The sequence below is a fragment of the Heteronotia binoei genome, chromosome 20 (assembly GCF_032191835.1).
Source record: "Heteronotia binoei isolate CCM8104 ecotype False Entrance Well chromosome 20, APGP_CSIRO_Hbin_v1, whole genome shotgun sequence".
NCBI classification, from domain to species: Eukaryota; Metazoa; Chordata; class Lepidosauria; order Squamata; family Gekkonidae; genus Heteronotia; species Heteronotia binoei.
Genome location: NC_083242.1, coordinates 8,756,852 through 9,910,284, shown reverse-complemented (window position 1 = coordinate 9,910,284; position 1,153,433 = coordinate 8,756,852). Strand labels below are relative to the sequence as shown.

At 46.5% G+C, this 1,153,433-nt stretch overlaps 1 protein-coding gene and 1 non-coding gene across 2 annotated transcripts; both read left to right on the top strand.

The window, feature by feature from the left end:
- The first annotated feature begins 200,160 nt into the window (after positions 1–200,160).
- SDK1 (sidekick cell adhesion molecule 1) lies at positions 200,161–1,137,084 on the top strand. Its single transcript, XM_060260466.1, has 47 exons — positions 200,161–200,316; positions 405,398–405,557; positions 417,654–417,760; positions 424,959–425,106; positions 582,929–583,062; positions 589,209–589,218; positions 624,423–624,439; positions 753,543–753,627; positions 754,743–754,933; positions 773,631–773,714; positions 782,392–782,586; positions 786,478–786,594; positions 786,729–786,896; positions 790,170–790,272; positions 794,360–794,536; positions 807,528–807,664; positions 823,861–824,008; positions 826,261–826,401; positions 837,833–838,014; positions 853,169–853,284; positions 865,691–865,883; positions 875,779–875,877; positions 885,334–885,525; positions 888,408–888,529; positions 924,478–924,587; positions 935,538–935,688; positions 939,513–939,750; positions 956,420–956,535; positions 957,749–957,938; positions 968,581–968,679; positions 992,660–992,854; positions 1,002,617–1,002,818; positions 1,007,100–1,007,203; positions 1,010,212–1,010,282; positions 1,017,349–1,017,481; positions 1,020,015–1,020,074; positions 1,026,094–1,026,195; positions 1,064,850–1,064,965; positions 1,068,860–1,069,046; positions 1,071,278–1,071,415; positions 1,080,572–1,080,733; positions 1,093,440–1,093,565; positions 1,108,930–1,109,094; positions 1,113,572–1,113,709; positions 1,120,722–1,120,842; positions 1,121,635–1,121,764; positions 1,135,533–1,137,084. Exons 1-47 carry the CDS (start codon positions 200,211–200,213, stop codon positions 1,135,803–1,135,805), a joined length of 6,459 nt encoding a protein of 2,152 aa, XP_060116449.1. The 5' UTR covers positions 200,161–200,210; the 3' UTR covers positions 1,135,806–1,137,084.
- On the top strand, positions 688,427–688,498 carry TRNAA-GGC (transfer RNA alanine (anticodon GGC)). Its single transcript has one exon. It is a non-coding gene; the product is annotated as a tRNA-Ala (tRNA).
- Positions 1,137,085–1,153,433: the final 16,349 nt, after the last annotated feature.

Sequence of the window (1,153,433 nt, the reverse complement as noted above, 5' to 3'; positions counted from 1 at the left end):
GCTTTGCAGGTCATAGGGCTTTGCCAAGCCCAATTCAAGAAATATCTGGGGACTTTGGGGGTGGAGCCGGGAGACTTTGGGGGTGGAGCCGGGAGACTTTGGGGGTGGAGCCGGGAGACTTTGGGGGTGAAGCCAGGAGCAAGGTTGCGACAAGCGTAAGTGAACTCCAGAGGGAGTTTTGGCCCTCCCATTTAAAGAGACCGCACACCTTTTAAATGCCTTGCCTCCCCTGAAATAATGTGGTTGCCAATTTCCAAGCGGGGATGGAGATAGAAGCCACCAGCCTTCCACGATTACCAGCCTCAAACAATAATTGCAAACATACAAAACTAAACATACAATAAATCAGACTTTAAAAAAAAAAATGATTTGTGAAATTATCAAGACATATCAAAGATCAGAAACGTCCGTTCCACCAAAACCAAAGTCCTTAAATTTTCTTCAAACCAAACTTAATGCAGTGTTTCTTCCAATGCAAAGCTCCAGGTTTGTGAGAGGGAAGGAGAGGAGTACTCCTTGGGTGAAGTCATAGAACAGAATCATAGAGTCAAAAGGGACCTCCAGGATCATCTAGTCCAACCCCCTGCACAATGCACAAAGGTCCTCTCTCTCCTCTCAATTTGGTGTAGAGCCAGTTTGGTGTAGTGGTTAAGTGTGCGGACTCTTATCTGGGAGAACCCGGTTTGATTCCCCACTCCTCCACTTGCACCTGCTAGCATGGCCTGGGGTCAGCCATAGCTCTGGCAGAGGTTGTCCTTGAAAGGGCAGCTGCTGTGAGAGCCCTCTCCAGCCCCACCCACCTCACAGGGAGTCTGTTGTGGGGGAGGAAGGTAAAGGAGATTGTGAGCCGCTCTGAGACTCTTCGGAGTGGAGGGCGGGATATAAATCCAATATCTTCATCTACCTCACAGGGTGTCTGTTGTGGGGGAGGAAGGTAAAGGAGATTGTGAGCCGCTCTGAGACTCTTCGGAGTGGAGGGTGGGATATAAATCCAATATCTTCATCTACCTCACAGGGTGTCTGTTGTGGGGGGGGGGGAGGAAAAGGAGATTGTGAGCCGCTCTGAGACTCTTCGGAGTGGAGGGCGGGATATAAATCCAATATCTTCATCTACCTCACAGGGTGTCTGTTGTGGGGGAGGAAGGTAAAGGAGATTGTGAGCCGCTCTGAGACTCTTCGGAGTGGAGGGTGGGATATAAATCCAATATCATCTTCTTCTTCTTCTTCAACTGCAAGGTGAATGTAAACTGGATCTACCTGAATAAATGTAAATTTACCTTTTTTGCAATGTACTTCTTGGGAGATTTATTTACCACACTCAGTATTACCCTTCTACGAGTGGGCAAGCTCTGTTATATTAACCAAACTTCCCGATATTATATCAGAGAGAGAAAGAACATTATCTATTTATGGAAGGTCCTTTTTGGGAACCCGAGGTTATGTATGCGAAGGCATGCCTGGACATGTTGGGTGTTGGGTCCTGCGCTTGAAGCGCAACACAATAGACTGAGAGGATCCAAAGATCTGCTTCCCGATTGGCTGCATAATTCAAACTGGCCAATCGTGAGGCAGTATCAGAGGAGCTTAGGATCTACCAATGAGGATGCATATTCTAATGAAGGATCCAAAAAAGGGCACAATCACAGGATGTTTTCTGCTTCTGGGGGGGGGGGGGGGTTGGGTTTCCCACGCCCCAACTGTATATATTGTTGCGTGTTCTGGTGCTTAGCAGTAATTTGTAGTCACAAGAAAACCAGTTTGGTGTAGTGGTTAAGTGTGCAGACTCTTATCTGGGGAAACCAGGTTTGATTCCCCACTCCTCCACTTACAGCTGCTGGAATGGCCTAGGGGCAGCCATAGCTCTCCCAGAACTGTCCTTGAAAGGGCAGCTGCCAAGAGAGCCCAGTCAGCCCCACCCACCTTACAGGGTGTCTGTTGTGGGGGAAGGAGATATAGGAGATTGTAAGCAGCTCTGAGTCTCTGATTCAGAGAGAAGGAAAAAGAAAGGTCCCCTGTGCAAGCACCAGTCGTTTCCGACACTGACCTCGGAAGGATGGAAGGCTGAGTCAGCCTCGAGCCGGCTACCTGAACCAGCTTTTGCTGGGATCAAACTCAGGTCGTGAGCAGAGTTTAGGACTGCAGTACTGCGGCTTTAACAGTCTGCACCGCTGGGCTCTTTTTCAGAGAGAAGGGCCGGGTATAAATCTGCAGTCGTCATCGTCTTCTTCTTGCTGTATCACTAATGAAGAGCTTTAATCACCGCGCAAGAGCCTCCTCATGCATTGAACCCAGTATTTAACCGTTATCTGTATGGAGGGTCCTTTTTTAGAACCCGAGACTGCACAGACCTCCTCCCACCAAGCTCTGCTCTATGAAACTGCCTGGGATTTCCTTCCAGAAGTTGCCTAACCCATCGAGGAAGAGTTTTCCAAATGCCCTTGAGTTCCTGCTCTGTATCTTTTTTTGCACAGAGCAACTTGCTCATGTTTAAAGGAGCCAGCGTGGGGGAAAGGGGAAGTGCCATTTAATCTGCCTCTCCCCTCTCCCCCACCGCCGCCAATGAGCAGCCATCAAAGTGTTATTCACGACGATTTGTAATCCAAACACGAACACGCCAGAGCAGCGAGGACTAAGTTCAGCTGATAAGGGGAAGGTGGGCAGGGAACACTGGGCTCTGGTGTTTTTTTTTTTTGTAGCAGGACCTCCTTTGCATATCAGGCCACACACCCCTGATGTAGCCAATCCTCCAAGAGCTTCCAGGGCTCTTCTTCCAGGGCTTGAAGGGCTGTCATACAGAGGAGGGTGTGGAATTGTTTTCTGTGGCCCCAGAAGGTAGGACCAGAACCAATGGGTTGAAATTAAATCAAAAGAGTTTCCGGCTCAACATTAGGAAGAACTTCCTGACAGAGTAGTTCCTCAGTGGAGCAGGTTTCCTCCAGAGGTGGTGGGCTCTCCTTCCTTGATGGCCATCTGACAACAATGAGGATCCTGTGAATTTAGAGGGAGGTGTTTGTGAGTTTCCTGCATTGTGCAGGGGGTTGGACTAGATGACCCTGGAGGTCCCTTCCAACTCTATGATTCTATGATTGGCTACATCAGGGGGTGCGGCCTAATATGCAAAGGAGCTCCTGCTACAAAAAAAGCCCTGGACACACACTGGAATAAGAAGATTTGCTCCTTGTTTCTCAAGGAGTTTAATGAGTTTAATGAGTCAGCATGATATGGTGTTTAGAGTGTTGGATTACGGTCTGAGAGACACAGGTTCAAATCCCCCACTTTGCCATGAAAAGCTCATTGGATGACCTTGGACCCAGTCCCTCTCTCTCTGCCTAACCTACCTCAAAGGGTTGTTAGCAGAGGTGGAATTCTGGCAGGAGCTCCTTTGCGTATTAGGCCACACACCCCTAATGTAGCCAATCCTCCAAGAGTTTACAAGAGCCTTTGCCATATACATGGTTTGCCATTGCCATATACGTGTGTGTGTGTGTGTGTGTGTGTATACACACACACATACAGGGGTTGTTTTGTAGAAAAATAGGTGGGGAATTCATTAGCATAACTCATTAGCATATGCTGTGGCCTCTCTGCCAAAAGCAACCCAATGCAAGAAAGGAGAGCCCTGGGCAAGCGAGGCCTGCTTGGGCTGGCTAGAGATCCAGTCAGCCCAAGCAGGCCTCGCTCTCCTGGGGCTCTCCTGGGCCAACCCCCCCCCATCTCAATCAAAAGGCCAGCAAGCCACCCACTGCCCAGAATCACATAAGAAGTGGGAAAAGGGTGGTGTGGGCTTTTCCAGGGGTTAATGAGGGCTTTTGGGGGCATGGCAAAGCCCCTGGTGGCTGGCTGGCTGTTCGCTCTCCTAATCCAGGGATTGTTATGCAGCTGCACCTCCTAGTCAATGGACAAGGTAGGTGGGGAGGAACAGGGGGAACCCTCAGAAAGGTTCAGAAGCTGCGCTCCTGTGAGCTCCTGCTGAATCTGAGGCAGATGGTAGATAGATAGATAGATAGATAGATAGATAGATAGATAGATAGATAGATAGATAGATAGATAGATAGATAGATAGATAGATAGACAGACAGACAGACAGACAGACAGACAGACAGATAGATGATGGATGGATGGATGGATGGATGGATGGATGGATAGATAGATAGATAGATAGATAGATAGATAGATAGATAGATAGATAGATAGATAGATAGACAGACAGATAATAATTATGATGATTGATAGATAGATTATAGATAGATAAGAGAGAGAGATACAGTATTGCGGTTGTCACGTCTATTTAATATGCATTCAAATATACTTCTGAATAATTCCGCTCCCTGATTCTCCCCCCTCCATGGAAGAGGTACAAGCATTTCTATGGATGTTCACCCCCCCCCTCAGATTCAGGTGGATTTGGAGACCCCCAGATGTTCCCTCCCACCCCCCAGGCATGGACCTGATGAATATCAGCAAGGCTGGACCACCAGGCTGTTGGAATACATTCTATTTTGGAGAGCCCAGTGGCTGTTTATCCTCGGAATGGGGCACATTTGGTCCCTGATTTATCCTGTCTGTCCCTTTTATTCCTTCTCTACGGAGCACGATCTCCAACACCCTTTGCGGAATGAGCTGCCCTCTTTCCCCCAAGCGCCACTCTTTATCAGCGCAACGGTTCCCAAAGTCCCTCCAGAGCAGAAACGCATTTCAAGAACTATTGATCTGAGAATGAGTCGTTTACATGCCTCCCGGATGCCTCGTTCTCTCCTCTCTAGGCCCGAGATAAACCATTCCCACCGCCTGACACATTTTGGAACAAATGAACGCTGCCGCTAAGCGCCGTCCTCATGTTTTATATATTCCTCGCTTTCTCCGGGATCATTAGTGTTAATTATTGGAGCTGCCCGCACTTCATTATTTCCCATTCTGAGAACTGCTTTTCCCCGGCTGGTTGTAGGCCCATTATTTTCCTGTTCAACGCACCACCTGTGGATAAATTCCTGCCAGCACATTTGCCATCCACATGTGCAGGGGTCATTTCGTAGAAAAAGAGGTGCCAGAGCTGGCTAGCACAATTCATTTGCATAACTCATTTACATATGCCACACACCCCTGACATCACTGGAAGGTGTAGGGTTAAGTGCGCAGACTCTTATCTGGGAGAACTGGGTTTGATTCCCCACTTCTCCACTTGAACCTGCTGGCATGGTCTTGGGTCAGCCATAGCTTTCTCAGGAGTTGTCCTTGAGAGAGCGGCTGCTGTAAAAAGCTCTCTCAGCCTCACCTACCTCACAGGGTGTCTGTTGTGGAGAGGGAAGGTAGAGGAGATTGTGACTGCTCTGAGATTCAGAGTATAGGGCAGGATATAAATCCAATATCTTCTTCTTCTTCTAAATCATATCAGCTCAGCATCCACCTTAAAATGCTTCTTGAATTATAATGGTCATAATAAAACCATCATACTTTTTAAGAAGAAGAAGAAGAAGACTGCAGATTTATACCCCGCCCTTCTCTCTGAATCAGAGACTCAGAGCAGCTTACAATCTCCTATATCTTCTCCCCCCACAACAGACACCCTGTGAGGTGGGTGGGGCTGAGAGGGCTCTCACAGCAGCTGCCCTTTCAAGGACAACTCCTGCGAGAGCTATGGCTGACCCAAGGCCACTCCAGCAGCTGCAAGTGGAGGAGTGGGGAATCAAGCCCGGTTCTCCCAGATAAGAGTCTGCGCACTTAACCACTACACCAAACCGGCTGTCTTAAATTACTTTCTCCTATGTGACCACGTGGCATGAGGAAGATTTCCATCTGGCTGCTTTATATGTTTTGGTTATTTTTCCCTTTTTTGCGGGGGGGGGGGGGAGGGGTGGCTATATTAGAAAATTTGTCAAACCTTAGAGTTCGGCAAAATTCTCGCAGCGGGTTTGAACAATGGAGCTCAGAAGCAAGTATTGAAGTATTGGGGGGATGGGGGGAATAGTAAGAACGAAAGAACACGAGAGGTTCTGGAGCTCCGTTCCTGTGATTGATGTGAGAGATGTCTCTTGGAGTCAAAAAGGGGCGCACAACTAGGAGGGAAACGCTCAGACGGTAATGGTGGCGGGGAGCTGTATTCCTATCAGTGGATTTATTGAAGAGATTCCTGCAGTTCTCTAGCTGCCTAGAGTGCTAGGCAAATTTGAGCACTGTACATATATTTCTCCAGAGAATAAAGTAAATGCAAAATCTTCCTGTCTTTTTTCTGGCGACTCGGATGGGTTTCATTCCTTCCATAAAACATATGAGGTTTCCAGGATACACATAGTTAGGCATTCTCTCTGCCATTTGCAGAGCCTCCCATCGTAATTTGTAAAGTGCTGGGATTTATAGCCTGTAGGACAATCACTTTGCATGTTTTTAAAATTCTGGCTAGTGGGTACCTAAGCAGAACCTTGAATGGTTTGGTCAAGGGCACTCAATTGGTTACCCAGGGGCACCTGCCAACGTCTTTCCTGGTGCTTGCCAGCTTGATGGAGTGGTTAAGAGTGGCGGACTCTAATCTGGAGAATCTGGTTTGATTTCCCACTCCTCCTCCACACTCAGCCAGCTGGGTGACCTTGGGTCCATCACAAGTTCTCTCAGAGCTCTCTCAGCCCCTCCTACCTCATAAAGTGTTTCTTGTAGAGAGAGAAAGGGAAGGAGATTGTGATCCACTCTGAGACTCCTTTGGGTAGTGAAGGGCAGGGTATGAAACCTCCTCCTTCTGTGAGAGGAGCCAGGTGGAACTTCGGCCCAGCAGGGCTTATGATTGGCCATTGGAGATTTGATAGGTTGTTCAGATTGTTAAGAACGTTGCTTTGGCTATGGCTGCCACCACAACACAAGGATCTTCACTGTGTGGCTGAAGGTAAGCTAGGGCAGCCATTTTGTGCCTGGCTTCACCCCCCCCCCATGGCAGCCATTTTGTGGCTACACCCACAATGCTGTGTCAGAATTCCAGAGGCAGCTACAGGTTCAAAAAGCCTTGCGGACCTCTGGTGTTGTGTTTAGAATGTCAGACTAGGATCTGGGGAACGCAAGGTCGAATCCCTACTCTGTAGTAGAAGCTCACTAGGTGACCTTGGCCCAGTCACACACTCCCAGCCTGGCCTACCTCAGAGAGTCACTGAGAGGACAGACTGGAGGAAGGATGATGCCGTACATCACTTTGAGTTCTCAACGGGGGGTGGGGGGTGGAATCAAGCTATAGATATATAAATAAATGTTGAAGAGCCCCAAAAGGGTCTCTCCAAACCAGGTGAATGGGCAACGATGTGGCAAAAGAGGTTTTATGTAAAGTGTGAAATGATTGACACTGAGCTGAAAACAGTCCTTCATTGGCTATCTACACAGATGAGGTTTGATCCAGGATTGTGAGGGGCAGCTTAATGAAAATATTGAGCGTTTTTCCACATAGCTTCCCTCGGAGCAACGTCCCTCTTCACCGCGCAGCATCTGCACGGATTTCGCACCAACTGCTCTGCATAACCAGGAAGAGCCGCGGCTGTTGTGTCGCAGATGTAAACCGCTAAAAACCAGTTTACATCTGCGACGCAAAAGCCGTGGCTCTTCCTGGTTATGCGGAGCAGTTGGTGTGAAATCCGCGCAGATGCTGCGCGGTGAAGAGGGACGTCGCTCTGAGGTAAGCTATGTGGGAAAACGCCCATTGACTCTAGTATTGACTCAGAATGCCGCAGCAGGGGTGGGGGGAAGGCAAATTCTATGCTTGGGATTATTGAGAAGGAGATCTGAGATAAAATAGCCGCTATCATAACGTCCTTGTAGAGAACTGACTGCTCTAGCTCTTAAGGTCTCCGGAGCCAGATATCGGAAAGAAACCGAGTGATCATTTATGTATGAAGTATGCCATGTTCTTTCACAGAAGAAACTAGGGTGTGGTGGACTTGCCAATCCCCAGGTCCCAGCGGGGGTTCTTCCACTTTCCCAGGCTCCTTCCCGCCCCCAGTCAGCTGGCCGGCGGGGGGAAGCCCCACCCCCAGAGAACCATGTGCCTTCCCACCTCCGGAGGCTCCAGTCTCTGATTGAAAGGCTTCCTCTTGGGATGGTGTGTCTGTGTTACTTTGAAGAAGTTGGCAGCAACTCGTGAGTAGAGAGGCCAATCCCTCGTTTCAGAGTCACCAGAAACGGGGTGGCGGGGGGAGGGAAATGTCTGCTGGGCACTTCATTATTCCCTATGTGGAGATCGATTCTCATAAGGTATAATGGGGAATTGATCTGGAGGTTTTGGGGGCTCCGGGGGAGCTGTTTTTTGAGGTAGAGGCATCATATTTTCAGTATAGTATCTAGTGCCTCTCCCCAAAGTACCCCCCAAGTTTCAAAACGATTGGACCAGGGGGTCCAATTCTATGAGCCCCAAAAGAAGGTGCCCCTATCCTTCATTATTTCCTGTGAAAGGAAGACATTTAAAAAGGTGCGCTGTCCCTTTAAATGTGATGGCCAGAACTCCCTTGGAGTTCAATTATGCTTGTCACACCCTTGTTCCTGGCTCCGCCCCAATGCCTCCTGGCTCCACCCCAATGTCTCCTGGCTCCACCCCCAAAGTCCCCAGATATTTCTTGAATTGGACTTGGCAACCCTAGGGTGTGGGAAGGAAATATCCCCCCAGTTTTGAATAACCACAGCAAGTGGAAGTTGAAGGCACAGAACGTCAGAGGTGCCCTGCTGGGTCAGATGAGTGGTCTCAGGCAGCCAACAAGCAGGGCATAGAAGCTAGGGCCTTCCTTAATGTTGCCTCCTGTCACAGTTATCAAGAGGTTGATTGCTCCAGGACATGGAGGATCCCTTCAGTCTTCTCCTTTGACCCATCTTCCATGAATCTGTCTAGCCCCCCTTTTAAAGCTGTCTGTGCCTATGACCATCACTACATCCACTGGAAGTGGGTTCCATGAGTTAATGACTCATGGCGTAAAGAAGGGCTTCCTTTATACTAAAAAAAAAAAAGGTAAAGGTAGTCTCCTGTGCAAGCACCAGTCGTTTTCAACTCTGGGGTGACGTTGCTTTCACAACGTTTTCACGACAGACTTTTTACGGGGTGGTTTGCCATTGCCTTCCCCAGTCATTTACACTCCCCCCCCCAGCAAACTGGGAACTCATTTTACCGACCTCAGAAGGCTGGAAGGCTGAGTCAACCTGGAGCCGGCTACCTGAACCAGCTTCCGCTGGGATTGAACTCAGGTCATGAGCAGAGGGCTCCGACTGCAGTACTGCAGCTTTACCACTCTGTGCCACGGGGCTCTCTTTCCTTTATACTAGGGGTGGCCAAATCGCTTAACATAAAAGCCACATAGAATAAGTGTCAGATGTTTGAGAGCTGCAAGACATGAACATCAGATGTTTGAGAATCGGAAGGAAGGAAAGCAAATAGATGGGGAGGAAGGGAGAGGTGAAAAGTAAGCAACTTTAAATGCATTCTCCAAGCCACTGGCTGGCTTGGCTTGGAGAAGTGATTTAAAGAGAGAAATGCTTTCTGCAAGCCAGCTGACAGGGCAGTGAGGGCTTTGAGAGCGCAACAATTTGTGTGAAAGAGCGACATGTGGCTCCCGAGCCACAGTTTGGCCACACCTGCTCCAGGGTCTCACTAAACATCTGTTGTACAAAATGGAAAAAAGCTCTCAATTCCTTGCTCCACACAGAAGTCAGCAAACCACCCTCCTTCCCCGCCTTTCAGAATGTGATTGATTGAAGCCCAGAACCGGTTCGAGTACCTTTTAGAATCAAGGGTCTCTTTGTCAAAAGAATCCAAACCGATCCACCACAAGCAGGTTTGTGTATGTGAGATTTCCTGCTCACTTTTAAAAAATTAATGTCGAAAGCAAATGGCTTGCTGTCTTTCACATAGGTCAATGTTTCTTCTTTATTAGCCATTCACTTACATTTTAATGGGAACAAATTAAAAATACCTGCGCAAACGACAGCATCTCAGAGTTCTTTCCTCTCCTCTGATTTATAAAAAGGCTGCGCCAAAGAAAGGTCAGCCGGAAAGGAATCTTGTCTGAATTGCTGCAAAATGGGATCCTCGACGTGACAGTAAAGAGCAATTATCGTTTGCGCAATTAACATATGCCAATGTGTTTACAGAGAGATCAAAACAACAATTCCTTTTGAGGAGAGACAAGGGCAGGGAAGAAGAAGATGCTCTTCTGGATTTACACCTTCTAGGCTTGCGGAGAATCTCTTCCCGCATCTGCTGTAGAACACCTGCTCTCTGCAAAAGGGGTGGAACAGGTCATAGCGATGCTACAAAACCAGTATCTATGTTGAAGGGGTTGCGGCGCAGTGGCAGAGGATTGTGCTTGGCATGCAGAAGGACACGGGTTCAATCCCAGCGGATCTCCGTTCCCCTGGAGGAAATGGTATACCACAGAACAGTGGTGGCCAAACTGTGGCTCGGGAGCCACATATGGCTCTTTCACATATATTGTGCGGCTCTCAAAGCACTTTCCCTGAAATCACTTCGCCAAGCCGGCTGGCGGGTCAGTCACCAGAGGTTGCACATGACTTACAGGTGCACACACATGCACACTCACACACACACACACATAAATACAAAGATACCCCCCCCCCAAAAAAAAGCATGAGAGCAAATCAGTGTCAAAGATAAGATAAAAAAATGTTACTGAGCGGTTAACACAAATGGCCATAATTTTAAGAAGGAGAATTCACAACCAAACTCCTAGGGTGGGACCAGGAGACCCCTGGAATTGCAGCTCATATCCAGGCTACAGAGATCCCTTCCCTCGGAGATAATGGAGGGTAGATTCTGTGGCGAGGAGCCCCATAGTGCAGAGCGGAAAGCTCTGCTCACGACCTAAGTTGGATCCCCGGTGGAAGCTGGGTTTTCAGGTAGCCGGCTCGAGGTTGACTCAGCCTCCCATCCTTCCGAGGTGGGTTCAATGAATACTCAGTTTGCTGGAGGGAAAGTGTAGATGACTGGGGAAGGCAATGGCAAACCACCCCACAAAAAGTCTGCCGTGAAAACGTCATGATGTGACATCACCCCATGGGTCAGTGATTCGGTGCTAGAACGGGGGACTACCTTTACCTAGATTCTGTGGCATTTTACCCCACGGAGGTCCTTTCCCTCCCCGGGCTCCATCCCCAAATCTCCAAGCGTTTCCCTGCCTGGATCTGGCAACTCTTACTCCTCCATTCCCTGCTGGTGACCGGGGGGCGGGGCAGGACATGGTAAGCCCACAAACTATTATTGTTTGCTGCACCTCAAAAAGGATATTATAGCATTGGAGAAAGTCCAGAGAAGGGCAACTAGAATGATTAAAGGGCTGGAGCACTTTCCCTATGAAGAAAGGTTGAAACGCTTGGGACCCTTTAGCTTGGAGAAACGTCGACTGCGGGGTGACGTGATAGAGGTTTACAAGATAATGCATAGGATGGAGAAAGTAGAGAAAGAGGTACTTTTCTCCCTTTCTCACAATACAAGAACTCGTGGGCATTCGATGAAATTGCTGAGCAGACAGGTTAAAACGGATAAAAAGAAGTACTTCTTCACCCAAAGGGTGATTAACATGTGGAATTCACTGCCACAGGAGGTGGTGGCGGCCACAAGCATGGCCACCTTCAAGAGGGGTTTAGATAAAAATATGGAGCAGAGGTCCATCAGTGGCTATTAGCCACAGTGTGTGTGTATATATAAAAATTTTTGCCACTGTGTGACACAGAGTGTTGGACTGGATGGGCCGTTGGCCTGATCCAACATGGCTTCTCTTATGTTCTTATGTTCTTATTGTTGTTTGCGAAGAAGCACAACGATCATGAATTCAGGATGGCTTTTCTTCCCCTGACTGCAGCTGTCAGCTGCTATCTCCAAAAACTCCCTTCTGGGAAACAGAGGTGAAAAGTTTTACCTTCAAACTCTTTTAAAAGGTGGTGTTCCTGTCTGTGCCACCGAGGCTGACAGTCCCCCCCCCCCCAACCTGCTGTCCAAAGTGCGGGAAATAAGCAAGCCCTCTCCCCAAATCACCTTGGCTCATTTTGTGCCCACAACAGAGTTGCCAATCTCCAGGTGGGGGCAGGGGATCCCCTGGTTTGGAGACCCTCCCCCCACTTCAGGGGCATCAGAAAGTAGGGTGGGGGAGGGAAGTGTCTGCTGGACATTCCATTATTCCCTATGGAGACCGATTCCCATAGAGTGTAATGGAGAATCGATCCCTGGGTGTCTGGGGCTCTGGAGGAGCTGTTTTTTTGAAGTAGATGCACTAAATTTTCAGCATAGCATCCAGTACCTCTCCTCGAAACACCCACCGAGTTTCAAAAGGATTGGACCAATTCTATGAGCCCTAAGTGCCCCTATCCTTCATTATTTCCAGTGGAGGGAAGGCATTTAAAAGGTGTGCAGTCTCTTTGATTGTGATAGCCAGAACACAATTACGCTTGTTGCAACCCTGCTCCTGGCCTCACAGCCAATGTCTCCTGGCCCCACCCCCAAAGTCTCCTGGCTCCACCCCCTATCTTGAATTGGACTTGGCAACTCTAGCCCATAATGAAGATTTCGCCATTGACAACGAGGAGAGGCTTGCAACGCTGCCCCCCACCGAAGAGTTCTCACATCGAGGATCACTCTCTGAAGACTTTAGCACTCCTTCTGTGACATATTGCTAAAGGCTGTTCTCCATCTGGTGTGTGTTACATCACTTTGCTTGGCGACAGCTTCGCTTCCATTAATTAAAAAGCCAAGAAAGCTTGGGGTTCTTTTAGGGTAGGGAAAAAAGTACAACCGAAATGTTCTTTTGGCAAAAGGCATATTTCAGTAAACCCCTCCCCCCCTCCCGCCAAACTCTCATCGTCTTAAGAACATAAGAGAAGCCCTGTTGGATCAGGCCAATGGCCCATCCAGTCCAACACTCTGAGTCACACAGTGGCCAAAAAACCCAGGTGCCACCAGGAGGTCCATCAGTGGGGCCAGGGCACTAGAAGTCCTCACACCGTTGCCCCTCCCAAGCACCAAGAATAAAGAGCATCACTTGCCCCATACAGAGAGTTCCAACGATACGCTGTGGCTTATAGCCACTGATGGACCTCTGTTCCATATGTTGATCCAGTCCCCTCTTGAAGCTGGCAATGCTTGTAGCCCCCACCACCTCCTGTGGCACAGGGGGAGGGCTTCTAGTGGGGCCAGAACACTAGAAGCCCTCCCACTGTGCCCTCCCCACAAAACCCCGAATACAGAGCTTCAGTGCCTCAGACAGAGAGTTCCAACAATACCCTGTGGCTAATGGCCACTGATGGACCTCTGCTCCAGATGTTGATCTAATCCCCTCTTGAAGCTGGCTATGCTTGCAGCAGCCGCCACCTCCTGCGGCAGTGAATTCCATGTGTGAATCACCCTTTGGGTGAAGAAGGACTTCCTTTTATCTGTCTTACAATACGTTCTCTGGCAGTGTCCCAACTTGTGTGCAATGTTAACGCTGCTCATTGTTCAAGGTGAGCACCTTGGGGAGACGAGAGGGAACTGTTCTCTACTGAAAGGTCTTGGTGTCCTTGCGCATAGTTTTGTGTGCATACTTACCAGGGCGTGTTTTTTTTGTAGAAAAAGCCCATCAGGTACTCATTTGCATTATTAGGCCAAACCCCTTGGCATCACCGTTGTTTCACACAGGGCTTTTCCGTAGAAAAGGCCCAGCAGGAACTCATTTGGATATTAGGTCACACCCCCTGACATTGTCATTGTTTCGCACAGGGATTTTTATTGTAGAAAAAGCCCAGCAGGGACTCATTTGCATATTAGGTTACACGCCCTGACACCAAGACAGCCAGAACTGCATTTCTGTGCATTCCTGCTACAAAAAAAAGCCCGATGCTACATCCAGGGTCTGTGACCCTTTCCAGACTGTGAGCAGGTAATTTCAGATGAGTAGAAGAAGAAGAAGATATTGGATTTATATCCCGCCCTCCACTTCGAAGAGTCTCAGAGCGGCTCACAATCTCCTTTCCCTTCTCCCCCTCCCACAACAGACACCCTGTGAGGTAGATGAAGAGATTGGATTTATAGCCCGCCCTCCACTCCAAAGGGTCTCAGAGCGGCTCACAATCTCCTTTCCCTTCCTCCTCCACAACAGACACCCTGTGAGGTAGATGAAGAGATTGGATTTATAGCCCGCCCTCCACTCCAAAGGGTCTCAGAGCGGCTCACAATCTCCTTTCCCTTCCTCCCCCACAACAGACAGCCTGTGAGGTAGATGAAGATATTGGATTTATAGCCCGCCCTCCACTCCAAAGGGTCTCAGAGCGGCTCACAATCTCCTTTCCCTTCCTCCCCCACAACAGACACCCTGTGAGGTAGATGAAGATATTGGATTTATAGCCCGCCCTCCACTCCAAAGGGTCTCAGAGCGGCTCACAATCTCCTTTCCCTTCCTCCCCCACAACAGACAGCCTGTGAGGTAGATGTAGATATTGGATTTATACCCCGCCCTCGACTCCGAAGAGTCTCAGAGCGGCTCCTTTACCTCCCTCCCCCACAACAGACACCCTGTGAGGTGGGTGGGGCTGGAGAGGGCTCTCACAGCAGCTGCCCTTTCAAGGACAACCTCTGCCAGAGCTCTGGCTGACCCAAGGCCATGCTAGCAGGTGCAAGTGGAGGAGTGGGGAATCAAACCCGGGTCTCCCAGATAAGAGTCCGCACACTTAACCGCTACACCAAACCAGCTCTCCAGTAGACATGCTAGTCTGTAGAAGCCCAGTAAAATGGGGGTCCAGTGGCAAGACTAATATAAATTATTCAGGAAGAAGGTTTCCCGAGTTAGAGATAGGGATGCCAGCCTCCAGCTGGGACCTGGGGATCTCCTGGAATTACAGCTCATCTCCAGTCAAGAGAGATCAGTTCCCCTGGAGGAAATGGAGGTTTTGGAGGGTGGAGGCTTAGGGTTGCCAATCCCCAGGTGGGGGCAGGGGATACCCCGGTTTGGAGGCCTTCCTCCCGCTTCAGGGTCATCAGAAAGCGTGGGGGGGAGGGAAATGTCTGCTGGGAACTCTATTATCCTCTAGGAGACTTATTCCCATAGGAAATAATGGAGAATTGATCCACGGGTATCTGGGGCTCTAGGGGGGGCTATTTTTTGTGGTAGAGTCCCAACATTTTCAGTATCGCATCCATTGCCTTTCCCTAAAACACCCCCCAAGTTTCAAAAAGATTGGACCAGGGGGTCCTATTCTATGAGCCCCCAAAGAAGGTGCCCCTATCCTTCATAATTTCCTATGAAAGGAAAGCATTTCTTTTTGTGCAAAAACAATTTATTATATTGTAATATACTGTATCCGCATATCATCATTTATCATTAAATGTTAGTACACATATATAACTTTTTCTCCCCACCCCTCCCATTTTATGACCCCCAGCCGTGCATACCTCTTAATAAACGTCCCCCTATTGTTATTTAATCTTACTTGTTATAAGATAATAAACTCGATCTATCAAAGAATCTTTTTTCGGGGGAAAAACCCCAAACCCCCAAAAGTTATAATAATAATCCATCACCATATTAGTTCTTCTTCATTATTAGAAATTGAAAAAGGATAGAAAAACAAAAACAGTTATTATCCATGAATCCAGTAGTCCATTAACTATAATTCATATATTGTTTCTTTAAAAGTTAACCATTGTCAAAAATCACCAGATGTCCTTTACCATTCCATTGTTTTTCCAATATGAAAGGAAAGCATTTCAAAGTGTGTGGTCCCTTTAAATGTGATGGCCAGAACTCCCTTTGGAGTTCAATTATGCCTGTTACACCCTGGCTCCACCCCCAGTGTCTCCTGGCTCCACCCCCAAAGCCCCCATATATTTCTTGAACTGGACTTGGCAACCCTACTTTGTAGGGGTGCCAGCCTCCAGATGGTGCCTGGGGATCCCCTAGAATTACAACTCATTTCCAGACTACAGAGATCAGTTCCTCTGTGGGGGGAGGGGATGGATGCCTAGAAGGGTAGACTCTGTGGCCTTGTACCCCAATGAGATCACTGTCATCCCCTGGCTTTGCCTCCAAATCTCCAGGAATTTATTTTTGCAGAATGAAGGCAGATTGATTGCCTGGGGAAATGGACAAGGTAGGTGGGGAGGAAGAGGTGGAACCCTCAGAGAGGCGCAGGAGCTGTGCTTCTGTGAGCTCCTGCTGAATCGGAGGCCTGCTTGCCATCTAGGGTTCAGTTGTAATGCCAGGGAATTTTCAGGCCCCACCCTGAAGTTGGCAATCCTCTACTCAAGGGAACCAGAAGTCTCTGAAATAGAAGTAACTGATCTGTAAGAAAGATAAAAATCTAGCTGTGGATATTGTGTTATAGGATATCAGGGTTTCCCAAACTTTTCTTTCCTGTGGCCCGGTTATTTTTACACTTCTCCTTCGTGGCCCATTAAAATTCAGGGGTGGAGCCGGGAGACTTTGGGGGTGGAGCCGGGAGACAGGAATTATGTCATTTCCTGTGTTGTCAAGGGCCAAGTGATGTCACTTCCGGGGCATACTGAACCAAAACTCCACCCTTTCCTAGAAGCTCTCCCAACTGTTGCTTCCTCCCCTCCCAGCACCAAGAATACAGACAGAGCATCACTTGCAGGGAAGGAAAGAAAGAAAGAAGGGGGGGGGGGGCAAAGAAAAAAAAAAGCTTCCCTCACCATCAGATGACCTCAGCCAGCAACAATTCTGCCCAGGGGTTGTTTGGTAAAAAAAAAAAAAAATAGCTACTGGAATGTCAACTCCCTGCCCCTCCCAGCTTTAAAAAACACACACACACCCTTCTTTGCCGCACAGACCTCCCGGGGAAATCTCCCCAAAAGAACATATTGCAAGGCACAGGAAAGCTCATACCTTGAAGAACACTTCATGGGTCTAAAGTGCCAGTGGACACCAGCTTTTCTCTCAAACACTGGGAGGGGGGGAGAAGGAAGGAGAGGCAGTCCAGCTCCTCTCTGCACAATACAGAGATGGGGGAAGGAAGGAAGCCAAACAGAGCTCAGACTTTGCAGCCTGTGTCAGTCTTCAAGGCTAGCTTTTCTCTGCACAACAGAGAGACGGGGGAAGGAAGGAAGCCAAATGGAGTGCAGGCTTTGCCTCCTGTGTCAGTCTTCAAGGCTAGCTTTTCTCTGCACAACAGAGAGACGGGGGAAGGAAGGAAGCCAAATGGAGTGCAGGCTTTGCAGCCTGTGTCAGTCTTCAAGGCTAGCTTTTCTCTGCACAACAGAGAGACGGGGGAAGGAAGGAAGCCAAATGGAGTGCAGGCTTTGCAGCCTGTGTCAGTCTTCAAGGCTAGCTTTTCTCTGCACAACAGAGAGACGGGGGAAGGAAGGAAACAGAACAGAGGTCATGCTTTTCTGGGGGTGGGGCTAGCTTTGGCTTTTCTTGTGACCCGGTAGTGAGGCTTCCGTGGCCCGGTACCGGGTCACGACCCTGCAAATGGGTAACACTGGGATAGATTATAGTGTTAAATTTGTTTTTTTATTGTTGTTATTTGTAAATTGTAATGTTTTTAACAATGGAAAAACAAAGAAGGGAAAGAAACTTAACCCCAAAACGAGTAAGAAACCTGAAAGGTTAATATGCAATTAAAGGGCCAAACATCAAAAACAAACTGAAAAATAAATCATAAACCAACACATATGTATTTATTGTAGAAAGTTAGAACCATTTAAGGGCCCATCATAAGCCTCTATCCTATGTACAATCATAAAACCACAATGGGAACCCACTCAACTTGACCTGACATGTTTCGACCTAGACTGGTCGTCTTCAGAGGTCAGAAAGGTAAGTACACATATTGGCTCATAGTACAGAATAGAATAAAACAATAAAACAATGTTGGACCACAAGGAAATTTGATGAAGTGACAGAGGCTTAAAGATCTTCATGAGGCCTCTTATTCTACAGCCTTCTCTTAATCAAGGGCATACATATTGCATCCAGTGTCTTATTGTATGCCGCATGGTCCAGAATTGATCACGATAGGTGTAAGGTCAGAGCCTATGTGCCAAGAGTTAAGTGTAGTTTTTAACAATGGCATAAATAATATTAAAATAAATAGAAGCATAGCTTTCTCTGAGCAGGAACGCAGTTCTGGCAGCCTTGGTGCCAGGGGGCGTGGCCTAATATCCAAATGAGCACCTGCTGGGCTTTTTCTACCAAAAACACTCCTGTGTGAAATAACAGTGATGTCAGGGGGTGTGGCCTAATATGCAAATGAGCACCTGCTGGGCATTTTCTACCACCCCGTGTGAAACAATGGTGCTGTCAGGGGGTGTGGCCTAATATGCAAATGAATCCCTGCCGGGCTTTTTCTACAAAAAATATTTCTAGAAATATTTGAGCTTTCCTCTTCATATGTACAGACATTTAACAAGTCCCAAATTATATATGAACGGGGTGAACGTCATATTTGGAGATCAGAGTTATGCTGTCTGTATGTTTGATTGCTTCGCACTTTCTATAAATGAGTCTTCTATTATTAGTTTTTTATTCACCTGCCTTTCTTTCTTTCTTTCTTTCTTTCTTTCTTTCTTTCTTTCTTTCTTTCTTTCTTTCTTTCTTTCTTTCTTTCTTTCTTTCTTTCTTTCTTTCTTTCTTTCTTTCTTTCTTTCTTTCTTTCTTTCTCCGAGAACAAAAAGTAAACATGCGTCTGGAGTGATTCTCAGGCTGCTTATAAATAGCGCTCGTATTTCACTGATAATTACAGCAATGTGGGAATAAACCTGGCTGCAAAATTCTATGGCTGCTATTTATTAACCCATAAACGTCACCTCGAGTGTTGCATTGTTTTAAATCGCTCTTGTCGGAGCAAAAGGTAAAGGAGGTGGGAAAAATCTGTCCGTGCCAATTTGGTGCCATGAAACTAAATTATGTTTTTATACGAACAGTGGGTCTATTCAGACACATCCGATTAATCTTTCACTGCTTGATGACATTACGGGCTGGTTCTTGGTTACAAAATGGAAATTCTTGGACTTGAAGGTGGCTAAATAGAAGGCCTTCGGACAAAGGAAGAATGTATGAAATGGGTGACTTTGTATCAAGGGGGCCAGGTAGGAAATGGGTAAGATCACTTGTGATTTCAATGCTGGTGTCAAGTTACAGCCGAATTATGGTGGCCCTGTAGGGAAGAAGAAGATATTGGATTTATATCCCACCCTATACTCTCAATCTCAGAGTCTCAGAGTGATCACAATCTCTTTTGCCTCCCCCCACCAACAGACACCCTGTGAGGTAGGTGGGGCTGAGAGAGCTCTCCCAGAAGCTGCCCTTTCAAGGACAACTCCTAGGAGAGCTATGGCTGACCCAAGGCCATTCCAACAGCTGCAAGTGTCGGTGTGTTCAGAGGTGGTTTGCCATTGCCTGCCTCTGTGTCATGACCCTGGTATTCCTTGGTGGTCTCCCATCCAAGTACTTGCCAGAGATGGCCCTGCTTAGCTTCTGAGATCTGAAGAGATTGGTCGGGGCATTTAACTTAACGGATATATACAATCTTTGTCATCGGAGTCGGATGTGCTAAGAATTCTGGGAGCAATCCTAAACAGGTCTACTCAGAAGTAAGTCCCATGTTGTTCAGTGGGGTTATCCCAGGAAAATAGATGGAGGAGGAGGAGGAGGAGGAAGAGATAAGATTTATACCCTGCCCTTCACTCGGAGTCTCAGAGCAGCTTACAATTGCCTTTCCCTTCCTCTCCCCACAACAGACACCCCTTGAGGTAGGTGGAGCGGAGAGAGCTCTGACAGAAACTGCTCTTGAGAGGAACAGCTCTGTGAAAACTTGTGACTGGCTCAAGGTCACTTCAGCAGTTATATGTGGAGGACTGGGGAATCAAACCTGGTTATCCCAGGTAAGAGTCCATGCACTTGACCACTACACCAAACTGGCTCTCAGGATTGCAACCCAAAACACTTATGTTTTCTACCTATGCTGGTCAAGATTGCCTTAATTTTTCCCCCCAACACAGATGAACTGCGGACTACTGGCTTCAGCTGGTGGGTGGATAGTAGAAAAGACATAGGTATGAGCCAAATAGGGGGTGATCCTTCCTATCATAACTGTCTCTTCTTTCAAACAACAGCCTATTTCACCTAATTTGGGAGTCTGCCGGGTCTGGTTTCAGAGCAAACTGTGAATGGGCATACGTTCAAGCATGGCTCTTTTAAAAAGCAAATGAAATCCCTAAGTTAAGGTATATTGGAAGCAGAGGTGGGTTTTCTGGAATAACCAGCATGTGAAGGAAATCACAGGCAACATTTTTTTTAAATGGGATTGCTTAGAGATGCCTTGCAGTAAGGGAAAGGAGAGCAGCGAAGAGCTGCCAGGAATGCATGCGTGAACTAGGCCGAGATTTATGACAGCACAGTAAAACAATCGCACAGGGTGTTTCTACTTACATTTGAGACCTTGGAAATGTTATTTCCGACTAAAGGAATCACAGTTCAGGAGACAGGCTGTGGCTCAGTGCAAGAGCGTCTGCTTGGCATGCAGAAAGTGCCCAGTTCAATCTCCGGCATCTCCAGGCAGGAGGTGATGTGAAGCAGGCTGGAGTCTGGCTACCAGTCTGAATAGACAACACTGGGAAAGGCCGAGGCCTCTGTGCCGTGTTGTCAGCCCTCCAGAGGAACTGGTTGGCCACTGCGTGAGACAAGATGCTGGACTAGATGGACCACTGGTCTGATCCAGCAGGGCTCTTCTGATGTTCTTATGAAGGCCTCGGCCTCTCTGCCCTGTTGTCAGCCCTCCAGAGGAACTGGTTGGCCACTGTGTGAGACAGGATGCTGGACTAGATGGACCACTGGTCTGATCCAGCCGGGCTCTTCTGATTTTCTTAAATAAGAAATAAAGAAGCAATCTATGTAGTTGGGAGATCAATTTTAATTTTGGGAAATCTCCAGTCCCCACCTGGAGGCTGGCAACCCTAGATCGAAGGCAGATTGATTGCCTGAGGAAATACTTGGCCTTACCCTCATTTACTTATGAAGACCTTTTTTGTGTGTGTTTGAAAGATTAAAATGGGATTATTCGAGGGACTCCAGGAATGTCAGTTAGCTGCCTCCCCAAAGCGAAACAGAGCCTTCTTCTTTTGTTCCACAGAAGCTGAGCCACCATGAAAGACTGGAAGGATTTATTTACCGAAAACTTTTTAAAAAATCTGTCCCCGTACCGGCTGGGAACAATTACCCCGATGCCTTTATCAGCCCTGGCAGCCGGAATCGCAAAGACTACAGATGGCCGCAATGTCGCCAGTTTCTGAAGCTCCCCCAAATCCAGTAAAGTTGTGAACAGATGTCCCCTCTGGAGACCCCTAAACCCACTCTGTGGGTTTTTTCAGAGTCCGGCCAAACGCTTCCGAACAGCGCTGTCGTATGTGCGATTGGGTTTATGGGACGTTGCGCGTTCGGTCCAGATTTCTGCCCAGAGGGCTCGTCTCTCCAGCCAAGTGACGGCAGACTGTAATGAAAACCCAAACAGGAAGGGTACGATTTCCAGTTCACCCTCCCCGGTGGCGCTGGAGAACAAGGAGTAGAACTAGAACCACAAAAGGCCCTGTTCTGTTTTCTAGGCAAGGGGTGACCACCCATTTCCTAATGTTTTAAGCGAACCCGGATCCTTTAGTGGATTCCTACTGCCCACCAATCAGACATTTCCCCCAGAAATTGGCTAGGGCTACCAGTCCCGAGGTGGAGGACCTCCGCCTGCTTCAAGGTTATCAGAAAGCGTGTGTGTGTGGGGGGGGGGGGGAGAAATGTCTGCTGGGCACTCCATTATTCCCTATGGAGACCAATTCCCACAGGGTATAATGGAGAATTGATCTGCGGCTATCTGCCCCCCCCTGTTTTTTTTTTAGGTAGAGGCAACAAATTTTCAGAATAGCATCCAGTGCCTCTCTTCAAAATACCCTCCAAGTTTCAAAAAGATTGGACTGGGGGGTCCAATTCTATGAGCCCCCCCAAAAAGTGCCCCCTATTTTTCATTATTTCCAAAGGCATGTGGTCCCTTTCAATGTGATGGCCAGAACTCCCTTTGGAGTTCAATTATGCTTGTCGCAATCCTGGCTCCTGGCTCCATCCTCAAAGTCTCCTGGCGCCACCCCCAAGGCCCTCAGATATTTCTCGAATTGGACCTGCAACTCTAAACTTGGCCAAGTCTGATAGAAATCTTCCTGAGATCCACACCTGTCGTCCTTTGGAATTCTGTCACCAGCTCACCATGCTTTAGGGATACCAACTCTGCTTTAAGAAATACCTAGAGATTTTGGAAGTGGAGCCTGAGGGGGCGGAGTTTGGGAAGGGGAGGGACTTCAATGGGCTATAACGCCATAGAGTCTACCTTCCAAGGCTCATAAGCTTTGACTCACAAAAAACTTATATTCTGGAAATCTTGTTGGTCTCTAAGGTGCTACCGGAGTCAGGCCTAATTCTTCTGCTACAAAGATCAGGAACAGATCAATAGGGCTACCCTTTGAAATTATGGCCCCATGTGAAGCTCTCAAAAGTCTCAGGTGGGGGCCTTCTCAGCACCTACTGGAGGTAGAAAACGTTGTCAAGGAGCAACTGACTACTGGCCACCCCATAGGACAGGGGTGACCAAACTTACTTAACGTAAGAGCCACACAGAAGAAACATCAGATGTTTGAGAGTCACAAGGAAGGAAGGAAGGAAGGAAGGAAGGAAGGAAGGAAGGAAGGAAGGAAGGAAGGAAGGCCAGTAGATGGGGAGAGAGGGAAAGGTGGAAAGAAATCAACTTTAACTTTAAATGCATTCTCCAAGCTGCTAGCTGTCTTGGAGAAGTGATTTACAGAGAGAAATGCCTTCTCCAAATGACCTGATGGGCAGTGGGGGCTTCAAGAGCCACACAATATGTGCGAAAGTGCCACATGTGACAGCCAAGCCACAATTTGGCCTCCCATGCCATAGGGTATTCAAGTCAAAAGAGGTTCAGAGGTGGTTTACCATTGCTTGTCTCTGCATAGCAATCCTGGACTTCCTTGGTGCTCTCCCATTCAAGTACTAACCAGAAGAAAGTAAGAAGAAAGACAAAAGGAGCAGGGGAGTTTGGGGGGCATTCCAGGACGTCCCTGATGTGATGACATCACCCGGAAGTGATGTCACCACGTCTGGACATCGCACAATGGCGCTTTGGTTTTGAGGTAAAACTCTATGGTTAAACGGGCTATAAGCCATAGATTTTTGCCCTCAAATATCACTGTGTGACATCCTTGCTTTGGGGGTGGGGCAGGAGAAGCCCCCCAAACCAGGGGAAGTCCCACCTGTACCTGGGGACCAGCAACCCTAGTCAAGAGACCTCAGCAGGAACTAATACACCCTCCAAAGCAGCCATTTTCTCCAGGGGAACGGACCTCTGTCATCAGGAGATTGGTTGGAATTCCTGGAGGTTGGCCGTCCTGTCCTTCAGTGAGGTCTAAAAAAAACTATAGTTGTGCCCATAAGCAAAAGGGAAAGGCATTCAGAGGGGTGGCAATGTGGGATCTCTCTCCTGTTCTCATTTTTTTTTGCTGAGTTGAAAAGTGTCATTTCTCATTTTGTTTTTATCATGGCCCGAGAGGGTTACAGCTTGCCTGATGCTGGCTTGGCATCACCAGTGCCCCGCAGGAAGCCGTTGACATCTGAAAAGGCAAGAACAGCGCTGTTTATCGGCCCATTACGATGTTCTGTGCTCGGTGGAAAAACCCAACAACAACGAGATATTCTACGGCCATCGTTGTTTACACGTTGGCTCGCTGTAAGCTGGACAAATCGGCGCATAGTCCATTTGTCTGCATGGATCTTTCCATTCTGGGTCTGTGAAAATTGAGGAAAAATGGCTGCTCAGATGACCTTCCTAAGATTCAAACAGCGGTGTCGTCCAAAGAAGGGGGGCAAGACCATCTCGGCCTAGTCTGGGCAGGCCTTTCAGGGTGACTCTCAAGAAAGGTTGCCGAGCGACCCCGAAAGCTTTGCAACTGCAGGTGATGACAAGACACATTTTAAGAAACCCTAGATTCTGAAAATGATCGAAAAAGGTTATTTTTAGTTAATATTTTTTTTTTATTTTTAAGAAATCCACCTGTTAAATTATTAGTTTAATTTGTGGGTTTTGGTTCAAAGACAATATTGGAAACAAATGGGCACCTTTATTTTGGACTGGCTTTCTGCGAAGAAGAAAGATAATGATGATGATGATGTTAGGGGTGTGTGGCATATGCAAATGAGGTGCTAATGAGTTGTGTTAACGAGCTCCAGCACCTTTTTTCCCTAGGAAATTACCCCTGCCTCTAACACAGACAAGTTTTCCATCTAACACAAAGGAAGGGTTGTCAAGCAATATATTTTTTTAAATAAAGGTGCCCATTTTTTATTAGTGTAATTAGACAACCATTAACACTCTGACTCACTGGAGGAAGCAATCAGAGTCTCAACTGAAACTTTGTTTTGCCTCAGGAAATCCTCCCCAACCAACTCCTCATTCTTTGTCCATTCCCCCGGAGCGCTATTCAGCCATTCACTGACACCTCTAGTTAATCTTATCAGAAGCACATTAACGCCTTAGTTGACACCGATCTCAACTGTCACGCAAACTGTCACAAGTTTTTCAGGTCTTTGTTTCTCTTGGGAAAGCCCTTTTTTGGTATTATTTTGAGACACAAAAGTCAGACCGCCTCAGGGCACATTTTTACTATTAAAAATAGCACCCATCCCTCACTCTCTCTGTGTGTTTTTCTGGATTCCAACAGCATACCCATGATGCTGGATGTCTTGCTCTTTTCTAGGGTCTGACCTCTTCTGGGCAGGTAGCTATCACTCCTTGAACTCCCTGCTAATATCCCCTCTCACCCCTATATTTCTGCTTGTGTGTTTGTTTTCAATATACATTCAACCTCCGCAGGGCTTTTTTTTCCCCTAGAAAAAGCCCAGCAGGAACTCATTTGCATATTAAGCCTGATGCCAAGCCAGCCAGAACTGTGTTCCTGTGTGATTCTGCTGAAAAAACCCCCCCTGCTCCTCCATATACTTGCAATATTTTACTATTTCCTCTTTCAATGAAACAACCTTTCTTGGTCAAGCAATCAACCGGTTCTTTCTGAGAGTTCCTCTAAGGGGAAAATCCCAGTATACAATTGGTGAGGATTTCGCTGCTGCCCCCTCTTCCTTGATCAATGGGGTCTCCTTTAAGAGCTAATATCCCCTCAAATAGGGTTGCCAGCCTCCAGGTGAGGCCTGGAGATCTCCCGCTTTGACAACTGATCTCCAGCTAGCAGAGATCAGCTCCCCTGGAGAAAATGGTTCCTTTGAAGGGTGGGCTGTATGGCATTGGACCTTCTGAGGCCCCTCCCCTCCCTAAACCCCACCCTCTCCTGGACCACCCCCAAAGTCTCCAGGTATTTTCTGGTCACCGCACCTCAAAAAGGATATTATAGCAGTGGAAAAAGTGCAGAAAAGGGCAACTAGAATGATTAAAGGTTTGGAACACTTTCCCTAAGAAGAAAGGTTTAAAACGCTTGGGGCTCTTTAGCTTGGAGAAACGTCGACTGCGGGGTGACATGATAGAGGTTTACAAGATAATGCATGGGATGGAGAAAGTCCTTTTCTCCCTTTCTCGCAAAATAAGAAATCGTGGGCATTCAATGAAATTGCTGAGCAGTCAGGTTAAAACGGATAAAAGGAAGTCCTTCTTCACCCAAAGGGTGATTAGCATGTGGAATTCACTGCCACAGGAGGTGGTGGCGGCCACAAGCATAGCCAGCTTTAAGAGGGGATTGGATAAAAATATGGAGCAGAGGTCCATCAGTGGCTATTAGTCACAGTATATATATATATATATATATATATGTGTGTGTGTGTGTGTGTGTGTGTATACACACAGACATACATTGGCCACTGTGTGACACAGAGTGTTGGACTGGATGGGCCACTGGCCTGATCCAACATGGCTTCTCTTCTGTTCTTATGTGACACAGAGTGTTGGACTGGATGGGCCATTGGCCTGATCCAACATGGCTTCTCTTCTGTTCTTATGTGACACAGAGTGTTGGACTGGATGGGCCATTGGCCTGATCCAACATGGCTTCTCTTCTGTTCTTATGTGACACAGAGTGTTGGACTGGATGGGCCATTGGCCTGATCCAACATGGCTTCTCTTATGTTCTTATGTGACACAGAGTGTTGGACTGGATGGGCCACTGGCCTGATCCAACAGGGCTTCTGTTATGTTCTTATGTGACACAGAGTGTTGGGCTGGAGGGGCCATTGGCCTGATCTAACATGGCTTCTCTTCTGTTCTTATGTGACACAGAGTGTTGGACTGGAGGGGCCATTGGCCTGATCTAACATGGCTTCTCTTCTGTTCTTATGTGACACAGAGTGTTGGACTGGAGGGGCCATTGGCCTGATCCAACATGTGACACAGAGTGTTGGGCTGGAGGGGCCATTGGCCTGATCTAACATGGCTTCTCTTCTGTTCTTATGTGACACAGAGTGTTGGACTGGAGGGGCCATTGGCCTGATGCAACATGGCTTCTCTTCTGTTCTTATGTGACACAGAGTGTTGGACTGGAGGGGCCATTGGCCTGATCTAACATGGCTTCTCTTATGTTCTTATGTGACACAGAGTGTTGGACTGGATGGGCCATTGGCCTGATCCAACATGGCTTCTCTTATGTTCTTATTTTCTTAACACAGACCTGGCAGCCCTGCCCTGAAGGGTAACAATGCCACTGCAGTGGTCCATTCTGAGTGATGGCTAATAAATTCTGACATCGGGTTACTAGCAGTGTTCCCTCTAAGCTGAGTTAGTGTGAGGTAGCTCAGAGATTTTTAGCCTCCAGCTCACACATCTTTGTCTTCGCTCAGGAAAAATGGCCCCAGAGCACAATAATGCATGCAGTAGCTCACAACTTTAATGCCAGTAGCCAGGGGTTTTTTGGTAGAAAAAGCCCAGCAGGGACTCATTTGCCTATTAGGCCACACCCCCTGACACCAAGCCAGCCGGAACTGCATTCCTGTGCTTTCCTGCTAACCCCCCCCCCCCCCAAAAAAAACCCTCACTGTCAGTAGCTCACAAAGTCGAATTTTTGCTCACAAGACTCTGCAACTTAGAGGGAACATTGGTTACCAGATGTCCTTTTTTTAGAGGACATGTCCTCTTTTTTCTGTCTGTCCTCTTTTGAGCTCTTTTTTTTTTTTAAACTGATAAAAATGTTCTCTTTTGGGGTCAGAAGGTTAGGAATATTCCTAGTTAGCAGCCATCTTCACAGCTTAAATTGTAGGGGTATCTAAAGTGAGATTTGTAATAGCGATTGCTTGCTCGAAGTAGTCAGTCCGGAAAGATGCCCTCTTTTTCGCTTTTCAAAATACGGAAACCTTATCTGACTGTCACCAAGCACGAGAGAGAGAGAGAGAGAGAGAGAGAATGGGGAAGAATGAAAGAGGAACTGGAAAGCATTCAGCATTTGCTTTGTGCCGTCAAAGAGCTTCGGGTCTCCTGGTGTTACAGGAACACAAGCTGGGCTTCATCTCTACCGAACTGGAAGCGAAAACAACTATTGCAGAAAGCCAGACCGAAATCAACCAGTCCAGGTGTATCCATTCAGAATAGCTTCAATGAAAGGGAACACTTATCTGTATGCATATGGATTAGATTTTTTTTTAGAAAATTGACAGTTACAGATCTCACTGTCCAAATCCACTCTACGCCAACTGCATACCCGGAGTCTCGAGATGCATCTCAGGGCAATCTCTAAGTAGGTCTGCTCAGACTCCTACGTGTGGCTGTTCAGTGGGGCTTTTATCCCAGGCAGGGCTTTTTTTTGGAGCAGGAACTCCTTTGCATATTAGGCCACACACTCCTGATGCAGCCAATCCTCCTGGAGCTTACAGGAGGCCCTGTACTAAGAAGGGTTGCCAATCCCCAGGTGGGGGCAGGGCATCCCCCGGTTTGGAGGCCTCCCCCTGCTTCAGGGTCATCAGAAAGTGGAGGGGCGGGAGGGAAATCTCTGCTGGGCACTCCATTTTCCCTATTGAGACCGATTCCCATAGGGTATAATGGAGAATTGATCCGTGGGTATCTGGGGCTCTGGGGGGCTTGTTTTTTGAGATAGAGGCACCACATTTTCAGTATAGCATTCAGTGCCTCTCCCCAGAAAACCCTCCAACTGTCAAAAAGATTGGACCAGGGGGTCCAATTCTATGAGCCCCCAAAGTAGGCACCCCTATCCATCATTATTTCCAATGGAAGGATGGCATTTAAAAGGTGTGCGGTCCCTTTAAATGTGATGGCCAGAACTCCCTTTGGAGTTCAATTGTGCTTGTCACAACCTTGCTGCTGGCTCCACCTCCAATTTCTCCTGGCTCCACCCCCAAAGTCTCCTGGCTCCACCCCAAAGTCTCCTGGCTCCACCCCCAAAGTCCCCAGATATTTCTTGAATTGGACTTGGCAACCCTAGTACTAAGAGCCCTGTAAGCTCTTAGAAGATTGGCTACATCAGGGAGGTGTGGCCTAATATGTAAAGGAATTCTTGCTACAAGGAAAAAGCCCCAGCTATTCAGTCATACGGATGGCAAGATCCATTTGGGAAATAAACCTTCTTCGGAAACGCCTGTAGGCATTTTAGTGACATGCCCCAGTTCAGAAGGTGGAACACGTTGAAGCAGGGTCAATGAATGTAGCATCTAGTGGGGACGGCTGCTTGGCAGTGACCAATAGGGAGAGTTTTAGGTCGTGACCATGCCGGTATTATGAATCCGTAACTGTCCCTGTTTCCAGCTCTGAGACATCGGAGAATCCGTAGAGACACAGACATGCTCTCCAGAGCATCCACAGGGAATAATGGAACATCGTGTCGGTTCTCTTTATTCTGATTGTTAACAATTTCCCCCAAACAGTCAAAAACGTGCAACGGCATGCACACAAATATCACACCTCTGAATGAAGAACAGTGGTAAAAAAGGTCATGATTTAAACCCATCATCAAAATTCAGGGTGCCAAGGACTATAAGGAGCCTTCTCAGAGTAGCGAGATGGAGCAATCTCAATATAAACGCAAATAACTCATTCTGCAAAATTGTACATGAATTCGTGCTGTGCTCCATCCATTCCAGTTATAACCCATATTTCTGCTCCAACAAAGGAGTCCTTCCCGATAGGTCTTCATAAGCATCTTCTGGAAGCTTCAATCCGAACGTTTTTTGTTCTCAGCTGGAACAAGGAGGCACCCATCCAGATTTCAAAGTTAACCTAGGAATGCTCAGAGAAACCAGGGCTTTTTTGTAGCAGGAACTCATTTGCATATAACCCCCTTGATGTAGCCAATCCTCGTGGAGCTTACAGTAGGCCCTGCATTAAGAGCCCTGTGAGCTCTTGGAGGTTTGGCTACATCTGGGGGGTTTGGCCTAATATTCAAAGGAGTTCTTGCTATTAAAAAAAAAACACCCTGAGAGAAACAAAGATTTTGTGGAAAGGATGGAAGTCAAGCGTCCCTATCCACCTTGCCTGGGAATGAGCAGATTAGGAAGGAAAGTCCCTCAGTTATTTTTTTGGAATCTGACCATGTTTTCCTTTCGGCTGTCACTGAAGAAGCCGCCATGACCATTACTAGAGGGTGTCTATCAACAGCTCTTTGCAAAATAGAACCTCCATGTTCAGAGACAGCATACCTTCAATATCCATGGCCAGGGGTGGAATTCTAGCAGGAGCTCCTTTGCATATGAGGCCACACACCCCTGACGTAGCCAATCCTCCTGGAGCTTCCAAGGCTCTTTTTTGTAAGCTCTTGGAGGATTGGCTACACCAGGGGTGTGTGGCCTAATATGCAAAGGAGCTCCTGCTAGAATTCCACCCCTGGCTGGGACAAACAAAGCCTCTTGCCTCTGTACCCAGCATGCAAACTTCCCTGACTATTGTGGAGAAAGGAATGCTGGCAGAGAAGGGCTTTTCTTTATAAGCATCTCACTTCACCCAGAGCTTCTCTTTCAAGAACTCCCCTGCAGGTGCTCCGAGTCCCACTAGGGGGCAGTGACCTACAGCTTGTGAACTGCTAAGCTTTAGTTAAGTGCCCTCAAGTCCTTCCGACCTATGGTGACCCTATGCATTCAGGACCTCCCAAAATGGTGAATTGTTAACATCCTTGTTCAGATCTTGCAAACGGAGGTTTGTGGCTTCCATGATTGACTCCACCCATCTTATGCTGGCCTCTCCTCTTTTCTTGCTGCCTTCAACTTTTCCTAGCATTACTGTATTTTCCAGTGACTCTTGTCTTCTCATAATCTGGACAGAGTCCAATAGCCTAGGCTTAGTTTAGTGCTTTTAGGGAGAGCTCAGACTTGATTTGATCTGGAAGAAGAAGTAGACTGCAGATTTATACCCCGCCCTTCTCTCTGAATCAGAGACTCCGAGTGCCTTACCATCTCCTATATCTTCTCCCCCCACAGCAGACGCCCTGTGAGGTGGGTGGGGCTGAGAGGGCTCTCACAGCAGCTGCCCTTTCAAGGATAGCTCCTCCGATGCCTATGGCTGACGCAAGGCCATTCCAGCAGCTGCAAGTGGAGGAATGGGAAAACAAACCCGGTTCTCTCAGATAAGAGTCTGCACCAAACTGGAAGCCACTTATTAGTTATGTTAGTTATACCAATACCCAATACCAGTAAATTATAAGGATTAGCAACCCCGTGGTGCAGAGTGGTAAAGCTGCAGTACTGCAGTCCTAAACTCTGCTCATAACCTGAGTTCGATCTCGGCGGAAGCTGGGTTCAGGTAGCCGGCTTGAGGTTGACTCAGCCTTCCATCCTTCCAAGGTCGATAAAATGAGTACCCAGCTTGCTTGGGGGGGGGGGGGGAAGTGTAGATGACTGGGGAAAGCAGTGGCAAACCACCCCGTAAAAAGTCTGCTGTGAAAACGTTGTGTTGCGACGTCACTCCAGAGTCGGGGTGCTTGCACAGGGGACTGCCTTTACCTTTTTTATAAGGGTTAGTTATTCTAGTATCCTAATATGACCCTGTAATATCGCCAGCTCCAGGTTGGGAAATACCTGGAGATTTTGGGGGTGGAGCCTGGGGAGGGCGGGGTTTTGGGGGGAGGGGCGAGTTCTTCAGCATGGGGCAATCCCATAGATTCCTCCCTCCAAAGCAGTCATTTTCTCCAGGGGAACCGACCATCTGGAGATCAATTGTAATAGTGGGAGATCTCCAGGTGCTACTTGGGAGTTGGCAACCGACCCTGTAAGCAAACCATGCATAGTGGGGAATGTCAGAGCTCATGCTCGACTATTTGAAAATTTCAGCCAAAGTCATTCAGCTCACCTTTGCCTAGAGTTGCCAGGTCTGTGTTGAAAAATATCTAGAATCCTAAAACCGTAGAGTTGGAAGGTACCTCCAGGGTCATCTAGTCCAACCCCCTGCACAATGCAGGAAACTCAGAAATACCTCCCCCTAAATTCACAGGATCCTCCTTGCTGTCAGATGGCCATCTAGCCTCTGTTGAAAAACCTCCAAGGAAGGAGAACCCACCATCTCCCAAGGAAGCCAACTGGGCATCGATGTGGCAGATGAGGTTCAATGTGGCCAAGTGCAAAGTAATGCACATTGGGGCCAAGAATCCCAGCTGCAAATACAAGTTGATGGGGTGTGAACTGGCAGAGACTGACCAAGAGAGAGATCTTGGGGTCGTCGTAGATAACTCACTGAAAATGTCAAGACAGTGTGCGATTGCAATAAAAAAGGCCAACACCATGCTGGGTATTATTAGGAAGGGAATTGAAAACAAATCAGCCAGTATCATAATGCCCCTGTATAAATCGATGGTGCGGTCTCATTTGGAATACTGTGTGCAATTCTGGTCACCGCACCTCAAAAAAGATATTATAGCATTGGAAAAAGTGCAGAAAAGGGCAACTAGACTGATTACAGGTTTGGAACACTCTCCCTATGAAGAAAGGTTAAAACGCTTGGGGCTCTTTAGCTTGGAGAAACGTTGACTGCGGGGTGACATGATAGAGGTTTACAAGATTATGCATGGGATGGAGAAGGTAGAGAGAGAAGTACTTTTCTCCCTTTCTCACAATACAAGAACTTGTGGGCATTCCATGAAATTGCTGAGCAGTCGGGTTAGAACGGATAAAAGGAGGTACTTCTTCACCCAAAGGGTGATTAACATGTGGAATTCACTGCTACAGGAGGTGGTGGCGGCTACAAGCATAGCCAGCTTCAAGAGGGAGTTAGATAAAAATATGGAGCAGAGGTCCATTAATGGCTATTAATGTGTGTGTGTGTGTGTGTGTGTGTGTGTATATATATATATAAAAATTTTTGGCCACTGTGTGATACAGAATGTTGGACTGGATGGGCCATTGGCTTGATTCAACATGGCTTCTCTTATGTTCTTATGTAAGCCTGTTCCACTGAGGAACCACTCTAACGGTCAGGAAGTTCTTCCTAATGTTGAGCTGGAAACTTTTTTGATTTAATTTCAACCCATTGGCTCTGGTCCTACCTTCTGGGGCCACAGAAAACAATTCCACACCCTCCTCTATATGACAGCCCTTCAAATACTTGAAGATGGTGATCGTATCACCTCTCAGCCGCCTCCTCTCCAGGCTAAACATGCCCAGCTCCTTCAGCCTTTCTTCATAGGACTTGGTCTCCAGAGTCAGACCCCTCACCATCTTCGTCACCCTCCTCTGGACCCGTTCCAGCTTGTCTATATCCTTCTTAAAATGTGGTGCCCAAAACTGAACCCTGGAGACTTTGGGGGTGGATCCGGGATAGGGCAGGGTTTGGGGAGGGGAGGGGCCTCAGCGTAGTCCAATGCCCTAGAGCCCACCCTTCAGAGCAGCCATTTTCTCCAGGAGAACTGATCCCTGCTAGCTGGAGAGCAGTTGTAAAAGTGGGAGATCTCCAGGCCCCACCTGGAGGCTGGCAACCCTATCTTTGCCCCCTGTCTGTTTGGCAAAAAACAAACAAACCCACAGCACACGAGAACTACCACACGACGCCTTCGGTTACCCGGACGTCATTACTTTTTCCAAAGTACGCTGCGGCACAGTTTGCTAGTTCACTGCGAAGCTGGATGAATAATTAAAGCGAAACTCCGGCTTGTCAGAAATAAATGAACAAATCCCATTTTGGCAATGCGGCATCCTTGATTTATTTTTTATTGTCCTCACTTAGAACGCTCACTAATTCACAGCGACGCGCCCGGCATCCCGCATTGGCTGTTGAGTCATTTTAACGCAAATGGGGGAAGGCCCAACATCCGCTCTGACGTTCTTTTTGCAAAGAATCGGGAGAGCTCGGTCGCCAAAGGGAAAGAGAAGAAGCCTGTATTTGGAAATAGGCCTTGAAAAGTAGAACTCCCATATGTGAAAATATCAAACACGTCAATCTGGGAGGTAATTCCTCCTTTTATGTAATAAGAGCTTACATGCCCGGTATTTTAATAATCATTCCCTATGAAGAAGAAGAAAAAGGTGAAGGAGGAAGAGCAGGGCTTTTTTTTTGTAGCAGAGACTCCTTTGCATATTAGGCCACACCCTCCTGATGTAGCCAATCCTCTTGGAGCTTACAGTAGGCCTTGTACTAAAAGCCCTGTTAGCTCTTGGAGGATTGGCTACATCAGGGGGCGTGGCCTAATAAACAAAGGAGTCCCTGCTACAAAAAAAAGCCCAGAGGAGGGGAAGAAGAACTGGATTTATACCCTACCCTTCATGCGGAGTCTCAGAGCAGCTTACAATCGCCTTCCTCTCCCCCCAACAGATACCCTGGGAAATAGGAGGGGCTGAGAGAGCTCTGAGAGAACAGATCTTTAGAGAGCAGCTCTGAGAGAACTTGTGACTGACCCAAGGTCACAGCAGCAGCTGCACGGGGAGGACTGAGGAATCAAACCTGGTTCTCCCAGATTAGAGTCCACCCTCTTAACCATTATACCAAACTGGCTCTCTGTACAGCAGTTTGCTGGTTGATATTACATCTTCAGGTGTCACAGACACTAGAATCGCATACATACGTTTAGATGCTTCCACTGCTATTGCTGTATTCATAGGACTTTGAAACACACACAGACTTAAGCTATAGAAGACAGTTTCAGTGGGTAGCCATGACGGACTGCAGTCATAGGATTTATTCATGTATTTACTTTGTTTATGCCCTGCCTTAGTCCCCAATGAGGACTTAACATGGTTCTCCTCTCCTTCATTTTATCTTCAACAACAACCCCGAGAGACATGAAGATACAAAGCTGCCTTATCCTGAACCAGGACCTCGGTCCATCAAGAGGATTGTCTCTTGACAGCCAGACTCACAGTGACTCTCCAAGGGTCACAGGCAGAGATCTTTCACGTCCCCTACTGTCAGATCAGGGGTGGCCAAATTAATTCAATATAAGAACCACATAAATGTCAGATGTTTGAGAACTGTAAGACATGAAGAAATATTACACAAACGTCTTTATTAAAAATCTTTCTTTGTGCAGAAAGATAAAATACATATGTTTGTACTTCACACCGCAACCATGCTAGAAGGAGACTTTAAAAAACGAAAGCTGGGCATAACAGTGCCCATAAAACCAGCATAGGGAAAGGTTAGGGAATTATTTTTTGGCAGCAGTGGGAGAAGAAACCACCATTTGTGTCATTATGCATCCCTCTTTGCCTTGACAAAGGCAAGGTTGGTAAATACAGCTCCTACAAGAGCTATGAAACTCCCTGAACCACCTTCTTTAATTCCATCCCTCCTTCCAGTGACTCCCTCGGCGCTTTCCCCACTCTAGGCCTCTGGGCGACCTCTGTGGTGGAGGAGAGGAGCTTGTAAGCTTGCCTATTTCCCCATCCGTCCCCACTTCACACATGGTGGAAATAGTCACCTACCAATGAGGTCAGCGCTCAGAAGTCCCAATGCTAAGAACGCTTACTTGAGAGTAAGCCTGTATTAAGTTCCTCCTCAACCTCCAGGAGCCATAGATATGTGTGGAAGAGCCACATGTGGCTCCCGAGCCGCAGTTTGGCCACCCCTGTGCCAGATCCTTTTAGCTGGAGGTGCCTGGGATTGAACCTGGGACCTTCTGACTGCAGAACAGAGGTTCTTCCACTGAGCCATGGCCCCTTGGTGGGTTAGCCTGTATGACTGGCCCAAGGTCATCCATCAAGTTTCCAAGGCAGAGCAGGGGTTTGAACTTGGGTCTGGCACTCCAAGCACAGTTGTTGTGTATGCGGACCTGAATGAAGACTTGTGTGTGTCCCTACCTGGCTCATTGGAGCCTTGAGGACTGAGCTTGGGGACTCAGGAACAACAGGCAGCAGGATCTGAATACCTGTTGCCCTGCTCCAATCACAAGCCCCTGACTGGTTTGAGTGACCCAATGGCGTGCGAGCGTGGGAACCTTGATATGTATATAGCTGGCCCTGTTGGGCCAGTTCCTCTTAGAGTGCAGCCCTATACTATGCTGTACCTAATAAAGAGCTATGATCACTAGAAGAAGAAGACTGCAGATTTATACCCCGCCCTTCTCTCTGAATCAGAGACTCAGAGCGGTTTACAATCTCCTTTATCTCCTTCCCCCACAACAGACACCCTGTAAGATGGGGGGGGGGGGGCTGAGAGAGCTCTCCCAGAAGCTGCCCTTTCAAGGACCTCCTACAAGAGCTATCTAGGGTGGCCAGACCGTCCCGGTCTCCCGGGACATTCCCGGATCTGGCCACCCAATCCCGGATCCCGGGCTGCCTATACCGGGACCATTAAAGGTCCCGGTTTAGGCAGCCCCGGAGCCGGTGGGCCGCGGGCGCCAGCGGGGAAGGCGGCGAGGGAGGGAGGGAGCGTCCCTGCGCCTGCGCAGGGCCCCTGCGCAGGCGCAGGGACGCTCCCTCCCTCCCTCGCCGCCTTCCCCGCCCGCGCGCGGGGCCCGGCGGCAGTGGTGGAGGCGTCTCCGTGGCCTCCGCTGGTCGCTGGAAGCCCTCCAGAGACTCTGGAGGGCCTCCAGCGACCAGCGGAGGCCGCGGAGAGGCCGCGGGGCACCCGGCGCTGGTCCCGGAAGGCCTTCCAGAGCCTCTGGAAGGCCTTCGGGGACCAGCGCCGGCCAGCGAAGGCTTCCCCGCGGCCTCCGCTGGTCCCTGGAGGCCCTCCAGAGTCTCTGGAGGGCCTCCAGGGACCAGCGGAGGCCGCGGGGAGGCCGCGGGGCACCCGGCGCTGGTCCCGGAAGGCCTTCCAGAGGCTCTGGAAGGCCTTCCGGGACCAGCGCCGGCCAGCGAAGGCTTCCCCGCGGCCTCCGCTGGTCCCTGGAGGCCCTCCAGAGTCTCTGGAGGGCCTCCAGGGACCAGCGGAGGCCGCGGGGAAGCCGCGGGGCACCCGGCGCTGGTCCCGGAAGGCCTTCCAGAGCCTCTGGAAGGCCTTCGGGGACCAGCGCCGGCCAGCGAAGGCTTCCCCGCGGCCTCCGCTGGTCCCTGGAGGCCCTCCAGAGTCTCTGGAGGGCCTCCAGGGACCAGCGGAGGCCGCGGGGAGGCCGCGGGGCACCCGGCGCTGGTCCCGGAAGGCCTTCCAGAGGCTCTGGAAGGCCTTCGGGGACCAGCGCCGGCCAGCGAAGGCTTCCCCGCGGCCTCCGCTGGTCCCTGGAGGCCCTCCAGAGTCTCTGGAGGGCCTCCAGGGACCAGCGGAGGCCGCGGGGAAGCCGCGGGGCACCCGGCGCTGGTCCCTGGAGGCCTCCAGAGGCCAGCGCTGGTAGCGGAGAGGCCCGGCGCTGGTCCCTGGAGGCCTCCAGAGGCCAGCGCCGGCAGCTCCCTCCCTCCCTCGCCGCGAGGCCGCCGCCGGAGGACTCCCCGCCGCCGCTGGACTCCGCCGCCCTGGAATAAGGTAAGGGGGCCGAAAGCGGGGGGGGGCGGGGGGCGGCCTTCCTTTCTTCCCTCCCTCCTCCCTCCCTCCCTTCCTTCCTTCCTTTCTTCCTTCCTTCCTTCCTTCCTTCCTTCCTTCCTTCCTTCCTTCCTTCCTTCCTTCCTTCCTTCCCTTCCTTCCCTTCCTTCCCTCCCTCCCTCCTCCCTCCTCCCTTCCTTCCTTCCCTCCCTCCCTCCCCCCTTCCTTCCTTCCCTCCCTCCCTCCCCCCTTCCTTCCTTCCTTCCTTCCCTCCCTCCCTCCCCCTTCCTTCCTTCCTTCCTTCCCTCCTTCCCTCCTTCCTTCCTTCCCTCCCTTCCTTCCTCCCTCCCTTCCCTCCCTTCCCTCCCTTCCTTCCTTCCCTCCCTCCCTTCTTCCTTTCTTCCCTTCTTCCCTCCCTCCCTTTCTCCCTTCCTTCCTTCCTTCCTTCCCTCCCTCCCTCCTTATGTTCTTATGTGACAGGGCTTCTCTTATGTTGTTATGTGACGCAGAGTGTTGGACTGGATGGGCCACTGGCCTGATCCAACAGGGCTTCTCTTATGTTCTTATGTGACGCAGAGTGTTGGACTGGATGGGCCACTGGCCTGATCCAACAGGGCTTCTCTTATGTTGTTATGTGACGCAGAGTGTTGGACTGGATGGGCCACTGGCCTGATCCAACAGGGCTTCTCTCATGTTGTTATGTGACGCAGAGTGTTGGACTGGATGGGCCACTGGCCTGATCCAACAGGGCTTCTCTTATGTTGTTATGTGACGCAGAGTGTTGGACTGGATGGGCCACTGGCCTGATCCAACAGGGCTTCTCTTATGTTGTTATGTGACGCAGAGTGTTGGACTGGATGGGCCACTGGCCTGATCCAACAGGGCTTCTCTCATGTTCTTATGTGACACAGAGTGTTGGACTGGATGGGCCACTGGCCTGATCCAACAGGGCTTCTCTTATGTTCTTATGTGACGCAGAGTGTTGGACTGGATGGGCCACTGGCCTGATCCAACAGGGCTTCTCTTATGTTCTTATGTGACGCAGAGTGTTGGACTGGATGGGCCACTGGCCTGATCCAACAGGGCTTCTCTCATGTTGTTATGTGACGCAGAGTGTTGGACTGGATGGGCCACTGGCCTGATCCAACAGGGCTTCTCTTATGTTGTTATGTGACGCAGAGTGTTGGACTGGATGGGCCACTGGCCTGATCCAACAGGGCTTCTCTTATGTTGTTATGTGACGCAGAGTGTTGGACTGGATGGGCCACTGGCCTGATCCAAACAGGGCTTCTCTCATGTTCTTATGTGACACAGAGTGTTGGACTGGATGGGCCACTGGCCTGATCCAACAGGGCTTCTCTTATGTTCTTATGTGACACAGAGTGTTGGACTGGATGGGCCACTGGCCTGATCCAACAGGGCTTCTCTTATGTTCTTATGTGACGCAGAGTGTTGGACTGGATGGGCCACTGGCCTGATCCAACAGGGCTTCTCTTATGTGACAATACTGACTTTGGTGGACCCAAGCACTGATTCAGTGTAAGGGAGCTTTGTGTTTGTGTCTTCTAGTGCAATTTTGTTCTCAGATCCTGTATTTACTTCATCAGTATATGGGATAAGGCACTTTCTCAACTGTGCTGCATAATGCAGCCTATTTATTTTGTCCTGTTGGCTCTGTTGGCTCTATCTGCGCCACCTTCATCACTTTCGGGGTGTGGATCCCCCAGTGGAGTGGTCTCCCGACTCCCTCCGCCGGCTGTTTCTGATAGCCCTGCGCCCCCTCTTTCATTTGATATGTGTCCCGTGCGGGTGCCACCCTCCCGCCGGGAGATGCCGCAAAATGAGCCCCCTTGAGGCTTATGGCGGCAGGGCTCGGGGGAAGCGAGCTAGACTGCTGTTCTTTTGAGGGGTTATAGAGTGTTTCGAGCCCGTCCCTGTGGCATCGGTCCCATCATTGTGGGGCCCAGGGGGCCGGCGCAGCGGCACGCTGAAACAGCCTGTCGGTCACTTCCAGGTTCCTGTCCTGCATCTTGACCGGTGTTATTAGCACCCCCCCCCCCCACAGTGTCCCTGGCTGGCCTTCAGACATTATGGTCACCCTAGCTATGGCTGACCCAAGGCCATTCCAGCAGCTGCAAGCAAAGGAGTGGGGAATCAAACCCAGTTCTCCCAGATAAGAGTGCAGGCACTTCACCGCTACACCAAACTGGCTCCCACCTTGCCTCTTCATTGCATTGAACCCACTATATTATAACGATGCTACGCTGCATACATCGCCATGGTATCCGAAGGGCTTTCGACTCCTGAAATGCCACCCCCAAATGCTAAGTATTTTCTTATGACTTCGACTCCCGTGAGCAAAGTTTGGAATAATCGGAGGGATGTGGTTTCATTTTCAGCATCAGTCTCCTGAAGTTTTATTTGCATGTCTTTGTGCTCCGAGGCCTCGATCGTCATGTGTTCCGCAGCTACGTTTTGCAAAGGCAGCTGTGCCTTGCCCCGAGAGAATATAAATATGCATATTGCTCAGTTTGGTATTTCCAGAGACATTAAAACATGTTGTCAGGGAAGAGAAAAAAATATATACAGTTTCTCTTTGGTTATTTTTTTTTGCGTGGCGCAGGCATGGTACTTGGACACGGAGATGATCCTGGAGCCAAATTTTCCTTTGACTTACCTGCTTGTTTAACATGATTTGGAAGGGGAACTGGTGGGTTATGATTATGGAATGCCTGAATGATGTTGCCTAATACAGAATGTCCTGAAGTCTATTAAGGATGGCATTGTTTGTTCTGACGGGCAGCAACTCTCCAGGGACTCAGCTCCGGCATGGCGTAGTGGTTAAGAGCAGAGGACTCTAATCTGGAGAACTGGGTTTGATTCCTCACTCCTTCCCTCACATGCAGCCAGCTAGGTGACCTTGAGTCAGTCCCAGCTCTCTCAGAGCTGTTCTCTCAAGAGCAGTTCTCTCAGAGCTCTCTCAGCCCCACCTACCTCCCAGGGTGTCTGTTGCAGGGAAAGGAAGGGAAGGAGATTGAAGTTGCTCCGGGACTCTGAGTCAAGGGTGGTGTATAAATCCAATTCTCTTCCTCCTCTTCCTCCTCCCCCTGGATCCTTTAAGCTGGAGATGCTGGGGATGGAACCTGGGACCTTCTGAATCCCAGCAAATCATTCCCCACTACTTATCTGAAGAAATGTGCATGCATATGAAAGCTTAAACCCAGAATAAAACTTCATAGGTCTTAAAGGAACCACTAGCCTCAGACTTTGTTCTACTTAGCAAGAGTTACTTCAATGAATGAAGCTGCCTTCTAGTGAGATAGACCTTTGGTTTCTCAAGGTCTGTATTGCCTGCTCTGACTGGCTGCAGCTCTCCAGGGTCTCAGCTCTGACCTGATCCGTTCAGCTGGAGATGCTGGGGATTGAACCAGGGACCTTCTGCCTGCCAAGTAGATGCTCTACCATTGAGCCAAGGCCCTACGCCAAGTGTTTATACAGATATGAAAGTGCTCAGTTGGAGTGCTTTAGGCTGGCCTGGAATGCGATCTGATTTTACAGCTTGATTTTTTTGGGGGGGGAAAAAGAATAAAGAGCCCTCGATCTGAGACATCCAGGTGTTCTCTGCTTTTTACACTCCACTTTTACAGTTCAGCTTCTTGCAGTCAATAGGATAAAGGAAAGACACTTCGATCCCCAATAATCGATGAGCATTTACTGAATCCAAAGGTGTTAATTACAAAGTGGCATCAATCTAACTCAGCTTCGAACACAGACCCAGAGAAGCAGGTGGTTGACTCGAAGATGAAAGTGACGCGGAATAAAATCTGGCAGATGCCCATGTTTTTAAGACTTGCTTTCATTCCCAAATTCAAGACTGAGTCTCTGGAGTATCTCAAAGTCTCTGGAAAAGCACAGATTTTGATGCTTGAAAGATAGCCATTAGTCCACTTTGGCTAACCGGCTGAAACAATAAAACAGGAAGAGGTGCCAGTCTTCAGACTACTTTTGTGAGCCTTTTCTTCTGCTTAACACTGCCCCTCATTTGAAACAAGGAGAGTTTACAGATTTTGGGGATCGCCAAAAAAGACAAACAAGTGGGTTCCACATCAAATCACGCCTGAACTCTCAAATAAATAAAAAGAAGCGAAAATCAAATGACTAAACAAAGGTTATTGTACTTCGGCCACATTACGAGAAGACGAGACTCATCGGAAAAGACCATAGTGCTAGGAAAAGTTGAGGGCAGAAGGAAAAGAGGAAGACCCAATGGATCGACTCAGCTAGGGTTGCCAAGTCCAATTCAAGAAATATCTGGGGACTCTGGGGGTGGAGCCAGGAGACTTTAGGGGTGGAGCCAAGATCAAGGCTGTGACAAGCATAATTGAACTCCAAAGGGAGTTCTGGCCATCACATTTAAAGGGACGGCACACCTTTTCAATTCCTTCCTTCCATAGAAAATAATGAAGGATATGGGGCTCATAGAATTGGACCCCCAGGTCCAATCTTTTTGAAACTTGGGGGGTATTTTGGGGAGAGGCACTAGATGCTATACTGAAAATTTGGTGCCTCTACCCCAAAAAACAGCCCCCCTAAAGCCCCAGATACCCACGGATCAATTCTCCATGATTTTCTATAGGAATAAATCTCCATAAGGAATAATAGAGTTCTCAGCAGACATTTCCCTCCCCTCCCCCCTCTTTCTGACGACCCTGAAGTGGGGGGAGGGCCTCCAAACCGGGGGATCCCCTAGCCCCACCTGGGGATTGGCAACCCTAGACTCAGCCAATGAAGCCATGGCCCTCCGTTTGCAAGACTTGAGCGAGGCTGTTAGCGATAGGGCTAGGGTTGGTTTTTTTTAACAGGAACTCCTTTGCATGTTAGGCCACACCCCCTCCTGGAGCTTTTTTGTTGTTCAGTCGCACAGTCGAGTCGCAAGAGCTTACAGGGCCTACTGTAAGCTTCTGGAGGATTGGCTACATCAGGGTGTGGCCTAACATGCAAAGCAGTTCCTGCTACAAAAAAATCCCTGGATAGGATGTTTTCAAGGTCATTAATTCATAGGGTTTCCATAAGTCAGAAGTGATGTGACAGCACTTGACACACACACAGAATCGCTCCCGTAAGGAGTCAAGATTCCGGCTCCTCAGATATCTAACCTTCTCATAAGGACACTCGTCCTTTTTTAAGCAGGAAGAAAAGACCACATTTCTGATGGAACTCAACAGTGCCATCCTTTGCAGAAGTACTCCAGTCAAATCCCATTGATTTCAGTACGTTCAGACTGGAGTAACTCCATTCAGGATTGCATTGTTAGTTACCTTCCTATAGCTATAAGCCTTGTAAGCTCTTGGAGCACTGGCTACATCAGAGGGATGTGGCCTAATATGCAAAGGAGCTCCTGCTAGAATTCCACCCCTGGCTATAACTCTTGAAAGAAGGCGAAGGCCTGCTCTGATACAACACATGGTTCTGTCGCATATTTTTCTGGTTGCAACCATCCTTGCTGAGTGTATTCCTGAATGTGGTTGCTTGAGCAACTACTCTGGGGTTCCCCAAAATGGTGCCCATGGGCACCATGGTACCAACTGGTACCTATTTTTAGAACGTGGGTTGGGCCACATGAGGCTTTTGCCCTGCAAGCCTTCTGATTGGCCCTTGGAGAATTGGCTGTGCAGATATTTTAAAATGCTGCTTTGGCATCAGCTGCCGACACAGTACAAGAATTGTCACTGTGCGGCTAAAGGTAAGCTGTGCTTATGCCAGAAAATATTTTAAAACAATATGTTCACTTCCTTCCATCCATCCTTCCTTCCCTCCCTCTTTCCTTCCTTCCTTGTGGCTCTCAAACATCTGATGTTTCTTCTATGTCACTCTTAAGTTGTTAGTTTGGCCACCCCTGTCCTTCCTTCCTTCTCTCTCCCTCCCTTCCTTCCCTCCTTCCTATCAAACACTTCTGCCCGAGTTACTGAGTTATGCCTAACTCTATTAGAGTTATACGTAATCTTGCTCCCTGGCATTTGTAGTTGGCTCCGCCTCCAGTGGCAGCCATTTTGTGGCTGGTTCCACCTCCTGTGGCATCCATTTTGTGGCTGCACCCACCAACCTGTGCTACATTTCCAAAGGTGTATGCAGGCACCAAAAGGTTGGGGACACCTGTTCTATCCTACCCCCTTGGCTCTGCACCATACAAGACTGGGATTTGCAACCCCACTTTGAGATGGGGCAGGGCTTGCCCTCTCTTGTTCATTGGCTGTGGGGAGGGGGGGGGAGTTCTTCAGCTGCTGTTTCCTCTGATGCCCTTTAGATGGCGGCAGCATATCGCAGATACACCATTACTGTCGGCGGAAAGGATTGTCACTGAGATGATCTATGCCAGGGGTGGCCAACGGTAGCTCTCCAGATGTTTTTTGCCTACAACTCCCATCAGCCCCAGCCATTGGCCATGCTGGCTGGGGCTGATGGGAGATGTAGGCAAAAAACATCTGGAGAGCTACCGTTGGTCACCCCTGATCTATGCGAAAAGAAATTTAATCTGGTAGCTGTTCACTCTTTGTGAAGCAATTACTTACAGTGTGGATGCGCTGCAGGTTTTTGGTATAACTGCGCAGCTTCTTCCATTTGAAAATACTTCAAGAGAAGATTTCAGAAGTTAGCTGCGGGTACAAGGAAAGCAGTTCCTGGATTTGGCAGCTGATACTGGAAATAGATAAAAGGAAAAGTTCACTCTTAGTACGATTGTTCCGGCTGCTGCAGACAAATGTTTAACAGACAAAAGGAAAGTTCTTGGTATATTGTTAAGGGAATGGGTTTGAGAGAAAATAAGGGGGGTGGGGGGTGGGAAAAGAGACATTATGGGATTATTGTTGAGGAAATGACCGTCTACCTGAGAGAAAGTCTGGCCATGCGGAGAAGAACAGAACCTCTCCCCACAATCTTTTCTCCCACAAGGTCAGGATAGCACAGGGGTGGCCAAACTGTTGTTCGGGAGCCGCACGCAGCTCTTTCGCACATATTGTGTGGCTCTTGAAGCCCTCACTGCCCCATCAGCTAACTTGGAGAAGGCATTTCTCTCTTTAAATCACTTCTCCAAGCAAAGCCAGCCAGCAGCTTGGAGCATGCATTTAAAGTTAAAGTTGCTTTCTTTCTACCTCGCCATCCCTCCTCCGCCTTCCTTCCTTCCTTTCTGTCTTGCGGCTCTCAAAACATCTGACATTTATTCTATGTGGCTCTTACATTAAGCAAGCTTGGCCATCCCTGATCTATACACAACAATCCTGTAAGGTGGGTTAGGTGAAGAACGGTAGTCCTGCCAGCTCTGAAGATTTGGAGGGCGGAGCCTGAGGAGGGGCAGGATTTGGGGAGAGAAAGGACTGTAATGGAGTGTAGTGTCACAGAGTCCACATTCCAAAGCAGCCATTTTGTCCAGGGGTACTAATCTGTGTTACCTGGAGATCAGCTGTACTAGTGGAAGATTTACAGCCACCACCTGGAGGCTGGCAACCCTAGTTAACCAGCCAAAACCCATTCCGAGCCTGAATGGGGACGAACTCTAGTCTCCCAGGTCATAGTCCAATGCTTCTGCGACTATGCTGTCTCTGGGCTCAATGCCAAGTCTGCGCAGTCTAGGTTTCACCAAGCTTTGAAAGCCACGTATTGGTAGCTTGCCAGGAACTTTGTAACCCATTGTGATTTGCAAACCAAAGCTACTGAGCCAAAGCCGAGGGGTTTTATTGAGCCTCTGGCAGGCTCCATTTGGCTTGGAGAGGCGCAGACTGGAAAGGTCTGGCCTATATAAACTGAGAGACCTTCCCTAAACGCTTTCAGCAGGCACTTACTCCCATTCAGCTTTCCCATGTTCATTTTCTCCGAGTGTGTCTGCTGTAAGTTGTAATATGTATGCAAGTTCGTCTTCCACCTCTTTTGAGCCTGAAGGAACATTTGGAATCCTGACACTGCGTGGTGGGCACAGTGACAAAATGGCTGCCACAAAATGGCTGCTGAAGGAGGTGGAGCCAGCCACAAAAATAATTGTCGCAGATTAACTTCAGTCACACAGTGTAGATCATTGTGCTGTGGTGCCAGCTGCTGCCAAAGCAACAGCCAATCAAATCTCCAATAGCCAATCAGAAGCTTTGCTGGGCAAAAGCCATATCTAGCCCCACCCACTTTCTAAAAACACTTGAGGGATATCCTGTTGCAGACCGTTTCAATATTGGGTGATACCATCCCACTTTCTGGGCGGCAGGGCCTGTTTGGTATGCAACGGAGCACTGAAGCTGTATTATTATCCCGTCCCCCGAAAACATATTTCCAAAGATTCCGGTTTCATTACTCTGCAGCTTGTTTTCGAAATTTGCGTTATTGAGTTTTAAGCCTCTATAAATAATGCAAGCCAAACATTTAACTAAGACGCAGCTGTAAACACACATCCACAATGATTTTTAAAAACCGAGCAAGCTCATTAAGGCTGGAAGCGTTAATACGACCTCCAGCAATCGAAGTGTTTTTCTGGCTCTTCGCGACTGGGGTGCATTTTTCAACGTGACGTTTACAGCCGTGCAAAGGCTGACAATTCAGCCCCCGCTGTCCTTGGAACAATCATTGGGGTGTAATACCGAATCTCCTCCCACCAGACGTGTGCCTCACGGTTTCTTTGAGTCTTTTAAAGCCATGACGTTTAGTCAATCAGGGGTTATCGATCAGTTAATTTCATTTAGATTTAATCAACTAAATGAAACCCTCCCCCCAAACCTTGCTTTTGCCCTAGCTTTTGAGTTATACAAAGAGCCGTCAGAAGGGGTGTATTACCATGATCTGATATATTTTTAGACGAAAGAAGATGACCCGTCTACTAGTTAACTACATTGATCTGGTTAGGTTTCTTCACAAAGAAGAATATTGAATCTTCTGTCATGCTGTACCAGCATCAGTTGATGTCACTTAACTGGTGATAATAACTTGAATTTGACGCAGGATTTGATGTCAGAAGAACACTTCCCAATATTCATTGCATTATATTACATTCACTATTCCAATCTACTATTCCCCCCCCAAAAGAAATACACTCAAATATAGAGAATGTTTAACCCTTCTTGATGAGAATACATATATAAGGACAAAATGAGTTTACCATATGTAATGAGATAACAAGCCAATATCTCTCTTAAGTCCAGGGGGGTTGTTCTGAGTTTTGTAATAACTTTCAGTTTGGCAATTTCCCTTTCCAGTCTGTTCCTGAAGTTCTTTTTCGATAAAACAGCTACTTTGAGGTCACTCACTGAATGCTACACAATGTTGTAACCCTACACGATGCTGTAAAACTTCGGTTGTATAAAGAAAATGGTGTGCACTACACTCTTATGTATACACATAAGTTGGAATTCACTGCCACAGGAGGTGGTGGCGGCCACAAGTATAGCCACCTTCAAGAGGGGTTTAGATAAAAATATGGAGCAGAGGTCCATCAATGGCTATTAGCCACAGTGTATGTGTGTATATAAAATTTTTGGCCACTGTGTGACACAGAGTGTTGGACTGGATGGGCCGTTGGCCTGATCCAACATGGCTTCTCTTATGTTCTTAAGTGATGTCCAATTCTGACTGACTTAGGGTGACTTCAGGAAGGGGCTGTTGAGCCAAGTAAGAAGCAGAGGTGGTTTGCCATTTCCTCCCTCTGCAGAGTTTTCCTTGATGGTCTGTCTCCCATCCAAGTAACAGCCCTGCTTCATTTCCGAAATCTGGCAAGGTCAGGCTATATATCAGAGGTGGCCAAACTTGCTTAATGTGAGAGCCACATAGAATAAACCTGAGATGTTTGAGAGCCACAAGACATGAACGTCAGATGTTTGAGAGCCACAAGACAGGAATGAAGGGAGGCAAATAGATGGGAGGAGGGAGGGAGAGGTGGAAAGATAGCAACGTTAACCTTAAATGCATTCTCCAAGCTGCCAGCTGGCTTGGCTTGGATAAGTGACTTAAAGAGAGAAATGCCTTCTCCAAGCCAGCTGATGGGGTGGTGGGGGCTATGAGAGCCACGCAATATGTGTTAAAGAGCCACAAGTGGCTCCTGAGCCACAGTTTGGCCACCCCTGCTATATACCCTGCTGCCTTCCCTCCCTCACGACACCCCCCATTTCAGATGGGGAGCAGAGGACTACTTCACACATTACTTTTTTTTTAGGTGTACACCTTATGTACAGCTATCACATGTTCAGTGCAGGCGTGTTCACGAGGGAGCACTGTTATGGAGAGTGGAGAGCCAGTTTGGTGTAGTGGTTAAGTGTGCGGACTCTTATCTGGGAGAACCGGGTTTGATTCCCCACTCCTCCACTTGCACCTGCTGCAATGGCCTTGGGCCAGCCATAGCTCTGGCAGAGCTTGTCCTTGAAAGGGCAGCTGCTGTAAGAGCCCTCTCAGCCTCACCCACCTCACAAGGTGTCTGTTGCGGGGGAGGAAGGTAAAGGAGATTGTGAGCCGCTCTGAGACTCTTCGGAGTGGAGGGCGGGATATAAATCCAATATCTTCTATCTTCTTCTTCTTATCAGCCAGCACTCCCTGTTGAATGCATACTCTTCAACACGCTAAGGTTTTACTTGTGTGTTATGTGTGAAACGTAAGAGCCCCTTGGTGCAGAGTGTTAAAGCTGCAGTACTGCAGTCCCAAGCTCTGCTCACGATCTGAGTTCAATCCTGGTGGAAGCTGGGTTTTCAGTAGCCAGCTCCAGGTTGACTCAGCCTTCCATCCTTCCGAGGTCGGTCAAATGAGGACCCAGCTTGCTGGGGGGGGGGGGAAAGCATAGATGACTGGGGAAGGCAATGGCAAACCACCCCGTAAAAAAGTCTGCCGTGAAAACATTGTGAAAACAACGTCACCCCAAAGTCGGAAACGACTGGTGCTTGCGCAGGGGACCTTTCCTTTCCTATGTGTGAAACAGCCCAACCTGGATGGCGCAGGCTAGCTTGATCTCCTCCAATCTTGGAAGCTAAGCAGGGTCAGTGTTTGGATGGGAGATGACCACGGAAGTCCAGGGTTGCTATGCCGAGGCAAGCAATGGCCAACCAGCTTGGAACGTCTCTTGCCTTAAAAACCCTGCTAGGGTTTTGTAATGTGCTGAGTGACGAGACGGGTTGAAGGCAACATGCTTTATTCCGTGGTACATTACAAGAGAGGGAACACGCGGGCCGGGTCCCGCTTATATACATTCCCCGGAACTGCCCCCCAGTCTGACCAGTCCAATCCTGGCCAGTCAAACTTCCCGCCACAGATCTTCATGGGCGGAGCGTCTAGCGAGCTACATCCGGGGACCAGTGGGTTTCCCCTGGTCACCCCTGTAGCGATCGCCGTGCGGTACATTAGCTTACTTTTCCAGACATAAGAGGTTTTTTCCACTTTCCACCATCAAAAAGATCTCTTGCTGAAATTGATGGCTTGGTTAGCTCACGTCTGAACTGACCGGCGGTTGATTGCATGCGGTCCAATTCCGCCCCTTCTTTCTTATGGATTGCGTGTTCCCCCTTTAAAAGAGCCTTATAAATCAAGCCCGGTTCAGTCCTGAAGGTCACATAACAGGGTCTTGGCTGCTTGGAGAAAGTCTGTTTGGCTCAAAAAGCGCTTTTATAAATGTTAGGGGACATGGGGTTGGCTTCAAAAAGAAAACAACGCCTTTGGTGGGGGAGGCAGTGGGGAACCGGGTCTAAAAATATATGGCTGCCAGTAGACAGAGGGGGCCCACCCACAACTATAAGGCTATCGTTTGATTTTTATAAGAAATAAATAAAATTTTCAAAAAACACGCAAGTGGAAAAAGGTGCAATTAAAACTTTTGTGAAACAAGTGTGTGTGTGTATTAGTAATTACAGAGTACATATATTGTACATTTTACTGGCAGTCAATATTCCCTCTAAGCTGCAGAGTCTTGTGAGCAAAAATTCTACTTTGTGAGCTACTGGCATTGAAGTTGTGAGCGACTGCACAAATGACTGTGCTCTGGGGTCATCCTTCCGGAGCTAAGACAAAAATGTGTGAGCCTGAGTCTAAAAATCTGTGAGCTAGCTCACGCTAACTCAGCTTACAGGGAACACTGCTGGCAGTATGCAGTAGATATTAAATGTAAATACAGATTGCATTTTCTCCAGGGGAACTGATCTCTGCCAGCTGGAGATCGGTTGTAAAAGCGGGAGATCCCGAGGCCCCAGCTGGAGGCTGGCAACCCTAAATCCAATTGAATTTTAGTTGCATTACAGTAATAATATTGGAATGTCTATTAAATTTTCAAGCTACTAAAAGGACATTAGCATTTTTAATATATATTGTCTAATGTTTAAAGGGACCCACTTTATCAGGGGCCCGCTTGCTATCAGGCAAGCTGACACCCTGGCCAGTCTGCCACTGGTGGGGGGGGGGAGAGAAGAAGATATTGGATTTATACTCCGCCCTCCACTCTGTGTCTCGGAGTAGCTTACAATCTCCTTTACCTTAATCTCCCGCAACAGACACCCTGTGAGGTAGGTGGGGCTGAGAGAGCTCTCCCAGAATCTGCCCTTTCAAGGGCAGCGCTGCGAGAACTATGGCTGAACCAAGGTCATTCCAGCAGGTGCAAGCGGAGGAGCGGGGAATCAAATCCGGTTCTCCCAGATAAGAGTCTACGCACAACCACTACACCAAACTGGCTCTTTCCAAACTGGAAGGGAAATGAAGAAGGGGTCTGTGCGAGAACCAGCCCCATCTGCTTCCCTCCTTGGAATTGTAAGAAATGCCAATTAATCAAGTCCTCTGCAAAAAAACCCCACCAATTCCTTTCCTCAGGGACATCGGGTGGTGCTTCTGCAGATATAAAACCTTTCATAACTGGCAGCTGCCGGGTGTAATCTATCTTGTTTTAATTTATTAGGAACCGTCTCCAGTTATCACCCGTCCTCGTTTTAACAAAGAGGTTTTTAAACAAATAAAAACCAAATGTGGATTTAATTTATTTTGCCCGGTGAAGAATCCATGAAGAAGAAGAAAAAGAAGAAAATCAATTCTCATTTACTAGGGGGATCCTGGCGGGTTGGAAACCACATTACCGCATTATAGTACTTTTTTACATCCAGGTTTATGTGACATATGGCTTCATTTCTCCTCCACGATTCTATTACTCTCAGAAATCTGTGTTTAAAGAGTATTAAAGGTCTCAGTTAAACTGACGGAAGTCAGGAAATTCAGAGTTGGGATTGACAAGGCTCTTTAACGGGCTGGATTGAAGAAGGGGAGGGCTCCCCCCCCCCCTTTTTGCAAAAGTGCTAAAATAAAAGGCAGCGTGTCGGCAATAAAATAGAAGTCCTCGATTTGGGTTGCCCTACGGCGAGCATTTGCTGTTACAAAAACCAAAAGCAGTTCCTGCTTTCCCCAACACATAAGAATTCTGTGCCTGTAGGATCTTGTAGGCTTGCTATCATGCCTAATTCAAATTTTCGCTGCCTTCACTCCAACACGCACGTGAGATTTTCAAGCCGATGCATTGCAATTAGTTTCCCCCTCCCTCTACTGACCCTTTCTGATTTTCAAAATATCTTGACTTCCAGTTCTAGCAACCGTTCTCCCCTTAAGGATGGTGTCGCACCCATCGGATAATATTGAGGGGCTGTCATAGAGTTTTCCTGGATGCTCCTAGAGCAGCTGGCGCGTGACATCACCTGCGCGATGATGTCACTTCCGAGTGACGTCATTCTGCTGCATGCACAAAGTGTGCATGAAAACTATCCCCCACTGGAGGCCGTATGGGACTTGGCAACTCTATCTGAGCCTGTAAGGTCTTCTTCATCTTGGCCCATCTCTAGTCATGGAAACTCATTGGGAGCCAATCACTCTCCCTCTCAGTCTAATCTACTTTTCCAGTGTTGTGGTTGTGAGGGGGAAAATGGAGGAGATGAAAGCAATGGAGGCGATGAAAACAGTGGCTCAACTGCAGTAGAAGAAGCTGTTTGGATCTAGAACAGAGCTGCTGGTAAGCTGTTGCTGAGTGAGGAGAGCTTGCTTGCCTGGGGGTAATTGCTGGCTGCACCCTCTGCTGTTACTCTGGCTGTTGAGTCAGAGGTGGGTGGGGACTTGAGCCTTTCATTTGCAAGGCTCATCCTTGCCAGAGGCGCAAGCCTTTGGTGCGAGCCAAAGGGCTCTTGCCTGCAGCTCTTGGCCTGGGGGTCTAGCCTAGGGGTTCTGTAGAAAGGTGGGTAGTTACTCACAAGTAGTTCCAAGTGGCAGTTGGTAGTGGGATTTAAAGAGAAATGAAGATAAAGAAAATTTTGAGATGGATTGCAGCAGTATGGCTGGTGAGGAAGCAGAGGCAGTGATGTGTAAAGACTGTGGGATGTTTGCATTTCTACCTGAGAGTAGCACGAATTACACTTGCAGCAAGTGTAAGTTAGTGGTCCTGCTGGAGGAGAAGATACAGGGACTGGAGGCACAATTGTCCACACTGCAGTGTATAAAGGAAGGTGAGGATTTTCTTGACAAAACGCATGAGGTGCTCTTGAAAGGCCAAGAGGCGGGAGAGGAAATGGTATCTCAGCAATTAGAAGAGGACCCAACACAGGAGGAGGGTTCCTGAAAAAATGAAACCCGAAGGAGAAAGAAAATCACGAGATGTTCTGAGCCCCTGCTGCTCAGCAATAGGTTCCAGGATCTCCCCACAGTAACTGATTCTGAACCATTGGAACAAAGGCTACTTCCCCAGCCTCCATGAAGCTTGAAGAAAGTTTCTCAGGATTCTGTGGATAAGAAGCCTGAAGCTTCTGCTCCCCAATATAGGAAGAGGAAGGTGGTGGCGATTGGAGACTCCTTGCTCAGAGGGGTGGAACCCAAAGTGCGTCGACTGGACTTGTCATCCCAAGAGATCTGCTGTCCGCCGGGTGCACGCATCCAGCACGTGACAGAAAGGATTGGAAGACTTATCAAGCCCATGGATTATTATCCTTTCATGCTGATCCACGTGGGAACGAACGATACTGCCCGTCATAGCCCTGAACTTATTAGAAAAGACTATGTGGCTCTGGGTCAGAAGGTGAAGGAGCTGGGCGTACAGGTTGTGTTCTCATCAGTGCTTCCTGTTGAAGGCCGTGGCTTAGGATGAGAAAGAATACTTCAAATAAACGACTGGCTACGTCGATGGTGTCGTCAGGAAAGATTCGGATTTCTGGACCATGGCTTATGCTTTCAAGATGGTGGTCTTCTATCAGGAGATGGTTTGCACCTTACGGCAGTAGGGAAAAGGGTGTTTGGTAACAGCCTTGCTAACCTAATAAGGAGGACTTTAAACTAAATTGTATGGGGGAGCGAGACAATAATTCAAAGCCTCGTATGATGCCAGAATCTGGGAATAAGAACATTAAAGATTTGCAAAGAGTGGTGCATACGCTAGGTAATGTTAACTTGCAGGCTTGTACGGAAACTAAACCCTTGGGATGCATAAAACGTGGATTCCGATGTCTCTATACTAATGCACAGAGAATGGGAAACAAACAGAAAGGAGAGTATGACATAATAAACCAAAGTCCTCAGGGCCAGATGAATTGCATCCAAGGGTTCTAAAAAAGCTTGCGGATGTAATTTCTAAGCCTCTGGCTATTATTTTGGAGAATTCTTGGAGGACAGGAGAGGTGCCGGAAGATTAGAGGCGGGCAAATGTTGTCCCCATCTTCAAGAACGGGGGGAAAAAAGGATCCGGGTAACTACCGACCCATCAGCTTGACGTCTATACCTGGAAAAGTTTTAGAACAAATCATCAAACAGTCGGTCCTGGAACATTTAGAAAGAATGGATGTGATTACTAAGAGCCAGCATGGGTTTCTCAAGAACAAGTCATGTCAGACTAATCTGATCTCTTTTTTTGAGAAAGTGACTACCTTGCTGGATCAGGGGAATGCTCTAGACATCATTTATCTTGCGTTCAGTAAGGCTTTTGATAAGGTTCTACATACCATCCTTGTTGACAAGTTGGTAAAATGTGGTTTGGATCCTGTTACCGTTAGGTGGATCTGTAGCTGGTTGACAGATCTTACCCAAAGAGTGCTTGTGAATGGTTCCTCATCCTCTTGGAGAGGAGTGACAAGTGGAGTGCCTCAAGGATCTGTCCTGAGACCTGTTTTGTTCAACATCTTTATCAATGATTTGGATGAAGGAATAGAGGGAATGCTGATTAAATTTGCTGATCATACTAAATTGGGAGGGGTTGCAGACACAGAAGAAGACCGAAACAGGATACAGTAGGGGTGGCCAACGGTAGCTCTCCAGATTTTTTTTGCCTACAACTCCCAACAGCCCCAGCCAGCATGGCCAATGGCTGGGGCTGATGGGAGTTGTAGGCAAAAAACATCTGGAGAGTTACCATTGGCCACCCTTGGGATACAGGATGACCTTGACAAGCTGGAAAACTGGGCTAAAATCAATAAAATGAATTTTAACAGGGATAAATGTAAAGTTCTGCATTTAGATAGGAAAAATCCAATGCATGGTTATAGGATAGGGAAGACTTGTCTTAGCAGAAGTATTTGCGAAAAGGATCTAGGGGTCTTAGTGGATCATACGCTGAACAAGAGTCAACAGTGTGATGTGGTGGCTAAAAATGCAAATGCAATTTTGGGCTGTATCAACAGAAGTATAGTGTCCAGATTACATGATGTGATTGTATTGCTTTAGTCTGCTCTGGTAAGACCTCACCTAAAGTATTGTGTTCAGTTTTGGGCACCGCATTTTAAGAAGGATATAGACAAGCTGGAACGGGTCCAGAGGAGGGCGACGAAGATGGTGAGGGGTCCTATGAGGAAAAGTTGAAGGAGCTGGGGATGTTTAACCTGGAGAGGAGGAGGCTGAGAGGTGATCTGATCACCATCTTCAAGTAGAGGAGGGTGTGGAATTGTTTTCTGTGGCCCCGGAAGGTAGGACCAGAACCAATGGGTTGAAATTAAACCAAAAGAGTTTCCGGCTCAACATTAGGAAGAACTTCCTGACCGTTAGAGCGATTCCTCAGTGGAACAGGCTTCCTCGGGAGGTGGTGGGCTCTCCTTCCTTGGAGGTTTTTAAAGAGAGGCTAGATGGCCATCTGACAGCAATGAAGATCCTGTGAATTAGGGGGAGGTGTTTGTGAGTTTCCTGCATTGTGCAGGGGGTTGGACTAGATGACCCTAGAGGACTAGGGTTGGACTAGATGACCCTAGATGACCCAACTCTATGATTCTGTGATTCTATGAGGGGGGCGTGGCTCAGTGGTAAAGGATCTGCTTTTAAGGCAGAAGGTTCCAGGTTCAATCTTCGGCACCTCAAGTTAAAAGGCCTAATATGCAAATAAGTTCCTGCTGGGCTTTTTCTACAAAAAAAGCCCTGGGTTGCACTATTTGTTTATATACACATAGTTGGTCCCACAGCACTCCAAGAGTGCTCAGTACCGCAGGGCCTGTAAGACAACCCTCTTCCGGCTGGTCTATAATTAGCTGGCACAAGAAACTAAGTGTGGTTTTACTAGATTTCTGCTGTCCTTAATGTTTTAAATGTTTTAATTATTTTAATTGTTTATATGCTTAAACCTTATTTATGTGAGACTCTATGTTGTGAGCCGCCCTGAGCCACTTGTTGGGAAGGGCGGGATATAAATCATTAAATAAATAAACAAACAAACAAACAAACAAATAAATAAGAGGTGACAAAGAGATGCTGCAAGGTATGAATGTGTCTTGCCAGGTCATGCCAGGTGGAAGAAGAAGAAGATATTGGATTTATATCCCGCACTCCACTCCGAATCTCAGAGCAGCTCACAATCTCCTTTATCTTCTCCCCCCACAACAGACACCCTGTGAGGTGGGTGAGGCTGAGAGGACTCTCACAGTAGCTGCCCTTTCAAGGACAACCTCTGTCAGAGCTATCCAGCAGGTGCAAGTGGAGTAGTGGGGAATCAAACCTGGTTCTCCCAGATAGGAGTTCACACACCACTACACCAAACTGGCTCTAGGAGGCTGTAGGTGTTATGAAAGACCTCTCCCGAAGATAGGGTTGCCAAGTCCAATTAAAGAAAAATCTGGGGACTTTGGGGGTGGAGCCAGGAGACATTGGGGGTGGAGCCAGGAACAAGGATGTGACAAGCATAATTGAACTCCAAGGGAGTTCTGGCCATCACATTTAAAGGGACAGCACGCCTTTTTAAATGCCTTTCTTCCATAGGAAATAATTAAGGATAGGGGCACCATCTTTTGGGGCTCATAGAATTGGACCCTCTGGTCCAATATTTTTGAAACTTGGGGGGATTTTGGGGAGAGGCACTAGCTGCTATACTAAAAATCTGGTGCTTCTACCTCAAAAAATAGCACCCCCAGAGCCCCCAATTCCCATGGATCAATTCCCTATTATTCTCTATGGGAATCGTTCTCCATAGGGAATAATAGAGTGCCTAGTAGACATTTCCCTCCCCCCCACACTTTCTAAAGGGGGGGAGGGCCTTCATACCAGGAAATCCCCTCTCCCTGCCCCCTCCCTCTCTCTCTCTCTCACACACAAATACTTACCGTACTTGGTCTTCTTCCAGCAGAATTTGCTAGCTGTGAAAACGAAAGTAAGGCTGCACAGGAAAAGAAAGGGAGGGGCTGTTCCTGTTTCCTGTGCAGCCTTAAAGGGACACATTTTAAAAACGGATCCCAAGCTGTAAAACAACATGATGCCTACAGGTATGTTCTCTCTCCCCCCGCCCCCAGATTTTTTAAGAGCGGGGGAGGAGGCTGAAAATTCGGGGGGCCCCGCCAGGGTGGGAGGGTTGGGAAGCCTACCCGAAGACCCCGGAGAGCCGCTGCCAGTCTGAGTAGACAATAACCTAATTCATGGACTGCTAACCCAATTCAAAGGCTTCCCACTCGGTTCCTATGTTTTATTCTGCTGGTCTATGACCATAATAAATGATTGACTGAGTATATGTCAGCTTCATGTATGTCAATATAATGCTTCTTGTCAGGGAGAAAAACAGGGCATAAATATTTAAATAAGTAAGCAGGCCTCAGATTCAGTGGGAGCTCACAGAAGCACAGTTCCTGAACCTTTCTGAGAGTTCCAGCTCCTTAGGGTTGCCAAGTCCAATTTAAGAAATATCTGGAGACTTTGGGGGTGGAGCCAGGAGACTTTGGGGTGGAGCCAGAAGACATTGGGGTGGAGCCAAGATCAAAGCTGTGACAAGCATAATTGAACTCCAAAGGGAGTTCGGGTCATCACATTTAAAGGAACGGCACACCTTTTCAATACCTTCCTTCCATAGGAAATAATGAAGGATAGGGGCACCTTCTTTTGGGGCTCATAGAATTGGACCCCCTGGTCCAATCGTTTTAAAACTTGGGGAATATTTTGGAGAGAGGCTCTAGATGCTATACTGAAAATTTGGTGCATCTACCTAAAAAAAAAGCCCCCCCCCCAGAGCCCCAGATACCCGCAGATCAATTATCCATTATTTTCTATGGGAATAAATCTCTATAGGGAATAATAGAGTTCCCAGCAGACATTTCCCCCCCCCCCCCGCTTTCTGATGACCCTGAAGCGGGGGAACGGCCTCCAAACCGGGGGATCCCCTGCCCCCACTTAAGGATTGGCAACCCTACAGCTCCTCCTTCTGAGAGTTCCACCTCCTTGTCCATTGAATAGTGTGTGCAGCTGCATAACAATCCCTGGATGAGCTCCACCACCTATTTTTCTACAAAATGACCCCTGTATGTAAGTAACCCTTAACCAGTTTGGTGTAGTGGTTAAATGTCCAGACTCTAATCTGGAGAACTGGGTTTGATTCCCCACTTCTCCACATGCACCTGCTGATGTGACCTTGGGTCAGTCACAGTTCTTGAAAGAGCTGCTCTCTCAAGGGCAGTTCTCAAAAGAGCTCACTCAGCTCCACCTACCTCATAGGGTGTCTTTCATGGGCGGAAGAAGGGAAAAGAGATTGTAAGCTTCTCTGGGACTCCGAGTGAAGGAAAAAGGAAAGGCCCCCTGTGCAAGCACCAGTCGTTTCCGACTCTGGGGTGACGTTGCTTTCACAGCGTTTTCACGGCAGACATTTTACGGGGTGGTTTGCCCTTGCCTTCCCCAGTCATCTACACTTTCCCCCCCAGCAAGCTGGGTACTCATTTTACAGACCTCAGAAGGATGGAAGGCTGAGTCAACCTCGAGCAGACTACCTGAAAATCCAGCTTCCACCGGGGATCGAACTCAGGTCGTTAGCAGAGCTTAGGAATGCAGTACTACAGCTTTAACACTCTGCGCCACGGGACTCTTGAAGAGTGGGGTATAAATTCAATCTCTTCTTCTCTAACATGTTGAGGTTTCTTTCTCTCTCAGGAAATGAGAATTCTGAGGGTTAAACCACAGTTTAGAGTTTTGCACATGAATATACATGAAACTTCTTTATACCTTGGTCCATCAAATCAGTACTGTTGATTCAAACTGGCAGCGTCTCTCCGGGGTATCAGGTGAATGTCTTTCAGCACCTACTACATAATCCTTTCAACTGGAGATGTCAGGGATTGAACCTGGGGCTTTCGGCATGCCAAGGAGATGCTGTGCCACTGAGCCACAACCCCTCCCCAATGAACGAATGGGGGGAAGAAATGAAAAAGCTCCTATTTGTTTGTAACGTCTGAGCAGAGAAGATGAAGATATTGGATTTATATCCCACCCTTCACTCCAAATTTCAGGGTGGCTCACAATCTTCTGTGAGAGCCAGTTTGGTGTAGTGGTTAGGTGTGCGGACTCTTATCTGGGAGAACCGGGTTTGATTCCCCACTCCTCCACTTGCACCTGCTGGCATGGCCTTGGGTCAGCCATAGCTCTGGCAGAGGTTGTCCTTGAAAGGGCAGCTGCTGTGAGAGCTCTCTCAGCCCCACCCACCTCACAGGGTGTCTGTTGTGGGGGAGGAAGGTAAAGGAGATTGTGAGCCGCTCTGAGACTCTTCGGCGTGGAGGGCGGGATATAAATCCAATATCTTCTTCTTCTTCTTCCTCCCCCACGACAGACACCCTGTGAGGTGGGTGGGGCTGAGGGGGCTCTCACAGCAGCTGCCCTTTCAAGGACAACCTCTGCCAGAGCTCTGGCTGACCCAAGGCCATTCCAGCAGCTGCAAGTGGAGGAGTGGGGAATCGAACCCTGTTCTCCCAGATAAGAGTTCATGGGGAGAGCTGTACTCTGCAGAACAGAAACCTCTGGTTTTCAGCAGTCTGTTTCCACCATTAGGGGAGTCTGAGGGAAGCCTTCATTTCCATCCCAGGGTCAGAACTTCCCAATCCCACCTTTTTGTTTTCAAACTGAGGCCTGGCTTGAACTGTACTTACCTGGCTTTTAAAACTTGTTTAGAATCATTTGAAGCTCTGCATCTTCACTTTTCATTTGGCAATGTTTTTTTTTTGCAAATCAGACGTCGCAGCGTGAGAGAGCTCTGCGGAAAGCCTTTAATGCTTTGTGCGTAACAATCCACCGCTGATTGAAGAATAAAACCGAGCATGGCAAGGTATTGTCTCAGCATTTGCCGCTTATGCAATGATATTGTTGAGACACGGCCACCGTAGAACAATAAAAGAAGAGAAGAAGGGCGAGGGGGAGGTTTATTCTTAAAAATGAAAAGTGTATTTCTCTAATAAATGACGAACAGCACTGAATTAAGGGCCCGTGGTTCATTCTCGCAATCTCACAAACCATGAGGGCTACGGCTCAAAGTGGATTTCGATCACTGCTGGACCCAAGGTCAGAAATCATAGCCAGTATTCATTTCAGAACACGGTTCAGCCCAAGAAATATCTGGGGATTTTGGGGGTGGAGCCAGGAGCAAAGGTGCGGCAGACAGGACTGAACTCCAAAAGGAGTTCTGGCCATCACATATAAAAAGGCTGCACGCTTTTTAATTGCCTTCCGTCCTTTTGGAAATAATGGAAGATAGGGGCACCTTCCTTGGGGGACACATGGAATTGAACCCCCGGTCCAATCTTTTTAAAACTTGGGGGGGGTTGTTTTAAGGAGAGGCACCAGGTGTTATGCTGAAAATTTAGTGCCTCTACCTCAAAAAAACAGGCCCCTCAGAGCCCCACCTATCCATGGATCTATTCCCGCTTTCTGATAACCCTAACCCTGAAGCGGGAGACGGCCTCCAAAATGGGGGATCCCCTGCCCCCGCCTGGGAATTTGGCAAAAAACAAAGGCAATCTGAGTACCACAATGGAGTTGTATAGATCCACATTCTCTTTTTCTTTTCTTTTCAAATTTAAATTTTTATTGTAAAAATGCACTTCACACATACATCATACATTATAAATATAACCACAGACTTAAACTTACCTGCTAAGTATACAAATCTATGTTATTATCAATAAACGAAGTTTATATATTTCTCTGAAGAAGAAGAAGAAGATATTGGATTTATATCCCGCCCTCCACTCCAAAGAGTCTCAGAGCGGCTCACAATCTCCTTTACCTTCCTCCCCCACAACAGACACCCTGTGAGGTGGGTGGGGCTGGAGAGGGCTCTCACAGCAGCTGCCCTTTCAAGGACAACTCCTGCCAGAGCTCTGGGGGAATCAAACCCGGTTCTCCCAGATAAGAGTCCGCACACTTAACCACTACACCAAACTGGCTCTACACCAAACTGGCTCTGGAAGCTTACGCAAAGCAGTTTGATGGTTTTGTACAAAATCAAAGAAAGGAAACCATTTTTCCATAAAATCGTTACCTTCAGAATTAATTCTTAAAGGCACAGTGACATACAAAGTTACATACAAAGTTATCAATAACCCAGTCGCTATGTAAAAGGCTCTCTGTAATCGCAAATAGACTTATGTTCAAGACTCAGTCCTCAATAGTTGCTGTCACAAGACGTGAGTCAAAGGAGAAAAGCTACAAATTCAGTGGAAATTAAGACTGGTTTCGACATGCGCCTTCCTCAGTCGTACACCTTCATGCAAACCAATGCCTCATGGCTTATCCTACAATATAAAAAATTACTTATTAGTTGAGACTCCAGTCCAATACTGTTAACAGGACAAACCTTCCAATAACTCAGCAGCTGGTAATGTCTCTTCTGTAGAAAGTTTATACTGCTGTAGCTGCATGTGCACCCACACAGTTGCAGATAGAGAGCTGGGGGGGGGGGGCAGGGTTATTTTTGGTGAGGACTCTTAAACAGGGTAATGGATCTGGTAGTTTCTCCCTCTCTCAGCTCTCCAGAGGTTTTGTATTCCAGAACACTGTGCTAGCTTTCTAAAGTTTTCTAGAGGAAGTTGGAAAAGAAAGTACTTTGAAGGCAGATCACAGGCACACGGCAACCTAGACAGCTTCTGTTCTTTCACATCGTTTAGTAACCGAGTACAACACTCAGGCAGATTTTTTTTTTAAAAGCCTAATTTCCTAGGAATATAATTAGGGTCGCCAGCCTCCTGGTGGAATCAATCCACAAAACCATTGAAATGGCAGGGATCTACCAACTTCAGTATGCGTAGCCAATGCTGGAGAGTCAGTTTGGTGCAGAGGTTGAGTGCACAGACTCTTATCTGAGAGAACCGGGTTTGATTCCCCACTCCTCCAATTACAGCTGCTGGAATGGCCTTGGGTCAGCCATAGCTCTTGCGGAGTTGTCCTTGAAAGGGCAGCTTCTGGGAGAGCCCTCTCAGCCCCACCTACCTCCACTTCCTCAGATGGCATTCCGCTCTGTCAGAGGAAGCATGCGTGCACACAAAAGCTCACACCCTGAACAAAACTTTGTTGGTCTTAAAGGTGCCATTGGACATTTCACTTTGTTCTGTTGCTTCGGACCAACATGACTACCCTCCCTGGATTAATCCAAGGGGTCACCATAGACTGGAAGTGGTTTGATGGCACTTCACACACACATGGACTCAAAGCGCTAATTAGATCTCATCAGAGCCAGTTTGGTGTAGTGGTTAAGTGTGTGGATTCTTATCTGGGAGAACCAGGTTTGATTCCCCACTCCTCCACTCACTCCACTCTTGTAGGAGTTGTCCTTGAAAAGGGAGCTGCTGTAAGAGCTCTCAGCCCCACCTACCTCACAGGATGTCTGTTGTTGGGGGGGAGGTAAAGGAGATTGTGACCGCTCCTCCTCCTCCTCCTCTTCTTCTTCTTCTTCTTCTTCTTCTTCTTCTTCTTCTTCTTCTTCTTCTTCTTCTTCTTCTTCTTCTTCTTCTTCTTCTTCTTCTTCTTCTCAGTATATCAAGGTTCCATCCTGGATAAAGCCTAAGAGGAAACAGGGCCGGCAATTGCCTAGGATGTCAGCCTTCTGGAGCCATGTGACTTTTCATTTTTCCCACAATTCATCTGTTTTTGAAAATTGGTTACAGCGCTGGGGGGGGGGGGTGGCACTAGAATTTAGCCTTGCCTAGGGCGCTAGATAGTCTAGGGCGAGCCCTGAGAAGAAATGAACGATCAGGTCGATGGGTTCATTGGCCGGGACTGGAGATTTCTGTTGCCTCCTTTACATTGTTATATACGTGTGGAATACAATTATCATGTTTGGAAGGACTGTGAACATTTTTCTGGAAGGCGATGGAGTCTGACGCGTGGATTTATTCCTTCCTTGAAAGTGATGCTTACCTATAAGTCTACATATCAGCTTGTAAGTGAGGATTGCTTCTGAAGAAGGCTGGAGACTATTTCTTATTAGGACATATCTTGGTGTAGTGGTTAAGTGCGTGGACTCTTATCTGGGAGAACCAGGTTTGATTCCCCATTCCTCCACTTGCACCTGCTGGAATGATCTTGGGTCAGCCATAGCTCTTGCAAGAGTAGTCCTTGAAAGGGCAGCTGCTGTGAGAGCCCTCTCAGCCCCACCCACCTCACAGGGTATCTGTTGTGTGTGTGGGGAGAAGGTAATTGTGACTACTCTGAGATTCAGAGTGGAGGGCGGGATATAAATCCAGTATCATCTTCTTCTTCCTTCTGCAAATTTCCTGTAAACTTTATATGTGATGGGTAGCCTCCTTGTTTATATTAGAATGGTTATATTTTGAGAGTAGTAATAAGACATGAAATTTTTGGAAGACAAATTGGATTGTAAAAATGCTTACTAATGTTGTAACATCTTAGTAATTGGTGTTTGCGACAGCCAGGGGCTTTTCCCGCCTCATACTCAGCCTCCGGGTGGGGCCTGGAGATCTCCCACTTTTACAACTGATCTCCAGCTAGCAGAGACCAGCTCCCCTGGAGAAAACCAGTCTGTGCAACAGGGCTTATACCCTACCACAACTTTTGTTAGTCTATAAGGTGCTACTGGAGTGGACTCTTATTCAGGGGTGGAATTCTAGCAGGAGCTCCTTTGCATATTAGGCCACACCACCCTGGTGTAGCCAATCCTCCAAAAGCTTACAAAAAGGAGCTTGTAAGTATTGGAGGATTGGCTACATTAGGGGTGTGTGGCCTAATACGCAAAGGAGCTCCTGCTAGAATTCCACCCCTGCTCTTACTCATTTCTACTGATTCAATATTAAGAACATAAGAACGTAAGAGAAGCCATGTTGGATCAGGCCAATGGCCCATCCAGTCCAACACTCTGTGTCACACAGGGGCCAAAAAACCCCAAGTGTCACCAGGAGGTTCACAAGTGGGGATAGAAGCCCTTCCACTTTGCCCCCCTCCAAGCACCAAGAATACAGAGCATCACTGCCCCAGACAGTTCCAATAATATGCTGTGGCTAACAGCCACTGATGGACCTCTGCTCCATATTTTTATCCAATCCCCTCTTGAAGCTGGCTATGATTGTAGCTGCCACCACCTCCTGTGGCAGTGAATTCCATGTTAATCACCCTTTGGGTGAAGAAGTACTTCCTTTTATCCGTTCTAACCTGACTGCTCAGCAATTTCATCGAATGCCCACGAGTTCTTGTATTGTGAGAAAGGGAGAAAAGTACTTCTTTCTCTACTTTCTCCATCCCATGCATTATCTTGTAAACCTCTATCATGTCACTCTGCAGTCGACGTTTCTCCAAGCTAAAGAGCCCCAAGCGTTTTAACCTTTCTTCATAGGAAAAGTGTTCCAAACCTTTAATCATTTTAGTTGCCCTTTTCTGGATTTTTTCCAATGCTATAATAACCTTTTTGAGGTGCGGTGACCAGAATTGTACACAGTATTCCAAATTAGAACACACCATCGATTTATTCATCGATTTTTCCATCAATGAAAAAGTGTGATTTTTTTCAAGCCCCAGATGTAATGACTCATCCCCAATAGTGTGTACCCCCCCTCCCAACTGGTACTTTTGGAGAATGAGATCCCCACACCGAGACCCTTCTGCATTGCATATCCACGATTGCGCTGGTATAATTGCCATGCTGTAGTACATCATTAATTCCACCCAGTAGCTGCAGCCAGAAATCAGTCCCTGCTCACCAAGGGAAGCACTTAAAAGAAGCCCACAGGCAGAATTAATCCCTGTTGTAAATTGTTAGGGAGGTTGCATCAGACAGAGAGTGTGAGCAGAGTGCGTTTAGCCTGTCCAAAGCGCTAACACAGAGGTTGTTTGTCACAGCACTGGAACTGGAGAGGGAGTTTAGGATTGGCTCCCGGTTCTGTCTTGGGATTCACTTGGTTGGCTGTATTTCTCCCAGCCTAGCCAGTGATGGATGAATAGGACTGTTCTGCCGTGTATACGAAGAACAGAAGAAGAGTTGGTTTTTCTACCCTGCTTTTCTCTACACTAAAATACAACAAACTCAAACTGTGTTCAGTGACACTACTATATATATATATATAACATACAAAGAAATATATTCAACAAATATTGACACAATCCTTTTAATACAAATTCTGTATGCATTAAAGTTCTTCCAACCAATCAGTCTCTTAACTCAAGCAGTCTCTTAATGTTGCCCACTGTTGTCTTCAAATGAATATATATTTTTGGAAAGTAGCCTCAAAATATAATTCCAGGCAAGTAGCCTCAAATTATAATTCCCCACTACGTGTTTTCCGGATTTTGAAGCGTGTCTCAGTCAGTGACCCTTTGTTAGGTAAGGTATATTTCCTTCCAGAAAAAATCTATAGAGGCACAAACAAGAACATAACAAAGTACCATACATAGAAAAAGCTACAAGAAACATAGTAAAATAATTACATCACACACACACTCACTTATTTCATATGCTCATCCCAAACACTTGCAAAGAAAAAATTGTGTATAGCTTCCTTTTGGGGTCCTGATTAACAATGTTACACAGCTTAACAGCTTCACATGATTCAGAATTTGGGTCTTATCCCTCTTAATGCTAGCAGCCATTTGCTATATTATATATAGGATCTTCCTACATGATGATGATGATGATGATGATAGATAGATAGATAGATAGATAGATAGATAGATAGATAGATAGATAGATAGATAGATAGATAGATAGATAGATGGATGGATGGATGGATGGATGGATGGATGGATGGATGGATGGATGGATGGATGGATAGATAGATAGATAGATAGATAGATAGATAGATAGATAGATAGATAGATAGATAGATAGATAGATAGATAGATAGATAGATAGATAGATAGATAGATGATTGATAGATAGATGATGATAGATAGATAGATAGATAGATAGATAGATAGATAGATAGATAGATAGATAGATGATAGATAGATAGATAGATGATGGATGGATGGATGGATAGATAGATAAATAGATAGATAGATAGATAGATAGATAGATAGATAGATAGATAGATAGATAGATAGATAGGATTTTTCTACATGAAGGCATCTCAAAGTGGCTCATAATCGCCTTCTCTTCCTCTTCCCACAATGAACACCTTGGAAGGCAGGTGGAGCTGAGAGAGTTCTGAGAGAACTGCTCTTGAGAGAACAGCTCTGAGAGAACCAGGACTGACCCAAGACCACCCAGCAGGCATTGTCAAGATGGGTAGTCCTGTGAGTCGGTCCTCAGATACAGCCGCAATGTGAGTTCATCTGTCCTTATATCACAACGTTGATGGGTTTCCATTCTGTATGGCTAAATGAGGTGCCGTCCATGAAGACAAATCAAGATTGGTAGCCCTTCTGGTCTGTCTATAGCAGTAGAAAAGAGCAAGAGTGCAGGAGCACCTTCAAGACTAGCAAAGATTGTGGCAGGGTGTGAGTTTTTGTGAGTCACTGCCGATACTCCCTCTAAGCTGTGGAGTCTTGTGAGCAAAAATTCTACTTTGTGAGCTACTGGCATTAAAGTTGTGAGCTGCTGCATAGATTAGTTTGCTCGGGAGTCACCCTTCCCAAGCTAAGACAAAAATGTGTGAGCCGGAAGCTAAAAAAACTGTGAGCTAGCTCGCACTAACTCAGCTTAGAGGGAACAATTCATTGTTCACGTCTTCAGATATCAGGCTTCATGTGGAAGAAGGCGAAATCAAGCCCACTTATCCAGATTCAAGCCCACTGCTCTAAACCACTGTACCACGCTGAGCTCTTTGGGGGATAGGTATGTTACAAATGCAAGCCATCCAGAAATCAGAATAATCGGGGTGGAATTCTAGCAGGAGCTCCTTTGCATATTAGACCACACCCCCCTGATGTAGCCAATCCTCCAAGAACTTACAAAAAAGAGCCTTGTAAGCTCCGGAAGGCATGTAATATATATGAACAGGACTAATAAAGTTTTGTCGGGGTGAAGAACTGGATGTTTCTTTTTAATTTATCTCATTTCTGTTTTTCCTAGGACTCAAGGCAGATTTCACAGACTGACTCAATGCAATCAACAAGATGAGACATTTAATAAACGGTGAAATAGGATTTGGGTTGTAGAACCAACCAAAGATCTAAAAAAAACCCCCCAAGAAAACTCAGAACTGAAGCAAAGTGTAAAAGTTAACATGACACATTAATAGAGAATAATCATTTCTCAGGGAGGAAAAAACCCCAAAGAAACTGGAACTTAACAGCGAGTAAAATGAGAATGTGGAGCAACCCGTGATGAGCAAACAGTAGGAAATGGCAATAGAACAAAAGAATCATAGAGTTGAAAGGGGCCACGTGGAACATCTAATCCAACCCCTGCTCACTTCAGGATCAGCCTAATTTGCTTAATGTAAGAGCCACCTAGAATGAATATCAGATGTTTGAGAGCCACAAGATGAAGGAAGGAAGGAAGGAAGGAAGGAAGGAAGGAAGGAAGGAAGGAAGGAAGGAAGGAAGGAAGGAAGGAAGGAAGGAAGGAAGGAAGGAAGGAAGGGAAGAGGAAGGGAGAGGTGGAAAGAAAGCAACTTTAGCTTTAAAAACATTCTCCACGCTACCGGCTGGCCTGCCTTGGATAAGTGATTTAAAGAGAGAAATGCCTTCGCCAAGCCAGCCAATGTGTTGGGGACTTTGAGAGCCACACAGTAGGTGTGAAAGAACCACACGTGGCTCCCAAGCCACACTTTGGCCACTCCTGGCCTAGAGCATCCTTGACAAGCGTTTGTCCACAATATCACAATACTTAGTATTTACATCACACCTTTCCGAGACTTCATGGTACTTCCTAGCCGTCATTTCTGTCATCTTTATAACAGCCCTGGAAGGTAGGCATGTAGGATCGTTTCTCTATTATAACCAGGAGTTTTCATAGCTGAGATGAAATTTGAACTGGAGGCTTTCCAACTCCTGGCTAAGCCTGTTATACTTGCTCTTGAGTGGGTGAACAGTTTTGGTCTGGTTTTAAAAATGATAATGGTAGTCCCCTGTGCAAGCACCAGTCGTTTCCGACTCTGGGGTGACGTTGCTTTCACAACGTTTTCACGGCAGACTTTTTATGGGGTGGTTTGCCATTGCCTTCCCCAGTCATCTCCACTTTCCCCCCAGCATGCTGGGTACTCATTTTACCAACCTCGGAAGGATGGAAGGCTGAGTCAACCTGGAGCCGGCTACCTGAACCCAGCTTCTGCCAGGATCGAACTCAGGTTGTGCACAGAGAGCTTGGACTGCAGGACTGCAGCTTTACCACTCTGTGCCACGGGGCTCTTAATCTGGTCTGGTTTGTCCCCCCCCAAAATGTGAAATAAGTCTCATATGACATGACAATGAAAAAACCACACACAAACAAATCTCTCTTCCTTGGATATATGAACTGGAATCAGTAAATCTCAAGAGGGGAAGATTGGAAACCGAAAACAGTGAAGGTTACTGAAGTACTTAGAGAACGAGCAAGCGGCAGTTCTTTATAGGAGCGCCAATCTGACTGCCAGGCCAAGATGGATAAATATTAGCTGTGTGATCTGGAAGAAAAGGGTCTATTGTAAAAGGGGATGACAAGGAACAGCTGATAACAGACAGGTCGAGATCAATTCTTATTTGCATTCAAATTAGGCGATGTTTCTCCCCCTCTGTGCACCGTGGAAGAAAATAAGAAGACGGTCTCTGCGTTATACTCGGAGTCTTTTCATACCCCAGCTTTCTAGGCACAAGACTGCAGGCTCATAAACCCACAGGCGAGTCTATCTGGAAGAATTCAAAATCAATCCCTCCCCCAGAGTCATCCTGATAGAAAGCCTCTGAAGACAATAAATGCATACGGACAGGGCTATAAAGGTATGCGGCCTTCGACTGCTCAAAGGCAGGGGGGATGTCACTGTGGAATAATGGGAACTATTGAGAGCATCAGCTCTGCTGCACGTGGGGGAGCAGGGAATCAAACCCGCTTCTCCGGATTGGAGTCTGCCACTATTAACCTCTAAAAAAGGTAAAGGTAGTCCCCTGTGCAAGCACCAGTCGTTTTCGACTCTGGGGTGACATTGCTTTCACAACGTTTTCACGGCAGACTTTTTACGGGGTGGTTTGCCATTGCCTTCCCCAGCCATCTTCACTTTACCCCCAGCAAGCTGGGGACTCATTTGACCGACCTCGGAAGGATGGAAGGCTGAGTCAACCTGGAGCCAGCTACCTGAACCAGCTTCCGCTGGGATCGAACTCAGGTCGTGGGCAGAGGGCTCCAACTGCAGTACTGCAGCTTTTCCACTCTGCGCCACGGGGCTCTTCCTCAACCTCTACACCCAGGGAAACTAGGCAATTGTTTAGGGCACCAGCCTTCTGGGGGCACCGAATTGGACACCCCCCATTGTTTTTATTTATTTACTTTCAATTTATATCCCACCCATTCTAAATGGACTTAGGGCGGCTAACAATCATAATAAAACCAACATCTCAATTTCAGATATAAAACAATAGGACGGTCAGTTACAGTTTAAAACAATTTAAAACAAAGTATTGGTGCTATACAGAGTATACAATTTATGTGTTGGTGGTTCTTCTGGTGGAATTCTGGTAGCATAAAAGCGGCAGCCTTCTTCCCCAGTTGTTATAGGCCTGTTTAAAAAGTTCGGTTTTACAAGCCCTGCGGGATTGGGAGAGATCCCGCAGGGCTCTTACGGCCTTAGGGAGCGCATTCCACAGCATTGGTGCTGCCATTGAGAAGGCCCCGGCCCGTGTAAAAGCCAGTCTGGCCTCTCTTGGTCCGGGGATGGACAATAGATTTTGAGTTCCCGAACGCAGTGCTCTCTGGGGAACATATGGGGAAAGGTGGTCCCTAAGATAGGTCCTCAGCCATATAGGGCTTTAAAGGTCAATACCAGCACTTTGAAACGGACTCAGAAAACAATAGGCAGCCGGTGCAACTCTTTCAGCACTCGTTGAATGTGCTCCCATCTCAGGAGTCCCATTAACAACCATGCTGCGGCATTCTGCTCTAGCTGCAGTTTCCGAGTCAAGGGCAGCCCCATGTAGAGGGCATTACAGTAGTCTATTCTCGAGGTGACCATAGCATGGATCACCATTGCCAAGTCACCCCATGTGACTTGGATGTGATCAGTGCAGGGGTGGGCACCGGAAGTTAGCCTTGCCTAGGGTGCCAGACACTTTAGGGCCGGCCCCGTCTATATCACCACGCTGGCTCTCCCCCGGAGGTTTGTATTCTTAACCACTTCTGACCTTCTGATTGAGAAAGATGATGATTGTCGGCAAAGGGTTCATTGAAGTTTCAAAATGAATAGACTTGTCTTTGTTCAAAACTAAGTTTCCATTTATTGATTACAACAATGCTACTCTCTACACAGGTTCATTGAAACTGATAACGAATAAGGCAAAGGCATTGGCATTTATGGGCATACATCAAAGCATTAGGGGATTTAAATCACTTCTCATAATAAAACCACAGTCTGTCTGTTGAAAGTAACCATTTCACACGCTCCTTATCTCCCGCGTAGGCAGGCTGTATCTTCCCTCTGATGGTGTCCTTGCTCGGCTCCTGCAGGCGCCTGAGAAGCGGCCAAATGTTTTGCACTTCAAAGACCTCGCTGGCCTTTAGCACCTCAATCACCCTCCTTCCTTCCCCCCTACATTCTACAATGGCACTGGTGTTAGTAAAGCAAAGATTTACAGGGTTAGTTGGCAGTAAATAAACATTTCAAATAACAGAGTTTACTTCAATGAACACAAGCTGACAAAGAGGAGTCTCAGAGTGGATTACAATCACCTCCCCTTCCTCTCCCCACAAAGGACAATCGGTGACATAGATAAGAGAACCATGACTGACCCAAGGTCACCCAGTGGGCTGCATGTGAAGGAGGAGTGGGGAATCAAACTCAGTTCTCCAGTTTAGAGTCTGCTGCTCTGAGCCACTACACCAGATTGGAGAAGGGAAAGTGGTTGTTAAGTTTCCTGGATCATACAGGGGGGTGGAATAGATGACCCTCGAGGTCCCTTCCAGTCCTATGTTTCTATGAGAGCCAGTTTGGTGTAGTGGTTAAGTGTGCGGACTCTTATCCGGGAGAACCAGGTTTGATTCCCCACTCTTCCACTTGCAGCTGCTGGAATGGCCTTGGGTCTGCCATGGCTCCTGTAGGAGTTGTCCTTAAAAGGGCAGCTGCTGTGAGAGCCCTCTCAGCCCCACCCACCTCACAGGGTGTCTGTTGTGGGGGAGGAAGATAAAGGAGATTGTGAGCCGCTTTGAGTCTCTGAGATTCAGAGTGGAGGGAGGGATATAAATCCAATGTCTTCTTCTTCTGTGTTCTGCCCAAGAACGTCTGCTGTGCTGTGCTGGAAACCTGTATGGGGTCGGCTCTCTTACACGCTCAAATGAGCCGGCTCGCTCTCTGTTCAGGTTCCAAAGTGCTTTCTCGTTTCTCTGACACTTTCTCCTCTTTCAGCAGCTGAGGCTCCCCGCAGAAAAGGAAGTGGGGAGGGGGAAACGTTGAGATGGAAAACTTCTGAAATTCTCTGACAGCTCCTTGGTGGTATCGATCCCACCGCTGCTCCGCCTTTCCCCAGTTCAACTGGTAGTTTCTGCTTCATCTTCGCACAACGGATTGATAAACCTGGAGGGGAAAAGAATATTCAAGCTCCAGACAGGTCCGCTGAGGGCCGAGTCATCATAGTGGCTACCGGCGAACGGACTCTTTTTCCCAGATTGATTTTTCTAAAAGGCATTTTAATATTTCAAAGGGTTCCTCCTAAATGTTTTAAGAGCTTTAAATTAGAAGCTGTAACCAGACAATAAATAAAAACGGGCTCCTACCAATTGAGGGGAGGAAAACGGTGCCAAGTTATTTGTATGTTTATCATCCATTTCCATTTTCTCCACCGAGATTTCTCCGGGGACCTCGATTCTCATTTCCAAGTGAATCCCAAATACAGAAAAGTGGCTTTCCTGCTAAAGAATCTTCCGGTACAGCTGCAGGACACTGGCTTGTTTTGTCCCAGGGCAGAAACATCCATCTGGAGAACTTGAAAGTTTAAGTATCAATAAATATTCCAGTGTCCATGTGTGGCACTGCTAATTCCCACATCAGTACATGTTTTGGTGGGAATGAAGGAATACCTCGGTGGGTGGATACGGTGGGCCTGACACTCGATTTCCCAGAAGGAAAGAAAATTTCAGACAAGGAACTCTAGCAGAATATAAGAACAATTTTTTAAAAGGTAAGGGTAATCCCCTGTGCAAGCACCAGTCATTTCCAACTCTGGAGTGATGTTGCTTTCACAATGTTTTCAGAGCAGACTTTTTATGGGTTGGTTTGCCATTGCCTTCCCCAATGATCTACACTTTCCCCCCAGCAAGCTGGGTCCTCATTTTACCGACCTCGGAAGGAAGGCTGAGTCAACCTTGAGCCGACTACCTGAACCCAGCTTCTGCTGGGATCAAACTCAGGTCGTGAGCAGAGAGCTCGGACAGCAGTACTGCAGCTTTACCACTGTGTGTCACAGGGCTCTCTATAAGAACGATTACTCGTCCAGATTTCCTTCTGGCGCAGCTCAAAGAATTAGTTTAAACTGTCAAGGTAGGGTCACACCTTGTGTTGGTATAATTATGGCTGTTGTGGGGAGATGAAGGGAAAGCGATAGTCAGCTGCATTGAGACTCGAGGTTTAAAAACCAACTCTTCTTCTAATCTGGAGAGCTGAGTTTGATTCCCCTCTCCTGCCCCACGTGAAGCCTGCTGGGTGAATTTGGGCCGGTCCCAGTTTTCTCAGAGCTCTCTCAGCCTCACTTACCTCAGGAGGTGCCTGTTGTGGGGAGAGGAAGGGAAGGAGATTGTATGCCGCTCAGGGACTCCTTAGGGTAGTGAAGGGTGGAGTATAAAAACCAACCTTTTCTTCTTCTACTTGATTTTTGACTTGGAGGTGCTGAGGATTGAACCTGGGACTTCCTGCCTGGCAGGAAATACCTGGAGATTTCAGGGGTGGCGCCTAGGGAGGGCAGGGCTTTGCAAGGGGAGGGACCTCAGAAGGATGTGATGCCATAGAGTCCACCCTCCAAAGCAGGCATTTTCTCCAGGGAAACTGATCTTGGTTGCCTGAAGATCAACTGTAACAGCGAGAAACCTCCAGGGGCCAACTGGAGGATGGCAACTCTAGGCACAAGCAGTAACAGGAATCTGCTTGGTGCCACTTTGGTGTAGTGGTTAAGTGCACGGACTCCTATCTGGGAGAACCGGGTTTGATTCCCTATTCCTCCACTTGCAGCTTCTGGAATGGCCTTGGGTCAGCCATAGCTCTGGCAGAGGTTGTCCTTGAAAGGGCAGCTTCTGGGAGAGCTCTCTCAGCCCCACCCACCTCACAGGGTGTCTGTTGTGGAGGAGGAAGATAAAGGAGATTGTGAGCCGCTCTGAGACTCTGAAATTCGGAGTAGGGGGCGGGATATAAATCCAATTTCTTCTTCCTCTTCTTCTTCTTCTCCCCCTCCCTTTAAGGGTGGTGGTGGTCAGGGCCCTCCCAGTGTGGGCCCCAAGACAGCCACCCATGCTGACCACTTGGCAAAGACCAGCCCTGCCTAAGCATAGCAACTGCTCAGCTGAAGAGAAGAGAGAATCTAATTCAGTGAAATCCAAGGGGCAGGAAGGGGGATTGGCTGCTGGCACTAGCTTGCTCTGGAGTAAAGAACTCCTCAGGAGTAAGGACCTGCTCAGGAGTAGAGCAAGAGAGCCAGGAAGTTGGCAATGGTAGGCTGGATAAAAGGCAGAGGAGGGCAAGACCAAAGCAGGTGGAAATATTGCTTGTTATTTCGGGTTCCTACCGGAGAGCCGGTTTGGTGTAGTGGTTAAGTGTGCGGACTCTTATCTGGGAGAACTGGGTTTGATTCCCCACTCCTCCACTTGCAGCTGCTGGAATGGCCGTGGGTCAGCCATAGCCCTGGCAGAGGTTGTCCTTGAAAGGGCAGCTGCTGTGAGAGCTCTCTCAGCTCCACCTACCTCACAGGGTGTCTGTTGTGGGGGAGGAAGGGAAAGGAGATTGTGAGCCGCTCTGAGACTCTTCGGTAGGGTGACCATAATGTCTGAAGGCCAGCCAGGGACATGTTGGGGGGGGGGGTGCGGGGTGCGCGCGCGCGAAGCGCGCCCGCCGCCGGAAACAGGAAGTGACGTCACTTCCGGTGACGTCACTTCCGGTGACGTCATGCCACCACAGGAAACAGGAAGTGACATCACTTCCTGTGACATCATTTCCCCGCGTCACCTGCCGGAAATGGGAAGTGACATCACTTCCTGTGACATCATTTCCCCCAAATGCCACTGCCGGAAACAGGAAGTGACTTCACAGCACTTCCTGTGACATCCCCAAAAATCCCCCAAATATCACCGCCGGAAACAATTTTGTTCTGAAATCCTGTATATACTTCATCAGTATATGGGATAAGGCACTTTCTCAACTGTGCTGCATAATGCAGCCTATTTATTTTGTCCTGTTTGCTCTGTTGGCTCTATCTGCACCACCTTCATCACTTTCGGGGTGTGGATCCCCCAGTGGGGTGGTCTCCCGCCTCCCTCCGCCGGCTGTTTCTGATAGCCCTGCGCCCCCTCTTTCATTTGATATGTGTCCCGTGCGGGTGCCACCCTCCCGCCGGGAGATGCCGCAAAATGAGCCCCCTTGAGGCTTATGGCGGCAGGGCTCGGGGGAAGCGAGCTAGACTGCTGTTCTTTTGAGGGGTTATAGAGTGTTTCGAGCCCGTCCCTGTGGCATCGGTCCCATCGTTGTGGGACCCAGGGGGCCGGCGCAGCGGCACGCCGAAGCAGCCTGTCACTAATAACACAGGTCGAGATGCAGGACAGGAACCTGGAAGTGACCGACAGGCTGCTTCAGCGTGCCGCTGCGCCGGCCCCCTGGGCCCCACAATGATGGGACCGATGCCACAGGGACGGGCTCGAAACACTCTATAACCCCTCAAAAGAACAGCAGTCTAGCTCGCTTCCCCCGAGCCCTGCCGCCATAAGCCTCAAGGGGGCTCATTTTGCGGCATCTCCCGGCGGGAGGGTGGCACCCGCACGGGACACATATCAAATGAAAGAGGGGGCGCAGGGCTATCAGAAACAGCCGGCGGAGGGAGTCGGGAGACCACTCCACTGGGGGATCCACACCCCGGAAGTGATGAAGGTGGCGCAGATAGAGCCAACAGAGCCAACAGGACAAAATAAATAGGCTGATTTATGCAGCACAGTTGAGAAAGTGCCTTATCCCATATACTGATGAAGTAAATACAGGATCTGAGAACAAAATTGCACTAGAAGACACAAACACAAAGCTCCCTTACACTGAATCAGTGCTTGGGTCCACCAAAGTCAGTATTGTCACATAAGAGAAGCCCTGTTGGATCAGGCCAGTGGCCCATCCAGTCCAACACTCTGCGTCACATAAGAACATAGGAGAAGCCCTGTTGGATCAGGCCAGTGGCCCATCCAGTCCAACACTCTGTGTCACACTTAAGAACATAAGAGAAGCCCTGTTGGATCAGGCCAGTGGCCCATCCAGTCCAACACTCTGCGTCACATAAGAACATAAGAGAAGCCCTGTTGGATCAGGCCAGTGGCCCATCCAGTCCAACTCTCTGCGTCACATAAGAACATAAGAGAAGCCCTGTTGGATCAGGCCAGTGGCCCATCCAGTCCAACACTCTGCGTCACATAAGAACATAGGAGAAGCCCTGTTGGATCAGGCCAGTGGCCCATCCAGTCCAACACTCTGTGTCACACTTAAGAACATAAGAGAAGCCCTGTTGGATCAGGCCAGTGGCCCATCCAGTCCAACTCTCTGCGTCACATAAGAACATAAGAGAAGCCCTGTTGGATCAGGCCAGTGGCCCATCCAGTCCAACACTCTGCGTCACATAAGAACATAGGAGAAGCCCTGTTGGATCAGGCCAGTGGCCCATCCAGTCCAACACTCTGTGTCACACTTAAGAACATAAGAGAAGCCCTGTTGGATCAGGCCAGTGGCCCATCCAGTCCAACTCTCTGCGTCACATAAGAACATAAGAGAAGCCCTGTTGGATCAGGCCAGTGGCCCATCCAGTCCAACACTCTGCGTCACATAAGAACATAAGAGAAGCCCTGTTGGATCAGGCCAGTGGCCCATCCAGTCCAACACTCTGTGTCACATAAGAAGTTAAGAACATAAGGAAGGAAGGAAGGAAGGAAGGAAGGAAGGAAAGAAGGAAGGAAGGAAGGAAGGAAGGAAGGAAGGAAGGAAGGAAGGAAGGAAGGAAGGAAGGAAGGAAGGAAGGGAGGGAGGGAGGGAGGGAGAAAGGGAAGGAGAAAGGGAGGGAGGGAAGAAGGGAAGAAAGAAAGGAAGGAGGGAAGGAAGGAAGGAAGGAAGGAGGGAGGAAGGAAGGAAGGAGGGAAGGAAGGAAGAAAGGAAGGAAGGAGGGAGGGAAGAAAGGAAGGCCACCCCCAACCGCCAGCCCCCCCCCCCGCTTTCGGCCCCCTTACCTACGGCGGCGGCGAGTCCAGCGGCGGCGGCAGCGGCGGCGAGTCCGGCGGCGGCGGCGGAGAGGTCTTTCCAATGCCCTCCCGGGCCTCCGCCAGCACGGGGGGGGGGGGGGTGGTAGAGGCCGGGGAAGCGTCGGAAAGGCCCGCGGTGGTCGCTGGAGGCCCTCCAGCGACCCCCGCGGGCCTTTCCGACGCCCTCCCGGGGGGAGGAGGACGGGGGGTGGGGGAAGCGAGCCCCGGGAAGCGTCGGAAAGGCCCGCGGGGGTCGCTGGAGGCCCTCCAGCGACCCCCGCGGGCCTTTCCGATGGCCTGCCGGGGGGAGGAGGACGGGGGGTGGGGGAAAGGAGCCCCGGGAAGCGTCGGAAAGGCCCGCGGGGGTCGCTGGAGGCCCTCCAGCGACCCCCGCGGGCCTTTCCGACGGCCTGCCGGGGGGAGGAGGACGGGGGGTGGGGGAAAGGAGCCCCGGGAAGCGTCGGAAAGGCCCGCGGGGGTCGCTGGAGGCCCTCCAGCGACCCCCGCGGGCCTTTCCGACGGCCTGCCGGGGGGAGGAGGACGGGGGGTGGGGGAAAGGAGCCCCGGGAAGCGTCGGAAAGGCCCGCGGGGGTCGCTGGAGGCCCTCCAGCGACCCCCGCGGGCCTTTCCGACGGCCTGCCGGCGGGAGGAGGACGGGGGGGTGGGGGAAAGGAGCCCCGGGAAGCGTCGGAAAGGCCCGCGGGGGTCGCTGGAGGCCCTCCAGCGACCCCCGCGGGCCTTTCCGACGGCCTGCCGGGGGGAGGAGGACGGGGGGTGGGGGAAAGGAGCCCCGGGAAGCGTCGGAAAGGCCCGCGGGGGTCGCTGGAGGCCCTCCAGCGACCCCGCGGGCCTTTCCGATGCCCTCCCGGGGGGAGGAGGACGGGGGGTGGGGGAAGCGAGCCCCGGGAAGCGTCGGAAAGGCCCGCGGGGGTCGCTGGAGGCCCTCCAGCGACCCCCGCGGGCCTTTCCGACGGCCTGCCGGGGGGAGGAGGACGGGGGGTGGGGGAAAGGAGCCCCGGGAAGCGTCGGAAAGGCCCGCGGGGGTCGCTGGAGGCCCTCCAGCGACCCCCGCGGGCCTTTCCGACGGCCTGCCGGGGGGAGGAGGACGGGGGGTGGGGGAAAGGAGCCCCGGGAAGCGTCGGAAAGGCCCGAGGGGGTCGCTGGAGGCCCTCCAGCGACCCCCGCGGGCCTTTCCGACGGCCTGCCGGGGGGAGGAGGACGGGGGGTGGGGGAAAGGAGCCCCGGGAAGCGTCGGAAAGGCCCGCGGGGGTCGCTGGAGGCCCTCCAGCGACCCCCGCGGGCCTTTCCGATGGCCTGCCGGGGGGAGGAGGACGGGGGGTGGGGGAAAGGAGCCCCGGGAAGCGTCGGAAAGGCCCGCGGGGGTCGCTGGAGGCCCTCCAGCGACCCCCGCGGGCCTTTCCGATGGCCTGCCGGGGGGAGGAGGACGGGGGGTGGGGGAAAGGAGCCCCGGGAAGCGTCGGAAAGGCCCGCGGGGGTCGCTGGAGGCCCTCCAGCGACCCCCGCGGGCCTTTCCGACGGCCTGCCGGGGGGAGGAGGACAGGGGGTGGGGGAAAGGAGCCCCGGGAAGCGTCGGAAAGGCCCCGCGGGGGTCGCTGGAGGCCCTCCAGCGACCCCCGCGGGCCTTTCCGACGGCCTGCCGGGGGGAGGAGGACGGGGGGTGGGGGAAAGGAGCCCCGGGAAGCGTCGGAAAGGCCCGCGGGGGTCGCTGGAGGCCCTCCAGCGACCCCCGCGGGCCTTTCCGACGGCCTGCCGGGGGGAGGAGGACGGGGGGTGGGGGAAAGGAGCCCCGGGAAGCGTCGGAAAGGCCCGCGGGGGTCGCTGGAGGCCCTCCAGCGACCCCCGCGGGCCTTTCCGATGGCCTGCCGGGGGGAGGAGGACGGGGGGGTGGGGGAAAGGAGCCCCGGGAAGCGTCGGAAAGGCCCGCGGGGGTCGCTGGAGGCCCTCCAGCGACCCCCGCGGGCCTTTCCGACGGCCTGCCGGGGGGGAGGAGGACGGGGGGTGGGGGAAAGGAGCCCCGGGAAGCGTCGGAAAGGCCCGCGGGGGTCGCTGGAGGCCCTCCAGCGACCCCCGCGGGCCTTTCCGACGGCCTGCCGGGGGGAGGAGGACGGGGGGTGGGGGAAAGGAGCCCCGGGAAGCGTCGGAAAGGCCCGCGGGGGTCGCTGGAGGCCCTCCAGCGACCCCCGCGGGCCTTTCCGATGGCCTGCCGGGGGGAGGAGGACGGGGGGTGGGGGAAAGGAGCCCCGGGAAGCGTCGGAAAGGCCCGCGGGGGTCGCTGGAGGCCCTCCAGCGACCCCCGCGGGCCTTTCCGACGGCCTGCCGGGGGGAGGAGGACGGGGGGTGGGGGAAAGGAGCCCCGGGAAGCGTCGGAAAGGCCCGCGGGGGTCGCTGGAGGCCCTCCAGCGACCCCCGCGGGCCTTTCCGACGGCCTGCCGGGGGGAGGAGGACGGGGGGGTGGGGGAAAGGAGCCCCGGGAAGCGTCGGAAAGGCCCGCGGGGGTCGCTGGAGGCCCTCCAGCGACCCCCGCGGGCCTTTCCGACGGCCTGCCGGGGGGAGGAGGACGGGGGGTGGGGGAAAGGAGCCCCGGGAAGCGTCGGAAAGGCCCGCGGGGGTCGCTGGAGGCCCTCCAGCGACCCCCGCGGGCCTTTCCGATGGCCTGCCGGGGGGAGGAGGACGGGGGGTGGGGGAAAGGAGCCCCGGGAAGCGTCGGAAAGGCCCGCGGGGGTCGCTGGAGGCCCTCCAGCGACCCCCGCGGGCCTTTCCGACGCCCTCCCGGGCCTCCGCCGCCACCGCTGGGCCCCGTGCGCGGGCGGGGAAGGCGGCGAGTGAGGGAGGGAGCGTCCCTGCGCGTGCGCAGGGCGATCTGCGCACGCGCAGGGTCGCTCCCTCCCTCACTCGCCGCCTTCCCCGCCCGGGCGCGCGGCCCCCGGCTCTCTGGCTGGCTAAACCGGGACCTCAAAATGGTCCCGGTATACCCAGCCCGGGAGCCGGGAATTGGGGGCCAGATCCGGGAAAGTCCCGGGAGACCGGGACGGTCTGGCCACCCTACTCTTCGGAGTGGAGGGCGGGATATAAATCCAATATCTTCATCTACCTCACAGGGTGTCTGTTGTGGGGGAGGGAGATAAAGGAGATTGTGAGCTGCTCTGAGACTCTTTGGAGTGGAGGGCAGGATATAAATCCAATATCTTCATCTACCTCACAGGGTGTCTGTTGTGGGGGAGGAAGGTAAAGGAGATTGTGAGCCGCTCTGAGACTCTTCGGAGTGGAGGGCAGGATATAAATCCAATATCTTCTTCTTCTTCTTCTTCTTCTTCACTGGGAGGGGAAGTTCTTAGAGATGGGGGGGGGCTGGGGAGGGGGTTTTGAGGAAAGGGAAGGACTCAGCAGGGATCATGTGACATCATAGAGTCCACCCTCCAAAGCAACCATTTTCTCTGGGAGAACTGATCTCTGTTGTATGGAGAGCAGTTGTAACTGTAATGTCCTCCTTTGGCTGTGGGTTCCTAGGTTAAAACAGGCACTCACTCAGGCACCTGTTCTCAGGTCCATTCAGCAGAGACAAGCTGGCACAAAACATCAACCATTTAGTTTAGGGGTGGCCAACGGTAGCTCTCCAGATGTTTTTTTGCCTACAACTCCCATCAGCCCCAGTCACCATGGCCAATGGCTGGGGCTGATGGGAATTGTAGGCAAAAAAACATCTGGAGAGCTACCGTTGGCCACCCCTGATTTAGTTGCAAGGAGGCAGCTCCAACACCAACAACTTCAGCTAGCATACAAAAACTGGAAACTAAAACTAGAGCTCCACCCAATAGGACCCAACCAGGTCACATGGATATTAGAGGAGGAGCAGACTATTCCATTATGTCAGGGGTGGCCAAATTTGCTTAACATTAGAACCTCATAGAATAAACATCAGATGTTTGAGAGCCACAAGACATGAAGGTTAGATGTTTAAAAGCTGAGAGGGAGGAAGGGAAAGAAATAGATGGGGAGGGGGGAGGCAGGGGGAGGTGGAAAGAAAGCCATTTTTAACTTTACATGCCTTCTCCAAGCCACCAGCTGACTTGGCTTGGAGAAGTGATTTAAAGAGAGAAGGGCCTTCTCCAGGTTGGCTGATGGGACAGTGGGGGCTTTGAGAGCCACACAATCTGGGTCAAAGAGCCACATGTGGCTCCCGAGCCACAGTTTGGCCACGCCTGCATTATGTATATACAATAAATATACCACAGCAACTTGGGAAGGTCTCCAGGCCCCACCTGGAGACTGGCAAGCCTTGTCAAACTCATTTATTAGACATTTGGGGAGGGACTGTGGCTCAGTGGTACAGCATCTGCTTGGTAAGCAGAAGGTCCCACATTCAATCCCCGGCATCTCCAACTAAAAAGGGTCCAGGCAAATAGGTGTGAAAAACCTCAGCTTGAGACCCTGGAGAGCCACTGCCAGTCTGTGAAGACAATGCTGACTTTGATGGACCCAGGGTCTGATTCAGTAGAAGGCAGCTTCAGATGTTCATATGTTCATATCCCTTGAAGTAGATCAAATCTGATAGATGAAGGTCTAAGTCAATAGAAGGTCACTTCATGCGTCCAGTGATGGTGTTCATGGACTTTTTCATATCATCCATAACAAACAGAGCATTCATATCATCTCAGAACCAACGTATCTCAACCGAGTCCATATTTCCAAGTGCCAGTCACGAAGCCTGAAAAAGCCAAGTGGGAAATGGGGAGTCTCTTGATTGCAGTCCACACATTACGTAGGTTGGACTGTAGGTGAATAAAAGCATGAATCACCACTTGGGCGGCACTGTGGGGGAGTCCTTTATGATGCAACAATGCTCTTCGAATTACTGGAGATGCATAAATGTGAATGGTTCCATAAGGGCTGTTAGAAAGCTGTACTGGCTGGTTGGCAGGCTCCAAAATATTCCCACAGCTGATGTTGCGGCATCTTTCTTGTCATTGTTTATTTAACAGTCTCTACGCTCCCTTCCCGATAGCCGTAAATGTCCGTGGCACGTCTTTTGTTTCGGAAATCGCCTCCGTGACCCCCTCGCCCACTGCAAACCCAATATCCAAGAGTGTGATCTACTAGGATCAGGGTTAGTCTGGGAGACTTGTTGATCTGTCAGCATAACGGATCCTGGGAGAGAAGGCTTAGCCATATGGTTGGATTTTGGGGGGGATGGGGCGGAAATCTGTCTATGTTCACTTTGGCAGAAGATTTATCCAACTGTTTGCCACTTCATTAGTCAGTTCTGGAAGTCTGGGGTGGAACAATTCCGCTGCGGCTCCTTAAAACGTTTCACAAACAAGGCATGTTGCAACCGATAATGAGGTTAGAGCTGTAAAGATTTACATTATAATTAGAGATACTAAACAAACGGCCCCGAATCCTTTGATGCTTATGTTGCTTTGGTTGCATCCCAGTCGAAGGGCTGTGATCCTGGCCCCACTTCGCCCCGAGCGGCCCTTTCCACTGTGTTTAATCACGGTTATTTCTTTTTATATTTATTACTCAATTCTTGGCATGGGGCAACTCAATTTAGCTGATATCATCCAGTTAGCGATGCAAGCTTTCATTCTGGAGATTGGGATGGCTCTTTCAAAGGCATCGCGGAAACAGACGCATGCTGGAGTTATGGCATGATATTAGCGGTTGTGACATAATGGAGAGGAAGGAGCAAGAAGAAATAATTGGATTACTGAAGGGGGAAGGCAAAAATCCCAGGCCGTGTGGAAGATTCTAATGCACTTGGCCGTCAGACAAAGGGAGTCTTCAAAACGGCGGGATGGTTCCAGAACTTGATCAAGAAATAGGAGGCACAACGTGGAGGCATCTCTTTTGTTTCATGCAACATGTTTCATTTTGGGGTTTTTAATTGCTTGCAAAAGCTGGATTTGTGCATGCGGTGGGTCGGCTGGAGCCTCAGGCAATAGAACGAAGAAAGGGTTGGCTCAGTAGCTCCCTTGTGCGATTGAGAGAGCCTGGCAAAGCAAGTTCTCCCTCCTAAGGGGAGGAGCCTCAGCCAAAGGAGAAAATAGATGCTTTGGCTCTGTAGCTCCTGTGTGATTGAGCAAGCCTGACAAAGCAAACTGTGGCGCAAAAGGAAGCAAGAGATGGGACAGAAGGGACGGAAAGAGCCAGAGTTTTCTTTGCCCAGTTCTCTTGATCACACAGGAAAGATACACAATCTTTAACTGCGCTCATCCATGTCCTTTATAAAGTTTATATCTTTGCTTCCTGGCATTACATTTTACACATTTGGCCTGGCCCGACAAAGCAGGCTCAGGGCAGCTCACAACCAACAAAATCACAATAACATTTCAACACACGGATTCAACACATTAATTACATCATATTTAAATTAAAACGTTAAAACAGTCAGGTGCTAATATCGTTTGATGTCATTTCATTTCCGATGGCGTTCAGTATTTATAAGATATCATTCCTTACTACTATATCGGTACTTCAGAATCAATTAAAGGCTAGCCGGAAGAGTGTTGTTTTGCAGGCTTTGCGGAACTGGGCGAGGTCCTGCAAGGCCCTAACTTCCTCCGGCAATTGGTTCCACCAACAGGGGGCAGCAATCGAGAAGGCCCTGTCTCTGGTAGATTTCAATCTTGCCTCCCTCGGCCCCGGGATCACTAATAGATTTTGCGTTCCAGATCCAAGTACCCTCTGGGGAGTGACGGTCCCTAATATGCAAAGGAGCTCCTGCTAGAATTCCACCTGTGGTCTTAGCCAGTGGGCAAGAGGGGCAGTTACCCAGGGTCCCGTTCTGGGGTGGGAGGGTGGCCTTAGTCTGCCAAAAGAAGGGGGAAAAGAAGAGCAGGATCCTGCTACAGCTCATGCTTGCCCCATCTGGGACTTAAAAAGAAAAAGAAACAGCAGCAGTGACATATCTACGAAAAGCCAATTCAATTTTTTCAAGTGTTTGATAAATATTAGTGCATTTCAGTGAATCCACATAGACATAATGATCACTCAACAATGTTTAACAAGCATAGTCCAATAACGCGGACCTAATTATCGCTCAACAACATTTAACAAGCACAGCCCAATAACATGACGCTCTCCTCTGTTGCAGGAGACCACCTGGTCCTCTTCACTTCAAGCATCATTCAATGGAAATAAAGCGCAAAAAGCCAAGGAAGTGTTCTTTCTTTCTTTCTGTCTTTTTCTTGGATTCAAGTAGCACAAGGAGTCACGATTCTGCAGACCGGCTAGCTCAAACACCTGTTTCAATAGGCTTCCTCGGAGCAGAATATAGGTAGCTACAAACAATAGTTAGTAATTGTTATGCATCCGGACCAAAGTGAAGACTATATTAGTGTGTCCCTGCCTGGCTCCTTGGAGCCTTTAGGCCTGAGCTTGGGGGCTCAGGAACAATGGGCAGCAGGATCCAAATCCCTGCTGGCCTGCTCCAATCACGGCCCCCCTGCTGGTTTGAATGGTCCAATGGCGTCCTAGCATGGGAGCCTTGTAGTGTATATAGTTGGCCCCTTTGGCCCAGTTCTTTAGTCCTTTGGTGCAGCCTTATACTGTGCTGTATTTAAGAAAGAGCTATGATCCCCTACTGCCCCGTCTCTTCCATCCATTGAACCCACTATATTATAGTAATTAATCATGAGATCCACACAAAGGATTATACCTTATCAGCATCCAATCTGATACGATATTCCGACTCTGTAAAATCTTATCTTACTCAGTTTCTTGGCTACATGTTCTCATAGGCATGAATAGCTTTAAACTCACGGTTGCCACATGTAATCCTAATGTTGGAAGCCTACTCAACAACAAAATCCACAAAGAAGAGGAAGATATTGGACTTATATTCCTCCCTCCACTCCGAAGAGTCTCAGAGCGGCTCACAATCTCCTTTACCTTCCTCCCCCACAACAGACACCCTGTAAGGTAGATGAAGATATTGGATTTATATCCCGCCCTCCACTCCGAAGAGTCTCAGAGCAGCTCACAATCTCCTTTACCTTCCTCCCCCACAACAGACACCCTGTGAGGTAGATGAAGATATTGGATTTATATCCCGCTTTCCACTCCGGAGAGTCTCAGAGCGGCTCACAATCTCCTTTCCCTTCCTCCCCCACAACAGACACCCTGTGAGGTGGGTGAGGCTGGAGAGGGCTCTCACAGCAGCTGCCCTTTCAAGGACAACCTCTGCCAGAGCTATGGCTGACCCAAGGCCATGCTAGCAGGTGCAAGTGAAGGAGTGGGGAATCAAACCCGGTTTTCCCAGATAAGAGTCTGCGCACTTAACCACTACGCCAAACAAGCCTTTATTGGAAGCCTACTCTTTCTGGTCATTCACCAGTCCCACAATATATCTGGGACTTAGGCTAGGGGTTGCCAAACTCCAGGTGGAGCCTGGTGATGCTCCGAAATTACAGCTCATCTTTAGACTATGGAGATCAATTCCCCGGAGGAGGGGGAAGTTTTATACCCCGCCCTTCACTACCCGAAGGAGTCTCAGAGCAGCTTACAATATTCTTCCCTTCCTCTCCCCACAACAGACATCCTGTGAGATGTGTTCCCTCTAAGCTGAGTTAGTGTGAGCTACCTCACAATTTCTTAGCCTCCAGCTCACACGTTTTTGTATCAGCTCAGGAAAAATGGCCCTAGACCAAACTAATTTATACAACTTTAATGCCAGTAGCTCACAACTTTATTTTCAGTAGAGAGCCAGTTTGGTGTAGTGGTTAAGTGTGTGGACTCTTATCTGGGAGAACCAGGTTTGATTCCCCACTCCTCCACTTGCAGCTTCTGGAATGGCCTTGGGTTAGCCATAGCTCTCCCAAGAGTTGTCCTTGAAAGGACAGCTTCTGTGAGAGCTCTTTCAGCCCCATCCACCTCACAGGGTGTCTGTTGTGGGGGGTGAAGATATAAGAGATTGTAATCCGCTCTGAGTCTCTGATTCAGAGAGAAGGGTGGGTATAAATCTGCAGTCTTCTTCTTCAGTAGCTCACAAAGTAGAATTTTTGCTCACAAGACTCTTAGAGGGAAGATTGCCTGTGAGGTAGGTGGGGCTGAGAGAACAGCTCGGAGAGAACTGGGACTGGCACGAGGTCACCCAACTGGTTGCATGTGGAGCAGTGGAGAATCAAACCCGGTTCTCCAGATTAGAGTCCACCGCTCTTAACTACTACACCACATTGGCTCTCTGTGGTGGCTTTGGAGCAGGGGTGGCCAAACTTTCCATCTCCCTCCCCTCTGAAGGGAGCTGATCTCTGGCAGCTAGAGATCAGGTGTAAAAGCGGGAGGTCTCCAGGCCCCACCTGGAGGCTGGCAACCCTAGACCACCTAGCTCAGAATTGCCTTCTTGGGTTGGCAGTAGGGCCAAGAACATAAGAGAAGCCATCTTGGATCAGGCCAATGACCCATCCAGTCCAACACTCTGTGTCACACAGTGGCCAAAAAACCCCAGCTGCCATCAGGAGGTCCATCGGTGGGGCGAAGACACTGGATGCCCTCCCACTATGCCCCCCCCCCCGAGCACCAAGAATACAGAGCATCACTGCCCCAGATAGAGAGTTCCATCAATACACTGTGGCTAATAGCCACTGATGAACCTCTGCTCTAAGGGGACTCAAGACAGATTAGCAAATTTCCCTGCACTTTCTGTTTACTTAAGACCCTTGAAACGGAGCTGACGGGACTAGACGAGAACGGCCATCTGCATGCAAACGGTGTGCCCTCCCCTGAGCCACGGCCCCTCCTGTCCAGCCCGAGAGCCCGTTATTATAAAAGTCACGTCGAGCTGGCAAGCGGTTCCCCCAGCAGGGCCCAGAGTGTTCCGACCACAGCTGGGCAGGGAGAGAAAGCCGAGGTCTTGCAAATCGCCGCTTATATTTATGTTTGTAGCTGCCTTATTACCAAGCGGCAGCAGAGTCACCATCCGGTACATTAAGATTGAAAGCAATTGCGGCTCGGAGAGTTATTTTGACCTTTTGTCTGCTAGAAATGAGAGAGGAAACCGCCCAGTGTTGGCCCGGCCCTCTCCTCTGCAGTGCGAGAGGTGAAAAAGATGGGGAGGGTTTATTCCCCCTGACAGTCTGGAAATGCAGGTCTTACATCTTCCAACGACAGCAAAGTAAATAAATAAATTCTATATTGCTTGGTGTATGGGTGTACGTGTGTTTTCCTGGGATATGTGATTTCTGCTGCAGGTGTCGGTAATTAATTGGGAACGAGTCAGTTTGATGTCGGTGGAGGCACCCTTTCCAACTGTCTCTGGTTAGTCATTTCGCTCTGTATCAATATGCAAAAAACGGCCCCTTTTGCCTGTGTGGATCTTGGCACCGCTGTTCGACATAAATATTTAACATGAATCAATAAAAGGTTTCTTCGGGGGACAGAGGAACGTTACACCGAGCTGGCGAGGGGGGAGGAATGGCCCACACTTTCGGAGAAATTTGCTGAAAACTGTATAACGGGGATGTGGCTTTTTTTCATGTATTTCCACACCCGTCCCCCCAAATATTCCTCTTTCCTCTTCTCCGATAAATAATTCAGTCCCACTTTTTGCCCACACTGAGCATATCTGAATGAATGGAGAGGGACTGGAGGATGGATGGTATCTGCCCGCTTTGCAAATGGCATTTAATAATACTAATAAAAAAAAAAATTCTGCTTTGCCTCGGGTTTGCCAGCTAGATCCAGATGCTACGGCGGGAGCAGGAGAAACAGATGAGTTGCAGAAAGATAGTCCCGACTACGGGAGATTCGATTTCCTTATCAGGCTCAGTATGTTTGCCGACGCAAAGGAGAGCATTAGCGACGGAGCGTTCGTATTTTAAAGATTATACGGAAGCGCCGAGATCCACGACAATGAATCTCAATTCACACTGCAAATAAGTTGCTGGTAGGGGTGAGCACACTGAGGAATGGAGGCAGCCAGGGAGGAAAAGACCTTTGCTTTCAGCGATGAGCTACAAGCAAAGTTGAGAACTGGGTTTTGTATGGGGCTTGGTATTGTATGGGGCTTGGTATTGTATGGGGCTTGGGTACCTCTAGTTCTCTGGAGTCACCATTTTACTGGCTCTTTGTATGTGTGCACTGTACATTCTGGGACAGGAGAAATGAGCCATGCGGGAAGGAACAGCAAACGAAGGTGACATTATATGGTGGCAAGATTAGTGGGAGGTTCTTTTTACTTCTTAATAAGGCACACTTGGAAGGGACCAGAAGGGAACGGAATCCATTAGAACGTCATTAGAACATTAGGGGAGGGACGGTGGCTCAGTGGTAGAGCATCTGCTTGGGAAGCAGAAGGTCCCAGGTTCAATCCCCAGCATCTCCAAAAAAGGGTCCAGGCAAATAGGTGTGAAAAACCTCAGCTTGAGACCCTGGAGAGCCGCTGCCAGTCTGAGAAGGCAATACTGACTTTGATGGACCAAGTGTCTGATTCATATGTCACAACCAGAGCAGACTAATGAAGAGAATACTAGGCCTCTGAATCCCAGAGCCAGGAGGTGACATTCGGAGAAGGCCTTGGCCCCCATGCCATTGTTGGCCCTCCACAGGAACTGGTTGGTCACTGTGTGAGACAGGATGCTGGAATAGATGGACCCTCACTGGTCTGATCCTGCAAGGCTCCTCTGATGTTCTTATGAAGGCCTCGGCCTCTCTGCCCTGTTGTTGGCCCTCCAGAGGAACTGGTTGGCCACTGCGTGAGACAAGATGCTGGACTAGATGGACCACTGGTCAGATCCAGCAGGGCTCTTCTGAGGTTCTTATGAAGGCCTTGGCCTCTCTGCCCTGTTGTTGCCCCTCCAGAGGAACTGGTTGGCCACTGTGTGAGACAGGATGCTGGACTGGATGGACCTTCACTGGTCTGATCCAGCAGGGTTCTTCTGATGTTATGAAGACCTCGGCTGCTCTGCCCTGTTGTTGGCTCTCCAAAGGAACTGGTTGGCCAGTTATGTGAGTCAGGATGCTGGACTAGGTGGACCACTGGTCTGATCCAGCAGAGCTCTTTTGATGTTCTTTATGAAGGCCTCGGCCTCTCTGCCCTGTTGTAGGCCCTCCAGAGGAACTGGTTGGCCCCTGTGTGAGAGAGGATGCTGGAATAGATGGACCACTGCTCTGATCCAGCAGGGCTCTTCTGATGTTCTTAAATGTCATCTGGGTTCAAACCCCTGATCCATGGCTGCTGACAGCCAGCACAGGTCCTCAGATAACAATTCCTATAGGGGGCCCCAATGGTGGTAGAAAGTGCCATCAAGTGATCCTGCAGGTGGTTGGCCACTGCCTGCCTCTGTGCAACAACCCTGGGCTAACTTGGGGGCCTCCCATCCAAGTACTCACCAGGGTCAAACCTGCTTAGCTTCCAAGATCTGATGGGATTGGCTAGCTAGGGCCATCCAGGTTAGGCTCATCATTTCCTAGGACTTCATTTACATAATGGAGACCAGAGCGCCCATTGCAGCAGCAGCTCCTTTGCATATTAGGCCACACCCCCTGATGTAGCCAATCCTCCTGGAGCTTACAGTAGGTCCTGTAAGAAAAGCCCTGTAAGCTCCAGGAGGATTGGCTACAGCAGGGGTGTGTGGCCTAATATGCAAAGGAGCTCCTGCTACAACTAAGTGAGCCCTGATGGAGACAAAGAAAGAGACAAACAGAGGTGAACATAAGAGAAGCCATGTTGGATCAGGCCAGTGGCCCATCCAGTCCAACACACTGTGTCACATAAGAACATAAGAGAAGCCATGTTGGATCAAGCCAATGGCCCATCCAGTCCAACACTCTGTGTCACATAAGAACATAAGAGAAGCCTGTTGGATCAGGCCAGTGGCCCATCCAGTCCAACACTCTGTGTCACATAAGAACATAAGAGAAGCCATGTTGGATCAGGCCAGTGGCCCATCCAGTCCAACACTCTGTGTCACACAGGGACCAAAAAACCTCAGGTGCCATCAGGAGGTCCACCAGTGGGGCCAGGACACTAGAAGCCCTCCCACTGTGCACCTCCCCCAAGAATACAGAGCATCACTGCCCCAGACAGAGAGTTCCATCTATACCTTGTGGCTAAGTGACAGCCCTTCAAATACTTCAAGTCACCTCCATAAGAACATAAGAGAAGCCATGTTGGATCAGGCCAATGGCCCATCCTGTCCAACACTCTGTGTCACACAGGGGCCAAAACCCCCCCAAGTGCCATCAGGAGGTCCACCAGTGGGTCCAGGACACTAGGTGGTTTGCTTTTGCATACTTCGGTGTAGAGGCTCCGGTTCTAGACTTCCTTGGTGGTCTCCCCCCCCCCCCAAGCACTTAAACAGGGCTGACCCTGCTTAGATTCCAAGATGTGATGAGATCAGGCTAGCCTGGCCCGCCCAGATTAGCATTACATCGCCCAAATCTAACCCAAACATCATCTCAAAACAGATGACTTCATTGACTCAGCTGTACAGGGTCCCAAAAGCACATGTGAAAATCCAATATTCCGTATCATTTATTTCTCCGCAAAGCTCAAAATCCCAAAGCATTTTTGGGCAAAGATTCCTCCCCCCCCATAGGAGGGGGTAGTTTGCAGACGTTTAGCAGAGAAAATAAAAAATTTGCTTCTCTGAAATGCCCCTTCTTCTCTTATCTCGAGGTAAGATTTTTTTTTTCTCGAACGCTTTGGGATTCTGCAGTTTGTGCATGCCTCTGGAGGGAATGAATTCCACAAGTGAATTACATACCCCACATAGACCTTTCCTTTTCCTCCCTCCCAAACCTTCCAGCGGCCAAATTTTGTTGGTTGATTGCCAGATTTCTATGCAATAGATAGAAGGAGTTTTATTCCACCCCCCCACACCTAGTCTGGCTTATTATTCAGTCTGCTGTGCTTAATATCTTATGAATACGCGATCAATCTCTTTTACTCCAGTGGCGGAGACGCTCTACCTTGCAGGGGGATTTACCTTGAGAGAGGGGAAGATGAAAGCATTTGCTGAGAGCTACAAGCAGGGATTAAAATCTTGCTTTGAATAGCAAATGTTTTCATAAAAACAAAAGCCATGCAATGCCTTTTACGGGGACAGATTTTTAAAAAGTAGATGTTTTCAGGGTCTCCAAAGCCGTTAGTTAGGCTTGATGTTGAAGAGGTGGAGTTGCCAGCCTCCAGGTGGGACCTGGAGATCTCCTGCTTTTCCAACCATCTCCAGCTGGCAGAAATCAGCTCCCCTGGAGAAAACAGCTGCTTTGGAAGGTGGACTCTATGACGTGCCCCACTGAAGACCCTCCCCGCCCCAAATTCCACTCTTCTCAGGATCCACCCCCACCCAAAATCTCCAATCCAGACCTGGCAGCCCAAGCATAAGGAAATAGCTGGTCAACGGGCCATCATCTGGATCAGATCTGGCTGAAGGTCTACAGCTGCTTAGCCCAGTGGACAAAACTTGGCTCAACCTGTGCAAGAAACAACGAGATGGTATGCTGTAGAAGAACGCCAGACAACACATGGAAGCCACCCAAGTTGCAGATCAGCATAGAAGGCAGATGTTTAGCATGGAATGTAATGCACAGCTCCTAGGAGTGCTCCTAAACCTTAGTTACCCTCTTCCAGCTTACATTTCGTCTCACCTACTGGAAAAAAAAGTCCCCGAAGCCACCATATCTTGTTATCTGCTTAATAATCCCCTTTAGTTCGAGGAAATTACATCCTTACCCTTGCAAGATGCTTTGCTAAACTACCCGTGCCGCTGTGGCTCGTGCTGTCCGTCGCCCACCTTCGGCCGGTGCTCAGAAATCGCTTCCGAGAAAAAGAAACCCAATGGCCTAGACAAAGTGATGTTTCAGCAGGCTGGCCTACTGAAGCAGCAGTTCCTGCAGCAATTGGGACTTAACCTGAATATCATAGCTGGGTGGTCAAGAAGCCGCTTTTCGACAGGCATGCTGCTTTTTGAGAAGTCTTCTTAGCCTGGAAGTAGGGTTGCTAGACTGAGCCCAGCAATCCATGGGAGGGCTGGAGGTGGGAGAATGGGTGGGGGGGACAGTGGATACATAATGACATCATTTCTGGGGAAAACCCAAAACAGACGTAGGGTAGTTCTAGGAATCATCAAAAACCTCTATGATAAAAACCATAGAGTTCCCAGCTATTCCTAGAGTGATGCTATGTAATTTCTGGATTTTCCATGGAAGTGATGTAACAGAGCACAAGCAGGCAACCAGGGCCACCAATGGGTGACAGCGCTTCAAAAACTTAAAGAGAGAAATCATGCCCCCCCACCACCTCCTCTTCTCGAGTTCTGACCCTGTAAAGCTGGGCTGTCAAACTCATTTGTTATGTGGGCCAGATCTGACACAAAGGAAGCTTTATTGGGCTGGGCCATGTGTCAGAACATGCAATGCCAGGTAGCTGAGATATAAACTTTATAAAGGGCACAGACAAACACAAAGATTTTTTAAAAGCTTAAAATAAAACACGCTTAAAACATTAGCACTCAGTCTTAAAGGTGCTTTCTTTGTATCTCTCCCATGTAATTCAGGGAACTGGGCAAAGGAAGCTCTGGCTCTTTCCTTCCTTCCCCAGGGAACCAGGAGGGGGAGGAACCTCAGCCCATAGAAGGAAGAGAGGCTTGGCTCAGTAGCTCTGCTCTGCGACTGAGAGAGCCTGGCAAAGCAAGCTATTCCTCCCCCCTTCCTTCCCAAGGGAAGGAGCCTCAGCCAATGGAAAATATAGAGGTTTTGCTCTACAGCTTCTGTGCGATTGAGCAAGCCTGGCAAAGGAAGCTGTGATGCAGAAGGAAACAAGAGAGAGGGGGAAGGAAGATAGCAGCCAGTTGCTCGGGGGCCTGATAGGAGCCCTCCAGGGGCATCATTTGGCCCCTGGGCCACATGCTTGACACCCCTGTATAAAATAACTGGCTCACTGCTTATGACCAACAAGCAGGATGTGAGCTAACGTGGTTGAGAAACAAACATGACAGTTGTACAGTCACCAGTTCAAGACCTATTGCAGGCTCCCATCTCGACAGGGGTTCACTTCCAAGTCAAGAGTTTAGGAGTATGATTTATAGAGCATTATCATTGCCCGTGGCATTTTGCAGAGTCGTAGAAGAAGCATGCAATCTCAAAAGGCTTGGGGTGAAGTTCTCCCTGTCTCCACTCACCCTTTTATATGTTAAGCAGAGCTGGTGGGGGGGGGGGGGTTGGAAACATAATAAAGGTAACCTAATCTTCCCGTAACATTTTGCCTCCCCTGTTTAACACGGTTTCAGATTGCCGGTCTGGGAAAAGCAGGCTTTCCTCTAATGCAATGTGCTCTCCTTTTTCAGTCCAGGGTAAACTTTCCTGGCGTAACAAGCTGTAGCAAGCGTTGCCCAGAAATGTCAGGCTCCTCCAATCCTCAAGGTATTTGCCAGGTGCGCTGCTGACTCATTCCGGATGGAATCGCACCATCTGCTAAGGACTGGATCCCGTTCTGTTCAATTGTGTAACCGTCACATGACAACCACATCCGCGGGCCAAGGTTTCTGTCTCAAATTTACAGTACGTGTCGGTTTCAACAGCCCCGGCCAAAGCCTAATCTTATTACGATGCTCTCGGTGGCCATTGCATTATATTAAAACTCTCGACGTGGTTAGCTTTTGTACTACAAAGCTGGTCTTTTGTGGGAGACCAGGGAAATACGAGGTTACCGGTAGAGCAGTAGCTCACCCCTGTCAAGAGGTATAGGGGAAAAGAATTTGTCATTTTTAATGGTAAACTCGAGCAACATTTTAAAGGCGTTGCTGGCCTCTGTGGACAATCCCAAGGAGAGCAGACAAGACTGATCCTGGATTTCTCCCACGAGTTTTTCTTTTTAAAATCTGCATAGACAATGCGATGGTATTCCCAGTAGTGATGTATGGCTGTGAGAGCTGGACCATAAGGAAGGCCGAGCGCAGAAGAATAGATGCTTTCGAGCTGTGGTGCTGGAGAAGATCAAATCAGTCAGTCCTAGAAGATCAAATCAGTCAGTCCTAAGGGAAATCAACCCAGACTGTTCCCTGGAAGGTCAGATGCTGAAGCCGAAGCTCAACTACTTTGACCACCAAATGAGAAGGGAGAACTCCCCGGAGAAGATCCTGATGCTCGGAAAGACAGAAGGCAAAAGAAGAAGGGGACGGCAAAAGATGAGATGGCTGGACAGAGTTATTGATGTAACTAACACAAATTTGAGCAGGCTTCGGAGGATGGTGGAAGACAGGAAGGCCTGGTGTGACTTGGTCCTTGGGTCGCAAAGAGTTGGACTCGACTGTGCGACTGAACAACAACATTGCAAACAGGAATCCATTCTCACCTGAAAGACTTAACCATCAGAGGCAAAGGTCTCATTTAATGTCTGCTCAAGAGAGGTTTATCTGCATAGTCCACTCTTTCAGAAGTGTACTTCAAGTTGGACGTTAGAAATTATTGGAGTGAAACTAGTGGAAGTTGGGACTGTATCTTATTGTGCTTTCATACATTGGATTGTTATAATACATAAGAACATAAGAGAAGCCATGTTGGATCAGGCCAACAGCCCATCCAGTCCAATACTCTGTGTCACACAGTGGCCAAAAAACTCAAGTGCCATCAAGAGGTCCACCGGTGGGGCCAGGACTACTAGAAGCCCAAGCACCAAGAATACAGAGCATCACTGCCCCAGACAGAGAGTTCCAACAACACGCTGTGACTAATAACAAGTGATGGACCTCTGTTCCACATGCTTATCCAATTCCCTCTTGAAGACGTCTATGCTTGTAGCAGCCACCACTTCCTGTGGCCATTTTGGTTCCAAGCACAAACCAAACAAGACTGGATTTCTGTACAGAATAAATTGTTATCCAATGTTTTTAAGATACATGAGTGTACATCTAGCAGTCATAATCAGCGTTCTCTTTTTTCCCCACTTTTCATTTATTTATTACCTTAAATGTATATTCCACCCTTTCCCGTGAGGGCTCAGGGCGGATTCCAACATAACAAAATCATTAAAACCAACAATAAAACATCAGCACAATCAAACAATTAAAACCACAGATCAGAATTAATTTAGGTCGGCCTGGAGGGTGTAAGCGCATAAGGCATAATTATCATAGGCAACTTAGATTGCCCAAAGATATCAGCAGCACTGGCCCCAGTCAGATAGCAATCATTTCTGTGCCTACATGCCGCTTCCCCATTTCCTTGCTGATATATTTTTTAACAGTGGCACACAGCAAACAGGAATCCATTCTCACCTGAAAGACTTAACCATCAGGGGCAAAGGTCTCATTTCATGTCTGCCTGAGAGACATTTATCGCATGCAGGTATCATGGATACACCTGGGTGAAGAGGCCTCGCCTGGGCTGGTTTTCCAAAGTCCTGATTTAGCACTCTTCCCTTGGGGGCCCTTCAATGCTAATGTTGCATACTTGGTGGGTGGTAATGGATTAAACATTAAGAACATCGAGGTGGGTGAACACAGCTGGAGGATACCAGCTTGGAGGAGACATTCTCTGCTAAAAGTTTTCTCCTGTCGCCATTTCTTCACCACTTGCTTCTTCTTTTGCTCAGAATAGCTCATAGTGTTGTGATACATGGGATGATGAAGAGAGACAGTAAAAAAAAGGTAAAGGTAGTCCCCTGTGCAAGGACCAGTCGTTTCCGACTCTGGGGTGACGTTGCATCACGACGTTTTCACGGCAGACTTTTTTTTACGGGGTGGTTTGCCCTTGCCTCCCTCGGTCATCTACCCTTTCCCCCCAGCGAGCTGGGGACTCATTTTACCAACCTCGGAAGGATGGAAGGCTGAGTCAACCGTGAGCCAGCTACCTGAACCCAGCTTTCCCTGGGATCGAACTCAGGTCGTGAGCAGAGCTTAGGACTGCAGTGCTGCAGCTTTAACACTCTGCACCATGGGGCTCTTCCAAGGAGAGACAACAACCACTTGAAGGTCTGAGAACTCATACATATGGGCCCCCTCTCCAGTTACAACACCTCCCCGCACTCCCTTCGGTCATCCTCTAAGGGCCTCTAGCAATTATCTGGCGCTAGGATGGCTTGCATTCTTCAAGTCGCTGGCTGGCTTGGCTTGGAGAAGTGATTTAAAGAGAGAAATGCCTTCTCCAAGCTGGTAACGGGGGCTTCAAGGGTCACACAATGTGTGAAAGAGCCACATGTGGCTCCTGAGCCATGGTTTGGCCATCCCTGGTTTAGCTGAAAGCTCTTTTGATTTAATTTCAACCCACTGGTTCTGATCTGCCCTTCTGGGGCAACAGAAAACAATTCTGCACCATCCTCTATAGGACAGGCCTCAAGTACCTGAAGATGGTGATCCTATCACCTCTCAGTCATCTCCTCTCCTTGGGATAGCTTGCAGTGTTCCACTAAGCAGCACTGTTCTCACACTGTCTCAGATAGTACAGGGCATTTTTGTAGAAAAAGGCTCAGCAGAAACTCATTTCCATCTTAGGCCACACCCACTGACATCACCGTTGTTTCACACAGGGCTCTTTGTTGTAGAAAAAGCCCAGCAGGGACTCATTTGCATATCAGGCCACACCCACTGACACCACCATTGTTTCACAAAGGGCCCTTTGTTGTAGAAAAAGCCCAGCAGGGACTCATTTGCATATCAGGCCACACCCACTGACACCACCATTGTTTCACAAAGGGCCCTTTGTTGTAGAAAAAGCCCAGCAGGGACTCATTTGCATATCAGGCCACACCCACTGACACCACCATTGTTTCACAAAGGGCCCTTTGTTGTAAAAAAAAGCCTAGCAGGGACTCATTTGCATATCAGGCCACACCCACTGACACCACCATTGTTTCACACAGGGCTCTTTGTTGTAGAAAAAGCCCAGCAGGGACTCATTTGCATATCAGGCCACACCCACTGACACACCATTGTTTCACAAAGGGACCTTTGTTGTAGAAAAAGCCCAGCAGGGACTCATTTGCATATCAGGCCACACCCACTGACACCACCATTGTTTCACAAAGGGCCCTTTGTTGTAGAAAAAGCCCAGCAGGGACTCATTTGCATATCAGGCCACACCCACTGACACCACCATTGTTTCACAAAGGGCCCTTTGTTGTAGAAAAAGCCCAGCAGGGACTCATTTGCATATCAGGCCACACCCACTGACACCACCATTGTTTCACAAAGGGCCCTTTGTTGTAAAAAAAAGCCTAGCAGGGACTCATTTGCATATCAGGCCACACCCACTGACACCACCATTGTTTCACAAAGGGACCTTTGTTGTAGAAAAAAGCCTAGCAGGGACTCATTTGCATATCAGGCCACACCCACTGACACCACCATTGTTTCACAAAGGGACCTTTGTTGTAAAAAAAGCCCAGCAGGGACTCATTTGCATATCAGGCCACACCCACTGACACCACCATTGTTTCACAAAGGGACCTTTGTTGTAGAAAAAAGCCTAGCAGGGACTCATTTGCATATCAGGCCACACCCCCGATGCCAAGTCAGCCAGAGCTGTGTTCCTGCTTTAAAAAAAAGCCCTGGTGGTACAGAAGCAGTGGCAGTCACGCCCATCTGAATTTCTCCCTTGTCCCCCCCACACGCTTCTTTTCCTCCATGATGTTGGGACGCATGTGACGATAAGGAAATGCAGCAACTATTACAGTTCTCAGACTGCCTTGGATGGCAGCATAGACGTGATGGCAGACAAAGCCCAGCTGTCTGAAGCAAGCTTGGGGGGGGGGGGCAGATTAGAGTTGCCAGGTCCAATTCAAGAAATATCTGGGGACTTTGGGGGTGGAGCCAGGAGAAAGGGTGTGACAAGCATAACCTTTGTTAGCCGCCCTGAGAGGGCGGGATAGAAATTTAAAGTAATAATAAATAAACTCCAAAGGGAGTTCTGGCCATTACATGTAAAGGGACCGCACACCTTTTAAATGCCTTCCCTCCACTGGAAATAATGAAGGATAGGGGCACTTTCTTTGGGGCTCATAGAATTGGACCCCCTGGTCCAATCCTTTTGAAAATTGGAGGGTGTTTTGAGGAGAGGCACCAGATGCTATGCTGCAAGTTTCATGCCCCTACCTCAAGTAACAGCCCCCACCAGATCAATTCTCCATTATACCCCATGGGAATCGGTCTCCATAGGGAATCATGGAGTGCCCAGCAGACATTTCCCTCACCCACCTGCTTTCTGACGACCCTGGAGCTGGGGGAGGCCCTCCAAATCTGGGGATCCCCTGTCCCCACCTGGGGATTGGCAACCCTAGCACAGATGGAAAGTGCCAAAGGAGAGTGGATTGCTGTTCTCGGCGTGTGGAGACATGCATCTGGGAGCAGGCACAACGTCTGCCAGAGGCCCAGGCCGGGGTTCTGATTCAGGACCTCCAGGGGTAAAGGTTTACCATCCCTGGCACCAGCTGCCCTTCCCGCGATGCAAACGCCATGCCCGGAAGACACGAGCATGGCCAAGCCCAGAACAGTTGCATTGCATCCAACTTTTCTTCAGGACGGTTATTTTCTCTCTCTCCCCACCCCAAAGCTTGCTAATGAAATCATTAAATTTTTATCATTGCTTAACCATGGATAAACACATTTGGAACATTTCATTAGTATGCTCTGCCAAAGATCTGCGGGAGCCTCTAGTGGGCTTGAGAGAGCAAGGGAGAGGCTTGGTGAAAGAACTTAAAATAGGAGAAGGGCTGGGGCTCAATGGCAGAGCACCTGCTTGGCCTGAAGGAGGTCCCAGGTTCGATCCCTGGCATCTCGAGTTGAAAGGAGCAGGTAGGAGGTGATGTGAAAGACCTCCACCTGAGACCCTGGAGAGCTGCTGCTGATCTGAGTAGACCACAGCTAGTGCCTGTGGGTGCCATGGGGTCCACTGAGCCTTTATCTCATGCCTCCTGAGTGTTTTCAGATAGTGGGTGGGGCCAGATGAGCTCTTGCCCAGAATAGCTTACGCAGGGGTGGAATTCTAGCAGGAGCTCCTTTGCATATTAGGCCACACCCTCTGATGTAGCCAATCCTCCAAGAGCTTAAAGGTAAAGGTAGTCCCCTGTGCAAGCACCAGTCGTTTCCGACTCTGGGGTGATGTTGCTTTCACAACGTTTTCACGGCAGACTTTTTACGGGGTGGTTTTGCCATTGCCTTCCCCAGTCATCTACGCTTCCCCCCCCCCCCCCAGCAAGCTGGGTCCTCATTTGACCGACCTCGGAAGGATGGAAGGCTGAGTCAACCTCGAGCCGGCTACCTGAAAACCCAGCTTCCACCAAGGATCGAACTCAGGTCATGAGCAGAGCTTAGGACTGCAGTACTGCAACTTTACCACTCTGCGCCACAGGGCTCCAAGAGCTTACAAAACTCTTTTTTGTGAGCTCTTGGAAGATTGGCTACATCAGGGGTGTGTGGCCTAATATGCAAAGGAGCTCCTGCTAGAATTCCACCCCCAGGCTTATGATTGGCCAGTGAAGATCTGATTAGGGTGCAGATTAAAATAACATGGCTTTGGTGATCCTGGTCAATACAGCTCTGGTGTTTTTCTGTCTCTCGCTTCTCTTTCCCAATGTATTGTCTAAGTTGCCTCTCTTCTTAAGAACATAAGAGAAGCCATTTTGTATCAGACCCATGGCCCATCCAGTCCAACACTCTGTGTCACACAGTGGCCAAAACCCAGGTACCAACAGCAGGTCCACCAACAGGGCCAGAATACCACAAGCCCTCCTGCTGTTACCCCCCCCCCTTCAAGCACCAAGAATACAGAGCACCACTGCTCCAGACTTATAACGTTCCGTCCCTGTATACCTTGTGGCTAGTAGCCACTGATGGACCTCTGCTCCGAATGTTTATCCAGTCCCCTCTTGAAGCTGTCTTGTAACCACCACAACTTCCTGCAGCAGTGAATTCCATGTGTTAATTACTCTTTGGCTGGAGAAGCACTTCCTTTGATCTGTTCTAAGCCTACTCCTCATTCATTTAATTTAGTGCCCACAACTTGTTGTATCGTGAGAAAGGGAGAAAAGTTCTTCTTGCTCTGACTTCTCTATCTCATGCATGATATTATCAACCCCTACCATGTCAGCCCTCAGTCATCATTTCTCCACCTAGGGCTGCCAATCCCCAGGTCCGGGCAGGGGTTCTCCAACCGCCGGCCCACATTGGGCTGGCGGGGGTAACCACCCCCAATGTCGCTGGCACGATGAAGTCACCCAGAAGTGACATCATAAAAATGGCAGCGCCCATGCGGGGCTGCTCTAGACGTTTCCAGGAAAACTCTATGGTTTTCCCGGATGCTCTAGCTATTTTGGAGGTAAAAACTCTATGGTGCATAGGTACCATAGAGTTTTAACCTCCCAAATGGCTAGAGCATCTGGGAAAACCATAGAATTTCCCCGGAAATGCCTAGAGGAGCCCCCACATGGGTGCCGCCATTTTAAAGATGTCACTTCTGGGTGAGAGAATCCGCGTGTGAGAGAGAGTTTTCCGCTGCAGGAAGCTGGGGATTTGGCAACCCTATCTCCACCTAACCTCTTTAACCTTACTTTCATAAGGAAGGTGTTCCATCCCCTTAATTGTTTTAGTTGCCCTTTCACTTGGACTTTCTCTGGGTGGGTGCACGGTTCTCAGGGGTGGAATTCTAGCAGGAGCTCCTTTGCATATTAGGCCACACACTCCTGATGTAGCTGCTCCTCCAAGAGCTTACAAAAAAGAGCCTTGTAAGTTCTCAGAGATTCAAGAGTTTGCCCAGACAAGTTTATAGGAGAATAGATTTCCATTATTACGTTCTCAAAAGACCAGTTGCAGGACAGACTTTGTTCCCATGTTTTCTTTTGCAGTACTGACAGGGCTTTTTTTGTAGCAGGAAATCCTTTGCATATTAGGCCACACCTCTCTTATGTAGCCAATCCTCCAAGAGCTTACAGTAGGCCCTGTAAGAAGAGGCTTGTAAACTCTTGGAGGATTATTTACGTAAGAGGGGTGCGGCCTAATATGCAAAGGAGTTCCTGCTACAAAAAAAGGCCTGAGTATTGATTTTTTCAATTCCGTTTTTAAAAGTATTAGAAATAAGAACTAAATATATAAACCATAGGAGGGGATCACAGTCCCCTGTATGCTGGAGAGCAGCTTAGCGAATGCTTGGCAGGCAGATATTCTTCAGGCGCAGTTTTCCCCCATCCCTGTGCAAAGAGATGACATACAGTTCTATGCCCAAAACAGGGATGCAACTCTTCTTCACATCGCATTTGGATGGTGAGCTTAAATTTCCCCTAGTTGGTCTCTATGCGCTGCTGTTTATGCGTCTGTTTGCATGTGTGTGTTAAGCCCTATCAAGTCACAGCTGAATTATGTTGACTCCATTGAGAGGCTTTCAAGGGAAGTGAGAAGCAGAGGTGGTTGGCCATTGCCTTCCTCTGCAGAGTCTTCCTTGGAGGTCTCCCATCCAAGACTTACGGTGACCCCAACAAGGGGCTTCCAAGGCAAGGGAGAAGCAGAGGTGGTTGGCCATTGCCTTCCTCTGCAGAGTCTTCCTTGGAGGTCTCCCATCCAAGACTTACGGTGACCCCAACAAGGGGCTTCCAAGGCAAGGGAGAAGCAGAGGTGGTTGGCCATTGCCTTCCTCTGCAGAGTCTTCCTTGGTGGTCTCCCTTCCAAGACTTATGGTGACCCCAGCAAGGGGCTTCCAAGGCAAGGGAGAAGCAGAGGTGGTTGGCCATTGCCTTCCTCTGCAGAGTCTTCCTTGGAGGTCTCCCATCCAAGACTTACGGTGACCCCAACAAGGGGCTTCCAAGGCAAGGGAGAAGCAGAGGTGGTTGGCCATTGCCTTCCTCTGCAGAGCCTTCCTTGGTGGTCTCCCTTCCAAGACTTATGGTGACCCCAGCAAGGGGCTTCCAAGGCAAGGGAGAAGCAGAGGTGGTTGGCCATTGCCTTCTTCTGCAGAGTCTTCCTTGGTGGTCCCCCATCCAAGACTTATGATGACCCCAGCAAGGGGCTTTAAGGCAAGGGAGAAGCTGAGGTGGTTGGCCCTTGCCTTCTTCTGCAGAGTCTTCCTTGGTGGTCTCCCATACAAGAGTTATGGCAACCCCAGCAAGCAGCTTCCAAGGTAAGTGAGAAGCAGAGGTGGTTGGCCATTGCCTTCCTCTGCAGAGTCTTTCCTGGAGGTCTCTCTTCCAAGACTTATGGTGACCCCAGCAAGGGACTTTCAGGGTAGGTGAGAAGCAGAGGTGGCTGGCCACTACTTTCCTTTGCAGAATTACACTGCTGTTCCAGTCAAAAATCCCATTGGCTGCTTCTGTCCCCCCCCCCCTCCAGGGGGGAATGTCATCCAGTTTGGATGTAGTGGTTAAGTACAGGGACATCTGGGAGAACTGGATTTGATTCCTCACTCCTCCACTTGCAGCTGCTGGAATGGCCATGGGTCAGCCATAGCTCTCACAGAGTTGAAAGGGTGGCTGCAATGAGAGCTCTCTCAGCCCAACCCACCTCACAGGGTGTCTGTTGTGGGGGAAGGAGATATAGGAGATTTTAAGACGCTTTGAGACTCTGATTCAGAGAGAAGGGCAGGATATAAATTTGCAGTCTTCTTCTTCATCTGTTAGAAAAGCTGGGAGTACTGCAGAACGAACAAAACACGGAGGGGAAAAAAACATTCCACCTCCTCCTATTCCCCCGCCCCCCCCCCCCTCAGACTTTAAATGCTGTGATTACTTTAAATTTTTGCTAAAGAAAACAAAAGGGGGGAAACGGAGCTCCTCATAACGGAGAACAGCTGCTATTTTGTCAAGACAGTGATATGCCGCAGACGGGGTATGAGCCTGTCATTCCTTAACAACACTTAATGACAGAGCTGTGTGAGAAAAATGGCAGCCCCAGCTATTAACCTGATCGGTTTCTTATAGGATAATGAAAGAGGGCGATCCCTTGATTTGCGTTAAATATTCCCAGGGTTTAAGGGCTGCCTCTAGAAGGCAAAGTTGGCGGCAAAGTTAATTGCGGGTCACTTTTTCCATCCGTTCTTTTGGTTCGCCCGGCCTTGGAGAAGAGTTGGATGAAAATAAAGCAGCTGAGACGATGGCCACTGGTTCGGGGCACATTCGGCTTGCTGTTTTCGAGCCAGGAAGACAAATCTTTGGTCCGAATGTTCAGCCGTTCGCAAGCGGTTTGGGCCGGTTCACCAGGTTATTTATTTTAATACTTATTTACAAGTTCAATTTATATACTTTCCTCCTCCAATACCTAGGGCTCAGGGCCGTCTACAATATTTCAATGCAATTTAAAATAATTTAAAACATTTAATGCAATGCAATAGCCATTCCAAAAGGCACCTAAAAAAATTTATTCTTAACTCTATGGGTGGAGTGGATGGAACAGGAGGCCAGGTTGATTGAGACCACTGGTTAAAACTGTTGGTTAGAAACCGTTGCTGTCCTCAACCACATGTAGGGTTGCCAGCCTCCTGGTGGGGCCTGGAGATCTCCTGCTTTTACAACTGATCTCCAGCTGGCACAGATCAGCTTCCCCTGGAGAAAATGGTTGCTTTGAAGGGTCGACTCTATGTAGGGTTGCCAGGTCCAACTCAGGAAAAATCTGGGGACTTTGGGGGTGGAGCTGGGAGACTTTGAGGATGAAGCCGGGAAACTTTTCCACTCCCTAAAAACAAATAAATGAAAATACAGCAGCACAGTTTCCCTGAACACAGTCTTCATTCCTCCCCCCCCCCTCTTTTTTTGCATTCAAATGGCTCCACAGAAGCTGCACTTCCACTAAAATGAAAGTGAACACACACATACACACACAAAGCAGCCAAAATAAACAGTTTGCTTGCCCACACTTTTGTGATCTCCCTGGGGCAATAGTATAGATAGCTTTACTTACTGGAATTGCTGAATATAACCATCTGTTGTATTTCAACCAACATACAGAGAGAGAGAGGTCTAGGGGGTGGAGTTTTCCTCTATCCCATATTCAGGTAGTGTTTTCCTTGACCTTTTAAAAAAGCAATCTTGCCCCCAGCACAGGGGAAGCTACGAAAGGGTAGTTAACTCTTCCCTTCCGTGTACTGTCTCCCCATACAGAAAGAGAGCAAGTCTGGTGTCGGGATTCGTGGTTCTTGTCCTCGCCGCCCCTCTCCCCCAGTAATAAAAATTCCACCAGAGTTTCCATTATAAACTCTGTGAAATCTGAATGTTTAAAAGAATATTGCTCTGAGCTGAGATTTGTAATATAAATTCAATGCTTGCGAGCAATTTCCTTTTTTTAAAAAAAAAACTTTTGCATACGGTGAGCATGAATTTGGCAAGGTTTCAGTTAGCTCAGAGCTGCATAAACCTCCCCAAAATTTCTCTGGATGGCGCTCTTTTGATTGCGGGGGGGGGGGAGTCTATTTGCATGCCCTAATGATATAATAATCCCATCTAATAATCTGTGCTACACATACCATACAATTTTGTGCATTCTGTTTGTTAGGAAACCACTCCCCCCCTTTTTTTCCTTTGAACCTCCGAGTTGGCAGAGCGAGGAAGCACATTCCGCTGCATAAATATGTGAATGGGGTATTGTGCTGATACTGGTTTGCAAAAATCCCATTACTGCCAAACCAGAAGGAAGTGCTGATGTAGGTGGCAGATATAATGCCATACACAAAGAATGAATTCCCAAGTTACTAGGCACGCTATATCCTTTAGGTATATCAGGAAATATGGGGCAGGTTTAGAACATGTTTATTTTTCCCCCCTAAAAAAGAACAACTCAAAGCAACCTGTGCTATCTAACTCCACAGACGCACATACTGCCCCCCCCCCCCGAGATTTGCAAGACTGTCTGTCGTTCAGTCTGGGGTGCTTAAGTTACGGGCCCTGTAATATGGATACCAGCCTCCAGGTGAGGCCTGGAGATCTGCTTTTACAACTGATCTCCAGCTGGCAGAGATCAGTTCCCCTGGAGAGAATGCAAACCAAGAGGGACGAACACAGTGAGGTTAGGAACAGGAGAGAACCGTGTTCTGCTAAAGAAGAAATTAGTTATGTGAAGTTGTTTCTGAACAATGCTGAAACCCTTTGCAGAATATACTCAGAGAACCGCTAATGCCCTTTGGAGAAATTGACTAACTGCACTTACACTGCTGTGAGCATTGGTTCCAGATAATATGAAGTGAATAATCAGATGAAGGCTGACACCGAAACACGGCTTTGTAAACCTAGGAAATGTGTTATCAGCTGCACTTCATATCAGCTACACGTATAAAGACATTGCCTTAATTTTCTGCAAAGTAACTTTGACTTCGTTGGCAGCATCATTACTGATTTGGAGAGGCTTTTTTTTTGCATCTATCAGGACTTTGCACCTTTTGGTAGGCTTGCCGATCCCCAGGTCCCAGCAGGAGTTCTTCCGCTTTCCCAGGCTCCTTCCTACCCCCAGTCAGCTGGCCGGCGGGGGGAAGCCCCATCCCCAGAGGACCATGTGCCTTTGGAGGCTTCAGTCTCCGATTGAAAGGCTTCCTCTTGGGATGGTGTGTCTGTGTTACTTTGAAGAAGTTGGCAGCAACTCGTGAGTAGAGACACAAATCCGTCGCGTCAGAGTCGCCAGAAACGGGGTGGGGGGGAAGGAAACGTCTGCTGAGCACTGACTGCACCCCCAATGTCTCCTGGCTCCACCCGCAAAGTCTCCTGGCTCTACCCCCAAAGTCCCCAGATATTTCTTGAATTGGACTTGGCAACCCTACCTTTTGGAGTCTTCATTCTGAGTGGACTCTTTCATTAAAGAGTCATTCTTTCATTATGTCACTCTTTCATTATGTTGTAAGCCGCCTGTCGTGCTCTGGGTAGCTCCCCCGGTCTCCCGGCGCCGCCGTCGCCCCTCCCGGGCACTCTGGGGCATTCCCCGGAGGTCTCAGAAACAGGGGTGGGAGCCAGGTTACTTCACCTCAGGCCCCCCGTTCCCCTCTGGCTGTGCACGGACTCCTTTCTCTCTCTCAGGAGGCAGCCCCACTGTGCACTTGCCAGCTTCCTCCCCGACCTCCTCCTTCCCTCCCTTTATCCCCCCGTCTGAGTCCTCCCCCCTCCTGGGTTCTGCCCCTCTCTGGCTCCTCCCCCCCTTCAAAGCCCCAGACGCCCGGGAGAGGCACGCCGGGGCTGGGCTGCCTGGGCGTGCCTCGGGCATCTCGGACTTCTGCAGCGTGCTGGGGTGTGACGTCTCTCGCCACCACGGGTCAGGCGGCTCTCCTCCTCCTCACCCAGCGCTGGGCTCAGCCTCTCCCTCCTGCTTCTCGACGCCTCCCTCTGGCCGGGCTCCTCGGACCCGGAGACGGGCGCGGCGGCTGAGAGGCGCCGTTCGGGCGGCTGTTGGCACTCCATCAGCCCAGGTGAGGGGGGGGCCGCCGCGGGGGCTTGGGAAGGCGTGGGAGGCTCTCGGGGCGGCGGCGGGGGCCGGGAGCGGCTGGCAGGCACTGGGGGGTCCCCCTTGCGTAGTCCTCGCCCGGGCTGGGCGGGACACCGCCCTGAGACACTTGGGTGAGAAGGGCGGGATATAAGTCCATTAAATAAATAAATAAATAAATAAATTGTAAATTGGCAATTGCCTTTATATAAATGTATATTGTAAACCGCAAGAATGTTTGTTGTACATTATAAACTAAGCACTGAAGATAATGAGACATCCTGCACTTATCGCATCTAGTTTTCAGAAGTATATTCTGCAAAGAATTCAGCATTGTTCAGAAACAACTTCGCATAACTAATTTATCCCCTGGAGAAAATGGCTGCTTTGGAGGTTTGATTCTATGGCCTTGTACCACGCTGAGGCCCTCCCAATGCCAAATTCTTTCTTCTCCCAAGCCTTTAGGTATTTTCCAACACCGACCTGGGAACCCAACCAGGAGATGGTAACTCTACCACCCTGTCCTCTGCCAATGGCCACGGAGTGCACCTTCCAAAACATTCATTTACTCCAGGCAAGCCGATCAGTCATAATGTTGGGAGATCTTTCTTCAAAACCTGCCCTCTGTGTCCTGGTCTGAAGATGGGGCAGAAGAAGGTGGGCCAGAGCACGAACTCCTTTGCATATTAGGCCACACCTCCCTGATGTAGCCAATCCTCCAAGAGCTAACAGAGCTCTTAGTACAGGGCCTACTGTAAGCTCCAGGAGGATTGGCTACATCAAGGAGTGTGGCCTAATATGCAAAGGAGTTCCTGCTACAAAAAAAGCCATGGGCATGAAGGAGTGGGCATGAAGGAGCAGTGTGGAGAGAAGGTAGAATGGACTGTACTACTTTCGGCAGCAGGCAAAGGATCACATTTTTGAAGCTCCCCACCATTAATAATTCCATGGGAGTAGAAACCTAGCACAGCATTCGAAGAATTGAGCTAGAACCTTTCACCCTGATGTGATCATTTTTCACATGTGGGTTTTTGGGTTTTTTTTTTTTTTGAAAATGTGATTGGATTTCAGCTTGTTCACCCTCATCCAGCCCTGTAAAATGAGCATGCGCCTCTTAAACTCCCAACTCCTTAGTTATCTTATCTATTTATTAATTAAAATAATTACAGGAACCCCGTGGCACAGAGCGGTAAGCTGCAGTACTGCAGTCCAAGCTCTGCTCACAACTTGAGTTTGATCCTAGTGGAAACCGGGTTCAGCCTTCCATCCTTCCGAGGCTGGTAAAATGAGTACCCAGCTTGCTGGGGGAAAGTGTAGATGACTGGGGAAGGCAATGGCAAACCACCCCGTAAAAAGTCTGCCATGAAAATGTCATGATATGATGTCACCCCATGGGTCGGTAACAACTCGGTGTTTACACAGGGGACTACCTTTACCTTTACCTGCCTTTACCTTGAAATACTTATATTCTACCTTTCCTACGGGCTCAAGGCACCTTACACGTTTTCCAGAAAGATCTTTCTCTTTTTCAGGACATTTGGATGTGGTTGAAGGGCACAAATGTATTTTACCTGGTTGCTCTTAAAGCTGTTGCCATTTTGACATTATTATCTGTTTGTTTTCACTTGGGTGTTCCATTATTTTGAGAGTCAAAGCTCGACTGTAATGCTCTGTTTACCTTATAGCTGCAGCGTGAACTGACTAGGGAGATCTGATAGGGCAGGAAGGTGATATATACATGAATATATAAGCAGAAGTGTCAAAATTCTCCTTCCCGAGCAGCTCTCTCTATCTCTCAGAATTCTAAAGACTGTCACCTTGGTTCCCCAGGGCCTGTCTTGAAATATAACAGCTCCACAAATTGACTCAACATTGGAGCCAAAATATTTAACTCAATAATTGCACGTTGATCTCTGTTTATTTAGAAATGTGCATATCCACCTATAGGATCCGGGGTGTCACCAAGTGTCTACTCACAAAAGTAGACACCTTTGATGTTGGTTATCAGTTTCTTTACCTTTGCTGTTCTTCCATAAGTAACATTTATTTGATTCCAGAAAGACATATTGTGGCAGAAGCTTTCATGAGCCTCACAGGAGGTAGGTGAAGATTTCTTGGAAGTAAGTTCCTGTTTGGGGACAGGAAGTGACATCATGACACTAGAAGAAGAAGACCGTAGATTTATACCCTACCCTTCTCTCAGAATCAGAGTCTCAGAGCAGCTGACAATCTCCTTTGTCTTCTTCCCCCACAACAGACACCCTGTGAGGTTGGTGGGGCTAAGAGAGCTCTCACAGAAGCTGCCCTTTCAAGGACAACTCCTACGAGAGCTATGGCTGACCCAAGACCATTCCAGCAGCTACCAGTGGAGGAGTGGGGGATCAAACCTGGTTCTCCCAGATAAGAGTCCATGCACATTAACCACTACACCAAACTGGCTCTCTCAGGAAAAGAGCCCGAATCCAGTAGCGCCTTAAAGACATTTGTGGCAGGCTGTGAGCTTTCGTGAGCCACTGCTGACTTCTTCAGATATAGCTAGAATGAGAACCTATCCTTCTTTCTACTCCAGACAGACTAACATAGTTACCCACCTTGATCTATCATCATGACATTAGGAATTTCTACGGTAAAACAATAGCTCCATTGAACATAGATGGGGAACAGGGAGCCAGGAGCTCCCCCTCCCTAGCCCCCGCCCACTTTTTCAGCATCCTCTGATGCATTGAAAGTTTAGGGTACAAAAAATTTGTTCATCTTTAAAGGGCCACATAACTGCTGTGACAAACCAACACATTTTGAGGGTGCGATCAAGTGGCAAAGGCAGCTCACACTGAACACACAGTTGAATTTGGACAAGACGGAGGTAGTGCTGGTTAGGAAGGCTGATTTTCTAGAGGGACTGAACCCACGAGGGTTGCTAGGTCCCCTCATCACTCAGGGCAGGGGGTTTGGGGGATGTTCTGGGACATCCCCGATGTGATGACATCACCTGGAAGTGACGTCATCATGTTCAGGATGTTGTGCAGTGACGCTCTGGTTTTCAGTTGTGGCCCCACTGATGGACCTCATGATGGCACCTGGGTTTTTTGGCCACTGTGTGACACAGAGTGTTGGACTGCATGGGCCATTGGCCTGATCCAACATGGCTTCTCTTACGTTCTCTTAATGCTATGGTAAAACTGGCTTCAAGCTGTAGAGTTGCCCTCAAACCAGAGTATGATGATACAATGTCCCTGGTGTGATGATGTCATTTTGACATCATTGCATTGGGACATCATGCAGTGATGTTGCTTTGGGGACTGGTGAAGCCCCAAAAATTGGAGGGACCCCCTGTTTGGAGAAGCCCTGAAAACTGGGGGAAACTGCATCAGGACCTCAGAACTGACAATCCTAGAATCTGCTAATATTAGATGCAATGACATTGGCATTTTCAGAGCGAGATAAGAGCTGGAGGGGGCTCACAGACCCCGCCTTGCTGTTTGAAAAGCTGGATCACTTTCCATCAGCCACATCTGATTTGCCAACTTTCTCATTACATGAACTCCACTGATCTGGCCACACTGATCCAGACTTCTGTAACGTCACAGTTAGATTACTGCAACGCCTTCTACATGGGGCTGCCCTTGAAGACAACCGGGAAATGACAACTGGCCCAGGATGCAGCAGCCCAAATGCTGTCAGGAACGTAGGTTGTCCATTTTGAAACAGTTGCACTGGCTGCCAGCCTGTTCCCAAGTTTAATACAAGCTGCTATTATGACCTTGAAAGCCCTTCATGACCTCGGACCTGCATATTCAAAACAATTCCTGTTTCAGAACAGGAAGTGGTCTCCTTCCTGGGAATTCAACTAATCTTCAGGCGACAGAGATCAGTTCACCTGGAGAAAATTGCCACTTTGGAAAGTAGAATCTTTGGCATTGTATCCTACAGAAGACCCTCCCTTCCCCCAAACTCTTTCCTCCTCAGCAGTGTTCCTCTAAGCTGAGTTAGTGTGAGCTAGCTCACAGTTTTTTAGCCTTTGGCTCACACTAGGGTTGCCAAGTCCAATTTAAGAAATATCTGGGGACTTTGGGGGTGGAGCCAGGAGTCGTTAGGGGTGGAGCCAAGATCAAGGCTGTGACAAGCATCACTCCAAAGGGAGTTCTGGCCATCACATTTAAAGGGACGGCACACCTTTTCAATGCCTTCCTTCCATAGGAAATAATGGATAGGGGCACCTTCTTTTGGGGCTCACAGAATTGGACCCCCTGGTCCAATCTCTTTGAAACTTGGGGGGTATTTTGGGGAGAGGCACTAGATGCTGTACTGAAAATTTGGTGCCCCTACCTCAGAAAACAGCCCCCTCAGAGCCCCAGATACCCGCAGATCAATTCTCCATGATTTTCTATGGGAATAAATCTCCATAGGGAATAACAGCGTTCCCAGCAGATATTTCCCTCCCCTCCCCCCGCTTTCTGACGCCCCTGAAGCAGGGGGAGGGCCTCCAAACCAGGGGATCCCCTGCCCCCACCTGGGGATTGGCAACTCTAGCTCACACATTTTTGTCTTAGATCAGAAAAAATGGCCCCAGAGCAAACTGATTTATGCAGTTGCTCACAACTTTAATGCCAGTAGCTCACAAAGTAGGATTTTTACTCACAAGTCTCCGCAGCTTAGAAGGAGTGTTGCTTCTCAGACTCCATCCCCCAAATCTCCAGGAATTTCCAACCTGGACCTGACAACGTTAGATAAAGATTAAACGGATAACACTAGCATTTGTAAGGAGTGCTGATTCCATGTAGTATATTGAATTTTTGAAATCTGCCATACAAATAAACACTGAGGGCTTTTACTGGGATGTGAATAATCGGGCTGTGAACATAGGCATGGCTCCCCAGACCAAGCACTTGCCCTCTGTTCATCCTGGGATCTGCAGACACCCAAATAACCAAAGCGCGGCTATTCGGCCTCATTTTAAATTGGTTACGATGCCATCCATTCCACAGGGGGACCGCTGTCATTAACATCTGATTAAAAATCCATTTTCAATCTGGGATGAATGAAACATTTTAATTGATCGAATCGGCGCAATTACTCTATCACAGCCCTAAGAGAAAGAATGACGGCCAAGGGGGTTAGACGTCTATATCGGAAACGGTAATATTTCAGGCCATCCGTCCCGCAAAGCGAGGACCGTTATGCTCTCCATCAGAAGACGGCCATCCATTCTTGTGCTGAAAACTTCATTGAAATCTTATCTGCCTTCCGTCTCCTCCCTGAGCCAGGTTGATGGGAATCGTTTGTAAATTAGAAGTTGAAAGGATGAGAGCAGACCTTAGAAAGGTCATGTTGTCCTTTAGACGACCTACAGGATATTCTTGTTCAAAGGAACGATGCAGCCGTTGCCTTTTATGTTCTGATCACCAGAATGTCAGCCCCGGCTCCCGTCCTGTCCTGTCTTCCCTCCCTCTCTCATCTTTACCCTCTCACATCTCCCTTTCATCTGAGGGCCAAAACAGCTCCCATCTCCTCTTTAAAAACTTGTCCAGCAATACCTCCTGCAGCCTCTAACAGAGTACTTTCATATTTAGGGGGCATGCAAGGAACCCAGAGACACACTTTAAAAGCTTGGTGCTGAACATCGGGAATTGCACGAGGGAAACGGTTGCATTAGCAGCGTTGAGAAAGGCTGCACGGTCCTCAGGGCAAAGGCCTTAGGCCAGTCCCCGAATCCTCTTGAGATGTGCCCCCCCCCCGAGGGTTGCCAGCCTCTAGGTGGGACCTGGAGATCTCCCACTTCTACAACTGATATCCAACTGAGTATACAGAACTTCACAAAAGAGTTGCGGCTATGTTGCACTGGGATCTTGGCAAGAAGTATGGTTTGCCATCAGCCAGAAATTCGTGGCAGCGCAAACCAGACAAGGTCACGCAGAACGATTTATTTTATTTTTATTTTATTTTTGAAGAATTGAAGCATTGCAGATTTATATCCCATCCTTCTCCCTGAATCAGAGACTCGGAGCGGCTTCCTATATCTTCTCCCCCCACAACAGACACCCTGTGAGGTTGATGGGACTGAGAGGGCTCTCACAGCAGCTGCCCTTTCAAGGACAACTCCTGCAAAAGCTACGGCTGACCCAAGGCCATTCCAGCAGCTGCAAGTGGAGGAGTGGGGAATCAAATCCGGTTCTCCCAGATAAGAGTCTGAACACTTAACCGCTACACTAAACTGGCTCTCTAACTCTCTAATTCTGCCCTTGGTGTAGTGGTTAAGTGTGCGGACTCTTATCTGGGAGAACCGGGTTTGATTCCCCACTCCTCCACTTGCATCTGCTGGAATGGCCTTGGGTCAGCCAGAGCTCTGGCAGAGGTTGTCCTTGAAAGGGCAGCTGCTGTGAGAGCCCTCTCCAGCCCCACCCACCTCACAGGGTGTCTGTTGTGGGGGAGGAAGGGAAAGGAGATTGTGAGCCGCTCTGAGACTCTTTGGAGTGGAGGGCGGGATATAAATCCAATATCTTCTTCAGCTTCTTTCCCACAAGTGGGCTCAGGGCGGATCACAACAAGAGTTAAAACAATTAAAAACAACAAGCTAAAACCATAAATACAATAAAACAAATAGCACATATATCACAGGCGGTGGTTTCCATTGGGCGCATTCTATATATCAGTAGGCCCTGAGATGAAATAATAAATTAAGATAAAATAATATACCATCATGACAGGCAAGGGAGGCCAAGCGGGTGGAAACAAGGATGTCTGTTGCTTCAACCAAAGGCCTGGCGGAACAGCTCCATCTTACAGGCACTATGAAATGGCATCAAATCAGGTAGGGCCCGGATCTCCCAGGGAGCTGACTCCACCAGGCTGAGGCCAAGGCTGAAAAGGCCCTGGCCCTGGTCAAGGCAAGCCGAACATCCTTTGGGCCAGGGATGGTCAAAAGATGCTGTGAAGCAGAATGCAGCGATCTCTGGGGCACATATGGGGAGAGGTGGTCCTGCAGGTAGGATAGGGGGGGAAAGATTCCTTAGGACTTCTGATTGCAAACAACTGGAATGCAACACTCCCAATCAGGCCTTGGATTCAGCGGAAGCTCACAGGAGTGCAGCTCCTGAACCATTCTGAGAGTTTCACCTCCTCCTTCCCACCTTGTCCATTGAATAGTAGGTGCAGCTCCATAACAATCCCTGGATGAGCTCCACCACCTATTTTTCTACATCACGACCCCTGCCTCCAATACTACAATTGGAGAACAAATAAGGAGATAACGAATAACAATTGGAGAAATAAGGGTTGGATCAATGACATTGCAATCGCAGGAGGCAGCAGAATAAGGGGGGGAAAGGAGAGGAAAAGATCACAAAATGCCAAGTCCTACAAATAGAGAGCCCCCGGGAGAAGATGTTTACCATTGTGCCAGTTGTCACTAGAGTCTTTGGAACAGTGCCTAGAAATCTCAAGAAACACCTGAGCAATCTGGGCATTGAGCAAATAACACCAGTTCAGCTCAGGAAGACTGTGTTGCTTGGAACAGCAAGAATCCTGCTAAGATATATTCGCAGTTCCTAAGAACTTGGCTAGATCTTGAATCACAAAGCATAATCTACTCATCAAATATCTGACTGTGACACCACCACCACCACTATTTCTCCTCCTCCTCGTCTTAAGAACATAAGAGAAGCCATGTTGCATCAGGCCAATGGCCCATCCAGACCAACACTCTGTGTCACAGAAGAACGTAAGAGAAGCCATGTTGGATCAGGCCAATGGCCCATCCACTCCAACACTCTGTGTCACATAAGAACATAAGAGAAGCCATGTTGCATCAGGCCAACGGCCCATCCAGTCCAACACTCTGTGTCACATAAGAACATAAGAGAAGCCATGTTGGATCAGGCCAACGGCCCATCCAGTCCAACACTCTGTGTCACAGAAGAACATAAGAGAAGCCATGTTGGATCAGGCCAATGGCCCATCCAGTCCAACACTCTGTGTCACATAAGAGAAGCCATGTTGGATCAGGCCAATGGCCCATCCAGTCCAACACTCTGTGTCACCCAGTGGCCAAAACCCCCAAGTGCCATCAGGAGGTCCACCACTGTGCCCCCCCACAAGCACCTTCACCTTCTCCTTTGAAGTAGGGCATCAAAGGCTCAATTAGCAGGTCCCAGGTCCTGTTAGGCTTGCCAGTTCCAGGTTGGGAACTACCTGATGATTTTGGGAGTGGAACCTGCAGAGCATGGTGTTTTGGAGAAAGGAGGGAATTCAATGGGTCATAAAAGTCCACCTTCCAAAGTGGCCATTCTCTCCAGTTGAACTATCCATGTCACCTGAAGATCAGCTGTAATCCCAGGAGATTGGCAACCCAAGCCCTGACCTGACCTGGATAGCTCAGGCTAGGCCAGATCTTGGAAGCTTAGTATGATCAGCCCTGGATGGTATTTAGATGGGAATATCAGGGTCATGATGTGGAGGCAAGCAATGGAAAGCTAGTTCTGAACGTCTGCTGCTTTGAAAACCCTACAGGGGTTGCTATAGGTTAGCTGAGACTTCATGGCAACAACACAACAAAAAATTATGTGTCTTTTCTATGCCAAGTTGAAATGGAAGCTGAACATGGGAAAACAGCACTTAGCGTAATCTCTCTCTCTCTCTCACCAGCTGGAAAATTCACTCAGTGGGGAAGAGGGGGGGAAGAAGCAGGAAAGAAAAGAAAACAGAGAATAAGCCTCTTTCTCTGTAGATGTTTTCATCTACAGATTGGCCTCTTGAGAAGATTGAGTTTACTTTTCCAGAAGGGCTTTGGTAGAGAATTTTGCCTCCAAAGCTGTTAACACCCCTTTTGTTGACAATAATATGTAGCTAATTTCATGTGTGCCAAAATGGTCTTTTTGGATTTGGGTGTGTTTGGGTTTCACTCCGTTTTGAAACAGAATGGCATAGCTGTTCATAGAAATGCCATGCAGGTAGACCTAACAGGATGTGTGGGGCGAAGGAAGTTATGGGGCCATTGCTTTGGCTAAGCAGTGAGGAGAAAGGAAGTGTCTAGAAACGTGCAACTTTTTACGTATAGTAGAGGACCTAATTTGGACCTCATTTTATCATATGTGAACTATATCCTTTCCAGAGCTGAACTCTAAAAATTAATTTAACCACAAATTCTCAACAGAAGCTAGCTATGACAGGGGTCTACAACCTTTTTGAGCTTGCAGGCACATCTGGAATTCTAACACACATGGTAGGCACAGCCACAAACGGCTGCCACAAAATGGCTACCACAGGAGGTGGAGTAGAGTTGCCAGGCCCTCTCGTTGCTTTGGTGAGAGGATTTGGGGGGCATTCTGGGATGTCCCCAACACAATGACATATCCCAGAAGTGGTGTTATGTTGGGGACGTTGCATGGCAACACTCTGATTTTTGGGCAAAACTCTATGGTAAAACCGGCTTCAAACCATAGTGTTTTGCCCTCAAACCAGAGAGTCACCACACAACATCCCCGATGTTATGACATCACTTCCAGGTGATGAACATGAGTCATCAGTGTGATGTGGTGGCTAAAAAGGCAAATGGAATTTTGGACTGTATCAACCAGAGCTTTTTTTGAGCAGGAACGCACAGGAATGCAGTTCCGGCTGGCTTGGCATCAGGAGGTGTGGCCTAATATGCAAATAAATTCATGCTGGGCTTTTTCTACAAAACCGCTGTGCAAAACAATGGTGATGTCATGGGGAGTGGCCCAATATGTGAATGTGTTCCTGTTGGGCTTGTTCTTCCAAAAATGCCTTGGTATCAACAGAAGTATAGTGTCCAGATTACATGAAGTGATAGTATCACTTTACTCTGCTCTGGTAAGATCTCACCTGGAGTATTGTGTTCAGTTTTGGGCACCACATTTTAAGAAGGATATAGACAAGCTGGAATGGGTCCAGAGGAGGGCAACGAAGATGGTGAGGGGTCTGGAGACCATGTTCTATGAGGAAAGGTTGAAGGAGCTGGGGATGTTTAGCCTGGAGAGGAGGCGGCTGAGAGGTGATCTGATCACCATAAGTACTTGAAGGGCTGTCATCTAGAGGATGGTGTGGAATTGTTTTCTGTGGCCCCAGAAGGTAGGACCAGAACAAATGGGTTGAAATTAAAAGAGTTTCTGGCTCAACATTAGGAAGAACTTCCTGACCATTAGAGTGGTTCCTCAGTGGAACAGGCTTCCTCGGGAGGTGGTGGGCTCTCCTGCCTTGAAGGTTTTTAAACAGAGGCTAGATGGCCATCTGACGGCAATGAAGATCCTGTGAATTTAGGGGGAGGTGTTTGTGAGTTTCCTACATTGTGCAGGGGGTTGGACTAGATTACCCTGGAAGTCCCTTCCAACTCTATTATTCTATGTCATTGTGCCAGAAATATCATGCAGCAATGTCACTTGGGGGGGTGTGTGTGTTTCCCCTTGTTGGCCAGCTGGCCAGCGGCAGAGAGAAGCCCAAAAAACTGGGGTAACCCCCACCAGGACTTGTGGACTAGCAGCCCTAAGGTGTAGCTTGGAGAAATGTCAACTGAGGGGTGACATGATAGAATTTTACAAGATTCTGCATGGGATAGAGAAGTTAGAGAAAGAAGTCCTTTTCTCCCTTTCTCACAATACAAGAACTCGTGGACATTCAATGAAATTGCTGAGCAGTCGGGTTAGAACGGATAAAAGGAAGTACTTTTTCACCCAAAGGGTGATTAACACATAGAATTCACTGCCACAGGAGGTGGTGGGGTCTACAAGCATTGCCAGCTTCAAGAGGGGACTGGATCAACATATGGAACAGAGATCCATCAGTGGCTATAAACCACAGCGTATCGTTGGAACTCTCTGTCTGGGGCAAGTGATGCTCTTTATTCTTGGTGCTTGGGAGGGGCAACAGTGTGAGGACTTCTAGTGCCCTGGCCCCACTGATGGACCTCCTGATGGCACCTGGTTTTTTAGCCACTGTGTGACACAGAGTGTTGGACTGGAAGGGGCCATTGGCCTGATCTAACATGGCTTCTCTTATGTTCTTATGTGACACAGAGTGTTGGACTGGATGGGCCATTGGCCTGATCCAACATGGCTTCTCTTATGTTCTTATGTGACTCAGAGTGTTGGACTGGATGGGCCATTGGCCTGATCCAACATGGCTTCTCTTATGTTCTTATGTGACACAGAGTGTTGGAATAGAGGGGCCATTGGCCTGATCCAACATGGCTTCTCTTATGTTCTTATGTGACACAGAGTGTTGGACTGGATGGGCCACTGGCCTGATCCAACATGGCTTCTCTTATGTTCTTATGTGACACAGAGTGTTGGACTGGATGGGTACTGGCCTGATCCAACATGGCTTCTCTTATGTTCTTATGTGACACAGAGTGTTGGAGTGGATGGGCCATTGGCCTGATCCAACATGGCTTCTCTTATGTTCTTATGTGACACAGAGTGTTGGACTGGATGGGCCATTGGCCTGATCCAACAGGGCTTCTCTTATGTTCTTATGTGACACAGAGTGTTGGACTGGATGGGCCATTGGTCTGATCCAACATGGCTTCTCTTATGTTCTTATGTGACTCAGAGTGTTGGACTGGATGGGCCATTGGCCTGATCCAACATGGCTTCTCTTATGTTCTTATGTGACACAGAGTGTTGGACTGGATGGGCACTGGCCTGATCCAACATGGCTTCTCTTATGTTCTTATGTGACACAGAGTTTTGGACTGGATGGGCCATTGGCCTGATCCAACATGGCTTCTCTTCTCTTATGTTCTTATGTAGCTAGCCACAAGATGATTGCTGCAGCTTCACTTCAGTCACACAGTGGCAGCTCCTTGTGCTGTAGTGGCAGCTGCTACCTAAGCAATGTTGCTGTTGTTGTTTTACATTGACTTGACTTGAATCAATAATTGCACAACCAATGAAAGCTCCAATAGCCAATCAGAATCCACACTGAGCAAAAGCCCTACTTGGCCCCACCCACTTCCTGAAAACACTTGGTGAGCCCTGGAGAAGTGTTGGCAGGTGCCACAGTGCCCACTGGCACCACGTTGGGGAATCAGTGCCCCTGGAGAAAATGGCTGCTTCAGAGGATGGATCTATGGCAGGGGTGGCCAAGGGTAGCTCTCCAGAAGTTTTTTGCCTACAACTCCCATCAGCCCCAGTCAGCATGGCCAATGGCTGGGGCTGATGGGAGTTGTAGGCAAAAAAAATCTGGAGAGCTACCCTTGGCCACCTCTAATCTATGGCATTATCCTGTACTGAGGTCTTTCCCCAAACCCTGTCCTTCTCAAGCTCCACCCTCCCAAAGTCTCCAGATATTTCCAAACCAGGAGTTTCTAGGAGTCCACCTAGAAACCTTGACTTCTGCATTGCTTAGAAAGACAGACTCAGCATCCAATCATGGTGCAGATCCCTCCTCCTGAGGAGACTGTACTCTGCATAGGACTCAGCTGCCACAGCTAGGATACTATTCAAATACTAAAGAGGGCCGGTTTGGTGTAGTGGTTAAGTGTGCAGACTCTTATCTGGAAGAATCAGGTTTGATTCCCCACTCCTCCACTTGCACCTGCTGGAATGGCCTTGGGTCAACCATAGCTCTGGCAGGAATTGTCCATGAAAGGGCAGCTGCTGTAAGAGCTCTCTCAGTCCCACCCACCTCGCAGGGTGTCTATTGTGGGAGAAGAAGATAAAGGAGATCATAAGCAGCTCTGAGACTCTGAGATTCAGAGTGAAAGGTGGGGTATAAATCCAATATGATCACCACCACTTCTTCCTCCTCTTCCTCCTCCTCTTCTTCTTTTTATATAATCTATTGTATATTAAGGTAGAAATAAACATGTGAATTATATAAGCAATATTTGAATTGTGTCAGTTGTTGTCCAAGTGGGGAGGGACGGTGGCTCAGTGGTTGAGCATCTGCTTGGGAAGCAGAAGGTCCCAGGTTCAATCCCTGGCATCTGCAAAAAAAGGGTCCAGGCAAATAGGTGTGAAAAACCTCAGCTTGAGACCCTGGAGAGCCGCTGCCAGTCTGAGAAGACAATACTGACTTTGATGGACCAAGGGTCTGATTCAGTATAAGGCAGCTTCATATGTTCATATGTAAGTGCAATACGTTCACAAATTCAAATTGTACGAAACAAACTAAACACTAACACTTCGAAGAATTACAAGTAATGTTCAGTTTCACAATGTGACGCTTGCGAGACTACAGAGAACTGGTCAGAAGGATCCTGTTTCCGCGTGCCTTCGTCAGGTCTTACAGTCTCAACGTGTTTGCGAATCAGAACTTTTGGAAGCGTATCTAGGGGCAACATCGGCTCCACATGTTTCCGAACTGAGAACATTTAGTTGAAAGAGGAGGAATCGCCAGTAAGAGTTTCAGAAGGTAGTAATAGCCGACAAAGATTCTCAGGTGGCTAGATATTGCTTATTTAATTCTCATGTTTATTTCAATCTTAATATACAATTGATTGTACATGGTGCTTTAGTACTTGGATATTGCCTTTTACACTGTGGTCTTTTTGTTGTAGCAGTTTTACAGCTAGGACACTGGCGGAATCAGAAATTTATCAGCTGCTCAGACAGTAGTGCTGGCAGAACCCTGATTTCCTGTGGGAGGGGGGGAGTTGCACAATAAAGGCGGATTGACAACACTATTTAGTTCCAGGCGGGTACTGGGTAGCCATCCATTAGGAGAGAAAGATCTGAGTCTAGTAACACCTTATAAAACAATATGCTTTCTAGGGTATAAGCCAGGGTCCCCCGACTGTATTCATCCTGCAGGTACCTTTGGAGTTCTGAGACAGCACAGTAGGTGCAGTAGCAAAATGGCTACCACAAAATGGCTGCCACAGGAGGTGCAGCTAGTCACAAAATGGCTGCTGCCGCTGACCTCAGTCTTAGGATGGAAATTCTTGTGCTGCAGTGGCGACAGCAGACAAAGCAATATTAAAAAAAAAAAAAACCTGCACAGGCAGGCAGTCACATCTCCAGTGGCCAATCAGAAGCCTTGCTGGGCAAAAGCCCCACCCATTTTGTAAAAAAAAAAACACTTGGCAGGGAGCAGAAAAAGTTGGGGACTTCTAGCATAAGTATTCGAAAATCAAAGCTCCCTTTGACAGATAATCCTGCTCAATTAATGCCTGAAGTGCCCACTGGGGCTGCGATCACACCCACTAAATAATGCACTTTCAATCCACTTCCAATGCACTTTCCAGCTGGATTTTGCCAGTTCACATAGTGAAATCCAGTTTGAAAGTGCATTGAAAGTGAATTGAAAGTGCATTATTTAGTGGGTGTGATCACAGCCTGTGCTTGAGCTGACACCAAGAGATCCAAGAATTCTCTTGGGATGATTAACCTCCGATGGGTCATTCCAGGGCTTTTTATTTGGAGCAGGAACTCCTTTGCATATTAGCCCACACCCCCTGGTGTAGCCAATCCTCCTGGAGCTTCCAGTAGGCCCTGTACTAAGAGCCCTGTAAGCTCTTCGATGATTGGCTACATCAGGGAGGTGTGGCCCAGGGGTGGAATTCTAGCAGGAGCTCCTTTGCATATTAGGCCACACACCCCGATGTAGCCAATCCTCCAAGAGCTTACAGTAGGCCCTGTAAGAAGAGCCCTGTAAGCTCTTGAAGGATTGGCTACATAAGAGGGGTGTGGCCTCATATGCAAATACGCTACAAAAAAGGTCCTGCCTCATTCGTATGTGCACATAGTCCCTTAGATGTCATGGCCTATGGAGACACAAACATCTATATGAGAACCAGTCCTCAATTTCCTTGTTTTTAAGGTGTGTTCTCTCCCTTCTTTAATACTCTGCCAGCTGTTCCTGGGTGCCCTGTAGGTCATTATACGATAATTGCTCTTGGGAGAAAGTTATCACCTTGTTAGGTTGTCAGACAGGATGTTAATTTAATTTAAATGTATAGGTTTGTTTGTTTTTTAAATTCACTCCAGATAATTTCACATTAGGCCCCTTTTGTTCTTGACAACTTGTCAGCTCAGCTTTTTCTTTGGACAGAGAAGGCAAACGCAGTCCTCTGAATGGCGGCGTTGGGTTGGAGTTGGGCCATCGTGTCGGCTGCTTCTAGGCCACCGATGGACAGAGCACTTCTGCAAATACAGCGTCCTATTCCAACTGCAGGCGTGGCCATTGCAGAGGGCAATCCAATTCCACTTTGGGGAGGTAGCCATTTTGGCGATGTCTAATGGCCAGCGTTGGAGATATCGGAGACAAAATTGTGAATAACTTGTGTGGCTCAGCAGTAGGTCATGTGCCTTACAAGTCCCAAATTCAATAACTGCCATCTTAATTTTGTATTTTTGCATTTTTAAAATATGTGCATGTGCGTGTTGTGTGTGTGCACCTGGAAGTCAGGGGGACCTCTGGTGACTGACTCCTGCTGGGGGCTTGGAGGGTATTCAGAGCGGTGGCTGAATAAAGCCCACCTTGTCTCCTAACTCCTGGAAAATACCTGGAGACTTTGGGGGTGGAGCCAGGAGAGGGCGGGGTTTCAGGAGGGGAGGGGCCTCAGCATGGTCCAATGCCCTAGAGTACACCTGCAAAGCAGCCATTTTCTCCAGGGGAGAAGCCCACACTACCCTTTCTCCACTTATGCGATTTTGCTGGCCCTTTAACTGGCCTTAGTGTTTGCAACTGTGGCCTCAACAGAAAAAGAAAAGGCTGTGGTTGAAAAGGTATTTGGGTAGCTTGCTGGCCTTTTGACTGCGGGGGGGCAGCCCAGGAGAGCCCCAGGCGAGCGAGGCCTGCTTGGGTTGGCTGGATCTCTAGTCTGCCCAAGCAGGCCTCGTTTACCCGGGGCTCTCCTTTCTTGCATAGGGTTGCTTTTGGCTGGGGGGGGGGTGGCGGCATATACGTATGAGTTATGCTAATGAGCTCTGCCCCCTATTTCTCTACAAAACGATCCCTGCTGAGAATGCAGAGGTAGACAAAAGATGGCAAGGAAGAAAAATTAAACAGAGAGTTGCCAACTCCACATTGGAAATTCCTGGAGACTGGGGGGGGGGGGTGCTCCGTGGTTTGGGGAGGAGAGGGACCTTTGAAGGGCAATATGGCATCGAGTCCACCCTCCAAAACTGCCCTCTTCTCCAGGGGAGCTGATCTCTGTAGTCTGGAGGACAATTCTAATTCCAGAAGAGCTCCAGCCACGTTGGAGGTTGTCAACCCTAATCAGAAGACATAGCCCGGCGCTGAGTCACTCGTCAGATGGCGGAAAGCTGAGGGGAAGGGAGGGGAGAGAATTTAGCAAAAATCGAAGCGATGCAAGCTCGGGGTCGAAGGCGAAAGTCCTCTGAGAATGCCAGAAGCCCATCAGCAGCTCTCTTAAGAAGCTTTAAGCTTTTATTGTTGTACCAAACAAAAGGTCAGGTTGCAGAATAACCCTTTGAAAGGTTTCCAGAGAGGCAAGCGTCCCTGTCCCCCCCCCCCCCCCCCCCCATCTCGTTCTCTGCTGGTAAATGGACACCTGATAGATCGGCGTTTCTGAGTAAGAAATTGTCTGCCCCTTGCTGTAGAGCCGGAAAGGAACTTTTTGGATTTGGGCTGAAGAGAACTGCCTTCAGCTCCACACTCAGCAAGGACCGCATAAGAACGTAAGAGAAGCCATGTTGGATCAGTCCAATGGCCCATCCAATCCAGCACTCTGTGTCACACAGTGGCCAAAAAACCCAGGTGCCTTCAGGAGGTCCACCAGTGGGACCAGGACACTAGAAGCCCTCCCGCTCTTGCCCCCCCACAAGCACCAAGGATACAGAGCATCAGTTGCCCCAGACAGAGAGTTCCAACAGTACGCTGTGGCTAATAGCCACTGATGGACTTTGCTCCATATCAATCCCCTCGTGAAACAGTCTATGCTTGTAGCCACCACCACCTTTGGGTGAAGACGTAATATTCCCTCTGCGTGGCTTACCTCACAGTGGTGTCATGATGGGGGAAAGGGAATGGCAGGGTTATCATGGGAATCCTTGGGGATTTGGAGATGGTGTCTGGGGAAGGCAGAGCTTGGAGGAGGGCTGAGGGGAAAGAGGATATGTGATGTCATTCTAGGAGTTCTGTTTCTCTCAGAATTTATGGGATGCCATATAGAGTCCAGCCTCCAAACCTGCCATTTCCTCCACGGGAACTGATCACTGCAGTCTGGAAATCAGGTTTAATTTCAGGAAAACTCCAGGCACCACCTGGTATGCCAAAGTTATAGCCCTATTCTCCACCACCCCCCCGCCATCTTCTTTAAAAAGCTGGTACAAAACTCAGAGCAGTTTGGTGTAGTGGTTAAGCGTGCAGACTCTTATCTGGAAGAACTGGGTTTGATTCCCCACTCCTCCACCTGCGGCTGCTGGAATGGCCTTGAGTCAGCCATAGCTCTCGCAGTTGTTGTCCTTGAAAGGGCAGCTGCTGTGAGAACCCTCTCAGCCCCACCCACCTCACAGGGCGTCTGTTGTGGAGGAGAAGGATAAAGGAGATTGTGAGCCGCTCTGAGACTCTGATTCAGAGAGAAGGGCGGGGTATAAATCTGCGTTCTTCTTCTTCTTTCTTTTTTAAAGTAGACATCATCACACTACCGGAGAGTTTCCCATGAGCAGGGCTGCCCCTGCCACTAGGCAAACCTAGGCAACTGCCTAGGGCGCTGGCCTTCTGGGGGCACCCCCATGTGACTCAGTGATGTTATCGGTGTGGCGGGAGGCACCAGAAGTTAGCCTTGCCTAGGGTGCCAGACAATCTAGGGCTTGCCCTGTCCATGAGTGACCCTGATTACACATCGCTGGTAGGATCTGGAAGAGAAGCGGGGTTGCCAACTCTTCTCCTTTGTAGAGTTCCTTTGTCTTTAGAAGCAGATGGCAAGCAGAAATGGGGTGACTGAAACCTAACTGGAGCGGCCACCCTTCTAGATGGAACCTGGAGTTCTAGAATGACACCTTATTTCCAGACAAGACGAGCTCCCAGGGAGGCAAAGGCAACTTCAGAGGACAAACTCTATGGTAAACCATAGAATCTGTGAGAAACCGAAGTCCGAGAGTGACATCGTATTCCGCTTAGCTTCTGCCTTTTCCAACCTTCAGGTGGGGACTGGAGTTCTCTGGGGATTACAACCAATCTCCAGATGGCAGAGATCAGTTCCCCCCGGAGAAAATGCTGCTTTGGAGGGTGGACTGTATGACCTCGTACCCCGCTGAGGTCCCTCCCCTCCCCAAACTTCCTTTGCCTCCCAAATCTCAAGAAATTTGTCAGCCCAGGGTTGGCATCCCTAAATCAAGCCCTTATTAGAATTAATCACCTACAGTCACAATGACTCCTAGCTTAGATTTTTAAATCTATTGATAAATTCTAACAAGAGGTATGAACTATTTTAGCTAAATGGAACCATCAATGGACAGGTGCAATCTACCTGTCAGTACCTGACTCTGAGGATAAACAGCCTTCATGTTTTGTTCATGCATTTAGGGTTGCCAGTACTGCCTTTGAGGGCAGTTCCTGGGAAAAGTACAAATTTGAGCAATGCTTTAGGAATTTCCTCTGATTTTTGTGGTGAAGACCAATAGAGATGTGGGGAAATTCCTAGAGTGTCACTACAGAGGCCATTTTTTCTCCCATTCAACTTCAACGGCAAGGGATCGAAGTTGAGTACAATGCCATAGAGTCCACTTTCCAAAACAACTGTTTTCTCCGGGGAAACTGTAGCCTGGAGAGCAGTTCTAATTCCATAAGGTCTCCAGGTAAGCAAAAACCCCAGGGCATGAAAGCACATTTTTTATCTAATTTAGCAAAGCAGTTCTTATACACAGGCCAGAAGAAGGCCCACTGTAGCTTTCCTAAATACCAGAGGATATCTGATCTGAGCAAACCTGGCTTTTCCTTGCTTCCCCTCCGCTCTGCTAAAAATCCATCACGCTAAAACATGGCTGCCTTCCTTACCCTACATAATACAATGTCACTGTCCCCACCGCAAATGGAAATGTGTTTTGGATGGAGAATTGGCGATGAAGTCAAAGACGCAAAAGCAAATCTGGAAGTTATGAAGGGTGAATGCAGCGGCACTTCGGCATACTGAAATGGTGGAAGGGCCCCCCCCCCCCCCCCCCCCCCGCGTGCACCTTCGCTCTCTCTTTTACTAGGATTATTTCTTCTACCGGATTATTGTTCTGTGTTGGTAGCAGGCCCGTCTTTCTTTCTTTCGGCAGCTCCGGCAAAATAACTGACTTGATTTATCCTTGGCAGTAATCTAAACGCAGTGTGTGTGTAATATATTGGGAATGCAGAATATTATAAGGGAAAGAGAGAGGCAAAGACAGACATTGATCTGCAAATCTCGGAAGGCTGAATCACGCTATTTAATATTGGGAACGTTTAGCACTTCTAGAAAGGCCCTGCCTCTTGAAGAGCAGTACAAACATTAACTAATTAATCCGTATGAATTATGTATCGCAAGGAGGGAGGGGGGGAATAAAACCACAGAAATAGTAACTCTTGACATCTTGAGGCATGTCGGTGATTCGGATCTCATTATTCCGTGCTGGATGCCAAGGTGTATGTGAACAACTCCCCCCCCCCCAAGAAAGCTCCCTTGGGTAACACAGGGCAGTGTTTCCCAACCAGGGGGGGTCACAAAGTCTCTGGAAGTGGGTCGTGGACCAGTTGTCCTTAATGGCTGCCCCCCCCCCAACCTTTCCTTTGCTCACGTTTGTATTTGGGAAACCGAGATCCGACCCTGGGAACAGCATCTTCCAATGTTGTACATTAAGTTGGCATTCTCGTCCCGCCCCCTCACTGCAGATACATGTCAAGCAAGTGAAATGCGTCCTGATGGCAACAAGTGTGCAGGGCTTTCTTCATATAAAGAGCCTGGCAGGAACTCATTTGCATATTAGGCCACACCCACTGACACCACCATTGTTCCACACAGGGCTTTTTATAGAAGAAGATATTGGATTTATATCCTGCCCTCCACTTTGAAGAGCGGCTCACAATCTCTTTTTAGGGCTCATAGAATTGGACCACCTGGTTCAATCTTTTTGAAACTTGGGGTGCATTTTGGGGAGAGGCACCATGTGCTATGCTGCTAATTTGGTGCCTCTACCTCGAAAACAGCCCCCCCTCAGAGCCTCAGATACCTGCAGATCAATTCACCATTATACCCCATGGGAATGGGTCTTCATAAGGAATAATGGCGTGCCCAGTAGATATTTCCCTCCCCTGAAGCTGGGGGAGGGCCTCCAAACCAGGGGATCCCCTCCCCCCACCTGGGGATTGGCAACCCTAACCCCAGAGCTGACAGCTTTTCCACTCACTTTGCAAGGTTCTTTTTCTTTCCTTTTTTTGGAAGGGGGGAAGGGAGAGGGAATTTTGAATCTATGCTTTGTAGATAGGGTTGCCAGGTCCAATTCAAGAAATATCTGGAGACTTTGGGGTGGAGCCAGGAGACTTTGGGGGTGAAGCCAGGAGACATTGGGGGTGGAGCCAAGATCAAGGCTGTGACAAGCATAATTGAACTCCAAAGGGAGTTCTGGCCCTAGGGTTGCCAAGTCCAATTAAAGAAAAATCTGGGGACTTTGGGGGCGGAGCCAGGAGACTTTGGGGGTGGAGCCAGGAGACCTTGGGGGTGGAGCCAGGAACAAGGATGTGACAAGCATAATTGAACTCCAAGGGAGTTCTGGCCATCACATTTAAAGGGACAGCTCACCTTTTTAAATGCCTTTCTTCCATAGGAAATAATTAAGGATAGGGGCACCATCTTTTGGGGCTCATAGAATTGGACCCTCTGGTCCAATCGTTTTGAAACTTGGGGGGTATTTTGGGGAGAGGCACTAGATGCTATACTAAAAATTTGGTGCCTCTACCTCAAAAAACAGCCCCCCCAGAGCCCTCAATACCCACGGATCAATTCCCTATTATTCCCTATGGGAATTGTTCTCCATAGGGAATAATAGAGTGCCTAGTAGACATTTCCCTCCCCCCCCCACGCTTTCTAAAGGAAGGGGGAGGGCCTCCATACCAGGGAATTCCCCCCTCCCTGCCCCCTCCCTCTCTCACACACACAAACAAACACTTACCGCACTTGGTCTTCTTCCCTCTGCCTGCTCTGAAAACGAAAGCAAAGAAAGGGCGGGGCCGTTCTCCGAAGCCCTTCCTGTTTCCTCCTTCCTGCCCAGCCTTAAAGGGGCAGAAATTTTACAAACTGCTCAGGACTCAGGAGCTCTACACCAACATGAACGCTTCAGGTATGTTCTCCCCCCCCTCCACCCCCCCACCCCCCCGCTTCCTGATTTCTGGAGACCGGGGGATGAAGCTGGGAACCCAGGAGCTTCCCGGAAAAGCGGGGGGATTGGGAAGCCTATCTGGCCCTCACATTTAAAGGGACGGCACACCTTTTCAATTCCTTCCTTCCATAGGAAATAATGGATAGAGGCACCTTCTTTTGGGGCTCATAGAATTGGACTCCCTGGTCCAATCTTTTTGAAACTTGGGGAGTATTTTGGGGAGAGGCATTAGATGCTATACTGAAAATTTGGTGCCTCTACCCCAAAAAGCAGGGGGGCCCCCAGAGCCCCAGTTACCCACGGATCAATTCTCCATGATTTTCTATGGGAATAAATCTCCATAGGGAATAATAGAGTTCCCAGCAGACATTTACCTCCCCTCCTCCTGCTTTCTGACGACCCTGAAGTGGGGGGAAGGCCTCCAAACCAGGGGATCCCCTGCCCCCACCTGGGGATTGGCAACCCTATTTGTAGAGAAATGAAAATCTCTCTCTTTTTGGGAGGGGGAGGAGCAGCTCTCCAAGAAGGGCTGTTTCATGTTGCAGGCTGCATGCGGTGGAAACCAGACACCCTCCCCCCCCCCGCCCCCGCCCCCAGCACGGAGCGCAAAGATCTTTCCAAACCAATGAGTGAAAGGTGCCCTTTGATCTCCAGTCTGCTTTATCTAGTTCCTCTAATGCTTTTTCCGCCTTTAAGTAAAAGACAGAACCACCTTTTATGTTCCCCTAAAAAAACCACATCTCATCCCTGTTGAATAGCGCTGGTAATTCTCACCAGGGGGAAAGAAGAAGAAGAAAAACACATCCTCTTGGGGTTAATATTCACGGAGCGACGGACGGCCCTGCTGCCTTTTCTATGTTTAGAATAATACATGGGTTTTATGGCTGAATAGCAGCCCGGCTCTGAAAAGAAGGTACTGGGGTGATGTCATTCCAGCGCCAGCCTTTTACCAATGGCTGCAGAGCCCTGCGATTAAGTCCCAGCCCGGTTTATCCAAACACGAAGACATCCAGGGCTCTTTTCACAAACACACAATGGGCCTGGCTCTAGGTGGTGACTGTTTTTGTGAAATTATGTTGCTGAGGAGTGTGTGTGTTTGTGGAGGGGTGACAACCATTGAACTCACCAAATATTGCAAGCGTGTGTGTTATCTGTGCACGTGAACTTAGACCTCTCTCTACCAGGCCGCAAAGTAATCTGTCTTGTTTGGGGCTTGCAACGGCGAGGCCCAGGGCAGTAATTGGCTGAGCTGGTCTGGAGGCACAGTATGCTTCTGCTGCAGGACGGGACTTAAGCGGGTCGCAGTCCAATTCCGTGAGGGAAGGAAAAATTGTCAGTTTGGCCGGGATTGAAACTCGGCATAGCTAGATGGGCTAGGAAGAGGCCTGGGGTGGTATTATTATTATAAAAAATAAATTAGATTTTATTGGTGTTAAAGAAGGCTTGAATGCAATATACAGACACAAGCACAAACACACCCCATCCCCCTGAAATAAAAAGAACTACAATGAACATATAACACCACACACACACACACACACACAAATACTAGTTTTAGATACGCTAAAGAGAGCCTGGAAGGAAGGAAGAGAAAAGCATCAGTGGGATATAGGGTTGCCAAGTCCAATTCAAGAAATATCTGGGGACTTTGGGGGTGGAGCCAGGAGACATTAGGGGCGGAGCCAGGAGCAAGGGTGTGACAAGCATCAATGAACTCCAAGGGAGTTCCGGCCATCACATTTAAAGGGATGGCACACCTTTTCAATTCCTTCCTTCCATAGGAAATAATGAAAGTTAGGGGCACCTTCTTTTGGGGCTCATAGAATTGGACCCCCTGGTCCAATCTTTTTGAAAGTTGGGGGGTATTTTGGGGAGAGGCACTAGATGCTATACTGAAAATTTGGTGCATCTACCCCAAAAAACAGCTCCCGCAGAGCCAAAGATACCTGCGGATCAATTCTCCATGATTTTCTATGGAAATAAATCTCTCTAGGGAATAATAAGAGTTCCCAGCAGACATTTCCCTCCCCTCCCCCCGCTTTCTGATGAACCTGAAGCGGGGGGAGGGCCTCCAAACCGGGGGATCCCCTGCCCCCACCTGGGGATTGGCAACCCTAGTGGGATAGCGAAGGGACTATTCATAATTTCACTGGATCTGTCATAAATAGGGATGCCAGCCTCCAGATGGGACCTGGGGCCAGAATTATAACTCGGGTTACCAAGTCCCTCTGCTGCTGCAGTGGGGGACTTGTTCCTCACATGCACGAAGTGCGTGCAGCACGATGACATCACCTGGAAGTGATATCATCCCACCAGGGACGTCCCACTAGGGACGCTCTAGGACTCGCAATAAAAGTCTATGGTACCAGAATTTTACTGTGATTCCTAGAGTGTCATACCAGAAATGCTCTAGGATTTGTGGTAAAACTCTATGGTACCACAGTCCTATGTCATCTGGAGATCAGGTGCAGTTCCAGCAGATTGCCAGCCCCCACCTGGAGGTTGGTAACCGTAGGTATTGGCCAACTTTTTCTGTATGGTGACCCAAAAAGTCCAAATTTACTTGGTATGGTGACCCATCTGGGGGTTTTGATCCCAGGCAAACTGTGCCCCCCATCTCGTTCAGTATTCCAGAGAGCCAGTGTGGTGTAGTGGTTAAGAGCTGTGGATGCTAATCTGAAGAACCAGGTTGGATTCCCCACTCCTCCTCCACATGAAGCCTGCTGGGTGACCTTGGGTCCGTCACAGTTCTCTCAGAGCTCTCTCAGCCTCACCTACTGTAATGTACTCAGAGACGAGACGTGGTGAAGGCAAGAAGCTTTATTGGATGGTACATCACAGAACTGGGCAACGCGGGCCGGGACCCGCTTTATATACATTCAACCCAGAACAGCCCTCCAGCTGGCCAGTCCAATCCTGGCCAGTCAAACTTCCCACCACTGATCTTGATTGGCGGAGTCTTTTCCCGCACTGCGCAGGGCGACCAAGGGACTTCCCCTGGTCGCCTCTGCTGCATGGCTGCGCGGAGTTCTAGTTAATCCCAAGACACTACACTCCTCCCCCCCTAGTCAGATGTACATAATCCTGGGTGTCTGTTGGGGGAGGGAAGGTGATTGTAAGCTGTTCTGAGACTCCAAGTGAAGGGCAGGGTGTAAATCCAACTCTTCTTATTCATCCCTAGCCAGATGCTTTGGAGAAACCAATAAGTATTGCACAAAGGGTGTATGAGCCCCACACAAGAGGCATTCCTCTATGCCAAGTGTGGCCACACTGTGGCTCAGGAGATACATGTGAAGAAGACTGCAGATTTATACCCCGCTCTTCTCTCTGAATCAGACTCAGAGCGGCTTACCATCTCCTATATCTTCTCCCCCCACAACAGACGCGCAGTGAGGTGTGTGGGGCTGAGAGAGTTCTCCCAGAAGCTGCCCTTTCAAGGACAACTCCTGCAATAGCTATGGCTAACTCAAGGCCATTCCAGCAGCTGGAAGTGGAGGAGTAGGGAATCAAACCCACTGGCAAATGTGGCTCTTTCACACATATTGTGTGGTTCTTAAAGCCCCATCAGCCCATTGGCCAACTCGGAGAAGGCATTTGTCTCTAAGTCACTTCTCCAAGCCAAGCCAACTGGCAGCTTGGAGAATGCATTTAAAGTTGCTTTCTTTCCACCTCTCCCTCCCCATCTTCCTTCCTTCCTTCCTTCCTTCCTTCCTTCCTTCCTTCCTTCCTTCCTTCCTTCCTTCCTTCCTTCCTTCCTTCCTTCCTTCCTTCCTTCCTTCCTTCCTTCCTTCCTTCCTTCCTTCTTTCTCAAACATCTGACATTTATTCTATGTAGCTCTTACATTAAGGAAGCTTGGCCACCCCTGGTCTATACACAATCTTTTCAGCCTCTGACCTCCCTCTCCTTCTTCTAATCCCCCCCCCCCAGATTCTTACACACCCTCAGGGCTTTTCTTGAGCAGGAATATATAGGAACACAGTTCCAGCTGGCTTGGCATCAGTGGGTGTGGCCTAATATGCAAATGAGTTCCTGCTGGCCTTTTTGGTGTAGTGGTGTAGAGAGCCAGTTTGGTGTAGTGGTTAAGTGCACGGATTCTTTTCTGGGAGAACCGGGTTTGATTCCCCACTCCTCCACTTGCAGCTACTAGCATGGCCTTGGGTCAGCCATAGCTCTGGCAGAGGTTGTCCTTGAAAGGGCAGCTGCTGTGAGAGCCCTCTCCAGCCCCACCCACCTCACAGGGCGTCTGCGGTGGAAGCTTGGCCACCCCCAAAAGAAGAAGAAATTGGATTTATATTCTGCCCTCCACTCAGAGTCTCAGAGCGACTCACAATCTCCTTTATCTTCCTCCCCCACAACAGACACCCTGCGAGGTGGGTGGGGCTGAGAGGACTCTCACAGCAGCTGCCCTTTCAAGGACAACCTCTGCCAGAGCTCTGGCTGACTCAAGGCCATTCCAGCAGCTGCAAGTGGAGGAGTGGGGAATCAAACCTGGTTCTCCCAGATAAGAGTCCCAGAAAAGAGGTGCCCCTATCCTTCGTTATTTCCTATGGAAGGAAGGCATTTAAAAGATGTGGGGTCCATTTAAATGCGATGGCCAGAACTCCCTTTGGGCTTCAATTATGCTTGTTGCACCCTTGCTCCTGGCCCCAGCCCCATGTCTCCTGGCTCCACCCCCAAAGTCTCCTGGCTCTATCCCCAAGTCCCCAGATATTTCTTGAATTGGACTTGGCAACCCGTCTCGGGTTGGGAAATTTCTGGAGTAGAGCCTGCAGAGGGTGGGGTTTCTGGAGAGCAGAATGTAACACCATAGACCAGGGGTGTCAAACCCATTTGTTATGAGGGCTGGATCTGACACATGTCGAGTCAGACTATGTGTGTCATAAAATGTAATGCCTGGTCGTGGAGATATAAACTTTATAAAGGACACAGAAAGACCCAATTAAAGATTTTGTATCTCTCCCATGCGATCGAGGGAACCGGGCAAAGGAAGCTCTGGCTCTTTCCCTCCCTCTCCAGGGAACCAGGAGGGGGAGGAACCTCAGCCAATAGAAGGAAAAGAAGTAACTCAGTAGCTCTGCTGTGCTATTGAGAGAGCCTGGCAAAGCAAGTTCTCCCTGCCCTCCTTCCTCCTCAAGGGAGGAGCCTCAGTCAATGGAGAACATAGAGGTTTTGCTCTGTAGCTCCTGTGCAATTGAGCAAGCCTGGCAAAGCAAGCTGTGACACAGAAGGAAGCAAGAGAGAGGGAGAAGAAAGCAGACTTGCTCGTGGGCCTGATAGGAGCCCTCTGGAGGCCTGATCCGACCCCTGGGCCACATGCTTGACACCTCTGCCATAGACTCTGCCCTTGGAAGAAGTAATTTTTCTCCAGAGGCATTGATCTCTGTAGCTTGGAGACTAGTTATAAGTCAATGCTGCCAGCTCTGGGTTCAGAAATTCTAAAGTTCAAGCCTTTGCCGTATGTCTTGTGTGCAAGAAGGCACACAGGGAAGATCCATTCCCCAGGAGAAAATGGCTGCTCTAAAGGGTGAACTCTATGACATTATATCCTGCTGATATCCACTCGCCACCCACAAATATCCACGAATTTCCCAACTTGGCTTGGCAACCCGAACTTGCAATGACTTCCTTGTCCCCCAGCACCTGTACTTCCACTAAATAAAACTGAACACCACACACAGCAGACAAAATAAACACAGTTTTGCAAGCCCACACTTTTGTGATCTCACCGAGGCAATTTATGTGTTTCTGGTTTATTTATTTATTTAATTTATTTATTTTATTATATTTGTATCCCGCCCTCCCCTGACAAGCTCAGGGCTGCTAGCGCCAATTAAAACAACATAAAATTACATTATTACAATAAAATCACAATAAGTTATTAAAAACATCTCAAAATCCTTTTAGCAATTGCAAAAATTCTCTTGGCATACAACTGGAAATCCTGCAACCTTCCGTCTGTAAGCATGTGGAAAAACAAGAATTGGGACTATTTCATTCTCAGCAAGCTGGCTTACTTAAACAAAGACATGCCCCCAACTTTATATGGAAAGAAGATTATTGACTTATGGTATCCGGTGGTGACATATTTAACTGAACATGACATTTTACAAAAAAAAAATGTACTGTATCATAACTTGATCTACTTCTAGACTACTATGTAAAGTTACTTGAGTTAGTTTGAATGTTGTTACAGGAACTATCTATATATGCTATTCTTGAAATAAAAAGTTAAATTAAAAAAAAAAATCTCAAACATATGCAATTTTGATCCCTAGATGGCGTTATCCGTACTTCTTGATCAGCGCTGTTTACTGTGATGTTATTGGATGGTTGCACCAACATTCTTGCTGCAACAGAATCTGACTTTGGGATCTAACCCACGGTTATTCCAGTTGAACCCCATTCATTTGGACAGGCTTAGACCAGAGTGACTCTACACAGGCCTGCAGTGAGAACCTCCCTGATGCAGAAAATGCCTTTCAGGTGCTCGTCAAGGATTTTCACATTCTTGCTAACAACCACCCCAGTTTCATGGTGGAGAGGGCCTTTGAAAAGCCACTTGCCGTTCTAGTGGAAACGAACGTGGTAGGCCTGCCCGGGTCTCATTTGGATGCACGGCGACTCAGTTCGGGAGGCGACACCATGGAAACCACACATTTATTGTTAATAATAATATTATTTTGCATGTTAGAAACAGTGTGCTTGACAGAAGCTGCTGCAACTGAAGGGCCCTTGTTGTAAAGATGGGGTTTTTTTCTAGAGGGGAATTTGAAGAGGAGAGCGGGCTTTCGTGGTTCGGGGAGGAGGGTATTTTCGATCACACGTGCCTAGGAATGCGTCTTTCCATCATTAGACTCGCTTCGCTCTTCAGAAACAAGATGATCTTTTTAAACGGCTCTTGATAGATTTCGAGAGCTTCACATTTTCCGCCTTGGAGAGTCAACATCAGCCTTCCTCTTGGTTTCCAAGAGGCTTATTTGTCTAATGACCCTAACTGTGTGTGTTTGGAGGGAAAATCAATACCATGATAATCTCTCTAATCTGAGGACAGGTGTAAGCAAGGGAAAGAGGTTGTTTTGCTACACGCTAAGAAAGCGCTCTTGGCAAGAAACACCTGTCTTGAAGTGCCCTATGGATGTTGGCTAAGGTGAGACTTGGTGCCTTGAATGACTTGCATTGTCTTCGAGGGATGGGGAGCAATTGGGATTGGGAAATTCCTGAAGATTTGGGAGTGGAGTTTGGGAAGCAACCACAGCAAGATAACATGCCATGAAATCCACTCTCGAAAGTGGCCACTTTCTCCAGGGGAACCGATATCTGTTGTCTGGAGATAAGTTGGAATTCTGGGAGATCCCCAGGCCCCACTTGGAGGCTGGCAACATAAGAACATAAGAAGAACCCTGCTGGATCAGACCAGTGGTCCATCTAAAACCTGTCTCATACAACGGCCAACCAGTTCCTCTGGAGGGTCAACAACAGGGCATAGAGGCCAAGGCCTTCATAAGAACATCAGAAGAGCCCTGTTGGATCAGACCAGTGGTCCATCTAGTCCAGCATCCTGTCTCACACAGCAGCCAACCAGTTCCTCTGGAGGGCAAACAACAGGGCATGGAGGCCGAGTCCTTCCTAAGAACATCAGAAGAGCCCCATTGGATCAAACCAGTGGTCCATTTAGTCCAGCATCCTGTCTCACACAGATGCCAACCAGTTCCTCTGGAGGGCCAACAGCAGGGTACAGAGGCTGAGGCCTTCCCCTCTGGGATTCAGAGGTTGAATGCTCTGAAATGCTCCAAACTGAGATGCAAAACAGACCTGGGTACTGGGTACTGGTACTGGGTCCCATGCTCTTTAACTTGTTCATAAATGATTTAGAGTTGGGAGTGAGCAGTGAGGTGGCCAAGTTTGCGGATGACACTAAATTGTTCAGGGTGGTGAGAACCAGAGAGGATTGTGAGGAACTCCAAAGGGATCTGTTGAGGCTGGGTGAGTGGGCGTCAATGTGGCAGATGCGGTTCAATGTGGCCAAGTGCAAAGTAATGCACATTGGGGCCAAGAATCCCAGCTACAAATACAAGTTGACGGGGTGTGAACTGGCAGAGACTGACCAAGAGAGAGATCTTGGGGTTGTGGTAGATAACTCACTGAAAATGTCAAGACAGTGTGCGTTTGCAATAAAAAAGGCCAACGCCGTGCTGGGAATTATTAGGAAGGGAATTGAAAACAAATCAACCAGTATCATAATGCCCCTGTATAAATCGATGGTGCTGTCTCATTTGGAGTACTGTGTGCAGTTCTGGTCGCCGCACCTCAAAAAGGATATTATAGCATTGGAGAAAGTCCAGAGAAGGGCAACTAGAATGATTAAAGGGCTGGAGCACTTTCCCTATGAAGAAAGGTTGAAACGCTTGGGACTCTTTAGCTTGGAGAAACGTTGACTGCGGGGTGACATGATAGAGGTTTACAAGATAATGCATGGGATGGAGAAAGTAGAGAAAGAAGTACTTTTCTCCCTTTCTCACAATACAAGAACTCGTGGGCATTCGATGAAATTGCTGAGCAGACAGGTTAAAACGGATAAAAGGAAGTACTTCTTCACCCAAAGGGTGATTAACATGTGGAATTCACTGCCACAGGAGGTGGTGGCGGCCACAAGTATAGCCACCTTCAAGAAGGGTTTAGATAAAAATATGGAGCAGAGGTCCATCAGTGGCTATTAGCCACAGTGTATGTGTGTATATAAAATTTTTTGCCACTGTGTGACACAGAGTGTTGGACTTGATGGGCCGTTGGCCTGATCCAACATGGCTTCTCTTATGTTCTTATGACCAGTCAAAGAATATGACCCACTGCTTTTTAGAGGAAAAGCCAAGAGACAAAGTGGTTCATTTTCCCATCAGAGTCCTTTGATGCTCCCCTAAAGAAGGAATGCATTGCCTTGAATGTATTTGTTTCCCAAATATTTTTGTGGTTCACCTTTCGATAGAGCTGCCTTCCATTTGGCACAAAGTTCTGTCGAGCTGCTCTTCCGTGATTTGCTAAGCTGGTACATCACAGGTTTTAACAAGATAAGTATGACAGTTTAATTTAGTCTGGCTTCTTTACAGGGGGAATAAAAACCTTTCCCCTTCTAGCTGAGGTGCAGGTAAAGGAATTAAAGTGAACCTGAACAGAATTTTAAGGAAATTTCAAGGTGGGGCCATGGCTCAGTGTTAGAGAACATAAGAGAAGCCATGTTGGATCAGGCCAATGGCCCATCCAGTCCAACACTCTGTGTCACACAGTGCCCAAAATTTATACACACACACACACACATATATACACACTGTGGCTAATAGCTCCATATTTTTATCTAACCCCCTCTTGAAGCTGGCTATGCTTGTAGCTGCTACCACCTCCTGTGGCAGTGATGCCAACCAGTTCCTCTGCTTGGCATGCAGAATGTCCCAGGTTCAATCCTTGGCATCTCCAGTTAAAAGATCTGGCACTAGGTGATGTGAAAGACCTCCACCTGAGACCTCAGAGAGCTGCTGCCACCTCTCAATGTCTCTTGCCTTAAAAGCCTTATTGGGACGAGAGCTAGTTTGGTGTAGGGGTTAAGTGCACGGACTCTTATCTGGGAGAACCGGAATTGATTCTCCACTCCTCCGCATGCAGCTGCTGATGTGACCTTCAGTCAGTCACAAGTTCTCACAGAGCTGTTCTGCTCAAGAGTAGTTCTGGGAGGGCTCTCTCAGCCCAACCTACTTCACAGGGTGTCACAGTGGAAAGCCAGTTTGGTGTAGTGGTTAAGTGTGTGGACTCTTATCTGGGAGAACCAGGTTTGACTCACCACTCCTCCCCTTGCAGCTGCTGGGATGGCCTTGGGTCAGCCGCAGCTCTCTCAGGAGTTATCCTTGAAAGGGCAGCTTCTGTCAGAGCTCTCTCAGCCCCACCCACCTCACAGGGTGTCTGTTGTGGGGGGGAGAAGACATAGGAGATTCTAAGCCACTCTGAGTCTCTGATTCAGACTGAAGGGCGGGGTATAAATCTGCAGTTGTCTTCTACTGTTGTGGGAAGGGGAAGGGAAAGGCGATTGTAAAGTGCTCTGAGACTCCTTTGGGTAGTGAAGGGTGGGGTATAAATCCAATCACTTCCTCCTCCTTCTCCTCCTCCTTCTTGTTGACTGTAACTTGACAGTAAAATAAGGGAGAAGTTTAAAAGCTGGTAATTTGACATATGCAGCTCAGTGCTAGAGCAATCACGTGGTGTGCAGAAGATCCCAAGTTCAACCTCCGGGATACCAAGGAGCAAGGGCTGGGTCAGACCTTTCCATTCCTGAGATCCTCAGCCAGGTTACACAGCGCCAGGGGTGGAGTTCTAGCAGGAGCTCCTTTGCATATTAGGCCACACACCCCTGATGTAGCCGATCCTCCCAGAGCTTACAAAAAAGAACCTTGTAAGCTCTTGGAGGATTGGCTACATCAGGGGTGTGTGGCCTAATATGCAAAGGAGCTCCTGCTAGAATTCCAGCCCTGCACAGAACAGAGCCAGATGAGGCAAGGTTTTGATTGTATAGGGCAGCTTTGGACATGAATCTGACTATCTTTGCTTTTGCTGGTGAGTTTATCAAGGTAGAATCCAATATCAGACAATGAGTGAAATCTTCAGATGTTGACGCAGTTCCGGCATAATGTTATTTGTATGCCTGCACTATTAAGATAAGATTTTTTTTTAAATCAGCCGCTTTAGGAGGGGATGCTTCTTGGTTTGGCGATAAGATAACGTTTCCTGACTTGTTCAGAATATGTAAAGCTCTCAGAATTAACTTCCCTTTTCTGGAACAAAGCTTTCTCTTCTCCAATCTGTCCGGAAACTCTCCCTTCTGTTTCTATCTATTACTGTTCAGGGAGGGTTGAAGAGAGAACAATTTGAAATTTAGCCTGGTCCGCTGTGGGACCCGGTCACAATATGTTGCCTAAATTCTCACTTAACGCCGGCTGATTTCCCAGGAGCTGGCTGAGAGCCAGGATCCTAATGGATTCTTTTTCCAATGGTTTTCAGGGACAGAGGTCACAGAAGCTGAAAATCCCCACCCGCTTCGAAACATATTTCCATAAATGCTTCATAATCGAAGTCCAAGGTAATTGTGTGACCATTTCTCCTTCTTGGCTCCGCTTTAACCATTAATAACCAGCAGCCTGACCTTAGTCAGCCTGACCTTAGAGAGCCAGTTTGGTGTAGTGGTTAAGTGTGTCGACTCTTATCTGGGAGAACCGGGTTTGATTCCCCACTCCTCCACTTGCAGCTGCTGGAATGGCCTTGGGTCAGCCATAGCTCTTGCAGAGCTGTCCTTGCAAGGGCAGCTGCTGTGAGAGCCCTCTCCAGCCCCACCCACCTCACAGGGTGTCTGTTGTGGGGGAGGAAGGTAAAGGAGATTGTGAGCCGCTCTGAGACTCTTCGGAGTGGAGGGCGGGATATAAATCCAATATCTTCTTCTTCTTCTTCTAGTTCCTATAGAAGTCCCTGTAGAGCAGGGGTGGCCAAACTGTGGCTCCTTCATACATATTGTGTGGCTCTCAAAGCCCCCACCACCCCCTTGGCCAACTTGGAGAAAGCATTTCTTTCTTTTAAAAACACTTCCCTAAGCCAAGCCAGCTATGAGAATGCATTGAAAGTTAAAATTGCTTTCTTTCTACCTCCCCCCGTCTATTTTCCTTCTTTCCTTTCTCACGGCTCTCAAACATCTGGCGTTCATGTCTTGCGGCTCTCAAACATCTGGCGTTCATGTCTTGCGGCTCTCAAACATCTGATGTTTATTCTATGCGGCTCTTACGTTAAGCAAGTTTGGCCACCCCTTCTATAGAGAGCCAGTTTGGTGCAGTGGTTAAGCGTGCGGACTCTTATCTGGGAGAACCAGGTTTCATTCCCCACTCCTCCACTTGCAGCTGCTGGAGTGGCCTTGGGCAGCCATAGCTCATGTAGGAGTTGTCCTTGAAAGGGCAGCTTGTGGGAGAGCCCTCTCAGCCCCACCCACCTCACAGGGTGTCTGTTGTGGGGGGAGAAGATGTAGGAGACTGTAAGCTGCTCTGAGTCTCTGATTCAGAGAGAAGGGCGGGGTATAAATGGGGTGTCGGTCTTCTTCTTCAAGCACAAATAGGCCAGAGCTAGGGTTGCCAAGTCTAGGTTGGAAAATTGCTGGAAATTTGGAGGCGGAGATTGGGGAGGGGGACTCAGCAGGGTTCCCAGGACCCCTGGGGTTGCCAACTTCCAGGTGGAACCAGGCGATCCCCTGGAATTACAGCTCATCTCCAGACTGCAGTGCAGAGATCAGTTTCCTGGGAGAAAAAATGACTGCTTTGGAAGGTAGACTCTATGGCAGGAGTGGCCAAACGGTGCTTAATGTAAGAGCCACATAGAATAAACGTCAGTTGTTTGAGAGCCGCAAGACACGAACATCAGATGTTTGAGAGCTGCAAGACAAGAGGAAGGGTGGGTGGATGGAAGGAAGGAAGGAACATAAGGGAAGCCATGTTGGATCAGGCCAATGGCCCACCCTGTCCAACATTCTGTGTCATGCAGTGGCCAAAAAAGAAAAGAGGTTCACAAGTGGGGCTAGAAGCCCTTCCACTTTGCCCCTCCCAAGCACCAAGAATACAGAGCATCACTGCCCGAGACAGTTCCAATAATATGCTGTGGACCTTGATGGACCTCTGCTCCATATTTGATGGACCTCTGCTCCATATTTTGGACCTCTGGATGGACCTCTGCTCCATATTTTTATCTAACCCCTTCTTGAAGCTGTCTATGCTTGTAGCCGCCACCACCTCCTGTGGCAGTGAATTCCACATGCTAATCACCCTTTGGGTGAAGAAGGACTTCCTTTTATCCATTCTAACCCGATTGCTCAACAATTTCATTGAATGCCCACGAGTTCTTGTATTGTGAGAAAGGGAGAAAAGAAAAGGAAGGAAAATAGAGGGAGGAGAGGGGGAAAGAAAGCAACTTTAACTTTAAATGCCCTCCCCAAGCCAGCTGACAGGGTGGTGGGGGCTTTGAGAGCCACACAATATGTGTGAAAGAGCCACATGTGGCTCCCGAGCTGTAGTTTGGCCACCCCTGCTCTAGTAGATCAAGAATACATGCTAGGGTTGCTGGTTCCCCCCTGATCACCAGCAAGGGATGGGGGTGGGGGTGGGGGGTGGGGGTGGGGGTGGGGCTGGTTAAGATTGCCAGATCCAGGTTGGGGAAACACCTGGAGATTTGGGGAGGGAGTCTGTGGAGGCCAGGGACCTCAGAGGGGTACAGTGGCATAGAGTTCACCCACCAACACATTCCTTTTCTCCAGGGTAACTGATCTCTGCAGCCTGGAGATGAGCTGTAAATTCCATGGTATCCCAAGGCCCCACCTGGAAATTGACACCCCTAGAACATAGCAAGAAGATGAGATTGGATTTATATCCCGCCCTCCATGCCGAATCTCAGAATGGTTTGCAATCTCCTTTATCGCACCCCTCCCCCCCACAACAGACACCCTGTGAGGTTGGTGGGGCTGAGAGGGCTCTCCCAGCAGCTGCCCTTTCAAGGACAACTCCTGCGATAGCTAAGGCTAACCCAAGGCCATTCCAGCAGCTGCAAGCGGAGGAGTGGGGAATCAAACCCGGTTCTCCCAGATAAGAGTCTGTGCACTTCACCACTACACCAAACATATGAACATATGAAGCTGCCTTAAACTGAATCAGACCCTGGGTCCATCAAAGTTAGTATTTACTCAGACTGGCAGCGGCTCTTCAGGGTCTCAAGCAAAGGTTTTTCACACCTATTTGCCTGGATCCTTTTAGTTGGAGATGCCGGGGATTGAACCTGGGACCTTCTGCTTACCAATAAGATGCTCTACCACTGAGCCACCGTCCCTCCCCATGTAGCAAGGTAGAACATTTGGTACAACCAGAAGGCTCCTATGAGAAGAGATGATAGCTCCTTTCTTTTTTCTTCCGCTGGGTTATATAGAACAGTGATTTCCAAATTATGCACTGCGAGAGAAGCTACCGCTTGGAAAAACATAGACCCCATGTGGAATCCATCTGCCTTCCCAATGTAGACTTATTTATCTCTTATTGGACGCAAACACATCAGTAACCCTCCAAGTTGCACAGTGTCAGGGGTGACACAGCCGGAGGGGGGTGGGTGGCTGTTCTCAATTTGTTTTTGAAGAGAGGTTGAACGGCAGAGCTGCTTTGAATGATTTATTGTTTTGCTCTAGACGGTAGTTTCCTACTGCAAGGTGGCATTGCTACCTGCGGTGAATTGATCAGAGGGGATTTCCCCCCCCCCTCCTATAACTCGACTCAGGATATGCCTTTGAAAAATAATCACTCCTCGAGATCCAAATGCACACCCATTCTTTAACAGAATAACTGACAAGTCTTCTCCATAACCTCTACGCAAGGGAGAGGGGTTGGGGTTTTTTTTGGGGGGGGGTATTTTTTGTATTTGTGTGTGTGTGTGTGCACCTGGAAGTCATGGCAACCTCTGGTGACTGACCCCTCCTGGGGGTCTGGAGGATATTCAGAGAGGTGGCTGAATAAAGCCTGCCCCTGCCCTCCTGACTGCTGGTATTCCAAGGAGGTATCCTATCCAAGTACTTGCCAGTTGATCCTGCTTAGCTTCCTAGATCTGATGAGATTGGGCTTGCCCGGGCAATCCTGGTCAGGACATGCAAGGGAGAGTTTTAAACGCCTCGAAACAGAGAGTGCTATTGGGTTACCAACCACCAGATGGGGCCAGGAGATCTCCTGGAATTACAACTGATTTCCAAACGACATAGATCAGTTCCCCTGGAGAAAATGGCTGCTTTGCAGAATGGGTTCTGTGGCATTCTACCTCACAGTGGTCTCTCTGTTCCCCAAACCCCATCGCCCCCCCAGACTCCAAATCTCCTGGAATGAGTTGGCAACCCTTGGGTGCTTTCTTCCTTCAGCCTGAATTCTGTCAGGGAGGATCCCAGAGGTGGACAGAAAACAGAAGAAAGCAGTCAGAAACACATTTCTTGTCAAAACCAATGGAAATGAATGAAGGAAAGACTACAGAAGCGACATGCAATGGCTTACAAGAAGAAAATCCTGTTCAGCTACTAACAAATCAAATTGGAATGGAAATTCCGCACATAGCCCTAGGATCTTCTAGTCCTTGGATACTGGAACAGGGGGATGTTGGGCCACTGCAGCTTACCTCCAGTCACACAGTGAAGATCCTTGTGTTATGCCTAATCGGCTCTCCAGCAGCCAATCAGAAGCCATGCTGGGCAAAAACCCAACTTGCCCCCGCCCACTTTCTAAAAACACTTGGTGGTTGCCAGGAAAGATGTTGGCGGTGCTGTGGTGTCCACGTCTACCGTGCTGGGGATTCATGGAGTAGGGGAAAGGCAAACAGCATTCTTCTTCTACTACAAAGCAACAGGCCTCCGATTCAGCAGGAGCTCCCGTGAGCACAGCTCCTGAACCTTTCTGAGGGTTCCCCCTCTTCCTCCCCATCTACCTACCTTGTCCGTTGAATAGTAGGTGCAGCTGCATAACAAGCCCTGGATTAGGAGAGCAGGCAGACAGCAGGGAAGGTGGACATAGGGTTGCCAAGTCCAATTCAAGAAATATCTGGGGACTTTGGGGGTGGAGCCAGGAGACTTTGGGGGTGGAGCCAGGAGACTTTGGGGGTGGAGCCAGGAGACTTTGGGGTGGAGCCAGGAGCAAGGGTGTGACAAGCATAATTGAACTCCAAAGGGAGTTCTGGCCATCACATTTCAAGGGACGGCACACCTTTTCAATGCCTTCCTTCCATAGGAAATAATGAAGGATAGGGTCGCCTTCTTTGGGGGCTCATAGAATTACACCCCCTGGTCCAATCGTTTTGAAACTTGGAGAGTATTTTGAGGAGAGCCACTGGATGTTATGCTGAAAATTTGGTGCCTCTACCTCAAATAACAGGGCCCGCAGAGCCCCAGATACCCGCAGATCAATTCTCCATTATTTCCTATGGGAATAAGTCTCCATAGGGAATCATGAGTACCCTGCAGACATTTCCCTCCCCTCCCCCCCGCTTTCTGATGACCCTGAAGCGGGGAGAGGGCCTCCAAACCGGGGGATCCCCTGCCCCCACCTGGGTATTGGCAACCCTAGGCGGACACCCCCATCAGCCCTTCTTAACCCCTGGAGAAGCCCACGCCACCCTTTCTCCACTTCTTATGTGATTTTGGGCAGCGGGGGACTTGCTGACCTTTTGACTGTGCGGGCAGGGGCGGCCCAGGAGAGCCCCAGGCGAGTGAGGCCTGCTTGAGCTGGTTGGATCTCTAGCCAGCCCAAGGAGGCCTTGCTTGCCTGGGGGGAGGGGTGTCTCCTTTCTTGCATCGGGTTGCTTTTGGCTGGTGGGGGGCAGCATATGCTAATGAGCCATGCTAATGAGCTCCACCATCTATTTTTCTGCAAAACAACCCCTGCAAAACAGGATGGGACCAAAAAGATGCTGAGGGAATGATGTGCCGGACTGAGCAGTTCAGCATGCCTAAATATTGGGCAGTGTGACATCACTCTAAGAGCGTGTAGATGGTACATCCTTGAATGAGATGCCTCTCTTTGTCTTAACATCGGAGCTGCCCTCTGACTCCTCCTCTCTCCCTTTGTCCTCTTCCTTACTTCTCATGGCTTTCCATGGAGACACGTGTCCTTGCAGGACTCTTGTAGAGACAATGCCCTCATACGCTCCCCCCCCCACACACACACACACGATGACAGACAAGATGTCCATTTGTGATAGGGAAAGTACTCTTTCGATTAGGCTTCTTTCTCTCCTTTCGACCACAACCTGGATGTGAATTGGATCTACTTGAATAAATGTAGGTTTACCTATTGTGAAATAGAGGAGGGTGAGGGTGGTGAAGTTCTGGATAAGACAACTGGGTAGCAAGCTAACTGACACTAGTGAAGGATCGGGCACAGAGTGGATGTCTGGCCTAGGGATCCCAGTGCTCATGGGGAGGGGAAGGTATGATGGTGGGAGCAGACGGAATTATGTGGGAAGGAGGCAGAGACAAAACAGTGCTCGGCCCTCTTCCGGTCTGTGTCCCATCCCGAGGGTGGCAGGTAGTGGGGCTAAGAGGGAAAGTCAGTCTCCGTCATTGGTGTTATGTAACGCCAGGTCCATAAATAATAAGACCTCAATCCTTAGGGATTACCTGCTTAAGCAGGATATGGACCTGGCTTGCGTGACCGAGACCTGGGTGCGGGATGGAGAGACGGTGGCTCTCTCCCAGATGGCGCCCCCGGGCTACTCGGTCTTTCACCAATCACGGACAACTGGCCGGGGGGGAGGGGTGGCGCTATTCGTACGGGAGGGTTACTCCTTCAGGGCTCTCCCGGCCCCAAAGAGATGGCTTGGAATGTGCCGGTCTGGCATGGGAAGTGGGGGAGGGGTTGGCGATCTGGCTGGTGTACCGTCCGCCTAACGCACCAGCCAGCGCCTTACCGGCCCTGATGGAGGCGGTGGCGGGCTGGGCGTTGGAGTTCCCAAGGCTTATGGTCTTGGGTGACTTCAATGTCCATGCAGACGACACGGCCTCCAATCAGGCGCTGGACCTAGTGTCTTCCATGGCGACACTAGGACTCTCCCAATTTGTTACCACCCCCACGCATCAGGCTGGGCACATGTTAGACTTGATCTTTGCGTCCGGGATTCTGGTGGACGGTATCGCAGTAGAGGCGGTGCCATGGTCGGACCACCTAGCCCTCAAGGCTCGTGTGGGTGCGCCTCCTCAACTCTGTATAGGCGGCGAGCCTATTTTGGCTCGCCTGCGGAGTCAGATGGACCCTGAGCGGTTCCAGAGGGCTCTGCGGGACCCCTGGCCCCCTAGCAACTCCCTTGATGACCTGGTAGATACCTGGCATGACAGGTTATCCAGGGCCATCAACGAAATTGCACCCCGGCGTCCTCTGTGCCCCCGAAGTAGGCTGGCTCCTTGGTACACCTCGGAGCTACGCCGGCTGAAACAGGGACTCAGACGACTAGAGAGGCGGTGGCGGCATACTCGTGACGAAGCGACGAGAACATCCTATAGAACGTTTATGAAGTCTTATGAGATGGCAGTCAAAGCCGCAAAGAAGGATTACTTTGCGGTTAGGATTGCATCTGCAAATTCGCGCCCGGCACAATTATTTAAGATAATTGAGAATTTGACCACTCTGCCCCAAGGCAGACCAAACATGAGAGAATTGGAAATAGGCTGTGAGGCTTTTGCGAAATTCTTTGTAGATAAAATCTCGTCGCTCCGCCAGGACTTTCCTGCCACATTGGATGCAGTAGATGAGCCCGGGGCTCCGTGCCTGTCTTCCGATGTTATCTTGGATCACTTCGACACGCTTAGTCTTGGGGAAGTCGACGAAATCCTCTCAACTGTACGCCCTACAACTTGTGACCTTGACCCATGCCCCTCCTGGCTAATTAAATCTTGCCAGAGGGAGCTTAGATATCCTGTGCGGGATATCATAAATAGATCCCTCTTGGAAGGGCAATTTCCAACATCTTTGAAAGAGGCCATGGTCCGCCCTCTCCTAAAAAAGAGTACAGCAGATCCGGCCGAATTGGCAAATTATCGACCGGTCTTGAATCTACCATTTTTAGGTAAGGTTATAGAGAGGGCAGTGGCGTCACAGTTGCAGAGTTTTTTGGATGACACTTCCGCCTTAGACCCTCACCAGTCCAGCTTTCGTCCGGGTTATGGGACGGAGACAGTGCTGGTCGCCTTGGTGGATGACCTCCAGCGGCATCTGGACCGAGGCGGCGTGGCGGTGCTGATACTGTTGGATCTGTCGGCCGCATTTGATACGGTCGATCATCAGCTACTGGCCCGCTGGCTCGCCGACGCGGGGATTGGGGGATTGGCCTTACAGTGGCTTTCCTCCTTCCTCGATGGACGGGGACAAAGGGTGGCCATTGGGGGAGAGCGGTCCTGGAGGCACCCACTAGTATGTGGGGTGCCACAAGGGGCAGTTCTCTCCCCGATGTTGTTTAACATCTACATGCGCCCCCTTGCCCAGATTGCCCGGAGGTTTGGGCTTGGGTGCCATCAATACGCTGATGACACCCAGCTCTATCTACTAATGGATGGCCGGCCTGACTCCGTCCCAGAAAGCCTGGACCTAGCATTGCAAGCCGTGGCAGGTTGGCTCAGACTGAGCGGGCTGAGGTTGAATCCAACGAAGACAGAGGTCCTTTGCTTGGGTCGCAGTGCCCTGGGAAGGGAAATCCCCTTGCCGGTCCTTGACGGTGTGCAGCTGAAAGCGGCACATAAGGTCAGGAGCCTGGGGGTTCTTCTGGAGCCTTCATTATCAATGGAGGCACAGATAGTGGCCGCTGCCAAGTCCGCGTTCTTTCATCTTCGACGAGCAAAGCAGTTGGCCCCCTTCCTGGAGCGCCATGACCTAGCAATGGTGATCCATGCTACGGTCACCTCGAGACTGGACTACTGCAACGCCCTCTACATGGGGCTGCCCTTGTGCCGAACTCGGAGGCTGCAGCTGGTGCAGAATGCGGCGGCTAGGCTGTTGCTGGGGCTCCCAAGGTGGGAGCACATACAGCCGGGGCTGCGCGGACTGCACTGGCTGCCAGTGGCATACCGAGTTCGCTACAAAGTGCTGGTTATTACCTTTAAAGCCCTATATGGCCGAGGACCTACCTACCTGAGGGACCGTCTCTCCCCATATGAGCCCCAGAGAGCACTGAGGTCATCTGGGAAAAACCAGCTGAATGTCCCTGGGCCAAGGGAGGCCAGATTGAAGGCCACCCGGGATCGGGCCTTCTCTGTCGCAGCTCCACTACTGTGGAATCAACTCCCTGAGGAGGTGAGGGCCCTACGATGCTTAGATCAATTCCGTAGGGCCTGTAAGACTCACCTCTTCAAGATGGCCTTCAACTAGTGATAAAGCTAGGAATACTGCTGAAAATGCTTTTTATTTACTGAATCCCATTGAAGATTTAATGTTTATAACGCCATATTGTTAATGTTAATTTTAATAATTTATAATTTGTTTTAACCATGTTTTTATAAGTATAACTGATGTACTGTGCATTTTATGTTGTGAGCCGCCCTGAGCCTGCTCCGGCGGGGAGGGCGGGATAGAAATAAAAAATTATTATTATTATTATTATTATTATTATTATTATTATTACCTTCTTTTCCAATAAAAGGTGATTTATTTGCTGCACTCAGTCTGACTCTTCTATGCCTAGGCAAAACTCCGCAAGATTAACCAAATATCCCAGTGGTAAAGAGGCACTCGCAGGGGAGGGGGGCAGACCGTGGGGGCATCTCCAATGCACAGAGAGCATGGATGCATTCTTGAGTCACGCCTGTCTTGAGAGGGCAGATTTAACTGGCCTCTCCTGCCATGGCAAACAGCCTGCTTCATTCTTTCCTCCCCTTTCCCTCTTCTTCTGGGAGCTGACGGAGGAAAAATATATATGTACCTTGGCTGAGCACCTCTGGTTTTAATCCAAGAAAAACAACCCGGCGTCTCCGATAGCAACGCCGTGGGGAACCGGACATGGAAATAAGCCTTGCCGGTATCTCGAGAGTTGTGTTCCGATGCCGTGGCCCTCTGATAACTGTATACCCTTGTTCTGGTGACAGTCAAAATGAAAGTGAGGAAAGATATGCCATATGCATCACTTATGCGCCTGGGTAAGAAGAGGCATTGTTTTCTCTTTCTGTGAGAGAGCCAAACCCGATGAGATAACCTGGGGCTTCCAACTCTGGGAAGACTGCCAGGTTGCTGAGAGGTTCCTTCCATGCGGAAGGAAACGGGAGGCGATCAGGCCGTCATTTCTCTCTCTTTAGGGTGTCTGCTTTCTCCTCCCAGGCTGGGATCCACATAGGATTGCCAACCTCCAAGCGGTAACCAAAAAACCCCTGACACCTCTGTGTAGAAAAAAGCCCCAACAGCAATCTGACTATAAAAAGTTAAAGGAAAGATCCCCTGTGCAAGCACCATCCTTTCCAACTCTGGGGTGACGTTGCTTTCACAACGTTTTCACGGCAGACTTTTTATGGGGTGGTTTGCCATTGCCTTCCCCAGTCATCTACGCTCCCCCCCCCCCCCAGCAAGCTGGGGACTCATTTTACCGAGCCGGCTACCTGAACCCAGCTTCTGCAGCTAATGAGCAATTCTTCTTCTTCTTCTTCTTCTTCTTCTTCTTCTTCTTCTTCTTCTTCTTCTTCTTCTTATTATTATTATTATTATTATTATTATTATTATTATTATTATTATTACATTTGATTTATATCCCGCCCTCTCCGCAAGCGGACTCAGGGCGGCTGATTCTGAAATACGGTGGTCTCATTTTGCTGTATGCTTTATCTAAGCTTTACATTTAAATCTCACCAAGCAAAAACACAACTCTGTTCTCTTCCCTTTGGACTGTTCATGTCTTGAAAGGTTTACCTGTTGAATTGTGCGCGTTTGGATTGTCTATTCCATTTTTATTCCTCTCCACTTCAAACAGCGGAGTAGTTGAATGGGCAGACTAGGATCAGAGAGACCCAGGTGCGAATCCCTACTCTGCCGTGCAGGCTTGCTGGGTGACCTTGGTCCAGTGGCACACTCTCAGCCTAACCTGCAGGGCTGATGTGTGGATAAAATGGAGAAGAAGAAAACAACATAAGCCGCTTTGAGGCCCCATTGTGGAGAAAGACGGGGTATAAAACAAGAAAATTACAAACAAAGAAAATCAATTAAAAACCAAATAACCGTTGCCAAAGAATCCAGCCGAGTTAAAAACATCCCTGAACGTATGAAAACGTTCAGAGCAACTGCAGACAGCTTTAAAAATAACAACCAAAAAGAAGCCAAACAAACAACAGCAATCCACCAGGAGAAAATTAATTCCATGCTAATAACCTCAAGAAAGAAAGACGAGTAGTCAGTATTTAGAATATTGACGCAATGCGGGTAGGACCCACAGTCAAGACAAAAAGCGAAAATTCGTTCCTGTTTCGATGATGGCCAAATTGAAATCAGACAGCCACTCCCCACCCCCCCATTGAACAGAGCAGAGAGGGAGGGAAGCATTTGCTGATCAAAACATTGAGAAGTAGCAGAAGTATTAGCCAGGGAAGGTGGAAACTATCCTACTACTTCCCCCGGGACACCGGAAGGGAATGGGGGTGTAGGGTTGACAGATCCAGCCCAGGAAGAAGAAGAAGAAGAAGAAGAAGAAGAAGAAGAAGAAGAAGAAGAAGAAGAAGAAGAAGAAGAAGAAGAAGAAGAAGAAGAAGAAGAAGATATTGGATTTATATCCCGCCCTCCACTCCGAAGAGTCTCAGAGCGGCTCACAATCTCCTTTCCCTTCCTCCCCCACAACAGACACCCTGTGAGGTGGGTGGGGCTGAGAGGGCTCTCACAGCAGCTGCCCTTTCAAGGACAACCTCTGCCAGAGCTATGGCTGACCTAAGGCCATGCTACCAGGTGCAAGTGGAGGAGTGGGGAATCAAACCCGGTTCTCCCAGAAAAGAATCCGCACACTTAACCACTATGGCTGACCCCACTTTTCTGTATCTTAAGGAGTCTCAAAGTGGCTTACAATTGCCTTGCCTTCCTCTCCTTGCACCTTGGTAGGTGGGACTGAGAGAGAGAACTGTGACTGGCCAAAGGTCACTCAGCAAGCTTCATATAGAAGAGGAGTGGGGAATCAAGCCCAGTTCTCCAGATTAGAGTCCACCCCTCTTAACCTCTACACAACCATGCTGGTTCTCACCTGGAGGTTTGCATCGTTAACCCCTCCTAACCTTCTGGTTGAGGAGGAAGAAGAAGAGATTGGATTTATACCCTGCTCTTGACTCAGAGTCTCAGAGCAGCTAACAAATGTCTTCCCTTTCCTTCCCCTCCCCACAACAGGCACCCTGAGAGGTAGGTGAGGCTATGAGAGCTCTAACAGAACTGCTCTTGAGAGAACAGCTCTGAAAGAACTGTGGCTGACCTGAGGTCCCCCAGCTGGCTGCAGGTGGAGGAGTGGGGAATCAAACCCGGTTCTCCAGAAATGAGTCCTCCATTCTTAAGGAAAGGAAAGGTCCCCTGTGCAAGCACCAGCCTTTTCCGACTCTGGGGTGACGTTGCTTTCACAACGTTTTCACGGCAGACTTTTTACAGGGTGGTTTGCCATTGCCTTCCCCATTCTTTTACACTTCCCCCCCAGCAAGCTGGGTGCTCATTTTACCCACCTCGGAAGGATAGAAGGCTGAGTCATCCTCAAACTGGCTACCTAAAAACCCAGCTTCCACTGGGGATTGAACTCAGGTCGTGAGCAGAGCTTAGGACTGCAGGACTGCAGCTTTAACACTCTGCGCCACGGGGCTCTTTTCCATTCTTAAACACTGCACCAAGCTGTCTGGAGCCCCAGAAAAACTTCTGCAGAACCCCAGGATGTGCAGAAAGTGAGTTTGGAACCAATGAGCCAGCTGCTGTATTTATTGTAAATCTTCCGGAATTTCTGTGAGAAAAGCATGTGGTTGGTTTTTTTTTTTTTAAAAAAAGCCCAGCAACTAAACAACGAAATGCAGGGTGCCGGCATTCACCTCTGGCAAGTTTCCACTGCTCTCTTTGCAATGAAATCACCCAAAGATATAAATAAACTAATCCAAATAAATCGCGGCTCGACTTCGGCATTAGCATGCCTCCTAATGTATGTGACTGTCAGCCAAAATAAATTAACCTGCGACAGAAGTCATTTTGGCGAAATCAATTCTCCCCGTGTCATCTCAAAGATCCCAGGTGCAACGTTGCTTCTCCCTTGCCCGGGACCCTTTGATGAACTTCTCCATTTGGCAGAGCTTCTGAGGTGCAGCCCCATTCCTGCTCGCCACGCGGACTTTTCTCATTCTGTCTCTCCCTGCCCAGCAATGATGTCATCTGATGCTCTGTGGAACCCATCCACAGGAGGGCTGAGAACCAAAGAGAAGTTTCCAAAGCTGATGCAGTTATTCATGCAGCTGCAAAGTATTCCATGGAGCAGTTCGCTAGCAAAGCAAACAAGTTCTGTCTCTCTCTGCACTTCTGTGGATTCTTAAGAAGAAGAAGATGATGATGATATTGGTTTTATAGGTAGTCCCCTGTGCAAGCACCAGTCGTTTCCAACTCTGGGGTGACGTCGCATCACAACATATTAATGGCAGACTTTTTACGGGGTGGTTTGCCATTGCCTTCCCCAGTCATCTACCCTTTTCCCTCAGCAAGCTGGGTACTCATTTTACCGACCTCGGAAGGATGGAAGGCTGAGTCAACCTTGAGCTGGCTACTTGAACCCAGCTTCCGCTGGGATCGAACTCAGGTTGTGAGCAGAGAGCTCAGACTGCAGTACTGCAGCTTTACCACTCTGTGCCATGGGGCTCCAATTGGATTTATACCCTGCCCTATATTCTGAGTCTCAGAGTGGTTTACAATCTCCTTTACCTTCTCCCCCACCACCACAGACACCCTTTGAGGTAGTTGGGGCTGAGAGAGCTCTCCCAGAAGCTGCCCACAGCCCATCAATAACGCCATCATCCCCATTCCCACTGGTATGGCTTTTGCCAAACTACCACGAAATCTGGCGTTGCTTCACCTCATCGCTTGCTAGACTGGAAGGGCAGAAAGCCAACTTTGATGCTCTAAAAACTTCCCTCCACCCAACCCAGTGTTCCCTCTAAGCTGAGTTAGTCTGATCTTGCTCACAATTTTTAGCCTCCAGCTTACACATTTTTGTGTCAGCTCAGGAAAAATGTTCCTAGAGCACTAGGGTTGCCATGTCCAATTCAAGAAATTTCTGGGGACTTTGGGGGTGGAGCCAGGAGACATTGGGGTGGAGCTAGGAGTAAGGGTGTGACAAGAATCACTGAACCCCAACGGGAGTTTTGGCCATCGCATTTCAAAGGACGGCACACCTTTTTAAATGTCTTCCTTCCCTCCACCCTCCCCTTCTCTGATTTCACCTTAGAGGCGGAGCGGGCGACACCGCTGCGCATGCTGCCGCCTCTTCTCCGCTTCACCGTAACTGCTCCTCCGAGATGGGCTCAGGCTGAGCCCATCTCGGAGGAGCAGCTACGGTGAAGCGGAGAAGAGGCGACAGCGCAGCAGCGTCGCCCGCTCCGCCTCTGAGGTGAAATCAGAGAAGGGGAGGGTGAAGGCAGGCCAGGAGCGTGGTGAGCCGCGAGTCCGGATCCTAGAAGGACCCAGGTTCGTGGCTCGCCACGCTCCTGGCCTGCCTCCACCCTCCCCTTCTCTGATTTTACCTCAGAGGCGGAGCGGAGCGGGCGATGCCGCTGCGCTGCTGCCGCCTCTTCTCCGGTTCACCTTAGCTGCTCCTCCGAGATGGGGCGGCTCGCCACGCTCCTTGGCGCCATTTCCCCCCTTCCCCCGCTTCCATTTTTTTGGAAGCGGGGGAAGAGGCTGTAAATCCTGGGGTCCCCCGCCAGGGCGGGAAGGTTGGGAAGCCTATAGAGCACAATAATTTATGTGGTAGGGGTCATTTTGTAGAAAAATAGGTGGTGGAGCTCATCCAGGGATTGTTATGCAGATGCAATACTATTCAATGGACAAGGAGGTGGAACTCTCAGAAGGAGGAGATGGAACTCTCAGAAAGGTTCAGGAGCTGTGCTCCTGTGAGCTCCCACTGAATCTGAGGCCTGGCAGAAAAGGTAAAGTGCAAGCACCAGTTGTTTCCGACTCTGGGGAGACGTCACATCACAACGTTTTCACGGCAGACTTTTAATGGGGTGGTTTGCCATTGCCTTCTTCAGTCTAACTCAATATCTAGGGACTTTGGGGGTGGAGCCAGGAGACATTGGGGGTGGAGACAGAAGCAAGGTTGTGACGAGCATAACTGAACTCCAAAGGGAGTTCTGACCATCGTATTGAAAGGGGCAGCACACTTTTTAAACGCCTTCCCTCCATTTGGAAATAATGAAGGATAGGGGCACCACCTTTTGAGGCTCATAGAATTGGACCCCCTGGTCCAATCTTTTTGAAACTTGGGGGGACATTTTGGGGAGAGGCACTGGATGCTAGGCTGAAAATGTGGTGCCTCTATATTAAAACATAGCTCCCCAGAGCCCCAGATACCCATGGATCAATTCTCCATTATACCCTATATGTGAAGCAGTCTCTACAGGGTATAATGGAAGAAGAAGATAGAAGATATTGGATTTATATCCCGCCCTCCACTCTGAAGAGTCTCAGAGCGGCTCACAATCTCCTTTCCCTTCCTCCCCCACAACAGACATCCTGTGAGGTGGGTGGGGCTGGAGAGGGCTCTCACAGCAGCTGCCCTTTCAAGGACAACCTCTGCCAGAGCTATGGCTGATCCAAGACCATGCTAGCAGGTGCAAGTGGAGGAGTGGGGAATCAAACCCGGTTCTCCCAGATAAGAGTCTGCACACTTAACCACTACACCAAACTGGCTCTCCAGTTGGAGTGCCCAGCAGATATTTTCCTCCCCCACCTTTCTGATGACCCTGAAGCAGGGAGAGGGCTTCCAAGCCAGGGAATCCCCTGCCGCTATCTGGGGATTGGCAGCTCTAGCAATTTTCTGCTCTCTCCTCTCTCTCTCTTTCTCATGCACATCTTGCCCCATGGAGGCTAAACATGCAGCCAGCATCCAACACCATCTCGTTAGCAAGAATGGGCTATCCAGGTCAGGGCAACCAGAGTTTTGAGTGGATCCTAGAACATCCCCCCCCCCCCCCATGCAGTGTGCCACTTCCAGTTTTTGTGCTGGAAGTGACATTGCATGTCAGTGCTACACCAACACCACTGTCCCCACTTCCCCCGGCATATCCTGTTTGGCGTTATTCGCAACCCTGGCTTTGCCACTTGGGTCAGAGGCAGATTTAAAGTCAGAAGCAAGAAAACCGCATCGAATCTACCGACATCCCTGCTCCGCTCGAACGCTCGCAAATGCTGTCGAGTCTCTTGCGCGAGCGTTTGCCCGTAGCGTTCGCCCTTTTATATATAATTGATAGAATCGCTTTCTTTTATATATAATTAATATCACTTCTACCCAGTTCAAGTCTGAGGATTTCGAGCCGATGACAGTTTGGGAAAGAAAAACAGCTCTGAACGGCTGACAAAATCATGGATATATGTTCTTGAAGTCGTTCCTAACCTTTTTGAGAAAGATGGAGAGAAACTGCAGTGGGATTGCAAGAGGCCAGAGGCGTTAGCAGGAAGCGCGGGGGGGTGGGGTGGAGGGTGGAATAGCCTGGGTAACAAATTCTATGAGAAAAGGAACTGGGTATTTTAGCCTGCTTAAGACCAAGCAGATACATAGCAGGCCGCATTCTGGGCAGGAGCTCACAGGAGCCGAGTTCTGGAATCTCTTATTCAGGGGTGGCCAAACTGTGGCTCAGGAGGACTATAAGAAGACATTGAAGAAAAAGACATTGGATTTATATTCCGCCCTCCACTCAAGAGTCTCAGAGCAGCTCACAATCTCCTTTATCTCCCTCCCCCACGACAGACACCCTGTGAGGTGAGTGGGGCTGAGAGGACTCTCACAGCAGCTGCCCTTTCAAGGACAACCTCTGCCAGAGCTATGGCTGGCCCAAGGCCATTCTAGCAGCTGCAAGGGGAGGAGTGGGGAATCAAACCCGGTTCTCCCAGATAAGAGTCCGCACACTTAACCACTACACCAAACTGGCTCTCTATAGTTGGAACAGGGGGATCTACAGGGCTGGCCCTCCCCTGTATTGTTAACATCACCAAGTCACATGGGGGGGTGCCCATTTCAGCACCCCCATAAGTCTGGCCCCCTAGGCGATCACATAGTTCGCCTAATGGCAGAGCAAGCCCTGGAGACCTATGGAAGGAGACGGTCCTTCACGGAATGTACAAAGAAAGTCACACTGAAGGTAAGGTTGTTCCACTGGCACCAAGATGTATCTCCTCCTGTTCCATGGCCCCTCCCCCAATTCCAATCCCAACGTTCCAAGGTAGAATTGGTGCGTACAGTATCCGATTCTGGAGGGAAATGGTTGAATTCTGCACTCACGGTGGCAAACCCGGACAGCATGATAAACAGTCCGAATCTGTATTCCAGCAAGAATCAGTTTTTCCCTCCTTAAACGTGCATGTCTCTGTTCTGGCTTTGCAAACAGTAGCTGCGGGGCACGACCCCTGATGTAATCAAGTTGTTGAGTTGCACACGTATGCATCACAGGAGGAAGGGGAAAGCATCTGTAGCAAAGGAATGAAGAATGATGGCGACTTGAACAAGAGCATTCTCTGCCGTTTTTCAGATATGATCATCGCTGTTGCAATTTGCTTCAAGACACTTGGAAGGTGCCTTTAGTTACCAGCGGTGTAAAACATGATTGTGTTCTCTTATCCCAAGCTTGTAATTTCTCAGCTGTTTGGAAAACCAGTAGACACAAAATCTTAAAAAGGCTTCCTGGATTGTTAGCATTGCTATGGAGAACGGCTGTCAGTCTTCCACCTAGCTTTCACCTCACATGAAGCTAAACCTTAGGATACATAAGAATATGAGAGAAGCCATGTTGGATCAGGCCAGTGGCCCATCCAGTCCAACACTCTGTGTCACACAGTGGCCAAAACCCAGGTGCCATCAGGAGGTCCACCAGCAGGGCCAGAACTCCAGAAGCCCTCCCACTGTTGCCTCCCAAGCACCAAGAATACAGAGCATCACTGCCTCAAACATAAAAACATAAGAGAACCCATGTTGGATCAGGCTAGTGGCCCATCCAGTCCAAGACTCTGTGTCACACAGTGGTCGAAACCCAGATCCCATCAGGAGGTCCACCAGCAGGGCCAGAACTCCAGAAGCCCTCTCACTCTTGCCCCCCAAGCACCAAGAATACAGAGCATCACTGCCTCAGACATAAGAACGTCAGAGAACTCATGTTGGATCAGGCCAATGCTCCAGGCAGTCCAACACTCTGTGTTACACAGTGGCCAAACCCCGGGTGTCATCAGGAGGCCCACCAGCAGGGCCAGAACTCCAGAAGCCCTCTCACTGTTGCTCCCACAAGTCTTCAACTTCATAGTGTGGTGCTACGCCCCTTGGGTGGAGTGTTTATGTAACTTGGAGGAGATAAAACTGCTAAAACTCTGTCTGGTATCGGTATCATTCACATGCAGACTCTGAAGTTTCCTGTTTTGTACTCTTTGAAGGAGATTTGGCCTATGAAGTATAGATATGGGCAATCGAAAAAGGATACAGCCCTTAAAAAAATGATTTGTTATCAGTGACAATACACAGACAGGACAATCAAAATAGTGTGCATGTACAGTGCTGTTGACCAGCTGCAGCTGACTTGTAGTGACTCTACATGGTTTTCAAGGACACGGAGAAGCAGGGGTGGTTTGCAATTGCCTTCCTCTGCAGAGTCTTCCTTGGTAGTCTCCCATCCCCATTCAAGACTTCAGGCAACCCCAGCAAGGGGGTTCAAGGCAAGGGAGAAGCAGTGGTGATTTGATGTTGCCTGCCTCTGCAGAACCTTTTCGGGTGGTCTCCCTTCCAAGACTTAAGATGACTCCAACAAGGGTCTTTCAAGGCAAGGGAGAAGCAGAGGTGGTGGGCCATTGCCTTCCATTGAAAGCCAGTTTGGTGTAGTGGTTAAGTGCGCGGACTCTTATCTGGGAGAACCAGGTTTGATTCGCCACTCCTCCACTTGCAGCTGCTGGAATGGCCTTGGGTCAGCCATAGCTCTGGCAGAGGTTGTCCTTGAAAGAGCAGCTGCTGTGAGAGCTCTCTCAGCCCCACCTACCTCACAGGGTGCCTGTTGTGTGTGTGGGGGGGGGGGGGGAGAAGTAAAGGAGATTGTCACCGCTCTGAGACTCTGAGATTCAGAGTATAGGAAAGGAAAGGTCCCCTGTGCACGCACCAGTTGTTTCCGCCTCTCGGATGATGTTGCTTTCACAACATTTTCATGGCAGACTTTTTACGGGGTGGTTTGCCATTGCCTTCCCCAGTCATCTACGCTTCCCCCCCAGCAAGCTGGGTACTCATTTTACCGACCTTGGAAGGATGGAAGGCTGAGCCAACCTCGAACCAGCTACCTGAAAACCCAGTTTCCACTGGGGATCGAACTCAGGTCATGAGCAGAGCTTAGGACTGCATTACTGCAGCTTTAACACTCTGCGACACGGGGCTCTTCTCGAGAGTGTAGGGCGGGATATAAATCCAATATCCTCTTCTTCTTCTTTCTCTGCAGAGTCTTGCTTGGTGGTTTCTCATCCAAGACTTATGGTGACCTTTCAAGGCAAGGGAGACGCAGAGGTGGTTGGCCATTGCCTTCCTCTGCAGAGTCTTCCTTGGTGGTCTCCCATCCAAGCCTTATGGCGACTCCAGCAAGGGGCTTCCAAGGCAAAGGATAAGCAGTGATGGTCGGCCATTGCCTTTCTCTGCAGAGTCTTCTTTGGAGGTCTCCCATTCAAGTACTGACCTTCCTTAGCTTTCCAGATCTGACAACGTTGGTGTCTTCTTACCGTTCCACATCATAATTAAACGAGTATGGAACGGTAAATTAGAAAACGTCGATGAACAGATTAAGCCTATTTCAGAAACATAAACAGAACAACTGTTCTTTAATAGACGTAGAAGAGATTATAAGAAGTTGTTCGCATGAATATGTATGGACAATGATTTAAAAAAAATCAGCAATATAAACTAAATCAACAGCCCTTTGAAATGGTTTCAGGTGTGTTAGTCTTAGTTACTTTGTTCCTTTGGAATGGTGTTCAGCTGTTCAATAGGATAATGATATTCTGTTGATATTCTTTTATATTTTTTCCTTTGTATATTATACATACTGTGGTGGAAACTGCTGTCATGTTGCAGACAACTAAGTGCAACCTTGGAAAGTTTTCAAGGCAGGAGACATCAGGAGGGGTTTTGCCTTTGGTGTCGTGGTTAATCGCGCAGACTCTTATCTGGGAGAGCCGGGTTTGATTCCCCACTCCTCCACATGCACCTGCTGAGATGACCTTGAGTCAGTCACAAGCTCAAACAGAGCTGTTCATCTCAAGAGCAGTTTCGGACAGAGCTCTCTCAGCTCCACCTTCCCATTTGGAGAGCCAGTTTGGTGTAGCGGTTAACTGTGCAGACTCTTTTCTGGGAGAACCAGGTTTGATTCCCCATTCCTCCACTTCAGCTGCTGGAATGGCCTTGGGTTAGCCATAGCTCTCGTGGGAGTTGTCCTTGAAAGGGCAGCTGTTGTGAGAGCCCTCTCAGCCCCACCCACCTCACAGGGTGTCTGTTGTGGGGGGAGAAGATATAGGAGATTGTAAGCCGCTCTGAGTCTCTGATTCAGAGAGAAGGGCGGGGTATAAATCTACAGTCTTCTTCTTCTTCCTCCCAAGGTATCTGTTGTGGGGAGGGGAAGAGAAAGGAGATCGTAAGCTGCTCTGAGATTCCTTTGGGTAGTGAAGGGAGGGGTATATATCCAATATCTTATTTTCTTTTTCTCCTTCTTGCCTGCCTCTGCGGAGCAACCTTGGATATCCTTGGTGGTCTCCTGTCCAAATAGTAACTATGGCCCACCATGCTTAGCTTCTGAGTTCTGTCAAGAGAGGATTAGTCAGGGCTTTTCATAAATAGAATGTGGATTTCACGTGCATGTATGTATGTATGTAAAACATGGACCTCAACTGGAAAATGCTTATTCATATTTGTAATTTGCCTTGGGTCCCTGTAAGAAATATGAGCATGAAGCTTAGTTTTTGAGATCTGGTAAGATGAGGCTAGCTTGGGCCAACCATATCAGGGATATATGCAGGAGTCGTTTTGTAGAAAAATAGGTCATGGAGCTCATTCAGGGATTGTTATGCAGCTGCACCTACTATTAAATGGACAAGGCAGGGAGAAGGAGGGGGAACCGTCAGAAAGGTCCAGGAGCTGTGCTCCTGTGAGCTCCTGCTGAATTCAAGGAATGGATATATGTATCTGACTGGCTAGGCCGACTTAGGAAAACATTGCTTCGGCAGCAGTTGCCACCCCACCACGAGGATCTTCATGGTGTATCTGAAAGTCTGTGTGTGTATTTTAAAATAACATGCTCATTTCAAAAGTTACCCTGCCCTTCTCTCTGAAACAGAGACTCAGAGCAGCTTACAGTCTCCTATATCTTCTCCCCCCAAAACACACACTCTGTAAGGTGGATGGGGCTTCTGACAGAAGCTGCCCTTTCAAGGACAAGTCCTACGAGAGCTATGGCTGACCCAAGGCCATTCCAGCAGCCTCAAGTGGAGGAGTGGGGAATCAAACCCGGTTCTTCTAGATAAGGGTCCACGCACTTAACCGCTACACCAAACTGGCTCTCATAAGTATATGTGCTTAGCTTTCTCATGTGGAACCAAGGGGACTCAGAGTAGTGCATTGGGCAGGATTGCGTCCCCGAAGGATAAAACTGATAGCTCCAGGTTGGAAAAATTTATGGGTGAACCTGCAGAGGGAAGAGTTGGGGGAAGGGAGAAACTTTGGCATAGAGGCCACATTCCAAAGCACCCATTTTCTCCAAGGGATCTGATTTCTGTATCCTGGGAATCAGTTATGATTCCAGGAGAGATATTATCCAGGCCCCACCAGGTGGTCGGCGACCCTTCAGCAACAATGATCTGCAATATTGTCAAGTGTCTGACTGGGAGGGGAAAGACAGTGTGCTGTGTTGCTGGTGTGCCTGTAGCTGGAGGGGGAAAGCAGCGACAGTAATTAGCGGTAAGATTCACGGCGGGAGGAATCACCTTGCAGCATGTCTTTCCCCCAAAAAACGCAAGGAAGACCTGACACTCTTGTTGCAGCATCTGGGCCCCGTTCGGCTGAGCGAAGAGAACTGCGGTGCGGTCCTTTTGACAGAGCTCCCTGCCATCTAAATGTTGTTATGGGAACCGCCAATTTCAAGCCAGATTGGAGATGGCATTATTTAAACGTGTTATTTTCACAGAGCCCCTATTCCTCCTCCCTCCAAACTTGTTTAAGGTTGATTATCCATCCTATCCTCTACAATAAAAACCAACAAGGTTTTTTCTGGCCATTTTCAGGGGTCAACAGAAAGATTGACTATCTATCTATCCATCTATCTATCTATCTATCTATCTATCTATCTATCTATCTATCTATCTATCTATCTGTCTGTCTGTCTGTCTGTCTGTCTGTCTGTCTGTCATCTGTCTTTCTGTCTGTCTGTCTATCTATCTATCTATCTATCTATCTATCTATCTATCTATCTATCTATCTATCTATCTATCTATCTATCTATCTATCTACCTACCTACCTACCTACCTACCTACCTACCTACCTACCCACCCACCATCAATAATCTATCTGAGGTATCACCATTCCTAGATATATATAAAATTCCTTCTCTGTGTGTGTGTGTGTGTGTATTTTACACACACCAAGGATACACATACCCACATACACAGATAAGCTGCTTCAAAGGGAAAAGCGCGGTGACATGCATTTTTTATCTAAGTGGTCTTCGGGAAAATATTGTAATTCATTCGGCTCCATTCAAATATTCTGCTTTTACTTTGGCTCATTAATCAACTTGTGCGGCTGGTGTCCAAATTGTATAGTTTACTGATTTAGGGGGAGAGGGAGAGAGAAAGGAATGAAAAATTTTATTCATCTGTGATATTTTATGCTTGGGAAAACTTTTAACTATTCTCAGAGGATCTGCTCATTATTTAGAATGAGGAAATGGCTGGCCATTAGGATGAGCAGGATGGGGGAGAAACACTCCCCCCCCCCCGGATGAAGATGCCAACAATACCTGTGAAGTTGGGCTCATCGTCCACCGCAAAGTTGGGAACGGCAATACCTGATTTCAAGTCATTAGGAGAGCGGGCACTGCCCCCCTCCTATATTTCAGACCACACTGACCAAAAGAAAGGCTCTTGATTAGGCCTTTCACCTCCCCTCTTTCATCTTGAAAATGTACAAAATAGGCCCTTGGATCTTGTGAATCTTGGAGTTCCTTCTGGTCAAAATTACGACATGGTGCCCTTGCCTGAATATCAGCTTGGTCATCTGGAAATCAGTTGTAATAGCAGGAGATCTTCAGGCCCTACCTAGAGATTGGTAACTCTGGCTATCTCTCAAGACTCCTTTGGCTAGTGAAGGGTGGGATGCAAAACCAACTCTTCTTCTTTGTCATTATCTCCTTCAACGTCTTCATTGCCATTTTCATCATTGTCTTCTTCTTCTTCTCCTTCTCTTCATCTCCTCCTTCTTCTCTTCCTTCTCCTTTCTTCCTCTCCTCCTCCTTCACCTCCTCCTTCTCTTCTTTCTCCTCCTCCTCCTCCTTTTTCTTCTTCTCCCCTTTCTCCTCCTTTTTCTTCTTCTCCCCTTTCTCCTCCTCTTCTTTCTCCCCTTTCTCCTCCTTTTTCTTCTTCTCTTTTCTCCTCCTCTTCTTTCTCCTTCTCCCCTTCTCCTTTTTCTTCTCCTCTTTTTCCTCCTCCTTTTTCTTCTTCTCTTCTTTCTCCTCTTCCTCCTCTCCCTTGGAATTATCCATACTTTTTTTTTTTTTTGCAAATGAGCATCCCAAGAAGGAGCTCCAGATGTTTATGAAACTAATTCTTCCTAACACCTTGTACATAGCAATTATTCCAGAAACGGATGCTTATTTATCTAATGTATCCCCCTTCCACTCTCCCCCCCCTCCCACCCTTGCTCTTCTTCTGAAGTTATGCATTATAGAGGCTCATGATTTTAAATGGTTTGAATGTAATGGGGTTAACATTGCTGAGTGCCAATACATAATAACCTTTTAACGGAGACATGCATAATGAAAGAAAAGGCAATTGAATAATAAAAAAGAGGAAGGGGTGGGAGAAACTCTCCAGTTTAGGTGGCGATTAAGGAATTCTTATTGACTGGCAACCCTGGAATCACGCAAACAGGGAAATATACCAGGAGGTGGTGAGGTGGTGGTGATAGAGGATGGAATGTGGAGTTCATCATCCCGCTACTTCAGGGCTGGCAGAGTATTTACTAGTCACTGCATTATTTAACATCTATAAATACAGTCAGAGTCTTTCCATGTTGCTTTCTTCTATAAATGGTCCAGTGTATAAGCCATCTACGCCATTTTGTTCCAGCAAATAAGAACAGATGGATAGACTTATATCAGGGCTTTTTTTGAAGCAGGAACTCCTTTGCATATTAGGCCACACACTTCTGATGTAGCCAATCCTCCTGGAGTTTACCGTAGGCCCTGTACTAAGAGCCCTGTAAGTTCTTGGAGGATTGGCTACGTCAGGGGTATGTGGCCTAGTATGCAAAGGAGTTCCTGCTTCAAAAAAACCCCCCTGCATACAAGCATACAATATAATGACATTTTAACAGGTGCAAACAGGGGTAACAAGCTAAGTTGATAAGGCATCATTGTTTAGATTAAATTCCAGAGGGAAACAAATAAATATGTCAGAATTAGTGAAAGACGTGTAAATATATCATCTGACCCTGCTGCCACGCTCCATCCGTCTCCTCTCAAGTGTGGAGATAACTGATGATATCTTTTTCTTTGAGGGGGACGTGATTTGTAGCACCTGTAGTGCCTAAGGAAGTGTGCCTGCACATGAAAACTAACACTTTGAATAAAAGTTCGCTGGTCTTAAAGGTGCCACTGGACTCCCACTTTGTTCCGTTGCTTCAGACCAACACGGCTGCCTACCTGGATCTGTGTGACTGAAGGTCAGCTGTGGCAGCCATTTTGTGACTGGCTCTGCTTTCTGGGGCAGCCATTTTGTGGCCGAGCCCACCACACTGTGTCAGAATTCCAAAGGTGCATACAGGTTCAACAATGTTGTGGAATCCCTGAGATGTTACTTCAGTGAGCAGGGACGGCTCATGGCTTTTAGCTAGTGGCCACTGGTTGGAGACTGACTGTACAAACCAAATCAGAGTTGTGCCTTTCTAAATTATGTCATAAATGTTTTAAATAAAGAAATAAGCCCACTGACTTCTGCTTAGGATTGCCAAGTCCAGTTCAAGAAATATCTGGGGACTTTAGGCGTGGAGCCAGGAGACATGGGGATGGAGCCAGGGCCAAGGTTGTGACAAGCATAATCAAATTCCAAAGGGAGTTCTGGCCATCACTTGTAAAGGACTGCACACCTTTTAAATGCCTTCCCTCCTTTTGAAATAATGGATAGGGGCATCCTCTTTTGGGGCTCATAGAAATGAGCCCCGTGTTCCAATCTTTTTGAAACTTGGAGGGTATTTTGGGGAGAGGCACTGGATGCTATGCTGAAAGTTTGGTCCCTCTACCTCAAAAAACAGCCCCCCCAGAGCCCCAGATACCCGTAGATCAATTCTCCATTATACTTTATGGGACTTGGTCTCCAAAGGGAATAATAGAGTGCCCAACAGACATTTCCCTCCCCCCCCCTGCTTTCTGATGACCCTGAAGTGGGGGGAGGGCCTCCAAACCAGGGTATCCCCTGTCCCCACCTGGGGATTGGCAACCCTAACTTCTGCTTAGGTGTACCGCCTGAGTTCTTCTCAGGTCTATGTATGGCCAGTAGAGCATTCATAATTTTTGGAGATTTGGGGGTGGAGCCAGGGAAGGGCGAAGTTTGCAGATGAGAAAGGCCTTGGGGAGGGGAGTCAAAGACCACAGAATCCACCCTTCAAAGCATCCATTTTCTCCAGGTGAACTGATCTTTGTCATTTGGAGATCAGTTCTCCAGTTCTACAGACGTTTGCTGACGCTTTCCTTCCGGTTGGCTTTTATTACCGCTAACCGCTCGTAAACATGTGTTGTAACCAACATTGTTTTGTCATTAGACGCAAGGGGAATTGGAGACATTGCAAAGAGAGAGAGAGAGAGAGTCCAATTTTATCTCTAAAGAATGAAAGGATAAACAGCATATTAAGTAATCTGAAAACCATTTGACAAAAAAATGCTACCCGGAACATAATTACGGCATGTGAAATTATGTGAAACAGCTTGCGCTGGCGTTGAAGCCGAAAGAAGGGCGCCCAGCCCCACCCCCAAACGCCACACATTCTCCGATAGGAATTATTGATCCCTACTTGTAAAGTTAATCTAAGGCACACAATTTGTCTCCGGGCTTTGGAGAAGAGAACAATCATTTAAGACCGTGCTGCCCCCCCACCCAATAAGTAACACTCAGTGAGCAACTTGATCCATTGACGGCTTCCACCTAATATGTTCCCCCAGGTACAGTTTCCCTAAATCTATTAGACGTTTACAGTCTTCTTGGATGGGCTGCCCGAGATAGTCTATCACACTGTATTAACTTGACAAGGTAATATGCTTCTCTCCCTTATATTTTCATAGCAAGAACAAGAGTTTGACCTTGAAACAACTAAGAATGTTTTATTATCCCTGATCTTAACGAAGGGGAAAGTTGTGGAATCTTGTGCTGGCATGGTGGCAGACCTCAAAGGCCTTTTGGCCGCACAGTGTCCACGCTAGTTCCACCCATTTCCAGTGGTTAGCGTGTGGATGGACACTTTCACCTGATGCTAGTCTCTGACTAGGGTTGCCAGTTTCCAGGAAGGGACAGGGGATCCCCTGTTTGCAGACCCTCCCCCTGCTTCAAGGTCATCAGAAAGCAAGAGAGTGGAGGGAAACGTCTGCTGGGCACTCCATGATTCTCTATGGAGACCAATTCCCATAGGGTATAATAGAGAATTGATTCGTGGTTATCTGGGGTTTGGTGGGGACTGCTTTTTGAGGTAAAGACACCAAATTTTCAGCATAGCATCTGGTGCCTCTCCTCAAAAGACCCTCCAAGTTTCAAACAGATTGGACCAGATGATCCGATTCTATGAGCCCCAAAAGAAGGTGCCCCCATCCTTCATTATTTTCAAATGGAGGGAAGGCATTTAAAAGGTGTGTAGTCCCTTTAAATGTGATGGCCAGAACTCCCTTTGGAGTTCCATTGTGCTTGTCACACCCTTGCTCCTGGCTCCACCCCCAGTGTCCCCTGGCTCCACCCCCAAAGTCTCCTGGATCCACCCCCAAAGTCCCCAGATATTTCTTGAATTGGACTTAGTAACCCTACTGATATCCCATCCCCTCTACCGAGGCCAGCACTGAATTCAAGCAAAGCTTCCTGAAGACAATTAGGAATTAAGAATAGGGCACATACCCCATTCTCCATATGTATCTTAGTCCTACATTTCCTCCAAGGAGTACATTTTTTCCCTCCCAACAACCCTAGGATGTAGGTAGGGCGACTGAACTCTCTCTCCCAGCAACTGCCCCCCCTGCCAATCGTCGAGGCGATAAATAAATGCCATCAAGTTGCAGCCGATTTACAGTAATCAGGGCTTTTTGTTGTAGCAGGAACTCTTTTGCATATTAGGCCACACACCCCTGATGTAGCCAATCCTCCAAGAGCTTGCAGGGCTCTTAGTACAGGGCCTACTGTTAGCTCCAGGAGGATTGGCTACATCAAGGGTGTGTGGCCTAATATGCAAAGGAGCTCCTGCTACAACCAAAAGCCCTGATGGTAATCCCCGTAGGGTTTTCAAGGCAAGAGACGAACAGAGGTGGTTTGCCATTGCCTGTGTCTGCACAACGACCCTGGACTTGCCTTCCTTGGTGGTCTCTGTCCTGAGTACCATCCAGGGCTGGCTCTGCTTAGCTTCCAAGATCTCATGAGATCGGGCAGGGCCAGGGCAGAGACAACAGAGGTGGCTTGCCATCGTTTGCTTCTGAATAGTGACCTTGGACTTCCTCGGTGGTCTCCCATCCCAATACTAACCTGACCTAGCATGCTTCGCTTTTGAGATCTGATGAGATCAGGGTAGCCTAGCCCATCCCGCTCTGAGTTTTATGCCACTATTATATCGCATGCAATCTTTGCCCCCCCTCCAACAGTACGCTGAATCGTAAACCCATTGGCACTTGTAATGGCAAGCGCTTCCCCTCGTTAAATTCTTCTTCTAGATTCCACATTTTGTTTCTCTTGCAGTCTTTTTTTGGAAGCGTAGCTCCTCTTTATTCCAGTGGCACGTTTAAGATCTTGGAACATGTTGGGGAACAAGCCATAAACTTACCTTTGCGTTGCCTTGTGGGTTTATGTCTCTCAGTAATCTTCTCAGAATAAAAGTTATTTGTATATTAGTCTTTCCCTCTTATAAACCCTTCAGTACAAATACATTAACCACACATAACTGTGTAGAAAGGCTTGTAAAAGGGGTGAGAGAGCTTTCCATTTCTCTTTCTATCACATAAGAACATCAGAAGAGGCCTGCTGGACCAGACCAGATCTGGTGATGTCAGGAGGTGTGGCCTAGTACGCTTGGCTTTTTCTACAAAAAAAGCCCTAGTTCTCTTATGGGAACCGTGTTACCTTCAGCAGTAAGCAACATATGGATTGGCTAAATTAAAAAGACATCTCATCATTTCCTAAAACAAATTGAATACCATCAAGAAGCCCAAAAACCCTCAGAGCTATTTGCTTGGGATAAAGCAACAGGCTGTCTGAGAGCATGGGAGATTAATAATTTTTTTTTTTAATATATAAAACAGAAATGGAAAATTCAATTTGTAGAAAAATTAATTAAGAGTGAATGGAACAACTCCCTGAACATATGGTTGTGAAGTTTGCCAGTGTTCAGGATCAATTTATTTTTGTGTAGATATATACTTGTAAAATGTCCAAGGTGTTCTGTATCTCCCTTTCCTTTGGAGATACAAGTTATGGGGAGATGTTGAATTTTTTTTAAAAAAAATAAAAGAGGCAGGGTGGTGCCGTTTATCTGAAAAGATTGCTAAAGAGGAATGAAAGAAAGAAAGAATGGAAACCCTTCAGCCGAGTGATATACGGACAGATGGACTCGCATTCTAGCTATATCTGAAGAAGTGAGCATTGACTCATGAAAGTTTGTGCCCTGCCACAAATTTTGTTAGTCTTTATAGTGCTAGTTTGGTGTAGTGATTAAGTGCGCGGACTGTTATCTGAGAGAACCGTGTTTGATTCCCCGCTCCTCCACTTGCACCTGCTGGAATGGCCTTGGGTCAGCCACAGCTCTGGCAGAGGTTGTCCTTGAAAGGGCAGCTGCTGTGAAAGCCCTCTCCAGCCCCACCCACCTCACAGGGTGTCTGTTGTGGGGGAGGAAGGTAAAGGAGATTGCGAGCCGCTCTGAGACTCTTTGGAGTGGAGGGCAGAATATAAATCCAATATCTTCATCTACCTCACAGGGTGTCTGTTGTGGAGGGGGGAGGTAAAGGAGATTGTGACCGCTCTGAGACTCTGAAATTCAGAGTATAGGGCGGGATATAAATCCAGTATCTTCTACTGGACTCTTGCTCTTTTCTTCGAGTGAAGTGTGAAGTATAAATCCAAGCTCCTCTTCCTCCTCCTTGTCTTCTCTTCCCCCTCCTCTGCTTCTGAAAGAAGGAAATGATGATACCACTCCTATTTGGTACCAGTTTGGTGTAGTGGTTAAGTGTGCGGACTCTTATCTGGGAGAACCGGGTTTGATTCCCCACTCCTCCACTTGCACCTGCTGGAATGGCCTTGGGTCAGCCATAGCTCTCGCAAGAGTTGTCCTTGAAAGGGCAGCTGTTGTGAGAGCCCTCTCCAGCCCCACCCACCTCACAGGGTGTCTGTTGTGGGGGAGGAAGATAAAGGAGATTGTGAGCCGCCCTGAGACTCTTCAGAGTGGAGGGCGGGATATAAATCCAATATCTTCATCTACCTCACAGGGTGTCTGTTGTGGGGGAGGAAGGGAAAGGAGATTGTGAGCCGCTCTGAGACTCTTTGGAGTGGAGGGCGGGATATAAATCCAATATCTTCATCTACCTCACAGGGTGTCTGTTGTGGGGGAGGAAGATAAAGGAGATTGTGAGCCGCCCTGAGACTCTTCAGAGTGGAGGGCGGGATATAAATCCAATATCTTCATCTACCTCACAGGGTGTCTGTTGTGGGGGAGGAAGATAAAGGAGATTGTGAGCCGCCCTGAGACTCTTCAGAGTGGAGGGCGGGATATAAATCCAATATCTTCATCTACCTCACAGGGTGTCTGTTGTGGTGGGGGGGAGGAAGGGAAAGGAGATTGTGAGCCGCTCTGAGACTCTTTGGAGTGGAGGGCGGGATATAAATCCAATATCATCATCATCATATTTATTTTTATTTTTTATTTAATAGGCTTATATTCCGCCTTTCCCCATAAATGGGCTCAAGGCGGATCACAACATATAAAAATAACAATAAAAACCTACATATCAAAGTTAAAACACCAATTTAAAATTAACAGTAAAAACAATAAATAAAATGCACCACCGGCAGACAGGGCGCAGCATATCAATAATCAGTTGTTCTCTCTCGGCTTGGCTTCGCAAACGAAGATTTAAGAAGGGTGCAGTAGTCCACGCCTGCTGCAGGCTCGCTGGTGGCTGACAAGACCAATGCGGGACAGGCAGATCCGGCCACAGTGGCTGCAGGGAAAAGTCTGATTTGGGGTTGGTGCTGTAGCAGTGCGATTCTTTCTCAATCTCCTTTTGTCCTCAAGACCAGCTATGCGTGCGTTCTCAAAGGAAGAGACAGCCTGGTGGATGGTGTGCCTCCATGCTTTGCGATCTGAGGCTAGGTCAGACCACTGGTGATGGTTGATGCGACAGGTGCCAAGGGATTTCTTCAAGGAGTCCTTGTACCTCTTCTTTGGTGCCCCTCTATTTCGATGACCGGTGGAGAGTTCGCCATACAGGGCAATCTTGGGAAGGCGGTGGTTTTCCATCCTAGAAATATGCCCTGCCCAGCGCAGCTGCGTCTTCAACAGCAGTGCCTCGATGCTGGTAACCTCCGCCCGCTTGAGAACTTCAGTGTTGGTCACAAAGTCACTCCAGTGGATGTTGAGGATGGTGCGAAGGCAGCGCTGATGAAAGCGCTCGAGGAGTCGCAGGTGATGACGGTATAAAACCCACGATTCGGAGCCGTAGATGAGGGTTGTCATCACAACCGCTTTGTAAACATTGATCTTTGTGCTTTTTTTCAGATGCTTGTTGCTCCACACTCTTTTGTGCAGTCGGCCAAATGCACGGTTTGCCTTTGCCAGCCTGCTGTCAATCTCCTTGTCGATCTTGGCATCTGAGGAGATGATGCACCCCAGGTAGCTGAACTGCTGGACTGTCTTCAGAACTGCAGACAGGGCGCAGCATATCAATAATCAGTTGCAGGCCCACCTTATATAGGGTTGCCAATCCCCGGGTGGGGACAGGGGATCCTCGGTTTGGACACCCTCCCCCCACTTCACGGTCATCAGAAAGCAGGGGTGGGGAGGGGAGGGAAATGTCTGCTGGGAACTATTATTCCCTGTGGAGATTTATTCCCATAGAAAATCATGGAGAATTGATCTGCAGGTATCTGGGGCTCTGGGAGGGCCTATGTTTTGGGGTAGAGGCACCAAATTTTCAGTATAGCATCTAGTGCCTCTCCCCAAAATACCCCCCAAGTTTCAAAAAGATTGGACCAGGGGGTCCAATTCTATTAGCCCTAAAGGAAGGTGCCCCTATCCTTCATTATTTCCTATGGAAGGAAGGAATTGAAAAGGTGCACCGTCCCTTTAAATGTGATGGTCAGAACTCCATTTGGAGTTCAATTATGCTTGTCACAGAGTTGATCTTGGCTCCACCCCTAATGTCTCCTGGCTCCACCTCGAAAGTCTCCTGGCTCCACCCCCAAAGTCCCCAGATATTTCTTGAATTGGACTTGGCAACCCTAACCTTATACGATGGTAATAACAATAGGATAGCACAAGAGAGGCCAAATGATGGAATAATAGGACTCCCGCCGCCTCAACCATAGTGCCTAAGTAGTAGGGAAAGCTAGGCAATGCTTCTTTATTTCTGTAATACCTATTTGTTTTGCTACAAAGACCCAGTTTGTCTGGAGACTTTCTCATAAGGTTTAAATTTCAATTCCTTCTTTCGCAGACTGTGTCTCTTTAAACAGATATATATGTATGTACACACAATAGTATATACATACATAATAAAAAAAACCAGGCATAAATATGTATCGCTTCCTTCACGGTGTTGTGGTAGGTGTTTGGAATTAATATGTCTCCCTTTGTTTACTTCGTAATTCTTCAGATTTGAGGAAAAGCCGCTTGCCTGAGACCTGCTTTTTCTAGGTAACTCCAAGGACAAATTGCAGATATATGGCGCATTGCAAAATCACATTGATAAATAATTATTCCCATACGGGAGAAAGCATAAACTGTTTTGAATCTGAGCAAACTGGAGAAGGGGAAAACTCCTCTCGCAAATGGATCCATTTTGTTGTTAAGCTTTCCATTTGGGGGGATTTTTTTGGTCTGTTGCGATCCAAGGAGATATGATATTTTATTGTCCCCGGATAACAGACGTGCACCGAGTGTATTGCTACAAGATGAAGCTACTGAATGCCAGCAATGACAAGGGCAAGTGAGGGCAGCGCAGGGTCACATTACAAAGCTAACACAATGAGAAGAAGATTTAGTGTTGATTCTCAAACTCTGTTACTTTCCTGAGAGACATGGGTAATAAAGGACAGCCTTTACAGCAGGGTGTCAAACAAGGGCCTGGGGGCTGAATCAGCCTCTCCCCCCCAGCAACTGGCTGTTGTCTGCTTCCTTCTCCCTCTCTCTTGCTTTCTTTTGCAACACAGCTTGTTTTGCTAGGCTTGCTCAATCACATGGAAGCTACAGAGCAAAGTTCTGGAGCTACAGAACAAATTTTCTCCATTGGCTGAGGCTTCTCCCTTGGGGAGGAACGGCGGGGGGGGAGAAATAGCATGGTTTGCCAGGCTCTCTCAATCACACAGCAGAGCTACTGAGCTAAGCCTCTCTGCCTTCTATTGGCTGAGGCTCCTTCCCCTCCTGGTCCCCTGGGGAAGGAAGGAAAGAGCCAGAGCTTCCTTTGCCCAGCTCCCTGGACTCCATGGGAGATATACAAAGAAAGCACCTTTAAGACCAATGAGTGCTAATGTTTTAAACATGTTTTTATTTTGAGTTTTAAAAAAATCTTAGTGTTTGTCTGTGCCCTTTATAAAGTATATGGCCGTTTTCCCACTGAGCTTACCTCGGAGCGACGTCCCTCTTCACCGCGCAGCGTCTGCGCGGATTTCCCACCAACTGCTCCGAGGCTGCTCCAAGTAACCAAGTAGAGTCGCGGCTTTTGCGTCGCTAATGTAAACTGGTTTTTAGCGGTTTCCATTTGCGACGCAAAAGTTCGGGAACTTCCTGGTTCCTCGGAACAGCCTTGGAGCAGTTGGTGGGAAATCCACGCAGACGCTGCGCAGTGACATCATTGCGCTACGCAGCGACAGGCTCTTTTGGAGGTGAGAATCCCCCCCGGCAGCCTCTTTCCTGCTGGCGGGTTGGATTCCGCAAAACTGGGGGATCCCCCACCCCTGGTGGGAACTTGGGAGTCCTGGCAACCAAGCTTTGTAAAAAAAAACCCAAAAAACTCAAGAGATGCCTTTCTCTTAATTCAATGCAACATAATATTGTTCTCACTCCACCATCCTAGCATTAGCTTGTTCCCTGTAATGGAGCATTAAGTGTCAGCCACTGAGGATCTTGGCTTCTTACAAGGGGTATAAAGAGGTGCGGGACAATAGGCATCACACGTGTTAGATGTTCCTTGACTTTCCGAACCTTTGCTCATTGCAAACGCAGAGAGTAGTCGGTGAATTCTTTCTCTTTCTTCTCCCCCACCTTCCCTTTCTTTCTCAGCTTTTATTACAGGAAGAGGGAAAATATATATATAATTGGTAAACCCAAGTAGTTACATATTAACCACAGAAAACGGGAACGAAGCCGAATGTGCTATTAAGGGGCCAGACCTTGGATTTCTGCTTTCTTCTTTTGTCATTCTAATGGTGAGCGTTGAGCTCAGCCAACCTTCGCTAATGGTACAATAGTCCACAGTCGCTATTACCAGACTTTCAAACACAGGAGATATTTTTTAATGGTTTCGCTGATCATTTGGAGGGTGACCGGTGGCTGCTTCGGTTGGCTTTTCGCAGCGGTGCTGAAGGGAGAACTTGGCAAGGTTGGGCCTCGTCACACGCGCCGGCCGGAAGACTTTTCTCCGCTGCAACTTCAAAAGGGACACGGATGCCGTCCTCTTTTGCATCTGCTCCCCAATTTCTTCGTGTACGCTACACTTGATTGTAGCCAAAAGGCCGAGAAGCGATTTCTTTGTGTAATTTTTTTTGGTCGCTTGTGATGACCCTGCAGAGTTTTTGAGGCAAAAGACAGAGGTGGTTTGCCTCTGCCTAGCAACCCTGGACTTCCTTGGCGTCTCCCATCCAAGTCCGAAGAAGAAGAGGAGGAGGTTGGATTTATACCCTGCCCTTCGCTAACCAAAGAAGTCTCAGAGCGTCTTACAAATCTCCTTTCCCTTCCCCTCCCCACAACAGACACCTTGTGAGGTAGGTGGGGCTGAGAGAGCTCTCCTAGAAAAAGAAGAAGAAGATATTGGATTTATATCCTACCCTCCACTCCGAAGAGTCTCAGAGCGGCTCACAATCTCCTTTACCTTCCTCCCCCACAACAGGCACCCTGTGAGGTGGGTGGGGCTGGAGAGGGCTCTCACAGCAGCTGCCCTTTCAAGGGCAACCTCTGCCAGGGCTATGGCTGACCCAAGGCCGTGCTAGAACTGCTCTTGAGCAGAACAGCCTTGAGAGAACTTGTGGCTGCCGCAAGGTCATACCAGTGGGTGTATGTGGAGGAGTGGGGAATCAAACCCGGTTCTCCCAGATGAGAGTCCGCGCACTTAACCACTACACCAAACTGGCTCTCAGGGTCGACGCTACTTAATTTCCAAGCTCTGATGAGATTGGGTCAGCCTGAGCCATTCAGGTCAGAGTTGGTAACCGCATGCCAACGAGCAGAGGCTGTTTTCCATTGCCTGGCACTGCCTGGAGACCTTGGACTTCCTTAGTGGTCTCCCATCCAAGTACTAACGAGGGTTGACTGTGTGAAGAAGAAGAAGAAGAGGGGAAGGAGGAGGGAGAGGAGGAGATTGGATGTATACCCCACCCTTCACTCAGTCTCAGAGAAGAAGACCGCAGATGTATACCCCACCCTTTTGTCTGAATCAGAGTCACAGAGCGGCTTACAATCTCCTTTATCTTCTTCCCCCACAACAGGGGGGGGAGGTTTGAGAGAGTTATCCCAGAAGCTTCCCTTTCAAGGACAACTTCTACAAGAGCTATGGTTAACCCAAGGCCATTCCAGCAGCTGCAAATGGAGGAGCGGGGAATCAAACCGGGTACTCCCAGATAAGATTCCAGTAGGCAGCCATGTTGGTCTGAAGCAAAAGAACAAAGCAGTAATGTAATGTAATGTAAAATTTTATTTATATCCCGCCCTCCCCCGCCGAAGCAGGCTCAGGGCGGCTAACAGCATTTCAAGTAAATAATACAATAATAAAAACATTAAATTCACATTAAAATTCACATTAAAACCAGTCAATAGTCAATAATTAATTAAAACATTCCTAAATTAACACTGGCGGTAAACATTATTAATCTGGCGGTAAACATTAATTCAGTTATTGGTGAACGCCTGTTTGAAGCGGGCGGTCTTGCAGTAGACAAGTGCTCCTTTAAGACCAACTAAGTTTTATTCAGAATGTAAGCTTACGTGTGCTCTTAAGTCTGCTTTTTATCATGATTCTACACTGCCCACTTATATTAAGAATTGCTGCTTCCCATTTTGTCTGATGACGTCTGCTTAAGAGCATACGAAAGCTTACATTCTGAATAAAACTTAGTTGGTCCTAAAGGTGCACTTGTCTACTCCTTTGTCCCAGATAAGAGTCTGCACACTTAACCACTACACCAAACTGGCTCTCATAGAGGAGCTTACAATCTCCCTTCCCTTCCTCTCCCCACAACAGACACCCTGGGAGGTAGGTGAGGCTGAGAGAGCGCTGAGAAAACTGGGACTGGCCTAAGGCCGCCCAGCTGGCTGCATGTGGAGGAGGAGTGGGGAATCAAACCGGCTCTCCAGATTAGAGTCCGCTACTCTTAATCACTACACCAAACTAGCTCTCCACCAAAAATACAACTGGAGTAGAAAACTACCTTGGAGGTCCAAGGCATTTGCAGTCCGATCCTAAGCTGAATTTCACCCTTCAAAGTGTATCAAAATCAATGGGATTAGAACAGGGGTGTCAAACATGCAGCTCAGGGGCCGAATCAGGCCCCCAGAGGGTTCTTATCAGGCCCCCCAGCGACAGACTGTCATCTGCTTGCTTATTTATTTATTTATTCATTCATTCATTCATTCATTCATTCATTCATTCATTCATTTATGTCTGTCTGTCTGTCCATCTGTCTGTCAATTTGCAGTCCACTCTTTCCCATGGTGGGCTAAGGGCGGATTCCAACATAGTAAACCATTAAAACTAACAATAGGCAATCTAACAGATAAATAGTAAAACAATCAAACAGTTAGAACAGATTAAAAGATTAATCTCCCTCTCTCTTGCTTCCTTCTGCATCTCAGCTTGTTTTTCCAGGCTTGCTCAATTGCACAGGAGCTACAGAGCAAAACCTCGATTTTCTGCATTGGTTGAGGCTCCTCCCCCTCCTGGTTCCCTGGGGAGGGAGAGAAAGAGCCAGAGTTTCCTGGTTCCCTAGATCCCATGAGAGAAATACAAAGAAAGCACCTTTAAGACCAACAAGTGCTAATGTTTTAAGCATGTTATAAGGGTTTTTTTTTTAAAAAAAAATCTTTAGTTGTGTTTGTCTGTGTCCTTTAAAAAGTTTATATCTCTGCTACCTAAATAGGTATACCCAGGGCCCAACCCAGCAAGGTCTCATTTACGTCAGATCTGGCCCTCATAACAAATGAGTTCGACACCCCTGGATTAGAAGATAACAATTTGCCTTAAAACTGGTGATAGGGCTGTGGCTCAGTGGCAGAGCACCCTCTTGGCATGCAAGAAGTCTCAGGTTCAATCCTCGGCATCACCAGTTAAACAGTGAAGTAGGAGGGGATGTGAAAGACCTCTGCCTGAGACCCTGGAGATCCACTGCCAATCTGAGTGGACAACACTGTCCTTGAGGGACCAGCGGTCAGATTCAGCATATGGCAGCTGCGTGCATTCATGTGACTGTACGATGAGTCACCTTGGGAGTGGAGCTAAGTTTGGCTGAGCACAAGCTTTTAAAACAACCTAAAAGTTGCTTCAGGCCTCTTTGGAGTGAAGAAGCTGTGAGCAGCTGAGAGCTGAGAAAGGGGCCTGGCTCCCCCAGCTTTGAAGCTCCACTTTGCCAAGTGCCTTTTTATTTCTTTTCTTTTTTTATAAAAAGGCACTGGGGCCCTGTTGGATGTGCTTCCGCATTGCTGGCCAGATCCTAAAATTCTCTGCACGCACGGCCTCCTGTAAATCTTAACGAGGAAGAAACATTTATCTCCATGGACAAATTTAAATAAAGCACAGCCACCAGCAGCCCATTCATAAGGAAAAAAAATTGCTTTTTGAGCTTTAAGGAAGTCGGGGTGGGGGTGTCTCGAAGGAATCCCAGCAATGCCTCCGAAAGAATGGCCAGTTCTCTGCAACGCCCACACGCTTATGCATATTTCACCGTTGCGGTTTTGAATGCCTTCTCCGGAACGTCTCAGAATAATTCTTTTTGTTGTGCAGTCTTTGTTCATGCAGATAGGCCACAAATAATTATAGCAGGGTGTTGTTGTCTTATTCGACATGCAGTGACTCAGCTGGATCTGGAATAAAGTCTCCGATTTGGATTGCATGCAAAAAGGTGGGAAACAGAACTTGGCTGCAATAATCCTAGATCAGGGAGTGGCCAAACTTGCTCAGCACAAGAGCTGCACAGAATAAACGCCAGGTGTTTGAGGGCTGCAAGACATGGATAAGAACATAAGAGAAGCCATGTTGGATCAGGCCAATGGCCCATCCAGTCCAACACTTATTTATTTATTATTTATTACTTTAAATTTCTATCCTGCCCTCTCCGCAAGCAGACTCAGGGCGGCTAACGACATACATTTTTACAATTTAACCAATAAAAAAACTACAATGTAAAAATATTTAAAACACTTAAACATTTAAAACATCCCATTGCATTTTTGGTGCTGTATCACTATAATAGAATTTAACGTGGATATAAATGTAAATGGTGATCATGGTACTCTGTAACAGTGTAGAGTGGCAGCTCTCTCCCAAATTAGGTTAGTTCTCAAAGGCCTGTCGAAACACTCTTTGTCACACAGTGGCCAAATATACACACACACAGTGGCTAATAACCACTGATGAATCTCTGCTCCATATTTTTATCTAACCCCCTCTTGAAGCTGGCCATGCTTGTAGCCGCCATGTTTGAGAGCTGCAAGACATGGAGGGAGGGAGGGAGGAAGACGAATATATGGGGAGAGAGAGGTGGAAAGAAAGCAACTTTAAAATAGCTCTCCAAGCTGCTGCATGGCTTGGCTTGGAGAAGTGATTTCAAGAGACAAATGCCTTCTCCAAGCTGGCCAATGGAGTGGTGGGGGCTTGGAGAGCCACAGTTCAGCCACCCCTGTCTTAGATCATGACGTCCATGGGCAGAGGAGACATGTAGGTACAATGGCTGCTTTGGAAAGTGGACTCTATGGCATTATATTCAATTGAAGTCCCTTCCTCCCCCAACTCCACCTTCCTCAGGTTCCACCCCCGAACTCTCCAGGTATTTCACTAACTGGAACTGGCCATAAAGGCCCTGTGGGATCTCTCCCAATTCCTCAGATCCTGCAAAACGGAACTATTTCGACAGGCCTTTAACACCAACCAGAAGAGGTCTGCCACCTGACACTGCTGAGAAATTATGATCACTATGGGATCACTGTTAGGACGGAAGATCCCGCCTATATTGTATATTGCATTTGAACAGCACCGTAAAATGTTTTAATTGGATTTTATTGCTTTTCATCTGTAATTATGGATGTTTCCATTGAACTGATTGTTCGCCGCCCCGAGTCCGCTTGTGGAGAAGGCAAGATAAAAATTTAAAGCAATCGATAAATAATAAATAAGCTGAGGCTGTTTTCAGAATTGTTACTTTCTCCCTCCCTTGTCAGGCGATCCACTCCACTTTGGGTTGTCACGTTTCCTGTTTGTATTTTACTACCTGGAACTGGCAACCCTAGGAACTGCTCTCTATAGCCTGGAGATGAGCTGTAATTCTAGGGGGTCCCCAGGTCCCACCTGGAGGCTGGCATGCCTAGCTCCACCGTGAACATTCCCAACACAGTCGACTGTCCGATGACATTCTAAGAATGCAGCCATCGTCTTTACTCTGTGGGAGACGCCTGTTGTTTGAAGACGTGTCAAAGAAACCCCCCCTGGAAAATGTGCAGAAATGTTGTATGGTGTCATTCCAATAAAAATCAGGAACGTGGTAAATGAACATCAAGGAGCTTTCCCAACATCTGGCCTACATTTGCAGTTAAACGTCTACTTGGCCCTTGAGAAAGACAATCCTGCCCATTGGCTTGGATCCTACCAGAGTTTCCACTATTGAAAGAGGATTCCTGTTTTTGTTCACCGGTATTCTGGGGATTGTGGGACCCAACTGGATGAAAACCAAGCAGGATGGGAGTTGCAGCAGGGGGTGGGGATCAGATCAGATGGAGCAGGCAGAATCCCACTCGCTGTTTTATATGAGGCCACACACCCCTGATGTAGCCAATCCTCCTGGAGCTTACAGTAGGCCCTGTACTAAGAGCCCTGTAAGCTCTTGGAGGATTGGCTACATCTAGAGTTGCCAAGTCCAATTAAAGAAATATCTGGGGACTTTGGGGGTGGAGCCAGGAGCAAGGGTACCACAAGCACAACTGAACTCCAAAGGGAGTTCTGGCCATCACATTTAAAGGGAGCAGACACCTTTTCAATGCCTTCCCTCCATTGGAAATAATGGAGGATAGGGGCACCTTCTTTGGGGGCTCATAGAAATTGGACCCCCTGGTCCAATCTTTTTGAAACTTGGAGGGTATTTTGGGGAGAGGCACTGGATGCTACACATGAAACTTGGTGCCTCTATCTCAAAAAACAGCCCCCCCCAGCCCCATGGATCAATTCTCCATTATATCCTATAATATTATAATTGGTCTCCATAGGGAATAATGGAGAGCCCAGCAGACAGTTCCCTCCCCGACCCCCCCGCTTTCTGATGACCCTGAAGCGGGGGGAGGGCCTCCAAACTGGAAAATCCCCTGTCCCCACCTGGGGATTGGCAACACTAGCTACATCAGGGGGTGTGTGGCCTCATATGCAAATGAGGTCTTGCTACAAAAAGAGCCCTGGACTTTTAGGTTTTTAATACAGCTCTAGGCAGGGGAGGGAGGAGAAAGAAGCTTCATGATTGTTGCAAGTAGGGTTGCCAGCTTCAGGTTGGAAAACACCTGGAGATTTTTTTTGGGAGGTGGAGCCTGAAGAGGGTGGAGTTTGGGGAGGGGAGGGGCTTCAATGGAACATAATGCCATAGAGTCCACCTTCCAAAGTGGCCTTTTCCTCCAGGTGAACTGGTCTTGGTCACCTGACATCAGTTGGTGAACTGGTCTTGGTCACCTGACATCACCACCTGGGGGATGGCCACCCTACAGCCTTCTGTAAACAGGAAGAACTGGCCATTCCTCAGTGTGGTCCTGTGAAGGTTATGCAACTGAGCAAAAAGGTCACTGCTCAAGATACACATTTCCATACACAGCTCTGTAGCCGCTCAGTAGTGGAAAGTAGCTCAAGTCTAAAACGATGACTTTCATGTTGTTAGCCGCCCTGAGCCTGCCTAGGCGGGGAGGGCGGGATAATTATTATTATTATTATGTGGGAGCCTGGGAGCAAGGACGTGAGGGGGCGCCATTGGGACAATGCCATCAGATCACTTTGGGGAGGAAACCCGGAGAGGACACACGGGTCTCTAGGAACCACTGGAAACTCTATGGTAAAACCACAGAGTTTACCAGAAATTCCAAGAGAGATACGATGTCGCTTCAGGGGTTTCCCTGGAAGTAAAATCACATCATTGAGCTGAGGGTAGTTTTCTTCATGTTTCTCCCACTGGCTGACAGAGGAGTGGCAGGCAGCAAGGAAGAAGAAGAAGAAGAAGAAGAAGAAGAAGAAGAAGAAGAAGAAGAAGAAGAAGAAGAAGAAGAAGAAGAAGAAGAAGAAGAAGAAGAAGAAGAAGAAGAAGAATTGCAGATTTATACGCCACCCTTCTCTCTGAATCAGAGACTCAGAGTGGCTTACAATCTCCTGTATCTTCTCCTCCCACAACAGACACTCTGTGAGGTGGGTGAGGCTGAGAGGGCTCTCACAGCAGCTGCCCTTTCAAGGACAACCTCTGCCAGAGCTATGGCTAACCCAAGGCCTTTCCAGCAGCTGTAAGTGGAGGAGTGGGGAATCAAACCCGGTTCTCCGAGATAAGAGTCCACACACTTAACCACTACACCAAACTGGAATATGCGTGTGCCAGTGGAAGGTCTCCTGCTGTCTCTGGATTGGCACCCACAGCTCAAATTCTTGTACCTCCTGGTTAAACACTGCCTGGGAAGAAGACTACAACACACCCGCAAGAACAGAATGTCTCCTCTTACTGAGCGCATTCAAGTCTCCAATCTCCATCTCTCCCCCTTTTCAAGCTGCCTCCCAGCTCATCTGGCTGGCACCAAAGTTCTGAAGAGAAAAAAAATTAAACCCCCCACCATTTGCAGCCCAACAGATGCAATGCAAGATGGGGTTACCAGGTCTGTGTTGGAAAATCCCTGGAGATTTTGGGAGTGGAGTCGGGAGATGGCAGGGTTTGGTGAGGGGCCTCAGCATAGTACACCCTTCCAAGCAGCTATTCTCTCCAGGGGATAATAAGTGAAAAAACTCCGGAATAACAATAACACTTTTACACAATATAGTGTATATGCAACCTACATTTATCAAAATACACGCATAGCAGTAGTCATCATTAGTAAATTATAAACCACTCTTGATACTAATTCACAAATGCTCATAATACAAATGCAGCTGGAAAAAGAGTTCTTTTCACTCCCCCACACAGTCTGCTGTATGAAGATAATAAGGTACAGTTACTCAGAGGCAATTGCCTTCCTGCTGTTCTCCCTTATGTTCAGCAACTTGGGTGGAGTTCTCAAATCTCCAGCACAGTTTGTCTCCGAGAGAGTAAGGGACCGCAGCCCGGGGTTCCTCACGGTTTCAGACCTTCATCAGCCTTTTTCTCTCGGTGTTTTATCCTGGAGCCTCACTACAACATTCAACAACTTGGATCAACGCATGTTAATTGCTCTTTCTGTTTTTGGCTCTCAGTTGTAAAAGCGGGAGATCTCCAGGCCCCACCTGGAGGCTGGCAACCTAATGCAGGAACACTTTGCTGGTAGCTTGTGCTAATTGTAGGTTTGCCATCCAAAGGAAATTCTTGGAGATAGATGAGAGGAACCTGAGGAAGGAGAGAGTAAGGGACCGCAGCCCGGGGTTCCTCACGGTTTCAGACCTTCATCAGCCTTTTTCTCTCGGTGTTTTATCCTGGAGCCTCACTACAACATTCAACAACTTGGATCAACGCATGTTAATTGCTCTTTCTGTTTTTGGCTCTCAGTTGTAAAAGCGGGAGATCTCCAGGCCCCACCTGGAGGCTGGCAACCTAATGCAGGAACACTTTGCTGGTAGCTTGTGCTAATTGTAGGTTTGCCATCCAAAGGAAATTCTTGGAGATAGATGAGAGGAACCTGAGGAAGGAGAGAGTAAGGGACCGCAGCCCGGGGTTCCTCACGGTTTCAGACCTTCATCAGCCTTTTTCTCTCAGTGTTTTATCCTGGAGCCTCCCTACAACATTCAACAACTTGGATCAACGCATGTTAATTGCTCTTTCTGTTTTTGGCTCTCAGTTGTAAAAGCGGGAGATCTCCAGGCCCCACCTGGAGGCAGGCAACCTAATGCAGGAACACTTTGCTGGTAGCTTGTGCTAATTGTAGGTTTGACATCCAAAGGAAATTCTTGGAGATAGATGAGAGGAACCTGAGGAAGGAAGCTTTTGGGGAACAAAGGGACTTCAGTGGGATAGAATGCCATGGAGTTCCCTCTCCGCAGCAGTTTCTTTCTCCAAGAGAACTGATCTCTGTCATCTGAAGATCAGGTGTCATTCCAGGTGATTTTTAGGCCACACCTGGAAGTTGGCAACCCTTGCTATCTTCGTGGCCCCTGGGCAGCATGCTGTTTGCTTTAAACACCTGATGATTTGGAGAAGCCATTTTGGGAAGCAGCGAAAAGAACACGGAATTATGAAGAAGAAGTTCAGAGAAGGAGCAGGTTGGTCTATGTGAGGATGCAGCCAAAGAGAACAGTGGCAGTGAGTGGATTATTGGGGCTGTGAGAGAATAAGAACCTATTTGATCATCCTTGCTATGCTAATTTTGGCAGGAGAAGAAAAACACCTAGAGATGTCTTATCTTTTGGTACCCATAGAACTAGTCAAAGACAGTTGGCTGGCACTGCTGAAGTGAGCTACTCAGCTTGTCTAGACATTGGAGGGCACTCCATCACTCCAAGGATGTGCAGGTATTATCTCCTTGAATGGGATGCCAATTTAGGGGTTATTTAGAGGTTGGCAACTCTATTTCCTGTCCTCCTTTTGTCCTTGAGCTCCCTACCATGGCTGGTCTTTCACTGAGCCAAGGATGAAACACCTCCTTCCCTTCTGCTAAGAGCCAGTTTGGTGTAGTGGTTAGTGCATGGACTCTTATCTGGGAGAACCGGGTTTGATTCCCCACTCCTTTACTTGCAGCTGCTGGAATGGCCTTGGGTCATCCATAGCTCTCAAGACTTTGTCCTTGAAAGGGCAGCTTCTGGGAGAGCCCTCTCAGCCCCACCCACCTCACAGGGTGTCTGCGGTGAGGGAAGAAGATAAAGGAGATTGTAAACCGCTCTGGGCCGCTGATTCAGAGAGATAATCTGTCTTCTTCTTCTTTATCATCTTCTTCTTCATCTTCACTTGGGACCTGCCATCTGACCCCTCGTTCCCTTTGTCCTCTCACTCAGTTCATGTGTCTTTCCATGGAGACGCATGTCTATCTGCAGGTCTCCCCTGTAGATTCAGTGTCCTCATACTCCCACACACACGATGCCAAACAAGCTGGCCCTCTGTGACAGGGAAAGTACTCTTCAAATTAGGCTTCTTTTCTGTCCTTTTCGACTGCAACCTGAATGTGAACTGGATCTACTTGAATAAATGTAAGTTTACCTTTTTCTTCGCAATATTCTCCTTGGGAGATTTATTTCCCACGCTCGGTATTACGCTTCCATGAATGGACAAAGTCTGCTATATTAACCAAATGTCCCAATAGGCACATCTCTTTATCTGCTCTTGTTCTCCATCTTCATCTCCCTGCAGTCTTATGATTGCATTCAGTTTTGGCACCCCCCCTCCCCTCCCTTTTGAAGCCTCAACGTACAAGATTTAAACCCCAACGTCTAAGCTTGAGTGGGTACCAAATCTGGAGAATGATTTGGCAGCCAAGAAGATACACGCACGGAAGACTAGCAAACGGCCGTGCTATCGTTAAAATATAAGCGAGTGCTTATGCGAGATAAAAACCCGGCCGCCGGAACCAGTCCTACGGCAAATTCTGTTGGATTTGAATCTCCATCTAAATCATGACTAATTAATACCTTTCCTCGCCCTCTTGGATGAAAAAAAAAATGACAATTAAGTCGAGCAGGCGAGGCTATAATCGCTCTCGCCGCCTTCCATGTATGTTTTGAAACTTATCCTTGCATTTTCATGATCTGTTTGTTTTACTACAACGGGCAAACCATATAGACAATTACTGTAATAATACAGCCGAGATGCTTGGTTTTATCATCTCTCAGTAAAATGCGATTGTTTGAGCTCCTCGCCGTAATTGTTTTCATTTGTCTCTGTATTATCTCTTTATCACCTTTGTGGTAAACATGATTTCTTTCAAATAATAAAAAAAAGGTTATTCTATTATGAACACGTCAAGTGATTTGAAGAGAGGTCGCCCGATAGTAATGGAATCAATGCATTCTTGGGGGTTTTTTTTTTTCCTTTTCTGGGATATTTGTCAACTAAATTAATTACAGCAACTCAAATGGGGTTCTTTCCCCCTAAAAAAGCCACCTTTTTAAAATATGTTATCTCTGTACACATTTAATTATTTTCCTATACAAGAAAAGATTGGGAACATAACCTCCACATAATAAATTGAGATTTGAGCTCTTGGTTATGAAATAAGCAGAATAATTCTTTAAGGACTGGATTTTACTTCATCGGAAGGTTTGATGGCGTCCCTGATCTGTGTCTATCTTGGGTTGAAAAACAGATGGAGTTTTGAGGGTGGAGTCTGAGGAGGGTGGGGCTTAGGAAGGGGAGGGACGTCAGCAGGGTATAATGTCATAGTTCCCACCTTCCAAAGCAGCCATTTTCTCCAGGTGAACTGATCTCTGTTGCCTAGATATCAGTTGTAATTCTAGGAGATCTACCACCACCTGGAGGTTGCTCATCCTAAATTATACTTATCTGCGAAGAAGGAGAAGGAGAAGAAAATGACATTGGATTTATATTCTGCTCTGCACGCTGAATCGCAGAGTCTCAAAGTGGCTTATAATCTCCTTTACCTTCCTCCCTCACAACAGACACCCTGTGAGGTAGGTGGGGCTGAGAGAGCTCTCACGGAAGCTGCCCTTTCAATGACAAGAGCTATGACTGTCCCAAGGTCATTCCAGCAGCTGCAAGTGGAGGAGTGGGGAATCAAACCCGGTTCTTCCAGATAAGAGTCCATGCACTTAACCACTACACCAAACTGGCTCTAAGCAGAAGGGAAGGAGGCAATCAGGTGTTTCATCCTTGGCCCAGTGGAAGACCAGCCACGGTAGGGAGCTCAAGCACAAAAGAAGGACAGGAAACAGAGTTGCCGAATTTAGATAGTGGCTGGAGAAGTCCAGGCAACAGAGATCAGTTCCCGTGGAGAAATGACTGCTTTGGAAAGCAGACTCTGTAGTGGTTAAGAGCAGCAGACTCTAACCTGGAAAACTGGGTTTGATTCCCCTTTCCTCCACATGCAGCTGCTGGGTGACCTTGGATCAATTACTGTTATCTCAGAACTCTCTCAGCCCCACCTGCATCACAGAGTGTCTGTTGTGGGGAGAGGAAGGGAAGGAGACTGTAAGCAGCTCTGAGACTTAGAGTGAAGGGTGAGGTATAAACCCAATCCTCCTCCTCTTCCTCCTCCTCCTCTTCTTTTGAACACCTACTTGGGGACTATCAATTTGCCAGTCGTTTTGCTGCCAATTGCCAACTCCAAGCTGGGGTTGATTAGGAAGAAGAGTGCAAATAGAAATGACCGATATTGTAATGCCCCTGTAAGGTTTACCAACCTTCGATGGGGCACCTTTAGCGCCAGCTTCGAGGGTTAAGAATTTAGGCGTTCTCCTGGAGCCTTTATTAACTATGGAGGCCCAGGTGGCAGCCACTGCCAGATCTGCATTCTATCATCTTAGGCAGATAAGACAGTTGGCTCCATACCTGGAACGCAGCGACTTGGCTACAGTAATTCATGCAACGGTCACTTTGAGAATACACTATTGTAATGCCCTCTACATGGGGCTGCCCTTGACTCGGACCCGGAAGCTACAACTGGTGCAAAATGCTGTGGCCAGGTTGGTATTGGAGCTGCCTTTACGGGTGCACATCCAACCTGCACTGGAGACGCTGCACTGGTTGCCTGTAGTGTTCCGAGCCCGGTTCAAAGTGCTGGTTGTGACCTTTAAAGCCCTTTGTGGCCTGGGACCTGTCTACCTTCGGGACCGCCTTTCCCCACACGAGTCCCAGAGAGCACTACAATGAAGCTCGTTAAATCTGTTAAAGATCCCCGGGCTAAAGGAGGCCTGTTTGACCACTGCAAGAGCCTTCTCCGTGGCTGCGCCTGCCCTCTGGGATGCCCTCCCCAAGGAGACTAGGGCCCTGCGGGATTTATCACAATTCCGCAAGGCCTGTAAGACATATCTGTTCAGGCAGGCTTTTAATAACTAGATGGAGGTGCTTTTAACATCTATGGGGGTGCGTGCTATCTACCCCACAATATCACCACAAACTGATTCAAAACAGACAGGACGCCATCTGAACTGTATTTTAAACTCTTTTAATATTTTAAATGTTTTAATAATGCCTTATTGTTGCAATGTGAGTCTGTCATCAAATTGTGACTGTTGTTAGCTGCCCTGAGCCCGTTTGGGGAAGGCGGGATATAAGTGCAATAAATAAATAAATAAGTCGTCTGGCCTTACTTGAGATAATATGTACAATTCTGGTTGCCATATCCAAGTGGATTAGAAGAAGATATTGGAGAGCTGAGGAAAGGCCAGAATAGAGCAAGCAAGTTATGAAAAGGTTAGATCACCTTTCCTATAAAGAAAGGCTACAGAGTGTGGGGCATTTCTACTTCAAGAAAAGAGAATTCGAGGGTAGCACAAAAGAAATTTTAATGATAAGGAGTTTTGGAGGTCACTAATTTCTAGGTTCATCACATGTCAGAAGCAACTTGACGGCACTCAGTACACAGACGTGTACACAATTGTGCGTGCTGTGGAGAGAGTACAGAGTGAACTTTCCTCTGGAAACAACAGGAGGCCCGGAGAAGCTGATGGGCAATAGATTCGGGATGAACAAAAGGAAAGTCTGAAAATGTCCAGTTGATCTTGTCTCCGTTTGTCGTTCCCTCTCTCGCAAATGATGGAAGATATCAGTCTTTCTTCAATCTGCTCAGGTCACCCAAGTCTGGGACTACTGCCGAGCCAGGAAAACCCAATAATTTGTTCCCGTTGTTGGATGTCAGGAACTATTAGTGTTCAAGGGCTGCGGGCTTTGTTTCTTGTTCATTCGCTCCGTCCTTAAGTATGACCGGAATAGAATCGATCTCCTACCTGGGAGGTGAATGTTCCTCAAGAAACCTGGTGTTTTCACACGGAAAGAATCTTTTCTCTTGGTCCTTCAGGTCATGCCCTCCTACTTCTTTACGCAGGGAAACACAGCTTGGCCATTGTAAATTTCTTTGGGAGAATAAATGTGATGGGCTTGAGTTAACAACAAGACCACACACAAAAGATAACAGGGATAACAGTGAGACTTCATTTACCAGCTCCTAAGCAGTATACATAGAGCAGTCGACTCTGATCAACTCGTCTTACTTTGGGAATATATTAAACCAGGGGTGTCAAACTCATTTGTTATGAGGGCTGGATCTGACATAAATGAGACCTTGTCTGGCCAGGCCATGTGTGTCATCAAATGTAATGACAGGTAGCGGAGACATAACCTTTATACAAGACACAGACAGACACAATTAATGATTTTGTATCTCTCCTGTGTGATCAAGGGAACGGAGCAAAGGCCGCTCTGACTCTTTCCCTCACTCCCCAGGGGATGAGGAGGGGGCAGAGCCACAGCCAATAGAAGGAAAAAAGGCTTGGCCCAGTAGCTCTTCTGTGTGATTGAGAGCCATTGGAGAAAACAGAGGCTTTGCTCTGTAGCTCCTGTGCGAGTAAACACCTCTGTATTAAAACACAACTTTTCCAAAGCTGATAAGCCTGGTTCTTAAATCTGTAAGAGATATGGAGCAGAAAGTTCAACCTCAACTCTTAAGGCGTTTTCCCACAGAGCTTACCTCGGAGCGACGTCCCTCTTCACCACGCAGTGTCTGGGCGGATTTCCCACCAACTGCTCCACATAACCAGGAAGAGCCGTAAACTGGTTTTTAGCAGTTTACATCTGCGACGCAGAAGGTCCGGCACTTCCTGGTTATGTAGAGCAGTTGGTGGGAAATCCACGCAGACGCTGCGCGGTGAAGAGGGACGTCGCTCCGAGGTAAGCTCTGTGGGAAAACGCCCTTACTGTTTTAAACCTGGCCACTGACAGGGGATGTGGGGTGTGGAGTAGGGTTGCCAGATCCAGGCTGGGAAACTCCTGGACATTTAGGGATGGAGCCTAGTGAGGACAGGGGCCTCAGTGGGGTACAAGCCATAGACTCCACCCTCCAAAGCATCCATTTTCTCCAGGGGGACATCTCTATAGCTTGGAGATGAGCTGTAATTCTGGGGCATCTCCAGGTTCCACCTGGAGGCTGGCACCCCTGGGGCTTTTTTTGTAGCAGGAACTCCTTTGCATATTAGGCCACACACCCCTGATGTAGCCAATCCTCCTGGAGCTTACAGTAGGCCCTGTACGAAGAGCTCTGTAAGCTCTTGGAGGATTGGCTACAGCAGAAGGGTGTGGCCTAATATGCAAAGGAGTTCCTGCTACAAAAAAAGCCCTGGGTATCCCTAAGTTCTATACTATTTTATTACCATCTTGAGCAACAAGGATTTGGGGGGGGGGGCGGGGGGGAGATCATACCTCTGAATATTGTGTTGTAGGACTGCCAAGCCCCCGGGCCGGGTGGGGGTTCTCCCGCCCTGGAGGTTCCCAACATGCTGGCCCACACTGGGCTGGCAGGGGGAACCTCCCCCGACGTCACTGGCATGATGACATCACCCGCAAGTGACATCATCACATCAGTGACATCGTGCCCTGGCTGCTCTAGGCATTTCCGGGGAAACTCTATGGTTTTCCTGGACGCTGTAGCAAATTGAGAGGGAAAACTCTACGGTACAGAGAGGCAGCAGAGGTATGGAGGCTCTAAGGTACGGAGGCCGCAGCGGACTTGGCAACCCTATTATGCTGTCTCTAATAATACTTCCCTGTCTTAACTTGGAAGCTTATTTTCTCCGTTTTAAGTTTCGTCCATTATGAAACAGAGAACTCAAATTCTTTAATACTCCAGCTAATTGATACCACATTAGAATTGTTTAATCCCACTAGAATTTGCTTTGGCGTCTTGTATTTCTTCTGGGGGACACGTGCGCACATGGAATAGCCTTCCAGAGAACAGTGAGGTCATGGTTTGAATCCTTCTCAAGGGATTGCGAGCTGTGTAATGAGATCTCTCCCACCCCTACCCCCCATTCTCTTCCAGTCTTCATTTCTGATGTAGAAACAGATCTGACCCATAAAAATGAAACAGCTGGAATCTGACGCCTCCCCCCCCTCCCCAGAGTTCCTTGTTTAGGAAGAGTCCGGCACCTTCCAAGATCTTATTAGCCGATTTAGAGAGCTAAATAACAGCTTTCTTATAAAACCAACTAGCTTCCTATTCCTATTGCCTTTGTTGTTTTCTAAATCTTTTGCCTCCTGGGAGAGGAGGAGATGTGTGTTACAGGCAGTAATCAAGTCTTCTGGGACTGCCATGAGATTAAAGCAGTGTGTTTGTCGTCCTTGATAGGTATTTGAACAGTTGTTATACGTTACAGCAAAACCTAAGAATAAAGTTAGAGTCCTGTGGCACCTTTAAGTCTCGCAAAGTTTTAACCAAGGTATGAGCTTTGACTGCCTGCCCCTAGATGTGGAGGTTCTCTTCAATTACGACGGCTAGTGGCCGCTGATAAACCTGTCCTCCATGGATTTCTTTTAACATCAGACTTCAGTGCCGTATCTAGGGTTGACAAGTCCAATTCAAGAAATAACTGGGGACTTTGGGGGCGGAGCCAAGAGCAAAGTTGTAAAAAGCACAATTGAACTCCAAAGGGAGTTCGGGCAATCACATTTAAAGGGACCACGTGCCTTTTAATTGCCTTCCCTCCGTTGGAAATAATAAAGGATAGGGGCACCTTATTGGGGGCTCATAAAATTGGACCCCCTGGACCAATCTTTTTGAAAGTTGGAGGGTGTTTTGAGGAGAGGCACTGGATGCTATGCTGCAAATTTGGTGCCTCTACCTCAAAAACCAGCCCCCCCCTAGAGTCCCTGATACCTGCAGATCAATTATCCATTATACCCTATGGGAATCCATCTCAATAAGAAATAATGGAGTGCCCAGCAGACATTCCCCCCTGCTTTCTGACGACCCTGAAGTAGGGGGAGGGCCTCCAAATCAGGGGATCCCCTGCCCCCACCTGGAGATTGGCAACCCTAGCCGTATCACAAACTACTTTTGAGCCTCCCTCATTCATTTTCAAAAGCAGCCTATCGTCAACCATGGGAGATAAAAATCCAAAGCCTCCACTGGATGAGTCCGATTTGGTTACTCTGAATGCTCTTCTGGATTCCAGTCCAAACCTGAACAATAGCAATGTAAAATCAAACCAATTTTAACCTGTTGGTGGAAGCAAATCAAAGATGCCTTTTTTGCAGAATCCTAGGATAGGGCCTAACACCAACTAACCACCAGCTCTTTGGGATGTGGCATTAGAAAACTGCAATTTTCTGATAACTGGTCACTGACTCCCAAGAAATCTCCATCACTGGTATTATGACAGAAAATATTATGCCCACTTAGACAGGAGTTCCCAGCCTTTTTGTGCCTGTGGGCATCTTTGGAATTCCGACAAAGGACAGTGGGCATAATCACAAAATGGCAGCTACAGGAGGTGGAGCTGATCCCAAAATGGCTACCACAGAAGGTGGAGCTAACCACAAAATGCCAGAGATAATATACAACTCTACTTACTTACTAATAGTAACTTAGTGTGTGTGTATATATATTTTATGACACTTGGTGGGTGTCATAAAAAGTGTCGGTGGGAGCCACAGTGCCCCGGAGACCCCTGACTTAACGGAACACAGGTGCTAATGTTGCCTCAGTATGGAAGGATTTTCACTGTCTTATAGCTAGCAATTGTTCAGAACTCAGTTTTTTGAAGTGCTTTTAGCAAAGACTCATGTTTTTTGGGGGGGTGCGGGGGTTTGGTGTGTATGTGTGTGGGGGAGATAACACCTGCTGGTACAACATTAGCCAAAGAACGGACAGAGGAGAAAATGACTCAGTTTTAATTATACGGCTAAAATAAGCAACTGGATGAAAGTGAGTTCCTAGTTGGACAACTGGTTCCGAGTACAGGTTGACAATCTGGCAATTCATTCTAGCAAGTGGGAGAATTTGACGAGACTGCAAAGGGCTGCATGCGGAGGGAGGGAGGGGGAACTATGTTTTCCATCAGGATATTTCACAATAGCCTCTCCCCGGGAGTCTGGTCGGCGGAGGGGGGCAGGAGGGAAAGTTACGACTGTGGTGGCATTATTCAAAATAATTGCATGAGTCAAGACCAATTAGTCATTCATGACAAAAGCATAATTCGGTTTGTTTTTTAAAAAATGAAATTAATAAGGCTGCGAGTGAAGTCCAACCGAGGCTGTGAGTGATTCAGAATAACAAAGAAATGGCTGCTCTGTATTCGCCGCTGGCCAAATAATAATATTACGCAAGCTTTTTGCTTCTCTTCCCCCTCCCCTCCTTGAGACGGTTGGGGGAGGTCTTAAAAGTGTTCTCAATGGACTTACTTAAGAGTTGCCAGGTCAATGTGGAAAAATCCCTGGAGACTTTGGGGGTGGATCTGGGAGAGGGCGGGGTGAGGGGAGGGGCCTCAGCATGATCCAATGCCACAGAGCCCACCCTTCAAAGCAGCCATTTTCTCCAGGGGAGCAGATCTCAGCCAGCTGGAGATCAGTTGTCAAAGGCGGAGACCTCCAGGCCCCACCTGGAGGCTGACAACCCTAGTGTGCGGACTTATCTGGGAGAACTGGGTTTGATTCCCCACTCCTCCACTTGCAGCTGCCGGAATGGCCTTGGGTCAGCCATAGCTCTCGCAGTTGTCCTTGAAAGGGCAGCTGCTGTGAGAGTCCTCTCAGCCCCACCCACCTCACAGGGCTGCTGTTGTGGGAGAAGATGATGTAGGAGGTTGTGAGCCACTCTGGGATTCAGTGAAGGATGGGGTATAAATCCAATATCTTCTTTTTCTTGAACAGCTGTTATCTGCGCAAGGTGGCAAAGTGTTTTTTTGAAGCTTATGAGTTTCAGAAACACGGACATCTGATGTTCAAAATGCCAATAGACTGACAGCAAAATGCTCCTCAGAACTTTCCCTACAATTCGGAATAAGGGTTCCGATATTCTTGAGAGGTACAAATAGAGCCCACAGCTGCAATCTTAAGCACATTTTCTTGGAACTGTGTCCCTTGAAATCCATACTGACTCAGCCCATTAAGACTGGACTGCATCTTTGCGAATTCAAAAGACAGGTCTCGCAAATGATGGAGTTGCGCTAAATATAACTGCTCAAAGCATCCAGAATTGTACAGCTGTCACGCCTCTCCCAGTTCTGTTTCCTTCGTTTGGCTTTTTATAAACCAGTTGATGCAGTAAAAATGCTGTTTGCTATGGGCAACATTTAGAAATTAGACACACCGGCGTTGCTTTTGTATTACCAGTAGATGCTACGATGGATTTGCAAAGGTTACTTTTTTAGCCTTTTCATTCATAGCGCTGCTGGGTACGGAGGGCTTTTCTTATCTTCTGAAATGTATATTGCGCAAATGTGTAGAGTGACAAAGCACCAGGTTGGGGAGGGTAAATGGCACAGGAACTAGATGGATGGATTAAAAGTGTGTAGAGCAGGGCTTTTTTTGTAGCAAGAACTCCATTGCATATTAGGCCACACACCCCTGATGCAGCCAATCCTCCAAGAACTTACAAGGCTCTTGGTGCAGGGCCTACTGTAAACTCCAGGATTGGCTACATCAGGGGTGTGTGGCCTAATATGCAAATGAGTTCCTGCTACCAAAAAAAAAGCCTTGGTGTAGAGCAATTGCTGAGCCACATCCACTCAGCCACAATTGGGTGCCTAACATTTCCATGCGTGACCCATGACTATCTGCACCCTCAGTGTTCTATTTTCTTTTCGTTCTAGGCACAGTTGTGCTGTGCAAAAAAGTGTCCACAGATGGGGGCAAGGGTCTTCACAACTGGTGTCTCCACTCCTCCAGGAAGGCAAAGCTCGGAACGTATTGGGAAGTGTAAGAGTTGGAAGTTTGGGTCTGAAGAAATGCCTCGTCTTGAACTTGAGCAGAGGTCCAGGAGCAGAGGTCCATCAGTGGCTATTAGCCACAGTGTGTGTGTAGGGAGGGATGGTGGCTCAGTGGTAGAGCATCTGCTTGGGAAGCAGAAGGTCCCAGGTTCAATCCCCGGCATCTCCAAAAAAGGGTCCAGGCAAACAGGTGTGAAAAACCTCAGCTTGAGACCCTGGAGAGCCGCTGCCAGTCTGAGAAGACAATACTGACTTTGATGGACCAAGTGTCTGATTCAGTATAAGGCAGCTTCATATGTTCATATAAAAATTTTTTGCCACTGTGTGACACAGAGTGTTGGACTGGATGGGCCATTGGCCTGATCCAACATGGCTTCTCTTATGTTCTTATGAACTTGAAGCTTAGATGAAGCTTTCAGTGAAAACGGGGTCTGAATGTTCAGGAAGCGCTCTTTTAGCTGCGTGTTTGAAAATTTATTAACTGCACAGCTGAGAACTGTAATTGGACTGGAGTCCATCTGAGAAATTGTATTCTTCTGCTGCTGGAGCTGTGGATGTCTACCTGAGGAAAGAAAAGAACTGGATGACTGTTTTGAACTTTACCTGGGGGACTTCTGGGTTTGAAGTCCCACTCCTTGTTGTGTTTGTTCTGATTTGTATTGATCATGTAATTTCTATGATCCTTAAAAAAATGAATTTCTATGCCCTAAGTCAGGGGTGGCCAAACTTGCTTAATGTAAGAGCGACATAAAATAAACAGAAGAAGACGACTACAGATTTATCAGAGACTCAGAGCGGTTTACAATCTCCTATATCTTCTCCCCCCACAACAGACACCCTGTGAGGTGGGTAGAGCTGAGAGGGCTCTTACAACAGCTACCCTTTCAAGGACAACTCTTGTGAGAGCTATGGCGAACCCAAGGCCACTCCAGCAGGAACAAGTGGAGGAGTGGGGAATCAAACCTGGTTCTCCCAGATAAGAGTCCGCTCACTTAACCACTATACCAAACTGGCTCTCTTGGAGAATGTATTTGAGAGCCGTAAAACAGCAGATATTTGAAAGCCGTAAAACATGAACATCAGATGTTTGAGAGTCACAGGACAGAAAGGAAGGTAGATAGATGGGGGAGGGAGAAAGAGGTGGAAATAAAGCAACTTTAATTTTAAATTCATTCTCCAACCTGCTGCTGGCCTGGAGAAGTGATTTAAAGAGATAAATGCCTTCTCAAAGTTGGCCAACGGGATTGGTGGGGGCTTCGAGAGCCACACAATATACTCCCGAGCCACAGTTTGGCCACCCCATTCTAAGTAATTATTTTCACTTTCTTTTGTGCAACTGTTAATTATAGCTCAAAGCAACATCCCAGGGAAAATAAATTTTGGGCACCCACTTGAAGCCCAAGACCTGTAAGGAGGCCACTGGTTTGAAATGGATAACCCCGCCAGGCTGACCTTGAAAGCGTAAAACTAGTAGCCCAGATGAGTTTCTCTTTCTCTCTCTTTTTAGTCGTTAGTGGTAATTAAAAACCCAATTAAGGATGCTTTGCATTCCCAGCTAAGGTAAATTAAAGCACAGAGGACCTTCAAAAACCTTATTATAAAGGTAGCTGTTCCTTGCTGCTGTGAATTAACTATTGGTAATTGTGCGGTGGGAGTGGTAAATAATGGCTTCTCTCTGGGGATCCACATTCTCTGCTGCTTGGCTGTTTGTGTCTGAGCCAAAACATGTAACTAGGGAGGAGGGAAAAGTACAGAACTTGACACTTCATAACAATGACACATCCGGGACTGGAACAGGAAAGCAAACGGCTTTTTTCTCTTGTAACTGTTCTTGATTAGGAGGTATGAAATATTATTTTCGCCCTCCCCCTGGAGTTCCTTGCCAACATCTTGTCTACAGCCTATGGGAGCGGCTTGTTAAGTTTGGATTCTGGACTAGAGATGCTTCAGAAATTCTCCTCTTCTAGACTTCTCCTAGGGTTGCCAACTCCCACTTGGGAAATAACTGGAGATCCGGGGATGGAGATTAGGGGAGAGCAGAGTTTGGAGAAACATTAGCCAGGTGTAATGCCATAGAGCAGGGGTGGCCAAACTGTGGCTCGGGAGCCACATGTGGCTCTTTCAAATGTATTGTGTGAGTCTTAAAGCCCCCACTGCCCTGTCAGCTGTCTTGGACAAGGCATTTGTCTCTTTAAATCACTTCTCCAAGCCAAGCCAGCCGGCAGCTTGGAGAATGCATTTAAAGTTGCTTTCTTTTGACTCCTCCTCTTCTCGTGATTTATCAGAGCACATGAGTACATTTCTTAATATAAAATGGGAATCATGCCAGAACAAACAAAACTACTGTTTCCATTGAAATTAAGCTCTTAAAACTGGGGAGGGGGTACCTTTTTTGAGCCTATAGGCAGCTTTGAATTCTGACACAATGCAATGAGTAGAGCCCCAAAATGGCTGCTGTAGCAGGCCGAGCCTGTCATAAAATGGCTGCTGTGGCTTACATCCGGCCACACGGGGAGGACCTTACAGTGTAGTGGCAGTTAGCGCTAGGGATGCCAGCCTTCAGGTGGGGTTTGGCGATCTCCTGTTTTTACAACTGATGATCAGCTCCGCTTGAGAAAATGGCTGCTTTGAAGGGTGGACTCCATGGCATTGTTCCCTGTGGAGGCCCCTCCCCTTCCCTAACCCCGCCTTCTCCAGGATCCACCCCAAAAGTCTCCAGATATTTTCCACCAGACCTGGCAACTCTAGACTTAATGCTGAACCAGTGTTTTTAAAAATCTGCACAGCCAATCAAATCTCCAATGGCCAATCAGAAGGCATGCTGGGCAAAAAGTTCCTCCTGGCCCTGCCCTTTTTCTAAGGGCGCTTGGACACCCTGTTGTTGGAGAAGCTTGTCTTAGGAAGCTTCGGTGCACAGAGAAGGAAAAGTCTAGAACAGTGGTGGCTGAACTGCGGCTTGAGAGCTACACGTGGCTTTCACACAGATTGTGTGGCTCTTGAAGCCCCCACCACCTCACTTGGAGAAGGCACTTCTTCAAGCCAAGCCAGCTGGCGGCTTGGAAAATGCATTTAAAGTTGCTTTCTTTCCACCTCTCTCTCACCATGTTTGCCTTTCTTCCTTCGCGTCTCTCAAACCATCTGTTCATGTCTTGCCACTCTCAAACCTGACATTTTTTCTACGTGGTTCTTACGTTAAGCAAGTTTGACCATCCCTGGTGTAGAATAGCAGGCAAGGAAAATAAAAAAGGCAAGTGATTTGAAGGGGCACAGGTGGGTAGGTGCCTGGTTAACCAGGGAGCATGTGCAAAGAGCAACGCTCTGAATTCAAATGCCTCTTTAAGTACTCCGCCCCCTCCCTCCGAATGCCATCTATTAATAATAGAAAAAAAACCCCACATTTGTGCAGGATCTGCCAAACCTGCTGAATGAATCCACCACCACAAATCCCAAGGCACTGAAAACCTTAAAAAAAATTTAAAATCTTTTAAACTGTGACTTAAGCAATTGCCGGTCTATTCAGTGAAACAAATCCAGGCTAGAGCTTCCGTTGTATTGCCAAATTCCCCGCAGGCTACGCCAGAGCTGCAAAAAAAAAGGAGACAGGCTTTTGACTCGCCGCCTAGAACGCTTCCTGGCTTTTCGTCAAATGCACATTGCTTCCCTCGCCCTTCATTGCTGGTTGCAAACTCCAGCAGCTGCAGGGCATAGCCAGACGCAATGCCATGCAACCCGCAGCGGGGAGCACCACGCAAGTCGCCGCTTGCAGGGTTATCCCGCCTCCAGCGCCCCAAGTTTTCTTCGGCGAGGGCGGGTCTTCGTGGGCAATTGTCAGGGTTTTTTTTTTTAATCGTTTTCCCCTTGCATGCCGATAGGGGGCGCAGCCACACATCCAGGCCGAGCGAGCGGGCCGGACCAGGAGACGAAGCGACAGCGCGTGCGCGGCTGCCTGCCGCCGTCTCGCGAACGCACCCTCGCCGCGCACGCGCACTTCTTCCTCCGTCCGGCCGTTAAGCTCCTGCGCGCGGTGCCTCTTTTTTCCGCGCTCGCCTCTCGCGCGCTCTGGCCAATGGCTGAGCAGGGAGGCGGGGTTTGGAGGAGGCGGGAAGGTCTCGCAGTTGCTCGCCTCTCCAGTCAGTGTCTGAGGAGAATTGAGGGGAGGAGGGTGGTTCTTTTCTTTCTCTCCTCACGTTTTTCCTCTGTGGAGAGCAGGCAAGCGGGTGTGAAACTCTAGTTCCTTTATAATCCCTTACTGGTGTAAACGAACAAGTTTTTCATGCATTTCAGTCTGAGGTTGACATAAGGGTAGCCATGTTGGAGCAGACCAAAGCTCCCTTCTAGCCTGCATCTTGTTGCCAACAATCAGTGGCAGATGCCACAAGCGAAGTACTAGCAACAGCCCTCATTTGCCAACCTCTTCTTATCTCAGCCTCTTGGCACAATTTCTTGTCACACTTGGCCCTTCATTTTATTTTATAATTTGTTTTAGTCAATTTATATCCCACCCTTTCCCAGAAACGGGCTCAGAGTGGATAGCGACATAACTTCAGGACACATTTCCATAAAGGCGAACTTGACGTCAGAGCAACCATGTTGGATCAGACCAATGGCCCGTCTTGCCCAGCATCTGGTTGCTGACAAGTGGCCAGCCAGATGTTGCAGAGAAGCCATTGAAACAGAACCTGCTGGCAACAGCATGCCCCTGCTTGGCTGCTCTTCAGCATTTGGCCCTCAGAAGCATTTTTCTGCAAACCAGAGCTCCTGTAGTTTGGGATGCCAGACTCCAGGTGGAACCTGGGAATCCCCTGGAATTACTGCTTGTCTTCAGGTCACAGAGATCAGTTCCCCTGGAGGAAATGGATGCTTTGGAGGGTGGACTCTTATGTAGGGATGCTAGCCTACAGGTGGGACGTGGAGACCAACGTTCTCCAAATTTTTCTAATCCAACGTTCCCCACATTTGTGAGCAAAAATTCTACTTTGCGAGCTACTGGCATTAAAGTTGTGAGCTCCTAGCATTAAAGTTGTGAGCTACTGCATAAATGATTGTGCTCTGGGGTCATCCTTCCTGAGCTAATGCAAAAATCTGTGAGCTGGAGGCTAAAAAAAATCTCTGAGGTAGCTCACGCTAAATCTGAGGAAACGCTGCTGGAGACCCCCTGGAATTACAGCTGTTCTCCAGAGATCAATTTCCCTGGAGAAAATAGGTATTTTGGAGGGTGGTCTTCATGGCATTATGCTCCCCAGGCTCAATTCCCAGATCTCCAAGAGCTTTCCAACCTGGATCTGGCAACTGTCCTCCCCCATTCCTAGCTAGAGGCCTAATTCTGTTGGATTGTCCCCCACTGAGGTCCCTGTCCTCTCCAGGCTCCATTCCCAAATTTGCAGGAGTCTCCCAGCCTGGAGCTCCATCCCCCTGCTGGCAGTCCCGGCTAAAGATGACTCATCTTGCGTACACCTAACGACTTTTTATACTTAGCTAAGGCAGCAGCACATCTTGCGGCAGTGAGTTCCACGATCTCTCTTATATGATGTAGTACCTCCATTAGTCTGCCTTGAACCTGCTGCCAGTTAGTTTCATAGAGCTAGACTGAACCCTCGTTATTCGGGGGAGAGAGAAAGTTTCTCCTGTTCACTTTCGCTATGTGCTGCTTGCTGCATAATTTTGTAGGCATCTCTATGATGTTGCTTCCTTGGTTGCCTTTAAACAAACAAACAACTAAAATGCCCACAAGTTTTAGTCTGGTGTCCTAGGCAGGTGCTTTAAGTCTGTTATTGTTTTGGTTTTGTGTGAGTTTGTGTGTGTTTCCTGGAAGAAACACAAACTTTGTAGATTAGATAAAAGATCTGAGCGGTGTCAATGGTAGCTTGGGAGGAAAAGAGAAAGAGAAGCATATTTTGCTTGCGATACTCTGCTCACCCATTGAACTCAGATTTAATTATAAGATTGGGCAGCACTGATCTTTGGTGCCTATTGTAATGTTTACTGAATACAGTGAGATTTACTCCCTGGTAAGCAAGCAAGGTGCATTAAACTCTGGGACTCTAGTTTAGACTCTTGAGTATGAAAGGGGAAAGAACTGTGCACCTTGACTTAATCAGTATTTTTAATGACTTTTGTGTATTCATTGCATTCATATCCTGCCTTTCATTTCAGCCAGGGACTCCAAAAGGATCACAGACATGAATGACTGCATAATTACAAACTATCCACATTTGTGGCACAGCAATTAGCACCACCTACCTACAGCCTAAAATATTGTCCGTTTTCTGCATTAAACACTAAAACAGTCATGAGATGCCCAAAGGCTTTTTAAAAGGCATGCCTAAACATTTCTGCCTTACACTGCTTCCGGAAAATCAACGAAGCCAAGGCCTTCTTTACCACCCCTGGTAAGCTGTTCCGTAACTCACAGTCAACACCAAAATGTTGTGCCCCAAAGCATTGCTGGTTTTCATATACTTTTGAACCCTAGGCACCATTCTTTATATACCAGTTTGGTGTAGTGGTTAAGTATGCGGACTCTTATCTGGGAGAACCGTTTGATTCCCCACTCCTCCACTTGCACCTGCTGGAATGGCCTTGGGTCAGCCATAGCTCTCAGAGAGCTTGTCCTTGAAAGGGCAACTGCTGTGAGAGCCCCCTCAGCCCCACCCACCTCACAGGGTGTCTGTTGTAGGGGGAGAAGACATAGGAAATTGTAAGCAGCTCTGAGTCTCTGATTCAGGGAGAAGGGTGGGGTATAAATCTGCAATTCTTCTTCTACTACTTATACTTTTTTTGGATGATTTTTATATACCCATTCTTTGACTTTTCAGCTCTATTTCTGAGTACTAGGTTCCTGCTGGTATGGTGTAGTGGATGAGATTGGAGGACTATAATCTGGAGAACCAGGTCCTATTCCTCACTCCTCCTCCACATGCAGCCAGCTGGGTGACCTTGGGTCAGTCCCAGTTATCTCAGAGCTTTCTCAGCTCCACCTACCTAACAGGATGTCTGCTGTGAGGAGAAGAAGGCTGTAAGCCGTTTGGAGACTCCACAAGGTAGTGAAGAGCAGAGTATAAATCCAACTCTCTTCCTCCCCACCCCACCCCCATTGTTTCACCCCTGGGTGATCCCTGGGCCAGGCTCTGTCCCTTCCTTTCTCAGAGTTGTGCCTTCTCAGAACTGCCCAACCTAGATTTATTAACTTTATTTATAATCTGCCTTTCTTGCCAAAACTCAAGAAATAATGTATATGTTTGCATAGCACTGGGGATGTAAATTCCTGTCCCTGAGCCTGTCTTAGGAACCAGAAAGTGGATGTTGGGGGGAGGGGGTGTCTCAAGGCAGTCCACTTGTTATTGATAGATCTCTTGGTTCTCCCCATGCATTGGCTAAAAAAGAAAGGAGAGAGATGTGCAGCCTTAAGGAAGGTATACAAAGTGGGGGGGGGGATAAAGGAAAGAGAAGTGTGAAAGGGTAAAGGACAGGCCAAGAGGAATGGGGTGTAGCTTTGGGAAACTTAGAACCATAGGGTTGGAAGGGATCTCCAGGGTCATCTAGTCCAACCTCCTGCACAATGCAGGAAATTCACAACTACTTCCTCCTCCTCAAACCCCCTGACCTCTCCTGCTGCATGCCCAGAAGATAGCAAAAAAACCAAGCTTGTAGGAATAGGCATAATAGTAGAAATCTGGAAGGCCAAAGTAGGAAATAGTCTGGGGGTGTGAATAAGAAACCTGGGCACAAGAGTGCCATAACAGTATTTCCTCAGAACTAAATCCTGTTGAAACCATATGAATTACATGTAAGTAAAGTGAGGTCTAGGCTTCAGTGCAGATTTGGGAGGGGGCAGGACCAGGTGTGAAGAGAATGCACAACTCTTACAGGAGGGGTAAGTCCCCCCGAGTTTCGGAGGCTCGCTCCTAATGCAGCCTGGCAGCCTTCAATTCCCACCAGATCCGTGAAGCTTGGAAACGAAGCGTTTGATCCGAAGGAGAGCGCCCTTCTGTCTCGTTTCCACGTCCTTCTTTCCCCAGAATTACGCAGCAGTCCTTGGGGACTGGGGAGCAAGTCCCAGAAGTACGGGGCGGCAGCTTGCAAAGAGTTAAAAATAAATACTGGCAGAGGGGAGAGGAGGAGAAGGAGCCCCCTCCCCAATTCCAGCCAGGGATGGGAAGGCGCCGGTCGTTTTATCCCCAGAGGCCAGCTGCGAATGCATGTCTCCTGCCCAGCCTGCAATGAGGTTGGGGTTTTCTCCGGCTCCTGGTGCCGCCAAGGGCAGCTTCTCCAGCTCGCCGCCTGTCTTGTGTTTACAGCTCGAGGAAGGCACTAGGCCGACCCCTCCCGCGGGGCTCCTGCAACCACCAGCGACTCTCCAGCCACGCCGAGGCGGCTGCTGCTGCTTTTCACCTTGGGGGCTGCTGCTGCCTCCCTCCGGGCCACCTCCTGCGGCGGCCACATCCTCTGCGCTCGCCAGCGCCGCTTCGGTCCTCAAGAGGAGGAGGAGGAGGAGGAGGAAGAGGCAAGGCGAGCCTTGGTTTTTGCGCGCAGCTGGGAGGTGAGCGCGCTTCGGCGGCTTCCTTTCCCCGCGGGAGGGGGAATCGGATCAGGGTTCCCCCACCTTCTCTCGAGAGGGGCCAGAGTTCAAGAGAGACACCCTGCCCGCCTGCCCTTCCTCCCTCCCTCCTTCCCCTCCCATTGGCGGCGAGCCGGTTGCAAAAAGCCAGCTGCGAAAGAGCGGCTCAGTTTACCTGGCTCGGCTGGAGCTGCCTGGATCCTGGAAGCTCCCGGGCGCTGCAAGAGGATTCCTTCTCGGGAGGGAAATCGGCTTTTGCAAAGCAGCGCCAGGAGGTGGGCTGGTGATGATGACCGTGCGTGTTGGGTGTGTGTAAGAGGAGGGGGGGGGGACTGAAACCTGTCAGCGTGGTCTGTCTTGGCGGGGGGGGGGGATGCGATGACTCCTTGGGAGTAACGCGAACCTCTCTGCTTTTGTCTCTCGGCGAGACTGAATGACTTATTCAAGAACTGAGAACTTCCAGCGGAGGCGGCGGCGGCGGCTGCGATGGAGAGAGGCGCAGAAGCGCAGGGACCTAGCCGGGCTTAATCGCCAGAGGGACCAGTTTTCTTGTCTTTGCGGTATGGAAGGGAAGGTGCTCTCCGGATCGTCTGCCGGTGGTTGTCGGCTGCTGGGCTTGGATGGAGCCGTCTCTCCCTCCTCCTAGGGCCAGGGGTGGCGTGTGTGCTTCTTTAGGGGGCTAGAGACGCGATTGCAATTTTTTGCTTCTTCCAAAAGCCACATCTATTGAAAATACTGACTCCCGGAAAGTTACCACCAGGGCGCACGCACCAAAAACTCTCTCCGTGTGGGTCTGCAGAAGCTGGCAGGACATATGCGCGGCGTCCCTGCCTGCTTGTTTTGGTGCAGTCGGTGCTGCCGTGGATTATAGGAGAGGCATGCACCGGGGATGCTGCCTGCGTTTGGCGTGCAAAGCCGGCCCTGAACTCGCCTCCTTCCAGGCTGGGGGGGCCGTGCTTGGAAAACTTCAGGAGGCACCCCCTCTTCCTCTTCCCCTAGACCCCCAAGAGAGCCGGGCCTCCGGGGCTGGAGGGGTCAGGAGGCCGGAGGGCACCGGAGTCGGTGCGGGAAGAGTGGCCCAGGAGCAGAGAAGGCACCGAGCCGTCGCTCCGCCGAGGAATAGTTGGCGGGATCGAGCGATGCTCCAGTTAAACTTCTGTTGCTGCTGCTTCTTCGCCTTCTTCTGCCGGCGATGGTGGGCGTTGCTGCTCCTTCAGCTGCACATGTTGCAAGCGCTGGCTCAAGGTAAGGGGGCTGCTCCTGTCTTCCCACCTACACCGCCCCCCCCCCTCCCAAAGACTGCATTAAAAAAAGGTGTCAAACGTTCTGCCGCTCGGGGAGGCCTGGCTTTCTCCGGTCTCCACAGCGCTGCAGCCTCCTCCCGAACCCACAGGGTCGATGTGCAGGGGTCTCCGCCTTCCTAAGGCAGCCCTAGGAGGTGGCATCGCTGCCCCTCTGCCCTACCCCCTCACTGCTTGCTTTGGGGAGGAGGGAGAGAGTGGACGCAGCTCCATTTCCAGGCAACGCAAGAGTTAACTCCCTTGGCTGGGTGGTGTCATGTACACAAAATGCATGGAACTAAACTGTCAAGAGGAACGGGAGTCGTAAATCTGCCGGCTTAGGGCATGTTTTGGGAAGAGAGGGAGCGAGAGAGAGGCAGCCAGAGAGGGAAATGAATACCCTTGTATGTTTGGGAGCGTCGGTTCCAGCAGGGGCGCCTTCGGATTGCCAGCCACCAGGTCGAGGCCAGACAAACGGCGCGATTGATTCGTGTCTCAGCAATTTCCACATCAAGAATCTTTATAGGTCGTCGGCAGAGCCGAGGGGAACAATAGACTTCACAGAGCCCGCGCCAGGCCCTTTGAATCTCGCTTGTTTGCCTTTAAATGCCCCAATATATGTCAATTCAAGAATACTTCGACAGAGTGTGTATGTGTGAGAGTGGGGGGTGGGGATTTAAAAGCGTGGGCTCTAGCGTTACAGCTGGTTGCACAGAACAACCTGATGAACACAAACGCCGCTTTCACTTTTGGCGTCGTCTCCCCCTCCCCCCCCCCTCCCCCTGTGAGTTCATTTGTCCACCGATTGTCAAGCTGGCCTGATGCTGTTTGCTTGGCCCTCCGCTGAAGGTCTCCAGTGAGGGTGTCTTCCTGCGAGTAGCGTGTAGAAGTTTACTCATGCAAGGGCGTTGAGTTCCGGGCCCCCGGGCGTTTCCTTTCTAACCAACAAAAGCTATTCCCCGGTTATTCTTTCTGGGTCCAGTTTTGTTTTCCTCCATGTGGATTGTTTTAAAAGAATTGGAAACCAAACAAGGTCCCGGATTGGCTGCCAAGATGTTTGAGGCTGAACACCACCCAAGCTTCTCTCTGTCTCTCTTGCATTGCAGAGAGCCAAGGGGTCTGTGTTTGTGCTCTAGGAGTCCCCCCCCCTCATCTAACTCACACTGAACACCCCCCCCCCCCCCACACACAGAAGCTTGCAGGATTGCCCAGCACCCTCTCCACCCCCCTCTTTCTTGGTGTTGCATGGGGAAGAACATGGCCCAAGTGATTGGACAGTTTGAGTGGTAAGAGGAGGAGCTAGGCAGCTGATCCTGCCCAGACCTGCCTTGTCAGCGTTTACTGTTTCAATGAAATTCTGAAACACTCTTTGGCAATCCCCTGTAGCCTTTTAAATCTGCCTCCTTACACCCCTCCCCCTCAATATGCTCTCAGCTCTTCCCCCTGAACTGTTTTGAAGAACAGAGGCCTGTAAACCTCAGCTGGATAATATGTTTATACCCAAACCACCTTGTTAATCTCTGGAGCTACATTTTTCTGTTTTTGTAAATGTTTTTGCTAAGCATCATTGTGACCTTTTGTGAGACAAATATTTGAACAGCTATTGAAATTGGGTTTCCTGAAGTCTGTGGTGAGGCCAGACTTATATGCATATGCATGTGAAACAATTAAAGTGACCTTTAACAAAAAGAGAGAGAGAGAGAGAGAGAATTGTTTTCTATGGCTGAGTGGTGAAAGTAACCTTAATCTTGCACTGGAGGATTCATACGCTTATGTATCACTTGGTATTATAAGGTGAAATCCTGCACTATTTGTATATAGTACTGCAACCCTGATGAATACTTACTTGGGAGTAAGTTCCCATTGAACTTGATGGAAAGTATGCTTAGGAGGCAGCTGTGTTATTGGTCTTATGGAAGATTTATGTGTCTAGTTTCTATAGATTTTAGAGAAGACACCACAAGTCCATGAAAACGTTCAGTTGTTAGGGTTATGGAAGGAGAAAATGACAGTTTCTGAAGAAATCTAAAAATTCAACTGTGTTACTCAAGAATCCAATAGAAATGAACTGGTGTTCTAAGGACTGGAGACTCACTTGTGTTGCATTATAATTTGCATGTTAGCATGAAGTTGTTGTTCAGTCGCACAGTTGAGTCCGACTCCTTGCGACCCCAGGGACCAAGTTGCACCAGGCCCTCTGTCTTCTACCCTCCTCTGAAGTTCACTCAAATTAATGTTAGTTATATCAGTAATGCTGTCCAGCCATCTCATCTTTTGCCATCCCCTTCTTCTTTTGCCTTCTGTCTTTCCCAGCATCAGTAGGAACATTTAACTATAGAAAGGGAGAGAAAGATGTTATAATATAAAGTATTCCTTTTGAGTATATAATTATAGAAGAGGGTGAACTGTAGCGTGACAAATTTAACTTGGAATCCTAGAAGTATCAATTGTGACAGGCTTTGTTATATCCCCCTCTGAGTTGATCAGTGTCCACAACTTTTTAAGCGATCTTATTGCAAGTTTGTATCTCAAGAGTTTCATTTGTACAGAGTGTGATTGGGAAGATGAAGAATATCTACTGAGGTTCTGCATGAGGAAATACGTTGGTCATGAGCATAAGCAGGACTTTTTTTGTGGCAGGAATTCCTTTGCATATTAGACCACGTACTCCTGATGTAGCCAATCCTCCAAGAGCTTATAGAGGTCTTAGTACAGGGTCTACTGTAAGGATTGGCTGCATCAGAGGGGTGTGGCCTAATACGCAAAGGAGCTTCTGCTACAACAAAGCCCTGAGCATAAGAATATTATGCAGCAGTTCTATTGACATTTTACTTGGAAGAGGTCCCATTGAATAAAATCGGAATAACTTCTGAGCAGATCTTCTTAGAATTGCTCCTTCTATGACTCTCTAGTCTGCTGTATTTGCTCAAAATAAGATTGGAGCCAGTGGTGATTGGAATCCATTCACAAGTAGTACGGTTCGTCAAAAGAATTTTTAATAAATTACTTAGGTAGCATATTCTTGGAATTAATGAAGCGCGTACGAGAGATGCTATTAACTTAATTCACAATAAACCAGATGAAAATAGGTTTTCAGACCACATATTTTATTCACCAAAGACAGCGAAAACTATTCAGTAATACTAAGCCATACATTATAGATGGTCAACTAATTTTTTTTCTCAGGCAGTTTGCAATGTGAAACAGAACATAATGGAAAAGTGACAATAATTCAGAGTTTTCATGCCAGGTTCTTTGCTCCTGGTTTCCTAGCTGTTGAATGTAAAAAGTAATTGCTGATTACTAATAATATTGAGATTCATAGGTTTAGCGTTATGGTGATGCTTTTCAGTATTATGCTAATAGGCACAGCAGGCTCCAGTACTGGAGAGGGAAGCAACTGAAATTGGGAGTGATTTCAGTACCCTTTTCCTGCACTGTGGTCCACCAATCTTTTGTTTTTACTCGTTTCACGTTTGACTTTAGGGAGATGCTGACTATGTACCTTTAGGGTGGTTATAGTGTTTTCCCTCTTTTCCCAGCTTGCATACATGCATAGGCTGCTAGCATCCAGATAAAGACCTTTCCTACACCGGTTATTTGCCCCAAGTTTAATGTTGGAAGTGGCTTCCCCCCACCCCTGCATCTGTGCATCTCCTGAATTTTCCCCAGAGATTCCTCTGACATTTCCCAAACCTGATTTGCTACACAACATTGGGAAGGGTCTCATTAAAGCCTGAATTGCTGCTCTGTGGGTGGAAAAGTCTAGATTTTTCCCCAGCCCCATTCACAAAGCAGCCATTCCCAGGGCTTGTTTTTCTGGAAAAAGTGGTGCTGGAACTCTCAAGAGGGAAATGAAGCAAAAACACATGGGTGCCCCTCATTAACTTTTAAACATTTTTTTGAGAATTTTGTTTCCACTAAGAGGTTTCAGAATTCCACTCCAAGGTGTTCCCCAGAAGAAGAACAAAAAAGTCTTGGCCATTTCCATTTTCGCAGTCACCATGGTGGCTATCCCTCCAACTACTGGGGAGCACTTTTTTAAAAAATATATAAATTGACATACTGTATAATGATAGAATGGTGTATCACTATGTCAAATATGAAGCATGGGATAATAAAAAAGCCCCCTGATGAAAAGGGGAAAAGATGATCACTGGGAAAGATGTGGTGAAACTTGCCAGGTATCTGAATGTCTTGTTGCCCTTGTGCAGCCTTGGGAGCTTGGCTTATGAAGGAAAGTGTCAAAGGGAGGAACAGCCTGGAATTTAGGACCCACAGAGCTATTTTGGGATCTTCATTGTGGTCTCTGTGCAGTTCCACACATGGGTTTTCCCGCTGGAACGAACCCGACCTGGGAGAATTTAAAGCTAGCTTAGGTGTTTATGGCGTGCATTCCCTCCCGCTCTGGGGAGCAGGCATCCACTGCGCATGCCTGGAGCGAGGGGAAGGCACTCCACCCAGTTTCTTTCTAACCGCCACCCGGGATAGTGCTTCCTCGTTGCATCTCCTCAACTTTGCTAGCCTTCTTACCTTTTACCATCGTCCTTCCTCGTTCGTCTTCACCTTCGTCTTATTCTTCGTTCTTCTATTGGTATCGTTTATATATATATATATATATATATATATATATATATATATATATATATATATATAAATAACCCGCTTTACTGTCGCCTCACCTTTCCCTCTCCCCCCCCCCCGGGCGTATGGAAGGAAAGGATCCAAAAACCACTTTTAAAAAGTGTACTCGCTGCGGGACAAATATCCCCTCGACAGACAGTCACTCTCAGTGCATGTTTTGTTTGGGAGAGGCCCACAGAACCGATGCCTGTATCCATTGCAACCAGTTCAGGAAACAGGCAAGAAAAAACCGCACCGCGAGGCTGAAGAGTCACGTTTTAGAATCTTCATTGTGCCCTGTGATGTCCCATGCTTCTGGGTCCCAAAGTTCACCGCCTTCCCTGACCCTGCAAAGGGACGTGGCGAAACTGGCAGCTTCTGTTGCATTAGCTCCCAGTAAACTTAAGTCCAGCAAGCATAGTAAAAAGTTGGACGACTCCAAGAAAAAGCATCACTTGGAACAGTCGTTAAAGCGACAGCAGGAGTCGAAAACATCGAAGTTGACTTCGAGGACCCAGCTGGATCCTACAGCTTCTGACCCCATGACTACAACCTCGGTACCGAAAACCTCGGTATCGAAATCTACGGCACCAATTGTTCCACCAGAACTTTCGATGCCCACTGATGTGATTGCTGACGAGATCATACAGATTCGATCCCGGTCACCATCCATTCATGAGCCCCTGCCTGAAGACATCTTAGTCACGGAGTCTATGGAACCATCACCTCGAATCCAACAAAGAGCCAACCTTCTCGAGGTGCATTCATTCCGTGAGGTGTCGGCACCAAGAACATTTAAGGATTCTGCTGTCTCCCTGCTTCATTGGGAATCTCCGGCCTGTCGGTACCGAGAAAGGTCTCCGAGTCGACGTAGAGATTGATACTACTATTACAGCAGTCCAGATCTCGTTCGCCATCTCCATACCGGCATCACTATTACAGGCCTTCTAGATCTCCATCCATTGAATACCGACATAGGTACCGTGACCAACCTCGTGAGGATGACCGTGACCAACCTCGTGAGGATGACTGTGACCAACCTCGTTACCGTGAGGAAGACCAACCTCGATATCATGAGGAATCTTATCAACCTCGCCATTGAGAAGAAGCTCATTGTTACAAACATGTTGGAGACCCTCATCACCAGTACCAGGATGAAGCCTACTATCGACACCGACGGGAACCGAAGCAGACATCGCCGGCTCCCTCGACATCCAAACATACCATGCATTCAGACCAAGCTACCGTGGTGACAAAACCCCTAACTGTGACAACACTGGTACTTGACAGACCCTCGACTCCAGTAGAAGTCCAAGAGGACTCTGAAGCTGAAAACTCTGAGTCATCACATTCAGTCTCGTCTCCAACATCACCGGAATCTGACATTACAAAACCAGTTGACCTATCTCCATCTGAGGGATCCAAGGCTTATCTGGACTCACGAACATGGCAAACACACTCAACATAAAACTAACCACAGACTTGCCGAGGGTATCGGACGTGGTCCATGACCTGGTCCATGCTGACTTGCCTGCAGGATCCTTCTTACTGATGCTACCTGTTTATTTAGAAGCATTGAAGGAAGCTTGGGATAAGCCGGCATCAGTTCCACCAACATCCAAACGTATTGAGTCCTTATACAAAATACATACACCAGATTCGAAATTTTTGTTTAGTCACCCTGCTCCAAATTCAATGATTCAAAGTCAAAGCAGACACGTCACTCATAGACCTCCAAGTCGCCTATCTCCATCTTACCATCACCCATTGCCACAGAAGATTCCTCAGGTTTGCTGTCGGGAACAATCACTATCAGTTTCGGGCTCTTCCCTTTGGGCTATCAACAGCACCAAGGGTCTTCACCAAGTGCATGGTGGTGGTGGTGGCGTCACTACGTCAATGGAAAATTTCCATATACCCATACATAGACGACTGGCTCATTGTGGCTCAATCCCAAGAGCAGCTTCAACAGAACATTTCGACCACGCTTACACTCCTATCTTCTCTAGGCCTACAAGTCAACCTTCAAAAATCCAATCTTGTCCCGACACAGGACATCCAATTTATAGGCACACGCCTATCAATGATAGCGCACAAAGCCTATCTGCCAGCAGACAGAGTTCACAATATTCAGACCTTAGCCAATGCCATCATATCTCACCCAACCCAGACAGGTCTCACCTTCCAACGCATGCTGGGTCTTATGGCGGCTACGACTTCTGTCCTCTGTAATGCAAGGCTTCACATGAAACCCCTACAATCGTGGTTCGTTTGGTAGTTCCATCCACACAGTCAACGTCAGCGAAGCCTACTAACAGCTCCATATCACATTCTTCCAGCAATGGAATGGTGGACAATAAAAGATCACCTTCTGGCAGGAATGCCATTTCTGAGATCACCTCCATCAGCCATTGTCATGACAGACACTTCGAGATGGGGTTGGGGAGTCCATTTCGACACCCTAACAGTGCAGGGACAGTTGACAGCCTACGAGAAATCCCTCCATATCAACTGTCTGGAACTCCTGGCGGTCCACAGAGCACTCAAATCTTTCCTGCTATCTCTTCACGGTCTACACATTCAAGTCACATCAGACAATGTTGCGACTGTGTTCTATATCAACCGACAAGGAGGTACTGCATCTACCCGTCTGTGCAAGAGAGCGCTAGCTCTTTGGCATTGGCGCATTGCCCACAACATACATCTGACAGCTGTACATCTACCTGGGATCCAAAATATCCAAGCGGATACTCTAAGTCGCCAACGAATGGACACTCAAACGATCTTATCTCCAACCAATCTTCAAAATGTTCGGAGTCCAGTCATAGATGTATTTGCTTCACCAGACAATGCCCAATGCACAAATTTTTATATGCGAGGTCCCCCTTCCACTCAGTCTGCGGGAGATGCTTTTCTCCACCAGTGGAAAGGACCGCTCCATTACCTCTTTCCACCCATTCCACTAATAATGAGAACGCTCCAAAAAATTCAATTAGATCAGACCAATTGCATACTAATAACACCCTGGTGGCCCCGTCAACCATGGTTCACCACACTTCTCCTTCTCTCCAACAACGTATTTCATTGCTTCCCTCAAACTCGAGACCTTCTTTCCCAACAGAATGGCAAGGTCCTACATCACGATTCAGGACTCCTGCGACTAACTGCTTGGAGGATCAGTTTTTAGATTTTCCTGTGGAAGTCCGACACATTCTGTTGAATGCCAGAAAACCATCCACCAGAAGGTCTTATTCTCTGAAATGGAAATGGTTTACTCAATATGCTGCCCAGCACAATTTCTTACCTACATCATCTTCTATAGCCCAAATTCTGTCATACACCTTATCTCTCTCCAACTCTGGCCTCGCTTACTCCTCTTTGAAAGTTCATTTGGCCACCATTTCAGCCTTCCATCCACATATTGAAGGACGCACGGTGTTTTCTCATCCTGCTGCAAAATCATTCCTCAAGGGCATTCTGCACCTAAGACCCCGAATTCGACAACTTCAACCGACATGGAGTTTATTTCTTGTCTTAAGTCAACTAATGAAACCTCCCTTCGAGCCAATGGCATCTATACCACTGCATCTTTTGTCATGGAAAACAGCACTGTTGGTGGCACTTACATCTGGCAAAAGAGCAAGCGATGTTTGTGCTTTCCGGACAGACCCACCTTACACTGTCTTTCACCATGACAGAGTGGTTCTGCGTCCTGATCCAACCTTTCTCCCAAAGGTTGTTTCACCTTACCATCTAGGAAAACCGACCACTTTACCTTCCTTTTTCCAGAATCCTAGTGTCATGGGCCAACGAACTTTACACAATCTTGATGTACGTCGGGCCCTTGCTTACTATGTTGATAGAACAAGCCCTTTTCGTAAGGTCTCGAGACTTTTCGTAGCCTACGGGACTCATAAACAAGGGCAAAGAATCTTTACACAGAGACTCTCGAAATGGCTTGTGGCTGCTATTAAGTTATGCTATCAACTAGCTAAACAGCCTATACCTGAACATTTACGAGCCCATTCCACTAGAGCTCTCTTTACGTCCTCGGCTTTCTCCAGGGGCGTGCCGATTGAAGTCATCTGTGCGGCTGCAGTCTGGTCTTCTACATTGACATTCACCACGCACTATACCTTAAATGTCCATGCACGGCGAGACGTGTCCTTCGGACAAGCTGTACTTCGCTCTATCTTTGATTGAAACCTGCAGTCTCTTCTCCTGTAAGTACAATAATTTTTTTGGGTGTCTATATCCATATTTAATCTATGCCGCTCCTTTACAGAACCATCACCCACCTCCGTGCACTTCAGCTTACCAGTCACCCATGTGTGGGACTGCACAGAGACCACGATGAAGATAAACAGGTTGCTTACTTGTAACTGATGATCTTCGAGTGGTCATCTGTGCAGTCACACACGCCTGCCCAGCCTTCCCCGCTGCTGGTTTTTCTGCTATGTTTTACATTTAAGATTCCTCTATGCAGCGGCTAGAAGAAACTGGGTGGGTGTAGCGTCTTCCCCTCGCTGCAAGCATGTGCAGTGGATGCCTGCTCCCCAGAGCGGGAGGGAATGCGCACCAAAATAAACACCTAGGCTAGCTTTAAATTCTCCGAGGTCGGGTTCGTTCCAGCGGGAAAACCCATGTATGTGACTGCACAGATGACCACTCGATCATCAGTTACAGGTAAACAACCTGTTTTTTTTGTTTACTTTTTGGACCTCAGACACCTGTGTCATATCGGAAGCTGCTTTTGAAATGCCACTCATTTTCATCACCAAACAGAATAGTAGTATTTGCTATTTGGAAAGATAGAAGACTTTCCATGTGGGGATGCGTTCCAGCTGTTCTTTGAGTCCCAGTTGTAATCTGGTCAAGAAGGAAGTTAGTAACCTGTTGTTTTTGCTTACCTGACATCATGAAGGGATTTTGAAACAGGTGGGAGAAGGAGTGCTCTGTCACAAACAACAAATAGGTTTCTTCATGTGAAACGTATCGACTATTAGCACTCAGAAATCTCCCCCTGCGTACAGCATAAAACAGATAGGAGACTGAAGTTGTAGCTCTTTACTCAAGGATGGTATTTCAGCTATACCAGGAGTGTTTTCTCAAGCTTTCTTCCTTAAACATTTGCTCCCACTGACTCAACACCAATAATTTATTCTATTGGCAAACTGGCAGAGATGCTTTTTTGCATGCAGGCTTTTGCTGAATGTTGGCATCTGTGGACTGGGTACTTAGTCAACATAGGCTTTAGAACAGGGGTGTCAAACTCATTTGCTATGAGAGCCGGATCTGACATAAATGAGACCTTGTTGGGCCAGGTTGTGTGTGTCATAAAATGTAGTGCCAGGTAGCGGAGATATAAACTTTTTAAAGGACACATACAAACACAATTATGGATTTTATATCTCGCCCGTGTGATTGAGGGAACTGGGCAAAGGAAGCTCTGGCTCTTCCCCCCACCCCCCTGAGGATAAAGAGGGGTGGAGTCTCAGCCAAAAGAAGAAAAAGAGGCTTGGCTCAGTAACTCTTTTTTTTCTTCTATTGCTCCATTTTTTCTAATAAATACATAAAGAAACAAAAACCCCCAGAAAAATCCACCACATCAATACATAAAACAAAAGAAAACAAAACAAAAAGATGACCCAACACTTCAACACATAATACAATAACAATAAACAAAACAACAATTAACAATAAACTGGAGAGTGAGAGCTTAAGTCAGTTTTTAACAGTATACTTCATCATACACATTTACAATTTCTCTGTAACTTAACCCTATTTCTTATTTCTACTTTCCCCTCCTTTTCTTCACCTATCAATCTATTTTCAACCAGACATATAAAGGTTGCCATACTTCTTTACATTCCTGTACATTTCCCTCATTTAATTTTACTGAAAGAAGATCCATTTCTGCTGTTTCAAGCAGCTTTTGAATTGGCTTAGTAGCTCTGTGTGCAATTGAGAGAGCCTGGCAAAGCAAAATCCCCTTCTTCCCCAAGGAAAGAGTCTCAGCTAAAGGAGAAAATAGAGGCTTTGCTCTGTAGCTCCTGTGTGATTGAGCAAGCCTGGCAAAGCAAGCTGTCACACAGAAGGAAGCAAGAGAGAGGGAGATGAAAACAGACTTGTTGCAGGCCTGATAGGAACCCTCCGGGGGCCTGATTTGACCCCTGGGCTGCATGTTTGACACACCTGCTTTAGAAGATGAATAGGTATGACCTTTTCCTAAACCCATATATTTCAAAATATTATAACAAGACAGAGGCTCTGCCTGGGCTTCTTCTATCATAAGCTGTGATGAGGGATATCACCATGCCATTAATCCAGTGTGAATCAATGAGGGCCCTCTGTAAGGGAACATGCAATCCACCCAGGTCTCAGCTAGTTGGGAAAGGATTCTATCCATGGGTTAGGATTGCCATGTCCTACCTGGCAGCCGGTAGGGGATCCTTGGTCCTCTCTGGGACCTTCTGCTGTGCTCATGAAGTGTGATGACATCACCAAAAGTGACATCATCATGTTGCCAACAATGCTTTCATTTTTAGGCAAGACTCTATGGTTTGTAGCTGATTTTACCATAGAGTTCTGTCAAAAAACTATAGCATTGCCATGCGATGTTGGCAATGTAATGATGTCACTTCCAGATGACATCACATTGCCTTTGGGCCAGTTGGGGGTGGGATTTTCCCCTGCCAGCCAGCTGCCTGGTGTCAGAGAAGTGCCCCACAAAAGTCCCCCCCCCCCGGCAGAGTCTGGCAACTCTACCATGGGTAGAACTCTCTGTAGATTTTTTTTAGAATCTCTCCCTACCCTACCCCTTTGTGATGAGTATCTTACTCCATATTTCCTTTTCTTCATCAGTTTGTTACTTCAAGAGATTTGCAACCTGAAGATAATTTTGCATATCATAGGCAGAATCAGGAATGCAAAGATTTGTTGTGGACCAACTGTGGCTCTGTACATTGTTCCTGCTTGGTTCTGCATACAGTGAAGAGACGTGTGTTGTTGCTTCAAACATTACAGTGGGTTTACACTAAATGTGCAATCCTAAACAGAGTTACATACATGGAGCTCTTCGGAAGGAGAGAGGAATAGAAGAAATAAAATAACTCTGCTTAACGATAGCATCGTAAATCATCTGCATGTGAGCTTTTCGTGTAACATGTTCATTGGCTCTGTAAAGGGATCTTGTGTGTATCTTATAAAAAGTCAGAGCTAGGCTAGTCTAGTTTGGATGTTTTACTCTAAATGAGATTAGCTCTCCAGGGTTTCAGGTATGGCAAGGCCTATCTCAGCATTTAGTACCAGAGATCCTTTATGTGGAAATTCTGGAGCTTATACTAAACCTAAACCCTCCGCCTTGCTGTAAGTTTGGAACCAGTATGGAATAGTAACTGCCAGAATGTTGATTGTGAGCAAGAGATCGAGGAGGTGGGCCTGTGGCCCAGTAGCAGAGCATCTGCTCGGCATGCAGAAAATCCTGGGTTCAATGTGTGGCAATTCCAGTCACAAGGAGCAGGTAGTAGGTGATATGAAAGACCTAGGGTTGCCAGGTCTGGCTCAGGAAATATCTGGGGGCTTTGGGGGTGGAGCCAAGAGAGTTTGGCATGGAGCCAGGAGCAAGGTTGTGACAAGCATGACCGAACTCCAAAGGGAGTTCTGGCATCACATTTAAAGGGACCACATTCCTTTTAAATGCTTTCCCGTCATTGGAAATAATGGCAGATGGGGGCACCTGCTTTCGGGGCTCATAGAACTGGACCCCCTGCACCAATCTTTTTGAAACTTGGGGGGTTTTTTTGAGGAGAGGCACCAGATGCTATGCTGAAAAAACAGCCCCCAGAACCCCAGATACCCACATTCTGTATTACACTCTATGGGCACCAGTCTGCAGGGTATAATGGAGTGCTCAGTTGACATTAAATCCCCCCCCCCTCCTTCTGATAACCATGAAGCAGGGAGAGAGCTTCCAAACCTGGGGATCCCTTGCCCCCAGCTGGAGATTATGCAATTTACAAATGACATACATGTGTATTATTATGTAGAATAACAAGAAGATATAACAATATAGCATCAAATTGGACTAGAATTGTATCTCATCATTCATGGACTGTGACTATATTGTTATTGAACACTGGTGAAGCTTATGCTCTGCGTTATTGTTGGGGGCTACTACATTCCATCAGAAGAAAATTGGTTTGGGACATTAATGAAAAAGGATGAAGGTGTTGAAGAAGACTCAAAACTGCTCCTATTCAAATAGCAAGTTGGGCTAAGGGATCCCTTTCTCCTATACAGAAGCTTTTCTCTTGTTCTAGAGAAGTCCCATTGGCACTAGGGGCCAGCATATCTTTGGGACCCCCTCTCCCTGTATGAGCCCTGTAGGTCTTTACAATCAGCGACCCAACACCTTTTGATGATACCTGGGCTGGAGACAGCCATCTGGCCCTGGCCCCTGCTGGGTGGAATTAGCTCCCCCTGGAGATCTGGACCCTGCAGGATCTACTTCAATTCCACAGGGCCTGTAAAACAGAGCTCTTTTGCAGGCTTTCAGCTGAGGCAGTGGATGACACATTGGCCTCCCCCCTTTCATTCCATCCCTGTAGGACCTGCTGGACCTGGACAATAGGCCATGTTTGTGAGGCAGAATTTGCCATTTTAGTCTCTACTGTTTCTCTGTAATTTTAGATTTAATATATTTTAATTGTTTTTTAACTGTTGACTGTCTTTTATGACGTATTCTACCCTGAGCCTGTTCTATTGGGAAGGGTGGGCTAAAAATTTAATAAAATGAATGAATGAATGAATGAATCAAGGTGGAAAGAACTCTCTGTTTCAATTTGGTATGGTCCTGGGACTGGATTAAACTCCCCCACTTTTCTCACACATACCTTGAAGTATAATATTTTCACCAAACTATACACAATCCTTTCCATTTTTTATGACTCCCAGAAGAAATCATGATATTGCCCCTAAGGCTCCTTCTCGGTTAAATGTATATGGGTGGAATAGCAACCCTTTTTGTCCTTCTGGTGAAGGGGCATCACTCCTCATCCTTGTTCCACTCCCCAGCCCCAGCTTCCCAGTAGGGCCCTATAAAAAGAAATGCATGGAGGAATCACTGGCTGAGAGAAACAGCTCTATATAGAGGTCCCTGGCAGTGCTTCAAGCCTGTTAATGCTTTCTGCTGCTCCTTGCCTGGTTGTACATTGACCCTTCCTGAACCCATTTCTTTTTTTCTGATTTCCATCTTGTCTGTTTACTTCTCTCTTTATTCACTTACGGCCATCTATGTTCTACCCTGCCTGCCCTGTACACTGTAGTACTTGAAAGACAGAGTATTAAACTGAGACTTTGTTAAACGTACATAGACGCTGAGTTCAAGCTAATAGACAGTAACTGCTAAGCAAAATATAAATGGACAAACGTGTCAAATGCTGTGAGTTAACAGAAGGTCCTTTGCGCAGGTTTTGACTGCAGTGTTTCTAGGGAGCGTGGGTTTGGTTATCCTCACTTTAGTACTAAACCAGGGGTGGCCAAACTGTGACTCAGGAGCCACATGTGGCTCTTTTGCACATATTGTGTGGGTCATGAAGCCCCCACTGCCCTGTTGGCTGGTTTGGAGAAGGCATTTGTCTCTTTAAATCACTTCTCCAAACCACACCGGCTGGCAATTTGGATAAGGGAGCAGGCCTTCTCGATAATGGCTCCCCGATGGTGGAACCAGCTGCCAGAGGAAGTGCAAGCCCTGCGGGATCTTAACCAGTTCCGTAGGGCTTGTAAAACCGCCCTCTTCCAACTTGCCTTCTAAGGTGTAATCTTGGTAAAGATATCCAGCCATCTTTATATATGTACTGAACTGTAGCACCATTAATTTATATTGGTTTTTAACTTATTTACTTAACTTAAACTCATGAATTGGTAATTTAACTGTATTTTAACTGTATTTTATTGTTATATCATGGTATATGTACCATGTCTTGTAAGCTGCCTTGAGCCTGCCTTGGCGGGGAGGGCAGGATATAAATAAAAATTTATCATCATCATCATCATCATCATCATCATCATCATCATCATCATCATCATCATCATCATCCAAAGTTGCTTTCTTTCTGCCTCCCCCTCCCCTCCCCCTATTTTCCTTCCTTCCTTCCTTCCTTCCTTCCTTCCTTCCTTCCTTCCTTCCTTCCTTCCTTCCTTCCTTCCTTCCTTCCTTCCTTCCTTCCTTCCTTCCTTCCTTCCTTCCTTCCTTCCTTCCTTCCTTCCTCCCTCCCTCCCTGCCTCACATCTGATATTCATTTTATGTGTCTTTTACATTAAGCAAATTTGGCCATCCCTGTACTAAACCCACCAAGGATACGGTGTAAAAGCAGGAGCTTCCGCTATCTATTGATTCTTAAGTTTGAGCTTTGACTCTTGCAACTGAGGTTAATTAATGTGGTGTTTAGTGAGTTATTCTTCTCCTGTCCCCACTACTCATTTAAAAATCATATCATTTTCTTACAGTGCTATCCTAAGCAGCATTATACTCATTGACTTCAATGCTCGGAGTGGCACTTAGCTTAATCGGATTATCTGACAAAAATGTGAAGTAAATGAATGTGTGTGTGTTTTAATTAAAATTCATGTCTGAGCACATAGATCCAACATTGATTAGAATTTTTATTAATATTGCTAGCGCCACTTTTAACATTCTTCTTTTAAAATAATAAAACCACTGTATTTGTAACTAAAACATTCGCTATAGAGATGATACAGAAAACATAGTCTGCTCCAGTCTATTTAACTGGGATTTATTCTTAGGAGGGCACTGATACTATGGCATGTATTTGTTTTGTGTTTGCAAATTCAGATTCTCGTAGTAGCCTGATCTCATCAGATCTCAGAAGCTAAGCAGGGCCAGCCCTGGTTAGGGTTGCCAAGTCCAATTTAAGAAATATCTGGGGACTTTGGGGGCGGAGCCAGGAGACTTTGGGGGTGGAGCCAGGAGACATTGGGGGGCAGAGCCAAGAGCAAGGGTGTGACAAGCATAATTGAACTTCAAGGGAGTTCTGGCCATCACATTTAAGGGGACTGCACAAATTTTTAAATGCCTTCCTTCCATAGGAAATAATGAAGGATAGGGGCACCTTCTTTTGGGGCTCATAAAATTGGACCCCCTGGTCCAATCTTTTTGAAACTTGGGAGATATTTTGGGGAGAGGCACAAGATGCTATACTGAAAATTTGGTGCCTCTACCTCAAAAAACAGCTCCCCCAGAGCCCCCGATACCCACGGATCAATTCCCCATCATTCCCTATGGGAATCGTTCATGGAGGTGCATGATGCCTCTGGGGGCGGGGCTTCCCCCGCCGGCCAGCTGGCTGGGGGAGGGGGGAAGCCTGTAAAACCAGGGGATCCCCCTCTGGGACCTGGGGATTGGGAAGCCTAGCCCTGGTTAGTACTTGGATCAGAGACCACCTAGGAATAGGGTTGCTAGCTCTGCCTTGGAAAATATCTGGATATTCTGGGGGGTGGAGCCTGAGGGGACAGGGTTTGGTAAGGGGAGGGACTTTGAAAGGGTACAGTGTCATAGAGACCATATTTCAAACTGGCAAGTTTTTCTCCAGGTGAACTAATCTCTATCACCTGGAGATCAGTTGTAATTCCAGGAGATCTCCAGCTACCACCTGGAGGTTGGCAACCCTACCTACAAAGTCCAGAGTCACTATGCAGAGGTGGCCAATGGCAAACCACCTCTGAACATCCCTCGCCTTGCAAACCCTATGGGGTCACCATGAGTCAGCTGTGACTTGGAGGCACTTTCCACCATTGGTAGCCACAGAATTCAGAATCCCAGTCCAAACTCTTGGCAGGTTAGCAGTGTTAGATTGCAGCACCAAACTGCTGAAACAAAACCCCACTAGGCCATTCAGCCATCGTAGTTCCTCCACTAAAGAAGACTGAAGAGCTTACAGATAGGTCCGTGTCTACCTTCTTGGAAAATATTATCAGAGGCAGCAAGCTACTTGCATCTGAGGGATGCAAACAGGTTTCAGTCTGGCTCCCGTGGAGAGCTTTAATTAAAATACAAAAAATGGAAGGAAACTGAAAAGAAGAACATTGTTGCTGGCTCAGTAGGGCTTCTTGCAGAATATATAGATGAAAGGGGATCTTTCTATTTTAATGTGTTTCAGGGGGAAGTGGGATGTTTGCTTTGCTCACCTGTGAGTAGGTAGAAAAGATCCTGTATCAAATGACAGGGATTCACTATGATATCGGATCTGTTCTTTCTCTTTCCGAGGGAGAGGAGAGAGGTTATTTATGTACTTATTAGATTTATATTCTGCTGTGTTTCATGTGTGGGAAGGTTTCTTTATTTACTTAATCTGTACCCTACCTTTCTCCCCAGTGGGTACCCAAAACAGCCTACATTGGTCTCTTCTCCATTTATCATCACAACAACCCTATGGTGTAAGTTAGGTTGACTGGCCCAAGATAACCCAGAAAGCTTCCATGGCAGAGTAGAGTCAACACTGGTATCTCCTAGAGACCCCAGTCTGACATTTTACCTACTACACCCTACTGGTTGTCTGTTTTCCTAAGGGAAAGCCAAGAGCCAGATATTGAAAGTGTAATATGATCTCAAATTTGTCAAAATAAGCACAGCTATGCATTCATTTGTCTGAAATATTATATCCATGCCCTGCCTTTCCTCCTGGAAACAGAGAGGGGCCTTGCAAAATATCTGTGGAAGCATAACCTCCCCCCAATAGAATGGAGACCAACAAGACATGTACAACTTCCTGTCATGACTCCAGTCCATAATCAAAGATTTTTTGAAATAGTTCTTGCACTAACTTCTAAAACTCAGCCTGTACATGGTTAAGTGAACATAGAAACCAGATGTGGGATGAGAGCATGCCTACTGCTGACCAGGGGTCGTTTTGTAGACAAAAAGGTGGTGGAGCTCATCCAGGGATTGTTATGCAGCTGCACCTACTATTCAATGGACAAGGTGGGAAGGAGGAGGTAGAACTGTCAGAAAGGTTCAGGAGCTGCGCTCCTATGAGCTCCCATTGAATCTGAGGCCTGCTGCTGACCCTTTCTCCTTCCCTTCCTGCAGAGTCCCTGATCACATATGCATCTTATACACAAGGGGACTGTTGTAGAAGTCCTGCTGAAATGTAACTTCCCTTTGTATGATATGGGACCAGTAGACACAGTCCCATTCTTCTACTCCATCCCACACACACTTGAGATTGAAACTGGCAAGGGGACTGTTGGTATGATAATGAAATTATAATTATTTTATTCAGGATTTAAGAGGCCATTCATCACCATCTACTGTGCTGAACAGAATGGAATTACTTCTTGTAGTACTTGTGTTTTCAGTAAATGTATCCCAAAGCCTGGTATCCACAGCAAATATAACGCAATAGTGCAGACCTCTGCTCCTGTATGGAAAGGAAAATGCTGTGGAGATAGTTTTGGAGCCGGGGACAGCTTTCATAATGCCGTTGGAGCGTAGGAGGTTTCTTACTAGACTGACAGATATACTAATATGCTACAATCCCTTTTGACTTATATTTTAATAGAAATGGTCAAGTTGGCATTTACTCAAACACCGTGAAAACTGTTGGAGGTAAATAATTATTTTAGGAAAACATTCTCAATATTAGCAATTTTGTTTTTAGCTATTAAAAGGCAGACCAGAAATATTGTCCTCTTTGACAATTTTGGCTCTAGCTGAAGTTGATTTTTTTTTGGGGGGGGAAGGCAAATAAAACCAGCACATAGCTTTAAGTGTTGTTTAATGAGATGCAGTACCTTAATATTAAAAGAAAGAGAACTTGTCTGATTTTCTTAGTGTAAAAGAGATGTTGGTGTAATTTTTCTGCCACTGGATCAAATCTATAATTTAAAATTGAATAAGGAGCTGAATGCTTATTTAAAGTAGCATTAATATATATTATGATTTGCAAGAGTCAGAGAAATGAATGATGGAAGGATATATTTTTATGGACAAAGGGCTTTTAAGACTTCAAATTTATATGAGTACCAGTGTGGAAAGTGGGGGAGCGCTGTGGATGTTCACTGTTATTCACTGTTAGCAGTGATTTTTTTTTTTGCAGAAAAAAACCCAGCAGGAGCTCATTTGCATATTAGCCACATTGTCTGACTTGAGAGCATGTGACTGCTGCATGGTGGGTTGGGCCAGCCAGAGCCCTGGCCAGCCCAGGTGGCGCTTTGCTTATGTGGGCTCCGGCAGAAAAAAAGCCCTGACTGTTAGGGTTGCCAGCCTCCAGGTGGGCAAACCAAAAACCTCTGAAGGTATATGTGATCCAAATTACTAGGCTGTAATGTCCATATTGTATATCAAAGTCTTTAATAAATCAGATGTCTCATAGAAATGTCTCACACAGGAATGGTTCACAGTAGAACAAATTTATCTTCAAATCCCCAAAACTGTAGATTGTGACAGGATTGTCAATGTGTAATTCCTGTTTCATACATCCATTTCTTCAGGTTTGAGATTTACTGAGAAACCCAGAAATTAATCTGGTGCTCAATTCTATTTAGTTTCCAAGGTACCAGAAGGTCTCCACAATTCCATAGCCGGCAAAAAAAGCTCAGTCAGGCTCCTCAGTAAGGCTTTTGGTTTGCCTATTGTTTATGTGATATCTCTTCTTGTTTTACTGTCTGACACCCTAGGCAAGGCTAACTTCTGGTGTGCCCCTGCACTAATAATGTCACCAACTCACATGGGGGCACCCAATTCGATGCCCCCAGAAGGCCAGTGTCCTAGGCAATCACCAGCCCTGTGGACATCTACCTGTTTTGCTACTGATCTCCAGAGATAATTTCTGCTGGAGAAAATGGCTGCTTTGGAGAGTGAACTCTATGGCATTGTACCATGTGGAGATCTTTCCCCTCTCTAGGCAACACCCTCAAAATCTCCAGGTATTTCTCAACCCAGAGCTGGCAACTCTACTCTCAGCCAGACCTGCCTCACAAGGCTGTTCTTGTAAGGATAAAATGGAAGAGAGAAGAACAATGTTATAAGCTGCTTTGGGTCCCCATTGAGGAAGAAAGAGAGGTATAGCCTTCTAAATTCTTTTCAAACATTATTATAGCCAGTTTGGTATAGTGGTTAAGTGTGCGGACTCTTATCTGGGAGAACCGGGTTTGATTCCCCACTGCTCCACTTACAGCAGCTGGAATGGCCTTGGGTCAGCCATAGCTCTGGCAGAGGTTGTCCTTGAAAGGGCAGCTGATTTGAGAGCCCTTTCAGCCCCACCCACCTCACAGGGTGTCTATTGTGAGGGGAGAAGGTGTAGGAGATTGTAAGCCTCTCTGAGAGAACGGAGGGGTATTAATCTGCAGTCTTCTTCTTCTTCTTCTTCTAAACCTCGTGTTGATAGATGGTGGTTCCCCCATTTGTGCAGATCAAAAACTGTACTGAGGGGTCCCCCGTGAAAATATGTTTCCCGGGCTGGTATAATGATATAAAAAGCATGTGTCCTTGTCCCTGTAGATCTTTTTTTTATGTTTGATATAAAGTGGATGCTGCATTTGACATAGGTTGCTGCATTTGGTGTGGGTTGAGAAATTTGGAAACAATAATCAATCTGGAAGTGAAAAGTCAGACTTGTCCTGGATAAACAAGTGATGTCATTTACTGCAGTTGTACACTGCCAGATGTAATTTTTAACAGGCTTAAAGTCATAATATTTGAAGTATCAAGATGACCGGGCCGCCTGAGAAATCACAGGTTTTGTAAACTGTAAAAGTCTGCATGAAAGCCTTCGACAACACGTTGTAAAAATTCTTTCCTGCCAAAACATTGCAAACTCTCCTCTGACATTGCTGCCTTGCATTGTTGTTGCCCTATGCATTTTGGTCATCTGAGCAATTTGAACCAACTGCTTGACAAGTTACCCTTGGGCCTGGGCATGCCCTACTTTAGTAGGACTCAAGGTAAAGTTGCTTCAAGCCGCCCTGAGCCCATCAGGGGAGGGTGGGATACAAATGTAATAAAATAAACAAACAAACATCATAGGCATTTTTGACCTCTGATTTTGATCTGGAGAATGGATGTTGTAGAAGATGGATGTTGGTGAAGGGAATTTTAATTCCTTTACTTTTGCGGGGGGATAATACATGATTTATATCACTGTTACAGAAGCTTATAACTCTGCAATTTTTATTACAAGAAATTGTTTAATGTTTATTATTCTATAACCGCTGTTTGTGTGGCTAGTTATCTCTGTTCCTGTTGCCAGCCTGCCCTCCACCAGAGTTCTTAGAGTTTATCTTTCACACCTATAACTTCTAGACAGACATACTACTTCTGTCTGTTTCAGTTCCATCATGTTAGCACAATGGCAGCCTGATCTTAATCTCTATTTGTGTACAAGTAATAAAAAATGGGCCCTGAAATGCAGGTGATATGAGAGCTAGACGCTCAGATAAGGGTTGGCCCTTTGTGATAGCTGTATAAAAATATGAGATAGTGTGCTATGATTGCTGCTCCAAGAATGTAGGCATCTTTTGAAGTGTTTACATAACAGTAATAGTGCAGTGCTGCAGATTAAGTATGTAGCCTGTTTGCATGTTTTTAAAGAGAGGACACGAGGTGGTAGAAATAAGCAATCTTCAAACATTAACTTGCTTTTGAGGGCTGTATATCTTTTTTAAAAAAATACAGTGCTGGTGTGATATGATTTTTGCATAACCTGCTAGGCAAATAATGCCATTTTGAATGCTGAGATCAAACAGAGACTCCTTTTGGATATCAGAAACAGAAGGCTGAACAGTGCAGTTATGGACGCTTGAAATTTTGTGAACCACCCAATCCACCCCTGTTTAACAGCCGTCTTAAGCTGAATGCACAGGGCTTCTTCTGCTTAGGGTTGGAAAATATCTGGAGACTTTGGGGAGAGGGAGAGGGTGGGGTTTGGGGAGGAGAGGGGCCTCAGGATGGGATAGTGCCACGGAGTCCACCATTCGAAGTAGCTGTTTTCTCCAGGGAAGTTGATCTCTGCCAGCTGGAGATCAGTTATAAAAGTGGGAGATCTCCAGGGTCCACCTGGAGGCTGGCGACCCTGCTTCTGCTGTTGGTGTGTTTGTACATATAACACAGAAGCAACTTTAAATCTACTTGTGTATTGTCCTCTGAGGGGGTATACCCTAGGACAGAAGGAGCATCAAAACAACTTTAGTAAGACATCTGACTTGCAACTAGGGTTCCCAAGTCCTCTTCATCCCCCGGTGGGGGACATTCGCACACCCGATGCGCGTGCGTGCGAGATGAATGATGGCACCTGGAAGTGATGTCATCAAAATGGTGGCGCCAGTGCGGGGCCACTCTAGGTGTTTCCAGGAAAACTCTATGGTCTTTTCCAGATGCTCTAGCCATTTGGGAGGTTAAAACTCTATGGTGCAAAAGTACCATAGAGTTTTAACCTCCCAAATGGCTAGAGCATCTGGGAAAACATAGTGTTTTCCTGGAAACGCCTAGAGTGGTCCCACACGGGCACTGCCATTTTGATGACATCACTTCCGGGTGATGTCATCACAGGGGGAGGTTCCCCCCGCCGGCCTGATGTGGGCCGGCGGGTTGAGAACCTTCTGGGCAGGAGATTCCCTGCCCGGACCGGGGGGGGTTGGCAGCCCTACTTGCAACCCACACACAGTCTGTTTCTAGTCTTCTCTTGTTAGGCTATTTGTAGCTGAGTTGGCTCTCCAAAAGCCAGCTTTCTAGATCTTAGGAACTGCACACACCCCTCCCCCCTTCCGTAGCTGCATACCTTAAAACTAGTGCCAGGTTTCTGATGCTATTGTAAATCAGCCTTCCTGCAGCGTTTGTCAGTCACATTTCAACCTCCTACTTCCTTGTCTACTTTTCTCATCTTTATGTTCTCACACACCTCCTGCAGACAGCTTTTCTTCCTGTGTACACTGTGGTCCCTGGTGCAGCAATTGGGGATATAAGAAAGCCAGACTCTAGGTGGGACCTAGGGATCCCCTGGAATTACAGCTCATCTCCAGACTACAGATCAGTCCCCCTGGAGAAAATGGATGCTTTGGAGGGAGGACTCTGGCATTGTACCCCACTTAGATCCCTGTCCTCCCCCAATCTATAGAAGTTTCCAAACTTGGATCTGGCAGCCATACCTCCCATCCCCTGCCTTTGGCCAGCGGGGACAGTAGCACAGGGGACTGACTACTACCTTTACTTTAATAGGGCTGTATCATAACAATACAGTGCAGAGAGTTGCTTGGGTAAAGGGTTAGGGACTGTACAGACTATACGACTGTGTATACCACATATTCTCTGCTGCTGTAAGTAGAAGCCTATTGTGTAATTTTTGCATTGTTCAACATGTCGTGGTAATGCCTATGCTTGTTTCAGTTCTGTTTGGATTTCTGCATGGTTCCATTTTTTTGCAATCCAAATTTTGTTGCATTGTTTATTGAATGTCCCCATCCGGTGGATTTTATTGGCTTATGCTTTGTAAGCTGCTTTGAGTCTCATTGAAAAAGGTGGACTATAAATAATGTAAATAAATGGCTCCACAGCAAATCATAGAAGGTGCGCTGAGAGCAGTGCTCAGGCTGATGTTAGGCATGATTGTGGTTTAATGTTTTGTTTGGCTCCTGCGCTGCCATGGCTGTCCTCCTGGTCTGGGCTGGACTGGAAGGAAGAAGAGATAACGCAAGTAAAGTCTGTCTTGACATTTTGGAGAACAAAGTGGGGAGCCCCTGGTGCTCTTCTGTTCCTCTAGAGGCAACTGTGATTCGCCATAGGCAAGTAGAAAATGATCAGGTTGCTTTACAGCCTTAATTTTCTCAGAGCTGTTGTTCTCTTAAGGACAACTGCAGCCCCCTCACATGGTACAAAAGCTAATAATTCTGAGTGTCCTTGATGCCAAAGTGTGTCATTCAAAACTAGCATTGTTTATATGAACATGCAATTTAAAAGATGCTGGCCTGGTTTCCAGTCAGCCCTTTCTTCCATCTGCCAGAAATGTGACTTGCTGGTTATTGTTCCTGCTGTTATTATCTGGGAGGGATCTTATCTGGAAAAAAGTCTTTAATTTTGCAGAAGAAAATTTCAAATACATATAATCACTGAGATTGCTTCATGATGGATTATCATAGGCAGTATTTTCAGAACTATCAGATGACTTAGTGAGACAACAGATCAAGAACAATAACTTTTTGTACACCAAACCTTACATTGTGAACAAAACTTTGTACTCAGTCTTTTTTTTTTTTTGCCAGTAGACATATATGAAGTCGCACTGATTTCTACCAGTTTCCCCCTCAGGTCTGGGGAGTGCTGCCTCAACGGACTAGTACTCAGTCAGTACTAGTGAGTAACACTATAAAAACAAACAAAAAACTCTGGTGTACCGCACCTTTCCCCAAATCATGGAAAGTTTCTTGTAATGTTTGAGATTCTTAGAACTGGAAATCTGGGGATAATAAAACCACCTTGAAAGCATCCCAGAAATATGGGATAAACAATTTTATCAAATATTAATCAAATCCTCAAGATTTTAGTGAAAGCTTTGCATAAAATCTTGAGGATGCGACTAATAGTTTATTTTATTATAAAATTGTGTACCATGTTTTCCAATTTAAATGTTAACTTTTATTGAATTTTTTAAAAACTTAACTGGCATAACAAACATAAGGGGTTTCATTCCAAGCTTTACAAACGGTTAGTGTGTGAGATCAACATATGTATCCATAAACCAACATTCAAACAAAGTTACAAAGGAAGTTACATATTAATATGTAGTGATGACTCCATCTTTATCAAATTTACATTTTAGGTTCTCTGAATAGTTAATTAAAAGCTAATGATCCTTAGTCTAATATCAGTGTTTAAAATACTGATAAGGGATAGAACAAATACATTTATGTAATACTGATAAGGAATAGAATAAACACATTTATGTAAACAACCGTATATTTTAATCTGATCAATTTGGTAGAACATTATTGGATTTAAGATAACCAATAACTGGTTCCCAATAGTATTGCATATAGTTAGTTGTTAATAATAAAGAATTTCCTATAAAGAATACATTTTGAGTAATCTGAGACATAATGAAAGTTTCCCAAATTCTATTGTACCATGTTTCGAATATAAATTTAGCTGGATCTTTCCAGCAGGAGGCAATGGTATGTCTGGCAGCTGCTAGTAGCTGGGAAATAAAATCTCTTGGATTTTAGCATCGAGATATCTGGCCAGTGATCTAAAAGCAGAATTTCAGGACTGAAAGGGATGTTCACCCCTGTCCACTCTACAGTCCAAATCCTGACTTTTGACCAAAAAGATGCCACCTCCTGACACTCCCACCACAGATGAAAGTACGTTCCCAACTGACCACATTTTTTCCAACAATAAAGGGAATGGTTTGTATCAATCTGATGAAGTCGGCTGGGTGTCATATACCAATTTGCTATAAGTTTAAAAAATTGGGTTTTGATGTTAAAGATTGAAGATAAATTAGACAGAGACTGCCATATTGTATACCATGTTGAAAGCTTTTGCCCTGACCTGGATGGATCTCAGAAGCTAAGCAGGGTTGGACCACAGAGGGTTGCTATACAGAGGCTGGCAAACCACCTCTGACTGTCCCTTGCCTTGAAAACCCTATGGGGTTGCCATAAATCATCTGTGACTTGACAGCACTTTCCACTACCATGGAAAGCTTCACACTGGGTATTTGGGTAGAAAAATAATTCAGCCAGATTTTTCAAAATCCAAAATCTTCTCACTGATTTATTGGACCTGGGATTGACAACCCCTCCTAGTAAGGGTTTGGTAAAAACCTATTGATATATATTACTGTTCATTGTTATTCTCCCTCTATCCAAAGCCTATGTAACTGGATATTCCCTGCATCTAATTTAACTGATTACTTACTTCTTTGTTTTAGTACATTTTTTTAACCCCATCGTTTCTTCAAAGAGCACAGAATGGCATGTATTGGTCTCTCCTCCTCCATTTTACTCCGACAATAGCTCTGTGAAATAGGTAGGTTGAGAAGTAGAGACTATCACAAGGATTCCCCATAAGCTTCATAGCTGAGTTGGGATTTGAACCTGGGTCTCTGAAGTCCTAGTCCATCACTTTCATCTTCTTAGTTTTATTGGATGATGACTAGAACATTGATTTATTTTTATAAGAAAGATGATGAAAGAAGAAGACGACGACGACGCTGGGTTTATACCTTGCCCTTCATTCAGAGCAGTTTACAATCTCCTTTCCCTTCCTCTCCCCACAACAGACACCCTGTGAGGTAGATGTGGCTGAGAGAGCTCTGAGAGGACTGATCTTTGAGAAAACAGCTCTGTGGCTGACCCAAGGCTACCAAGCTTGGAGGAGGAGTGAGGAATCAAACCCAGTTCAACTCCAGATTAGAGTTTACTGCTCTTAACCACTATACCAAACTGGCTCTTTTAAAAGCTATTTTATGTATGATAAAGCTGTTAAAGGAGATAACGTTGTGAATGTGTGGCATTTGGCATACATGTGAATACAGTGACAAATCTGGCTAGGATCTGCTGTATTGTAAATGTAAGAAAATATCCTTCACTTCAAATTAGTCCTGCCGCCCAACACCTTGCAAGCTGTTCTTAGATAGTCCATTTTGCTCTTCATAACATTTTACTTATGAAATTTTTGCAACAATAAAGAAAACCCTCATGAAGCACTGAGAGGCAGTTTGGTGTAGTGGTTAAGTGCATGGACTCTTATCTGGGAGAACTGGGTTTGATTCCCCACTCCTTCACTTGCAGCTGCTGGAATGGCCTTGGGTCAGCCATAGCTCTCGTAGGAGTTGTCCTTGAAAGGGCAGCTTCTGTGAGAGCACTCTTAGCCCCACCTACCGCACAGGGTGTCTGAAGTGGGAGAGGAAGGTAAAAGAGATTGTGAAGGGCAGGATTGGATATAAATCCAATTTCTTCTTCTTCCAGATCTTTGGAGATATACCCACTTCCCTTGTGAATTGATGGCTGAATGTCTCTGCTTTCAGTGTAAAATATGAACTGATGGGGGAGGGTCTGATTTCAATACAAAATATAGGTGAATCTTTAGTTATCTGTGTTTAGAAGGCCAAGTTTACACAGTTTTCAAAACACTGGTTCAACTGTTCACCCTCTGATGGCATCAACTAAATCTTGCAGCTTATGTTGATAGAACATGGTTATTGTTTGCAAGCTTTTGTTACAAGGAAATATTTAAACAGCTGTTTCCTTTGATTGAACGCCTTATATTGCATAATAAGTGAGTAGAATAAAGAATTTATTCTCCATTTAGGCTCTCTGTCCCTTCCCAGATTATAGTTTGGATGCTACCCTGCTCTTCTGCATACAGAAGGCATAGCCCACTTATAGAAGGACTGTTACACACAAAGCCAGTTTGGTGTAGTGGTTAAGTGTGCAGACTCTTCTCTGGGAGAACCAGGTTTGATTTCCCACTCCTCCACTTGCAGCTGCTGGAATGGCCTTGGGTCAGCCACAGCTCTGGCAGAAGTTGTCCTTGAAAGGGCAGCTGCTGTGAGAGCCCTCTCAGCCCCACCCACCTCACAGGGTGCCTGTTGTGGGGGGAGGAAGATAAAGGAGATTGTGAACCACTCAGAGGTCGTTTTCGCACTCACCTTAATCAGCAGCGACGACCCTCTTCACCGCGCAGGAGCAAACGGAAACTGGTTTTTGGTGGTTTCCGTTGGCTCCGCAAAAGCGCCGGGACTTTCCGGCTCTTCTGGGTGCTCCGCGGCAATTAGTGCGAAATCTGCGCAGATCCTGCGCGGTGAAGAGGGTCGTCGCTGCTGATTAATGTGAGTGCGAAAACGACCAGAGAGAGATTCAGAGTGGAGGGCGGGATATAAATCCAATATCACCACCACTTCCGCCTCCTTCTTCCTCTTCCTCCTTTTAGAGAAAAGTGACATTCATAAGGCAGTCCTCTGCAGCATTGCCCTGGATTTGGATCATATGACATCAATTCCAGAAAGTCTAATCCATGCATTCTACCCTTTCCTACAGCGGCAAACAAGATGGTAGCAGTCTTTGATGCTAGTGCAAGATGACGCGTGGTACAACCCTACGTGGATGTATTCCAGTTAAATACAACTGAAACCCATGCATTTAGATGCAAGTAATTGTGTACAGGATAGGATTGTGTTGTCTCTTCAATCTTGCCTGCGCAATGCAAAAAAACTGTTATTTTCTCCAGTGGCTCAGAACATAATCTTATAACACCTTTGACTTTTGATTAAATACGTCACAGAAGATCTCAAGTGGCTGACATTTGCATGTGACACAGACTTGCATCTGAATTCAATTAATCACAAAGTGATGATAATATTTATATAGTGAATAAAAGACCTAGCTCTGAGTGGACATATATTAGGAGGTCAAGATGATTGTGGGTTTCCATTGATTTCTCCTGTGCGTATGGAACAGAAGAGCATTGATGCGTGTAACTAATCTAGATTTTTAAAGGAGAGGTAGAAAATAAGAAACGATTCTTTTTAGAGAATTATGGCAGTTTTATGGTGAGTGAACTTCACCAGTTCCTTACAGATGTATTTGTACTAAATGGTTCAAGGGTACTTCAATGACTTCAGTATACGATCAGGGTAAGTTCAAATTTCTCATCTCTGGTGCTTTAACCCCAAATACATATTTCAATTTCGATTTTCTCGTGTGCGACTCAAACTGCTGATTCTTTATTTTTCATTCCATTTTCTGCTTCCTCACATTGAATTTTCTCTGTGAATGTGCCTGTTTTTCAGTGTTTTACAAGAGTTAAGCATTATCCATAAATACTGTGTATATATACATGTTGTACACCAGGAGTGGTTATGAGGGCCAGATCTGACATAAATGGGACTTTGTTGGGCCAGGCCATGAATGTCATAAAATGTAATGCCAGGTTGAGGAGATATAAAGAACACAAACACAATTAAAGATATTATAGCAGTTATTCCATTGGAGCCCCACATTAGGAGAGGTGTGTGTTAAAACTAATATTTCTCTGCAAAATTGGAGTTTGTTGGGTTTGTTGAACTCTATATTTTAACTGTGGTTGGTTCCAAACCTCCCCCACGCCCTAAAAATGTAATCTAAAAATATAAATAGTCTGAGATTAAGATCTGGGGGGGGGGGATAATGAAATAGCCGAGCATTGCAAGCCCCTACAGGTCTACTCAGAGTGGCAATGGCTCTCCAGGATCTCAGGGTTTTTTTTTTCTAACAGGGCGGTTTGAGACAATAATTCTGGTTGTCCTCTTCAGCACTTGTTCTGCTATTATTTCATTGGAGCTCCACATCAGCAGGGCATTGTGTTAAAACTAATATTTCCCTGCAAACTTGGAGTTCCTTGAGTTTGCAGAACTCTATATTTTAACCATGGCTGGCCCCAAACCTCCCCTCCCCTTAAAAGGTGCTTGCATAAATTAGAAAGGTGAGGGATAGTGGAATTTTGCAAAGCAATTTTTTTAAAATAAAAAGAAGCACAAGGATCCTAGTAGAAGGACCGCCTCCCATCCCCACCTGTGAAGAGGACTATGGAGCAGTGGCTGGAAAGTCTGGCAGCCCCGCTCTCTATACTCTGAGGCAGCTCAAACTGAGAACAGCAAAGTGGGGAGAGAAGAGACTTCCACTTGATGGGCTGGATTAAAGACGTGGGAGAGCTGGTTCCATCCCAGGGCCAGAGGACACCCCTGTGGGGGACACAGTATATATATATTGCATTTGCATGCATATACAATGCAAATCTATGAAATCAACAGCAAAAAAAAAAAAAAGCAGAGTTGTAGTCACTGATAGAAATATTCACAGATATGGTCTCGTTCCAACTTACGTAGTGGCTTGGGGCAGCAGTATTTGAATGCCTTCCAGAGTAGCATGATACGATTCAAGAGCTGTAATTGAGTATCATCCGAGGGATCCTGATGTGTGTTTCTTGAGTTGCTTTTTCCAGCATTTAGGGTGGCCACATGTTTTGGACCAGATGTGCATATGATTCAGTCCATTAAGAATTTTGTTTGACTTTTCCATATGTTTTCGTATCCGTTATTGTACTTTGCACAAGAAAGTGCTTTTGAACACAGGCTCACTATGGTGGAATTACTTCTGATTTTGATACGCTTTAGATTAATGGTGTGCTTGTATTGTGTTTACTTCAGAATCATTGCAGCATGAAACAAACAGGCATTACAGCGTTGGTAAATTATGACGTACTCCAGCCTTTATTTTCCCATCTGTCAGTTTAAACTGGCACTGGGCACAGTTAGGCCATCCAGCTGTCAGTTAAACATGAAAATCAAGTTTATTGTTACCTCCAAAAGATTCATGCAATACAACTGTTTTCCATCACCTATTAATATACAACAAAGTGGATTAGCTCCCAGCATGCAAAGAAAATAAGAGGTTCTGTTAGGAAGGGAACAGAACCTCCTTATTTCAATTCCTTTCCATGTAAGGCTCAAACCAGTTACTTTTTCCCTGTTCTATTTAATAGGGTAGCCAATCCCCAGTTGGAGGCAGGGGATCCCCCAGTTTGAAAACCCTCCCCTGCTTTAGGGTTAACAAAAAGGGAGGGATGTCTGCTGGGCACTCCATTATACATACCTATGAAGACCGATTCCCATAGGGTGCAATGGAGGCTTGATCCATGGGTATCTGGGGCTCTGGGGGGACCCCCTGTTTTTTGAGGTAGATGCACTAAAATTTCAGCATAGCATCTGGTGCCTCTTCTCAAAATTCCTCCCAAGTTTCAAAAAGATTGGACCAGGGGATCCATTTCTATGAACCCCAAAAGAAGGTGCCCCTATTCTTCATTATTTCCAAATGGAGGGAAGGCATTTAGAAGTCGCACAGTCCCTTTAAACGTGATGGCCAGAACTCCCTTCAATCGTGCTTGTCACACCCTTGCTGCTGGCTCCACCCCCAAAGTCTCCAGGCTCTATCCCCCCGAGTTCTCAGATACTTCTTGAGTTGAACTTGGCAACCCAATGTTAGAGAGATGTACTACAGAATAAAAGAAATTACTCCTCTCCCTCCACCAATGTGAATCTGTGAAACCAGAAATCAGTAGCATTCTTGGTGTGTGGAGAAAGATGCTTTCCGTCATCTGAGGTCAGGTTAAGTAACTCTGTGTCTCCTTTGGCATATTTTATCATTTGGCTGTTCCAAAGAATGGCCTTCCGGGTGCTAGTGTCAATTGGGAAATCCTGATCCGAAGGCAACATCTTGCGCTTGTTCCCCCTCCCCCTCAAACACACACTTTTTGCTTGACACAACTAGCACTGAGAGGACTAACAGGGGAGTTCGATAAAATAGCTTGGAGCGAGGAACGCAAACAATACCCAGCAAGTTAAGATGCTGGAAATGGTACTTGCAACATCCTGAAGTGCACGCGGCGTGTTCTGTTAACACAGGCTTTCTAGCAAAGATGTCAGTTTTCATAGTATTAACTTTGACGGCCTACTCTTCCTCCTGCATTTTTCATGTATTGCTTTTCCCCGATTTTTTTCTTTCTTCCTTCAAGAGCCGCTACTGAACTGACAAGCGGCAAGCAGTGGTTTTGAAACTCATGGCCTCTGTCGTGGGTAATAATCCTTGCTATTTGAAAGGCAGTGTGTATGAGGCGATTTGAGGGTGAAGGTCAGACCCTGTGTACCATTCCACTTGAAGCAGTGGGTCATGTGCTCCAGTGCAAGCACCTTTTTTGCCAACATGACAAAACTATTTTGCTTATGGCAAAATGCCTGTACCCAGATTTCTTTTCCAAGAGCGCCCTGCATCATATCTGGTGTGCCATTATTTCTAAATGAAGTGTGGAAGTCAGCCCAAATGGAATGTCTCAAGGATTTTATGTGGTATTCACAGTAGGACCAACCACTTCTACTCACACTTTCAAGGGACTGGAATCATGCATCCAGTTCATTGCTTATGGCTGCCACCTCCAGGTTTGGAAATACCTTGAGTTTTGGGGGCGCAGCCTGAAGAAGGCAGGATTTGGAGAGGAGAGGGGCTTCAATGGTGTATAATGCTATAGAGTCATAGAATCATAGAGTTGGAAGCATTCCCTCTTTTCCTTCATCCAAATCATTGATAAAGATGTTGAACAAAACAGGTCCCAGGACAGATCCTTGAGGCACTCCACTTGTCACTCCTCTCCAAGAGGATGAGGAACCATTCACAAGCACTCTTTGGGTGCGATCCGTCAACCAGTTACAGATCCACCTAACGATAACAGAATCCAAACCACATTTTACGAACTTGTCAACAAGGATAGTATGTGAAACCTTATCAAAAGCCTTACTGAAATAAAGATAAATGACGTCTACAGCTTTCTCCTGATCCAGCAAGGTAGTCACTTTCTCAAAAAAAGAGATCAGGTTAGTCTGACATGACTTGTTCTTGAGAAAACCATGTTGGCTCTTAGTAATCACATCCATTCTTTCTAAATGTTCCAGGACCGACTGTTTGATGATTTGTTCTAAAACTTTTCCAGGTATAGACATCAAGCTGACGGATCAGTAGTTACCCGGATCGTCTTTTTTCCCATTCTTGAAGATGGGGACAACGTTAGCCCACCTCCAATCTTCCGGCACCTTTCCTGTTCTCCAAGAATTCTCAGAAATTACAGAAATTACATCCGCAAGGCTCAGAAATTACATCCGCAAGTTCTTTTAGAACCCTTGGATGTAATTCATCTGGGTCTGAGGACTTAGTTTCATTTAAAGAAACTAGGTGTTTATGTACTACCCCTATGGTGATCCTAGGTTGGAACTTCATACCCTCTTTATATGTTCTGTTTTTGCCATGTTGAGCACCGTTTCCCTCAGAAGAGAAGACCAAGGAAAAGTCGGAATTGAGCAGTTCCGCCCTCTCTTCATCACCCATTACAATTTCACTTCCTTGCCCTCGCAATCGGCCCACCATGTTCTTGCTCTTTTTCTAACTCTGAACATAAGAAAAGAACCCTTCCTGGAATTCAGCTGTATTCCCAGGAGATCTCTAGCCTCTACCTGGAGGTTAGGAACCTGGGGAGACCCATGTTCTATAAATATAATGTAACACAATTAATGCGTAATATTGAATTTGCAAAGCACTACAGAAATTTCAAAAGCTTGACGCAAGAAATTTTTTTTTTACTTGCTATTCCGTTTGCGTGCAATATGCGTTAAAGCACCGAGCAATTACATAGAAACACTCATACAGAACAAAAATACAATGTAACAATGAATGAAGCGTAAAATTCTAAGAGAGTCTACCTGGAGGCTGGCAACCCTAGCAGTGCCCCATCAGTAACTGCACCATCCTAAGGCTGAATTGCATTCTTTTGTGCCGTGTGTCTTCAGTGGATTATTTGAGATGTCACTGTTGATCCAAGGAGTTGGAAGACTTCAGTCAATAGATGTCAGGCAGCAGAGGAGCCACATTCTGGATTTCTCTGTGTTCCAGTCTTTAATTTAATGTCATACCTGCTGTGTAGAAAGTAAGAATGTTTCCAATGGCTTTGCTTTCTGACATCACTGTTACTTGTACGCACATTGAAATAGCTTCCCTTTTATTTCCTTAGGTGAGCAAATAAATAGCTCAAAATTATGACCAGCAGAAACAATAATATTCCCAAGCCAAAATGTTATGGTGCAGATCATATTGTTTTCCTTTCAGTTTCTAATAGGTGTATTAACATAACTAGGTGTGGAGTTCCTTATTGCAGGAGAAAAATGGGTGGCACTAAATTTTATGATCCATGTTTATGTAGCACTAACTGTCAAATTTTGGAGTTTACATTTTATATATATGCAAGCTCATACATCAGTGGTTTGAAGTCCATGCTAGGATGTAAGCCTCTTACAATTTAGACAAAAACCTCCCAGTTTTGCCAGACTGGTTAACAGTTCATTTCCCCACTTGACCTGTAGAAAACTACAAACAAGATTTCTGAGTTATTAACTCTCCCACCCCCCCACCCCATTTTTCTGTGTTTATGGTATGGATAAATTAATTGTAATTCCAACTGAATGCTTTATGTGATTTCAATAACAACTGCAAGGTTCTTTGAAGAGAACCTTTAAAAAAAATCTAATATCACTAACCATTTTAAATTGTGTTACTAGAGGTGTCAGAAAATCTAATTTGTATGCCATTTTTACCGAAGTATTATATGGCTTATTTGAAACTCCCTGATTCCTTATTACACTATTAATATTTTAATGCAACAGAAAATTTGAGAATATTTTAATAGGGAGTTCTGAAAGCTTGTTTTTGGCTACAGAATCCAAGCACTTCATTTTTGTATAGATAATTAATGTGAAGAGCAAGGCCTGCTGAAATTATAAGAACTAATCCAATTTCAATCCTATTCCTTAATATATCAGTGTGTAGATTGTTCTGCTTTTATTACCGCTACTCTGACACTTCTTGCATGGATATAAATTCTCTTCTTGTCTATGAAAAATACATAGTTAAATATGGCTCAAGATAAAAGCCATGGAATTTTAATTGGCAATAATTCCTTTTTTTTCCCAGTTTAAGGAATTACCTGTCTCTCTGTTGATCTAGTTCCATAAACTACAAGGTCAATGTGTCTCTCTCCTTTTGGGGAGACATCCCTAGGCCTCTTCAGCTGCCACCATTGGTATGGAGTGATTTGAAATGTCATTACTAGAGTTCCCAGGTCCCAGTGGGGTTTCTCCTGCTTTTTTGGGGCTTCAATCTGCTGGCAGGAAAAATACTACCCCCAAATAGGGACATTTGGTGACACTCTGGTTTTTCAGTTTCAGTTTATTTCAATTTATATCCCGCCCTTCCCGCCAAGGTGGCTCAGGGCGGCTTACAACATATAAAATCTAACATAAAGTTTGGCTTTAAAAATACGTCAATTTACAACAATTTAAAACAGTAAAATAATAAAACATATAGAACAGCGATCTGCCGAGATGCTACACTACAAGTTTCAATGTCAGTTAGTTATAAGCCAGCTGGAAGAGGGCTGTCTTACAGGCCCTGCGGAACTGCCCAAGGTCCCGCAGGGCCCGCACCTCTTCCGGCAGCTGGTTCCACCAGTAAAGCGCTGTTACCGAAAAGGCCCTGTCCCTGGTGGATTTCATATGGGCCTCCTTTGGCCTGGGGATTACAAGCAGGTTTTGAGAACCCGATCTCAGTACTCTCTGGGGAACATGTGGGGAGAGACGGTCCCTAAGGTAGGCAGGTCGTAGGCCATATAGGGCTTTAAGGGTAATAACCAGCACCTTGTACCGGACTCGGTATATTATTGGCAGCCAGTGCAGGTCCCGAAGCCCTGGCTGAATGTGCTCCCGTCTTGGGAGCCCTAATAACAGCCAGGCAGCGGCATTCTGCACTAACTGCAACTTCTGGGTTTGGCACAGGGGCAGCCCCATGTAGAGGGCATTACAGTAGTCCAACCCTCGAGGTGACTGTGGCATGAATCACCGTTGCTAGATCGTCGTGCTCCAGGAAAGGGGCCAACTGCCTCGCCCGCCTAAGGTGAAAAAATGCGGACTTGGCAGTGGCTGCTATTTGAGCCTCCATTGTTAGGGAAGGCTCCAATAGTACCCCCAAACTCCTGACCTTGTGCGCCGCTGTCAATGGCACCCCGTCAAAAACTGGCAGAGGGATTTCCCCTCCCGGGCCACGACGACCCAAGCAAAGGATTCAGCTTCAATCCACTCAGCCTGAGCCACCTAGCCACCGCCTGTAACGTCCGGTTCAAGTTTTCTGGGGCACAGGCAGGCCGACTGTCCATAAGTAGATAGAGCTGGGTGTCATCAAGGAAAGAGGAAAGCCATTGTAAGGCCAGCCCCTGAATCCCTGCGTCGGCGAGGCGGCAAGCCAGCAACCGATGGTCGACCGTATTGAATGCTGCCGATAGGTCTAACAACGTCAGTACTGCCGAGCCGCCTCAATCCAGATGCCGTTGAAGGTCATCCACCAGGGCAACCAGCACTGTCTTTGTCCCATGGCCCGGGCGAAAACCAGACTGATGGGGATCAAGACAAATGAAGGATTGAAGACAAAAAACCATAGAGTTTTTGCCCAGAAACCAGCGCACTGCACACAATGTCAGCCCACCCCCACAGTGCTCTTCAAATTTCCCCACTGCGATGGCAAGGGAACCTGGCAACCCTAGTTCATGCCCTAAATATGTACTTCTGCAAATATGGTAGTTTATTTATTTTAGTAAATTTCTATTCCGTCCATTCCCCATAGGGCTCAGGGTGGAGTACAACATAGACTAAAACAATAAAATACAATAAAAACATTTTATAAACAGACAACTCAACAGCATTCAGATTACCATGATATCACATATTGCCCAGCCTAGCCATCTCACATCATGATATCTCATAGGGATGGCAGTTTTTATTCCAATTCCTAGCGCAGACGATAGTGCTGGCCGGGGAGGAGAACCAGATCAAGAATAGACGCCTGCAGCCTCAGCAAAGCTTGGCGGAACAGCCCCGTTTTACAGGTTCTACGAAAGGCTAATAAGCCAGGTAGGGCCCGGATCTCGAGCTGATTCCACCAGGTTGGAGCCAGGACTGAAAAAGCCCTGGCCCTAGTTGAGGCGAGGTGGGTGTCTCTTGGGTTGGGGACAGCCCAACAGATGTTGGGAGGCCGAACAAAACAACCTCCTGGGCATATATGGAAAGAGACAGTTCTGCAGGTATATTGGTTGCAGGCTGCGTAAGGCTTTAAATGTTAGCTCTAGAACCTTGAATCAGATCCGGTACTCAATGGGCAGCCAGTGCAGACTGCGGAGCGCTGGCCGAATGCCCACCCGTAAAGGTGGTGCAGTCAGCAGGTGAGCCACCGCATTCTGCATCCGCTGCAGTTCAGTAAATATTTAGCAGTTCAGTAAATATTTGCTTCCAATTCTTAAAATTAAGATTTTGTTGTTTTCCTCCCTCCCCTGATCTGGAGGACAGCTGTCCAGCTTGCAAAACCGTCTGTAATGAAAGAGGTGCTAACACAATGGCAGCCACTGGGGGGCATGATATTTGTCTCGTGGCACCTGGAGATCATCTGCTATTACAGTTGATCTCCAGACAACCAAGATCAGTTCCCCTGGAAAAAATGGCTGCTTTGAAGGGTGGGCTCTTTAGCAGTATGACCTGCTGTGGTCCCTCCCCTCCCAAGCCTTGCCCTTCTCAGGCTCCACCCCCCAAATTTTCAGGTATTTCCCAACTCAACGCTAGCAGCACTGCTTAAGAACATGCTCACAACTCTGTTCATTTTGTTTTAATTCAGTCACATTATAATCACCATCCAGTTTCATCACGGTTCAGCTTCAAGACACATCAGGTATTGTGGAAAGGCATGGGTATAAATACTTTATATCCTCCTCCTCCTCCTCCTCCACCACCACCTCTTCTTCTTTCTCCTCCTCCTTCTTCATGGAAATATTTCATTATACCACCATGCTATAGCCTTCTTCGTTGTCCAAATAAAAGGAACAGTACCATGCTGCTGTTCAGCCATTTTGAGCATCTGAATAAAACCCTTTGTCAAAGCCTGCCTTTGAATGTGACACCTGAAATTATGGGGATGAACATGATTTACACCAAGCATTATAAATGCATTACAAGAAGCTGTGTAGACATATATATGTGACAAATTATAAATATGTGTGACCTGCCTAGGCCAATGATCAGGGGCATTTATCTTCCATCTCTAGGAGAAAACACTGTTTTGACCAGTAACTACCAGCTTTTCCTTATGGAAAATGATACAGTGGGGGGATTTGAGCAGGGCATTCCGGGGGTGGGTGGGGGCCTGGTCCAATGATGTCACCAGGAAATGATGTCATTGAGTAGATGAAACTCTGGGTTTTGCCAAACTCTATGGCTAAATTGGGCTTAAGCCGTATAGTTTTGCTCAGAAAACCAGAGGGTCCCCATGCGACATCCCTGTTTAGGGGCAGAGTTTCCCCTGCCAGCCAGCTGGTCTGTGGCAGAAGAAGCCCTCCAAACTAGGGGATCCCCTGCTGAGACCTGGGGGCTGGCAATCTAACTGTAAGGCTGTTATTCAAAGAATTACTTTGGCTTTTTCATGAGGTTAGTTATAGCCTAGTGAAATTTTAAACTTTGTTCACTGAATGATGACCCCCCCCCGCCCCCCCCCCCCCGGTATTCTGTCACAAGAATCTTTTGAAGTTCACCTCAATTTGCTGTCCTTGCTGCCAATTTAAATTTCTCTCTTGGAGGTCTCAGAGCAGAAGAGGGGAGGTACCACCGCAGCTTTTCTTACCTGTACTCTGAACTAGCCTGTTCCTCCCTTTCTTTCACCCCTGCTTTTGCGAAGTCCAGCTGAAGACCTCTTAACAATAGCTTTTGCTCCATTCTTACAGAAAAAGCATAAACTGTGAATTAGCACCGTTTGATTCAAGGAGTGAAAAACCAAGAAACAAAGCCACACGTTTGGGTGTGTGCTAGCAAGCAATAGACCACTGGGATGTTTGTCTGGAATTATGAGGAATAACAGGACAAAACAGCCCATTCTCCAGTTGAGCAGTTTGGAACAGATAATTGGTACATGCCACCATAATAATGCAAGCAGTTTGTCTGACGAGAGACAAAGTTAACAGGATTATTTAACTCGGACAATTTAACAGAGTAGATTTCTGGCTTTACGTGACAAAAGCGTATTGAGCTTCAGTAATGTAAGATTTGTCAGGCTCTACAATAGTCCCTGAAATTTATACGGTGTGCATTGTGCAGCATTGTGCCTTTGTCGACTGTATAAATACTCTGAACTCCTCAGGATAACTAATCACAGGGACATTTTAAGAACTACTGCCTGTGACTTGGTAGTGGCAGTTCAGTGAGAAAAAATAATTTTCAGTGTACATAAAAAGAATGCCTTGTGTTAATCTTAGGGGCTGCTGTCATTGTGCTAAAGCCATGATCCCCTTTCCACTATTGACTTAGTGTCATGAATGTTTAGGTGGCCTTTAGTAAAATGATGCACATTGCAGAAGCCTCCAGAAGCAAGGTAGATGGGCAAGAAATGGATATCATGGTGGTTTCTTATGCTATTCTTAATGCAAAAACTCACCAATCTCATGCCTTCTAGAAGTGCAGTTTAACAGCTCTTGAAGGCAAAGCTGTTTGGCATCCCGTTTAGCCGACATTAAACCAAATGTACACAAACATAGCTTGTTGTCAGGCTAGTGTGTGCCCTTTGTTCCTTGATCCTCTCCTCTTTCTTCTTGCATGGAACATGATGAAGGGAGACATGTAAGAGAAAGCTAATAAGGTATCTTTAGGATTGCCAACTTCCAGGTGGTGCAAAGAACCAAAACACTCAGCGTAAGAAACTGACAGACTGCAATAACCCCAAGCAGGGAATAACCCATCTTCACAATGAATGTTCCAAAGATTCAATATCATAAAATAAAACACAGATTTAATACTGCTGAAGCAGGAGTGGCTGAACTGTGGCTCAGGAGCTACATGTGGCTTTTCACCCAGATTGTGTGGCTCTTGAAGCCCCTACTGCCTCATCAGTTGGTTTGGAGAAGGCATGTAAAGTTGCTTTCTTTCTACTTCTCCTTCCTTCCTTCCTTCCTTCCTTCCTTCCTTCCTTCCTTCCTTCCTTCCTTCCTTCCTTCCTTCCTTCCTTCCTTCCTTCCTTCCTTCCTTCCTTCCTTCCTTCCTTCCTTCCTTCCTTCCTTCCTTCCTTCCTTCCTTCCTTCCTTCCTTCTTTCCTTCCTTCCTTCCTTCTTTCCTTCCTTCCTTCCTTCCTTCCTTCCTTCCTTCCTTCCTTCCTTCCTTCCTTCCTTCCTTCCTTCCTTCCTTCCTTCCTATATCTGATGGTCATGTCTTGGGACTCTCAAACATCTGACGTTTATTCTATGTGGCTCTTGTTAAGCAAGTTTGGCCACCCCTGTACTAAAGTCTGTATGTCATTTCTTGTATGTTTATCATACAATCATTACCAAGTGAACTCATTGAACCACACTAACAAAAATGACTAGTCACTTCGAGGTCATGAGGATGTGCTCACAGGCACTAGTTCAACAGATACAGTCTTTTGTCATTAGGTGCACACAGGCACCCTAAAAAAATTCAAACTCAAAATGTCCACCAGGAATAACAGTTTGTAGTGATATAAGTTCAATCAGACATGCAAACGAAAGCTGCCCCAGAATAACATTGGACCAAGCCTCTACATTTTCTTGAAAGCCAAAAATTCACTTGGATTGTTATAGTCCTTATTTCTTGAAACAGTTGGCATGATTGAGACGTGTGTCCTATAGACAGACTTGACTTGATTGAGATGTGTGACATAGAGACTTTAGTAGTATTAAATCAGTGTTTTATTTTATGGTATTATATCTTTGGAGCAGTAATTGTGAAGGTGGGCTACTCCCTTGTTATGTACTAAAGCTTAATGACTAAGCTCGAACAATTGTCCATTGCAGGCCTGGATCCTAATGCCTACATTCTGATTGGCTGTTCTCTTAGAATCAGCCAATCGGGATGTGAGGCATTTCAGAAGGGAATGGAAATGAAGTATCCTAGAAGGCAAAACAGGATTGGTGAGTGCCTGCCTGCAGGGCGTGGTTTCCATAGCTCCTACTGTATAGTCATCACTGTCTGATCTTCATCGTGGTCTCTGTGCAGTCCCACATATGGGGTAATCCGCAGGATCCATATGTGTGACTGCACAGATGACCACTCGAAGATCATCAGTTACAGGTAAGAAACCTGTCCATCTTCATCGTGGTCTCTGTGCAGTCCCACATATGGATCCTGCGGATTACCCCATATGTGTGACTGCACAGATGACCACTCGAAGATCATCAGTTACAGGTAAGAAACCTGTCCTTTGTTTGTGACTGTTCCTTCTGAATAAATGCATTCTTGTTGATAGAGCTGACTGAGCTCACTTTATAATATCCCTGCTCGGCATTATTGCAGTCTTTCAACCTCCATTTGGTGGCTGGAGATCTGCTGTTATAACTGATCTCTGGGGGACTGAGATCAGTTCACCTGGAGAAAATGGCCACTTTGGAAGGAATATATTCCATTGAAATCCCACCCCCTCCACTCTTCCCTTCTCAAGTTCTACCTCCCAAATCTCCAGTTATTTCTCAGTCCAAATCTGGCAGCCCTACCTGTGATGTACAAATTCAGAAAGGCAGATCCCTTAGCGTTAGTTCTATATCCCTCTGAAAACTGGGCTTCTAAACCAGAATTTAATCCTGGTTTAGAAGCATAAGTGGTCTCCATTCCTGTGGAGTCCTCATTTTATTTGCATTTCTGTGTTCCCAACTGTTGCTTCTCAAAGAAGCTAATATCAGTCAAGTGATTTTAATCAAGTGAATTTAATCCTGGTTTAGAAGCATAGGTGGTCTCCATTCCTGTGGAGTCCTCATTTTATTTGTATTTCTGGGTTCCCAACTGTTGCTTCCCAAAGAAGCTAATATCAGTCAAGTGATTGTTTTGCAAATTCAAAAGGCAAGTTACATAAGGGGAAATGTAGAAGAGGGAGAGCAGTTTGACAGCATCAGAATAAATTTAGACCCTTTATCCAGTTGCGGTCTGTCTGATTTTTCCTATGCTAGTGTTCTTGCTGAAGTGGAAGTCATGCACCTATCATGTGGCCTTGTGGATCTCTTTAAGCTTTATGAAAAGGCAAGAACAAAAACTTCCCACAGGGCCTTTTTTTGACTAGGAACGGATAAGGATAAGAACACAGCTCCGGCTGGCTTGGCATCAGGGGGTGTGGCCTGTTATGCAAATGAGTTCATTTTTGTATAAAAAGCCCTATGCGAAAGAATGATGACATTAGGTGGTGTGGCCTAATGTGAGTTTCTGCTGAGTTCCCTGAGTTCCCACATACCTACAATCCGCCACATATAGTGAGACCTCCAAACTTTTTCATCTTGATCTGTTGATCTAGTCTCAATACCACAGTACCTGACCCCTCGTCTGATGAAGTGTGCTTAGAGAGCACACAAAAGCTTACGTTCTGAATAAAACTTGGTTGGTCTTAAAGGTGCACTTGAGTCCTTCGTTCCTCTGCAGAGCCTTTGTTGGCAGTCTCCCTTCCAAGACTTATGGTGATCCCAGCAGGGGGCTTCCAAGGCAAGGGAGAAGCAGAGGTGGTTGGCCATTGCCTTCCTCTGCAGAGCCTTCCTTGGTGGTCTCCCTTCCAAGACTTATGGTGATCCCAGCAAGGGGCTTTCAAGGCAAGGGAGAAGCAGAGGTGGTTGGCCATTGCCTTCCTCTGCAGAGCCTTTCTTGACGGTCTCCCTTCCAAGACTTATGTTGACTCCAGCAAGGGGCTTTCAAGGCAAGTGAGATGGTTTGCCATTGCCTTCCTCTGCAGAGTCTTCCTTCATGGTTTTTCTTCCAAGTACTGATCCTGCTTAGCTTCTGAATTTTGATGAGATCAGGCACCATGCTGCCTTCCCTCCCAATGAAAAGGGTACAGAACTCTTAATACGTCCAGATCCTTTGTCATGTATTGGAACTGGTTCTCAAGGAGAAGCTCTGAAGCACAGCCTTTGGCTGTAAAAGAGCATAATTTCCTCTGTCACTTTAGGATTGCTGCCCTCCTAGGATGTGGGAAAAAGTATTCGCAGGCAATAGAGCTCTCTCATATACATCAAGAGACCAATATTGTACACCCAGCATTGGATTTTTATTGCTTTTATTAAAACACAAACCATTTACGCATGGTAACTTGAAGTCATATTATAATGTTTACCCCAGAATCTGGATTAAATCCATATTAAACTGCCCCCCCCCCCCCATTATGGGTACTGTCTCCCTTTCTAAGGCTTCTTGTTAGATGCTTGTTTGTTTCTAGGGAGGAAGGGTTCAGGGTTTTAACTGTTTCTTTTTTTATGAGTGGTCATGAAGAATTTCAGTTGAAAAATAATCATTAGTGACATCTTGTAGCCTCAGGGATCAATAGTATTTCCATCACAAAAATCTGATTCAGTTCAGCGTGATCAAATTTCATTGGGTGAAAACAGTAAAGAAAAAAAAAAAAAACGCACCTCAAAATAGACAGCAGCTGAAGTGATTCTAAGAAACAAATGCATTGACTTGCATCTGCCACTTTTGCCAAGTGTTGAATATTTAAATATGTGAAGAGCACAGGTCAAAATAAACAGGATTCTATTTGCATTTTAAAGACTAATAACAATTTATTCCAGCATAAGCTTTCACGGGGTAGAGCAGGGGTGGCCAAACTGGGTCTCAGGAGCCATATGAGGCTCTTTCACACATATTTTGCAGCTCATGGAGGAATTTAATACAGGCTTACTCTCAAGTAAACATGCTTAGCATTGGGACCTGAGTCAGCCTCTGTGCATTGGCCCCACTGGTAGGTGACTATTTCCACCATGTGTAAAGTGGGGATGGAGGAGGGGGAAATAGGCAGGTTTGTAAGCTCTTCTTCTCCACAACAGAAGTCACACAGAGACCTAGAACAGGGAAAGAGAGCTCAAGAGGGAGCCACTGGAAGGAGGGACAGAATTAAAGAGGGCTGCACAGGGTTCCCCCTTAGTAGATCCAGGTGGGTAGCCGTGTTGGTCTGAAGCAGTGGGATAAAGACAGTCCAGTAGCACCTTTAAGGCCAACAAAGTTTTATCCGAGCTTTTGTGTGTACAAATACACTTCTGAAGAAGTATTGCTTTGTTGGTCTTAAAGGTGCTACTGGACTCTCACTTTATTCTGTTTAGGATGGTACTTGTTGACTGTTTGTGCAGCTAAAGAGAAGTAAATTTTTTTCATGGTAAGAGATTTTTAGGTGTAGCGTTTTCTCTGGGATGCACGCTGCTTCAGACCTCCACCCAGAAGAAAAAGTGAGCGTCGTATAGAAGTAACAAATCAAAACTGTTCTTCCTCGCTGCACTGTTCAGCTACGAAAAGTTGTGAGAAAAAGATACATTGCTGCTCTGACAAATATTGCATCCCTTATTAGCAATTTACCTAGCAGCTGGCATTTAAGTGTCCATTGGAGCCACTTATCAAATACAGTCATATGAAAAGTGCTGATGTCTCAGTAGTGTCATAGCCACAGAGTGTGAACAGCTGAACATACTGTATATTTACACACCTGATGTCAATTACACATTTACATAATTCACCCCATCGGTAACAGGGAATCTGACTCTGGGACAGAGTTGCTCTGTCTCTAGCGCAAGGATGCAACTGATGCCTTTGCATTTGAGGAAGGACCTGACTCCACCAGCAACTGCTGTGCCTTTGTGCCAGCGCTGTTCTTTGGGTTGCCAAGTCCGATTCAAGAAATATCTGGGGGCTTTGGGAGTGGAGCGAGGAGGCTGGGGGGGGGGGGGTAGTGCCAGGAGCAAGGGTGTGACAAGCACAATTGCACTCCAAAAGGCAAAAGCCGGCAGTCACATTTAAAGGGACTGTGCTCCTTTTAAATGCCTTCCTTCCATAGGAAATCATGGAGGACAGGGGCATCTTCTTTGGGGGCTCATAGAATTGGACCCCCTCGTCCAATCTTTTTGAGACTTGGGAAGACTTTTGAGGAGAGGCAGCAGATGCTATGCTGAAATTTTGGTTGCTCTGTCTCTAAAAACAGCCCCTCTGGAGCCCCAGGTACCCTTGAATTAATTATCCATTATACGCAATGGGAATCAATCTCCTTTCTGATGACCTTGAAGCAGGGGGAGGGGCTCCAAACTGGGGGATTCCCTGGCCCCAACTGGCGATTGGCAACCCTAGCTTGTCCTGCATTGTTGATAGGGGAGAGCCTGGGAAAGTAGGATCCTTCCATGGATTCTTTAGGGCTCTATTGGGACCTCAGGAGCTGCTACTTCCTTTACAAATATGTGTAGTAGAAAGAATGAAATGGGGTGCAGATGACAAAACAGCATAAATCCTAAGCCATATTTATTGATAACATTTTGTCCCTGATTGCACTGCTTAGTTATTATCATTTTTAAATATTTTCTGTATTTTGATTTATGGACATAAATAACTACCATTGTTTGCAAAGCTATTCCAGTCTAAGTTCAGTCTCATCAGATCTGGGAAGCTAAGCAGCGTCGGCCCTGGTTAGCATTTGGATGTGAGGTCCCCAAGAAATACCAGGGTGGCTATGCAGAGGCAGGCAAGGGCAAACAATTTTCGAACATCTCTTGCCTTGAAAACCCTACGGGGTCACCATAAGTCAGCTGTGACTTGACGGCACTTTTCACCACCAGACTGGAGTAACTCTATAGAGCAGGGGTGGCCAAACTGTGACTCGGGAGCCACATGTGGCTCTTTCACACATATTGTGTGGCTCTTGAAGCCCTCACTGCCCCGTAGGCCGTCTTGGAGAAAGCATTTATCTCTTTAAATCATTTATCGAAGCCAGTGGCTTGGAGAATACATTTAAAGTTAAAGTTTCTTTCTTTCTACCTCTCTCTCCCTCTCCCAACTATTTGCCTTCCTGCCTGCCTCCCTTTTTCTAGGTCTCAAACATCTGATGTTCATATCTTGCGGCTCTAAATCCTGATATTTATTATATGTGGCTCTTGTGCTAAGCAAGTTTGGCTATCCCTGTTTATAAAGGTATGCATTTCTGAGTAATAGATTGATTTCAGTGGACTTAAACTAGATTCAGTGGAGGGAAAGTAACATGGTAAAGTCTCACCAGATCTTGGGAGCTAAGCTGGGTCTGTACTTGGATGGGAGGCCATCAAGGAAGACTCTGCAGAAGAAGGCATAGCAAACTACCTCTAATTTTTTCTTTACCTTGAAAACCCCTTGCTTTGGATTGCTATCAGTCACTTGCAACTTGATGGCACTTATGTACATATGGATTTAACTCTGAACAGAATTGTACTGCAGATTTCTGGGGTCATTCCCCAGCACAGGAACAGAGAATTTTCATGTTTTGTAGTCCAAGTTTACGTTTGTTACTCTAGATATAGCATACTATCTGTCTTGGGGGTTTCCATATCATGTGCAGTCTCTGTAGTAGTCCAACCCAGAGCTGTTCCAGAGACTCCTTACAAGACCAAGACCGATCCCGGCTATGCTTTTTTTAAAAAAAAAAAAAAATCTCTAGCTGTTTTTCCAACAGTTGCAGCATTCTCACCAGTGAGTATAAAGGCGCTGAGATGATTGACAAGAACTTGTATTTTAGATTTATTATTATAATCACTTTTCTAAAATCAGAGCACTTGTGTTTAGGCTTTTGCTGTTTCTTATTGATTTACTGTATACCCTTATGGCCCCTTCACCACAAAATTTCTGGCTAGGAGCCTGACTTTTAAAAACATTTACAAGGGAATTGTGGCTAATTTTATGCAAGGGGCTGCCTGCCAAGATTGAGCCTAATACAAGAAGTATATTTACATTAGCATAGAATTTCTTTGCAAGACACTCTAATACTGATGGAGGGCCAGGATACTGCCATGTGTTATTGCCTAAAGCAATGGTAATGAAGCATATGTGCAATTTTCAGTGAATTTTTTATTTTAAAGTAATTGAAAAATGTCCCTTGGATTTGTATAGACATTTTAATTGCAGCTTAGCGCGGAAGACTCGTACCTGTGAGTTTTCCCACTCTTCACGTAGCATTGTCTTAATTGTCTTGAGTAACGCTGACATTCCTTCTGATTAAACAAAAAAATTAAATAAGTTTTCAGTTCACAGACTTTCACTTTGACTTCACTTTCAACTACTACAGGTTCCCTATGGGTTTATTTTTCAGGGATCATAGGCACCTTTTGGATGCTCAGAATCTTGATTTAAGCCTATCCCTAGCAATTCTTTCGAACAAAGATTGATTGTAGGCATTTGTAATAAAGGTTTGCGTGTATTAAAGGCAATAAACCAGTATTTGGAAGACGCTGTGTCATTGCCGTCGTTGTTCCTATGTCATTCTGGAGTCCAGAGGGACTGGCCAGTCTGAACTGAGTGCTGTTCCAAAAGGATGCCCCATCTCTTGAAGGATTTTCTGCCCCATAACTACTGTGGGATTGTAGTAGTGTTGTCAGTCTCCAGTTGGGGCGGAGGATCTCCTGGTTTGGAGGCCCTCTCCCCACTTCAGGGTTTGCAGAAAGTGGGGGAGGATAATGTCTGCTGGGCACTCCGTTATTCCCTATGGAGACCGATTCCCATAGGGTATAATGGATAATTGTTTTGTGGGTATCAGGGGCTCTTGGGGGGCTGTCTTTTGAGGCAGAGGTTTCAAATTTCCAGCATAGCATTTAGTGCCTCTTCTCAAAACACACCCCACTCCAAGTTTCAAAAAGATTGGACCGGGGGTCCAATTCTATAAGCCCCAAAAGAAGGTGTCTTTCATTATTTTCAAATGGAGGGAAGGCATTTAAAAGAAGTGTGGTCTCCATCCACCACCTGGAGGTTGGCAACCCCATCTTCAGCCTAACCTACCTCTCAGGATTGTTAGGAGGATAAAAGGGGGGAGGGGAGAAATGATGTATCCCATCCTGAGTTCCTTGGAGGAAATGTGTGATTAAAAATACGATAAACCTGTTGCTTACATTGTTTAGCCAAACAAATTGGGGGTACATTTTAAACTATGTGAAAAAAGCAGTTTTATGTATATTTTTATGTAAAACAATATTTGTTTCTGTGGAATGACTGTGGTGGAATTGTTTTTCGTGTATGGGCCTGAGAACTGCATCTGCCGTGAATGAAGTGAAAATGCTACCAGCAGATTTTGTGTGTGCATCTGTAATGTGTAATACTTTCTGTAGTTGTCAATATGTGCCGTAATTACCGTGTGGGTTAATCACAGATGTGGATAGTCAGTGAATAAGGAAAGCAGGTGGTTTTGGCACAAGTAGATTTTTCTTGAAAAGAGGTGGAAATGAAGCTTCGGAGCTCAAATCTGATACTGCTGAGGGAATGATGTTTCATATTGCAGTAAGAGGGAAACGGCAAGCGAGTTTAAACAAATGCTGAGAGTAAAAGACTATTTGACTTTTGCAGTGGTATGATGAAGAGCTACTTCTAGAAAATCCATATGACAAATCTTTATTTTGGTTAACAACAAAGCACCATTCTTTAAAACTCAGATTTCATGCTTTTTTTCTTTTTAATTTGCACTGTCAAAACACAACATATTGTTGGTTCTTTTAGGATGCAGGAACCTGAGCCACCATCAACACTTGACTGTAGAGTAGGGTTGCCAATCCCCAGGTGGGGGCAGGGGATCCCCCGGTTTGGAGGCCTTCCCCCCGCTTCAGGGTCGTCAGAAAGTGGGGGGAGGGGAGGGAAATGTCTGCTGGGAACTCTATTATTTCCTATGGAGATTTATTCCCATAGAACATCATGGAGAATTGATCTGTGGGTATCTGGGGCTCTGGGGGGGCTGTTTTTTGGGATAGAGGCACCAAATTTTCAGTATAGCATCTAATGCCTCTCCCCAAAATACCCCCCCAGTTTCAAAAAGATTGGACCAGGGGGTCCAATTCTATGAGCCCCAAAAGAAGGTGCCCCTATCCTTCATTATTTCCTATGGAAGGAAGGAATTGAAAAGGTGTGCCGTCCCTTTATATGTGATGGCCAGAACTCCCTTTGGAGTTCAATTATGCTTGTCACAGCCTTGATCTTGGCTCCGCCCCTAATGTCTCCTGGCTCCACCCCCAAAGTCTCCTGGCTCCACCCCCAAAGTCCCCAGATATTTCTTGAATTGGACTTGGCAACCCTACTGTAGAGGCAGAAGAAGAGGGATCAGACTACTGTTTGAATAATGAGGGGAAAGCTATGTGGTGCTTAATGAAATCTGTACCTATCCTTGAACACAGCAAGAGAGGCCAAATCTTTCCCTCTTGGTAATCTTCTAAACAGCCTAAGGCAGGGGTGTTAAACACCCCTGCCTTAGGCTCCTATCAGCCCCCCGAGCAACTGGCTGTCATCTGCTTCCTTCTCCCTCTCTCTTGCTTCCTTCTGCATCACAGCTTGCTTTGCAAGGTTTGCTCAATTGCACAGGAGCGACAAAGGAAAACATCTATTTTCTCCATTGGCTGAGGCTCCTCCCTTGGGAGGAATGGGAGGGGGAGGCAGAGCTTGCTTTGCCAGGGTATCTCAATCGCACAGCAGAGCTACTGAGCCAAGCCTCTCTTCCTTCTATTGGCTGAGGCTCCCCCTCCTGGTCCCCTGGGGAAGGAAGTAAAGAGCCAGAGCTTCCTTTGCCCTGTTCTCTGGATCCCATGGGAGAAAGACAAAGAAAGCACTTTTAAGACCAATGAGTGTTAATGTTTTAAGCCAGTTTGGTGTAGTGGTTAAGTGTGTAGACTCTATCTGGGAGAACCAGGTTTGATTCCCCACTCCTCCACTTACAGCTGCTGGAAAGGCCTTGGATTAGCCATAGCTGTCACAGGAGTTGTTCTTGAAAGGGCAGCTGCTGTGAGAGCCCTCTCAGCCGCACCCACCTCACAGAGTGTCTGTTGTGGGGGAAGAAGATATAGGAGATAGTAAGCCGCTCTGAGTCTCTGATTCAGGGAGAAGGGCGGGGTATAAAAATGCAGTCTTCTTCTTTAAGTTTTTTTTTAAAATATTTTATTGTGTTTGTCTGTGTCCTTTATAAAGTTTATATCTCTGCTACCTAATCTTAAATAGGTACACACATGGCCTGGCCCAACATGGCTCGGCCCAACAAGGTCTCATTTATGTCAGATCTGGTCCTCAAAACAAATGAGTTTGACTCCCTTTGCCTAAGGGGTTGTCACAACATATAGAAGGGCAGGTGTGGTTTAGGAAGAAGAGGGACCTTGGTAGGGTATAACTCCCTGCAGTCCACCTTCTAAAGCAGCCGTTTTCTCTAGGAGAAGTGAAATAAATGTTTAAATAAATAAACAAACAATTTATGTAGACTGGAGGTCAGTTGTAATTCTGGGAGATCTTGATCTGTCATCTGGAGGTTAGCAGCTTTGTCAAGAAACTACTGGTAGAGCTAGCTGAGTTTGATTTACAAGTAGACATATATGTATATATAAATCAGTTCTTACAGCTCTTGGGGAATGGCTTTCAGGTGCTGCATGCTGCAGTCTTGCTCAGATTAGAACGACGTTTTTTAAACCGTTCCTGAAAAACTCCACCAGACTCTATGGGCAGTAACCTGGCCAAAAAAAAAATTAAGGGATGTGTTCTGCAGCTGTCCAGCAGAGGGCATCTGAATTCAGTGAGGAAGCAAAATAAAACCAGTTTCAACTGCTTCCGTTGGACAGAAGTAAATTTCACTGGTTAATAAAGTCTAATAAATTAACCTCTCCATTTTGTGTAAAACAACTTCATTCTTATCTTATTTTTCTTGTTTTAGGCATATTAACAACATTTCATGAAACTTTGGCCGACAGTTTATGTTCACAGTGTCCTGCAATTCATATTACATATCTTTCAAAACATTAGTGTTGTTAGCTATTGAGCCACTTGGCTTTAATTTGGTACTGCAAATAATTCTAAACAAATGAAAAGTTGTGGTCCTTAATATAGTCCTAGAAACCAGCCATTTCAGAAATCGGGTTGCTGAATGTTCTATTTGATTTCTTGATTGCCTCTTTGGTGTTTGCAGAATGTTCTTATAAATTAAGACCATGAAATAGTTTTGTCTTTCCCCTTTTTTCACATATTGAAGTACAAATTCCTCTTCTGAACAACTGGATTGGATGCAACTTCTATGTATATAGAAGGGCAGGTGTGGTTTAGGAAGGAGAGGGACCTTGGTAGGTTATAACGCCCTGCAGTCCACTTTCTAAAGCAGCCATTTTCTCTAGGAGAAGTGAAATAAATGTTCTAATGGGCTGTTTCTCTCTACCTGTGCATGTGCATTAAATGTTCTGGTGTGTGCATGCCCAAATACAACAAGCTGGACCATGAATCAGTCCTAAGAGACTAACAGTTCCCTCTCTTACGTCCCCTGTAGATAGTCTGTTGCCAGGTTCCTTTCAAATGCATTTCTGGGAGTCCTTTTATGTTCATGTATTTTCTTGAGGCTCATCAGGCTGGACATACCTGTTGACTTCTTTTCTCTCAGCTATGCGGAGGCAATGAGAGCTCTTGAGTTTCAATGATGGAAGGGAATGCCACCCTGTTCCTTTTCTCAGTTCCTGGCCACTGCCACATGGAACAGGACATAGCGTTGCCAACCTCCAGGTGGTGGCTGGAGGTCTCCTGCTGTTACAACTGACCTCCAGGTAACAAAGATCAGTTCCCCTGGTGAAAATGTCAACTTTGGAAGACTGCATGGCAGTATACCCTGTTGAAGCCCCTCCCCAACCCCACCTTCCTCAGGCTCCACCCCCAAAATCTCCAGGTATTTCCCAACTTGGAGCTGGCAACCTTAAACAGGATCTAGAGAGTCTTCTTCTTGGCTGCCTTCCACCCTGGTTTTGATAGGGCATGGCAAGCCATGCATGCTTTCTGGGCTTCTCTAATCCCCATCCTGTAAGAGCTCCACTTCTTGCAAGAGGTCAGGGCTCTGAAACACTGCTCCCATAGTCATGGCCACTAAGGCCACCAGACTTACTGCCTCACTCATCCTGGACTGCTGAAAGAGGCACCAAGCCCTTCAGTGGACTGTTTCCATCATGGATGTATGTTGCTGGGGCTCCCTTGACACATTCTTCATCTAAGGCAATATCTTGATAGAATTAAGTAAATACAGCATGATTAACAGATGTGGTCCATTTGTACAGAGAAGAATGGACATGGATGTATAGTCTGATGTCAGATTAGGGATCAGTATTCATGGGTCTAGAACAGTGGTCCCCAACCTTTTTGGTATCAGGGACCGGTTTTGTGGAAGACAGTTTTTCCACGGGCCGGTGGGGGGTGGGGGCGGGATGGTTTCAGGATGATACAATTGTGCACTTTATTTTTATTATTACATTGTAATATATAAGGAAATAATTATATAACTCACAGCCCGGTTGCTAACAGGCCATGGACCGGTACTGGTCCACGGTCCGGGTGCTGGGGACCCCTGGTCTAGAAGACTAGCAGCTAGGCCATGCCACCTGGTTATATGATAATTTCACCAGACTTAGTGTCTTTTGGTTCTATTTAGGTACAGCTGATCAACTGAGAATTGACAGTTGTGAAATTTTAGTTGACAGTTTGTGTAGCTGACGTCTCTTTAATTTGTTCTAGGAAGGCTTTAAAATGTTGTTGTTAAGTACAACGCAAGCCCAGTATTTCCTTCCAGCCCAATGCAAAACTTGCTTGATCCATTCTCATATTACATCAAACCTTGATTTGGTGTCCTGTGAAATGGCCTTTGGGTTCATATGCATGATTTGATTGTGGGTTTTAGTTCTGGTTCAGAGGAGAAATGTGAACCATAGTTAGTTGGTTCAGATATAACTACAATTTCTAACTTGATTCTCAACGGTAAGAAGGGGGCAAATTACTGCTTTTTGAAAACTGCCAAACCATGGTTTGGTTGCTGTTGTATGTGACCCGCTCTACAGTTGAAAATAAGTGGTGGTTTTGATTTTACAAAATGTATTTTCTGAACTGGGCCAGAGATTGGTCTAACGGACAAGCAGATTTCCTTCAGAAGCTCACAAGAATTCATCTTGCCACAGGCTATTTCTAGCTTCTTGTCTTCAGCCTCTGGTAATGAAAACTGCATCGCCTTCAAACATGGAGATTCCTATTTCAGATAATCACAGCCTATGGATAGAATAGATCTGAGCTCCCTTAATTTGCTTAGCTGTTATTTTAAAAAAAGCATGTGGTATTTCAGTTGTACTTCCAAATAAGCATGTTCAGATAAATTGTTTGCCAAGGTATTTGTATTCTCTACCTGGGGTTAAAATTGCATTCTATATATAGCTCGAAGTGTTTAAGAGACTAGGTCCAGATGGCAGCATCCCCCATGGCTCATTTAGCACTGTGCCTCTGAATGGGAATGAATGAGTACTTCAAGGAACAAATACCAACCAAGGAGAGTGGGGTGCATTCCCAGTAACTGCATTTATATGCATTGAGCTCAACAACTTCTAAATAATTGAGCATGAGAAAGGAAAGGAGGCTAAAGTGTGTGAACACTTGTAATATTTATAAGAATATAAAAGTCAAGAGGAAGAATAATCATCTAGCATGGCCATCCAAACCAAAGTGTAATCAAAGAATATTGGACGTTAAAATATGAAAAATCAATAGTGAAGTATTTCATACGATGAAGTAGTCTTCCAAGGACAGTAGCAAAAAACCTGGAGTGATTAATTTAAACCCAGACTGCAGTAAAGCGCAGTGGAGAGCCATCCGGCACTTTTTGGAGATTGACAAGGTGACCCAATGACTCCCTGGCTGTAATTGCTATCCCTTTAGTCTAAAATTAGGTCTCTAATAATAATGTTAAAAAAAAAAAAAGATTCCAACCTGCTGCTTCTCTGCCTGAATATATAGGGCTCTATTGACAGCTTGTCTTTGCTCTAGACTCAGTTTTTAGGTAAGGGTGTGCATGAAGCAAGTTTTGGAGTTCAAAGAATGTCACTGATTTTCTGAATTTACAGCCTTTTCATCCGTCTTGGATAGAGTTTAGACATAAATATCTAAAATGTTTAGATACAAATAATTAACCCAGAGCAAAATGTTTCAAGCAGGAATGTAATCCAATATTAACATTTAATGTCTCCCCCTGATGTGTGCATTTAATCTATTTTGTCTGGTTATTCAGCAGTGGCTAGTTTCTCAAAGGAATAATTTAATATCCATGCTAGATACTTATCACTCCATTTGCTAAATCATATACATTTGTCTTTAGTGTTTGTGAACTGCTGCTTCTATCAGAAGGTACTCAAAGTTCTTGTTTTGTAGGAGTTCTGCAGCAACTACAGTATTGTGATTTGGAAGAGACGTGGTTTTGGCTTTCAGCCAGTTAGCTACAATTACTTAAAGGGACTCTGGACCAGCCAGGCACCAAGTTAAGATATTTATGTATGGTCATATCAGGAGGCTCTAGGGCAGGGGTGTCAAACTCATTTGTTATGAGGGACAGATCTGGCATAAAGGAGATCTTGTCAGGCCAGGCCATGTGTGTCATAAAATGTAATGCCAGGTAGTGGACACAGACAATTAAATATATATATTTATTAAAAAAACACTAAAATAAAACATGCTTAAAGTATTAGCACTCTTGCAATATTGTGGTCAGTATCAAAGCAAGCTGTCCCTCCACCCCCTTCCTTCCCAAGAGAGGAGCCTGAGCCAAATGGAGAAAATAATGGCTTTGCTCTGTAGCTCCCATGTAATTGAGAAATCCTGGCAAAGCAAGCTGTGACAAAGAAAGAAGCAAGAGAGGGAGAAGGAAGCAGACTCGCTCACAGGCCTGATAGGAGCTTTCCGGGGGCCTCATCTGGCCCATGGGTCACAAGTTTGACGCCCCTGCTCTAGGATGTTGCCAACCACAGCCTTGTTTTGAGTTGTCACCATGGTACCTTGCAGGTTCCGGGCCAGTAAGCAAGTGAAGAGATGGTACAGACCACAAAAGATTCACAGAAGAGAATGAATGCAGAAGACTGGCCAGCAAGACTGCCTGCTGTCCCTGTCACTACTAGCCCTATGACAGGATCCAGCCCAGTTTCTTAAGGGCTGCTGTAGCATGACCATGTCTAGACCACGTTTACCCTGACTGGGCAAGAGATCTTTGGTTCAAGAAAGACTAATGGATTTTTTTCTGTCTGCTTCATAACATAGGAATACAGTATTCTGGACAGCTGGGCAAATGGTTGTTGCTCTTCAATGCAGGTTGTGCCAACAGAACGAGACAGCTAAACAAATGTTAAGCCCAGAGGGATAGAACTATCTCTGACCATCTTTTCTTCCAACAGACTTGTTTTTAAACATCTGAAAACTTTTCTTCTCTGTTTTTAAATGTATGAAAGCAGGCTATCCCCATGCTCTGCACAATCTCAACGTTTAGCTGCTCCTTTAGGAAGGCTGATGTTTTAGCACGTGTGCCAAAAAAGCAGGCTTTGATCTCTGGTCAAGTATGTAACAATTGCAACATCATGAAGATCCAAGCATATCCTTAGTGGAAATGGGTCATAGATCTGTGGCAACTGACAACATTTACTAATGCACTGGAAGAAATTCATTTTTGTGCTTACATAAGAAATCTTGCAGCATTACCTAATAACAGAATTATTCAGCTCATAAATGCTTTAACAAGATGAAAGCTTTGGCTGTTGGCTGCCAAGAAATATTTGTAGGAATTGGAAGTACATAAACTTATCAAAGAATTGTTTATAGATCAAATAGGTAAGAGAAAAACAGCAACCCTGAAAAGACAGAAACACCATTCAGTGTAGGCTTTTTTAAATGCAGTTTGTGAACTGAATTCTCCCCTTATGCTAGTCCAGAGAAATTGGTTGGCTCTTTCATTCCTACAGGTAGAATATTTATATACTCTTCCATCCTGAGATCTTGGCAGGAAGTTGGAAAGATATTGCAAGCTTGTTTGCAGCTGCTGTAAACCATCTGGTCTTTGTGAATTTTCACTTCTGCTTGTTGGTCCTTAGCCTATGTCACTGTTTCCCATTTGCAAGGTTGGGACACAGTACCAGGCCACAGAAGCCTTACTACCAGGTCACAAGAAAAGCCAAAGCTAGCCCCGCCCCCAGCAAAGTATGGCCTCTGTTCTGCTTCCTTCCTTCCCCCATCTCTCTGTTGTGCAGAGAAAAGCTAGCCTTGAAGACTAATGCAGGCTGCAAAGCTTGAGCTCCATTTGACTTCCTTCCTTTCCCCATCTCTGTGCTGTGCAGAGAAAAGCTAGCCTTGAAGACTGACATGGGCTGCAAAGCCTGAGCTCCATTTGGCTTCCTTCCTTCCCCCGTCTCTGTGTTGTACAGAGAAAAGCTAGCCTTGAAGACTGACACTGTTTCCTTCCCCCATCTCTGTGTTGTGCAGAGAGGAGCTGGGCTGCCTCTCCTTCGTTCTCCCCCTCTCCTAGTGTTTGAGAGAAAAGCTGGCATCCAATGGCACTTTAGACCCATGAAGGTATGAGCTTTCATGTGCCTTGCAATATATTCTTTTGGGGAGATTTCCCGGGAGGCATGGGCGGCAAAGAAGGGGTATGTGTTTTTTTCAGCCAGGAGGGGCAGGGAGTGGGCATTCCAACAGCTATTTTTTTTTACCAAACGACCCCTGGGCAGAATTGTTGCTGGCTGAGGTCATCTGATGGTGAGGGAGGCTTTTCCCCCTTTGTCCCCCCTTCTTTCTTTTTCCATCTGCAAAGGATGCTCTGTATTCTTGGTGCTGGGGGTGGGGGGAAGCAACAGTGGGAGGGCTTCTAGTGCCCTGGCCCCACTGGTGGACATTCTGGTGCTTTTTGGGCATTGTATGAGAGAATTTTGGACTGGATGGTCCACTGGTCTGATCCAACATGGCTTCTCTTATGTTCTTTCTTTCCTTTCCTTTCCTTTCCTTTCCTTTCCTTTCCTTTCCTTTCCTTTCCTTTCCTTTCCTTTCCTTTCCTTTCCTTTCCTTTCCTTTCCTTTCCTTTCCTTTCCTTTCCTTTCCTTTCCTTTCCTTTCCTTTCCTTTCCTTTCCTTCCATTTCATTCTTTCCCTTTCTTTCCTTCCATTTTTACTGGATAAAACTTTTCTGTTTATCATACTGTTGCAGACGTAGGAGCTCTGTCAATGAAAAATTGGCAGCCCCAGTTGTAGCCAGCTGGCCTTTCTATGAGATTTCTGTGTGAGTGAGTGAGTTTTAGAAGTGTGGGGCAGAAAGAGATTATTGGAGATTACTGCTGTATATCTCAACAGCACTGGAAGTGATGGTACTGTGAACTTGGCACCATTTTACTGATCCTGCTTTTAACAGCTGTCTGACACCAAAATGAAACTCCTCCTGTAGATATTAAAAAGGATGAAAGAAGTTCACTGGCTAAATATCTGCACAACAGGTTGCTTTTAAAGGCATGGGAAACACAGGCAGTAAAAATCTGCAAGTCCCTCATAAATATCCTTTTTGGGATAACTGCAGAAAAGCTTGTATGAACTTCATATAACTTGAAATTAATTCATTAATTGCAGTACAATTCTCTGCTACCTTTCACAGCAGTTTCCCAGTGTTTCGGTCAAGAAAAAGTATGAAAAATAGCTGTCAAAAGATTTTCTTGAAACCAAGCAAGCTTGGTTGTAGCTTGAGGCAGGGTTCCAGTAGTAGCAGCTGAAGGAAGGGCCTACTAAACGTGTCAGCATATTTTGAGGTAGAGCACTGGCATTCCTGATGGCAATGGCAACAGTACTTCCAATTGCATACACTGGCCAGTGCTGTTGAGGAAGGGGTGTGTAGGTGGTGCAGGCAATTGAACATGGGCATTAGGAGTGCTTGAAAGCTGGAGAAGAACACACAAACAGATAGGTGCAATCTCCCAGGTTCAATCCCCGGCATCTCCAACTAAAAAGGGCCTAGGCAAATAGGTGTGAAAAACCTCAGCTTGAGACCCTGGAGAGCCGCTGCCAGTCTGAGAAGACAATACTGATTTTGATGGACCAAAGGTCTGATTCAGTAGAAGGCAGCTTCATATGTTCATATGTGCATGCAGGTGTGAGGGTGGAGAGGACCCTGGGAATGTATGAAAAAGTTGCAGACCGCCCACTTTCCACCCTCATTTTGGCTCAGCATGAGTTTCAGAGAGATTTTTCTGAAAACAAGGTTACTTCAGAAGAAGCAGGTTTGGGGGAGTGCTCTGGAAGTGACATCACAGGAAAAGGTGGAGTTTTGATTTTGGTGGAGTTTTGGTTCAGTGTGCCCTGGAAGTGACATCACTTGGCCCTTGACCTGGAAGTGACACCTCAGGAAATGACATAATTCCTGTCTCCCAGCTCCACCCCCAAAGTCTTCTGGCTCCACCCCTGAATTTTAGTGGGCCACGAAGGAGAAGTTTAAAAAATAACTGGGCCACAGGAAAGAAAAGTTTGGAAAACCCTGGCCTATGTAAAGAAATACCTTTTTCATGGAGGTTTGAACTGAGCAAAATCTTCAGTTCAGTGGCTTTCCGGCCTCAAGAAATGCTAATAGCTCCAGCTAGAGAAAACAGGATGTTCCAATTCCCTCCCCCCACCCCAAGTAGGGAACAGAGATTTGGAGGTATTAAGTCCCAAAAGGACTTCAGGAAGAAACGTCTGGAGACTTTAGGAAAAGCTTCTTTTATCCAGCCTGACCTTGCCCCAGTGGGTGGGGAAAAGAAAGATGACAAAAGTCCTGGCAGCGAGGAGAAAGGTCTCTTTGGTGCAGATTCCATCAAAGCAGACAGAGCTCTTAACTGAGGCCTGGAGGAGGTGGTCATTGTAGGATTGCCAAGTCCCCCATGGCCTCTAGTGGGGGACTTTTTTTGCATGCACATTGCACATGTGATGCGATGATGTCACTCCGAAGTGACATCATCGCTCTGGTGACATCACACGCCAGCTGCTCTGGGATTTCCAGGAAAACTCTGTGGTTTTCCCAGATGCTCTAGTAATTTGGGAGGGAAACTCTGTGAGCCTTAAAAATGAACTATGTGGGAGGATGTTGGTTTTTCTGTGTAGGAGCTAGGCTGTTGGTATCCAGGATCTAATCTTCAAAAGCATTTCAATGTAATTTTTCTAATAGACAATACATAATTCTGCAAAGTTTAAAAGATTCTCTCTCACTACGATGGAAATATGATGTGGGGACAGACAATGTAATCCAAGGCTGAGTTAACACCCTTCTAAACTAATTGACTTCACAGGATTTAAAAGGGTGGGTGCAACTGTCTTTTGGATTACACTGTGCGTGTTAAGGTTCCTGGTTGGGCAATCTCTTGATTGTGGTATCCCTGGATCCTGGAAAGTGGGGTTTATGGAGGAGGTAAGGGACCTCAGTGAGGTACAGTGTATTAACTCTGTCCTCTAAAGCAGCCATCTGCTCCAGGGAACCTGATCTCTGCAGTCTGGAGATGAATTGTAAATCCAGATCTGCAAGCGCCCCCCAGAGGGGGATAGTATTACCCATCACTGCATGTCCTCTGCCCAGGTGGTGGGGGGGAAGCAATTTATTAAGTTACATTCATAGGAATATGTCAGCAGTCCTAATACATTAATTAAGTTTCTGATGGCGAAATCCGACTGTTGTATCTTGGAGAAAGATGCTTGTAGAAGATGTTTGGAATTTAAACATTTTCTTTGAATCTTTAATTTATCACGAACAAACAAAGACAAATAAAAAAGCCACTGAAGTTTTCTTCAATGCTATTAAACCATCATTAGTAACCAAGTTGGAAGCTGGTTTGCTATGGTTGTTCACACTGCCTGCATTACAAATCATATTATGTCTTAGGAAAATAGTCTACCGCAAAATATGGGTTTTATGAATGCCATTTGTAATTAAAACATGATAAAATACATTTCACAGTTTATTGATAGTGGAAATTAGCATTTTCTGATAACCTATTCCAGCAGGGAATTAGGCAGTATGTTGGGCTGGAGAGAGCTGTATGAAATGAAAAGGAACTGGCGACACTTCAAGCAGTTTGAAGGTTTTGTTCCTATTATTTTCTAAAGCCCCCATTGGTAGGTGATTTGAAAGCTGTACAAATTTAAAGCAATTAAATAAAATGAGGCCCAATGGCCCAGAAAAGCAGATACACTAATAAAAAACCCCACCAAAATAAATATTCCAACTGTTACAGCTTCAGAACAGCTCTAAGAGAAGACAATGTAGATGCAAATTGTCAAAAAACCAAAATGTATTGGTGCCAAAAGAACAACTAACTAGTACGAAGGACCACACTGACGATCTTTTTAATAATGGCTCTGTATAATTGATGTTCTTTCTGGCATCCTTATTGCCACCACTGCTCCTCACATCTTCCAATGAATAGCCTACTGCTGATCCTCCTTTACCCTTTTGCTGCCTTTCTGTTGCCCAAGCCAAGTCTCTTCAGAATCCAAGACGTACATGGGATCCAAAAGACCATCTAGTCCAAAGACATTTTACCCCTATTATGAAACCATTCTGGATTCCACTTGGAGGCATTTGAAATGATACTGAGCCAGCTAAATCTAAAGGTTGTGGTCTTTCTAATCACGGAGATGGGTCTGCAGTCTCACTGAAGTCGCTCTGTCGGATGGTAGACCACCCTGATGCAGACCACCCACCATACTTGTTTACAAGTCTTTTACATTGCATGCTTTGGAAGGCACAGTTTTTGCCATTTGTGTACCACCTTCATTCTTTAAGAGCCCCGTGGCGCAGGGTGTTAAAGCTGCAGTACTGCAGTTCAAAGCTCTGCTCACGACCTGAGTTCAATCTCCGGCAGTAGCTGGGTTTTCAGGTAGCTGGCTCAAGGTTGACTCAGCCTTCCATCCTTCCGAGGTCAGTAAAATGAGTACCCAGCTTGCTGGGGGGAAAGTGTAGATGACTGGGGAAGGCAATGGCAAACCACCCCATAAAAAGTCTGCCGCGAAAACGTGAAAGCAACGTCACCCCAGAGTCAGCAACGACTGGTGCTTGCACAGGGGACCTTTCCTTTTTCCTTCATTCTTTAACGATCCAGCTTCACACTTTAGTCAGCATAATAGGCACAGAAGTGAACAGACTTTTTGGGCGAAGGAAGAGACCTTTTATTCATCTGCAGGCCCTGGGTATCATTACATCATTGCGGCAAAGGTTGGTTCTATATAAAACAATTTCAGACTCTGTTTGCTAGTCCAAAGTAGTCAAGCACTCTACTCCAGCATAGATGCAATGCTAGCTTCCTGAGATGGTAGTCTACCGACAGCCATACAAACATGTAGATAGATCCAGGTAGGCAACCGTGTATGTCTGAAGCAGTAGAACAAAGTAGAAGTCAAGTATCGCCTTTAAGACTAACAAAGTTTTATTCAGAATGTAAGCTTTCGTGTGCATGCACGCTTCTTCAGACGAGTAATCAGGTACCTCGTCTGAAGAAGTGTGCATGCACATGAAAGCTTACATTCTGAATAAAACTCTGTTGGTCTCAAAGGTGATACTTGACTCCTACGTTGTTAATGTTATACAAATATGTATTTTGTCTTATTCCCCCTTTTCTGGCTTTTCTGCTTTATTTATCAATGCCATCGATGTTTATAAAATGCATTTGTAACAATTTACTTTTACCAAGTTTGCTGTGTGTATTCACACTACAGATGAATTTTTGTAAACATTTAAAACCCTGGCCATTCCAGAAAATTGTTAAATACAAATATATTTTAGGAAAGAATGAAGATTCCCATCTGTAATCACTATTCGTTGTTTTGTATGTCTACTTCTATCAGTCCTCACTGAGAAATATTCCTGGAAAATTCCAAAATACCATGGAAGCAAACAAAACCTTAGAACAGTTACAAATATGCATGTAACAGCTGCAGGAGCTATATAAAATAAGCACGCAGGCTGGCTGTATAAATTCTAATGAAATTTATCAGTCAAGTTACTGTATATGCACAGTAAATTTTAATATTTCCCAGTGTATTTCATGGCATTTTGAGTTTTGTAAATATTCAGTGTGGGTTTTAAAAGTACTCAGCACTAAGCAGCTTCATATTACCATCAGTGATGAAGAACCCATGCCAGGTTGCAGGGAACATAACTTGTATATACTAGTAAGAAAGAGCTAGACATGATTACAACAGCTTGGCAAGGTGATGCGTTGAAGATGTGGTTTGTGCACCAAGTAATTTTATAAGTTCAAGCACCGGGGAATGATTTCATCTATTCTTAAAGGGCTGCCATTAGAAGCAGCTGTGCAGAGGGAAAGTTCATGCTATTTTCTCAATTCTTTTTGTTAAAAAAAAGAAATTAAGCCTTATAATTAAAAGTTACACCACTTATCTGTGTTATATGAAAGGATTAAGACAAAGATGTTTCTTGACCTGCCATCTAGTGAAATACTTACAGTTCCAGGAAGCTTAAAAATACGCAATTTCCCCAACATAGTCACAAAACTATGTGCCTAAGGAAACTTATTCCCCTCAGGCTAATAGTACAAATGATTGTAGTCCTGAGAGGTTAATTACGGCAGACCACGGCTGATGCACAGAACGTATTAGATTCCAGCGCCATCTGAATAATTTGCATTGCCAGAGGCTTTTATTGAACAAATGGGTGTGACCTAAAGGGCAAACAGAGCTGTTTTCACATTTGTGATGAAGATTTTCACTTCACTCACTTTTAAGCTCAGCAGATGTGTTCCTATACCTCCATCTCATTGCCGGTTAGATGGTGCTCTTTGAACTTGTGACTCGGGAGGGCCTAATGAGATGTTGCAATGTTTTCAGGTCCATATTAGTTCCTGTGAAGGAGACATGTATAGTGGGTTCCCATGACGTAGCATACAGCAAGAAGGGCTTAATTCTTCCTTCCCCTGCATCATTTTCATGACCTCCAAGGGCCTCATGGAACAGCTATTTGCCAAAAGGGTTGCCAGGTCCAACTCGAGAAATACGTGGAGATTTTGGGGATGGTGCTTAGCGAGGATGTGATATCATGTTGTGTCTTGTGATATCACTTCAAGGTCAAATGTCTGGTGACAGTGCATCATCACTTCCCCCAACCTGCCCCTTCCTCTGAGGCCGAGTCAAGGCCACTCCTGCAAAACCTACCCTTTCTCGTGACACCAGTTCCAAAGCACTTCCCAATTCCTACCTGTGTAGTCGCTTCCTCTTTTCACATTTGATTTCCTCAGTTTAAATTGCTTTCTGTCCCTCAAACCTTCAGCATTCTTACCATCATCCATTTTACCCTTTTTTAAAACCACCCTGCAAGGTAGATTAGACTGAGAGTATGTGACTGGTCCAAGGTTTCTCAGCAAGCTTCTGTGGCAGACAGAGGGCTTTTTCGCACTGACCTTACGCCGGAGCGACGTCCCTCTTCACCGCGCAGCGTCTGCGCGGATTTCGCACTAATTGCTCCGCAGAACCCGGAAGAGCCGCAAAGTCCCGCAACTTTTGCGTCACAAATGTAAACTGGTTTTTGGCGGTTTACATTTGCGACGCAAAAGCCGTGGGACTTTGCGGCTCTTCCGGGTTCTGCGGAGCAATTAGTGCGAAATCCGCACAGACGCTGCACGGTGAAGAGGGACGTCGCTCCGGCGTAAGGTCATTGCGAAAACGCCCTGAGATTTTGAACCTGGATCTCATGGACACCAGGGCTTCGCTTGAACTTGCTGCCATAGGAAATGATGCCTGTCACCTCCCATGCTACTGATGCTGAGGAGAGAGATGAACCTCTGTAGTACATATGCGTCAACGTCTCCTCATTGTGCTTGGGTGGCTTGATTAGAGAACCAACTGAGAGAGGGAGTCTTGATTCATCTTTTTATGGAGGGGAACCTATACAACTCAAGAATATTTAAATTTTGGGACCTAGTGGTAGGACTAATACTTTATGACTCTTCTACAGAGGGTTCTGGAACCAAGATAGGCCGTATGTGTGCTCTGTAAACCTCCAGATGTAGAACTCTCTGAGCTGTTTGTTAAATGGGGGTAATATGAAATGCTGAACAAACTCTTTATACAAAATGATTTTTAAAGGCTATGCACAACACCACAGTCATTCTCCCCCCCCCTCCCCGTTTATGCCCTTTTTCCTGGAGAAAGGCAAAGAATCTACTCTTTCGGCCCCTCCTTGGTGAAGTTGGATTGTTGCAAATGCAGCCATCCAAAGGCGCAGAGCCTCCCTAGAATAAATGATACTGTAAATGGGGTGGCTGTCTGTTCTGTAGCCCAGCAGTTTGGCCTTTTAATTGTTTTTGTTTTGTTATGACAGCACCGAAGATTTTTTAAACAGGAAAACTTTGTAGGTTGGTTTGGGTTTTTCTGTTTTCCTACCTGTTCCCCCTAACCAGGATCTTTATTGCTGACTATTGCTGAACTTCTCAAGAGTTCAACTCACTTGCCTGTCTAGCACACTTTTACCCCACTTTTACCTCTCTGTGGAGCTGAGGAAGGTTAAGGTGAGGGAGCGTGACTAGCCAAGGTCAATGCGTGCAGTGTCTGCTACCTTTAGCTCCATGGAGAAAGCCCATTGAAGTCAATGGGCTTAGAAGGGCATTGTTCTGTTTAGGATGGTCCTACCAGTGAATTTCATGGGCTTTTAAAACCAGTACACAATCCACATAATCTCTTTTATTAGGACCAATGAAATGGTACTACAACGTGCAAGCTTTTGAGTTTTTCAGTACTTTTCTTCAGGCTGGATGTTCTGAAATAAAAATAGGAAAGAGAGATGCTGGGAAACAAGATAAACTCCTAGTGTGGTCTGTGCTGTCTTTGGGTGTTAATTAACATGTCCTAAAAGCCATTAATAACATCTACATTTTTACTTGCACAAAAACAAGTGAGCATCAGAACACTAAAGTGTAATAAAATGTACCAGCATAGGAGATTTCGAGCTCATAGCCATGTCTTCTTTCTTGATTGTAGCTTGATTTTCTAAAAGAATCCCAACTTCTTCCCCCCACCAGCTGAACGTTTATCTGAAACGTTTATCTGCACATCCTCTCATTTAGTTATTCAGCTTCTTGCAAATCTGGCCAAGATTCTGCAGCTGGGCAGCCCTCCCCACTCCCCTCCAGCTTCTAAAGATAGGGGAACATTCTAGCCTTCTGCTCTGTGCCCTCCATAGAGACCAGGAAGAAGGAATATCTAGAATGTCACCTGACAGCCACCATTTTCTCTCCTACTGCCTAATGCTTCCAAAGTGGGGGACAGGTGCTCAAAATGGGGGATCCTCCACTCCCATGTGGGGGGTGGCAACCCTAATTTGCCACGCTGGGGAAATTTTTCTGCAGCCCACCAATTCACAGGAAATCTCAAGGTTAGATACAGTTGCCCATGGACAGAACAGCTAAACACCTTTAATAACTTCTGGCCTCAGGATCAATGGTACATGATCTTGCCTGTTGGGTTCTATTACTTCCTTGTGTGAATCCAAAAACAAACTGGAAAAAGTTTCTGTACTCCCTATCGGCCGAGGAGATCATGGTCTTCCAGCTTGGATGCTCTATTGACCACATCTTCAGTAGATGAAGATGTACTGATTCAGAGGCCCACCTATCACTTGCTCACTGTTTGGTCTTTAATGCTAGGCATCAGAATAAGGGAGCAGCGTTAAGAAGAAGAAGACAGTAGATTTATACCCTGCCCTTCTCTCTGAATCAGAGTCTCAGAATGGCTTACAATCTTCTTTATCTTCTTCCCCTACAACAGACACCTTTTGAGGTGGGTGGTGCTGAGAGGGCTCTCACAGCAGCTACCCTTTCAAGGACAACTCTGCAAGAGCTATGGCTGACCCAAGGCCATTCCATCAGCTGCAAGCAGAGGAGTGGAAAATCAAACCCAGTTCTCCCACTTAACCACTACACCAAACTGGCTTTTAACAAGTCAGATTCTTTTTCAGTATGGAGCTGCAGTAACAACTTCATTTCTCCCAGTTTCTGTCCACACAAAGTCCTGGAGTGGACTATGGCAGTCTAAAACACTGGCTGAGGTTAAAAGAGAAGAGTTGTCAAAAACACCACACTAACCAGGACCAAAGAACTCCACAAAACTAGTTCAAGTGACTTTGAACTCTCAGACAACCCAAATATGATAACAGTAGATTGTTTTGAATGTGCACTTATTTATAGAAAAACTCCCCCCCCCCCCCAAGCACCTCCCCGCCCCGCCATACAAGGAACTAGTAGTTATATGGTTCTCTGTACCCTGGCTGAAGAAGACACTAAATCAGCCTGTTGGGCATTTTCAGATGTGAGCAGTTATGTGGGCTAAAACTCTAACAAACCAGTCTGTTCCTATGCAAAAAGAAGAAAAAAGGAGTCATTGAAACACATATATCAAATGAAACAGCTTCTGAAATACTGTAGTTTCTAAAGTAAGCATAGTTTTAATGCAGATAACTAAAACAAATGCGGCAATGAAATTTTGGGGAACAATGAAATCTACAGAAGAAGGGGGGGGAAATCCTTCCAGGAAAGGCAATGAATATAGTTTTGTGACGGGATTATGAATTTTGATAGCAACATTACATCTTGAGAAAGAGGGCTTCTAGGAAAGTACAGTGCTTTATCTCCAACCAATGGATTTCTTCACTCGTGTGAAATAGCATGTGCTTGGCAATCAATGCAATCCATATAACAGAATCTTTTAAATTTAAAGGCAGATTATTATGAGGCAGCCAATCTAGCCATGCAAATGGATTCTGTGGTGGCCCACCAAGAGTAATTGGAACAGAATATTCTCATACTGAGGAAGTTAAAAAATAATTCCTCCCTCTCCCTCTCCAGCCTCACTAGTGGGTGATAATGGGTATTGTGATTTAAGAAAGAAATTCTAACAATCTGAGCATCAGGTTTTTTTCCTTAAGAAAATGGCAGTTTTTTTCCAAACACTTATATGTTTTGGCACATGTATGATGATGCTGATGTAGTGTTGCCAACCTCCAGGTGGGGCCTGGAGATATCCCAGAATCACAACCAATACTCCCTCTAAGCTGTAAAGTCTTGTGAGCAAAAATTCTACCTTGTGAGCTACTCTCATTAACATTGTGAGCTACTGCATAAATTAGTTTGCTCTGGGACTATTTTTCCTGAACGAAGACTAAAATGTGTGAACTGGAGGCTAAAAACCTGTGAGATAGGCTAGCTCACACTAACTCAGCTTAGAGAGAACACTGATCACAACTGGCTAGCGAGATCAGTTCTCCTGGAGAAAATGGCTGCTTTGGAAGCGTGGACTCTGGGACACTAGCATCAGAATCATGCTGCACTCTTTCCGTCTCCCAAACTCTGCCTTCCCTAGGCTCTGCCCCAAATCTCCTGGGCATTCCAACCAGACATATAAGACGCCAGCTTTTAGATGGTGACAACTCGAGGAGAAATAATTACTACTGGGGTAAATTTGCACTTGAGAGGGGAAGGAGAATGCACAAGGCCATTGCCTGTGTTTGAACAGTGTTAATGCACTCCTTTGCAGAGTTATACCCTTCTAAGGAGCTTAGAAAAATGTAACTCTGTTTGGGATTGTGCTGTTAGTCATTGTTAAGAAGGAGGGGATATTAGGTTGTCATAGACCTTTAGATTAATTTAGGAATTATTAGTGGGACTTCCATTTCTCATAGCCTTGGCAACTTCAAGCATCATCAAGACTTACGTGTTTTAGTGATGGCAAAAAATAAAGGCATTGAGATCAGAACAGATACTTACTTTGATGTTGGCATAGTTTCTTTCTTTCTTTCTTTCTTTCTTTCTTTCTTTCTTTCTTTCTTTCTTTCTTTCTTTCTTTCTTTCTTTCTTTCTTTCTTTCTTTCTTTCTTTCTTTCTTTCTTTCTTTCTTTCTTTCTTTCTTTCTCCTCTGCTATATAAATACACAGGCCATTGAAACATGAGAACAGTTTTAGGTGTGGCTCAGTGTCCTTTGGGACCAGGTTTAAGATTTGCTGATTATCCATTTCCCTGAAAATTCACCAGCTTGGTATGCACCTGTGCTGTTCTTGAAACGTATGGTTAGGATGATTAGGTAGATTTAAGATTTTATTAAAGCACAGCATCATAAAACATAGTGATTGTACACTTCCAATAAATTAATAACTTTTACCTTTTCCTGTAAAAAAAAAAGAATGTTAATTATAGTGCTTAAGTAATTGCCAAATTTTGGGTGGTGTCACCGGATGCAGTAAGCAGGGCTCCCCTACAAACCTTCCTTCTACTTGGAGGACATTTTCTGTACCTGCCAAATATAAATTCACAATAGAGTTGTAAATGACATCAGTCCCATTTTACAGATGTTGTCATATTTAATTTTTATGGCACGCATACTGCCTGCTGCCAAATATTTTCTCAATGTCATTGATTCGGCTTGTAGCAGAAGACAAACCACAGTTCCAATGTCATTCTGTGATTGTGACTTTAGCATCCTATCCTTCCAAGTTTGTGTGGTATTTCTCAAAGGTGCTTCTACTTGTGTGTGTGTGTGTGTGTGTGATTGGGAATAAAATGATTTAGTGAAAGTATTTGGAAATCACTCTCCAGGTGGACAAAATGAGAAGTCAAAATATCTGAAGGTAGGAGAAAAGGAGGTGTTTTACGGACTATGACATATGAAAAATGTGAGCAAACAAAGAGAACAATAACAAACTCTATTTTTGTTAAATGGAAAAATATATAGGAACAATGGGAATCATAAAAGGGGGAAAAAGGCTTATCACTTGAAAACTTGAAGAACTGCATGGAGCTGAAGATTGCTCTATGTGTTGAAAGAACCTCTGTGTATACATAAATCTTTTATCCAGAAAGTTTAAAGGGTTTTTTTTTTAATTCACTGACCATTTCATGCTCAAGAACTGGAAGACTCAAAAGAACCCAATAACTTCCTTTAGAAACTTGTAGCATAGTGTAGGGACCCTGCTATTAAGGACTTTGGAGATGCCTCTGAAGATCCACAGGTTATAATCTTCAAGGATATTTTACAGTGACAAAAACTGTTTCCTTGACAACACAAATTTCTACTTAAACACCACAAGTATCTTCCTGGGCCCTTTCAGAAAGAAAATGTTTGCTGGTGTCCACCTCAGTTTTTCAAGTAGCAAAACATCCTCATTGGGTGTGTGTATTTGTGTGTATCACCATGCCTCAATGCATTCTGTGCCCTTCTAAGGTATCACAATAATTGCCAGAGTTTTGCCCTCCCATGACTTAATCTCATGGTACCCTATTATTGTACCTCTACTAATGTTCTTGTTCTCTCCCCCCCCTCCCCCTTTGGTAAACTGGTGTATTCTGTACAAGCTGAAACTTGTTTTAGAAGTACAGAGATCAAAGTGTAGTGTTTCGTCCTCAAAGTCACTAAGGTCATTTTCGCACTTACCTTATTCCGGAGCGACGTCCCTCTTCACCGCGCAGCGTCTGCGTGGATTTCGCACTACTTGCTCCGCAGAAGCCGGACGTCCTGTGGCTTTTGCGTCGCAAATGTAAACTGCCAAAAACCAGTTTACATTTGCGCGGTGAAGAGGGACGTCGATCCGGAATAAGGTAAGTGCGAAAACGACCTAACTCATTTCATTGTTCTCTCCTGAGCAAAGCAATATCCCACCAGAAACTTTCCTAGGAATTTATAAATCTGGCAACATAACACGGGCAATTTGATTGATTAGAAGTGTTATGCACACTAAACAACACACTTTTGATCCACTTTAAATGCACTTTGCAACTGGATTTTACTATGTGAAAGGGCAAAATCCACTTGCAAATGGTTGCTGGATTGAAACTGCATTATTAAGCATGCATGAAAATGCCCTGTCACTAGTGCTGAATTTGAGATTTTGGGGACCCCTAGTCTCATAAGAGATGCAGTATGCAAACTAAGAATTTTGCAGTAGCGTCCCTTGAGTACTTGAGATGGTGGGTACTTTGCTGGTCTTGAGGATAGGGTTGCCAACCTCCAGGCTGGGCTGGAGATGTCCTGGAATTACAATTGATTTTTAGATAACAGAAATCAGTTGCCCTGGAGAAAATGGCTGATTTGAAAGATGGACTGTGTGGCATTATAGCCCATTGAGGTCGCCTCCACAAGCCCCACCTTCCCCAGACTCTACCCCCCAAATCTCAAGCAGTTTCCCTACTTGAGGTCCTAGACTGGAACTGTGGTCGTAGTTTCCCTCCATTCTGCATGGTTTTTGATGGAGAATAGTGTTTCACAGGCTGCCCTCTGGATGGCAGCTGGGAGGCATCCCCTTTCACAATTTGAACGTGTCGACAGTATTCATATATGCAAAGGTCACTTTCTGTCTTTTGCCAAAGGTTTCCTACTTTGTTACTGAGGAAAAGTCTTTTTTGCTCAGAAAGGCAAGGCTTGGTTTTGTGTGATGTTTTTGAGCGCTCAGCTCTGTTGACAGCTCTGTGTGTCCTTATCAGTCACACCTGCCCCTGGTCACAGGGTCACCCAACCTTCTCATATCCTTGTGGATTTAATCTAAAATTGTTAGCTCTTGTCTCTCTTCACTACCAAATACAAATTGAGAATTGTAAATACCAAGCCTAGTTCACACATGACTTTACATTGTATACCAAATTTTTCATGCAGGGGTGTCAAACATGAGGCCCAGGGGTCAGATTAGGCCCTTGGAGGGCTCCTATCAGGCCCTCGAGCAAGTCTGCTTCTTTCTCCCTCTTCTCTTGCTCCTTTCTGTGTCACAGCTTGCTTTGCCAGGATTTCTCCATCACACAGAAGCTACAGAGCAAAACCTCTGTTTCCCCCATTGGTTGAGGCTCCTCTTTGGGAGAGGAAGTGGGGGGGGGAGGAAGAGCTTGCTTTGATACTGACCACAATATTGCAAGAGTGCTCATACTTTCAGCATGTTTTTATTTTAAGTTTTTAAAAAATATTTGTGTTTGTGTCTAAAGTTTATATCTTCGCTACCTGGCGTTACATTTTATGACGCACACGACCTGCCCCAACAAGGTCTCATTGATGTCCGATCCAGCCCTTGTAACAAATGAGTTTGACACCCCTGCTGTAATGATTCCAGTGCAGGACCGATTCCTCATTAGCCTTTGTTCTGGTCTCATTCTTGGCACAGGGCAGGGAGCAAGTGGGGAACACGCAGCCCTGCTCCAGAGACGCCAATCCAGAATCTGGGGAAAAGAGCTGCCATGAGGAGCCCTGCACAGAAGGGAGGAAAGAGCTAAATGCGGAATTGGTGTGTGTTGGCCCAACTTCCCCCAAAACCCCAAAGCCAAGAACAGTTATTAAGAAGAAAAGACTGTCATTTGTAAAATGGAGTTAATAGTCAAAACGTCTTATGCAGAACAGGGTTTTAATTATGCTTAGGAGTTAGATAATGAACAGTTTGTGATCAAAAGTAAATGTTCTGCTCTCTATGGTTTCGGTAATGTTATGGACTTTTCTCCTTTTACATTGTTAAATGTTTTATAATAGAACCTAACATATATGTGTTTCTCTCTAATAAGTTGTCAGATTGATAAATCCTTGGTGTTCATTAACTTCATGCCGTAATGAAGCATCTAATATAATATGTGTGATTTCCGTCATTCACAGCTTTATCCAGTATCTGGCTCTTTAGTCAGCTGTGCCTGAGTGGTGCAATTAAACATTTGGTATACCCCTCATTTAGGAAAATTGGTCTTTTAGGGACCTATGATTGAACAAATTTCTAATTTCCCCATTCAAAAGGCCTGATTGGCAACAGAGGTCCTTTATACGTCCTTTATGAAAAATAAAGGAGGTTGATGTTAATCCTTCTCTTTTCAGGGTGGCTGCAATTAGTTCTCAGATACATAAAACTAATAAGTATTGTATATCGGGAGGCAAAAGGGCACACATATTCAGAAGGCATAAATGTGGGGTTGGTGGAGGCGAGGTGCTGGGAGGGGTTAAGGTGGCCTAATTTGTGACACACTGTGTACAGCTGGAACTTTTCAAATTGCAACGTCACCTGAAGCATGCACTCCATTTATAAAACTAAATTATTCCCAGGACTTTTTTCTTAATAGCAGAAACTCCTTTGCAGATTAGGCCACACACCGCTGATGTAGCCAATCCTTCTGGAGCTTACTGTACTGCTACAAAAAAGCCCTGAAACTGACCTTGATGGACCAAGGGTCTGATTCAGCATAAGGCAGCTTCCTATGCTTATTAACCATTGTGTCTCATAACCAGAGCTTTTGTTGTTGTTGCTGTAGGAGCTCCTTTGCATATTAGGCCACCCCTGCCCTGATATAGCCAATCCTCCTGGAGCTTATAGTAGTCCCTGTACTAAGAGCCCTGTAAGCTCTTGGAGGATTGGCTACATCAGGGGTGTGTGGCCTAATATGCAAAGGAGTTCCTGCTACAAAAAAAGCCCTCCGTATTCCAAATTTAAGCAGATTATTTTGGGTGTGTGTGGAAGTCTTGTTTTGATATCCTGCACAGCTGTGGTGGGGGAGAGTTCTTTGGTATCAGCATAACGTGCTTGACATGGGGCACTAGGAATGGGCTTATCCCAACCGGCATTTTTGTGCTCAGCGTTTTTCTTTCAGCTCCAGACCATCCAACTAACTTTGAAAGGACTTTATCATTCTGTGTAAGCATGGATCCTGATTGCCAGAACTATTGTGTTTCTGGGGATGCATGCTAGGTAGGAATGGGGAAAATTATGGGGAGAGTGAGTATATGATTGGAAGGCAGTACCAGTCAGCATGCAAGGTGAGAAGGAAGCTTGTATCCACTAGCAGACAGGCAGAAATGAAATGAAACGGTAGTGGGGAGGAACAGAGACAGAGGTTTGGCAGTTTCCTCTTGGAGAGAGGCAGCCTGCCTACCCTGTAGAGAGACTTAAACTTCATGAGGCCCTAGCTAAGGTTTCACCTCTCAGCTGCAAAACAACACAAATGTATTTTGGACCAGGTGAAATGTGAAAGACCAAGGATGGAGAATGCTCATTCACATCTGCCTGTTGTTATGTGCAAGATTTTTTTTGTTTCCCTGTAAAACAGGGACACTTTCCTCAGTCTGCCGGAAATTTAAGAACTAGCATAATCAATAATGGGATCACAGTGAAGATACGTTACAAGAAACAAACAGCATGTCTGTGATGTAAATAGGCTACCATACTTTTAAAAACTTTTTAATATAATTACTTATGAATTTTACATACTTTTAAAAACTACCTTAGGATTTACAAATATGTTTGACACAAAAATCCAGAGTAGCAACCATAAGAAAACGTTAAACCATTTTCAACAGAGCCCATAATAATTTAGTAGTACAGCATTCAAGTAACTAGTTACAATTTAAGAACATCCAGCAGGGCTGTTCTGATCAAACCAGAGGTCCATCTAATCCAGCATTGTGTCTCACACAGTGGCCAATCAGTTCCATTGGAGGGCTGAACAACAGGGCAGAAAGGCTGAGGCCTTCATAAGAACATTAGAAGAGCTCTGCTGGATCAGAGCAGTGGTCTATCTAGTCCAGTATCCTGTTTTACACAATGGCCAACCAGTTCCTCTGGCTGGCCAACAACAGGGTGTAGAGGCTGGGGCCTTCATAAGAACACCAGGAGAGCCCTGCAGGATCAGACCAGTGGTCTATCTAGGTCAGCATCATGTCTCACACAGTGGCAAACCTCTGGAAGACTGACAACATGGCAGAGAAGAGGCTGTGGCCTTCATAAGAACATCAGAAGAGCCCTTCTGGATCAGACCAATAGTCCATCTAGTCCAGCATCATGTCTCACACAGTGGCCAAACAGTCCCTCTGGAGGGCCAGCAACAGGGCATAGAGGCTGAGGCCTTCATAGGAACATAAGAAGAGCCCTGCTGGATCAGACCACTTACCAGTCTAGTCCAGCATCATGTCTTACACAGTGGCCAACCAGTTCCGCTGGAGGGCCAGCAACAGGGCATAGAGGCTGAGGCCTTCAAAAGAACATCAGAGGAGCCCTGCTGGATCAGACCAGTCACCATGGCGAATAGCCATTGATAGACCTATCCTCTAGGAATTGCCTGATGTCCTTTTAAAGCTGTTCTATGCCTGTGGCAATACATCATTTGTGCATATAATGTCTGTGCAGCTGAAAGCATATACCAAATTATTGTTCTATCTTGCTTTTGAAATTTTTCCATTTGTAACCCCAACAAAAAGATATCTGGTGCCTTCTTGATATTATATCCCAAAACCTTCGAAATCTCTTGCTGAATCATTTGCCAAAATTGTTTTGCCTTTTCGCAAGTCCACCACATATGGTAGAAAGATCCTTCGTGGCATTTACATTTCCAACATCCATCTGACACCTGATTGTTCATTTTTGCCAATTTCTTAGGTGTCATGGTACCACCTATTTAACATTTTAAAGCAATTTTCTTTTATGTTATAACATGTAGATATTTATTAGGGGTGCAGCTAGGGTGGCTGGAGATCTCCTGGGATTACAGCTGATCTCCATATAACAATCTGGAGTAGGGTTGCCAAGTCCAATTTAAGAAATATCTGGGGACTTTGGGGGTGGAGCCAGGAGACTTTAGGGGTGGAGCCAGGAGACATTGGGGGCAGAGCCAAGAGCAAGGGTGTGACAAGCATAATTGAACTTCAAGGGAGTTCTGGCCATCACATTTAAGGGGACTGCACAAATTTTTAAATGCCTTCCTTCCATAGGAAATAATGAAGGATAGAGGCACCTTCTTTTGGGGCTCGTAGAATTGGACCCCCTGGTCCAATCTTTTTGAAACTTGGGAGGTATTTTGGGGAGAGGCACTAGATGCTATACTGAAAATTGGGTGCCTCTATCTCAAAAAACAGCCCCCCCAGAGCCCCCGATACCCACGGATCAATTCCCCATCATTCCCTATGGGAATCGTTCATGGAGGTGCATGATGGCTCTGGGGGCGGGGTTTCCCCCGCCGGCCATCTGGCTGGGGGAGGGGGGAAGCCTGTAAAACCGGGGGATCCCCCTCTGGGACCTGGGGATTGGGAAGCCTAATCTGGAGAAAACAGCTGCTTTGGAAGGTGGACTCTGTGGCATTATAACCAATTGAAGCTCCTCCCCTCCCCAAACCCCACCTTTTTTAGGCTCCATCCCCAAAATATCCAGGTATTTTCCAACCAGAGCTGGCAACCCAAAGTGCAACCCTGATCATCTTTGTTGTGTAGTGATGGGTGAAAGCTGCAATCCAGAAATGTGCTTCCCACTGAAACAATAAATTGTTGGATTGTTTTTCTAATATGCCATTCTAATACAATTACCTGCCCCCTCCCCTGTTGTTTCAAGGATTTCAAAATGGTTATTTTAAAATATTTTAAATCATTTACTCTCCAGCAAATTGGACCAAATCTGGATATAATATTTGGACAGGATTTGATCTTATAATTTTTTAAGCTATGGAGTAGGAATGGATAGATGAGGGTGAAGCCTTCCCATGTCTTTCAGTGAGGGCCTGCTTCCATCACTCACGAACAGGGCCGGCTCTAGACTGCCTGGAACCCTAGGCGAGGCTAACTTCTGGTTCCCACCCCTGCTCTGATAACGTCACCAAGTCACATGGGGGGTGCCCAATTCAGTGCCCCTAAGGGGCCCTAAGCAATTGCCTAGTTTGCCTAGTGGCAGGGACGTCCCTGATCACAAACAAGGACTGGGTGTGGGGGCTGAATAGGCAAGGAGCACTGTATCATTTTCCAAATTTGTTGCTCCCCTTCCTGCAGAACTCAACACTTTTAATTTTTGGTTAAAACAATTTATTATAATGTAATACATTGTAATGGTATGTTATCATTTGTCGTTAAATGAAGAAAGGTTGAAACGCTTGGGACTCTTTAGCTTGGAGAAACGTCGACTGCGGGGTGACATGATAGAGGTTTACAAGATAATGCATGGGATGGAGAAAGTAGAGAAAGAAGTACTTTTCTCCCTTTCTCACAACACAAGAACTCGTGGGCATTCGATGAAATTGCTGAGCAGACAGGTTAAAATGGATAAAAGGAAGTACTTCTTCACCCAAAGGGTGATTAACATGTGGAATTCACTGCCACAGGAGGTGGTGGCGGCCACAAGTATAGCCACCTTCAAGAAGGGTTTAGATAAAAATATGGAGCACAGGTCCATCAGTGGCTATTAGCCACAGTGTATGTGTGTATATAACATTTTTTGCCACTGTGTGACATAGAGTGTTGGACTTGATGGGCCGTTGGCCTGACCCAACATGGCTTCTCTTATGTTCTTATGTTAATGCACATATATCACATTTTCTCCACCCCCCCTTTTGGTGACCCCCAGCAGTGCCTTCCCCCTTAACAAACATCTCCATATTACTATTTAATTTAGTTTGTTATAAGGTAATAAAATCTATCTATTCAAGAGTCTTTCTCTAAAAAGCCCAAAGGTTATAATTATAGTCCATCTTCATGGTAGTTCTTCTTAGTCGTTAGCAAGTAAAAGAAAAAGTTATAATCCAGTAATTCTATTTTTTAAAAACTGTAATCCATATATAGTTTCTTTAAAGATTAACCATTGTCAAAGATCACCAAATGTCCTTTAACGTTCCATTGTTTTTCAATATATTTTTGAAACTTTCCCCCCTCGTTTTTAAACTTCTCTAGATCTTGTTCTTTTAAGATTCTTGTAAGTTTGTCCATTTCACTCCAATGCATGACTTTCAAAGTCCATTCCCACTTTTCTGGTATTTTATCTTGTTTCCACATTTGTGCATATAATGTCCGTGCAGCTGAAAGCATATACCAAATTATTGTTCTATCTTGCTTTTGAATTTTTTCCATTTGTAATCCCAACAAAAAGATATCTGGTGCCTTCTTGATATTATATCCCCAAACCTTCAAAATCTCTTGTTGAATCATTTGCCAAAATTGTTTTGCCTTTTCGCAAGTCCACCACATATGGTAGAAAGATCCTTCGTGGCATTTACATTTCCAACATCCATCTGACACCTGATTGTTCATTTTTGCCAATTTCTTAAATGTCATGTACCACCTACATAACATTTTAAAGCAATTTTCTTTTATGTTATAACACATAGATATTTATTTATGCCTACCTTGGTCTTCGAGTTGGATTCCCCCCCTTCCATCCTTGCTTTATAGACAGTGGCACAGATCGTAATTTAAAATGATAGGTCTTCAACTAGTGCATCGACTGGACACTGTGAAAACACTTCTTTGTTCCAGTTAAGGTTATCAGCTCTTTGTTCCAGTTAGGGTTGGGAAGTACATGGAGATTTTGGAGTGGAGCCTGGGGAGGGGGATTGGGGAAGGGAAGGACCTCAGTGAGGTATAATACCATAGAGTCCACCTTCTGAAGCAGCAGTTGTCTCTAGGGGAACTCATCTCTGAACCTGGAGACCAGCTATAGTACTGGTAGATCTCCAGCCACCACATTCCCATATCAGAATTAAGACAGTGCAGAAGCATGTTCAGAATTATGGTCTGAAATTGGGGTGGGAGTGGGGACAAAAAAGCATAATTTGGGTACAGGGTATGGAATGCTTTCTTTCTTCTCCCTTGAGAATGAATGCTGGCGGGGCTTTTTGTGTAGAAAATAACCCAGCAGGGATTCATTTGCACATTAGGCCACACCCCCTAACATCACCATTGTTTCATTTGTAGAAAAAGCCCAGCATGGACTCATTTGCATATTAGGCCACACGCCCTGACGCCAAGCCAGCCGGAACTGCATTCCTGTGCGTTCCTCATCAAAAAAAGCCCGTAGTGCTGGAAAGGTGGAGTATAAGCAGAAGTAGTAAATACAATGTTTGGAATTCATAAATCTAAATCACATCGGTACTTTATGTTTTATTGTTTTTACTGTTTTCTCCTGCCATTGATGAAGCAATAGAATCCCCCTCCCAAACTAAAATCCATTTTAAAATGGCCTATAAAGAAACCACAGACTTGAATGCTGCAACAGAAATGAAACCCACAATAATGTTAAAAGTTTGAACAGTGAAGGGATGACATTTGCAGCAGTGATTACTTTTTGTATCAATGCAGACAAAGAAACCTGCTCTTTTGTATAGATTATATGACACACCATAACTACCTATCTTTACTACTAATAGTAATTTCAGCCTTTACACTGCAGATTCTTCTGGTATAGAGTTTGCTAAATGTATTTCAAGCTTGGCAGCTCCTGCTAATTACTTATAACCTTGTGCTACTCTGATTTTCTTCTCTCCAGTTTTAATTTCCCACCATTAATTATGTTCTATGTATGAAAAAGAGAATTTTCACAGCTGTTTTTCTTTTCTTCCCTTCAGTGTCCTGAACTACAAGCCCTCCAATTCTAAATTCATAATCCTATGAATTGTTCTAAGGCACCCAGTGATGGAGCTTTTTAATCTCCTAAATGGTAAAGGTAGTCCCGTGTGCAAGCATCAGTCGTTTCCGACTCTGGGGTGACGTCGTATCACAACGTTTTCATGGCAGACTTGTCAGGGGGTGGTTTGAAGTTATAATGTGGGGAGTAGAATCTGGGGGAAAGTGAAGTACCCTCTGCAAGTCCTTGCAGAGTTATCTACACTTTCCCCAGTTATCTACACTCCCCCCCCCCCCAAGCAAGCTGGGTACTCGTGTTACTGACCTCGGAAGGATGAAGGCTGAGTCAACCTTGAGCTGGCTTCCTGAACCCAGCTTCCACCAGAGTCAAACTCAGGTTATCAGCAGAGCTTGGACTGCAGTACTGCAGCTTACCACTCTGCGCCACGGGGCTCCTTGGATAGAGCTTTTGACAGATTTGAGATGTCAGGACCTTAGTTTGCTTGGTCAGTATGGAGTGCTTGTCTTCACAGGTACTGTAGAAATCTAAATATTTTTCTAGTGTAACTCAAAGCAGCTTGCAAGAAACAAAGACCATAATAAAACAAAACATTAAAATGAGGATTTAATTCAGTCTTAATAAGTATATGCTGGTTGTACAATGAGCATATATTTAATATAAGGCACATAATGAAATATATATTTACAAGCAGGGAATCCACTTGTTTTTCCCTCCCTCACCATTTCCTCCCCATCACTACTACTTTCCCTTCCCTGAAAGCTGCCATAGCCCTTCCCCCTTTCCTGCTTCACTCTTTCCTTCCAACCTATCTTTATCTGTCCACATTTTCAGATTTTCCTACTTCCCTCTCCCTGAAAGCCTCTACCCCAGGAGAATTATGGCCCAGCAGCATTGGTAGGAAACCTGCAAGGACTTGCAGAGGGAAACCTGCAAGGACTTGCAGACTTCACTTTCCCCCAGATTCTACTCCCCACATTATTTCCTCTTTCCCTTATCCTGCAATACTCCTTCTAGGCTGTGGAGTCGTTTGATTTTGAAGGATGTAACTCTGAGGGGTGTGATTCTGCTGTAAAATGGGCTGTGAATTATCTTCAGGGGCAAGGCCACCTAATTTACTAGGGTATGAAAAACAGTTGCAATGTCCTTGTTGCCCAAAAAGGGACTCAGCAGAGCTTCTGAAACTCACTTCAGGAATGAAGCTGAATCCAGGAAAAATTCCAAGCTGGGTGTGTGTGGGGGGGAGGGGAAGAATTATCTGCAGCGATTGGATCAACAGCTTCATGGTTTGCATGTCCTCACAGTGTAAACATTAAACAACTTTGTTTTATCTAGGTATGGTTTGTTCAGACTCAATTAGTCCATTATGGATTCCGGGGAGGCACTGTGGCACCTAATTGCTACTCTTGGATTTGATGTGAAGGAGAAATAGAGATGGATGTCATTGACATGGCAACGGCAGTTTGACGAAGACCAGTGGATGGGCCTCACCAAACAATTCGATGTGCATGTTAATTTAAACAGGGGATAAAACCTTGTAGAACTCGGCTACGTTGCTGCCAGGTAGCTAAGTAGCAGCACCACCTTAAGGCACAGAATATCTGCAAGTTGGGTTGCCAATCACCAGGTGGGGCAGGGGAATCCCCCGGTTTGGAGGCCCCCTTCCCTATGGAGACTAATTCCCATAGGGTATAATGGAGAATTGATCTGTTGGTATCTGGAGTTCGGGGGGGGGAGGGGTTAAGGTTGATGCACCTAATTTGCAGCATAGCATCCAGTGCCTCTCCTCAAAACACTCTCCAAGTTTCAAAAAGATTGGACCAGGGGATCTAATTCTATGAGCCCCAAAAGAAGATGCCCCTGTCCTTCATAATTTCCAATAGAGGGAAGGCATTGGAAAAGGCACACAGTCCCTTTAAATGTGATGGCCAGAACTCCCTTTGGAGTTTAGTTATGCTTATCGCAACCTTGCTCCTGGCTCCATCCCCAAAGTCCCCAGATATTTCTTGAACTGGAACTGGCAACCCTATCCGCAAGGCAGGAATGGGACAACTGCAATGTCGTGCCTCCTGTATCCACAGATGATCTAGATGGTAGAAGGATTGCTCAGTTCATTTCAGGAGGAGTTGACTTAACAAGGTCAGACTCCCACTATCTGTTTGCAAAGGCCATAAACGGTAAAAGTTTTTAAAAGCACCAAGCTAATTAAAAGTTGCTTTAAAATAAGTAACGTAGCAACGGAATTCTATCACTGTGTTTATGGATAATGAGTATATATAACCAGAAATCATATACATGAAAAAGGAGCAATTATCCTTCTAAAAAAGTGTCTACTTGACCTTAATATGTGCTGTGCTGTATTCCACATCACTGGTGGCCTGTTAGCTTTTTTTGTTGTTGTTGGGGGGGGGTGGAGTGTAAAACTTCAAAACATCACTGCATAATATGCGTTCAATAAGATCTTATGGGGGAAGAAGGGACCTATGCACAAAATATCATCTACCCTGGGTAGGGTTCGATCTTTGGTTCTGGATATTCAGTACCACATACTGCCAATTTTGAAAGTTTTCAGCCTGTATTAAGACTAGAGATGGACTGGAGATTCCATTTGGGCTTCATTACTGCATGGCAGTGTCCTAGAAAAGCTGGTGGAAGGGACTTTGGGGCTGGGGCTGAAGCTGTTAAAGATGGATCTTGCTTAAAATCTCTTGACTGCCATAGCAGGTCTGTCGTGGGGTGATCCCATTGGATTAAGGGTGAACACGAGGCAATACCATTGTTGGATTTTCTGTTTTTGTAGGCCTGAGTTCGTTTGGTTGTGGTACTCTGAGGCCTTGGGTCATAAATCTGATAAAGGCTTGTTGCCTTTAAAAAACGTGATTTTGCCCAGAACTGCTGGAAGAGTGGTGAGCCCAAATGCTTGTAAGAATGTTCCGGTTTGAAAGATCCTGTGTCAATGCAGAAAACAGGATTTCTGTAACTTTTATGACTTTTCAGGTTTTATCCATCTTACAGCTTTCTTCTCTTTAGGGTTGCCGGGTCCGACTCAAGAAATATCTGGGGACTTTGGGGTGGAGCCAGGAGATGTTGAGGGTGGAGCCAGGAGCAAAGTTGTGACAAGCATGGTTGAACTTCAAAGGGAGTTCCGGCCATGACATTTAAAGGGACCACACACCTTTTAAATACCCTCCTTCCATTTGGAAACAATGAAGAATAGGGGCACCTTCTGGTCCAATCTTTTTGAAAGTTGGGGGTGGTGGTGGTTGAGGAGAGGCACCAGATGCTATGTTGAAAATTTGGTGTGTCTGCCTAAAAAAAAACAGCCCCCCCCCCGAGCCCCAGATGCCAGTGGATTAATTCTCCATTATACACTATGGAAACTGGCCTCCATTGGGTATAATGGAGTGCCCAGCAGACATGTCCCTCCCCACTCTTCTTTGTGATAACCTTGGAGTGGGGAGAGGGCCTCCAAACCGGGAGATCCCGTCCCCAATTGGGGATTGGCAACCCTACTTCTCTTTGTTCATTAAAACTACAATCCCTGATTCTCTATTACAATCGAACACAGATTAAAAATTCCCATTCCTTTTATAGCAGCATAGTGAAAGAGCAGAGGATGTTACTGTGGTCAGCTGTCCTTTCTGTGGAGTACTGAAGGGTAATTAAAGTATGTTGAGGGGCAATATTGTATTATGTGGTCTTCAAGGTGCTCCTTGGTGGATGGTAATCCCCTGAAGGAATGCTTTAGAACCCTTTCTTTTAAGGCTGCATTTTTCTATCGAGCAAGAAAAAGAACAAAACTTAAATAAAACTGAATTTGAAAGGAAGTTTATTTCTGTGGCTTACATCGTGTTTTGAGGGGAAAAACAAGATTTGTTCAGCTTTTGGGATGCACTAACATTCCCTATGAACAAGGGGTGGACCTTTGAACTGGACTGTTTTGCAGACTCGATAAGAGATGCACATAAATTAAAATCAGCGTAGAGCAATGGGGACTAATCCACACAAGGATGCTCTTGTTGACTTCTGTAATAATTTTTAATCAAGCAAATGTTTTTTTGGTCCTCAAGCAGCTTGGAAATTTTGCATTGCCAAAGTTTTAAACTAGCTATCGGATGCACTAGATCTTTTTATTCTTTGTTTGAAGTAATAATTGCACTTCTTGCGCCTCAGGCTCTTAGCAGGATATTGGCCTTGCTGAATCTGCCTTGGCTGTATAAAAATGTACTGATTAGGAAATATCTTTTTTAAGGTGTACTTTAGGAGGAATTATTTTTTTAAAAGGGATGTTTAACGTAGCTCCGTAGAAAGGACTTCCTACAGGTTATTTAGGATTTTATAATTTATTTAATGTATTTATTACTTTAGTCTTATATCCCGCCTCTCCACCAGTGGACGTAATGTTTTATTTAATAATACGACTACTGTTTGTTTTGCACAGGTCTTTGGGTTGGATCCAGACTAAATTGGCAACTACGGATTCCCTCTTCCCTCTGTAAAGTTCCCTCATGTCCCCTGTCCCTAGGGTTGCCAGCCTCCAGTTGGGGCCTGGAGATCTCCCGCTTTTACAACAGAGCTCCAGCTGGCAGAGATCAGCTCCCCTGGAGAAAATGGGCTGCTTTGAAGGGTGGAATCTTTGGCATTGCTCCATGCTGAAGCCCCTCTCCTCCCCAAACCCCACCCTCTCCCAGCTTCAACTCCAAAGTCTCCTGGTATTTTCCAACAAGACCTGGCAACCCTACCTGTCCCCTAGTAGCAATGTTTCATGGAAATCTGTGTTCTGCAGTGGGAGGGGTAGGGTTGCCAAGTCCAATTCAAGAAATATCTGGGGACTTTGGGGGTGGAGCCAGGAGCAAGGGTGTGACAAGCATAATAGAGCTCCAAGGGAGTTCTTAAAGGGACAGCACACCTTTTTAAATGTCTTCCTTCCCTAGGAAATAATGAAGGATAGGGGCACCTTCTTTGGGGGCTCATAGAATTGGACCCCCTGGTCCAATCGTTTTGAAACTTGGAGGGTACTTTGGGGAGAAGCACTAGATACTATACTGAAAATTGGTGCCTCTACCTCAAAAAACAGCTCCCCCAGAGCCCCCGAAACCTCCAGATCAATTCCCCATTATACCCTATGAGACGATCTCTACATAGGGAATAATGAAGTGCTCAGCAGACGATCCTCCCCTCTCCCCCCCTCCCCGTTTTCTGGCGACTCTGAAGCAAGGGATTGGCCTCTCTACTCACGAGTTGCAGCCAACTTCTTCCAAATAACACAGACACCCCATCCCAAGAGGAAGCCTTTCCCATTGAAGACTGGAGCCTCCGGAGGGGGATAGTCACATGGTGGCTTTGGGGGCGGGGCTTCCCCCCGCCGGCCAGCTGACTGGGGGCGGGAAGGAGCCTGGGAAAGCGGAAGAACCCCTGCTGGGACCTGGGGATTGGCAAGCCTAGGGAGGGGGAAGGCAGAAAAGTTCCATTTCTGCCCCTGGAACATTCTCTCTGATCCAGTTCTATATGCTGTATATTCACATAACTGAACCTGTTGTAATCAAAAGGATAGAAAGGAAAAGTACTCCTAAAGTTCTTAATCTGGATAGTCTTCAGTATGATTGAATAAATGTGCTTTAAAAAAAAAAAGCTTCTCAGAACCTCAGTGAATGAGGCCGTCTGTTGTCTGAAGTATTAATATTTTTATTGTGTTCTGGAAGGGAATAGGAGCACGAGAAACCTAAGAGGGACTGGTTTATATGGGTGGAAGTGGGCCTGTCTACTTTGAACCTCTCCGAAGAGCTTCAGATGTCAATACCAGCACTTCTAACTGAGTTCAGAAACAAACTGAAAGCTAATGCAATTGATAAAGTACTCACTTATGTCTATCAGGGGACCGCTAGTTAATACCTTGCCTTCCACATTTTGTGCCAGTTTGTATGTCTTGGCAGTTTTCCAAGGCAACTGTAGATTGAGAGTATGTTGTAATCCAGTCTGGATATTTTCAAGGCAGGTCTGCTTTCTCGTTAGGAGTCACTCCAGGTGGCACACCAGCTCAAGCTGACTGGGATGGATGGGTGGGGTTGGGAAGCTTTCCCAACTTGTTGATGGACCCAAGAACACCTGCAAACTTGACCTTTCATAGCAGGTTGCATATCTTTTTTCCCCATGTCAGCTTTGCTTCCGGTATGCAACAAGCTGCGCTGGTGGGGGTTGCGGGGAAGGGCTACAGTTCTGCCTTGAAGCCACTGTGGCCAATAGTGTACCTAGGCCAGAAAGCAGACTGAAATACATCCAAATAATCTGTCTTATCCAGAAATAGTCAGTGCTGAGAAGTCACCAATTTTTCAAGTACTTTGCCCAGAGATGGTAACTTTGGGTTTGGCAGTGACTTGCTCTGAAGTATGTTTTCCCCCCCCTCCCAATTTGTTGTTGTTCAGTCGCAAAGTTGAGTCTGAGTTTGTGACCCTACGGACCAAGTCACACCAGGCCCTCCTGTCTTCTACCATCCTCCAAAGTCCTCTCAAATTTGTGTTAGTTACATCAATAATGCTGTCCAGCCATCTCATCTTTTGCCGTCCCCTTCTCCTTTTGCCTTCTGTCTTTCCCAGTAGTGGCCCCTTAAAGTTGTAGGCACCAATATCTCTGTAAATGAGGGATTTCTAATTAACATCATTTTTAGGCCAGCCCTTCTCTGGAAGAACTCCCTAGCCAGGATGGGCATAGATCAAGTGAGAAGGTAGTGGGCCTCTTGTCTCCAGGTGTGTTCTGGCCACATTCATAGGCTGCTCTAACCAACTTACGGCTGCCCACAACTGACTTATGGCAACCCCGTAGAGTTTTCAAGGCAAGAGGTGTTCAGAGGTGGTTTGCATTGCCTGCCTTCGTGTCACAACCCTGGTATTCCTTGGAGGTCTCCCATCCACATACCAGCCAGAGCTGACCCTGCTTGGTTTCCAAGAGCTGATGAGATCAGGTTGGCCTGGGTTTCCCTGGTCAGCACAACTGAAAGGTAACCGTATGGAAATGGCAAGGGGAAGCCTCAAGAACATTCTCGCATATGTAATTAATGTGGAAATCCGAGTCAGGTCAAATATGATTGATTGTTTTTTTTTAATCCACAAAGTGCTTTGCAAGTTGGTCGTAGCGCGCTGCTGAAAGAGCTGCTGTTTCCTCCCAGGGGCTGAGATGTAAAAGGCATCTTATCACTTGGAACGACATTGCCGAATGGCGCTGAGCCAGACACAATGGTGGCAGCAAAATGTGACTTCTCTGCTGTCGTTACCAGCAAATAAATGAGCTCTATTGACTTTGTTATGAGTTTTCTTCCATAGTTGAGTGATGAGTGTTCTTCTGTTTCCTCTCCAGAAACTTCCTGCACAGGTAGGGGAGAAGCAATGACGTTTATAGCCAGGGCAGCATTCCCATTCTAGAGACCCATATAACAGCACTTCCTCAGTGGAACAGGCTTCCTCGGGAGGTGGTGGGTTCTCCTTCCTTGGAGGTTTTTAAACAGAGGCTAGATGGCCATCTGACAGCAATGAAGATCCTGTGAATTTAGGGGGAGGTATTTGTGAGTTTTCCTGCATTGTGTAGGGGGTTGGACTAGATGACCCTGGAGGCCCCTTCCAACTCTATGATTCTGGAGTTGCCAGAAAGCTATTAGATTCCATCAGTCTTTAGGGCAGACCATTTTGATTGCCTCCCCATCCTGAAAAGGAAGCTGAATCCCCTTTCGACTTTATTTACTATTCAAATGATGATTTTATGCATCCCATAATTGTTTATAACTGTTCATTCCCCACTGAAACATGAGCCCTACATATGCATAGCTAGGTGCTGGATTGTTGCCATTGTTTAACAATCTATAGTATTCAAAAGGTGGAAAGGTTTATAGCTGTCTCTTTAAAGTATATATCATGGCACAAGTATATGATGCTATGAATGACAGCATTCTTCTTAATATCTGTGTTGCAACCAGTCCATTGTATCTGAGAAGCACGTGGTGTGTGTAACTGGGATCAGATCCAAGCAGTGAATCTCTTTATGGTGATGTCTTTGTGTAGTGTAGACAAAGAACTCGTGGGTTACTTTCCAAGGCGACTTGAATATATAATGAACATCCAAATTGAAGCAGCCACTCGTTAAATTAGTGCCACCGCATGAATATGAACCTAAAATTACCGGTGTCTCTTTCCTTTTTGGGTCAATTTCCTTGTTGCTGACACAGAGGGCTACAAGGGAGCAATGATGGGGGAATGCTGCATGGAGAGACAGGGTGCTTTCACACTCACTAAATAATGGACTTTCAATCCACTTCGCAACTGGATTTTACTGGGTGAAATGACAAAATCCACTTGCAGATGGTGGATCGAAACTGCATTATTTAGCATGTGTGAAATCGCCCTGAATCTCAGTACCAGAGCATAGTCAGTTATTCTAGAGTTTTCTGTTCTGCCTCACTATTTTTGTAAGGCAGTTACAGTGGGAAGACAGGTGGGTCTAGTCCACCCAGCCCCCCCACACGCAGACAGCCTATCCTGCTGCCTCTTATCACACCAAAGAAAGAGACTGAGGAAATTATGTCCCAGTGAGCCAGTCTCAATGATAGATGCTCTACCCTTCCATTGTCAGCAGTATACTTGGGGAAGAGGATTCTCTCTGTGTTGTGCAACTGGAGATTGTTGAAATCGAGGGGTTGGATTGAGGGGTTGCCTTCTTCACATGCAAGGAAGATTCCACTGACTGAAGGAGAACCATGCTGGTGAGACTTGGCTCTTCTGTTGGTAGACCCTCCTTGCTGAACAGAAATGTTGGATCTGGCCTGTTATTTTTAAATACTGTTGGGGATGGGACAGTTTAATGGTGTTTCTCAGAGCACTGTAGAATTGACAAAACACTTTCCCCCTGCAGCATGTTGATTTTAGGCTGTGATCCTGTAGCATGCTTAGGAGTAAGTTCTGTTAAATATAATGCCAGTTCTGAATATACCTGTGCTGCTAGGTTTCCTAAACCTAAGTGATGTTCTCCTCATTATCTAATCTCTTCTAAAATTGTATAGATAGAGGTTAATGCATTATGATCAAACAGTTTCATGCTTATCAAAAGACAGAAAAACGGGCCACAGATCACTCCCTGTGAGCAGAAAGGGATGTATTATAACTAAAAATATAGCCGCTGTCACTCTTCTTCTTTCTTTTTTTTTAAAAGATAAGCTGTATGCTTAGAAAGATAAATGTTGTGCTAAAGTGCTGGGAAACAGAGCACAGGGTACTCTTCTGAATTCAAAACATGATGCACAAGTTAAATTCTTTACACCAGATGGAACTGGATCCATAAAACTCTTTAAAGTAATTGTGTAGGATGTGCAAACAGCTGACACACTGTAAGCTAAACACTTATGATTTATCACATGAATATTCATTAATGCTTATCTTTTAATGAGAACACTTTAACCAATGTTTAGTTTCGAAACCTACACTTCTGTTTTAATTTTTCTTGTGATCTTTCAAGTTCCCTTTCCTGACTGTCTGTTTGCCTCAAATAAACTGCCACAGATCTGTCACTTTTCTGACAGACTTCTTGTTGCTGTGTGTTGCTTTAAGTCCTGTTTGGTGGTTCCAAGCCTATCAGTCTGGTGATATTGACAAAGCAATCCTAAGTAGAGTTATGCCTTTCTAAATTTACTGAACTCAAGGAGTTTGGACTGGAGTAACCCTGGTCAGAGAGTGACCTTGTTGGTTTGTAGTAGAATACTTTGATTCGAGTCCAGCAGCACCTTGGAGACAAAAAAAGAGTTTCAGGATATAAGCCAGGAGTGGCCAAATTTGCTTAACGTAAGAGCCACGAAAAATAAACATCAGATGTTTGAGAGCTGCAAGACAGGAAGGAAGGAAGGAAGGAAGGAAGGAAGGAAGGAAGGAAGGAAGGAAGGAAGGAAGGAAGGAAGGAAGGAAGATGGGGGGACGGGGGAGGGAGAGGTAGAAAAAAGCAACTTTAACTTTAAATGTATTCTCCAAGCCACTAGCTGGCTTGGCTGGGACAAGTGATTTAGAGACAAATGCCTTTTCCCAAGCTGGCTGACAGGGTGGTGGGGCTTTGACAGCCACACAATGTGTGTGAAAGAGCCACATGCGGTTCCCAATCTTCAGTTCCGGCCACCCCTGGGATAAGCTTTCAAGAGCCAAAGCTGCATCCGTTCATCAGACGCTGGCATGGGATGCTTAGGACGACGCTGTAATTCTCTCACTCTTTATCTCCTCTCCACTTCTGCTCCACAGGAAGTTTTAGATTTCTTTGTCATGTTCCAGCATGATACCTAATGTGGACAAAACACCAGTCCTGTGCTGGTAATTTTAACACTATATAAATTCACGTAGAGATGATTTTAAAAATGATGGCATCAGCATTTTTTTATTTTGTATGTTGCCGTTGTCATCCATTTCTATCAACCTTGTTCCCACTGCTGTCACCAGTGATTATGTTCTCTCTTTTACCCCATTTTATACATGCCATTTTTAATGCATGTTTATGCTATACATAGTTTGTATGCACTTAGCCACAAGAATAACATTGAAAAATGTGTTAATTTTAATGGGGACCATTTGGTGTTCACAAGAGAGAAATGGAGATAGTCAAATTGAACTAGACAGCCTTTGGAATGTCGCGGTGCTGTCCTAAGCAGAGTTGCAATTTTCTAAGCCCACTGATGTCAATAGATTTAGAAGGGTGTACTCTACTTAGGATGGCACCATTGGCATTATTCATTGTTCCTCCTGTATTTTTATTTTGTTTCCCTGTAGTTGTTGTTGTTCAGTTGCACAGTCGAGTCCGACTCTTTGCGACCCCATGGGCAAATTCACGCCAGGCCCGCCTGTCTTCCACCATCCTCCAAAGTCTGCTCAAATTCATGTTTGTTACATCAGTAACGCTGTCCAGCCATCTCCTCTTTTGCTGTCCCCTTCTTCTTTTGCCTTCTGTCTTTCCCAGCATCAGGATCCTCTCCAGTGATGGCCAAAGTATTTGAGCTTCAGCATCTGACCTTCCAGGGAACAGTCTGGGTTGATTTCCCTTAGGACTGACTGATTTGATCTTCTTGCAGTCCAAGGGACTCTCTTCTCCAGCACCACAGCTCAAAAGCATCTATTCTTCTGCGCTCAGCCTTCCTTATGGTCCAGCTGTTACAGCCATACATCACTACTGGGAATACCACTGCTTTGACTATATGGACTTTTGTTGGCAGGGTGATGTCTCTGCTTTTTATTATACTGCCCAGGTTCACCATAGCTGTCCTCCCAAGGAGCAAACGTCTTTTCATTTCATGGCTACAGTCACCATCTGCAGAAGATGTGGCTAATATAAAGAATAGTTGTAAAGATTCCCTTGCACGAAAAGTAGTGCCCAGATTGTTGTATGGGTGTACCCAACGCATGAAATTCTACTAAACAACGGTATCAAATAAAGATGACAAACCAAAGGGCTCGTTGGGTGCGTTCACACTACACTAAAGAATGTGTTTTGCAACTGGGTTTTTGCTATTCTTGCACAGTAAAAAATCCAGCTGCAAAATGAATTATTTAGGGTAGTGTGAATGCACCCTTTGTGTGTGCAAGAACTGTACATGGAACTGGGATTAGGCTCAGTTTATGCAGACCAAAGCTGCATGTTGCTCCTGTTTGGACTACATTGTGATCATGCGTCTACCCACCTTTGGAAGGCTCCTGTATCACATGGATATAACTTCTGAAAGATCTGTAGTATAACTGGTCTATTCCCCCCCGCCCCCAGTAGTAAAATTAAAATAAAAACCTATTTCAAATGATATAGTTATTTCTCCAAATCCATGGCAACATTATGAACACCCACAGGCCATGAAGTGTGGATGAGAGCCCTACATTAACAATACCTGGCAGAAGCCAACCCCTATAAGGCAACAGTGGCCTGACTCTATAGTCTCAATACTAGAAAAGAGCAAGAGTCCAGCAGCACCTTAAAGACTAACAAAATTTGTGGCAGGTTGTGAGCTTTCGTGAGTCACTGCTCACTTCTTCAGAAGTATCTGCCTCTGAGCAGTGACTCATGAAAGCACCTACCCTGCTCCTAATTTTGTTAGTCTTTAAGGTGCTGCTGGACTCTTACATTTTTCTGCTTCTTCAGACAGTTTAACACAGCTACCCATCTTGGTATCAGTACTGGGACAGTGAGTATGGCAAGATGCTTAAATGTAGAATAACTTAAAGAAATTGTTTAAAGTAATTATAAATTGGTCAGAAACTTCAGATTAAAAACTGCTCACTCAACTCATTTCCCCCCAATTTCTGTCTATTCCTGGAGACTGGAAAAAAATGGGCAGAGAGTGAAATCATAACATGTGAAGATTGAGCATGATATGGTGGTTATAAAACTGGATTAGGATCTGCAGGTTCAAGTCTGTATTCTAACCTGGGAATTCCCTGGATGGTTGCTGTGAGGATAGGAGAACGAGATTGTAAGCTGCTTTGGGGCCTCCTCCCCAAGAGGTGTATAAATATCCAAATAAATAAATACTGGTCATAAGGAAGTCACAGACTTCCCATTCTTTGAAGTCCCACCTGGCTGTGTGATGAGACAGCCATTAACAGCACATCAGAACCGAGAGGGCTGAGTGGAAATATCCTCCTGCTCAAACCCTGGGAAGCAATGACATATTGGAGAAAGCGCTCCCCTCCAATATGCCTGAAGTAAGGTTGCCAATCCCCAGGTGGGGGCAGGAGATCCCTTGGTTTGGAGGCCCTCCCCCCAGTTCAGGGCCATCAGAAAGCAGGGGGAGGGGAGGAAATGTCTCCTGGGCACTCCATTAGTCCCTATGGAGACCAATTCCCATTGGGTATAATGGAGAATTGATCTGCTGGTATCTGGGGCTCTTGGGGGGGGCTTTTTTTTCTAGGTAGAGGCACCAAATTTGCAGCATAGCATCCAATACCTCTCCTCAAAACACCCTCCAAATTTCAAAAAGATTGGACGAGGGGGCATAATCCTATGAGCCTCAAAAGGAGGTGCCCCATCCTTCATTATTGGAGGGAAGGCATTTAAAAGGTGTCCGGTCCTTTTAAATGTGATGGCCAGAACTCCCTTTGGAATTTACTGATGCTTGTCACAACCTTGCTCCTGGCCCCACCCTCAACATCTCTTGACTCCATCCCCAAAGTCCCCAGATATTTTTTGAATTGGACTTGGCAAGCCTATCCTGAGGGCAGAGCCAAACCAGCCACACAATTTAGTTAGTTGCTTGCCCCACAAGCATCAAGCACCTGGTGGCAGAAGACAGCTGACTTATGGTGATCCACCTAGCCCCACCTTTTCCCTGTTAATGTGATTCTCAGCAGGCTTTGCAACCCATTTGCTCCTCAACACTCAACTGTATATAGTTTATCACCTCTGCAAGGGGGTAGTGAGGAATTTTACTTTTGCTGCTCTTCACAAAATTTGAATGTGAATCATATTCTTACCTGTGGTGGGGGACATGGATGGAAAAGCTTCAGCGCTCCTTCTCAGGAAGAGTCTTATCCTGAAGACAGCAGAGGTGAGTAATAAGCCAGGTACAGGGAGGACAGAGAGGCTCCCAGCTGACTAAGAAAACACACAAAGCAAGATATTTTTGAGTGGTGTTTCTTATGGAAGAAATTTTGAAAACAAGTCAAAAGAATGAGTTGTCAGCTGTCCTGTTCCAAGCAGGGCTCCTTGGCCTTTTCAAACCTATGTGATGGATGGCTGAGAGTAACAGGTAGAGACTTTCCTATCACTGTAACTCCCACATTAACAGATTCCACTCCCTGCTGTTCATTAAGCAGCAGAAGAAAAATGCTCACTGCTACAGTTGGTCTTCTTGCAGGCCCCACTGGCAATTAAAACCAGCATGGGAGAACGCTGGGTTCTGCACCAGTTGGAGGACTGTCTGCTAAGAGAGAAGGGGCAGTAATTGGTAATGGTCACCAGCTGCAGAGATGAGGAAGCTCTAACTGCAAACAACTATTCTTGAATAGCAACCATTCCGGCCTCACAACGTAGACAATTTTTAGCTGAATATCTCCAACACAATGTATTTACTAAAAGGAAAACTCTAACCTACTTTTTAGAAGATGTTAATCCTCACATTACTACATGTGTTGCCAATTTCTTAGTAGAAGCCTATACAATTAAATCTAGGCATACTTCTGTATTTTAATTGCTGAGTGTCTACTTTTGATTAGTATTATTGGCTGCCATTTTAATTGATTGCTTTATGTAGTGTTCTTACTATACTTCAGGCCTTTGTACCTACTTTTGATTGTGAATCATGATTGCTTTTATGACAATAAAGGACTGGACTGAACTGAACTGAATAGCACAAGTATTGGTGCTCTTCCAATTTCTGTGCTTCATCCATCTTTCTACTTAGTGTTTCCCGTGCTCTTTTACATGGAGAGTATCCATCAGGATGATACTTGCCTGTCCCTTCCCTGTAGGGTTGCCAAGTCCGACTCAAGAAATATCGGGGCTTTTGGGGTGCAGCCAGGAGACTTTGGGGGTGGAGCCAGGAGCAAGGGTATGACAAGCACAATTGAACTCCAAAGGGAGTTCTGGCCATCACATTTAAAGGGACCACACTCCTTTTAAATACCTTCCCTCCATTTGGAATAATGCAGGATAGGGGCACCTTTTTGGGGGATCATAGAATTGGACCCCCCAGTCCAATCTTTTTGAAACTTAGGGGGTATTTTGAGGAGAGTTACCAGATACTATGCTGCAGATTTGGTGCATCTACCTCAAAAAACAGCCCCCCCCCCGAGCCCCAGATACCCACAGATCAATTTTCCATTATACCCTATGAGTATAGGGAATAATGCACTGCCCAACAGACATTTCCTCCCCCACTCTGCTTTCTGATGACCCTGAAGTGGGGGGAGGGCCTCCAAACTGGGGGATCCCCTGCCCCCACCTGGGGATTGGCAACCCTACTTCCCTGTACTGGACTTACAGTGAAACTCTGCAGGATCAGACCAGCTCTGATCCTGCAAAGAAAATAGTGTCATGAGTGTTCAGCCAGCAGTAATGGTTGTTGGTAATAGATCAAGATGGATAGCCATGTGAGTCTGTCTGGAGCAGTACAAAAGAGGAAGAGTCCAGTAGCACCTTACAGACTTACAAATTTTGCCACAAATGTTTAGTCTTTAAAGTGCTAGGGACATTTGCTCTATTCTGCAGTCACTGGCAGAATGACATTTGTTCTTTCAGCTGTCTGGTAGGAGCTTAGCTGCAAATCAGGGTACATGATCAACATCCCCCACCCCTTTCTGCAGATGGCATCAAACTGGCTGTTATGGAGGAGGGGTCCTTCAGCAGCTGTACAGTCATCTCATTTTCCAGTAAGACTTATGTGGGAAGGTAGGTATTCCCTTGCATATTTGTGCAGAGTGCTTTGTCTTGCTGTCTCTAGTTGAACTGGACATGCCTGACTAATGTTTGTATCTGGAAACCTGAGAGGATATTTGCAAGAGTTCTGAGTTTTAACCACTGCCAAGTTAAAGGGCTCCTTTATGGGGCAAAGGACTCCTTTTTTGGGTGAAGTGTCCCTCTCTTATCTAGCATTTCCATTGCGAATGTTCGCCTGAGTGTGTTTTCTGCAAAGTTTACATGACGTGAGGCCAGAGTGTACATATCCTCTTATCTGAGAATCTGCTTGAGAGGTGACTTCTGCTGTGGGTAGGTTTTGACTGGCTTCAGAGTAAGCTGGAATCGTATGCTCTGTTGAGATATAATGGAAGGAGATGGGAACATTTGTACGAACATAAGAATCCTGCAGGATCAGAGCAGTGGTCCCTATAGCCCAGCATCCTGTCTCACACAGTGGCAAACCAGTTCCTCTGGAGGGCCAACAACAGGGCATAGAAGCCGAAGCCTTCATAAGAACATCAGAAGAGCCCTGCTGGTTCTGACCGGTGGTCCATCCTGTCTTACACAGTGGCTAACCAGTTTCTCTGGTAGAGGCCAAAGCCTTCTCCTGATCTTGCCTTATGGCATTGGTATGCAGAGGTTTACTGCCCCTGAACATGAAGGTTCCTTTTAGTGACCATGGCCAGTAACTACGAGTAGGCTTTTCCTCCATGAACCTGTCTTATCTTCACTTTTAAAGCCATCTATGCCTGCAGCCACCATCACTACATCCTCTGGCAATGATTCTCTTGAGTTCAAGTGAAGGTTTCTTCACTTGAAGGTTTATGCCACCTCTTTGCTAGCACAATGTCACATTATGATGGGTGGTTGAGCCTTGTTTTTGAGAGAGCTTAGGATACCAGCTAAGTTCTGGCCCTTACACCTGGCTGAGTTGAACTGGTAGAGGGTTTACGCTGCTGTATCTTTAGTTTCACACTACTGCCATATAAATTTTACCTTGTACAAGTGGATCTTAAATGTACACTCTGGTACAAGAGCTTTAGTTCAGCTATAGTCGAGGGCTTCTAATGTGAAAGCTCTTCGTTCTATAGCCACAATGATCCCAACAGAAAACAATATATATTAACAAGACTATACTTTAGCAAGGTGAAACACGGCAAGACTTTAGTATAATTTCCAGACAGTGGTACTTGTTGGCTGCTGCCTCATATCTGCTGTTTGCAATGCAAAAGAGCTGCTCATGGGGCAAAGTAAACTGCACCCCCGCAGATCATGTATAATACCTTCCTCACATTCAAATAGGCTTCCTAGATTTGGAATTCAGCCCCAGTTACAGGAGAAGAGCAAAAACTTTGCTGTTCTGTTGAGATTTGCCTTGTGGTGTCAGCGTTTGCTTTGAAGGAAGCAAACTTTTGCTGGTACTCAAGCCTATGATAAATAATGCATGATTAGGAGAAGCTGTAGGGAAATAAATCAACTTGGGTGTTGACTCCAATTGTTGTGAAAAGCAAATAGCTTATTCATAGCCATGGTAAGTGTAAAAAGTGGGTTACTCAAATGTTTATGTTTTTTTAATGGTTGGGTTTTTAATAGCTATGTGCACTTTAATAATTTTATATGTTGCTTTTGTAATTTTTATTGTTATGTATTGAGTGTTGTATAGAAGGTTTTCACTGAGCTTGAGGCAGGTGCCCATTACTCTCCAGGATCCTGATGCCTACATTCCAATTGCCGTTTCTTTCAGAACTGGCCAATTGGCTTGCGAGGCATTTCTCCAGGAAATGCAAATACATGATCCTGGAGAGCCAATTGGGATTGGCTGGTGCCTGCCAGCTGGGCATGCAACCACTTCTGAACTGTATACAGTTTGCCATGTTGCCTGTGTTTCTTTGTGACTCAATACATAAACATTTGTCATGTTTTACTTTATAAGCCGCCTTCAGCAGGCTTCTAGAGAGATGCCATGTACATTTTCCTAACAAACAAGTTAACTTTTGTGTGCTCACGCAGATAAGCTATGAACCAAATTAAAATTAACTATCCTATAGAGAATAAGGGAAAGTGTGAAGCTGAAGATGGTTGCCACAGTGCAAGCTCTGAAGAGGGGGTGGAACAATGTTGCTGACAATGTGTTTTGTGTGGTAGAAATATCGGAAAGTTTTTTCCTTGCATTATACAGACTGAAGAACTGCTAGGAGATACAGAACAATATCTTACAGTGGGAACAAATATGCGATTGTACAGAAAGGTGAAAGGCTGCAAGTGAAAAAAAAAAGCAAACCTTGTGGTAGAAGTTCTGGCTATGATCGCAGGAGGTCACTGGTTCAGCCTCTGACATCTCTAGTTAAAAGGATCAGGTAGGGGGTGATGTGAAAGGTCTCTACTAGAGACCCAGGAGAGAGTTACTAGCCGAAGAAGACAGCGCTGACCTTGAGAGACGAAGGGGTATATGGCAGCTCTGTGTGTTTAAACATAGCTGTTTTAAACTCAAAATAAAAAATTGGGAAATGACAACCCTGAGAGTTATAGGATTAGAAGGGGCCACTAAAAGAGATTGAATGGTCAGTGGGGGAGGGGAGGGGAGGGGAGTAGCAGAGATGTATGTAGTGATACAGAGATATCATAGGGCATAGAATACGGAATGAAAAATAGGTGTTTTTGCCGCGACTTGCCATCTTTCTGGAGTTTTCGTTGACAGCTTTAAAATCCGCTTTGTCTTGCAGTTGCATTTGTAGTACACTGAGAAGTCTAGAGAAGAAACGTAGGGCTGATCCAATGTGATGGCTCCCTGTGCGGAGGCCGAGGAAAAGTGCTTGCTAGTGTCGGACTCCATGTGGTGGGCATAATGTTTAAAAAGGTTGTCTATAGCTTCTGCTTGCCAGCACAGTCTGTGTCTGAATTATACGACTGTACAGAGACTGCATGTGCATGGAGTGGTGCTCAGGGTGAGATTCCTAGTCTAAATGATACAAAACACCCTTCATGCAAAACACTGAAAGAATGGGCCCTTTTGGATGGCCTTCATTAAGTCAGCCAGAGAATTGCCATCTATTAATTAGTAAATAGTTTAACAAGGTGAAGTGTTTAATAGACAGCAGGACTTCTGTATACCTTTTTCAAGCAATTAGACCCCCTACCACCTCTCTGTGATTGAAAATGCAAAGCCCAGGGAGCTGCTTACATTTGTGAGAGTTAGAGCGATCCCGTGCAGGTCATGAAACTGGCTTATCCTGCATCAGAACACAACACAACCGTAGCGAGATACATAGTGTGAATGGAAATTAAAAAACGACAACTGTGCAAACACTATTAAATACAAAGTAAAATAAAGTAGTGATAGTTTATAACCAGGGCTTTTTTTTGTAGAAAAAGCCCAGCAGGAACTTATTTGCATATTAGGCCACACCTCCTGATGCCAAGTCAGCCAGAACTGCGTTCCTGGGCGTTCCTGCCCCCCCCCCCCCCCAAAAAAAAAAACAAAAAAAACAAAACCTGTTTATAATAAGGATTATGCAGCAAAGGAATTACTTAACTTCACAGAATAATATCTCACAAAAAATCTATCACACAAACTCAATGGCAAATGTCTTCCGAAATAAGGAAAATGTGGTGATAATTCAGTCCTATATTAGACAAAACTGATATACCTAAGAATAATAGTTAATAAAGGTAATGGCTTGTTTCTAGGGTGCAGGTTAACTTGAAAGATGTCTTCAGGCTTACGATTTGTCAGTCCAAACAAACTTCTTCTGACAGGCTTGTTAGCTTAGAAACAAAGCCATGTTCCACCGCTGTGGGCTTTCTCAATGTATTATCATTCTTTAATCTTTCTCGGGACACTTACAAGAGACCATAAGTCTTCCTCATTGACCATGCTAGATTAACTGCATGGCAACTCTTGAATGTGTGTAACTGTCTTATGCTGAATCAGATAATTGTTCCATCAAGGTCAGTATTGCTTACTCAGACTGCAGTGGCTCTCCAGAATCTCTGGTGGAAATCTTTCACATCACCTTCTACCTGTTCCTTTTAAGTAGAGATGCCAAGGACTGAACCCGGGACTTCCTGCATGCAAAGCAGATACCCTTTGCCAGTGAGTCACAATTCTTCCCCTCTCTAAGGTCTACTTAGAAATCCCATTTTATTCAATGGGATTTAGTCCCAGTAAATAATTCTTAGATAATGGCCATCCATTTAGACTCCAAAAAGAGTATTCCCCCTCTCCTTGGAAAATTAGGAGCAACTTCTCACAGTGAAGGCATTTATATGATAGAAGTGGATCTGTCTTTGGTGCAGGTTATAACCTTGTGTTTTTGTGGAGTTTAACCACGTTGTCAGTCTCAATGCAAACTGTCCGGAGCTTCTTGGGCAAAACTTGCAGTCATGGGGACTGCATCACCATGAGCTGAGAACTGGAACAATAGCTTTGAGTTATTTGCCAAGGGAAACACATGGTCACGTTTCTGCAACGGGAATGAAAACATGTTTATGTTCTCATTCTTTAAGGCAAATAAAGAAACATTAATAGTAGAGGGTCAAGTAATTAATTCCAAGCATGTATTTTGTTAGAATGTTCAGAACGACAAATGTGTGATGCGGTGCATTGGTTTTTATAGCCAGTCTTCAGAAATTGCTATTCACATTTGAATTAGCGAGTGTGATTGGCAGGGAGCTGGCCAGTATGAACCTAATTAATTCAGTAGATGTTTTTTTGATTATTAAATAAATGCAAACTTTGCAAACTGTTTTATTTGGAGATATGAATTTTTTTTTTTTTTGCCACCGACGTTTTGTGTTCATTTTGACAAGTGCTCACTGATGTCATTACTCCCTGTGCCACGTCTAAAGATATCGCAAACCGTAGTCTAAGAAGAGCTGATCTTAGGCAGGACCTTTTGTATACCCCGTGTCACTGCAGATACAGCTTATTAATGGAAAGAGTCGGGTTTTGGCAACCCTCAGTTCCTGCTGATGCAAAAATAACATCTGAGCATTTCTTCCTGCCCTCCATTATTGACCTCGCCACTGGACTTCAGCAGTGAGGCATATGCATTTATGTCTTGCCTATTATGTGACTGACAGTAAAATACATGTTCCATTAGAAAAAAAAAATTGCATGTAATCATTCACGTTGCACACTACAGCCCCTCAGTACGGTAACACGGCCTACATCAGGGAGGGCGAGAGAGACTAATCAGCAACACGAACCTTTAAATTCTGCTTAGATAGATCCTTAAACTTGTTTCAGAAACATTGCAATCCTAGAATCCCAGAGTTGGAAGGGGGTATAGAGGCCATCTAGTCCAACTACCTGCTCAATGCAGGGATAGCCTAGAGCATCCTTTACAAGTGTTTGTCCAGCCACTGCTTGAAGACTGCCAGTGAGAGAAGAAGACTGCAGATGTATACTCTGCCCTTCTCTCTGAATCAATCTCCTTTATCTTCTCCTCCCACAATAGACAACCTGTGGGTGGGTGGGGCTGAGAGGGCTCTCCCAGCAGCTGCCCTTTCAAGGACAACCTCTGCCAGAGCTATGACTAACCCAAGGCCATTCCAGCAGGTGCAAGTGGAGGAGTGGGGAATCAAACCCGGTTCTCTCAAATAACAGTCCGCACACTTAACCACTACACCAAACTGGCTCCCACCTCCCCCAGTAGCTGATTCCACTGTTGAACAACTCTTACTGCAAAAACGTTTTGCCTAATATCCAGCTGGTACCTTCCCACCCTTAATTTAAACTAATTTTTGCAAGTCTTATCCTCTGCTGCCAATGGGAACAGCTCCCTGCCCTCCTCTAAGTGACAGCCCTTCAGATACTTCAAGAGAGCAATCATGTCTCCCCCTCTACCTCCTCTTCTCTAGACTGAACTTTCCCAAGTCCCTCAGCCTTTCCTCCTAGGGCTTGGTCTCCAGGCCCCTGATCAAGTTTGGACTAAAAGAGACTTCTAATGGCAAAATGTGTCACTAGGATGCCATCCTAATGGCCAGCATCCCTGAGAGCTTTAGGGGCAGGGCAAGGGACAGAAATGATGTCATGTGATTTGTGATGTCACTTTCAGCCAAAAGCCCCAAAGTAGTGTCAACATGTCAGGTGATGCTGTGACTCTTCCTGAAAACTTTTGGTGTATTACCCAAGGCGTTTACGTTCCATCCAGGTTTTTAGCTGGACATGGCAACACACCTCATGCAGTATAGTTTTGGTCCCCGGAACCTTTCTCCTTCTGGCGTAGACAGCAAATGTAGAGAAGGTGGGGCCCACCACTTGGAGCTCTCGACCATAAGCAGGCACATGACTAGGATTGCCAATCTCTAAGCGGGAGCAGGGGATCCCCTAGTTTGGAGGCCCTCCCCCTCTTCAGGGTCATCAGAAAGCGGGGCGGGGGATGGAAAGGTCTGCCTTGCGCTCCATTATTCCCTATGGAGACTGATTCCCATAGGGTATAACGGAGAATTGATCCGTTGATATCTAGGGTTCTCAGGGCTATATTTTGAGGCAGAGGCACCAAATTTTCAGCATAGCATCCAATGTCTCTCCTCCAAACACCCTCCAAGTTTCAAAAAGATTGGACCAGGAGATCCAATTGGACCAGGAGATCCCAAAAAGGTGCCCCTATCCTTCATTATTTCCAGTGGAGGGAAGGCATTTAAAAGGTGTGTGGTTTCTTAAATGTGATGGCCAGAACTGCCTTTGGAGTTCAGTCATGCTTGTCAAAACCTTGCTCCTGGCTCCACTCCCAAAGTCCCCAGATATTTCTTGAATTAGACCTGGCAATCCTACACATGGTGATCCTGTCATGAAGAGGCAGCCACTGCCAGGAATGGTGCTAGTGGTTTTAATTCATTAATTAAGCTTGATGCATTGCTAGAACTCTTAATAAGTTGTCCACCACAACCTGAAGGATGAAGAAGGCTCATTACCTTTTAATGATTTTCGGTGAGTTTTATACTTCTATTTTGGATTAGGTTATTTTTATGACAGTGTTCTACGGATCATTTAGCTGCCTTGAGCTCCTTGTGGAGAGGCACAGCATAAATATTTTAAAATCGCAGGGTCAGGTTACCTATCCAACATGACCATAATAAAACTTTCCAGCCTTGGAAATTTCAAATCTATCCAGTATGTTTTATCTCACCTCTATTCCCAAAAGGTCAGTGCAGCATGCATGGTTCTCCTTTCCTCATTTTAACCTCACAATGACTTTGTGTGACAGATTAAGCTGAGTGAGGATGACTGGCTCAAGGTTATTCAGCCAGCTTCATGGTGGAATTGGGATTTAAATGCACCTCTCCAAGATCCTAGTCCAACATAACTACACCGTGTAGTGATTTAATTCACAGATAACTGACAGCTTCCTTGCTCCTCGAGTTGCTTTGTTCGGCTATCATGCATAGCCGCAGATGGATCAGATGATCTAGGGAATCCAGAGTCAATGCTTGGGTCCATTGATCCAAAAAGTGTATGAGATGAATAAGGAATTTTCAAACTGACATTTGGTAAAGGAAAAGTGAAAGTGACCTCCTTAAACCCATAGAGTGACAAAGTGAACAAAATGTGGGTGTTTTGTTCTTTTGACATGGAGACAAATTAATTCTGGCCAAGAAGTTTAAATATAGATAAATTTCCAGGGGGGAAAAAGTACTTTGAAGCCTGTGAGCTCTCAGAAATGCGTTTTAGATACCAAGCTAAGATGGTTTACTACATCATTGCCTCCCACTATTGCAAGCCTGTTCTCATCCAGCCATTCCCTCAGGCTATGAATTCAAATCTTTCAATGTCAACCTCTTCTCATCCTTCAATATCATCAGCAGCAAAGATTGCAGTGGAGGCATTTCATCACTGCGGATTCTTCATCAAGACCAATGCGACTGCTAGTCACTGGGGATGTGTTTTGACTGGAAAAGTGGAAGTATGCAGAGATTTCTGTAGCTCAAGTATTCATTCATCATTGGAATGGGGTTGGAATTTTGAAGCAAGGAAAAAATACTTCTGTAGATGGCTGAACTGTAAAAATGACAACCCTCTTGAAAATTAAAAAAATATTCTTTGCTGTTATGGAAAGAGGTATGTTTAGTAGAATTGTGCTTTTGATTTGTGATGGGAATTACCCTGGAAACTAGACAAACGGACGATAGACAGACAGACAATAGAAACTGTGGTGAAGAAACAGAGAAGAAATTTATCAGTGATGCAATAGGTCCTGTTTCTGAGGACCTTTTCTGAGGACCTTGGCTTTATACACTCTGAATCCTACCAGCAGTGTTGGGATCGAGAAGGGAATTTATTTTATTTAAAACACTCCTGTGTCACCTTTTCATCCAATTCATAGTCCCCAAGACAGCAAACATTATAACACTTCAGTCATTAAAAATAATTCAAAATCCAAATATATATAAAACATTTTAAATAATTCAATAAAACATAATATAGACACAGGTATGCAGGGAGGAGAGAGACAGATGAACCACCCAAGGGAGGGAGTTCCAAAGTTTCAGCATCGTGATGAAAATGATCTTTTCTTGAGTTGCCACCTGCCTAGCCTTAGGTAGGGCACCTGAAACAGGACTGAAGACGGGAAGAGTGGTTGGGAGTAGGTATGCTGACCCCCAAACTGTAAAATTCAACACCAATACCTTGAATTGTATCCAGAAATGCATTCGGAGCCAGTGTAGAAGGAACCCGACTGGAGTAATATGATCACAACAACCCACTCTCATCAGCATTCTGGATGCAGCATTTTATGCCAACATTAACTTCTATCAAAATGGGGGAAGATAAAAGTACTACCTTGTCAATGTGTTTGCTGTGTTCCTAAGACTACTGTGCAAGACTTCTGAACTTTGTGGAACTTTATCACCGCATGGTCTCCTCAGGAACTGGACCAGGGACTCCTGCTCAAGTTGAAGGACTTTTGGGGGTATTTCCAGGATTGGACTTTATATATGATTATTTATGTCCTCCTTTTGCATATAACAATGGCGTTTGTTGTCAGGGTATGACTTGTGAAAAATATTTTGTATGAGAGTGATCAGAGTATATTAACAATTTATAATGATTTGGATCAGTTTTCTTTCTTTGTGAGGCTGGTTGTCAAGGAACTCTGCAGGGTTTTTTTTCTCTCCTCTCAGCTGTGATTCTCTGGGTTGCACAACACTGACTTCCAGGCAGTCTTCAAGGGCAGCCTCACGCAGAGTGCATTGCAGTAATCTGATCTATGTGTTCCCTGGGCCGCACCACAGTAGCAAGATTTCTGCTGTCTAGGCAGGTGGTAGAAGGCTTTCCTGACCACTCTGCCACCTGTTTATCCAATAGGATGAAATAGCAGCACCCCCAGGCTTTTTGAGATGCTACAACCTTTTTACCAGACTCTTGAACAGTAAAACAACATCCTAGCAACTGACATCTATAAGGAATTTCTAATGGCAATGACATCTATAAGGAATTTCAAGGGCCTCCCCTCCTTCAGACAGCTCTAGCTTTTGACCTATAGGATTATTGGAATGTTTCCTGGCCCATTTATGAGCCATATATATATATATATATATATATATATATATATTCTGTCACCATCTTGGTATTTTAATCAATTTTATCAGATGTTTTAACTTACAATTCACTGTCTTTTTCTGAGCCCATTCTAGGGGGAGGGCAGGTTATAAATTGAAAATAATAAATAATGATTAAAAATCTCAAGACATGGGGCCTTCCAAGTCAAGAGAAATTGTGTGAATTGGGGAACAGAATCTACCATTAAGTTCAGTCTTCCCCCCCCCTACAAATTTTATCTGGATAAAGGAAAACTGGCACATGTTCATCTCTAAGCAGTTCCTGAAGCCATCAAAGGAGTCAAGTTCTGGCAGAGGCATTCCTGTCTGTTCAGCAATCTACTTTCTAGCTGTCATCCGTGGGGGGTGGGGGGGTGGGGGTGGAAATGACCATGTTTTCAGAGGAGCAAACCAGTTTCTATCTTCCAGTGATGCTTCTGGTTTGAAAATAGGATATCTTTGAGATCTCTCCTGGTCTTAGCTATTGACTTGGAAGGCCTGAAAGCTGAAGGGCTCTCTTGTTTTATGTACTTGTTGTGAACATGCAGTCTTCACAGCTCTCTGCAGCAGTTACTATCATAATTTGTGGATTTGGATCTCACAGTGGCAATAAAGGCTAGAAGGAGAATTGTTTGCTTCTGAAAAGCTCTCTGTTTCTGAAATGCTCGCCAGAATGATACAAAAAAAATCAGCCTTAGTTTACTTGTCACTTTCCCCCTTCATATATCTCTGCTCTTTTAACTTCAGACAGAGCATATCTTTCTGTGTTCAGTATAAGTGATAGAATACACTGGAATGGCTAGGAGCAAACCTAGCCACAAGCTGTCTTTAATTCTAAAGAAAACGAAGAGGTCAGAGTTGAGAACACCCAAAATTCTGCTGTCTACAGCAGACTTCTGGCTTCTGGCACTTTTCTCCATTGGTGTGTCAGCTGTGCCCTGAAACTGCCTGTGTGGCATGACTGCTGGACAAAATGACAGTCAAAAGTCTTGTGTAGTTATATGGAGTTAGTGGCATAATTGTTTGGCCAAGTGGGCACGTGAAAGTAACCATGCTTTGTCTGCAGGGATCTTTTTAAATTTAATGTGTGTCAAGGAGTAGGAGTTGGTTTTATGTTCTGCTCTTCGCTACCCGAAGGAGTATCAGAGCAGTTTACAATCACTTTCCCTTCATGTGGAGGAGAGGGGAATCAAAACCGGTTCTTCAGATTAGAGTCTGCTCCTCTTAACTGATACACCACACTAGTGTAAACAGGTGCCTAGCCATGGTGGGACACTCAGGGGCAAATGCCCACACCCCACAATTCCTGCTGCCTTACTCCCTTACCTTGGTTGCTACAGGAGAAGAAGAGCCATGTGGCTGGTGCGATTAATACTTGGCGAATAGCCACTACTGTAGCACAGAGCCCATACTTGCTGAATGTCACTTGCACCAGCTGGCTGGCTCTCCTCTTCCTGTCGTGGCCAAGGTAAGAAGAGTGTGGCCAGCAGGTAAGACCCTTCTCCACCTTATGGGATCCCTCTCTTTTGTCCCCCTCCTCCCTTCCAACCTCCAGCCCCACTGGACCCTACCAACCAAATTTTCTAGGTATAAATAGCGTTATTGTTCTTTCCTTGCAGAGTTCTCTGCTGTTGTGTTCTGTGAAGCATCCACTGCTATCATGATTTCTGAACTGTGATATGCATAGCGTTTTAAAATGCATACTAAGATAGACGGGTTTTCTGGCATTCCATTCCAACTCATGTAGTCTCTTCTTGGAGGATATACTGAAGGCTGATGCCACAGCAGTAGTTTTCTCTGTCGCTGCTGCCTGCGAAAAGAGAACATCACAGGTGTTTCTTCGTCTTGGTGTCTCCCGATGGTCTGCAGGTGATTTTTGTGCCCACTAAACATGCTTCTGTGTTTCTTTAAGTGCTGGCCTTTGTAGGGGTTCTCCGTGTGGAGAAATCCTCATCAGCAGCTGCGGGTCCTCTTGCAAACATAAAAAAAGTAAAAATGCTGCACCCGCAGGCTGTAGCTTGAGGCAATAATAGCAGAGTCGGTAGGTTTTAATTGTGCTGATTCAGCCAGAACCGAATGGCTTCAGCTTTATTGTTTGGAGAGGCTAAGTTTAAGGGACAGAAGGGTTTTTTAAAAGAAGAGAGAATCTGTTTCCACTGGCACCTTAGAGGGGACATTTATTACCCAGGATACACAGAGCATGGAGCTTTTCTTTTTCTTTTTTTAGAAAAGCAAGTAATTCCTTAGAAAAGCTATCAATGCCGAATTTCTATACACAGGTTTGCGTCTTAGGTAATATTTCTCACCAGTTACACAGTATTTAAGGTTCTTGGAAATAAATTTAAATGTAGACTATAAATCAACCTCACAACTGACTCTGTGTTTCTGTGGAGTCTTAACATGAAAAGTGGTGTGATCCTTGGAATGTTTAATACTGAGGGAATTAAAAAACAGTGAATTTGTACGAGCAAAGAAAATGGTAGTTTTATATTTTCTTTGTAGATTCTCTGATACTTGACTAAATATCTGCCTCTCAGATGGGTCAGTTAAAAGTGGGAAAAATTGTCTTTGATGTCGGTAGCTTTCTTAACAGTGCAGCCTGTTAAGAACTTTTCATTCTACTGTAAAGATCAGAAGTTCATTGTCTTGTATTGAAAGGAACTGTGAATGGGAAAGGAAATAGCCGTTAGCCCTGTTTTACAGCGCTTGTGCAGGAGTTTCCACTGTGCTATAATAGGGTTTGTGGCTGTTTTCATGCTTTCACACGCACAAGAGGTAGCACAAACTCTTATGCGATTCGAGAGAGTTACACTGCTAAAACCATTTTCTTGGATCCAGGACCAGCCCTAGGGTACATGCTGCCCCAGGCAGACTCCTGCCCCCCGTGGCCCCGTGGTGCTGCACCTTGCTGCCTGCACGGTGAGGCAGGGTGGGGAGAACACCCAGGAAAAAACTGGGAGGCCAAGGCGTGCACCCACTGGCTTTGCTCTGCTTCCCTTCTGATTGGAAGGGAGGCAGAGCGAAGACAGCAATTGCGCACCAGCTTGGCTGGCTTTGCTTCGCCTCCCTTCAGGGCTGGCTGGTGCCCATTGACTTCATTGGGCTTTGGTTTTGTATTATTGGGTTATTCTCTAGCATTATGTTGTAAAACAACCCTTATGTGAGCAAAAGATGTTGTCCATTTGTGGAAGGGTGGACCTTGCCATCCACCTTGTGGTGTTTAAGACAGGAATGTCAAATATGGGTTGTCTGTCAGTTTATGTAAAGGTAAACAGTTTCTAGCACATGCTGGGAAAGTGAAACTGAACTGCCAGGTAGATCATCTAAGTGACAGAAGGTGGCTGGTTGCCAGATTGCATCAGCCTAAGCAGTGTCAGCATGACTTTGCAGGAAGCTGATTGGTTACCTGGCTGGACCTGATGTATAAATGTACAGAGACACTTTACTGTGTGTGGGATATGTATGGTGGAGAGCAGCGGAGCATTCTGTCGGACTGGAGAGTGGAGGTGTAAATAAAATGTATATAGTCGTTTTAACACTACTGTGTGCAAGCCTTCATTCTTTGCGTCACTAAAACCACCCTCACTAAGCACAGGCGCATCAACATTGTTTACCTACAAAACCCTGTAGTGGAATGAAACTGTTTAGGACAGGGGTGGCCAAACTTGCTTAATGTAAGAGCCACATAGATTAAACAGATGTTTAAGAGCCTCAAGACATGAATGTCAGATATTTGAGAGCCACAAGACAGGAAGGAAGAAAAATAGGGGAGGAAGTGGTGGAAAGAAAGCAACTTTAAATGCATTCTCCAATAGGGTTGCCAAGTCCAATTAAAGAAAAATCTGGGGACTTTGGGGGTGGAGCCAGGAGACTTTGGGGGTGGAGCCAGGAGACATTGGGGTGGAGCCAAGAACAAGGATGTGACAAGCATAATTGAACTCCAAGGGAGTTCTGGCCATCACATTTAAAGGGACAGCACACCTTTTAAAATTCCTTTCTTCCATAGGAAATAATGAAGTATAGGGGCACCATCTTTTGGGGCTCATAGAATTGGACCCTCTGGTCCAATCGTTTTGAAACTTGGGGGGTATTTTGGGGAGAGGCACTAGATGTTATACTAAAAATTTGGTGCCTCTACCTCAAAAAATAGTCCCCCCAGAGCCCCCAATACCAACGGATGAATTCCCTATTATTCCCTATGGGAATCGTTCTCCATGGGGAATAATAGAATGCCCAGTAGACATTTCCCTCCCCCCCCCACGCTTTCTAAAAGGGGGGAGGGCCTCCAAATCAGGGAATCCCCTGCCCCCTCCCTCTCACACACACACACTTACCAGATCTTCTTCCGGAGAACTCTTGCTGTGAAAGTGAAAGCAAAAGAAAGGGCGGGGCTGTTCTCCCATGCCCTTCCTGCTCCCTGCCCAGCCTTAAAGGGGCAGACATTTTACAAACGGCTCAGGAGCTCTATAATGAAGCCTACAGGTATGTTCTCCCCCCCCTTCCCCCCCCCCGCTTCCCACTTCTTGAAGACCGGGAGATGAGGCTGCAAACCCAGGGGACTCCCGCCAGAGCAGGAGGGTTGGGAAGCCTATTCTCCAAGTTGCCAGCTACCTTGCGTTGGATAAATGATTTAAAGAGACAAATGCCTTCTTCAAGCCTGCTGACAGGGCAGTGGGGACTTCAAGAGCCACACAATATGTGTGAAAGAGCCACATGTGGCTCCCAGTGTTCCCTCTAAGCTGTGTTAGCATGAGCTAGCTCACAGATTTTTAGCCTCCAGCTCACAGATTTTTGTCTTAACTTGGGAAGGATGGCTCCAGAGCACACTAATTTATGCAGTAGCTCACAACTTTAATGCCAGTAGCTCACGAAGTAGAATTTTTTGCTCACAAGACTCTTCAGTTTAGAGGGAACATTGGTGGCTCCTATGCTGCAGTTTGGCCACCCCTGGTTTAGGAGGTCACCTTCGTAATAGAATGGGATTGTAGTCTGAAGCATTGGGTATTGTAGGGATTACTTAACTGCATCGTCTTATACCTTGTAATGCCACTAGCTGCATTACTTGCAGTATATTTTGCCTTCAGCAATTTGTTGCTTACATTGTTTTTTTAATTTTGTAATCCTAGTCGTATTACATTGTTCATGGGTTATTTTGTACTCCCTTATTGCACAGTTACCTTAGTGATTTTTAAAAAAGTAAGCAATAGGGGTGTTTTATTCTAATTCCTTTTGGGGGGGGGTGGGGGATCACAATGCATATGTAGTTAAAGTTGGTTGCATGCTTATGTAGGGCACTGTGGATATTGATGTGCTGTCTTTTGAATTAAAATTCCTCTGCTTTACATTAGATGGCTTTAAATGGCAAGTGATCTGCCGAGACCAGATTCTTAGCTCTTTTTAATGATACTTTAGTGTGTTAACTTTTGTAACAGATGTGGAATGCAATATCATTCTGTTGCTAACATTTTACGTTAGCGATAGCACAAAGGAAGAAGCTTAATTCTGCCCTCCAAAAGGAATTTGCCATCCATTGCAAGTCATAATGGAGGTAGATTGTGTTCTATTACTTTTCGCTAAAGCATTTAATTGTTTATTTCTATGGTTTGCAAATTCTCAGCATCTCATTATGCTTGTAAATATTCAGTTCCACAGCACGCGAGATAAAACCATTGTTTAGGGATTTTTGTATATTATCAATTTGTCTATCAGAACTCTCAGTACCTAAACTGGGATAAGAATCAGTTAGGTTACGAAGAACTCTGGAAAATATTGTCTTGCCGCTCCACTTCAAACCCCCTATTTATTATCAAACCAAGTGTTCTAATATTACTTTATGTAACTGAATGGGAGGGGAAATGGATTTGTCATAGAAATATTACTGTTGCTTGAAAAAAGGTGCTGCCCCCCCCCCCTCCCCGAGGAAAGAGCTCTGGTCATCATAAGTGTTTGTTAAGAGCAAAGACGGTTCCTGCAGTGACAGCAAGCGACATACTTAATAATACCCCCTGCTTGAAAGATACCATTTTAACTTGGTATAGAGCTGAAGCTTTGAAAAGTGACAAAGCTCCGGTTCTCTCCTTGATGTAGTTTTTAAGAGGAACCTTGACTGCAAACTGTAGTTTCAAAGGAATGCTTTCTCCTTGCCCCCATGTTAGAAATGGACTGGGAAAGCCACAAATGCATGCAAATTTCCTACTTTATGCACAGGAACAAAATTACGTTGCCTTATCAGAGGAGTAAACAGATGGAGCAAGTGAAGAACCTACCGTTACTAATAAAGAATGTTTATATCCTCTCTGCAGGACTTGGAGAAGCATAGTTTGCTAAGGAAACCTCTTGAGCAGATTTCTAATGGTAATAAAGGTTTTGTAGCCTAACAAGTCAAGAATACTGAATACCAATATTCCCCTCTTCCGTTCTTTGCGAATTTGAGTTTCAAATGTTGTCCTATGCATTCATAATAATGGCTGCCCTCCAAGAAGCTATATCAAGCATGTCTGAAGGTTCGCTTGTGGCCAGTGGGCATTTTGACAATTAGTTCATAATTTTTTATCTGCTAACCATCCATATGTTGTGGCTGCCACTTCTCCCTCCCTCCCTCCCTCCCTCCTCCCGGTTTTGTGTGTGATTATGCAAGGACTCAGGAGCATTGAGGTGTTATCTCCTATTTCATTAGCTTGCGGTTCTGTTCTTGCCTGATTTGAAGCTCAGGACTTCATAAGAACCTCCCTCCCGTCCCTGATTTAGGAATGGTGAGGAGGTTTTTCCATCACGCTCAGCTTTGAGCCAGAATATGATACTAAGTATAATACAGTGGGTTCAACGCAATGAAGAGGCAAGGTGGTAGTGATCATCCGCTCTTTATTAGGTACAGCATGGAACAGGGCTGCATTAAAAGACTGAATAACTGAGCCAAAGAGGCCAACTATGTACAACTCAGGGTTCCCACGCAAGCACGTTATTGAGTCATTTAAACCAGCAGGGGGCCCGTGATTGGAGCAGGGCAGCAGGGATTTGGATCCTGCTGCCCATTGTTCCCAGGTCCCCAAGCTCCGTTCTAATGGGTCCAATGAGCCCGGCAGGACCACCCATGTAAGTCTTCATTTGAGTCCTCATACACAACACTAAAGGAATGGCAACATTTAATGAAGGTAAAGTGAGCCGTCAAGTTGCAATCAACTTATAGTGACTCTAGCATAGGGTTGCCAGATCCAAACAGAGGCTGGGGATGGTTGCCAGATCCAAACTGGGAAACTCCTGGAGATATGGGGGTGGAGCTTAGAGAGGAAAGGTACCTCAGGAGGTACAATAACACAGAACCTTTCCTCCAAAGCATCCAGTTTCTCCAGGAGAACTGATCTCTCTAGTCTGGAGATGAACTGTAATTCTGGAGGTTCCCCATGTCCCACCTGGGGGTTGGCATCCCTACCCCATCATGTTATTTTCAGGGCAAGAGATGAGCAGAGGTGTGGTTTGCCTTCCTCTGTATAGCAACCTTATTCTTAGTTAACCTCTTTCTAAGTGATTTATACATGAATTTGTTGCTACTTGTGCACAGGTTGTGATGCCTGAGTTGGCTATAGAAAGTGACTCAACGCTTGATGTTGATAAACTTAGAAGGAATGAAGAATAATATGGCTATTTGTGCATGATACATGTGTATTGTATCAAAGATTACCAAAAATTATAGGGTAATAACCTCATTCAGTAGGCTATTTACCATTACAAAAACTGAAAAACAACAACATGGAAATTAACTGGGTACTGCAGGCTTCTCTAGCCTTTTCTTTAATGAGAGCTACTTTAGAGTAATGAAAAACATGCCAAGCTTCTCTCTCGCGCCTCCCCAGAATGCTACCCAGTTTTTGTTCTGTCCTACAAATGGAATATGGACTGGGAAGAGCACCAGAAATGAAACTGTTGGCTGAATATAGCAGAGAAAAATACTATGCAATAAACCTTTTAAAAGTCCAGAACAGATACTTTTCTGGGTTTTCTTTTCTAGGGAATGCATGAGCTCCTCTGTAGTGGTTGGTGTGCCACCACTAGCTCCCAAGTTAGCTGTTTGAGACCCCTGTTATACTAGCGCTAAAATGTTGTTGAATTATTTGTTCCTGATTGTCTCCCGTTTTCAATTTATATGTGCAGGAGTTTCCACAAGCAGTCACCTGAGTTTTCTAAATCGAAAGCTTGTCTGGCTGCATGCCTTTCCACATGCTGTTCACCGTTCTACCAGATGGCTAGACCAAAGCATTTGGCTTGCCATATATATATTCCTGATGGTGAGCTGTTGTTCACTCTGACCTTATAAGTCAAACGTATGAATTCTAGCTGGTTGGGATAATAACATCTGAATAGATGATGACGAAGAAGATAATATTGGATTTATATCCCGCCCTCCACTCCAAAGAGTCTCAGAGCGGCTCACAATCTCCTTTACCTTCCTCCTCCACGACAGACACCCTGTGAGGTAGATTAAGATATTGGATTTATAACCCACCCTCCACTCCAAAGAGCCTCAGAGCTGCTCACAATCTCCTTTACCTTCCTCCCCCACAACAGACACCCTGTGAGGTGGGTGTGGCTGGAGAGGGCTCTCACAGCAGCTGCCCTTTCAAGGACAACCTCTGTCAGAGCTGTGGCTGACTCAAGGCCATGCTAGCAGGTGCAAGTGGAGGAGTGGGGAATCAAACCCGGTTCTCCCAGATAAGAGTCCGCACACTTAACCACTACACCAAACTGGCTCTCCAGAATGTTTCTGGAGATGTTTCTGGAGATAAGTAGAAGAAGAAGAAGATATTGGATTTATATCCCGCCCTCCACTCCAAAGAGTCTCAGAGCGGCTCACAATCTCCTTTACCTTCCTCCCCCACAACAGACACCCTGTGAGGTGGGTGGGGCTGGAGAGGGCTCTCACAGCAGCTGCCCTTTCAAGGACAACCTCTGCCAGAGCTCTGGCTGACCCAAGGCCATTCCAGCAGGTGCAAGTGGAGGAGTGGGGAATCAAACCCGGTTCTCCCAGGTAAGAGTCCATACACTTAACCACTACACCAAACTGGCTCTCCCCAGTATGCAAAGCCATGTGGTTGTATATTGAAAAGTACGAATGAAGGCCAAATATCAGGTTTGTCTAGATTGTGATTTATACAGTCGTCCCTGTGTTGTATTGAGCTATTCTTTTTAATTTCACCTGCAACCAATGTGCAGCATACTAATTTTATTAATTTATTAATGTTTGAATTTTAGAATTTTAATCAATTGTTAAATACTTTTGTTTTAAATATCACTGTATAACTTAATGTATTGATTCATGTTGTTAGCCGCCCTGAGCCTGCTTTGGCGGGGAGTGCGGGATATAAATAAAATGATGAATGAATGGATGAATGAATGAGCTATTCCACATCCATTGAGAAAATGTACAGCCGCATTTATGAATTAGCTTCTGGACGGCTGTGGGCAAGAAGTCAATGGAACTTTATGAGGCCAGACGTGAGCAGGCATATAAAATAGACATTTAAATATAAAGCTGACTTGAACACTGAGCAAATTATTCTTAGTTAAATCTATTAAATAGTCTTGGGACCAAAATATTTATTTTCAGGAGAAATCTGTTCTAGGTGAGTGAGTCAGATTCCCTGATAGGAACAGTGAAGTGTGAGTCTATGGAAGATAAGGAAAATTTGGTCATTGGCCTCATTCTGTGTCCAATTACTTGTTTCAGAAGTTCCCTTTCTAGAACTTCAGGAGCACAGTTTATTGAAAACAGAAAAGACAAAAAAGCTTACATGATCTGGATAGTTCCCTGATGGCCTAAGAGACCTGATGTTACAATATTGCAGCTGTTTCTTTAAAATTACCATTTAAATAGAAAATTCTGATGTTGGGCTCAGTATTTATCCAGGACTTCATTTAACAGGACAGCCTTATAGAATGTAGGTTTTTCATGAAAAAATAATTGTTCTGCTGTTTTGTTTGGTTATGTTTGGCTGGGGAAAGGCAGCTTTAACTTACGCAAGAGTCAGTCTAAATCCCAAGAAATGATCTATTAAAAATGGATTCAAGGAAAGATGAGGTTCTATAGATAGTAGGTTTTAAGGCTTGGTATCTGTGTTAAGAGCATGTTTTTGAGATGAGCGATTGAACAGCACCTGACAGTTATGTTCATTTGCAAAAAAATACAAATAGATTCCTGTGGCCAGAACTGGGAATATACCGTTTGCTATACATTTTGGCAAGGCGATGCTGTTAAGCCAATGGAAAAATCTTGGGTTCAGCTATAAGCTGTGCAGTGTAGTGACTTCTGGAGAATCCAAGGTTGGTATTAGTCTTGATTGCTGTGTGTACATTTTAAAAAGACCCATGCCCCCACAAATGGGAGGAGCAGGTCTCCCACTCTTGTGGGAGAAATCAGGCTGGAAAAATGGCATGGTGATGCTGTGACATCACTTCTAGTCACATAACCAGAGGTGATATCACATGTTGACGGAAAGACTGTAGCAGTGCACCCCAAACTCTACAATAAAACCATAGAGTTTGGGGGGGGGGATTGGTAGAGCATCCCCAGTGGTGTATGATGCTCAAACCCCACCCCCAAAAGCTCCTTGGAGTTGTGAACCTTTGGCTGGCAATCCTACCCAGATATTCTGAAATATTAAATATGAAAGCTGCTCTTGAAACTAATTGCTGAGTTCACCAGTCACTATGTCAGAAGGGGAAAAAAACCCCTCTCCCCTTCCATTTTTTTATTTTCTCCCCCACTTTTTGTGGTCTGTGACAAGCTGTAGTTTGTCACTGTATCAAAACTGGCAAGGTATGCTTTGATGAGGGCAAAGCATACCTTGATGAATCAGTAGAACACATTATTTTTGACTGCAGTTTATGTCATGACATCAGGAAAGTATTGGTCATGCCAATTGTCAATGCCTACTTGGGTCGCAATAGGAAGATACTTATGTCAATTATTCTTGTGGGCAATAATCAAAATTTGACTAGGAGGGTTGCTAAATTTGGCTGGATAACGTATTGAATTAGAGAAGAAACAAAGAGGTCTAGACAGGGTTTTTAGTTTATACTTGGTTTTAACATTAATTTTACATCTTCTGTGTCTTAAAGTTTGTATTCATATTTTAGATAGTATCATATTTTATTATTTTATAATTATATCTCCTTTATTGGTTACGAATTGGACTTTTATTAATTGTTTGCTGGTCTATGACCGTCATAAATAATTTCAGAATTCATTTGTCCTTCAAACCAGAGATGAAAACTATGGTATAAAATGGGTTTCCAATTCTGTATGGGAACGGCAACACAAAACATAGATTGCTGTTACATGCAGGTCAGCAAATTGGATTGCTGAGAACTAGGAAGTCTGGGGAAACATATTCCTGAAGCATAGCCAGAAGTCTTGTCTGTGAAGCAGTCCATTGTGTTCAGAAAGCTAGCGTGGTTAAAATGATGCGCTTTGAATCTCTGAGCTATATTTGACCCTGGAGATGGTCTTGCAGCTCAGAGAAATTGGACAAAAGTCCCTTTTTGTGAAAAAAAAATCTTATTCATCCTGAATTTTGGATCTTTAACTAGTTTTGCAGCAGGTGGGAACATTTTCTTTATAAAACTTCCTGAAAATTCCACAAAGTTGGCTGTATGGCTTGACAATAAACCACCTCAGGATCTTGAAACATTTTTTTTTTTGTAAGCAGAGAAGGGAAATGTGACACACCAACAACACTTGAAGCCTTTCTATTTACTTGATATTTTGTATGGTGAAAGGTGAGTGGCCCACTTCTGAGCTGGAGAGAGATGGCAGAACAGTAAGTGGAGTGTTTTTCTAGCATTTATTGAATGGAGGAGTTTATGTGAGCTCTCCTGTATTAATCTTGGAGATAGAATACTTGATTGTCCAATTACTGCATTTGTGCTGTTCTGTCATTAGGTATGTTCTTTTATGCGGTGAACAAGTCAGTCATTAAGCAGCAGGTAGCAAAGAGATCAATTACCTGAAATGAGGACAGCCATTTGTGACACTGACATTTTGCAGGTGATGTGACATGAAGTGGGTAGGTGGATTCTTAGTCAATATGGTTATGAACTCATTGATTTGGGTTCCTGCAGTCTGGGCCGGCATATGTGATTGTTTCAAGAAAGGGAAAGAAAGCAAGAAATAACAAGTGAATATTTCCAAAGTATAGTAAGACCTGATTTGCGTTTCCTCCAATTTGGTGTCGTGAAATAGCCCATCCTCAGCAAACTGTCAGTATGCTGAGATGTGAGACTCACAGCATTTTGTGCCTTGACTGCTTTATTTTATTATTAATGTATGTAAAAATATTTATTGGCTGCCTGATGGCATTTAAGGTGACTTACAATATAGATAAAATATATCACTGAAGCTGATGAGCGGTAAATTCAGGAGAGACAAATAGGCAATACAAAGAGTGATTAAAATGTGGAATTTACTGGCATAGTGATGCCACAGGTATAGACAGCTTTAAAAGGGGGAGGATAGGTCTTATCAATGGCTACTAAAGGAAACCTCCATATTCAGAGGCAGTCAGAGTTTTGTCAGTTATTTTGCATATGCTGCTCCACGGTAACACCCTTATTGGGCTCATGTACATATTTGAACTAATATGTCTAGCAGATATACATTGTTATGATCACCAATTGGTCTGAATTAGAAATCAGCATGAACCAGGAAAATGGTGGTATGTGGTTTGTTCGTTTACCTGAACTGATGGTTCATGTTGGTTAATGGGTTTTTTTTTATTTCCTGAACCATTTTATGGTTTGTTTGATTAAGAAGGTGGTAGAACAGTCCCCTCGTGAGTTAGAGATGCCAAATTCATGGTCTTCAGCAGGATCTCCTCCACCAGCCTTCCAAGTTTGGAGAAGATTGGATTTGGGATGTCCAAGTGGTAGCCCCCCAAAGCAGGTGGCCCCAGGAAAGCTCAGCTCTAGCTTCAGGTTCAGTCCCTGGAACCATTGCAAGGAACACCTTCCCAGTTGGGAGACCTGTTTAAAAAATTGTCCCACTATGTGGGGGGGGGGGGAGAGTCCCTCAAAGCCTCCCCTAAATCAGCCATGCGGTAAACAACAACTGAACTAACTCTTCTCTCTTCGTGCTGCAAAGTGAAAGCAGCTAGGTCAGGGTGTGGTATTATACTGGTATATAATCTGCTCCCGTAGAGCAGAATGGGAGCCCTGTGGTTGGTTCCCAGAGCTGCCAATCAAGCTATGGGCAACTGCTTTGGGTGTTTCTAAGGCTCTCCACAAGTCCACCCCCAGCATTGCCTAGGAATTGCTTGAGGTTGTCTGGAGAAGGAACCGCAAAAACGAACCAAACAAACCACCATAAGGAAATGCAGTTCGTTTTTTGTTACAGGAATTATGCGACCCAATAAACTGGTTTGAAATGAACCATTAACTGGCCTGGTTCATTTCCTGGTTCATTCCCGTCGCTAGTCTGGATTTCTACAATGTTGCACAATTTTTATTTTTGGCCATCTAGTCGCCGCTGATTTAGGACAACCCCATAGTGGTTTCAAGGGTAAGAGACATTTAGGGGTGGTTTGCCATTGCCTGCCTCTGGGTCATGACCTTGTTATTCCTTGATAGTCTCCCATCCAAGTACAAACCAGAGTTGACCTTGCTTAGCTTTCGAGATCAGATGAGATTAGGGTAGCTTGGTGGGCTAGTCAGTGCAAGGTTACACATTAGTTCTTGGTATATGAGATACAATGAACAATTTAGAGTTTTAAATAGCTTGATTAAACTGACCCTGCTGGTGATAACCCTGTTGCCCTTAATTGTATTGTGGACCAGACTGTATGCAAGGATTTTGCTAACCAATCTCCTGTGGACTGATCACAACAGGCTGACGTTGCATAGTTTTTGTGAAGTGCAAGAGTGCACTCGACATTTGTCTGACACAATCAATAAATATGTAACGACCCACAAATTACAAACCATGTGCTGAGTTCATTGACTTTTGACTGGCCTTTAATTTGTTAAAAGAGGAATCTTATTAGCAGTGTGTTTCCCGGAGCAGACACTGAAATGACTGTAATTCCTTTTAAAAGAATTTTGCACTCATCAGCTGTCTGGCAGGTCAGCACTGAGCACAGCGGTTTGACAGTTCAAGCTGTCCCGGTGTCTGTCTGTCTCTCTTTTGAAAAAGGATTGCTTCGGTGAGAGTGCATCTTTTGTTTCTGTTCAGTGCAACTGCAGCACAGCATAGTGCTGATTTAAGGCAGATGCCATGGCTTTTCACCTGCCCGGTCTGCATTGCAATACAAAATTAAGTAGGAGTGATTTGTTTGGTAGAGATTACCATTGTGTTTCAGTCTTGGATACACACACGCATACACATCACTAAGTTGTTAGGCTACAAAGAAAGGTAGCAGTTTCATGTTGGAAAAATGTAATGTCTACCTGCAAAGGTGTGGGTGTACCAGCAGCAGGGGTGTGTGGGAGAGAGATGAGGCACTTGGCTAGACATGCTGTATATGCTCTCTCTCTCGGTAATATATAGGCATAGGATTAGCAAGCTAAAATCAGAGAGAGGCTGAGACTGGGAAGGACAGCCATGAAGGACAGCCATGAAACACAAAGGTGTTTCAGTGATATCCTTTGCTTGCTTCCATTGTTATCCATCTCTTGTCTCAGACAACAACAGTACCACACAGCATAGGGTTTTGCAAGATTTGGCTTTTTCTCGGTAGGAGGAACTGGTGTCCACACACCAGTGCAAGGATGTGTCACTGGTGACCAAGATCAAGATAACTTACTCTCTATATTATTCAGGGTTAGAATTCTAGCAGGAGCTTCTTTGCATATTAGGCCACACACCTGTAATGTAACCAATTCTCCAAGAGTTTACAAGGCTCTTTTTTGTAATCTCTTGGAGGATTGGCCACATCAGGGGTATGTGACCTAATATGCAAAGGAGCTCCTGCTAGAATTCCACCCCTGATAGTGTTCTTCATTACTATGTATAGGTGTGAAAGTTGGGCAATGAATAAAAGCTCATGGGAAGAAAGTTGATTAATTTGCAATGTGGTATTAGAGGAGGAGAGTTTTACAGATAACATGGACTGCCAACGGACAAATTAAGTGGCCTCTAGATCAGCTAAAGCTTGAACTCTCCCTATGAGCTAAAATGACCAAACTGAGGCTATTATACTTTGGCCACATTATGAGAAAACAAGACTCACCGGAAAAGACAATAACGCTAGGAAAAGCTGAAGGCAGCAGGAAAAGAAGAAGACCCAAGATGAGATGGATTGACTCAGCCAAGGAAGCCAAAGTCCAATTCTATGAGCCCCAAAAGAAGGTGCCCCATCCTTCATTATTTTCAATGGAAGGAAGGCATTTAAAAGAAGTGTGGTCCCTTTAAATGTGATGGCCAGAACTCCCTTTGGAGTTAAATCATGTTTGTACAGCCTTGATCTTGGCTGCACCCCTGAAGTCTCCTGGCTGCACCCCTGAAGTCCCCAGATATTTCCTGAGTCGGACCTGGTAAGTGGTAACCTTACTTGCCTGCCTGCTGGATTTTCATCCTGTGTGAAAAACAAAGGTGGAAGCTGTTTCGCATTTATTTATTTAATTTTGTGAATTTTATAGTCCACCCTTTCTCAAGATGGGCTCAGGCTGGGTTACAACGCAATAAAACAGTTAAAATCGTACAATAAAACAGTTAAAAATTAAACAGTTAAATAGAATTAAATGAGGCGGCGTCGGTGGTATAAATATCATTCTTTGTAATACAGTTTGAACATCCTTGCTTATGAAAAACGTATGGTGCAATCCTAAGAAGAGCTGCATTTTTCTAGATCTATTGAAGTCGACAGGCTTCGAAAAGCATATAACTCTGCTTAGAACTGTATTGTTAAGGATACCAAATTAAATGCTCTTGGAGGAACTTCTCTCCTGACATGTTCCTTCCTGTGCATGTTAGGAAGGCATTCCCTGCTGTCAGTATCTGTTCACATTACCCATGTTGCAAGGTGGAATCATCCAGGGACTCTTCTCCCCCCACCCCCATTAATGGGTGAGTTTAATTGGTGACTTGCTGTTTCCACAGATTAGAATATAGGGATCCCACTAATTCATTAAACTATGATATAGGATGCAACTTACTTTGAACACTGAAAAAAAAAATGCTTTTGTCATACCCATAGGAGATTTGCAGGCTGAAATGCCAGCGAGCCCTTTTTAGAGGATCTTTGCTTCAAGAAAGCGTGCTTTGTTGTTTAAGAAGAATACACCCAGCAAGGTGGTAGTTCACAGCCGCTTCGATGCCTTGTGCAAAGGGTTGTGACAAAGGTGTTTCAGTGATATCCTCTGCTTGCTTCCATTGTTATCCATCTCTTGTCTCAGACAACAACGGTACTGCACAGCATAGGGTTTTGCAAGATTTGGCTTTTTCTCAGTAGGAGGAACTGGTGTCCACACACAGTTAACAGTCAAACAGAAGAAAAGAGATGCTCGGTTTTTTTCTGGTTACTCCGACTTATCTGTCAGGAGATTGATCAATTCAGCACAACCCGTGTGGATTAAGATATAGTCAGGAATTGAAGAAGACCATGCTTTAAAGAGGGTACCGTATGGTTTCCAGAACACAAATTGTTTGATGCCTTAAAATGTCTCAAGAGGCCTTGGATGCATCTTCAGCTTCCTTGCAATGGGCTGGGTACTGACAAGATGACAGCTGTGCTCTTGCAGTGCTATTTTGGGTGTATTGCTTCAAACTCCTTTTGCGAAAGGATAGAATTCATAATGGGTGCTTTAGGGTAGGTGACACTCTGGTCAGCGTGGTGATGAACTATAATGCCTCTGACTTGAAATGAGAATTTATTGGCGAGCCAGATACATTTTGGTCTTGTATCCTGGTACTTGTTTAAGAAAATGCTTCCACTATTAAGCCATTTATCATATATTCTTTTACATTAATTTTTTGTGACCATCCCAATAGCTTTTGTTTTGCTCTCTCATCCAGTGTATAATCAATACACAAATGCTCACTGGAGATTGAACAAAAGATGGATGTCTTCCAGAAAGAGATTTAATCAAGCAAGATATATATATATATAAGTGAGTGGGAAAGTCAGTTTTTATCATTCCTTAGCCTTTCTGACAGACAGGTTAGTCTGAGGAAATGGCATTACGGTTGATATTCTGGGGGAAAAAATTGAGAATTGTTTGACTGAAGATGTCATTGAATTTTAAATTAACTTTTACTATGAGTGGCTACATTAGTTCAGCCTCCTATCCCAGAGCCTCACATCTGTTTCAGCGCACACATTCCAATCCATATCTGTAGATCAATGCATTTGCAGGATTGGAGTAGCTGTTTCCAGACAAATAGGTAAAACAAATTATAATCTCTGTAGTTTGCAATCTCTGATATTATGATGATAAACTATCTAACTGGGGCTTGATTTAAAGACTAGGATGAAGTTGTTAAGTCACGCTCTGAATCTTTTTGGCCACCAAACGTTTTAATTAAGGGAAGAAGGGAAGCGGTTTTAAATCACGTTTTGGTCTCTTCAAAGAACATATGTGCATTTATGCAATGTATCATGTTTCTCAGTGAGTCTGTCATGGATTCACGCTTTCAGGAAACTATTTCCCACAGTTTTTCTGTTGCTGAGGTTCATTAGCAGCATAAAGCATATGCAAGCAACAGGGAAAAAAAAATCAGGAAATATTAACTCTTTTCTCTTCGTACTATAAAAAGTGAAAGTTTCTTTTCCAGGTCTGTTTGAGTTGTTGAAGGTGACTTATCTAAGATGTCTGAGCAAAACATACGGCAGACATAATAGCCTCTCTTTCCTTTTCAGAAACATAAGTTTCCTGTTGTTAAAAAGTTCAAACCTTGTTAGGTTATTAAGAAATAGGGTTGCCAGCTTGAGTTTGGGAAATACCTGGAGATTTAGGGGAATGGAGCCTGAGGAGGCAGGATTTGGTGAGGAAAGGGAATTCAGGGGGATACAATGCCATATAGCCCACCTTCCAAAGTGTCCATTTTCTCTAAGTAAATGCATCTCCATTGCTCAGAGATCAGTTGTAATCCCAGGAGATCTCCAGCCACCAGTTGGTGTTAATTAAAACTGCTAAATGCATCTTCGTCCCTATTCTTTTAACTCTTCTTTTCCATTGAACTAGTAGGATGATAGATACATAGATTGCTGTATGTTCTATGAATCTAGCACACTGTGTACTATGGATATTCTTCTAATAATGGGAATTATCAAGGGAGCTTCAGTAAAATTTTAGAACAGAAGTCTTATTATGTAGTGCAAATTGCAGTGGTGATATTTGATTCCTTTGTTTTGAGTCTCAGAACTGCGTATACCAGCAGTGTACATAAGAACAAAGAACCCAGCCAGGTTATGTGTATATATATGAGCTTCCATGTTCTTTCACCTCTTTCTTGAAGTTTTCCATTTAAGTGAAAGTTTCCTTTAGCAGAACAGTTACTGGTTCTATCAAATTGGTTTTTCAATGAGCGTTTTTAGTGAAAACCAAAATTCTCCTTCTTGTCCATTGACCTTTTTCTATTCTTTATTCTGCTTTCTGATTACTTATGGATTCACTGAGCAGTTTCCTTGAAGGCTGTTACTCCTCCTAGCCACTGGCATGAAAATGCATCTGTCTGAATGAGTCCTCTTTGATCTTCAGGAAACTTGAACTAAAGAAGATTAAAAAGAAAGCTAGCAGGCAATTATATTCTGATGAAATCAGAAGTTCTTCAAAGATTTCAAACCAGGTGGGATTTCTTTCCACTACAAGGCAATAATGTAAGTGAAAAGGTTGTTTTGAGAGATTTTTTTTAAATAGAGGTGGATATGATTAACTTCTGGCCCATTGTTCCAAGGCTGAAGGCCGTGTAAAGCTATAATAATGTCATAGTTAGTCCACAGTTACTGTTCACACAAGATAAAGGAGATTGTACAAAAACGCAGTTATAGAATAAGTGAATTGCACTTTTCAAACACTTGTCCACAAGCGTAGAGTAAAACATTTTTGGTCTGATAACCCCATATATAGTTACAATTTTCTCCTGTTTTAATCTTTTGTGACACTAATAATTCTATATCGAATTTGGCAGGTCATTTATCAGCTGTGTTGGACAGACGCATTGAACAGTAACATCTAGATATGAGGCTGATTTGCCATTTTGGAATAATACTGTGGTCCTGAATCCTCACAATCACTCCCCACCTCCATCTGTAGTCAGTCTGTTTCCACTCCCCATGGAAGTACCCGTGTAGGACTTCATAAGAGAGAGAACAATAAAAAGGGAATTCTTCTGGGCTTCATAAGTCATGCCTAGGACTCTCAGATCAAAACAGAAGAAGGTTAAATTGGTTATTCTTATGGCTGTCTAATCTGGGCTCAGTTTGTGAATTGCATTGGTGTTACTTACTTTGACAGGCTTCCATAGCTAACACTGTCAGAAGGCTATAGTATGATCTGTGTTTTACTATGAAGTAATTCAGATACTGACTCCATCTTGGATACTAGTTTGTAAGAAGGGAATGCTAGATTTCTTGTAGTACAGTCTAGGATTGCCAGGTCTAGGCCAGGAAATTCCTGAGATTGGTGGACAGTGCCGTGGGGAGCAGAGTTTAGGGATGAGAGGGAGCTCAGTAGAGATTTGACATCACAGAGACATGGTTTCTGTCCTCCAGGTGGGTCTTGGGGTTCTCCAGGAATTACAGCTGATATGGAGGCTACAGAAATCAGTTTGTCAGGAAGAAATGACCACTCCACAGGGTGGACTCTACTGCATCACATCTCCACTGAGCTCCCTCCGAATTTTGCCTTCCCCTGGCTCTGCCCCCCAAACTCTAGGAATTTCCAAGCTAGAATTGGCAACCCTACATACAGTCCACCCACCAAGGTTGCCATGTCTTTTACAGGACTCACCTTCAGACTGGTAACTCTAGTTACATCCTTAATACCATTGAAGTCAGTAAACTTAGAAGAGTATACATCTTCTTAGTATTGCATTGTTGATCTGCAAACATATGGGCATAACCTGATAATAGTGTATTGTATAGAGGTTAAGAACTGCAGAGAGAGAGAGATTCTCACTTTTGCTGTGAAATTCTTTGGGTGGCCCCCTGGGCCAGTCCCTCTCTTCCAGTCTAAACTACCTCACAAAGATTTCATTTTTAGGAGAAAAGATGAGAGAATTATGTGTGTTACTCTGCATTCCTTAGAGGAAGGATGAGATAAAAATACAAGGGGAAAAAAAGAATATAGAGTTAGCTAGATCTGCGTTGGTTTCCTGCCGAAGTCTTTATTTTATCTGGGTTGTTGTTGGTGGATAAGTTCACAGCCTGGAGTCAGTGACCAGGAATTACAAAAAACTTGGTGGACTCTCACTACAAGAAGAAGCCATCCTGCCTTTTAGAGAAATTATTGTAGTTTAAAGTTGGGCTGATGATGTATTCAAGTTCGATCAGGTTTCACAATCAAAATAGAGTCCCCTTTTCCTCAAAATTCTCAGTGGTTTGAATCTTATTCCATGGGACTTGCAATGGAAAGTATGACCAAATTTGGGTCTCTGGCACTTACTGGTTCTGCGAGTGAATGGTTTGTTTCTGAGAACCCAGGAGTATCTGCAACAATATAATATGATTGTATACTAGAAAAAAATGATTAATTTTTAATAGAATATTAGAGGTTTATATTCACTCTGGCTCATTATAGCTTTTATTGTCCTTGGTTCTATTGATTCTTTAGCACCACTATTTTGGTTTTATGTACAAGTAGTTATCAATTATTCAATCGTGAGAAAAATGAGTGAGGTCCAAGTGTCCTATTAATTCCTTTCAGCCTAGAAAATTTCTTATAATTGGCTTGGCAAGAAGAATGAATGAGATTAGTTGCTAATGAGAAGATAAGTATAGTAATTTCTGCATGATGTAAAACTGATTGTCAGTAGGTAGTAATAGAAATTCAGAGTATTTTTCGTGGGATCTTGCTTCTTTGTGTGAGATCATTAACATCTTCTGATACTGTAAATTGAGTTATTTCACACCTGTATTTTTATCACTAGGCATTAACCCTCCAGCCACAGATACTGATAAGTTTTGCTAATTAGAGAGTCATTAATGTAGTTAGGGATATGAGCAATCAATTATTACTTGGTCTAGTCATCCAAACAAAAATTTAATTGTGCAAATTTATCTTGTACTTGGAATCTTCATCACGACACTAGAACAATGCAGCAAAAACGTCTTGAGCAGCAAAGGTTTTGTGAGGCTAAATCTGCAAATGGTTTTACTCATTCTTTGCAGGAGCCTGTTGAAATGGAATTGTTTCAATAAACAATATGGCGACCATCACTGCAGCGATATTCAATATTCATAGCTCAACCCAAGCCCTTGTATCTGGGTTCCTCAAAGGCCTTCTCCTAAGTGGATATACCACATGCTCAATGTTATACTGACTGGGAACAGAAGTCTCAGCCTGTGGCTTATGAAAGCCCTTCCCTCTCAAGTGCTTGGGCAGAACCCAGCCCTCTGTTTCTCCCTTCCATGTTCTTAGAATAAGCCTCTGCTTGGCTTGGAAGTGTTGCCTCAGCTGACATTTTGCATCCACCACTTTGCAATGGTTCACTTTGCATCATGAGAGAGGAAGGAGAGTGGCAGTTCTTGCTACATTTTGGGAGGTGTTTGCCTGGATTTGCTATCAGTTCTAGCCCTTCCAATGTTACTCTAAAATGCATGGGGTGGAGGTGCATTTCGTAGAGTCTCTGTTCCCAGTCTCTTTTTTATTTGAATGTTTATAAAGTCTTCCTGCATTGAATTGCACACATGCAAAGCACACTCTAAACAACCAGTTTTTTCAAGGGCCCACCTACGGTTTCTTCAGCAGGCTCAGATACAGCAGCTGGCTGTTAAGAGATCAGGGCTGGGTGGCTTAACTTCCTGGTTCTTTTAGAGGACAACAGAACTAGGAGTCACCAACACAGGAGCTGAATGGGCCTTTAGCTTAATGGGAAAGTTCCCGATGGCTGGCTGATTGGAGGGACCTTGTCTAGGAACAAGCTGATAGTGTTGCCAGCCTCCGGGTGGGGCCAGGTGATCTCCTGCTTTTACAGCTGATCTCCAGCTGGCAGAGATCAGCTCCCCTGGAGAAAGCAGCTGCTTAGAAAAGTGGACTCTATGGCATTGCAGCATGCTGAGGCTCATCCCCAAACCCTGCCGTCTTCCAGATCCACCCCTAAAGTCTCCAGGTATTTTCCAACACAGACCTGGCAACCCTGCATGTTGCCTCTATGATGTTGGCATCAGTTTGGTTCATACAAAGGCCATGGCAACAAAGACAGCAAGTCTAAAGTCAGCCCCCAGCAAGCATCTGTTGCTGTTGTCACCACAGCCTAGATCCTAGCAGAAAGGACCCTGCATTGCAAGCAGAGCTGTAGGGGCGGTTTGGTTCAGCTGACTCCAGAGTATGAAAAGTAACACCTCTGCAGTGTGCATCAGATTTAAGACATTTTGGCTGGATCCTACCCTATCCTAACACTCTACTAAACAAAGTTTGTTTTCCTTTTAAATATTTATACCACACCTTTCCTTTTGGCTCAAGTTAGAAGCCTTCCTTGAATAACCTAAGTTGCTTTTTTCATTGGAAGAAGAACCCATTCAGGGTAGCCTCAAGTATGCAGCAGCACAATTGTTCAGTCAAGATGTGACTAAGGCATGGGTCACTGTGGCTAGATCTGATTGAACCAGGAATGGGTGCAACTGACTCACAAGCCAAAGCTGGGCAAAAATGCTCTGGACCACCACAGCCACCTGGTTTTCTAAGGTGTCAAGTAGCTCTCCCAAGCTGTGAACCTAGCTTTTCAAAGGGAGCAGTCAAATGTCACCTTTAAGACCTTACTTTGTTGGCGTTAAAGGTGCCACTGGACTCTTAATTTTATTCTATTGCTTCAGACCAACATGGCTGCCCACCTGGATCTTTCTCAAAGGGAGTATAACCCCATCCAAGACACAAGAGATCTGAAGTCCCTGGTTTGCCTTTCTACTAACCTACTTTCTTCATACATTCATTTATTTGGAGACAGTTTCATGTAGAAGAAGACAGCTGGAAATGGCCATGTGATTCCATCTCTTCTTATTGTAGTTGGAGTTTCTGTAGGTGAGTCTGAATAGATTGGGCATTTGGGTTTTTCAGCTTTGAACAGCAAACTCACAAGCTGTTTTTGAAAGCTTTTGCTCCCCAAAATGATTTTGCTGGATGGCTAGGAGCTGGGAGGGAGGGTCACTGTTTGGAAACCACAAGTCCATTTGCTTGCATCTTTCTTGCAACATGTAAGTGATAGTAACTGGCAGTAATGCTTGAATGTGGAAGTACACAATATTAAGCTACTGTAATTTTGTATGACGCAGACGCTCAGCTTGGCACCTATTTGTGCCTTTGTTGATTAATTAGACTGAGTTATTTAACCCTTAAAACATTTGATTTAAGGAGAACATTGGAATCCTCTGCTGAGCAAGCTTTTGGCGCTGCTGGAAAAGGTAGCCCACTCCTGCGGGGATAGAGGACCTCTTTTGTGCTTAGGGACTATAGCAATCTAGCAGTGTCTAAAAATCTGTTGTTTGAAGGGTTAAGCAACCCTGAAGTGTTATTTTGGAGACCTTTCAAATGGTTCTGTCACTGCGCTCACAGGAAGCCCATTGTTGCTTATGGGAATCGTTACAGTGAAAGGGCCCATAGGGTTAAAGTTAGGGTTACGGTTCGAGATTAAAGTCAGGTTTATGTTAAGGGTTGGGTAAGACATATTTTTTTATATCTTACTAAAAGATATACTGTTGATGGGGAAGAATTATGAATGTTCCTCTACGCTCCATTTTAGTGTATGGGAATCATTACAGCGAATGGACCAATAGGGTTAGAGTTAGGGTAGGGTTACGGTTCGCGTCACTGTTAGGTTCATGTTAAAGTTAGGGTTAGGTTTAGGGTTGGGTAAGGATTATCTTTCATATCACATTGATAGGTCTTCTCTTGATGGGGAGAAATTTTGGATATTTTTCTATTTTCCATTAGAGCTTATGGAAGTCATTACAGTGAATGAGAATCTATAGTGCATGGCAGCCCACCTCAGCAAGAATGGAGGTGCTCCTGTGCACCCACTGACCGAAACAATCCAACGGTCTCCAAAAATCTGACGTTTTAAGGGTTAAGTAGCCCTGAAGGGTTATTTAATCCTTAAAACGTTTGATTTCAGGAGAACATTGGAATCTCCTGCAGAGCAAGCTTTTGGCACTGCTGGAAAAGGTAGCCCACTCCTGTGGGGATAGAGGACCTCTTGTGTGCTGAGGGACTATAGCAATCCAGCGGTGTCTAAAAATCTGTTGTTTGGAGGGTTTAAGCAACCCTGAAGTGTTATTTTGGAGACTTTTCAAATGGTTCTGTCGCTGCGCTCAGAGGAAGCCCATTGTTGCTTATGGGAATCATTACACAGTAAGGGCCCATAGGGTTAAAGTTAGGGTTATGGTTCGAGTCACAGTTTCAGATTAAAGTTAGGTTTATGTTTAGGGTTGAGTAAGACATATTTTTTTATATCTTACTGAAAGATATACTGTTGTTTGGGAAGAATTATGCATGTTCTTCCACGCTCCATTTTAGTTTATGGGAATCATTACAGCGAATGAACCAATAGGGTTAGGGTTACGGTTCGCATCACTGTTAAGTTCGTGTTAAAGTTAGGGTTAGGTTTAGGGTTCGGTAAGGAGTATCTTTCATATCATATTGATAGGTATTCTCTCGATGGGGAGAAATTTTGTATATTTTTCTATTTTCCATTAGAGCCTATGGAATTTTATGCAAAGATATTACTCAGTGGAAAATTAGTTAGATAAATTAAGTCAAGGCATGAAAGTTTGCAGGCTTAGTTTAGAATCTCTGTGTTGCTCTGCTCTGTCAAGTGTCTGGATATTCGTTGCTCTCTAGTGGGCCAACAAAGCCTATGTGCTGATCCATAAACATCTGTAGAAAAAGTATTTGGAGGTGATGGCACCATCTAAGTGGAATGACCAGGGCTTTTTTTGAGCAGGAATGACCAGGAACACAGTGTCAAGGGGTGTGGCCTAATATTCAAATGAGTCCCTGCTGGGCTTTTTCTACAAAAATAGTCCTGAGAATGGTTATATGTGCAAGTGCTTTTGTATGGTCTCCACATGGCAACAGTGGTGTTGCAATTAGCCCCAAAGTTCCAAGTAACAGACATCTTTCCTTTTCTGAGCATTGGTGATCTAAATTTGTCAGTAGTGATTCCATCCTATAATTGCTTATTTTGTCTTGTTAATATTCTGGTAATCTAAAATGAATGTTTATGACGTTTGTGTCATGTATGGAATCTGTTTTTGAAATTTGTTGCCTTTTAAATCTGTTTTAACTGATGTAACCTGTTGTAACCTGCCCTGAGACTTATGGGAGGGTGGGATAGAAATCAAAATAAATGATCAATTATTTTTGTAGGGATGTTTTAGGTAAATAGACCTTATAATGAATGGAAATGTAGGGGGAGGGGAAAGGGGAGAGTCAGTTTTCATCATATAGCAATCCTAGAAGAGTTTTCTGTTTTGTCTAGAGGGTAGAAGGAATGTACCCTTCGCTAATAATCCGAGATAGAACATTCTCAGTGGTAGCAACATGGCTTATTACCTCTTAACAAGGTGGTTGTTGAACCTATAAACACTGCCCTTGATCCTCCTCTTATTTCTCTGCCATAAAAGATGAGCTTTTCGTGGAAGACAATTCAGTGTTAACTGTTTTGCTCCAGGACACTGACACCAATTTTACAGTAATTTACTTTAATCCCAGAGAGCTCAGTTATCTCTATGTGAAACTTTCTATCTGCTCTTTCCTTTTTTAAAAAAAAACTTTAAAGTACATAGTTACAAACTATCAAAAAGCTCCTCTAAGAAGATAACCCAGTTAGGTCTCTTAAGTATATCTAAAAAACCGCAGTGTTTAATGGGTAACAAACCATGTGGCGGAAATTGGGGAGGGGCAGTTCTGCCTGTCTTGAGAAGCAAATTTAGTTACTGACAAATGTAGTCTCCAGCAGAATTGGAAATTAAGCGAAGAATCCAGAAAGGCAGATTTACTGTTAATAGATATAAAGATTTTTTTTTAAAAAAATCTCTAAGTGCCAGAAGCACAATTGCTTGCTGCATTTGATGAGCAACGCTATTGAGTCCCAGGTCTAGAAGTAGGGTTGCCAAGTCCTCTGCAGGCTCCGGCAGGGGACTTGCCTTGTGCATGTGAAGCAATGACGTCACCCGGAAGTGATGTCATCACACCAGCAACATTGTGCGCCAGCGATTCTCAGAGTTTCTGGGGAAACTATAGTTTTCCCAGATGCTCTAGCAATCTGGAAGGGGAAAACTCTATGGTACCTATTGTACAATAGGTACCATAGAGTTTTCCCCTTCCAAATCGCTAGAGCATCTGGGAAAACTCTATGCATGGGGTGGAAGCACATTCCATAGAGTGACGTCGCGGGTGCAATGATGTTATCGTGATGGCAACATCGGAGGAGGTTCCCCCTGCCAGCCCAATGTGGGCCGGTGGGTTGGGAACCTCCAGGGCAGGAGAACCCCCACCTGGGCTGGGGGCTTGGCAGCTCTGTCTAGAAGGTGCAGGCCCCTGGAAAATTGGCAAGACTTCAGACCTTACTGAAGCAGTACAGGGGTGACCAAACTTGCTTAAGTTAAGAGCCACATAGAATAAATGTCAGATGTTTGAGATCGCAAGACATGAATGTAAGACGAAGGAAGGAAGGAAGGAAGGAAGGAAGGAAGGAAGGAAGGAAGGAAGGAAGGAAGGAAGGAAGGAAGGAAGGAAGGAAGGAAGGAAGATGGGGAGGTAGCAAGGTAGAAAGAAAGCAACTTTAAATGCCACTAGCTGGCTTGGTTTGGAAAAGTGATTTAAAGAGAGAGATGCCTTCTCCAAGCCAGCCAACCATGTGGTGGGGGCTTCAAGAGCCACACAATATGTATGAAAGAGCCACATGTGGCTCCCGAGCCACAGTTTGGCCACCCTTGATCTAGAACGTGTTCTGAAATACAGAGCGGACCAGTCTCTGACAAAACCTTTCTGAACAGTTTGGAATCAGCTTGGGTTGTTCTTCCTTGTACAGCCAGTGAATTCTAATAATACCACACTTTCTTTCCAGCATTTGGGGGGGGGTGGATTTGTGCAGAGCGGTATAGATTTTACCTATGCTTCTGTACAAAAGAATAGCATTTTTAACCTATATTTATATTTTGAAGGCATTATTTTTCTCACAAAGCAGGAGGGTGTTGGATAAAGCGGGGGGGTGAGGCAGTGGCAATGACCTGTTCTCACTGCATCCAATTAAACTTGAAATGTAGATAATTTTGGCCGCATTCTCAGTAAACTATAGGTTTATAATCATTTATCTAACAATACCAACTATAGCTTATGTGGAATAGGGAACTGAAGGCATTTTATTACAACAGGGGCATTGGAAAACTTAAGGGGGGAGGCGTGTGCTGTTTGCCAGCTACAGAGAAACTGTATTGCTTACTGAACTAGAATCTTGCCTTTGGGTACTTTTTTTGAATAAGTGGTTTCATGTAGGCTTTGCAATTTCATCCATATTCCTAGGTCATGTGCCAAGTTCAGTGGCAGTTTTCCATCTACTCTTGATTTTTAAAAGAATTGGTATTCTGCAAAACACTAAGTAGAATATATGATTTTCGCATTTAGAATGTCAGTAACGTAGCTTCGAAGAGCCTCTTAGGTTAGTTGAAGCCTTTTGCACTTGTGCAAAGGTGGTCTTCATTCCCATTATGCCAAGTTGCCATTCCAGAGGGTTTTCTGGCCCCTTGGAACAGCTTTTGACGAGGGATAAAGGTAGGGTTGCCAACCTCCAGGTGGTAGCTGCAGATAGGGTTGCCAAGTCCCCTGTGTTCCAGAGTGAAATCATCACACCAGTGATACCGTGCGTGGGCACTCTGAGCAGTTCTGGGAAAACTCTATGGTTTCCCGAGATGCTCTAGCCATTTGGGAGGGAAAAACTCTATGGTACCTATTGTTTTCCCGGAAACGCCAAGAGCGGCCACGCACAGCATCGCTGGCATGATGACGTCACTTCTGGGTGATGTCATTGTGCCGGCGACATGGGGGGGGGGTTCCCCCCACCAGCCCAATGTGGGTTGGTGGGTTGGGAACCTCCTGGGTGGGGGAATCCCTTGCCAGCCCTAGCTGGAGATCTACTGGGATTACACCTGATCTCTAATAATAATAATAAAATAATAATAATAATATTTAATTTATACCCCACCCTCCCCGCCGAAGCAGACTCAGGGCGGCTCACAACATAATATAAAATGCAAAGATTGCATAATAGGAGACAGATCAGTTCACCTGGAGAAAATGGCCACTTTGGACTCTATAGCATTATACTCTATTGAAGCCCCTCCCTAAATCCCACCTTTTTCAGGCTTTACCCTCAAAACCTCCAGGTATTTCCCAACCTGGAGGTGGCAATCCTAGATAAAGAGCTGGAATAGAAGAGGGGCAGCTGAGCCCCATTGAATAAATGGTTTTTCAGATCTAGTTTTAGATGAAGGGTTTTTTCAGATACAGTTTTTCTGATTTAAACTTTTTTTTTAACTTACAAAGTCATAGACTTTCTGCTTCTATGGTGCCAACAGTGGTACAGCTCAATTCTCTGTATATCTACTCAGAAGTCAATCCTTTGTGTCAGGCCTCATTTTGGGCAGGAGCTCACAGGAGTGGAGCTCCAGAACCTCTAAATTTTATTGTGCTCTTTCTTTCTTACCCCTCCCCCCAAAAGAAAAAACCCTTGCTTCTGGGCTGCATTGTTCAAACCCCCTGTGAGAATTTGCTGAACTCTAAGATTTGACAAACTTTCTAATATTTTTCCCCACAAAAAATGGGAAAATAACCAAAACATATCAAGCAGGCAGATGGAAATCTTCATCATGCCACTGTGACCACATAGAAGAAAATAATTTTAGAAGTATGATGGGAGTAAGGTTTTATTATGACCATTTTAATTCAAGAAGCATTTTAAGGTAGATGCTGAGCTGATATAATTTAGTACACCTTCTGGCGATGTTAGGGGTGTGTGGCATATGCAAATAAGTTATGCAAATGAGTTGTGCTAATGAGCTCCAGCACCTCTTTTTCTACAAAATGACCCCTGCTTTGTGTGCAGTGGGGCTTACTCCCAGGTGAGTGTGTGTAGGACTAAAGCATTAAAGAGTGTCCCGCCATCCTACAGCCTTCTGAATATTAGTACAGTAATGGTTTAATGCAACATCTTTTTAAGCAGCTCTGTGATGTTTCTATGGTGAAAGGCTGCTATGTTATAGAGCTGTGAGAGCCACTTTGTAAACTGAGCACATGGAGGGGGGCGGGGCGCACAATCCAGCTGGTGACCATTTAATGAATATTTCTGGTATTCCAGGTTCAAATAGGGAACAAACAGGAAATGATTCTGTGCTTTACACACGTTGGTCAAGTTAGTGACCTGATACAGTTGCCCTTTTTTGGTAACTGGAAGTGATTTTGTTCTTGGTATTGGCAAAAGCAGATGCATTCTGCAATGACCTGGCATTTTGGTGTAAGCAGCTACTGTGCAGGCCTAAAGAACATAAGAACATAAGAGAAGCCATGTTGGATCAGGCCAACGGCCCATCAAGTCCAACCCTCTGTGTCACACAGTGGCAAAAAATGTTATATACACACATACACTGTGGCTAATAGCCACTGATGGACCTGTGCTCCATAGAGCTGCTAGGCGTGATGGTACACCAGCAGGACAGGGCTTTTTTGTAGCAGGAACTCCTTTGCATATTAGGCCACGCACCCCTGATGTAGCCAATCCTCCAAAAGCTTACAGGGTTCTTACTACAAGGTCTACTGTAAGTTCCAGGAGGATTGGCTACATCAGGGGTGTGTGGCCTAATATGCAAAGGAGTTCTTGTTAACAAAAAAAAAGCCCAACATCAGAGATGGACTTTGTCAGAGGACAAGATGATCCCCAATCAGAAATAAGACACATTCACCTGGCACTTCTATTTGTGTGCAATATATGCAATTGGAAGAATCCTAAGGATGAGAAGCTGCTTACGAATCCAGTACCATGGATTTAAAGCCTATTTGAAGCAGGCATTAACTAGCCAAATAAGACTTTAAAGCCCCTTTCTAGTCTTTCGTATAACCCAGCGGGGTTCCAGGGTCTACCACATCTCTATTAACTGTGTATTCTTCCCAGAATTATATTTCCCTCCCATGCCTTTCTCCTAAATTTAGCAACCCTGAAGTCGGCATGACATTAATAAAGTCAGGGCAGATGACACCTGTAAAATCCCGCTGGTTTAATTAGGAAACACTAAGGTCCTTGATTGAAGTAATTCTGTTGATGGATAAGGAGGAATAGAAGTCAGCATACAATCTCTTCAGTTTTCATAATGAGGTTAAAAAAATCAGCTCTAATGAAATTACTGGCTTTTAAAAATTGGTACCTCCCAACCCCCCCATTTTGGGTCTTGTTTCATCTAAGGAAAAGAAAGGTCCCTTGTGCAAGCACCAGTCGTTTCTGACTCTGGGGTGATGTTGCTTTCACAACGTTTTCATGGCAGACTTTTTATGGGCTGGTTTGCCATTGCCTTCCCCAGTCATCTACACTACACTGGGTACTCGTTTTACCGACCTCGGAAATATGGAAGGCTGAGTCAACCTGGAGCTGGCTACCTGAACCAGCTTTCGCTGGGATCAAACTCAGGTTCATCTAAGAGCAAAAGAGAAAATGCCACTATTTATGTTCCACAAAACCTTTCATGGAAGTTCATAGATGCCTGCTGTCAGGGCTTTTTTTGTTGAAAAATTCCAGCGGGAATTGATTTGCATATTAGGCCACACACCCCTGATGTCACCATCGTTTCACATGGCTCTTTTTTTGTAGAAAAAGCCCAGCAAGAACTCATTTGCATATTAGGCAACACACCCTGATGCCAAGCCAGCCGGAACTGCATTCTTACTAAAAAAAAAGAGCTGCCTGCTGTAAACGCATGAAGCTGCCTTCTATTGAATCAGACCCTTGGTCTCTCAGGTTCAGTATTGGCTGCTCAGACTGGCAGTGGCTCTCTAAGCCAAGGGTGTCAAACATATGGCCTGCAGGTGGGAAAGGACAGGCCTCTTATCCAGCCAGCGAGCAACTGGTCATTATCTTTATTGCCAGATGACAAAGGCTATGCATTATGTCCCTGTGTACTGTTCCAGTGCTAACGAATAATGGAGGGTGGGGATTGGGGATATACGGTAAGAGCGTTACGTTTAAAACATTTATATTTTGAGTAAAAAACCCAATATCGTTAATTGAGTTTGCCTGTGTCCTTTATACAGTTTATATCTCTAGTACCTGGCATTACATTTTAGGGCACACATGGCCCGGCCCAATAAAATGACATTTATATCAGATCCAGCTCTTGTAACAAATTCTTTCTACACCTGTGCTAAGGTCTCAGGTAGAGGTAAGGTTGCCAGGTCCTACCTTGCTGCTGGCGGGAGGATCCTTTCGTGTGGTGTGATGATGTTACTTGGAAGTGACATCATTGTGTCGCTGACATTGTGCACAACACTCTAAGGTTTGGGCAAAAACTCTACAAAACCATAGAGTTTGCCCCCAAACCAGAGCATCATTGCATGACATCCCTAGTACAATGACATTACTTGGAAGTGATGTCATCACATCATAGAGATCCCTGTTTGGAGTGAGACTTTCCCCACTGGACAGCTTGCTGGCAGTGGATTAAAGCTCTGAAGACCAGGGATCTGGCAACCCTAGCCAGAGGCCTTTCTCACCTCACCTACTACCTGATTCTTTAAACTGGAGATGCCTGGGATTGAACCTGAGGCCATGTGTATGCTTAAACACAGAGTAGGAACTAAAGAAACCTGAAACTGCCTCTGTTGCTCAAGTTCTGGGTTTTTGTTTCTTGGCTGCAACTCCCTTCCCTGAAGGCAATGATTCTTTTCAAGTTGAGAAGATTTCTCAGATTGGCATGGGCAATTCTGGCAACGAGAGAGGCATCTCCTTGGGCCTGCCCAAACCATTGTGCCTGCTGAAAGCAGCTCATTGGACCTCTGTCAAAAAGGGTATCAGATTGCTACCTTTATAATGATTATGGTTTGCCTGGCTGTCTATGTTTATTACCCCAAAATGATTAAAGAGAAGGATCTCAAACCATCAAGAGCAGGCTGCTTCTGGGCATATGTGAGAAAAATGAGAAGAAATTGTCTCTTTATAGAATATTAAGAACTTGTTACTTAACTTAAATGTAGAGTGATTTAATCAGAGTGTGTTGCAGTTAATTCAATAGCTATTCTCTATAAGCTTAGCAAATTATAAAGTAGCTGTTTAAAGTTCTCTTTGAAACTGATAACCGGAACGCTAAATGGAACCTTAAACAAAGTCAGCTAACATCAAAAGCTGTTTCTGCACGTTCTGAGGGGCTTAATCTTGTTGTGAGAAATTTGATGGTATTTGCATTTTTTAATGTTTCTAAAAGGATATAATTCATTTTGTTTCTAGCTGAATTAAAACACACACACACACACCATACAGCTAAGCATGAGACAAGTTTATGAAAGTAATGCAGAACGTTTATGGCTCACTGAGAGATTATCAGTATGAACAAAATCAGATTCCAATCATACTTCATTAAGTTAGTTCTATGGTAACTATTGGCTAATATTCTTTATTTGATCCCTGTTTGATATAATTATATCTGGGTTTTGTTTTCAATTTTTCTGGTGTTCTTAAATTTCACTGGGATACTTGTAGGGAGTGGGAATCTTGTGCAGGTAGTGGTGGCAGTATATATAGTGAGGTGGGGATATATATAGAGAGGAATTTTATGGTTTCTTGATGCTGCAATTATACAATTATGGTGACATTCTTACTTTTAAGAATGAACTTGTATAAAGGTGGAAGTCTTCAGTCCTTCCCCTCCCCCACCAGAGTTGTCAATCCCCAATTGGGGGCGTGGGATCCCCGGTTTGGAGGCCCCTCACCCTGCTTCAGGGTCATCAGAAAGCAGGGTGGGTGGGAGGGAGGGAAATATCTGCTGAGCACCCCATTATTCCCTATGGGGACTGATTCGCCTAGGGTATAATGGAGAATTGATCTGCAGTTATCTGGGGCTCTGGGGGGGAAGATGTTTTTTGAGGCAGAGAGTCACCACATTTTCAGCATAGCATTTTCAGCATACCTCTCCTCAAAACACCATCTTAAGTTCCCAAAAAATTGGACTAGGGGGTCCAATTCTATGAGCCCCAAAATAAGGTCCCCCCATCCTCCATTATTTCCTATGGAGGGAGGCATGTAAAAGGTGTGTGGTCCCTTTAAATGTGATGACCAAAAGTCCCTTTGGAGTTCAATCATGCTTGTCACAACCTTTCTCCTTGCTCCACCCCCAAAGTCCCCAGATATTTATTGAATTGGACCTGGCAACCCTATCCACCCCCCCTTTCTGAAAATTATAGCTAGGTGCTCATGTGCTACTTCTAAATTAAAGCATCAACTTCTTGGTGATGATATAAAAACCCTGATAGATTTACCAAGTCTCCTTGTTTAGTTTAGCTCCATGTCTTGCTTATTTGATCGCTGCAGTGTTTTCCACACAGAACCTAGGATGTTCTCCTAACCGCAAGTTTCCATATTTTCTCCATAAGCAACCTGATATCAGACATCCTGACTGACGGTACTGACATTTAGTGTAATCTGTCTTCTACCAACCATTACATGCACAATGAGAGATGGAACAATTGGTCTTTTTTTCCACTGGACCAGTTTTATTGCTTGTCTGAATCAAGGAAATAGTGGTTGTGGATTTCAGTTCTTTGGCAAGAGAGACGGGAAGGGTGGCTTTCAGGCTGCACAGTTGAAAACAGCTACTTGAGCAAATATCCTTAGGGTTGCCAGTTTTGAAGTGGAACCTAGAAATCTCCTGGAATTAGTTGATCTCCAGACAACAATAACAGTTCCGCAGTTCCGAGAAATGGCAGCTTTAGAAGGGTGGACTCTACTCTGGAATTCCTGGATTCTTCCCTCTACAGGTACTACCCTGAGTCTCTCAGAATTTCTCTGACTGGCATTAGCAATACCTACTATAGATGAACCATTCAGAGAAACCCTGTCTTGTGTGTGTGTGTGTGTGCTGTCAAGACACAGCTGATTTATGGAAACCTCTAGGGTTTTCAAGGCAAGAGACATTCAGAGGTAGTTTGCCATCGCCAGGGGTGGAATTCTAGCAGGAGCTCCTTTGCATATTAGGCTACACACCCCTGATATAGTCAATCCTCCAAGAGCTTATAAAAAAAGAGCCTTGTAAGCTCTTGGAGAATTGGTTACACACACATTAGGTGTGTGGCCTAATATGCAAAGGTGCTCCTGCTAGAATTCCACCCCTGGCCGTCGCCATTCTCCGCACCACAACCCTGATATTTCTTGGAGGTCTCCCATCCAAATATTAGCCAGAACTGACTCTGCTTAGCTTCTGAAATCCAACCAGATCAGGCTAAGTTGATCTATCCAGGTTAGGCTATTTTTAGTGTTTAGAGTTTAGAAAAGGATATTATGGGCCATCTCCTAAGAAGTGGCTCTGATTCAGAGGCAATTGGTCATGGTGGACTATCTTTGCAAATTGTGGCATTTAAGTACAACTAACTTTTTTCTGGATGGGACCCAATGGGTGGTTTCACACAAGCAATTTGGCCTGACCTGACCTTGCCACCCATTCGGGTTAAAAGCACACAATCACACTAGCAGACCAATACCATGTTGTACAGAAGATATGGAAGCACAAAAATCTTTTTTTTATCTTTTTTATCATCCGCTTTATTTTGCCAAACTGGGGGGAAAGCGTAGATGACTGGGGAAGGCAATGGCAAACCACCCCATAAAAAGTCTGCCGCGAAAACATTGTGAAAGCAACGTCACTCCAGAGTCGGGCATTCACCTCTTGTTTCCATCATGGCGATCGTAGCGGTGGAGTATCGTAGCGACAGGAGGCTCGGGCTGGCTGCCGCCATTTCCCCTGGCTCCTGTCAAGCTCCCTACTGTCAGGGGACCCCTGCCTGGGCCCCCCTGGGGGTACCACAGCTGTGGCACCCCTCCAACCGCCCGATTCGGGGGGTCGCTGGAGACAAGCTCCGTGGACCCCACCAAAGTCGAAGCACTGAAACCTGGAAGCTCCCTGAAGAGCCCTTCTCAAGAGGAGCTCTCCATGAAAACGGGGCCCGATTTGAGCCGGTGCTGGGGACCCTTCCCCACTGGAGTGTGGTGGGCAGTGCCTTGTCTGGCGCGGCAAAAACCCCAGCATCGGCCCAGCATGGACCACTGCCGGGATCCTGCCACTTCAAGGACCCGGAAACAGACCAAACTCAAGTGGGTTTTTTTGGCAACGGGATAATACAATGTCCGTTTCACAGTGTGAAACCACCCAATATGTTTTAGTAGTTTTTCCTTAGCTGTGTTACTTTTGAATGAACGGCAGGGCCCCGCTCCTCTTGCTGTATTCCTCAAGATAGGTTTTATTTTCCCTGCACACATTATAAAGGCTTTGCTGCTACTGGCTTGCTAGAAATGCTCATAAAATTAAACTGAGAACTCATTTTTGTCAGATTAAAATGTGGCTCAATAAATTTGTTGTAATAGGAATGAAATCTTTTCCTTTTGAATTAGCTAATGGGAAACATGCTGCCCCCCCTCCTTATTATGTTTTGGCATACAGAATGCCTGAAGGCAATGAAAGCTCTACAATTTCCTTCCAACGCTTGTTGGAAGCTTCTCCAAAATACATCTATTTGTAACCCTGATGTAATTCCCCCCTCCCACCCCGTTCCATGTAAAACACTTAGCACTAATGGAAAAGTTAGTTTCATTGAGTAATCCATTTTATGTAAATTATATGAAGTGTTCCAGTCAAATGATGTTTGAATATTTGGTAAGTGTTTCTGGAAAAATGTATTTATTGCCACTTGTTAAACGTTACGGCACTACTAATTCTAAACTGTGGCATGTCATTCTATTTGTACAGACCGACCTGGTGGTGCAAGGAAGAGAAATAATAATGGTGCCTTCTAAGCACTGTGAGCAAAAATTCCACTTCATGAGTTACTGGCATAAAAGTTGTGAGTGAGTGATTTGGCTACTGCATTAGTCAGTTTGCTCTGGGGCCATTCTTCCTGAGCTAAGACAAAATTGTGTGAGCTGGAAGCTAAAATACGGTGAGCTAGCTCACAGTAACTCAGCTTAGAGGGAACACTGGGTGTAAGCCATATGAACTTATGAATATATGAATCAGACCCTCGATCCATCAAAGTCAGTATTGTCTAATTAGACTGGCAGCAGTTCTCCAGGGTCTCAAGCTGAGGTTTTTCACACCTATTTGCCTAGACCCTTTTTACTTGGAGATGTTGGCGCTTGAACCTGGGACCTTCTGTTTGCCAAGCAGATGCTCTACCACTGAACCACTGTCTCTCCCCGAAGGTAAAGGTAGTCCCCTGTGCAAGCACCAGTTGTCTTTGACTCTGGGGTGATGTCGCATCATGACATTTTCAAGGCAGACATTTTACAAGGTGAACAAAGCAGTAGACAATTGCACCTTTAAGACCAACTAAGTTTTATGCAGAAGGTAAGCTTTCGTATGCTCTTAAGCAGACTTCATCCGACAAAATGGGAATGGCAAGCAGCAATACTTAATATTAGTGGGCAGTGTGGAATCATGGGGATGTTTTTAGCAGATTAAAAGAATCACAGATAGGGATCTGTGTTTGTTAGTGTAGGACAAAACAGGGTTGAAAAAACATTGGAGAGTGATAAAAAGCAGACTGCTGTGGTAAGTGCGGGTGCCATAAATCTAGGTAACATTCTGGCTTTGTTAGTTTAAATAGAGGACATGGTTTTTCAGGAGATTATAACATCCATATAGTTTGCCATAAGATGGGTTTTACAGGGTGGTTTGCCATTGCCTTCCCCAGTCATTTACACTTCCCCCCAGCAAGCTGGGTACTTATTTTGCCGACCTCGGAAGGGTGGAAGGCTGAGACAACCTTGAGCCGGCTACCTGAACCCAGCGTCCACCAGGATCAAACTCAGGTCGTGAGCAGAGAGTTTGGACGGCAGTACTGCAGCTTTACCACTCTGCGCCACGGGGCAGCTATCCATCTTCAAGGGGGGAGAAAGTCTTAAATATTTCAGGTAAATATCCATAGCCGGTAGTGATGTTTAAAGGTACTGGTGGAAAACTAGACGTGTGCAAAATCTTTCAGGGAGGTGTGCGTCTTCCTTTTATTGTTGTAAGTGGCTTTAAAGGCACATTCAACCTGCTGGTTCTTTATTTTCCCCCACAGCAATGTGTACAATCCATCACCATCCCTAATAACTTTCATTTTACAGCCATAGAAATCACATCTGCCTTTATGATGAAAGAAATGCCTAATAGTTGCTCGCTGTTCTAAAGTGAGTTTCTGAAACAGCAGGACTGAGATGATTTTTGTAAATTGCAATACAATATCAGATACAACTGAGCCCAGATCTGTAATATTTGTCTCCGCCCAGAAATGACATTTAATTATAGCGCTAGTTTTCCATATAACTGGGACGTGGTAATAGTGTATTGTGCAGTCTGGTGGGAAAGTACATACAAATATTGTGTGTGTGTGTGTTTTAAGGGATAAAATTGTAAGCAATGCAATGGAAGATCTCAGAAGCATATATCAGGAAAGACAGCCTTATATCATTTTGAAAGTTAAAAGCACGCACACACACGAAAAGCAACATTTGACAAATACTGTCAAACATGGTAACCCCATCTAATCCCTTCGCTGCACATCTTAATCCCTGATGGAGTGTTATCAAATAGATGGGCTCTGAGGTTAGGGAGTTTTCAGATGTGATGCCTCCGCAGTCATCTCCCACTGAAAGATGCAGTGACCTTATCCGGCAGACAGCTCTATACAGCACGACAGCCCAGCCATCTGGCTTGTATTGATCATAATTGATTTAAGGATACTGATCCACCGAAGCTTAATGCTGTTAAAACCCCCACAGCGAAACTTGACATACTTTTTCATTTGGAGATTTGAACCTTCCGGAGGGGGGGGTGGGTGGGTGCGGTTTCTGTGCTTCCGACCCTTTTGTTTCTGAACAAATAGAATAAAATTGGTAAACCGGTGTGCATTTGTAAAGTGGGCAGTTCTTTTGTGGGTTTGAGCGTGCGTCTGTGTGGCCACAGTTCAGTCTCCAAAGTAACAGTGACAGGCCTGAAAATTCAGTATCGTTTAAGGTCAGAACAACAGCGCATTGTGTCAACAGTGACAGGCGCTTTTGTGTTCCTTTGCAAATGAAGCTGAATGTTTTGTCTTGTTCAGCAGTTTAGTACTACAATGCCCACCACAAACGACATGCCTAATACGAGACGGCATTTATTGGGATGGGCTGCAGGATATGATATGGAGACAATACGAAACGGCAAGAATGTTTTATCTAAGCTGAATCCTGTAATCGATATATTTTATCTTTCTTTATACTTGAATACTGAAATGATTTTGAGAGCTGATGACATTGCTTTGCTTTCCTGCTGTATGTATGTATGTACGTATATATATATATATATAAATACATGTTTTAGATTGCTCTTCCTTAGAGAGAATGGGGTCTCCTGAAAAACCTATAAAGGTGATAATTTACACTCTTTTACTGAACCACTCTTTTACTAATGAGAATGAAACTTTTATGGAGCTAGTCTGAGAAAAGCTGTTGATAGAGAGAAGCAGTTACACCTTAGAAATGGGCCATCCAGTCCAGCATCCTGTTTCACACACTGGCCAATGAAGGTCAACAAACAGGGCAAGGAGGTCTTCCCCTGGTTTTGCCTCCTAGGTTTGAAATTCAGAGGCTTCTGGCTTCTGGACATGTGGCCAACCAAGGTTAACAAACAGGGCAAGGAGGCCTTTCCCCAGTTTTGCCTCCAAGCTTCGAAATTCAGAGGCTTATGACCTCTGGACATGAAGGTTCCCTTAAGTCACATTTGCTAGTAGGTAATGATTAGGGTTGCCAGGTCCAACTCAGGAAATATCTGGGGACTTTAGGGGTGGAGCCAGGAGCCTTTGGGGGTGGAGCAAGGATGTAACAAGCACAATTGAACTCCAAAGGGAGTTCTGACCACCACTTTTAAAGGGACTGTGCTCCTTTTAAATGCCTTCCCTTCACTGGAAATAATGACAGAAGGAGGCACCTTCTTTGGGGGCTGATAGAATTGGACCCCTGGTCCAATCTTTTTGAAACTTGGGGTTTTTTTAAGGAGAGGCACCAGATGCTATGCTGAAAATTTGGTGCCTCTGCTTAAAAAATTAGCCCCCCCGCCCCGAGTCCCAGATACCCACAGATCTCCATTATATGGTATGGAGACCAGTCTCTGTAGAATATAATGGATTGCCCAGCAGACATTCGATCCCCCCTGCCCCACTTTCTGATAACCTGGAAGCAGGTGGAGGGCCTCCAAACTAAGGGATCTCCTGCCCCCCACTGGGGATTGACAACCCTAGTATTGATGGACCTTTTCTCCATGGCTCTGTCCAGTCACACTCGTTATCGATGCTAGCGGTTATCTCTGTGCCTACTTGCAGTGAATTGCACAATTTAATTTTTCATTGAGTGATGAAACATTTGTGTTAGGGTTGCCAAGTCCAATTCAAGAAATATCTGGAGACTTTGGGGGTGGAGCCAGGAGACTTTGGAGGTGGAGCCAGGAGACATTGGGGCGGAGCCAGGAACAAGAGTGTGACAAGCATAATTGAACTCCAAGAGAGTTCTGGCCATCACATTTAAAGGGGCAGCACACCTTTTTAAATGTCTTCCTTCCATAGGAAATAATGAAGGATAAGGGCACCTTCTTTTGGGGCTCATAGAATTGGACCCCCTGGTCCAATCGTTTTGAAATTTGGGGGGTACTTTGGGGAGAGGCAATAGATACTATATTGAAAATTTGGTGCCTCTACCTCAAAAAACAGCTCCCCCAGAGCCCCCGAAACCTCCAGATCAATTCCCCATTATACCCTATGAGAAGACGTTTCCCTCTCCACACCCCCCCCCCCCATTTCTGGCAAATCTGATGCAGGGGACTCTGTACTCACGAGTTGCTGCCAGCTTCTCACAGCAACACAGGCACACCAGCTGGGCACTTTATGGCATGGAATAGGAAGCCGGCAGAACTCACTCACCTCCGGAGGTGCAAAGGCACATGGTCCTTTGGGGGCGTGGCTGGGCTCCCCTCCCTTCACCGGGCAGCTGACTGGGGGCGGGAAGCAGCCTGAGAAAACGGAAGAGCTCTGGCTGCTGCGATCGGGGCTGGGTGGGAAGGGCTGCCGTTCTCCCCCTCCCCTCCCCCCGCTTTCCCTTTTATGGCCAGCGGGGGGAGGAGGCTCCAAATCGGGGGTCTCCAGGCCTAGCGGGGGATTTGGGAACCCTAATTTGCGTTTATCTGTTCTGAATCTACTGCCCATCGACTTAATTGGGTGCCCTCAAGTTCTAGTATTATGGGAGAAGGAAGAAAATCCTTCTCTCTCCACTTTCTTCACCCCATGAATAATTTTGTCTGAACCCAAAAGTTCCAAACTTTTGGTTTCTTGCTTGCTTAACTTTCCACGGCTAGCTGTGTACATCTGCAGTGGAACAGCTAGATTCCAGCTCGGTAGCACCTTAGAGACCACAACAGGATTTTCAGTGTATGAGCTTTCTGATGCAAGGAGTTTTAGCTCTCCCAAGTTTATACCCCCAAACCCTTGTTGGTCTCTAAGGCGCTCCTGGATTCGCCTCTTGCTGCTTGTTTCCTGTGACTTATTTTTGCAGCCTTCTCCGGAATCCAAGATTTTTCTTTTTCCCAGATTGGCACTACAACTCTGTTTTGTGTCTGTATTGCTTTATTTTGGTTGCAAATGCTTGTATGTCTGGAAAAAACCTGAAGCCTGGGTTTTCAAATAGAAGAGGGGTCTGCTGATTATCAGAGATCTTTTCTCATCTCGACTAGTCTGAGGAATGCAGACTGCACAGATGCAAAATGAGTATATATTTATATAAATGCAATATGATTGATTTGACTTACATGTGGAAAAGCTTTTTGAGGGACAGTTTGCCTCGAGACAGAATTGAACAGTGTGAGCTAGGTCAGTATTTAGCGTGTGTTCATCCTTCAGTGGTGTAAGTAATTAGAGAGCCAGCTTGGTGTACTGATTAAGTGTGCGGACTCTTATCTGGGAGAACCGGGTTTGATTCCCCACTCCTTCACATGCATCTGCTGATGTGACCTTGAGTCTGTCGCAAGTTCTTTCAGAACTGCTCCTCTCATGAGCTGTCTGTCAGAGCTCTCTCAGCTCCACCTGCCTCACAGGGTGTCTGTTGTGGGTAGGGGAAGGAAAAGAGATTGTAAGCTGCTCTGAGGTAGTGAAGGGTGGGGTGTAAATCCTATCCCCTCTCTTCTTCTCCTCTAATTCTGACCAGCGTAATACTAGAATGCAGCTTCTAGCCTGTGTTTACTTCATATTGTAGCACAATAGAACACATATGAAACTACCAGCTACTGAGTCACTTTGCTGGTCTCTCAGAGTCAGTATTGTCTGCTCTGACTGGCAGCAGCTCTGCAGGATCTTAGGTAGTGGTCTTTCTCAACCCCTGGTCCTTTATAACAATAGATGTCATAGACTGAAGCTGGGACCTTCTGCATGTGAAACAGATGCTCTACCACTGAGCTACCCAAGGGATACTACCCATGCTTAGATCCTCTTCTATGACTCCTACAAAGGGTACTGGAATTTACCAGCAGTCAGGCCCGCATTATACTAATTCATCTACGTGACATGAGGAAACAACAGCTATCTGTTGCTGGGCAGACTTCATTTGGGAGAATCCCAATGTCTTTTGTTAATGTTTTTAATTAACATGCTTAACTCAGTTTTCATTTCCTGATCTTTTTGATGTCTCTGTAAAATTAGTGCTTTTTGCGACGGCTCAGCTATTTATTTATTTTTGTTCAGTCGTCTTTGTTCGCTGCTAGTATTGTACTTCGCCACATACATTTGTGTATAGAATTTTCTCCTGGGCCAGAAATGTAACTAGCAGTTAAAGTGTCTACAGTGTGCCATTTCGGTGACTGAAATGACTCCAGCCCTGCCTTTAGCAGTGGGTATGTCATTGAATAAAAACAGGTGGAAAGGTGCTGTATTGGTTTCAAAGCTTAGCTGGATAAATGGGACCAGTAACTTACAAAGGTTTTAATGTAAAAGCTGATTCCTTACTGGTGGCCTCCTGGCATGAAGAAAAGTATTTCCTTCTTTGCCCTTTTTTGGTGATTCATATAATCAGGGCTAGCATGACACAGTAGGCCAGGTAGGTGGCCATCTAGGGTGCCACCTGGTCTCAGGGGCGAGCACCCTGCTGCCCCTTCCCCACCACCGCTGTGCTCACCCTTGCCTCCTTACCACCTTCCCGGACAGTGGTGGGGAAGGGACCGAGCGGGGGCAGTGGATTGGCATGGCAGTGGGTGCACCGTGGCAAGGGAGAGCCGACTCTGAGTGCCTCCGAGTGCATGCATCACCCCACCCCTGCTCAGCCTTCCTGGGTGTGTGCTTTATGCAATGGTCCTCACTCAGCCTTGTTGACCCTATGTGCATTTTTGGAATTTTGAGGAAGGGTAGTAGGAGTCAGCACTAAAAGGTTGTTGTACCTGATTGAACCAATCACAAAATGGCTGCCATGGCTGGGAAACAATTACAAAATGTTGGTCAGGTCCAAGTCAACCATCCTAATCATTCTTCTACGATTGGGGTTGGGGGTAAGCTTATTTCTCAGTGGACACTCCCAGTGAAGTGGATAAAAGCCAGTCCTGGTTCTTTGAGGAAGGAATGTTTGGGGGAAAGAATCGGTTTAACACCAGGAAACACGTCAGCGGGTGCCATGTTGAGGATCAGTGATGAAGCACATGAGAAAGGTCCACTAATGGGGCTAATACACTGGATGACAGCGGATTGGTCCAGTGCTCATTACAAGAGTTAAAAGACATTTTTCTATGTCATATCGGCTGCTGATTCTTGGTGATTTTTGCATTGCTTGAAGTAGTGTGCTGTGACATACGTATCTCTAGGTCTTCTATTGTACAATTTATCATTAATAGAACCTTTGGTATGTTCCAACTTGGATGATATCGCACACTCTCTTATGATATTGCACACTCATATCAAGCTGTATCTGTGTGTCCATAAGCTTGTATGTCTTGGTATGTCTTCCAACAGATTACTCTTAATCACAGAGGAGCCCCAAGTTACATGATACATTGATTAGATGGAAGTAATGAACGGCACACTTATGAAATATGCTAAGCAAACAGAATCATAAAACTGTGCAGATCGAAGTTGCATTTCATCTGCTGTTTCTTTTCATGAAGATTACGTTGCAGGTGTTGTAAGATTTGAAAATTCACTTAACTGTACAAAGAAGGCAAGAAAGAGGCTTATGCCATCTTTGGGATTCAGCCCAGTGTGCTACAAGGAAATGGAGTATCTGGAGAAATGGAGTATATGCTGGAGATAATTGCTGTGTCATCAAAACACAACGGACTTCTTACATGTACTTAAAGAAATGGTTTCCACATACCAATAAGGAGTTTAGTAAAAGGCACAAAATGTTTGCAATGTGCCATAAAATTTTTTAAATCTATATGCCCCAAACTGAGAAAATCTCCTCCTTCCTGTCCTTCCTTCTCCTTCTCTCATAAAATGCAATAGTCTTTAAAAATGATTGTTCTTTTTATTAGTGAGTGACCTATTACTTGTAGGATATTTGTAGTATTTATTTTTCATATCTTCAGATGCTTCCTATATAAAATAAGTAACTGAAATGGTTCAGGGAGAAGAGTGCCTTTTGCTCTGTTGGGGAAACCCATTTATATCCCAAGACGTGTGGCTTTCCCCCATGGGCTAAATAGCAAACCCTCAGACTGTTTAATTCAGGTCAGGAAAAGGGTGTGTTGGGAAACCTGAAAACCCATCCCCATGTATGACATGGCCTCAGTCCAAATTGGGCATCCCCTATCTTGGAAATGAAACACACGTCTTGCATCTAACTTTTATACAGGGTGGGGACTGCAGAACCGTCCTTTTCAAGAAGAAGAAGAATTGCAGATTTATACCCTGCCCTTCTCCCTGAATCAGAGACTCAGAGCGGCTTACAATCTCCTGTGTCTTCTCCCCCCACAACAGACACTCTGTGAGGTAGGTGGGGCTGAGAGAGTTCTCCCAGGAGCTGCCCTTTCAAGGACAACTCCTACGAGAGCTGTGGCTGACCCAAGGCCATTCCAGCAGCTGCAAGTGGAGGAGTGGGGAATCAAACCCAGTTCTCCCAGATAAGAGTCTGCGCACTTAACCACTACACCAAACTGGCTCTCCTTCTGGAGAGCTGGAGATACCTGAGTCACTGCATTGGCGTACTGCATAAAAAACCATCTGTAGTATCCTTGAGACAAATTAAATTATTACTCCTAAAACTTCCTTCACTGTTTTTGTTTACAAATCTAGAGCTGCTGTGAAGTTAGAATAATAACTCCACTATTATGCCAATAAAGGTACTCCCTGTCTGTCAGTAATTGTTCCCCAACAGCACCCAGTAAAACTGTTGTGGTATACTGGCTGAAGAGCTAGACCAGGGATGTCAGACATGCAGCCTGGAGGCCAAACCAGGCCATCAAAGGGCTCCTGTAAGTCCTCCAAGCAACTGCTGTCATCTGCTTCCTTCTCCTTCTCTCTTGCTTCTTTCTACATCACAGCTTGCTTTGCCAGGCTTGTTCAATTGCACAGGAGCTACAGAGCAAAGCCTCTATTTTCTCCATTGGCTGAGGCTCCTCCCTTGGGGAGGAAGGGGTTAGGGATAGCTTGCTTTGCCAGGTTCTCTCAATTGCACACCAGAGCTACTGAGCCAAACCTCTCTTCCTTCTATTGGCTGAGGCTCTTCCCCCCTCCTGGTCCCCTGGGGAAGGAAGGAAAGAGCCAGAGCTTCCTTTGCCCAGTTCCCTGGATTGCATGGGAGAGATTCAAAGAAAACACCTTTAAGACCAATGAGTGCTAATGTTTTAAACATTTTTTTTTTAAATCTTTAATTGTGTTTATGTCCTTTATAAAGCTTACATCTCTGCTACCTGGCATTACGTGCTATGACTCATAACAAATGAGCTTGACACCCCTGAGCTAGACTAACATCTGGGAGACTTGTGTTCATCTCTCCTTCTGGCAATGAACCTCATTGAGTGATTAAGGCCAGTAAGTTCCTCTCAGCCTAACCTACCACACACACAAGATGCTTGTAAGAATGAAATGACAAAGGGAGAAGTGTGGATACTGCCCTGAGCTCCAGAAGCAGGGTGGGACAAAAACGTAGTTGATGACTAGATATGCTGTTCAGGCTTGAACTGAATTTTGAGACAAAGCCTGAGACCAGGGATTCCCTGCACATCTTTAATTTTCTCCATAGTGTTGGCAGTTTTGGAAATTAAAAGGTCCATGCATGCGGCAATATCAAGCAATAAGGAAACAGAGGAGAAAGCTCAATGTTAAAAAGAAAGAGGTGGAGAATAAATGTAATCCCTCTTTAAAACTAGCCACACATACTTTTTTTGACCCAATACTTTATAATCACTTCAGACTTAATTCATTTCAGTCTATCCAATTTTAGGTATTAATTCCACATCCACGCAGTGGACCATAAAATTCCCGGGAAAGCCTCTTTATGATGGTCTGTTGTCTTGCATGTTAAATTTAGGGAATAGCTTTCTTGTTCTTGGGGGTTGATCGGTTTAAGTTTATTGGCAGGACATGAGATGTGCGCAATTCAGTGTTTTAATAGTATTTTGGAGGTCTAGGAGCCCACCTTTTTCTTCTTCTGGGGTTCTGCATCCTCTGAAATTAAAACTATACACTCTGTTCTCTGGCTGTAAGCCTCTTAAGTCTGTTCCTTTCTAATCACATTTGTACGGCTTACCAGAATTGTGTGGATATTAAATATGAATGTGAAATAACTGCATTCATTTTATGGAAAGAAACATGGGGGGAAAAATATTCACCAGACTGTAAACTTGCAAGTTGTGTACATTTAATTTTTAGCGTAGAAATTTAATCAACGGCTTTTGTGATGTATACATTTTGAAAGTTCATATAATTTGCTTACTGGCAATGCTTATAATGTTTTGTTAATGATTTTTGTGTGAATATAGATGACATTTTTGCACAGCTTTTTTTTTTTAAATCTTGGTTTGTTTTAGAAAGTTTTAGTTGCGTTCTTTGGGATTAGAAGTGCTTATTTACTACGTTGTCGGTTTCCATCGACTGTCTTTAAAAAAATAAAACGAAAGAAGAGTAGATCTTGCGCAGGGAAACTTGATTTTGCCTCATCCCTGATGTCATCTGCTTTGCTGCGTTTATGTGCATCTAGGATGGGGGTTGAATAGGATAGCTACCTTTGTATTGTGAAATACCTGGAGCCAAGGGGAGGCAGGATTTGGAGAGGGAAGGGGAGATCTCAGAGGTGTACAATGCCGTAGAGTCCACCCTCCAAAGCAGCTGTTTCCCCCCATGTGAACTGATTTTGGTCATCTGGAGATCTGTTGTAATACTGGGAGATCGCCAGGTGCTACCTGGAGGGTGGCAACTCTCAGGTTGAGGCAAGCCTTTACCATCTTCCTTGTCTCCAGAGCAGAACTGCGCACTCCTGGATATTTTGAGTACATCCCCAGCTGTGGTTGCCAACTTCCAGATGGGGCCTGGAGATCTCCTGGAATTACAACTGAGCTACAGACTACAGAGATCAGTTCCCCTGGAGAAAATGGCAACGTCAGAGGGCAAATTCTATTTGTATACCGATTTTTGGGGGAAATTCCGCCATACACAGGCTCCTGCAAAGATGATTGTTCTTCTCTGTCTGGCACGTACCAACTGAGTTATTCTCTAATCCACAGCTTTTCCAACAGCCCAGGAAACAAAAAATGATTAGTAATTATTCAAATCGTTTAGATTAAGTAATGGGCAGATTCATGACTGATTTTGCTGTCTGACTGCATATTCATCTTGGCAAAGTAGGCTTGCCAATCCCCAGGTCCCAGCAGGGGTTCTTCTGCTTTCCCAGACTCCTTCCCGCCCCCAGTCAGCTGTCCGGCAGGGGGAAGCCCCATCCCCAGAGGACCATGTGCCTTTGCACCTCTGGAGGCTTCAGTCTCTGATTGAAAGGCTTCCTCTTGGGATGGTGTGTCTGTGTTACTTTGAAGAAGTTGGCAGCAACTTGTGAGTAGAGAGGCCAATCCCTTGCTTCAGAGTCACCAGAAAAGGAGGGGGCGGGGGGGGGGAGAACGTCTGCTGAGCACTTCATTATTCCCTATGTGGAGATCGATTCTCATAGGGTATAATGGGGAATTGATCTGGAGGTTTCAGGGACTCTGGGGGAGCTGTTTTTTGAGGTAGAGGCACCAGATTTTCAGTATAGTATCTAGTTCCTCTCCCCAAAGTACCCCCCAAGTTTCAAAACGATTGAACCAAGGGATCCAATTCTATGAGCCCTAAAAGAAGGTGCCCCTATCCTTCATTATTTCCTATGGAAGGAAGACATTTAAAAAGGTGTGCTGTCCCTTTAAATGTGATGGCCAGAACTCTCTTGGAGTTCAATTATGCTTGTCACACCTTTGTTCCTGGCTCTGCCCCCAATGTCTCCTAGCTCTACCCCCATAGTCTTCTGGCTCCACCCCCAAAGTCCCCAGATATTTCTTTAATTGGACTTGGCAGCCCTATGGCAAAGTGCTTGGCTGCCATTCAGTGTACAAATAATTGCTCTAGTTTGGATTTTCACTGGTTAATGCACAAGTATGTCCCTCGCGTTTGTCAGTTGGTTTCTGACCCTGCTTTTGGAAGTTGTCGGGCATCTTCGACTGAGGACTCTGGCAGCCAGACTAGAATGCCTTTGTGCTGCCTGCCCTGTTTTCATCCCCTCTGGCCTGCCTGTTCAGCAATAGCCAGCTTTGTGCCTGCAGACTGCCAACTTTGACATCCAGTTTGGGATCATTAATTGAAGCTGTACATGTAGTTGCAGTGCTGCAGAAGAAGGTGGTGGCTAAAGTTCAAGAAACCGTCAATTTGGAAAAGCAAATATAGGATTTATCGTCTTCATGGTTTAGATTTATTGTATGTGACCTCGCTTGTTTTCCAGCAGTAGCGGAAATCCCTTTTTTTTGGCTTCTTTGAGCTGCTGAAAGATGTGCCACAGTTAAATATAGGCCTACTCAGTGAGTTGGAAGCTGTTATTTCAGTGTTGATGAGAATTCCCAGCCTCCCAGTGGATCCTGTAGATCTTGAACTACAACTGATCCTTGAACTACAGAAATAAGTTCCTATTGTTGCCAGTTTCCAGTTGGGGCACAGGGGATCCCCTAGTTTGGAGGTCCTAAACCCTGCTTCAGGGTTATCCAAAAGCTTTTTTTTTTTGGTGGGGGGAGGGTTGGATGTCTGCTGGGCACTCCAATATACCTTATGAAGAAGAAGATGATATTGGATTTATATCCCACCCCCTACTCTGAATCTCAGAGCGGCTCACAATCTCCTTTATCTTCCTCCCCTACAACAGACACCCTGTGAGGTGGGTGGGGCTGAGAGGGCTCTCACAGCTGCTGCACTTTCAAGGACAACTCCTGCAATAGCTATGGCTGACCCAAGGCCATTCCAGCAGGTTCAAGTGGAGGAGTGAGGAATCAAACCCGTTTCTCCCAGATAAGAGTCTGCGCACTTAACCACTACACCAAACTGGCTTCTTATAGGGTCTAACAGAGAATCAATCTATGGGAATCCGGGGCTCTGGGGGCTGTTTTTTGAGATAGAGGCATCAGATTTTCAGCATAGCATCTGATGTCTCTCCTTCCCTACCCCCACCCCCCATCAAGTATCAAAAAGATTGAACCGGGGGTCCAATTCTATGAGCCCCCAAAGAAGGTGCCCCCATCCTCTCTTATTTCCAGTGAAGGGAAGGCAAATCTCACCTTGCCCGGGCTCAACTCCCAACTCTTCAGGAATTTTCCAACTCAGACCTGGCAATTGTGGTGGTTTCCTTTTGTTGAGCCTAGGAGACCAGATCATGGAATGCATTTGGCACTTCAGAGCACACAATTGAGTTCAAATGCAATATGTCAAAAGAATAAGTTCCCAGTCATAAATAGTTGTTATGTTTGAAGGAAACTGCAGGAAATCTGCACAAGTAAGGTCACCAATTCAAATGATATGCATTGTTGATATTAGCTTCAAGAAGACAGGAAACCCTATCTGGCTTTGTAGCTGACCGTTACTGCTAAAGACTTAGTGTTTCAAAAACCCATAATACCTTTTTATAACATGGATTGTGTCCTAATAGGATTTGTGCAAATCACTGTGTTGTAAATATGTCCCGGGGGATATCTGGAAGAATCGTTCACATCAACAAGTAACTGCTATTCAACAGAGATCTGATTATCGTATTGAAATTACAAGCAGCATTTTAGACACGGTTACAATAACAGTTGCAAGCACTGTTTTGACTCTAAAATTTCATTTTGGAGCAAGGGGTCCCCAAGGGATGGTTACATTTATTTAATTATGCTGTACAAGACTTGGGTAATGGTTTTAGATCAAAGTATAAAAATGTACTTCAAGGCACATTTGTAACAGAATTCAAAGTGGTAGATTGGTGCGCTTTTCAACATGTTCATAGGGCAAAAAGATACACAAATGCAAGGAATCAAAATGGTCAAGATTGTTATATTAGGATGTAACAAAGAAATGGGAAAATGCCTCTGATATAGTTTTCACTACAGCAGATTTCATTTCAGAAGCTACTGAAATGTGGCTTCGTTTTTGCCACAATAGCAGACATTTTTCTTCTTGCAGAAATAACAGGAAACTATCTATCATCTATCATTATAGTAAAAAAAATCAATTGTGACAAAATAAACTCAAATGTTTGTAAATAACATAAACTTTGTTAAAGATGCCCTAAAGGAAGTATTGTTCTAGCTTTTAAAAAATAATCAGATATTAAAGTTCTTTTTCTTGTCATGGAGACGTTATAACCAGACCTTTAATGGTGCTTTTCCATTTGCATGAACGATTCTCTGGGTCATGTGGTTCTTTCTCCCCAATCGGGCTTCAATCCTCTCCCACAATTTTGGTTACACCACAAATCAAGGTAGCTCAATGGGCCACCAGTTCAGCTCGCAGTCTGAGATCAGTTTGACAACTGTACCCCACTGAGGTCCCTGTTCTCCCCAGGCTCCATCCTTCAATCTCTAGATACTTCCCAGCCTGGATCTGGCAACTCTATCCGCCCCCCCCCCCCCGCATTCCCCACCAGTGCCAAGGGTGACCTGGCGACCCTAATTCACAGTTTATTCACAATTACGTTTTCCTTTCTTTTAGCTGCTTAACTCAGCACTGTTAATGCCAAAGGCAGACGAATTGTCTGGATGTAGAGGACCTTGTGCATGTGTGGTCCTCTACGCCCTCAAGGAAATTGTAGTAGTATGTCCCATCATGGCTGCTAAATTCTTACTGTGGATAGTTTGATCTGCTAACAAATTGCATGTCTTGGATCTGTGTGGCTTGTGATCTTAGCCATGACGTGGTGTTTTTTATAACAAGAAAGGCAGGTTGATTGTCCCGGAACACTTCATACGTGCGTACTCTCAATATTGCTTCGTGGGAACATCGCTTTGTGGGAAGAAGACCCATTTTTCCCTGGGAAACTGCATGTGCCATATGAAGAACTGTATTCAGCTGCCTTTGCGCGCCCTTGACCGTGTAACTTCTACAGAGAAGCACTTACTGCATGTGCACAAAGCTGCTGCACGTGACAATCAAGGCAACAAAAACACTGTGACCAGATGAGACATTCTGTGTGCATGCGCATATGCGCACATACACACAGTTTGATCATGAAGATAGACAGGGCTTTTTAATACAAAGAAGCCCAGCAGGAACTCATTTGCATATTAGACCACACACCCCGATGCCAAGCCAGCCGGAACTGCGTTGCTGCTCAAAAAAAAAAAAAAAAAGCCCTGGAGATAGATCAAGATGGGTAGCCGAGTTAGTCTGTTGCAGTAGACAAGAGCAGGAGTCAGGGCCGGATGTTCCCAGTTTTGGAGGGGGAGCAAAGTTAAAAAATGGCGCCCTTTGCTAACCTCCCACCATGAAGAGCTACCTATTTTTGGAGGGAAAAGAGATGCTGGTGGCACCCTCCTTGCTGTGGCACCTGGGGTGTCTGCCCCCCCCCCCCCGATCCAGACCTGGGAGGAGTCCAGTAGCACCTTAAAGACTAACAAAATTTGTGGCAGGGGATGAGCTTTTGTGAGTCTCTGCTCATGTGGCTCATGTTTCCCCCCAGTTCTTAGTATCCCTGCATCAAACCATAGATTGCTGTTTTATAACAGCTGCTACTTTTCCATCTCAGCTGTCAGTGTGTAGTTATATTATGAGCAGAAAAAAAAGTTTGCTGGTGGTGGAAGATCTGAAGCCTTTGGTGTGAGCATGGTTTTTTTAATTATTGTTTTTTAGATTTAAATAAATTTGGTGTAGTGGTTAAGTGTGGTTAAAAGAGTCACTTTGGTGTAGTGGTTAAGTGTGGTTAAGAGAGCCACTCTGGTGTAGTGGTTAAGTGTGAGACTCTTATCTGGGATAACAGGGTTTGATTTGCCACTCCTCCAACTTGCACCTGCTGGAATGGCCTTGGGTCAGCCATAGGTTGTCCTTAAAAGGGCAGCTGCTGTGAGAGCCCTCTCAGCCTCACCCACCTCACAGGGTGTCTGTTATGGGGGAGGAAGATAAAGGAGATTGTGAGCTACTCTGAGTGGAGGGCGGGATATAAATCCAATATCATTGTCTTTATTTTCTTCATCTTCATCATAATCTTTTTCATCATCATCATCAATCATAAAACAGTACAGCAAAACACCAAATGAGGATAAAGCTACAATATAAGTAAATCAAACTGTTAATAATATAGAAAGTACTCTAAGAATATATGTACAAAAGAAAGTTGTTTTTATTTTATTAATATTTTATTATGATGAGATGGGCTTTCCTGCAAAGCTTGAGAGTCCTCTCAATATATAGGCAATACCTGTCCTTTCCCCACATATCCACACAGCAATTAACCACTTTGCTAATATTATGAACACTCAGTCATAGGTATAAGGTACTGCATAAAAGCACGTCACCCTTTCAAAACAAACTTCAGTTCCTAGCAAATAATCTTCTCCAGGGCTTTTTTTTGTAGTAGGAACTCCTTGCATATTAGGCCACACACCCCTCATGTAGCCAGTCCTCCAAGAGCTTACAGTAGGCCCTGTAAGAAGAGCCCTGTAAGCTCCAGGAGGATTGACTACATGAGGGGTATGTGGCCTAATATGCAAAGGAGTTCCTGCTACAAAAAAAGCCCTGATCTTCCTCTTGAGAAGACGTTTAAGAATTTCATACCCTTTTTCAAATTCATCATGGTTACATTTTAATATGCCCATCAAAAATAAATGAGAGTTAAAGCAAATAGCCAGATACTGCAAATCCTTACAGAGAGTATGAATAAATTCCCATCAAGGAAATGAATGCCGAATGAACCCCATGAATTTAACCTAATAATACTTATTCAGGCTTTTTAATGATTTTAAAGTAGCAGATTCATTATAATAAAAAGGGAATCAAATTTTAAATATTACAATAAATCCATTAAGAGAACTGAGAAAAATGATTGTTACTGCATCTAAGAAACATTTATATTAGACCAAAATTAGTGGGCTTAGATCTCAAATGAAATGCCCTGAATCTGACATTTATAATGCGGTGAATTATTTTGTGTATTCTGTGTGGATAAAGCACATGTTCTTCAGTACATTCAGATTTAACATCTTTGTCTCTACAATAATTATGGGAAAAAAGAAAGCTGAGGATCTCAAGTGCTGATTTAAAGAAGAATCATTTTATTTGGATCACTTATTGTAAATAAAAGCTAGATTTTGAAGCAGTAAGCACCTTAGAGACCAACAACAATTTTTGGGTATAAGCAGGGCTTTCTTTTTTTTTTTTTGTAGAAAAAGCCCAGCAGAACGCATTTTAGAAGAAGAGAAGACAAAGACTGCAGATTTATACCCTGCCCTTGCCCCCCCAGTCGAAATAAGAGACAGACACAAAGTATTGGGTTTAAACCGGGCCGCTTTATTAAATTCATTAACCTATGAACTCGGCAGGGATGAAAACCTAACCAGACAAGCCCCTGGGGTCACCCACGGACCCCGCCTTGTCAAAGGGCGAGCAACCCTGCCCCCAGCACAAACCCGCCGTATTCGGGTTGTAACTGAGCGGCCAGGCCTCAGCCTTTCTCCACCTGGGCTAGCATCGATCCCCCATGGAAAGATCCGCCCGAGGTGAGGCTCTCCGTGATCTGCATTCCCCGCACTGAGCCGTTTAGCCCATCTGCGGTTCATACAGACCACCCGCACCGCAGGTGCTAGGCCATAGGTGCTCCCCTGAAAACACTGTGGCCAACACATCCCCGGCCACCGCCAATGCCAAGCCTCCGCTTAGGCATTAGCGCCCCAACGGGCGGCCCAGAGCCGACCGCAAACCCTGCCGAATCTCCTCCAAAAAGGCCCGGTTGCCCAATTCTGACAGATGAACCCCATCCGACCGATACAGGTCAACATCGTCGACCCGTATGGCCGGATGAGGAAGGAAAATGCCCAAGCCATCTTCCATGGCTTTTTGTAGTGCCCTATTAGCCTTGCGCCTAGCGCGCTCAATCCCACCAGGAGAAAGGGCATACCTCCACACCCTGCGTGGCAGAATTGCTGACCACACCAGGATCACCCCAGGCCATCTTCGTTTTATTTCACAGAGATCGGCCAGTGCCTGCTGCGAGAGAGCTTTCCCCCGCAGCATCCCAAGGTCGTTACCACCTAAGTGCACAACCAATATGTGTGGAGGTGGAGCAGCCCTTTCCCTGAACAATAAGGGCATAATACCGGGCCATCGCAGGCCCCGTCGGCCAAGCCATTCCACGACCGCCCATGCACTGAGGCCCAGCTGGGTGCCAACTGACGACCGCCGAGCTTGATGGGCGGCCCAAAACACCATGCTGTGCCCGCAGATGAGAATACGCCGCCTCTCACCACGAGCCACAGCACCTGAAAGACAAAAAAGGGGTCAGACCGGTGAACTTAAACAGCAATACTAACCGCGCTCTGACCCACCGCCCTTTACGGCCCGAACGGGCGAACATACGTCTTAAAGGCCGCCGACCGCCAGCGCCCAATGCGCTGTATGGAAGCTGGCGTGTAACCCATTGCAGCCGCAGTGGAGGCAGCTCCAATGCGGAACGAATGGGTTCCAAATTTCACCCCCTTCAAGCCTATCGCAGCCAAGGCCCGACAGGTCACCGCCCAGAACTGGTACTTGGTGAGGGGTGAGGCATCCTCATGCCGGAAGAAGGGGCCCTCCCCCATGCCCCTAAACTGAATATACTGCCTAACAGCCAACACCGGGCACAGCTCCTGGACCGCACACTGCCCCAGAGTGATGACGGACCCCTTCCTCCATTGGTCGGTCTTGGACCGCCTTATCGTCAAGACAACCTGCCCCTGTCCAATTTTGACGTCTCCTGCCTGGAGCGCCCGCATGGAAACGTCCGTCTTGGATTGCAACACCAGCTCACTGATCCTTAGGGCACCGAAAAAAGCCACCAACGAAGCCGCATGAAACAAAGCGGCCTCGAAGGGGGAAGAACAAATGGCCGGCCAGCTGCCAAACAGCCCCTTCAGAATAGAAGGGGAGATGGGCTGCCGGTCATCAACGCGTGGGCCACGCTCCCTGGCCCAACCCTCCAGCATTTTCCTGATCCTAAAGTCAGACGTACTATCCACAAACCCCCGGGCTTTGCTAATAAAGGCCAACGCTGCTAGTTGGCCCCTAATAGTCTTTAGCCCCAAGCCCTTTTGCTTCTGATGTACACTGAATTGTATAATGTGGGCCGTGGGAATCGGCCAGCAATCCTTCAATGCAGCGGCCCTCCTAAATTCCCAAAATTGAGAGGCCGCCCTTTCATAAGCCCTTCTTGTGCTAGGGGCTAAAGCCAACTGAATGGCCCTACCGGCTTCAGCTTCCCAAGCCGCCATAGGTCCAAGGGCATCCGCTCCGGCCGCAAGTCCGCTTCTGGGGCGAGCTGCCGAAAACGCTCCATCTGTAACCGAGATAGAGCGTCCGCCACCCCATTGCAAACCCCGGGTACATGCCTCGCCGTGAACAAAATGTTCAGCCGGAGGCAACGCAGCGTAAAAGATCTAACCAGGTTCATGACGAGCAGAGACTTTGACGTTAAGGAGTTGATAACATGTACTACTGCCATGTTATCACACCAAAAGAGCACGGAATGGTTGGCCAGTTGCTCACCCCAGAGCCAAACGGCGACTAGGATAGGGAAAAATTCCAAAAAGGTCAGGTCCCTGCTGAGCCCACTGTCCAACCACTCCGCAGGCCATTGCTCTGCACACCAATGACCCCTAAAGTACACACCAAACCCAGTAGATCCGGAGGCATCAGAGGAGATCTGAAGCTCAGCTTCAATCTTCAGCTCCTCCCTCCAAAATGAAACGCCATTAAACGCTTCCAAAAACAACTCCCAAACTTCAAGGTCCGCCCGCATTCCTGCGGTCACGTGGACCCGATGGTAGGGGGAACGCAGCTGCCGCATAGCGTCGCAAAGACGCCGCAAAAAGGCCCTACCTGGTGCCACCACTTTGCATGCAAAGTTTAGGTGACCCACCAACTGTTGCAGCTCCAGCAACGAAACCTTGCGCCGACCCTTCAAAGTAGCCAACCGAGCCTTAAGGTCCATTACCTTCTCCTCTGGCAGCCGAGAAGACTGTTTGTGAGTGTCCAGCTCAATCCCCAGAAAAGTAAGTACCGTACTGGGACCCTCAGTCTTCTCCTGCGCCAGGGGAACCCCAAGCTCGCTGGCCAACTCTTGAAAGGCCCCCAACAACCTGGCGCACTGCCCAGTGCCCGGAGGACCAACCAGAAGGTAGTCATCCAGGTAATGCGCTGTGTCATTGCACCCCGTCCTGTCCCGAAGCACCCACTCAATGAAGGAACTAAAGCGCTCAAATGCGGCACAGGATACCGAGCAACCCATGGGGAGGGCACGATCCATGTAGAATTTGCCCTCGAAGCAAAAACCCAGGAGCTCAAAATCCTCGGGGTGAACTGGCAAGAGACGAAATGCTGACTTAATGTCACATTTCGCCATCTCGGCCCCAATTCCACAACCCCGCACCACTTTGACCGCTTGGTCAAATGAAGTGTACCGCACCGAACACAGTTCCTCAGGTATGGCGTCATTGACTGACGCCCCTTTGGGGTAGGATAGGTGATGAATGAGACGGTACTCCCCAGGTGCCTTCTTAGGCACCACCCCCAGGGGAGATACCCGCAACGCTGCGACTGGAGGCGAATCAAAGGGTCCAAGGACCCTACCCTCCTTACACTCCTTGGCAATCTTTGCCCGGACTATGTGTTCAAGTCCCACAACTGACTTAAGGTTAGGAGCCAAACAAGGGGCCCTAGGCCCCTGGTAAGGGATCCTAAATCCGAATGAAAACCCCTCCCACAAATATTGCCCATCGGCTTTCCGCGGGTACCCCCTCAAAAACTTATTGAGGACCCCCAGCCGAATGGGACTGGGCCCCTTTTCCAGGGGGCTGTTGATTGTCACCACCGCCCCCGGGACGTTTGCCCCAAGGTTTTGGCTTGGACCTGCTACAGGCGGACTGGGCATGAGGCCCGCTACACAGCGGGCACTCGTGCTTGAACTTGCAGAGCTTCCGGGTGCACACTCCCTTAGAAGTGAACTCCCAGCATAGCAGCCGGGGTTGAACCGGCTGGCCCGCCAACGGGCGGGCTCCCGCAGCAAGCTGCTGATGTTGTTTTTGGACTAAATGTCCACTGTCTGACCTGTCGCCAGGATTAGGCCTCGCCGGGGACATCAGCTGCAGCCACAGCTGCTGGTTGACTTGGTCCCAAGGCAACCCAGGGTTCACTGCAGCCCTCATCCTGAAGGCTTCGTCATATTGCAGCCACGCTGCACCGACGAAGTCTGTGTATGCCCTATATATAATATCAATATATTGAAAAAGGGCAGCGGCCCGGGCCGGCTGCGCCCTAGCAATAACGCCCGCAAAAATCAAGAAGCCAGGCAGCCAGTTTGCCCAACTCCTGTCAACTTTGCGACGTTTTAATTTTTCTTTATCCTTCTCGTCAAGTTCGTCTTTGTTTTTCTTCTCTAGTTCTCTATAGAGAAGGCCGAAGACATCGACATACTCTCCGCGAAGGATCCTTTCCCTGGTGGCCCCCGTTAAATGATCCCCCAGCGGCAGGGAAGTGTCCCCGAAAGGGAAAGCGTGCACCGGTATGCTGGCGTAAGGGGTCGGCGGGTAGAACCAACCGCCCCCAAACCCAGCAGGGGACATTCCCTGCATCTGGGCGTATTGCTGCCCCCCCCAAGGCAGAACCCCCTGGGGGGCGGCCCTGTGGGAACTGTTGGTGTCATTGCCCCCCCGTGTGAACACGTCACCTGCAAGCCAGTGCTGCCTAACCCCAGTCCCTGCATACCAGGACTCTGTAGGCCCCAAGACCAGGGTAGGGCAGCACCCCACTGGCCGGCGGGTGTGCCGGGCTGCCCTGCACCCCAAGCCCCTCCACCCAGCCCAGGGTGGGGGGCGGGCAACTGTATCGGTGCCCAGGGCCACCCGTGATTTTGGTGTGGTAACAACTTACCCCCAGCGCCAACCGGAGTTCCTCCACCTGCAGGGGTTGTTGTCCCAAAGCCACCGCCGGCACCCCCACTCAGCTGTTCACCAGATGGTCCCTCGCCAGGGTCTTCCTCATCGTCCGGCTCCGGCTGCGGCTCAGGGATCGCCACTCCACCCTGCAATGCAGACAGCCTGGCCAGCATCTCAGTTTCAAAAGCAAGGCGCGTCGACCGCCCTGAAGCGCAACGACGCCCCTGCCAAATGGGGGCCCCCACTGCAAGCTGTTGCTGCTCTAAAGCCTCAACCTGGTTAATGATGGCCAACCGGACTTGCTCACTCTGGGCCCGCTCATCCGCAGGGCGCACGCGGGGAGGGCGTGCGGGCTGCTTGCCCTTGCTTTTACCTTGACCCTTTTTAGGAGCCATATTAATAACCCCGACCTTATTGAGGCTAGTCAGTGAATACCCCTCCACACCAGCACCTCTCTGCAAAACAGCAGATAGAGATGTGCTCCACTTTAACAAGGACCACACAGGGCAAATTAGCAGATGGAGATGTGTTCCTCTTTTACAGGGAGCACACAGGGCAAAGCAACTCCGCCCCCACTAGGAATGCCTCCTCAAAATGGCCGCCCCCGCTGTGAATGCTTCCTCACGGGGTATTAATCAAATGTAAAATGGCCGCTACTGGCACCCAGCCAATGGCCGTTTCCAGCTCCCGCTCAAAAATGGCCGCCGCGTGCGCCGAGCTCGCTAGCGCCGTGCCTTCCTTGCCGCTCAAAAGGCCCCAAAATGTCTGCCGCGCCGTCCTTGGCACCCAACAGCCTCCCAATGGTTACCGCACGCGCCGGAGGATAGCACAGGGTTTAAAAATGCCCCCTCACGCAGCTGAGTAAAGCACGGGCTTCCCTCAGCCGCCCCAAGGATTACCGCCCTCTGCAACGTTCTCCAAGCGTGTGTTAAGCGCAAGGAGCTTCAGCCCGAAAATGACAGGGGCTCCAAGTTTGGCCGCCGCAAGCGCCTAGCACCCAGCACGCGCCTTCCCAAGGACGACTGCCCGGCGGACAGCCGCCACGCGCGCTGCGGACCGGGCCCGCCCGCAGCAACTGGTTCCCCCCAGGTGCCCCCCCTGTCAACAGCCGCCGCTCGCGCTATCCGCCCCCTGCTTCCACCAACAAACCACGCTCCCTCGGCGCACGATCACCGGCCGCTTGCGCTGCCCACGCCTGCGCTGCCAGCCGGTGCACCACAAACTGCACGACCCTCGACGCTCCCAGGCTCCGAAGGCCGCAACGACGCCGCTCCGCGCACGAGGCTCTCTGTCAGAGAGCCAAAAGACATCCACCCTCATTCTGGGCGGGGCCCGGGCTTATATAGCCCTGGCGCCACGCCCACCTCAAGCCCCGGATTGACTTAGCTGTCAATCTCTGTCCTCATTCTTCCGCGGGGGCAAAAGCGGCCCCCAGCCTGAACTCCGGCTGCGCCGGCTTGGCTGGGAAGGGCCGAGCCTTCTCTCTGAATCAGAGACTCAGAGTGGCTTACAAGCTCCTGTATCTTCTCCCCCCACAACAGACACCCTGTGAGATGGGTGGGGCTAAAAGGGCTCTCACAGCAGCTGCCCTTTCAAGTCAACTCCTGCGATAGCTATGGCTGACCCAAGGCCATTCCAGCAGCTGCAAGTGGAGGAGTGGGGAATCAAACCCGGTTCTCCCAGATAAGAGTTCGCACACTTAACCACTACACCAAATTGGCTCTTTTAATATTTGGCCACACCCTCTAACATCACCATTGTTTCACAAAGAGCTTTTTTGTAGAAAAAGCCCAGCAGGAACTCATTTGCATATTAGGCCACACCCCTAACACCAAGGCAGCTGGAACTGCGTTCCTGTGCGCTCTTGCTCAAAAAAAGCCCTGGGTATAAACTTTAGAGAGTCAGAACTCCCTTTGTGAGATACAAGTAGGAAGTACTTGTACAAGTAGTTATTGTAAATAACTCTCAGAGCAATCCTTAACTCTTAGCAGTAGGGTTGCCAACCTCCAGGTGGTACCTGGAGATGTTTTGCTGTTATGATTAATATCAAGGTGAGAGAAATCAATTTCCCTGGAAAAAATGGCTCTTTTTTGGGGGGGGGGGGAAGGTGGACTCTGTGGCATTATACCCATTATATCCGCAGGGCCTTGTGCAGTTCCGCAGGGCCTACAAGGCTGTCCTCTTCCGGCTGGCGTTTAACTGACACAGCGTCTGTATTTCAGGGAAGCGGAAGAAATGCTGTCGCCACTAAAACAGCACCAAACCAATATTCCAGGGGTGGCCAACGGTAGCTCTCCATATGTTTTTTGCCTACAACTTCCATCAGCCGCAGCCATTGGTCATGCTAGCTGGGGCTGATGGGAGTTGTAGGCAAAAAAAAATCCGGAGAGCTACCGCTGGCCACCCCTGCCATATTCTGTTTTTAACTGTTTTAACTACTGAATATTTTGTTTTGTTGTTGAATGTGCAATTTTAATATTTATTAACTGTCTGTTGGGATTTCATGCTTTGAGCCGCCCTGAGCCTGCTTCGGCGGGGAGGGCGGGATATAAAATAAATAAATCCAACCCCCACCCTTCCCTGGCTCCGCCCCCAAAATCTTCAGGTCTTTCCCAACTCAGAGTCTGACAAATATAACAAGTAAGAAAATGTCGGATAGATGTTGGAAATGTAAAAAACATGAAGGTTCTTTCTTCCATATGTGGTGGACATGTGAAAAAGCGAAAGAATTCTGGAAGATGATACAACAAGAAATCACCAAAATTTTGGGCTATGATTTTAAGAAAATTGCAGAGACGTTTTTACTTGGATTACAATTAGAAAAATACCCCAAAGAAGATAGGACTTTAATTTGGTACCTGTTATCAGCTGCTAGGACTTTGTACGCGCAGCTTTGGAAGCAAGAAAAAATACCAGAGAAATGGGAATGGACCATGAAAGTTTTATCGTGGTGTGAAATGGACAAATTAACCAGAACACTAAGAGACTATGATCTAGAGATATTCAAAAGGGAGTGGAGAAAATTTAAAGGATATATGGAGAAAACTTGGAAAGTAAAGAAATATTGGACAATTTTTTAGTTGTAAGAATATATATATGGAACTTTGAGCAGTCAGAAGTGCCTTTAGTATGGATTTGAACTTATAACCTCGGGGAAGTCAACATTGGAGGGCGGGGGGATGGAAATGTCATATGGGTTAATGTGAAAAAAGGAAAAAAAAATTAAGAAATAGATAAGTTTTGTAACCATATGCTACCAATAAATTGTTTAAAACGAAAAGAGTCTTACAAATATATTTAGGTGAAAAACGGCATGAAAGTATATTTATTTCCTGCTAGTTTTCCCAATTTGAGAAGATATTTTGCAGCGTGAGTAGGGGTTCCAAGGTTGCCTTCACGATGAAATTCGGCAAAACCCGAAATCAGAGCACTTATTTGCATAACTTTCCTCCGTGGAATAAGTGTGCCTTCTTTACTGTGTGCACAGCCTTACTATATTTGAAGTTAATTTGTTTTGATCAGTGTCACCACCTCTCTCTGCCTCTGTGAAGTCAGATCTCTGTGGGACAGGGAGTCCTGCCCTTTCCCTGAGAGTTGCTACATACATTTGAGCATGCTGGTTGCAGAAGTATGCATTTCCAGGACCCTGATGTAGTGAAGAATCTTAAGAAGTTTTGATGCCTCACAAGCTGAGGATAGTGAAGCACTCACGGTTATGAAAGGAGTGGAAGAGGAGCACGAGAAAGCTTGAAGCATCAGGCCAAAACAAGGAGAAAGATTACTGTGGGCCTCAAAGGAGGAAGAGATGGAGGAAGCTGGACCCAGCCCTCACTGCTGCAGGAAGACCCACCAGGCAAGGTGGAGACTCCATCCGGTGCAGACTGCAGCCAGCCTGCCATACCCTCAGTCTTGCAATTGGGCTCAGAAACTGATGCAGAGGCCCTCCAGCTAGCAGCCTTGTTCCTGGGGGTGCCAGAGCCTTTGGAATGCCGGAAAAGGCAGGCCCAGAGGGAGGCGCAGGAGCTGCGCCATAATGCACAGTTGGCAGTCCAGCATTGGCAACCTCTGCCTATGAGTTGGAGTCGTTCCAGGATCAGGACTGACAGTCCTGTAGGCTGCTCAGCCATTGAAGATGTGCACGTTTCCCTAAATGTCTCAGCAGGTTGAAGAGTTGCACCTGGCCTTGAATAACTTCTGATGAAATAACTAAATAACTTCTGACTCTTTAGCTTGGAGAAACGTCGACTGCGGGGTGACATGATAGAGGTTTACAAGATAATGCATAGGATGGAGAAAGTAGAGAAAGAAGTCCTTTTCTCCCTTTCTCACAATACAAGAACTCGTGGGCATTCGATGAAATTGCTGAGCAGACAGGTTAAAACGGATAAAAGGAAGTACTTCTTCACCCAAAGGGTGATCAACATGTGGAATTCACTGCCACAGGAGGTGGTGGCAGCCACAAGCATAGCCACCTTCAAGAGGGGTTTAGATAAAAATATGGAGCAGAGGTCCATCAGTGGCTATTAGCCACAAAAAAAAATTGCCACTGTGTGACACAGAGTGTTGGACTGGATGGGCCGTTGGCCTGATCTAACATGGCTTCTCTTATGTTCTTATGAAAGCCGCCAGAAAAGGGAGAGCCAGCTTGCAAGCAACTTGTCCACAACTCTTGAGGGCTTCTGTGCTGCGCTTTAGACTTCTGTGTGCAGGGCTGGATTAACAATTAGGCCAAGTAGGCACTGGCCTATGGGACACCATGCCTTTGGGGACCCCAGGCCAGCTTTCCCCCCAGTTTTCCCTCTGCTTGCAGCCCTCCCAGCCCACACGTGCAGCCAGCAATTGAGCCGCTATTTGCCCGATTTGCCTGGTGTAGCTGCTGCTGGTGTTGTCACCAAGCTTGCCTCTCTCTGCCTTTCCATCCACAACTCTGTCAAAGGGGCTTTTGAGAAGGTGCCTGCAGGGTGCAGTGGGGGCCACAGGTGGCAGGGGGGGGGCGCTTCAACTCTGAGATAATTTGCAAGGTGGCCCCTGAGATTTTGACTGCCTAGGGCTTAATCCGGCACTGTCTGTGTGCTTTGACCTTCTGGACTATGACCTGACTTGTGCTCTGTGGATTTGCTCTTCTGGTGTGATGCTTGGACTTTTGAATAGCTGTGCTTTGACGCTGGACTATGCCTATTGCTTCTTGCCCCATGTTCCTGCCTGAACCAGGAAAAACATGCAAATACAGACTCATATATGTCTGATGATCTGCTAGGGTTGCCAGTAGGGTTGCCAATCCCCAGGTGGGGGCAGGGGATCCCCCGGTTTGGAGGCCCTCCCCCCGCTTCAGGGTCATCAGAGAGCAGGGGGAGGGGAGGGAAATGTCTGCTGGGAACTCTATTATTCCCTGTGGATATTTATTCCCATAGAAAATAATGGAGAATTAATCCACGGGTATCTGGGACTCTGGGGGGGCTGTGGTTTGAGGTAGAGGGACCAAATTTTCAGTATAGCATCTAGTACCTCTCCCCAAAGTACCCCCCAAGTTTCAAAAAGATTGGACCAAGGGGTCCAATTCTATGAGACCCAAAAGAAGGTGCCCCTATCCTTCATTATTTCCTTCGGAAGGAAGGCATTAAAAAGGTGTGCTGTCCCTTTAAATGTGATGGCCAGAACTCCCTTTGGAGTTCAATTATGCTTGTCACAGCCTTGATCTTGGCTCCACCCCTAATGTCTCCTGGCTCCGCCCCCAAAGTCTCCTGGCTCCACCCCCAAAGTCCCCAGATATTTCTTGAATTGGACTTGGCAACCCTAGTTGCCAGCCTCCCAATCCGAGTGGGGATTTCCCAGCTTTTGTGGGCTCCTCCCTGCCTGCAAATGCCCCAAAATGTGGCATGTTGATGTCATCTAAAAGTGATGTCATCATGCTGCTGATGTCATGCGATGATCTCTACGTTTCAGGCAAACCTCTATGATAAATTTGGGTTCAAAAACCATGGAGTTTTGACTCAAACCTGGAGCATTGCTATACCACAGCATCATCATTATGTTATCACTTCTGAGTGATGCCATTGTGCTGCACACACTTTGCACACATGGCAGAAGATCCTAGGGAGGACCCAGTAGCCCCTCACCAGATCAATGGTAGGACCAAGCAACCCTATAATCCTCAGTTGCAGCAATGAACATCCTTTGTATTTTTACATTTGTTACTGCTATTTAATTACCAGTTCCTACTCAAACATTGCACAGGTTAATCCACCAAGTCTGTACTCAACTGGAAGCTCCCTCCCTCCAGACGCGCTACTAAGTGTGCCTCTACAGCGCATACGTTTGCAAATGCATGTTTGTTACATTCGTACTCTGCAATTTCAGGTGTGCATACACTTAAAACATCTTAAGTATACACATTAAAAAGTTATCAGTAAAGAGTACCTTTTCATTTGACAGTATCTTCTGTCATTTTGTGAACAATGATGGAATATTTATTATTGCTTTCCAGATTCATAACAAAATTATATATATATATATATATATATAAAGATCCTAGTAATTCAGCCTTGGTTTTCATCTGTTACATGGTTTCTCTTCTATAACTTCTTCCCACCCCTAGTTTAGCTGGAGAAATTTTGCCCAGTGGCAAAAAAAATTGTTCAAAATGAAATAATTTTTTGTGCAGTTGGGTTTATGGGATTTAATAAAGAACTTTATGTATAAAGTGCTGCCAAGTCACACCCAATTTATGGCAACCCCATACGGTTTTCAAGACTAGAGATGAATAAATGCCAGATGAAGTAGCTTTGACTTATACCCTGGAAAAAAATTTGTATAAGGGTGTTCCTTAATTTTGTTCCACTACTATATACTAACACAGCCAATAATATATTACAGGTGTTATCATTTGATTAGCTGTTTATTTACTGATATTGAACTCAATATGAACAGGAAATAAACCATGTGGGCTGATGTCATACCAAGAACATCACTGAGGTTATGGAAGCTGAAATGCCTCCTCTGTGCACCAGCTAAAATTCTGCCTTATCAAGATCTGTTCCTAGAATCCTGTGAAATTCCAGTTTTGCAAAGGGCCCAGACTGGTAAAAAGGCTCTGTAGCTGGCAGCTGATCATCAGTTATATAATATTTATTCAAGAACTTAACAAGCAAGTCAACAACTTCATTAGACAGCACCAATAGCTCTCCAGTTAGACTCATAGTGGTGAGGTTCGTTGTGTCTCCTTTCTTTCAGCATCACTTTTCTGTCTGGCTGTACAGCTGCCTTGACCCATCCATCCACCAAGCAAATGCTACTGTTTTAGCACTGAATACCTGGGGGTTTATTGATGGAATCACCTTCTTTATGCTGAGGATGGTGATACCATATCCTTAATGCTGATCGTGTGTGTGATTGTGCATGTAAAATGCCACTGTGTCACAGCAAACCAATGGTGTCTCCATAGGGTTTTCAAGGCAAGAGAACATTGCGATGGTTTGCTGTTGCCTTCCTCTGCATAGCTGGCAAAAATTTACAATGCATCCGAGTAGCACATGCAAGATTCTTAAAGAAATATTACTTAAAGACACAATGCAACAAAATTACATAAAGAATGAAAAAAGTCCCAGTGTACAAAATTCTCTAATAGGGTCTGGAGTCCAGTACTTAGAATACTGTTTTTCATGGAAATAAATCCTCGGAGAAGGAATAATAGACCAGTTTCGGCCACGCCTTCCTCAGTCACGAGTTGCACCGCACATCACTGCGCATTTCTCCTCCGTTCATTCGCTAGTGGGGACCCGGTCCTACTCATTCTATGGGCAATGCCTCATATTGAATCTATGCTGCCGGTTGCCCATAGAATGGCTTCTATTCAATAAAAGGTTGACTATTTTAATAGGTTTTGCAAGAAAGTACTCGATTTGTATCCCTTGCTGTAATATATTTTGTATTTTCATTCTAAAGACTGGCTCTTCATTTACTTAGCAGTTCTATAAACGTTCCAATTGCAAGCAAAAATTTCTGGTGTTGGCAGTAATTGCTATCCTTGTCTATAAAAATATGTGTGGAGGAGGACAAATATAACTTTTACCATTAAAATCAGAGTTAAAATTGGAGTGTCTGAAACTTCAAAATACTAATGCAGCTTTTCTGTCAACGTGTATGATTTTAGTGCATTATTGATGGATTTTTTTTTTTAAATATTCAAATACAAGTTGCTTTTTAACTAGCCAAAGGTTGCTTCCACTAATGAACTTTTCAGTTGATGTTGAAAGTGTTATAAGTGGTTACAGCTTTGGACGGGAAGGTATTGTTATACATATGGAGGCAGGGAGAACTCTACCGAGCTGTCAATCACTGATCAAACTTCCTCTGTTGACCTGCATCCTGGCAAAGAGAACAGAATGGGATTTTGGAAGTGGAATTTCATGCATTTCCCCTCTCTCTGGACTGGATATAGGAATGGGTATCTGTTACTGGTGTGGTGGTTGTTTTTCTCACTACTACCAAATTTTTTTTTGTAGAAAAAGCCCAGCATGAACTCATTTGCATATTAGTCCATGCCCATTGACATCACCATTGTTTCACATAGGACTTTTTTAAAAGAAAAAGCCCAGCAGGAATTCATTTGCATGTTAGGCCACACCCCCTGATGCCAAGCCAGCCGGAACTGTGTTCCTGTGCGTTCCTGCTCGAAAAAAGCGCCCTGACTACCACACACTGTGATCTGGACTTTGTGACTTTGTCTCAAGGAGTGAGGGATCATCAGAACATAATTGTCTACCAGCATTGATGTCGAAAGATATTTTCGAAATTCTGTTGAGTTCAATACTGACATTCTGTTACGAGTGTGACAGCTGAGCTCAATGTTGTTCCAAAATGTTTGTAGGTGTTTTGCAATAAATATCCATAAATTCCTATTGATCCTATTTCATCTTTTGTCCCTCTCTGTGTATGTTTCTTCTATGCATTTTCAGTGTTTATGGATGAATGGTTTGAGAAATAATTGATCAGACAGGACAGTTTTAAGTCTTTTCATGTTTCTCTCGGGTTTCATGATTGAAGTCATGCCAAAATGGCTCCAGATCAGTGGCTTGTTGAAGTTTTGAGTGAAGTTGGAATTTCCATCTCTTCAGCTGGCTGTGTTTTAGCTTTAAAAGTCAGTCTGAAATACAAGCTCTGTCTTCTGAGACTGAAGTTCAAGTTCAACCTCTCCTATCTTCTTGTAGCTGAAAAATCAGTTTTTCCATGCTACCTTAAATTCTTCAAATATTGTATATCTGGTTTGAACTTTTGTCTTTAAAATACGTTGCACCGTTCTGTAAATTGATGTATCTAAGTTCACATTTTTATTACATTCATTGTCCAGGTTATTTATGATCTTCTCTTTCTTTCTTTGCATGCTCTTCTAAAGTCAGCAATAGTTTGCAGCTTAGTTTATGTCAATGGTAATGCAAACTGGTGGAGCCTAGATTTGTGCTGGCAAAAGGATTATGGTCATACTGTTGGTACTAGACACAACTTCATGAAGGAGAGTTCTACAATCAGTCCTTAAAAATCCATGTATTTTTTAGGCAAGCTGAATTGGATGAGAAGTTGTGATTGGGGCCACACCTCCCATATTCTAAAGTAGAGATGGAGCACAGGTGTACTGCAATTTCTGACCCAAAACCACTACATGGATATATTGGTATACTGTTTTATATTGGTATATTGCTGTTCTATTATATTGTCTTGTTTTTAAGTTGAATTGTTGATTTTAAAATGTTGTTAGCCACCCTGAGCCCATAAGGGGGGGGGGGGGATAAAAATCTAATGAAACAAACAAAAGACAAACAAGATGTCTGTCTGGAGCAGTAGAGAAGAGCAAGAATCCAGTAGCACCTTAAGAACTAACAGAATTTGTGGCAAGGTATCAACTTTCACGAGTCATCTTCATTAGAGCTAGCATGTGAGTCCATCTGTTCTTATAATTGGAGACTAGAGTGATTTCAGATGGGGAATTTCAGATGCAGAATGACAATAGCAGGAATGACTGGATTCGGTGTGATATGCAGAGGGGTAGTAGACATGGAGAAATCAGCATTGGTAATGAGACAGGAAACCTAGGTCTGGATTCAGTCCAGGAGGTTGCATTGTCTTGAGTTTCATTACCAGTTCCAATTCTCTTTCAGTTCTCTTATTTCCCTTTGAAATGCCTTTATAAGAGAACTTCTATTCTTAGGTCAGCAAGTGAATGTCCTGGAAGGTTAAAGTGTTCTTGTTTTAATGTTGTGGTTTCTAAAGTCATCTAGGTGTATCTGTAGAAGTAAGCAGAGACTCAGAGGCCCTGCCACAAAACTTGTTAGTTCTTAAGGTGCCACTGGACTCTTTTCTCCTGCATGGATGTGTGTTACACACCTGGAGGAAATGAGAACTCTACTAAGCTGTCAATCATTGATCAAACTTCCTCCGTTGACCTGCATTCTGGTTAAGAGGTTGAAGGCAAAGATCTCTGTAAAATTGGCTTTTCAAAAAAACCCAAAATGGCTGTATTTTTATATATTTTGATGGAAACATGTGCAAGGAATAATCAAGATTCTATTAGAAAGCTTTTATCTGTTCAGTTTTTAATAGAATTTTGATTTATTCCCAGATGTCACCCATCATATTAAGCTCCTGCAATTTCAAAATGTCTGCTTTTCTTTCACTGAAATTGTTTGTCTGTCATTTTGGCTCTCCTTGATAAAAAAAGGTGTTCATATAAACATAACTGACAGCAACGGTATATGATCAATTTCATTTTTAAATCTCCCTTGAGAGATACTTAACATTTCTTTACATGCCTTCCGTTGAAGGCATTGCCTTTTGAAATGCAAAGACCGCATCTATCAATTTTTAAAAGCTTATAAATAGATTATAGCTGCCAAATACATGCATGTGAATTCTGTTGCAGTGGTACTCACACTGCAAGAAATATTTACAACAAATGTCAGATTGTATCTGAGAGGGATGCGCTGCCATCCTCTTAAATTCAATTGCATGAGTTTGGTGGAGTCTGGCATCAGGCAAATAAAACCATGAAGATTATTTTAGGGAAGTCACTGGGCCTCCTATTCATTTGGCTTGAGCCCAGTAGTTTAATCAGAGCCATTTTGGTGCAGTGGTTAAGTGTGGGGACTCTTATCTGGGAGTACCCAGTTTGATTCCCCACTCCTCCACTTGCAGCTGCTGGAATGGCCTTGGGTCAGCCATAGCTCTGGCAGAGGTTGTCCTTGAAAGGGCAGCTGCTGTGAGAGCTCTCTCACCCCCACCCACCTCACAGGGTGTCTGCTGTGGGAGAGGAAGGTAAAGGAGATTGTGAGCCGCTCTGAGACTCTTTGGAGTGGAGGGCGGGATATAAATCCAATATCGTCTTCATCTTCTTGTGCATTCCTGTTCGTGGAATCATGGCAAGGAGAGGTGTGTCGGATATGTGTGGATCTGTTGCTAGTTAGAATTTAGGAATACCAGTTTCCAGGTAGGACTTGGTGATTCTCCAGAATTGCAGCTAACTCCAGACTACAGAGATAAGTTCCCTTAGAGAAAATGGATTCTTTGGAAGGTGGACTCTGTGGCATTGTATGTCACTGAGGTCCCTATCCCCTCAAAATTCCATCCCCAAATCTCCAGGAGTCTCCCAGCCTGGATCTGGCAACCCTATCCTCCACCCCACTGACCAGCGAAGATCTGGCAGCCCTATTAGAATTACAGATGGTTAGCTGTTTTTTTCTGTAACTAGCAGGGGTGGACTTCTAGCAGGTGCTCTTTTGCATATTAGGTCACACACAAAGCATAATCGAACTCCAAAGGGAGTTCTGGCCATCACATTTAAAGGGGCAGCACACCTTTTCAATTCTTTCCTTCCATAGGAAATCATGAAGGGTAGGGGCACCTTCTTTTGGGGCTCATAGAATTGGACCCCCTAGTCCAATCTTTTTGAAACTTGGAGGGTATTTTGGGGAGAGGCACTAGATGCTATAATGAAAGTTTGGTGCCTCTACCCCCCAAAACAGCCCCCCCCGAGCCCCAGATACCCACGGATCAATTCTCCATGATTTTCTATGGGAATAAATCTCCATAGGGAATAACAGAGTTCCCAGCAGACATTTCCCTCCCCTCCCCCCATTTTCTGACGACCCTGAAGCGGGGGGAGGGCCTCCAAACCGGGGGATCCCCTGCCCCCACCTGGGGATTGGCAACCCTATATGTTCCTAAGTGGGATACCAGTGTAGTTTTGGAGGGGAGCTATGATCTGCAGAGAAGAGCTAGAAGAAGGGAGCTTTTACTCCCAAATGACCAAAATCTTGTTGGTCTCTAAGGTGCTACTGGATTCAAATTTGGCTCAGTTTAGCCAAGCATATATTGACTTAGGCTGTTTAATCATTTGTACATTTTCTCTGCTCTGTAAGAGAAGACTGAGAAATTCGTCATTAAACTTACAGATAGAAATCACTGCACAGGTGCTCTCTCATGATTTTATTTACTTTGGATTTATATCCCTCCCTCTCTCTCCGCAAACGGACTCAGGGCGGCTAACTATCAACCAAGAATTACAGATAAATAATATTGAAATCAATGTTAAAAACAACGTCTTGGGTGCTACTCAAAGAATTAATAGGCAGGATCGTGACCTTCTTCATCAGGCAACTTAGTTCATTTTGTTTGTTTGTTTTATAGCTACTTTTTAAACTGACAGTGGTCCTTGTGGAACAAAATAGGAGTCGATTACACCTTTAAGACCAACTTAGTTTTATTCAGAACGTAAGCTTTTGTGTGCATGCACCCTTCTTCAGAGGAGGAATGAGGTACAGTAAGCAGAGCCACATATAGCTGGTGGGGTTTGGAATGCCAGGTGGTACAAAGTTAAAATCCAATAGCAGAACAGTAAAATTAACAAGTTCAGAAAACCTTTGATCTCGGTTGAATTAGTGTGGGAAACCATAAAACAGTAACATGTCAGAATGTGAGAATGCCTGTTAATTATTCTGTTGCTAATAAACCTGGGTCAAAAAGAAGGCATTTCTTTCCCAGAAGTTTTTCCTGTCCAACTAATTCACCTTTTAACATGTAATATAAATATATACATCATTCTAGTTTGCCATTAGGAAAAAATACATTAAAATATAGTGGAAGATAGGTTAAGTATATGTAATAAGATGAACAGCCAATATCCCTTGTTTGAGTATGTCAGTACAAAAGCATTATTCTGATATACTATCCTAAAAGAGAAATACATTGGAATACTGTGGATATATCGCCATACTTGGTGAAAGTGGGTTTAGCATATGTAATGAGATAAAAAATATGTAATGAGATAAAAAATAAAATGTCCTTATGGTGTCTCCAGCTCCTCAATGTTTGTGTCGCTCAGCCTTTATTGAAGTGGCAATTCTCTCCCATTTATTGTTATTATTTATTATTATTATTATTGTTGTTTTCTATCCTGACCTCTCTGTAAGCGAAGTCATTACTCAATAATACTAATCAATTTACGGAATTTAGATATTGTAACCCTGTGTGAAGTAAAAAAAGCACCAATGGGGAATACAATCCAGTTATCTGAACCTACACAAACCTTTCCCATTTCCTTTGCTGCTCCCGCCTTTCAAAGCTGGCCAGGTATGGCGTTATCAAGTCATTTATTATTTGCCTGGGTTCCTGCTTTCCATCTTTATATAAATAATGATGCCTGTAATCATATAAAAATGAGAGCACCGAAGTCTCTGCCTTTAAATGATTCCCCCCTCCCCTTGCCTCGACAGCATTGTCTTTAAATGCATGTATCTATTTGAAATCAATTTTGCACGCCAGGAAAAAAAAAAAAAACTAAAGAGGCTGCTGCGCGCTGTCATAGATCAGGACAGGTAGCCTTATTACCACCTGTGTGGTGAGCCACCTGTCATTCATCCCCCTTAATTTCCAGCATCCCCGGTCCTGTGTGTTTAATGCTAAGCCATGTGTGATGGTTGCTTAGAGCCAAGCAGCTGGTAACAGTTCCAGGAGCTCTTCCTGAATATTTAGAACTACGGTTCCGTGCCTGCCTAGTTTTGAGTTGATTTGTGTCCCGTACATGTGAGCTTCTTGACCGATGACTGGTAACTTTTGGAAGAAATGTAGAGCGAGGCTGACTTTGGCCCTGTGGAATTGACAATACTGCCTTGATGAATGCATTCTGAATTTTGCCTGTGGCATTTTTGTTGTTGTTGGTATCTGTAATATTTTCCCCCCTTTGCTTGTGGAGGCCACAATTGCATTTATTTTCCTCAAAGGAAAACCAACTCCAGTTATAGATTGTTGACTTCATTACAGAATGTACTTCAGTGCATCATTGTGCTACTCTGCTAATGCTTTTACATAGTAAATCTGTAAAGGCCTTTTTGCTGTCTTCTCATCTCTGCTCTAAACATTACTCTTACGAAGAATGTATCCTAACCAACACCAATTATTAGCAAAATATTTTTGTTGAAAGGAGCACAGAGGCTATTACAGATTCACTAGAGACTCCCATAGATGATTGTATTATCTATGGATAATGCTGTTTCTTTCATGTTTCCTTTTCTTTATCATGTCAATAATTTAAGACTAAGTTGTCTTTTTTGTTGTTCTCTTGCAAGATGCATTACAGCTGTGTAAGTGAGCATATTGCAGCCAGATGCTGCAAGCTGTTAAGGAGTACATGGAGAAAACTGTAATGCATTTCCATTTAACGTCTTTTGCCTTAATTGAAAATGTATCTGTTTTTGTCATTGGCCTTCCGAATTGGCTTTTGTCCAGTAAGTGTTTTCTGTAATCATGAAACATGCTAATTTAATCTATTTGCACCTGAAACCAATTTCAGAATTAGCACCTGTTAAGCATTGCCTGAAGATGTTAAGCAAACAACACGGAATGCAACTAATTTGCTTTTTAATGAGTGAATAATACGCTATTGAGCCCATCTTATGCCATTCACAAAGGTCTGTGGTTAAATACATGCTTTCAGCATCCTGTGTAACTACGGACATTGCAAGGTCTTATAATGAAAAGAGATAATATTATGTGAACATAAGCCTAATAAGAATTCCTTGACTTGCTTTTTGTTTGAAGCTGAGTTGGCAGGTCTCGCCTGACAACCAGCGGGGGATGAGGGGAGCTAACCTGAAGGAAAAGAAAGGCCCAGGCCTTGTGTTGCTGGTATCACACAGGAAGTGAAGTAATCACAATGGCAGTGGCCAGGCAACGCTCTGGTTTTCGGACTAAAACTCCTTGGTAAAACTGGCTTCTACTATAGAGCTTTTGCCCAAATACTGGAAAGTTGCCCAGATATTGCTGGTGTGATGACATCACCTTCTGTGCAACACTGGCCATGAGGCCAGGAACGTTCTCTTTCTCCGGGTAAGTCCTCCAGCTGGCCAGCTGATCGTTGGCTGAGGGGCCAGGGTCTTGTGGCCTCCACTGGGGGTTTGGTCTAGTTTGATTTCCATATGGGGGATGGTAACTTGCCTCATATCATGGCATTGCAGGACTTTTTTTTCTAGCAGGAACTTCTTTGCAGATTAGGCCACACCTCCCTGATGTAACCAATCCTCCTGGAGTTTACAGTACGCCCTGTACAAAGAGGCCTATAAGCTGTTGGAGGATCAGGGGTGTGTGGCCTAATATGCAAAGAAGTTTCTGCTACAAAAAAAGCCCTGTGGCATTGTAATTCCCCCCCCCCCCGCCCATTCCATATTGCTGGCTGTTTAGATATCGAAGTAACAAGTAATAAGAATTATATTGGAGAGCAATCCTTGTTCCCTTTTCGCAGTGAAACATTGATTCATCGAAGCACAGTCCTTCACAGGCATGGTGTAGTGGACAGAGTGTCAGATAAGAATCCTGAGAGACACAGGTTCGAATCCACAGTTCTACCATGGAAGTAGACTGGGTGAGCTTGAGCCCATGACAAATTCTCAGCCAGGCCTGCCTCTCAGAGTTGTTGTGAGATAACAGAGAAAGAATGATGTTCTAAGCCTCTTTCGAGTACCAGCCTGGGAGAAAAGTGGAATATAAATAAATGCATGCCTTCACAGGTTGGTGGGGCTGCCAACTCAGGGTTGGGGGACGCCTGGAGATTTCGGGAGTGAAGCCTGAGGAAGGTGGAGTTTGGGGAGGGGAGGGACTTCATTGGGGTATGATGCTGTAGAGTCCACTTTCCAAAGCATCTCTTTCTTCCAGGGGAACTGATCTCTGTTACCTGGAAGACCAGTTGTAATTCTGGAAAACCTCCAGCACCACCTGGAGACTGGCCCCCCTATAGGGTGGGCAAACTCATTGGGACATAGATAAGATAGCTACAGCACTGGCTGACAAAACAGAGTTAGAGATATCATATTTAAATAACGTTATTACTTTGGAGGAGTCTCTGGAATTGGACGAATCTCCACACCACTGTTTTATTGCCGCTGATAATGGTTAGGGTTGCCAAGTCCAATTCAAGAAATATCTGGGGACTTTAGGGGTGGAGCCAGGAGACATTAGGGGTGGAGCCAAGATCAAGGCTGTGACAAGCATAATTGAACTCCAAAGGGAGTTCTGGCCATCACATTTAAAGGGACGGCGCACCTTTTCAATTCCTTCCTTCCGTAGGAAATAATGGATAGGGGCACCTTCTTTTGAGGCTCACAGAATTGGACCCCCTGGTCCAATCTTTTTGAAACTTGGAAGGTATTTTGGGGAGAGGCACTAGATGCTATACTGAAAATTTGGTGCTTCTACACCAAAAAACAGGCCCCCCCAGACCCCCAGATACCCGCAGATCAATTCTCCATGATTTTCTATGGGAATAAATCTCCATAGGGAATATAGAGTTCCCAGCAGACATTTCTCTCCCCTCCCCTTGCTTTCTGACGACCCTGAAGCGGGGGGGATGGCCTCCAAACCGGGGGATCCCCTGCCCCAACTGGGGATTGGGAACCTTAATAATGGTGTTTATTAACACTGTCAGTTTCTCCTCGCATGACATTCTTAAATTTTAATTGCATCCTTCTGGAAATAGCTTCCAGTAGGGCTCTATTGCGACTCAGGAGTAAAGGCCCAGAGAAAACGGTGCCTAACCAGAGGCTCACTCAGCATTTGTCTACTATGCCATCTGTATTTGAGGATGCATTTTGAGGATGAGGTAATATGCATTTTGAGGATGAAGTAATATGTATTTGGCAAAGCCAATATAAAAAAAAGACATAGAAGGTTTTGAAAGGGGTCTTTACAGATGAGGCTGAAAATGAAAGTTCCCCAGAAGGTAGGCATCAGGCTGTGACTCAGTGGCATAGCATCTGCTTGGCATCCAGAAGGTCCCAGGTTCAGTCCCTGGCATTTCCCGTTGTCAGTAGGTGATATAAAAATACCTCTGTCCAAGATTCTGGAGAGCTGCTGCCAGTCTGAGTAGACAATACTGACTTTGGTCTGATTCAATCTAAGGCAGCTTCATATGTTCAAAAAGAGTAAGCTATGTTGGGGGTAGGGGGGAAGCCACATTATAAAGATATTTCTTTGGATGATGGTTTAATGCAAATAAGTAGTACTTATAGGAACCCAGTGGATGTAAATATGATTCCTGTAATATAGTGAAGGATGCTGTAAAGTTGTTCAGTAGGCGTGTACCACTTTTGACATTTGCGACGACTGGTCAGCTGAACTTCTGCCGCTGTCTGACTCAAATAGCTACCAGGCAGGCTTGCGTCTACCTGGCAGTTGGGATGGCAGCCTTTCCCTTCCTTCTGTCTCGTGGGCAGTTTTGCTCATTAGGTGAAATGGGTCCTTTCTCAGGATCCTGGTGAATGTAATAAAATGATGGGGGGGGGGGGGGAGGAGGGGGAGAGACTACAACTCCCGCAAGCTTTGCAGAAATACACAGGTGAAGAAACTTAAATAATATGTTAAATGAACACCAAAAGGCCAGACTTCTTTTTTAAAAAAAGTTTATAGTTACTAGGGTTACTGGTAACTAAGTAAAAAAAGTTTAAAGTTACTCTTTGTTTAAATGGTTGGCTACCATGTGCATTGCATTGACAATGGGTCTGTCTGTGTCTCTCTGTGTGTATGGGGGGGAACAGTCGTGGTTGCCGACTTTGGCTTGTGAAATTCCTAGATATTTGGTGATGAAGATTTGCAGAGAGTGGAGATTTTGGGAGGGGAGGGAGCTCAGCGGGGATTTAATTCTGGAGAGGCCTCTCTCCGATGCTGCCATTTCCTGGAGAGGAAGCAGATGTCAGTAGTCTGGACAGCATCTATGATTCCAGGAGAGCCCCAGGCCCCACCTGAGAGCATCTGTTTTATTGTATTGTATGGTTTTAACATGTAGTTTTTAATTGTTTCAACTCTTGTTGTGACCCGCTTGCGGGAAAGGGCAGAATACAAATTAATAAAAATAAATAAATAAATAAATAAATTAGAAGGTGCAGCTCTGCATAGGATTGCATCCTAGGGCCCCTCTCCGGCTGTGGGAGAATCTGCATGTGTAAAATGCTGCCCATTGGCCCAGTTCAAGGAACTGCCTTTCGTATTAACATTTCATAATGCCCAATTGGACCAAGGGCCTGTAGCCTTAGGGTTGCCTGCTTGTGGCTGGGGATGGGGAAGGTGGAGACAACATAACCGGCATCATTCTCTGTGCAGTGACTATTTCTGAGTCATAAGAACATAAGAGAAGCCATGTTGGATCAGGCCAATGACCCATCCAGTGCAACAGTGTGTGTCACACAGTGGCCAAAGCAACAGGCACCATCAGGAGGTCCGTCAGTGGGGCCAGGACACTAGAAGCCCTCCCGCTGTTCCCCCCCAAGCACCAAGAATACAGAGCATCACTTGCCCCAGACAGAGAGTTCCAACAATACGCTATGGCTAATAGCCACTGATGGACCTCTGCTCCAGATGTTTATCCAAATATGTCATGCCGACATTAATCTTGGGCAAGGTGGATCACTGGAATGATTTAGTATAAGGCATCTTTGAGTATGTTTAGGGATGACAAATTGTTTAAATTTTATTTAACTTGCACTTTAGGGACTTTTGTATGTGCTGTCTTTTAAAAGCTTGAAGTACTTAGCATGTGTCATTAGGGGTTGTCCTGCCGAGAGCTGCCAAGTTCTAAGTGTGGCATCAAAAACTCAGAGAGGCTGAGTTTTTGAGAGCTGCAACCAAACCAAACCTAAAAAAGGTTACTGTGACCCAAAATTAGTATGCATGAAATTATAATTACAAATATCTAGCGCCCGCCCTGCCTACAGATATCGGTTGCCGTGGAGTTTTGGCACATAGACTAGGGTGGATCCAGGAGAGGGCGGGGTTTGGGGAGAGGAGGGGCCTCAGCGTGGTACAGTACCCTTGAGCCCACCCTTCAAAGCAGCCATTTTCTTCAGGAGAGCTGATCTCTGCCAGCTGGAGATTAGTTGTAAAAGCAGGATATCTCCAGGCCCCACCTGGAGGCTGGCAACCTTAATAGACTGTCTGGCATCATTCTGCCCCCCTGCCCCGCTGAGTTCCCTGTCCATCCTGAACTCCATCCTTTATAGCCTCTGTCCTCAGAATCTCTAGTAATTTCCCAGCCTGGAGTTGGTAAGCCTGCTGCCGCCACATTATGTAATTTAAAAAAAAAGGTAAAGGTAGTCCCCTGTGCAAGCACCAGTGATTTCTGACTCTGGGGTATCGCATCACGATGTTTACACAGCAGACTTTATTTGCGGGGTGGTTTGCCATTGCCTTCCCCAGTCCTCTACACTTTCCCCCCAGCAAGCTGGGTCCCCATTTTACCGACCTTGGAAGGATGGAAGGCTGAATCAACCTTGAGCCGGCTACCTGAACCCAGCTTCCGCTGGGATCAAACTCAAGTCGTGAGCAGAGAGCTCAGACTGCAGTACTGCAGCGTTACCAGTCTGCACCACAGGGCTGCTTATGTAATTTACAAGGGAGGAAAACACATTTGCATGACCTAATGGGGCTTGTTTGGGCCAGGCTTTTTTACTGCTTCTGCGTGGTATCTTTTCCTGTTGATGGGTTCTGGTTTGGGGAAATAAATGATCTGATTTCAAAGGGGAGGGATAGTCATTTAGATTTTCAGACTCTTTATTACCTGCTTGGGGCCTACCATGAAGAGACAAGGCCGTAGTGTTAAACACAAAAAAGACTTGTAAACATATAGTAATCCACTCAGATTTCCCTCAAGGAATGACTACATGTTTCCAGGGCATCTCTTATGCTTATATTACAGCCTTGTTATTTGTAAAAATTGTAATATCCTTCATATTTCCCTGAAACAAATAGTCCAACCAGTTCAGGAAATAGGATGGCGAACAAAAGTATGTGTTACACTCAAAAGGCTGTGTGAAAAGGAGGCTCTGCTCAGTGTATCGCAAGCTATGAATGGATAAGGTTGGTTGTTCAGGTAAGTTAGCAGCAAATTTCTGGTGAATTCAGAAGCTGCCATGCTTTATAAACAAGACGGCAAGTGCAAGGACTTTCTGTTATTTTCCCTCTTTTCTTGCAACCTACCTTTTAGCCAAAGACTGGATTTTATTCTATTTTGAACATTTAACTGCTCTTAACAAAAGCAATTATCACTTGGCAGCCGTGCTCCTTCCATGAACTGCTGGAAAGAAAAGATTGAGTGACACAATGTGGCTAGGGATATATGGTTCATGTAAGATGGATTCTCTCCCCTTCCCCCTCTTCCCCCCGCCTGCAGTTGTGTGAGAACTAGCTTGTTGAGGGAGAGAATATACTTGGATATATTTCAGTTATGACTATATTTTCTGATCTGGTGGACTGCGTGGTTAACCTTAGATTCACAATGGTTTGTAATAATAGTACAAGTGTAAATGGTAAACACGCCCACCCACTCTCCCACAGTTTTCAAAGTGCACTATTTAGGTTATTAATAGCTTTTGTTCTTAGGAAACATCTTTGTGGTTTTGGGTTATACATCCATCTGGCCCAGTTTCCGAATTGTCATTTAAATGATATATCATCCCACAGAAACTGATGACTGGAGGCAGTTGTAAGACACAGCCGAGTTTTTTTAAAAAAAATGAGCTGCAAGAAAAATGGCTTCTTGGAGAGCAATTCTGCTGAATTAGAGTTTGGGCCCAGAGCACAGCCACAGTGGGATTCCTCCAGAGTCAATACGGGGAGTTTATTAAATGTTGACTCGATTTGGACATGCGCTTCAGCCTTGATGAAGTGTGCGGATGAAATATGAATGATGGCGAATGGAGTCGTTTGAGATTGTCCTCTGGGTAGTTTGGACCGGGCGACGCAAAGGTCTGCCTTAAAAGATCTAGTACAAATTGTTAAACGCACCCTCTGTGCACAGGAAAAAACAGCCAGTACCGGGGAGGGGTGGAATTAACAATATACTCAGTGGAAGTTGTTTTTCGGTTCACCCGTGTTTTGTGTGGAGTCGATGTGAACTCATCAAAGAAACTTCATAGCAGAAAACATTTGTTGTGACAGATGATTAAGTATTTGCATCGCACTAGTGATTAAAGCAGCGACTTTCAAACACTGTAGACTTTGGGTTTCATTTACTCAGCTTCTGTGGAGACTTTATTAATAAACCCGTACAGGCGTTTTCATAAGAGAACATTAAAATTTTCATAATGATTTATGTGAACTTTAACCAACTGCAATAGATTGAATTAAATATGAGCAGTCCTGAGATTTGCATTGTATTATTGTGCGTTCCTTTTAAAATAATTAATAGACTACATGAGTTCAAGGACAAGGTGGGAAGAGGTCTGATCTTGAATTAGCATGCTTTCCTTCCCTCATCTCACTCTTCTCTTTGGTAACCTCTCCTCCATTTGTGACTCTGAACTATTTCATCCTTTGGACATCTCCTTAGTCTTCGTGATCCAACTCCACCCTCCCTTCGCATTCCTTTCTTAAATCTCTTGTCTTCATAAATGATGAGAACTACAAAGGCAACTCCCAAGCTGATGCCAATCCAAGTTGATGCCAAGAAGCAGGGCTTTTTGGGGTAGGAAAAAGCCCAGCAGGAACTCATTTGCATATTAGATCACACACCCCTGACACCGAGCCAACCAGGACTGCGTTCCTGTGTGTTCCTGCTCAAAAAAAGCCCTGCCAAGAAGTGACAGAATTAAAATCATAAGGACAACAATGGCTTGGATGCAGCACGGTGTTTGCTTATGCCAGGGCTTTTCTTTGTAGCGGGAACTCCTTTGCATATTAGGCCACACCCCTGATGTAGCCAATCCTCATGGAGCTTACAGTAGGCCTTGTACAAAGAGCCCTGTAAACTCTTGGAGGATTGGCTACATCACGGGGGTGTGGTCTAATATGCAAAGGAAGTTTCTGCTACAAAAAACGCCCTGCAGATCCAAGGACTTCTGCCCATGCGGCATAACTTTGGAAGCCTCGCCAATCCTGTGGCAGCTCAAACTGCCCCCCAAATCCTACTCTTGGAGGATGGGACCCCCAAGAACTGGATTTGGGGGAGGGGGCTTTTGGACTCCTGCAGAAGGGAGGGGGCCATGAAAGTTGCTCTCCTCAGGTGAAAGTTCTTGCACTCAAAGAAATACTTCGCCATGTCCAGCCTAGGGTTGCCAGCCTTCAGGAGGGAAATAGGGGCTGGAGATTGCCTGGAATTACAATTGGTCTCCAGGCTACATAAATCGCTTTTTTGCTTATCATTTGTGGCGTTTAAAACATTTATTCCACTTCTCCTGGAGAAAATATTTGCTTTGGAAGGTGGACCACATGGCATCATGTTCTACTAAGATCCCTCCCCTCTCTAAACTCTGTTCTCCCAAGCTCCAGGGTGTTTTACATCCAATTTTTCATGCTATCATAATAAACTCTGCATAATCTTTTCTCCTCTGTATATCATTTTACTTTCCTTATAAAATGTTTAGTACCTGAACTGGTCTTGTTGACTGGAATCTTTGTGTTTATAAGGATTCCAGAAGAAAGTCAGGTCTTACCACAGAACGTTAGTAAACTACATCAGGAAAAGTACTGAAATCAACAAGGAACAATCCGTCCTAATTACATCTGACCTTTCCTAATTGTGACAATACTTCATAATAAATGGAGATATTGACCGGAGGATAATAAACGTTTGAATATAACACACATTTCCATGCTGAAACAAAGCAAAGGTGCACGACCAGCCATGTGCAGTGTGTGTGGGGATACAGTATCTCCCCATGCACATGGTCCCTAGCATCTATGGTTTGTTGTCCTCATCAAGGCACACTTATCCCCTTCTGTGCCTGCAGTGGTGCAGGGGCTTGGCTTGGCCTGGCCAATGGCACAGTGGGACTAAAAGGCGCTATCAGTTTCTTCCTGTACTGCTTGTGCTCAGGAGCCCTGTGGAGCATTGACATCCTTCTTTTTGTGCACCCCAATCTCAGACAGTTTGCCCAGAAAATCAGTCTTGCCAGCTGGAGACTTACACTTGTCTTTTTGTGCATAATTCCATTTAGCTTCCATTGCTAGCAAGTGCCCACAGACCTCTCCTTCAGGTGTTTGAGTTTACCATAGAGTCTGTGGTGGTGAATCCTAGCGCATTTCACCCATGCCAAGATGTCACTTCTGGATTCACCCTGGAAATGACATCATGGCATTGCTGCCCTGTCGATTCCTCTCCCTCACCCCTTACTCCCCTACCAAGTGGTGATGGGGGCCAGGGGCTGCCACCAGGTAGAGGACAACCTCTTTGGTCCTAGTCCTGAAGAAAAAGGCCTCTCAGGTTAAGGTGGCTGGAGAAACTGACACCTGAACATAACAAAGAAGAAAAGAAAGCCCTGCTGAATCAGGTTTACCAGGTACCTGCTTCCAGTGGCTGATCCTCACACTGAACTTCACAGAAAGGCAGGTGGGATCTGACTTGGAAGTGATGTAGCCGTGGGAGGAGGAGGACATATTCCTTCCCTTCAGGAGAGGCATTGCTCTCTGACACACAGCTTTGCAGACTCTGCCACGCTCTAATCTAAGGGTTATTTAGATCAGACATACAAATCTCTGCATGCCTTTTTGGTAGCAGCTTCTTTCGAGGACATTATACGATACACAGTTTAAATTGCTATCCAAACAATGGCCTTGCACAAAGGCAATAACCATGTGAAGTTCTTTGAAATTGACTGTTAGAGGACAGGCACGATAAACTTATTTAATTTCACTCTTTCTGACACGGGCTCCATCCTAAAAAAGGCACTTTCCCCATTTTAACTGTCATCTGTGTGTCAAGTGAAGAGGAGGCGGGCTCATACGCTGCACAGATCAATGTGTTTCTGAGCAGTGCCTCTCTCTACATGCTGTGGACAGAAATGCATTGCAGTGTCCTGGGGGATGCCAGTCTGTGAGGATAGCCCACCCTCTGCAAGGTGGAGAGTGGGTTTTGCCTTCACTGGTGACGGTACCCAAAACAGCCATTTACTGTCTCCCATACAATCAGCAGGACTTCGCTGTTCCTCACAGAAGCAGGTGGTTAATGTTCAGTTCAGTGCAGAAAAGTGAAGGAGGGTTGTCTCCTGGGTACTTCTCTTCACCCTTGTGATACAAGTCTTTAAGAGTTAAGTCACCCCCTATCATTATAGACAAAGAGCCCTGTGGCACAGAGTGGTCAGCTGCAGTGCTGCAGTCCAAGCTCTGCTCATGACCTGTGTTCGATCCCGGCGGAAGCTGGGCTCAGGTAGCCGGCTCACGGTTGACTCAGCCTTCCATCTTTCCAAGGTCGGTCAAATGAGTCCCCAGCTTGCTGGGGGGAAAGTGCAGATGACTGGGGAAGGCAATGGCAAACCACCCCGTAAAAAGTCTGCCAAGAAAATGTCATGATATGATGTCATCCCATGGGGGTCGATAATGACCTTGGTGCTTGCACCTTTACCTTTTTATCATTATAGACATATTATGGGCTCCATTTATTGGTCATGTAATAATGTGATGGCAGCCTAAGTAGCCCAGACTAGGCCAAACTTATTAGTCTTAGAAGCTAAGCAGGATTTGTCATAACTAGTGTTTGGATGGGAGACCAGTAAGGAATACCAGGGCTGCTTTGCAGAGGCAAGTAATGGCAAACCACTTCTGCTCCTCTCTTGCCTTGAAAACCCCATGAGGGGTTGCTATAAGTTGGTTGCAGGTTGACAGCAACTTCTTGTTAATGTGACAATATCAGGATCACTTCTGTCTTCTTGTTAAGGTTTCAAGCAATGCCAAATGACTGCAGGTGGTGAGGAAATGGTTTTGACTTCACTTAACTCTACAACCCACTTCCAGCCTCATAATAATTCTACTTAGGAAGGCCAGTGCAGGAACAAGCAAGCAGCATTGCACAGTGCCGTCTGCTCATCCAGCTTGGTTCAGCCTGGAAGAAGGCTTGTGATGTTGCTGTGCAAAAGCCAAGCTTCTTACTTGGGAACAGTCTTATTGGGGGAGGGACTCAGTGGTAGAGCCTCTGCTTGGTAAGCAGAAGGTCCCAGGTTCAATCCCCGGCATCTCCAACTAAAAAGGGTCCAAGCAAAGAGGCGTGAAGAACCTCAGCTTGAGACTCTGGAGATCCATGAATGGGGCTATGGCTCAGTGGTAGAGCCTCTGCTTGGTAAGCAGAAGGTCCTAAGTTCTATCCCCGGCGTCTCCAACTAAAAAGGGTCCAGGCAAATAGGCGTGGAAAACCTCAGCTTGAGACCTTGGAGAGCCGCTGCCAGTCTGAGTAGACAAGACTGACTTTGATGGATCGAAGGTCTGATTCAGTAGAAGGCAGCTTCAGATGTTCATAGGTGAGCTTACTTTTTTTATTGAAGATGCTGTGAACACTGTCAAACAGTATATTGGGCAATGCAGCCCAAAAGAAAAGCGTGTGCCTTTTCTGTAGATCCTTTAGGCTAGCCTTTATGAAAAGTAAGCAGAAGGTACCAGGTTCATTCCCCGGCATCGCCACTTAAAAGATAATGCTAGAATTTGAATTATAGCTCACCTGTTTGGTTATGAAAAAATGTTCAATAATTGGGATGGGGAGGGGACTGAAAGACTCTGGTCCCGCTGTCCCCAGGAAAACAAAATGGGGCGAACATCAGTATGGAAGAACAGTGATCCCCAACCTTTTTGGCACCAGGCACCGGTTTTGTGGAAGACAGTTTTTCCACGGACCGGGGGGAGGCAGGGGATGGTTTCGGGACGATACAATTGTGCACTTTATTTCTATTATTACATTGTAATATATACTGAAATAATTATACAACTCAGGACCTGGTTGCTAACAGGCCAGGGACCAGTACTGGTCCGCAGCCCGGGGGTTGGGGACCCCTCTGGAAGAATATTATTCCTGTTGCTATCTTACTTGGATGCCACCCCAATTGAGGGGGGGGGGGGAGGGAAGTAGTACAAAGATTCAGAATGAGTCTGTCTCCGGCTCCCTCTTTCCTTGGTTTCAATTATCCTTGGGCTGGATAATTAGCTATGAACTTGATATAGCCGAGAGAAGGCTTAGCTTTTGACTAGTTGGGCTGGAGGAGATTTGGAGGGCAGGTTGCTGAAGTGGCAGAGTTAACTTTTTATTTTCATATAACCGCTTTCTAGTTAGAATCATTCTTACTGAAAAAAGGACCCCGAATAATTGTTTTAAGACATCAGTTTGTTTATGTTTCACTTCCTGTGAAGGTAAACACTCACTGCTGCCTTTGGAAAAGTCAGAAAAGAACCTGTACTCAGTAGTAACTCTTCAGACTTTCACGGGTGTATTGCTCCCCCGCCCCTCCTCCTGGCACCAATTCTTCGACTTCCCTTTTGATGTGGGAAAAAGGGCTTCAAAGTTCAGAGTTCAGGTTACCCCCTTTATTAGAAAATATTCAGTTATGATGAGGAGGATTAGTGCAGGTCTGCAGATATAATTTGTCTGTGCCCCTTAGTAATTGAAAGACCTCTCTAATCTGATGCTGGAGCCATGTACAGAGACATCTAATCCCTCTGGAGAACTCAGAATCATTTGCCAAACTCTGCTAGTCTATTTACAGAAGGGTCTTGGAAAGGCACGTTGGATCTTATCAAAGGAAGATGCGACTGTCTGTCCAATATACCACCTTGCCCCCAAATTGCTTCCCTTCGCTTCCCAGGTAACACGGGCAAGTTGAAATGCTTTTGAAAGTTTCTTGCTTTTAATTAACAGCATGGTTGAAAGTGGATTGAAGGATGGACAGCATATGATTTTGTAATTTTGTAATAATGTGCATATCACTGGGGTATAAAGGGAGTTATTAAGTAATGTATTGGCTTGCATCATAGTTTCTGTTTCTGGAAGAAAGCTCTTGGTTGAATTGAAATGTTTGCATGTTCTCTCCCCCCCCCCCCCACTCCCATATTTCACGTTGGCCTGTGAATACTGGAGTTTGCATTTGATTAGTTTGCTGTGGGACGATTTGTTTCTGGATGTCCCTGCTTCAAAGGTGTAAAGGGACTGAGCAAGATGAAAAGCTTTATTCTACCTGATTACTGGCAGTGAGGTTCATTAATGACACAATCAGCAATAGTAATTTTTTTTTGTGTTGCTGCATTTATTTTCCCCTTAAGATCCATATCCCTGAAGAATGGGGGACCAGAGAGTTCCAGAGGTACCTTTCAGCTCATGAAAGCAAGATAAAAAAAAGCAAAACATCTATTGGCAGAAATTAAAAGGGTGGAGTTTTGTTGTTGAAGTTTCATACTAGACGATTTTGTTAGAAGCTCTGTTTTTAGGCTTGCATCTATGGTCCAGCATTCTTATGTGCAAGAATATTGCTTCATTAAAACCAAGTACCAGATTTAATATAAATACTTAAGTACTTCTAATTGTTTGAAGTATTTTATCTGAATGCAATCGGGCATTGCTCTAATAGATATTTCTTCCATGTGGTTGTTGAATAGCAGAAGGGCTGTGATGTATTCATTTCCAAGTTCAGTTCCATTTAGGGTGGCACACATCCAGGTGAGGGGCTGGGGATCTCCTAGAATTACAATTCATTTCCAGACAATGGAGATCAATTTCCCTGGAGAAAATGGCTGCTTTGGAGGGTAGGCTCTGGAATTATATACTGGGCGGAGGTTTGTCCCCTCCCCAAATTCTGCCCTTCCCAGGTTCCACTCCTGAAATCTCCAGGAATGTACCAACCTGGAGTTGGCAACCCTAGTCCCTCCACAACATCCATCCTTATATCTTCAGTAATTTTCTGATCCAGAGGTGGCAACTTTAGTAACAGTTCAGAAAACATACAGCATTCTTATTATTGCTTAAGAATGGGCCTGTACCCACACTCAGGTTCAAGGGTACTCTGAGGCTGGGTCCAGACCGGCATCTTATGCCGGCCCAGAGACAGGATGCAGGCGGACCAAAACAGCGCAACCAAATGCATGCAGCTGCCTCCTGTCCCACTCCCTCATTCACTCCATCCCAGTCACACCTTGTTGTGCGTCACACTGTTTCAGGGCTTTTTTTTGTAGCAGGAACTCCTTTGCATATTAGGCTGCACCCCCCTGACGTAGCCAATCCTCCAAGAGCTTACAGGGCTCTTCGTACAGGGCCTTCTGTAAGCTCTTGGAGGATTGGCTGCATCAGGGGGGTGGAGCCTAATATGCAAAGGAGTTCTTGCTACAAAAAAAAAAGCCCTGCAATGTTTTGGTCCACCTGCATCCCATCCCTGTGCCAGTGTAAAATGCCAATCTGGACCCAACCTGATATCTAATTTCACTGTATATACATGGAGCATTCCTGGAAGAAAATGCAGTGGTCAGTATGCTTGTGGAGTTTCCAGAGCATTCAGGAAGTCTTGGAAAGCTATCTTCGTAAACAATAAATCTGATTTACAATAGAGAAGTGTAGTACCGTGCCCTGGAGGTTTAGCAATTGCTGTTTGGAATATAACATTATACCCAGCTGCCTCATATCACTGTTACCATTTCATGAACTGGTACTGTCTATCTAATTCCCAGCTTGGTTCCATATGAAAAATCAAGGCAACAGAACTACTCATGAGTTGGGTGCAATATGTCTACAAACTTGGGACACTTACCAAATGTGCTGAAAAATCAAAGTTGGGTGTTTACAGTGTTGAAAAAGGAAATAGTGATATCTTTGATGCGCAAACGTTGTAAAAGGGAACAAATGCATAAATTGCGTTTTGGGTTTCTCTTCTGGGATTTTGAGGAAGAGACCTCCTTCCCATGGTGACTATAACAGTTTTTCATGTAGAGCAATTTCTATTGTGTATGCAGGCAAGCTGAATAAAAGAATGATTCCAGAGTGACAGTTGTGTTCGCCAGTAAAAATAATCCAGGAATCTTGTAGTACATTAAAAATTGATAAGATTTATTCTAGTTTAAGTGTTTATGGACTAGAGACCATGTTGTCAAATACATTTGAACCTGGTTCTATTTCACAAAAGGTTATGCTGGAATAATAAAATTCTGTTACTCCTTAACATGCTGTTAGACTCCTGGCTGTTTTTAAAAATAATAAAACTGTATGATTTAGCAAGTTCTTTAATCCTGCTTTTTTTTTTTAAAGTTTTCCCTCAGAAGAGGGTGGAGGCTCATGGAGAATTTCATCTGATTAAGAAAAAGAAGACTGCAGATTTATACCCCGCCCTTCTCTCTGAATCAGAGACTCAGAGCGGCTTACAATCTTCTATATATTCTCCTCCCGCCCACAACAGACACCCTGTGAGGTGGGTGGGGCTGAGAGGGCTTTCACAGCAGCTGCCCTTTCAAGGACAACTGCTGCAATAGCTATGGCTAACCCAAGGCCATTCCAGCAGGTGCAAGTGGAGGAGTGGGGAATCAAACGCGGTTCTCCCAGATAAGAATCAGCACACTTAACCACTACACCAAACTGGCTTGTAGCAACTGGTTCTGGCTTGTAGCAAGAACTCTTTTGCATATTAGGCTCCACCCCCTGATGTATAATTAATAAATCATTGCCAGCAGGGGGAATAATTAGGATTGCCAATTCCCACTTGGGGACAAGGGTTCCCCTGGTTTGGAGACCCTCATCCCACTTCAGAGTTATCAGAGAGTGAGGGGATGGGTGGGGGTTGGTTGAATATCTACTGAGCACTCCATTATACCCTATGGTAGGGGTGGCCAATGGTAGCTCTCCAGATATTTTTTTGCCTACAACTCCCATCAGCCCCAGCCATGGGCCATGCTGGCTGGGGTTGATGGGAGTTGTAGGCAAAAAACATCTGGAGAGCTACCATTGGCCACCCCTGCCCTATGGAGACCAATCCCCATGGGATATAATGGAGAATTGATTTGTGGGTATCTGGGGCTCTGTGGGAAGGCTGTTTTTTGAGGTAGAGGCACTGAATTTTCAGCATAGCATCTGATGCCACTCCTAAAAACAAAATCAAGTGTCAAAAAGATTAGACCAGGGGGTCCAATTCACCGGTGAAGGCAACACCCACTCTCCACCTTGCAGAGGATGGGCTATCCTCACAGACTGGCATCCCACAGGACACTGCAATGCATTTCTGTCCACAGCATATAGAGAGAGGCACTGCTCCGAAACACATTGATCTGTGCAGCGTATGAGCCCGCCTCCTCTTCACTTGACACACAGATGACAGTTAAAATGAGGAAAGTGCCTTTTTAAGGATTGAGCCCATGTCAGAAAGAGTGAAATTAAATAAGTTTATCGTGTCTGTCCTCTAACAGTCAATTTCAAAGAACTTCACATGGTTATTGCCTTTGTGCAAGGCCATTGTTTGGATAGCAATTTAAACAGTGTATCATATAATGTCCTCGAAAGAAGCTGCTACCAAAAAGGCATGCAGAGATTTGTATGTCTGATCTAAATTACACTTAGATTAAAGCGTGGCAGAGTCTGCAAAGCTGTGTGTCAGAGAGCAATGCCTCTCCTGAAGGGAAGGAATATGTCCTCCTCCCCCCACGGCTACATCACTTCCAAGTCAGATCCCACCTGCCTTTCTCCTACTGTGAAGCTCAGTGTGAGAACAGAGACAGCAGAGGATCAGCCACTGGAAGCAGGTACCTGGTACAACTATTCAGCAGGGCTTTCTTTCCTTCTTTGTTATGTTCAGGTGTCAGTTTCTCCAGCCACCTTAACCTGAGAGGCCTTTTTCTTCAGGACTAGGACCAAAGAGGTTGTCCTCTACCTGGTGGCAGCCCCTGGCCCCCATCACCACTTGGTAGGGGAGTAAGGGGTGAGGGAGAGGAATCGACAGGGCAGCAATGCCATGATGTCATTTCCAGGGTGAATCCAGAAGTGACATCTTGGCATGGGTGGAATGCGCTAGGATTCACCACCGCAGACTCTATGGTAAACTCAAACACCTGAAGGAGAGGTCTGTGGGCACTTGCTAGCAATGGAAGCTAAATGGAATTATGCACAAAAAGACAAGTGTAAGTCTCCAAGCTGGCAAGACTGATTTTCTGGGCAAACTGTCTGAGATTGGGGTGCAGAAAAAGAAGGATGTCAATGCTCCACAGGGCTCCTGAGCACAAGCAGTATAGGAAGAAACTGATAGCGCCTTTTAGTCCCACCTTGCCATTGGCCAGGCCAAGCCCCTGCACCACTGCAGGCACAGAAGGGGATAAGTGTGCCTTGATGAGGACAACAAACCATAGATGCTAGGGACCATGTGCATGGGGAGATACTGTATCCCCACACACACAGCACATGGCTGGTCATGCACCTTTGCTTTGTTTCAGCATGGAGATGTGTGTTATATTCAAACGTTTATTATCCTCCGGTCAATATCTCCATTTATTATGAAGTATTGTCACAATTAGGAAAGGTCAGATGTAATTAGCACGGATTGTTCCTTGTTGATTTCAGTACTTTTCCTGATGTAGTTTACTAACGTTCTGTGGTAAGACCTGACTTTGTTGTGGAACCCTTATAAACACAAAGATTCCAGTCACCAACTCAAAGTTTCTCCTCCTCAGGAATATAATCATCTTAAGCTCATTCAACAAGACCAGTTCAGGTTCTAAACATTCGATGGAAAAAAATGATGGGAAAGGAACGGTCCCCTGTGCAAGCACCAGTCGTTTTCGACTCTGGGGTGATGTTGCTTTCACAACGTTTTCACGGCAGACTTTTTACGGGGTGGTTTGCCATTGCCTTCCCTAGTCATTTACACTTTCCCCCAGCAAGCTGGGTACTCATTTTACTGACTTCGGAAGGATGGAAGGCTGAGTCAACCTCGAGCCGGCTACCTGAATCCAGTTTCTGCCAGTATCGAATTCAGGTCGTGAGCAGAGAGTTCAGACCACAGTACTGCAGTACTGCTCCTTTACCGCTCTGTGCCACAGGGCCGCATATAAAAATTGATGAGGAGGGCAGAAAAATAGTATGCAGAGAAAAATGCCACAAAAACAGGACTGGAAAAGGTAAACTTGGCTCACTGTAATCCTAAATTGGCTTTTGGATCCCGAATTTAATGTTTGTGCAAAGCTTTCGTTAAACAATGACTGGTTGGATTTCTGATGTCTGTCCTTTACACAGGAAATGTGAACTCTTGCTCCACTGCAACTATCAGCTAGAGGATAAAGAGATTATTCCTGTGACGAGCAGTTCATTCTAGTTAGTGTTCAGGAATTAAATCAATGTTAGAAGGCCCCGCTGTTCCATGTGACAGCTCATGAAATCTTGCCATTCTCGTCTGGGAGAATGGCAGAAATATTCCATACTCCGTGCTTCTGCTGAGCGGTGTTGCCATTTTGCCTCCCAGAGGTCAAAACCCGTATAATTTATGTATGGAGGAAGGTTAAATACTTGATAAATTCTCTCAAGATATTGTTAGTGTTGGTAAATAGTCAAGGGGGTAAGGATTTACAATTGTCAAGGTTCATTACAGACTCCCCCCCCCCCCAGACTGAGATCATGCTTCGTATTTTCTTTTCATTCTATTTCAAATGGATTTTAGCGACTACAGGTTTCTTAATTTAATTTGTAGACTCATAATGTGTGCATACGATAAGTCTTAATTGAAAGGGGGGATCAGTTTTCGTGAGGGCTTAAATCTTGCAGAGCATCAAGGACGGCCTGTAAAGCATGCTGTGTTCTTTTAAAACCGTCTCATAGGTCTGTTAAATTTTAAGTCTGAAGAAGATTAGATTTTGAGGCTCGTTTTCTTGCCACTTGAGAGATAAATTCACCTCTCAGGGCAGGTGTTCTCCAGCATCTCGGAAGCTTGGATCACTGGAACGGTGAATATAGTTTAAGAGTTGCCACCGTTACTTCTTTCCAGGGCCGTGAGTGGCCATACTATAATCTAGCCTTGGGAGGCATTGGTTTCCCTCTTAGGGCCTATGAGGCAGCAGTTTTCACAGAAAGCTGATCTGTTCTGTTGGTCTCAGATGAAACTCAAGCTGAGGTCTTTCACGTCACCCACAACTTTATTTACTTCACTTACACCCTGCTTTTCTTCTCAGCAGGTACTCAGAGTGGCTTACAACCCTCTCTCTTCCTCCGTTTTATCATCACTGTAACACCGTGAGGTTGGTTAGGCTGAGAGTATGTGACTGTTCCATGGTCACTCTAGGGTTGCCACCCTCCAGATGGGGCCTGGACATCATCTCCCGCTTTACAACTGATCTCCAGCTGGAAGAGGTCCGCTCCCCTGCAGAAAATGGCTGCTTTGAAGGGTCGGTTGTATACCATGCGGAGGCCCCTCCCCTCCCCAAACCCTGCCCTCTCCCGTATTGACCCCCAACGTCGCCAGGTATTTTCCAACACAGACCTGGCAACTCTAGGTTGCTCAGCAAGCTTCTATGTAGGGTTGCCAGTTCCTCCCTGGCCACTGGTGGGGATGATGGGGGGGGGGGGTTTAGAGTTGTCAGATCCAGTTTAGGAAACTCCTAGAGATTTGGGGATGGAGCCTGGGGAGGACAGGGACCTCAGTGGGGTACAATGCCATAGAGTCTAAAAAGTGGAAAGGAATTTATTGTTTTGTCTACTTGCGGTTTTGGTGAAAAAGCCCCATCGTCACAGATTTGCAGCTCTCACAGTCAACACAGGAAATACGTCAAACATTGCGAGATCTTTTTACCAGTGAAAATGGGATTTGGTGGCAAGAAAAGCAGGAAGTGTCGGATGGAAAAGGGAAATCATTGAAGCAGCTAGCCTACTCTAGGACTATAATATCATAGATAAAAAAACATCGGCGGCCATTGCTAGGAGGTCAAAATGTAAACAAAGTTTTTAAAGTGTTCGGGACATTAAAAATTGGTGAAGCTGACAGAGGTGACAATTTTAAGGTAAATACTGTTGGACATTATCGCTGATAATTATTTTAGAAGCCTTTTGAAGGAAATTTTTTTTTAAAGGGAAGCAGAAAGTCACAACTGCCATTTTGGAAGAAATGAAAACTTTAAAAATTAATATCTGAGCCCAGGAGGTTCTGAGGACGGCGAAATTAGGCTTATTGAAAAGGGCAAGCCTTTCTCTATCAAACCTGATAGTTTAAATTTAATTTGGAGAGGTCAACATTTTCGGTGTTTTTTTAAATGTCAGAGCATAAGTTAACCCGTGCAAGGACTGCCTCAATGGAGAAAATGCAAGAAAAATTTCAGAGTTTGTGTGGGCGGGGAAGAAACCAAGAATTAAAATGAAAATTTTAACAGATGCAAAAGAGAGAGGCGGATTTCAATTACCAGACTTAAAATTATATCATGAAGCAGTTTGCTTAGTATGGATAAAAGAATGGATAATGTTGTTAAACAAAAAACTCTTAGCGTTGGAAGGTCATGGAAATAAATTTGGCTGGCACGCTTATATGTATTATGGGAAAAAAAGATAGACGGCTTTTTCTCTCACCATTATATAAGAAACAGCTTGCTAAATACATGGATGCATGAAGAAAAATTCAGCACCGGCCTCTTGGACGCGGTACATCTGGTCCAACCTTCTCGATGACACAGGTGTAGAAACAGGCTTTGCCCAGGGCTTCTTTACCTCCTGTAAGATAATCTTCGTAACAGGCAAGGCAACTGCTGTAGATGTATCCCGCTGCATGATGTCGAATACGGTGTCGTCTACAACGGGTTGCGGATGTGTCACTGGGAGAGAGGGGGAGAGTGCCATCCTCTTCACCAGGTCTCCATATGACTTTAGATCCTCCGATGGTGAAATGGGAAGATCCTCAGCGGTATGAGACACTGGCGAAGGTTCCAAAGCCCTGTCCGGATCATTGGTACCGACCTCGGAGTCCGACGATGAAGACTCCCTCCTCAAAGAATGTTCTGAGCGCACTGGCGTTGACTCTCTGACGGGTGACCGGATCGACACCGACGACCTAGGCTGGACTTCCTCCACCACCACACCGCGTCTTTCGGGCAGGATGGACATCGATGCCGAGGGACGCCACCTAGAATGCTGGGAAATCCTCGACATATGGGATGCCTTGGATTGCTGGTCCCAGTCTACAAACTCCCGAGGGGGGTACCACTGGTACGGTGGGTATGGATAAGCGTAGGGAGGCCACTGGCGCTGCTCCCATGGTGGAAGCGGTGGGAAGCGGCGAGCTACGGTGGTCGGTTCCAGCTCTCTCTGACCTCTTGCCTGATCCAGCGGTGCCAACGGCTTCATCGGTGCTGACACCTCCACCTCCAAGACCAAATCGCTCACTGCGATGCCTTGACCCCGAAGAATGGGAGCACTGAGTGAGGTCGATCTCTTGCTTCGATGGTGATAAATGCAACTGCTGCGAAGCACTGCCTCTCTACATAGAAGGGCTGCGATGTGGGGACGCCAAGATCTTCCTCGGTGGAGCGGTTGACATCGATGTCGAAGCATCATGAGAAGGGGAAGGAGTGCAGGAAAATCTTTTCTTCTGCTTGTCCTTAGATTTCACTTTCTTTGGTGCGGATGATCAGGTCCCCGAGTCATCCTGACGCTTCTTAGCTGGGGTGTCCACTGATCCTTCCAAAGGTCGCTTTGTGGAACGCCTGCGCTTGACTGGCATCTCGGTCCTGATTGGTGAAGTACCGGCCAATGTGACCGTCGGGGCCGCGGCCTCTCCCGTCAGTACCGACGGACCCGATGCCATCTTTTGAGGATGAAGTTTTGACTCAACCAACGCAGCCGAAAGCCTCGCCACTCGATTCTTGCGAGTTTGTTTGGAGAAGCTCAGGCAGTGCGAGCAAGAATCCACACAATGTCCCTTGCCCAAACAAAGGAGACAGAGGGAATGGCCATTGGGGGGGGGCAGTCTTCTTCCCCCAGGAGCGGCACCTCTTAAACCCCCCCCCCACGTCTTTCCATAGACGCCAAGGAAGAAACCCACCCAGGAAAGTCTCTGAGGGGAAAAAACGGGGGGAAACTGGGCCCCAAAGGGCAAGTCCAACAATTTTTTTATTTTTTCCCCACAACACTATCTATCTAACAACTAACTAACTAACTATACTAAGAAAATAACAAACGGGCTATATACAACAAGAAAGGCAATCCAAAGATTACTTTACCGACCAGGGACACGAAAGGAGATCCTCTCAGCGCAGCGGTCAGAAAGGAACTGGCAGGATCCTCGTGCTGGTGCCGGCGAACTTGCGCACTGGGATGCCTGCGCATGCCCGTAGGTGCTGAGTGTGAAAAAATCCCAGGCTTTTTAGGTACCGATTCGGGGATCGGCGCAGGCGCTCTATCCCATGAGTGTGAAGCACAGAGACCACAAAGAAGATCAGCGGGAGATCTTCTATCCCCAATAGGCACAGGGCAACCCTATATGTACAGTTGTCTCCTGAGGGCAGGGGCTAAGAAGAGGGATGATGATTTTATTCCATAATTTCCTTTTTCACATGCTGGTAATTCTTACTGGTTTGTGGCAAACTTGACTAACCAGCAGAAGTAAATGAAATGATTGTAGCTGTTGAGCATATGTGTCCGGCTTTTGAATATATTCAGTGCAACATTTTGAGCCTATCTGCTTCTACCTTTTCTAGAGGTTTTTCCAGAGGTTTCACTATCCCACCAACAGGGGGCTTAGATTAAATGCAGCTGTCAACTGGCATGAGTCTGAAGTGGAGACGGGGACATGTAGGGCACTGTCAGGTGATGGTGTGATGTCACTTCTGAGGTAAACCTGGAAGTGACATAACAGCTCTCTGTGGTAAAACCATAGAGTTTCCAGTGATTCCTAGAGCATACTGATGCAGCTTCTGAATTTCTCCTTAAGTGATGCCATGCCATTGCCTGACAGCAATATTTTTTCTTCCCATTGACTGCAGCAACTATCTTGAGGCATTGTAACCCATGTGATTCCCTACTGAAACGGGCTAATTGCAGAAGCAAAAACATAATTAGGGATGATGAAAACTTCAACACAAATGTGATGAGCAGCTGAACTTAACTGTGATTGCTCTCCTTATTTACTTGAAAGTTCAACTCTGTCACCAGAACACTTCTGTGTTTGTTCATGACATTGTGCATGAATTATCCTGATTTCTAATACCTTGGTGGTAGGTTTTTAAAAAAATTGTCAAGATCCACTGTCACAATTTACTATTTAAAATGTTCAATTTGCGTATTATAAACATATCATCCTATCTCCTGTGTGTGTTTGTGAATTCTTCCTAGTTTGTAAGCCAAGCATTTGTACTTCTTTTATCCTAGGGACATTAATTTTAATGTACTCCCTCTTTGTGCTTTGCAATTTAATTTTTTTCAATTCAAACTGGGAGTTATGAGGCAGTTCTATCATTGTAATTAAATTTTTTTTTTAATGTTGTGGTAACACTATTGTCTCCGAATATCGAGCCCCAGATTAAGCGGGATGAAACATTAATCCTTTCAAACTTTATTCTTTTATATTTAGTGCTCTAATATGATGAAATGGTTAATATATTAAGTAGTTACAAAGTAATATTTTATTCAACTTTAATTTTATACGGCATTATTTTCTTGTGAGATGCAAATATGTGTTTTGTATTTTAATGTGAAATGTGTGAGTGTCAAATCAAAGAATTTTATTAGAAGATTTAGTGGGACAATTTAGTGATGTGCCTGGACTATATAAATTTCTAAAATTCTTAGTAATGCCAAAAAGCAGAGAGACTCTGAAGCAGGGATTGGGAAGGCTGACAGGAAAAGCTCTACTATTGTTTAATGACTCTATCATTTCTAGGGTCCCTTGGATAGAAGACATGACAGCTAAACTTGTTCAAATGCTTTTTAATATGTGGTGTACATTTTACTCTGACTCCACAAATAAAAGCTTCATTCACCTTAGTACCTCTATGGTTGCCAGGTCCCCCTGGTGACTCAGGGTGGAGTTACCAGGTGATGGGTCCCTTGCTGGTGCAGTACTGACACCATTTCCTGTGTGCATCAAATGACATCACTGTGTTGCTGGCAAGGACCACCCAGTTTAACCATGGTTTTGTCCAAATATCAGAGCATCCTGGGCATCCCCAGCAATGTGCTGACATCACTTCCTGGCATACGGAGTGTGATGTCAGCATGTCGGGTCTCTGCTGACGTTTTCATTTTGGTGCCAGTTTCTCCCCTACTGGCTTCCAGTCTTATCCTTAACCTTCTCCTTAAAGGGTGCTTAAGTGCCCAGTACACACTGCTCCCCCCATGCCTTAAGCAGCTGTGCCCCCAAGTTCTCTGAAAATTACCAAAGTTTCTAGATAATGCTGCTGTTTTGTTGGCACTAACTAGGGCCTAACTAGAACACAGCAACTCAAGCCTCCTGGCATTCAGTACCTAGTAGGGTTGCCAAGTTCTCTGCGGCTCCCAGCAGGGGACTTTTTCTCACACATGCATGGAGCGATGATGTCACTAGGAAGTGTTGTGTCACATGGGATGCTCTAGGAATTTGCTTGAAACTCTATGGTTTTGCACAGGGACGCTCTAGCAATTTGGGGGGAGAACTCTGTGGTACCAGAGTTTCCCCTCCAAATTGCTAGAGCATCCCTGTGCAAAACCATAGAGTTTCTAGCAAATTCCTAGAGCATCCCATGCAACATGCCTGGCGTGATACGTCATGGGTGATGTCATTGTGCTGTGTGGTGACAGGCTCTTTAGGGGGGTGTGGATCCCCACAGCGGCCTCCTGCCTGCTGCCGGGTTGGGGCCTGCCAAACCAGGGGATCCCCCAGGCATGGTAGGAACTTGGGAGCCTTAATGCATAGGGAAAAAAAGAAGCTGGGTAGGAAGCCACTTCTAAATAGGAGAGCTCCAACCTGGCATGTTAAATTAAGGAAGGAACCACTTCAGGTTTACTTTGCAAGGTTCATGTATTGCTGCCTGGTGTCCCTGGTTGATTCCTAAATATTTCCATAAGAAAGTTAGTTACTGTGGGGGCAAGAGACCCAGAACGTGTGCATGTGTTTTGTTCCTATGTAACGATAGTGGAATGTATGTAAATTATTTGTTGGTGTTTTTGCTATTCTTCTGTATTCAGAAAAAAAGCAGGGAAGACATGAATAATCCTAGCTGTTAGAAAGCAGAATGAAAACGAGGGGGCAAAGTACTTGTGTTTTGTAATTCTCCATCCTGTGTGAGGTTTTTATTTTTTTAAAGAGAAAGCAAATGCAGACTGCTCACAGGGAAAATGAGGCTGCTTAAATCTTTTCTTCAAGACTGAGCTCCCGGCTGCTTTTCTGTTTTTAAGGGAACATTAGAGAATTTATATCTTGTCCCCTCTGGGGGAAAAACAGTGAAATGATGGGAATGGGAAGGGTTAAGAAGATCCCCCAGAATTACAGCTGCTGAAGATCCCCCAGTATTACAGCTGATCTCCAGACTACAAAGATCAGTTCCCCTGGAGAAAATGGCTGCTTTGGAGGGTGGTGGACTTTATAGCATTCAGCTCACTGAGGTCCCTCCCCAAACCCTGCCCTCCTTAGGCTCCACCCCCTAATCTCCAAGAATTTCCTAATCCATAATTAGCAACCCTAGGGCCAGGGCCGGATTAACAATTAGGCCAAGTAGTAGGCTTCCCAATCCCCAGGTCCCAGCGGGGGATCCCCTGGTTTTACAGGCTTCCCCCCGCCCCCAGCCAGCTGGCCGGAGGGGGAAGCCCCGCCCCCATCTATTATTCCCATAGGGAATTGATCTGCGGGTATCAGGGGCTCTGGGGGGGCTGTTTTTTGAGGTAGAGACACCAAATTTTCAGTATAGCATCTAGTGCCTCTCCCCAAAATACCCCCCCAAGTTTCAAAACGATTGAACCAGGGGTCCAATGATATGAGCCCCAAAAGAAGGTACCTCTATTCTTATTTCCTATGGAAGGAGGGCATTTAAAAAAGTGTGCTGTCCCTTTAAATGTGATGGCCAGAACTCCCTTGGAGTTCAATTATGCTTGTCACAACCTTGTTCCTGGCTCCACCCCCAATGTCTCCTGGCTCCACCCCCAAAGTCTCCTGGCTCCACCCCCAAAGTCCCCAGATATTTCTTGAGCTGGACTTGGCAACCCTACCAAGTAGGCACTGGCCTATGGGCTCCCATGCCTTTAGGGGCCCTGGGCCAGCTTCCCCCCTGCTTGCAGCCCTCCCAGCCTGCACATGCAGCCAGCAATTGAACTACTCTTTGCCCAATTGGCCTGATGCGGTTGCTGCTGGCGTTGTTGCCAAGTTTGCTTCTCTCTGCCTCTCCCTCAGTATTGTCAAAGGGGCTTTTGAGAAGGTGCCTGGAGGCTGCAGCGGGGACCACAGATGGTGAGGTGGGCGCTCTGACTCTGAGATAATTTGCGAGGGGGCGCCTGACATTTAGACTGCCTAGGCCTCCTCATGGTTTAATTTGGCGCTGCCTGGGGCGGAGCCTTTCTTGCCTGAGGGAGTACCTCCTCTAGCAGAGAAGATTTGTGGAATCCATACCGGCATCCTGCATTCCCTTCCCCAATTGGAAATGATGAAAAAGAAACTTGGAATGGCAAATCACAAATGGGCTTCCCCATCACATAGAGCAGGGGTGGCCAAGGGTAGCACTCCAGATGTTTTTTGCCTACAACTCCCATCAGCCCCAGCCAGCATGGCCAATGGCTGGGGCTGATGGGAGTGGTAGGCAAAAAACAGCTGGAGAGCTACCGTTGGCCACCCCTGACATATACCTTGAATGTAAAATAGTATTAGCAGGATTCAGGTTTCTGTGAAGAATATCTAATATTAGTTGAATGCCTGATCTTGGTTATCATGTGGGTATGCTTTGAGCAGATGCCAGCTTTTAAAAATTTCAGAATAACCTTGGTTTTCATGTGGATATGCTTTCAACAGATGTCAGCCTCCCCCCCCCACCCCAAATAACCTTGGTTATCATGTAGTTATGCTTTGAGCAGATGCCAACTTTTAAAAATTTCAAAATAACCTTGGTTATCGTGTGGATATGCTTTCAGCAGATGTCAGCTTAAAAAATAACCCCTCAAAATAAGATTTTAATGAGTCTAGGATTGCTTTACAAATTATGGAACAATTATCACTGCCGGTTTTAAGGAAATCTGAAGTCGAATTGCGTAGCCCCCAACAGAAGTATATAAATGCAGCGGCATTGTTGCATGGTGCATGCCTGGAGACCTTGGAAGCTTGGGGGGTTGGAGGAGGTAGAGCATGGGAAAAAAGGACATTGTTGATGCGTCGATGGCACACTTTCATCTCCACCCTGTTTTCTCCTGCTACTTATTGGGGCATTGGAGGGGAACAGGACTGATTTGGCAGAGGTTTGCCCTCAAAAAATGGGCAAATGGCACTCCTATAAGGGGGGAAAGGACAGATTCTTCACAAATACAACTTTCATTGGTATCCTGTGGTGCAATTCTAAACAGAGTTGCTCCCTTCTATGTCCATTGAAGTTAACAGGCCTAGAAGGTTGAGGGACATCTGAATCGACCAGCATGAATAATTAAATGAATAGAATAGGATGCTGTCAAATTACACAAGTGTGGATCATTCAGGTTCTGTGCAATCACTTCTTTTCAAAAAGCTAGCTGTTTGTAGTTCTTCTCTAGGAAGTCTTGGCACTTGTGATTATAGCAAAAAGCCTTGACTGGATCACCAAAAATTGGCTAGATCCTATCCCTTTGACTGTGTAAGGAATCACGTCTGGGTGTGGGATGAATAAATAATAGTGCTGTTTTTTTTTTCCTGGAAAAGTTGAGTCTTTATGTTTGAATCTATAATTCCCTCCCATAGAAATTTGTTAGCAACTTTGTGTAAGAATCCCAGTTGTACCGGGTCTTTATTTGACTGGCAGGTCTTCCCTTGGCCGTAGACAGAGGGGGATAAGGGCTGGGTACCACCCTAATCCATTTCCCCTCCCCTAGCTCTATTCTGAGCTGGGAGCCTGAGTTCTCCTTGCTTCCCTCAAGATTTTTGAAGGCCTTAGCTGGGTCTGGGGTATGCCCAGTGGCCTCTCCCTACCCAGAAGCCTTTCAGGGCTGTAGCTCAGCCTGGAGGAGACAAATAGCACCTCCTGAGCACCTTCTACCTCTAGACCTTCCTTTCCAAATAGAGTGGAGCTTCCCAACAGCTGATTCTCTGACAGCCAGCTGTCAGTGGTTCCTGGAGTCTTATGGGGCCAGCTATCATTGGAGGAGCCCTGTGGCGCAGAGTGGTAAAGCTGCAGTACTGCAGTCCTAAGCTCTGCTCACAACCTGAATTCGATCCCAGTGGAAGCTGGGTTCAGGTAGCCGGCTTGAGGTTGACTCAGCCTTCCATCCTTCCGAAGTCAGTAAAATGAGTACCCAGCTTGCTGGGGGGGGGGGAAAGTGTAGATGACTGGGTAAGGCAATGGCAAACCACCCCATAAAATGTCTGCCATGAAAACTTCGTGTTGCGACATCACCCCAGAGTCAAAAACGACTGGTGCTTGCACAGGGGACTACCTTGACCTTTTTACCATTGATCAGCTGGCTGGTGTGCAGCTCTTTGTAAGGTGCCTCAGTTACCCCACTGGGCCTGATGGCTGCTGGGCTTGACCCCGTGAGGGGTTGAGAAGGGGGGAGGCATGATGTCATCCCTCCCGCCTCCCAACGCTTTAATCCAGAGGTTGATGATAGATTCAAAACCATATCTGACCCTTGCCCGCTATTCAGTCTCTCTCATTCTGGAACTCAAAACTGATTTAAAAGAGGGGGAAAAAAGAAATGTAATTTTAAGACAGTCTGGTTAAAGACAGCGTTGAAAGGCACATTAATCTTGCTGTTCTGCAGGATGTTTTGTTCAAAGCTGCTCTTTTCCCTATCAAAATTCTTCATTTATCCTGAGACATGTCCTGCTGTGATAATCATTTCATCTGGGCTTACTTTCCTAACTTTCTAAAGAGAGTTTAATGAACTGGATTTAATTCCTGCAGATGCAGGAGGAGGAAGAACCGACTGCCAAAAAAATTGGACCGGAGGGTATATAAGAAACTACTGTATTTGAGATCAGAACTTCAAATAGAGTAAATTGTAAGATTTTGTTGAGCAGAATACAGAATAAAGAGGCTGCATTCTTGGAAGTTACATACTGCTTTGTTAGAAGACGCCGTCACTTCCCACAGCAAGAGTTCAAACAGCCTCATCCGTCGATGCACCAGTGCAGAGCAGAAGACTGTAGAACTTATTATTTTTAGTCCTGCAGCTGGATCTCATCAGATCTCAGAAGTTAAGTGGGGTTGGCCCTGGGTAGTACTTGGATGGGAGACCACCAAGGAAGTCCAGGGTGGCTATGTGAAGGCAAGCAATGGCAAACAGACTGTTTGTCTTTCCTCTGATCCGGATGACCCAGGATAGCCTGATCTCATCAGATCTCAGACGCTAAGCACGTTCGGCCCTGGTTAGTACTTGGATGAGAAACCCCCCAAGGAAGTTCAGGGTTGCTTCACAGAGGCAGGCAGTGGCAAATCTCTTCCGAATGTCTCTTGCCTTGAAAACCCTACAGCAGGGGTGGCCAATGGTAACTCTCCAGATGTTTTGCCTACAACTCCCATCAGCCCCGGACAGCATGGCCAATGGCTGGGGCTGATGGGAGTTGTAGGCAAAAACATCTGGAGAGCTACCATTGGCCACCCCTGCCCTACAGGGTTGCCATACGTAATCTGTGACTTGATGGCACTTTCCACTGCACCACAAGGTGGTTCCAAGGTCCCTGCAAGCCACAAGTTTATCCGTACAATGAACCTGGGTGGTTGATGATGCAGGCATCACAACCAATAGGCATTGGGATCGCATACTGTCTGTTATGCTCCCGATATGCAGAGACACCATTGCCTGTAAACAAACAAAAAAAGAACATATTTACCAAGTACTTCAAACAAGCCATCACTTTGGCAAATCTCAGTTTCAATACCCCTACTATTTAAGCTGTGATAATTGCTATTAACTAGAAATATACCTACTCTTCCAACCACCAAAGAGAACATTTTCATCAGTTTTTCTTAAAAAGAGCCCTAAAAAAGGATGGACACACACAAAAAAGAGGGCATGCATCTGGTTACCCTGGAGGACGATGCAGGGATTTCCATACACAAACAAAATAACCGATTTTTAGGGGTTCACGTTCAAGTGTACCTAAATGGTACTCATGCACACAGAATATGTATGCACACAAAATGCATTGTGTATCCCTAGGTTCTCACAAAACGGCAACTGTGACCATCAGGAATATGAAAGGGCTTGACTGAATGGCTTCAGCGAGTTGAAATTCAGATCTTACCAGCTTAAGCCCAATACTGTATTCCAGGTCTATCTTCATTATGGTCATCGCACTGCAAACATGTGCCAGTACTTAGGTGGTCTCCCTTGAAAAGCAAGAAAAGAGTTTTGTCGCTTTATTTTGACCTTATTTTTTCTCTCGTGTTGCAGATGACGTTGCGCCCTATTTCAAGACGGAGCCGGGCTTGCCCCAGATTCATCTCGAGGGAAATCGTCTCGTGCTCACGTGCCTGGCAGAAGGAAGCTGGCCTTTGGAATTTAAGTGGCTGCATAACGACACGGAAACCACCGCCTTCTCCAGCGAATACAAGTAAACGGCTCTTTTTGATTTTGATTTTTCAGTACTTCACGGACAGAAGATCCTCAGTTTTGAGGCACGTTATTGTTACATCGCAAATAACACAGCAGGGAAACAATACTACCGTAGTTAAGCTGGGATCCAACAGTGCTTTGAGTGCAAGCATTGCTGCTGAAAGCAAAATGGTGTGGGTCTCTGAATTCTGTGGGTTTTCCCCACAACTGCAACTTCAAGTATGACTTCCTGATTCTCAAGGTTGGCTCTTCAGAGCACGCAGGGAGCTGCAGTGGGAAGGAAGAAGCAGGCCCATTGAGGGCAGTATTCAGAATCTCCAGCTGCTTTTGCTCTTTACGCACTATGCCCTTATCCTTTTATCAGTGCTATTTATATAATATAATAGTTTTACATAAAAGTTACTAACAAGAAATTCCATAGAGGAGGCTGGAAGCAATAAGATTTTCTGAATTAATAAGCAGCATTTTCTTTAGCAATGAATTCTTAGATTAAGAATATTTTCTTTTCATGAGAAGATTTTTAAAGGTCATCTTTCCCCAGTGAAGGTCTACTTTTTTAAAAAAAATTGGGCTCAATTCTCCTCTTGAATTCACACCTTGACATGGTGAGAGGGTATGAGTATGTCAGAGAAGCTGAGAGTTTTGACTTTGTCTGAGCAGAAGCACACAAAGCAGAATGAACAAAGTTGCGATATCAGACTAGTATCCTGGCCCCACTAGTGGGCCTCCTGATGGCACCTGGTTTCTTTGGCCACTGTTGACAAAGTGTTGGACTGGATGGGCTATTGGCCTGATCCAAGATGGCTTCTCTTATGTTCTTAACATGCATCCACCCACTTCCAGAATCAACATTTACATCAGCAGGGGTGAAATTCTAGCAGGAGTTCCTTTGCATATTAGGCCACACCCCTCTAATGTAGCCAATCCTCCAAGAGCTTACAAAAAAGAGCCTTGTAAGCTCTTGGAGGATTGGCTACATCAGGGGTGTGTGGCCTAATATGCAAAGGAACTTCTGCTAGAATTCCACCCCTGGACATCATCTGAAGGGAATTCTGGTTCCATGGGTGTTGGGGGCAGAGGGATTCTTGAAGGGTAGCTACTAGGCGGCAGCAGTGGTGGAGGGTGACCTTTCAGAGACAATGGCAGTGACACCTCACCTATCCTGGTTAGAAGACATAGAAGAAGACAATGGTAAAGTACTTATGATTATCTCATAGCTTTTGGAGGATTGGCTACATTGGGGTGTGTGTGTGTGTGCAAAGGTGTTCCTGCTACAACCCCCCCCCCCGAAAAACCCTGAATAGTGCTATTCCTAATGACACAATCAGATTAAAGCTGAAAAGACATTTGGTTGCTTAGGTTAATAGATGCATAGAGAAAGTTCATCAAATTAAGCAGATTTCCTTGCTTTTAGCGGCAGTGAAAATAACTCTTGCCCGTAAGTGGAAAGAGGACAGAGTACCTTCACTTTCAGCGTGCTGAAATAAGTTATGGGAAATGTTTGCGCTAAGTAAATGTACTAGACACATCTTTGATGCCCACTCAGGAAAAATGTGTTGCATTGCGGCATCCAGTGGTAGAATATCTAACTTCGAATGACGTAATTCCAGATAATAAGTTGTATAGTGAACTTTTATTCTTTTAATCTGATATTTTGAATTGTTGGCAAACGATCATGCTATATGAATGCTTTCCTCCTTTGTAAATAAATTATATAAAGGGGGGGGGGAGAGAGAAAGTCCAGAGCTGTATGACATATATAATAGGGACATGGAATGTGAGAAGTGTGGATCAAGATTGAATCAAAATCATAACACAAGAAACGGACTGGTTAAACATTGTAATCTTGGGTGTGAGTGAACTAAAGTGGACTGGATTAGGACATTTTCAGTCAGAAAATTGCAAAGTGTTTTACTCTGGAAATGACAAACTGAGAAGAAACGACAAGACATAGTGAGGCCAGATATAGCGCAAGCAATCAGGAGCGATAATGCAAAGTCTGAGCGAGTAATATCAATCAGACTCTATGGAAAGCCTAGCAACATAGCACTGTATGTCCCAACTACAAATGCTGAAGAGGAAGGAATGGAAAGCTTTTATGCATTGGTCCAGGAAGAAATTGGCCGTACATTGGGTACTAGAACATAGAAGAGGTTTTCAGAAGAAGATCAGCTTATGTTTTATAGTTACAGTGAAACTTTCAACTATGTGGATCATGAAAAATTATGGATGGTTTTAAAAGAAATGAATGTGCCATGACATCTTATTGCTTTGTATGCTACACAACTTGTATGATACAGAAGTTGCTACTGTGAGGACAGAATATGGGGGATTAGAACGGCAAAGGTGTGAGACAAGGATGTTTATTATCTCCCTAAACGGAACATACCATAAGGAAAACTGGATTAAAGTTCAGATGAGGCTGGAGGGAAGATAGGCAGAAGGAACATTAGCCATTTGAGAGATGCAGATTATTTCACATTAATAATAATAATAATATATTTTATTTATATCCCGCCCTCCCCGGTGAATCAGGCTCAGGGCGGCTCACAACACATAAAACTTACAATGTACAATATAAAACATTTTCCAAAACAATATATGTAATTTACTAATTAAAACCATTATAGTTAAAAACATAACATTACAATAAGAATTAACATTTTCAGTGCTATACTCTAGACGTTCTCCTCGGTAGTTTACGATGGCCGAATATAGTGGATCGATCCACATTTAAGTGGAGGCCGTTTGAAAAAGGTTGGTCTTGCAGAAAAGCAATGACAGAAAACAGCAGTGACTTGAAACAACTACTGATGAAAGTTAAAGGAGAAAGCGACGGAGCAGAATCACAGCTGAACACCCGGAAGACAACAATAATGACCACTGAGGAGTTACAGGATTTTAAATTGGACAATTAAGAGATTGTTAAGGATTATCTATTTATTGGCTCAATCGTCAACAAAAAGGGAGACTGCAACCAAGGTATAATATAGTGGGTTCAAAGCATCAAGGAGAGGAGAGAACAGCGATAACAGCTCTTTATTAGGGGCAGCACGGTAGATGGCTGCTCCTACAAGCCTGAGATTGGACCAACGGGGCCAAACCTATATATCAGGGGTGGCCAACGGTAGCTCTCCGGCTGTTTTTTCCCTACAACTCCCATTACCTCAGCCAGCATGGCCAATGGCTGGGGCTGATGGGAGTTGTAGGCAAAAAACAGCTGGAGAGCTACCGTTGGCCACCTCTGCTATATACTACTACAAGGTCTCGTGCAAGCATGTTATTGGGTCATTCAAACAGGCAGGGGGCTTGTGATTGGTGTAGGGCAGCAGGTATTTGGATCCTACTGTCCATTGTTCCCAAGTCCCCAAGCTCTGCTCTCATGGTTCCAATGAGCCAGGCAGGAATACCTTAGCCATCTTATACTAAAACCACATACGTAACACAAGGTGTTGGAAGGAGATTGAGACCTGGACGGGCAGCCGTGAAGGATCTAGAAGAAACCCTTAAATTTAAGGCAGTATCACTGGTAGTAAAGGTAAATGTGCAAGCACCAAGTTGTTACCAAGCCATGGGGTGACATCACATCACGACGTTTTCTTGGCAGACTTTTTGCTATGGGGTGGTTTGCCATTGCCTTCCCTGGTCATCTACACTTTGTCCCCAGCAAGCTGGGTACCGCTGGTCAGGATGGGGAAAACCCGGGGAAATGTGGTTTGCATGTGTGAAAGAGCTTGTAGTCTCTTTAGGAGCTGTGGAAGCCTCTGAACCGAAGAAGGCAGGCACTCCCCTCCCCATCAGATGCAGAAAGAACAATCTAGTTCCTGCCTCCTAGGATGATGGGAAGAGGCAGAGGTGGAATTCTAGCAGGAGCTCCTTTGCATATTAGGCCACATACCCCTGAGGTAGCCAATCCTCCCAAGAGCTTACAAATCTCTCTTTTGTAAGATCTTGGAGGATTGGCTACATCAGGGGTGTGTGGTCTAATATGCAAAGGAGCTGCTTCTAGAATTCCACCCCTGGGAAGGGGAATACCCAAATGTGCTAGGATGTCCTCATGCTCAAACCAAAGGGATCCTTCATGGTAAATCCAATGTTCAGTTTGGTGCGTGAAATTATAAGTAATGTTTAGGGTGAGGATATCTACAGTGTGATTAATCACAAAAGAAAGCCAGTGTGTCATCTGGCGTTAAGAGAATTGTTGGTTTGATCAATGGTCAGTTGGAAGAAACTGATGGAAACCCTCTCTCGGCTTGGCTTCGCGAACGAAGATTTAAGTGATGGAAACCATTGGGCATTTAAAGGAATTAATGTATGGGGCAGACCCCACAGTTTTAAAAAGTTGCATATGATTATTTCAGTTTGAAGATCAGAACTCAGAATGTAACAGAATATAAATTCAGCATTTTGAAAAATATAATTTGCGTGCCACACAAAAACAGGAAGTCAGTTGTCTGTATTGCCACTATAGGGGTATGAAGGAAAAGGTCTGTATTTTTTGGCAAAGCAGAGCACACAAGTTTCTTGGGTCATAATGAAAGGCATATTTATTTAGTTTAAGGTTTGATTAACTCGTTTCTAGCCCTTGAAGCTTTTATCTTGGAACATGGAATGTGCTCGGAAAGCTAATCAAAATATACAATAAACTTTGAATAACTATGTTGCTATGAATATTTCAGGGTCTATTATTTATTTTTAATTGCTTGCCACAAACCAAGATGATCTCTGCATTTTTTTTATGTCAGACGCAGGGAATTACATTTAATCATTAGGATGAAATTATTACAGGGACAAAAGTATCTCTGCTTTTCTCACAAAACAACGTTGGGTGTGCTAAATTTGATAGTACTCTAATTTTTCTGGGCAAGCAGCGGGCTAAAATATTTGTGTTTTTTCTGTATTAAAAAAAACCAAACATGAAATCCTGTGTTTAAATCAGTTGGAATTTTGCCACTGGCTGTCATAGGCAGTAGTTTGCATTCTCGGTAAGTAACTTAATAATTGTACCCCTAGAATGAAGACACGGTGACTGGACTGCTCTGAAAGCCACAACTCCAGTCATATAAAACAACACAATAACCATAAGAACGTAAGAGAAGCCATGTTGGATCAGGCCAATGGCCCATCCAGTCCAACACTCTGTGTCACATAAGAACATAAGAGAAGCCATGTTGGATCAGGCCAATGGCCCCTCCAGTCCAACACTCTGTGTCACATAAGAACATAAGAGAAGCCATGTTGGATCAGGCCAATGGCCCCTCCAGTCCAACACTCTGTGTCACATAAGAACATAAGAGAAGCCATGTTGGATCAGGCCAATGGCCCATCCAGTCCAGCACTCTGAGTCACATAAGAACATAAGAGAAGCCATGTTGGGTCAGGCCAATGGCCCATCCAGTCCAACACTCTGTGTCACATAAGAACATAAGAGAAGCCATGTTGGATCAGGCTAATGGCCCATCCAGTCCAACGCTCTGTGTCACACAGTGCCCAAAACCCAGGAGCCATCAGGCGGTCCACTAGTGGTGCCTGCTGTTGCCTCCCTCCCCCCCCCCAGCACCATGGATACAAAGCATCACTGCCCCAGTCAGACTGTTCCATCTACACCTTGTGACTAATAGCCACTGATGAACCTCCATTCCATATGTTTATCCTGTCCTCTCTTGAAGCTGATATGCTTGCTGCTGCCATCACTTCCCATGGCAGTGAATTCCACATGTTAATTACTCTTAGGGTGAAGAGGTATCTTATTTTATCTGTTCTAACCTTGCTGCTCATGAATTCCATGGAGTGCCCACAAGTTTTTGTATTGTGTGAGAGAAAAGTACTTTTTTTGTAAACCTCTCTCATGTCACCCCTCAGTTGACATTTCTCCAAGCTAAAGAGCTCCAAGCGTTTTAACCTTCCTTCATAGGGAAAGTGTCCCAACCCTTTAATCATTCCAGTTGCCCTTTTCTGCATGCGTCTTTTTTGAGGTGCAATGACTATCACTGTGCATGATTTTGCAAATGAGGCTGCGCCATAGATTTAGTATTTTAGTAAACTTCCTTGACCTCTGTACAGGTTATTATGTAAAGTGAAACTTTAGAAATAATTCTCCCGTTGCTTACCTTGCATGGAGAGCTCCACCCAGGCTTTGAGCCTCGGATCAATACTCCTGGTCTTTCATCAGTACACCTTTGGCAGGGTGCACCGGGAAGGGGCTCATGATATTAACAGCATTTTCTCTGCTTCTGCTTAAGGATGTGCAGCGATCAGTCTAAGAGTCTGTGAGGCATTCTGGTGCCATGGTGTGCCTCCTTGGAGAGCCAGTTTGGTGTAGTGGTTAAGTGTGAGGACTCTTATCTGGGAGAGCCGGGTTTGATTCCCCACTCCTCCACTTGCACCTGCTGGAATGGCCTTGGGTCAGCCATAGCTCTGGCAGAGGTTGCCCTTAAAAGGGCAGCTGCTGTGAGAGCCCTCTCCAGCCCCACCCACCTCACAGGGTGTCTGTTGTGGGGGAGGACGGGGAAAGGAGATTGTGAGTCGCTCTGAGACTCTTCGGAGTGGAGGGCAGGATATAAATCCAATATCTTCTTCTTCTTCTTATCTCTGGTTCCTTTCATGGGGATACAGTTGCTTTCACATAGAGCAAGCATAGGGTGGGGGTGGAAAGTGCTGACAGTGATCCCATAGGCTTTTCAAGTGATGTTCAGACTTGGTTTGCCATTGCCGGCCTCGGCATGCTGACCCTGAACTTCCTTGGTGGTCTCCCATCCAAGCGCATACTGACCCTGCTTAGCTTCCCACATCTGACAAGATTGGACTACCCTGGACTATCTGTGTAGCAAGGAATGATTATAGAATTTCTGCTTGCATAAGATAAGGACTGTTGCCAGGGCTTTTTTCTTCTGCTGGAGTCCACAAGAGCGGCACTCTGCCTGGGCTGGCCAGGACTCCGGCTGGTCTGACCTGCCGTGTGGCATCCACGTGCTCCCAGGCCAGCCGGTATGGCCTACTGTGCAAATGATCTCCTGCTGGGCTTTTCTACAAAAAAAAACCCCACTGACTGTTGCACACGTGGAAATGTTTTCTATGGGGTCCCATTGCAAAGTATGCCACTTCATAGAAAACAGAGGTATCATCGATGTTGAGCGTATCACATTCAAGCAAGGGGATCAGCGTATCTAGGTTCCAAATCAGAGTGTAGTCTGCTGTTAATGGACAATGGTTTGAACTGGAACAAATGCTTCTAAATTCAAGAGTATTGTCATAATCCCAGGAGTTCCATGGTTTATGACACCCATGCAGGGCAAAACCTGTTATATTTTCTGTCCAAATTCCAGACTTCAGGTATAGAATATGCCCTGGCATTGAAGGGAATACTGTGGTCTCTTCTTAAATTCTGGGGCATGGCTTGATTTTTCAGGATTCTTTTCTTCTTTCTGTTTTGTTAGAAATTCAATAAGCATCCCAACTTGGAGGTTTTAATATGGTCCAAGTTTTGATTTTGGATGCCTTAACAGCCCTGTTGAAACCAAATTGATCATTTGTGTTCCAATCCCCCCCTAAAAAAAGAAAGAAAAAAGAAACACAGTTCCTTGGTTTTCATTGATAACTTTGAGACAGTGATGTATTATCCATCATCTTACTTTCTTAAGGAGCCGGTGTCTTCCAAGCTGTTCCACTCCAAACAAATTGTCCATTTTCCTAAATTACTTGCTCAGATCTGCAAACCACCCCCTCCCCTTTAAGTGCCCTTCTGGCATCCAGACAATGAAAATGCCTTTTTTCCTCTTCTGCCTGCAAAATGATTCCACTATCACTGGGAAAGCAAAACTATTGGGGCGGGGGGAGATAACCTAGTATTTATGTTCCTTGCAAAGCTTTCCAGGAGATGTTGCAAAACATTGTGCTTTGTTGTCTCTAGCTGTGAGATCTTTTCAGCCAGATTGTTCTCTGAGGCTGAAGTGCCTCAGGGTTGGTGGTTGTACTATGGCAGGGGTGGCCAACTTGCTTAATGTAAGAGCCACATACAATAAACATCAGATGTTTGAGAGCCACAAGACGTGAACGTCAGATGTTTGAGAGCCTCAAAACAGGAAGGAAGGAAGGGAAATAGAAAAAAAGATAAATACATAAATAGATGGGGGGGAGAGAGATGTGGAAAGAAAACAACTTTAACTTTAAATGCATTCTCCAAGCCACCAACTGCCGTGGCTTGGAGAAGTCATTTAAAGAGAGAAATGCCTTCTCCACGCTGGCTGATGGGGGCAATGGAGGCTTTGAGAGCTGCATAATACGTGTGAAAGAGCCGCATGTGGCTCCTGAGCTGCAATTTGGCCACCCCCGTACTATAGCAACCATTTACAGCTGGATTGTCTTCTGTATACTAGGAAGAGTCCAGGTGCAAGGATGGATGCCATCCTCCAGGTGGGACCTGAGGAATTATAGCTCACTGAGGAATTATAGCTCATCTCCACACTGCAGAAATTAGTTCCCTGGGAGAAAATGGATGCTTTGGAGGGTGGACTGTAAGACAATATACCTCACTGAGGTCCCTGTCCTCCCCAGGCTCCATTCCCAAAGCTCCAGGATTTTCTCAGTCTGGAGTTGACAACTCTACCTCCGCATCCCTTGCCAGTGATCAGGGGAGACTCAGCAACCCTAGGTGCGGGTGACAGCTGTGGTAAACCAGTAGCACAATACATATGAACATATGAAGCTGCCTTATACTGAATCAGACCCTCGGTCCATCAAAGTCAGTATTGTCTTCTCAGACTGGCAGCGGCTCTCCAGGGTCTCAAGCTGAGGATTTTCACACCTACTTGCCTGGACCCTTTTTGGAGATGCCGGGGATTGAACCTGGGACCTTCTGCTTACCAAGCAGATGCTCTACCACTGAGCCACCGTCCCTCCCCAAGTTGTATGCAAGCAACCTAACATCAAAAACTACTATCGGCTTGTTATAGCTAAGCAGGGCCCATATGTCTGAACCGGAAGCTGAGAGGCTGGCCTTCCCCACTGAGGTCTCACAGCACAAAACTGAGTTCATTATCCCATTTGCTGATAAAAATTAAACACGTACAGCTTTTCCTTCTGCTTCAATTGAAATTAAAGATTTAATCCGGCAGCATTCTGTTGGCTTTCTTTCTCTTGAAAGATCCAATGATTATGTTATGAAATTCTTTCAAAGGTGACTACAGGGAATGTGTAATCTGATTTTATTTTTTTTTCCTCCCAAAGCTGATTTCCAAGATTAGTCAGATGTTTTATTCACTTTAAAGATGCTTCTGTCAGCTAATTTAACCAATCAGAAGAAAGGTAACAAAGGAGATAGGACAATTAGCAGGCAAAGTGATGCTAAAAGTGTGATGAACGTACAGGGGGTGATGACCAAACTGAGGTTCAAGAGGCTTACGTGGTTTGTGGGGGTTTCTTAGTCGTTTAAGAGAGAGTTCATATTTACAAATTATCCTGTCAAGTCTGTGTGTATGCAAGACCTAACATTTTTCTTCCATTCCATGCTGCTGTATAGTGTTCAGATGTGTATAGGTTTTTTTTTGCAAACCAAGGTTATGCAAATATTCGTAGTCTTCTAGAGAATAAATGACACAGTTCACATTCATTGCTGCTCTGAATTTGCTGGGACATTTGCTGGGACAACAAAGCATCTACATGTGTTTTCCTTGCACTCCACCCACGCTGCCAGAGGGACTTAAAAAAAAGGAAAATAATATTCTTAAACCGCTGGTGACATCGGGGGGGAGGAGGAATCTGAAGGGGGGCGGGGAAGCAAAATGGTACTGAAGTGGTTGTGGTGTGGAAAAATGTGCATCTTTCCATCCCGCACAGCTTGCAAACATTCTTTAAGTACATATAACAACATCAGAAGAGCCCTGCAGGATCAGTCCAATGGTCCATCTAGCCTCCTGTCTCACATAGTGGTCAATCAGTTCCCTTGGGTGGTCAACAACAAGGCATAGAAGTAGAGGGCTTTCCCCTCATGTTGCCTCCTGGCTCTTGGATTCAAAGGCTTAGTGGCTCTGATTGTAGAAGAAGAAGAAGAAGAAGAAGAAGAAGAAGAAGAAGAAGAAGAAGAAGAAGAAGAAGAAGAAGAAGAAGAAGAAGAAGAAGAAGAAGAAGAAGAAGAAGAAGAAGAAGAAGAAGAAGAAGAAGAAGAAGAAGAAGAAGAAGAAGAAGAAGAAGAAGAAGATGATGATGATGATGATGATGATGATGATGATGATGATGATGATGATGATGATGATATTGGATTTATATCCCACCCTCCACTCCGAAGAGTCTCAGAGCGGCTCACAATCTCCTTTACCTTCCTCCCCCACAACAGACACCCTGTGAGGTGGGTGGGGCTGGAGAGGGCTCTCACAGCAGCTGCCCTTTCAAGGACAACCTCTGCCAGAGCTATGGCTGACCCAAGGCCATGCCAGCAGGTGCAAGTGGAGGAGTGGGGAATCAAACCCTGTTCTCCCAGATAAGAGTCCGCACACTTCACCACTACACCAAACTAGCTCTCAGTCCCCTCAGTCACCATGGCTAGTAGCCACTGGTAGACTTATCCCCGATGGATTTTATCTAATCCCCTTTTAAAATTCTTTATTCCTGTGGCCATCACTACATCCTCTTACAGCAATTCCCACATTTTAATCACTCTCTGTGTAAAGTAGTATTTCCTTTTGTTCTCCTGAACTTACTGCCCATCAGCTTCATTGGATGACCTCCAGTTCTAGTATTTTGGGAGAGAGGGGAAAAGTTCCCTTTGACAACTCTCTCCATCCCATGCACAATTTTATAAACTTTTATTCCCTAAAATAAATAAAAAATATAGCACTGCAGTTCGCTTGAATACAGTCTTCATTCCCTTGACCTCCAGCAGCTGGCTGCACTTCCTCCTAAATGAAAGTGGACACACCCACACACACTCACCAAGCAGCCAAAATAAATGCAGTTTGCAAGCGCTCACTTTTGTGATCTTATTGGGACAATTTACTCATGGGAGCTGCTGAATGTAACTATCAATGTATTTCCACCAACTTCTTCAGATTAGCACAGGAAACAAAAGGTTCTCGTTTAATCTTTACTATGCAAACGACTTCTGAAAGGAATGTAAAACAAACGGAGGGACTGGGTTCCTTTCCTTTCTCACAGCTTCACAGACTCACCAGGAACAGCCATGTGGCTCTGCTGGCTCACCCCACCCCCATTCAGCCTTGCTCCTTTAAGATTTAAAGGGACACACACCTTCCAAGCTTCTTCTAAGCCTTCTGAGGGGGAAAGGCAGATTGTGGCTGTTGGGGTGGGGTTTCCTCCTGCCAGCCAAGTGGCTGGTGACAAGGAGGAGCCTGTAAAACTGGGGGATCTCTCGCTGGGACCTGAGCTGTGGAGCTCCCTCTAAGCTGTGGAGTCTTGTGAGCAATAATTCTGCTTTGTGGGGTACCACTTTGTGGGATATTTGTGCATGAATTAGTTTGCTCTGGGGCCATTTTTCCTGAGCTAAGCCAAAAATGTGTGAGCCGGAGGCTAAAAAACTTTGAGCTAGCTCACACTAATTCAGCTTAGAGGGAACACTGGACCTGAGGACTGGCATGCCTACATTATACACAGTCATAATGTAGCTGAGTATAAAGTCATTTATCCACTGATAGGAGTCAGTATGAAAAGTAAAAAAATGATAGTAAATACCAGCATACTTTGGAGCGGCTGAGATATAACCTTACAAAGTTTGCAACTTTTTTTAAAAGACTGGTTCTAGAATAAGAACTTCTTTATGTCAGTGGTATTCCCTCTGCGACTCACAGAGAGCCACATTTGCCATTACCGTCAACTAAAAGAGCTGTGCTTACTTCCATTGTTGGCCTGAGGTCCACAGCTTCCTTGCTGCTCTACTAGCGGCTGTTTCAAAGTTCTGCCGGCCAGAAGACGCAATGGACAAGAGCTTTGCCACTTCCCTGAAATATGGGGCAGGTGCCACACTGGGGAACAGTGCTCAGTAGAGCCACAAGTGGCATGCCAAAGGGGCCCATGTGGTGCCCAAACCACTCAGTGAGTGACAATGGTTTGTAATTACAACTGTGTCTCTTTGTGTCTCTTGCAGGTACGCCATCCCATCCTTGCAAAGATCCGATGCTGGCTTTTATCAGTGTGTGGTGAGGAACAGAATGGGGGCACTCTTGCAACGAAAATCCGAAGTCCAAGTGGCATGTACGTGGGCATGGCATTTATTCTGAAATTCCCTTACAAAATGTCCTGATTTTTTCCCCTACAGGTGACCACATTATAGCTGTTAGTTTTGCCCACTGCTGCAAGTCTGCTCTGCTCTCTAAAAGGGAAGAGGTTACACCAGTTTGGGGTCCCGCTTCATCCCTTGCAAACAGGAGATGACTGGTCCTACTTGGTAGCCATTCGTTTCTGTAATATAGTGGGTTCGAAGCATTGTTGAGATGTATCAGTGATAAACAGCTCTTTATTAGTTACAGCATGGTGGAGGGGCTGCTCTGCTGCCGAACTGGGCCAGTGTGGCCAACTATATACAACACTGCGTTCCCGCGCAAGCACATTATTGGATAGTTCAAACCAATAGGGGGCTGTGATTGGTGCAGGGCAGCAGGGATTTGCATCCTACTGCCCATTGTTCCCAAGTTCCCAAGCTCTGTTCCTCTGGCTCTGTGAGCCTGGCAGGAACGCCCGCTGCAGTCTTCCATTAGGTCCAGTATACAGCAGTTTCATTCATTCTAAAAAAAAAGCTAGAAAAATGGGCAATGCAGGCATTTGATTTTACTCTGCAACCTCGCAGGCTTCTCAGGCTGACAGTGACAGACTAGACCGTCAAGGAGCTGAAATGAGCCCGTTAGTGTGGGGAGGCTGAGAAGCTTCCAAATATGCACATACAAAAGGGCTAAAGCAGCTGTCAGCTTTTCAGACCGGCACACTCATACCTGAAAATGAATGGGTTGGTTGGCAGCCAAACATTTTGCGATCCAAAGTCAAAGACTGAGCAAGCCAACTCCTGCAGAGTTTACATCTTCAAACTGGAGGAACCGTCAAACACAGCCTCTGATGTGATAATTGACTTTCATGTTGGATGTTATGTGTGGATTCTTCCCCTGTCCCCAATTATAAAAGCCAGGTTACCTGATTAGAGTGGTTAAAATAGGACTGAGTTTCCAGTCTGCCATTTTCCGATAGTTATATAGTCAAGGAAACATCACTGGCACCATTTCTTAAAACTTTTTTTTTTTTAAAATTAGTCCGATTCCTCACTAGCAGTTGATCCACCCCAGGCTTCTGATTTTACTGGCTCAAGCGGTCAGTTCCCCACCAGTTGCTGCGTGGGTGCATTTTGATCTGCAGCTCCCTCCAGCTTCCCTCGTGGCTTCCTGTCTTTTGGAGATCTGGAAGCTGTGAGGAAAATTGGAGGGAGCCATGGATCAAAGTGTGTCCACACTGCAACTGGTGGGGCATTGATCGCTTGAGCTGGGGAAAGGAGAAGCCCGGGGGTGGAGCCACTTCCAGCGAGGAATCAGTCCCTGATTCTGTCTTGATGATGAATATTATAAAACATGAGCATCTCTGTGTTGTGAGTTCTATTGTTTCTAAATATGCCTTCATAGATAAGAACATAAGAAGCCGTGTTGTATCAGGCCAATGGCCCATCCAGTCCAACACTCTGTGTCACACAAGAACACAAGAGAAGCCATGTTGGATCAGGCCAATGGCCCATCCAGTCCAACACTCTGTGTCACATAAGAACATAAGAGAAGCCATGTTGGATCAGGCCAATGGCCCATCCAGTCCAACACTCTGTGTCATACAGTGGCCAAAAAACAAAACAAAAACCCAGGTGCCATCAGAAGGTCCATCAGTGGGGCTGGGACACTTGAAGCCCTCCCACTGTGCCTCCCTCCAAGCACCAAGAATACAGAGCATCACTGCCTCAGACAGAGAGTTCCAACAATATGTGTGGCTAATAGCCATTGACAGACCTCTGCTCCATATGTTTATCCAATCCCCTCTTGAAGCTGTCTATGCTTGCAGCTGCTACGACGTCCTTTGGCAGTGAATTCTATGTGTTAATCACCCTTTGGGTGAAGAAGTACTTCCTTTTATCAGTTCTAACTTGACTGCTCAGCAATTTCATAGAATGTCCATGAGTTCTCATATTGTGAGAAAGGGAGAAAAGTACTACTTTCTCTAACTTTTCTATCCCATAGGTAAAGGTTCCAAGTAGCCATATTAGCCCAGAACCAAAATCTGCACAATACCTCTTATAAAGATCAACCTAAACTACAAAAATAGTGTTCAGACTTCCAAGTTTTCCAGAACTTTTTATGAGTTCTGGATGTTTAAAAAGGAGGGCAAGAGAGATTTTTTTTAAAAAATGCAGTCAGTGTGGGGCTGTAGTTGATTTTTCTTTATTCTTCCCAGAAATCGAAGGACCCCTGAAACGATCTGCATCCAGGTACTTGATATGTTCTTGGATTCAGTAACAAAGAGCAGTCAAGAAGGCTTAAGATCATAGACTGAAACAGAGGTGGAATTCTAGCAGGAGCTCCTTTGCATATTAAGCCACACACCCCTGATATAGCCAATTCTCCAAGAGCTTACAGAAAAGAGCCTTGTAAGCTCTTGGAAGATTGGCTACATCAGGGGTGTTTGGCCTAATATGCAAAGGAGCCCCTGCTAGAATTCCAAGCTCTTGGAGGATTGGCTACATCAGGGGTGTTTGGCCTAATATGCAAAGGAGCCCCTGCCAGAATTCCAAGCTCTTGGAGGGTTGGCTACATCAGGGGTGTGTGGCCTAATACGCAAAGGAGCCCCTGCTAGAATTCCAAGCTCTTGGAGGCTTGGCTACATCAGGGGTGTGTGGCCTAATATGCAAAGGAGCCCCTGCTAGAATTCCAAGCTCTTGGAGGATTGGCTCCATCAGGGGTGTGTGGCCTAATATGCAAAGGAGCCCCTGCTAGAATTCCAAGCTCTTGGAGGATTGGCTACATCAGGGGTGTGTGGCCTAATATGCAAAGGAGCCCCTGCTAGAATTCCAAGCTCTTGGAGGATTGGCTACATCAGGGGTGTGTGGCCTAATATGCAAAGGAGCCCCTGCTAGAATGCCAAGCTCTTGGAGGATTGGCTACATCAGGGGTGTGTGGCCTAATATGCAAAGGAGCTCCCTTTAGAATTCCACCCCTGGACTGAAATATCTTTTGCTTTTGTTAAACTATCCACCTGATCCAGAATTCTTGAAGTCTCAAAAGTCTGCCCATTTTTATGGAGGAAGGCTTGAGAGACACTCCCCCAAGCGCTCAGGCCCTAGCAGTCAAGTCCTGAGGCACTGGCAGGAAGTTCTTCCCCGCCTCTTCCGCATTATCTGCCTCTAGAAAAAGAAAGGAGAACTCTCACGAGTAAGATGGAGGTTTCTGTATTTGTTTATACCCCACACGTCTCAGTCTGAGACTTTGATTATTGTGCCTCGGGGCACTTAACTTGGAAGGTCAGCGGCAGTGACTGTCATTTGATAAATGGCAGGAAGATGAAGTCAGTGAATGGAATTCTTTATTAGACATGAGCATTTACAAGGAAGTGATTAAATGGAGGAGAGATGTATCATAACAGCAAAAATGTGCTGAACTTATTTTTTCCTGCAGCTTAACATTAGCATCAAGAATAATAGCGTAATGGCATGCAAAATGACCAAGCTGCCATTAACTCCCGCAGTTCACCACTTCTTGCACGTCAGTTCTGAAGTTATTATGAAGCTCATCCAGGGGAGAAAGTTGACTAACCTTTGGTTTACTTCTAGGATTCCCAGAGCCCCTGGTGGAGGTGAGGGTCCCCCACTGCCAGAACCCACCACCAATCAGCTGCCCAGCAGGGGAGAACTTACTCTGAAAAAGAGCGAGATCCGTCTGATATGCAGCGACGTGCCTACATCATCTTCCATGTGATCCAGAAGTGACATCATCACATCCAAGTTGTCAAGGTGACATTCTGCTGTTTGGGCAAAAACTCTTTGATGAAAGCCACATTTATCATAGAGTTTTTGCCCAAATACCAGAGCACCACCCTGATGTCCAGGAGGCGATGACATTCCTTCTGGGTCACATGGTCAGTGGCATAGACACATTGCTGCATGTCAGCCACCCCTCCCTGCTGCTCTCAGTAAGGACCTACAACATTATTATATTATAACTCAGTAGGGACCTGGTAACCCTAGTTTACCAACAGCAAACAAGGCTAGTGCAGGGGTGTGGTAGGGGTGTCTTAAAAGTTTAAGGTACAAAAATCTCGACGCGAAAAAGAAGAAGATGATGATGATACTGGATTTATATTCTGTGGTGGAATTCTAGCAGGAGCTCCTTTGCATATTAGGCTACACATCCCTGATGTAGCCAATCGTCCAAGAGCTAATAAAAAAGAGCCTTGTAAACTCTTGGAGGATTGGCTACATCAGGGTTGTGTGGCCTAATATGCAAAGGAACTCCCTCTGGAATTCCACCGCTGGACTGAAACATCTTTTGCTTTTCATCACATAGTCTCAGAGCAGCTCAAACTCTCCTTGGTCTTCTCCCCCCACAACAGACACCCTGTGAGGTGGGTGGGGCTGAGAGGGCTCTCACAGCAGCTGCATTTTCAAGGACAACCTCTGCCAGAGCTATGGCTGACCCAAGGCCATTTCAGCAGCTGCAAGTGGAGGAGTGGGGAATCAAGCCTGGTTCTCCCAGATAAGAGAGCTGTGGCTGACCCAGGGCTTTTCCAGCAGGTGCAAGTGGAGGAGTGGGGAATCAAACCTGGTTCTCCCTGATAAGAGTCCGCACACTTCACCACTACACCAAACGGGGTCCATGCTGCTCCTCTGCCTCCTCTCCAATTTGCAATACAAGTTCCCTCCAGGTTTACAGGCCAGTCCTCAGCAGAGGTTCACCCTTCTAAATCCATTGTATGTAGAGGCTCAATCTTTCTAGGACTCCATGGTTTATCCCAGTTAAGCATTCCATCATTAAAGTCACGGTCAAACTCGACATTATGGCATACAGAGGTCTGACCCATGGACATGAATGCCATTTTGGAAAAGAATTCAGCCATTTTTTAAAAAATGCGATGGGTGGGACAGGGTTGTCAGCTCTGGGTGGGGAAATACCTGCATATTTTGGGATGGAGCCTGGGGAGGGTGGGGATTGGGGTAGCCAGGAACTTCAGTGGGGAACAGTGCCATAGAGTCCACTCTCCAAAGCAGCCATTTCATCTAGGGGAACTGATTTCTGTTGTCTGGAGATAAATTGTAATAGCAGTAGGTGGCCAGGCCCCACTTGGAGTTTGGCAACCTTGTGGGGGGCAATCTTGATTGAGTCCATGGCACAGCAGAACAAGGCAATCTTGTCTTCCCACCTATTTTCAGTGCTGAAACAGTCATGGGGAGGAGCTGGTCTGGCATTTGAAAAGGCACGTGGAGAGGAGGAGAAACGAGATTTCCTAGTCCTACCATGTTACAGGGCTAACCGGATCGGGTTCTCACAGCATTTTTAAATGGCCAGATGATTCTTTTCTTAAATGGCATTGGCACCCATTGGGTTTCCTCACAATCAGGTCTTACAACCAACCTCAAAATCTGCTCCCGTATCTCTTGATTATGCACATAAGGCATAATAAATAAAAATAGATGCCAGTGTTGGTACTTAACTATTTTTAGATCAGGCAAAAAGGGACCCAAGATTCCTCGCCTAACCACCATTTTATATTCCATAAGTAAAGCACTATATGTTTACAACATAACAGCTTCCTAAATGAAATAACTCATTTAATGTGGATGTTAGCATCCACACGGTATGTGCGTTCAATTTACAATGAATTATACGTGAAATATAGTTCCATAAAATGTAGCATACCCGGAAAAGGCGCCAAAAATTAATTCTCAGGTAACGTCTATGCTTCAGAACTATATTCAGCTAAAAAAAATAATTAACTGAGTTGTAAATTAATGCAAACAGGGGTATGCAAGTATTGCTGAACAATTCTTAATTAGAAATCGTCTGAATTATGAAAGCTGAATTGCTCGTGTAACAATGGGGTTAATTAGAACTGCTTGCATGGTTCAATAAGTCTTTTAAAGTGGGTAATCCGATTAAATAAAAATATGGAACTTCTGTGAAGTGTAAGTGTTAATTATATTAGAACCTGGAAAAATCTTTCCCATGATTTCAAAAACAAAACAGTACCCCTATTTCTGTGAGATCACTTTGCAATTCACTTATCACTGGCTGATAAGCTTGATGGCAGGACTGTCTGCTGGTTCCTATCTCCCTTGGCTCCATAAAATGTGAGAGGGAGGGCCACGAGAACCACATGTGCCCCCCCCCCCCCATGGCACTATCAACCTGGCTGAGTTTTAAAACAGTGGGGGCAGGACAGGCAGCTCCCTCTTCCCTGGGCTGAAAACTGACTAGAGTTGCCAGCCTCCAGGTGGGGCCTGGAGATCTCCCACTTTTACAACTGATCTCCAGCTGGCAGAGACAGGCTCCCCTGAAGAAAACGGCTGCTTGAAAGGGTTGACTCTGTGGCACTGGACCAGGCTAAGACCCCTCCCATCCCCAAACCCCACCATCTCCCGGACCCCCTCCCAAAATCTCCAGGTATTTTCCAACACAGACCTACAGAAGTGTGCCAATTTTGATAGAAGATCGTAAAGTGAACTCCTTGATTTCCTTTCAGCCGATGTCCCTTTTATCCATTGGAAATTTGACACAGGAATTTTATCGGTTTGTTTCTTTGAAAAATGGACTTTACTTCAAAATTCTTTCTGTCCTTGGATGAGAAGTTGTAAGGAAGCTCCAGGAGATTAAGTTGCTGCCCTTTCTAATTTTCAGAGGCCAGTAGGTTCAATGACCTTCCCATGATTTCACCCACAGCTGCATTTTCCAGCTTCCTTGCAACTCATTTCTGAGCCTAACACCCTTTTCTCTTGACCCATCACCATCATCATCTTCAGGATCTTTGTGCCTCTTCCTTGCTTGAATCTTTGTCTTAGTTTTATAGTATTGCTTAGCCATGCATTTTTTGCATAGTAAAATTTCAAAAGCTCATTTGCCATTTTAATTCCGTCAATTTTCAGTTGGGTGGGAGAGTTGATTGTCTACCCTGGGAAATGAGCATGCCATAGTGTGCTGACGGAGACACTTCTTCGGTGTCCTAGAGTCACTGGGCTTTGCCATATGCTTCGCTACGCATCCCCAAACCTGCACTCGTCAGCACTACCACAAGGTCTGTGATAGTCTTATTGTTTAATTACAGTGATGCCAACGACTGCTATAAAATATAATTATTCTTCACTCTGACCCTTAAAAAAATCATGACAAGCTTGGGGAGAAGAAGGTTTTCTTGGAATTCTGAGTGTAACTTTTCTCTGCAGACATGGGGAATTTCCTGGATGTCGACCAGAGGAAAACAGTGTCTCAAGGGCAAGCTGCGGTGCTCAACTTCCCGCACATCTCCAGCTACCCTCGACCTCAAGTGACTTGGTTTAGAGATGGCCACAAGATTATCCCAAGCAGCAGAATGTAAGTTACGGTTGATTGCACTTTGAAATACCTGTAGAAAGTACTTGATAACAGAACTTAAGTATCTCAATTAAGGTATAAAGATAATACAGCAATCAAATGTACTTGTGATAGATGGCCGTTTTGAGGCTTGCTGTAAAGCCCTTAAAGCAATTCATCTGAATCATTTGTGGGATGTTAACATTTTTGGTCCACTTCTCAGCCTCAGCCCCAGTTCGTTTGCTCTATCTCGAGGCATGCATTGGAAAAGCACGGGCCCCATCTTGCATTGATATTCCTCTGAACGTACCAGCTTAACGATGACTCGTATTTACTTATAAAAATGGAGTTTTGCAAACCAAGCTGCGTGCAGGACTGCTTTCCTTGACAATGAAACGGCAATTAGAGTTGATTTCTTTTTATACCCTTTTTATCCTGCCATGACAGCTTTATTTCCTTTGGACTAATTAGCGGCTCACCCATTCATAGCAATATGGTTGCTCCCCAATTACCTGTGTATTGTCGCTAGGTGTAGTGGTTTCCTCTTTCTGCAGCATATTTAAAAACCAGCAGTCTGAGATGGAATTAGCATGTTTAGAAAGTAGAACTTGTTCTCTCCCCAGAGTCCTCTATCTGTTTTAATTTGCAGTCACCTTCCTTTTTTCTAATTAAACATGCAATCATTGCTTATTGAATTGTAGGTTCTGATTTTTATTTCATTTTATTTTTTGGGTAGAGGGGAGTGTCAGTTGAAGTGATGCACATGGATAAGTTCACAGACCTATGGAAGGTTGCACAGTGTGAAGAACTAGTGGCAGATATTCTTGTGTGCGTTTAGCGGTTTCAGTACACTGTGGCACTGTGTGATGTGTGGCTGTTGTGTGAGTTACACACTTCCCATACAAAGCTTTGGGGAGTTAATAACAATGCACATAAAAGAAAAATCCTTGGGAATTACCTGTCAGCCTCTACACGTGGTCCCCATGAAGCTGCCTTGTGCGGAGTCTGCCCCTTGATCTATCGAGGTAAGCTTTGCCTACTCTGACAGCCATTTTCCAGCGTGCCAGGAGGAAGTCATCCACATCACCTCCAGTGGGAGCCATTTAGATGGAGATGCCAGGGATTGAAGCTAGGAATTTTTGCGTGCAAACCAGATGCTTTATCACTTCTAGCTAAACTCTGACCTGCTTCTGTGTCATGGTAGTTCAGAGGCCAGTCTTAGTCTTCACGGGACTCAGTAGGAGTTGATCCTCTGCTAACTTTTCTTTCTGCTGTGTACCCGTGCTTTCACCGTTTCCTCCAATCCGTCTTCCTCGCTGGCTCCCCACACCCACCAATCCTTAGAACCCTGCTCCCTTGGCACAAAATGCTTTCCAGGGTTTCCAGCACAAAAGCCTGTTGCATTTGCAAGGCAAGTTCTAGCAGAGACCAGGCAGAGCTGCTGTCTACTGAGACAGGCAGTGGCCGTGAATGGATCAGTTCTACCAGTGTAGCATTTTGCCATTTCATAGAATTATAGAGGTGGAAGGGACCTCCAGGGTCATCTAGTCCAACCCCCTGCACAGTGCAGGAAAAAATTGGCCTTTGGTGCGTTCACACTACACTAAGTAATGCATTTTGCTACTGGATTTTTACTGTGAACTCAACCCTTGCCTAACATCCTGCATCTGCTTGTAAACATGCCAAATGGGATGAGGGCTGCCATGGGTTTTGTATTTGGGGAGGGGGGCTTTTGTGTTAATGACAATTAACTGAATCTCCATTTTGCACATCATAAGCACAGCTCAATATGAGAGCCCCTCAAGTTGCCTAGAATTAAAGCGATAAGACAGACAGGCGCTTAAGCACGAACTGACCGCAACATGGTTGCATGGCAAATACATATGGCTTTTATCGTTAAGTATGTTCCAGGATTTCCTGTTGAGCTGTTTCATTAGAACTAGAATTGTTTCATGTACACAAATTTATGCAGAACTCTTGTTTAATAACCCCCGAGATACTAATGTGTCGAAATCGGATGTATTTACAGGTCTGTCCCTTTTTTATGTCTTGCATTGCATCAGGGTTGGCCGGTAATGACAGATGAATCTTGTCCGGTAATGACAGATGAATCTTCCATTGCCCTTATATTTTCCATTTTAGTGGGTGGAATACTTTTACCTGTATGGTACATTAATGAATTTTGTTCCATGGCGTGTACGGAGTGATAGCTCTTGCAGTTCAGAAGACTAAATATCAAGGCAGTGGAAACCAGGACGGGGGTTACGGGGGGTTGCCAGGACTATAGAAACTTAAAGGTTAGAATGAAAGTGTAACACAATTTATGAAAATATAAAATTCTCCACCAGTGAATGTGAAGCTAATTTAATTTGCCCTTATTGGCAATTTGCTGGGACTAACCTTGGAGTTTTAAAGCAGATAGAGCTCATAAATTTGCATTTTAATCAGTATTTTCAGTTACTTTCCTGTCTACTTATGTTAACGTTTCTGGCCGAGAATAGGTGGGAGGCTTCGAGGCGGGACCTGGGGATCCCACCCCCCCCGGGAATTACAGCTCATCTCCAGACTACAGAAATCAGTTCCCCTGGAGAAAATCAGGTGCTTTGGAAGGAAGGTGGACTTTATGGCCGCTGCTGCGCAGTTTGCACTGGCTACCAATTGAGTACCGAATCCGCTTTAAGGTTTTAGTATTGACATTCAAAGCCTTGTGCGGCCTGGGACCAGCATACCTGCGGGACCTTCTCTCCCGCTATGAGCCCTGGAAGTCGCTATGATTGGCCAGCCAACATCTTCTGACCATCCCTGGCCCAAAGGACGTCCGGCTTGCCTCAACCAAGGCCAGGGCTTTTTCCGCCTTGGCCCCGACCTGGTGGAATCAGCTCCCAGTGGAGGTTTGGGCCTTCCAGGATTTGTTACCATTCCGGAGGGGCTGTAAGATGGAACTGTCCATTGGACCTATGGTTGAGGCAGACGGGCATCCTATCATTTAAACGGCCCCCCCTGCACTGATTGCACCGGACTGACAAGTAAGCCTAATCGATCTGTTTGTACCATCTATGCCGCCTCACCTAATGTGAGCTGTGGCTTAACTGTCTTAATTTTAAACTGTTTTAATTGTTTTATATTGGTTTCGTTGTTTTATTGCGTTGGGAGCTGCCCTGAGCCCACTATGGGAAAGGGCGGCCTAGCAATCTACAGAAAAAAAAAATGTACCCCACTGGAGGTCCCTGTCCTTCCCAGACTCCATCCGCAAATCTCCAGGAGTTTCCCAACCTGGATTTGGCAACCCTACCTCCGGCCAGTGGCTGGGGGTGGGGGGACCTGGCAACCTAAAGCAACGAAGATTCTGTGAATTAAGGGGAGGTATTTGTGAGTTTCCTGCATTGTGCGGGGGGTTGGACTAGATAACCCTGGTGGTCCCTTCCAGCTCTATGATTCTAACCCTAGCTGAGAAAGAGATGCTCTTTCTGTTTCTTAGAAGCTCTGTGCCTTTAACAGTTGCATGACAGGCAGGAATCTATCAGGTCTTCCCTTGCTGTTACTGAATATTCATACCATGAAAAATTGCTCCTGTTGAATTAGGAAGCTTGAACATGTAGAGGAGGACTATTTGACATTCCTAAAGAAGGTCTCATTCAACTTGTTGTCACATTCTTTCATTCATCTCATTCAGGAAGGCCTTTTCCCTCCCCCTTTGCAACTAGCGTGGATTCGTTCCTTATCCTTCCTTTTTCCTATGTTATCAAGTGATACCTGAAGATGGTTCCAGCTCTGACACGCTGAACCTTGTGAGAAGCAGAGATAATGGACCAATTTCTTATTCTTCTTTGTGGGTCATTAAGTTAAGAACCATCTGTTATTTGGGCTGGGGCAAAAAAAAATCATTTTATGATTCAGCAGAGAGATGAGTTTTCACCTTCTTTCAGAAGTCAAGAGGGAAGTCCCCGCTTTATGTGTGTATATGAAGCTACAGTAACTGCTGGGAGAGAGTTTATCTTTTGAAAAAAAAACCCAGACCATTTATTTCCAGCGCCACAGATGAACTTAAATAGTAGGATAACTCACAAATGGAAAAACTAGATAACCTTGTACCAAATGACAAAGGTATTCATGCCATTGTCGGGCTCTATTTTAGCTACACTCAGGAAGAATTCACAGTGTGCACCCAGTGCAGTGAGTAAAAGAGAAACCCTGTAGCTGCATACAGATCTCACAATTCATTGTTCTCCAGCCTTTTGCTTAATTCCTGGCTGTTTCTTCAACAGGTACTTGTGAGCATGTGCGGGGCTTTTTTTGAGCAGGAACACAGTTCCAGCTGGCTTGGCACCGGGGTGAGTGGCCTAATATGCAAATGAGTTCCTGCTGGGCTCTCCGTGGAACAATGATGTCAGAGGGTGTGGCCTAATATACAAATGAGTTCCTGTTGGGCTTTTTTGTTTTTTTTACAAAAAAAGCTCTGGGCACGTGTGTAAAATGCTGTCAGGTTGCAACAGATTTATGACAACCTTGTTGGGCTTGAAGGCGAGAGTCCAACATAGGTAGTTGGCCTGTGCTTGCCTCTGCGTAGCAACCCTAGGCTTCCTCGGCATTCTTCCATCCGAGTACTGTTCCAGGCTGATTGTGCTTGGTTTCTGAGGTATGACAAGATAAGGTAAACTGGACCATCCAGGTTAGAGTTGGTAACTGTGTTGGTAACTGCAGAGGCGGTTTGTTGTTGTCTTCTTCTGCATAGCCCTCCTGGACTTTCTTGATGGTCTTTCATCCAAGTGCTAACCTGGGCCAACCCGGCTTAACTTCCAAGATCTGACAAAATCAAGACTCAACAGAGAGAGCCAGCTTGGTATAGCGAGAAAGCCAGTTGGGTGTAGTGGTTAAGTGTGCAGACGCTTATCTGGGAGAACTGGGTTTGATTCCCCACTCCTTCACTTGCAGCTGCTGGAATCGGATTGGGCAGGGGTGGCCAAACTGTGGCTCAGGAGCCACATGTTACTCTTTCTCACATATTGTGTGGCTCTCAAAGCCTCCATTGCCCAGTTGGCCGGCTTGGAGAAGGCATTTGTCTCCTTAAATCGCTTTTCAAGCCAAGCCAGCTAGAAGCTTGGAGAATACATTTAAGGTTAAAGTTGATTTCTGTCTACCTCTCCATCCCTTCCCTCTCCCCATCTATTTTCCTTCCTGTCTGCTCTCAAACATCTGATGTTTAATTTTTTTGGCTCTTACATTAAGCAAGTTTGGCCACTCCTGGCCTTGGGTCAGCCATAGCTCTCGCAGAGCTGTCCTTGAAAGGGCAGCTTCTGAGAGAGCTCTCTCAGCCCCACCTACCTCACAGGCAGTGTTCCCTCTAAGGTGAGTTAGCATGAGCTAGCTCACAGATTTTTAGCCTCCAGCTCACAGATTTTTGTCTTAGCTCAGGAAGGATGACCCCAGAGCACAATAATTTATACAGTGGCTCACAACTTTAATGCCAGTAGCTCACAAAGTAGAATTTTTGCTCACAAGACTGCTTCTTAGAGGGAACATTGCTCACAGGGTGTCTGTTTTTAGGAAGGAAGGTAAAGGAGATTGTGAGGCACTCTGAGATGCAGAGTGAAGGGTGGGGTATAAATCCAATATCTTCTTCTCTTCTTCAGACATTTATTTACAAAACGTATATCCCTCCTTTTATGTCTTTTTCTGTTGCCAAGGCATCTAACACATCTAACATTAAAACATACCAGATAAAATTATTGTAAAACCATTACAATCAACTCTCCTCCAAAACATATATCATTAAAACAATTTTTAAAAGAGTTAGAAAAGAAAATTAAAATGCATACAAAACCTGAAAACATTGGAAGGGAGCCCTTCTGCCTTATCAGGGGTAAGCTTCATTTTATTAGCCTACATCCATCTGAAAACTGCCTCCAGCCACTGGTTTAGGGCTACTGCATGCTCCCTGCGATCACCTTGTTGCACACACCATCAGTGCCAAGAGTTGAGTCCCCAGCCCATCTTAAGAGACTCAACAGCCAGAGGACTAATTGAGTTGATCCAGAGATTCTTTTATCGCCATCGATAGCCAAGCCCCATAGAGAGCAAGATATATCATACTTTAAATGCCACATAGCAGGGGTGGCCAAACTGAGGCTCGGGAACCGCATGTGGCTCTTTCACACATATAGTGCTGCTCTCAAAGCCCCCCCCCCCATCAACTGGCTTGGAGAAGGCATTTCCTTCTTTAAATCACCTCTCTAAATCAACCAGCAGCTTGGAGAATGCATTTAAAGTTGCTTTCTTTCCGTCTCTCCTTCCCTTTCCCTCCCCCCTATCTTTTTGCTTTCCTTCCTTCAGCTCTCAAACATCCGATGTTCATGTCTTGCAGCTCTTAAACATCGGACGTTTATTCTGTGTGGCTCTTATATTAAGCAAGTTTGGCCACCCCTGCTGTATAGAAATTCAGAACTGTATTAGCACAACCGATATGATGAGATTTATCCCTTCTAGTGGGTATTAATAGTTAACAGTGATGCAAGTCTATGCAAGTTGATCATTCATTTATCGCAGGGGTGGCCAATGGTAGCTCTCCAGGTGTTTTTTGCCTACAGCTCCCATCAGCCCCAGCCATTGGCCATGCTGGCTGGAGCTGATGGGAGTTGTAGGCAAAAAAACATCTGGAGAACTACCGTTGGCCACCCCGGATTTATCAAGTTCTGAATGGCAAGTGTGGAACAGCCGCCCTGTTTCACCAAACACCCCAACTAGAAATTTCCCACTGCTTGATACCAGTCCATAACTAGTACTTTGTCATGGTATGGGGGCAGATCAGTTATATGCTGAGCATTCAAGTGTTTGAACATCTGTGGCAGCATCCATGAGTCATTGGGTATTAGAAGAAGAAGACGAAGATATTGGATTTACATGCCACCATATACTCTGAATCTCAGAGTCTCAGAGCGGTCACAATCTCTTTTACCTTCCCCCCACAACAGACACCCTGTGAGGGAAGTGGGGCTAAGAGAGCTCTTACAACAGCTGCCCTTTCAAGGACAACTCTTACAAAAGCTATGGCTGACCCAAGGCCATCCAGCAGGCGCAAGTAGAGGAGTTGGGAATCAAACCCAGTTCTCCCGGATAAGAGTCCGCGCACCTAACCGCTACACCAAACTGGCTCGTAGACCACTACACCAAACGTAGACTGCCAGTACGCTACAGAAATCATTTGCAAATGGATTCTCCTGTGTAGACAGGGCAAAGTAGGAGGTGAATGATAGCTGCCATTCAATATCTGACAGTGAACATCTGCGAAATAGGTCTAGAGAGAAAAGTACTCAGCTTTTGGAATGTTGAGGATGGGCACTGCAACAAAATGGTGCCACAAGGGGCATATATATATATTTTTTTAATATAAAAGCTTTATTGGTATAAAGTTCAAGGTACAAAGGTGGTAGTACATCAGCAGATGCATAGCATATACCAATATATAGTGAGGAAGTGAATACATACAATGTTAACCATTAAAAAACTAATTACAACAGTAGTTGGCATGACATTAATATAGCATGGTGTGAGTCATTAGGGTTTCTGCTGTCTTTTGAGACTTTATCAATAAAGGGACGCCATTTACACACGAAGTCCGAGTAAGCGGTCTGGGAGGAGCAACGAGGATCTAAGTCATAGGTGAGCTTATCTAAAACAAAATAATCCCATAGTTTCAGCCACCATGCCTGTCTCGAGGGAGGAGTTTGTTGCTTCCAAACCAGGGCAATTGCAAATTTAGCTGCCATGAACATATGTGAAATTAGTTCCTCCGCGTGCTCAGGAATGCGTGAGGTGCCTACAAGGTTCAGGAGAGCGTACTCCGGCGTGAAAGGTGGGGAGTATGAGGTGAGGGCATGTACTTCTTGGTAAATTAGCCTCCAAAAGCTTTGTATAACGGGGCAGAGCCACCAGGAGTGAAAGAATGTGCCTCTCTGGCCGCAGTTCTTAAAACAGAGGGGCGAAGTAGAGAAGGAGTGTGATAATTGCACCGGGGTCTTATACCAGCGCGTGAGAACTTTAATGGCTTGAAGTTGCACGCTCATTGCCTTCGTTTTATATATGGAAGAACTCCAAATAGCCTGCCACTGCTCTTTGGTTAGCTCGGTACCCAGATCTCGGTGCCAGGCCCCTTGATAGGAGTGTGGTTTTGTGTCAATGGAGTGAAGTAGCAGTTTGTAAATTTTCGATATCAAACCTTTAATAGGGGCATATAATACAGTGGGTTCAACGTATGGAAAAGGCGAGGTGGGAGTGATCGTAGCTCCTTTATTAAGTGCAGCATAGTGATGGCTGAACTAAAGACTGGAGGACTGGGCCCACAAAACCAACTATATACACATCCAGGTTCCCACGCAAGCACGCCATTGGATCATTCAAACCAGCAGGGGGCCCGTGATTGGAGCAGGGCAGCAGGGATTTGGATCCTCCTGCCCATGGCTCCTGAGTCCCCAAGCTCAGGCCTAAAGGCCCCAAGGAGCCAGGCAGGAAGCCAGGCAGGAACACCATTACAAAGTAGCAACATTAGTTCATGTACACAACAGGGCAGAAACAAAATGGCTGCCTTAGAATGTTGGGGCCATCACAAAATGATAGGCATTGGAGGCGGCTGCTTCTGATGAGTATTTCCTGGGGAGACGGTGATGATTCCTTCTGGCTTCTAAGTTTGGACAGGGTGGAGAACGAGGTCCAGACTGACTCTTCAGCTTGGGAAAGAGATGCTTTGTCAAAGGAGCAGAAAGGTGCTCCAGAAAGGAGCAGAAAGGTGCCAGGAAACCCGTTAGGTGCTGTCACTCCAGCAATCACTGCTCCATGGGAAGAGAGAGCACACAAGTAACTGGGAATCCTTATTTTTTCTATCAGATGGTCAGGGTCAAAACTGAGAACTTGGCTCAAGAGCCGATTTTTTTTTTTGGGGGGGAGGGGGTTCTACCTCAGCTACCTCCTCTATAATGAGTATAATGAATTCTGGATGAAGAGCCTGCTTGTGGGACCAAATATTTGCCTTCGCAAAGCTTTATCTAGCCTTCCTGTTGTGCAGTTCTGCAAATACCCAAATATCTTAATTGTGCAGTTCATTGAATAAACACATGGCTCTGCAGAGACCGGCCAAGGAGGGGCCCATCATGCTATGAAAGGAACACCCCTCTCTTTGTCTTTGGGCCATGTTTGCATTGAGGCTAGCCTGCTGGCCATTTTCCTGTGAGCCGAGGGTTTCCTATGAGCTCCCTTTTAACCCTCTCTATACGCCAGACGCCAGTCTCCTCGTTTCCCTTGTTGTGTGCTGGCACAGCCTCTGCGGATTACGGCACAAATTAAGTCTTCTTCGCCCAGCAGATACTGATGTGTGTCTGGTTGCTGTACAGAAGCAGAATACATTATTTCGTTTGTTCCCTTTTATCTGTATTCTGTAAATATTATGCGCTGCTTTCATTCATTTGGCGCTCTTTGCTTCTGCGGAGGATTTCCTGATGTGCCAGCTGTTGCCACACTTCCTTTCCTTCTCTGTGATGTGATGGGTGTCCCGTGCCAGCGATGTAGTAATCCAATTTACTGATCTCTTCATTACATCCTTTCATTTTAAGGCCTTTCTCGAGCTGTTTCAGCATCTTTTTGGTTTCATTTAACACATTTTGGCTCCTGGGTGGTTTTTTTTGTTTTTTTTTTACAAAAATATTATTTCAAATAATCACATTGGCCCTTGCTAATATTTGGTTATGGGTCAAAGTTTGGGCTTTCTTAATCAGTTTTCTCTTCACTGTCATTGTTAATATTTGTTGACAGCTCTCTTCCTCCCTCCCCCATAAGCACCTTTTATGATTCTTTGGAAACAAATAATAACGGATTTGGTTATGGGTCAAAGTATGGGCTTTCTTAATCAGTTTTCTCTTCACTGTCATTGTTAATATTTGTTGACAGCTCTCTTCCTCCCTCCCCCATAAGCACCTTTTATGATTCTTTGGAAACATTTTATGATATTGTAAGCCGCCCTGAGTCCGCTTGCGGAGAGGGCGGGATATAAATATAAAGTAATAAATAAATAATAAATAAATAATAAATAATAACGGATAAAAGGAAGTACTTCTTCACCCAAAGGGTGATTAACATGTGGAATTCACTGCCACAGGATGTGGTGGCGGCCACAAGCATAGCCACCTTCAAGAGGGGTTTAGATAAAAATATGGAGCAGAGGTCCATCAGTGGCTATTAGCCACTGTGTGACACAGAGTGTTGGACTGGATGGGCCATTGGCCTGATCCAACATGGCTTCTCTTATGTTCTTAATAATAGGGTTCAAAGCAAACAACAGTCAGCAATAACAAACCCAGATATAGGTTAGGGAAATTGCATCTCTCTCCTGCCTGTCTGTCTGTCTATCATCATCATCATCATCAAACGAACCTTTAATGGCATAGTAATACAATAAAACAGGGATAAACAGTCCAAGAACTAAACACCTAAAAATGTAAAAAAGGGTTGCCACCAACCAGAACCCACTGAAGTTAAAAAGACAGAGTAGGTAAGCAAAATAGATCTATATTTTATATTCTCTAGTTCTTAACTTCCATACACATGACAGGAACTCAGCCACAGCTGCAGTGATTTTGGTAGATTTGTCAGATAACAAAAAGGCTAACTTATCATTGGTTTCTCTTTCTCTCTCTCTCTCTCTCTCTCTCTCATCCATTTATCATCTGTCCTCTCTCTCTTTCTCATCTGAAACCCAAGCAAGTTTTAAAGCAGTGAATCTTGTAACGTGTGGATTGAGTTTACTTATTCCAAGCATGAGAGCCAATGTGGTGTGTTGGACTGGGATCTGAGAGATCCAGGTTCAAATCCCCATCCTGATGTGGCAGCTCACTGGGTGACCATGGAAGAAGAAGAGAATGGATTTATACCCCACCCTTCACTCGGAGTCTCAGAGTGGCTTACAATCTCCTTCCCTTCCTCTCCCCACAACAGACACCTGAGGAAACCAAAGAGGGTAGCTAAGGGTTCGAATCAGGATCACTATTTGAATCTTTGCCCCAAACAGGACTGTACCAGTCGGCCATGGGTCAGCTGCTGTTCTCTCAGTCTGACATGATGTGTAGATGGTGCTACAGGTTTCTCTTAAGGTTTACAGAGAATACAATAAAAAGTGCCTTGACTTGTTGAAGTGCAATATAAGTATTATTATTATTATTAGCCTACTTTTTGATACTCGTCATCCCACCAAACTCAGTTAAAACCTATTTCTTGGAATGTGTCTTATGCAGGTGGCCTTGTGTATATGAACAGCGTTCATCGGCCTAGAACGTGCCGAATCGCTGCATAAGCTGTTGGTCTCATCCAGTGTGGGGAATCTTAACATGGAAAGTCCTGTGCTTGTGTCTGTGTAATTGCTCTTACATTATTTGGAAATGCCTTTCATGCCCTTAGCAAGAAAAAGGACAATGCAGGTTAACACAGAACTGTAACGATCATAAGGGCAATGCTTTGAACAACAGAGATATAAACCTTTTTCGCACACAGCTTACCTCGCAGTCACAATCCTGTTCCCTCTGCAGCGTCTGTCAGATTTCCCACCATCTGCGCCGGAGTTACAGGAAGTGCCGCGGCTTTTGTGTAGCAAACGTAAACTGGGTTTTAGCGGTTTACGTTTGCTACGCAAAACCTGCGGCACTTCCTGTAACTTTGGCGCAGATGGTGGGAAATCCGACCAGACGCTGCAAAGGGAACAAGATTGGGACTGCGAGATGAGCTGTGTGCGAAAACGGTCATAACCAATTACCTCTGTATGGACAGCAAAAGTGGAAATCCCTCCCCCTGAAAATTGCCTGTTAGAGTGTGAACTGGGACGGTGTGTCAAGGTTTTTTTTGGAGGGGGGCGTGGGCTTTGATAGCGATAGCTTAGCTTAATGTTCCATGTACAGATTTTTTTTTCACTTGGAAACAAACACGAGCTTATGGTGCACACAGTGAACCAATGCCGGCACTGCATTTCTCTGCAAATATTAGCCTGCCTTACAGCTTATGCTGGTTGCGCATAATTGCATTTCACATACACCAGATAATACTTTAATTAAAATTGTGATAATTAGCATGTATTTTTAATGAACAATAAATTCTAAGGTTGCCAAGTCAGTGGTGCATTTACTGAATAATGCTGTTACTTCTTCTTCGCACGCACACAAAGAGCCATGCTAAATCTGTGGGCATTAGTATTAGAATGCCAGTGTTTATTCGTATGGACGTTAAAGCTCCCATATCTGTGTCGGTTGTTCTCTTGATATATATGGGGGCATTTATAAGCCTTCACACAATGGTGTTTTCCTCCCATGGGTGGGATTTAATCTGCAAGCACACACTCCCAATCCCCTTGCAATTTGTCGGGCATGTCCTTGGATGCCTTCCAAAGCATATTTTTTGTGTGTGAGACTAAGCTCTTTTCTCCATTTCCACCCTGAGATATAGGCCTACAACAGTACCATCTTAGGCAGTTATTCCAATATAAGCTCACTGATATCAGTTACCCTAGGATAAATCTGCAGAGAATTCCACTACAAGTCAGGATCATTCTTGCACCATAACTTTTCCACAGCACGGCACCGTTGGTATACCTGTTGCTAACTCCAAGTTAGGAAATTCCTGGAGATTTAAGGGATGAGGTTTAAGGAAGGATGAGACCTCAGACAGATACAATGCCATTTCCTCCCAGGGAATCACTGCCAATTTCCAGGTGAGGGCTGGAGATCATTCAGAATTAAAATTACTCTCCAGATGATAGACATCAGTTCCCTTCAGGTGGGGCGGAAGTACATGCCTTCACTTGGGTCGGTGGAAGACAGTAAGGATAGAGGGGCACAACCCAGAGCCTCTTTCTAGAGCCCGTTGTATTATTAATAACTGTATAATTACATATCATGGCTTTGCCTAAATATTCTGCTGTTTTGCCCTCTGCCATCCCCAGCAAAGCTATGCACAGAGTCCCATGCTGGTTCACCTGGAGACCGCAAGCAGGGAAAGTGAAGGCCTTCGGCAGCCACTTGCTACTTTGTCACCTCCAAATCAGTGCAAGACAGCTGCACTGTCATTCCCTTGGCTTCATTCCAGTCTAATGGATGTGTGGCTTCATCAGTGGTGTAGATGTGCCCTCTGTCTTGCGGTGGGGATGCAAAACCTAGCATGATTAGCAGGTAGATGGAGTGTGTAGCGCTGAAGTCTGAATGATGGCGAAACAAGGCCACCCTGACAACAAAGGTTATAGCGCTAATCTCTGTCATTTCCCGCATGCTTAAAGAATGTGACAGTTCTGTTGGCTGGAAGGTATTCGCTCAGGTGGGAGGGACTGGTTGCTATGCTCTGCGTTACCATTGCCAAAGCCAATCACATTTTCTAATTTCCCTCTTAATATCAATAGCATTGGTGCCGAGAACGTGGCTTCACCCTCTGACACCGCTTGCGTGCAGCTTTCAAAAAATTATTCAGGAACAAATCAGCAGAAACTATTGAGTGGCTCTGGAGAAGTTGCTTGGCCAGTTACATAAGAGATTGCGATAGACCCCCCCCCCCCCCCCCCGCTGGAAGTTTTCTGAGGTCTCTTTTGAAAGCTTTCCATTTCACGTTGTTGGGAAGGTTTATTTATGATTCAGTAAACAAAGCGATCAGAAATGTCTGCATGTTTGGGTTGCGGTTCGGCTTTCTGAGGCCCCTCAGAATCCAGTCAACTGTGCTGAACGGAATTCAGCTTGTGTTCAAAGAATCTGGCAAGGAATGGGAAGCCGACTTTGCATTAATTGATGTGGGAGAGAAAGGAAGGCGCTGAAAGTCTACCGGCGACTTATTCGTGAATCATCCTTCACTATGAAGGGAATCTCCACCAGTTGTGTGTCTGTCCTTCACCTAACAGATTGCAGATGCATTAAAAAAGTAATCCAAAGCCACTGTGAAGCCGACTCCCCCCCACCCCCTGAGCCCTTGTCTAAAAATACCTGCACAGAACCTTCGTTCCATCTTAGTGGCTTCTGTGTAGTCCCACATGGGACTGAGCACGTGCAGGCCAGCTGTGGAGAGGATTTCTGTAAGATTCCAGAGCTTTCTAAACTGCTACTGTGTGCAGCTGTCATCTGGTTTGCGAATGTGTCTTCTCCCAGTTTTATTTGTGTGACATATTCTTAAACTATATAGAATCCGCCTAGGAGTGAAAACGTGCATATAGGACAAACAGCTTATGCTTCCGTCTGTCCCAACTCGGCGTGTGCATTCAGATCTACCCTAGCTGAAAATATACCAGAAAAATACCTTAGTGCTGCAGGGCTTTTTTTGCAGCAGGAACTCCTTTGCCTATTAGGCCACACATCCTGAATGCAGCCAATCCTCCTGGAGCTTTAGGGTTGCCAATCCCCAGGTGGGGGCAGGGAATCCCCCGGTTTGGAGGCCCTCCCCCCACTTCAGGGACATCAGAAAGCGGGGGGGGGGAGGGAGAGGGAGGGAGGGAAATGTCAGCTGGGCACTCCATTATTCCCTATGAAGATCGATTCCCATAGGGTATAATGGAAAATTGATCTGTGGGTATCTGGGCCTCTGGGAAGGCTGTTTTTTGAGGTAGGGGCACCACATTTTCGGCATAGAATCCGATGCCTCTCCCCAAAATACCCTCCAAGTTTCAAAAAGATCAGACTAGGGGGTCCAATTCTATGAGCTCCAAAAGAAGGCGCCTCTATTGTTCATTATTTCCAATGGAGGGAAGGCATTTAAAAGGAGAGTGGTCCCTTTAAATGTGATGGCCAGAACTCCCTTTGGAGTTCAATGATGCTTGTCACAACCTTGCCCCTGGCTCTACCCCCAAAGTCCCCTGGCTCCACCCCCAAAGTCCCCAGATATTTCTTGAATTGGACTTGGGCAACCCTATGGAGCTTACAGGGCTCTTAGTACAGGGCCTATTGTAAGCTCCAGGAGGATTGACTACATCAGGGGTGTGTGGCCTAATATGCAAAGGAGTTCCTGCTACAAAAAAGCCCAGCTTAGTGGCATATTTTCAGGTATTTTTCAGCTTCCCCAATGTATCCAGGTTTTCTTGGGAAAACAAAAACAAAAAATCCTGGATATATTTGGGGATTTCAGCTAGATCTGAAAATAGTGGAGAGACGGGAGCAGATTGATCCCGCCTCTCTAGTGTTTGTCAGGCATGCTTATTCAGTCCCTTTGACTTTAAAGGGACTGCAGAAGTCAGCCCAAGGATCAGCCAGGGTGGCTGTGAGCTAAGAGCTCCCTGCCACCTTGGCTGTGGCTGGCTTTTCTTTCAGCTCGATTTAAACCAGGTTGCAAGACAAGCCCGCCCAAGATTAGCTGGGTTGGTATGGAGTTGAGAGTTCTTTGCTGGTGCTCTCAGGAGAAAACTGCGGGAGAAAGGCAGCCTAGCCAGGATCGGCTGTGCCCCGTTAACATAAACTAACAGTCACCGGACCCCAAATTGTGATTCTTTTAACCTGAAAACAGACATTTCCATGATTTTGCATGCTAATTCACTGTCCACTTTCTCTATATTTAGGACTGTTTGCCATTCCATCTTATTGTCTGATGAAATGTGCTTCTAGCACACGAAAGCTTACACTCTGAAAAAAACTTTGTTCGTCTAAAGGTGCACGTGACTCCTCCTTTGTTCTATTTGACTCATAGTATTTCAATAGAATGCTCTTATTATACATTCAGTTATCTGGTGCGGCCACAAGAGAATATTAGTCCCATTCTAACACACATCCCCTGGGCATACATTGACAAATTTCAGGTGATCCATCTTTGATTTAAGTAGAAGAGAGAGAAAAACTAAATATATGTCTCATTTTAAAAAGCTATTTTCATGCATGATTGGGAGAACTCCACCCAGTGTTGCATACCAGTCAAAAATTCCCAGACACATCTATCACTCTTGTCCTGTATGTGTTTGACTGACTCCGCTCTCTGGTTCTCCGACTATCTCTGTCGAATTTCAGAGAGAGCTGCATTTGTTCTTGTTAGCGCACAATGACATGTGCCAAAGTTCTACCAACTTTCTTGCTGGCCCCACGCTGTCATTTATTTTTGTCCTTTCCCTCTTCTGGGGACACGGCTGGATTGGACATAGACTGTGAGATGCTTGGACACCCCCCCCCCCAAAAAAAAATATCACTGGTTCAAAACACTGATTATTTTAAAACTTCAGGTTGCATTTTTTGGCAATCCGTCACCTGTTTCCGTGGAAACCAGAACAGGAATGAGGATCCAACTGCCGAGTTTATTGGGCTGCTTGTAAATTTTGATCCTGGCAAGTAGCCAGCCCCAAATGCTTTTTATAGAAGACTTCAGATTTTGGAACCCACCCAGAATCCCAGAGAAGTTTAATTTTGGAAATATATTAATTAAAAATAGTAGACTGAGATCTTTCCCCCCCCCCCCCTCTCTCTGCTTTTCCCTGGACAAGCAAACACCCGGCGTTGCTCCTCTGCCAAAGAGTGGGGGCGGAGTGGGTGGGTGGGATGGGACAGGATGATGAATTTGTGCGCACTTTTAATTATTAATAGCTCCAGAGCTAGAACCCTTTGCCAGATTAACTGTTGCCACTTTATCAGTAGCGCATAATAAATTACTTTCAATGTGTGTTCCCTGTGGAGCTTCTCATGGAACAGTATGGCTTTCCTGAGGGCGGGGGGTGAGAGCAAGGTAAACTTAACGGCTGTATTTATGATCGCACACGTTTCCCAGTTTGTTGTGTCTGGCCCATCAGTGGCCTGTATCCTTCTACTCCACTCAGGAATGTTTCAAGCCTTTCTCCAAGCTGAGGAGCTGCTCACCAAATCAAGTGGCTCTTCACCTGGAGGACCTTGTTGGAGGAAGGCCTCCTTGGTCTGGAACAGGGGTGGCCAAACTTTTTTAACATAAGAGACACATAGAATACATGTCAGATGTTTGAGAGCCGCAAGGTATGAATGTCAGATGTTTGAGAGCCGCAAGGTATGAATGTCAGATGTTTGAGGAAGGAAGGAAGGAAGGAAGGAAGGAAGGAAGGAAGGAAGGGAGGAAGGAAGGGAGACTGCAGATTTGTACCTCACTCTTCTCTCTGAATCAGAGACTCAGAGCGGCTCACAATCCCCTATATCTTCTCTCCCCACAACAGACACCCTGTGAGGTGGGTGGGGCTGAGAGGGCTCTCACAGCAGCTGCCCTTTCAAGGACAAGTCCTGCGAGAACTATGGCTTACCCAAAGCCATTGCAGCAGCTGTAAGCGGAGGAGTGGGGAATCAAACCCAGTTCTCCCAGATAAGAGTTCACACACTTAACCACTATACCAAACTGGAAGGAAGGAAGGAAGGAAGGAAGGAAGGAAGGAAAGAAGGAAGGAAGGAAGGAAGGAAGGAAGGAAGGAAGGAAGGAAGGAAGGAAGGAAGGAAGGAAGACAGGCAAATAGATGGGGCGAGAGGAAGAGGTGGAAAGTAAGCAACTTTAACTTTAAATACATTCTCCAAGACTCCATCTGGCTTGGCGAAGTGATTTAAAGAGAGCAATGCCTTCTCCATGCAGGCCAATAGGGCAGTGGGGGGCTTTGAGAGCCACACAATATGTGTGGAAGAGCCACATATGACTCCCGAGCCTCAGTTTGGCCAGCCCTGATCTGGACTCTGGAGGGAGATCTTTGCTGAGTGGCATTCTACAATACAGGCCATTTGTCCCCCAGTGCCTCCTTTTACGCTTGGTTAATGCAGACAACCGACCTGAATAGCTCAGACTAGTCTGATCTCATCAATCTCGTAAGCTAAGCAGGGATGGCCCTGGGTAGTACTTGGATGGGAGACCACCAAGGAAGTCCTGGGTCTCTCTGCAGAGGCAGGCAACGGCCAACCACTTCTGAATGTCTCCTGCCTTCTAAACGATAAGGAGGTCACTATAAATCAGCTGCAACTTGGATGACACTTTCTACCATTAATGCGGACAAAGCTGTGGAGAATTTTAAGTCGCCCTTCATCTGAAGGCTTGAGCATCGAGTAAGGATGGGTTGCAGTTACAACGCTTCAGAACAATTGTGTGATATTTGAGATATTGGATCCAGGCGGAAAGTACTTTGAAATGGACCTCTATAGCAATCTGGGGATCGATATATATAACTTAATGAGCCTTTTGTCACACAATATCCACCGCAGATGTGGACTTTTGCTGCTACAAAGTCCTGTAGAGTAGTTCTGCCTTCTTAGCTTATTATTTTCCGTCCTTGGGAGGCACTAGCTCACATCAAGATGGCTGTACGTGTGTGGGATGCCGACGGAATAGATTTATCCGAGGAGGGGATTAGTAGCATTGCAGAAGGAGAACAGTTGCTAGATAAGCCAAGGTGGGAAAAAAGGGTGATGGAGCAACAACTAGCATTGTGGTGCTGGGATGGAGGCAACCAGACTTCCCCAAAGCCTTCAGAGGCAGCTAATCAGCCAGCTCTGAAAGTATTTCATCTCATCTGTCAGTTGCCAGCACCCCAGGCCCTTCTCTGTCAAACCTCAGGCCAGACTTGTGTGCTACTTCAGCACACAAGTCTGGCCCTGAGGTTTGACAGAGAAGGGCCTGGGGTGCTGGCAACTGACCAGATGAGATGAAATACTTTCAGAGCTGGCTGATAGCTGCTCTGAATCTTTGGGGAAGTCTGGTTGACCATCAAGACCACAATGCTAGTTGCTTGCTCCTCACCTTTATTCCACCTTGGCTTATCTAGCAATGTTCCTCCTTCTGTACCATATGAATGAAATATTGCCCCGTCTATGGACTGGTTGAATATGCCGTCAGCTCCCACACAAGTACTCCAGCACACGAGGCTGCCAGGGGAGTTATGGCTGGGTTGCCATCTTGTGGGTGTGATCCTCCGTACTGCATTTAATGTGGCTCCTGAGATTTGATGGTACTGTGGACTCAGTTTGGTGTAGTGGTTAAGTGCATGAACCGGGTTTGATTCCCCCACTTGCACCTGTTGGAATGGCCTTGGGTTAGCCATAGCTCTTGTAGGAGTTGTCCTTGAAAGGGCAGCTTCTGGGAGAGCTCTTTCAGCCCCACCTACCTCACAGGGCGTGTCTGTTGTGGGGGAGGAAGGTAAAGGAGATTGTAAGCCACTCTGAGACTCTGATTCAGAGAGAAGGGCAGGGTATAAATCTGCAGTGGTCTTCTCTATTGTGATTTTAAAAATTATAATGTTGAAATGTTTCTGTAATGTTTGGGACTTCAAAGTTTAACTATCATAGAAGTTTATAAAAGTTACGCTGTAGTGTCAAAAAAAGCAAGTGCATGAGTAGAGGGAACCTTTTCTCACAGAACAATAAATTTGGGGACTATCCACTGACACAGATTGGCCTTGGATTTGTAAGAAACCGGAAGGAAGAGCTTCTTATTTAACTGGTTATAGTCTGGAAGACACCTACGGCCTTGGTGCGTTTCCATGTGAATGAGCCTGTGCTGCAGGTTCATTCTGGGAGAATTCATTCTGTGGAAACCTGAGCGTAAGGGAGAAAAACCTTTCCTTCCACTGTCTCCTGTGCTAATGGAAGCCTCTGGCTTGGAACTGTTGCTCAGCTGGAGAACACGAAGTATATAAGCAGCAGCAGCAGAAGAATTGCAGATTTATACCCCGTCTTTCTCTCTGAATCAGAGACTCAGAGTGGCTTACATTCTCCTATATCTTCTCCCCCCACAACAGACACCCTGTGAGGCGGGTGGGGCTGAGAGGGCAATCACAGCAGCTGCCCTTTCAAAGACAACAACTACGAGAGCTATGGCTGACCCAAGGCCATTCCAGCAGCTGCAAGTGGAAGAGTGGGGAATCAAACCCGGTTCTCCCAGATTAGAGTTCATGAATTTAACCACTACACCAAACTGGCTCTCAGTGACAAAGTGTTGCTTGAAAGAGTCGTGAGGTTCCTAGGTGACTTTGGAAGAAGCTAGGGTTGCCAATCCACAGTTGGGGGCAGGGGATCCCCCAGTTTGGAGACCCTCCCCCCACTTCAGGGTAATCAGAAAGGATGGGCAGGGAGGGAAATGTCTGCTGGGCACTCTATTATTCCCTAAGGAGAATGGATCCATCAGCATCTGGGGCTCTGAGTGGGCCTATTTTTTTAAGGTAGAGGTACCAAATTTGCAGCATAGCATCCAGTGCCTCTCCTCAAAGCACCCTCCAAGTTTCAAAAAGACTGGACTGTGTGTGTGTGTCCAATTCTATGAGCCCCAAAAGAAGGTGCCCATAACCTTCATTATTTCTAATGGAGGATAGGCATGGAGAAAAGGTTTGCAGTCCCTTAAAATGTGATGGCCAGAACTCCGTTTGGAATTCAGTTATGCTTGTCACAACCTTGCTTCTGGCTCCACCACCAAAGGCCCCAGATATTTCGTGAATTGGACTCAGCATCCCTAGAAGAAGCACTGAGACTTGGCTTGTGGCTGCGTCTGAGTGATCTCTCTTTTTTCTTTCCCTGCTTCCATCAACTTTTCCTAGCATGATTGTCTTTTTTTTCCAGTGAGTCTTCTTTTGAGGTGACCAGAGCACAATAACCTCAGTTTAGTCATGTTAGCGTCTTATTTATTTTTATTATTTATTTTATTTTAGTAAATTTCTATTTCGCCCATTCCCCGTAGGGCTCAGGGCGGAGTACAACATATAATAAAACAATAAAATACAATAAAAACATTTTATAAACAGACAACTCAACAGCACAGATTACCATGACATCACATATTGCCCAGCCTAGCCATCTCACATCAGGATATTTCATAGGCATGGCAGTTTTTATTCCAATTCCTAGCACAGATGACAGATGGGGAGGCCAACCAGGTCAAGAATAGACGCCTGCAGCCTCAGCTAAAAGCTTGGCGGAATAGCTCCGTTTTACAGGCCCTACAGAAGGCTAATAAGCCAGGTAGGGCCCAGATCTCAATAGGGAGCTGATTCCACCAGGTTGGGGCCAGGACTGAAAAAGCCCTGGCCCTAGTTGAGGCGAGGTTGGGCGTCTAGGGAGGCCAGAATTCTAGGGAGAATTCAGGCTTGATTTCATCTATAACCCTCTTATTTGTCTTTTTGGTGGACTGTTGTATTGGTACCTCTTCAGCATCACATTTCAAACAAATCAGTTTTTCTCTTGTTCGCTTTCTTCATTGTCCAGCCATCACATCTATACACAGTAATGGGGAGTTCCATAGTAGGAATTATCTTGATCTTAGGTTAAATAGAAGCTCTGTATTTAGAGCCTGAGCACCTCTAAATATCAGTGGTTGACTATGTGTTTTGCTGGTGGGCTTCCCTCAGGCGTCTGGTTGACTGCTGTAAGAAATGAAACTAGATGGACTCTTGGTCTTGTTTTTTTAAATAATAGACCAGGGGTCTTCAGCCTTTCTGATTCTCTGTGCACCTTTGGAATTCTGAGGTCATGTGGTGAGCACAGCTACAAAAGGGCCACCACAAAATGGCTGCCGCAGGAGATGGAGGCAGCCACAAAATGGCTGCCACAGTTTATCTTTAGTCACAGAATGAAAATCCTTGTACAATGGCGGCAGCTGCTGCTGGAGGGATGTTTTTAAAAACCCCCTCGATCAAATTTCCAGCGGCCAATCCAAGGCTTTATTGCACCAAAGCCCCACCTAGCCCCATCCTCTTCCTAAAAACATTTGGTGGGTGTCAGGGAACATGTCAGAGGGACCATGGCACCCACAGTCACAGTGTTGGGGATCACTGGTATAGGCCATGCATGGTCTATAGAAATAGCAAAGTCACGAGCGCATCTAAGGCACTCCTTTGTGGGCCGTTGCCTGCTGTGGGCTGGCCTCAAGAAGCTAGTATCAACCAGCTGGGGAATGGGCAGGCAGGTGTCACCATATGAGGAAGAAGAAGAAGAAGATATTGGATTTATATCCCGCCCTCCACTCCGAAGAGTCTCAGAGCGGCTCACAATCTCCTTTACCTTCCTCCCCCACAACAGACACCCTGTGAGGTGGGTGGGGCTGGAGAGGGCTCTCCCAGCAGCTGCCCTTTCAAGGACAACCTCTGCCAGAGCTATGGCTGACCCAAGGCCATTCCAGCAGGTACAAGTGGAGGAGTGGGGAATCAAACCTGGTTCTCCCAGATAAGAGTCCGCACACTTAACCACTACACCAATGACAATTCTGTGTGTGCAGTTGTGGGGGAGCATCTTGTAACTTGAGCATGCTATACGGTCCCTTTTTAAGAAGCATTTTATGCACTGTCCCTGAATGGAATATGTTCTCACTCATCGTTGAAGCTCCCGTTTTGATAAGTGGATGAATAGATGACCTTGTAAATAGAGTATACTTGACATGAGGTGATTTAGATTTCCATTAGCATAGCTAAACTGATACATCATTGATAATGTAATGGGTAGGTAGTTTGCACAGAAAAAAAACTTTTTATAGAAATAAAAAAAAGAAATGAAGGCTTAATAGTTTAATGCCTGATAGCTTTTAATCTATAGCTGTCAGTGTTACTTCCATTGGGATTTTTTTTTTGAGAGAGAGAGGCTCATTGCTTTGAGGTTTTGCTAATCAAGATTCATAAAGGTAAAATATCATTTGTCACCTCCTTCCAGTAAATGATAAACCAATTTAATTCACAAGAAATTCCACGAGGGCTTAGGAGAGAGGAGGAAAAAGCAATATATAGAATGAAAGAGCTGCAGTTTTAGGTTGTTTTTTTTTTTAAAGGAGTATATGGATTTCTCTCATGCAAATTATCATATCATTTTTTGATATCTGCATAGTAGAACAGCAAAAGAAATAATAACCAGCAGCTAATGGCTAGCTGTAGTTATTGATCAGTGCACTTTGGAATTCTGCTTGCTATCTGCTGAAAAATAATGAATTGCAGCTCTTTGAGAGTTATGTTATAACTCTTGTAACTTTGACATCCCAACAGGCTCTATTTCCTTAATCTTTTCAAATGAATTGCACTGCCTAACTAGAAAGTGCTAGATTTTAATAATCACCGGAGCTAAGTATATGCACTCACTCGGGATTTAAAAATATTCTCACCCTCCCCTGTTCCTGGGGCACATTTTGCCAGATACTGAAAGTCAGGTATTGCTCTACAGAATGTTGCATGAGCATGCAGCATTTGTACCTCTTAAAGATGCCTTCTTTTTAATTTTGAGATTTCCTTGGGTTGTGCCAAAGATATTATGTGTTGCGTTATACCGTGGAGCAAGGCAACTATTGGGCTAAATTGTCCAAACAGACAGTGAGTCATCTCTGCTAATATTTTAAAAACCAATTGCCTCGAAAGTTTCATTCGCTGAATGAAATGGTGTAATGCTGCGAATAATGCAAGGGATGATAAAAGAAGATGATCCGGCCATTCTGCTATATGAAAATGCTTTCCCAGTCTTCTGAAACTGTTGAATCCCCCCCCCCCCCCCCGTTATCCCTTTTCTAAAGGAATTTACCAGTGCTGTGGAACAGAGTTTGAATGAATAATTTCTAAAACCTTGAATTTGTTATTTAATATTTCATAAATGCTGGCACTTCAATGTATTTAAAAAATGATATAACAGGCAAGGCACTTGACCTCTGCTAATGATTCCAAAAGTCTGTCTCCCACACTCTGCCCAAAAGAGAGCTTCGTATTCAAAACCTGTCCCTTTCTGCGAGAGGAAAGGGAAGCTGAATTAGCACTTTAGCTGCTGTAGCGGCAGCTTTTAGGCTATACTTAAAAAGAAAAAAGTGGTAGTCTGGGATGGTTTTAAACAACAGAAGAGTATTTCTGGGGGAGGATGACGACTGGAGAGCTCTAAGCAATCTTATGGTTGGGTAAACAAAGACCAGTGGAGACATAAAAATTGCCAACAAAATGAAACTGGGCTGTCACTCCTCTCTTCTAACGGGGAGGGGATTTGCCAATCAATTAGTCTGTGGTTATATTCCGCACTTGATCGCATTCCAGTCCACCTGGCAATGAAAGTCTAAACTGATGCCACGACTTGACAAATTCAGGATGAAAATATCACGTTGTTCAGGTGGGTAGCCCTGTCAGTCTGAAGCAATAGGTTTGAGTCCAGGGGCACCTTTAAGACCAGCAAAGTTTAATTCTGGGCATAAGGTTTTGTGTGCACGCACACTTCTTCAGATACAAGAATGCATGCACACAAACACTTATACCCAGAACTAAACTTTGCTGGTTTTAAAGGTGTCATTGGACTCCAACTTTGTTCTAATGTCACATTGTGTTAGCTTAGTGGCAAGTTTGAAAAGTCCAGTTAGGCAGTCACTTGCACAGACTGACCTCCACATATTTTGTTTTTACATCATCTTCAGCTTCCTCGGGTGTTATGCAAAATAATATTCATTTTTCAGCGTTGTTTTCGTGCAATCTTTGTTGTGCAGTGAATTAGGAGTATTCATTACACATATGTTGTAGCTGTATATGTAAACACCATATGCACTGCGAATAAAAACAATATAGTTTGCATACTCCATACCAATGAACATTCTCATATTCCTACAACAAACCGCACAATTCATTAACTCTTGTGGCTTTCTTTTAAATGAGCAATTCTCATTGTAGAATTAAGAGTTTATAGCCTCAACTTGCAGGTCCTCGATTTAGTGTGGTTATGTTTGGAAACCCTTTTTCAACATGGCATTGGCAAGTTTTGAGCAGTTGAGTTTTAGCAAGAGGAGTAATTATCAGATACAGGCAGCCTACAGTAGCAGGGGAATTATAATTTACATGAAAATGAGAAGGATGGAATGAGAAGGCAATGCAACAGCATTAGGAAAATCAAGACTAGGGACGCTGGCATATAATTGCTGAAACGAGAGCTAGAACAATATGTTTATGGAGTCTGAGACTGTCATTGCTGAGAAGCATTGAGTCTCTCCCTGACCCTCCCCTTAAATGAGTCCAGTTTTTGAAGATTAAATCGTTTGTGAATAAATTTACAAGCCATTTGCAATAGACTTATACAATAATGGCCAAAGTCACAAACCAAAGAGCTGTCTGTGACATATTTACTAAGTGAGGGTCAATTTTTTCTTGGAGCAGAGCCCTTGCTACAGTGTTCCCTCTAAGCTGAGTTAGTGTGAGTTAGCTCAGAATTTTTTAGCCTCCAGCTCACATGTGTTTGTCTTAGCTCAGGAAGGATGGCCTCAGAGCAAGCTAATTTATGCAGTAGCCAAGTCGTTCACTCACAAGTTTAATGCAAGCAGCTCAGGAAATAGAATTTTTGCTTAGAAGAGTCACATCGTAGAGACAGCATTGGTTACAAATAACTTTTGAAAAAATACTTTGCATTTCTACAAGTGGCTTGTTTTTGTAGCTTGGGGGGGGGACAGGAGAGAAAAGGTTGCTGCTCAAGAAACACATTCCCAACCTTTCCTTTGGCAAGTGGAATACGTACACAGACAACTTCCTTGTACAGAGTCAGATGCTTGGTCTGTCAGGATTCGTATTGTTTTCTCCGACTGGCAGCAATTCTCCAGAGTCTCAGGTCAGGGTCGTTCACATAACGATGTTGTTCTTTTAACTGGAGAGGCCAGGGACTGAACCAGGGATCTTCTGTGTGCAGAGCCTCTACTGCTGAACTATCGTTCCTCCCCACCAGTTTGGTGTAGTGGTTAAGTGCACGGACTCTTATCTGGGAGAACTGGGTTTCATTTCCCCACTCCTCCACTTGCACCTTCTGGAATGGCCTTGGGTCAGTCATAGCTCTTGCAGGAATTGTCCTTGAAAGGGCAGCTTCTGGGAGAGCTCTCTCAGTCCCACCTACTGCACAGGGTGTTTGTTGTGGGGGAGGAAGGTAACGGAGATTGTGAGACACTCTGAGATTCAGAGTGAAGGGTGGGATATAAATCCAATATCATCATCATCTTCTACCTGAAGCTGCCACACTGAGTCACAGAATGGCGTGTCTAAGTCAGTAGTATTATGATGGGCAATGGCTTTTAAGGATTGTTCTGGATCTTAGGGGCAGTCTAGCCATTGAAGCCACCAGGAAAAATCCTGGTGGGCCAGTGGCTAGGGTGCTACCCCTGGGGAGTCAACTCAGCCCCAGGTGAGGAGCAGCCCTCAACCAGTGGGGCACAGGGTAGGACACGCTAGACCTGATGGGTGTCTAGCTGGCTGGACAGGCTCCTTTTTTTTCATTTTTGGAGTGTGTGAGGGTGAGGCCCTTCTTCAGAACTGCTTTTTCCTCCCAGTCTGCCACTGATGGAAGTCATTATCCTAGCCAATATTGCTAACATGAGAAGCAGACCTATGAGGGGACTCATTCAGGGCTTCTACTGCAAAGTTTAGATTTTTAGGTCAGCTGCCAAGGGTCCTGCCTGGCATCTGGCGGGGGATTCCTGGCTCTGTTCCAAGAAAGTGTGTGTGGCTCGATGATGCCACCCAGAAGTGACATCAGCATGTCACCGATGTGGGGGAGGGGGGTGACTAGTTTTGGGCAAAATTCTAGCCAATTTTGCCATAGAGTTTTGCCCAAAAGCTAGTGTTGGCAATGTGATGACATCACTTTCAGGTGTTGTCACCATGTCACCTTTCAGGCCAGTTGGGGGTGGGATTTCCTTCTGGCTGGCTGGCTGGCAGCGAGGAAATGCCCCACAAAAGCAGGGGTTCCGCTTCCCCTGGTGGGGATATGGCAACCCTAGTTGCCAACCTCCAGGTGGGGCCTAGAGGTCTCCTGGAATTACAGTGGATCTCTAGACTATAGAGGTTGGTTTCCCTGCTTTGGAGAGTGGACTCTATGGCATCATATCCTGCTAAGGTCCCTTCCCAAATATTGCCCTTCCCAGGTTCTGCACCCAAATTTTCAGGAGTTTCCCGACCCAGGGGTGGCTACCCTATATAGCAGGATTAAACCAGACGTTTCTGTATGTTTGGCATTTTCAATGCAGTCAGTACTTTAAGGACAAAACAAGAGGACATTCACTTGCCAGCTGCCCAAGTTCTGAGATAAATTGCAGGGAACGGTGTATTTGGCTCTCATTTATCCAACACCCACAGCTGCAAACAAATGCTTACTTCCCCCTCTTTTCGTCTACTTAAGTCTCAGCACTTAAAAACTGATGATGCTGAAGCGAGGAGGTTTTGCATGGCTGTAACAAGCCTGAACAAAATTAGACAGAACACTTGAGTGGTTATAATGGGGGCAAGAAATATCATCTGGATTCTGTGACCCTTTTCTCAAGCCCAGGAAAAAAAGAGATCTTTTGCTTTTTTTATCCGTGCTTCTGGCCCTGCCTTTGGAGACAAGATCTGGCTCCTAATTAAATGTTTTTCCTTCCCAAAGCTACCAGTTTCTTGTGAGTGGAAAAATCTGCTTTCTTGTACGCGATACAAGTGCATACCTCTTTGCTTCTCTTTCCCTTGGATTTCCTTTTTGGGATTATTGACTGCCCAGGCATTTGAAACCCCTGCTTGAAGATTTGGATCTCTGTTTAGAATCTGCTGAGATAGATAGCTACAAGCCCGTTTCACTCTTTTACTTAGTATCTTTTGGCCTCTTGCATTCCCCTTTTTGTGATGGATGTGCTTGGTTCTGGGTATACCGAATGGTTGTTCGATAACACAGGCCTTCTGTTTGGCATGTAGACCTATTGCCCCCCCATTCGGAATAAAGAGACTGACAACAATGTGGGATAAAGGGCCACTTTATTTAAAATAACGGCAATGGGAATAAACATGGGGCCAGGTTGAGCCAGGGTCACTTAAACGCAGACCACCTCCCCAACCTGAAACTGGGCGAGCCACAGGCCCCGGGAGTGAGCCGACCCAACGGCTCAAACCCGGCCGGCCAGGCACTAGATCCAGCTCACTGAGGTCCACCCTCCCCCGTGCCGTGCAGCCTGGGCTGTGGACCACTCCCTAGAGACTGGATCACCAGGCTCCCTGGAGCCAACCTTGTGCCGTGCAGCTTAGGTCCCCCAGGGGCGCCTTGCACCCCCAAAGGTGCATTGCCATGTGAGCTCACCAAATGCCCCCAAAAGAACATGTTCCCAACGTTAAAACCGCCAGTGACCAAACTAAAAGCAGCACCGCCGTAGCCAATTGCCAGCACACCATCTACAGTGTAAGGTAGGCGAAAACACTCCCAAGCCAGCCAATTTGCTTGGAAGCGAAAAATTCCTACCTGGCCCCAAAATCGGCGACCAGCCTGTGCCTACACTGCATGACGGGCGGGCGGGCCAACAAGCCCTGAGAACGACTGCACAGGGAGGAGACAGGCCAGCCTACTTAAGGCTGCCCCACCCCCCAGTCAGTCAGGGCAAACCAAGTCTCCCTCTCCAGCAGGGGAGGCAAAGAACGGCCCCCATCCTAAGGCGGCCGATTGGCCGCCCGGCTGGGTGGTGCCGAATTGCCCCCCCCATTCGGAATAAAGAGACTGACAACAATGTGGGATAAAGGGCCACTTTATTTAAAATAACGGCAATGGGAATAAACATGGGGCCAGGTTGAGCCAGGGGTCACTTAAACGCAGACCACCTCCCCAACCTGAAACTGGGCGAGCCACAGGCCCCGGGAGTGAGCCGACCCAACGGCTCAAACCCGGCTGGCCAGGCACTAGATCCAGCTCACTGAGGTCCACCCTCCCCCGTGCCGTGCAGCCTGGGCTGTGGACCACTCCCTAGAGACTGGATCACCAGGCTCCCTGGAGCCAACCTTGTGCCGTGCAGCTTAGGTCCCCCAGGGGCGCCTTGCACCCCCAAAGGTGCATTGCCATGTGAGCTCACCAAATGCCCCCAAAAGAACATGTTCCCAACGTTAAAACCGCCAAGGACAGCGCCAAGCCTCTGCTTAGGCCACTGACCCCCCACCAGAGAGAACATGTTCCAGCCCATGCCTCAAGTCGGCCAAAAAGGCCTCGTTGCCCTTTATCGATAAATGAACGCCATCAGGCCTGTACCAATCACTACGTTTGGCCTTGATGGCTGGGTGGGGCACGTAAACTCCGAGCCCGGCCTCCATATATAAACACAAGGCTCTATTGGCCCTCCTTCTGGCCCGCTCCAAGCCCTCCGGGTCCCAGGCTGCCCGCCACACCCGGCGCGGCAACATGGCCGACCACAGGACAAGGACGCCAGGCCATCTTCGTTTAATCAAGGTGATGTCATCCCGGGCCTGAATAGATAGGGCCCTACCCTTCATTAGGCCCAAATCATTCTCCCCCAGGTGAATCACCAGGATGTGCGGTGGCGGGCCCCTCCTCTCTCTAAATAGAAGCGAGAGGAGTCCCGCCCACTTCATGCCACGCCGTCCCTGCCACTCAATTGTGGCCTGCTCGCTCAGGCCCAACTGAGATCCTCCCGGCATCCGACGTGCCTGATGCGCCGCCCAAAAGATGATACTGTGGCCGCAAATAAGGATCCTCCTTCTATGCGAGCCAGCCACAGCACCTAAGAAATAAATAAATTCAGAACAGTTAACACCGTGAACATAACCAAATGTTGAAAAACATCCCTAAACGATCTCAAGGAAGCAGAGGCCTAATATAGGACTTAAAAGCCCGGGACTTCCACCGACCCACCCGACGGATGACATCACCTCCATAGCCCATAGCCGCAGCAGTAGATGCTGCGCCTATGCGAAAGGAGTGAGTGCCAAACCTCGAGCCGCCAAGTCCCAACTTTTCCGGTGCCCGAGTGGTAATGGCCCAAAACTGAAACTTGGAAAGCGGGGAGGAGTCTTCATGGCGAAATAACAGGCCCTGATCCATCCCTCGTACTTCCAAATAACGTGCCAAAGCTAGGACAGGGCACAACTCCTCCTCAGGACACGGGCCCAGCATAATCGCACAACCTTTTTGTGCTTGATCGGTCTTAGACCGCCGGACACGAATGAGCGCCTGCCCCCTTTCCAAAGTAACATCATCCACCCTCAGGGCCCTATCAGAGCTGTCAGTCCGCGAACCTGCAACCAGCTCGGACACCCGCAACGCCCCGAAAAAAGCCGTCAACGCCGCGGCATGAAATAGAACCCTCTCGTAACTGGATGCACATACCGACACCCAGGTGGAGTGAAGTCCCCGTAAAATAGATGGCGAAATTGGAAGCCTGCCATCAACTTGGCGACCTACCTCCCGAGACCACCCCTCCAGCATTTTGGCAATCCGAAAATCCTTGGTGCCATCCGCACACCCACGGGACTTGCTAATAAAAGCCAACCCCGCGAGCTGGCCCCTAATGGACCTCACGGAGAGACCGCGATCCTTCTGCCAGACGCAGAACTGCAGCAAATGCGCAACCGGGACCGGCCATGTTTTATCCAGGCCGGCACCTACTCTAAACAACGCAAACTGCTTTGCCGCCCGATCATACGACCTCCTCGTACTGGGTGCAATTGCCAGATGGATGGCCCGGCTCACTTCCTCCTTCCAATTCGCCAAAGCTCTGCCGGCATGGGCACTGGACAGCTGTCGGCCTCCGGGGCGAGCTGACGAAAGCGCTCCATCTGTTGGCGAGACAGAGCGTCCGCCACCCCCGTTACTAGAGCCCGGTACATGCCTGGCCGCAAACAACACATTCAATTTCAGGCAACGTAGTGTAAAACGCCTAACCAAACACATAACTGGAGGGGACCTGGAAGTGAGATTATTGACAACATGGACCACCGCCATGTTGTCGCACCAGAAATGCACTGTGTGGTTGGCCAAAGAGCTTCCCCAAATAAAAACTGCAACCACAATAGGGAAGAACTCTAAAAATGCCAAGTTGCGAATCAAATCAGAGTTCCGCCACTCGGCTGGCCAAGGCTCAGCGCACCAGTGCCCCCGAAAATAAACCCCAAAGCCAGTGGTGCCCGCAGCGTCAGAGACAATCTGCAATTCGGCCTCCAAAGCATCGCCTCCCTCCAAAAGGAAGTCCCATTGAAGTGTTGAAGGAAATTCTCCCAAACTTCAAGGTCCTCCCGCATGCTCCTGGTCACCCGAGTAACGTGATGAGGCAAACGCAACGCCGTCATACCGTCGCAAAATTGCCTTAAAAACGCCCTGCCGGGCGCCACCACCTTACACGCAAAATTCAGGTGGCCAACTAGCTGCTGAAGCTCCAGAAGCGAAACCTTCTTCCTTGCCATCATTGCTGCCACCTTTTCCCGCAGGCTACGCAACTTATCCTCCGGCAACCTGGAAGACTGCTGTAAGGTATCAAGCTCAATACCTAAAAACGTCAACAAGGTCGCGGGGCCCTCAGTCTTTTCAGCTGCCAAAGGCACTCCCAGCTCAGCGGCCAGACTCTCAAAAGACCTAAGTAGATAAGCGCATTGACCTGAACCCGCGGGGCCAGCGAACAGGAGGTCATCAAGGTAATGCGCCGTATCGCGGATACCTGTCCTGTCCTGCAATGCCCACTCCAAAAAAGAACTAAACCGCTCAGAAGCCGCACAAGACACAGAACACCCCATAGGGAGAGCCCGGTCCATATAGAAACTGCCTTCGAAACAAAAACCCAACAACTCAAAGTCCTCCGGGTGTACGGGCAGCAATCTAAAGGCTGACTTGATGTCGCATTTAGCGAGCTCCGCCCCTACCCCGCAATGGCGAACTATGCGCACCGCCCGGTCAAAAGAGGTGTACCTAACCGAGCACAACTCGTCAGGAATGGCATCATTAACTGACCGGCCCCTAGGGTATGACAAATGATGGATTAGGCGGTACTCCCCCCTGGCCTTTTTAGGTACCACCCCAAGCGGGGAGACTCTCAAATTAGGCACAGGAGGTTCCGCAAAGGGGCCCATAACGCGGCCTTCCGCGCACTCCTTAATTTTCTTACGCACGATGTGCTCTAGCCCCCTCACGGATTTCAAGTTGGAACACCAAAAGGGGGCTCGTGGACCTTGATAAGGGATCCGGAAACCAAACATAAAACCTTGCAACAGATAATGCCTATCATCCCAACGAGGATAACTTAACGACAACCTACTGAGGACCGCTATTCTGATGGGGCTTGGGCCCTTTTCCAGGTGGCGGGTTGGAACCTCCCTGCCTCCTGAAGCCCCTATTTGGCTTCGCCCGACTACATGCTGTGAAGGCATGCGGTCCCCCACACACCGGACATTCGTGCCTGTAACGACAGTCCTTCCTGGCACAAGCCCCCTGGGAGGTGAACTCCCAACAAAGCAGCCGGGGTTGAACCGGCTGCCCCGCGGGGGGCGCGGGGAACAGCAGGCTGATTGGTCCTCTGGACAATGTGACCACTGTCCGATCTGTCGCCAGAATTAGGCTTCGCGGGAGCCATCAGCTGTAACCATAGCTGTTGGCTGATTTGATCCCACGGCAACCCGGGATTTACCGCCGCCCTCATGCGAAACGCCTCATCATATTGAAGCCACGCTCCGCCCACAAAGTCACTATATGCGCGATAAATAATATCGCAGTATTGAAAGAGTGCGGCTGCCCTCCATGGTTGAGCCCTGGCAATTACCCCAGCATAGATTAAAAACCCCGGCAGCCAGTTCGACCAGGACCTGTCCACCTTCCTTCTCTTAAGCTTTTCCTTATCCTTCTCATCCATCTCCTCTTTTGGCTTTTTCTCAAGCTCACGATACAATAAGCTGAATACGTCAACGTATTCACCCTTTAAAATCTTTTCTCTAGTTGCGACCGTAAGGTGGTCGCCTAGAGGCATAGCCGAATCGCCAAAGGGTATAGCGTGGAAAGGAATCGACGCGTAGGAAAAGGAAGGTTGTGTTGGAAACCCAAGTCCACCCCACTGCTGCGTGGACCAAGGCAAAGAGGACGGAATGGCTACCTGACCACCCCAAGGAAGAACTCCCCCAGCCACTAGGTTTGACAAACCACCAACACCGCCTGGAGGGCCCGCTGTAAGCGGCAAAGATGACCAAGCAGACCCAGTACCTGCTTGCCCAGTCGTGGGAGAAGAAAAAGGCGACCACCTCAAAGGAGGCTGTTGGCTCGTGGAGGGTCCTCCGGCCAAAAATGGAAAGCCCTGCCCTTGTGAAGGCACAGCTGTACCAGCCCCAGGCCCGATGACCGGGCCCCAAGGCCCCCAAGGCCAACCAGACCCACGAGACTGAGCCAGCCACCTACCTTCCTGTTCCAGCGGGACCACTGCCACGTCTGCTGGCTCCTGCCCCTGCTCATCTTCTGGAGCGACCTGATCCGGCGAACCACCATCAGTTCCACCCTGCAAGGCAGATAAGCGAGAAAGAACCTCTCTCTGAAATGCGATGGTAGCCGCCCTGCCGCTTCCTGTAAGACCCGAAACTCGCCGTGAAGGGCCGGCCACGCCTCTTTCCCCTTCTAAAGCAGCCAAACTGTCAAGGATCGCAAGGCGAGTGGCACCATCATCCCAGTCCTCTGCCAGGGGTAACCCTGGACAGGGCCGCTTAGTTGGCTTTTTGGCAGGCTGCTTGCCCTTTGAAGGGCCCTGGCCCTTTTTAGGACCCATCACGTCCAATCTGATCAGTGACCCAACAGAGTCCAGACGTCAGCTGGGAACGAGCCCCTTTGGGTAAGGTCCTACTGAACAATAAGCTCCACCTAATTGACAGTATAAGGAAGGGAGGCTTAATCCCAAACCTGCCTGGAGGCACCAAACTATTTCTTCCACCAATCTACAAGCCAGCCACACAAACACAAGGCACACAGCCTAAACTGGAATATAGGGGGAGGGGGGGGGTGAACTAAAGCTGAATCCCACACTAAAAACAGCCCTGGTGCCTGGGCTATAACCAACCCCAGGCCAGCAAAACCTCCCACCAGAGCACACAGCACACACCACCACCTAATCAGGATGGAGGGGAAGAAAGGTGAGCAGAGGTTCAAAAGACCCCACCCTAAATCCCCACCCTTGAAGTCAATGCACAGCAGCCCAACACAAAAAGGTGGAAGGAGGTTAAACGCTCTCTCCGAGCTAGCTTCAGGGCAGAATTCCGAGCCCTAGCAACAGGTCTCGATGGGCCCCCTATAGTATTTTAACAGAACCAGCACGAGAAGAGAGAAGGGCAGGATTCAAAGCCCTAGCAACAGATCCCAAAGAGGCCCCCTATCTTGACTCCAAGGAACCAGCGCCGAGGCAGCCAAGCAAGAGGCCCAGCAAGGCAAGTAAACTGAATACTCCCTGTAGGAGCCCGTTCTTTCCGCGGCTCCCTCAGACGCCAACAGCACACTTCGGACAGCTGCCCCAAAAACGGCCCGCACGGCCATCGCTGGCACCTCCGACGCAGCTCCCGACGCGAACTAAGGCCCAGCACAGCCACGCCTAATCGTGGCAACACTGCAGACCTTCTCCGACAAGCCCTGAGAACGACTGCACAGGGAGGAGACAGGCCAGCCTACTTAAGGCTGCCCCACCCCCCCAGTCAGTCAGGGCAAACCAAGTCTCCCTCTCCAGCAGGGGAGGCAAAGAACGGCCCCCATCCTAAGGCGGCCGATTGGCCGCCCGGCTGGGTGGTGCCGAAATACTACCATGTTGTCTCGATTACTTGATACTAATTATTCCTCTCAGTAAAACTGTCTTCTTGCTTTATCGTACTCAAGGTTGCAGCATGCCTTCCTAAATGGCATTGCCAAAGGTTCCTCGTTTGCTATCTGTATTTGCCAGGGCTTTTTTTCTTTGTGGAAAAAAGTCCCTAGCAGGGACTCATTTGCATATTAGGCCACAACCCCTGATGCCAAACCAGCCGGAACGGCATTCCTGCACATTCCAGATTGGGCTCATTGCTATAAACCAGGTGAAGAGGCTGAGTCAGTAAGAACTCTGAGGAGTGATAAGTGAGGTTGCTAGGTGCCCCCAGCCATTGGTTGGGGTAGGGTTTCTAGATCCAGGTGGAAACTCCTGTAGATTTGGGGATGGAGCCTGCGGAGGACAGGGGCCTCTTTGGAGTAAGTCATAGAGTCCAGCCTCCAGAGCATCCATGATCTCCAGGGGGACTGATCTCTGTAGTCTGGAGGTGAGCTGTAATTCCAGGGGATCCCCAGGTCCCATCTGGAGGCTGGCATCCATTCAAGTGATGGATGGAAGGAAGGTTTACTTTCCTGCACTCAGGCTTCTGTAGTGCGAAGCTGGGATCACACAAGCCCATTCACAGCAATATGCAGGGCTTTTTTTTTTTTTTAAGCAGGAACACAGTTCCGGCTGGCTTGGCATCAAGGGGTGTGGTCTAATAGGCAAATGAGTTCCTGCTGGGCTTTTTCTACAAAAAAATGCCCTGGCATTATGTATGCAGGAAACATGTTTTCCTGACCACAGCCAGTGACATTGGTACAATTCACCTCTTATCAAAGATTTCAGGTTTTCGCTGCTGGTAACATCATTAGGGTTTGTAGAATCTTTCGGGCTCAAGTGCCTTGTTCTACTGGAGAAAGTTTTTCTTCCAGACGTTTCGTTCTCGGCTGCGGAGAACATACTCAGTGGCGTTGCAGCCGGAGCAGGCGCTCTGACCTTCTTGGCTGCTGTGCATTGAGTGAGGCCAGGGCTGCTGGAGAGCTGCTATTTCTAGGCTGGAGGGGGTGTGGTGAAAGGGCAATAGGTTTGTGGATGTGCCCATTGTTTGGTGGGGCTTCCTGGAAGGGTAGTGATAAGGAAACTGGCTGTTAAATGTGACCATTGTTCTGTGTTAATTGCTGGGAGGGTTGGAAGGGATGTGAAGATAAGGAAGATGGTTGTTGACTGTGCTGATTGTTCTGTGGAATGTACTGGTTCTTCTGTGAATTTCTGCAATTTATCGTCTGTAGGGTGTTTTGCAGAGCTGGATACCAAGATTGGTGGATGGAAATGCCTTCTTCCTTTCTGTTAAAGTTGTGCTGGTGTTTGTAAATCTCAATAGCGTCTCTGTTCAGGCGGGTATGATAATGTGAGGCCGTAGAAAGGACTTCAGTTCTTTCAAAGTGCATGTTCAGCTACAGCTCTTGCCTATCCATCATCTGAGTCTTTGGGACTCACCTCTTGCCTATCCATCATCTGAGTCTTTGGGATAACAGAGTAGTTCCAAGGCATGTGCTGTTCTTGAAAATGCTGGTAGAATTGGTTGCTATTTGGAAGCTTCCTGCACCAAGCAGAGCAAGGCTCAAAGGTTTGCCCCACTTTTGGACGGGATCTCTTCCAGCTCTGAATTGTGAGCAAACTAAATGGACTGTAAGCTACAATCCATAGAGCGAGTCAACTGATGCACGTCACAGAAAAAGAAAAAAAAAAGTTTGATTTAATTTGAAAATCATCCCAGTGTGCAATTAGAAGCTAGAGATTTCTTTTTTAATGATTAGCTTCAAAAGTTGGCTGATGATAACACTACGGCCCAATTCCACTGTAATTGAGATTTTCCGAGATGTTTGAAACCAATGCACAATGCAGAAAAAGATTCAAGTATTGGCTAATTAGCGCTGCTTTTCAAATAACTTACCATATACAAGACAGATCTTCTCTCTTCCTGAAATTTCATTAGGGGCCGTCCTAAGAAGGCAGCGAAATCAACATCACAAATAAGAGATTTGGCAGCGTGTTTTCGACTTCTCTGTAGGCAGGGAGTGAATTTAAAAAAAAATGTTGGCATCAGAATGTTTCTTCTTAACTGTTCCCATCAGTCATGGAGAGTCCATTTTTCTGGAACGAAGAAATAAGAACTGCTTGTGGAGGGCCAACAAATGGGGTATAAAGCCCAAGGCCTCTCCCAGATGTTGCCTCCTAGCACTGACAGTCAGGCTTACTGCCTCTGGACATGTAGGTTCCCTGTTGTCATCATGGCTAGTAGCAATTTTCCTGGTTAATCTGTGATCCTGTTACACTCCTCTCTTTGCCTTTCGGGGATGTATGTTTAAAAGAATAGGTTAATGCAAAACGCTGGGGTTAATTTGAGACTTCATTCCCTCCGCAAGGCCTCGAGAAGTCGAATCTCTCGAGTCGACTGGTGGTGGATGCATTGTGTCTCCAGCGCAGATGCATATAAGTAGACACGCGCATCCAAGGCCACTGTCATGTGATGCAAAGTGTGCCGGTTTAATGTGCGGCAGTTGCCTGAGCATGGCCTGAGAGCACACAATCATATCATTTCAGCTGAAGACAAACAGGACTTGAGACTATCTGGACAGACCACTTGAGAACCTTTTGGGAATATTTTGATCTGCTGTAGGCAGAGCTAGCCCATCCGTTGGGCAGACACTTTGCCTCAGGTGTTGTGGTGCCAAAAGAAGTTCAGGGCAGGTGCCAGCCAGGTCCCCACAAGACAAGCAAGGAAAGAGAACCACGGACACAAAACTGGGAGAAGAATGAAATCCGTGCATAATTACTAGTTAGTTAGGTGTAGTGGTTAAGTGTGTGGGCTCTTAACTGGGAGAACTGGGTTTGATTCCCCACTCTTCCATTTGCAGCTGCTGGAATGGCCTTGGGTCAGCCATAGCTCTCGCGGGAGTTGTCCTTGAAAGGGCAGCTGCTGTGAGAACCCTCTCAGCCCCACCTACTGCACAGGGTATCTGTTGTGAGGGGAGAAGATACAGGAGATTGTAAGCCACTCTGAGTCTCTGATTCAGAGAGAAGGAAAAGGAAAGGTCCCCTGTGCAAGCACGAGTCGTTTTTGACTCTGGGGTGACGTTGCTTTCACGTTTTCACAGCAGACTTTTTACTGGCTGGTTTGCCATTACCTTCCCCAGTCATCTACACTTTCCCCCCAGCAAGCTGGGTACTCATTTTACCAACCTCGGAAGGATGGAAGGCTGGAGTCAACCTGGAGCTGGCTACCTGAACCAACTTCCGCTGGAATCGAACTCAGGTCGTGAGCAGAGGGTTCTGACTGCAAATCTGCAGCTTTCCCACTCTGCGCCACGGGGCTCTTCTTTCAGAGAGAAGGGCAGGATATAAACCAGCAGTCTTCTTCTTCTACTAATATAATTCAGATGCTATTTCCAATCACTTTATAATCAATATCAAATTCATAAGTAACACTCAGCTATCTTAAATTGCCTAAGCAGCATATCCCATTCATCCAAATGTAAATGTGGCAGGTGTTAATTAGGATTGAAAATAAAATTGGCCATTGATTAATAAAGGATTGGAATCAAACTGATTAGTCCCGGGGGTGGGGCTGAGAAGAGCTTAGATAGAAGAGAAAGTGTTAAAAACACAATATGTTTATGCTTCGATGTGAAATCTCCCTGTGTTTAATGAAAGGATGTGGGAAACCTGGCTGCATAGTGCTCAGCTCACAGCTGAGTCTGAACACACTGATCTTGTAACAGGAACGCTTGCTTGTGGTAACGATATGAAGTATGGCAATGTGATGGAACCGGCCCGATTCTGCCCTCAGACCCAGTTCCGTCAACTCCCTTTTGAGTTGCCAACTCCTGAAGGGAGCTTATCCTCTTCCCACCCTAGGGCACACTGCCACGACCTATTCAATTTAGGGGTTCCTGACTGAGAGGAACAGGATTCCCAATCCCCCTTGCCAATTCTGTGGCCTCAAGGTCCTCTGCCAACCCAGCACCTGGTTGATACAGAGACCACAGTCCTTCTTTGGGAGACCCCTGGAGGATTGGCACCCTTGCCAACTGTATGCCTTCCCCATTCCCTGGACTCCCCTCTTGCAGTAGCCTGGTCTAAGGCGGTTGGGGAACCTTGGTGGTACGGAGGGACTACCTTTTCAACAAATAAAACATTTTATTTAAAACTAGCAACTATTTACAGGCATTTTTAAATACAGGGTGAACAGAAGTAATAAATGAAAGTAGGGATAAACGCTCCTTCTTTCCCTAATATATAACTGGCCCTGACCATACCATCCAGAACCAACTCACCCCTCTCCAAGACTCAAATCAAACTTGACTTTCCCTCCCAAAATCTATAATATAAACCCCAGTTCCCGCCCAGGAACTGGTTTCCCCTCCTGCAGCCTTCTGGGAGACCAGCCTGAAAGACTTCCTGTCTCTCTAGGAGGCCTCCTCAGAAGTCCTGTTTCCAGACAGGAGGGGAGGGGGAAGGAGGAATAGACTAGGCCAAAGCCTTGCTTAGAGTTTAAGACTCCTCTAGCCAACTCCCAGACAAGCACAGGCCTAAAATGGTGTTTCTCCACAGTTAACCCAGGAGCTTTCTCCGGGAGATGCTCCTGGAAACGCCCCCAAAGATGCTGTTTATTTTATCGGAAAATGTGATGAAACTTTGCTGTATGCTTGATAAAAAAGAATGCCATGTATGAAATGTACCTGAGATTTACCAATCCTGCCTTGTCTGAGAATGTACTTATTTCCCGTGTGATGTGACGGACAGTGCGTGGTAGCAGAGCGGCGTGCTATTAGGCTGATAAAAATGGTAGCGCAGATAAGAAGAGACTTCACACTGGTTCTACTAAAACTATCGGTGTATTTACAATATTTACAGATAAGTGCAGTATAATTACAATCCAGAGCTCCAAAGTGCTACGCCAGACAATCATCAATTCAGAGAGAAAGAGTAACCTTGCTTGTTAGCACCTTTATAGCTCAGTCCACCAATCAGCAAATATGCTGACTCACTGTGACTACAGGCAGTTACTGGGCATTGCATCAGCCTGTCCTGTGATCACAGTCACATCTCATCACTTTGACAGTAGATGACAGTAGATGATCTAAGCTGCAGTAACTTCTAAGCTACAGTTACTGACCTGATGATCCTGTTGACGTAATGAATTTGGTAGTATAAAACCTTGTGTCCTTCCTTGAATCGTTGTTCAGATCTACTTTTCTGGCACCAGCCATAGGTCTGAAACCCATGCATGCCTGTACTTCAATAAGAAAAGCTGTTTTTCCTGATTCTGCCTCTGGCCTGATCTGTCACTGAACCAACCACCAATTGCATATTGCAGGGGTCTTCATAAACACACATTAAGTTTTCAACAATTGTAAGATCTTCTTCGTGGTCTCTGTGCATCACACCGATGGGAGAAGGCGCCAGCGCCGATCACGATCGGTAAACTTCAAAGCTGCGGATTTCCGCGTCTCCGCCCCAGTGCGCATGCCCAGGAGCCCCACCGCGCATGCCCACTGGGACGGGAGCGGACATCCCGCCAGTTCTCTTCTGACCGCCGTGCTGATCGGTTGATCCTTGGCTACGGTCGGTGAACTTACTCCAATTTATTGGTTTCTTAGTTAGATAGCTGTTAGTTAGTTCCTAGTTAGTTTTAGCATAGTTAGTGTAGTTTTTCTGCTGCGCGGGAACGTAGGGTGAGTCTTCCGCCCTCCGGGCGGCTTCCCTATCCGTTCCCCGCGATCCCTTCCCGCCGCTTTCCCTCATATGGAAAGGTGGTGGGGATTTTTCAGACGGTGCGTCAAGTGTGGAAGCAAGATCGCACCGCCTGACGGACACTCGCTGTGTCTGTTGTGCCTTGGTGAACGCCACAAACCGGACTCGTGTGTGCATTGCTCCAAATTTTCCAAACAAACTCGGAAAAATCGGGCGGTGAGACTGGCGGTGGCGCTAATGGAACAGGCGCTTTCCCCCCGCAAAATGGCCGAAGAGCTGAAGGCCGCCACCGAACAGGTATCGGCACCGAAACCGGTCGATACCGAACAGGCCCCCTCCGACGCCGACTGCCCACAAAAACGCTCGGGCTCGGCTGAAACTTCGGATTCCTCAGTGCCTGTAAAGCGGCACAAGGAGGATCGAGGGGAGCACAGCAAGAAGGCCAAGAAGGCCGAAAAGGCGAAGTCTCGCAAGCCAGCCCTGCAGCTCTCGCCGGAGTCGGAGGATCCGTCGGTCCCGACGAGGACTGTTCCTCCTCTAAAGCTATTTGCATTGCCTTATCGACAGAGCCCTCTGGCATCTATGCTGACCCAGCTGGTCATATCGGATTCGGACTCCGAGATCGAACCGGCCCAACGCTTCGGCACCGACAGGAGCCCTCCCCCTCGACTGGGGACCCCCCGCTCCCGAAGCCCTCGGGACCGATGGGATTCATCCCGCGAGCATCGACCGGAGGCTCCCTCACCACGCCACACTGACGGTGACCGCTCTCCGCATCGGTCAGCGACTCACGTCCCGTGGGACCAGCGTCAATGGCAGTACTTATACGGCGCGTATCCCATGCAACCGCCTTTCCCGTGGCTCCAACCCAGACAGACGGAATGGGATCAACGCTCAGCCTCGTCATACTGGTCCCGCACTTCCTACCGCACCCCGAAGCACTCTGCATCGGCGTCGGTCTCGAAGCCGCCAGAGGTGGAACCTCGTCGGGAGTTGGTACAGCCTCCGGTGATTAAACCGAAAGCGCCTGTCGAACCCGAGTCGCCGCCACCCCGCAACCCGTCGGACCCCTCGCAGTCCCCTGGAGACTCTGCAAGGTCCATGCGGGACTCTTCCCCAGAGGAACTAGAGGGCTCCTCCCCGGCGGAACCCTCCCCACCGGAGAAGACGTCGGAGGAACAACCCATCTCCCCGTCGGAGGACTTGAAATCCTACGGGGATTTGATTAAGCGAATGGCCCAGGTACTATCGCTACCAACAGAACAACCACAGCCGGTGGTGACGGACACTGTATTCGACATCGTCCAGCGCGACACCTCGACCGCGGTTGCGCTTCCCCTGATGAATGTAATGCTCCAAACGGCAAAATCCTCATGGGATAAACCCGCTTCGACACCGATGTCTTCCCGACGTCTCGATCACATGTATCGAATCCAGGAGAGCACTGCGGACTTCTTATACACCCACCCAAAGCCGAACTCGGTGGTTGTGTCTTCGTCGTCCAAAGCGAAGAAGACACACTCCACGCCTCCGGACAAGGAAGGCAGGAAACTGGACTCCATGGGTCGCAGACTTTATTCGGCAGGTTCCCTGGGCGTAAAGATAGCCAACTACTCTGCCTGTATGGGCAGATACCAGTATGTGCTGTGGGACCAGGTTTCCAGCATTCTGCCCGCCCTGCCAGATCAGAGCAGGTCTGCTCTCCGGAAGCTGCAGAAAGAAGGGATGTTGCTGGCTAAACAGCAGCTGAATGCATCCAAGCACTCTGGGGACACTTGCTCGAAGGCTTTGACTACCGCCATATCGTTGAGGGGTCATTCATGGCTCAGGTCTACCGCCCTCCAGCCTGACACTCAGGCTTACATCGAGGACCTTCCCTTCGATGGTTCGGGCCTCTTTAGCTCTAACATGGACTCCGTCCTCCAGGAGCTCGATAAGAGCATGAAGACGTCCAGGAACCTGGGGGTGTCAGCGTCCCGCCTGACGGCTAAGCGCCAGTGGACAAAATCGTGGCAGAGGTAACCATACGCAAAGTCTCCAGAGCGCTCTTCCTTCCCACGTCAGCAGTACTCCGCGAAGCCCAAGTACTCTCCACCTGCCACCCAGTCTGTCAGACAGAAGGGCTCTAAGCAGCAGAAGCAGAGCCTTTGACTCCCTCCGGGCAGCTTGCCCACCCACGGCTGTGGACTCTATCCGCCTTTCCCGCTTCCTCTCCGTGTGGGGCCGCATTACATCGGACCTCTGGGTCCTGGCTATCATACGGCGGGGATACAAGATAGAATTTCTGCAACACCCCCCGACTCACAAATTCGTATACACCTCACCGTCCCCGACTCTTCAAGAGGAGGTGCAATCCCTCCTCCTGAAAGGGGCCATCGAAGTCGTACCGGAGGATCAGCGGGGTCAGGGCTTCTACTCCCGCTACTTTACGGTCCCCAAGCGGGATGGGGGCCTTCGGCCTATCATGGACCTCCGTGCGCTGAACTTTTTTGTCCGATGCGACAAGTTCCGTATGACTTCCCTGAAGTGCATTCTTCCTCTACTCAGATCAGGCAACTGGATGGCCACCCTAGATCTGAAGGATGCGTACTTCCATATTTCTATCCTTCCCGCACCTGAAACTCACAGCGTGGCGCCTGAGCCGCGACAGCTATCTGAGAGAGTGAGATTTGTTCTGATGAACTGCAGGAAGCTTTCCACGCGTACATCGTACTCGTATAAGTGGAGCAGATTCTCCAGTTTTGCTGAGGCGGCAGGGGTCCACCTGCGTGAAGCGGGTCTGCTAGTTATCTTGGATTTCTTAATCTCCTTAGTAGATGCGGGCCTGGCGGCTACGTCAGTGCGCATCTACTTGGCTGCCATCTCGGCAGAACACCCTCGGGTGGATGGACATTCTGTTTTTGCCCACCCGGATACCAAGAGATTCCTGAAGGGCCTCGCTTGGCTATTTCCGGCAGTGCGGGCGCCCGCCCCCGCTTGGGACCTGGTCTTAGTGCTCAAGGCTCTAACCGGCAAGCCGTTTGAGCCAATGGCCACCTGTGCTCCGCACCTCTTGGCATGGAAGACGGCCTTCCTAGTGGCGGTGACGTCGGCCAGGCGAGTGGGCGAATTGGCGGCCCTCCGAAGTGATGCCCCCTATTTGTCCTTCACGCCAGAGGGGGCAGTGCTCCGTCCGGACATTACTTTCTTACCGAAAGTCTTGTCCTCCTTCCACCTCAACGCTGACATTTCGTTGCCGGCTTACTACCCCAACCCGGCGTCGGAATCGGAGCGCCGGCTACACGCTCTCGATGTAAAAAGGGCATTATCCTTCTACATACATCGTACGAAGGGCTCGCGAAAGGACCCCCGCTTGTTCGTGTCTTACGCAACTGCGACGAGGGGGCAGAGAATATCGTCCCAGAGACTGTCCAGGTGGATTGTCGAGACGATTCGGCTCTGTTACCTGCTCTGCAAGACGCCGCTTCCGGGGCCGGTGCGGGCCCATTCCACTAGGGCGATGGCCACCTCGGCGTCATTCATGAGGGGTGTACCCCTTCAGGACATCTGCAAGGCTGCGACATGGGCGTCACCGCACACCTTCGTGTCACACTATGCCCTGGACCTGAGGCGTCATCGAGAGGCTTCGGTGGGTTGTGCTGTGCTGCAATCTGTTTCCTACTGACGAACCGTGGCACCCTCCTCCAGGTATGCTTAGCTTGCTAGTCTCCCATCGGTGTGATGCACAGAAACCACGAAGAAGATAAACAGGTTTCCTACCTGTAACTGATGATCTTCGAGTGGTCATCTGTGCAGTCACACTACCCGCCCTCCTTCCCCTCTGCGGCCGGTCCGTCAGTGGGCTGACGCAGCAGTCAGAAGAAACTGGCGGGATGTCCGCTCCCGTCCCAGTGGGCATGCGCGGTGGGGCTCCTGGGCATGCGCACTGGGGCGGAGACGCGGAAATCCGCAGCTTTGAAGTTTACCGATCGTGATCGGCGCTGGCGCCTTCTCCCATCGGTGTGACTGCACAGATGACCACTCGAAGATCATCAGTTACAGGTAGGAAACCTGTTTTTTCACAGTGATTTCAGACAAAATGCTAGTGCAAAGGTGTTTTCAGAACTTTAAAGTCCGCAATTTTTAAAGTCCATAATTTTCAAGGACCACAAATCTTTTTAAATGGTGGTGTACAGATGTTCCAGTGTACCCTCTACGTGGATTGCCAGTGTACCCTGCACATTTCGAGCCCGCTTCGGCGGGGGAGGGCAGGATATAAGAATAAATTTATTATTATTATTATTATTACATTTCAATCCACATTTCAATCATCCGGTCTTCATCAAGGGGAGGGGTAATGGTCAGTCCACCAAGAAATCCACGCATAGTTCACAACAAATTTTCAGCGCAATGTCTCTTCGACTGAGAACTGCATTAGTAATTATGCATGGATTTCATTCTTCTCCCAGGTTCCAGCTAGAGGCAGCCCTAAGCACTGCTGCAAGCCCCAGCGCCAGCACCCAGGTGGATCACATGATCAATGGTGGCACTGAATGCCAGGACGTGTTTGCCCTCCTGATGGAGGGAGAGAGGGAAGGAGGAAGAGGAGGTAACTACTGGCTTCTCACCCACCAGTTACGGGCAGTGGCTCCTTGCCTGTCCGATTCCACAGATGCCCAGGCCACCTAGAGCATCAAAAACCTTTCAGCAAGCCCTGGTTGTAGGGTAAATTATATATTTTTTACTATATCTTTATGTTGCTGAAGGCAAAGAACAAGCAAAAGTAAAACATGACAGGAATAGACTCACAAGTTAAAATTCAGTGTTCCAGTAACTGGCATGTAGGGACAAAGAGAACCGTTATAATAACCAGTGCAAAGAAGTCGAAGAGAACAATTCACACAAAGGAGGAACAAGAGATCTGTTCCACAGGATCCAAGAAATCAAAGGGAAATTTAAAGCATGGTTTTGTGTGTAAAGTTCTATCAACCCACAGCTGACTCATGTCGACTCCAGGCAAGTGAGAAGCAGAGAAGGTTTGTCATTGCTTTTGTCTGCAGAGTTTTTGCTGGTGGTCTCTCTTCCTAGTACTGACTGTGCTTAGCTTTCAAGAATTGACAAGATCAGGCTATACCATGCCACCTTCCATCCAAATCTCAGTTAGACATGCTGAAAGATTAACTAAATAAAGAAAAGATGCGGGTAATATACTGAAGAATTATACAGAACAGATGCAGGATGACAGATTTCTTCCAAGAGGAATCTTTTAAAGAAAAACCTGTGGTGTCAGAAGATGAAGTGAAAGCTACACTCAGAGCAGTTGGGAGAAACAAACCAGGAGTAGATGGACTAGCAATAGAGATCTTTCCAGCCACAAAAACGGGAGTTTGTCAGAATTTTAACAAGAATATGCAAACAAATACGAAAAGCAAAACCTTGGTCCACAGACTGGAAATATTCAATCTACATTCCAATTCTTAAGAAAAGGAGACGTCGAAGACTGCAGCAACTATCAGACCATCACCTTAATTTCTCACATGAGTAAAGTGATGCTCAGAATCTTACGACAAGGTCTGTTACCATATAGGGGATGAAAAGAGCCAGATGTTCCAATTGGATTCAAAAGAAGAAGAACTAGAGAGCATATTGCAAATTTATGCTGGTTACTGGAGCATACATGAGAACTCTCTTGAGAAGCTAAAATGACCAAAGGAGAGGAGAGGAAGACCCAACACGAGATGCATTGACTCAATGCAGGAAGCCACAGGCCTCAGTTTGCAAGACCTGAGCAATGCTGTTAACGATAGGATGTTTTGGAGGTCGTTAATTCATAGGTTCAGAATTAACTTGACAGCACTTAACAGAAAGACATACAGGAACAAACACCGTCTAGCCTTTTTTTTTTTTAAACTTAATTTTTTTTTATTTTATAAGAAACAACAAACAAACAAAAGTCCTTATACAAATGCAGGACATTGTTTCAAACATATTCGCATAATGCTTCTGTCTTCGAGGCTAATACATACAACCATCTTTAAGAAAAAAAAAATAAAGAATAAAAAAGAGAATTCAGTAAATTAAAACTGCTAATAATAAAAATTAAAAATAAATAATGTAACAAGAAAAAAAGAACAACAACAAACCATAGATAAGCAGTTATACACCCAATTAGCAATCGACATAGTTCATATTGATCAACTTCAATAAATAACAAAATTTAGGTATTTCTTTGGCATTGCACATTTTTTGGATGCACTGCCATTTACAAAGGCTAAGAAGGGGAACCATTTCTCTACAAAAAATACACCTATGTTAGGGTTGTCCTTTAATGCTAGTTGAGAGGCAATTTTGTCTTGGATTAGAAGTTCCCACACCTTTTGGAACCAGAGAGACAGCGAGGGTATTTTGGAAGATTTCCAATGTTTTGCAAGCAAAAGTTTACCTGCTAAAAGCAACAGTGAAATGAGTTCTGATTTCAGTTTGGAAAAAGTAGATTTTGACCATAAATTAAGAAGAACGAATTCAGGGGTACGAGGAATGGTTTCCTTTACGATTGCTTCAATTTTGGCTATTAAGATACTCCAAAATTTTTGTATTTTTTGGCACGACCACCAACAGTGAAGGAAGGAACCAGAGGACCCACAGCCTTTCCAACAAAGAGAGCTGGTATTCTTGTGAGCGTGACTTAGAATTTGCGGAGTTAAATACCATCTTGAATTTATTTTATATTGTTGCAGTTTTACGTTAGTGCATCTGGATTTACATGCAGCTGATGACCAAATTGTGTGCCATTGCTCCTCTGTCAATTGTGTCTTACAATCATTAGCCCAGGCATTCTGTTGAGATGTGATTTGTGTCCAGTTTTTTTGATTTAATAAACAGTATAATTTTGCAATCACACCTCTCATGCTCGTTTTTTCTTCGTGAATTAGTTTCTCAAAGGTATTCAGCTGGCTAATGGGTGGCATCACTGGGATCACTTTATTTAAGGTGTCATGTATTTGATGGTACTCATACCAAGGAATTTTAACTTTAAATTTAGATTCAAGCTGAGTGCGTGTATACAATTTACCTTTCGCACTGATATCTGATATTCTAATAATTTTTCCTTTCCTCCAAATTTTGAAGTTATCCTTTGGCTCGCCCGGCGGGAACCAGGGTTGCCCCAAGAAGGTCATAACTGGGGTCGATGGTTGGACCACTAAGGATCTATATTTGTCCCAAGTTCGTAATGTGTAGCGTAGGAACGGGTTGGTTAGCACTTTCTTTTTCCTGTCCGTCTCACTAATCCAAACGAATTCGTTAAGACTTACAGGAAAAATGCTTGCTGCTTCTATTTGCAGCCAGGGCAAGTCACAGCTCTTTCTAGTATATAGTAGTACATTTCGCAGCTGAGCTGCTAGACAATATTTCTCAAGAATCGGCGCTCCTAGCCCTCCTTTAGCACTTGGTTTAGCAAGGAGTTGGTAGGCTATTCTTGGCTTCTTATTCTGCCACAAAAATAGAGAAAAACTCTTTTGCCACATTTTCATGTCTACTTTTGGGATCTCCATAGGGATGTTTTGAAATAAAAAGAGAAATTTGGGTAAAACAAAGGATTTTAAGAGGTCGATCTTTTCCAGTAGGTTAAGTTGAAGTTTTGACCAGGTCGTTAGATCTGCTTTAACTGTTTTAAATAGTTGATTAAAATTTGCCTCAGCCAAATTAGTTAGGTCAATAGGAATTTGTATCCCCAGATGACGCCAAGTTTTATCGATCCATTTGAGAGGAAAGGTGGACTTAATTTCGTAATGTATTTCCGGAGGGACATAGATTGGGAAAATTTCTGACTTAGATACATTTATTGCGAAGCCAGAATATTTCCCAAAAGATGTTATTAACTGCATTAATTTGGACAACGATTTCAGTGGGTTACTTAAGTATATAACTGCATCATCGGCAAATAGGCTAATCTTGTGGGTTTTTCCAGCAACCTCTATTCCTTCAATCTCGGGATCTGTACGTATTAAGTGCGCTAAGGGCTCAAGTGATAGGGCAAACAAAATTGGAGATAGTGGGCATCCCTGACGCATACCTCTAGATAAGGTAATTGCCGCAGATCTGAAGTTATTAATGGTTATTTGAGTTCTCGGGGAGTTATAAATGGCTGCTATTGAGTTTAAAAACCTATTACCGAAACCCATTTGCTCCAAGACCGCTTTTAAGTAATTAATTTCCAACCTATCGAACGCTTTCTCTGCGTCTAACGAGGCAATAAGAGAAGTTACTTTAGTTGACTTACTGAAGTAGATGAGATTAAGCGTTCTTCTGATATTGTCTGAGATGGTTCTGCCCGGGATGAATCCTGCCTGGTCCGGATGTACATATAAACTAATAAATTTATTCAGTCTGCGGGCCAAAACGGTTGAAAAAATTTTAAAATCATGATTTAAAAGCGAGATTGGACGATAGGATTTGGGGTCTTGTTTGTCCTTTCCCTCTTTGTGAATTACTATCATTTTCGAGTCCTTCCAAGTCTCGGGAATTACACCTTCACTCATAGCTATATTGCATGTCTTCGTGAGTGGGGACAGTAAACTGGAACTAAATTTTTTGTAAAATTCTATAGGGAAACCATCATTACCTACAGCTTTATTATTTTTGATTGAGGATAGTGCTTCTCGAAGTTCTAGTTCTGAAATAGGTCTATCCATGAATTCAGCGTCACTATGTGACAATTTTTGGCCAAATTTCATGTCTGTCAAGTATTTTTTAAAATCCAAACCAGTGTCAATAGATGTTTTGTACAAAACTGAGTAGTAATCTTGAAAAACTTTTATGATTTCTTGGGGCGTGACATGAACAGCGCCTTGGGGTGATTTAATAGAGTGGATCAATGAGTTCGCTCTATTTTGTTGGAGCCTAAATTTTAACAGTCTCAGAGATTTTGCAGTTTTAGTAATGTATTGCTGCTTCAAGTACAGCAGGTTTCTTTGAATGTTTGAGGTTTCAATGAGTTCCAATTTGTTTCTTTCCATAGTTAGTTTTTTAAGAGTTTTTTCCCCCCCAAATTTCTTGTGCTTTGTTTCCAGCACAGTGATTTTAGACTTAAGTTCCAGAATTTCCTTATTCCTATTCTTCTGACAAGCTGCAGCTATGGATATAAGGTTGCCCCTAGTTACTGCCTTAAAGGCATCCCAGATTACGTGCTGTGCAGCGCCACAATCGTTGTTAAATTGAAAGTATTCCTGTATCTGCTTGGTTATCCTATCACATATGTCATCTTTAGTCAGCAGAAGTTTGTTCAGGGTCCAGGTTTGACCCTTATTATCTAATTCTTGCATCGTAAAATCTGCTGTTACCCATGAGTGATCTGAAATAGATCGAGAGCCAATTTTAACATCATGGGCACAGGATAAGAAGCTGGGGAAGTTAGGATATAATCGATCCTAGAATATGAGTTGTGGACGTGTGAAAAATAGGTGTAATCACGCATTTTTTGGTTCATTGCCCTCCATATGTCCGTTAAGTTAAGTGAGTAAAGGAGGTTGCTTAAGGCTGTCTTTTTAGTGTTTCGAGGGTTAAGCTTCTTACCCCCTGATCTGTCAAGGTGTATGTCCGCAATGCAGTTGAGGTCACCTCCAATAATGAGTTCACCGTGCTTGAAATCCATTAGCTCAGAGAAGGCTTCCTTCAAGAAAGAAATTTGGCTACTGTTGGGTGCATAAATAGAAACAAACGTTATAGGTTTACCATTCAAAGAGCCCTTAACAAATATATACCTTCCTTTAGGATCTGACTTAGTTTCTTGCAAGATGAAGGCAGTGGATTTGGAAAATAGAATTGCCACCCCCCTTGCCTTAGACGACCCTGGTGCGTGGTAAATCTGATTGAACCATTGAGAGCGCAACCCAAAAGGGGAATGTTTTCTCACATGGGTTTCTTGTAGGCATACTACATGTGGACGTTGCTTCACTAGAAAATTAGATATGCGAGTACGTTTAATTGGGTGTTTGAAGCCTCTGCAGTTCCAAGTTATAAATTTTAGGTGTTTAGACATTGTAAGCACGAAACGTGTATCCTAATACAATTTAAGAATCTGGCTTGTCTTTTGCAAATAAAAGCAGAGTCAAATCAACTAATGGGTGCTATGCCTTGCTACAACCTTCACTATCTAACAAAAAATTCAAATTACAATCGGTATGAAAAATAATAAAAGAAAGAAGAAAAAAGAATGAGAAAGAACCCCCACTCACCCACCAGTAAACAAAAATATATTACTCACTACCACCCAATCTTTGGGTGAAGTTTCACAGCTTCCCAAATATGAGGGAGCTAGGGAAAAAACCCTTAGGTTTCCCTTGTCTGAAACTACTGTCTCCTTCCTAGGAGGCTAAAAGCTTCAGTTAGATCACAAAAACTCTAATACCCCCCCCCTTCCCCATTTACTTTAACATTTAAAACTCTCAACATTTGAATTCTTCTAAGTGATGAAATTGAAACTTCATAAAAGTAATTGCAGCTCATTATCAAAGCTTTGCACCTCTAGCTGCTATAGAAGTATAGATGGCAATTTCATACTGTAACATTTATGGTCAAGAGGCCATTTCCTAAAGGTTTATGTTTTACACTGCAGTGTTGTTGCATTTGAGGCGATATAGTCTGTTTTGAGTTAAACTCTATTATTCAAATAAATACATATGGGCTTGAAGATGTTACAATAGACCTACTAAACTGTTATATCAACATTTCTTACATAACAACACGTATATATTAATTGTTTCCCACAAGTATGTCTTCATTGCGTTATTTTCAAAGATTGTGCAGCAAACTTCTGTGAGTTAACAGATTCGTACCCACTCCTTAGTGATATGAGCCCAACGGGGCCACAGTCTAAATTCAAACTTAACTGATCACCAAAATATTTGTGCACCACAGAACGATTTTAAACCATCCCTTCAGATGGCAAGTCGTCTTCAGCAGTCTTAAAATTTCTGCGTAGTTCTGTCTCCTCTTCTTCCGTGTATTTAATGGCAAGAGCGTTCATCATTTTGAGTCCCGACTGTGCGTCGTGTACTTTGTAGAAGGCGCCATTTTTGAACAGCAACAGATCTGAAGACGGGCTCCACCTAAATCTCAACTTGTTTTCATGGAGCTTGCTGGAGATTATCTTCAATTTCCTTCGCTTTTCAAGCGTTTCCGGCGACAGATCTAATAAGACTAAGATCTTCTTTCCATTGTGTGTAGCCCCGTCTTTTTGTCTTGCCTTTTGGAGCACAAGGTCTTTCAAACGGGGATTAGTAAATTGCACCAATATGTCCCTGGTGAAGTTGCGGCGTTGTGATGAAATGGCGCCCAATCTCTGAACTTTGATTATGTTAGCTGCCACATTTTCAGGCAGTGAGAATGTCTCTTGCAGCCAGTCTGCAATAAAATGCAAAAGATCCTTCTTCTCCTCCGCTCCCTCTTCAAATCCGCGTAATTTAATATTTAAGGCACGCCATTTATTTTCTAAGATTGCCAATCTGTTTTGTAGTTTGCTTTTATTCTCTTTTAGGGTGGCCACTTCCCCTTTAAGAGCTAAGCCGAGCTCTGCTGAGCGTTCGGCTATATTCGCTGTTGTGCTAATGTCTTCTGACAGCTCACTGATTTTTTCATTCAGGGGTTTCATATAGTCTTTAATGGCCTCATTGAAGTGGGTGCAGATCTCCAATTTCAGAAGTTCTAAGTCCTTTAAATTAAGCGGTCTCGCTGCGTCATTGTCTGGGCGGGCAGTATCAGTGGGTTGAGGAGAAGTGGGGCTGGGCGCCATTTTTGAACTAACCGGAGGGCGCGAAATCGGATCACCCACCTTTATTGCGCTTTCTGGCGAGAAGAATGCCGATACTGAACTTTTTCTTTTAGGATCTTGCTTCTTTCCAGTTCGGACGGCTTTCCCTTTCGTTTTTGTGGACATCGGAGTTTTTTATGTTGATTTCTAAGCGGCCTGGGGAAGGAGGCGATCGGAGCTAGCTCAAATTGCGTCCGCCATAGTATCGCGACGCTCCGCCCCCCACCATCTAGCCTTTTAAATCATGGCAAGATGGGCTGCTGAAGAGTGAACAGAACAGAACCTTCATCAGTGTGTAATAATGGTACAGTGGGAATGGGGCTTTTTAAAGCAGCCCTTCTTATGACAATGGATGGGTTTCATCCAAGTCCCCATTTTCACCAGTGAAATGTAGTACAACAATGAATTCTCGTTGCCTATGTGGCTGGTAAGACCCAGAATCTTCCAACACATTTTTGTGATGTGTCAGGTATTGTGGCTCACGGTTTCCTTGGCGCAGCCCGCCATTGTAAGGTGTTCTGAAATATGACAAGCTGTTATCTCAGCTCCAGTGTTTTATTTATTTTTTTAAAAAAAGAATCTCATGAATCAGCCTTGTGTTTAGAAAGCAGAACTGAAAGCAGGAAAAGAAAATGCGTTTTACTCCTGGATTCGGATGTAATAAAACGAGCTGTCAGGGAGAAGAAGAAACCTCCCCTTAGTATTTTAACAATTCCAATACCTGCAGTACTCAAAGAGGAAAATGACAGGTGTGCACTGTGTAGTCCGCAGTGTATAGAACAGCGGTGACCAAACTTGCTTAATGTAAGAGCCACATAGAATAAGAAGACTGCAGATTTATACCCCAACCTTCTCTCTGAATCAGAGACTCAGAGCGGCTTACAATCTCCTTTACCTTCCTCCCCCACAACAGACACGCCCTGTGAGGTGGGTGGGGCTGAGAGGGCTCTCACAGAAGCTGCCCTTTTAAGGACAACTCTTGCTGGAGTCATGGCTAACCCAAGGCCATCCCAGCTGCTGCAGGAGTGGGGAACAAATCAGCCAGTATCATAATGCCCCTGTATAAATCGATGGTGCGGTCTCATTTGGAGTACTGTGTGCAGTTCTGGTCGCCGCACCTCAAAAAGGATATTATAGCATTGGAGAAAGTCCAGAGAAAGGCAACTAGAATGATTAAAGGGCTGGAGCACTTTCCCTATGAAGAAAGGTTGAAACGCTTGGGACTCTTTAGCTTGGAGAAACGTCGACTGTGGGGTGACATGATAGAGGTTTACAAGATAATGCATGGGATGGAGAAAGTAGAGAAAGAAGTACTTTTCTCCCTTTCTCACAATACAAGAACTCGTGGGCATTCGATGAAATTGCTGAGCAGACAGGTTAAAACGGATAAAAGGAAGTACTTCTTCACCCAAAGGGTGATTAACATGTGGAATTCACTGCCACAGGAGGTGGTGGCGGCCACAAGTATAGCCACCTTCAAGAAGGGTTTAGATAAAAATATGGAGCAGAGGTCCATCAGTGGCTATTAGCCACAGTGTATGTGTGTATATAAATTTTTTTGCCACTGTGTGACACAGAGTGTTGGACTTGATGGGCCGTTGGCCTGATCCAACATGGCTTCTCTTATGTTCTTATGAATCAAACCCGGTTCTCCCAGACTCCCAGAGTCCACATACTTAACCACTACACCAAACTGGCTCTCATAAGGTGCTTAAGAGCCACAAGACATGAGCATCAGAGTTGGAGGGGGGAGGGAGGAAAGAAGGAAAATAGATGGGGAGGGAGATATGGAAAGAAAGCAGCTTTAAATGCATTCTCCAAGCCAGCCAGTGGGGTGGGGGTGGGGCTTTGAGAGCCACACAATATGTGTGAAAGCCACAGTTTGGCCACCCCTGGTATAGAAAGCCCAGGGAAACAGTGGAGGGATATCCAGGAAGACATTGAGTATCCAGGAAGTTGGAGCATCAGTGATATGATGATGAAGGTTTAAAGTGACGCTACCCAGTTAGCTGTACAGATTTCTTTCCTTTCAAAGCTTCTTTTTTAAAACTGAAGCTCTACTGTTGTTCTGTTGCTAACATTTTTAATGCAATGATTGCACAACTAACTGGGGCTGAGGGCCGTACCTGGTGGCATACTGTGGCTTTGGCTGGGCCTTCCTATAGATCGATTCACACCCCGTAGGTGAGTAGGTTCTCGGTTTTGCTATCTGTTGATTTGTTTAATTCACTCTGAAAAAGGTTTGCGCAGGGTTCCTTTTTCTCTTCCGCAGCACTGAACTGACAAGGTTTATCATCCTCTTCCCCAAGCGTCAGTTCTTGCTTTCTGCCCCCTGTTGCTTTTGTGTATTTTCTCACTGGTGTATTCACTTAATTATACGGCAGCCAATAACTGAGCTCTTAGGAAGCACAAACAACTGTTTTGTTTCATTTCTAAATCATGCTGTACTGTTCTGTTCAAGGCCTCCCTCTAAAATAAATGTTGAAGGTGGAGCTATTGATGTAGGGTCTTTTCTTTTTTTAAAAAAAGGCTTTACATTTCATTTAGTTCAGATGATTTTAAATGGTCCTTCAGCAAGGATAAATCAATTTTGTACCATATAACTTTCAATTACAGTCTTTGGAGTGAAATAACAGCGTGTTTCAAGGAGCTTAAAAAGATCCCAGCAAGGAGATTTTTTTTACTCTGTCTGTGAAATCTATCAGGGATTTTTCTGGAGGGTTTCTTCTTCTTCTCCTTAGGGAAATCCTGTCTAGTTAAGGATTATGGAGATATATATCTTATTTATTTACTTTAGGCAGGGCCTTTTTGTAGAAAATGTCCAGCAGGAACTCATTTGCATATTAGGCCACACCCCCCTGACATCGCCATAGTTCCACACAGGGCTTGTTTGTGGGAGAAGCCCAGCTGGAACTCATTTGCATATTAGGCCACACCCCCTGATGCCAAGCCTGCCAGGACTGTGTTCCTGTGCGTTCCTGCTCAGAAAAAAAAGCCCTGAATTTAGGTCAGTTATAGTCCGCCTTTCTTACTGGCACCTGAGGCTGGTTACACAGTGCAATTTGATACAGTCTGCAGGAGAGGACATCCCATAAGCCAAGCAGTAGGATTTGGATTGCAGAAATCTGGAACTGACCAGGAATCTGAAACAGACTGTAACAAAAGAATAAATATTAACATGACTTGTTAAATGATGCAACGTTTAAATCAGGGAATCCTACTTATAACAAGAGACAGTACAAGCTATTCACAAATCTAGTCCACAGTCCCTAACCCTTTACTGAAGCATCTTTCTGAGCTATTTTGTTATAGTGCAACCCTGGTATTCAGGAGGAGGAGGAGGAGAGCCTGGATTTATACTCTTCACGCAGAGTCTCAGACCAATTTCACACTCACACCGCTCTCACGTTCGTCTTCTCAGTGCGGCTTCCTTCTGATCCCCCACTATCTGCCCCGGGGCTGCAGCAAGGATCGGCGTTTTCACACAGCAAACAGAAACTGGTTTTTAGCGGTTTCTGTTTGTTGCGCGAAAACGCCAATCCTTCCTTCAACCCCGGGGCAGATAGTTGGAAATCGGAAGAAAGCCGTGATGAGAATATGAACGTGAGAGCGGCGTAAGGCGAGTGCGAAATCTGTCCCTGAGTGGCTTACAATCTCCTTCCCTTCCCCTCCTCTCAACAGACACCCCATGAGGTAGGCAGCTCTGAGACAGATGTGGCTCGCCCGAGGTCACCCAGCTGGCTGCATGCAGAGGAGGAGTGGGGAATCAAACCCATTTCTCTTGATTAGACTCCGCCTCTCTTAGCCACTACACCAAACCGGCTCTCATAAAGAAGCCCTCTTGAAGAATTAAATTTTGCATCATTGGTGGAAAGCCAGCAGAGTGAGAGCCTTCCTCAGGCAGGCTATTCCTTACGGTGGGGTTAACAACAGAAAATGTCCATGTGTGGACAGTTCTTTTGCCCAGCTGCTGGGTGGTACCTGCTTGAAGACCATGCTCTGATTAACAAAGTGGTCATGGCGGAGGTCAGAGGGAGGTATGGTTCCAAGACACAAGGGACTAGCAGGGCCGTAGCCAGGATTTCATGTTTGGTGGGGCCCGCAGCAGGATTTGTTGTTGGGGGAGGCGGAGGGGGGCACCCAGCTTGGTGGCCTTGGACTTTCAGCACGGTAAGCTGCCTTGAGTTCCACAAGCTACCCCCCCCCCCCTTTGCCTGGGCAGTCATAGCAGCTCTGCTCCCCCCCAGCCCTTTCTTATGTGCCCCTCTCTTGGAGAGACAGAGACCTCTTGACCCTGTTGTTCTGCAAGGTGTGTTAGGGATGGGGCGGGGGGGGGGAGTAAAAAGACTATCAGCAGTGCTACAACTTGTTCAGAGTGGCTGTGAGTAAAGGGGCCCTCCAATGGGGGGGGGCATACAGTTGGAAGGGGGGTTAAAAGGATGGACCTGGCCCGTCCTGTGTGTATGTGTGAGGGGACCAAGTCTATGAAAGGCTTTGTAAGTGATAGGTAATACCTGAAGCTGATCCCAGTAACTGATGGAGTGGAGTGACTGCAGGATGGAAGTAATATGAGTGCCCTTTTGACTCCTGGTAATAGCCAAACTGCAGCTTTCTACATAAACTGGAGTTCCTGAGTTGACTCTGAGGGAAGACCTATGTAGAATGAATTACAGTAGTCCAGTCTCATTGTTACTGTAGCGTGGATCCAGGCAGCTGGATCAAGGTAGAAGCCTGCATGATTTGCCAGTGCCTTCCTCTGCATAGCAACCCATCATCCTTGCCGGTTTCCTATCCAAGTATCAGCACTTGGAATGAGAGAACCAATGAGCTCATTTGGGCCACAAAGAGGCAAAGATCCAACGCTTTACATAAAGAGCCAAACAAGAGAGACAAAGTGTGTGGGGGGGAGGTAGCAGCAGAAGCTATTGTTGCCAGATCTCACTTTAAGACACAACCATCCATTTTCCGTGCTGATCTGAATGGCACAGTACAACCTCTTAGTGGACAATTTAACAGCTCCTCTAATGGCAAAGACATTGACTCATCATTCACTCCGGGCCCCTTCTCAGATCATTTTTTGGAGTGTGGGATTCACTGTGGGGTAGTTCTCTCTGTTGCCTCTCAGGTAGTGCCAGAAGCTCTTTAGTGGCTCCTTGCCTGCAAAACCGAACGACACGCAGCCAAACAATGCTATATTGCCAAACGAGGCTATCGATGAAGGTCAGTCAAACTGTTAATGAAATACAGCGTGTTTAAAAATAAACAGATAAAAAAAACAGTGCTAACATTTCTATAAAATGTTAAGTTTTACACCAATTTTCATTTTTTTAAAGAATTTGTTACTCTTGTTAACTAGACATATATTAAGCCTCTGTGGTTACTATCTTGAATAAAGGTAAAGGAAATCCCCTGTGCAAGCAGCAGTCATTTCCAACTCTGGGGGTGACATCTCATCACGACATTTTCACAGCAGACTTTGTATGGGGTGGTTTGCCATTGCCCTCCCCAGTCATCCACACTTTACCCCCAGCACACTGGGTACTATCTTGAATAGTAAGATCAGTTTAGTCTTGGAGCAGCACTAGAAGCCTTCCTTGCGGAGAGTGAGAAAACAAGTTGTCAAAGTTGTTCCTCGCAATCTATTCTCTGATTTTTTTGGGGGGGGCGGGGGTGGTGGTTCGTTTTGCCCCCTCCCCCTTTCAATAACAGGAGTGGTTGCAAAGCTGTATTCTGCCAGGGTACATAATATCTTACGACATCCAGCGTAAGGAGAACTCATAACTCATGAATGTCATAGCTGTAAAACAGCTGAGTTAAGGGCCCATTTTTAACCTGGGCTAATAAATTGTGCACCGAGACTTCACTTACTGTATTAAAAGGGCACCTTATAGCACTAGACAATGAAGATGTGGAGCTGCGGTGCACTCAGCTGTATTAATATAACTCAGGCTCCTGTACGTGCCGTCAAAATGCAGCCTTTTCCATTAAATAAATAGTATGCATTTATAAATCTGTTTTACGGAATAACATAAAAGGCCCTTGAAGACACACACTCACATATTGTAGAACTAGCTTTAGTACAATCATAGGAAGAATGCTTTGCCTGTTAAAACAGTAAGAGTTTGTCAGGTTCGTTCCAGTCTCTTATTAAGAGAGGCACAAGCAACACAAAGGTGGGTGGAACAGGTTGTGAAGTTCAAATATGTTCCTTACTAGGATGAAAACCTAGATAGTTGCAAAGGAATTGGGGAGCTCAAGCCTCACTTAAATAGCGGATGCTTTGTGCAAAAGTTGCTGTCCAATGTGGACTGTTTTGAGAACTTGCGCAAACCCTTTCCTAGTCTGCAGAGCATTTAGAATGAAGCTACGTGTTATGCAGGAGATCCCAAGGTTTGTTTGGTTTATCCTAAAAACAGCTATCAGAGAAGGAGGATTCAAATTGGTCAACAGGAGGTGTTAGTTCAGGGGTGGCCAAACTTGCTTGATGTGAGAGCCATGTAGAATAAATGTCAGATGTTTCAGAGCCGTAAGACATGAACATCAGATATTTGAGATCTTCAAGACAAGGAAGGAAGGAGGGGAGGGAAGGGGGAAGGAGAGCTGGACAGAAAGCAACTTTAAATGCATTCTCCAAGCCTGCCAGCTGGCTTGGCTTGGAGAAGTGATTTAAAGAGACAAACACCTTCTCCAACCTGGCCAATGGGGCCGTGGGGGCTTCAAGCCACACACCATGTGTGAAAAAGCCACATGTGGCTCGTGAGCCAGAATTTGACCACCATAAATCTATATGGGGGCATTAACAATATCGGCTCTTTTATTCTCAATAATCTTGCTTGTGTAAAATGTGAGATTTTGTAAAATGTCTTGAGCCATGAAGAGAGGCTGGATGTAAATAAATAAATAGTGGGGAATCGGAAGCTGGGGAGGCAGAACCACAAATGAGATATTTGTGCAGGATTTTGACACATCACGCTTCTTGCCAGTGTCAGTAGATCTGACACCATCACAATGGGCTCCGTCTGAAAGCACTTTTGAGATTATCCACAACTGGCAGGGGTGGTGCGCGTTGTCCGTCTCTAGCAGCTTTTCTTTATGTGAATTGTGAAGACTTTGCCTTTCAAGTCGGTGTGTTCTTTAGGTCACTTTGATGAAACATACAAGGCTTCAACTCAACCAGAATAGTTCTGTGTGAAACAAAAACAAAAACAAAAAGATTGTGGTTACAAGTTGGCTAGATAAGACTGGAGTTCTCAGTCCTTGGCCTCTGTGCTCTGATCTTTAAAGCCAGTCGCTTTCTGTTCCTCTTACTGCCCAGTTTTCAGTTTATTTGGGTGAAAGCCCTTTGCTTTAAGAAATGGTTCACAGTCCACCCCTTGTCTTGTTCTCCCCACTCCCCTGACTCATTCTCCCACCAGAGTGCTCATTGTGGTATTGGTAGATGACACCTTCCAGTGAGCCAGTTTGGTGTAGTGGTTAAGTGTGTGGACTCTTATCTGGGAGAACCGGGTTTGATTCCCCACTCCTCCACTTGCACCTGCTGGAATGGCCTTGGGTCAGCCATAGCTCTGGCAGAGGTTGTCCTTGAAAGGGCAGCTGCTGGGAGAGCCCTCTCCAGCCCCACCCACCTCACAGGGTGTCTGTTGTGGGGGAGGAAGGTAAAGGAGATTGTGAGCCGCTCTGAGACTCTTCGGAGTGGAGGGCGGGATATAAATCCAATATCATCATCATCATTCTCTGTCGCTGCCTGAAATGTTTACCATGAGCTTATTGAATTTTATGCACTATACAACAAAGAGTGTTTTTCTCCGGAAACCTATTGTGTCTACAGTAGCGGCAATCAAGAAGCACTGCCGTTAACACCAATTATTCCGTTCCCTTCCTGCTGCCGTAATTGAGGTGGGTTTTTTTTTTTTCATTATTCAATGTGGATACCTCCCAAAACACAATATGAAATATATTCAGATGTATGCTGACAGACATCAAAAGAAAACCAGAACTGGGAGCAAAGTACTTGAAAGCACTTTTTTTTAAAAAAAAAATATAATAATAACATAATCGGATAAAAATTGTCTACATTGTGAAAATTTGCTATACCTTACGCGCTTGACAGGTGTCACATGCTTTGTTACGGAGAGCCACTCGGGTTGTCGCTATTTTAGCCATGCTGCAATTTATGAAAAGCTAACGGATTTGGTGGGATCAGATTCCAGCTTTAATCCTATGGCTGATTATGCTAAAAGCCCCAGTGGTTTTAAGCATCTGGGTGATAGTGAGAGAAAAAAACCCGGTGCTCCGTGTTATTCCTTTATTAGCTTTGTAGCGCTTTCTCAAGAGCACCGTGAAACTGTAAAGGCTTTATTCTGGCCAAAGAGCCAGTTTAGTAGCACGCTTCCTCATGGCTGCAAGTACTTCCAGCTTACAACAAGATGCGACCAGAACACCGGCTTTCTGTGCAGCATATGTTACAGATTTCTCTGGGTTATGAACATTTCCTTACTGTAGGACACCACAGTTGCATTGGAAGGAACCCAGTTCTTTGTGGACAAAGGCTGGTGCTCCATCTGTTTTTCCATCAGTTTGCTGTCTAGGGTTCCATTTCTGCTGCTATGGGGTGTAATATTTTTGTATAAAATGCTATTGGCGTGCTGTTCGCACTCTGTTTGCTGGAATTGTTTGTCCCCAGCCAGTTGGTGAGGGGGGGGGGGGAGTCTCTTCGCAAAACATAAAACTGTCTGCAAGAGCTATCGCTGTAATCCGAGAACATACTGGCTGGTTGAGACTGGCTTTATACTCCGAAAGTTCTCTCCTGACAGAACACCTTATACAGCCTGTGCTTTCCCTTTGACGCATCTCAGGTATACCTTGACCCTGCTGGGCTGTCAACCCTGCCTCCTAAGCACCTCCGGTGAGGAATGTGAACTGTTGTGTATTAACTGTGAGAGCTTACAGCAACATAATACCAATCCCTATGACATTATGTAGTTCAGGGAAAGTAAAGTAAGGGGCACAGCGCGTTCAGGGAGGGGAAACAGTTGGGGAGAAGAAATGAGGGGGGGGGGAGAGAAGACCCAAGAGCAGAGGAAGCCTAGGAAGAGGAGAACGTGAATGGAGAAGACATCTGAAAGATGAGGAAACAACTGAACTGAGACTCAAAGGACCTTTCAGTGAGGGAAGACTGTAATTCAACTAGTAATAGGGAATGATGTTTTTATGCCCAGCAGGGATTTGAAGCTGGGTTCATCTGCGTGTTTGTTTGTTTGCAGTTACAGCACTTTGGTGTTTGCTTTAAAAATAGATTGTGCATATTCCATGTTTTACTTTTTGTGGCATATGTAAGATATTCCAAGAGGTCTCCCATCCAGGCGACAGTTCAGACCCAGTCTTGTTTAGGGTGACAAAGCTGTTGTATCATAGCCTATTTAAGTCTGAGGCATAAAAAAATATTGTTCAATCTCCCTTCAAATATGGGTGACTGTGCCCTGACCTGGATAGCCCAGGGGAGCCTGATCTCAGAAGCTAAGCAGGGTCGACTCTGGCAAGTACTTGGATGGGAGACCTTCTTGGATAATACCAGCAGTCGGGAGGCAGGGGCAGGCTTCATCTGGCCATTTTTCTGAATATCCTCCAGGACCCCAGTAGGGGTCAGTCACCATGACTTCCAAGTGCACACCCATACCACCTACTCACCCACATAAAAATACAAAAGCACACACAAAAAATGAGCGACTGCCTATCTGTCTGGTTAACCTTACAGTTCCCTAGATCCACACCAGATGCAGAAGGCCCATGTTGAACACTGGTGTGTTATTTTTGTAGATATTTACACCTCTCTTTTCGACCCAAGAGTGGTAGGGGAAAGTGGCTAAACATCATACCCTAGGCTTTAGACACCCATGTCCAAAATGTCTTGGACACCGACTTGAGTCCATGCTCCCTGACACAGTTGTTTAAAGATGTCTAAAGAAATACCAGTGAAAAGTGTAAGGTTGCCCTTGAGCCATTTTTATATCACCCACTAGGTTGGCTGCACTACACAAGTTCACAGGGGTGGAATTCTAGGAGGAGCTCCTTTGCATATTAGGCCACACACCCCTGATGTAGCCAATCCCCCAAGAGCTTACAAGGCTCCTTTTTGTCAACTCTAGGAAGATTGGCTACATCAGGGGGTGTGGCCTAATATCCAAAGGAGCTCCTGCTAGAATTCCACCCCTGCAAGTTTATATCTGCTGCTTGGTATGGCTGGGCAGTTTCCTCTTTGTGGCAGGAGACACATTGAAAAGTATGCCATATTCTGCAAACCAGGGCTTTAATGTAATATACAACATTTGCCTTTTGTACTGTTAACGGCATATTGGGGGGAAAATGCTATCAGGCCAAAAATAATGCAGAACAATTGTATTGATTGTTTCCCCCTCCTCCCTGCCTTTTCTTTCTTTCACTGTGACCTTTTTTTCTTCCACTCTGAGCACAAATGTGCTTCAGTTAATATCCTTCCTAGTTATTTATACTCTCCAAGATTTAAGGAACATATAAGGAGCTAGTTCAGTGCTTGACAGTCAGAACAAAGCATATGAAATCAATAACTTGCCTTTACTAATTCCAGATGCCTAACGCATAATGATAATGCACAGGGGATAGTGCCCAGTTGAAAATATTTCATATTCCTTCCCACATTTTATTTGCAAGCGGTTATTGGATGTGTTTGTGTGTGTGTAAAGCACTGTCAAGGAACAACTAATTTATGGTGACCCCCAGCAAGGAGCTGTTCAGGCAAGTGAGAAGCAGAGATGGTTTGCCGTTGCCTGCCTCTGCAGAGCCTTCCTTGGTGGTCTCCCATCCAAGTCTTGACCCTGCATAGCTTATAGTTTAAGGTGGCCCCGACAAGAGGCTTTCAAGGCAAATGAGAAGCAGAGGTGATTTGCCATTGCCATCCTCTGCTAAGTCCTCCTTGGTGGCCTCCCATCCAAGTACTGAACCTGATTAGTTTCTGAGATCTGACAAGATTGGGCTATACTATACCATTCTTCATCCTATTGGGCATTATAGGTTTAGAAATCTTTGGGATGATTTATATGTTCTGTAGATTGTCCTGGGTACCAAACTCCTCATAGGGCAATAGGAGGCAAAATAAAATGCAAATTGCCTCTAGAAACACCCCGACTTTCCCCATGGCCTCCAGAAATCTTCTCATAAACAGAAGGTGGCATACTGTTATATTTTTCAGGATGCCTCTAAGGCTTAGGCACAAAATTCTGTCTGAGACAGATAATCCCAGGGTTGCCTCAGAAGGGTATAATCTCTGTTTCCTGAATCAAGCTTTATCCAATTTTATGACAAGGGAGGGAGTGCTGCATGCAGTCGAATGTTCTCCTTCACACATTTCACACTGCCTTGCCTTCCCACCCTCACACCTTGGGCTGGATGTGGCACCCAGACTCCTTCAGACCATCCATTCTCCTTGGGTCCTGATGGCACGGAATCAGTGCAGCACAACAAATACCGCCTTTGGGTGACTCATAAGGAAGATTGCAGAAGCTCAGACTTCGCTTTCCCCCAAGGGTTGAAGACTTAGACCAGTGGTCCCCAACCTTTTTGAGCCCATAGACTCCTTTGGAATTCTGACGCAGGGTGGCTGGCATAGGAGGCAGTGCCAGCTATGGCCACCACGGGGGACAGAGCCAAACACACACAACCACAACCACACAGAAAGCCCAAGTGTAAGGGAGAGCAGGGATAGTATACACTGGAAAAGAAGGCTGAAAGAGGATAAAACCAACACACTACGGTGTCAGCTGTTGCTGAAAGAACTTTCTTTTTTTTGTATTTTTGTATTGTGAGTGTGTGCACGCAACAGGCCCTATGCGGGGCCTGGAGGGTATTCAGGGAGGTGGCTGAATAGAGCCTGCCCCTGCCCTCCCGACTGCTGGTATTCAAGCGAGGTCTCTCATCCAAGTACTTGCCAGAGTCAACCCTGCTTAGATTCTGACACCTGATGAGATCGGGCTTACCTGGACTGTCCAGGTCGGGATTTGAAAGAACATTCTTTTGATCTTTGCCACCAATCAGATTTCCATTGGCCAGTCAGAAGCCCTGCTGGGCAAGAGCCCCACCTGGCCCCGCCCAGTAAAAAAAAAATTGGCAGGTGCCAGGAAAGCTCTTGTTGAGCACCATGGGAACCCCTGCTTTAGATTATGTTGGTTTGGAGAGGCATGCCGTTTACAGCAGATAAAGAAGCCCCAGATGCAGAGGCTGAAAACAATTATAAGTTGTTGGGGCTGTCTATTTTGTCTCAGGACCCATGTTCTGTAGAAGACCTTGGTTCCCATTGGGCCCTCCGCTACTGTGCTGGCAGCAGCCATTCTGGGCGCATGAAACACATGAATAGACTGGCTGATTCGTAGGAAGCATGGAATAAGTTGTCTTTGGGCCTCTCTTGATACACCCTTCTTGTTGATTAACCCTGGAGAGAACATGTTGTCTGCTTGCTTTGCCTGTGTTCTTGAGCTGATCACAAGAACTTATTATTTATTTATTATTTATTTATTACATTTGACTTATATCCCGCGCTCTCCACAAGCGGACTCAGGGCGGCTCACAGTATCATCTACAGTATCATCAGTACTACTGATAATGCAATTAGCTGGGTTCATTAGCAAACAGAGAGAGACTAAATGTTAAACCTCAATTTTTAAAAAAAAAAACTCTCTAACTTTCCTCCCACCAGTTTACTACATATCCCTTCAAAAAGTGGAAGCAGCTAGAGATGACTCTGAAACAATAGGCTCTCTGCCCACATCTTATGTGCGGGTTGTGAAGTGAGCCACCTGACGTTTGAGCATGTGTAGTCGTCATCTTGTGCCCGCACTTACAGAATTTGAGGAATGCCATGGGGAGAGGAAGTATATAGTCGTTAATGCAAAGAACTCACATGGCAAGGACCAGAGATGGGAAGTTTGAGTGATACTTTTTTCGCACACAGCTTACCTCGCAGTCACAATCCTGTTCCCTCCGCAGCGTCTGTCGGATTTCCCACCATCTGCGCCGGAGTTACAGGAAGTGCCGCGGCTTTTGCGTAGCAAACGCAAACTGGGTTTTAGCGGTTTACGTTTGCTACGCAAAAGTTGCATCACTTCCTGTAACTTCGGCGCAGATGGTGGGAAATCCGACCAGATGCTGCGGAGGGAACGGGATTGTGACTGCGAGGTAAGCTGTGTGAGAAAAGGGTCTGAGTTTCCTGCATCGTAAAGTGTGCTGAACTAGATGACCCTTAGGAACCACAAGTTTTGTGTATTTCTTGTTTTAGCCGGAATAGCATTGTTGATGGAGAGATGACGCTCATAAGGGAGAGCTTGTGGCCGTGGGGTATGTTTGAACTAGCAGTGGGAGGTTTTATTACCTTGGCAGGGTGTAAAAAAATCAGGGATGCCAGCCTTCAGGTGGGTCCTGGCGTTCCCCTGGAATTACAGCTCCTCTCCTGACATTAGAGATCAGTCCCCCTTGGGAAAATGGCTGTTTCAGAGGGTAGACTCTATGACATTGCACTGCACAGAAGTCACTTCCCCAGGCTCCATCCCCAAATCGTTTGGAGTTTCCTACCCTGGACTAATATAGTGGGTTCAACGCATAGAAGAGGCGAGGCGGTAGTGAAACATCAGCTCTTCATTAGGTACAGCATTAGGCAGGCTGCACTACAGGACTCCCAAACTGGGCCAATGGGACCAGCTATATACAACTCAGGGTTCCCGCACAAGCACGTTATTGGATCATTCAAACCAGCAGGGGGGCCATGATTGGTGCAGGGCAGCAGGGATTTGGATCCTGCTGCCCATTGTTCCCAAGTCCCCAAGCTCCGTTCTTCTGGCTCCAATGAGCCCGGCAAGAACACCCCATTTAGTCCTCACTAGAGTCCACATACACAACAGACTGGTACTCCTATCCCCCAGGGGGGACCTGTCAACCCTAGAGGAAAGTGTCAATGTGAAAAGCCTGGCAGATTCCTTTCGAAGTATCGGAAGCTGCCTTCAATGCCAAGAATTGTTGATGGTTCCCAAGGAGATGAGTGTTTGACTTGCCCACCTTCATCAAGCTACTGACCAAAAAGTGAAGTCATTGATGTAGTGCTGCTACTGAAGGGTGCCACCGTTCAGACCACATCTGGGGCTTTGCAGAAGAGGCATTGGGAAAGGAGAAAGACACAGAGACCAGCATTTGTCGGGGCAAACCAGGGTGGAAGCATTAGCTTGTGAGCCCAGTCCTGGCTTCACAAATTAACCGCTGGTCAAATAAGCCATCTCTCTGCTTGATGTCTGAATCAAGCTGTATTGCGCACAGAGGTGATGTCTGATGTAACCCTCTGGGCTTGAAGGGCAACCTATGCTGCTTTTTGTTCAAAGGAATGTGTTAGGATGTAAATCACACAAAATTCACCTGGGGTGAAGGCTGAAAAAGCAGCTTGACTTTGGTTTGAACAGGCAAAAAGGGATTTGCAGCGGGGAAGCTTAACAGAATCGCTTACCAAGAAAGAAATCGAGACAGAATGAAAATTGATTGCGTGACATGGAAAACTGGGGGAGAATATTGCAGATTCTGTGTATTTGAACATTTTCCTAATAGCATGCTTCTGGTTCTGACTCCGTTATGAATAGTTCAATGAAGTCTGACTGATAGCGCCCTAATACAATGCATCGGAGTGATCAACATTGATTTCTTATGTTTTCTGTTTGGGAACTGATATACTGTGTTATTGTATCCTGTTCTCATCTTTCTCACATTCTTAAATAAGTGGCGTTTGAGATATAACAACTGATTTGTATATATGCTTAAAAATAATCATTTTTTGAAAGTCTACCGGTTTATGGCTGCTGCTTTGACAGTGAATTTGATTTTTCTGTCATTTAGAATAGATCCAGTTTGGATGTGGAAGAATATTTTGGGGCTGCACCCGCCCCTCCTCGGACGTCATTTCTGTGGATCAGTCCTTTCTGTGAGCTTGAGTCTCTGTTCCTGAAACATCTGCTCAATGGGTATATTGTATAAATACGTGATAACAAAGACGGCATAAGTCTCCACGCCATTCTCTCCTGGAGGGAGCTGACCTTTTTAGAGAATGACCTGGATTATTTCCAAAGGAAAGGACAGCACCGCACCATGTATGAATTGAAGTAATTGGGTACAAATTGCACAGCTTTTTTGTATCTTGTGTTAGTTTCATTGTGTCTTGGGTGGAGAACCCGTCTAGGACCTTCTCTTCGTTTCCTCTCGCTTCACATTTTGTCTTCGTAAGAATGGGGACTGGAATACGTAAGAGAAATGCGTCTTACAGTGCCTCCCTCTTTCTTTGTTCCCCAGTGGTATAAGAATGGCTGTTGTAATGAATCTAGATAAGAGTGAGTGAACATCTCCGACTATAATTCTTCCCTCTGCAGGAAAAAAAAAAATAACAATTATGTGTCTGTGTGAGTCCATGCTAATAATGAGAAAAGTCAATATATTGAAATTAGTGTGGCTGTAATTATTGGTGCCTTCCCCACATACATCAATTTACACCACTTTGGAGAAATGTCAGTTGGCAAATTGGACCGGCTGTGTTGAGATTCGTTAAAGTTGTGCAGGATAAATGCAGCCTTATTAGGTGGCATCCTGTATAACGTAGTAACCCTGGCATGTAACAAACCCTCCATTGCCATATACTTAATTTGTGCTTAAGTCTTTGGAAGAGGGGGCGATTCACTCCTTCCATCGCAGACTCCCACCCTGCCCCTTGTGCTGGCCCTGGCATCCGAGGTAAGGCTAACTTCTAGTGCCCCCCCACCCGCACTGATAGCATCACTGAGTCACATGGGGGAGTGCTCAGCTGGCATATCCAGAAGGCCAGCGCCCTAGGTAATTGCCTAGTTTGCCTATTGGCAGGGCTGGCCCCACCCCGCAGCGTTTCTGACTCCCAAAATTTTGATAGCTCAGAGCAATACTCCCTCTCAGCTGTGGAGTCTTGTGAGCAAAAATTCTGCTTTGTGAGCTGCTGGCATTAAAGTGGTGAGCTGCCTCATCGATTAGTTTGCTCCGAGGTCATTTTTCCTGAGCTAAGACAAAAAATGTGTGAGCCAGAGTTTAAAAAACTGTGAGCTAGCTCACGCTCACTCAGCTTAGAGGGAACATTGGCTCAGAGGGACGCAGTCTCACTCTGTGAAGTTCATGGATGGTGCGATCATTGTTCCCTCTAAACTGAGTTGGTGTCAGCTAGCTCACAGTTTTTAAGCCTCTGCCTCACGCATTTTTGTCTTATCTCGGGAAAAATGTCCCCAGAGCAAACTAATTCATGCAGTTGCTTACAACTTCAGTGCCAGTAGCTCACAAAGTAGAATTTTTGCTCAAAAGACCACTCCTTAGAGGGAGTATTGGGATACATGCCCCTTCTCCAAAAGTTGCCATTATGATTTGCTGCAGAGATGGTACATACTGCTGTATAATCCTAGCTGTGTGTTTCCTGTCCTTTCTACTGCTTTGTTCTTCCAGTCATCTAGTCTTCAGATGGTGCTTTCTCGAACAATATAATATTTCTGAGTATGTCAAGGTAAATGTGGATGCAATGCTAATGCATTTACTAAGGCTTAAACAATATACAGATAAAGAAGCACTGTGTAAAAAAGCTCACCGTGGAAAGCTTGCCCACACAATTCAGAAAAGGCCCCAAAGGGGGGCAATTAACTGCCACACATTTATCTCTCATTTATTTTGAAAGGAACACATGCTTGCTCTCAGTTTGGTGTAGTGGTTAAGTGGGCAGACTCTTATCTGGGAGAACCGGGTCTGATTTCCCACTCCTCCACTTGCACATGCTGGAATGGCCTTGGGTCAGCCATAGTACTGGCAGGAGTTGTCCTTGAATGGGTAGCTGTTGTGAGAGCTCTTTCAGCCCCACTTACCTCACAGGATGTCTGTTGTGGGGGGAGGGGAAGGTAAAGTAAGTATTAATGGAGAACCAGCACAAGTAGTAGGGTTGCCAAGTCCAATTCAAGAAATATCTGGGGACTTTGGGGGTGGAGCCAGGAACAAGGGTGTGACAAGCATAATTGAACTCCAAGGGAGTTCTGGCCATCACATTTAAAGGGACAGCACACCTTTTTAAATGCCTTTCTTCCATAGGAAATAATGAAGGCTAGGGGCACCATCTTTTGGGGCTCATAGAGTTGGACTTCCTGGTCCAATCGTTTTGGGGGAAATACTTCCTGGGGGGTATTTTGGGGAGAGGTACTAGATGCTATACTAAAAATTTGGTGTCTCTACCTCAAAACATAGCCTCCCCAGAGCCCCAATACCCGCAGATCAATTCCCCATTATTCCCTATGTGAATCGTTCTCCATAGGGAATAATAGAATGCCCAGTAGACATTTCCCTCCCCTCCCACGCTTTCTAAAGTGGGGGGAGGGCCTCCAAACCAGGGAATCCCCTGCCCCCTCCCTCTCTCTCACACACAAATATTTACGGGGTCTTGTTCCTGCAGAACTTTACTTGATCTGAAAACAAAAGCAAAACAAAGGGAGGGGCCGTTCTCTGAAGCCCTTCCTGTTTCCTGCTCAGGCTTAAAGGCACATATTTTAAAAACGGACCTGCAGAAGCTCTAAAACTACATGGTGACTGTGGGGGCCAGGGCTTTCTCCGGTGGTCCCTGGTAGTGGGAAGGTCCGAAACTGTTGGGAGTAGGCTCCTCCTCCGGAAACAGGGTCATTGATCGTTTGATCTGGCCTTGGGGAGGGGCCGTTCCGTTGGAAACTCTCCAGTCCAAACGGCCCTGTTACGAGACAGGATGTGTTCGTCGTGTGTCAGAGCACAGTGATCCGCAGAACAAGGTCTCCTTGTAAGAAAGTCTCTGCCACCTGGTTCTTCATCTGCAACAGCAGCAGGCAGAGCATTTTACCGCCAGCGTTGGGTTTTTACCCAGCAAAGGCGGCACAACCAGGGACTGCCGTGGAGAGCGAGGTTGCCCCTCCTAAGCCTGTTGAGGTGGGGGGGGGGAGTGGCAAGTCCAACTTTGCGGTCCCACGCAGCGCCAGCGGGCGTAGTGCAGGCGGCCGAGGTCCAGCGTGGCCGAGAGCAGGAAAACTCTTGGTGGTTCACTCAGACAGCGTGTCTGCTCAAGAGGAGGTGGTAAACTGCCCAAGGGAGAGCGGGAAAGCTCTTTGTGATGCGCGGACTGGTTTTTGCTCGGGATGGGCTTCGCTGGGATGAGGGAAGCCCTCCCGGTAGCTTACAGCAGTTTCCCAGGACCCCTTCTGAACGGGGGTGGGGAAAGGCTTATGCCGTAGCAGGCCTCTCCAACTCAGACGCGGATAGCGTGGCCTGGGGGGGCGGTTCTTTTAAGCCTTTCCAAGGGAAGTGGCAGTCTTGCAGTCGGGATGCAAAATCCTTTTCTACAAGGGAAACAAAGGTGACTCCAAAAAGGGAGGGTCACAATGACTATGCCAGAAATCTAGAGCTTCTTCCTATCGGGGGGCGGCTACAGTTTTTTGCAGACCAATGGAGGGTGTTGGTTGCAGACCAATGGGTGATAGACACGGTACCCAAGGGCTGTGCAATAGAACTGGAATCTTTCTCATGCTGGAGGTGTATTCCATTTTGTTCCTGATGCCAAAGAAGAATGGCCATGTCTGGGCCATTCTAGACTTGAAACGGGTAAATCGATCTGTGAAAACCAAAAAGTTTCAGATGGAGACCTTACTTTCCATTCTATTGGCAGTTCAAGAATGAGAATACTGTACGTCCATCGATCTGTCCGAGGTGTATTTGCATGTTCCTATTCGACCAAGTCACAGACGGTTCCTCAGGTTTGCGTACGACGGGCAGCACTTCCAATACCAGGCTTTGCCATTTGGGCTCAAGTCTTCCTTGCGAGTGTTTACAAAGATCTTGGTGGCTTTGGTAGCTCATTTACGGTTGGGGGGCGTGGCTCTTCATCCGTATCTGGAAGATCTCTTGGTCAGGGCCCCTTCCTTCCAGCAGAGCCTGGAGGACACCAGTTGGAGTATTCAAATACTGCAGGACCATGGTTTCATGGTCAACAGGACAAAGGGCAACCTTACTCCAATGCAAGAGATAGTGCATCTGGGTGTCCTGATCAATACTCAGAGGCACAGTGTTTTTGTCGGAAGTACGACAGGTGAACCTCAGATCCTTGTTGGAGGAGGTTTTGTCCCTGAATTGGGTGCCTGTGATGACTCTAGCACAGCTTTTAGGGGTTCTGGTGTCATGCCAGGATGTACTGTCTTGGGCGTGTTTCCACCTATAGCCATTACAATGCTTCCTGATCCCTTATCAGCATGTGATAGCTCGCAAGCTGCACAAGCTAGTGTTTCTTCTACCGGAGCTGCGGATGCAACTTCAGTGGTGGCTGGAACCATCCTGTTTTCAGCAAGGCGTGTCAATGAAGGAGCCACAGAGGATAGTGGTAACTACAGACTCCAGCCTCTCTGGCTGGGGAGCGCATTCTCAAGGGATGATGATTCAAGGTCAGTGGTCCCAGATGGAGTCCCGACAGAGCATCAACCTGCTGGAGCTGAGGGCGATTTGTCTGGGGTTGTTACGTTTTCAGACGACGCTGCAGGGGAGTCACGTGTTAGTGAAGACAGACAACGTGACAGCCAAAGCTTATGTCAACCGGCAAGGCGGGACCAGAATCAGGAAACTGTGCAGCGAGGCCAACAGCTTACTGGATTGGGCAGAGAAGTATCTGTTATCCATAAAGGCGATTCATGTAGCCGGGAAGGACAACGGGCTGGCAGATTGGCTCAGCAGACAGAGGCTGAATCAGACGGAATGGTCTCTGAACAAGGCGGTGTTCCAGTCTCTTCAGCGCAGATATGGCAGAGTGACTGTGCATTTATTTGCAACCGCGGACAATCGTCAAGAAGGACGATCAGGTGGAGGGCATAGACGCTCTCAACTGCGACTGGCCGGACAGCCTTCTGTATGCCTTCCCACCACTGCAGCTGATTCCCCGGTTGGTTCACAAGATTCTTCGGCAAACAGCAGAGCTGATCCTGGTTGCTCCCTTCTGGCTGAGACGGGGGTGGTTTCAAGACCTCATGTGGCTGTCGATGCAGAAGCCTTGGTGTCTCCCAGCATCTGAGACATTGCTGAGACAAGGGACAGTTTGCCATCCTCAGCCGGACATGTTACAGTTAACTGCGTGGAGGTTGAGCGGTCGCTGTTAGTTAAGTTGGGGTTTGACAAATCTGTGATTGACACTATGTTGGCATCCAGAAAATGTTCTACCACTCGGGTGTATAATAACACTTGGCGTGTCTTTTCCGGCTGGTGCGTGGAAAGGGGTTGGGATCCCTTAAAATTACCAGTTCGGAAGCTGCTGCTGTTCTTGCAAGAGGCCCTGGATAAGGGGTTGGCTACTAATATCCTTCGTAGGCAGGTGGCAGCTATTTCTGCTGTTCGTGGAGCTAAAAAAGGGGGTTCTTTGACATTGCATTCGCATGTTAAGCGTTTTTTGAGGAGGGTGTCCCTGTTGAATCCCCCTACTGCGCATAGGTTTCCTACATGGAAGTTAAATGTGGTGCTGAAGGCGTTATGTCATGCACCTTTTGAGCTTGTAGCCTGAAGGATCCTGAAGGATCTTACCCTTAAAACGCTATTTTTAGTTGGGATTACCTCTACTCGCAAGGGTTCTGAGTTGCAGGCTGTCTGTGGATAAAGATCTTTGTACCTTTCATGAGGACAGGGTAGTGTTGAGACCTGATCCGTCATTAAAGTGAATTCAGTTTTTCACCAGTCTCAGGACTTGGTATTACCCTCATTCTGTCCCAATCCCAAACATGAGAAGGAAAAGGAGTGGCATCGGTTAGATGTTAAGCGTGCCTTGAGTTTTTATATAGACAGAACCAAGGCCTTTAGGAGGTCAGAGTCCTTGTTTGTTTCCCTTAATTCACCCTCTTTGGGAAAACCAGTTCCTTTTTCGACCCTGAGCAGGTGGTTGGGGCAATGTATTTCTGCAGCATACACGGCGTCAGGGTTAGAGCCTCCAGGAGGAATTACGGCTCATTCCTTGCGAGGAGCAGCCACATCTGCAGTGTACAAATCCTTCTCGTCCCTGGAAGGCATTTGTAGGGCAGCCACCTGGAGTTCTGCTCATTCGTTCACCAGGCATTATAAGGTGGATAGGTGGGCATCCGCTGAAGCGGCTTTGGCCGCAGGGTGCTACAACAGGTTATACATTAAATGTAGTGGTTTCCGCCCGGGGTACATATTGCTTTTGTATGTCCCAACAGTTTCGGACCGTCCCACTACCAGGGACCACCAGAGAATGGAAGATTGGAAGCTCTTACCGTGAAGCTTCCTTCTCGGTGGTCCTGGAGTGGGACGGTCCATCCCACCCGGTGTTGTATCTTGCTCCAGGCTGGTAGCTGTGGGAGCTTGGTTGTGGGAGGTACTGGGGCACTGGTAGCGGAAGTTCTTATTGGTTGCAGTTACTTCTGCTGCTGCAGTTATTAAACTGGTGTTGCATCATTATGGTCTCTGAGTGGTTTGTTACCATGATGCAGACTTTGTTTTATAGAATTCTACTGATGGGGGAGCATGGCTTTTCTATGGACTGGAGAGTTTCCAATGGAGCGGCCCCTCCCCCAGGCCGGATCAAACGATCAACGACCCTGTTTCTGGAGGAGGAGCCTACTCCCAACAGTTTCGGACCATCCTACTCCAGGACCACCGAGAAGGAAGTTTCACGGTAAGAGCTTCCAAACTTCTGTTCCATTCCAGCCAGCTGGCTGGGGGTGGGGAGAAGCCTGTAAAAACGGGAGATCCCCCCTGGGACCTGGGGATTGGGAAGCCTAACAAGTAGTAGCCAGCGATACGCTGGGGTCTGGTAATAAGCAGGCGTTAAAAAAGTGTTGTACTACTGACAAGGGTCTTTGGCCTCTTTGAACTTTCAGGCACTTTTGAGCAGTGCATGCCAAAACAAAATGGCTTTCCCTGGAGGACCAATCACAAAATGGCTGCCATGGGCATTAGGTCCAAGGCTTTTTTTGTAGTAGGACCTCCTTTGCATATTAGGCCACACACCCCTCATGTAACCAATCCTCCTGGAGCTTACAGTAGGCCCTGTACTAAGAGCCTGGTAAGCTCGTAGAGGATTGGCTACATGAGAGGGGTGTGACCTAATATGCAAATGAGTTCCTGCTACAAAAAGGGCCTGACTAGGTCTATTCGCAAACCAGTGGGAGTCCACCATGGACACTAGATCTATTCATCTGCAAATTCTTATGAAGTCTGAAGTTCCTGTCCAAGAGTCTTGTTTTTGATGGAGTCTGCTGTTTCCAAATTTTGATTTTGGAGCCCTGGTCAAAAATCCTGGATGGGCCTCCATAATCACTGAAAACACGCCCCCCCCCCGTTTGGTGTAGTGGTTAAGTGTGTGGACTCTTATCTGGGAGAACCGGGTTTGATTCCCCACTCCTCCACTTGCACCTGCTAGCATGGCCTTGGGTCAGCCATAGCTCTGGCAGAGGTTGTCCTTGAAAGGGCAGCTGCTGTGAGAGCCCTCCCCAGCCCCACCCACCTCACAGGGTGTCTGTTGTGGGGGAGGAAGGTAAAGGAGATTGTGATGCACTCTGAGACTCTTCGGAGTGGAGGGCGGGATATAAATCCAATATCTTCTTCATCTTCTTCTTCTTCTGCTGTGGCCGCCCCAGGCTCAAGCAAGGAACAGCTGTAGGCTTCTCATATGATGGGCGAGTGCGCATAGTGGCTGCTGCCCGAGAGCTGGAGGGGGTGGATGTTTATGCTGCCTGCCCACTCTTTGTCTTCCATTGGGGCAGGAGGGCTGTGTGGGAGGCTGAGTTAACCCAACCTACGACTGCCCATGAATAGGTGTTCCCTGCAGCCGCAAAGATGGTTCCTCTTGCGCTCCTCTGATGCACTTCCCACCCCAGTGAAGTGGAGGAAAAGCGAAAACCGGCTCTTTGTTGTGCAGTGTTATCCAGGCTATAGATAACTGTGATGTACAGTGTTCATGCAAGGAGTACTGTAATAATGTAGGAAGAAGGTCTTTAAAAGCATTTATAGAAAAGCTGGGAGTATTGTAGCTGAGTGAAGCAGGCATAGAAGAATCAATGGGGCTATGAGGATTATGGTCTGTATTTGAAGTAAGTGACTATTCTCTCACACACACACACTTTGTGTGTGTATCTGGAAAGAAAGCTCTACAAATTGTGTCTCAACAAGATGGCAGGGGAAACTCCAGGTCTGAGCTCTCAGGCGCAGACATCTCTGGAGGATTTTGTTTCTTTTTAATTCCAGATTACTGGGATTCCAGATTGCTAAATATCATTATCTTGTCTCTCACTATCAGGTTAGAGTCATTCTAATCTTCTTTTAATGACTTGGGGGGGAGATTTGAAAGTGATCTTAAATTACATTGTGATATGCTTTCATCACTCTTCCACATGCGCAAAATGAATTTAAATGTAGAGTGTGTTTTTGTCACTTTTTGGAATACATGTTTATGATGATTATATTGGATTTATATCCCGCCCTATGCTCTGAATTTCAAAGTCTCAAAGTGGCTTACAATCTCCTTTATCTTCTTCTCCCACAACAGACACCCTGTGAGGTGGGTGGGGCTGAGAGAGCTCTCCCAGAAGCTGCCCTTTCAAGGACAACTCCTATGAGAGCTATGGCTGACCCAAGGCCATTCCAGCAGCTGCAAGTGGAGGAGTGGGGAATCAAGCCCAGTTCTCCCAGATAAGAGTCCGCACACTTAACCACTACACCAAACACTGGAGATGTCAGTGTTCATACCACCATGTATTAATCCCTGCTTTTTATAAATTCTGGACTAATCAACCCTTAGCATCCAACTTTATTTTGGATTAATTAACTGTCATGTTTAGGACACAAACATGTTAAGAGTTACCTGTGAAAGGATTTTTTTTTTTACAAAGTGTTGCCTGTTTTCAAATAATGATTAGGGGGATGTTTTCAAACATGCTTCAATTTATTCTCCCCCCCCCCCCCCCCATTTTCTTTAGGGCCTCATAATCATTTGTTCAGATTAGACATATCCCCATTGAAAAGCTCTTTAGAAAGAGTTGTGCAGTTTAAAATGCTGATATTGCGAACAAATGGATAGAGGAAGTATTTCAGAGTCATAAGTGGGGGTTGAATGATCTTGCGGATGTCCTTTTTAGAGTAGTCAGGTACTGGTCTGTCCACATTGGCTTCCTCCCAATGAAGCACCTTCCCTTTGCTTCGGAAGAGCAAAATATACAACTTCAGGTAACGCTTTGTACATTTCTGACAGATAAAGATACAAACAGATCAATGGAATTGCAAGGAAAAAATTGTTTGTCCGTTATAAATTAAGGAACAGGTATGGTATAGGTTGAATAGATTTTTTTTTTTTTGATAACACATTTAGAATCTGAAGAAGCCAACAGAATACGATCAGGGTGTAATCTTCTGGAGCCAAACTCCGTATATATTCTCACACACTAAAGCTAAATTGAGAGGGGGAAAAGGTTAAAATATATTGCCCTTTAAAACAACATTAATAGCATTTTGCAGGCAGTAAGCAAGGTGACACCATAAATATGGAGCACAAGGGAAGGATTACATTTCAATGGCATCTTTTAAAAACAGTTCTTCTTTATCTCTGCCCCATCAGCTCTTTTTGGCTTGTCAGTTAAAGACGCTCTACAGATCTCGAGTGGAACTAGAACGTGGCCTAAGAAATCAAACCACAAAGGGAATCGGTTTCTTTGATCGTATTCATTGTACTGTTGTTGTCGTTGTTCAGTCACACAGTTGAGTCCGACTCTTTGCGACCCCATGGACAAAATCACGCCAGGCCCTCCTGTCTTCCACCATCCTCCGAAGTCTGCTCAAATTCATGTTATTTACATCAGTAACGTTGTCCAGCCATCTCCTCTTTTGCTGTCTCCTTCTTCTTTTGCCTTCTGTCTTTCCCAGCATCAGGAAATGCTCCCTTCTCATTTGGTGGCCAAAGTATTTGATCTTCAGCTTCACCATCTGACCTTCCAGGGAACAGTCAGGGTTGATTTCCCTTAGGACTGACTGATTGCATCTTCTTGCAGTCCAAGGGACTCTCAAGATTCTTCTCCAGCACCACATTTCTGACGGATAAAGATACAAACAGATCAATGGGAATTGCAAGGAAAACTTCTGAGCTGCATGCCAGTTGCCTTTTTGGCGTCTGGATGCGGAAGCGCGCAAGCAAGGCAGATTGGTGGGTTCACACCACCAGTCCACTCTAGGTGTTCATCGGTATTCTTTCTTTAAAAAACACCTGCCCAGAGTGCATGAGCACATGTGCACACGACCCCTAAAAATGTATGAAAAAACCCCCCCAAACTGCGCCAAGGGAGTGATGTGCTACAGCCATCTGACTGCTCCAAGGCGCCCCACGGGTAGGATAGGGACGCCTTGCGCTGGAGCATGTTGACGATTTAGGACACTTCTTTTTGAGCCTGCTGGGTTTGGGACGCCTCCCGTTCGCCCCAAACTGCCTGTCTGTAAGCAGCCAAAGGGTGAGCTTTAGTGAAGGAGTGGAGAATCTGTTGCCTTATTGCTCCTCTCATTGGTCATGCAAAGGGTTTCCTTGCTGTCTGCCCATGCAGGCTGGCAGCAGATCCTTCTGAACAGCAGCCAAAAAAACACAGTAGTTGTAGAGGGGCTCACACATCAGCTGCTGGGGCTCCATGGTCTCCCCCCCCCCCCCACATTGGTTCACTCATATACTGAAGTTCTCTAGACACAAATACACAAGAAAGCTTTCACATCACTAACTTGTTGAGAAGTAAGAACCATAAAAGAGTTATAATCCCAGTAAGGATTGCTGTATCCGGGTTTGGAGATTTGGGGCGGAACCTGGGAAGGGATGACATAAAGCAGGGGTGTCGAACTCATTTGTTATGAGGGCCGGATCTGACATAAATGAGACCTTGTTGGGCCAGGCCATATTGGGTTCGACTGAGCTATGCTGGGCTAAGCCATGTGTGTACTTATTTAAAATTAGGTAGCAGAGATATAAACTGATAAAGGACACAGACAAACACAAATATATATATATATATATATATATATATATATATATATATATATATAAACAAATATATATATATATATATATATATATATATATATATATAAACTTAAAAACATGCTTAAAACGTTAGCACTCATTGGTTTTAAAGATGCTTTCTTTATATTTTTTCCCATGGGATCCAGGGAATTGGGCAAAGGAAGCTCTGGCTCTTTCCTTCCTTCCCCAAGGGCCTGGGGGGAGGGGAGAACCTCAGCCAATGGAAGGAAGAGTGGCTTCTGCTGTGCAATTGAGAAAGCCTGGCAAAGTCAGCTGTTCCTCCCCCCTTCCTCTCCAAGAGAAGAGCCTCAGCCAATGGAGAAAATAGAGGTTTTGCTCTGTAGCTCCTGTGCAATTGAGCAAGCCTTGCAAAGCAAGCTGTTATGCAGAAGGAAGCAAGATATAGGGAGAAGGAAGTAGATGACAGCCAGTTGTTCAGGGTTCTGATAGGAGTCCTCTGGGGGCCTGATTCGGCCCCCGAACTACATGTTTGACACCCCTGAATAAAGTCTGCCCTTAGAGAGGATGCCATTTTCTTCAGGGGAACTGATCGCTCTAGTGGGGTTGCTAGGGGATGCGGGGTAGGAGTTGTCAGATCCAGGCTAGCAAACTCCTGGAGATTTGGGGATGAAGCCTGAGGAGGACAGGGACCTCAGGACGGTACAATGTCATAGAGTCCTCCGAAGGATCCACTTTCTCCAAGGAAACTGATCTCTGTAGCCTAGGCCTGGAGAAGAGCTGTAACTCCAGGGGATTCCCAGCTGCACATCAGCAGTAAATCTGGAGAACCCCAGGACTAACATGAAGATTGGCAGTCCCAAATTCCATTTTAGCATGGCTGCTTCTGCTGTTCATATCGGTTGTACTAAAACCCATGGCGCCTGGCTCGATAACAAGGGTGGCCAAACTTGCTTGACGTAAGAGCCACATATAATAAACCTCAGATGTTTGAGAGCCACAAGACATGAACATCAAGTGTTGGAAGGAAGGAAGGAAGGAAGGAAGGAAGTCAAATAGATGAGGAGAGAGAGGTATAAAGAAAGCAACTTTAACTTCAGATGCATTCTCCAAGCCACCAGCTGGCTTAGCTTGGAGAAGTGATTTAAAGAAACAAATGCCTTCTCCAAGATGGTTGATGGGGCAATGGGGGCTTCAAGAGCTGCACAACATGTGTGAAAGAGCCACAGTTTGGCCACCCCTGCTCTAGAAGCTTCTTCCATTATCGTAAGCTTACCTCTATGCCTAAACTTCTAGAAGTCTGAAAATCTATAAGTTCTCCCCCCCCCCACCCTCCGGTACGACCTTCTGTGCTACAATATCAAAATCTTATTAAAGAAAAAGAGATGAAGAATTATGTTAGGAAACCCCAAGCCTCTCAATTAGTACACATTTCCAAGTGATGGCTCGAGGACTCGTATTGAATGTTAAGGCAGTCTCTCTTATAGCTCCCTGTGATCTGGAATAATTGCACATATCATTAGCATTCAATTAACATGAGTTAAATTTCTCTAAGTAGCACTAACTAGACTCCATTTATTGATGCACTGCAGTAGATTCTCCTAATTTGATGACTACCAATGATAGTTATTTAGGTTGGCATCCAGAAAATGAAATCAAAATGTCTTCTCCTTGTACACCAGGTTGCCAACTCTCCAATGAATGCAAGAGGCAGAAATAGTTTATGGTATTTAAAGTACGGCAGCTCTCACAACAATCAGGAATGATCTTCTTGTGTCTCACTGTGAAGATCCCATGATTGTACTTTGTTCTCTTTGCTGCTGTGTTATATATTTGACAACTAGTTTTCATTTTAAGCAGGGCTTTTTTTGTAGAAAAAGCTCAGCAGGAACTTATTTGCATATTACAGGGGTGGCCAATGGTAGCTCTCCAGATGTTTTTTCTGGCTGGGGCTGATGGGAATTGTAGGTTAAACATCTGGAGAGCTACCGTTGGCCACCTCTGGCATATTAGGCCACGTCTCCTGACATCACCATTGTTTCTCAGAGGGCTTTTTTTGTAGAAAAAGCCCATCAGGAACTCATTTGCATAGCAGGCTACACCCCCTGCCGCCAAGCCAGCTGGAACTGTGTTCCTGTATGTTCCTGCTCAAAAAAACTCCCTGATTTTAGGAATCTCTCTTGGGCTTGGTTAATAATTTCTCTTTTTCCCTCTTTCTCCATCTCTTGTGATTGGTTGTCCCATGTCCCAGTCCAGTTTGTATTATGTTGCATCACCCAGGCCTTTGCGCTTTCTGAGCTCGGCTTGACTTCATATAGTTGATATTATGGGTGCATGATAGGGTTGCCAACCTCCTGGTGACACCTGGAGATCTCCCGCTATTATAATTGATCTTCAGTTGATCAAGGTGATCTCCCTGGAGCAAATGGCTGCTTTGGAGGGTGGATGCTATGGCATTATACCATGCTGAGATTCCTCTCACCCTTTCCCATTCTCTGTCCTCCCCAGGCTCCATCCCCCCAAAACCCTCCACATGTTTCCCAATCCAGAGCTCGCAACCCTAGTGCATGCAAAACATGTGCCTCTAAATTTGTCACAAGTACATATGAAAATGTGCCAGGACAGGCTCACCTGAAAGGCATTGGTTGGACCAGCCTCTGGGACCCCAAAGCAGATTTCATCTGTCCATACTGGTTTCTTTTCCATCGGTCTTCAAGTTCCGCTAAGGTCCCAAGCTGTAGTTAATGCGTTAAGTCCTCTATAGGGTTTTTTTCCCCACCATCATACTTCCATTTTATGCTAAACTTCCTTCCTCCATTTCTACAGCAATGTGATTGTTGCAGAAGACTTTGCAAATCCTATAATTATATTCTTAATTAACCAGGAAACACTTTTAAGACTGTTAACAGCTGCATCTGTCAAAGGGCAGGGACTGTGTCTCATTCTACAGGTAGCATCTAGCTGGAAATTGATTACTGTAAACCTCATGATGTGATTCTACAACTGAAGCTAAATTTACTACTCAAATGAGAGGCTGCCAGCCATTATAACCACTGGTGAATTTCCTGGTTGGCCAATCCCGCCCCCCCTGCCACTTCTACCTGTTCAGCCCAGGGTTCAAGAGCTAGTTTGATGTAGTGGTTAAGTGCACGGGCTCTTATCTGGGAGAACCGGGTTTGATTCCCCACTCCTCCACTTGCAGCTGCTGGAATGGCCTTGGGTCAGCCATAGCTCTCGTAGAAGTTGTGCTTGAAAGGGCAGCTGCTGGAAGAGCCCTCTCAGCCCCACCCACCTCACAGGGTGTCTGTTGTGGGCGGGGGGGGGGGAGGAGATAAAGGAGATTGTAAGCCACTCTGAGATTCAGAGTATAGGGCAGGATATAAATCCATCGTCATCATCAGTCATCTCCTTCTCCTTCTCCTCCTCCATCCCATGTTCAGGGAAGATAGTGCCCACCTGGCACAAACTTCACATGGTCTGGGAAAGATGGTGCCCAGCTGGCATGGGCCTCATCTGGCCCAGAGAACATGGCATCTAGCTCGTGTGACTGGCATTTGGGGAGAGCCAGCAGGGGCAGAAGGTCTCCCATCTAAGTAAAAGATCTGGCCTTCCTATCTCATTCATTGCCTGCTCCTACACTGCATGCCATAGGAGGAGAAGGAGATTGGATTTATACCCTGCACTTCACTTGGAGTCTCAGAGTGGCTTACAATCTCTTTTCCCTTCCTCTCCCTGCAACTGGCACCCTGTGAGGTAGGTGGGGCTGAGCGAGCTCTCAGATAACTGCTCTTGAGCAAAACAGCTCTGACAGAGTTATTACTGATCCATAGGGTTTCCAAGTCCAATTCAAGAAATATCTGGGGACTTTGGGGGTGGAGCCAGGAGCAAGGGTATGACAAGCACGATTGAACTCCAAAGGGAGTTCTGGTCATCACATTTAAATGGACTGCACACCTTTTAAATGCCTTCCTTCCTTTGGAAATAATGAAGAATAGGGGCACCTCTTTGGGAGGTTCATAGAATTGGACCCTCTATTCCAATCTTTTTGAAACTTGGAGGGTATTTTGAGGATGCATAGCACTGGATGCTATGCTGAAAATTTGGTGCCTCTACTTCAAATAACAGCCTCCCCAGAGCCCCAGATACCCGCAGATCAATTCTTCATTATGCCATGTGGGAATCGATCTTCATAGGAAATACTGGCATGCCCAGCAGATTCCCCCCCCTCCGCTTTCTGATAACCCTGAAGCAGGGGGAGGGCCTCCAAACCAGGGGAGCCACTGCCCCCACCTGGGGATTGGCAACCCTACTGACCCAAGGGCACATGTAGAGGGGTGGGGAACCAAACCTGGTTCTCCCAGATAAGAGTCGATGCACTTAACCAACCGCTACACCAAACTGGCTCTCCAACTGGGTGCCTGGTCTGACATGAAGGCCACTCCCCCTGTGCTGACTTATAGCCCCATAAGGGGGAACCACTCACCATGGTTCGTTCCTGGGCCATCTAACTTTCCAGGCCGCTCCATCACAGTTTCTACCATTGGTTATGGCAGGATAAGAAGCAAATATTAGTTGTTCTGGAACCAAGGAGCCCAGGAAAGGTGATATTGGACATTATTTAAAAAGAAAAATGAGCATTAATTAGAGATACATGTCCTACAACATGTAAGCCATAAAACAGAAGGAGCAATAGAAGCGACCATCTAGAAATACAACCCAGAGAGACGCTTGAGCAGTGAAACTGCTGTAAGGCCATGGAGAGTGGTTTATTCCCAAAGCTTAGTTACTGGGACTAAATGTCACCTTGTTTTCACTTTCTGGAGCAACTGAACCTTCTTTGCAGGTTCCAAGTTGCGCAACCTTTGGCACAGCAGCTGGATCACTTCTTGCTTTGCTTTGGGGCTGCCTCGTTCCAGAATTGTTATAAACGGTTGGATGAATTGACTTGAACTCAGTTTATTACATCACCAGTTACAAAGGGGTTCTTATGCAATGCAACCCAAAATGAAGGAATAATCGCCAGCCGCTATCGGAGGCAGGTGTTTCGTAAGTTGTACTTAACGGGAAGTGTTTTTGGAACGGCACAGCTCCATCCCTGTCTCTACTGTCAGTTAGGTTTCTCAGTCCTTTGTTTTAGCCTTCTTAAATGCAAGTTTTGTTAGAATGAAAACCTTTCAAAACACTGTCACCGCCTTCAGTATCCTCACGTCTATCATCCTGTAGCTCCTATGAAATTTAATAGCTCAGAGTAACTTTATAATATCAGTAGATGACACAGTTCATTGTGGTTAAATTTCTCAGTCGTTCAGTAGTACTTTAAAATAAAGAGATTCGCATCCCTGTGGATGGTAGAATATCAGCGCGCAGCTTGCACTGACTAGATACTGATACGTGGTGTAGTGGTTGAATCAGGATATATGAGAGCTGTGTTCAAATCCCCATTTAGTCAGGAACCTGACCATTGGCCAGTTATTCTTTTAGCCTTACGTTCTGCCGGTTTAGTGCTGGCACCTAGTGGCAGACTGCAGGGAGCGGGGACGTTGTTGTGTTAGTGTGACATCACTTCAAGCAGGAACTGGAAGTGATGTCATTGCATCACTGTGATGCTCTAGGATTTCTCCAGTCCTCAATCGTTGTGCTGATGCACTAACTTCACTTTCAGTTTTTGCCTGAAGTGGCATCATGGTGTTGGCGCAACACTGAATCCCCCTCCTCTCCCATTTTTTCCTCCATCGCTATATTAAGCAGTGGCTGGGAGCAGAAAGTTGAGCTGGTGTTCCCCCACCTAGATTATGGAAATTGCAATTTTACCTCCTTTGCATGGTGAGTGTACTGAGGATAAAATAAGGGAAGGAGAATCAGAATTGCTGCTCTGGAATTCTGGGGAGAAATGTAGGATAAAAAAAAAACAACAACCCACCAAGATACATAAATATAGCTTGATAGATAAACATGGCATTTGCATAGTAGAAATAAAACCTCAGTTTTTGAGAATGTTAGCCCAAGAGGTTGGTTTGCAGACCAACACTTAACTAAGCTTTTAAAAAAGCAGTAAACAATTTTTTTAAAAAGCTCACGGCACGTAATGTGATCCAATCAGTGGCTCCAATTGTTCTGGCCATATTTTCCTCATTGTCTCTAGGACTTCTCTGGAGTAAGTGTTCAGAGGATACCTATGTTAAGGTAGAACAAAGGATCTTTAACATTTGCTAATCAAAAAGTTGCAATTGCCTCTCTGCTTTTGGCTGGCATTCCAAAGAACTGTACATTTTGTCACAAAATGGGTGACGGGTCACTGATAAGAAACCTAAATGGCCATTTCCTGGTGTTTTGCGGACACGCACTGCTTTCCTTCCTTGGAGGCCACTGATTTTTCTTTCTCTCCCCCTGCCCCCAGTCCATTCGTATCATAAATGGACAATTGGAAAAGGCATATCTGTTTACATGGCAGAAAAAGAATCCCATTACTTTTTAGTTTAAAAGGCGGCCTCGTTGCCTCATTGATTTTATCTGACTCCTGTTTGTTTGTGTCTAGTGATCTAATGTCAGATCAGAAGTGCTAAACAGAAAGACACTCGCTTAAGTGCCTTATCGCTTAGTTTGAAATGACAGGAAAGCTAGGGGTGGTTTTATCCTTTGCGGACTGCCCATTACAAGAGCCATCACTTTCAGGGAGATGTGCGGCCGACGCGTTGTAGTGGATATGGCTGGGGTGATAGCCTGCTTACCACTGGAGGGATCCTGCAACTTATCTGATGTGATTAATGCCTTTTGTCATGGGGTGGTGGTGTGGGCATATACGAGTTTGCCCCTTGAAATCAATGAGACAGCATTCACGTTTCGACAGCCGGACTGCTCCGGTCAGAGCCTAGTTTTACGGGAAGGGATGAAGGGTCACAGGCATGCATGGATTGTCAATAAGTGTTACTGCTGTAGCCACCTCTCCTCCAACGCTGCTTTTGCCTCTGGTGTGGCAACTGGGATGCGGCTCACACTTTCGGGGTGGGGGGAGACAGGCTGGAACTCTCAGAGGGTAACCCTTACTTTACTGCGTAAAAACACTAATGATAGGGTTTACTGTGTGATTTAACGGAGCAAGTTTTGTTGCTGCTGCTTCCTTTTTCCTGTCTCGAAGACAGAGGTGGTCCTGTAGGGTTGCCAGGTCTGTGTTGGAAAATACCTGGAGACTTTGGGTATGGAACCGGGAGAGGGCGGGGTTTGGGGAGGGGAGGGGCCTCAGCAGGGTCCAGTGCTCTAGAGTCCACCCTTCAGAGCAGCTGTTTTCTCCAAGGGTTGATGCTATACAGGCTTCAGAGTCTAAATCAGGGGTCCTCAAACTATGGCCCGCGGGCCAGATGCGGCCCGCTGAGGACGTTTATGCGGCCTGCCGGGTTATGGCAAAATCAGACCGGAAGTGACGTTCGACCTAAACTCGCGTTAGCAACGCACACTTCCGGCACTGGGCTGAGGCGGCGGAGACAGAGTGTGAGGTGATACCGAGGTGAGGTGAGTTCCCAGGCCGGGGTGTGTGGTGTGGGGAAGGGAGAGAGATGCAGAAGACGGAGAACTGACGGCCCGCGGCCTTGTACAGTAACGGCAGTCCGGCCCTCCAACAGTCTGAGGGACAGTGAACTGGCCCCCTATTTAAAAAGTTTGAGGACCCCTGGTCTAAATGGTGAGCTCCACCAAAAAAAAACCGCAGAAAAAAACAAAGCATATTATTCTTGGTTCAACGCATTGCCTTCAAGAAATTTGCATGCAGTTGTAAAAGCAGGAGATCTCCAGGCCCCATCAGAAGGCTGGCAACCCTATAAAATCTGGGAGGCTGCTCTGGGCTGCTCCTTCTGCTATCTCTCCCATCTTTCCCAGAATGCAAAATTTTGGCAGTCATCCTTTTACTTCCAGGTGGGTGCAATTCTCATATGCTTCAAAGGACTTGCAGCCTGTAAGCGCTTGGGACTCTCAAGAAAATCAAATGTGGATAGATTTCCTGTGAAAGTTGCACCTCATATTAGGGTAATAGGTTTAGCTTGGAGAAATGTCGACTGCGGGGTGACATGATAGAGGTTTACAAGATAATGCATGGGATGGAGAAAGCAGAGAAAGAAGTACTTTTCTCCCTTTCTCACAATACAAGAACTCGTGGCCATTCAATGAAATTGCTGAGCAGTCGGGTTAAAACGGATAAAAGGAAGTACTTCTTCACCCAAAGGGTGATTAACATGTGGAATTCACTGCCACAGGAGGTGTTGGTGGCTACAAGCATAGTCAGCTTCAAGAGGGGGTTGGATGGGCCATTGACCTGATCCAACATGGCTTCCCTTATGTTCTCCTATGTTCTTAATGAGTGCAGTTCTACACGGTAGGAAAACTATGAGAAACTGTAACTCCTACTGATTCTTAGGATGACTTCTGCGATTTCTTTTTCTTCAGAGAGCTCAGTTCCGGCAAAGCTAATAGGGCTGGTCATCTGGACATGGAGACGAATCATATCCTAGCAGTTCCTCCTACACAGTTCTATGGCCATCTAGGCGATGGACTAGAATGCTGGCTGGGATTGTGAGACTGATCAATTTGTGGTCGCCAGAGATTCATGATACAATGTGGGATACATTTTTCTTGGTTTGAAAAATCAAGACTGTGCGACATGATGTACTGCTGGCTTTGGCCCTTCATCATTTCCAAAGGTGCTGTGTCTCAATCAGAGAGATCTTTACAGTACAATCTCTGGGATTTTCAATGGAAAGGAAAATACTCAAACGAACACAAGAGAAGAGCAACACAAATGGTCCTGGAGTTCCAGGTTTGTAGGAATTCAATCCCGACGGAAGCTGGGTTCAGGTAGCCGGCTCATGGTTGACTCAGCTTTCCACCCTTCCGAGGTCAGTAAAATGAGTACCCAGCTTGCTGAGGGGAAAGGGTAGATGACTGGGGAAGGCAGTGGCAAACCGCCTTGTAGAAACTGCCATGAAAACATCGTGATGCCACGTCATCCCAGAGTTGGAAACGACTGGAGCTTGGAAACGACAGGGGACTACCATTTAATAGATGTTTTCACTTTGCAAGGAATACAAGAAGGTTCCAACAGCATCAGACCAAGGGTGTATCTAATACGGCGTTCCAGTTCTAGCACTAGTCATCCAGATGTCTCTGGAAAGTTCAGAAGCAGGGTATGTTTGCTAGATGTTTGTTTTCAGTAGCTGGTGTTCCTTGATAGACTTCTCCGTGAGTATGGAAGTTTCATTTGGGTACAATTGCCAATAGTTAATTTGAAGACGTGCAATAATTTAAGCTTTACTACAGTTTCCCATGCGCTTAATGTCTACAATGGGGAGGGAGTGATTTTAAAAAATAAGAATTGAAACATAAAAGCAGACAGAATGGTACAAGCCACTGAGTAGCAGTCATGATTTATGGATCTCTAGAGGTTTGTGGCCCAAGTTCTAATAAATGACAAGGGCAGATGTATCAAACCGCGAGCCATTTTAATATCAGAACCAACCTTAACTGAAATACTATCCATGTTTTTTTTTTTTAAATAGACATATAATTAGGGAGTTGGTGTGTTGTGAAATATAACTATATCAGCTCCTATTACAAACTTAGATATTAAATTATCTTTTTAAAAAGACAAGTAGGATGCCAAAATGGTGGGAGATATAATATTAATGGGATATTCAGCTCGAAATCGGTCTCTGAGGATGGCCGGAAGATCTCAGTCAACCTAAGCAAATGGGTCAGTTTCATAACTGGTTACTGAAGATATAAAATGTTGAGAGACCATTTCCCCCCTCAAATGGGAAGAGAACACATTATTAAAAAAGGGTGAAACTCTTCACGTAGAAATCTTTGGAATATATGTTTTAAAAGTGATAGACAATAAAGGAGTATTACTTTCTTTGGTCCATATCTGCCCTTCACTCTCACCTGGAGATGAGGGATGAGGATGAAAACCTCAGGGGGCTCTTTGGCTTGTCTGAGTTAACACTGTGCTCATCTGCCGCCGTGGCCATTTTATTGAGTGTCCCTCCACTTGTTTCTCCTCTGCATGAGAAATGGCATCGGAAGCATTCTTCATCCTGCTTTGCTGTTCTGGCAACGACAGGCCTGCTTTTGTGCTTCATACAGGGTACGTTTTAATTTGTTTTATAATTGAGATTCACCTCGGCGTGCATCTTTGCAAGGGGACTTGAGTCGATATTTTTTCTTTTTTTTAAAAAAAGGCTCATCTTTTTGTCAATCTGTCATCTGGTTTAGAACGAGATGATAGAAGCTGCAGGAATATAAACGCTGTAGTAATTTCATGTTTTCAAATGAGGAAAGTGAGGAAATAAGAGGATTCAGGTAGGCAAATAAAATTCTCCTGGCTGTTTTGCCTTTGGGGGAGTCACAAATCAGTCTCCAGGGGAAAAAAAAGAGAAAGGAAACGGTGATTGATATTTTGAAAGAATGCTAATGCCATAGAACCTTTAACTTCTGTAATATTTGGACAGTCTGTCTCCCTCCCAGGGCTCTTTTTTTTGTAGCAGGAACTCCTTTGCATATTAGGCCACACACCCCTGATGTAGCCAATCTTCTAAGAGCTTACAGTAGGCCCTGTACTCCCTGTAAGCTCTTGGAGGATTGGCTACATCAGGGGTGTGTGGCCTAATATGCAAAGGAGTTCCTGCTATAAAAAAAACCCTGCTCCCTCCCTTCCTCCTTTCAAACAGTTGGCACATTTAGGCCCCAATCAGATGCCATGTTTTATGAGCATTGAGTGCACTTAATATTTAAACCGAAGGTATTTATAGCAGAGAATGTCATCCAGACATCACACCTGTCTTAGCTCTGTGGTCAAGTGTTCACACTTTCCACACCGTAACAGCAAAGCATGCACTTGGGAACCATGTTTTAGAGAATATTCACTGTGCATATGCTTAAGCAGTCAACCGCAACTCTTTCTGCTCTGAACACGCATGTGCACGGCTTGACCAGACATCCGGAAATGCGCGGTGAGAATTCTTGGCTCAGCAGCCGCTGGACTTTCTCAAGTGTTGGCACAGTTGGGGGTGAAAACAAGTGGCCTACAGGTGAGAAACGCTATAAAGATGTGGTTGTCTGGAGCTGTGCCTGTAAAATCCAGTAGGGAGGAGTAATGCCATTGGAAGTAATAGCTCATCTGATTGTGGCCCTTTTCGCAGCTTTGCTATGCTTGCTTCTGTGATGAATCAAGCCACCTATGTTAATGTTAAAAGTTAAGAGGGCACTTCAGAAATCACTCTACCTGCAGCCCTGCTCAGTGGCTAATGTAGAGACATTCCAGGCGAGGGCGAGATCCGTGGACCTGGAAGCTGGGTACTGAACTCGGAGTTGGGAACATTGATATAAATGCCGTCTTTGCTTCTCTTCCCTTTTCCTCCTCTACATATCCTCTTATCTCTCCATCCTCGCATATGGCTTGATTCCTACCTTGAATCTGCTCTTTTGCTGTGGTTCTGGAAAGGAAATAAATGAAACCTAGGAGAAGTCAGATAGTGTGGGAGCATGAGAGAGTTTTCCAAGATGGCCGTGGAATACCAATATCTTTGGTTTGAATGTACTTAAAATTGCTGCAGTGTTTGCTCGCAGGTACATTGTGCCGAATGAGACATTTCCCACATGCTCAAGTTACTCCTGCTTTTCTTGGGAGTCAGTCCACAAGCAATGGATTTGGTTTGAGCATGGTTCATCAGCACATTTGCCCTCCCTCTCCATTTTCACAGTTGTGGAGTCAGTTTGTTTATTTTCTTCCACACAATAATGCGTATTTTCAGGGGAGGGTGCTGCCATCACTGGTGTTGTCATTGGTGTTGTCACATCAACCTCCCCCCTCTTTTTTAAAGAAGGTGCTAAAATATAGATTTATTACTAGAGTGTTTTAACAATAGGCTTAGCAGGTTCTCTGAATTCCCAGATTTCATTTCTTAAAAGTAAGTCTCTATCCCTTTCCCTCATGGAAATATAAGGAGAAAAAGGCATATCTCCATAAGCGATATGGATAAAGACTTACTTAAAAAAACCCTGGGAATTCAGAGAACCTGCTAAACCTGTTGCTTACAAAGTTCAAGCAATACAGTGATATTTTAGCGCCATTAAAAAAAAATGAATCCATTCCTTTTTGTGAAGGGAGAAGATGGAATGACTTAACTTGCATAGTTCCATCATGGAAATGTGGGGTGGAGGTGGGTGAAGGGGGGAGGACAAAGAAAACTAACAGAAACATTATGTACAAGGAAAAAGGCAATTCAGATCTGGTTTCCAGGAAAAAAAAACCCATCAGGGTAAAAGTGGTCTCAGAAGAACCAGCAATAAAACCAGAGGAAAAAAACAAACACAAAAATGACAAAGTGAACTCTAAAGGCATAAGAATGTATGTGGAAATCAAGGGCTACACTGAAGTGGTATGGGGCCAGAACCGACCTCCCAAAAATCAGAAAAGGCCAGCCTTGCATTCAAGTATGTATGCCTGTGTGGCGACAGGTTAGTGGTTGCCTTCCTTTGCCTGAGCAGAATATGTGCCATTCCTGTGAATCTCCCCCCCCCCCCACAGGAGTGTTTAGTGGGGAGAGCTTTTATACCAGTGTTCCAATGGGCAGAGAAAAGTGTGGTCTTCAAAATTAGTGCAACCACAATAAAAGGCAATAATGTGTAGAGTTCTAATATCGTGATTCGTGTGATGATGATGCGGACCCTCGGGACGGGTATAGAAATTTTCTCTGATGCTTGCTGAAACTTAATAATTGCGCGTTTATTATTACACACACTTTATTTTTAAATGAAACTCATTTAAACCCCCCCCCCCAAAAAAACCCCTCCCCTGTGTTTTCAATAAAACAGAAATCAATGAGGCTGTACTAAACATTACTTTCTTCTAGATAATAGTAAACCTTTAGGACTGTTTTTTTCTATTTTACACCAACTTGTTCAGTCGCTTTTGTACTCTCAGGTGAGATCTTAGTAGCTAAATGCTTCTCCGGGGATCATGAATCTTTATCTGCTAGGGGGAAACCACCAGATGAGTGCCTGCTCTTATTAGAGCTGTTCTGGTAAGCTTCCAATGCCTTTTTATTCCCATTTAATTGAGCAAAAGTCAAAGTAGCATGACAACTCTTTGGATATGGGCTTTTCTTAGCTAAATGAGTGCAGCATAAAGCCGAGGAGAGATGAGAATATAGACACCAAAGTATTTCTGGATGTTTAATGGCGGGTGGCAGGATTATCGGGCCTATTTCTCTGCCAGAGGAACAAGCTGAAGACACAGTAATGTTTTAATTTGTTAAAATCTGCATTGAAGGTCAGTCATGGAAGAACTGGCCTTGCAGGAGACATTGAATGAAATTAGGGTTAAGTATCCTTGTCAGAGGCGAAGCTCATGTAACGCTCGTTGAGGACATTTTTACTGTGCAAGCAGTCCATTGAATCAAATCCATTTAGGGCTTGGAATAATTCTTAGCAAAGAAATGGTAGGGGGATTGTATTAATGAGTTCAATTGACTTTGCTCTAGCGCTGGCATTCAGCAGGGGAAGATGATTTACGAAACTTCTTTCCTGCTCACCGTGGCACGTCCATCAGGTTTGTCTCCAGTTCTCATCTCCTGTTAGATAAAAAAAAAAAACACACTCTGATAGTTGCCAAAGTCTCCTGCTGAATGGCGTTGATTACTAGTCACGCATTTTCTGATACAGCGGAGGCCAACGTGTAATACCTTCAAAGGATACGAGATGGTTTTGTAGTTTTCAACCACTTTGGAGGGCTACCCACCACAGAGATTAATGTTCTGTGCCCCCCGTAACTTCTCACATCTGTCTGCACCTTTGAAGATAGACTACTGCTTGGCAGGTGCAATCCGGTCCCACCTCATCTCTCTCTATTCCAACATAGCTTCCTTTCAAGTCGATTTCCCGCCCTTAAATTGTATCAACATCAGCAAGGGCAGGCAGCCCTGTGTCCTTGCTTCCATGAGCCAGTCGCCTGCACAGCTCTCGTTCGAAGGGGCGGCAAAATCCGTTCAAGCTGGAAGCCTCTTTCAAGAGATAAAAAAGCAAAAATAAATTCACTTCCTTGAAGGCTAAAAATCCTTTAAATCGACTGTTTGGGAACAGTGTCTCTTCCGAAGACAGCGTTTTTTTGCTCATAAAAGATTTGCAATAGGCCAGCTAACAGATTAATTAGTTTAATTGATTTGATGTAACCTTTTGGTCAACGTATAAAGAAGCTTCCGATTAATAGCGTATTGCATTTTAATTAATTTGTAAAAATACAAGAACTTGCAAAAGCCGAAGATGGCTTGTTCTCTCATGCAGGGAGGAGGCACCTGCTGTGATACGCATGCTCCTGAAGAAGGCAGCTTTTTCTTTCCTTCAAAATTTATTTTTTATTCATACTGTTGGTTCACTAGAACCCTGCAAATTCATGGATATTTAATCATACAATTTAAACTCATACAATGAATGAGTTAAGTTTTTCCCCCCAGATGACACCCCCGGTGGGGGGGGAGGCACTGCACATGAAGCTGAGTTAGAAACAAGTCTTATTTGACGCATTAAACACAAACTTTTAGAATTACTGGGCACAAAGTGATCTTTAAAAGCCTCTATTAAAAGGAAACAAATCCAAAACAGCCTCATAAACTGAGCCTATAGAATAGCATCCACGAATCCTGAAGGCAGAACAACCCTCATCGCAAAACAAGACATGTTGTAAAACAGGTGATACGTGAAGTAAGGGATGCTTGAATGTGTTAGGTAAGGATTTCCAAGGCGTGTGTGTGTGTGTTAGGTGCCATCAAGTTGCTTCCCACTTAGGGCAACCCTATCAATTAACAACACCTCACCTCCCAGCCAATGTTCCCTCTAAGCTGCAGAGTCTTGTGAGCAAAAATTCTACTTTGTGAGCTACTGGCATTGAAGTTGTGAGCGACTGCATCAATTAATGTGCTCTGGAGTCATCCTTCCTGAGCTAAGACAAAATGTGTGAGCTTGAAGCTAAAAATCTGTGAGCTGGCTCACGCTAACTCAGCTTACACTGCTCCCAGGGATGTATTGTCAACAGCCTTGCTCAGATCTTGCCAACCGAGGGCTCTGGCTTCCTTGATTTGGTCAATCCATCTCCTGTTGGGTCTTCCTCTTCTCCTGCTGCCTTCAGCCTTTCTGTGCATTATTGTCTTTGCCGGTGACTCTTCTCTTTTCATAATGTGACCGAAGTACGATAACCTCAGTTTAGTCATTTTAGTTTCCAGGGAGAAGTTTGGCTTGATTTGATCTTTTGTTGTTGTTGTTCAGTTGCGCAGTCGATTCCGACTCTTTGCGATCCCATGGACTGAGTCACGCCAGGCCCTCCTGTCTTCCACCATCCTCCGAAGTCTGCTCAAATTTGTGTTAGTCACATCAGTAACGCTGTCCAGCTATCTTATCTTTTGCTGTCCCCCTCTTTTGCCTTCTGTCTTTTCCAGCATCAGGATCTTCTCCAGTGAGTGCTCCCTTCTCATTTGGGGCCAAAGTATCTGAGCTTTCAGCTTCAGCATCTGACCTGCCGGGGAACATTTAATCTAGAACCCGCTTATTTGTCTTTTTGGTGGCCCACAGTATCTGTAGAATTCTCCTCGAACACCACATTTCAAAGAACATAAGGATATAAGAACGTAAGAGAAGCCATGTTAGATCAGGCCAATGGCCCATCCAGTCCAGTATTCTGTGTCACACAGCGGCCAAATACACACACACACACACACACACACTGTGGCTAATAGCCACTGATGGACCTCTGCTCCATATTTTTATCTAAACCCTTCTTGAAGGTGGCTATGCTTGTGGCCGCCACCACCTCCTGTGGCAGTGAATTCCACATGTTAATCACCCTTTGGGTGAAGAAGTACTTCCTTTTATCCCGAATTTTAACCCGACTGCTCAGCAATTTCATCGAATGCCCACAAGTTCTTGTATTGTGAGAAAGGGAGAAAAGTAATTCTTTCTCTACTTTCTCCATCCCATGCATTATCTTGTAAACCTCTATCATGTCACCCCTCAGTCGACGTTTCTCCAAGCTAAAGAGCCCCAAGCGTTTCAACCTTTCTTCATAGGGAAAGTGTTCCAGCCCTTTAATCATTCTAGTTGCCCTTTTAATTAGCTTTTTCCTGTTGGCTTTCCTTACTGCTCAGCTTTTACACCCATTCTGCCTCTTTTGTGTGGCAAGCAAGACCCTCTAAAACCCAGTTCCTGCTTGCTGCGTGAAACAGGCAGAGCGAGTTGCAGCCCCGGGGCAGCTTGTGTGAATTCAGACAGAAGCCCTGTGGAGAAGAGGAGCGTGAGACCGGGGCAAGGCTAGTGGGGAATTGGTCACAGTTAGCTAGAGGAACATGTTTCTGGAAATGGGTAGCAATGAGGAGGCTTGGCTGGATGCTCCCTGCAGGATGTCAGGTAGCTCCATGACTAACAAGTTGCTCAGAATCAGAGGTTAGAATAATCAGACTTAGCTCTTTTGTAGCCAGGCTCCACCTCTTCAGGCAAAGAAGTAGCTTTTTATAGAGCCCATAGGTGATAGGAGCACAATCTGAAGAGTTTATGGTTATTTCCTGATGGATCCTCCAGCAAGGCTGGGAATTCACAGCCTCTGGGGCAGGGCGATGGGGTGTGCCTTCAGGGAATTCAGAATGGAGGACAAGCACTAGTCCCAAGATTATCATCCCCACGCATCCCGGTCTGCTGGCTCATCTAGACTATGTTGGTCCTCCATGATTGTTCCATAGCCACGTGAACTGGGGTTCACATATGGTGTTTCCTCCTCTTTGGAGAACTTGTTTGTCTCATCAAGAGAGAACATGGCCCTATAAATGAATCAGATTATTCATTGCAATATATCAGTCCCTGACTGAGTGTAGGGGGAAGAGGGTTGGCCGTGGCTCAGTGGAAGAGCCTCTGTTTGGCATGCAGAAGATCTCAATTTCAGTCTCTGGCATCTCCTGTTAAAGGGACTAGGCGGTGGGTGATAGGAAAAATCTCATCCCTGAGACTCTGGAGAGCCACTCCCAGTCTGAGTAGGCAATACTGACCTTGATGGACTGATGTATAAGGCAGTATAAGGCAGATTCATGTATGTTCATGTACAGACGCATCAAGGCCTCTAGATTGCAGCTAAGGGCAGTGTGCTACTCTAGTGTAATTCACATTCAGGGCCAAATCATGGCAGGGGGGGGGGCAGGGTTCATCTTTGTTTGACAGACTGAGATTAACAAGTATAATTACTAAATTGTTTATCTCAGTTCAAAGTGCAATCAGTCTGCCTTTGTTGACTTGAGCACTGAAGAAGACATTAATATTTAAGCTTTTATGTAGCAGGGTCACATGCCTGGAAGCGGAAAACGCTACCTGGTTTGCATTCAATTTACTGGCTTTAGGGTTTAATCACTTACGGCTTCTCTATCTCAGCAACGTCATCTTTATCTTCTCATAGAATATGTTTTTCTTTTTAATGGCATTATTAAGACCCTTCGTGTTCAGAGAAGTACCCTTAATTGTCTGAGTCATCATTATTCACATGCACCTTTTATGTTCTGGGAGGCCTCTCCAATTGATGTTTAAGTGAGAGTAATATATCTAGGAGGAAAAAGTGTATGTTATTGCTGTGACCAGCTGCTACTATAACTTGTACATCATTATGCTCACTTCTGTCTATACGGTGTGCAGGTTGAGATCCAGCTATACTTTTATAGTTTCAGCTGCAGAAGACCAGGAGGGTCCTAAATTTAATGAGAGCTGTGAGCTTATTATGTCCAACAGCACTGAATTCATTCCCTTATAATGGAAAGTGTGCATCCATTTACTGTGCAAAAGGTTTTTTTTTTTAAAAAAAAATACTTCCACTGGCAAGGTTTAATGAAAACCCAAACTGACAGAACTAGATGCAGAAGTATGTAGAGCTCATCTTGAGAGGCATCACACCCGCACAAATCATCCCTTTCTAATTCTCCATCAAATCGATGGAGGATAACATCTGGCAAGGCAGGGAGCTGCCCATCCACACTTGCAAAGATCACGGTGGGAAGAAATTCAAAACACAAATGTTTTGGATGAATCGTGAGAGGGCGTAAAGCTTGTTAGCGTATATGCACATCATTTCTGGAGTTGAAGGGGAGAGAGCGCCTGTCAAGGGCATATCAGTTCCAGCGACGGGAAAAGACATGGTGGAATGAAAACTGTCACTGAATTCTCTCCCTTCCTATCAGGAAATTAGGCCCAGGAATCTTGAGGAAGCCAAGGCAACTGCTAATTAAGCAGTAATGCCAACTTTGAGGCAATGAGCAGAAATAGCTGGAGATGGCGTAGCTGTTGAAAAGCATGCCGTGTGGATGCCGGTGACTCTTCATGCATATAACTTCTCCAGCTGAAATTGCCTGGTCTGTAGAGAGGTTTCCCCCACCCCCTCTCAGAAGGGTCCTTTCAGTTCCTCTAGAGGCACAGATGACAGCGATCTCAGAGTGACAGTTTTTCAGAATGAAATGCCAGAAGGTGTTGCAAATTCATTTGCGCCCAAATAAACTCTGTTTGGCTACTTCGCTTCTAATCAAGCGCTGCATCGGAAAAACTGTGACAGCAAAGGATAACTCCTTATCGGTTTTGCTGCTGTGTGCCTCTCCCACTCGCCTTATTTTCTCTCTCTAAGCATGTTCCATGCTGTTGTGTTTACATAATTTTCATGCATCAATACCAGTGTTGGCTTGAATGAGGCATGGATGGGGAGCAAGATTTAACCATTCCTTTAAAAAAAAATAGAAGTATCACAGCATATGCTCAGATCTTTCAAAATCTGGAAAGTGCTGGTGAGTAAACATTACATCGTCAAGTTCTGAGTTTAGAATCTCCAGGTTTGGAAGTATGATAAATGACTATTTGCTCCCCCTCGTGATCTGGAGAATTTTCTGGTATGGATTCCCCTGGAATTTCATAGCACTTCAGAATGCATTTGAGGAACAAGGGCAATTGCACATTGGAATGTTTTCACAAACAGAAAAAAAAGCTTCTTCCCTATGGAAAAATGCCTATGCCAAGGAGGAGGATTTTTGGCCCATCTTTGTGGGCAGGAAACAAAAACACACATGCGCCACACCCCAGAATGAGACGTGTTTTTAAAATGCACTGGCTGCTTTATTTATGATGGTTTGATCTTGAATGTGTAAGTGCCCCATGGCACAGAGTGGTAAGGCTGCAGTACTGCAGTCCAAGCTCTGCTCACGATTTGACTCCTATTCCTGCTGGAAGCTGGGTTCGGGTAGCCGACTCAAGGTTGACCCAGCCTTCCATCCTTGAGAGGTCGGTAAAAGGAGTGTGCAGCTTGTAGTGTAGATGACTGGGGAAGGCAATGGCAAACCACCCCATAAAAAGTCTGCCAAGAAAAGATTATGATATGACGTGCTTGCACTGGGGACTACCTTTTACGTTTTTTAATCTTGAATATATCCAAAGTGGAGTTTTGATCTTGATGTAATCTTACCTGCACCATTACTGAGTTCTGAAATCCCAGTCCTACTTCGAATGTAGGGACTGTATCAGCCTCGAGCCAAAAGATCTATGCCTCTTTTCCTCTCAATTCATGCACGCAACTGAGAATGCCAGTGCTCACCTTTATATCCTTACACATGGCACGGGGCCAGTGTAACTGAAGGACCATAATCAGTTTCATTAGAACAGGGGGGGGGGAATGCTTGGGGGCAGGAAATTAGCATCTTTAGTGAGATAAGAATCCTATGCCCCAATTCAGCCCCAAGGAATCAGTTGTTTTGAGTGTTATAGGGTGTCGTTAATGACGCCTTGAAACAGTTTGAGATGAGAACTGTATGTGACCACTAGTGGCATTCTGTTGCTTGTCTGGGCCTGTCTTGTAGCAGGTTATCGCTTGGTATCATCCTGGTTTTGTTGCTCTGTTTCCTTACTGCATCAGGTAGGACTGTAGTTAGAACATCTGTTGTAGATACATTTCAGAGTGAATTTTTTGTAGCGGGAACTTTACATATTAGGCCACACACTCCTGATGTAACCCATCCTCCAAGAGCTGATGGGGCTCTTCTTACAGGGCCTACTGTAAGCTTTCAGGGGATTGGCTACATCAGAGGGGTGTGGGCTGATATGCAAAGGAGTTCCTGTTACAAAAAAAGCCATGGGGATGCTGAGGCTCAATAATGTTACCAAGTGGGGATTAAGGAGTTCTCATGTCTCTGCTAGATGTTGCTGCTCGGAGGGATTCCTTGCTCTTTGTCTAAGGTTGCCAGCCCCCAGGTCCCAGTGAGGGTTCCCCCACTTTTGGGTGCTTTGATCCACCCCCAACAGGTGCAACGTACTTGGTGTGCTGCTACATGCTGTTTTTTGGGCAAATTCTATTGTTTTGAAGGCAAAAAAAATCATAGAGTTTTGCCTCAAAACTAGAGCATCATGTGCAGCAGTGCCAGCGCAATGACATCACTTCCAGATGATGTCATTGTGTTGGGCCACCCACCCTGGAATGCCCCCCCAAATCCCGCCACTGTGACAGCAAGGGGGCCTGGCAACCCTACTTTTGTCTGCAAATGGAGGCTTTGATCTCATCTATGGTACATGATGCTTTTGAATGTCTCCAACCTGTATTCCCTACTCCTCCACTTGCACCTGCTGGCATGGCCTTGGGTTAGCCATAGCTCTGAGAGAGGTTGTCCTTGAAAGGGCAGCTGCTGGGAGAGCCCTCTCAGCCCCACCCACCTCACAGGGTGTCTGTTGTGGTGGAAGAAGATAAAGGAGATTGTAAGCCACTCTGAGTCTCTGATTCAGAGAGAAGGACGGGGTATAAATCTGCAATTCTTCTTCTTCTTCTGTACAAGCTTTGGCCTTGGAGATGCCTGGCCTGGCTTACAGATGTGGTCTGAGGACAGCAGGATTTAGACTACTGCAGTGAACCTTTGTGAGGCTGTCTTTGAAGACTGTTTAGGAAGCTTCGAGGTCAGTCAGAATTTTTTCTCCATACAGATTGGCAAGGGATCCTGGAAGTTTTTGCCATCTTTTGGACAAGGATTAGGGGTCACTGGGGATGTATGTGTGGGGGGAGGTATTTGTGAATTTTCTGCATCGTGCAGGGGGTTGGAATAGATGAACCTGGAGGTACCTGCCATGATTCTGTGCTTCTAAAGGAGAGCCAGTTTGGTGTCGTGATTAAATACGCGGACTCTTATCTGGGAGAACTGGGTTTGATTCCCCCACTCCTCCACTTACAGTTGCTGGAATGGCCTTGGGTCAGCCAGGGCTCTCATAGGAGTTGTTCTTGAAGGGCAGCTGCTGTGAGAGCTCTCTCATCCCCACCTACCTCACAGTGTGTCTTTTATGGGGGTGGGGAAGGTAGAGAAGATTGTAAGCCGTTCTGAGACTCTGAGATTCAGAGTATACAGCAGGAACGTAATTTGCCAGTTCTGGAAGTGCCGCATTGGCTTTTTGTTGGCTTCCAGGAACAACTCACTGCGCTCCTACTGCCTCTGAAGTGCACAATGGCTTGGGTGCTTCACAGGTTGCTTACTCTCATATATGTGGTAGCTGTGACAGGCAGCTAACACTTTCTGTGTGTGCACGCACTTAAAGGTGAGCTGCATAGTCAACAGGTGGTGGTGGAAAGTGCTGGCGAGTCACAAATGACTTATGCCGAACACAAGGCAAGAGAATCGTCCTTGCAACCATTTTCCCGGCACTGAGTCCATGCAGGTCTAAATTTATTGTTTGTTTGACGGTTCGGGCTTTTGTTCCTTCAGCATTCCACCTTCTTGACCGATTCCCTTTGATTGTTTCAGCAATTAGATGTGCCGTTTTTGATTGTGCTACTGGATCCTACCTTTTGTGAAGGATAACTTGAGGGCTTTTCTTTTCTTTTTTTTTGGCTATTCGCTTTTTTATTGGTGTTTTTTGCTCTGTTGCTGACTGTCATATTCTTGGAAGCCGAGAGCTATTTGACTGAAGTATGTGGTTTGTAGGTGTGTAAGGTTTTTTAGTGAATACATTTCTTTAGAATATTGTATCCCTTATTATAATCTTTGGGAAAGACAGTTTTGCCTGATGTGAAGTATCTCAAGGGGCAAAACGAAGCATTTTGTGTTTTATTTGTAGCATTCACAAAAGGTTAGCTTGCTGTTCTTTCTACTGCGTGCTGTGGTTGCAGTTTAAGTTTGGTGTCTTTCATTGCTGATGGGGGGAAACTCTTAATGGCGTCGGTGACACCATGGTCCTGCCTTGAGATTTATTGCCTTGGAAATGAGTGGCAAAACAAAATGCAATGCAGAAGGAAACAAAACAGGTAATGAGAATATTTTATAGACCATAGTTTCATTATCCCACACCTCGTGGCTTAATCAGATGGTTTAATATAAAATTGTGTTCAGGAAAGTCAGACGAGAAGGACATCTGATAATTGAAAGAAGGACAACAAAGAGGTCAGAATCAGAAAGAGCGGGTTGGTTTATAGAAGAAAGTTGATGCGTGTCCTCTGAGTTGAAGACTATTTTCCTGCTTTTTATATCACGAGTTTTACTTTTAGAATGATTTCCCCACCTTGGACAACTTTGTACAAGGAATCCAGGACGATGTGTCAGACATCGTTGAGTTCGGGTGGGAACACAGCAGACGTGCAGCGCAGACTGTGAAAGAGGTGTTAATTGCGCTCTGGGAGGCATGTGACTGCAAAGTTAACTCGCAGACTTTTCAAATATCTGCTGGTTGCTCACTTTTTCATACCGAGAGTGCTTTCAGCATGCATACAGTTTCTGTTTAAAACAGCAACAGAAGCTAAGCAAACCCATTTGTTCCAGGCAGAATGAGGCAATATGTTTTGTCTTATTTACTTCATTTATACTCCCCCTTTCTTTCGAAAGTTGCTTGCATCATTCTCCCGTTCTCTATTTTATCCTCACAAGAACCCTGTGAGGTGGGTTAGGCTGAGTGTGTGTGGGGGTGGCTGGCCTGAGGTCACTGTCATGGCCGGTTGCTTTTTCAGTTCACCCACCCACCCATTTGTAACTTCCAATAACAATTGAACTAGTCACTTTTAGTTACTATATGAGTTGCAGCAAGTGGTCAGTAAGACAATGTGCATGCATGGTATGTGTGGCCAAGACTTGGGTGAGGGAGGGTGAAATGGTCACCCTGAAAGAACTGACCCCCCTCAGTCCCAGGCAAAGGATGGCGGAGTGGCAATACTGATTCAAGAGTCTTTTTCCTTCAGACCATTGATTGTGTAGGTCTGGCATGGGTTACTGGGAGAGTTTGGCTATCTGGCTGGTGTACTGACTGCCTAGCATAGCAGCAGATACCCTGCCAGAAGTGGTAGGAGGCTGGACCTTGGAGTTCCTCAGACTATAATAGCCTTTGCAGACTTCAACATTCATGCTGATAATGCTGTGGTCTCACAGGCTACGGACTTAGTGACTTCCATGGCAACACTGGGACTCTCCCAAGTCATATCAGACCCCACGTATCAAGTAGGCCACACGCTGGATTTGAACTTTGGGATGTGGCACTGGATACTATTGACGAAGTGCTGTGGTTGGACCACTTTGTCTTGAAGGCCCATCTGCGGGTCTCAGCCCCATTGCTGCTTAGGCTGTGAGCTGATTTATGCTCTCCCACAGAGACCGATGGATCTTCCACTGAGTGAAGACTAACTATCTAACTCAGGGGTCCTCAAACTACGGCCCACGGGCCAGATGCGGCCCGCTGAGGACATTTATGCGGCCCGCCGGGTTATGGCAAAATCAGACCGGAAGTGACGTTCGACCTAAACTCGCGTTAGCAACGCACACTTCCGGCACTGGGCTGAGGCGGCGGAGACAGAGTGTGAGGTGATACCGAGGTGAGGTGAGTTCCCAGGCCGGGGTGTGTGGTGTGGGGAAGGGAGAGAGATGCAGAAGACGGAGAACTGACGGCCCGCGGCCTTGTACAGTAACGGCAGTCCGGCCCTCCAACAGTCTGAGGGACAGTGAACTGGCCCCCTATTTAAAAAGTTTGAGGACCCCTGATCTAACTGTTCTCTTAGTAGGTAGATCAACATGGGTAGCCATGTTTATCTGTAGCTGTAGAAAAGTCCATTTGTGGCAGGATATGAGCTTTTGTGAGTCACTGCTCACTTCTTCAGATGCAGGTTATTTATTATGAAGAGCATCCATTGTAGCATAGCGTCAAACAAGGGGCCTTCTCTAATGAAACCTTGGCTCGCAGAGAAGCCAAGCAAACCTCCTGGCAGGCTAGCCCTGTTGTTAAGTAGAGTGAGCCAGCCTCTCTCTGGTAGCCAATGTGGGACTACTTGAAAAAAGCTCTTGATTTTAAATTTAGTTTATTATTATATTCTTATCAGAGTGAAGGTCTGATGTCCTCAGCACGGTGCCTTCTGACAGCTCTCCTGGTACCCACAAAGTGTTTTTAGGAGCCAAGTGGGGCTTTTGCCCTGAAAGGCTTCTGATGGGCCATTGGAGATTCGATTGGGTGTGCAGATTTTTAAAAATGTTCATTTAGCAGCAGCTACCACCACTGTCCAAGAATCTTCACTTGTGTGGATGGCTTTGCCTCCTGTTGCAGCTATTCTGTGGCAGCCATTTTGTGTCTGCATCTACTATGATGCATTAGAATCCCAAGGATACCTGTAGGTTGCCATTTCCCAGCTGGGAAATATCTGGAGATTTTGAGGGTGGAGCCTGCGGAAGGTAGGGTTTGGGAGGGGAGGGACTTCAATGCCATAGAATCCACCTTTCAGAGTGGCCATTTTCTCCAGGGGAATTGATCTCTGTTGCCTAGAGATCGGTTGTGATAGCGAGAGATCTCCAGCCATCACCTAGATCAGGGGTGGCCAACGGTAGCTCTTTAGATGTTTTTTGCCTACAACTCCCATCATCCCCAGCCAGCATGGCCAATGGTTGGGGCTGATGGGAGTTGTAGGTGAAAAAAAACATCTGGAGAGCTACTGTTGGCCACCCTTGACCTAGATATTGGTTGGGGGCATGATGCCTTTTGGTTATTCTGTTCCCGGCAACAAAATATTATGGGTCTACTGCCTTGGAACTGATGGCTCACACTTCATCCTCTATCTCCCTGGATTGGGGGTTCTTCTGAAGAGCAGAAGGATGCTCTGAGTCCATGTCCCACCAAAAAAAAGCTTCAGGCAAAGTAAGGAGATGAATTTTATTGATGCACCTATCAGGTGAGTTGTAATTGCTTTGGGAATGCAGGCTTCAGTCTCCCCTTCCCCTCCCAAGGATCACAGGGAAACCAACATTTTGTACCTAAAGAAAATATAAGAAACTGAGCTATTTCCTTAACATGTAACATTATAAAACGTACCAAAAGGGGAAATTATGCTACAAGAACCAATGAAACCATTGATGTGCTCCTATATTTTAAGATGAAGGGGTGGGAGTAGAGCCAGAGGGAAGCCAGTTTAGGATATTGCTCGGAGCCATTAGCAAATACAGGACATTTCTGTTTTCTTTGCGTGTTGTTATTGATGGAGTTTTATGAGGCAGTTTACAGGTACCTCATGGCTGAAGGGCTAAAATTGACTTCAGTAGCTGGCCTCCCCCGACACTTTGTGTTGTGTAAGACTGTAAATTTTTACAATCAATTTTCTTCACTAATGTAGTATGTCGATTTACCATTTCGGGAAGGGGCGGGGCAATGTATTCTGCCAAAACATTTTAACATGTTGGGGGGAGCTTATTGACTGGATTTTTCTTCATCGGACTTGCTATTTTTCCCCTACTGCCCAAGAGCAGTCATCATAAGTCATCAAGAGAAAAAGTTACCCTGTTTGCTGTGAGCAAACCTCTTCTTTGCACCGCAAGTTGGCAGGATTGGATGCTGCTGTGGCCTGTCTTAGGGTGCCATGTGTTGGCTACATTTCAGTTGTTGGCTCCCGAATGCCCTTCATTTTGGGAGCATCACATAGAGCAGGCTGGGGCTGATGGGAGTTGTAGACAAAAAACATCTGGAGAGCTACTGTTGGCCACCCCTGACATAGAGGCAGGGCACAAGAGATTCCAGCCAGGGCCAACAAGTGAAAAACAGCTGTTCTTTCCTTGAGGTTGCTAGAGCTTCTATTCTTTTGCCACCACAGCATTTCCAAGAAAGTAGAGGCTTTAATCTTTTGACCAGCTTTTCTCCCTTGGCAAACATTCTCCCTGGCTCATTATGCCTGCCAGGGCCATGGGTATGCATGATCGAGTAAGGCTGCTGCAAGTTCCCTTTGCTTTAGATGTTCAAGGCTCCCGTCTTTCGAGGGCTGCCTCATCCTGAGATCTGCTGTGACAATAAATCATTCTCAAGAAGGCCTCTTTTGACAGTTACCAGAGAAGCTGGCTTGTTTGCCCTCAAGCTACAACTGATCTCTGGCAGTGGCAACCTCACGAGTTTTGCAAGGCAAGAGACATTCAGAGGTGGCTTGCCATCGCTTGCCTGTCATCACACGGTCTAGATTTTGGGCGTGGTGCCTGGGGGGGGGGCAGGGTTTGGCAAGGATTAGGGTTGCCCGGTCTGTGCTGGAAAATACCTGGAGATTTTGGCGGTGAATCCAGGAGAGGGTGGGATTTGGGGAGGGGATATGCCATAGAGCCCACCCTTCAAAGCAGTCATTTTCTCCAGGGGAGCTGATCTCTGCCAGCTGGAGATCAGTTGTAAAAAGCAGAAGATCTCCAGGCCCAACCTGGAGGCTTAAACAATTATTATTTCAGTCCATGTACAGACATGTACAGACATCTGGTTCCGACTTTTTACAACAATTTCTCCGAGATGTGGTGCTGTGCGCAAGCCGTTGGCTGTGAAATTGTAATAGTGGGGTCTGACTCTCTGAAGAAGGATTTTCTCGGAAACAGAAGTAAAGACGCGTTCCTGTCGGAGGCTTTTGCCATACCCACTTCAAGTTGTGAGAAAAAGTTCTCTTTTGAAATTTGAAAACCATGCATTTGGGTTTAAGGAGAAGGTTGCATTTAAGAAGAATGTTGCAGCCACAAACTTTTTTTGCGTTGCCACATTTGGAGCGCCAGCACTTTGCTTCGGAGCGGGTGAATTGTTGTGAGTTTTACAAGTCGGAACCAGACGTCTGTATACGGACTGAAATAATAAATTTGGAATACTACTTTGGACATTTATCGTTAGGATTGTAACTGTAGGATTGTAGTGATGTTTTCGTAATATAAATATTGTAATGCTGTAAGTGTTTGTTATTAGATAAATAAGTCTTTTGAATAATATTTTTTTCTTTATTTTTCACAGTTTTCTGTTTTGTTTATGCTTCTTGCTATGATACTCTGGGGGGTGTTACCTTCCTGGAGGCTGGCAACCCTGGGAGGGAAGAAACCTCAGCATGGTGTGATGCCATAAAACCCGCCCTCCGAGGCATCCATTTTCTCCATGGGAACTAATCTCCGTTGTCTGGAGATCAGTTGTGATATTGAGAGATCTCCAGGCCCCACCTGAAGGTTGATAAATCTCATTACAACCCTGGGCTTCCTTGACGATCTCCTATCCAGATACTTAACAGGGGTGACCCTGCTCAGCTTCTAAGATCTGATGAGATGGGACTAGCCAGGGCCATCCAAGCCTTACCTGAGAGGACTGTCTCGCAAATCTTCACTATGTGTCATTGTGAAGAGTGAGGAGGTCTCAGGGGGGTGCGTGCCTTTTGTATGCGCAGAGCTTTCTACCCATTGTGTGGACAGCTAGAAACACATGAATAAGCAGCGTCGTCTGGAAATTCAATCATTTTTCCAGGGTAGAGGTGACAAGCAGAATTTCAAAATGCTGTGCCACCACCGTCGTCATTCCGCTTCTAATAGTAAACATGGTCTGACTTTTATTTCCATCTAATAAACCGCAATGATATAACTACCTGTTCCGCTGTGAGGATGATAAAAAGTATCTGCTCTGCCAAAGGGGAAAGACCTAAACTTTTGTTTTAAAATATAAGGACAAAAGAAGATTTTTAAAAAATTTAATAGGCGCATTAGTGTGTATGTGTGCTCACACCTAAACTTTATAGTGCAATCAGTTTTTTTTTCCCTGAAGTCCTTTCTTTATTATTTTAAAAGCCCTGCTTGGCTAGAAAATCTATTGGTTGTTTTGGAACATGAGTTTCTGAATAGCCATCAGTAATGCATTACAAGATCTATGAAAGCCACGCTGAGATTTCTTTTTGTTCTGCTGAACTGAAACATACTTGAAGGCAAACACTGTCACTTTTAAGCAATTGTCTTGCTTCCGTACACTCTGAAGATTTGTGCATTGTGCACAATTGAATATTGCAATTTTTTTGTGGGCGTACATGCCACTGGACATCGAATGGCTTGCTTCCTTCTTCAAATTGTGATCTTTTTTGCCTTCTGGGTATCCCTCCAACTCCCGCTAGCCAATTTAGTACAGAGAAATATTATATCATATTATGCACATCAAGAGTTGCTTAGGCCCTACTGGTTCTCTCACAAGAATGTCCAGAAAGCTTTTAGGGAAATAGCTGAAACTTGTGTGATAACAACAAAAAAAAGTATGGAAAGAAGGCTTCTATGTACCTGTCAAGTGCAAGGTAGCAAACAGTCAGATGGCAAAACAAAGCCCTACCTCTGAAAGAATACAAGACTTAGGGTTGCCAGGTTTGACTCAGGAAATATCTGGGAACTTTGGGGGTGGAGCCAGGAGACTTTGGTGGTGGAGCCGGGAGCAAGGGTGTGGCATCACATTTAAAATGCCTTTTCTCCGTTTGGAAGTAAAGACGGATGGGGCACCTCCTTTTGGGGCTCATAGAATTGGGTCCCCCCCCCCCCAGTTCAATCTTTTTTGAACTTTGGGGGTGTTTTTTTGAGGAGAGGCACCAGATGCTATGCTGAAAATTTTCATTGGGCAATTTTTTAACAATGAATTTAAGAAAAGGGAGAAATTGAATTTTGATGGGTTAAGGGTACCTTTATAAGTGAACTTAAGTATATAACATCGGCGGAAGTCCAGTAAAGGAGGGAGGGGGGATTAGAAAAATATCGTATGGGTTAGGGATAATAATGATATAATTTGATATTGTTACCATATGTTATTAATAAATTGTTTTAAAACAGGTGCTATGCTGAAAATTCGGTGCCTCTACCTCAAAAAACAGCCCCCTCAGAGCCCCAGAGCCGCATGGATCAATTATCCATTACATCCTATGGGAATTGGTCTTCTTAGGGTATAATGGAGTGCCCAGCGGACATTACGCTCCACCCCCTCCCGCTTTCTGACAACCACGAAGTGGGAGGAAGGCCTCCAAACTGGGGGATCCCCTGCCCTCACCTGGGGATTGGCAATCCTAACAAGACCACAGTACACAGAGGGAGAGTCAGGGCCAGCCGTAGACCGTCTGGCACCCTAGGCAAGGTTACTTCGGGTGGTTCAGCACCCCCAGAAGGCTGGCACTCTAGGCAGCCACCTAGTTTGCCTAGTGGCAGAGCCAGCCCTGGGTAGAGGAAGGGTTTCATGGGACCGCTGGGATTTTTTCCCTACATTTTTGGAAAGCAAGATGAATTTACTAGGCTGCTTTGCACGCTCTAATTGTATGAGCTGTGGACGATAAGCATCCAGGATTCATGTTAACGTTGGGGGGAGAGAGAGAGAGAGAGAGAGAGAGAGAGGACGATAAGCATCCAGGATTCATGTTAACGTTGGGGAGAGAGAGAGAGAGAGAGAGGCGTGAGTTAGCTTCAAAGGAAACAAGAGAAAAGGAACCCTACACCGGTGAAGGGACAGCCTATCACATCAAGCCATCTGTATGCTAGTCAAGGCGAGAAAGCATTTAATCCCTTGGCCTTAAAGACCAGAGCCCCCGGGGCACATCAGAGCCAGGGCTCCATTGCCACTCGGCGCTCCTTCCTTCCCATTAGGCAAGGCAGGCTTATAGACTAAATTCTTGCAGCGAGGTGCTGGATGCCTGCCATCATTAATGTCTTATAATCCCTTGGAGAGAAGGGAAAGAGCATGTAACATGCCCCCCCCCCACACACCTTTTCCTCCGATTCCCAAACACATCCCCCCTCCCCAAACATCAGGTTATTCAGGGAGCACCACCGCTACACCGCCATGACCTGGTTTCCAGGTAACTAAAAAAAAAAGCACCTTGTCAGCCGTAACAATGCAGAATGAATAAAGCCGGGATGATAAAAGACAGAGAGGCTCGTTAGACAAGATAGCACCTGTTTCCTGTGAGCAGCAAGTGTTGAAATAATGATGGGCTGAGGCAGGGGAATACGACTGGTTCAAAAGGGTTTTTTCCTTCCTTCCTTCCTTTTTTTTTTTACTGTTTCAAAGTGAATCGCGGCACAGGGAGCCGTCCCTGGTTTCCTCTACAGGGATTAGCGCCCCACACCTGTTGTTTTATTTGGTGGCATAATTAATTTTTAATGGTTTTTTGTTCACACTGGGCACCCCTGCAACGGCTAGAAGTTGCAAGCCTTGCTGGTCGCTTCGGTGACGTCCAGTGGATTTTTTTCGTTACAGTGAATTTATTGAACTCTGTATGGGTGTAATAAGCCAGGCAAAAGGACACGATTGTTAGGCATGCAAGCAGCAACAGCGGCAACAAGAAGAACAACCATTATTAGCACAAAGTTAGAGTCCAGTGGCACCTTTAAGACCAACAAGGTTTTATTGAGAATGTAAGCTTTGGTGTGCTTATAAGGACACTTTTAAGCTTTTAAGCACATGAAAGCTTACAATCTCAATAAAACGTTGTTAGTTTTTAAGGTTTTACTGGACTCCAACTTTGTTCTATTGCTTCAGACCCACATGGCTCTCCACCTGGATCCATCAACCATTATTAGCGGCTTTCTCGTACTTATGACAATATTAAGGGTTCACCAATATTAGCGTTGGATCAATTGAGATGGATCAGTCATAGACCTCAAAATCCAGTGCTGGGGCTTGAGGGTAATGTAACAAATAAGCTCAAATACTTTGGCCACCTGAGAAGGGAGCACTCACTGGAGAAGATCCTGATGCTGGGAAAGACAGAAGGCAAAAGAAGAAGGGGGCAGCAAAAGATGAGATGGGTGGACAGCATTACTGATTTAACTAACATGAATTTGAGCAGACTTTGGAGGAGGGCCTGGCGTGACTTGGTTCATGAGGTCGCAAAGAGTCAGACTTGACTGTGCAGCTGAACAACAACAAAATATTAGTGTTCTAGTTTTGATCCTGCTGCCATTGGAAGTTCTTTCATTAGTGGTAGATGGAGCGTCCACTTTTAAAAAGCAGGAAGTTGGAAAACAAGAGAGCACAGTTTTAAAAAAAACACTCAAAGGTGGATCTTGGGATATGAATTTAAGAAAGTTGCAGAGACTTTTCTGTTGGGATTACAAATGGAAAAATTTCCAAAAGAAGATAGAACTATAATTTGGTACTTGCTTTCAGATGCTAGGACATTATATGCGCAGTTGTGGAAGCAAGAAAAAATATCAGACAAATGGGATTGGATTGTAAAAGTTATGACATGGAGTGAAATGGACAAATTAACAAGAATTTTAAGAGACTATGATTTAGAAGTTTTTAAGATGGAGTGGGAAAAGTTCAGAAGATATGTAGAAAAAGAGTGGAAAATAAAAGGACATTGGACAATTTTTGATAATGATTAAGGCTTAGAAAAAAGAAGATTATTATTTTTTGTTTTTATTAGTTAAGTGTACCTTTAAACATTAGTACTTTAAGTAAATAACACTGGCGGGGGTCAAGTAACGGGGGGAGGGGTGGGTAGAAAGTAATATATGGGATAGATAAAAGAAGTTATTAATGATGCAAAAAATATAATTTGTTACCATATGTTACCAAATAAAATTGTTTTAACATAAAAAAACCCACTCAAAGGCAGTCAGTGGGAAGAAGGCAAGTTTTCCAAGTGGTCACTTTTTCCAGTATCATAGAGATGAGATTTCTAAATGAGAATGCAGAGCTCTTGGTTGTAATGGTGGTGACTTGGCTGTGGCTGCCATAGATCTCATGAAAACCCAAGATAGTACAAAATTGGGATGGATCAATCATAGACCTCAAAATCCAGTGCTGGGACTTGAGGATAATGTAACAAAGGAAGTCTACATAGGACGTGGTTGAAATCTCTGCTAAGGGCACCTCATGTAACTTCTTGTATGGGATGGAAGGATTAATGCCCCAAAGGTCTAGAATTTTCTCTATAACCCACCTTATCTCCTCAGACTCAAAGTGGCAAAAAGAGAGCCAGTTTGGTGTAGTGGTTAAGTGTGCGGACTCTTATCTGAGAGAACCGGATTTGATTCCCCACTTCTCCACTCGCAGCTGCTGGAATGGTTTGGGTCAGCCAGAGCTCTGGCAGAGGTTGTCCTTGAAAGGGCAGCTGCTGTGAGAGCTCTCTCAGCCCCACCCACCTCACAGGGTGTCTGTTGTGGGGGGAGAAGATATAGGAGATTGTAAGCCGCTCTGAGTCTCTGATCCAGAGAGAAAGGCGGGGTATAAATCTGCAATTCTTCTTCTTAAAAAAAAAACAGCAACAAGAAGTACAAGGACTCAAAAACATCCTAACTGTTCATCAGCAAGATAAAATGGGGTGCTAGTTGTCATATGGTTTGAGAACTGTGAAGTATTGCATATATAATCCAGGATGGTGATGGCTGGAACTAGGACTTTTTTTGAGCAGGAATGCAGTTCCGGCTGGCTTGGTGTCAGGGGGTGTGGCCAAATATGCAAATGAGTTCCTGCTGGTTTTTTTCTACAATAAAAGTCCTGACAGGAACAAAGGAATTCTGTTTGTCTCTTCTGTAACAATACATGACCCCCTCCAGAAGGGGTGAGGAAGGAAGGGAATGCAATTCTATCTCGTATCCCAGGGGTGGCCAACGGTAGCTCTCCAGATGTTTTTTGCCTACAACTCCCATCAGCTCCAGCCAGCATAGCTGACGACTGGGGCTGATGGGAGTGGTAGGCAAAAAACATCTGGAGAGCTACCGTTGGCCACCCCTGATGTATCCTTTTCGTACAGCACTTAGTACCCATCTCTCTGTGGCTATGGTTTCCCATGTCGTAAGGAATGATGCAACAGTGTTATTGGATGTAGAAGAGGGAAAATGTGCCATGAAGAGGGGGGAACTGGAGTCAAGGGCTATGTTTACATTATTTAGTGGTATGTTTTAAGGATTTGTTATCTCACTTTTTTGAAGCTTAAGGTAGCTCCCATCGTAATGAAATCTAACAAGAATCCAATCATTTGGAACCCAGCAGCAACGTAAACATCAGTACATATTTTCTGCTCCCGCATACCCTTGAAATGAAGTCCGCTCACATTCCGAGACTGAACTAATAGAACCTTAAACTCTATTAGAACTAACAAGGTCTTTAAACCACGGCAGAGGTAAGCAGTTTTATCTGCATAATGCCTTGTGAGTCTGCATCACTTGGGGCAGATTTTCGAAGCCCCTTTACCATTTGAGCAGTTTGGGGCAGATGTTGCAGTAGGGATGAGAACAAGTGAGCGTCGCCAGAATTACAGAGTTAAGGGAAAGGAAATCTCTACTAGCTCTCTCGCTAGCAAGGCAGCCATCAATGTCATTCTGGTATTTTACTGCAGTACTTTTCGTATATGTCAGGACTAATTAGATAAACTCTGACAGCTTGATGGTTTTGATCAAGTCCATGCGCTCCCGTTTCATAAAAAATTTGCATATGATGGAAGTGTTTTCATATTTCGGCTTTGCCATGTCAATAAGGATTAGGGGTTTTATGAGAGAGTTTATGGATTATTAAATGTATTGGGTAACAGGGCCTTGGCTCGTTGGCTCATTTGGAGTTGGTGACAAAAACTGCTCATGATGACTTTTGCGACCTGTTTTATGCATCTCCTTTGTGGTTGGTAAGAGAGTGTTTTGCTGGCTGGTATTAGAGCAGAAGGCTTTGTGCCTGATAACTTCTGAGGAAGATCAACTATGGAACAGGCTTACGTCTAGATGCTTGTCATTGACTATAATTTATTACAGAAGCTGTTCTGCAATATCACCAGGATGAGACTGTTTTAAATTTGTGGTATAGGATCACATTATTACTAGTGTTTTTTGTCACTTATGTAATGTGTAAGGAGCATATGCATTTTTAATGACTATAAAACATAGTAACCATAAAGCACAGTGATTGTTTGTTTTTAGGTTTTTGCACTGTGATCCAGGTTTATTTTTCTTCTCTTTTGTGGTTGGTCATATATGTTAAAAAGTGCCCATGCTGATTATAGTTTTAGTCAGGGGCCATTTCGTAGAAAAAGAGATGCAGGAGCTCATTAGCACAACTCATTTGTATATGCTGCACACCCCTGACCTCAACGGATACTAGGTACTAAATTACATCAGCTAGCATCTGTCTTAAAATGCTTCTTGAATTATAATTGTCATACTTAAACCTTACTCCCATCATATTTTAAAAATTATTTTCTCCTATGTGGCCACAGTGGCAGGATGAAGATTTCCATCTGTCTGCTTTATATGTTTTGGTTGTTTTCCCATTTTTGTGTGTGTGTGGGGGGAAATATCAGAAAGTTTGACAACTCTTAGAATTCAGCAAAATTCTCATAGGGAGTTTGAACAATGGAGTCCAGAAGCAAGTATTTTGGGGTGGGGTGGGGGTAAGAAAGAGCAAAATGAAATGTAGAGGTTCCGGAGCTCAGCTCCTAGTGAGTTCCTGCCCAAAATGAGGCCTGGATTTAGTGGTGGAAAGCCCCACCAAGGGGCCAGCCGGCTTGACCCTGTAGGGTTTTCAGGGCAAGTGACATTCAGAGATGATTTGCCCTTCCCTGCTCCTCCATAACAACCCTGGACTTCCTTGGTGGTGTTCCATCCAAGTGCTAACCAGGACCGGCACTGCTTAGCTTCTGAGATCTTATAAGATTGGGCTGGCCTGGGCCATCCAATCAGGAGGGGGATAGTTTTAGGTTATCATAAGATTGATGTATTTATAAAACAGCCAACAGACTAATGAGATCCTAAATCGTCATGACTGACCTGGAAAGAAAGACATTTTTGTCCTGAGGAGGAGTTTGTTAGGAAAAGTCTTCTGTCACCAGACCGGAAGACTTCAGCGTCTGTTTTGCTATTTTTAATGGATGTTTTAAATAAATGCTGTGGGAAATAGAAGCAGTTGCGATTAAACCGATACAATGCGGTATTAGTAAACGTCAGTATAATTTGAAAACTTATAATAATTGGGACTTTAAAATCAATAGTAGAGAATATTTTAATTGGGGATTTAAAAGTTTTGAGAGTGTTGCCTCACCATTTATGTGTTGGCCAAAATCTAAGAATGCCACTGCTGTGCAAAACACACTTCCCCCCAGTTTTTCCAGTTAGGAAACATGGTATATTTTATGAAAAAAAATCACCATAAAAATGAGAGCATTTTCCTCTGAAATCGTTCATGTGACTTTAAAATGTGGCTTTTAGAGGCAGCCTTAGTGTCAGTTGACTTCTGTGTTCCCCCCCCCCCTGTGCCTTTTATATTCAAGTTGTCACACTTCTGTGGATTGATGTCCATGACAGATTATCACATTCTTCCATGACAGATCTAGCATTTTTGCATCTGAAGACTGGCACCCTGCCTCTTACAAAGTGTACAACCCTTTGCTTTTTCCATGCCTGAAGAACACAAACGCTGTGTAATAAGATCAGATTTGACTCCTTGGCATTTCACGTAAAAAAAATGCAAACTAATTTTCTGTCCTTCTTGGTCTGAACGTTTTGGCAAATGCATGCTTCAGTAATCCAGATGCATTTCAGACACAGTCCCAATATCAGTACCTGCAAACATCATGTCCTGCCCTTCTTTGGATCAGCTGTAGTAGGAAGAATTAGGACGAGAGATTTCACTGTGGTGTGGGGACAGGGATATTCTGAATTTCATATAGATCTCCCCCCCACCCACCCCACATGGCTGAAAACAAACAAACAAACAAAACAGCACATTTGTCTTTATCAAAGATTTCAGGTTTTCACGGCTGGTAACATCATTAGGGTTTGTAGAATCTTTCGGGCTCAAGTGCTGTGTTCTACTGGAAAAAGTTTTCCTTCCAGACGTTTCGTTCCCAGCTGCGGAGAACATCCTCAGTGGCGTTGCAGCCGGAGCAGGTGCTCTGACCTTCTTGGCTGCAGTGCATTGAGTGGGGCCAGGGCTGCTGGAGAGCTGCTATTTCTAGGCTGGAGGGGGTGTGATGAAAGGGCAATTGGTTTGTGGATGTGCCCATTGTTTGGTGGGGCTTCCTGGAAGGTAGTGATAAGGAAACTGGCTGTTGAATGTGACCATTGTTCTGTGTTAATTGCTGGGAGGGTTGGAAGGGGTGTGAAGATAAGGACGATGGTTGTTGACTGTGCTGATTGTTCTGTGGAATTTGCTGGTTGTTCTGAGACTTTCTGCAAGTTATAGTCTGTAGGGTGTTTTGCAGAGCTGGGTACCAAGATCGGTGGATGAAAATGCCTTCTTCCTTTCTGTTAAAATTGTGCTGGTGTTTGTAAATCTCAATAGCTTCTCTGTTCAGGCGGGTATGATAATGTGAGACCGTAGAAAGGACTTCAGTTCTTTCAAAGTGGATGACGTGGTCTCCTTCTTGAAGTGCATGTTCAGCTACAGCTGATTTTTCTGGCTGAAACAAGCGACAGTGTCTCTTGTGTTCGGTGAGACGGGTGTTGATACTGTGTTGGGTAGTGCCAATGTAGACTGCACCACAGGAGCAGGGTATTTTGTAGACTCCAGGGGTTGAAAGTGGATCTCTCATATCTTTGGCCGAGCGCAGCATGTGGTGGATCTGTTGTGTGGGCTTGAAGACTGTGTCAACATTATGCCGTTTGAGAATTTTGCCAATATGGTCGGTGACAGATTTTATGTAGGGCAGGAAGGCTGTACCCACATTTGTGTGTGGCTCGGGATTTGGTGTCTTTGTCTTTGTTGCCTCTTGTAAGATTTTGGTAACATGAAAACTTTCAACTGACCTTTTTTTTCTTTTTGGAGGGGGGACCCAGCCATAAAACATTTCAGAGCTTTATTCAGCTCTGCATAAACAAAAATGAAAGAAACTATACTTGAAAAGTGGCTAAGGTTTTTGGTTGTAAAAAACACCAGTGCTTTGTACTCGAGTGGAAGCAGAGAAGGGCATTTGATTGAGTCCGGAGCCATTTTGTCCATCACCTCTCACCTCACTTGAGCAAAGCAGAGAAGTTGCATAGGGCACTTGTTTTGCATGCAGATGGGTCCCAGGTTGAATCCCTGACTTCTTCATTTAAAAGGATTTCAGCATGTTTTGGAAAAAGCGCGTAGGAGATGGGTTGATCATCACAATTGGGGGTGAGGGAGGGACTTTCCGGGAGTGGGGAGCAGCATCACAATGTGCCTACGCAAATCCGAAATGATGCAGGCATGTTGGGGATGTCAGCAGGCCAATGCTCTGGTTTTTAGGCAAAATGCTATGGTAGGTTTCACTTCAAATCATAGAGCTTTTTCCCAAAAACCAGAGCATCGCCCCTGATGTGCCTACATCACTTCCGGTCTTCGTAGGCACATGATGAAGGTTTGCAGGTTCTTGCTGGTAAGAGGGGGTGATTTTTTTGGGAAAAAGAGCACCTGAAACTGGAAGACCCCTGCTTGCATGGGGGGAGGGGTCTGGCAATCCCCATGTAGGAGGCACTGTTGTTGGCCACAACAGACATTATTGCACCAGGTGGAACAGTGTCTGACTTACTGGAGGTGGATTGTCTGTGTCATGCAGCTTCTGTAGGTCACCTCACATATTCTAAAACCAGACAAATGACCCGGTCATGGGGGCAGCCTTCCTGCTTTCTCCACCATTAAACTGTTAGCCAAATGGCCCAGAGGTGTATATACTACTTTGACCAAAGGGAGGTCCTTTTTTTAAGGGGTCAGAAGCTCAGTAGGGAAAAAGTGTGCACAGTCTTCTCTGACCCCTTAAAAGGAGGAAGCCCCTTTACTTAAGGTATATATACCTCTGGGGCATTTAAGTGACAACGCGGTTGATGGTAGCTCCAGATATCTGCACAATATAACTTTTACAGCCACACAGTTGTCAGTTGGATCTGGTTGCTGGACTGTAATAAAACTGAAATGGAAAACAGCCTCACTGTTGCTTCAAGTTAGAGATGCAAATGCAGAACTCTGCAGCAGAGATATCCTGCGGATTTTGACCCACAATTTAGCAACGGGTTTGTAGATGATAAGCCTAATGGTAACCATTGCTGTATTGAATTTTCTAAAGAAAGCAGACAATGAGTCTGTAAAATTAAGTTGCCTTTAAAAATAAATGGCGCAGTATGAAGGAGACGGTCGCAGTTAGAATTGTGTACTGGGTTGTAAGTTATGGGGTTGTGTGTGGTTTTTTTTTTTTTTAAAAATAATTCTCTCTTCCTCTTCTGAAAACACAATTTTGCTTGAAAAATGCTCTTCCACAATAGGCGCAATTATGTCTATCCCTTCCTTCAATGGTACTGCTTTATTGGCCCTAGCCTTTATTAGCCATATCTATATTCTGTTTCATAAATGCTCCCCAAATTGTCATTCACTTTATGGCATTCACACAAATTATTTTCACAACACTTTTAAATGTTGAGCAGCTCCTGTCTTTGTAGTTTGCAGTTTTCAACCTGCCTTGCCTTTTGGAAGCTGATATATTTACATACAGTATAAATCTCTGTTGATACAGCATTATTATTCATAAGTAGGAGAATTGGTCTCTGGATAATTTATGAAACAGTGAGATTCCGTGGGGATATGGCTTGCCTTAGCAGCTCTTCACTTTTTTTTTTCTGCAGAAAGTCAGCAAAGAGAGTTTGTCTACACCAGTAGAGAGTCCAGTAGCACCGGAAAGACTATCAGAATGTTTATCTGATAAGAACACACGAGAAGTCATGTTGGATCAGGCCAGTGGCCTGTCCAATCCAACACTCTGTGTCACATGGTAGCAACCTCTCTCCCCCCCCCCAAACCCTCCCCCCAAACAAACAGGTGCCCATCAGGAGGTCCATTGGTGGGGCCAGGGCATTAAAAGCTCTCCCACTGTTGCCCCCACCCCCAAGCACCAAGAATATAGGGCATCACTTGCCCCAGACAGAGAGTTCCACCAATACCTTGTAGCTAATAGCCACTGATGGACCTCTGATCCATATGTTTATCCAATGCCCTCTTGAAGCTGATAAGAACATAAGAGAAACCATGTTGGAAGTGAGCAGTGACTCAGGAAAGCCCCCCCCCCCACTGCCACAAATGTTAGTCTTTAAGATGCTACTGGAATCTTACCTCTTTTTTTTACAGTTAGCAAAGAGATTACTGGAAGCAAGTAAAATTTTTGAAGAGCAAAGGTAAAGAAAACAGGCTAGAAAAAAAAATCACACACTCCACAAACCTAGTTGGGCAAATGTTTTGACATTTTCTTGCCCTTAAGAATTAAATCAGCAATATCTCCTCAGAGGGATGCGGATGTGTTGGGCATTGGTTTGAAATCTTCTTAGAAAAGAAACCAGTTTGTAAAATAAATGGATGAAGAAAAGGGACTCTGAAAAGAGCACCACTTAAGTTTACATCTGAGCTTAGTGTCTTCTTTTTTTTAGACAGATGACTCTAAGAACTGGGCTGGTGGGAATTATATTTGCAGAATCAGACCTGGTTTGGGCCAGTGAGCCTTGTAAGAGAGAACTTGTCAGAGTACAAACAGTTGAAAGCTTTAGAAATTCAAGCGTCAGAGGAGAGAGATTGTAGTAGCTACTAGCAGAAGGGGTAGAGGACAGGGGTCAAGTTCAGTCAGTCAGTTTTAGAGGGCAGGAGTAGTTATTTGATTCGAGGCAAGAGTCTGGATGGAGGGACCACGGCTTGCATACAGGAGGGCTGGACAGCAGCTGAATGCAGAATCGAGGATGGATTGAACTTGGAAAGATCAGAAGAATAAATATGGTTGCCTGAATTGAGTGAGGCAGAGACAAACTTATTAAGAGGGAAGCAAGGAGAAGCATCTAGGAATCTCCCCATCCCGCACACTAATGCAAAGGAGGGACCGTGGAGCTTCCTTATTTGCAAGGAAATAAGTTGATATAAGCAACGGAATTGCTGCTCCGTATCTGATTTGTAGAAAACAGGGCTTTTTTTTTTTTGTAGCAGGAATTCCTTTGCATATTAGGCCACCCCCCTCCCCCCAATGTTGCCAATCCTCCAAGAGCTTACAGTTGGCCCTATACTAAGAGCCCTGCAAACTCTTGGAGGATTGGCTACATCAGGGAGGTGTGGCCCGATATGCAAAAGAGTTCCTGCTACCAAAAAAGCCCTGGTGGAAACATTTATTTTAAGACATGGTTGACCGAGATATGGCAGGATTTCTTTATGCTCTGAAATTCAAGAGAACAACCACGTAAGAACCACATTAATGATTTCTGGGTATCCATCATAAATCAAGAGGCTGTTCTCCGTACACGACTTTAAAAAGCCATCCCCACGGAATAGGGTTCCCAGACCCCTTGGTGGAGGCAGGGGTACCCTGCTGCCAGACCCCATCTCCCTTCTACTGATCAGCTGGCCAGTGGAGGCAACTTACTCCCTCCCCCATCACTGTCCACGTGACCTGGAAGTGACACCATTACATCCAGAAGGTCGGGGCAACATTCTGGTATTTGGGCAAAAACTCAATGGTAGAAGCCAAATTTACGATAGAGCAGGGGTGGAAGACAGGAGGGCCTGGCGTGACTTTGTCCATGGGGTCGCAGAGTCGGACTCGACTGTGCGACTGAACAACAAAGGGGTGGCTAAACTTGCTTAAGAGCCACACAGAAGAAATGTTTTAGAGCCGCAAGACATGAACGTCGGGTGTTTGAGAGCCATGGGGGAGGGAGGAAGGAAGGCAAATAGTTGGGGGAGCGGGGGAGTGGTTGAAAGAAAGCAAGTTTAAATACATTCTCCAAGCCAGCTGACAGGATGGTGGGGGCTTCAAGAGCCACACAATATTTGTGAAAGAGCCACATGTGGCTCCTGAGGCACAGTTTAGCACCCCTGCCATAGAGCCCCCCCCCCAAATACCAGAGTGTCGTCCCACCTCCCAGACCTGATGAAGTCACTTCTGAGTCACTTGGGCAGTGGTGTGGACATGTTGCTGTATGTTGGATAGGCCTCTCTACTGCTTCCAGTAAGCCCTCCCCCATCTCCCACCACTCGTGAAGAGGGACCTACTGGGAGGCACCTTGCAACCCTATTACATAAAAAATGACGAGGCAAGTTGCATCCCAGTCTCCGCTGAAGTTTCTGTTTCCTATTGGTTTCATTGAGACAAAGTTAACGACAGGGTTAAACCTTGACTGAATCCTTCCAGACATCATGAGCACACAAATAAAGACTTCCTCACCACAGTTTATGATGTTCAGATAAATGGAAAGTACACATTGATTTGCTATTCTAAACCAAGATTCATTTGTACTTAGGGTATTGGTTTGTCATGCCAACTGTGATAGAAACAACACACAAACACTACACAGACCCCTGTGGTTCAGTTACTTCGCCATCTGTGAATACCCCAGAAGTTGGCTAAGGAAGTGGAAACCAGGAGGTTAGATCCAACCAGCTTTTCTGCTGGCAGGAAAAGGAGGAGGGGGCCCTCTTTCACCACCAACAAAGGCTGTGCTGAAAATCTCAGGATTATAAGGGTAGTATTGAGTGAAAGTGTAGATGACTGGAGAAGGCAGTGGCAAACCACCCCCCAAAAAAGTCTGCCATGAAAACATTGTGATGCAATGTCACCCCAGAGTCAGAAATGACTGGTGCTTGCACAGGGCACTATCTTTATTGAGTGAAAAACCTGGCTGGACTCAACTCATGGCTTCTGCTTAGCAACGTTTGAAGCAGGACAACTTCATAAGATGAAGGAAGGATCCTTAGCAGGGGTGGCCAAACTGAGGCTCTGGAGCCACATTTGGCTCTTTCACACATTGTGTGGCTCTTGAAGCCCCCACCGCCCCATCAGCTAGCTTGGAGAAGACATTTCTCTCTTTAAATGCATTCGCCAAGCCAAGCCAGCTGGTGGCTTGGAGAACTGCATTTAAAGTTAAAGTTCCACTTCTCCCTCCCTCTCCCCCACCTACCTACCTACCTTCCTTCCTTCCTTCCTTCCTTCCTTCCTTCCTTCCTTCCTTCCTTCCTTCCTTCCTTCCTTCCTTCCTTCCTTCCTTCCTTCCTTCCTTCCTTCCTTCCTTCCTTCCGTTTTGCAGCTCTCAAACATCTGATGTTCATGTCTTGCGGCTCTCAAACATCTGACGTTCATGTCTTGCAGCTCTCAAACATCTGACGTTCATGTCTTGCAGCTCTCAAACATCTGACATTTATTCTGTGTGGCTCTTATGTTAAACAAGTTTGGCCACCCCTGATCCTTAGGCTGGGGGAAGACTTCCAGTTTTTCTGAGCAGCATCCTAGGTCCAGTGATTCTTCTATGTAGTAATCACAAAGTCATCGTTCAAGACACCTGAGCCATAAGCTGTCTTAAAAATTAATTGTGTCTCAGAAAAGGAAGACCATGTAAGCAATCCAGAACAGTATGATGCTGCTGTTTTCTTTTCCCCAAGACTGTGGTTAATCTGTCTTAAGGGAACGATGACTCTTCTACGGCAGAACAAGATGAAAATGACGGTACATGGGAAATCTGTCTTCTGGATATCTGGCAGTTGTCATTGCTTACGGTTCAAAGCATAACCAAAGACCTCTTCACACATCTAAAAAATCACATTTCACTTTATGTTTATTATTCAATATAGATGTTTATTGCAGTATATCTGGCAAAGAAAGGGATCCAAAATATGGCAATTAGTTCATCTCCCTCTCATTTTAGGGCCTTAATATGCATCGCTAGTATACAAATGTGGACCTTAGAGGCACCATCTGCACTGATGTCTGTGCCGGCCTCGATTTGTAAATGCTTTTGGCTGAAATCCAAATAGAAATAGAATTGCGTACAGCCGTTTAAAAAATCACTGTACATATGTGCCTGGGAACAAGATCGGAGTCTTAGTCCGCGGTGCTTAATTGCATTGGGGGAGTCTCTGTAGCACTGCAGCCTTTCAAAAGGAACTGATTCCAAATTCATCATACGACTATGGTAAGTGGTTCAGGTTGACACATAAATGAAGTAAGTCGCTTTCATGCTGTGCTTGTGTGAACTTTTTTGAGCAGCTGGCTGTCTGATGTTAGGAAAGTAACGCCGGGCTTTGCAGACTTTTGTTCCGATTGAGCAGCACAGTTCTTCGGGCCTTGGCACAGAATAAAGTCCGTCGCTTGTAATTTGAAAAAAAAATTCCTTAGAACATAGATGAGAGAAATATACTTTGCAGTCGGGTGTCACTCCGGAATCTCACCTTAAACAGAAAAAGGATGCTTCCGAGATTTTAACTTAATATCGAACATGGTGAAAAAGAGTCTTTTGGGGCTCATTACTTTAATGTGTTCCAGTGATTGTAGTTGATAGCCAAAATATTGTCCGTACACCACTGTTCAGCTGGGATAACTTGCTGTCAGCATTACAAAGCAGCTAAACGGTCTTAAACTAAGGGATGTGTTAGTTTTGTAGGTTTAACATCCTTGACACTTAATAGGATTTGGAATTTCACTTTAGCAGCTGCTTTTATTATGTGACTATAACTGAATGCCTGGGAGTAAAAATTAAATTAGCAAAGGCAGCGCTCAGTTATTGATGTCCCCCCCCCTTTTTTTTCCTTCTCTTTCCACAAATCGCTCTATGGGTTTTCCTTTCTCCAAATACTTTATTTCCTGGATTGATTGATGTGAAAATAAACATGCAATCTGTCTGAGAGTATGAGGCGGGGGGAAAGTCGAGGGAAGTTGTCAAAATGCAGAATGCAGCGGTTTTACAGAGCAGAGTTGTCTGTCTACTGTTGCGGAAGTCAATTACATTAGAACCGCTGTGGGTTTTGAAATGGCCTGCAATAAACTGATGTTCCTGTGTGGGTGAGAATCTGCAAGCAAATCTATTATTTCTCCTTCGGTATCTGGCGCTGCAGATTATGGCAAGTGAAAAGGAGCAGAAAAAATATATATAATTCTTGTTTCTTGAATGATAAAAAGGAGAGCCTCACTGTTGCTTTTTGGCATGTTGAACGCACCTCATCCAGTACCTACGCACTTGGCAAGGGCTGGAGAGTTTTGTTCTGAAGTGTGAAAGTTGTATGAGGCTGTTGACTTCTACAGACAGCCTCCACCCCCTCCCCTCCTCTCGCCTTGCAAGTTCAGCATACTCACCTTGACTAGAAGCTCTGTGTGATTCCCCAGGTGAATACTGTGCAGCGTGAAAGGAGCGCGGTTTCAGCAGGAAAGCAAAAACTCTGCCTTCAAAAATGTCAGCAATGGCTTGTGGGGGTGGAATCTAAGGCAATCATGGTAAATGTGTTGTTTAATATTCAGTTTGCTGAAAGTTCAAGCTTATTCCTGCATTTCTAAAACTTAGCTGTAGAAAAAAGTGTTCGACTTTACTGTGCATGTCTTCTAAACCCCTTAAAACTGAGGCCAATTGCCACTGCATTTAAGGCAGGAGGGTCAGGTAGTTTTTGGTTTGAGGATTCTTTGGTTCAGATTCTCAAGCAGTCACATGCAAGCTACTTTAGGAAGGAAGGAAGGAAGGAAGGAAGGAAGGAAGGGAGGGAGGGAGGGAGGGTGACCATCGATTTATATCCCGCCCTTCTCTCTGAATCAGAGTACTTTACAATCTCCTTTATCTTCTTCCCCCACAACAGACACCCTGTGAGGTGGGTGGGGCTGAGAGAGCTCTTGCAGCAGCTGTTTCTTTCAAGGACAACTCTGGGAGAGCTATGGCTAACCCAAGGCCATTCCAGCAGCTGCAAGTGGAGGCGTGGGGAATCAAACCTGGTTCTCCCAGATAAGAGTCCGCGCACTTAGCCACTACACCAAACCGGTCACCTTGAGTAGCAAAGCAGAGACTTGAAAAAAGAAGAGAGGAATGCATTGGAATTAAACCGTATTAAGAGAATATCAGTCTGATTCACAGGGCCAGCATTGGAGGGGGGGGGGGGGTTGTTTGTTTTTTGCTGCCGAGTAGCAGCGGAGATATGACAACTCCAGGTAGCAGCCGATATATGAGATAGGGTTTTCAAGACCAGACTTCAGAGGTGGTTTGCCATTGCCTGCCTCTACATAGCAACCGTGGTATTCCTTGGTGGTCTCTCATCCAAATACTGACCAGGGCTGGCCCTGGATAGCTTCCAAGATCCGACAAGACAGAGGTAGCCTGGTTTATCCAGGTCAGGGTAAGGTTTGTCTCCCTAATTCATAACAAGCCTGAGCTGCGCTGCCAGTCAGACATTTCTGTCGTGCTGTAGTGTGTTGTAATGAAAGAGACTGAACTGGGACCCAAGAATGTAAGCCTCTGCCATGAACTCCGTAGGCAGCGTTAGGCTAATCTCTCTCTGGCTCTGTCAGAGTCCGGGGGCACCTTTAAGACCAACAAACTTTCATTCAAGGCATATAAGCTTTCATGGACCTGCACGCAAAAGCTAGTTATACCTTAAATAAAACTATGTTGGGCTTATGGATGCCACAGGACACAAACTTTTTTTCTTTTGCTTCAGACCAATGCGACTATCCACCTAAATCTACCCATCTATGTCTGTCTGCCTGCTTCTCACTCTCCCCCCTTCATTATAATACCGGTCTGCTTGATAAGGGGCTGCCTTATGGATTATATATGTGAAGCGCTTTGAATGCTATAAAGCTTTATAGGAATGCTAAGTACTGTATTTTGCAGGAAAGTGAGAGAAAAAATGGGAGACCTTGAATGGCATCAGCCACCACTCTCCACCCCACCCCTCTTTGGGACAGAAATTATTCATTTGTTTAGGTGAATTCTGGGCCCTTTTTTGAAAGAACAAAGCTGTTGCTATCCTGGGCAGCGAAATTGTTTTCCTCTGCCTGCAGAAAGGCTCACTGCAGCAATGAACGTCGTCTTTATTAATTTAACGTTCGTGCGAGGTTTCCCCTTTACATGCTAGAGCGTATAGTTTACTGTCAATTTCTTTCCCACCGAAGATACCCAGCGAGATGGTCCCGTAGTGCTTTGAGGCTGATAATGTTCTGAGAGGTGTGCAAGAATCCTTCGTCATCCATTATTCTGCGCCTTTCTTACTGCCGTTGTTAGCTCTAATCAGAAGTAATGGTCCTTTTGGGGGAAAAGTTCACACAGGCATACTTTTCTTTCCCCCTGCGTGAAGTTCGCTTCCCGTAGCATCAGGTTGGTTCAGCCGGGCCTTTGTAACGTGCTGAGCAATTTGCAGTCTAATTTAATTGTTAATAATTGCACTTCTGAATTCACCCAACAGCCATAGATTGTTAAAACTGTGTTCCTTTGGATCTTAAAGTTGAATCATATGGTTACCATAGGTCTTTGAATCTTCTGCTTCTGGTATGAAACATTTCTGCAGGGGTCACTACTACATCTGCAACTAGCGCTGTAGTCAAAGGTCTTTGTTCTGCAGTTTATCTTCATTATGAAATCTGTTCACTGTGGAATAAATTTTGAGTTTCTGCTGTACCGCAAAGAGGGCAATGTGTTGAGCTGCCAGGTATCAACCCAGAGGGGCGTCCTTAAACACATTGAGAGGATGCAGGAGGGTTGCCAACCTCCAGGTGGCATCATCAACAAAAAGGGATCACAGTTCATACAACAGGCAATGAGCAAAACAAACGCTGCGATGTACTGGCTAACAATGTTTAGTGAAACCATTTTTAAAAACCCTTTTTTAAATCCTATCATCTTTTTATGCTGCACTAAAAATGTCCGTTCACATAGCAATATTACAACAAAGGTCCATTCTCACATTACAATATTGCAAAAAGGTCCAACGAGCATCCGGATATAGGCTCATTTCGTCAGTGAACTTCCTCAGGAGAAGTCCTTCCTATTTCTTCCAGATGCTGTTCAGCCCTCTCATAATGTCCCCGTATAAATCGATGGTGTGGCTTCAGTTGAAGTATTTGTACAATTCTGGTCACCACACCTCAAAAAAGAAAAAAATCCTATTTTCTGGAAGAAATAGGGTTACCAGCCTGTTGTAACAACTCAAATGTTAATGCTCTTCTACAACATCTTTTATTTCAAGTCCTCTCAACTGCTCAATGACACTTAAGTGTACATATTTATATTAGGAGCTTAAGCCAGTTCAAACTTCTTTTAACCAGATGCACACGCCTTCTGGAGTTTGCTGGCCAATCGCTCTCTGCATTATTTTTATTAGAAGCAAGCCGTTCCTTTTGATGGCGAAATGCTCTTATACTCTCTACAATTATTTATTTATTTATTTTTAATTCCGAGCAAGCCATTCCTATTTGACAGCAAAAGGCTCGAAGTCACTTAAGCGTGTACTTTTAAGCAGGCCAGTCCTGTGCCTCTTCTGTAACTAAATGCAAAAGCCTTCTAGAGTCTGCCGGCAAATGCTCTGATGGCTGGAGATTTCCTGAGATTGCAGCTGGTCTCCAGGAGACAGAGATCAATTCAACTGGAGAAAATGGCTGATTTCAAAGGTGGCCTCTGCGGCATTATACCCCATTGCAGTCCCTCCCCTTCCCAAATCCCACCTTCTTCAGGCTCCACCCCCAAATGACCAAGACCAAGAGAGAGATCTTAGGGTCATTGTAGATAACTCACTTAAATTGTCGAGACAGTGTGCGACTGTGATAAAAAAAGGCCAACTCTATGCTGGGAATTATTAGGAAGGGAACTGAAAACAAATCAGCCAGTATCATAATTTTGTTGTTTTTTGTTGTTGTTCAGTCTCACAGTCGAGTCCGACTCTTTGTGACCCCGTGGACCAAGTCACGCCAGGCCCACCATCCTCCAAAGTCTGCTCAAATTTGTATTAGTTACATCAGCAATGCTGTTCAGCCCTCTCATAATGTCCCTGTATAAATCGATGGTGTGGCTTCAGTTGAAGTATTTGTACAATTCTGGGCACCACACCTCAAAAAAGATATTATAGCACTGGACGGAAAAAAATGCAGAAAAGGGCAACTAGAATGATTAAAGGATTGGAACACTTTCTCTATGAAGAAGAAGAATTACAGATTTATACCCCGCCCTTCTCTCTGAATCAGAGACTCAGAGTGGCTTAAAATCTCCTTTATCTTCTCCCCCCACAACAAACACCCTGTGAGGTGGGTGGCTGAGAGAGCTCTCACAGCAGCTGCCCTTTCAAGGGCAACCTCTGCTATAGCTATGGCTAACCCATGGCCATTCCAGCAGATGCAATTGGAGGAGTGAGGAATCAAACCCGGTTCTCCCAGATAAGAGTCCACGCACTTAACCACTACATCAAACTGGCTCTCAAGAAAGAAGAAGGTTAAAATGCTTGGGGCTCTTTAGCTTGGAGAAACGTCGATTGGAGGATGACATGATAGAGGTTTCAAGATTATGCACTGGATAGAGAAGGCAGAGAAAGAAGTACTTTTTTCCCTTTCTCACAATACAAGAACTCACGGGCACTCCATGAAATGGCTGAGCAGTCAGCTTAGAACGGATAAAAGGAAGTACTTCTTGACCCAAAGGGTGATTAACACATGGAATTCACTGCCACGGGAGGTGGCGGCTACAAGCATAGTCAGCTTCAAGAGGGGATTGGATAAGCATATGAAGCAGAGGTCAATCAGTGGCTGTTAGCCACAGCGTATTGTTGGAACTCTCTGTCTGGGGCAGTGATGCTCTGTATTCTTGGTGCTGGGGGGGGGGGGCAATGGTTGGAGGGCTTCTGGTGTTCTGGCTCCACTGATGGACCTCCTGATGGCACCTGGTTTTTCCGGCCACTGTGTGACAGAGTGTTGGATTGGATGGGCCATGGGCTAGCAACCCTATGCACTGAGGTGCTTGTAACTGCATAATCCCTCTTTTCAGCCCCACAACCACCTACCTACAGACTAGCCATGAGGGCCCTAGTGCTTGCAAAATGGAAAAAATAAAGGGAGGAGAGGCAAGCAGGTGCCTCTACCTTCTTTTCTGCTTTATCAAGATATTAATAGCTAATGGGTCATCCTGACCAGCTTGTGGTATTTACCCTGAATCGTACAAGTGATCCGTGTTAGTTTATTCAGCTGCATAACAACCGCAGACCCTCTTCCCCCCTGTTCAATTGCGTGAAACCAAAGTAGGTGCAAGAAAATTAGCAGAGAAGAAAAATTAACGTGACCTTTAAGAGAATCTCAAGCTAAGGTCACTTGTAACTTGCTTACCACACAAGGTGCACAGTTTGAAAGTTGTCATTTAATGTGAGGGGGGCGGGGGGGGGGGGATAAAGCAGGCAGCCGGCTTCCGGCTCGAAACTACGGCTCGTATCATGTTTGGCTCTTCTCCGCTGAGCACATTAAACCTGAAGCAGACCGCACTGCTGATTAAAATGCTAAGTCTTTTATGGAAGAAAATGAGAAGTATTCCTCGTTTTATAAAAAAAAAAAAATCTTTGGGATGCGGCTCAAACAAATAGGAAATAAAAGACAAGCAATGCAAACAATAACGTTATGATATTTGACTGGGAAGTGCCAGATAGCAGTTAAAGGGAGATTCGGTAGAAGGCTGCCAGTTTCCAGACTGCTGATAAAATGGTTTAATTTCCATTGTGAAGTGAGTTCTGAGTTGCAGTCTTTTGAGTGGTGTGCGTGGGAGCAGCGCAATCCGTTTGGAGGACTTCTGGATGCTCGTAACAGAGCATCCATCTTTCCTGTTGTGCGCTGCAGTGTGTAAATGTCCTGCTGAGTCACATTTGAAATTGTATATATAATTGAATTACAGGAACACAGGAAGAAGCTGTATACTCAGGGCTTTTTCTGTAGCAGGAACTCTTGCATATTAGGCCCCACACCCCTGATGTAGCCAATCCTCCAAGAGCTTACAGGGCTCTCCGTACATGGCTTACTGTAAGCTCTTGGAGGATTGGCTACTTCAGAGGAGTGTGCCCTAATACGCAAAAGAGTTCCTGCAACAAAAATAAAGCCCTGAGTATACCGAATCAGACCACTGGTCCATCATAGTCCGTATTGTCTAAGCCTGGCAGTGGCTCTCTGGGGTCTCAGGCTAAGGTCCTTCACATCGCTGACAACCCGATCCTTTATGGAGGTGTCAAGGATTGAATCTGGGATCTTCTGCATGCCCAGTGAGGATATATAGAGTGCTCACCACTGACCATCTCCTTTCTTGTCCTTCCCTCCAGAAGTCCAGCAGTAAGAAGCAGGCAATACAGAATGGCCAGCTCTCCCCGCACAGAACATAAGTACATCAGAACAGCCCTGCTGGGTCAGACCTGTAGTCCATCCAGTCCAGCATCCCTCCTCATACAGTGGCTAACCAGTTCCTCTAGAGGTCCAAAGACAGGGGACAGAGGTCAAGACTTTCCCCTGATATTATCTCCTGGCTCTTGGATTCAGAGGCTTAGTACCTCTGAATGTGGAGGTTCCCTTCAGCACCCATGACTAGTAGCCATTGAAAGACATCCTCCATGAATCTATCAGAATCCCCCTTTAAAGCTGTTTATTCCAGTGGCCATCACTATACCCTCTGGCAGTGAGTTCCATATTTTAATCACTCTGTGTAAAGAAGTATTCCCTTTTGTTTTTCCTCAATCTCTAAAGGGCTCTTTACGTTGGAGAAACGTCAACTGCAGGGTGACATGACAGAGGTTTACAAGATTATGCATGGGATGGAGAAAGGAGAGAAAGAAGTACTTTTCTCCCTTTCTCACAATACAAGAACTTGTGGGCATTTGATGAAATTGCTGAGCAGTTGGGTTAGAACAGATAAAATGAAGTCCTTCTTCACCCAAAGGGTGATTAACATGTGGAATTCACTGCCACAGGAGGTGGTGGCGGCTACAAGCATAGCCAGCTATCTATCTATCTATCATCTATCTATCTATCAAATTTTTGGCCACTGTGTGACACAGTGTGTTGGACTGGATGGGCCATTGGCCTGATCCAACATGGCTTCTCTTATGTTCTTATGTGACACAGAGTGTTGGACTGGATGGGCCACTGGCCTGATCCAACATGGCTTCTCTTATGTTCTTATACTGCCCAACTGCTTCATTGGATACCCAATATATCTAATTGGATAATAATAATAATAATAATAATAATAATAATAATAATAATAATAATAATAATAATAATAATAATAATAATAATACCTTTTATTTATATCCCGCCCTTCCCGCCGAAGCAGGCTCAGGGCGGCTAACAACAAAGTTCAAATATACATAATACAAAACAACATTTTAAACCATAATTAATTAAAACTATTAAAATTCTAAAACAGTAACATTGAATTGTGCTATTGTCTAGATGGCAACCTTAATTAGCAGTTCTAGTCTGCGAAGGCCATTCGAAACAAACTGGTCTTACAAGCCCTGCGGAATTGCTCAAGGTCCCGCAGGGCTCGTGTTTCTTCTAGAAGTTGGTTCCACAGCTGCGGGGCCATAACAGAAAAAGCCCGGTTACGGGTACTTTGAAGTTTTACTTCTTTTGGCCCGGGGATAGTCCAGGATATATAACTGAAAGACCTAGACTCATTAAAGAGCTCTTCCCTTCTATCTCAGCTCATTCAGGAGAAAGCAGCAAAGGTATATAAAGGTGTCCTTGGGATGAGGGGTTATGCCAAAGGCCACCAGGGGAACCGATGATGCCCGCATCTGCCTCATGTGCCTCCAGATGCCTCTGTCTAGTATACAGTTACCCATTTTGTATGATACTCTGGTTTTGAGTCCTTGGACAGGAAAGTTTGCTTTACTTCTATCTGACATTTCAGTGCACCATGAGCTCTAAAGGCAATCCCAGCATGCATTTTTAAAAAACAAACATGTTATTCCCCGCCCCTCTTAGTCCCTCTTCCCATCTGTGGTTCCTGCTTCTTTCCCAGTGGTCAGGAGTGATTTAATTATCAGGTGAGTGGCCTTTGGAGCAGAGACTATGATTTGCACACAGATGGAACCAAATTCCATTCCAGGTGCCTTCTTTTAAGGATTCTCTGGTATCTGGGGATAGGAAACAGGCCTTTTTTTAAACTTTCAAAAGGATTTTATTGATCAATAAAAGATTACATAAAATGAATTATGTAGCGAGAACCAATTAAGTAGACGACTGTGCTTATTTACAAAATGTGCTGAGTTACACTCCAGTTAAACTAAGAGGAGTGTTACATTCAAGAAGGCAGTCAGTCAAATACATGTAAGTATAAAATATAATCAGGGTATCAAGCAATTTTCATGCTTTGTCCTTTCACCTGCGGGCAGTCTAAAAGTGTTATCCAGCATCATCCCAAGCCTGACATCCCAAGTCCAAGAGGGTGCAAAGAAAACTAGAGGAGAAAAGTAGCGATTGGTTTAAAGTGAAAAAAAAAATGTTGTTAAGTTAGATTAAGTGGTCATGTGATGATGTGTATTCGAGATATGGAAACCATGTTATGAAGACTAGGTCCCCTAAGAACTACTGACACATGGTTGGAGAAGTTTTTAACTTAATGGATCCTACAAATAATTGAATTAGTCTGGGCACTTTCATTTTATCATAGATTAGATGTTATAGTTGTTAATGTTAGTTTTAAATGTTAATTTTATTGTTTATGACCATGTTCTAACCCGCCCCGAGCCTGAGAAGGGCAGGCTAGAAATCCAATTTAAAAATAAAGATTTTCTCAGTGAATGAAGTATTTCTAGGGTAGTTGTCCGATAAAGAGATTTGGTCTGTAATCTTCTCCATGATCGGTTGATTCCATATGTAAGCGATGGTGTTGTAGTGAATTTCTGAAGCAGTTTTTGCTGCAGTCAGCATAAGAACATAAGAGAAGCCATGTTGGATCAGGCCAACGGCCCATCAAGTCCAACACTCTGTGTCACACAGTGGCAAAAAATTTTATATACACACATACACTGTGGTTAATAGCCACTGATGGACCTGTGCTCCATATTTTTATCTAAACCCTTCTTGAAGGTGGCTATACTTGTGGCTGCCACCACCTCCTGTGGCAGTGAATTCCACATGTTAATCACCCTTTGGGTGAAGAAGTACTTCCTTTTATCCGTTTTAACCTGTCTGCTCAGCAATTTCATCGAATGCCCACGAGTTCTTGTATTGTGAGAAAGGGAGAAAAGTACTTCTTTCTCTACTTTCTCCATCCCATGCATTATCTTGTAAACCTCTATCATGTCACCCCGCAGTCGACGTTTCTCCAAGCTAAAGAGTCCCAAGCGTTTCAACCTTTCTTCATAGGGAAAGTGCTCCAGCCCTTTAATCATTCTAGTTGCCCTTCTCTGGACTTTCTCCAATGCTATAATATCCTATAAATCAATAGGTGCTATAAATCATGCTATAAATCAAATTGTGTCTAAGTTTAAGGATCCCCAGGTCTTGCCAATGCTGAAGAAAAATTATATCTGATGATAGAAGTATGTCATATCCAGTGATAAGTGTGATTTGTTCTAGAATCGTTTTCCAGAAGGCAGGCCCCTAAGAGGGGCTAAAATTCTATCTTATGAGCCCTTATGAGCCCTTATGAGCCCATTCTATCTTATAGGCCCATAGAATAGAATGAACTCCATACCTAACTTGGTGCCCCCTCCGTCGGCACCCAGGGCAAGTGCCCCCTATGCCCCCATAGATCTGGCCCTGCAGAAGGTGACTATTAGAGTAAAAAGTTGGCCAGCTTCTAATGGATGCTTTTTAGAACTTCGTTTTTTGTAGAAGAACCCTGTTTTTATGTTACATCAGTAAGAGATAATGGAGATTTTGCAATAACTGTGATGGGAAAAATAAAATCAGTCTTTTTAACACTTACAAACTTTAGTTAAGAAACGGAATGTATTTATTTTATGGTTTTTAACTGGCAATCCGTTTCCTGTTTAAAGTTTATATCCCCACAGCAGAGCTGTAGGACATTTTTAAAAGTTTCCCAGCATCTGCCGCACATTTAAGCGTGTGGCAGGATTAGTTGGGTAGCTGATGCTACCGTTACAAAAATGTGAGTAAAGTGAGATCCTCATTACAGAGTGAAGTGGATAATATGAATCAGTAACTGAGGATGATGGAACTGTATATACTGGCCATTAACTCAGTAATAGCGCTTCTTCTTTTGGAGATGGTGGGATTTGCTGGCACCGCCGTTTCTGCCTTGTCGCAAGAGCAAATCCCCCAAAGTCTCAGCGACAAAAAAGCCTGCGAGTTGAGAGAGAACTACACAGTGTGCTGGAATTACAGGCATTCAGTGCTTGGTGTGGATGTAATCAAAGTGGCAGGCAAGATGTGGAAAATCAGCATTCACGGCTTCAAAACAAGAAGCCACGTTGATAACTTGCAAGTACAACCCACTGGCATATTTAGTCTTTATTTGTTTAGACAGAGAATTTGGAGGGCCCATGTGCCATCGTTAGATGAGGAGCAAGCTCTGGGCTTGTGTTGTGTACGTGAACTAAAGTATGGATATCAATGGTGTTTCTGCCTGGCTCGTTGGAGCCTGAAGTACTGAGCTTGGTTACGTTTGGGTTCCGATTAGCCCTTTGCCCACTGAACATCACAGAGGGAAAGTTACAGTTCTCCCTTAGATTGATGTTGAAAGTTGCCAGAGTAACATTGCCTCTGGCCATCATTGTAGTCTATGAAAATTTTAGGGTTAGAATTAGGGTTAGGGTTAGAGTAACGGTGGGATTAGGGTTAAATTAGGGATTGAGTTAGCCTTTGATCTGCTAGACAAGACAGAGAGAACGAAACGATGCTCCCTTAGGTCTATATTTACAGCTGCCAGGGTAACATTACCTCTGGGTTTTAGGAGAATAAACTTCTGGGTGGATACTTCTTCCCTGGGATCTGTGTAAATATTCTTGGATGTTGCATGTGAGTTTCTGGGTCATTCAGCACAACCTCAAAGTCTGCGGTTCTTTCAGTTCCAAATCTAGCATTGAAAGCAAGCTGGAGAAGGCATAGCTTGGAGATGGAGATAGGTGGGGGTAGGTGCTTGGCAGCAGGAGGATCTATTGAGTGTGGTAATAGGAAGTGCTGGAAAATTGCAGCTGATTTAAGGCAACCTCATAGGGTTTTCAGGGCAATAGATGAGCACAGGTGGTTTGCCATTGCCTGCCTTTCCATAGCAACCCTGGTTTTGTTGTTCAGTTGCCCAGTCAATTCCAACAAAGTCGCAGCAGATCCTCCTGTCTTCCACCGTCCTCTGAAGTCCACTCAAATTCATGTTGGTTATATCAGTAATGCTCTCCAGCCATCTCAACTTTTGCCATCCCCTTCTTTTGCCTTCTGTCTTTCCCAGCATCAGGATCTACTCCAGTGAGTGCTCCCTTCTCATTTGGTGGCCAAAGTATTTGAGCTTCAGCTTCAGCATCTGACCTTCCAGGGAACAGTCTGGGTTGATTTCCCTTAGGACTGACTGATTTGATCTTCTTGCAGTCCAAGGGACTCTCAAGATTCTTCTGCAGCACCACAGCTAGAAAGTATCTATTCTTCTGCGCTCGGCCTTCCTTATGGTCCAGCTCTCGCAGCCATACATTACTACTGGGAATACCAGCGCTTTGACTATACAGACTTTTGTTGGCAGGGTGATGTCTCTACTTTTTATTATACTGCCCAGGTTCGCCATAGCTGTCCTCCCAAGGAGCAAACATCTTTTAATTTAGACTAAACAGGGCTGATCCTGCTCAGCATCCCAGTTCTGATCATATTAGGCTCGCCTCGACCATCCAGATCAGCACCTTTATTTTATTAATATATATTTGTTTCAATTCTTACCCACCTTTCTCCTCAACGGGAACCCAAAGTGATTTATATTGTTCTCCTCTCCACCGTTTTATCCTCATAACAACTCCCAGCAGTAGTTTAGGCTGAGAATGTGTGACTGGCTCAAGGTTACCCATCAGGCTTCTATGACAGATTCAAGTCTTTGAACCCAGGTGAGGACACAGTGAGTGTAAGAAATGGTTTTATGCAGAACTGTCCAATACAACAGTATACACTGGAGCTGTGACAGCTTTTCATTACAGGGATGCGATGACTAGAGCAGCTTTATGCCTTCGCAATATCTCTGCAACATTTCTCTCTCATACACCGCTTCTATATAGGATGAAACCAGTTGAGTGGCAAATTGCTCTCTGATTGGGGCCCAGCTGGTTTCACCCTATGTAGAACGATATGATCAGCAACCTCCATCTAGTCGATACTCATCCCCACTCCTTGGCCGATAGGCAAATGATAACCCTACTCTAAGCAGATGATACAATCTTGTCTAGAACTCCAGTAGGCCTTAGAAGGGCATTAGTACAATTCGGCCGTTATTGTGACCATAACGTTCTAGAGATTAATTATCAGAAAACAAAAGTAATGGCTTTCAGCCCAAAACCCAGGCTATGGAGATGGAGTATAAATGGCCATAGTTTACAACAGGTAGCAGTTTACAAATATCTGGGGGTCATGATTCAGTCCTCAGGGTATAACTTATAGTATTTATAGCACCTATTTTATCTATTTTATTTAATTATTTATGTAACTGATTATATTTAAATTGTTGTGTATATTGTTTTATTTGAATCATGGAATGCCATGCCTGTAAGCCGCCCTGAGCCCGCCTTTGGCGGGGGAGGGCGGGATATAAAAATAAATTTATTATTATTATTATTATTATTATTATTATTATTATTATTATTATTATTATTATTATTATTATTATTATTATTATTATTATTGTCAAAGAAGGCTCATCACGAATATGCTGCCAGTCGTAAATCGACCCAGGCCATCATTAGGTTTTTTCTTACTAAAGGGGGGCATTTTATACCTGTTGCATTAAAACTGTACTTGGCCAAAACAATACCTCAACTCACTTATGGAACCATGTCGGGTCCAACCTTATCAAGCTTTGACCCTCTTGAGAAAATTCAGTCCAAATTCTTGAGAGCCATTTTCCATTTTCCAACCTTTGTTTCCAACGCAGTACTACGCTTGGAAACCGGCTTGCTAAGGATAGAGGCTAGGGTGAGCCTATTTTCAATCACCGCTTGGCTCAATCTCAGCCATTGCCCCACGAATATCAAATCACTAATTTTAAAGGATAGATATTGTTCCTCTTGGGTTAGAGCCATTCATCAGAAATTGTCTGTGCTTGGCTTTTCACCTGAATCTCTCCAGATAATGGCCTTGGACCAAGCCAGGGACATAGTCAAACAGAGATTACAAGACATTGAGAGACAGAATGGTATTGCCACGGTCTCAGATTATTTAGCTCCCCCCCAAAGGAGATATGTGCTAGCTCCAGCCTCCTATCTCTCAAATCTAACAATACCATCCCACAGAAGGGCCTTTTCCATGGCCCGTTGCAATATCTTTCCAGCAGTTGTCGAGGGCTGCTTTAAAAAGGTGCCTATGGCTGAGCGGGTCTGCCCTTGTGGTGCAGATAAAGTGGAAACGATTGACCATGTGTTGCTTGGGTGCGGCCTTTACTTAGGCATACGCGCCAGGTACATCTATTCTTTGTTTGAGGGATGCCTGGGGTTCTCTGATTATAAAATAGAAATATGCTGTTATCAGATTCTAACCCCCAATTTACATCTAATTGTGCCAAATTCTTGGCGGCCACTAGGAGAATTCATGATTATGTAACGAAGGGGTCTTGAAACTGTCTGTTTTTTAATTATTTTTGAATATTCCCAAGCTTGTATTTTACTTTACCTTAATCCCGGAGTACTCTGTATACTACCATAAATGCTATTGAAACTGAAACAAATGTTAATCAGTGTATTTTAGTTAATATTTTACTGGAGCTGTATAATCTTTTAATTTTTTATCTGTATTTTTTATATCATATGTTTTACCTTTTTAGGTCCCTCTAGGTTTTTACAATTTTTCTGGGGGTGTTGTTGGTCTGCATTGCACTGTGTAATTGGCCATGGACCGTAATAAAACAAATTAAATTGAACTGAACCAGTGAATGCAAAAAACGGGCAGGATTTTTAAGCGGAGAGTTGGGTCTTTTGGAACAGTTGCTGCTGATCTGAAGGCTTGACACACCAGAGCTGCTTGGATCGCAGAGCGTATGGAAACGCTGCTTGTTGTCGCTTCCTGAGGAGACAAGTCATTTGTGAATGGAGTTGTCGTTGTCTCGTCCGTCATCGTGTCTGGCTTCATAACAAGGTTGTTACCCTCTGGCAGCAATGACATTACAATTATGGAAGACGCACACACTCAGGAAATAGCTGTAGCATTATGGTCAAAATTCCAAAAATATGTAGCATTTGAAAATCTCATACTCTTGAAGACATTTTTTCCTTGTGAGTGAAACCATGCAACGACATTGCCCCATGCCCTGATTAAACTTTGGAAGAGTTGCCTTGGACCTTCCGTTGGCCTGCCTTGTTCTCTAGAAGATCCTAAAAGAAGTCACAGTAGTTTGAAGCCTCCTTCCTGAAATGTATTTCTGGATTTTATATGCAGTGCTATAAAATTTATTCCATCAGAAGCTTTCGTGAGTCAGAAGGTTTCGTGAGTTAGAAATATGAAGTGTTCTCATCCATTAGGCAGGTGTGGTTTTCGTATGGCTGTATCTATCCTGTCCTAATGGACAAAGACTCCAGTGCTTCTGATGAAGTGAACTCTGACTCTTGAAAGTGTTTGCTGGAATAAATTAGATTTCAAACCATTTTGCAGCTGGTTTTTCTTCTGTGGAACAGCAAAATCCACTTGCAAATTATCACTAAAGTGGCTTGAGAGTGGATCGAAAGTGCATTATGTGGCAGTGCCTTTTAAAGTGCCGTTGGGCTCTTACTGCTGCTAAGACAGTTCCCATCTGGGATTAGTGGTGTGCACTAATTTCCCACAATTTCAGGATCTTTCCACAAATTTCAGTTCATCTGTGTCCTTTTTCCCTCTGTAACAAGTGTGCAGAAGGATAAAATGTTCAAAATAGAATTTGCAGTGTGTGTGTGTGTGTGAAGTGTTTCACCAGTGTATAGGAGTACATGTACCCATTGCTGAAACATAGCACTAGAACAGGGGTGTCAAATGTGTGGCCTGAGGGTCAAATCAGGACCCCAGAGGGGTCCTATAATGCCTGTGAGCAGCTCATTGTCATCTGCTTCTTTCTCTTGCTTCCTCCTGCATCACAGCTTGCTTTGCCAAGCTTGCTCAATTAAACTACAGACCAAAGCCTCTACTTTCTCCATTGGCTGACCTGCACATGAAGCAGCTTATGTACAAAAGCCTGCAATGCCCAGCCATTTCAAGTCCCCCCTGGGTCTTAGGCTCAAAGCATGAACTATGAGATTTCTGTAATGAATGTCAAATCAAAAGTAGGTTTGCAACACACCTGAACAACACCTGAACAGCATACTCAAGATTGCTACAGCACAGACATTGTCTCCAGATTTTGATGCGATAATTCAGGGCAAGAGGTGTCAGTTATCACAGAATGTTAAATACACAAAATATTGAGCAATCCAAATGCTTTAAATATTTGGGCATAACCTTTAATTACAGTCTCAAATGGGCAGTTCACCGTGACAGAATAATAAATATAGGTAGTTGTTCTTCTTCTCAAATTAAACAGTTTTATTATAAAAAAGGTAACCAATGTTTGCCTGCCGCAATCAGAGCTTTTAATGCTAAAACACTATCACAAATTTTGTATGGCATCCCTCTGTGGATTAATGCTCTGAACCAAAAAATAGAAAATATCCAGGCTGCATTTCTGCGACAACTTTTAGGAATTCCCAACTGTGTTCTTTTTTTTTGTAATCTGTTCAGAAACAGGCCAATCTCTGATTGAAACAAAAGCTTGGGCTCTAACTTTTAAATATTGGTTATGGATATTTTATAGGGCTGAACCAGCTAGCTTGCTCAGCTATCTAAAAAGAGACCCTTATAATGCTGCTTGGCAAGATGGAATCATGTCGGAGCTCATAGGATGAATGCATTTCCCTCCAATGTATGGGAGATTTCTTCAAGTCCCCTTTAGCGAGAGACATTGTCTATGCGGGTCAAGCTCGCCGGATTCCATCCAGCATATTTTATTGAACTGCCAACTGTATACTAATCCCCGGAAGGTTCTGTTAGATAGTCTTTCCTTTCTGTCCTACATTCAAGAAAATAGGATTGATTGCCGTTTCCTATTGAACGACAACATAATCGATATCACAAAAGCTGTTTCCAAATTCTTGGCTGAAATTGTTAAAAAATTATTCTAAGCAGGTTTTATTGTGATCTTAATCTTAGTTTAGCCTTTTATGCTTTGAGCAGACATATCTGATTGTTGTTTGGTTGACAAGTCTCTGTATATCTCTTTTCGTTATGCCAATAAAGGTGTGATTGGATTGGAACAAAATATTGCAAGAGGGCTAATCTGCTTTTTTTTTAAATTCACTTGTGTTTGTCTTTGTTCTTTACAAAGTTTATATCTCCACTGCCTGGCATTACATGTTACGGCACATGTGGCCTGGCCCAAGAAAGTCTCATTTGTGTCAGTTCCGTCCCTCATAACAAATTAGTTCGACACTCCAGTACGAGAAGAACCTTGACACAGTAATGCATGTGGTCAGAGCGCAGCACTTTTTTTCAGGGTTTCCTTTAAAAAAAAAATGTCATGTTAGTATTGTTAACTCTGAGCATTTTTTTAAATGCACGTGAACTCAAGGAAAACTGTGGTAGGGTTGCCAGGCCCACACCCCCCCACCAGTGAAGGATAGGGGTAGGCAGGGCTTTTTTGTGTAACAGGAACTCCTTTGCATATCAGCCCACACTAGGGTTGCCAAATCCAATTCAAGAAATATCTGGGGACTTCGGAGGTGGAGCCAGGAGACTTTGGGGGCGGAGCCAGGAACAAGGGTGCGACAAGCATAATTGAACTCCAAGGGGTTCTGGCCATCACATTTAAAGGGACAGCACACTTTTAATGTTTTCCTTCCATAGGAAATCATGAAGGATAGGGGCACCTTCTTTTGGGGCTCATAGAATTGGACACCCTGGTCCAATCTTGAAACTTGGAGGGGTGCTTTGGGGAGAGGCACTAGATACTGTACTGAAAATTTGGTACCTCTACCTCAAAAAACAGCTCCCGCAGAGCCCCCGAAACCTCCACAGCAATTCCCCATTATACCCTATGAGAATCGATCTCCACATAGGGAATAATGAAATGCTCAGCAGACGTTTCCCTCCCCCCCCCCCATTTCCGGCGACTCTGAAGCGAGGGATTGGCCTCTCTACTCACGAGTTGCTGCCAACTTCTTCAAAGTAACACAGACACCCCATCCCAAGAGGAAGCCTTTCAATCGGAGACTGGAGCCTCCGGAGGTGGAAAGGCACATGGTCCTCTAGGAGTGGGGCTTCCCCCCGCCGACCAGCTGACTGCGGGCAGGAAGGAGCCTGGGAAAGTGGAAGAACCCCCGGTGGGACCTGGGGATTGGCAAGCCTAGCCCACACACCCCTGATGTAGCCAATCATCCAAGAGCTTACAGGGCTCTTAGCACAGGGCCTACTGTAAGCCCCAGGTGTATTGGCTACATCAGGAGGGTGTGGCCTAATATGCAAAGGAGTTCTTGCTACAAAAAAAGCCCTGGGGTAGGGGTGCCAGATTCAGGTTGAGAAACTCCTTTAAATTTGGGGATGGAGCCTGGGGAGGACAGGGACCTCCGTGGGGCCTAATGTCTTAGAATCCACCTTGCAAAGCAAACATTTGCTGCAGGGGAACTGATCTCTGTAGCCTGGATTCCCCAGGTCCCACCTGGAGGGTGGCATTCCTATGCAGTGGTGGTCTGCTGGTGACGGAATGCCAAGATTTAGAAATGCTCTTGGTTTAAACTATAAGTTAGGAGAAGCTGAACTTGTAGCAGAGAGAAATTTCAGGAAAGGTAAAAGGATTAAGGTGAGGGGGGAAGCAGAATCTGCTCGTTCCTATCTAGTACGCAATGACTGAGAATCCAGGACTACAGAGAAACAGCAGAACTCCTAGGCAGAGAGGGCAGAGGAGGACAAGTAAGGTTGGCAGAGCTGAAACCCTTCTCTGTTTCTGGACTAAAATAATCCCTGGGTCATTAAAAATGCATCTCTGTCATTGTCACCTTATCCGCCATCTGTTCGATATGTTGCCCTTTGATGGGGGGGGGGGGGGGGACAACACACTTTCTTGCTAATTTGCTCCTCACTCAGTGCAGCATTTTCAAATAGACCTGACAGCGTAACAGTAGGGAGAAAGGCATCAATCACTCGTAGAGCGCAGTAAAGCATGGCCGCTGTAATATATCTGAAAGCTCGGTGCTGTTTGATAACACAAGGACTTTCTTTCCCTAATAATGAGTGTGCCGCTTCATAGCGAGACAACAATGGTGCATATTTGTAGCCGGAAATTGGTCGTCAGCTCCTCCGATACTAATGGTCTTCATATGACTCATACCATACAGGTGGTTCCCTTTGTAGATCTGTTGCTCGGGCATATGTTCAGTAACTGGATTTTGCTTGAATAATCCATGTACTCGTCCTCTCTGTAGCGACTGGAAGCTATGGTTTACAGCAACTCATAGGATGAGGATGAGTTTAAATTCAAGCTCTGGTCACAGTAACATTTTTTTCCGTCTGTGCATTTTTATCCCACTTTTAAGAACATAAGAGAAGCCATGTTGGATTAGGCCAATGGCCCATCCAGTCGAACGCTGTGTCTCACAGTGGCCAGGTGCCATCAGGAGGTCCATCAGTGAGACCAGGACATTAGAAGCCCTCCCACTGTGCCCCCCCGCCCAAGCCCCAAGAATACAGAGTATCATTTGCCCCAGACAGAGAGTTCCAACGATCAGCTATGGCTAATAGCCACTGATGGACCTCTGCTATATATGTTTATCCAATCCCCTCTTGAAGCTGGCTATGCTTTTAGCCGCCACCACCTTCCAAGGAGCTACAGGGATTGTCTTCCGCCTGCTCATTTAGTTTTCAAGTGATCCCTGTGAAGTTGGTAAGTCTGAAAATGAGTGATTAGCCCAAAGTCAGGGGGCAGGGGCTCAATGGTAGACTCTCTGTTTGGCAGGCAGAAGGTCCCAGGTTCAATCCCAAGCATCTCCAATGGAAAGGACCAGGTGGCAGGTGATGTGGCAGATTGCCTGAGACCCCAGAGAGCAGAGGGTCTGCTTCAGCATGGTAGCTTAATGTGTTCCCAGGGCCTTTTTTTTTTTTGGTAGCAGCAACTTCTTTGCACATTAGACCACACCCCCCTGATGCAGCCAATCCTCCTGTACGAAGAGCCCTGTTAGCTCTTGGAGGATTGACTACATCAGGGGTGTGTGGCCAAATATGCAAAGGAGTTCCTTCTACAAAAAAAAGCCCTGTGTGTTCCCATAAAGCCCCGGGTGTTCCCATAAAGTTTATGGCAGGGTGGAGACTTGAAGCCAGGCCTTCTCCATCCTAGTTTGATATCCTAACCTTTCGTAAAAGGAGTCAACGTAAAAAGGAAATTGATAACTTTCCCTTCTTGTTTCTTCAACATTTCCATCCTTGGGTATGCTTTCACTTTATGTTTAGGAGAGGTGCCATGGTTATAATGGAGCACCTAGGGCAGGGGTGTCGAACTCATTTGTTATGAGGGCCAGATGTGACCTTGTCGGGCTGGGCTGTGTTGGGCCAGGCCATGTGTGTGCCTGCTGAAGATTAGGTAGCAGAGATGTAAACTTTTTTTAAGAACACGAACACGACTAAAGATTTTTTTTTTAAAACCCTTATAACAAAACATGCTTAAAATATTAGCACTTGATCATCTTGAAGGTGCTTTCTTTGTATTTCTCCCATGGAATCCGGGGAACTGGGCAAAGGAAGCTCTGGCTCTTTCCCTTCCTCCCCAGGGGACCAGGAGGGAGAGGAGCCTCAACCAATGGAGAAAATCGAGGTTTGCTCTGTGGCTCCTGTGCGATTGAGTAAGCCTTGTAAAGCAAGCTGAGATGCAGAAGGAAGCAAGAGAGAGGGAGAAGGAAGCAGACAAGAGCCAGTTGCTTGGGGGCCTGATAGGAGCCCTCCGGGGGCCTGATTAGTCCTTGGGCCGCATGTTTGACACCTCTGATAGAGAATGGTTTCTATGCAGGATACGCAAATAAGTACTGAGGGCTGAAGTTCAAGTTTGGCCATTAGGAAGTATCCACATCTGCAATGAACACTTTGTATCTTAATAGTTTAAAATAAAACAATACTTCAGAACTAAGGCAAGCTTGCAAGTAAAAAAATGCTTTATTATTTTGTTGGCAAACCCCTTGTTTACAGTCAAAAGCTCTTTGTCTCCCAGAAAGCCAGTTTGATATAGTGCTTAAGTGCACAGACTCTAATCTGGAAGAACCAAGTTTGATTCCCCACCCCTCCATATGCAGCCGCTGGAGTGACTGTGAGTCAGTCACAAGTTCTCTCAGAGCTGTTCTCTCAAGAGCAGTTCTTGAAACAGCTCTCTCAGCCCCACCTACCTCACAGGGTGTCTGTTGTAGAGAGACAAAGGGAAAGGAGATCTGTAAATTGCTCTAAGATTCTGAGTGAAGGGTGGGGTATAAATCCAATCTCCTCCTCTTCTTCCTCCCCCCAGTGTAGCACTGTGGTTGTGACAGATGCACATAGCTGTTTTTTTTCATTGTTAGTCAGCAGAAGGTGCTCTGCTCTTGGATTCTTGGGCTTTGGAGGGCCGCTTTCCTCTCCCTCACATTGCATCACAAGGAAATATTATGGGGCTATTAATGGTACATTAAGAGCACCGTGACACAGAGTGGTAAAGCTGCAGTACTGCAGTCAGAGCCCTCTGCTCACGACCTGAGTTCGATCCCAGTGGAAGCTGGTTCAGGTAGCTGGCTCTAGGTTGACTCAGCCTTTTGTCCTTCCTAGGTTGGTAAAATGAGGACCCAGCTTGCTGGGGGGAAAGCGTAGATGACTGGGGAAGGCCATGGCAAACCACACCGTAAAAAGTCTGCCGTGAAAACGTTGTGAAAGCAACGTCACCCCAGAGTCGAAAATGACTGGTGCTTGCACAGGGGACTACCTTTACCTTCTTAATGGTACATTAATGGACCCAACTGTAAAAGTAAAAAATTCAGGTCTCAAGGGCACAATTAGGCATTATTTTCAACCCACGCTTAGGCTCTTTTTAAAAAATAACAATCTGCTGATGGAAAGAGCTGTTAGACAAACAATATTTATCCCTCTTTAATTCCTAATAGGGAATTGGTGTCCCATGTATATCATGTATATTTATTTAGGAATACTGTATACCTTTTGGGACAATATCTTTGACACAATCCCAAGCAATACAGTCAGTGGCTAATGGAATCCTTAGAGGGCACGCAGAGCACCCTCAGGCACCGTAATAACAAGATTGTTCTTCAGATGGATTCTTTTCTCTAGAAACATAATCAGCATGGCTGCAGTAGGTGGCCTGAGTCCTACTTTCTCTTCAGCAGTATTTAGAGCCTTCCTGCAACTTAAGTAGCTCTTCCACTGGGAGAATCTCTTCTGTAAGAGGAAGGCTTCAAACTTTGCGGACTAGAGGAGTGTGGATATAGGCCTGCACTGATATGTCTTAGTACACTTGACACACACACCTATTGACTAACACTCATGACAAAGAACACTACATTTCAACCACCCCAATGATCTAACTTAAACAAAAAAAAAGTATTTATATCCCATCTTGGCTCAAAGAAACTCTGTGTAGGCAGGCTTTATTTTAAATGTTGGTAATCGGAAGGCTGTTCTGACCTGGGCTAGCCTGATCTCATTAGATTTTGAAAGCTAAGCAAGGTAGTATTTGGCTGAGAATACCTCCAAGGAATGCCAGGGCTGGGAGGCAGAGGCAGGCAGTGGTAAAACACATGTGAACGTCTGTTGCCCTGAAAACCCCATAGAGGTGCCATAAGTCAGCTGTGACTTGACAACACTTTCCATCACCGCGCCCATATGTCCACATCAGATTGCACATAGTGCTTTAGTAAGTTTTTTTTTAAAGTCTGTCATTTCTGTATGGTACCCAATCTTTGGAACACTCTCCTCCAAGAAGCTTGTCCTGCTTCCTTGTTCTTAGCCTTCTGGAGATGTATGAAAACTATACTTTTCTGGAAGCCTTTTGGTGATGGGCGGAGGTAAACGTATCCTGTTGATGGCTTTTTCAGCAATACTTTTGTTATTGTTGTTGTTAGTCTGCTGCTTTTGATGCTGATGCTTTAATATGCCTTATTTTGTACCTTTTTACTGGCAGGAGTTGTTTATCGCTGCTTTTATGGTTTATTTTGTTTTTATTGTTGTTTGATGTGCCACAATTTTTTTAATTGTTTTATGCTGCTTCACAGTGGACCGGTCTATTAGATTTAAATGGGTTGTTTTCCTTAACTTCTCTGAGACGTGCTGAGTGTTACTATACCAGAGTAGGAGAGTCAGGGAAGAAATGCTCTACATAAATCTGATTTAAGCATGAAATTGATTAGACTGAAAACTGTTTGAAACCAGTCTAGTAAATGTCTCTGTCCCCTTGACTTGTATAGGACTAAAGAAGGCAGTTGCAACAATGAAAAAGTTCCACACAAACCTTTTACTCTGGTAGAAATATCAAACTAAGTGGGGCCATTTAAATGACATCAGTAAAGGCAGCGAGCTTTCTGTAGTAAGAATACATCTTCTGAACACAGTTTCAGCTTGTGAATTTGTTAGTCCTGAACTACATCGCCCGAATGGTTGCCTAAATTTCCAGGTCTTAGAGAACACATCTGAGAATTACAACTTCCTGCCAATTTCTCCGGCATTGGGAACAACAAATTCCAGTAAAATTAAAATTATTATTATTATAGTATGGAAATGCTCAAATGGCCCTGGCAATACAGAAACAACAGCAAGTTGTGTTTTTATTTTTTAGACAATTGGCTTATTTGTATTCATCTCACAGGAACCCATGGTGCAGAGTGGTAAGCTGCAGTACTGCGGTCCAAGCTCTGCTCATGAGCTGAGTTCGATCCCAGCAGAAGCTGGGTTCAAGGTAGACTTCCATCCTTCCGAAGTCAGTGAAATGAGTGCCCAGCTTGCTGGGGGTAAAGTATAAATGGCTGGGGAAGGCAACGGCAAACCACCCCATAGCAAGTCTGCCCAAGAGAACAACGTGATGTGACATCATCCCGTGAGTTGGTAAGGTCTAGGTGCTTGCACAGGGGACTACCTTTATCTGTACATAGGAGGAGCACGTGTAGATATTGTCACAGTTGGTCAGAAGTTAATTTCCAAAGTTATTATATGCTGAATTGTGCAGCAGTGGCCTTCCAGGAGTCCTTGGCTCCATTCCCGTTTTTGCCAGGGCCGGTAACCCTGCCCAGCTTTTCCTCTTGGCATGGCTCCTGGTTTTGGATTGTGCTTGCAAAGAGTCAAGAATTCTGAGCCCCCGTGCTGGCTTCCCCCTGAAGGTTGCATTTCAGATATGAAAATGAGCCACAGTCCTGTTCTTGTTCCGCGCTGATGGATGAATGTCAAGCAAACCAGCATTGCTGCAAACATCTCTGCAGGTTGACAGTCCCAGTGGAAGATGGCTGTCATGAAAATTCAAGTTCCTAACGGATGAGTGCGCGTTTCGGTAAATTTAGAGCAGTCCCATTGTGGGTTCTGAAGGTGAAGAATGAAATCTGAAGGGGGCGATTCAAGCCAGAGTTAAACACTTTGAAGTCCCCCTGGTTTCGGTGGGAGATTAAAGTACACACTTTAAATCTCCCCCATCGAAATCAGTGGGACCTAAAAAATGCTTTTGCTTTTTATCTGGGTTGCGTCATACAGTTTCTGCAGATTGCCTAAGCAAAATGTGGGGCGGTGATGTCAGGCAATGCACGTTGAACTTCTGAAGAGGACAAACGTGTTTCAGTTTTAGAGACGCGTTGTGAAAGGGACTTAAGGAATTGTACTCCTGTTAAATTCCTGCTTCCCAACAGGAGGCTTGAGCCTCTTTGAAATGTGGGCTTTAATGGTAACAAATCTGCAGCTTATGTACGTCTGGGAGGGTGCTGTTGTTTTTGTGGGAATACATGGATTGCTTGGCTGTAGGTGTGGGGAGGGGGCACAAACACCACTTTACAGAGGCAGCAGGGCATCGTAAGAGGAAAGAGAGCAAAGTGTAATGGCTCCCTGGCAAGCAGCTGATTGATTGGAAGGGAAAGCAAGAGAGAGAGGGGGCAGGCAGATACCAGACAGCAGATCGAGCAATGCAGAGGGAGCCAGGAGCTCTCAGCAAGGAGAACCAGCAAAAGACATTTCTATTTCTTCCATCTCCCTCTTTTCTTCCTCCTCTCTCAAGAGTTCTGCCCAGCCCCTGAACCATCCCTGGCACAGTGCATGATGGAACTGATTGACTGTATTTGGTCTCTTGCTTTGCACTTTTTGGGGCCAGTGGGTGGGAGATGGGGAAGCAAGCAGTTCCCAGGAGGTCCCCGATTGGGGATCTCCGAGCTAGAGTGCTGGGCTGGGCTTGTGTAAGAAGATTGTACACTCTTAGGGAAGAAACTTTAGCTTGAAAGAAGAAGAGAGAGAAGAGATTGGATTTATACCCCGCTCTTCACTCAGAGTTTCAGACCGGCTTACAATCTCCTTTCCCTTCCTCTCCCCACAGCAGACATCCTGCAGGGGGGGGGGGCTGAGAGAGCTCTGACAGAAACTGCTCTTGAGAGAACACCTCTGAGAGAACTGGGTCTGGCCCAAGGTCACCCAGCAGCTGCATGTGGAGAAGTGGGAAATTAAACCCATTCACTGGGATTCATTATACACTGTAATTCACTGCCACAGGAGGTGGTGGCGGCTGCAAGCATGGACAGCTTCCAGAGGGGGTTAGATAAAAATATGGAGTACTGGAATTCACTGCCACAGGAGGTGGTGGCGGCTACAAGCATAGACAGCTTCAAGAGGGGGTTAGATAAAAATATGGAGCACTGGAATTCACTGCCACAGGAGGTGGTGGCGGCTACAAGCATAGACAGCTTCAAGAGGGGGTTAGATAAAAATATGGAGCACTGGAATTCACTGCCACAGGAGGTGGTGGTGGCTACAAGCATGGACAGCTTCCAGAGGGGGTTAGATAAAAATATGGAGCAGAGGTCCATCAGTGGCTATTAGCCACAGTGTGTGTGTGTGTGTATGTATATATATAAATAAATTTTTTGGCCACTGTGTGACACAGAGTGTTGGACTGGACAGGCCATTGGCCTGATCCAACATGGCTTCTCTTATGTTCTAAACCCAGTTATCCCAGATCAGAGTCCGCACTTTTAACCACTACACCAAACTGGCTTAAGCACAATTAATAATGATATAAGGATGACTTTTAAAGTCCACATCAGACAGACTTTGCCAAGGAAGGGACAGTTGTGTTGGGCATCTTTCAGTAATTGGTCGCTGTTGTTTTATAATCTCTGCATTTCATAATAAAATCAGCTCATAGCAGGTCATATAAGCGCTTACGTAGAGGGATCAAGTCCAGCTAGATGTGATCTCAACAGAGATTTTCTTCCTTTGGCATTAGTAGCACACAAAGTCCAGACTGGTGTTTGTATCAGCTGGGTGGTAGCAACATTGGGAAAGGGCCTTTATCTTTGTCTGTGAAATAAAAAAAAAACACTCCTGTACTTTGGCTGTCTGAACAGATGGCTCTTCTCTAAGCAGAGGCTAAATCGGGTTATTCGGTGGTTTTGAGTTCATTCTGCTGTGATATAATAATCCAAACAATATCTGTTCAGTGTACAGTCTATCTGTACACTGTCTGTACAATATCTGTTTAGTGTACTGTCTACAGTGTATAATAATCCAACAATACCTGTTCAGTATACACTTTAGTTCAGGGGTGTCAAACAGTCTGGTTCAGGGGTATCAAACACAGGAGCTACAGAGCAAAGTCTCTGTTTTCTCCATTGGCTGAGGCTTCTCCCTTGGGAAGGAAGGGAGGGAGACAGAGCTTGCTTTGCCAGGCTCTCTCAATCGCACAGCAGATAAATTGAGCCAAGCTTCTCTTCTTTCTATTGGCTGAGGCTCCTCCCCCTCCTGGTTCTCTGGGAAAGGAAGGAAAGAACCAGAGCTTCTTTTGCCCAGTTCCCTGGATCCCATGGGAGAAATACAAAGAAAGCACCTTTAAGACCAATGAGCGCTAATGTTTTAAGTTTTTTTTAAAAAATATTTTAATTGTGTTTGTCTGTGTCTTTTATAAAGTTCATATCTCTGCCTAATCTTAAATAGGTACACACAGGTTTTTTTTTTTGCACAGGAACACAGCTCCAGCGGGCTTGGTGTCAGGGGGTGTGGCCTAATATGCAAAGGGATTTTGGGGCTTTTTTTAGTAGAATTGCAATACGAAACAATGGCGACATCAGGGGATGTGGCCTAATATGCAAATGAGTTCCTGCTGAGCTTTTTCTACAAAAAAAAGCTCTGCTTAGCCCCATCCTAGTGGAATGCCCTCTCAAATAAGACCCGGGCCCTGTGGGGACTTCTCTCCCCCCCCCCCCTGGTGCTGTAAGGTTGAGCTTTTCTGTCCACCCTTTCTCAGTTGCATTTATTTTTGGGACAATGTTGGATCTACCTCAGATATATATAGATTTTTTGCTTTTTATACTTTGCATTTTATACTGTTTTACTGTATTTACTACCCTTGTTTTTATATTACCATGAACTGCTCTGTGCACAGGTTGGCGATTGCTTTTTTGAAAATGCACCCCACCCCCCCATATCCCACGCTTACCATTAGAATTGCTCGTGCCAGGAGTATTCAGAAATTGCTACGGATGCCCCCATGAATCCGATGAACTGAGCTGTGGAGCACAAATGCTTCTCCTCGAACAAACGTTGCTGGCCTTTAAGGTGCAATTAGACTCCTGTTTTATATTTTAGAGGTGTCCTTTTCTATTTCCTTTTTTTGCTTTGCTTCCCCCCCCTGCTGCCTGTAAGTGAAAGCCTGAATGTAAAACTGCGCAGCGGAATTCATTATTGCATTGGACCGATGGTGTTGGTATTTCAATAATCTATGTGAGGCCAGGTGTACCATCTGTCAGGAAACAAATATTACTCCCGGAGCCATGGCTATTGTTGTCTGTGCCCCCTGTTCTTATCCTTCCATTTGAGTCCAAAGGTTTTGTTTTCAAAGGACCCTCTGAGATTTTATTTCACCCATAACTTTGCAATGCTGACAGGTCAAGGTGGCGACACGTCCATTGGCATGTTGTTATTCTGCCAGATACGTTTCTGTCTCCAAATATCATGCTCTGTCTCGCTGCTGCTCTCCCTGTGTGCCAAGGGTAAATTATTGACAGATTAAAACAAATCTGTCACATTTGTTTACCTCAAGCAGCATAAAGCTTAAATATTCTGGAACTGGGATTTTGGTTAGAGAACTGGGACACTAAAAGTAGCAACAAACAAATGAAAAGCTGAAAATGGAAGCTGTTCTTTTGTCAAGGGTTATTTGTCACAAAGCAAGGATGGAGGGAAAATGAATAAATAAATACTTCCCCCCTCAAAAAAAACACAACACTACAATCCAGAGAACTGATTTAGATCTGTAATTCAACAGCACCTTTGATTGGGTTTCATTGATCATCTCCCCCCCCCCCCCCAATGTACACAAAAAACCAAAACAACCGTACCATGATCTAGTTATGGAAGGAAACTGATATTCTAATGAAAGAACATAAGAGAAGCCATGTTGGATCAGGCCAATGGCCCATCCAGTCCAACTCTCTGTATTACACAGTGGCTAAAAAAACCAACACTCTGTGTCACATAAGAACATAAGAGAAGCCATGTTGGATCAGGCCAATGGCTCATCCAGTCCAACACTCTGTGTCACATAAGAACATAAGAGAAGCCATGTTGGATCAGGCCAATGGCCCATCCAGTCCAACACTCTGTGTCACATAAGAACATAAGAGAAGCCATGTTGGATCAGGCCAATGGCCCATCCAGTCCAACACTCTGTGTCACATAAGAACATAAGAGAAGCCATGTTGGATCAGGCCAATGGCCCATCCAGTCCAACACTCTGTGTCACACAAGAACATAAGAGAAGCCATGTTGGATCAGGCCAGTGGCCTATCCAGTCCAGCACTCTGTATCACACAAGAACATAAGAGAAGCCATGTTGGAGCAGGCCAATGACCCATCCAGTCCAACTCTCTGTGTTACACAGTGGCTAAAAAGACCAAGTGCCATGGACCATTGAGTGTCTGTGCTGGGGTGTTACATCACTCTAAGTGTATACAGGTGTTAGCTCCTTGAATGGGATGCTTCTCTTTGTCTTAACCTGGGAGCTGCCTTTCGACCCCCTTCTCTCTCCCTTTGTTCTCTCCCTTGTTTTTCATGGCCTTCCATGGAGACACGTCTCTGCAGGTCTCTCCTGTAGAAACAATGCCCTCATCCTCCCACACGCTTGATACCAGACAAGCTGGCCAGGGGAGGGATGGTGGCTCAGTGGTAGAGCATCTGCTTGGGAAGCAGAAGGTCCCAGGTTCAATCTCTGGCATCTCCAAAAAAGGGTCCAGGCAAATAGGTGTGAAAAACCTCAGCTTGAGACCCTGGAGAGCCGCTGCCAGTCTGAGTAGACAATACTGACTTTGATGGACCAAGGGTCTGATTCAGTATAAGGCAGCTTCATATGTCCACATGTCCATATAATAGGGAATGTACTCTTTAGATTAGGCTTCTCTTTCTCTCTCTCCCTCCGACTACAACCTGAATAGGAACTGAATTTACTTGAATAAGTGTAAATTTGCCTTTTTTGCAATATACTTCTTGGGAGATGTATTTACTGCACTTATCGCGCTTCTGTGACTGGTCAAAACTCTGCTATATTAACCAAATATCCCAGTACTCCTGCTGTTATCTCCAGGCAACAGAGATCTGTTCAGCTTCTATTTCAGACTGATCTCACTTCATTTGGATTGCATTTTTTTTTGTATTGCCTTTCAAAGCTTTGCCACAGGGTTCTGCCAGAGTTCATCTGCCAGAGTTTTTAAATTTTAATTGTATTAATGTTTTATAGATTTTATTGATTTACTGTTTTAAACGAATGTTGTGAGCTGCCCTGAGTCCGCTTGCGGAGAGGGCGGGATAGAAGTGTAATGTAAATGAGTAAATAAATAAATCTAGTAGCCACACGGGTTCTTCAGGTGAGATGGTTTTCCGATCCATTCATATCCGTTGCCAAAGGAAATGTTAAGGGTTCTGTGGTACAGAAGGGCCTCTCTTATGTTCACTAGATTAACTCATGGCTTATGTATTGTTCTTCTTGCATTGAGGGCTTCTGGTGTCTTGGCTCCACTGATGGACCTCCTGATGGCACCTGGTTTTGGCCACTGTGTGACAGTGTTGGACTGGATGGGCCATTGGCCTGATCCAGCATGGCTTCTCTTATGTTCTTATGTTCTGATGGATTTCTGCAGGGCTTTTTTCGAGCAGGAATGCAATCCCGGCTGGCTTGGTGTCAGGGGATGTGGCCCAATATGCAAATGAGTTCCTGCTGGGCTTTTTTCTACAACCCCCCCCTGTATAAAACAATGGTGATGTTGGGGTGTGTGGCCTAATATGCAAATGGGTTCCTGCTGGGCTTTTTCTACCAAAAAAAGCTCTGGATTTCTGCATCCCACCCCCTTCCATTAGCTTTCTCCGTATCAGACACTTCTCTTACAGCGATGGTGTCTGTGGTAGCTGGAGGTATTCGGGCAGGTGAGATACTTGTTGTGCTCCTCAACACAGGATTGTAGTTCCAAAAAAAAGGGGGGAGAATTCAAGGGGGTGATGGAACTGGTTCATACTGCAAAAGCTCTGGTATGTTCTGCAGTTCTGAGATCAGTGACTGCACAAAACGGCTCATGAAAAACAGTGCAGTGATGATGTGTGTGTGTGAGTGAAATAAACATTTTTCCTACTCTAAAAGAGAACAGAGAGATGTTTCATGCCTGGGGTTCTGGATTGGGGTGGATGCACACTGCTAAAACTTTTATTTTTCACAACATATTATCGCTTTCTCTTTAAATTGCCATGGCAAGCTAGTCTGTCTGTTCATGAGCCTCTATGCCTTAAAAAAAACAACCACCTAATTCCTTCATTTTTCTTTCTTCTCTGTGCGCTTTGTGTATCTTTGAGTTTACTCTAATGAGAGGTTATCTAAGGTTTCCCTTTTTTCTGTTTCTTCAATATGGTAAAACACTGTCCATTCTCAAACCTACAAAACCCCTCTCAGAATAAGGAGATGTATTTAGACTTGCAATTTAATGTTTCAGTTTTGCATGCACAACACACCTGAAGCTTGCTTCCATATCAAATTAAGTAATTTCCATACACCATCGTTTTTTCATACTCCTATATATGTCCAATATCCTGATTAAAAACAAGGTGGAATCGGCCTTTTTCTCTCTGTGCTTCAACTTTTACGTCCATTTTGACCTGATTTAGAACTGCTGTCTTTTCCTGGAGGGCCAGGAGAAGGTGAAATGGTGCTACCTCTCTGGAATACATTGAAATCAAAAATTTCACCATAAAGCAGAAAAACCTTTGAAGTGCCAAGTTCGATTTTGTTCTCGTGTCTTCTATATATAACACAACCCCATAAAATTAAAGCTAATAAGAGTTACTCTTGCTCTAATGTAACTGATGCAACTTATCCAAAAAAAACCCGGTTCTAGTCAGTTATCAGCTTAATTTCATAGATATCCATTTTTCTTCATCCACCAAACCTCCATTTCTCTATAAGAGTTCTTTTTTCCCCCCTAGCTCTAGCTTGCAAACATGGAAGTCAATCTCAAACTCTGCCCTCCCCCGTTGCCACAATCTCTGACTCTTCGACATGGAAACGCACTCATGCTGCTGACTGCAATGGTAACTGCTGGAAATTTGCTGTCCTCATAGACCGGCATGTATTTTTGTAACTGAGTCCCACCTGCTAGAGACTTTATCTCATCACATAGAGACACCACACCACCTGGGACCGGCCTTCAGCAAGCAGTTCAGCATGCGAGTGGGTTCATAGCCACTGTAATTTCAGCAAGGCATATTTTTAGATGTCGCAGCAAAGAGCCGGGGAGTTGGTTACTTACAGCTTAAACTCTGAGGAACTGGCAACAATTGAAATCAGCATCCTCCTCCCAGAAGACCCCCCCAAAAAAAGTTACAAATCTTGTCTCAGCATTCTACGTTTTAAGAACATAAGAGAAGCCATGTCGGATCAGGCCAATGACCCATCCAGTCTAACACTCGGTGTCACACAGTGGTCAAAAATCCCCAGGTGCCATCAGGAAGTCCATCAGTGGGGCCAGGACACTAGAAGCTCTCCCACTGTTGCCCTTCCCAGCACCAAGAATACAGAGCATCACTGCACCGGACAGAGAGTTTCATCAATACGCTGTGACTAATAGCCACTGATGGACCTCTGCTCCATATGTTTATCCAATCCCCTCTTGAAACTGGCAATGCTTGTAGCCGCCACCACCTCCTGTGGCAGTGAATTCCACGTGTTAATCACCCTTTGAGTGAAGAAGTACTTCCTTTTATCCATTCTAGCCTGACTGCTCAGCTATTTCATGGAGTGCCCACAAGTTCTTGTATTGTGAGAAAGGGAGAAAGTACTTCTTTCTCTGCCTTCTCTATCCCATGCATAATCTTGTAAACCTCAATCATGTCACCCCTCAGTTGATATTTCTCCAAGCGAAAGAGTTTTGAGTATTTTGGAGGGCAGTATAGAAACCTTCCGATATGGTCTCTGGATTCATTCAGTCGCCACTGAGTGCCAATAACTGAACAAACAGGGCACACTGTCTGTCAACAAGTGTAAATGAACAGCACGAGAGATTGGACTCTGGTGTTTACCGAGTCCTTTGAGACGATGAAGTCGCTGACTTTTAGGGCAGTGCAATTTATAGCTGAGAATTAGAAGGAACTTTGCCCTGTCGTCCCTCTGTGGCTTCCCATTTGAGCATGTTAATTAGCCGTTTGCACCAGTTCCGCCTGTACGTATCAGAGACAAATTAACGCAGATCATACAGATAACTGTTTACCCTCTGAGAGTCTGCTGCCGATATCTGTTAGTTTTTGTTTAAGCGGCTTGTTAGTTGCGTCTCTGTGCTTTATGTACAAAGGAGCTTAAAACAAAGACAGGGAAATGATTTTTGAAACACAATTAAACATCAATAAGCATTTGATTTTTAGTGCCCCTCCCCCCCCAAATTATTGGCCTTTGAATATTGAGCATTTGCTGAGATAACTGTCTTCAATTTACATGAGCGAAGTATCTTGTAGTATCACTAAGAGTTCTTTTTCCGGGTGGGTAGCCGTGTTGGTCCGAAGCAATATAACAAAGTTAGAGTCCAGTGGCATCGTTAAGATCAACCAACAAAGTAGGGTTGCCAATCCCCAGGTGGGGGCAGGGGATCTCCCAGTTTGAAGGACCTCCCCCCGCTTCAGGGTCATCAGAAAGTGGGGGGGGGGGAAATGTCTGCTGGGCATGCCACTATTCCCTATGGAAACCAATTCCCATAGGGTATAATGGGAAATTGATCCACGAGTATCTGGGGCTCTGGGGGGTGGCTGTGTTTTGAGATAGAGGCACCACATTTTCAGTATAGAATCCAGTGCCTCTCCCCAAAATACCCTCCATGTTTCAATTCTATGAGCCCCCAAAGAAGCCCCTATCCTTGATTATTTCCAACAGAAGGAAGGCATTTAAAAAGTGTGCAGTCCCTTTAAATGTGATGGCCAGAACTGCCTTTGGAGCTCAGTTGTGCTTGTCACAACCTTGCTCCTGGCTCCACCCCGAAAGTCCCCAAATATTTCTTGAATTAGACTTGGTAACCCTACGACAAAGTTTTAAATAGACTCATACGACAGTTTTGCACATAATTGACAATTGGGTTCATTGAATATTGTAAGATCAGACAATGTAAGACTGGTGTTTAGTGAAACATTCACGATTATTTCTATATCTGGTCCATCTGGAGGTCGGCAACCCTAATATGCATGCTTTTCAATTCCCAGCTGTGGCTCAGTAGTAGAGTGTCTGTTTGTTATGCACAAGCTCCCAGGTTCAGTTCCCGGGATTTCCAGTGAAAAAGGATGAGGTAGTTGGGGATGTGAAAAACTTCTGACTGAAACCCTGGAGAGCAGCTGCCGGTCTGAGTAGGCAATACTGACTTTGATGCAGAGTTGGATTAACAATTAGGCCAAGTAGGCACTATGGCCTATGGACCCCCTCACCTTTAGGGGTCCTGGGCTGGCTTCCCCCTTCCCCCGTTTCCCCCCTGCTTGCAGCCCTCTCAGCCTGCACATGCAGCCAGCAACTGAGTTGCACTTTGCCCGACTTGTCTGGTACAACTGCTGCTGGCGTTGTCGCCAAGTTTGCCTCTCTCTGCCTCTCCCCCCACAGCTTTTGAGAAGGGGCCTGCAGGCTGCAGCAGGGGCCGTGGGTGGCATGATGGGTGCTTTGACTCTGAGATAATTTGTGAGGAGCCCCCCAAGATTTCGACTGCCTAGGGGCCTCCACAGGGTTTAATCTGGCATTGCCTTGATGGACCAATGGGCTGATTCAGAAAAAGGCAGCTTTTTATGTGTTCAGTGTTCAGTTCAGTTTATTACTATTACAGTCATTGACCGGATCATTTTAGTCACTTAAAACAGTCTTAAAAGCACCTTAGAAAAGTCCCACCAAGAATCTGCATGTTAGCATTTGATAATTTAAGGATTATGATCGTAAAGGAGAATAAATAAGATTAGCAGGGCTTTTTTGCAGGAGGAACTCCTTTGCATATTAGACCACACAGCCCTGATGTAGCCAATCCTCCAAGAGCTTACAGGGCTCTTAGTGCAGGGCCTACTGTAAGCTCTAGGAGTTCCTGCTACAAAAAAAGCCATGAAGATTACCATGTAATCCTTTAAACCAGAGCTTTTTTAAAAAAAATTGCAGTAGGAACTCCTTTGCATATTAGGCCACACACCCCTGATGTAACCAATCCTTCTGCAGCTTACAATAGCCTTGTACTAAGCCCCATAAGCTCTTGAAGGATTGGCTACATCAGGGGTGTGTGGCCTAATATGCAAAAGAGTTCTTGCTACAAAAAAAGCCCTGCTTTGAATCTTTTAAAAGTCATTTATAAAAATTTGTTAAAAGATTACAGTTTGGCCTATTTGCCTCACTTTCTATAAATCTGGACTGGGCATTGCAAGCCGTTGCTGATTGGATCAAGCTGAGCGGGTTGAAATTGAATCCAGCGAAGACAGAGGTCCTTTGCCTAGGCCGCAGTGGCCCGGAAGGGGGGATTCTCCTTCCAGCTTTTGACAGGACGCCACTGGTACCAGTGCGTGAAGTCAGGAGCTTGGGAGTGCTACTGGAGTCCTCCTTGACAATGGAGGCCCAGATAACGGCCACTGCCAAATCCGCCTTTTTTCATCTTAGACGGGCGAGGCAGTTGGCCCCCTTCTTGGAGCGAGGCGACCTGGCAACAGTGATCCATGCGACGGTCACCTCGAGATTGGACTACTGTAATGCCCTCTACATGGGGCTGCCCCCGTACCGAACGTGGAAACTGCAGCTAGTGCAGAACGCAGCAGCCGGGCTACTAGTGGGACTACCTCGGTGGGAACACATGCGGCCTAGGCTGCGGGAACTGCACTGGCTGCCAATTGTATACCGGGTTCGTTACAAGGTGCTGGTTATCACCTATAAAGCCCTATATGGCCGAGGACCTGCCTACCTCAGGGACCGCCTCTCTCCATATGTTCCCCAGAGAGCACTGCGTTCCAGTTCACAAAATCTTTTGGAAATCCCTGGGCCTAAGGAGGCCAAACTTAAAACAACTAGGGAGCTGGCCTTCTCTATAAAAGCCCCCCAATGGTGGAATCAGCTGCCGGAGGAGGTGCGGGCCCTGCGGGACCTCAACCAGTTCCGCAGGGCCTGCAAAACTGCCCTCTTCCAAGAAGCCTTTAAGACGTAACCAGAATGAATATTACGCTGCCTGGATAAATAGAGACTGTAGCACCACTGTATTGTTTTAACTTTTAAAAATTAATTTATATTTGTATTTATATTGTTGATTGATTTTATCTGTTATTGTGATATCATGATATCGTATCATGTTCTGTAAGCCGCCCAGAGCCTGCCTTGGCGGGGAGGGCGGGGTATAAATAAAAACTTCTTCTTCTTCTTCTTCTTCTTCTTCTTCTTCTTCTTCTTCTTCTTCTTCTTCTTCTTCTTCTTCTTCTTCTTCTTCTTCTTCTTCTTCTTCTTCTTCTTCTTCTTCTTCTTATTATTATTATTATTATTATTATTATTATTATCATTATTATTTCTGCGTTCCTTATAAACCTGAGAACAGAACCTAGCCCCCTGTCTTGATATGTTCAATCCTGAATGGCAAGTAGCTTTTGAAACCAAGGGGGAATGGATTTCAAACCCAGTTTGTAACACGGCCTGGGGATTGGCTGCTTTAATTATGATCTTTCGACCATCCAGAGATTGTGCACAGATTCCTGGGCATGCCTAAAAAAGCGCTCTGCATTCAAATCTCTGTGTGTGGGTTTGGCCACCATTGAACATCCTGGAAGATTTTTTTTTTAATGTCAAGTAGAGCAACTTCAAAGATTTCCGCGCTTAAGAGCCTACATCGTGGGTTGTGTTTGAAGTTTAATGTCTGTCATTTTGGCAGGGACGACCTCTAAAAACCTACACAGCCTCGCCCCGCTGGCTGTGAAGATGTTGTAACGCTGCTTTTCATCTTCATTGAAATGTCTCCTTTTCCCTCCCCAACAGAGCGATCACTGTAGAGAATCAGTTGGTCATCCTTGCAACAACGGCGGCGGACGCAGGGGCCTACTATGTCCAGGCGGTCAATGAAAGAAATGGAGAGAACAAGACAAGCCCATTTATTTTCCTGAGCGTGACAAGTGAGTACTGAAATTTCAGCTGCTAGATCCTGAAATGAGGTTTGCATGCACAGGACCATAGAAGGATATTCTCCCTTCCTCAGCACCCACAAACAGAGTGTGATCTTAGGTGTGTTCTTGAGTGATACTTCCTGTCTCTTGAAATCAAAATTCTAAGAATGAGTCCTGGGCTCTTTGTCTGTGGGTTGAAAGGTTGTTGTGATTAGCATCTGGTCAAAGAAGACCTCTTAATGACTCAGAAGGAGGCTGTCATGAATTACCATAGGATGAATGCATTTGAATTGCATTGTTCCTTGAAGGATGATACAAACCAGGGGGCCCTCAATGCGATGCCCATGGGCATGTGCCAATGCCTTTCCTGGCACACGGCAAGTATATGAGTGGGCTCGGGTGGAGCAGTTGCCCAGCAGGCCTTCTCATTGGTCCTGGAGGACTGATTGGCTGGGCGAATAAGAAATTTTATCAGCGACTGTTACCATATTCTTTGTTTCTCATGCCTCATTCCCAATGGGGTATTTTTTTCAAATTACCCCTCTTCTCCCCTGTACTTGGGTGTACTCTTTTTTGTGTGTGTGTGGCGCTGTGTCCTACAGCAATTGTTTTGTGGTTGTGTGGATGCTGCTTCTAAGCTGTGGAGTCTTGTGAGCAAAAATTCCACATTGTGAGCTATTGACATTAAAATTGTGAGCTAATGCATAACTTGCCATTTTTCCTGAGCTACGAGAAAAACGTGTGAGCCAGAGGCTAAAAAAACTGTGAGCTAACTAACTCAGCTCTGAGGGAACACTGGTGCTCACCACCCTGTGTCAGAATTCTCAAGGTGCCAACCGGCTCAAAAAGCTTGGGGACCCATCATATAAGCCATTCTGACCCACAGACTGTTGAGCCCCCTCTTTTTGCTACAGTTTCCACTGCTTTGATAAAGTAGTGTAGTGTCTGCCATGTTATGAATCTGAGCCTGCTTCGGTGGGGGTGGGTGGGATACAAATAAAATAAAACGAAATAAATATGTAAGAAAGGCTGTTTCCTTTTTGCAGTGATCCCCTCCTGCCCACTTTTTCTCATCTATTTTCAGGGGACTAAGTCTATGATTTAGCGCAGCAGCAGGAGCTGCGGAAAACCGCTATTCAGAAAAGCAGGGAAATAATCTCCCCGAACATATGTGGCTAATTCTGTTGCACTTTTCTCAATCATAGCCATAAATACGGTCATTATCCCAATGGCCTCAGTCCTATATAAACATTCACATAGGCAAAAGTTTTGGTTAAATGTGACTGATCTTTAAATAAATACATACTTCCTCCTCCTTTGCTCTAATAGCCCTGATGGCCACCAGTGGAGACTGGATATTGAGCAGGGGGTTCTAAATTGTTAAGAATATTTTGTTGTTTGGAAAATCACTTCTCGCATGTGGTTTTCTTCTTGGGAGCTTAACTTGTTTGAAAGTGCGGTGGAGTTGCCATCTGGTCATAATGGCTCGATGACCATGTTATTTCTCCCTCCAGCTTCTTCCACTGGCATTCATCACAGTGTACCTGAGGTGCATTGAGTTGTGCCTTCTTAAACATAATCTTCACTGTCTGCATGAATATTCCATGCTTGTACTGTGCTGTTCTCTGGATTATGGGAGTGAGTGTGATTGGTTCATACTAGCTTTTCAGTCTGAAATTGCTACTGCAGAGCACCTGGCATTTCATAATCTTCTGAACTATTCCTGTCCTGTTTCAGATCACTATTTTTGTCCTGTTTCGGATTTGTGGCAATTTGTGAAATTTAAAATGCAATTGCAGCTTGTGGCTCTCCCATATGGATAACTGAAGAACTATGGATGTGTCCAAGAGTCACTATCCCTTTATATTTTCATCTCTCCTCCTCATTCTTCATTAATTACTTCCTTCTTTTCTACAGTTACCTGGTTCTCTTGGGGATTCAGGAATCAGTTGTAATTTACTGGCTATTTCCACTGACGCCACTCCCCCCTCCTCCCAGTTCTTCACATTAACACTAAACAACAAAGCAATAAATAGGTATGAGCAGTGACATTTGATGGCTACAAAATGAAAAGTATCATTTGGTCAAGGAAATAGGAGCTGATAATTCACCATTACATCTTGAATGCCTTCCCAAAGGTAGGGTTGCCAAGTTCCTTGGGGGATGTCATGCAGCAGTCACTCTAGGCGTTTCCAGGAAAACACTATGGTTTTCCTGGACACTCTAGCCATTTGGGAGGGAAAAACTCTATGGTACCTATTGTACCATAGAGTTTTCCCTCCCAAATGACTAGAGCGTCCAGGAAAACCATAGACTTTTCCCGGAAATGCCTAGAGTGGCTGCTGCACAACATCAGTGGCATGATGACATCACTTCTGGGTGCCGGTAACGTCGGGAGAGGAGATTCCCCGCCCGGACCAGGGGCTTGGCAGCCCTACCCAAGGGAGCCAACCAGTCAGGAATAAATAGGAAGTAAGTAATTAGCCTGAAAACAAAAGCAAGTTGGAGGTGAAAGCAAGATCAGTGCTGAAAAGCGGCTTTCTTCCAAAAGGACTTATAGTAAGTTCTTGCCCATGAGAAGCTGCATGAAACCCCTTTTCCTGGTACCCCTGTGCACTCTTCAAGCAACAGGAGAGTGGAACTACCCTATGTCAAAGGTGTTGGAAACAGACTCTGCGGCAGTTCAGTGTATTAAGCCCAAAGATCTTTAGATCCTTTTCACCCTACGATGCTCTTTTTAATCTGTAGCTGCATGAGGCATAAACTGAAGAGACATGTCCATAGGAGTTTATACAAACCAAGGTTCAGATAATGGGCAACCTGCTGAATTGAGAGCTATATGCTCTAAATTAGAACATATGGAGCTGCAAGCGGTCGGGACTTTTTGTTTTTCCCCCGTACTGCAAATCAAAATAGGCATTCAATACCAGCTTCTTTATGCTAGGCATGTCACAGAGAGTAAAGGAGACCTGGCTTCCAGAATAAATGAGTTAGTACCGTTTTCGAAGTTGTTGTTACATAATATTTAATGAACCATTGGATACTTGTTGGACATAATGTTCTGTCTTCTGTCTGACTCCTGCAAGTGGAAGACACAGGTTGTCCAATTTAGAGGAAGGTGCTGCTTTAATTTCAATAAGATGAGTCCCAAGGAGAGAAGGAACAGCAATGGAAACGCCGTTCTGATATTGTATATTAGGAAGTACTTAAGTTTTCTGTGCATGTTTGACTGATATTTTAATGCCCTTGGCTTCTTTTCCATTTCTGGGGAAATGTTTTAAAATTATGCACATAGTGCCATCAAGGTACTTCCAATTTATTGCTACCCTATGAATTAATGACCTCCAAAACATACTCTCATTAAAAGCATTGCTTAGTTCTTACAAACTCAGTCTTTGACTGAGTCAATTCATCTCATGTTGGGTCTTCCCCCTTTTTCTGCGGCCTTCAGCTTTTCCTAACATTATTGTCTTTTCCAGTGACTCTTATCTTCTCATACTGTAGCCAGAGTATGATGGCTTCAGTTTAGTCATTTTTGCTTCTAGGGAGAGTCTGATTTAATATAGAACGACATATTTAACTATTTGGTGGTCCACAGTATCAGAAAATTTCTCCTACAAAACCATATTTTGAAAGAATCTACTTTCTTCTGGTCTGCTTTCTTTATTGTCCAGTGTTCACACCTATACATACTAAGAAGGAATACTACGGCATGAATTTTCTTGATTTTTATCACCAGACACTGATCCTGACACCTAAGAATCTTATCTAGCTTCTTTATTGTTCTTCCTGGTCTCAATCACCTTCTGATTTCTTGGTTGCAGTCTTCCCTCTGGTTGACGATGGAGCCAAAGAATAGAAAATAATTAACAATTTCAGTTTCTTCACCATCAGTCTTAGAGATGTGTAATTTCTCGGTATGCTTTAAAATCTAAGGGTTCTTTAATCTTGCATACTTCTGAACATTTAAATTTCAGCAGATTTTTTTTAAATCAATCTATCTATCTTCATCATCATCATCATCATTATCTATCTATCTTCATCATCATCATCATCATTATCTATCTATCTTCATCATCATCATCATATCTATCTATCTATCTATCTATCTGTCTGTCTGTCTGTCTGTCTGTCTGTCTGTCTATCTTCATCATCATCATCATCATCATATCTATCTATCTATCTATCTATCTATCTATCTATCTATCTATCTATCATCTATCTATCTATCTATCTATCTATCTATCTATCTATCTATCTATCTATCTATCTATCTTTCTTCTTCTTCTTCTTCTTCTTCTTCTTCTTCATCATCATCATTATCTATCTATCTATCTATCTATCTATCTATCTATCTATCTATCTATCTATCTATCTATCTATCTATCTATCTATCATCATCATCTCTGCCTGCCTGTCGATCCATCTATTTTTCAGTGATAACACACATTTGTAGAGGATTTGAGCACTTGCATTGCACCAGTACCTCCTCTTTAAACAATGTGAGAGAATCCACTTCCTCTTTTCTGACACTAAATTGCTCAATGAGTGATCAGCGGATCAATGGGACTGGTTAAATATGCAGTTGCTTTGCTAAAGAAATGGGATCATGGCCCCATAAGAAATCCAGTGTTCTGAATGGGGAAAAACAAAACAAAACCAATGCAGGGAAAGTGAATTGGGATGTATTGTGTCCTGTCTATTCTGGAAGTCTGTGAGCATGAAGTAAAAGTAGAGATTTTGATTTTTTCCTCTTACCATTTTCTCCTGAAAAAAATTTATCTGTAGTCTGTCTGTATGTCCTCATACTGGGGGAAATATGTGCACCCTAACGCTAAATGTGCATTGTCACTGATTACATGTTTCACAAAAGCCAGTGGGGTAGCATTTTAGGTTATGCATTTTATTTAGGAAATGTATATGTTGCCTCTCTAGAGACCTGCTTAAGTTGCCGGTTTTGAGCTGCTTTGTTGGGTTTAGAGGCAGAACTGAGCCATTCTGTCTCACCTCTGGGATATCTGCCCTACCTCATTCTATCACTAGAACAAAGTAGGCCAACAAAGTTTTATTCAGAATGTAAGCTTTCATAGGCATGCATACTTTTTCAGACGAGGGGATCATCAGTGACAGACAAATGGAGATATACTTAGTTCTTCATTTGCTCCACGTTTTCTCCTTATCTACATGGACAACAGTGGGATTTCTAACATCCTGTACTCTTTAATAAATCAGGGGAGAGGTCTTCTAGCCATATGTTTCCAGGTACAGAGTGAATTGATCTATCCTGGGAGATAGGTGGACATAGACAGTTGCTGTTTCAAGTACTTCTGCATCAAACAAACACATTCAAAGGGGACAGAAAACTGAGCGGATGCTCCTCTACAATAGCTGCTCACAGCAAGTTTCCCTGTAGCCTGTTACCAATGCCTAGTGTTGCATAAGTGCTGTCTAAAAGCTTACAGTGGAAATTCCCAAGATGGCTATTCTGAAATGCTCACAAACAGCACTAGTCCCCTGTGTGAGCTCTGAGAGAATGCGTGCGACAGCTGATGCTAGTATTAGGGCTGCATTTGTGTTCTGAACGGGTCCGTATAATGAGAAGCCAAGGCTGGACTTCCCGCCTTGCTTTTGCCACGGGTTTTCTGGCTTTGACTTGTAAAACAGACTTTGCAATTACATTTCCCACAGCCTTGCTAACTGGCTTGAAAAAAAGTCTCAAATAAAAGCTGCTGCCTAACCTTTCTTTCCCTTTCTTTGGCAGCACAGGAAAAACAGCTATACTCCGAATTTAATGGCATTCATTTATAAAGCAAGCTTTAATGGTCTGTATTACATAACCACTAATGCACTCTCTAGCTCATTTTCTGATCTTAATTAACATTTGGGAGTAGTCAGTTTGCGGCCATGCGAATAAAATATTTTACAGTATGCTATAGGGTGAGAACGGCATGGCCGTTTAAAGAAAGCCTATGTGTTTGAAAGAGAACAAGAGAGGGTGGGATACTGGTAAAGCTCTGTTTGGTAATGATAGAAAAAACAAGGGTGGGGAAATTGAGATCTAAAGCAGGGATGTCAAACTCATTTATTATGAGGGCCAGATCTGACATAAATGAGACCTTGTCGGGCCGGGCATGTGTGTACCTGTTTAAGATTAGGTAGCACAGAGTGGTAAAGCTGCAGTGCTGCAGTCCTAAGCTCTGCTCACGACCTGAGTTCGATTCCAGCGGAAGCTGGTTCAGGTAGCCGACTCATGGTTGACTCAGCCTTCCATCCTTCCGAGGTTAGTAAAATGAGGACCCAGATTGCTGGGGGGAAAGTGTAGATGATTGGGGAAGGCAATGGCAAACCACCCCGTAAAAAGTCTGCCGTGAAAACGTTGTGAAAGCAACGTCATCCCAGAGTCGGAAGCGACTGGTGCTTGCACAGGGGACTACCTTTACCTTTTACCTTTAGTGGATATATAAACTCTATAAAGGACACAGACAAACACAATTAAAAGATTTCTATAAAAACGTAAAACATGCTCAAAATATTAGCACTCGCTGGTCTTAAAGGTGCTTTCTTTGTATTGCTCCCATGGGATCCAGGGAACTGGGCAAAGGAAGGAAGAGAAGCTTGGCTCAGTCGCTCTGCTGTGCAATTGAGAGAGTCTGGCAAAGCAAGCTGTGCCTCCCTCCCCCTTCTTCCCCAAGGGAGGAGCCTCAGCCAATGGAGAAAATAGAGGTTTTGCTCTGTAGCTCCTGTGCTATTGAACAAGCCTGGCAAAGCAAGCTGTGATGCAGAAGGAAGCAAGAGAGAGGGAGAGGAAGCAGATGACAGCCAGTTGCTCAGCGGCCTGATAGAAACCCTGCAGGGGCCTGATTTGGTTCCCGGGCCTCATGTTTGACACCCCTGATCTAAAGCATAGCCTTGCCAGGCAAGAGGTTAGAGTCTTGTTCTCAACTGCTTTTACGATACTTCCGTTCTCAAAGCAGCCGTAGGTTTCAGAGATGTTGGATATGAATAATTTGTTAATACATTTCTCAAGTAAACAAGGTAACAATGGGTGCTTGAGATTAGAAAGGTGTTTGTGGGGGAACAAATTGGATAAACTCAATAGATATGAACAAAAAATAACTGGATTGCAGCAGGAGACATTCTTAAAGATGTATGCAAAAGATGTGCAAAGGAGACTTCAAAAATAGTGCTTAATGAGTCTCAGCAAAGCCACTGGGAGCCAGGGTCACACATTTCTGGTAAACCTTGAGAGAAATTCTGGAAGAGGTAGTCATTTCAGTCTCCCCCCCCCCCCCAATGGTGAGAACCCCTTAGCAACCTCAAGACAAATCCATTCATTGTAAGGCAGTGTTCTGTGGGCAACTGACACACAAAGTTGTTTTAAAATGTCACACAAGTTTATATGGAGCAGAGTTGAAACAGATGTAGGCTTTAAAAACAACAACCAAGAAATCCAAACAGTTGGTCTAATCACTGAGATATGCGCCCAAACCAAGGCTTTTCTGGTAGAAAAAGCTCAGCAGGAACTCATTTGCATATTAGGCCACACCCTCTAACATCACCATTGTAGAATTTTTTGTAGAAATAACCCAGCAGAGACTCATTTGCACATTAGGCCACACCCCCTGACACCAAGCCATCCGGAACTGCGTTCCTACTCAAAAAAAAGCCCTGCCCCAAGCCAAGCATAGAAAAACAGATCCCTGACAACACAGATTAATGCAAGATCCAGCAGGAGCGGGTGGGTCTCAATGCTACGGAAGCCTCAGGCCCCGAGTGGAACATAGGTGTCCCCTAAAAGTGTTTAATCTGTGAAATGTAAAACAGAGGTGAGACTGTGGCTCAGTAATAGAGCATTTGCTTGTTATGTAAAAAGTGCCAGGCACAATACATGACATCTTCAATTGAAAAGGTCAGTCAGTAGATGATTTGAAAGATCTCTGCCTACTATCTGTAAGCTAATTTCCTGTAAATTGGGTAAAAGTTTGCCTTTTTATTCCGTATTTCTTGCGATTCATATAAATTAAGTCTGTGTAGAAAGCTGTAAATCGCTAGTTGGAATGTGATTCCTTCCCATTCTGCCGGTTTGGTGTAGCGGTTAAGAGCGGTGGACTCTAATCTGGAGACCCAGGTTTGATTTCCCCACTTTTCCACATAAAGCCAGCTGGGTGACCTTGGGTCAGTCACAGTTTTCTCAGAACTCTTTCAGCCCCACCCACCTTACAGGGTGGCTCTTGTGGGGAGAGGAAGGGAAGGAGATTGTAAACCACTTTGAGTCTCCTCTGGGTAGTGAAAGGTGGGGTATAAATCCAGCTCCTCCTCCTTTTTCTACTTCTTCCTACTTCTGTAGTTAGCATATGCTCTCTTGTTCTTAATGAACCAAATCCTTCTTTCTTTTTTCATTGTAAAAAATTCCTTCAGATCACTAGGAAATTAAAAAATTGTCACTAAAACCACACTGACTTGGATACACAGATGAATCCCTGCAATCTTGCTTCTCTTAACCAGCATACCCAGCTCTTAGGGATATTGACAAATATAGGGTTGCCAGCTCTGGGTTTGGAAATACCTGGAGATTTTGGGGGTGGAGCTTGGGGAGGATCTGGACCTCAGCAGGACGCAATGCCATAGAGTTCACCCTCCAAAGCAGCCCTTTTTTCCTGGGGAACTGACATTGGTTGACTGGAAATTCATTGTAATAAATCTCTAGGTGCCACCCTATGTTTGGTTCTCTACCACTTGCAGTTTGGGAAGTAGGCTTCCCAAACCCCCCGCCCTGCCGGGGGACCCCTGGATTAGCAGCCTTTTCTCCTGCTCTCCAAAAACGTGGAAGCGGGGGTGGGGGGTGGGGAAACGGCGTGGCCTCCCTTTACGAGGTGCATGCTGGGACTCGTAGTCCTTGCGTCCTCTCCGGCTGCTACAGGCGTCTCCTCGGGGAGTCTGGCCGGCGGAGGGGGGGGGAGCTCCACCCCCAGAGGACCATGTGCGTTTCTACCTCCGGAGGCTTCAGTCGCTGATTGAAAGGCTTCCTCTTGGGATGGGGTGTCTGTGTTACTTTGAAGAAGTTGGCAGCAACTTGTGAGTAGAGAGGCCAGAAATGGGGGGGGGGGGGAATTCTGCTGAGTACTTCATTATTCTCTATGTGGAGATCGATTCTCATAGGGTATAATGGGGAATTGATCTGGAGGTTTCGGGGGCTCTGGGGGCGCTGTTTTTTGAGGTAGAGGCACCAAATTTTCAGTATAGTATCTAGTGACTCTCCCCAAAGTATCCCCCAAGTTTCAAAATGATTGGACCAGGGGGTCCAATTCTATGAGCCCCAAAAGAAGGTGCCCCTATCCTTCATTATTTCCTATGGAAGGAAGACATTTAAAAAGGTGTGCGATCCCTTTAAATGTGATGGCCAGAACTCCCTTGGAGTTCAATTATGCTTGTCACACCCTTGTTCCTGGCTCCGCCCCGATGTCTCCTGGCTCCACCCCCAAAGTCTCCTGGGTCCACCCCCAAAGTCCCCAGATATTTCTTGAAATGGACTTGGCAACCCTATTGGGAAGGCTACTTTAGTGGGATTCCATATAGCGAAAGAACCTACTCACGCAACTAAAGATGCATTGAGGATTTTTCCCATGACACATCCCACTACCCAAGATTTGAGATTTTTGAGGCCCATTATTATCCTGTTTCCCAGGAAGGGCCCCATCAGGAGAAATTAACACTGCTACTGACAGATAGGGCTAAATCCATTACTTTCCAGGTGGCTGGGTTTGTTTCTACTATATCATAAAGATAAAGATGATGGAGGCATGCTGATGGCAGCACAGTGGACCTGCACACCAACTCCACCGCTCTTCAGGGGTGGAATTCTAGTAGGAGCTCCTTTGCATATTAGGCCACACACCCCTGACGTAGCGGTCTATGACTGTTTTAAACTTGATTTGACTGTTAACCTTTCATCCAAATTTTAAATGAATTTTATGGATGTTTTTATCCGATTTCTTTGTAATAGTCATAGGCACCCAATTTAATGAATGCTACTGTTGGTTTTATTCTGTTTTTGATGCAAAAAGTTTTATGTGATTCGATTGTACAAGCTGGTCACTGACTGTAACAATAAACTTGACTTGACCCCTGACGTAGCCAATCCTCCAAGAGCTTACAAAAAAGAGCCTTGTAAGCTCTAGGAGGATTGGCTACGTCAGGAGTGTGTGGCATAATATGCAAAGGAGCTCCTGCTAGAATTCCACCCCTGGCTCTGGGTATCTAATCATTTGGTTTGTCAGGTAGTTTTAGTTTAGTTTAGGAGTTTAGTTTAGTTTAGTTTAGTTTAGGAGATTGAGGAAGAATCGCACTGCTACAGCACCAATCCTAAATCAGACTTTTCCCTGCAGCCACTGTGGCCGGACCTGCCTGTCCCGCATTGGTCTTGTCAGCCACCAGCGAGCCTGCAGCAGACGTGGACTATTGCACCCTTCTTAAATCTTCGTTCGCGAAGCCGAGCCGAGAGAGTTTTAGTTTGAGATGTTTTAAACCATCATTATGTAGTTTTAATTTTTAATTTTTTGATTTTATTTTGATGGAAATCATGTTATTGCTGCGGCTGATGCGGTAAAGGCAAACCAATGTTCAAATATTTCATGGAAAGAATAAAAGAAAGAAACTAGCTTAAGTCCATTGGCACGTTTGCTTGCAAGAGGTGGGCATTTCTAAGCTTTCTTCTTTTCTGACGTTCCTGAGATGTGGCCTGTTGCATTTCATTTGCAAACACTAATCGCCCACAACTTCATGCTGGACTCCCATGTTCAGGATACTACAAAAATGTAGTGGCGCATGTCTTTTCAACAGATGTATGAATAAATCAGATATTTTTGAGCCCAATGCAGACCATTAGGAGAGGTCCACTGTGCATTGTCATCTCTCCCCCCACCCTGCAACAAGGGTTTTGAAAAAAACACAAAATAAGATTGATGAAATTTTTTAAAACCTTGCCAGCCGGCGGTTCTGAGGAGTCAAAAGATAATAAAGCCAATTATTATTTAAAGAAGATAAATTGCCCTCCCAAGCGTACGCCAGTGTAGAGTAAGGAGCCCATTGTCCTGTTGATAAGATTAAAGTGGTGCACGGACTAAAATTAAATTCTTGGCTTGGTTCTGTTGCAATTAATTTGAAATATAAGGATGTCATGTTGGCCTGGCCAGTTTCCACTTGGAATAACAAGGCATTTTGTCCCTGGCGTTAAAAGTGCAGAAGGATGGTGTTAAATATCTCCATGCTCAAATTTGTCTAGTTATTCACTTAGCCTTAAATCGTAATACAAATTCTGAAAGAGGCCAGTAATGGGGGCGGGGTCTGCTGCATCAGTTTTAGTTGGACTTGGATAATCTGCAGCAGCTCAGTTCAGACATCACCCAAAACCGTGATTCATCTATACCAGGGGTGACCAAACTGTGGCTTGGGAGCCACATGTGGCTCATTCATACATATTGTGTGGCTCTTGAAGCCCCACTGCCTGTCAGCCAGCTTGGAGAAGGTATTTGTCTCTTTAAATCACTTCTCCAAGCCTAGCTAGTCAGGGCTTGGAGAATGCATTTAAAGTTAAAGTTGTTTTCTTTCTGCAGCTCCCTCACCCATCTATTTTCCTTCCTTCCTTCCTTCCTTCCTTCCTTCCTTCCTTCCTTCCTTCCTTCCTTCCTTCCTTCCTTCCTTCCTTCCTTCCTTCCTTCCTTCCTTCCTTCCTCAAACATCTGACATTTATTCTGTGTGGCTCTTGCGTTAAGCAAATTTGGCCACCTGATCTATACTAACTAAGGAAACTAAGATTATTTGGGTGGAAGCCATTCAACTAACCATCATTAGTTCAGGTGAGTAGCCATATTGGTCTGAAGCAATAGAACCAAGTGTGAGTTGAGTGGTACCTTTAAGACTGGCAGAGTTTAATTCTGGGTGTAAACATTTGTGGGCATTGTGTAACTGCGTGCACACAAAAGCCTATACCCAGAATTAAACTTTGTGGGTCTTAAAGGTGCCACTGGACTCACTCTTTGTGCTATCATTAGTTCAGTTAGGTCAGATCAAGATCTGAAATCAAGATCTCAAGGGAGAGGGGGAAACCCCTTCCTTCTCAACCTCCCCTCTTGCACTAGGGGTGGGTGGGTGGGTTGGTGAAGTTGCTTATGGTGGACTCGATCAGCATTCTTGGTTGCCCTGACAACCCAAAAATGGTAGGCAAGACCTCATCAAACTACCTCATGAGAGGCTGTAAGATCTCCGCATATTTGGTCATATGTTTTGCAAAAACAGGTTTGGCAGCAACTTGTTTCTTAGACCAAGATTATCCCTGCCCCTGCTTGAGTACTTCTTCATCTTCATGGAGGTGCTACCTATGACAACATTCATCTTTTTGTTGTTTAAAAATCACATTATTACTGTCCCTATCAACAAGCAGCTTCCTTGAGAGCCAGTTTGGTGTAGTGGTTAAGTGCGCAGACTTGAATTCCAAACCTTTAATGGCATAGCAATTGCAAATAAGAGTAGACAGAATGTAAAAAGTTAAACATAGGAGGTAAAATCAAAAAGAAACAGAGATCACATGTGCATTTATACAAGATTAGATTTACATTTAAGAATGTCAGCCAAAAATTTTGCCACAGCCTCAGTAACCTCCCACTCAGTGTCATTCAGTAAATAATGGCTGTGTGGCAGAGTAGATGGATCTGGAGACAAAGAAAGCTTGCAAGATAGTTCCTTATGGAGATTATGATATATGGAACAATTGAGCAATATATGCTGAATTGATTCAGGAATATCTGGGAGAACCGGGTTTGATTCCCCACTCCACTTACAGCTGCTGGAATGGCCTTGGGGTAGCCATAGCTCTCATAGGAGTTGTCTTTGAAAAGGCAGCTGCTGTGAGAGTGCTCTCTGCCCCATCCATCTCACAGGGTGTCTGTTGTGGGAGAGGAAGATAAAGGAGATTGTGAGCCACTCTGAGACTCTGAAATTCAGAGTGGAGGGCGGGGTAGAAATTCAATATCTTCTTTCATCTTCTTCCTCCAAATCTGTTGGCTCAATGAAGAACTTTGTATATTCTGGTGTTAGATTTTGACTTCATATGCATTTGTTAAAATGCTTTAATCAGCTTTTAAGCAAACCCCTTTTCTAAATCTGTCCTATGTTGCTACCCTACCGTACCTCCCCTGCCTGCATTTGCTCTTCAGTTATAATTTTTTCCCTACACAGTCCTCTTTTAACAACATAGTGGTGAAGAGAAATCATTATTGGGTCCAACGTGATGCTTTCGTCTCAAGAAGGAGGCATTGCTGAACAATAATTTCTGTTTGCCATCCAGGTTCGATTAAACTGGACCGGGGGGGGGGGCAGGGAGAGAAGTATCTGCTTTGAGATTTTTATATGTGAGGCAGAGTCAGCAGATGCGGAGGATATAGATGATGGTGTCTTGAACATATTGTTGCATGAATTTTTGATGGGGAGTTCCAGAAGCTCAGGTGTAGAGGGGAGGACGGAAAAGAAAATGGCAGACTCTCCAGATAATAGTCTGTGCTCTGCCAGGGTCAAACTCGTCCTGAATCCATAAAGTTGTCAAATTGCTTTTATTCCCTGCCATGGGGGGCAGGGGAGGGTTTACATTCGCTAAGGCTCAACAGATCAGTCGGGCTAAAATGAAAATTAATGCTTCAATAAGTCGAGAGGAAGGGGTGGGGGGAGAGAATGGATTTCTCAGCGACAACTGAACTTCATCTACTGTTGGGTTTTCTCAGCAAATGAGATGGCAATCCAATGCGGCCCCCAATCAGAGTGCTTTATGAGTTCTGCCATGTTTTAAATCTCTCTTAGAAATAATGGCATTTCATTTTGCTCACTTTCTTGATAACCTTTAAAATCTCTTGCTGTCAAGCAGAATTCCAGGGGGGGGGGGGGTGGAAATCTGCCGCGATTGTTCTGTCTCAGGTTCTTGTCAGGGGAGCGCATATGCGCTTTATGCTCCAACAATCATTCAATATTCTTTTGTCATCTAGAAACCTAATTTAAAGGAGCTGCACATGTGTTTAGTTGGATCTATAAGGATAGCGTCATCAGAAATGCCCTAGCGTTCTACCATGTCAGAAAATTTCTCTTGCCACTGAAATCTCTCATGCTGATTCTCAGCTCCAAGGTAGATTAACATACAGACCTTTTTTTGTTCATTAGATTCTACATTTGAAGAAGAAATTGAATGAAGATAAGTCTGAGTCACTGTAAATGTTAACCTGTTCTTTGTTGCTACTAAGCACATCTTTCTGTAGCATCAGTTGTGTGAAGTGTACCACCTGTGGACCATAAGAACATTAGAAGAGCCCTGCTGGATCAGACCAGTGGTCCATCTAGGCCAGCATCCTGTGTCACACAGCAGTCAGTCAGTTCCTCTGGAAGGCCAACAACAGAGCAGAGAGGCCAAGGCCTTCATTAAGAACATCAGAAGAGCCCTGCTGGATGAGACCAGTGAAGGTCCATCTAGTCCAGCATCCTGTCTCACACAGTGGCCAGCCAGTTCCTCTGAAGGGACAACAACAGAGCAGAGAGGCTGAGGCCTTCATTAGGGTTGCCAAGTCCAATTTAAGAAATATCTGGGGACTTTGGGGGTGGAGCCAGGAGACTTTGGGGGCGGAGCCAAGATCAAGGCTGTGACAAGCATAATTGAACTCTGAAGGGAGTTCTGGCCATCACATTTAAAGGGACGGCACACCTTTTCAATGCCTTCCTTCCATAGGATATAATGAAGGATAGGGGCACCTTCTTTTGGGGCTCATAGAATTGGACCCCCTGGTCCAATCGTTTTGAAACTTGGGGGATATTTTGGGGAGAGGCACTAGATGCTATATACTGAAAATTTGGTGCCTCTACCTCAAAAAACAGCCCCCCCCCCCGAGCCCCAGATACCTGCGGATCAATTCTCCATTATTTTCTATGAGAATAAATCTCCATAGGGAATAATACAGTTCCCAGCAGACATTTCTCTCCCCTCCCCCCGCTTTCTGATGACCCTGAAGCGGGGGGAGGGCCTCCAAACCGGGGGATCCCCTGCTCCCACCTGGGAATTGGCAACCCTAGCCTTCATTAAGAACATCAGAAGAGCCCTGCTGGATGAGACCAGTGAAGGTCCAGCTTCCTGTCTCACACAGCAGCCAATCAGTTCCTCTGGATGGCCAACAACAAAGCAGAGAGGCCGAGGCCTTCCCCTGATGTTGGCTCTGGGATTCAGAGGTTTAGTGCCTCTTAATGTGGCGTTTCCCCTCAGTTGCATGGCTAGTAGCCATAGGTAGACTTATTTTCCATGAATTTACCTAGTCCCCTATTAAAGATCTTTATTCCTGTGGCCATACCTGGCCATGAATTCCCCTGGCAGTGAATTCTGAATTTTCGATGAATCTTGTTTTGATGAGTTGTAGCGAACATGGCCATCGTTGCATGCGTCCCTGTTTTGTGCAAGAAGCATAATTTAGGATGCAGAAGGTCCTTCCCCAGCTTTGATGTCTGACAGTCCAACCTGGTTGGTTTTCAGGTGGGCCCACCCAGTTTTTGTTTTTCTCGCTAGCTGACTTTCAGAATTTATGTCCACTTGGAAGAGAAGCGGAGCGTGTTTTCGTTATCCAATGCAGATGACCAGCTCCTCTCCATTGCCAGCCACGTTCATGGTACCATCTGGTGCCCTCAGGCTGCTACGGAAGTCGACTGGAGCTGCAGCGGTCGAAGATGTCATTTTTGGATGTGGGAGAAACCCATTTCATATAATGCTTAATGATGAAGCAAACTGTTGTATGTTATCAGAGGACTGGACGTCAGGGTCCTAGAACTGGTATGAGAACATGACTCATCACCTTGTATTAATACTTGTCTCTGCCTGAACTGATGCAACAGCTGCAAGGAAACTGGGCCATAATGCAGGGATAAGGACAGAGGAAGCACTGGCACCTATTCAGACATTACAATGGGATCTGCTTAGGCGGCAATGAGCTAGTGTATCCTTCTGCCTAGATCCTCCTGATGTTCTGTGGGCTTCAGTAGTCTTTAGTGATGAAGAGAGGCAGAGCTTGAAAACTCTTGTTCAGCGTGTCAAGATTATGATTCCGCACTGTAGTTGTTTTCAGCCATGACAGTCCGATGTCTCAGGAGCTCAGTAATCTAACCACACAAAATGGCAGCACATGCTCTCCACGATCCACCTGCTTTTCATGTTGCGTGAGCAGGAGTAAGCCAATATTTACCACATATGTACACCTTTAATATATGTGAACATGACCCCTGAAAAATCCAAAGATCAGTTTGTGCATTACCAAATCTTAGGGTTGTCCAGTCTGGGTTGGGAAATACCTGGATATTTTGGGGGTGGGGCCTGAGGAGGGGGAGGTTTGGGGAGGGGAGGGACCTCAACTAGGGTATAACACTGGAGTCCACCCTTCACAGCAGCCAGTTCCTCCAGGGGAACCGATCTTGGTTTATTTATTCGATTTTCGATTTTTTTTTAATTCGATCTGTCTGGAGATCAATCGTATCGCAAGAGCTATACACGTATCGTAAAGATACATAGTGCCCCTGTTCACACAGCATGGCAACCATGCATATGAGCATTGACGGTAGCACACATGTCCATTATGCGCCATGGATAGACTTCTGAGACATGTGTTCGCAATTCCACCCCAAAAAAACGTAACAGAGACCTGTTACAATTGGAGTCTCCCTCCAACCTGACTCATAATATATTACCTCACATTTCTGCGTCAAAATTTGCTTTGATGTATTTTGTGAAGTTGCTTTTCTTAAGTTTTGACATTTACAAATACAATTTATAAGCTTCACGCAATATCTATATCCAGCCCGAATATATATTACTATATTTGCTTGTGCTGCACTTTTGGAATCCCGTAGGGCTGTCTCCTACCCTTTTATTTATATCTGGCACACACAATTAATCTTTCTCTATCTCTAATCACTTTTGCTATTACATTCATTGAAGTGATTTGTTTCCTATCTCTGTCACTGCTCTGGGCTTGATATGTGGTGATAAGAGCTTCTTAGAGGACACAAACAAGGAAAATAGGAAATTGAATTTTCCTTGCAATCATTATATAAAAATGTGGCATACATCAATTACGCCTGCCATCCAGGGAAATATGGTCTGGAGCAAACCGTGTGGATTTGTTTGTCTTGAAGACCGACGCAATAGTAATGCCTCCCAAAACTTTTTGTTGGGTTTCCATTTTTGACAAACTAGTAGGCGTTGCGAACCTAAAATAACCTCACCATGACTGTCTGTGGCATCAGAGCCTGGTGGCTCTCATTCTCCAACTCACTTTGTTGCATGCTGTATTAAAACACAGAGCATCCACTCTTCTCTTTGGTGCGTTTTGATGAATCCTGAGATCCAGTTCATTTGCTCCTGCCCTCCCATCTCCTGAGGAAGAAGAAGGCTGCAGATTTATACCCTGCCCTTCTCTCTGAATCAGAGTCTCAGAGCGGCTCACAATCTCCTTTCCCTTCCTCCCCCACAACAGACACCCTGTGAGGTGGGTGGGGCTGAGAGGGCTCTCACAGCAGCTGCCCTTTCAAGGACAACCTCTGCCAGAGCTATGGCTGACCCAAGGCCATTCCAGCAGCTGCAAGTGGAGGAGTGGGGAATCAAACCTGGTTCTCCCAGATAAGAGTCCGCACACTTAACCACTACACCAGACTGCGTAGTTCATCACTTACTCATTCCAGCACAAGAGCAAAGTTGAGTCCAGTGACACCACTAAGGCCAACAAAGTTTTATTCTGAGTGTGCATTCATGCATCCATAAAAGTTTGTTGATCTTAAAGGTGCCATTGGACTCTAACTTTGTTCTGCTGCTTCAGACCAACACAGCTAACAACTTGCAAAAACCTGAGGTCATTTCCTCCCCCCCCCCCCCGCCCTTCCTGGTCCTTTCTGACTTCCTTTGCTTTCAAAGTCACTTGTTCCTGAGCGCCATTTTTTTGAAGAGAGACAATCTCTTCTCTCCGATATCACAGGAAAGCGAGTAGCACAGTCCTCTGCAGTATGCACCAGCTGCTGTATATGGGATTTTAAAAGGATTTTTAAAGAACTCTGATGGCAACCCTTGCCCAGCTAGAAGCCTATGTAACCCCATTACAGAGCCAAATCCCATCCCTAGTGATGCTGCTGGGATGACCTGCTTGGCTTCTTCCAGCGAGCAGCAATCTCTAGAAGCATTTCTTTAAAAAAAAAAAAAAACCCTGAAAATTGACGTTTGTGGATGCAGAAGTTCAGGATTATAAAAATAACTTCAACCACTGTGAGGCTCTTAATAAAATTACTGCAGTTTGCCAGAGTAGTTACAACACCATAGTTAAAGGTTAAAAATTCCCAGACAATGAATGGTATTATTCTATTATTGGACTAGAAATTTCATTAAAGCTGAATAGTCGTGTCCCACGGTGACCATTTCCTTGGGTTGTTAGATGACTTAACTACAAATAACCCATAATAAAGGACTGTCAGCTTCTCTCTGTGCCGCATGCCCACCCAAGCAGTAAATATAAACTAGAATTATTTAAAGATCCTGTTATGAGACAGCTTAATTAGACTTGCATTAAAATCATTTGTCAGCTATGATTTCTCAGTAAAGAGAATATAGATTGCAACATTCTGAACAGGAATGCATTTTCCATGCCTCTGTACTGTGTTTGGGTTTCTCTAGGATTTCTGTATTAGGTGGGAGTCTCTAAAAGAACATTTACGTGCTTTTGATATTTCCTGCAGATCTTTTGTGTGAGTTCTTGGGCTTATTCCAACATGAACCTAATTCTGAGAGGGAGTAAAACAATGGCTTGCTTCCCCCGTACTAAATTACTTCTGATCCACTTCATAAAAGATTGGTTTCTCAGAGAACCTGCTACAGATTCTTTGAGAATCTCTGCACATTGTCCTAGTGCTCTTGAACTCTAGAGATATACTTTGGGGCAGCTTTATACCACTGCCTAGAGAAATGTTTTTTTTTTTTTTGAAGGTTTGGTTGCTCTAGTTTAAGATCTGGATTCCTACCTCCCCTTCTTGGATCTGTGTGAGTTTAAAGCTGCCAGCTCATGAGGAAAGCAGCCCAGAAATCTCTGAAAGACCAATTTCTAACTAGACTTGTTCCAGTCTTGGAGGCCTCTCCCCACTCTCCGGCGCTTCTGTTTGATTTTGCACAAGCTGCAGCAAAGCTGTGACTTGTCCCTCCTCTTTCCCATGGCAAGCAGAAACCAGTTTTCAGAGGATCTTGCTTGCTGCAGGAAAGAGGTGGGGCAAGCTGCAGGTTCGCAATGCCTACTAGTGTGCAAAATCAGATAGAAACACCGGGGGGGGGGGAGGGGAAGGGCTCAGAGACCAGAACAAGTTCTGGTGAGAAATTGGTCAAAATAAAGATTGTAAAAAAAAAGAGAAAGCTTTGCATACAAATAAGTAATGTGGAAAGCTAAAAAGGTGAAACTAGGGAATACAGAAAAAAGAGAGCAATAATTACCAGTTTAACTCGCTGATTCTTAGAAGACTGCAAGCTATCTCTCTTCCCACAGTAGGTTGGACAAAAGCTTGTTCCTTTCTGCTTTATGTTTCAAGAGGTTTCTCAGGGTGGGGAGTTCCCTTTTAGGCCAATCAGGGACCTCAGTTAAAACTTCTTTAAAGGTAAACATAATGTATTGGGTTCAATGAAAGGAGGAGATGCGGTTGCAGTGACCATAGCTCTCTTTATTAGTTATAACATGGTGATGACTGTGCTCTGAAAACTGCCAACGGGGCCAACTATAGACAGTTCATGGTTCCTGTGCTAGGATGCCATTGGATCATTTAAACCATCAAGGGGCTCGTGATTGGAGCAGGCCAGTTGGGATTTGGATCCTACTGCCCGTTGTTCCTGAATCCCCGAGCTCCGACCTAAAGGCTCCAATGAGCCATGCAGGAACCTGGTTAATAGCAACATTAGTCCACAGACACAACAGTAAATTTAACTATAAGCTTTTCCTGTATTGGTGGTGGAAATTACCTTCAAGTCACAACCAACTTAGGGTGACCCTTCAGGGTTTTCAAGGCTAGGGGTGAACAGAGGTGGTTTACCGTTGCTCCCATCCAAGTATCGACCAGCGGTGAACCTGTTAGCTTCTGAGATGTGAACAAACCAAAAAAACAGAACACAGCAAAATTACTGGCAAAGTACACAAAAATAATTACAACTTTATAAGTGTGCCATAATCACCCATTAGACCAGGGGTCCTCAAACTACGGCCCGCGGGCCAGATGCGGCCCGCTGAGGACGTTTATGCGGCCCGCCGGGTTATGGTAAAATCATAACTGGAAGTGACGTTTGACCTAAAGTCGCGTTAGCAACGCACACTTCCGGCACTGGGCTGAGGCGGCGGAGACAGAGTGTGAGGTGATACCGAGGTGAGGTGAGTTCCCAGGTCGGGGTGTGTGGTGTGGGGAAGGGAGAGAGATGCAGAAGACGGAGAACTGACGGCCCGCGGCCTTGTACAGTAACGGCAGTCCGGCCCTCCAACAGTCTGAGGGACAGTGAACTGGCCCCCTATTTAAAAAAGTTTGAGGACCCCTGCATTAGACTGTACAAATTCATATATTCAAAGTGTCCAAACAAGCTTTATAACCATATAAAACTAGACTCGTCGGAAAAACCGCTCAAGGTGGAAACAAAGTCCATTTTAGACGTTCATATAGCCACTGTGTTGCTGAAAATTTCTAAAGGACATCAAATTCCTTCTTCTTGCACCAGTGGAGCAGAGATGAAAGCCCCATTAATTAAAATTCCGGTGACGGGGCCACAGGCTGGAACTGGCCGTTTCACTGTCGAGCTTCATCGGACATATATGATGGGGCATGAACTGTCTTATGCATTACTCAATTCATTCTAAGCCTGCTCCTCCCAGGATTGGGATCAGTTTTGTACACAGCTTCCTCTTGTGCATTCTGTAGCTTCTGAGATCTGACAAGATTGGGCTCGCCTGGTTACAATCTTCAAACATTTTTGCACATGCTTCTATTTAGTGAAGAGTGCAAACAGTGTGTGGAATGCAGGAGGGAATTAATGGGAATAACTCTCCATTCATCGCTTTGGCTGGACAGTTTGACAAGCCATTGTGATGGATGATGTATGTGGCCTCTGATTTCTGATTTCCAACTTCTTCCTCCCCAGATCTGTGATTGGTTGCATGGTTTAGTCGTCTTTCTTGTATTGGAGAGTGTGGCTCAACTGGAAACTCAAAACAGGACTGGGCTGTTTCCTTCCAAAAAACAAGTTCTGTTCAGCTCTCCCAGCTTGTAATTGGAAAAAGCCCTGTCAACGTGAATTGGAATGTTTAGTGTTGGGAGAAAACATAGACATTGTGGGCATTTCAGAAACTTGGTGGAATGAGGAGAATCAGTGGGACACGGTGATTCCTGGATATAAGTTATATCGGAAGGATAGGGAGGGAAGGGTTGGAGGTGGGGTGGCTCTGTATGTCAGAGAGGATATACGGTCCAGTAAGACTGAGGTCAGAGAATTAGATTCCCTTTTAGAAATGCTTTGGGTTGAAATAGAGGGCCCAAAAGGAAATTTAACTATGGGAGTTTGTTATCGCCCACCAAATCAAAAGAGAGAGGACGATTATAATATGATGGAGGGATTAAAGATAGCGGCTAAACGTAAAAACTGTGTCGTAATAGGTGATTTTAACTACCCGCAGATTGATTCGGTCAATATGTGTTCTGGTCGAGAGAAAGAGATTGAGTTTCTTGATGCTCTCAATGACTGTGCTATGGAGCAGATGGTCTCAGAACCTACCAGGGGTGGGGCGATCCTGGATCTGGTCCTAAGTAATGCCCAAGACTTGGTGAGAGACGTAAAAGTGATTGCGCCGCTTGGGAACAGTGACCATAATGTTATTGATTTCACCATTTGTATAAATAGGGAGTTGCCCCAAAAGACCGCCACAACCACATTTAACTTTAAAAGGGGTAAATTCTCTGAGATGAGGAGGCATGTGAGGAGGAAACTGAAAGGAAAGGTAAATACGGTCAAAACCCTTGGGGAAGCTTGGAGACTATTTAAAACTATAATCCTAGAAGCTCAGATAAAATACATACCACAAGTTAGGAAAGGCACAAACAGGTATAAGAAGAGGCCAGCATGGTTAACAAACAAAGTAATGGAAGCTGTAAAAGGTAAGAAGGACTCCTTTAAGCGGTGGAAAACCAGTCCAAGTGAGATTAATAAAAGGGAACACAGGCAGTGGCAAATCAAATGCAAGACTGTGATCAGGCAGGCAAAAAGGGACTATGAGGAGCATATTGCAAAAAACATAAAGACCAACAATAAAAATTTCTTCAAATATATTAGAAGTAGGAAACCAGCCAGGGAAGCAGTGGGGCCCTTGGATGACCATGGGGTAAAAGGATTACTGAAGGAGGATGGGGAAATGGCTGAGAAGCTGAACGCATTTTTTGCCTCCGTCTTCACCGTGGAAGATGAGAAGTGTTTGCCCGCCCCAGAACCACTAATATTGGAAGGGGTGTTGAAAGACCTGAGTCAGATTGAGGTGACAAAAGAGGAGGTCCTACAACTGATAGACAAATTAAAAACTAATAAGTCACCGGGTCCGGATGGCATACATCCGAGAGTTCTGAAAGAACTCAAAGTTGAACTTGTGGATCTTCTAACAAAAATCTGTAATCTTTCATTGAAATCTGCCTCCGTTCCTGAGGACTGGAAGGTAGCAAATGTCACCCCCATCTTTAAAAAGGGTTCCAGAGGAGATCCGGGAAATTACAGGCCAGTCAGTCTGACTTCAATACCGGGAAAGTTGGTAGAAACCATTATCAAGGACAGAATGAGTAGGCACATTGATGAACACGGGTTATTGAGGAAGACTCAGCATGGGTTCTGCAAGGGAAGATCTTGCCTCACTAACCTGTTACATTTCTTTGAGGGGGTGAACAAACATGTGGACAAAGGAGACCCGATAGATGTTGTTTACCTTGACTTCCAGAAAGCTTTTGATAAAGTTCCTCATCAAAGGCTCCTTAGAAAGCTTGAGAGTCATGGAGTAAAAGGACAGGTCCTCTTGTGGATCAAAAACTGGCTGAGTAATAGGAAGCAGAGAGTGAGTATAAATGGGCAGTCTTCGCAGTGGAGGACGGTAAGCAGTGGGGTGCCGCAGGGCTCGGTACTGGGTCCCATCCTCTTTAACTTGTTCATAAATGATTTAGAGTTGGGAGTGAGCAGTGAAGTGGCCAAATTTGCGGATGACACTAAATTGTTCAGGGTGGTGAGAACCAGAGAGGATTGTGAGGAACTCCAAAGGGATCTGTTGAGGCTGGGTGAGTGGGCGTCAACGTGGCAGATGCGGTTCAATGTGGCCAAGTGCAAAGTAATGCACATTGGGGCCAAGAATCCCAGCTACAAATACAAGTTGATGGGGTGTGAACTGGCAGAGACAGACCAAGAGAGAGATCTTGGGGTCATGGTAGATAATTCACTGAAAATGTCAAGACAGTGTGCGTTTGCAATAAAAAAGGCCAACGCCATGCTGGGAATTATTAGGAAGGTAATTGAAAACAAATCAGCCAGTATCATAATTCCTCTGTATAAATCGATGGTGCGGTCTCATTTGGAGTACTGTGTGCAGTTCTGGTCGCCGCACCTCAAAAAGGATATTATAGCATTGGAGAAAGTTCAGAAAAGGGCAACTAAAATGATTAAAGGGCTGGAACACCTTCCCTATGAAGAAAGGTTGAAACGCTTAGGGCTCTTTAGCTTGGAGAAACGTCGACTGAGGGGTGACATGATAGAAGTTTACAAGATAATGCATGGGATGGAGAAAGTAGAGAAAGAAGTACTTTTCTCCCTTTCTCACAATACAAGAACTCGTGGGCATTCGATGAAATTGCTGAGCAGACAGGTTAAAACGGATAAAAGGAAGTACTTCTTCACCCAAAGGGTGATTAACATGTGGAATTCACTGCCACAGGAGGTGGTGGCGTCCACAAGCATAGCCACCTTCAAGAAGGGGTTAGATAAAAATATGGAGCAGAGGTCCATCAGTGGCTATTAGCCACAGTGTGTGTGTGTGTGTGTGTATATATATATATATATATATATATATATATATATATATATATATATATATATATATATATATATATATATATATTTGGCCGCTGTGTGACACAGAATGTTGGACTGGATGGGCCATTGGCCTGATCTAACATGGCTTCTCTTATGTTCTTATGTTCTTATGTTCTTAACGTGTGTCTGCTCGGATATTTTTTTTTCCTGTGGCAGAATTCTTACCGTACCCCACTTTCTGCGGTACTCGTTCTGAATGTTGCTTTTGGCTTCCGCTAGTCACATCACCCCTGGCACTTTTCAGCACACGTAGCATGAAGAAATGAAGGGGATCCTTGGAGAGGTTTAGCGGTGTCGGAGGCCCAGGGTGTGCTTGAAAACACAAGCCCTCAGTTGTCTGCTATTACAACAATCTCAGTGTGGAAAGATGGGACTAATAAAGACACCCTCTTCTGTGTTGTCCTCCTGCCCAGACATCATTAAAAGGGGAACCGCCGCAGAGCACGCTTTCGGTTTCATTGGGCTTCTGTTATGTTTCATGGAACTCATGCCAGAGAATCCCCTGCAGCTCTGAGTCCTCGCAGTTGCCTCGAGATGATGCGCTGAGATATGTGGACGGGATCCTTCCCTTATTTGTTCACTCGCAATTAATGTTCATAAAGCAAAATATCAATTGGTTTGCAGAGTCGGCAGTCTCTTATAAACATGTCACTTAACTTGTGCATTGTGTGCCTATTATTTCTTAACAAAGAAGCACTTTGCAAAACTACTGGGGGGGGGGGGAGTGTTTTATGTAAGCTAAATTCTTTCTTTAAAAAGAATATATGACAAGGAGCTGAGGCAGTCATTTTTAAACGCACACACATGATTTTTGTTTTGCCAAAGCTCATCTAAAATTTTAAATGGGCAGAAGCAAAGAAGTTGACTTAGAAATGTTAATAAGCAGCTTTCCTGGTGTGTGTGTTTGTGTGTGTTAAAGTGCTGTCAACTCACTTATGACTTATATCAACTCTATTAACACCCTTGCTTGGGTCTTGCAAACTGAGGGCCATAAGAACATAAGAGAAGCCATGTTGGATCAGGCCAACAGCCCATCCAGTCCAACACTCTGTGTCACACAGTGGCAAAAATTTTTTTATATATACACACACACTGTGGCTAATAGCCACTGATGGACCTGTGCTCCATATTTTTATCTAAACCCCTCTTGAAGGTGGCTATACTTGTGGCCGCCACCACCTCCTGTGGCAGTGAATTCCACATGTTAATCACCCTTTGGGTGAAGAAGTACATCTTCATCGTGGTCTCTGTGCAGTCCCACATATGGGTTTATCCGCCAGGATCGAGCCCATCTCGGAGAATTCAAAGCAATCCTAAGCGTTATTTTTGGCGCGCCTTTTCCCTCGTCCCGGGGAGGGGGCAGCGACTGCGCATGCCCAGACGAGGGGAAGGTGCCCAACCCACTCAGTTTTCTTCTTTACCGCCGTCCGGAAAACACCTATCTCGCTGATCTCCCGCTTCATTGCAGTCCTTTCACTGATCTACATTCTTCGTTCCCGATCCTCTTCTCTTCATTCTGATTCCTCTTCTCTTCATTCTGGTATCGTAAAAAAAATAATAATCTTTCTCTTTACTTCGTTTTTCGTCCCCCTCTTTCCCCCTCCCCCCTCTCTTTCTGGGCGGATGGAAGGGAAGGAAAAAGAGAAAATTACCTTTAAGAGGTGCGTTCGCTGTTCAGCGAAGATACCATCTACCGACGGGCATTCTCTTTGCCTTTTCTGCCTCGGGGAAGCTCACCGAACAGACTCTTGTGTGCACTGTAGCCAGTTCGGCAAACAGGCGAGGAAGAACCGCGTGGCAAGACTCAAAAGCCATTTGCTAGAGTCGTCTCTACGCCCGGTAATGGCGCAAACTTCAGCCTCGCAGTCATCGCCGTCTTCCCTACTTCTAAAGGGAATGACTCAGCCGGTTGCTTCCGTGGCGCAGAATCCCAGCAAGCATAAATCCGGCAAGCACCACAAGAAGTCTGACGACCCCAAGAAACGGCATCGTACCGAGTCGACCCCGAGGGACCCTTCGACCTCGACTCCGAGGGACCCTTCGAATTCGAAGTCTCCCAAGAAGCAAGAACTTTCTAGAGTGAGCAAGCAGCAGATAAACACTGCCCTATCAATCTGACACAACCGCCTATACTTGAGCCTCCTGCACCTAACCAGATCAGGAAAACTCCAGAGGTTGACATCATAGATGACTCGGAAGCTGAGCAATCCGTCTCATCCAACTCCTCAACTTCGAATCTACACTCCCCGGATTCAGACATAGCCAAACCGGCTGACCTCTCTCCATCTGAGGGCCCTAAGTCATACCTTGACCTTCTATCCAATATGGCTACATCTCTCAATGTAAAATTAACATCAGATGTTCCAAGAGTCTCTGACGTGGTCTATGACCTGGTACATGCGGACCTCCCTACGGGATCATCTTTTCCTATGCTCCCAGTCCATCTGGAAACTTTAAAAGAAGCCTGGGACAAGCCGGCCTCTGTTCCGCCGATGTCCAAGAGAGTTGAGGTACTATACAAGGTGCTTGCGCCAGAGTCAAAGTTCCTCTTCAGCCACCCAGCTCCCAACTCTATGATCGTCCACTCTTCCTCAAAATCTAAACAAACCAGGCACCCTGTTCCCCCCGAGAAAGAGGGCAAGAAGCTAGATACCATTGGGAGAAAAATTTACTCCCTCACTACTGCCAAAGAGGGACGGGGGCCTGCGTCCCATCCTAGATCTCAGAAAGCTCAACTACCATATTCACCACAAGAAATTTCGGATGGTCACTCTCCAATCCATCCTTCCGTTGCTCCCAGAACAAGCTTGGATGGCTTCGATAGATCTCCAAGATGCATACTTTCACCTTTCCATCAGCCTTCATCACAGGAGATTTCTCAGATTCGCCATAGGGGATCAACACTACCAATTCCGTGCCCTCCCTTTCGGCCTCTCTACAGCCCCAAGAGTGTTCACGAAGTGCATGGCGGTGGTAGTAGCAACTCTGAGACAACAGCGCATCTCCATTTACCCTTATATAGACGACTGGCTGGTCGTCTCCCATTCCAAGGAACAGCTCCAGTCCGATGTCTCCGCGACACTGTCCCTCCTGGCCACTCTGGGCCTTCAAGTCAACACTTCCAAATCGAACCTAACACCTACTCAATCCATTCAATTTATAGGGGCTCATCTTTCAACTCTGTCATGCAAGGCATATCTACCAGCAGACAGAGCACAACACATCATGTCTCTGGCCAGAGACATTATTCTACATCGTTCCCAGACAGCTTTCACCTTTCAGAGGATGCTAGGCCTCATGGCCGCCACCACCTCTGTACTCCTGTTTGCCAAACTGCATATGCGCCCTCTTCAGTTGTGGTTCGTGAGGACCTTCCATCCTCAGCGTCAACATCAGCTCACTGTGCTCACTGTCCCAGCTCACATCATTCCGTCTCTCAAATGGTGGACTGTGCACCATCACCTTCTCAAGGGAATGTCCTTTATTCAGACTCCTCCCTCGGTGATTGTCACTACGGACGCTTCAAAGTGGGGATGGGGAGCCCACTTAGGACAGCTCACCGTACAAGGCCAATGGACAGAATACGAGCGCTCCCTTCACATAAATTGTCTGGAGTTGATGGCAGTCCACAGGGCCCTGCGGTCTTTTCTCCCATCACTTCACAACAAGCATGTCCAAGTCGCATCGGACAACATTGCAACTGTATTCTATATAAATCGACAGGGGGGCACTGCTTCCGTCAGACTGTGCAAGAGAGCTTTGAGCCTATGGCACTGGACCATTGCCCACGGCATTTTCCTATCTGCAGTCCATCTACCCGGAGTCCAAAATGCTCAAGCGGACACTCTCAGCCGACACCCCATCAACGATCACGAGTGGTCCATCAACCGCTGTCATCTCCTTCCCGTATTTCAGAAGTTCGGTACGCCGGACATAGATGCCTTTGCAACGCAAGAAAACACCCAATGCCCACGCTTCTTCACGTGCGGCCAGCCGTTTCCACTGTCAGCAGGAGACGCCTTCCTGCAATCCTGGAGAGGCCCAATGTTGTACATGTTTCCACCAATTCCTCTCATTACGAGAGTATTGCAAAAAATCATGACGGACAGTGCCAACTGCATCTTAGTGACTCCATGGTGGACACGTCAACCGTGGTTCACCACTCTCCTCCTGCTGTCCCACGGTCTCTTTCACCGCTTCCCGCAAGCTCAGGACCTTCTCTCTCAGCAGAGGGGCAGGGTTCTTCATCAAAACCCTACTCTCCTCCGCCTTACAGCATGGAGAATCAATTCCTAACCTTCTCACCAGAAGTCCGTCATATCATCCTCAACGCTAGGAAACCGGCTACCAGAAAATCCTATAACCTCAAATGGAAACGCTTTTCTAAGTACGCGGAATTACATTCCTTCCGACCTGAGTCAGCCAATATCAATCAGATTTTTACTTACACCCTGACTCTCTCCAAGACGGGACTGTCTCACTCCTCTCTGAAAGTGCACCTGGCAGCTATCTCTGCATTCCATCCATGCATCAAGGGCTCCACTGTATTCTCACACTCCGCCACCAAGGCCTTCCTGAAGGGAATCCTTCACCTTCACCCTCCAATCCGCAAAATACAACCTGCTTGGAGCCTATCTTTGGTCCTCAGTCAGTTAATGAAGCCACCATTTGAACCCATGGCTTCCATCTCCTTACACCTTCTGACCTGGAAGACTGCCCTTCTGGTAGCTATCACCACTGGCAAACGAGCCAGCGACATCTGCGCTTTCAGGGCGGACCCTCCGTACACTATTTTCCACCATAACAAGGTGGTGCTGCGCCCTGATCCCGCCTTCTTACCTAAGGTGGTATCGCCGTTCCATCTTGGGAAGCCTTCCGTCTTACCTGCGTTCTTTCAAAACCCCACAGACACGGGCCAGCGCACCCTGCATCACCTAGACGTACGTAGAGCTCTGGCCTTCTACATCGAAAGAACTAAACAGTTCCGACAAGACAATAGACTCTTTGTCTCTTATGCTACCCATAATCAGGGTGCTAGAATCTCTACTCAAAGATTCTCTAAGTGGATTACCTCCACCATATCTTTATGCTATGAACTGGCTAAGCAGCCTGTACCTGAGCACTTGCGAGCTCACTCCACCAGAGCGGTCGCAACCTCAACAGCCTTCTGTAAGGGCGTTCCAATGGAGGACATTTGCGCTGCTGCGGTCTGGTCGTCCCCATCTACTTTCGCCTCGCACTACGCTCTCGACGTTCGTGCCCGGCGTGACACATCCTTTGGGCAGGCTGTGCTGAGATCAATCTTCGACTGAAGTCATCTGCGACCTATTGTGAGTACAATTTATACTACTTACTCTACTCTAACTTGCAGACCTTCTTTACAGATCCAGCACCCGCCTCCTGCTAGGTAGCTTGCCAGTCACCCATATGTGGGACTGCACAGAGACCACGATGAAGATGGACAGGTTGCTTACCTGTAACTGATGATCTTCGAGTGGTCATCTGTGCAGTCACACATACCCACCCGGCCTTCCCCGCTGCTGGACTTCCACATCATTGCATTTTATACACCTGCCCGGCGGCTGGAAGAAACTGAGTGGGTTGGGCGCCTTCCCCTCGTCTGGGCATGCGCAGTCGCTGCCCCCTCCCCGGGACGAGGGAAAAGGCGCGCCAAAAATAACGCTTAGGATTGCTTTGAATTCTCCGAGATGGGCTCCCACTTTTTCTAGCATTAGTATATTTTCCAGGGCTTCTTTGGTAGAAAAAGTCCAGCAGGAACTCATTTGCATAACAGGCCACACCCCCTGAAACCAAGCTTTGGAAAAAGTCCAGAAAAGGGCAACTAGAATAATTACAGGGTTGGAACACTTTCCCTATGAAGAAAGGTTAAAACGCTTGGGGCTCTTTAGCTTGGAGAAATGCTGACTGAAGGGTGATATGATAAAGGTTTACAAGATTATGCATGTGATAGAGAAGGTAGAGAAAGAAATCCTTTTCTCCCTTTCTCACAATACCAGAAGTAGACATTCAATGAAACTGCTGAGCAGTCAGGTTAGAACTGATAAAAGGAAGTACTTCTTCGCCCAAAGGGTGATTAACGCGTGGAATTCACTGCCACGGCGGCTACAAGTATAGACAGCTTCAAGAGGGGATTGGAGAAACATATGGAGCAGAGGTCCATCAGTGGCTATTAGCCACAGTGTATTGTTGGAACTCTCTGTCTGGGGCAGTGATGCTCTGTATTCTTGGTGCTTGGGTGGGTACAGTGGGAGGGCTTCTAGTGTCCTGGCCCCACTGATGGACCTCCTGATGGCACCTGGGGTTTTTTGGCCGCCGTGTGACACAGAGTGTTGGACTGGATGGGCCATTGGCATGATCCAACATGGGTTCTGTTATGTTCTTAAGCTAGCCAGAACTGCATTCCTGTGCATTCCTGCTAAAAAAAAAAAAAGCCCTGGTATTTTCCAATGACTCATTTGTTTGTTTGTTTTATTCTATTTCTATCCCATCCTCCCATAAGGCTCAGGGTGGGTTACAACAATTAAAACAAATTTAAAATACACATAAAACCATTTCAGTGCATGGCATGAAACAACATGCTCCTGGTTTAAGACTCTGCCACAGTAGCTAATCCAATCCCTCGACTTTTTAAATGCAACCAAAGTACAGTTATCTCAGTTTAGTCATATTTCTAGCCATATTTTTAAAAACAAAACACAACACAGTGTTACTGAAAGCAGTATACACTACATTATTACATTCCAGGGCATGTTAATATGTAATGGGGAGTGATAGGCATTCTCAGACATCGGATCCCATCTGAGAGCCAGTTTGGTGTAGTGGTTAAGTGTGCGGACTCTTAACTGGGAGAACCGGGTTTGATTCCCCACTCCTCCACTTGCACCTGCTAGCATGGCCTTGGGTCAGCCATAGCTCTGGCAGAGGTTGTCCTTGAAAGGGCAGCTGCTGTGAGAGCCCTCTCAGCTCCACTCACCTCACAGGGTGTCTGTTGTGGGGGAGGAAGGTAAAGGAGATTGTGAACCACTCTGAGACTCTTTGGAGTGGAGGGCGGGATATAAATCCAATATCATCATCATCTTCTTCTTCTTATCTCCCTCCCTTAAATAATGTCAAGTTTGAGTAAAGTTAAGTAATAACTGATGGACAGCTGGTGGACAGCTGCTTTTTGTTGAGCTCCTTAGAATGGCAGCTGAACACAAAGCAACTTGCCAGCGAGCCTAGCTACAGTTCCTCCCCTTTCCCCACCTGGAACTGAGAGAGGTTGGGGCCAGGGAGCATTTATACTCTTTATGGGACTGTTCCAGTCTCCCAGTATCCTCCCACTCCAAGATCAGCTGCTGAGTTTTCTGGATGGGTGGAAATTTGAACCTGAATCATTTGAAATGTGGTATCGGAGGAGTGTTTTATAGACAGCACGGATCACCAAAAAGACAGATCAATGGGTTCCAGATTAAATCGCACCTGAACTGTTCCTAGGAGCTAAAATAACTACACCGAGGCTATCGTCTTCTCATAACGTGACCAAAGCACAATTGCCACTGGAAAAGACAATAATCCTGGGGACAGTTGAAGGCAGTAGGAAAAGAGGAAGACCCAACGTGGGGTGGGTTGACTCAAGTCAAGGAAGCCACGATCCTCAGTTTTGCAAGACCTGGGCCAGGCTGTTAGCATTAGGGCGTTTTGGAGGTCATTAATTCATATAGTTGCCGTAAGTCAGACGTGACTCTCTTTATAGAAGCAGTAGATGAAAAAGATATCATGACGTGACATGTAATATGCCCCAGTTCCATCCAATCACTGCAGCTCTGATAAACTCCTTATCAATGAAATTCTTACTGTGCTGGAACATTCCAGAATGTTGCCTCAGTAGAAAAACTGTAGTTACTGGAGAGTGGAAAAGAGAATGGAGAACCTTGGGCCAAGGAATGGTTGTTTTGTAACTCTTTGTCACTTTTGGACTCCCTGTTGCTTTCATGCCCCCCTCTCCCCAGTTTACCATATTGGCTTTAAAACACATGGGGTGAAATCATCGGACAACTTACACGTGAATCCTCTCTCGCCCTGAGAAATTTCTCTCTTTGTATTGAAGCTCTTTACTTCTTTCAGTATTTCTCAGGAGTTCAGTCTGAGGAAGACTGCTCCCCTCCAAGTTTGCTTTAAATATTGCTTCAGGGGAAATTCCGATAGCAGTCCCCAAATGCATGCTTGCCCTTAGGGAGAGGCTAAATATTTTATGTATTTTAAAGTGTCTGGCACAAATGGAATATTGGTATAGAACATAGAGGAGCTCTTATGTGTTCCTATTCAGAACTGGATTATCTTGGGTATCTCTGTGAACAATAGTCCTGTAAACTGTTGTCAAATATTTGACTATTTGTCAAATATAATTAAAATTGCAGATAGTCTTTTCAAGGTGTTTGGAGATCATAGAATCCCAGAGTTGGAAGGGGCCATATAGGCCATCTAGTCCAGCCCTCACTTCAATGCAGGATCTACCTGGAATATCCCCAACAAGTATTTGTTCAGCCACTGCTTAAAAACTATCAGTGAGGGGGAGCTCACCACCTCCCTAGGCAGCTGATTCCATTGCTGGATAACTCTTATTGTAAAAAAAGTTTCTTCCTAATATCCAGCTGGTACCTTCCCACCCTTAATCCAAACCCATTATTAGGAGTCCTCTCCTCTGCTGCCAACAGAAACAACTCCCTGCCCTCCGTCTCTAAGTGACAGGTCTTCAAATACTTCAAGAGAGCAATTGTGTTCCTTCTCAGCTCCGTCTTCTCCAGACTCAACATATCCGAGTGTTATCTGTGGATGGTCCAGCTTTCATTCCCCACATAGGCGCTAGCGCTAGCCAATATAATATTAAATATAGCGATTCTACTGAAAAGGTCACTGTGAAATGTGTTAGTTGAATTTGATCATTTTCAGTGGAAATACAGTGTCCGTGTGATAGCTTGACAATTTATTAGACATTGCCATATATACTGTCTGTAGCTGTGGATTATGTTTGTGGGGCAAATTTCCTTTCAGGCTAGGAAGGTCATCAGGTTGTCCTGTGTACCTTTCGGTTGTAGGTAATTGCGTAGCCCCAAATGAGCAAGCGATATTGTTGACTTCTTGAAGCTAAATGTACCCAGCATAACTACTTTTCAAAAAGAAAGCAACAGGTAAATTATCCCAAAGATCACCAGGTGATGATCTGAAAGGATCTCTTGATGGATAATTCAGTTGATGCAACTCCAGGACTAGCGATGTTGCTAAAATTTGCACTCCAAGTAGAAGTTTCAGCTGGTCTTCTGTGGGTGGTCTTCATTCCGTCTCCTCTCATGCTCCTTTTTTTCTCCAACTTTATCTCTGCTGCTGTTCAGCCATGATTAGTCTTGCCAACCTCCAGGCAGTGGCTGGAGATCTCCTGGGATTACAACTGATCTCCAGGTGACAGAGATAACCTGGAGAAAATAGCTGTTTTGGCAGGTAGATTCTGTGGCATTAAACCCCGCTGAAGTCCTTCTCCTCAACTCCCACCTTCCTCAGGCTCCACCCCCAAAATCTCCAGGTGTTTCTCAACCCTGAGCTGGCAACCGTATGGGAGGCAGCAAACCAGCCAGGGAGAAGGGAACCTACTTCCCATTGCATAATCCTTGCAGGTGCCCAGTGCATACTGGGGAATGTAGTTTGCAGGACACCTGGCAGGAGGATGTCATATTCTGGGAACCTCATTCCCCAGTGTACACAGCATCCTTCAGTGAATAAATCAGGCAAGAAGGTATCATAAGAACATAAGAGAAGCCATGTTGGATAAAACCAATGGCCCATCCAGTCCAGCACTCTGTGTCACACAGTGGCCAAAAAAACCAGGCGCCATCAGGAGGTCCATCAGTGGGGCCAGGACACTAGAAGCCCTCCCACTGTTGCCCCCCCTCACAAAACGCCAAGAATACAGAGCATTACTGTCCCAAACAGAGAGTTCCATCAATATGCTGTGGCTAATAGCCACTGATGGACTTCTGCTCCATATTTTTATCCAATCCCCTCTTGAAGCTTGCTATGCTTGTAGCCGCCGCCACCTCCTGTGGCAGTGAATTCCACGTGTTAATCACCCTTTGGGTGAAGAAGTACTTCCTTTTATCAGTTCTAACCCGACTGCTCAGCAGTTTCATTGAATGTCTACTTCTTGTATTGTGAGAAAGGGATAAAAGGACTTCTTTCTCTACCTTCTCCATCCCATGCATAATCTTGCAAACCTCTATCATGTCACCCCACAGTCGACATTTCTCCAAGCTAAAGAGCCCCAAGCACTTTAACTTTTCTTCATAGGGAAAGTGTCCTAACCCTTTTAATCATTCTCACTGCCCTTTTCTGCACTTTTCCCAATGTTATAAGAAAGAGGAAGGCTGTTCCCTTCCCTGTGTTGTCCGGTTGGCCAGCCAACTGCCTGTGTGGCAGAACAACAGTTGATCAATTGGGTTAGCGGCTTTCAGAACCCAAGGCAGTCTCAACGAAGTCACAGAGTACAAGACCCTCGAGTACTCATAATCAGGTTTGGGATGATCTGAGAGCTGATTTATTGGCACATTGCTCAGTTTATCCACGCTTCAACATAAACATCTAGAAAGAAGGGCTCTTCTTGCATTGGGAGGCAGCATTCTTCAAAAAATATGTCAGTGCTGGAATGATAACACATAGCTTTGGGGATGTACACCGTTAAATGTTCTTTTTTTTTGGAAAAGTATATCATTCAGTCAGTACTGTTTTAATATATTAGGCTTGGCGAGGACTGAAATACAGTCAATAGAATGAGCAAAGAGAAGAAGAAAAACGAGAGATTGCCTTTGATTAAACAGGGGGGGAGAGAGATCAGATACTTTCCAACTTGATGGAAAGGGCTGTTTGCACTTCACAGGCTAATGCAGAGGAGTATTATGGGATTTGGCAGACCTTTGTGGACTCTGCGGTGAGCGTGGAATTCCTCGCTTCAGGATTTATTTTGACAAAAAAAAAAGAGAGAGTCTTTGGACGATTATACATCTTTGTTCTAGACTGAGATGGCGCTGATATCCCGCCTTCAAGCAACATTATGTGCATGATTGGCCAAGCAGCAGGGCTAATTGTTTTTTTACTCCATCAATGTGGATTTCAAACAGAGTCTGTCTGCAGCAGAAGTAGTGGTGGACACTTAATGATTTGGGTGGTGCCAAGTACAGCTATGTAATGTATGAATGTGCCCATACTGAGAAAGGAAAGAGAATATTGTTTATTATCCTAAGCAGCCCTAAACAGTGAGCCTGAAAATTAGTTATATTTTGTCGTGTGCCAGAAAATGAGATGAGTTGTTTTGTTCTTGCTTGCTTTTAGAGGTTTCAGTTGGTTTCAGTGAGAAGCACATACACGCACTGAGGATGAAAAATGCAGACTTATCAAGTGATCTTCTCTGTCATATCTCAGGCAGTTTAGGAGAAAAGGGTTCCCATTTTATAGCCAATTAAAGTTTCAGTTGCCCAGAGAGACAAAAAATTGTCACGTGAGTGATTTTTCCTCATTCCTCAAGATTCTCAAGTCAGCGATAGCATATATTTTTTTAAGTAAATAGGTGAGAGGGAGGAAACTCTGCCCCCTGCCCCCTCCCATGGCTTGTGTGTGTGTGTACACACATGGACACTGTGTTGTGGTATTGCAAATTAGCAGGGCAGAGAGAAATGCTTTAAGCAACAGAATGAGGCGAGGGGTGGGGGAATGTTTAGCTCCCTCAAAATCATGCTTTTTTTTTTTTAAATTTCATATCTCATCTGGTTAGCCCTGCCTTTCTCTGGTGTGGGGAATTTCTCCCTTCACTCCACTCTGCAGTGGTCTTCCTTGATTGCAAAGCATTTACCCCCCCCCCCTTCCCAAATCAAGAAGAGCCCCGTGGCGCAGAGTGGTACGCTACAGTACTGCAGTCCAAGCTCTGCTCATGACCTGAGTTCGATTCCAACAGATGCTGAGTTCAGGTAGCTGGCTCAGGTTGACTCAGCCTTCCATCCTTCCAAGGTTGGTAAAATGTGGACCCAGCCTGCTGGGGTAAAGTGTAGATGACTGGGGAAGGCAATGGCAAACCACCCTGTACAAAGTCTGCCATGATGCAACGTCTCCCCAGACTGATGCTTGCACAGGGTTATCCCAAATCAGCAGACAGACATAATTCTCTACTCTGGCCTAAATAGCAACAGGCAAGCATCCTTGCTGGTCTCCAATAGGGATGCCAGCCTCCAGGTGAGGCCTGGGGATTCCCTAGAGTTACAGCTCATCCCTAGACTACAGAGATCACTTCCCCTGGAGAAAATGAATGCCTTGGAGGGTGGACTCTGTACCTAGGGTTGCCAGATTCAGGTTGGGAAACTCTTGGAGATCCCCAGGTTGCACCTGGAGGCTGGCATCCCTGTCTGTACCCCACTGAGTTTCAGCGATTTCAGTCTGCAGTTGGGACTTGGGGATTTACCGGAATTACAAAGCATCTCTAGTTTAAAGTTTAAAAGGATCAGTTCCCCTGGGTCGTTTTCATACTCACCTTAATCAGCAGCGACGACCCTCTTCACCGCGCAGGATCTGCGCGGATTTCGCATTAATTGCCGCGGAGCACCCAGAAGAGCCGGAAAGTCCTGGCGCTTTTGCGGCGCAAACGGAAACTGGTTTTTGGCGGTTTCCGTTTGCGCCGCAAAAGCGGCGGGACTTTCCGGCTCTTCTGGGTGCTCCGCGGCAATTAGTGCGAAATCTGCGCAGATCCTGCGCGGTGAAGAGGGTCGTCGCTGCTGATTAAGGTGAGTGCGAAAACGACATTAATAAATGAATGCTTTGGAGGGCGGACTCTTATGGCATTGTACCCCACTGTGGTCCCTGCCCTCCCCCGGCTCCATTCCCAAATTTCCAGAAGTTACCAAGTTCGGAGCAGGCAAGCCTTCTCCCCACCCCTTGCCAGTGGCTGGGGGTGGGGGGACTGGCAACTCTATCTACCAATGATGAGCCAAGTGTCTGCTTTTCCCTCTTGAAAAGAACTCAAATTCTAAGCCTCTTCGGGGGGAATGGTGGTACTCAAAGCGCACCTCCTAGGGCCAGACTCCTCCAATGAACTTAGGGGTGTCATACAAACCCTTTTGGGAAGTGTAAGAATGTGAAGTTCTGGCTCAGTTGGAAGTGCCTTGTCATGTATTGGAGCTTGGAACCTTCAGGTGAAAACGAGGTTCAAAAGTCTTGGGAGAGCCCGTTCAGCTTGTAAAAGGATTAAAACAGCACTGCACATCAAAGAATCCCTTGGACTGCCGTTTGCTATTCTCCTTGAATCCTGAGGTCCATCCTTTCAGTATCTACACCGCAGGAGTGAACCTTAAAAAAGAAAGAAAAATGAACGTATCTGTTGAACTGTTAGGTTTGGGGAATTGATTTAAATTGTTTAAATGTAATATTTTGTGCTGTCCTTTATAAGCGTGTGCTTTGTTATGCACTATTAAGGAAATTAAGGTAATTTTCTAAGAGGTCATTATTGCTGGTTATCTCTTTAATAGTATTGTTTGGATGTTTTACACGGAAGCATTGCTTCTCTTGCTTACCACACAACTGGGGATTGTCAACCCCTAGTATGTATGCATGTACTATTGTCCTTTTTAATTGGGGGCTCCTGAATTAAACACTGTCCGACAATCAACAATATCTTTTATATTTGTTCTGTGGGTAACAAATTGCAAGAAGTAATTGCGGTAACAATGCCCTGATTGTGCTAGAACTAAATTTTCACTGAAAGCACATTTCAATACTTGCAAACCCCAAAAAGAAAAGGAAAAAAAAAACCCAACAAAAAACTTTGTACTCAGCGCTGTTCTTTTTAAAAGAGAAGTTTTTATGAAGTCTAATGACAATCCTATTTATTGAATTTCCTGAAAGTAAGTTTTTTTTTATTAATGCCGTAGTCATCATGTTTCATCGAGTGTTATGCGGCTGGCAATTCCTTTCAATTCCTTATTAATAATCTGGTAAGCAGTTTTGGCGATTTTCAATTTCGTGCTGCCGCATTTGCACCTGTTTCATGATGCAATCTATCAGTAGGGCTGGAAGCGCCAGACTAATCTGCTATAGATATTAGATTTGTCATAAGCAGTTATCTTTAATGGGCCAAAATTTTCAAAATATTAATCCCAAGTGAACTACAATTTAGATTGGTAATGTTTGTGATGTGAACACTTGCCAATCACATTTTAATAACTGCCTTACCAATGCTGTTGGATTAACCCGCAGTGTAAGTTATGTGATTTATAGGATGGTTTATGACTTATTATTCACCATACACCAGTAGTAAACCTTTCTGCACAGACAGCCCTCATTACTTCAGATAGGTATGAGGGAAAATCTGGACTACAGTGAAATATTTCTGTATTTTAGATGCATTTACCACCCTTAGGCTGATGCACAGAATATTTAATTTCGTATTCTTTCTGCTCTACACCTTGGAGCTCTTTCATCTCCGGCAGAAGTGCCTGCAAGCACTTAATACCCCCCCACCCCCTCAAAAAACCCCACAACTATTCAGGCTGTTTCTGGAGTTCATCTACCGCCCGATCCAGTTTTAGTTTTACTGTAATGTTTTTCTTTCAGTGTTCATAATTATATCAAGCTGCTGATAATCAAGTCATTAGCAGCTGCCAAAATAAATTTGGAAAAGTATTAGGGGGGTTCTGCTATCCTTTCAGCTCAGAAGTGGCTTGACACGATTGTTGTAATGGACAAACTTACTGGGGAAGGGGAATTATTTAAGAACAGGAAGATATTCTCCAGTTTTCTTTCGACAGGAGTGGGCTTTGTTTCTTGATTACTGGAATGCCCCAGCAAAAAAAGAAGGTAAAAAGCAGTATTATGAAAATAATAGAACACACCTTTGTTTTTTAGCTTGTCTGGTGTCAGATGCATCTTCCAGCAGTAGGGTTGCCAGGTCTGTGTTGGAAAATACCTGGAGACTTTGGAGGTGGATCAGGGAGAGGGCGGGGTTTGGGGAGGGGAGGGGCCTCAGCAGGGTACGATGCCACAGTGCCCATCCTTCAAAGCAGCCATTTTCTCCAGGGGAGCTGTAAAAGTGGGAGCTCTCCAGGCCCCACCTGGGGGTTGGCAACCCTACCCAGCAGGATTCAAGCTTATTTACAAACTGGTCTCAGATCAAGACCTAAGTCATGTGGCTGGTCAGTGTGGGAGTCAGAAGTCTCGGATATCTTCAAGCACAGTCATTGAAAGCAAAAAGTAACTCCTGACGTCAATTTCAGAGAGTGCCAAATGGATATGTTTTGAGTGGATGGAAATCTTAGGTAGGTGGTTCCTGACCATTTGGGTACAGTGGCCTACTTGGAAAAAAATGACAGTGTATGAGCAAAACCATAAAATTTCAAAAGTCTGCGACCCACTTCCATGGGTTTCACAGCCCACTTTTGGGTCAGGACCCCCAGAGCTTCAGAAATGCTGCAGTAATGCATCACTGAATGGAGGAGAGAAGGAAAGATTCGTGCAGGCCATAGGGTTGCCAAGTCCAATTCAAGAAATATCTGGGGACTTTGGGGGTGGAGACAGGAGACTTTGGGGGCGGAGCCAGGAACAAGGGTGTGACAAGCATAACTGAACTCCAAGGGAGTTCTGGTCATCACATTTAAAGGGACAGCACACCTTTTTAAATGTCTTTCTTCCATAGGAAATAATGAAGGATAGGGGCACCTTCTTTTGGGGCTCATAGAACTGGACCCCCTGGTCCAATCGTTTTGAAACTTGGAGGGTATTTTGGGGAGAGGCACTAGATACTATACTGAAAATTTGGTGCCTCTACCTCAAAAAATAACTCCCCCAAAGCCCCCAAAACCTCCAGATCAATTCCCCATTATACCCTATGAGAAATATTCCACATAGGGAATAATGAAGACGTTTCCCTCTCCTCCACCCCCCCCCCTCCTTCTTGTAAATCTGATGTAGGGGATTGGCTCTCTACTCACCAGCCAGCTTCTTCACAGCAACAAAGACACAGACACAGAAAGTTGAAGCCTTTCACCACCTGCGGAGGTGCAAAGGCACATGGTCCTTTGGGGCGGGGCAGGAAGCAGCCTTGGAAAGCTCCGGCTGCTGCGATCCGAGGTGGGAAGGGAATGGAGGAGGAGAAGCTGCTGGGATCTAGGCTGCGTGGGAAGGGTTGCCATTCCCCCCGCTTTCTGGATTTTTGCTGAGCAGGGGAGGAGGCTCCAAATCGGGGGTTTGGGAAGCCTAGCAGGCCACCTTGTGTCCCCACCTCCCATGCTGTCACATTTTCAGGAATGTTTGAATTCATGGGATTTCCTATTCCTTATAGATGCTTCTGGTTAACAGTGGAGTCTGCTTTCTTAACTATTGACACCAATCAGGGCTTTTTTTGTAGCAGGAACTCCTTTGCATATTAGGCCAAACACCCCAATGTAGCCAATCTTCCAAGAGCTTACAGTAGGCCCTGTACTAAGAGCCCTGCAAGCTCTTGGAGGATTGGCTACAACAGGGGTGTGTGGCCTAATATGGAAAGGAGTTCCTGCTACAAAAAAAGCCCCGATCCCAGTCTTATACATCAGGTATCTAAATGTTAACACTATATGTTTATGGTACCATTGTATTTCTGTAGCACTGGATCACTTCCACGCTGTGTTGCGTCTTTGCAAGCTCATCAAAGAGCAGCTATCCTCGCTGAAACAAATGGCTAATCCATGTTTCTTTTTGGTCCTCCCACCGTCCCTTTTGATAAATGAGATGTGCCTCAGACCCGGTTTGTTAGCCTATGGCACCTCCACTCTTTGTTCTAATTTCACAAATTTCTTCTTCTCAAGAGCAGATGACTCAGTGCAATATATCATTAAAGGCAGTGTGGGGGGGTTTTTTTTGGTGATGTCTGGCAGCTTTTTGGGAAATATCAGATGGAGGACTGACTTTTCCATTAGAGAAATGGAGCAACGGTATGGATTAAGTGGTTTCCACACTGACAAGAGCGTTATCGTTTTCAGGGTGGAAGACGAGGTGAGCCGAAATGAATCCTCTTTGCAGGAGAAAGGGGGAGGATGGGGGTGGGGAGCGTTAAAGTAGTTCCATATAGACTCTGACCTCTGCAAACCGAGGCGTATGAAAAGACTTGCCTCTGTCTGATGAGCCCTTCAGAACCGCAATGTAAAGACTCCTCTCTTCCTTTTTCCCCCATCTTTGATCACCTCAGGGGCTTTAAAATCCTGGTTTTTAAAAGGAGTCCTGGCTCACAATTCTGTGTAGACGTGCAGAGTTGATTAACACTTACACGAGAGAGGAAAGAGATACAATACCGGTGAAGGGGAAAAAAGAAAGAAAGAAAACATAAGTGTTGCGGGTGGAGCCTCTCTACAAACTCTTTTGTCGTTACTTCGCTAGGATTGTAGCCGAATGTATTTTAAGAGTGTTAGACAAGATTGGGGGGAGGGGAAGGGCTGTCTGCTCAAAAAAAAAATGCATTGCATGGAATGTGCTTGAAAGCATACGTAACGACGAATGGAGAAGGCTTTTATGTTTTCTTGGGAACAGCCAACGTCTCAGCCCAGTGAAAAGGGAGATCCGTTCCCCTTCCACACTATCCTGCATTGTTTTACGGAAGACGGATATTTTTAGTGTTAAGGTCATTAACTGCTAAGGTGAGCTGGTGGACTGTTGCTGGGGTTGCCAGGTCCACCTGGAGACTGGCATCTAGGGTTGCCAAGTCCAATTTAAGAAATATCTGGGGACTTTGGGGGTGGAGCCAGGAGACATTAGGGCAGAGCCAAGACCAAGGGTGTGACAAGCATAATTGAACTTCAAGGGAGTTCTGGCCATCACATTTAAAGGGCCTGCACATCTTTTTAAATGTCTTCCTTCCATAGGGAATAATGAAGGATAGGGGCACCTTCTTTTGGGGCTCATAGAATTGGACCTCCTGGTCCAATCTTTTTGAAACTTTGGAGGTATTTTGGGGAGAAGCACTAGATGCTATACTGAAAATTTGGTGCCTCTATCTCAAAAAACAGCCCCCCCAGAGCCCCCGATACCCACGGCTCAATTCCCCATCATTTCCTATGGGAATCGTTCATGGAGGTGCATGATGGCTATGGGGGAAACCGGGGGATCCACCTCTGGGACCTGGGGATTGGGAAGCCTACTGGCATCCCTACCTCTTGACTTGTTTATATCCCACTTTTCTACCCAATAGGGTCTCTTACTCCATTCCCCTGTTTGCCACTTTATCCTCACAACAGCAACCGTGTGAGTTATGACTGGACCAAAGTCATCTGGTGAGCTTTTGGAAAAGAGTGCGGATATGATCCTAATCGAACTACGTCTTTGTTTTGTCTGTTGTGGCTGCTGCCTCCCCTCATCTCGTTCTATGCTTACTGCTCTTTAATTTCCTGGCCCATGAGTTCTTGTATTGTATCCTATGCAACATTTTGTAAACCACTATCATGTCACCCCTCAGTCATCATTTCTCTAGAAGAGGAGGAAGAGATTGGATTTATACCCCACCCTTCACTACCTGAAGGAGTCTTGGAGCAGTTTACAATCTCCTTTCCCTCCCCAAAACAGACAACCTGTGAGGGAGGTGGAGCTGAGAGGGCTCTAATAGAAAGTGCTCTTGAGAGGAACTGCTCTGTGAGAACTTGTGACTGGCTCAAGGTCACATCAGCAGGTGCATGTGGAGGAGTGGGGGATCAAACCCAGTTCTCCCAGATAAGAGTCTGCACACTTCACCACTACACCAAACTGGCTCGTAAAGAGCCCTAACCTCTTTAACCTTTCTTCATAGGGAAGGTGTTCCACCCCCCTTAATCATTTTAGCTGCCCTTTTAGGCACCTTTTCCAATGCTATAATATCTTTTCTGGGGTGCAGTGACCAGAACTGTACACAGTATTCCAAACGAGGCCTCGCCATAGATTTATACAGGGGAATTATGATACTGGCTGGTTTGTTTTCAGTCCTTTTCCTAATAATCCCCAGCATGGCATTTGCCTTTTTAAATCTGAGTCACACACTGAGTCAACATCAGAGATCTACCATGACTCCAAGATCTCTCTCCTGGTCAGTTACTCCCCTCTCGGCTTGGCTTCGCGAACGAAGATTTAAGAAGGGTGCAATAGTCCATGTTTGCTGCAGGCTCGCTGGTGGCTGACAAGACCAATGTGGGACAGGCAGGTCCGGCCACAGCGGCTGCAGGGAAAAGTCTGATTTAGGGTTGGTCCTGTAGCAGTGCGATTCTTCCTCAATCTCCTTTTGTCCTCAAGACCAGCTATGCGTGCGTTCTCAAAGGAAGAGACAGCCTGGTGGATGGTGTGCCTCCATGCTTTGCGATCTGAGGCTAGGTCAGACCACTGGTGATGGTTGATGTGACAGGTGCTAAGGGATTTCTTCAAGGAGTCCTTGTACCTCTTCTTTGGTGCCCCTCTATTTCGATGGCCGGTGGAGAGTTCGCCATACAGGGCAATCTTGGGAAGGCGGTGGTTTTCCATCCTAGAAATATGCCCTGCCCAGCACAGCTGCGTCTTCAACAGCAGTGCCTCGATGCTGGTAACCTCCGCCCGCTTGAGGACTTTAGTGTTGGTCACAAAGTCACTCCAGTGGATGTTGAGGATGGTGTGAAGGCAGCGCTGATGAAAGCGCTCAAGGAGTCGCAGGTGATGACGGTATAAAACCCATGATTCGGAGCCGTAGATGAGGGTTGTCATCACAACCGCTTTGTAAACATTGATCTTTGTGCCTTTTTTCAGATGCTTGTTGCTCCACACTCTTTTGTGCAGTCGGCCAAATGCACGGTTTGCCTTTGCCAGCCTGTTGTCAATCTCCTTGTCGATCTTGGCATCTGAGGAGATGATGCACCCCAGGTAGCTGAACTGCTGGACTGTCTTCAGAACTGATTCACCTACAGTGATGCAGGGAGGGTGATAATCTTCCTGGGGTGCAGGCTGGTGGAGAACTTCTGTCTTCTTCAGACTAACTTCTAGGCCGAATAGCTTGGCAGCCTCTGCAAAGCAGGACGTCATATGCTGCAGAGCTGATACCGAGTGGGAGACGAGTGCAGCATCATCAGCAAACAGTAGCTCTCGGATGAGTTTTTCCATTGTCTTGGAGTGTGCCTTTAGTCGCCTCAGGTTGAACAGGCTGCCATCGGTGCGATAGCGATACTCAGTTACTCCATCCACTTGTAATTATAGTTCGGATTTTTGGCTCCAATGTGCATTACTTCGGGGTTGTCCCTGCCGAAGCCAACTTGCCCAGCCTGAACAGATCCCTCTGGAGCTCTTCCCATTCTCTCTGGTCTTCACCGACGTGAACAACTTAGCGTTATCCGCAAACCTAGCTACTTCACTGCTTACTCCCAACTTTAAATCATTAATGGACAAGTTTAAAAGCGCTGGACTTAGTACTGGGCCCTGCAGCACCCCCATTGCTTACCACCTTCCATTGTGCCCATTTATACTCACTCTCTGTTTCCTGCGAATTAACCATTTTTAAAATTTACAAGACGACTTGTCCTCTTATCCCATGATTGCTGAGTTTCTTAGGAGCCTTTGATGAGGAATTTTTCCAAAGCTTTCTGGAAATCTAGGTAAACACCTACCGGAAATTCTGGAAATCTAGGTAAACACCCTTGCCCACATGTTTGTCCACTCTAAAAGGTTAGTGAGATGTGACCGTTCCTTACAGAATCCATGCTGATTCTTCCTCAATGGCTTTTGTTCATCCATGTGCCAACTAATTCTATCATTAATAACAGATTCCACCAATTTACAGACCAGCCTACAGTGTCCCAGATCTCCTCTGGAACCCTTTTCAAAGACAGGTTATATTAGCTGCCTTCTAGCCCTGAGGGATGGAGGCAGGTTTTAGTGATAGATTACATATTTTTGTCAGGAGATCCATAAGTTCACATTTGAGTTCTTTCATAACTCTTGGATGCATGCCATCTGGGCCTGGTGTTTTGTTGGTTTTTAATTTGTCCATCGGTTGTAGGACCTCCTCTCACATTACCTCACATCACACCCCTCCTGAAATGGATGGTTCTGGAGTGGGCAAGCATCTCCCATCTTCCACATTGAAGACAGAGGCAAAAAATGCATTCAGCTTCTCTGCCATTTCCCCCACCATCCTTCAGTAATCTTTTCACCCCTTAGTCATCCAAGGGCTCCACAGCCTCCCTGGCTGGTTTTCTGCTACTAATGCATTTGAATAATTTTTTAAATGTTTGGTCTCTTGTGTATTTTGCAATATGTTCCTCATCATAGTCCCCTTTTGCCTGTTGGATCACTGACTTGCATTTTATTTGCCAAAACCTGCTCTCCCTTTAATTAACATTACTTGGACTAACCTTCAGCCATGTAAAGGAACCCTTCTTACCTTTTATTGCTTTTACTGCCCTTGCCTCTAGGGCACACACCACTGCTGGCTGAGTTCACGCCAGGCTCCCACAACATTACCACTTTGGGCTCAGCCTGGACCCATCCAACCATGGCCCGAACCCAGGAAAGGAGGGTGTACCCTGCTTGGAGTGACCACATACGTCAAGCAAGCCTCTGTATTTCCTGGTTTGGTGTAATGATTAAGTGTGCAGACTCTTATCTGGGAGAACCGGGTTTGATTCCCCACTCCTCCACTTGCAGCTGTTAGAATGGCCTTAGGTTAGCCATAGCTATCGCAGGAGTTGTCCTTAAAAGGGCAGCTGCTGTGAGACCCCTCTCAGCCCCACCCACCTCACAGGGTGTCTGTTGTGGAAGGAGAAGATATAGGAGATTGTAAGCCACTTTGAGTCTCTGAATCAGAGAGAAGGGCGGGGTATCTGCAATCTTCTTCTTCTTCTGGTCTTGCTGAGAGACAGCTTTGGCATTTTTTACCGGGATGGATTTATGAACCCTTGCTTCTTGGCCAAGATGGCGGGGAGGTTTGATTAAACGTTCTCTCAATGTTGCTGTTGTGATCCCAGAGTAATTCTCGGAGATTGATTTGTAAAGCATTCCGACTCAATTAGGGCTTTAATCAGCAAGCGGCAAACTTCAGATGGCCCGTGGACTAATTTTTACCATCTCCTATCGACATGAACCTAAACTGCGCAAAAAAGAGAGAGAAAGAGAGAGAGAGAAAAAACAATTCAAGGGGGTGTAATTATCTGTTCTGATTACTGAAGTAGAAGAGTATGTGTAAAATGGGAAATCTCCTTCTGGAAAAGGAAAAAAAAAGGAAACAATTTGAGGCAGCTGCTGGAGTACCATTTCTGTCAATGTTGAATGAAGGCGCTCATTAAAATTCTTTTGTAATTGCGAGATAAAAATAACTTGGATATAACGTATGCCTTAGTAAGGGATCTCTGCAGCGTTGTGGGGTGAACCGTTGGCCAGAGGTCGATATTATCTCTGCATAGCAACTGTACAAGACAGTGGAGATTACAAAATGCGTGCGGATTCTTAACAGGGACATCAATTATAATGATTTCCCCCTTCAAGCTCTCTCCAGAACTATTATGTCAAAATGAATATTTTTTTTTTTAAAAAAATAGTTTTGCAAAGGAAGTAGGTGATAGTTTTCTTAGAACCAACGTGAAAGACTGACTTGCCCTTCTGTCTCAAGATGACAAGTTTCCATTGCAATTAAGAATATTTATTTAGATATTAATAACATTTTAATCCTATCCTTCCTTCCTAGTATGGATCTCTCGGGAAGATTACAAGAGAGAGCCAGTTTGGTGTGAGAGAGCCAGTTTGGTGTAGTGGTTAAGTGTGTGGACTCTCATCTGGGAGAACCGGGTTTGATTCCCCACTTCTCCACTCGCAGCTGCTGGAATGGCCTCGGGTCAACCATAGCTCTGGCAGGGGTTGTCCTTGAAAGGGCAGCTGCTGTGAGAACCCTCTCAGCCCCACCCACCTCACAGGGTGTCTGTTGTGGGGGGAGAAGATAAAGGAGATTGTGAGCCACTTTGAGACTCTTCGGAGTGGAGGGCGGGATATAAATCCAATATCTTCATCTACCTCACAGGGTGTCTGTTGTGGGGGAGGAAGGGAAAGGAGATTGTGAGCTGCTCTGAGACTCTTCGGAGTGGAGGGCGGGATATAAATCCAATATCTTCATCTACCTCACAGGGTGTCTGTTGTGGGGGGAGAAGATGAAGGAGATTGTAAGCCGCTTTGAGTCTCCGATTCAGGGAGAAGGGCGGGGTATAAATCTGCAATTCTTCTTCTTCTATACATCCATGACCCTCTACCAACCATTATTAGAGTTGCCAACTTCCAAGTGGTGGCTGGGGATCTCCTGGGATTATAACTGATATTTAACTCTCTGCTGATCACCAAGGCTTGCCAGTCGCCAGGTTTGGGCCGGGGATCCCCTGATTTTGCAGGCTTCTCCCCACCGCCAGTCAGGTGGCCAGCGGGGGAAAGCCTTGCTTCAACTGCCACAATGTGCCTTTAAATCTCAGGAAGGTTCAGAAGATTGCAATTGCTTCTGTTTTGGAAGTTGTGAGTGTGTGCCTTTATATTTCCATTCCATGGATGAGTACCAGTAATTGTGGCCCAGTACCACTCCAAAGTGATCATCTTTGCATTCTGGAGAGTGTGGGAAATAACAGAAAGAGTTGCAAAAAATTTCAGTGTTTTATTTTAGGCATCAGTCTCTAAAGCAGGGGTGGCCAAACTTGCTTAACGTAAGAGCCACACAGAATAAATGTCAGATGGAAGGAAGGAAGGAAGGAAGGAAGGAAGGAAGGAAGGAAGGAAGGAAGGAAGGAAGGAAGGAAGGAAGGAAGGAAGGAAGGAAGGAAGGAAGGAATATTGATTGATGGGGGAAGGAGAGGTGGAAAGAAAGCAACTTTAACTTTAAATGCATTCTCCAAGCCGCTGGGGGCTTTCACACAACTATGTGTGAAATAGCCACATGTGGCTCCCAAGCCGTAGTTTGGCCACCCCTGCACTAAAGTAATAAATTTAAGACAGAATGTCTCTAAAACTTAAGTAATTTAGCTTGCAGTGGAATCTGCAGTGCACTGGTATTTCCCTTCCTTCTCCGCCTGGGCTTGCACACGAACTACTACGTGTGTTTTATTTTACTCCATTTTATCATCTTTTTTTTTTTTTTCTCATCCAAGCTAAGTTACCCACAATTCATGGAAGGAGATCCAAAAGCCATATCATCTCTTTCTCAGAGTGGGTTTCATCCAACCACTTCAGTGGATGATGCTTGTCTAAGTTGGCTCAATGTCCTCAATGTGAATGACAGCTCAGCCACACCGTGTGCCTTGTGCATGATGTTCAAAGTGCATCAGCATTCAGGACCTTTTATGCTTGAAGGAAGAGCTATGATTGAAATTTCCTGCATTGCCCCAGGATGCATCATTGTAGAATGAAGAGCCCAGCTAAGAGAAACGCTACAGTCTGGCATTTAACTTTTATGATCCTAAACAGCCTGCATTATTTGTGGGTCACATGGGTACCCTTTGGACACTGGCTGAGGTCCCCTGTGGCCACACATGAGCAACACTGAACATGGCATGCCATGGATCAGCCAGCATTTGAAATTAAGAAAGTCTGATTGGATGGGAGAAAGACATCCTTAGAAGTCCCTCATTGCCACTTTGAGTTCCTCAGAAGAAAAGTGAAGTATTAAAATAAAAGTGTTACAGAAGTATTTTGAGCAGATTGTGAGAAGTGCAGAATAAATCCGGTCTCTGTATCTGCCAGAGTGAATTCACTGTCTGACGCGCTCTGAGTGACAGCTAGAACATTCCGACGACCTCTTCACTTGCAGGTGGGATTTATTCAGTGGTTATGTCCCTCGTTTTGGGTCGTCTAACAGAGTTAAAGCAATTATTTTAAAAAGAATGGGGGATTTTTAGTTTTGTTTTGAATATACCCCACAATTATCTCTGATAGCTTTGGTGTACGTTAAAAGACCTGCAATTTCCACTGTGGTTTTTTTCCCCCCCATTTCACTATTGGGGTCGGGCATGTTTGCTGAACGCAGAGATAAATATCATCTCCCGGCAGACTGATTATCTGTGACCCATGTGACCCACAAATTATCATAATAAACTCCCAATATATATGTACAGGAGTGGCTCAAACGGCACTCCAGGCAGGATGCCCTGCCCCCTCCAAAAGTGGTGGGAAATAGCCACGTGCCTTTGCTACAGAGTGCGCCGTGAGGCTGCCGTAGCTCCGCTCCTGCGTCTGACACAGTTGGCGGAGTGACGGGCAGCCCTGCGGCGCACTCTGTAGCGCAGGTGTGCGGCTCCCCCCTCAGCCGCTTTCGCCAGTATTTCCCTTGCTACGGAGGCGAGGGCAGGCGGGAGGACCATTCAAGCGCCCTCCCAGGGCTCGCACCTTTGCTCTTGCCAGGGCCGCGCCCTAGGCAGCCACCTGGGCTGCCTAGTGAAAGGCCCGACCCTGTATATGTCTGGTATAGTCTGCTATTGGAAAGTTTTGATCCTGGCCTATTTAGCTGCCTCAGTGAGGGATTGCTGCAGGATTCTGTTCAAAGTTCAGTGTAAATGCTTCAATCTCAGGTGAGTTATAGGTCAGTTGCAATAATTGGAAGGAAATGTAATCAAGTAACCTTCTTATTCTTCTGCTGTGGGTGATCCCTTTTATTGTGCGCTAATGAACAGTAAACATACTTGTCACTAGCCATTGATTCTGGGGAAATGTGCTGTATAATTTATTCCAATAAACAGTATCGTCTCGACCGCAGGGAGATGTCTCTTGATAACACTCGAGTTATTAAATACCGTTAAACAAAATCTTCAGTGTAATGAGATAGAAACTGTCTACCTAAGGAAGCTAAACTTTATTTCAGCTGAGAGAGTAAAAGCTGTCTCATCAGTGTTGACTTTCTATCATCGGTGACACAAATTAAAGGTTCACTATCTAAGGTGTTTTTTTTGGGGGGGGGCGGGATGCTAATCTGCATAGTTGCATAGTACATTTCAAATTTGGGAAAGTTAAATACTCAAAGTATGTCCTGGTTTCTTTAGTAAATCCTAGCTAGGTTCTTTTACGCTTAGATTTTGTATTAGGGTTGCAATAAAAAACAGTGTGGCAATAAAAAGCAGTTTCAGATGATATGAAGAATTTCTGCCAGACCTTGGAAAACCACTGCCAGTCAAAGTAATCAATACCGACCTTGACAGTATTGGGCTAAATGTAAATAAATAAATACAAATATATAATTTGCCTTGGAAGTATGGAAGCTTTTTCACAGTATCCCCAATTTTCCATGTTTCTCGGTTAAGGGTAAAATGCTGTTCAAACAAATTACAAAGATGATCTGACTCCTACTTGCAGAAATAGAAACACATCGGACACGACATATTCATGTAGGTACATTTAACTTACTGTGTACAGAGTAACTTCTCAAAAGGTTAACTTGCTACAGCTCCAAGCCCAGATAAGAGAGAGAAGAAGACAGGTCCTCTATAAGATGATATAGAAGACAAGGAAAGTCCAAAGAGGCTCACGCGTACCTGAGTGAGAGAATTCTCTTAACCCCTGCCATCCCAGATACTCATGCATAGTTTGACTATCCAACAGATAGAACAGGGATGGCCAAATTTGCTTAACAGCAGAACTACATAAAATAGACATCAGAAGTTTGAGAGCCACAGGACGAGGGAGGGAGGAAAGGAAGGGAAGGAAGGAAGGAAGGAAGACAAATAGGTGAGTGGGAGGAGGGAGGAGAGAGGTAGAAAGAAAGCAACTTTAAATGCATTCTCCAAGCCACTGGCTGACTTGGCTTGGAGAAGCAATTTAAAGAGAGAAATGCCTCCTCCGAGCCAGCTGACGGGGCGGTGGGAGCTTCAGGAGCCATGCAATGTGTGTGAAAGAGCCACACGTGGTTCCTGAGCCACAGTTTGGCCACCCCTGAGATAGAACAATGATCTGACTCCTTAGAAGCCATCTTCATGTGTGTGGCGAGCGGCGGGGCGGGGGATGGCTCAGGGATAGAGCATCTGCTTTGCTCTCATCAACATCCTGGAGCACTGCTGCCAGTTAGAGTGACCAATACTGACCTTGGAAGACAAGCAGTACGATTCAGCACAAGGCAACCTGTTCATGATTGCAGGACTTGAGGTTTTCTGTGCAAGAAATCTCCTCCTACCATTTCAAAAGGAGCACTAAGCTGAGCATTGCCTTTGTCAGGACTCACAGTATAGTTAATGAGAGCCAATTTGGTGTAGTGGTTAAGTGCGCGGACTCTTATCTGGGAGAACCGGGTTTGATTCCCCACTCCTCCACTTGCACCTGCTGGAATGGCTTTGGGTCAGCCATAGCTCTCTCCGGAGTTGTCCTTGAAAGGGCAGGCTCTGTTAAAGTTATCTCAGCCCCACCCACCTCACAGGGTGTCTGTTGTGGGGGGAGAAGATATAAGAGATTGTAAGCTGCTCTTAGTCTCTGATTCAGAGAGAAGGGCAGGGTATAAATCTGTGGTCTCCTCCTCCTCCTCCTCCTTCTTCGTAGATGACTGGGGAAGGCAATGGCAAACCACCCCATAAAAAGTCTGCCAAGAAAATGTCATGATGTGACATCACCCCATGGGTTGGTGCTTGCACGGGGGGGGGGGGGGGCTACCTTTACCTTTTTATAGCAGGGCAGGGTGGAGGGACATTCAGCTCCCTTCACTTCTGCGCTCTGTGCTGGTTTTTCAGGTGCCTGCCTTATCATACCTAATTTGGTCCTTATATGCTTTAACATGCAGTGAAATCCGTCCCAAAATATGCTTAAAACTGTTTCACTGGAGTTGAGGAAAGCGATTAAGGGCAGTGTTAATTAGCTGAGTTTTGTTCCCGCCTATTGACAATTTGCTTTGAAATGTTAAGCATTCTTTGGATGAAGCGGAGCCGAAAGGAGACGTTCCTTTCACGTGGCATCCCAGTTGGCAACCATTTTCTTCAACTAGCACATTTACATTTCAAACAGCAGCGGAGTATTTATAGTTTTCACACGGACGCACCACATTTTTTAACTATTAGGACTGGTGAAATGGGCCTTCTGTGGTCTGCAGGCCCTGTTCCACCCTGCCTTCCAAGGTTTTCCCAATACGTTTTCTTTCTCAGGTAACCACTTCCACCACCTGAATTGCCTGTTGGGCAATTGCCTACTGCGGGGGGGGGGGGGGGGCGGTCGGTCAGGACTCTCAGCTCCCTTTCCAAGTTCTGAGGCTTTGCTTCTGTGTCTCTTGCTGCCCACCACCTAGTCACCACGGGGACCATTTATTGCCTTGTGCGCCCCTGGAGGAATAAGCCACCTGCCAACTGATTGCCTTCTGCCTTGTGTTCCTTTTTAAACTAGCGTGCATAAGGTAGTGGGAGGTCTATGTGGTACAGAGAACCACTATCAAGAAAAACTTTATTAAAAAGTAAATATTCGCAAGCATACTTTTAGGACAGCACCAGATTGAGCAGGGGATTCAAAGAAATGGATAAAATGCTATTCCTTTGCCCCTCTCTCTATAAGCGCTCTATCAGATGTTAAAATATAGGACAGGCTCCTTAGCTTAGGAAGTTACAGATCTCTACCTAGTTCCTTTACCTTTCAGCTTTCTCCATCTCTTCAGGCCAGCACATGGATAGTGGCTGTTTCTACTCCAGACCTCAATTAAGAGTTTTGTCTGCTATGATGGACGCCTTGCACCTCTCTTTTCCCCACCCACTGACTAGGTCAGGCCAGCTCAGAAAAGCTTTTCCTGGAGAGTTTTCTTGGAGTTCCTTCCTGAAGTCTCTCTAGTATTTAATGCCTCCAAGTCTCTGTTCCTTACTTGAAGGGGGAGGGGGAGCTTGGCCGTCCCATTGTCTAGACCAAGGGTGCCAAACTTGCCTAATGTAAGAGCCACATAGATTAAACATCAGATGTTTAAGAGCCACAAGACATGAATATCAGAGGTTTGAGAACCGCAAGGAAGGAAAATAGATGGGGGAGGGAGAGGTGGTAAGAAAGCAGCTTTAAATGCATTCCCCAAGCCACTGGCTGGCTTGACTTGGAGAAGTGACTTAAAGAGAGAAATCCCTTATCTGAGTTGGCGGATGGAGTGCTAAGGTCTTTGAGAGCCACACAATATGTGTGAAAGAGCCACATGTTACTCCTGAGCCACAATTTGGCCACCCCTGGTCTAGACCTATTAGCAGTTGTATGAAGATGAGCTGAGGTGAGCCTGGAAAGTAACTGAGAGCTGATTTCCTTTCTTCCTGCCTGTTCTAGAGAGAGAGAAAAAACTTTTAAAATTCAGAGTGAAGGTTTTGCTCATTTTAACCTACAAAGGAAAAAAAAATGCATTTATTCACAAGGACATTAGCATTCAATGGCAAAAGCCCCCCCACCATATTTACAGTAATAAAAACCCATTCCGGATATTCTGTTCCCATCACAGTATACTTATTTTAGGGGCTAGAGTAATTGGGTTGTCATTCTGTGAAGAATGTGCCTTTGGAGGAAGGACGAATCTTTCTTGTCACTTTTTCTTAACGTTTCTCGCTGGACTTTGTATACGGTGTTCGTTCTGCCTTCGCTAATGTTCCATCAGCTCACAGGTTAAGGAACTTCAGAATTTCCCCAAGCTACTGTGCCTATCCGGCCTTGTTTCTGCTGCTAGGTAGGTGGCCGTATTCTGGACCCTATGAAGAGAAGGTGGCAGAAGTTTACACTGTATCGACCCCTTTGGAACAAGTAAGATTCAGAAATGCCTCTGCTAAAATACCACACATGCCAGCTGGCTTGGAAAGGAAAAGGAAAGGAAAGGTTCCCTGTGCAAGCACCAGTCGTTTCCGACTCTGGAGTGACATTGCTCTCACAATGTTTTCAGGTCAGAACTTTTATAGGGTGGTTTGCCATTGCCTTCCTCAGTCATTACACTTTCCCCCCAGCAAGCTGGGTACTCATTTTACCAGCCTCAGAAGGATGGAAGACTGAGTCAACCTTGAGCCGGCTACCTGAACCAACTTCCGCTGGAATTGAATTCAGGTTGTGAGCAGAGGGCTCCGACTGCAGAACTGCAGCTTTACCACTCTGCGCCACGGGGCTCTTCTACCAGCTGGCTTGAGAACCCACTAAAGAAAGTGGTTTGTGTCTAATGGTGGGTGGGTGGGTGGGGGGGTTGTAAGATTGCCAGGTTCTCCCTGGCCACCAGAGGGGACGGGGGTAGTGTTGCCAGATCCAGATTGGAAGTCTCCTGGAAATTTGGGAATGGAGCCTGGGGTGGACAGTGGGGTGCAATGCCAGAGTCCACCCTCCAAAGCATCCGTTTTCTCCAGGGGACCTGATCTCTATAGTTGGAAGTGAGCTGTAATTCTGGGGGATCCCGCGGTCCTGCCTGGGGACTGGCGTCTCTAGGGGATGGTAATTGCCAAGTTCTGCTGTTGTGCAAGTGAGGGTGAGGGCACTGCTGTAACAGAATTGATTTGTAGTGGGATAGACTGGTCCAGAAGGCATCTTTGTATGGGAGTGAGGAATGGATACTGCACCCCTGAGAAGGAAGTCCAGGGTTGCTATGTAGAAGCAGGCAATGACAAACCATCTCTGAATGTCTTTTGCCTTGAAAACCCTATGAAGTTTCCATAAATTGGCTGCAACTTGACGGCCCTTTCCACCACAATCAAACTGCCTTATTGTGTTTTGAATTCATTATTGTGTTATTGTGTTTATTGTGTTTTGAATGTACTGTGCATTGAAGTGTTATGAATGCTCTGTGTTTTTCAACGTATTGTGCATTGATGTGTTCTTGAATGTTTTGTGTTTCTATTTTTGATAGTGTTGGTGTATTTGTGCTTGTGTTATTTTCACTTTTTGTGTGTTAATTTGTTTTCTCTCTTTGTGTCTAAATTTCTTCTCAATAAAAACCCTTTAAATTAAAAAAAACTGCCTTAAACCAAGAAGAAACACAGAATAAAAACATTTTAATAAATGAAAAATATATTATTTTCCCCTTTCCCCTCCCTCTCTGCACTCTAATCCGCTTTGAGTCTCAGAGAAAGGCATTCTTAAAGTAAATAAATAAGTTTGCAAAGTATGTTCTGTGGTATAAATTCTGCAGGACGTTAGAGCTTGCTCTTTATGCCAGTTTCTTCACAAGAAACTAAAATTTTAGTTTGTGGATGCTTCCTTTACGGTGTAATTCTGAAAATCCAGCTCCAGGTGTTGGAGCTTAAAAATAAATTGAAATAAATAAATTCTCTTTGCACACTTTTATGCTCCACTGTTGATAGTCAGGTATATGCTCACCATTAAATGAATTTATGGTCTACAGTGAATTACTAGAACATAAAAATTCATTTTAGGGCTCCTTACACAATAAAGCCCAGGAAAGAAATCTGGAAGTCATAAGGCTGGCCATCTAATCTAGGGCTATTAGGTTTCCGAAGGACAAAAGTTATTAGTAGACTTCTCAAATGGCCTCATTTCTAGTGTGAAGATGAGTGGCTCAAAACTCATTTTTGATAAGAGTTGTCTGATGAGGAATTTCGTCTCCACTGCACAGTAATTTAACAGTGGGGTCATCTGAGCAAAGGGTACGTGTGAACTACAGAACTTTACTTTTCCAGCCCTGACCTGGATAGCACAAGCAAGCCTGATCTCGTTAGATCTTGGAAGCTAAGCAGGGGCTGACCCTGGTAAGTGTTTGGAGGGGAGATCTCCTTGGAATACCAGAGTCAAGAGGCAGAGAAAGGGTGTCAAGCCACTTTTCTGAATGTCCTCTGTGTAGGGTTGCCAAGTCCCCCGTGGCCTCTGGTACCTATTGTGCCATAGAGTTTTCCCTCCCAAATTGCTGGATCGTCCGGGAAAACCATAGAGTTTTCCCGGAAATGCCTAGAGCGACCGGCACGCGGTGTCACCATTGTGATGATGTCACTTCCGGGTGACGTCATTGCGCCAGCGATGTCGGGGGAGGTTCCCCCCACCGGCCCAATGTGGGTCGGTGGGTTGGGAATCTCCAGGGCGAGGGAAACCCCGCCTGGCCCAGGGGCTTGGCAGCCTTACCTCTGTGCCCCAGTAGGAGTCACCAGAGGTCACCACGACTTCCAGGCATGGGTGCATGCACACATATTACCCAAAATAATAAAAAAGAGCTTCACTTTCCCGCTTCTTTGTTAAATATTCCTTTGTCATAAAACCATATTGATGCGCAGCCTGTCGAATGCATAATTCTACTCCCCAAAAGAACGGTCCTTGCACACAGCAAATGAGTAGACGGAGATATGGTACCCACAGTGCAGTCCTAAGTAGAGTTATGGCATTCCAAGTCTGATGAAGTCAGTGGGCTTTAGGAAGGCGTGACTTGGTTTAAAATTGTGTTGCAACTTGTAAGTGTACCCGAGGGTGAAGTGATTATGAGAAGTTATTGGATTTGTATTGGCCTTTCTGTTCTAGCATTTCTCATCAAAAATACTTGCCTGTGTTCTTGTGATACATTTCAGCAATGTGCCATATAATCCATAAGCATTCATCCCTTGATTAATTCCTTCCATATGATGAAAAATCTAATGTTTGGGCAGTAACAAGTTTTAAAATCATCCCCGATAGTCTCATACAGAGGTGTCGAACTCATTTGTTACAAGGGCTGTATTTGACATAAATGTCACTTTGCCAGGTTCCCTCTAAGCTGCAGAGTCTTGTGAGCAAAAATTCTACTTTGTGAGCTACTGGCATTAAAGTGGGGAGCTACTGCATCAATTAGTGTGCTTTGGGTTCATCCTTCCTGAGCTAAGACAAAAATGTGTGAGCTAGAGGCTAAAAATCTATGAGCTAGCTCACGTTAATTCAGTTTAGAGGGAACGCTGGGAGTGCCATAAAACGTAATATGATTTTAGATGCTGAATGGCAATAGCAGACATGACTGGATATTAGGTGTGATATGCAGAGGGGTAGTAGGCATGGAGATATCAGCATTGGGAATGAGACAGGAAACCTAGGTCTCAATTTGGTCCAGGAGGATTCATTCCAGGAGAATGCAGATAATAAATTGAAATAAGCTTGAACAAGTGTGCGGTGACTCAAAAAAGCTCATACCCGGCCACAAATTTTGTTAGTCTTTAAGGTGCTACTTTTGTTAGTTGTTAAGATCTTACTCTTTTCTACTGCTTCATTCATTCATTCATTCATTCATTCATTCATTCATTCATTCATTCATTTCGATTTTTAGCTGACCTTCCTGTAGGACAGGCTCAGGGCGGGTTCAAAAACCACCTGGGGAGGACATTTTAAGCTTTCAGGACATTTGGTTGCTGACCTAAGAGTAGCAGTTCTCCTACAAAGAAATTTCAACGGGAGATTAGGAATTTCAAGGGGACTCTCAGTTTGATCCTAAATGGACTTTTTTTTCTCTTAAATCCACTGAAGTCGCTGCCTCTCCTCTTGTGCTCCACCACAACAACTCCACTCATGTCTGCAAGGGCTTCTGCAGGTGCTAATCTGCAAGTGGATAAAGTCGGCAACTGCCCATGTGCATGCTTTCTCTGTTGTGGCCCCCACTTTGTGAATTGGGCTGCCTGAGGAGGTCAAGAAGGATCCCGCTCTCCTGGCTTTCCACAAACTATGCACAACTGAATTCCTGGAGAGGGGCTGTGAATGACTTAGTGGGAGAATCTCTGCTTGGCATGCCAAAGGGGTCCCAGGGTCAACCCTGGCATTTTCAGGGTTTTTTTTTTTAAAGGCTAGGTGTGAAACACCTTGACCTGAGGCCCCAGAGAGCCATTGCCAGTCTACATACATAACACTGACCTTGATGATGGTCTGAATCAGTGCGTTTTTTGTTGAAAAAGCCCAGCAGGAGCTCATTTGCACATTAGACCACCCCGCCTGCCCTAGGAGCAAGTGGCTGCCATGTGGAAGGTCAGGCCAGCCGGAGCCCTGGCCAGCCCCGGCAGAGCTCTGCTCCTGTGAGCTCCAGCAGAAAAAAAAGCCCCGGTCTGATTCAGTAGAACGTCTGAGCAAGGAATGCGCAGCGCGGACGAGAATAAAAGAAAGAAACTGCGCATGAAATTGTGCACAGTTTCTTTGTTTTATTCCTGATTCAGTAGAAGGCAGCTTCATGTACATGTAGCTTTTCTGTGCAGGCAACTGGATGTGTGACTTTCTGGCGTAGGATGGTAAATAGTTCATGAACTTGGATAAATTATTCGAGAATGTTGTCTCTACTGCTGCATATAGCTTATTGTGAAGTAGGTTCCTATTATGTAGTCTTTGTACCGTTTAATGTGTCTTGTGAATACTGGAGTTCTTTCTGGTGATTCCAGACTTCTAAAGTCCAAATGCATTGGTTATTGAATGTCCCATTTAGTTGATGATACTGACTCAAAGTTCGACTCCAGCAACACCCTTAAGACCAATGAAATTTAAGTCTGGGTATAAGCTTTCATGTGCACACACGCTCCTCTTTCTGTACATACGCATGAAAATTTATTCCCAGAATTAAACTCTGTTGGTCTTAAAGGTGCCCCTGGGCTCAAACTCTGATCTACCAACGCAGCTACTCACCTGAATCTATCTGTACTGACCGGGTGTATATAATTTGCCTTGAGTTCCCACGGGAAAGGCGAACTATACACAGCATAAATAGAAAAGTATAACGCAAGCTACTTAAAAGAGGTAATTGACAATTAGGAATTGTCAGTAATTGACAAGTAGCAGAAGTAGAAGAAGTGGATGGGAACAGGATGCAAGTTCTTGACTGCTGTGTGTGTGTGTGGGGGGGGGGGGTGAGAGGAAAAGGAAGCAGGTAGGATTGCTGTAGCCCTCGACAGCCTCTGTCCCCAAGATGTTTTTATAATTCTGCCATTCTAGAGTATAAAGGCCCCCTTAATTATCTGAAAGAGAACCAGTCTTCACTTTCCCCAAGCGTTATCATCTTTGTGACAGAAGTGAGAAAGCCAGCCTGTACGCTCCGGGCTCCATCCATTTTAAAGCGGCGAGAGTACCTTCTGACATAATCAGTGTGAATGTTTTAAATGGGCAACTCAATTATTTCCATGCCACATCAGGAAACTGTGACCAGTCGGTAATGTGTTCATATAACTGCCACTCCTTCCGTGCAACCTTTTCTGTTTCTTGTTTGATGTGGCTGGAATTGTAATTGGATGTGGGAGTAGATGAAAAGGAGGAGGAGATGTATCAGAACTATGAAAGGCAAAGTCTTCTGCTGCTGAATCTTCAGTGATGGGTGTCTGGCTTCACCTCTGAATTAGATGCCCCTCCACTAGGTTCCCTGAAATCTCTTTGGTTTTGTTATTGTAGGAGAAGTTCTGGAAGTCACTGCCACGGGAGGTGGTTGCGGCTGCAAGCATAGACAGCTTCACAAGGGGTTTGGATCAACATATGGAGCAGAGGTCCATCAGTGGCTCTTAGCCACAGCGTATTGTTGGAACTCTCTGTCTGGACCAGTGATGCTCTGTATTCTTGGTGCTGGGAGGGGCAACAGTGGGACGGATCTCCTGATGGCATCTGGTTTTTTTGGCCACACAGTGTTGGACTGGATGGGCCATTGGCCTGATCCAACATGGCTTCTCTTATGTTCTTATGAAGTTGTCATCTAGGCGTAATTTGACAAGTAGGAAATTTTGCTTTCCACCGACCTTGGAGATTGGATACCCAGGGAAGGGCCAAGTGGTTCAAGAGTCTGGGCTCTTTCCTGGCTCCGTGGAGTCTCTTAGTATCCTTAAAGATTTCCGCACGAGGATCGTTCTCAGCAGCAGCTTACCAGGTGGGAGCCTGGGTTACATGAAAGTAGGACTAGAGTTCTCTCCCCTGGTCTGCTGAGGGTTGCCAACCTCCAGGGGGCACCTGGAGATCTCCCACCAGTACAGTTGATCTCCAGATGACCAAGATCAGTTCCCTTAGAAAAAATGGCTACTTCAAAGGGCATTATACCCCGGTAAGGTCCTTCCCCTCCCCCCAACCCCACCCTCCCCAGGCTCCACTTCAAAAATCTCCAGGTATTTCCCAAGCCAGAGCTGACTTTAGTCCAGCCAGGGCTATTTTTGTAGGGAAAGCCCAGCAGGAACTCATTTGCATATTAGGCCACACCCCTAATATCACCATTGTTTCACGTAGGGTTTTTTGAGAAAACCCCCGGCAGGAATTCATTTGCATGGTAGGCCACACCCCCTGATGCCAAGCCAGCCGGAACTGTGTCCCTGTGCGTTCCTGCTGAAAAAAATCCCCGAGTCCGACCCTATCAAGAGAAGATGGTCAGAAACGCCCGTGCAAGCTCCACTCCAAAAATCTTCAGGTGTTTCCCAACCCAGAGCTGACAACTCTAGTCCAGCCCTATCCGGAGAAGATGGCCAGAAGCGCCTGGGCAAGCTGAATCTGCATCCTGACCTCTCTCGGAAGCTACTATTTTGCCGAAATGCAACTGAAGTCCGAGACAAATGCAAGGCCGCTCTCACCGTGGCGAAGCTGCTCCCGAGAGTCTGGATTTGTTCCGATAAGGGGGCTGTGAGTTGAGGCGGGGTGCTGACTCATTAGAACCTGCCAGTCCCCTCTGAGTCTTTCCACCAAGACGCACAACCCAGTCAGTCGTTTCCAACATTATCTTTGTTGTCCAAGCCTAATGCACCATCCTTCTTCTCCCCTTTTTCTCTCTCTCTTCCTCCTTAAACAAACAGGGCCATGCTTGAAGCTGCTGCTTGTATTTCTAGGGAGGGGGGGGGGGCTGGGGAGAAGTTATAGCCTGGGTTGGGATGGTGCAGAATGCTGCTCTGATTAAAGTGATTAAAACTATATACAGCGCGCATAATTAACCTTTGCGCTGGCTGTCACGGGGAGCTGATGCATTTTGCCGATACTCTATCTATGCATGGCAGACGGCGTATGGTGCATGACCATTTTTTTTAAAATTCCTTGAGAAGTTTAATCACTTGAGATAAAGAGCCAGGAGAGCGGTGGTGGTGGTGGTGGTGGTGGGGAGAGAGAGCAAGATCAAGTGTGTATTAATCCTCTCGATGGCTTTATAATTTCCCCTGCTATTCTACTAGTAATCAAGGGAAGAAAGAAGGCTGCCTCGATCCTGAATGCCAAGGTCAATCATTCCCGGGACTTCTGATATTAAGGATGTCACAATTGTTGAAAGATTGTTTAATGAACATAATTTTCCTTTTCACAATTCGGCAGGGCTGCGTTTCGTATAGGTCAGCTTCTGAAAAGCAATGGAACGATTGGGTGCAGTGGTTGGGGGCGGGTGTCGCAGAGGCTAAGACGAGGAGGAGGGGGAGATGTCGTTCTAACTCCCTAGCAGTTGGCCAAGCCGCAGGAAGGTCACCTTGGCCAAAGTGGGTTTGAAAAAGGCAGAAGGAGCGCGATGGCAGGTACAGCGAGAGCTGCAAAGGGGAGAGACAAGGCAGGTGTCCCCGGGGGTCAGCCGGGATGCGAGAAAGCCAGAAGGTCACAGAAGAACAGGCTTGCCGGAAAGTAGAACATCACTTAGCGGTAAGGCTCCCCTGGTGAAATCCTGCCAAAATGATGCACGGCTACAGAGGCTCTCCCTGAAGTGGCTTACTCCATTGTGAAAGCAGGCGAGGGGATGGGTTGCCAGAGACGTGACCTTTCCAAAGCAACGTTGTCCCCCTAGCCTGAGATGAAGACTCCAGACACCAGAGCTGGGCTTATTTGGAACTGATCTGCATTTTTAACAAAGCAGTCGCATTAATTTTATCCTGGGGGTGGCCAAACATGGTTAATGTAAGAGCCACACAGAATAAACATCAGATGCTTGAGAGCCACAAGAATGCTAGATGTTTGAGAGCCACAAGAGAAGAAGGGAGAAAGGCAAATAGATTGAGGGGGGGGGGGGAGGGAAGGAGAGGTGGAAAGAAAGCAACTTGAACTTTAAATGCATTCTCCAAGCCGCCAGCAGTTTGGCTTGGAAGATTGATTTAAAGGGAGAAATGCCTTCTCCAAGCCAACTGATGGAGTAGTGGAGGCTTCAAGAGCCACACAATATGTGTGAAAGAGCCACATGTGGCTCCCGAGCCGCAGTTTGCCAACCGCTGATTTTATCCATTTGAGTGTCTTTCTGTGCCACCTTTTCAGAGTCGTTCTCAAGCAGTTGGTATGGGGGTATATGAAGGAAAATTCAGCCAGCAGCTTGTGTTTTCGAGCCACGCCACCCTGGCCCCAGACACGACCAGTGTTACTTTGGGTTCTCGTTCTCCTAAGCTGCACAGAAAACTGCACTGCCAAGCCTCAACTCCTCGCCTGCCTAATGCAGCTCGGTGCTAATGGCATCCCTTCCCTTAGAAGAAGAAGATATTGGATTGATATCCCGCCCTCCACTCCGAAGAGTCTCAGAGCGGCTCACTATCTCCTTTCCCTTCCTCCCCCACAACAGACACCCTGTGAGGTGGGTGGGGCTGGAGAGGGCTCTCACAGCAGCTGCCCTTTCAAGGACAACCTCTGCCAGAGCTATGGCGGACCCAAGGCCATTCCAGCAGGTGCAAGCGGAGGAGTGGGGAATCAAACCCGGTTCTCCCAGATAAGAGTCCGCACACTTAACCACTACACCAAACTGGCTCTCCACACCAAGCTAGCGCTGCCAGCTCAGGGCTGGGAAATACCTGGAGATTTGGGGCTTGGAGTCTGAGTGAGAAGGGACTGTGACAGGGTAACATTCCATAGAGTCCACTTTCCGAAGCAGCCGTATTCTCCAGCGGAACTGATCACAGTTGCCTGGAGACCAGTTGCAATAGTGGGAGATGGCCAGCATCCACGTGGACATTGGCAGCCCAACATCCCAACCCCACTCCTTCCCCATAGCCAATGATTGGATGGGTTTCCCTCGTTTTCAGATGCCTCAAGGTTCTGGTGCTCATCAGGCGTTCCTACTTATGTGCCAGCACCCTGTGCTATTCCTACCTGCCTAGGTAACAAACCAGGACTATTGGTTGTAACGAGGACTTTTTTTGTAGCAGGAACTCCTTTGTATATTAGGCCATACAACCCTGATGTAGCCAATCCTCCAAGGGATTACAGGGCTCTTAGTACAGGGCCTACTGTAAGAAGAAGAAGATACTGGATTTATATCCCGCCCTCCACTCCAAAGAGTCTCAGAGCGGCTCACAATCTCCTTTACCTTCCTCCCCCACAACAGACACCCTGTGAGGTAGATGAAGATATTGGATTTATATCCCGCCCTCCACTCCGAAGAGTCTCAGAGCGGCTCACAATCTCCTTTCCCTTCCTCCCCCACAACAGACACCCTGTGAGGTAGATGAAGATATTGTATTTATATTCCGCCCTCCACTCTGAAGAGTCTCAGAGCGGCTCACAATCTCCTTTCCCTTCCTCCCCCACAACAGACACCCTGTGAGGTAGATGAAGATATTGGATTTATATCCCGCCCTCCACTCCGAAGAGTCTCAGAGCGGCTCACAATCTCCTTTCCCTTCCTCCCCCACAACAGACACCCTGTGAGGTAGGTGGAGCTGAGAGAGCTCTCACAGCAGCTGCCCTTTCAAGGACCACCTCTGCCAGAGCTATGGCTGACCCAAGGCCATGCCAACAGGTGCAAGTGGAGGAGTGGGGAATCAAACCCAGTTCTCCCAGATAAGAGTCCACACACTTAACCACTACACCAAACTGGCTCTCAGGAGGATTGGCTACATCAGGAGTGTGTGGCCTAATATGCAAAGAGGTTCCTGCTACAAAAGAAGCCCTGGTTATAACACCACCCCCACGCATAACATGAAAAAGGTTCCTTTCCTGTCAGTTTGAGGGAACTCGTTACAAAGCCCTGCAAGGTGAGCAGCTCATCTTGTGATATGATGTAGGGCTTCCAACCTCCAGGGGATTGCCTGGAATTTTAACTGAGCTCCAGACATCATCAGTTCCCCTGGAGAAAATGGCTACTTGAAGGGTGGGCTCTATGGAACATACTCTGTTGGGGTCTCTCCCACCTTTCCCAGGTTCCAGCCCAGCCTCCGAAGCTCCCAACCCACAACTGGCAGCCCTAATTATAAAGACAAGGTGGGTGCTGCAAAAGAAATGGCTACCGAAGAATTAGTCTGTAGATTTATACCCACCCTTCTGTCTGAATCAGAGACTCAGAGTGGCTTACAATCTCTTTTATCTCCTCCCCCCACAACAGACACCCTGTGAGGTAGGTGGGGCTGAAAAAGCTCTCCCAGAAGTTGCCCTGTAAGTGCAACAGTTGCCAGCTGTAAGTGGAGGAGTGGGGAATCAAACCTGATTCTCCCAGATAAGAGTTCACACACTTAACCATTACACCAAACTGGCTGATTTGCTTTAAGGTCATTGGCTGCACAAGTTCCAGCCTTCCCCCTCTGGAGCATCCTGTTCCATTGCCTAGTGGGCACCAGGGAATGAAATTGTTCCAGGGAGAGGAAGATGTCAGGTCTTTGGAAACCTGGTAGCTTACCTGTTTGGGGCAGAATTTTGGAACTGAACGCACTATACCACTCCTGCTTGCCTCCAGTGACATCTGTGACTCTTCTTTTTTGCAGACTGCCCTTTTAAAAACTCCTTTTTTGAGAGGACTCTAATTGGAAGGTTTGAACAATCGCTATTTGGATTGCAATCTCTGCTGTGGCATTGAGCTTAGTGCCGCTCTCCCTGGCTGCCATTAGCTCCCTCCCCCCCCCTCCCCGGAGGAAACAAAGATACAATAATAGAAAAAGATAACAATGATCCTACAATCAAGGATGGGTACATCCTTCTGTCGAAACAGGTCAAAATATAGACGTTTGACAAGTTCTGTAGTGCTATATTTAGTGATAATAATAACCTACAGGGAGAGAAAAGGGTGAGTATCGGGCTCAAGGCTTAGCTGTCGAACAAACCATGGGGAGTGCGATCTCATCTCGTTCATATGCATTCATTACAAGCAGGGACTTCTTCTGACACCAACAACAACAGCCATATAATACCTTTTTATTAGGCCCCAAACAAGATATCGGAAAGAAAGTTAATGCCGGATAGTACATGCCGGAATATTCTCTTTAACTAGCCAGATGTATATGCAAGCCTCATTTTGAGCAGGAGCTCACAGGAGCGAAACTCCAGGACCTCTAAATTGTATTGTGCTCTTTCTTTCTTACCTCCCCCTGCAAAAAAAAAAAAAAAAACGCTTGCTTCTGGGCTCCATTGTTCAAACCCCCTGTGAGAACTTTGCTGAACTCTAAAATTTGACAAACTTTCTAATTTTTTCCTCACAAAAAAATGGGAAAATAACCGAAATATATAAAGCAGACAGATGGAAATCTTCATCATGCCACTGTTGCTACACGGGAAGAAGAAGACTGCAGATTTATACCCCGCCCTTCAGAAACTCAGAATGGCTTACCATCTCCTATATCTTCTCCCCCCCATAGCAGACATCCTGTGAGGTAGGTGGGGCTGAGAGGGCTCTCACAGCAGCTGCCCTTTGAAGGCCAACTCCTGCGATAGCTATGGCTAACCCAAAGCCATTCCAGAAGCCATAAGTGGAGGAGTGGGGAATCAAACCCGGTTCTTCCAGATAAGAGTCCGCTCACTTAGCCACTACACCAAACTGGCTCTCTAAACAGAAGAAAGTGATTTTAAAAAGTATGATGGGAGTAAGTTTTTATGATGACAATTATATTTCAAGAAGCATTTTAAGTTAGATGCTGAATCGATGTAATTTAGAGCCCCTTCCGGTGATGTCAGGGGGTACGGCATATGCAAATGAGTTGTGCTGATGAGCTCCAGCACCTCTTTTTCCATGAAACGACCCCTGTGTATCCACAGTGAGTAGATTCCCAGGTCCCGTGACGACGTGAGGATGCTGAATAGCCCGCAGTAGCATTTAAGAGCCTATATGAACTGGTCTCTGATGTTAAATTTGGGCAAAGTGCCGAAAGCAGTGTTTGAGGACTATGGGGATTTAATTTCCCCTTCACCAAGAAAACTCTTCCCCTTGTATTGGCATCAAAGTCCCATCAAAGGCCCTTTCTTTAAAGATAAGAATGTTTAAGGGTTGCCGACCTCCTGTTGGGGCCTGGGGATCTCTCATTTTTACAACTGACCTCCAACTGACGGAGATAAGCTCCCCTGGAGAAAATGGTAGCTTTGAAGGGTGGACTTCATGGCACTGGACCATGCTGAGGCTCCTTCCCTAACCAAACCCCACACACTCTTGCTCCACCCCCAAAGTTTCCAGGTTGCTTCCAACACAGACCCGGCAGCCCTAGGAAAGCAATACCACTGGCCTTCAGGTGAAGAGTCATACATTCATAGATGGGATTCCAGGCCTGCCTTACATAGACAGTGTGGCTTCACCAAAGGAGGCCAATAGCTTCTCGCTGCGGCCTTTCTCTTAAATCTGCTATGCTTTCTGGTTGGCTGCAAACGTGGTGGGAGAAACGGTAGGAGAAAATGAAAGCTACAAGGAAAAGCAAGTGAATTGTAAGAATGTGGAAAGAATGGTACGTTCCTACAGGTCGCTTGGTTGGTAGCAAGAGGTTCATAAATAACCGTTTCAGTGTCACAGCTTACATTTTATGCGTATAAAACCTCTGAAACATCAGGAGAATGGATACTCTTTGCTATAAAAATTCTGACTGCATGCTGATGCCTTCCCAAGCCATCTTGGGAGCCATTTATAGCCAGCTCTAGCGGTAGGTGATGGGATTTTGTAATTCGAGTTTGCATGCCTTTAGATGTTGCATTAATATGATAGGAAAGCCCTGATCTCTGGTATTTAATCTGTGGCAGCTGTTCCGCCCAACTACGCTATCACATGACAACAGTAATTATGGTATGGAAAAAAAAAAAGATGGATTTAGCGCGTTGGCTAATACCCAAATGCAGTCTGGAGAGAGAGAAGAAGAAGAACAAAGCAGAGATGTCACGTCCCCCTTTGTTCTGTTTCTGGGGTAAGCCCATTGACGCGGCAACAGATTTCCCTTCTTCCTGTGGCCTTCGAAAAAAAGATTCGGTTCCAGCATTTTGCAGCCTACCCTTTGTTCTGTTTTCGCAACGGATTCTTACACTGCTTTGCTTCCTGTCATCGCGCATGGCTTGTTCTTTTAGAGACGGGGTTGAGGCGTGGCTCATTGGCAGGGCCAGCCCTAGGCCGCCTGGCGCCCTAGGCAAGGCTAGCATCTGCACCTCTCCCCCCCGCACTGCGTCACATGGGATGCTCAGTTTGGTGCCTCCAAAGCCAACGCCCTAGGCAATTGCCTAGGTGACAGGGCCAGCCCTCAGGCCTCAGAGTCAGCAGGAGCTCGCAGGATCACAGCTCCTGAACCTTGCTTCATTTCATTTTATTTGATTTATATCCCACCCTACCCTGCCCCACTGGCCCTGCGGGACCTTGGCCAGTTCCGCAGGGCCTGTAAGACAGCCCTCTTCCGGCTGGCTTACAACTAACTGCATTGGAAACTGAGTGTAGTTTTGATAGACCGCTGTTATATGTTTTATTTTACTGTTTTAACTGTGTAAGATGTTTTAAATTCATAATTTTATGTTAGATCTTATGTGTTGTGAGCCGCCCTGAGCCACTTCGGTGGGAAGGGCGGGATATATAATGAAATATAAATAAATAAACCAAAGTGGGCTGAGGGCGGCTCACAGCATAAAAATTCTAACAATAAAATTCAAGAATTAAATACAATAATAATTTACATAATTAAAACAACTAATATATCAATACATCAATCAGTCTCAGTGTGCTATCTTATAGTCTTCCGTCAGAATATTCAATATTTCAAAGTTTCAATGCCGGTCAGTTATAAGCCAACCAGAAGAGGACTGTCTTACAGGCCCTGCGGAACTGTCCCAATGTCCCGCAGGGCCCTGACCACTTCCGGCACGGGGCTGTGATCGAGAAGGCCCTGTCCCTAGTTGACTTCAAACGGGCCTCCTTTGGCCCGGGGATTACAAGCAGATTTCTAGAGCCGGATCACAGCACTCTCTGGGGGGCATATGGGAAGAGACGGTCCCTAAGGTAGGCAGGTCCTAGGCCATATAGGCTTTAAAGGTAATAACCAGCACCTCTTCTGATGGTTCCTCTCCACCTACCTTTTCCATTGAATAGCAGCTGCAGCTGCATAACAATCCCGGATTAGAAGAGTGGGAGCTTTGCCACTCCCCCAGCAGCACTCAACCCCTGGAGAAGCCCGTACCACACTTTCTCCATTTCTTATGTGATTTTGGGCAGCGGGTGGCTTGCTAGCCTTTTGACTGTGGGGGGTGCGCTCAGGAGAGCCTCAGGCGAGCGAGGCCTGCTTGGGCTTGCTGGATCTCTAGCCAGCCCAAGCTGGCCTTGCTTGCCCAGGGCTCTCCTTTCTTGCATCGGGGTGCTTTGGGCTGGGGGAGAGTGACATATGTTAATGAGTTGTGCCAATGAGCTCCACCACCTCTATTTGTACAAAATGACCCCTGCCAGCCCTGCTCAATGGTAAAAACCTGGTTTGCATGTCAATAGTCCTAGACTCAATCTGCAGCATAAAGGATAATGTAGGAGATGTGAAAGACCTCCTTCTGAGACCCCAGAGACTCATTCCCAATTAGCGTAGACGAGACTGACCATAATAGGTGGGGCTGCCAGCTATTGATTGGGAACTACCTGGAGGTTTTGGGGGTGGACCCTGGGGAGGGCAGGGGCCAGGGAAGGGAGGGATTGCATCATGGTATAATGCCATAGAGCCCACCCTCCAAAACAGCCCTTTCCTCCTGGGAAACTGATCTCGGTTTCCTGGAGATCAATTGCAATAGTGGGAGAATGAGCAGGGGTGGGATTCTAGCAGCAGCTCCTTTGCATATTAGGCCACACCCCTGATGTAGCCAATCCTCCAAGAGCTTACAAGGCTCTTTTTTGTAAGCTCTTGGAGGATTGGCTACATCAGGGATGCGTGACCTAATATGCAAAGGAGCTCTCGCTAGAATTCCACCCCTGAGAATGAGGGATTTGGGAATGTTCAGTATGGAGAATAGGAAGCTGAAGGGAGACACAATGACCCTCTAGAAGTATTTGAAGGGCTGTCATTTAAGAAGAAGAAGAAGATATTGGATTTATATCCCGCCCTCCACTCCGAAGAGTCTCAGAGCGGCTCACAATCTCCTTTCGCTTCCTCCCCCCCACAACAGACACCCTGTGAGGTAGATGAAGATATTGGATTTATATCCCGCCCTCCACTCCGAAGAGTCTCAGAGCGGCTCACAATCTCCTTTCGCTTCCTCCCCCCCACAACAGACACCCTGTGAGGTAGATGAAGATATTGGATTTATATCCCGCCCTCCACTCCGAAGAGTCTCAGAGCGGCTCACAATCTCCTTTCGCTTCCTCCCCCCCACAACAGACACCCTGTGAGGTAGATGAAGATATTGGATTTATATCCCGCCCTCCACTCCGAAGAGTCTCAGAGCGGCTCACAATCTCCTTTACCTTCCTCCCCCGCAACAGACACCCTGTGAGGTAGATGAAGATATTGGATTTATATCCCGCCCTCCACTCCGAAGAGTCTCAGAGCGGCTCACAATCTCCTTTACCTTCCTCCCCCGCAACAGACACCCTGTGAGGTAGATGAAGATATTGGATTTATATCCCGCCCTCCACTCCAAAGAGTCTCAGAGCGGCTCACAATCTCCTTTACCTTCCTCCCCCGCAACAGACACCCTGTGAGGTAGATGAAGATATTGGATTTATATCCCGCCCTCCACTCCGAAGAGTCTCAGAGCGGCTCACAATCTCCTTTACCTTCCTCCCCCACAACAGACACCCTGTGAGGTGGGTGGGGCTGGAGAGGGCTCTCACAGCATTTGCCCTTTCAAGGACAACCTCTGCCAGAGCTATGGCTGACCCAAGGCCATTCTAGCAGCTGCAAGTGGAGGAGTGGGGAATCAAACCCGGTTCTCCCAGATAAGAGTCTGCACACTTAACCACTACACCAAACTGTCCAGAGGAGGACAGGGAACTGTTCCTGTTGGCAGCAGAGGAAAGGGCTCGTAATAATGGGTTTAAATTAAGAGTGGGAAGGTATTGACTGGATTGTTTGAAAAACTCTTTTACCGTAAAGGTTGTTCAACAGCAGAATCAGCTACCAAGGGAGGTGGCAAGCTCCCCCTCACTGGCAGTCTTCAAGCAGTGGCTGGATGAATACTTGTCAGCAATACTCTCTCTAAGCTGTGAAGTCTTGTGAGCAAAAATTCTACTTTGTGAGCCACTGGCATTAAAGTGGTGAGCTCCTGCATAACTTAGCTCTGTTCTGAGGCCATTTTTCTGGAGCGAAGACAAAAACGTGTGAACTGGAGGCTAAAAAATGGTGAGCCAGCTCACACTAACTCAGCTTAGAGGGAACATTGCTTGTCAGGGATGCTCTAGGCTGATCCTGCGTTGAGGTGGGGGTCAAACTAGATGTCCTCTACAGCCCCTTCCAACTCTATGACTCTATGAGATTGCCAGGTGCCACCTGGAGGTTGGCAAACCTCTTTTAAGACCAAGGGTCTGAGCACATCACACAGCTCCTTGTGCACCCCGTGAGTAAGACAGCAGTGGTGCCTCCTGTGTTAATTGGAGCATAACTCGTGCACCAGATGTGCAGTAACCTGTGTACCTCCCACACCTTCCATATTTTCAGGAGCTGTGCCAGTTCCGGGTCATCCTCATACCTTCTCTCTCAGGCGTCTGCTGCCTGAGTGCCAATAGCATTATGCACCTTCCCTGGGAACGCTATGATTTGTCACTTTTATCTAGTATATCTCGAGTTCCATCCTTGAGATGTAAGGGTTTCAAGAGTCACTCCTTTGTTGACATTGAATCATTAGTATGACTTGCAGCAGCGGCATAGATTCCCCTGGAATGGCCTGTCCTTACGCTGACGCTCTCTGTCTCCTGCCCGCCACAGTCATTTTTTATAACCAATAAAAGCAACCTTTTCTTTCTCATAAATTCTTCAACAGCATTAAAAACAACCATCTACTTGCTTTTATTTATCTCACCTCCAGGATTACCTGCTATCTCTCTTAAATAAGTCATCCTTCGGTTAAAAAAAACAGAATCTGCATTTTATTTTTGTTTGTTCAGATCTTTTACTTCCACATCCAAGGTCACCTTTAGATTGGTCTTAAATCTGCATCCTTGTTCAATGCCTTCATTTGTATGCTTTTCCTCATCCATTTCAGCCAATCCTTGCCAAAAATACTCCTGACATGAAGACGGAATAGCTATCCCTCTGTGCCACTGTTGAACACACGAAGCTGTCTTATTCTGATCCAGACCTTTGGGCCATCAACGTCAGTACTGTCGACTCCAGCTGGCAGCAGCCAAGGCCATAGCCAGCAGAGGGCACTGGGAGCAGTGCCCCCTATAGAATCTGTCACAGATGTCCTGGCCCCACTGTTGGACCTCCTGATGGCACCTGGGATTTTTTTGCCGCTGTGTGACACAGAGTGTTGGACTGGATGGACCATTGGCCTGATCCAACATGGCTTCGCTTGTGTTCTTATGATTCAATGGGGGGCACAGCCCCCAATGCCCTCTGCTGACTACGGCCATGGCAGCAGCTCTCCAGGGTCTCAAGCTGCAATATTTCCATTACATACTGCCTGTTCCTTTGAAATGGAGATGCCAGGGATTGAACCTGAGACCTTCTGCATGCCAGTTCTTGGGAGATAAGGCACCTGATGTATAACAGCCGGTATGGGTTAGGAAGACCATTTCATTTTGGGGCAGAATCAATTTCTGTTGTTAGAAATGTGCATAAGGTGCTTGTCATTTGGGGACATTCGTGGTTCTTAGTGAAATGTTCACCTCCGTCATATCAACCACGGGGAGTTCTTTCATCTGCACCAAAAATTCAGTAGTGGTTCACATGCTAATCACCCATGAAATCTCAGTAACTCCAAGAGCAGTAAATTGGAATTATTAACCACACATATATTTTGGATTCCATTTGACTGGCCAAAGCCTCATGACGGGGAAGGTCATCCTGGTGTTGGCTAGAAGGACACTTTGAGAAAAGGGAAGCGAGGATGGCCAAAGCCCAAGCTCTTCTCTCTTGGTCTCCTGCCAGAAGATTTTGTCACCAGAACCGCGGTTCGCTCTATTTCCCCTGAAGCAAAAGCGTTGGCCTGGTGTCCAACAGTTGCTAATGCCCTCCTATGCTGCCAAATAGCGTAGTAATGAAGGTTGATATGACTTCAGGCATGGAAAGGCATCTTCATGTCTTGTTACTTCAGAAGAGATAATGCTGTGCTATTAAGTCATTACGAAATGACATTGCGTATCTGATTTTGACTGCAGACAGGATACTTTGGAAAAGGTCATTCCTCTGAATTGACAGAGGGAAGATGAATGAGGGCAAGTTCTCTGGAGTGATGCAAGAGTGACAATGTGATTCAAAATCAGATAATCGTGGTGATTGTTTTATATTAGCAGTAGCAGCGAGGGTCAAATGAAGAAATGCCAGTTCAGTGGCAGCTTAAAGACTAAGTAGTGATACAAACTTTCAGCAGATCTAATATTTTTTTAACTTAAGGAATTTATAAAAACTTCTCTAAAAAAAAACCAACCCAACAACAGTGATAATCACGCAGTAGTATGAAGTCGTCAATAAATAAGGCAACACTGAATTATGTGGGAAGAAGAGCAGAACCACCATATTTAAAAATGAAAACTAACCAGCCAGCAAAAATGCAAGCAAAGCTTCTAGACCCATCACCCAAAAGGCTAGAAACCTCTAATCACTCTCACCATTCCTTACGTTATAACTATAAAACTAAGTTTGAGCCCAGTGGCACTAGAGAATCACAGCTGATTCATAACTAGAGAATCATGGCTGATTCTCTCTTTGCTCAACTCCTCCTTTCCCCCTCTCCTTCTGCAAGTGAGCTCTGACTGGAATAAATGTCAGAGAGCCAGTTTGGTGTAGTGGTTAAGTGTGCGGACTCTTATCTGGGAGAACCGGGTTTGATTCTCCGCTCCTCCACTTGCACCTGCTGGGATGGCCTTGGGTCAACCATAGCTCTTGTAGGAGTTGTCCTTGAAAGGGCAGCTGCTGTGAGAGCCCTCTCAGCCCCACTCACCTCACAGGGTGTCTGTTGTGGGGAGCAGGGAGGTAAAGGAGATTGTGAGCCGCTCTGAGACTCTGAAATTCAGAGTGGAGGGCGGGATATAAATCCAATTTCTTCTTCTTCTTCCTCTGGGATTCACTGATCCCTACAACCAGGAGAATTGTGGGCTATGATGCCAGTCTCCTCCTCCTCCTCCTCTTCTTCTTCTTCTTCTTCTTCTTCTTCTTCTTCTTCTTCTTCTTCTTCTTCTTCCTCTTCTTCTTCTTCTTCTTCTTCTTCTTCTTCTTCTTCTTCTTCTTCTTCTTCTTCTTCTTCCTCCTCCTCCTCCTCTTCCTTAGTCTTTAAGGTGCCACTAAAATTCTGTTTTGTTTTGCAACAATAAACTAACACAGTGACCCCTCTGGAATCAAAAGCTCGTAAAACAATGCCTAAATAAAAGCTACAGTCTGTGATACCACTTTTTACTGTCAAGTCACCTCTGACTTATGCTGATTCCCAGCGAGGTTTTCAAGGGGAAAAGATGTTTAGAAATGGTTTGCCACTGCCTGCCCCTGTGCTGACATGCTGGTATGCCTTGCCAATCCCCAAATACTGGAGCGATCAAGAACATTTTGCCCAGTCGAGTGAGCAACACTGGCTGACCGCAACTGGAGAAACTGCCGAGTTTGGCAAAAGGAGCTCCATGCTACAGACATGGTCTGGGCGTTCCCACAAGATACAACTTGGCTCTTGTAAAGGAGGAGTACAACAGATTCAAAGCAGGCTGAAATTCAACACTGTGATCAACACTGTTACCAAATAGTAGAACTTCAGCGATTCCTCTGCACATTGGCCATGCTCAGAGAAGCAAGAGGGGGCACGAGAGTGCTGGCCCTGGCATGCTTGCTGGCTTTCGAGCATTGCACCTATGTGCAGATGAAGTGTGAACTGGCAGAGATTGACCAAGAGAGAGATCTTGGGGTCGTGGTAGATAACTCACTGAAAATGTCAAGACAGTGTGCGTTTGCAATAAAAAAGGCCAACGCCATGCTGGGAATTATTAGGAAGGGAATTGAAAACAAATCAGCCAGTATCATAATGCCCCTGTATAAATCGATGGTGCGGTCTCATTTGGAGTACTGTGTGCAGTTCTGGTCGCCGCACCTCAAAAAGGATATTATAGCATTGGAGAAAGTCCAGAAAAGGGCAACTAGAATGATTAAAGGGCTGGAACACTTTCCCTATGAAGAAAGGTTGAAACGCTTGGGACTCTTTAGCTTGGAGAAACGTCGACTGCGGGGTGACATGATAGAGGTTTACAAGATAATGCATGGGATGGAGAAAGTAGAGAAAGAGGTACTTTTCTCCCTTTCTCACAATACAAGAACTCGTGGGCATTCGATGAAATTGCTGAGCAGACAGGTTAAAACGGATAAAAGGAAGTACTTCTTCACCCAAAGGGTGATTAACATGTGGAATTCACTGCCACAGGAGGTGGCGGCAGCCACAAGCATAGCCACCTTCAAGTGTGTGGGGAATCAAACCTGGTTCTCCCAGATAAGAGTCTACACACTTAACCACTACACCAAACTGGCTTTGGGTTTAGATAAAAATATGGAGCACAGGTCCATCAGTGGCTATTAGCCACAGTGTGTGTGTATATATAAAATTTTTTGCCACCGTGTGACACAGAGTGTTGGACTGGATGGGCCATTGGCCTGATCCAACATGGCTTCTCTTATGTTCTTATGAAGTGTATGTTCATAATCTTTTTCCTCATAATCAGAAATTCTTGTTTTCCGGATGTTCTTGATCATGGCGAGGCGGGGAGAACGCACACTTCCTGCACATGTCAGCACTGTGATCCCAAGCCAACAGTGATGTGGGGGGTGAGCCAGGGTGCTTGTGCATGATCTCTGGGCACTGTAGGCATTGTATATTTATTGATTCTTGTTACCTGCACTGAGCCTGTTGAGGAAAGGGTGAGCCCACTGAGAAAAGAGCGGATTATAAATCTAAAATAGTAAATGAATAAATAAAATAAATAACTGAAGATGGTGGGGATTGAACCTGGGGCCTTCTGCATGTAAAGCAGATACTCTACCACTGAGCACGGCATCCACAAAATAGCCCTGTGAGATGAGGCAGTAACATTCCCACTTGCAGACAGGGTAACGGATAATGTGACACAGAGGATCATAGAATCATAGAGTTGGAAAGAACCTCCAGGGTCAACTAGTCCAACCCCCTGCACAATGCAGGAAACCCACAAATACCTACTCCAAATTCACAGGATCTTCATCGCTGTCAGATGGCCATTTAGCCTCCGTTTAAAAACCTCCAAGGAAGGAGTTCTTCCTAATGTTGCTTCAACTCAGGGCACGAGCCTCGTTTTGCTGCAAAGAACAAAGACTCCTCAATGTGCCTACTCATCTTTCAGACATTCCACCCATATGTGACTGCTTATACAATGAAAGGTTGCGTAAATGGGATGGTGGGCAGGCAACAGTATCTTGGAAAGACCTGAAAGGTAGTTCTGTTCTAATGGAGCCGAATCAACTGGACGAGTTTCAACTTGTCTCTGCTTGCTTCTCCCAATTTGCCGGATGGCCTTTGGCGGGGGACTGGGAACATCTGGCAACAAGAATGTTAATAATCTCCTTCACCAGGTTGTTGTGAGGATGCTTGAAGTAAGACTTGTAATTGTACCTTGAAAGTGCTGTGGAAATCATGAATAATAGCAATAATGCAGGGCTCATTTTCTAAAATCCTCTCCATTTTCTCCTTGCACTAATCGCTACAATTGAAGTTGCGGTTAAATCTTTTGATCTACTGGTAAGCTCTCATCACACCTGCTTTATTTTTTTAATTTTATTTCACCACCAAGCATATAATCTGTTTTATTATGAGAACTAGAGTAGATTAGTTTGCAGAGAAGACAGCTGATATTATCTGTAGCTATCCAAAGGATTACATGGGAAATCTCCCAATGTGACAGCGCTAATGCTTCCTTAGGAGGAAGGGGGGGGGGGGGAGAATGCAGAGCGAATGCGGCGTTATTAAAAAAATGGTTTTGACTCTGGCTTATGGAAGGGCAAAGCTGCCTTCATCAAAACCATCGAGGCCATGGCTGTTTTGGAGGAGTGATGACCGAGCGGCAGAGTTTTGCCAAGGGCCTCGACGCTCCAGTCGCTCATTAATTCCGAAGCAGTGCCTGGGGCCGGGGTTGTTGTGGCTAATCTAACTCATTTGTTTTGTTGTTAAACAAAAGGAAAAAAAAGGGAGAGAGCAAGCTTGTTCCCCATTTCCACACCGAGCCCGTATTCCTCTGGAGAGCTGCAAGAACAATCAGGCTGAACATAGCGCCAGAGATTTGCAAGGGTTTTAAAAGATAATTAGTTGACATTCCTGTCACAGCCTGGCGGGCTCCTTTCCATTTAAATTTGGGAGGGTCGCAGTGATTAAGGAATGGACCCCAGCAGGTAAATAAACATCAGTGTAAACCGGAATTATATCTGAATGGCTTTTTTTTTTCCTTTTTGGCTGTTAAAAGAGCATTATTAAACTTAAATGGTTGGAACTGGGGGCATTGTTTCATCTGAAGGTTGCCCATGGAACCTGGAGAAGGTTATCCTTTGAGCAGTGTCATCTAGTTGAAGTGCAGGACATTTTGCATCCATAGACCTGATTGTACGCAAATCAGCTACCCTGAATGGACAGTCTTGCTGCCCGTGTAGAGTCTGAGCCCTAAAGTGTAAGTCACAAATTAAATTACTCTTATATTCTGTCACCTTTTTAGAAACTGTGGCACAGTATCTTTGAGCTTCTTAATTCTTTCTTTCCTTTTTCTTTCGCATGCGTTGCCTCTTATGGTCTTTGGCTTGTCAGTCCTTGGGATCATGATCTTTGTCTGAACCTCAGAAGTAATTGGCCAACAAGTTCACCTTTGCTCTCCCAAAAAATTGACCCTTCTCCTCCACCTGAAGAATGTAAGATCCTGGCTGGATCAAACTTGTGGTCATCTAGTCCAAAATCCTTTCTCATACAAGTTACTATGAAGGCCCCAAAACAGGACACAGAGGCCTAAGCCTTCTCCTGATGTTGCCTCCTGGCATGCCTATTCAGAGGTTTACTGCCTCTGAGCCCAGACTTGGATGGGCCCAGGGTAGCGCGATCTCATCAGATCTTGGAAGCTAACCATCCCAGGTTAGTATCTGATGGGTGACCACCAAGGAATTCCAGGGTCACTATGCAAAGATAGCCAATGGCACACCGTCTCTTTTTATCTCTTGCCTTGAAAACCCTAGGGCAGCGTTTCCCATTTGCAGGGTCATGACCCAGTACTGGGCCATGAAAGCCTCAATACTGGGTCACCAGGGTGCAGCCTGACAGCCCCCCCCTCCCCTCTCTATTTATCTTTGGTGCTGCATGCTGCACTCCAGCCCCTGATCCCTGCCCCCCCCCCATGCCACCGCCGCCTGTAGCACTCAGAGAGCGCTACAGACACTGCGTGCTGGCCAGAAGCCCTCCTTTGTCCCTCTCTGATGTTTGGAAACATCAGAAAGGGCGGGGAAAGGTCTTGGCTGGCGCACAGTGTCTGCATCCCTCCCTGATCATCCTCCATCTGGAGGAAGATCAGGGAGCAATACTGAGACTGCGCGCTGGCCAGAAGCCCTCCCCCATCCCTCTCTGATGTTCAGAAACATCAGAGAGGGCGGGGAAAACATCTGTATCACTCCCTGAGCATCCTCCACCCAGACCACGGGGAAGGAACCGGGCCACAGAGGGGAAAAGTTTGGGAAACCTGCTTTAGGGGATCTCCATCTGTTCTCTGAGACTTGAACACACACTTTCCAGTCTACCACCACTGCCGCTGAATATGGTGGCTCCCTTTGCTTATCACAGCTAGTAGCCAAAGATGGACTTATCCTTCATGTATCCATCTAATACCTTTTTCCAGCCAGCTGTGCCTGTGGAAATCACTACATTCTCTGGCAGTGAATTTCACATTTTGATCACTTCATGTGCAAAGTATTTTCTTTTGTCTGACCTGGATCTACTGCCCGTCAACTTTATTACATGCCTCCCAACTATAGTATCTTGGGAGAGGGAGAAAAGAAAGTTCTCGCTGCCCGCTCTTTCTATCCCATGTATAATTGTATAAACCAGTATTATTCCCCTTTCGTTGCCTCTTTTCAAAACTGAAAAGTTCCAGATTGTTCAGTTTTTCCTCAGAGAAAGGGTATTCCGACTCTTTAATCATCTCGGTTGCCCTTTTCTGTACTTTCCCCAGCTCTGCAATTCTCTTTTTGAGTTACAGTGGCCAAAACAGCACACAGTATTCCAGATGAGACTGCACAATAGACTTATTCAGGGACATTATAATATCAGTTCTATTTTCAGTCTCTTTCCTAATAATCCCTAGCCTTTTTTTCATTGGTATGGCACATTGGGTTAACATTTTCATCGAGACATCCACTGTGACCCCAAGGTCTCATTCCTTCTCAGTCTCAGCAAGTTTAGACCCCATTAGCATGTACTTAAAGTTGAAGTTTTTTGTTCTAATTTGCATCAACTTACACTTGCTGACACTGAACTTTATTTGCCATGTTGTTGCCTGTTCACCCAATTTGTGTAGATCTTCCTGGAGCTCTTCATGTCAGCTTCGGTTTTCATCATCCTGAATAATTTTGTGTCATCTGCAAACTTGGCTGCTACACTTCTCACCACCTGTTCCTGATCATTATGAACAAATTAAATAGTGCAAGCTCCAAGACCAATCCTTGTGGAACTCCATTGCTTACTTCCCTCCATTCTGAGAACTGTCCATGTGTTCCCACTCTTTGCTTCCTTTCATCAAACCAATTTTTAGTCCATAAGAGAACCTGCCCTCTTATCCTATGACTGCGTAGCTCAGGGTTGGCCAACGGTAGCTCTCCAGATGTTTTTTGCCTACAACTCCCATCAGCCCCAGCCATCTGGATGGGGCTGATGGGAGTTGTAGGCAAAAAACATCTGGAGAGCTACCGTTGGCCACCCCTGGCTTAGCTTATTGAGGAGTTTTTGGTAAAGTACCTTGTCAAAAGCCTTTGAAAGTCCAAGGAGATAATATCTACCTGATCACTTTTATCTACATGCTTGTTCACTTTCTCAAAGAATTCCAGAAGGTTGGTGGGGCAGGCAGGGCTGACCCTAGACTGCCTAGCACCCTAGGCAAGGCTAACTTCTGCCACACTGATAGCATCACCGAGTCACATGGAGGGCTCAATTTGGTGCCCCCAGAAGGCTGGCGCCCTAGGAAATTGCCTAATTTGCCTAGTGGCAGGGCCGGCCTTGGGGACAGGTCTTCATTTTGCAGAAACCGCACTGATTTTCTCTCAGCAGGCTTATTTCCTCTGTGTGCCTAATAATTTTTGATTTCAGTTTCTATTAATTTGACCTGGACAAACATTATGCTAACAGCCCTGAAATATCCTGGCTTCCATCTGGCCCCTTTTTCAAAATTTGGTGTAATGTTTGCTACTTTCTAGTCCTCCAGTTCAGTGGTTGATTTTAGTGACAAGTTGCATATACACATACTAGTTAGTAGAGCAACAAATTCATATATGAGTTCCCTATGAACTCTTAGGTGGATCCCATTATGGTCCAGAAACTCACTGGTTTTTAATTTCCCCAGTAGATCTTAAGTCTAGATCCCATCTCTTTTAAACATAATTTGACTCAGTTGTAAGGACTCCATTCCTCAGAACAGTTTCTCTTACCTGGGTTGTAATTTCTACAGTGAATGCAGATGCAAAGAAATTATTGCGCTTCTGTGCCATCTCCCTGTCTTTCTTTAGCAATCCTTTTATTCCTTGGTTATCCAAAGGCCTGACTATGTCTCTGGTCAGTTTCCTGCTGCAGATATATATATATATATATATATATATATATATATATATATATATATATATATATATATATATATATATATATATATATATATATATATTTAAAAATATTACTATCTTGACTTCTTAAATTCTCTTTACACTAGCATAATTATTACCTTTATACTTCCTTGCCGGACCCTACACTTCTACCTGTTCACCTCGTAGAGGCAGACCTTCCACTTTTTAGAAGAAGCCTTTTTTGTTTTTATGGCTTCCCTGACTTGTGCCATTTAACCATGCAGGCGTCCTTTTAGACTTGGCTGTACCTTTCCTAACCTGGGGAATACATTTTATCTGAGCTTCAGTTAGTGTGGTTTTAAATAGCTTCCAAGCAATCCTCTGAGGATCTTGCCCTCGCGAGTCTCTCCGTTAGCTTCCTTCAAATCCAACTAGTCCCCTCATTTTTATAAAGCTCCCTCTTCGAGCCTGTTGCTTTTTATTTATGGCCTGCCTTCCTACTGCTGTATTCAGGGCAGGACACAATTCAAAATAACTTCCTTTACCACACAGGGAACACTAGGAATGGAACAGAAAAACAAGCAAACTCCAGCATAAACACTTAGATAATTTGCATCATGGTTACATAATGACCATGAGGAATGACCATGCACAAGGCAGTTTGGTGGAGGGCAAAATGAGACAGCCAAATGGCCATTGGTCCAACTCATGGCAGTTATTATGGAGTGTTCTGAGACTGGTTGGACTAGGCATCTAGGTAGATAGAGGGGGCTTTGCTCTTTCATGGAGCCCCGTGGTCACTGTCAAAGATGGTTCTGCAAGAGGAGAAGCTAAATGGTGGTTGATCCTGGATAGACCAGTGGAGAAGCTAGAGAAAGAAGTACTTATCTCCGTTTCTCACAGCACAAGAACTCGTGGACGCTCAATGAAATTGCTGAGCAGTCGGGTTAGAATGGATGAAAGGAAGTGCTTCTTCATCCAAAGTGTGATTAACACATGGAATTCACTGCCACGGGAGGTGGTGGCAGCTACAAGCATAGGCAACTTCAAGAGGGGATTGGATAAACATCTGGAGCAGAGGTCCATCAGTGGCTATTAGCCACAAGGTACAGATGGATCTCTGTCTGGGGCAGTGATGCTCTGTATTTTTGGTGCTTGGGAGGACAGCAGTCAGGACCAGCCCTGCCACTAGACAAACTAGGCAATTGCCAAGGGCGCTGGCCTTCTGGGACGCCAAACTGGGTACCCCCAATGTGTCTCAGTGATGTTATCAGTGTAGGGCGGGGGCACCAGAAATTAGCTTTGCCTAGGGTGCCAGATGCTCTCATGGAGCAACTGAATAGGAAAAGAAAAGGAGTTCGACAAGGATGTATATTGTCACCCTGCTTATTTAATTTATATGCTGAGTACATCATGTGGAATACTGGCCTGGATGAAGCAGAAGCCGGAATTAAAATCTCCGAGAAAAACATCAACAACCTCAGATATGCAGATGATACCACTCTAATGGCAGAAAGTGAGGAGGATCAAAGAACCTCTTGTTGAGGGTGAAAGAGGAGAGCACAAAACTAGGCTTGAAACTCATCATCAAAAAAACTAAGATCATGGCATCTGGCCCCATCACACCATGGCAAATAGAAGGGGAAGACATGGAAGTAGTGACAGACTTCACATTTCTGGGATTCAAGATTACTGCAGATGGTGACTGTAGCCATGAAATTAAAAGACGTTTGCTCCTTGGGAGGACAGCTATGGTGAACCTGGGCAGTATAATAAAAAGTGGAGACATCACCCTACCAACAAAAGTCCGTATCATCAAAGTGATGGTATCCCAATAGTAAAGTATGGCTGTGAGAGCTGGATCATAAAGAAGGCCGAGCGCAGAAGAATAGATGCTTTTGAGCTGTGATGCTGGAGAAGAATCTTGAGAGTCCCTTGGACTGCAAGAAGATCAAATCAGTCAGTCCTAAGGGAAATCAACCCAGACTATTCCCTGGAAGGTCAGATGCTGAAGCGGAAGCTCAAATACTTTGGCCACCAAATGAGAAAGGAGCACTCACTGGAGAAGATTCTGATGCTGGGAAAGACAGAAGGCAAAAGAAGAAGGGGATGGCAAAAGATGAGATGGCTGGACAGCATTACTGATGTAACAAACACGAATTTGAGCAGACTTTGGAGGATGGTGGAAGACAGGAGGGCCTGGCGTGACTTTGTCCATGGGGTCGCAAAGAGTTGTACTTGACTCTGCGACTGAAAAACAAAAAAGGGTGCCAGACATTCTAGGGTCAGCCCTGGCAACAATGGGAAGGCTTCTAGCATCTTGGTCCCATTGGTGGGCCTCCTGATGGCACTGGGTTTTCTTGACCACTGTGTGACATAAGAACATAAGAGAAGCCATGTGAGATCAGGCCAATGGCCCATCCAGTCCAACATTCTGTGTCACACAGTGGCAAAATTTATACACACACACACACACACACACACTGTGGCTAATAGCCACTGATGGACCTCTGCTCCATATTTTTATCTAAACCCCTCATGAAGGTGGCTATGCTTGTGGCTGCCACCACCTCCTATGGCAGTGAATTCCACATGTTAATCACCCTTTGGGTGAAGAAGTACTTCCTTTTATCTGTTGTAACCTGTCTGCTCAGCAATTTCATGGAATGCCCACAAGTTCTTGTATTGTGAGAAATGGAGAAAAGTACTTCTTTCTCTACTTTCTCCATCCCATGCATTATCTTGTAAACCTCTATCATGTCACCCTGCAGTCGATGTTTCTTCAAGCTAAAGAATCCCAAGCGTTTTAACCTTTCTTCATAGGGAAAGTGTTCCAGCCCTTTAATCATTCTAGTTGCCCTTTTCTGGACTTTCTCCAATGCTATAATATCCTTTTTGAGGTGCGGCAACCTGAACTGCACACAGTACTCCAAATGAGACCGCACCATCGATTTATACAGGGGCATTATGATACTGGCTGATTTGTTTTCAATTCCCTTCCTAATAATTCCCAGCATGGCGTTGGCCTTTTTTATTGCAAACGCACACTGTCTTGACATTTTCAGTGAGTTATCTACCACGACCCCAAGATCTCTCTCTTGGTCAGTCTCTGCCAGTTCACACCCCATCAACTTGTATTTGTAGCTGGGATTCTTGGCCCCAATGTGCATTACTTTGCACTTGGCCACATTGAACCGCATCTGCCACGTTGACGCCCACTCACCCAGCCTCAACAGATCCCTTTGGAGTTCCTCACAATCCTCTCTGGTTCTCACCACCCTGAACAATTTAGTGTCATCCGCAAACTTGGCCACTTCACTGCTCACTCCCAACTCTAAATCATTTATGAACAAGTTAAAGAGCATGGGACCCAGCACCGAGCCCTGCGGCACCCCACTGCTTACCGTCCTCCACTGCGAAGACTGCCCATTTATACTCACTCTTTGCTCCCTATTACTCAGCCAGTTTTTGATCCACAAGAGGACCTGTCCTTTTACTCCATGACTCTCAAGCTTTCTAAGGAGCCTTTGATGAGGAAATTTATCAAAAGCTTTCTGGAAGTCAAGGTAAACAACATCTATCGGGTCTCCTTTGTCCACATGTTTGTTCACTCCCTCAAAGAAATGTAACAGGTTAGTGAGGCAAGATCTTCCCTTACAGAACCCATGCTGAGTCTTCCTCAATAACCCGTGTTCATCCATGTGCCTACTCATTCTGTCCTTGATAATGCTTTCTACCAACTTTCCCGGTATTGAAGTCAGACTGACTGGCCTGTAATTTCCCGGATCTCCTCTGGAACCCTTTTTAAAGATGGGGGTGACATTTGCTACCTTCCAGTCCTCAGGAACGGAGGCAGATTTCAATGAAAGATTACAGATTTTTGTTAGAAGATCCACAAGTTCAACTTTGAGTTCTTTCAGAATGACACAGAATGTTGGACTGGATGGGCCATTGGCCTGAGCCAACATGGCTTCTCTTATGTTCTTGAGGAAGCCCCCTCCTTCTTATTCTCGTTTTATCACCCAAATACTGTTACAATGCAAACCAAGGAAGCAAAGGTTTTGGTTGCCTTTTGGATCTGCACCACTGACTTTCCACATAAGCAATATACCTAAATGATTTCCCCCCCTTTGAAAAATCTGACCTTTAATGCAGAAGGACCGTCATAATTCAGTACAGTGCCTGTAATATACGATGTGCTGAACAGAAGTAAAATGAATAGATAGATCCCTGACCGCAGGCTTACAATCTAAGCAGGCATGATACAAAAGAAGAGGGTGACGAGATGGGGGGGGGGAGGGAGGGAAACTTGTCAAGAATCAAGCTGAAGATTGAGAAAGGGAAGGACAGAGGTGAAATTGCGCTGGGGGGAAAAACAGTGCAACTGGAGAAAGCGTCTCTCGAAATAAGAAGGAGACAAGTGGGATTAAAGTACTGCTGAGGGAAAGTGGATGAAGTGAAAGAGAGAGAGGTCAGAGGAGACGAGGGATGAAAAAAGAAAAGCAAGTCAAAGAGGGAGGGGGAGATAAGTCTAATGTCAGCAGGAAGAGAATTCCACATCTGCGAAAACAGGAAAATGAGGCTGTAGTCAAGAAAGCGTTCAAGAAGGGCAGTTAAAGGGACAGGGTTCTTTCTGCACAAGGGCTGCTCTTTTGCTCACCTTGCTACTGGGAATACACAGGCCTTCGCGGCAACAACAGTGCCCCCTCATAAAGATTTCCTCCCTGCTCTCCCCTCACGCCCGCATCCCCTTCCCCACCTCCAGTTAGGGCTGCCAGACCCCACGTGGGGTCAGGGGATCCCCCGGTTTGGAGGCCCTACCTCTGCTTCAGAATAATCAGAAAGCAGTGGGGAGGGGGATGGAGGAAAGTGTCTACTGGGCACTCCATTATTCCCTATGGAGATAAATTCCCATAGGGTATAATGGAGAATTAATCCCTGGGTATCTGGGACTCTGGGGAAGCTGTTTTTTGAGGTAGAGGCGCCACAATTTCAGCAATGCATCCAGCACCTCTCCTCAAAACACCCTCCAAGTTTCAAAAAGATTGGACCAGGGGGTCCAGTTCTATGAGCCCCAAAAGCAAGTGCCCCATCCTTCATTATTTCCAATGGAGGGAGGACATTTAAAAGGTGTGCAGTCCCTTTAAATGTGAGGGCCAGAACTCCCTTTGGAGTTCAATTTATGCTTGTCACAACCTTGCTCCTGACTCCACCCCCAAAGTCTTCTGGCTCCACCCCCAACATTACCACATATTTCTTGAATTGGACCTGGCAATGCAGCAGACTTTTTTGCAGGTTTTAAAAATCAGTCATAAGAACATCACTGTAGTCTCATATAATGATATATCTACTACTGATATATATATATTCAAAAAGGCTAAAATTCTGCCAGTGACAGAGGTGGGGAATGTCGATCTCAAGGGGAAATGGTGCAGGACGTAGCAGTTAACGTGAGTGGGGAGGTGCAGAGACATTTCCTCAAAACTTGTGGGCACAGTTGTTGGGGAGCAATCACACCCAAGCAGCAGGTCAGGGAAACTGCAGAACAGAGGTAGGGGAACCATTGAAGGAGCTCAGTATAGAACCACTTCAGTTGGGGTGTGTGTGTGTGTGGGGGGGGGGTAGGATTCAGAGCCAGAAATCCATGTGGAAGCAACCAGGACTCAATTTAAGAGTTGCCCAAAATGAGTGGAGTGGCCGGATCCTGATCTGAAAGCAAAGTGTCTGAGGGCTTGAAACTCAGTGCAGGAAGCAAGAAGAACAAGCAGAACATGTAGTAAAGGTCAAAATAGTCCCCTGTTCGAGCACTGAGTCAATACCGATCCATGGGGTGACGTTGCATCACAACGTTTTCTTGGCAGACGTTTACAGGGTGGTTTGCCATTGCCTTCCCCGGTCATCTACACATGTAGATGTAGAAACATGTAGTAAAGAGGACCAGTGCTTTTGAAGCCCAGAGGAGGTAGTCAGAGCGGCTGAATGACAGAGAGAGCTGAGAGGTTTAAGTAGCGAGGTAGGCAAGTAACATATCTCATCAGTGAAGGCAAGGGATGATGAAGGGGTTCTTGATGCAATCAGTGGAGAGGAATACGTAGGTAGAAGAAGAAAAAGAGCTGCTTTGTATGCCCCACTTTTCTCTACCCCAATTGCCTTCCCTTCCTCTCCCCACAACCTTGTGAGGTAGGTGGGGTAAGAGAGCTCTGAGAGAACCATGACTGGCCCAAGAACCCCCAGCAGGCTCCATGTGGAGGAGTGGGGCATCAAACCTGGTTCTCCAGATAAGAGTCTGCCGCTCAACCACTACATCACAGTAAAAAAGGTAAAGGTAGTCCCTTTCCAAGCACCAGTCGTTTCTGACTCTGCAATTACGTTGCTTTCACAACGTTTTCATGGCAGACTTTTTACGGGGTGGTTTGCCATTGCCTTCCCCGGTCATCTACACTTTCCCCCCAGCAAGCTTGGGGACTCATTTGACCGACCTCGGAAGGATGGAAGGCTGAGTCAACCTGAGCCGGCTACCTGAACCCAGCTTCCGCTGGGATCGAACTCAGGTTGTGAGCAGAGGGCTCCGACTGCAGTACTGCAGCTTTACCATTCTGTGCCACGGGACTCTACACCACATTGGCTCCTTGCAATATTCAAGAGTATGAAAACGCACAAAGAGTTTGGTGCTGGGTTATGTGATGGGGCATATTTAAACGTAATGGCCCCAGTGGTGAGCTGGTTTAGAAGAGGAGAAGGTGTGTTAGGGCAACAGAGAAACCACAGCAAATTAAAAGGAATCAACGGACAGGCTGGCAAGCAAGTGGGGATTTCTTATTGTCTGGAGGCTTTTGCAGGCCAAGCACTGGAACGTCTAATTGAATAAAGTGATGCTGTTCCAATCGCAGATTACTGCTGTATTCTTTGTTCGCTCAGCAAAACGGTGCGACGATGATACTTAGTCCAGCGTATCATTTCCAAACAAAAGTAGCGTCGCCACTGTAGAAATGACTTGGGATAAATTATACATGGAAGGGGATGCTTTGTGTGGTGTGCGGATCTAATTTGGGGGGATCTGTATGCATGGGCGGAGGCGGGTGCTATTTACACTGCCTATTCCTGCTAAAAAATCTGGCTGAAATATGTGGTGCGAGGCCACTGATGCTACACAGCCATAATTTAAAGAATTTCAGATCAAAGGTAAAAAAAAATGCCAAGGATTTTTTGTATCTTTTTTTAAAAAAGATTTGTGTATCTACTTGGAGATAAGCTTAGCTCAATTTACTCGCTTCGTACACACACAGGATGAAATCTAAAGTATTCCAGCTAGTACGGATGTGGTTTGGGAGCTAAAAATTTGCTGCAAACGAGAGACATGTTTTGAGCATACCTACTTTCACCCACCTCAACAATGAATCCGAAATTACTTTTCTCTCTACTAGAAACAAGCAAGTTGCTCAGTCTTGCATAGCAAATTCGCATAGCAGAGTTATGGATGGTGGAGCCAGTGAGTTTAAATTATAGGATTTGGGTGGACTTGCCAACTCTGGGTTGGGAAGCTCCTGGAGACTGGGAGATGGAGAATTACAGTCTCCAAAACTAAGGCTTTCAGCTGTTGCCCCAAAGGAATGAGGGATGCTGTAGAACAGGTGTGGCCAAACTGGGGAGCCACATGTGGCTCTTTCATACATATTGCGTGGCTCTCAAAGCCCCCCCCCCCATCGGCTGGCTTGGAGTAGGCATTTGTCTCTTTAAATCACTTCTCCAAGTCAAGCCAGCCTGTGGTCTGGAGAGTGCACTTAAAGTTGGTTTCTTTGCCTTCCTTCCTTCCTTCCTTCCTTCCTTCCTTCCTTCCTTCCTTCCTTCCTTCCTTCCTTCCTTCCTCTCTCAAACGTCTGATGTTCATGTCCTGTCAAAAACAATTGATGTTTATTCCTTGTGGCTCTTACACTGAGCACATTTGGCCACCCCCACTGCACACTTCGCGGTGAACGTGTTGAGCAGGGCTTTTTTGTAGGAAAAGGCCAGCAGGAACTCATCTGCATATTAGGCCACACCCCCTGATGTCACCATTGTTTCGCATAGGGCTTTTTTGTAGAAAAAGACCAGCACGAACTCATTTGCATATTAGGCCACACTCCCTGATGCCAAGCCAGCAGGAAGCGTATTCCTGCTCAGAAAAAGCCCTGGTGTTGAGGAGGTGAATACACTGTATTTGACAGCTGCAATCACTTGTGAGCTGAGCCTTCAGCCTCCTTACTGCCAGCCAACTCTAACGCTGTGTCAAGACAGCTTTGCAGCGGCTCAGTCACCATGGTGGTGGAGTTCCATTTCCTCCTGCCTCTCTTTTTATCCAGGCAGTAGAGGAAATTGCTTCTCCCCCAGGGTCATGGATGGCCAGGCCAGTTAAATTATATTATGGGGGTTGGGTGGACTTGCCAGTTCTGGGGGGATCTCCAGGCCTGACCTGGAGATTGACAACTCTGGTGTTGGGAGGATGCTACAGCTCTCAGGAGGTTGTATGAAAATGCACCCAAGCAAAATAACCTCAGTGATAAACACCAAATCATAAGACTTCTTTTTTAAAAATGTAATTGCTGGCTTTCTACCTTGTTTGCTGTTGGCTTATACATTTGGCGAGCTTGCAGGGTGCAGGTTTGTGGAGGGAGGAGGGAAATGCTCCCCAGCAAGGGGTGTGAGGATGTGCATGCATGAACTCTCATGTGCCGTTTGAAAATGTGAAAAAATAACTCAACAAACTCTCTCCAGCTGCTGATGAACAGCTTAACTCTTGGACAAAAAGAGGCTCCCTGCTCATGACGGGTAACAGGGATGCCAGCTCTGCATTGGGAAATTCCTGGAGATTTTGGGGGTGGAGCCTGGCAGGGTTTGAGGGAGGAGAGGACCTTAGCAGGGTACAATTCCATTCCGTCCACCCTCCAAAGCAGCCGTTTTCTCCAGGGGAAGTGATCTCTGTAGCCTAGAGATCGCTTGTAATTCTAGGAGGTCTACTGCCCCCCTGAAGCTGGTTACCTTAATGGGCCAGCAGAATGTGAGCTAGGGACGCCAACCTCCCGGGATCCCCAGGAATTAAAGTTCATCTCCAGACTGCAGAGATCAGTTCCCAGGAGAAAATGGATTCTTTAAAAGGTAGACTCTGTGGCATTATACCCCATTGAGGTCCTTGTCCCCCTCAGGCTCTGCTCCCAAATCTCCAGGAGTTTCCCAACCTGGATCTAGCACTCCTACCCAGCCCCATCCCTCACTAGTGAACGGGACGACCCAGCAACCCTAATGTGAGCTGAGCAAGCCGGTGTTCAGGCATGCCTTGATGGGATCCAAAAGTGACTTTGTGAAGCAGAAGATTAAAGGTAGCAGGAAAAGCCCAAGTGTGTTCAATTGTCATGTCAAAAGAGAACTTTGCAAGTCAGACTGGAAAAAACTTATTCTTTTCGGGCAGCAATCTTCTGCATACTTACGAGAGAGAGAGAGAGAGAGAGAGAGAGAGCTTCCTACAGATCAGTGGAATTACCTAGTAAACATGAGTCCAATCAGGCTGCATTTAAGTGGAAGTTGTTTGGAACAAGTAAATTGCGGAAACTTTTAGACACTTCATAGATCCTGATAAAACTGCTTGAGGCTATATCCTTTTACTTCTTGGATCTCTGAAAGTCCTGTCTCTTTTTGTCTCTTGGTTTTTGTTATCATAGACACAACATATTTGTGCCCGTGGTGAGGCATTCCAGTTTCCTCTGACTCGGATGAAAAAGTTAATTCTATTTTTAAAGATGGCCCTCTTTTTTTTTTTTTTAGTGTAAATGTTTGGAGGGTTGCCAAGTCTTCCTTGGCCACTGGTGGGGGGTTGGGTTGCCATATCCAGGCAGGGAAACTCCTGGAGCAGGGTTGCCAATTCCCAGGTGGGGGCAGGGGATTCCCCAGTTTGGAGGCCCTCCCCCACTTCAGGGTCATCAGAAAGCGGCGGGGGGGGGGGGGGAGGGAAATGTCTGCTGGGTACTCATGATTCCCTATGGCAACATTCCCATAGAAAATAATGGAGAATTGATCTGTGGGTATATGGGGCTCTGTTTTTTGAGGTAGAGGCACCAAATTTTCAGTATAGCATCCAGTGGCTCTCCCCAAAATACTCCCTAAGTTTCAAAAGGATTGGACCAGGGGGTCCAGGTCTATGAGCCCCCAAAGAAGGTGCCCTTATCCTTCATTATTTCCTATGGAAGGAAGGCATTTAAAAGCTGTGCGGTCCCTTGAAATGTGATGGCCAAAACTCCCTTTGGAGTTCAATTATGCTTGTCACGCCATAGCTCCCGGCTCACCCCAATGTCTCCTGGCTCCACCCCCAAAGTCCCCAGATATTTCTTGAATTGGATTTGACAATCCTATCCTGGAGATTTGGGGATGGGGCCAGAGGAGGACAAGGACTTCAGTGGGGTACAATGCCATAGAGACCACCCTCCAAAGCAGCCACGTCTTCCAGGGAAACTGATTTATGTTGCCTGGAGATGAACTGTAATCCTGGGGAATCCCCAGGTCCAACCTGGAGACTGACATCCCTATTTAACACATTTCAAAATAAAAACTGGCCTTACTGTTAAGAAGACGGCCCAGGTACAAAGCTTTCAACTCTTATTTTTAGTTGCCTTCAGCTTTCTATGCTAATGAAGTCTCTAAGCTCTACATCACATCCACTTTCCTAGGAATTAATAAAAAAGATATAAGGACAATCCAAAGACTTTGTTGCCAATATGAAATATAAAACAATAGTTGGTGTCTGTAGGAGGAGACTTCCTAGCGACCTTAAGGCTATCAATCCCATAAGGAAAGGGCAGCATTTCTTTAGCACGCACTCATGACCAGAACCCCGTTTTTGAATTGAATGAATTTTTTTAAAAAGCGAGTGTGGTTCCATTTCTGAAATTTTGATCCTGCCTCACTATGAGCTTCTTCGTGAAAGTCAAGAGAGTTCCTTTTTGTGGACAGAGGCGTCTCATGATATATTTTGAAGCAGCCTCTGCTTGCCTGAAAGTTACTCCGGCGGCTGAAAATATAATTGTCATGTGAGAGTGATAATAAATGAAACCAGGTCTTTGGAAAAGAGCGTGGCACTCAACTGCACAATTACGTTCTCTCCTTTAATATAGGTTCATACATGGATGGGTTTTGCGAGAACAATTCTGAAAGGATAACACATCCAGTGGCTGGAAGGTAATTTTAGGACTGAAACCTAAATTTAGGCTGCGGTGATTTGGGGTTTGTATTTTGCAGCCTAGTTTCAAACATCAAAAGGTTTTTCAGATGAGCAGTGAGGTACTGCAAATAGGGTCACCAACTCCAGGTTGGGAAATTCCTGGAGATTTGGGGCAGAGCCTGGGGAAGGGGGGGGTTGGGAAGGGAAGGGACTTCAATAGGGTTGCCAAGTCCAATTTAAGAAATATCTGGGGACTTTGGGGGTGGAGCCAGGAGACACTGGGGTGGAGCCAAGATCAAGGCTGTGACAAGCATAATCTAACTCCAAAGGGAGTTCTGGCCATCACATTTAAAGGGACAGCACACCTTTTCAATGCCTTCCTTCCATAGGAAATAATGAAGGATAGGGGCACCTTCTTTTGGGGCTCATAGAATTGGACCCCCTGGTCCAATCGTTTTGAAACTTGGGGGATATTTTGGGGAGAGGCACTAGATGCTGTACTGAAAATTTGGTGCCTCTACCTCAAAAAACAGCCGCCCCCAGAGCCCCAGATATGTGCGGATCAATTCTCCATTATTTTCTATGGGAATAAATCTCTATAGGGAATAATAGAGTTCCCAGCAGACATTTCCCTCCCCTCCCCCCGCTTTCTGACGACCCTGAAGCGGGGGGAGGGTCTCCAAACCGGGGGATCCCCTGCCCTCACCTGGGGATTGGCAACCCTAGACTTCAATGAGTCCACCCTCCATTTTCTGTGGCCATTTTTTCTGTGGTCTGGAAATCAGTTCTAACTCTAGGAGGTCTCCAGGCCCCTGACAAATGTAATTGCAAGATCATCATCATGGCTTCTGCGCAGTCCAATGTTGGGCTGCACAGAAGACCACTCAATGAACAACAGTTACAAGTAATTGTGATGGTGTTAAATATGTATTAGGTGCCACATTGTTCGTTTAGCCTAGGGTAGGGGTGACCAAACTTCCTTAATGTAAGAGACTCATGGAATAAATGTCAGATGTTCAGGGCTTTTTTTTTTTGGTAGCAGGAACTCCTTTGCATACTAGGCCACATACCCCCGATGTAGCCAATCCTCCAGAAGCTTACAGGGCTCTTAGTGCAGGGCCTACCATAAGCTCTAGGAGGATTGGCTACATCAAGGGATGTGGCCTAATATACAAGGGAGTTCCAAAAAAAGTCCTGCAGATGTTTGAGAGCTTCATAATAATAATAATAATAATACTTTTTATTTATTTATATCCTGCCCTCCCCGCTGAAGCAGGCTCAGGGCGGCTCACAATATTCAATATTGTATTCAATATAATACAATAAAATCATATAATTCAATAAATACTACATTATAAAACCATCGTTTAAGTCAACATTCCAATTCCAATTAACATTTATGGTGCTAAATTTCAGGTTTTTAATAAATTGATGGTGGAATACAACAGCAGCGAATCTATCATTAACTCAGCATTCAGCGAAGGCCATCTTAAAAAGAGTAGTCTTGCAGCCCCTGCGGAATTGCTCAAGACTCCGCAGGGCCCGCACTTCATCCGGAGCTGTGATAGAGAAGGCCCGTTCCCTTGTGTTCTTCAATTTGGCCTTCCTCGGCCCAGGGATGTTCAGCTGGTTCTTTTCCACTGACCTCAGTGCTCTCTGGGGTTCGTATGGGGAGAGATGGTCCCTCAGGTAGGCAACATCTGATGTTCATGTCTTGTGACTCTCAAACATTTGCCGTTCATATCTTGTGGCTCTCAAACATCTGATGTTTATTCTATGTGGCTCTTCAGTTAAACAAGTTTGGCCACCCCTGATCTATACTAAGGCTTAAATACCTGCAAGGAAGGAAGGAAGGAAGGAAGGAAGGAAGGAAGGAAGGAAGGAAGGAAGGAAGGAAGGAAGGAAGGAAGGAAATAGATGGGGAGAGAGGGTGGAAAGAAAGCAACTTTAACTTTAAATGCATTCTCCAAGTCTCTAGCTGGCTTGACTTGGAGAAGTAATTTAAAGAGACAAATGCCTTTTCCAAGCTGGGCAATGGGGGTTTCGAGAGCCACACAATATGTGTGAAAGAGCCACATGTGGCTCCTGAGCCGCAGTTTGACCACCCCTGGCTTAGGGGTTCTCAAACTTTTTGAGCTTGGAGGCACTCAATGAATCTGCATAGTTTCAAAATGGCTGCCACAAAATGGTTGCCATGGGAGGCAGAGCCAGCCAAAGGGTGATTGCTATAGCTTGATGTCAGTCACACAGTGAAGATTCTTGTGCTGTGGTGGCAGCTGCTGCCAAAGCAACATTTTTAAAAAATCTCCAATAGGCAATCAGAAACCTAAAAACACTTGGTGGGCACCAGAAAATCTTTCAGTGAGCACCATGTTAGGAACCACCAGGGCTTTTTTGGGTTTTTTTTTAAAAAAAGCCTAGTGTGAACTCATTTGCAGATTAGGCCACACCCCGTGGCATCACCATTGGTTCACAAAGGGCTTTTTTCTGGGAAAAGGCCAGCGGGAACTCTTTTGTATGGCCAGCCAAGCCAGCCAGAACTGTGTTCCTGCGCGTTCCTGCTCAAAAAAGAAAGTTCTGGGGCCCACTTGTTTAGCCTTATACTTAACGTAGTGTGCCATCAGTATTCACCCTATTCTAAGAACTGAGATTTCTCTGAGTTCTAGGAGCTGCTCTCTTTGCCATTCTGCTTTCATCCCTGTCCCTTGAGGCTCTCTCTCTCTCTCCTTCAGCATTTGCCCCTGTGCTACAAGACCCCCCCTCCCCTCAGTCCCTCTAAAAGCCTTTTTCAGCTAGCCCTTTCCATCTTTTTTCCCCCTCCCTGCCTTGCCAAATCAGGATGCTGTGGAGGTAAAGAATCCCGCTCCTCCAGCCTGCCTGATTTATGCCGGGCTTTGCTTGCCGAGAAGCCTTTGCAAGGGGGCAGGCAGGGAGGGAGGCCAGCAAGCAAGCTCACGGGGAGTGTTCAGCGGAAAGGTCAGTTCATTTCTCGGAGGTTCCTCTGTAGCTATCTAACAAATGAAGTAGAAACAAATATTACTAAGATCCCCGTGGCACTCAATTTATCTGCCAAGGCAGGAAGGGTGCATGATGAGGCTTTTTAAATGGGGGGGGGGGGGGATCTCGAACCATAAGTTGAATATATGGAAAAGAAGCATGCAGCGTTGGAGATAAGATGCTAGAAAAGGAGACTTAATGGGAAAAGAAAAGAATCGCTGCTTCAGGAGATTTACGGCTGCAATTCTCCCCCAGTGAAAATAGGAATTGTTAGCCTATATCCCCCCCCCCCCATGCACACACTTACACAAAGCAAAGAGCTTGAGGAAATGGGGTTTCTCTATAAGCTAATAGGACAAGTACAGAACTCCTCGGAGGAGCTGTATCAGGGTAAATAATGGAGGACTTCCTGGCAACCCTTCTCTTATCTTGGGTTGTGATGCGGGTTTTCATCACCCCATGTGGTTGTGTGTTCCTTCTAAGGGAAGTAGTTAAGATTTCTGGCTGGCAAGAAAGGCTGGCTGGAATGCAGGAGGCCGAGTAAGCTGGAAAAATGTGAAGAAACATAGGGAAGAAAAGAGGAGGAAGAAGTGGATGAAGAGGAAGAAGAAATTGGATTTATATCCCACCCTCCGCTCTGAATCTTAGAGTCTCAGAGCAGCTTACAATCTCCTTTACCTTCCCATCCCCACAACAGACACCCTGTGAGGTAGGTGTAGCAGAGAGAGCTCTTCCAGAAGCTGCCCTTTCAAGGACAGCTCTGTGAGAGCTATGGCTGACCCAAGGCTATTCCAGCAGCTGCAAGTGGAGGAGTGAGGAATCAAACCTGGTTCTCCCAAATAAGAGTCCGCACATTTAACTACTGCAATGTACAGCAAACTGGAGAGGGGGAAGAACCAAAGGTTCAGTCTTGCTAAGTTAGGTAGAGTGATCACTGAGGTGTAAAACAAGTATGTAAGAGGTCTGTGTTTGGTCAAGAACACTGAGCTGATGATGATAACTGAATGGATGGGAGATGCCTGTAGGGTTGACAACCTTCAGGTAGTTGCTGGAGATAACTTCACCTGGAGAAAATGGCCACATTGGAATTGGATTCTATGGCTTTAGGCTCCTCCCCTCCCCCAACCCTGCCCTCCTTAGGCTCCACCTCCCAAATCTCCATGTATTTCCCAAGCCAGAGTCTGGTGACCCTAAATGTCGGAATCCCTAGGGTGCCCACCACAAAGCCCTGTGACTTGTGTGGTTACTTGAGGGGAAGTGCTTACATGATGAGGTGGAGCTACTTGAAGCTAACTAATGAATTCCAATGTACGGGCATAAAGTTCTGTGTCTACTGAAACGTTGTTTTTAAGAAGACGTTAAAGGTGTCAAGCATAGGCTATTGCTAGGGTTCCAGGGTGTTGTAATGTTAGGCCTGAGAGGAGACCTACATTCAGCTCTCTCCTCAATCAGGGCTTTGGGTAGGTCTGCCTGAAGAAATTTGCTTCCTGACCCCAAAGTGGTGATAGGCATTTCCTGGAGCATGTAAGAAAGGGCCATGAGAACTAAGTATGCCATACTAAAGTTTCAAAAAATATATTAAAAATGTACACTGTGGCATAGAGTTGCCACATCCCTCCTGGCGGCTTGGGCGGGATAGGGTTGCCACATCCAGGTTGGGAAACTCCTGGAAATTTGTGGATGGAGCCTGGGGAGCACTGGGGACCTCGGGGGGATGGATTGCTATAAAGTCTACCCTACAAGACATCCATTTCCTGCAGGAGAACTGATCTCTGTAGTCTGGACACGAGCTGAAATTCTGGGGGATCCCCAAGTCCCACCTGGAGGCTGGCATCCCTTCTGCTGCAAGCGCCTGGGAATGTGGGATTAAAATATGGGAGAAAGATTAATACATGTCAACCCAGGGCAGTAAAGACCATGTTAGGCCATGTTGTGGTTAGTTCTTCCGAGTCCCAAAATGAGATTACTTCAAAAGCTGCTGGACTGGCCAAGCTTGAAAGACCATTGGAATTTGGGTATGGTTGCTGACCTCCAGGTGTTATCTGGCGATCTCCTGGGATTATAACTAACAACAAAGATCTGTCCACCTGGAGAAAATGACCGCTCTGGGAGGCGGACTTGGCACTGTACCCCATTGAAGTTCCTCCCCTCCACAAAACCCCACCTTCCTCAGGCACCACCCCCATAATCTCCAGGTATTTCCCAACCTGGAGCTGGCAACATACAATGGGGGTCACTCTGAGTTATCCTGAATCGCCTTGTGTGAGTCTGCCCTCCCCACAATCCTGCCTTTGCCACTATGATGATTTATTCTTTTAATAAATACGTTCTCTTTCATTTCCCCCTAGAATATGAGTACTCTTGACTTTCCAATTTCGTTCAAAGGCCAGATTTGCTGCTCGGAGTAGCCTTTTGGCAGCAACGCAGCCTCCTTTTCTTTGGCGGGTTGTTTACGGGTCAGGATTTTGTTGATCAAATGGGCCTGTTGTGGATGGGCAAGTGAGAGACAAACGGTCTCAAATTGTGCCGTTGACACACTCCACGGCCTCTCTCCTCTCTTAGCCAGCTGCACGGAGGCAGGCAGCGGCAGCATTCCCCCCCCCCCCGCCCAAATGAAAAATTTCCCAACGTTTCAAATTATTAGAGCACTTGCTGGTTTGCAGTTTGAAGCTTTTCCGCCTACCCCTTTCTCGCTCCCAATAAAACCACCAGAGGCTTTGAAACGCACAGCTCAGGTTATTCTGCGGTGGATTAAACTCTGGTTTGCCATCAACATGAAATACGGGAAATTACCATAGGCTCCGGAACTGCGCTTTTAAGCAATTCTCTTTGTGCAAGCTAAATCTTCCACTGTGAGTATTATTTTATTACAGGATTTTAAAGAAGAGCCCAGAGCCGGTTCTCAGAAGAGAATGTTTGGAAGGTGGAAGGCTTATGCAACCGTGGCGCTTAAGCCAATTGGGGAATGTTTGGGGTGTGCAATGGTATTAAAGATTTCCCCCCCCCCCCCCAGTGAACTTTCTTAAGCTAAGGAAATACTTGCTTGGTTCTTCCCAAATATCACATCAAGCTTCCAAAACATCCCCCCTCTGTTTTTCAATGTAAGCAAGTTTCCAGGAGTTCATCTATAATAGCTGTACAAGTTGGAGAAGGAGGAGTATTTAAGGGAGATGGAGGGCATATCCCTGTTCTCAAATACAGGAGATCTGTTAGGAGTTTTTTATATATATATATATATATATATATATATATATATATATATATATATATATATATATATATATATATGTGTGTGTGTGTGTGTGTGTGTGTGTGTGTGTGTGTATGTATGTATATATATATACAACCTGCTTTGCTTAGAAGGGGGTAAATTTTCATCAGAAGGACCCAACCCTTTTCCGTGTAAGCAAGCTGAATATCTAGTTTATTATGGGAATGGGAAGGGAGCTAAATAAGGTTGCCACCCCCAGGTGGTGGATGGAGATCTCCTGGGGTTACAGCTGATCTCCAAGTCACAGAAATTAGTTCAGCTGGAGAAAACAGCTGCTTTGGAAGGTGGACTCTGTGGCACCGTGTCACACTGAAGCCCCTCCCCTCGCCAAACCCCAGCTTCCTCAGGCTCCACCCCTCCAGGTATTTCCCAACACCCATCTGGCAACCCTAGAGCTTGGAGGGTTGTAGTCAGCTGGACTCAGCTGTAATGGGAACCAACACTCCCTCTAAGTGGTGGAGTTTTGTAAGCAAAAATTCTACTTCGTGAGCTACTGGCATTAAAGTTGTGTGAGCTATTGCATAAATTAGACTGTTTTCGCACACAGCTTACCTCGCAGTCACAATCCTGTTCCCTCCGCAGCATCTGTCGAATTTCCCACCATCTGCGCCAGAGTTACAGGAAGTGCCGCGGCTTTTGCATAGCAAACGTAAACTGGGTTTTAGTGGTTTACATTTGCTACGCAAAAGCTGCGGCACTTCCTGTAACTTCCGCACAGATGGTGGGAAATCTGACCAGACGCTGCGGAGGGAACAGGATTGTGACTGCAAGGTGAGCTGTGTAGGAAAACGGTCTTAGTTTACTCTGGGGCCATCCTTCCTGAGCTGAGACAAAAATGTGTGAGCCGGAGGCTAAGAAACTGTGAGCTAACTCACACCAACTCAGCTTAGAGGGAACACTGCTGGGAACCATGGTCTCGGTATGGGAGTAGCCATGTCCATGTTTTCAATTGTATCAATGCCACCTGCATAGGAAAACATCCCAACGGATTGTTCAAGGTAGGCTGTGTGTGTGTAGATTTTCTGCCTTGGACACCACAATGCAGTGGACCAGCCATGCCTGGCACGACAGTATAGGACAGCAAGATATTTGCAGCAGAGCTTTCAGCACATTTTATGGGCTCTCTGAGGCTCCAATTCCACCCCACCCCTTTTCCCTTGAAACAAAACGTTGGAGAGGGAAACAGAAAGAAAAGAATTCAGGAGGAGGACAATTTGCCTACCTGTTTACAAAAGGCGCCATACAGAGGATGATCAAAGAGAATCGCTGCGGCTTCAACCTTGGAGGTGTTTTATCCCAGCCTCTAACAGGAGACCGGAGGAAATTGCGCCACTGAGAACATGACAATAATAATCAGAAAGACAGTGATCAAATACCGCTGCTAATATCTGGGCATGCAAGAACTAAACGCTGTGCAAAAAATTTATCTACGGCAGCAGCCATCTTTCCCTTTGCAGCTGGGAAGTTCTGAAAGGGGTTAGAGCCATTTACGCCAGGCGTGCTGTGCATCCCCCTTGAAAATAAGCAGGGTCAAGGGAGCTGGTAGAGAGAGCAGATTTCTAGCAAAGCAGCCAAGAAGAACCTGGTAATCATTTTTGTTTTGGCTTCCTAATAATCATTTTATGCAAGGGATGTGCTGAAATGTGAGGAAATGGCTTCAGTTTCCATGCAATCTTTGTGTTTTCTTCAAGCCCAAATGAAAACAAATTACTGTAGTGTCTTTGCTGTAGATAGGCTAAGGGAGTGAAAAGTCCACAGCTGTATGGATGCATGCACACAGTTGAGGTGCATGGATTTTTATATATATATATATATGAAAAAATGAAAGGTCCCCTGTGCAAGCACCAGTCGTTTCCGACTCTCGGGTGACGTTGCTTTCACAGTGTTTTCATGGCAGACTTTTTTTCTTACAGGGTGGTTTGCCGTTGCCTTCCCCAGTCATCTGTACCTATGAAACTAGGTATAATTGGCATATTGATAGCTGTGTAACATGTGGCACTTTTCAGTCTCCACTGCCAATCACATGGGATTGAGAAACTGAATAAAGAATCTCACCCCCCTCAAAAAAGCACATGTCAATTAAAACTAGGAAAGAGCAAGGGTTCAGTAGCACCTTAAAGACTAACAAAATTTGCAGTAGGGTATGAGCTTTTTTGAGTCACTGCTCACTGCTGTGACTCATAAAAACTCATACCCTGCAACAAAATTTATTAGTCTTGAAGGTCCTACCGGACTCTTGCTCTTTTCTACTGCTACAGGCAGGCTAACACGGCAACGCATCTTGGCTGATTAAAACTGTAAGGGGTAAATGGAAATGCCAGTTGAAGTGGAGGGGAAGTCATTCAGTACGCTTGTATATCAAGATCTGTTTGGTTAAAAGGAGGCGCCTGTGTGATAGGAGGACTGAGGATTCCATTCTGAATCAGAAGGCAGGACCATGAAGGCACGTGGATAGCAGGAAATGGTATTTATAAGCCAAAGAGAGCAGCCACTTTTAGGGAAGAAGAAGAAGACGAAGACTGTAGATTTATACCCGGCCCTTCTCTCTGAATCAGAGACTCAGAGCGGCTTACAATCTCCTATATCTTCTCCCACCACAACAGACACCCTGTGAGGTGGGTGGGGCTAAGAGGGCTCTCACAGCAGCTGCCCTTTCAAGGACAACCTCTGCCAGAGCTATGGCTGACCCAAGGCCATTCCAGCAGATGCAAGTGGAGGAGTGGGAAATGAAATCCAGTTCTCCCAGATAAGAGTCCGCACACTCAACCATTACACCAAACCAGTACAGCAAAATGGAAAGTTGTTGAAACAGTGCAGATTTAGATGTGATGCTGGCCCATCTGTGAACCCATCTCTCCAGCTTCCAGTTTGGATCTGAGCTGTGGTGTGGAAAGAAGAGTTTCATGGACTGAAAACTACTCCCCTTTTCATATTATTATCATGTATGGAAAGGAAGAGAAAGATTGACACAGGGTGTCTGTCTTGTTCCCCTTTCTGGGCTAATAAAGGCATGGCGAAAGGGGGTCAGTTCCAGCCTTTGTGAACCACGTGCGGGACGAGGGTTGCACCCGCTTTCTCAATGCCCCGCAGTCTTTTTTTGAGTCAGGCGTTCTCCTTGGAAAAAGCTGAAATCTGCTCATGTGTCACATCTATTTTTAGCATTACAACTAGAGTAAGGAGATAGTTTCAGAGGTTAGCCATGTGGGCATGCAGTAGAATGGTTCAATCTGAGTCCAGTAGCATCAGAGAGACCAACAAGATTTTCGGGATACGAGCTTTCCAAAGTTCTTGGAGTAAACAGGAATGGGCATGAATCTGCCAACGAACTAAAGTTCACCACAAATTTTGGCCATTTTGTGTTTTGCGAAGCGATGTTTGTGAATTGAAGAACTGCCGCGAACCTCCATGAATATTGATGCGGTTCGTGGTGTTTCACGAAGAGCGGAAATTTCCGCCATTCGTGAAAAACAGCTATGCTGCACTTTACATGGCTCAAAGCCATTTATTCCCTTGCATTCTGTCCCCCACAAAAAAGCCATTTGAACCAAACAGCTGAGCAGTCCTCCCATAAAAAGCTGGGGAGAGCAGAAAGCAGCGGTTTGAACTTTAAATGACTCGCAAACCGATGCAAGTGGTTTGAGCCATTGTATCGGTTTGCGAGCATATAAATTGGTGGGTCATGGTCATGGTCATGAACCAAACTCCAAAAATGCAGCTCATGATCATTCCTACTCATAAAAGCTTATTATCTGAAAATCGTATTGGTCTCTATGGTGCTGCTGGAGTCATAGAGAAACAGATGCCCAGTGTATTAGGGCTGACCATTCTGTAACAGGTAGATGATTTGGGTCATCTGAAGGCAGAGAGGACAAGACCAAGGAAAGCTTCCCTGATCCGGATAGCCCAGGCAAAAGCCCGATCTTGGAAGCTAAGCAGGGTCGACTCTGGTGAGTACTTGGATGGGAGACCGCCTTGAAATACCAAGTTGGGAGGGCAGGGGCAGGCTTTATTCAACCACATCTCCGAATATCCTACAGGCTCCCAGTAAGGGTCAGTCACAAGAGGTCAACATGACTTCCAGGTGCAGGTAGGGTTGCCAGCCTCCATGTGGTGCCTGGAGATGTCCCAGTTTTACAACTGATCTCTACCTGGCAGAAATCAGCTCCCCTGGAGAAAATGGCTGCTTTAAAGGGTAGACTCTATGGCCTTGTACCATACTGAGGGTTCTCCCCTTCCGAAACCCCATCTTCTACTAGTTCCACCCCAAAAATCTCCAGGTATTTTCCAACACAGACCTGGCAGCCCTAGGCGCAGGTACACACACACGCACACAAAATAATAATACAGAATTTTTTTTAAAAAGTCTAAAGGAAGCCATTATGGGGTCAGGCAGCGTTATGAATCCAGTGATCTGGAGAGCCAGTTTGGTGTAGTGGTTAAGTGCGCAAACTCTTATCTGGGAGAACTGGGGTTGATTCCCCACTCCTCCACTTGCAGCTGCTGGAATGGCCTTGGGTCAGCCATAGTTCTCGTAGGAGTTGTCCTTGAAAGGACAGCTGCTGTAAGAGCTCTCTTAGCCACACCAACCTCACAGGGTGTCTGTTGTGGGGGAGGAAGGTAAAGGAGATTGTGAGCCGCTCTGAGACTCTGAGATTCAGAGTATAGGGCGGGGTATAAATCCAATATCATCATCTTCCTCTGGGATCCAGTGATTCCTACAACCAGGAGAATTGTTTGCTATGATGCCAGTTTCTTAATCTGAACTTGTTGCAATCTTTCTCCAATCATTAGTGCATTGGGTACCTGATATGTGCCCCAGGTGTTTTCAGATCAGTGGCTCACTCTGTCAGCAGAACTAAAAGAAGGGCATGAAAAGATTTATTTGTGGTAGTGCCATCTGGGGACTCTCCCATAACTGCTACCATTGCCCAGTGAAATTCTGGACTGTTTCTCATTAGAAAGAAGTAGGGAAGACTAAATTAGATCGGCTTATGAGCTAGTGCTATGGAAGTGAGTCATTATGCTTATGGGTGTTGTTGTGCCAATGATACATTATGGATATGAACTATGTGGCTTTTGAGAATCTTCAAATAAGGATTAAAGAAATAGCAGGAGCTGATGAGTTATTGTTTTATTAGTCTTGCAAGTGACACAAGCCCTTTCTGTGATGGAAACTCAGCACCATTGGCAGTGAAACACCTGATTACAAATTTCCTCCCAGAGTCCTGGCTGTGAACACTCATAGATTAAACGAGACAGGTCTGTTTCTCGTTTTACTTCATCTCTGCCATTTTTGGCTCTTGGGGCCATCGGCTGTACATTCCCAAAGATTTAGAGGAGGAGTGAAAAACTATACTGTGAAGAAGAGCTGCTGGAAGATTGCTGGCTACCAGAAAAGGAAGGCCTTTGTGAACTTTTGTCCAATTACAAATTATCCCAATCGACTTTATTACCTGGGAGATCAAAGCTGGTTTGTGTCTTGGATGCAAGAAACATGAATTGTGCCTGCTCAAGCTCTTTAATGTTTCTCATTTGCTGTTTTGTGGCTAATGCCTAAGCAACAACAACGACAACAAACCCACACTACTTTTGTGTGACTTCTGTGAAAATCTGCAAATCAATGGCATTTTGTGTTACGGTATTTTCCAGGGCTGATTAAATTTAATGTAGCTGTAGTTCAAAATCCCCTAGAAGTCCTTTAGGCTCACCTTAATTCGTCCCCACAAAAGTTCGCTGCGTATAAGTGTTCTGGATTTCCTGGTGTTAGATTTCACTATATACTTGACTTATACCTCGGCTGCATGTCTCGAGTTGGTCATTTGGGTGTTCCAGGAGAGACGGACTACTGAGACTTTATAGGGCTTTCCACATTGCAGAGACAGTCCGTACAATTTGGACTATTATTATACTTGCATAGGTGCCTTTGAGCACTCACAGAATATTTATTGAGTGTACTTGGATGCATGTGTGCCCCCTCATTTATTGTTTGGTGCCTGTGCACATCATTTTTGTGATGCATAGCATGTTTAGTGCCCGTGCACAATTTGTGACTTGGTTGTTTGTGCTGCTGGCTACTATTGACGGTAGTAATGACTTTGAATATATATAAGCTGAAACGAGTTAGATTTTTAAAAAGGCAAAATTAACAGGCTCTTGATTAAAATCCAGTTGTTTTATTATATGTTACACAGTTGCACTAGTTTATTTATGTGACAGGTCTTGTGCTTGGCGTTTTCATCCCTAGTCAACAACCTGGGGATTGGCAGCTCTAAGGTACAGCCTTGTTCCATCCTATGCAGAGTTATTCTGGAGGAAGGAAGGAAGGAAGGAAGGAAGGAAGGAAGGAAGGAAGGAAGGAAGGAAGGAAGGAAGGAAGGAAGGAAGGAAGGAAGGAAGGAGGGAGGGAGGGAGGGAAGGAAGGAAGGAAGGAAGGAAGGAAGGAAGGAAGGAAGGAAGGAAGGAAGGAAGGAAGGAAGGAAGGAAGGAAGGAAGGAAGGAAGGAAGGAAGGAAGGAAGGAAGGAAGGAAGGAAGGAAGGAAGGAAGGAAAATAGATGGAGGGAGGAAGAGATGTAAAACTGGCTGACAAGGTGGTGGCTTTGATAGCCACGCAATATGTGTTAAAGAGCCACATGTGGCTCCTGAGCCGCAGTTTGGCCACCTCAGTCTAGTTTAAACCCATTGATTTCAATGGACAGACTCAGTAACTTTGCATAGGATTACTCTGCAATACTTAATGTGTGGACAAATAGCTGCTGAGCAATCAAGAACTCACCACCAGAGCCATTAAGATTTCTTATAATTTGGAGTTTTCCTTTTGAATGCCAATGAATAACATTAGCATTTACTTGAATGCAGGTTTCGCTATCTGAAAAGTACTTGATTTTTGCCTCCCGGATCACTCGTATATTTTGATGGGGAAATTGCAAGCTGTTTGCTAATGCTGATTATAGGGGCGGGGGGGGGGGGAGGATTCGCTTTCAAGTCTACCAGTGAAAATCATTACAATGTTCGCAACAAAAACATAGATGCTTCCATCTGCTTTTGTTTTTTTTTTAAAAAAAATCCTGTTATCAAGCTATATTCTAATTAGACAAAAAGTTTTTTAATTAATATTTCTCCCCCCCCCCCCCCCGAGTACATTGGAAAGGTTGTTAATCTCTTGGAAAGATGTGGTGCATTCAATTAAGGCCCTGGCACATGCTTGAAGATGGCGCACACAGTTTGTTTGCAGTACGAACAGCGCTCTGCATTCAAATCATGTTTTTAGTTTGATCTTGCAAGGAAAGAGAGCAAGATAAGGCTTAGGGGAACACGATGGTGTCTTCCGATTTCAGGGGCTGTTGACGCATTGTGGCCTTCCACCAGCAGCTCAAAGAGCATCAAAGAGCAGAGTGGAAACGGGACTATAAAAGGAGCAGGACAAAGTCTTCTGAAACTGGGCTGTTCACTCTTGGTATGGACAGTGTCTGTGGACATGGAGCACGCTCTAAAGCATATACCGTGTGCTTTGAGAGAGTAACATGTAGACAGGAGTTTGCAGAGTATATTTTTAACCTTTGTGGTCTAGGGAATATTTATAAAACAGGTCAAATTTTGTTAAATTGTTCTCTTACCTGTTTATTACATGCTTTGGTATGTAATAAATTTAAGCACAGGTGCCTTTGAGCACTCACCTCATTCCTGCTAAATGAGGCTGTGGCTCAGTGGTAGAGCATCTGCTTGGTAAGCAGAAGGTCCCAGGTTCAACCCCCGGCATCTCCAACTGAAAAAGGGTCCAGGCAAAATAGGTGTGAAAAACCTCAGCTTGAGACCCTGGAGAGCCATGAATGGGGCTGTGGCTCAGTGGTAGAGCATCTGCTTGGCATGCAGAAGGTCCCAGGTTCAATCCCTGGCATCTCCAGTTGAAAGGACCACACAGGAGGAGATGGGAAAGACCTCTGCCCGAGACCCTGTAGAGCTGCTTGCCAGTCTGAGTAGACAGTACTGACCTTGATGAACCAAGAGTCTTGTATATCCCATGAGCAAAGTGTAATCTCTCTCTGTCTCATTCTCTCTCTCTGCACAGGAAAGCTCATACCTTGAATAAAACTTTGTTGGTCTTAAAGGCGCCACTAGACTCAGACTTTGTTCTTTGACCACTTATGCTTCAGCCACGTGGCCCAATGTCAAGGGTCCTTCCTAGGAATAACTGTTACCTGCTGGGTCCAACATGGGCCTCAGCCCACAATAATTGACCAGATGGCCTCGCCCTCTTAGTTCCTGATTTCTAAAATAGCTTCCTCTAACACCCTCCTCTTCCATAAGTAGGACTACGAGGTCCGACTCAGGAAATATCTGGGGACTTTGGGGGTGGAGCCGGGAGATTTTGGGAATGGAGCCAGGAGCAAGGCTGTGACAAGCACAGTTGAAATCCAAAAGGAGCTCTGACCATTGCATTTAAAGAGACCACACTCCTTTTAAATGCCTTCTTTCCATGGAAAATAATGGAGGATGGGGCACTTTCTTTGGGGGCTCATAGATTTGGACCCCCTGGTCCAATCTTTTTTGAAACTTGGGGGGGGGGGCTTTTTTCAGGTGGGGCAACAGATACTACTGATGAAAAATTGGTGCCTCTACCTCAAAAAATAGCTCCCCTCCCAGATACCCATGTATTGATTCTCATTATACCATATGGGGACCAGTCTCCATAGGGTTTTAAGAGCTCCGTGGCACAGAGTGTTACAGCTGCAGTACTGCAGTCCTAAGCTCTGCTCACAACCTGAGTTCGATCCCCGGCGGAAGCTGGGTTTTCAGGTAGCAGGCTCAAGGTTGACTCAGCCTTTTATCCTTCTGAGGTTGGTAAAATGAGTACCCAGCTTGCTGGGGGGGGGAAAGCATAGATGACAAGGCAATGGCAAGCGACCCCGTAAAAAGTCTGCCATGAAAACGTGAAAGCAACATCACCCCCGAGTCGGAAACGACTGGTGCTTGCACAGGGGACCTTCCTTTTCCTCCATAGCGTATTATGGAGTGCTCAGCAGGTATTTCCTCCCCACCCCTGCCTTTAGATAACCCTGAAGTGGGTAGGGTGGCAGGCCTCCAAACCAAAGGATCCCCTGTCCCCAGCTGGAGATTGGCAACCCTATCTATAAGGCTGGTTTTCCACAGGTTTGCGGAAGCCGAAGAACGATAAACCCTTTTGCTGTGTTCTTCCTTGGCATACTCTGACAACTTTGCAGTTGCACTGTGTTAAGCCACGGTATTGTTCTGGTGCACCTGTATTTTCTCCTGAATTTCATTACCCTACTAATCAGGTCTGTGTTGGAAAAGCCAGCGAAATGATTAAACCGTAGGCCAATGGAAATGAATACAACTAATTCCTTAGTCTTAGCCCAGCTCAAGTATGCATGTAGTATGGATTGAGTGTGCGCTTTGACAAGCCAGGGTCTATTACTTCCATGTTCCTTAATGGCTTTTCCCCGCCCCTGTCTTACTGAAAGTTGCTTCCGTGGGTCTCAGATAATCTTGCTCATCTGAGCCTTTCTGATGTTTTCCTTCCTTCTGTGCACGCTTGTTTTGATCAGCGGTGAATCGGCGATGGGGAAGACTCTCCAGTAAATTGCAAGACTGGGCATGTGTTAAGCCATCAGTGGTGGTCCTCGTCAGTGCTCCGGGCTGGGAAATAGCTGGAGATTTGGGGTACAGAGCTTGGGGAGGGCAGGGCTAGGAGAAGGAGAAACCTCATTTCTGATAATGTCCTGGAGCAGGGGTGGCCAACGGTAGCTGATGGGAGTTGTAGGCAAAAAACATCTGGAGAACTACCATTGGCCACCCCTGCCCTAGCGAGCCAGTTTGATGCAGTGGTGAAGTGTGCGGACTCTTATCTGGGAGAACAAGTTTTAATTCCCCACTCCTCCACTTGCAGCTGCTGGAGTGGCCTTGGATCAGCCATAGCTCTCGCAGAGTTGTCTCTGAAAGGGCAGCTGCGGTGAGAGCTCTCTCAGCCCCACCCTCTTTCTGTTGTGGGGAAAGAAGATAAAGCAGACCGTAAGCCACTCCGAGACTCCGATTCAGAGAGAAGGGCAGGGTATAAATCTGCATCCTTCTTCTAGAGCCTACCCTCCAAAGTATCCATTTTCTCCAGGGGAACTGGTCTTGGGAGTTCGGAAGTCAATTGTAATAGCAGGAGATCACCAAGTACCACCTGGAGGCTGACATCCCTATCAGTGCCCCCAGTTTCCTACCTTTCTACTTGGTTATCTGTCCCTATCACCCCATGTTTTTGCAGAGATGGTACCAGCATAACAAAGAGCACAGCTGTGCTTCAGCGGTTCCAGTCCTCCTAGTTTCAGCCTGCCCCGATCACGGTTTGTCCAATGGGATCTGCAATGGGCTGTGAAGTCCGCATGGTTGGTTTCCCAAAGTAAGCGCAGGCACAGCCTGGAAGCTTCACGGATTATTTGTTTTCACCTTAAACATCTCCCAGCTACAACAGGGGAGAGGAGAATTATGTTGAGTCTGGGGTCTCTGGGGGTGGGGGGTGGGATGATGCCAACTTTTCTGGGTCCCTAGGAACACTGGGAAAGATGGGAATGAAAGAAGGAAATCAATAAGTAACAGCTGCAGACGTCCTGTAGGCAGAATGGGGGTGGCTTTTGTTTCCTTTGCTAACAACTATAAATAAATCATTAATTTAAGTATGGGTTCAAAGCCAGAAAGTCAAATGTTTAAATATATTTTTAACAAATTGTTTGTTGTGTGCAAGCGTATTTTCTCCTCTCTCAGTATAAGAAACGTGTGTGCGTGCGCATGTGCAAGTATTATTGCCGTTTGCACAAGCACGCAGATAGCCTTCATGCTGGGTGTGTGCAAATTGCCTTTTCTCTTTCCTCCCTTAAACCCATCAAACTGAATTTATACTACATGTAAACCTGTCCCTATGTCTAGTCCATAGCTCAGGGATCCGTAAGGTTGCCAGTCCCCAGTGGTGGCTCCCCCAGTTTCGTTTTTAACAATTTATTAATAACATATGGTTACAATAATTAATTGTCTCTTTTCTATACTAACCCATATGATATTTCAACCTCCCCTCCCTCCAATATTTGACTTCCCTGAAGTTATAAATTTAAATTCAATTATAAAGGTACCGCTAACCAATCAAAGTTCAATATTTTTCTTCTCTCATTAATACTAAAAAATTGTCCAATGTCTTTTTACATTCCATTCTTTCTCCATATATCCTTTAAATTTCTTCCACTCCTTTTTTGAATATATCTAAATCATAGTCTCTTAAAGTTTTAGTTAATAGTGGCTCCCCCAGTTTCAAGGGCTTCTCCCAACCACAGACCAGTTGACTGGCAGGGGAAACCCTACCTCTAATTACATCACGTGGAAGTGACATCATCACATTGGGGATGCTCTGGTTTTGGGGCAAAACTCTATGGTTTAAGCTCATTTTACCATAGAGTCTACCCAAAACTAGAGCGTCCCTCATGCGGTGATGTCACTTGATATCATCATGTCAGAGACATTGCATGGTATCCCCACGTACCCCTTGAATGCCCTCCAGATCCCCCTGCCAGAGCAACAAGAGGACCTGGCAACCCTAGGAGTCCCCAACCTTTTTGAGCCTGTGGGCACATTTGGAATTCTAACAAGGCATGGTGGGTGCAGCAACAGAACGGCTGCCGCAACAAGTGGAGCCAGCCACAAAAGTATTGCCGCAGCTTAACTTTAGTAACACAGCGAAGAAGCTTGTGCTGTGGTGACTCCTGCTGCCAAAACAATATTTTTTTTTTAAAAAAAAAAATCTATACTGTCAATTTAATCTCCAGTAGTCAATCAGAAGCTTCACTATGCAAAAATCCCAGGGCTTTTTTTTTTTTTAGCAGGAAGGCACAGGAAGGGAGTTCCAGCTGGCTTGGTGTCAGGGGGTGTGGCCTAATATGTAAATGAGTTCCTACTGGGCTTTTTCTACAGAAAAGCCCTTTGCGAAACAAGGGTCATGCCAGGGGGTGTGGCCTAATATGCAAATGAGTTCTTGCTGGGCCTTTTCTACCAAAAAAAAAGTCCTGAAAAATCCTACTTGGCCCACCCACTTCTTAAAAATAGTTGGTGAGCACTAGAAAAGGTGTCAACAGTTACCCGTGGCTCCCCCAGACAACTTGTTGGAGACCTCTGCCATAGCTGGCGGGTCAATTTCTGTAATAATTAAAAAGTTCAGCTAACTGTGCAGGTGCCAAGAGGAGAGCGATTCTATTCTCCACGAGTGGGTCACTTGAGCGGCCTGACGAGGGCCTCGGGGGACAGACATCCTTTTCAGTGACTGAGAATTTCTAGTTTGCAAACAGCCCCAGTACAAACATTGAGCAAAAATGGGGTTGCCATCTCTGGGTTGCAAAATTCCTGGAAATCTGGGGGTGGAGAGTAGGGTTTGAGGGAGGAAGGAACCCCAGGGGCATGTAGTGCCCTAGAGGCCACCCCACAAAGGAGCCATTTCCTCCAGGGGAACTTATCTCTGCAGTCTGGAGACCAGTTGTAATTCTGGATGATTTCCTGGCCTCAGCTGACAATTGGCAACCCTAGAGGGTGCAACGCGGCAGTTACAAATGTGGCTCTCTGGCTGAGGCATGATTGTGGGGTACAAGCAATGATGGTGCGGTTTTGCTCCGCAACCACAGGATATGCTAACGGAACAGCAAACTTTAATATAAAAGCCTCCCTCCTGGTGAGAGGCAAAGGACACGCATGGGAACAGCAAGTTCAGTCAAGGCTGGTCCAGCCAGAAATCCTGTCTGCACTGAAATTCTCGACATTCCTGATTTTATAACGCCTCAAAATTCTGTCTCTAACCTGCCCTGATACTTGAAAATGATTGTATTAAACCTGTTCTGCAAGACGCAGCCTTTTTGACCTGAGATCAAACAAGAGATTAGAACTCAAATCCAATTTTTTTTTACATATATCACAGTATTTTTAGTAAAACATAATTTATAATAAAAATGGGGGGATTTTTTATTGATTGTGCGGCTGCCTGAAGATTACTGGGATTCTACTGTGTGCAATAAACTCTCCCTAGTTATATTTCTTTGGATTCCCCAAATAGCTCACAGATTTATTGAACTCTTATTTTTTTTGTTAAAGACGGAAGGTTTGAGAGAGAATAAATAATCTCCATGTTTGTCGCTTTTACTATCAGTTTCCATATTTTATTCTGTATATTCTCAGGGCTCTGTTAAAATTTCCTTTGAATGTAACAGCTCAGAAACTCTGCTGCTGTACAGAATATATAGTGTCAGATTCCAAACCGTTACACTAAATGATTTTTTTTTAACACTGTGATTGCAGTATAATATTCAAGCATCACTGCGTCTTTTGTTATAAACGCATTTCTCTCTCTTTTTTTTGGGGGGGGGGGGTGTTATTATGTCAGTGAGGAAATGGGCTAGTCTCAATAAATGGAAACACGCAAAAGTACTGCTGGTACATCCAAATCCCCTTTAATGGCCCATAAATCAACAGGGACCATGGTAATTTTAAATGAGAGGTTACCATAGTGATATTATAGCCTCTGTGTATCCAGAAGTGCTGTTTCTCAGATCCCATAGTACAAGGCACAACTTCTCACAAAGAGATCAAAAGACTGGATTTCCTACAGTTTCGTTGGTTTTACCCTTCGTCAGTCTTCTCTCAGTGCTGTTTTAACTGGAGCCACAGTACAATGAATTCAATCACAGATCAACGCGTACATGCTCAAGTCTCTGCTACTGGCTCTGCTACTGGAGAGTTAAAGCAGCATTGAGAGAAAACTGATGAAGGGTAAAAAAAACGAAACCGTAGGAAATCCAGGAAATATGGTCTTTTGATCTCTTTGTGAGAAGTCGTGCAGAACGACGCTCCTGTCTCCATCCAGATTGCAAACTGTGAGAAGCGGCTGAAGGTGGTGGCTCTGAGACGTGACTTTAGAAAACAGTCTGGGGGAGTGTCGTGTGGGTGTTTGTTCTATTATTTTGCTGTATGGACTTATTATAAAGTGTGCACTAAATATTTGGTTACACACTTTTTGTGTGAGAGTGATAATCCAACTGATGAGGTTTTGAAGGACATATTGTGCTTAATACACCGGTACCCATGCTATTGTATATTTTCTCCAGGGGAGTTGATCTCTGCCAGTGGGAGATCAGTTGTGAAAGCAAGGGATCTCCAGGCCCCACTCTGAAGCTGGCAACCCTAAGGCACCCCAGTCAGCAGCTAAAAGAAAAATACTTTGCTTACAACTCAATTATGCATCGGTTGTTGATTTACTTAGTCTAGCTATATTTTGGGTGACCAGCTCTGTGTTGGGAAATACCTGGAGATTTGAAAGGTGGAACCAAGGAGGGCCAGGTTTGGGGAAGACTGCATCAGAAGAAGTGTGTGCGCACATGAAAGCTCATACCCAGAATTAAACTTTATTGGTCTTAAAGGTGCCCCTGGCCTCAAACTTCCAACAGACTACTTATCAGTGAATCTGTGCGAGAAATAGGGTTGCCAAGTCCAATTCCAGAAATATCTGGGGACTTTGGGGGTGGAGCCAGGAGACTTTGGGGGTGGAGCCAGGAGACATTGGGGGCGGAGCCAGGAGCAAGGGTGCGACAAGCATAATTGAACTCCAAGGGAGTTCTGGCCATCACATTGAAAGGGACAGCACACCTTTTTAGATGCCTTCCTTCCATAGGAAATAATGAAGGATAGGGGCACCTTCTTTGGGGGCTCATAGAATTGGACCCCCTGGTCCAATCGTTTTGAAACTTGGGGGGTATTTTGAGAAGAGGCACTAGATGCTATACTGAAAATTTGGTGCCTCTACCTCAAAACGCAGCCCCCCTAGATCCCCTGATATCCGTGGATCAATTCCCCATTATTCCCTAAAACTGCCGGAGTTCTAGAGCTGTGGGGGCTGTGGGGGTGGGGCTTCCCCCGCCGGCTAGCTGGCTGGGGGGCGGGGGAAAACTTGTAAAACCAGGAGAACCCCTGCTGGGACCTGGGGATTGGGAAGCCTAGTGAGAAAGTCTTATCGAAAGGCGATCATACAGAAACACGAAAATGCAAGTTGAACTTTTGTCCTAGCATTTGTTCTGAATTATTTCCCATTTGCTCTGCTTGAAATGGCACACACACAATGACTCAATACCACAAAAGTTCAGAAACAAACACAAATAAATAAGCAATTTTTTAAAAAGCCCCTGAAACTTCACGGATTGATTCTTAACATTCTGTTTAGCTTTTAATTACCCAACAGACAGTAATAGCTCCTTTGGAGCAGTAATGTTTTATCACATCAGTTTTCCTGCTGGAAATGCGCAGCTAAAAAAATCATTATGAATCATGATATTATTGGAAGAGTTTGCTGCTTCTGTATGGAGGCAGGATGTTCTCCCCCTCCCATTCTAAGACTTGTTAAAAAAGCTTTTATAAATAGCCAAAGCAATTATATAGCAGTTATCAAGCAACTTAAAACCTTTGCTTCTGATCCAAGATCACCTAAGATGAAGAAGTCTGATTCCACACACACGCCGTCCCCTGGTGGACAGTTTTCTCCTCTCTCTTGCCCTGTTCACAACTTATGTATCTCCCCCCCACCCTCCCAATATGCTGTCCTTTTTACTTCTCATTTTTATGAAGTCACTCACTAAGATCACAAAATACTGCAGACCCAGGAACAAACAGAGAAGCCTTCGGAGAATTGAGAAAATGGACAGCGAGCCAAAACAACAGAAGGAGAGGAAAGCAGAAGAAGGAGGGGAGGGAGAGATTAATTCAAAGCATTAACTACAGCAGATGAGCTGACTTGGACACTAATTACATTAAGACAGGATGGAAAGGAGACAAGAATGTAAGAAGGAAAAGCCAGATGAGGCTTAATTGAAATCACAGCCTAAAAATAACAAGGAAGGTACCGGGGGTGGGATATATGGAAGTGCAGAGGTTTAGTTAAGGAAGAGCGTTTCCCCCCGCACACATCAGCTTGTGCGCTTGGCATCTACTGTGGGATGCCAATCCAAGAAGCGAAAAGCAAAACGCTGGACTGGAGCAATGCTCCACTGACAAGAGTTTCCCCGGCGCATTCGCAGTCAATTACTGTAGCATTTTAAATTGCATTGCTTCCAAATGCTTTCGAGAGCCTTCCTAGTACCCAGCTTCCCCACGTAGTCACAGAGGGCACCTTCACGTTGCTGCGCCGGTTTCTCATTTCCGTAATGTGCGGCTGCCAGCCTGATGAACAGGCCTGCTGGGATCATGGGTCCTCCCAGGTGTCTATTTCAAGTGCACTAAGAGCCACCAGTAAAAATACAAATCTCTGTGTATGTGTGTGTGTGTGTGTATAACACTTTACTCAAGACCACCTCAGGAGAAAAGACACGTGGTATGAACAGCTTTTAAAAACAAGTGCTTTCCTGATGTTTTAGCGTTTTGAACCATTTTAAGCACGCTAATTGCCCTAGTGCGAATGCGTCCCAATTGGTAAAGAAGAAATCCTCCCAGTTCTGTTATTTCCCCCCCCCCCCCCGCCCGCCCAGGTGAAGGTGTGTGAGTGCATGGATTCATAATTATGTTGCTGGAATACCTCTCTGACCATTTTGCGGCCTTTCCCCACCACCTCTCTCCAGTCCACCTTCGTGTTTTTTCCCCCGCAAGGTTGATGTAATGCTGTAAGCGGGATGCGTTTTTCGGTAGAGCTGTTGTTGGCAATTAAAATACAGCGACAACAGTATATCTTGTGGTTGCAACAGCACTACGACAGCAATTTGAATAAACAGTCAAAATCTATAATGGATTATGCAATCACAGGATCACAATGACATTAGACGGAAGTTCTCTCTCTCGGCTTGACTTCGCGAACGAAGATTTAAGAAGGGTGCAGTAGTCCACGTCTGCTGCAGGCTCACTGATGGCCGACAAGACCAATGCGGGACAGGCAGATCCAGCCACAGTGGCTGCAGGGATTTGGGGTTGGTGCTGTAGCAGTGCGATTCTTCCTCAATCTCCTTTTGTCCTCAAGACCAGCTATGCGTGCGTTCTCAAAGGAAGAGACAGCCTGGTGGATGGTGTGCCTCCATGCTTTGCGATCTGAGGCTAGGTCAGTCCACTGGTGATGGTTAATGCAACAGATACCAAGGGATTTCTTCAAGGAGTCCTTGTACCTCTTCTTTGGTGCCCCTCTATTTCGATGGCCGGTGGAAAGTTCGCCATACAGAGCAATCTTGGGAAGGCGGTGGTTTTCCATCCTAGAAATATGCCCTGCCCAGCGCAGCTGCGTCTTCAACAGCAGTGCCTCGTTGCTTGTAACCTCCGCCCTCTTGAGGACTTCAGTGTTGGTCACAAAGTCACTCCAGTGGATGTTGAGGATGGTGCGAAGGCAGCGCTGATGAAAGCGCTCAAGGAGTCGCAGGTGATGACGGTATAAAACCCACGATTCGGAGCCGTAGATGAGGGTTGTCATCACAACCACTTTGTAAACATTGATCTTTGTGCCTTTTTTCAGATGCTTGTTGCTCCACACTCTTTTGTGCAGTCGGCCAAATGCACGGTTTGCCTTTGCCAGCCTGTTGTCAATCTCCTTGTCGATCTTGGCATCTGAGGAGATGATGCACCCCAGGTAGCTGAACTGCTGGACTGTCTTCAGAATTGATTCACCCACAGTGATGCAGGGAGGGTGATAATCTCCCTGGGGTACAGGCTGGTGGAGAACTTCTGTCTTCTTCAGACTAACTTCTAGGCCGAATAGCTTGGCAGAAGTTCTACTCAACATATAAACCTCTCAGAAACAAAGAAACAAGGTTCTTCCATCCAGTACTCTTTATATATACATCACGCAACACTAGAAGTCCATTAATCGCCCTTAGGAATCTTTCCTTATTGGGTACTATAGAAAGTCCATTAACATCAGATAGGAATCTTCCTTTTTAATGCTGACGTGTTTCCTAGATAATTTCTGCATTTCGAAGAGGAACCTTCTTCTAAGCAGCTTCCATAGTCAGCAGCTCTGCAGTAAAGTCAGGCCACAGGAAAAGCCTGTAGTTCAGTGGCATTTAACAGGGACAGTTCTGGGTTCAATTCTTAGAATTTCCAGATAAAAGGGCCCCAAAGCTGGGAAAGATCTTTGCCTTGGAGAGCTGCCCCCAATTAATGCTAATGCTGAATGACTGACGCACACTGCAATCCTAAACAGACTTCTACTCTTCTAAACCCATTGACTACAATGGGTTTAGAGTCAAAGCGATGGTATTCCCAGTAGTAATGTATGGCTGTGAGAGCTGGACCATAAGGAAGGCCGAGCGCAGAAGAATCGATGCTTTTGAGCTGTGGCGCTGGGGAAGATTCTTGAGAGTCCCCTGGACTGCAAGAAGATCCAATCAGTCAGTCCTAAGGGAAATCAACCCAGACTGTTCCCTGGAAGGTCAGATGCTGAAGCTGAAGCTCAAATACTTGGGCCACCAAATGAGAAGGGAGCACTCACTGGAGAAGATCCTGATGCTGGGAAAGACAGAAGGCAAAAGAAAAAGGGGACAGCAAAAGATGAGATGGCTGGACAGTGTTACTGATGTAACAAACATGAATTTGAGCAGACTTCGGAGGATGGTGGAAGACAGGAAGGCCTGGCGTAACTTGGCCCATGGGGTCGCAAGAGTTAGACTCAACTGTGCGACTGAACAAGAACAAAAACTCTGTTTAGGATTGCACTGTCAAAGGGAAACGCTTCACTGCTCCTTGTGGAATATCTTTGTGGAATATGTCTAGAAGGCGCTGCTAACAGTTTACCATAGCAGTTGTGAACCTGGCCAACTAGCAGATAGGAAACCTCCTAAAATCCCCCAAGGTATGCAGCTCCCATCAACTTGAAGGAAGAACGTAGTATTGTACTCTGAACGCAAACACAGCTCTTTCGTTCCTTTGCAAACTAGCTGCAGGAAGAGGATTCAAACATTAAGATTAGGATGTTCTGAGCAGTTAATTTTAAAAAGACTTCATACCGTTGGCATTTTATAGCACAACAAAGTTTTAGGAAGTGATCTGAGAATGCAAAAAAGGAAAAAGAAATTAATTCATTGGCTTTGTTTTCTGCTTCAGTCAAGGAATAGGGCCCCTTCAGCAATGAGTCAGAGAAAGAGAAACAATACCAGCAAGCAAGCCTATACCCACAGGAAGACAGATGGGGCCCTCCTTTGAATTCTCAGATGTGTGGGTTTTTCCCCTAAGTAAGCCTCTAGGCCTTTTTATTGCTGAGATATAATGTGAAATGTGCTGGAATGCTGAAGGGGGGGGGGGAGTAGGGTTGCCAGGTATGGCTTAGAAAATGTCTGGGGACTTTGGGGGTGGAGCCAGGGACGGTGCATGGGAGTAGGCAGGGAGTAGGTGGGGCAGAGCGCTCCTCCTACCCTGTCTTGAAGGCAGGATCGGAGGAGTGCTTTCCTCCTGCAGTAAGCTCAGCACACTGTTTTAGCAGTGCCGGTCGCTTTCCGGTTGAAAGCGGTGCCTTTGGAAGGCACCGCTTGACCGCTTTCAACCTGAAAGCGACCGGCACCGCTAAAACAGCGCACTGATCTTACTGCAGGGGGAAAGCGGTGGCACGGCAGCACTGTTGTGCACCACCTGTCGCTCTCTCATCCCTGCCGCCCTGCACAATGATGTTATTTTTGTTGGTGTTATAGTGCTGTGTGCAAAGTGCACACGCATGATATGAGCTCCACAGAGGGAGCTTGGGGGGGGGCACAGGGGGCTGCCTAGAGCAGCAGAACTCCCAGCGCTGGGCCTGGAGACATTGGGGGTGGAGGCAGGAGCAAGGGTGTGACAAGCATGATTGAACTCCCAAGGGAGTTCTGGCCATCACATTGAAAGGGGCCACATGCCTGTTAAATGTCTTCCTTCCATTTGGAAATAATGAAGGATAGGAGCACCTTCTTTGGGGGCTCATAGAATAGGACCCCCAGGTCCAATCTTTTTGAAGCTTGGGAAGGGGTGTTTTGAGGAGAGGCAACAGAAGCTATGCCGAAAATGTGATGCCTCTCCCTCAAAAAGCAGCCCCCCCAGAGCCCCAGATACCGCTGAATCGATTCTGCATTATACTGTATGGGAATTGGTCTCGATAGGGTATAATGGAGTGCCCAGCAGACATTTTCGTCCCCGACCCCTGCTATCTGATAATCATGAAGTGGGGGAAGGGCCTCCAAACCAGGGGATCTCCCGCCCCCAACTGGGGATTGACAACCCTTTCACTAACCAATCCCTGAAGAAGGTCTTTTGAAATAGACTGGAAAGCTAGCCAACTCCATTGAGGTGGTGGCCAAGGCGGCCTTTTATTGCATTCCAGTTGCTCATTAACAATTTATGGACTAGCAATCAATTTTTGAGAAGAAAAATTCAAACCTATATTGCATAAGTTGATGGACAATATCTTAATGAATTTTCTGTGAATAGCTATAAGGATTTAATCATTTATGAAATATTAATAATTTCATGCACCAACTTTTTCTTGCCTTATCCTATTGCTATTGTTTTGATGTATCCCTTTTGTTACTTCTTTACCCATCTAGTGTTTGGCAACTTTATACCATAGGGTATTTTCGGGGTGGTGTCATTTCACTAGGGCAGCTAAGCTTCCATCCGGGGCGGGGGATCCCCACCACTGAAGAGCCCTGTTAGCGTGCGCTGTCCCTGGTGCGATGACATCACCCAGCAGTGACGTCATCATGCTGGGGATGCTCTAGGACTCGCACTAAAAACTCTATGGCACCATAGAGTTTTATCGTGAGTCCTAGAGCATCCCTTGAGCGACACCCCTGGCGTGACTATGTCACTTCTGGGTGATGTCATTACGCCACGTGCGAGGAACAAGTCCTCCGCCGCAGTGGCGGAAGGACTTGACCACACTACATTTCACCTTTCAAATGTTCTTCCCCCTTGAGGCTTTCTTGGCTTGAGATTTTACTCTCTTTTAGGTGCCAGGCCAAAATAATTCTCTTTACCCAGGTTTTAGCTGAAGGTCTGCTTTTACAGTCCGCTTCTAGTCTGAGGGTTGTTTTACGTATATTGCTCTGCTGTTTTGAGGTTTCCGACAGGCTCATCGCTTGTTTTCATGGCTTGTTAGCATATCGATAATTTCAGGGCGCAATCTATTGCAACCCCTCTGCTTCTTTCATCGGAATATGAGAGGAAACTCATCCACCCCCCTCCACTGCTTCACTATTTCTGCAAATTTGACATACCTGGTTTTACAGACAAATTGTGTTCTCTTTTGTACATCTGCTAGTCTAACAATCTTTATGAAACCTGACAATGCATAGCGAGTAGAAGAAAAGAGATCAACAGCAGACAACTCCACCCCCACCCCCAGCAGTCAGTCAGCCCTAGCCCTCAAAGCCATCCAGGAAAACCAAGTCTTTGCAAACATCCAAAGAAGGATGTTGACGGGCAGGGGTGGGTTTGAGGCATTCTGCAATGCAGGTATCATGACTGAAGCCACAGGATACTTGGGGTGGGGGGGAGGTCACAAGGCAGACGTTGGTCTGAGCACTTCGGCAGGTTCATACGAGAGGAGACAATGTTTAAGATAATCTCTAGCCTGGGCCATCTATGAGACAAAACTCTAATGCCAGGCCAGGAAACAACAGGAGAGCTCCGCGCTCTGCATGATTGCTCCAGTTATAATCCTGGCAGCAGCCCCGTTGAACCAATTTCGAAGCAATTGAAGTCTGCAAACACTCTTCAAAGGAGGCCCCGTTTAGGAAGCATTACTGTAAATTACATTTCATAATTCTGCTTTAAGAGATTACGGGTGGGTGTTTTTTTCCTCCCCGGAAACTAGTAATATTGTGTATGGAGGACAGAATGTTTAAAAGCCACTGGCTGGCCTTCCTGCCTGCCTGCCTGGTCCCCACCTGCCCTCTTCCTTCCTTCCTTCCTTCCTTCCTTCCTTCCTTCCTTCCTTCCTTCCTTCCTTCCTTCCTTCCTTCCTTCCTTCCTTCCTTCCTTCCTTCCTTCCTTCCTTCCTTCCTTCCTTCCTTCCCTCCTTCCTTCCTTCCTTCCTTCCTTCCCTCCTTCCCTCCTTCCCTCCTTCCTTCCTTCCTTCCTTCCTTCCTTCCTTCCTTCCTTCCTTCCTTCCTTCCTTCCTTCCTTCCTTCCTTCCTTCCTTCCTCCCTCCCTCCCTCCCTCCCTCCCTTCTAACAGAAGACTCTAATATACCAACTCCAAGTTGAGGAATACCTGGAGATTTTGAGGGGGTGGAGCCCAGGAAGGGAGGGTCTGGGGAAGGGTGGAAACTGAGTTGGCCTTTGCATCCCCCCTCCAAAGCAACCGTTTTCTCAATGGGAGCTGGTCTCTGTTGCCTGGAGAGAGATCACTTCTAATTCTGGCAGGTTGGCATACTAAGTCCTTATGTTTGACAACTCTGGGTTGAGAAATTGGGGTCAAACCTGGGCAGAGTTTGGGGAGAGGAGGGGCATCAATGGGGTACGATGCCACAGAGTGCACCCTTCAAAGCAGCCATTTTTTCCAGGGGAACCGAGTGCTGTCATCTAAAAATGGTACTAATTCCTGGTCCTAGCCAGAAGCGGACAACTCTGTTTGCAATGAAACCTTGACGTGGTTATTCAAATGTTCTAGATTAGGGAGAAATAGATACACCCTCACTCTCCTGACCTTGCACGCATCCACACACACCAGGCTACTCGCATCATCCTGCCCTTATGTAGCAGAGGTCCTTGTGCCCAGAATACAGACACCTCCGCACTGTTCACAGTTGGTGATTCACCGCAACTCCCGTCCCTCGATTGTGCTCAGCCGCTACCGTGGAGACACTAAGCAGGAGCGCCCGTTTGCCGAGCTTTAGCAAAGTTGTGAGAGCTGTGCCCTGGCAGTGGGTTCTGCTGCCGCCAGCGAGGGGTAGCTCGGTCCTGCGACATCTGCACAGCGGTTCTAAGATGCGCGTGCCGATTCCGCAGTTGCAGAGTGTTAATCTTGTGCGTAAATAGCTTAGCTGTAGGTGTTCGGCAACGGTGTTCCAAACAAGTCTTAAACTGAGCATTTAAAGTAAATGAAGAGAAGAATGGGGAGGGAAGCGGTAGCCTGCAGCCAGCCAAGTGTAGTTCAGGGAGCTGCGTTGGAGTAAACCCAAAATGCTCTTAAAGCGTTAACACAGTCCAGTCCTATGCAGTTTCTCCAGCCCAAGATACCTGAATTCAGTGGCTTGAGACTGGACTAATTCGGCACTGTAAATCTTACTAACTCTCCCAGTTGTTTCTTGTAACTCATTGCTTTCTTCCTCCTTTAATGTCCTTCCTGGTCTTTACCTCTTTTGCTTGCTAGGGTTGCCAGGTTTCCCCTTGGCTGCCAGCAAGGGTGGGAGATTGGGTTGCCAGCTTCAGGTTGGGAAACTCCTGGAGATTTGGGGATGGAGCCCGGAGAGGACAGGGACCGCAGTGGGGTGCAACGTTGTAGAGTCCACCCTCCAAACATCCATTTTCTTCAGGGGAACTGATCTCCATAGCCTGGAGATGAGCTGTGATTCTGTGGGATCCCCAGGTCCAGCTTGGAGACTGGCAGCCTTAGCTACCAGAATATGCACAGCAGGACTCCGCAGGAAGATTGTCCTGGTCAGCAAATGAGAGAGAAATTCCGGATGCTTTTTGTGCTCCATTGAAAACTCAGTCTCTAGTTGTTTACTCAGCCAAGCGGGGATTTTAGATAGCAGTGCACAAAGGGAGGAGGAGAAGCAGAAGACTGCAAATTTATACCCCACCCTTCTCTCTGAATCAGTCTTAGAGCGGCTTAAAATCTCCTTTATCTCCTTCCCCCACAACAGACACCCTATGAAGTAGGTGGGACTGAGAGAGCTCGTACAGCAGCTGCCCTTTTAAGGACAGCCTCTGTGAGAACTATGGCTGACCCAAGGCCATTCCAGTAGGTGCAAGTGGAGGAGTGGGGAATCAAACCCGGTTCTCCCAGGTAAGAGTCCGCGCACTTAACCACTGCACCAAACTGGCTCTCAGACCAGTTTTTCCTTGCCATGAGCGCTTCATCTGCTCAGCCTCTGTAAGATCACACAGTTTAGGTAAGCAGTAAAAAAAAAAAAAAAAGTCAAGCTGAAGGCAAATCATCAGGCCAGCATTACTGTCTTGAAAGGCAAGAAACATGTCATTTGCCTTCTCAGAAGTAGCAATGATTGAAGCCTTCTACTCATGTGCGGAAAGTGCTGTCAAGGCACAGTTGACTTACTGTGACCCAGTAAGATTTCAAAGGCAAGAGGTGAACAGATTTGGTTTGCCATCGCCTGCCTCTGCATAGAGCCCTGAACTTAGGATCAGAGAGTTGGAAGGTGCCAATCCTCTGCTCCGTGCAGGATCAGCCTAGAGCAGTGCTGGCCAAACTGTGGTTCGGGAGCCACACGTGACTCTTTCACACATGGACATAGGGACATATGAAGCTGCCTTATACTGAATCAGACCCTTGGTCCATCAAAGTCAGTATTGTCTTCTCAGACTGACAGCGGCTCTCCAGGGTCTCAAGCTGAGGATTTTCATGCCTACTTGCCTGGACCCTTTTTGGAGATGCCAGGGATTGAACCTGGGACCTGCTTAGCAAGCAGATGCTCTAACACTGGGCCTCCGTCCCTCCCCTAATTGTGTGGCTCTCGAAGTCCTCACTATCCCACTGGCTGGCAGCTTGGAAAATGCATTTAAAGTTAAATTTGCTTTCTTTCCACTTCTCCTTCCCTCCCCTTCCTTCTTCTATTTTCCTTCCTTCCTTCCGTCCATCCGTCTTGTGGCTCTCAAGCATTCTCAAGCACGTTCATGTCTTGTGGCTCTCAAACATCTGACGTTTATTCTGTGTGGCTGTTTCGTTAAGCAAGTTTGGCCACGCCTGGCCTCGAGCATCCCTGACAAGTGTTCGTCCAGCTGTTGCTTCAGGACTGCCAGTGAGGGGGAGCTCACCACCTCCCGAGAGGTAGCTGGCTCAACTGTTGGACAACACTTGCCATAGAAAAGGTTTTCCTGCTATCCAGCCGGTATCTTCCCACCCTTAATTGAAACCCATTGTTGCAATTCCTCTCCTCTGCTGCCAGTAGGAACAGCTCCCTGCCCTCCTCTAAGTGGAAAGGAAGGAACAGTCCCCTCTGCAAGCACCAGTCGTTTCCAACTCTGGGGTGACGTTGCTTTCACAATGTTTTCACGGCAGACTTTTTATGGGGTGGTTTGCCATTGCCTTCCCCAGTCTTTTACACTCCCCCCCCCCCCAGCAAGCTGGGGACTCCTTTTACCGACCTTGGAACGACGGAAGGCTGAGTCAACCTTGGACTGGCTACCTGAATCCAGCTTCTGCCGGGATCGAACTCAGGTCGTGAGCAGAGAGTTCAGACCACAGTACTGCAGTACTGCTGCTTTACCACTCTGCACCACGGGGCCTCTAAGTGACAGCCCTTCAAATAGTGAGAGAGAGCAATCATGTCTCCCCTCAGCCTTCTCTGATCCAGACTGAACATTCCCAGGTCCCTCAGCCTTTTCTCCCAGGGCTTGAACTCCAGGCCTCAGATCATCCTCGTTGCTCTCCTCTGCACCTGCTCCATTCTCTCCACATCCTTTCTGAAGTGAGGCCTCCAGAACTGCACACAGGACTCCAAGTGCAGGCTGACCGAATCAGTCTTTGTGTTAAACAATTTTTATTTGGTAATATATGGTAATTTTAAACAATACTAAAAAATATTAATAAACACTTACTACCTTCCCCATATATTACGCTTTCCCCTCCTCCCCTCCCCCCAAATCTTGACTTCCGCTGGTGCCAATTGCCTAAAATTCTAATATCAAAAGGTATCTTAAACTTTAAAAGAACCATAATAAAAAATTAAAAAAGAATATATATATATATATATAATTTTGCAGAAAAATAAAAAAACAAATTTCTTCTACTTTATAAAGTCCCACCCAGTTATTATAGTTCATCTTCTTTTTTCTTCTAAAAACCTAAGTGATAGTCTCAAAAATCACCCAATGTCCTTTTATTTTCCATTCTTTTTCTATATATCTTCTGAATTTATCCCAATCCATTTTAAATCCCTCTAAATCATAGTCTTTCAAGATTCTTGTAAGTTTGTCCATTTCACTCCATGACACAACTTTTACAATCCAATCCCATTTTTCTGGTATCGTATCTTGCTTCCATAACTGCGCATATAATGTCCTAGCAGCTGAAAGCAAGTACCAAATTACAGTTCTATCTTCTTTAGGAAATTTCTCCCGAATCAGTGTACAGTCTTGTGGCACACCTCCTGTCCTCCAAGTGCTCTGTAAGACGATGGGCAAAGGCTCTTCAAACTCTCTAGAAAGTTCTTTGAGCACCCTTAATATTCAACCCCTCGTAACTTGACTGATCGGCCGCATTATTTGCGGCACTTTGTTTCAGCCATTCTAATGGCACTGAGGGGATCCAGTCTCGCAACCAGTTTCTTTTTTCTTTTTTTGCTCAATACTGAAACTTCAAATGACAGAAATAAAAGAAATCTGTGCTTTGTTCTTTCACAGAGCAGAGATGGCATGTCAATACCCAAAGGGAGAAAGAAAAATCTTGATAGACTTGATGACTAGAATTACAAATAATTAGACGAGGGGGGGGGGAGTTGAATATTAAGTATCCACCCCTGAAAACTATGTGCTGGGGTCAGACTAGAAAAAGGGAACAATGATTCTGAAAGCTATTGCACCATTTGTGGAAGAAGCACCCTTTTTAAAAAATACAGTGTAGACAGAAAGGCCGTGGCTCAGATGGACTGCAGGATGGGAAAGCTCACGGTGAGCTAAAGCTGGCCAGGGAGGCTTACTACAGCAACAATCTCCAGATATGTGAGGAGCAAACGTAAGAGAAAAGAGGTGTTGGGCCCATTGCTGGGTGAAAATGGAGAAACACTGACAGAGGGCAGAAAGGCTTAATGCCTATTTTGCCTCACTTTCCCCCCCGGAAGAAGAGTGCAGGCTCATCTAGAGAGGGTAATAGACAAAGTGGGGCAATCTAACACAGTAGAGCTCACTTCTGAGGAAACCTGCTAGAGGGATCAGGCTGTGCAAAGGAGTGAGAAGCTGCTCTTGTTTTGTTTTGACTGAGCAGCGGATGTTTTTCCAGGTCTGAACCCTTTAGAAATTATAATAACCTCCCTGGCTGGAAACAATGACATGGATGGTCAGTTCACACCTTCAGCTAGCAGGACAACAAAAACAGCTTTTACCTACAAAAGGGTTTTTCCCCCCTCAGTCTCTCCATCTCTCCTACCAGAGCAGACAGGGCACAATCAATCTTCTGTCTGGGCCAGATGAAATTGGGTAGGGGGCATTGCCTGGTGAAAGCCCTCTTAGCTACAGGCCTGACCTGGGAGCTGCCCTCTGATCCCTCCTCTCTCTCGCTTTGCACTCTCACTCTGTCTACGTGACCTTCCATATGTCTCTGCTGGACTCTCCTGTAGATATAATGCCCTCATACTCCCATACACATGTTGTCAGAAAAGCTGACCATTTGTAATAGGGAAAGTACTCAAGGTTAGGTGTCTCCCTCTCCTTTCGACTACAACTGAACATGGTCTATTTGAATAAACCTAAGTTTACCCTTTTTGCAATATGCTTCCTTGGAGACTTATTTACTGCACTTAGTATTGTGTGTCTGTGACTGGACAAACTCTGTTATATTAACCAAACAGCTCAATAGGAAGAGCCAAGCCGGAATCCAACTTGAAGTACACTTGGAGAATGCATTTGGTGACTAGGGACATGAGTGCCTCCGTTTTTACAGCTTTCTACTACTCTGAGTTGTCATACAGTCCTCCAGGGGTGTTTTGGAAGAAAAAGAGGTGCCAGAGCTCATTAGCACAATACATTTGCATATGCCACACACCCTTGATGTTACCGGAAGGTGTACTAAATTATATCAGCTCAGCATCTACCTTTAAATGCTTCTTGAATTAGACTTGCCATAATAAAAACTTACTCCCATCCAATGTTCCTTCTAAGCTGCAGAGTCTTGTGAGCAAAAATTCTACTCTGTGAGCTACTGATATTAAAGTTGCGAGCTACTGGCATTAAAGTTGTGAGCTACTGCATAAATTATTGTGCTCTGGGGGTCATCCTTCCTGAGCTAAGACAAAAACGTGTGAGCTGGAGGCTAAATATCTGCAAGCTAACTCACACTAACTCCCATCATACTTTTAAAAATTACTTTATCCTATGTGGCCACAGTGGCGTGATGATTTCCATCTGTCTGCTTTATAAGTTTTTGTTTCTTTCCCCTTTTTTTGTGGGGGGGATATAAGAAAGTTTGTCAAATCTTAGAGCTCAGCAAAATTCTCAGGGGGGCCCAGAAGCAAGCATTTGGGGGGCGGGGAGATAAGAAAGAAAGAGAACGACAAAATGTAGAGCTTCCAAAACTCCGTTCCTGCGAGCTCCTGCCCAAAATGAGGTCTGCAATCTTCACACCTGTTTCCTTTCTCTTCCAGGCTGGTTGGGTTTTTTTTTAAAAAAGTTATGAGCCATCTAGAAGGTTGTGAAGCCAAGAGGGGGGCAGAATGTACTCTGGGAATAAAATAAATAAATAGCTGAAGGGCTTCCTGTGGCGCTTTCATTCCCATTATTATTTTAGTTCTAAAGTGAATCTTATACATGTTTCCTCCTCGCCAAGGAGAGGTTGGGTGATGCCGTCAACTGACTCTGGGAGCCACTTTATTGGAGAATCATCATAAATGTTTCTTTTTAATTGCAGAAGCTCACAGAGCTTCCTCCTGCAGGGTTTTGATAGCTAGTCAGAGAGTCCCTGAACTATTAATGAAGGAGCCGTTATATGTATGCTTTAAGATGCCTTCCACTGCTTTATAACCCAGGTTCTCTGCGTTTTTGTTCTTTGGAAGTTCTGAAGTGCGGGAGGGTGTCGTTTCTCAAACTCAGAGACCCATGTCCTGTGTGTGTGTGTGTGTGTGTTTGTATGTGTGCATGCAGGCACCTTAATACCCTAGAATTTGGTGAGTGTTAGAACATAAGAACATAAGAACATAAGAGAAGCCATGTTAGATCAGGCCAATGGCCCAATGTTCTGAAGGTTGCTGCCCTTGGGAAAGACCGAGACCGATTTTGCACTCGCGCCTCTCTCCCGTTCATCTTCTCAGCATGGCTTCCTTCCGATTTCCCACTATCTGTGCCGGGGCTGCAGCAAGCATTGGTGTTTTCATGCAGCAAATGGAAACTGCTTGCTGCAGCCCCGGCGCAGATAGTGGGAAATCGGAAGTTAGCCGTGCTGAGAAGATGAACGGGAGAGCGGTGTAAGGTGAGTGTGAAATTGGTCCCAGAGTTTTTGTTGGTGGAGCCTGTGTTGGGTGGGGTTTGGGGGGGAGGAGTAAGGTATAAATGACATGGAGTCCACCGTCTAAAGCAGCCGTTTTCTCCAGGGAAACTGATCTTGGTTGTCTGGAGATCAATTACAATAGCTGGAGATCTCCAGGTGCCACCTGGAAGCTGGCAACCCTAGTTCTGAGATGATGTCGAAATCATGGGATTACAGATCAGAGAGGACTGGACTAAAATGTCTTTCTGTTGTTGTTGGTTTTTTGCTTGATAAGCCACACCCGTGAGGCACAAGAAGGCTGTGGCTAACGTAGGGTTGGAGATCTCCCACTTTTCTAACCGATCTCCAGCTGGCAGAGATCAGCTCCCCTGGAGAAAATGGCTGCGTGGAAGGGTGGTCGCTATGGCACTGGACCACGCTGAGACCCTTCCTCTCCCCCAACTCCGCCCTCTCCCAGATCCACCCCCAAAGTCTCCAGGTATTTTCAAGCACAGACCTGGCAATCCTACTCATGTGAGCCCTCTTTGTTTGTGGTTCTACGTTTGATGAATTGGTACAGATAAGATCTCTCTAATTCCACTTGGAGCGATTTATAGGTGCCAGATGGAGAAACATGGGGGGGGGGGTGAATGAAGCATATATATGCCCCCTTCCCCCATATGTCTCTCTAGCTGAAGAGCTGTAATGTGTGGTCAGGATTTCTGCTTCCAGGGAGAAAGCTTGTTTGGCTTTCACGGATTAGTTAAATGTTTCATTAGGTTCGGAATTATCCTTTTGCTGAAGAGACTGCCAGACAATTTACCAGCATTTCTGTTTATTCCTTCCGTGGTTGTTTTCTGTGGAGGGCTCCTCTGTTTTGATGCTCGGGATATTTACTCCATCTGTTTGTGTCCCTGGGAAACAATCTGCACACAGTCATGTCTGAAAGTTTCGTAAGCACCACTAGGACAATCCTGGGGCTGCGATTTCAGGATGTTTGTCTGATATACTATCTCTGCTGCAATATTGCCAGGTTTGAAATCCTGGAGGATTTCTTTGCGTTTTCCATCGTTAAAGAGAAAGCAGAATGATCAGCTTTAGTGGAGCGTTTCATGACCGATAGCGATCTAAAACCACTGATCTTGGCACAAATTTTAAATTTTGTGTGTGTGTGTGTTTTAAAGCAACATTTCTGGTTTTGTTTTCCATTTAAGTCTTAATTTTATAGCAGCGTACATGCAGGTTTATTCTGGGATTTCACAGAAGAGACAATATCTATTGCTGCTTCTAGAACAACGTTTGAGTCCACCAGCACCTTTAAGACCAAGACCAATTTCTCACTATGGCTTGTTCTGTCTGATTTCACACAAGCTTCTGCGGGACTGTGACTTGCCTTGCGTCCTTCCTACGGCAAACAAGATCCTCTGAAAACTGATTTCTGCTTGCTGCAAGAAACAGGTGGGACAAGTCACAGACCTATGGCAGCTTGTGTGAAATCAGACAGAAGTGCCAGGGAGGAAAGGGCTCCGAGACCGGAGCAAGCCTAATGAGAAATTGGTCCACGAAAGTTTAATTCTGGGTATAAACTTTTGTGTATCTGAAGAAGTGTGCATCCACACAAAGCTTATACTCGGAAATAAACTTCATTGGTCTTAAAGGTTAAAACGGATAAAAGGAAGTACTTCTTCACCCAAAGGGTGATTAACATGTGGAATTCACTGCCACAGGAGGTGGTGGCGGCCACAAGCATAGCCACCTTCAAGAAGGGGTTAGATAAAAATATGGAGCACAGGTCCATCAGTGGCTATTAGCCACAGTGTGTGTGTGTGTGTGTGTGTGTGTGTGTGTATATATATATATATATATATATATATATATATATTTGGCCGCTGTGTGACACAGAATGTTGGACTGGATGGGCCATTGGCCTGATCTAACATGGCTTCTCTTATGTTCTTCTTATGTTCTTAAAGGTGTTTCTCGTTCTGATCCAGGGGTGGCCAGATTGCAGCTCAGGAGCCACATGTGGCTCTTTCGTACACATTGTGTGGCTCTCGAAGCGCCTGCTGCCTCGTTGGTCGGCTTGGAGAAGGCATTTGTCTCTTTAAATCACTTCGCCAAGCCAGCCAGTGCTACTGGACTCCAACTTTGTTCCAACAAGAGATGGTTTGACTCCATCAAGGAAGCCATGGCCCTCAGTTCACAAAACCTGCCAAGGATAGGGCATTTTGGAGGTCATCAATTCACAGTGTCACCCAAAGTTGGAAGCAACTTTATGACACCACACACACACACCAGCCAGTTTGGTGTAGTGATTAAATGTGTGGACTCTTACCTGGGAGAACTGGGTTTGATTCCCCACTCCTCCACTTGCAGCTGCTGGAATGGCCTTGGGTCAGTCATAGCTCTCACAGGAGTTGGCCTTGAAAGGGCAGCTTCTGGGAGAGCTCTCTCAGCCCCACCCACTTCATAGGGTGTCTGTTGTGGGGGAGGAAGATAAAGGAGGTTGTAAGCCTCTCTGAGTCTCTGATTCAGAGAGAAGAGCGGAGTATAAATCTGCAGTCTTCTTCTTCAGTCTTCTTGTTGCTTTGGGCAAGTTAAAACCACCCTTTTGCTTTGCGACTTATGGAGTGACTTAAGAGTGGCACATTAAATGATCAAAAGTTGAGTGAGAAACTTCTATTCCCCTTTTCATTTGAACGTCACTCTGTCACTCCTTTGCTTCCTCTCCTTGACAACTCTGTCGAGCGCCCCGGGCATCCCGGGGAGATCAAAGAGCTCCTTTGGAATGCAGGAAGTCTCACCAGGCTAAGCTTCCTTCATGCTTCAGCCTTCCAAAGGTTCAGGAGGGTGTTTTCTTTCCCTTGTAGGCATTTACGTAGTGTAGGCAGGCATCACCAGCATTCTCACTGGGGTGTGCGTTTGCCTAATATGACCCTACGGTTGGGCCGGCCTTGAACTGACATTAATTTGCAAGGGAACTCCTTTGAAGAATTGTAAATCTGGCTGCAACGTTTGCCAAAAGAAGACAACATACCTGCCTTGGTGGCTGGTCTATTAATACTCACGCTTGCTCTGAAATTTCCTCGCAGCGATAACCGTCCTTGACATGGGCTAATTAGCTTGGTTGATTGGGAAAACTGTAGGGTTGCCATGTCCGATTCAAGAAATGTCTGGGGACCTTGGGGGTGGAGCCAGGATCAAGGCTGTGACAAGCATTATTGAACTCCAAAGGGAGTTCTGGCCATCACATTTAAAGGGACGGCACACCTTTTCAATTCCTTCCTTCCTTAGGAAATAATGAAGGATAGGGTCACCTTCTTTGGGGGCTCATAGAATTGAACCCCCTGGTCCAATCTTTTTGAAACTTGGGAGGTATTTTGGGGAGAGGCACTAGATGCTATACTGAAAATTTGGTCCCTCTACCCTAAAAAACAGCCCCCCCCCCAGAGCCCCAGATACCCACGGCTCAATTCTCCATGATTTTCTATGGGAATCAATCTCCATAGGGAATAACAGAGTTCCCAGCAGATATTTCCCTCCCCTCCCCCCGCTTTCTGGCGACCCTGAATCGGGGGGAGGGCCTCCAAACCGGGGGATCCCCTGCCCCCACCTGGGGATTGGCAACCCTAGAAAACTGTTACCAGGATGAAAATTTTCTTGGCCTCCTAGGCATAAGTACAGGATGGAGTAGCATGGGGGGGGGGGGTGATGCTTATAAGCCGTAATAGCAGAGGCTAGCCCAGTCTCCTTGGATCTTGAAAGCTAAGCAAGGCTGGCCCTGTCTAGTATTTGGATGGGAGACGTGGTGGAATTCTAGCAGGAGCTCCTCTGCATATTAGGCCACACCCCCCCTGTTGTAGCCAATCCTCCAAGAGCTTACCAAAAAGAGACTTGTAAGCTCTTGGAGGGTTGGCTACATGAGGGGTGTGTGGCCTAATATGCAAAGGAGCTCCTGCTAGAATTCCACACAAGGAACACCACGGTTACAACACCGAGGCGGACAATGGCAAATCCCCTCTGAACATCTCTTCCTTCAAAAATCCTATGGGGTGTCAAGACGGTCTCTTGCCATTGCTTATTATCTTACTTTATGAATGGTAGTAAGCTTAGGCCTCGCTTTCGCTTGCACTCTCGCTCTGGCTGCTATCACTATCTCCTTTCAGTACCGAGCACAAGTATCGTTCTGTCTAGTCTCTGGAGGAGCCAAGGTCATTGTCTGGCTCCCAGGGATTATGTCTGCACCCATGAAGGGGCCATGGAAACGGGACTATGGGGGGAGGCCTGAGCAACTTGGCGCTTATGGCTTTAAATTGTAATGGTCGACCTAAGGTATATGAAGGGATGTGTTCCCGCCGTTGCCAGTTTTTGCAAGAAGCATCTTGCTCTGCCGTTTCAGTGTCTCGATAAACAACTCTTGATTATCCACGGGTAGTGTGGTTAACTGGAAGTCCAGGGACTTGAGATGGGGCTGCCAAAATCAACTGTGACTTGACAGCAAAAAAAAAAAAAAGTTTACAGAAGTGTCTGAACCCTGGAATGCATCCTGCCCTGCCCTGGCAAGCCCGATCTTGTCAGATCTTGGAAGTTAAGCAGGACCAGCTCTGGCAAGTATTTGGATGGCAGACCTACTTGGAATACCAGAGCTGGAGGCAGGGGTAGGCTTTATTCAGCCACCCCCTTGAATATCCTCCAGGCCTCCAGTAGAGGTCAGTCACCAAAGGTCACCATAATTTTCAGGTGCGCACACACACACACAAACAACAAAAATATTTTAAAAAGCATCCCCAAACACAACTTAAGCCTGTTTTGACGTTTTAGTCTGCGCAAGAAATCTCTCTCCTGTGTCAGTTAACAACTAGTGAAGCGAAAGGAAGGCTTGATGGCCCAGGTAGCGGCTCTGCACCCCTGCAATGATGCTGCAGCAGCCAGCCTGATCTCTTCAGAGCCTGCAAGCTAAGCAGGGTCAGCCCTTGGATGGGAGACCGTCAAGGACAAGTGGGGCTGCGCTGCAGAGACAGGCAGTGGCCAACCACCTCTGCTCATTTCTTTCCTCAAAAACTTCATGGGGTTGCCATGAGTCAGATTACCCTTAACATGATTCCGGGGGCTGTTACTGTCAACTCCTTTGCCAGTTTGGTGTAGTGGTTAAGTGTGCGGACTCTTATCTGGGAGAACCGGGTTTGATTCCCCACTCCTCCACTTGCAGCTGCTGGAATGGCCTTGGGTCAGCCGTAGCTCTGGCAGAGGTTGTCCTTGAAAGGGCAGCTGCTGGGAGAGCCCTCTCCAGCCCCACCCACCTCACAGGGTGTCTGTTGTGGGGGAGGAAGGGAAAGGAGATTGTGAGCCGCTCTGAGACTCTTCGGAGTGGAGGGCGGGATATAAATCCAATATCTTCATCTACCTCACAGGGTGTCTGCTGTGGGAGAGGAAAGTAAAGGAAATTGTGAGCCGCTCTGAGACTCTTCGGAGTGGAGGGCAGAATATAAATCCAATATCATCATCTTCTTCTTCTTCTTCTGCTCCACCCCCAGGTTTCTCCTCTGAGTGGGCAATTGTGGGACAAACCTGGCCCTGGGAGAGGGGCATCCATTTGTTGATACCTACCTGTTAGGCATGCAGGCTTAACTTTCAAGCTGTGAGGCAAATGTAAGGTTATTTGACTGTGGCTTAGAGGGGAAAAAACCACTTCTGCTTGGCATGCAGAAGGTCCAAGGTTCAGTCCCGGGCATTTCCAGTTAAAACGACTGGGCAATAGGTGATGTGAAGAACCTCTCCCTGAGACCCCAGAGAGCAGCTGCGAGTCTGCGTAGACAATACTGAACTTTTTTGCATGTGGTGAGTATTTGTGTGCATGGTTGACTTCTGGCAGCGCCTACTGGAGTTTGGATGTTTCGGATAGGCGGCTTGTTATTGCCTCCCCCTGCCTCCCGCTCCTGGTATTCGAAGGAGGTCTTCCATCCAAGTGCTTGCCAGGGTCGGCCCTGCTTAGCTTCCAAGATCTGATGAGATTGGGCTTGCCTGGGCTATCCAGGTCAGGGCGACAGTATTGAGCTTTGAGGGACCCAGGGTCTGGTTTAGCATAAGGCAGTTTCAGGTGTGGTAGAGCTTTCAGCTGCACTAAAAAGAAATATCAATTGAAATTCAGCTCGCAGTCTATTTGCCAGTGGCAAACAGGAATCAGTTCTGGCTGGTTTTGTGGCTGTTCGTCAGGTTGCTTCGCTATAATGCTTCCCAAACAGGCAATGAAATTGCTGGCACAGGGTTTGAGAAACTCGCGTTCACTCTCCAGTGGAAACTTGCTGGGTGACCTCGGGCTGGCCACAACTCACAGCCTAACCTACCTCACTGGGTTGTCATGAGAATGAAACAGAGAAGAGGAGAGCAACGTAAGCCACTTTGATTGTGCACTGGGGAAAAGGCAGAAGATAGGTAGGTAGGTAGGATGGATGGATGGATAGAGAGAGGGACAGAGAGAGAGAGACAGACAGACAGAGCAGAGAAATTGGTGATTTGTGCATGCCCTTTCTCAGACCTCTTGTTTGAGTTCTGCCCCCCTCCCCCACACCCCATCATGCTACTGATCTACCAGACAGGCCATTGTTTAGGATAGTCGCAAATCATATAAATCAGCCATCAATACTGTGGTTTTGTTTTATTTTGTTTTAACTGCCGCATACGGTCCATCTTAGCTGTTCCTTAGCAATGCTAATCACTCCCCCTGGACTATTTAGAGCCACAGCATTTTCACACAAGCACAGCTTTGAAAAATCCCGACACAAACGTGTTTGGTACGTATTTGAGTTGTTTGGTGCCAAGCAGAAGAGATGTGGCAATTGGCTCCCATCCAATTGTCACAGCCAGACATGTACATTTGTAGCATCTATAGTAAATCCATCTCTGACACAGAGAGAGAGACATATTCTTAGCGGGTATGATGTTGACTTTGTGCTTGTCAAGAGCTGATGTGGCTTTTCAGATTCTCCTCTGGTAATGAATTACACTATTTGTTTTTAAAATGAAGACAAGGTGGACGGGTTTCATGCATAATTAGATTAGCTGTTGAAAAGGTTTAGCTTTACTTCCGGGCTCTGTTTTAACATGTTTTTTGCATATCTTCAGATGAACTCTATTACAAAAGGGCAGGGAAATGCAAGGTGTTTGTAAGGAAACCCCTTTCCATCTTTTTTTGTTATCCTAAGAAAGGTAAAGGTAGTCCCCTGTGCAAGTACCAGTCGTTTCAACTCTGGGGTGACATTGCTTTCACAACGTTTTCACAGCAGACTTTTTACGGGGTGGTTTGCCATTGAACATATGAACATATGAAGCTGCCTTATACTGAATCAGACCCTCGGTCCATCAAAGTCAGTATTGTCTACTCAGACTGGCAGCGGCTCTCCAGGGTCTCAAGCTAAGGTTTTTCACACCTATTTGCCTGGACCCTTTTAGTTGGAGATGCCGGGGATTGAACCTGGGACCTTCTGCTTACCAAGCAGATGCTCTACCACTGAGCCATCGTCCCTCCTTTTGCCTTCCCCAGTCATCCACACTTTTCCCCCAGCCAGCTGGGTACTCATTTTACCAACCTCAGAAGGATGGAAGGCTGAATCAACCTGGAGCTGGCTACCTGAACCAGCTTTCGCTGGGATCGAACTCAAGTCATGAGCAGAGGGCTCCGACTGCAGTACTGCAGCTTTACCACTCTGCACCACGGGGCTCTCAAGCAATAGCTATATTTCCCTCTCTGAAAAGGAGGCAAAACTGCTTGTGATTCCCACACTCTTTTTTTCGGAATCTGCTGTTAAGATCCAGCTATTCAGTTCTGTGCCTGCAACTGAATCGCGAAACAATTCATTTGTTTGAATTGATGACAACGCCTCCCCCCCCAAAAAAATGGTTCTCAAGGAAACTCTGGGTTCTGAACAGGAGAAGGGACCACAAATAGGGTTGCCAACCTCTGGGGAGTGGCTGGAGATCTCCTGCTTTTACAACGGGTCTCCAGGTGACAGCAATCAGTTCACCTGGAGAAAATGGGAACTTTGAAAGGTGGACTCTGTGGCATTGAAGTCCCTCCCCTCCTCAGACCCCTCTTCTCAGGCTCCACCCCCAAAACCTCCAAGTATTCCCCAACCTGGAGCTGGCAGCCTTAGACTGTGAGTTCTCCAGAACCAGGAACTTGCAGCAAATTAAAAAAAAACCAACCCAAAACAAAACAATGTTCTTAAGACAGCCTTGGAATCGTGAACACTTCTGCTAATTATAACCCATTAAAGTTCAACAGCAAATAAGCAGTGAAGCGATAATACGGGTCATTTAAAAAAAAACAACAGAATAATTTATTCTTATTTTCGTTAAAGAGCTGCTAAAGGCGAGCGTGTTGGTTTCTCGCGGGCATGGAGATCTTTCCCCCTCTGGGCTGTGGTCTGCCATCCTCTTTGAGTGCCTCGCACGCCGCAACTAATCCCAGATTCAGTGTACAGCTCCCATTTCCGGATAGGGTTCCCAGCCTCCCACTGGGGCCAGAGTTTCCCCGATTTGGGGGCCTCCAGTCCGCCAGCACAGGATTGGCTGGCGGGGGAGCCCTGCCCCCAAAGAGCTCCATTGGCACCCAATGTGTCTGGCACAGTGACACCACCCGGAAGTGATATAGTCACACCGGGCATGTCGTGCAGGGGATACTCCAGCGTTTGGTTAAAAACTCTATGGTGCCATAGACTAGAGCTTTTAAACCAAAATACTAGAGCGTCCCCATGCTATGTGCCCGGCGTGATGATGTTACTTTAGGGCATGCTTTGCGCACACGAAGGGAAGTCCCTCCCACTGGCAACCCTATTTCTGGAGGTCTTCCAGGTGGCTTCTGTCCTTGCTAGTTCCCGACAGTCCTTCAGGAATGACACCTTGAGCGTTTTTGCACTGACCTTAATCAGGAGCGACGTCCCTCTTCACCGCGCAGCATCTGCACGGATTTCGCACTAATTGCTCCACAGAACCCGGAAGAGCCGCAAAGTCCCGCGGCTTTTGCGTCGCAAATGTAAACTGGCCAAAAACCAGTTTACATTTGCGACGCAAAAGCCGCGGGACTTTGCGGCTCTTCCGGGTTCCGCGGAGCAATTAGTGCGAAATTCGCGCAGACGCTGCGCGGTGAAGAGGGACGTCGCTCCCGATTAAGGTCAGTGCAAAAACGCTCCTTATTTCTTTTGAAAGGGGCCTTGCTACACATGGGTGCTCTAAATGAGACAGAGGAAAATGCCCAGTTTGAGTGAGTGTCTGCAGTTATGTGTGGGAAGTTAAAGTGGGCCTCAGCAGCAAGCCACTCTGAGTGGCCCTGTGTTCTGGGCTGCTCCAAAATTAAAGATACTGCATGACTTTTGGTTTTGGGCAGCTCCAGGAATCTACATGGCTGCCTAGGGCTGCCAGCTGGCCACTTTCCAGATGAGGTGCTGCCTTCCAAGAGTTGGCGACTGACCATTCTGGGCCTGTTTTGTGACCAGCTGTCCCTCTCACCTTTGAAGTGCATTCCAACATTTTCGGAAACAGTGCATGCTGGCGTTGCCCGCCACACTCTTGTTACTCCTCACAGTGGGCTGCTGGGGCTGCTCAGCACTTATAGAACTAACAGCCAATCTTTAAAAAATGCGGCCACAGTTGAAATAGCGGAATAAATATACCTTCAGCGTGGCAGGCTGACAGATATCCTTCAGAGTGAACTCTGTTTCCCATCAGTACAATCTGGTTAGCTTTCTGTTTCTCATTATGGCTCCCTGTAAAATTTCAAACTGCCTGACATAATTTTAATCCGTATCTGAAAGACATTTTTATAGGGACAAAAGCGGCTCGCTCTCTTTCCAATATCCATTCGGTCGTATTAAAGAATTTAAGGGAAATATTTTTTAAAAATGGGGTTTGTGTGTGACTGATGTCTTTAATGATTTTCTATATCTTTTTTTTAAAAAATCTGCTTTCGGGGCAGTTTTGTTCTATTTCTGCCTTAAGTAGTAACCCCGGTTAATTGTGTGTCAAATCAAAACGAGGCTGTTTTGTCATCTGCAAAATCTTGGGGCTGAAGTTGGCTTCAAAGAGGTTACCTGGGGTCACAATAATGTCCATCTTGTTTTTATTGAGCACTAGGTTTTTAATATACAAGGGGAAAGATTCTTCTTTTTAACACAGTTGGGGCAGGCGGGAAAGAAAATGCATGGTGTTCCTTTCCTTCTTTCTCTGGTTAACCCTTTAAGCCAGGGGTGTCAAACTTATTTGTTATGAGGGTCGGATCTGACATAAATGCAGCCTTGATGAGCCGGGCTATGCATGTCCTAAAATATAATGCCAGGTAACAGAGATGTAAATTTTAGGTGTTCAGGTGTATGTTTGTAAGTTGCAAACCTACTTTTGATTTATTGACATTCATTACAGAAATCTTTGAGCCTAAGATCCAGAGGGAAACATGAAATGGCTGGGTGTTGCGAGCTGTATTTCTGTGCGTTCCTGCTAAAAAAAAACCCAAAAGCTCTGGGGTTGCCAGCTTTGGGTTGGGAAATACCTGGAGATTTGGGTGGCTGAAGCCTTGGGAGGATGGGCTTTGGGGGAGGAAGGGCCTATAGCAGGGTGCAATTCCATAGAGCCTACCTTCCCAAACAAGCCATTTTCTCTAGGGAAATGGATCTTGGTCATTTGCAGATCAGTTGCAATAGCTGGGAGAGCAGATTCGTTGTCATAGCAGGAGAGCTCCAGGTGCCACCTGGAGGTTGGCAACTCCATGAAAAGCAGCAGAACAAAATAGCAAAGGACCCATGTCATGGCCAGACCCCTAAGAATGAACAGAAATTGAATGAATGTTAAAAATTCAGGGCTATCCAAATGAATTTTGTAAGTGACTTCTGTTATCCACATTATTGGCATTTCAGAAATAACTTTAAAAGACCACTTTGGCCCCGTTTGCTTGCTTTTCTGTTCTGAACCATCGGGGTCTATGTTATATGCACATGGCTGGAAGTGCTGCACAGCCACAAGGCCCTGTTTTGCTTCTAGACAGGTGGTCCCCGTCTCGTTCAGTGAGAGCAATTTCCCTTCTGCTTTGCCAAAAAAGCACCTGACCTCTATTTTTAATAGAAAGCCAAGAGTCAGTGCGAGATCCAAGAGAGACGGTGCTCCTGAACCGTGCTTTATCTGCAAGCGCTAGATAACAGATCTTGCATCAATGCAAGTGGTAGTCCTGGCCAAGGAAGGAGCATCTAACAATTTATTCCTAACAATACCAATGCTGCCTGCGCTACAGAAATCGCTTGCAACAAAGAGACCGTGAGTAATAACTTCCCCGTAGCTTTCCCCTTTTTTTTTTTTTTTGAAGAACAGGGTTGCGTGGCTTGGCGTGCGACTCTACGAGCTGTATATAAATAGATAAATACAAAAAACCCCACTCCAGTTCCTCAAAGAGAAATGCTGGGGAGGGGTGGGGGAGGTGAATTTAGAAAATTAAATGCTCATCCATCTGTGGAATTATTTTTGAATGGCTAAGTTTGTTGTACTTCCTTTAGCAGACTGATTATCTGCTATTGGGAAACATTCTTAGCATTCTCCGCTATTTTCTCCCTTCTCCGGCTTTCTGCATTTTTTTTCCCCTCGTCCTGCTGAGTCTGGAAGAAACTTTATAATATAAAATACCCATAAGGCTGATAATCACAAAAGCTGGGAGAGGAAAGCATTGCTGCATTTGGGGCGGGGGGGGGGGACATCTCTGCTCAAAGGGGTTGTATTGCCCTCTCTTTCAGGTGGGATAAATATTTCTGAGCTGTGGTTGTGACTCAGTCACATTCTTAAGGCTGCAGTCACACACACTTGATAACCCTAGGTTGATGCACCTTCAGTCCACTTGCAGTGCACTTTTCAGCTGGATTTTACTGTGTGAACTGTCAAAATCGAATCAGCAAGTGCATTATTTAATGTGGTTGATTTAGGGCTGCCAAGCCCCCGTCTGAGCGGGGTTCCGCTGCCCGGGAGGTTTCCAACTTGCCAGACCACATTGGGCCGGCGGGGGGAACCTCCCCCTACATCATTGGTACAATGACATCTCCCGGAAGTGACTTCATCGCGCCGACGACTTTGCGGGGCAGCCACTCTAGGCATTTCTGGGAAAACTCTATGGCTTTCCCTGACGCTCTAGCCATTTGGGAGGGAAAACTCTATGGTACAATAGGTACCTTAGAGTTTTCCCCTCCCAAATGGCTACAGTGTCTGGGAAAACCATGGAGGTTTCCCAGAAATGCCTAGAGCAGCCACATGTGACATCACTGGTGCATGATGTCACTTCCAGGTGACTTCATTGTGTCGCGCATGCTTTGCACGCACACAAAAGTCCCCCGCTGGAGAATGCAGATGACTTGGCAACCCTAGGTTGATTGCAGTCTAAGGTTTTTCCCATTGCTCTAAAGATGTAGACAGGACATGTTCTGTTTGCTTCTAAATCTCTACACTCTTGGTGGCCTGTGCTTGTTGCATGCAGAGGGTTTTTTTGAGCAGGAACGCGCAGGAATGCAGTTTTGGTAGGCTTGGTGCCAGGGGTGTGGCTTAATATGTAAATGAGCTCCTGCTGGGCTTTTTCTACAACCCCCATGTGAAACAATAGCGATGTCAGGGGGTGTGGCCTAATATGCAAATGAGTTCCTGCTGGACTTTTTCTACAACAAAAGCCCTGGTTGCATGCATTTTCTTCCAGAAGCTGGGAAGCCTCATGTTTTGGTCAGGTGGGCCAAGAATGTCAAACCATCTGGGGAGACCTGAGGGCTCCAATGACTGCTCTCCTGGCAAATTATTTTGAGAAGCTGTTCCATATGCTTCCTTCAGTTAGTAGTCGGAGGGGAGAAACCATGGTGGTGGCTCCTTTAACTTTGTCTCTCCTGCTCCTGTTATGAAACAGCCTCAGAAAGCAACAGTCCCTTTGGGAGCAAAGGTAGCAATCTGGATCTTGAAGCATATTTCCGACACAAACAGCGGCCAACAATGGCTGACCTTGAGCTTCTAAATGCATCTCAGTTTGTACTTCTTGGAGTGAGCAGTCATTTCAGAACCCTGCAGAAAACCACTTATCTTCCATCTGTCCGTCATTCTGTAGCTCCTTTTACATTTTTTTTTTAAGATGGTGAGAAGGGGTGTGAGTTTATATCCCACTTGATCATTCTGTATAAGCTATTCAGTGTGAATAATTGTCCCTGGGAACCAGTAGGTCAACTCCGCAAGGTCATTTTGAGTTGGCCCAATGGCTTGTGAACATAAGAGAAGCCATGTTGGATCAGGCCAGTGGCTCATCCAGTCCAACACTCTGTCACACAATGACCAAAAAATCCAGGTGCCATCAGGAAGTTCCCTAGTGGGGCCAGAAGCCCTCCCACTGTTGCCCCCCAAGTACCCCCCCAGACAGAGAGTTCCAACAATATGCTGTGGCTAATAGCCACTGATGGACCTCTGCCCCATTTGTTTCTCCAATCCCCTTTTGAACCCATTTGAAGCCTGTGGCTGGGAATTCCATGTGTTGTGTTGATTAGTGGAATCCTTCTTTTGAGTGATTTATCCATGGATGTGTTTGTTTAGGGAATTTATATGCTACCTCTCCAGATTTGCTTCTATCTCCAAAAACAGCCTACCAAGCCCCAAATACCTACGGATCAATTCTCCATTATACCCTATGGGACTCCATCTCCACAGGGAATAACAGAGTGCCCAGAAGACATTTCCCTCCCCCCTCTCCTGCTTTCTGATGACCCTGAAATGGTGGGAGGGCCTGGAGAATCCCCTGCTCCCACCTGGGGATTGCAAACCAAGAAAAATGTGTTCTTTGACAATTAGTAATTACAACACTTAAAGAAGACTTTCAAATTTACTAATCTTATTTATAAAGTGAAAATTACTTAGAGAACTAAACCACTCTTACAATAGAGCACTAAAAGTCATTCACAAACAAAAGTATTTGTATAAACAAACCAACAATAGAGAATTCAGTATAAGGTAGAAAAGTCCATCACATAAGAGTCCATAAAGATGCACTACCCAAAAGTAGTTTTGTGTTGACACGCAGACTTCTTGCAAAAATAGATAGAATATTCTATGATGCTATGAATGTTCTGTAGAATGGATTCAGATATTGAAGTGCTACTGATAACACGATTCCCAGGTAAAATTTCGCATTTCGATTAATAACTTCCTCTGATCGATATACTTTGATAATCTGGAACCAATGCTCAAAGATAATTTACATGCAACAAGTCAATTTCTTACAGTGGCGTTAGCAGTTCTCCGCTAACCCTAACCCACGTGGCGATTGACAACCCTAGGGGGCATAGTTTTAAACAGTCACGTGGAGATTAAAGCCGCTTTGACTGAATTCACGCAACACATTAATCACGAAATGAGAGTGGTGCTTGGTAACTGAATGTTCCCTTGAAACCTTCAATCTTTACAGGACACAGCCTTCGATTACTAAGGGAGACGGTGAGATTTGCTTTTTTATTCCATCTTCAGATCGAATCCCCATATTTCCCAACCAATCAACAATTAATACATTATTAATTAAAACATCTATTAACAAATAATTGGATATCTCTAGATCCAGTTAAACAAAACATTATTGAAAAGATACACAGAATACCGGCACACCCCCTAGAAATCAATCCGCTATACGTGTTTATGTCATTCCTAGTTTACCTAAGTTGATTTTAAAGGTATGGTTGCCAGTTACCCACAGCGTTGGGAGATCTCCATCCCCCAGCGCCTGGTGTCTGCTGTGTCTCTGGCAGCTGGCAGGAGAAAAAATAAAATTAAAAACCACCATCTGTGCAACAGCGTTTACGTCGTTTCTGGGGAAAACCCCAAAGTGGTGTGATGCCTTTTTAGGAATCACCAGAAACTCTGTGGTTTCCTAAAGAGGCATGAGATCACTTCCTGGTTTCCCCTGAAAGGGAGCTAACGCCATCAGGCACCCCGTGGCCCCCTTCCTCAAACTCATACTGGTTGCCATTTGCTGGCTGACAAACATGCTTTAAGAAAAAAAAAAAGGTTCTGTTTCAAAGCTTCTTACCCAGAGCTTTGCCCTCAAAAAAGGAGAAAGCAGATTTTGCAGAATTCCAAACCTGAGAGACTCAGAGCTCATAGACAGGGTTGCCAGCTCCAGGTTGGGAAATACCTGGATATTTTGGGAGGGGAGCCCTGAGGAGGGTGGATTTTGGGTAGGGGAGGGACTTCGATGGGGTGAAATGCTTTAAAGCCCGCCTTTCAATGCAGCCGTTTTCTCTAGGTAAACTCGGGGCTTTTTTTGAGCAGGAACGTACAGGAGCGCAGTTCCGGCTGACTTGGTGTCAAGGGGGTGTGGCCTAATATGCAAGTGAGTTCCTGCTGGGCTTTTTTTGGTGCAAATAAGTTCCTGCTGGTTTTTTTTGTGTGAACCGTGGGGGTGTCAAGGGGTGTGGCCTGCTATGCAAATGAGTCCTGCTAGGCTTTTTCTACAAAAAAAAAAGCCCTGGGTAAACTGATCTCTGTCATCTGGAGATCAGTTGTAATCCCAGGAGATCTCCAGCCATCACCTGGAGGACAGCCACCCTAGGCCAGCACCTGACTTTATGAAATGCTCTGATTCAAGCTCTCTAAAGTTGTGACGTAATCGGCCGCTCTGAGCGTTGTCTGAGAGACACCTTGTTCGCAATGGGATTCTCCCACCCCACCCGTCGACTCAACAGTGCGGCATAGCTCATTGTGCAGGAAGCCTGTTTGGCAGAAAATCAACCTTTCCCAACTCATTCCATCAATGAACAATACATCTCTGCCTTTTGGCCAGCCGGCTTGAGGCTGAAGGAAGGTAGAATAACTTTTGCAGGACACCTGGGGAAAAAAATTTATGAGCAAGAAGCAGTCAAGCCTTGCATGTTAGAGGCATAAATCCCACAAGTGAACTGCAGAAGATACAACCTGGTAAATGCTGCGTTCCACCGCAACACTGTGCCCGCAACTCCACTAGGGTTGCCAATCCCCAGGTGGGGGCAGGGGATTCCCCTGGTTTGGAGGCCCTCCCCCTGCTTCAGGGTCATCAGAAAGTCTGGGGCGAGGGTGGGAAAATGTCTGCTGGGCACGTCATTATACCCTATCGAGACCAGTTCCCATAGGGTATAATGGAGAATTGATCTGTGGATATCTGGGGCTCGGGGGGGGGGGGGAGTTGTTATTTGAGGTAAAGGCACCAAATTTTCAGCATAGCATTTGGTGCCTCTCCTCAAAACCCACCCACCCCCCAGTTTAAAAAAGATTGGACCGGGGGTCCAATTCTACACCCCCTTCCTGTTTGGCAAGCCAGGTACAGAATGGGAAACCTGAATAGGTATCATTTCACTGCCACAGGAGGTGGCAGCGGCTACAGGCAAAGCCAGCTTCAAGAGGGGATTGGATAAACATCTGGAGCAGAGGTCCATCAGTGGCTCTTGGCCACAGGGTATAGATGGAACTCTGTCTGGGGCAAGAGACGCTCTGTATTCTTAGTGCTTGGGAGAGGCAACAGTGGGAGGGCTTCTAGTGTCCTGGCCCCACTGATGGCCCTCGGGGTTTCTTAGCCACTGTGTGACAGAGTGTTGGACTGGATGGGCCATTGGTCTAATCCAACATGGCTTCTCTTATGTTCTTATGTGACACAGTGTTGGACTGGATGGGCCATTGGCCTGATCCAACAGGGCTTCTCTTATGTTCTTATGTGACACAGAGTGTTGGACTGGATGGGCCACTGGCCTGATGCAACATGGCTTCTCTTATGTTCTCATGTGACACAGAGTGTGGGACTGGATGGGCCATTGGCCTGATCCAACAGGGCTTCTCTTATGTTCTTATGTGACGCAGAGTGTTGGACTGGATGGGCCACTGGCCTGATCCAACAGGGCTTCTCTTATGTTCTTATGTGACACAGAGTGTTGGACTGGATGGGCCATTGGTCTAATCCAACATTGCTTCTCTTATGTTCTTATTTCCATTTTCCAAGTGTGTGTCTGGAAAGATGCCTGAAACTGATCCCACAAACATTTGTTCTGTGTCCTGTGTTTGTTGCCTCTGGCAGCCAGAAAAGGACAAAAGGGTCCACATTGTGAGTGAGTGAAGGCCTCCAGCTTCTACAATGTGATCCACATTGTGGTACTTGTACACTGGGAAAGTGTATAAAATTATCCACTTTCCTTCTAATCTGTTGCTGGTGGTGGAAGATACATTAGTGCCTGATGCTACTCATTCTATTAAGCAGCTTATTAGAAGTGACAGGAATTATGAGAGGAGCCCAGCAAGGTCAGACCAATGTTCTGTTTTATCCATCATTTTGCTTCCAACATGGTCAGTCAGAGGTCACAGAGAAGGTCACAAATGGCGACCACATCCAAGAGACCTTCCCTGCCACATTCTTCCCAGCATTTGAAAGTGAGAGGTGTTCTGTCTCCAAACCAAGTCCACAATAGTCATATATATCCCATAAAGTTGTCTCTTTTTGTTGTTGTTCAGTCGCACAGTCGAGTCCAACTCTTTGAGACCCCATGGACAAAGTCACGCCAGGCCCTCCTGTCTGCCACTATCCTCTGAAGTCTGCTCAAATTCGTGTTTGTTACATCAGTAACACTGTCCAGCCATCTCATCTTTTGCCATCCCCTTCTTCTTTTGCCTTCTGTCTTTCCCAGCATCAGGATCTTCTCCAGGGAGTGCTCCCTTCTCATTTGGTGGACAAAGTATTTCAGCTTCAGCTTCAGCATCTGACCTTCCAGGGAACAGTCAGAACTGATTTCCCTTAGGACTGACTGATTTGATCTTCCTGCAGTCCAAGGGACTCTCAAGATTCTTTTCCAGCACCACAGCTCAAAAGCATCGATTCTTCTGCACACGGCCTTCTTTATGGTCCAGCTCTCACAGCCATACATTACTACTGGGAATACCATTGCTTTGACTATACGGACTTTTGTTGGCAGGGTGATGTCTCTACTTTTTATTATACTGTCCAGGTTCGCCATAGCTGTCCTCCCAAGGAGCAAACGTCTTTTAATTTAAGAACATAAGAACATAAGAGAAGCCATGTTGGATCAGGCCAATGGCCCATCCAGTCCAACACTCTGTGTCACACAGTGGCCAAAAAAAACCCCAAGTGCCATCAGAAGGTTCACAAGTGGGTCTAGAAGCCCTTCCACTTTGCCTCCCCCTCCAAGTACCAAGAATACAGAGCGTCACTGCCCCAGACAGTTCCAATATTATACTGTGGCTAATAGCCACTGATGGACCTCTGCTCCATATTTTTATCCAATCCCCTCTTGAAGCTGGCTATGCTAGTAGCCACCACCACCTCCTGTGGCAGTAAATTCCACATGTTAATCACCCTTTGGCTGAAAAAGTACTTCCTTTTATCCGTTCTAACCTGACTGCTCAGTAATTTCATTGAATGCTCACGAGTATTGTGAGAAAGGGAGAAAAGTACTTCTTTCTCTACTTTCCCCATCTCATGCATTTCTAGAAGTCAAGGTAAACAACATCTATTGGGTCCCCTTTGTTCACATGCTTGTTCACCCCTTCAAAGAACTGTAACAGGTTAGTGAGGCAAGATCAATTTCATGGCTACAGTCACCATCTGCAGTGAGCTTGGATCCCAGAAATGTGAAGTCTGTCACTACTTCCATGTCTTCCCCTTCTATTTGCCAATGTGTGATTGGGCCAGTTGCCATGATCTTAGTTTTTTTGATGTTGAGTTTCAAGCCTACTTTTGTGCTCTCCTCTTCCACGCTCAACAAGAGGTTCTTTAGGTACTCCTCACTTTCTGCCGTTAGAGTCGTGTCATCTGCATATCTGAGGATGTTGATGTTTTTCCCGGCTTGTGCTTCATCCAGGCCAGCATTCCACATGATGTACTCTGCATATAAATTAAATAAGCAGGGTGACAATATACATCCTTGTCAAACTCCTTTTCCTATTCTAAACCAATCAGTTGTTCTGACAGTTGCTTCTTGACCCTTATACAGGTTTCTCAGGAGACGTGTGAGGTGGTCTGGTATTCCCATCTCTTTAAGACTTGCCACAGTTTGTTGTGATCCACACAATCAAAGGCTTTAGCATAGTCAATGAAGCAGAAATAGATGTTTTTCTGATACTCCCATGCTTTCTCCATAATGCATCGAATGTTGGCAATTTGATCTCTAGTTCCTCTACCTCTCCGAAACCCAGCTTGAACTTCTGGTAGTTCCCAATCTACATACTGCTGAAGCCTAGCTTGTAGGATCTTTAACATGACCTTGCTGGCATGTGAAATGAGTGCAGTGGTGCGATAGTTTGAACATTCCTTGGCATTACCCTTCTTTGGGATTGGAATATAAACTGATCTTTTCCAATTCTGTGTCCACTGTTGTATTTTCGAGAGTTGTTGATATAATCACTTTAACAGCATCATCTTTTAGGACTTTGAATAGCTCAGCTGGGATACCATCATCTCCGCTTGCTTTGTTGTTAGTAATGCTTTCTAAAGCCCATTTGACTTCACTCTCCAGGATGTCTGGCTTAAGGTCATCGATTTCACTGGCATGGTTGTCCGGGACATTGAGATCCTTCTTGTATAATTCTTCTGTGTATTCTTGACACCTCTTCCTGATCTCTTCTGCTTCTGTTAGGTCCCTACCATTTTTGTCCTTTATCGTGGCCATCTTTGCACAAAACTTTCCCTTGATTTCTCCAATTTTCTTAAATAGATCTCTTGTTATTCTCATTCTATTATTTATATCTACTGCTTTGCATTGTTCCTTCAGGAAGGCCTCCTTATCTCTCCTTGCTGTTCTCTGGAAATCTGCATTCAGTTGTGTGAATTTTTCCTTTTCACCTTTGCCTTTTGCTTTCTTTCTTTCCTCAGCTATTTGTAAAGCCTCATCAGACAGATACTTTGCTTTCTTGCATTTCTTTTTCTTTGGGATGGTGCTGATTGCTGCCTTCTGTACAATGTCACGAACCTCCATCCATAGTTCTTCAGGCACTCTGTCTATCAACTCTAGTTCCTTAAACCTATTCTTCACCTCCATTGTATATTCATAAGGGATGTGATCAAGGTCAAACCCGAATGGCCTAATGGCTTCCCCCGTTTTCTTCAGTTTAAGCCTGAATTTTGCAATGAGTAGCTCATGATCTGAGCCGCAGTCAGCTCCAGGTCTTGTTTTTGCTGACTGTAAGGAGCTTCTCCATCTTTGACTGCAGAGTATATAATCAATCTGATTTCTGTGTTGCCCATCAGGTGATGTCCACGTGTAGAGTCGCCTTTTAGGGTGTTGGAAGAGGGTGTTCGCTATGACCAGTTTGTTCTCTTGACAAAACTCTATTAGCCTTTGCCCGGCTTAATTTTGTTCTCCAAGGCCAAACTTGTCAGTTGTTCCGGTCACTTTTTAACTTCCTACTTTGGCATTCCAGTCCCTTATGATGAGAAGGACATCATTTTTTGGTGTTAATTCTAGAAGGTCTAGAAGAAGTAATCCTAGAAGGTCTAGAAGAAGTTGTCTCTACTTCCTTTTAAAATCCCTCCAGGCCAGGGACTATCTACTCATCGGGTGTGGTGGTAGTGAGTTCCACAAGTCACATACTCATAGGGTTGCCAGCTCTTGTGAGCTCCAGGTTGGGAAATACTTGTTGATTTCTGGAGCCTGTTGGAGTTTGGGAAGGGTAGGGACCTCCATAATATACAATGCCATAAAGCCCACCTTCTAAAGCAGCCATTTTCTCCAGGGCAATCGATCTCTGCCACCTAGAGATCAGCTGTAATCCCAAGGGATCTCCAGGCACCACCTCGAGGTTGTCAAGCAAAGTGGCAGCACAGTAAAGGCAAAACAGCCTGCTTCAGCAGGGAGGGCGGGATACAAATCGAATAAATTAAACTAAACTAAAACAGAAATAACACAACTGTGCCCAAATGAAACAAAAAAACAAGCCACAATATAATCAACGCTGCTTCAATTGTATTGGAATGCAACTGAAACAGTGCTGATTATATTGTGGCTTGGTTTTTTTTGTTTCATTTGGACACAGTTGTGTTATTTCTGTTTTGTTGTACCCCCTGTAGGTTGGCAACCCTAACACATTATTGCCTGCTTTCATTCTACTGCCCATCAGTTTCATGGGATGAGTCTTGTGGGACTCTTGACTTTGTTCCTTTATATTTTTTCCAGAATGAAGTTATCACGCATCCATAAAGACTGAGCAGCAGAAGTGGTGCAATGCTTTAACAGAGTCATGGAATTATGCAAGAATATTGCTAATAGCCAAACATAACATGGTTTAAAAAAAAACCCACCTTACTATGTTTTTATTTGTTTTTAATTGTTGAATTTGGACCCAAGTTTTCACAAGCATCATTAGACCAGCTAATGGCATCTTTTGGTTGAAGCAGGGCTATTTTTGTAGCAGGAACTCCTTTGCATATTAGGCCACACACCCCTGATGTAACCAATTCTCCAATTACTTACAGGGCTCTTCATACAGGGCCTACTGGAAGCTCCAGGAGGATTGGCTGCATCAGGAGGGTGTGGCCTAAGATGCAAAGGAGTTCCTGCTACAAAAAAAGCCCTGGTTGAAACGTTGTGACATGGTGCAAGATAAAAACAGACCAAAATCCCACTCACCTTATGCCGCTCTCACGTTTGTTTTCTCAGTGCGGCTTTCTTCCGATTTCCCACTATCTGCCCCGGGGCTGCAGCAAGGACCGTAGTTTTCGTGCAGCAAACAGAAACTGCTAAAAACCAGATTGTAGGAAACTGGGGCAGATAGTGGAAAATCGGAAGAAAGCTGCACTGAGAAGACGAACGTGAGAGTGGCATAACGTGAGTGCGAAATCAGTCTCGGTATTCTAAGAAGCAATTTCTGAACTCCCAACAGCACTCCTGCCGATTGGTATGGGTGTGGGGGGGGGTCTCCTTTTCCCCCCCTTCCGAGAAGCCTTCCTGGGTCTTTAGGAGTGAAGCAAGCCAATTATAGGATCATTATGCTCTTATTCTAGCTTAGATAATTGAAATACATATTGCGTTCTAATCATTTGGGGAAGGGGTAAAGATTGTGTTTACAAAGCAATCGGCATCAAAGCCACTCAGATGCCACAGTGGGAGGCGTCATCGATAAAAAGGAAGCAACGCAAACGTGGGGATTAATTGTTTGGCATCGGAGAATCTGCCACGCATCTCTAGCGCTTGAAATGAGATCAAGTGCATTCCTGTCCGTGGAGAACCAAGACCTGCTCACCCTTCACAGATCAGGGTCCAGATGTTGATGGATGCAGGAATTTAAGCTGGGAAACGCCACACGCTTTGAGAGCAATCCTCCTTTAGGTTATCTCTCCCATTCCCTGTGGATTTTCATTGCCTTGCCTAATTTCCTTTGATTACCACCAGCTGACACGTGCTGGGCCTGGGCTGTTATCCCAGATTTGCATGCGAAACGCGCCAAGGTTCTTTGCCATTCATTTCTGCAGAACGAAGCTTGCACTAATGCAAGTTATCTTGGGCGAGGGGGAGGAAAGTTTTTATGGCGAAGGAAGAGTTTCCTTTTCTTTGCTCGAGTGCCGGACAACCAGTTCTCTTCCACTTACCCTTAGATGGTGGAAAGGGCCACCCAGTCACAGGTGATGTGGTGACCTCATAGGGCTTCAAGGCAAGAGGTGGTGAGTTGCCATTGCCTAGCTCTGTGTCATGACCCTGACCTTCCTTGGTGGTCTACCATCCGAGTCCTAACCAGGGCTGACCCTGCTTAGCTTCTGAGATCTGAGGAGATCAGGCTTGCCTGGGTCATCCAGGTCAAGAGCTACAATTAGAGGATTCAGTTATAAATTGGAAGTGTAGCAGGACTTTATGTAGCAGGAACTCTTTTGCATATTAGGCCACATGCCCCTGATGTAGCCAATCTTCCTAGAGCTTACAGTAGGCCCTGTACTAAGAGCCCTGTAAGCTCTTGGAGGATTGGCTACATCAGGGGTGTGTGGCCTAATATGCAAAAAAGTTCCTGCTACAAAAAAAAAGCCCTGGATGTGCCCACTGTAAAGGTTCTCCTTCCCATGTAGTTGTGCACTCAGACATTTGTGTCAAAAAGGCTGTATGCATACCAGCAGTATTGCCAGTACAAATATGCAAACCTCACTCGACCAATTAAAAAGAAGCCCCAATTTATGCCTGGAGTGGATTGGTCAGTCAGAGTAGCCCAGGGCACCAGATCACGTGATCAGTGCACATCATGTGACAAGCCACTTTGAGCCCCAGTGGCTGAGATGGGGATAGGTTTGCCATGGACCCTGCAGCCTCCAGTGGGCAAGTCCCCTGTGGCCTCCCAAATTGCTAGAGCATCCAGGAAAACCAGAGAGCTTTCTCGGAAGCTCCTAGAGTGGCCGGTGCACAACGTCACCAGCGTGATGACTTCACTTACAAGTGACATCATTGCACTGGCGATGTCAGGAGGGGATCCCCCAACCGCCCAATACAACCTGGAGCAGGAGAACCCCCACCCCACCTAGGATCTCAGCAGCCCTAGGTGAAAAGGAAGTGGTGACCCCAATGTCCTCCTTGTGGTCACTGACTTGTCCCTGTGAAGAGGGTCAGCCAGATGTGAGAGGAAGAAGAGGCAGTGGCCACTGCCTGTTCCTCAGTGCAAAAAAGGGGAGGCACCGATTTCCACCAGTTTGTTTGTTTGTTTATTACTTTAGTTTTCTATCCCACCCTCTCTGTAAGTGGACTCAGGTCAGTTAACAGTCAATTTAAAAAACACAATTTAAGGTTACCGTTTAAAAGCAATAAAATTAGCAATTAAAATACATTTCATGGTGCTAGTCAGAATTTCAGTATAGGCGGGATCATAACTTTCTGTCTTCTGACAGTGATCTATGGTGATCATAATTCCTCATGAGTGATGTCACTCAGCAGTGTAGAGTGGCAGTCCTCTCCCATTTAGGTATTAAAGGCCTGTCAAAATAATTCAATTTTAATAATTCAGTTCTCCTCTCCTGCAGCCGCAGCCCCCCCCCACTTCAGTTTCAGTTTGCTTTATTACGGTCCATGACCAAATACAGCCCCCCCACTTTGTTTCTATACCATTCCTGAAGGTCTGCTAACCTCCAGGAGGGAGAAGTAGGAAAGTCCTGCTGCATGGAGATTTGCAGATCATTAGATGTACACCGTTCCTAAATTCTTCTTCACCAGCTGCATAATAATACTCGTGCGCCTCCGCTTTATTTCAGTGGGAATAACTTCGTACATCTCCTGTTTATTTCAGTGGGGATAACTCTCTGGCATTGAGCCGGATTAATGGTACATTCGGCCCTGTCTGAAGAAGTGTGTGTGCGTGTGAGAGCTTATATCTTGCATAAAACTGTTGGTCTCAAGAGGTGCCCCTGGACACAAACTTTGTTCTGTCTAAAATGCTGTACGCATGTGCCCTGTGGAGGGATTTGGAAATGCTTGGCTGTGTTTTATGGAGGCCTCATTTTGGGCAGGAGCTCACAGGAGCAGAGCTGCAGAACCTCTACATTTGACTGTGCTCTTTCTTTCTTACTCCCTCCCCTCAAAAATACTTGCTTCTGGCCTTCATTGTTCAAACCCCATGTGAGGATTTGGCTGAACTCTAAGATTTGACAAACTTTCTAATATTTCCCCTCCACAAAAAAATGGGGAAAGAACCAAAACGTATGAAGCACAGATAGAAATCTTCATCATGCCACTGGGGCCATGTAGGAGAAATTTTAAAAGGATGATGGGAGTATGTTTGTATTATGACAGTTATAATTCCAAAAGAATTTTAAGGTAGATTCTGAGCTGATATGATTTAGTACACCTTCCGGTGATGTCCAGGGTGTGTGGCATAAGCAAATGAGTTGTGCTAATGAGCTCTGGCCCCTCTTTTTCTACAAAATGACCCCTGGTTTTATGGAAAGGGTTTTGCCAGCATGGTTCCGGTTCCATGACTCAGTTCCATTAGCAGAGGCCTACCTGCTACGAACAATCCCAAACATTCAGGCTGTTACAAACAATCCCAAACATTTAGGCTGCTACAAACAATCCCAAACATTTAGGCTGGTACGAACAATCCCGAACGTTCAGGCTGCTACAAACAATTCTGAACATTCAGGCTGCTACGAACAATCCCGAACATTCAGGCTGCTACGAACAATCCCGAACATTCAGGCTGCTACGAACAATCCCTAACACTTAGGCTGCTACGAACAATCCCGAACATTCAGGCTGCTACGGACAATCCCGAACATTTAGGCTGCTACGAACAATCCCAAACATTCAGGCTGTTACAAACAATCCCAAACATTTAGGCTGCTACGAACAATCCCAAACATTCAGGCTGTTACAAACAATCCCAAACATTTAGGCTGCTACGAACAATCCCAAACATTTAGGCTGTTACGAACAATCCCAAACATTTAGGCTGCTACGAACAATCCCAAACATTCAGGCTGTTACAAACAATCCCAAACATTCAGGCTGCTACAAACAATCCCAAACATTTAGGCTGGTACGAACAATCCCAAACGTTCAGGCTGCTACAAACAATTTTGAACATTCAGGCTGCTACGAACAATCCCGAACATTCAGGCTGCTACGAACAATCCCGAACATTCAGGCTGCTACGAACAATCCTAAACATTTAGGCTGCTACGAACAATCCCGAACATTTAGCCTGACACGTTCATGTCAGATCTCTGTGGGAGGTTGCTGAACGCAGGTGGTTTCCATGGGAGTGGGTAAGTGGAGGAGCAGAAAGGTATCCTCCTTGGTCCCCATTAGTGATCAGAAGCAAATGAGCAAAATGCATTTGTACCTCTGTGCAAGAAGCCAGTTCATGACTGCAGTGACCGAGTTCATTTTTACTCTGATTGGGAAGCTGGCCAAAAGTCACCACTTTAATGGAATCTTGAGCCGTCCTACTCAAAGCTGAAACCAAGGTCAACATTCTGGGGAGGGGAGCGAAAGAGCCTCTTTTTTTCTAGATTTCTGATACCCTGGCCTTAATGATCACTGCAGCTTAATGTTCATGTTTCGACTGTGGGTGTGGGCTGTAAAGCCAGTGCGGCCGTTATGCCACAAAATCTCTCGCCAGTAACACGATGCGTTCACGTGGGTGCTTTAGAGATGGGTGTTAGAGGATCATGCACGCTGGCACACGGGTAGGCAAAGAAAATGCAATCTGGCTGAACGTCGAGATCAAATAGCAGCTGTTGCTTCAACTGTTATTCCCCGTAGTTAAGCTATTATTGAAGTCGATGCAATTTCTTATGCAATTTTATCCCAAAGTGGCTCCTCAGCCTTAAAATGACTCTTTCAAACTTCACTCTCTGGCATTTGCTTTCCTTTGTCACTTTTCATTTTCTTTGGGCCCAAAAACAGGCAAATGAGAATGTGTTCCTTGTTATTTCCCATTCATTTAAAAAAAAAAAAATAGAGCCAAGCTAAGAATTGGGGAGAAAGAAACAGCTCGACGGTTTGTCGGATTGTTGGTGTGTTCTACATATTGCCTTTTGTGAAGCCTGGAAGTGTTTATAGCCCAGCTGATAAAACCTGTTTGTGTCTGTACGTAATGCTTTACCAGAGAATGTAATGGTTTTGCGTTCTTCCTCCAATCAGTTTCATTTCTTAACGTCCATATTTTCCCCCTCTTGTATCATCTAATTTTGGCATCTAACTCAAGTATTACTTGGTTTTCTTAAGCAACTGTGGTTTGAGGGATCGCCCAACAGCAAGTGTTTCCATTGGATTTATAATATAGCGGGTTCAATGCATGGAAGAGGCGAGGTGGTAGTGATAATCAGCTCTTTATTAGATACCGCATAGTATAGGGCTGCACTATAAGATGGAGAACTTGACCCACAGGGCCCCTTATATACATTTCAAGGTCCCCACCCTAGAATGCCATTGGATCTTTCAAACCAGCCAGAGGCTTGTGATTGGAGCAGGCCAGCAGGTATTTGGATACTGTTTCCCATTGTTCCCGAGTCCCCAAACTCAGTCCTTATGGCTCCAATGAGCCAGGCAGGAACACACGCAAATAGTCTTCATTTTGGTTCGCATACGCAACAGGATTGCTTCCATTTTGTGCTGTGGCTTCCCAGCATGTCAAGGGGGCAACTGGATTATGACCACACCTTGCACCCCCACCCAAGTCTGGCTGGAGACAAGCAAAAGCTAAGATGGGATACCTGAATATTCCACCCCACCCCCATTTCTTTTTTCCATACTATTGCAAATACACGAGAACACAAGAAGGGCCCTGCTGACTCAGACCAGTGGTCCATCTAGTCCAGCATCTTGTCTCACACAGCAGCCAGCCAGTTCCTCTGGAGGGCCAACAACATGGCAGAGAGATCGAGGCCTTCCCGTGATGTTGCCTCCTGGATCCGGGATCCGGAGGCTTAGTGCCTTTGGATGTGGAGGTTCCCCTAAGTCACCAGGACTAGTAGCCATTGATAGAGTGCATGACTCTCTCTAATCCCCCTTTAAAGCTGTTTATTCCTGTGGCCATCGCTATATCCTCTGGCAGCAAATTCCACATTTTACTCTCTGTGTAATCTGTAAATAAGGCATGTAAGAAATATGGACATATGTTCCAATAATTTATCAATGGAGTCCATTTCTAAGAACATAAGAACATAAGAGAAGCCATGTTGGATCAGGCCAACGGCCCATCAAGTCCAACACTCTGTGTCACACAGTGGCAAAAAATTTTATATACACACATACACTGTGGCTAATAGCCACTGATGGACCTGTGCTCCATATTTTTATCTAAACCCTGAATGCAGGAAGTCAATGAACTTCTCCCCAGTCTTGTATCAAAGACCGATACAAGATTGGGAAGAAGTCCTTTGACCTGTTATGTTCAGAAATGGACTCCATCCACTCCCATTTGATCTGAAGTTCTCTGGGACATCAAAACAGTATTGAGGGTACTGAATTAACTCTTAAATCCAGCTGAATTCTTTTTTGTTGTTTAAAGAAACATCCATTCTGAGTTTGGGGAACTCAAAGTTTGCACTCCGCTAGGTGTTATTCTGGTTGGTCTTAAGGCATTACATGGCTTTTTGGTTTTTACTAGGACCAGTGCATCTCCCTGCATCCTTCTCTCCTATCGGCAATTGCTGAAAGTACACCAAGCCAAGGTTTAAAGCCATAGTTGATTTATTTTCACGATGGTTTCACCTGATATATAAACCTCTGGCATCCTGGCTGGTCCTCAAATGCCAACATAATTTGCCAGCTTGCATGCTTGATCTCTTTAAGGGGAGGGGAGGATAATTAAAAAAAAACCCAGCATTGGTGGAGGCAGACCACGAACCATGTTGAAGGTCTTGAATGGAAGCAGTATAGCGCATGACAGTTCTATGCAGTAAGAGAAGTACAATAACCGTTCTTGACTGCTGTGTTTGTTTAAGCCCCTGGTTAATACAATTAAATCCATTGTCAAGTTCTAATTCAGCACTTACTCATTCAGCTATAATCTATGCTACCGTAAATCTTTTTTTAGCGTCTCAGGTGCCTCCAATCTCCTTTATTGTTTATAAGAAAGGAAAGCAGTTGTAATTCCCATAAAATGCATTCAGTCATAAGGCCATCGTCCTCTGCCATTAATTAATAAGTGTTCTGTATTGAACACTGGGGGATTTTTTAAAAAAGAAAATTATATTCTGAGAAACTAAGACTGTCCCCCCCCCACCCCCGCAAACCTATGTTGTGCTTTTCAGGATTGTGGTGGTGGGGGGAAAGGTCAAAATTGTATTTTGCTTTGGAAGATCTACAAGTGCCTTAAATCAGGCCTGGGTGTTTGATTTCTTTGAATCCACTCTTGGCATGCTCAGGTAGAAGACGACTACGGATTTATACTCCACCCTTCTCTCTAAATCAGAAACTCAGAGCAGCTTACAATCTCCTATGTCTTCTCCCCGCCACAACAGACACCCTGTGAAGTGGGTGGGGCTGAGAGGACTCTCGCAGCAGCTGCCCTTTCAAGGACAACTCCTGCGAGAGCTATGCCCGACCCAAGGCCATTCCAGCAGCTGCAAGTGGAGGAGTGGGGAATCAAACCTGGTTCTCCCAGATAAGAGTCGGCGCACTTAACCACTACACCAGACTGGCTCTATATGCCACATGTGGTTGCCAACCTCCAGGCAGCACCTAGAAATCTCCTGCTATTACAGTGGACCTCCAGATGACCAAGATTGGCTCCTCTTAAGGAAATGGCTGCTTTGGACTTTATAACCTTCTGAGGTTCCTCCCCTCCCCAAACCCTGCCCACCCGGGTTCCGCCCTCAAAATCTCCAGGTAATTCCCAACCCAAAGCTGACCTTTGTGTGAAGTATTATTAGTTAAAAGAATATAGCTCCAGTAACCACAGGGCCTCAACTGTAACATTAACTGTACAATTTAAGGCTGTATCGTGCGACAGGTTAAGACGTTTAAGTGATTTCTGCCCATTTCACCAGGACATGCTGTCTTGCTCTCTGCCGACTGCCTTTCATGTACAGCGAGGCGCCTTTTTAATAACTTTTCTGTGTGATCTTGCAAAGAAACCGCCTGTTCTCACCTCCTGAGAGAATGCTACCTTTGCTTGCAGTGACAAGGATGTTTCTCTTCCTTGAGTATATCATAAAAATATATTGCTCTCCTCAGTATCAGTTCCACTGATCAGCTATTTTAAATTCCTTCTCAAATCTCTGCTGTCATATTGCAGATTCCATCATTAAGAGAGCAAAACTGTGGCTTTCTCTCCCTCCCCCCCTCCCCCGCTGCTTTGCAGGCTGGGTGGAAGTTTTAAACTAACTGGCTCCCCCTGGCGGTTGTCTGGCACAGGATGTGGGTTTCGTTGGTCCTTGAAGGCTGTCGATGGAGCTGGCTCTCTTTTAGCTGGTGCTGAATAAGATTGCAGGTATTTTATGCTGAAACTGGTTTTCTTTTAGGGGAGGGTGAGATTGATAAGCTACCTGAGCGTTGTTTAGATGACACGCACCCCAGCTATGTATTCCACCCCCACCTCCCGGTTTAAAAGCTCTAATGATGATTTGGGTGTTGTATTGTTTCTTTGCCAAAAGAAGCCCCTCGCTATTTGCTGGGGGGAAGGTCAGGTCAGCACCAGACTGTGAGCTGCCAAATTGCTCTTTCGAGTTCAAAGCGTTGTCAGAAAGCGAGTTCAGAGCACAGATGAGAAACCTGCGCCGGCTTTGAGCTCGGTCAGCTGCTGGGCTGGTAATAGGAAAGCTCCCTGAATAAAGCGCCGACTTAATTTCCATCGCGCTTGGGGACAAAATCTGGAATTGGGTTTGAAAGCAAAACCTCTTCCGTGGACCTCCACCCCCCCCCCCCGAGTGGTGTCAGTAGAAGATAAACCCAGTTGGTGCAAAAAATTTGTTTTCAAGGCATACATTTCTTACTTTGTCCTTTGCTTGGCACGGATGCCACAGAAAAGCAAACGCCAGGATGGCAGACTCTTTTCCCACCTTCCCTCATTGCTTATGCATTCCTTGGAGCGCCAGCATTTCCATCCAGCCAGGCCCCTGTCTCCTTTAAGAATCAGGCAGTGTAGCTGTTCCTTGTGTGCAAAGGGATGCCAGCCTCCAGGTGGGACCTGAGGATAACGGCTCCTCTCCAGACTGCAGAGATCAGTTCCCCAGGAGACGATGGATGCTTTGGAGAGTGGACTCCATGGCACTGTGCCCCACGGAGGTCTCTTTCCTCCCCAGGCTTCACCCCCACATCTCTAGGAGTTTCCCAACTGGGATCTGGCAGCTCTGCCTCCCCGACCCCTGCCAGTGGCTGAGGGAGGGGGAATGGACTGGCAGCCTAAGGCGAGCAGATGCCGTGCTGCGGGATATCATGATCACTTTACTTCTGCTTCTTTATTTTGTTTAGAAGATTGATGTAGCGTTGCTCACGAAGCGAGAAAAAAAATGCAACAAAATCATACTAACAACCCCCATAAAACAAGCTCTGTCAGCCGCTTAGCTGCCGAAAGGGAAAAGAACCGGAGAAAGAGAACTACCCTTCCACAGTTCACCAGTAAACTGGGCAAACTGAATAAGAGTAGTTGTCAGTCACATTTCATCTGAATGGAGGGAGGTGTCCAGTGGGGTGCCACAGGGCTCAGTTTTGGGCCTGGTACTCTTCAATTTTTTTTTTTTTTAAATCAATGATCTGGATGAGGGTGTGGAGGGCTACTCTTTAAATTTGCAAGTGACACCAATTTGCAGGTGACACCAATTCTGAACGTGCTGGAGAAGTGGGCGGAAGTGAACAAGATGCAATTCAAGAAGGATAAGGGCCGAGTTCTACATCTTGGTAACAAAAATGAGAAACACGCATACTGGATGAGGGATACCTTTCTGAACAGGGTCTTGGAGTATGGGTAGACTGTAGGTTAAATATAAGCAGTCGATGTGATGCAGCGACAAAAAAGGCAAATGCCATCTTGGGGTATATCAACAGAGGCATAACATCCAGATAGCAAGATGTCATACTTCCACTGTACGCTGCATTGGTCAGGCCACGCCTGGAGTATTGTGTGTAGTTCTGGAGGCCTCACTTCAAGAAGGATATGGACAGAATGGAGTGGGTGCAGAGGAGAGCGACAAGGATTATCAAGGGCCTGAAGCCCAAGCCCTAGGAGGAAAGGCAGAGGGACCTGGGAACGTTCAGTCTGGAAAAGAGGAGGTTGAAGGGGGCCACAATTGCTCTCTTTCAGTATTTGAAGGGCTGTCGTTTAGAGAAGGGAAGGGAGCTGTTCCTGTTGGTAGCAGAGGAGAGGACTCATAATAATGGGTTGGAATTAAGGGTGGGAAGGTACCAGCTGGATATTAGGAAGAACTTTTTTACAGTCAGAAGTGTTCCACAGTGGAATCAGCTACCGAAGGAGATGGGTGAGCCCCCCCTCACTGGCAAGCTTTAATCAGCGGCTGGACGGACACTGGTTGGGGGTGCTGTAGGCTGATCCGGAATTGGCAGGGGGTCGGACTAGATGGCCTCTATGGCCCCTTCCAACTCTACGATCCTAGGTTCACTGGCTGCTTCTTCCTCAGAGGAGTCTTCAGCATCCCTTTGCTGTGCTGGGCTTGGCCGCTCCATGACGTCACCTTCTTCCGTGCCACGTGAGCGTGGTCACGCGGCTGCCTAATTACGGGGACCTTTTAGGCAATTGGCAGTGCTGCCGTATTTGTTCAAGGCTGGCTAATAATTATATTTTTCAATCGGTGTCCTGTAGGCCAATCACGCAGCGTTTTGATGAGTTTAATATAATTGAATAAAGTGACATATTATGCCCCATTTAGGATTCTCGGCACATTAGCCCGCCATTAGAGGGAGAAGCCCGTGTTATTCTACTGTTATGTCAGGATTCAAAAGAAATATATTAGGTCTTGATCAGCATCATCTTAACCCCACATGTTCGGAAACCATTATCAGATGACTAATTTCGCTAATAGGCTGCCGTCTGAATGAAAATGAAAACCGAGCCTAAATGCTATTCACTGGAGCTCTCGTTGCAATTAGTACTAAGTAGCATATGAAGCCCCTGCCTGTATCCATCTCGTTGCAGGCACAATAAAAGTAGCGCCCCCCACCCCAGCTCCCATACTTATCTATTTCCTGCATAAAGAGGATCTCTTCCCCCCCTCCCCCAGAATGAATGGCTAGAGGTCACAGCAGAATCTATGCTTCCTTTTGAACAACGAAGAAACCACGTTTGTAGCACTGCAGGTGGAGGCAAGCATTATGGGCCCAATTAGTATTTTGTCAACTGGGCCTTTATGCATGGACAGCTTCCAATCGTTTGTCTGTTTTAGACTCAAGATAAGACGGTCGTTTCCAGGGTTCGAGCTAGGGAAGCTCTCAGAACCCCAGAGAGCACTGGGGTCAGCAGGGAAGAACCTGCTGACTATTCCCGGGCCAAAAGACACAAAACTCCAGAGTACCCGTACTCAGGCTTTCTCCGTTATGGCTCCACAGCTGTGGAATCAGCTTCCAGAAGAAATGCGGGCCCTGCGGGACTTTGAACAGTTCTGCAGGTCCTGCAAGACCGTCCTCTTTCGAATGGCCTTCACTGATTAAACTGCTAAGTAAATTCACCATCTGAATAGCACCAACATATTAACATATTAATATTAATTTATGGTTTTTAGAATTTTAATAGTTTTTTAATTATCTGTAGGTTTATATTGTTAGTTATAACTCAATGTATGTATTGAATTTTTGTTGTTAGCCGCCCTGAGCCTGCTTCGGCGGGAGGGTGGGATATAAATAAAATGTGAATGAATGAATGAATGAGAATTCTTCCGCTTTCTCCCCCAGATGTTGGCGTTCCCTATTAAATTAGTCATGCTTCCACAGTGTAGCCCAGTGCGTTTGGACTCGTCCATTGCCCTCTTTTCCAGCTTAAAATCTGGTACAAGTGCAGCTGATTGCACCTGTTGGTTCTTTCCCTTTATCTGTTAAAATCAGGGCTTGTTTTGGAGCAAGTGCTCCTTGGCATATTGGGCCACACAGCCCTGATGTAGCCAATCCTCCAAGAGTTTACAGTAGGCCCTGTACTACGCGCCCTGTAAGGTGTTGAATGATTGGCTACGTCAGAGGCGGGTGGCCTAATATGCCAATGAGCGCCTGCTTCAAAATGAGCCCTGGTTAAAATATTTATTAATCACTACCACTGTTCTCGAAGAAGACTCACGGCAAAGTGCAAAGGTGCAAAATAGCAACAACCCAAAAAAGCAGAAAATTTATGAACATTAACCAACAAGGATCGTTTGACCCAAAGACTCGGGCTTTGGATGCATCTTTTCCTCTTCTTGCATTAGTAGTGCGCTTAGACCTGCTGAGAAAACAATACAGGGAAAAAAACCCCTATCTTGATGTGATTGTGTATGCAAAATATTTTTTGTGTGTGAAGTGTTCGGAATGCAAAGAAATGAGGGCAAGCAGCAGTATAAAAAAAGCCACACAAAAAGAATCTTGATTCAGCTGCATGTTCAACCACACTGAGATTGCTTTGTTTATTTTGCAGTGTGTCATCAATAGATAGGAACAGACTACTCCCCCCTCCCTTTCTTTTTGGTTAGTTAGTGGGAGATCACCAGGGGTTATTTTGTAAAAAAATAGGTGGCAGAGCTCATTAGCACAACTCATTAGCATATGCCACCCCCCACCAGCCAAAAGCAACCTGATGCAAGAAAGGAGAGCCCCAGGCGAGCAAGGCCTGTTGAGCTGGCTAGAGATCCAGCCAACCCAAGCAGGCCTGACTCACCTGGGGCTCTCCTGGGCTGTGTCCCCCCCAGTCAAAAGGCCAGCAAACCACCTGCCACCCAAAATCATATAAGAAGTAGAGAGAGGGTGGCAAGGGCTTCTCCAGGGGTTAATGAGGGCTGCGGGGGGCATGGCAAAGCCCCTGGTGGCTGCCCGCTGTCCTAATCCCGGGATTGTTATGCAGCTGCACCTACTATTCAGTGGACAAGATAGGTGGGGAGGAAGAGGGGGAACCATCAGAAACGTTCAGGAGCTGTGCTCCTGTGAGCTCCTGCTGAATTTGAGGCCTGGAGATCACAAAGCCCCCATAGCTGCCCCAACCTCTGCTCAACGTCGATGCCCCTTTCCCTTGCTCCCCGGGCTTACCCAAAACAAACTGGCTAAAAACCGCTGCCACCAGCAGCTCCAGCTAAACGGAGTTGCACGTCCCACACCCTATACCTGTGTTGCTGTTTACAGCTTCTGCCTAGGTGCCATATCTCTTGCTTTGCTTGGGCAAGCTAGTACTGGGTGGGGGAGGGGGTGATCTATAGCAACTTCACCATTACAAGTTGTCGTGCTCCAGGAATGGCGAGCTTACCTGACACTGTTTCCCTGTTAATGCGCTTCAGATAGCAAGATCAAATAGACCTGGCGTGTTTCCAGACATCAGGCTTATAGCACACAAAATATAACTTTAGTAACGGAATAAGAAGCATACACTCGGTCTGTTCAAGTGTTCAGGCTCAACAAGGCTACAAAGGAAAGGAGACATTTTGCACTCCCCTTTCACTGCACTTGATACTTAACTTGAGCAATGTTTAAGTAGAGCAGGCTAGCTTCACTTAAAGTTCCCATAGTGAAACTCTAGCATTACCTTAGTTCTTGTGGTTAATTTTTTTTTCAGGAAAAAGAAAAGGAGGGGGGGTACAGAAGGGGGGGGAAGGGGCAAAGGGAAAGTATAAATTCATCAGTAGTTTTCACTTATTATGAATAAAGCATTACCTTAGTTCTTGTGGTTGAGACTTCTTCTCACGTTCTCAGGGGGCAGGCAGACGGGAGTCTAAAGCCGGTCCAAAGTCAAAGTTCAGGAAGTCAAGCAGACGCTGAGTCACCACAGCAAAATCGCAAACCAGAAGCAGAAGTCAATGTCCAAAGCCAAAGGGTCCGGGTGCCAAGGAATTCAAACTGGTCAGGACCTGGAATCAGGAGGGAGTGTGGATGCAAGCCAGGGAATCGACTTGTTGCTTCCACGAGGTTGCCAAGTCCCGGGTGTGAGTTATATGGGAGCTTCAATCAGCCTGCTCCCTGAATGGCCGTAATTCTCCTAGAACTCAGGGCTAAGAGATCGGAAGCATTGGCGCACCTCGTGTCTGCATTCTGCGAGTGTTTTCTGAAGATGGCTCTGCATTCTTGAGATGGGAGGGGGAGAGCTTGGAGGAGACTGATTGTCAACAGCCGGAGCTGGTGCCTGGAATGTGGGGAGAGTGATTGATGGGCCAGATATTGGTTCTTCGGCTGAGATGCTGGAAGGCCATTCTTCCTGGTCTGTTAACCCTTCCAGCTCCCCCTCCTCAGGGCTCATGACACTTCTCCCTGTGGTCCCTTGCCTTGTGGACTGGACATGGACAGAGGTAAAACCTAAGTCCCATGTGTCTGGTACTTTCCTGGTCAGAAGGCACCTTCTCTGTATCTAGGCAGTTTTACCCTCTTCTCCCCACCAGGCCATTCAGCCCTTCCTGCTTCAAAAGGAAGGGTTTACTGTTTAGCCATTTAGCTGTCAAAAGTCTCTGTGCTTTCAGGTGTGACATTCAAGCAAGGTGTGGGAAAATAAACTCATTGTCTTACTTTAGCCAAAGCCATTAACTTGTACAAGTGCAAAGCACCCTGTGCTTGGAGCAGGGCTTCTTTTTTTTTTGTAGAAAAAGCCCAGCAGGAACTCATTTGTATATTAGGCCAAACCCTCTGGCAGCAAGCCAGCCAGAACTGCGTTTCTTTGTGCAGGGGTGGCCCTAGGGTGCACGGTGCCCCAGGCACCCTTGCCTGGTGCCACCGCCTGGGCTGCCCCTTCCCCTATTTTTTTTTTATCTTCTGCACCACAAAATGGCACCGCACTCCAGTCCCTGCCCCCGTCACTGCCTATAGCACTCTCTGAGCGTCCTCCAGGCGGAGGACGCTCAGAGAGTGCTACAGAGACTGCACGCTGGCCAGAAGCCCTCCCCTACCCCCCTCTGATGTTTAAAAACATCAGAGAGGGGTGGAAAAGGCACCTGGTGGTGCACAGTCTTTGTATTGCTCCCTGAGCATTCTATGGGTGGAGGACACTCAGGGAGCGATACAGAGACTGTGCGCTAGCAAAACTTGAGCATTTGCCTAGGTTGCTGGGCCACGAGGGGCTGATTTGGTGCCCTCCTCAGCCTGGTGCCCTAGGCAAATGCCTAGCCGGTTCTGCATATGCGTTCCTGCACAAGAAAAGCCCTTGCTTGGAGCCTGATGGCCTATGCCCAACTTCTCCTTCCTGCTTGCTTTAAATTGGCATGCCCAAAACAAACCGAAATACCATGAAAAAAAAAAAATCTCAACATCTAAGTAAGTATTTATACATTAAACAATGAATTTAACACATGCAGCAGGATTTTATAGAACAAAGTACAAAGCACAATATGTCTAAGTGTCTAATTTACTATCCTGAAGTATCTATATCATCCATTACATCACCACAAACTCACATCGACATGAACGAATATATATCAGCGAGGCATGACATTTCAAAGTAACACTGAGTCCATCTCAAAGTAATTTACAAAACAAATAGATATAATTCAAATCGGACTCAGAACGCTGAGCCCAACGTGAATTATATCGGTTTGTTTTGTAAATAAAGAGGCAGCTGCGTTCTGTTGCTAATATCTTGGCAATAGTGGAGATTGGCCGCTCAAATAGATGGATCATCAGCTCTTGAAAAAGAGGTTTCTTGAAACAGTCGCTATTGAATGTCCATTGAGTTTTTGGAGCCGTTCCAGCTGATGTCAAATTGTCTTCCATTTGGTATCAGTCCTTGCTAAGTGAGTAGCTAAACAATGGGGCGATAGCATGGAGAGATTTGGCATTTCACAGTTCCTAACCTTTTACTATCGAGGACTTCTATGGGTATTTTGTTAGAATACTTTGAGATGGACTTAATGTTGCATTGAAATGTCATGTGTTATTGATATATATATTCATTCATGTTGATGTGAGTTTGTGGTGATGTAATGGCGCAAAGTGGTAAGCTGCAGTACGGCAGTCATAGAACCATAGAGTTGGAAGGGACCTCTAGGGTCATCTAGTCCAACTCCCTGCACAATGCAGGAAACTCACAAACACTTCCCCCTAAATTCACAGGATCTTCATTGCTGTCAGATGGCCATCTAGCCTCTGTTTAAAAACCTCCAAGGAAGGAGAGCCCACCACCTCCCGACGAAGCCTGTTCCACTGAGAAACCGCTCTAACAGTCAGGAAGTTCTTCCTAATGTTGAGCCGGAAACTCTTTTGATTTAATCCCAACCCATTGATTTAATTTCAACCCTACCTTCCGGGGCCACAGAAAACAATTCCACACCATCCTCTATATGACAGCCTTTCAAGTACTTGAAGATGGTGATCCTATCACCTCTCAGCCGCCTCCTCTCCAGGCTAAACATCCCCAGCTCCTTCAACCTTTCCTCATAGGACTTGGTCTCCAGACCCCTCACCATCTTCGTCATCCTCCTCTGGACCCGTTCCAGCTTGTCTATATCCTTCTTAAAATGTGGTGCTCAAAACTGAACACAATACTCCACGTGAGGTCTTACCAGAGCAGAGTAAAGCGATACCATCACATCACATGATCTGGACACTACTAAGCAAACTAAGACTGAGAAACGGGGCCAACGGGGCTAACTAGGTACACTCCCAAGTTCCCGCACTAGAACGTCATTGGGTCATTCGAACCAGCAGGGGGCTGGCAATTGGTCTGGGGAAGCAGAGATTTGGATCCTGCTTGCTTCCCATTGTTTCCATGTCCCCAAGCTCGGTCCTGAAAGGCTCCAGTGAGCCAGGCAGGAACTAACACCCAACGCAGAACACAAGCTCCGCATACACAACAAATCCTTTCTTCAGTCCTAAGCAGATCTATTCAGGATTCTGCTCATCTGTTCAAGAGGGTTAGTACCAAGAAAGCATTTCCAGGATAGCACTGAGAATGTGGTTGGATAGACTCCCAGTTTCTGCCACGTCTCTCTGGATCCCTGCCCCTTCCTACGGTGTAATATACGCCCACCTCACATCCAACTAGGGTGGCCGGCTCCCTCCCGGCAACCAGTGTGGGATGAGGGGGAACTTACCAGGAGTGGGAGGGAGGCTGGAACATTTCGAGGCAAATATAAAAGCGATTGTTTTGCAGCCTCTCCTTGAACGGTTTGGTAACTGATTGTATGGCAGTCCACTTTTCTTTAGCTGTTTGTCTTCGTTTCTTTCCTTTCCCACTGTGTAACCCTTCCCTTCCCTAACTGTTAAATACTGGGTTCAATGTAGAGGAGGATGCTCAGTGGAGTGATCAGAATCTGTATTGCGATTACAGCACGGTAACTAGGAACTGAACTGCAAGGGGCCAATGGAGCCAACGATATACACATGGGGTTCCCGCTTTGGCGGTCCACAGGCCCGTTTGAACCAGCAGGGGAACCCACGATTGGTCAGGGACGCACCGGGACTAAGATCTTACTTCCATTGTTCAGAGAGTCCAAAGTTCAGTCCGTTGACCCACTGCAGGAATTCACGAAACCCCGGACACAACACTAGCTGATATTTTCTTCAGTTGTTTTCCTTTTTCCTCCATTTTTCTTCCCACTGTCCTGTCACTTCCTTCCCCAAACAGTACTCATGGATTTCCTCTGGTGTTCCCTAGACACAGCTCCTTTTTCCCAGGCTGGATTGGAATTGGGTTTCGGAAATGTTCTCTTCCCATATTGGAGAAAGTAGGGTCGGACCATCGATGGGTTTGTGATCTGTGCAAAATGATGGGATAGGCAGGGAGTTTGTGGGGTTGGAACGTTTCTTGGGTCAGCTGCCTTAATTTATCATTTTTGATGAGTCACTTAGGATTTTATTCCTTTAGATGTATTTTTAAATCCCCTCCCCCATCATTCTTTTGTTGCAATCCTTATTTTTAGCAATCTGTTGTTACATCGTTTTTCAGATAGGAAAAACAATGAGTTGGATCCAGCCAACTTTTTCACTCAGTCTCGCCCAGTTCCCCTCATACATCAGCCCGTACCCTCATGTTTTTTGTACACGTGTGTCCCATAGCCTTTCCAGGGGGGTCTAAGATCAGCAACTCCTTCCTTTTTCACTAGGAGAAAACCTGTTTGGATCCAACCCATAGCTGTGTGTCCCCCCCCCCCCTCCGGCCCAATGAATCACTTGAATCAAAGTTATGCTAAACTGGCATTTTAATCGACTTACTAAATACACGCATTGACATTTCAAAAAAAGAAATAACGCCAAGATAGCAAGCATGGTGTGTTTTTTTTCCTAGCGTGTGCTGACGGTTGCATAAGCTAAATTATTTACAGTTTGTAGACTCAACAAAGAAGAGCAGATGTAGGTTATTTACTCTTCTGATAAGGAGAGGGGATTGAAGTTGCTGGGATATGCTGCTTTGTTAATTTCATGTTTGTTCCCCGGTGTGTGTGTATATATATATATAAAATCTTTTTAAAGAACTCGCTCAAGGACCGACAGCTTCTTTGGAAGCCACGTGGAAGTCATAAGATGAAACGCAACGCAAATAGAAGTTAAAAACATAAGTCAGCAGATCTTTGGTTCAAAAAAAAAAAGAATAAAAGTGAGCAGTGGCGGAGAAAGCTCTTTGAGCTTAATTTGTTTGTTCTCGAGGAAGCGAGCCCTCCATTCTGCATGGGAGCAGCCTTTGTGATCTCCTTCCTTTCAGTGACACGAAGCGTCAAGTGCAGATATATATATATATATATATATATATATATATATATATATATATAAAGGGGGCTTGCAGAGGATAATAAAAGCAACAGGAAATAACTGGCTGGAACCCTTTCTGAAAAGAGGAAGATTTATTGCAAAGTTGGAGCGAAACGTTAAGTTTTGCCGGTTGGTGCAGTTTGAAACCCCCCCCCCCAAAACTTCAGGTGTTTCAGCAGCCACAAATAGGGACAGTCTTCTACAGCAATAGGTGTGCTTTAAGGACCACTGTGTGAGTACTTCAAGGTGCTGGCGAGAGATCTCCTGCTAGGATAGCTGATCTCTAGGCAACAGAGCTCAGTTCCCCTGGAGAAAAGGGCTACCTTGGAGAAGGAAGAAGAATTGCAGATTTATACCCCGCCCTTCTCTCTGAATCAGAGACTCAGAGTGGTTTACAATCTCCTTTATCTTCCTTCCCCCACAACAGACACCCTGTGAGGTGGGTGGGGGCAGCTGCCCTTTCAAGGACAACCTCTGTCAGAGCTATGGCTAACCCAAGGCCATTCCAGCAGGAGCAAGTGGAGGAGTGGGGAATCAAACCCGGTTCTCCCAAGATAAGAGTCCACACACTTAACCACTACACCAAACTGGCTCTCCATGGCATTTGTGGAGGTGGACTCCATGGCATTTGTACACCACTGAAGTTCCTCCCCTCCCAAACCACGCCCTCCTCAGTCTCTACCACCCAAATCTCCAGGTGTTTCCCGAATTGGAGCTGGCAACCCTACTCATCCTGTATGTTATTAGACAATGCAGGAGGTTTTTCTCTACTGACTGTGGGCTTTTTCAAAATTATTTATAACTCTGCAAGAAGATTGGCCTGTATTGATATGAGTAGTGATTATTAGGGCTTTTTTTTGCAGCAAGAACTCCTTTGGAGAGCCAGTTTGGTGTAGTGACTAAGTGTGCGGACTCTTACCTGGGAGAACCGGGTTTGATTCCCCACTCCTCCACTTGCACCTGCTGGAATGGCCTTGAGTCAGCCTTAGCTCTGGCAGAGGTTGTCCTTGAAAGGGCAGCTGCTGTGAGAGCCCTCTCCAGCCCCACCCACCTCACAGGGTGTCTGTTGTGGGGGAGGAAGGTAAAGGAGATTGTGAGCCGCTCTGAGACTCTTCGGAGTGGATGGTGGGATATAAATCCAATATCTTCATCTTCTTCTTCTTTGCCTATTAGGCCACACACCTCTGATGTAGCCCATCCTCCTGGAGCTTACAGTAGGCCCTGTAAGAAGAGCCCTGTAAGCTCTTGGAGGATTGGCTACATCAGGGGTGTGTGGCCTCATGCAAAGGTAATGATGGTAGATTGTGGGTTGGACCCAGCAATTCACTCACGTCAGGACTATCAATGTTCTTCACTGTCCCCTCCCCTCAGTAGTCCTTTCCAACCCCAAGAAAGTTAAAAACAAAAGAGAAGCCATGTTGGATCAGGCCAATGGCCCATCCAGTCCAACACTCTGTGTCACACAGTAGCCAAAAACCCCAGGTGCCATCAGGAGGTCCACCAGTGGGGCCGGGACACTAGGAGCCCTCCCACTGTGCCCCCCTAAGCACCAAGAATAAAGAGTATCACTGCCTCAGACAGAGAGTTCCATCAATACGCTGTGGCTAATAACCACTGATGAACTTTTGCTCTTGATTCTTGGGGTCTAGGGACCCACATGGTGTAACAGCCATGTCTGGGCTACAGTGAGGAGTGGAAAAGAGAAGAAGAAGATATTGGATTCATATCCCGCCCTGTACTCTAAATCTCAGAGTCTCAGAGTGGCTCACAATCTCCTTTACCTCCCCCCCACCACCACAACAGACACTCTGTGAGGTAGGTAGAGCTGAGAGAGCTCTCCCAGAAGCTGCCCTTTCAAGGACAACTCCTACGAGAGCTATGGCTGACCCAAGGCCATTCCAGCAGCTGCATGTGGAGGAGTGCGGAATCAAACCAGGTTCTCCCAGATGAGAGTCCACACACAACCACTACACCAAACACTCACTCTCCAAAGGTTTTGTGACCCAAGGAATCAACTTTCCCGAGGCAACATTGATTTCAACCAACAGTGCCTTCCACCAGATCCAAGCTTGCTTTATTTAGGGGGGAGGGGGGCGGGGAGAAGAAGTTTTAATAGAATTTTTGCAATAGATTTGGTTGTCCTTGTTTACAGAATAGCTCCAACTCAGCCACTGAGAGCATTGGCCGCCTGGGTAGATGATTATGGGATGGGTGGAAGGGGAAGCCATGCGGTCACATTTTAGGTTTATATAACCGAGAAAATAGCTGGGCCTGGGCACAGAACTGAAAAACAAAGTGTGGGGTTGCTGTTTTTGCTATAGATATGCTAAGAAAATGTGAATAGAATAAAGATATTATCTCCTCTTCCTACCTTACCCCCCCCCCCTCCTCAGCTTCTAAAGAATCAGGGAAGGAGGCTGAATGCAAAAAATGGCATTTGTAGTGAACTGGGGTGTGCAGAAAAGGCGTATTTGATGTAGCGCTGTTATGGGGAAGGAAATTTCTTTTTTTCCAAAATTCACTTTTTTAGATATAACCATTGATTCTTCTTATACTCTCCCCCCCCCCCCCCTTTGAAAAGATGGATTTCGCTCTCATTTCTCTTTGCAAGTTTTATTTCTAACAAAGAGAGCTTTGATTTTTGAAAGCTTATACCTTGAAAACCTTGTGGATCTCGAAGTGCTACTGGACTCAAATCTAGCCGCTCGGTTCTCTTTGGTTTCTTTTCCAATGCATCCTTTTGTAACTTTTGCCCTTGCCGTTGTTTTTGTGTTACATGCCACAAGGTGGCCCTTAAGCAGGAGAGCAGGGAAGACATCGCTTGCCTCTGAGCATCTACAGAGTGAAATTCTGACATTTTGTTCAGACTCCCTTCCTGACCCCTCCTCACTTTGAATTTTGATCAAAACTGAATTGATTAGAACCAGATTTAGAACATTCTTAAAGAGGCAGAAGGGAGAGGGATTGCTGAACTTCAAGGAGAAGTAAAGAACATTAACAATGTAAAAAAAAAAAAAAAAAACTAGCAATGCTAATATGATTAAAGTAATGGCACACTGGACCACATTGATTATCATGGCTGTGCCAGGTCTAGGACAATGTGATGTAGTGGTTAAGAGTGTCAGACTAGTATTTAGGAGGCACAGGTTCGAATCCCCATGGGTCACAGAAGCTCTCTGGGTGACTTTGGGCAAGTCACGCTCCCTCATCCTAACCAGCCTCACAGGGTTGTTGTGGGGACAAAACGAAGGAGAGGAGAATGCTGTAAGCCACTTTGGGAAGGAATACAGGACATAAATAAATTGTAATGGTTTGTTTTCCTTCTGTTTGTAGGCCCTGGGGCTTCTTCCTCCGCTGTCACAGCTCCTGTGATTGTAATACCGCCGGTCAATACTAGCGTGGTAGCCGGAAGCAGTGAAGTCGTTCTGGAATGTGTAGCCAATGGCAGGTAATGTTTAAAAAAAAAAAACCTCCCCAAAATGAGAATTCTTTGTAAAGAACATCATGCCCAACTGAAGGAGGAGGAAGGGACAAGCATATATAATTCCAAGTGGCAAGACACAGGATGGAGTCCAGCAGCACTGGTTCCACTGGGCACTCTACATGCACTAGTTTTGTGGGTCTTGGGAAAATCCCCCCCCACACACACACACACAGATACCCCTTCAATTTCTACTGCAGAGATTCTCTGGTTTGACATCAGACCTTTTGTTGTTGTTCTTGTTTTTGCTGTTTATTCCCCCACCTTTGGAAACCATGGAGAATGGGAGCATTTTTTTCGAGGCTTGTAGAATTGGACTCCCAGGTCCAATGTTTTTGAAACTTGGGGGATTCTTTTGAGGAGAGGCATCAGAAGCTATGCTGAAAATGTGGTGCCTCTGCTTCAAAAAAACAGCCTCTCCAGACCTCTGGATGCCTCCAGATAGAGTCTCCATTGACTATAATGGTCCCATAGGGTATAATGGAGCCAGAAATATTTGGGATTTCCCCCATTTTTTTGAGGGGGGGGAGGTTTCAATATAGCTGAAAAATCCTAAATTTTTGTGTGCATGAATCCAGGTAGCATGAATGTTTTACTTATTGCCATGAATACAGTAGTTGGTGTGGAAAGGGAGTGCTGTCGTGGAAGAGATAAACATCTGAAACGTTCAGGGAACGCTAGGAAAGCCAATTAGATTGTCTTTTACCTGGGAAAGAAACCAAAGCGAGTCCTATTTGCAAACCTGAGCTATAATAAAAGCACCAACGTACAGCTGAGACCCACTGTCATGGTTTATTTCCAACTCCCCCCTTTACTGAGTCCAACCACATAATTAGTGCTTTAAAAGCTCCATTGCTATAACAATTAGAGATGCCTGTTAGAGGGCACTCTAGCCGTCCCCTTGCTTTCGAAGCATGGCTGTTTTAAATCTCCAGACCTGCACCTGGATTTATTTCTAAGCATCCGACGTTCAATATGCCCGCAGCCCTGCTGGAAGAGTTAGGTGAGTCATATGTTCAGGGTGTTATTACTGCAGATAACATAATTCACAGTAATAATTGGCGTGACTTTTACCCTCACAGGCCTATGGAGAAATTAAGCATAGCCTGGAAGAAAAATGGAGTCAAAATAACCAGCGGAGTTAGCAGTTTTGGGAGACGCCTCACCATCGCCAACCCAACCTCCGCTGACATTGGGATGTACGTCTGCGAGGCGCAGCTGAGAGAGAGCCCGGCAGAGCCAGAGAGAGCGAAAGCTTTCCTGTCTATCCTGGGTAATGCTTGCTTTATTTCACTTTGCAAAAACTGTGCCTTGAGCGGAAGTAACAATAGGAAAGAGGGATGAAGACGTTAATATTTCGCTGACCTCGCAGCTGCACCTCTCCCTGGTGAATGGAACAAAAGAGGTGAGCTAGGGTTATCGCTGAAATTAATTCAGCTGCTCCCTCTTTGTTGACTGGGAATTCATCAAGGAAATTCTTTTCCCCTTTAACGTTGATGTTATACTGAATACAATGCAAATCTTGAAATGTGATCATGGAAACAAAAGAAACGTTGCAGGTAAAATAGTGATGAAGGTGCTTGTCGTGACTTGGTTTTGAGCAGTATTTTAAAGCGTTGAAAAACTACCAGCTCGTTCCTGGAGGAACTTTTGGGAAAGTATTGGCATATCACATGCAATACGCCCTCTAAGCTGTGGAGTCTTGTGAGCAAAAATTCTACATTTTGAGCTCTTGGCATTAAAGTTGCGAGCCATTGCATAAATTAGTTTGCTCTGGGGTCCTTTTTCCTGAGCTAAGACAAAAATGTGTGAGCGGGAGGCTAAAAAAACTGTGAGCTAGCTCACACTAACTCAGCTTAGAGGAGCACTGGTCGCCTATCTGATTCTGAACTCGGCCTCAGAGTAAGGATCAAAAAATCTGATCAGTGGAGCCGGTACAGAAATGGGAAATGTTTCTCTAGGCCTATGGGAATTCTCAGGTTTACAGGAAAAAGCCTGAAAATAACAAATAAACAAACTCTGGAAGGTGGGCTTAAAAAACCCAAATGAAGAAGCGATCAATATGCAAGCAAAACAATCACAACAAAATAGGGTTGCCAATCCCCAGGTGGGGGCAGGAGAGCCCCTGGTTTGGAGGCCCTCCCCCCACTTCAGGGTTATCAGAAAGCGGGGGGAGGGGAGGGAAATATCTTCCGGGAATTCCGTTATTCCCTAGGGAGATTTATTCCCATAGAAAATCATGGAGAATTGATCCATGGCTATCTGGGGCTCTGGGGGGGCTGTTATTTGGGGGTAGAGGCACCAAATTTTCAGCATAGCATCTAGTGCCTCTCCCCAAAATACCTTCCAAGTTTCAAAAAGATTGGACCAGGGGGTCCAATTCTATGAGCCCCAAAAGAAGGTGCCCCTACATTATTTTCTATGGAAGGAAGGAATTGAAAAGGTGTGTCGTCCTTTTAAATGTGATGGCCAGAACTCCCCTTGGAGTTCAATTATGCTTGTCGCAGCCTTGATCTTGGTTCCACCCCTAATGTCTCCTGGCTCCACCCCCAAAGTCCCCAGATATTTCTTGAATTGGACTTGGCAACCCTACAAAAAAAATCACTAAAATTTTTGAGGAAAGGATGCCAAACACGATCATGCAAGTGTTGTATCCAGGCCTCAGATTCAGCAGGAGCTCACAGGAGCACAGCCCTTGAACCTTTCTGAACCTTTCCACCTCTTCCTCCTGAGAGTTCCACCTCCTTGTCCATTGACTAGTATGTGCAGCTACATAACAATCCTTGGATGAGCTCCACCACCTATTTTTCTACAAAGTGACTCCTGGTTGTATCTCACTGGCAACTTGTCCAGAGGTAGCTTAGAGAAGAAAGTATGCAAGGCACCCTTTCATCTTCAAGCCCCCCTGCTCCAGTGGTTTACTGGCCAGGAGGGAAGGGAAGGCCCTGGAGCAGAAACCAACTTCCTTTCCCGAGCCCAGCAGCCCTCATCACCTTATTTTTGAGAGGAGTCTTGAGCTATGAGTTGTGTCATGAATGTGTTCTGCCCCAGGCCGCCACTCATCACAGTGGGCAACAGACTGGGGAGCTAGAATGGGATGTCAAGTACCCTACAAGTCATCACCTTCTACTTGCAAACACTAGTTGGCCCCTTAAGGGAACTTTTTGGAGTATTGAGCCGGAAAGTCATACAAGCCACTTCCTATTGTCATACATTTTGTGCAGTGCTTGGAGCATGATGTTTTGACATCTGAGAGCCAGTTTGGTGTAGTGGTTAAGTGTGCGGACTCTCATCTGGGAGAACTGGGTTTGATCCCCCACTCCTCCACATGCACCTGCTGATGTGACCTTGGGTCAGTCACAAGTACTGACAGAGTTGTTCCTCTCAAGCAGTTTCTGTCAGAGCTCTCTCAGTTCTACTTACTTTACAGGGTGTCTGTTGTGGGGAAGGGAAAGGAGATTATAAATCGCTACTCTCTTCATCTTCTTCATTCTTGCAGATGGTCTTTTAATGAGAAAATGTGTCTCTGGGGTGTCCTATTGCTGGCTATTAACCATGAATCATGAATGGGATTTCTGGGTTCAGAGGAAAATGTGTTTGTAGGGGAGGGTTTTTGTCTGTGAGTCCTGCTTTGGGGTTCTCCTCAGGCAGTTGGCTGACCACTGTTGGAAGCAGGATGCTGGACTAGCTGAAACATTGGCCTGATGCAGCAGATCTACTCTTCTGTTCTTATGAGTCTTAGCATTTCTTTGGAAAGTGACCAAGAAGCCCTGGACAGACATCCACATTGGTTTTGCTAGCTCTCTTCCTATGTAAAAATGTTCTAGTGGTGGACTCTGGCCACATTGATGGGCCTTCTGATAGCACCAGGTTCTTTGCCACTGTGTGACACAGAGTGTTGGACTGGATGGGCCATTGGCCTGATCCAGCATGGCTTCTCTTATGTGACATGGAGTGTTGGAATGGATGGGCCATTGGCCTGATCCAGCATGGCTTCTCTTATGTTCTTATGTGACAGAGAGTGTTGGACTGGATGAGTCATTGGCCTGATGCAACATGGCTTCTCTTATGTTCTTCTGTAACACAAAGTGTTGGACTGGATGGGCCGTTGGCCTGATGCAACATGGCTTCTCTTATGTTCTTCTGTGACACAGAGTGTTGAACTAGATGGGCCACTGGCCTGATCCAACATGGCTTCTCTTATGTTCTTATGTGACACAGAGTGTTGGACTGGATGGACCATTGGCCTGATCCAACATGGCTTCTCTTATGTTCTTATGTGACATGGAGTGTTGGACTGGATGGGCGAGCTGGTTTGGTGTAGTGGTTAAGTGTGCGGACTCTTATCTGGGAGAACCGGGTTTGATTCCCCACTCCTCCACTTGCATCTACTAGCATGGCCTTGGGTCAGCCATAGCTCTGGCAGAGGTTGTCCTTGAAAGGGCAGCTGCTGTGAGAGCCCTCTCCAGCCCCACCCACCTCACAGGGTGACTGTTGTGGGGGAGGAAGGTAAAGGAGATTGTGAGCCGCTCTGAGACTCTTCGAAGTGGAGGGCGGGATATAAATCCAATATCTTCTTCTTCTTCTTCATTAGCCTGATCCAACATGGTTTGTCTGATATTCTTATGTCTGGGGCAGTGATGCTCTGTATTCTTGGTGCTGGGGGGCAACAGTGGGAGGGCTTCTGGAGTTCTGGCCCTGTTGATGGACCTCCTGAGGGCATGAGGGCTTTGGCCATTGTGTGACACAGAGTGATGGACTGGATGGACCCCTGGCGCGATCCAACATGTCTTCTCTTATGTTCTTATGACTCATACTCAAAATGGCTTTAAGTAACCAATTTACCATCTGTAACACGGACTGCTGCCTTAACAGCTTCTTCTTTCAATTGCTTGCAACTCGTTTGAGGCACTGGTATGGGCTATCATGTTTGTAGATGGTCATGGAATCATAAGCATGATGTTTCAGTTTTGCATATATTGTACAATAAATAATGGTGAAATGTCTTTCCTTTCATCCAAAGCTTCTTTTTATCAATTTGGGCATAGTAGAAGAAGATGAAGAAGATATTGGATTTATATCCCGCCCTCCACTCTGAAGAGTCTCAGAGCGGCTCACAATCTCCTTTACCTTCCTCCCCCACAACAGACACCCTGTGAGGTGGGTGGGGCTGGAGAGGGCTCTCACAGCAGCTGCCCTTTCAAGGACAACCTTTGCCAGAGCTATGGCTGACCCAAGGCCATGCCGGCAGGTGCAAGTGGAGGGGTGGGGAATCAAACCTGGTTCTCCCAGATAAGAGTCCAGACACTTAACCACTACACCAAACTGGCTCAGTTGAGGTCATTGCTTTTCCTCAACATCAAAATAACCAGTGAGTTCCAACTTCAAAAGATAATGCATCCCAAATAACAAGGAGGGGGAAATAATACCAGAAGCTTCAAATGGGTATTTATACAGGCAAGGACTTTGTAAGTGTCTGGCCACTGGATTGCAGCAGGGGTCATTTTGTAGAAAAATAGGCGGTGGAGCTCATTTATATAACTCATTAGCATATGCGGCCCCCCACCAGCCAAAAGCAACCCGATGCAAGAAAGGAGAGCCCTGGGCGAGTGAGGCCTGCTTGGGCTGGCTAGAGATCCAGCCAGCCCAAGCAGGCTTTGCTCACCTGGGGCTCTCTTGGGCCACCCCCCCCCCAGTCAAAAGCCACCCGTTACCCAAAATCACATAAGAAGTGGAGAAAGGGTGGCGTGGGCTTCTCCAGAGGTTAATGAGGGCTGCTGGGGGTGCTCAGTATTGGGGAAGACTTTTAAAGGCTTCCAAATCTTTAGAGAGTAAGCTGTGGAGCTCCCGTTTTTCCCCAAGATGCCTTTATTTTGTAGGGGAAAGTATATGCATCTCGAGCACTGGTTCTTGATGGTGTCAACTAGTCCTTCCCCAGAAGGCTTTTTGGAAAGAGACGAAGGGAGGCAGCCTCTGTTCCACTGATCCACTCTTTGCCACAGATTCCACTGATCTCAGTGATTTGCAGAGCCGGCCCTAGACTATCTGGCACCCTGGGCAAGCCTAGCTTTTGGTGCCCCCCCCCCCCGACGACATCCCCAAGTCACATGGGGGAGCGCCCAGTTTGGCACCCCCGTGAAGGCTGGCACCCTCGGCAATTGCCTAGTTTGTCTAGTGGCAGGGGCCTAGGGAATATTCAGGGAGGTGGCTGAATAAAGCCTACCCTGCCCTCCCAACTGCCGGTATTCCAAGGAGGTCTCCCATCCAAGGACTTGCCAGAGTCAACCCTGCTCAGCTTCCGAGATCGGGCTTGCCTGGGCTACCCAAGTCAGGGCTTGATTATAATCAGGTCTTTTGAAAAAACGTAGGAAAGTCAAGCCATAGGGTTTTTTTTTTTCTCCTTTGCAAAATTGGTTCCCCTTTTATTCATGGTCCTCTTTTATTATAGAACTTACTAGGTGAACTTTGGTTTTAGTTTTTATTATTATTTTAAATACGTTTCTTGCTTCCTTGCATTCGGTGACCTCCCATGTTCTTTTCTTTGAAAGAGCAGGGGCACGTGTCGCGTATTTATGATTCTGATTTAAGTCCCTTTTTTTATTCCCCACCATTTTATTATGACGGATTTAATTTTGCAGCGGTGCCACAAACGCTTGCCTACTGCAGTATTTCAGGCCCTGTTTCTGCCCATGCAGATGGTCTATCAGCAGAGCTCGGATAAAACAGAAAATACCCTGAACGCTAGGGAAGCATCTTAAAAGTTCCAATGACACCTTTGATGAGTTGCCTGCACACTTGGATTTTTGGATGTTTTATTTATGTCTTGCATCTAATCTGTAAGGGTCGGGGGTAAATGACGTACAGAAGAATGCTTGAGATACGAGCGAGGGGATAAAAGAAAACAGTAACAATTTGGATGCTTTTATTACGGCGTTTGTGGAACCCAGCCACAGTGGGCTGCGAGCATCTACTCTGCGTGTCAGCTCTGCGTGCTGTATTTTGTTGCTTATGGATTTGTGCTAAAGCAGGCGGGGGGCAGAAAAAGAAGCTAACAGAGTAGTTGATAACTCAAAAGGTAGAGCGCTCCATAATGGAACAGAGCCACTTCTCAATTAGCGAGGGGACAGATTTGAGGGGTGGTGGTGGTGTTGATGAGAATCCAAAAGGATAGAAAGTTCCCCTCACAAGGGGATGTTTCCCCTTCAGCTTCCTTGAAGGTGTTTCCTTCCTCGCCTACATTATTAAAATCCGTTTTAGTAGCACTTTAGAACTTGATTATGCCGGCCCATTTGTGCACATAAAATATTTGCAGAGTACTCCCCTAGACAATGCGCAGGTCTGACACTTTGTGGCAGGAAGCAGAAAGAAGTTTTTTTTAGCAATCTTGCTTTGCACAGAGGTGCATCATATCAGCGGTTCCCAGGCTTTTTAGTATAGCAAGTCCGAATTTACGTGGCCTAGTGGCCCATCCCAAGCTAGTCAAAGATACTGTTACCAGGGTCAGATCTCAGTTTCTGAAATGCAAAAGAGAGCAATGGAAACAGCAGGTGCAGCCTTTGGGGAGGGCTGGACTGTGACCCAGTTGCGGAGGCTTCGCGATCCGCTTTTGGGTCCTAACCCACAGGTTGGGAAACATTCCATTATATCCAGGGGCTGTTTATATTTTTAAAACTTTGTTCAGGTCCTTTCAAATTGTTGTCTATTTGGGGTCATTAATGCATCCTGAACAACATTTAAACTGGTTTCCATTTTGGGGGGGGTGGGGGGCGGGAACCTCACCTGAAAGTCTTTTTGGGTCTCAGAATATATATTTGTACACTGTCTTAAGTTACGGAGAAGTGGCACAGGCCTTATTGCCAGGGATGTCACAAAGGAAGGAGTTAAACAGAAAATGAGATGATTTAGCCATAGTTAGACATCATCTTCTGAAGTACAGAAGATGATGTCTAACCTTTCACTGTTGCCCCCCAAGCACCAAAAAGACAGCATCACTGCCTCAAACATAAGGCCATAACTGAATCCATATTGGAGCAGGCCAATGGCCCATCCAACCCAACACTATGTGACACACAGTGACCAAAGCCCAGGTGCTATCAGGAGGTCCCCCAGAAGAGTCAGAACTCCAGAAATTCTTCCACTGTCTCAATTTCATTAAGCAACATGATGCCCAGTAGCATATATTGACCTTTTGGTGATGTACAGTAACCAGTTCAACCATTCCAGCTCATAACCTCTTTCTTGCACTACATGTGCCATGCTCATGTAGAGCCTTAGAAACATTAAATGTCATCTTTTGATTTCAGTGTACATGTAGCTGCTTTACATGTAGTCAGCCCACTGGTCGGTCAAGGATAGTCTTGTCTACACTGGCTGGCAGCAGCTCTCCAGGGTCTCAAGTCAAGGTCTTTCACATCACCTTCTACCTGATCCTTTTAACTGGGGATGCTGGGGATTGAACCTGGGACCTTCTGCATACCAAGCAGATGCTTTACCACTGAGCCACGGCCTCTTCTTAAAACAAAAGACTCTCTTGCACGCACATACCCACACATCAGTCCGCTCCAGCCATATGTGCCAGAAGCTCCCATACTTAGTGAGTTGCACCAGTGATGCATCAAGAGGCCCAACGATCCTTATTGTTACTCACCTGTAACTGCACTGCAATTTCCTGGCAAGGGTGGCCGAAACGTCCCACGAATGTCTTCATATAATTCCAGGAAAGATAAACCGAGGTGGTTCCAAACCCTGCTTTTTATTAGCTGCAGTTATAATCTTTAAAGGGTAGCTCGTTCCTGATCTTGCACGGCACTGGCATGGCGAAGATTTGCTACAGATTAGATAAGACCATGTTTGCTCTACTCTAGCCATCTGAAGATTAAATGCTGCTATCGTGCTCATTTGAAAACAGGAGGACTAATTTTTAAACAACCCCTCCCCTCCACCCGCAGGCCCTTTAATGCAATGATTCTAAATAGCTATTTTTGTCCTGCCATTTTAGTGGGAGTAGATGAAACCCTGCCACTTCATAAAATGAACAACTGTGCTTTTTAAAGCCAAGGCCGCGGCTGAATATAAAAAGCAGGACAAAGGGGGGGGGGGCGGGGAGAAGAAAAATGCCCAGATACAAAGACATCAGGGCAAGGTAGCCTTGTGGGAGAAGGCAGCCAAGCAAGGCCGTAATGCTTCATTGCCGTTGACCACTTGGCAGGGACAATGACGTGGAGGGAACAGTGACAAACAGCACGGTGGAGAATTCCCCTTTCCCGACTCTCTAAAAAAAGTGTCATTGCTACCGAGAGGCTCTCTGCCCTTTCATTTTGGAGAATATTTTATTAAACTTTTGCCTTGGAACACAAAGATAGTTTGGAATGTCTGTATAAAGGGGGAGAAGCTGGTAACAATGATAGCTACAATAGAGAAAAAACAGAAGGAAGAAGAGAGGGTGCCCACCTGTTTCATTTTTGAGGTGCCGGAAAGAAGACTCAGTAGCACTGACAGGGGCGTACGCCAACCAAAAGGGTTAGCAGATGTGCCCTCTTAAAAAAGATTGTCCCTGCAGGTATTCTGGGTGTAGTATTTCTCTGTAATACTTCTCATTGGACTCAGGGGTGAAATTCTAACAGGAACTCCTTTGCCTATTAGGCCACACTCCGCTGATGTAGCCAGTCCTCCAAGAGCTTACAGAAAAGAACCTTGTAAGCTCTTGGTGGATTGACTACATCAGGGGGTGTGGCCTAATATGCAAAGGCGCTCCTGCTAGAATTCCACCCCTGATTGTACTATCTTCACTGAACTGAGGAGGACTATTAAGGCTCCAAGTCTCCTCTAAGTTTACACCTCAGTGGGTGAAAATGGAAGTGACTGCTCTTCAGCTGAGTAACTTGCCTGGCTGCAGATGATGAACATATATGAAACTGCCTTATACTGAATCAGACCCTGGGTCCATCAAAGTCAGCATTGTCTACTCAGACTGGCAGCGGCTCTCCAGGGTCTCCAGCTGAGGTTCTTCACGTCTCCTTGCCTGGACCCTTTTTAGCAGGAGATGCCAGGGATTGAACCTGGGACCTTCTGCTTACCAAGCAGATGCTCTACCACTGAGCCACCCTCTCCCCCAGCTCACCACTATGGCTCACCACTATGATGACGCGATGCATGGAAGACTAAAATGAGAGCTCTGCTAGTGTGCCCAGTTGGTTTTCATGCATTTGTCATTTTTTGTGGGTTTTTGTTATAGTTGTTAACGGCAGAATCAGAGCAAATCAATAGGTTTTCCGCTGAATTCCGTTGCATTCATCCCTGACCCAGCTCCTTTTTGCGTGCAGTTTGTATCAGGACCCACCAGGGTCAGACTGCTTGGAAGATGAATAGGTGGCACTAAAGACCACCCTGGGGGAAGATGCCCAGCAGTACTGGGCAGGATCCAGAAGCCCTGCGCTACAAGGTCTTAACTGGGGTGCCTGCTGCTGAGGTCATAGCTTGAGAAGATGCTGCAGACTCAGCAAACACTGGGGCAGCTGCCCTGTAGGGCCAGACCTCAGACAATCAGCACTCCAAGCTCGTTGGTTAAGCTGGATGTATACAGTCCCTTGCAGGAATGGGACTCTACCAAGCCCCAGCTGGTGGAAGCTGAGGTCCAGATGTGGCCTCTCTCCCTCTCAAGGTATTTAAGCTCTAGGTAGGAAACAGGCCAATTCATAGAGGCTGTTAGACTTGCAGCCTTGGGCCTAGTAAATCCCAGACCAGGGGTGGCCAAACTGTGGCTCAAGAGCCACATGTGGCTTTTTCACATATATCGTGTGGCTCTCAAAGTCTTGACCTTCCCGCCAGCTGGCTTGGAAGGCATTTATTTCTTTAAATCACTTCCTCAAGCCAAGGCACTGGAGAATGCATTTAAAGTTTTTTTCTTTCAACCTCTCCTTCCTTCCTCCCTCCCTTCTTGCAGCTCTCAAACATGTGACGTAGGGCTGCTAAGCCCCCGGTCCGGATGGGGAATCCCCCGCCCCAGAGGTTCCCAACCCTCCCTCTGCGTCACTGGCGCGATGATGTCACCCGGAAGTGACATCAACAAAACGGTGGGCCACTCTAGGCGTTTCTGAGAAAATTATGGTTTTCCCAGACGCTCTAGCCATCGGGGAGGTAAAACTCTATGGTACAATGTCCCCCGCTGGGGCTTCAACAGGGCAACCCTACTCTTACGTTAAGCAAGTTTGGACACCCCTGTCCCAGACTATGGCCTAAACCCGTTGCTGTCCTGCAAAGTAGACCCCAGCTTCCACCACTTTTGTGGTCCCTTGCTCAGGGGGAGTCTGTAGCCTGCTCCAGGACTCAGTCACTAAAGGAAGAACTATGTTAATGCAGACAGGAGAACCTGTTCTGTTCAGGATCATCTTCAGTTGCTGAGAAAACTGCTTGCAGGAGAGTGGAGTGCCTTTATCTACCATGACTAGGTTTGCTGTTCACATTAGAGTTGGGGTAGGGGAGGGGCCTTAGCTTTCTTGGACGGTTATTTTTAAGCTGCAAGAAAATATAATTTGGCTGTTTGCTAGGTCCTCCCCTGTGCAAGCACCAGTCGTTTTCAACTCTGGGGTGACGCTGGTTTCACGTTTTCACGGCAGACTTTTTACAAGGTGGTTTGCCATTGCCTTCCCCAGTCACCTACACTTTCCCTCCAGCAAGCTGGGTGCTCATTTGACCGACCTCAGAAGGATGGAAGGCTGAGTCAATCTTGAGCCGGCTGCCTGAAAACCCAGCTTCCACCAGGGTTTGAACTCAGGTCGTGAGCAGAGCTTAGAACTACAGTACTGCAGCTTTAACGCTCTGCACCATGGGGCTCTTGTTTGCTAGGTATTTGAGTGCTTATTGTGAATTCCAGGATGCAACATTAGGCAGCAAATAAGGCCTGCTTGAATTGGTAGATATTCCATGTGCCTTGTAGAGTTTTATTTTAGCAGCTTGTGTCCTCTGGGTAGAAGCATACAGTACATTCCAAATTGCGCTGTCTTTCATTGCACCCCTCTAACATCTTGTAGCTGAAACAAATGGAGGTTTTCATTTTTAAAGAAATGTAGAATGTCTCGTATAAGATATGTTCTTTGACAGTACAATTTATGATACTTGGTGCATCCCACAAATTTCTTCCGTGTTCAGTCTGGTTCTTCCAAGTACCTGTACTGACGTTTGATTTTGTTACCTTAGGGGCATTCAGAAGACCTATGCCCGGGGTGTCGAGCTCATTTGTTATGAGGGCCGGATCTGACATACGAGATCTTGCTGGGCCGGCACAACCAGCTATGTTGGGCTGGGCCATGTGTGTATCTATTTAAGATTAGGTAGCAGAGATAAAACTTTGTAGACAAACATGACTAAACATTTTTTTTTAAAGACTTAAAACATGCTTAAAACATTAGCACTTCTTAGTCTCACAGCCAATGGCCACATTCAATAAATCTTTTCTACTTGTTGGTCTTACATGTGCTTTCTTTGTATTTCTCCCACGGGATCCAGGGAACTGGGCAAAGGAAGCCCTGGCTCTTTCCCTCCTTCCCCAGGGGACCAGGAAGGGGAGGAGCCTCAGCCAGTGGAGAAAATCGAGGTTTTGCTCTGTAGCTCCTGTACAATTGGGCAAATCTGGCAAAGCAAGTTGAGATGCAGAAGGAAGCAAGAGAGAGGGAGAAGGAAGCAGATAAGAGCCAGTTGCTTAGGGGTGTGATAGGAGCCCTCCAGGGGCCTGATTTGGCCCCTGGGCTGCATGTTTGACACCCTTGACCTTTAAAATCTTCCCCAATGTAGTGAGAAAATGCTGTGCGTTCAAATTGGTTTCTCTTTGAATACACTTACCTGAATCACAGTTTGAACTTGAACTGGAAGAGGGCAAGGAAAAAATCAGTTGGCTAGTTCACAGTAAGGAATCCACTCATTCAAAATCGGTCGCTGGTCATCAGGAGGCACGTTGAGGCAGCCTTGAACCATGAAGAAATGCATTTGAATAAATAATCCTGGCTCGAAACACAGCTTGGTCCAGGGAACATCATTTTTTCCCTTTGACCTTCACTTGGGAACCTATGGTGTCATAAAGCGGAAATGCAGGAATGAGTCATATGGTCAGTGTCTTTGATCACCCTTTGGGCAGAAGCCGTGTTAAATCCAAGCAGCATGAGCGTGGACCTCGTTTTTTAAAAAAGCGTCGCTATTAAGGAGACGCGAGAGAACTCATATATAAAGATAATACAGAGGACTGCCCTTTGCTGGAAGCTGAGATGAACTGTAACTTACCAATAAGGGTCATAGGCCTGCAGCTTTGGATTTAGGAAAAGGTCTACAGTTATATATAGAATGGCCATTTTTGAATGTGGACAAAATATTCTGTAGAACTCGAGTCTCACACCCTTTGTCAGAGAAATGAACTTCTGTGCTATTGGCCTTATCGTCTGTGCTTTTGAGTAAAACAGGAGGAGCATTTTGGCCTGGAATCCACAAACCTGTTTCCTGACACATCCAGAGCCATAATGTCTCTGTGTTTTCGGGCTCCCCAGGGATTTCAAAGGCTGGTTTCAGCTCAAATGTTAGACCTCTTTATTGGCATATAACCTTTTCTTGTTTTCTTTCAGCATTACTTCTTTGGACCCTTAACTAGGGCTGCCAAGTTCCTGGGCCAGGTGGGGGTTCTCCCACCCTGGAGGTTCCCAGCCCGCAGGCCCACATTGGTCTGGCAGGAGGATCCTCCCTTGACGTCGCTGGCACAATGACGTCACTCGGAAGTGATGTCATCGCACCAGCAACATTACGTGCCAACCGCTCTAGGAACGTCTGGGAAAACTCTATGGTTTTCCCAGATGCTCTAGCAATTTGGGAGGAAAACTCTATGGGACCATATGAAAACTATATGGTACCATAGAGTTTTCCCTCCCAAATTGCTAGAATGTCTGGGGAAACAATATAGTTTTCCTGGATGCTCCTAGAGCAGCCAGCGCACGACGTCACCGGTCTGATGATGTCACTTCCGAGTGATGTCATTGCGCCGTGCATGCTTTGTGCACACAAAAACAGTCCCCTGCCAGAAGCCACAGGGGACTTGGCAACCCTGCCCTTAACTTAGGTCAGTAGTATTTAAACTTTCCAGATCCAGGACTCCTGCAGAGCAAGGATCCACTGAGCGGCAAGCATGTGACAGAAAGTCACATGACAGGAAGAGGATGTAGTGAGGCCACAGGACTAAACAGCTTTAAAAGGGGACTGGATAGATTCATGGTCACTGAGGGAAGGCACTAAACTTCTGAATCCCAGAGCCTTGCGGCAACATCAGAGGAAACCGCTGTGCCCTGTTGTTGACCATCCAAGAGAAACTGGTTGGCCACTTTGTGAGACAGGATACTGGACTAGATGGACCACTGGTCTGATCCAGCAGGGCTCTTCTGATGTTTTTTTCAGGGGAAGGCCTCAGCCTCTGTGCCCTCTTGTCGGCTGTCCAGAGGAACTGGTTGGCCACTGTGTGAGACAGGATGCTGGACTAGATGGGCCACTGGTCTGATCCAGCAGGGCTCTTCTTAACTTTTTGTGAGGGGGGTTAGTTATTCTGTGTCAGGACCAGGACCAAGGAAACTGGCGGCAAGAAACACAAGCCCAGCAGCAGAAGTTATAACACAGGGTGAATCAAGCGAAGGATCAGGCCTATGGAGGAACTAGTTCCACCCTTGCCTCACCACAGTGCTACTGATCTGTGCATAAATGCAAGGGAAGGCATGCTCTTTATGTGCACATCCTCACTCACTCTATATGGGCGCTAACAGCAGGTCCTTTGAAAAGGCAGCCGAAAATGACAACTCTCTAGGGGTCTGTGGGTCAGCAAGTGGGGTTCCATAGTCCACCCAAGGGTCTTGACCCCATGGCTTGAAGACCACCAGCTTAGATCAGTTCAACAGCCATGTTGAGAATATGGCATCTGTATGGTGCTCTGTGTAATCCTAGGACTGATCTGAGACTCTAATTCAGGGCTGCCAGGCCCAAAAAGCAAAGAATGAACAGGTCCTATTGGCCCTTGCTAATTTCAACCTCATAAATCTTGTCTGCTCTTAACCTCAGCGATAGCGCTAATTAAATGTTAAATCGTTTGGCCTGGACTCATAAAACTGCCGCTGCCATCTCGATAGCTTCTGCGTCGCTTTGCAGTCGGCACGTAGAAGTCTGAAGGGCTTTGGAGGGGGGCCACATGGCTGAAACGTTCGCCTTGTGCTCTCCGATCTGGGTTATTTCAGATCCTCCCGTTGTGTGATAGCAAACTGCCCTCGTTCCGCGCCTTTTGAATGATGTGGTCCATTTGGAGGGGATTATAATGGCCTTTCAGAGGAGCATTTGGTCCAGTTCAAGGCATCATCAGTGTAAAATAGGTGTCTCGCGGGGCAGGTAATGGGATTTGGCAGCCTCTTATTGCATTTCAGGGCACCCATTTGGACTTAGGCCTCCATGTTTAATAGCAGACAATCAGCATTGGGTAACAGATGCTCTTTGCTTAGTTAAGGAAAATGACACAGTGGCCCCAGTAGACCTGTGATTTTTTTTTAAAAACGTAGATTGCTACTAGTAGAGAGGCCTTGCTTTGTAAAGGGAAGAAGTGTGAAGGAGCAGGATTATAAGAACATAAGCGAAGCCATGTTGGATCAGGCAAATGTCCTATCCAGTCCAACACTGTGTCACACAGAGGCCAAAACCCAGGGGCCATCAGGAGGTCCACCAGCAAGGCCACAACTCCAGAAGCCCTTCCAATGTTGCCCCCCAGCACCAAGAATACAGAGCATCACTGCTCCAAACATAAGAACATCAGATAAGCCATGCTGGATCAAGCCAATGGCCCATCCAGTCCAACACTCTGTGCCACACAGTGGCCAAGAATCACAACTCCAGAAGCCCTCCCACTGTTGCCACCCAAGCACCAAGATAGTATAGAGCATCACTGTCCCAGTTCTTACAGAGCTGTTCCTCTCGAGGACAGTTTCTGTCAGAGCTCTTTCAGCTCCACCTCCCTTACAGGGTGTCTGTTGTGGGGAGGGGAAGGGAAAGGAGATTGTAGGCTGCTCTGAGATTCTGTCCTCGAAAGGGCAGCTTCTGGGAGAGCTCTCTCAGCCCCACCTGTCTCACAGGGTGTCTGTTGTGGGGAGGGGAAGGGAAAGGAGATTGTAGGCCGCTCTGTTACTCCTTTGGGTAGTGGAGGGCAGGATATAAATCTAATCTCCTCTTCTTTTTCTTCCTTCTTCTCCTCTCCTCCTTCTCTCTTTCCTTCTTCTCCTCCTCCTTCTCCCTTTCATTCTCCTTCTCCTCCTCCTCCTCCTCTTCTTCTTCTTGTCTCTTCACATCACCTGCTTCCTGATCTTTTTAACCCGAGATGCCAGGGACCTTCTGCCCGTGAAGCCACAGGCCCAATCCAGTAGCAGTGTCTTCCGGGCTTCTCATGCATGCGGGTGCCCTGCCTTTGCATTACCAAGCCAACCAAACAGCTTAAAACCACCTCTGTGCTGTTTCATTTGAGCAGGGATGACACAACCTTAGTGCTTCCACCCCCCACCCCCACCCCCGATCAAAAGCTAGAGCGAAGCAATTAAGATGAGTCCAACGTGGCTTTTCAATCACTTCCCAGCCCTTCAGGGATTTTCCTCCCCAATAAATACATCACTTTATGCGGAGCGCACATATATAAGACTGTTTGTATTTAATAACCATCATCTACTTAAGCATTGAAGATCAATAATGTCTGGACATGTATATTATTAAAAAGCGGTAAATCCTGCAAAGACCCGAGATGATTAGTTTCACTCTGCAGGTTAATGTTCTAGAGGATTCGGCTTCTTGTGTGGAGAAGAAAAATGAATACTGAGAATGTTTTTCTAATATTTGCAAAGTACACAATGATCAGGAGGGCCTCCTGGATTTTTTTTCTCTCTCTCTCTCTCCATGTATATCTCCACTAGAGTTGTCGACCTCCAGGTGCGATCAAAAAAGACAAAAATTGTGATGGTGGGGAACAGTGTAAACATCTGGGCACCAACTGCTGCTCAGACCACTTTAAAGTTTCACATAAGCAAATAAAGTATATAAAAAACAGCAATTTGTGTCTATCTCATCTACAGGTTCATATCATATGGTTTATGGTCTTGAACCAACATACAGTGTACAGAGAGCTAGTTTGGTGTAGTGGTTAAGTGCGCAGACTCTTATGTGGGAGAACCGGGTTTGATTTCCCACTCCTCCACTTGCACCTGCTGGAATGGCCTTGGGTCAGCTATAGCTCTTGCAGAAGTTGTCCTTGAAAGGGAAGCTTCTGAGAGAGCTCTCTCAGCCACACCCACCTCACAGGGTGTTTGTTGTGGCGGGAGGGGAGGTAAAGGAGATTGTGACTGCTCTGCGACTCTGAGATTCAGAGTATAGGGCAGATATAAATCCAATATCTTCTTTCACAGTGTAAACATGTGCCTAATGCAAAATCAAAGAATTTAGAAATTATGTTTGTCCAAAGTATAAGTCCCAATATATATTAGTCTTACTCCTCCTGAGACTATTTCCTCTTCAATTTGAGAGTACATTCCATAGTTCCTTTAGGAGTGGAGCGATGCTCATATGATGAATAGAATTCCAAAAGGATGATGCATTTCCAGGTACAATGTCATGTTTTGTATGTTTCTTTATCCAAACTATGTTGGCTTCTAAGTGGGACCAAATCTCAACAACATTTCAAGCAGACTAGAGCTCATGCCATAACGTGAGATCAAAAGGTCCTCCCACTGTTACAATTTATCCCCAGATGACCAAGATTGGTTCCCCTGGGGAAAATGGCTCCTTTGGAGGGTGGAGTCTATGACATTCTACCCTGTTGAGGTCCTGCCCTTCCCAAAGCCCCAAACTCTCCAGGTATTTCCACACCCAGAGTTGGCAACCCTAATCTCCACTTTTCCTTGATGAGTGTGCCGTCAAGTCACAGCAAACTTACAGTGACCCCATAGGGTTTCCAGGGAAGAGACTCACAGTGGTGGTTTGCCACCCCCTTCTTCTACATAGCTACCCTGGAACTCCTTGGTGGTCTCCCAGCCAAATACTATCCAGGACTGACAGTGATGAACTTCCTAGATAGGGTGGCCAGGCCTGTGATGAAAAAACTACATGGAGGCTCTGGGGATGAAGCTGGGAGAGGGTGGAGTTTCGGGAGGGGATGGGCCTCAGCATGGTACGATGCCATAGAGTCCACCCTTCCAAACATCCATTTTCTCCAGGAAAGCCAAGCCTTGAATTCAGAAGAAGCTCACAGGAGCACAGCTCCTGAACCTTTATGAGTGTTCCTCCTCCCCATCTACCTACCTTGTCCACTGAATAGTAAGAGCAGCTGCATAACAATCCCTGGATGAGCTCCACCGCCTATTTTTCCACAAAACAACCCCTGAGGGAGCTGATCTCTGCCAGCTGGAGATTGGGAGATTGTCCCCTGCCATTCTCCTTGGTCACTTCACTTGGAGCCAAGCTGGCCTCCGAAAAGGTGGTCTCCCAGACCGTAAGAAGTGTTACCCGAAAGAGTGTTACCTAGGCTTCATAGCTGACTTTGGAAACTCCTGCCTACAAACAGAGTGAAGTTCAAAAGTAAACTCGTTAAAGTTCCTTATTAAAACTGTTGGTTTATATCCTCGATGCAGATTTATTTTTACTCTGTGATGCTTTATAACCCCGAGCTTCATGGGATGGTGTATAGATAACAGAAATATGAAACATAGTGTTGTAAATAAAACCTTTATGGACCTCCCGGGATGGCCCTTCTAAGCTGAGAATTAAAAAATATTCTGAGATTCGCGCCTGTGAAGTGAAAAAGCGCCCTCTGCTCTGATGTTAATTTGCTGCATAAAAAACCCTAAATATAAATTGGCAGTTGCTCAGCGCTCTTTGAAATTCATATTCATCATCACATATAATTGTTGAGGTTGCTTTATGAGGCTGGGGCTGGAAAGAAGCTGTAAACTCAAAAAAGAAGTCAAAGTAGGCCATTTGTGACGGGCTGAATTAAATACGCTTCTGCCTTGTCTACAGGTGGAAACAGACAAAATCCCCTGCCCTGCCCTGTCCATTTTAACTCAGTGACAGGTCATCATGGGACATGCAAAGAGGGTCCCTCTGCTCAGGGCTTTTTATGTTGCAGGAGCTCCTTTGCATATTAGGCCACAAACCCCTGACGTAGCCAATCCTCCAAGAACTTACAGGGCTGTTAGTACAGGGCCTATTGTAAGCTCCAGGAAGATTGGCTACATCAGGGAGGGTGTGGCCTAATATGCAAAGGAGTTCCTGCTACAAAAAAAAACCCTGCCTCTGCTGAATTTAATGACTCCTGTGTCCATTTCAGCCCAACAGGAACTCAGAAAGAGGTAGGGTTGCCAAGTCCAATTTAAGAAATATCTGGGGACTTTGGGGGTGGAGCCAGGAGACATTAGGGGTGGGGCCAATATCAAGGCTGTGACAAGCATAATTGAACTCCAAAGGGAGTTCTGGCCATCACACTTAAAGGGACCCCACACCTTTTCAATGCCTTCCTTCCATAGGAAATAATGAAGGATAGGGGCACCTTCTTTTGGGGCTCATAGAATTGGACCCCCTGGTCCAATCGTTTTGAAACTTGGGGGGTATTTTGGGGAGAGGCACTAGATGCTGTGCTGAAAATTTGGTGCCTCTACCTTAAAAAAACAGCCCCCCCCCAGAGCCCCAGATATACATGGATCAATTCTCCATTATTTTCTATGGGAATAAATCTCCACAGGGAATAACAGAGTTCCCAGCAGACATTTCCCTCCCCCCCTCCGCTTCCTGACAACCCTGAAGCGGGGGGAGGGCCTCCAAACTGGGGGATCCCCTGCCCCCACCTGGGGATTGGCAACCCTAGAAAGAGGCCTGCTTTTTGTAATATCTGCATATATTCTGTTAGTGACCCTCCTTATCTGTCTTTTCTTAAGAGCCGCCATATTTTACCATTGAACCAGAAACCCGAATTGTGGCCGAAGTGGAGAAGACAGTGGATATCTTATGCCGGGCAATGGGTAAGTCTGAAGTGAACAAGCCATCACGTTTCTTTGTTTGTTCCCCCCCTGCCCTGTTTATACAATTTCATATTCATTTTAAAGATGCCAATTCGTGTAATGGCAAGTCATTGCATGCATGGAGTGTAACGTGAAAAACATGCCCAACACTCGTCCACTGGGCAAAAGGGCTCTTTTTTCTCATGCGCGCTCCTGGCCTGGGAGAGATAGGCTGGATAAACTTGGTTGGCCAAATAGGATTAGCAGCTAGAGCTGAGCGAGTTAATGGGAATGAAACGGTGGCTCTGGGACCCATAACTTGGGACGCAGAGAAACAATCAATAATTGCAACAGTTAAAGCTTCTTGTTTCTTAAAATTATGGAGCTTTTTACAGCGAGAGGGGAAAATGTCAGCTACGGAGGCTTTTTCAAGTGTAGCAACACCACCGCCATGGAGCCGTATGTGACGGACGCTGTCGTTCCGATCTTAATTGGAAGGCTTTTTGAACACCACCGAAGCCAACAAAATATTTATAATTCCACTTAGAATGAATTGCCTTTTCCAGACCTAATGCCACGGAAGCGAGTAGGTCCCGTCCAGTTGTCAGCTAATTAAAAACTCCAGCGGATAATCCAATGAGTTGTGTAGGGAGTAAAACTGAGACGGAATTAAGCTTGTCATTATTCGGGCCTATGATGTTAGCAAATCGTTGGGCCTTTTCATGCATTAAAAAGGTAAAGGTAGTCCCTTGTGCAAGCACCGGTTGTTTCCGACTCTGGGGTGACGTCGCATCATGACGTTTTGACGGCAGACTTTTTACGGGGTGGTTTGCCATTGCCTTCCCCAGTCATCTATGCTTTCCCCCCAGCGAGCTGGGTACTTATTTTACCGACTCGGAAGGATGGAAGGCTGAGTCACCTGATGGAGCCGGCTACCTGAACCAGCTTCTGCTGGGATCAAACTCAGGTCATGAGCAGAGGGCTCTGACTGCAGTACTGCAGCTTTTCCACTCTGTGCCACGGGGTTGCCTTTTCATACATTAAGCTACCCCAAAATGTGAACCGATTTCACACTAGGCTTGTTCTGGGTGGGGAACTGTTTTGCTCCCAGTGTTTCTCTCCATTTTTGCACAAGCTGCCACAGAGCAGTGAGTTGGCACGCCACTTTCCCACAGCAGGCAAGATCCTCTTACAAGTGATCTCTGCTTGCCGCAGGAGAGTATAGAGCAACCAAAAGAGCGACATGGAAAAGTAAAGCAGGGGAAAAGCACAAAAGCAACCAATAACTCTGGAAAACTTGTGCAATAATATATTCGATACAAAAACATATATGATAAATACAGTGTACAAAGTCACACCAGGCACATTCCCCGAGACACAGTCTTATCTTTCACGTGCAAAATACATCAATAAAGTGAATGTCTGGGGAAAACTTTCCTGAAAAGCCGGGAGCAGGAATTCCAAGAGTGGTCTTTTCCTTCAAGATCGATATATAGCGAATTCCGCTGAGGCGACTGTCAAGTCTGTCTGTAACTCTGGCTCAGGCAAAGAGCATTCTGGGTAGAACCAAAGTATATTCAAATGCTGCTAGCTTGTATCTTCCCTACCCCTCCCTTCCTGTAGTAAATAGCCTTGCTATAAAATGGAAAGCTGTGGAAGTCTTATCTGTGCCTTCTCAGGCCTGGCTCTCGGAAGGGAGTCAGGAGCCTACAACGATCAAGGCCACGCGAGCCTGAGAACGTAGTGGTAACATCAATGTGTGAATGTTCCCTGCATAATCCTCCCCCCTTAGGAATCCCTTTGAAGTGTCCCTTATATGCCATGCATTTACAGGTTATTCTTTAGTCTTTTCAAAGCTGGTAAAACCTCAAGTATCAGTATCAATAAAGTAGTTTCTTTTTATCAACAACGACTCGTTATTGAATCTGCCGACTTGACAGCGACACAGCACAACTCCGAAATTTTAGAAGCGGCAGATTTATGAACAAAAAGCAATAAATCGCTGTTACACAAAAGCAGCGGAACGCATTTGAGTGCCAGGGAAGCACCAGGGGCAAGAGCGCTCTCCACCTGGAACAAGCCCTGGTGCAAAATCAGTAATACAAACGTGGGTATCCTATACTCTTTGGGGAGTCAGAATTTGTGGCAACTTCCTAGAGGACAGCCCAGTGGCAAAGCCCAGTTTTGCACTATGTAATGTATACAATGACCCATGGGCTTTGAATATTGCCATTGATTATAGAGTAAATTCACCGGGTTGATGGGCACTCCTTGAAAAAAGGTATGTTGACGTCTGCAGTTTGAGGGCTAGTTCACACAACTGTAAGTAAAGCTTTTTTTTTAAAAAAAAAATCTTCCATGAATTTTTGGCATAATGGTGCACATTTATTTATAAAAGATTTTTTTAAAAACCAATTAGCATAGATCCATTTATTTGAGTTATTTTTTAATAAGAGATTTGTTTCCTACTTGTCTCCCGATCAGTGGGACTAAGAGAAAGTGAACTGGCGACAATGAATCCAAATTGGTGGCATAGCCGTGGCATGGTGCATGAGAAGATCTAATAACGAGTGGATTCCCTCTAAGAATAATTGTTTCAAGATTGCGGGACAGACGTTGTTCTTACAGGGACACATTTGTGCAGTTGGATTCTCTAAAGTATCTTCAGTAAAACAGAAGATTCTACAGAAAAAACTACAGAGCCAGTTTGGTGTAGTGGTTAAGTGTGAAGACTCTTGTCTGGGAGAACCGGGTTTGATTCCCCACTCCTCCACTTGCACCTGCTGGAATGGCCTTGGGCAGCCATAGTTCATGTAGGAGTTGTCCTTGAAAGGGCAGCTTCTGTGAAAGCACTCTCAGCCCCACCCACCTCACAGGGGGTTTGTTGTGGGGGAGAAAGATAAAGGAGATTGTGAGTCTCTCTGAGACTCTTGAGTGGAGGGCGGAATATAAATCCAATGTCTTCTTCTACATCTGCAGTTATCTGGAGTGAGCTATAGTTAAGCAGGTTTCCAGGTCTGGAGTGGGAAATAACTGGAAATTTTGGGAGTGCAGCCCGAGAAGGGTGGGTTTGGGGAGGGGAGGGACTTCAGTGGGGTTGAATGCCATAAAGTTCACCTTCTAAATCAGCCATTTGCTGCAGGGGAACTGTCTCCTGGATATCAGTTGTAACCATTGGGAAGAGAAAAGAGCTAAGTGTGGTGAGATTTTTCCATTTGTAGAGTAAAGCTTAGGTAAAGCACACAGCAAAATAAGACCACAGTATTCCAGGAATGCTTTTTGCTGCTATCTGGAACCAAGATGAATTTGTAAAATTTGGAATAATTCCAGCATTAGAACTGAAGGAATCCTCTGCACATAAATGTAAAATTGCTTGGTTCACATTTTGAAAGTTACCTGTTGGATTTGCACGTTTGGATTACCCGCTCCAAACTAGATTTGTCCCGTGCATTGTAGAAAGACGATTGATTTTGATTCATTGCATAATGATTATGAGACCTGAATACAACTTTTTGATTAAAATTCTTTATTGTTGTTGAGACCTCGTTTACCCGGAGGCCAGTTTGGTTTCCTACTTTCCGTGTTTCTCACTTTTCAATCTACCACCTTGAAGTTGGCAACCCCAGACCACCACCCTTGAAGGGTTCATTCCACAATGGGGTGCCTGCCCAGGGTTAACAAATAGCTTCAAGAACCCGACAGAGCTGCTTTCTGACTGGACCACAAACAGCGGGTGGCTTCCATGTTTTCACCTTTCCTGCGGGTTTCTTTGACAGAAAACCCACTGGCACAATCTGCGTGTTCTGTGAGCACGAGAAATGAAAATTAAATTTACTCAGCAGAACACGATTAACTATAAATAAAATTACAACTTGTAAGGGCCAGCTTTTTCACTTCGCTATAAATGGATCTTCAGCTCCTTGGTGGCCATTTCTCGCTTCTCAGCAGCAATTGAGGTTTCATGTACTTATAATACAATGTGTTTTTCCTTTGGTATCATCCACACGCATGCCCTAATTGTTAGGGATGGGCACAAACCTGAACCCGAGCCAAAGTCTGGACTGGATTTCGCCTGGTTCACAAACCTTGAACCTAGTAGGAGTCAAGAGCACCTTTAAGACCAGCAAAAGTTTTATTCAGAACGTAAGCTTTCGTGTGCTCCAAGCATACTTCATCAGACGAAGAATCAGGTACAGTGGGCAGAGCTACATATAGCTGGTAGGCATTGATTTAGAATGCAAAATGGAGCAAATTTAAGATCCAATGACAGAATAGTAAAGTTAACAGACCTTTTGATCTGGAGCCAGCTTGGTGTAGTGGATAAGTGTGAGGACTCTTATCTGGGAGAACCGGGTTTGATTCCCCACTCCTCCACTTGCAGCTGCTGGAATGGCCTTGGGTCAGCCAGAGCTCTCGTAGAAGTTGTCCTTGAAAGGGCAGCTTCTGTGAGAGCCCTCTCAGCCCCATCCACCTCACAGGGTGTCTGTTGTGGGGAAGTAAGATATAGGAGATTGTAAGCTGCTCTGAGTCTCTGATTCAGAGAGAAGGGCAGGGTATAAATCTGCAGTCTTCTTCTTCTTCTTGGATAGCATGAGTATGAGAAAGCAATAAAACAGTAAGATGTCAAAATGTGAGCATGTCTGTTAATCACTCTATTGTATAAGCCTGGGCCAAAGAGAGGGCATTTCTTTCTCAGACATTTCCCCCATCCAACTAATTTACCTTTTAACATGTAACATACATATAGTTTGCCATTAGAAGAAAAATACATTAAAATACAGAGGAAGATGGGTTCAGTATACGTAATGAGATAAGCAGCCAATATCCCTATTTGAGTATGTCAATACAGCTAAAAGAGAAATGCATTGGATCGTGATGTTCTTGTCCACCTGATTTACTATTTAACATGTGTAAACATCATTCTAGTTTGGGATTTTGGAATTTGTGGTTCAAAAATCACCTTCCCCCAAACATTCACCAAGCTTCCGCTTGGTTCGGTTCAGGTGTACAAACCTCAACATACCCATGCTACTTCTGAGCGACATCAGGCACCTCCCCGGCACACCCATGCATGTCGTCAGGAGACCTGAATTTTCAGTTCGGTTCGGGCAGGGGTTCGGTTCAGGGTCACACAGTTCACAAGCCCTGAAGCGGGCTTTCCCAGTCTGTGCCCATCCCTACTAATTATTATCCAGATCGCATAATGCCAGTGATGCTTTGGGTGGCTTGTTGTTAATTTGACTGACATCCTTGTCTGGACAAATAGCTTAAGGACAGCACAGCGAACTACCTCAACCAAAAAGGGGTGTACGTGTTTGACAAAAAGTAGCAACAGCCTGAACAGGGCAGTGACAATACAGAGAGGACCAATGCCCTGCAGCCGTTGGCCTGCTCCCAGCCATTAGCACATGATTCGCGTCCTCTCCTGGGTCTGTGACATCACTGATTGGCCAGCCGGGGTGCAGGCTCAGGAGACGAGATGGGGGGTGCAACGCACTTGGGGCAACAGAGTACACCGAACTCGCCCTGGACCCCAAGAATAAGAACAGTTTCACGAGTCTGAAAGAAGCTACGGAGCAATCCAAGTTTCTTGTTTCATTCTTTCTTTCTTGTTCCATTCCAGACCCCTTAGACTGGGGTTCCCCAACCTTTTTGAACCTGTGGGCGCCTTTGGAATTCTGACACCGGGTGATGGGCGCAGCTGCAAAATAGCGGCCACAGGAAGCGGAGCCACACCCATATAGGAAGCCTAAGTGCAGGGGAGAACGGGGGTAATAGATTAAATAAAAAGACACTAGGAAAGAATAGCGAGGGAATAAAACCAACACTGCGGTGGCATCTCCAACTGGAACAATGGCAGGTTGTTTTTTTTAACAGAAACATAGTTCCGGCTGGCTTGATGTCGTGGAAATGAGTTCCTGATGGGCTTTTTCTATGAAAGCCTCAAACAAAGGCATTTGAACTGCACAGCCAATCAGTTCTCCAGTGACCACCCAGGGGCCCTTCTAGCCCAGCGCCCCACCTGGCCGCACTCACTTTCTAAAAACACTTGGTGGGTGCCAGCAAAAGGTGTTGGCAGGCACTTTGTCATCCACAGACACTGCACCATTGCAGACCCCCGCTTTAGGATTTATTGCCAAGACTCAAGAAGAATATGGGTATCAGCAGGCCTCAGATTCAGCAGGAGCTCACAGGAGCACAGCTCCTGAACCTTTCAGAGGGTTCCCCCCCTCCTCCTCACTTACCTTGCCCATTGAGTAGTAGGTGCAGCTGCATAACAATCCCTGGATTAGGAGAGTGGGCAGCCAGCCAGCCACCAGGGGCTTTGCCACACCCCCAGCAGCCCTCATTAACCCCTGGAGAAGCCTGCGCCACCCTTTCTCCACTTCTTATGTGATTTTTGACTTGCTGGCCTTTTGACTGGGGGGGGGCAGGAGAGCCCCTGGCGAGCAAAGCCTGCTTGGACTGGCTGGATCTTTCGCCAGCCCAAGGAGGCCTCGCTCGCCCAGGTCTCTCCTTCCTTGCATCAGGTTGCTTTTGACTGGGGAGGGCAACATATGCTAAGAGGTTATGCTAATGAGCTCCACCACCTATTTTTCTACAAAATGACCCCTGGGCATCAGGAAACACACTGTTGAGTCCCACAGCGTCACATGGAGGGCTTCTGCCTCCAGTCATAGTTCACAGTGGTAAGAACATGGCGCCTCTCTTCAAATGCTCCCGACATGCGGATCAATGCAAATAAAACGATCCATTTTGCAGGCTCGTTAGAGTTGTGAAGATAGCTCTCCCAGTGATGATATGATTAAAATATTTGCTAACATCTTTAAACAGTCAGGGGGGATTTGGAAAACAACACGGAATGCTGGGGCCTTTTTTTTAATGGTTTGTTTTGTTCTGTAGCTGTGTTGTTTTTCTTCTCGAGTAGAATGGGGAGCATTGTTATTTAAGCTTCAAACCGTTTCCAGAATCCCCTGTCTGGAGGACGATTCCATTTTTGCATCATCTGTTTCCTCATTACTCGGTGGTAATTTGTGTTTGCCCCCGGGGGGATTTCGAGAGATGCATCACATTTGCACTGAGAATTTTTGACAATGAGGCACATACGCAGATTTTCTAGATGGGGCTGCTGGTACGGAATGGGAATTGTGTGCATTTCACAGTGGTGCATTGTATCTATCCTGTGTCAAACAAGCACACGTTGCATACAAAAAAAAAAAAAGATGATTGTCTTAGGCTATAAATAGCTTTATTATTCATGCAAAATGGAAGCCAGCTTCGAATGCGATTTCACAAACCGATTGCATCCTTGTACAGAAATACAATTTGATGGCCAAACATTCTCCTTTGTCTGTTTAAAAACCATTTTTCGCATTTGTCCGTATATTCTTCGGGGAAATAACATTGCTTTCATTCTGTACCGGGAGGGTGGGGGAAAGTAACAGGTTATTACAGCTGTTAAAGCTTACATTTTTGGAGTTGCCTATTGTAGCTTAACTTTTTAAATTTGATCTACCAGGACAGGCTAAATTGACTTGCTAAGCTCACAATAAGAGTGGCAGGCCTGTACTTACAATGTTCTAAAAGAAAGGCTTGTTCCGAGAAGTATTTTGAAAACTAGTCAAATCCAGTGGCAGATAATTGCTTTAATCCAGAGGTTTGCATTGGTTCAGACGGGGCAAGCAGTGATTGCAGTTCGTTGCCATGGAGGGAGCCGCTACGCCAGGCCTCTTCAACATGGTGCTGAAAACCTTTCCTCATGCCTGTCAAAAGCTTTAAAAAAGTGGCTGAGGCCAGGTGGAGCTTTTGCCCAGCAAGGCTTCTGATTGGCTTGTGCAGATTTTGGAAGACATTGGTTTTGCAGCTGCTGCCACCCCAGCGCAAGGCTCTTCACCGTGTGGCGAAGCATTTGATGGCTGCATCTACCACACTGTGTCAGAATTCTAAAGATGCCCAAAGGCTCAGAAAGATTGGGTACTGCTGTGCTATGCATATGCTTAGGAATGTGCATATGAATTGGTGTCCTCGATGATGCTGAATGGAGGAGGAGGAGAGGAGATTGGATTTATACCCTGCCCTTCACTCCAAAGTCTCAGAGCAGTTTACAATCTCCTTTCCATTCCCCTCCCCATAACAGACACCATGTGTGGTGGGACTGAGAGAGCTCTCCAGAACAGCTCTGAGAGAGTTATGACTGACGCAAGGTCACTCCAGCAGTTGCATGTGGAGGAGTGGGGAATTAAACCTGGTTCTCCCAGATAAGAGTCCGCACACTTATCAAATTGGCTCCCTAGTGTGTGTGTCAGTTCCCAGAGCTGACTCACCAGGTTGTAGTAAAAGCCTCACCGTCCTTTTCAAGACTTGGTATGTTCAAGTTCACCTGATTCTCTAATGGTGGTTTGAAAATTGCCTTCTGAACCTTCTCAGGCAATGACAGGGTGATCTGGTGAGAGGGGGAGAAGTGCTTTGACAGCATCCATTTCCTTAACTCTTTCTGCGAGATGACTATGGGACGGGGGGGTTGCATGTGGAATGAGTTTGTCATTGTGCATTCTGAAACTCATTTGCCCCCAACTCCACCTGGCAATATAATATATAGTGATCATGTAAGGAAGAATGTATTTAAAGAAAAGATGGGAGATGAGCAAACAGCAGTGCATCGCAACCTACGAGCATTCTGTCTGTCTTCCACGTGCAGGAGTCCCACTTCCTGCTCTGGTGTGGTACAAGGATGCTGTCCCTGTTCACAAGCTGTCGAACCCTCGCTACAAAGCCCTCCTCAACGGAAGTCTTCAGATCCAGCAGCTGCAGCCCGATGACTCTGGAATCTTTCAGTGTGTTGCGAAGAATGAAGCTGGGGAGATTCTGAGTTCTACCTTCCTTGATGCTACCAGTAAGTCCAGACCCCGACATTAGAGGGAAGGGGGAGATGGGAGGGAGGCACTGTCCAGCATTCCGCTATCATCCATCCATACTAGGGTTGCCAGATCCGACTCAAGAAATATCTGGGGTCATTGGTGGTGGAGCCAGGAGACTTTGTGGGTGGAGCCAGGAGCAAGGGTATAACAAGCACAATTGAACTCTGAACGGAGTTCTGGCCATCCCATTTAAAGGGACCGCATGCCCTTTAAATGCCTTCCCTCCATTTGGAAATAATGAAGGATAGGGGCACCTTCTTTTGGGGCTCATGGAATTGGACCCCTTGGTCCAATCCTTTTGAAACTTGGGGGTGTTTTGAGGAGGGGAGTCAGATACTATGCTGAAAAAGAAGATACTATCCTCAAAAAATAGCCCCCCTAAAGCCCCAGAAACCACAGATCAATTCTCCATTATACCCTATGGGAATCGGTCTCCATAGGGAATAATGGGGTGCCCAGCAGACATTCCGCCCCCCCCCCCCAGCTTTCTGATGACCCTGAAGCAGGGGTTGGGCCTCCAAACTGGCCTGAGGATCCCCTTCCCTAGCCTGGGGAATGGCAACCCTAATCCGTACTACCGTTGTATTACCATACCACTTACCGTTACACTAATGCCAAAAGATACTGTAACACAGATCTGGAGACTTCCAAAAAGGTTGTGTTACCTTTTTTAAAAAAAAAAGATGAACAATTTTGTATCATTTTAATCGCAGGCCTAGTCTCATTTAATAGGCATGTGCACTAAAATTCAAACCTAAACCAAATCCCCTATGTTCTTTAGTGATGTTTGTTGTTGTGACCGATCTGATTACTAAACAAAAAAAGAGGGCATTTCGTCATCTACAGGAATATTTGAGAAATCGCCTTCATTCCGGTGCCCTGCTGCCTGATCCTTGCAATTGCACGAGGGAGGCAGTGGACGGGAAGTGGAATGGGCAGTGAGGAGGAAGAGAATGCTTCAGTGGATTATTGAACTGGTGGCAACGTTCTCCAGTCACAAAGATTAGCTGACGTCGCTACTGAAGAGGAATGTCTCCGTACACGTTTCCATGCACAGTGTTTCAGTTTAATTTGCTATCAGTCATTGCACTGTCGCCACTGAATTGGTGAAGGCATTGTTTACATTTACAAAAAAAAAAAAAAGCGTGGGTCCATGTTGGGTGCTGTTCCATTCACTGGTGTGCTGCTGTGCCCTTCCTCCGTGTGAGTAAATGATATGTCTCCTGTACTATTTAAAGGCAGTGGTTCCAGACTCGAGTATTTCCCCGTGAAAGGCAACGTGATTTAATGTTGACCGATTCCTTACTAGCCTTACCCTGCTTTCACTCTCCTCTTCTCTGCAGGGCTTCCGTCAAATTTCACACTATCTGCCCCGGGGCTGCAGCTCGCTCTGCCTCTTTTGTGCAGCAAGCAAGGTCCTCTAAAAACCAGTTTCCGTTTGCCACAAGGAAGGCAAAGCGACTTGCAGCGCCAAGGCGGCTTGTGCAAAATCCAACAGAAGCCCCGCGGAGAAGAGGAGAGTGAGAGCGGGGTAAGGCTAGTAGGGAATCGGTCTCTGTTTCACCTCTCTGAAGACAGGCACTGTGGGAGCAGGCTGGGATACCCACCAGAGAGAGAAGCAGAGGCTTATAACCACTGGAAGGAAAGCTAGTGCAAATTCAGGTGGGGAAAGCACAGGAAAGCCCTGGGGGATGGTCGTTGCTTGCTCCCTCTGGAAGGCAGGCAAGCAGAGCAAAATAGGAAGAACGGGGGCAAAGGCTCCCTGTCGCCTCTGGTGAAAAGCACACTTAAGCAAGATGAGAAACTAAGGACCAGCAACGAGGAAGGTCTGGTCAGATCTCTGTTGATTATTTATTAAAACATTTATATCCGGCCTTTCATCATGGTTCAAGGTAGCTTATACTAATAGTTGAAAGCACTTCCAGTTAAGCCAGAATTTAAAAAAAAATTAACAAGTCCCAAGTCTTTCCTTCCTCCGCCTCTTAAAAGACACCTGCCATTCAGATCCCCTCATAAGGGGGCTAGCGACACCTCCTGAAGAGGTATAAAGAGGGGGCCCCCCTCACCTCTTCAGGGAGCCCATTCCACAGAGCCGGGGCCACGATGCCAGATGGGCCACCCTAAGTGATGCCTTGGCCAACTGAGGGCTTTCTGGTGACTGTAGTTGGCACACAGGGACATATGGAGGGAGACAGTCCCTCCCCCCCCCATCTGTCTCTCTCTCTCTTTCTGTGTGCATGGTACAATGCCATAGAGTCCGTCTTCCAAAGCAGGCATTTTCTCCAGAACAACAGATTGTGGTCATCCAGAGATCAATTATAATAACAGGAGATCTCCATCTTGAAGGCAGCTTGCCTCAGAACCTCCTCCACTCACCCCATAGCCACCACAGTCTCCTTCATGACAATGTTCCAATTGTGGAACTCCTCCTTGCCTATACTGTCCCTAGCACCCTATACTTTTCTTTTAGACCTAAGATAATGTCTGTCCTGCAGGCTGCTGCTTTCTGAAATCTCTGGTCTTATGCCTGGTTAAAATGTTTATATATCTGGGTTTTTAAAACACATGGGATGATTAATGCTTCTTATTGATTTGGTGTGTTGATTGAAGCACTTTTGTAGTAGAAAAGAAGGAGAAGCATCTCTGAAATCTGTAAGGCGTATAGTCAAATTGTGACATAGAAGCATCTAGAATAATTGTTTCAGAGGCTTGGTCTGCAGTCAAACTGCTAGATTCCGAGTTCAGGGGCACCTTATGGACCCAACAAGATTTTCAAGGTGTGAGCTTTCAGAAATCAAAACTCCCTTCAAAAGGAACTTTGACTTTCGAAAGTTCATACCCTGAAAATCTCGTTGAGTCTCGAATCTCGATGTAGAATAATAGTTCCTTTCTGCTTAGGAAGCATTTTGCAGCCACAGGGCTTGGATGAATGCCTCACTATCCCTTGCCCACCTCTCCCGGGTGGATGAAATTAAAAAGAGGAATCCTAGCAGTGTAAGCAAGATTGCTTTTGCAGCAACACAAAAGGGGGTTATATCCTTCTCATCCCTCTCAAATTCAGCAAGAGCATCCCCTAATCGGGGAGCAGGTTCTTCTCAGCTGGAGCAAAATTGGAGAGTGCCTGTTGTCGGACAGCTCAACCTCCTTTGATTTCCATCGAGTGGTGGCGGTAGACTTGTCCAGGTTTACCTCTGAATGCAGATGGCCCGTTTATAAAGCTTGCAATCCTTCCTTGGGCTAACGCTAACAGAGCTGGCCCGGTTTGATCTTTGCATTGACCCCTAAAAGGGTGCCACATGAGAAGATGTAATGATGGGGAATTGGGGAAGGGGAGGGGAGGGGAGGTGAAACTGGATGAGGATCCACTGGTTGAGGCTCAGATGGAAACTTCTTTTGGCTGACATTTCCCTTTGCCAACAAATATTGGCCTCCGGTTGCGTTTCATCTTTAAAGGGCTCTGTTACGTGCATGAAAGCAATTCTGTTCTGTTTGTTTGGATGACCACAATTCTGTTCTGTTTGTTTCAGTTCATCTGCTTCCCTCGCAACATTCATCGTAAACTCCTTTTGTGTCGCCACAAAAGCCCTCTTGCCTCTACTTGTTATAAGTGCCGCTAGAATTTCTTTCTTTCTTTCTTTCTCCATTTAGCCAATAATCCAAGTTTGGGAGAATCCCTGGGAGATGGGCAATGAAAGGTTACTGTCTCTTTTGAAAGGTTTTCATGTTGTTATTGCTATGCCCTTCTCCATCGCAGCTTCTGTAAATGGATACAAAATTTTACGGGGAGCTTAGAGATCTTTCCAGGAGATTATCCGGAATTTTTGTTTATTTTAACAACCGTTGTCGTTTTGTCCTTTTTATTCCAGATATCGCGCCCACTTTTATCCATCCGCCAGCGGACACAACAGTTACAGAAGGGATGACTGCAGTTTTAAGATGCGAAGTTTCAGGGGGCCCCAAGCCTGCTATTGCATGGAAACGGGGTAAAAACTTTTACCTTCCTGTTGGGAAGTCACTCTTAATTACTGTTGTCCACCAGGGAGAATTAGCTAAGCATTAGGTGTTTCACGCACTGCCAGTCGGACAATTGAAGCTGTTTTGTCGCACTCTGTTTCAGGGAGCCAGACTTTGGCCAGCGGCTCGGTTCAGATCCCTCGGTTCATTCTCCTCGAATCCGGTGGGCTCCAGATAACACCCGTCTTCCTGCAAGATGCTGGTAACTACACATGCTGCGCAGTCAACTCCGAAGGAGACCTGAACGCTTCTGCCGCTCTCACCGTGTGGAGTAAGGGCCCGTGTTTGTTTTACGCTCCAATATTAACCAAGGCCTAATCAGTTCTCATTGTGCCCTCAGGAAACCAATTACAAAATTTCCATTTCATGGGAGAGGAGGAGAAAAAAAAAAAACCCTGAATAATTTAATAGGCATAATACGCGCGCTTTCTAGAGCTGATTTAAGCAGATCCACTGAAAACAAAACAGAGCCAAACAGGGCCCTGTTGTTTTGGCAGAGCTGATTGGGATAATTTTGAAAACTTAAATTTCAGACTTCAGGTTCAGTGGAAACAGAACTTTTCTGATATCCAAGCCGACAGATTTAAAAGAAAAGTGCTAAATATCGGGCTAAAGCAAGGAGCTGGATTGAGTGCTCCTGTTGAAGATAATAGTCTGGGTTTTTTTTTTTCCCCTTTCAAATTGCTGTGTGTTCCTACTCTTGAATTGCAGTGAATGGACCCATGTTCCTCGCAGCATATGATACATGCCTACGACCTGTGCATTTTGTCATGTATGTTAAGTTGCACCTACCGTTGTAATGCTTGCTGCCAAAGCTGCTTGCTGATTATTTCCAAGGGTGACTGAAAGATTTCTGCAGCTTTGTGACATCAAAACAAAGCCATGTGACTTGGAAGTCCATTGGAGGTGGACATACTGAAGAAGAAGAAGACAGCAGATTTATACCTCACCCCTCTCTCTGAATCAGAGACTCAGAGCGGCTTACAATCTCCTGTATCTTCTCCTTCCACAACAGACACCCTGTGAGGTGGGTGGGGCGGGAGAGGGCTCTCACAGCAGCTGCCCTTTCAAGGACAACCTCTGCCAGAGCTACGGCTGACCCAAGGCCATTCCAGCAGCTGCAAGTGGAGGAGGGGGGAATCAAACCCGGTTCTCCCAGATAAGAGAGCTATGGCTAACCCAAGGCCATTCCAGCAGCTGCAAGTGGAGGAGGGGGGAATCGAACCCGGTTCTCCCAGATAAGAGTCCACACACTTAACCACTATACCACACTGGTGTCCCTGCCTGCGCACTAGACTTCCACCAATGAGAGGTGGCTTTGAGGTTCAGAGCAGCCTTTGGAGGGGGAGTGTGGGAGCCAACAAAATTAAGTCAGAAATACTTGAGTGAGGCACATCCTTTGGTTTAGGGGAAGCCTTTCGTTGTTGCTGTATCTATGATTCTTTCAGTAGATTCATGCAACAGCAAACCCTGGCTGCTGCCAGGATATTCCAAGAGCATCTTCCTAGCAGCTGGTCCACAGAGGAGGATATGGACCACTTCTTTGCCAGTCGCTATATTAGTAGATTGCAGGTGTGGGAAAGGTTGGGCGATCTCCCACTCAAAGCTCCTTTTTGAAAAGGCCAGCCTTTCTGTCTGCACAAAATGCCATTGAGTTTTGACGGCATCATGTTTAACCACCCACTGCGTGTACAGACACCCAGATGAAAAAAGCACAAGTCCAGTAGCACCTTGAAGACTAACAACTTTTGTGGCAGGGTATTTGTGAGTTGCTGCTCACTTTTTCAGATATGCAGAAATCCAGATGACCCTGCCATAACCTGAAGGACCCATGCAGTACAACTCAGGCGTGTTACTTAATGGTATCCAGTGCTTGTGCTTTAGCACTTGATTCTGGTATAGAAACCTCCTTGCTCTTTCTTCAGAGACATGGGACATTGATGCCCGTTTGCACGCATACCTTCCTGAGCCTGGATTCGGCTGATGCGGTCTACAGCCCCTTCCCTACGTGTACAAGCACTGTCTGTTGAGATAGTTTGAATATTACCTGCTTGCTGCAGTGAACTCTGTTTCTTGGCTGCTGTTGAACAACAGAGCTTTAGAAGCAAGCCTTGAATTCAGCAGGAGCTCACAGGAGCACAGCTCCTGAACCTTTCTGAGGGTTCCCCCTTCTCCTCCCCACCTACCTTGTCCATTGAATAGTAGGTGCAGCTGCATAACAATCCTTGGATTAGGAGAGCGGGCAGCCAGCCAGCCACCAGGGGCTTTGCCACACCCCCCAGCAGCCCTCATTAACCCTTTGAGAAGCCCACACCATCCTTTAAGAACATAAGAGAAGCCATGCTGGATCAGGCCAATAGCCCATCCAGTCCAACACTCTGCGTCACACAGTGGCCAAAAAAGGAGGTTCACAAGTGGAGCTAGAAGCCCTTCCACTTTGCCCCCCCGCCCAAGCACCAAGAATACAGAGCAACACTGCCCCAGACAGTTCCAACAATATGCTGTGGCTAATAGCCACTGATGAACCTCTGCTCCATATTTTTATCCAAACCCCTCTTGAAGCTTGCTATGCTTGTAGCCACCACCATGTCCTGTGGCAGTGAATTCCACATTTTAATCACCTTTTGGGTGAAGAAGGACTTCCTTTCTCCACCTCTTATGTGATTTTCGGTGGCGGGTGGCTTGCTGGCCTTTTGACTGTGCAGGGGGGGGGGGGTGGCCCAGGAGAGCCCCAGTTGAGCGAGGCCTGCTTGGGCTGGCTAGATCTCTAGGCATCCCCAAGTAGCCCACACTCACCCGGGGCTCTCCTTTCTTGCATCAGGTCGCTTTTGGCTGGTGGGGGGGAGGTGCCATATGCTAATCAGTTATGCTAATGAGCTCCACCATCTATTTTTCTACAAAACGACCCCTGTCCTTTATGAGAAACCCCAAAGCTAACAGGTAATATGTTTATAGAATATAAGCACCCAGAACCCTGCTCCCTCTAACTACGGTTCAGAGATCATGTACTGGCCATAGGAACATGTCTTCAGTCCGAAATCTGCTGCACTTGAGGGCAAACCTGTTTTGTAGTGGCTCAATGCCCTCACCAGGTTGGTGCTAATCGCAGTTAAAATCAACACTGTCGCCATCTTCCTTAATCATGGCAAAGTGGGAATTGGGCTCTGACAGTAGGAGACGATGGGGAGGAGGGAAGGCCAAAGATGCCTTCCAAATTCTTAATCACAGTTAAGAACAAGTCTCCTCTCAGCAATAGAATTTGCTTTTCTAATCCGTGCGGCGCTCTTCCGACTTAAGTGGAATCCAGTGGGAAATTAAGTCAGGATTGGGAAAGGGGGACAGGATTCTGTACTAAGCTTTTCTCCGGGAAACACTCATCATTGAGAGTGTGGGACTTTCAGCGGTGGGGAAGGGGGGGGGGCGCAAGGAACGCAAATTCTCTTGTCTGGAAAGACAAACGACCCGACTCACTGCCTTTGGAGGGCAAAGGCCCGAGTCAACATGGAAGCTGGCAATTTTCACCTGAAAATCACGTTCTTTCCAGATCGCACTTCCATCGTCCACCCTCCGGAGGACAGCACCGTTATTAAGGGGACCACAGCTACATTGCGCTGCGAGGCGGCCCACGACCCAAGGATTTCAATCAGGTTGGTGAGCTCCACAGCCATTTGGTTGAACTTCATTCCACAGATCATCCCTAGCAGTGTTAGGGGAGCACTATCGGGAGCCCAGGTTTGGTGCTCGTATTTGGGATGGCTGCGTTGTGAGGTTGTAGGTTGTGCCATAAATCATGCCGGTCCTGTTTCTCCCCCCCCAGCCCCCTTTTTTCAACTTCATCTTATATATTATTTACAATGAGCTGTGGTTTCACTTCATGACTTCAATACAACTTTCCATGATTTGCTGTCAAGGTTAATATAATATCAATAAAAGAGATGTCAGCAGCTGCTTCTTAATGAAAATGAAACTGAACAACGTTTAATGGGATCATAGGAATGTTTGCATTTAGAGCAGGGGTGTCAAACAAGAAGTTCGAGGGCTGAATCAGGCCCCCGGAGGGCTCCTATCAGGCCCCCGAGCAACTGGCTGTCATCTGCTTCCTTCTCCCTCTCTCTTGCTTCCTTCTGCATAACAGCTTGCTTTGCAAGGCTTGCTCAGTTCCACAGGAGCTACAGAGCAAACATAAGAGAAGCCATGTTGGATCAGTCCAATGGCCCATCCAGTCCAACACTCTGTGTCACACAGTGGCCAAAAAAGAAAGGAGGTTCACGAGCGGGGCTAGAAGCCCTTCCACTTTGCCATCCCCCCCCCCCCAAAAAAACACCAAGAATACAGAGCATCATTGCCCCAGACAGTTTCAATAATATGCTGTGGCTAATAGCCACTGATGGACCTCTGCTCCATATTTTTATCCAAACCTCTCTTGAAGCTGGCTATGCTTGTAGCCACCACCACATCCTGTGGCAGTGAATTCCACATGTTAATCACCCTTTGGGTGAAGAAGGACTTCCTTTTATCTGTTCTAACCCTACTGCTCAGCAATTTCATTGAATGCCCACGAGTTCTTGTATTGCGAGAAAGGGAGAAAAGTACTTCTTTCTCTACTTTCTCCATCTCATGCATGATCTTGTAAACCTCTATCATGTCACACCGCAGTTGACGTTTCTCCAAGCTAAGGAGCCCCAAGTGCTTCATAGGGAAAGCATTCCAAACCTTTAATCATTCTAGTTGCCCTTTTCTGGACTTTTTCCAATGAGTCCATCTGTTTGGGGAATGACCATTGCCTTTCTCTGAACTGATGTATCCTTTTTGAGGTGCGGTGACCAGAATTGTACACAGTATTCCAAATGAGACCGCACCATCAATTTATACAGGGGCATTATGATACTGGCTGATTTGTTTTCAATTCCCTTCCTAATAATTCCCAGCATGGCATTGGCCTTTCTTTATTGCAATCGCACACTGTCTTGACATTTTCAGTGAGTTATCTACAACGACCCCAAGATCTCTCTCTTGGTCAGTTTCTGCCAGTTCACACAGCAACAACTTGTATTTGTAGCTGGGATTTTTGGCCCCAATGTGCATTACTTTGCACTTGGCCACATTGAACCTCATCTGCCACGTTGACGCCCACTCATCCAGCCTCAACAAATCCCTTTGGAGGGCCTCACAATCCTCTCTGGTTCTTCCCACCCTGAATAATTTAGTGTCATCTGCAAACTTGGCCACTTCACTGCTTACTCTCAACTCCAAATCATTTATGAACAAGTTAAAGAGCATGGGACCCAGTACTGAACCCTGTGGCACCCCACTGCTTACCATCTTCCACTGTGAAAATTGCCCATTTATACTCACTCTCTGTTTCCTATTAATTAGCCAGTTTTTGATCCACAAGAGGACTTGTCCTTTTACTCCATGATTCTCAAGCTTACTAAGGAGCCTTTGACTCTCGAGCTTACTAAAGAGCTCTTTTCTCTATTGTCTGAGGCTCCTTCCTTGGGGAAGAAGGGAGGAGGAATAGCTTGCTTTGCCAGTCTCTCTCAAACCCACAGCAGAGCTACTGAGCCAAGCCTCTCTTCCTTCTATTGGCTGAGGCTCCCCCTCTTTAGTCCCCTGGGGAAGGAAGAAAAGAACCAGAGCTTCCTTTGCCCAGTTCCCTGGATCCCATGGGAGAAATACAAAGAAAGCATCTTTAAGATCAATGAATGCTAAAGTTTTAAGAATGTTTTAAGTTTTTTTTAAAAATATATATATATTTGCGTCTGTCTGTGTTCTTTATAAAATTTATATATTTGCTACCTAATCTTAAATAGGTACACACATTGCCCGGCACAACATGGCCTGGCCCAACAAGATCTCATTTATGTCAGATCCGGCCCTCATAGCAAATAAGCTCAACACCCCGTCCTAGACTGTCGCTAGAGGTGGTCACTTTTTCACTCACTCCTCAGTTTCTAAAGGGGGGCGGGGTTGGGTCCAAGGCTAGGAGGGCTAGCCACCACAGGCATGACAAACCTAAGGAAAGCAAAGGGAAAAGTCAGATGAGAGGGAGTCCATCTGTTTGGGGAATCACCATTGCCTTTCTCTGAACTGATGTGTGCTTGCAATATGTACAACAAGGACGTGTTCTTAGTGCCACAGAGTTTGTTATCAAATACATGTGAATAAATATGTCCCCAAATACATGCCCAATAAATATGCCAGTTCTTAAATAAATAGTGACTTGTGGCCTCAGTCAGCAAGTATCTAGATCTGCGGATCAGAGCCACATGGACACTAAAGAAGAAGAAGACATTGGATTTATATCCCGCCCTCCACTCAAGAGTCTCAGAGCGGTTCACAATCTCCTTTATCTCCCTCCCCCACAACAGACACCCTGCGAGGTGGGTGGGGCTGGAGAGGGCTCTCACAGCAGCTGCCCTTTCAAGGACAACCTCTGCCAGAGCTATGGCTGACCCAAGGCCATTCCAGCATTTGCAGGTGGAGGAGTGGGGAATCAAACCCGGTTCTCCCAGATAAGAGAGCTCTGGCTGACCCAAGGTCATTCCAGCAGGTGCAAGTGGAGGAGTGGGGAATCAAACCCGGTTCTCCCAGATAAGAGAGCTCTGGCTGACCCAAGGTCATTCCAGCAGGTGCAAGTGGGGAATCAAACCTGGTTCTCCCAGATAAGAGAGCTCTGGCTGACCCAAGGCCATTCCAGCAGGTGCAAGTGGAGGAGTGGGGAATCAAACCCGCTTCTCCCAGATAAGAGAGCTCTGGCTGACCCAAAGTCATTCCAGCAGGTGCAAGTGGAGGAGTGGGGAATCAAACCCGGTTCTCCCAGATAAGAGAGCTCTGGCTGACCCAAGGCCATGCCAGCAGCTGCAAGTGGAGGAGTGGGGAATCAAACCTGGGTTTCCCAGACAAGAGAGCTCTGGCTGACCCAAGGCCATTCCAGCAGGTGCAAGTGGAGGAGTGGGGAATCAAACCCGGTTCTCCCAGATAAGAGTCCGCACACTTAACCACTACACCAAACAAGTTTGCCTACAAACTTGGGGGGCCCAAGTTGTGCAGATTGACATCACTTCCAGGGAAAACCTGAAAGCAATATTATGTCACTTTAGGAACGTGGGGAGAAAACCCTCTATGGTAAAACTATAGAGTTTCCACTGATCCCTAGAGGGACGTGACATCGCTTCCAGTTTCCCCCCAGAAGTAGTGTCAAGTTGCACACGATGCCAGCGTTTTGTTTTTTGCTATGAGTGAGGAGTGGTGGCTGGTTGTTAGTGGGAGACCTGGGAAGAAACACTATGCAGAACCCAGGCGCAAATGCAGCCTGTTCCTCTGTGTTGCACAGCGAAAACAATAATGATGACTTAGAAAAAACGAATGGCCTTTCCCCTTTTGTTTTTCTGACACCTAGGGCCTGGAAACGGAAAACCCAGCCCAGCTCATGTCGGCTATTCTCTCTGCAAGATCTCCTTTGTTAAAAATCAATGGGAAATTGGCCATTGATTTCAGAGAAGTAGAATTGCACCTTTCATCTTGAGCTCGAATACATTTTATTAGTATTGCAGGCCTGTCAGACATTTCCTGCATCCAAATGAGCCCCTGGAAGATTGTTAGTGAATATCGTTCTTCTGTATGATTATTCAGCTCTGTTTTTACCGTATAATTTCAGCACTTGATATTTTCGTAATTTTAAACAAAATAGACAGCTGACTTTAACGGTATTTAAAATACTGTGACAATCAGGTATGTTTGGAAGAAGGACAACGTTGTCATAAATCCATCTAGCAGCTCCCGAATCGCCATCGAGACAGACGGGACCCTCATCATTAGCCAGACATGGTCCGGTGACATCGGGGACTATACGTGTGAGGTCACTTCCTTTGGAGGAAACGATTCCAGAGTGGCTCGGATGGAAGTGATGTGAGTATTCTAGTGTCATGTGGCTTTGGATGCAATGTGGCCCGTTAATACCATCTTCCTTTTATTGTCTTCTTGTCATTTTTTTTTATTTTGGTTTTCTGTTTGTTTTGTGAAAACAAAGTAATATAGCCTGGATTAGATACATTACACAGCCATGGGGGCCAACACTACATAGACCCCGCTTTCTGTCTGTAGCTGGGGAAGGCCCTGATGCTTTTTGTGTCATCCTAGCATCACACTGGGCTCAAGCCCTGCGGTCCTTGAGCCAGTGCAGTTGACTTTCTCTACATTAAGAGCTCAGTTTGACCACGGTCATCAGCATGAATGACTTCTATATACATTTGAAAGGAGCTCACCGTTAGTTTTAATTGCTTTTAGAGTCTGCTTCTGAGAACTGTTTTATGAGGGCCATTTTAGGCTGCTAAATGTTTTGTGTTGCTTTTGCACTCTGGTTGTTTTTCTTAGTTTTGTTTGATGCTGTTTTTATTATTTTTGCCAAGTTTAACTTCATGAGCTGCCTTGAACAGGTCTCTAGAGAAGCAACATACTGCCCCCCCCCAGCTTTTTTTTGTAAAAAAAGCCCAGCAGGAACTCATTTGCATATTAGGTCTCACACCCCTGATGTCACCATTGTTTCACACAAGGCTTTTTGTAGAAAAAGTCCAGAAGGAGCTCCTTTGCATGTTAGGCCACACTCCCTGACACCAAGCCCTCCAGAACTGCATTCCTGTGCGTTCCTGCTCAGAAAAAGACCTGCCCCCCCATGTAAATGAAGCCCTTTACATCTAGCAGAAGAGAAATGCAAGGATGCCTGTTCCATCATGTAAGGTCGTTTTCGCACTCACTTTCCGCCGGCGCGACCCCCCTCTTCACCGCGCAGGATCTGCGTGGATTTCGCACTAAACGCTGCGGAGCAGCCAGAAAAGCCGGAAGCTCCCGGCGCAAAAGCCGCTCAAACTGAAACCGCCAAAAAGCAGTTTGGCGTTTGCGCGGCTTTTGCGACGGGAGCTTCCGGCTTTTCTGGCTGCTCCGCAGCGTTTAGTGCGAAATCCGCGCAGATCCTGCGTGGTGAAGAGGGGGGTCGCGCCGGCGGAAGGTGAGTGCGAAAACGACCTAAGAGAAGGTGGTATTCTAATGGAGCCATCTTGTAGACGTAATCCTGTGCACTAATATATTTTTGAAATCTCATCTCTTCATGCCAGCTGGTTACACGTACATTTTCTGGGAGGAGATACCTGAAGCTCCTTTCTCCACCCCTGCTGTATACTAAGTTCATCTCTGAGTTCTGGTATTATTCACTTTGGGGGCTACAGCATCTCTTCTTCAGTGCCAAGCCTAGATTCTCTTCTAACACTATCCATTCCCCCCCCCCCCTGCTCTGTCCTCATTCTGGAGTCAATTCATGCACTTGGTTGACATCCAGGGTGGAAAACATGCTTCAGAACCTTTTACCCATTCCTGTACTTAGAACGTTGTCTGTAGAGACTTCAAGACTGTCTTCAAAGGTAGACAGGAATCTTGAGAATAGACTGGCTACTCCTTTCGTTGTGAAGCCAAACAGCAGCTGCATATTCTTCTCTCTAGTTCAGATCTCCAGACAGAGGTGAGAAGGGGGGTGACTAGAAACAGGGCGTTTTTGGTAGCCGTCCTTCATCTGTGGATTGCCCTTTCCCTTCAGCCTCACCAGGCCCAAACACTTCCTTTTGATCCAGGCTTTTCACTCAGGAGTGTTATTTTTTATTTATTTATTTTATTTATTCTATGATTTGTATCCCGCCCTTCCCACAAAAATGGCTTAGGGCGGCTCACAACAAACGATAAAACAGAATTTAAATTGACATCTACATATATAAGCATTTAAAAGTCAAAACATTTAAAACCTAAAAAACCTTAAAACCTTAACATCAGCAATATAATTAACAGGCGTTTAATAAGCTACATTTATTTCCCAGTCAGGTGTAGGCTAGCTGGAAGAGGGCTGTCTTGCAGGCCCTGCGGAACTGAGTAAGGTCCCGCAGGGCCCTCACCTCCTCCGGCAGCTGGTTCCACCATGTAGGGGCCATTATGGAAAAGGCCCGGTCTCTGGTTGTCTTAAGACGGACTTCTTTAGGCCCGGGGATGGTGAGACGGTTCTCCATTGGTTTTTTGCTGTGATCTTCTCATCTGAGCTCTCTTTTATGACTATTTTTTGGCTGATTAATAGGTTTGCCAGCTCTGCATTAGGAAATACTTGGAGATTTGGGGGTGCAGCCTAGAGAGGGTGGATTTGGGAAGGGGGAAGGGCCTCAGCAGGGTGTAATGTGGGAGACTCCACCCTCCAAAGCAGCCATTTTCTCCAGAGGAACTGATCTCTGTCACCTGGAGAGGAGACCAGTTGCAATTGGCAGGGAGATCTCTGGGCCCCACCTTGAAGTTGGCAACTGGAGGCTGGTTCTACACTCTCGGCTTGTTGTTTTTACTGTTTTATTTTGATGCAAATAATTTATGGTGTTGATGATTGTGAGCTGCCGCGTACATATCAGCGATGCCTTAAAGAAATAATCAGGATTTTCCAGGCGCTTTGCACCTTATTTTTCTTTCTAACTTTCCTTACCTGCTCCAGCTTGTGTTCCTTCTCTCCTCCCAACTCTGTTACCCAAGATCCTTTTAACTGAAGAAGTCAGGAGTCCTCCCCCTAAACTCTGACCCATCCACAACGGGCCCAGCACCCCAGGCTGGCTGCTCAGCTTGGCTCCTTGGAGGTCTCCCTTTGTCTCCCACTGCCTGTTTCATTTGCAAAAAGTCAGCCATCTTCATTCACCTCCAGCATGCAAATGTAGGTATCTGAAAGCAGCCAGTGCCTGTGTTTCCTGAAGGGTACTTGCAAACTTCAGAAACACTAGAGCGGACCAAAGAAGACCAGCTCTCAGCATAGCGCAAGCCATACAAAAAAACGAAACTGCTGCAAATGTCTCCACTATTAAGTGAGAGTTAATAACAGTGATTCTCTTGGATGTACAGTAACAAAGCTCAAAATGACACCCTGTTAAAGACCCATCTCGTTGTGGATTCCATCTCCATATATTCCTCAAATTGCATTGACTGCCTCTTGCCATTTGCGCGCTCTTTATTTTGCATGCTTCGTCTCGGCGAGAACAATTGGCAAGAAGTCAGGCAGAAAGCAGATTATCTTTTCCCCCCACACAATGGAGAGGGTTCTCAGTAATTTCCAGGCTCTCTGGTGGGCTCTTATCCAGGAAAGAAAAAATTACTGCTGCGTCCAAATTTACCTGCAGTGGGAAACAACGCAAGCAAATAACAATAATAAAAGCAACCTCTCCCCTCGTTGAAAGCCAAAATGCGCACGCTTTTTGAAAAGTTGGATCGGGGTCCCCAACTTTTCCGAACCCCTGGTAAACTTTTCAGTTATGGCTCAGGGTGATGGTTGCAACCTCAAAATGGCCACGTGGGTGTCAGAACTTGCCACATACATGGAGGAAGCCCAAGAACTGGGGATAAGAGGAATAAATCTTAAGGATACACTGGGGGAGAGGAGGCAGAGAGGGAGCCAAACAACACTGTAGCGCTGGGGTGTGGTTTTAAGCTGCACAGCCAACCAGATTCTCAGAGAGCCACTTTGGTGTAATGGTTAAGTGCGCGGACTCTTATTTGGGAGAACCGGGTTTGATTCCCCACTCCTCCACTTGCAACTGCTGGAATCTTGGGTCAGCCACAACTCTCACAGGAGTTGTCCCTCAAAGGGCAGCTTCTGGGAGAGCTCTGTCAGCCCCACCCACCCCCACAGGGTGTGTATTATGGGGAGAGAAGATATAGGAAGCTCTCAGGCCCCAATCTGCCACTGAATGTTCAGCTCGGCCCGAAGTCCCCAGGCTCCAACTGTCTGTCAGCTTTTGGGCCTTGCATTCTTTCCCCCAGCTGTGCCACTTACTCACAAGTCAAACTTCACAGCAGGCTTGACTTAGCTGGTCTTTTGTGGCCAAGGCAGAAAGCTTTTTCTTTTCCTTTTTTTAAACAAAAAGGAAAAAAAAAATTGACAAGGAGTCTCCCATAATCTTCCTCGCCTTCTTGGTAATCCTCTCTTAATTCCCTGTCTCTCTAATTACCTGCGGTTGGGGCTCTGTCTCCTTTCCCGTGCTCTTGGAGAAATCTTTCCAAAAACATTTCTGGTTTATTTCCCTTAGCAAATAAGCTTGCCTTTAACTAATTTTCCCCAAGATGTTCTGTGGGTGTTTAGTGAGTTAAAAAAGAAAAGAAAAACCAGCCTGCTCTCTTCCCCGCCGCCCCCAACTTCCCCTCCAAGCACTTAACAAACTGTTTGTTAAACATTGTGGTATTTGGGTCTCGCATGTTTCACCACCTAGCATTATCCCCCTGCCTTCCCAATTCCTGCTTGTTTGCGTAGGGACTGAAACAGACTCCCAGGAGTAACCACCTGTCGGCTGGATCCTTAATACCCAACGCTGCCTGGCGGTGGCTATTAGAAGATGCTTTAAGCAAGCGCTGAGCTGAAATGTGTTGCATAAATGTTTACATGTGCTGCTAACCGCCGCCACCCCTGCGTTTGGTAATTTTGTTTCACACCTCCTTGCAAAAGGATGCCCTCCATCCATTTCAGTCTGGCAACAGGCCTGCCCTTAGGACAGAGCCCGCTCTGAGGCATCGTCTCCACCTGCAGCTCAAGAAAGAAACAAACGTTGAGTTCAGTGGCACCTTGAAGGAAACCAGTTTGGTGTCGTGGTTAAGTGTATGGACTCGTATCTGGGAGAACCGGGTTGGATTCCCCACTCCTCTGCTTGCAGCTGCTGGAATGGTCTTGGGTCAGCCATCACTCTTGCAGAGCTGTACTTGAAAGGGCAGCTTCTGGGAGAGCTCTCTCGGCCCCACCCATCTTACAGGGGGTCTGTTGCGGGGGAGGAAGATAAAGGGGATTGTAAGCCGCTCTGAGACTCTGATCCAGAGAGAAGGGTGGAGTATAAATCTATGGTCTTCTTTTCTTAAGACTGGAATTTGTCCTACTGCTTCAGACCAACATGGCTGCCCTCCTGGGTGTAGCTCAATAAGGGAAGTAGCCTCCCTGCTTGCTCCCCCGGTCCGATCAGCCACTTTTGATATGGTCCGTCACTTGGCGCTGATGGAGAGCTCGAGACCAGATAGAGGGGGTTGGGGTTGTAATGTTGAAGGTGACCTGAGACTTTTTGAGACCCAGGGGTGGGATTCTAGCAGGAGCTCCTTTGCATATTAGGCCGCACACTCCTGATGTAGCCAGTCCTCCAAGAGCTTACCAAAAAGAGCCTTGTAAGCTCTTGGAGGATGGGCTACATCAGGGGGTGTGGCCTAATACGCAAAGGAGCTCCTGCTAGAATTCCACCCCTGTTGAGACCCATTGGCAGTAGATAAGGAGTTGGCTACATGAGATCTACGGTGGGGATAGAGTTGCCAGTCCCCTCCTGGTGGAGGCTGGAGTCCCATGCTGACAAGCCCTACCTCTCTGCTGCCACTCAGCTAGTTGGCCAGGGGGGAACTTACCCCCCCCCCCAAAAAAAGAGAGAAATCCATCTGACATGCAGCGACGGGTCTTTGTCACTGCCCATGTAACCTGAAAGTGATGTCATCACATCTAGGACATCGGGGCAACACTCTGTATTTGGCCAAAACTCTATGGTAAATTCAGCTTTTTAGCCAGAAACTGCACTTTTGTATACAATCTTAATAACATTGTTTGGTATGGATGACAGCTCTGGGTTGGGAAATACTTGGCAATTTTGGGACCTCAGCAGGGTATAATGCCACAGAGTCCACCCTCCAAAGCAGCCATTTGCATCAGGAGAACTGATCTTGGTTGTCTGGAGATCCGCTAGAAGAATGCGAGATTTCCTGGTGCCCCCTGAGGGTTGGCCATAGTAGAGTTAGGGAAAGAAGAAATCTGCTGAAATGATGTTAAACAGAACCTTGAAAGGAAAAAGACTTTCCCTCTTCTCGATTCCATGGGATGCTATAAATTCAGAGCCAAGAGGAAACGAGGAAGCGCTTATGTTGCCAAATAACCATCCGCCATTTTGTGCTAGCTTGGCCATCTGCTCTAGCAGCATTCCCCCAAGTACGAGTTTCATTGTGGTTAAACATATACACATTTTAACAAAGGATGGAATGCTGCTGCTGATTGTTGCTTTAATCCCTGGTGATACAGTCCTGTTTTCACAGTAGAATCCACCCTGTTTCAGGACACTAGCTCAGGGGTGTCAAACATGCGGCCCGGAGGCTGAATCAGGCTCTCAGAGGACGCCTATCGGACCCCTGAGCAATTGGCTGTCATCTGCTCCCTTCTCCCTCTCTCTTGCTTCTTTCTGCATCACAGCTTGCTCTGCCAGGCTTGCTCAATCGCACAGCAGAGTTCCTGAGCCAAGCCTCTCCCCCTTCTATTGGCTGAGGCTCCTCTCCCTCCTTGTCCCAAGGAAGGAGGGAAAGAGCCAGAGCTTCCTTTGCCCAGTTCCCTGGATCCCATGGGAGAGATACGAAGAAAGCACCTTTCAGACCAATGAGTACTAATATTTTAAGCACATTTTACTTTAATTTTGTTTGTCCGTGTCCTTTATAAAGTTTATATCTCTGCTACCTAATCTTAAATAGGTAAACCCATGGCCCAGCTCGACACGGCTGGGCCCAACAAGGTCTCATTTATGTCCGATCCGGCCCTCACCACAAATGAGTTTGACACCCCTGTTTTGGGGTCTCTCCATCTTGACTTGCTGCAGAAGGCTGTCCCCGATAGCAGTTGACCTTGGCCTGAAGTCCAGTGAATATTTTCAGCTGGGCAAATCAATTTCACGGACGTAAAGAAAAGGAAGGACGTTTTGTACAGGCCATGCGTACCCTGGGCGTCGCTATTCACGATGGCAGCAGCAACTCATTTATCATCCTCTCCATTCGATGGTTTCCGTAGAGTGCCTCTACGCATGATGCAGAAGCAAGCCTTGGTTAAAGAGAGATTAATATTTGTTAATCTCCACTCCTGCACGCATAGAGAGAGCAATACTTTGGTTCCCTCAAGAGTTCCTCTTCAGTTATAAAGGGTCGTTTCTGGAGAGACGTGTTTCTTGTGTGCTGATTGCTTTTCCCTCTGGGGACTTCGGTATGTAAGCATCATCTGTTACTGGCAGTTAACAGATTTGCCAAAGGCATCTGTTTCTTGATGTGTTACCGTCGCGAAGTTGGTTCAGGAGACCGCTTCGAATGACCCGTTGACCACTTTGCGATAGCCAGTATCAGTCAGAGGTTACTACTTATACTTCCCGCGTTGTTGAACAGGCAAAATGAGCTCGCACCAAGGTATCCATTTTAATGAGCGCGCAGCGTATTAGAGAAGGTCAGGTGTAGTGGAGACTGAAAAACTCAACCAACGCTTTGGCTTTATTAATATTAAGAAATGCACTGGGAGCCGGGCAGGGATAATCAATGCAAAGCAAGTCCTAAACAGAAGCTTGCGTTTAATCTCCACATAGCTTAAAAGGAGCATTAATTTGGGCCGTCCTTCCCCAGTTGAAGTTCAAAGTCTGCTTTTCTAATGAGCATAGACAAGCTCAATGTTCAGTGGTTCGGAAGTCAGAGAGTCCCTTTACATTTCTACGGCACAATCCAGCATTTGAAACAGGCTCGGCGAGAGCACAGTGTCCAGCATTTTATAACAGGGGCCTCCCGGTCTACTTTTAAATGGACTTGACTAGTGAATGCGTGTGATGGCAGGTTTCTTCTGCAAACGTGGGTATGTAATTTACTCAGTAACCTCTACCATAGCCAGAAAATCTGCAACTCTATGGACAGTAATTCTTCAGCTCTGCAATTCTGGACCTTGTTTCTATTGAGATACTTGGTTAGTATAGCAGAGTTTTTTGCCAATGAAAGAAGCAGGCCTCAGATTCTGCAGGAGCTCACAGGAGCACAGCTCCTGAACCTTTCCCCCACCTACCTTGTCCATTGAATAGTAGGTGTAGCTGCATAAACCAACCCTAAATCAGACTTTTCCCTGCAGCCACTGTGGCCGGACCTGCCTGTCCCGCATTGGTCTTGTCAGCCACCAGCGAGCCTGCAGCAGACGTGGACTACTGCACCCTTCTTAAATCTTCGTTCGCGAAGCCAAGCCGAGAGAGAGAGAGTAGCTGCATAACAATCCCTAGATTAGGAGAGCAGGCTGCCAGACAGCCACCAGGGGCTTTGCCACGCCCCCAGCAGCCCTCATTAACCCCTGGAGAAGCCCGCACCACCCTTTCTCCACTTCTTATTTGATTTTGGGTGGTGGGTGGCTTGCTGGCCTTTTGACCCACACATGGATCTCTAGCCAGCCCAAGCAGGCCTCGCTCGCCTGGGGCTCTCCTTTCTTGCATTGAGTTGCTTTTGGCTGGGGGTGGGCATATGCTAATGAGCTCCACCACCTTTTTTGCTACAAAACGACTCCTGGAAAGAAGTGTGATACTGAGTGCAATAAATAAATCTCCCAACGAGTATATTGTAAAGGGTAAAAACTTTGAGTTGATCTAGTTCATGTTCTAACTGCAGTCAAAGGGAGAGAAAGAAGCCTCTTCTAAAGAGTACTTTCCTTGTCTGGCATTGTAGGGGGGTGGCGGGGTATGTATCTATGCATTTATTTATTTTATTTCTATGCCCCCATCCCCGCAATCAGGTGTTTTGAGAGCCGCAAGCAGTCTCAGGGTGGGTCAGAGGCATCACTAGGGTGGGTTGCACCCTGGGGTGTAACTGATTCAAGTCACACACCCCCCATTGGGCATCACCCCTTTTGGAGGGCTGCGTCACCCCCTCTGCACACAACCCCGCCCACTTCACATGGCCCCTCCCTCATTCACCCTCTGGTCACATGACCAGCCCCCGTAATCCAAGATACCAGTTTTGCGGCATTTAAGTTTCCCCCACTCACCCACACGCTTTTAGCTGAGCCGGCGGCAGCGCGGCCCCGGTTTCAGAATCCTGGCTAGCCCACACACAGCAGCAGCGTTCTAGTCCCAGGGCCATCCCCTTCCTGTTGGGGGGCGGGGTCATGGGTCAGTGCCTGGGGCCAATGAGAATGCTCTGGGGGAGGGCCGATGGCCCCCTTGGCCCCGCCCTAGTGACGCCGCTGGGGTGGGTCACAACATAAGGTATGATGGCATTGTCTCTACAGGAGAGTTCTGCAAAGACATGTGTCTCCATGGAAGGCCATGGGCAGAGACTGTTAAAGGACAAAGGGAGAGAGAGGAGGGGTCAGAGGGCAGCAGTGAGCTAGTGCCTACTCATATCCTACTCGCTTTTCCAGTGATTTGGGGAAGAAGATATTGGATTTATATCCTGCCCTATACTCTGAATCTCAGAGTCTCAGAGCGGTCACAATCTCCTTTACCTTCCCCCCTCCCCCACAATAGACACCCTGTGAGGTAGGTGGGGCTAAGAGAGCTCTTACAGCAGCTGCCCTTTCAGGGACAACTCCTACGAAAGCTATGACTGACCCAAGGCCATTCCAGCAGGTGCAAGTGGAGGCGTGAGGAACAAAACCCAGTTCTCCCAGATAAGAGAGCTCTGGCTGACCCAAGGCCATTCCACCAGTTGCAAGTGGAAAAGTGGGGAATCAAACCTGGTTCTCCCAGATAAGAGAGCTCTGGCTGACCCAAGGCCATTCCAGCAGGTGCAGGTGGAGGAGTGAGGAACCAAACCCGGTTCTCCCAGATAAGATTCTGCGCACTCTAAAAAGGCCAAGAAGTGTTTTCCTCCTTGAGACACTGGTGCTTTCCTCGTTCTGAATACATTTAGTGTGCCCTTCATGCTCTCATCAGTTGACTGCGTGGTCCCTGATTGACTAGGACTTGTCCAGGAAGTATTTGGTTTTGCTGAAATCTGTATGTATCCAGGTTTGACTAGCTATGCATCATTGCACACAATGCTATGTGATTGCTCTTTGGCTGGGATTCAAACTGGGGAGCAGAAAGGAGATCTAACCTGAAAATAATAGGTAGCGAAGCAGCAGAAGGCAGGGGAAACAAATGGCAGCCAACAGGCCTGGGGAAATATGATAAATATGTACCCATTTATGGATTTGTTGGGGAAATATTACAACCACCCATAAGAAAAAAGCCGTTACATTTGCACTGAAAATCCATTTGGAGCATTCGTTGCGCATATCTCATTCCTGGACTGAATACGACTCAGAAAACAGTAGTACCCATAATTTAATATTCTTTTTTTGCACCAGGCCCCATCGTTTCTAAAGTCATCTCCATTAGTTATTGCCCTTTGCACTTGTTTTAGAATGCATTCAAATCTTCTGCCGCCTGAGTCCACGGAAAGCATTTCTTTTGTCTTTTTTGATTTGGAGTTTAATAAACAGCATCGGGACAGCCCTTTCCTCTTTCCCAGAATCATTTGCACCAGCCCGGACGCATCACACCATTTTTCAAGTTCAGGTTGCGCACCCTCGTGGGCTACAATAAAACACGGACCGCAGTTCCAAGTTAATTCAAAATTAAATTTGTTTCTCTGCTCTTCCCTTCAACCACAGGGAAGGATATGCAATTCCGCGCCTGGCTCCGGATGGCTCTGATTTAAAACCACCTCCCTGGGCCTCAACGGCTCTTTGTTTATGAATGTGGACCTGCTGTGGTTTTTCAGATAGCGCTAAGTGTACGGCAGCTTAATAAATTATGGGAAGAAATGAGTACATTTTTTAATTACAGAATGTCAAGTACAATTACCGCTTTTTGGTCTGACCAGCCAGGGTCAGGGATAATTGATATTGAGAGAGAACTTCCAGCGAGGAGGCAGTGATGAATTGCTAAGCTGGTGGCGTTCCTCTCCGTTTCCTGAGCGAGAGTCTTGCCCTCTGTTTAAAAAAGGAATGCTTCGAAGCAAGAGCCCCAGGTCCTTGACCCCACAAGTGGGGCCAACCCAAGATGTCATAGCTGCTGAGGAGGAAAATGCAAAAGGTCTGTTTATCTCTTGTGCGTGGGCAAACAAGAATGCGCACCTTTGGCTTTAAAAAAAGAAAAGTGGGACATTTGTTACCTAATAGCACAGGTGGCAGATATTGGGCTACCATTAAAGGGGCACCAGATCAGGATACTATATCACTGGAAGTGGGGGGTTTTAATTAAAAAGTTAAAGTTGCTTTCTTTCCACCCTCCCCCCCATTTATCTGCCTCCCTCCCAACCTCCCTGTTTTGCAGCTCTCAAATATTTGATAGTCATGTCTTGCGGCTCTCAAACACCTGACGTTCATGTCTTGCAGCTCTCAACATTTGATATTTATTCTGTGTGGCTTTTACATTAAGCAAGTTTGGGCACCCCTGCAGCTCTGAAACATTTGACATTTATTCTGTGTTGCTCTTACATTAAGCAAGTTTGGGCACCCCTGTTTTATATTGTGTCTTAGGGTGTTTTTACACTGACAGTTTGTGGCTCTCTATCACCACATTGGAAACTCACCTTTGACATTACCTAACGTTCTCACAATTGTTTTGCATCGCTGCTGCCCGAAGCATCTACATTTGTTTCAGTGAGATGCGTTTTGGAGCTGCTCCTGCAATGTTCTTCTCAACACTAGTTTTGATCTGGTCTTTTCCCTACAGGCGTTTCAAACTTGTATTGTAGAAATTTTCCTGTGTTTTAAAAGACTCCTCCAAAAGCCACCACAAGGTGCAGTAATTTGCATGAGAACTGACAGCACTTGAAATTTTTACATATCATTGCTTGCCTCATCAAGTAATTTAAATTTGTATTGTTTTTGCAGTGTTGACACGTTTTCCAAGCAATCGTATACATTTAACTAAGCACTGGTGTTCCGGCTGCCCTCTGATTTGAGACTCCCCCCCCACACACACACAATTGAAATGCTTAAATGTAAAAGGAAAATAATTAGAATGGAACAGTGGCAGGCGATTTGAAAACTCTAAAACTCTGGATCAAACTGAATGTAAAAACACCCTTAGTGTCTGTCTGTCTTTTTTTTAAAATCACCATTGCGCTAGGGGACATAGCATGCCAGCCAGAGCCCAGACTGTCTTTGAGATGGGAGCAGCCTACGAGTATGTTCAGTAATTTTGATTGGGAGCTCTGTATGGGTGGCAGAAGTGCCTTCTCCTCGTCCCTGTACTGGAAATCCCACTTTAAATCATTTCTTCCTCCCCCTCCCCCCCTTTGGTCTCCTGTTCATATGTTTTACAGCTATTCCATTACAAAGGACTCGGCTGTAAAAAGAATTTATGGACCAAGTTGTCTCAATTAAAAAAACAAATTTGAAACTTGGCTTTTCCCCCACATTAAGTAACAGTGCCATTAGCTATTTAAGCGTCAACTGTAGGAATTTCCGTGTAAATCATCACTGAGAGCCAGACAAAACTTGGTGTTGCTCTGAAGGTTTTATTTTTTATTTCATTTTTGGCAGTAGGTTGACCCATTTATATCCATCATGGCTCCCATCTGAGTTCTTACAAGCTTGTAAGCTCTCTTCCAAATGAGGCAGGATAGCCAGCTTCTAGGTGGGGGCTAGAGATCTCCTGGGATTACAAGCAATGTTCCCTCTGAGCTGTGGGAGACTTGTAAGCAAAAATTCTACTTTGTGAGCTACTGGCATTAAAGTTGTGAGCTGCTGCATAAACTAGTTTGCTCTGGGACCATTTCCCCCCAAGCTAAGACAAAAATGTGTGAGCCGTAAGCTAAAAAACTGTGAGCTAGCTCACGCTAACTCAGCTTAAAGGGAACACTGGTTACAAGTGATCTCCAGGCTACAGAGATCTGCTCCTCTGGAGAAAATGGCCACTTTGGAAGGTGGACTCTGGCAATGTACCCCACTGAAGCCCCTCCCCTCCCCAAGCCCCACCTTCCTCAGGCTCCACCCCCAACATCTCCACGTATTTTCTAACCTAGAGCTGGCAACTTCAGGTTTGAGGTCCCTAGAAAATTATAATTGGATTTTTTTGCTTCATTTCCTGCGGTTTGCTTTTTTTTCTTTTCACAGTGAACTGCCTCACCCCCCTCAAAACCTTCTGGCCACCTTGAATTCTTCCTTCAGCCGCAGCGTGATCCTTTCTTGGGTGCGCCCCTTTGACGGAAACAGCCCTGTGCTTTACTACATCGTAGAGCTCTCCGAGAACAGTGAGTATGGCCCCCTCCCAAAAGGTGATCTTCGCTCGCTTCTGCTTCCCTCAAAAACTTCTCACTTTCCTTTTCTTCTCCGTATATCCGGGTAGAGCACATTAGAAGCTGCCGCCCTGCCCGTCTGTCCCTTCGATGGCAAATTTAGCGGTGGATTTTATTATAGACATCTTCTGAATAATAATTCCTTTTCCCAAGTGAGCTCTAGCTTGTTCTGCTATGCTGGGGGTTCTAATCGGGTGCTCCCTTCTCAGCCACGGATGCTTTTCAGGTGGCTACACAGGGCTTTGTGTTGGGAGTTAATACGCCAGAGTCGGTTGCCTTGATGTTCCCTGCTCAGGAGCGCAATTGCCGAGCTCTGGTGCTGTTCCGAAGTTTGGCTGATGGCTGTTTTCATGGAAGCAGGGACTTCGTTGGGGGGAGGGACCAACTGAAGCACTATTTCACTTGCCAGCAGGGCCGTCCCTGCCGCTAGCCAAGCTAGGTGATTGCCTAGGGCGCCTGCCCTCTAAGGGCGCTGAATTGGGTGCCCCCCATGTGACCTGCTGGCATTATCAATGCAGGGGGGAGCACCGGAAGCCTTGCCCAGGGGTGGAATTCTAGCAGGAGCTCCTTTGCATATTCGGCCACGTATCTCTGATGTAGCTAATCCTCCAAGAGCTCACAAGGCTCTTTTTCGTAAGCTCTTGGAGGACTGGCTCCATCAGGGGTGTGTGGCCGAATATGCAAAGATAGATAGATAGATAGATGAATTTATTGTCATTGTTCTCAACAAAAAGAGAGCAACGAAATGAGGTGCTCTTCCACAAACATACCAACACATCAAACACACATATTCATAAACCATTTAAATACATCTGAAACCATTGAACCATTTAAACCATTAAAACCATTTAAATACATCTAAAACGGATAAACATTCATAAAACCATTAAAACCATTTAAACCATTAAATAAACATTCATAAAACCATTAAACATTCATAAAACCATTAAAACCATTAAAACCATTAAATACATCTAAAACAGATAATCCTTCATAACCCTGCATTTAGCCTAACCACAGCACTTGGATAGAAACTGTCCTTAAATCTGTTTGTCCTAGCCTTCAACACTCTATATCGTCTACCTGACGGTAAGATCTCAAAAAGCAAATGGCCCAGATGAGAAGGGTCCCTTAGGATCATTTGTATCTTCCTTTTACATGCCATATTATACAGATCCACCAATGAGGGGAGAGAACATCCACAAATCAAAGGAGCTCCTGCTAGAAAGCCACACCTGGCCTTCCCTAAGGTGCCAGTCTAGGGCCATTCCTGCTTGCCAGCTTCCCTTGCCGTAGCTCAGCTGAATGGTTGGGACGTCCCAGGTAGGCCTGCTCTTCTCAACTGCCCGGGTAGCCTCCATAGCAAACTCTTTCTTTGCTCATCTTTACCCTAAAGTTAGCTGCACTCTCCTTCACAGACGGAGGTATGGGATGGGGGAAATCCCTTTAGGGTTACCAGCTTGCAGCTTTTCCCCTTTTAAATCTCCTGCCGAACCGAAGTAGGGTCACCGGGGCCCCAGCCGGGTACGTCAATCTCACTCTTGTTTCTCTGTCCAAACTTGGCTGACATGCTTTAGCATCTCAATGCAATCCTGTCGCTAACAAAGATGGGCTTGTGAACAGAGTTCTCAATGGCTTCTGGACAGAGGAGTTCGGGGCGCAGGGTTGGGGAATCAGCCCCGGAAATTGCCACCATGCTGTCAGCCAGAAAGTACAGTCGTTCGCCACTGAAAAAAATTGTAAGGAGCTCAGCAGAGATCTGATAACATCCTACAGAAATTGCTTCAATAATCCTGTAGAGTACTGAGGGATTTTCTGAACTCTCACTGGCTGTCAGACAAATCCAATGATTTTCGCTGATGGCATTGTAATCGATCACTTAGAAGGGTCTCTGAGCATATCAGATACACGTACTTCACTCACCTTTGTGTTGGTAAGCACGCAAACAAAAAGAGCCCAGGATGCAAGGTTTGGAGAAAGAGGTCCCTTCTTGCCTTTGGAACAGTCTGATTCTTTTGAGATCCACGGAGGTCAGGTCTATCAGTGGCGGTGGCTGAAGGGGAACCTCTGTGTTCAGAAACAGTAAACCTCTGGATACCAGTGCCAGGAGGCAGCATCAGGAGAAAGCCTCTTCCTCTATGCCCTGTCGTTGGATATCGTGAAGAACTGGTTCACTACTGTGCAAGACAGGATGGTGGATGAGATGGACCGCCAGTCTGACCCAGCACGGCTCATCTCATGTCCCTACGGGATGCCATTTTGGACTGGTGGAAATGTTAGCAGCATAACAAGAACTCTGCTGGTTTAGACCAGTGATCCATCTGAGTCCAGTAACCTGTTTCTCACCGTTACCAACTAGCAGTGCTATGCGAAGGAGAGTTACTAAGGAGAGTTGCAGTGAGCTTAGACTGGAGTAGTTCTCCTTAGCATTGCGCTGTAGATTCTCAGGAGCCATCCCTTAATGTTGCTTCTTAGCACTGGTAATTCAAAGGCTGACTGCCTCTGACCATGAGGATTCCCTTTAGTCACCACGGTTAGGAGCTGTTAATGGATTTCTCCCTCATCAATCTGTCCACTCTATCCACATCCATGGCCATGAGTACATTCACTGGCAGCAAATCCCCTAAGGGTTTTTGTTGTTGTTTTTGTTACGTCACCTAGAATTCCTTTCTGAAGACGTTTATGGATTTGTTCTTAATGTCATAAAATCCAAGGCGAATATTTGCTCAGAACTGAAAGAAGAACATAATTCCAAAGAAAGGGAAATTAGTAGAATATATCTGCCTATGTAAACTAACTTGTCTGCGACATGGCTAAGTGTCTGACAAATTAGGAAAATGGAATGCTTTCCTGTGTAGAATGAGAAGTTAATTTTGATGTTTTATAATAGTTTTGTAGTCTGTATTTCAGACCTTCATCTGTATTAGTTTTATTTCTATATTTTCCATTGAAAAGAAATCATATATATATAGGTGTGTATGTATACATACACACACACACACACACAACTTCTGAAGTTGCCCATCCCAAATTAGACAATAGGTTCATCTAACTCATTATTGTCTACTGCAGGTATCACTACCCCTTTATTTAATGACTACTTCAGAGTAATGAAAAAGTACCCCTATCTGCTTCTCTCCTCCTTCCAGGGCATGTTACCAAGTTTTGTTAAGAACATAAGGAAAAACCATGTTCGATCAGGCCAGTCGCCTGTCCAGCCCACCACACTGTGTCACACAGGGGCCAAAACCCAGGTGCCATCAGCAGGGCCAAAACTCCAGAAGCCTTCCCACTGTTGCCCCCCACCCCCCCAAAGCACCAGGAATACAGAGCATCACTGCCCCAGACATAAGAGAAGCCATGCTGGATTAGGCCAATGGCCTATCCAGTCCAGCACTCTGTGTAACAGAGTGGCCAAAAAACCCAGGTGCCATCAGGAGGTCCATCAGTGGGGCCAGGACTAGAAGTCCTCACACTGTCCCCCCCCCCCCCAAGCACCAAGAATACAGAGCATCCCTGCCCCAGACAGAGAATTCTATCAATCCCCTGTGGCTAATAGCCACTGATGGACCTCTGCTCCAGATGTTGATCCAATCCCCTCATGAAGTTGTCTATGCTTGTATCCACCACCGCTTCCCATAGCAGTGAATTCCATGCGTCCTGGAAACAGAACAAGATATGACGCGTTCAGCTAAGCAGCTCCAACAAACATCCTGTGAAGTAAAAAGCTTTTTAAAAGCCTAATGCAAGATCTTTTTGCAATCTTTTACTTGGTGTTCTAAGGGATGCCCAAGCTATTCTGTAACAACCAGCGCCCTACAGGTAGTTCACAAGCTGCCTGTTGAAGACCCTCACTCTACTGTGATTGGCAGCAACTCTCTTGAGTCTAAAGCAGAGAAAGACCTTTCCGAGCATCCACTCTCTGAAATTTTTAGCTGGTGATGCCACAGATTCACCCTGGGGCCTTCTGAATGCAAAGCATGCTCTGTACCTAGGAGTAACACCCCCTCCCTTTCCTTTGTCTCCTGCGTGCAAACTTTCCCCTGTACTTTGCATAGGAAATTGCTTGCGCAGTCTCCACTCGCTCTCTCTGGTGGCACAGGTGCTCCCCTCGCAGTATCTGAACGGTCACAGATTTTTACGCATGCTTCACACGAGCTCGTTGGCTCGTATTGGTAGCTCTTTAACTGTCAGCGGTGCCACAAGACGGTGTCGTGCATCCTAATCCCTGCCTGCCGTTATGCAGATAAAGGCTGAGAGGTGTTGGTGTGTGATTCTCCCCCCCCCCCCCGCCTGATTTCCAAGTGTGCGCAGACACAATGCTGTGGTGTTTTAACATGGTGTGGGTACGTCATCAATAAGCCTGTATATTCATACACATACACACTCAGTTGATATCATAGCTGTCACCAGGGGTGGAATTCTAGCAGGAGCTCCTTTGCATATTAGGCCACACACTCCTGATGTAGTCAATCCTCCCAAGAGCGTGCAAGGCTCTTTTTTGAAAGCTCTTGGAGGATTGGCTGCATCAGGGGTGCGGCCTAATATGCAAAGGAGCTCCTGCTAGAATTCCACCCCTGGCTGTCACCAAACTGTGGCCTGAATGCCCTGACTGTTCCCTCATTCCAAAGGCTGAATGCTAAGAACTCCATCCGCAGCATATTTTTAAAGTCCGTCTGGTACGATCGCTCATAATAAAAGTCTGCTGCTGAAATGTGGTCGAAGGCACAATTTAACTAGTCTAAATTTCAGAGGACTAATTGCTTGCCACATAGCCTCAGCTTCTCTTCCTGACGGGGATTAAAGTGCCTTTCCTTTAATTAAGAGTAAGGAAGATAACAAGACTTGGGTAGGAGCAAGGCATGGACAAATGGAAGAGATGTGCAAGAAGACCCATTATTCAAAATGTGACTGTCAGGTTTTGGGCCCCCTCCCCCCACTCCCGCCTGCCCGATTGTCAGTGTTCAGTACGAATACGCTTGTCCTGGAATTTATCTCACAGAAGGCTCGTTATTATGATCCACCAGCTTGGCTTAGCTTTTTTTGTCTATCTGTTTTCACACCTTTCTCAATGGCCTCCCTTTCTTTAGCTGTTACCCTCTGTACAGCTGCAAGCAGTCGGTTGGATGGAGGGATTCCATTCATTCATTCATTAGATTTTTAGCCCACCCTTCCCGTAGAACAGGCTCAGGGCGGGTTGCTTCATAAAAACAGTCAACAATTTAAAAAAACCAATTTAAAATATATAACATCTAAAATTACAGAGTAACAATAGGTACTAAAATGGCTAATTCTGCCTCATGGGCATGGCTTATTGTCCAGATCCAGCAGGTCTTATAGCACTGGGATGGAATGAAGGGGGGAGGCCGGTAAGAAGTGACGTCCACTGCCTCAGCTGAAATTCCATGCAATTCATCCACATCCAGATTGCTGCTTTATACCCAGAGTTCATAGTCTGCAAATGTGCTGTTCAGGTCCAATGGAACAGAGTTAAATTGCTACCCAGGCTGAGCGATAAGGAAGGCAGCTGGCAGGAAAAGCACCCAAATCGACGCGCTACAACAAAACAAACCCACTCTGGGGCTGCATTCACGCACCTTTGAATATCTGCACTGGATTTATACCCTGCCCTTCACTCAGAGAGGCTTACAATCTCCTTCCCTTCCCCTCCCCTGCGAGAGAGGTGGGGCCGAGACAGCGCTGAGAAAACTGCTCTTGAGAGAGCAGCTCTAAGAGAATGGGGACTGACCCAAGGTCACTCCAACAGCTGCACATGGAGGAGGAGTGGGAAATCAAACTCAGCTCTCCAGATTAGAGTGCACTGCTGTTAACCACTACACCAAGGCATGCCTTTGGCTGCCTGAGGAGTCAAAGGCTTCTCTTGGTGTAGTGGTTAGAGTCCCTTGGACCCATAAGAAGTGTAGTGGAGGCAGCTAAACTCTGGGTGCACTATTTTAGTACCTTGCTCATGCTCGCAGACCACCTTCCCGTGTTTCTGATCAGACTTTGCCTGGTCTGGGGAAACAAGATTAGAAGCAAACCCAGTCCACAGCCTTGACCACACCTCACATCCAGATGTTATTTGTGTGTCTCAGCCTACTACTTGGAGATAGTTTAAATTCAAGATTATTCACAGCAGAAGCCAGCAAAAACGATACAAATAAAACCAATGCCGGTTGCAGTAACCCATATAAATTGTGCTGAGAGAACAGGGGTAAAATTGCTACAATCAATTATAAAACATACATACAGTTTATAATGGGATTAAACATTTTAAAAACTACCGACTAAGAGAAAGAGAAAGAAAATGCCTAGCTATTTCCCTTCAGAGCTATGAGTGACTTTCTAGTTCTGGTGGGAAGCCAGCCAAATTTAGCTAATTTGAGTATAACCATAGGGTTCCTATCATTCAAAAGATCCTTCAGTTGTTGCATTTTTTGATTAAGGGTGGTAGGCAAGATTGCAGGAAAAGGAAGGATTTCACGGTGAATGCTGTACACCTTGCAGTCGTACAGGACATGCATTGTAGATTCTATCCCTTCATTATGGTATTTTGTTATATCTGCCCTCCAAGACAGCAGAAGGGAGGGTGTCCCACCTCATGAGGGTAAAAATTCTCCTGTACTCATAATTTCAAAGCTGGTATAAGTATGGCATGGGTGCTATTCTATTAACCGGGTCTACAAGGGCACACCATTTTGAGGTACTATTAAGATCATTCTGTCTGGCAATATCTGATATTCTCTGTTTCACCAGCTCTCCGGCTTTATCGTATGTAAGAAAGCTAAGAGATTGTTTTGTAAGGCCAATAATTGTTTCTAGGGTCTGGGTGTCATGTCATACCCAATCATTGCATGAATTTTTGAAAGCAGGTGGCCAAAAATGAAAATTTCCCAGGTGCCATCAGTCGCAACCGAAGAGAGAGAGATAGCAAGCCCTCCCTGGGAGTACATTCCAGGTAGCTTCCACAAAATGAAAGATTAGCTCTGTCCACCTGGCCTAATGAAGGCTTATCAAATGCCTTGACCTGGCTTGCCTGCTGTTACTGCCTCGGAGCTTGGCCAGCCTTTCTGGGCCAGGCGAGAGACTGCAATCTCCAAAAGAAAGGGGAAGTCGTTGTTGACATTTTAATAGAGTGTTTCCTTTTCTGGAAGCAGGGGAGAAAAGGGCAACCCAGAAGGATCTGGCACGCAGAAGCCCTCTTGTCCTTTTTACGCTGTGCAGCAAACTTCTTTGCTGTTTGTCCCTTCTGTTTTAAGCTGAAGGGAGGAGCAGCCTTTGAAAAGGTTCAGTTTGATTGTCAAGAGCGGGCTCGTGATTTAAATTTTAAAGATATGCAGGGAACTTACAGGATCGGGGCCCTCGCATGAACGTAAGGCTTCCCCGCAAACCACTTTTCCGTACAAAGCACGAGTGCTCGAGAGATGAATAGGGTTCGTTTATATTAGTTTTCAGTTTAATCTCTCTTCCTGCCAGATCTTTTATCTTCCACCAGAAGTGGATAGAGGAGAGAGAGGGGGAGAAAAAGAATAAATAAAGTATTCTACAGATGCAGCATATAAACAGAGCACACAACCTTAAGCTAGTGGAAAGATTAATAGGCTCTGTGGTTGAATCAAACTGTTCACTCGATCGAATGGGCCCGGGTTAAGCACTCTCGAGCGGCGTTTGCACTCTCAGTAAACAAATGAAACCGAATGGCTCCAGGAAACAGACGGGTGACAATTAGCTCATTTATGGACATTTCAACGTTCTCGTTAGTGTCTGCGCTTCCATTTTCTTGATTAAGTCCTTCAGGCTTGCTTATTAATTCCACCCTGCCTCCATTCTGCTTCCCATTCATTTTTGTCAAGTATTTTGGACACCACACGAGGAATTCTTTTTAAATTCATAAGAGGAACATCCATAAAAACGGATGGGATGGCGGTGGAAGGAGTAATCTGTGCTTTATAGAGTGTAATGGGAAATACATTTTTTTTTGTGGGGTTGCATCAGCGTTTCACATAATGGTTGGCTGTCTGGACTATCTGGCCCTTGAAATTGATCAATAGCTCTCTTGCACCTTGGCGCAAAACTCTTTTGCTTGGAAGGGAGCCCCGATTGCTTTCAGTGGACACCCATGTGTTCTGGATTGCAAGCAAGCCAGATCTTAATAATCCACATAAATAATGCTTAGCATTTATATAACTCTTGAGAACATTCATGGGACTGGTCATACATTATCTCAGCAACTAGCACTGCAGTCCTGAGTAGAGCTATGCCCTTCGAAACCCATTGACTTCCAAGGGGATAACTCTGCTTAGTATGACCCTGCAGATTTAATGTTGAGGAATGTTCCTGTTTCACGACTGGGTCACACATGAATATTGCAGACATGACTAATGCAATCCTCATTCCACACCACCTCGCATGAGTCTCTAAATTGTGTTCAGCCACCAACCAGAGTAGTCGGGTGCAGAGAAGTCAAGATATTAGTGATTAGGCATCTGCGGAAGAGTCCCAGATATCTGGGACAAGTGGTCATCAGGGCAAAAATATCTAAAATGTACTCCTCCGAAGTACATGGTGGAGTGCACTTGCTGAGCGAGGGGTACTTGGCAAAATCAAGAAGAGAAAGGGGAACAGACCTTTACGCAGCTAAGCGTATAGGGCATCAGTCAAATGTGGGGACCCTTGGAACCCATATAGATGAACCTCCTTGGTACAGATCAGAATCAGTTCATTAGCAAAGCAAAGGTCCTAGTCCATATTCACAAGATAGTAAGTTTATTGGGTTTCCTTACCCTCCAGCAGCTTTTCAGGGTTACTTAAAGAATTAGCTTTGGGGATCAAGGTTATGAGACACTGGAGGAAATATGGCCAAACAATCCAGATGATTCCATGAGTTTGGTGCATACTGAGGGGTGGCTACAGCAGAGGGCCAGTTTGGTGTGGTGGTTAAGTGTATGGACTCTTATCTGGGAGAACCGGGTTTGATTCCCCACTCCTCCACTTGCACCTGCTGGAATGGCCTTGGGTCAGCCATAGTTCTCACAGAGCTGTCCTTGAAAGGGCAGCTTCTGGAAGATCTCTCTCAGCCCCAACTACCTCACAGGATGTCTGTTGTGGGGGAGGGAGATAAAGGAGACTGTAAGCCACTATGAGATAAAGGAGACTGCAAGCCACTATGAGACTCTGAGATTTTGAATGAAGGGCAGGATATAAATCCAATATCATCTTCTTCTTCAGATGAAAGCTATGGTCTGCTGCTAACATCCCCGATGCTTGCTGTGCCCCAAACCAGTCTTTCCTTAAAACAAATATAATGTATAATAATAGAAATATTCTTGTAGCTTCTCTGTAACTCAGCTAGCAAAGTGGCTCTGCAGATATTAACTCACCGCTGTGTGAGCTGGCAAAGCTGTGATTTATGTGTTGGTGTGACGCTTCCCCCAAATAGTGTGACATTTTGTAAAGTTCCTCTTCATTATTCCACCGTTAACATGTTCATCACACGGCCCGCAAAGGGACAGCGGTACAAGACTAATGAGTTAGACGCATGGCTCTCATGCCATTCTCTTTCAGACAAAAAAAAAAAGTTCCGGAGTGTCTGACATCTTGAAAAAAGTTATGTTGAATTTTGATGCTGGGACTCCTCCCTTTGTGTCTAGGGTAAAAAAGATAATCTCTGCCCCCCCAAAAAAGATAGATCAAGAGGGGTAGCTATCTTTGTCTGTCTGTAGCACTAGAAAAGAGCAAGAGTTGAGCAACACCTTAAAGATTAACAAAAGGTTCTACTCGATTCTTGTTCTTTTCCTCACAAGAATTTGCTTGTAACATTGGGCCCCAATCCAAACACAATTACAAATGTCTACCATCCCTAAATCACCGAGTCTATCTGCAACGAGCAGGTTGCTTTCAGTGGACACCCATGTGGCCAGCCAATGGGTTTATCAGCTCCTCCTCTAAGGTGCCAAAACTCCCTGGAATTCCCTCCTCTTACCCTGCTGTAGTTTCACAAATCAGCATCTGGGGGAAATGCGAGGGGTCACTGTGATCACTTCTGGGTGACGAGGTATATTTCACTCGAAACTTTGTGTTTTAACCATAGAGTTTTGGGTGGATGCTGGAGCACCACTCCAATAAAACAACATCATTTCCAACTTTGTGCCACATGTGACTGTCCCTGCCCCCTCCCGATTTCTCCTGCTGAATTGTCGACTGTGGCTGACGACTCCCTCCCTGGTTTCTCTTCCCCCTGCTTCCCACCGATTTCCATCTCCTTTTGTTTCTGTCTTCCATCTTCGACTACATTTCCCAGGTGCTCCTTGGTGTCTCAAACACTCCCAGAACCGCACCTGGGGCAGTGGGTAAGGGATGATGAATGGAAGGGAGGCGGATAAGACATCTTATGGACTTGCAACATGGCAGTAGGATAGCTTCTACCACGGTCACCACGGTCACCACTATAAACTGGAGAATTACTTTAAGCAGGATGTTCTGCCCTTTTATAAAATTCCAGGCATGTAGAATCCTCAGCAGAATACTGCAGTGAACTGATATAGCTCGGGAAGCTTTTTTCTCTGTACCTGCTTGAAAGCTGGGGGTGGGGGGGTGGGAAACGGGCGGAGGGGAAAGAGGTATTCCAGGCTAGCTGTGAAATTTCATTACGATCCTTCAGCCCGAACCACTCGCGGGTGTGGTTCTGTAATGGACTGCCAAACAGATGGGTTGAGAAATACACAGCCCATCTGTCTTTATCATGCTCATTTCCTCCTTTATTAAAATGTTAATGAATATAGTTTTTATTTATTATGCAGTGACATGCGCAGCATCCCTTTTCGGCGGAGAAATGTTCCGTCGGCCTAACTGCGTGGGCTGAGAAGGGGTGAGCTCTGTCCTTTCCGAAACAGAAACTTTGCTCAGAAGTTCTTCTCCGAGCAGCTGAATGGATGGCCAAGTCCAACGGATTTGTCCACCTAGCAGATACTTTAAAAAGCATTGGTTTACAGAGTAGGTAGGAGACAATACAGAAGGTACTGCAAGGTCCTTTGACGCACCAATGGTATGTCTACAGCAGGGGTGGCCAGACTTGCTTAACGTAAGAGCCACATAGAATAAATATCAGATGTTTGAGAGCTGCGAGACATGAAGGTCACGTGTTTTGAGAGAAGGAAAATGGATGGAGGAGAGAGAAAGGTAGAAAGAAAGCAACTTTAAATGCATTCCACAAGCTTCTGGCTGGCTTGACTTGGAGAAGTGGTTTTAAAAGAGAAATGCCTTCTCTAAGCCAGCTGCCGGAGCAGTGAGGGTTTCCAGAGCCACACAATATGTGTGAAAGAACCACACGTGGCTCCCACCTTGGGGCTGACTTAGAGTTCTTGTTGAGCTGTTTCAAGATAGCACGGTTGGACTGTTACCAATTTGCTTCTCAACAGACTTGGTGATTATTCAGTAATGTAAGCAAAGAACACCTTGGCCTCTGGGAAATGTAGTTCTATGAGGAAGGCTGGGTCCTCTAGCAGAGAATCTTAATCCCCTTGCTAAACTATTGTGGCAGAACTTGCCTGCTCTGGTCCGCAGGCCCTGTTCCGCCCCTGCCCTCCTAGGTATTTCTCCACTCCTAGAAGGGGCTTTTCTTCCATTCTCAGGGTAGCTCGCCAGCACCTCCATCACTTGACATTTTTCTGGGATTGCCCACTGAGCAGGTCAGGACCAGTGTTCCCTCTAAGCTGAGTTAGTGTGAGCTAGCTCACAGATTTTTAGCCTCTGGCTTCTCCGTAATGGCTCCATCTTGGTGGAACCAGCTGCCGGAAGAGGTAAGGGCCCTGCGGGACCTTACTCAATTCCGCAGGGCCTGTAAGACATCCCTCTTCCGGCTGGCCCACAACTAATCAGCACTGAGTACTGAACATCGAAGACTGAACATCAAATACTGAACTTGTAACCGATGAGTGTAGCTGTAGGACCGCCGTCTGATTTTAATGTGTATGTATATAACAATTGTTTAGATTTTTAACTGTAAATTATGAAATGTTAATTTTAATGTTTAATTTTAGATTTCATGTTAGTTTTATATGTTGTAAGCCGCCCTGAGCCACCTAGTGGGAAGGGCAGGATATAAATCTTAGATAAATAAATAAAACACGTTTTTGTCTTAGCTCAGGAAAAATGAACCCCAGACCAAACTAAGCTATGCAGTAGCTCACAACTTTAACGCCAGTAGCTCGCAAAGTAGAATTTTGGCTCATAAGCTTCCACAGCTTAGAGGGAGTATTGGTCAGGACCCCTAGCTTCCATTCCAAGTTTAGAGGTCATGCCTCAGTGCCTCCTGCTGCCCAGCACCTGGTCACCGCAGGGACAGTTTACTGCCGCATGAGCACCTGGAGGAATAGTGACTTGCCAACTGCCCCCCCTTCCTCCTGGCATGCCTTTTAAAATTCCATGTCCGAGATGGTGGAGGTCCACCAGGTACAGAGAACCACAGCCAGAATCCAAAGTTGGAAAGTATTTATTGAAAAGACAAGGCTTGCAATCATACTTGTAGCACAGCACCAAACTGAGCAAGGAATACAAAAGCAATGGGAAAAACACAAATCTTCTGTTCTTATCTCTATACGTGCCCTATCAGATGTTAAAATACAGGAAGGGCTCATTTGGTTTTGGTCATTACAAGTCCCTACAATGTTGTTGTTGTTCTTGTTCAGTCGCACAGTCGAGTCCGACTCTTCGCCACCCCATGGACAAAGTCACGCAAGGCCCTCCTATCTTCCACCATCCTTCGAAGTCTGCTCAAATTCATGTTTGTTACATCAGTAACACTGTCCAGCCATCTCATCTTTTGCCGTCCCCTTCTTCTTTTGTCTTCTGTCTTTCCCAGCATCAGGATCTTCTCCAGTGAGTACTCCCTTCTCATTTGGTAGTGTTAGAGACAATCTGTCCGCCTCCCCTGGCCCCTCCAGGAGATGCAAAGAAAAAGAGCTGTCAGTCGGGAGTCTCCTTTAAAGTATACAACTTTATTGATATCAAGAAAGAGGGGAGTCGCTTTTCAATGAGCTCCCTGATCAGTTCCATACATGCCCTTTTATCCTTTACTCCCGGCCGATGAGTCCCTCCTCCTTTCCCCATAGGCTGAGGTACTTAGAGGGTACAGGCTACCCGGCACGCCTACTTCACCCCCTCCTTGACATGTACCCCTCCCGTTACATACATTGCATGTGCATTTAAATTTACCTTTCCCCGAGGTGGGGTGTGTCAGTTAATATTTATTACTTGATTACGCCTGCGTACTTGCTACTTATTAGTCTCTATTGCTATTAATCTTTATTGTTGCCATGGCTTGTTCAACCGTGTTATTTCTTTTCTGCTTCTGCGTTTTAACAATGGCTACTACACCTGTGCTATGGTTACTAAATGTTTGTACCTGGTTCCGCTCCTTGCACCTTAACAATCACTAAGGGCGTTTTCGCACTGACCTTAATCAGCAGCGACGCCCCTCTTCACCGCGCAGGATCGGCGCGGATTTCGCACTAATTGCCGCGGAGCACCCGGAAGAGCCGGAAAGTCCCGCGGCTTTTGCGGCGCAAATGGAAACTGGTTTTTGGCAGTTTCCATTTGCGCCGCAAAAGCCGTGGGACTTTCCGGCTCTTCCGGGTGCTCCGCGGCAATTAGTGCGAAAGCCGCGCCGATCCTGCGCGGTGAAGAGGGGCGTCGCTGCTGATTAAGGTCAGTGCGAAAACGCCCTAAGACATTACATTTGGTTCCTTCTGTTTCAGCTCATTTCATTATTTCACTCCTCTCAGTAGCCAAAGTATTTGAGCTTCAGCTTCAGCATCTGACCTTCCAGGGAACAGTCTGGGTTGATTTCCCTTAGGACTGACTGATTTGATCTTCTTGCAGTCCAAGGGACTCTCTTCTCCAGCACCACAGCTCAAAAGCATCTATTCTTCTGTGCTCGGCCTTCCTTATGGCCCAGCTATTTATTTATTTATTTATTTATTTATTTATTTATTTATTTATTTATTTATTTAATGATTTTTATCCCGCCCTTCCCAACAAGTGGCTCAGGGCGGCTCACAGCACAAAGTTCCACATAAGTACAATTTAAGTATAAAAACAGTTAAAATAATTAATACATTTAAAATTTTAAGACATTTAAGACATTTAAACCATTTAAACCATTTAAAACATTGGGGACAGCAACCTCTATTATAACTACACCTGGTTTCTTGTACCAGCTAGTCATAAGCCAGCCGGAGGAGGGTTGTCTTACAGCTCTCACAGCCATACATTATTACTGGGAATACTATTGCTTTGACTATACAGACTTTTGTTGGACTACGATGTATATTGTACATTTTACAATGTCCGGTCCCTACAATGTACCATTACCTTAAAGCTTGATCCAGCTCTTCAGGCGAGCCCATGAAGAGCCAATGGCTGCTTTCCCAGAGGAGAGGTCTTTGTGCATTCCTGGGTGCAGAAACCAAGGAAAAGATAGTTCCTCCCTATTGCAAGGAGGTTTTATCATGTCTGTTTCTCCAACCCCTGACCTGGTCACACCAGGTCAAAGAAGCTTTTCTTAGATGCCTCTAGAATTCTTCCTGAAGACTTTTTAGTCTTAACCCCTCCGAGTTGCATTCCCTGATTGGAGAAGGGGAGGGGAGAAGGGGGAAGGTTGACTAAATGAATGTAAAACAATTGCATATTAGTAATAATAGATGTACCTCTGTCCCCCTCCCCCACCCCGCAATGCTGAGAGACAGAAACAGAATGGCTGAGCTACTTTCAGAGAATTGTTGCATGGAAAGAGTTTTCTGTAGGGAGAGAAATTCTTGTTCTTATTTTAGATTTTCAAACATTTTCAGGCCTAAGTGTAAATTAAGGATAGGCCCTCGTATCTTTGAGAGGTAGTATAAAGAAGGAGACATAAGAAGATTAGGGGTTCTTGAGTTTAGTACGAAGACAGTGAAGGACGGATGTGACAGTGTTGTCTAAAACAATTAAAAGGAGGTTTTTTTAATTTCTGGTAATTTTATGTCTAGTATTTCATTGATGCTGATAGCATTGCTTTAGACATTGGGTATCCAAGCAAAGATGGTTTATCAAAGAAAGAATTGAAGAACATAAGAGAAGTCATGTTGGATCAGGCCAATGGCCCATCTGGTCTTCTGTGTCACACAGTGGCCAAAAAAAACCCAGGTGCCATCAGGAGGTCCATCAGTGGGGCCAGGACACTAGAAGCCCTCCCACTGTGCCCCCCCAAGCACCCAGAATACAGAGCATCACTGCCCCAGACATAAGAACGTAAGAGAAGCCATGTTGGATCAGGCCAATGGCCCATCCAGTCCAGCATTCTGTCACACAGTGGCCAAAAAACCCAGGTGCCATCAGGAGGTCCATTAGTGGGGCCAGGACGCCAGAACCCCTCCCACTGTGGTCCCCCCCCCCAAGCACCAAGAATACAGAGCATCACTTGCCCCAGACAGAGAGTTCCAACAATACACTGTGGCTACATCCATGTTTAGCCAACAGAATCTGTTCCCTGTGTTAAACATCTTTTAAATATACCCTATATCGAGCTCCTCTGATACTTCCTTTAATCACCTAATCAGTTGATTAATTGGTTGAAAGGAAGACTGTTAATTGACTAACAGCCCAATCCTAAGAACATTTACTTGGAAGCCAGGTTCATTGATTGAAACAGAACTAGCTTCTGCTCAGTAAATGTGTTCAGAATTGGGAAGGAACAGTTCCGTCTTGGTAGCAATTAAACCAGCACCTACGAGACTGAATCAGTTTAAGTCCAAGCATTCAGGCATAATGGGTTTATGGATTGAGTCATAAGACATCTCTGATCAGTTGGATAGCCTTAATTTGGAGATCATGAATAGAGAAATATAGCTGCACTTTGAATCCTTTCACATGGCATGATTCCTCGTATGGGACTCTGAACGACACCGCGGGATACCGAGGTTGAAAAACAAGGCCGTACTAATCAATGGAAGAGGGCAATTGGGTGAGGAGTAATCGATAGCAAACGGAGCTCTCTGTCGGTAATGGCACCAGGGTTGACTTTCTATTGGGCCATCCAGACCTGACTTTTCAGGCAGTGGGGTCCCATTACCGGGATGGGTACCAATGTAAATTAAAATCCTGCTTCTTTCCCCCAGACTCTCCATGGAAAGTGCACCTACCTGATATCGATCCAAAGATGACCAGCATCACTGTGGGTGGACTAACGCCGGCCCGCACCTACCAATTTCGAGTGTGTGCCGTTAACCAGGTGGGCAAGGGCCAATACAGCAGAGAGACCAGCAGGTAAGAGTGAACACGCAGACTCTTTGTGAATGTGGGAGTGGCAACATTTATTTGGGCATCTGACGGGGGGGGGGGGGGGCGGGGTGTTCCAGTTAGAGCTGTACCAACAGAAGCCAGTGCTTTTCATATTTTGTTGGAGTTTCATCTCCCCAAATCCTGGAAATTTGTTCTGTGAGCAGAAGAGTTTTAAGAACAGCAGAAAATTCAGTTCCATTTCCCCCAGCGTTTTGTTTCCAAAGACAGGATGGAGTAAGGGAGCTGTACGATGGGGAAACTTCATAAAGGTGCTGAAGTCCACCCTGTGGCCACTGGGAATTTCACCCAATGTTGTGCTAAACTTTACAAGCCTTTTTTTTTTTATGGATTTACGTTAACTTGCTGAACTTTTTGAAAGTCCCACAGAAAGAGAGCGGTCTTTCAAGTGTGCTAGGCCCAACACCATATTCCTTTGTAGGTCAAAGTGAGTGTACAAATAACTAAAAAAAAATGTGGCTTTTGTGATGATGTGCAATAGTTTCCCCTGGACACTGAACTTTCCCTTCTGAAATCCATCTTGAAGTATGTAAAGGGATAGCACTCGGGGGTCATTTTGTAGAAAAATAGCTGGTGGAGCTCATTAGCATATGCCCCCCACCAGCCAAAAGCAACCTGACACAAGAAAGGAGAGCCCCGGGCAAGTGAAGCCTGCTTGGGCCGGCTAGAGATCCAGCCATCCCAAGCAGGCCTCATTCACCTGGAGCTCTCCTTGGCCATCCCCCTCCACAGCCAAAAGGCCAGCAAGCCACCCGCCATCCAAAGTCACATAGGAAGTGGAGAAAGGGTGGCATGGGCTGCTCCAGGGGTTAATGAGGGCTGCTGGGGGCGTGGCAAAGCTCCTGGCGGCTGGCTGGCTGCCCGCTCTCCTAATCCAGGGATTGCTATGCAGCTGCTCCTACTATTCAATGGACAAGGTAGGTGGGGAGGAGGAGGGGGAACCCTCAGAAAGGTTCAGGAGCTGTGCTCCTGTGAGCTCCTGCGGAATCTGAGGCCTGCTTCTTTCATTGGCAAAAAACCTCTGCTATACTAACCAAGTATCTCAATAGAAACAAGGTCCAGAATTGCAGAGCTGAAGAATTACTGGCCAGAGTTGCAGATTTTCTGGCTATTGTAGAGGTTACTGAGTAAATTACATACCCACGTTTGCAGAAGAAACCTGCCATCACACGCATTCACTAGTCAAGTCCATTTAAAAGTAGACCAGGAGGCCCCTGTTATAAAATGCTGGACACTGTGCTCTCTAATCCAGGGATTGTTATGCAGCTGCACCTACTATTCAATGGACAAGGTAGGTGGGGAGGAGGAGGGGGAACCCTCAGAAAGGTTCAGGAGCTGTGCTCCTGTGAGCTCCTGCGGAATCTGAGGCCTGCTTCTTTCATTGGCAAAAAACCTCTGCTATACTAACCAAGTATCTCAATAGAAACAAGGTCCAGAATTGCAGAGCTGAAGAATTACTGGCCAGAGTTGCAGATTTTCTGGCTATGGTAGAGGTTACTGAGTAAATTACATACCCACGTTTGCAGAAGAAACCTGCCATCACACGCATTCACTAGTCAAGTCCATTTAAAAGTAGACCGGGAGGCCCCTGTTATAAAATGCTGGACACTGTGCTCTCTAATCCAGGGATTGTTATGCAGCTGCACCTACTATTCAATGGACAAGGTAGGTGGGGAGGAGGAGGGGGAACCCTCAGAAAGGTTCAGGAGCTGCTCTCCTGTGGACTCCTGCTGAATTCAAGGCCTGAGAGTGCTACTGCACTGAGTTTCACATACACCAATCCGTTCTCTTTGAGTGCTTCCTGGGTACGTTGAACAGAAGAAACTCTGAGACAGCATTCCCGGTGGGGTGTCTGGGCCTAGGCATCTGATATGAAAGAAATGGCAGAAGCAAAGGAAACAATTTGAAAAAGAATTCCGGCTTCCAGGCCGGAGCGTGGTCACATTCAGCCTTGTAGCCGTTGGAACAGATTGCGGCTGAATGATTCAAAGAGAACAAGGTTACCCAGCTGTCTTGCTTGTTCCTTGCTTAGCTGGTTTTCTATTAAGTTGATTTGTTGCAACTGTTTCTAGCATGTCTAGTGTAGCTGAGCTATCTTTCTTTCCAGAGGGGCCTCTCTTTTGCCTTTAAGCAAAACAAAAAAAAGAAAATCAAAACACCATAAACAAATGTCTGCTTGTCTCAAAGAACATTTCCCTGTCACGTCTGCTTACCCGCAGATTGATGCTACCTGAAGAACCGCCAAGTGCTCCACCTAAAAACATCGTGGCTAGTGGACGGACCAATCAGTCTATCATGGTCCAGTGGCAACCGCCTCCCGAAAGCGAACACAACGGGGTTCTCCATGGATACATCCTCCGGTAAGTGACCATCTGTAGACCTGGAATAGGTGAACAATGGAGCCACGCCAGGGGATAAGGGGGAGATGAACCACCCAAAGCCGCATATTCAGTCAAATGATGGTGTGACGAAAGCATTAAAATGGGTCACCATTAATTTCACTCCCATTTATTGGTATTGAACAAGCCAGGTGGTAACATGCGATGTTTAATTGGGACAGGTTTCTTTCCCCCCGAGAAGTACATCATAGACAACCGTCTTCCAAGGCTGGAAGTGCCAGCCGCTACTTAGCAGGTTCGTAGCAAGTGTAGCAGGAGATAAAGGTGTTTGTTACTGTTGTTAGTCTGGAAACTTGCAAGCCGAGCCGCACGCCCTGCCTCAGTGGCACCTATAGCGACAGGCAACGTTCATCTGTGCATAAGATCCAAAAATAAAACGATCCCCCAATCACGCCTTTGTTCACAAGGCTGGGAAATGTAGTGGCTCCCAGTTCAGCTCCCCTCGCTGGTAGGTGGCAACGATGCATTCGTTGGCGATGATTTATGACAATTGATCCGATCGTAACTGATGATAGCAATTTCAGGCGTCAAGTAATAACTAATTGAATATAGGTGTGATTTTAACGAGGGAGCATAAGCCGAGTAGATGCGCAGGGTTGGTGAGCGAAGCTGCTTGGGGAAACTTTCAAATAACTGACTGTTAAAAAAAACAAGAAAAAAGGAGGGCATCTGAATGGTGCGGGAAGGCCGTCAAATTAGTTGTGATTCTTCAAAATGGCTGGTGCATTTGTCCAGTTGCCCGTTTGTACAATCCCATCAAAAGTCTGTTCATATTTGCACCACAAATTAAAAACCTGCCCTTTCAATGCTCTCCGTGGCTCACTGCAAGCAAACATAGGGTTTTCAACTGCAGGTTGGGAAATTCTTGGAGATTTGGGGGTAAAACCTGGGGAACGTGGACGTTGAGGAGAGGAGGGACCTCAGCTGGGTACACTGCCAGAGTCCACCCTCCAAAGCAGCCATTTTCTCCAGGAGAACTGCGCTCTGAAAAATCAGCCATAATTCTGGGAGATCTTCAGCCTCCGTCTGGTTGTTGAACTAAGAGAGAGGTCACTATGGAGATAATAAAAAACAAAGCCACAAGGTTACAGTGACAATTAACTAACAAATGTATTATTAACCATAAACACAAAGAAACACAAGTCCCTAATAAAGTCCTTAGAGTAGATTCATATGGGAAAAGTCCAACATGAGAACATAAGAACATAAGAGAAGCCATGTTAGATCAGGCCAATGGCCCATCCAGTCCAACATTCTGTGTCACACAGTGGCAATTTTATATATATATATACACACACATACACACACACACACACACACTGTGGCTAATAGCCACTGATGGACCTCTGCTCCGTATTTTTATCTAAACCCCTCTTGAAGGTGGCTATGCTTGTGGCCGCCACCACCTCCTGTGGCAGTGAATTCCACATGTTAATCACCCTTTGGGTGAAGAAGTACTTCCTTTTATCCGTTTTAACCTGTCTGCTCAGCAATTTCATCGAATGCCCACGAGTTCTTGTATTGTGAGAAAGGGAGAAAAGTACTTCTTTCTCTACTTTCTCCATCCCATGCATTATCTTGTAAACCTCTATCATGTCACCCCGCAGTCGACGTTTCTCCAAGCTAAAGAGTCCCAAGCGTTTCAACCTTTCTTCATAGGGAAAGTGTTCCAGCCCTTTAATCATTCTAGTTGCCCTTTTCTGGACTTTCTCCAATGCTATAATATCCTTTTTGAGGTGCGGCGACCAGAACTGCACACAGTACTCCAAATGAGACCGCACCATCGATTTATACAGGGGCATTATGATACTGGCTGATTTGTTTTCAGTTCCCTTCCTAATAATTCCCAGCATGGCGTTGGCCTTTTCTATTGCAAACGCACACTGTCTTGACATTTTCAGTGAGTTATCTATCATGACCCCAAGATCTCTCTCTTGGTCAGTCTCTGCCAGTTCACACCCCATCAACTTGTATTTGTAGCTGGGATTCTTAGCCCCAATGTGCATTACTTTGCACTTGGCCACATTGAACCGCATCTGCCACGTTGACGCCCACTCACCCAGCCTCAACAGGTCCCTTTGGAGTTCCTCACAATCCTCTCTGGTTCTTACCACCCTGAACAATTTAGTGTCATCCGCAAACTTGGCCACTTCACTGGCTTCTTCACGTGGTGATCTCTTCAGTGAAATTTTCTTCAACGAAATACGAATTTCCAAATGTTGCTTGAAAATCCCTGCACAGGTCGTCGACTTCTGCCCCACCTGTTTCCGATTCTTTCTCAACAGGGGATATTCCACAAATTAATAACAAATACAAGATTCTTGCATGGCGCTAACAGAGACCATAGTCTCCACAAAAACCTTCACTAATGGCAATTGCTCAAAAGGCTCAAAGCCAGGGGTGGCCAACGGTAGCTCTCCAGATGTTTTTTTGCCTACAACTCCCATCAGCCCCAGCCATTGGCCCTGCTGGCTGGGGCTGATGGGAGTTGTAGGCAAAAAACATCTGGAGAGCTACCGGCGGCCACCCTTCTCTAAGCGGCCAATCTGGATGTTGGTAACCTGGTCCCACCGGGATGTTGGCAACCTGAACAAGTGTGTGTATATGCTTGGGGGGGGGGGGCGTGCCTTGCACTGAAAAGTTCTGGAAAGTCACTTGGGGCCATCTCCAGTACAAACTGCAAGCATCTAGTTGGTTTCCAGCGGCATCAACTGCAGTTCGCACTCCCCAGCTGCAGTCTTCCTCTGAGCATGGAGTTTGAGAGCCGACACACTCTAGTCACATATTTTAAGCTACTACATGGCAAGGTGTTGTGCCTGCTAGGCGTAGACGTTGTGAGATGCAGAAGTAGACCACCTTTCCACTGCCGGCTGACAGAACACCAGGAGGTGTGCTGAACCGTCAGCTATAATATCTGTCAAAGCTCGTAGCGAGGGGAAGAAGCGGAACCGGAGGGGCATGACATTTCCAAACCGGCCTTCGCCGTCTTACTCCCCTTCTCCCCCAGAAGGTGTACTGTATTTATAGGGACAGTGTGTTTTTCGCAAAGCCAACAGTGCAATTACAGAAGAGCGCCACACTTGCCTGCTGTGGACGAGGCACGCAAAGAGGACAGCAAGCTGCATAAAACCTTTTGGTCTGCAGGGGGGGTGGGCTTCTCCTGAGATGGAGTGGGGGGGGGGAGGACAGGACAGAGGGAAGGCCCAAAGTCTGTGTCAAGGCTTTGGGTTATTGGTTTGAAGTGTGGAGTTGCAGCAACGAATGAGAAAGCATTGCTAAGTGAATACATTCCTCTCCAGCTCCGTGGGACAAGTGGATCTCTGTTTTTAGCGCAACTACATACATATGCTATATCAGTGTGCCATTTTTAAGAGCCAATCTGGTGTAGTGATTAAGCGCGCGGACTCTTATCTGGGAGAACTGGTTTGATTCCCCACTCCTCCACTTGCAGCTGCTGGAATGGCCTTGGGTCAGCCAGAGCTCTCACAGCAGTTGTCCTTGAAAGGGCAGCTTCCAGGCGAGCTCTCTCAGCCCCACCCACCTCACAGGGTGTCTGTTGTGGGGGAAGAAGATAAAGGGGATCGTAAGCTGCTCTGAGTCTCTCAGAGAGAAGAGCGGGGTACAAATCTGCAGTTGTCTTCTTCTTCTTTTCAACTCTGTGATTTATAAACAAGTTTACAATATGAAAAACAGCATAATTATCCAAAATAATAGTGGGGGGGGGGAGGCGGAATCAACAGAAGATAAATCTCAGCAAAGATCAATTAATTAATTCCAGTGAATGAGAGTCTGATTTCCAACTGGGTCTGTCTGTCTCCATAAACATGCAAGCGGAGGTTCCAGAACAGGGTTGCTAGCTCTGGGTTGGGAAATACCTGGAAATTTGGGGGGCGGATCCTGGATAGGGTGGGATTTGTGGAGGGGAGGAGCCTAGCAGGGTACAATGGCCAAAGAGTACACCTTCCAAAGCAGCTATTTGCTCCATTTTCTCCAGAGATCGGTTTTCATTACAGGAAATCTCCAGCCACCACCAGGAGGCTGGCAACCTCACAGATGAACTTCCTTGGGAGTAGGCATTTCACTGAAAAGACCGTTCCCAGTTGATGCTAATCTTGCATTCTGCAAAGGCAGCGACCTGAAGAGAACCACACTCGTTAGATCTTGAAGCTGGAAAATTCATGTAGAAGATGTTCTCTGAGATATGCTGACGCCAGACCTTTTAGAACAGGAGTGTCAAACAAGCGGCCCAGGGGCCGAAGCAGGCCCTTAGAATCATAGAGTTGGAAGGGACCTCCAGGATCATCTAGTCCAACCCCTACGTAATGCAGGAAACTCACAAACACCTCCCTCTAAATTCACAGGATCTTCATTGCTGTCAGGTGACCTCTGTTTAAAAACCTCCAAGGAAGAAGAGCCCACCACCTCCTGAGGAAGCCTGTTCCACTGAGGAATCGCTCTAACAGTCAGGAAGTTCTTCCTAATGTTGAGCCGGAAACTCTTTTGATTTAAATTTCAACCCGTTGGTTCTAGTTCTACCTTCCGGAGCTACAGAAAGCAATTCCACACCATCATCTATAGGACAGCCCTTCAAGTACTTGAAGATGGCCTTGGAGGGCTCCTATCAGGCCCCTGAGCAACTGGCTGAGCGACTGCTTCCTTCTCCCTCTCTCTTGCTTCCTTCTGCATCACAGCTTGCTTTGCCAGACTTGCTCAATCGCACAGGAGGTACAGAGCAAAGTCTCTATTTTCTCCATTGGCTGAGACTCCTCCCTCAGGGAGGAAGGGGGGAGGGAGAGCTTGCTTTGCCAGGCTCTCTCAATTGCACAGCAGATCTACTGAGCCAAGCCTCTCTTCCTTCTATTGGCTGAGGCTACTCCTCTTCCTGGCCCCTTGGGGAAGGAAGGAAAGAACCAGTTCCTCAGATCCCATGGGAGAGATACAAAGAAAGCACCTTTAAGACCAAGCAATTGTGTTTGTCTTCATCCTTTATAAAGTTTATATCTCTGCTACCTAATCTTAAATAGGTACACACACGGCCTAGCCCAACATGGCTCGGCCCAACAAGGTCTCATTTATGTTAGATCCAGCCCTCATAACAAATGAGTTTGACACCCCAGTTTTGGAAGTTTTAGGACTTTAAAAACACCTCAAATGTAATGATAGCCAGTGCAGTTGATGTGAAAAGTGTAGTGTGTTCCCACTCAGGTGTACCTATCGAAAGGTGGGCAATGCTGTCTTGTAAAGGCAGCCTTAACAAAGAACGTGGGGCTGCCGTCAAAAATAGCAAAAGTGTATGTCAGCATTACAACAAAACCCCAGCAAGTTCCTTGTCAAATTCCCCGTTCTCCATGTCCTGGTGGTCATCCTAGCAGCTACCTTGCAGGTTACTGTCAATGGGAGTTCAGAAATTTAGATCATAATGATGCCAGGACTTGGTAGGAACCGAACTTGACATCCCAGTGGGAGATAATACCGCTCAGCACGAGGCCGCAATTTTCAGCAGCTGCTCTGTGTTTTATTTCTTTCTTTGAACATTGCCTGACCTTCCCTCTCCCACCACCATCGGCTTTCCAAATGGCTTACAGCTCTTTTCAAACAACACAAATATACACAATGTGTGTCAAGTGTAGTAGCAGCCCCGTGGCACAGACTGGTAAAGCTGCAGTACTGCAGTCCGAGCTCTCTGCTCACGACCTGGGCTTGATCCCAGCGGAAGCTGGGTTCAGGTAGCCGGCTCGAGGTTGACTCAGCCTTCCATCTTTCTGAGGTCAGTAAAATGAGGACCCAGCTTGCAGGAGGGAAAGCGTAGATGACTGGGGAAGGCAAGGGCAAACCACCCCATAAACATATGAACATATGAAGCTGCCTTATACTGAATCAGACCCTGGGTCCATCAAAGTCAGTATTGTCTTCTCAGACCGGCAGCGGCTCTCCAGGGTCTCAAGCTGAGATTTTTCACACCATTTTGCCTCAACCCTTTTTTGTAAATGCCGGGGATTGAACCTGGGACCTTCTGCTTACCAAGCAGATGCTTTACCACTGAGCTACCGTCCCTCCCCAAGTCTGCCGTGAAAACGTCGCGATGCGATGTCACCCCAGAGTCAGAAACAACTGGTGCTTGTGCAGGGGGACTACCTTTACCTTTTTATGTAAAGTGCCATCGAGTTGCAGTTAACTTATAGGAATCCCAGCAAGGGACTTTGAAGGCAAGGGAGAAGCAGAGGTGATCTGCCATTGCCTTCTTCTGCAGAGCCTTCCTTGATGATCTCCCTTCCAAGCATTGGCCCTCCTTAGCATATAACTTCAAGTGACCCCAGCAAAGGGCTTTGAAGGCCAGGAAGAAGCAGAGGTGTTTTGCCACTGCCTGCCTTTGCAGAGCCTTCCTCGGTCATCTCCCATCCAAGTACTGACCCTGCTCAGCTTACAACTTAAGGCGACCTCAGCAAGGGACTTTCAAGACAAGGGAGAGAAGCAGAAGTGGTTCGCCGTTGCCTTCCTCTGCAAAACCTTCTTTGGAGGTCTGCCTTCCCAGTATTGACCCTGCATGGCTTCCGAGATCTGGCAAGACTGAGCTACACCATGCCCCCTATCCCTCCCCAAATATACATTAGTCCCACTTGAAAGCAATGGAGCCTAAACATCTAAACAACCTTCCCCCAGCACTTCATTATCCATGTGCTTGAGTTGGGTCAAGGGTCTGAGTTGCAACCTTCAGTGCTGTCGATGACCTGAAACTGTGCTGCGTGGTGTTAACTAGCTGAAGTCGTATCAACTGCTGAAGAAGAAGAAGAATTGCAGCTTTATACCACGCCCTTCTCTCTGAATCAGAGACTTAGAGCGGCTCACAATCTCCTGTATCTTCTCCCCCCCACAACAAACACCCTGTGAGGTGGGTGGGGCTGAGAGGGCTCTCACAGCAGCTGCCCTTTCAAGGACAACCTCTGCCAGAGCTATGGCTGACCCAAGGCCATGCTAGCAGGTGCAAGTGGAGGAAGAAGAAGAAGAAGATGATATTTGATTTATATCCTGCCCTCCACTCCGAAGAGTCTCAGAGCGGCTCACAATCTCCTTTCCCTTCCTCCCCCACAACAGATACCCTGTGAGGTGGGTGGGGCTGGAGAGGGCTCTCACAGCAGCTGCCCTTTCAAGGACAACCTCTGTCAGAGCTATGGCTGACCCAAGGCCATGCTAGCAAGTGCAAGTGGAAGAAGATGATATTGGATTTATATCCCGCCCTCCACTCCGAAGAGTCTCAGAGTGGCTCACAATCTCCTTTCCCTTCCTCCCCCACAACAGTCACCCTGTGAGGTGGGTGGGGCTGGAGAGGGCTCTCACAGCAGCTGCCCGTTCAAGGACAACCTCTGCCAGAGCTATGGCTGACCCAGGGCCATGCCAGCAGGTGCAAGTGGAGGAGTGGGGAATCAAACCCAGTTCTCCCAGATAAGAGTCCGCACACTTAACCACTACACCGAACAGGATGTCTGAACTGTGGCCTCTGGTTGTATTATTGTTGGAGTTATGACCCTCTATTTATGTATTATGTTTTATGAGATATTTTAAAGTTGTTGTTTAATTGGATATGTTTTATTTATTGCTATTGCGATGTTTTAATGTTGTAAGCCGCCCTGAGCCCGCCTTGTGGGATAGAGTGGGATATAAATTGCAAATTAAATTAAAATGAAAAATTAAATTAAAAAGATTATAGGACAGAAGCAGTCAAGAACCGTTGAAATAGAAAGCAGGTCCACATCGCTCAAGCCGCTGGAGAACAGGACAGTTTTAGCCTGTTGCTGAAAAGATCACAAGGCTGAGGGAAGGTGCATATGTTTGGGAAGGGAGCTTGGTGCGTCGCCGCAGAAGAGGGAACGTCTCTAGTTGCCTATTTCTCCTCCCCTCCCAGCAAAGATAGCGATGATTTTCCTACAACAGGACCTCAGATGCTGATCTCAGTAGACAGGCAACGTCATGCCGGAGCGGGTGATCCTTCAGGTTCAAGAAAATTGCCGCCTTTGTGGCCCTGCTATCTCTGCAGTCTCTCTAGGGAGGCCTGCCCTGCTTTCCACCCCCTTTCCCCGACAGCGGCTTGCCAGTTAACTGACTTTCAGGGATCAGTAGAAGTGCAATCTAACAATTTCTGTGTTTGCCATCTCCCGGAGTCATAATGCTTCATTTGCAAGTCTGACCGCTGTTTTTGGTCTCCGTGTTTCTGATCGGCAGATTAGCATATTCTGAAAAACCGCCGTGCGTCTTGTTTCCTGAAGGGCGGGAGCCATCTTGACCTCCCCCCTAGCCATGTTCTCTGGCTTCTGAAGAGCATTTGTTTTTGATAATTGTTCTTTCCTTACAATGTGGAGGGTTCCCCCCCCCACTTCCCTGCTACAAAGTACAAAAACAGCGCTTGGGGGGGACTTGCCAGATGGCCGTGACTTTGGAAGGGCGTAACTCTGACAAGGAGACACTTAACTTGATTTCTGTTTTCATCCTGTATCTCTCTGGGTTTTTTTTTTGTTTGTTTATGTTTATATCAGGGGTCATTTCATAGAAAAAGAGGTGCCAGAGCTCATCGGCACAACTCATTTCCATATGCCACACACCCCTGACATCATCGGAAGGGGTACTAAATTCTATCAGCTCAACAACTGCCTTAAAATGCTTCTCGAATTAGAATTGTCATACGGAAACCTAACTCCCATCATGCTTTTTAAAAGACTTTCTTCTACATGGCCTCAGTGAGATGAAGAAAAATCCCATCTGTCTGCTTGATACGTTTTGGTCATTTCCTCATTGTTTGTGGTGGGGAATATTACAAAGTTTGTCAGATCTCAGAGTTCAACAAAATTCTCACAGTAGGGTTGAACGATGGAGCCCAGAAGCAAGTATTGGGGTGGGGAGAGAGAGAAAGAAAGAGCCCAATAAAATTTAAAGGTTTCAGAGCTCTGCTCTCGTGAGCTCCTGTCCAAAATGAGGCCTGGTGTATATGTTTATGAGTGTGTGCGTTCATTTGAGACCAGAGATTGTGTAATTGCAGACCTGGGGGGGGGGGGGGGTGATGAAAGAATTCCTGCAGGAAAAGTATGGGGTCCGAAGTGCCGGGGTTGCACAGTCTGCTTGGTGATCTTGAATATCTGATCCCCCCTGAACAGCTGAAGTTCTGGATTACCAGGAGGAGCCTAGAGATCTCTTTGAATCACAGCTGATCCCCAAATGACAGAGATCAATTCATCTGGAGAAAATGACTTTTTGGGGGGAGGGTGGCTCTACAGGATTGTACCCTTCTGAGGCCTCTCCCTCAACCCTGCTTTCCCCAGGCTCCGCCCCCAAATCTCTGGGGATTTCCGTACCAGAGTTGGCAACCCTGGACATAAGCCATTTCCTCTCTCCCCACCAGAGCTGCCAATTCCAAGAATCCCCATCACTCCACATTGGTGGTTTCTCAAGAATCATGTGATCACTCCTGAGGTCTTAAGCGCTAGGGATCTGAAGTAATGAGTGAAATCGCAGGCCCAATTGACAGATGATGATGAAGAAGAAGATACTGGATTTATATCCCGCCCTCCACTCCGAAGAGTCTCAGAGCGGTCACAATCTCCTTTCCCTTCCTCCCCCCTCACAACAGACACCCTGTGAGGTAGATGAAGATATTGGATTTATATCCTGCCCTCCACTCCAAAGAGTCTCAGAGCGGCTCACAATCTCCTTTCCCTTCTTCCCCCACAACAGACACCCTGTGAGGTAGATGAAGATATTGGATTTATATCCCGCCCTCCACTCCGAAGAGTCTCAGAGCGGCTCACAATCTCCTTTCCCTTCCCCACCCCCCCACAACAGACACCCTGTGAGGTAGATGAAGATATTGGATTTATATCCCGCCCTCCAGTCCAAAGAGTCTCAGAGCGGCTCACAATCTCCTTTCCCTCCCCCCCCCCCACAACAGACACCCTGTGAGGTAGATGAAGATATTGGATTTATATCCTGCCCTCCACTCCGAAGAGTCTCAGAGCGGCTCACAATCTCCTTTCCCTTCCTCCTCCACAACACCCTGTGAGGTAGATGAAGATATTGGATTTATATCCCGCCCTCCACTCCAAAGAGTCTCAGAGCGGCTCACAATCTCCTTTCCCTTCCCCCTCCCCCTCACAACAGACACCCTGTGAGGTAGATGAAGATATTGGATTTATATCCCGCCCTCCATTCTGAAGAGTCTCAGAGCAGCTCTTTTCCCTTCCTCCCCCACAACAGACACCCTGTGAGGTAGATGAAGATATTGGATTTATATCCCACCCTCCACTCCGAAGAGTCTCAGAGCGGCTCACAATCTCCTTTACTTCCCCCCCCCCCCACATAACAGACACCCTGTGAGGTGGGTGGGGCTGAGAGAGCTCTTACAGCAGCTGCCCTTTCAAGGACAACCTCTGCCAGAGCTATGGCTGACCCAAGGCCATTCAAGCAGGTGCAAGTGGAGGAGTGGGGAATCAAACCCGGTTCTCCCAGATAAGAGTCTGAACAGTTAACCACTACACCAAACTGGCTCTCCAGTTTCCAAGATCGCCAAGCCCGGCACTTAGGACCCCATACTTTTCCTGCAGGAAGATGTCCCTTGATGGAAAAAAGCATGCCTTTGGGGGTGGGGAGGACTTGCAAAGGGTAGATGAATACAAAATCATCAATTTTGGCTGTAATAGTATAATTCAGGGTGTCCAAACTGCAGCTCAGGAGCCACATGTGACTCTTTCACATATATTGTGTGGTTCTCAAAGCCCCCACTGCTCCATTGACCAGCTTGGAGAAGTCATTTCTCTCTTTAAATCACTTGTTCAAGTCAAGCCAACCAGCAGCTTGGAGAATGCATTTAAAGTTGTCTTTTTCCACCTCTCCCTCCCTTCTCCCTCCCCCATATATTTGCTTTCTTTCCACCTTTCTTTCAATTTTTTCCTCCTTCCCTCCCTCCCTGGTGGCTCTCAAATATCTGATGTCCATGTCTTGCAGCTCTCAAACATCTTGACATTTATTTTATATGGCTCTTATGTTAAGCAAGTCATGAGTTTTATGTATTCCTGAACATGGACCCTTGGTGATGATGAAACACAAATGGGCCAGCAGTTAGTGTCTTCAGAAACATCCTTTTTAGGAAATCATTATGGGCAGGGCTTTTTTTTGTATTAGGAGCTCCTTTGCATATTAGGCCACACACCTCTGATGGAGCCAATCCTCCAAGAACTTACAGTAGGCCCTGTAAGAAAAGCCCTGTAAGCTCTTGGAGGATTGGCTACATAAGATAGGTGTAGCCTAATATGCAAAGGAGTTCCTGATACAAAAAGGCCTTGATTGTGGGGCACCCTGTCGTGCCCTTGGCATTCCTTTGGCCATAACGAATGACCCTTTCTCTGTGTAGGTACCGCCTGGCAGGTCTCCCCGGGGAGTACCAATACAAGAACATCACCAGCGCGGAGATTAACTACTGCTTGATCCAAGACTTGATCATCTGGACTCAGTATGAAATCCAGGTAGCCTCGTACAACGGAGCTGGCCTGGGCGCCTTCAGCAGAGCAGTCACGGAATACACTTTGCAAGGAGGTGAGCCGTGTCCTGAGTTTTTCGAGTCGGTTGTCTTTGAGGCGGCATTAGCCCTTTACTGGTGTTTGATGTTTGTCTGGGTGTGTCGGGGTGCATACGTTTCAATCACAAGATGTCACAGCCCCACTGTCCACTGCACCGGTCAGGCCGCATCTGGAGTATTGTGTGCAGTTCGGGAGGCCTCGCTTCAAGAAGAATGTGGACAGAATGGAGCGGGTGCAGAGGAGAGCAATGAGGAAGATCAGGGGCCTGGAGACCAAGCCCTAGGAGGAACATAAGAACATAAGAGAAGCCATGTTAGATCAGGCCAATGGCCCATTCAGTCCAACACTCTGTATCACACAGTGGCCCCAAAAAATTATATATATATAATTATATATATGTATATAAATTATAATTATGTATATAAATATATACACACACACACACACACACACACATATATACACACTGTGGCTAATAGCCACTGATGAAAGGCATCAGTGGCTATTAGCAATGGAGCAGAGGTCCATCAGTGGCTATTAGCCACAGCATATTGCTGAAAATCTCTGTCTGGGGCAGTGATGCTCTGCATTCTTGTGCTTGGGGGGGGGGGCACAGTGGGAGGGTTTCTAGCGCCACTGGCAGACCTCTTGATGGCACTTGGGTTTTTTGGCCACTGTGTGACACAGAGTGTTGGATTGGATGGGCCATTGGCCTGATCCAACATGGCTTCTCTTATGTTCTTATGTGACACAGAGTGTTGGACTGGATGGGCCACTGGCCTGATCCAACATGGCTTCTCTTATGTTCTTATGTGACACAGAGTGTTGGACTGGATGGGCCACTGGCCTGATCCAACATGGCTTCTCTTATGTTCTTATGTGGCACAGAGTGTTGGACTGGATGGGCCACTGGCCTGATCCAACATGGCTTCTCTTATGTTCTTATGTGACACAGAGTGTTGGACTGGATGGGCCACTGGCCTGATCCAACATGGCTTCTCTTATGTTCTTATGTGGCACAGAGTGTTGGATTGGATGGGCCATTGGCCTGATCCAACATGGCTTCTCTTATGTTCTTAAGGCAGAGGGACCTGGGAATGTTCAGTCTGGAGAAGAAGGGGGCGAGAAGGGACACGATTGCACTCTTGAAGTATTTGAAGGGCTGTCACATAGAGGAGGGCAGGGAGCTGTTCCTGTCGGCTGCAGAGGAGAGGAGTCGCAAGAATGGGTTTAAATTAAGGGCGGGAAGGTACCAGCTGAATACTAGGAAAAACTGTTTTTTTACAGCAAGAGTCATTCAGCGGTGGAATCAGCTCCCTAGGGAGGGGTTGAACTGACCCAAGGCCATTCCAGCAGCTGCAAGTGGAGGAGTGGGGAATCAAACCCAGTTCTCCCAGATAAGAGTCTGTGCATTTAACCACCGCACCAAACTGGCTCTATGTAATGGCAGCCGCAGTTGTAGAATTTTATGGGCCCTTGAGCACAGAATGTCAGCAGCCCCATATATTGCAGCTCCTTTCTACTGCTGTCACCCCCCCAAATTGTACAGCTCTATTCTCCCCCCCCCCAGTGACAACTCCCTTTCCCCTATATAAACTACGCTGAGAAAAGCAACGGGTGGCTTCCCTACTCTCTTGTTAGCCCCATCTGGATTTCTCAAAGGAACAAGGAAGGCGCTGCAGTGTTTCAAGGACACGGCAGAATGAGGTTCTCTTGGGCTCTGAGACGGCCGCCACCAGTAGACACCTCTTTCTCTGGAATATGGGAGAGTGATTTCGGGTATCTTCATAGCTCTTGGGGCTCAATGGTTTCCCAACCTCGCTAGCCTCTGACACCGGCCTTGCCAAGGATGAACAGCAGGAAGAGATGCCGTGCTCCGCAAAGGCAGCACCGACTCAGTAACAACTTTTGTGTCAAATCTTGTATTCTTTTTGCGAGTGGGAAAAAAAGTCAGGGGTTTTTTTTTAAAACAAAAAGTGATCACTGTGATGTGTTTCTGCAGCCTGAGGCAACAAATCTGGTTTGATCTTCACACCTCACTCATCGACGATCAACACCAAACACAGTTAGTCACACACAGAGTAGGTGGAATTCTCTCCTGTATCGGACCCGGTTTGGTATAGACGTGCACAAGTTCCAGAATTCTTTACAGGGCACCGTGTGATCTCCTCATTATGAATTCCCACGGCTTGCGCAGTCTAGTGATAATTTCGATTGGACAAGCCAAGATGACATTTCGCTACTTTGCATCCTCTTTCGTTGAGTTCGGCACAGCAGCCCTTGAGGATTTTCCTCTTACAACGTTCTACTTTGCAGCTCTCTTCTGACACCATTCCAGATGCCACATTAACACTTTTAAAGTCTGAAATTAAGATGCTGGGAAAGACAGCAGCTGTATCCGCCGTTTCCCAGATCAGCTGCCGACGCCACCTCTGTCACTGCGCCTTCAGAAAGCAATCTCACAACTTCTCGAAGGCGAGCTGAGAGACTCTTGACTCGCCGCGAATCTTGCCAGTGTGGAAAAACGGGATCCAAAATTGTGGGGTGTGAAGATAAAGCAGATGGTTAGGCATGGCCAAAGGGACCAGGTGCCTTCACTCGAGAGATGTCTGCACCCAGCAGATAAGAAAAGTTTGCAAGAAAGTTGAGAGAACTTAAACATTATTAGCGGGGCCACAAAATTTGGCGGCATCCCTTCTTGCACTCCTTTTGCCTCCCACCTTCTAAGCCTCTTTGCTTCCATACGCATTTCAGACCGCTGTGCAACTGGCGGGGGGGGGAGAAACGAAGTCATTGCAGTGTGTCTTCACGCCCCCCCCTCCCCCAAATTACAGCCAGCTGCTGAATTTTGAGCAGCAAATAGTGTGGTCTTTGCTTCAGCGAGTTATTTACAAAAAAAAAAAAAAAAAAGCAAAGAGCTATTAAATCTTCCTACATGAAACAGAGGACATCAGTTATTTTATAATCAGTAAACTGCATGCAGCTCTTTTGCTGACTTGGGAATAGGAGTGCAATATTATTACATGATTAAATACAGTTTGGCTATTGGAAAAAAGAAAGATATTTGTTTGTTTGCCTGGTTAGAGGAATTAGAGCAAGCTCAATATCGTCTTAACAAGCCAATAAAAGGAAGCAAACCAACTCAAAGCCAGCCGGAGGAACGAGGCTTCTGGCACTGTTGGCATACGGATGCTTGCTCTGGCATATACCGGATGAAGAAGAAGAAGAAGAAGATATTGGATTTATATCCCGCCCTCCACTCCGAAGAGTCTCAAAGCGGCTCACAATCTCCTTTCCCTTCCTCCCCCACAACAGACACCCTGTGAGGTAGATGAAGATATTGGATTTATATCCCGCCCTCCACTCCGAAGAGTCTCAGAGTGGCTCACAATCTCCTTTACCTTCCTCCCCCACAACAGACACCCTGTGAGGTGGGTGGGGCTGGAGAGGGCTCTCACAGCAGCTGCCCTTTCAAGGACAACCTCTGCCAGAGCTATGGCTGACCCACGGCCATTCCAGCAGCTGCAAGTGGAGGAGTGGGGAATCAAACCCGGTTCTCCCAGATAAGAGTCCGCACACTTAACCACTACACCAAACTAGCGTCCTAACATTCAGTTCCATCTTTATTATGGCCTATAGGCCATTCAGAAGCAGAGTAAAACAGAGAAAAACAATAAAAACACTAATATAAAATTAATTCGCTGCAGAAAACCTCTCTATCCATCGCTTGTCTTAAGATGCCCATAGTTAAAAGGTTAGAACCTGAGTAAATCGTTCACCGAACATTATCTCAACTCGTATTTCCATTGCCGAACATACAACGCCGCGGAAACAGTAGCTCCTTCCCGAAAGGGTATGAACATGTGCAGCCTTCCCAAAGACTGCCCATAGGGAAAGCGCCTGTCCTCCTACACAGTGATAAATGCAATAGGAAAAACCCATTAAAAACAAGACTTGAATGAATAATTCCCAATGTGGTTCGGATATATTCATCGAGGGAAGTTGTTGCAGCTGATAACGGAACATAAAGTTACATCTCTTTTGAGCGCTTTGAGTTCCAGAGGAGCTGCATCTGTTTAGCTGCTGAAGAATTCCCCCAGATGAAGATACTCAAAATGCATTAGGGAATTTGCTCCTTTAAATTAACACTGCACATAATTGGTTCTGCTGGCTGTCTTTTTCCCTGCCGTTGGCGAAGCCCTCTTTTTATCGCTTGCCCAAGCCGCTATGAGCCGAGCCGCCTTCTGGATTTCTGCCTGCCAGCAAGATCCTTGCAGTCATGATGAACAGATTTCCCTCATTCTGTCCCTTCCCTGCTCCGTGAGCACTTGGCCTCACCATCCCTTATCTTCTGATTGTGAGTAGGAGGATGTGCACCAGTTAGACTGCAGGTCTAGGATTGCATCCAAAGCCTTGCTCCTCCATGAAGCTGTTCTGGTGACCCTTGGGCCTTTGAGACGCTCTCAGACTAGCCTACCTCACAGGATGGTTATGAGATAAAGTAGGGAACAATTATAATGTTCCTTCCTTCCCGTCACAAATTCTCTCTGGGCTTTTCTCTCAAAAGCAGCTCTCGCTGAGCTCTCTCAGCCCCACCTACTTCACAAGGGTGTCTGTTGTGGGGAGGGGAAGGAGATTGTATGCCACTCCGAGTGAAGGGCAGGGTATAAAGCCAGACCGATGCCTCACTAGCAGTCGCTCTGCCCTTGGGCTTTTGCTTTCCTCGAATCAAGCCATCAATTCCCCACCAGCCGCCGCACGGGTGCATTTTGATCTGGGGCTCTTCTCGGTTTCCCTTCCCGCTCTGCGTTTAAAAAAAAAAAAAAAAATATTTGGACGCTGCGAAGGAAATTGGAGGGAGCCATGGATCAAAATGCAGCCGCATAGTGACTAGTGGGGAATTGATCACTCGAGCCAAGGAAAGGAGAATTCTGGGGGTGGAGTAGCTGCTAGTGAGGAAGCAGTCCCGATCTCGTCCACCTCCTCCTATTAAAAAACAAAAACAAACCTTGGTGGGATTCGTGGCCTTCTCGAACTGCACCCTCCCTACGCTCCGCCCTCAAATGTCTAAGAATTTTCCATCCCAGAGCTGACCACCCTGCTCAAGGCAATTGTCCATGCATCAGTTCAAACAAGACCTTGTATGCCTGAGTTCCAAAGAAGCAGAAGTAGAAGAAGAAGATGATGATGATGATATTGAATTTATATCCCGCCCTCCACTCTGAATCTCAGAGCGGCTCATAATCTCCTATATCTTCTCCCCCCACAACAGACACCCTGTGAGGTGGATGGGGCTGAGAGGGCTCCCACAGCAGCTGCCCTTTCAAGGACAACCTCTGCCAGAGCTATCCAGCAGGTGCAAGTGGAGGAGTGGGGAATCAAACCCGGCTCTCCCAGATAAGAGTCCACACACTTCACCACTACACCAAACTGGCTCTCCGGAAAATTTTGGAGCCCTCTCCAGTGTTGTGCTTGCTTTCTCGTATTTATCCCAATCCTACCCCGTCTGTGTTTCCTTCAGGTCTGACAGTTTCCCTCCTTAGACCTTTCAGGCTGTTCCAGCACTTGAATCGCCTCCCTCCGCCCTTTGATCGTTCCCAGCCCTTCGGTTTCTCCCTCAGACCCCAGCAATTGGCTCTAATGTTGGCTTGCTTGATATGATGGGGTGGCGTTCATCCTTTATTGACCAGCTGTCCGTAGTCATTTATAAATATATAAATCCATGCTGCGGAAGGGGAAAGTGCTCCCGCTTGCATTAGTTGCGGGGTGGGGGGGGATCGCCTGAGATGGGTGTTTAGAATGCAGAAGAGCATAAAAGGCCCTTTTCTATCTCGGGCAAGAATCGTTAAGCACTTGATAGATAGGGGTTGGTGGGTAGATTAAAAGCTGGGTGTTCGTTGTCTGCTTTTACGTTAGTGCTTTGTAATGTGGACGGATGACTCCAATGTGGACGTTGCCCATGTGTTAATGGGCCCATTATTGAACTGTGTTATGATTAGACTTTCCCTTTTGAAGGTCTCGAGGTTCTGAGCGGAAGGAGGCCAGGAGAGGCACAAGCTGCTTGGTCCCGGCCTAATTGGAGGCAGTATTAATGTCAGAAACTCCCTTCGAAATAATGGGTTTTCCTTTTATTGCTCCGCAGTTGGAGAATGTCCAGATGTTTGCCGCTTGCCACCATTTCTCATCCCCGAATAAAACAAACAGCTCTTAAATCCAGGGCCAGTACCCTCAGGAACAGAATCGGTCAAGAGGGGGAAAGGGAAGAAGGGTGTGGGGGTGTTGTGCTATAAATATGCGGTGAACTAGTTGCCCGGTTCCTTTCCTGAAATCTTCTCAGTGTGTTTGAGTTAGGAGTGAAGGGGGGGTGGAGAATGAGGAACAAGGGGGGGAACACAAATCAAGGGAAGTGGCTGTTGGCCTGGTGAAGCTCGGCAAAGGGGTAGAGGTGACCATTACTCCGTCTAAGCTGTGGAGCCTTGTGAGCAAAAAATCTGCTTTATGAGTTACTGGCATTAAAGTTGTGAGCTGCTGTATTCATTAGTTTGCACTGGAGCCATTTGTCCTGAGCGAAGGCAAAAATATCAAAGACAAAATGGGCTGGAGGCTAAAACACTGTGAGCTATCTCACACTAACTCCGCTTAGAGGAAACATTGGAGGTGACCTAGGCAATGAAAGAAAGCCAGTTTGGTGTAGTAGTTAAGAGCGCAGACTAATCTGGAGAGCCGGGATTGATTCTCTACTCTTCCCTAAGCAGCCAGTTGGGTGACCTTGGGTCAGTCACAGTTCTTTCAGAACTGTTCTCTCAAGAGCAATTCTCTCAGAGTTCTCTCAGCCCCATCAACCTCACAGGGTGTCTGTTGTGGGGAGAGGAAGGGAAAGGAGATTGTATAAGCTGCTCTGAGACTGCAAATGAAGGGCAGGATATAAATCCAACTCTTCTTCTTCTTCTTCTTCCTAAGTGATTGGGCTGCTGCTCTTTTCCTCAAATGAGCCGTTTTTCAGTGTTCAGTTCATCTGCAGCAGCACGCAGCCTGAAATATTAACCCTGCATGCATTTGTAGCTGGTTAAAAGCAACAACAAGGGTGCTGTCCTTTCCCAGGAGTCTAGTAAGTTCATAGTCTTCTGTAGGTCTACAAGAGGGGAAGAGCCAAAGCAGCGGCAGGTAACCTTTTTTGGTCCAGAGTGCTTGGAAATTGCATTGCCTATCTGCATGCCAGTAAGGAACAGAGGAGAGAGTTGTGCTTGGCAAGACATGCTGAGAGCTGACAGTGCTTAGGCAGACAGCCCCTCCCTCAGCTTGAGGAAGGGAATCATTGCCTGTGAGATTTCATGAGTCTCCGGCAGATTCTTGGCACTATCGAGAATCGGTGCAAATCTGGGAGGAGAAACTCCGGTGTCCCCTGAAACATGGACTTCCATTATAAACAGGGAGATGCTTCCTTGGGAACCTATTTTTGGAAGAAACAGATGGCGGTTGCAATCGGAAAGAACACAAGAGAAGCCATGTTGGATCAGGCCAATGGCTCATCCAGTCCAACACCCTGTCCAGGGCTTTATTTTGTAGCAGGAACTCATTTACATATGAGGCCACACCCCTGATGTAGCCAATCCTCCGAGAGCTTACAGGGCCAACTGTAAGCTCCAGGAGGATTAGCTACATTGGGGAGTGTGGCCTAAAATGCAAAAGAGCCAGTTTGGTGTAGTGGTTAAGTGTGCGGACTCTTATCTGGGAGAACTGGGTTTGATTCCCCACTCCTCCACTTGCACCTGCTGGCATGGCCTTGGGTCAGCCATAGCTCTGGCAGAGGTTGTCCTTGAAAGGGCAGCTGCTGGGAGAGCCCTCTCCAGCCCCACCCACCTCACAGGGTGTCTGTTGTGGGGGAGGAAGGTAAAGGAGATTGTGAGCCGCTCTGAGACTCTTCGGAGTGGAGGGTGGAATATAAATCCAATATCATCAAAAGAGTCCCTGCTATAAAACAAAAGCCCTGACCCTGTCATACAGTGGCCAAAAAACCCCAGGTGCCATCAGGGGTCCACCAGTGTGGCCAGGACACTAGAAGCCCTCCCACTGTTGTCCCTCCCAACCACCAAGAATACAGAACATCACTGCCCCATATATAAGGACATAAGAGAAGCCATGTTGGATCAGGCCAATGGCCCATGCAGTCCAACACTCTGAGTCACATAAGAACATAAGAGAAGCCATGATGGATCAGCCCAATGGCCCATCCAGTCCAACACTCTGTGTCACATAAGAACATAAGAGAAGCCATGTTGGATCAGGCCAATGGCCCACCAAGTCCAACATTCTGTGTCACACAGTGATCAAAAAACCCAGGTGCCATCAAGAGGACCATCAGTGGGGCCAGGAGACTATAAGTCCTCACACTGTTGCCCCTCCCAAACACCAAGAATACAAAGCATCACTGCCCCAGACAGAGAGTTCCAACAATACCTTGTGGCTAAAAGCCACTGATGGACCTCTGCTTCATCCAAAGAAGCCATTAAGGTAGGTGCTCAATCTACTTTCTAAACAGGGTAGGCGAACTTTGGAGAATCTAAGGAGGCAGGGTCCTGCTGCCTATTTGACAATGACCACTCTCATTTCTTAACTTTTATTTGTGATGAGCGTCATCATGCCCATTAGGTGCTCTTGAGAAGCACATTGGCACAGCACTGAAGCTGGGAGTTAGGAGGAGCTGACTCTCCGTAGCCACTTTCAGGGTGGTATTCTGCCCAGGTTTTTGGCTCTGATAAATTTAAGGATTTTCAAACTGCCAGCCCATTCTTTGATAACCCTTCAAGAATTCATGTGTGCTTTGAGGTAGGTTTGGTTGCATATCCGAAATTAAGTCCTCGGATCACATTTTAACGTTGAAATTATTCAGTAGGACACCAGGAAGTTGACTTGGGAAGACAAAATTCTGATTTTCCGTGATGATTTGGGGTTGGAGAATGCTGTCAAGTTGCCGGCAACTTATGGTGACTTTTCGTGGAGGCGACAAGAGGCAAGTAGAGGTGGCTTGCCATTGTCTTTCTCTGAATAGCAACCTGGGACTTCTGTTTGGGGTTTTTTTTTAATCTCACTGGTGTCTAGCAGCACCTTTTAGGTGGCAAAGAAAATGTGGATATTTTTTTGTGGCTCCGTAGTCAAAACAAATGTGCCCACTCATCATTGTTTCAGGCATGCTAAATTGAGAAAAAAAAAGATGGATCGGGTCTTCCAAGTCGCTCCAGAAGTTGTCTTTCCTTGGGGATTCAAACAAAGGGCCTCGTAACAAGTTATAGCTTCCCCCTATAAGTAATCTTCATCCGACATCCCTTAGAAAGCTGTTTAGGTCAGGAGAATTCCAAAAACCAAATGAAGCAAGGTGCCGGTTGCTTTTTTATGGATTGCACATAAATCAGGGAGGCCTAGCTTTATGTTTCAGAGCGTCCAAAAAAGCAAGGAGGATTGCTTTCCGCATGGCCAAAGTGCTGGTCTAAGGCACCTGCCCTTGCTGTGTCGGCTGGAATGACCCCGGTTCTATAAGGCCTTGTCTTTAGTAGACAGAATGATTTCCAAAGCATCCTAAAGAATATAAAGCTGCTGGAAGCACAACCCTGAATACATCAGCTGGCTCCAATCTGAACCACATGGTTCTCAAGTTCTCCATTAACAAATGAATGGTTACTCTTTACGCATACATGCACACACGCATGTGCACACATAGGGGAGGGACGGTGGCTCAGCGGAAGAGCATCTGCTTGGTAAGCAGAAGGTCCCAGGTTCAATCTCCAGCTGAAAAGGGTCCAGGCAAATAGGCGTGAAAAACCTCCGCTTGAGACCCTGGAGAGCCGCTGCCAGTCTGAGTAGACAGTACTGACTTTGATGGACTGAGGGTCTGATTCAGTATAAGGCAGCTTCATATGTTCCCACTTCAAAAAGGATGTGGACAGAATGGAGCAGGCACAGAGGAGAGGGAGGATGATCAGGGGCCTGGAGACCAAGTCCTAGGAGGAAAGGCTGAGGGACTTGGGAAGGTTCAGTCTGGAGAAAAGGAGGTTGAGGAGGGACATGATGGCTCTTTCAAAGTATTTGAAGGGCTGTAGCTTAGAGGAGGGCAGGGAGCTGTTCCTGCCGACAGCAGAAGATAGGACTTTCAACAGTGGGTTTAAATGAAGGGTGGGAAGATACTGGCTGGATACAGGGGGTGGGAAATTTTGCAGTACGAGTAGTTCAGCAGTCTGGGGCAACGGTGAGTTCCCCCTCACTGGCAGTTTTCAAGCAGCGGCGACTGGACAGACACTTGTCAGGGATACCCTAGGCTGATCCTGCATTGAGCAGGGGGTTGGGCTAGATTGCCTCTATGGACCCTTCCAGCTCTATGATTCTATATATGGACGGTGGAGAATGCAGTCAAGTTGCAGGCAACTTATGGTGACTTTTCGTGGAGGTTTCCAGACAAGAGGCAGGTAGAGGTGGCTTGCCATTGTCTTCCTCTGCGTAGCAACCTGGGACTTCCTTGATGGTCTCCCAGCCAAGTACTAATCAGGGCCAACCAGCCTAACCCTGCCTAGCTTCTGATATTTTGCTTCAGGAAGCTGCTTCTATTTTATTGTTAGAGCTCTGGCCCACCTCAGGAAACACTTCCCAGATTCATAGGAAGGGGGGAGCCACACGAGTTAGAGAATTATTTAGACTGATGGCGCAGAGTGGTAAAGCTGCAGTTCTGCAGTCCGAGCTCTGAATTTGATCCCGGCGGAAGGTGGGTTCAGGTATTCAGCTCAAGGTTGACTCAGCCTTCCATCCTTCCGAGGTCGGTAAAATGAGGACCCAGCTTGCTGGGGGGGGGGGAAGTGTAGAGGACTGGGGAGGGCAATGGCAAAGAACCCCGTAAAAAGTCTGCCGTGAAAATGTCATGGTGCAACATCACCCCAGAGTCGGAAACGACTGGTGCTTGCACAGGGGGCTACCTTTACCTTTTTATGGGAAAGGCTTTCAGAACGCCCCACGCTCTTTCCAAAGGGCTGAATCTTTCAGACATTTCAAAGCAAGACCTTCTAGCCGCCCTGAGCCTGCTTCGGCGGGGAGGGCGGGATATAAATACGAAAAATAAATAAATAAATAAATAAATAAATAAATAAATAAATAAATAAGACATAGCAGAGAGAACCTAAATTTTGAAATGCCCTTCTTTGCATTTCTAAGCTGGCCTGCTTGCTTTGAAAGCCATGAAAAGAAAGGTGCTTAGATTTGAGGTGTAAAGGCCCCAGCACCGTTTCGTCAGCTGGGGCTTTAAAATTCTATCAGAAAGGGGAGATCGTGCAATCCTCCGGAGTCTGCCATATTTAGTGGTGGAAACTGACATCCTGAAAGATCACGGGCTTCTTCTGGAAGACCTTTACGAACCATTTATCTTTTTTTTTAAATGGCTCTTCTGTCTCTCTGCGTATTCACAAAGAGATTGCCACGCGAGGAGTGTGTTTGGCTTAAACCCCCTTTTCGTTTTCCGATTACTTTTGCAGCCGAAGCCCATTTAATGGCTCTTATTCAAGCTGCCTCCCTGACCTTTTTTGCTAAGAGTGGTTTCAGAATGCTACGTATTAACTCACAGTTTGGGCAGCCCGATTTCTAATGCATTTTCCAACCAAGTGAACTTCCCCCCGGAGGAGAACACAAAGGTTGGATTCCATTGCACTTGCGTTGACATGAAATTTGGGGACCTTTCCTCCATTTTGTCATGAAACGGCTGATTTTGCACACCCTGGGACAGAGCTCTGATTCAGTTTGGTTTACTGAAATCTGCAAATCCGCCCCCCCCCCCCTCGCACAGAGAGCCAAGCTATTGGCACACCCGTATCTCTATGCAACGCACACAGAACTGCTGTCAGCATCTTTAATACAGTGTGCTGCCCTGCCACTTTCTGTGGATTTCAAACTTTTCCTCATAAATCCATTAATATGGATTTTTTACGCTCTTCGCGCACACAAAAAGCTTACCCATATTAGCCAGGCTTGTTTTATCCACATATTAAATGCATTTGTGGAGATTCAGATGTTGACTTGCTTTAAAGAAACCCCCCCCCCCAAAAAAAAGATAAATTATGCCATAAATCATGATTTCCAGTGCTGCGGTTTTTCCAGTCACGGTTTTATCAACTCTCCTTCGCCACCACCCCAGCCCTTTGCAACAGGTATCTTTTATGCCGTAATGATTTATTCTGGCTTCGGAACATTACCCTCAAACTAAGAGACGGAATATTTTCCATTTTAAAACAATAGAAAAGCATCAACTTCAACGGATTGCTGGAAATGTTGATAAGTAGTTCTTTATCTTTGGCCAGGCCTGTAAAAAGCTTTGCCAGTGAAAAACAGAAAGAGAAAGGGGGTTATGAATGCTGTGAGTGCTCACAGCAGTCTGTGGTGAGGCTCTCAGTGCTCTTACGACTGACGGTCCCCCTGGGCAGATCTCTGTGTTCCTCAAAGGCCCTCCGTCCTCAAAGCAAACGGTGGTGCCGAAAGGTGTGCAGCCTGCAGGCGGGAGGCAAATACTTGCGCATCACTTCTGTAGGCCAGCTCTGTGGGAAATGCTTTCAGAACTCTCTCTGTCTCTCTGGCATCTCCCCTGCGGCCGCAGGTCTTTTCCAAGTTGGATGCAGGCCTCCCTGTAGAGAGGGAAGCTTTTCTTGGTTCCCTTCCCAGGGCATTCTATTTTCGGCAAGCGGCGCATTGACCCTGTAGGTGCAGAAACAGCAGCAGAGGCCAAGTGAAAGCCAGGTAGATCTGAGCCAAGAGCAGGCACCCCTGGATTCTCTCTTAAGCAAGCCTCAATGAAGTGGGCGGGAACTGTGGGAAAAATCATTACAGCACGTTTGCTTCACTCACGTTAATTCCATCGGGGCCGAGAGAACTTAACGAGTGGGTTGCAATCCATGTTTGGTTTTGGTTGCAGGGTGGGATTTGCGTTTTCCATTCTGGCACCCAAAATGTCCTGTGACAGCACCGGGTGTAGTTGTCTAGCTTATCTGACGCATGTTCTCGAACACACACATCCCCAATCGCATGCTGTTGCTTTACTTAGTTGATTCCCACTGAGGTAAACTGAACAACTTTTTCTACTTCAGTGCTTATTGTTACTATCCCAAGAGCTGTCCCTCTACTTAAAGGGCTACCTCTTGGTAACACCTGATTATGGATTCACACAATCATTCTTCTCCTCTGATAATGTAATTCCCCTCCCTGTATTGAATCTGTTGGTATGAGAGACCAAAATGTCTTGAGATTGAAGAATGAAAGATAATTCTGCCCACCTAAGCCTTTAAAAAAAATGTAGCTTTGGAGGTGAAATTTGGTGGACTGCCACCTCGATCTGTAACCTTTTGATGTTTCAGTAACAAAACTGAACGTCTGGATATGACTTTATGACAGAGACTGTGTGGCGAGGTGGAAAAGGAAAGCGGGCACCTTAAGGGGTCAGGGGCTCCAGGTATAGGAGCGGGGAATTTAAGCCCCTGGGGAACTAACTCAGGGAGAATGCAACTGGGGAAAGAACAAGGGGTGAGGAAAGCAACTGGCTCAGTGGGCACAGACAGGAGAAGCACAGAAATAAACACTGCAAGCATCTAACCAGGCTCCGAGTCGTCTTAGTGATTTCTAGAGACTTCCGAGAAACTTTTTAAAATGTCAACAGACCGCTGAGATAATACTCTGACCCTTCCTAAAGTCAGCCTGAGGCTTCTCTTATATGTAATTTGGTGGGGATACATAGATCTATTGGATATGCGAGCAGCATAGAAAGTCTTGGGACTCTGAAGGACCTACTGATTAATCACATACATATTGTGACTTGAGGAATCAATTTCGGCGATGGGGGAATTAAAGAGATAAATGATTTCTGTCAAGGCAGTCTTGTACATACATCGCTCTTTCTGCATTTTGCCAACAACCAAGTGGGGAAGATGGTCCTTCTAGCTGGGAGATCTTTACTCATAAAGTTATGGCAATTGTCTCCATCATTCCTCTTATACAGAAAAGGTACAGCACATACTGCGCAATTATACAAAATGGATTTACTGGGAGTATTTTATATTCTGGCGGATGTTCTGTCAGGCGGGAGTTAAAAGGGGTGCTAGCCTCGCCAAGCCACCAGGACTGGAAAAATTACAGCACAATCCTACGCAGAGTTACTCTTGTCCAAGAAATTGATTTTAATAGGATAAATCTGCATAAGATTGCACTGCTGATTATTCCAATAAATTGGTAAAATGAGGCCATTTAGGGACCCAACGTGCCAATCACTGCTTCAGCCAATCCCCGTTCATTTGCACAAAGCTCTCGTTCAGTAGATTCCACTCCGAGCCTTTGATTTTTCAATGCAGAGCTGCAGAAAGATTAATTTTTGAGATGCCGATAGTTGTTAAAAATTATTTGTCATTGTTGCAAATGTTCTTTTTCGATTTGCAAATGGCAGCCAGGCATGATTGCGAGTGTCTTGCGTGCTTGATGATAACACATTTAGCATGTAAATCATCGGAGGTGGTGCAATTTCCAATCCTCAATATATATATATATATTTTAAAAAAAGAACAATCATTCACATCTGATATTTAGCTTGCAGGATTTGGTCCAGTGAAAGTGTTCATTTTTCACACACACGTACATCCATCATTATTAATAGACCAACAAAAGAAACTGCTGTAATGTTAGTATGGTGGTTCAGTAGATTCCGCTGGTCTGCTGGGAGAGGTGGTTAGGTTGCTCAAACATTCTGCAGAAGGTTGTCTCTGAAGCAGCAGGCTCCCGTTAAGACTGCAGATAATTGAGAGAGAGAGAGAGAGAGAGAGAGAGAGATATTCACACATCATCATCTGTGCTGCTGTCTTGGGTCCATGGGTGCAAAGCTCGTTTGCGGAAGGATAAGGCAGAGGAATCATTCCATCCCCCCATCTCCTGCCCGTTGAAAGAATTTCCAGGAGAAAATGAGAAATAACCCAATTAACTTTCCTTTTAAGTCACTCCTGAGTATCAGGAACATAAATCACAGGTCTCTCTCTCACATTTTTTTTTTTTTGTTATTTCCTTTGAAACGTGAGTGGCGGCTAAAGGTTTTCTCCCCTGTCTCCCATTTCTTCTTTCCGCATGTCATCGATTTTACTTGGCTATCCACTGGGCTGGGCATCACGCAGTGCCTACAGCGCCCCCGCAGAACGTCCAAGCAGAAGCTGTGAACTCGACTACCATTCGGTTCCTGTGGAACCCTCCTCCACAGCAGTTCATCAATGGGATCAACCAAGGATACAAGGTTTGGATTAATACATGCTACAATCATTTGTACTGGGGCCATAGCTTAGTACTAGAGCAGGGGTGGCAAAACTGTGGCTCTTTTGCACGTATTGTGCGACTTTTGAAGCTCCCACCACCCCATCGGCCAACCTGAAGAAGACATTTGTCTCTTTAAATCACTTCTCCAAACCAAGCCATCTCCAAGTTGCTTTCTTTCCACCTCCACCTCCATTCTCCCCCCCCCCTCTATTTTCCTTCCTTCCTTCCTTCCTTCCTTCCTTCCTTCCTTCCTTCCTTCCTTCCTTCCTTCCTTCCTTCCTTCCTTCCTTCCTTCCTTCCTTCCTTCCTTCCTTCCTTCCTTCCTTCCTTCCTTCCTTCCCTCCCTCCCTCCCTGTCCTGTAGCTCTCAAACATCTGCTGTTTATTCTATGTGGCTTTAACACAGGATCTATCACTGGCATCTCTGGTTATATGAACATATGAAGCTGCCTTGTACTGAATCAGACTCTCAGTCCATCACAGTCAGTATTGTCTACTCAGACTGGCAGCGGCTCTCCAGGGTATCAAGCTGAGGTATTTCACTTGGACCCTTTTTAGTTGGAGATGCTGGGGATTGAACCTGGGACGTTCTACTTACCAAGCAGATGCTCTACCATTGAGCCACAGTCCCTCCCTGGTTCAAAGGGATCAAGTAGCAGGTGATGGGAAAGTCCTCCAACTGGGACTCCAGAGAAGCCACTAATACTCAGAATGACAAAAATTTGTTTTATTAGACCAGTTGGAATAGCCAGCTCCGTACCAGCAGTGTGATGTAAATTCTATGATTTGGTGATGGTGGAAAGTGCTATCGAATTGCAGCTGACTTAAGAGTAAAGCCCATAGGTTCTTTAAGACAAGACATTCAGGGGTGGTTTGCCGCTGCTTTCCTCTGTGCAGCAACCCTGGTGGTCCTTGGTGGTCTTTTATCCAAGTAGTAACCAGAGCTGACCCTGCTGAGCTTCTGAACTTCTGAGATTGGATGAGAGCAGGTTAGCCTGGACCATCCAGGTCAAGGCAAGAGATGAGCAGACGTGGTTTGCCGTTGCTCACCTCCGCATAGCAACTTTGGATTTCTTCGCTGGTCTCCCATCGAAGTAGTAACCAGGGCAGACCCTGGTTTGATTCAGAGATCATCACAAAGAGATGGGAAGAGACACTAAACCAACCTGTTACGCAACATACAGGGTCGTTGTTGTATGTTGAGATTTGTACTATTTGACCTCTGAAGAAGGCCTCTGCAGGCCGAAACATGTCAAATTATACATGGTTCTTTCATGTGCGTTTGTCACTTTGATGATTTTAGGAGGCTACATTTGGGCCTCTACGAGGTTTTTATGGTTTTGTAATAAACATGTATATTTTGTCTATAGCCAGGGGTTTTTTTGAGCAGGAACGCGCAGGAACACAGTTCCTGCTGGTTTGGCGTCAGTGGGTGTAGCCTAATATGCAAATGAGTCCCTACTGGGCCTTTTCTTTAAAAGCCCTGTGTGGAACAATGGTGATGTCAGGGGGTGTGACTTAATATGCAAATGAATTCCTGCTGGGCTTTTTCTACCAAAAAAGCCCTGTCCATAACTATTAATGTTTTTAACTTTTGGCCCCTTCCTAGTATTCTAAATTTGCTTTGGAGGTTTCAGGTTCAGAGGTAGCTTAGGCCAGGGCAATTAATTGTCATCAAGTCACAGTCAGTAGATTGTGAGCTTTTAAGGTTATCAGGACTAGAGATGTAAAATTTCTGGAAATTTTGACCATTTTTTGTGGGGGGTTTGGGAGGGGGTGTGGTGGAAATTTTCAGAAAAATTGAAAAAACAATGCCACATTAGCACTTCTTTTTTCTTTCCCAGATTGAAAGTCATTCTGTTACTTTAGGAACATAAAATATGACTATGGACAATTTTACTTGGCATGAAATTATCACAACTAGCATATTAAAAATATAGTGTATCCAAACAATTATTACAAACAGAATTTACTTTTTAAATAATAGTTATTTGTAATTGTAACAAATGGAGCAACCATCTCCGGAACTGTTTACTAGTTTATGTGGAACAGACAAAAAAAAAAACAAACCTCCACAAAACAATTTTTAAAAATCCAGAAGTAACAATTATTCATGTTTCCTCTCCACAGTATTAAATACAAATTAAAAAAAACCTCATTCTCATAAAAAGAATTGCAGAGGGGAGGAGTGTATAGAAAGGAGTGTAGGACTAAGTTTCAATGAATAGGCATGACCTAGGACTTGCTTGTCCTCAGTGCACAGAAATTAGAATAATCTGATACCATACATATTTTTTAGGAATGATTTGGAATATATCTGAACACCTTGTCTTAAAATATTTTATTCATCATGTGAAAATAAATGTTCCATAATCAATTTTCTTTTCTTTTTTCAATTTTTCCAATTTTTTGGAAAAAAACAAACAAAAAAAGGCTTCAGGGGAAAAAAAAACAGGAAAAAAAAGTTTTCCCCCCAAAATTTTCCAAGTTTTTTCTGGGCCTTCACATCTCTAATCAGGACAAGAGCTGGTCACAGGTGGTTTGTCATTGTCTTCCTCTGCATAACGACTGTGGAATTCTTTGTTGCTCTCCCACCCAAATACTAACTAGTGCTCACCCTGCTTAGCTTCTGAGATCTGATGAGATGGGACTCTCTCTTCATATTGACCAAGCTTGCTGCTCATTTGGATCCAGCTGGGTCATCTTTGAGTGACCGCTGGCACAGGTTATCAGTCAGTCAACACAGAGTTGCCATGTTGGGTTTCCACTCAGCTTCTGTGATCCACTGAATGGACTGACAGATTTGGATCAATTCTGACAGATCCAGACTCCATACCTGATCGAGTCATTCATTTGTTGGGGAACAAAGAGCAAGCTGTCATGAATGATATGCTTGTGTTGCGGTCATGAACTGTGAGACGTGTGCAGTGGGGTCGCTGCTGAAGTTGGTGTAGCACCAGAAAGCTGAATCTGATCCTCTGGACCACAAGAGGACTCTCAGCCATGTTAAGAAGGATGGAAGAAAGAGAGTGGTCAAAGGAGAATTTGGAGAGGAAGGCTGCAGAGCAGGGGTGTCAAACATGCAGCCCAGGGGCTGAATCAGGCCCCCGAGCCAACTGGCTGTCATCTACTTTCTTCTACTGAGCCAAGCCTCTCTTCCTTCTATTGGCTGAGGCTCCTCCCCCGCCAGTCCCCTGGAAAGAAGGAAAGAGCCAGAGCTTCCTTTGCCCCGTTCCTTGGATCCCATGGGAGAAATACAAAGAAAGCACCTTTAAGACCAGCGAGTGCTAACGTTTTAAAGCATGTTTTAAGGTTGTTTTCTTAAATCTTTAATTGTGTTTGTCTGTGTCCTTTACAAAGTTTATATCCCTACCTGATTTTAAATAGGTACGTACATGGCCTAGCCCTACCCGACATGGTCCGACCCAACAAGGTCTCATTTATGTCAGATCTAGCCCTCATAACAAATGCATTTGACACCTCTTAAAGCCTCAAAACCAGCTTTTCATCAGGCTTTCATTTTCCTCCACTACTTAAACCGAATATTATTTAGGAAAAAAATAGCTGAAAAGCCTAAATGGGCTGATTCATACTTGCCAATGAGAAGCGTTCTCCTTGCTTTTCTCTGTCAACTCATTGCTTTCCTGTGCCTGAATGCCTTTAGATAGAATAGCTTTGCAGATGGTACTTCTCTTACAGGTATACCCCCCCAGTACCCTAATGTGGGCAGTGTGGGAAGGGCCTTTTCCACCACATTTCCTTGTACTGCATAATTTGTGTAATGATTTTACAAATTACCAGTAGTCACAATTCTGTGTCTTGGCTTACCTCCCATTGTGTTTCTCCCCGCGCGCCCCCCCCCCCCCTTGGCAAAAGCACTCTGATTCATTCTAAGGGACTGTGTAGCATGAAACTCTTAGAAAGCAAGGAGATGTAAAAGCACAGCCATTGACATTTGGGCATTTCTATTGTGCTTTGCAGATATAATTTAGAAAAGCAAAGCCAAGCCCCCCCCCCCCTCTTTTTTTTCTGTTTTGCCATTAGGAGACTGTTTCTTTTCTTGGAAACGGGCTTGAATTCCGGCGAGGCTTTCAAGCGTGGTTTGACAATTCCAGGAGAAAAAGGGAGAGGCGGAGCCAAAACCCACCCTGCTTTCTCCAGTGTTGCTAAGAAGCTGGTTCGCTTTACCTGGGACTCGCATAGAAGGGCGAAGGGTGAATTATATATGCTCGCTGTTAAAGTTTATGGACACATTGGCCAGGTTCCAAGAGGCTGCAGGAATACCAGAAGACTGAGGCTGCGCTGTTCCATAAACTGATGCACATCTAACCCGCTCGAAATCAGTGGGCTTCAATTGGAATAACTCTGCGTAGGTTTGCACTGTCGGCACACAGCACTCTCCCACCCACCCCCCCTCCATTGTCAAAAAAATGGTGATGGCTCAGTGGTGGTACATTTACAAGGTCACAATTTAATCTGGTTCACTCTCCAGCATCACTAGTTAAAGCAGGGGTGTCAAACTCATATGTTATGAGGGCCAGATCTGACATCAACGAGACCTTGTTGGGCCGGGCCATGTGCATGAAATATAAAAACTTTACAAAGCACACAAACACAATAAAAGGTTTTTAAAAACTTAAAATGAAACATGCTTAAAACATTAAGCACTCGTTGGCCTTAATGGTGCTTTCTTTGTATCTCTCTTGTGTGATCCAGGAGACAGAGCAAAAGAAGCTCTGGCTCTTTCTTTCCTTCCCCAGGGGACCAGGAGGGGGAGGAGCCTTAGCCAATAAAAGGAAGAGAGGCTTGGCACAGTAGCTCTCCTCATCCCCAAGGGAGGAGCCTCAGCCAATGGAGAAAATAGAGACTTTGCTCTGTAGCTCCTGTGCGATTGAGCAAGCCTGGCAAAGCAAACTGTGATGCAGAAGTAAGTAAGAGAGAGGGAGAAGGAAGCAGATGACAGTCAGTTGCTCAGGGGGCTGATAGGAGCCCTCTAGGGGCTTGATATGGCCCCCAGGTCTCATGTTTGACACCCCTGAGTTAAAGGGTCTCTTGAGGCAAGGAAGAGAAAAGATTTTTCTCTGCCCAAGGTACAGCCACTGCTTGTCAGAGTAAACAGTATTCAGCAAGATGCACCAATGTTCTGACTTGGTGTGTTGAAGCTTCTTGAGTTCCTATGTTCTTGTTTTGTATTTTGTGCAGTGTGTATGTGTGTGCATGAGTCATGGTGGCTTCCAGTGACCCCTATTTGGGGCCTGGAGGATGTTCAGAAAGGTGACTTCTATCACCTGCCTCTGCCTCCCAGCCCTGGTATTCCAAGAAGGTCTCCCATCCAAGTACTTGCCAGGTTTGGCCCCGCTTGGCTTCCGAGATCTGACAAGATCGGGCTTGCCTTGGCTATCCAGGTCAGGGCATGAGTTCCTATGTCCTTTTTATGTATTCGCTCCCTCTCGTTCTCTCACTCCCGTGGAAATGGTTTAAAAAATTAAAATAATATTTTTCTTTATGGTAAACTCAAGCAGTTTATGGAAAATCAAAAAGTTTCAAAATAGGAAACAACATAAACGCACCAGTAATATTACACAAATTAAGACAAAGTTAAGTAATTAGCAAAACGGATTCTTAAAAAAGGTGACCATTTTTCTATTACCGATTTACGTTGAGGAGTATCGGCACGTGACCGCAAATCATCCGTAATCTTATCTAGTGAAAAGTAATCCCAGACTTTGAGATACCAAGCCCATAGACTAGGGGATTGCTCATCTTTCCATTGACAAGCAATAGCTAAAGTAAGTAAAGTCATTATAAGCTCTTTATCCTGTTTCAAAGCAAATCCAGATTCCCATGGATTTAAAAGAATCAAACTCAGAGAGAATGGGATCATAACCCCTGTAATTTTGAAAATTTCCTTAGCTACCTGTTTCCAGAAAGTGGCAATCACCGGGCAAGACCACCAAGCATGGTAAAAGGTAGCCTTAAAACCACGTTTCCAACAGTGAGGGGACATATCAGGAATGGAATGTGAAAGTTGAGCAGGAGTTAGGTACCATCTAGAAATAACCTTATCCATTTTAAACCTAATATTAACAGCGGGTGATGTGTACGCCGTAGTATTCCAAATACGGCTCCATTGAACTTCAGATAAAGAAACACCTAAATCCTTGTGCCAAGCATTTTGGTAATTATGTAGGAAAGGAATTTTTGAGCTTGCCGGCATATTATAAATTCTCTGAATTAACCCTTTAATGGTGTTCACATCAAAATATAATATTTTTTTTTCGAAATCAGAGAGTAATACATGTACAGGAAAAATTAATTTGTGAGTGCACCGCAAATGTTGTAATTGGAGGCATTCAGACCAATGCAAAACCATAAAATGGTTCTTTTCTAACTTTGTTTTTTCCTTTTTTAGTCGCCATCTTGACTATTTTGGTAGGTATTCTGCTGTTTTCTAAGACACCAGGTATGGCCGGTGCAAAAACCTGAAACCATTTTTCCCCCCATGATAAATCTCCTGGAAAAAGTACCGGGGAAGCTTTCTGCTTCTCTTCAATGTGGCTTGCCTGAAGGCAGCAGAGCCAATGCACTCTCGTGAGCCAAGCGGCCAGGACTCCGTGCCTTGTTTACCTGCTCCTAGGGTCAATTAGCATCAATTAACAACAATTAACATCGTTGAGCAGGGCTCATTCAGCTGCAGAAGGGCTCTTGTGATGAGAAAGGTAATGAGGGGAGTGCGTTGGAAAGGCCCTTTCAGCTGCGCGGATGGAGAGCCGTTCCATTTTAGCTTGTTCGATTTCTGTTCCAGCAGGGGAATGGCTGCCAACTCTTTAGAGCATTTGGAGAAAGGCTTTCTTTTGGGTTTATTAAGCAGCAGGCTCTGAGATCCCTGCTCGGGCACTCTTGTTCACAGATCCTGGAATAAAGACCCTTTGCAGGAAGCAGGCCCTGCAGTGGTCTCTTCCAAACTCAAGCCATTCTTCAACTCTATGATTCTATGATTCTCTTTTTAGGAAGGAAACAAGGCAGGAGATGGTGTGACCAGGGCTTTTTTTTGTAGCAGGAGCTCCATTGCCTATTAGGCCACACCCCCTGGATGTACCCAATCCTCCCAGAGCTTACAGGGCTCTTCTCACAGGGCCTGCTATAAGCTCTTGGAGGATTGGCTGCATCGTGGTGTGTGGCCTAATATGCAAAAGTGTTCCTGCTACAAGCCTGGGTGTGACAGTCCTCAGACATGTATCGTGCATGCTGGGGAGGTCTCGGGGTCAAAGAATCACTCCTGTATTTAAATTAGCCCCAGATCTGCCTTTCTCCCAGCTCATGCAGGACTAGGCTTGCCAAGCCCCAGGTCCCAGCGGGGGACCTGTCTCCAGTCTCCAATTGGAAAGGCTTCCTCTTGGAATGGGGTGTCTGTGTTACTTGGAAGAAGTTGGCTGCAACTCGTGAGTAGAGAGGCCAATTCCTCACTTCAGAGTCGCCAGTAAGGCGGGGGGGGGGGGGTACATCTGCTGAGCACTTCATTATTCCCTATGTGGAGATCTATTCTCATAGGGTATAATGGGGAATTGATCTGGAGGTTTTTGGGGGCTCTGGGGGAGCTGTTTACTGAGGTAGAGGCAAAAAAAATTCAGTATAATATCTAGTGCCTCTCCCCAAAGTACACCCCAAGTTTCAAAACGATTGGACCAGGGGGTCCAATTCTATGAGCCCCAAAAAGAAGGTGCCCCTATCCTTTATTATTTCCTATGGAAGGAAGACATTTAAAAAGGTGTGCTGTCCCTTTAAATGTGATGGCCAGAACTCCCTTGGAGTTCAATTATGCTTCTCACACCCTTGTTCCTGGATCCGCCCCCAATGTCTCCTGGATCCGCCCCCAAAGTCTCCTGGCTCCACCCCAAAGTCCCCAGATATTTCTTGAATTGGACTTGGCAACCCTATGCAAGACCAAAGGTTGGGTAGGAAAGGAAAGGTCCCCTGTGCAAGCACCAGTCATTTCTGACTCTGGAGTGACGTTGCTTTCACAACATTTTCATGGCAGACTTTTTATGGGGTGGTTTGCCCTTGCCTTCCCCAGTCATCTACACTTTCCTCCCCATGGGAAATGGGTCCTCATTTGACCGACCTCGGAAGGATGGAAGGCTGAGTCAACCTGGAGCCGGCTACCTGAATCCAGCTTCTGCCGGGGATCAAACTCAGGTCGTGAGCAGAGCTTAGGACTACAGTACTGCAGCTTTAACACTCTGTGCCAAGGAGCTCTTAAGGTTGGGTAACCATATCCCAAAACAATAAAAAATATAAAATCCATATATTCATTACAGCGCTAGGGGTCCCAACCCTCCCGCCCTGGCGGGGGACCCCAGGATTTCCCCCCTCTTCCCCCACTCCCCCCAAAAATGGAAATGGCGAAGCCGCCCCGTCCCGGAGGGGGGAAATGGCGAGCCGCCCCGTCCCGGAGCGTGCGAGGCCGCCGCGCCACGCCGCTGCCGCCCCCTTCCCGCCCAGTGAGGCCGCAGGCGGCGGGCCCGCCGGCGCCCAGCAGCAGGAGGAGGCGGCGGTGGCGGAGGAGCACAGGCAGCACAGCCCCGGCAGCACCAGCGCGGCAGCGCCGGAGGCCGAGGAGGAGGCCCCGAGCCCCCGGCCCCGCTCTCCATGCCCGCGCCACCGCCCTGCTTCACCCAGGCTTCCAGCCTCAGGCAGGGCCGAGGGGCGGGGAGGACAAGCGGGAGGAGGAGGAAGGGACAGCTTCCTCCTCAGGCGGCGGCTGCGGCGCGGGAACCTGCGGCTGCGGCGCTTGTCACAGCCTTGATCTTGGCTCCACCCCTAACATCTCCTGGCTCCACCCCCAAAGTCTCCTGGCTCCACCCCCAAAGTTCCCAGGTATTTCTTCAATTGGACTTGGCAACCCTATACAGCGCTCAGAAAAAAATGTCAGCCAAATAGTCAGCCTGCAGTGCCATCTCGAAGTTCCATGAGTTTAGGAGTTGCCCATTCGGGATTGTGAAATTATTAGAGATGTGGGGGGTGGAATCTGGGGAGGGCAGGGTTTGGGGAGGGGAGAGAGCTCAATGGATATACTACCATAGAGTCAGATTCAGCAGAAGCTCACAGGAGCACAGCTCCTAAACCTTCTGAGGGTTTCTCCTCTTCCACCCCACGTACCTTGTCCACTCAATAGTAGGTACAGCTGCATAACAATCCCTGGATTAGGAGAGTGGGCAGCCAGCCAGCCACCAGGAGCTTTGCCACGCCCCCAGCAGCCCTCATTAACCCCTAGAGAAGCCCACCCCACCCTTTCTCCACTTCTTATGTGATTTTGGGCAGCAAGTGGCTTTCTGGCCTTTTGACTGGGGAGGTGAACATATGAACATATGAAGCTTCCTTCTACTGAATCAGACCCTCAGTCCATCAAAGTCAGTATTGTCTACTCAGCCTGGCAGTGACTCTCCAGGGTCTCAAGCTGAGGTGTTTCACGCCTGTTCACCTGGACCCTTTTTTGGAGATGTTGGGGATTGAACCTGGGGCCTTCTGCTTACCAAGCAGATACTCTACCACAGAGCCTTATGGTACACATATGGGTGGCCCAGGAGAGCCCCAGGCAAGAGAGGCCTGCTTGGGCTGGCTGGATCTCTAGCCAGCCCAAGCAGGCCTCACTCACCCAGGGCTCTCCTTTCTTGCATTGGGTTGCTTTTGGCTGGGGGAGTGGCATATGCTAATGAGTTATTCTAATGAGTTATTCTAATGAGCTCCACCACCTATTTTTCTACAAAATGACTCCTGTATAGAGTCTACCTTCTTCAGGAGAGGCTGTGGCTCAGTGGTAGAGCATCTGCTTGGCATGCAGGCATCTCCAGCTAAAAGGGTCAGGTTGTGGATGACATGAAAGACCCCTGCCTGAGTCCCTGGAGAGCTGCTGCTAGTCTCAGTAGATAATATTGACTTCGATGGACTGCTAGTCTGATTCAGCAGCTTTGCGTGTTCCAAAACAGTTTCACGTGTTCCAAAACAGCCGTTTTCTCTAGGAGGGCTGTTTTCTTTTACCTGGTGACGAGATCTCCAGCCACCACCTGGAGAAGGTGAGAAGCTACCCTGACCTGGATAACCCAAGCAAACCCAATCATGTTATATCTCAGAAGCTAAGCAGGGTTGACTCTGGCAAGTACTTGGATGGAAAACCTCCTTGGAATACCAGCAGTCAGGAGGGCAGGGGCAGGCTTTATTCAGCCACCTCCCTGAATATCCTCCAGGCCCCCAGTAGGGGTCAGTCACCAGAGGTCGCCATGACTTCCAGGTTCTTCTCTGGCAAGTATTTGAATGGAAGGCTGCCTTGGAATACCATCAGTCAGGAGGGCAGGGGCAGGCTTTATTCAGCCACCTCCCTGAATATCCTCCAGGCCCCCAGTAGGGGTCAGTCACCAGAGGTCACCATGACTTCCAGGTTCTTCTCTGGCAAGTATTTGGATGGAAAACCTCCTTGGAATACCAGCAGTCAGGAGGGCAGGGGCAGGCTTTATTCAGCCACCTCCCTGAATATCCTCCAGGCCCCCAGTAGGGGTCAGTCACCAGAGGTTGCCATGACTTTCAGGTTCTTCTCTGGCAAGTATTTGGATGGGAGACCTCCTTGGAATACCAGCAGTCAGGAGGGCAGGGGCAGGCTTTATTCAGCCACCTCCCTGAATATCCTCCAGGCCCCCAGTAGGGGTCAGTCACCAGAGGTCACCATGACTTCCAGGTTCTTCTCTGGCAAGTATTTGAATGGAAGGCCGCCTTGGAATACCATCAGTCAGGAGGGCAGGGGCAGGCTTTATTCAGCCACTTCCCTGGATATCCTCCAGGCCCCCAGTCACCAGAGGTTGCCATGACTTCTAGATTTGTGTGTGTGCACACACACACACATACACACAATACAAAAGTATTGAGAGTGAGGGGAGAGAGAGAGAGAGGCTGGACCATTGAGGTCTTGCTGTAAAAGAATAGATAGCAGGGAGGCCCTTGGAATGAGCCTGTGCAAAGGAACCAAGAGCAGCCTTGCAGGGAATGTGGAAGAAGTGTATGACTTGCCTGCTGCAAAGCTAGAGTTGCCAACTCCAGTCTGGGGAGTTCCTAGAGAATTTGGAGGAAAATTTCACCTAGGATCTATGGTGTACCGTAGAGGTTTGCCCTTGGCCGCTGCCATTTTCTCCAGGGGAACTGATCTCCGCAGTCTTGAGATGAGGTGAAATTTCAGGAAGCTGGTAACTCCATCAACAGCCAGTGGAACTGTTTGGAGTCTGCAAACCTGCCTTCTTCTAACTCAGATCACATTGCTGAGCCTTGCGGCTCCCCAGGTTTGGCAGAGAGGGCTCTTCCCCATCACCGGCTGCCTGAAGAATGTCTCCCCCCCCCCGAAGGTATCCATGTGGCAACGCCTTTCCTCCCCAACAGGGTATTCCTTGCCATCTCTACCCTTGCTGGGAGCCACCAGCTACTCCCTGAGCATGGCCGCTCAGAGTTTCTGTCCTTTCAGTCCAGAACAACACACACCCCTCTCCGAAGAGAGGAGGAAAGCTCCTACACTGTTGGCTTTCTGGAGGACTTGAAAAATAAAGTTACTTAGGAGAGTGTTTGTGGTGGAGTCCCAGTGAGTTTTTTAATAAGCATATGAACATATGAAGCTGCCTTATACTGAATCAGACCCTGGGTCCATCAAAGTCAGTATTGTCTACTCAGACTGGCAGCGGCTCTCCAGGGTTTCAAGCTGAGGTTTTTCACACCTATTTGCCTGGACCCTTTTAGTTGGAGATGCCAGGGATTGAACCTGGGACCTTCTACTTACCAAGCAGATGCACTACCACTGAGCCACCACCCCGCCCTCATATGTAGGCTTGTTGTTCTCAACATGACCCATCACCTTGAGCTTATCTTGGAACAGAGCACTCTAGTCCATAATGCGCTTCTCCGGTATAGCGCTGTCTTTTCAAAACCTCTCTTTTCTCCCACGCCCAAATGACTTCCCCCCCCTTGTTGATCGAAGCTCTTATTTTCCTAACATTGCTACTGTAACTCTTCATTTCCTCTCCAAGCGGGAGGGACGCTGTGCCGGCTTTCTATAAATCCTTAAGTCTCGCTCGAAGCACTCGGTTGTTTGCCCCTGATTTTTTGTTGTTGTTGTCGGTTTTTAAAATTCCCTGCGTGTCGCCAGAGGGTAAGACGCAAGCCCTTTCAGTGAGCACAGTAACAAGGTTAAATCTTGTATGTACAGCGTGAGCGGAGGCGATTGCATTACCTTTAATGTTTGTTCTTCCGCAATTGATCTAATCAGGCCGGGGCTGTGGAGCATATAGGATAGTGAATGGGAGACATCTCTAAATGCGATTTCTTCTTTGTGTCAATCCTCTTCCTCCGTTTTAGCTCCTGGCCTGGCCGATCGATTCGCCCGACACGCTGACCACTGTCACCATCACTCCTGATTTCCACGGCGTTCACAGTGGCTACATCACCAACTTGAAGAAATTCACCGCCTACTATACGTCAATCCTTTGCTTCACCACCCCGGGGGACGGGCCGCGGAGCCCACCGTTGCTGCTGAAGACTCATGAAGACAGTAAGTGCAGAGCCGTTTCATCCGCGACCAGGTTCTCGACGTGAGGCTCGACGGGCATATTCAAATTTTATTTGCTTCCCCTCCCCCAAATGAGCTCCCTAATTAGGCCAGTTCAAATCGATCGAGCAATGCAAAGGATTGTTAACCGTGGATTGAAAATGGGACTTTTCAAGAGGAGTGCCCCTCACGGAGAGCCGTCCTCGCAAATGAGTTCCACATCCAGGGGGAGCTTTTGCCTGTATAATCAAGTCAGGATTTATGGAAAGTATCAGCTGCTGTTGAATCACCACATTAGTTATATATGAATCAAGTAATTAATTGATATATCAGGGCTGCTGCACGAGTACGGCAGAGAGGATGAGTCTGGTGTTCGTCTACTACATCTGTCTCCATACTGAGGCATCACAAAATAGGGGAGGGGCAGTGGCTGGGGAGGGACAGTGGCTCAGTGGTAGAGCATCTGCTTGGTAAGCAGAAGGTCCCAGGTTCAATCCGCGGCATCTCCAACTAAAAAGGGTCCAGGCAAGTAGGCATGACAAACTTCAGCTTGAGACCTTGGAGAGCCGCTGCCAGTCTGAGTAGACAAGACTGATTTTGATGGACCGAGGGGCTGATTCAGTATAAGGCAGCTTCATATGTTCATATGTCTAGGGGAGGGACGGTGTTTCAGGGGTAGAGCCTCTGCTTGGTAAGCAGAAGGTCCCAGGTTCGATCCCCGGCATCTCCAACTAAAAAGGGTCCAGGCAAATAGGCGTGACAAACCTCAGCTTGAGTCCCTGGAGAGCCGCTGCCAGTCTGAGTAGACAATGCTGACTTTGATGGACCGAGGGTCTGACTGATTATAAGGCAGCTACATATGTTCAAAATATCTAAAATGTGGAACAAATATAGGGTTGACAGGAAGCCAGCAGGAAGGGTTTTTTTTTGGGGGGGGGGGGGTAATGTCCCAGGAGAAAATTATAAAGAAAATTAAGACTTACAGAAAGTTCTTACAGAAAGTTGATTCCTAGAGATACCCAGAAGTGATAATGATAACTCTAGGAATCACCAGGAACTCTATGGTCAGAACTTCCTGTAAGTAGATGAGGTCTTGTTTTTCAGTTTTTCTCCACCAGATGCTAGTGCCCTCCCCTTTGGCCCCAGTTTCTGCCTGCTGATCAGCTGAGCATCGGCACACAAGGGCCTCGATTCCCTGGAGGTGTCCTGCTATAAGCTGGCAACTGGCAACCCGAAGCAAACATAAAGACGATACAAGTGGGAGCCTGCATGGTGTGGTGGGTAGAGTGGCTAATGAGGATCTATGAGACCTATAACAACATAAGAGAAGCCAGACGTATTACTCCAGACATAAGAACATAAGAGAAGCCATGTTGAATCAGGCCAGGGGCCCATCCAGTCCAACACTCTGTGTCACACAGTGGCCAAAACCCAGGTGCCATCAGGAGGTTCACCAGTAGGGCCAGAACTCCAGTAGCCCTCCCACTCTTGCGCCCCAGGTGCCAAGAATACAGAGCATCACTGTCCCAGATAGACTGTTCCCTCTATACCTTCTGGCTATTAGCCACTGATGGACCTGTGCTCCATATGTTTGTCCCATCCCTTCTTGACGCTGTCTATAAGGGCCCAAATCCCTGCTCTGCCACGGAAGCTCAGTGGGTGACTTCTCTCCTTCTCTCTCTCAGCCTGACCTATCTCTTGGGGGTTTTGTGATGATAAAATGGAGGTAAAGAGAGCCACGTATGTTGCTCTGAGCTCCTTGGTGGAAGTGGGAAGGAGATTGAGATGCATGGAGGAGTGCTTGCCCATGGTTTCTGAGCATGCTCAGCTCTTCTTTGGAGATACAGATCTCGGTTTTGCACTGTGATGATCTCATCCAAGGCTGTCAGCAGTCAAGTGAGAACAAACCTTCCCTTGACATGTAAAGCGACTGTGGGGTGATGCCCATAGACCCTGTCCTTTCCAGCAAGACAGTTGCAAAAGAACTGTCATGTGCATTAAAAAGAAGGTGGGTCGCTCAAACCCGGGATGCCTTCCCTGCTGCAGCCTCTGGAGCGACATCATTCAGTATCTTTTCCCTTATGCTTTTTTTCTTCTTCAGCGGGGTCTCAGAGGGGCTTACAAGATTCACAGGCTTCAAAAATACAATTTAAATGAGGAAAGAAAAAGAAGCAGCACGTGCAAACTCCCAGCAGTGGCTGTGCTCATGAAGGGTCTCCGGCTGTGAGCCAAGAGCCTTTGGGAGTATGCCCTTTGACCTATACCAGGGGTGGCCAAACTGTGACTTGGGAGCCACATGTGGCTCTTCAACACATATTGAGCGGCTCTTGAAGCTCCCACCACCTCATTGGCTGGCTTGAAGAAGGCATTTGTCTCTATATATCACTTCTCCAAGCCAATGGGAATGCATTTAAAGTTGCTTTCTTTCCATCTCTCCTCCCCATCTATTTGCTTTCTTTCCACCTCTCTCTCCCCATCTCCCTCCCTCCCTCCTTCCTTCCTTCCTTCCTTCCTTCCTTCCTTCCTTCCTTCCTTCCTTCCTTCCTTCCTTCCTTCCTTCCTTCCTTCCTTCCTTCCTTCCTTCCTTCCTTCCTTCCTTCCTTTTCTCAAACATCTGATGTTCATGTCTTGTGACTCTCAAACATCTGATGTTTATTTTATGTGGCTCTTCGGTTAAACAAGTTTGGCCACCCCTGATCTATACCAAGGCTTAAATACCTGCAAAGAGTGAAGGGCCAGAAGCTCAGCAGAGCTCAGCTGCTGTTAAAGGTAACATATGATTGATGGGTAGTAGCGTATCCTAGGAATGTTTCCCCTGGCCTGATACGCCAAAGGCTGGTAGAGAAAACTAGCATTGTCTGGCTTGCAGTGCAAGGACTCTCCCATCCCCCACTTTCCGGTTGAAGTCTCACCCCTGCTGCGGTAGAGAAACCTAGACAATGCAGGAGAGATGGATAGCTTCTCAGACATGGTTATTTTCTGTCCCTTTGCCCCTCTTTAGCAACCGCATGCTTGTCATGCTGGCTGCAGAGGGGGAGATCTCATAGACCCCTTCGACGTTTAGGAAGCCTGACTCCAAATGCTGACAGATTGGCTGTGGGAGTGACAAGGTTGGGGGGAAAGCATGGGCTGCCTGCTAACCCCAGCGCTGGGGGGCTTACGAAGCAGAGGCCACAGAAGGCCCAGGGGACTTGTACACTCGGTCCACTGGTTTATAACAGTCTGCTAGACACATCGGCCTACTGCTCTGTAACATCTGTTAACAGGCCAGAGTTGTCAAGAAATGGCCAAAGGCTCTGGGGCTGTGAAGAGCAGCACAGGGAGCAAGAGAGCTAGATCTGGGTGGCTAGCAGCATTGAAAGACCTTGAGCTGGACACTGTGGCTCAGTGGGTTCGTGGCTCAGCGGCAGAGCATCTGCTTTGCCCGCAGAAGGTCCCGTCTTCTGTGGCATTGGAGTTCTCAGACAAGGTGAGAGCAAACAAAAGAGAATGACCCATCTAGTCCAACACCCTGTGTCACACAGTGACCAAAACCCAAGTGCCTTCAGAAGGTCCACTACCAAGACCAGAACTCCAGAAGCCCTCCCATTGTTGCCTCTCGAGCACTAAGAAGACAGAGCATCATTGACCTAGACATAAGAACACAAGAGAAGCCATGTTGGATCAGGCCAATGGCCCATCTAGTCCAACACCCTGTGTCACACAGTGGCCAAAACCCAGGTGCCCTCAGAAGGTCCACTACCAAGACCAGAACTCCAAAAGCCCTCCCATTGTTGCCCCTCGAGCACTAAGAAGACAGAAAATCACTGACCCAGACATAAGAACACAAGAGAAGCCATGTTGGATCAGACCAATGGCTCATCCAGTCCAACACGCTGTGTCACACAGTGGCAAAAACCAGGTGCCCTCAGAAGGCCCATCAGTGGAGCCAGGACTCCAGATGCCCTCCCACTGTGGCCCCTCAAGTGCCCAGAATACACAGAATCACTGCCCCAGAGTGTTCCCTCGATACCTTATGGCTAATAGCCACTAATGGAGCTCCTTTTAAGCAAGTTACTTTACGGGTCTTTTGTGGACTGCTCAGGGCCAGGTTGACTAGCTTGCTTCCACTTTGCTTCTAACAGGGAAGGCCTGTGACTCAGCAGAATAGCCTCCACTTTGTATGCAGAAGCTTCCAGGTTCAATCCACAGCATCTCCAGCTAAAAGGATCAGATAGAAGGTAGTAGTTGGTGTGAAAGACCTCTACCTGAGACTCTGGAGAGCTGCTGCCAGTCTAAGTAGACAATACTGACCTCGATGGACTGAGGGTCTGATTCACTGTAAGACAGCGTCATGTGATTCAGTCAGTGGAACCACATGATGGAATCAGTTCCCTCACTTTTCTCTGGCTCTTCCTAGTTCGAGTTCATTTCAAGAGTCTTCAGAACTGGGCAGAGACCCAGATGTGGCCCCTGAAGCCCAGAAATGTGGCCACTGGAGATTTGCAAAGTGGCTCTGAGCAAGAAAGGCAGAGCAGATCAGTCACTGATGTGATGTAATGCAGGAGCGCTTAAGACTTCCAGAATTCCACTGACACACATTAAACCAGCACAATCAATCTCATCCTTGTGAGATGGGTGTATCTAGCACGACCCCTCAACCCATTGTTCTCTCTGTCTTCCCCCCCATCAGCTGTGCATGAGATTAGTTTCTGCATCCTTTTGCTTTTGTAGTCAGCCATGTAATATTAGAAAATGGCCATCACTCAGCATCTGGGAGTGCACCCCCCCCCCAAGTTCAAGGGGGGAGGGGGTCTCACACATGCCAGAGAAGTGCTGTCAATCACAGGAGGGAATGGTAGGTGGATATGAAGGCTTTGGCTCAGTGTTTTCTCACACTTTTACCCAGGAAAGGTAGGCAGGGTCAGCAAGCTTTTCTTCCATCCTGTTCTAACTCTCTCTGTCACGCAGTCTTTCTGTCAAGGAACCAGAGCCTGGGACCGATTCTCCGTTAGGCTTCTTCCGGCACTGGAGTTCTTTCCCCCCCGACACTTCCATCCGATTTTGCACAAGCTGCCGCGCTGCAGCGACTTGGCCCGCCTCTTTCCCGCCGCAAGCAAGATCTTCTGAAAGCCGGTTTTTGTTTGCCGCAGGAAAGAGGCACCCCAAGTCGCAGCTGCAGGGCAGCTTGTGCAAAATTGGATTGAAGCGTCAGGGCGAAAAGAGCTTCGACCAGAACAAGGCTAGTGGGGAATCGGTGCGTGTCTCTCAGAGCTCATGCCTCCCAAACTAGCAAATGGGGCACACAAGAAAACCAAAACCTTCTTAAAAATATGTGCATAGGGTTATTGAGCAGTAAAATTAGCAATATGACTGGGCAACAGAGTCTCTAGAACTGATTAGAGGAAAATCCCATGATCAAAATTATATTTGCTGTAGAGAAAATCAGAGGCCTTTTATGTTCCCTTTCCCTCCCCTTTTTTAGGTTCTTGTCCTTTATGTTGATGTTTGTGTATAGTTTCAGGGTTTTTTATGTCTTCTAGCTTTTTTCTAATAAAATTTAAAATTCCTGTGCAAAAAAATAGAATTAGTGAAGGGAGTTGTTTTTAACACTTCAGTATCTGGCATGAACTGGTGCACCCTTCCAATGGCAGAGTCCAGGCTAGAAGCCCCTTCCCTCCTCAGGCTCCACCCCCCAAAAATCTCCAGATATTTCCCAAATTGGTGTTAGTTGTAGCTCTCCCCATAGGACTGCCAATCCTCAAGTGGGTGCAGGGGACCCCCCTCCGGTTTGAAGGCTCTCCACCTGCTTTAGGAGCATCAGAAAGCGGGGTGGTGGGGAGGTCTGCTGAGACTGATTCCCATAGAGTATAATGGAGAATTGATCTGCAGGTATCTGGGGCTCTTTGGGGGGCTGTTTTATTTTAGATAGAGTACCAAATTTGCAGCATAGCATCTAGTGCCTCTCCCCAGAATACCCTCCGAGTTTCAAAAAGATTAGACCAGGGGGTACAATAATATGAGATCCAAAAAAAGGTGCCCCTCTCCCTCATTATTTCCAAATGGAGGGAAGGCATTTAAAAAGTGTGCGGTCCCTTTCAGTGTGATGGCCAGAACTCCCTTTGGAGTTCAGTTGTGACACCCTTGTTCCTGGCTCCAACCCCAAAGTCTCCAACCCCGAAGTCCCCAGATATTTCTTGAATTGGACCTGGCAACCCCATCTCCCCATGAAGCAGGGGAAAGGAGGCTCCTTTTCTACCTGTGAGATAATCAGGGCTCTCCTTGCTGCCAGAGAGGAGCTGAGCAGCTGTTTCCACCCAGCAGGGACCCAATCAACTCCTGGTAAAGTTGCCAGCCGTCAGACCGGTGATGGAAAAGCAGAATATTGTTGGCTGTTGGAGGCGGGTTGTTCAGACAGTGATTTTATTATTTTACCTGACAGCTCTCTCTCACTGTGTTAGGAAGGAAAAGGTGCAAATATTGAAATGAAAATTATTGTAATCTCGCTAGAGTCTTCTCTCCCACTTTTGTCTTGGTTTAGAGATAGCAAGAGAGCCAAAGATTCTTCAGTGACAGAATTGCTGATAGTAAATAAGCACAATTTGGGCCATAATGTGTGAGGAGAGCGAGAGACAGAGAAAGAGAATATCTCTGGTACTTTATAAATGTGCATGAGTGTTCTGGAATTTCAATAGAAAATTGCAATTTGATTGGCTGGAACATTTCCCCAGCGTGCGAATTCAAGGAAGACAAATTTTCGTTTCACAGCTCGGTTCGGGCCCATCCCCTGCCCACTAGCGAGCCCTCCCGCCAGCAATGCTCATAGCTGCATCTTTGTACCCAACGGCACTAGCAGTGAGAGCAGCTGGGATCACGGGGGGGTAGAGTGCTAGTGAGTGGGGGGATGGACACTAGCAGGTGTTCGACCTCAGGGTACGCTGACACCAGCGCGGGTCCTGGGGCACCTGACAAACTCCATCCCAGGGCCAGGAGAAGCATTCAAGAAACCCTTCATCAGACACAGTGAGCACTGACTCACAAAAGCTCCCTCTGGAATAATTCTCCTCAGTCTTCATCGTGCCAGTGGACTCCTGGACAACTACCACAAGCCAAGGCACTGCCAGGGCAGAGTTTCCCAGTTTATTTATTTTAGTAAATTTCTATTCCGCCCATTCCCTATAGGACTCAGGGCAGAGTACAACATAGAATAAAACAATAAAATACAATCAAAACATTTTATAAACAGACAACTCAACAGCACTCAGATTACCATGACATCACATATTGCCCAGCCTAGCCATCTCACATCATGATATCTCATAGGGATGGCAGTTTTTATTCCAATTCCTAGCACAGATGACAGTCCCGGCTGGGGAGGAGAACCAGGTCAAGAATAGACGCCTGCAGCCTCAGCTAAAAGCCTGGCGGAACAGCTCCGTTTTACAGGCCACACGGAAGGCTAATAAGCCAGGTGGGGCCCGGATCTCAATAGGGAGCTGATTCCACCAGGTTGGGGCCAGGACTGAAAAAGCCCTGGTCCTAGTTGAGGCAAGGCAGGCATCTCTTGGGCCAGGAATGGCCAACAGATGTTCGGAGGTTGAACGTGACGACCTCTTGGGCATATATGGAGACGGTACCACAGGTATGTTGGTCCCAAGCCGTGTAAGGCTTTATATGTTAGCACTAGAACCTTGAAGCGGATCCGGTACTCGATAGGCAACCAGTGCAGACTGCGGAGTGCCGGCCGAATGCCCACCTGTAAAAGTGGTGGAGTCAGCAGGCGGGCCACCGCACTCTGCACCCGCTGCAATTTCCGGATCAGTCTCAAGGGTAAGCCAGCATAGAGCGAGTTACAGTAGTCTAGTCTGGAAGTGACCATTGCATGGATCACTGTAGCCAGGTCCTGGGGGGATAGATATGGTGCTAGCTGCCTGACCCGCCGAAGATAACAAAAGGCAGACGTGGCAACCATCGTGATCTGGACCTCCATGGAAAGGGAGGCATCAAAGGTCACTCCCAAGCTCCTCACCTTTTGAGCTGGGAGCTCGATGCCCATACCCACCCCACCCCGACTCAGGTACAGGACCTCCTTCTTAGCTGGATTCAGCTTCAGCCGGCTCTGTTGTAACCACCCAGCGATGGCTCCCAATGCCTCAGATAACTGGTCAGGAGTAGCGACTGGATGGCCACTCATCAACAGACAGAGCTGGGTGTCATCAGCATACTGGTGGCAACCTAGCCCAAACCCTCGGGCAATTTGGGCAAGGGGGCACATATAGATGCTAAATAATATTGGCGAGAGAATGGCTCCTTGCAGCACTCCACATATAAGTGGATGCCACAAGGAAGTCTGCTTGCCAAGCACCACCCTTTGTCCCCGTCCCCGGAGAAAGGAGGAAAACCATTGTAAAGCCACCCGTGTATTGATTCCAGGGTGGTAGGAAGGATTGCTGATGTGTCCCTGGCTAGTGGAGACAAAGACATGGCATGTGGCCGGACTCTCTACATCAGCTGGAGCTGTGTGGCACTACAGAAGCCAATTTGCTCCCTACCTCATGTTTCTTGGCTCGCTGTTTTGAGACAGAGCACAGATTCTGGACTTGATGCCCTGAAAAAATGTTGCATTTTCCCCCACATTCAGAAAATGGGATATAACCAAACCGCTGGTTTTAAAGCAAGGCTTTCCTCCACTCCGACTGACTTGAATAGATCCCTTGTGAATCCTGGAGTGTGTCCTGGACTGAGAATTTCCTTTGCATAATATTTCGATTTTCCGGATGCCGGGAAACATCATTTCTGTAGTTTGCCCCGCATTCCAAGCTCAGCATTGCCAACTAGCTAGAAGACACCTGTTGGCAATTTTCCTTCTTTGTAGTTGGAGGGGGGGATTAGGGACTGGGTGGAAGTGGACAGGAAAGAGGATGTGGATTGGCAACTGGGGTAAACGGGGATGGTGCCGTAGGGCAGCCCACCCCAGCACAGTTCCCGGGAATGGGGAGACCACGACTATAAAGTGAGACTGAACCCTCCTTTTCTCAATTTGCTGAAGAGAGGAGAGCGAGCGGGATCACAAATCAGCGCCGGTCCCTTCCTCGAAGATCAGGATTTGATTGATCGGAGACGGCACATTTTTGACAGTCTGTTCTGTTTTACTCTCTTTCATTGCCCACCTGGGAATGCCATTTTAAGAGCTGTTGAGTTCCGGCCATAAAAAAAACCACTCTAGGAGTTCCACCTAGTTGCACGCATTTGCAGAGGAATTACTACTGTGAGAGCGAGCACATTTGGAACGGGTGCATCCCCGGCAGAGCGAGGACAGTCTTTGCCCTTCGGTTTGCCCTTGCAAAAGTTCCCATCCAAAGTCATGCACCGCCATGGTGAACACGAGCATCTGCAGAGACAAATTACACTTTTCGGGACCTGGGCAAAAACTGTAGTTCGGGGGGGATTCTGCCTGCCTGTTCTCATTAGATTACATCAAGAGAAAAAGACAGGGAACAAATGTGAGCAAATCTGCCCTTGCCAGTCTCTTTGGATGGAGATGGGACAAGCGATGATTCACCTGGGCGATAGCTAGAAGGGCCCATCTTCCTTCAGCAACTCTCTGCTGGCCCTGGCTTAGTTTTTTGCAGGACTTTTTTTGTAGCAGGAACTCCTTTGCATATTAGGCCACACCCCCTGATGCAGCCTATCCTTCTGAAGCTTACAGTAGGCCCTGTACTAAGAGCCCTGTAAGCTCTTGGAGGATTGGCTACATCGGGGAGGTGTGGCCTAATATGCAAAGGAGTTCCTGCTATTTAAAAAAAGCTATTTAAATCCCCTCCCCCAAAACTGCCACCTGAATTGGAACCGAAGTCAATTGGGAGGGGGGTGAACTTTGCTTCTCCAGTTTAACAGACTTCCCTTTTCTGATTGCCAGAGCCAGGAGCTGTGGGGCATTTGAGTTTCACGGAGATTCTGGACACTTCGCTCAAGGTCAGCTGGCAAGAACCTGTGGAGAAAAACGGCATCATTACAGGCAAGTACCAGCAGCTCTCTGCAGCTCCTTACGGGAAAGGGAGGGGGGAAATGTCAGAGGAGGCTAGGGGATCCGGGGAGGGAAAGTGAATCACATTGCAAGTCAGCTTTTTCTCAAGAGCATCTGCCTGAGACCCCAGATGTGCTGTGACCACTTTTTCCTCCTGGTAGCTGAAAAGTCAACCCAGAGGTGCTAGAGAAGGCACAGATCCAATTACAGCCACCTGACAATCATGCAATTACAGGCCACTAGAAAAGAAGAAATCAGCTTCCCACCAGCTCTTGAAGCTTGTTAAATCACAGGTGTGTGTCTGCCCTCTCTCCTTCTGTTTTCCTGCCATCCTCTGTGGCTGGAGTCTGGTGTCAAGAGCTCAAGGTACTGAAGTGACTCCAAAGACCGCACAGTAACCTAAGAAGTTATAACTTGGGTGGAAATCTCTTTTTTCCCCCTGCAGTGTTTATGGTTTCTCTAGAAGGCTCCAAACACATTGCAGATAAATAATGAGCAGGAATACATAGGGTTGAGCAGGAATACATAGGAATGCAGTTCCTGCTGGCTTGGTGTCAAGGGTGTGGCCTAATATGCAAATGAGTTCCTGCTGGGCTTTTTCTACAAAAAAAAGTCATGTGCAGAAAAAAGTGATGTCAGAGGTGTAGTCTAATATGTAAATGAGTTCCTGCTGGTTTTTCCTACAAAAAAAAAAAGCCCTGTGTGGAAAAAAGTGGTGTCGGGGGTGTTGTATAATATGCAAATGAGTTCCTACTGGACTTTTTCTACAAAAAAAACCCTGTGTGAAAAAAAGGGATGTCAGGGGTGTAGTCTAATATGCAAATGAGTTCCCACTGGGCTTTTTCTACAAAAAAAAGCCCTGTGTGGAAAAAAAAGTTATGTCAGAGGTGTAGTCTAATAAGTTCCTGCTGGGCTTTTTCTACAAAAAGCCCTTTGTGGAAAAAAGGAGATGTCAGGGCTTTTGTATAATATGCAAATGAGTTCCTGCTGGGCTTTTTCTACAAAAAAAGTCCTGTGTGGAAAAAGTGATGTCAGGGGTGTGGTCTAATATGCAAATGAGTTCCTGCTGGGCTCTTTCTACAAAAAAGTTCTAAGGTAAATATTTCAATCACTAAAACAAGCACTAGCCAATACTAAAAAACAACCACCCATTTTATAACTTCAGAGGGTAGCAGCGTTGGCTTGGAACAGAAAAGCTGGATTTGAATCCGGGAGCACCTTTGAGGCCAATAAGATTTTGAGGGGTCTGAACTTTCAAGAGTCAAAGCTCCCTTCATCAGAATTAAGCAGGAATGGAGATCTGAGGCTTTGTATCTTGTCCATATGGTTCGATGCCCCCAAACGTAATGCCTGATAAATGTCTGACTTAACTCTCCCCCCGCCCCTTCCTTTAAGGAGCTCAGGGTGGGACACACCGATCTGCCCTCGCTCTTTTCGCCTCACTCTTGAGAGACAGGTGAGGCTCGGAGTTTCGGACCAGCCCCACATCACCCAATGAACTTCATGGCAGAGGAGGCCTCCTGGGGTGCGGCTCAGTGGCAGAGCATCTGCTCAGCATGCAGAAGGTCCCTGGTTCAGTCCCCAACAGTCCCCAGTTAAAGGAACTAGGTAGCAGATGATGTGAGAAACCTCAGCATGAGACCCTAAAGAGCTGCTGCCAGTCCGAGTAGACCAGGGGTGTCAAACATGCAGCCCGAGGGTCAAATCAGGCCCCCGGAGGGCTCCTATCAGGCCCCCGAGCAACTGGCTGTCATCTGCTTCCTTCTGCCTCTCTCTTGCTTCTTCTGCATCTCAACTTGCTTTGCAAGGCCTGCTCAATCGCACAGGAGCTTCAGAGCAAAACTTCGATTTTCTCCATTGGTTGAGACTCCTTTCCCTCCTGGTCCCCTGGGGAGGGAGGGAAAGAGCCAGAGCTTCCTTTGCCCATTTCCCTGGATCCCGTGGGAGAAAGACAAAGAAAGCACCTTTAAGGCCAGCAGATGCTAATGTTTTAAGTTTTTTTTTTTTAAAAAAAATCTTATCATATCATATCAGTTTTATTTATATCCCGCCCTCCCCGCCGAAGCAGGCTCAGGGCGGCTAACAACACAAATCAATACATTAATTTTACAAGATATTTAAACAAAAACTAATTAACAATTTAATTAAAATTCTACTAAAACTCTAAAATCAATAAAATTAATATGATGGTGCTATTATACAGATGGTGAATTTCATTAGCAGTTTCCCCCTTAGTCGGTGAAGGCCAATCGAAAAAGGATAGTCTTGCAGGCCCTGCGGAACTGTTCAAATTCCCGCAGGGCCCGCATTTCCTCCGGAAGCTGGTTCCATAGGCGTGGAGCCATAACAGAGAAAGCCCGATCACGGGTGCTTTGAAACTTTACCTCTTTTGGCCCGGGGATAGTCAGCAAGTTCTTCCCAGCTGACCTCAGTGCTCTCTGGGGTTCGTATGGGGAAAGACCGTCCCTAAGGTAGGCAGGTCCTCGGCCATATAGGGCTTTAAAGGTAATAACCAGCACTTTGTAACGAATCCGGTATATAACTGGCAGCCAGTGCAGTTCACGCAGCCCCGGCTGTATGTGCTCCCCCTTTGGGAGCCCCAACAGCAGTCTAGCAGCCGCGTTTCTGTCCTTTAAAAAGTTTATATCCCTGCTACCTAATCTTAAATAGGTACACACACAGCCTGGCCCGACATGGCCCAGCCCAGCCCAGCCCGACAAGGTCTCATTTATATCAGATCTGGCCCTCATAACAAATGAGTTCGACACCCCTGGCTCAGTAGACAATACTGACCTCGATGGACCAAAAGTCTGATCCAGCATTAGGCCAACTCGCTCGAAGATATGTCCGTTGTCCGGGTGACACAGGAGCTGCTTCTCTACCCAAGCCCAATAAAGCTAGAAAGGAAAGCTAAAGATCTTTGTTTTTTTTTTTCATTTATGAGAAAATCAAAGGCTAAAGACCCAATGGGGAAGCTCTATAAGCAAGAAAAGTTTCCCCCGTTCTGGTGAGCATCACGTTTAAGGCCGGGAGGTGGCAAAATCACTCGTTTTCCCTGCAATGGCTCAGTGGCTTATACAACTGCTGCTTAGAAATCGTAAAGAGTGCTCAGAAGGGCGCCTACTTCATCACTTCTGCTAGCGGATGTCATTTACTGTGACTTGGTTTTTAATTCTGGGACACAGAACGAGTCTTAAAGCGCAGAGGGTATTAGGGGGGAGCGCGCCAGCTTTGGGTAAATTGCCCGTTCCTCTCATTGCAAATCTCAGTGTCTTCCTCTCTCCTTCGGTAAACTCTGATTTATGAGGGGCTGCATGCAGACGGACAGTTTGTGATTGGATGTGCTGCTCCCTCCTCTGGAATTTACTCCAGATCAACAGAAAATTATTTCTGAAACTCTTCTGGCCATTAGTTTCAGTTAGGCTGCGGTTTATGGAGGAGGAGGCGCTAATCTTTGGGGGTGCTTCTCTCTTCTGCTGGCTTATGTTTGAGGCAGAGAAATCATCTTCTTGCCTGGTTCGTTTGGTGACTTTTCATCATTCAACGGCACCTGTTTTATGTCCGCTCTGTGCCTCCCCAGTTTCCCTGTCTCAGCCAATCACCTGAGCATCAGGGCTTCTTCTGCTGGCTGAATTCCTTTCCATCAATAGACAGGGTTTTTTTGTTTTGTATCTGCTTTGATGGAACGTAAGAGAAGCCATACTTCATCAGGCCCATCCCCTCCGCGTCAAACAGTGGCCATAACTCAGGTGCCATCAGGAGACCCTCCAATGGGGCCAGAACTCTAGAAGCCCTCCCACTGTGCCCCACCCCAAGCACCAAGAAGACAGAGCATCACTGCCTCAGACATAAGAACATCAGAGAAGCCATGTTGGACCAGGCCAGTGGCCCATCCAGTCCAACACCCTGTGTCAGAAAGTGGCCAAAATCCAGGTGCCATCAGGAGGTCCACCTATGGGGCCAGAACTCCAGAAGACCTCCCACTGCTGCCCTCTCCCAAGCACCAAGAAGACAGCATCACTGCCTTGGACATAAGAACATCAGAGAAGCCATGTTGGACCAGGCCAATGGCCCATCCAGTCCAGCACTCTGTGTCATAAAGTGGCCAAAAGCCAGGTGCCATCAGGAGGTCCACCAATGGGGCCAGAACTCCAGAAGACCTCCCACTGTTGCCCCTTGAGCACCAAGAAGACAGAGCATCACTGCCCCAGACATAAGAACATAAAAGAAGCTATGTTGGATCAGGCCAATGGCCTCTCCGTTCCAACACTCTTGTCTCACACAGTGGCCAAAACCCAGGTGTAAAAGCATGCATGCTTCTTCAGTTCTGAAGAAGTGTACGTGCACACAAAAACTTGTATCTTGAATAAAACTTTGTTGATCTTCAAGGTGCCACCAGTCTCAAACTTTGTGCTGCTGCTTCAGATCAATTCAGTTACCCTCCTGTATTATTGAGACTAAAGTTTATTTTATTTTTTTTACCTGATGCTCACGGTCCAGGAATGCTAGTTTGGCTGCATGCACATCGGAGGGGAGTTGGTCTGCTCAAGAACACCAGGTAAATTTGCCTGGTTCCTGCAGAGCTTGAGAGAATGGCAAGTGATTGAAGTAGGGAAGGTGGAAGTGGTCACATTGAAAAAGAAGTCTTGCACTCCAAACCATGACTTTGGATTGTGACTGGAGGCCTGGGGGCGGAGGTGGGGGGGAGGAACACCTAGACAAAGAGCAGCTAATGAACTCCCGGCCTAAGTTCCACCCAGATTTGTGGCCCCAAGGATTTCTGATAGAATCCCAAGTGAGCCAATGGAGGAGGAGGAGAAATAGTAGTAGAAGAAAAAGAAATAATAGTAGAGGTGGAGAAGGAAAAGAAGAAGAAGAAGAAATAATAGTAGAGGTGGAGAAGAAGAAATAATAGTAGAGATGGAGAAGGAGAAGAAGAAGAAGAAGGAGAAGGAGAAGAAGAAGAAGAAGAAATAGTGGAGGAGGAGGACATTGGATTTATACGCTGCCCTTCATTCAAAATCTCAGTGCAGCTTACAATCTCCTTCCCTTCCTCTCCCCACTACAGACACCCTGTGAGGTAGGTGGGGCTGAGAGAGCTCTGAGAGAACTGTGAGTGGCCAGGGTCACCCAGCAGTTTTATATGGAGGAAGAGTGGGGAATCCAACCTGATTCTCTCAGATTTCAGTCCACACACTTAAACCATTACACCAAACTGGTGCTTGGTGTGTTCCTGTGACCATCAGGAGAGCATGTCAGTAGAAGACTCAGGAAAATAGAGATCCAATTCCTAGGCTCCTGTCAAAATGCACTAGAACATCAGGAAAGGCAGTTTGAAAGAACACATTGTGCCAAGCGGTTGTGGGAAGCACACAGTCTTTAATGCTCCCGGCTGGCATTTCTGTCCTTAAAGATTGCTTCAGTTACTCCCTTTTCTATTTGGGGTCTCTGAAGCTGGGGACCAGCATGTTCCCTGTCGGCGATGCCACGATTCAGAGAAATCATCTTCATTTCTTGTTCCTGCAAACAACACGGACGCCCCCCAGCCAGGTTAGCAGAAGGGGCTCGTCGTTGTTGAATCATCTCCGATTCACGTTGCGGCAAGAACATACTGTGCTTTCTTGCCCTCGTCCTAATCAGCAGTAATCAAGAAAACTCCCCCCCCACCACCACCACCAAAAAAACACAACCTCTCTCTCTCTGCAGGCCGTCAGAAGAAAGGGTCACGTGCTCCAGGGAGAATAAAGTTGTCGGTGGAGTTTCAGAGGAGCCAGGGCGGAGAACAAGCAAAATCAGAAGCAAAATTGGAACATCCCCCCCCCCAAAAAAAAAAAAACCCTTCAGGTTTTTGAAACCCTGGGAAGTTCATGGAAGGCAAAGAGAAAGAGCCGGGGAATGGAGGACTCACGCAGACAGTTTTGTGTTCGGAGAAGTGGGGGGGGGGGGTCAGCTGTTCTGCCGATTAGGACAATAGATGCGCTGCACTGAGCTTGAAAAAGATAACAGAATGTTTTGGCTGGCTTAGAAGAAGAAGACTGCAGGTTTATATCCTGCCCTTCTTTCTGAATCAGAGACTCAGAGCAGGTTACAATCTCCTATATCTTCTCCGCCCACAACAGATACCCTGTGGGGCGGGTGGGGCTGAGAGGGCTCTCACAGCAGCTGCCCTTTCAGGGACAATTCCTGCGAGAGTTGTGGCTGACCCGAGGCCATTCCAGCAGCTGCAAGTGGAGGAGTGGGGAATGAAACCCGGTTCCCCCAGATAACAGTCTGCACACTTAACCACTACACCAAACTGGGTCTGTACACCAAACTGGCTCTTTCAAGGACAACTCCTATGAGAGCTATGGCTGACCCAAGGCCATGCCAGCAGGTGCAAGTGGAGGAGTGGGGAATCAAACCCGGTTCTCCCAGATAAGAGTCTTGTGCACTTAACCACTTAGCAAGAGCTCTGGCTGACCCAAGGCCATTCCAGCAGCTGCAAGTGGAGGAGTGGGGAATCAAACCCGGTTCTCCCAGATAAGAGTCTTGTGCACTTAACCACTTAGCAAGAGCTATGGCTGACCCAAGGCCATTCCAGCAGCTGCAAGTGGAGGAGTGGGGAATCAAACCCGGTTCTCCCAGATAAGAGTCTTGTGCACTTAACCACTTAGCAAGAGCTCTGGCTGACCCAAGGCCATTCCAGCAGGTGCAAGTGGAGGAGTGGGGAATCAAACCCGGTTCCCCCAGATAAGAGTCCACACACTCTTCTCCCCTCATCTAGAGGATGGCAATTCTCCCTGTTTGTGAGGCTAGAGCAAATGCAGCCAAGATAATTGCACAGGGCCAAAATCATAATTTTGAGCTGCGGTGGTCTGGCTGATCTTTGAAACCTGAGCATTTTATTCAAGAAATCCTCCCAGTATATCCTGATGCAAACGATGCATCCTTTTCAAATTCAGGCTCCACCCCAAGTGTGAAACTTTGTTCACTTCAGTGGTGATGTACCCCTTCAACGTTGACCTCTGATCCATCAGGGCCATCGCCATCTATGAACTTGTCCTAAGTGGAAAGCCATCGGTGCTTTCATACCTAAAAGGCGTAGCAGAATATGGTCCACCCATTCTAAAACAGTTCTCTTTTTTTAAACTGGAAATTAGTTCTGTGTCCCCATCAGAGTGTTTGAGAAAAAAAAGAATTTAAAAGGTAAAGGTAGTCCTCTGTGGAGGCACCAGTCGTTTCCGATTCTGGGGTGACGTCACATCACGACGTTTTCACGGCAGACTTTTTTTTATGGAGTGGTTTGCCATTGCCTTCCTCAGACATCTACACTTTCCCCCCAGCAAGCTGGGCACTCATTTTACCGACCTCAGAAGGATAGAAGGCTGAGTCAACCTCGAGCCGGCTACCTGAACCCAGCTTCCCCCGGGATTGAATTCAGGTCCTGAGCAGAGCTTGGACTGCAGTACTGCAGCTTTACCACTCCTCTGTAATGTTCACAGAGGATAGATTACAGGAGATCTGCTGCAGAGCATATAATGTCCTCTACATTCGTATGGAGGTGCAGAAAATACGTTATGTTAGTGTCACGTGGAGCTGTGTTGAATTGCTATTGTCATCTATTTGAGCTTGCTCAGGAGTGAATTAGACAGGCAGGGGCTACGTCGTCGGCCTTGCTCAATTAAAAATACTGGCCTTGTTAAAAAAATCCAGTGCCAGCCAGGGTCTTTGTGGAGACTACAGCGTGGGCAGATCGGGGGATATCTAAATCCACAAATTGGGCTTAACACTGAGACAAAGGAGGTTTTTCTCCAAACTTGGGGAGACCACCAGGCTTGCAGAAAAATCTGATATTGGTAAAAATATTACATGGGATGGTTTAGAGAGCCAGTTTGATATAGTGGTTAAATGCACGGATTCTAATCCAAGAGGATTCCCCCACTCCTCCAGATGCAACTGCTGAAGTGCCCTGGGGTCACTCGCAACTCTCTCAGAGCTGTTCTGCTGAATAGCAGTTTCTGTCAGGGCCCTCTCAGCTCCACCTGCCTCACAGGATGGCTGTTGAGGGGAGGGGAATGGAAGGAGACTGTAAGCTATTCTGAGACTCCGAGTGAAGGGTGGGGTATACATCCATTCTCCTCCTCCTCCTCCTCTTCTTCTTCCCCCCTAAAAACAAAAGCATTGTTTGTGCATTGGCAGACAAACACACTTATCCCTTTTGGTGGACCGGCAGAGTTGCTGATGGTGGGGGGGATAGCCTGGAGCTGCTATAGGCTCAGCTGCTTTGTTATTGGGGTTGGGTGGGAACCACAGCGTTCCTGGCTGCTTCATTGATGGGAGGGGGGTGCTACAATGGGCCCGGTTGCTTTGGTCTTGGGGGAAGGTAACTGGGAGTTGTGGCAAGCCTAGCTGCTTCACTTTTTGTTTAATAAATTAATAATCTTGATCAGGGGTCATTTTGTAGAAAAACAGGTGGTGGAACTCATTAGCATATGCCGCGCCCCCAGCCAAAAGCAACCCGATGCAAGAAAGGAGAGCCCTGGGTGAGCAAGGCCTGCTGGGGCTGGCTAGAGATCCAGCCAGCCCAAGCAGGCTTCGCTCGCCTGGGGCTCTCCCGGGCTGCCCCTTCCTCCAGTCAAAAGGCCAGCAAGCCACTCGCCACCCAAAAACACATAACAAATGGAGAAAGGGTGGTGTGGGCCTCTCCAGGGGTTAATGAGGGCTGCTGGGGTTGTGGCAAAGCTCCTGGTGGCTGGCTGGCTGCCTGTTTACCTAATCCAGGGATTGTTATGCAGCTGCACCTACTATTCAATGGACAAGGTAGGTGGGGAGGAAGAGGGGGAACTCTCAGAAAAGCTCAGGAGCTGTGCTCCGGTGAGCTCCTGCTGAATCTGAGGCCTGATCTTGATTGACCCACATGATGTGACACTGGTGTACAAAGGTTGATGCAACAACCTCAGAGAGGCAATCTGTGTGCACCTGATCTGAAGGTCTCTGGGTAGTGAGCTTGAACCTGATGGCGTTTGGACTGGAAACCAGAGCTGGTGGGACAATGCAAACGCTGCACGGTGTGTGAATATTCACCAGCGGAAGAAGCAGGAGGACTACCACATTGGAGAGGATTTCCTTGATGCCAGAAAAGACTTTTTTGGGGGGCCAGCTCCACGCCACTAGTCACAGACTAGTGACTAGTGTCGAAGATGCAGTAGATCCCGTTAGCAGTCTGGAGAACCAGATTCTCTGGGGGACGGGATGCTTTGCAATGGTCACCATCCCATTAATGAGCAGATACATCCTCCACGGGAAGTGTGTTTCTATTTGAAGGGTAGTTAATGACTCTGGAACTTCCCTGCCCGTGTTTGAGTTACCTTTCTTTTGACAGATGCCGGAGACTGCACAGAGAGCATCCGTAGGAAGCCCCACTAATAACAGCTGCTTGATCTCTTTGTCATATATATTTTTCCCCAGGCTACCAAATCTCCTGGGAGGTCTATGGCAGGAACGAATCCCGTCTCGCTCGCACTCTCGCTAACACAACCCTTGAGGACAAAATTACAGGCTTGTCGTCTCTCACCACCTACACAATCGAGGTGGCGGCGATGACAGCAAAAGGGACCGGCGCAGTCACTTCCTCCACCATCTCATCAGGCGTCCCCCCAGGTGGGTAGCCCCGCAGAGCTTCCGTCGGTCTGGGAAATTCGGGCGCGACGCTTGTAATGAGATTTTGTTTGTAGTGCCGAATATCCTGCTTGGAATCACGAAACCTGCTTATCTGGGAGCGAATTCGGCAAACCGAAGCAAGACAGGTTATCTGTGGAGGTGTTTAGTTCATACTTACTCTGATTTGAATGTCTGTGCTTTTGTATACACACAGTGTGGATTCAAGGGAAGTTGTGACAACTCATGATGATAGAGTGTTTTTGCAGTTAGTAGTGGAATGATTTTTTTCCCCCTTTAGATTTTATTTTATTGAATCTAATCCAATACAGGGGGAACATAGAGAACATAGGAAAATAAAAGAATACAAAAATCCAATTTAGATCATTGGATGCATATAACAAACAATTTACAAAAACAATACATAATATGCTAGGTTTTAAGAATTAAGAAAAAGCCTACAATTTATTCTATTAGGCAAAAAGGAAATATTCCCAAAGAATTCCAAAACTGGGGCCCAAAGCAAATCATAATCTGTAGCCAAATCAGTATCAAAGTGGAATGATTAACTGCACAGTGCCTAGGGCTTATTTTGTAGCAGGAACTCCTTTGCATATTAGGCCACACACCCCTGTTGTAGCCAGTCCTCCTGGAGCTTACAGGGCTCTTTGTACAGAGCATACTGTAAGCTCCAAGAAGATTGGCTATACCAGGGGGTGGGGCCTGATATGCAAAAAAGTTCCTGCTACAAAAAAAAAAACCTGACAGTGCCACTGTGTGTGATGGCATTGTACTTAGGTCTGTGTTTGTATGGATTTCATAAGCCGGGGGGTGGTCAGAATCTTGACTGGAGCAGGTTAGAGGAAGAGGATCATGGAGCTTAGCTTGGAGCAACATCACCGTTCTCCTCCCCCCGTCTCCTTCCTGTGTTCCATCTGGAGAAGAACTCAGAGCCATAATGATGGCCAGGACCAGTTCAAGGTATCTGTCAACCCAAGCAACCCAAGCCCTTAGGCCTGTGCCACCACGTGTGCTTGCCTGGGACCTGAATCGCTGGTCAGCTCTTGCCCTTCCCTCCCCTGCATGGAGCTACCTTGGCCTGATCTTTGCACGCAGAGAGCAAGAACATATCATCAGTGGTGGAATTCTAGTAGGAGCTCCTTTGCATATTAGGCCACACACCCCTGATGTAGCCAATCCTCCCGGAGCTTACAATTGGCCCTGTACTAAGAGCCCTGTAAGCTCTTGGAGGATTGGCTACATCAGGGAGCGTGGCCTAATATGCAAAGGAGCTCCTGCTAGCATTCCACCCCTGCATATCATAATACATTATACATTTTATTTTTAAAAAATAAAAACATACTTTATTTAATTATAAAGCAGCATAACAATAAGAAAAGGGGGGGGGGAGGGAAATGCGATAAAACAACCTAAGGAAAGCCATTATACATAATGCAAGTAATCAAGCTTACAAACAGAGTAACCTTGGGTGAAAATGAGAGGGATATTAACATAAATATTGATGAAATAGCCTGTGAAAAAACCACTAACCAAACTAAGGTACCGTAAGTGTTAAAGTACAAGCCTAAGAGGTAGATGCCCCTATACTCAGTAGTGGGAATTCCTGAGCCAAGAGGGAAAAAAAGAAAAGAAAAATGGGGGGAAGAAAGAAAATAATAATAATAATAATAATTTTGAATTTATATCCTGCCCTCCCCGCCGAAGCAAGCACAGGGCAGCTTATATGACATAAATACATCATAACATTTTTTTATTTATTTATTTTATTTATTTATTCATTCGATTTATATCCCGCCCTCCCCACCGAGGCAGGCTCAGGGCGGCTCACAACATAAAATTCAACCATCGGGCTTAATAAATACTAAAATACATTAAATAATTTACAAAAACCAAAACAGTAAAACAGAGAAACAGTCAATCAGTTTGGTGCTATTCTTACAACCTCCCTTCACAGTTTTTTTTCCCCACGGTAATACAACAACAACATTCACAATCAATTAAATATACAATTACATTTAAAACAGCGTTTAAACTCAAACCACAGTATGATATGGTGCTACAGTCTCGATACATGCGTGTAAACATAGTTTTCATGGCGATAACGATGGTTCCACATTAAAAGGTCAGCTGGAAGAGGATGATCTTGCAGGCCCGGCGGAACTGATTAAGGCTCCCCAAGGCCCGTACCTCTTCTGGTAGCTGGTTCCACCCGTGGGGTGCTGTAATCGAGAAGGTCCGCTCCCTTGTCACTTTCAAGTCGGCCTCCTTCGGCCCAGGGATTGTCAGCAGATTTTGTGAGCTAGATCTCAGTACTCTCTGGGGTTAAAACTACAACCAAGAGTGGTATACACAATTTGATGGAAGACATACAATCCAAAACCAGAGCCCATGTCAAAAATACGTTAGATTTTGGATTATGCTTTTATGTACCTCAAGACGGGTAGCTGCGTAAATCTGTCTGTAGCAACAGAACGAAGTGAGAGTCCAGTGGCACCTTAAAGACTCACAACACTTGTGGTGGGGATGAGCTTTTGTGAGTCACTGCTCATTTGCACTCCTGAAGAAGCGAGCAGCAATTCACAGACGCTCATCCCCTGCCACAAATGTTGTGAGTCTTTTAAGGTGCTATCGGACCCTTGCTTTTTTTGTAGTCCCAAGTTTCTACTCAGCAGCCGGCATTCACCATTCTCGGAGCATACCCAGACTCTTCTAAGATACCGTACTTGTTGTGGTAACCATTACAAAAGGACATTTCAATCTGCCACCCAAAAAAACAATGGAGTTGCAGACATCACTTAAATACTGAGCTGTTGCACTCTGACTTGGTTTTCGCTCTCTCTGTCTGTCTTTTCTCTTTGGTCCAGAGCTTCCCGGCGTGCCATCCAATTTAGTCATCTCCAACATCAGCCCTCGCTCCGCCACGCTTCAGTTCCGGCCTGGATATGATGGAAAAACCTCCATCTCCAAATGGATAGTGGAGGGCCAGGTAAGCAGAAGATTTAGTGATAGGTTATTAAGGGGTAGGATGAGGCATATAAAACTTGATTCTAACATGCTGGAGCGTGAGCATTAAACTTTTCTGTGAACGATGTAACCAGGGGTTCTCGTGAGTTCTTAAAAGGAAGGGGGGGGTGCCCAAGATTTTGCGCTTGCATAGCCACAGCGACATCTGTTGTGTAGTGAGGGCAAGATTAGTCAACCAGGTTCAGGGGTGGAAACTGAGTGATGCTCCCAAAGGTACATGCAGAAAGCTCCAAAACCTCAAACTCCCCCCCCACCCCTTTTAATCACGTGCCTTTTAACAGTTGGAAGCAGGGCGGGAGGTAGGGGGCTGATAGCTGCTGCTGATAGTGTATATTTGTTATCCTTTCTACCTTATGCATGTGGTTTTAAAGTTGTAACGGCAACTAAAAAAAAAAAATCTAAATGATAAATAAATGAAACTGTTGTGATGTAGACAAATATCCCCTCCACCTGAACTAGCGGGACATCGGGTGACCAGAATTTGGACTGAACAGAAGCAATAGCTACTTCAGGTTGCTTGGTAATGATGTAGTCGATTTGCTGTTTGTTTGTTCTTTTATTTATTTATTTATTTGCTATGCACTGTGGGTTCCGACCTGCTGCGGGATATCAGGGACGCACCCCAGGAGCGCTATTAGCAAGCGAGCAAATAGGTTTGCTTGGATTGTGTTGGAAGTGGGCATTTATGTTAACAGGAAAAGTGTCCAAAGGATACATCTGCCAAGACCTAACCGACAGATCATTACTAACACTGTACAGCGGCTGCGCACAGAAGTGTAAGGCTTGTCTTAAGTTTTATTCATTATTAAGAGGAAAAGCGCTAGATGGAATAGCTGAATTTCATGGCTTGGCGAAATAAAAAAAAAACATTTCTTCTCAGAGCAGGTTGTTGATGATACTGAGCCATAGGGTTGCCACACACACACAGTCTGGACAGGGATCTCCCACTTTCAGGTACTCCTCTCCCCCCACTCAAAAAAATTATTCCCTCTTACCTCAGAGAAACCAGGGACAACCGCAATGCAGTTGAGCTAACGAGAGCAAACTCAAGTCAAGGTGCCAGTTTTCCAAACTCAACTCAAGATGCCGTTTTTTACCTTTAAAAATATAGTGGACCCATGGATTCAATGAATAATCTCTCTGTGTCTGTCTCTCTCTCTCTCTCTCTCTCAGGGTTGACAGCTCTGGGTAAGGGGAATTCCTGGAGATTTGAGGGGGTGGAGTCTGAGGAGAGGAGGGATCTCAACAGGATATAATTCCATAGAGCCCACCCCCTCAAAGCAGCCATTTTCCCAAGGGAAGTAGTCTCTGTAGTCTGGAGATTAGCTGGAATTCCAGATTTCAGACCGCATCTGTGAAGCTGTCTTGTTTTCTAGGGCTTCTCCATCACGTTCTGTTGCTGAATGTTTTGGTCAGGTTGCAATGATCTGGTTGCATGTAGACCAATAGGGGGCGGCGGGGGGGGGGGGGGCTTACTACAATAAGTAAAAGATAATGTGCCTCAGCTTCAGCTGCCTTTGAAATATTTGGCCATTTTTTTTGCAAGGAGCAGACAGATTCATGGGCCGTATGTCTCTTGAGGGTCATTAGCCATGACAAACCGAAGTGACCCTACGTAATTAGAGTCGGTGACTAATTCTGCAATGCCCTGTGAAGTTCTCAAGGGATTTAGCTGGCGAGTGTCAGAGACAGAATGTGTCCTTGGCCTAATCTGTTTTTTTAAAAGTGTGACCAATTTCGCACTAGACTTTTAATCCTGGTTTAGCCCTGTCCCTAAACTGACATTCTGCACATGTGGCTCTTGAAGCCTTCACCACCACCTCTTTAAATCTCTTCACTGAGCCAAGCCAGCCGGCAGCTTGAAGAGTGTATTTACAGTTGCTTTCTTTCCCTCTCCCCTCCCTCCCCTGATCTGTTCTCCTCCCTCCTTCCCTGTCTTGTGGCTCTCAAACATCTGATGTTTATTCTATGTAGCTCTTGGCGTTAAGCGAGTTTGACCTCCCCTGCTCTACACTAAAATAATAGAATCATAGAGTCACTGTTGTTAAAAGAAGAGTCATAGAATTGATTTCTCTGATTCTCTGATTCTAGTGTAGAATGTCAGTTTGGGGACAGAGCTAAACCAGGATTAAAGGTCTAGTGCGAAATTGGGCTGTGTGTCTTTCTGTGTCTTTTTCAGCTCTGCGATGACATCTTGGGGGGATGTTTGCCCCACCCGTTATTTTTTTAAATTGTCTAATCTTTTTGCTTTGGGAAGGGGGCGAAACAGCTTAGAAAAGCATATTTTACCCTTGTTTTTCCTTTTGCACCTCTTCCCCCCCCCCCCCCACAAAGTTCTTGGTCTTTATCTCCCATCGACGTATGTCTTTCCCTCCAGACTCATTGCTGTTATCTTTCCCTCCAGCAAGTTTCAAGTTGATTTTTGGAATCTTGAAGGTGATTAAAGGAGAGCCGGTGTTGAAATGAGTCCATTGAGTTGGGCTTTATTATTTGGGTTGAAGATCCATCATGCAGGAAGGCGCCATGGGCCGTAACAAAGGAAACCCTCCCCTTTTCTCTCTTGCTAGAGGCTTTCTGCCTTTGGTGACGGGCGGGGATTTAACAGGCGCAGCTTTCTTTTTCGGATGATGAAAAAGGCTGTTGAGTTTCTCTCCATCGTGCAGCTATTAAAGAGGCCTAATCACACCGTGGACTCCTTCAAAGCAGTGCAGCTTCAAGGAGTCCACCGGCTTTAATCCGGCTCTAGGCATAGTTTAAGTATGTGTCCACTGGAGAAAAGAATAACCCATAACCCAGTCGAGAAAGGCTGCAGAACACTTGAGGAGAGTGAAAAGGGCCTTCTGTGTTGTTTTTTTTTAAAGTTTCTGGTCTCTTCAGGTTTTTCCTCTCTTCTGTTTTTTTTGCAAAGCAATAAAGGAAACGGTGATACAAACGGAAGGCTTTCTGGTTAGGCTGCTCAGATACTGCTTAATATATATGTGAAGGTCTCCTCCTTTAAATAATTCACACCGATCTTTGTATGTGCTCAGAAGAAAGAGAGCCGGGACATAAATTACAAAGGCACCACATCCAAAGTCCGGCTCACTCAGGAATATATCTTGTCCTCAATGGAGATCTTTAGATTCTATTACACAAGTTTCCATGCTAAACAGAACGGCTTGGGTGGGGGGGTGGATTAAATTATAGGCCGCAAGGGGGTTGTACAGGATGAATTGCCTTTTTACAATACACTTCCAATCATTCATGTGCCTGAACTGGGCTATACAATGCTCCAGAGTTTTACCACCAGTCTTTGTACGGGCCTTGGAGAAATACTGGTCCCCATCAGTTTTGAAAATGGCCCCATTTGTTTCTGTTACTCCATCCGAGAGGGAGCACCCACTCCTCGTATATTCTCCTACCAGCAGGCCTTGAATTCAGCAGGAGCTGAAGGGAGCACAGCTTTTGAACCTTTCTGATGCCCCCCTCCTCCTCCCCACCTGCCTTTTCCATTGAATAGTACAGCTGCATAACAATCCCTGGATTCGGAGAGCGGGCAGCCAGCCAGCCACCAGGGGTTTTGCCACACCCCCTGCAGCCCTCATTAACCCCTGGAGAAGCCCGCACCACCCTTTCTCCACTTCTTATGTGATTTTGCGTGGTGGGTGGCTTGCTGGCCTTTTGACTGTGTGTGTGTGGGGGGGGTGGCCAAGGAGAGCCCCAGGCAAGTGAGGCCTGCTTGGGCTGGCTGGATCTCTAGCCAGCCCAAGCAAGCCTTGCTCGCCTGGGGCTCTCCTTTCTTGCATCAGGTTTGCTTTTGTCTGGGGGCTGTGGCACATGCTAATGAGTTATGCTAACGAACCCCACCACCTATTTTTCTACAAAACGACCCCTGCCTATCAGGCAAAACTATGCTGCTTCCTTCCCGCCTGCAGGATTTTTTAATGAACAAAATTACCTGGTTTTCAAATTGAAGGTGGGGTTTTGTACACCAGCACCAGTGATACTTATGTCTTGTTGGGAATTGTTATCTGCTTGGTAATGAAACCGCTCCGAGCTGTTTGGTCCACTTCGAGGGATGCCTGTGAAGTTACGCTGACCCTCCATCTCGATGAGTGCTCTGTGGACAGCGTCCATCTCCTAGTGCACCATGGCGATATTGCCATGGCATGCCTCAAGGCTTTGCTAAAGCAAAATTGCTTCCCCATCTTAGAATAATGGTGACAGTTATGATATCCAAAGTTCTATCCACTCACCCTGTGTGCAAAACTGTGCCTTTGCTGAACATGAGAGCAGGGGTGGCCAAGATGTGGCTCGGGAGACACATGTGGCTCTTTCTGACATGTTGTGTGGCTCTTGAAGCCCCCATCAGCTGACTTGGAGAAGGCATTTGTCTCCTTATAGCACTTATCCAAGCAAGCCAGCAGCTTAGAGAATGCATGTAAAGTTGCTTTGATTCCACCTCTTCCTTCCTCCCCCTTCCCCCATCTTCCTTCTTTCCTTCCATCCTTCTTTCCCTCCCTCCTTCCTTCCTTCCAGTTTGGTGTAGTGGTTAAGTATGCGGACTCTTATCTGGGAGAACCGGGTTTGATTCCCCACTCCTCCACTTGCACCTGCTGGAATGGCCTTGGGTCAGCCATAGCTCTGGCAGAGGTTGCCCTTGAAAGGGCAGCTGCTGTGAGAGTCCTCTCAGCCCCACCCACCTCACAGGGTGTCTGTTGTGGCGGAGGAAGGTAAAGGAGATTGAAGGCCGCTCTGAGACTCTGTCCTTGAAAGGGCAGCTGCTGTGAGAGCCCTCTCAGCCCCACCCACCTCACAGGGTTTCTGTTGTGGCGGAGGAAGGTAAAGGAGATTGTGGGCCGCTCTGAGACTCTGTCCTTGAAAGGGCAGCTGCTGTGAGAGCCCTCTCAGCCCCACCCACCTCACAGGGTGTCTGTTGTGGGGGAGGAAGGTAAAGGAGATTGTAGGCCACTCTGAGACTCTGTCCTTGAAAGGGCAGCTGCTGTGAGAGCCCTCTCAGCCCCACCCACCTCACAGGGTGTCTGTTGTGGCGGAGGAAGGTAAAGGAGATTGTAGGCCGCTCTGAGACTCTGTCCTTGAAAGGGCAGCTGCTGTGAGAGATCTCTCAGCCCCACCCACCTCACGGGGTGTCTCTTGTGGGGGGAGAAGATATAGGAGATTGTAACCCACTCTGAGTCTCTGATTCAGAGAGAAAGACGGGGTATAATTCTACAGTCTTCTCCTTCCTTCGATGTTCATGTCCTGCGACTCTCAAACATCTGACGTTTATTCTGTGTGGCTCTGACATTAAGCAAGTTTGGCCTCCTCTGGGGTAGAGGTTTAGAAAAGGGAGGGAGGGGGAACCATGAATTGAAAAGCATTTCAAAGGAGATGAGAAGCACGCCACGTTCTTGTGTATTTGTCCCTCCCCTTCCTCTCACAGGCTTTCCTCTTGCCTTTCATTTTGCAGAGATAACCCAATTCACAGTGTGCTTTTACTGGTATTTTCCCTGTCAACCCTGAGCTGAAGCCACAGTGTTGCAAACCAGCTTCTAACCACGGTTCTAAATGGGATTTTTAAAAACTAACCATGGTTAGCTCTGACCAGGGCTTTTTTCATAGCAGGAACTCCTTTGCATATCAGGCCGCACACCCCAGATGTAGCCAGTCCTCCAAGAGCTTAACGGTAGGCCCTGTACTAAGAGCCCTGTAAGCTCTTGGAGGATTGGCTCCATCAGGGGTGTGTGGCCTAATATGTAAAGGAGCCCCTGCTAGAATTCTATCTCTGGACCCTGTACTAAGAGCCCTGAAAGCTCTTGGAGGGTTGGCTCCATCAGGGGTGTGTGGCCTAATATGCAAAGGAGCCCCTGCTAGAATTCTATCTCTGGACCCTGTACTAAGAGCCCTGAAAGCTCTTGGAGGGTTGGCTCCATCAGGGGTGTGTGGCCTAATATGCAAAGGAGCCGCTGCTAGAATTCTATCTCTGGACCCTGTACTAAGAGCCCTGAAAGCTCTTGGAGGGTTGGCTGCATCAGGGGAGTGCGGCCTGATATGCAAGGGAGTTCCTGCTACAAAAAAAGAAGCCCTGGCTCTAACAATGTAAAGTGTAGCATTGGTTGCTGTTGTGAGCCGTATTCCCTCTAAGCTGCAGAGTCTTGGTGAGCAAAAACTCTACTTCGTGACCTGCCGGCATTCAAGCTGTGAGCTCCTGCATAAATGACTGTGCTCTGGGGTCATCCTTCCTGAGCTAAGGCAAAAAATGTGTGAGCTGGAGGCTAAAAATCTGTGAGCTAGCTCACGCTAACTCAGCTTAGAGGGAACACTGGTTGTGAGACCAAGAGTGCTTCGGCTCGCCAAGCGTTCCCGGACTCTAATCATGGCTTACTTTAGAGTAAAGAGAGGACTTTCTCCCTTTCTTTTCCTTTTCTTGGGTTTTGTTCAATCCTTGGCAAAGAACAGAGGTAAAAAGCAACAAAGCCGTCGTCGGATTTCCAAGGAAAAGTAGTAAAATGCTCTATGCTTAGAGTCATAGAAAAGAGCCAGAGTCCAGTAGCAACTTAAAGACTAACAAAATGTATGGCAGGACATCGGCTTTCGTGAGTCATTGCTCGCCAGATACAGCTACATCTGGAAAAGCGAGCAGTTCGCTCACAAAAGTTCATACCCTGCCACAAATTAGTTGGGGCTACTGGACTTTTCTACTGCTACGGACAGACTAACACGGCTACCCATCTTGATCTATCGCCAAGGCTGGGAGTCAATTCACCTTTTTTAAAACAAAAACAAAAACGGTGGAGTGCTTCAGCTTCCAGTCCCCTGGGAACTGTTTTCCGGGCGTCTCAGTTGATCAAACTTGCCTCCTTATTGCAGCTATAAAGTTTTTATACCAGCAATGGATTTTGCTTTCCTCCATGTTTTTTTTTTTAAAGGTGTTGTGGTTGCTTCAGAACAGTATCTTTGTGTGGCTCAGCATGTCAGATAATAATTTAGTCTTTGCCAGGGCTTTGGTTTGTAGCAAGAACTCCTTTGCATATTAGGCCACACACCCCTGATGTAGCCAGTCCTCCTGGAGTTTATAGTAGGCCCTGTACTGAGTGGGGCTGCCAAGCCCCCAGTCCAGGAGGGGCTTCCCCCACCCGGGAGGTTCCGAACCCGCCGGCCCACATCGCACCGGCAACATCGCGCGGAAACCGCTCTAGGCAATTCCAGGACAACTCTATGGTTTTCCTGGGCACTCTAGCCATTTCGGAGGGAAAACTCTATGGTACATAGAGCCCCCTCTGGGGGCTGCAAAGTGCTTGGCAACCCTAACAGAGCCCTGTAAGCTCTTGGATGATTGGCTACATCGGGGTGTGTGGCCTTATATGTAAAGGAGTTCCTGCTACAAAAAAACCCCTGGTCTTTGCCTTTCTTTTGTGGGATTGACATTACAGCAGTTTGTCATGTTTAGTACCTCTGACCCTTCCCTCAATTTTCTTAACAACATGTTTTTAATACTGAATTTTAAGCATTTTTTTAAAAGAAACTAAGAAAGGAAACTCGGTTGCACCTTTAGTACACGAAACAATTCCCTTCCCTTTCAGATCTCGCTTCGTTTTTAATTTGGAAGGACTCAGGCTTTAGACTTGGCTTTTTCCCTTGTCGTTCTGAACCTTCTGTCGGCGGTGCTGTTGGGAGCAGGCTCGGGAGCTTGCAAATTGAAAGCTTTTACTGCATGTCATTAGACAGAATTGCAATTGGCATATGATTTTGCTTTCCATCATCGTACACAATTCTTTTTAAGTGCTTGCTGTCATAATAGCTGCGTGAAGGGTGATGGGTTACGCCAAAGAGAAGCGGGGTTTTCTCTGAAATGTAAAAATGGAAAGGGAGTTCTGTCCCAGTCCAGAGGTCCCACAGTTCTCTTAACAGGGGGAGAATTCTAGCAGGAGCTCCAGCCAGCCCAGACAGGCCTCACTCGCCCGGGGCTCTCCTTTCTTGCGTTGGGTTGCTTTTGGCTGGTGGGGAGGGCAACATATGCTAATGAGTTATGCTAATGAGCCCCACCACCTATTTTTCTACAAAACGACCCCTGGAGACTCTCAGAAGCTTTCTTGAACCAGACATGAAATGAGCTTTAACACATGAGCGTTTACGCCGGAAGAAATTCTGTTAGCCTCTGGATTCTAATTTTATTTTGTTGCTGCAGAATAACGTAGCTGTCCATCTGGAGTTCTCGAGAGTCTAAATTTCTCAGGTGCAGATAATTCTCATGTCACATTTTGCATTTAGATATGGATATGAAGACTGCACAGATTTCTCGTTAGGTCTGAATCACGGGCAGAATTTGGTATGTCTTGGCTTTAGGGTTGCCAGCCTCCAGGGGGTAGCTTGGTGTCTCCTGGGGTTACAACTGATCTCCGGATGACGCAGGTCAGTTCCCCTGAAGAAAAGGGCCGCTTTGGAAGGGGGACTTTATGGCATTATACCAGTTTGGTGTAGCGGTTAAATGTGCAGACTCTGATCTGGGACAACCAGGTCTGACTCCCCACTTCTCCTCCACGTGCATTTGCTAAGTGACCTTGGGTCAGTCACAGTTCTCTCAGAGTTCTCTCAGCCCCACCTGCCTCACAGGGTGTCTGTTGTGGGGAGGGGAAGGGAAAGGAAATTGTAAACTGCTCTGAGAATCCAAGTGAAGGGAGGGGTATAAATCCAATCTCTTCTTCTTCGACAGACCCAAGAACTGTGACTGACCCAAGGTCACTTAGCAGACACATGTGGAGAGCCAGTTTGGTGTAGCGGTTGAGTGTGTGGACTCTTATCTGAGAGAACCGGGTTTGATTTCCCCCTCCGCCTCTTGCACCTGCTGGAATGGCCTTGGGTCAGCCATAGCTCTGGCAGAGGTTGTCCTTGAAAGGGCAGCTGCTGTGAGAGCCCTCTCCAGCCCCACCCACCTCCCAGGGTGTCTGTTGTGGGGGGAGAAGACATGGGAGATTGTAAGCCGCTCTGAGTCTCTTATTCAGAGAGAAGGGCAGGTATAAATCTGCAGTCGTCTTCTTCTTTTTCTCCTCCTCCTCCTCCTTCTTCTTGGAATGTCCTTGGGTTAATGGACAGCTGATGCATTTCACAGAGTCAGTTTCCTAGTTCTGTCCAGAGGATAATGACATTCCAAGAGGATCTGCTGCATTACAAGATTGACAATTCCCCCCCCCACACACACACACACCCAAGATGCTCCGCTGTCACTATGACTTTGTTCTTTGTATGTACTCAGTCTATCCTGGCTCAGAATTTTCTCCCCACACCGCCCCCCCCCCCCCGTATAAGAATGTGGAAGATTGTCTATGCCATCCCAGCTTTCCTGCTCTGTCAAGACAGCTTTTATCAACAGTACCTGAGCTCCCATAATTTGTGAGATGACATCTGGCCCTTGGGGAGTGTGACTTGGAGAAGAGCCGGCCTTTGCAGTCCCCAAGGAAAAACAAAAGGCTTTGCTCTTTCTGAAGCACCAAAGTCAAAGCCTTTGTAGCTGTGTTTTTTTCTTCCGCAGATGTCCCCGAAAATGCGGTGAGCAAAGTCTTCTCTGCTCCTTTCAGTTGTACGTGGGTCCCTTCTGGCTTTCCTAAGCACGGCGCAGACTGAGGCTTAGGGCAGGTTTGAGTCTCAGAATCTCCTCTCGGCTGTGAGGTTCCCTGGGTGACCCTGAGTCAGTTGCTTTCTTTCACGCTGCTGCTTCACAGGGTTGTTGTGAAAATAAAGAAGGGCAGGGACAGTCCGTGTTTGCCACCTTGAGCATCCTGGAGGAGTGGTGGGATAAAAGTGGTTCGTCAAAACAAGAATTTAGTAACTAACGTCGCAACCTGGTTAGAGCATAAGAGCATAAGAAAAGCCCTGCTGGATCAGAACAGTGGTCCATCTAGTTCAGCATCCTGTCTCACACAGTGGCCATCCAGTTCCTCTGGAGGTCCGACGACAGGGCTTAGAGGCTGAGGCCTCCATAAGAACATCAGATGAGCCCTGCTGGATCAGAACAGTGGTCCATCTAGTTCAGCATCCTGTCTCACACGGTGGCCATCCAGTTCCTCTGGAGGTCCGACGACAGGGCTTAGAGGCTGAGGCCTTCATAAGAACATCAGAAGAGCCTTCTGGTCCATCTAGTCCAGCATCCTGTCTCACACAGCAGCCAACCAGTTTCTGTGGATGGCCAATAACAGGGCATGGAGGCCAAGGCCTTCTCTGAACCTGAGAAGAGCCCTACTGAATCAGACCAGTGATCCATCTAGTCCAGCATCCTGTCTTACACAGCAGCCAATTATGAAATCAGAAGGTTAATTTACCGCAAATATAGGGGCCAAATAATATCAATTTAAAATGTACTACATAAATATACCAAACATACAAAAAATAAATGCATTTATTACAAATTAAATAAAAATAGAGTTGGGTCCAGTAGAAGCCTCAAAACAGGATAAGATCATACATAGCTATCAAGCAGAAAACATATGTGACCAAGACCGTACGCGTTTAGCCAATTCGGCCTTCCTCAGTGGTCAAATATACATATTGCACATTAGCTCCAAGTAATCAGGCTTACGTCCATTAATTCTTTGTCGAAGGGACTGGCCTGTTTGTCCAATGTAGAGTTTAGTTTATTCTATTTATATCCCACCCTCCCCACCAAAGCAGGCTCAGGGCGTCCATTGTTCCTGTCCAGAGGGTGGAGGGGCCGTGCTAACACGTGATGGCATAAATCACATTAGAGGGTAAGCAGGAGTATGAACCTGGGATGGTATTTATTTATCAGATTTATATCCCCCCCCCCCCCCGACAAGCTCAGGGCAGCTAACAGCAGTTTAAAAACATTAGCAATTTACAAATATATTAAAAATAAAATATATAAAAAACATTTCCATACATATTAAAAATCCAAGATGGCAAGCTTCTGATTTTCATTATATTAGTTCAGTGAGACTGTCAGTGCTGTAAGGTCATAGCCACCTCCCAAGAACCATTGATGGTGAGTTTGAATAATTCGGCCTTACATAGGGTTGCCAAGTCCAATTCAAGAAATATCTGGGGACTTTGGGGGTGGAGCCAGGAGACATGGGGGCGGAGCCAGGAGCAAGGGTGTGACAAGCATAATTTAACTCCAAGGGAGTTCTGGCCATCATATTTAAAGGGACAGCACACCTTTTAAAATGCCTTCCTTCCATAGAAAATAATGAAGGATAGGGGCACCTTCTTTTGGGGCTCATAGAATTGGACCCCCTGGTCCAATCTTTTTGAAACTTGGGAGGTATTTTGGGGAGAGGCACTAGATGCTATACTGAAAATTTGGCACCTCTACCTCAAAAAACAGCCCCCCGAGAGCCTCCAATACCCGCAGATCAATTCCCCATCATTCCCTATGGGGATCGTTCATGGAGGTGCATGATGGCTGTGGGGGCGGGGCTTCCCCCGTCGGCCAGCTGGCTGGGGGAGGGGGGAAGCATGTAAAAATGGGGGATCCCCCGCTGGGCCCTGGGGATTGGGAAGCCTAGTCTTACAGGCCCTGTGGCAGGTCCCGTAAGGCCCTGATGTTTTGGGGGAGAGCGTTCCCCAAACCGGGGGCTATTACCAAGAATGCTCTGGCTCTAGTGCTGGTCAATCAAGCTTCTTTCGGTCCAGGGATCTTAAGGAGATTTTTAGACCCTGAACGTAGTGCTCTCTGGGGCACATATGGGGAAAGATGGTCTCGAAGGTCCCAGGCCAGGTATGGCCTCAGTTTGGGAAATACCAGGAGATTTTGGAGGTGGAGTCTGAGGAGGTGGGGTTTGGGGTGGGGAAAGACTTCAGTGTGTAATGGGGTGTAATGCCATAGAATTCACCTTCCAAAGTAGCCATTTTCTCCAGATGAACCAATCTCTGTTGCCTGGAGACCAGTTGTAATAGCAGGAGATCTCCAGCCGCCATCTGGAGATTAGAACAACAACAGGGAAGTCATGATGTACAGATGTGCAAAGCACAGAAAAGCTGCCGTGTATACAATAAATCACATCAATAATAATAATCAACGTACAATGTTTTCTTGTAAGTTTCTTACTAAGACTCCACAGTCTTTGCTAGCGTTAAGGGACGTTGCGCCATCCATTCTTTCCAGCAAGGATTAAAACCAAGATGTTTGCATATAAGCATGGTGTATGTGAAGGCATGCCTGGGCATGTTGAGTGTTGTGTCCTGAGCTTGAGACGCAATGCAGTAGACTGAGAGGATCCAAAGATCTGCATCCCGATTGACTGCTTAATTCAAACTGGCCAATCGAGAGGTGGTATCAGAGGATCCTAGGATCTGCCAACTCAGTATTTCATACATTGCACAAAGCCATACCTTAGACTAACTGTGGCTTATATACCAACTTCTGTCTCTGGTTTGGGGAGGCTAGCAAACTACGGTTTGCGGCCTCGCGCTCAGGCTAACTCCATAAGCGTAGCTCATTTATTTAAACCGTGGTTTTGCTGAATCATTCTATCCTTGGACTGCGACATCATGGGTTGATCCTGAGACCACCTTTGTGTGCTCTTGGGTTTTTCTAAGTGGGTAGTTCCTTTCATTTAAGTCTGGATCAGAACAGCTCTGAGCCCCGCTTGAAAATAAAAACAAAATATACCGAATTGTTTCTTTGCCAGTGTTTCTTCAAACAAAGAAGGATAAATCATTTTGAGGAGATTTTTTCAGGGGTCTGAGCTGTGTCCTATATCACCTGTGGTCATGATTAATTGAAGGGCTTTAAAGGAAATTAATTTGGGGGAAAGCATCAATCCATATGCAAGAGGACTACCGTAATGGCAAACTTGGGAACATCTTGTAGAATATGTTCTTTTTTATTTATATCCATAGTAGATTTTTGCAGAAGGCCAACACAGTCTCTGCAATGACTCCAGAGAGATATGTGACATTCCTGAGTACTGAGAATCTGCGAAAGGTCAGAGAAACGAGAGACTCGTGTCTTTTTGTCTAGCAGAAGTTCTATGAATTCAAATCCTGAATTGAGCATCCCATAGACTCCCTAAGTCCACAAGCACACTGAGGAATTAATGCTGATACTAAATTTACTTGAGGCAAGTCACATGTAGAAGATAGCGATTATAAACCACATAGAGCCAGTTTGGTGTAGTGGTTAAGTTTGCGGACTCTTATCTGGAAGAACCGGGTTTGATTCCCCACTCCTCCACTTGCAGCTGCTGGAATGGCCTTGGGTCAGCCATTACTTTGCAGAGTTGTCCTTGAAAGGGCAGCTGCTGTGAGAGCTCTCTCAGCCCCACCCTGCTCAATTCCTACTTTTCTTCAGTCTTCTCTTCGGAGGGAAACGGTGTCTCAACATGGCAAAAACAGAACATATAAGAAGGGTATGAAGTTCCAACCTAGGATCGGCATAGGGGTAGTACATAAACACCTAGTTTCTTTAAATGAAACTAAGTCCTCAGGGACAGATGAACTGCATCCAAGGGTTCTAAAAGAGCTTGTGGATGTAATTTCTGAGCCTCTGGCTATTATTTTGGAGAATTCTTGGAGAACAGGGGAGGTGCCGGAAGATATATAAATCGGGGTATAAATCTGCAGTCTCCTTCTTCTTCTACAATTCCCTGGGACATCCTTCTGAACATGCTCGATGGAAATGAATGGGAGCTGGTGTTAGGGAAACTGCTCTCAAAATGAGATTGGGGAATTAGACTGAGAGACAGTTGTCCCAATAGGAATCTTTGTTATCAATTGTATACCAGGCTCAACCGTTCAGATAGTCAATGCTCAATAAAGGACTCTAATTTAGTAAAAATCAATTGTAATTTATTTAGAATAATATTTCTTTCATACAAGGTAAAAATACAAAACACTCACACATTCACACAGGTCTAGGAAATATAGATAGATCAATAGGGGAACATATATGGATAAACAGACAGGGTAATATTTACCATCGTAGTCTTCCAGGAAGGTTTCCAATGGCGACTTAAGAGGACAGGGGAAATGGACCCAACACTGTGGCCAGAATTGGGGATGGATCTAGACAGCGGGTAATAGGGGTTGCTGAATAGAAAGCACACATGAGTGGAGTTGGGTCAGAGGTTAAATAGGCTTCCTCAGACCCTTGGGACTGGGAGGTCCAAGGGAGGAGAGATGGGAGGTTCAAGAGGGCTGGACATTCCTTACTGACACCTAATTGGATGCCTGCTTTGGCCAATGAACTTCACCTTAGTCCAGTGGACCTGGAAATTTCCAAGCTGCAATATTGCCTGGGTTGGCCCCAGGGTACTTAGGCTGGAGTGAGAATGGGAATGGCTGGGTACTTAAATTTAAATGGGATTAACTAGGAGGGTGACAATAGGGAATAAAATACATGGCCTAGGTACCACCCGGTGTAGACAAAAGACTTGATGAAGACAGGAGATGTCCTTCCTCTTTTCTCATCTTCTGCTGGGCAAGAGTAATTGTTCTGGTATTGCTGAGCAATTAGGATCAACAGTTGAGCTATTAATCCATTCTTAAAACAGATGGGTTGCTTGCAGGCTCAGGGTGTGTACGTGTGACTTTCCCACTAAGAAGGAATGGAGTCTCTAGCCTGGCAGGGTGTGCTTGGACAAGCTTGATTGCCTTATGCAAAAGCTGAAGCAGATGCTTGAGATGGAATCAGGAAAGCAAGATGGATTCTGCTTGTTGTTAGCCTTAGATTCATGAAGGCAGGCTGGAAACATGGTGGCCTTGCTTCTTCCACGGCAGTGGCCAAGACTGGGCACACAAGGAGCAGCTGGAGCATGTCTTCAGAGACGTAGAATGCAAAGCTGAGGCTTATGGTATTATAAAGTGTAAGCAAAGTCCACTTCTTAGAGCAGATGTGTGAGAGTCAAATCTCCAGGCACCCTGGCAACCACACTGGCGATCACGATGTCCACATGCATGAAAAGTAGGGGGCTTTTCCTCACAGTTCCCCCCCTCAAGACCTACGTCACCATCTGGTGGCGAGGTCTTGCAATAACACAATGTCCATATCTGTAGTTGACAGGCGGCGAGTCCACGTAGCTTCAGGGGTCTACCGGGGTGTACCGTCTATCTAAAAAGGTTGGAGCCACTATCTAAACTACTCAAAAATTAATTTGGAAAAATATTCCAATAGGCCAAAGGTTCCTTCCTTTGAATACTACGATGCAGGGATAACAGGCATTGGCAATGTTGTAGGGCATACAGTATTAAAACACAGGGTTACAATCATTGAAAAATAAAAGTTGAGTTCATAAAATCATTACTGCCATTTAAACCAGATAAATAACAAGAATTGATCTATAAATCACACACAATCATGACAATAATTGATTAGGAAAACACACAGGTACGTTAGAGTTTATGGTTACAACTGAATCCATATCTTAATCTTGAGTCTTCTTTTCTTCTTCTCCCCCCCTTGATAAGCTTCTTATACTGGGGTTTGAAGAGGATCTTCTTCCATGTACCTATTGGGTATGTGAAAGTCCTAGTGGAGGGTGAACTAAAGAGTCTTCCCACCCCCCCTAGCACCCAGCGAAACCTGTCTTTATTGTTGCTAAAAGGGAATTCTTCCTGTAACCCATCATGGAATTGGCAATGGTGCTTTTCTGCCTGTATCACTGATGGTCCATAGAGCAACAGTGGGCTTTGAGGAAAGAACCAAAAAGGAACCAAAAACATTTACACATGACCACATGGATATGATTCTGTACCATTGTAGGGAGCAGTGAAAGCAGATCAAAAATGCATACATTCAACCATGAAGAAAGGAGTTTTAAAAAGCTATTAGTGAAGTGTCCTCCTGTCCAAAGTATGGTGACCAGTGAGCTTTTACGTCACAAGCTTACATATGTCATGTTAGGGGCCTGCATTGGGCAGGTTTGCCTATTACACTAAGCATTCAGGACTTTAGGAGGCTTTTTCCTTGTCAAGGAAGGAAAGTAACATACACAATTCAGAAAACACAACCCAAAATATTCTTTGTTGCAACATAAAACTTAAAATAAAACATTGTGCACAATCCAGGAAAATGACCATAGTTTGGGGCGTCCCCCATAATGAAAATAGTTCCACAAAGAAGAGACAAAAGAAAACTTTTGCTATAGCCTTAGAATATAATAAATTGTCAAAACAATATAAAAACTTCAAAAACAAAAAACTGAGGCCTCAATAGAACAATGCTAGCTAGCTTTATATGAGAGGGATCATACCCCAAATGACAGGTGAGCTAGAGCAGAGAAATTAAAAACCTGGACATTAGTGAGCTGATCAGGTCCCACTACATCCAGTTTTTCTCTAGGCTAGTTCAGCTAAAACGATCTCGGTATGGGGGTCTCACATGTGAGCATAGATTTCAACAAAAACTTAAAACTTAACAAAACAGGAATTCTGAAAAGCAACATAATGGTTACACATACATAAAACAATTCTTAACAGGACTATCAACAATTAGAACTACTGAGCATGCATTAGATTTGATTTGCAGGTCCAGATTCCCTGCACATCTATATTGAAAGAAAAGATGAGCAAACTTAACAAAACAGTTACAACATCCTAGAGATCAAATTATGGTTAATTCACCTTGACAAACACATTAAACAATTCATAAAAAGAGAAAAGATGGGGCATTTGTAGTACCAAGAGAAAATGCTGAGTTGTTGCAAGGACAAGTCAAAAGAAAGACTTGAAACACGAAAGCATATCCCTTGAAGAAGAAACCTTTTATGGAGTAAAAGGTAAAACTAAGATGATGGCACAATGCTCCAGGTTTAAGGCTTGTGCCAGAGAATGATTTTCCTCTGTGCATACACAGAGTGCAAAGAATGTGTTGCTGGAAGGCAACATGCTTGTCAGAAATACCAAGTAGACCAAAATTTGAGCATAATACAACAAGACTTAAATTGGGGAGCCTTGATAGGCTCAGCCAACTGGTTATAGATGCAAAAATAACACAAAGGACATTTAGTGGCAAGAAGAAAATCATGATCAGAAATGAACCCTGAGGAATCTATATTAAGAATCTAACAGGTTATTGCTCATTTCCTTGAGAACATGGGAAAATAGAAAAGTGTTTTCACTCAGAAAGAGTCTAGTTCTAACAAAATATACAGTAGGTGGAGGCAGAACCATTCAGTGGTCCTTATATTGCTTAAGACCAAACAAAGATACTGAGCCCACAAGGTGGGGGCCTCTTAAGAACATGTGGATACCTCTTTCCACAGGCAGACTGGATTAAACTAAAATTAAAACTCAAGATTCACCAAATAACTAAAAGGGAAGATTGGTCATAGATGGAACATAGCTATAAATGACATTCAGAGAGCAAATGAAGATATCAATAGTTGAAGCACATTTGAGGAATCCAGATTTCTAATGGAGACCAAGAACTTTCAGGAATTCTGCCAAAACAAGAGTATTAGTTCTTGAGGCTTAAGAGAGAAAAAGCACAGGGAGAGGGTAATTTTACCCCAAGGGAGTGTACAGATGTCCTGTACTTCTTGTAGGAACCAAAATTTGTGAGATAAAATTTTCTTAGCTCTAATGTTTAGCAAAGGGCCTATAGATTGCACAGCACTTTCCTTTTACTACAAAGCACTGGGAATGCCCAATAGACTTTGAGGAGCAATTTCCTAAAAGTGTTTCCCTTAAAATTAAAAGCTACAAAACCTGAGTATAGGAGAGATTGGTACCAGTCACTAGAAAAAAAAATATTAAGACTTAAAAGGTAAAGCAAAAATAAGTAACAGAAAGCAAGTTTCTACTCTAGGAGATCTCTTAGTATTAGGGCAGTTTACAGGCAGGGGATTTTCTCTAGCAGAGAACGATTGGCTGTAAGCAGAGCTTTGGGATGCCAGCTCCAGGCTGGAGATTTCTAGAAATTTGGGTCAAATTTGGAGATCACAAGGCATGCAGTCCATGTCCTTGGACACTCATTTCCTCCAGAGGCTTAGCCTCAATGTACTGGGGGAAAGGCTATGATTTTGGGAGAGACCTCCAGGTCCCACCTGGAGACAGGCAACCTTACAAAAAAACAAAGCAGTATGCACCTCTTCCATCCAGGTATCTCTCTGGCTGGGAAGAGGCTGTCTCTGTGAGAGACTGCAATATTAAAAAAAAAGTTTGGTAATGAAAAACTTTTGAAATTATATCTTTTTAGACCCAAAATCAGAAGATGGGAATTCAAAATAGCACAAAATATTTCCACACTATTTCCACCCCCCCCCCCTAGATGTGAAAGGAGGGGAAGGTTTTAACAGACAAACCAAAATTCCTTCCCTCTTGCATGAAGTTTAGCTTAACAAAAGGCTAAAACAGACACAATGGATCTGGCCAGTACTCTCTTATCTGACCCTGATAAGTTTTTACAAAGAAAGGTGGAGGAGGAGAATAATGAGCTTTCTGCCTGGGTGGGGCTCAAAATTGTAACTCTTTTCCAGTTTCTTTAACTCAAGCTGAATTTGGCTGAGCTTATTTCAAGAGGGTCTGCATGAGATTTGCCAATCAGTACTACATTAGTTGTTGCTGGAGGTTCTCCTTTCTGTACTTTCAGATTTAAATGACAAACTTGCCCATTTGAGGTTAGCGGTCTTGTGTTGCTGTGACCTTTGAGAAGGAGAGGCAACACTTCTTACAAGACAATGAGGCTCTCTCTCTCTCAAAGACACTGAGTTGCTTGTACCTTAGGGAGACCCGAGATAAACAAAAATTTAATTTCTCAGGGCAATGCATTTAAAATTCTATCCCTTTGCTTAGTTGCTTATCAAATCTTTACTGCTACAGATTTCCATTGAGCAAGAGGGAGAACAATTAGCATTTCTTCCTGATGGCAGGAGTGCTGAGCATTTGCAATACTTTAGCCAGTTCTATTTGGGCCAATCTGCAGGCACTCTGTACAAGCTCAGAGGCTATACCATTTAACATTCATAGAACTGAGGAAATAAATATTTTTTTTTGACTTTATAAGCAAGAGAGAGAAAGATGAACTTGGGAGTTTCACAGATTTTCATTCAGCCAATTTGAAAGTTAAAACAGTTTCTTACATCTTGCTCTGAAAGCTTTGAATTAACAAAAAACTAGTTCAGTCTCTCTTTCTCAGGTACTTGATGCTGGCATTTTTAAAGGGTTAGACTAAATACATACTACATCAAGCTCCCATTACCCTGCAGAGAAACTAACTGCAGGCTGGAACCCTTGCTGGGATTCCAGGAGATCTCCAGGCCTCACCTGGAGAAATGGCCTGGTCTAATTGTAGTCCAAGTCATTGCTTGTATGTTTTCTTGTTTAGTCAAGGGAAAAGGCGCCCTTGTTACCTTTAAACCTTACGAAGCCAGAACTCTCTGTTTTAAGAGACATTCAAGTCTAGATGTTAGATTTTCCTTTGGGTGGGGGGAGGTTCAGAGACAAAGGAACCTTGCCTGCCCATGTGGGATTACCATTCTCTGAAGTTCCACAGAATTCTGGCTTTCAAATTCCCCAAATGGGATGAGATAAAGACAGTAAATTTCTAGCCAGAAGGGCTGAGACTTGCTCATGTAGGAGGGTCTGGAGCAAGTCCTTGCTAAAATGAATACCTTGTGCCATGATTGTGGAACTCTGCATAGGCTCAGAGACCACATTTCCTTCATGATTCTGGGGTAAGAGAACTGAAATAGGGACTGTTCTCTCATTTTCATGGGGGAAAGAAGTCTGGGGCTGCACAGCTGGGTTTGCCCCACCACATTTCCTTTTATCCTGCACTTCCAGAATTTCCAGTCTCCTCTCTGTGGCCCTGCAAGACTCCAGGACATGTTGCAGGAGACTGGCAGTTTCCTTTTCTTTTCTACTAGCTTCTAACTTTTGCTGAAGTTCCTGATTTTTCTCAGCAAGCTTTTGGATTTCTAAATCTTTTTCCTGAGTAGGATTTGTAATTTTCCCTACCATTTCCTTATTAGGGAAATCTTTCACAGCAGTAGCTTTGGGGAAGCTATCTCCATTTTCTGCAAACCCTGTGGCATTGGGAGCCATGTGCCCTGGTGGCTTCATGGCTTCTGAAAGGGCAGCAAGTAACATATGTGTGGGCTGCTTATCAAACTGCCTCATGTCTGCTCCAGTGGCTCTAAGCTGGGACCAAGCTGCCATTCTGACTTTGTCTCGAGGGGTCCGCTGAGGCCAGGTTTGCCCAGAGGCTGACTGTGTCTGCCTAGGAGCATAAGCCTGCTTGTGAAGGGGAACCTTTGGGGCAAGCTGGGGATGGCAAGAAGAGCTGGAACCAAGGCCATTGTTTTGGAACTTCCAGTTCTGGCTCTCTTTTCCATGCCCACCCTGCTCTTGATTATATTGTGCCTGAGTGAGCTGTGTTTCTAAAACAGCAACTCTTTGTTCAGAGACTTGGGCATGCTTTAAAGCATTCTCCAGTCTCCATTTGACCTCATGGAGAGAGTGGGTTAAATTTGCTATCTCCTTCTCATGCGCACTTAATCTAGCTGTGTAGTCTTCATGAACTATTTCCCTTTTTGCATAGTCAGCTTTCATTCTACTCTCTCTTTCCATAAAATTGCCAACTCTGTCAAGATTAGCCTCTAGATCTTTCCAGGTGGTGTTTACCAGGGCTGTTATGCCATAGCACCTCAAGGTGGGTATATTGAGACCTCTGATCACATCGGATATGAAATTTTGATTCTCATAATCTGGTTCCCCATTGTCTTTGGGTAATACTACCTTAGCTGCTTCTGCTAGGAATTTCTTCCTTATTAGATAGCTCACTGGACGCTCATCATGACCTTGTAAGGTCTGATGGTAGAGATCTTTTATATCCTTTCCATCCCAGGTGGCATATAGTACCTCAGCCATCCATTCTAAGATGGTGGCATTAGACAGGTTCAGGCGATACATTACATTTCTTACTTTGTCTAGTTCAGGGCCTGAGGCGCATAATCTCAGCACATGGTTTAATTCAATTAAGGAGGCTTCTTTGTAAATTCTAGCGCTGGCCATCCACAACACTGAGGTGTCTATGTTATAGGGGCCAAGGAAGCTGGCAGCCATTTTAATGTCCTCTGCTCCCCAAGATCTGGTTTCCTTCACTACTTTTACAGATCCAGCTTCATTCTGTTTTCTGGCTGTGGTCTTTTTAGTGACCACAGGACGGACTGGGGCTGAGCTGTTTTTATTTCCGTCTACCACCTCTTCATCCTCACTTTCCCCATCCGAAAAAGCATAAAGGGTGGATGGAGAGACCGTCGCTATAAGAGCGTTTTTACGGTCTAGCTTTTGATGCAGTAAGGCAATCTCCTTTTTACATGCCTCATGAGTGGCTGCTTCTTTGGTTTTTCGGATCTTTTCTGTAGCAATTTCAACAGCATATTGTAGCTTACTATTTCTGTCTTTTGTTTGTTCCAGCTCTTTTCCCAACGCCTTTACCTGCGATTGGGCCTTTTTTAGAGCGGACATGGTGTCTTGATGCACTAAGTTTAAGGTGTGTTTCTCTGCCTTAATCTCCTCTATGGTCCAACTTGCCTGTTGCCAGTCAAGGTCCAAGCAATTGTTTTCCGCCGCCAGTCTATTTACCTCTGCGGCATGTTTTCTATGCAATTCTGCCTGTTCTACCTCATGGTTCTGCCGAATTGTATCTATCTCGGCTGCATGGGTCTGGAGTAGGAGTTCCCTGTCGGCGGTATGCTTTTGGGATTCCCGCTCCAGCACCGCCGCATGGCTCTGGAGCATGGATTCCCTTTCAGCAGTTTGCTTCTGGAATTCCCGCTCCAGCACCTCTGCGTGTCTCTTAAGGCTTGCCTCTAATTCTTGTTCCTTCTTTTCTATCTGCTTTTCCTTTTGTGTAAGCTGTTCCCTGAGTTGTCTATTCAGGGTAGTGCTATCTCGTAGGGCTTCAAACAAGCCCCATGTGGCAAAAAGATCTCTCTTGCCGGTGCTAATTGTTTTATTGCTGCAACCCTCCTCAAAAATGTCTCTGAGAGATTGGAGGGGATCAGAGCCTTGGTTAAAGAGTCCCTTTTTCCAAGGGTTGTCCCCTTTCTTTATTAACCATTTCTCCAACTTGGGGAGTTCTCCCTTTTTGGCAAAGATTTCCATAGCTTACAATTTAGTTCCTTTCAAAGTTCTAACTTTACTTGCAGGGCTGGTTTTCCTGCACTATTAGGTGCCTAACCACAGGCCACCAAAATTAACTGATGCAGGAGCCTTCCCTGGCACTTTTCCTGCTTATTGGGGAGCAAAGAACTTGCAGGACACCTCTGTGTGTCTCACAAGTAAAGGAGAGAGTTGCAGGACCTTCCTTAGTTCTCTGCAACACTAACAAATGTTTGTGGCATGGGCTTATGGCCTTGCACACATTGTTGAGCTCCTCAGGAGGGGCTTTTCTCTAGCCTCTGCCTCCAAACAAATCAAAAGTTTTAAAAGTCTCAGAGCCTGAGCTTTTCCTCTGTTGGCCCTAAGCAAAAGGGAAATTTTTCGGCTGGGAAGATTGCCTATCTCCTCAGACCCGGGACAAATTTTTAACCCTAAAGGAGAGCTTCTTGCTCCTTCCACTAAATTCTCTTAAAGGCACAGCCAAGTGAAAGAACTAGCAGCATATTTCCAGATGCTTTCTGGCTCCTATGTGCCATTTTAACACTTGGGTTGGTTTCTTAAGTTCCCTTTTTGTTTTGCCTACTGCCAATCTCCGATTGCGCTTCGGCTAGGGTTTAGGGGGCAGCGAGCCAATCCTATGATTGCGTCTCGGCCAGAAAAGGGAGCCACGAGCCGACCCAACGGTCGCGTCTTCGGGCAGAAGGGAGCCACGAGCCGACCCAACGGTCGCGTCTTCGGGCAGAAGGGAGCCACGAGCCGACCCAACGGTCGCGTCTTCGGGCAGAAGGGAGCCACGAGCCGACCCAACGGTCGCGTCTTCGGGCAAAAGGGAGCCACGAGCCGACCCAACGGTCGCGTCTTCGGGCAGAAGGGAGCCACGAGCCGACCCAACGGTCGCGTCTTCGGGCAGAAGGGAGCCACGAGCCGACCCAACGGTCGCGTCTTCGGGCAGAAGGGAGCCACGAGCCGACCCAACGGTCGCGTCTTCGGGCAGAAAAGGGAGCCACGAGCCGACCCAACGATCGCGTCTTCGGGCAAACAAAATAAAAAGTTGCCCAGCAGTCAGATTGCAGCGGTCCTACGACCCGCCTGCCCTCCTGACTGTCGGGTGCCTTAGACTAGCCTTGGCCTAGACTCGTGTAAGGACTTGGGTGTGTGTGTGCAAGTGTCTGAGTGTGTATGTAGTGTGTGTGCATGTGTGCACTAAGCTCTAAAGAAAAGGGAGAAGGGAAGGGCGCTCTTTCCAGGTCTTAAACAATCCTAGCCTGTCCTGACATTCCCTCCCACGATAGACGCGTTTAGAAAGGCCTCGGGACGGCGGCCAGGCTTCACGGGACTTCCCCCTTGCATTCGATCGGGCTCAGTCCTCTTGCGAGGTGTCTGGCCTCCTCGGGGCGGCTGAGAAGTCCAACGCTGAATGATAGAAATGGGAGTAGCCCAACCCACAATTATAGATGCTCGCTAGAGCCGTTCACACAGAACTCATTCACTCAATCACTCATGCAATAGCCTCCCTAGCAAGACTGTTTGAACGGTGCAACCCTACATCTGTCTGTATGAAGACACGCGTGTCGACTCGCGTGTGTTCCTACAAACAGGATAATGCCAACGCTTTCTCCACCAATTTCTGTTAGGGAAACTGCTCTCAAAATGAGATTGGGGAATTAGACTGAGAGACAGTTGTCCCAATAGGAATCTTTGTTATCAATTGTATACCAGGCTCAACCGTTCAGATAGTCAATGCTCAATAAAGGACTCTAATTTAGTAAAAATCAATTGTAATTTATTTAGAATAATATTTCTTTCATACAAGGTAAAAATACAAAACACTCACACATTCACACAGGTCTAGGAAATATAGATAGATCAATAGGGGAACATATATGGATAAACAGACAGGGTAATATTTACCATCGTAGTCTTCCAGGAAGGTTTCCAATGGCGACTTAAGAGGACAGGGGAAATGGACCCAACACTGTGGCCAGAATTGGGGATGGATCTAGACAGCGGGTAATAGGGGTTGCTGAATAGAAAGCACACATGAGTGGAGTTGGGTCAGAGGTTAAATAGGCTTCCTCAGACCCTTGGGACTGGGAGGTCCAAGGGAGGAGAGATGGGAGGTTCAAGAGGGCTGGACATTCCTTACTGACACCTAATTGGATGCCTGCTTTGGCCAATGAACTTCACCTTAGTCCAGTGGACCTGGAAATTTCCAAGCTGCAATATTGCCTGGGTTGGCCCCAGGGTACTTAGGCTGGAGTGAGAATGGGAATGGCTGGGTACTTAAGTTTAAATGGGATTAACTAGGAGGGTGACAATAGGGAATAAAATACATGGCCTAGGTACCACCCGGTGTAGACAAAAGACTTGATGAAGACAGGAGATGTCCTTCCTCTTTTCTCATCTTCTGCTGGGCAAGAGTAATTGTTCTGGTATTGCTGAGCAATTAGGATCAACAGTTGAGCTATTAATCCATTCTTAAAACAGATGGGTTGCTTGCAGGCTCAGGGTGTGTACGTGTGACTTTCCCACTAAGAAGGAATGGAGTCTCTAGCCTGGCAGGGTGTGCTTGGACAAGCTTGATTGCCTTATGCAAAAGCTGAAGCAGATGCTTGAGATGGAATCAGGAAAGCAAGATGGATTCTGCTTGTTGTTAGCCTTAGATTCATGAAGGCAGGCTGGAAACATGGTGGCCTTGCTTCTTCCACGGCAGTGGCCAAGACTGGGCACACAAGGAGCAGCTGGAGCATGTCTTCAGAGACGTAGAATGCAAAGCTGAGGCTTATGGTATTATAAAGTGTAAGCAAAGTCCACTTCTTAGAGCAGATGTGTGAGAGTCAAATCTCCAGGCACCCTGGCAACCACACTGGCGATCACGATGTCCACATGCATGAAAAGTAGGGGGCTTTTCCTCACACTGGGCAAGAATGGGGTACTAGACCTGTGGTGCAACTGCCAAGTCCTTTCTGTAGAGCTAGTGGATGGATTGGGTCCATTGTTCCTGTCCAGAGGCAGCTGGTACTCGCTGTCTGAAAAATGTACTCAAAGCAAACTAATCGTGATGTTGTTTCCAGCCCATGTTGACCTTTACCGATTCCTCACTAGCAGTTGCTCAGCCCCAGGGTTCTTCTTTCCTCAGAGCAAGTGACTGATTCCCCACTAGTTGCTGCACGGCTGCATTTTGACTCGCAGCTCCCTCCAGTTCCCCCTGCAGCGACTTGGTCTTGTTGTTTGGAGATCCAGAAGTTGCAAGGGGAATTGGAGGGAGCCGCAAGTCAAAATGCGGCCACGCAGCAACTAGTGGGAATTGATCACTTGCTCCGAGGAAAGCAGAAGCCCAGGGGCAGAGCGATGGCTAGGGAGGAATTGGTATCTCTCTAGACACCACTGGGGTTTCCCTTCGAGCTTGTTCAATTTTAATCCGCTTGATATGAAATGAGGATCAGGTTCCTTACGCCTTATCTCACGCAGGTCAAGACGCTCACGGCCTTGTAATCCCGTCATCCTGATTTACAGGACAGCCCCAGACAGACTTCTTTAAAAAAAGGTCTATTAAAATTTATTAGCGTTAATTTTTCATCTCCTTTAGGCTGTTCCTTTGAACCTAAAGTAATGAAACAGAGCTGGGTTTAAAAGGGAGAGGTATGGCGTTAAAACAAAATTAATTACATTAACGTTGGAAACCATTTCTGTGTTTTTGGTAAAAAAAAAAATACAATTGATGCCAAACTTGCAGCGGACTGTGAGTGTTAGGACTGTAGCTTGGAACAGTTTCTTGAGGCGTGCTCTCAGTAAACCCTTTTGCTTTTACTTTTGAAATCTCCTCCTCCCCTCCCTGAGTCTACTTGCAGGGAAGGGCGGGAAGTCAGTGTAATAAAATAAATAAAAAGAGTATTCATAAATCATTGCCTCAGCTACACTTTTTTTCTCTGATGCCACATCACCTGCCCATTAAGACAGACATCCACAGATGGTGGACCCCTCCCCCTTATGCAAGCAGACATCACCAGAGCATTTTTTTGTAGCAGGAACTCCTTTGCATATTAGACCACAGACCCCTGATGTAGCCAATCCTCCAAGAGCTTACAGGACTCTTCTTGCAAAGGCTACCCTAAGCTCTTGGAGGATTGGTAAATCATGCGTGAGTGGCCTAATATGCAAAGGAGTTCCTACTACAAAAAAAATGCTCTGAACATCACAGGGGTCTCCTGGCCATTCCCATGAAGGACTTCCTTCTGCCAGCATCCTTTGGCTTTTCTGGCTCTTTTTTGCTATCCCCTTGTGTAATGTACTGAGAACCGAGACGGTTTGAAGGCAACATGGTTTATTCAGTAGCACATTACAAGAGAGCGAACACGCGAGCCGGGTCCCGCTTATATACATTACCCGGAACTGCCCCCTTGTCTGACCAGTCCAATCCTGGTCAGTCAAACTTCCCGCCACAGATCTTGATGGGCGGGGCGTCTGGCGAGCTACATCCGGGGACCCACAGGTCGCCTCTGTAGCAATCGCCATGCGGTACAACAGCTTATGTTCAAGACATAACACCTTGACTTTGAAAGTCCCTTCTATTGCAGTTGTTCACCTGGGAACTGGATTCTGATGCTCTCTGTATGTTTAGTGCTGTCAAGTTACTTCCAACCTACGGTAACCCTATGAATGGATGCCCTCCAAAAGCATCCCATCATTCACTGCTTTGCTCAGGTCTGGCAGACTGAGGGCCGTGGCTTCCTTTATAGGGTCAATCCATCTCATTTGTTGCTACTGTTTAAATTAGAGGATTGCCTTTGTTCTTTTTCTAGTACTTAATGATTTTGCTTTTCCTTCCTCTATTCAGTTGCAAGGTTATTATGGAAAAGGTCTGTGTTCTTATGTATTCTGTACAATGTCTGGTTTCTAAGGTTTTCTAGTAGAATGAATATTAGCACATGTTTTTAAACCTGAGTGTCTGAGTGTGTATCATACAGAGAGAGAGAGAGAGAGCGCTATATTCTCGGTGTGTAAAGTGCAGTCAAAATCACAGCCAACTTAGGGCAAACCTATATGGGTTTTCAAGGCAAGAAAAAAACAAAAGGTAGGTTGTCATTGCCTCTATGTCATGACCCTGGTATTTCTTGGTAGGCTCCCATCCAAGTACAAACCAAAGTTGACCCCGCTTATCTTCTGAGAACTGCAAGGCCAGACTCGTCTGGGCATCCTGGACAGGACCTCCTTCCCTCCCTCTCTCCCCCTCCTCCATCCATCCAGGCCTTTTTTGTAACAGGAACTGCTTTGAATATTAGGCTACACCCTCCTGATGCAGCCAGTCCTCCAAGATCTTATAAGGCTCTTACTACAGGGCCTGCTGTAAGCTCCAGGAGGATTGGTTACATCAGGGGGTGTGGCCTAATATGCAAAGGAGTTCCTGCTACAAAAAAGCCTTGCATCCATCCATCCATCCATCCATCCATCCATCCATCCATCCATCCATCCTTCCATCCATCCATCCATCCATCCATCCTTCCTTCCTTCCTTCCATCCATCCATCCATCCATCCATCCATCCATCCATCCATCCATCCATCCATCCATCCATCCATCCATCCTGTCTGTCTGGATATCTATCTATCTATGTAGATATCTCTCTAGATATAGACATGTATCATGTTTATCTTCATTACATTTATATTTTTGTGTTTCTTTCTAAGCTGCTTTGAGTCCCCAGTGGAGAGAAAAGCGGACTAAAAATCAATCGATCCATAAATATCTTTGGAGTGGAGTAACACCCCCCACCCCATGATACTCAGGTGGCTTTCTTAGCCATAGAGGCACATAGTTAAGCCTACAATGTCAAACTTTTGTTGGATTTCACCTGCTCCAGAGGGGTGAAGTCAGGGTTTTCAAAGTCAACAAAGCTATTAGGATTCATCCTTTGTGTGAGGCGCTCCTCTTGATGTCATTTCTACTTTGAGCTTGGTAAATAAAGTGCCCGAGACTCTGACAATTTTATGCTTTTGCCGATCTTTAAATCAAAAAACAGCCGAATCGATTTAAGTACTCTTTTGTAAAGGGGGAAATAATTGTGTCCGGGCTGACAGCCTGTGTACCAAATTTCATCCCAAAGTGATTTCAAATGACTGAGTTATAAACTTCTATAATGAAAACAGTGACATAGCCTGAACTACAGCGCAACGCAGGGTGCCGGCGGAACAATGGAGAAACATGGTGTTCCCATTGAAAGTGACTTGTAGCTGATAACCATTCCCCAATTTGGAAGGCCTTCCTGCTTTTTATATGACCGTTTTTCTTAGGACGAGAGAACAAGGTGACTCGAGCTTTCCCACTCTGATATTTAATTATCTTTGGCTTGGTTCTCCATTCCTCTCTTTGGTAAAATTGATTTTATTCCTCTCAAGGAGTCCCCCCCCCCCCCACTATCTTGTATACTTTCCCCAAAACCACAGGTGCTGTTTCCTTGGTCAAGGATTGTCCTCCAGAGAGTATGCTGTAGTGGTTAAGTGCACGGACTCTTATCTGGGAGAACCAGGTTTGATTCCCCACTCCTCCACTTGCAGATGCTGGAATGGCCTTGGGTCAGCCATAGCTCTTGTAGGAGTTGTCCTTGAAAGGGCAACTTCTGGGAGAACTCTCTCAGCCCCACCCACCTCACAGGATGTCTGTTGTGGGGGGAGAAAATATAGGAGATTGTAAGCCACTCTGAGTCTCTGATTCAGAGAGAAGGGCGGGGTATAAATCTGCAGTCTTCTTCTTCTTCCATATACAGGACAGGCTATCTGAAGGCTCTGGCAGTGATATAAAGTCTGTTTTCAGTTTGCATAATTTATCGTCTGCTTTTCTCATGGGAACTCAAGGTGTCTTACACATAGTGAGCCTATACAGTCACACACAAAAAGGGACATTTAGTAGCCAATGCATTAGAGTTTTAGAAGCCTGGAACCACAAGAATGAACTGAAGTGCAGTATAAGTATTCACATGACACGTTAAATGGGACAGAAGTTACATAAATAATATCCTATTTGCATAAGAACATAAGAGAAGCCATGTTGGATCAAGCCAGTAGCCCATCCAGTCCAACACTCTGTGTCACATAGTGGCCAAAACAAACAAACTAGGTGCCATCAGGAAGTCCACCAGTGGGGCCAGGACACTAGAAGCTCTTCCATTATCCTCCCCTCTCAAACCCACCCACCTCACGGAGAGTCTGTTGTGGGGGGATAAGATATGGGAGATTGTAAGCCGCTCTGAGTCTCTGATTCAGAGAGAAGGGTGGGGTATAAATCTGCAATTATTATTATTCTTCACCAAAAATACAGAGCATCACTACCCCTGACAGAGAGTTCCATCTACACCCTGTGGCTAATAGCCACTGATGGACCTCTGCTCCATATGTTTATCCAATCCCCTCTTGAAGCCATCTATGCTTTTATCTGCCACCACCTCCTGTGGCAGTGAATTCCATGCATTAATCACCCTTTGGGTGAAGAAGCTAAACACAGCAATACAGACCACAGTCTCAGAATATGGAGTTCACCCATGCCAAATTTGCTCTTAAGCAATAAATCTTTGCTTGCTGTTCTTTGGTTTTGCTATATGTCACCTTAAAGTTCCCTGCAATTTGAAAGGCTTTGCCTCTGAGACTGTGAGCCTGTTTGGAAGATATCGAATCTGATGGAGCGGGGCAGAGATAAGATCACAGCAATATATCCTTGCCCCACCAGTCATGCCTTTCTCACCTTGAGTGCCACTCAGTGATGGAACGTTCAAAGGGAAGGGTTAAAACTTGATACTGTAGGCTCGATTTATGGAGTCGGTCTCCCAAATAAAATCCAAACATCTTCTGTGGAATCCAGACATACATGAAAGCTCAAGTGTGCTGTCAAGTCACAGCTGGCTCATGGCAACCCCATGAAGTTCTACCTCATGAGAATTTAAAGGCAAGAGATGAACCCAGGTGGTTTACTGCTGTCGTCTCCACAGCAACCCCAGTCTTCCACTGTGGTCTTGGAGAGCCAGTAAGTGCACAGACTCAAATCTGGGAGAACCAGGTTTGATTTCCCACTTCTCCACATGACCTCTTGAGTGACTTTGGATCAGTCATAAGTTCTCTCAGAGCTCTCTCAGCCCTTCCTACTTCACAGGGTGTCTGTGGGGAGAGGAAGGGAAGGCGAATGTAAGCCGCTTTGAGACCCCTGGTGAAGGGTGGGATATAAATCTCATCTCCTTCCTTCCTTCCTTCCTTCCTTCCTTCCTTCCTTCCTTCCTTCCTTCCTTCCTTCCTTCCTTCCTTCCTTCCTTCCTTCCTTCCTTCCTTCCTTCCTTCATTCCTACCTACCTACCTACCTACCTACCTACCTACCTACCTGGAGAGCCTGGAGAGGAGGTGGCTGAGAGGTGATATGATCACCATCTTCAAGTACTTGAAGGGCTGTCATATAGAGGAGGGTGTGGAATTGTTTTCTGTGGCCCCAGAAAGTAGGACCAGAACCAATGGGTTGAAATTAAATCAAAAGAGTTTCCGGCTCAACATTAGGAAGAACTTCCTGACTGTTAGAGCGGTTCCTCAGTGGAACAGGCTTCCTCGGGAGGTGGTAGGCTCTTCTTCCTTGGAGGCTTTTCAACAGAGGCGAGATGGCCATCTGACAGCAATGAAGATCCTGTGAATTTAGGGGGAGGTATTTGTGAGTTTCCTGCATTGTGCAGGGGGTTGAACCAGATGACCCTGGAGGTCCCTTCCAACTCTATGATTCTACCTTTTCTGTAAGGGGACTGATTTTGGTTACCTGGAGATCAATTGTAACAGTGGGAGATCTCCAGGTGCCACCTGGAGGTTGGCAGGCCTATGACCAGCATCCTGTTAAACAAGATTGAAGGTTTTTGGTGCAGCTGGTGGTCCAGCGTCAGGGCAAGAGCTGGGGAAGTGGTCCAGTCATTACTTATTAAGGGTATCATTGCTTTTGCCAGTATTTGGAAGTGGACTCTTGGGATAGATGGGATGGATTCACACTTTCTACCATCCTTGTTGGGTAGAGAGATAATTGCTTTCACACATCTTTGGATAACGCAACATAAAAATTGTTTGCAACTGGATTTTCCTGCGCAAAACAAGACAATCCTATTACAAATAAATGCTGCAACGCATCAGGCGAAAGCGGCAGTACAAGCAGTCGGCCTCCACAGCAATTAAATGAAGTGCAAAAATTTACAAATGAATGTTTTGTGTACTGACGGCAAAATAATTGGATTCCAAACAAGGGGTTCTTAATTCAACAGTCTCACGGTAGCAGTCAAAAGTTTCTATTGTGCCATAGTCAAAGTATACTTCTTGACTACAAAAATTACAAAAGCATTCTTCTTTTTTCTCACCCATAACACATTACATTTTTACTCTGGTTATGTCATTGTTGAGCCCTGTGACATAGAGTGGTAAGCTGCAGTACTGCAGTCCAAGCTCTGCTCGCCTGAATTCGATCCCAGCAGAAGCTGGGTTCAGGTAGCTGGCTCAAGGGTTGACTCAGCCTTCCATCCTTCTGAGGTCGGCTAAATGAGTACCCAACTTGCTGGGGGGAAAGTGTAGATGACCGGGGAAGGCAGTGTCAAATCGCCCCATAACAAAAAGTCTGCCAAGAAAACGTGATGTAACGTCACCCCATGGGTTGGTAATGACTCGGTGTTTGACACTGCCTTACCGGGGAAGGCAGTGTCAAACCACCCCATAACAAAAAGTCTGCCAAGAAAACGTGATGTAACGTCACCCCATCGGTTGGTAATGACTCGGTGTTTGCACAGTGTTATCTTTTTATGTCGTCGTTACATCATTTCCATTCCCACCAGTTACATGGCATGGCAACTCAGTACATGCAATCGTCTGCAGAAGTTTCCTAGTGAAACTAGCAGTGTAGTGTCCACATCTAAGAACATTCCCCCCACATTGTTGATGTCTTATCTACTGATAAGAAGCTGTGCACAGCTGGCTGAAACTGCTTCTGAAGGAGGGATGGGTATGAGCTGCATTTTTCTGGTTTGTAATTCGTGGCTGAATCACGAACCCATAGAAACCGGGATGTTGGTCCGTGAACCAACGCAGTTTGCATTGGTTCATGATCCATTTAAAGTTTAACGTTTTCATGGAGAGCAGAAAGCAGTGATTTAAATGGCTGAGAGCACAGTTGAGTTGCTTCTCGTGAGTTTAAACCTTTGCTGTCTGCTCTTCACGAAAAGCCTCAAAGTCCATCAAAACTTGCGAAAGTTCATGGCGGTTCTTCATTCGCGAACTATGAACCTTCTAAAATTCATAACGAACTTTAGTTTGTAATCCGGTTCACGCCCATCCATGTTCTGAAGCTTCCAGCTATTCTGTCAGCTCCCAGGGCACATGAGTTCATTCCTAAGCGAGCAGAGCAAGCAGCATTATAAAATGGTGTTAGTCATGCCAAAGGACAATTTTTCCTTCAATATCTTAACACCAGGGCTTTTTTAGTAGCTGGAACTCCTTTGCCTATTAGGCCACACCCCCCTGATGTAGTCAGTCCTCCAAGAGCTTGCAATAGGCCTTGTAAGCTCTTGGAGGATTGGCTACATCAGGCGTGTGTGGCCTAATAGGCAAAGGAGTTTCTGCTACAAAATAAGTCCTGCTTAACACATTCTGCAAATTAACGTGTCCCAGTAAAAAGGCTAAGGCTGTTGTGGGCGGGGGGGGGGGGTGGCCTTGTCACTGCCTTGTTGGCCCTCGTGGAAATAACTCTCCTTACCAAACTCCTTAAAACTTGATTTCGTATCCCGTCCTGTCCTCTTCAAAGAATTCATGATCAAGACAGATTTAAAATTCCACTCGTAAGCCAAGCAGACCTAGGTGGAATATACAAGGGTGTTCTTACAGACATTTACGACACCCTAGCAAAACTGTCATGAAAATTTACCAACGCGGGTGCGACGGGGCAAGCAGATCCTTTTCAAGGTCGGTTTACTATATTGTGAGCACCGATTATTTGGGATCTGAGTGAGGCTTCATGCATCTGGTGTTGGAAGAAATGTCTTTATATGTGTTTTTTTTCCCCCTCTGGGAGAGTTGCTTTTGGCTTACACGAAACTCTTCATTGATTTTTATAAATATCTCTGTGTCCAACTGGAGCTCCTTGGCCTAGGGAAAGAACTGCTCGCATTTTGTGTTTTGCTCCTGTTGTATTTGAAAAATGTCTGGGATAGTTTTGATCTTGCTTGAGCCAAATGTTTATTTTCGTTTGGCAAGAACTTGAAAACACCCTGGAACCTAGGATCTGAATACCTTTTCAAAAGCACAGATGGTTAATTAGACCTGACACCGTATATATGCTGTTATTTCAACTTAATTGAGATATTTATTGACAGCCTTCAACATCCTCCAAGTATCCCTGTTTCAAGATCCTTGTCTTTATTTTTATCTTTTTAAAAATGCCGATGCAAAATCCTAGAGTTGCCATTCTTCAGGGACCAGCCCTTTCCCCAGAATCACTTGTAGAAAAAGATGATTGTAGTGTGTAGGCGCATGCATATGTCACACTCTTGGCCTATGAAGGTTAAGAACATAGGATAATCAGTTTTTTCCAAAAATAATACCCTGATGAGGCCTATCTCCTCCCTTCTCGTTATTTTCCCATTTTTTGTGAGGAAAAATATTAGAAACTTTGTCAAATCTTAGAGTTCAGCAAAATTCTTACAGTGGGTTTGAAGAATGGAAGAAGAAGAAGAATTTCAGATTTATACCCCGCCCTTCTCTCTGAATCAGAGACTCAGAGCGGCTCACAATCTCCTTTATCTTCTCCCCCCACAACAGACACCCTGTGAGGTGGGTGGGGCTGAGAGGGCTCTCACAGCAGCTGCGCTTTCAAGGACAACTCCTGCAAGAGCTATGGCTGGCCCAAGGCCATTCCAACAGCTGCAAGTGGAGGAGTGGGGAATCAAACCCGGTTCTCCCAGACAAGAGTCTGCACACTTAACCACTGCACCAAACTGGAGCCCAGAAACAAGTATTTTTTTGGAGAGGGGGTAAGGAAGAAAGCACAATAAAATGTAGAAGTTCCGCTTCTGCGATCTCCTGCCCAAAATGAGGCCTGCTGTCAATAACTTTGGTGGCAATTGTTAGCGCCTTTATAAAGATCTGCCAACCCACCCTCCACTGGGGTCTGTTTTCCAGGCCTTTCTCTCCCCTTTGGAGGACTGCTTCCTCTCACCCTCCTTGAAAATGGCCTCTGGAATGGAAAGGCCGCACGCAGCGATGAGGGTTCTGAATTGTCTCGGAGGTGGGCTCTGCTGAGCTAGCCGTTGGCCACTTAGAGGGGATAATTAATACAAAGCATTGCCTAGCTAAGGGCTGCTTAGCCAGCAAGGATGATGGCTGAAATGCTTTAGCCCTTCGTCTTTAATTCCGCTTCAAATCTTTCTTGCTGAAGAACAGCTCCTGTGACCCTTAAACTCTGGTAATCGATAGGTTTGCGAGCAGAATACAATATCTAAGGCAGGCTCCAGGCGTTGAAGCAAAAATTCTGGAAACAAAACCCCTCATTTAAAAAAAAAAAAGTTTCTAATCATCATTATTGGAAATGTGTATATTCCAGTGGAGGGCCCGCATTACGGTTACCAACCTCCAGGTCAGGTGTGGCCAAACTGTGGCTCCACAGCCCCATTGACGAGGTATGCAGCCTTGAGCTTCTCAAAAGGAGAACGGAATAAGAATGGGATAGAGTTAATGTCTGCAGTTCACCACTTCCCCAGAAAGATTCAAATAATGCCAGATGGGTGGAACTATGCATCCAGTGTGTTACATTCATCTGGTTTGTTAAACGTGGATTAAGCTATTTACATCCATTTTTCAGGTCCCTTCACATTTGACATGCAGCCAAATAAAGAAATAAAAGCGCTAATGAGAGATTTATGCCTACCGCTAGAGGGGAAGCAGCAAGGTCCCATGGGATTGCCCATTGTTTGGACCCAGAGAAAATTCATCTGTCTCTCATTGGACAACCTTGATCTTAACCTGGTTTTCAATGGGTAATGGTTAAAAAAAAAAATCACTGGCTATCCTGAGCTTTTTTGCATTGACCTCCACTCAGTCCAGATATCCCAAGAGGTTCCATAGTGTTCTGGGCTTGATGCAAGAATTGAGTCTCTTTTTGTTTAAGTTTTGAAGGCATGAGGCTGTCATTTTGGATGCTGTGGATCATGATCTTTCCCTGTATCAATTTTGGGGGAGGGGTTCATTCTAACGGGTAGTCAGGGCTTTTTTGGTAGGAAAAGCCCAGCAGGAATGCATTTGCATATTAGGCCACACCCCTGACACCACCATTGTTTTGCACAGGGCTTTTTTTTATAGAAAAAGCCCAGTAGGAACATTTGCATATTAAGTCACATCCCTGACACCAAGCCAGCTGGAACTGCTTCCCTGTGGCTTCCTACACAGAAAAAGCCCTGTTGGTAGTTTGACGTTGGCTTGCAGCTGGAATTACATTTCCTGTGCTTTTCTTGTTGTTCAATGTTACATTGCTGCTGGAAAATCCAGTCCTTTTGTTTTGTTTTTGTTGTTTCCTCTGGGCTGCTTGAATGAGCAACAGTCCTCTTGGGCAGGAAGCATCGGGTATAGCATCCTTCGGCGAGGCAGAATCCTCAGTCCTCCCATATTCGCTTCAAGGGGTCAATGGGTAGCTGCTGTCTTTCATCGTCACCCGGGGACCAAACCGATAAAAACAGCAGTTTACCCACCACGAGGGCCGCCAGTGCAAACGGTATAGTTTTGTGGCTTAGAATGTACTGCAGCTTAAACTCTTGCTATCGGAAAAGGCATGTGCGAACATGGTGTTATAATTAACATGAAGTTGACGTTGCTTCTTCTCTGGCCCATAGGTCGGCGTAATAGGAGAGGAAGAGGAATGGGTGACTCTGTGCGAGGTGGAGAAAGAGTCGGATGCTCAGACGCTGGAGATCCCAAACCTCACACCTTATACATATTACAGGTGAGAACAGCTGGTAATTAACTGCCGTGCCTGACAAGGCGGTCCGTGGCGACAAGGGGCAGCTTTCGAACTCGCCAGCAGCTGGCGGGTGGCAGAAGACGATGAGGACAATTTACACCTCGGCGACTGCTGTGCTTAAATGGCCCCCCTCCCCCATTCTCCGGCGCTTGATGTGTTTTAATTGTCACCTTTGCATGGAAAAATAATTAATCAATCTGGAACTGGGGAACGAGGTGTGTAAAAGCGCATCACTAAATTGTGCTGGGGAGTAACTCCACGCGTCCTGATGCGGAGAGTTTGTCTTGACGAAAAGTTGCGTGCCGGTTTAATTAAAATTGATCTGGTTTCGTTTGTGTGGAAATGGTGCTGGAATTGGAAGAGCCCTTATATCACATGGGCTACATTCTGTAACTTGAGTCATTTCAAAACACTCGCACGCTTTCTCTCTTTTTCTTTATACTTCGCTAAACTCAGTAATGTTACAGAATTAATTCAGTCTGCCATGGACTTCACTCTCCTGTCGTTTGGGGGGTGGGGGCTTCAAACTGGTTTTGGATAGTTCTACTGACTTAACTGGTTTTGGATAGTTCTACTGACTTAACCCCTTTCAGTCTTCTCCTGGTCGACGTTTGAGAGGCACAATTTAAGTCAGGCCTTGTAGCTTCTAGAATAATCAAAACTTGTAATTTCTAGCATACTCAAGCCTTGAAATGTAGGCCATCCTGCTGTAAATCCTAAATCCTCACCAGATCTTTAGTGGAGGAAATCCTCAAGCAACAGAGGCCTATACTTAGCGCTGGTGGTGAGCAAGGCATACCCGTTGGCATCACAGGAATTCCAGGGTTCCTGTGCTGAGGCCAGTGATGACAAATCACCTCTGCATGCCACGTGCCTTGAAAACCCTACGGAGGGGGTGTCAGACATGCGGCCCGAGGGCCAAATCAAGCCCCCAGATGGCTCCTATCATGCCCCCAAGCAACTGGCTATCATCTGCTTCTTTCTCCCTCTCTCTTGCTTCCTTCTGCATCACAGCTTGCTTTGCCACGTTTGCTCAATCTCACAGGAGCTACAGAGCAAAACCTCTATTTTCTCCATTGGCTGAGGCTCCTCCCTTGGGGAGGAGGGGGGGAGAGCTTGCTTTGCCAGGCTCTCTCAATCCCACAGCAGAGCTACTGAGCCAAGTCTCCCTTCTTTTGGCTGAGGCTCCTCCCCTCCTGGTCCCCTGGGGGAGGAAGGGAAAAAAACCAGAGCTTCCTTTGCCTAGTTCCCTGGATCACACGGGAGAGATGCAAAAAGCTTTAAGACCAACGAGGGCTAATGTTTTAAGCATGGTTTTAACAAAAAACAAATCTTCAAATTGTGTTTGTGTCCTTTATAAAGCTTATATCTTTGCAAGCTTACGTTACATTTTATGACGCTTATGGCCCAGCCCGACAAGCTCTCATTTATTTCAGATCCGGCCCTCATGAGTTTGACACCCCTGCCCTATGGGTCGCCATAAATAGGTTGCAACATAACAGCTTACTTTTCATCTTGACCTGGATGGCCCAGCCTAGCCTGACCTGGTCAGATTTTAGAAACTAAGCCGGGTGAGCCATGACTAGTATTTGGCTGGGAAACCTCCAAGGAACACCAGGGTTGCGACACAGAGGCAGGCAATAGGAAGCCACCTCCGAACATCTCTTACCTTGAAAACCCTACAAGTCTTTTCAAGGCAAGAAAGTGTTGAACTCATTTGTTATGAGAGCTGGATCTGACATAAATCGTGAGACCTTGTAGGGCCAGGCCATGTGTGTACTTATTTAAGATTAGGAAGCAGAGAGATAAACTTTTTAAAGAACCCAGACAAAAGAACCCTTAAAAAAAACCCCTTAAAATAAAACATGCTTAAAACATTAGCACTCGTTGGTCTAAAAGGTGCTTTCTTTGTATGTCTCCCGTGAGATCCAGGGAACTGGGCAAAGGAAGCTCTGGCTCTTTCCTGCCTTCCCCAGGGGACTGGGAAGGGGAGGAGCCTCAACCAATGGAGAAAATCGAGGTTTTGCTCTGTAGCTCCTGTGTGATTGAAGGAAGCAAGAGAGAGGGAGAAGGAAGCAAGCAAGAGCCAGTTGCTCAAGGGCCTGATTTGGCCCCCGGGCCACATGTTTGACACCCCTTGCCTACAGGGTCACCATAAGTCAGTTGTGACTTAACGCCACTTTCCCCTGCCACCAACTCAATGGAGTTATAGACTCATCACACAGTTTCTCAACAAAAATCTTGTTGCTGGCATTCTACCCTGTTTGTCCTCCGTCGCACGGATATCAGCTTAGCATTGTCTCTTTTGATGAGAACTTCTAAGCGAGCCTGCTCTAGAATAAGACGTCGGGGAACGTGGGCTGAAGAGCTGCCGCGTTTCTGTTTTAGGAAGTACGCAGCTCATTGTGTCTGCGCGGGTGACAGCACAGAGTTGCCTGTGAGCAGTCAGAAAGAAACCTTTTAAGGCGAGTAGGTTCAGCGACACTTGCTTTGTGAGCCAAGCAACAGTTTCAGACAACGGGCGAGGCATATGTTCAACTACGTTCAGTCGCGTACTTAACTTCACCAGAAAGGTGGGCTTGTGTTAAGTGGGAAAGGGGAAGCAAACAACGACGTAAGCACTCCACAGAGGAGAATTAGAGACAAAGAAGAAGAAGATATTGGATTTATAGCCCGCCCTCCACTCAGAGTCTCAGAGCGGCTCACAATCTCCTTCATCTTCTTCCCCCACAACAAACACCCTGTGAGGTGGGTGGGGCTGAGAGGGCTCTCCCAGCAGCTGCCCTTTCAAGGACAACCTCTGCCAGAGCTATGGCTGGCCCAAGGCCATTCCAACAGGTGCAAGTGGAGGAGTGGGGAATCAAACCCGGTTCTCCCAGATAAGAGTCCGCACACTTAACCACTACACCAAACGTGTGAACCTTGGGTCTGCAGATTGAAAGGTGGCATGCCTGTACTTTTTTTCCTAGGCCAGGAGGTTCATGGGTATCCATCTTCTGATGGACTGCCTCCTCCCACTGAATCCAACCCTGACTCGTAGCCACGGGGGGCCTGTGGGGGCACTGCCCCCGACTTCCAGGCAGGGGGCCCCTCTTTTGCCATGGCTGAGCTGGTGAAGCATCATCAGTGGCAATTGGAGCTGAGAGAGCTGAGCAGGGTACAGCTCACTGCAGCAGTAGAAGCAGCAGGCAGAGGAGCGGGAGGTGGAGGAAGCCGTCTGCAATGGGCCAGGGAGGTGGGATGGATGGAGCCGGTTTAAATGATAAGGACGTCCGTCTGCCTCAGCCATAGGCCCGGTGGAACAGCTCCGTCTTACAGGCCCTCCGGAATGGTAACAAATCTGGGAGGACCCGAACCTCCACAGGAAGCTGATTCCACCAGGTCAGAGCCAGGGCTGAAAAAATCCTGGCCCTGGTCGAGGCAAGCTGGACGTCCCTTGGGCCAGGGATGGTCAAAAGATGTTGGCTGGCCAATTGTAATGACCTCCGGGGCTCATATGGGGAGAGACGGTCCCACAGGTATGCCGGTTCCAGGCTTTAAATGTCAGTACTAAAACCTTGAAGTGGATCCGGTACTCGATTGGTAGCCAGTGCAAACTGCGCAGCATCGGCCGACTGCTCGCCTGTACAGGTGATTCAGACAGCAATCGTGCTGCCGCATTCTGCACCAGCTGGAGCTTCCGGATCAGCCTCAAGGGCAGGCCTGCATAGAGCAAGTTAGTAGTCTAGCCTGGAAGTGACTGTTGCATGGATCACTGTAGCTAAGTCCCAAGGTGGAAGATAGGGCGCTAGTTGTTTGGCCTGCTGAAGATGGCAGATCATGCAACAGCTGTGACCTGGGCCTCCATAGAAAGGGTGGCATCCAGTATCACACCCAAGCTCCTCATCTTCTGAGTTGGCACAAGAGATGCGCCATCCAGAGTGGGGAGCCGGATGCCCGATCTTAGCCCCCCCCCCCCGACCCAAGTATAGGACCTCCGTCTTGGTTGGATTAAGCTTCAGCTGGCTCAATTGCAGCCAACTGGCCACTGCTTCCAGTGCCCTGATTAGATGGTCTGGGGCAGAGTCTGGGTGGCTGTCCATCAACAGATAGAGTTGGGTGTCATCTGCATACTGGTGACAACCCAGCCCAAAACTTCTGGAGATCGGGGCAAGGGGCGCATATAGATGTTAATCATCATCGGTGAGAGAACGGCTCCCTCGGAACACCACACTCTAGTGAGTGATGCAGGGAGGTCTGCTTGCCGATCGCCACCCTTTGTCCCCGACCACGGAGAAAGGAGGAAAAACACTGTAAGGCAGCCCCCTGGACTCCAATGTCGGCAAGGCGGTGGGTCATTAGATCATAGTCGACCGTGTCAAATGCTGCTGAGAAATCTAAAAGTAATAGCAGAGCTGACCTGCCTTGATCCAGATGCCTTTTAAGGTCGTCTGTGAGGGTGACCAGAGCAGTTTCCGCCCCATGACCAGGACAGAAGCCAGGGGTCAAGGACAGATGTATCTTCCAGGAAGGCTTGAAACTGCTCCGCCACCGCTTTCTCAATTATCATAATAATAATAAACTTTTATTTATACCCCGCCCTCCCCGCCTAGGCAGGTTCAGGGCGGCTAACAAGACATGGTCTGGGGAACATATGGAGAGAGGCGGTCCCTAAGGTAGGCAGGTCCTCGACCAAATAGGGCTTTAAAGGTGATGACCAGCACCTTGTAACAAATCTGGTAAACAATTGGCAGCCAGTGCAACTCCCGCAGCCCAGACTGCACATGTTCCCACCGAGGCAGTCCCAATAGCAGCCTGGCTGCTGCATTTTGCACTAACTGCAGTTTCCGGGTTCGGTACAGGGGCAGCCCCATGTAGAGGGCATTACAGTAGTCTAACCTTGAGGTGACCATTGCGTGGATCACTGTTGCCAGGTCGCCGCACTCCAGGAAGGGGGCCAAGTGCCTTGCCCGTCTAAGGTGAAAAAAGGCGGACTTGGCAGTAGCTGCTATCTGGGCCTCCATTGTCAAGGAAGGCTCCAGTAGAACTCCCAAGCTCTTAACTCTGCGCACTGCTACCAGTTGCGCCCCGTCAAAAACTGGGAGAGAGACCCCATTCCCTAAACCGCCGCGACCCAGGCAGAGGACCTCTGTCTTCGCTGAATTCAGTTTCAACCCTCTCAGCTTAATCCAATCTGCCACGGCTTGCAACGCTCTGTTCAGATTTTCTGGGGCATTACCATCTTGCCCAGAAACGGTAAATTCAAGACTGGGTGATAATTGGCTAGGACCAGTGGGTCCAGAGATGGCTTCTTCAGAAGCGGGCGAACGACTGCCCCTTTAAACTTAGCCGGAAATACCCCTGATGACAGGGATAGATTAACAATCTCAGCTAAGGGCCCCTGAATATCATCCTCACCTACTTTAACAAACCAGGATGGACATGGGTTCAGAGGACAGGTGGTGGGCTTCACTGCAGCCAAGATCCTATCCACATCCTCCTGAGAGAGATGAATTGTATAAAGAATTAGAAATGGGTGTGAGCTGTGCCAGAGGACTGGCTTTGCTCAGAGAGAGAGGAGTGTTGCATTCAGTTTAATAAATCCATTTCCTCCCCCGTCTGGAGCTGCAGTGATTACAACTTCCTTTCTCCCTGTTCATGCCCACACCAAGTCCAGGAGTGGACTAGAACGGTTTAAAATCTTGGCCGGGGTTAAAGCAACACCACTTCCTTCATGAAAGAACAGAAGAGAGTCCAAGAAGAGGGAAGAAGCATTTTAGCTGACTTTTACTGACTTATTCTGCAAACCGATGCTTAAGTTCACGTTTGTGGATTTCTTGGCTTTGAAACCTGCCCACAACTTTTGAATTAAGGCAGATTAAAAAAAAAAAATTAAACCCTAACAATAGATCACTTTACAGCAGTTATCGATAGATCCAAATAGACAGCCGTGTTGGTCTGAAGTAGTGGAACAAAATAGGAGTCGATTTCACCTTTAAGACCAACTTAGTTTTATTCAGAACCTAAGCTTTCGTGTGCACGCGCACTTCTTAAAACGTCTGAAGAAGTGTGCATGCACACGAAAGCTTACTTTCTGCATAAAACTAAGTTGGTCTCAAAGGTGCAACTGACTCCTATTTTATTCTAGCAGTTATCGATGTTTTCTATATTTAGAAAGTGTTATAACCTTTGCGTCTGAGCAAAGATATTCTCAAGGAACAGTTCTGCCTGTTCTTGCAGTGTTTTATCAGCAAGGGACTCTTTTTTCTTCTTTTTTGCGGCCCTGTTCCTCAGAAATTAAATGTTAACTTTTTTCATGCACTTCCAACCTCTTGAAAGCTTCGCTTGCTGAACTTCAACTCAACAGGCTGCTGAGTAAGGTCACTGAGGGGTGGATGGAAACCCTGGTAAACTGAACTGGACACATGTCTTAATGAGACATCTATAATCAGGTGGTTTTGGACTGCCTAAGTGGCATCTTTTGACCCCTCTGTCCTGTATGACAGGTGAGTGAGCTCTCATCCCCACAAGACACCTTGCCTAACATAACATAACATAACATGAGAAGAGCTCTGCTGGATCAGACTAATGGTCCATCTAGTCAAGCATCCCATCCCACACAGTAGCCAACCAGTTCCCCTGGAGGGACAACAACAGGGCAGAGAGGCCAAGGCCTTCTCCTGAGAAGAACATCAGAAGAGCCCTGCTGGATCAGACTAATGGTCCATCTAGTCCAGCATCCCATCTCACACAGTAGCCAACCAGTTCCTCTGGAGGGACAACAACAGGGCAGAGAGGCCAAGGCCTTCCCCTGAGAAGAACATCAGAAGAGCCCTGCTGGATCAGACCGGGGGTCCATCTAGTCCAGCATCCCATCTCACACAGTAGCCAATCAGTTCCTCTGGAGATCCAAAACAATAGAGTCCAAGGCCTTCCCCTGATGTTGTCTCCTGGAACCTAGGATTCAGAGGATTAGTTCCTCTGAATGTAGAGGTTCCCTTTAAGTCACCTTGGCTAATCGCTGCTGATAGACTTATCTCCATGAATCTATCTAATTGCCTTTTAATGCTCTCTATGCCTGTGGCCATCACTACATCCTCTGGCTGCGAAGGACAGAAAAGACCCTTCCGGAATGGTGCCGCTGAATGGAGCCTCTCACCAGATCTTGGAAGCTACGCAAGGTTGGCCCTGGCTCATTTTGGGATGGGAGGCCACCAAGACTGCCAGGGTCACGATGCAGAGCAGGCAATGGCAAACCACCTCTGACCATCTCTTGCCTTGAAAACCCTAAATGGTCGCCATAAGTCAGCTGAGACATGATAGCAGTAACAGCAGCAAAGTTGCAAAACCCTACTGAGCTCTAGGACTTTTTTTGTCGCAGGAACTCCTTTGCATATTAGGCCACACCTCCCTGATGTAGCCAATCCTCCTGGAGCTTACAGTAGGCCTTGTGCGAAGAGCCCTGTGAGCTCTTGGAGGATTGGCTACATCAGGGGTGTGTGGCCTAATATGAAAAGGAGTTCCTGCTGCAAAAAAAGCCCTGCTGAGCTCCCACCGTGTATGCCTCTGGAAGCTGCTTCCCAAACAGGACTTGGTCCATCTCACCGGCACTGTTCTTTGGTCCTCGGGAAACATCTCCCACCCGCTGCTGCATGCTGAGGCATCTCGTCTTCTCCGTCACGCCTAGACTTGGCACAACAGATTTAACACAATGAAAGAAGGGGTGTCGTGGGGGGGGGGGGGTGAGAGATATAAAGCACTAATTATGGGATCTCGTCTGCGTCTTTTGTCAAAATGTGATTCTTTTCTTCGTGCCCTGTCAGTGTTTGGGAAATTAATGGAGCTGGGTTTTTTGTTTTTTGCTTAATGTGTTTCCCTTTAATGCACTTCTCTAACGAGACGGGGGAAGATAGACTTAATAGCATTACAGAAGCTTTATCAAGCTTTCTGCAGTGCCTGTCTTTAAATGCCAGAAATCTGGCATTTCCTGGGGGGGAGTGTTGAGTAGCCAACGTGCCGCGGCAAGAAATAATCTTCAGCAGAAAGGCCCTTCCATCCTCTGTGACAGGTGGGTGTGCCTTAATCCCCACAAGACATCTTGTCTTCAGACAGGAAGGACATTTCTTTGGGAATGGGACCGTAGTGTGAAGCCTCTTACCTGAAAAGGGAGGAATTGGAGGAAATTGGATCAGTTTTAATTCAAGTGTTTGTATTTATAAATCTACCATCCGTCTACCCTCAGGGGATCAGTCTGTTTAGGTCTTTGAAGCTAATCTTTAGGGAAAGGTGTAATAATGACTGGAACCCAGAGAAATACTTAGCTTTGCTTAAGATCACAAGAAGAGTCCTGCTGGATCAGACCCATGGTCCACCTAGTCCAGGATCCTCTCTCACACAGTGGCCAACCAGTTCCTCTGGAGGGCCAGCAACAGGGCAGAGGGGCCGAGGCCTTCATAAGAACTTAAGAAGAGCCCGGTTGGATCAGACCAATGAGGGTCTACCTGGTCCATCATCCTGTCTCACACAGTGGCCAACCAGTTCCTCTGGAGGGACAACAACAGGGCAGAGGGGCCGAGGCCTTCATAAGAACTTAAGAAGAGCCCGGTTGGATCAGACCAATGAGGGTCTACCTAGTCCATCATCCTGTCTCACACAGTGGCCAACCAGTTCCCTGGAGGGACAACAACAGGGCAGAGAGGCCGAGGCCTTCATAAGAACTTAAGAAGAGCCCGGTTGGATCAGACCAATGAGGGTCTACCTAGTCCAGCCTCCTGTCTCACACAGTGGCCAACCAGTTCCTCTGGAGGGACAACCACAGGGCAGAGAGGCCGAGGCCTTCATAAGAACTTAAGAAGAGCCCGGTTGGATCAGACCAATGAGGGTCTACCTAGTCCATCATCCTGTCTCACACAGTGGCCAACCAGTTCCTCTGGAGGGACAACAACAGGGCAGAGAGGCCGAGGCCTTCCCCTGATGTTGCCTCCTGGCACTGGGAATCAGAGGTTGACTGCCTCTGAATATGGAGGTTCCGCTCAGTCACCATGGCTCGTAGCCACTGATAGACTTATCCTCCATGCACCTGTCTAGTCCTCTTTTAATGCAGTCTTTTCCTCTGGCCATCACTACATCCTCTGTGTGGAGAACGGCAGAGCCACATACTATTTGCTGGCAGCAAGTTTTTGGGATTGGAGAAAAAGGGAATAGGCATAGCTGTTCCAGGATTAATTTCATTACGAGAATTACTCCTGACCCTTGATAAAACTCCATTTCGTTTGTCAGAACAGCTGTTGGCCTGCGGAAAACTTGGAGAATATCATACAAGCATTTTTCAGTCTGCTGGGGGGGCTGGTGAAATTGCCGGACTTTTATATATTTTTGTACACCCGAGAACCCCTTTTGGAAGACTTTACAGCCTCAATGTATAGGTCGAGAAAGAGTGCTCGGTTAGAGATGTATTTGTTTTCTATGGTTTCAATATCTTGGTGACTGATCACCGTGCACACGGGTCGTTTTGCAGAACAATAGGTGGTGGAGCTCATTAGCATAACTCATTAGCATATGCCGCCTCCCCCCTCCAGCCAAAAGCAACCCAATGCAAGAGAGGAGAGCCCCAGGCAAGTGAGGCCTGCTTGGGCTGGCTGGAGATGCAGCCAGCCCAAGCAGGCCTCGCTTGCCTGGGGCTCTCCTGCCCCCTCCCCCTGCAGTCAAAAGGCCAGCAAGCCACCCGCCGCCCAAAATCACATAAGAAGTGGAGAAAGGATGGTGCAGGCTTCTCCATGGGCTAATGAGGGCTGGTGGGGGTGGGGCAAAGCTCCTGGTGGCTGGCTGGCTGCTCTCCTAATCCAGGGATTGTTATGCAGCTGCATGTACTATTCAATGGAAAAGGAAGATAGGGAGGAGGAGGGGGGTGTCAGAAGAGTTCAAGAGTGCAGTCCTATGAGCTCCTGCTGAATATGAGGCCTGATAATACACCTTTACGTGTACTACATGTCATTACCTATTTTGTTCCCAGCGAGATGCCCTTTCTGCTTACCATACTTACTGGTGACTCGCAGGGCCCGTTTCCATTTTTTGTTTCTTCCAACGGGGGATTTGCAACCCTACCCCTGGAGAGCAGCTGTCAGTCCAAGTAGGCAATACCGAATGTGACAGACCAAGGATCTGACTCTGTATAAGGCAGTTCCATGTGTTCGTGTGATCTCTGGCACCATCACCGTTGCAAAATTCGAGTTCCAGCTAGAAGTCACCATGACTAGTATTAAGTTTGTACAGGGCTTTTTTGGGGGGTGGGGGGATAGCCTGAGCTCCTTTACATATTAGGCTACAGACCCCTGATCTAGCCAGTCCTCCAAGAGCTTACAGTAGGCCCTGTAAGAAGAGCCCTGTGAGCTCTTGGAGGATTGGCTACATCAGAAGAAGAAGAAAAAGATATTGGATTTATATCCCACCTTATACTCTGAATCTCAGAGTCTCAGAGCGGTCACAATCTCCTTTACCTTCCCCCCCCCCACACACACACACATACAACAGACACTCTATGAGGTAGGTGGGGCTGAGAGAGCTCTCACAACTTCTGCCCTTTCAAGGACAACTGTGAAAGCTATGGCTGACCCAAGGCCATTCCAGCAGGTGCAAGTGGAGGAGTGGGGAATCAAACCCAGTTCTCCCAGATAAGAGTCTGCTACCCCAAACTGGGGTGTGGCCTAATGTGCAAAGGAGTTCCTGCTACAAAAAAAGCCCTGAGTTTGTACATCTGTTTGAATCTCTCCTATAAATTCTACATTTTTGTGAGTCTCACCATTATTATGGAATAGACCAGGAGATGCCGCCATTTTTTTTATTGCCAATTTGTGTTTATGAGGCTGATCAAGGACTCCCAGGCATTGGTGCTCCACACCCCATCCCTCCTGACCCTCTCTGAATGGTGTGCTTGTACCTTTCTCTGCTCTTCAGGTTCAGGATGAGGCAGGTGAACATCGTCGGGCAGAGCCCTCTCAGCCAGCCATCTCGCATCATCCAAACGCTCCAGGCACCACCGGACGTTGCGCCAGGGAGCGTGACCGTGCGCACGGCCAGTGAGACCAGCTTGTGGGTCCGGTGGGTGGTAAGTGTGCTGACGGCTTTATTTGAATTGTCTACAAAATGTATACCCCGCCTGGCTGCCCTTACGAAGGGGTGTCAAGTCAGTCAATGCTTAAAAAACATTCACAACAAAAACAAGTTTTTAAAAGTCGTTAAAACTAAACAAAAACATGTTATTAAGACAATTAAAACCAAACAGATATATATGTGTGTGTGTGTATAAATATATATAAAGACAACAGGTAAAACATAGGGCAGGAATGGTTTCGTGCCACATCCAAAAAGGTCCTTTCATGGTTTGCCACCTGTGCATTCTCAGAAGGTGAGACACCCAAAGTAGATCCCAAGCTATGGAGGGCTTTAAGGTCTAGACCAACATATTGGGATTATGCCTGCAATCAAATTAGAATCCAGTGTGGATGGTCTGAGACTGGAGTGACTTTGACCCACTCCGGTCAACATCCGCACTGATTGAACTTTCTGGACACTCTTCAAAGGCAGCCCCACATAGAGAACACTGCAGTAATCTTTTTTTTTTTGTTTCGAACAATTTTATTATTAACATATGGTAATAAATTTCAATTTCTTGCATCATTAATAATTACTTTTTTATCTATCCCATATATTACCCCTCCCCCCCGTTACTTGACCCCCCCGCTGGTGTTATATACTTAAAATCTTAATATTAAAGGTACCCTTAATTAGTAAGAACCAAATTTAATATCCTCCTCCCTCTTATACTTAGTCATTATCAAAAATTGTCCAATGTCCTTTTATTTTCTACTCTTTTTCTGTGTATCTTTTGAACTTTTTCCACTCCATCTTAAATACTTCTAAATCATAGTCTCTTAAGGTTCTTGTTAACTTGTCCATTTCACTCCATGTCATCACTTTTACAATCCAATCCCATTTCTCTGGTATTTTTTCTTGCTTCCACAACTGCGCATACAATGTCCTAGCAGCTAAGAGCAAGTACCAGATAAGAACACTGCAGTAATCTAATCTAGTGGCAACCAGGCCATGCACCACAGCAGCCGGATCTTTTCTGCCCAGGAAAGGCTGCCGCTGGCTGAACAGCCGAAGTGGGTAGAAGGCACACTTGGCCACTGGTACCACCAGCTTATCTAGCAATAGGTCTGGGTCCAAGAACACGCCCATACCTGTTCCTTCAGTGGGAGGGCAACCCCATCCAGAACGGGTGACGCCTAAAGTCCAGGGTCAGACCTTCCATTTAGTCAGGATGAAGCTTCAGAGAAGAGGAGGAGGAGTTGGTTTTTATATCCCACTTTCCTCTACCCCAAGGAGTCTAGGAGAGGCTTAAAATCTTCTTCTCTTCCTACAACAGACACCCTGTGAGGTAGGTGGGGCTGAAATAGCTCTGAGAGAACTGTGACTGGCCCGAGGTCACCCAGCTGGCTGCATGTGAAGGAGGAGCGGGGAGTCAAACCCAGAGCTCTAGATTAGAGTCCACTGCTCTTAACCACTACACCATGCTGGATCTCGTTATTAGCCTATATCCACTCCAGTGCTGTTGACGGCAACTGAACTGTGTTGGAGAAGGAATGACCTTTTAACTCTACTTTTCCTGTAAAGAAGAAGTCCCAAAAAAAACCACAAGTAACTTATTCCCCCGGAGCATTTGCAGCAAAAGTTATTTCTTTCTCCCAAATAAGGCTATTAACATCTTTTGCTATTTCTATTTTGTTTTCGGGCACGCCGTGAGTGCCAACACAGCTCCACATTGCTGACGGTATCTTCACTAATGAACTAAACAATAAAAGCATAACAAGAAATTATAAATGCGATATAATTAGAATAGAACAGATGCTGCGGCTTGTTTGTTTGCGGTGATAGAATGCCACAAAATCCAATGGTTCCTTGGAGTGGCTCTCGATTTAAGTTAGCAAAACTGCAACGAGAGAATTTCTTTTCCATGGAAAAGAAGAGCGCCGCTGTGCAGGTTTTCGCCCTGTGATTGATTAGAGAGCTAAGTGATTAACTCTGGAACCTGATGATAAATTGCTGGACCACTGATAAATGAATTTATCATGGAGCTTTGACTGCTGTACCCACCCCTGAACCTATCTCACTGGAAAACGTCCCCGTTTTTCCAATTTCTTGTGCTCTCCCGCTTTAAACTGTTTTCCTAAGGAGGTTTCATCCTCCTTCGCTCCACTGAGAACAGGGACACATTCCCACATTTTCCAGAGGGTATGTGAAACAAACACTGTGAGAGCTCTTACTGACGAGGGAAAACATAGGGCTACCCAGGGCTTTATCTGTTAGCAGGAGCTCCTTTGCATATTAGGCCACACACCCCTGATGTAGCCAATCCTCCTGGAGCTTACAGAACTCTTAGTATTGGGCCTACTGTAAGTTCCAGGAGGAATGGCTACATCAGGGGTGTGTGGCCTAATATGCAAAGGAGTTCCTGCTACCAAAAAAGCCCTGAGCTGGGAAATTTTTGCAGTATTGGGGGCAGAGCCTAGGAAGGGAAGGGCTTGGGCAAGGGAGGGAGGGAAGGGAGCTCAGGGGGTGGGATAGTAGTACAGTTCAGGGGTCCCCATCCTTTTGGAGCCTGTGGACATCTTTGGAATTTTGACAGTGCAGTAGGCACAGCCACAAGATGGCTGCCATGAGAGGCGGAGCCTGCCACACACTGATTGCTGCAACCTATTTTCAATCACGCAGTGAAGATCCTTGTGTTGGGGTGGCACTTTCTGTTCAAGCAATGTCTTTAAAAAATCTGCACAGGCAATCAAATCTTCAGTGGCCAATCAGAAGCCTTGCTGAGCAAAAGTCCCACATGCCCTCCCCCTTTCTAAAAAAATTCAGCAGGCACCAGGAAAGGTATTGGTGGGTGTCATGGCACCCACGAGCATCGCATTGGAGATCCATAGCATAGAGTTCTCTCTCCAAAACAGCAATTTTCTCCAGTAGAGCCGATCTCTGGAGATTAGTTGTGATTTTTGGAGATCTCCAGGCTTTTCCTGGAGACTGGCAACTCAACACAATATACATTTCTCAATCTCTCTAGATTCGTATGAATATTCCAAGTCTCTGTTGCCATTTCTACAGCAACTGGGAATTAATTCCTCCTCTTGTTTTTCACAATTTGTTCGTGGAGGACTGCCCTTCAAAGAAAGATACAAGCTACAAATCCCACCGGCTGTAATCACAGCTCTTTGGTTACACCTAAAGTAGCTCTCTGGATTCTAGTCAAAGAGTCAGGGATGTTATTCTAAGTAGGTGAGATGGATCAATGGGCAGAGAGCCAGTCAGGCAGACACAGATGAAAGGCCCGGGATTGCATGACATCGCAGATAACAGCATGAATTCCATTGCCGCCTGAGTGAGGTTAAGAATAATCCACCAAGAATAATGAGCTTTGGAGAGTTTGCGCCTGTGAATTAAGGCCTTGTTTACTAACCTTGGAGCCCTGCCAAAGATTATTTTGCATTTTCTCTGTGGAAGGGCCGGAGCAGATCTGCCTATCTGTAAAATAGCTGTCAGGTCACAGAGAAGCACTGCATATTATGCGTTTAACATAGAGAACTTCCCACCTCGCACTCCCATTATGCCCCTTCTGCTGGACAGAAAACATGTGGCCATGTCAGGACCTCTCCATGACAGCTTCAGTTGCTTGACCCCCAAAGCATTATCAAAGTCAGGAGGTGTCCCGGTGCCAAGGTCAGCGTCTACAGTACACTTCCTCCGTTTCCAGCAAACTGCAAAAGCTCACACCTTCCAGCAATTTTGCACCTGTTCTTTCGCTGTCACAGAACGGCCTCTCTCATACACATTGCAAGCATGCTGTTCCTTTTGTGTGTTTGTGTGTGTTCTTAGCCTCTCCCTGATACACAATATAATGGAAATCCCGAGTCGGTAGGCTACAGGATCAAATACTGGCGTGCGGATGCGCAGTCTCCGGTGCTCGTAAAGGTCATTGGCGATCGTCTGGAAAGGGACCACACAATCGAGGATCTTCAGGAGTGGATGGAATACGAGTTGCAGATCCAAGCATTCAACGCCATTGGGGCAGGGCCCTGGAGCGAGGTGGTTCGAGGCTGCACCCGGGAGTCAGGTAAATCTATGATCATTCCTGTTGCCTTTGTCCAATTTTCAATAGCTTTTGACTGTCTACACACATGATGAATACTTTCCTGTTAAGGGCAGTTTACATAAGCAAATTACAGGTATTGGATACATATCTGGCAATCAGGAAAACCAGTAGGGCCAGAGACAGTGGTGTGTGCTTAACCACGGCTGGCCATTTTTCTGCTCAGTATTATTGCCCCACCACTATGTACTTACCCTCTCTCCTAGTGTTTCCTGGGAGGAATTTCCTGTTGAACCCCGTAACATGGAACTATGCACAGAATAATGACTCCAGTATTAAGTCTCCTAGTTCTTCATCTAAAGCAGGAGTGTCAAACAGCCCGGCGGCCAGATCAGGCCCCCAGAGGGCTTCTATCAGGCCCGCAAGCAAGTCTGAACAGCATAGTAAAGATTGCTACACCACAGACATTGTCTCCAGATTTTGATTCAATAATTCAGAACAAGAGGTGTCAGTTATCAGAGACCATTACATAAACAAAATATTGCAAGAGTGCCAATCTTTTAAGCATGTTTTATTTTAAGTTCTTAAAAAATTGTGTTTGTGTCCTTTATAAGGTTTATATCTCTGCTACTTGTCATTACATTTTTTGACACACATGGCCTGGCCAAACAAGGTCTCATTTATGTCAGATCCAGCCCTCATAACAAATGAGTTTGACACCCCTGATCTAAAGAGTAATTAACATGTGGAATTTACTGCCACAGGAGGTGATGGTGGCTACAGGCATAGAAAGCTTCAAGAGGGGATTGGAGACACACATGGAGCATGGTTCCATCAGTAGCTATTAGCCACAATGAGTAGAGGGAACACTCTGTCTGGGGCAGTGATACTTTGCATTTTTGGCACTTGGGGGACAACACTGGGAGGGCTTCTGGAGTTCTGACCCCCACTAGTGGACCTCCTGAGGGCACCTGAGGTTTGGCCGCTGTGTGACACAGAGTGTTGGACTGGATGGGTTATTTATCCTGATCCAACATGGCTTCTCTTCTGTTCTTATGTCCGGGGCAATGATGCTCTGTCTTCTTAAGAACATAAGAACATAAGAGAAGCCATGTTGGATCAGGCCAACGGCCCATCAAGTCCAACACTCTGTGTCACACAGTGGCAAAAAATGTTATATACACACATACACTGTGGCTAATAGCCACTGATGGACCTGTGCTCCATACACTGTGGCTAATAGCCACTGATGGACCTGTGCTCCATACACTGTGGCTAATAGCCACTGATGGACCTGTGCTCCATATTTTTATCTAAACCCCTCTTGAAGGTGGCTATACTTGTGGCCGCCACCACCTCCTGTGGCAGTGAATTCCACATGTTAATCACCCTTTGGGTGAAGAAGTACTTCCTTTTATCCGTCTTAACCTGTCTGCTCAGCAATTTCATCGAATGCCCACGAGTTCTTGTATTGTGAGAAAGGGAGAAAAGTACTTCTTTCTCTACTTTCTCCATTCCATGCATTATCTTGTAATGCATTCTTGGTGCTTGGAGGGCCACAGTGGGAGCGCTTCTGGAGTTCTGGCCCTGCTGGTGGACCTCCTGATGGCACCTGGGTTTTGGCCACTGTGTGACACAGTCTTGGGCTGAATGGGCCACTGACCTGATCCAACACGACTTCTCTTATATCCTCTATGGGTGAATAATTCTGGTGCACGTGTTCATCAGATGTGATTGGATTAAAAGCAGTTTCATGAAAAGGCATGCCTAGAATCTCACAGTAGCCTTTGATTATGAAATGAATCAGCTTCTCATAGCAGCAGTCCTCTTGATATTTGCTCTGGGAATGACCAGTTGAAATCCCATGTTCGCCAGTGATTGGTTATCACAGTTTTTCCATCGAAAGGTGTCTGCATTTGCCCCACAGAACATGGGCCTGTCAGGAACTCTTCCCAGCATGTCCGTGGCCTGTAAATATGTCTTGCTTAGATGGAACTGGGTTTTGCAAGTGGACAAACCTTGGATTTGTGTGTAACTAGCAGAAAAGCAGCCACAGCGAGGCAAGAATAAGCAATGGTAGCTCATTAGCATCCGCAGAAGGTATTTATTAAGCTGTTATCTAGATAACTTCAAACGAGGATTCTTCCTTGTTTCCAGCCCACACGCATCCAGTGTAATTTACCTTTAGACCGGGGGTGAATAATTGAGCGGAGTGACCTTTCTTGAATAAAGTATTCAATAGTGAAAGTAAATCACTCTCATAGCTAACCTGCACAATGAGCAGGGATTGTGTTTGCAATTTGTCTCCATAATCATAGAGGGGCCGGCCACTGCATCTGAGTTCCATTTATCACTTTAAACGGGGGTTTTGGGCATCCTTTTCCACTATAAAACAGCACACAGTGTCCTCGAATTTGCATATTTTCATTACCGCTGGAGAAAGGGATCAATTAAAGCAGCAGAAGCAGATTCTTACTCCCAAATGGGAAAGGCGTTGGCGATAGCGATGATGTGGCCCACTTTGCAGCATTTGAGGTTCTTTGCAAACCAATTCGGTTGTCTCAGCATCCCTTTAAGACTCAGGACACACTATTGGAGTTTTAACTTCCATAGCCTGATTTGATGGGCAGCTCAGTCCAAAAAAAAATAATCTCTCGAACTAATGCAATTTAGTTGCCCTGAGCTGAACGGGGACCAACAGAAGAATTCTAATTATGTTTACTCAGAAGTATGCATTATCTATTATTACATTTTTATCCTGCTCTTCCTCCGAGGAACTTGAGGACCACACACGGTTTTCTCTCCTCTCCCGCTTCCCTCCACGTAACTCTCAAAATAACAGTGCAGAATAAATTAGTCTGAGGCAAAGCCCAGGGTTCAAAGACCTGCTCCACCATGAAGACCACAGGGAACTTCTTGGCTAAACAGGGATTTGAACTTGTGTCTCCCCAGTCCTCTCTTTACCATCTCACTACATTCACAGAGAAGCTGGGGATTATTAGGAAAGGGATTGAAAATAAAAAGGAAATATTTTAATGCCCCTGTACAGATCGATGGTGTGGCCTTGTGACGGACTCAGGCTCTTAGCTTGCAGTGATTGGCTGGAACGTTGCCGAACAACAGAAAAGTATCCTTTTGAGGTTTGCTCAGTAGAAAATCACCTCAGGATTTTTTAGTCCAAGCCAGGGGGTCTTCGAGAGAAGTCTTCAGTATACTAGTCTGAAGTGAAGACAGTGGGCTTAGTCCGGGCAGTTGTAAAATCAACTGGACGAGGGGCTGAGAGCAGCCAGAGTGGCTGGGCTCCTTGTGGCAGACAGAGCTGAGTGGACTCTGTCTGGAAAAGGGAGTTTTCAGACGGTTTGAAACTCTCTTAGGGAGATTTTGCCAGCGCATCAGGCAATCTCCAAGTAGAAACTAGATCACTATCACACAATTACACGCTGAGGGAGAACTGAATTCTGGGGGTCAGCAGAGGTACCCAAGACTCAGACCAGAGGACTAGCTATGGGGCTGAGACGCGTTGGTATTGAGGGGTGCGAGTCCTGGAAGATAGCTAGTGTGGAAGGGTCTGTGAGGGAGAATACTGACACCACTTAGGAGTTCTCTATGTGTGTGTGTGGAAGAGTGATTGAAGTTTGTTATTTATATGAATTGGCACTGCCTAAGTTAGGGTAAAACATCTGAAGAAACAGCATTTTGAGTGGCACCAGACGGTTTTAAAGTTAAAAACCACAAAATATATTATTAATGAACAAAAGGCAAGGGAGAGGGATGAAATAATATTGATTATGACTAATTCACTATTAAAAAGGTAAATCAGTTGGCAGCTGGTTGGCAGAATAATTCAATTACAGAGAGTAGAGATTTTTCAGGCTGAGGTAAAAATATAACAAGACTTTGGCAGAATATCTTTAAAACAAACAATAAACCTTGCAGGTGTCAGAGTTCCACTAGACTCTACTTCACACAGGCTGTCTGTGCCTTCTGGGCACTAAGAATGATGTTTCTTCAGATGTTTTACCCTAACTTAGGCAGTGCCAAATCATATAAATAACAAACTTCAATCACTCTTCCACACACAGAGAGAGAACTCCTGACTCAGACCCTTTCACACTAGTTATATTCCAGAACTCGCACCCCTCAATACCGATGCGTCTCAGCCCCACAGCTAGTCCTCTGGTCTGAGTCTTGGGTACCTCTGCTGACCCCCAGAATCCAGTTCTCCCCTCAGTGTGTAATTGTGTGATCTAGTTTGTACTTGGAGTTTGCCTGATGCGCTGGCAAAATCTCCCTCAGAGAGTTTCAAACTGTCTGGAAAAGGGAGTTCACTCAGCTCTATCTGCCATAAGGAGCCCAGCCACTCTGGCTGCTCTCAGCCCCTCGTCCAGTTGATTTTACAACTGCCCGGACTAAGCCCACTGTCTTCACTTCAGACTAGTATACTGAAGACTTCTCTCGAAGGCCCCTTGGCTTGGACTAAAAAATCCTGAGGTGATTTTCTACTGAGCAAACCTCAAAAAAATACTTTTCCATTTCTCGGGCAATGTTCCAACCAATTGCTGCAAGTCTGTTTCTCAGCTACTTAGGCTAAGAGCCTGAGTCTGTCACAGGCCTCATTTGGAATACTGCATGCAGTTCTGGTCACCGTATTTTAGAAAAAGACATTAAAGATAAAGGTAATCCCCTGTGCAAGCACCAGTCATTTCCAACTCTGGGGTGACATCACATGACGACGTTTTCACGGCAGACTTTTTACGGGGTGGTTTGCCATTGCCTTCCCCAGTCACCTACACTTTCCCCCCAGCAAGCTGGGTCCTCATTTTACCGACCTCGGAAGGAGGGAAGGGTGAGTCAACCTTGAGCCAGCTACCTGAACCCAGCTTCCATTGGGATCGAAAGGTCATGAGCAGAGAGCTCAGACTGCAGTACTGCAGCTTTACCACTCTGTGCCATGGGGCTGCTCTGAAAAAGACATTACAAAGTTGGAAAAAGAGGATATAGAAGAGGAGCAGCCAAGATGGTTAGGGGGTTGAATAGGATGACCAACCTGGAAGTGGGAGCAGGAGATGTCTTGGGATTCCAGCTGATCTCCAGGCGACAGCGATCCGTTCACCCACAGAAGAGAGCTGCTTTGGAAGGTGGGCTCTGTGGCCTTATATCCCATCCCTCCCTTCTCCAAACCCCACCTCCCTTGGGCTCCATTTCACAAATCTCCTGGTTTTTCCCAATCTGGAGGTGGCAACCCTTGGAATATCTTCCGTATGAGGAAAGGCTGAAGAGTCAGTTTTAAAAAGAGACAACTGAGAGGGCTTATGATAGAGGTTTCTAAAATTATGTACGGGGTAGGGAGAGTCGATCAAGAGAACTTTTTCTCCCTCTCCAAAATACTAGAACTCGAAGGTATCCGATGAAGCTGATGGGCGGTAGATTTAGAACCGGAAAAAAGAAATACTTCTTTACACAAATGAGTCGTTAAAATGTGGAGTTCGCTGCCAGAGGATGTAGTAACGGCTCACGCGTTTTTTGACTTAGCTCAGGAAGGATGGCCCTCAGAGCAAACTAATGTATGCAGCAGCCAAATTGCTTGTTCACAGCTTTAATGCTAGTAGAATTTGCGCTCACAAGACTGCACAGTTTAGAGGGAGCACCGAACAACACAGTCCCTTTTAGCCTCCTCAACTCTCTTCCACCAGGACTTAGAGCCAGCTTGGTGTAGTGGTGAAATGTGCAGACTCTTACCTGGGAGAACCGGGCTTGATTCCCCACTCCTGCTGGAACGGCCTTGGGTCAGCCATAGCTCTCGCAGGAGTTGTCCTTGAAAGGGCAGCTGCTGGGAGAGCCCTCTCAGCCCCACTCACCTCACAGGGTGCCTGTTGTGGGGGGAGAAGATATGGGAGATTGTAAGCTGCTCTGAGTCCCTGATTCAGAGAGAAGGGCAGGGTATAAATCTGCAGTCGTCTTCTTCTTCTTGCCCTACACAACAACAGCTGTATTCTCAGAGTGTGTGCTAGGATACAGCAGGGTGAACCAGAGCACGGACGAATTAGCACAAACTTGCCCTGGCTGCTCGTTTTCTTTTTTAATCCCGCTCGGGTCCACAAATGAATTCCTGTCAGCCGTGCCACACTTCTGACCTTCTATGTTTAAATATATGCCTTGGGCTTCCGTGGGTCTCCCAAACGTGAGCGTCCATAGCCCCCGCGGTTGATAAAATCAACTCTTTCATAATCATGACCACGTCTGGCGGCGAGGGGGTCAAGCATCTCCCGAGGCCGGCATACGGGAATCAGCTTAGGTGCTGTGCGAGAGCATTGCCTCCTTGCAGTAATGGGGTCAGGTGAGGAAGGGGCAGGAGTGCAGGGAACGGCTCGAAGCCCTGGCTGGATCACTCCATCTCCAGGTTTATTGGCCTATTTATTTATGGCCTTGCTATGCCGCCGGGGCGTTCGACCATAAAACCACACCAAGCAGCTTGCTGACGGTGAGCCGGTATTCAGCAGTGAAGGAATGAAAGCCTATCGCAACCTGGAATGAAAGCCATGGGATGAACATCGGAAGGCTGCCGTTTGAGATGACCTTTACAAGAGGAGGTCTAAGATGAGAAACAGTAAACAGTTAGGGATGCTCAAAGAGCTGTTGGTTTGGAACATGCCCTGGAAGGAGAAGGAGGAGGAGGAAGTTTCCCCTGGTTCTTCCAGGTTCTCCCAGATTAGAGTCCATGCGCTTAACTACTGCACCAAACTCCATTTTCCAGCAACAGAGACTCTGGGTTTTAGGACATTTTAAACTTTTACATGACAATAATGCCGAACTGGTAGCTTTTTCATCCAAATAAAAATCCAAATAAAATGAGGAACACCAGAATCGATGACTTGTTAAGCCGCACTGGACTTCTGCGTTATGATGTTAACTTTTATGGACAAGAGCAATTTAATGGGGTCACCTGCAGTACCATTCGGGTCATTCAGAGAATTTCTGCAAAAGCATCGTGTCTGTCTTTCCCTTTTGCTTCCCCGCTGCAACAGTGTCCCAGTTAACAAAAAAAGGCATGCTCTTGTGGAAGCAGCAATACGCACTTTTTCAAAACGATGGTGCGATAAAGACAATCAAACGGCACCAGAACTGCCAGTGGAACAGGGTCAGTGGGAAGGACAGGAGGCCTGTTGCGGCTTGTTACGTCTCAGGATTGAGTTTGGAGCAGAGAGATCAGGATGGAGATGTCTGTATTTGCCTCTCGAGGTAACCTGCAAGGAAAGGTTGGGGTGATAAAGACGTTGAAAACCTGCCTGCTCTTTGAGGGATGGGGCAGTGCCCCCTATTTCCTTCCTCCCCCTCCCTTTCTCTGGGCCAAAAATTATGTTCTCGTATTTGCCTGTTCTTTTCACTGCCGCTGCCATCTGCTTTGGAGCATTATGGGCATTCGGGGCTTTTTTTTGGTAGAAAAAGCCCAGCAGGAACTCATTTGAATATTGGTCCACACCCCCTGATGCCACCATTGTTTTGCACAGCAGGAACTAATTTGCATATTAAGCCACACACCCCTGACACCAAGCCAGGCAGAACTGTGTATTCCTGCTAAAAAAAAAAAGTCCTCTGGGTGTTCATCTTGTCATGCCTGTTTGGCCTTTGCTTGGGAGTAGGGATGCCAGCCTCCAGGAGGGACCTGGGGATCCCCTGGAATTACAGCTCGTCTCCAGACTACAGAGATCAGTTTGACGCAGGGAATGGCTGATTTGGAGGGCGGGCTTCATGGCGTACCCCACTGAGGCCTCTGTCCTCTCCAGGCTCCATCCCCAAATCTCTACGACTTTCAACCTGGATCTGATAACTCTGCCCCACCATTCCCAGCTGGTGGTGGGGGGGGACTGGCAACGGTACTAGGGAGACTGCTCCCCCCAGAGCCCTGCCCTCAAAGCCCATCACAGTCAGCAGCAATGCATAAACCATTTCTTCTCTTAGGGAACTTCCAGACAGTCTTAGTATAGTCCCTTCTGGTTTCGACACTGGTCTGAATCAGGCCCCCATGTGCCTGGCTTTTCGACAAGAGCTCCATTCACACAACTCCAAGCATCTCATCTCCTTGAATCTTTCCTTCGCAAGTAGGGTTGCCAATCCCCAGGCAGGAACGCAAACACAACCGGAAGGTTATGATGGCAAAATTTACAATGCGATATTTGTCACGATTTACAATGCGTAAAGAGAAAAAGTCCCTTGATGAAAAAGTCATAGAATGTCAATATCTTGAATCCAAATGGACTTGATGCCGATTCCGGTAGATGCAAAGGCATTCAATTCTCACACGTAGACGAAGCTGGAATTCCCCGGAACAGGTCGTTGACTTCTGCCAGGGGGTCCAATTCTATGAGCCCCCAAAGAAGGTGCCCCTATCCTTCATTATATCCAGTGGAGGGAAGGCATTTAAAAGGTGTGCGGTCCCTTGAAATGTGATGGCCAGAACTCCCTTTGGAGTTCAGTTATGCATGTCACACCCTTGATCCTGGCTCCGCCCCCAATGTCTCCAGATATTTCTTGAAGTGGACCTGCCAACCCTATTCACAAGTCAGCCCAGGCCTTGTTACCAAACCTGGCTTCCTTTCCTAGGACAACCTATCTCCAGGTGGTGCCCAGAGATCTTCCAGAATGACAGCTGATCTCCATACTGCAGAGCTCAGTTCCTCCAAGCCAGTGTGCTGTTGTGCAGTGGTCCCCAACCTTTTTGTCACCAGGAACTGGTTTTGTAGAAGACATTTTTTTTTTTTCACAGACTGGGGTGGTGGATGGTTTCGGGATGATCCAATTGTGCGCTTTATTTCTATTAGCTTGGCGCAGTGGTTAAGCATGCGGACTCTTATCTGGGAGAACCAGGTGTGATTCCCCACTCCTCCACTTGCAGCTGCTGGAATGGTCTTGGGTCAGCCATAGCTCTGGCAGAGGTTATCCTTGAAAGGGCAGCTTCTATCCGAGCTCTCCCAGCCCCACCCACCTCACAGGGTGTCTATTTGGGGGGAGGAAGATAAAAGAGATTGTGAGCCACTCTGACATTCGGAGTGGAGGGTGGGATATAAATCCAATGTCATATTATTATTATTATTACTACATTGTAATATATAATGAACATATGAAGCTGCCTTATACTGAATCAGACCCTGGGTCCATCAAAGTCAGTATTGTCTTCTCAGACTGGCAGCGGCTCTCCAGGGTCTCAAGCTGAGGTTTTTCACACCTACTTGCCTGGACCCTTTTTTGGAGATGCCAGGGATTGAACCTGGGACCTTCTGCTTCCCAAGCAGATGCTCTACCACTGAGCCACCGTCCCTCCCCGAAATAATTATACAACTCACGACCCGGTTGCTAACAGGCCACAGACCGTTACTGGTCCATGAACCAGGGGTTGGGGACCCCTGCTATAGTGGTTAAGAGTAGCAGACTCTAATCTGGAGAACCGGGTTTGATTCCCGCTCCTCCTACTCCTGAAGCCTCCCGGGTGAGCTTGGGCCAGCCTGAGTTTTTTCAGAACTCTCTCAACCGCCTCACCTACCTCACATTGGTGCCTGTTGTGGGGAGCAGAAGGGAATTTGCTGTGAGACTCCTTCAAAATGGGGTATAAAAGCCAGTTTGGTGTAGTGATTAAATGTGTGGACTCTTATCTGGGAGAACCAGGTTTGATTCCCCACTCCTCCACTTGCACCTGCTGGAATGGCCTTGGGTCACCCATAGCCCTGGCAGAGGTTGTCCTTGAAAGGGCAGCTGCTGTGAGGCACTGGGGTGCTTTCTGGAACAAGCGGGAGCTGTACAAAAGAGACGGTCTCCACTTGTCCCCGGATGGAACCAGGCTGCTGGCGCTTAAAATCAAAAAGGTGGCAGAGCAGTTTTTAAACTAAATCTTGGGGGAAAGCCGACAGGAGATGAAATGTCTCTGGTTCGGGAGGACTCGTCTCAAAGAGATGAAGGGTTAGCTGCTATTTTTCTACCGGGTAACGGACCGGAGTTGTCCACTGTGAAGGTGACAAACAATATGGACTGTCTGCCAGTGTCTCGAGGCGGCAGGAGGAAGGTGGCGGGCCAAGCTCGCCTGGGAAATTATAGATGTTTGTATGCAAATGCTAGAAGTGTTCAAAGTAAAATTGGTGAATTGGAATGTTTAGTGTTGGGAGAAAACATAGACATTGTGGGAATTTCAGAAACTTGGTGGAATGAGGAGAATCAGTGGGACACGGTGATTCCTGGATATAAGCTATATCGGAAGGATAGGGAGGGAAGGGTTGGAGGTGGGGTGGCTCTGTATGTCAGAGAGGATATACGGTCCAGTAAGGCTGAGATCAGAGAATTAGATTCACTTTTAGAAATGCTTTGGGTTGAAATAGAGGGCCCAAAAGGAAATTTAACTATGGGAGTTTGTTATCGCCCACCAAATCAAAAGAGAGAGGACGATTATAATATGATGGAAGGCTTAAAGATAGCGGCTAAACGTAAAAACTGTGTTGTAATAGGTGATTTTAACTACCCGCAGATTGATTGGGTCAATATGTGTTCTGGTCGAGAGAAAGAGATTGAGTTTCTTGATGCTCTCAATGACTGTGCTATGGAGCAGATGGTCTCAGAACCTACCAGGGGTGGGGCGATCCTGGATTTGGTCCTAAGTAATGCCCAAGACTTTGTGAGAGATGTAAAAGTGATTGCGCCGCTTGGGAGCAGTGACCATAATGTTATTGATTTCACCGTTTGTATAAATAGGGAGTTGTCCAAAAAGACCACCACAACCATGTTTAACTTTAAAAGGGGTAAATACACTGAGATGAGGAGGCATGTGAGGAAGAAACTGAAAGGAAAGGTACATACGGTCAAAACCCTTGGGGAAGCTTGGACGCTATTTAAAACTATAATCCTAGAAGCTCAGATAAAATACATACCACAAGTTAGGAAAGGCACAAACAGGCATAAGAAAAGGCCTGCGTGGTTAACAAACAAAGTAATGGAAGCTGTAAAAGGTAAGAAGGACTCCTTTAAGCGGTGGAAAACCAGTCCAAGTGAGATTAGTAAAAGGGAACACAGGCTGTGGCAAATCAAATGCAAGACTGTGATCAGGCAGGCAAAAAGGGACTATGAGGAGCATATTGCAAAAAACATAAAGACCAACAATAAAACTTTCTTCAAATATATTAGAAGTAGGAAACCAGCCAGGGAGGCAGTGGGGCCCTTGGATGACCATGGGGTAAAAGGATTACTGAAGGAGGATAGGGAAATGGCTGAAAAGCTAAATGAATTTTTTGCCTCCGTCTTCACTGTAGAAGACGAGAACTTTTTGCCCGCCCCAGAACCACTAATTTTGGAAGGGGTGTTGAAAGACCTGAGTCAGATTGAGGTGACAAATGAGGAGGTCCTACAACTGATAGACAAATTAAAAACTAATAAGTCACCGGGTCCGGATGGCATACATCCGAGAGTTCTGAAGGAACTCAAAGTTGAACTTGTGGATCTTCTAACAAAAATCTGTAATCTTTCATTGAAATCTGCCTCCATTCCTGAGGACTGGAAGGTAGCAAATGTCACCCCCATCTTTAAAAAAGGTTCCAGAGGAGATCCGGGAAATTACAGGCCAGTCAGTCTGACTTCAATACCGGGAAAGTTGGTAGAAACCATTATCAAGGACAGAATGAGTAGGCACATTGATGAACACGGGTTATTGAGGAAGACTCAGCATGGGTTCTGCAAGGGAAGATCTTGCCTCACTAACCTGTTGCATTTCTTTGAGGGGGTGAACAAACATGTGGACAAAGGAGACCCGATAGATGTTGTTTACCTTGACTTCCAGAAAGCTTTTGATAAAGTTCCTCATCAAAGGCTCCTTAGAAAGCTTGAGAATCATGGAGTAAAAGGACAGGTCCTCTTGTGGATCAAAAACTGGCTGAGTAATAGGAAGCAGAGAGTGAGTATAAATCGGCAGTCTTCGCAGTGGAGGACGGTAAGCAGTGGGGTGCCGCAGGGCTCGGTACTGGGTCCCATGCTCTTTAACTTGTTCATAAATGATTTAGAGTTGGGAGTGAGCAGTGAAGTGGCCAAGTTTGCGGATGACACTAAATTGTTCAGGGTGGTGAGAACCAGAGAGGATTGTGAGGAACTCCAAAGGGATCTGTTGAGGCTGGGTGAGTGGGCGTCAACGTGGCAGATGCGGTTCAATGTGGCCAAGTGCAAAGTAATGCACATTGGGGCTAAGAATCCCAGCTACAAATACAAGTTGATGGGGTGTGAACTGGCAGAGACTGATCAAGAGAGAGATCTTGGGGTCATGATAGATAACTCACTGAAAGTGTCAAGACAGTGTGCGTTTGCAATAAAAAAGGCCAATGCCATGCTGGGAATTATTAGGAAGGGAATTGAAAACAAATCAGCCAGTATCATAATGCCCCTGTATAAATCGATGGTGCGGTCTCATTTGGAGTACTGTGTGCAGTTCTGGTCGCCGCACCTCAAAAAGGATATTATAGCTCTAGAGAAGGTGCAGAGAAGGGCAACTAGAATGATTAAAGGGCTGGAGCACTTTCCCTATGAAGAAAGGTTGAAACGCTTGGGACTCTTTAGCTTGGAGAAACGTCGACTGCGGGGTGACATGATAGAGGTTTAAAGGATAATGCATGGAATGGAGAAAGTAGAGAAAGAAGTACTTTTCTCCCTTTCTCACAATACAAGAACTCGTGGGCATTCGATGAAATTGCTGAGCAGACAGGTTAAGACGGATAAAAGGAAATACTTCTTCACCCAAAGGGTGATTAACATGTGGAATTCACTGCCACAGGAGGTGGTGGCGGCCACAAGTATAGCCACCTTCAAGAGGGGTTTAGATAAAAATATGGAGCACAGGTCCATCAGTGGCTATTAGCCACAGTGTATGTGTGTATATAACATTTTTTGCCACTGTGTGACACAGAGTGTTGGACTTGATGGGCCGTTGGCCTGATCCAACATGGCTTCTCTTATGTTCTTATGTGAGAGCCCTCCCAGCCCCATCCACCTCACAGGGTGTCTGTTGGTGGGAAGAAGATATAGGAGATTGTAAGCCGCTCTGAGTCTCTGATTCAGAGAGGAGGGCGGGATATAAATCTGCAATTCTTCTTCTTCTTCTAAAAACCTGTTTCTTTCCTGGAGGAGATGACTGCTTGGCAAAGCAAACCGTATGGTACACCATGAATTCAAGGTGAAATCTCTCTTCAAATTCCCCACCCCTCCACAGGCACTGCCCTCAAATCTCCAGGCCAGAGTTGCCAACCTTGCACTCTGTTCCCCTTCCTCCTTTCCCCCCCTTTCATCCATTTCCCCTTTGGCAGCTCCCTTGAACTGGGCTTGTCTTGGGCAAAAACCAAACGGCTTTGCAGTGGAATGCTGAGAAATTTCCAACCCATTGTTACGAGCATTTGTTACATGCACCGGGTGCATTTAAGATCCCAAAGGTTCCCAGCGAGTGCTAAGAGGTGAGAAAGCCACATTATCTACATTGTTAGAGCTTCAACCCTTCCTAGCAGTAATCATCTATTTTTTAAAGATTTTTTTTTTAAAGGCAAATGCAGCTTCAGTTTCTCCCTCCTGTGAACTGCCAGCAGAAAAAGGATTGAGAATCTGTGGTCTTTGAACCTGAAAAGCAGGGGTGGGGGGACATTATTCATCTTTAAAAAAAAAAAAGACTAAATCTTTCTGCTTGAAAGGCAAAATCAAGCAAGTGAATCTACGCATGAGATACGATTGGTCTTCCTTACACCTCAATCTGGTGCAGCTCGTTTTCCCCCCCTTCTTTTCCCTCCTCTGTCTTTCAAAGAGGAAACAATTCATGCGGGAGTCACTTTGTGTGAGTGCACACGCGAGGGAAGATCTACGGATAAAGCCGTGGCAGCTAGCCAAAGACATTCATGGCTCCCGGCGATCTATATTCCTTTAACATAATTATATCCTTGTGGGGGGATAAATCTAGGAGAAGACAAAGGTGGTGGTGGGGGGGGAAATCCAGCGTTGGGAGAAACGTGGGGGCCGGGATTTAACCCCAATGCCGGGAGGAGCCCTCAAACAAAGTCCACCAGGGAAGCTCTGGTTTCTCATGCCCTGACTAATTGGTAACAGAGAAATTTGCTGTAGGCCTTCCAGCAATTCATGTTGAATTCCCCCACCCCAATCCACAGCATATGTACAGATATTAGTTGCACGTTAAAGTTATGGGGCCCCCATAACTCTGGAGTCCTACAGCTGTCTCAGTTAGCTGCGGAGGAAATTGGGGAGGGGGTTCCTTGCAAAAACCCTAATATTTTTGACAGCGGGGAACTCTTCAAAAAAAAACCCTGTCTGCAGTCATCTCCTTTCTCTTCTTTCAAGGTTCGTCTGCGGTGACTCTTGAGAGAACTAGAAGAAATGGCATGGCTGGGATTAACCAAGACCTTCCTGAGCCTATCCACTGCAGGGTTCCTGTCCTAAAATGGTTCTGCACAGAGCAGACTTCCCAGCACTTGTCTGTCTTGAAGGATGCCTTTGAGGATGGCATCCGGGGCTGGGACTCCCACCCACCAGTCCCTCTACGTCTCTGGGTAGCTGAGCAACACCTCTCATGAGAGGCTGGATTTGGCCCAAGGGCGCCTAGATGCTGACTAGTGGTGCCATCTTTTTATTGCACAAGATACAGATATCTAATCCCCTCCCCGCCCGCTAGCCGCTGTGGGGTTCCATTTTTCCTCCACTAATTCCATTATGTGGTCACTAGGCAGCTGTGGATTTCCCCCCCACTGCTAGCACGCCGATTGCAGTTTAGAGCGGCATGTGCCCTGTGGTTTTGCGAGTATCACCGGTGCCCTTTAATTACTTGAGGGGCTGTGGCTCCATGGAAGAGCCTCTGCTTGGCATGCAGGAGGTCCCCAGTTCAATCCCCGGCATCTCCAGTTACCACCACCGCTGCATGATTGTACTACCAGTGCTGGGTCTGACTTCTGTAGCATTGAGAAGAATGTCCAGTTTTTCTCACTCTTCTTATGAAGGTGATCTCTGGTGGCTGACCTGTGTCTCATACCCCTTGGACGTAAGCATGCGCTTTTGAGAGAGAGGCATAAATGCCAGAAACCCAGTCTGAACCTTTAAAGCAGCCAGGGAAGCTAATTTTGTTAATTGAAAGGTGTTAAACTTGCCTCTGAGATGTCTGAAGGTTCGGTGATGGGAAGGCAGTGCAGGACTTTGCAGATATGTTGGATTTCTCCCTCTGGAGTGAAGGCTAGTGACAGTAATTCTGCTGTGACCTTTAAATTAGAGTCTTATCTTTAAAGAGACGTTTATTGCTTTTCTTTTAAAACAAGTTTTCTTTTGGAACGTAGTGCTTCCTCAGGCCACATCCATGTACGTATACAAAGCGTTGAGATCTGGGCTTTGTTTGAGGGCCGCATGCATCGATGTCCTTAAAAAATGGTTAAATAAGAACAGAAGAGAAACCATGTTGGATCACGCCAGTGGCCCATCCAGTCCAACACTCTGTGTCACACAGTGGCCAAAAAAAACCAGGTGCTATCAGGAGGTCCACCAGGGGAGCCAGAACTCCAGAAGCCCTTCCACAGTTGTCCCCCAGGTACTAAGAAGACAGGGCATCACTGCCCCAGACATGATAGATGGCACGTTGAATCAGGCCAGTGGTCGATCCAGTCCAACACTCTGTGTCACACACTGGCCAAAACCCAGTCCCCATTAGGAGGTCCACCACTGGGGCCAAAACTCCAGAAGCCCTTCCACTGTCGTTCCCCGAGCACCAAGAAAATACGAGCATCATTGCCCCAGACATAAGAAAGTTAGAGAAGCCATGTTGGAGCAGGCCAATGGCCCATCCAGTCCAACTAGGGCTGCCAACCTCCAGGTGGTAGCTGGAGATTTCCTGGCAACAGAGATCGGTTTACTTGGAGAAGTAAACTTGCGTGCTGGAAGTGACGTCACTGGCAACTCAGGCCTAAGCTTAGTTTTCCTGCCTGTAAGTCCCCCACTGGCCAGCTGATCTGTGCCGGAGGTATGAGCACAGCCACGGGGGTCTGGCAACCCTAATCTTGGGCTATGAGAACAACATCTCACTTAAAAAAAAAACAAAAAGCACCACGTAGTTCTATACGTGGACTGTTAGCATGCATTTTCTCACCTGTAATTGTCCAGGGTGCCAATTACGCAGCTTCTATTGTATTGACAACCCTGACATCTATTTTAAGATGCCGAGAGAAAAGAAAGGAGAAAAGGCCTTTGGGAGAAGGGCATTGTGGTATACCTTCGTAGCAGGCTGGACAAGACAGACGAAAAAGCTTTGCCTCTTTAGTTCAAGGCGAACGCTTAATCTGGAACGGCTTGGAAGGATCCGACTGCCCTTGTGCATTTCAAAGGGATTAAAATCAGCTCTCGCTAGCATGGCCGAGACCGGCTCCGGCTCAGATCATCCTCTGCAGAGTCCCGCAGAAGGCTTCCAGCACAAATCTTTCTTTCAATAATGCTTTTCATGGCTTTAGCATATCACAGACTTGGTTGTGTGTCCTTTTTTCTCTTGACGGGTGTGTGTTCCCTGTTTTGCGAGTATATACATATGACGGGTATAATAACGCAGAGGGGCCCTCGGATGTGAGCGGATCCTAGAAATGCAGATGGGGTAAAGGAGTGAGTGGGTTTCCCAGCCTCTAATCGCTGTAAACGTGGGCATTTTCAGTTCCTTCGGCTCCCCCTGAGAACGTGTCGGCCGAAGCTGTGAGCTCCACTCAGATCCTCCTGACATGGGCAGCCGTGCCTGAACCGGAACAAAACGGGCTTATTCTTGGCTACAAGGTATGTGACTTTCAAATCTCCTGAGCCTTTCTGTGCTTTTACATAAGAATATGTTTATTTGTTCTTTTTTTTTTGTCATCCGTGCATCTTTACCCTGCTTGGATATGGAAGTCATGGCAGTTGCCGTTAAATGAACACAAGATATGTTCTCCCCCTGCATTCTTATAATATAACGGTAATGCGTTTCAAGTCATAGGCGGTATGTTTTTAAAGGGATTTACAGAAGGCCACGAATTGCGTGTTAGCCAGTAACACTCCTCTCCCATTTGCACAATTCCTTTTTTTCCCCATTCCCCCAAGGAGAGGTGGGGATCTCCTCCAATTCATCTGTATACAGCCCATCTCCTATGTTAATCTTGCCTCTGTAGTAAACCCCAATGGCATTTTATGTCTGGCAGTGTTGAAGTGGAAGACATGGGTTGGAACAAGGGGAAACGTGGGTAGGTGCTAGAGGTGGATTGACCACTGAGACCTGTAGAAGAAGTCCATTGGCTAGCCCCGTTCTGTTGCCCCAACCCCAAGCAAGGTGAGATTCTCTGTACGCAAATGAGTCTTATATGAGGTGGGCATAGAGTTTCCAGGTCTCTCCTGGCAACCAGCAAGGAATGGGGGGAACTTATTGGCAGCGGCAGGGAGGCCCAGCCAATGTCCAGTGATTTGTCTATGTCACTGCCCACATGACCCAGAAGTGATGTCATCGTCTCTGGGACATCCAGGTGACACTCTCGTATTCAGCCCATATCTCTATGGTAATTTCCCAAATACCAGAGAGTTGCTCCAACATCCTGGGGGGGGGTGTGTTGATGTCACTTGCGGGTCACGTGGGCAGTGAACCCTGGACTAGAGGATTCTTGTTCATCGGCTGGTGGCTTCTTCCTGTTTGAACTAATATATTGGACTGGAGCATGCCTGACATTCTTCCTGTGTGTGTGTGTGCAGTTAAACAAACACTGTTTGGCACAGCAAGTGAAATGTCTCCAGAAAAGGAGTCTGGCTGGGAGTTCAAAGAATCTGATCTTCATTACCTGGGAAGTTAATTCTTCTTCGTAGCTCACCTGGGCTGCATTTCTGTAAGAACTATTACAAAAACATTGTAAGTCTCCATGACCATCTCTCTTCCCAAGGGACCCAGCCCCATAATAGGTTGTTCCTAGAGTTTTGGGCAGGGGCAGAAGCATTTATTCCTTCCCGTCCCATCTTAATTTTCCTGCAGGTTTTGTTTCGGGCGAAAGACACAGAAAGCAAACTGAGCAGTCAAGTGGTACGGGGAAACCACACCCTTTCCTTCCTTCTGGCTGGGCTGCGCAAGTATGTGCTTTACCAGATTCAGGTGCTGGCCTTCACACGCATTGGCGACGGGGTTCCCAGCTCTCCTCCAATCATCGAGAGGACGAAAGATGATGGTGAGCATGGTTGGGTCATGGGGGCCTTACTGTTTTAAACCTGAACTCTTTGTTTATGCTCCAATATTTTCACCATCTCTCAGCTTGATTACATTTTTTTAATCCGAAGGAACCGGATCCTTCCCTAATGTAAGCCGGCCGAGCGAGTCCCATTAACTCCCAGCCGCGAATCTTCTCCCTGAATTTCCGTCTTTCCCCTACCTCCTGTAATTGACAAAAAAAAAAGACTATTTCGCTCTAAAACCTTATATTTTATTGCCAGTTCCAGCCTGAAGCAAATTTTTACAGCCCAATTATGAACTCCTTCAGAAATCCAATCATAGGAATAAAAAAGGGGGAAGCTGCGACATAATGGGATGTGATAAACAAACCTTACTGTGATTGAACGTGAGGGAGACGCGGCGTCTCTTGTCCCAGGAGCGCTCCAAAAACAATCTTGAACGAAAGAATAATAAAATGACCTTTGGAAAAAGAATTAGCACATGAACATTATTTCTGCAGTGCTCTCCAGTGCTTCAGATTTCCCAGTTTGAGTCTGACATATTGAAAGGACAGGAGACTTTCTTGGGCTGATTGAAAAAAACAAAACACCTATGTTTTCATTTTTTCTCCCAAATATAATGTTTATTTATTTATTTTTTTGCATTCAAATATAACATTTAGAACTTAACAAAGACATTTCCGTGACACAATACGGCAGTGGTCCCCAACTTTTTTGGCCCTGGGGACTGGCCCCAGGGCCGGTCTGCTGACCACAGCCCCAGGGCCGGAAGGGTGGGGTGCACCCAATTTAGCCTCCCCCTGTGGTGTTTCCTCCTCCCTCCTTCGCCCCCCATGCAGCCTTGCTGCCCCCCGCACAGCCTTGCCTCCTCTTCCTGCTGTTTCCCTCTCCGTTTCCTTCTCCCTCCTTTGCTGCCCCCACGCCGCCTCGCCTCCTTCTCCTCTCCATTTTCCTCCCCTGTTTCCTCCTCTCTCCTTCGCCACCGCCTCCCCGGCAGCCTCGCCTCCTCCTCCTCCCCCATTTCCTTCTCTCCCCTTTGCCACCACCCCCCGCGCAGCCTTGCCTCCTCCTCCTGCTGTTTCCCTCTCCATTTCCTTCTCCCTCCTTTGCTGCCCCCACACACGCCTCCCCTCCTCCTCCCCTCTCTCCTTCACCACCGCCTCCCGCGCAGCCTCGCCTCCTCCTCCTCCTCCCCATTTTCCTCCCCCGTTTCCTTCTCTCTCCTTCTCCACCGCCCCCCATGCAGCCTCACCTCCTCCTCCTCGTTTTCCTCCCCCGTTTCCTCCTCTCTCCTTTGCCACCGCCCCCCCGCGCAGCAGCGTCTCCTCCTCCTCCTCTCTGCCATTTTCACAATTTTAAGGCCGGGGAAGGGCCTGTGAAGTGCCTCCCAGGCAGACACCCCCCCTCCCCTGCCGATCAGCTAATGGACAGGAAAACTGCAGCAGCAGCAGCAGCAAGTGACACTGCCCTTGCCTCCTTCCCTTCCTCGGCCTTAAAATAGTGAAAACGAGAGGAGGAGGAGGCGCTGCCGGAGGGGGGAGGCTGCAGGGGGGCAGCGAGGCTGCACAGCCCGTTTCAAACAGGCCGCGGCCCGGTACCGGTCTCCAGCCCGGGGGTTGGGGACCCCTACAATACGGTGTCCATACACAAGGCAAAATGAATTTGAAACAGATTTACTTTAGTGTTCCTAGTACATATAAATTCAGTTATACATCAAACAAAGGCATAAAAGGAAAACATACAAATAAAGGTGAACCAGGATCCTACCAAAGAGACATATCTATGGTTAAAAAAAAAACCCTGACCAATTTCCCAATAGCCTTACGCTGCTCTCACGCTCTTCTCTGCAGGGATTCCTTCGGATTTCACACTATCTGCCCCGGGGCTGCAACTCGCCTTTTTTTGCGCAGCAAACAGAAACCTCTAAAAAGCTCATGTGAAAAAGGTGAAGCTAGTTGCAGCCCCGAGGCAGATAGTGTGAGATTCGACGGAACCCCCACAGAGAAGAGGAGCGTGAGAACAGCGTAAGGCGGGTGGGAAAGTGGCCATGGTTTGTTTGTTTTTTTACAATAGATATGTCTCTTTGGTAGGATCCCGGTTCACCTTTATTTGTATGTTTTCCTTTTTTGCTTTTGTTTGATATATAACTGAATTTAGATGTACTAGGAACATTGAAGTATAGGGCTTACCCTCACTTGAACTCTGGTCTACAAAAATCTGGGACATTTTAAGAATGGAGAAAATCACAGCACAACTTTCCTTGTCCGACATTTACCCCGAGGTCACATATTTTGAAGAAAAATGGCTTCCATTTCTGGGATATACTGAATCTTAAAACATTTTACCTATTAACACAACCTACCTTCAGTCTCTCTCGCTATAATTCTCCCTAACTTATGCTATCCCTTCTTTCTCTTTGTATTTAAATATCCCCTTTTGTTTGGCTTGGGATGGAGCAAGGCAGTATTCTTAGCTTAAGAGGCAAAATTCTAGCCCAATTACCAGTTAATTTATCCTTCGAAGATATTTATTTATTTATCTATAGATTGATTGATTGACAAACTGGATGTTATCTGAAATGCTAAATAAGATGCTCTACAATGTTATATATACCATAGTGCTTTATGCATAGTAAAATTTTGTCATCTATGGAATTAATCTACTTGATACTAGTCAGTCAGTCAGTCAGTTTATTGCGGCGCTAGGCCAATCAACAACAACAACACAACACATTGACAACGGTACAACACAACACCAAGCTAAAATATGACATAACTATAAAATAACTGTATGCAACCTTCAGAGTAGTATTAAAATTATCTGGTATAAGCAACACATAACTAAGGGCGGCATTATACAATCAGATCACAACTTCAAGTACAAGCAACATTCAGTTTCTTCCTGTCCAGGTCAGCAACATATAAATACTTAGCAAGATCCAGGGAAAGTTGATCACTCCCATCCCCTAGGAGGAAGGAAATGGTCTGGGCCTGATTTAAAGATTTAGCTTGCATTAGGTGGTTCCGCAGAAGTCTGTACCTTGCCTCTGTATGGAAGAGACAGTTCAAAATGAGATGGGAAACCGTATCAATCTACTTCACCCAACAAAGTTCTGTATAACTTAGAATTTCTAATAAACTTATCATATGTTTAAAAAGAAGAAGAAGACGAAGAAGAAGAAGTATAAGACTAGTCGGAAATCGGTCCCTGTGTTTTCATTAACCGCATGCCAGTGCCTTACCAGGGGATTATACAAATCCATAGAGAAAAGGACCATCAGGGCTTCCAGCCGTGGTGACTCAAAGGTAAACCCACATTCAGAGACAGCCTCTGATTGGCAGTGCCAGGAAGCAACGTCAGGGGAGGCCTTGGCCTCCGTGACCCGTTTGCTGGACCATTGGTCTAATCCAGCTGAGATATCTTGTTTTAGGGGAGGGACGGTGGCTCAGTGGTAGAGCATCTGCTCGGTAAGCAGAAGGGCCCAGGTTCAATCCCCGGCATCTCCAAAAAAGGGTCCAGGCAAATAGGTGCGAAAAACCTCCGCTTGAGACCCTGGAGAGCCGCTGCCAGTCTGAGAAGACAATACTGACTTTGATGGACCAAGGGTCTGATTCAGTATAAGGCAGCTTCATATGTTTTTCTGTACACGGCGAGTCAGGGCCCAGGGGGAAGAAAGTTTTCCATCTGCTCAGCCCCACCTTCCTCGGTGCTTGAAGCACTACAAGAATTTTGGTCTTTCCGCTGCTTCCATGGGGAAAGATTGCTCTAGCTACGGCTGAGTAAGATCAGGTGCTTAGCCCTGCCTTCCTCTGAGTCTGTGGCACGCTAAGAACATCTGCCCCAGGAAAGGACTAAGATCTGGTAAGTGAGGCAGGGTTGCCATTCAGCTGGCAATAGAGTGCCAGTCAACAAAGAGAAGGTTATCAGGAGAATGGAATCCAATAACCATAGGTGTCTTAGCCTCAAATAACGAAAAACGCCAGGCCTCGGATTCAGCGGGAGCTCACAGGAGCACAGCTCCTGAACCTTTCTGACAGTTCCATCTCCTCCTTCCCACCTTGTCCCTTGAATAGTAGGTGCAGCTGCATAACAATCCCTGGATAAGCTCCACCACCTTTTTTCCTACAAAACGACCCCTGAAAAACGCTGTACAAATTCTACAGAATTATACAACGGTTGTTCAAAATTGTCAAAGCATCTCGTAAGGTGTACTCCAACCTCACAATACAATTACAGTCCATAATAAAGTGCAGAAAGCTTCACAGTATATTTTTCTGCTTCTATTCCACAAGGAATGCCGACTAAAGGGATCAAAAGTCCCAGCTCATTCAAAAGTTCATGCAAAGGCTTACAACCTTAAAGCACACAAAGGGTAATTATGATAATAGTCCTGAGCATCACTCCCTCTAAGCTGTGGAGTCTTGTGAGCAATAATTCTACTGTTTGAGCTACTGGCATTAAAGCTGTGAGCTACTGCATAAACTAGCTTGCTCTGGGGCCATTCTTCCTAAGCTAAGGCAAAAATATGTGACCTGGAGGCTAAAAAACTGTGAGCTAGCTCACAGTAACTCAGCTTAGACAGAACACTGGTCCTGAGTCCCATACAAGGAGTCAACTAATCTCATGTTTCATTGATCACTTCTTCCAATTGATCCATTCAAAGTCATCAGAATAAATCACACGTGCCCATCCATGCCGGTAAGTGTTGTGTTGCATTTACCTGGCGATGGCGGAGGATTTCTCAGGGATCCCCCCGTCCCTTGTTTTTGTTCAGTGGAGTGGATGTAGGAAAATGCAGAGGAAACAGCACAGGGAAGTCATTTCCTGTTTCATAACAGGAAGTGCAAATGTGACGCTGTAGGAATGTCAGCATTTCTGTGGTAAAACAACAGAACTCTCTGAAATTCTTAGGGCAGGGTAGGCCATACTTGCTTAACATAAGAGCCACACGGAGTAAAAGTCAGACGTTTGAGAGCTGAAAGACATGAACACAACTGGACTTCCTCTGACCCATCAGCTCCTGAGATGCCAACCATGTCCCTGTCCAATTCACTGTGCAACTATAATTCATTATATGTACAGAGAGAGAGAGAGAGCATCATGCAAGAACAGAGGCAGCCTTGAGCTGCTAGCACAACATAGTGGTTATTTCAATTTTTAACTAATCACTGATGGTAAACTAAACTACTACTAGAACTGTTTGTTTCCTCAAATTTTTCTTGAAAGTGATACATTTTGGCAAGCATTCTCTAGGCTTCCTCAATTGGAAACAAAGGAGAAGGGAGGGAGGGAGGAAGGATCTTTTATTGCAATATGCATCCTCATTGGTAGATCCTAGGATCCTCTCAGTCTATTGTGATGTGCCTCAAGCTCAGTCCTATAGCTCCAATGAGCCAGGCAGGAGCTTACATCCAACATGTCCAGGCATGCCTTCACATACATAGCACACCCCAAAAGTCATGGATCCAGGCTAGGAGGAGGAGAAGTAGGTTGCCAGGTCCGACTCATGAAATATCTGGGGACTTTGGGGAGTGGAGCCAGGTACAAGGGTATGACAAGCATGACTGAACTCTGAAGGGAGTTCTGACCATCATATGTAAAGGGACCTGCTCCATTTAAATGCCTTCCCTTCATTGGAAATAATGGAGGATGGGGGCACATTCTTTGGGGGCTCATAGAATTGTACCCCTGGGTCCAAACTTTTTGGAACTTGGGTTGTTTTTTGAAGAGAGGCTGCAGATGCTATTCTAAAAATTTGGTGCCTCTACCTCAAAAAACAGAGCCCCAGATACCCACAAATTGATTCTCCATCATACCCTAAGGGGAACAGCTTCCGTAGGGTATAACGGAGTGCCCAGCAGACCTTCAAAACCTCCCCTGCCCCCGCTTTCTGATAATCCTGGGGATTGGCAACCCATGGAGAAGGAGGTGGGGGGCAGAGGCTGAATTGGACCAGTTAACAATGTACGTGTCAAAGAAATGAGCAAAGGGATGCTGCAGCTGTATTCTAAAACAGCCTGCGGGTACAAAGGTATTATGGCATACGTTTCTGCTACTATTAATCACCATGGCAGTTATCAATAATGTTACGCGGCCTCTCGTCAGTTATGCAGATAGGCTTTCTTACACCGGCTCTCTGATCTCTCCTCTTCTGAATTTTGATGCGGTTTAGCCCTTCGATGATAAAAGGTTGCCACTCCTTAGGCTAAAAGAGCAAAGCGGTGGATGGAGACCATTTATTTGTGTAACAGCATACACTTCAGCTCGCGCAATGCTCTCTGCATCCCTAATGAGCCTTACGACATTCTTGGAAAGCTTGTCCGTATTCGTGGATGGTTATCTTGCAAACGGGGTGGGGGGTGGGGGCTCAAGTTGGGAAACAGTGGCTTGTCTGCGGGGGGAGCTGTGAGTTGCGGCCTGGGGAGAGATTCTGGTACCCAGCAGAGTCTGAGGCACCCACCATGCCAGCTCTCTCTCGCTCGCTCTCTGTTTAATCCCTTATTGCTGTCACTTAAATACAATTGCTCGGAATGGCATGCAAGCTTATGTCAATAAACGGCACAGCATAAAATGTCAATAAAACAAAGAGCAATAATAAAAAATATATAAATAAGGATTGCTTTAAAAAGGAACAGCAGGCATGTTAGAATTTGTTAAGTAAGCCTTGTTAAAACAGAAGGCCTTAGCCAGGCAACCGTATGCGGACGGGGGCCCCAACAAGTATCCCGCAGACTCTTTTCCCTGTGCCCGACAAGTGGGTGGGGCCAGGTGGGTGGGGACCACTTTCCAAGCAAGGCTTCTGCTAGGCCCATGGAGATCTGACCAGCTGTGCAGATACGTTGAAAGTTGCTTCAGCACCACCCGCTACTCTAGCGCAAGGGTCTTGACTGCATTACTGTGCATGTGTGCAAGAAAATATTTCCAAACGATATGCTCATCTCAAAAGCATCCCGCTAAGCAGCTTCTGCCTGAAATGCTGAAGAGTCACTATTAGTGTCATGCCTAACCTCACCCCCTGACATTTTGTAGTCGGCTCCACTTCCTACAGCACCCGTTTTGTCATTGCGCCCAGCACCCTGTGTTAGAATTCCAAAACCCAAACTATGGTAGTTGGAGACTGTTCTCAGTAGGTATCCGCTACCTAGTCACCACTTGTAGAGATGTTTGCCAGAACCGCAGCTGGTGGGCCCAAAACCGAAACCTGCCCTTGGTGTAGGGTTGCCAAGTCCAATTCAAGAAATATCTGGGGGCTTTGGGGGTGGAGCCAGGAGACTTTGGGGGTGGAGCCAGGTGCAAGGGTGTGACAAGCATAATTGAACTCCAAGGGAGTTCTGGCCATCAGATTTAAAGGGGCAGCACACCTTTTTAAATGCCTCTCTTCCATAGAAAATAATGAAGGATAGGGGCACCTTATTTTGGGGCTCATAGAATTGGACCCCCTGGTCCAATCCTTTTGAAACCTGGGAGGTATTTTGGGGAGAGGCACTAGATGCTATACTGAAAATTTGGCGCCTCTACCTCAAAAAACAGCCCTCCCAGAGCCCCCGATACTTGCAGATCAATTCCTCATCATTCCCTATGGGAATCGTTCATGGAGGTGCATAATGGCTGTGGGGGTGGGGCTTCCCCCGCTGGCCAGCTGGCTGGGGGAGGGAGGAAGCCTGTAAAACCAGGGGATGCCCTGCTGGGACCTGGGGATTGGGAAGCCTACCTTGGAGTCACTGGATCAATGTAGGCCCATTTGGGTTATGTGAAATTATGACGGTTAAAGAAGAAAGACCATGCGTCAATTCACACCTCTTCTCAGCCGTGAGGTCCACTAAGTGTTATTGACAAGACAAACTGGGATGGACTGATATGGTTGAGCGCTTCAGAGGAAGAAGGAGGGGGGTCCAAAGGGATGAAAGTTTAAATGAAAGACGGGCTCAACTCTACATAAACTGCAGCATAATGAGATGTTCTTAGGCTCCTGTTTGACAAACCGTTGTCTTACCTTCCTTTGACTGGCACCTGTTGGCAAACGGTGCTGTTTGTTCTTCCGTCCCCGCACTCCTGGCATAAGCCTGCTTTGATCAGTCCCTGATCAATTTAATTAAAAGCATTATAGGTGCGAGTAGAGGCGGGATTTCAGCTTATGGGGGAGCATCCGTGTCTCTGGATTTGCAAATCATCATCAGCTCCCCACGGGTGACCTTGATACAAGTAATTTGGCTGCCTGCCTGCCATCTGTCGGTACGGCGCCTCTATCTGATCCCTCTCTGGAGCCCGTGCCCAAACGAAGGTGCTCAGAACAGAGACGCGAAATTAGACGGCAATTCAAACTGTGAGCTAGCGATGGGGTCGGAGAATATTATTCAGCTTCGGCAGCTAAAGGAAGGACATGGAAAGTAATCCCCTCTTGTGATAATTTAGTACTCCGCCAGTATCCGACAGACGAGAATACAATAACCAGAGGTCTCTTGTGCACTCTGATTGGTGTGCAGGCATCTCCAGATAGACCCCTGTGTGAGCTTTCCCACTTAGGTCAGACCTTGTTTGTCAAAACATCACTGTTGATATGTTTACTGCTGCAGTAAACTACTGGATAGTCTGTAGTGGCTGCATTTCAGGAATGATTATTTGTTGATAACAAGTGTTTGTAGTGCATGGAATTCATCAGTCTCTCTGCCCCGAAAATACTTCTGTGTCTCTCGAATGCTCTCTATTCAGCTTTTCACTTCCCATGCTAGTCGAAAGCACCTGTAAAGGAAGGGGAGAGAACCACATCCACTATGTGTGGGTATGGTGCATACCATATAGCTCTCCTGGGATCCAGATCACCCATCCCAGCCCAGGGGTGAGAGTTATCTGTATGTGACATTAATGGTAGGCTCCAGTGTCTTGATTATGATCATGGGTGTAAAGGCAAGAAAAATCCCTTTTCTGAGAAGAGAACTGGGCAGAGTCTGCATTTCCGGCATCCGATCAGTATCCTCTCTCAGTATTTTGGGCAGCTGAAAGGGCTTTTTCGCATTCTCATTTCCCTCAATTGTGTGTTGCTATTACTTTGGGGTGGGTGGGTTTCTGTTCTGCACAGGCACATGTCTTGCTCCCCTTAGTGGTCAATTCAATATTACATCACTGTAAGTTTAGCATATCTCCCTGCAGGTTTAAACAGCAGGTTTTAATGCTGGACATTAAGCTAAGTAATATTGAATCAACCACTAGAGGGGGCAAAACACACACAGAAGAGGTGGGGGGAGGGACCAAAGCAACAGGAACACACAAGTGAGAGAGATAAGAATGAGGAAAAGCCCAAAGATTTCTTTAAAAGTTTTGTTTCTGAGCACACACAAATAAACAAGTGTGGGGGGGGAACGGGGGATGGGAAACACAGAAGGCAGAAGTAATAGGAAAGACAGTTCTTGGCTGTCTCCCAACTTGCAAAGTTTCTCTAGTAGTTGCACCAAGAGGTGGGTCAGACAGCTGATGGATTGAAGGTGAAAACTCGTAGAGTTGATAAAGGCAGCTGTATGTTCAGATTCTGAGTGCGGATAATTGATAACCACCTCCCTCCCTCCCTCCATGGTGGTCCATATTTCAGGAACACCTTGACAAGGAAAGGATTCACCTTTGTCCTATCAAAAACAGCTTGTGCAAACGTTCCCTCCAAAAAGGTCCTGACATATTTCCCCAAGATCTTGTGTGTTTTAGATTCAGCACTTTTAAGGTAATGTGGACAGCTTACCATAGCATCATTTTTGATCTTTGCCAGCTGCAGCAGCAGCCCTCAGATTCAGCAAGAGCTCACAGGAGTGCAGCTCCTGAACCTTTCTGATGGTTCCTCCTCTTCCTTACCACCTACCTTGTCCACTGAATAGTAGGTGCAGCTGCATAACAATCCCTGGATTAGGAGGGCGGGCAGCCAGCCAGCCACCAGGGGCTTTGCCATACCCCCAGCAGCCCTCATTAACCCCTGGAGAAGCTCGCACCACCCTTTCTCCATTTCTTATCTGATTTTGAATGGCAGGTGGCTTGCTGGCCTTTTGACTGTGAGGTGGGGGGGGGCAGCCAAGGAGAGCCCCAGGTGAGCAAGGCCTGCTTGGGCTCACTTGTCTGGGGCTTTCCTTTCTTGCATCGGGTTGCTTTTGACTGGAGGTAGTGGTATGTGCTAATGAGTTATGCTAATGAGCTCCGCCACCTATTTTTCTGCAAAACGGCCCCTGTGCAGCGGCATCCTCTGCAAAGACTAGCAGAGACACCAAGCGTGGAAAATGGTTCTCCATCAGAAGTGTAGGGGCTGTATAGTGGCCGTGGCTCAGTATCAAAGCATCAGCATGCAGAAGGTCCCAGGTTCAATTCCCAGCATCTCTAGGTGAAAGAACCAAGCAGTAGGTGATGTGAAAGCTTGAGACCTTAGAGAGCTGCTGTCAGTCCAAGTAGATGATATTGACCTTGATGGTTGAAGAGTCTGATTCAGTATAAGGCAGCCTTACGTGACCGAGCCACGCATGTCTTGTTTCCTCCTGTTGGCCTCAACCCCCCACCGACGGCATCAGTTTTCTCGGTTTGGGGTTGATTGTCTTGTTCAAAGAGACAACATCTACCATGTTTTTAAAAAGTCAAATAAACCTCTTTGGTGTTTCTGTTGTTCTTTTCCAGCCCCAGGCCCCCCTGTGAGGTTGGTGTTTCCCGAGGTGAGATTGACGTCTGTCCGTGTCGTTTGGCAACCTCCTGAAGAGCCCAACGGGATTATTCTTGGTAAGCAAAGCACAGGGACTGCATCCAGCAACTAAAACAAGGGCATCGATCACACAAGTTCTTCCAACTCATTCTGGAGGATTAGATTATTATTATTTTTTTTAAAAGCTGAAAGCTGAGGTGATTACTACATTCAGACACATCTTGGAAAGGAAAATGTGTTATCTTTCCAGTCATAACCCCAGACTGAGCTCTGTGCTAAAGAGTGCCTGTTTCATTTCTCAGTTGTGTGTTCCTGTTACTTTGGGGGGGGGGGGGCAGTGTTCTATGCGCATGTTTTGCTCCCTTTAGTGGACAATTTGATATTACATCACTGTACATCCAGGATATCTCCCTGCAGGTGTAAGAATGAAGAATCCTTGTCTTTCCACTCACTGGCAGAAACTGAAACCTCCAGTGAAGCACCAGCTAACCCATCCTTAGCAATCACTATGCCTTAGGCCAATGAGAAAGCCCACGTGTCTGTCGAGAATTCTAGATCTTGGCCATAACAATGAGTCACCAGCAGTACTGTTGTTGTCCCCCAGTAGGAAAGCCGTGGTGGAGCTTCATTGTAGCCAGAGCCAGTTTGGCGTAGTGATTAAGCGCATGGACTCTCATCTGGGTCAAGCGGGTTTGATCCCCCAATCCTCCATGTGACCTGCTGATGTGATCTTGAGTCAGTCACAAGTTCTCGCAGAGCTGTTCCTCTCCAGAGTCGTTTCTGTCAGAGCTCTCTCAGCCCCACCTACCTCACAGGGTGTCTGTTCTGGGGAGGGGGAGGGGGAGGCAATTGTAAGTTGCTCTGAGACTTACAATTCCAGAATCTCTGACAATTGTAAGTCGCTCTGAAAGTCAGTTTGGTATAGTGGTTAAGTGCACGAACTCTAATCTGGGAGGATTGGGTTCAATTCCCCACTCTTCCACTTGCAGCTGCTGGAATGGCCTTGGGTCAGCCAAAGCTCTTGCAGAGCTGTCCTTGAAAGGGCACCTACCTCACAGGGTGTCTATTGTTGGGGGGGGGGGGGGAGTAAAGGAGATTATGACCACTCTGAGATTCAGAGTATGGGAAGGGATATAAATCCAATATAATCATCATCTTCTCCTTCTCCTTCTCCTTCTCCTTCTCCTTCTCCTTCTCCTCCTCCTCCTCCTTCTTCGAGTTCATTGTATAACATGAAAAATATGAAAGCCTGGGTTTGTTGCAGGAGATGGCTTTTAATTTAACCACAAGGGATGTTTCTTGAAACCAAGAATTAGGTCTTGCTTAATTTTGAGTCCATAGTACGAGGATGCTTCGCAGAAATGCAGTCCTTTTGCAGTATATTTACTTATCTGCCCAACAGTCACTGGGAGGCTTCTTCCCTGAGGAATCAAGCAAGCCTGCTTGCGTTTAGGGCTGTCTGACAGTGATCTAGGAATATTGCAACTTGAAGGGAGTTCAGCTTGCTCGGGTTTACTAGCTAATGCTGTCCCCTTAAAGGATGGGCTGCTTTGCTCGTGTGCTAAAGTAAACCTGGAATCACTCACTGTTGACAGCATTTACTCAGGTGTCAAACGGTGGTCTGAAAACACTCTGCCGTGATGATAGCGGAGCTCACGAGGGGGTTCAGATATCGTTCCACATGATCCATACACAGCTGTTCCAGAATCTCTGGCAAACAGTAAGAAAAAGAAGGATTTTGGTTCCAGCTTGATATCGTTTAGATGTAACAGGCAGAGCGAAGCTGTGCATCCCGACGCCTTGGGTAGCTTATTTTATTTCCAAGGGAACGCCGTGCCTTGTGTGCTTATTACCCAATGAAATCTGAGATCTGAATCATAAGATTTGTGTATGCAGAGCGAGGCCATCCAGATGAAACAATCTGTTGGGGGAATTGTCGAGAAATGCTTTTCTTGCCTTCACCTGCAATGCTGAGCAAATTGGAACAGGGCAGAAAATGGTTAAGCCCTTGGGTGCTTTTGGACGTTGAAAATAGGCATTGGGCGCCGAGCCCTGATGTCTGCTAACAGAATATGGAAGGCTGGGCCAATCTAGAAAGACGGCTGGTCCTCTTTCCTTGTTGCAGTTGTGTTGCAGAAATCTTGTTAGAAGATCCGGACACTCTTTTGTCCACACTCTGTGGTGGTCCCAGCAAGACAGGAATTCAAGGTTAACAAAACACAAATGAATGAAGATATCTTCCCTTTCCATATATGGCTACTAGGGCAAAACTAGTGGAAGGTGTAACTGCCATGGCTGCTCGCCAAATAATTATGGGAACTGGAATTTCCCGGGGCAGCTAGGGATGCTCGGTAGAGAGTTCTCACCATCCTCAGAAAATTCCAGCTCCTTGGGAGAGAAGCAAGAACACTCCATGAAATTGCTGAGCAGTTGAGTTAGAATGGATAAAAGGAAGTAATTCTTCACCCAAAGGATGATTAACACATGGAATTCACTGCCGCAGGAGGTGGTGGCAGTTACAAGGATAGGCAGCTTCACGAGGGGATTGGATCTACATATGGAGCAGAGGTCCATCAGTGGCTATTAGCCACAGGATATTGTCGGAACTCTCTGTGTGGGGCAGTGATGCTCTGTATTCTTGGTGCTTGGAGGGTAACAGTGGGAGGGCTTCTGGAGTTCTGGCCCTGCTGGTGGGCCTCCTGATGGCCCCTGGGTTTTGGCCCCTGTATGACACAGAATGTTGGACTGGGTGGGCCACTGGCCTGATCCAGCATGGCTTCTTATGGAACTCTCTGTCTGGGGCAGTGATGCTCTGTATTCTTGGTGCTTGGAGGGTAACAGTGGGAGGGCTTCTGGAATTCTGGCCCTGCTGGTGGACCTCCTGGTGGCCCCTGGGTTTTGGCCCCTGTGTGACACATAGTGTTGGACTGGGTGGGCCATTGGCCTGATCCAGCATGGCTTCTCTTATGTCTGGGGCAAGTGATGCTCTGTATTTTGGTGCTTGGGGGGGCACAGTGGGAGGGCTTCTAGTGTCCTGGCCCCACCGATGGACCTCCTAATAGCACCTGGGTTTTTTCGGCCACTGTATGATACAGAGTGTTGGCTTCTCTAACGTTCTTATGTTCTCTTAAGAACATTAAAATGGGTTTAACATCAATCCTGACCTGTTATATAGATACACTAACTGCTGTGTTACAAGGGAGGAAAGCAGCGGTTGGTTCAAGGAACTGGCTTCTGAAGTAGTTTATGAATTGAAAAGTGGAGGGAGTTTGCATAATCCACTTTCCCCACTGCGGATATAGGGCGGTGATAAGGCTGGCCACCCTCTCTCCGTGCATGGTATGGATTGTTGGTTTTCTTCCCTGTAGAAATCCTCAGCCTTTTGGACATTGGGAGTACCAAGCTCAGCCTCTGTGGATAATCTCATGCGCCTACAATTGCCTCTTCTCCGCAATCGGCAAAGCGGCTTCGTTGCTGGCCTGAAATCCTGTAATCCCTCCGTGGAGAAAGAGGGTTTTGTTGTGCCACCCTCCCCGCCCTCCCCCCCCCCAACATTTGTGGTTGCGACAGCAAGACTGGATTGTGTGAATTGCCCCAAATCAGCCGTTCCCTGCCTGCATTGATAACTTTTTCTTTATTTGAGTTATCAGAACGTTATGTAACAAAGCAGTAGACAAGTGCACCTTTAAGACCAACTAAGTTTCATTTAGAATGTAAGCTTTTGTATGCTCTTAAGCAGACTTCATCAGACAAAATGGGACTGGCAAGCAGCGATACTTAATATAAGTGGGCAGTGTGGAATCATGGGGATGTTTTTAGCAGATTAAAAGAGTCACAGATAGGGACCTGTGTTTGTTAGTGTGGGTGCCATATAGTTTGCCTCTATTTAAACTAACAAAGCCAGAATGTTACCTAGATTTATGGCACCCGCACTTAGACAGCAGTCTGCTTTTTATCACTCTCCAATGTTTTTTCAACCCTGTTTTGTCCTACACTAACAAACACAGATCCCTATCTGTGATTCTTTTAATCTGCTAAAAACATCCCCGTGATTCCACACTGCCCACTTATATTAAGTATCGCTGCTTGCCATGCCCATTTTGTCTGATGAAGTCTGCTTAAGAGCATACGAAAGCTTACCTTCTAAATAAAACTTAGTTGGTCTTAAAGGTGCACTTGTCTATTGCTTTGTTCTGTTGCTTTAAACCAACACGGCTGCCTACTGAGAACATTATATAACGCTGAACAGATAAATCCAACGCAGTTCCTTTTTATTATTATCTTGCTTAGATAGAAATCTTTCTTCCATTTTCAAACTGGTCCTTTTTTTAAAAAAAAAACCCACCATTTTGAAGTACGCGGCAAGAGTAGTTGTTGAAGCAGAGCTAACATGAAATACGAAAGATTATACTGGACAAACTAAAGAGAGCTTTAACCACCGACTGACATCTCTACTGATTAGGAGACGCAGCTTCAGAAATAAGGTTTATGTTGCTCTGTGGAGCTCTGTGCAAACAGCCAGACTCTCATGTTACAAGGGTAACTTGAAATGCAAACCGTTTACAGTGGCGAGACTGCTGCAGTCTCACAGCCCCTCTGAGGATACAGGCGCTTTTTTGCAACCGGCGTTTTTGAAGCCCAGATCAAAATGAGGCTGAACGTTTTAGAACGAGATCCGTAGGCTTCTAGAGGGGGGGGGCGCTTGGTTTTAAATATTTCACGATCAATTGCTCCTGGTTAGCAACGATTCCTCTTTCTGTGTCTGCTGCAATCGACCCCTGAGCTTGGATGTTCATTTTGGCATTCCAGCCTAGGATTCCTACCTTAAACTGTTATTAACATCAACCTGCTGAATCCAGTGTATTCATATGTAGATTGGATACCATCTCACTTGGTCCTGGTGGAACCCTGGCATCGCTTAGGGTTGCCAATCCCCAGGTGGGGGCAGGGGACACCCTGGTTTGGAAGCCCTCCCCCCACTTCAGGGTCATCAGAAAGCAGGGGCAGGGAGGGAAATTTCTGCTGGGCACTCCATTATTCCCTATGGAGACCTATTCCCACAGGGAATAATAGAGAATTGATCCGCGGGTAACTGGGGCTGGGGGAGTGCTGTTTTATGAGGTAGAGGCAGCAAATTTGCAGTATAGCTGCTGGTGCCTCTCCTCAAAACGCCCTCCAAGTTTCAAAAAGATTGAACTGTGGGGTCCAATTCTATGAGCTCCCAAAGAAGGTGCCCCTATCCTTCATTATTTCCAATGGAGGGAAGGCATTTAAAAGGCGTGCAGTCCCTTTCAATGTGATGGCCAGAACTCCCTTTGGAGTTCAACGATGCTTGTCACACCCTTGCTCCTGGCTCCACCCCCCCAAGTCTCCTGGCTCCACCCCCAAAGTCCCCAGATATTTCTTCTTCTTCTTGAATTGGACTTGGCAACCCTAGCGTCGCTGCAAAAACTGATTATCTGTCTATGTTTTTTTTTTTAAATCCTCTCTTTCTTCTAAGGAGCAAAGGGTAACCAAAATGGATCCAATTCCCACATCTTGAATCAAGAGGACTTTTCCATTTCTCAGCTGATTGGTGGGGTGAGGTGGAACGGATGTGGTGAAGGTGTGGAGTGGAAAGAGCCATTTCCCGCCTTCTTTAGTGAAACTGGAACTTAGGATCCACCAGTAAATCTTATAGGCTGTTCAGGACAGACAAAAGGAAGTACATTTTCAATCTGAATGCAAATAAATCTGTGGAATGCACTACAACAAGGTGTGCTGTTTGCCACTGTTGTTGGTGGTTTGAAGAAACAAATTTAGACAAATACGTGGAGGATGAATCATTAGCAAGAGGACTTTGATCCTTATGAAGACCAGAGGTCATTCAGTAGAAAAAGAGATGCCAGAGCTCATTAGCACAACTCATTTGCATATGCCATACACCCCTGACTTCACGGGAAGGTATATCAGCTCAGCATCGATCTTAAAATGCTTCTTCGAATTATAATGGTCATAATAAAACCTTACTCCCATCATACTTTTTAAATGGCTTTCTCCTATGTGGCCACAGTGGCATGATGAAGATTTCCATCTGTCTGCTTGATATATTTTGATTATTTTCCCATTTTTGGTGCGGGAAAATATTAAAAAGTTTTTCTAATCTTAGAGTTCAGCAGAATTCTCACAGGAGGTCTGAACAATAAGAACATAAGAAAAGCCATGTTGGATCAGGCCAATGGCCCATCCAGTCCAACACTCTGTGTCACACATAAGAGAAGCCATGTTGGATCAGGCCAATGGCCCATCCAGTCCAACACTCTGTGTCACATAAGAATATAAGAGAAGCCACGTTGGATCAGGCCAATGGCCCATCCAGTCCAGCACTCGGTGTCACATAAGAACATAAGAGAAGCCACGTTGGATCAGGCCAATGGCCCATCCAGTCCAACACTCTGTGTCCCATAAGAAAATAAGAGAAGCCATGTTGGATCAGGCCAATGGCCCATCCAGTCCAACACCCTGTCACACAGTGGCCAAAAAAAAAAATGGAGCCCCGAAGCAAGGGTTCTTTTTTTTTGAGAGGGGGGGGGGTTAAGGAAGAAAGAGCACAATAAAATGTAGAGGTTCCAGAGCTCCGCTCCTGTGATCTCGTGCCCAAAATGAGGCCTGGTCTTAAAGATGCTACTGGACTCAAACATCGATGGGCCCACAGTGTTCAGAGATAGATCCTAGACGACGGGTCAAACAACAGAAGAGTCATTTTCCCCCTCAAATTCTGCTTTTGTGGTTCTTGTTGGCATCCGGCTAGGCATACTCGGAAACAAATGCCAAGTTAAGATGGACCTTTTGGGTCTCCTCCAACTGGGCAGTCAGTTCTTCTGTTTGTGTTGACTCTTCAGTAGATCTTTGAGTGCCCACTGCTCCCCCTTGAGACCGTCTTCGGTATTAGCCTGCACGCTGTCTTTGATTTTGTGGTATACGGTGACATCCTCTGGTCACACAAGGTTATCAGCTCGGCAGCAGTGATCTTGGCCGTCCATTAATTTAGGTGAGCCATCAGTAAGGTGTGGGCATGAATCAGTGATCATGAAATCTTTGCTCACGGAATTGGAGGAAAACTTTGCACCTGGTTGAAGGGCTGTAGAAACTGGCAGAAAATGAAAGTTTCTGAATTATTGTACAAGTATTACTTTTTCCCATCCAGGGCTGCTTATAATTATGACAATTTCTTTTTCCAAACATTAGCTTTTGACCATGCCTTGGAAAAGTCATATTGTTGCAGCCCCGTCTTCCATTACCATTCTGTGCTGCGAACATCCCTGTATTTTTCTTTCTTGTGATTTTGTTGACTGTATTCAACAATCTTTTGAGTTCTGTTTTATACTGACTTTCTATTCCTCATGTCTTAATGGCCTTTAAAATGCCTATTGCATTTATTGCTGTGTTGCTTCTGTAGCCTCGAGGCACACATTAATTTCTCTTTGAACACTTTCCATTTACCTCTATTGATTTCTCTTGTTTGATTTCACCCAGCACTTCCTTCCCTCCAGCCTTTTTCTTCTTTTTGTTGCAGAAGTTGCACATGGCCACACTTCCCCCCTCCCCCCCCATCGTCTGAGCTCGCTTTTGCTGTTGCTGCTACCCCAGGGTCGATCCACAAGATCACAGTGGGTTGCCTTGTTTTGGCAAATGGATCTTTTAAGGATTTCAAAGAAGCGATGCCCAGACTTTGTGGTGGTAGGAGAAACAGCTTTATGTTATACAAATTACAAACATAAAACAGAGAATAACAAAAAGATTATGCTCACGCCTCCTTTCTGTCCTGGAAATATCAGCGGTGGGTCGATTCAAGTTCCTCAGTATTGGCCTGGTCTGAGTTGAGGGTTTCTTCTCCCCACCCCCCGACTTCTCCTTCCATCTTCTATGGTTATAGGATGGGGGAGACTTGTCTTGGCGGTAGTATGTGTGAAAAGGATCTAGGGGTCTTAGTGGACCATATGCTGAACATGAGTCCACAGTGTGATTTGGTGGCTAAAAAGGCAAATGCAGTTTTGGGCTGTATTAACAGAAGTATAGTGTCCAGGTTACATGAAATGATGGTATCACTTTATTCTGCTCTGGTAACACCTCACCTGGAGCATTGTGTTCAGTTTTGGGCACTGCCAGAGGTGGAATTCTAGCAGGAGCTCCTTTGCATATTAGGCCACACACCCCTGATGTAGCCAGTCCTCCAAAAAGTTACAAGGCTCTTTTTGATAGGTTCTTGGAGGATTAGCGACATCAGGGGTGTGTAGCCTAATATGCAAATGAGCTCCTGCTTGAATTCCGCCCCTGGGCACCACATTTTAGGAAGGATATAGATAAGCTGGAATGGGTCCAGAGGAGGGTGACAAAGATGGTGAGGGGTCTGGAGACCAAGTCCTATGAAGAAAGGTTGAAGGAGCTAGGCATGTTTAGCCTGGAGAGGAGGCAGCTGAGAGGTGATATGATCACCATCTTCAAGTACTTGAAGGGCTGTCATATAGAAGATGGTGTGGAATTGTTTTCTGTGGCCTCAGAAGGTAGGACCAGAACCAGTGGGTTAAAATTAAATCAGAAGAGTTTCCAGCTCAACATTAGGGAGAACTTCCTCACAGTCAGAGCAGTTCCTCGGTGGAACAGGCTTCCTCAGGAAGTGGTGGGCTCTCCTTCCTTGGAGGTTTTTGAACAGAGGCTAGATGGCCATTTGACAGAAATGCTGATCCTGTGAATTTAGGGGGAGGTGTTTGTGAATTTCCTGAAATGTGAGGTTAGACTAAATGACCCTGGAGGTCCCTTCCAACTCTTTGTTTCTGTGATTCTATCTGTCTTCTTCTGTCTCTTCTTTAGAAGAACAACCCTCCTAACTTATAGTGAAATAATTAAGCCCAGCTGGGATTCATTCCAAGGGCAAAAACATCTCCCCCATTCCAACACCAAGTGCAATTACTGAATAAGGGAAAACCCCGTGCCATTGACCCCTTCCAACCTGATGCTGTCATCTAAATAGAAAGGGCAATTTATGGTCACCACCAATGTTCCCTCTAAGCTGCAGAGTCTTGTGAGCAAAAAAATCTTCTTTGTGAGCTAAAAAGGGTAAAAGGTAGTCCCCTGTGCAAGCACCAGTCGTTTTCGACTCTGGGGTGATGTTGCTTTCACGTTTTCATGGCAGACTTTTTATGAGATGGTTTGCCATTGCCTTCCCCAGTCATCTACACTTTCCCCCCAGCAAGCTGGGTACTCATTTTACCGACCTCAGAAGAATGGAAAGCTGAGTCAACCTGGAGCCGGCTACCTGAACCAACTTCCGCTGGGATTGAACTCAGGTCGTGAGCAGAGAGCTCCGACTGCAGTACTGCAGCTTTACCACTCTGCGCCACAGGGCTCTAATTCTCTACTGGCATTAAAGTTGTGAGCTCCTGGCATTAAAATTGTGAGCTACTGCATAAATTATTGTGCTCTGGGGCCATTTTTCCTGAGCTAAGACAAAAATGTGTGAGCTGGAAGCTAAAAATCTGTGAGCTAGCCCATGCTAACTCAGTTTAGAGGAAACACTGGTCACACTGGGAGGGACGGTGGCTCAGTGGTAGAGCCTCTGCTTGGTAAGCAAAAGGTCCCAGGTTCAATCCCTGGCATCTCCAATTAAAAAGGGTCCAGGCAAGCAGTCGTGAAAAACCTCAGCTTGAGACCCTGGAGAGCTCCTGCCAGTCTGAGTAGACAATACTGACTTTGATGGACCCAGAGGGGTCTGATTCAGTAGAAGGCAGCTTCAGATGTTCATATATTCATGTTAACAGTGGTCTTCCACAAGTATGCCTCTCCACACCATTGAGACTGATTTCTCTGCCCTTGCAATTCCTGCCCTCTCCAAGTTCAGGTTTTGTATCAACATGGCATAGACACACTGGCTTTGCGGATTATCTCTCATCCTGTACCAATCACCATCATCTGCATTAAGTTGACTGTAAAAAAAAATTGATCAAATTGACCACGGAAGCAGTTGAATGAACTGGCTGTTGACCTTGGTGGGCAAAAAACCCACCCTCCGTACAGCCCAACCCTATACTACTTTATCTGAAACATAGTTGTTCTGAATGAAGCTGGTGTTTCTGCCTGGAAAAGCTACAGCTTGATTTACACATCTGAAAATGGCAGCTTAATTTGTATATTTATACGTATTTCCCCTTTGCTTCTCACAGGGCAATTAGCAATTTGACCTGTCATGAGAGCCTTTACCAGTTTCTATTGGTTGATTGATTTTATCAATCTGACTTCCAGCCGGGGACCCCCAGTGGGGTTTTCAAGGTTAGAGACATTCAGAGGCAATTTGCCACTGCCTGCCTCTGTGTTGTGACCCTGGTATTCCTTGGTAGCCTCTCTTCAAAATAGTGCCTGAGGCCAACGCTGCCTAGCTTCTTAGATCTGACTGCATCAGGCAAGCCTAGGCTGTCCACATCAGAGCTGTCCAATACCCTGATACTGTCCTGTGGGTTTCTGTGGGTTGAGACTGAAGTAACTCGCTGTAGGATTGCGCTGGATGCAATTTCTAACCAACCCCCCCCCCCCCGGCTTATGTAAGAGAACATAAGAGAAGCCATGTTGGATCAGGCCATCCGGTCCAACACTCTGTGTCACACAGTGGCCAAAAATACCAGGCGCCATCAGGAGGTCCATCAGTGGGGCCAGGGCACTAGAAGCCCTTCCACTGTGCCCTCCCCCAAGCACCAAGAATACAGAGCATCACTGCCCCAGACAAGAACAGAAGAGAAGCCATGTTGGATCAGGCCAATGGTCCATCCAGTCCAACACTCTGTGTCACATGGTGGTCAAAAATACCAGGCGCCATCAGGAGGTCCATCAGTGGGGCCAGGACACTAGAAACCCTCCCGGGTTAAAACATAAGAGAAGCCATGTTGGATCAGGCCAACGGCCCATCAAGTCCAACACTCTGTGTCACACAGTGGCAAAAAAATTTATATACACACATACACTGTGGCTAATAGCCACTGATGGACCTGTGCTCCATATCTTTATCTAAACCCTTCTTGAAGGTGGCTATACTTGTGGCCGCCACCACCTCCTGTGGCAGTGAATTCCACATGTTAATCACCCTTTGGGTAAAGAAGTACTTCCTTTTATCCGTTTTAACCTGTCTGCTCAGCAATTTTATCGAATGCCCACGAGTTCTTGTATTGTGAGAAAGGGAGAAAAGTACTTCTTTCTCTACTAATAGAGAACAGGGTTGAATAGATGTCTCAGTTTTTTTCAAGAAAACAAACTGCATCTGAATTACGAAAAATCTTAAGATTCTGGTTTTTGCTAAGTCTTGTAAAATCCACAAATGGCTATTCGGTGGGAAAGAAATAGGGTCAGGAATTTTAAATACCTAGGTCTCCATTTTAGTTACAATATGTCCTGGTCATGTCACCGTAAATCTGCAGTTAACTTAGCAGCCATTACTGCATCAGCCGTCTCCCGGTTTTTCTTTAATAGAGGCAACCAGTTTGTTCCAGCGGCTATAAAAATCTATAAGGCCAAAGTAATCCCGCAGTTATTGTATGATATTCCAACTTGGATTAGTGCCTTTGGGTCTGATATTGAAAGTGTTCAGTCCAAATTTGCTAGGAAAATTATTGGCCTACCATGCTGTGTCTCATATGCCACTCTTTGTCTAGAAACAGGCCTCAATGTGTTAGAAACTAGAGCATGGCTTATATCAATCAAATATTGGCTACGTGTGCACTATTCTGCCAACTGTGGGAGTTATTTATATCAAATGCTGTCTAAATCCTCCTCGTCCAAATGGATTTCCTGCACAGAGAGGAAAATAATCACCTTAGGTTTGTCTGTGGATTCTCTTTACACGCTTCCTCTTACAAATGCATACTATGTAATTAAATGCAGAATTTTAGATAACGAATTACAAAAACTAATGAGTGCTGCGGACAAATCTTGCTCCCCTCTGAATTTTGGAATTTCCCCAACTGTCGGTCACCTGCCTTCTTATTTAGCAACTCTCCATGTTCCAAAATTGCGTAGAGCATTTACCCTTGCTAGATGCAATACAATCCCATCAGCAGTTACCTATGGTAGATATTTAAAAAAATCCCACTTTCATTAAGACTTTGTATATGTAATTTAAAACAAGTTGACTCATTGTCCCATATTCTTCTTTATTGTCCCCTAGATGATACTATACGCATTAGGTTTCTAGATCCAATTCTGTTCAATATGACAGGCTCCTCAGACATTGTAAAGGTTTGCCGTCTTCTGAACGATTTGTCATCTGAAATAACTGAAAGGGTTGCTTTATTCTTGAGTCTGGTAATCAAGGATCAATTGACCAATGTATAGCTGCCTAGGACTGTTTTATTATTTCTGTAGCTGTTTGTTTGTTTATAATCTGATATATGCCAATAAAGGTTTTTGATTGATTGAGAAACCCTCCCCCCGTTGCCCCCCAAGCACCAAGAATACAGAGCATTGTATACCATACAATACCATCTACACCTTGTGGCTAATAACCACTGATGGACCTCTGCTCCAGATGTTTATCCAGTCCCCTCTTGACGCCATCTGTGCTTGTAGCTGCCACCACCTCCTGTGGCAGTGTCGAGTTGAAAGGCGACAAGGAGACACATCCCTCTGCTCTGCAAAGGTGATGTCTTCTCATATCTTGCACAGAGGAACTTCAGCTGCTCACTAAGCAACATGGAGTCCACGGAAGGGTCTGAATGCTGGAGGCCTAGACGGAAGCAAGAAGAGGGGACCATTCATTTGAACAAAGGGAGGTCCCTCCTTAACAGGTGGCTAGCGAGGAGCATTAATCATGCTGTGTCCCTGGCTGATGGCATGAAGGATGGGTTCAGAGGAACGCTACGGGAATCTTCCTTTCACAGAGTGATGCATTATGAAGGCATAGCTCAGGGGTGGCTCTTTCACACATACGATGTGGCTCTTGAAGCCCCACCACCCATCAGCCAGCTTGCAGAAGGTATATCTCTCTTTAAATAATTTCTCCAAGCCAAGCCAGCTGGCAGCTTGGGGAATGCATTTAAAGTTAAAGTTTTCTTTCCACCTCTCCCTCTCCCATCTATTTTCCTTCCTTCCTTCCTTCCCTCAAACATCTGACATTCAGTCTTGAGGCTCTCAAACATCTGACATTTATTTTATATGGTTCTTACAATAAGCAAGCTTGGCCACCCCTGAGATAGACTATGGTAGTGGGTGGAATGTGCTGTCGAGACACAGACGATTTATAGCAAACCCTCATGGGGTTTCCAAGGCGAGAGACGTTCAGAGACGGTTGGCCATTGCTTACCTCTGCATTGCTTGTGTCCCTGGATTTCCTTGGGGGTCTCCCATCCAAGTACTAACCAAAGTCGACCCGGCTTAGTTTGTGAGATCTGACGAGATCTGGCTAGTCCAGGGGTGGCTGAACTTGCTTAACATAAGAGCCGCACAGAATAAATGGCAGATGTTTGAGAGCCATAAGATATGAATGCCAGATGCTTAAGAAGAAGAAGAGAAGAATTGCAGATTTATACCCCGCCCTTCTCTCTGCATCAGAGACTCAGAGCGGCTTACAATCTCCCATATCTTCTCCCCCCACAACAGACATCCTGTGAGGTGGGTGGGGCTGAGAGAGCTCTCCCAGAAGCTGCCCTTTCAAGGAGAACCTGTGCCAGAGCTATGGCTAACCCAAGGCCATTCCAGCAGGTGCAAGTGGAGGAGTGGGGGATCAAACCCGGTTCTCCCAGGTATGAGTCCACGCACTTAAGCACTACACCAAATTGGCTCTCCCACAAGACAGGGAGAGAGAGGTGGAAAGAAAGCAACTTTAACTTTGAATGCATTCTCCAAGCCGCCAGCTGACTTGGCTTGGAGAAGTGATTTAAAGAGAGAAATGCCTTCTCCAAGCTGGCCAATGGGGTGGGGAGTGGGGGCTTCAACATGTGTGAAAGAGCCACATGTGGCTCCCGAGCCACAGTTTGGCCACGCCTGGACTAGTCTGTGCCATTCAGGTTAGGTCATAGATTCTACCATTTAAAACAACAGCAACCACCACAAGCCTTGCCACTGCTTATAATCTATCAACAGACTGAGTGTTCGAATGCACTAATAGCCGAATGGGCAATATTTATTGATCCCTTGCATGCTTGACTTAATGCTGTAGTTTAAGGGGAACAGAGCAAGAAATGAAATGGATTGAAGCTGGTTTGCACTTGACGGCGGGAGGGCTCCCCCTTTACAAGACTGAGTGGGTTCCCTGTTAACATTTTGCATTTCTCCTCTGGGCTTCGCTCCCGCTTTGTGGTTCAGCGCCGACTTTAATTTCATCTCCAACTTTGGTGCCTGTCGCTGGCTTCTCGTTTGCTCGCCGCGGTGCACGTATCCCTCCCCGCTGTTCCGTTCCTGCCCGCGTCTCTCCTAGGGTGTTTGATCTCAGCCAGTTCTTTCTGTGTCTTTTTGGTTCTGCTTTCTGCACATGTACAGAAGTGGGGAAAGGTCACAACATCTCCCTTTGGCGTACCCCCACCGCCCCACGCATACTGCGGCTAGGCTTTTAAAAATAGTTAAAATGAAAACGCTGTGGCATTTGTTAAATCAGGCCTGGGTTTCACAATGTGGGAGGCAACGTGCAGCGACGGGCAGGCGGCATCCCATTTTCAAAGGGTAGAGCTAAATATATTCAAAAATTGGATCTCCCTCTGGCTGTTGTAGGAGCCGTTTGCAGTTAATGATCTCTGAATATTAGGCTCTTTCTTAAAAAATTTGAAAGTCTAAAGCAAAGCAAGCAAAGCAAAGCAAATTTTATTTTTATATCCCGCCCTCCCCCGCCAGAAGGCGGGCTCAGGGCGGCTCACAGACATGACAAGCATGATTTGGTTAAAATAGACAGCAATAGTTTAAATAATACAATTACATGAATTAATAAAGTTTAAAAATATAAAAATAAGAGAATAGGAGATTAAAAGATATAAAAATATAAAGTAGGTAGAAATAGGTGCTATATTTCTGTCGGTCATAGTTTACATATTATCATACATCAGTTCCAATTTCAACATAAAGTGGCTAAAATTACAATAGTTAGTCAGTTTGGTCAGGTCCTGTTCCAAATGAGAGCTGAAAAAGATGGGTTTTGCAAGCCCTGTGGAACTGATTCAGATCCCGCAGGGCTCGCACCATCTCTGGGAGTTGGTTCCACCAACGAGGGGCCATTAGTGAAAAGGCTTGCTACCGGGTTATCTTGAGTCTGGCCTCTTTTGGCCCAGGGATTTGTAGAAGGTTTTGGGAGCTGGATCTTAGTGCTCTCTGGGGAATATATGGGGAGAGGCGGTCCCGTAGGTAGGCAGGTCCTCGGCCATATCAGCTGGTACAGCACTTTTGCTGGTACAGCATTTTTGTTTCTAACGAAACATATTGCAGTTTTTCAAATATTGCACAATTCTAACATATTGCAGATTTCAAATAGATCAAGGAAGGGGTCAGATCTGCCCAAAGTTTTTGCATCGTCCTCTGCTCACCAAAATGTATTGCAAATCATGCCACATCCGGAAAGTATCCGGACTGACATGTATGCAGAGCCTCTGAAATTAACTCATTAACTCAAATTAACTCATGCGCATTTCTCCCTGGGATTTTAGAGGACCTGATTTACTTGGTAGATCCAAGAGGGCAGCCGTGTTGGTCTGAAGCAGTCGAACAAAGTAGGAGTCACGCGCACCTTTGAGACCAACCAAGTTTTATTCAGAACGTAAGCTTTCATGTGCAACCCAAGCACACTTCCATCAGATGAGGAATCCGGTAAGAACATAAGAGAAGCCATGTTAGATCAGGCCAATGGCCCATCCAGTCCAACACTCTGTGTCACACACTGGAAAATTTTTTTGTGGCTAATAGCCACTGATGGACCTCTGCTCCATATTTTTATCTAAACCCCTCTACAGTGAGCAGGGCTACATAGAGCTGGTAGGCAGTGGTTTAGAATGCAAAATGGTACAAATTTAAGATCCAGTGAAAGAATAGTAAAATTAACCGATTGAACAAACCTTTGATCTGGGTAGCATGAGCATGCGAAAGCAATAAAACAGTAATATGTCAAAATGTGAGAATGTCTGTCAGTCACTCTATTATATAAGCCTGGGTCAAAAAGAGGGCATTACTTTCCCCCCACTTACAACCAGGGGTGGCCAAACTATGGCTCAAGAGCCGCTGTGGATCTTTCACATATATTGTGTGGCTCTTGAAGCCCCCACTGCCCTGTTGGCTGGCTTGGAGAAGCATTTCTCTCTTTAAATCACTTCTCCAAGCCAAGCTAGCTGGCGGCTTGGAGAATGCATTTAAAATTAAAATTGCTTTCTTTCCACCTCTCCTTCCCTCCTCCCATCTACTTGCCTGCCTGCCTGCCTTCCCTCAAACATCTGATGTTCATGTCTTGTGGCTCTTACTTTAAGCAAGTTTGGTCACCCCTGCTCTAAGCTATGGAGTCTTAAGAACAAAAATTCTGCTTTGTGAGCTGCTGACATTAAAGTGAGCTACTGCATAGATTAGTTTGCTCTGGGGCCATTTTTCCTGAGCTGAGACAAAAATGTGTGAGCCAGAGGCTAAAAAACCGTGAGCCTAGTTCATACTAACTTGGCTTCGAGGGAACGCTGCTTACAACCGTGCATGTTGTAATAGCCAAAAAAAGCAATCTAAATGTGTCCCCCCTCCCCACACACACGTGGTGTTTTTACCAATGGGATACGTGGAGTTCAGTAAAACCCCACACAAAAAAGATTCTTGATGCATGATTTTGCTTGTGGTCTTTTCTCAATGTGCATCAAATGTCACAGAAGGTGAATACAGGATACAAATGTATAATATAGTGGGTACGATGCAAAGAGGAGACGCGGTTGCAGTGGTCATAGCTCTCTTTATTAGTTACATGGTGGTAGCGGCTGAACTAGAAGACTGGCTAACTGAGCCAACGGGGTCAACTATATACAGTTCAAGGTTCCCGCGCCGGGACGCCATTGGATCATTCAAACCATTAGGGGGCTTGTGATTGGAGCAGGGCAGCAGGGATATGGATCCTACTGCCCATCGTTCCTGAGTCCCCGAGCTCCAACCTAAAGGCTCCCATGAGCCATGCAGGAACCTGGTTAATAGCAACATTTGTTCACAGACACAACAAAATGAATGGAAGAACCAGGGGCAAATTGGCCATCAAATTAATGGAGGAGCTTCCCAGTGAGCCAATAGCCAGTCCAACCCAGGAGGGTAACCCAAACTCAGCTGGGGAATGCTATCTCTGGCCAGGGAAAGGGGCTCCTAGCCCAGGCAAGCCAAGCGCAGGGTGCAGAAACCTGCACCCAGGCCTGACAGATAGATTTGCCAACCTCCAGGTGGGTGACAAGAGTAAACCATAAGGTTTCTGTGATAACCAGCCTCTATGTCACTTTACACAGTTTTTTGATTCTTATAAACCTCTTTATATTCTTTGAAACATTTAACAAAATATAATTTCAAACTACACACTGATGAACAGAACACCCTAGTGAACAAAAAGGAAGGGCACAGTCTTCAAAAGTTCAGAATAAACTGTCTTGTAAATATCAGGTTTCGTCCTTCTCTTCTCCTTCAGAACATTCTCAGTTTTCAAAATAGGTCTTGCAAACTAAAGGCTCACCTAAGGGCAGTTTGCAAGACTTGTTTTGAAAACTGAGAATGTTGTGAAGGAGAAGAGTTGGAATCTTGCATGTGCTCTGATGAAATTGCAAAAAATTGGTCAAAGCCTTTGGTGAAACAGGGAAAATAGCTTGGAATTCTGGGATATCTTCAGGCACCACCTGAAAGTCAGCAACCCATAGTGCATGGGATGGAGAAAGTAGAGAAAGAAGTACTTTTCTCCCTTTCTCACAATACAGGAACTCGTGGGCATTCAATGAAATTGCTGAGCAGACAGGTTAAAACGGATAAAAGGAAGTACTTCTTCACCCAAAGGGTGATTAACGTGGAATTCACTGCCACAGGAGGTGGTGGCGGCCACAAGCATAGCCACCTTCAAGAAGGGTTTAGATAAAAATATGGAGCAGAGGTCCATCAGTGGCTGTTAGCCACAGTGTGTGTGTGTGTATAAATTTTTTGCCACTGTGTGACACAGAGTGTTGGACTGGATGGCCCATTGGCCTGATCCAACATGGCTTCTCTTATGTTCTTATGTTCTAACCCTGATTTGTTTATATGCTGGGCTTACTCTTTTGCTAAAGCCTCTAGGAGTCCAATCATCACCAACCGAAATCCAGGTAGGTTCTACCATTAGGTCAACTGAGGCTGTCCTTTCAAACATTAATTATTGGGGTGGGAGCTGACAATCTCTTTTGCCAGACACCTGTCCCACTTCCGTGTGCCCTCCATGACCGCATCTGACACCATTGCCTGTACCCAGCAGCAGTGCCCCTCATTTTTTGATTCCTAAATCAGCCACAGGGTTGCTGGGGCAACCGAAACGATGGCCAGATTTCCATAGGAGGAATGATTCTCACGGGAGTTTCAGAAGCACTGCAGGGCACATGTGGTTTGCACCCTTATTTTCAAAGTGGGGTTTAGGTGGGGAGCAGAGGACAAGGAGTATGAACTATTGGAATTGGCAGTAGAGGCGGAGCAGGGAAGGAGGCGAGCAGACGCAGGCAGCAAAATGCACGCCGCAGCAGCTCGGACCAAAATTATACACTAATTATGAAAGGCACAGCTTAAAAGCTTATCTGGGGGAATGGCTGCTGCGACCCTTCTAGTCGGATTCTTGAAGAACTACTTCTAAGCTTTTGATCTTTTGATCTGCTTTTCTTCCAGCCAGTTCTTATCCCTCTTGCACCTGCGTCTAAAGGCAGGCGGCTAAAGCCCACTTGTGATTTCCTTTTCTCCCGTTGCTGTGCTCCGGCAGTCCTGTTTGGCTTCGGCCTGTGGTTCAGGTGCTCTGGCAAGAGCTGCCTGCCAAGACGCTTGGTTTGTTCCAAGCCAAATTTGAATATATATGGCCTTCTAATCTCTCTCATCTGCTTGCGTCCCAGTTCCAAGCGGAGCCTTCCGCCATTGGGCTTGCTCTCAGATCTTGTCGGCTGTCATTTGAGCATCAGCCGAAACGCGGTCCTCTCTTCTGGCGCCTCCAAAGCAGCAGAATCTACCCGAGACGTGGCGTGTTGACTGGGGAGGGGGAAGGAAGCGTCCGCTTTTTCATTCAGCTGACACAAATTATCCCGTTTCTTCCCGAGCAGAGGCGGGAGACAGAGAGGTTATTCGTAAAAGCAATGGTGAGCCCCACTACGCACAATTAGCGCCATCTGCATCCCAATTAAACTGAAAAGTTTGCAGGAGGATGCATAGCAAAGCGTGGAATTGGCTCTGCCAAGGAGCTTACTAAATCTCCCAATTCATGCCACATCTCTGTATGCAGCACACTCGCAGCGGGGCAGGAGATGGTGTCCATCCGCTCTCTTGGCCTCCATCTCACTGGCATCCTTCTCCAATCTTCTGCTCCCTTCTGTTTCCACCTCCTTTTCTTTTGTGTCAACCCAAACCCGGCAAGCGTCTGAAACACAGCAGGGCTATCTCGTCCGGAAGAACACAAAGCCCGCAGAGCTCATTGAAGTTCAAAGGATGGTCAGAGGGCTGGCAGATGTCTGTCACAACCAAGTTCAGCTGCATCTGTTTGGGGGTTTCATTTGGCTGCCGGGCCCTCCCTGCCCCCGCTTCCCCACCATGTAACTTGATGGAGCATTTAATGGTCCGCGGCTACAGCCGAGCCGTCCCTGCCATCTCTGATAGAAATTGATTTTGGAGCCGAGCAGCTGGGCTGACTTTCCAATAAGCTCCAGAAGAAAAGTGAACCTGGCGTATTGGCAAGGCCGCTCCAAATGAGTTTGAACAGTTGGTGTGTCCTCTTAGGGGACGAAAAGCACATTCTGTTCTGTTGGAAACATTGACTCGCGGAGATGGCTTTTTTGGTAATGTGTCGGATGATAATGGTTGGGAAAGTTTACAAAGCGAGTGAGGTTCTCTTGACTCCCTCCCCAGTTCCAGCTGTCCCTCATGCAGCCTCTGGGTCATTCCTCAAGGCCAAAGACCACAGGACCAGATCCCAAGCGACGGAGAAATGCTTTTCCCATTGCTACCGTCACAATCACCATGCCTCCCGATATAATTGAGATGTTTGTCAGAAGCTGCCTCCAAGCTTCACTTCCAATAACCTTGAGCGAGTTATTTTTACAGGGCTGTAGAAACAGAGAAAGCAGACAGCTTGGTACCAAGGACTGAAGCCTTCATGGCCCACGTGTAAGTTTTCCAAAAACGAGCGGCTGGCCATTGCTGGAAATGGAATGTCAGGCAAGGTTGGCCTTTGGTTTGGCTCACCAGTGTTAATGTTCACTTATTTAATTCTGCTTGTTTGTTTGAAGGCAAAGTTGTGGCTTGGTGTGTATGTGTTTTAAGATGAAAAAGTTGTGTGAGTTCTGGAGTTCTCATTCCTCAGGTTGTAGATCCCTTCTGAGGGACTCTAGAAGAGAGCCAGTTAGGTATAGCGGTTAAGTGCGTGGACTCTAATCTGGGAGAACCGGGTTTGATTCCCCACTCCTCTTCCACACGCAGCTGCTGAAGCGACCTTGGGCCAGTCATAACTCTCTCGGAGCTGTTCTGCTCAAGAGCCGTTCTCGGAGAGCTCTCTCAGCTTCACCTACCTCCCAGGGTGTCTGTTGTGGGGAGGGGAAGGAAAGGAGATTGTAAGCTGCTCTGAGGCTCCTTTGGGTAGTAAAGGGCAGGTTATAAATCCAATCTCTTATTATTATTAGTCTAAAACTCAGAGTAGATGCAAGTAAATGGTCAGGACTGGTCCTAGCCTGTCTAGCTCGTTCTAGTGTTCCCCCCTGCACTGATAATGTCACTGAGTCACATGGAGGGTGCTCAATTCGGCGCCCCCAGAAGGCTGGCACCCTAGGCGATTGCCTAGTGCCAGGGCAAGGCCTTTAAGTGGAAGTGCATGAGCATGAAAGCCTCCTGCTGCACACAGCCAGCTCTTTTCACACACTGCAGCCATGGCAATATCTTTTGAAGAGTTAAAAACCTATCATATTCTTAAACATCCTTTTTTTTCGGCTTGTGTATCTGGGACGAACTAGAAAGTGTCGATTTTTAATGGAATTGTTCCCCGCAGCCTCCGTGGGGACGCCAATTTGGGCTCCAGAATGCCACCACAGGGGGCAAAAGGGCTCCTGCCTCCCCATTCCCGGACATTTCCCAACATCCAGACAGCAAAGGGCAAGGTCGTCCCCTGTGCAAGCACTCTGGGGTGATGTCACATCATGACATTTTCATGGCACACTTTTTTACAGTGTGGTTTGCCATCGCCTTCCCCAGACATCTACACTTTCCTCCCAGCAAGCTGGGGACTCATTTTACTGACTTTGGAAGGATGGAAGGCTGAGTCAAGCTCAAGCCGGTTACCTGAACCCACCTTCCGCCGGCATCGAACTCAGGTCGTGAGCAGAGTTTAGGACTGCAGTACTGCAGCTTTACCATTCTGCACCACGGGACTCTTCATTCAGACAGCACTGATGGGGGAAATTATTTAAAAGAAGACTGCAGATTTATACCCCGCCCTTCTCTCTGAATCAAAGACTAGAGTGGCTTACTATCTCCTAAAACTTCTCCCCCCCCCCACAAGAGACACCCTGTGAGGTGGGTGAGGCTGAGAGAGCTCTCCCAGAAGCTGTCCTTTCAAGGAAACTCTTACGCGAACTATGGCTGACCCAAGGCCATTCCAGCAGCTGCAAGTGGAGGAGTGGGGAATCAAACCGGTTCTCCCAGATAAGAGTCAACACACTTAACCCCTACACCAAACTGGCTCTCCCATTTTTACTCATTTTTGCTGCTCCGTGTTTTACAAAATGCTCCACACGGCCGTGAAAAGAGCCATCAAGTGACAGCTGTAGCAGCCCCATAAGGTTGTCAGGGCAAGAGATAAAGAGAGATGATTTGCAGTCGCCTGCCTCTGCGTAGCAACCCTGGACTTCCTTTGCTGGCTTCTCATCTAAATACTAACAAGGGCTGACCCTGCTTGGCTTCTGATCTGATGAGATCAGACTAGTCTGGGCCATCTGAGTACAGTGTAAATGGGGAAATAGGTCCCTCTTGGTCATCTGGTTTGGAAAAATTACAGGAGATTTAGGGGTGGGGCCTGGGGAGGGGAGAAGGAGGGTTCTGGCTGGGACCTTGGGGGGGTGTAACGGAGTCCACCTGAAAGCAGCCATTTCTCTAGAGGAGCTGATCTCTGTAACCTGGAGATCAGTTGGAATTCCAGATCTCGAGGCCACACCTGAAGATGTCCGGTCCTACCCAGCGCCATTTGGGTGGGGGGAATGGCCAGGGCGGCTGGAGCCCTTCTCCCTCCATGCACCATGGCAGCCTCTCCAAGCCCAGTCTGTCCAATTTTTTTTACATTCTCCACAACTGCTGTGGGGCTGTTGGGAAGAACGCGTTGGCCCTCTGGGAAAGCAGCCGCAATCAACGACTACGTTGTTCAGCAGGTCGTACAGAGTAAGCAGCCTTGTGTTATAGGTTGGCGGAGGTAAGGCACTGATCCTTGTTGGGAAAATCGGGTTCATTTCTAAGGGTAGTCATAAGAACATAAGAACATAAGAGAAGCCATGTTGGATCAGGCCAACGGCCCATCCAGTCCAACACTCTGTGTCACATAAGAACATAAGAGAAGCCGTGTTGGATCAGGCCAATGGCCCATCCAGTCCAACACTCTGTGTCACAGAAGAACATAAGAGAAGCCATGTTGGATCAGGCCAGTGGCCCATCCAGTCCAACACTCTGTGTCACACAGTGGCAAAAAAATTTATATACACACATACACTGTGGCTAATAGCCACTGATGGACCTGTGCTCCATATTTTTATCTAAACCCCTCTTGAAGGTGGCTATACTTGTGGCCGCCACCACCTCCTGTGGCAGTGAATTCCACATGTTAATCACCCTTTGGGTGAAGAAGTACTTCCTTTTATCTGTTTTAACTTGACTGCTCAGCAATTTCATTGAATGCCCACGAGTTCTTGTGTTGTGAGAAAGGGAGAAAAGTACTACTTTCTCTACTTTCTCCATCCCATGCATTATCTTGTAAACCTCTATCATGTCACCCCGCAGTCGATGTTTCTCCAAGCTAAAGAGTCCCAAGCGTTTCAACCTTTCTTCATAGGGAAAGTGCTCCAGCCCTTTAATCATTCTAGTTGCCCTTCTCTGGACTTTCTCCAATGCTATAATATCCTTTTTGAAGTGCAGTCTTCAGTCTTCAGTAGAAGAACCAGCTATAGCACCTGAAGAGGTCAACAAGATTTTGGAGGTTTGAGCTTTCAACTGCCAAAACCCCATGCATCAGCAATTGGGGGTATTGCAAATGTGACCCTGTTTTCATCTGTGAAGTTCTGGAATCATGGGGCTCCTTTGCTGGGGTATGAGTCCTCTCCAGGATTTGGATTCGGTGGAAAGATCTATTGTTCAGAAGAACGTCTCGGCTCTCTCTCACAGCCCTGCCTCTCTCTAGCTGCATTCTTTCGAGAAGCGGGTAGGGAAGCAACAGATTTTCCTTGACCCGCCTCGCATGTCAAAAAAAAAAAAATGGTCAGCGTGTACTTTTGTTTGGTATCTGCGGTGTTTTCGCAGCGCATCAATATGCTTCAGGAAGATGAAACTGTTCTCCTATCTCGGTTCTTTTAAGGAATGAAATGTGAAACAAATTTCATGGCGGATTATTGCTCAGAAGGCCTTCTCCAATTCATCGCCGAGCCAGTAATTTCCCGGATAATGTACTGCATCAGACTTGGGGGACGGGGAGGGATGTTATAAAACTCAGCTGGTGAACACTAAAAGCTGCAAATTGCATTGTTTGTTTGTTTTTGCCTTCAAATAAATAAGTAATTAGGATGCACCAGTGGTCTTTGGCAGTTTCCCCCCCAATTAAAAAAAAATTGGAAAAACAGACTCAACCCCTCTGTTTTTTTTTGTTTCTTTCAAATTCAGGATATCAAATTGCATACCGATTGGCAAGCAACAGCCCCAACAAGTTCATCACAGTAGAAGTCGGCTCTACGGTCAGACAGTTTATGGCCACTGACCTCCTCCCCGAATCGGCGTACATCTTCCGGGCGTCTGCCAAGACCCGTCAGGGCTGGGGCGAGCCCTTGGAAGCCACGGTCATCACTACTGCAAAAAGAGGTAACAACAGCAACTGGGATGGGATCCCGGTTCTTCTAAAACAATCAGTGTCCCAGACGTCCCAGGATAGATATTCAGAGTTGTGAGCTTCCTTTAGCATGTCATGTGTCATCTTCTTACATTGGTTACTGCGTGGTTTCTCCTTTGTAAAGACTGTTTCAGAGGGAAGTTGTTTTGGTCTGCAGTAAAACAGCTGGATTATGGTTTGCTAATAGCATCCTAGAGATCAACACAATTTTTAGAGCATGAGTTTTTGGGAGTCAAAACTCCCTTTGTCAGATAGGGCTACCAATCCTCAAGTGGTAGCTGGAGGTCCCCTGGGATTGCAACTCATCCCTGTGCAACAGAGATTCGTTCCCCCGGAGGAAATGGCTACTTTGGAAGGTGAACTCTATGGCATTACACCCACTTGAAGTCCCTCCCCTCCCCAAACCCCACCTTCCCTCAGGCTCCACCCTCACAGGTGGTGGCTGGAGATCCCCTGGGATTGCAACTCATCCCTGTGCAACAGAGATTCGTTCCCCCGGAGGAAATGGCTACTTTGGAAGGTGAACTCTATGGCATTACACCCACTTGAAGTCCCTCCCCTCCCCAAACCCCACCTTCCCTCAGGCTCCACCCTCACAGGTGGTGGCTGGAGATCCCCTGGGATTGCAACTCATCCCTGTGCAACAGAGATTCGTTCCCTCGGAGGAAATGGCTACTTTGGAAGGCGAACTCTATGGCATTACACCCACAAAGTCCCTCCCCTCCCCAAACCCCACCCCCTCAGGCTCCACCCTCACAGGTGGTGGCTGGAGATCTCCTGGAATTGCAACTCATCCCTGTGCAACAGAGATTCATTCCCCTGGAGAAAATGGCTACTTTGGAAGATAAGAACATAAGAGAAGCCATGTTGGATCAGGCCAATGGCCCATCCAGTCCAACACTCTGTGTCACACAGTGGCCAATATATCTGTGTGTGTGTATATATACACACACACACAAACATATACATGTGTGTATATATATATATATATATATATATATATATATATATATATATATATATGTATATATATATATATATGTACTGTGGCTAATAGCCACTGATGGACCTTCTGCTCCATATTTTTATCCAAAAGCCAGTTTATCCAAGAGCCAGTCTGGTGTAGTGGTTAAGTGTGCTGACTCTTATCTGGGAGAACTGGGTTTGATTCCCCACTCCTCCACTTGCAACTGCTGGCATGGCCTTGGATCAGCCATAGCCCTGGCAGAGGTTGTCCTTGAAAGGGCAGCTGCTGTGAGAGCCCTCTCCAGCCCCACCCACCTCACAGGGTGTCTGTTGTGGAGGAGGAAGGTAAAGGAGATTGTGAGCCGCTCTGAGACTCTTGGAGTGGAGGGCGGGATATAAATCCAATATCTTCTTCTTCTTCTTCTTCTTCTTCTTCTTCTTCTTCTTCTATCCCCTCTCAAATCTGGCTATGCTTGTAGCTGCCACCACCTCCTGTGGCAGTGAATTCCACATGTTAATCACCCTTTGGGTGAAGAAGTACCTCCTTTTATCCGTTCGAACCCGACTGCTCAGCAATTTCATCGAATGCCCACGAGTTCTTGTATTGTGAGAAAGGGAGAAAAGGACTTCTTTCTCTACTTTCTCCATCCCATGCATAATCTTGTAAACCTCTATCATAAGATAGACTTTATGGCACTAGGCCCACTTGAAGTCCCTCCTCTCCCCGAACCCTGCCCTTTCAGACTCCACCCACAAAATCCCCAGGTGTTTTCCAATTTGGAACCAACAACCCGACTGTCAGAGCTAGTTCACAGAAGCTGTATCTTTCACATGCATCATTGGATGGCCCCATTGTCCTGCCCACCCATCCCACCCTTCCAGGAGCAGTTGAAGAGCAGTGGAGGTTTCTAGGGCTTTTTTTATCTGTTCCCTTGTACAGGGCGAGCAGGTAGGAATCAAGGATGCCGAACCACACTATTGCTACTAGAATCAGCCAGCCAGTCTTTATTGCGACCCACAGGCCATTCAGATAGAGAGTAAAAACAGTTTAAAAACACTAATATAGAATGAATTATCTGCATAAAATCTCTCTGTACATCTCTTCTCCTAACATCTCTTAACAGTTGAAAAGGTTAGAATCTGAGTAAAGCATACATCGCACATAATCTCAGGCCATGTTTTCATTGCAGAACACTGAAACTTTGCCACAGATACAGTCAGGGCTCATTTTGTAGCGGGAGCTCCTTTGCATATTAAGCCACACCTCCCTGATGTAGCCAATCCTCCAAGAGCTTACAGTAGGCCCTGCACTAAGAGCCCTATAAGCTCTTGGAGGATTGGCTACATCAGGGGTGTGTGGCCTAATATGCAAAGGAGCTCCTGGTACAAAATGAGCCCTGTGTACAGTAGTTCTACAGTCAGCCCCCGCCAATAAGATTTTGAGGGCCTTCTGCTCAGAAAGCACTTTCTTATCAGCCAACCACAGGTTCCAGTAAATCCAAGCGTGCCTACTAGATGCATCAGGAAATAAAGAGAGTGGGAAAGTTGAGGGCACCGGCTGGGTAGCTTTCCAGTCCTCAACCTTTCTGCCAGTTGCTTGTTCTGAAAGTCTGCAGGTGAAATATCATGTTGTGATGGGCAAGAAATTTAGCGAGGCGTGCATCTTACTGGCCGGAGAGACTAAATGACCAGACTTGGAACTCTTTGATATACTAGGGGCGAGAATGCCAGTGCACTTAAAAAACATTCTTTCTGTCCACAATAAAGCCAATTAAACAAGGCTGCGCGGGAGATACCGCTGAGCACATAATAAGCTGCATCACATCATTTCCTTTTCTTGCCACAGTAACAATAGGCTCTATTATTTTTTAAGCTCTTAGGGGTGCTTTGAATGCAAGAGCCATTATCTAAAAACACAACTTTCCCCCTGGTGTGTGGCCACGTGCACTGGCCATATCATATCCTGAGTTTAATTAGAGAGAGAGAGAGAGAGAGAGAAGAAAAGAAAAGAAAAGAAAAGAAAAGAAAAGAAAAGAAAAGAAAAGAAAAGAAAAGAAAAGAAAAGAAGTTAAGATCCAAAGAATCACATGGAAGAAAAGTACAACGGAAATGCCCACCTTCTCCCACTTTGCTTGGTTGGCATCCCAGGTCTACCGATCTGTGTTTGGTTGCTTGGCCACAACAGTGCTCCTAACAGCCCATTTGATGCCTGTGGCATAGTGCAGCAGTCCCCAGCCTTTTTGGCACCAGGGACCGGTTTTGTGGAAGACAATTTTTCCCGGGATCGGGGTGCGGGATGGTTTTGGGATGATACAATTGTGCACTTTATTTCTACTAGTTTGGCATGGTGGTTAAGTGTGCGGACTCTTATCTGGGAGAACCGGGTTTGATTTCCTACTCCTCCACTTGTAGCTGCTGGAATGGCCTTGGGTCAGCCATGGCTCTCGCAGAGTTGTCCTTGACAGGGCAGCTTCTGGGGAGAGCTCTCTCAGCCCCACTCACCTCACAGGGTGTCTGTTGTGGGAGAGGAAGGTAAAGGAGATTGTGAAATTTGGAGTGGGGGGCAGGATATAAATCCAATGCCTTATTATTATTATTACTACTACTACTACTACAGCCTTGTAATATATAATGAAATAATTATGCAACTCACGACCCAGTCGCTAACAAGCTACGGACTGGTACGATCCATGGCCTGGGGACTGGGGACCTCTGGTATAGTGTCATGTGGACCCAGTGAAAGCATATAATGCAGTCGTCGAATTGGAGCGAAGGAGGCCTGAATAGGAAACAATCGGGAGTTGCTCTTTAGCCTTTCTGAATTCTCTGCAGGAAAACTGGGATAGAATCTTACTAAATCGTGCAGAGTGGGGGTTGGTGACCTTTTTGGTCCTGCAAAACGATCTTTAATCCGGACCGTCAACAGCATGACGAGAGGTTTTTCACTGGAATGACTACAGTGCAAAACAAATACACGTCTGAGGCCCCAAATCCATATGCCTTCCTTTGGAACTCTGCTACTCTCATAGGGAGACTGTTTCCCATGTTGCAATCTTTCTCTTAGGTCATGCCATTGGTTTTGTGATAGCGGTGTGGAATGACATTGTTTCTGAGTTATTGTCACCTGTCGGGGACTGTGCTCTTCTCCGGCACAGTTTCCTTAATTTCTCCCAACTGGAAGCCACTGGCATGGCTGATGCCAGAACGTTCATCCTCACCTATCCCTCGCCAAAGCAGGGCTGGCCCGCCCACTAGGCAAACCAGGCATTTGCCTAGGGCGCTGGCAGAGTGGGGGCACCGACTTCGGCTCTCACCCCTACCCCGTCCCCTAGGCAAATCCCTATTTGACTCCCCCTCCCTCCCTTCCTCACAGTTTTAATGCCTGGGAATAGGCGGGGAAGTGCCATGCTCCCTGGGCTCTTTAAAGGCCACCCCCCTGCCGATCTGCTGATTGGTGGGTAAAACCACGCCAGAGGCCAGCGGCTCCTATGCCAGCCCTCAGGCATGCTCGCAATCAGCGCTTTTACACGCTGATCAGCTGATTGGTGGGGGGCGGCCTTTAAAGAGCCTGGGAGCGCGGCGCTTCACCACCTGTTCCCAGGCATTAAAATCGTGAGTAAGGGAGGGAGGTGGAGGAGGCGCCACATAGGGGCCAGAGGGCGGTGCGGTGGGCAGTGGGCACTGAGACTGCCTGGGGCGCCATGCTCCCTAGTGCCGGCCCTGCGCCCAGGGCTCTTGCCTTCCACTCTCTGTTCTTCCACCTTCTTTGCAGTCATTTTAAAATAGGGAAGGAGGGTGCATTTTTGCAGTATGAATTGGGATTGCAGTAAATTGGGATCAGAAGCCAAGTTTGAGTTTTTTGGTCATTCCAAAGGGCAGCTGAGGACCTTCACCTGCAAAGACTTTTGCTGCAGGGAGGGAGACCCAGTTTCAATGGGGGCCATGGCTTTGAACGCTAGCCCTTCCTCCTTTGCCATTTTCCTAGCGGTTGCCCCTTCTTCAACCGGCTGTTCTCGCATGTTGGAGAACTTCCGAGGAAAAGTTGTCCCTTCCTCAACCTGCTGTTCTGCCATGTTGCGGGGGGGGGGGGGGGGGAGATGTCATTTTGGTCTCTCTTTCTTCATATCAGGGCTAATAACAACGCAGGGAGGGGGTTTCTACCAAGACAACAGCACAGGAAGGAAGAGTTAAGCCTTCTCCCCAATGCCGAAGCCCTAATCCAAACTTCAGGGGGCCCCCACCGTCTGCTTTTTAAGGTTTCTGCAAATACATCAAGACAATCCAATCTTGCGTAGCATGTAGTTTGACCCTGCAGCTACTAAACGTTTGAGCCTTCCTAGGGCAAAGGCTCTCTGATGAATCAAGAGGTCTCGTTTTTGGTATTTTGAGCATTAATAATTGCCCTTCGGATCCATCTAAGCTCCATGAGATCTGAACAAAAACAGCCTTCTCCAAACTGGAGAGACAGTCTGGTGTAGTGGTTAAGTGAGTGGACTCTTACCTGGGAGAACCGAATTTGATTCCCCCCTCCTCCTCTTGCAGCTGCTGGAATGGCCTTGGGTCAGCCAGATCTCTGGCAGAGGTTGTCCTTGAAAGGGCAGCTGCTGTGAGAGCCCTCTCAGCCCCACCCACCTCACAGGGTGTCTGTTGGTGGGGGGGAAGGTAAAGGAGATTGTGAGCTGCTCTGAGACTCTTCGGAGTGGAGGGCAGGATATAAATCCAATATCTTCATCTACCTCACAGGGTGTCTGTTGTGGGGGAGGAAGGGAAAGGAGATTGTGAGCCGCTCTGAGACTCTTTGGAGTGGAGGGCGGGATATAAATCCAATATCTTCATCTACCTCACAGGGTGTTTGTTGTGGGAGAGGAAGGGAAAGGATATTGTGAGCCGCTCTGTGACTCTTTGGAGTGTAGGGCGGGATATAAATCCCATATCTTCATCTACCTCACAGGGTGTCTGTTGTGGGGGAGGAAGGGAAAGGAGATTGTGAGCCACCCTGAGACTCTTCAGAGTGGAGGGCGGGATATAGATCCAATATCTTCATCTACCTCACAGGGTGTCTGTTGTGGGGGAGGAAGGGAAAGGAGATTGTGAGCCGCTCTGAGACTCTGAGATTCGGAGTAGAGGGTGGGATATAAATCCAATATCATCATCTTGCAGCAGGGAAGTTTGTGCGGATGCAGGAGAAGACCTTTGAAAGCACCGGGGAAGTAGACTAAAAACTTTGTGATGGGCGGTGGTGGGGGTGGGGGTGGGGTGGGGGAAACAAATCCAAACAGTTTTCTGTCACTTGTTTAAGCTACATCCATCCAAAGGAAGCGTTGGGTCCCCCCGGGCCATCAACAAGCACTCGCTTCCTCCGGCAGAATAACCCCAAGCACTTTAGAGTTGACCTCTGCATCATCTTGTATGTCGTCTTGCTGAAGGCTCTCCGATGCTAATGGCTTGCAATTCTTTTGGCACCGCAGCCTGCCCATGAGACGCTGAGCCATAAAAGCGAATGTTTTCCGAGAGGTGGGGGAGGTCACGGGGGGGAGGGGGAGGGGAACATAAACTGTTCTTTGTGCGAAGCTGTCGGGAGGCGGCCCGAAGTGTGCGTTTGCAGGTGCTGATGGAGCCGAATCGAATGGGCTCCTCCGAAGCAGGTCGCCGCGGCGTCTCTAATCAATGCCCGCGTTATGACTTGACACCCGTTTGAAATCCGGATCGATAACCTCCATGATAAACAATTAAACAATTATTCCTCCGTCTGTTGAGGTTGGCTAGGGGAATTGACGGGAGCTGAGAGTGGGCGCATGGGTGGGAGACCTCCATGCAGGCAGGTGGACTTCTGGATCAACCTCGAGCATCCCTGACAGGTGTTTGTTCAGCAGCTGCTTGAAGACTGCCCGTGAGGGGGAGCTCACCACCTCCCAAGAGGTAGCTGGTTCCACTGTTGGACAACTCTTACTGTAAAAAGAGTTTCCCCCCAGTATCCAGCTGGTACCTTCTTGCAACTCCTCTCCTCTGCTGCTAACAGGAACAGCTCCCTGCCCTCCTCTATGTGACAGCCCTTCAAGTACTTCAAGAGAGCCATCGTGTCCCCCTCCCCGCCTCCTCTTTTCCAGACCGAACGTTTCCAAGTCCCTCAGCCTTTCTTCGTAGGGCTTGGTCCCCAGGCCCCTGACCGTCTTCATCGTTCTCCTCTTTGCCCACTTCATTCTGTCTGCATCCTTCTCGAAGGGAGGCCTAAATCCTAAGCTCAAAATAAAGCTGGGGCTGCTGTTGTGACCGGGAGTCGTTTTGTAGAAAAATAGGTGGTGGAGCTCATTAGCATAACTCATTAACATATGCCCCCCCAGCCAAAAGCAACCCGATGTAAGAAAGGAGAGCCCCAGGCAAGTGAGGCCTGCTTGGACTGGCTAGACATCCAAGCAGGCCTTGCTCTCCTGGGGCTCTCCTGAGCCACCTCCCCAGTCAAAAGGCTAGCAAGCCACCCTCCGTCCAAAATCGCATCACAAGTAGAGATGGGCTAATGAGGGCTGCTGGGGGTGGGGCAAAGCCCCTGGTGACTGGCTGGCTGCCTGCTCTCCTAATCCAGGGATTGTTATGCAGCTGCACCTACTATTCAGTGGACAGGGTAGGTGGGGAGGAAGATGGGGAACCCTCAGAAAGGTTCAGGAGATGCACTTCTGTAATCTCCTGCTGAATCCAAAGCCTGGTTGTGACCATGGCACGAGCCATCAGTTGAAGACTAGTGGTATCGTTGAGTCTAGTGAAGTGGAGTAGGAATGAGCAGATTTTCCCAATTCCATTCTTTTTCAGTTCCAGAAACTGAATCTCTGCAGCCTTCTGCAGTCCTATTTAACTCAGAGAATCTCAGAAATTAATTCTGGAATCTGAGCAGGTACTCAATTTACTTTAAAGATACTGCCCATGTAGCCTACAGGCCTTGAGTGGCGTCACACAACCAACAAGAAGTAATTTGAAAAACAAATTTCTGCCTCTTCCTGAGCCATCTTTTTGGTCTTTTAATGTGACATTGCTAAAGAACTTGGTGTCATGCACAGAACTACGTCAAGATCCTATTTGAGTTCCTGCCCATCATCAAACACACGGAAGAAGAAGGAGGTGGTGGTGGTGATATTGGATTTATATCCCACCCACTCCGAATCTCAGTCTCAAAGCGGCTCACAATCTCCTTTACCTTCCTCCCCCACAACAGACACCCCATGAGTGATACTCCCTCTAAACTGTGGAGTCTTGTGAAGCAAAAATTCTACTTTGTGAGCTACTGGCATTAAAGTTGTGAGCTACTGCATGAATTAGTTTGCTCTGGGGCCATTTTTCTCGAGGTAAGACAAACATGTGTGAGCCGGAGGCTAAAAAAACTGTGAGCTTCCTCACACTAACTCAGCTTAGAGGCAACACTGCCTGTGAGGTAGGTGGGACTGAGAGAGCTCTCACAGAAGGTGCCTTTCAAGGACAGCTGTGCGAGAGCTATGGCTAATCGAAGGCCATTCCAGCAGCTGCAAGTGGAGGAGAGGGGAATCAAACTCGGTTCTCCCAGATAAGAGTCCTCACACTTAACCACTACACCAAAGTACCTCTTTATCCCATCATATTTGTGATCCACAGCAAAATTGCTTTATCACAGTCTTCTGTGAGTGAGCAGTTACAAACTGGCAATGCAGAGAAGGCGGAAAGTCATGTTGGAACTGGACATTAGAGCAAACCACACTTGCATGGTGCTTGGTACCAAATATGTGTGTAGCGGTGGAAAGAGTTCTAATATTTCGGTTCCACACTAAACAGTAGTCCAGCCAGTCCAGAGCTCCAGCTCCTGGGGAGAAATTCAGATGGGATGAATTTCAACAGCATCCCTACTGTGGAGATGTTTCAGTCTCACTCAACCCTGTTATTTTCTCTTAAGTCCCTCCCTTCTTCTTAGCTTGTTTCCCCTACTGTGAACCGATGGGAAGATTTCCATTCTTCAGAACTCTGACACCCCCGTCTGCTGCATCACCCGTGGCTTTGCTGAATTTTTTTTTTCCTTTCTGCTTATTTTTTTTATACATCCCTGGTAAATAATAATAATAATAATAAAGTTGGTTCCGAAAGGGGGGGAGCAAATCATAAGAATTGACTATATAAAGTATTGTGTGCCCATGCGCTTCAATAGAAATAGAAAGCGATTCCAGCCTTGGAGTTCTGCTACCTGAAAGTCCACTTTGCTCTTTGGCTTGCAGGCCTCCCCTCCCCCGTCCTTTCCATGCCATCTTCTCCCCCACCCTTCTCCAACTCGCGTATCATTGACAAATTGAAGTTGACCTCCGATGCTTGCAAAGCACACACGGGGAACTTGGCAGGATAGAGGCGCCAGGTGCTGGAACTTGGCAGAGATAACGGGGAAGAGAAGACGGGGCAAGATCCCCGGGCACGTTCTGTCTATGCAGTCTGGAAATTTGTTGCAGCTACAGGCACTACAGCTCCCCTTGTTTTCACTGGCAAGGGGCATTTTACGAGTATTTGATCACTTCCCGTGACCTTACTTTGGTTCTGAAGGGTGATGAGCAAGCCTTCTCCTGCCTCTGTACCAGCCGTGTGCTTTGGGTGTGCTAGCAGCAGCAGAGTCCCAACACAGAACAGGTGGGTCCAGGTGGGGACAGAAGCTGCCTGCTTCAGCAGCAGTGCCGTGATGTATCAGGAATTTATCCCGTTTTTGCTTCTAGAGACCCGCCACCTGGAATTTCCTGCAAAAGTAACAAGGGCTTGATGTTTAATTTCAGAACGGCCAGAGCCTCCCAGAGAACTGAGAGTCCCCCAGTTGGAAGTGACGTCCCGCAGTTTGCAGCTCCACTGGCGTCCAGGAAGCGACGGTTCTTCTCCGATCCGGTACTTCACGGTGCAAATCAAGGAGCTGCCAGACGGTGACTGGCAGACATACTCCTCTTCCATCAGCCACGAAGCTACCTCCTGTTTTATTGACAGGTATCACACAGAGATCCATAGAAAGCATGTCTTGAGAACAAGAATACCCTCTAGTCTCAAAGCACTGGAGATCTTTCCTTTATTTAAGGAAAGGGGGTCAGCTACATTTAAAGGCTGTTTCAACAGGTAGCCATTCTGGCTTGCAGTAGAACAGCTGGATTCAAGTCCAATAGGACCTTGGAGACTAGAAAGATGTTTGAAGCAGAAACTTCCGCAAATCAAAACTCCCTTTGTCAGATACGAGTTCGAACAGAGATCAATGAGCCCTCATATCTCAGTCACAAGGTGAGGAGGGGTTTGCAAAGAAGGAATTCAGGATGCAAAGGTTACAATGTACATTGTAATTAGCTTGACTGGAGCACAAGGGAGATGGTTGGGGCAGAAAATTAGAAAATCTCCCCCCACCACCACCCCCCGATTCTAATAATGGTGGTTAACAATGCACATTTTAACCTCTGCATCCCAAGTTCCATCTTTGGGATATCCTTCAGAATGGGATATAAGGGATATCTATTGTTGTTTGCAGGGGTGGCCAAACTGAGGCTCGGGAGTCACATGTGGCTCTTTCACACATATCGTGCGGCTCTTGGAGCCCCCACCCCGTTGACCGAATTGGAGAAGGCATTTCTCTCTTTAAATCCCTTCTCCAACAGCTTGGAGAATGCCTTTAAAGTTAAAATTGCTTTCTTCCCACCTCTCCCTCCCCCCCAATCTATTTTCCTTCCTTCCTTGTGGCTCTCAAACATCTGACATTCATGTCTTGTTGTTCTCAAACATCTGACATTTATTTTATATGGCCCTTAAGTTAAGCAAGTTTGGCCATCCCTGGTTACTTGTATCTGGTGAAGGGAGCTTTGTCTGTCAAAATGCCCCCCCCCAAAAAAAATCTTGTTGGTCACTGTGGTGCTACTGGACTTGAATCTAGTGGCTCCCCTCATCCCACAACACGGCTACCCTCTGAAACTGTTGTAGGATGGAACTCTGAACACCACCGTCCCTTCTCAGATAGTCCCTGTGGGATTATATGTCCTGATGGGATGGCAAAACTGTAACTCTCGGCAGATTCCTTTCTGTTTTTCACATGGATAATTGGTAAGCTCCTCCCCCACCCACTTTGGCCAGCCTTCTGACTCTGCAGAGCTCTGGAAAATCCCCAAACATTCGCAAAGTCACTTGTTGTGCTTGTTTGTGGGCAGTTCATTCCTGCCTGCGCATGGAGATTCCGTCTTCTAGAACGCCCTTATCTCGTTTTCAGACAAAATGAGGGCAATTTTATCTGTGTTGCCATAATAAGGAATGGGGAGATCGCATCGTGCCATTTTGAACTGTGTTGTCCAGCCTTGGTTAGAGTGCTCAGGAATTAAAATTTGTGGACATTGCTGGAGCTACCAAATGCCTGCGAGGTGCCTTGCCGGTGGTTGCTCAGTTGCCTCGCTGGCCTGCCAAAATCAACAAGGTTCTTTCAAAATGCTCTTGGCATGCTTGCAAAGCAGAGGAAGAGGCACAGCAGAGCTTGTTTTCTGTGATGCCAAAACCACGGTAAGACTGTTTGCCTGATTTTACACTGCAGTTCTTATCATTTGCCATTGTGGGGAATAATTGATCATCATTTTCAGTAGCACAATGGACTGCAAGAGCAGGTTCAGTCGGTCAAGACGAAGATTGTGAATCTTGGATTACCTTTAAAATGCAAATTGCATGCTCACGCAGCCTCAGTGTTCCTCGGAAACGTGATTTAACCCTCCATTCTGGTGCTATTCAGTATGCACCCTTTATCTCTATTATTAGTATCTTAAAGGGGGAAATATATGTCCTTTAAAAACTAATGGCAGAGCAGGGGATGCAAGGTGGTTTTGAACGGCCCCCTCAAGTGAGAACTGAAGGACTAAACTTCTTATCCCTTTCCTGCATAACTCCCAGGCAAACTGTGGCTTCACAAACCTGAAGTTTGCATTGAATCGGTAGGTTAAGAGGTACAATCCTAGTCTCACATCTTTAAGCCCTAGGTTTCCCATTTACATACTTCCCTATGCCCTTGGGTAAAGATTTCTATGAGTTCTATCAAAGCTACTTCCTCCTCCACCATTGAGACTCAGTTCCCATGCCCTCCTGATTGCCCTTGAGTTTAGTAATTATGGTGAAAGGCTGCCGGTTGAATACCGGGTCAAGTTCAAGGTTTTGGGTTTGACCTTCAAAGCTCTATGCAATCTGAGACCAGCATACCTTTGGGACCATCTCTCCTGACATGTCCCACGAAGAGCATTATGCTTGGTTGGCCAAGATCTATAGGCGATCCCTAGCCCTAAAAATGTTTGCTTAGCCTCCGGCCTGGTGGAACACTCTCCCTTATTTAGATCGATGACTTGCGGGATTTAATGCAATTCTGATAGAGATGTTCTTCCGGGCCCATGGTTGAAGCAGCGGAGATCCATCTGCATTGGCCTCCCTCTATATTGCAGCGCATGTTGTCAACTTGTGTTATCCCTTGTCCACCTGTTTTCCCAATACCAACTACCATCCGCTTGCAGCATTTGCGGAATTTACGTGGGAACTGATGGAGTGATTGAATGGTGCCCTCAGCTACTATTATCTGTTATTAATGGATTTTATTTTGTATTGGGTTTTAATAACTGTGATATTTTAAACGTTGTATTACGGGTTTTTTGGCTTTGTTGCAACCCATCCTTCCTGAGCCTGCTTGCAGGGGAGGAAGGGCGAGAAGCCAGATAAATGAAGGAAAGAAGACCGTAGGAAGCATGACCGTGGTTCAGTGTAATTCTCATGATCACTGCGGCTTCCATCATGCGTGTGTCAACCTACTCTCGCTCTCTCAGATCAGCACAGTAGTAACTGCCTGATGCCAAGAACTGAGAAAAGCATGGATTGCCCCCTTTCTCCCCCCCCCCAGAGCATTTGTCCTGCAGGGATGTCTCAAAGCTATTTAATGCGCTGCCCATCACACGGCATTTTTATCCCACAGTGTTTAATCAAATGCTCCTGGTCGCTTTATCAGCGTCGCTGGTAGCCCCGGCAGAACCGAGGCCCTGCAACGGCCCTAACCGATTAATTAGCTAAGCCTATTATGGGCAACTCTGAACTCCCACGGACCTTGTTAGTGATTCAAAAGGGAGCCTCCTGCTGGCTACGCTGGAAGCTTTTGCTGAAGTCACCTCAGCTGGAAGTTGGTCTTTGCATATCTTTAAAGCCACCGAGTTCACAGAAGGCCTGCGGGGATTCCCCTGTCACCGTCTGCGTTAAATAAGCTGAGTAACGCTGTTTGTTGGAATGCAGCAGCGATGAAAAATAGCACTCCCGCTGCATTGTCTAGTAGATTAACCGAGGGACTTGCAGCTGGGATGACTGAGCCTTCTGTCCCATCAGCTTTCTACGTGCTCGCGGGAGAATCTCTCAATAGCTCCTGGATACAGTGTTGTGTGGTAGTCAGAGAGGGTACAACTAGGGCCGGGGAGAGCCAGGTTCCAATCCCTGGTCTGCCCTGAAGCTAATGGGCTGACCTCAGCCCATTCACACATGCTCTCAGTTAGTTTAACTCACAGGGGTTTGTGGAGGAGGGGAAAACCACGTACTGTAAGTGGGCAGAATCAATGCTCTTGCTGTTCCAAGGTGCTTTTCAAGCTATTAGATATTTATCCTGCCTCTCCTCCAGGGAGTTCAAGTAGGTGTTTAGGCGGGGCTGTGGTTCAGGGATAGATTATCTACTTGATGAGCAGCAGGTCCCAGATTCGATCCGCGGCATCTCCAGTTAAAAGGACCAAGCAGTAGGTGCTGTGAAAGACTGGAGAGCCACTGCCAGTCTGAGTAGGCAACACTGATCTCGATGAACCAGTGGTCTGATGCTCAGTATAAGGCATCTCGATGTGTTCAGGTGTGTCCTCTTCTCCATCCCACGAGCTAGGTTGGGCTGAGGGTGTGATTGGCTCGAGGGCACGCAGTGAACCAAGTGGGAATTTGCACCTGGGCTTTCCCAGTCCTACCTTGGCATTCCAGCCACGCAGGCCAACCACACTTTTTGCTATTCATATACTCAGTCCTTGCTGACCCCCATGCAATTCATCTTCTGGTCACATAAATCCTGAATGTCACCACTCTGAATTTGTAATGTAGTCACGAAGCAGTATTTGTGTCCGAGCGTAACAGGGAGAGAACCTTCAAAATGCTTTTGCCTGTTGCTGGTTCAATGTGCTTCCAGTGAAAAGGAAGCCATTTGGGGATACCCTGTATGCTTCTTCTCCTGTTCTGTTCACCATGCTGTTTTTACAGATTGAACCCGTTCACCTCCTACAAGTTACGTCTGAAAGCAACCAACGATATCGGAGACAGCAGCTTTGGGCCAGAGACAGAAGCCGTGACAACTCTGCAAGATGGTAAGAGCTGGAGAAGGCAACCTGATTTGAGCGGAAACCGAGCATTGCTGTGTGTGAAGATTTCTGGGAGCTCTAGAATTCTCTGGTGAATTCTATCCCAGAGGTCTGTGGATACACACAAGCAAGCCCTGTGGTTCTGGCCAACGTTGGCATTGGTGCCCATGTGGGGCTGCCTTAATAGTCAAAACTCTTTAATAGTCGAAACTCCTACCTTGCATTCCAGTAATTAACCTAGCTTTCCAGAGCCTCCAAATGGAATGAAACAATGTTTGATTGTCTTCCTGGTTTCTGTGCTAGCTAACCGTTATTTTTCCTGAAACTGAATAATTTATCAAGGGGCATTAAAAATGAATGTGGAATTGAGCATATGTTTGGGGATCCTTTTTCAGTTGTTATCTCTCCAAATCCACTTCGAGTCTGCAGTCGTGCTAAATGGCTAAACGAGAGGAAAAGAGAGAGAAGAAAAGATGGGAATGTCTGGGAACCACAGACACTGATGGCCTGTGTTGCAAAAAAGCAATTTACAATTAAGCATAATTCTTCTAGCCAGGGCGAGGCATTCCAGAGCAGCATAATTACTCGGTGTTGACCTTAGTGTGCTATGTAGGTGTCAGGTCTGAGGGGCACATCAATACCTGAATTGGATAGACGTTAACAGTAGCTGTCCCTAGACAGACAGACTGAGGGAGACAGACTGGTATGTTAGCCAGAAAAGGAGCTGGTAAATCAGGTCAGCCGAAGAAACACAACGGGCGTTTTCGCACTCACCTTCAAGTGATGCGACCACCCTCCTCACGCCGGCGGATCTGCAGGGATTTCGCACCAGAAGCGCCGGCGCACCCAAAAGAGCCAGCGACTTCCGTCGCGAAACCAGCTCAAACGTTTTCCTGCTTCTTGGCGGTTTCCGTTTGAGCTGGTTTTGCGACGGAAGTCGCCGGCTCTTTTGGGTGCGCCGGCGCTTCTGGTGCGAAATCCCTGCAGATCCGCCGGCGTGAGGAGGGTGGTCGCACCACTTGAAGGTGAGTGCGAAAACGCCCAATGAGAAGAAGAGAAGATGATATTGGATTTATATCCCGCCCTCCACTCCGAATCTCAGAGCGGATCACAGTCTCCTTTCCCTTCCTCCCCCACAATAGACACCCTGCGAGGTGGGTGGGGCTGAGAGGGCTCTCACAGCAGCTGCCCTTTCAAGGCTAACCCAAGGCCATGCTAGCAGGTGCGAGTGGAGGAGTGGGGAATCAAACCCGGTTCTCCTAGATAAGAGTCCACACACTTCACCACTACACCAAACTGGCTGGCTGTGGTGGCAGCATGGTCTATGCAAGAGTTGTGCCCACTGAGTGGGTGTCAGGGCTGGATTTTGAGGTATTGTAGGGCTGAGTGCAAAACAACCAGCCTCTTGCTTCCCCTGATGACAGAGACAATAGATAGTGCACTGAAAGCCCCCTTTTCTAACCAAAAAAACCCTCTTACTCTGAGGCTACAGAGTGCAAGATCTTTGAATATAACTGCCAGAATCTGTCCCGGGTGCCATATAGGAGCCAGTTCTGCACATGCAATAAGACTGCGTGCCTAGGGTAACGCTGCTTTGAAAAGGCACATAAGCATTCATAAGAACATAAGAGCATAAGAGAAGCCATGTTAGATCAGGCCGGTAGCCCATCCAGTCCCAACACTCCGTGTCACACAGTGGCCAAAAAACCCAGGTGCCATCAGGAGGTCCATCAGTGGGGCCAGGACTTCAATGTTTGCTCTGAAGATTCCACACATGCGTTGAGGCTGGCTGCCAAATAGGGAAATGTCATTTGTCAAAGCAGAAGCTGTTCTTGCCCTTACCAACCACTACACCTGTGTGACTTGTAAGGATTTTTTTCACAACTTTTAGGTCTTTGTTTTCAAACCTACATTGGCTCCAGTGTGCATTCCATATCTCTTCCTAACAGCAGGTTGCATGACCTTTGCAAAAAGCAAGCGAGCAACTCAGAAATGTTTTGGGGGTATGGTGCAGAAACACTGCTTCCAAACGCGGGATGCGCTGCGTTCGAATCTGCCGAAAAACACAGCTGTCGTTAATGTCAGCCCCAGGAATGAGCATCAGCAAATTAAACCTTTAGCCGAGTGTGTCGTAAAGAACTCCGGCATCTCCTTTTTCTTCCTGCCCCGCCCCGCAATAAAATGGCACGTTGTTATGGGGAGGTTTACTGAAGTAACATTGGAAAGGATTCCTGCGGAAGTAGATCCCATTAAGCCACGATCCACAACTCAGTGCCACTAGAAGCAGAAGAAGGGAGTGTCATTCAGCTATCACCATCTGGCAAACTTGGTCTGGTGGGAGTTTCAAAAGCTGTTCATTGCGTTACGTGGAAAAGGGGAGGTGGTTGCCTTTTCTTTGGGAAAAGAACCCCCCCCCCCCCTGGATGCTTACAAGTTCTTAGGAGCACCGGCAGTCACTGTGTGAATCCCCAGCCTTATCTTCAAGGTGCCAGCGGTCGACTTGCCTACCTTTTTTCTAGAGGCGATAGCAGCAGACGAAAACCGGTCAGTGTTCGGCAACTCGTTTCCATTAATTCTTAATTATCCCCCTCCCCCCCAATCCCCAAGTTGACGCACTTAGGGCTGAATTTTAGGGGACCGGAAAGGGATTAATTGGAAATGTTTTCTCACCTTCTTGGCAAACTCCAGGGATTTATTTTGCCGAGCAAACCTGGCGCCACCAGCCGAGCATTTTAGTGTGGCGAGCTGGGAGCTCCTGATAAGCGACTCTGGCTTTGTCCCTGATGCATTCTGCGAGTTTGCTGCACAGGTAGGATAGAGGCTGAATGCAGGCTTAGGCAGCAGGGCCTATTCCAGAGAAGGAAGCTCTCGCCTGCTCCTTTCGGCGCTCGACGGCAGAGCTGCGCCCTGACAATGGCACACTGAAGAGCAAGAGATTTTAACTGGGAAAAAAAATGTATGTTCTACTTATTTCCTCACTCTATATATTTTTTTTGGGGGGGTGTCTCTTCCAGTTCCAGGAGAAGCTCCAAACTCTGTGTCGGTGACCCCTCATACGACATCCTCCGTCCTCGTGCAATGGCAGGTGAGTGAGGATCGAAAAGATCAAATGATCCAAGCGTGTGTTGCTCTGTTGATCATGCAAAAGACTGAGAACCAGAATCGGGGTATTCCTTCCAGGTTTCATGAAAGGGGGCAGACAAAACGGCGCAGTCAGCTCTGGGCATACTGTCGTTTCACTCCATCGGGTTGTTCGTTCAACGTCCTGCTGAGAATTCCAGTGGATTTTGTTGCCGTACGTCAGGTGTACATTTTATGCATGTTTGATAATTGTTGCAATCTACAAAGATAGTTTCAGAGGCTAGCCGCGTTGCTCTCCAGTAGAACAGCAAAATTCAAGTCCGGTAACATCTTAGAGATCAAGAAGATTTTGGTGGGGCGAGGTATAAGTTTATACCCTGAAAATTTTGTGGATCTTGAAGGTACTGTGGTTCAGGAGCTACTTGTGACTCTTTCACACATATTGTGCAGCTCACGGAGGTCAAGGAGGAACTTAATGCAGGCTTACTCTCAAGTAAGTGTGATTAGCTTTGGGACCTCAGTCAGCCTCTGAGCACTAACCCGTAGGTAGGTGACTATTTCTGCTGCGTGTGAAGCGGGGAAGAAGGCGAAAATAGGCAGGCTTGCAGGCTCTTCTCCGTCACCACAGAAGTTGCCCAGAGACCTAGAGCAGGGAATTAAAGAGGGTAATGCAGGGTTCCTCAGTTTCATAGCTCTTGTAGGAGCTGTATTCACTAACCTTAGTGTCAAGGCAAAGAGAGATGCATAAGGATGCAAATGGTGGTCAGTGATTTATATGGTACCTGTGTGTTTCTTTTTCCCACTGGTGCCAAAAATAATTCCCTAAATTTTCCCTATGCTGGTCTTATGGGAACTGTTATTCCCATCTTTTTTTTAAAAAAAGTCTCCTTCTAGCATGGTCGTGTTGTAAAGTGCACATATATGAATTTTATCGTATAAAGTATTAAGAGTTTTTAAAAAGACAAGTGTGTAAAATTAGTTTGTGTCCTGAGGTTCTCAAATATCTGATGTTTATTCTTATGTTAAGCAGGTTTGGCTCCCCCTGCTATAAAAACAAAACAAGCAGGCTAGAGAGGGAGAATACAGGGGGAGACCAAATCTAGAGGCCAGTCGACCTGTTGCAACCTGTTCTTCTGTACTGGTAATACATATATAAAGTGTATCCATTGTTTACCCCCTCCCCACATCCATTTCCCGTATCAAAATTGCCCCCTATAGCATAACTGCTTTAAATCTTTGTAAGTTTTAAAAAAGACAGGTTATGTAGTAGCTTGTCTTTTTACCCCCTATCAGGGTGAAAAGTAGCTCAGGGAAGTGATGGGGCGTTTTCGCACTCACCTTAATCAGCAGCGACCCCCTCTTCACCGCGCAGGATCTGCGCGGATTTCGCACTAATTGCCGCAGAGCACCCGGAAGAGCCAGAAAGTCCCGGCGCTTTTGCGGCGCAAACGGAAACCGCCAAAAACCAGTTTCCGTTTGCGCCGCAAAAGCGCCGGGACTTTCCGGCTCTTCCGGGTGCTCCGCGGCAATTAGTGCGAAATCCGCGCAGATCCTGCGCTGTGAAGAGGGGCGTCGCTGCTGATTAAGGTGAGTGCGAAAACGCCCATGGAGAAACACCACCATCATGTGTTCAGGCTCTGTCTCATGTGCTCCCCATGGCTGCTTGTTGCAGCTAATTTGCACATCAAGAGATCCAACTACAGATCTTCAAGTCAGATTGGCTCCAAGGACCTCTGTTGTATCTTAATTTGTCCTGAGAAACTCCCAGGACACTCGGTTCTCTGAGCAGGTTGGATCAGTTTACTTTTTTACACGTGTTGCAGTTTGGGCAACAGTATTCTCAGTTACAACGTAGTGAATAAACGTGAGGCACGTCGACTGTTCCTACCCATGGAGTCATGCACAGGTATCAATCAGAGACCTGCCTCCCATTCTGTCGTAAGGGCCGGGGGGGTGGGGTGGGCAATGAAATGGAGCGTGACGGAATAAAGGTTGATCCCCGTTGATAGATACAGGGTGGATAATGAATGTGAAATAGGTGGTAATTTAGATAATTGGATGCTTTTTATTTCACACACACACACACAAAAAAAACGTAACAGGAGAGTTGTACCCGAGCCGCCTCGGGGGAATGGAAGTCAATTACATGTCATTAGCACGCTTATGTTATTTGGGCACTCTGCAATTTAGCCACACTGTAGTTTTCAAATTAAAAAAAAAATGTGAAGCATACACTTTAGCTACACGAAAGCTTACGTTCTCAATCAAAATTGGTTGGTCTTAAAGGTGCGACTTGACTCCTGCTTTGTTCAGCTTTAACTAAATGCCGTGCAAATGCAGGCAGAACGGGAAGTCTTGCGGGTGGCCTCGCGCAAGGCAAGGTCTTAAAATTTTGCAAAAAAGCGACATCACACGTGGATACTTTGGATGCTGCTGAACTAATTGGCTTAAACTCACTTTGTAAGGAAAGGAGATTTCCCCAAGGAGATCTGTGGTATCCTCATATGCAACTGATGTCAAAGTTCTTTGTTGGAGGCTGGTGTTTTTGCTCCATTCTGTTTTTCGCCTTGGAGACCTGGGAATTTCTCCAAATTGCACAATGCAAACAAACCAGCATTATGACTTCAGGAGACGTAGCTGCCTGCCAGTCATCGTGGAGTCACCCACCTCTGCAGATCCCTTGGGCCTTTCTCAGAGATAGAGAGGAAATCCCAAATAATCCGTGGCATCAAGAGCCAGGTTTTGCCCCTGAAAGACAGATAAGAACAGGACCTTTGCAAGAGGCACCTATTTCCGAGGAAGAAGCGTGATTACCAAGGAGAGAAAGAGCACCCCTGGCCATTTATTTCTTTGCTTTGTGCCAGGTATCTTAATGGATTCTGATTCTAATGTAAGATTTGGGCTCTAGAGAGAAAATCCCACTCTCTAATAGGAACATTATATGAATCAGGAGGCTTTCTCCAGAGAGAGGAGGGAGAAGAATTTGGAGAGAGCTCTGGGGAACTCTCATTACTAAGAGTTTGATTATTGGGCAGCCTGAACAGACAAGGTGGAGGGAGAGCCATGAACCCTTCTCCACTTGCATGCACTAACTCTGGAATGGAAAAGATGAGCTAAAGAGAGTGTGCTTTCTTCCCTTTTCCTTGCCATCTAGGGAAGGGAGTCTGATTTGTTCAGTGAAATCATATGAGTCACCCTTACCATGACACCAATCTGGACTTCCGTTCCTTCCTTCCTTCTCCCCTCCCTCCCTCTCCCCTTCTATTTTCCTTCCTTCCTTCCCCCCTCCCCATCTATTTTCTTTCTTTCCTTCTTTCCTCCCTTCCTCTCTCATCTGTTTTCCTTCTTTCCTCCCTCCCCATCTATTTTCCTTCCTTCCTCCTTCCCTCCCTCCATTTTCCTTCCTTCCTTTTGTGTAGTTTGTGGAAGGTTCCCACTCTCCTTGACCTTCTTTGGCAGGTCATTCCAAAAGCCCACAATGGACAAAACATATGTATCATGCAGCTGTTGATTTTAAGAACATAAGAGAAACCATGTTGGTTCAGACCAATGGCCCATCCAGTCCAACACTCTATGTCACACAGTGGCCAAAAAACCCAGGTGCCATCAGGAGGTTCACAAGTGGGGCTAGAAGCCTTTCCACTTTGCCCCCCCCCCCAAGCACCAAAAATAAGAGCATCACTGCCCCAGACAGTGGTTAACTGATGGACCTCTTTCAGGTTGGAACCTTGACTGGGACCCTACATTGATACTGTCTCTCCCTAAAACCCACTAAGGAAGATACAGTTGTAAATCTCCCAGAATTCCATATTTTCCACCCTAGAACTACTCATTAATTGAATTGACTGCATCCGCCCTCACCACCACCCGTGTAGCTTCTGATCAAGATAATTCTCTGCAAACAGTCTCTATGCTTATTCGGATTTCTAATTAACCAATGTTTTTGATGTTCCCTCAGGCTGTTCAGAAATTTGGCCTGAGGCAAATGAGGCAGTGCTGTGTCAAAATGCTGTGGGGGGGGGGGGGTTTGTGTGTGGTTTTCTGATGCCTCAAGATTGTCTTTAACCTGGAGAATCAGGATAATATTTACAAAAGCTAGTATCATCATAGATAAGAATTCCCCTATGGTGGTGGCCAAATGGAGCACTCCCATTGGTCAGTGGGTGCATTCAAACAATTGACTCATCATGCATCAGTCACCAGCTCTGGATTCCCATTGGCTGACTCCCCTGTCCCCACCAAGAGCAGACCTGGGAGCATTGAACAAACTGCCAAAAAAGTTACCTCAGAGACAGACACAACTCCGATGCCTTTCAGTGTCTTCTCCATCAACCGACATCAGAAAGGGCTGCCACTCTACTGCAACCTTACAAAGTATTTCCTCAGAGGCCGTGGTGGCCACCTCTTTCCTGTCACTTCCTCCATCCCTCGTCCCCTCAGCCTTGCCCCAGGACAGATGAGGATTGGTCCAATGGGGAAGCTGCTAGGCAGAGGCTGTTGCCAAGCAACCAGCAAAGGGAGAGCGCTCAGCTGAATAGAATGTCATGGAGTCCACCCTTGTAGTTATTTTCTCCAGACAGAGACAGATCTGTTGTCTGGAGTTCAGTTGTGGTCAGAGGAGATCCTCAGGCTCCACCTGGAAGTTGACTACCCTAGGCCTGGCATCACGCTTTGGGTGACTTGATGCCACCTGACTGGCATGACTTAACTAGGTCTGGCTGCTTGCTCATGTTCAGCAGCAGCTCGCCTATGACAGCCAATGTGACTTAGCAATTGCCAACTCCAGGCTGGGAAATTCCTGGAGATTTGAGGGGTGGAGCCTGGATTGGATAGAGTTTGAGGAGAAGTGGGACCTCAGACTCCACCCTCCAAATCAGCCATTTCCCCCTGGGGAACCACTGTTGCCAATCTCCAGGTGAGAGTTGGAGATCACTCAGAATTACAACTGCTCTCCAGATGGCAGAGATCAGCTCCCCTTGAAGTGTGGGGAGGAGTGAATGCCTTCACTTGAGTGGGTGGGAAGACAACAAGGTTGGGGGGGGGCACTCACCCGGAGCCTCTTTCTAGAGCCTGCTGTATTTTTCTTCACAATGGGCCTTATTCCTTGCAGTAATATATTTCAGAAATAAGTGTCCATGTGAAGTAGAGGGACTTGTCTTGCTTTAGTTCATGATGAGTAGTTGTGGAAGTTCTGAAATGAAGCCGTGCCTTTTTTATTTCAGGGGCAGAGATATATTTATTCAGGGCATTTCTAAGCCCTCACAAGGTCTTCTAGGGGAGTTACAAATGGAGACAAAAGTATATCAAACACAACATTAAAATAAGAACACTTGGGGGGGGGGGTCCATCAGCAGTGACGCAGTTACTGTTATTTAAACTCAGACCAGAAAACTCTTCCGCAGTCCTGCAGTGCTAGTGCCAATTTCGCCTCCATGGGAAGGGGATTCCACAGATGTGCTGCAATAAGGAAAACTCTGCAAATAGTTGCTCACTGGAGTGTGAATTTTGCTGTTGGTACGTGAAATGGGCATATAATGAATACAAGTCTGAGGTCAATGCACCTTTTTGTTCTGGAGTTTTAAAATGCTGGAAAACTGATGGAAGAGGCCTTCCATGATTGCACCAGCATATTATTTATAGAGACTTGGGTTATCAGAGCAGGGAGAGACCTTCTTGGAGCTGGTTGTTTCTGGTTGAGTATTTCATATGGGCTAACACAGGGCGTTGTGGTGCGGGAGATGGGCCATTTGTAGTCCATGAGGATTCCATTGCTCTTTCCAAGATACAGCCCATTCTGAGTGTCATAGGGCAATGCTGGTGACCAGATCATGGTTTTTATAGGGATGCCAGCTCTGGATTGGAAAGTACGTGGAGATTTTGGGGGTGGACCCTGGGGAAGGTGAGGTTTGGGGAGGGGAGGGACCTCAGCAGGATATAATGACACAGAGTCCACCCACCAAAGCAGCCATTTTCTCCGGGGGGACTAATCTTGGTCATCTGGAGATCAGTTGTAACAAGAGGAGATCTCCAGGTGCTACCTGAAGGTTGACAGTCTTAGTTGTTTTACTTTACTGAAGTATCTGAAAGTACTCTTAAGGAGGACATCTCAGAGGTTCTGTTGAGGGCGATGAAAGTTTTCTGAGTTTTTTTTTGTTTTTAGAATAATGACCCACTCAGTATAGAAAATAATACTGTGTAATCCACAATGTGTATCTTCTTTAAATTATAAACAGCGATACAGACAAAAAAACCATCTAACGCACAACACACCTACTGTCCAAAGAACCATGCATCATTACTGTAGTCCAACGAATAATAAAAGAAATGTTTCGGGAGAACCCTTCTTCAAGGGACCATCTTTTACACTTATAGGTTCAGTAGTGTTGAAGTGTCGTAATTCATTTCCTAGATTTCCAAATCTAAATTTTCTTGTTGGAATGTCACTGCTACTCATTATCATTCAGCATTTGGTAGCGTTTTTTTTTGTTCTTAAGCATTTTTAACTTGACTTCACGCAAGATCTTCTGGGCTTGGAGCAGGTGCCACTGGAAGTGTGGGGGGAGGTATTTGTGAATTTCATGCATTGTGCAGGGGGTTGGACTAGATCAGGGGTCTCCAACCCCTGGGCTATGGACCGGTTCCGGTCCGCAGTCAGTTAGCAACCGGGCCGTGAGTTATATAATTACTTCATTATATATTACGATGTAATAGAAATAAAGCGCACAATTGTATCATCCTGAAACCATCGCCCCCACCCCCGGCCCGGCCCGTGGAAAAATGATCTTCCACTAAACCAGTTCCTGGTACCAAAAAGGCTAGGGACCACCGGATTAGATGACCCTGGAGGTCCCTTCCAACTCTATGATTCTAAGATATCCTAAAATATAACTATTGAATTGTGCAGTACAGCTTCAATATGGGTTAGCCGTGGTAACATCCAGCTTATTTTTTTTTAAAGACTATTTCAATGGTGGATACAAACACTGAACCTAAGTTGATGTTACTGTTGACTGATCACGGGCGCACATCATGTCTAAGGGTGTTTCTTTTCAAACTGGAATTTCTTGCAGCCTCCGAAGGCCGAGAGCCTGAATGGTCTCTTGCTGGGATATCGCATTTATTACCGGGAGTTAGAATACGAAAGCTCCGGACCGGAGTCCAAGACAATCAAACCCCCTTTGGCTTTACGAGCAGAGCTGACACGTGAGTAGCCAGCGAGCTTTCTTCAGGAAGCAATGGAATTATTTACCACCTTCTCGTTATTTGGTGGTGAAAGCTTTGAGAAAGGGGAGCTCGAATTATTATTTGACATTTGCATAAAAGGGCAGATGCTAAAAATGGATAATGGCAAACAGAGAAGGGCAGATGTGTTTGCAGAAGACTCACCCATATACTAAATAAAAGATAAACATAGGACCTTTCCAATGAGCTCGCTAGATAGATCTTTCTCTATAATCCACCACATCCTCCGTTCCCTGCTCTTTCTACCTTCTGGCCCACCAGTAGCATTGACTGGGCTCGGAGCGGAGAGTAAAGTGCAGAGGCCAAGAAGGGAACCCTCTTCCCCACTGCAGAATAGCTCCAGCATCTGTTGAGTGATCAAAGAGGTTGGTTTTCAGCCACGTCCCAAATGGTCAAGTGATATCAGCAAGACCGGTTTAAGGTCCTTTGCAGGGGTGGAATTCTAGCAGGAGCTCCTTTGCATATTAGGCCACACAACCCTGATGTAGCCAATCCTCCTGGAGCTTACCAAAAAAAGCCTTGTAAGCTCTTGGAGGATTGGCTACATCGGGGGGGGGGGTATGGCCTAATATGCAAAGGAGCTCCTGCTAGAATCCCATCCCTGGTCCTTTATCATCCCAAGCAATGTACACAGATCACCTCTTCCCACACTGCCCCCGGCTGGGTCTCACCCAAGCAGGAGGCGGTGGCCGTCACCTCCAGCATCATCAGTTGGCTGGAGCAAGCCAAGTCCCTCATCAGCACACTCTTTGTTGTGCTGCCCTAAATGCTCACTGCGGGGGCTTGACCAGAGAGTCAACCCTGATGTTCAGTGGATTTCATCTAATGTGTATGCAGGGCTTTTTTTTGTAGCATGAACTCCTTTTCATATTTGGTACACTCCCCTGATGTAGCCTCCAAGAGCTTACAGGGCTCTTCTTACAGGGCCTTCTGTAAGCTCTTGGAGGATTGGCTACATCAGGGGGGTGTGGCCTAATAGGCAAAGGAGGTCCTGATAGAATTCCTTACAGGGCTCTTCTTACAGGGCCTACTGTAAGCTCCAGGAGGATTGGCTACATCAGGGGTGTGTGGCCTAATAGGCAAAGGAGGTCCTGCTAGAATTCCTTACAGGGCTCTTCTTACAGGGCCTTCTGTAAGCTCTTGGAGGATTGGCTACATCAAGGGGGGTGTAGCCTAATATGCAAAGGAGTTCCTGCTACAAAAAAAAAGCCCTGTGTGTATGTATCAATTTCAGAACCTGAGGGTACTGTTTCTATTCTAAATCTCCCCACTGCCATCACATTTCAACGCTTGGGGAGCGGCCATGGCCTGGTGGTAGAACACCTTCTTGGCATGCAGAAGATGCCAGGTTCAATCCCTGGCATCGCCAGTTAAAGGATCTGGCAGTAGGTGATGTGAAAGACCCCGAAGAGCTGCCGCAAGTCAGTGTTCCCTCTAAGCTGAGTTAGTGTGAGCTAGCTCGCAGATTTTTAGACTCCAGCTCACGCGTTTTTGTCTTAGCTCAGGAAAAATGGCCCCAGAGCACACTCATTTATGCAGTAGCTCACAACTATAACGCCAGTAGCTCACAAAGTAAAATTTTTGCTCACAAGACTCTAGCTTAGAGGGAACATCGCTGCCAGCCTGAGTAGATAGTGCAGACTTTTATGGACCAAGGGTCTGATTCAGTATAAGGCAGCTTCCTGTGTGTTTATAGACAGCTTCAAGGGAGTGGATTAGCAGATGGAGCAGAGGTCCATCAGTGGTTATTACCCACAGCTTATCGTTGGAACTCTGTCTGGGGCAGTGATGCTCTGTATTCTTGTGCTTGGGGGACACAGTGGAAGGGCTTCTAGCTCCACTGGTGGACCTCTTGATGGCACTTTTTTTTTTTTGGCCACTTCATGACACAGAGGGTTGGACTGGATGAGCCATTGGCCTGGTCCAACGTGGCTTCTCTTATGTTCTTATGTCTGAATAAAGTTTTGGCAAGGGGCCATGGCTCAGTGGCAGAGCATCTGCCTGGATTGCAGAAGGTCTCATGTTTGGTCCCCAGCATCTCCTGCTAAAAAGTGCTGGGAGGTATGAAAGACCTTAAATTGAGATCCGAGAGAGCCACAATTGTCCGAGTGGACAATACTAACCTTGATGGACCAAGGGTCTGATTCAGAATAAGGCGGCTTCTTGGGTTCATGAGGCAGAACGAAAAGTACCACCAAATTTCCATGGGGCAGACCCCTGTTGCTTACTCACAGGATATCGTTTCCCCTTCCAGTGTATTGCTGGATTGCGCAATTCTCCATGTGGAGAGGAGGTCGCATGAGCCCTTGTGACTGATGCTCTTTCGCCACATTATCTTGAAAATGATATGCCTTTTATTGCCTGTCAAGGTGCAGTCCTCCAGCATAAAGCCGCTCGTGCCGCATCATTTCTCGTCGCCTGCACTGAACACCATTTGCAATAACTGTTTCCCTGCACTCTTTTAACAACTTTCTGCTTTGCTTACCCTGAATAGCCCAAAGCATTTTCAAGACTGTGAACAGCAGCTCTGTATTAACGACATATGAATTAACACGTAAGTGCGCGCACCGGGTGTCAATAGTAGAAAACCCTTCTTTGCCTTGCTGGGGAATGCATGGACTCGCAGGGCCCCCCGTTCAGCGAATCGAGCAAGAACAAACTTCAATTAATGATTCTGTTGCCCCCGAGTTCCTTGTTTGCTTAGATTCTTTTCTCAATACATCAAAAACCTGGGGCAGAAGAAAGGGCTTTTTTTTAAAAAGAGAGAGATGTACCTGATGGAGCCATGTTGACTCGTACCACTCGGTATGTCTGATTGCAAAGCAAGCATGAATTTCTCTAAGACCATCTGAGGATTTTGTCTTGCGATACGATTTTCCTTTGTTTGAATGCTGGGAGTGTTCGGGCCCCCTCCCCAAAAGCGATGGTCTAAATTAGAAGGGGATCTACCGAGTTCGGGAATGTATCCTCGTTGGCAATGAAGAAAACACGGCTGAGTAGCGAAAAGGACAGCTACCATCTGGCAAATCTGTTTCCCGCAAAGTTAAGCTTCACCCCGGGAGCTGAGTAGAGAAGATCTAACTCACACAGATTTCACACGCAGTCCTGCCAAGGGAATTTGACCAGGCTCAATTGCAGCTTCTCCTCTTTTGCTTCCCAAACAAGTCTCCTATGTGTAGAACAGTGTGTGGAGGGGTGGCCTTTTGTAAGAATGGGGTTTAATCCAGGATGCTGAAGCTCCCAGCACTCTTCTCCTGGTACTCTAAGCTTTTTGTGTGGAAGGAAGAGGGCCGCATAGGAAGAGAGTTTGGTGAAGTGGCTAAGTGCACGGGCTGTTAATCGGGAGAGCCGGGTTTGATTCCCCTCTTCTCCACGTGCACCTGCTGATGTGACCTTGAGTCAGTGACAAGTTCTCTCAGAGCTGTTCCTCTCCAGAGCAGTTTCTGTAAGAGCTTTCTCATCTTCACCTACCTCACAAGTTGTCTGAGGTGGGGAAGGGAAGGGAAAGAAAATTGTAAGCCACTTTGAGATTCCTTTGGGTAGTGAAAAGTGGGGTATAAATCCAATCTTCTTCTTCTCCTTCTCCTCCTTTTCTTTCTCTTTCTCCTTCATATCTATGATGAATGCAGGGGGGATGCCTACAAACAAAGGCAATGTAGAGGAGCAAACCCACACCCATAATATATATTTTATTTCCACTGTGCCTTGTGACCAAAAAGCCCTGCGCTGGCAAAAAATAAATCACAACCCCTAAAGCCAACTTTCAAAAATCTCTTTAGACTCAGGAACCCAGTCATCAGCTCTTCAGGGGGTGATCTTTAGCACTGGCATACCCTCCATCAGCAGGAGGCTCGATATTGCTTCTGCTAGGTGTGTCGGTGTCCCGATTTCTACCTGGACAGCCAGAGAGGAGGGGCTTTCGGGTGAGCAGCCAGATTCACACTGGGTCTGAGCAAAACCCTCTTTGCAAAAGTGAAGTTAAACAGCTAGATTTTTGCCAGGGGGAGCTGTCCAGGGTTACCACAAACTGGGCAGGGGAGATGGTGGCCGTCAAGGGCTTGTGTAGGGATCGATTTTCTTGTAGCCAGAGTTGGTCATTGTGAAGATCTAGAGCAGGGGTGGTCAAACTAGCTCAGAAGCCACATGTAGCTATTTCACACCTGTTGTTCGGCTCTTGAAGCCACCACTACCCCATCAGCCAGCTTGCAGAAGGCATTTGCTTTCTTTCTACCTCCCCATCCCTCCTCCTTCTCCCCACATCCCTCCCTTCCTTCTTCCCTCCCTCCCTCCTTCCCTTCTTTACTTCCTTCCTCCTTCCCTCCCTCCCTCCCTCCCTCCCTTCCCTCCCTCCCTCCCTCCCTCCCTCCCTCCCTTCCTTCCTTCCTTCCTTCCTTCCTTCCTTCCTCCCTCCCTCCCTCCCTCCCTCCCTCCCTCCCTCCCTTCCTTCCTTCCTTCCTTCCTCCCTCCCTCCCTCCCTCCCTCCCTCCCTTCCTTCCTTCCTTCCTTCCTTCCTTCCTTCCTTCCTCCCTCCCTCCCTCCCTCCCTCCCTCCCTCCCTCCCTCCCTCCCTTCCTTCCTCCCTCCCTTCCTTCCTTCCTTCCTCCCTCCCTCCCTCCCTCCCTCCCTTCCTTCCTTCCTTCCTTCCTTCCTTCCTTCCTTCCTCCCTCCCTCCCTCCCTCCCTCCCTCCCTCCCTCCCTTCCTTCCTTCCTTCCTTCCTCCCTCCCTCCCTCCCTCCCTCCCTCCCTCCCTTCCTTCCTTCCTTCCTTCCTTCCTTCCTTCCTTCCTTCCTTCCTTCCTTCCTTCCTTCCTTCCTTCCTTCCTTCCTTCCTTCCTGCCTTCCTTCCTGCCTTCCTTCCTGCCTTCCTTCCTTCTTCCCTTCCTCCCTCCCTCCCTTCCCTCCCTCCCTCCTTCCCTTTCTTTCTTCCCTTCTTCCCTCCCTCTGACATTCATGTCTTGCGGCTCTCAAACATCTGACATTTATTCCGGGTGGCTCTTACATTAAGCAAGTTTGGCCACCCATGCTCTAGAGTTTTTGGGGCACAAGAGTGGCGAGCAGGCTGTCTTGAGCTGCCAGGTGTCCATCCCTTCAGCTCCAGCCTCTGCCCTTTTAGTTCCTGAGGGAGACCCTGCGGGTGCTGAAGACAGATGAACCCACTCACGGGAATTCCTGTTCTGCTTGTCCCACTCAGTTGTGAACCGGAGCCTCCTATGGCAGAGAAGAAGCTCTAGGGAGCTTCAAATATATTGGAAAGTGCAGAGGGGGGGTTCTTCATCCCTCAGGCCATCTTTCTCTTCTTCCGAGGAGTTTTCCTCCCAAATCAAGGCCAAAGCGCGTCCAGAGAGCATTTGACCATGATCTAATCCCATGTCTCCGCACCAGGGTCACGAAAGGGTGGAGAACACTGCAGTGAGGTTTCTGAGGAGACCTCATCTGTTCCTCTCCCAACTAAACGATGCAAAAAGGCACAGAGATAGATCAAGACAGGTAGCCGTGTTAACAGGGCTTTTTTTGTAGCAGGAACTCTTTTGCATATTAGGCCACACCTCCTGATGTAGATTTAGATTTATTAACAGCCCAGTATAACCTCCTGATGTAGCCAATCCTCCTGGAGCTTCCAGTAGGCCCTGTACTAAGAGCCCTGTAAGCTCATGGAGGATTGGCTACATCAGGGGCGCATGACCTGATAGGCGAAGGAGTTCTTGCTACAAACAAAAGCCTTACATGTTAGTCTGTCTGTAGCGGGAGAAAAGAGCAAGAGCCCAGGAGCACCTGGAAGACAATTCATGGTGAGGTAGGAGCTTTTGTGAGTCTGAAGAAATGAATGTTAACTCACAAAAGCTCATACCCTGCCGCAAATTTTGTTAGTCTTTAAGGTGTATTGGACTCCTGCTCTTTTCTATTGCAAAAAAAGGCATAGGTTCCAGCTAGAAGTCTTGTTCCTCCGAGGTCCTCGCTAGTTATGTGCACGTAGCTCTTCTCCGATAACTCACAGTCACTGCCTTCACTCCCAGACACGCTTCTCCTTTTACGCCACCTGCTGAAACCTCTGGTCTCTATCCGTCTCAAACTTTCATGAGCTTGTCCTGGCTGCTAAATCATTTGGTCCCTAGTACTATAACAGCGTTCCCAGACGACCGAGATTCTGTGGCAAGCCACAATGCCATTTTCTTCCACCCTGGGTTGGAAATGAATCACTGCGGGGAGGGGCTGCTGTTTCAGGACAAATGTTCTCAGAGTATGAACCGGCAGGGGTTTCCAAGTCTCATAAAAACATCCCTTCCCTGCAGTAGATCAGACTGCTTTATTTATTGCGCTAGCCAAATATAAGCAGTAAATCAGATATCATCAGCTGTCCGTCTACTTGAAACAGACAGGAAACATGCTGGCCTGTAACTCAGCTACACGGGCAGAATACCCATAAATACTTCCAGAAACCTGAAATTACGGAGCCTGCGGAACATCCGCTCTGACGGTGCAGTTCTGGAAGTTACGGTCCTGCTAAAGTGGGAACTCTCGGGTAGAGGGGAAATTGATTTGCAAATAAAGAACCTTCGGCCATACAATTTCACGATGTCGCTATCCTGTCTGCCAGAGGGCTGGAAGGCACTCCAGATGATCGATATTCCCTGCAAGACAGGTTTTCAGCGGCCTCTGTGAGAGAGATGGGCCTGATTTAAATATGCAAATCCTAGAACGGCAAGCCATCCTTGGGCATCTGGGGGTGGGGGGGAGAACGTGTACACTGCTGATCCTTCTTGACGTGCTTTTGGTTATTAATTTTGATGGAGCCAGGGGGTTCTCCACCATTCTTCCCGCTGTGCCTTTCCCACATCTGTCAGCAGAAGTCCCTGTATTTTCATGCAGAACAGTTGCCCTGTAGCCAAACGCCATGCAGGTGATTCCAGATGCTTTCTTGATGTTTGTTCAGCATCGAAAGCAAGTGGTTGCTGTGGGGATGGAAATCTCCCCCTCCTGTCGTCTAGAGGAGCACTCTTGGTTTTTCTCCCGCGCTGCTTCCCGCTTTGATGGCCGTCCGCGTTTTGCCTAACCTCACGTCGACCCCTGTTGTACAGTGCATCTTAATAAACATCGATTTTGGCTCAGTCTAGACGTGCCGCAGAAGGAGGTGCTAGGATCCCGAGGTGCCGCCACTTCGAGAACTGGTTGTACCGCTTCAAACCATTAGTGGAGAGAATCCAATATTTAACGCTCTCCCATATTAAGAAAAAAACTTAGCACCTCTGGGAGAAAGGTTCTAGCCTAGAGATTTTTCATGCTGCTTGAGTATTTAGTGTACAGGGGGTTATTTATCTAGAACTCTGAGCAGTTCTGTCTCTCACTTGTAGTCGGTTCGATCATCTCAGTTCTTGTACTACCTTCCTCCACTCTGCATGTAAACCAAGCCTTGGATTAGGTCCATATTAAGGCATACAAAGAAAGTACATTTTTGTCATTCTGGCCTCCATTAGTCTTCTGGCCTCCTCTGTTCATGTCCCCTTCTCCAATGGGCACTATTTGGTCACTGGAGTTTCTTGGGGCATCTATTCTTGCCCGGCACGAGTCACAGGTTTTTGTTATTATCTGTTATTGCCAATCATTGTTTTATTTTTTTTATTGTTCAATGGGTTTTATGTTGTAAGACGCCCTGAGCCCAGGTTGATGTGAGAGCCAGTTTGGTGTAGTGGTTAAGTGCGTGGACTCTTATCTGGGAGAACGGGATTTGATTCCCCACTCCTCCCCTTGCACCTGCTGAAAGGGCCTTGGATTAGCCATAGCTCTCCCAGAGTTGTCCTTGAAAGGGCAGCTGTTGTAAGAGCTTTCTCAGCCCCACCCACCTCACAGGGTGTCTGTTGTGGGGGGAGAAGATATAGGAGATTGTGAGCCGCTCTGAGACTCTGATTCAGAAAGAAGGGTGGGGTATAAATCTGTGTTCTTCTTCTTCTTCTTCTTCTTCTTCTTCTTCTTCTTCTTCTTCTTCTTCTTCTTCTTCTTCTTCTTCTTCTTCTTCTTCTCACCATGAGTAATTCAGTTGTGGAATTTTTCTGCCAGTGGATGTAGTGAGGGACTACAGTCATGGATGGCTTTGAGAGAGAACTGGACAAATTCATTGAGGTTTCCCCCCCTTGTTTTTTGGCTGGGGAAGGGGAGAAAATACTAGCCATCAGGGAAGAGTTTGTAAGGCTCTGATTCAGAGAGAAGGGCGGGGTATAAATCTTACCATCTTCTAAATATAAATAAGATACTAACAAAATAATTACTCATAACCTAAAGGAATGGTCATTTCACCTTCTCACAGAACTGCCAAAACTGTCCCTCCCTTGGGGGAGGGAGCAAGGGAATTCTGGTACAGTTTTTTAAATGTCTTCCCCAGACTGCATTTCCCAAGATCCTTTGGGGAGAGCAATGGCGTGTAACTGAGCCTCTACGCCTCCCACTCCATCTAGAATCTCACTGTAAATCTTAACTCCGCTCCCCCTTTGGTTTACTAGTATAGCTTTTAGTCCATTGGGGAATGTGTCTATCCAGCGTTACTGTTGATGCCAGCTTGTAACCCAGTTATTTAAATTTCTAGAGCTGAAAAAATACAAGAGATACGAAGTGGTCATGACAGCCTACAACATCGTCGGGGAGAGTCCAGCTAGCGCCCCTGTGGAAGTCTTCGTTGGCGAAGCAGGTAAGTCAGTTGGCTGCTTAAGATCCTATAAAGTTGGGTGTAAATAGCTAGAACTGTAGGGATTAAGAGTCTGGATAGCCATCTAAGCCACTTCCTAGGTCTGAAGCACAACCTAGCGTCCCAGGGCACTCTCAATAAAGATTCAGATTCCTGAGTCCAAGAGCATGCACTGATCGTCATTTGTCAAGAGCGCAACAGGAAAAATGCAGAATGGGGTACTGAGCACAGAATTCTGCTTCCCAAGTTTTCATTTTTCTTGCGAAGAAAAGCAAGCGTCTCCGTCTTCTGGCTGCAAGGCTCTACATGAAGGCACAAGAGCAAAAGTTGCTGAAATCTCAGAAATCAGCTGTCTTGCTGATTGCTGAGGTTTTCAGCGGACTAGGGGAAGTTAGTTTTAGTGGGACCCCCAGGAACACCCAACTTTGTTACTCCTTCCCAGGAGTGATGGGAAAATGCATGCATGACACAAAACAGTGCAGATAATCTTACACAAGTTATGAGCAATCATTCAAGTTCACTGAGCGTGCGTCATTTATGCACATTGCAGAATCCGTCTTTTTTCAGGCGCAGAAATTTTAATATATGATGTGTGTCGATGATTTGAGTGGATGGTTATTGTAACTGTGTATTGTTGATACGCACCTTGAATCTTTAGAGAAAGGCAGGGTACAACATGTTGTTATTGTTCGGACGCCCAGTCAAGTCAATCTCTTTGTGACCTCATGGACAAAGTCATGCCAGGCCTTCCTGTCTTCCACCATCCTCCGAAGTCTGCTCCAAAAGTACAACGTACACACACACAAATACAAACATAAGAACATGCATACATAAAACTGGTGGGTCACTGGTTGGACAACCATGATTCATGACTCCCCAGGCTTTTTGACCCCACAGGTACCTTTGAAATTCAGCGCTGTGGTGGGCCCAGCCTCAAAATGTCTGCCAAAAAAGGCCACTGAAGGAGGCAGAGCCAGACAGAAAATGGCTGCCACAGCTTACTTTCAGTCCCGCGGTGAAGATCCTTGTGCAGTAGTGGCAGCTGCTACCAAAGCAAAAATTTTGAAGCTCTGCACAGCCAATGAAATTTCAATTGGCCGATCAAAAGCCTCGGTAGGCAAAAGTTCCACCTGGCCCAGCCCACTTTCTGGGCAACAGGAAAGGTGTTGGTGGGCATCCTGGTTGGGGACCCCTGACCTCCCTCTTGGTGCATGTTTTCACCACAGTCAAGTGGGATCTTGCCATGAGGGGCAAGCAGCATTCTAATCATCTTTCATTAGGGAGGGTGTGGGTATTGCTGCTTTGAAAGAACGAGATCAGGGACCATAGATCGGTGATAGAGCACAAGCTTTGAATGCAGAAGGTTTAGGACTGGCGGTGGCCTCTCTGCCCAAGACCTTGGAGGACAGCAGCCAATCAGAGGCAGTGGACCAATGGGAGGTTCATCTACGTATAAAGCCCCACTCAGGGCTTTTTTTGAGCAGGAACGCAGTTCTGGTTGGCTTGGTGTCGGGGTGTGGCCTAATATGCAAATTGAGTTCCCGCTGCGCCTTTTCTACATAAAAAGCTCTGGCCCCATCATATGTTCATCTTGCATACACAAATTCACGAATGTCTTTATACCAACTCCGCCCAGCTCCTGACTGGCAACAGTTCTCCAGAGTCTTGGGCGGGGGGGGGGGGTGCTTTCGTGCCACTGATTTGCCGGATCCTTTTTAATTGGAGATGTCACCAGCGATTGAACTGGGACCCTCCTTCATGCCAAGCAGATGCTCTGCCACTGAGCCACGGCATCTCCTGCTGTCTTGAGCTGCATCCTAAATCCAGATTTCTTTGCCGCTGAGTGGATTGGCCGCTGTGTTTGCAGGCTCGCCTTTAGGACTTCCGGTTGGATCCCTCCTGTGGAACTGATCTGTCCTCCCATCTAATATGACTCACTCTCTCTTTGCTTCTGTCGCCGTCCTGTTTTTCCATTTAACATGCAAAGGTTTCATTTCGAGCTCTAGAATTATTTTCATTACAGTTTCATCGCATTCAAGACATCTTGGGCCTTGGATGAGCTATTAGCTCACCCTGACCTTTCAGCTTCAAACATTGCTGCCTTTCCCCTCGAGCTCTGTAAATCAATCAGGGTGGCCGCGTTCACCCAGAATGCTCTGGGATAGTTAGAGATATTATTAACCATCTCGTGTGGCAGAAGAATAGCAGGTTTTTATATCCCGCTTTCCTCTGCCTTAAGAGTCTCAAAGCAGCTTACAATTGTTGGGGAATTCAGGTCGCCGGCCCAACAAAGTTCAGCGACTGGGGATCAATAGCAAACTGAGATAGAAGCAGCTTTGTAAAATGAGGACGAGGGGGGAATTATTTGTGGCCACAAGAGTCCCAAGCCATCCAGAGAGCGAAAGGAGAGGGCCTCTCTGAACAAAGCATGTGACAATCTTAAGTAAACAACTCATTTTTAGCAAAACATGTTATGACATGAAATGAAACACGGCGGTTGTCGTTTTCACCCTTTCAGCTTTCCTGTTTTTGTACCACTCTGATATCATTATAGAGAAAAGAGAAACTAAAGACATAGTGTACCAGAGGGAAACATTTGTTCTGGTTCCTCTTTCGCATAGCTAAAGCTATCGTTCTTATGCTGTAAATGTCATGGCACATGTTCCAGGTGCAAAGCATTAAGGCTTCCAAAGTTTGGTTCACTCTGGCCCTCTCTTTGGCTCTTACAGAGGCCTCCCCCTTCACAATCCTCTCTCCTGTTTGGTGTAGTGGTTAAGTGCGTGGTTTGGTGTAGTGGTTAAGTGTGTGGACTCCTATCTGGGAGAACCGGGTTTGATTCCCCACTCCTCCACTTGTAGCTGCTGGAATGGCCTTGGGTCAGCCATAGCTCTCTTATCTGGGAGAACCGGGTTTGATTCCCCACTCCTCCACTTGCAGCTGCTGGAATGGCCTTGGGTCAGCTATAGCTCTCTTATCTGGGAGAACCAGGTTTGATTCCCCACTCCTCCACTTGCAGCTGCTTGAATAGCCTTGGGTCAGCTATAGCTCTCTTATCTGGGAGAACCAGGTTTGATTCCCCACTCCTCCACTTGCAGCTGCTCGAATAGCCTTGGGTCAGCTATAGCTCTCTTATCTGGGAGAACCGGGTTTGATTCCCCACTCCTCCACTTGTAGCTGCTGGGATGGCCTTGGGTAAGCCATAGCTCTCGTAAGAGTTGTCCTTGAAAGGGCAGCTTCTCGGAGAGTTCTCTCAGCCCCACCCACCTCACAGGGTGTCTGGTGTGGGGAAAGAAGATATAGGAGATTGTAAGCCGCTCTGAGTCTCTGATTCAGAGAGAAGGGCGGGGTATAAATCTGCAGTCTTCTTCTTCCTTCCTTCCTCCCTCTCTCCCACAACAGGCATCTGGTGAAGTAGGTGGGGCTGAGAGAGTTCTGAGAGAACTAGGACTGGCCCAAGGTCACCCAGCAGGCCTCAGGTAGAGGAGGAGCGGCAATCACCCTGTTTTCCAGATTAGAGCCTGCCGCTCTTAACCATGTTGGTCTAGTCTTCCTCCTGCAAAAAAAGTCAGTGGAATCCCCTCGCTCGAGTCCCCCTGTTCGAACCTGCTCTTTCAACTGGTCTTCTATGAAATGAGCCTTCCGGCAGAGCAAGTTAAAGGAGTAACAGGATATATGGTCTGCTGGGGCCTGCAGCCGCCAGGATAATGTGCTGAAAACCTTCAGCATCTTTCCGGAGATGTGCTTCATTGAGGCGGGCTTGTTATTTGGAGTTCACGCCATGCAATTTGTTGGTTCCTCCACGGGTGGTTGCACGTGTGAATGAGTCTTCAGGCACAAAATCTAAGAAGGGAGAAGGGTTCTTCCCCAGGTCGTTGTTTCGGCCTCCTAGGGTGTCCCACCTCATCATCTGAAAATGGTGGAAGCCAAAGATGTCCCTCCTGTTCCGGTAGGGGCCACCCTCCCTGCTCCCGAGCTTCACAAATCATAGAAGCACGAAAAGCATGACATTCGTCCCCGTGCGAATTGTCGCTTTCCTCCGCAGGTGGCTGCATGTGTGAATGAGACTCCAGGCGCAGAAGCTGAGAGGGAGGAAATGAAGGGGACGCTTCCCTCTCCCTAGTTACTGTTTGTGCTTCCCAGGGTGGCCCACCCCGTAATTTGAAAACGGCAGGCGCGAAGATGAAATTCGTGATCCAACCTGGCTGCCGCTTCGGTCTCCTTGTTCCTAGGCCCTGAAGATCACAGGAACATGGAAAGCATCAGAGAAATCCCGAAGGGTAGCCACAAGCCTTTCTTTTCAGTACATACAATCTCTTAATAGTGGGCCATCAGAGTCTCATTCAGGGAAAGAAGATATTGGATTTATATCCCGCCCTCCACTCTGAAGAGTCTCAGAGCGGCTCACAATCTCCTTTACCTTCCTCCCCCACAACAGACACCCTGTGAGGTAGATGAAGATATTGGATTTATATCCCGCCCTCCACTCTGAAGAGTCTCAGGGCGGCTCACAATCTCCTTTACCTTCCTCCCCCACAACAGACACCCTGTGAGGTAGATGAAGATATTGGATTTATATCCCGCCCTCCACTCCAAAGAGTCTCAGAGTGGCTCACAATCTCCTTTACCTTCCTCCCCCACAACAGACACCCTGTGAGGTGGGTGGGGCTGAGAGGGCTCTCCCAGCAGCTGCCCTTTCAAGGACAACCTCTGCCAGAGCTATGGCTGACCCAAGGCCATGCTAGCAGGTGCAAGTGGAGGAGTGAGGAATCAAACCCGGTTCTCCCAGATAAGAGTCCACACATTTAACCACTACACCAAATTGGCTCTCCCGTCTGCGGACTCTTATCTGGAAAGAGGTGCGTGCTCTGGAAAGTCTCCAACATAGGGCAGTTTTCATCTGGCTCTTTGCTCGGTCTGTTGTTGGAAGCAGCCTTCTCCTTGAATGAGATGGAGGAAGAAGAAGAATTGCAGATTTATACCGGCCCTTTCTCTCTGAATCAGAGACTCAGAACAGCTTACAATCTCCTTTCCCTTCCTCCCCCACAACAGACACCCTGTGGGGTGGGTGGGGCTGAGAGAGCTTTCAAGGACAACTCCTACGAGAGCTCTGGCTGACCCAAGGCCATTCCAGCAGCTGCAAGTGGAGGAGTGGGAATCAAACCCAGTTCTCCCAGATAAAAGTCCGCGCACTAACCACTACATCAAATTGGCCTGTTTTCTGACTTCCAATACTGCTGCTTGGTGGGGGTCAATGCCTCCCCCCCCCCCCCCGTGTAACAGTTCAACGAGAATCCCAGAGCTGGGCCTTGGATGCGTCTTCTCCTTCAGGCAGGTAAAGGAAATGGCAGTACGGGCCCAGCACTAATGAGCTCCCATGCACAGCTGGCTCTGGGGGGCCCCCGCAGAGCTTCTTTGGTCAAAATCTAATGGAACCGGCAATGTTTGCGGGAGGCGTATTTATGGAGGTGAAGGGGGGAGATGAGCCACACTGGGAGAGGCGACTCCTTCCTCAACAAAAAAAAGCGATCAATCGTCTGGTTTGAAGGAGACTGCGGGTATCCTTACGGCACAGACATCCTTCACGCTTGATAGGAGACCACGCGGATGAGCTCCCCCCCCCACCCCTTTATTTTTTCTTTTTCATATTATGAGGAGCTATGAGAAGAGCAAAGGAAGCATGGAAAAGAGACCGATGTCTGTTTCCGTCACCCTCTTTTGGAAAAGCAGGCCTGCCTTCGGTTCCAGTTTCGTTAGGTGGGACGAAAGACTAATGTGGCCGCAGGGAGGCCGAGCAGTTGCTAGACCACTTAACTGTTCTGCCCTCCTTCACCCCATCCCAGCCTCGGAGTTCCTTCCTCCATTGAAAGCCCAAAGTAAATCTCATTTTCCTGCCGCTCGCAGTAATTATTTCCCCACGCATCCCTGCCAGCGCTTGCTACATCTGTCCCCAGGAAAGGGCCGAACCTGTTTGTTTTCTGTCATCTGTTTTCCCACCTGTCTGTGCCGAGATGGTCGAGCGTCCCTGAAAGCTTTTTTCTTCCTGGCAGCCGCAGCAAGAGAAAACGGCCCTGGGAATTCTGGGAGTGATCAAAAGTTTATAAAAGGAAAGTTGTTAAGGAGCCAGTTTGGTGTAGTGGTTAAGTGTGCGGACTCTTTTCTGGGAGAACCGGGTTTGATTCCCCCAGGGCTCTTTTCCCAGCAGGAGCTCCTCTGCATATTAGGCCATGCCCCCCTGATGTCACCAATCCTCCAAGAGCTTAGAGGGCTGTTAGTGCAGGGCCTGCTGTAAGCTCCAGGAGGATTGGCTACATCAGGGGGCATGGCCTAATATGCAGAGGAGCTCCTGCTGGGAAAAGAGCCCTGGATTCCCCACTGCTTCACTCGCAGCTGCTGGAATGGCCTTGGGTCAGCCATAGTTCTGGCAGAGGTTGTCTCAGCCCCACCCACCTCGCAGGGTGTCTGTTGTTGGGGAGGAAGAAAAAGGAGATTGTGAGCAGAGTGGAAGGCAAGATATAAATCCAAAAAAAGAATGAGGACCAGAATAGGAGGCGTTCCAAGGAGAACCCAGCAGTCTGGATTGGTAGCAAGTGGGCTTTTCTGCCCCAGAGGCCAAATCATGGAAAGTGGATTGTGCCAGATTCAGGGTAGAAGGGTGTGTTTGTGAAGCCCGTCTCCCTAGGCCCTAGTCTCCATGCCCCCTGCACTCTGTTGCTTGCAGTGATGAGGCAGGTGGTGACTAGGGACAAGGCCTCATCAGTGGTGGATGAGGTGGACTACTGGTTTGATCCAGCAGGGCTCTTCTGACGTCCTTCTGGGTTTCAGTCTGGCACACCAGCTTCTTAAATCTCTCTGAAGTCAACCAGCTTGAAGCGAGGTGGCTTTTTCCCTTGGCTGACTCGACCCGCTTCAGGCCAAAAATACGCCAGTTCTGCATGACCCTGAATGCTTCCATCAGAAAAAGAAAACATGACAATCATGCTGACAGAGCTGAGTGAATTTCTCCAGTGAGTTCCGTATGGGTAGCCTGTTCACGCAAAGACTTGTGCTGGACCACAATCAAACTCCACAGAGGAATAGAGTCAAAGTCTCCGGATGCTTTCAAAATATCATCATCATCATCATTTATAAGGTCCTTGATAGTTCTCTTTTCCCCCAGGAACCATGCAGCACTATACATGTTTCCTTTCAGCATTGGATTGTAGACAGCATGGCTGAAATCGCGCACACTAAATAATGCATTTTCAATGCCTCTGTGTGAACTGGCAGAATCCAGTTGGGAAGCGCTCTGGAAGCGGATTGAAAGTGCATTATTGAGTGCGTGTGTGATCGCAGCCTATGTTCGACCTTGTCTTTTTGTTAATGCTTTGTACATAGGGACCGTCCCCCTTTTTCTTTGAATGCCACAGACTACCGCGAGTCCCAGGCAGCTCGATAAACCAGGCAGGGGAGAACTGCAACGAAATCGACTCCGAAGCCCCTTCCGCGTTGTGTTACCGTAACCCTTCTTCCTTTGCCACAGCATGCTTTTTTTATCCCAGTCCCTGTTCTGTTTGAAAGGCAGAGAGAGAAGAGGCATCACTGATAACAGTCCTTCAAGGACACGGACCATGGGAACCAGCAATGTCTCAACCGCAGCATGGCAAAACATCTGTGGCACTGCTGCTCCGTGGAAGGGTGTCTTCCTGATTTGATTTCATTTTAAATTTCACCGCTGAGTGGCTCCCTTTCATTAATTTCATCTCTTCGCAAGACTGTTCTCGACATGACCCTCTGCATCTAAAGATACTTTATTCCTAACTGCTATCTCTCATTCTACTCCATACGCTTCTTTTAGATCAGGGGATTATTGTCGTTGAGCTTGACGCAGGTCAGTTGTTATGATTCGTCGTTTAATATTTTTCTCAACATCTTATACAGTATCTATCGTTTTTACTTTGTAACTGCCGCTTTATTTGCTCTCTGCAATATCCATATAGTTCATATTATGCGTTTATTATTTTTGCTGCTTTTAGCTGTGGGTGTTTTTGTTTTTGTTTTAATTTATCTAGACTGAACGACTCGACACAAATAGTATAACAACTCATATTCTCCAACCTAATAGCAATACCAGCTACTTTCAGCTAGGCAATGTCCTGTATTGTGCATTATCAGCATATTATTTTTACTCCCAGTAGTTCTTTTGACTTCATGGTCTCGGGAGTGTCAACAACCTGCTCGTTTTGTAACATCCTAGGCACTTGAACAGACACTCACCTTAACTACATAATCATTATAAACTGTTAAAATGTATAAAACCTAAAATGTATTCACACGTTTATCAACTCAGTCTTTGTCTCTGTGTACAGATAGTGAAATAACTAAGTAAGCTTTTACCATTGTATGCACAAATCTTTCAATAAAAATCTTTAAGAAGATATTGGATTTATATCCCGCCCTACACTCCGAAGAGTCTCAGAGCAGCTCACAATCTCCTTTCCCTTCCTCCCCCACAACAGACACCCCGTGAGGTAGATGAAGATACTGGATTTATATCCCGCCCTCCACTCCGAAGAGTCTCAGAGCGGCTCACAATCTCCTTTCCCTTCCTCCCCCACAACAGACACCCTGTGAGGTAGATGAAGATATTGGATTTATATCCCACCCTCCACTCCGAAGAGTCTCAGAGCGGCTCACAATCTCCTTTGCCTTCCTCCCCCCCACAACAGACACCCTGTGAGGTAGATGAAGATATTGGATTTATATCCCGCCCTCCACTCCGAAGAGTCTCAGAGCGGCTCACAATCTCCTTTCCCTTCCTCCCCCCCACCACAACAGACACCCTGTGAGGTAGATGAAGATAATGGATTTATATCCCGCCCTCCACTCCGAAGAGTCTCAGAGCGGCTCACAATCTCCTTTCCCTTCCTCCCCCACAACAGACACCCCGTGAGGTAGATGAAGATATTGGATTTATATTCCGCCCTCCACTCCGAAGAGTCTCAGAGCGGCTCACAATCTCCTTTCCCTTCCTCCCCCCCACCACAACAGACACCCTGTGAGGTAGATGAAGATAATGGATTTATATCCCGCCCTCCACTCTGAAGAGTCTCAGAGCGGCTCACAATCTCCTTTCCCTTCCTCCCCCACAACAGACACCCTGTGAGGTAGATGAAGATATTGGATTTATATCCCACCCTCCACTCCGAAGAGTCTAAGAGCGGCTCACAATCTCCTTTGCCTTCCTCCCCCCCCACAACAGACACCCTGTGAGGTAGATGAAGATATTGGATTTATATCCCGCCCTCCACTCCGAAGAGTCTCAGAGCGGCTCACAATCTCCTTTCCCTTCCTCCCCCCCACCACAACAGACACCCTGTGAGGTAGATGAAGATAATGGATTTATATCCCGCCCTCCACTCCGAAGAGTCTCAGAGCGGCTCACAATCTCCTTTCCCTTCCTCCCCCACAACAGACACCCCGTGAGGTAGATGAAGATATTGGATTTATATTCCGCCCTCCACTCCGAAGAGTCTCAGAGCGGCTCACAATCTCCTTTCCCTTCCTCCCCCCCACCACAACAGACACCCTGTGAGGTAGATGAAGATAATGGATTTATATCCCGCCCTCCACTCCGAAGAGTCTCAGAGCGGCTCACAATCTCCTTTCCCTTCCTCCCCCACAACAGACACCCTGTGAGGTAGATGAAGATATTGGATTTATATCCCGCCCCCACTCCGAAGAGTCTCAGAGCGGCTCACAATCTCCTTTACCTTCCTCCCCCACAACAGACACCCTGTGAGGTAGATGAAGATATTGGATTTATATCCCGCCCTCCACTCCGAAGAGTCTCAGAGCGGCTCACAAGCTCCTTTCCCTTCCTCCCCCACAACAGACACCCTGTGAGGTAGATGAAGATATTGGATTTATATCCTGCCCTCCACTCCGAAGAGTCTTAGAGCGGCTCACAATCTCCTTTACCTTCCTCCCCCCCCCCCCACAACAGACACCCTGTGAGGTAGATGAGGATATTGGATTTATATCCCGCCCTCCACTCCGAAGAGTCTCAGAGCGGCTCACAATCTCCTTTGCCTTCCTCCCCCCCACAACAGACACCCTGTGAGGTAGATGAAGATATTGGATTTATATCCCGCCCTCCACTCTGAAGAGTCTCAGAGCGGCTCACAATCTTCTTTACCTTCCTCCCCCACAACAGACACGCTGTGAGGTAGATGAGGATATTGGATTTATATCCCGCTCTCCACACCGAAGCGTTTCAGAGCGGCTCACAATCTCCTTTACCTTCTTCCCTCACAACAGTCACCCTGTGAGGTGGGTGGGGCTGAGAGGGCTCTCACAGCAGCTGTCCTTTCAAGGACAACCTCTGCCAGGGTTATGGATGACCCAAGGCCATTCCAGCAGCTGCAATTGAAGGAGTGGAGAATCAAACCCGGTTCTCCCAGATAAGAGTCCACGCACTTAACCACTATACCAAACTGGCTCTCCAAAAAATAATAATAATAATTTTAATTTAATTTGAGACTTATACCCCATCTTCTCCCACAAAGTGAGCTCAGGGCGGGTTACAACATTAAAACATTGCAATAACAATAAATAAAACACATCCAATTAAACAGTTGGTGTGACTTCAGCTGGTTAACACCACTTAGCACAGCTTCAGGTCATTGATACCACTCAGACCCTGACCAACTCATGGACAAGGATAGTAAAGTGCTGGGGAAGGTTTCAGAGGATGCCCAGTAAATTAAAAGCCTGATGCTGGTGGGTGGGGCTTTTTTTGTATCAGGAACTCCTTTGCATATTAGGGCACACACCCCTGATGTAGCCAATCCTCCAAGAGCTTACAGGGCTTTTCTTACAGGGCCTACTGTAAGCTCTTGGAGGATTGGCTACATCAGGGGTGCGTGGCCTAATATGCAAAGGAGTTCATGCTACAATAAAAGCCCTGCCAGCGGGTGAGAGCAGTCTACCAGCCAGTTTCCAGAGACCCGTTAAGCTTGGCTCCTTTCCACTTCGAAAACTGCATTCAAGTCTAATCGGGGGGTGGGGGGAGAGTTTTTACAATCCCGTGATCTGTTGCCAGGGGTGTCCGTTCTGTCCCGCAGAGAAGGCAATCTGAAAACAACGTGTGGAGATGTAATGTCCCAATTGAGACGTATGCCGGATCGGTTTCTCTGCTTCCCTTAATTTTCCATTTGTAAAAGAGGGGGGGAGGGGGGAGCGCCAGAGATATTTCAACTCTGGTTTCCCACGACAAGTCGGAGCAGCTGACTGAGCGCCTCATTAACAGCTCATTAAGTTGTTAATATTACTCATAAGCAGCTCTCGGTAGGACTCGCCATGTTTCAGAGGACGGTGGCAGCAACAGCAGCTCCTTCTTTTTTAGCTCTTGGAATAAAGTGCCTCCATTTGTCGTGTTGGCAGAAATGGGATTTGTACTTGGCCTACAAGGAATGTCACTCTTAGGGCTTGGAGCCGCTTCCAACCTGAGCATTCCCCCCCCCCCTCCCGCAAAGGCAAGCTCTGCTAGAGAGAGAGAATCATTGCCTCCAGCTGAATCTCTCTCCTTCTTTCACAGCCAACTTTTATATGTTGTGCATGCTCCAACACAGCGCCACATGTCGGTGATGGGGGAAAGTGCCATCAAGCCATGGGGCCAACTTCTTGGTGACCCTGTTCAATTTTGAAGGGAAGAAATGTTCAGAGGGGTTTATCATTGGCTGTCTCCATATAAACCCTGGTCTTTTCTTGCTGGTCTCCCTTCCAAAATCTATCCAAGGTGGACGCTGCTTAGCGTCTGAGGTCTGATGAGATCAGGCTGATGTGGGCTGTGCAGGTCAGAGAATCCGTCTATGGCCTGGTGTAAATGCCACAGTTATTAAGTGGGATTTTATATTCTTCGTGTGATGTGTCTGCTCGTAAAGGTTACTGCATGCATGTTAGCTCGCCATCACCGGTTGAGCAAAAACCTTTACAAAACTGGTAACGAGTCAGAAATCTGCAGAAATTTTAATCTCGAAACTGTTAGTATTCAGTTGACTTCTCAAGAAGACTTTCGTACTGTGACTCTGGGCAGCTGTATTGACGTTTGTCTCTTTTGGTGATGGTGTTGTGGTACTTGGGGTAATACCTGGAGATCTGTGGGGGAGGACTGTGGGGGGTGGAGTTGGGGAAGGGATGGACCTCAGCATGGTAAAACACTATAAGTCCACCTTCCAAAGCAGCCATTTTCTCCAGGGAAACTGATCTTGGTTGTCTGGAGATCAGTTGTAATAGTGGGAGATCTCCAGGATCCACCTGGAAGCTGGCATCCCTTTGACTCAATATAAGGCAGGAACATCTGAATCATGTGACTAAAATACAAAAAATACAAAAAAAGATCTGTGCACATAGGAGCTAGAAATTACTTCTTTAGTTTTAGAGCCAGTTTGGTGTAGTGGTTAAGTACGTGGACTCTTATCTAGAAGAACCGAGTTTGATTCCCCACTCCACCGCTTGCAGCTGCTGGAATGGCCTTGGGTCAGCCGTAGCTCTTGCAGGAGTTGTCCTTGAAAGGGCAGCTGTTGCAAGAGCTCTCTTAGCCCCACCCACCTCACAGGGTGTCTGTTGTGGGGGGAGAAGATATAGGAGATTGTAAGCCTCTCTGAGACTCTGATTCAGAAAGAAGGGTGGGGTATAAATCTGCGTTCTTCTTCTTCACACCATGAGTAATGCAGTTGTGGAATTTTTCTGCCAGTGGATGTAGTGACAGACTACAGTCATAAATGGCTTTGAGAGAGAACTGGACAGATTCATTGAGGTTTCCCTCCCCCCCTTGTTTTTTGGCTGGGGAAGAGGAGAAAATACTAGCCATTGGGGAAGACATGCGTCACCACATTTTAATAGAGCGGTGAGCTAATTTCAAAATGATTTCGCAGGGAGAACCTTTGGTGTGTGTGTGTGTGGGGGGGTGTCTCAGGATTGTAGCAGTTTGAGCTCCCCCTAGCGGCAGTCGGGGTGGAATACCTATTAAAGGAAATTAGCCGCAATCAAAACCAGCATGAATTCGTTTCTGGGCTGGTGGGGGGAGCAATTAGACCTGTAAATGACAGCAATCTAATGAGAAGGAATAATATCATTAGGAATGTTGCTGCGTCCTGACCTCCTTTCCGAGACCTCAGACGCACTCCCCATCAACTTGCAGGCGTCTCACAGATCTTACTGGGGAGTCAAACACAATTGGAAGCACCGCCTTGGTGGGTGGGCACGCATTGATGTGCAGCTGGAAGGAAATCATTAGCGTAGGAGCTGGCAGATGAATACAGGAGAGTCTCAGAGGACACTTCTCATCTGTAGGAATCTCTTCTCTGGCAGGGGATGACAGAGCTCCACTCTAGCCACCCAAGTGGTACAGTGCAGGCAGGAAGGGGGCTGATGCCCCCATGCCGGGGGCACAGTAGGTGACTGGCATCCCTTCGAGTGGCCCATGGCTGCCATCCCCGGCCAGGTCGAAGCCAGGCCACAGCAGCTTGACTTAAACCCAACAGACACTCAGATGGACCTACAGAGTGAGGGGAGTCCCTCAAACCAGAACAGAAGAGAAGCCACGTTGGATCAGGCCAGTGGCCCATCCAGTCCAACACTCTGTGTTGCATAGTGGCCAAAACCCAGGGGCCATCAAGAGGCCCACCAGCAGAGCTGGAACTCCAGAAGACCTTCCACTGTGCCCCCCCACAGCACCAAGAAGACAGAGCATCACTGCCTAGAGTGTTCCATCTCTACCTTGTGGCTGTTAGCCACTCATGGACTTCTGCTCTTAAGAACATAAGAGAAGCCATGTTGGATCAGGCCAATGGCCCCTCCAGTCCAACACTATGTTGCACACAGTGGCCAAAAAACCAGGTACCATCAGGAGGTTCATCAGTGGGGCCAGGACACTAAAAGCCCTCCCACTGTTCCCCCCATGTGCCCAAGAATACAAAGCATCACCACCCCAGACAGAGTGTTCCATCTATGCCTTGTGGCTGATAGCCTCGATGGACCATTGCTCCAGATGTTCCTCCAATCCTATCTTGAAGCTGTCTATTGCCCTCAGCCCTTTCCTAAATGGCACAGGGCAGTGTATGCAGGTGCACACCTGGGTAGCAAAGCACTCACATGTGAGAGGGCAGGGAAATGGCACATCAGGGAGTCAGCAGCAGTAGGCCCTGGCAGCTGCCCAACTCGAAAGTATGCTGATTCTGACCCTTGTCTGAAGAACCACCACCATCAGTTTCATTCAGGCACAAGAGGAGAGAGGACCTAGGTAGCCCCTTCAGATCTCAGAAGCTAAGCAGGGACAGCTTCAGCTGGTATTTGGATGGGAGACCTCCATGGGATACTAGAGGAGTGATGTAGGGGCAAGCAATGGCAAAGCCATCTCTGAAACGTCTCTTGTCTTAAAAAAAAAAAGTCTAGCTCGCCACCTGCTGGTGCATAACGCTAAAGAGCTGGAACTTCTGGCTACCAGACAATCTGAGGATCTCCTGGCTATTCTACACACAATGCCATATAAAATAATAATAATAATAATAATAATAATAATAATAATAATAATAATAATAAGAAGAAGAAGAAGAAGAAGAAGAAGAAGAAGATGATGATGATGATGATATTGGATTTATATCCCGCCCTCCACTCCGAAGAGTCTCAGAGTGGCTCACAATCTCCTTTACCTTCCCCCCCCCCACAACAGACACCCTATGAGGTAGATGAAGATATTGGATTTCTATCCCGCCCTCCACTCCAAAGAGTCTCAGAGCGGCTCACAATCTCCTTTACCTTCCTCCCCCACAACAGACACCCTGTGAGGTGGGTGGAGCTGGAGAGGGCTCTAACAGCAGCTGCCCTTTTCAAGGACAACTGCTACAAGAGCTCTGGCTGACCCAAGGCCATCCCAGCAGGTGCAAGTGGAGGAGTGGGGAATCAAACCCGGTTCTCCCAGATAAGAGTCCGCACACTTAACCACTACACCAAACTGGCTCTCCAGAAGAAGAAGAAGTGAGGATTCTACAGACAGCAAAGAGTAAAAGCACTTGTACCTTCCCCCGCCAAGAAAACAAATAATGAATTGCATTTAAACTGTGTGACCTGTTTTCCATGTTTAAAGAAACCTCTACCATGCCTAAGGTAAAGGGGGGGAGGACAACATGAACCAATATTATAAAAGTTAAAGCACGTCTCATGCCAACAAGTCAAAAGGAATCCTAGGGAGGGGCCTTGAGGTGTGTCTAGCCAACCCTCCCCCTTGCTCTCGGGGCTTGGCCGTCCCTTACAGGTGGCCGTCCACCTTTTTGCTTAAATAAATCCAACTAGGGAGAATGCTCTCTCCGCCCCCCCCCCCAGTTAATTGTTCCAAACTCCGTTCAACCTGAATCTACCAGCCTGTAACTGGAGCGCATTCGGTCTCACAACAACAACAGCCTATATTGAAAGAAAAATCCCATCTCGGAGCTGCACGTCAAAGAGCGCTAAAAGGCAGAAGGGAAGCCAAAGGAAAGGCGAGCGGGGCAGCCATCAAGCCCAATCAATGCCAACCCAATTACAGCAACTCGATCAGGCTGCAGAACCTCCGAGGGGAGGGGGGGGGAAGCGAGCGCTATTAATTATTAAACTGCAGAGCAAACCGGTCAATTCACAGTAAAACCAGTGAGCAAGAGACCGTCCTCCTGCTGAAAGGTGGACTTGCTGAAGCTAAAAATGGAATCACGAAGGGCTCAGCCTCGGGCGGTCGATCCTCCAAAGGCAGATTGTGAACCTCCTTCTCACCAGTTTGGTGTAGTGGTTAAGTGTGCGGACTCTTATCTGGGAGAACCGGGTTTGATTCCCCACTCCTCCACTTGCAGCTGCTGGAATGGCCTTGGGTCAGCCATAGCTCTGGCAGAGGTTGTCCTTGAAAGGGCAGCTGCTGTGAGAGCCCTCTCCAGCCCCATCCACCTCACACGGTGTCTGTTGTGAGGGAGGAAGATAAAGGAGATTGTGAGCCGCTCTGAGACTCTTCAGAGTGGAGGGCAGGATATAAATCCAATATCTTCATCTACCTCACAGGGTGTCTGTTGTGGGGGAGGAAGGGAAAGGAGATTGTGAGCCGCTCTGAGACTCTTCGGAGTGGAGAGCAGGATATAAATCCAATATCTTCTATCTTCTTCTTCTTCTTCACCCCAGTGTGGGCTTGCCACCTTCTGCCATTCTGTTTAAGGTCAGGTTACGTCTCCTGAGCCCACAGAATGGGAAGCAGAGGGGATAACGCCCACTCCCGAGTCGTCATCCTTCCCAGAACAGCCTTTATCTTGGCTCTGTCTCTCTTGGTTGCCCTTGTAGCTCAACGGAGAGCCAGTTTGATGTCGTGGTTAAGTGTGCGGACTCTTATCTGGGAGTACCGGGTTTGATTCCCCGCTCCTCCACTTTCACCTGCTGGAATGGCCTTGGGTTAGCCATAGGTCTTGCAGAGTTGTCCTTGAAAGGGCAGCTGCTTTGAGAGCCCTTCCAGTCCCATCCACCTCACAGGGTGTCTGTTGTCAGGGGAAGATAAAGGAGATTGTGAACCGCTCTGAGACTCTGAATGGAGGGCGGGATATAAATCCAATGTCGTCATCTTCTTCCTTCCTCCCTGTTGGATATTGTAACTCAGCCATAGCTCAAGTTGTCCTTGAAAGGGCAGCTTCTGTGAAATCTCCCTCAGCCCCACCCTCCTCACAGGGTGTCTGTTGTGGGGGAGGAAGGTGAAGGAGATTGTGAGCCACTCGGAGACTCTGGGATTTGGAGTAGAGGGTGGGATATAAATCCAATATCATCTTCTTCAAGGTATAACCCTTCGTGTGCATGCACACGAAAGCTTATACCTTGAAGAAAAATTTTGTTGGTCTTAAAGGCGCCGCTGAACCCAAACTTTATTCTGTTGCTTCACACCAGCATGGCTACCAATCTGAATAAACGATGTAAATAACATAATTAAGCACCTTGCCATCACACAGTGCTGTTTCGGTTTCGTATTCCTTCTCGCCTGTCCTTCGGAACCTTTTCCTCTAGGCAAGATACTTAAATCATTCTCTTTTAACTTTATTTCCCTCCAACTCTGTGCTTCTCTATTCATGACATCCCATAATTCGATTTACCCTTGTTTCTAACCGTCGCAGCTCCCCTGGACTGGGAAGCAGGAGTCCTCATAAAGCCACTTGCAAATCACTGAGGGCTCTCCTTGTTGTAGGTAGGCCACGGCGGCACGATCCAGCTGCCCCACTTAATTGCTGTCTGATTAATCGCCTTTGATACAAAAATCTGTTCCCCCGAAGAGGAGGGCAGCCGTGTTAAACTGCTCAGGTGAAGTGAGTCAGTTAACTAATGGATTCTAACTGTTCAAGCTTGGTGTGTGTTAAGTCTAAGCTGGAGCCCCTAACAGAGATCCTGCTATCTAACAGGGGCAGTTGTTATTCCTTAAGAATACTGTTTAAGTCCAAGATTTGCTGAGTCCCTCATTCCAGAGCTCGGTTCTGGTGTCACAAAAAAACCATGGTTTAATTGTGCTTTCATTAGCGTGAGCGTCTGAAGGCTGGCTGGTCAAGCCAGTGGCCCATCCAGTCAAACACTGTGTGACACAGTGGCCCAAACCCAGGTGACATCAGGAGGTCCACCAGCAGGATCAGAACTCTAGAAGTCCTCTCACTGTGGCCCCCCCAAGCACCAAGAATACAAAGCATCACTACCCCAGACGTATGAAAATAAGAGAAGCCATGTTGGATCAGGCCAATGGCCCCTCCAGTCCAGCACTCGGTGTCACATAAGAACATAAGAGAAGCCCTTTTGGATCAGGCCAATGGCCCATCCAGTCCAACACTCTGTGTCACATAAGAACATAAGAGAAGCCATGTTGGATCAGGCCAATGGCCCCTCCAGTCCAGCACTCGGTGTCACATAAGAACATAAGAGAAGCCATGTTGGATCAGGCCAATGGCCCCTCCAGTCCAGCACTCGGTGTCACATAAGAACATAAGAGAAGCCATGTTGGATCAGGCCAATGGCCCCTCCAGTCCAGCACTCGGTGTCACATAAGAACATAAGAGAAGCCATGTTGGATCAGGCCAATGGCCCATCCAGTCCAACACTTGGTGTCACATAAGAACATAAAAGAAGCCATGTTGGATCAGGCCAATGGCCCATCCAGTCCAACGTCTGTGTGGCCAAAACCCAGGCGCCATCAGGAGGTCCACTAGCAGGACCAGAATTCCAGAAGCCCTCTCACTGTGCCCCCCTCCCAAGTATCACTACCGCAGACACAGTGTTTCATCTATGCCTTGTGGATGACAGCCATTTAAAGACTTCTGCTGCATATGTTTCTCCAATCCCCTCTTGAAGCCGTCTGTGTAGCTGTCACCACTTCCTGCAGCAGTGAATTCCACATGTCTTTGAACCAGAACAAAAAATGAAGCTTTCAGCTAAGCAACTTCAAGAAACTGACCCTGCTTAACTTCCCGAGATCTGAGGAGACAGAGCAAGCCTGTGCTGTCTAGGTTAGGTCTTCTAGCAATCAGCCTTTAGTCAGAGTGAACCCTGGTTCCATGCAATGTCTGGGCAGAGCCTCTGTCATTGGCAGACACGGTCTCCTAAAAAAAAAAAAATAGGAAAGGTCAGGGCTTTTTTAATAGCAGAACTCCTTTGCATATTAGGCCACACACCCCTGGTGTAGCCAGTCCTCCAACAGCTTACAGGGCTCTTCTTGCAGGGCCTACTGAAAGCTTTTGGAGGATTGGCTACATCAGGAGTGTGTGGCCTAATAGGCAAAGGAGTTCCTGCTACAAAAAAGGCCCTGGGAAAGGTGATGACTGTCCCTCTTCTGAAAGCCACTAGCATCTGTGGAAATGAAACGACATCTCCAAACATGGCACCTCCAAACTTGGCACCTCCAATTCAACTAGGGATTTATCTACACACACACCCGTTCCTTCAAAGCCACCTTTAAAGTACTGGCCGATTCCTCTGGGGACAACACCATCTCTTTTTTAACGGTGCTCCTCAAACTCACTTTTGTTTTATCATTGTACTAAAAAAGAAACCTTTAAATATTCCTTTACAGTTAACTGGATGAAAAGAAAACTTGAGAGGATTTCAGGGCTTTGAGAAACTGGAGCAGACTGGACCGGGAGGGGGTGGAACATAGAGGATGGATTTACACTATAGAGACACCTGATCGGGAGACAATTGCCAAATCGATGAGACGCCGATTCATCTCGTTTTCCTTGAATTCCTCACTCCTTGACTCGCTTGTCGCCTGCCAGAGCTGCAAAAGAAGATGCCTTCTCATGTTCTTTTGGATCGATGGCTCATTGCAGTAGGGGAGGGGCCCTTGATATAAATTTCCCTGGATTAGCGCTGATTTGTAACAATTAGAAACCACTTGGTTTGTTTTGAGTCAGGGAGGGGAGAGTCAGGGCGTCCCAGTAATCTGCCCTGGAATTTGTGGCTAATAAAGTTGCCCACTCTGTCAACCTGTTCGCCTAACTTTATAGCGTTTTTGGTGAGGATAAAAGAGGAGCCCTTGCTCCATGCAAGTTCTTGGAGGAAAGGGGAGATTTGAATAAATGCCATAAATATCAAGAGTCTCTTTCTCTTAATTGCCAGGTCTTGTAATTCCATTCCAGTCTTCGGTGAGCAGCAGGAAGACACCATCAGCCAAGTCTTTTGACCAGGGCTTTTGTTTATAGCAGGAACTCCTTTGCATATTAGGCTACTCCCCCCTGATGTAGCCAATCCTCCAAGAGATTACAGGGCTCTTAGTACAGGGCCTACTGTAAGCTCTTGGAGGATTAGCTACATGGGGGGGTGGCCTAATATGTAAAGGAGTTCCTGCTACAAAAAAGGCCTGTTTTTGACTAGATGCGAGGTTTCCTAGAACAGTTTGAAACTCACCATCTTAGATCAGGGTCACGGTGATCCCACCGTGAATCTGTAACCACATCCCCCTCATTATGTGTTATGGAGCACCTGGCACACTGCCACTCAATCCACTTTAAAACTGGATGCCTCCTGCCATCTTAAGTAAGACCAACAATCTCTAAAAAACTGGGTTGTCCCCTGTTGGCTGCCTGCAAGGTCCTTTTCTCAGCCACAGGCTATTGGGAGAGCTGCTGTGACATCATGCAGCCTTCATGAACTTCAAAGGTCCTCTGAGCATGGGATATCAACAAAGAATGGCACTTCTGTGAAGGAAATGAGAGAATCTGATTGGGAAAGGGATTACCTAGGGACTTGAGGTCAAAGATTGGCTAGAAAGAAGAGCAAGCGCGGAGCTCATGGACAAACAGGGACATATCCACATTCACATTTTCATTGCTTGGGTTGTCCCTATTGCTTCATTGTTGTTTTTCTTTCCCACATGTGTTTTGCCCCCTCTAGTGGTCAATTAGATATTACATCACTGTGTGTCTGGCGTAAAAACCTACAGTTTAATTCTGTAGGGAGATACGACAGGCATAAAGAGATGTACTATCAAATGGACAACCTGAAGGGGCGAAACACAGAGAACAAGTGAGGAAAATAAGAATATGGAAAAGGCCTTAGAAAGTCAGGAAGAGAATCTTACGTGCAAGTCAGAGGCGCTTGTGTAGAACAGGGAGTCAGAGGTGATGGTGTTACACTTCTACCAGTTTTCTGGACACTTCGGACTTCTTTGTTTCTCATTTAAGCTGTGCTTAGTTATAAGCCAAGAAAGGCACGCTCAGATGACGTTTTAATATTCTGAGTTGTGTCTGACTTCATAGCTTAGTTAGCTCCTAACCTAGGTAGCTCCTTTTTGCTGCAGCCATAAAACATTTTGTTGGTTGACATACTGTTGTTTTCTACACTGCATCCATTGGGCAGCCATTCATCTGGATGTTTTTGTGTTGCAGCATATGCAAAAAAAAACCCCACGTTGATCTACCCAGGGGTGGCCAAACTATGGCTTGGGAGCCGCATGTGGCTCTTTCACACATATTGTGAGGCTCTTGAAGCCAGCTTGAAGAAGCCATTTCTCACTTTAAATCACTTCTCCAAGCCAAGTCAGTTGGTGGCTTGGAGAATGCATTTAAAGTTAAAACAGCTTTCTTCCCATCTCTCTCTCCCTCCCCCATCTATTTGCTTTCCTCCTTTCCTTCCTTCCTTCCTTCCTTCCTTCCTTCCTTCCTTCCTTCCTTCCTTCCTTCCTTCCTTCCTTCCTTCCTTCCTTCCTTCCTTCCTTCCTTCCTTCCTTCCTTCCTTCCTTCCTTCCTTCCTTCCTCCCTCCCTCCCTCCCTCCCTCCCTCCCTCATTGAAGTCTTGCAGCTTTCAAACATCTAACATTTATTTCGCCACCCCTGATCTACCCTCTGTAATTGCTCCAATACATAAATCAGAGCTCCAAGAGTGCTCTTGGAGGAATTCCGTGCTAGCAGAGATTGCCACATTCTCTGCAAAACTCTGCCCCCTACACCAAGGCAGCCCCAGTTTGTACACAGTTATGTCTGCAGCAGATGTCTATGAAGCTCAGGATTTCAGCTATACTCTGCTTTTGCTTGTGGCCACATAGACACAGCTTTAGTTAATTCCCCAACTCATCCGCGATGGTCATGATCCTCGACTCCAGTTCTCACTATGTCTGGGGTTGTCCATATGCTGAAGCTAATTTCCTTCCTGCCGTCGCTCTCTCTGCTCTTCAGCGAACCCACAGTTACCGCCGTTTTAAGAAAAAAAGCAGAATTGATTGTTCAGGCAACTGCGTATGTGATTTGCTCTGTCCCCGAGCGATTCTTCACCGGGGCTGGGTGGTAGTGCAAATCCTCCTCTAAGGCAACAGCCACATAGACAAGGCTGCACCAGAAGCATAACAAGTAAAAATATTGTTTGCCAGTGCCGCAGTCTTCCCTCTTGCCTGCCAAGAACTGAGTGTCAGTCCTTGGGGTTCTTCGATGCACACGTTACTCTTGATCGCATCGCCAGGCGATGGCAAAGGATTATGGGTAACACCCGGGCCTGAATTTCGCCTTGCCCTTCAGATCGCAGAGCCTTCCATTCCGCCCCACACAGAGACGTGCTTGTACTTTTGAAGGGGTTTTTTTTCCTTCCTTTTGCCTTTCACTCCCCTGATTTCCTTTGAGGCTGGAGGGCTTCTGGAGAAGATGTATTTTAAAAGAAACCCTTTCAGGTTAGCATAGAGTAAATTGCTGGCTTCGCGGAGTCAGGTACAAGGATGCTTGTCCCGCATTTCCTGGTACATTCACAGGAACTCTGGCTTTCAAGGACTGCCCTGTGATCTGCACTTAAGCGAGTTGTAGAGATCAAGCCGCCCTGATTTGACTTTAGCATCTTTTGCGATTGTTGTTCTCGCTCGGCAGTGGTTGTCAGGGGAAATACGGAGCATTCGGAGAGGGGAGGGGGAGCCAGGAAGGGGCTGAGAATGAGGAAGGGAAAGGGAAGAAGAGGTGAATCCAAAACCATAGCTTCTAGGCCACGCTTGCACGTTGACTGCTCAAGGGTCCTGGCCTTACCTAGCAAGCCTGGCGTGGATCCAGATTAGAAATCCATCTACTCTGGTCCTGGGTTTGGGGCTGCAGATATTCATGGGGAAGATTTATGAAGGGTCTATGTAACCGAGCCGGGTCAGCGGCCCAATCCAGGGAAGGAAAGCTTGTATGCATGAAGCTGCGTACACATGAAGCTGGGGAAATGTACGCATGAAGCTGCCCTTGGCCAGTTTGGTGTAGTGGTTAAGATGGCAGGCTCTGATGTGGGAGAACCAGGTTTGATTCAGAGCTGGTTTGGTGTAGTGGTTAAGTGCAGGGACTCTTATCTGGGAGAACCGAGTTTGATTCCCCACCCCTCCACTTGCAGCTGCTGGAGCGGCCTTGGGTCAGCCACAAGTTGTCTCAGAGCCATTCTACTCAAGAGCAGTTACGGGAGAGCTCTCTCAGCCTCACCTACCTCACAGGGTGTCTGTTGTGGGGAGGGGAAGGGAAAGGAGATTGTAAGCCGCTCTGAGACTCCTTTGGGTAGTAAAGGGCGGGGTATAAATCCAATCTCTTTTTCTTCTTTCTTGGGGTTCATAGCAGGGACAGCTTTTCGTGTGACGTTGGTTGGTTTCAGAAAATGGAATGTTGGAATCAGGGCTTTTTTTTTTGAAGCAGCAACTCCTTTGAATATTAGGCCACACCCACCTGATGTAGCCAATCCTTCAAGAGTTTACAGGGCTCTTAGTACAGAGCCTACTGTAAGCTCCAGGATGATTGGCTACATCAGTTGGATATGGCCTAACATGCAAAGGAGTTCCGGCTACCCCTGTTGGAATAGATCAACACCATGGTCATCATATGCCTGGGCCACTGAAAACTCTCAGGTCAGCCCTGGACAGGTCACTGTACCAAGTAAATTTGGACTTTTGGAATACCGTACCAAAACAGTTGGCAGGCACTGTTCTAGAAATGTTAAGAACTCAATCTGACTCTTAAGAACATAAGAGAAGCCATGTTGGATCAGGCCAGTGGCCCATCCAGTCCAACATGCTGTGTCACACAGTGGCCCAAGTAATCAAGTGCCATCAGGAGGTCCACCAGTGGGGCTAGGACAGTAGAAGCCCTCCCAATGTGCCCCCCAATCACCAAGAATACAGAGCATCACTGCCCCAGACAGAGAGTTCCAACGATAACCTGTGGCTAATAGCCACTGATGGACCTCTGCTCCATATTTTTATCCAATCCCCTCTTGAAGCTGTCTATGCTTGCAGCTGCTGCCACCTCCTGTGGCAGTGAATTCCATGTGTTAATCACTCTTTGGGCGAAAAAGTACTTCCTTTTGAAATGTTAGCTTTGGAGCTCTCCAAGGTCCTGAAACTTGCCTCCAGCCAAGCCCGACTCCTCGCACTGTGGGTGACCAGTCTTGCCTGTTGAGTGGGGCAGAAAGCAGCAAAAAAGGAAGTCAGAAGAGCAGAAAGCCAGAAAAATGAGTCTTAAGCCTGGACTTTACAGGAAGTTATATCTCACTGCACTAGAAGCCTCCAGACTGGAGAATTTTGCATATGTCTTCCCTCCTCACACCCGTAAAAAGTATTCAGTGTTTTCCAAAAAGAAGAAGAGAGAATTGGATTATATCCTGGAAATGAAGGAGGCTTTTCAAAGACATCGCTCTCCCAGTCCAGACTCTGTTTACTCAGAAGTAAATCCCGTTACGGGACTTCCAAGGCTGTGGCTTGAAGATTTCACATCGCTTGATTTGCATAAGACGTTTTATGGAGCTGCCTTTTGTGGTGGTTAGGGACCTTTTGAAGCTTTTTTTTGGCAGGGAGCGGCGTGCGGCAAAGCATACGGCGATGAAGGAATGGCTCGCAATCGGCTGTGACCCAAAGGGGGTAGATCAGACATTCAGAAATTGGAGATGGCACAGCGGAGCACCGTATCGGTTTCTGTGGATTTTCAGCAGAGCTTGTCTGAGAGGCGATACATCTGTTACAGTCTGTGTAATTCTGGGGGGCCTTGATTTTGGCAATAAACCGGTGACTTTGTGGATGAAAAGCACTGCAGATCCCTGCATTTCTTGTTCTGGGCCTTATTTCTCACAAGCTCGGTGAGAACAAAGAGGAAAGAAGGTTATAACTGGAGGAAAAGTCTCCCGTCTATTCAAGACGCCTATTCAAGGGAGAGAATTCTGACACAGGGTGGTGGGTGCAACCACCAAATGACCAGTGCAAGAGGCAGAGCCGGTTTGGTGCAGTGATTAAGAGCGCGGACTCTAATCTGGGAGGAACCGGGTTTGATTCCCCACTCCTCCACATGCAGCTGCTGGAGTGACCTTGGGCAAGGCACCGCTCTCACTAGAATGATTAAAGGGTTGGAACACTTTCCCTATGAAGAAAGGTTAAAATACTTGGGGCTCTTTCGCTTGGCGAAACGTCGACTGCGGGGTGACATTTACTAGGTTATGCATGGGATGGAGAAGGCAGAGAAAGAAGGACTTTTCTCCCTTTCTCACAATACAAGAACTCGAGGGCATTCCATGACATTGCTGAGCAGTCGGGTTAGAACGGATAAAAGGAAACCTTTCTTCACCCAAAGGGTGATTAACACATGGAATTCACAGGAGGTGGTGGCGACTACAAGTATGGCCAGCTTCAAGAGGGGATTGGATAAACATCTGGAGCAGAGGTCCATCAGTGGCTATTAGCCACAGCGTATTGTTGGAACTCTCAGTCTGGGGCAAGTGATGCTCTTCTGTATTCTTGGTGCTTGGGAGGGGCAACAGTGTGAGGACTTATAGTCCCCTGGCCCCACTGATGGACCTCCTGATGGCACCTGGATTTTTTGGCCACTGTATGACACAGAATGTTGGACTGGGTGGGTCACTGGCCTGATCCAACATGACTTCTCTTGTGTTCTTATGTCCTTAGGTGTTCTGTCAAGAGCAGTTCTCTCAGAGCTCTCTCAGCCCCCCCCCCACCTCAAAGGGTATCTGCTATGAGGAGAAGAAGGGAAGGAGATTGTAAACCACTCTGACTCTTCCTCTTCCTCTTTTTCTTCAACTGCAAAACATCAGGAAGAGAGAGGCTGTGCATAATTTAATAGTAATGCTGGCATTTCAGGCAGAATCTCTGTTTAACAGGGTAGGCTTTTAAATGAACATCCTTTTTAATCTCAGCGATAGTCCTTGTGCTGTGGTGGCAGCTGTTGCAAAAACAATTTTTTTAAAAAAAAAATTTCCACAGCTAACCAACAACCTCCATCTGGCTTCTCTTGAAGCTGGCTATGTTTGTAGCTGCCACCACCTCCTGTGAATTCCACAATCACCCTTTGGGTGAAGAAGGACTTCCTTTTATCCATTCTAGAGAGCCAGTTTGGTGTAGTGGTGAAGTGCGCGGACTCTTATCTGGGAGAACCGGGTTTGATTCCCCACTCCTCCACTTGCAGCTGCTGGAATGGCCTTGGGTCAGCCATAGCTATCACAGAGGTTGTCCTTGAAATGGCAGCTGCTGTGAGAGCTCTCTCAGCCCCACCCACCTCACAGGGTGTCTGTTGTGCGGGGAGAAGACATAGGAGATTATAAGCCACTCTGAGTCTCTGATTCAGGGAGAAGGGCGGGATATAAATCTGCAATTCTTCTTCTTCCTTTTCTGCTGGGCTCAAATCACACACTCCGCCTTCTTTTTTTGAAGAAGAAAACTGCAGATTTATACCCCACTCTTCTCTCTGAATCAGAATCTCAGAGCGGCTCACAATCTCCTATATCTTCTCCCCCCGCAACAGACACCCTGTGAGGTGGGTGGGGCTGAGAGAGCTCTCACAGAGAATCTGCCCTTTCAAGGACAACTCCTGCCAGTACTATGGCTGACCCAAGGCCATTCCAGCAGGTGCAAGCGGAGGAGTGAGGAATCAAACCCAGTTCTCCCAGGTAAGAGTCCGCACACTTCACCACTACACCAAACTGGCTCTCTTTCCAGCACCTCATGTCAAACCCTCCTTTGTCTGTACTCTAACAGCTCTGGAGATGGGGGAGGTGAGGTGGAGGGTGAGATGCCCTCCTGACACTGAGCCACGGGGCTGCATAGCTGGGATCCTGCTGTCAGGTGGCAGATCATTGGTCGGCAGCGCAGAGGTCGCTTCCTGTAGCAGAGTGTCTGTAATTGGCTGCGAGCTGGAACTTTCTTCCTCTTCTGAAGAGTCCCCTACCCCTTCAGAGTTCACTGGGCCCGGTTAACCCACGACACGGGCAATGGCCTCCTGAGCATCTCTGGTCAGTGCTTGCCTCTGAAACTGTCTCTTGCCTTGAAAGCCCTACGGGGTCACCTTAAGTCAGGGGTGGCCAAACTTGCTTAACGTAAGAGCCACATAGAATAAACGTCACAAGACTGGAAGGAAGGAAGGAAGGAAGGAAGGAAGGAAGGAAGGAAGGAAGGAAGGAAGGAAGGAAGGAAGGAAGGAAGGAAGGAAGGAAGGAAGGAAAGAAGGGAGGGAAGAAGGAAGCAAGGGAGGGAGGGTGGGAGGGAAGAAGGAAGGGAAGGGAGGAAGGAAGGAAGGCAGGAAGGAAGGAAAGAAGGGAGGGAGGGAAGAAGGAAGGGAAGGAAGGAAAGAAGGGAGGGAGGGAAGAAGGAAGCAAGGGAGGGAGGGCGGGAGGGAAGAAGGAAGGGAAGGGAGGAAGGAAGGAAGGAAGGAAAGAAGGGAGGGAGGGAAGAAGGAAGGGAGGGAGGGAGGGAAGAAGGAAGGGAAGGAAGGAAGGAAGGAAAGAAGGGAGGGAGGGAGGGAAGAAGGAAGCAAGGGAGGGAGGGCGGGAGGGAAGAAGGAAGGGAAGGGAGGAAGGAAGGCAGGAAGGAAGGAAAGAAGGGAGGGAGGGAAGAAGGAAGGGAGGGAGGGAGGGAAGAAGGAAGGGAAGGAAGGCAGGAAGGAAGGAAGGAAAGAAGGGAGGGAGGGAAGAAGGAAGGGAAGGAAGGAAGGAAGGAAGGAAGGAAGGAAGGAAGGAAGGAAGGAAGGAAGGAAGGAAGGAAGGAAGGTGGGACAGAAGGAAAGAAAGTTGCTTTAACTTTAAATGCATTCTCCAAGCTGCCAGCTGGCTTCGCTTGGAGAAGTGATTTAAAGAGAGAAATGCCTTCTCCAAGCCAGCTGATGGGGTGGTGGGGTCTTAAGGAGCCACACAATATGTACAAAAGAGCCACCTGTGGCTCCCAAGCCACAGTTTGGCTACCCCCACTTTAAGTTAACTGCGTAGGAGCAGAGTTGGAAGTGCTGCCCAAGGGAGAGGTGTTAAAACATTGGGGGGGGGGGTTTGTCTCCGAGGTGGGGCTCGTAGCTGTCATCCAGCCCCCTTCCCACCCTTCTGGCCAGTGGTTCATCATTGCGACAGACGCCGATTCTAGCAGGCATCGTTCCATTCTTTATGTCTTCCTTGACTTGCAAAGTCACCAAGCACCCGAACGGATGTTCAGTTCTCCGTAAAGATCGAGCAAGCAATCTGCGTTCACAAGCCAAGCGGCGCACGAGGAAAATTGGATGGCACAAAAGGCTGCTTTAATTTGCAAGGAAACCGGGATGCAGGAAATACTGTTCTGACTCCCGGTCCTTACCTTTCACTGTCATTCTCCCCTCCTCTCGTTTCTCCCAGTGGAACCGGCGCCAGCGCAACTCCATCTGTGGGCGTGCTCGGTGTCAACAGGCCTGTGGTATTTTAATCATTGTGTTGTCTGGATCCAGCTTTGAGCGAGGGTGGCTGACACACACTGGTGAAAATGCCAACATCCATCACTGAGGTGAGGCACAAAAGCGTAGCACCCTTTCAGAGAGAATTTGGAGGATTAGAAATGGGTTAGCAGAGGCATGCGGAATAATCCTGATGTTTAAACACTGTGTGTGTCGCTTCTGCCAGCACACTTGCACTGCCGGGACAGAGGAGCAGATGGGGCGGCTGACGGTTGGGATGTGGGCTGGAGAAGAGGGAGCAGCATGGTCATTTCTCTAGATTCAGAACTTAACTAGGCCTGAAACCCACTCTGCTCCAGAGAATGAATTAAGAGCATATGCAGGGGTCCCCAGCCATCTTGAAACCTGTGGGTTCTTTTGGAGTTCTGGGAAATGAAGAAGAAGAAGAATTGCAGTTATACCCTGCCCTTCTCTCTGAATCTCAGAGTGGCTTACAATCTCCTTTATCTTCTCCCCCCCCCCCCACAGACAACCTGTGAGGTGGGTGGGGCTGAGTAAAGCTCTCACAGAAGCTGCCCTTTCAAGGACAATTCCTGCAAAAGCAATGTCTGACCCAAGGCCATTCCAGCAGGTGCAAGTGGAGGAGTGGGGAATCAAGCCCAGTTCTCCCAGATGAGAGTCCATGCACTTAACCACTACACCAAATTGGCCGTCTCTCTTTAAAAGAAATCCACTGTGGGGTTTTTTTGCTCCTTTTTTTAAAAGTTACAGTTCTTGCAGGAGGGAGGTGAGAATAGAGGTTCCATCAAAGAATCTTGATGAAATCCAGGCTGTTAACTTTGCCCCCAGCACCTATCCATGATCCCCATGACAGTCTTTCTCCCCGTTTCACCGAAGACGCCTCTTTCCCTGAAAGATCCAGGCCCTACCTGGCTTACTAGCCTTTCGTTTTTGTTGTTGTTGTTTGGTCGCACAGTCGACTCCGACTCTTTGCAACCCCATGGACCAAGTCACACCAGGCCCTCCTGTCTTCCACCATCCTCCAAAGTCTGCTCAAATCCGTGTTTGTTACATCAGTAACGCTGTCCAGCCATCTCCTCTTTTGCCGTCCCCTTCTTCTTTTGCCTTCTGTCTTTCCCAGCATCAGGATCTTCTCCAGGGAGTGCTTCCTTCTCACTTGGTGGCCAAAGTATTTGAGCTTCAGCTTCAGCATCTGACCCTCCAGGGAACAGTCTGGGTTGATTCCCCTTAGGACTGACTGATTGGATCTTCTTGCAGTCCAAGGGACTCTCTTTCATAGAGCCTGTAAAACGGAGCTGTTCCGCCAGGTCTTCGGGTGAGGCGGCGGGCATCTGCCCATTAGATCGGTTGGCCTCCCCTACTGTATATCCTACTGCGCTGATTCGCTGCACTGTCCAGCTGCACCATCTCATCATAATTGTTCTGCCGAGCTATTTTGTTTATGGAATAACTGTAATTGCTTTTTATTAATATATGATTTTATTGTGATTTTTATTTATGTTGTGCTCCGCCCTGAGCCCCTACGGGGGACTGGGTGGAATATAAATAAACTAATAATAATAATATCCAGAACACTTGGTCATGTGGGGCTGTTTTCCTTGATCATATCTGTCTTGATCAATTTGCAGCTGACTTATGCCAACTCCAGCCAGGGGCTTTCAGGGTAACTGAGAAGTGGAGGTGGTTTGCTGTTGCCTTCCTCTGCAGAGTCTTCCTTGGTGGTCTCCCATCCAAAACTTATGGTGACCCCAGCAAAGGGCTTTCAAGGCAACTGAGAAGCAGAGGTGGTTTGCTGTTGCCTTCCTCTGCAGAGTCTTCTTTGGTGGTCTCCCATCCAAGAATTATGGTGACCCCAGCAAAGGGTTTTCAAGGCAACTGAGAAGCAGAGGTGGTTTGCTGTTGCCTTCCTCTGCGGAATATTCCTTGGTGGTCTCCCATCCAAGACTTATGGAGACCCAGCAAGGGGCTTCCAAGGAAAGTGAGAAGAAGAGGTGGTTGGCCATTGCCTTCCTCTGCTGTCCTCCTTGGTGGTCTCCTTTCCAAGTACTGACCCTGTTTAGCTTCTGAGATCTGACCTGATTAGGCTATCTCATGCTGACTTCCCTCCCTCCCTTGCTCATTTGGACACTTGCAGAAATCCAGGTTGCTAATTTTGCCCCCAACACCTGTCCCAGTAGTCTGACCCTCATGGCCTTCTTTCTCTGTTTCACCACAGGCTCCTCTTTGTCTGAGATATCCAGAGATGTCGGGGCACGTAAGGTTGTTCTCCTGTCTCTGGTCTTCCTCCCATTGTTCCTATAAGTAGATTGTGAAGCTTGATACCTTGTGAGTCACTGATCTGCCTTTGGATATGCAGGTCTTCGTGCTGTGGATCTCTAGGTCCTAATTACCCTGTGCCACTGCCTAACGGGATCTTTAACTGACTGACCTTCATTCATTTGGCTGTCTAAAATGAAAGATTTACAAAGAAGACTGCACATTTATACCCCTCCCTTCTCTCTGAATCAGAGTCTCAGAGCGGCTCACAATCTCCTTTACCTTCCTCCTCCACAACAGACACCCTGTGAGGTGAGTGGGGCTGAGCGAGCTCTCCCAGAAGCTGCCCTTTCAAGGACAACTCCTGTGATAGCTATGGCTGACCCAAGGCCATTCCAGCAGCTGTAAGTAGAAGAGTGGGGAATCAAACTTGGTTCTGTCAGGTAAGAGTCCGCGCACTTAACCACTGCACCAAACAGAGACCCCACGAGAATGAAACATTGCTGTTAATCTGGGAGCTGATGCTGTATCTGCCTTTAAGCACATTACGATTCCTTTATTTATTTATTTTCACCGATAGTTATCAAAAGGGGGCAGGGAAATATATATATTTGGAACAAACTGAATGTCGCTGAAGGTACAGAAGGAGAGCAACGCAACGGAAGCAGGCTGTGAGAAGCGCAACCCCCGACAATCTCGTGGAGGTTATTTTAGGCAGCTCACTGAGATGAAGCTAAAGACTCTCGGCTCTTGGAAATCTTTGGAAATCTTCTTTTGTGCTGCCTTGCAGGACAACATAGACACAGTCGCTTGCGGGATTAAGGGGGTTCACTTCCTCCTGGGCTTTCAGGAAAGCCCTGCTGGGCCCTCGTTATCTCAAGGCTGTGCCTGCCCCCGAGTTCTCAGCCAAACCTCGGTCAGAAGGTTTCTCTAACAGGGGTGGCCAACGGTAGCTCTCCAGTTGTTTTTTGCCTACAACTCCCATCAGCCCCAGCCAGTAATGGCTGGGGCTGATGGGAGTTGTAGGCAAAAAAACATCTGGAGAGCTACCGTTGGCCATGCCTGCTGAATGTGGGGCTTTCTCCTGTAGCTCCCCTGCCTTGGAGTTAAGACCTGAGGATTTTTAAAATACAAGAACAGTGCCTCCTACTTTCTATCCGGACTGAGGAAGATGATGTTTTGTCTGGTTGACACAGGAAAGTCTTGGTCAGTGCTAAGTAGCCTGTTTATTTGTACCTCTGGGGAGAAAAACCTCTTGGTTTAGGAACTGGTTCTCCATTGTAGCGAGCCTTTTGAAGGTTAAGAGTGAAAGAAGAGGCATTATTGTCCTTTAGGATCCAATAAATCTGCACCCCATACAGAACCCGTGTGTGTTTGTGTGTCTGAGAGAGAGATTTTCACAGCATGAGCTCATGGGGTTGGATTCTCCCGTTTTGTGCTCCTATGTCCCTTCAACTTAAGACATTCCCCAGCAGATGGGGAGACGAATGCATGAACACTGATGGAAGAACCTGGAGAAGTTCCAACTTCACATCATACATGTGCTCACGGATACCTGGTTAGTGCCAGATTGCTGTGCGAAGCCTCATCTTCGGGAGCACGATCGCCTCTCATGAGACCTTGGAGTGAATTTTGCCTAACTTCAAATTTTGTCACAAGAGAACAGCTGTGAGGATTGCTGGTCACAGGCAGCCTTCTCTGTACATCATTCTGAGAGCCAGTTTGGTGTAGTGGTTAAGTGTGCGGACTCTTCTCTGGGAGAACCGGGTTTGATTCCCCCCCCCCCTCCACTTGCACCTGCTGCAATGGCCTGGGGTCGGCTGTAGCTCTCGCAGAGTTGTCCTTGAAAGGGCAGGTTCTGCCAGAGCCCTCTCAGCCCCACCTACCTCACAGGGTATCTGTTGTGGGGGAAAAAGATAAAGGAGATTGTGAGCCGCTCTGTGACTCTGATTCAGAGAGGAGGGCGAGGTGTGAAGCTGTGGTCTTCTTCTTCTTCTTGACCTGGATGGCTCAGGCTAGCCTGATCTTGTCGGCTCTCAGAAGCTAAGCAGGGTCATCTCTGGTTAGTCCCTGGATGGGAGACCACCAAGGAAGTCTGGGGGTGCTGCGCAGAGGCAGGCAATGGCAAGACCACCACTGTCAGATACCGGAAACTAAGCAGGGTCATCTTTGATTATTATTCAGATGAGAGGCCACCAAGAAAGTCCAGGTGTGCTGCACAGAGGCAGGCAATGGCCAGCCACCCCCACGTATCTCTTGCCTTGAAAACCCTACACGGTTACCATAAGGACCTAGCAACGGTGATCCATGCGACGGTCACCTCAAGACTGGACTACTGTAGCGCCCTCTACATGGGGCTGCCTCTGTGCCGGACCCGGAAGTTGCAGCTAGTGCAGAATGCGGCGGCCAGGCTGTTGCTTGGTCTCCCAAGATGGGAACATATACGGCCGGGGCTACGCGAACTGCACTGGCTGCCGATTGTATACCGGGTCCAGTACAAAGTGCTGGTCATTACCTTTAAAGCCCTATATGGCCGAGGACCGACCTACCTGAGGGACCGTCTCTCCCTGTACGAGCCCCAGAGAGCACTGAGGTCAGTAGGGAAAAACAGATTGACCATCCCTGGGCCAAAAGAAGTTAAACTTCAGACTACCCGCGCACGGGCCTTTTCTATCACGGCCCCATACCTTTGGAATCAGCTCCCAGAGGAGGTGCAGGCCTTGCAGAACCTTGATCAGTTCCGCAGGGCCTACAAGACTGCCCTCTTCAAACTGGCGTTTATGAACGGCTGAACAATAAGTGTACAATAAAGGAAAACGCCAGAATGGTCCAGTCCAGGGATCTGTTATCATTATACCTACTGACAGGTATAGCGTCAAACAACAATGTTACTGTCAGATTTAGTAATGTTTTAATTAAGTATTGATTGGTTTTAATGTTAATTTAATGTTTTTATTACTGTATTGTTTATTCTCGGATGCTGTTAGCCGCCCTGAGCCTGCTTGGCGGGGGAGGGCGGGATACAAATAAAATTTTTACTTACTTACTTACTTACCATAAGCAGTGTGAGACATGGCAGTACCTCCCATCACCACCAGTAGCGTTAGCGATAGAAGTACAAGCAGGGGTGGAATTCTAGCAGAAGTTCCTTTGCCTATTAGGCCACACACCCCTGGCGTAGCCAATCCTCCAAGAGCTTACAAGACTCTTACAAGAGTCTTGGGGTGTGTGGCCTAATAGGCAAAGGAGCTCTTGCTAGAATTCCACCCCTGAGTACAAGAAATACTCATAGCAACAGCAGTAAGAGCAAACTCAATTTTTTCCATTCTTTTTATTTCTCTTCAATTGCATGACAGTCTGTGGATTGGAGTTACCGGAGGCAAGCCACACACACACACACACACACACACACAAATACAAATCACACACTCACACATCATTTATGTTGCAGGTTGTTAATGCGGTTCTTAAAATTCCTCCAGTTATTTTTGATTGAATTGTTTCTTTTAAAAAATACATATATATTTTCCTTCTCCCATCTACCCCCCCCCCCTTCCCGTTCCCCCACCACCACCACCTTTTTTGGGGTGTGTGAGTCTGTCGTTTAATGGAGCGGTAAATAAGAATTTCTGATAATGAGCCCGAGCATCTGTCACAACAACCTGGCTCTGGTTATTAACATTTCCATTAACGGCAGGCTGGGCAGCGATAATATGGAAACAGCACAGTTAGAACAAAATAAATAGTTGGTGTCAGGCTGAGTGGGTGTTAATTACTATTTTATTTTATAACCCCGGAGAGAAAGGAGAGCAGAAAAAAAAATTGTGGCTTATAAAGGTCATCGTATGTGTGTGTATGCAAATGTATATATATATATATTTGTGCGTATGTATGTATTTTAAAAATAAGCTCTTGGGAGGAACTAATAACCCGAACTTGCCTTCCTTGGGTAAGTGAGTGTTCTATGCCTTGGATTTGCAGCGTGTTAAATGAGCACGGAGCTAGAAGGTGGTGCTCCTGAACCCTGTGGCTAGAGATTATCTGCAAGCAAGGGAAAGGGGCGGGCTGAGGGGAGGGGCCATGACCAGGGCTGGCCCTGCCCCTAGGCAAACTAGGTGATTGCCTAGGGTGCCGACCTCCTGGGGGAGCCAAATTGGACACCCCAGGCAAGTCGTTGGTTGACATTATCAGTGCCGGGGGGGGCACCAGAAGACTGCAGATTTATACCCCGCCCTTCTCTCTGAATCACTCAGAGCGCCTTACAATCTCCTATATCTCCTCCCCCCATCCTGTGAAGTAGGTAGGGCTGAGAGGGCTCTCACAGCAGCTGCTGGGGAGGGACGGTGGCTCAGTGGTAGAGCATCTGCTTGGCAAGCAGAAGGTCCCAGGTTCGATCCCCGGCATCTCCAACTAAAAAGGGCCCAGGCAAATAGGCGTGAAAAACCTCAGCTTGAGACCCTGGAGAGCCGCTGCCAGTCTGAGTAGATAATACTGACTTTGATGGACCCAGGGTCTGATTCAGTATAAGGCAGCTTCATATATTCATATGCCCTTTCAAGGACAACTCCTGCGAGAGCTCTGGCTGACCCAAGGCCATTCCAGCAGATGCAAGTGGAGGAGTGAGGAATCAAACCCGGTTCTCCCAGATAAGAGTCCGCATACTTCACCACTACACCAAACTGGCTCTACACCAAACCACTACGCCTTAACCACTACACCACCCTTGCCTAGGGTGCCAGACGGTCTAGGGCCAGCCCTGGCCATGACCCAGTGACGGCGCACCTGGCGAGCCACTGTCAGTCATGGTAGACAAGACTCGGCTGGAGCAAGGGAGAAGACAGCCAGGGGGTGCTATTCCTTTATATGCTGTTTTGACTGCCTTCCCGAAGCGGGTCCGAGTTACGCGGCCTGAAATGAGTTTCTGCACTTTGTGTGTGCGTTAAGTGCCGTCAAGTTGCTTCTTTCTGACGGCGACCCCATGAATTGACGTTCTCCGAAGCGCCCTGTCGTTGATAGCCTTGCCCCAGTCTTGCAAACGGAGGGCCCTTGTGGCTTCCTTGGAGTAAATCCATCTCATGTTGGATCGTCTTTCCCTGCTGCCTTCTGCTTTTCTTAGCAAGATGGTCTTTTTCAGTGACTCTTGTCCAGGGGTGTTTTGAACTCCTTTGCATATTAGGCCACACCCCTCTGATGTAGCCAATCCTTCGAGAGCTTACAGGGTTCTTAGTACTGGGCCTACTGTAAGCACTTAGAGGATTGGCTGCATCAGGGGGGGAGTGGCCTAATATGCAAAGGGTTCCTGCTACAAAAAAAAAGCCCTGCTCTTGTCTTTTCACAATGTGACCAAAGTACAAGAGCCTCAGTTTAATCATTTTAGCTTCTGGAGAAGAGTTCAGGCTTGGTTTGGTCTAGAACCCACATCATTGTCAGTTTGGCGGTCCACGGTATCCGTAAAACCCTCCTCCGACGCCACATTTCAAATGAACCGACTTTCTTCTCATGAGCTTTTCTTCATTGTCCACCTTTCACACCCATACATAGTAATGTTGCGACATGGCTCAGGCTGAGTGGGCTGTTGCGACATGGCTCAGGCTGAGTGGGCTGAAGTTGAATCCAGCGAAGACAGAGGTCCTATGCGTGGGTCGCGGCGCTCTGGGAAGGGAAATAGCTCTCCCGACCTTTGATGGTGCGCCATTGAAAGCAGCGCGCCAGGTAAAGAGTCTGGGTGTTTTACTGGAGCCTTCACTATCGATGGAGGCCCAGATAGCAGCCACTGCCAAGTCAGCATTCTTCCATCTGAAGCGGGCAAGGCAGCTGGCCCCTTTCCTTGAGCGCCGGGACCTCGCAACAGTGATCCACGCAACGGTCACCTCAAGACTAGACTACTGTAATGCCCTCTACTTGGGGCTACCTCTGTGCCGGACCCGGAGATTGCAGCTAGTGCAGAACGCGGCGGCCAGGCTGTTGTTGGGACTCCCAAAACGGGAACATATACAGCCGGGGCTACGTGAACTGCACTGGCTGCCGATTATATACCGGGTCCAGTACAAAGTGTTGGTCGTTACCTTTAAAGCCTTATATGGCCGAGGACCTGTCTACCTGAGGGACCGTCTTTCCCCATACGAACCCCAGAGAGCACTGAGGTCAACCGGGAAAAACCTAATGACTGTCCCTGGGCCGAAGGAAATTAAATATCAGAGTACCAGAGCACGGGCCTTTTCGATCGCGGCCCCTACCCTGTGGAACCGACTCCCAGAGGAGGTGCGGGCCCTGCGGAACCTTGAACAGTTCCGCAGGGCCTGCAAGACCACCCTTTTTAAATTAGCATACTCGGACTGCTAGGAAAAACGGTAACCAAGGGTCCGCCAATGCGGTCTAAAGATCTATACCGCATCACAACTGTATTACTGGATTGGTTTTAACTTAATATTTTAATGTTTTATTGCTCTATATTGTAATTTTAAGGTTTTACTTGTTATTGTATGATTGTAGAATGTTGTTAGCCGCCCTGAGCCTGCCGTGGTGGGGGAGGGCGGGATATAAATGAAATAAATGAAATAATATAGGAGTGCTACAACATGTATTAACTTGATCCAAGTCACCAGTGATACACCCCTGTGCTTAAGCGTCTTTGATTTCTTCGTTGTATTACCCTCAGCGTACTCTCTCTGTGTGGGGTCCATAGAGAACAGGTTAGAGATATCACACAACACCCAGCTAGAACTTGGGATAAGATCAAAAGCACACAATTTGGTCAGGAATCCTGGAGGGTTTTTTGCCATCTTCTGGGCATGGAGCAGGGGTTACTGGGAGGGTGTGGGGGGGGAGGTATTTGTGATTTTCCTGCGTTGTGCTGGGGGTTGGACTAGATGGCCTTGGAGGTCCCTTCCAACCCTAGGATTCTATACTATTTTCTTCCCCATGAAGAATTGTTCCTAAACACAAAAAAGAGGCACATTGGGGAACCAAGCTGGGCTAGAGGTCCTCTCTCGGACATGCTAGCTTTCTGTGTGCAGGGAATCCTTTTGTTTTGCATGGAGGATATTTTGCATTGCTCAGCTTACTCCTGCCTCTGCTAGCCAGTGGCCTTCCAGGGCAGTGGCCCATGGAGAATTTTTCCAGTAAATCAATGGGCCAGACGTCCTCAGGGTGTCCACTGAGAGGTCTCTGCTGTCCTGGGTTACCTACTAGCTAATTCCCCCAACAAACCACATGAGACCCTCACAACTCCTTAGGGCAGGGGTGTCAAACTCATTTCTTATGAGGGCCGGATTGGTCATAAGTGAGACTTTGTTGGGCTGGGCCATGTGTGTCATAAAATGTAATGCCAGGTGACAGAGATATAAACTTTATAAAGGACAGAGACAAACACAAAGATTTTTTTAAAAGCATAAAATAAAACATTAGGGCTCAGTCTTAAAGGTGCTTTCTTTGTATCTCTCCCATGCAATCCAGGGAACTGGGCAAAGGAAACTCTGGCTCTTTCCGTCCTTCCCCAGGGGACCAGGAGGGGAAGGAGTCTCAGCCAATAGAAGGAAGAGGGGCTTGGCTCAGTAGCTCTGCTGTGTGACTGAGAGAGCCCGGCAAAGCAAGCTCTCCTTCTCGCTCCTCCCTAAGGGAGGAGCCTCAGCCAATGGAGAAAATAGAGGGTTTGTTCTGTAGCTCCTGTGCGATTGAGCAAGCCTGGCAAAACAAGCTGTGATGCAGAAGGAAGCAAGAGAGAGGGAGGAGGAAGATGATGACAGCCAGTTGCTCGAGGGCCTGATAGGAGCCCTCCGGGGGCCTAATTCGGCCCCTGGGCTGCATGTTTGACATCACATGCCTTAGGGTAACAGATTAATACCTGCATCTCCTAAAAACACTCGGCAGGCCGCTTCCATGAGAATATCTCTCTTTCCTTCTGGCCGCTCACCACTTGGAGTGGGAGAAGAGGTTTTGTACTGACATAGCTAATGCATGAGCAGATGGGGGAGAGGAGGGAGGGAGAGGTCCCAACTCCCCTTAACCTCAAGGCAGGCAAAAAGGAGAAACAGAAATGGGAAAGGAGAACCAAGCAGGCAGAGGCTTGGGGAGGAGGGAGCGAGGCCTGCGAAAGAATTAGTGAAAGGTGTCTGCAGCCTCTAGGAAAGAAAGCTGAGGTGTTTGCACCACTCTCAGTGCCTGTCTCAGGCCCGTTTCCACCTGGCGCTTGCGTCGGCTTCTAATTCTCCTTCTTTCCCCCCCCCCCCCGTCTTCTTTCCAAAGCGCCAGCCATGCCTCCCCAGAACATCCAGATAAACCCTCTTTCCGCCAGCCAGCTGGAAGTCACCTGGGAGCCGCCTCCTGTGGAGAGCCGGAACGGGAACATTCAAGGATACAAGGCAAGCCAGTTGTGTGTCTCTCGGTGTGTGTATCTGTGTGTCTACGGCCATCTTTCCCCACCGCTGCAAACATTTTCAGTGTTGTTAGCGCTTCCTTCCAGCGTCAGACAGAAATAGAAAAATCTGAGCCAGACGAACTGAGGTTGCCGGCTCCCCCCTGGGCCCTTTCAAGAGAAGCTAAAGACAAATAGAAGTGTGAAGCCGTGCTTGATCCTTAGAGATGAGCAGAGCCGCGCCAAATATACTGAACTTGTATCCCTTGGCGAGCTGCTTGAAGAAGGTTGCTCCGAAAGTGGGCGGAAGCAGCAGTCTAGTTGCAGCCACACCAGTTTGGGAACTGCAGTCGCAGCTGCATTGGACTTCAGGAAGTCCTACGAACGAAGGAAAACGTTGTATATTGTAAAAGGGACTGTAAAATAATCCCAAATATGTGAAAAATGCTGCGGTTAAAAAATTTGTTTTCAATGTATGTATGAGTTAAAGCTCTCATGGAGTGTTCTAAGTTATATACCCCCCCTAATTTATATACCCCTGAGTTATATACCAAGAGCCCCGTGGTGCAGAGTGTTAAAGCTGCAGCACTGCAATCCTAAGCTCTGCTCACGACCTGAGTTCGATCCCCGGCGGAAGCTGGGTTTTTGGGTAGCCGGCTCGAGGTTGACTCAGCCTTCCATCCTTCCGAGGTTGGTAAAATGAGGACCCAGCTTGCTGTGGGGGGAAGCGTAGAGGACTGGGGGAGGCAATGGCAAACCACCCCGTAAAAAGTCTGCCGTGAAAACGTTGTGAAAGCCCAGAGTCGGAAACGACTGGTGCTTGCACAGGGGACTTTTCCTTCCTTTCCTAGGTTATATACCACAGGCAGGTGAAGGGGGGATAAGGTTCCAGATCCAGGTTGGAAAACCCTTGAAGATTTGGGGGGTGGAGCCTGGGGGAGGACAGGGAGGGACCTCAGTGAGATCCAATGCTCAAGAATCCACCCTCCAAAGCCTGCATTTCCTCCAGGGGAAGTGATCTCCATAGTCTGGAGACGAGCTGTAATTCTGGGGGGATCCCCAGGTCCCACTTGGAGGGTGGCATCCACACTGAATCTCTCAGGTGGGAACAATTTGCTCTAGTCACAGTATTTTCCCTACATGGACGTAGTAGGAAAAGTGCTTATGTAAAAAGATTGCACGCAGGGCTCTTTTTCTAGCAGGAGCTCTTCTGCATATTAGACCACGCCCCCTGATGTAGCCAATCGCCCAACAGCTTAGAGGGCTCTTATTCCAGGGCCTACTGTCAGCTCCAGGAAGACTGGCTACATCAGGGGTGTGTGGCCTAATATGCAGAGGAGCTCCTGCTAGAAAAAGACCCCTGGGGTGCTAATCTGAGTCTTTGTGCATGCGTTGGGAAGCTGTGATAGGCAGTGGGATGCTAAGGAACATGTGCATGCTATCGTTGATGTTAACCCAAGGGAATATATGTTGAGGACCCACCCCCCAATTTCTTCTGCATCCTCCTCATAGGAAGAATATCATGTCTGTAGAGTCCCCAGCCAAGGGTTTCAACACTTGCATTTGTGGGCAGGGCTGGAGACCCTAAGATAGTGTTCCCCATGGGCACGGGAGGTCCGAGATGGGGAATCCGCCCTTCAGCATGGTGACCAGAAGGCACTGAAGCTGTTTTAATCTCGATATGTGGATTTTAATCTTAATATGTTGTTTTATTGTTGTAAGCAGTGTTTCCTCTAGCTTGGTGTAGTGGTGAAGTGCGCGGACTCTTATCTGGGAGAACCGGGTTTGATTCCCCACTCCTCCACTTGCAGCTGCTGGAATGGCCTTGGGTCAGCCGTAGCTCTTGCAGGAGTTGTCCTTGAAAGGGCAGCTTTTGTCAGAGCTCTCTCAGCCCCACCCACCTCACAGGGTGTCTGTTGTGGGGGAAGGAGATAAAGGAGATTGTGAGCCACTCTGAGACTCGATTCAGAGAGAATGGCGGAGTATAAATCTGCGGTGGTCTTCTTCTTTCTTCTTCTTCTTCTTCTTCTTCTTCTTCTTCTTCTTCTTCTTCTTCTTCTTCTTCTTCTTCTTTTAAGATGAGTTAGTGTGAGTTAGCTCACATATTTTTAGCCTCCAGCTCACACATTTTTGTCTTAGCTCCTGAAGGATGACCCCAGAGCACACTGCTTTATGCAGTAGCTCACAACTTTAATGCCAGTAGCTCACAAAGTAGAATTTTTGCTCACAAGACTCTGCAGCTTAGAGGGAGCACTGGTTGTAAGCTGCCCTGAGCTCGCTTGCAGGATAGGGCAGGATATAAATAATAAAAAAATTAAATTAAATTAAAGATCAGGGGAAGACCACTGTGCCCCATTGTCAGCCCTCCAGAGGAACTGGCAGGTCAGTGGATCAAGATGGGTAGCTGTGTAAGTTTGTCTGTAGTAGCAGAAAAGAATAAGAGTCCAGAAGTACCTTGAAAACTAATAAAATTTGTGACAGGGGAGGAGCTGTGAGTGAGCAGTGATTCACAAAAGCTCAAACTCTACCACAAACTTTGTTAATCCTTAAGGCGGTACTGGACTCTTCCTCTTGTCTACTTGTTGGCCACAGTGTGAGGCATGATGCTGGTGCAGGTGGACAATTGGTCTGATCCAGCAGGGCTGGTTGGCCACTGTGTGAGACAGGATGTTGGATTAGATGGACCCCTGGTCTGATCCAGCAGAGCTCTTCTGACGTTCTTATGAAGGCCTCGGCCCCTATGCCCCATTGTTGGCCCTCCAGAGGAACTGGTTGGCCACTGTGTGAGACAGGATGTTGGATTAGATGGACCCCTGGTCTGATCCAGCAGAGCTCTTCTGACGTTCTTATGAAGGCCTCGGCCCCTATGCCCCATTGTTGGCCCTCCAGAGGTACTGGTTGGCCACTGTGTGAGACAGGATGCTGGATTAGATGGACCCCTGGTCTGATCCAGCAGGGCTCTTCTGGTGTTCTCATGAAGGCCTCAGCCTCTATGGCCTATTGTTGACCCTCCAGAGAGACTGGTTGGCCACTTTGTGAGACAAAATGTTGGACGAGATGGACCATTGGTCTGATTTAGCAGAGCTCTGCCAATGTTCTTAGGAAGGCCTCAGCCTCTCTGCCTGCTGTTGGCCATCCTGAGGAACTGTTTGGCCACTGTGTTAGACAGGAATTGGAGAAGATGGACCACTGGTCTGATCCAGCAGGGCTCTTCTCGGGGAGTTATAGAAATAATTTTTGAATTGCAGAGCAATATATGCCAAGCCAGCAAAGAGGGGAGGTGGTTCAGATTTCTATTTCCTGCGCTTTGTGCAGTTATGCAGCCTTGGGGAACACTGGGGTGGCACTTGGGGCCACCTTCTATGCCAGGCCTCCTTCTCTGCTTCACATGCTAGAGCCACAAATGGAAAACAGCTAAGCCAGTCAGAGTCATTTGGCGCTGCAGCTTGGCCAGCCGCGAGCAACCCGGTGGAACCATTTTTTGCGTGTTTTCTTTCTCTTTTTTTTTGGTGCACGGGCTGTTCTGATGGCTTGGCTTGTAACAGGCGGCCTCTTGGCTGTGTTCTGAGGTTGAGTCCTTGGCTCTCATTGGATGGAACTGAGTAGCTGTTCGACTTGACAGGCTTGAACACAGCCGAGCAGAGGACCCCGCTTGGGTGCAGTTAGTGTGTTAGCATTGCCACGATCAAGCCAAGGGAGCGCTAAAGACAGAGCAGACCGCACAGGCCCTTCCCTGAGCCTACGTCACACAGGATGAATGCAGCCCATGAGACGAGAGAGGGTAGGAATAATTCTATAAAGGAGTGCAGATGAGTGCTGCAGCAGACAGCGACGGAGGCGCGGCTTACGTTTAATGCTAGAGCCATTAAGCCGAACGACTCTTGCTCTTTCTTTCCCCCAGGTCTACTACTGGGAAGCGGACAGCCAGAACGAGACAGAAAAAGTGAAGGTCCTCTTCCTCCCAGAGACCAGCATCCGGCTGAAGAACCTGACCAGTTACACCAAGTACCTGGCTCGCATCTCGGCTTTCAACGCGGCAGGGGACGGACCCAAGAGCAGCCCTTCGCAAGGCAGGACGCATCAGGCTGGTGAGCATTTGCTCTCCCGCTGACGGAAGCGGATTGAAGGCTGGAGTTACGCACGCCAGGGAGGATGGGATAAGGGGGTAGAGGGCTGAGGGGGATAAAATGGGCAGTGCCACTTCAAAGGCTTGGGAAATACCTGGAGATTTTTTGGTGGGTGGGGCCTGAGATGGGTGGGGTTTGGGCAGGGGAGAGGAGAGGAGGGACGTCAGTGGGGTACAATGCCATGGAATCCACCTTCCCATTTTCTCCAGGGGAACTGATCTCTGTCATCTGGAGATCAGTTGTGATCTCAGGAGATCTCCAGCCACCTCCTGGAAGTTGGCAACACTGGGTGTGAGGTCCCTTATTGGAATGTGTGGCCACGTTGGAGGGGTGGGAATTCGTGGGAAAGAGAGCATGGGAGGCGAGGCTGAGGCTGAGGCTGTGTCCTTGCTGTGGCAGTTTCCCGTTTGCCTCCAACCGCATTTACGGAAGAACGCTCGAAGTTTGGAATCTACGGACTGCAGCCGGAAGTGGTGTGTTTAGGACAGTGCACCGTGCTGCTGCTGCTTTAAATAGAAAGCAGATAGAGAGGCACCAGCCGGAAGGATCAAGCTCATTGTAAGACTCTCCCACCTCCTAGGTGCTCTTCCTGCCCTCTGCCGTCCCACCACTAAAGAGGGTTGTCTGTGGAGAACATGGGGTTAGAATAGCCAGATCCAGGTTGGGAAACTCCTGGAGATTTGAGGGTGGACCCTTAGGAGGACCTCAGTGGGGGACAATTCCATGGCGTTCACTCTCCAAAGCCTCAGTTTTCTTCAGGGGAACTGATTTCTGTAGTCAGGGATTAGATCCCCTGGAGGAAACTGAGACTTTGGGGGGGGGGGGGTGGACTCCATGGCATTGTACCCCACTGAGATTCCCTGTCCTCCCCAGGCTCCAGCTACAAATCTCTAGGCGTTTCCCAACCTGGATCAGACAACCCTAATATAATACAGTGAGTTCAATGCAGGGAAGAGACGGGGTAGTAGTGCTCATAGCTCTTTATTGCAGTACAGCATAGTCTAGGGCTGCACTTGAAGACTGGTGAACCCGGCCAACTATATACACATCCAGGTTCCTGCACAAGGACGCCATTGGACCATTCTAACCAGCAGGGGGCCCGTGATTGGAGCAGGGCAGCAGGGATTTGGATCCTCCTGCCCATTGTTCCCGAGTCCCCAAGCTCAGGCCTAAAGGCTCCAAGGAGCCAGGCAGGAACACCATTACATCAGTTCATGTACGCAACACCTAATGCATGTACAGAGTGTCTCCCCTCCCCTCTCCAGCCAGGAAGGCACCAAACACAACCAAAATAGGGATGCTACGCTCTACGCAGGACCTGGGGAATCCCCTGGAGTTACAGCTCATCTCCCGACTGCAGAAATCAGCTCCTCTGGAGAAAATGGCTACTTTGGAGGGTGGATCCCATGGGGGTCCTCACCAGGCTCCACCCCCAAATCTCCAGGATCTGGCAATCCTGCCCCCCCATCCCCCCACCAGTGGCTGGGGGGAACATGACACCCCTAGGGCCTACTCTCATAACAGTCGCACAGACTGAAGTTTTCTGTAAATCAGGCTCCGTTTCTGAACACAACATCCCGAGTGTAGATGTGGGGTGGACTCAGATGGGGCAGTCCCAGGGCTTTCTTTTTGTAGCAGGAGCTCCTTTGCATATTAGGCCACACCCCCTGATGTAGCCAATCCTCCAAGAGCTTACAGGGCTGTTATTACAGGGCCTACTGCAAACTCTTGGAGGACTGGCTACACCAGGGGCGTGTGGCCTAATATGCAAAGGAGTTCCTGCTACAAAAAGAAAGCCCTGGGCAGTCCCAATCCGCCAGTGGGCATAGTCTCTGCAAAGCTGGAGATGTTTTTGACAATGGGTCTTCAGGGAACATTCATCCTGAGGTATCCAAATGCAGAACTTAGCGAGAGTCTGGGGTTTTAGATCTAAAACACATGGCTTTTTAGATCTACAAAGCAGTTGGGCGACTCAGATGAATAAAACAATAAGCACTCCTCTGGGACAGGCCTCTGCAAATCAAAACGGATGCTACAAAGAGCAAGGGGAAGTGAGGGTGGAAGTGGAGGAGAATGGCTGCCCCAAGCACCTCTCGTGGGTAACGCCACCCATGCGGAGCGGTTTTGTTGAACGAGAGCAGATGCGGGCTAGGTGTTTCTGTGGCTGATCGGAGTCTCTGCTGCTCTTCCAGCCCCCAGCGCCCCCACCTTCCTGGCCTTCTCCGAAATCACATGCTCGACCCTCAACGTGTCGTGGGGGGAGCCGGCCGCAGCCAACGGCATCCTGCAGGGCTACCGGGTCATCTACGAGCCGCTATCCCCAGTTCAAGGTAAGTGAGCCCCGGAAGGGCTGTGCTGGAAGGAAAAGGGCACCGGGTGTTTGGCCCTTGTGGAAAACCCACCAGCCCATTCAGCTTCACAGTATGGCGGTGTAGGTGTCCACGGCCGGGTGTCCAGGCATCTGGTTAGAAGGTGAGAGCAAAGGTGGTTATTGTGGCCAAATCGCTCTCTGTAGAAGGTGCAAGCGGTTTAACTTCTCTCTGTCTCTCTCTGTCATTTTGAAAGCTGGAACTGAATACAAAATATGACCAAGAAATATTTAGCTGGTATGTTGCATTAATGATTATCACTCTCTCTCTCTCTCTCTCTCTCTCTCTCTCTCACACACACACACACACAGAGAACTACAGTTCCTTCGTTCTTTGAGAAAGGTGTAACAAAGATACGTGTTTAAAAGTGTAAAGTAGGTAGGACCTAACAAAGCTCTTCTTGCAAAGGAGGATTTATATGTGCTTTACAGGGAGGCAGCTTGACTCATTGGTATCACATCCTAGAAACATAAGAGCTGGAGAGGACCCCAGGTGTCATCTAGTCCAACCCCCTGCACAGCGCAACTCCCATTGACCCCCTGCTCTATATCCACAGGAAGCCAAAAAATAAACCTTCCAGGATCCCTAGGCCAATCTGGCCTGGCAAAAAAATTCTTTCCTGACCCCAAACTGGTGATCAGCATTACCCTGAGCAAATAAGAAAGAACCGAGCGCTGGCTCGTTCCTTCCTGCACTCCCTCTTATAATCTGCCTTCGCATGCATAAGATCAGATTCAGCAGGAGCTCACAGGAGTGCAGCTCCTGAACCTCTCTGAGGGTTCCCCCTCCTCCTCCCCACCTACCTTGTCCACTGAATAGTAGGTGCAGCTGCATAACAAGCTCTGGGTTAGGAGAGCGGGCAGCCAGCCAGCCACCAAGGGTTTTGCCACACCCCCAGCAGCCCTCAGTAACCCCTGGAGAAGCCCGCACCACCCTTTCTCCACTTCTTATGTGATTTTGGGCGGCGGGTGGTTTGCTGGCCTTTTGACTGGGAGGGGGGGGGGCAACCCAGGTAAGCTCCAGGCGAGCAAGGCCTGCTTGGACTGCCTGGATCTCTAGCCAGCCCAAGCAGGCCTCGCTCAGCCGGGGCTCTCCTTTCTTGCATTGGGTTGATTTTGGTGGGGGGGGGATATGCTAATGAGTTATGCTAATGAGCTCCGCCAGCTATTTTTCTGCAAAACAACCCCTGCATACTACCCCCAGGTTCATATCCCTAGCATCTTCACCCAAAAGGATCAAATAGTAGGTGGTGTGAAAGACCTCTGCCTGAAACCCTGGAAAGCTGCTGCCCATGAGAAAATGACTGATCTCGATAGACTGAGGGTCTGCCTCCGTATAAGCCAGCATCACGTGTTACTGTTTCTTAATTCGGTGAATAAAGTCCATAGTAAAACTTCCACTTCACTGGGTGACTTCTAGTATAAATTGCCTGAAGCCAAGATCCGTGAGATTCACCTAAGCATAGAAGGAGGAGGAGGAAGAAGAAGAAGAGGAGGAGGAGTTGCTTTTTATACCCCGTTTTTCTCTTCCATGAGGAATCTCAAAGTGGCTTACAACCTCCTTCCCTTCCTCTCCCCACAACAGACACCCTGTAAGGTCAGTGGGAACTGAGAGAGCTCTGAAAGAACTGGACGAGCCCAAGGTCACCCGGCTGGCTTGGTGTGAAGGAGGAGTGGGGGAATCGAACCCGGTCCCCCAGATTGGAGCCTGCCACTCTTATCCACTAAGCTCTTGACTGCTACACCACGCTGGAAGAAGGTCATGACTAAAATACTTGGAACCCAGGCCCCTTGATATAGACCACATCACCTACTCTGCATCTCCTGATAATCTTTGTTCCCTGAGTTTTCCTTTGGTCCAAAGGTTCTTCAGAGAAAGACCCCTCAAAGACGGTGTCCTCATCTTCCTCTCCATCCTTCCATCAGTTGTCTTTAGCATCCTCCTTTTCAGCTGCCTTCTTCTCCAGTCTGTGATCTTTCTTGCATCGACATCGGTGCTTTCTCCACTCTCCATTTTTAATTGAGCCCCGGGTTTAATCTCGCCCCCACGGAGAGTGAGCCTCAACGGTGTGATTCATTTACCAAAATATCGGCAAAGAAAGAACGGATGGCCTGTCTGCCGATGAAAGCAGAATCATTCTCGCTCTAAATCTGAAAACAATTAAAAGGGAAGCCGGGTGACTTCAGTTAATGTATTTAATATTTGTTTTACGTTTCTGGTCTGGACGCTCAACTTTGACTTAACGGCTTCAAGTAACCAATTCCCGCCGACTCAAATGAACGGAAGGATCGATCCCCGGTATTTGCTTCCAGATATCTTTTCCCTTCTATATGGAAAAGAAGGAAACCGTCTCTGTGCCTTGAATTTCCGTGCCTTTTGTGCTGGAAAAAAAAATCCCTCTCCTAAAAAAAGCTGGAGACGAATGCCAGCAAGAGAGTGGGTGTTGAATCGTAGAATCACAGGGTTTGGAAGGGTCCATAGAGGCCATCTAGTCCAACCCCCTGCTCAACCTAGAGCATCCATAACAGGTGTTCATCCAGCCGCTGCTAGAAGACTGCCAGTGAGGAAGAGCTCACCACCTGTTGACTTAATGGCTTCAAGTAACCAATTCCCGCCGACTCAAATGAACGGAAGGATCGATCCCCAGTATTTGCTTCCAGATATCTTTTCCCTTCTATATGGAAAAGAAGGAAACCGTCCTTGTGCCTTGAATTTCCGTGCCTTTTGTGCTGGAAAAAAAAATCCCTCTCCTAAAAAAAATCTGGAGACGAATGCCAGCAAGAGAGTGGGTGTTGAATCGTAGAATCACAGGGTTTGGAAGGGTCCATAGAGGCCATCTAGTCCAACCCCCTGCTCAACCTAGAGCATCCATAACAGGTGTTCATCCAGCCGCTGCTAGAAGACTGCCAGTGAGGAAGAGCTCACCACCTGTTGACTTAATGGCTTCAAGTAACCAATTCCCACCGACTCAAATGAACGGAAGGATCGATCCCCAGTATTTGCTTCCAGATATCTTTTCCCTTCTATATGGAAAAGAAGGAAACCGTCTTTGTGCCTTGAATTTCCTTGCCTTTTGTGCTGGGAAAAAGAATCCCTCTCCTAAAAAAAGCTGGAGACGAATGCCAGCAAGAGAGTGGGTGTTGAATCGTAGAATCACAGGGTTTGGAAGGGTTCCATAGAGGCCATCTAGTCCAACCCCCTGCTCAATGCAGGACCAACCTAGAGCATCCATAACAGGTGTTCATCCAGCCGCTGCTGGAAGACTGCCAGTGAGGAAGAGCTCACCACCTCCCTCGGAAGCTGATTCCACTGCTGAAAAACTCTTAGGACAGCTCCCTGCCCTCCTCTAAGCCACAGTCTTTCAGATCCTTCAAGAGAGCCATCGTGTCTCCCTTCCACCGCCTGTTCTCCAGACTGAACCTTCCCGTGTCCCTCAGCCTTTCCTCTCAAGAGCTGGGTCTCCGGGCCCCAGATCATCCTCGTCGCTCTCCTCTGCACAAGCTCCATTCTGTCCACATCCTTCTTGAAGGGAGGCCTCCAGAACTGCACACCAGACTACGGGTGTGGCCTGACCAATGCACTATTAGTGATAATTTTTTATTAGGAAACGTGGGGAGGAAATGCAAAAGGCAGAGTGAGTTTCTGGTATAGCCTCTGTCATACAGGAGAAAGCCCTGGCCTGGATGGCCCAGTCTAGCCTGAGCTTGTCAGATCTTAGAGTGTGGACTCTTATCTGGGAGAACCGCGTTTGATTCCCCACTCCTCCACTTGCAGCTGCTGGAATGGCCTTAGATCAGCCATAGCTCTTGCAAGTTGTCCTTGAAAGGGCAGCTTCTGGGAGAGCTCTCTCAGCCCCACCCACCTCACAGGGTGTCTGTTGTGGGGGAGGAGGGTAAAGGAGATTGTCAGTCGTTCTGAGACTCTGTCCTTGAAAGGGCAGCTGCTGTGAGAGTCCTCTCAGCTCCACCCACCTCACAGGGTGTCTGTTGTGGGGGAGGAGGGTAAAGGAGATTGTCGGTTGTTCTGAGACTCTGTCCTTGAAAGGGCAGCTGCTGTGAGAGTCCTCTCCAGCCCCACCCACCTCACAGGGTGTCTGTTGTGGGGGAGGAAGGTAAAGGAGATTGTCGGTTGTTCTGAGACTCTGTCCTTGAAAGGGCAGCTGCTGTGAGAGCCCTCTCAGCCCCACCCACCTCACAGGGTGTCTGTTGTGGGGGAGGAGGGTAAAGGAGATTGTCGGTTGTTCTGAGACTCTGTCCTTGAAAGGGCAGCTGCTGTGAGAGTCCTCTCCAGCCACACCCACCTCACAGGGTGTCTGTTGTGGGGGAGGAAGGTAAAGGAGATTGTCGGTTGTTCTGAGACTCTGTCCTTGAAAGGGCAGCTGCTGTGAGAGCCCTCTCAGCCCCACCCACCTCACAGGGTGTCTGTTGTGGGGGAGGAGGGTAAAGGAGATTGTCGGTTGTTCTGAGACTCTGTCCTTGAAAGGGCAGCTGCTGTGAGAGTCCTCTCCAGCCACACCCACCTCACAGGGTGTCTGTTGTGGGGGAGGAAGGTAAAGGAGATTGTAGGTCGTTCTGAGACTCTGTCCTTGAAAGGGCAGCTGCTGTGAGAGTCCTCTCCAGCCACACCCACCTCACAGGGTGTCTGTTGTGGGGGAGGAAGGTAAAGGAGATTGTCGGTTGTTCTGAGACTCTGTCCTTGAAAGGGCAGCTGCTGTGAGAGTCCTCTCCAGCCACACCCACCTCACAGGGTGTCTGTTGTGGGGGAGGAAGGTAAAGGAGATTGTCGGTTGTTCTGAGACTCTGTCCTTGAAAGGGCAGCTGCTGTGAGAGCCCTCTCAGCCCCACCCACCTCACAGGGTGTCTGTTGTCGGGGAGGAGGGTAAAGGAGATTGTGAGCTGCTCTGAGACTCTGCGATTCAGAGTGAAGGGTAGGGTACAGAATCCAATATCTTCTTCTTCTTCTAAGTAGGGCCAGGCCTGGTTAATACTTGGATGGGAGACCACAAAGGAAGTCCAGGGTTGCTACGCAAAGGCTGGCAATGGCCGACCACCTCCACTTGTCTCTCACTTTGAAAATGTACAGGGTCACTGTAAATTAGCTGCAACTTGACAGCCATTTTCACCACCGCTGCTGCAAGAAAAGGTGGTCTCTAACATGCTCTCCTTGATGGGTGCCCTAAGCGGTTCATTTAAAGGAGTCTGGGTTTCTTTTCTTTTTTTCCTTTTAACCGTTGATCCAATTTCATCCTTCAGGATACCAATTTCATCCTTACAGAGACAAGAAAGGGGTTTTTCCTTTCCTTCCTAATACATGAGTTTTCGACAATTTATGACTGTGTGACATGTAACAGGATACAATTTCTTGTCTGTCATCCCAGGCTGTGGCTGGGGGGTGGAAAAAAAAACAAGTGGCATGAAATTAATCATTTCTGTTTCTGAAAATGAGACACAGCAGGACAAATTTGGGCTTACAATCTCAGGTATATAGCTGGAGACCTTGAGACTTTCCATCCATGAAAGAGGTCTTTTACAATTGCCCAAACATGTGCTTTGGTCTACAGCAATGGTCCCCAACCTTTTTGGCACCAGGGACCGGTTTTGTGGAAGACAATTTTTCCAGGGACTGGGGGGTGGGGTTTGGAATGGTTTCAGGATGATACAATTGTGCACTTTATTTCTATTAGTTTGGTGTGGTGGTTAAGTGTGTGGACTCTTATCTGGGAGAACTGGGTTTGATTTCCCTCTTCTCCACTTGCACCTGCTGGAATGGCCTTGGGTCAGCCCTAGCTATTGTAGAGTTGTCCTTGAAATGGCAGCTTCTGTAGAGCTCTCTTAGCCCCACCCACCTCACAGGGTGCCTGTTGTGGGAGAGGAAGGTAAAAGAGATTGTGAACCGCTGTGAGACTCTGAAATTCGGAGTGGAGGGCAGAATATAAATCCAATGTCGTCTTATTATTAATTGTTTTAACTGTTGCCATGTAATTGTTTTTAAGCCAAACCTATGTAAGTTTTATATGTTGTAAGCCGCCCTGAGCCACCTCGGTGGGAAGGGCGGGATATAAATCAAAGTATAAATAAATAAATTATTATTATTACTACATTGTAATATATAATGAAATAATTATACAACTCACGGCCCGGTTGCTAACAGGCCACGGACCGGTACCGGTCCACAGCCCAGGGGTTGGGGACCCAGGTCTACAGGAAGTCTCTGAGACCTAATCTGACCTATACATGAACGGGTTCTGCATCACACACTGGCCAGATCATTCTTCGTCAGAGCGGGAGATTGCAGATTTAAGCTTTGTTTCAGGAGAAACGAGGAACACTCTACGGGCATACCGCGAGCAAGGAATCAGCCAGTTCTTATCTCTTTGTCTTCAGAGCCAATTTTCGAAGATGCTTTCTCTTTTATCTATCTACAGTTTGCTGCTTCATGTGGGGAATTGCTCTTCATTTCCAGTGCCTCAAATTGTCCCTTTGATTTCTCTTCTCACCTGCTGTCCCGATTGAGAGATAACGGAGAGAAGTTTCCCTCTTCAGAGCAATAGATACTAAACCAACTCTACAGCTGTTTTTTTTTTTTTTTTTTTAAATGGTGTTAAGAAATGTCAGCACTTTGGCAGTTTTCTTAGTCCCTGGATTTGTTTTCCGAGAAGTGCATTCTCTCCTGGAGAAAGTCCAGTATAATTTGCTGAAACTGGGACTGATTTTGCACTAACCTTGCTCTGCGGGCAGCTTCCCTTTTTCTCCGAATTTTGCACAAGCTGCTCCATACCGCCATTTTCCATCGGGGCAAAAAACAGGTTTACGTTGCTGCGCATCAAATCGGGGGTTGCCCCGATGAAAAATAGTTTCACGGAGCAGCTCGTGCAAAATCGCTAAGCTTGCTCCGGAGAAAAAGGAAAGTCGGCCATGGAGCAATGTTAGTGCAAAATCAGTCTGGGTCTTTTCTTCGTTGAATAATGATACTCATACACTTGGTCTCCCAAGATGGGAGGATATACGGCCGGGGCTGCGCGGACTGCACTGGCTGCCGATTGTATACCGGATCCAGTACAAAGTGCTGGTCATTACCTTTAAAGCCCTATATGGCCAAGGACCGACCTACCTGAGGGACCGTCTCTCCCCATATGAGCCCCAGAGAGCACTGAGGTCAGTGGGAAAAAGCAGACTGAATATCCCTGGGTCAAAAGAAGTCAAACTTCAAAGCACCCGCACTCGGGCCTTTTCCGCTGCGGCCCCACAATTCTGGAACCAGCTCCCAGAGGAGGTGCGGGCCCTGCGGAACTTAGATCAGTTCCGCAGGGCCTGCAAGACCGTCCTCTTCAAACAGGCATTTACCAATAACTGAATTAATGTTTACCGTTAGATTAATAATGTTTACCACCAGTGTTGATTTAGGAATGTTTTAATCATTGATTGTTTTAATGTGAATTTTAATGTGAATTTAATGTTTTATTATTGTATTGTTTACTTGAAGTGCTGTTAGCCGCCCTGAGCCTGCTTCGGCGGGGGAGGGCGGGATATAAATAAAATTTTACATTACATTACATTACATTTTGGAATTTAAAAGAGAAATTAGCAGGGTAATCTGAACTGAACTGCTTTAACAAACTTCTGTCATTGTTCAGATCTCACCAATAAAAAAAGTTCAGATAAATATCTTTCAATATACCTTCTTCATAAATTGAAAAGCTGATGGAAAGCATGACAAATGATGAGGGGTGTATATTCCTGCTGGCACCTCTGATGTTCTAAATGAATGCCTAAATTATTCTAGGAAGAGATCCAAGCTCAGACCTCTCTGCAAACAGCCTGCAGCAGTCGCAAAGGCAAATATAATATTAGAAGCTATTTTCAAAGCGATGGAGGAGATAATTTCCCTGCGATTCGTTCATCATAGGTTTAAAGCGGGCAGATCAAGCCGACATGTAACAAAAGAAACCAGAAAGATAATTAAGGAGAAAAACTAACAGCTGAACACACAAAGCTGCCTTAAACACAGTTGGACTGTTTGTCTATCAAAGTTGTCTTCTCTGATTTGCAGCCAGCTCTCCAGGTTCTGGAGCAGAGGTCTTTCTCACCACCTTATCCTCTTTTTCCATGGGGATGCTGGAAATCCAACTGAGACCTTCCACATTCCAAGAAGATGATCTGCCATGAAGGCACAGCCCCACCTCTGGCCCTGAGCTCCAAAGCCAAAAGTCCAGCCCCTACAAGGACATTTAACAAAACCTTAACATAAACCTTTTATATGGAGGAAAACAGAAAGAGACGTAACGAACCGTAGCAGTTTGCTGTTGCGCCGCTTTGAAAGTCCAGTTCTTCCAAAGGATATGGGCAACCAGAGATGAGGGGAAGGGGTGAAAACAAATCGCATCAAGATCCCCACAAATCAGGATCTGTGCTATACAGATTTTACATCCCCACATTCAAGCCTTATAAATTATAGCACTTGCTGAGTAAGTTTGAAATTGTTTTATCCCCAAATATCCCTCTTCTATGTACATGGGAATCTCTTCATCCTCCACCAGTGGTTTGTTTCATGACTGAAAAGTGATTTAAAAAAAAAACAAATCTGGTCTGAAATGTTAAGGATTGAAACTCTGAGTTGCTTTGCTGTAAACGGACAAGGCCTAGGTCAGTAGAAACCCAGTCCTGTGAATCTGTCCCTGGAGCCATTTGACAGAATGATTGACACGCAGGCACCACAGGGGAGAAAGAAGATCTGTCCTTCCACATTCCCCCATGCTCACCTCTTTCCTCTGTCCCCTGTGCAATTAGCGAGGTTGTCCTTCAGCCTCCTGTTAATTTTCCAGTTGCACTGTAAGCCTTCCTTTCCCCCCCTTGTCAGTGACCACTTATCAAGCTCAAAGTCTAATTACACTTATCTGTGCTGAAAATTGGCCATTATCGCTAGTTAAATTCCCACTAATTGTAAGAAATACTTCCTTAGCAAACTGCCGGATAATTTTTGCAGTTAATCTAGACTCGATAAGCTCCACTGCTCAGCTGCGTGTTGGATCTGGATTGGCAGTTGGTGGGGTGTTGTTGTTGTTTTTTTCCTTTTTAGAGTGCTGATAACAGCCTGTCTTTATGTTTGCATCCGTTCCAGGGGTGAGCAAAGTGGTGACTGTTGACATCAAGGGGAATTGGCAACACTGGCTGAAAATCCGAGATCTTACCAAGGGAATTACGTATTTGTTCCGCGTGCAGGCAAGGACCATCACCTACGGACCCGAACTGCAAGCCAACGTCACAGCGGGGCCAGCAGAGGGTAAGGGAGAGGCCACGAGGGACATGCCGAAAAGAGTCAGGGGAGGGGGGAAGCAGTCAATTGCATTAACCCAGAAGCAAAACAAAAGCGTTCAGAACGTATTTTCACACCCGAGGAAGAATTAAGTCGCAAGGCACGATTCCGGTAGCTTTCTTAACGGGCAGCAGGGACTGCCCAGGGGTCTCTGTGCAAGAAGCTGCTTCCCATCAGCTCATCGCTGTGGTTTGTGTGTCGAAAGAAATTAAGATTCTGCAGCAAGAAAGCCGAACTCTGTGACTGGTATATATTATGCAAACCGTAAGAATACGTTTGCCCTGACCCGGATAGGCTGGGCTAGTCTGATCCTGGCAGATCCCGGAAGCTAAGCAGGGTCAGCCCTGATTCATATTTGGATGGGAGACCACTGGGAGAATAGCAGGGTTGCTATGCTGAAGCAGGTAATGGCAAACCACCTCTTGTTAGGGAAACTGCTCTCAAAATGAGATTGGGGAATTAGATTGAGAGACAGTTAGCCCCAAAAAGGAATCTTTGTTATCAATTGTATACCAGGCTCAACCGTTCAGAGAGTCAATGCTCAATAAGAGACTCTAATTTAGTAAAAATCAATTGTAATTTATTTAGAATAATATTTCTTTCATACAAGGTAAAAATACAAAACACTCACACATTCACACAGGTCTAGGAAATATAGATAGATCAATAGGGGAACATATATGGATAAACAGACAGGGTAATATTTACCATCGTAGTCTTCCAGGAAGGTTTCCAATGGCGACTTAAGAGGACAGGGGAAATGGACCCAACACTGTGGCCAGAATTGGGGATGGATCTAGACAGCGGGTAATAGGGGTTGCTGAATAGAAAGCACACATGAGTGGAGTTGGGTCAGAGGTTAAATAGGCTTCCTCAGACCCTTGGGACTGGGAGGTCCAAGGGAGGAGAGATGGGAGGTTCAAGAGGGCTGGACATTCCTTACTGACACCTAATTGGATGCCTGCTTTGGCCAATGAACTTCACCTTAGTCCAGTGGACCTGGAAATTTCCAAGCTGCAATATTGCCTGGGTTGGCCCCAGGGTACTTAGGCTGGAGTGAGAATGGGAATGGCTGGGTACTTAAGTTTAAATGGGATTAACTAGGAGGGTGACAATAGGGAATAAAATACATGGCCTAGGTACCACCCGGTGTAGACAAAAGACTTGATGAAGACAGGAGATGTCCTTCCTCTTTTCTCATCTTCTGCTGGGCAAGAGTAATTGTTCTGGTATTGCTGAGCAATTAGGATCAACAGTTGAGCTATTAATCCATTCATGAGTTAATGGGTTGCTTGCAGGCTAGGGTGTGTACGTGTGACTTTCCCACTAAGGAGGAATGGAGTCTCTAGCCTGGCAGGGTGTGCTTGGACAAGCTTGATTGCCTTATGCAAAAGCTGAAGCAGATGCTTGAGATGGAATCAGGAAAGCAAGATGGATTCTGCTTGTTGTTAGCCTTAGATTCATGAAGGCAGGCTGGAAACATGGTGGCCTTGCTTCTTCCACGGCAGTGGCCAAGACTGGGCACACAAGGAGCAGCTGGAGCATGTCTTCAGAGACGTAGAATGCAAAGCTGAGGCTTATGGTATCCACATAAGCCAGAAACTGCAAGCAAAGTCCACTTCTTAGAGCAGAGGTGTGAGAGTCAAATCTCCAGGCACCCTGGCAACCATGCTGGTGATCATGATGTTCACATGTATGAAAAGTAGGGGGCTTTTCCTCACAGTTCCCCCCCTCAAGACCTATGTCACCATCTGGTGGCGAGGTCTTGCAATAACACAATGTCCATATCTGTAGTTGACAGGCGGCGAGTCCACGTAGCTTCAATTGTCTACCGGGGTGTACCGTCTATCTAAAAAGGTTGGAGCCACTATCTAAACTACTCAAAAATCAATTTGGAAAAATATTCCAATAGGCCAAAGGTTCCTTCCTTTGAATACTACGATGCAGGGATAACAGGCATTGGCAACATTGTAGGGCATACAGTATTAAAACACAGGGTTACAACCATTGAAATAAAAGTTGAGTACATAAAATCATTACTGCCATTTAAACCAGATAAATAACAAGAACTGATCTATAAAGCACACACAATCATGACAATAATTGATTAGAAAAACACAGGTACATTAGAATTCGTGGTTACAAGTGAATCCATATCTTAATCTTGAGTCTTCTTTTCTTCTTCTCCCCCCCTTGATAAGCTTCTTATACTGGGGTTTGAAGAGGATCTTCTTCCAGGTACCTATTGGGTATGTGAAAGTCCTAGTGGAGGGTGAACTAAAGAGTCTTCCCACCCCCCCTAGCACCCAGCGAAATCTGTCTTTATTGTTGCTAAAAGGGAGTCTTCCTGTAACCCAGCATGTAATTGGCAATGGTGCTTTTCTGCCTGTCTCACTGATGGTCCATAGAGCAACAGTGGGCTTTGAGGAAAGAACCAAAAAGGAACCAAAAACATTCACACATGACAACATGGGGGATGATTCTGTACCATTGTAGGGAGCAGTGAAAGCAGATCAAAAATGCATACATTCAACCATGAAGAAAGGAGTTTTAAAAAGCTATTAGTGAAGTGTCCTCCTGTCCAGAGTGTGGTGACCAGTGAGCTTTTACGTCACAAGCTTACATATGTCATGTTAGGGGCCTGCATTGGGCAGGTTTGCCTTATTACACTAAGCATTCAGGACTTCAGGAGGCTTTTTCCTTGTCAAGAAAGGAAAGTAACATACACAATTCAGAAAACATAACCCAAAATATTCTTTGTTGCAACATAAAACTTAAAATAAAACATTGTGCACAATCCAGGAAAATGACCATAGTTTGGGGCGTCCCCCATATGATGAAAATAGTTCCAAAAAGAAGAGACAAAAGAAAACTTTTGCTATAGCCTTGGAATATAATAAATTGTCAAAACAATATAAAACTTCAAAAACAAAAACTGAGGCCTCAATAGAACAATGCTAGCTAGCTTTACATGAGAGGGATCATACCCAAAATGGCAGGTGAGCTAGAGCAGAGAAATTAAAAACCTGGACATTAGTGAGCTGATCAGGTCCCACTACATCCAGTTTTTCTCTGGGCTAGTTCAGCTGAAACGATCTCACATGTGAGCACAGATTTCAACAAAAACTTAACAAAACAAGAATTCTGAAAAGCAACATAAGGGTTACACATACATAAAACAATTCTTAACAAGCTTATCAACAACTCTTAGAACTACTGAGCATGCATTAGACTTGATTTGCAGATCCAGATTCCCTGCACATCTATATTGAAAGAAAAGATGAGCAAACTTAACAAAACAGTTACAACATCCTAGAAATCAAATTATGGTTAATTCACCTTGACAGACACATTAAACAATTCATAAAAAGAGAAAAGATGTGGCAAGGCATCTGTAGTATCAAGAGAAAAATGCTGGGTTGTTGCAAGGACAAGTCACAAGAAAGACTTGAAGCATGAAAGCATATCCCTTTAAGAAGAAACCTTTTATGGAGTAAAAGGCAAAACTAGGATGATGGCACAATGCTCCAGGTTTAAGGCTTGTGCCAGAGAATGATTTTCCTCTGTGCATACACAGAGTGCAAAGAATGTGTTGCTGGAAGGCAACATCCTGTCAGGATACCAAGTAGACCAAAATTTGAGCATAATACAACAAGACTTGAATTGGGGAGCCTTGATAGGCTCAGCCAACTGGTTATAGATGCAAAAATAACACAAAAGAACATTTAGTAGCAAGAAGAAAATCATGATCAGAAATGGACCCTGAGGAATCTACATTAAGAATCTAACAGGTTATTGCTCATTTCCTTGAGAACATGGGAAAATAGAAAAGGGTTTTAACTCAGAAAAAGTCTAGTTCTAACAAGATATAGGTGGAGGCAGAACCATCCATTGGTCATTATATTGCTTAAGACCAAACAAAGATACTGAGCCCACAAGTTGGGGCCTCTTAAGAACATGTGGATACCTCTTTCCACAGGCAGACTGGATTAAACTAAAATTAAAACTCAAGCTTCACCAAATAGCTAAAAGGGAAGATTGATGATGCAAATGGCATTCAGAGAGAAAATGAAGATATCAATAGTTGAAGTACATTTGAGGAATCCAAATTTCTAATGGAGACCAAAAACCTTCAGGAATTCTGTCAAAACAAGAGTATTAATTCTTGAGGCTTGAGAGAGAAAAAGCACAGGGAGAGGGTAATTTTACCCCAAGGGAGTGTACAGATGTCCTGTACTTCTTGTAGGAACCAAAATTTGTGAGATAAAATTTTCTTAGCTCTAATGTTTAGCAAAGGGCCTATAGATTGCACAGCACTTTCCTTTTACTACAAAGCACTGGGAATGCCCAATAGACTTTGAGGAGCAATTTCCTAAAAGTGTTTCCCTTAAAATTAAAGCTACGAAATCTAAGTATAGGGGAGATTGGTACCAGTCACTAGAAAAATATTTTAAGACTTAAAAGGTGCAGCAAAAATAAATAACAGAAAGAAAGCTTCTAATCTAAGAGAACTCTTAGTATTAGGGCAGTTTACAGACAGGGGATTTTCTCTAGCAGAGAAGGACTGGCTGTAAGTAGAGCTTTGGGATGCCAGCTCCAGGCTGGAGATTCCTGAAATTTTGAATCAAATTTGAAAATCACAAGGCATGCAGTCCATTTCCTTGGACGCTCTTTTCCTCCAGAGGCACTAGCCTCAATGTACTGGGGAAAAGGCTATGATTTTGGGAGAGACCTCCAGGTCCCACCTGGAGCCTGGCAACCTTACAAAAACACAGTAGTATGCACATCTTCCACCCAGGTATTCTCTGGCTGGGAAGAGGCTGTCTCTGTGAGAGACTGCAATATAAAAAAAAGTTTGGTAATGAAAAACTTTTGAAATTATATCTTTTTAGACCCAAAATCAGAAGATGAGAATTCAAAATAGCACAAAAAAAAAAAATACCTCAACTGTATTTCCACCCCCCCTAGATGAAGAAGGCGGGGAGGGTTTTAACAGACAAACCAAAATTCCTTCCCTCTTGGGTAAAGTGAATGCTTAGCTTTAACAAAAGGCTAAAACAGACACAATGGATTTGGCCAGTACTCTCTTATCTGACCCTGATAAGTTTTTACAAAGAAAGGTGGAGGAGGAGAATAATGAGCTTTCTGCCTGGGTGGGGCTCAAAATTGTAACTCTTTTCCAGTTTCTTTGACTCAAGCTGAATTTGGCTGAGTTTATTTCAAGAGGGTCTGCAGGAGATTTGCCAATCAGTACTACATTGGTTGTTGCTGCTCCTGCAGCTGGAGGTTCTACTTTCTGTATTTTCAAATTTAAATGACAGACTTGCCCATTTGAGGTTAGCTGTCTTGTGTTGCTGTGACCTTTGAGAAGGAGAGGCAACACCTCTTATATTACAAACACTGAATTTGATCTCTTCTGAGGCTCTGCAAGAAAACTTTCCTAGCCAGCCATCCACTGGAAGATACTGGGACAAAAAGTTCTTTACAAGAATGGTGGCAAACAAACCTGTGGTTCCTCTTGCCACTGGCTAGTTATAGGTCTATAAGAAAATGAGGCTTTCTCTCAAAGACACTGAGTTGCTTGTACCTTAAGGAGACCTGAGATAAACAAAAATTTAACTTCTCAGGGCAATGCATTTAAAATTCTATTCCTTTGCCTTAGTTACTTATCAAATCTTTACTGCTACAGATCTCCATTGAGCAAGAGGGAGAACAATTAGCATTTCTTCCTGATGGCAGGAGTGCTGAGCATTTGCAATACTTTAGCCAGTTCTATTTGGGCCAATCTGCAGGCACTCTGTACAAGCTCAGAGGCTATACCATTTAAAATTCATAGAACTGAGGAAATAAATATTTTCTGACTTTATAAGCGAGAGAGAGAAAGATGAACTTGGGAGTTTCACAGATTTTCATTCAGCCAATTTGAAAGTTAAAACAGTTTCTTACATCTTGCTCTGAATGCTTTGAATTAACAAAAACTAGTTCAGTCTCTCTTTCTCAGGTACTTGATGCTGGCCTTTTTTTAAAGGGTTAAACTAAATACATACTACATCAAGCTCCCATTACCCTGCAGAGAAACTAACTGCAGGCTGGAACCCTTGCTGGGATTCCAGGAGATCTCCAGGCCTCACCTGGAGAAATGGCCTGGTCTAATTGTAGTCCAAGTCATTGCTTGTATGTTTTCTTATTTAGTCAAGGGAAAGGGTGCCCTTGTTACCTTTAAACCTAAATAAGGCCAGATCTCTCTGTTTTAAGAGACATTCAAATCTAGATGTTAGATTCTCCTTTGGGTGGGGGGAGGTTCAGAGACAAAGGAACCTTGCCTGCCCATGTGGGACTACCATTCTCTGGAGTTCCACAGAATTCTGGCTTTCAAATTCCCCAAATAGGATGAGATAAAGACAGTAAATTTCTAGCCAGAAGGGCTGAGACTTGCTCATGTAGGAGTGTCTGGAGCAAGTCCTTGCTAAAATGAATACCTTGTGCCATGATTGTGGAACTCTGCATAGGCTCAGAGACCACATTTCCTTCATGATTCTGGGGTAAGAGAACTGAAATAGGGACTGTTTTCTCATTTTCATGGGGGAAAGAAGTCTGGGGCTGCACAGCTGGGTTTGCCCCGCCATATTTCCTTTTGTCCTGCACTTCCAGAATTTCCAATCTCCTCTCTGTGGCCCTGCAAGACTCCAGGACATGTTGCAGGAGACTGGCAGTTTCCTTTTCTTTCCTACTAGCTTCTAACTTTTGCTGAAGTTCCTGGTTTTTCTCAGCAAGCTTTTGGATTTCTAAATCTTTTTCCTGAGTAGGATTTGTAAGTTTCCCTACCCTTTCCTTATTAGGGAAATCTTCCACAGCAGTAGCTTTGGGGAGGCTATCTCCATTTTCTGCAAACCCTGGGGCTTTGGGAACCGTGTGCCCTGGTGGCTTCATGGCATCTGAAAGGGCAGCAAGTAGCACATGTGTGGGCTGCTTATCAAACTGCCTCATGTCTGCTCCAGTGGCTCTAAGCTGGGACCAAGCTGCCATTCTGACTTTGTCTCGAGGAGTCCGCTGAGGCCAGGGTTGCCCAGAGGCTGACTGTGTCTGCCTAGGAGCATAAGCCTGCTTGTGAAGGGGAACCTTTGGGGCAAGCTGGGGATGGCAAGAAGAGCTGGAACCAAGGCCATTGTTTTGGAACTTCCAGTTCTGGCTCTCTTTTCCATGCCCACCCTGCTCTTGATTATATTGTGCCTGAGTGAGCTGTGTTTCTAAAACAGCAACTCTTTGTTCAGAGACTTGGGCATGCTTTAAAGCATTCTCCAGTCTCCATTTGACCTCATGGAGAGAGTGGGTTAAATTTGCTATCTCCTTCTCATGAGCACTTAATCTAGCTGTGTAGTCTTCATGAACTATTTCCCTTTTTGCATAGTCAGCTTTCATTCTACTCTCTCTTTCCATAAAATTGCCAACTCTGTCAAGATTAGCCTCTAGATCTTTCCAGGTGGTGTTTACCAGGGCTGTTATGCCATAGCACCTCAAGGTGGGTATATTGAGACCTCTGATCACATCGGATATGAAATTTTGATTCTCATAATCTGGTTCCCCATTGTCTTTGGGTAATACTACCTTAGCTGCTTCTGCTAGGAATTTCTTCCTTATTAGATAGCTCACTGGACGCTCATCATGACCTTGTAAGGTCTGATGGTAGAGATCTTTTATATCCTCTCCATCCCAGGTGGCAAATAGTACCTCAGCCATCCATTCTAAGATGGTGGCATTAGACAGGTTCAGGCGATACATTACATTTCTTACTTTGTCTAGTTCAGGGCCTGAGGCGCATAATCTCAGCACATGGTTTAATTCAGTTAAGGAGGCTTCTTTGTAGTGAATTCTAGCGCTGGCCATCCACAACACTGAGGTGTCTATGTTATAGGGGCCAAGGAAGCTGGCAGCCATTTTAATGTCCTCTGCTCCCCAAGATCTGGTTTCCTTCACTACTTTTACAGATTCAGCTCCATTCTGTTTTCTGGCTGTGGTCTTTTTAGCGACCACAGGACGGACTGGGGCTGGCTGTTCTGCTCTGAACTTCCCAACTGCCTCGTCCTCACTCTCTTCGTCTGAGGAGAAGTCACAGAGAGCAGAGGCCGACACAGTTGCTATCAATGTCTTTTTAATCTCTAATTTCTTTTTTAAAGCTGCTATTTTTCTTTGGCACAAATCATGGTTGGCTGCTTCTCTAGCCTTTCGGTTTTTCTCTGAAATGTACTCTATGACACTCTGTAATTTATTATTTTGGGCTTTAGTTTGCTCCATCTCTTTTTCCAATGTGGCTACCTGCATTTGGGCCTTTTTCAGAGCGGACATGGTGTCTTGATGCACTAAGTTTAAGGTGTGTTTCTCTGCCTTAATCTCCTCTATGGTTCGACTTGCATGTTGCCAGTCGAGGTCCAAGCAATTGTTTTCCGCCGCCAGTCTATTTACCTCTGCAGCGTGTCTCCTGCACAATTCTGCTTTCTCTGCCTCATGGTTTTGCCAAATTGTATCTATCTCTGCTGCATGGGACTGGAGTAAGAGTTCCTTTTCCGCTGTATGCTTTTGGGATTCCTGCTCCAGCACCGCCGCATGGCTCTGGAGCATGGATTCCCTTTCAGCAGTTTGCTTCTGGAATTCCCGCTCCAGCACCGCCGCATGGTTCTGGAGTATGGATTCCCTTTCAGCAGTCTGCTTTTGGAACTCCTTCTCCAGCACCTCTGCGTGCTTCTTAAGAATTGTCTCCAATTCTTGTTCTTTCTTCTCTGCCTGCACTTCATACTGCTTTATTTCCTGATCTCTCTGCGTAAGCTGCTCCCTGAGTTGTTTAATCAGGGCGGAGCTATCCCGCAGGGCTTCAAACAAACCCCATGTGGCAAAAAGGTCTCTCTTGCCAGTGCTAATCGTTGTGTTGCTACAGTTCTCCTCAAATATATCTCTAAAGGACTGAAGGGGATCAGAGCCTTGGTTAAAGATTCCCTTGTTCCAGGGGTTGTCCCCTTTCTTTATTAACCATTTCTCCAACTTGGGGAGTTCTCCCTTTTTGGCAAAGATTTCCATAGCTTACAATTTAGTTCCTTTCAAAGTTCTAACTTTACTTGCAGGGCTGGTTTTCCTGCACTGTTAGGTGCCTAACCACAGGCCACCAAAATTAACTGATGCAGGGGCTTTCCCTAGCCCTTTTCCTGCTTATTGGGGAGCAAAGAACTTGCAGGACACGTCTGTGTGCCTCACAAGTAAAGGAGGGAGTTGCAGGACCTTCCTTAGTTCTCTGCAACACTAACAAATGTTTGTGGCATGGGCTTATGGCCTTGCACACATTGTTGAGCTCCTCAGGAGGGGCTTTTCTCTAGCCTCTGCCTCCAAACAAATCAAAAGTTTTAAAAGTCTCAGAGCCTGAGCTTTTCCTCTGTTGGCCCTAAGCAAAAGGGAAATTTTTCGGCTGGGAAGATTGCCTATCTCCTCAGACCCGGGACAAATTTTTAACCCTAAAGGAGAGCTTCTTGCTCCTTCCACTAAATTCTCTTAAAGGCACAGCCAAGTGAAAGAACTAGCAGCATATTTCCAGATGCTTCCTGGCTCCTATGTGCTATTTTAACACTTGGGTTGGTTTCTTAAGTTCCCTTTTTGTTTTGCCTACTGCCAATCTCCGATTGTGCTTCGGCTAGGGGGTTTTAACTTGTTGAGCCAGCCGCCGGCTGCGCATCAACCAAAGTAAAAGTGTGGTGAGCCAGCCGCCGGCTGCGCATCAACCAAAGTAAAAGTGTGGTGAGCCAACCGCCGGCTGCGCGTCAACCAAAGTAAAAGTGTGGTGAGCCAGCCGCCGGCTGCGCATCAACCAAAGTAAAAGTGTGGTGAGCCAGCCGCCGGCTGTGCGTCAACCAAAGTAAAAGTGTGGTGAGCCAGCCGCCGGCTGCGCGTCAACCAAAGGAAAAGTGTGGTGAGCCAGCCGCCGGCTGCGCGTCAACCACAGTTAGGGCAACGAGCCAGCCGCCGGCTGCGCTCGGCCAAAGAAATGCCTTAGACTAGCCTTGGCCCAGGTTTGTGTAAGGACTTAGCGTGTGTGTGCCAGTGTATGTGTATGTAGTGTGTGTGCGTGTGTGCACTAAGCTCTAAAGAAAAGGGAGAAGGGAAGGGTGCTCTATCCAGATCTTAACAGCTCTGACCTATCCTGACATTCCCTCCCACGATAGACGCGTTTAGAAAGGCCTCGGGACGGCGGCCAGGCTTCACGGGACTTCCCCCTTGCGTTCTATCGGGCTCAGTCCTCTTTCGAGGTGTCTGGCCTCCTCGGGGCGGCTGAGAAGTCCAACGCTGAATGATAGAAATGGGAGTAGCCCAACCCACAATTATATAGAGATGCTCACTAGAGCCGTTCACACAGAACTCATTCACTCAATCACTCACACAATAGCCTCCCTAGCAAGACTGTTTGAACGGTGCAACCCTACGTCTGTCTGTATGAAGACACGCGTGTCGACTCGCGTGTGTTCCTACAAACAGGATAATGCCAACGCTTTCTCCACCAATTTCTGTTAGGGAAACTGCTCTCAAAATGAGATTGGGGAATTAGATTGAGAGACAGTTAGCCCCAAAAAGGAATCTTTGTTATCAATTGTATACCAGGCTCAACCGTTCAGAGAGTCAATGCTCAATAAGAGACTCTAATTTAGTAAAAATCAATTGTAATTTATTTAGAATAATATTTCTTTCATACAAGGTAAAAATACAAAACACTCACACATTCACACAGGTCTAGGAAATATAGATAGATCAATAGGGGAACATATATGGATAAACAGACAGGGTAATATTTACCATCGTAGTCTTCCAGGAAGGTTTCCAATGGCGACTTAAGAGGACAGGGGAAATGGACCCAACACTGTGGCCAGAATTGGGGATGGATCTAGACAGCGGGTAATAGGGGTTGCTGAATAGAAAGCACACATGAGTGGAGTTGGGTCAGAGGTTAAATAGGCTTCCTCAGACCCTTGGGACTGGGAGGTCCAAGGGAGGAGAGATGGGAGGTTCAAGAGGGCTGGACATTCCTTACTGACACCTAATTGGATGCCTGCTTTGGCCAATGAACTTCACCTTAGTCCAGTGGACCTGGAAATTTCCAAGCTGCAATATTGCCTGGGTTGGCCCCAGGGTACTTAGGCTGGAGTGAGAATGGGAATGGCTGGGTACTTAAGTTTAAATGGGATTAACTAGGAGGGTGACAATAGGGAATAAAATACATGGCCTAGGTACCACCCGGTGTAGACAAAAGACTTGATGAAGACAGGAGATGTCCTTCCTCTTTTCTCATCTTCTGCTGGGCAAGAGTAATTGTTCTGGTATTGCTGAGCAATTAGGATCAACAGTTGAGCTATTAATCCATTCATGAGTTAATGGGTTGCTTGCAGGCTAGGGTGTGTACGTGTGACTTTCCCACTAAGGAGGAATGGAGTCTCTAGCCTGGCAGGGTGTGCTTGGACAAGCTTGATTGCCTTATGCAAAAGCTGAAGCAGATGCTTGAGATGGAATCAGGAAAGCAAGATGGATTCTGCTTGTTGTTAGCCTTAGATTCATGAAGGCAGGCTGGAAACATGGTGGCCTTGCTTCTTCCACGGCAGTGGCCAAGACTGGGCACACAAGGAGCAGCTGGAGCATGTCTTCAGAGACGTAGAATGCAAAGCTGAGGCTTATGGTATCCACATAAGCCAGAAACTGCAAGCAAAGTCCACTTCTTAGAGCAGAGGTGTGAGAGTCAAATCTCCAGGCACCCTGGCAACCATGCTGGTGATCATGATGTTCACATGTATGAAAAGTAGGGGGCTTTTCCTCACACTCTGAGCATCTCTTGCCTTGAAACCCTATGGGGTCTCTAAGTCAGCTGCAACATTAGGGGGGGAAACATACCAAAGCATTAGTTCTCTTCCTTTGCACCAAGGGTCCATTTTCTGAACTCAAGGTAAGACACACACTGCTCTGTTGACCGTGGCTTCTTTTCCGACAAGGCCCTTCTGCTTTTAAGAGATGCACAGTAGCCCAAATGTAGGCTTTTCTTGTTGGCACTTGGCCTGCGTCACATACACTAAATGATGCACTTTCAATCCACTCCACCTGGATTTTACTGTGTGAACTGGCAAAATCCACTGAAAGTGCATTGTTTAGTGTATGTGATTGTAGCCTTTGTCTCTGTGCCAGGGAAAACATCTGGCTGTTGTGTAGCTCTTAAAAGCACAGGAGCCTGAGCAGAATAAGACAGCTGGCAACTCTGCCTTTGGCTTATCAGATTTTAGCTCATCACAGATTCAGTTGCCTTTCCAGCAGAGTGCTGCTGTGGAAACCGGGATGATGCGGCTTTGTCTGTATGTGCAAATGGGGTGGTTCGGTGCAGAGACATGGCAAAAAGCTTCCCGTGAAAAGAGTGTTTTTTTTCAGGGGGTAGCCATGTTGGTGTACTGTAAAAGAGCTGAATTCGAGTCCAGTAGCACCTTAGAGACCCGCCTCTCCAGAGCTTAACTTTTCACAGAAGACCGCTCTTCCCCCAATCCCTTTACCATCAGTTTGCAGATATTTTTGATCTCATATCTCTGAAGTAACTGGGAGGACATATCTAAATGACAAAGATCGTTTCACTCTGTCACCATTGCTGTTGTGGTTTCCACTCCCACAGGATCCCCCAGTCCTCCTCAACACATCGTGGTTTCGAAAACAACCTCCGGCCTGACTTTGTACTGGACCGAGGGAGTCTCAGGAAATGCGCCCACCACCGGCTACGTCATAGAAACTAGACCCTCAGGTAATTATCTGTTCAATGCAGTGACATCCAGCCTTCCCAGCCTGGTGTGTCTCGGCGTGCTAAACGACATGGTGAGAAAGCAAAACCTAAAGGCCTTCGTGGCATCTTTGTTCGGAAAATCTAGCCGTAAGATGGACAAAGGGGGCACATTGATATCTTAGGTTGTCTCTGAGTTTCCCAAAATGTTGGCAGCTGGATGGTGATTTCCTCTTTCATTCTTTGTGGACCTTGATTCGTTCTTTGGCATCATGGCTGAAGAGAGGTTTCTTCGGGTTTTTCTCCAGATATGGTAGAGAGGCTCAAGGCCACACTTCCAAGTGTTCCTAAGGAGTAACCATTTCAACTCCGGGCTGCCTTCCTGAAAGCCACGTAGTTGCCGATATTGGTGATCCTCACTGCACATTTAATCTAGAACAGGGGTGTCAAACATGCAGCCTGGGGGCCGAATTAGGCCCTGGGAGGGCTCCTATCACACCCCTAAGCAGCTGGCTCTTGTCTACTTCCTTCTCCCTCTCTCTTGCTTCCTTCTGCATCTCAACTTGCTTTGCCAGGCTTGCTCAATCGCACAGGAACTACAGAGCAAAACCTCGATTTTCTCCATTAGTTGAGGCTCCTCCCCCTCCTGGTCCCCTGGAGAAGGAAGGAAAGAGAAAGAGCTTCCTTTGCCCAGTTCCCTGGATTCCATGAGAGAAATACAAAGAAAGCACCTTTATGACCAACAAGTGCTAATGTTTTAAGCATGTTTAAGTCTTTTTTAAAAAAAACTCATGTTTCTCTACAAAATTTTATCTCTGCTACTAAACCTTAAATAGGTATACACATGGCCCAGTCCAACATAACCCAGCCCGGTCCGACAAATTCTCATTTATGTAAGATCTGGCCCTCATAACTAATGAATTCGACATCCCTGATTATAGAATATGGGCAAGTATGACAGGATCCAGCCCCCAGACTTCTCAGTGATGGCCAACATGATTGAGCTTCTGGGCTCTTGATATGGTTGCCAACCTCCAGATCCAGGTGGGATCTGGAGATCTAGAGCAGATCTCTGGACAACAGGGAATTATTACTCTGGAGAAAATGAGTAAAAAAAGTATGTAAGTAGCTAACAAAACCAAAAAAAACGTTGAGAAGAACCGTCAGTATTGTATAACTAAAGTTTCACAAACATGGATAATAAAATATATTAAATGTATGCATTTGACGTTTGCTACGCAAAAGCCGTGGCACTTCCTGTAACTTCGGCGCAGATAGTGGGAAATCCGACGGACGCTGCAGAGAGAACAGGAACGTGACCGCGCGGTAAGCTATGTGTGAAAACGGTATCAGATAAATGAGCTCCTAAGGCTACAAATTCGGATTCTTGCTGAGGACAGACATTTTTTCCATTCTGGCGCACATCTCCATTACCTTCTCCTAATTTCCACCCCGCAGCCCCGATAAACAGTTTTCACAACAAAGTGAATGAAATGTGCTCATTGTTCAAGCGGCAGAGTTTCCAGGCGAAACGAGGTCACTGGAGCCCATAACCAACTTTTTCATCCATTGAAATAAATCGGCGGTTTGAATAAAACAAGGGGTGTTGTGGGAGAGGACATCCATCCATCATGCACAATGAAAGACACGTTGCCTTTTGCTGGCACTGTGCTCTTGGGAGAGAGACCATGTGTTTCCAGTTTTCTGGAGGAAGAACCCACCCACCCCCAACATTTTCCCTGTGGTGTGCGACTTTATTTTGGCTGTACCCAGAGGCAGTTCCATCACTTCACAAGGGGTGCTTTCACACACACTGATTAATGCACTTTCGATCCACTTTGCAACTGAGTTTTACTGTATGATACTTGGAAATCCACTTGCAAACAGTCACTGAAATGGACTGAAACTGCACTATTTGGCATGTGTGTCCAAAGAGAGGCACATATTCTGGACGCCATTCAGGGCTGCAGAGAAGGAGACAGCCGTGACTCATGGGGTGAAATCTCTCAAGAAGCTTCGCTGAGCACACCTGTTCAAAATAGCGAGCTCTCAGCTGGCTCCACTTCATTCTAATGAGACCAGTGGAGGAGAACCCACAGTGGACTGAGCCCCAAGTTTATCATTATGTGTTACGTCGTTCCTTCATAAGTGAGAGACTGCCATTTGAACTCTCTGCCCTAGAAACCGAAATGCTCTCAGCCGTCCCTGGCTTTACCACCAGAGTCAAAAAGTTGAGCCGTACAGAAAAGGGGAGGATCAAACAGGTTAATGTCCAAACCTGTACAGTGTAAAGATAATCCCCTGTGCAAGCACCAAGTTGTTACTGACCCATGGGGTGATCCCATGAGATGGCAGACTTTTTGTTTCAGGGTGGTTTGCCTTCCCCACTCATCTACACTTTCCCCCCAGCAAGCTGGGTACTCACTTCACCGACCTCGGAAGGATGGAAGGGTGAGTCAGCTTCGAGCCGGCTACCTGAACCCAGCTTCTGCTGGGATCGAACTCAGGTCATGAGCAGAGCTTGGACTGCAGCTTACCCCTCTGTACCGCAGGGCTCCTAAATCATGCTGAGCAGCCCCTAATTTCAGCCAATCATCATGGGCTGCACCTCTATGATGAAGATTCTGTGTTGTGGGCAGGGACAATCCTAGCCAATGGGTAATGGGGCAGCTGCCTCAGGTCCCACACTGAGAGGAGCCCTGACCCCCCACAGCTTCGTCTCAAGGAGGGAGGGAAAGTAGACCAGGCTTAGCCTGTTCCATCTGGGACTCCAGGCAGTTGGCTTGTGCTGGCAGCTCCTTCCTACCTGGGTCAGAAGGAGGGACACTCCTTGCTTGGCCCTGGGGAGGGGCAGTGATTCTGGGGTCCTATCCTGTCCAGGGCCTCAGGTTCACTAAGATCACCACTGGTTGGGGATTTGTTGGCCTTGGGAGTTCAGGGGCAATGAAGCGTCAACATGGAAGTCTTCTCCATACTTCCCTTGATCATCCTCTTGCAGCTGCCATCCACCCTCTTCCGCACCACTGGCAAACATTCTGCCAGCTTTTTCTGAAAACCAGCAGTCGCTATAACGTTGTGACACTATAACAACTGTTGTTTGTTTGTTTTTCAAGCCTTCAAGTGGTGCCACAGACAAAATGGTGGCCACAGCAGTGTTTGAGAGCCAGCTTGGTGTAGTGGTTGAGTGCATGGACTCTTGTCTGAGAGAACTGATTTTGATTCCTCACATACTCTTCCACATGCACCAGCTGATGTGACCTTGAGTCAGACACAACTTCTCGCAGAGTTGTTCCTCTCAAGAGCGGTTTCTGTCAGAGCTCTCTCAGCTCCACCTACCTCACAGGGTGTCTGTTGTGGGGAGGGGAAGAGAAAGGAGATTGTAAGCTGCTCTGAGACTCCTTCAGGTAGTAAAGTATAAATCCAGTCTCTTCTCTTCTCTAAAATGGTGCCGATGGGGGAGAGAGATTTAAAAATGTGCCACCTTCCATCCGCACAATGTGCAAACCTGCTTGGACTGCGATCTGTTGGGAAAGATGGCAGCAAAGCAGATTTTAGAAAGATCAGAGGAAACCGTGTCAAACCAGTGGAGGGTTGTGTCCTGTGGATGCTCCAAAAAAACAAAGTCAAGGGGAGCAAAATATCTGTGGGGATGCCCCATCAGGGCGCTGCTATTCCATGTCCCTTGTTGTCTCACTTTTTCTTGCTGCACGCAACAATATGCAGTGGACGACGACGAAGAAGAAGAAGATATTGGATTTATATCCCGCCCTCCACTCCAAAGAGTCTCAGAGCAGCTCACAATCTCCTTTACCTTCCTCCCCCACAACAGACACCCTGTGAGGTAGATGAAGATATTGGATTCATATCCCACCCTCCACTCCGAAGAGTGTCAGAGCGGCTCACAATCTCCTTTCCCTTCCTCCCCCACAACAGACACCCTGTGAGGTAGATGAAGATATTGGATTCATATCCCACCCTCCACTCCAAAGAGTCTCAGAGCAGCTCACAATCTCCTTTCCCTTCCTCCCCCACAACAGACACCCTGTGAGGTAGATGAAGATATTGGATTCATATCCCACCCTCCACTCCAAAGAGTCTCAGAGCGGCTCACAATCTCCTTTCCCTTCCTCCCCCACAACAGACACCCTGTGAGGTAGATGAAGATATTGGATTTATATCCCGCCCTCCACTCCAAAGAGTCTCAGAGCGGCTCACAATCTCCTTTCCCTCCCCCCCTCCCACAACAGACACCCTGTGAGGTAGATGAAGATATTGGATTTATATCCCGCCCTCCACTCTGAAGAGTCTCAGAGCGGCTCACAATCTCCTTTACCTTCCTCCCCCACAACAGACACCCTGTGAGGTAGATGAAGATATTGGATTCATATCCCACCCTCCACTCCAAAGAGTCTCAGAGCGGCTCACAATCTCCTTTACCTTCCTCCCCCACAACAGACACCCTGTGAGGTGGGTGGGGCTGGAGAGGGACCAGGGACAGTTCAGAGGGCTCCTCCAAGGGAGCTATGGGCTGCCTTAGACTCCCTACGAACAAATGGCAGAAGCCAGACCCTTGCCATTGCTGGATCTAACTACCGAGTCATTCAATTCCACCGCAGATTATTTTAATCCTATTCATGCCGCCGCAATAAACCAACGAGGCCATTTGTGTGCCAAGACCCCTCTTCTCTGTTGGGGCGGAATCTGCAGAAAGCGTGAAATGCAATGCGGGCAAGGGGTGGTAATTGGGACGCTGGCTTATTTCGCACACGCCTTCGGCTTCGTTAAAAACACCCCGTGCCTCGCTAGGCATTATTTCTCCTGCCCGTTGGAAGGATTTTGCTCTCCGGATTTGGAGCTCAGAAGAGAAGAGGCTAATTCGCTTCTCCTGAGTCATTGTCTCACCCAGTGCTGGAGATTACGCACGGCGCATTTGGCCGTGGGACTGCGATGATGTGGAGCTGCTGCCGGCGACCTTCAAAAGGGTCGCTGACCCCCGAGCAGCATGGCGGACTCTGCGTCGGGAGCCAGGGAGGTGGGAACTTAGTGAGTCTGTTTACTGCAACCGAGGCATCTTAATAGGCACCCGGAAAGAGTTAGCACTTTGTCAATATTTAAACAACTTATTATTACCTTAGGGTTTCGCATCTCAGCTGTCACCTATTACAGGCCTCATTACCTAAGCATTAAACACCGTATTCTCCCTCCCCTCCCTCTCCCCCTCTCTCCCCACTCCTGTTGTACCTCTCAGACCTGGAATTGCAAATGCTCTGTGAAATAGGCATTCCATCTGCCTTGCCTCCTCCTTTCAGACTACTCCGTCGTGTTTCTCAGTTCTTAGACGTTTTTCTGTGGGGGTTTTAAACATCTTTTTAGCTCTACCCATTTGTTTCATTCTGAATTTTAGCAAGCCCAGCTGCAGAGTATCCACACCGGTAGTTTAAAGGACACGACGTAGCCAGACGAATGGATTGAAAATAAGTCTTACTGGTTTGAAATATTTATATCCCTCTTTTGTCCCAATCGACGGGGAGCGCAAAGCAGCTTACATCAAATTAAAAATGGATCTCCCAAAAATAGAGGCAGGAAGAAGCAGGCGGGCCACGACCTGAACTAAGGAGCTGACAAAAGTGCACCAGGTTTACCAAGCTTCTGAAACCTTCATAAGATCAAAGCCATCCTCACATGCTCAGGAAACCCACTCCTTAGGAAGGGCTGCCAACTTCCAGGTGGTGACTGGAGATCTCCTGGGATTGCAACTGACCGACAGGTTACTGAGATCAGTTCGCCTGGAGAAAACGACCACTTGGGGAGGTGGAATGCGTGGCCTTATAGCCTACTGAAGTCCCTCCCCTCCCCCAACCCCATCCTCCTGAGGCTCCGCCCCCAAACTTCCAAGATTTTTCCAACCCAGAGCTGATAACTATAGCCCTAAATGTACATGTTTTTCAGCCATGAAATACCGGGAGGGCGCCCAGTATGAGCTACATCAATCATAGGAGTATCTTTCACAGAACCATCAAGTTCCTTTTTAAACAGCTATTGGTTCCGATGCAAACGACTGTTCCCAGGGCTTTTTTTGCAGCAGGAACTCCTTTGCATATTAGGCCACACACCCCTGATGTAGCCAGTCCTCCAGGAGCTTACAGTAGGCCCTGTAAGAAGATTGGCTACATCAGAGGTGTGAAGCCTAATATTCAAAGGAGCTCCTGCTACAAAAAAGCCTTGCTGTTTCTCACGTGTTGTGATTCCCTTCCAACCCTAGGAAGGCTTCCGTATATGGTACTATCGTAACTTCTTCCGATGAAGGGCGCTTCTACCACACTGAGCTTCCTGTCCAGAAAACGTTCCTAGCTTTTCATAAAGTTTCAGTCTCTCTTAAAGTCTATCCACATTTGGGGATCGCTACATTAGATGACCAGACTGGGCCTTTGGGAGATCCTGGCTGAAAGTTTACTGTGACGCTTCTTAGGGCTAGTCGCTCTCTCTCAATGTCACCTACCTTACAGGGTTGTTGTAGAGGCAAAAGAGTGGAGGTGAGACCCATGTATGCCTCCCTGAGTCTTTGGAAAGAAGGGTGAGATAAAAATGTGGCAGATAAATAGCCAGAGTAGGGCTGCCGGGTCCCTGTTGTTAGGCCTCACCTCCCCGTTGCTGAACAGCGGGCTGGCAGGAGGGGAACTTGCCCCCCGGAAGAGGGTAGGGTTGCCAATCCCCAGGTGGGGGCAGGCGATCCCCCGGTCTGGAGACCCTCCCCCCGCTTCAGGATCATCAGAAAGCGGGGGGAGGGGAAGGAAATGTCTGCTGGGAACTCTATTATTCCCTATAGAGATTTATTCCCATAGAAAATAATGGAGAATTGATCCGTGGGTATCTGGGGCTCTGGGGGGGGGCTATTTTTTGAGGTAGAGGCACCAGATTTTCAGTATAGCATCTAGTGCCTCTTCCCAAAATATCCCCCAAGTTTCAAAACGATTGGACCAAGGGGTCCAATTCTATGAGCCCCAAAAGAAGGTGCCCCTATCCTTCATTATTTCCTATGGAAGGAAGGCATTGAAAAGGTGTGCTGTCCCTTTAAATGTGATGGCCAGAACTTAGGCTTCCCAACCCCACCCCCCACCCCCCGCTTTGGCGGGAGACTTCTGGGTTCACAGCTTCATCCCCCGATCTCCAGAAATCAGGAAGCGGGGGGGTGGGGGTGGAGGGGGCAGGGAGGGGGGATTCCGTGGTATGGAGGCCCTCCCCCCCCTTTAGAAAGCGTGGGGGGGAGGGAAATGTCTACTAGGCACTCTATTATTCCCTATGGAGAACAATTCCCATAAGGAATAATAGGGAATTGATCCGTGGGTATTGGGGGCTCTGGGGGGGCTATTTTTTGAGGTAGAGGCACCAAATTTTTAGTATAGCATCTAGTGCCTCTCCCCAAATTACCCCCCAAGTTTCAAAACGATTGGACCAGAGGGTCCAATTCTATGAGCCCCAAAAGATGGTGCCCCTATCCTTAATTATTTCCTATGGAAGAAAGGCATTTAAAAAGGTGAGCTGTCCCTTTAAATGTGATGGCCAGAACTCCCTTGGAGTTCAATTATGCTTGTCACATCCTTGTTCCTGGCTCCACTCCCAATGTCTCCTGGCTCTGCCCCCAAAGTCCCCAGATTTTTCTTTAATTGGACTTGGCAACCCTACCAGAACTCCCTTTGGAGTTCAATTATGCTTGTCACAGCCTTGATCTTGGCTCCACCCCTAATGTCTCCTGGCTCCACCCCCAAAGTCTCCTGGCTCCACCCCCAAAGTCCCCAGATATTTCTTAAATTGTTCTTGGCAACCCTAAAAGAGGGAGACCCATCCGACATGCAGCAATATGTCTATGTCACTGCCCACATGACCCGGAAGTGACATTATCACATTCAGGATGTTACAGTTATGCTCTGGTATTCAGGCGAAAACTCTGCGGTAGAATCCAAATTTACCATAGAGTTTTTGCTCAAATATCAGAGTCTCTCCTTGATGTCCCGGATGCGATGACATCAATTCCAGGTCATGTGGGCAGTGACATAGACATGGGCCTTTCTGCTGCTCCTAGTAAGTCCCGTCCCATCCCCCCACCCAGTTGCCAGGAGAGGCTTGGCAACCCTAGTCCAGAGTAACTTCCAGCTTTCCGCCTACATCTAGACGTTATGCCCTGAGCATGCTGGTAGCGGCAAACCAAAACTGTGTGCTCCAAAGAACTTCAATTCCTCTGAGCATCCTGGCATTTTCAGGAGGATGAGGTCAGTAAGGTGTAGTGGTGAAGTGTGGAGACACTTATCTGGGGGAAACTGAGTTTGATCCCCCACTCCTCCATATGCACCTGCTGGTGTGACCTTGGGTCAGCAACAAGTTCTCTCAGAGCTGTTCTATTCAAGAGCAGTTATCGGAGAGTTCTTTCAGCCCCACCTACCTCAGGGCGTCTGCTGTGGGGAGAGGAAGGGAAGGAGATTGTGAGCCACTCTGAGATTCCAAGTGAAGGGTGGGGTATAAATTATATCTCCTCCTCCTCTTCTTCCCTTCGGTGGTCTTTCTTTGCCTCTGCAAGGAGTGCATTTTCTCTGGCTCCCACCCTTCCTTTTCTGCTCTTCTGAGTAGCATTTCTATAGTTTCCATATATTCCACCCCAGACATGGAAACAAACCAGCAAAAGTCATTAAATTCAAAGCAAAGGCTGTGGCTGCCTGGACCATCCCTGCCATGAGAAGGTTTCCTTCCTTTCTCCCGTCCTTTGGAAGACAGGCAGCGCCGTTGACAGTTTGTCAGTCCTGGCCTTCGCTTCCTCCTCCTTTTGTTAGGCCCGTGCCAAAACCTCCACGTTTTCGCCTTAAAAATAAATTAACATTTTAATTTGGTTCTTGTCAGGCCCCGGCAGGCAGGAGAAACCTTTAGCTTCTCGGCGACCCTCTTTGACTGGTGCGCGATTAGGGCAGAAATGTTACCACACAGTTCTTTATGTGGCGAATCACTCGTGGCGGGGTTCAGAGATATCAGGTGGCTTCACTGACACGTAGCCCTGTGCTGACGTGGTGGAGGGCGATTGCTGCCGGCCTGGGCCATCAGGGCTTAGGAGGCTGCGTCCGTTGACTGATAGTTTGATTCGGCCCAGAGCACCTGATTAATTGCCTTTGAAATCGCACATTTTTGCTCCAGGGCCGCATCTGCTCAAACACCTGCAGCTCCCTGTGCCGGCCGTGCGCCTCAGAGGGATAAAAGGCAAACGTGAATCAACCAGGAGTGCTGTGGAGCTGGGATGGAGGCACTGCCCGGAAGGACCAGTTACTACCTTCTGCAGTGATGCAAATATCCAAGCCAGAACCCGGAAAGAAGGCTTCAAGCAGTTAGACAAATACACAGTAGTCGTTCTCCCCGGTCCCCTGTCAACAGGAAGTGAGGATGAGTTAGGAAGCGGCGAAGCGTTCATAATAACAAGATGCTCCCTAGGCTGTCGTCTTTTTTTTTTTCTTTTCCTTTCCAGGAAGCAATTTTCCCTTTTAGGGTTGATATTTTCCACGTTTTCCTCCCCCAAAACCACACGCCCAGTCAAGGCAATAGGAAGGCAAGGGACAGATGTTTCTGAAGCAAAAAAAAAAAAAAAAGGCAATTGAGATCAATCCTCTCCTAACCCCCTTCCCCCAGCCAGCTGGGCTGCAGCTCACAGTACATTAACCAAGAATTGATGGGGAGTAACTATGCCTCTGTTGCAGGGAACAGTGTGCAATTTCGCATAGCAAACTTTCCTTCTCCCTGCACTGACGACCGATTCATTAGTTTTTTGCATGCGAGCACAAGGGTGAGAAGCACTGCCGTTGCGTGCTGAGGGATCTCTGCTAGCTGCCAACTGAAGCATCGCTTTTGGGGGGAAATCCTATTAAGGCAATTCCCATCTTGGAACACTTTTTTTTTTAAAGTTTGAACAAACATTTTCAGAGAAGGGAAGCCATTTCGATGGCTGTTATGTATGGAAAGCATTATTGTTGGCGTCTTCTCCGTCAGGGCAAGAATAAATGCTAGAATGGTTCACCCAGCAAGCCTCACAAACAAAAGTCTCTTTAACAAACATCCCAGGGGCAAAGATTATCCAGGTTGTCAGAGAAGAGACAGTGTACTCACACCATGGCTTATGGAGAGTCATCTTTGCAATTCATAAGAACATAAGAGAAGCCATTTTGGATCAGGCCAGTAGCCCATCCAGTCCAACAAACCGTCTCACACGGTGGCCAAAACCCAGGGGCCATTAGGAGGTCCACCAGTAGGGCCAGAGCTCCAGGAGCCCTCCCACTGTGGGTTTCCCAAGCACTGAGAAAACAGAGCATCCCTGCCCCAGGCAGAGAGTTCCATCTATACCTTGTGGTTAATAGCCACTGATGGACCTCTGCTCCAGATCTTTATCCAGTCCCCTCTTGATGCTGCCTTTGCTTGTAGCCACCACCGCTTCCTGCAGCAGTGAATTCCATGCACTAATGACTCTTTGGGTGAAGAAGTGCTTCCTTTTATCTGTTCTCCATTTCATGGAGTGCCCATGAGTTCTTGTATTGTGAGAAAAGGAGATAAGTACTTCTTTCTTTACCTTCTCTTTCCCATGCATAATGTTGTAAATCTCTATAATGGCAGCCCTCAATTGTCATTTCTCCAAGCTAAAGAGTCCTTTATTAACCTTTCTTCATAGAGAAAGTGTTCCCATCAACTTAAAAGAGCCACTTTTACTTCCATTCACAGCTAGGCTTGCAGCTTCCATGTTCCTCCAAAAGCAGCTTTTTCAAGGTGGAAACCACGTGCCATCTACAACCCCCACTGATGGAAGCGCTTGAAACATGGAGCATGTGCCCACTTATGGTGGGCAAACTCCCAACAATTTTGGTCACTGCCCACCACCATTCTACTAGTTGGGGGGAAGAAACAGCCTGGCCAGATGGGCTTTGTGGTGACGCTGTCACTGTGGAATGATGTCACTTCCGGTGTGATCAGGAAGTGACAGCATCCCCCCGAGACAAAACTCTAGCATGGGTTTTGAAACGCTATGGTTTCCCCATAAAGCACTGGGGAGAGTGCTAGAGTGCCATCCTGGTGTCATGCCGTTGCTTCTGAGTCACATTGGAAGTGATGTCATCTCACTGGTAGCCAAGTGGGTGGCATGCTAAGGAGTCACAGGTATCTCCCAAGCTACTGAGTATCACTGCTCGAAGACACCTTATTATCCCAATGGCATTTCCATATGTGGTTTTAAGCATGTGATAAGCTAACTTGTATCCTTCTGATGCCCTTTCACCGTAACCAAAAATCTGTCGAGCTCACCCAGCATAAGAGGGTGGTAGCCCCATGACCCAGTTTGGTGTAGTGGTTAAATTCACGGTCTCTAATCTGGGAGAACCAGGTTTGATTCCCCACTCCTCCACATGCAGCTGCTGGAGTGACCTTGGGTCACTCACTCTTCTCTCAGAACTCTCTCAGCGCCACCCTCACAAGGTATCTGTTGTCGGTGGAGGAAGGGGAGGAGACTGTAAAGTGCTCTAAGACTCCAAGTGAAAGGCAAGGTATAAATCCAATCATCTTGTCCTTCTCCTCCCTTTCTTCTTGCATTGTGTTAATCAAGTTCCCAGTTGAGCTGGCAAAGTCTAAATGTGGAAGAGACCGCTATACCATTTTAGATTATTAAGAGTGGTGGTACAATTTTAAAATAGCACTCCCATGTTGAAAAATCCCTGCTCAAACCTAGAGTTTTGCAGGGCAAGAGACCATAGTCCATTCAAAAACAATGTCCCCAACTATAGTCTTGTAGTCAAATCCAGATTCTGCCAGGTTTGGTCCCAAATTCTGTGCCAGCATCACCAGCAAAACATCCAGTCACTGCCCTGTCATCGTTCCTGGATTTCACCCCGTCTTAGAAGCCTTTTTCGCTTCTTTATTATTGCTTCCTAAGATCTCTGCTAAGCTCCTCATCTTAAAAACAGGCTCAGGGGATAAATCCTGGTTTGAATTAAGGTCTGAAAATAGGGTGGGGGGGTGTAGTGGATGAAAAGCCACCCACAGTGAGGGCTAAGGTGACTCCACGAGCACATTCCTCCTACTCCGGCTTGTGGAGGGCAAAGGCTTCCAACATCAAGGAGGGAGAACCTCTGCAGGAGTCCACTCTAAATACTCATACAAGAAGCAGAGTGTTTTCCCCCACCCACCCCAAAAGGCTGAGAGAAAGAAAGATCTATGAGAATAGGCATGTAGTGTAGAGGGGGGGGTCTCCACTGCAAAGCATGGAAGAAGAAGAAGACTGCAGATTTATACCCAGCCCTTCTCTCTGAATCAGAGACTCAGAGCAGCTTACAATCTCCTTTATCTCCTTTCCCCGTAACAAACACCCTGTGAGGTGGGTGGGGCTGATAGAGCTTTCACAGCAGCTGCCCTTTCAAGGACAACCTCTGCCAGAGCTATGGCTGACCCAAGGCCATTCCAGCAGGTGCAAGTGGAGGAGTGGGGAATCAAACCCGGTTCTCCCAGATAAGAGGCCACGGACTTAACCACTACACCAAACTGGCTCTCACAGAGAGGGCTAGCATTTAGTGCAAGGGTCCCCAGCTTTTTTTATGAGCCTGTGAGCACCTTTGGAATTTTTGGCACAGCATGGTGGGTGCAGTCTAGAGTTCCCAGGTCGACTTACCTGGCCAGCAGGTGTCTCCCGACGTCATTCGGAGAGACTGGAAGTGATGTTGGGCATTTTTGGGCCTACTCCTGGTATTTGAATTAGAATTGATACTGAAATAAACAGGCATATGAATGAGAACGTAAGTAAAAGATAGCAGAAAAATTACTACGCTGGTAGTTCTTCATTTGGCGTCCTTTGAATTAATTTTTGACGAACATGGTCAAGCGCAGTCCATTGGTAGCAGACATTATTCAAAACAAAGGGAAAAAATTCTGGGGTTTTCGTCTGGATTGTGTGGGCTTCTGGGCATCATTATCTTTACACGGAATTTGCTAAGCGTTTGTGCACTTGGTCGTGTAAAATGGAAAATGCGATATCCTTCATATCCTTGTGATTGAAATCTATGCTGAAATCATTGCATATCATAGAAAGTTGATCTATGAATTTGGATATGTGCAATCTTTAAGATGCCAGTGAATGGTTTATAATTTTACAGGGAGTAGTTCATTGAGTATAGCACACAGGAACGGTTCCTTTTGGCTTTGACCTTATATTACACCATGGCTTCTCTTTTGATATTAAATTTGATTTCAACCCATAGAGTTTGGCTCAAAAACCAGAGCATCGCCCCAACAGGAATTTGGCCTGAAACCGGAAGTAGGCCCAAAAAGGTCAGTTGGGAGCGGGATTTCTCCCCACTGACCAGGTGGCCAGAGGTGGACAAAAGCCTGTGAAAACAGGGATTCCCCCACTCCCACAGTGGGCTAGCAGCCCTATTGTAGCCACAAAGCGGCTACTGCAAGAGGTGAAGCTAGCCACACAAAGGCTGCTTCAGCTTACCTTCATTCATACAGGGAAGATCCTTGTGTTGTGGCAGCTGCTGCCAAAGCAATGTTTTTTTAAAAAATCTGCACAGCCAATCAAATCTCCAGCGGCCAATCAGAATCCTTGCTGGTCAAAAGCCCTGCCTGGCCCTGCCCACTTTCTAAAAGCACTTGGCAGGCACAGTTTAAGGAGTCAGTGGGCACATTGGCTCCCACAGGCCCCACATTGGCCAAGCGTTATCTGGTATCACTGGTTGGAAAGCCCAGTTTTGCAAACTGGGAATTTACATACTCTTAACTAATGTAATCGGCCAATGATAGTTTCTCATTGAGGAGGGCTGTGAGAGTTTTCTTGAGAAGCCGCTGTAAGCTCTAAATTGTAATTCTCCTCCATATTGACTAACACCAGTGGGTCGCATCTATTACAAGGAAACCTTGTAGAAAACAACGAAGGCTTTATTTGTTTTCATGTACTCCCAGCTCCCTCCATTCAGCTATTCTGTCTCTTTCGAGTAAATAAAACTGGAGGCTCCTTTATTACATCATGGAAAAAAATTGCAAAGAAACCGCCCCCCCCCCCCAACCTCCATGATTTAGCGCATGTTTTATATTTATTATAAACATATATCCCAACATATAAACCGTGGTGTCCTATTATAGTCTAATCTCTGCTACCACATAATGTGCTGGTCTGGATCTTTAAAAAATGTATTCCTCTAACTCGGCTCAGGCAATGAAGTTTCTAGCCGGCAACGCTCAGAGAAGCTGCCAATTGCCTTGATCAGCAAATGGGCAACACGGGAATCGTCTGCTCCTGCGATCGATGTGAGGCATGTGGCACTAAATAAATCACACTGCTAGAATTGACTGGTGGCACAACTAAAGGATCACAAACCAGAGGGGCTGCAGGGGTCATTTAACAGCAGGCAAACTCACTGCAGAAACAAGATGCCCACCCCAAAATTTGCAGCGGGGGGGAAGGTATTTTAAGCTAAAGGAATAGAATCTCTGAGCATTCGCTGATTATGAATATTCGGTGTTCGCATTTCAAGCTACCAACCGAGCCCTTCATGCTTTGGAAGACTGGTCCCTTCCTCTGTTACTACTGAGCTAGTATGGGAAATACCCAGAGATTTTGGAGGTGGAGCCGGAAGAAGACAAAGAAGAAGAAGAAGACTGAAGATTTATACCCCACTCTTCTCTCTGAATCAGAGACTCAGAGCGGCTTACAATCTCCTTTATCTCCTTTCCCCACCCCAACAGACACCCCATGAGGTGGATGGGGCTGAGAGGGCTCTCACAGTAGCTGCCCTTTCAAGAAAACTCCTGCAATAGCTATGGCTAACCCAAGGCCATTCTAGCATTCTAGTGGAGGAGTGGGGAATCAAACCTGGTTCTGTCAGATAAGAGTCTACACACTTAACCACTATACCAAACTGCCTCTCGTGTGAAGAGGAAGGGGTTTTGAGAGGGAAGGGATTCCAGCAGGGTATAATGCCATAGTGTCTACCTTCCACAGAAGTTGTTTTCTGCAAGTGAACTTATATCTGTCACCTGGAGATCAGTTATAATAGCGGGAGATCACCAGCTACCAACTAGAGGCTGGCAACCCTATAAGCAGTGCAGATTTAGCAGGAATTCAGTCCCATGATGCCAAGAGCCTCAAACAATGAACGTTCGGTAGACCCTCCTGCTAGGGACAAGAGAACACAAACATGAAACACTTCCTCGTGCAGAAGCAGATATTCACTGGTTGAATGGCTGCATATGGGATGCCTACTGTGTGCATTCCAATCAGCTGTAGTTAACAGGACTCAGAATATCTGATGGGTAAACATGCTCTTGTTTCCAAGAAAGAGATTTTGGGAGCCAAGCTAACCTCCTTTTCTCGCTGTTTCCCTAGACGAAGGACTGTGGGACCTGTTCGCCAAGGACATCCCTCGCAGCGCCACCTCCTACTCGGTCGGCCTCGACAAGCTGAAACAGGGAGTGAGCTACGAATTCCGAGTGGTGGCCGTGAACGAGTTTGGCTACGGAGAACCCAGCATTCCTTCTGTGGCTGTATCAGGTAGGTAGGGGTGGACTGGGAAGTTAGGAGCTGATGCAAGCGGCCCCCGCAGGGCAGGTAGGGTCAGCTCGGTGCGGCAGCTCAGGGTCAGCTCGGCAGTAAATGTGACTCTGGAAGTTGGCGGTTCCATTTCCACACAGGGGCTGCTTGGCACAGGCGATCCCGTCTACCAGCAGCTCACCAAGGCATCAGCCCCTCCAGAAGTTTCCCTGGCAAGCTAAATTACCAATCTCCCCCATTGCCGGATTTTACCAACACCTGTCCCTAACCCGGGCTGCTGTTAACCGTTAGGGGCTTCTGTCATTGCAAGAGGCTGAATTCAAGTTTCTCAAACTGTATGAACTAGATTCCAGAGTGAGGGCAGCCACGTCAGTCTTCGGCAGCCAAATCAAAACAGAAATACAGCAGTGCCTTAAGGACTAATGGTGTTTGTTTCCAGGGCCGGCCCTAGACTGTCTGGCACCCAATTTGGTGTAGTGGTGAAGTGTGCGGACTCTTATCTGGGAGAATCGGGTTTGCTTCCCCACTCCTCCACTTGCACCTGCTGGAATGGTTTTGGGTCAGCCTTGCTTCTTCTAGTGCTCCCCACCCCTGCTCTGATGTCACTGAGTCACATGGAAAGGGAAAGGAAAGGTCCCCTGTGCAAGCACCAGTCGTTTCCGACTCTGGGCTGACGTTGCTTTCACAAGATTTTTACGGGGTGGTTTGCCATTACCTTCCCCAGTCATCTACACTTTCCCCCGAGCAAGCTGAGGACTCATTTGACTGACCTCGGAAGGATGGAAGGCTGAGTCAACCTTGAGTCGGCTACCTGAAAACCCAGTTTCCGCTGGGCATCGAACTCAGGACATGAGCAGAGTTTAGGACTGCAGTACTGCAGCTTTTAACACTCTGCTCCACGGAGCTTTTGGAGTCACATGGGGTGGTACCCAATTCAGCACCCCCAGAAGGTTGGCACCCTAGGCCTAAAGACAGTTTGCCTAGTGGCAGAATCAGCCCTAAAAACACTTGGCGGGTTCCAGGAAAAGCCCCAGTGCCAGCCCCTTGCCATTTGTCTCTGCCAAGTGATCAGACACTCTAAGAGAAAAGAAGGAGCTTCTTGCTGCTCCTTTCTCTTCTCCTGTCCATCCAGAGCTTCTTCAGGGTATCAGAAGAGGTCTTGCTTCAGCTGCATCAACCCCAGATCCTTAAGGTACTGAAAGCAAAATCAGAGGAACAGGTTCCTGCTAGGTAGTGCCTTCCAGTTGCTGTTTCCCAGAACTCACTATAGACACCCCACAGAAAGAGGATTGCAGCAGTATTTCTGAGAGGAGTATTATGGCTAGAGCTTTCCTAACCAGGAGAGGCACAGCTAGCACAGTCAACGAAAGGTGATTTGACCTCTAACCCAGAATCTAGAAGGCCATCTCTCTGGGAGGCGTTTTTTGGGGGGAGGGTCTACACAGTTCACCAAAGATACCAGTCGTAGGTGGCTCATTGCTGACACCAGAACTCTATCGCCTTGTGAAACGCACCACTCAAATCTCGCCTCCCCAGACTCTTCCGAGTCGCTTCAGGGAGGCATTTCTCAGATTGTTTTTTGCTGTCTCAGCAGAAGGGGGGGAAATAATTTTACAGAAATCTTCATGGTTCAAAAGCTTGGCACCTGAGGGGGATGTCAAAGCATTCCAAGGGCCCGGCAGCGCTCTGCTATTTCAATTTTTCCCTTCCCTTGCTCCTGGTGCGAGACACACAATTTACCAGGAACGTCGTCAAAAGGGGAAACAAAAATGCCGTCAGCGCCACAGTTCTTGTCGGGTTCCCGCTCTGCCCTGGCCTTGCCGGCCTTGGAAAATTGGAGGGCAGCTCAAATTTCAGAGAAGAGCCGGGGTCTTCCTTCCTTCCCGCGGTTTCAACCAAAGCTGACAGCCGTCGCCTCACGGGGGTACCCGCGGTTTCTCGTAAATAAATTGCTCGTTTATTTGTTCCTGGCCTGAGCGCATCTATTTAATCCACTTCTTTCTGACGGTCTGATGCTCGCTTCAAATTGGCCGTTTTCTGTTGGAAGCAGCAGGGAACGGGGTGCCAAGACCTGCAGGCTCCTGCCGCTCCGAATGACCCCCCTCTCTCTGTCAGCTGGTAATTAATTAAGTGCCTCTCGGGAAGATCGGTGGCTTCCAAGGCCCAGCTTTGCCATGGAGGTTTTGATGAGTCTTTGGTTTTAGCTGGGTTTACAGCAAACAGTTGGGAACCTTCTCGGGTAGATTCAGGCGTTACAGTTTGTGCGAGTGACAGGCATGCGCTCTTCTCTGCACTTGCTTGTAACAGGGCCAGTGTCAGCAGGCGCTAAGGTGGGGAAGGCCCAGGGCTTCTGGGAGGGGCTGTGGCTCTCTGGCAGAGCATCTGCTCAGCATGAAGAAGGTCCCAGGCTTAATCCCTGGCATTACCGGTTAAAAGTACCAGGCAATAGGTGATGTGAAAGGCCCTAAAGGCGCTTGGAGAGCCAGTTTGGTGTAGTGGTTAAGTGTGCGGACTCTTATCTGGGAGAACCGGGTTTGATTCCCCACTCCTCCACTTGCAGCTGCTGGAATGGCCTTGGGTCAGCCATAGCTCTGGCAGAGGTTGTCCTTGAAAGGGAAGCTGCTGTGAGAGCCCTCTCCAGCCCCACCCACCTCACAGAGTGTTTGTTGTGGGGGAGGAAGGGAAAGGAGATTGTGAGCCGCTCTGAGACTCTTCGGAGTGGAGGGCAGGATATAAATCCAATATCTTCATCTACCTCACAGGGTGTCTGCTGTGGGGGAGGAAGGTAAAGGAGATTGTGAGCCGCTCTGAGACTCTTCGGAGTGGAGGGCGGGATATAAATCCAATATCTTCTTCTTCTAAAGAATCACTGTGATTCTGAGTAGACTGTACTGACTTTGATGGGCCAAGAGTCTGATTCGGTAGAAGGCAGCTTCATGTGTGTTCATGTGCACTCCCTGCCCATTCGGCAGCACTGTACCTCCTACACTCCCTGTGGCAAGCTGCCTGATGCTCCGGGTGGTGGGGAGACTTGTGAGCAGACAGGAGAAGGGTGCACAAGCATGTGGGAGGCATGTAGGTGGGTGGAACAGAAGAAGGGCATGAGTGGGGGGTGGGCACAGTGGGGGAAGCGGGCCCTGGGAAAAGGCCGCTGAAATGTTGCAGAGTTCACATCTGCAGAGGGATGGCCAAGTCCTAATTTGGAGGTGGCAGGCAAGTCCTAAGAGAAAGCAGCCGTCACTTTCACTGCCCATTCCTTCTGCCCATATGGCAGGATGTTTGTGGCTCCTCTTTGACACAGCAGGCTTCCCTTGCCCTGTGCCTTGGAAGGGGAAAAAAAGATGATATTGTGAGCCAAACTGGATAGGGACACTAGATTCTTATCCCACTACAGATGCTAATTTTCTGCCCCCAGACTTTTCCCTTCTGCTGTCAACTAGTTGATTACAACACGCATGGGACCTCGCATTCTGAGTTCCTTTTTTACAACATCCCTTCCGTCTTCCAACTGGGATGTATAAAGTCTCCGAGAGCTCCATTCCTGCTTGTATCTGATGATGTGAGCGTTGGTTTTCAAAAGCTCATACTCTGAAAGTTTTGTTTGGTCTCTAAGGTGCTACTGAACTCGAATCTAAGACCAGTTCCCCACTAGCCTCGTCCTGGTCTCCCGATCCTCTTCTCTGCGGGGCTTCCGTCTGATTTCGCACAATCTGCTGCAAGGCTGCAACTCATTCCGCCTCTTTCCTGTGGCAAGCTTCGACTGGTTTTCAGAGCCTTTTGCTTGCCACAGGAAAGAGGCAGAACAAGTTGCGGCCTCGCAGCTGCCTGTGCAAAATCCGACGGAAGCCCCGCAGAGAAGAGGAGCGTGAGACCGGGACGAGGCTAGTGGGGAATCAGTCTAACTGTTCTTTTGGGTTCAGGTGGGTCTGAAGCAATAGAACATTTGAGTCCAGTGGCACCTTTAAGACCGATAAAGTTTTATCCTGGGTATAAACTTCTGTATGCATGCTTGCACATGAAAGCTTACGCCCAGGATAAAACTTTGTTGGTCATAAAGGTGCCACTGGACTCAAACCATTGTCCATATGGAATGAGATCTTTTGACCAGTCTCATGAATGCCTTTGCTCGCCCCTCTTCCTCTACCTCCAAAACAAAAATGGTTTTCTGCGGGAAATGTTGGGCGGAAACAGCTGGGACATGTTTGTTCCCAAAATGAACCCTTTCCCCACTCCTCCACTTGCACCTGCTGGAATGGCCTTGGGTCAGCCATAGCTCTGGCAGAGGTTGTCCTTGAAAGGGCAGCTGTTGTGAGAGCCCTCTCAGCCCCACCCACCTCACAGGGTGTCTGTTGTGGGGGGAGAAGATAAAGGAGATTGTGAGCCACTCTGAGACTCTTCGGAGTGGAGGGCGGGATATAAATCCAATATCTTCTTCTTCTTCTTCTTTCCTGCCTCCCTTTTCCCTCCCTTGTTACAGCTCAGCTGGATTCTCCTTTCTACGAAGAATGGTGGTTTCTGCTGGTCATAGCCCTTTGCCTCCTCATCTTCCTCCTGCTGGTCGTTTTCACGCTCCTCCTGTACAGCCAGGCCAAGAAGTATAAAAACTGCAACATGGGTGAGTTTATTCGGGGGACATGGACCTCCGGCAGCCAGAGACGACAAGCTCTGGGATTTGCTCTTTCTTCCTTCCGAATACTGCACAACGTTATCAGTCGGTCTCGACTTTTCAGTGTTAAGGCCCTAGTCATTTGCATGTGCAGAAGTTGTAGTGAGCTGTGATGTGTTGAAATGAGCTTTATCCCACATGGTCTTTGGTACAGGAAAAAGAGCTTGCGTGTGGTTGCTGGTGGTGCTGGGAGTCCCTTGCTATTACAATTCTTTGCATAAGAAGAAGAAGGTGATTGGATTTATATCCCACCGATGATTGGATTTATATCTAAATCTCAGTCTCAGAGCAGCTCACAATGTCCTTTATCTTCTTCCCCCACAACAGACACCCTGCGAGGTGGGTGGGGCTGAGAGACTCTCACAGCAGCTGCCCTTTCAAAGACAATTCTGTGAGAGCTATGGCTAACCCAAGGCCATTCCAGCAGGTGCCAGTGGAGGAGTGGGGAATCAAACCCGGTTCTCCCAGATAAGAGTCCGCACACTTCACCACTGCACCAAGCTGAACATAAGAGCCCTGCTAGATCAGAGCGATGGTCCATCTAGTTTGGCATCCTGTCTCACACAGTGGCCAACCAATTCCTCAATAACAGGGTAGAGAGGTCGAGGCCTTCCTCTGATGTTGCCTCCTGGCTCTGGGATTCGGAGGTTTAGTGCCTCTGAATGTGGAGATTCCCTTCAGCCACCACGGCTAGTAGCCACTGATAGACCTCTCCTCCATGAATCTGTCTAACCCCCCTTTAAAGCTGTTTGTTCCTGTGGCCATCGCTATATCCTCTGGCAGCAAATTCCACATTTTAATCTCCAGGCAACAGAGATCCATGGAGAAAATGGCTGCTTGGGCAGGTGGGTTCTATGGCGTTATACCCTGTTGAGATCCCTCCCCTCCCCCAAACCCCGCCCTCCTCAGGCTCCACCCTCAAAATCTCCAGGTATTTCCCAACCCAGAGCTGGTAACACTCGTTGGCTGCATCGCCAACCCTTTCAAGATGAAATTCTGGGCAGTCCCATGCAAGCAAATACCCTTTTGCCTTCTAGGCATCCGTCTAGGACTCCGCTTCTAGAGTCGCATCCTCCTACATCCGTTGGGTCATTGGGTGCAATGCCATTTAGGGTTGTGCTCCAGACTTATGTGGCTCTCCACAGAGCGGCATGCCCACTTCTAACTTTCGTTGCCCGTTGTAAATCCTTTGCCTTTGGACTTTTCAAAAGCCCTCCTTGGGAAGGCCTACAAAAGCCGTCACGGCCACTGCCTCGGCGCTCAAAAGACGGGACTCGTGCTCTCTTGAAGGGTTGTGTTTAAATATTCATTGCTTAGACCCTGAACTCCGCCTCCGGAGCTTTTCGAATCAAATTTGCGCCCTTCCCTCCCGAGACATCCGAGTCTTTTCAAGTGCTGCCATCTCTCTGGCGCTTGGATAAACCTCCTGGTACCCGTGACACAGGCATTAACTCTTTGATGACAAGAACCAGGGAGTTCTTGGAAATCAATAGTTAGCAAATACAGCCAGCACTGGTTCCTCGCCTCTGAAACTGTGTCGTTAAGATGAGAAAGCGGGAGGTGGGAGCTGCAGACAGAAGCCCGCCTTCCTTTGGAAGAGTCAGCAGTTCAGCCCTCAAAGAAAGGCTATTTCCCCCTCCAGTACAAATTCACTTCTAATAAATGGTTAGCAAACCAGGTTTTCATTCCTGTGGGATTTGCAATGTATGAGCGCCGCGGCATTTGACCAAGCTATTGCTATTACAGGTCCCTATGTGTGGCGCATAGACAAATCTCTTTCCCTTCTTGTGCGGCGTGTCTGGAGAACAGACACGAAAGAGCAGATCTGACCCACGCCAGGCTCCGTTCCCGCCACGCCTTAAAGCAGCATTGCAGTTAAAGTTGGGGGTAAAAGACCTGCCTGACGCACAGGAGACTGAGAGGGGACCAAGGTTCTTCGGGTAGGTGGGTGAGTTGGGGAAGGGGGACTTTCCACCCAACACACCACATTAAAAGTCTTAATGCTAAGACGCACCAGCCCGTTCAGGTCTCGCTTGTGGGACACCTGCACATTCAGATCCCTTATCCTAATACAAGATAGCCTATCAGACACCTAAACTCTTTGGTGACTCAGCTCATCATTGCCCGCAGTAGTCGAATAGATTTTGTTTCCTTCCCATCTTTCCTGCTTTGGACTGCAGGCCAAGGCATCCGGTCAGGCACGGCACACAGCCAGCCGGCTGTTTGTCTTGGTGGTCTGCAGAGTTGCACAGGCCAGATGGACAAAACGATGGACAAAGGAAAAGGCCACTTTACCCAGAGAGGGATTAAAGCGTGGAGTTTGCTGCCAGGGAATGTCGTCAGGAATAAACAGCTTGAAAGGGGGATTAGATAGATTCATGGAGGAGGAATTTATCAATGGCTGCTATCCTTCGTGACTGAGGGGAACCTCCACAACCAGAGGCACTAATCCTCTGAATCCCAGTGTCAGAAGGCAACAGTAGGGGAAGCTTCAGCCTCTCTGCCCTGTTGTTGGCCCTCCAGAGGAACTGGCTGGCCACTCTGTGAGACAGGGTGCTGGATTAGATGGACCACTGGTCTGATCCAGCAGGGCTCTTCTGACGTTCTTAAGAAGGCCCTGGCCTCTCTGCCCTGGTGTTGGCCTTCCAGAGGAACTGATTGGCCCCTGTGTGAGATAGGATGCTGGACTAGATGGGACTACTGGTCTGATCCAGCAGGGCTCTTCTGATGTTCTCATGAAGTCCTCGGCCTCTCTGCCCTGTTGTTGGCCCTCCAGAGGAACTGGTTGGCCACTCTGTGAGACAGGGTGCTGGATTAGATGGACCACTGGTCTGATCCAGCGGGGCTCTTCTGACGTTCTTAAGAAGGCCCCGGCCTCTCTGCCCTGGTGTTGGCCTTCCAGAGGAACTGATTGGCCCCTGTGTGAGACAGGATGCTGGACTAGATGGGACTACTGGTCTGATCCAGCAGGGCTCTTCTGATGTTCTCATGAAGTCCTCGGCCTCTCTGCCCTGTTGTTGGCCCTCCAGAGGAACTGGTTGGCCGCTGTGTGAGACAGGATGCTAAACTAGATGGATCTGCACTGGTCTGATCCAGCAGGGCTCTTCTCATGTTCTTGATGCGGAGCCTTCTAGTGGCTGACTATTGTGAATAATGAACCTCCCATTCTGTCCAGGATGCTCCGATGAGTCCCTTCTGATTAAGTCACGGAGATCCATGAAGGAATGCTGTGACGTGCAATTTAGTTTCAAAAAGCAGCTGTCCACATTGGAGGGGGGGGGAGCTATGTTTTCAGGACTGGAGCATTGGGGGAGGAAGCTTGTTTTCCTGCTCCCCCCGTTCCTTCGTTTTCCCCATTGAAACTGATCCCCTTCCCGACTGTTTTTGCCCAAGAAGGGAAAAAGACAGACAAAATGTGGGTGCCTGTCTTCTTCTCTCTAATAGGAGAGCAGACTGGTTTTGTGCAGATGGGACATGGCATGGGATGAGGAAGTGAAGGGGGAAACCTTGCCCAGTGTGACGGCCCCAACCCATGTTGCTCCCTTCCCACTCTTTGAGACTAAATCCCATCATGAAGACCCACAGTGAAGTCCCAAGGAGAGTTATATCTTTTTTTAATCACCATTGACTTCAGTGGGCAGAGTTACATTCTTCTAAGCTCAAGTGACGTTAGAAGGGTGTAAGTCTGCTTCAGATCCTGCAGAGGGGCTTTAGCATGTTTAGAATCGCACTCCAGTGTTGGGTTCCCCATGTGTTGTTTGGTTAAACTCCAAAGGTGTGCTCATGGCTACAGATATAAAAGAAGGTATTATTACTGGTCGTTTGTGGGGGGGGAGAGTATTTGATGTATTGATATATGTTATGTAATGCTTGAGTTATATGGAAGCAAGATTCAAATACTTCAAATAAGACGGAAAAAAATGGCCTTGGGTCAGCCGTAGCTCTGGCAGGAGTTGTCCTTGAAAGGGCAGCTGCTGGGAGAGCTCTCAGCCCCACCCCCCTCACAGGGTGTCTGTTGTGGGGGAGGGAGATAAAGGAGATTGTGAGCCGCTCTGAGTCTCTGATTCAGGGAGCAGGGCGAGGTAAAAATCTGCAGTCTTCTTCTTCTTCTTCAAACTGCATGCTGGGTAGAAGATCTGTCAAATGAGTTTGGCCCACCATTTTCCTGCCTTGTTCTTTAACCATGGATTTCGGATGCCAGCCTTCCTCCACTTGACAGGTCCAGGAGGAATTTCCTCCTCTTCCCCAGGCTCTTGATCTAGCTGCTGGCGTCCTTCTTCAAAAGCGCTGAAACAGCCGTCCAGTTCCCCGTACCTCTCTTCCACGCCACGGGGATTCAGTTTGCCGTCTTCCGCCCCACAGCAAAAGCAGCGGCAGAGACACGTCCAGATCACTGCGTTTGGCCACATGCCTTAAGCCAGTGTTTCCCAACCCGTAGGTCTAGACCCAAAAGTGAGTCACGAAGCCTCTGCAAGTGGGTCACAGTCCAGTCCTCCCTAATGGCTGTCCCTGCCCTTTCCGTTGCTATCTCTCTCTCTGTCTTGGAAACCAAGATCTGACCCTGGAAACGGTACCTCCCCTGTCATGCATTAGTTGTTGTTTTTGCTTCCCTTGCATATGCATGTTGATTAAAACATGTCCTAATGCTTACTATAGTGGATTTCTTAGGATTTCTTTCACGCACACTAAATGGCGTGCCTTCAATCCATGTCCAATAATAATAATAATAATAATAATAATAATAATAATAATATTTTATTTTTATATCCCGCCCTCCCCGCCAGGCGGGCTCAGGGCGGCTAACAGACATGGGGATCCCATGATTCACATAAAACAACATAAACAGTTTTAAATATATCAGTCACAAATAAATTATTTAAAATAGTTAAAATATATAAAATGGTGCTAAAATACTGTATCATAATGTACGCAAGATGGCTAGATGTCCATTCGTTGGATTAATCAAGTTCTATCTCAAAAGCCAGCTGGAAAAGAAATGTTTTGCAAGCCCTGCGGAACTGGTTCAGGTCCCGCAGGGCTCGCACCATCTCAGGAAGGTCGTTCCACCAACGAGGGGCTATCACCGAGAAGGCCTGCTCCCTGGTGGCCTTCAACCTAGCTTCTCTTGGCCCAGGGATTGTTAGTAAGTTCTGAGAACCGGATCTCAGCGCTCTCTGGGGCACATATGGGGAGAGGCGGTCCTTTAGGTAGGCAGGTCCTCGGCCATATAGGGCTTTAAAGGTGATGACCAGCACCTTATAGCGAACACGGTAGACAACCGGCAGCCAATGCAGATCCCGCAGCCCAGGCCGCGCAGGTTCCCACCGTGGTAGTCCCTCCAGTAGCCTGGCCGCCGCGTTCTGGACTACCTGAAGTCTCCGTGTTCGGTATAGGGGCAGCCCCATGTAGAGGGCATTGCAGTAGTCCAACGCACTTTGCAACTGGACTGCGCCGTGTGAAATGGCAAAATCCACTTGCAAGGGGTCGCTGAAGCACATTCAAACAGCATTCTTTCCTGGGCTTTTTTTGAAGCAGGAACTCCTTTTCATATTAGGCCACACATCCCTGATGTAGCCAATCCTTCTGGAGCTAACAGTAGGCCCTGTACGAAGAGCCCAGTCCTCAAAGATAAAGAGCTACAAATAATTATCTATTTATTACATGGCAGTTCCAGGGGAGCTCCTTTGCCTATTAGACCACACACCCCTGATGTAGCCAATCCTCCAAGAGCTTACAGTAGGCCCTGTAAGAAGAGCCCTGTAAGTTCTTTGAGGATTGGCTATATCAGGGGTGTGTGGCCGAATAGGTGAAGGAGTTCCTGCTACTAAAAAAGCCCTGATTATTTCATATCTGTGAAAGCAGCCAGAATCTTAGGGGGGATTCGAGGGACTAAGGGAGAAGGAGAAGATGGTCAGAGGCTGGAATGTAACCCTCATGTGTGCATGTCAGAATGCCGCTAGCTTGGGGTTCATTAACGGGGGCAGCTGCAGCCATCGGTGCAATGTCTGTTGGTTAGCCACTGTAGAAAATGAAATCCTGAACTAGATGGGTGCCAAGGTCATAGTTTGTCCTGGGCACCAAAAAACCACAAGCCAGCCCTGGATGGGTCACCATACCAAGTATCTTTTGACTTGTAGGGCACCATAACAAGAAGGATGGGAACTGTTGGCTTAGGGCTTTTTTTGTAGCAGGAACTCCTTTGCATATTAGGCCACACACCCCTGATGTAGCCAATCCTCCAAGAGCTTACAGAGCTCTTAGTGCAGGGCCTACTATACACTCCAGGAGGATTTGCTACATCAGGGGTGTGTGGCCTAATATGCAAAGGAGTTCCTGTTACAAAAAAAGCCCTGGCTACCATCCTGTGCCCACTTTAAGTAGCGAGTCCCACCACTGAGCTTGGAGGGGAGGTTATTTCTCAGGGGGTCAGGCCTCCCCATTGTCATTCTAAACCCCCTTGTTTGGGAACGAATCCCCCTGAAATCGATTGCAGCTTTGCTCGCAAGGAAACACGGATAAGCCTGGAACTGCGATCTAAAAGCTCCCCTGGTGTTCTCAGGGCATACGGGTGATGAAGCTACTAATCTGGGGGATGGGGAGACATCAGAAGGCTTAATCCTGTTTCCTTTAAATGTTGCTGTGGACTCTACAGCCTGATAAAGAAATCCATATCTTACCGGCAAGCTTGCCTCTCTCCTCCTTCCCTCGCAAATACCAAAAAGAGAGAGAGAGAGAGATGTTGGGGGAGATACTATCTGTGGATATTCGTTGTGAAATGCTGATAAAAATTGTTCCTTTGGTTGTGCCACAATCTTCTCATGGCACAGTGTGTTGGGGGGATAAGAAGGATCTCGTGATAAAAGGAGGACGATTATCTGAAAATGGCGGTTCTCTCTCTGTCTCCATGCAGAGCCGGGGCAGGGCCTTTGCCTGCTCTCATTCTGTCGCCGTTTGTCCCCAGGGAAAAACATCTCCCACACGGAGGAGTCTGTCACCCTGGATAATGGGGGGTTTACGGCCCTGGAGCTCAACAGCCGACACCTCAATGTCAAAAACACTTTCTCCAAGAAGAACGGGACGAGGTAAGAAGGCGCCGGGGGCCCCCTCGCGCATGCAGGAAGAGGTGGCCTTCGGCGCTTAGAAGCCAGCCCAACACAACATTGTCACGCAGAGAATCTGAAAAAGGGTCAGTGGTAATCTTGGCATCAGCTAGTGTCTTTTGACGTGCGTGTCTGTTCAAGTTTCTAACCCATCCGAGTTTAGGAGGACTTCGTAAGAAGGCTTATTAAAATATCCTCGCCGAACAAAAGTACAACAGGCTAGAAGACACCATGGGCAGTCTTTGAGCAGGGAGACTCCTGTTGACACGCTGGATCTATTTGGGACCCAAATCTCCCTGCTCAAAGACTGCCCATGGTGTCTATTTGGGGCACTCAGGCTACCAGCTGAAACCTATTTCACAGAGCTGTTATTTGGACCAAGGTAGGAAGGGGAATGGGTAGGACTACTGCCCTGAGTTCCTTCAGGGTGGGGGGGAGGCAAAGTTTTTTTTTACAAAGTACCAAAACTACGGTTGGCCCAGGCTCACCTAATCTCATCAGATCTCAGGAAGCTAAGTAATTTAATTTAATTTAATTTAATTTTTCTATTTATACCCTGCCCTATCCCTCAAGTGGGCTTTTATTTTTTTTTAATTCACATTGCTGGGATTTACAAGGGTCTTACAAAAAGAAGAGCTGAACTGCAAATTCCTCAGAGGACTTAGGGATTTTTTCCTCCGTATCTTAAAAAAAAAAAAGATTACGGGACAAGCGTTCCGTCTGATAGAGCGAAGAAGCGGGAACGTCCCTCATTTGATTTCTCTTTGCCCCTAGATCCCCTCCCCGCCCCAGCCCTGGAGGACTGCACTATTCAGACGAGGACATTTGTAACAAGTATAATGGAGTGGTGCTGACGGAAAGTGTGGCCCTCAGCGAGAAACCCTTGGACGCTTCGGAATCAGAGGTGGGTATCTAATTCAGGAGTCCCCAGCATGGTGCCTGTGGATACCACAGTGGCCTACCAGCACCTTTTCTGATGCCCTTCAAGTGTTTTTAGAAAGTGGGCATAGACAAATGGGACTTTTCTCCAGCAAGGCTTCTGATTGGCTGTGCACATCTGGCTGGAGCTACCATCCCAGCACAAGCCTCTTCATCATGCGACTGAAGGTAAGCTGCAGCAGCCATTTTGTGACTGGTCCCACCTCCCACTGCAGCCATGTTGTGGCAGCCATTTTGTGACTGCACCCATCATGCTCTCCCAGGATTCCAGAGGAGCCCAGAGGGCTCAGAAAGGTTGGGGACCCCTGGTCTAACAGATCCCTGAAATTGAAGGACTCTGTATTGGGAGGGGATGGCAAATGTTTCACCAAGGCTGATAGCAAATGAAAGATGGTGGAAACAAACGCCTGACATTGAGTGCGCGTCACGGTTCCTTCCATGTTTATTGTAAACTCCAGTTTTAAGCTTATGCAAATGCAGCGATGAGAGAACAACATGGAAGGACTGGAGTTAAAACTTCCCTGTCTTTCTATCTCCTCACACAGTTCAGAGATACAGTAATCCTGGAAGGCCACATTTGCAAAAGCAAACAGCCCTTTAAAACAAGCCCAAAAGAATTCCTAGGTGGAGGGAGTGGCTTATGGGATAATTTTTAAGCATGGTAGGAGACCTGATGTGCTGGGAGTAAGCAAGAGAAGAGGCTGGAAGTGCACAGAGGGCTGGAGAACTCAGCTATTGTGTGTGGTGAAGCAGTCACACAAGGTGAGAATCGGCAGTTCGGGCCTCTAGGAAAAGGCCATCAACTGGTTCAGTTGGAACTGCAGCAAGTGTAAGGTTGCCAGCTGTGGGTTGGGAAATACCTGGAGATTTTTTTTTGGGGGGGGGAGCCTGTGAAGGGCAGTGTTTTGGGAGGGAAGAGATCTCAGCAGGGTCTGATGCCATAAAGTCCGCCCTCCAGAGTACCCATTTTCTCCAGGGGAACCAAACTTCATCATCCGGAGATCAATTGTTACAGCGGGAGATCTCCAGTGCCACCTGGGGGTTGGCAACTCTAATGGCCAAAGAGTATTCAAGAATTAGGATGTGATCTGTTGCACAGCTTGGCAGATGGACCTTGCTGTTGGAGCACCTGTGTTAACAGATAATCATCTTCGGATATTGTGGTTTACTCAGGACAGTTTTTCACTAGGGATTCAGGTCATCTCAAGTGGCAAGCTTGGGACTTCTCTTGCCATCACACATTTCCGTTTTTGCAACTATGGCAAGCCCGAAGGCGTGGAAGAGCCATGGCTCAGGGATAGGGCACCTACTTTGCATGCAGAGGGTCACAGGTTCAGTTTTTGCCATCTCAGACCTTTCTGTACCTCCAGGAGCCATTAACAATCAGAGTAGACAGCACTGAGCTAAGATGGACCATTCATCTGATCACTGTATAACCCAAGTTCTTTATTAGAGAGAAGCTATTTAGCTCTATGGCAAAGATTTGACTTGGCACACGCAGAAAGCCTGAGCTCTCAGATATTCTTGGATGGTGACCAAGTCCTATGAGGAAAGGTTGAAGGAGCTGGGAATATCTAGCCTGGAGAGGAGGCGGCTGAGAGATGATATGATCACCATCTTCAAGTACTTGAAGGGCTGTAATATAGAGGATGGTGTGGAATTGTTTTCTCTGGCCCCAGAAGGTAGGACCAGAACCAACAGGTTGAAATTAAATCAAAAGAGTTTCCGGCTCAACATTAGGAAGAACTTCCTGACCGTTAGAGCGATTCCTCAGTGGAACAGGCTTCTTCCTCGGGAGGTGGTGGGCTCTCCTTCCTTGGAGGTTTTTCAACAGAGGCTGGATGGCCATCTGACAGCAATGAAGATCCTGTGAATTTAGGGGGAGGTGTTTGTGAGTTTCCTGCATTGTGCAGGAGGTTGGACTAGATGACCCTGGAGGTCCATTCCAAGTCTATGATTAGAAACAATCTTCTCCCGTGCGAGACCCAGAAAGCCATTTCCAGCTAGACGGAATGACGGTCCCACTTGGCATCTTCAAATATTTTAATCTCCGAGCTCCAAACCTCAGCGGCATCCTCCTTCCTTCTCTGACTTCAATCCAATTTTTTTTGGGGGGGAGGGGGGGTTCCTGCATGACACAATATTATCTCGAAACCTCGAGTTGTCAAGTCTCGTGACCCCTCCCTCCGGTAAATGATGCACACTGTTTATCTCTGCATCTGAAATGCCATGCCACCGGTGAGACGGGCAAATACAATCCATCAAAGTGAATGTCAGAGACACGCTGACGAGGGAGGCTCTCCTTCTGCTCGCCGGCTCCTCCGCGACTCTTAAAGAGAGAGCAGAGACAGGTCAGGCCACCTCCAGCTTCTGCCGACCCCCTTCTCCGCGTAGCAATTTAATTTGAAAGGCTAAATTTCATGTTCCAGGCCTGACCCAAATATAACACAGGGCCAACAGCTTCCAGGGTGACCGTTTTCCTCTGCTTCTGTTATCAGCGATGTTCAGAGCAGCCCTTTTATTAATAGCTCTCGGAGCCAAGAATGTCACTGGTTCTATTTCCATGCTAATCCTCCGATCTAAATGAAATAAATACTCTGCAGGTTTAAGAGGCAAATGACGTGTGACGCTGGGGGCTGGAAATTAGATCTCCAGATATTTGAAAAAGCACAAAAAGCAGCCACTGCGGGGGGGAGGGGGGGCGGAGACGGAGATTGGGGCCACACCAATGGGGCAGGAGCATGGATTAATAGGGTTGCCAGTTCTAGACTGTAAAATTACTGGAAATCTGGGGGGTGGAGCCTGGGGGAAGGCAGGGTTTGGGGAGGGGAAAGCCCTCAGTGGGGTACTATGCCATAGAGTTCATCTTCCAAAGCAGCCATTTTCTCCAGGGGACCTGATTTCCATTTACCTGGAGACCAGTTGAGATTCCAGGAGACTTTCCCATTCCCTAAAATAAATAAATAGAACTACAGCACTGCCGTTCCCCTGGATGCGGTCTTTGTTTCCTTGTCCTTTAGCAGCTGCACTTCCACTAAGTGGAACTCTCCCACAAAGCAGCCAGAATAAACACGGTTAGCAAGCACACGCTTTTGTGATCTCACTTGGGCAATTTACTCTCATTGCCAAGTATAACCATCTGCTGTATTTCAACCCACTTTTTCAGACTAGTAGGAAAATGAAAGAACAGCCTAGGGGGTAGAATTTTCCTCCGAACAAACAGAGGGGACTGAGAGCCACTTGGGTCTGTCTGCCTGCCCCGCCCCCTGCAGCTTTTCTCTTGCCAGATTTAAAGGCGCACACACATTTCAGAAACACAAAAAGTTGTGAGCCTCTTCTAAACCTGCTGAGGTTTGAAGGCACATGGTGGGTGTTAGGAGGAACCTGAAAAACTGGGGGATCCCTTGCCCAGACCTGGTCTCTCAAGGAGAGATACTGTTCCCATCCGATACAGCTTGTGGCGAAGATAAGAACATTAGAAGAAGAAGAACCGCAGATTTATACTCTGCCCTTCTCTCTGAATCTGACATTCAGAGCGGCTTAAATAAGGCAAGCACCAGTCGTTTTCGACTCTGGGGTGACGTTGCTTTCACAACTTTTCACAGGGTGGTTTGCCATTGCCTTCCCCAGTCATCTACACTTTCCCCCCAGCAAGCTGGGTACTCATTTTACCGACCTCGGAAGAATGAAAGGCTGAGTCAACCTGGAGCCGGCTACCTGAACCAGCTTCCGCTGGAATTGAACTCAGGTCATGAGCAGAGGGCTCCGACTGCAGTCCTGCAGCTTTACCACTCTGTGCCACGGGGCTCTTACCAAAGCCGCTTACAATCTCCTATATCTTCTCCCCCCCACAACAGGCACCCTGTGAGGTGGGTGGGGCTGAGAGGGGTCTCACAGCAGTTGCCCTTTCAAGGACAACTCCTGCGAGGACTATGGCTGACCCAAGGCCATTCCAGCAGCTGCAAGTGGAGAAGTGGGGAATCAAACCCGGTTCTGCCAGATAAGAGTCCATGCACTTAACCACTACACCAAACTGGCTCTCTCTTAACCGCACCACCAAACTGGCTGTTCTTATGTTCTCTTAAGAAAATAAGAGAAGCCATGTTGGATCAGGCCAATGGCCCATCCAGTGCAACAGTGTGTCACACAGTGGCCAAAAAAACCAGGTGCCATCAGGAGGTCCATCAGTGGGGCCAGGACACTAGAAGTCCTCACACTGTTGCCCCTCCCAAGCACCAAGAATACAGAGTATCACTTGCCGCAGACAGAGAGTTCCAAAAATAGACTTTGAAGACTTCTGAAGGGAACTGACACAAAGAACATGGAAAGAAATGGAATTTCAAAGACAAACATATCTGAGACAGCCGTCTTGCGCTCAGAGAAATTCCGGACAGATGCTGTGAAACCCTTTGGGAAGAGTATGGATTACCACAAGCCTTTTGCTTGTGCAGTGAAGAGTGTTTATCAGGGTAGGGTCATCCCCAGCTTTTCTTTGTTTCCGCTTCCCAGACGTTTCCCAACATCGGCCCGTGCCCAGGTCCTCTAGGGGGTTGAAACAGAAGAAACAAGAGTTGGGTGTGCTTCAAAAACGTAGCTGTTGAGGAAGCCGCTAGCGTAAAACGCTTCTGTGACTTTTGCTGGCTCGACTGTGTGCACGGAAACTTCTGCCCGTCCATTGGTCATCTATACAAGGACAATACTTTGTGTGTGTGATTGTGTGTGTGTGAAGTGCCATCATGTTGCTGCCAACTTATGGTGACCTTATGAACGAATGACCTCCAAAATGTCTCACCATTAACAACCTTTCTCAGGTCTTGCCAACTGACGGCCATGGCCTCTTTGATCGCGTCAATCCACCTCACGCTGAGTCTTCTGTTTTTCCTTCTGCCTTCAACTTTTCCTAGTATTAATTGTCTTTTCCGGTGACTCCTTTATTCTCAGAATGTGACCCAAGTACAATAGTCTCAGTTTAGTCATTTTAGCTACCAGGGAGCCTTTGGGCTTAATTCCATCTAGAACCCACCGATTTGTCTTTTTGGCAGTCCGCTCTCCTCCAACGCAACATTTCAAAGGAATTTGCTTCCTTCTAGCTTTCATCATTGTCAAACTTTCACACTCATGCATATTAATGGGGAGTTCTTATGACATGAGTTGACTTGATATTGGGGCCAGTAGTAGACCCAGAATAATAGACAAGATTTAGAAGAAGAGTAGGGCCGATCTCGTACTCACCTTACGCCGCTCTCACGTCTGTCTTCTCAGCATGGTGTCCTCTCAATGTCCCACTATTTCCATCGGGGCTGCAGCAAACGTCACGGTTTCCGCATAGCAAATGGAAACTGGTTTTTAGTGGTTTCCATTTACTGTGCAAAAACCGCGATGTTTGCTGCAGCCCCGGCACAAATAGTGGGAAATCAGGAGGACGCCGCGTTGAGAAGACGGACATGAGAGCAGTGTGAGGGTGAGTGCGAGATCGGTTTATACCCCACTTTTCTCTCCCATCACAGCAGGAGTCTCACAGCACTTTACAATCGCCTTCCCTTCCTCTCCCCACAACAGGCCCCTTGTGAGGTATCACAGACTCATAGAGTTGGAAGGGGCATCTAGTCCAACTCCCTGCACAATGCAGGAAATTAACAAATACCTCTCCCCCCCACACACACACATACAGCCCCAGCGACCCCTGCTCCATGCCTAGAAGATGACAAAAACCTCCAGATCCCTGGCCGAACTGGCTTGGAGAAAAATTGCTACCTGACCCCAAAGTGGCAATTAGTTGGCATTTCCCTGGGCAAGTAAGAAAGGGCCACGAGGACTAAGCGCTGATGCAACCCTTCCTGCCCCCCGTCTCACGGTTTGCCTAAGTTCACAGAATCAGCATTGCTGTCAGGTGGCCATCTAGCCTCTGCTTAAAAACCTCCAAAGAAGGAGAGCCCGCCACCTCCTGAGGAAGCCTGTTCCACCGAGGAACTGCTCTAACTGTAGGTGGGGCTGAGAGAGTCCTGAGAGAACCTTGACCAGCCCAAGGTCACCCGGCAGGCTTCATGTGGAGGGGGGGGGAGGAAATCAAACCTGGTTCTCCAGATTAGAATCCACCACTCGTAACCACCACACCATACTGACTCTCTGAAGTGTTGTGAGGCATGTGCACAGAAAGAAAAACGGATTGAACTGCTGACAAAATCTAATTTGGTCACAGCAAGAAAACATCAGACCCTAAAATATTCAAAATATTCTAAAATACTCTAATATTCAGCAAAAGGCTGCAGGAAGAACCTAGGAACAAAGCACGGTGAACAGAAAGGCCTGGGAGGAAGAAAACAGTTTGGTGTAGTGGTGAAGTGTGCACACTCTTATCTGGGAGAACCGGGTTTGATTCCCCACTCCTCCACTTGCATCTGCTGGAATGGCCTTGGGTCAGCCATAGCTCTGGCAGAGGTTGTCCTTGAAAGGGCAGCTGCTGTGAGAGCTCTCTCCAGCCCCACCCACCTCACAGGGTGTCTGTTGTAGGGGGAGAAGATAAAGGAGATTGTGACCCGCTCTGAGTCTCTGATTCAGGGAGAAGGGCGGGGAATAAATCTGCAGTCTTCTTCTTCCTGGTCTCCAGAATCTGTGCTGGGGTCCTCTCTCCCATTCCCTGTCTTTCACCTCCTTTTAATTATTCAGAGCTGCCCGCTCCTTCGCCAGTGTCCTGTGACCAGCCTGCCAGGGGAAGCGGCATCTCTCACAGCAGCGTCTCCAGCCACACTTTGCGATGTGCTCCTCCCATTATCTTGAGAATTACATTGCAAGGGCTGTGCTCCTCTGCCTGTGACAACTGGGCATTAAACCTGCCATCAGCAGGACGTGTCTGGCATAAATATGAGCGGAGCCGTGCTCCCTTTTCATTCTCGCGTCTGTGTGCGATTCGTGTCAGCAAGTTCTGAGCGCTGGCTTGAGATAGCCTGTAATGACCATCCCAGGCCCGAGGCCACTCGCACACGGAGACAGAGGTTACGAGAGTCTAGTTGTGCACTTGTTACAGTGTTTTCCTTGCCCTCAGTGTCGAGGCATGCACATCCCAGGTGTAGAGCCAGTTTGGTGTAGTGGTTAAGTGTGTGGACTCTTATCTGGGAGAATCGAGTTTGATTCCCCACTCCTCCATAAGAACATAAGAGAAGCCATGCTGGATCAGGCCAATGGCCCATCCAGTCCAACACTCTGTATCACACAGTGGCCAAAAATTTATATATATATACACACACACACTGTGGCTAATACTCTGCTCCAAATTTTTATCCAATCCCCTCTTGAAGCTGTCTGTGCTTGTAGCTGCCACCATCTCCTGTGGCAGTGAATTCCACATGTTAATCACCCTTTGGGTGAAGAAGTACCTCCTTTTATCCATTCTAACCCGACTGCTCAGCAATTTCATTAAATGCCCACGAGTTCTTGTATTGTGAGAAAGGGAAAAAATTCTTCTTTCTCTGCCTTCTCCATCCAATGCATAATCTTCTAAACCTCTATCATGTCACCCTGCAGTCGACGTTTCTCCGAGCTAAAGAGCCCCAAGCGTTTTAACCTTTCTTCATAGGGAAAGTGTTCCAAACCTGTAATTATTCTAGTTGCCCTTTTCTGCACTTTTTCCAGTGCTATAACATCCTTTTTGAGGTGCGGTGACCAGAATTGCACACAGTATTCCAAATGAGACCGCACCATCGATTTATACAGGGGCATTATAATACTGGCTGATTTGTTTTCAATTGCCTTCCTAATAATACCCAGCATGGCGTTGGCCTTTTTTATCGCAATCGCACACTGTCTTGACATTTTCAGTGAGTTATCTATCACGACCCCAAGATCTCTCTCTTGGTCAGTCTCTGCCAGTTCACACCCCATCAACATGTATTTGCAGCTGGGATTCTTGGCCCCAATGTGCATTACTTTGCACTTGGCCACATTGAACCTCATCTGCCACGTTGACGCCCATTCACCCAGCCTCAACAGATCCCTTTGGAGTGCCTCACAATCCTCTCTGGTTCTCACCACCCTGAACAATTTAGTGTCATCCACAAACTTGGCCACTTCACTGCTTACTCTCAACTCCAAATCATTTATGAACAAGTTAAAGAGCACGGGACCCAGTACTGAGCCCTGCGGCACTCCACTTGCAGCTGCTGGGATGGCCTTGAGTCATCCATAGCTCTCGCAGGGGTTGTCCTTGAAAGGGAAGCTGCTGGGAGAGCCCTCTCAGCCCCACCCACCTCACAGGGTGTCTGTTGTGGGGGGAGAAGATATAGGACAGGGGTGGCCAACAGTATCTCCAGTTGTTTTTTGCCTACAACTCCCATCAGCCCCAGCCATTGGCCATGCTGGCTAGGGCTGATGGGAGTTGTAGGCAAAAACATCTGGAGAGCTACCGTTGGCCACCCCGATATAGGAGATTGTATGCTGCTCTATAAATCTGCAGTCTTCTTCTTCTTCCAAAAGCAAGGAATTGATCCTTTAGGCAAATAGCTGCAGTCCTCTTCAGGCAGCAAGCAAACTCAAGCAGCCATTTTCCTTTGCAACCTTTGATAGCCCCCCATTTTCTGCCGGGTCTCTGATGCACGCTCGTTTCTGCTGGATTAGGGTTCAGGGGGAATTAATAATGTACCCCCAACATAAGTAAGCAGGAAAAGCTGCCTGCTCTTTTGATCATCCTGCAAAAGTGGTTCTAGGACTGCCGTAGCTGTATGGAAAGACTCCAGGATGGCTCAGGCACCTTTTAAGCAGGCATCGTTTGGGGCAGGAGCTCTAAGACTGCAGATTTATACCCCGCCCTTCTCTCTGAATCAGAGACTCAGAATAGCTTACCATCTTCTATATCTTCTCCTCCCACAACAGACACCCTGTGGGGTGGGTGGGGCTGAGAGAGTTCTCCCAGAAGCTGCCCTTTCAAGGACAACTCCTACGATTGCTATGGCTGACCCAAAGACATTCCAGCAGGTGCAAGTGGAGGAGTGGGGAATCAAACCCGGTTCTCCCAGAGAAGAGTCTGCACAATTCAACACTATACCAAACTGGCTCTCTGGCTAAATTTTATTGTGTTCTTTCCTCCTTACCCCCCTCCCCCCCCCAAAAAAAAACTTGCTTCTGGGCTCCATTGTTCAAACGCCCTGTGAGAATTTTGCTGAACTCTAAGATTTGGAAAGAAATGGGAAAATAACCAAAACATAGAAAGCAGACAGATGGAAATCTACATAATGCCATTGTGGCTACATAGAGGAAAGTAATGTAGAAGTCTGATGGGAGTAAGGTTTTAGCATGACAATTATAATTCAAGAAGCGTTTTAAGGTAGATGCTGATATAGTTTAGTCCACCTTCCGGTAATGTCAGGGGTGAGTGGCAGATGCAAATGAGTTATGCAAATAAGTTGTGCTAATGAGCTCTGGCACCTCTTTTTCTACAAAATGACCCCTGCTTTTAAGATTTATAGGTGCTACAAGCCTTTCCCTTGTTTCCCCCACAACTAATCAAAGTGGCCACCCTTCTGGAATGTGTCCTTTCTGGAACAGAACAAGTCCAGAGGGAGGAGGTCAAAATGGACAACCGCTGGGCTTTTTTTTTGTAGCAGGAGCTCCTTTGCATATTAGGCCACGCCTCCCTGATGTAGCCAATCCTCCCAAGAGCTTACGGGGCTCTTCGTACAGGGCCTGCTATAAGCTCCTGGAGGATTGGCTACATCTGGGAGGTGTGGCCTAATATGCAAAGGAGCTCTTGCTATCAAAAAAGCTCTGGGTAAGTGGATTGGAGGATAGAGTAAGGAGACGCAGGAGATCTCAGGCAGAGGAGGAGATTGTACATATTTCCACACCATCTTTTGAAAGGACTTGGATCTATCCAGGGCTGATCTTGCCATTGCTAGTTCTAAAGACGAGCACACGCTCCCTTCTCGCCAACCCTTTTCAAAGAAATTTGACAGCCACAATTGTTTTCAAATCCCCTCTAATACCGACCTTAAACTAAACTCGCCCACTGGTGCCTAATTTGTCCCCTAATGGCGTTTGTTTCTTTCATCTGACCAATAAAGAAACCCTTTCAATTGCCAAGCGTTTTTCTCTGTTTTTCTGGCTGCTGAGGCTCCGGCGCACCTTGGCTTGTCAATTCCTAATCTAACGGTACGTCCAATCAAACGCCGGGCTGCCGCCGTTGCCTCGGCAACCGGCCTGCCATCGCAGTGAAAGAGCCTGCCGCGCGGTGGCGAGGAAAAAGGGGCCCTGCAGCATCCCCATTCAGTCGATAGTTTTGCATCGTTAAAAATAATACGGCCGCTCGCTAAACATAATCCTGTCACAGAAGCGATTTGAGGGATGGCAGGGGGACAGAAGGGGGAATCAGCTGCCAGGGTTTCTGGTGCCCTGGGGGCCAGTTGCTAACCCATCCAAGGTTGCATTCACTTGCTCACGCGCATCAGGGGAAGCCTTGGTTGTGTCATCACCCTTAGGTCTGGGTTGCGCTGTACTATCTATGGACTCTCGAACCCGCTGCTGACAGTGCTACTGGTGGCCGCCCTCTCTGCTTTTTAAGACTGGGGTCCCCAACAGGTTGCCCGGGGGTGCCACAGTGCCTGCTGACATGTTCCTTGCTGCCTGCTCAGTGTTTTTATAAAGCAGGCGGAGCTTTGGCCCAGCTCGGACTCCGATAGGCTGCAGAAATTAAAGAGCCTCCCATCAAACAGAGTGTCTTCCTGAAATCCCTGAAGAGGGGGGAAAGAAGAAAAAGAAGATGATGATGCTATTGGATTTATACCCTGCCCTACGCTCTGAATCTCAGAGTCTCAGAGCAGCTTCCAATCTCCTTTTATCTTCCACCCCTCTCACAGAAACCCTGCGAGGTGGGCTGAGAGAGCTCTCACAGAGGCTTCCCTTTCAAGGACAGCTCTGCAATGCAAGAGCTATGGCTGACCCAAGACCATTCCAGCAGGTGCAAGTGGAGGAGTGGGGAATCAAACCTGGTTCTCCCAGATAAAGAGCTCGCGCACTTAACCACTACACCAAACATAAGAACATAAGAGAAGCCATGTTGGATCAGGCCAATGGCCCATCCAGTCCAACACTCTGTGTCACAGAGTGGCCAAAAATTTTATATACACACACACACACACACACTGTGGCTAATAGCCACTGATGGACCTCTGCGCCATATTTTTATCTAAACCCCTCTTGAAGGTGGCCATGCTTGTGGCCACCACCACCTCCTGTGGCAGTGAATTCCACATGTTAATCACCTTTTGGGTGAAGAAGTACTTCCTTTTATCCGTTTTAACCTGTCTGCTCAGCAATTTCATCGAATGCCCATGAGTTCTTGTATTGTGAGAAAGGGAGAAAAGTACCTCTTTCTCTACTTTCTCCATCCCATGCATTATCTTGTAAACCTCTATCATGTCACCCCGCAGTCGACCCCAAGCTAAAGAGTCCCAAGCGTTTCAACCTTTCTTCATAGGGAAAGTGTTCCAGCCCTTTAATCATTCTAGTTGCCCTTATCTGGACTTTCTCTAATGCTATAATATCCTTTTTGAGGTGCGGCGACCAGAACTGCACACAGTACTCCAAATGAGAGCGCACCATCGATTTATACAGGGGCATTATGATACTGGCTGATTTGTTTTCAATTCCCTTCCTAATAATTCCCAGCATGGCGTTGGCCTTTTTTATTGCAAATGCACACTGTCTTGACATTTTCAGTGAGTTATCTACCACGACCCCAAGATCTTTCTCTTGGTCAGTCTCTGCCAGTTCACACCCCATCAACTTGTATTTGTAGCTGGGATTCTTGGCCCCAATGTGCATTACTTTGCACTTGGCCACACTGAACCACATCTGCCACGTTGACGCCCACTCACCCAGCCTCAACAGGTCCCTTTGGAGTTCCTCACAATCCTCTCTGGTTCTCACCACCCTGAACAATTTAGTGTCATCCGCAAACTTGGCCACTTCACTGCTCGCTCCCAACTCTAAATCATTTAAAACATACTCTCTAATAGTGTTAGAGGTATATAGAACCTTGCTTCTTGGCATTCAGGGGTGCATACTGTGGACATGCCTGAAGGGCAGAGGGACTGCTTGCCCCAACCCTGCCACTGACTTCAGTGCATTTAGTGGGATGTCTTTTTGACTTGTTTGACCCTCATGTGTACAGAAGGGAACATAACCACGTACGCATGCAAAACTCCATGGAGACGTTCCACATGCCAAGGCTGGGGTGTGTGGGACCAGTGCATTGGGCTGCACATCTCTCTGCTTACTTTAAACTGCTGCAGAGAAGAAGAAGGAGGAGGAGGAGAAGGAGAAGGAGAAGAAGAAGAAGAAGAAGAAGAAGAAGAAGAAGAAGAAGAAGAAGAAGAAGAAGAAGAAGAAGAAGAAGAGGACGAGGAGGAGGAGATTGGGTTTATACCCTGCCCTTCACTCCACAGGGACTGGGAATGTTGCGTACAGATGACAAGGAAAAAGGCTTTGGTTAAATATCAGGAGAACCTTCCCTTATGTAAGAGCTTTTCAGTGGTGGGACAGACTATCTCAAGAGGCCGTGGGTCCTTTGCCCAGGGGGATGCTGTAGCTTCATATTCTCACCACGAGTAAGAGGGCTGGATTCCAAATATGCCGAGGAACAAGTGATGAAGTTTTTATTGGCTGACAATTATGAATCCGTCTCACGCAAGGTTGCTAGGTATTGTTATCCGGTAATTAAAAAGCGTAGATCGTACTGTAAGTTGAGTTATTAGTGAAGGATTAGTTCGGTCCGGAATTTTAGGAATTATGGCTGTAACTGTCTATTGCCATGTTCTTATACTGTATTATCTTATATTATTTTGTATGCTGGTCTTATGACTGTTTTTTAATAAACTTTGACTTTGATTCCACATAGAGATGCCAGTCTCCAGGTGGGGCCTGGGAATCCCCCGGAATTACAGCCCTTCTCCAGACTACAGAGTTCAGTTCCCCTGGAGAAAGTAGGTGGAATCTAGGGCAGGAGTGGCCAAACTGTGGCTCGGAAACCACATGTGGCTCTTTCACACATATTGTGTGGTTCTTGAAACCCCCATCGCCCTATCAGCCAGCTTGGAGAAGGCATTTCTCTTTTTAAATCACTTCTCCAAGCCAAGCCAGCTGGCGGCTTGAAGAATACATTTAAAATTAAAGCAGCTTTCTTTCCACCTGTCCCATCTTCCTTCCTTCCTTCCTTCCTTCCTTCCTTCCTTCCTTCCTTCCTTCCTTCCTTCCTTCCTTCCTTCCTTCCTTCCTTCCTTCCTTCCTTCCTTCCTTCCTTCCTTCCTTCCTTCCTTCCTCCCTCCCTCCCTCCCTCCCTTCCTTCCTTCCTTCCTTCCTTCCTTCCTTCCTTGCGGCTCTCAGACATCTGACACTTATTCGGAGTGGCTCTTATGTTGAGCAACCCAAGGCCACTCTGATCTAGGGCATCATGGCCCACTGAAGTCCCTACTCCAGACTACAGTGGTCAGTTCCCCTGGAGAAAGTAGGTGGACTCTAGGGCCCTGTACCCCACTGTGGAACCTGTCATCCCCAGGCTTCACCCCCAAATCTCCAGGAGTTTCCCCACCTGGGTCTGGCATCCCTACCCCTTCCTCCTCGCCAGTGCCCAGGGAAGACCTGGCAACCCTAATTCCAAGGTCCTCTCCGGCTCTCTATGACCAACAGTCGAAAATAACGCCCACCTTGTAAAGTACTTAGCAAGCCTTTCCTCTTTCTCATGGCAGGCGACTGATTCAGACTACGAAGACGAGCTACCGAAGCACTCCTTCGTGAACCACTACATGAGCGACCCCACCTACTACAACTCGTGGAAGAGGCAGCAGAAAGGCACGAAGCATCCGGCACCATACCGGTATGAGGAGTGCGTGGCGGGTGAGGCGGAGCCTTACTTCCAGACTGTCATCACGACACAGAGTTCAGGGGGAGTTTACACCCCGACTGGACAGGCCCCCCCAGGCTCACGGACTCCAGTGACAGGTTTCTCCTCTTTTGTCTGACGCCCGGGAGGGACAGGACAGCAGACAGCACTGCTTGGACCGCCTGCCAAGTTTGGAACAGCTGCCTCCACCCAATCAGAGGACTGTATGCGTGAGCATAGGTGCAGTGAACTGTGGGTAAATTTCTCTTATCAGGGTAGAATGGATGTAAATGTGAATGTCTATTTTTCCCCCCCAAGACAATCAACTCATTAATCACATGGAGCAGAATTAGTTGAACTTGTTTTTATTTTATTTTTTCTAAAAAAGAAATGGAAGAAAAAAAATCCACAAACTATCAAGAAATGACATTTCTAACCACTGGACCGTTGGTGGGATATGATTTAAAGGAGTGTTTTCTTTCGTTTTATCCTTTCTCTCTCTTTTTTTAAGGACAACAAAAATGCTTTTATAACTCTGATTTGGAAAGCAGTTTATTATTGGGGGTTTCCTCCCCTTTTCCTTGCCTTTTCCTTTTCCCTCACAAACAAGGAGATGAATTCCACACTTCTAGATAGGTAGCGCTATTGTAATGCAGCTGAAGGTGAAAGTAAACATTCTATCGAGCAGACCCCTTCCTTTCTGTTTCATCCCAGTCAGGTAGGAAAACACAAAGTGTATGTGAGTCAGTGGGTGGGGGGAGACATTTTAGGAACGGTTCTCTATCCCCACTTCCCCTTCTCCTTGCTCCTTCCCAACACCGTCTGATTCGCTTTCTCTGAATGTCACATTTCTCCCCATGCCTGCGAGGTTCCATCGCTGGTGGGTTTTGATCAAACTTATCTCCTGCCTTCATTTCGATTCTGTTCCAGCTGAGCTTGCTGTGTTCCTTTAAAAAAAAAAAAATTCCCCCGCTCCAGGGGAGTTCCTATGTCAGCTCAAAAGCACTGTGGATAGCGGTTGGGGCTGAAGCGGTTGGGGGGAAACATTTTGCTCTTATCGAGGGTCCTCGGATACCTCCCTTTGTAGATTGCATGTGCCAATGTCCATTGTAAATCCAAAAAAGAAACACACACCCACACACAAACACGCAAAAGGCAGCCGAGCGAGAAGAGGGCCTTTTGAACGAACGTGACATTTAGGAATTCGCGGGGGAACGCGCCGGTTGAGCAGCGCTTCTTTGGTTTTCAAAGGTGTCCTTCCACGCAGAGGAAACCAATCAGCCTTCCCTCACCCCTTGCCGGCTCCCAAAAAAGAAGTACATGTTGTTAACACCAAAATGGTTTGATTTTTTTTTTAAAAGAAATGTATATTTTTAATGATTTCCTTTTTAAAAAATACAAAGACACGTCATACTCTGGTGAGCGAGCTTTTCTTTGGTGTCCGCAGGTGCCTTTTCCGTGATCGTTCAGCCGCCGGCAAAAGAGGCGCAGCGCCGAGCCTCCAAACGAAGCGCAAGTTGTTTTGCTAACCATGCGGCTGGCTGCAAATTACCCTGTGTGCATTTCCCTCCAGCTGCCTCTCTCTCTGCAGGTCTGGATGCCGCAGTTTCCTTGCCTTGGCTGGATGACCAGAGCCCATTTTGTTCTCTCTGTTGCCTGCTGCCCGGTCTTTGACCCCCGAGGAGGCGGGGCAGCTCCTTTCTGCCAAGACTCATTATGTTTTACTGCTCTGTTTGAGGGGGGAGCCATGTATCCCTCTCCAGGCCGCCACCCGTGTGACCACTGGCAGGGGGCAGAAGAGGCCTTTGTCAACAAACAACATCTTTGGATTTGTCAGTCTCTTCTGAACTTGCATGCGGCCATAAAAGCTGACCTTGTGTTACAGGCTTGTGCCGTTCTTGTACTATTGATCAGGAGAGTGTTGTTGTGATTCTCTTGTTCCGTTTGTGAGTCGGAATGGGTGGTTTTGTCCATTTCCCCCTCGGGCACAGGTAAGAACCTGACGTTGACACGGCTATATTGGTGCTGCTTCGCTGGTGTTTTCTTTCCAGTCCAAAGATTGAGAAGAAGAGGAGATTGAATGTATACCTTGCCCTTCAATCGGAGTCTCAGAGTGGCTTTACAATCTCCTTTCCTTTCTCCTCCCTGCAACAGACACCCTTCTGAGGTAGGTGGGGCTGAGACAGCTCGGAGAGAACAGCTCTTTCGAAAACTGTGACTGGCCCAAGGTCATACTAGCAGGTGCATGTGGAGGAGTGGGGAATCAAACCCAGTTCTCCAAGATCAGAGTCTGCTCACTTAACCACAACACCAAACTGGCTCTCTTCTCTCAATATCAGTATCCCTCAATATCAGGCCAAAGTTTGTACTTGCAAAGCTCAAGTGTCCTTTTTGTCACAGACACAAATCGGAAAGTTGCTACCTTCAGTCTCCATCTCGATAATGCCTAGCATGTTCTTTGGTGTGCTCCAGAGCGGTCTTCTTTGTGTTGTGTGTTCCTACGGAAAAAACATGTTGGGGTTCTTAGTGCCCTCCTGTTATTGAGGAAGTGAAACAAACACCAGGGTTCAAGTCACCACTCAGAAAATGAAGCTTGCTGGGGAACTTTGTACATCACTTTGTGTCAGCCTTCTCTACCTCACAGGGGTGTTGTGAGATGAAACCGAGGGTAGAGGAGGACCTTGTGGTACTTGGAAGAAGTGGTGGGTTAGAAACCAGATAACCAAGTTTCTCAGCAGCTGAAGAAGACGACATTGGATTTATATCCCACCCTCCACTCCGAATCTCAGAGTCTCAGAGCGGCTCACAAACTCCTTTGTCTTCCTCCCCCACAGCAGACACCCTGTGAGGTGCGTGGGGCTGAGAGGACTTTCACAGCAGCTGCCCTTTCAAGGACAGCTCTTGTGAGAGCTATGGCTGACCCAAGGCCATTCCAGCAGGTGCATGTGGAGGAGTGGGAAATCAAACCTGGTTCTCCCAGATAAGAGTCTGAGCACTTAACCACTACACCAAACTGGCTTCAAACTTTTAACACTCAGTCTGTGAACAGCTATAAATTCCAGAATACTAATATTTCTAGGTTTCAGAACTGATTGCATAAGACTTCCCAATAAAAGGTGAATTTTGATTTGTAGAAATGTCCCGGCCAGTACGGGCCAGGACTCACCCCCCGCCCCTCGCCGCTGACCCCTGGGAGCCTCACACCTACCAAAGAGCCAGCTCAGCCGGCTGAAGACATCGAGTGGCCCCACCATCCGGGACATGTGGCAGGAGCAGCTCCAAGCCATTGGGCATGGCTGCAAGTCCGGGCGGCCATTACGCCGTGGCGACAGCTCCTCCTGGTTGCTGAAGACCTCTGCCGGCCCCAGAGGGTCCCGACAGCCTCCCGAAGAGACAAACAACCCCTGCGCTGCCTGCCCCACAGCCGCAGCCGGCCCAGAGGGCCTGCCGCAAGGCAGAGACAACGCGGCCTCACACAGGCTGAACCGGAAGCATGCCCAACCCCACCCTGCAGACAGCCTGGGTGTCCTTCCCGCTTATGATGGGAGCAGGATGAAGGGGAAGACGGGGGGGGGGAGGGAGGTGGGAAGTATAAAGGGAGAGAAGACAGCACATGGGGGGGGGGCAATGAGAAAGTGAAGAGGTGACGCTGGAGACTGGCCAGACAGACAAGCCCAGAGAGAGGGACAAGCCGCTAGGGGCCAGGTACACTTAATAATAATAATAATAATAAGTTTTTATTTATACCCCGCCCTCCTCGCCAAGGCAGGCTCAGGGCGGCTTACAGAACATGATAGGATATCATGATATCAAAATAACAGATAAAATCAATCGACAATATAAATACAAATATAAATTAATTTTAAAAAGCTAAAAACAATACAGTGGTGCTACAGTCTCTATTTATCCAGGCAGCGTAATATTCATTCTGGTTACGTCTTAAAGGCTTCTTGGAAGAGGGCAGTTTTGCAGGCCCTGCGAAACTGGTTGAGGTCCCGCAGGGCCCGCACCTCCTCCGGCAGCTGATTCCACCATTGGGGCGCTTTTATAGAGAAGGCCAGCTCCCTAGTTGTTTTAAATTTGGCCTCCTTAGGCCCAGGGATTTCCAAGAGATTTTGTGAACTGGAATGCAGTGCTCTCTGGGGAACATATGGAGAGAGGCGGTCCCTGAGGTAGGCAGGTCCTCGGCCATAACCTGGCCTCTCACCTGATCTGAGCCCCCCCCCCCTCCGCTTATCTAAAGGGAAGGTCCCCCGAGCAACTATGACCACCCGCAGGGCAAGGCCATCTGAGGAGGTGGGATGCAACAAGATATTACAGCTTCTCAGCAAAATTTGGAATTTGGAGTACAAACCTCAGCATCTTGCATTACACCATTTACATCTTTGCAGATTTGCACATCTATGTTTACCATTCCTAGATAAGGCCACCAAAATTTCCTCCAGCAAATAGATTTCCTACCATCCCTAGATAAGGTAACTAAAATTCCTTCCAGCAAACAGACACAAAGGCACTTAAAGCTGAGAACCTTGCTCTAATTCATAGGACTCGAAGGGTCCAATTAGATGTGGGACATCAAATTTGATTTTTTCCCCCCCTCTTATGATAAATAGTGTGTCTTTAGAAGAAACGGCACTTAACTGTTTACTTAACAATGCACGAGAAATTCCATTCAGAGGTTTGTAAGTAGCCTAATTGTTCACTGTTGTTCACTGGTGCTCAGTGGGTCGAGAGAACTTTCCCAAAGTCTCTGGCACAAAACCCAACAAGTGCATTGAACTTTTCAACATTTATCGAGACCTTACAGCTGACTTGCCCGGATCAGACCAAAGTCCATCTCTTTTACAACTTTGTCTATTACAACCAGCCACTGATCACCTGGAAATTCCCTTGGCAGTAATTATTTCTCCTTCTTATTTGGCCACGGATCCTGGCTCCCCCAGAGAAAGGTCACTTCTGAACCTGGAGGTCCCACAAGGGCTAGGCTGAAATGGGCCTCCTTTCAACTTGGCATGTTGAAGGGATCCCAAAGACCCCTCTTGAACTTGGAGATCTAGCTAAGTCAATCTAAAAGTAGTTCCACCGAGAGAAGTCTTCGTCTCGCTTTTCTTTGGGTTCGATAGCTCCGGGAGAACGACACATACAGGAAAATGGATCCGAATAGCCACCGATTCCGCTAAGTGCAAATCTGTAATGGAAACAGGCCGTTCTTCTTACCCGAGAGCATTTACCAACGGTGAAAGGAATTAGCTTTATAAAATGTTCCCCTCCGTGCCTTTGCTTCTCAGATGGAAGATATCAAGGGTGATTCTTTTAAGACTTGTTGACGCTAACAGAGTAATTTCTGCTCTCCTAAACCACATCCATCTCCATAATCGCGTTTTTATTGGCTGTGTTTATTTAGTTACAACCAAGTCCAGAGAGGGTGGGCAATTCAGAAGCACAGAATTGGATATCCTCAAGACACAGGAATTGAATTATACCTCCTTCCCCTCATTATCATGTTTTAGGCATTTGACAAGGCCAAGTCTCAGACCAGTGGTTCTTAGGCAATTGCTATAACAACAGGATTAATAGCAGATTTTTAAAATTATTTACCAGGGATGTAAAATCAATTGCAAAAAAAAAAAAAAGCTTTCCTCTACAGCTAAAAGCTTTTTGGGAATCATAATCCTGTTTGAATCATACCTTTTAAGACATCTTTCCTACGACTGTTTATCCAGGCAGACCTGGACCAAACAGCCTTTCTCAGGACTGGATGAGTAATTTTTCACATCTAACAATCCATCAGCATTCATTTTCCACTCTGTCCTTATTTGCACCACTCACAGAATTTCTCTGGTACTTGTTAGAAAAGATGAAACCTGCCTCCATGCCAAGCCTTCCTCGCAAGAGAGATAAGAAGCGGCAACACCCAAGAATGTTGCATCAAATAATCTAGAGACACATCAAATAATCTGGAAACTCTAGAAACCTTCTAAACCTAAGTGGATGCTAAAAAAGGTAAAGGCAGTCCTCTGTGCAAGCACCAGTCGTTTTCAACTCTGGGGTGACGTTGCTTTCATGTTTTCATGGCAGACGTCTTTACAGGGTGGTTTGCCATTGCCTTCCCCAGTCATCTACACTTCCCCCCCAGCAAGCAGGGTACTCATTTTACCAACCTCAGAAGGATGGAAGACTCAGTCAACCTGGAGCTGGCTACCTGAACCAGCTTTCGTTGTGATCGAACTCAGGTCGTGAGCAGAGGGCTCTGACTGCAGTACTGTAGCTTTACCACTCTGCGCCGTGGAGCTCTTTTGGTGGATGCTAGAGGGAGCTAATTCTACTTCAGCCAAACTCCAGAAAGGGCTGCAGAATACAGAACACATTCTACATTCTAGACTGGACTCCAAAGTGGAGACTGGGCTGATCAGGAATGAGGCCGAGAGTGGTTTGGATATAGGGAGGGGCAGTGGCTCAGTGGCAGAACATCTGCTCGGCATGCAGAAGGTCCCAAGTTCAACCCCCTGGCATCTCTAGTTAAAAGAACCAGGTGGTAGATGATGTGAAAAACCTCTTTCCAAGACCCTGGAGGGCTACTGCCAGTCTGAGTAGATGATACTGACCTAGATGTACTGATGGTCTGATTCAATGGAAGGCAACTTCATATGTGTTCATGTGAGTCTGAATTTTTTTTTTAAAGGGGGGGGACTGTGACTCAGTGATAGAGCATATCCTTGGCATGGAGAAGGTCCTGGGTTCAATCACCAGCATCTCCAGTTAAAAGGATCTGGTAGGAGGAGATGTGAAAGACCTCAACCTGAGACCCTGGAGAGCCACAAGAACAACAAGAAGAAGAAGAGGGATAAATGTAAAGTTTTGCAATTTCATAGGAAAAATCCCATGCATAGTTATAGGATGGGGGAGACTTGTCTTAGCAGTAGTATGTGCAAAAAGGATCTAGAGGTCTTAGTGGATCATATGCTGAACATGAATCAACAGTGTGATGCAGTGGCTAAAAAGGCAAATGTAATTTTGGGCTGTATCAACAGAAGTATAGTGTCCAGATCACGTGATGTGATGGTATCGCTTTACTGTGCTCTGGTAAGACCTCACCTGGAGTATTGTGTCCAGTTTTGGGCGCCACATTTTAAGAAGGATATAGACAAGCTGGAACGGGTCCAGAGGAGGACGACGAAGATGGTGAGGGGTCTGGAGACCAAGTCCTATGAGGAAAGGTTGAAGGAGTTGGGGATGTTTAGCCTGGAGAGGAGGCGGCTGAGAGGTGATAGGATCACCATCTTCAAGTACTTGAAGGGCTGTCATCTAGAGGATGGTGTGGAATTGTTTTCTGTGGCCCCGGAAGGTAGGACCAGAACCAATGGGTTGAAATTAAATCAAAAAGGTTTCCGGCTCAACATTAGGAGGAACTTCCTGACCGTTAGAGCGATTCCTCAGTGGAACAGGCTTCCTCGGGAGGTGGTGGGCTCTCCTTCCTTGGAGGTTTTTAAACAGAGGCTACATGGCCATCTGACAGCGATGAAGATCCTGTGAATTTGGGGTAGGTATTTGTGGGTTTCCTGCATGGTGCACGGGGTTGATGACCCTGGAGGTCCCTTCTAACTCTATGATTCTAAGAAGAAGAAGAAGATGATGATTGATATTGGATTTATATCCCACCGTCCACTCCAAATCCCAGAGTCTCAGAGCGGCTCACAATCTCTTTTATCTTCTTCCCCCACAACAGACACCCTGTGAGGTGGGTGGTGCTGAGAGGGCTCTCACAGCAGCTGCCCTTTCAAGGACAACCTCTGCCAGAGCTATGGCTAACCCAAGGCCATTCCAGCAGGTGCAAGTGGAGGAGTGGGGAATCAAACCCGATAAGGGTCTGCACAGTTAACCACCACACCAAACTAGCTCTTAATACCAGGAACATGTGTATACCTCTGTTTAATCACTGGGAGAAAAGAGTCAGTCTGAACATTCAAAAGTCGTATTATTGATACTTCATGCCTGCTATCCCTGACCTCACTCAGGACTTTTAAAAAAGGGGCAACCAAACACAAAATGCGCAATTCCAAGGGGAAAAGATGTGCCATTCCAAAAGAACATTTGTAGACCTGCAGAAACCCAGCGTTCTCCATTATGCTGCCCTATTCCCGGCGGTGAGGATTTTGCTAAGCAACGAAGCATGTGTGTATACACAAGGAAAACACACAGGTGTGTTGTTTTGGCCCAGGCTGTGTGCATGAATAACGATCACACGGCGCCGTGTTGTTAACAAATTTTCATTTAAAAATCAGCAAGGCTTAACCTCGGTTAATGAATAAAGGATTACAAGACAGTGTAGCTGTAATCCTTTGCCCATCTCAATTAAGGGCTATGTTGTACTCTACCAGGTTATCGCAAAGTGGGGAGTTCAGGGTGCCGCTCTCAGTTAAGATAATGAATTAAAGGAACAGAGTTTTGCCAGCATGCTCACAACGAGCTGTCAATCATACAATGTGTCTTGGCCACCGCAATAACAGCAACTGCATTTTTTCCTATGTGGAGGTCACAAAGAGAGATGAATCAGTTTCTCCTGCTAACTTCTGGTGCCCCCCCCCACAGTGATAACATCACCAAGTCACATGGGGGGGTGCCCAAGTTGGTGTCCCCGGAAAGGCAGTATCCTAGGCAACCGCCTAGTTTGCCGAGTGGCAGGGCGGCTCTGTCTGCTCTGGTCCCAAACTTGGCTCGGCACTGCCCTGTCTGTGTGTGTCTGCACTGCCACTTTTCCTAGTATTAATCATCTTTTCCACTGATTCTTTTATTCTCCAAATAGGACCAAAGTTACAATAGCCTCAAATTTGGTCATTTTCGATTCTAGTATTTTTGTATTTGGCTGCATTGCTGAGGAGAAACCAGCAGAGGGCACTGTTCTTCTGCAGCCATTATTTGGCCTATGACAACTGGCCGAGTTCATTCTCGTTCTCTGACACATTATTGGGAGGGGACAAAAAGGGGGCTTTGGAAGGAAAGAGCTAAAACTCATCCAAACAGCTACTATTAAGACAGACACCGTCTGGAGGCTGGAGCAGCTCAGCTCTAGAAAAAGAGAGGGCCAGAATCAAGTGGTACAGTTTTCCCTGGACTGTACCATTACAAGACATGGGTGGAGGAATCGTATCTTTGAACGGTCCCTCATCCATTTGATGCTTGTAAAATTAGTGTGTCAGAGAATGGGCTTCAGCCATAAACTTCATAAACTTCTGGGGTTTTTTCCTACATATGAAGATCTCCCCCCTGTTGTGAAGAAGCACGCAATCTACTTGATTCATGCAGGCTATATAAATTGAGTTTCTGAGTTCAGTGGACTGTATTTTTCCCCAGAAGGAAGACTTGTTGTTTTTATTCTTTTTATCCAAAGTGGGAAAGGGCAGAGGTTATCCTTTGCTACCGCTGCGTACGTCATTCTCTCACAGCGTTCTAATTTTCTTCTGTCCCCAGCCCTACCTGGCAAGAGTTAAGAATTTATCATGGCTTTCCCTCAGGAAAGCAGACTGAGCTAATTTGGTGATGTTGCGTGGAAGGAGTCCCATTCGTTATTTCTTGGCTACTCACAAACTGCTCCAGGCTGATTTCGGGAGCTGAAAGATAAATCATGTAAATTGGGCATATTTGCATAAATGTACATGCTCCGACACAGTTTTTACAGCCATCCAATTAATTTCAGGAGAAGGGCTTTTAGTTGTTTTCAGTCGGGACGACAGTTTATATATGTGAATGTCTGGGTGCGTCGAACCGAAATAAGGGTTGCGTGACTCATAGGAAAATGCAGACAGATGAGAGCAGTTCTAAGTTTGGTGAACACTGGGTCCACAAGGGGCTTGAGGATGGTTAAAAATCCCATTGAAACACGGCCCAGAGTCAACATGATATTCTAATCCCCTCCCTACTGGTTGGGTGAACGTCAGGATGTCTGGATAAGCATCCTGGGAAATGGGAGAGGCAATTTGGTGTAGTGGCTAAGTGTGCGGACTCTTATCTGGGAGAACCGGGTTTGATTCCCCCCTCCTCCCCTTGCAGCTGCTGGAATGGCTTGAGGTCAGCCATAGCCCTTGCAGGAGTTGTCCTTGAAAGTGCAGCTTCTGTGAGAACCCTCTCAGCCCCACCCACCTCACAGGATGTCTGTTGTGAGGGAGGAAGGTAAAGGAGATTGTAAGCCACTCTGAAACTCTGAGATTCAGAGTATAGGGCTGGATATAAATCCAACATCATCTTCTTGTTGTTTGGAGGTCTTCTCTGGGGTTGCATTCCCAGTCATATTTGTGCTACAGGAAAACAAGCAAAGGTTGTTCTTAAACGGTATTTATTGGAATTTGTGAGATATTAACATACCAGCTGTACTCAGATAAGATATGAATGAGTTCAGCCACAGGTGGAGCCTGTGAAGGGCGAGGTTTGGGGAGGGGAGAGATCTCATTGGGGTATGTTGCCATAGACTCCACCTTCCAAAGCAACCATTTTCTCCAGGGGGACTGATCTCTTTTCTCAGAGGCCAGCTGTAACTGCAGGAGATCTCCAGCCACCATGTGGAGACTGGCAACCCTAGAGCCAACTAGGGATGGGCTTGAACTGGCCGACAAAACAAACTTCGGCCGGTTCGTTGTATATGAAGCAATGTTCGCAAACTGAAGAACCACGTGAGTTTTCATGGTGGCGGTTCGTGGCAAGAAGGGATCTAGGGCAGATGTCTCATTCAGGAATTCCTGGAGCTGTTCAGGCACTGCTCACTCAGTCATGTTTCCCAGAAATTGAAGATTGGATACGGGGCAGTAATTGGTTAGGTCCTTCCCGAGAGAGCCTGTTTATTGTAGTGGTTAAGAGCGGTGGACTCTATTCTGGAGAACCGGGTTTGATTCCCCACTCCTCCACACGCAGCCAGCTGGGTGACCTTGGGTCAGTCCCAGTTCTCTCAGAGCTGTTCTCTCAAGAGCAGTTCTCTCAGAGCTCTTTCAGCTCCACCTACCTCACAGGGTGTCTGTTGTAGGGAGGGGAAGGGAAGGAGATTGTAAGCCGCTCTGAGACTCCAACTGAAGGGTGGGGTATAAACTGAAACCTCTTCCTCCTCCTCCCTCTTCCTCTCTTCTTCCTCCTCATTTAACAATGACCTTTTTATGTGTTTAAAACCTGCTGGTAGTATTTTGAAGGGGAAAGCTGGGGTGTTGTTGATTTTTTTTTAGCAGAAGGCAGCTTTTTTGATGCAAATTTTGCTTTAGAATAAGAAGTGAAGTTTTTATGGAATTTTGCGCACATCCTTGGAATGCCAATGCCAAGGGAATTGCCAACGCCATGCTGGGAATTATTAGGAAGGGAATTGAAAACAAATCAGCCAGTATCATAATGCCCCTGTATAAATCGATGGTGCGGTCTCATTTGGAGTACTGTGTGCAGTTCTGGTCGCCACACCTCAAAAAGGATATTATAGCATTAGAGAAGGTGCAGAGAAGGGCAACTAGAATGATTAAAAAGCTGGAGCACTTTCCCTATGAAGAAAGGTTGAAACGCTTGGGACTCTTTAGCTTGGAGAAACGTCGACTGAGAGGTGACATGATAGAGGTTTACAAGATAATGCATGGGATGGAGAAAGTAGAGAAAGAAGTACTTTTCTCCCTTTCTCACAATACAAGAACTCGTGGGCATTCGATGAAATTGCTGAGCAGACAGGTTAAAACGGATAAAAGGAAGTACTTCTTCACCCAAAGGGTGATTAACATGTGGAATTCACTGCCACAGGAGGTGGTGGCGGCCACAAGTATAGCCACCCTCAAGAGGGGTTCAGATAAAAATATGGAGCACAGGTCCATCAGTGGCTATTAGCCACAGTGTATGTGTGTATATAACATTTTTGCCACTGTGTGACACAGAGTGTTGGACTTGATGGGCCGTTGGCCTGATCCAGCATGGCTTCTCTTATGTTCTTATGTTTTGTTCTATTTGAAACATTTTGTTCTATTGATGGAGTTCTCTGTCTGGGGCAGTGATGCTCTGTCTTCTTGGTGCTTGGGGGGGGCACAGTGGGAGGGTTTCTAATGTCCTGGCCCCACTGGTGGACCTCCTGATGGCACCTGGGGGTTTTTGGCCACTGTGTGACACAGAGTGTTGGACTGGATGGGCCATTGGCCTGATCCAACATGGCTTCTCTTCTGTTCTTATGCTCTTGTTTTTAAAACAAAGAGAAAAAGAAATTTCTCAGAGGCTTGCCAAACACACTCTTCACTTCACAGCTCAGAATGGTGAAAATGTAACCCTGGCTGAAATCACAAGACTGTTATTTCTAGACTATAAAATCTTACCACCCCCCATAGCTTCTCCGTCCAAGCAATACTGGCCCGTCGTTTCCAGAAACAACAACGAAAATGGATCCGCTTTAACTCGCTGTTATGGCAACGGCCCTCTGTTTTCCGTCCCCCACTTTAATGCCTCTTAGAGCTACGGGATTAAGACTCTGGTTGAATAAGTTAGGTTTTTACTGGGGATATTTGGATTAAAAGGTACGTGTTTAAAGTATTGTCTGATGTTCCTAAATGTTGGGAAGAACTTGTTGACACTGGTTCCTCAGCGGAACAGGCTTCCTCGGGAGGTGGCGGGCTTTCCTTCTTTGGAGGTTTCCAAACAGAGGTTAGATGGCCATCTGACCGCAATGCTGATTCTGGGAACTTAGGCAGATCATAAAAGGGAGGGCAGAAAGGGTTGCATCAGTGCTTAGTTCTCGTGGCCCTTTCTTGCACGTCCAGGGAAATGCCAGTTGCTACTTTGGGTCATGAAGGAATTTTCCTCTGGGCCATACTGGCTCAGGGATCCCAGAGTTGGGGAGAGGGGTTGGCTTTCTCTGGGGATTTGGCAGGAGTTACTGGGGGAATAAGAGGGGGGTAGCTGTGAATTTCCTGCATTATGCAGGGGGTTGGACTAGGTGACCCTGGAGGTCTCTTCCAGCTCTACGTTTCTATGTGTACACTTTAGTTTTCTAAAAAGAAATAGATAGCTGTCAATCCCTTTGTTGTACTTGTGAAAGCAAAGTGACCCCCCCCTTTTTTTTTCTGGGAGCCTTTTTAGCCGAGGCAAAATATTCAGACTTCACTCACCTCCTATGATACTATGGAGCTTCCAGGACCCCTTGTTTTCTTTTCTCCCATTGCTCTTAGCACGATGTTTAAGGTAAGTTCTTGACTTCTCCGTTGCCAGAGCTGAATCAACGTGGGGCCCGATTGTTAGGATGCCAAAACACAAAACGGAAAGCAGAACGGCTTTTTCACCTTTGTTTTTCATCCGCTCGTAATGAACCATCTCAACACTTTTGGGTAGGGGAGGACTATGAACTAATTCCCACTTTTGCCAAGCAGCTGCTGCTGGATGAGCCAGAAAAGGATTAACCATCGACTGCAAAAAAGAAGCTGGTATAGGAGATTCCCAGGGGAGTCGGAATGGGAACAGAACATCAGGTTTATTATTAATAATAATAATTATTATTATTATTATCATCACCATTATCATTTAGTGGGTTCAATGCAAGGAAGAAGTGAGGTGGTAGTGATCATAGCTCTTTATTAAGTACAGCATAGTATAGGCCTGCACTCTGAGCCTGGAAAACTGAGCCAATGGAGCCAACTATATACAGCTCGGTTCCTGCACAAGCACGTCATTGGACCATTCAAACCAGTAGGGGGCTGTGATTGGAGCAGGGCAGCAGGGATTTGGATCCTCCTGCCCATTGTTCCCGAGTCCCCAAGCTCAGTCCTACAGGCTCCAATGAGCCAGGCAGGAACACCCATTGTAGTCTTCACTTAAGTCCTCATACACTATTATTATTATTATTATTTCAGAAGGATATAGGAAAAGCTATGCAGACCAAGAAAGAATAAGAAATGCTAACCCAACAACCGTCCTGTTTGACTGCATGAGAAACTACCTCTTTAAAGCATAAGGCATTGCTGCTTTAAAAGGCTGCTAGCGGGGGACGTGGTTTCCAATAGCAAAACAGAGCAGAATTTAAAGGGTTAATCTCCCCCCTCCCTTCCTTGCACAGCCCCAAGGCAAATCAAGGCTTCAATTTGCACTTTACAGACAGAATAAGAAGTACCATCTTCTCTCCTTTGTTGGAACCCTGACTGTTTCAGCACAGCACCTGTTCATTGAAGGCATGCTGCCTCTAAACAGAGGTTCCATTTTTAGCTACCTTTGCCAATCTCCCCTCTAGGAATCAGTCAAGTGGGTTTACACAAAAGTACATCCCAGTAAATTCAATAGCACTTTACCGCGATGTCCCAATGTCGGGGAGAAAGGCAGGACTACAAATATTTGGGCTAAATCAATCAGCAGCTCTTAAGTTTGCAGTCAGAAATCTCTTCAAACGGCTTACAAGTCAAGCAGTTGAAGTCTGCCCACAGAACTGATGCAACAAGTCGGTGATGTAAGGTCTGGCAAAAATCGCCCACAACGGGGTGGCCTGGGAAAAGGGGTTTTTCCTCCCTTGCTCATTAACCAGCATCAGCTTCCTGCCAACTCGATCACATCTTGTGACCCAGCAGCAGACGCCGGCTGAGGCAAGAAGAGTGAAAGAACGGCGGAATCCTCCACCCCACAGCATCTGATAGACCAGCAGTGGCCAGACTTGCTTAACGGAAGAGCCACATAGCATAAACATCAGGTGTTTGAGAGCCGCAAGACACGAACATCAGATGTTTGCAAGAAGGAAGGGAGGGATGGAAAGGAAGGAACTTTAAATGCATTCCCCAAGCTGCCAGCTGGCTTGGCTTGGAGAAGTGATTTAAAGAGACAAATGCCTTCTCCAAGCCAGCCAACTGGGTGATCGGGGGGGGGGGGGGGGGCTTTGAGAGCTACACAATATGCAAAGTTGCCTGCCTCTGCATAGTGACCCTGGACTTGCTTGGTGGTCTCCCCTCCAAGTACTAACCAGGGCTGACCCTGCTTAGTTTTTGACAACTGGTGGGATCAGACTAACCAGGTCAGGGTATTTAATGTCACAAGAGAATTATTCAACACACTAACAAACAGAATCGAGCGTACGCAGATCATACATGCATTCACTGTAACTTGGGGATAGGCATCTGACTTCTGCAGAGAAGACTTCTCACTTGACAGAAGGGAATAATTGGTTGCCCACCAATTAATTTTGATTTATTTAGTAAGGTTATAATCTCTCTTTTACTGTCATTAAAAGAATGTTAACTTGGCAGCGCGCGTCAGGAAACGAGGATTTAAAACGTTCTATACAAACCTGGACATGATCTAAAACAACAATCATCTGAAAAACAAATAACCGGCAGTGAAAAATGTAAAGAGCTGCCAGAAACGACAAAACATGCAGGAAGCAGAAGACAGAATTCTACCGGCTGTCACCTTCAGCCCCGCGGTTCAAAGCCGTCCAACTTATCATCAATGATTTACAAGCCATCCTCCATAACAATATTTTTTTTTCTCTCTCACACACAACACAGGCTTTGGATAGCAGCCATTTGCTTTCCTTTGAGAGAGCCCCTCCTAACCTAAAACAAGGTCTCACCAACAAGAGTTCACCACCAAAGAGATTTTGATTTAATGGGGTGAAACTGAATCAAGAGTTTCCAGCTCAACATTAGGAAGAACTTCCTGACTGTTAAAGTGGTTCCTCAGTGGAACAGGCTTCCACAGGAGGTGGTGGGCTCTCCTTCCTTGGAGGTTTTTAAACAGAGGCTAGATGGCCATCTGACAGCGAGGAAGATCCTGTGAATTTAGGGGGAGGTGTTTGTGAGTTTCTTGCATTGTGCTGGGGGTTGGACTAGATGACCCTGGAGGTCCCTTCCAACTCTATGATTCTATGAGAGACAGGCAGATTCAGGAACCAGATCTTGCAAGATTCCACCTGGGCCTTTATATGAACTCAAGTGATATTATCAAAAGACCTAATATTGTCAGCTATAATATCAACGGCTCACTCACTTGCTCATTTTCCAAAGTAAGACAGGTACCCTTGTAAACCTCCAGATAGGGACTGGAGAATCTCCTGGAATTACAATTGATCTCCAGACTACAAAGATTCACTCACCTGGAGAAAATGGCTACTTTGGAGGGTGGACTTTATGGTGCTATACCTCTCTGTGGTCCCCCCTCTCTCCAGGCTTCACCCTCAAGACTCTAGGAATTTCCTAAATATTATAGGCCATCAAACGGACTGCCAGCTCTGGGTTGGGAAACACCTGGAGATTTTTTGGGGGGGGTGCAGCCTGGGGAGAAGAAGAAGAAGATTTATATCCCGCCCTCCACTCCGAAGAGTCTCAGAGTGGCTCACAATCTCCATTACCTTCCTCCCTCACAGCAGACACCCTGTGATTTGGGTGGGGCTGGAGAAGGCTTTCACAGCAGCTGCCCTTTCAAGGACAACCTCTGCCAGAGCGATGGCTGACGCAAGGCCATGCTAGCAGGTGCAAGTGGAGGAGTGGGGAATCAAACCCGGTTCTCCCAGATAAGAGTCCGCACACTTAACCACTACACCAAACTGGCTCTTGGTGGGATTTGAGGAAAGGAAGAGGGTGGGATTTGGGGAAAGGGAGAGGCCTCAGCTGGATACAGTGCTATAGACTCCACCCTCCAAAGCAGCCATTTTCTTCAGGGGAACTGATCTTGGTTGTTTGGAGATCAATTGTAATATCGGGAAATCTTCAGGTGCTACCTGGAGGTTGACAACCCTAGCTACCAAGGGTCAATAATATCCTTCCTTATGCAAAAGAATAAACAAACACCAGTCTTGACATTAAAAACTGCAGTATTCATAAACCTGTTGGGAACTATGTCAGTCTTCCAGGCCCCTCTGCTGCTGATGCGAAAATCACTATTCTCTTACAGAAGAACTTCAAAGGGAGACTCCAATGGGAAACTGCTGAATCATCTGGGGTTACCAATCTCTAGGTCAGGCCTGGAGTTCTCCTAAAGATCTGCAGACTATGAAGGTCAGTTCCCCTGGAGAAAATGGTAACTTTGGAAGAAATTCTATGATAAACCATAAAGATCAGGAGAAATGGAAGGCTCTGTCCAAAGCGCCATTCCCAAATCTTCCGGAATTTTTCAAGCCAGAACTGGCAACACTGTTCCTCTAAGGAAAGTTTTATGGCATGAAAATGTGAAGAAGAAAAGATTGGATTTATACCCTGCTCTTCACTCAGAGTCTCAAATTGGCTTACAATCGCCTTTCCTCTTCTCTCCCCACAACAGACACCCTGTGAGGTAGATGGGGCTGAGAGAGCTGCTCTTAAGAGAACAGCTCTGCTGAGAACTTGTGGCTGACCCAAGGTCACTCCAGCAGCTGCATGTGTTGGAATGAGGAATCAAACCCCGTTCTCTGATTTAGAGTCTGTGCTCCTAAATGCTACACCAAACTGGCTCTGAAATATCTAACAGGGTGTGCAGTTAAAATGGTCATCTGTACAGGCTTAAAAGGAACACAGGAGAGCGCAATAATCAGGCAAAAGTCTGTTCGAGGAAAGTCAAACTTTCCCTTTCCTCTCCCTTTCAGAAAAAAATGAGTCACTTCCTGCTATTTAAAAGATGCAGACAGAGCAAAGATTGTGTTGCCACCTGTTGCATGCAAGGAAGCAACAGGAATCCGATCCATCACGATTCTCATACCTTGCAGGAACAGCTGACTTTCCTGTTTTGAAATAAACACTCCACCCTTTATTACTCTGAGGTGACATCATTCTGAATGGGTTTCCCCCCCTAACAGGTCAGAAGGTGCCATTCTTGTCTGGAA

Excerpts from the sequence above, each read along its gene's own strand:
- SDK1 (XM_060260466.1), top strand. The coding sequence starts at position 200,211 with ATGCTCCAGTTAAACTTCTGTTGCTGCTGCTTCTTCGCCTTCTTCTGC. Across the intron at positions 753,628-754,742 it reads GAATGTGTAGCCAATGGCAG|GCCTATGGAGAAATTAAGCA; the intron begins GTAATGTTTAAA and ends TTACCCTCACAG. Across the intron at positions 782,587-786,477 it reads TACCTTCCTTGATGCTACCA|ATATCGCGCCCACTTTTATC; the intron begins GTAAGTCCAGAC and ends TTTTTATTCCAG.